A 1,001,536-nucleotide genomic window follows, 5' to 3' on the forward strand; every position below is an offset into this window, starting at 1 on the left:
TAATTTTGCAATAAAAAGAAATGGAGTTCCAAAACATGCTACAACCTGGGTACAACTTGAAAAAATTACGCTAAGTGAAAGAAACCAATCACACTAAAAAAACTCCACATGTTTTATGATTCTATTTATATAACACATTCAGAATAGGCATATTTACAGACGTGAGCTGAGTGGTGACCTGTTGGGTGGATATTGGAGGGACATAAGGAATAACCACTAATGAATACAGGGTGTACTTAGGCAGATGGAAATGTTGTAAATTACATTATGGTGATGCTTGTGCAATGCTCTGAACAAGCAAAAAAAATGAATTTTATATTTTCGATGCGTGAATTTTATGGTATGTAAATTATATCTCAATAAAATTGTTAAAGAAAAAATTATTGAAAGGAGTTGTAGGGAGATGTCCAGATAAGATACAGCAAGGGCTGTTGATTTGAGTCCTGAAGCAATTTTCTAAATGAAAGTTATAGATTAAACATACATAAATCATTTGGGGAAGTAATCATGGCTTGCCCAAAACAGATCTTATGTATCCCCAAATATTTATTTACCAAATATGGTTTCAGAGCCCAGTTGTTCAAAAGGGCTTAATGTAGTCAGAAATGATACCTGTAAGATATTATTTATATATCTAGTAAGCTTCCCTCCACCATATCTATCATTTGACCTCGTTGTGTGTGACAATCAAAATGAATCTATTTATCCCAAGGAAAATTATCATCAATATACACCTAAATATAACCAATTTTTGCCAGATGGTCTTGCCTTTTATTAGAAAATAAAAACAAATCCTACTATTTCATCTCCAGTAATCTTAATTTTTATCATATCAAGTTTTTGAAAAAGTTCTAAGCAGTGATTTCTTATTTTATATCTTATACATCAAAAAATCCAGAAAGAAAATAACAAATATTTTTAAATAACTGCAACTCATTATTTAGAAAATGAATATTTTAGCCAGAATATTCTATAATGCCCTACATATTTTTCTCAAAAAAGTCTTCTTTTCCTAATTCTAATGCTAACATTAACTTAATCAATTCTATTGTCCTTATCTTGCCGCTAAAATGCTTTATATATGCAATTATTGTAGTTTGTATTAGTGTTTGATTTCTCTTTTTCTTTTTCCAAGTTTTGATTTCCCTCTTTTTGTTCAGTTTGTTTTGCCTACTGCTCTTTTTAAGAAAATTATAATCTGGTAAATTTTAGTTATAGTACCTTTCAAATTATTTTAGCACCATTCCAAAGTCAGAAAATTAAAATATTTTACTACTCTATCAAACTCACAAATCAGCTAAATATATATATATCCTGGAACAAAATGGACTTATAAATCTACTGTCAGTGTATTCACTGTATGTTTATCAATATTGTAACTGTTTCATATCATAATTTTTCTTTGCATTTTATCATCCACCAGTGTGGAAGAATTAAAGCATGGCATTGATTGTATAAATAGATGGCAGAAATAGGAAACGGTGTTAGGTACTAATATAGCTCAGGATAGAGACTCAAGTAAAAAAATAAAGTAGTCTAAAGGTTTTCTTGACTATTTGAATCCATAAGCAAGAATATGTCTCAATGTTATGTCCCAATATGACTCCATCTTATGAAACTAAATTCATGTATATAATTTTTGTGTGTGCAACACTTTCTTGTTTCTGCACATGAATAATCTACCAAGAAATTATAAAATTTCATGCCTGAGCTGCACTCACGCAGACAATCACAGAATATTTGCCCCTCCTCTGTTTATGCTCAGAAAGCTAAAAATCAACTGAAAAACAGGACAGCACACCTTTTCCTCTGATATAATACTTGTCAATCATGAAACTGTTGTGGTTTACAATTCTGCTTGGTCAGTAACTCCTGACAGATTAAAATGAAAGTATGAAAGTGAAAAATAGTATATTGATTTGGACTTGAAAGTGTTTAAACTCACACCCATTAATACCATGTAATTTCTATACAAATGACATTTTAGATCTTAGATTAGGCTCTTTGTTCTTGTTCTATTTAACTCCCAAAAAGTGACTCTTTGTTCTCACATTCCCTGTATCTTAACCCAAAATGCTTTTGCCACTATTCTTTCCATTATCAGTTTTTAGAGCAATGGCATTTTAAGTGCTCTGATACATAGTGCAAGAGGAATTGCTTTGAATTAGAATACCTGGAAATTTCATATCTAGGATAAATTCAAAGGAAAAAAGTGACCCATTATTAGGAGGTTATTTCCACATGTCCATAAATTAATAGCTCTGTGTTCCTATCACAATAAAACCTCACTTAAAGTGGCCCTCTAAATTGTATTTTACCCTTAAAGAGAGGTATCAAATAAATTAAAAAGGTACATTTAAAGGAAGTGTATACCTTAGGTATTACACTTTAGGTTTAACTGGTTAGACATTTAACATGTAAAACCCACAGCTGTTTTAGGCCTCAGTATCATAGCATTCAACTCTCCACTTCTGTTCTAAGAACAAACACATAATAAACTTTATATAGTCATTACTAGGACTACAAGATTGACATCCAATCAAACATGCCAGCTGTAGCCCCTCAAGTTAGGGCTCACTAGACTTAAGCACCATCAACATTTCTAAACCATTAATGAAATGCAAATTATTATAGATATATAGTGAAAATTAGTAACGTCCAAACTAAAGTAAATATATAAAACTTCATAAAACTCATAACTAGTTAATATTAATGGAAAATTTCCACTTATTCGTGGAATTACTTTAGCTCACACTTTAACTGTAATTTCCATGTGTTACTTTTAACCTAGCTTGGATAATGACTTAAATTATAGTTTTGAAACCCCATTAGTTCTTATCACATCAACCTTATTGAAAACAATGACACATCAAGTTGTCTTCTACTCTGCATGACTTTCAAATGCTGCATTAAATCACACATGACTTCTTATTTGGAAGAAGGAGTTCTCAACATTTGTCTTTGATGTCCACAATTTCTACATACACAATGAAGACATGGTCTTGGAGAAAGTATTTGTGCCACTTGACAAATATGGCAATAGTAGAGAACAAATCTGTAAGCAGATATATTGTAATATCTAAGTTTATTTAATAATTAAAAGAGAATGCTGGTGAGCATATTTCAAATTAGACATTGCCCAGAAAATATGGTACAGGGAGAGATTGTACCATAATATAAAGTGTAAGGACTATTATTTCTTTAATCAGTTTTTTGTTGGTATTATTTTAAAAATGTAGGCATCTTTACAGGGAAAAAGTTAATGATCATTAAACTTTGCTTATATTATGCCAAATTTACCTCAGAACTTTGCCAACCTGCATACATATTTCATTTTGATGTCATTATGATCAGTATCAATGTGGGATATTATTTGTTTCTGTTCATGCCTTTGACATTATTTCTTTTTTATACTTAAAAGTTTTATATCTTAATTTTTATTTTCTTAATAAATATTATTGTTTATATCTGAGGCTTACAAAATAATGTTGTGAGAAACATACGGATAGTAAAATCATTACTACAGTGAAACAAATTAACATATCTATCATCACACATAGTTACTTTTTTTCTTTTGAAAACTAAAATACCCAATAAAATTCAATTTTCAGATTAGTCTAACACATTCACAGAATTATTCGGTACTAGATTCATTTTCAAGACAAGAATATACAAACTTGAAGAGTCAAAAGTTTTTACATTTTTTTTTGTTCCTGTTGCTTTATTTTGTAAAATCATTGGATTATCTAGCTCAACAGAGATCCAGGATAGAAAATAAGAATAATAAAACATACAAGAGAATGACTTCTCAACCAATGAATTCCATTGACTCCTCAGCAATTCAGGACATTGATAAATGTTCAGTCATTAAATTAATTTAAATGGTTATAGCTACATGTTGTACTGTATTAACATTTTTACGAACTTCTCCTTGGACCAGTTATGTCAATTTACAACACAAACTGCCTAACAATTATATATTTTGAAATATCACATGAATTATTCTGCCTTTATTTTTTCCAGTTTAGTGTTTACATTATATGTTGATTTATCACCTACTTATATAAAAAATTTGAGAAGGAACACGCATTACAAAATAATTGTAAAATTATACAGATTTAGCAATCAAATCCATATGACAATATAAATTTAAATATTAGCAAGTGTTCAAAATAGAGCCAATATATGTGACAAAAATTGTCTTTAAAAATCAGTAGGGAAGAAATAAATTATTCCATAACATCGTTGATTGCTAGGAGAAAGAACAATATGTAACACATTAAATTACACATATAAATTAAGAACTAAATGTAAAATATATTTTAATTAAGTCAATCTTTATCAAAGGTATACATCTGGGGACAAAGGAAAGAATTCAAACCATAAACTCACAATGCCCTCTATTCTACAAGTCTCTCTAAACACAAAAAGAGCAAATGTTTTTAAATTCCAAACATCTGAACATTCACTTTCTCTTATGTGGGAGATAGTCTTCCAGAATGTATGTGGAAAAGAATTTATAAATTTTAAAAGGCCTATGTTTACATAATATTTTAAAATTTTATATCTAAGTTAAACAAGTGTAAAAAGCCAAACATAAAAATGATATGCCAATAATTAGTATACAAGAGGTGAAGGGCTGATGCCCTTTACATATAAAGTGCTCCTACAAGCCAGTTTCAAAATGTGGGTAGTCCCTCAAAAAAAATCCAGAAGAGATGTAATAGACAAACATAAAATAACTACAAATGACTAACAAGGATATTAAAAAATAGAAAATTCCAAAAGTAAAAGTTTAATCAAGGAAACGTGCAGAAAAACACAAAGGTATACATTTTTTTCTTTGAAATTGGCAAATATAAATGTATGTAGCAGCAAATGCACACACACACACACACACAGATACGCATGCCTACATGCAGACACACACACGCACACACGAGATATTTCCTATGTACGGCACAGATATAAGTCCATTATTCACTGGCACAATCTTTCTGAAAGACAAATTTCCCCATTTAAGCCATTCTATTTTGGTGATGCATTCTAAAGTGATAATAATAGATGCAACTACAAGAAGGTTCATTGTAGTATGTTTATGAGAATTTAAAATGTACTTAACAATATATTTGGAAAACTGAAGCTTTGATCAGTTTGTAAAATATAATTCTATTTCTGAAAACAATGTTTATATGCATAAACTTAAATAGAAAATTGTCTGGGAATAAAGATGTTGACATGGTGGTGGTGGATATATTTTCATGAGGTATTATGGTTGACAAGTTATTTACGCTTGTCTCATATTTTTAGAAGTTTTAGCATAAACATTTCTTATTTTGTAAATAGGCTAAGCTTCAAACTTTAAATGGTGATATCCCTTTATATAAGGATGTTTATTGTTTGAAATCTGGTTCCAAGTTATAAAAAAGAATACTGGGAGGTAGAGATACAGAAATAGTGTGTGTCCATGTGTGTTTTATTTTCATTGGCTTTGTCTTACTATTCTCACAATAGGACAATCATTTAAAGAAAATCGCTAGTTTCCCATAATGTTTCCTTGTATTTAGTGTAAAACATTGAATTATCTATTTATGAATAAATAAGTGTACATCACATTTAAAATCCAAATATTAAAGGAAAACATGGTTATGTGTTCTGAATAATATTCTCTGGGTCATGGATATTTTAAAATTCCAAACCAACTATCATTTCTATAGAAATTGTATGTACTGCAGCTAAAGCAGTGTTAAGAGTGTAATTTATAACATTAAGTGTTCTTACCAAAAAGCTAGAAAGGGCTGGGTACGGTGGCTCATACAAATAATCCTAGCACTTTGGGAGACTGAGACGGGTGGATCATTTATGGTCAGGAGTTTTAGACCAGCCTGACCAACATGGTAAAACCTTGTCTCTACTAAAAATACCAAAAAATTAGCCAAGTGTGATGGCGCATGCCTGTAGTCCTAGCTACTTGGGAGGCTGAGGCAAGAGAATCATTCGAACCTGGGAGGGAGAGTTTGCAGTGAGCTGAGATCATGCCACTGTACTCCAGCCTTGGTGACAGAGTGAGACTCCATCTCAAAAAAAAGAGGGCGGGTACAAAGTCCTCATATTGACATTCTAATATCACAGCTAAAAGAATGAGAGAATCAAGAGCAAACAAACGCCAAAGTTAGCAGAAGACATGACATAACCAAGACCAAAGTAGAACTGAAAGAGATATAGAGCCAAAAACCTTCCAAAAAATCAGTGAATCCAGGAGCTGTTTTCTGGAAAAAAATTAATAAAATATATAGACTGCTAGCTAGACTAATAAATAGGAAAAGAGAGAAGAATCAAATAAGACACTATAAAAAATAAAAAACAGAATATCACCACTGACTGCACAGAAATACAAACAACCATCAGAGAATACTATAAACACCTCTAGGCACATACACTAGAAAATCTAGAAGAAATGGATAAAGTCCTGAACACATATATCCTCCCAAGACTGGACTAGGAGGAAGCTGAACCCCTATAGACCGATAATGAATTCTGAAATTGAGGCAGTAATAAAAAGCCTACCAACCAAAAAAAAAGTCCAGGACCAGATGAATTTATAGCTGAATTCTACCAGAGATACAAAGAGGAGTTGATATCATTTTTTCTGAAACTATTACAAACTGTTGAAAAGGAGGGACTCCTCTGTAACTCGTTTTATGAGGCTAGAGTTATCCTAATATGAAAACCTGGCAGAGATATTACAAAAGAAAACTTCAGGCCACTATCCCTGATGAACATTGATGCAAAAATCCCCAGTAAAAAACTAGCAAACTGAATAAAGTAGCGTATCAAAAAGCTTATCCAACACAATCAAGTCAGCTTCATCCCTGTGTCACAAGGCAGGTTCAACACACACACATAATAATCAATAAGTATAATTCATCACATAAACAGAACTGAAAACAAAAACCACACAACGATCTCAATAGATGCAAAAAGGCCTTCAATAAAATTAAGCATACCTTCATGTTAAAAGCTCTCAATAAACTAGGTACTGAAGGAACATAATTCAAAATAATAAGAGCTATATATGACAAACCCACAGTCAATATCACAGTGAATGGGTAAAAGCTGGAAGCATTCCCCTTGAAAACCGGCGCAAGACAAGGATGCCATCTCTCACTACTCCTATTCAAAACAGTTCTGACCAGGGCAATCAGGCAAGAAAAACAAATAAAGGGTATTCAAATAGGAAACGAGAAAGTAAAAATGTCTTTGTTTGCAGATGACATGATCCTATATCTAGAAAACTCCATAGTCTCAGTCCAAAAGCTTCTTAAGCTGAGAAGCAACTACAGAAACATCTCAGGATACAAAATTAATGCACAAAAAGTCATAGGGAGTTCCATACAGCAACAATAGACAAGCAGAGAGCCAAACCATGAATGAAATCCTATTCACAACTGCTACTAAGAGAATAAAATACCTAGAAATACAGCTAACAAGGTAAGTGAAGGCCCTCATCAAGGAGAACTACAAATCACTTCTCAAGGAAATCAAAGAAGACATAACAATGATAAAATATTCCATGCTCATGGATGGGAAGAGTTATTATCATGAAAATGGCCAAAGGAAATTATAGATTCAATGCTATTTCCATTTAACTACCATTGACATCCTTTACAGAATTAGAAAAAAAAAATTTAGTTCATATGGAACCAAAAAAGAGCTTATGTAACGAAAAAGCCAAAAGAACAAAGCTGGCAGCATCATGCTACCCAACTTCCAACTATACTATAAGGCTACAGTGACCAAAAGAGCATGGTACTGGTAGAAAAACAGAAATATAGACCAAAGAAACAGAAATAGAGAAGTCAGAAAGAAGACTACATATTTGCAACCATCTGATATTTGACAAACCTGACAAAAAACAACAATAAAGAAAGGATTCCTGATATGGTTTGGCTCTGTGTCTCCAACAAAATTTCTTCTTGTATCTCCCATAATTCTCACGTGTTGTGGGAGGGACCTGGTTGGAGATGATTGAATCATGGGGACAGGATTTTCCCATGCTATTCTCTTTGATAGTTAATAAGTCTTACAAGACCCGCTGGTTTTAAAAACAGGAGTCTCCCTGCACAATCTCTTATTTGCCCACTGCCATCCATGTAAGATGTGACTTGCTCCTCCTTGCCTTCCACCATGATTGTGAGGTCTCCCAAGCCATGTGGAACTGTAAGCCCAATTAAATCTCTTTCTTTTCTAAATTGCCCAGTCTCAGGTATATCTTTATCAGCAGCATAAAAACAGACTAATAGGGACTATTAGTCCCCCAGCAGCATAAAAACAGTCTAATACAGTAAATTGGTACCAGGAGTGAGATTCTCATGAAAAGATACACAAAAATGTTGAAGTGACTTTGGAACTGGGTAACAGGCAGAGGTTAGAACGGTTTGGAGGGCTCAGAAGAAGACAGGAAAATGTGGGAAAGTTTGGAACTTTCTAGCGACTTATTGAATGACTTTGACCAAATTGCTGATAGCAATATGGACAATAAGGTCCAGGCTGAGGTGGTCTCAGATGGAAACGAGGAACTTGTTGGGAACTGGAGCAAATGTGACTCTTGTTATGTTTTAGCAAAGAGACTGGTGGCATTTTTCCCCTGTCCTAGAGATTTGTGGAACTTTGTACTTGAGAGAGATGGTTTAGGGTATCTGCCAGAAGAAATTTCTAAGAAGCAGCAAAGCATTCAAAAGGTGATTCAGGTGCTGTTAAATGAATTCAGTTTTATAAGGGAAGCAGATCACAAAAGTTCAGAAAGTTTGCAGCCTGACCATGCGATAGAAAAGAAAAATTTGCTTACTGAGGAGAAATCCAAGCCAGCTGCAGAAATTTGCATAAGTGACAAGGAGCCAAATGTTAATCCCTAAGAAAATGGGAAAAACATGTCTCCAAGGAATGTCAGAGGTCTTTACCACAGGTCCTTCTAACACAGGCCCAGAGGCTGAGGAGAAAAAAGTGGTTTAGTGGGCTGGGTCCAGGGTCCCTGTGCTGTGTGCAGCCTAGGGACTTGGTGCCCTGCATCTCAGTCACTCCAGTCACAGCTGAAAGGGACCAACATAGAGCTCGAGCCATGGCTTCGGAGGGTGCAAACTGCAAGCGTTGGCAGCTTCCAAGTGGTATTGAGCCTGCCAGTGCACAGAAATCAAGAATGGGGTTTGGGAACCTCTGACTAGATTTCAGAAGATGTATGGAAATGCCTGGATGCCCAGGCAAAAGTTTGCTGCAGAGGTGGGGCCCTCATGGAGAACCTCTGCTAGGGCAGGGCAGAAGGGGAAAGTGGGGTTGGAGCCCCCACACATAATCCCTACTGGGGCACTACCTAGTGAAGCTGTGAGGAGAGGGTCACCATCCTCCAGACCCCAGAATGAGAGCTCCACCAACGGTTTTCACCGTGCACCTGGAAAAGCTGCAGACACTCAGTGCCAGCCCATGGAGGCAGCCGGGAGGGAGGCTGTACCCTGCAAAGTCACAGACGCAGAGCTGCCCAAGACCATGGAAACCCACCTCTTGCATCAGCGTTACATGGATGTGAAACACGGAGTCAAAGTAGATAATCTCAGAGCTTTAAGATTTTACTGCCCTGCTGGATTTTGGACTGGCCTAATACCTGTAGCCCCTTCATTTTGGTCAATTTCTTCCATTTGGAATGGCTGTATTTAATCCAATGCCTGTACCCTCATTGTATCTAGGAAGTAACTAGCTTGCTTTTGATTTTATAGGCTCATAGGCAGAAGGGACTTGTCTTGTCTCAGATAAGACTTTGGAATGTGGACTTTTGAGTTAATGCTGAAATGAGTTGAGACTTTCAAGGACTGTTGGGAAGGCATGACTGGTTTTGAAGTGTGAAGATACGAGATTTTGTAGGGGCCAGGGGTGGAATCATATAGTTTGGCTCTGTGTCTCCACCCAGATCTCATCTTGTATCTCCCATAACTCCCACATGTTGTGGGAGAGAACTGGTGGGAGATGATTGAATCATGGGGATAGGTCTTTCCTGTGCTGTTCTTTTGATAGTAAATGCGTCTCAAGAGATCTGATGGTTTTAAAAACAGGAGCCTCCCTGCACAAGCTCTCTTTTTGGCTGCTGCCAACCATGTAAGATGTGACTTGTTCCTCCTTGCCTGTCACCATGATTGTGACATCTCCCCAGCCATGTGGAACTGTAAGCTCAATTAAACCTCTTTTGTAAATTGCCCAGTCTCAGGTATGTCTTTATCAGCAGCATGAAAACAGACTACTACAATTTTAAATGACGCTGGAAGAACTTTCTAGCCATATGCAGAAAACTGAAACTGGACCCATTTTTTAAACCTTGTACAAAAAATAACTGAAGAAGAATTAAGGCTTAAATATAAAACCCAAAGCTGTAAAAACCTAGAAAAAAATCTAGGCAATACCGTTTAGGACATATGCATGGGCAAAGATTTCATGATGAAGACAGCAAAAGCAATTGCAGCAAGACAATTTCAACAAAAACAAAAATTGACCAATATCAAGAAACAACAGAGAGATAGAAATGTTTTTACACTGTTGGAGGGAATTTAAATTAATTCAACCATTATGGAAGATACCGTGGCGATTCCTCAAAGACCTAGAACCAGAAATACCATTTGACCCAGCAATCCCATTACTGGGTATATATCCGTAGGAATATAAATTGTCCTGCTATAAACATACATGTACACAAGTGTTTATTGCAGCATTATTCACAATAGCAAAGACATGGAATTAACACAAATGTCCATCAATGATAGACTAAACAAAGAATATGTGGTTCATATATATCATGGAATACTATGCAGTATACAAAAGAATGAGATCATGTCCTTTGCAGGGACATGGATGGAGGTGGAAGCCATTATCCTCAGCAAACTAACATGGGAACAGAAAGCCAAACACCACATGTTCTGACTTCTAAGTAGGAACTGAACAATGAGAACACATGGACACAGGGAGGGGACAACACACACTGGGGCCTGTCAGGGGTAGAGGCATGAAATGTAGCTAATGCATACTGGGCTTAATACTTAGGCGACAGGTTGATGGTTGCAGCAAACCACCATGGCATACATTTTCCTATGTAATAAACCTACACATCCTGCACATGGACTCCGGAACTTAAAATAAAATAAAATTTTTTAAAAAAGGAAATTGTCCAAACACTACATTTAATTTTCAATTCACATAACACTGACAATCATGAATTACTATGTCTGCTAATGCAATCACATAATAGAATCCAGGTCTATCTTATAATCAAATGACATATTTCTGTTAAAAGAGTGATTTCTAAGTGAGATTTAATATTCTCAATAATTTATTCTGGTGGCATAGTAAAATTGTTTGAGAACAACCTAGGCTGCAAATCTGTAGTGTCATATATGTACCCTGCTTTATTTTATCTCACAAATTCTGTAGCCTTTCTGCTGACCTTGTGATATAAGGGCCTTTGAATTACTATGACTAATTGTGAGGAATATGCACAAGTGCTGAGGGGAAATGTAAAACAAGTCCCCTCACCAAATGATTCATACACATAATTAATCAAGTCACAGTTGACATTGATCCAAAAGCACAAGTCAGCAGAGATAGTCATTAAAAGATACAGTGTCATCTTAGATGTTAGAGAGAATACTGTAACTTCATAGAGGATTCCAATATAAGCTCCAAGCCGCAGAGACTGAGAAAATCATCTAGTGTACCACAATGGGCTTGCGCTTTGCACAAGACTTAATGATATCCACACTTACAGTCTTGACAGATACTGTGTCTGTGAAAGGTACAAGGTTAATGTAACAGCTGAGCTGAGAAAACACATCTGATCAATGGGAGAGTAGACAGTATAGTATATATTATTTATCTTGCTCTAGACCACAGTTTCTCTAATATCCTGGATAAATAATTCAATGTTTCCAGAAATAAATATTCAAGCCTCTTAATTTAAATATTCTTTACATTCAAATGTGTCAGTTCACAAGTTAAGATTCATTTTTTGTTTATTTTATTTTTTAAAATAAAAATGATTGAAGCTTTATTGAAATAAAATAAAGAACAAGGAACGATAGTTTGAAAACTAAAAGTTTCTTTTCAAATCTGTGGCATAATATGTGACCATATTTACTTCATAACAAGTTAAATGGCATGACTGAGTGGAAGAAAGTGGCAAAATATTATGAAGACGTATCCTTGGATATCTGTAGTTAAAATTAATAACCCCCCCTCCTCAATTTTAAATAATGCCGGATAATTTTATTTCAGAAATACTAGGAGGCAGAAAAATAGAGAAATAATTTCTACTTCAGCAACCTGAAGAGAAATCACACAACTTAACTTAGGAGCAGAAAACCAGGTTGGAAGAAGTGATATTCAAAGATGCGGTAAAACGATGTTTAAATATGTTAGCCATATGTTGTCCCTTCATATTCTTTTTTTGTTTTATTTATTTATTTATTTATTTATTTTTGAGATGGAGTGTTGTTCTGTCATCCAGATTGGGGCGCAGTGGCACGATCTTAGCTCACTGCAACCTCTGCCTCTAGGGTTTAAGCAATTCCCCTGCCTCAGCCTCCTGAGTAGCTGGGATTACAGGCGCCTGCCACCACGCCTGACTAATTTTTGTATATTTAGTAGAGACGGGGTTTCACCATGTTTGCCAGACTGGTTTCAAACTCCTGACCTCAGGTGATCCGCCCACCTCGGTCTCCCAAAGTGCTAGAATTACAGGTGTGAGCTACCGTGCCTGATCCCTTCATATTCTTTATACACACTGCATAAGGCTTGTTTTCCTGTGGATCTGCCTAAGACAGTGGCTTTCATTGGGACAGGTTATAAATACTGTCCTGCTGCTCTATACTTTACTGGGGTGGTGTGTAATTGTGTGAAGCTTAAAAATATATTGGTAGCATGACCCCACATCCCTTTGAGCTCCACATGAAAAGAAAGTCATGAACATATAAAGTTTCTATTTTATTTGAGGGTCACGAAGGACAAAAAGGAGCAACACAAAGCCCCTTGGCATAGAAGATGATCTAAAAAACATTTCACAGAACTGAATGTGACTGTGAGGAAGAAAGAACATTACCTCTCTACCTCTTCTGTACTACTGATTAGCACATGTGAAAATCACTTCTTTTCTCATTTACTGTAAGACATACTGAAACTAAAAGGTGGGTAGAACATTAATCAAGTGGGATCAGAGACTCTTGTAGTCTCCCAAGTGTCCCAATCCTATTATCATTATTTTCAAATAGAAGTTAAATAGTATTGCGATCTCAAGAAAACTTGTTCTAGTGGAATAAAAATAAATGAGAACAAGAAAAATGCAGCTTCACTTCTTCCACCTAAAGAGAGGATGTCAACTGAGTGACTGGAATTAAATGTCCGGTTTCTCTTAATCCATAGGCTATAGGCAGTGCCTTTTATATAATCACTTATAACCCTAATATTATGAGATGTCTGATGCTAAAAAGAGAATAAGAGGAATGGTTACATTTTAAATAGTTTTGTGGTATTTTCCTTCTTGAGGTATCCTGCACTTAACAGAATTTCTTACGTACCTTTAAGTACACACTATAAGTTTCCTCTGACTTCTAACCCTTACAGACACTTTGAGTGAGGTGTTTTTTACCCATAGAACAAGGCAGACCGAGACAGTACTTATCAGGAGGCCCACTTTTCCAACATTGGTTCCAAAGGGAAGAGTTTAAACACATTGTGGTTTAACATAAGGTGGGCCTTATGCAGACAGATTATGGCTAGACTCCAAGGCTGAGGAGAAGACTGAGATAGAGAAGTAATGGATCAGCGCTTCTCAGTCATAGCAGAGGTGCCCTCTCTGTAAAACAAATATTTTGTAATGTCCCTTTTACTGTAACCAGCTCAAACTCACCTCCTTGCAACTCAGAGATTGCAAACACAAGAAGCAAAGTGTACTGAAAGAAAAATAGTTTTATTAATCAAATGCTAGCAGTTGGGGAATGCCCAGGCTCATGCCTTCAAAAGACCATACCAACCTTCTATGCTGAGTGAAGGGGATTAGGAAGGAAAAAAGTGGAGGAAATATGTGGGGTAGTGAAAAACTTGGTGCAAGTGTACATGCTTTGTTTAATTGATCATCTCGAGTAATCACCTGTCCAGAGGTCCAATTTGTACCACCCTGACTTCAGCCTGGTAGGGAGTGATGGGCTAACTGTTCCTTACTCCCCTTGAGTGGGAGAATATCTGCCTGATTTGTTACAAAATTGGCCCCTGGAATTTCTAAGTAAGCTTAGATAAGCATGTGCTGTGCACGATGTGCCTAGTGGGAAAGGGAGAGAATAAACAATCTTCTATGTACTGAGATTAGGAAGGAAAGGAAAAAAAAAAGTGTTAAAGTATGTATCAACGTTAGGATACTCGGTTACATTACTACCTAAAATTAAACCCATTGGGTATATAACCAACATACACATGTAACTTCAAAAAGTCAATATAAACCCCAAATCTAATAATGAGAAGATAGGAATATTTATAATAAAATCATATGTATTCCAATGTGTAAATATTTGAACATAACTACTAGAAGATATGATGCATCAGTGTGACATTTCACCTACTTATATTTAACAAGTTTGGCTATAAGTGAATTAAGATCATTAGCCTGCCCTTAAAATAAGTACAAGACAATGAAACTAACAAGGATAGATGGTAGAATAAACATTAGTGGTAAGTAATGCAACAACATACATATTTGTATGCAAAAGAAAAGGAGAAATACACTTAAATTATCAAAGGAAAACATACCAATGTCAATTGAGCTGTTCAAGGGGAGAAAATGAAAAAGTAGAATATTTTCACATATGTGCTGTCTTCTGTGCGGTAACAAAATAATTTCTTGTGTTACAACATACGAAGAAATAAAAACGAAGCTTAGAAAGTCTTTTATCAATCATATCGCCTACATTGAAATCAAACCATGCATTCAGTCTCTAGTATTTAGACTTTAGATATTATAATCTTCAATAAGTAAAACACAGAATGAATTTATTTAAAAATACAAATATTTAGTGCCAGTGTCTAGGGAGAAGTATTTCTGTAGAAGTGAGGATAATCTCAGGAAACTTCAAAATAGTTTCAAAAAGTAATTTTCATTACATGTATTATTTAATTCCAATTTTTGAAAATATTTAGAATATCACTAGTATAAAATATTTTAAGCAGTTTCAACATAGAATTGTAATAACATCTTTTAATCAACATTTTAAAAATATGTAATTTGGTATTATGGACTATTTTAGTGACAATTTTTCTTAATGAAATTTAGTGACAACTTTCAATTTCATGTATATCCCTGATAACTGAATTATATTTGTTTCTGAATCTGTTAAAATTGAGTCTCGAATCTCTATTAATAACCATTTGCATTATTGTTACATTAGTAGTACCTGTAGGGATGCACTTAAATCATTTTCAACTATCTACAGTAAATCTCCACTGAATGTTGCTGATAGGTTCTTGGAAACTGTGCCTTTAAGAGAAATGACATAAAATGAAACCAATTTTACTAAAGTCTAATTTATAGAAACAAGAGTTAAGTTCCTATGGCATATTTTTGGTCACAAAAACATCACTAAGCTTCTAAATAAAGACACAAAACACTTCTAATATTAAACACTGAGAAAATGTGATCTATATATACATTAAAGAAACATTAATAAAAACAGGTAAGATAATTATTTAGCATTTATTCCAGTTTAGTGTCTTGGGTGTCCAGAGCCTATCTCAGCTCAGTATGCAAGGCAGGAACCAGACCTGGACAGGACACCATTCCATCACAGAGTGCGCTCACACAGTCATCTACATACTCATTCAGACTGTGACAAGGTAGTCATACTAGTTAACCTAATGTACACACGTCTGAAATGTGGGAGGGAAACAGACTAGCAAGAAAAATTCCAAGCAGATGTGAGAATTGTACAAACTCTACACAGAGAGTAGCCCCAGCTGAGAATCGACGTTTTATTGTCATCAGCATTAATGAAATAACTTTATTTTAGAACCTGCTGTATGCAGTTGCACATGATACAAACCATTGAATATTGACAAAGATTTTCTGCTTCACCAAAATTTAGTCAGGCTTCTCAACCTTCTCCTATGTGCATATCATACTTCCTTTTAAAATTCTATTTTAGCAAAGAACTCTGCTGAATTAGTTTAGCAAGAACCCCCACTCTTGTTATTCCATCACCCTTGATACCTGATCAAGTTCCTCATCCTTCACCATCTCTCAGGTGATGTGTTATCAGACTGGCCTGTCTTCAGCAAGAATCCTGTTAGGTCAGTTTAGCCAGAATCCCCCTTACTTCTGATGCTTCCTCTTAGTAATTTTCTAACATCTAATCCCCACCATGTTCCTTGACTATAAATTCCTACTTGCCCATGTTGTGTTTGGACTTGAGCTCAACCTCTGTTTTCCATTGCAAAATCCTGTTCTGGTTCCCACATCTGTCTCAACAGTCTTAAATAAAGTCTTCCTCCTCATGTTTTAACAAGCATTATTGATTATTACATTTTCTTTAGTAATATAAAAGAAGTTGGAAATAAAGTTTAATTGAACCTGAAACTTTTGGTAATTTGATTAGATTTTATTTTGACATAGAGCTTTTTCTCTCTTTTTTTCCAGCTTACTCTTTATAGAAATGTTGACAGGTATGTTCCATGTTCATGTCAAATGTAGAAATCATACACTCCTGCGTTGTCAGTTTATATATATCACTAAATATAAAAATACGTGGAATTATACCTCACAGCTTTTTGATAAGATCCAATTTGTAGCAATTTATTTTTTTAAGTCATTGGAAATACATGTTAAGCCTATTATCTAACTCTTTAAATGGTGGAAAATAACATTCTCAGCAAGAAAGTCCTTTTTATAACTGGGTAAATTTGTTTATAAATCCCATAATTCTCTGTATTTTAATGAGATTTATCTCTTTTTTGCAGCTTAAGTACATCATTAAGATTTTAAAATAGGCTGGGCTGGTGGCTCATGCCTGTAATCCTAGCACTTTGGGAGGCCGAGGAGGGCAGATCACATGAAGTCAGAAGCTTGAGACCAGCCTGGTCAACATGGGGAAATGCCGTCTCTACTAAAAATACAAAATTTAGCTGGGCGTGGTGGTGCACGACTGTAAACCCAGATACTCAGGAGGCTGAGGCAGGAAGATCGCTGGAACCTGGGAGGCAGAGGTTGCAGTGAGCTGAGATCCCAGCACTGCTCTACAGCCTGGATGAGAGAGCGAGATTCAGTCTCAAAAACAAAAAACAATAATTAAAAAATATATGCTTATCTAAAGGATATGACATATTGCACAATATTTCAATCTCAAGATTTAAATTTCATTAATTTTAAATATGTCACAAAATATTCAATAGCAAACAAACTCTTTTTAACCAATTTTCCTTGCAAAGCTTTTTCTTCCATGGAATAAGATATTTAAACTCTTCTCCGTTTTCACTGTACTATTTATAAAATAACTTATTGAGGAGTTCCACTTAATTGTGTTAATAAAACCTGAAAAACATTTAATGATTGTTACTATATTTCACTGTTTCATTTGATTTATTTCAATGATCATACTGGACCAATTCTAATAACCCTAGCAAGATAACTTTTTTCCAATAATGTGTGAATTATAACACTTCTAAAGAATTTGTACTTTCTGTAAGACATAATAATGCTATTACTTTTTATAGGGAGTTTTACATGAGCATTCCAGTGATTTATTGTATTCTTATTTTCAACATTTTGTTCAAATTTTTGAAATATGGACCTTTACCTGCTTTATCAGTATAATTCTTTATCAAATATTTACTTAACATTTATGTTTTACTTTCAAAAATACACTATGATTAAAATAGTGATAACTGTGAAAAACTAAAAATTTAATTGTAAATGTTAAAAATATCAACACTTTCTCTGAATATCTATTTGAAATATGAGCTAGAAATAAGTATAACATGTCTTGCCGGACTTCTGTCATCCTGGTCCTTGCTTATTAAATGGCAGTTGTACCTTTAGTCATGTGAAAAACAAAGTTCCCAACACATTTCATATCATTTGACAAGTGGGTGTACAGGCGTTCCGAGACTCACTGAGCTACAGAGCTGATAGAATGCTAGATTGATAGAATAATACAACTGTAGCTGAGTGATAGGGAGCAAATAGAGAAATCTGATGTTTCAAAGGTTAAGTTGACCAGGGGAGTACCACCATTCCTTTTATCAGGAATATCCTTTCATAGTCATTTACAGCTTAAAAGTCTCCCTTGGATTCAAAAAACATCATTTGCCCCAAATTAAAGGGTCTAGAGAACTCATGTCTATAGATACCCTCAATAATTATGCATTTAGGTTTCATGTTCCATTACTTTCGTAGATATATTCAGATATTTTTCTTACGTAGTCAAAATCATATTATATACTTATTTATTCTAGAATAACTTATTTTAACATATAAACAAACAGGAAAGGAATGATGTGTTAAGGAATGTTATTAAACTACTGAAGTAAGAAAATGAGAAAGTCATTTCCCATGGGAAAGAGAAAAATTTGAATCTATGGATTGGTTAAATATATAGAAAAGAAGGAAGAGGGAGAAAAATAAAGAACTCAAGAAAGAAAAAAGAGAAAAAAATTCAATCAAATACTTTTAGTGAAAAAGCATGGAGAGAAAGAACAAGCTCATGAAAAGAAATTAAGATGATAAAGAAGATACAGAGTAGGCAATCAAAAATATCCAAGAAAAAAATAGCAGCATGATAAAAATAGACAAATATAATTGAACTTGTAGAGGGTAAAAAGAGCTTAGCCTGTGGAGTCAAACAACACAAATAAGCAGTACATGCACTTTTACAGTTGACCTTTAAACAACACAGGTTTGAACTGTGTGGGTCCAGTTACATGCAGATTTTCTTCTACCTCTCTCATCCCTGAAACAGCAAGAACAACTCTTCCTTTTTCTCCTCCTCCTCAGCCTACTCAGTGTAAAGGTGATCAGGATGAAGACCTTTAAAATATACACTTCCACTTAATGAATAGTTAATAGATTTTCTCCTTGTTTTCATTTTCTTAACATTTAATTTTCTGTAGTTCACCTTTTGGTAAAAAAATACAGTATATAATACATATAACATAAAAACTATATGTAATAAATCAGCTGTTTATGTTACTGCTAAGTCTTCCTGTCAACAATAGGCTATTAGTAAAGTTTTGGGGAGGTCAAAAGTTGTAAGTGTATTTTTGACTACATAGGGATCAGTGCTACTAACTCCTATATTGCTCAAAAGTCAACTTCACTAATCAGCTATAAGATGTGAGGTTCAATTTTCTAATATGGAAAATGGGCATAATAGTAACTACCTCATAAATTTACTGAGGAGTAGTTTTGCTAATACCTAAAAAAATGCTTAGCACTATGTCTGGCTCATAGGTGCTTAGGACAAGTAAATTCACTGCATAAAGAAATTAATATAGGATTTGTTAACAATCTCTACTTATTCTGCCCAAAAACAAGATCTCTTGATCTACATTTTGATCTGAATCAAAGAGACACATTAACAAAGATAATAAAATCACTATAATTAGGATAATTCAAAGGTATGACATTCATGTTACCCTTAGCAAACTAAGTCAGGAACAGAAAACCAAATATCACCTGTTCTCACTTATAAGTGAGAGCTAAATGATGAGAACACATGGACACATGGGGGTAACAACACACACTGGGGTCTGTCAGAGGTCAAGGAGTGGGAGGAGGGAGAGGATAAGGAAGAATAGCTAGTGGAAGCTGGGCTTAATACCTGGGTGATGGGATGATCTGGCAGCAAACCACAATGGCACATATTTATCTATGTAATAAATCTGCACATCCTTCACATGTACCCCTGAATTTAAAATAAAAGGTGGAAAGAAAAATGTATGGCATCCATCAAGATAACACTGTAATATAAATTACCTCAAGTGTAATATAAGACATTTCAATTTTGTTACATTCATAGCTAAGTAACTATGCCTAAATTTCCTAAAACCATACTATCACTGTGTTTGAAGAAAATGATCGTATCTCGAAGAAAAGTATAATTCTAAAGGGGTATTTTACCGATATTTTTCATTTCCCAGCTATTGTCTACCCCTGTAAAATCCATTACCTGTGTTAAGACATTCTTGATGAACCCTCCAGGGGATCTATAACTGCTCAAAAAGCCAACAAAAGCTGAAAGAAGAATTGAATAAACAAACTCAATTTTCAAAGATTTAGCAATACCATTTAATAATAATGCAGTGAAAAATAACGTGTAAATTTAAAAATCACTCAGGTGTTATGGATTTTTATCTTGATATAGGTAGGTATATCTAACTATATCCGTGTGTGTGTGTGTGTGTGTGTGTGTGTGTGTGTGTGTGTGTGTTTGCTTGTAACTACTTTAATATGATGGTCTCATGTTCCATGGTGCTAAAATCCAACAAGGTTGATTTTATAGAGAATACTCTTTAGTACAGCATGAACATTTTCTTTCAGGATTTCCTCTCAATAGGGAAAATTATTGAATAATTCTCGCAAACATTATTACTGGTTTAAGAGAGAGAGAGAGACAGACAGACAGACAGAAATGGGGCAAAAACCTACTCTAAAAATGACAGCAGAAGTCAGAAACAACTATTGAAACTATAAATAAAATGGCATGACTTAAAAACACAGCCAGTTATGAACTCAGGGGAAAGAAAAAGAGCACAGCAAAGGCAATTTTATTTCTTTAGAGAATGGTGATGGTGTGAAACTCTAAGGCATATGTCTAAGATTTCTTTTACATAATTATTACACTCCAAGTTAGCTTTAGTAAATACTACCTTAAATATATTCAATAAAAATTACTAAAATTTTTGGAATTCTTATGAAATGAAGGCATTATGTGATTTTAATGATCTCAAAGTCCTGAATGAATATGAAGAGCAAACTCTGTTGAGAGTTGGGTAATGGTTTCCTTGGTATTAAAAATTTCTTTAGTTACACATCTTGCCATTTATTCAATCCCTTGATGTATTAAATTAATAAGATTGTCAGACAGATGAAACAGTTTGAGAAACAGGGTACTTTTATATTGACTTTTGGAATATCAAATTAGGTATAGTTTTCTACTGGTTCATATTCTAGTAATGACTTATTTGAATAATTGGCACCCAGCATTTACATCAACATGGTCATGGTCATGAAAAACTATCGTGATTTAAGCTGGAATTAAAACTTGATTTCTTATATAATTTTATGTAGTAAGCATAGTGACTAAGAGCAAAGGCTCTGGAACTATACTCTCTCGACTCCATCTCAACTTTATCACTTATTAGCAATTTTCTATACTCTCATTGTATCAGTGTTTTCATCTGTAGAAAAGGAACCATAATAGCAACTATGCCACGGAATTTTTGTAGAAATCACATGAGTAATATAGGCTTAGAAATTGCCTGGTATTCAGTAAGTACTCAGTGTTAGTAATTATTAAATTTTAATTGATTTCTATATAGTACCTGCTTTATATTATCAAATAATTATGTAATGTTAAAATTATTAATTTAGTGTCATGACCTTCACCAACTTAAAAATACATCTTTCTTTATTGTTGAAATCTGAAAATTGAATTGAATTCTACAGTTACATACATTTAAAACTCCATGTTGAATTTTCACTGTGGCCCCACAATTTCCAAGAGAAAATTACCCATTTTTTCCAAACGAAGTCCCATCTAACATGCACATCAAGATGCCATCTGTTGACTTTAAACGTTTTGTAAATTCTCAGAGGAGAGAGAAACATGTTCACTATTCTGCTGTTATCAAAATCTTCAGGAAAGCACTGCTTTGTAATAGTAAATGTTTCCATTGCACTTCTGATAGATTTTTTTCTCTTGGTTTGACTTCTCTTCATAAATAGTTGCTTGGCTGCCTCAGTTACATGGTAGTGAAATGTAGTAAAAAAAAGACTTCTCCATATATGCTCATTTAAAAGCAATTAAACCCTTATTTCAGGATTAAATATTTTAATATTTTTTTCAAAAATAAAGTATTAGGTGTTTTCTTCAAAATAACAAGGTGGTGTATCAATATAGTTATAAACAGTTTTTATAATTTGCCTTGCCTGTGTTTTAATTTAAGTACTGGTTTCGCTTCGTGTTACTATAAAATATAAATGATAAAATAATGATAATAAGAGCTATTATGACACACCCACAGTCAATATCATATTGAATGGGCAAAAGCTGGAAGCATTCCCTTTGAAAACCAGCACAAGACAAGGATGCCCTCTCTGACCACTCTTATTCAACATAGTATTGGAAGTTCTGGCCAGGAAAATCAGGCAAGAGAAAGAAATACAATTATTAAAATTGGAAGAGAGAAAGTCAAATTATCTCTGTTTGAAGATGACATGATTGTATATTTAGAACACCCCATCATCTCAGGCCAAAAACTCATTAAGCTGATAAGCAACTTCAGCAAAGTCTCAGGATACAAAATCAATGTGTAAAAATCAAGCATTCCTATATACCAATAATAGACAAACAGAGAGCCCAATCATAAGCAAACTCACATTCATAAATGCTAAAAAGAGAATAAAATACCTAGGAATATAATTTACAAGGGATGTGAAGGACCTCTTTAAGTAGAACTACAAACCACTGCTCAAGGAAGTAAGAGAGGACACAAACAAATGGAAAAACATTCCATGCTCATGGATAGGAAGAATCAATATTGTGAAAATGGCCATATTGCCCAAAGTAATTTATAGATTCAGTGCTATTCCCATCACACTACCATTGACTTTCTTCACAGAATTAGAAAAAAAATACTTTAAATTTAATATGGAACCAAAAAAGAGCCCATATAGCCAAGACAATCCTAAGCAAAAAGAACAAAGCTGGAGGCATCACGTTACCTCCATGATTTCAAAGTATACTACAAAATGGCAGTAACAGAAACAGCATTATTACTGGTATAAAAATAAATATGTAGACCAATGGAACAGAACAGAGACCTCAGAAATAACATCACACATCTACAACCATCTGATCTTTGACAAACCCGACAGAAGCAAGCAATGGGGAAAGGATTCCCTATGTAATAAAAGGTGTTGGGAAAACTGGCCAACAATATGCAGAAAACTGAAACTGGACCCCTTCCTTATGCCTTATGCAAAAATTAACTCAATATGGATTAAAGATTTAAATGTAATACCTAAAACCAAAAAAACTCTAGAAAACAACCTAGGTAATACCATTTAGGACATAGGCATGGACAAAGACTTCATGACTAAAACACTAAAAGCAAAAGCAATAAAAGTCAAAATTGACAAGTGGGATCTAATTAAACTAAAGAGCTTCTGCACAGAAAAAAAAATTTGCAACCTACCCTTTTGACAAAGGGCTAATATCCACATCTACAGGGAACTTAAACATATTTACAAGAAAAAAACAAACAACCCCATCAAAAAGTGGGCAAAGAATATGAAAAGACACTTTTCAAAAGAAGACATTTATGTGGCCAAGAAACATGAAAAAGAGCTCATCATCACTGGTATTAGAGAAATGTGAATAAAAACCACAATGAGATAACATCTCATGCCAGCTAGAATGGTGAACATTAAAAAGTCAGCAAACAACAGATGCTGGAGAGGATGTGGAGAAATAGTAATGCTTTTACACTGTTGATGGGAGTGTAAATTAGTTACACCATTGTGGAAGACAGTATGGCTATTCCACAAGGATCTAGAACTAGAGTACCATTTTACCCAGCAATCTCATTACTGTCTATATACAAAGGATTATAAATCATTCTACTAAAGACACAAACACATGTACGTTTATTTTGACACTATTCACAATAGCAAAGACTTGGATCCAACCCAAATGCCCATCAATGATAGACTGGAGAAAGAAAATGTGGCACATATACACCATGGAACACTATGCAGCCATAAAAAAGGATGAGTTTATGTCCTTTGCAGGGACATGGATGAAATTGGAAACCATCATTCTTGGCAAACTAACACAGGAACAGAAAACCAAACACAGCATGTTCTCATTCATAAGTGGGAGCTGAACAATGAAAATACATGGGCACAGAGAGAATACACATTGCATGTATTCACTCATAAGCGGGAGTTGAACAATGAGAACATATGGGCAATGGGAGGGGAACATCACACACTGGGGCCTGTCGGGGGATGGGCAGCTAGGGGAAGGATAACATTAGGAAAAATACCTAATGTAGATGACAGGCTGATGGGTGTAGCAAACTACCATGGCACAAGTATACCCATGTAACAAACCTGAACATTCTGCATGTGTATCTCAGAACTTAAAGTATAATAATAAAAAAATTAAAGATTAATAATGATAGAATCTATGAATCTTTACTATTTAGTTTTTTTGTTTTGTTTCATTTTGTTTGGTTTGGTTTGGTGGCAAAAATAACAACCTCCCTGGAAAAAGATTAGGCCAAGAGAGGAATTAATTGGAAGGCTCACAGAAGGAAACTCAAAGATGCAAGTCTTACAGTCTCTATCTTTACTGTTTTAGGTGTCTGTTTGATTCCCTGTTACTGAACATTTGCTTCTTCTACAAAAGCAGGTCCTTCACTACACTCCTGTGATGGGAATTCAGGGACCCCTAACAGAGGGACCAGCTGAAGCCATGGCAGAAGAACATAAATTGTGAAAATTTCATAGACATTTATTAGTTTGACAAATTAATACTTTTATAATTTCTTATGCCTGTCTTTGCTGCAATCTCTGAACATAAATTGTGAAGATTTCACGGACATTTATCACTTCCCCAATCAATACTCTTGTGATTTCCTGTGCCTGTCTTGTCTTTAATCTCTTAATCCCATCATCTTTGTAAACTGAGGATGTATGTTGCCTCAGGACCCTGTGATGATTGTGTTAACTGCACAAATTGTTTAAACTATGTGAAATCTGAGCACCTTGAAAACAGAACAAGATAACAGCGATGTTCAGGGAACATCAGGGTGATAACCATTAAGTCTGGCTGCCTGAGAGCAGGGCTGAACAGAGCAATATTTCTCTTCTTTCAAAAGCAAATAGGAGAAATATCACTGAATTCTTTCTCTCAGCAAGGAACAGCCCTGAGAAAGAGAACATGTTCCTGGGGAGAGATCTCTAAAATGGCCACTCTAGGAATGTCTTTTATGGTTGCAGATAAGGGATGAAATAAACCCTGGTCTCCCGTAGTGCTTCCAGGCCCATTAAGATGAGGAAATTCCCGCCTAGTACATTTTTAGTCAGATCAGTTGTCTGTTCTCAAACCCTGACTCCTGATAAGACGTTATCAATGACAATGTGTGCCCAAAACTTCATTAGCAATTTTAATTTCACCCTGGTTCTGTGATCTCGCCGTGCCTCCATTTGCCTTGTAATATTTTATTACCTTGTGAAGCATGTGATCTCTGTGACCCACACCCTATTCATGCACTCCATCCTCTTTGAAAATCACTAATAAAAACTTACTGGTTTTGCAGCTTGTGGGGCATCACAGAACCTGCCAACATGTGATGTCTCCCCCGGACACCCAGCTTTATAATTTCTTTTTTTTTTTCTTTTTTTCAAGCTTATATACCATTTACTTCAATTTCCTTTATTCTTTATTTATATTTCTTTACTCTTATATATATTTTTAATTATTTTATTTTATTATTATACTTTAAGTTCTAGGATACATGTGCATAACGTGCAGCTTTGTTACATATGTATACATGTGCCATGTTGGTGTGCTGCACCCATTAACTCATCATGTACATTAGGTATATCTCCTAATGCTATCCCTCCCTCCTTCCCCCTCCCCATATTAGGCCCTGGTGTGTGATGTTCCCCTTCCTGTGTCCAAGTGATCTCATTGTTCAGTTTCCACCTATGAGTGACAACATGCGGTGTTTGGTGTTCTGTTCTTGCGATAGTTTGCTGAGAATGATGGTTTCCAGCTGCATCCATGTCCCTACAAAGGACACGAACTCATCCTTTTTTATGGCTGCATAGTATTCCACGGTTTATATGTGCCACATTTTCTTAATCCAGTCTGTCACTGATGGACATTTGGGTTGATTCCAAGTATTTGCTATTGTGAATAGTGCCGCAATAAACATACATGTACATGTGTCTTTATAGCAGCATGATTTATAATCCTTTGGGTATATACCCAGTAATGGGATGGCCGGGTCAAATGGTATTTCTAGCTCTAGATCCTTGAGGAATTGCCACACTATTTTCCACAATGGTTGAACTAGTCTCACCAACAGTGTAAAATTTATAATTTCTTTCTTTTGTACTCTTTCCCTTTATTTCTCAGACCAGCCGACACTTAGGAAAATAGAAAAGAACCTACATGAAATAACGTTGAATTATTGGGTGCTGGTTTCCCCCTGATACACTCCACAATGTCAGGAACCAGGGAAATAAAGAGAACATCCTTATCTGATCTCAGGTTTAATAATCTCTGCAAAAACTCCAACTGGTTCCACTTAGGTCATATTTCTTGCATCCCCTTTCCCTACTCAATCTCAGTGGCCCGAACAAAGGGGTTTATGTGAAATAACTCCTTCTGATTGACTCATGATATAAAATATTAACTCTCAGAAGATGGTGTATACTGCTGTCCTGAGCAACTAAACATTACATGTCCAAAACACTACATCTGAATATTAAGTAACTTACATGAAGCACTTGGCATGGTGCCTAGCATGTGGCAAAAAATGTTAAGTCAATTTCTTTTGTACACATTCTATAACTCAAAGGGCACATAGAAATTACACAGAGGAAACCATGCATTTTGAAGCCACTCTAAGGCTGTAACATTGGGTGTGACATAGAATAAGAAAGACAGAGTAATGATTTAAAAGACTGAGAGTTTTGAAAGAGACAGGATCCATGGTGCATTTATATGGAGGATTTGAATAGTATGTTTTATGGTATCCATATTTTTCTCATTTTTTCACAAATTCCTTGATGTTTATGTGAATTCTGTTATATTTTATTTAAAATTATATGTAAGTAGAATTTATTTTGGTGGCAATTGATAGAAAACAAACAATTTTAAGTGAATTTATTTATCCAGATAACTAAGAACAGAAATATGGTAATTTCAACCTTCAAGAGAGGCCTGATTCAGCACCTGCCATAAAAGTCTCAGAGATTGTTTTTGCATTGCCTGTCTTACCTGTTTTTTTTAATGTCAGCTTGGTCCTTGGGTCAATATAGTGGTTGTCTTGCCCACTATAACTAAGTTCTTTGGCTGCCCAAAGCACCTCCCCTTATTGTATCAAAATAGCTACAATAATTTTTAACTTCACATACAATCATTACTTTATTTAGTGTAAGATTTTCTTTGGATTGCTCCAACATATGTTTACCCTTAGAATTGAAAAGTCTTAGCCTCACATGATCTAAAAGTAGTACTTACTCATCAACTGTTCATGTTTTTTGTTCATATGATTTCTGTGTATTTCCCAGTCTCCTTTAAAATTGGATAGAGGTCATGAGATTACTTCTGCCTAAGGGAATATAAATGACCATGGTATGTCACTCCTAGACTGAGGCTATCAGAGCAAGTGTGTTTCCAGCAAGACTCTCATTCCCTTCTTGAGGACCTTCAATTTATACGTTTAGGTGGCAGCTTTGGAAGAGTTTGGGATGTTGAACCTCAAAATCACAGGTTGAAGGGGACATGGATTTTCCTACAGTGGACGTCATGAAGGCATGAGGGAGAAATAAAATTGTGTTTATTTAACCACTGAGATTTGGAGGTTTAATTGTTATTACTACATAATCTGCCTATTTTTACTACTGCATCCACGAAATCACTTTTTTTGCAAAAAGAGTGACAAAACTTAACAAGGACTCTTTTCTCTGTCACTTAAAAATCATAATTACAAGTTAACTCGTTACCTATTTAGACTTTATTTCGATGCATAGAAGAGAATGGTGACAAAGAAATAAAAAGAGCTTGCAGCAGTAGAGTAGTATATTCAAGAAATATCATTATTGGGTTCTAAATGGATTTATCAGGAGTCAAGAACCCATGACTACCCTCAGAAGTCATGTGCCACCACATCTAATGTATCTCTAACAGCTGTTGGTTAAAAATCTATTCTCATTAAGGCTATGAAATTTTAATATATTTGAATGGGAAGATTTATTGTATATAATGATAATACCAAACACTATAATTTATAGCAAAGGATCTGTAACCCCTTGAGAAATATAAATGTTCAATGTATAGTTATTGCAATAGCTCAGATAATTTATTTAACTCTTATAAAATATATTTGATAGGTTATCAAACTGTAAAACTTATTTACCATGTATAAAGTGATAAGATATTAAGCTAGATATTCTCTATTCATAGATTCCATGTATAGATACTTGTTGCTCAGGTTTTACCTGAGAGAAGCAGAATATACAATAGAGCTAATCGAGTATCTGGGTTCAAATACGGACATACAGCTGATGTGATTGAATGACTCAATTCCTGTGTACCTTGGTTTACTCATCTGTGCAGTCAGCATAGTGTATTGTACTAACCAACCAACCAACCAAGACATTTTTGTAAGTGAACCAACATCACTAATAATAATTGTGCCAAGATAACGAGAATAGCCATATATCACTTTTTGTGTGATATACCATGCACAACGTCTCTGCTACCCACACAAAATGTGATATATGGTTCTCTTTTTCATTTATATAATTAAAATATTTTTTAAAGCGAATGCCACAAAGAATGGTTGTACAGAAAACAAATGAGAGAATGAGTTGAAGAGAACTAATATAGTTAGACATAGAGTTTGGACTTCAGAGGCCCTTTATCACAAACACAAGAGTATAAAATGCTAATGCCTCTGCTCTTTGGACTCTGGCATCAATCTTGGCATGAAGCAACCCAGAAACCAAAATATTCACTTTCCTGACAGTCTTTAGCCATCATGGAATCATTCCCCTTTAGCCCTGTGCCTAGGAAAGAAAAGGCACCTGCTTCTCTGGTCTGTGAAGGTTTGTAGGCTGTATCATTGCTGAGATGGAGAAAGCACTCTGGCATAAGAGTACAGGGAGAATTAAAGCAGTAAAAGAGCTTAAGTAAAATAAAAAATGCAATAATTGGCTTTCAGATTGCTTAAATGCAATAGATACTTACAATAAAACTAAATATTTCCTAATTGAATTAGGCACTTATTTTCTTTTCTTGAGGACATTTATTTTTATTTATTTATTATTGTTATGATTATTATTTATTTTAGTTTAAGTTCTGGGTTCCATGTGCAGAACGTACAGTTTTGTTATGTAGGTATATATGTGCCCTGGTGGTTTACTGCACCCATCGACCTTTTCTTGGTTCTCTTCATGTTGCTTTGCCTGGATGAAGAAATATTTATGAGTAAGTACATTTGCAAAAGTTGCACAAGGCAGCTAAGGATACTTTACATCATTTACATTCACTTTATTTTACATTTTTATTAAAAATATACTATGAGCATTACTTTGAATATTACATTTTACTTTTTATTATGATTGAGTATAACATGACATGTGAAAATTCTGATGATAACATAGTAATCTTTAAAATAAACACAAAATATATAAAATATATATAAATAAAAATATATAAAATATATATATAAACATTTTATATATAAATATAAATATTTTTAAAAAGTGAATGCCACAAAGAAAGGTTATACAGAAAACAAATGAGAGAATGAGTTTAAGAGAAGTAATATAGTTAGACATAGGGTTTGGACTTCAGAAGGCCCTTTATCACAAACACAAGAGTACAAAAATGCTTATATATATATATATACATATATATATATAAAATATATCAATATAAATCAAAAATATATAATATATAATAAAAATATACAAAATGCTTGAGAACTTGTGAATTGTATATATCATTAATATTTATTTAAGCATCTTATTTTCAGAACACCTGCATTCTGACATTTTTTGAGCTTTAAGTTATATTAAAGTCATAGGTTAGGCAGAGATAGAAGGAAGCACCATCTTTGGTGGAGTAAAAAGCCTGAGAAATCTGTCTCCTCATCTAGCCAAAAATTGCACTTGTGTAATCTCTCTGATGTAACCACTTTTGAACTCTTTTCAGTCTATATAGAAAGCTTGCAACTTTTAGGAGAAGTTATAATTAATTTATCCTTAGCATGGAAACAACTGTCTATCGTTCACCACTTGGTCACATAGCATGCATTCTGTCATTCTTGGAGCATTTTGCATTCAGTCTGTGGGAGTCAGAGTGGGCAACAGAGACCCCATCTTCGAAATATCAACAACCAGCATTCTGATTACTGATTTTGATTGACAAAATATCCACATGAATGTGGGCAATCATTATTGTAAGCTTCTCCTCCTGTGGGTGGTGTCTTTCTAGGAATTTAAAGGAACAGAATCATTTGTCTTCTTTCATTTTTCTCTTCTTCCTCTTTTGAAAGCCAGAAATTTAATAATAAAAACAATCAAAACAACTATATATACTAAAGAATTTGAAAAGTCACCATGTGTGTCTAGGGAATGGCACAGACTCACAAAGACGTAAGAAGACATTAAGTTACATTATAGACTGATCCATGGCAGAGAAACATCCTGCAACAATTTTCTAAATTAAAAAATGACAAACAAGACCATTATTTTAAAAACCTGAGGAAGACCGAGAATTAGATCACTACAGTTAGTGTGTTATAAAATTAAAATATCTAGTTTTCAGCAAAATGCATACATACAGAGGGTGCACAAAAAAACCTAAAGTATGACACATTCAAAAGAAAAATAAATAAACTTACAGAAACTGTCTCTGAGAAAGACCAAATGGACTTAGTAGACAAAGGCTTTAAAACAAGTATCTTAAAGATATTTGAAGATATCAAATAAGTCACAGGTAATGTCAAGAAAATAATGTCTAAGCAAAGTGGAAATACCAATAAAGGGAAAATAATAAAAAAGGAACCAAAAGGAAATTGTGGAGCTGAAAAGTACACTAACTAAAATTAAAATTTTACTTGGAAGATTTAAAAACAGACCTTAACAGACAGATAAATGAATTAGTTACTTGAAGATATAACATTTGAAATTAGTCAGTCTGGGAGGCAGGAAAAAAAAAAAAAATAGAGAAAAGAGAATAGAGCCTAAAGAACCTATGGAACACTGTCAAACTGACCAATGTATATACTGTGGGGGTCTCAGAAAGAGAAGAGATAAAGCAGATTGTTTGAAAAACATTGACTGGAAACTTCTCAAATTTGATTAAAGGCATGAATATAAGTATTCAAGAAGCTCAAAGAACTCCAAGCAGGATAATGCAAAGAGACCTACATGACAGCACATTAAAATGAATCTGTTGGAACCCCAAAACAAAGAGAGAATATTGAAAGCAGAAAGAAAGACACAAATTGTCATATGCAAGAGATTTTCAATACGACTATGAGAAGATTTTTCATCAGAAACCTTGAAAGGTAGAAGACAGTGGACTGTTACACTCAAAGTGCTCAAGGGGAAAAACCAAAAATAAAAAACCTTTCAACCAATAATTCTACATCCAGCAATATTATTCTTCAAAATTAAAGGAGAAATTAAGATATTTCAAGACAAAGAAAATGTGAGGGAAACCAGGCGTGGTGACTCACACCCATAATTCTAGCACTTTGGGAGGCTGAGGCAGGCAGATTGCCTGAGCTCAGGAGTTCGTGACCAGCCTGGACAATGTAGCAAAACCTCGTTTCTACTAAAACTACAAAAAATTAGCCAGGTGTGGTGGTGCACACCCATAATCTCAGCTACTCGGGAGGCTGAGGCACGAGAATTGCTTGAACCCAGGAGGTTGCAGTGAGCCGAGATCTCTCCACTGCATCTCAGCCTGGGTGACAGAACAAGACTCTGTCTCAAAAAAGAAAAAAGAAAGGAAAGGAAAGGAAAAAGGGAAGGGAAGGGAAGGAAAGGAAAAAGGGAAGGGAGGGGAAGGGGAAGGGGAAGGGAAGGGGAAGGGAAGAAGGGAAGGGAAGAAGGGAAGGGAAGAAGGGAAGGGAAGGGAAGGGAAAGAGAAAAGAAAAGGTGAGGGAATTCGTTACCACTAGACCTACTTTGTGAGAAATGCTAAAGGAAGTTTATAAGGGAAAAATGAAAGGACACTGGACAGGAATTTGAAACTGTGTGAAGAAATAAAGATCCCTGGTAAAGATAAACACTTGGAAAATTATAAAAACTAGTTCAATTTGCTGGGTGCGGTAGGTCACACCTGTAATCCCAGCATTTTGGGAGGCCAAGGTGGGTGGATCACGAAGTCAGGAGTTCAAGACCAGCCTGGCCAACATTGTGAAACCCCGTCTCTACCAAAAACACAAAGCTGGGTGTGGTGGCACTCACCTGTAGTCTCAGCTACTCAGTAGGCTGAGGTGGGAGAATCTCTTGAACCCAGGAGGTGGAGGTTGCAGTGAGCCGAGACCATGCCATTGCACTCCAACCTGGGTGACAGAGTGAGACTCCATCTCAAAAAAAAAAAAAAAAAAAAAAAAAGTTCAATTGTAACTTTAGTATGTAACTACACTTTTTGTCTTCTATATAATTTAAAGACTAATGCATTAAAATAATTATGAGTCTATACATTTGTACACACAATGTATCAAGATGTAATTTTGTGACATTAATAACTAAAAGAAGTGGGGTATAGGGTTGTATGGGAGCAGAGGTTTTTATGTGTTAAGCCATTATAAATTCAAATTATGGTGTTATAACTTTATCATTTTAAATGTGATCCCTATAGTAACCACAAAGAGAAGCACAAAATATACACAAAAGGAAATAAGAAGGGAACTAAAGTGCCTCTCTCCAAAAATCTAACAAGTACAGAAGAAGACAGTAATGCAGGATTTGGAGGACAGGCTGAAGCTACAAAACCTATAGAAAACAAATAGATGACAGAAGTTCCTCTTATCAGTAATTACACTAAATATGAATGAATTACATTCTTAAACTAAAAGCAGAGATTGGCAGAATAGATTCTCAAAAGAGGACATAATCCAACTATATGCTGTCTACAAGACACATTAAATCTAAACTCATAACTTGAATATGAAAAGATGAAAAAAGATGATATTCCCTATAATTAGTAGCTAAAAGAAAAAAGGAATAGCCATACTAAAATCAGACAAAATAGATATTAAAACAAAAACAAGTTGCAAGAGATAGAGAAAACAACTCTGGAAAGCGAGTAAAGTCTCTTACAGATGCGGAAACTGAGATATAGAAACTTGCAGCTGGTGATGCTGAAAAAAATGGCTTGTTCCTGTGTCTTTTCTTTTTTTACTCACCTTATTACCTGCCCACATAAAGATTTTACCAGAAGCCAATGTGTACCTGGTAGAATTGGGGAATGAGGGAAAAAACTATTTTTAACCAAGGAAAATCTATTAGAAAGTCAAATTTTTACAAGAGAAAATTTAAAAATAGAAGATAAATCTATGAAAGTCTCATCTAAATAATTATGAATGAGAAGGGAAATAAATGGATGCCAAAACTAAATACACATCTGTGAAAGGGGGCTGAACTATACATTTTCATAAACAATATGGCCTGACTTCTGGCATTGTTTTTTGTTTTGTTTTGTTTTTACCACCCCATGTGTCAATCTCCAGCTATTCAGGTCATGAGCCCTGAGAGTAGAGATTCCACACCATTTGTCTCTATCTCACACCCCACAGGCATCAACACGTATCAGATGACAAATAAAATTATTTCAGATCAATACTTTATAGTGGATATATTTAAAGCCTAATTGCATTTTTACTCAAAAAAGAGAAACTTCTTTTAAAAGGTGTTACTAGAAAATAATAACACTTAAAAACACCATACAGAAATTGAAAGCTCATAATTACTGCCTTTGATATGGCACAAAAGATAATTAAAATATCCCATTCATCCAAGTACCTGAAACATCCAATATTTGACTTTGCTGACATTAAAATAGTATACAATTTCAATAAATGATTCATTCAACACTAATGATGGGCTATAATGGCCTATTCTAACATCAAGAGAGAACTAGGCCAAAATGGCAGAAGTACATTCGACTGCAACTGTCTTGTGAGCAGCCATGTATATAACTTGTTATTCTAAGAAAAGTCCTGAATTGCAAAAGAGAAGACAACATCAGAGGTCAAAAACCATTGTAATAAAGAGCCAAACATACCTGTGGGGTCCAAATGTTTTGTGACATTTCTATCACCTGGAGAAGGCTATAGGTAAAAGGAGGTGACATAAATACACTGGCAGCTCTGGGGTGCTTGGTGCTGTTTTGTTTTTTTAAAAAAGCACTCTTATCTCCTATAGTAACACATCTTCAGATAATTTCTTCTCAGGTTCAAAGTTTAGATTGCCTGGATTCAAGTTTTGGTTCCAAGAAAACTAGTGATGTGACCTTGAGCAAATCACTCGACTTTCTATGCCTGTGTCCTCATATGTAAAATGGAGGTAATAAACACATTATGATTTTACATAATAATATAATGAATATTAAATCAAAACTTAATCAGGCACTCACAAAATAATGTCTTCAATAAATGTTAGCTATTATTATTATTGTTGTTGTTATTGATATGGTTTGACTATGTGTCACCATCCAAACCCCATCTCGAATTGTAATAGCCATGTGTCAAGGGAAGAATCTGCTGGGTGGTGATTCAATTATAGGGGCAGTTTCCCTCATCCTGTTCTTGTGATTTGAGGGAGTTCTCACAATATCTGGTTGTTTGATAAATGTCTGGCATTTTCCCTGCTCATTTTCTCTCTCCTTCCACCATGTAAAACGTGCCTTGCTTTCCCTTTGCCTTCTGCCATGATTGTAAGTTTCCTGAGGCCTCCCAGCCACACAGAACTGTGAGTCAATTAAACCACCTCTTTTCTCATAAATTACCCAGTCTCAGTTAGTAATCTTATAGCAATATGAGACTGGACTAATACAGAAAATTGGTACTGAGATAGAGGGGTAGATAACCTGAAAATGTGAAAGATACTTTGGAACTGAGTAACAGGCAAGAGTTGGAACAGTTCAGAGGGCTCAGAAGGAGACAGGAAGATTTGGGAAAGTTTGGAACTTTTTAGACACTAGTTGAATGGTTGTGTCCAAAATGCTGATAGTGATATGAACAATGAAGTCCGGGCTGAGGTGGTCTCAGATCGAGATGAGGAACTTATTGGGAACTGAAGTAAAGGTCACTCATTCTATGCTTTAGTAAAGAGACTGGTGGCATTTTGCCCCTGCACTAGAGATCTGCAGAACATTGAGATTATCAGGGATTATTTTGAGTATCTGGTGGAAGAAATTTCTAAGCAGCAAAGCATCCAAGAGATAACCCAGCTTATTCTGAAACCAGTTACATATGCTCACAAAGAGATAGTTTGAAATTGAACTTATTTTTAAAAGGGAAGCAGAGTATAAAGGTTTATAAAATCTGCAGCCTGTCTATGTGGTAGAAAAGGAAACCCCGTTTTCTGGGAAGGAATTCAAGCCTATTGCAGAAATTTCCACAAGTAACAAGGATCTGAAAGTTAATAGCCAAGACAATGAGTTAAATGCTTCCAGGGAATGTGAGAGACATTCACAACAGCTCATCTCATCACAATCAGAGTCCTAGGAAAAAACAAAATGTAACGACTAATTTTTTTCAAAAAAACTAAACGCCACCTCTTTTGTATTGTTATAAACAGAAATTGTGATAGTGTTTGCAGGCTCTTGGCAGAAAGTAGGTGCTCAATTTAATATTAGTAAAACTTGAAAACAATAGGTTAGCATATATTTTGGTATTGACATGAAGATGTTTGTCAAGAAAGAAAAGTAATTTTCAACATTTTGCAAGGTAATTTATAACTTGTAGATATTTGGATATTCAAATATTTATTGTGTTAATCTAAGACTGATAATGTTGGGTGGATGGGTAGGAGTGTTGTTTAAATCATTCTGATATTTCATAGTAGGGTAAGAAATGTTAGCTGTTACAATAAAAATGATATTAAACAAGACCAGTAGTTCCCAACAGTCACTGCAAATTAAAGCCAGTGGGGAGCTTTAAAAAGATAGAAATGTTTGGGCCTCACCTTCCTTTCCTGTCTGGATTATGATTTCATTGATTTAACATCTGTTCTGGGATTTGGTATTTCTGTTTTAATTCAAATTGAAATTTGAATCTAGAGTTATGAATTGCTGGGCTAGAGAATCGTGGTTCTCAGACATTAGCATTCCTCAGAGTAACCTGGAAGGCTTATTAAGACACATATTGCTGGGCCTCACCTGAAGAGTTTTTAATTCACTAGGTCTTGAGTGGGCCCTAAGAAGCCACATTTTCTAAGATATTTTTAGGTATGCTAATGCTGCTAGTCCAGGGATTAGACTGTGAAGACCGTAGGACTGATAATAGTTCTTAAACTTTTAGAAATCATAGAATATTTAACCCCCTAAAAGTAGATGTGTGTGTAGATATCCACATGTATGTATATATGTACATGTATGTGTGTATATATACACATTATATAAATTATATACTGTGTATTTGTATATATATATAGTTATAATAATAAGTCAAAATATTTGCATACATTTAGATTTTACAGTTAACGACATCACTGAACTTTTAAGAGTTCAAACATTTGAGGCACAACTCTTGATCTAATAATTTCTGATATTGTCATCTATCTCTTTAACTCAAAAATCTAATGTCATCATTTTCCATTGAGAAATAATTCTATTGGTAATAAAAATTAAAATATTAGACTACCATTGAAGAATTTATATTGAAAAACAATATAATTGTTTATATACACAAAACATGATTTGAAATCTTAGTTAAGGTAACATTGCTTTTCGGTGAACAAGATGGCGAATAAAGGAACAGCTCAGTCTCCAACTCCCAAGCGTGGCGACACAGAGGGCGGTGATTCCGGCATTTTCAACTGAGGTACTGGGTTCATCTCACTGGGAGTGCGGACAATGTCGGTGCTGGTCATGCTGCAGCCCGACCAGCGAGGCTGAAGCAGAGGGTGAGGCATTGCCTCATAGGCGCAAGGGAAGGAATCCCTTTTTCCAAACCAGGGAACTGAGACACACAACACCTGGAAAATTGGGTAGCTCCACCCCAATATTGCGGCTTTGGCAAACGGAGCCTGGAGATCATATCCACCTGGCTGGGAGGGTCCCACCACGGGCCTCCCTCATTGCTATCACAGCAGTCTGTGATCACCAGCAAGGCAGCAGCTGAGGCTGGGGAGGCCATTGCTGAGGCTTAAGAGTAGGTAAACAAAGCTGGGAAGCTCGAACTGGGTGGAGCTCACAGCGAAAGCTCAAGGAAACCTGCCTGTCTCTGTAGGCTGCCTCTGAGGCAGGGGCACAGTAAACAATAAACGCAGCAGAAGCCTCTGCAGGGCTGCAGGCAGGCTCTGTGTGGCAGAGGCAGGTGGATATGCAGCAGGTTGAGATCTGAGGAAGGGACAGACTCCCCTGCTCCAAGTGGATCCCTGACCCCTGAGTAGCCTAACTGGGAGACATCCCCACTAGGGGCAGTCTGACACCCACACCTCCACAGGGTGGAGTACACCCTACAAGGAGGAGGCTTCAAAAGCAAAGAATCAGACAGTTGCACTAAGCTGTTCAAAGTAGTTGCTCTTGCCAGCTCTGCCAGGCAATAGGGTCTGGAGTGGACCTCAAGCAATCACTGTGGACTGGCGGGGTGCGGCTGTTAGAGGAAACTGTCAGTAAGGAGGACACCACATGAAACCCCATCAGTACATCACCATCATCAAAGACCAGAGGCAGATAAACCACAAGATGGGGAAAAAGCGGGCAGAAAGCTGGAAATTCAAAATAGTGCATCTCCCGGCAAAGGAGCGTATGTAACAACGAATCAAAGCTGGATGGAGAATGACTTTGAAGGATAGAGAGAAAGAAGGCTTCAGTCCATCAAATTTCTCAGAGCCTAAAGGAGGAGTCATTACCGTATAAAGAAACTAAAATCTTGAAAAAGTGGAAGAATTGATGGCTAGAGTGAGTAGTAGAAGTCGCAAACAAAATGAAGATGAAAATGCCATATTACGAGAAATACATTGACAAATGCACAAGATTCGGCCGACTTCCCGATCAACTGGAAGAAGTATCAGCGATTGAGGATCAAATGAATAGAGAGAAATGAAGCGAGAAGAAACCAAAAGAAAGAAATGAACAAACCACAAGAAGTATGGGATTATGTAAAGACCAAATCTCCGTCTGATTAGGGTGCCTGAAAGTGAGGGGAAAATGGACAAGTTGGAAAACAGGATATCATCCAGAGGAGAACTTCTATTAGGGCGGGCCGTCAGGAAATACAGAGCGCTCCCACAAAGATACTCCCGAGGAAAGAGCAACTCAAGACACATAATTGCCAGATTCACCAAGTTGAAATGAAGGAGGAAAAAATCTTAGGGCAGCCAGAGAAAGGTCGAGGTTACACACACAAAGGGAAGCCCATGGGCTCACAGCAGATCTCAGCAGAAACTCTCAAGCCAGAAGAGAGAGTGGGGGCCAATATTCCAACATTCTTAAAGAAAAGAATTTTAAACCCAGAATTTCATATCCAGCCAAACTAAGTTTCATAAATTGAAGGAGAAATAAAATCCTTTACAGATAAGCAAATGTAGAGATTTTGTCACCGGCCCTGCCTTACAGAGACCCTGAAGGAAGCACTAAACATGTAAGGAACTGTCAGTGCCAGCCATTGCAAAACATGCCAAAATGTAAGGCATCGGGCCAGGGAAGAAACTGTCAGCTAGCAGGCAAAATAGCAGTTAATATCATAATGGCAGGATCAAGTTCACACATAACAATCTGCTTGTAAATGTAAATGGACTAAATGCTCCAATTAAAAAGACACAGACTGGCAAGGCGGATAAAGAGTCAAGACCCATCAGTCTGCTGTATTCCAGGAGAGACCCATCTCACACTTAGAGACATCATAGGCTCAAATAAAGGGATGGAGGAAGATTTACCAAGCCAATGGAGAACAAAAAGGTTGCAATACTGTTGAGCAGACTGGCTTGTCAAGATAAAGGGCAAAGAAGGCCATTACATAATGGTAAAGGGATGAATTCATGGAAGAGATAACTATCCCTAAATATATTTTAATAGGAGCTTGAATTCTAAGAAAGCAAGTCCTTGAGAGACTTACAAGAGACTTAGACTCCCATACAATAATAATGGAGGCACAACACTCCACTGTCAATATTAGACAGATCAGCGAGACAGAAAGTTAACAGGATATCCAGGAATTGGGCGCTCATCTCTGCAGCAAGCAGACCTAATGAACATCTATAGAACTCTCACCCCAAATCAACAGAATATACATTCTTCTCAGCTACATCGTACTTAACTCAGGTGAGCCACGTAATTGGAGTAAAGCACTCAAGCAGGCAGCAAAGAACAGAAATTATAACAAACTGTCTCATAAGATGCAGGTGCAATCAAGCTAGAGACTCAGGACTGAGAAACAATCAAAACCGCTCAACTACGCCAAAGTGAACCTGCTCCTGAATGACTACTGGGCATGTGAAGTAAAGCCCAGAAATAAAGATGTTCTTTAAAACCAATGAGAACAAGATACAACATACAGAATCTCTAGGACACATTTAAAGAAGAAGCAGTGTGTAGAGAAATTTAGCACTGATGCCCACAAAGAGCAGGAAAGATCTAAGGGTGACACTCTAACATCACAATTAAAGAACTAGAGAAACCAGGAAACAAACACATTGGCTATGAAGGCAAAATAACTAAGATTAAGAGCAGAACTGGAGAGATAGAGACACAAAAACCCTCAAAAAATCAATGAATCAGGAGTTGGTTTTTGAAAAGATCAACAAAATTGACAGACCACTAGCAAGACTAATAAGAAGAAAGAGAAAGATAAAGTGTTGGTAAAAATGATAAAGGGATATCACCACCGTTACAAATGAAGCTACCATCAGAGAATACTATAAACACCTCTCTCATAAACTGGAAAATCTAGAAAAAAGTGGACAGACATACCCAAGATTAAACCCAGGAAGAAATTGAATCCCTAGATAGACCAATAGCAGGCTCTGAAATTAGAGCCGTGATGTAATAGCCACCACCAGCGAAAAGTCCAGGACCAGATGGATTCACAGCTGAATTCTACCAGAGGTACAGGAGGAGTTGGTACCATTCCTTCTGAAACTATTCCAATCAATAGAAAGGAGTCTCCTAACTCATTTTATGAGGCCAACATCCTCCCACCGTGCCAAAAGCCTGTAGGAGGGCGGCAAAAAAGGAATTTGAATATCCCTGATGAACATCGATGCAAAAATCCTCAATAAAATACTGTAAACCCGGATTGAGCAACACATCAAAACATCACGTGATCAAATCGGGCTTCATCCCTGGATGCAGGTACAGGAGTTTCAACATTAGCAAATCAATAAACATAATCCAGCATATAATGGGGCAGGAACAAAGAACCACATGATGATTATCTCCAATAGATGCAGAAAAGGCTTTTAAAATTCAACAGCCCTTCATGCTAAAAGCGGCTCAATAAATTAAATTATTGATGGAGCGTGCCTCAAAATAATGAGCTATTTGTGACGAAACCCACACAGTAATATCATACTGAATGGGCAGCTGGAAAAATTCCCTTTGAAAACTGGCACAAGACAGGATTTTTCCTCTCCTACTCATATTCAACTAGTGTTGGAAGTTCTGGCTAGGGCAATCAGGCAGAGAAATCAGGGTATTCAGTTAGGAAAGAAGAAGTCAAATTGTCCCTGTTTGCAGATGACATGATTGTATATTTAGAAAACCTGTTATATTTGAAATCTCCTTAAGCTGATAAGCAACTTCTGCAAAAGCCCACTCAAGTTAAAATTATGCCAAAAAATCACAAGCATTCTTATACACCAGTAACAACAGACAAACAGAGAGCCAAATCGAGATGGGCACCGTCACAATAGTGCTTCAAAGAGATATCCCTAGGAATCAACTTCAAAGTGTAAAGGACCTCAAGGAGGGAACTACAAACCACTGCTCAGTGAAATAAAAGGGACACAAACAAATGGAAGAACCTTACCATGCTCATGGACGGAAGAATGTGTGATGAAACCATACTTTAAGGTAATTTATAGATTCAATGCCATCCCCATCAAGCTACCAATGAGTTTCTTCCCAAATTGGAACAAACTGCTTTAAAGTTCATGGACAAGGGCATCTCCAAGACAATCTAAGTCAGAAATTAGAGCTGGAGGCTCCAGCTACCTGACTTCAGAAAACTACAAGGCTACAATGAAAGCAAAAACAGCATGGTACTGGTACCAAAGTAGATATGAAGCCAATGGAACAAGGGCAGTCCTCAAATAATACCACATCTACAATGATCTTTGACAAACCTAGGAAGGAAACAAGAGGCGGGGAAGGTTCCTATTTTTTAAATGGTGCTGGGAGAAAATTGGCTAGCCATAAAATGAGAAAGCTGAAACTGGATCACTGTATACTATACAAAAATTAATTCAAAGTGGATTAGAGACTTGATGTTAGACCCTAATACCGTAAAATCTGGAAAACCTAGGTAGTACCATTCAGGACATAGGCATGGGCAAAGACTTCATGTCTAAAACACCAAAAAGCTTAGCGGCAGCAAAAACCAAAATTGACAAATGGGATCTCATTAAACTAAAGAGCTTCACAGCAAAAGAAACGCTACCATCAGAGTGAACAGGCATTCACAGAATGGGAGAAAGGAATTTTTGCAATCTACTCATCTGACAAAGGGCTAATATCCAGAACCTACAAAGAACTCAAACAAATTTACAAAGAAACAAACAACCCCATCAAAAAAGTGGCCAAAAAGGACATGAACAGACATTCTCAAAGAAGACATTCATACAGCCAACAGACATAATTCTCATCATCACTCGCCATCACAGAAATGCAAATCAAAACTACGGATACCATCTCTGCAATTAGAATGGCGATCATTAAAAAGTCAAGGGCTTGGCAGGTGCTGGAGGATGTGGAGAAATGGGCTTTGCCTGTGGTGGGATTGGCAAATGAACAACAGTATGACAATTATGGCGATTCCTCAGGATGCTGAATATGCCACATATGACCCAGCCATCCCATTACTGGGTATATACCCAAAAGTTTATAGTATGCTGCTATAAAGACACAGGCACTGCATTATGTTTATTACAGCACTATTACAATAGCAAAGTCTTGGGGTGCTTAAATGTCCATCAGTGACAGACTGGATTAGAAAGTGGCACATATACACCATGGAATACTATGCAGCCATAAAAGGATGGTTTAGTGCCCCTGGCAGGGACATGGATGCAGCTGGAAACAACCCATGTTCCTTAGCAAACTATCACAGGGCACAAAACCAAACACCACATGTTCTCCTCTCATAAGGTGGGCTGGTTAGTGATCATGGGACCAGGAAGGGAACATCACACGGGGCCTATCATAGGGAGGAGAGGATTGCATTGGGAGATTATACCTGATGTAAATGACGAGTTGATAGATTACCTTTACAGGAACATAGCACAAGTATACATATGTAACAAACCTACACGTTCATGCACATATACTAACAAAGTATAATAATAATAATCATTACACAAAAATAAAAAAAAAATAGCTAGATTCCTACACATAATTTGAAAAAAAAAACATTGCTTTCATGTAACTTTTTTGTTCCGTTTTGTTTAGTCTATTTTACTGTAGGAAATAAGCTTAATCTTATAATAAGTATTTTTTATAATTATTTTTAGCTTTTCTTTAATAAAAGACTAAATACCTTATTGATATAATAATCAATTCCACACTTTTTGTTTTATTTTTAATTTTTTTAATAATGTGTATTGAAAGTCTTAGTTCACGGCACTGTGCTTGGTGATGGGGATGGTACAATGAACCAAATATACATTGTTCTGTCTGTCAGAGAATTAAGTTTTGAATAATTTCTGGCATAAAACGGCTTTTGCATTTCCAAACTCTTTTTGATATGATGTTTTTGGCCCTGTCCCAATGCATACGTTTTTAAAGGAATATTTTGAAAGACTTTCCTATTGCTACATATTTTGATGTTAGTGGTAAATATATTTTTAACAAGCTAGCAACAGATAGTAACTGTTCAGTACTTAAGGCACATATGATATAGATAAATATTATAAATGCTTACAATATATCTTGGACTCCACTGCTTTGTAGATATTATGTTGAATTTTATGCTGAGAAAATATGTTTTATTTTATGAAATTTAATTTTGTAGTTTTGAAATACATTCAACAATGGCACAGTAAATACAATATGGTAATAGATTTCAAGATAATTTAATATATATCGAGGCATCTCAGTAGTAAGGTTTAGTATGTTCAGCAAAATGTAATTGCATAGTTAAAGAAATGCAACTGCTGATGTAATGTTAACTAGATAGTCATGTTCTGCATGTCACTGCTAGCTTCGCTTCATAGAGCTACAGAAATTGCTACTTTTGAGCTTGATAAATTATTCTTTGTTCATTTAGCTTTTAATTTCTTTCTAATGGTGCATAGTTCCAATATCACAAATCACTGTTATCTGGTGTCTTTGTATTCTTTATTTTTCTTTTTTAAAATTTTTACATTAAAAGGAACAAAGACCTCATGTCATGTCAGCTTCATATATTCTTTTAGTTGAACATGATCGAGCAATTCAAATGCAAACTGAAGACCATAATAATCATTGTCAAAAGTGCCAATATTAGGTTAAGGCCTTTGTTTTTATTTTAATTATTGCCACTCTCCTAACTTTATGTAAAACAAATTCACAATTTATTTTCTGTTTTGGGAAGAATGCCTTATAGTTGAGACATGCAAATATATATATTTTAATTTTTTAATATTTTTATTTAACTTTTTAACATTTTTATTTAAAATTATTTTTATTCATTAGAACACATAAATAAATGAATGAATAAATAAACAATCTAAGGATAAATATAAATTGAAAACAAGAGGCTTAATTCTCCTTGGTGAAAAAGGGGGAAGATATTTTTTTCACTTTCTCTTGGCAGAGCATTACCTTGGAAAACTTGTAATTCTGAGTACTTTCTTATATCTTTTTGTTGTATATAAATCCTTTTGAAGACTGAATATGCCTTTTGTCAGCTTGATGACCCAAGAGTGTATGTCTCCAGAATATGGGAGCCATGTCTTTGAAATGTATACACGGAAGAGAGCATCTCTCCCAGTTTCCATGAAAGAGCAGAGCCTAACTTCAGTGGGCACCTTGCTTCAAGTTGTAAAATTACCTCCTATCATAAAGACATGAGAAGTTTGTTTCTCCTCTGGATCAAGCCAATTAACTAACACAGATGGTCACCCCAATTACCAGATAAATTAAAAATGAACTGTGTGTGACTAATGGTACTATCATGTCCTCTTTCCTGAGAACTAGTTATTGTTTATCTTGAAAACGCACATAACAGGTTGTATCTGCTTGTCTATATAGAAAGGTGAGGTTTGCTTTTGTCCTTGCAGTCCTGTAGCAAGCGGATTGCCTTGTATTTATGCTTAAGTGTTACCAATGGAGTGGCAAATATTTATGATACTAAAGTAAATGTGAAAACAAGAAAAAGAACATAAATGTAAGATGGAAGTTTTCCAAAAGCCTTTCACATTGTAGCTGTGAGCTATTCTTCAACCCTCATTCAAACATCTCTGCTTCAACATCTTCATGTTCCAATTAAGCAGATTATTTGGTGGCTTTTATATACACCTCATGCTTCTACTTTTGTACTTTAGCACACCCTCTCTTTTCAAATGAATGTGCTTCTTCCATCTCCAAATATTAAATAATATCTATCTTTATTTATACTTTTACTACAAAATGTATTTACCTACCTGTATGTATTTATATGTGCATGTGCTTTGTATTCCTGTGATACTGTAATCCTCATAGGCAGAATCTGTGATTTGTTTACCTTCTTCAGAAAAACAAGACTGGGAGATCTGAAAGAAATATCATAGTGATGGCCACAGGCATTGTATGTAAGAAATGCCTCAGATGAGAGCCACTCCATATTTTTCTAGCATCATAATTGCTATAATTGTTTTTACTTCATATCGCATATTTAGACATGCATACCATCTCTTATCTCTTACCACAGTTCTGAGTTATCTTTAAAATTTCTCCTATTGTGCCTCAAACATTTACAATAAACAATTACTAAGTTTATTTTAAGATAATTAGCATCATGCTTAATATTTATTATGATCCATGCTATATCTATTACAGAAGCCCCCAAAATTCTACTGAAATCATAATAAATGATGATGATCATTTTTTAATATATCAAATCAAATGACAAGTGAAAAACTATAGTTTGGTTGACTTCACATTGGAAATGGTTAGGAGGGGATAAGATGTCTTGTTTTGCTGAACTGGTTTTTCTTTTGCTATTAAATATACTCTTCTTTCTAAAATGTAAAAAAGAAAAGTCAATTAAATATTACCCTAAACTAGTAAAGTACAAGCATAATGATGCCCCAAAGCATTTTCACAGTTTAGGGGCCTCTGAATTGAGAGAGCATTTCAAAATGTTGAGTGAGGTAATTCTGTAAATAATTTCTAAAAGTCAGTGCTTTACAAATAATTGTTTTAGAACATGGAATTTAAGCTTACACCACTAGCAAGAACACACAATAAACCTTAGAAAATTCTGTTTTCTGCCAATAGGCAGGAGAAGAGAAAGGATCACGGAAATGGCTTAACAGCAAAATGGGAAAAATATTTTTAAAAGCTTTAAATATTTTTAAAAATCAACATCTTAAAGCTAAGAAGTGTTTTTATTTTTCAAAGAGCACAGAAAGATTTATAAGGAAAAGTGGTAACCTAAGTAAAAACATAAACATGATTTGGGTCTCCGCTCTATCCCCACCCCAGAATCATCCTCCTAAACTTTAAAATAGGAGATACTTTGCACGAGCTCTGTTGGCAGTAGCCCAATGACTACCAAGAGCAACAACTCCTACATGCTGAAGTCAGTCTGGTTAATTTTAGTTACAATCAACAGAGTTCTGTATGACACAGTCAGCTACACTAGACAAGGGGTGAATGACAATGAAGGAGGAAGTGACGGTGATGCAGTGCATAGAAAAGCATGATTAACAAAGAGAGTACAATTCTTCATTGACCAGAAGATAGGAACTGCTGTCCAGTAACATTAGACAAGCAATTACAATGGCAGTTTTAATAGTGTAGGTAAAGCAAATCCATCATTATTGGCATACGGCAAACTTATCTAGGAGATTCATCTGAAATATATATATATATATATATAGTGAGCCTGGCCAACATGGTGAAACCCTATCTCTACTAAAAACATACCAAAAAAATTAGCCAGGCTTGGTGGTGGTTGCCTGCAATCCCAGCTACTGGGAGACTGAGGCAGGAGAATCACTTGAATCCAGGAGACGGAGGTTGCAGTGAGCTAAGATCACTCCACTGCACTCTAGCCTGAGCAACAAGAGTGCAACTCAGCCTAAAAATGAAAAAAAAAAAAAAAAAGTGAGTGTTCAATGAAAGTATCTTACATTATAATATACAAAACATATAGCTTTGTATAAAAAATAACAAATTAGTCAACTTAATAAAAATGTTTCAAGAAATGATAGAAGCTACACAAAGAATTTAATAAATATAATCATAATGAATAAAGGAAAGACATAAATAAATAGAGATAAAAATCAAGAGATAGGTAGATGGCCAAAGCAGAGGATAACACCAAATATCCACACACTTTGAAAATAATGTTTTAGGTTTGTTACTAGACAAAGCATACAAGAAAACTATCAATTATCGAATGGGTGTAAAAAAAAAAAAAAGAAGCTTATGGTTAAAACACATAAAGCTTCATAGGGAAATGGGATACACATCTTCATCTCTATTAATGAGTACTAGAGTGCATATGAGACCAAAAGCCATACCATCTAACCACAGTGATGCAAGTTTCAATATACCGGTGAAAACCATTTTTAATTATCCACCCAATCCCCATTACCCATCAATTTCCTTAATGGTGGTTTAGCTTTCACATATATTCCTACACATTAAAAATAAAGGACAACATATTTTAACTAGAATCTAATTCAACTCAATTTAATCCAAATGTGCCAGGAAAAATAAAACAGCTTGTCATTGAAAATCTGCATTATGAATGACAGTTTCAAAATCTGAGCCAACATAACTGTAAATTAAAATTAAATTGCCTTTGAGTTTAAACAAACGTTAATTTTAAAATGTCTCCTTTTTAACTTCATAAAGTTCTCAGGTTTTCATAAGTAACTACATTTTAAAGAAAATAATTTTTAGTCTAACATGAATTTCATATGGATATTTTGCTCATATAAATCATAAATATCTTTTAAGTGTTTCCTTGGTATTTTATCTCTGTATCTCACTAAGTCTAGTGCTTTAAGTGAACAAACTCAAACTAAATATGGAATTTTATGGCCAATCTGGGAAGATATGAATATTGACGAAACTCTTATATCATCGTAAAGACATTAGCTTTTCAGCCAAGAAACCTTAATTTATATTAGAGAACATATGTACATCTTTATAAAATAGATCAAAAGTTATTTTTAGAAACTGTGAATTGGGACTCATGGTTTTTCATTTTTGTTTGTTTCAATAAACAACTGATATTGTCAGTTCAGGTATCTTTAGAAAGAAACTATGACACAAACTTTTTTAAACAGTAAGGGCTGTTTCTTATCTCACATAATACAATATCTGAGTTAAGGTTGGTATACGATTGATTGATTTGAAACCTTTAAAACACTCTCAAAGACCTAAGTTTCATTTTGAATACTCAAGATGCTCTTTATCATCATAAGATGCAGGAGCTCCAAGCACAATACCTGTATATAACATCATTCTAAAGATAGTGTCCCATCTTGTACATCTCATTTCAGATGAAAGTGAACTATTCCCAAAAGATCTCCAACCCACCATATTTTCTCATAATTATTATCCAAAATTTAATTTTAAATTAAATTTAATTTAAAAGGCTACTTCAAGATTAGAATTTAGCCTTTACCAGGATACAAAGTTAACTCACCTGAACCGAGTTTCTATTAAGAAGCAACCATAAAATATTTAAATAAAAAAGTATATGCCTTCACCTCAGGCAACTCATAATATTTCCAATATAATATTCAATATTAATATCATGTCAAAAAATCATTACCATTTCTTTCCTCTGAAGAGTTAAAGATATTAAAAGAATTCTGACATGTAAACCAAAAGATCTTATCTAAGACCTGCTGTTCTCCAGTCATGTAATCTTTGATAAGTTTTATATATATATATATAAACTTGATTTATATATCTGAAAAATGAGAATAAAATTAATAGACCTGTAAGCACTGTAGAATTTGAGATGCAAACAGATATGTATTTCAATGTACTTTATAAATTATAATGTAGTGTATAAATTTGAATTATACTCATTATTTATTGCTTGATATCTTGTCACAGAATTAAAAAATGAAAATAAAATAGTTACTATTTAAACTTAACTCATATCTACATATCAGTTTTGTTCAAATGGAGAAACAAGTTGGCAATAGAAGAGTAATGAAGAGTAGACTATTCAATGAGATGTATTCAGAAAACAATAAAAATTTTCTTCTTTACACCACTGTAATTGCAATGATTTCAACTCTAGGATGTTTCGTCTTACAAGCATAGTTAGCATAAGTTTTTAAAAATATTTTTAATTTATGTGGGTATATAGTAGGTAGATATACTGATAGGGTACATAAGATATTTTGATATAGGCATGCAATATGTAATAATCACATTGTGAAAAATGAGTATCCACCCCTTCAAGCATTTATCCTTTGTGTTACAAACAATTCAATTTACTCTTTTAGTTATTTTAAAATGTACAATTAAATTATAATTGACTATAGTCACCCTATTTTGCTATCAAATACTTGGTTTATTCTTTTTTTTTTTTTTTTTGTGCCCATTAACAATCTCCATCTCCTCTTCACCCCTCACTACCCTTTCAAGCTCTGGGAAACATCCTTCTATTCTCTATCTACATGAGTTCAATTGTTTTGATTTTTAGATCCAACAAATAACTGAGAACGTGGCTTATAGCCAAAAGACAGGCAATGACAAATGCTGGCAAGGATGTGAAGAAAAAGGAACGCTCATACACTGTTTATGGGAATATAAATGGGTACAACCACTATGGAAAAGAGTTTTGAGGTTTTCCCCAAAACTCGGAATAGAGTTACCATATAAGGCAACAATCCCACTGCTGGATATACATCAAAATGAAGAAAATCAGCATATAGAAGAGATATCTGCACTTTCATGTTTGTTGCAGCACTGTTCATAATAGTCATGATTTGGTGGCAACCTAAGCATCTACCAAAAGATTAATGAAGAAAATGTGGTACATACACACAGTGGAGTACTATTTAGCCATTAAAAAGAATAAGCTCCTGTCATTTGCAATAACATGGATAGAACTGGAAGTCATTATGTTAACTGAAATAAGCCAGGAACAGAAAGACAAACATCCCATAGTTCTGCTGTGTGATTTGAAGTCAAGTAATGTGATTCCTTCAGTTTTGATCTTTTTGCTCAGGGTAGCTTTGGCTATTCTGGGTCTTTTGTTGCTCTATATACATTTTAATATGGTTTTTATAATTTTTGTGAAGAATGTCATTAGTATTTTGATAGGGATTGCATTGACTCTGTAGATTAATTGGGTGATGTGTGCATTTTAACAATTTGATTCTTCTAATCTATGAACATGGAATATCTTTCCATTTTTTGTGTCTTCTTCAATTTCTTTCATCAGTGTTTTGTAATTTTAACTGTAGAGATCTTTCACTTCTTTGGTTAATTCCTAGGTATTTAATTTTTTTTGTGAGTATTGTAAATGGAATTACATTTTTATTTCTTTTTCAGACTGCTCACTGTTGGCATATAAAAATATTAATTGATTTTTGTAGGTTGATTTTGTATCCTGCAACCTAACTGAATTTGTTTATCTGTTATAATAGTTTTTTGGCGGTGTCTTCAGGTTTTTCCAAATATAAGATCATGTCACCTGCAAAGAAAGATAATTTAACATCTTCCTTCCCAATTTGGATGCCCTTTGTTTATTTCTCTCCTCTGATTGCTCTAGCCAGGGTTTGTCAAGTAACAGTAAAAGTGGGCACACTTGTCATGTTCCAGATCTTACAGAAAAGGCTTTCAGGTGTTCCTCATTCAGGATACTAACTGTGGGTCTGTCATACATGGCTTTTATTATGTTGAAGTATGTTCCTTCTATATCTAGTTTTTAAAGTTTTTTCTTCATGAAGTGATGTTAAATTTTATCAAATGCTTTTGCAATGTCAATTGAAATGATCATAGGTTTTTTGTCCTTTATTCTGTCAATATGATATATCACCTTGACTGAGCTGCATATATTTTACCATCTCTGAATCACTGGGATAAATCCCATTTGGTCATGATGAATGATCTTTTTAATGCATTATTGAATTTTGTTAGCTATTTTTTGTTGAGAATTTTTGTATCAATATTTATCAGAGATATTGGCCTGTATTTTTCTTTTTTCTTTTTCTTTTCTTTCTTTTTTTTTTTTTTTTTTTTTTTTTTTTTTTTTTTTTTTTTTTTTTTTTTTTTTGATGCATCTTTGGTTTTGGTATCAGGGTAATATTAGTCCCATAGAATGAGTTTGGAAGTATTCCCTCCTACTCTATTTTTCAGAATACTTTGAGTAGGATTGATATAAGTTCTTTTTTAAATGGTTGGAAGAATTCAGCAGTGAAGCCATCGGGTCCCAGGCTTTTCTTTACTGGGAAACTTTTAATTGCTGTTTTGATCTCAGTACTTGTTATTGGTCTATTCAGGTTGTTGATTTCTTCATAGTTTAAACTTGGTAGGTTGTGTGTGTCTATGAATTTGTACATTTCCTTTAGATTTTCCAGTTTATTGGCATATAGTTGCTAATAGTAACTACTAATAATCCTTTGAATTTCAGTGATATCAGAACTTCTGTAACCACTACTTGGCCACCATCTAGGTTCACTCAAGTTTCTAGGGCTCTACAATCAGCAGATGGTGAAGCCAGCCAAGTGTTTGTCCTTCCGTACAGGGCAGTGAGTTCTCCCAGGCCTCAGGCAGGTCCACAGATACTGCCTGGGAGCCAGGGATTGGAGTCAAAAACCTTGTAAATTTACCTGATGTTCTATTCCACTGTGGCTAATCTGGAATCAAACCATAATTCAAAGTCCTCCTGTTCTTGTTTCCCCTTTCCATAGCAGAAGAGCCACAACCACCTCTGGCCCCTGGGGGTTCTGTCAGGTCCCCACTGTTCACTTAGAGCTCAAGGGCTCTTTAATTAGCTTGTGCTGAATGCTACCAGGCCTGGGACTCACCCTTTCTTGTAGTGGGCTCACCTCTGGGTCCACAAATACTATCAAAAAGCCTAGGCCTGGACTCGGGGACCTCTGGAGCCTGGTTTGTGCTCTACCTCACGATGGCCGAGCTGGTACCTAAGGTGCAAGACAAAGTCCCTTTTACTTTTCCCTCTGCTTTCCTCAAGCAGAAGGTGTCTTTCATTGTAGTCACCACAGCTGGGAATGTGCTGGTTCACACCTGAAGCCAGTACATGTCAGAGTTCAAGGCCCGTGGCATACTACCTGTGTATCCCTACTGGTTATTCCAGGCCTAGGGACTCTTCTGTCAGCAGATGAATCCTTGCAGAATTGGGTCCTTCCCTTCAAGGCAGCAGGTTCCCTTCTGGCCCAGGGTATATCTAAAACCTGTCACCTGGGAGCTCGGGCCTGGAATGGGGGCCTCATGACCCTGCCCCAGTGCCCTATCTTAGTGTGGCTGAGCTGGTGTCCAAGGTGCAAGACAAAATCTTTTTTCGTCTTCACTGTCCTTTCCTTACGCAGAAGGAATAAGTCACTTTCATTGCTGGGAGCTGCACTGCCTGAGGCTGGAGACGAGGGGGTGCAAGCACTCACTTAGCTGCCCCAGTTTGTGTCTCCCTAGGTCATGTGCCACACTAGTACACTGAATGTAAGCCCAGCTCAGCATTAGGAGTTACTGAGGAATTTCAGTCCTTATGTCCTAGACTGTCTTTCAGATTTATCTAGGACCCCAGAGCACTTTGGCCCAAGATGAGGAGGTTTGCTGAGAAACTCAAGTTCTGACCACTGGGACAGGCAATTTCTCTCTGGCTAGGTCTGGTCCAAATGCTCCCTCTGTGTGTGTGCTGGCCGAGCCCAGCACAGCTTTGCTCTCCACTGTGACACAGCAGCACTGAGTTCAATGTAAAGATCCTCAGTCACTGCACTCTCCCACCCGCAAGTACACGGACTCTTTCTCTGCATCTTATGGCCACTGCCAGGGGCTGGAGTAGGGGTGGAACCAGTGATGCAATATTGTCTCTCCGGCCCTCTTCAATTCCTCTTTTAATGATGTGAAGTTAAAACCAGGTACTGATTGCTCACCTGGTTTTTAGTTCTCATGACAGTGCTTCTCTGTGTGTAGATAGTTGTTAAAATTTGGTGTTTCTACTTCTATTCTGTCATGTTGCTCTGTTCCTCTAGTTTTCTCAGCAATACATTCTGCTGTTGTTTATGGTTGTTGTCAGTAAAGACACAAATGTAGGTGAAAACGACAAAAGTACCTTGTATGTGTAAGCACTGTGCTACATGCACCTTATGTCCATAAAAAGAGGAGTATAGGTTAATAAAACCCAGTCCTCACGTCAAAGAAATGTTTCAGTATGGAGGAAGAGACCACCATATACACATAAAACCATGAAGTATAGACGTTAAACATGCAGAATCAGAAAGATATGGATTTATGTCCTGGCTCTGGTGAAGACTGCCTTTTTAACTTGGGCCAATATATTTCATATCTCTGAGCTTCCAGAATCTTTTTAACATACCACACAATGCTCCCAAACTTTTCCCGATTTCTTATTCAAAATTAAGAAACTGACATATTCATATAATAGATGAGTCAGTTTATAAACTACACTATATTATTTGTCAAATGATAAGTTGCTTACAAGATTCTACCTGAGGTTAGAGCATTTGAGAGAAAAGAAAGTAAAATCCAGAGGAAAGAATTTTAGGCATAGGTTTTCTGGTTCTTCTTTGATAAATAAAATTATCTAGTAAACAGCAAATAAACTTTAACTGCTATTGGTATAAAATTTAAATAGTTTGATCAAATCAAATATAGTACACATCTATCAATCTAAATATGTTTTAGCTTCCCTTTTGTTCTCTGTCTAAGCAATAGAAATATAATTTTGTTTCTTATAGCACCTACACAAAATCTAATCATATTTTCTGCATTAGGCTTTTAAAAAGCATCATTAAGTAGAAAGCTGAGATAAGAACCATTTAATGTTACTCTAACCCTGACGCTTGATTCTATTAAAAAGTGACAGAACAAAAAGAACTGGTCAGACTAGCCCATCTGATCTTGTCAGCAACAAAGGCAATTTAAAATTACCAAAGGAATGCCCCAATTGAAACCATTTTAAAGTGACTCAACTCTATTTTATTTCTTAAGAGCAATTCCTAGCATTTCAATCGTTTTCTGCTTAAAATTGTTTTATATCACATTAACACAAGATCTTCATTGGAACAATCAATATTATCAATCAAATTTAATTTATGATTCCCATAAGTGTAGAATTTCTTTTTTCCCCACTTTTAACACATGACTGAAGTTTTAATTTTTAAAAATATTTACTCTTCTTTATCTATCAGTATATTACCTAAAACTATGTTTTTTAAAAGTTCCTTTTTAAACCTGAGATAAATATTTTTGTGAAACAAAAGGAAATAGGAAAAGGAAGATGTATTTCAAAAGGAGAACACAAAAAGCATGGTTTCCTTCTTTTTATTTTGATTAAAAATTATCTCAATGAAAAATTTTCATTACCTGATATCTTCGACAAAAAAAATTACTTGAAATATTATTTTTAGACTATTTCTATTCATAACACATTTTTTCTCCCCTGCACATTCATAAGGATGTCACGGAACAGATGAGGCAAAGATCAACAAATATAAAATTAATGACTAGAGGGACTTGTTGAAGAATACAAAACTACAGCTAGATGGGAATAAGTTCAAGTTTTCTATAGCACTGTAGGGTAACTATAGTTAATAATAATATGTAGTTTCAAATAGCTAGAGGACGGATATTGAATGTCCCCAAAACAAAGAAATGATAAGTGTTTGAGATGATGGATAAGCTAACTACCTTGATCTGATCACTATACATTATAAGTATTGAAGCATTGCTATGTGCTATGTACTCCACGAATATGTACAATTATTATTAGTGAATTTAAAAAAATAAAATTTTAAAAGATATTTGCATGTTCACCTGTTGATATCCACTCTGTTCTTAAAATAAAAATCATGAACTATTAATAATGATCATTTAAAAATAAGGGCATAAGAAAGTTGGCAGTAAAAAAAGAAAATAAAAATAGAGGCTTTACTATCATCACACCCTCAATGGAATCCAAAAATTCATAAGAATGTGAAACTTGAGATCATGATGTTAAGTGAAATAAGCCAGGCACAGAAAGACAAACATCACATGTTCTCATTTATTTGTGGGATCTAAAAATAAAAATATTTAGACTCATGGACATAAAGATTAGAAGAGTGGTTACAAGAGGTTGGGAAGGTAGTGGGGGTGCCATTGTGGGGGGTGGGAATGGTTAATGGATTAAAAAAATAGAAAGAATGAATAAGATCTGCTATTTGATAGCACAACAGGGTAACTATAGTCAATAATTTAATTGTACATTTTAAAATAATTAAAAGAGTGCAATTGAATTGTTTATAATACAAACAATAAATCCTTGAGGAGATGGATACCCTATTCTCCATGATGTACTTATTTCACATTGTACATCTGTATCAAAATATCTCATGTACCCCCCCCCCATAAATATATATACTTACTATGGACCCTTAAAAATAAATTAAAACAAAAAAATTAAACCAAAAAATTTTAAAGAATACATTTTATGAAGACAAATATTAAACCCAGGGAAATAAATAATGTATAAGCTATTCTGGGAAATTTAGTTAACTTTTGCTATTGAAAAATAAAATGCACGATTTGTAGAACATAAACTTAACTCAATAACTGATGATAACAAGTAAAATTTTAACTGAACAGTTAAAGTAGGACAAGGTCTACATTTATCAGGAAAAGAATGAAGACACTGAATAAATTCAGACTTCAGATTATTGTAAATTTTAAATGTAAAAAAACATTTAACTAGAGTGTATTGTTTCACAGTATTCTACTCTATCACAGTATAAAACAAAGAATATATGAAACTTTTTAAAAATTATCAAAATATAGGAAAAGAGGAAGGAAGCAAAATAAATGGTAAGCAGCAAACACAAACCATGAATAAAGGAATAAATTAAAATTTATTAGTAAAAAATATAAATGCATTAAACTCATTTATAAAAACAACTTCAAATTAAATTTGAAAATCAATATAACAAGCAAAAGAAGAAAACAGAAACATATATATATATATATATATATAAACAAAGGAACACATAAAACTACATTGAAAAATGGAAAATAATGAGATGACAAAAATCTACACGAGGCAAAAAATATGGGTAAAAAACCCTGGTATAGCAAAAATAATATCAGATTAAATAGAACCCAAGAAAAGCATCAGTTATAAAAATAATGAGAAGCCATAAACAAACAACTGTAAAAAGAGAGAATTTAGAACAGATAATATACGTCATGTATTTCTTTAATTCCAAATTTTATTTGATACAGAAGGTACCTGTGCAGATATGTTACATGGGTATATTGTGCAATGCTATGGTTTGAGGTACAGATTCCACCACCCATGTAGTAAATATTGTACCCAATAGGTAATTCATTCACTTACCAGCCCCGAATCTAGTAGCCTGAAATATCTACTATCCCCATGTTTTCATCTATGTGTGCTCAATGTTTAGCTGCCACTTATAGGTGAGAAGATGTGATACTTGGTTTTCTGTTTCATCATTAATTCTTAGGATAATGGCCTTCAGTTGCTTCTGTGTTGCTTCAAAGGAGACAATTTTGTTCTTTTGTTAAGTCTGTGTGGTAGTTCATGGTGTATATGTACCATATTTTCTTTATACAACCTACGATTTATAGGCACGTAGGTTGATTCCCTATCTTTGCTATTGTGAATAGTGCTGTGATGAACATAGGAGTGCGTATGTCTTTTTGGTAGAATGACTTATATTCCTTTGGGTATATAGCTAGTAATGAGATTGCTGGGTTAAACTGTAGCTCTGTTGTAAGTTGTTTGAGAAATAGATTATTGAAACACAGTTCCCTTTTCAAGGAACTGATAGCTAGTAAGCAGGACACTTCACATACATCTTTGGAAGGAGTAGGGATGGAAGAGATAGCATGAAGCACTTAGACATATGAAAACACAACTATGGCATCTACCATGAATTGTGAAAATTTGGAGAGGAGGGTGGAATGTCAAAAATTAGGTAAGGAGACTGTGTAGACAGAAGAGTCCAGGTGGAATTTTACTTTTCTTCTGAGAAAATAGGGAAAAAATGAGAATATTTACATAGGAAGGATACAGTTTAGTTTGTACTTTAGAAAAATTATGTGATTTCAATGAGGAGAATAGAAACTAGAAGACACTAAAAAAATAGGCTAGGTTGTGCAGTAATCAATGTTAGAGATGAAGACTAGGATGAATCTGATAATACTGGTAAGTTCATTTGAAAATAGAAGTTCAAGGAAATACTAATCCCAATGTCTCCAGACAATGACAATGGAAAGTTTACATTTACTCATAATTTCAAAAGTTACAAGTTTTGTGACTTGTATTATGTGATAGTTTGTCACCTTACAGTGCTTTCTCATATACAGACATGTTTGACATATTTTTTTCTGATAAGACTTGTGTCTATAACATCTTGACATCTCCCCAATGTGTTAGTACAAGAACAGTTAGAGAATAATGCATCAACTGAGCATTCTTATCAGAGTTTAATGTTGCATAATGTTATAGAATGAGATAGTTCTAATATTTAAAAATGTATAGCTTCTTGCAAATACTGATGCACATAAGTATTTAGGACTAACACTACAGATAATTCTTGTGTCATAGAAATTATATATTCATACGTGTATACATATATATATACACACATATAAATAACCATATAGTAAAATATAGTGATAAGTTCTGAATAGTGAAATTTCCTGATTCATACCTCATGAGGTAGAATTTATTGTAATGGATGTCACTGAACATTATTATAAAAATATCATAACTGAGAAAAGTCATTCATACACATAGTAGTCCTCTAGAGTAAGCCTAAATCAATATTGATGTTGACATAAAGAGATATTAATAATGAATATTATGTCAAAGATGCATGTCAAAGATAGCAAAATAAATAATTCAGAGGACGCCAAGACAATTTTTATATCAGTTACCTACCAGAAATATGACACTTAACTGCCATTTCATAACAATTAAAATATATGATGTAATCTTACAAATATCTGTGTCTTAGGAAGTGAAGGCCATGTCATTTTCGGAGATATATTCTGAAAAATAAAGATAAGAAAATATTGCATAGACAACATCTCAAACCTGTTTCTTTTAGTACATTTTTACTGTCATTACCCTAGTAGAAGTCGACGTCATTTCTTACCTAAACACCCAAAACAGCTTTCTCAAATAAATGGCCCCACCACTACTTCAAAGATTAATTTTGAGCTACTTAAAATAATTTGTAATGGCTTTCATAAAATTGTGTATAAGTGTTTATTTCACTTTTGCTTTTTCTTTTGTCTCAGTATTTTGATAGATTTATTGACATAAAATTGATATATAGTAAACTATGTACATTTAAAGTCATTAGGTTTTACATATGTACACCAACTTGGAATCATAACTATAGTTAATACAATTATCAAATTTGTCATTCCCCAAAGTATCTCTTTCCCTCTCCCTCTCACCCCTCCTTGTACCACACTCCCTGTCCTTATACATGTTTTCTGTCACTATAAATTAGTTTGCAGTTTTTAGAATTTTAAAAATATAATTATATACTATGTATTTTTTTATTTGTCTTTTTTTTGAGATGGAGTCTCATTCTGTTGCCGAGATTGGAGTGCAGTGGTGTGATCTCGGCTCACTGCATCCTCCGCCTCCTGAGGTCAAGTGATTCTCCTGCCTCAACCTCCTGGAAGTTCCTACCTGGAAATACAGGTGCGTGCCACCAGGATCATCTAATTTTTGTATTTTTTAGTAGAGACACGGTTTCACCATGTTGGCTAGGCTGGTCTCGAACTCCTGACCTCAGGTGATCCACCCGCCTCGGCCTCCCAAAGTACTGAGCTTACAGGTGTGAGCCACCACGCCTGGCCCTATATACTGTATTTTTTGTCCTACCTTTTTAGCTCACTGTAATTATGTTAAGACTCGGCTCTGTAGTTGCATCTAATTCAATAATTTATTTTATTGATGCATATTATTCTATTGTATGAATATATCACAATATGTTTATCCATTCAGCCGCTTATGGATATTTAGATTGTTTCCAGTTTGGGCTATGAATAAAGCTTTTATCAATATTTGCTTAAAAGTCTGTTTGTGGATATAAAGAACTCAAATCAAGTAAAAAGAAAACAAATAACGAAAATTAAAAGTGAGCAAATGACTCGAATAGACATTTCTCAACCTAACTGTCCGTTAAGGAATGAATGGATAAAGAAAATGTGGCATAAACACAGTGGAATACTATTCAGCCTTAAAAATAGAAGGAAATCCTGTCATTTGCCAAAACATGGATGAACTTGGAAGGCATCACGTTCAGTAAAATAAGCCAGGCATAGAGAGACAAATACTGCCGTATGTAAAATCTAAAAAAAGATGAACTCATAGAAGTAGAGAGTAGAATGATGCATACCAGGGGCTGCAGGGAAAGAGGGGCTTGGTAAGATGTTGGCCAAAACATACAAAATTTCAGTTAGACAGAAGGAGTAAGTTCAAGAGATCCATTATACAATATGGTGACTATAATTAATAGCAATGTATTATATACTTGAAAATTACTAAGCAAATGAATGTTAAAAGTTCTCACCACAAAAACAAATAAGTATGTGAGGTGATATGTTAATTAGCTTACTTTAGCCATTTTACAATGTATACATATATCAAAATATTATATTGTACAACATAAATATATACAATTATAATTATCAATTTAAAAATAAACTTAAAATCTTTGTGTAGACACATGTTTTTATTCATTTTGGATAAATGGCTAGGTGCGAAATGGCTGTGTTACATGATAAATGCATATTTCATATTTTCAAAAAACTGCCAAACTGTTTTCCAAATGTTTGTATCATTTGATATTTCAACCAAATTGTTGTTCTAGTTGTTCCTTGTAAGTTTTCCAGGCACTTTGGTTGAAAAAAATTAGGTATGCAATGAAGTTGTTTTTCTATAACTCGGCTGAATTTCTAGATATCAATGATCCATTATGATAGGGAAAAGTTAATATATTTATTTTTAGGCAAATTCAGTGAAATTACTAGTCATTCAATATTTTAATTATGTTCAAAGGAAGTCAATTATGAATTTAATCTCAGCATATTCAGAAAGCTGCCTTTTCTCTTGGAATGCACTTAAGTTCCAAGGAGTCTTACATACATCCAGGCATGAGCTGAGTGTGGAGTGCAAATTGGGGTGAACGGCATCTCTTACTTTGTGATATGACGATGTATAATTTTCCTCCTTTTGGTTTGTGTTTGGCCATTATGATATAAGCATTGGCACTGAACCCTTCTTGCAGACAACAAAATGATCCAAGCCTTGACATGTTCAAGGATTTGCATTCTGATTTTTCCTTATACCGACCACAGCCTCCTCCATAAAGTACAACAGTTCTCTCTTAACCACTTCCATAATGAGACAGAGGTACAGCAGTCTTCTCTCAACTACTTTCATACTGAAATTGGGGTTTTATAGGTATATGGTTGTTCTGGTACCTGAACAATGATGCATCCTGCAGAGCCATTTCCTTGAACTTTTCACTCAGTTACTGCTACTCTGCCATTTGCTGCCTGTTGGATACAAAGTTTCTCTATCATATTACAATCTCTTGAGCTACACTCCAGGAAGCCAGACATAGATTTCCTCTACTATACTGCAGTCACCCAAAATGCAAGCATTCTTATCACCATCTAGTTGGGATGAGCCTAGCAAAAAGGGTAAAGAATATGAGGGTGCTCTGCTGCTCTTCTTTTTCTATTCATTTCCCACCTTTTTTCCATTTGATGTTATCTTAGAACAAGAAAACTCTCTTTTTCATCATAGTACCATTTCATTGGATGTGTTATTCATTGTATGCAATTTATGCTAAGGCTTTAGGATAACTTTGTCTGCTCTAATTTAAGTATTTTACAAAATTTCTTTGTTCTTTATCTACCCTATGGTAAATATTTTCTCTTTAAAAGAAAAAAAGACCATTGACTCAGTGCCAAGTGTTACACATCAAATGAAAGACTGAAAATATAAATCCATTATTAAAATGTTAAAATAGTAGCCCACCGCAGTTCTAACAGTGGTGACTATTTGGGCTTATGCCAAAGGACATACTCTTATGTGGGACTTTATACCCTCCCACAAATGAGTATGTCCCAGTTATCTGCTAGACCTAGATATCTGCTGTAAATTAGTTTTTTCAGAATGGAAAATCATTCATATGAACATTACAATACTGTGTTACTAATTGCTAGTAGGGACCCCTTACTTGTATAACCATTCTAAATGGGGAACAGGTTACTATTGTCAAAGACAAACCAAGCCAGACTCTAGTTAAAGTTGTAAGGTCAGATTTAATCAGTAATATACTACTGCAAAAGGGAAAACAAAAAGTTCAGCATGAAATAAACTGAATTTCTATTTGTACAGAGGTGGCCAATTTTTAAAAGGTGAAATGAGAGATTAGCAGCACAGGCTAGGGAGGCTGAATCAAGGTTCAGTAGAGTCAGGGAAGTGAAAAATTACAAAAAGCAGGAGGGAAGTGAAGAGTCACGCAAAACCCATCAGAAGTTAGCTTCTTCTCCTCCCACAGAAACTGGGAGAAAGGGGTGCTATCTTCAGCTGCTGGCTGAAGCAAACAGTAATTTATTTTGTCAAAAATACAGGATGTCATTTCATTTATTTGTGTTTGCTTTAATTTCCTTCATCATTATTTTATCGTTCTCAGAGTTCAAGTCTTCCACCTCCTTGGTCAAGTTTATACCTAAATATTTTATTGTTCTTGATGCTATTATAAGTGGGATTGTTTTCTTAATTTTCTTTTCAGATAGTTTCTTGATAGCACAAAGAAACACAACTAATTTTTGTATGTTGGTTTTTAATCCCGCAACTTTGCAGATAATGTGATCATGTGCATATATAAACAAACCTCTAAAAACTACACAGAAAAACTGTTAGAACTAACAAATAAATTTAGCATATGTAATTTTACATTTTCTTCTCTCATATTTGGATGCTTTTTATTTCTTTGTCTTGCTTAATTTCTCTGGCTAAGACTTTAAGTTCTATGTTAAACAGATGTAGTGATGTAGTCACCCATATCCTGTCCCAGATCTTAGTGGAAAAGCTTTCAGTTTTTCACCATTGAATATGATGTTAGCTGTGTGCTTGTCATACATGGTACTGACATAAAAATAGACACATAGGAAACAGAAAAAGGAGAGCCCAGAAATAAACAAAAGCACATACAGTCAACTGATCTTCAAGAAGTGTGTCAAGAACACATAATAAGGACAGGAAGATCTCTTCAACAAATGGTGTTGGGAAAACTGGACAGCCACATGCAAAAGAGTGAAATTGGACTCTTATCTTACACCACACACAAAAATCAATTCCAAATGGATGAAAGACTTAAACTCAAGACAACTTAAGACCTGAAACTAAAACTCCTTGAAGAAAACATAGGGGGAAACATTTTTGACATTGGTCTTAGCAATAATATATTGGGTTTGTCCCAAAATCATCGGCAACAAAATTTAAAAAATAGACAAGTGAAACTACATCACAATAAAAAGCTCTGTACAGGAAAAAAATAATAACCAACAGAGTGAAAAGACTACCTATAAAATGAGAGAAAATATTTGCAAATCATTTATCTGATACAGGGTTAATATTCAACATATGTAAGAATCTTCTACAACTCAATAGCAGAAAACAAATATCCTGACTTAAACACGAGAAAAGACATAAATAAACATTTCTCCAAAGAAGACATACAAATGGCCACAAGGTTTATGAAAGCATGCTCAACATTGCTAATCATTAGGGAAATTCAAACCATAACCAAAGTGAGATATTACCTTATATCTTTTAGAATGACTATCATCAGTGTATTCATTAGTTTTCACACTGCTGATAAAGACATATCCGAGACTCGGAAGTAAAAGAGATTTAATTGCACTTAGAGTTCCACATGGCTGGGGAGGCCTCAGGATCATGGCGGGAGGCCTACATGGTGCTGGCAGGAGAAAATGAGGAGTAAGCTAAAGCAGAAACCTCGGATAAACCCATCAGATCTTGTTAGACTTATTCACTATCATGCGAATGGCATGGGAAAGAGCAGCCCTCATGATTCAATTATCTCCCACTGGGTACCTCCCACGACACGTGGGAATTCTGGGAGACACAATCCAAGTTGAAATTCGGGTGGGGGCACAGTCTAACTACATCATTCTGCCCCTGCTTCCCACCTCCAAATCTCATGTCCTCACAGTTCAAAACCAATCATGCCTTTCCAACAGTCCCCAGAGTCTTAACTCATTTTAGTATTAACTCAAAAGTCCATAGACCAAAGTCTTATCTGAGACAAAACAAGTCCCTTCCACCTATGAGCCTGTAAAATCAAAAGCACGTTAGTTATTTCCTAGATACGATGGGGGTACAGACATTGGGTAAATATAGCCATTCCAAATGGAGAAATTAGCCAAAACAAAGGGGCTACAGGCCCCATGCAAATCTGAAATCCAGCAGGGCAGTAAAATCTTAAAGGTCCAAAATGATCTCCTTTGACTCCATGTCTCATATCCGGTCACACTGTTGCAAGAGGTGGGTTTCCATGGTCTTGGGCAGCTCTGCCCCGGTGGCTTTGCAGGGTAAAGCCTCCCTCCCGGCTGCTTTCACAGTCTGGCATTGAGTGTCTGTGGCTCTTTCAGGTGCATGGTGCAAGGTGTTGGTGGATCTATCATTCTGGGGTCTGGAGGATGGTAGCCCTCTTCTCACAGCGCCACTAGGTGATGCCCCAGTAGGGACTCCGTGTGGTGGCTCCAACCCCACATTTTCCTTCTGCATTGCCCTAGCGGAGGTTCTCCGTGAGGGCCCCGCACCCTACAGCAAACTTTTGCCTGGGCATCCAGGCATTTCCATACATCTTCTGAAATCTAGGTGGAGGTTCCCAAACCTCAATTTTTGATTTTTGTGCACCCACAGGCTCAATACCACGTGGAAGCTGCCAAAGCTTGGGGCTTACACCCTCTAAAGGCACAGCCTGAGCTGTACATTGGCCCCTTTCAGCCAAGGCTGGAACAGCTGGGACACAGGGTACCAAGACACTAGGCTGCACACAGCACAGGGACCCTGGACCCGGCCAACAAAACTATTTTTTTCCTCCTGGGCCTCTGGGACTTTGATAGGAGGGGCTGCCATGAAGGTATCTGACGTGGCCTAAAGATATTTTTCCTATGTTCTTGGGTATTAACATTTGCCCCCTTGCTACTTATCCAAATTTCTGCAGCTGGCTTGAATTTCTCTCCTAGAAAATGGGTTTTTTTTTCCTATTGCATAGTCAGGCTGCAAGTTTTCCAAACTTTTATATTCTGCTTCTCATATAAAACTGAATGCCTTTAATAGCACCCAAATCAGATCTTGAATGCTTTGCTGCTCAGAAATTTCTTCTGCCAGATACCCCAAATAATCTTCCTCAAGTTCAAAGTTCCACAAATCTCTAGGGCAAGGGCAAAATACTGCCAGTCTGTTTGCTAAAACATAACAAGAGTCACTTTTGCTCCAGTTCCCAACAAGTTCCTCATTTCCATTTGAGACCACCTCAGCCTGGATTTTATTGTCCATATCGCTATCAGCATTTTGGGCAAAGCCATTCAACAAGTCCCTAGGAAGTTCCAAATATTTCCACATTTTCCTCTCTTCTTCTGAGCCCTACCAAACTGTTCCAACCTCTGCCTGTTACCCAGTTCCAAAGTTGCTTCCACATTTTCAGGTATCTTTTCAGCAACACCCAACCCCACTCTACTGATACCAGTTTACTGTATTAGTTTGTTTTCATGCTGCTGATAAAGACATATCTGAGACTGGGAAGTAAAAGAGGTTTCATTGGACTTACATTCCCACACAGCTGGGGAGGCTTCAGAATCATGGTGTGAGGTGAAGGGCACTTCTTACATGGTGGCAGCAAGATAAAATGAGGAGGAAGCAAAAGTGGAAACTCCTGATAAGCCCGTCAGATCTCATGAGACTTATTCACTGTCATGAGAATAGCACAGGAAAGACTGGCCACATGATTCAATTGCCTCCCACTAGGTCCCTCCCATAACACGTGGGAATTCTGGCAGATACAATTCAAGTTAAGATTTGGGTGGGGGCACAGCCAAACCGTATCAGTCATCGTCATCAAAGAAACAGGGTAAATATTGGTGAACATGTAGAGATATTAGAATCCTTACACACTATTGGTGGGGATGCAGAATGGTACAGCCACAATAAAACCTCTGCAGTATGGAAGTTCCTAAAAAATTTATAAATAGAGATATCATATGATTCAACAATCCTACCCCCTGTATATATCAAAAAATATTTAAATCAATATGTTGAAGAACTGTCTGCACTCCCATGGTCACTGCAGCATTATTCACAATAGACAAGATACAGAGACAAATGCCTATTGAAAGACGAATTGATAAAGAAAATGTGACATATGCAACTCCTACCATTTACCCCAATGTATATGAGCCTACAGAACATTAGGTTAAGTGAAATAAGCCAGTCACAGATGAACAAATACTGCATGATTCCACTCATATAAAGTATCTAAAGTAGTTAAAACTCATAGAAGCAGAGAATAGAATGATGGTTGCCAAGCACTGGGGGACGAAGGAAAAGGAGAATTGTTTGCTCAATGGTTATAAAGTTTTAATTATGCAAGATGAAAAAAGGTCTAGAAATCTGCATTACAACACGGTATCTAGAGTTAAAAATACAATATTGTACATTTTAAAATACATTAAGAAAAAAGATCTCATGTTAAGTGTTCTTACTACCAAACAAAATTTAAACAAAAAATAAAAGAAAATTTTTGAAAGTAATGGATATGTTTAGTAACTTGATTGGGGTGATGGTATCGTAAGTGTATACATATCTTCAAATTCACCAAAATGTGTACATTAAACATGTGCATTTTTGTTTGTTTGTTTTATTTTGAGACAGAGTCTCACTCTGTCACCCAGGGTGGAGTGCAGTGGCACGATCTTGGCTCACTGCAACCTCCGCCTCCTGGGTTCAAGCGATGCTCCTGCCTCAGCCTCCTGAGTAGTTGGGATTACAGGCATGTGCCACCATGCCCAGCTAAACATGTGCAATTTTGTGTATCAATTATACGTCAGTAAAGCTTTAAAGAAAATCTATCGTAGTCTTTTATTTCAGTCTTAATTGGCCAAGGTTGAGGTCTAGTTGAGAATCAGGTTCAAAGGAGCCTGGCTAGGGTTTGGTAAAGAAGAGATTTTCTTTCTATATAAGAACCATATAATCCTCAGTTAAAAGAGCTTTGTGGAGTTTCAGTAATGATATGTGAGCCAATATCTTTACCTAAACTAAAGTCTTCATTGGCTGGAACCTGGTGGAAATCTCTATATGCTACTTCTGCCCATACCTCTATCCATGTTTGAAAATTAACCCTGGTATCTAGGCTCTTCTAGGACTGGAAAAGCCCCATTGGCCCCTTTCTGCTTCCTGTGTTTCCTCAAGTTAGCCTGCGTTTTTACATTACTTGCAGGATGTTCGTTACTAATAAATTTTTATGTTTACTACAAACAAAGCAGAAAAAAAGATGCTTCCACATCTCCCAGTAGTCAATGTTTTCCAGGGTAAGCAGTATTCTTTCTAGCTTAGTTCTGGGGTCATGACTCTGCCGATACAGTTATCAGTCTGTCTCCTCAAGTCTTAGGTAATCCATGCTTGATTTGTTCTTAATTCTCACAGAAGAGGTTCCATTATTTGAGATAACCCATTTTTGAGATGAATCTTCTCAGCTGCAATAGCCTCTGGTCTACATCCCTACCTTCTGCTTATCACCCTGTATCTACCCTTTCGGATTCACTCCTGTAATTTTCTAGGCATATTTTCAAAATCAACAATGGTTTCTAAGACTGTCGTATCTCTGCACAACTAGCTCAAGATAACTTGACTTTGTAACTGTGGTCTAGCATGACCTTGGTGTAGATACATACTGCAGGACTATTCAGCCATGGACACATGTTGTATATATTGGGTGTGTGTGTGTGTGTGTGTGTGTGTGTGTGTGTGTATATATATATATATATAAAATAGATACGATAGTCCTCATGATCTAACTATGTAATAAATAACATGACACACACACACCTAAATTTCTTATTCCCAAAATTCAGTGTAATTTCTAGCTCTCGAATACATGTTCTTTCTGCTTCATAACAGAAAACTAATAATCCAGCTATTTCCATTTACCTGCAGTCAAATTAATTTAAGTATTATTTTTGGTTTAGCTATTATAATAACGTAAAAAGAACAAAATTATAATTATTCAGAAGGTATTTGTTTTCCATTAATGCCATTAATGTCTAAATTATAGAAAACTTACATGTGAAGAATTTTCACATTCACTGCCTTATTTAATATCTATTATCTTTGGTGAGGTAGATATGAACTTTATAGATATTTTATTTTCTTACCATTGTTAATATCAGAAGTTGACTATGATATCAGAAGTGAACTATGTACCCTATATCTCACCCACTGAATCAATTATAGAACCACACAGTCTCCCAGCTGTACTAGATGCCCTTTTATTCATTCACATTCCAGTTATTATAGTTTAGATGAAATGCATTTGGTCCTGCTGCTTCTGGAATCTAGGACAGTGGAAATGTGAATTCTATCGTCTTAAGCAAGTTCACTCACTGTCCCGCCTTTCAATTGCAGTTTTAGAATATAAGCGAGGAGAACAAGATAATATCTAAATGGGCTTCAAACTCAACATTCTATGATTCTATCTACTTTAGCCAAAAAAGAGCATTAGTAAATGTGATACAAGTGGGAGTATATTTTATTCTGTGTTTTCATGTAACAGCATTTACAAATTGGCTTTTGAGGGAGATGAACAGAAATGAAAGAATAACTTTTAACCAGAGATAAAAGAAATACAACTGCCAATGCATATGTATACTTACATACAGATTAAATTTGTAAGTAGAAGGAAACTGTGGGAGTTAAACAGTCAGAGAGAAACCAAACAGGAGAAATGAAGGAAATATTAGCAATGGTGATCATGGGACAAAAACATAGGCAGAAATCAGGAGGCTTAAGAAAAACAAGCAAATTGATACAGACTGTAATCACTATTTTAAGAAAATGTGAGAGACAACAATTTGCAAAAAATTATATACCATGAATAAGGAAGACCTGGATGACAAACAAAATTTTTACACAGTGAGAGCTTTAATGATAAGGGATTCTATAAGTATGGAAATGAATGGCTGTGCAAAATACCACATACAATATGGTTCTACATTTTAAATTTGAAGGTAATTCTTAGAATCATAAGATTAATTTTTACAATTGTTATTACAAGCTATGAACAACTCAAAGATAAACAAACTTCCAACAAGAAAGATGTCACCTAATTTTTATGATTATATGCAAGTCAAAGTTAACTCAAAGTTTTTATGGCATCTTGAATTCTTTCTGTCAAGGGCATAAACAGGACAATCACAATAACAGAAATATGAAACTATTTTCTTATTGGGAAACAGTGTATATAAGAGACTAAGGTATGGAATTTGTTAGCCTTCCTGTATGCATTCAGTTGTGTAAAATATTCCCTGACAAAGATTTACTAAAAAAAACCTAAATCACACAATACTTATGACACTGAAATATTTCTTTATTTAAAAAAAAAAAAAAAAAAAAAAAACTTGTACTGCAAAGACTCTCTGATTTTGTTCTTTACTTCACAGGACTACCGTTCCCAAAGAGAGGTACACAGTTAGGGTCATGTTACATGTGTCTAAGAAAACCCTTTGAGGGCAATATGTTACTATTTCAGATTTCAAGTTTTCCTCCAATTCCATGAAAAATGCACAATGTATATATACACTAAGCAGTTTTATTTGCACTGAGAATGAATAAATTTACATTCCCAGAGATCCTTAAAGAAGAAGAAATATAAAGTCTCAGTTTTCAAAGGTCTTCGCTAGATAAGTAAAAATATAAAAGAGTATTTTGAAAATTATGAACAACTAAAAGAACAATACTCACTAAAATTGTTTGCAAATGACATTTTGCGAAGCCTTAGGATGTGTCATAGATGTCTTCAGGGTCAGCACATGGGAAGAAGTAATAAAGGAGCAGGAAGTCTTCTTAACTACCTCTCATCTTTTACCAAAACAGGTACACTTTAAACGTTTATATGTTAAAATTCTGATAAAGATTTTATTAATGAAAGATCTCACAATTAAAAAGTTTAAAAATCACTTAAATAGAACAAACTCCTCATTTTTTTTCAATATTTTATTATGAAAAACTTCAAATATAAAGAAAAATTGAGAGAATTTTATAGTGAATATCCATATACCCTCTATTGAAATTCCTTTTACATACATTTACTTTTGGCCCAGTTCTGTCATTGTATTTAGAGTATTTCTCTTTTTTTCTTATAGATAGCGTATGGTTCAGTCTTTTTTTTTTTTTTTCCATTCAATGATCTCTACCTTTTGAGTGACTAGTAGTTGGACATAGTTATACCATTATCCTATTGTTTTCTATTTGTTGCTCCTAGATTTTTTTGTCCAATTCTCCTTTCCTGCCTTTTTGATTAAATAAATATATATTGTAAATTCAATTTATCTATTAGCTCTTCAGCTATACTTCTTTGCTTTATTTTAAGCGGTTGTTCTATTAATGTATACATTACAATACATCCTTAAATTTTTGCAATTTGTTTAGAGTTAATACTGCAACACTTCACATAATTTATAGAAATCTTACAATCATATATATTCAAGATATGATATATATCCTTCAATCCTTTATGCTATACTTATCGTAAGTGTTACATCTACATATACTATAAACTCCTCAATATGTTACTTTGAACATTAATATGAATTTTCAAGAAATTCAGTGGGATATTTATTTTTTATACATTTTAACTTTTTAAACTAATATTTAACTGTTTCATTAAACATTAACTATTTTAACTTATTTATCATTTCTAATGATGTTTATTTCTTCCTTGAGGTCCAACTTTCATCTGATCTCATTTCCCTTCAGTCTAAATAACTTCCTTTACTATTTCTTGTAATGCAGGTCTATTAGCAACGTATTCTATTAGTTCCCTTTCCTGGAACACCTTTATTTCGTTTCTATTCTTCCAGGACATTTTCAATGTATATTGAATTCTGGATTGACAATTGTCGTTTTTGTTTTAATTTCATGAATCACTTTCAAGACATCATTCCACTGTCTCTGGCACCCATTATTTCTCAAAAAAATTCAGGAGAATTTAAGATATTATTGCTTTGTAAGTTATATTTTCATCTTTTATGACTCTTACCTTTTTAACCAGGTGGCTTATAGCCTATCTCAGAACGTAGAGTCTTGAGAGCAGCAAATTTTAGGTACTACCTTTAAATTATTCTGTCCTGAAATTTCTGTCTGAAAATTTGTAGTGTTAGAAAAAAAATTAACCTATGCGTTGGATTCAGCAAGTTCTCCTGAATAATTATTTTTACATTACCAGCAGAAGGGGTGAGAGGGTTATTTGGGGGCTTTCATTTATGTGACATCAAAAAGAAAAGCTTAAACTCTTTGTATATGCTAAGCAATACCACAGGTTTAGGGAAGTGTTCTAACACCAAATAAAGAGCAGTTACAAATCCTTTAGAACTCAGCACATAGGCCGGGCGTGGTGGCTCAAGCCTGTAATCCCACCACTTTGGGAGGCCAAGACGGGTGGATCATGAGGTCAGGAGATCGAGACCACCCGGGCTAACACGGTGAAACCCCGTCTCTATTAAAAAAAAAAAATACAAAAAACTAGCCGGGCGAGGTGGCGGGCGCCTGTAGTCCCAGCTACTCGGGAGGCTGAGGCAGGAGAATGGTGTGAACCTGGGAGGTGGAGCTTGCAGTGAGCTGAGATCCAGCCACTGCACTCCAGCCTGGGCGACAGAGTGAGACTGTCTCAAAAAAAAAAAAAAAAAAAACTCAGCACATACACTGAATTCTATCACTGAATTCTATCAGGAATCCTCTAGATACGCACAATCAAGTATTCTTGCACAAAATAGGTATGTACATTTTATCAATTTGAATGTTTTTTATTTCCCATATAGTTTAATATTTTTTTATGGTTAGTCGCCAACCTCTCAATCCTTTCTCACTTGACTACAATAACAGAGGCTTTTAAAGTGTACTTACCAGTTTCTGGAGAGTTGCTAAAGTACTCACTTTTGTGCACAAATTGGTTTTGGTGGTCACTTGCTGGCAGAGTTACTCAAGCCTAAACTCTATAGTTTTAGTCTCTCATCTATCTCTAGAGGCGCCCTTTTGAATTTTCTTTCTGTTGCCCCCACCACCACGTTTAATGGCCCATACGTGCTTGACATCCAAAGTGAGTAGGATTTAAACTACACCAATCAAACAAAATAAATAAAATTTCTATCTTGTTTTATGCACACATCATTGAGTCAAATCGGAGTCTAGTGTCAACTAACATGCTTTTCTATGACCTAACACTTTCTTTAATTCACTGGCTTTGCTCAAGTTTCCATGTTTGCTCAAGATTTCATATTCTGTCCTCACAGAGATTATTATTGAAAAGGGGAGACAGAAAAATATATGTGGACAAAATAATGACAAGCTATGATAATTGCCACAAAGTAAACATATAGAGAGTAAAAATATAAAGAATATATGTAATAGTCAGAAAACGTCTGTTTGAAAGTATAGCATTTAATCTGTGGCCCAAAAGAAGAGAAGTCAGGAGTGAGGGAAAAATCTTTGCCAGTATAAGAAGCAGATTTTGCAAAGACTCTGCAACAGAAAAGGTTTGATGTGTTTCAGAAATGAATATCAGAGAAGCCTGAAGGAGCAAGGAACAGGATGGTATCACATATGACAAAAAAAGTGTCAAGGGCTATAGTAATTGTTCCTTCCAGTTTTTGCTAAGGAATGTGTACCATGCTCTATGTATAACTGGAGAGTTGGGAGCAGAATATTGGCATGATTTAACTTAGATTTAAAATGAGAACGCTTCTTTTTGTGTAGAGAATGACTTCTTTCATTTATTCAACTAACAGACATTTACATTTTATTAGAAAATCTAGCAGTCATGAATAAAACACACACAAAAGTTCTCACAGAGCTTACATTCCAATGTGGTGAGAGAGACATTGTAAATAATCAAACAATGTACTTTTACATAATGATAAGTGCTATAAAGAAAATGGTTGTTATAACCAGAATAGAGGAATGTGTATGTGCAATTAATTTAATTGCTGGTTGAGAAAAAAAATCTTACTGGATGCATTAGTCTGTTCTCACACTGCTGTAAAGGACTACCTGAGACTGGGGGTAATTTATAAACAAAAGAGGTTTATTTGAATCACAGTTCTGCAGGCTTAACAGGAAGCATAAATGGGAGGCCTCAGGAAACTTACAATCACAGTGGAAGGCAAAGGGGAAGCAATCACCTTCTTCACATGGCAGCAGGAGAGAGAGAAAGAGCGCAAAGGGAAAGGTGCTACACACTTTTAAACAACCAGATTTCATGAGAACTCTATTGCAAGACAGTACTAGGGGGTGGTGCTAAACTATTAGAAATCACCCCCTACCAGGTCCCACCTTCAACACATGGGGATTACAATTCCACATGAGATTTGGGTGGGGACACAGAGACAAACCATACTATTTCACCCCTTGCCCCTCCTAAACCTCATGTCCTTTTCATATTTCAAAACATAATCATGCCTTCCTAACAGTCCTCCAAAGTCTAAATTCATTCCAGCATTAACCCAAAAGTCCAAGTGCAAAGTCTCTTCTAAGATAAGGAAAGTCCTTTCTGCCTATGAGCCTATAAAATCAAAAGCAAGTTAGTTACTTCCAAGGTACAATTGGGGACAGGCATTGGGTAAATGTTCCCATTCCAAAAGGGAGAAATTGGCCAAAACAAAGGGATGACAAGACCTTTACAAGTCTGAAACCCAGCAGGACAGTCATTAAAACTTTTAAAATAATATCTTTTGACTCTATGTGTCACATCCAGACCACACTGATGCAAAGGGTGGGCTCTCAAGACCTTGGGCAGCTCGACCCCTGTGGCTCTGCAGGGTGTAGCCCCTGTAGGTGCTTTCCTGGACTGGAATTGAGTGCCTATGGCTTTTCCAAGGGCATGGTTTGAGCTGTTGGTGAATCTACCCTTCTGGGGTCTGGAGGATGGTGGCCCTCTTCTCACGGCTCCACTAGGCAATGCCCCAGTAGGGGCTCTGTGTGGGGTCTCCAATCCCACATTTGTCCTCTGCACTGCCCTAGTAGAGGTTTTCCATTAGGTCTCTGCTCCTGCAGCAGACTTCTGCCTGGACATTTAGGTTTCCATACAGCCTCTAAAATCTAGGTGGAGGCTCCCAAACTCTTGCCTTCTGTGCGCTCACAGACCCAACACCATGTAGAAGCCTCCAAGGCAGGGGGCTTGCATCTTCTAAAGCAATGGCCCAAACTGTACCTTAACCCCTTTTAGCCACAGATAGAGCTGAAACAGCTGGGACAGAGTGCTGTGTCTTGAGGTTGCACAGAGCAGCGGGGCCCTAGGCCTGGCCCATGAAGCTACTTTTCCTTCCTAGGCCTCCAGGCCTCTGATGGGAGGGGCTGCCACAAATGTCTCTGAAATTCCTTCCGTCATTTTCCGCATCCACTTGGTAATTAACATTTGGCTCCTATTTATTTATACAAATTCCTGCAGCCTTGAATTCCTTCCCAGAAAATGAGTTTTTTCTTTTCTATCACATGGTCAGGCTGCAAATTTTTCAAAATTTTGCTCTGCTTCTCTTTCAAATATGTGTTCTCTTTGTTTATGCAAATAAGCATAGGCTTCTAGAAGCAGCTAGGCCATATCTTGAATGCTTTGCTGCTTAGAAATTTTTTCCACCAGATACCCTAAATTGCCTCTATCAAGTTCAAAGTTCTACAGATCTCTAGAGCAGGGGCACAATGCCACCAGTCTCTTTGTTAATGCATAGCAAGAGTGACCTTCACTCCAGTTCCCTATAACTTCCTCATCTCCATCTGAGACCTCCTCACCCTGGACTTCATTGTCTATATCACTGTCAGCATTTTGGTCAAAATCATTCAAAAGTCCTCCAGAAAGTTCCAAACTTTCCTACATCTCCCTGTCTTCTTCTGCACCCTCCAAACTTTTCTAACCTCTGCCCATTACCCCGTTCCAAAGTCACTTCCACATTTTCAGTTATCTTTATAGCAGTATCCTACTCACAATACCAATTTTCTGTATTAGTTTGTTCTCACACTGCTATAAAGAACTACCTGAGACTAGATAATTCATGAAGAAAAGAAGTTTGACTGACAGTTCTGCAGGCTTAACAGGGAGCATGACTGGGAGGCCTCAGGAAACTTACAATAATGCTGGAAGGCAAAAGGAAAGCAGGCACCTTCGTCATATGGCAGCAGAAGAGAGAAGCAGAGTGAAAGGGGTAGTGCTACATACTCTTAAACAATGAGATTTCCTGAGAAATCTATCACAAGATAGCACTAAGAGGATGGTGCTAAACCATTAGAAACCACCTCAACGATCTGATCATCTTTCACCAGGCCCCACCTTCAACACGTGGGGATTACAATTCTACATGAGATGTATGTGGATACACAGAGCCAAACCACATCACTGGAATTGTTTTTGATCTAAGACCTTAATAATAATAATAATAAAAAGACCCAGTCATTAAAATATCTAGAGGAAGAATGTTCAAAACAGAGAAAATGGCAAACACAAATGAAAAGGGAGAGATAAGCTTGATGTGCACTAGAAATACCTTGGTATACATCCACCAGAAATGTGTACATATGGTAACCAAAAGAAGTCTAAACATGCATTATTTGTGATAGCCTCAACTTGGAAACAAGTCAACAGTCTATCAGTACTAGATTATATTATAGAACATTGAAAAATATCATTACATACAACTATTTTTAGAGGAATTAAACAAATCAGACCTGTAGTAAAAATCTGAGAAAAAAATTCAGAAATGTCTTTAAAGGATGATAATATTAGTAGTAGTAGTATTCATATTAGAATCATCGTTTTTAAACCTATTCAATTTAGATTTCAAACTGTTATTAATATTCATCGAAATTTCATTAAACTTTCTAATTCAACTGAATATCATTACCAAAGGCAGTTTGTCTAGTACAGATTATCATCTTAGCAGTTTTCAATCCTGCAGGATTGGTTTGGTTCAACCACCACTGTCAAATAGAATTTTGTGTTGATGGAAATGGTCTGTATCTGTGTTGTCCAGAGTGGTAGCTAGTAGTTACATGAAGCTATTGAGCACGGAAATTTGGTTAGCATGACTGAGAAACTGAATTTTTATTTTAATACATTTTAGTAAATTATCATATTAAAATACAGAAACTACTGACATATTGAGACATTGTGGAAGCCCAATTTTTTAACTTAACATTTTATATTATGCTTTGAGACTTGTAGTAGCTTTATTTCTTTTGTGCTTTTATCTGTTCATCTCAGCATCTCTAAGCATAAGCCCTCAAACTTGCATTGGCCAAAGTGCAAATCTTTGAGTAACTACAGCATTTATGATTAACCAAATCATCTTTCAAATAAAATATCATTACTTCTATTTTAAGGTACTTTTAATGTTCTTATGAAGCTCTGATGATGGGGTAAGGGGAATATAAGGAAGAAAAGAGTTTACAGAAAACTTGTCAGAAATGTAGAAATCGTGTACTTGCCAGGCAATCATGCATATCGCAGAACTCCTGAATAGAAAGTAGAATGGAAAGAACTGGGACTTCCATGATAATAGAAAACATGGGTACTTTGATTTTTTTTCCTTAAATTCTAGTTCTATCTTCAAGACTAAGTAGTTTCTAGTGTGTGTATATATATATATCACATTCTTAGAAGATCAGAATATAAATAACTTTCAGGTATTGTTATTATATAAACACAAGTATGGATTCTATCCAAAATAAAATATTCTAGCAAACAGAAATACAACGTGAAATGACATGTTAATCTCAACTTAATTTCTAACCTTGCAGGCTCCAAACCTTGCTGATAATCACTCATTTGAAGGACTTGTTAAAAAAAAAAGTTTCTGTGACATACGTTAGACCAAATAAATTAGAATCGATTTATAATATCAATAATGATAGTAACAATGAATAAGAAGTATAGAAAATTGGCAAAGTAGGAATGGTCATCTATTCAAGAAATGTTTAAAAATATTTTCTTAATCAAATCAATTATATACTTTGTTATATTGAAGAAGATAATTGTTTGATAAAAGAGCTTATTCCAACTTTCTGATACTGATTTTTACACTCCTGTCGGTATCATCCAATCAACTGGATGACTTGATATTAAAGGCAATGATTGTCCTAAATATTATGTTGTCTTACAAGGCATAGTGACACCAGAACACATTACCAGTGTTGGTTTGAGTTTACTATTCAATGTAATCCATCAGAAGCATCAAAAATAAATTTTATTTATTGAGTAAATAAATACATACATTTAGTCTAAATTACATCCAGATATATTAAAAATCACATTCATATATTTATAGAAATAACATAAAAATTCCAGTTATTATTTTAAATATGCTACAAAAATATTTGGCAATGTAAAAAAAAAAACCTTGAGACAAAATGATACAAAATATACAATTCACACAGCTAAAAATCATAAAATTCTTTTTCATTTTTTTCATGTAGTATGTTGGTCATGAAGCCATTTATTTATGGAGAAGTTCCTGGTAACCTAAATAATTTTCACTGCATAAGGTTTCTAAGGATTTTAAGATTCTCAAACAAATTAAATAGCTGGTGAGACATTTTTATCTCCCAAATGATAGCTGGAATCAGGGAATTTTTTAGCAGCAGAATCTCATGCTCTTATGATAATTAATATGTTGTCCACGCTGCTGTGCATGACCCAGTATTGAAGTAACTCTTTATGCAGAAAAAGTTTGCTCTGCTCATTTGACCTACAGAGTAGAAAGAAATAGGAGGGGGAGTGAGAAAAAGGGAATATGAGATATACCAAAAATACATTCAGAACAAAAAAAGCATGTTTTAGATACTGGAATAAAATTGTGTATTGTGATGTGCCCTATGTTACTTTATTCGTAGTGTGAAAATGTTAAAATATATGCTTATTACCAAAGCCGTGATTTATCTATATTCAACCTAACATGAACAGTTTGATCAGCAACACAATTAACAGCAAAAGAAACAAAGCCTCAGTTCGAGAAGTGCTGATCTTTTTGGATGGTAATAGGAAAACCAGTGCTGTCTTCAGTAACTACACAACCAAGCAGAAGTCCGCTATTATATCCAGAACAACTATATATAAGGAAAAGTCTGCTGATAAAGGCTGAAAATATCTAAAGTGATGATAGATGTCTTTACATGTTTATCACATCGAGGAATTTTCTAAATTTTTACATAATTTAAACAGGTAGAATTAAAAGTGTTATATCTAAAATACAATAGTTTGATCATAGCTAAACTAATCATGTTGTTATTAACCATGTTGTTTCATTTTCATTTTTCTTAACATAATTCTGATTCCTACTTAAAATAATTGTAAATTAACAGTGAAAAGAAGACTTTAGATTTGTATAATGCTTCACAATTTACAAGACATTACTCATACATTATCTTATTTTATCCTCCCAACAAGTATGTGAGGTAAGTGTTATTTCCATTTTAGATTATATGTAAATTGATGGTCATCTAGTTCGTTTATGTATAAGCCAGGGTTTCTTTCTCGTTTATATGAAAAAGTCCCTTAATACTATTGTTTCACTGTGACTATATTTTTTGATACTTCAATGTAAATAAATGATGCGGAAGCTGATTAAATATAAAATTCTCAGAATTTTAAGAAAATGAATATATGTAACTTATAACATTGGATTTCAAATAAATTTTATTTGTTGAAATATTAGACTTACAGCACAGAGCTGTTACTTTTTTTTTTTTTTCTTTTTTTTTTTTTTTGAGACGAAGTCTTGCTCTTGTCCCCCAGGCCGGAGTGCAATGGCGCGATCCAGCACACTGCAACCTCCACCTTCCTGGTTCAAGCGATTCTCCTGTCTCAGCCTCCCGAGTAGCTGGGATTACAGGGGCCTGCCACCACGCCCAGCTGATTTTTGTATTTTTAATAGAGACGGGGTTTCACCGTGTTGGCCAGACTGGTCTCGAACTCCTGACCTCAGGTAATCCGCCCGCCTCGGCCTCCCAAAGTGCTGGGATTACAGGCGGGAGCCACCGTGCCCGGCCTACCTATTTTTATAAATACAATATTTTGTTATTTAAGAAGGTGGACTAACAAATTCTGGAAATTTTGGATACTTCCTTTGCTCTTTTTTAATGCAACACTTCCACATATATTGCAATGCAACTTTCCACACACTGAAAATAAATAACTTTATGGTGTGGGAAATTGTAATCCTCTTAACAAATAGAGAAGAATTAAGCATCAGTAAACATTATTAATTTATACCACAAACCCATTAGGAATTTTAAACAAATTTATACTTTAAATATAATCACCAAAAATTTTTTAAAGCACATGAAATTTTCATTGAAAGTAGACAGAGGTAAAATCATTAGGTAAACATATTCAGTATCACTCAACAAAAATAATTTTCATGTCTTTATTTTTTTGGTTATTATATGTATATGTTCCTCCAAAATCAGTTTTGAACAAAATACTTACATTCTTGACACTATTGGTACCCCACTCTTTAAAATGGATAATCTAAGTAATCTTATAAAATATTCTTTCATAAAAACAAAGTCATAGCTACTGAAATATTTTGCAGGAATTCTGACTGCTCATACCTATTTAACTCAAAATATAAATTAATTATAGAAATAAGTGTTGTAAACACAGTTCTTAGTGCTAGAAGTAGAGAATGATGTGATACTAAAAGAGCAATAAAGATGAAAAGAAATATAAATTTTTCTGTGTATATGCTTGCACATGTGGGTCTTATTTTATTTTTTCTCTATTTATTTCCCCATTTCTGGAATAGTGTGAAATCTCTCTTTCCCAAATGGCCACATTAACAAAATATAGTGGACCTGATACCAGTTTTAGGAGAAAAGTCATCTGATTAGAGTAATTCATACTAAAGTGTACATGATTAATATTATCATGGCCTATAAGATATATTTATATTCTTATAGGAAAATCTCTTAACATAAGTAATTTCTTAATTATTGAATTCTTTCAAATGAATAACAAGGTGACATTTAATTTTAATTTTTAATGACTTTATATTTTGAGAGAAGTTTTAGGTTCTCAGCAAAATTAAGAGGAAGAGATTTCTCATATACCCTCTGTCCCACAGAAACATACTGTCTATCAACATCTCTCATCAGAGTGGTACATGGTTAAAACTGATGAGCCTACATTGACACATCATTATCACCCAAAGGCCATATTTACATTAGGATTCATTCTTGGTGTCATCTATTTTATAAGTTTGCACAAATGTATAATGATATGTATCCACCATTATGGTGATCATACAGAGTCATTTCACTGTCCTAAAAATCTCCTATGCCTCACTATTTATCCTTCCCTCCCCCTAAGCCCTAGCAACCACTGATCTTTTATTGTCTTCACAGTTTGGCCTTTTTCAAAATGTCATCTAATTGGAATCATATGGTATCTCACATTTTCAGTTTGACTTCTCTCACTTGGTAATATGCATTTAAACTTCTCCCTTGACTTTTCCTAGTTTGGTGGCTCACACCTTTTTAACCCCAAACAATATGACGTTGTCTGGATGTCCTACAGCTTATGTGTCCGGTCACATACTCCAGGATATCTTGGTTGCTTCCAGATTTTGGCAATTAGGAATAAAGCTGCTATAAAAAGCTGTGTGCAGGTTTTTGTGTGAACATAAGTTTTCAGCTCCTTTGGGTAAATATCAAGAAACAGAGCTGTTGAATTTTATGGTAAGAATTATTAGTTTTATGAGAAACTGCCAAAGTGTCTTCCAAAGTGGCCACTCCGTTTTGCATTACCGCCAATGAGCAAGAGTCCCTGTTGTTCCACAATTGTCACCAGCATTTGGTGTTGTCAGTGTTACACATTTTGGCCATTCTCGTAGGTGTGTAGTGATATGACAATATTTAAGGCAATATGAGAGACAAATGTATATATGGGTTAATAATTAAAACCAAAAATATATAATAGTTCCTGTGTGTAGAATTTTGAGGTCAATTGTCCTTGACTCTTTCAGTTTTTAATTTTTCCCCCTTCCTTGCTTTTGACCACACAGAATATCATTAAGATTTCTTTCCAGTTTTCAGGACAAGAACAACTCTCATTTTGGCATTGGTAAAATGACTTACAAAGACTTACAATGTGTAATTGCTTATAAGTTTTTCAGCTTGAATGTTTGGTCTTGGCCAGTCAGCCAATTGTTGCTCAACCTTGGAAGATTCATAGAACTTCATTAAGGAGTTTTCGCTTCTGTTATAAAGAAAATAGGGGTGGGTGTGGTGACTTATGCCTGTAATCCCAGTGCTTTGGAAGGCCGAAGTGGGAGGATCACTTGAGCCCAAGAGTTTGAGGTTAGAGTGAGCTATGATCATGTCACTGCACTGTAGCCTGAGTGACAAAGCAATACCTTGTCTTAAAAAAAAATTTAGATCATACTCTTTTTGCCAAAATATAAAATAATAAAAATAATAAAAGAAAATAGGGCTAATCTATTTTACAGGCATGGACCACAGTAAATATGCTTATCATTTTTTATTGTGAAATGTGCTGAGAATTTACATAAATAGCCTTTAGAAAGTATGAAGAACATTTATTATAGGATAGCTGAATTATTTGGAATGTTAACTACAGAACAAAGCACAAGCAAGGCTTTTCCAATAAATGCCTTAGGAATCTTGGTGGTTCACAGCTGATTATCGCTATTTGATTTAGGAGAGGTCGGGTATCTTACAATTGTGATATAGGCACTACCATAAAGGTCAATGAGTAATATTTATGTGAAGTTACTGAAGGAGCCCTTAACTTTGTAGAAATATTTTGCCTAAAGCATTTGTTTACATAAAAGAAGCATTTGCAGTGTGCAATCTTTGCTACTAGAGATAATGTTGAAGACTAAATTCTGCATGAATGCACTAAAAAATTGATAATAAAAACAATTTACTAAGCATTAGTATAATCCTAGGATCACACTAGCTGCCTGCTAGTCTTTTAAAAAATCTCTATTTTTAAAAGTGAAAACCACTTATTCTCTAAATTAAATGCCTCTATATCTTGCAACAACATCCTATTTCTATATTCATTTGGCTTTGGATTTTTCTTGAAATGTTATAATGTTAAATTAATTTATATGCTATTGTTTAACCCAAAAAATATTCTCACTGATAAGTGCCATTATTTTATAATGGTAAAATTAGGCGATTTTCCTTATACAGTAATAAGAGTTGTTTTAGTTACATGATGCTACAATGAAAATAGCATACTTAAAAATGATTTATATCTCTTTAACTGAATCCAGTGAAAAGAAATCATTGTGATTAAAGTTTCATCTCTTTGCAATTGCCATGAACTAAAGCCAATAGCTGTTGGCTGTCAGGTACTGCCAATGTCAGTAATCAATTCAATGGATTTTTAAGAATAATCAATAGGTTTTGTAACAATGCAAATTATCTAATAGGTTTTTGTTTTTGATAACTAAACAAATAATCTATTGACTTTTTTCCTTTTTACCTTTTGTTACTTTTGCTTAACATCAAATAATATGTTAGTACAGACTTCTTTCACACATTTCATTAGCAGCAAGTTGGCATGCCCTTTAAATCTAAATTGGAGAAAACATCTTTAAAATTAGGTATATTTTTATTATTTATGAATATTATATTAACAAGATTCTTAAGTTAATTAATATCTAGTATCTTTTTTGAGTAGCAAGGTAATCACAATCATTGTATGGCGTGTGTGTGTGTGTGTGTGTATGTGTGTGGTATATTTTAGTGGCCCTGATGTAACAAGCAAAAAGTGTTCATATTTAGGAAAATGTTAAATTCTGTATAGCAATTGTGTAGTGGCATAAGTGGTAAGGTTTGCACTTTTAGTTAGTACACACTAAGCATCTTATATCAAATATTAGTAGCATGGATAACAATATTAAAACTATTCTAAGTTTGTAAATAGGTTCCAGTGGACACTCTCTAATTATAAAACCCTTTGATAAGAAGTTTATTTCCCCCAAACTGTGCCTTAACAAAACAACCTCATCAAATAAACATATCAATCTTAAGTGTATGAAGTCAGTTCCTACTACAAAAGTTCTGGGTACATTGCAAAAGTGACTAACAGTGTTTTGAGGAGAATTTCTGATTAACAACAACAACAAGTCTTTGGGACCTAAATGCATGAACCACCTAGTCAAAATACTAAGACCACTAGAGCTGGGAAAAAAGTAAAAAAAAAAAAAAAAAAATTTACTACTTGCCTGGCAAGGTAGTGCTGCATGACCCAAAAGAAAATTTAAAAAGGCTCTCAGGATTATAAGTAGAAACACTTAACATAGCTTGAAAAGAAAAAGTATACGGAAAGGATTGTAAATTTTTCTTTAGGACCAGTCACTGTACTACTTTATGAATAAAAATGCATATTTCTCACACTGGTTGGAATACATTGCCTAGAGCTCCTGTGAGCTCAAGGTCACACAGCAGGCATACTCTGACATACATGCCTGAAGACTGAAGAGCTTTTCTTTAACAGATTTCCTGATGCGAACAAATATAATTTCATACTCAAGGAAAGAAGGATGAAAATTAAGAAAGGACCTTCAAGTGATTTTCTGGTTTTAGTAACCGACATCAAGAAAGAGTACATAAAGCATAAGTCTACACTCATTGGCACTGCTTGGGAAATTTTAACAAAGAGAATTGCCTTGGGACATCCTCCAGATTAAGAAATAGTCTATTACCAACAAAAATTCCCCCACAAGCCCCCCCAAGTCACTAGCACCTAAAGGTAACTACTAATCTGACTCATTTCATCATACATAAGTTTTGTCTTTGCTTGGTCTTCATATAAATAGAATTATGAAACGTATTATCTTTGTGCCTGGCTTCTGTTTCTCAACAATATGCCTCTGAGACTTAACCATATTATTGCATATAGCGGTAGTCTATTCTTTTGCATTACTGTTGAATATCTCTTTGTATGAATATACCACAATAATTTTATCTACTTTTACCATCCACAAGGACATAATAATATCCTTAGAGTTTCTTCTAAAAGGTGTGTTATTTTATATTTTATAATTCATATGGAATTGATATTTTTATATGATGGAGGGCCAAGATTATCTCTTGTTCTTGTACGAATAGCCAAGTGATTCAGTGTTATTTACTGAAAAGATCCCCATTTCTCCACTGCTCAGGACTGCTACCTTTGTCATAAATCAAGTACTCACGTAAGTATGCGTATGTTTTTGTGTCTCTATTCTGCTTTATTACTCTGTTTGTGTCTCTGTGGTAAAAAACAGGATCTCAGCTGAGTGCACTGGCTCATGCCTGTAATCCTAACACTCTGGGAGGCTGAGGTGGGAAAATTGTTTGAGGCCAGGAGTTTGGGACCCACCTGGACAAAATACAGAAACCCCATCTCTAGAAAGAAAAGAAAGAAAATGTGATCTATTAATCATTACACCTTTATAATAAGTCTTTCTAGGAATGTTGCTTGTCCAGGTAGACTTTGCTACTTTAAAACTGTCTTAATTATTGTTGCTAATTTCATTTCCATATAAATTTTAAAATAATCTAGGCAACTGCCCCCTTAAATTACATTTTTTGATATTTTAATTGAGTTTGCCTGCACAGTTTCTGCCCAATAAATTTTTGTTGAATGAACGAATGAGCAGGATAGCATAATAAAGATTTTTTAAAGTCTTCCTGTACAGCCTTCTTATACGAAATATTCTCTGCAGCACCAAAATGGGGTCGGAAAAATAAATACCCTTATAATCATCCAACAGAATTCATTTTATTCCCTTAGTATATACTATTAGAACATAATTCAATGTCAGGCACTGTGCTGGTCACTGGGTACATAATGTGAACTAGATTTAGTTTGAGATTTGAAATCAATCTCAAAAGAAGAACCAATATTAAATTATGTACTATTACTGTCATTACTGTACAATATCAACAAAGTTGTTTTATTTCTTTAAAATGTGTTATTTTCCCCTTTTTCTAATTTTTAATTATTAATAGCTTAATTGCTACCCTTCTTTACTTTTTAAAAAATAAGTTTTTGTTTTGTTTTGTTTTGTTTTTGAGACAGAGTCTTGCTCTGTCACCCAGGCTGGAGTGCACTGGCCTGATCTTGGCTCACTGCAACTTCTGCCCCTGGGGCTCCAGTGATCCTCCCACCTCAGCCTCCCGAGTAGCTGGGACCACAGGCACTGGCCATCACACTTGGCTAGTTTTTGTATTTTTAGTAGAGATGGGGGTCTCACCATGTTTCCCAGGCTGGTCTCGAATTCCTGAGGTCAAGTGATCTGCCCACCTCGCCCTCCCAAAGTGCTGGAATTACAGGCCTGAGCCACCACATCCAGCCAAATAAATACATTTTTAAAGAGGAAAAACAATGTATAGAACCTGGTAATAATCTGAGACAAATGGTCTTGCAAAAAAGAAGCCTGAAAATTAATTATATAAGCAAAATTCTACCATGTAGTATATGGTTTCTTTCTAAAATTATTTCATAAGGAGGAAATAAATAATTTGATAAGCCACACCATATGAAGTGTCAATACGTCCACAATCTTGTTGTTTGGTAACTTGTAGTGACTTTGATTATTACTTTTATAACTACCAGAGGATAGAATTGGCAACGGCTGGGAAGTTTTGTTTCCTCTGGATTTTCCAGGTTAAGTGTACAGAAAGAAAACACACATTGTCAAAGTAACTGATACACAATGGTACTGAAAGACAGAATAAAACTAAACACAACAAAACTCATTGTATCCCTAATAATTGGGAATGCTGATATAGGGGATATAGGTATAGAGGTCTACAAAAAGAATTTGACAATTACTGAGGTATCGAATAACCATTCTGTGTAAAATTAAAATTAAAATTAAAATTAAAAAAAGCAAATTCATGACAGGGCTAACAAAATCAAGAGCGCTGAAGCTGTCCATTGGAGCATAACCATATACTTACAGGTTTCTGTGACAAATTTATGGAGAGTATTTTTTTCCTATTCCTTAGTAGATAAGAAGTAAAGGACATTCTTTAAAAGTTAATTTTGGAGAGTATGACAGTAAGAAAGCATACTCTTTCCAACTAATTGGAAACTTTAATAATAATATATTTTTGAAGACATATAAATACATGTTACTTCCTGAATTGTTCTAAAATGAAATTATGTGGCCTGGTGCAGTGGCTTATGCCTGTTCTCCCAACAGTTTGGGAGGCTGACGAAGGCAGATCACTTGAGTCCAGGGGTTCAAGACCAGCCTGGCCAACATGGCAAAAGCCTGTCTCCACTAAAAATACAAAAAATTAGTCAGGAGGGTGATGCACACCTGTAGTCCCAGCTACTTGGGAGGATGAGGCACACAAATCACTTCAACCCGACTTGAGAAGTGGAAATTGAAGTGAACTGAGATCACTCCACTGCACTCCATGCTAGGCAACAGAGTGAGACAAGGAAGGGAAGGGAGGGGAGGGAAGGGGAAGGAAGGGGAAGGGAGGGGAAGGGAGGGGAGGGGAGAGGAAGGAAGGGGAAAGGAGGGGAAGGAATGGGAGGGGAAGTGAGGGGAGGGGAGGGGAAGGGAGGGGAGGGAAGGGAAGGGCAATAATTTTACAGCAGTTTTTTTTTTTGAGATTTAGCAAATCTGCAAGTGAATTTACTATTTCAAGACTAAGACAACATTCTCAACAACAAAAGAATAATCCAAATGAAACAGTATAGAAATTCATATGTGTTTGTATACACACGTGTATGTATACATTTATTTTTTAAAGCTCTGTGTTTGTGTGGTATTTGGTACTTTGTTTTGTGAATGAAAACGCGTGGTGTACACACTGACTAACAATGATTTATTATCTTTCCAAGTGTACTCGGATCTAATATGAAAATATTTTAATCCTGGATCATTCAGAATTAAAATAGGGCCTTGCTGTATAAGATGAAAAATATTTAGTTCCCACAGCCAAATATTTACATTAGACAGTTTTCAAACAATAATAGGTAAAAATTGATATATTTTTGACCTCATGTTGAGGATTTCCTGTTTATGGAGACAATATTTATGTGTGTGTCAAATAAGCCTAAGGAAAACTTTTCAAGATTGAGAAACAAAGAGTTTATTTAAATTCTGACATAGCTAACATAGTACAAAATTTTAAGTGTTTTATTGAATTAAATAAATCGGATGCATCAATTTTGACATGTTATTTTTCTATTTCAAAAGCTAAATTCTTGGAAATTATGACAAGATATGATATGAGATTATAGGCTATGAAAAATGGTAAGTAAATTATTGCTCCCCAAAGGTAAGAAAACGTAAATGTTTATACAGACATCCTGTCAATGCCACACCAGAAAAAAAAAAAAAAAAAAAAAAAGGGACAGGTAGAGGTTCCACAGATTCTTTGTGATTTCAACTTCTCAACTTCTCATGGAAGTTACTACATACTCCCCCTTTTTCCTAAAGGAATTTTAGTTCCTCTAACCATATCTTCTCAAATAATAGTGCCAGTGTTTTTGGGCTTCAGATAATCTGTGCCCATAGGAAATTGAATAAAATAATAACTCTGAATGGAGCCTTTATTCCAGAAGGCCAGTATGATAGTCTTCTATTGTCATTCATCAGAGAATACTTTCATGCCTCTAAAAACACTCAACCTTCTTGCTGGAATGCCATTCATACCTTGATTTTCACTGGCATTATAAAAGGCTCTTTTTACCCCCATCCACCATAAATCATGTTCATTTGCTGCACTGTATCAAAATGGCAACTTCCATCTATTGCTGGAGTATAACTTCAGAAGAGCAAAGATCATCTGTTTTCGTTTTCACTTCTGTATTCTCAGTGTTATCCCAACATATAGAAAATAAATAAGCTTTTGTTTCAATAAATTTTAAATGATTAGATAAATGGAAATTTTGATAAAGTGCTTAAATATGTTTGTTATTGAGTATCCAAAGAGATATAGTTCTTGCTTAAGAAAATTAAAATTTTGAAGATGCAGGGAAGAGAGAAGGTTAGTGTTCTTAATCTCAAACAAGCTCTTGCAATTGCAATCAATAAAAAGACAAATAAATGAACAGAAAAAAATGGACAAAGAACATAATTATGTAGTTCCCTTATAAAAAAAATTTTATAATGGTAAATATTTATAATGTCTTTATTGTGTCTTGGGAACTACAAAAATGATTTACAAATATTAACCTGTTTAATCCTCACAAAAGCAAGTTGTAGATAATATCACTATCATCCCATTTTATGCAGGAAGAAAGTGAGGTGCAGAGAAGTTTCTTGGATGTGGTCACACTGCTATTAAATGCTGGAGTTGAGATTTAGACAGTCTGGCTCCAAATCCTGAACATTTAACCACTATTCTGCATTGCTCTAAAAACAATATAAACAAGAAAAAATGGTCTATCTTGCTAAAAAAAAGGAAATCAAACAAGAATTGGTGACACATTTCAACTCAATCTAACAGAATTGTAAAGACCAACAAATAGGTGGTCCGTATACTGTGGCCAGAAGTGTAAATTGGAGGGCAATTTGGCAACATCTGTCAGATGTACTATCATACGTGTACAAAGAGACATACATAAGGAAGTTTAAGACAGAATTGGATAAGTAAAAAATCTGAAAATTACCTAAATCCAAAGGAAAGGTTTCTGGTTACACGTATGCTACTATATCCACACAATGAAATAATGGCAGCTGTTAAGAAATACCAAAGCGGGTATGCAGATACATACTGATATGAAAAGTTATCTTTGGTATGATTTCAACTAAAAAAAAAACCATCAACTTACTTACAACAATATATTTTTAAAGTTTATGTTAATGTTATATCTTAATATGTATCCTTTATGTATATTTAAATCTCTGCAAGGATATGCATTAAAATATTAGCAGTGATTATATGAATAAAATTGAATTGGGGTGCTGAAAGAAGATAGATTTGGGGAACTTTTAGTTTTTAAAATGTACCTTTCTATGCTAAATTTATTTTAATGAGTATACATCACTTTAATATTATAAATAATTAGATAATGATGTGATGTAAACCTCTTACCATTTTTTTGTAAACATTAAAGTAATACACTGCCCAAAATAAACACAATGACATCCCCATGTGCAAGGGAGACCCAGATCCAAGCTACCCATCCCCAGTAGGGCTCTTCCATTCAGAAATTTGGAGTCTCGTATCTGTTTTGTCTGTTTTGGCCCCACTTAGATTCGTTAGAGAATGTCTCCTGGCAAACAAACTGATGATATCAGTCTTACAAAGAGATCCTCAGGGCTTTTCTTCATGTTACTTAGTGTGGCAATTCCACAAAACCACAGCATAGCATAAGTTTCTAAAATTGCTGTTAGCTTCCAAAGAGTGGGAGCTCAGGTGGCATTTTCTTTCCTTGTCTCCTGGTTCTACGTGTTAATGTAATATTATGTTTCCCTGGGGGACTGTTACAGGCCTACCATCTCTTTCTTGGGAACTTAAATGGATTGACCACATGTCATCAGACTCTCAACCCATACCATGTTTGCCGTTATCATCAGTAGTATTTAGTGCCCACAAAGAGGATACAAATGATGAAGCATTTAATAACCAAGCAAAAAGGCTTTTTTTTCCTCTACCTTTTACCAAGCCAAACCTTATCATTTATATACTACAAGCAGTTTTCTCCAATAAAAGAAAGTCAGCAAGCTAGAACATGGACCACATAAAAAGAAAGGTTTACACAGCTAAAATATACAGAAGAATAATTTGTTTTTCTTCATCTTTAGTTTCTGGAAGTTACACTTTCATAAGAAGTGTTGGTAACAACATATATAGCAAATACTAAAAGGATCGCAATACAATACAATTTGTAGACATGGCAAGAGATGAAGAGGAGGCATCATAATTTAAGGAGGGTGGAAGATTTTAGGGAAACAATTCACTATCTTGAAAACTGGTAAAATAAAAAAAAAAATCAAGGCTTTATCTTGCCATTCCTATAGTAACTTTACTATAGGATAACTAAATAATGGATACAAAGATATTATTGAATTAGCATATCCCCATTTTTCAACTTCCAGTATCTCAGGTTCTTCAATAGATACATTGTTAAAAGAGAAAAATAAATAACAATGCTTTTTAAATGGGCAACACTAAATTACAGTGTCCCAGATATTCTCTTGATTGACAAAATTGTAAGAAATGCAAAGCTGAGAACATTCAAAGAAATGGTTCATATTGGAGGTGGCAGATAGGCTAATTACCTTGATTTGTATCCTTATACATCGAATACACCTACTGAAATATCACTTTGTATCTGATGGATATGTACAATTATTAGGTGCCAACTAAAAATAAAAGGAAAAAAGTACAAAGTAAAGACAATAAATAAATTTTAAAAAATTGGAAAAAAAAAAAAAAAGAAATGCAAAGCTGATTAGTGTGTGAGTCAAATAGTAGTTACTTTTGAGGGATCAAAAGGGATATGATTGGGATGGAGCATATGGAAGAGTTTTTAAGATGAGACTGACAATATTCTATATTTTGGCCTGTGTGGTGGGTACAAAGGCATGTAACTTACACAATTGTGGTGAGTTTTTCGGATCTATGTTTCATCTTATAATGAAAAGGAAGAAAATATCTGTCTATGCTTTGATCCCACTCCCAGAGAGTCTTACTTTATTGGTGGAACAGAGATAGAGCATTGGAAGGTTTGTTAAATCTCCACAGGTGATTTTTAACATGTAAATATATTTTTTCTCTCCTGCTACAATGGGTTAAAAAAACATGAGATCTTTGAACTTGTGAAGCTTATAGCATATACCAAACCAAAAAGGGTATTTTGTGCCACATTAAGGCATTCAGATCAATATCAGAGGTATATCATGGAGGAGACGTACATGATTGTATTTATTTTTTTAAATAAAAACAACCATTCTCTTGTCACTGATTATTTCTGTATCAACCATGTAATATCTAGCATTTCCCAAAGTTATCTCCAGTATTTGCAGTTCCATGAAGCTAAAGACAAGTCTAATTTTGCTTTTTCTGTACTTTCAAATTTTCTTATGCTTAAAATACCTAAAGATGTTACATATTATATAAATTATGCTAAATATTACCATATATAATACTAATATAAATTTTCATTTATAGATTTATATTCTCTACTATAGACCCTTGTTAAATAAACCTCCTCCCACAATGACCAAGCTCTTATATTTCTTCAGTTTTTAGATTCCTTTTCTTGTATATGTTTGTTCTAACCTGAAAAATGTTTCCTTCTTCACCTTGTTTGAAATGTAAAATCTTCAATATTCTATTACCGCAGGTCTACCACAATGTATATTTTGTAAATGATCTAGGCCCCTTGATTCTCTTTTTTTGTCACTGTTCTTGTCCTTATTTATTGTCTTTTCTTTTGTTTATTTAGAACTTCCTTCAGAGGGTAGTTTAGAAAATGAAAATTAATTTCCATCCAAATCCAATTCTTTCATGCTTGTTACAATTTCCAATAAAAAGTCTGCTAGAACACAGAGTAGATAAAAATGTCTGCATTTCTGACCATAAATAAACAGGCTCTCTCTGTTTATACTAATGATAATGCTACATCATTGTAAGAGCCTGGATTTTTAGTTTTCTTAATGCATGTAACAGTTTTGCATTGTTATAATCGTATTTTCAAAGAAGTGGTCACCAGTAAAGATGTGATAAAACCCAGGCAATTAATTTGGTACCCTGGTCTAAACCAACAGATGATATGCAATTATACAGAATTGAGCTAGTTTATCTATCATCACTAATAAAACAACAGTTATGGACTATAAGGGTAAATATTTTAATATTTATTACCCTTTTATTTCAATTATAATAAGCCTATGATCCAAAATAGTCTACTCTAGCTTTAAACGACTTGTTACATTTTGCCATTTTTCTATAACCATCATCAACAATAACAACACCAAGAACTCCAGTAGATGCAATTTATTTTAGGAGGGCACAATCCAAAGCTAAAAACAACCCTCATGTGTCCTCACCACAGAGGCTAGCCACACACCTGCTGATACTGCAGCAAACTCCAAGCTTGTAAGTGAAAGTCTATTTTAACTCTCCACCACTCTTAAATTATATTGTATTGCTGCTCCTAAAACAGGATAAGAAACAGAAGAGAAATAAATGTTGTAAATGTCTTGATATTTATCTATATTTCCCAAAAACTTTAGTCATGAATCTTATTTTCTTTCTTTAAAATCTGATATTTAAGTTTAGAATGGTTACACCACGAACATATTTTCTAGCTAACTACTAAATATGTTTGGTGAAATACATTTTTATTCTTGACTACCAGTGAGTGCATTATAGTTAAAATCAATAGCCAGGAAGTACTAAAAAGACCATTATTTTTCAATCGCAATAGAATCTGTAATATTACATAAGTCCATCTTTGATTGGCTAAAGTTCCTAATTAATGATATTCTTTGTATCACATGAGCTCTGTAGTTCATAGCAAAATGCCCGGAAGAATCTAATCAAAATTACTACTTTGTCCTGCATAACCAAATGCATGGTTTGGGGTGAAGAAATTTTTAGCTGCTGAAGGTTATTTTTTCCAAATACTATTTTTAACATTAAAATCTTAGCTATAACACATAATTTTTTTTAGTAAATTGAATATATCAAGTATAATTTAACTTTATGAATATAAATAGTATCTCTACTATAGATATGTGATTACTTTAGAAGGTATAGAAGATTTATAAATCTGTTTGTTTCTGTAAATTCTCGTCTGTCTTTAGTATTTTTGTCCCTATAACTTTGAATTTGCCATTTGCTTGCTTCTCTGCAATCAAAGTAACTGAGATATTTACTAAAAATACAGATTTCTACCCTTGACCTTTTGAATCAGAATCTATGGATAAAAAGGGCAATATACTTCAATTATATCTTAAATATATTTCATTATACTTTTATTCAACCAAAGTCCATTCATAATAAAACAATGCTTGCAAATAGGAATTTTCTCTATACTGCTATGAATTTTAACCCTTAAAAAGAGAAGCAAGAACCACCTAAGAATTGTATATAAAGGGTGGATTGTGGGAAAGTAATGACATCCACAATAGATAAAGAAAAGCATTCCACCCTCAGGAGTGGCCAAGGGAAACTGAATCAAAGAAAATGAAAAGAGAAGACGCAGGTATAAAAGATTTGGGACCAAAAATGTTGACAGTTATTTGAGAGGGAAAATGGGAGGTCCCAACAAGAAAGGATTACCTCCATAGGGGCATATTTTTAGAAGAGAAAAACACAAATGTGTCCAGGAGCAGTAGCACATATGAGCTGTAGCACATACAGGCTCATGTCTGTAATCCCAGTGCTTTGGGAGCCCAAGGCAGAGGGATTGCTTGAGGATAGAAGTTTAAGACTAGCCTGGGCAACGTAGAGACCTCATCTCTACAAAAAATACAATAAATAAAAATTAGCCAGGTGTGATGCTGTGTGCCTGTGGTCCTAGCTACTCAGGAGGCTAAGGCGGGAGGATCCCTTTAGCCCAGGTGTTCAAGGTCACTGAGCCATGATTGTGCCACTGCACTTAGGTCTGGGCAACAGAGTGAGACCCTGTCTCAACAAATAATCAACAACAACAAAAAAAACAAGTATGTAAATGTTTCAGAGAATTTGATCACCGGGGTTTTACAAAGTTTTTGTTTACATAATTTTGTTTAAATAATATGCCAGTGGCAGGAGGTCGGGAGTGGCCACTGCCATCACACCAGATGTAGGGGAAAGCTCTGCCTGGTGGTGGCAGGACCACCTGTGGGAGCAGCAGTGGCAGCACTGGGACCCCTGCGACCCCATCACCTGTGCCCCCATGTTCCTTAGGCAGCGGTCTGCACCACCCCCACCCTCGTGCAGCAGGCGGGACCTGCAACCAGGTCTGGCACCTCTGTGTCTCCAGATCCTGGCCCTGTGTCACTGCTCTCGCCCACCGCCACTGGAGGAGGGCTGGAGGAGAAGGTGGACAGTCCCCAGAGCCTGCCCCTGGGAGCCTCCCAGAGCCCTCCACCCTAGGGCCCACCACGATGGTGCCCATCCGGGTCATCCGCCACTGTGGGGACAGACAGTGCGGATGGGCACGGAGGAGCGGACAGAGAGCGGCCCCAAGGTAAAGCTGGGCCCCGGGTGGTGCTGCACTTGTATATGGAGCTTGGGGGCCAACCTGGGGTGCAGAGCTGTGACCACACTTTGAGGACCCAGGTAGGGAAGTGGGAACAGAAAAGCTTGCTTCTGAAACCTTGGCAGTGGCATGGCCACTGCATCCATCTGGCTCAAGGAGCTACCAGATGTGGGCTCCCTAAAGTGCTACATGTCTTCTCTCCTTCTCTTCACCCACAATGTGGCAAGCAGGTGGCATGTTTCATCCATGACTGTATTACCGCATTTTTAGCCTTGCCATTCAGTGAGTCCTGAGTTCTTGTCCTGAAACCAGGAATAATGAGGTACACAGACACTGGAGGGTCAGCAAGACAAAGAGGAGCTTTACTGAGTAAGAGAACAGCTCAGAGAAGACCTTTAGTGAGCAGCTCCTCTCCATAGCCAGGTGTCCTGATGAGTGTTGAGCATCTATCAGAGAGGGTAGCCAGTCGCCGCAGCTAGCTGTCCCATAGTCTGTAGCTTTCAGCAGAGAGGAATACACAGAATGAGTGACTTCTCTCTGCAGGCAGGTCATCCTGTCATCTCTACAGCTCTCAACAGATAGGGTAGCTCCTCTCCACTGCTGGTCATCCCATCATCTCTCTGTCTTCTGCTCTGCTCTGACTGAGACTAGGGCTTTTATGGGCCTCAGAAGGGAGGAAGTGCATGCTGATTGGTTCATAGGCGGCCATGGGTGGGCCTGGAAAAGGCACCACAAGTCCCTACTGAAGGTGGGCCCTGAAGGTGGGGCCACACCAGGGACCTACCCCCTTCTGCCCAGGAGCTTGTCAGCCTCCTGCTGCCATCCATGGTGCCCAGGCTGCTCACGCCAAGGGGCATCTGCAGGCCAGTGCTGAGCTGCCCTCAGCACTCTCTCAGGTTCCCCTCCATGCTTGTCAGTGCCCAAAATCTGGAGGGGGCTGAGTGGCAGGGGGCTCAAGTGTTAGTGCTGCCCCGAGTATGTGCACACTCAGCTTGGTTGTGACAGTGTCTGGGCTTGGCCCCAACCCTGTTCCAAGATGAGAGAGGGCACTGGGAATGGGAAGAGGCCAGGAAGCAGGAGCAAACACTCCCAAACCTGCAGGGGCAGGAGGGGGCTTCCCAGGTCCACAAGGGTGCAGAATGCAGAGATGCCCAAATACTGCACCTGGGAAGATGGGGGTCCCGCCCACCCAGCTTGTGACTCTGACTATGGGGTGCCTCCAGGAACAGATCACAGGCCCTGGCCCAGCCGTATGGAATGTTAGACCCAGCAGTCACCCTGATGTGAGTCACACCCTGAGGACATGGCCCCAGGTGACCCTATGCGGGGCTTCCTCCTGAGATGCAGGAACCCGGTGCCCTCAGTGGGGTGGGCATGGTGACCACATTGCTGGCCAAGTCCCCAAAGTGAGTACTCTCCCACTTCCTGTGCCAGGTCCCCAAAGCACAGCCCCAGCTCAGCACCCCGGGCCCAGCACCCGCTTTCTGTGTGCAAGTGTGGCACTGCCCTGGCTCAGCTCTGTCTAAGGGACCTTCTCTGCCCAACCACACTGCTCCCCCACAGGCAGGCAACTCGCCCTAGCCCCATTGTGGTGGCCCCCAGGGCAGCAGGCTCCAGGGATTATCTGCTTCCTTCCCACACCCTCCTCGCAGTAGCAGCGGGTGAGAGTAGTGGCATGGGCCGGTGGTCCAGAGCTATGGACACTCCAGGCCTGGGGCAGGTCCCATCTGGCTACATGAGGGTGAGGGCAGGCAGTGCAGTTGGCTCCCTCAGGGATGTGAAGAGCAGGGGATGTGGGGCACAGGGGTCCCCCTGTCCTCCTCACTGCTCCTCCTGCAGCCGCTCCTACCCCCACAGTCACGACTCCCCGCTGCAGCCGGCATAGTGGTGTTTACCTCTGAGCTGTTCTATTGCTCAATAAAGCTCTTCTTCATCTTGCTCAACCTCTACTTGTCTGTGTACCTCATTCTTCCTGGATCACAGGGCTAGAACTTGGGACCTATCAAATGGCGAGGCTAAAAGAGCTGTAACACACACAGGACTGAGACATGTTCCTTGTGGGCAAAGAGAAGGAGAGAAGAGCTGTGTCCCTTCAGGGATGCCAGACCTGGAAGCTCCCCAAGCCAGGGCTGTGACTCCCTCTTTGGGGTCCTACAGTTCCTGGCATCTTCAAGCTTGTAGGCACCACTGTGTTTCCTGGTGTCAGCTCTGGAAGCTGTTTGTGGTGCACCTGCTCGTGTCTGGCTGCACAGTGGCTGGACTCTATGCTCACTCACACACCCCTTGCCATTCCATGCCTTACTCTCCTTTGGCAGGCACGGGACCCAAGCTGGTAGCATGAGCTGAGTACAGCCTGCCATGCCAAGTGGGTGGAATGAACCCAGTGAACCTGAGCAAAACTCAGGAAAAAGTGCTACCGGCCACAGGGGTTTTCAGCCAGTAAAGCAGTACCCCAAAGATCCCGTAACAGCAATTTGGAATGTTTTTTAGCATCTCTCCACTATATCATAGTTTTGGTTATGTTCAGTGAAACTAAATTTAAAATGAGATTTTATTTTTAAACATGCCATATTTAGTGGTTGCAAGGTTTTTTACAATATGATAGTCATCTTTATTAATAGCATCAGATATGTCATTATCCAAATTGCATTCCCTAAATATAACTCCATATATTGAAATTCTGATTTCATTTAACCCACTTGTTGATCTATGTCTGCATATCATATGAAACTTAGATTACTGTTATCAGTTTTAATCATGTGTTCAATACCACATCTATATTGTACACATTTATCTAGTTACTCAGATCTCTCCCAGAGTGTGAGCCAGGAAAATAAAACAAAATGAAAAATTACATTAATAATTAGCCAATTTAGCTAATTAATAACTATGGTGAGAATCAAAAGGTGAAAGTTTTTGGACAGAATTAAACTTGTGGCTTATTTAATTTTTCATATAAACCTAATTGCCAAACAAATACATTAATTTGTTAGAAAGTCCTAATATGTAAACAATTCCTACATATTTTATTAACTGAAATTAAATAGTCATCCAGCAAAATGGCTGTTCACAACTAATGATCTAGAGGAAAGTTATGCAGTACCTAACCCTTATGCAAAGAATTTGGTTGCAACGAAAGCCATACAAACAAAACAATAAACTTTATTTATTTATTTCATTGCTTTGCAAACATATTTCATATCTCTTTCCACACTATTCTATCCACCATTATTAAAATAATTTCCTAAGCATCTATCAAAAATCATCTACATCACAACATTTCTGTGGGATATTTTAAAATAAAAAAATGGTTTAACTTTTATACAGATGAATGTGTGTAAAATATATGTGTGAGGTCATTGCAATCCATCAAAATCTCTACTTGCTAATTATATTTGTACAAGCTCTACTAATATAGTGTTTACTATAATAGGGCTATTTAGTTAAAATATATAAAAATCAAAATTAATACAGTTACATTTAAAACATTTTCAAAAATTCAAAGTATTGATTCTCCAAAGGATAATTAAAAGTCTTAAAAGAAAAAAAAATCCAATATCTGAAGAAAAACCGATCTTCATTTCAGTATATTAATTTTTAAAAGTCTGACTTTAAAGATGTTCAGTATCATTAGGGTCTCATTAAATATACAACAGGTGTTCAGAGATTTGGCTATTTAAGATTTAAAGTGCAATAAGTACCTGAGCCAAATAAGCCATGGGACTTGACTTACTCCCTGACCATATGAGAGTTTCCCCTATGGCCAAATTTGCCCTCTGAAACAAAATTTACCCTCAACTAAACCTTCTCAACTGTACGAACTTTAGATAAGACTGTTCTTTCTCAGTTTAGAGTCCTAAACAGATTGAGCTGCATTTCTTAAAGCACTCTTGAAACCTACTGATGAGAAGTCATGCCTAACTTCTGACAATTAAAGCAGTTTTCTGGCTGTTGTGTATTGTAAGATGGTCAGCTAATTACTTTATGTTTATGTTTATTAAAGATACGTCCTTAGCAATTCCATAGTGTCTTCCCTATGCCAAGATTTAAATGGATCCAGCCCAGTCATATGCAGCACAGCACTGGCAACACACAAAAAGCTCTATTCACCTTCTTCCCTAATCTACATCTTTCTTGCATCCTACTCTGCCCTGATCATATTTCCCAGGAACCAAATGGACACTGTTGCTATAGTCACTTTGGGTGTAAATTCTATAGTCAGTCAGTGACATTCCATGCTATCTTACTAATTAATATGTACATCCCTTTAGTTCATCAACACGCATCACCAGATAACCAGTTCTCTTTCTGTCTGCTCCAGATCCATTTGCTGCCAATCCAAAGAGGGCAGTTAAATAACTCTATCTTCCTTGTTAGCATGAAGCTAAATTAAATTTGGTATGAATTATATAATAAAAATATTTATTCTATCGAAAAACAACATAGTAATAACAATTACAAATTACAGTTTTATTTGTTAACTAAAGCAGATGAAGAATTCAAAATATTATATAAATAGATGTTGGGATCCATCTTTCCCAAATTTGACAAATATTCTCTGAATTCTAAAAAGGTCACCTTTTAACTAAATAGGTGCAAAAATTAATATAAGTTTTGCAAGGTAATGTACAGCACAGCATACACAAATTTAATAAGTAGAGAAATATTTTGTAAAAATGATTTTCATAATCTTTAGATAGTTCTCTATAATCATGTCATTAACAAAATAAATAATTTTTCATATATTTAGAATATTAAAAATGTGGAATAAATGAAACCATGAGACCCTGCTTGGCTGAACTGTAAACAATTTTCTGACTTATCATTGGGTCCTACAACCTCTCACCTCTCTTATTTCTATATCCATTTGAACATTGCAACTCCAGAAATGTAATGTTGTTTTGGGAAGAGAAGATCATTTGGCAGTGCAATTCTTCCTGGAATTTATAGCATACTAATACATTTCTACAACTCAGTAAAGATTCAGGAATATCACTCAGACATGATTATGGGTGCATAGATTACATCATAGTATTTCAAAGAACTACAGACTATATTTAATTCTGTCATAGTAAAAAATTCTAAAAGTCATAGAAGATTTAATTTTAATCCACATGTGACAAATAATTGAAAGACATTAGAAATGGAGTGAGATACTGTTCTCCAAATTTTGATTTGAACAAATGAATCTGCATTTGCTCAAATGGACAGTTAGGAATGGCAAAAGCGTTTCACAGGCTCTACTCACCTATACATTTACCACATGTAGATAATATCCCTTATTTCAGAATATATAACTAGGAAAAAAGTTACAAGACTACTAAAATAAATTGAAGCACAAGGGAAAGAATCATTACTCTGAAAACTCAGAAGAATAAGGGAATGCCCAAACTATTAACAGCAGGAAATAAAGAACATTTTAGGAATCATGTGTTTGGGTGAAAAGGAAAACAAAGTCATAAACAGAATATAGAAGATAGTTTCAATAAAAATTAGATCAAAAGGAACAAGTTAAAAACGGTAAAATAAAGACAAAGAGAAAGGATGGTAGCCGCTAAAGTAAGAAAAGAAAGCAAACATACCATGAGATGAATGCAGAAGATTATTAAAACATGTGTTGGTATGAGTAAAGAGAAGATATGATGCTGCAGAACATGGACACATGCATGCTTAAAATACTTGAAAAAAGTTAGAATGCATAAAGAAAAGAAAAAAAGAAAGAAAAAAATGCTTGGCATAAAGTATAACAAACAAGAACCAATCTGTAAATTGTAGTCATACCTACAGTTGTCAGAAAAAATACATTATCTCTCTTTTCCTTTCTTCTTTCCTTTGTAGAAAGCAGTCATAAATACAAAGGGCTAGAATGTACCCTGTAGTATAGACATGTATTGGAAGTATCAGTATGAAGTCACAGTTTTATATTTACTTACACATACACACATACATACATATACTATATATAGATGAAGATGTATACACTAATTTTATGTTGCACTCTCCTTTCTCAGGGGAAAAAAACCCTCTATTATGAGGATAATGTGTTAACCAAAATAAATGAATAAAAGGAAAAAGACATAACATCTAGGATGTAGAAATCCAACACAGCTGTGAGGCTAAGGAAATTGCCAGCATAAAGGTAAGGAGAAGCACAAAGATAAGAATTGTGCACGAGGCTTAGTGATCAACCAGTTCCGATAAGAAAAGAAGGATGTAGGATTCCAGTAAGAATCTGTTAAAGAGAAAAAATTGATGTGTTGGATCATCTGATTTTTTTTATATTGAGAGGATTCCATCTCTGGCAAAAAGATGTGGGGAAATTATTACTAGATAAAAAGCAGCATATTAAAAGAGAAGCTGTTATTAATTCTAATAAATTTTTAAAAGATACACTGGAAAAGACAAGTAATTACAATGTTTGACATCATGTTTCTCAAGAGCATATTGGAAACAAAATGATAATAAAATTTTTAAAGAATAGAAGAAAAATAACTTTGAGCTTATAACTTTATGTCTAGCTAAATTATTATTTGAAAACATGGCATAATAAAAATATTTCCATGCATTCCTGAGATGATTGATCTCATGAAGCTCTACCAGGAAGACATGTTGGATGAAGTCCTCAGATAATAAGGGAAACAAATCCAGAGATTGTGGGAAAAGACACGTAACAGTATTCAATAAGAATTTTTAAAATTAAGGTCAATTATCATAAAAATAAAGAATACATAAGCTGACAGAATAAAATTTCATCTATTCAATGGAAAACAGAAATAGAGAGAAACAATAACAGAGAAGTATAGTAATTGAAAACTTTTCAAGACTCACTTATTAAAATCCAGATGCTCTCAGACAGAATGAAAAATAAAATAATATTGAGGTATATATTGCTGTCAAGTGGCACACATATAAAAAGCAATAGTGGGACTGAAGATAAAGGGATTTAAAAAAGAATAGGCAAAAATGAATTAAAATGACATCAGCCTAACAATCTTATTATCTGAAATTGAAAAAAAGCCAAAAAAATCATAAATCAAAGAAAGAAATTATATGCTAATAAAACGAAAAGTAGGGTAGAAAGATACCACTACCATAGTAGCCTAGGTATCTAAAAATTCAGCTTCAAAATATATCAAGCAAAAGCTGGTATGATAGAGAGATGTTAATACCTTTAAATCAGAGTTTGGCAAACTATGGACTGTGGACCAAATCCTGCCTATCACTTATTTGTATAAATAAATCTTTACTGGGACACATTGTCTATACGTAGTGCTTTAGCACTACAATGATAGAGTAGAGTAGGTTCCACCAAGGCCATTTGACCCATGCCGCCAAAAATCGTCACAAGCTTTCTTTTGAGAGTAGTAAAAGTATTCTAAAATTGATTGTGGTGATGGATGTAAAAGTCTGTGAATATGCTAAAAACCATTGAGTTGTAAAATTTAAGTGAATTGTACTGTATGTGATTTATATCTCAATAAAACTGTTTTTAAAAAGTTGCTATCTGGCTTTTTAAAGAAAAAGTTGCCAATTCCTAATATAAACAATACAAATGCTAAGTTCCAGTTCTTAAATATTCATAGAACTCTATACCCCACAGAGAATGCACCTTCTTTTCAAGCACACATAGAATATTTATGAAACAACACATTCTAAGCCCCAAGAAGGAAGCTTCAAAAATAAATGAAGGAAAGAAGATTCAACATTTCAATATTATAATATTAAACTGCATATTCATTTTTAAGGAATAATTTTAAAAATCACTATGTATGAAAACCAAATAATATAAAATAACCTTTGGGCTTAAGAAAGGAATAAATAACTAATTGAAAATTAGTAATACATCTGTGAAAATAAATGAAGACCACCCAAATAAGACAAGAAAAGGTGACTTATCTGGACTTGCAAAGGAATCAGTCACTATCACTTGCATTTGGTAGAGACTCAAAGGCAGACAAATAGTGAAAAAAAGTTATAGTGGAAAAAAAGAAGACTTCAGGTATGTCCTGATTAGAAGCCGTGACATGAAGAAGCTGGAGGTGGGATCCACATTTGGCTTCCCTTGATTGATCTTAAGTTGAAGGTAAAACAAAATTAGGAAAAACACAAGGAATATGAAAGTTATTTAATCAACTCCTGCTATGTTTGGTCAATTGCTATGAAGGTTGTGGTTTCACTTCCCGGACAATTTGCTACAGAGGTTATGATTGGGCTGCCTGAGCTGGTTGCTGCAGATTGTGGGTCTGGGTTCTGTGTTTACATATAGTCTAGTCATGGTCCATTAAAATATTCAGTCTCTTTGAAAATATCTTAGAGACACCACTGCATTATATTATATAACAGAGAATGAGACTGTTTAAAAATGAACAAATTGGATAATTCTTCCGATATATTAGATAAAAGAGCCACAAAGTGAATCCACAAAACAAGGAGTAAAAACATAACAAACAAGGAATGAATGAAGAGGAGGATAAGAGAAAAACTGAGAAATTTAACAAAAATCCAATTTTCCTGTAATAGCCTAGAGGACTTACATAATCTGATCTCCATTGTCACCCCATTAATTATATAAACGTTTCTCTTACTACTTTAACATGGCCCATTCCACTCCTGCTCCACTGGGCCACTAGCCTTGTGAATTTCTTTTGTGGATTTAGTATGAAATTTTAACTTTAGTTGTGGATGAAGTAAAGTTTTCTGTCCATTATTGGGAACCATTTGTTTATAACAGATATATAATAGCATATATTTCATGCTACTTTTAAGAGATATGCCTAATTATAAGGACATAGAATGTTTGAAATGACTAGGCTAGGAAAAGATACAGTATGCAAATATGAACCAAAGGAACTTCATATATTAATTATTCAAGTAATTAGAACTTAAGTGTCTGTTTCTCAAAGGTTTGGTAAACTTGCCTATAACAGCATCTAGTCTTGTGCTTTTTTTGTGGGCAGATTTCTCATTTCTTTTCTTCAAAGAATTTAGACCTATTAAAGCTGATCATTTCCTGTTCTTAAATACATACAGGTTTTTAAAAATATCCATTCTGTCTAAGATTTAAAACGCATTGGTTCAAAATCATTTAAAGCACCTCATTATGTGTTTACAAATTTATCATGTCAAAATTTTGTCTTCTTCAATATAAGTATTGCTTAATTATGCCTTACCTATTTTTCTCCTGATAGACGTTCCCAGAATTTTTCTGTATTGTAGTCTCTAAACAATTTTTTGTTTTTGTTTGTTTGTTTGTTTGTTTTTTGAGACGGAGTCTCGCTCAGTCGCCCGGATCTCAGCTCACTGCAAGCTCCGCCTCCCGGGTTCACACCATTCTCCTGCCTCAGCCTCCCCAGTAGCTGGGACTACAGGCGCCCGCCGCCACACCCGGCTAATTTTTTGCATTTTTAGTAGAGACGGGGTTTCACCGTGTTAGCCAGGATGGTCTCGATCTCCTAACCTCGTGATCTGCCCGCCTTGGCCTCCCAAAGTGCTGGGATTACAGGCGTGAGCCATCGCGCCCGGCCTCTAAACAATTTTTTTAAATTACTGATGCCATCTATTGTTTTTTTCTGTATTGTTTATTTCTTCCAGTTTTTAAAATAATTTATACATTTTTACTTTTTTAAGATTACCTTTTTTTCCTTTAAATTGCTGGAGTTACATGCTAAATATGTTAACTTTTAATTTTTCTTGGTTTCTTGCTTTTAAAAAAATATTATAAACCTTTCTTATGATTAAATATTTTACAGAATAAGTTTGCAACAAGGATAATAAAGCACTCTTATTTCTGTGTTTAACCAGATGTAATATTTTTGCATTTTATTATAAAGGATTTAGTCTCACATTCATTCATTTTTTTATGTACTTTTCTTAGCACTGAGAATGTTCCAGAGCATTGTAATATCAGTTTCTCCTTAAAGATACATTTACAAGTGGGTAGTATAAATTTACACTTCATACTCACTCTTGAGATGTCGATTTTTATTACTATGATATTTTCAACATTTTTCAGCATGTTTCTTAAAGATATGCTCCTAAAATGAAAGACTAAAGAAAGAAAAAAGAAAGACCCAAGACATGGGAACAGATAATCCAAAGGAAGAAAGAATTGATGTTCCAATCAGCTATTCCGTAATCTTGCTTTCAAATATGAATAGACAGCTAAGGTTATCTGAGAAATGCTCAGAAGCGTAGAGTGTGGGGGAACCTTGAAGTAAAGACTGCAGCAAGCAAACGGAACAGCAACTTCAGTTTGAGAGCCATGTTCTACATTTAGACTGCCTGGGTTGAAATAACTTCAAATCTTAGTAGCTATGTTACCTTAGTAGCTCAGTAAATTACTCAAGTTCTCAAAGGCTCAGTTTTATAATAAGAATCCTTATAAGAGTTTCTACCTCTAAGGTGTTTTGTGGATTTATTAAATCAATCCACATAAAACATTTATTCCAGTGTTTGGAAGAGAATATCAGCCAGTGATAAGTGGTAATTATTATTATTTTTATCTCCCCATGTGAGTACAAGTAAGTGTATATTGTAAACCCAACTCACAGAAATTTCTCTTTTTTAGAATTTGCTGAGCAACCTTATCTATGCTGCAAAACTCTGCAGCACTACTTTTTTGCCCATAGCCTAGAGTTGCACTATTAGTGCTGAATATCACTATCACTACAATAGTGAATAGTGCAACTATTCACGTGTGGCTATTTAAATTGAAATTCATAAAGTTTCATAAAATTTAAAATTCAGCTTCTCAGTTATACTTGTCCTATTTCAAGAGCCAAATATCCATGTGTGGCTAGTAGCTACCGTAATGGATCATCATAAAAAGTTCTCATGGTCAGCAACAATAGAGGGAGACATGCAATTTGAAGGTGAGCCAATCACATTCTTTATTTTATTTTATTTTATTTTATTTATTATTGTTATACTTTAAGTTGTAGGGTACATGTGCATAACGTGCAGGTTTGTTACATATGTATACTTGTGCCTTGTTGGTGTGCTGCACCCATCAACTCGTCATTTACATCAGGTATAACTCCCAATGCAATCCCTCCCCTCTCCCCCCTCCCCATGATAGGCCCCGGTGTGTGATGTTCCCCTTCCTAAGTACAAGTGATCTCATTGTTCAGTTCCCACCTATGAGTGAGAACATGCGGTGTTTGGTTTTCTGTTCTTGTGATAGTTTGCTAAGAATGATGGTTTCCAGCTGCATCCATGTCCCTACAAAGGACACAAACTCATCCTTTTTTATGGCTGCATAGTATTCCATGGTGTATATGTGCCACATTTTCTTAATGCAATCTGTCACTGATGGAGATTTGGGTTGATTCCAAGTCTTTGCTATTGTGAATAGTGCTGCAATAAACATACGTGTGCCTGTGTCTTTATAGCAGCATAATTTATAATCCTTTGGGTATATACCCAGTAATGGGATGGCTGGGTCATATGGTACATCTAGTTCTAGATCCTTGAGGAATCGCCATACTGTTTTCCATAATGGTTGAACTAGTTTACAGTCCCACCAACAGTGTAAAAGTGTTCCTATTTCTCCACATCCTCTCCAGCACCTGTTGTTTCCTGACTTTTTAATGATCGCCATTCTAACTGGTGTGAGATGGTATCTCATTGTGGTTTTGATTTGCATTTCTCTGATGGCCAGTGAGGAGCATTTTTTCATGTGTCTGTTGGCTGTATGAATGTCTTCTTTTGAGAACTGTCTGTTCATATCCTTTGCCCACTTTTTGATGGGGTTGTTTGTTTTTTTCTTGTAAATTTGTTTGAGTTCTTTGTAGGTTCTGGATATTAGCCCTTTGTCAGATGAGTAGGTAAAAACTGGAAAAATTCCCTTTGAAAACTGGCACAAGACAGGGATGCCCTCTCTCACCACTCCTATTCAACATAGTGTTGGAAGTTCTGGCTAGGGCAATCAGGCAAGAGAAAGAAATCAACGGTATTCAGTTAGGAAAAGAAGAAGTCAAATTGTCCCTGTTTGCAGATGACATGATTGTATATTTAGAAAACCCCATTGTCTCAGCCCAAAATCTCCTTAAGCTGATAAGCAACTTCAGCAAAGTCTCAGGATACAAAATTAATGTGCAAAAATCACAAGCATTCTTATACACCAGTAACAGACAAACAGAGAGCCAAATCAGGAATGAACTTCCATTCACAATTGCTTCAAAGAGAATAAAATACCTAGGAATCCAACTTCCAAGGGATGTAAAGGACCTCTTCAAGGAGAACTACAAACCACTGCTCAGTGAAATAAAAGAGGACACAAACAAATGGAAGAACATACCATGCTCATGGATAGGAAGAATCAATATCGTGAAAATGGCCATACTGCCCAAGGTAATTTATAGATTCAATGCCATCCCCATCAAGCTACCAATGAGTTTCTTCACAGAATTGGAAAAAACTGCTTTAAAGTTCATATGGAACCAAAAAAGAGCCCGCATCTCCAAGACAATCCTAAGTCAAAAGAACAAAGCTGGAGGCATCACGCTACCTGACTTCAAACTATACTACAAGGCTACAGTAACCAAAACAGCATGGTACTGGTACCAAAACAGAGATATAGACCAATGGAACAGAACAGAGTCCTCAGAAATAATACCACACATCTACAGCCATCTGATCTTTGACAAACCTGAGAAAAACAAGAAATGGGGAAAGGATTCCCTATTTAATAAATGGTGCTGGGAAAATTGGCTAGCCATAAGTAGAAAGCTGAAACTGGATCCTTTCCTTACTCCTTATACGAAAATTAATTCAAGATGGATTAGAGACTTAAATGTTAGAGCTAATACCATAAAAACCCTAGAGGAAAACCTAGGTAGTACCATTCAGGACATAGGCATGGGCAAAGACTTCATGTCTAAAACACCAAAAGCAACGGCAGCAAAAGCCAAAATTGACAAATGGGATCTCATTAAACTAAAGAGCTTCTGCACAGCAAAAGAAACTACCATCAGAGTGAACAGGCAACCTACAGAATGGGAGAAAATTTTTGCAATCTAATCACATTCTTTCTCATAGGAGAAATGTGAATGAAGAAACAAGCCCAGAAGCAGTTAAGAAAAATTTCCATTGTTATCAACATTCCAGAAAGAATGCCACAAACTCCTGATGCTGGGTGTGAGGAGAGGTCCTGGCTAACTGAACTTCCCACAGCCTGGGTATTGAGCAATTCCTTAGACTTTTCAGTGTACCCTCATAGATAGTAAAATGGAACACTTTTTTTTTTTTTTTTTTTTTTTTTTTTGAGACAGAGTCTTGTTCTGTCCCCCAGGCTAGAGTGCATGCAGTGGTGGGATGATAGGTCACTGCAACCTCTGTTTCCCGGGTTCAAAAAATCCTCCTGCTTCAGCTTCCCGAGTAACTAGGACTACAAGTGCGTGCCACCACTGCTGGCTATTTGTGTGTTGTTTCCATTTATTGTAGAGATGGGGTCTTGCTGTGTTGCCCAGGCTGGTCTCAAACTCCAGGTCTCAAGCAATCTGCCAGCCTCGCCTCCCAAAGTGTTGGGATTACAGACATGAGCCACAGCACCTGGCTCTACTTGTTACAAAAATCTTCTCCCAATTGGTTGCTTTTCTTTTCGTTTTGCTAGTGAATGATTTTCAACTGAAGAGTTTTATTTTTTATTAAGTTAAATCTGCCTATGATTTTATCACCACTGAGATTAATGACATGCTTAGAAAGTCCTGTCCTTTCCTCCAGTCAAAATGTTTTCCAGTACTTTCATAGGTTCGTGTTAATATTTGTCTCATTTCTTATTTCTAAATTTCTTATTTAATAAAATTCATTCCTCAAAGTATCATTGTTGAGTCTGGGTTTGATTTTATTGGTTTAGGCAATACAAACAATGATAAATAATTTAAAGTATGAAAAAAGCTATAAAGTGACAATTAAGTTTCCTGACACGCTCGACCCACACCCTGCAAAGTTAAACACATTATCAGTTTTGTGTTCTGTACTTCCAGAGACAATTTTCTCCTTTTTGATATTGTTTAAAGGTAGATATTTAATCAAATTTTAATGTATTCTGCTTTGCGGTAGAATTCCACTTTTGTTCAAATAGTCAATTATTCAACATTATTTATTTTAGAATAGTCCATTATTTTTCCGGCAATTTTTGAATGTCAGTATCTCATATAATTCCCTAATTATACCTAAATCATTCTTAACATCTCTTTCATAACACTGACCTACTCCATTTTCCTATGCTCACACCATTTGTCAAATATTTCCAACATTATTTGTGGAAAGACAGGGTGAGGTAGAATTAAGTAGAGATTTAACAGAAAAATTAACTGTTTATATTATAGCTGGTTTGTGACAGGATGAGATTCTCCTTGTTGTTTTTATTTTTCACCATCCTTGCATCTAGAGGAATGTCAGAATCAAATCTGTAAGGTCCACAGAATATTCATTGGGAGTTGGTTTAAATTCATAAAATAATTAGGAAAAAGGTATTTTATAGCAAAAAAAAAATAAAGTCACTCAAGGAAAAATAGATCGTATACACAGAAGTTTTCTTAATTGTAAACTACTAATCTATTATTAAGTAAAATTTCAAATTTTGTAGGAAAATATTAAGCATAAAATATAAAGTATCCCTGACATGAAACAATATTCTTTTTGGTACACTGTTGAATATCTTTTGTAATTACAAAGTGGCTAAGTTAGATTGCAATTGTACATTTAGTAAAGGCATGTTGAGTAAACTCCAAAAGAATGAGCGTATTTTTTCCAAAACATAAACAATGAAGTTATTGCATATGTAGACAGGTGTGGAGTAAGTCAAAGTGTCAGTGATGTAACAATTTGTTTCTTTGACTCACACACTTCACTTGAAATGATGGATGTCCTAGTGTCTCCTGGCATTTTAGGCTTTGACATATTATCTCAAACTTTGATCTTGCCCATTCACATCATTATGGGGTTGTCATTACGTCTTTAAAGGTATAATTTTATAAGTCATAAAAGTGAGTTTGTGTTGTTACGGCTATTCTTTCTTTAGAGACAGGTAATTACAAGTGTATCTTCATAACATTCTCCTCCCAGTCACTCCGGGGAACTCTTTAGAATGGTTTTCTGCCTTAGCTTCTTCACATGTGAAACATTTTCCTATTAGTTCTGGCATGATTTTCCTTAGTTTTGGGAAGCTGATCAAATTCCAACAATCAAAAAATAGGACTAAATAGATATTTAACAGTGGCATAAAAAATAAAAACACTGAAACAGTGTGGTATGTCTAATCTACCTACAGTGCAACCTTGGCCCTCATGGAATATGTATTATTCAAAGTTCTAATGGTAAAACGGTAAAAACGAAAACATTTGGTTTTCAATTAGTATTAAAAATATGATCAAGGTTGTTTATTCACTTATTTGTGACTGGAAGAGAAAAAGACTTGTTCCACCCTCACAATCAGGTGTGCCAACAAAAACTGGCTTTGAGCTCAGACTGCAGCTGTTTGGCTCCTTTACGGACCACATGTGTGAGTCTAAAGCTGTTAGCAATGACACTGCCACAGTCCTGGGGGGACTGGTTTGTGACTTAGACAAACATTTTCCCCAGTGAAGTGAGATGTGTCCTTTGGTCATTCTCTTACAAGGACTATTTTACTTCCCTTAAATGAGAATATTGGAAGGAATATTAATTACTTTTTTGTCACATATTTTGTCAGTCAATTTTTGAAGTGGATTTCAGAAATAAGTATCTTCAAGCTGTATCATGTCTTTGAGTTCTATATTTAAAAAGGTAACTGCTATGGTTTTAAGGTTTGTCCCCTCCAAAATCTGTGTTGAAATGTGATTACCAACATGGCAGTACTGGAGGATGGGACCTTTGCGGGGTGCTGAAGCCATAATGACCCTGGCCTTGTGGGTGATATTAATGCCATTATGAAAGGGTAACTTCAACCCTAGTTGTTTCTTTGTCCATCCATCTTCTGCCACATGAGGATCAAGGGTTCCTTGATTCTGGAGGACACAGCATGCAAATCAACATCTTGGAAAAAGAGAATGACCTCACCAGACATTGAACCTAGTGGTGCCCTGACCTTAGACTTCCCAGTATCCAGAAATACTCAGTTTCAGGTATACTGCTATAGCAGCACAAAATGGGCTAAGATATTGACAATTGACAATAAGAGTTTCCAAACATTTATTTTAAATGACTCAAAAACACTTTAAAATCAATAGGTCTAAAACTCAACTTACACACTTTTCCAAATTCGGTTCTTTCACATGAAATCGCTAAAATACGAGTTGTTTGTGTTTAATGAGCAGTTTTTCTACTTAGTCTCACATTCAGCTTATCATCAAGTTATATCAATTTTGCCTTCCACACATCTCAAGAATCCATCTATTTCTCTCCAGCATGACTGCTAACTCACTAATCCAAATAGTCTTTGTTCTTTATGCTGCCTCAATAGCCTCTTTGGCTCATATTTCATCTCACCTTTTCTCCCACAAGCTAGTTCTTTCCCTGCAGCTAAGTTATCTTCTCAATAGGTAAATCTAATCACATCATTTTCTCCTCATCCCCTCTTAAAACATTTCATTCCGATTTTATTGCTCTTAATAAAAAGTAGTAAATTTATAACATGTTCTGCACACTATAGCTGGTGTTTAATCATTCTTTATAGTATTCTATGATATCCTTTATATTCTATAAGCTATAGCTACAACTTATTATTTGTATATGCTGTTCTCTCTGGTACAGTTTTCATATGCATCACTTTCTACTTTGCAAAACTAATTCAACTTAAATGGCACTTTGTTGTGGAAGCCTTTACTTATACATACACTCACAGACTAGGTCAGGCCCAGTCAATTTGTGTCTCATAACTCCATGTGCTTTTCCCTTATGGAGTTATGCAAGATCTGATTTTTTAACTATTTAACCATACAACTTTGTCATAACTGGAAATACCATGAGGACAGAGAATATGTCTATTTTGTTCATCACTGTGTCCTTAGCATTTAGCTTAGTGGCTGGATAATTACCTGTTATTCAATAAATATTTGCTTCATGAAAATGTAAGTATATTAAGTCCCTACTATGTGTCATCCACTCTATTAGCTCTTTGAAGGACACAGAGTATGCTCTTTCCACCAGGTTTTAAATTGTAGTGCTATAGTCTTATAGTCCAATTGTCTCCATATTTAAAACTTCAAACTCCCTCCCCTGTCAGTTCAGTACTCCTAATCCTTCTTACTCCTTACCCTATTTTTCCTTAGAACCTCAATTTATTTATTTTTATTTTTGAGAGATATAGAGGATTTCATTCTGTCACCCAGAATGGAGTGCAGTGACACACTCACAGCTCACTGCAACCTTGACTTCCTGGACTCAAGTGATCCCCCCACGTCAGCCTCCTGAGTAGCTGGGACTACAGACTCAAGAAGCCATGCCAGGCCAATTTGTCTTTTTTTTTTTTTTTTTTTTTTTCAGAGATGGAGTCACACAATGTTTCCCAAACTGGTCTCAAACTCGTGGGCTCAAGCGATCCTCCCGCCTCAGCCTCCCAAAGTGCTGGGATTACAGGCATAAGCCTCCGTGCCTGGCCTCAATTTATAATATAGTATAAGATATATTTAATTATCATGTTCGTTATTTATTTCTTGCCTCCTCACACTAGAAATCAAGTGCAGTGAGAACAGAAACAGTGGTCTATTTCATTGACTGATGAGTCCTAACCACCTAAAACAGTTTCTAGCACATAAAGGCATTCAACAAATATTTGTTTGGTGAAGGAATAAATTAACATGTCCAAAAGTAACTAATCATGAAGTAAATTATTCAAAAGTCATTTTTCCACAACATTGATTTCTACATACTTTATTACATTATACAACTCACAGTCATGGTGATTTTGCACCCCCTCCCCACCAGAAACATTTGGCAATGTCTGGAGATATTTATAGTTGCCATAACATGGCATAGAAGATTCCATTGGTATCTGGTGGGTAGAGGCCAGCATACTCAATGCACAGAATAGCACCCTACAACTAAGAATTATGGAGCCCCAAATGTCACCTGTGCTGACGATGAGACACCCTAAGCTACAGTCTCCATGGATCTGTGTCCCTGCTCTTTCCATCAACTTGCATCACATCTCTCTGGGCCTCATGTCAAGGCTTTCCATTGGCTCCACTCCTTCATCTCTCTCGCTTATACTTCTTATTTACCACATGAGCTTTGATTATGTTACTTAGGAGATTCAAAGTTTTTTTTTTTCAGAAGTTGCCGAATTTCAATTTATCAAATAAGACACCTTATTTAATTTTCTCTCTTGTATAGAGCTCAGAACAGAGATATGCTGTCTATCTCTGACAGTGATATTTGAAATAAGAATAGTCACCTAGCCTCTTGTTGATCCACGTTCTCAATTCAAAATCAAATGGTATTTAATATTTCAGTAGCTTCCATTTATTTTATGTATGAGAGAACAGAGACGTCTCATAGACACATCCCATCAGAGTTTGGCATCTGATGCAACCACTTACAGCACTGAATTTAAGATCCTATCTGGTTTCAAACAGCCTGATTGCTTTCAGGGATATTGCATAGTCATGTAATGCATGTCCACTTTCCAGATCACGATAGAAACTACCAACTTGGCCGGGTGCGGTGGCTCACACCTGTAATCCCAGTACTTTGGGAGGCCAAGCTGGGCACATCACCTGATCTCAGGAGTTTGCGACCAGCCTGGGCAACACAGTGAAACTCCATCTCTACTAAAATACAAAAAATTAGCTGGGCATGGCAGCATGCACCTGTAGTCCCAGCTACTACTTGGGAGGCTGAGGCAGGAGAATTGCTTGAACCCACGAGGCAGAAGTTGCAGTGAGCGAGATCATACTACTGCACTCCAGCCTGGGCGACAGAGTGAGACTCTGTCTCAAAAAAAAAAAAAAAAAAAACTAGATTTTTTTGTTTTCCGTTTGCTTGGTAGATCTTCCTCCATCCCTTTATTTTGAGCCTATGTGTATCTCTGCATGTGAGATGGGTCTCCTGAATGAAGCACACTGATGGGTCTTGACTCTTTATCCAATTTGCCAGTCTGTATCTTTTAATTGGAGCATTTAGCCCATTTACATTTAAGGTTAATATTGCTATGTATGAATTTGATCCTGTCATTATGATGTTAGCTGGTTATTTTGCTCATTAGCTGATGCACTTTCTTCCTAGCATTGATGGTCTTTACAATTTGGCATGTTTTTGCAGCAGCTGGTACCAGTTGTTCATTTACATGTTTAGTGCTTCCTTCAGGAGCTTTTGTAGGGCAGGCCTGTTGGTGACAAAATCTCTCAGCATTTGCTTGGGGGTTGAGGGAGAAGTCACATGAGTATTTCCAAAACCCAAGTTTTAGAAGTTATAACACATTGTAGCTTTTAATATGGATTTGGCCTCCTTTTTACATATAAGCTAGCTACTCATAATGGTTCAATTTTTAGGCATTAAATTATAGAGTATGTTAATATGATTTATGTGGTTTAGTGATATGTGCTCTAAGTAACCTCCAAAGCAAAGATACACACATTAGCAAACAAACAACCAAGACTGGAAAATATTGAAATATTAAAGTTTTGATCTCCTCTAGAGTGGACATGCTATGCTCAAACCTACTTCTCTGGGATTTGTAGTCAGTGGAGTTTTTTTAGAATTCCCTGTATTGTAAATAAAAGAAAACAACTGAGAGGCTGAGAACTACAATGAAAGTACCCTTTTCTTACAGAGAATTATTTATTTAATATCCATCAGACAGTAGCTTTGATATTTTCACTTTCAGCCTCATCAGATTTTGTGTTAAACTGTCTCATGCCCGCTTGCACTTGAGATTAGTTTAACTTCTGAGCCGTTATGTCACATAATGAAGATAATCACTACTTCCAACTGTCCTGTAAGTAGCAAGAGAAAGTATACCTCTATTCTCATAAAACAAAACATTTTCATTCTTCCTTTAATCATTCTCTCTTCTGAAAACAAACTCACAAAATGTCTAAGATGAGAGTTGTGGCATTAGCAAAATTATGACACCAAACACAGGAAACACAGTATTTTTATGAACAAAATTAAATATTGAAGTTATCAGCATTCTGAAGCTATGGACATGCCTGCTGACTGTCTGCTTTCTTGTGATGGGATTCTAAAGCCAGGCAATCACTAGATAATCCTTTCCCTTACAAAGACCAGCAGAACCACATAGGATTCTGACAAGCTGAAATTGCTTTATAGGGGAGCAAAAAGAATTAAGAGGATACTTTGAAATAAAAGTTTGGATTGCCTAAAACATATAAGAATATTTTTTCCTAATGCAAGAATTGCTTTCTCTGGTCACTTTGTTTGGAAGAAACACTAAAGTTCCAATATTTCCAGAAATGGACAACTTTGCCCAATCTAAGAATAAAAGAGAAAGAGAAAAGTAGTACTACATTGTACCTATAAGAAAGGTGAAACCAAGAAAAGGCAAGTTACTTTCACATTACATAGACAGTATCAAAGTGGTGTTCAATCTTAACTTCATGTATGGCATAGCCTAACATTTATTCCTACTATAAAAAAGAGAAAAGACAGGGAAACCAAGAGATATGTAAGACAATAAGAAGGGCACAAACATGGATGCTCAGAAAACCTATACACAATTTCTGAACCTGTCACTTTGAAAAAAAAAATTGTATTTTTCCGGTGCTAAACATATCTTATTAGCCCTTGGATTTCTTATAAATCCAGCTTTCATTTTGTCACAGATCTAGTGTGCTTATATTTAAATGACAGCCACCTGCACTTTATTAACTTAATGATCAACAACTTCCATCCCCAGCCAAGAAAGTGTAACAGGGACCCAATTTAGCCTCTCATCATGAATAATAAGAAGATCTGTAAGGAACAACAGTTTTCTGGTATTGAACAACAGCAGTGCATCATCATGGTCCCTGAGAAAAGGGAAACAATCAAAGTAAAGGCTATAATTACATCAGCTAATTTTCTGGAAATCAGGAGGGAGAGCCCAAACAGAACCCCATGATATCCCTGAGTTGAGGAGACAAAGTTTGGAGTTCAGAGGTCAAGATGACTGGGATTTGCAGAGCAGAATACTGCCTATTCATCCTCAATACTTGAGATGGTAATGGCATAATTTTCTTCTTCCAAATTATGGTGGTGGTGGTAGGAGGAGAATGTATCATGAAATACCTTACCATATTCAAATACATGACATGCTGTCATAGACATCTTCACATATTGATTAAACAACAAAAAAATACTCTTTTGTGGGGAAATAATAAAAAGGCTAGCTACTTTGTCTTTACTTATAAAAGTAGTTTTACTAAGAGGGAAATAATTAAATGAAAAATTCAGAGAGATCAAAAATTTGTATTCTGTAAATAAAAATAAGTGTAGCTAATATCATATATTAAAATTTATTTTATTAAAGCTTAATATTTTCTAGATTCTACAGATAATATCAATAAGGTGACTAGGTATACATAATTGAAAAAAATTACAATATATACTATGATAAAAATAACAATATAGTTCATTGATTTTTAAATCTAATAAACAGTACCATTGCTGTGTTCACTTGTATCGTTCATTTGATAGTTTTCATTTATTCAATGTAAACATCATTTATTTACTTAAGAAAATAAGTTCAAGAAAATATGTAAGACACTGTTTTTTATTCAAAAACATTTTTGAACATTTACTGAGTGCTAGGCAAGCTCTACTAGAAATAAAAGAAACAAAATGTCCTGCCTTCCTTGATTGTATGTTTTTAGGAAAGAGACAGAGGGAACCCAGACAATAAAATGTATAATATATCTAATATAAGTGCCAAGGAGGAAATGATAAAGCTCAGGAAGTAAATATGAATAATTGGTTTGAAAGGGGGACAGGATGCAATTTTAAATAAAGTGGTCATTTGAAAACACTAACTTTTAGACAGGACCTTGCTTGGGTGGTTTTAATTTTTTTTTTTTTTCAGTTAGAATGTAATAATTCTTTTTTTAATTATACTTTAAGTTCTACGGTACATGTGCACAACGTGCAGGTTTTTACATAAAATGATAAGAAGACTAGTGTGTTTGGAGCAGATGAGGGAAAAGGAGAGAGAAGCGGAGATGAGTTCAAAGAAGCAATGAAGGGCAAGATCTTGTAGGGCCTTTTCGGTCAAAGTGAAGGACTTTCACTCATAAATACACTTGAAGATGTGAGAATTTTGAACAAAGAAGAAATCGGCATACATTTGAAAATGTCACTGTAGATGCTAGATTGAGTGCAGATAGGAGAAGGGCAAAGGGAGTATTATTAGGTTTTTGCTATAATCTAAGTGAAAGTAATGACAGCTTGATCAAGGGGTGTAGTCATGGAAGTGGTGAGAAGTGCTTGGATTCTGGAATATATTTTTAAGTTAGAGCTGAAAGAATTAGATGACACATTAGATGTTAGACTCAAAAATGCTTACGATGTAATAATATATGAAGATAGATTTATAAATTGAAATAAAGAAAGAACTCTAGCTCAGGTTTTTGACTTGGAAATGTAGAAGGATGGAGTTACTAACAACTAAAATGAGGAAAAATTGCAGAAGGAATTTTAATGGAGATAATCATAAATGTAGCTTGGACTTACTAGCTTTGACATACCAGTCAGACATCTCAGTAGATATTTAATTAAATCATACGCCTATAAACAATTTTTGTTTCCTTTCTGATTAACAATTTACACATTAATAAAACTTAAAAGATAAGTAGCTCTAGAATAACAACTTGAAAGTCCAGCAATCAATATAAACATTGCCTCTATTAATTATAAACAATATGGGCTATGGTACTGATAAAATAGGCAGTGGATTATGCCAAGTTTCTGATTATAATTATTGAATTATTTCTTGTTATCACTCAATAAAGTATATTGATATGTAAAGTTAGATGATTGTTAAAATATCTTAAAACAGTTAATTTCTACACAAGATCTAAATCAGTACCAAACTCCAGTAATTTACCTGTTATTAGAATAAAAGATACCATGTAATAGGTTTAACAATTACTACAAATTAAGAACTGAAACAATAAAGTGAATTACAGTCAATGTTACTTTAGAATGGCAAGGCATTTCAGAAATTTTAGTGGAAGAAAAAAAAAACTCCAGTTTTAACAGAACAGACCCTTTTCTTCCAAATATGTATCTATAAATCCATTTAAGGTGAAGTCAGAAACGTAGTTGAATGATAAATACCTAGGTTTTCTCAGATTCATTCATTCATTCATGTTTTGTGAAAAGGTAACCTCTCAGCCTGTAGGTAAAATTCTCTCTTCTGAGGCTCAGGCTCCTGTGTCCCTCATACAAGTAGACTTCTTCACCATGACTTAATGAATTATTCTAAAATATTTCCAGTCTCAGCAGTTCGCATAGTTTAGGCTCAGGCTGAGAGTCTGAGTTAGCAGCATGCACAGACACAATGTGTGTGTGTGTATGTTGCTTTCTGTCTCATATGTGTGCATGCACACACACACACACACACACACAAAAGACATGGTTTCAGAATAATTACGGTTTTAATATTTGATTCTGTTTCATGCCAAAACTCAATTGAATGACTGAAAGGAATCATGCAAAGGCATCCTAAAGGATGCCTACTATCAGTACTAATTTAGAGAGGTTATTTATTGGTATTTGAGGAGGCTTCTGCATTACAAATGTAACTATTAATTATAATGTTACTCCAATATTTGTAATCACTTTAAAATTAACCTTCATATCCTCAGGAGGTTTGTATTTATAAGAGTTACTTGGTGTCTCATAAAAAAACTAATTAATCAACAAATGATAAGTGTAGAAAGAACTTAAATTAGTTCTTTGTTTACTGCTACATGGTTGTATCATATAATTTGTATTATAATTAAAATGTTTACATTGCAAATAGAAAAAAACACTTGATTCAGGGATAGATTAAATCAACAATTTCAAGTGTTCCAGGAAATCTGCTTACACTCTTGCTAGGTAGGGTTTAGGCATTCAGTCAGATAACTATAAAAAGTCACATGTACCACTATTCTGTCTTTAATCTACTTTTCATTTAATAAAAACCTGAAAAGATGTAAAAAGTCATGATTTGAAATTTTAGTTATCTTTATTCTGCATGAATTAAGGTACTTATTGTTCCTGCTTATTTTGGTTTATTAACATAATGCCTTCCCTCATGCTATTTATAATGCTAATGAACCAAAACATACAAAAATATGGGAATTCCTTTTTTCACTGCAATGAAGACAGACGTAAACTGTGTATTCTATGCACTCAAATTTTTTCCCTTTCTTTGAAGAAATTTTCAACTCTAGAAATTGTAATTGTTTCTTCATCATCTCTTCTTATTCTATTTCTGAAATTTTCTCATTTCATAATATGAATTTTGTGGATGTCATTTTTTCTTTATTTCTCGAACCCTTGTTGACAGACTTATTTTTTAAGTCAATTCTAGATTACTGTATTTTATTTTTCATTTATCTGGAATAAATCCATCTCCTGAAGTTTGATGTTGGTGATTATTCTTGGCGTTAGTTTTCTTGATAAATATCAGAATCTAATGTTATAGACTGATTTGGGGTGAAAACTTATTGGTTTGGTTTTCTCCCCAGCACTCTCCCATTGTTGTTTAGCAGTTCTGTGGTTTTCTCTATCTTGCTCCTCCACTCATGGAGCTAGTCATGGTTTGGCCCAGATCTTGAACATTGAGCTAGTCTGCTTCTTCCCATTCCCTAGGTGGGAAAATTTAAATGAGCTGTAGTCCCACTGATAGTTACATAGACATTTTCCCATCATTTTTCACAAACCATGAAATCCAAATGCAGCTCTTGTTTTCTACCCATGAGACTTACTATGTTCCCCTAACCTATATGAATACTCCTAATAGTTTTCCTGCTATGGGAGGAGGATTCCTTGGTTTAGCCATACTTGCCACATTGTATTTCTGTTGCATAAGTGGAACAGAGATGCTTACATTTGATTGTCTAATTTTCTGTGGGTTATAGATACCATTCTTCTGAGATAAAAATAAATAGCGCACTATTTCAAAGAATAAAAGCATGCAGAAGCTGATAATTTGGCTTTCTAGACTTCATTTTCAACCATACTATTATTGGACATTCTTTTATGTTCTAGCAATAAATTACCAAAATTAGTTTTCACTGCAGTCTAATAAAGTGAAAGCTCTTGGCATAAAAAGAGCAGTGGTTCAGAACATCAGCTTCAAACTTAAAGGCCTAAGGTCAAATTTTACCATTTATTTTTAGCAAATCATTTACACTTTGAGAATTTGCAGATTATCATGTAAAATGAAGATGATAATGTTACCACAAAAGTTAGTAGATAAGAATAAGTGAAAAGTCTTTTAATCATAGTAACTGTACCTTAAACATTAGTTTTCTAATTGTTTAACTATTTACAGCCAGTTCTTTACCTTGTGAGCAGACTTCTGTTGAAAGTTCTGAACTTCAGCTAGAAGAAGATGAAAACACTACTTTCATCCTCAAATTCTTCAGCTTTTGGTTGTTAGTGTTGAACCATCACGTATCAAAAGAATGGTTAGGGGTTGGAAGATTTGGTGTTTCTTATGCTATTTCCTATCCCCTTTTGGGTAGGACACAAGACCTTCTAGAAGAACAGGAAACTCTGGATTTGCCATGTAGGACTCACCACCCAGTCAGCAAACACATTTTTGCTTTCTAGAATGAAAAATGGAAGTCTATACACTCACAAGGAAAATCTTCTCTACTATTCTTGGAATATGAGTCATTTGCTATTATGGTTGTAAAAGTTCAGACGTTGGAGGAAGACTGCCTTGTTTCCCTTGTCACTATATCACTCTGTATTTGTTGTAACTTTGAATGCAGTATTTGATACATTTGATTCTCAGTTTTTCTCTGTGAAGTGAAGAAGTGATATTTTAGCCTTTCCATAATTAAGAGCAAAATAATGATCTATGCCTGGATCTTTTATGCAGATTTTTATCCCAGAATTTCCATTTCCTATTTTTTCCATATTTTGCTTTATCACAGCTTCAAAGATTTCTATGCTTCCAGTGATTGTATCTTCTGCATTTAATCATCTATCATTTTCGCTGAAAAGCAAAACACTGGGTGTGTTTGAAGACAAATCTCTGTTCTCTTCCTTGTGGAGTCATAATCTATTATCCCTAGGCCTAATGAAGAGTTGTTATCCTGGGGTTTCTGGTTTTTTTCACCCTCCCTCTATGTAACTCTCTGGAGGAATCGAGAGCAGTCACTGTGACTCACAGGAGGAACTGACAGTAGCGAGGAGCATGAACTCTAGAACCAGGCTGCTCAGACTCCATTTCTAGCCCGGCCACTTAATATCTGAGTATAACCTTTAAAAAGTACTTAACTCCTTTGTGTCTCAGTTTTTTTTTTTTTCACTTGTAAATGAGACTAATAATACCTACTTTATAAGACTTTTCTAAGGATTACAAGATTTAGTAAACGTAAGACTTTTGGAACAACACCTAGTACACAATGAATGTTACCTATTGTTTTAGTTGTACCTGTAGAGTACTCATTTATTTGATGGGAACACTTCTTTCTGTAGCTAAGAAAATGTATACTGGAAGTAAATTTCATAAGATCTTAATATCTTAAAATGTCTTTTCTTTTCTTTTTGAGACTAGGTCTCATTCTGTCACCCCCTAGGCTGGAGTTCAATTATGCGATCACAGCTCACTGCAGCCTTGACCTACCAGGCTCAAGCAATCCTCACACCTCAGCCTCCTGTGTAGTTGGGATTACAGGTGTGTGCCACCAGGCCCAGGCATTCATATTTTTTGTAGAAACTGTTTTACCATGTTGACCAGGCTGGTCTCCAACTCCTGGCCTCAAGTAATCCACCCACTTCAACCTCCCAAATTACTGGGATTACAAGAATGAGCCACGATGCCTGGCCTGTGCATTGAATTCTTTATTGCAAATATCTTTCAGTAAGAATGTCAAATGATTATTCGTCTGTTTGCAGCACCCAAGGTTGCTTTTGAAAGGATAGTCCAATGCTGCTTCTCTCTCTTCCTGCCTGGGGCCCCATCCTCGCCCCAGAAAGTTTTAGCTATCTTCATTTTTCACTAGACATTAGAAACTTCACATAATGTGTTTAAGATGAGTGTATTTCGTTGATTTCACTGACCTCTCAGTGGGTCCATTCATTCATGTGACTGATATACTTCAATTCTGGGGAAATTTCTATAGTATTGTGCCAATTACCTTCATTTATTTTTCTCTGTTCCATTCTTTTAATATTGACTCACATTTAATTGCACCTTTCTTAGTTTTTTTTTTTTTAAAGTTTCCTCTCCTATTTGCTGTTACTGCCTTTCTGTTCTATTTTCTGAGAGATTTCTTTTATTTTTTACCAAACTTTTTGATGGATTTAAAAAAATTAACCATTATATTTTTGAACTTTCAATAACTCACTCTTGTTATTTTAAATAGCATTGTATTATTTTCAATGTATACAATTTTCTCATATACTCTGAGATATATGAGAATTGGATTTTCTTAAATGTTTTGAGTTAGCAAGGATGGAAATTTTCTTTTGTCCTATAAAGTAGCGTTTCTTTTAGTTTTACATTTTTCTGTTTGTTTGCTTTGTTATCTCCATTGCTCATGTTCAAGGATTTTTTCAAATGTGTCTCATAATCATTGGCTCAACAATTTTATGTAATAATGAAACAGTAAAAACTGATTGGAAATTCTGGAGAAGGAAGGAAGGTTTATATCAAAAATGACTGGCAAAAAATGTGTGCTGTTTATCTGAGGGAATTCTTCAGATTTCTGTTTGCTCAGAAACTCTGTAAAGGGTAGAGAGCAGGCTGCTAGCATTTTGTTTGGGAATTGACAGTGTGGGTCTTAGAAGTTAACTCTCAGGTATTAAACTACCACTTTATTCTCTATTTTTATCTCTCCACCGCAAATTCTTCCTTCAGTCCTTACTTGGCATCTCTATTTGAGACCCTCCTTTATTTTTAATTAAAGAGGGGATGTAGACATTTAGGTGCTATTTTTCTGTGAGCAGAGCAATAGAAGAGAAAAACATAAGCTCCTCCAAATATTGACTTTCAACAACCCCCATGTTCAATCATTTAACTTGCCCCTGTTCTCTGTTTTAAGCAGCATCTTTGTGACAGGAACATCTCTGGGATTTGGTGAGTCTAATAAACTTTCTTCCTATTCACATCAATGTGAGTACACTTTATTCTCTATCTTCCTCCTCCCGCTAGCTACATTTATTTGTACAAAAGTGTATAAAGTCTTTTGTCAACAGGTATCTCTCCCATTTTTGTCTTTGGTTGTCATCTTTTTCGTAGTTATATTGTAGCAAGCATTGGGAAAAGTAGAAGAGAAGCAAATGTGGTCAATCCACATGACCAGTGATCAATATATTTTAGATGAGGTATAGTATATTTGTATACTACCAAAAACTAAGATTAGCGGAGGGCATACCAAAGATAGTACTTAGAGTGGATTCTGAAATGCTTGACATTCTATGAATACGAATTTCAGAATGATTTCTGAAAAGAGCCAATCAATTGATCAAAACAGCAAAATAACAAATAAATATTTAAAAATATTGCCAATTAGAAAAGCTTAAGGTAATTGGGAACATTCAGCCTAGAGGCAAGAAGCTGGCAATGAGACATGATTTAGAAATCACATATTAGGCTAGTTCTCCCTCTATCTTCCACCTAAACAGGGAAACTAGCAAACAAAATGTATAATGCCTGCCTGAAAAGAAATTTTAAAGGATCTTCTCAATATCAAAATATCTATTTTAGTGAATTATGGAATTTCTTCCACATAGACTGAGAATATTTAAATAAGTATTACAAATTCTATATTATATGAAACAGTATGTGGACATCACATAGAGGCCTAGATTGAAAGAGTAAAAGATGGCATACCATAATTAAAGATACAGACAATCTTTGTTATATTAGTTTCCTGTGGTTTCCATCACAAATTATCACTATCTTGGTAGCATAAACCATAGAAATTCATCCTCTCATAATTCTTGAGGCCAGATGTTCACAGTCAAGCTGTTCACAGGGCTGCACTCTCTCTGGAGTCTCCATGTGTTGTTTGACCTCCTCCAACTCCTGGTGGCTCTCTGCATTCCTTATCTTGCAGCCATATCTCTCCAGGTTTTGCCTCCATGATCCATTGCCTCCTCCTCTTCTCTGTGTCTTTCCTTATTCTTTTTGTTTCAGATTTCCTTCAGCCTCTCTCATAAGGACATTTACCATAGTATTTAGGGCCCTGTTGGATAATCCAGGATGATCTCCTGATCTGGAGATGCTTAACTTAAGTTTGCAAAGACCCTTTTACCAAAAAAAAAAAAAAAAGCTACTTTTCATAAGTTTCAGGGATTAAGATATGGACATGTCTTTTTTTGGGGGAGGGCATATAAGACGTATGATTTCACATTGATCTCAGTTACCACAGAAATGTACAAGACCTGTCTATAATATATGCCTATTACCTGGATGTTCAACATGAAGAGCTAGAACTTGGAAACACATATCAGAACGTCATGCTTAGTTTAGGATTACAAAAGAGAATATCACAAATGTGAAGAATCAAAATATAGTATTTTAAGTGCCAGCATTCTATCTCTTGAAATGTGAGAATAAGGTCATAAACCATGTACAGCAGAGATTCTACGATTATCCATAAAAGTAGAGCCAGGTGCTTCAAGATGATACCAAGCTCCCATTAGAAAATTATTCTTATAGTCATTAATCAGAAACTATTAGTCTTCATGGAGTCACATAAGATCAGAAATGTGCAACATTTCACTATGAGTGTTTTTAACGAGTTAAATTCATATAGTACGTAGATATTCATTTTTGCTTTATACTTAAATATATTATTAAAGTGAAACAGATGCTGCTACTGGTTTTATATCAATCCTGATTTTACTGTCTTATTAGTTTGCAAGTGAGTCAAGGAAAAGAATATCATAATGGAGAATAGGTAATCAACAATAGAATGTACAATAAAGAAGTGTGTATCTCAAATAGTCAAGAGGATTTAAAGCAAACAACATGAATGTTTGTAAATTAATCTTTATGTGAATAAGCTAAAATATTAAAAGAAAAAGTACATATTATACTAAAGACATTGAATAACCAGTATCAAGTTACCAAAGTATAAGAAAAGAATACTGTGTTTGTTATATAACTGGTACTTTTAAAATATGTTAGTTCACGTGGCATTAATTTTATAAATTAATCAGCACACAAGAATACAAGGAAGAGAGGCCGTTAGTCCACTGAAGCCATTGACACAAATGCTCTGGCCAACTATTTTTAGGCATTACTCAATCTAATGGCAAGATTTCAATGGTAAGAAAATAATTTTGTCCGTGGACCTATCTTACAAATGAAAAATATTCATTCTAGGCAATTGATATTTTGAGAGAAGTCATATAAATTCAAATCCTAGTTTGAATTCTAAATTCATTACTTAATTAACCCTGTGACTATGGATGTCTCAGTCTGTTCTTGCTACTATAACAAAATATCACAAACTGGATAACTTATAAATAATACAAGTTTATTTATCACAGTTCTAAAGGAAAGATAATCCAAGATCAAGGCACCAGTAGAATCACAGTCTGGTAAGGGGATTCATTCTGCTTCCAAGATGGCACCTAGTTGCTATGTCTTCACATGACAAAGGGTCAAATGCTGGGTCCTCACATGGCAGAAGGGCAATGAATAGTAAAAAAAAAACCACTTCTCTCCCTCAACCCCTGTTATAAGGCTTGAATCCATGAGGACAGATTCCCCATGGCTTAAGCAACTCCCAAGGGCCCCACCTCTTAATATCATCATCTTGAGCATTAGTTCTAACACATGAATTTTGTAGGAACGCATACACTCAAATCATAGCAATGGATAAGTCTCAAAATGTCTTCATATCTCAGGTTTCTAATGGATGATGACAATAATGCTTTACTCATCAGGTTATTGTTAGAATTAAATGAATTAATATGCTTAAAGCACTAAGAACAGTAAGGGCTTTACACATATTAGCTATAATAATTAATATTTTCATTTTAAGAAGAATTGATAGGTATAAGACTCATCAAATCTTTTAGCAATATCTTCTTTAGGTGTATACCAGCAAAAAACATCTTTCAGTTTTTAGCTAATCCATTTGTGAGATTTATACTAGGCACAAAAGACTAGACTTCAGTAAACTGAAATACTAACTAACCCAATTCTAACTAACTAAATTCATTTTTAAAATATTTATTTAAATGCCTTCTTTGTAATAGCCATTGAGCTGGATAGTAATTGAAATACAAAGCTGAGTAAATACTAGTTTCAGCCTTCAAAGCTTTACGGTGTAATTAGGAATACAGATAATTATACAATAACTCAATACAGTATTACAAGTCCTTCTACAGAGAAAGGGCCTAGAATAGCAAAGGGGGAAGTTATTAATTTTGTTATGCAGCTTTTACAGTTCTGTGATAAAATGGATTTACTGACACTTCTTAAGATAGACTTTAAAGTCTAAGATTGATGAGGATGGCATATGAGGCACAGTGTGTCCATAGACCTGGGAGAAGTGTAATTGGAAGCAAAAGGCAGGTATAATGGGATGATGGTAAATAACAAAGGAACATTAGCTTGGTGCTTTATTAACCAGGCTGAAGACTGTCTGTATTTTCTTCATTGGCAAGGAAAAACCATTAACGAATATTTTTTTTTCCTAAGCAGTGGAGCTGGCATATTAAAGGTACATTTTAGAAAGATTTATCTGATTTGCAATCTAGGATGGATTAAAATGAGAAAAGAATGAAATAAAGAGAATCAATTGCAGAGCTGCTTGTTTACAGAGTATCCATGTATATAAGAAATAATGAAAACTGTTTTAAACAGTGTAAATGGGAATGTGAGTGGCATATATAGAGGAAATTGCAAACCTTTAATTACCAGGACTCATTGGTTGCCTGTAAGGGAGAAAGGAGAAGTTGAAGACATCCCCAAATATTCAATTCTAATGCCTTAAAAAGTAATTCAGTCCTTTCAGAAATAAAATAGTTCAGAAGTAGCAGGACTTGGAATTGTAAGATATTTAAATTTTAGATACAATGTGTTTGAGGCTTGAACAACACATTCAAATATATGTTACAGTTAGAAAAGGAAGATACGGGAGTAATATAAGATTCTTAAAAGCTCTCAAAGACTGATCCAAATGGATGAGTTAAAGATGCCAACATTAAGAGAAAAAAAAAATGGAAGAAATTCTCACTATGTTAGACAGCTCTTGCATTGCTATAAAGAAATATCTGAGACTGGGTAATTTAAAAAGAAAAGAGGTTTAATTGGCTCACGGTTCCATGGGCTGTAGAGGAAGCACAGTGCCAGGCAGCTGCTTGGCTTCTAATGAGGCCTCAGGAATCTTACAGTCATGGTAGAGTCAGAGGGAGAACTGTCAATCACAGGGCCATAGTAGGAGCAGAAGAGAAAGGTAATGGGGAGGTGCCACACATTTTTAAACAACCAGATCTCACAAGCACTTACACACTGTTGCAAAGACAGCACTAAGCCATGAGAGATCTGTCCCCAAAACCTGAATATTTCCTGCCAGGCCCCACCTCAAGTTTTGGGCATTACAGTTCAACATGAGATTTTTGGGGGACAAATATCCAAATAATATTACTTACTTATGAAGAATGCTCAGTTTGGTGGGGAGAAAATGGGAATGAGAGCCAATAGAGAGGAATGATATTTGGTGTGAAGAAAGAAGGGCAACGTCAGGTGTATTAGTTTGTGCTCACACTGCTATAAAGAAGTGCCTGAGACTGGGTAAATTATAAAGGAAAGAGTCTTAATTGACTCACAATTAAAGGCCTCAGGAAACTTACAATCATGACGAAAGGGGGAAGAAAATACATCCTTGTTCACTTGGCAGCAGGAAGGAGAACAATGAGAACCTACTGTAGGGGAAAGCACCTTATAAAACCATCAGATCTCATGAGAACTTACTATCATGAGAATGGCATGGCGGAAACTGCCCCCCTGATTCAATTACTTTCCACCAGGTTCCTCCCACCACACATGAGGATTACGGGAACTACAATTCAAGATGAGACTAGGGTGAGGACATAGCCAAACCATATAATTCTGCCATCAGACCCTCCAAAATCTTGTGTCTTCACATTTCAAAGCACAATTGTACCTTTCCAATAGTCCTCCAAAGTCTTAGTTTATTCCAGCATTAACCCAAAAGTCCACAGTCCAAAGTTTCATCTGGGACAAGGCAAGTCCCTTCTACCTATGAGTCTGTAAAATCAAAGGCAAGTTAGTTACTTCCTAGAAACAATGGGGAATGGTGGTACAGGAATTGGGTAAATACACACATTTCAAATGAAAGAAATTGGCCAAAACAAAGGGGCTACAGGCCCCATGCCTACTGAAATCCAATGAGGCAGTAATTAAATCTTAAAGCTCCAAAATAATCCCCGTAGACTCCATGTCTCACATTCAGGTCATGGGCCCTGGGGCCCAGCCCAAGAAACCATTTTTCTCTCCTAGGCCTCCAGGCCTGTGATGGGGGACGGCGGGGGGGGACTGCCATGAAGAACTCTGATATGCCCTGGAGACATTTTCTCCATTGCCTTGGTGATTAACGTTTGGATCCTCATTACTTACGAAAATTTTTGCAGTCAGCTTGAATTTCTCCCCAGAAAACAGAGTTTTCTTTTCTATTGCATCATCATGCTGTGCAATTTTTAAATTTTTATGCTCTGATTCCTCTTGAACATTTTGTTGCTTAGAAATTTCTTCCACCAGAAACTCTAAATCATCTCTCCAAAGTTCAAATTTCTACAGATCTCTAGGGCAAGGGCAAAATGCCTCCAGCCTCTTTGTAGAGCAAAAGTGACTGTTACTCCAGTTCCTAACAAGTTCCTCATCTCCATCTAAGACCACCTCAGCCTGGACTTCATTGTCCATATCATTATCAGCATTTTAGTCAAAGCCGTTCAACAAGTCTCTAGGAAGTTCCAAACTTTCCCACATCTTCCTATCTTCCTAGCCCTCCAGGTCTCTAGAAAGTTCCAAACTTCCCCACATTTTTCAGTCTTCTTCTAAGCCCTCCAAACTGTTCCAACCTTTGCCTGTTACACAGTTCCAAAGTTGCTTCCATATTTTTGAGTATTTTTATAGCAGCACCCCACTCTACCAGTACCAATTTACTTATTAGTCCATTCTCACACTGCAATAAAGAACCGCCAAATGTGGGTAAAAACAAAAGAGGTTTAATTGACTCACAGTTCTGTAGGGCTGGAGAGGCCTCAGGAAACTTACTATCATGGTGGAAGGGGAAGCAAACATGTCCTTCTTCACATGGTGGCAGGGAGAAGAATGAGAGCCTAGTGAAAGAGGAAGCCCATTATAAAACCTTCAGATCTCATGAAAGCTTACTATCACAAGAATAGCATGCGGGCAACTACTCCATGACTCAATTACCTCCCACTGGGTTTCTCCCATCACACATGGGGATTATGGGAGCTACAATTCAAGATAAAAGTTGGGTGGGGATACAGTCAAACCATATTATTAAGTGATTACAGATTCACAAAAACAAAGGATAGATATTTTCATAAAGGATAGGCTGACTATCACTATCAAATGCCAGAGGGAATTTCAGAAGAGTGAAATCTGAGAAAAGAATACGACAACCTGGAATTTTTGGGGAACTCTTAAGGGCAATTTTAGTAGGATGTGAAAGTAAAACTCAGATAACAATAGCTTAAGATTGCAGTAAGTGGCAATGAAATAACAACATTAAATATACATAAATAGGCAGGGCACAATGGTTCATACTTGTAATCCCAGGATTATGGGAGGCCAAGGCAAGAGGATCACTTGAGCTCATAAGTTTGAGACCATTCTGGTCAACATAGCAAGACCCCATGTCAAAAAAAAAATACATAAATATACACACAAATAGCTGGATAATCCTGTGCTTTGCATGACTTTGATTTCTATTATTGTGGCAGACCAGGTTTCCATTAGCAACCAGAACAGTCAGTTTCCACTAACCCTTTACTATAATTTTAATGAATGCATAAGTTAAACATTAAAAAACTAGAGAAACTGGTGCTTGAGTACCAAGGCTGGAATGTGAAAACAAACTCATTAAGACCCCGCCTGGGTTTGTTCAGATACTAAAGTCTGATCAAATAATATAATAGCATCTGACACATACACCTCATTCTAGGGCCCACTTAAGATTAGCAAACTTTCCAGGACTATAGAGAAAGCTTTCCAGACCCTAGACCCTAAAGATTAGATATATATTGAATGAAGCACCCCGCTAGTAGGTGCACTCCCACATGTAGGCATAGAGCTTAGAATGTATGTAAGCACTGAAAAACACAACTTGTAACTTTGAATTTGTCTGGTGAGTTACTCTGACCTTCTCCTTATAATCAGTTGCAGAAATAAACTGTCCTTCCTTCCCAGTCTCCATCTTCTTATTGGACCACAAGAACAAGCAGCTGGACCTCGTTCTGTGGGATTAAATTGGCTTCAATTTAAGTTAAGTTCATTCGCCACATACAAACACACCTATGCCACATACATATGAGGTAAGTAAGATGGAATGCCATGAACAACAAAGATTCATAACAGACAAGGAAAAGGTTAGGTTCCACATTTTAACTGGAGAGTGGTAAGCCTTGGGAGGGATGAAGCCTATTCTCTGGTGAAAATTAAGATTGAGGCCGAGCACGGTGGCTCATGCCTGTAATCTCATCACTTTGGGAGGCCAAGGTAGGTGGATCACTTAAGGTCAGTAGTTAGAGACCAGCCTGGCCAACATGGTGAAACCTGATCTCTACTAAAAACACAGCAATTAGCCACGTGTGTGTATGGTGGCAGGCACCTGTAATCCCAGCTACTCAGGTGGTTGAGGCAGGAAAATCACTTGAACCTGGGAAGCGGAGTTTGCATTGAGCAGAGACCATGCCACTGCACTCCAGATTCCAGTCTGGGTGACAGAGCAAAAGAAAGACAGACAGGAAGGAAGGAAGGAAGGAAGGAAGGAAGGAAGGAAGGAAGGAAGGCAGGCAGGCAGGCAGGCAAGAAGGCAGGCAGGCAGAGAGAGAAAATAAATTAAGATTGAGAAACTAGAAAACCAGAGAAATTATTTGAGAACAGGGATAAAAATAAGATCAATTTAATCTTTTCTGAGGGTAAAGGGGGTTAATAGTGGAATAGAGGTGATTCTATCTCCTACAATAAAAGATTGAAAAAATTGAGATTAAAGTAAGTATGCAGTTTAATCATATAGAATAAGCTTGCAAGAGTTGTCACAGAGAATACAAACAAGAGTGACATGACATAAATAATAGTGCTATTTGCATACTAGTAAGGACATATTAAAATAAACATATTGTAATGATTTTATGAATTCTAGCTGGATTTACTTGCCAGGGAATGGAGGATAGAGAAAGGAACAATAGCATGAGCACTAAGACTAGGTCTTCATACAGCAGAAATGCTGGAAATTCTGTCACAACATGACTTAAAGATTTATAATTTATTATACATTTATTAAAAATTAATCATGAAAGTGCTTAACCATTGCTAGTTATAGAAACAAAAGAAGGAAGGACAAAGTTGTAGACTAAGAGAGGCAGAATAGCACAGGGACAACAAAATCAGGCAGAAAACTGGGTCAGCAGCAGTAAAGAAGTAGAAGAAGCCAAAGGAAAAATAAGAGTTGGCTGTTTAAAAGTAAGTTAGAGCTGGGCGTGGTGGCTCACGCCTGTAATCCCAGCACTTTGGGAGGCCGAGGCGGGCGGATCATGAGGTCAGGAGATCGAGACCACAGTGAAACCCCGTCTCTACAAAAAATACAAAAAAAAAAAAAAAAAAATTAGCCGGGCGCGGTGGCGGGCGCCCGTAGTCCCAGCTACTCAGGAGGCTGAGGCAGGAGAATGGCGTGAACCCGGAAGGCAGAGCTTGCAGTGAGCCGGAGATCCCGCCACTGCACTCCAGCCTGGGCGACAGAGCAAGACTCCATCTCAAAAAAAAAAAAAAAAAGTAAGTTAGATGAGGCTGAGGAATTGAGGGCCTTGGGTCATGTCAGATCAAACTATGGATCAGAAGCACACAAATAATGTGCAGAGGAAATTGGAACCAATTTCTTCTATAGAATACGCTGAAGTTAATTTTAAATATATGTCTTAAGTACAAGAGTTACTTCTTTTAAATAAACATCTAGGTAATTCTGCACATTTGCATGGTTCTGAATTTCATGTTTGCCAGTTAAGATAATTCCATCATTCATCCTCTCATCGATCCATCCATCCGTCCATCCATCCATCCAGCCAACAAATTAAGTATGTACCATGTTCAAAGCACTATACCAGAAATCTATCTAAAATAGGATAGAGATGCTGGTGTCACAGAGTTCATTGTATAGTTGCAGAGACAAACACAAAGTAAATGATCAAAAATGGAGAGATAGGATATATAAAGTTTCAATAAGAGCCTGAAATAAAAGAAATTGACCTGGTCAGGGAAAACATTATTTTATGAAATAGCACCTGACCTAAGATCTGCAAATGAGAAAGCAATAAATGCATTTGTGTATGCTTGTTGGTGGAGGAAGACTGTGACAAGCTGTGATATGTTCTAAAAAGAGGAGCCTTTTATACAAGTACATGGGAATGTAAGAAAGAAAGGGATATATTTAAGTACCTGACTCAAGGTACTGAAAAAAGATCAGTATGATTAGGTTACAGAAATAGGCAGGGAAAACCAGCAGTTTTCTGTAAAACATATTAAAGATTTTCAATTTTATTCTAAATGCTATTGGGTAACACCCAACCCACTAGAATGCATTTTGAGATTACTCTGGCTGCAAGGTAGAGAAGAGTTTATATAGTAACCAGCACAAATAAAGAAAGATCACTTAGTAAGGTGTTACAATAGACTTGAAAATATGAAGTTGATTTAATCAAGGGTAAGAAAGGGGAGGAGTTGGTAGCTTTATAAGATATTTAGGAGGTTCAGTTGACTGACAGGACTTAGTGATGAATGGCATAGGAGCAAAGGTAAGGAAGTTGTCAATGGTATCTTTTTTGGCACAGATAGATGGATAAAGAACTCAGGAAGAAATTATGCTTCACAGCCAGTAGGCTCAAGTAGTTTGTCTTTGAGATCATATTTGGTGTTCCTTTGGGATTTCTTAGTGGAAACTTATCAAGCTACCAAATGATTGTAGAAGTATAGAGCTCAGTAGAAGCAGTAGAAGGGCCTAGGTCCAAGCTGTGGGGTTTCTAATAGCTGGAAGGAAAGAGTAAAAGTGCAAAGATGTGGTCAGTAAAGAAGTAGGAAATCCAGGATGCTAGGTGTCATAAAAATAAAGGAAAGCAAAACTTGATTGTTTTTCAATTGTGTTTATGTTTCTGTTTTTTTTCCCAAGGCGGGAGATGGTAATTAAAAAAAAAAAAGAAAAGAGAAAAAAGAAAGGCTGACCATGCTCAGAGGTCAGGTAACTTAAAAAGTGAAAACAAATGCCATGTGATGTTAGAGATACAGCCACCGTTCCATATAGTTAGACAAAACCATTCAGTAGAGTGATGAAAGCGAAAAACAACCAGCCTGGCTAAGATGGTGAAACCCTGTCTCTACTAAAAATATACAAAAAAAATTAGCTGGGCATGGTGGCGGGTGCCTGTAATCCCAGTTACTCGGGAGGCTGAGGCAGAGAATTGCTTGAACCCGGGAGGCAGAGGTTGCAGTGAGCCGAGATTGTGCCACTGCACCCCAGCCTGGATGACAGAGCGAGACTCCGTCTCAAAAAAAAAAAAAGTGAAAAACAGATTAGAGGATTAGAGTGACTTGAAGTGGGAATGGGAAGTGAGAAAGTACAGAACGAAAAGATTTATAACTTGGTCCAGAAGTTTATCTTGCTAAGAAGGTAGTGGGAAGTGGTCCTTCCTCTTTCAGCTATTATAAAGTAACTGGAACTAGACTTACCTTTCTGACATAACAACTAGAATACTTAACAAAACATATAGAACAACTATTTTCAAGTTTCAATCAGCAGGCAGGGTCTTACTGTGACCTAGGAGAGAGTGATACGTGTCCTTCATTTGTCCTGATTTTCTGCCAAGAGATCCCTTCTGGACCATCACAGGAAGATATATCATAAGACATTCTTGGAATTGTGGCAAAAAGGATGAGACAGAGATGAGCATTTGGAGAGGGATGGTGGTAAAATTTGCAAGATCAATGAACAGAGAAAAGAAAACTACAGGAGGAAAGAGCTCAAGAAATCTGTACAGGGCCTTCCTTAAATCTGCTGCTAAATATTAAGTCACAAATGTGTAGGCAGAAACTTTGCAAGGTTAACTGAAAAAATGTTCCAGGGAACATTAAGAAAAGCAATTTCCAGAGCTCATATAAAGCTGGAAGACAGTAAAATCTGGATAGTAAAAAGGAGAGAACTCTTTTAATACCCAGAGGATTAAGTAGAAACAGTGGAAGGGTCATACATTACTAGAAGGACTAAACAAACAGTGAAACGGTGATTCTCAGTCCAGCCAGGGATGGTTTTACTTTCCCCAAAGACTTCTGGTGATGTCTGGAGACATTTTTCATCTCCACATTTGGAGGGTGAGAGGAGGGGTATTATTAGCATCTACTGAGTATAGAGTCCAGGGATGCTATTAACTATTCTGCAAAACACAAGTCAGTCTCCTCAGCAAAAAATTATTCCGCTAAAAATATCAATAGTGCCGAGGTTAGAAACCCTGTATTAGAGGAAATACAATGCTATCTTTAGATATGCATGGGCAGTGCAGCCCTGACCCTGACCGATGCCTCAGGAGACCTCCACATTTTGCCTACTCAAGGGAAGTCTCCTTCCATTGCCTGGAAACATCTGAGCCTGACAGTGACATATGAGTGAAGTGTCCTTGGGCCCTGATCACAATTTACGTGGGCCCCAGTCCCCATTTTTTCCTTCAGGGCTCTCAGAACTTTCCCATGCAGGGTGTCCACTAGATGTCTCAAAGATTTCTGGGATTCATTTTTGTAGAATTGTCTAAAGGCTGCATGTTCCTATGTAGGACACTTGGCTAGCTTATTATTTTTGATGACTGGCATAGTATATCTTTCACAATTTTATGTGAGATTATGTGTCCAATATGTTACATACAAACTGATGTATTGTGTCTCTCATACATGTTGGATAAAGGATGAATTCAATAGTCTCTAGGGTGATGAAACTCCACCTCTAAACTAGAGTTTGAGAAACTCATATAGGCTGTTGCTTTAGTTCTTTTGACAATGTGCCACCTCCTGTAGTCTTCCATGTCTGAAGGTAGTGAGTGTGGAAACCCTTTACCCTTCCTATTCATTCTACCATCACCTCAGACACCCAAGGTCGTCACTTCAACGCTTCCATAGGATCATGTATCAGGCAGCCACTTGAGGAGTGGCCATGCTCATGTCTTCCAGGAGTTCTCACATCATTGCTCTGAAACACGAATGGACTCTGTGATTAATGTCCTCTCTTGCCTTCAATCTATATGGTGATGTGTTTTGCTGGGTTGGCCTTATGTTGTGCTAGACAAAGAACAGTCAATCATTGAGCACATTGCTTTCCTATTATCACTCTATCCACAGCCCTTCCAACCATCCTTCAACCACTAGTGGCAATAAATAAAAGTCAAGAGTGTTCTCAACACTGAAAAAGATTACATTTTAGGAATCCAGTGATTTAAGAGTTCAGAAGAAGAAATAATTAAAAGTGGTGCTGTTCTACCTTTATGCTATAAAATTCTGAATGTTAAAGTTAACATAACCAGAAAATAAATTGTTTTTTGCATTTTTCTGCATACTCTGGATAAGACTTAAATTTTTAGTCATCATTAATAAAGAAGAGTAAAAACTCTTAAGAAAGTGCTGGAAAATTAGATTCATAGGTGACACATCAAATGACGAAACGACTCATGATTTATAATTTGGCATATATTAAATAATTTTGTATTAAATAAATATTGTAAGAAAACTGGAGAGGCAAATAGATTTATATTACTTCAGTATAAGCAGATTCCAAAGAGCTGTGGTATTATGCATAACACCAGCATTACCTTTTACTCATGATGGGAGGGAGGATATGGTCAGGAGTGGCACAGTCGAAAATAACGAAAGTGAAGAAATGGTTCTTGGACCTGAAATGAAAGTGATGGTCCCTGTACACATGAAGGATCTTTACCTGCCCTGATTATAAAAATGAAATATGTGGGGGCCTTCTTCTATCACCTCTATTCAAATATTCATTCAGAAATACTACATTTAACCTGAGTCCATGAATTTTGTAACACATATTTGAATCAATTTTCTCATATAAACAGAGATCACATAAAAATATTTTCTGGGGGTGCGTGTGCCCTAGAGGCTACTCTGAGAAAATGGTTACTCTAAACCTGTCCTAACAAAGCTTTACAATGAGCTTTAAAATAATTAATTTTATCTTCAAGTAACTTAACGTCTGAGAACAAAAAAGAAAATAAGAAAATAAAGTCCAACAATCTTTAGGAATGACAACATCTGGTGCTTAATATAAAATTGATAGTACTCAGAATCCAGTAAAAAAACTGACAAGATATGTGAAGAAGCTGAAAAAATATGACCTATCATAGGACGTATAGTGTACAGAAATTGAACTAGAAATGATATGGAAGAGATGATGGAATTAACAGACAAGAACTTTAAAATCTTTGTTGCAAATACATGAATTAAGAAAAATATGGATACAATAAAAAGAAAAACAAAAATAAAAATTTAACAAAACAGAAATTTTAGAGATGAGAAATTTCATTATCTGAAATTAATGTTTTGCTACAAAGTGTTACCAGCAGATTTGCTACTGAAGAAAAAGATCAGTGAACTTGAAGATGTAGCAATAGAAACTATCCAAAATGAATCCTAGAGAGTAAAATGGCTGAAAAAATTAAAAAGTATTAGTGACCTACATGAAAATATAAAATATTCTAACCTACATGGTCTCGTAATTGGGAAATAGGAAGGGATTCAGGAAAAAATATATAGAGAGATATGCTAAAAATGTCTTTATTTGATGAAAACTATAAATCTATGAATCCACAAAACACAACCAACCACACAGTAAAGCATGTCATACTCAAATTACTGAAAACCAGTGGTAAAGAGAAAATTTGCAAAGGAGTCAGGGAAGAAGTTACATTGTGTTCCATGGAACAACTATAATAATGATCACAAACATCCTATGAGGAACCAGGCCAGCCAAAAACTGGAAAAATATTATCTATGTGCTAAAAGAAAAAAATAATTGTCATTCAGTTCCCTGCATGTTATGCACATGTACCCTACAACTTAGAAGCATAATAATACTAAATAAAATTCAAAATAAAAATAAAAAATAAAATAAAAATAAAAAAAAAAAATAATAATTGTCAACCTAGAATTTTACCTAAGTAAAAAATATCTTTCACAAATTAAGACAAAATAATATTTATTTTTCTAAAAAAGCAAAAGCTGAGTAAATATGTCACCAGCAAAACTGAACTACAAAAATTGCGATCTTTTATTAAAAGGAAAATGATATATGCACACAGAAATTAATGGTTTGTTAAATTTTACTTCCTGTGCTTACTTTGAGTAGGTAAAGATTTGACATGGCATTACTGCCTTATAAATATGATGACTAATATTTTATTTTGAACCTTCCTATTTCTTTTATGTCTCAGTCAATGAGCAGGTTGCAGCTTAGTAACCATAGTATAAACAGTCTAGATCTCAGGATTTGTGGTTAAAACAATCTACATCCTCTAAATTTTTTCTAAATTATTTTGCTCTAGACTATTCAGCATTTCTTATTGAGGAGCTTGACTTTGAAATTTGGTTCAATTCCTGTAATTCATGCATTACTTCATCATGTAGAACAGTTTTACTATATTCTTCTTTTTTTATATTTAATGCTTTTTATTTAGTTTGGGAAAACTGAAATTAAACGAGTTATTTGGTGGTATAAACTAATGTTTGATTAAACTAATTTAATTCTCATTTTGAAGTATCGCTCAGAATTTTCTATCGTGGTCTTACTTCCAACCTAATTAGAGAAATGAAGAAAAAATGAAGATTAATTGAACAAATTTGAATTATTATTATTATTTTTTTTTTGGATCTGTTTTTTTTTTAAATTTATTTATTATTATTATACTGTAAGCTATAGGTACATGTGCATAACGTGGCAGGTTTGTTACATGATGCAGCTCTGTGCCTTGTTGGTGTGTAAGCGTGTACAAATCAACTCTGCCAGTTTGCACTGTAGGTATAACTCCTAAATGCAATCCTCCCTCTCTCATGATAGGCCCTGTGTGATGTTCTCTTCCTGAGTCCAAGTGATCTCATTGTTCAGTTCCCACCCCAAGTGAGGAGGAGAGGAAATATGTGCTCTTAAGGCCTTCTGTTCTGGTGGAGAAGGCCTGGCTAAGAATGATGGATTCCCAGCTGCATCCATGTCCCAAGGTGCTGACAAACTCATCCTTTTATGGCTGCCGTATAGGCATTCCGGTGTATATATAGTGCTTACATTTTCTTAATCCAGTCTGTCACTGATGGACATTTCCAAGTGGATCTCCCAAGTCTTTTGCTATTAGAATAGCTGCAATAAACATAAGCATGTGTGTCTTTATAGCAGCATAATTTATAATCCTTTGGGTATATATACTCTGTGTAATGGGATGGTTGGCCATAAGGGTACATCTAGTTCTAGGATCCCTTGAGGAATCGCCATACTGTTTTCCATAATGGTTGAACTAGTTTACAATCCTGCTCACAGTAAAAGTGTCTTATTTCCACATCCTCTCCAGCACCTGTTGTTTCCTTGACTTTTAATGATCGCCATTCTAACTGGTGTGAGATGGTATCTATTGTGGCTCTTTGATTTGCATTCTCTTGATGGCCAGTGATGATGAGCATTTTTTCATGGGTTTGTTGGCTGTATGAATAGTCTTCTTTGAGAACTGGTCTGTCTATATCCTTGCCCACTTTTGATGGAGTTGTTTGTTTTTTTCTTGTAAATTTGTTTGAGATCTTGTAGGTTCTGGATATTAGCCCTTTGTCAGATGAGTAGATTGCAAAAAATTCCCTTTCTCCCACCCCAGGCTGCCTGTTCACCTGATGGTAGCTCTTTGGCTGCAGAAAGCTCTTTAGTTTAATGAGATCCCATTTCCATTGGATTTGGCTTTGCTGCCATTGCTTTTGGTGTTTTAGGATGAAGTTCGCTCATGCCTATGTTCTGGAAATGGTGGTTTTACCTAGGTTTCTTTCTCTAGGATTTTTATGGTGTTGTATTCCACATTTAAGTCTCTCTGAACGCATCTTTGAAATTAATTTTCTGCAAGGAGTAAGGAAAAGGATCCAGTTTCTTGTGCTTTCTACTTCTATGGCTAGCCAGTTTCCCAGCACTCCATTTATTAAATAGGAATCCTTTCCATTTCTTGTTTCTCCTAGGTTTGTCAAAGACTTGATGCATGATGTGTGGTGATTATTTCTGAGGACTCTGTCTTGGTTCCATTGGTCCATATCTCTGTTTTGGGTACTTGTACCATGCTGCTGTTTTGCTACTGTAGCCCTTGTAGTATAGTTTGAAGTCAGGTAGCGATGCCTCCAGCTTTGTTCTTTTGACTTAGGGATTGTCTTGGAGATGTAATACTCTTTTTGGTTCCATATGAATCCTAGAAGCAGTTTTTTCCAATTCTGTGAAGAAACTCATTGTAGCTTGATGGGGATGGTATAATGAATCTATAAATTACCTTGGGCAGGTATGGCCATTTTCACTTATATTGATTCTTCCTAATCCATGAGCATGGTACCTCTTCCATTTGTTTGTAGCCCTTTTATTTCACTGAGCAGTGGTTTGTAGTTCTCCTTGAAGAGGTCTCTTACATCCCTGGAAGTTGGACTTTGTGGTATTTTATTTCTCTTTGAAGTAATTGTGAATGGAAGTTCATTCCTGATTTGGCTCTCTGTTTGTCTGTTACTGTGTGGCAGAATGCTTGTGATTTTTGGTACATTAATTTTGTATCCTGAGATTCTGCCAGTTGCTTATCACAAGGAGATTTTGGGCTGAGATAAATGGGTTTTCTAACATACACCATGCTCATCTGCAAAATAGAGATAAATTGACTTTTCCTAACTGAATACTCCTTGATTTCTTTTCTCTGCCTGATAGCCCTAGCCAGAACTTCCAACACCATGTTGACAGGGTGGTGAGAGGCATCCCTGTCTCCAGCCAGTTTTCAAAGGGAATTTTTCCAGTTTCTTTTGCCTATCCAGCATGATATTACTGTGGGTTTGTTAAATAGCTCTTATTTACAGGTACGTCTCATCATCACTGAATTTATTGAGCGTTTTAGGCATGAAGGGCTGGCTGAATTTGTCAAAAGCCTTTCTGCATCTAAGCTGAGATGTTAATCATGGTTCCTGGTTCTCGGTCTCGCCGAGTATGCTGGATTACTTATTGATTTTAATGTTGAATCCAGCCTTGCATCCTGTGGGATGTAGTTTCCACTTGATCATGGTGGATAAGCTTTTTGATGTAAGGTTGAATCTGTCAAGCAGTATTTTATTGAGGATTTTGCATCATGTTCACTGTGGATATTGGTCTAGTAAATTTCTCTTTTTTGTTGTATCTCTCAGGCTTTGGGTACCAGGATGATGTTGGCCCCTATAAAATGAGCTAGGGAGGATTCTTTCTATTGATTGAATAGTTTCAGAAGGAATGGTACTAACTCCTCCTTGTACCTCTGGTAGAATCTAGCTGTGAATCCATCTGGTCCTGGACTTTTTCAAGCAGTAGGCTATTGAATTGCTGCTTCCCAATTTTGTGAGCCTGCTATTGGTCTATTCAGGGATTCAACTCTCTTCCTGGTTTGTTCCTGGAAGAGTGTATGTCCAGGAAATTATCCATTTCTTCTAGATTTTCCAGTTTATTTTATGAGAGGTGTTTATAGTATTCTCTTGATGGTAGTTTTGTATTTCTGTGGGTTGGTGGTGGGATATCCCTTTATCATTTTAATTGTGTGTCGCATTTGATTCTTCTCTTTCTCTTTTATTAGTCTCTTAAGTAGTGGTATTCGTCAATTTTGTTGATCTTTTCTGTAAAACCAACCTTGGTTCATTGATTTTTGGAGGGTTTTTGTGTCTCTATCTCCTCTAGTTCTGCCTGATCTTAGTTAGCTTCTTGCCTTCTGCTAGTTTCTCAATGTGTTTGCTCTTGCTTCTAGTTCTTTAATTGTATGTTAGAGGCTAATTTGATCTTCCTGCTTCTTGTGGGTATTTATGTGCTATAAATTTCTCTACACTTTTTCTTTAAATGTGTGTCCTAGAGATTCTAAAGGTATCTTTGTTCTCATTGTTTCAAAGAATATCTTTTATTTCTGCCTTCATTTCTCATGAGTAAAATTCTGTGCAGTCATTCAGGAGCAGGCTAAGTCTAGTTTCCATGTAGTTGGAGTGGTTTCACTGAGTTCTTTAGTCCTGGAGTTCTAGTTTCACTGCACTGTGGTCTGAGAGACAGTTTGTTGTACTTCTGTTCTTGTACATTTGCTGAGGAGTGTCTTTACTTCCAATTACGTGGCCACCTTTGGGAGGGTAATGTGGTGCTGAGAATAAATGTAGCATTCTGTTGATTTGGGGTGAGAGTTCTATAGATGTCTATTAGGTCTGCTTGCTGCAGAGATGAGTTCAATTCTGATATCCTTGCTAACTTCTTGTCTCAGTTGATCTGTCTAATGTTGACAGTGGAGTGCGTTGGAAGTCTCCTGACATATTGTATGGGGAGTCTAAGTCTCTTTGTAAGTCTCTGTAAGGGACTTGTTTTTCTTTACAATCTGGGTGCTCCATTGGGTGCATATATTTAGGGATAGTTAGCCTTCCTGCTCGAATTGATCCTGCCATTAAGTGTAAATGGTATTACCTTTATCTCTTTGATCTTTGATGGTTTAGTAAAAGTCTGTTTTATCAGAGAGACTAGTATTGCAAATCTCTGCCTTTTTTGTTCTCCATTGGCTTGGTAAATCTTCTCTCTCCCATCCCTTTATTCTTTTGAGCTTCCATGTATGTCTCTTCTTGGTGTGTGATGGTCTCTGGAATAAGCAGCAGACTGGATGTATTCTTTTGACTCTTTGTGCCAATTTTGCCAGTCTGTGTCTTTGAATTGGAGGAGCATTTAGTCCCATTTACATTTGTTAGTTAATATTGTTATGTAAAACTTGATCCTGCCACAGGATATTAACTGGTTATTTTGCCTTAGTTGATGCAGTTTCTTCCTAGCCTCATGGTCTTTGCAGCATTTTAAATGCATGTTTTGAGATGGTTAAAATGTAATTGTTCCTTTTCCCACATGTTTAGTGCTTCCTTCTTTAGGGTCTCTTGTAAGGCAGGCTCTAGTGGTGACAAAATTCTAAGCATTTGCTTATCTGTAAAGGATTTTATTTCTCCCTTTTCACTTATGAAATTTCTCCTATTTAGTTTGGCTGATATGAAATTGGGTTTAAAATTTTCTTTAAGAATGCTGAGTCACCTCCTACCTCTCTGCTTAGGCTTCTACCAGGAGCCCTGCCTTCAGTGCAGTTCCCATGGGCTCTTTGTGTGTCCCAACCCTCTCTGGCTGCCCTTGGCAGATTTTTCCCTTCTTACTCTGTTCCTGGTGAATCTTGGCACCATGTGCACTGGAGCTATGCTCTTCCCTGAGGAGCATCTTGTGGCGTTCTCTGTATTCTGGATTGCTGGCCTGCCCTACTAGGCTGTGGGAAGTTCTCCTGGATGATATCCCAAAGAGGTTTTCCAACTTGGTCTCCATTTTCCCCTACTTCTGTAGGCACCCTAATCAGATAGAGATTTGGTCTCTTTATATGGTCCCATACTCTTTGCAGGCTTTGTCTTACTCTTTTCTTCCGAGCCTTCATTTATTTGATCCTCAATCGCTTTGATACTCTTCCAGTTGATCGTCGGCATTGCTTTGTGACGAGCCACGATTTCGCTTGGTTTTCATCTCTTTCTATTTTGTTTAAGGATCTCTCTGCATTAATTAATTTAGCTTACCAATTCTTCTACTTAAGATTTTAGTTTCTTTATGCTTGTACTGCACTTCTCCTTTTAGCTCTAGAATTGATGACTGTTTCTTTCTCTCTATCCTTCACAGTTCATTCTCCTCATCTAGCTTTGACTACATATGTATGATTGCCTCATGCCGGGAGATGTGTGACCTCTATTTTTGACTTCCAGCTTTCCTGTCCTTGCTTTTTCCCCTATCTTTGGTTTTATCTGGCTCCTGGTCTTTGATGATGGGTGGATAAAATGGATGGGGTTTTATGGTAGGCCGTCCTTCCCTGGGTTTGATAGTTTCCTTCCAATAGCCAACAGGTGGGACCCCGCCAGTGGTCTGTTGGAGATTGCTTGAGGTCCACTCCAGACCTGTTTACCTGGGTATCACAGCAGCAGAGCTGCAGAAGATAGACATTTCTGAACAGTGAAAGTGTACTCTGTCTGATTCTTGCTTTCTGGAAGCTTCCTCTCTCAGGGTGTACCACTCTGTGAGGTGTGGGGTCAGACTGCCCTAGTGGGGATGTGTCTCCCAGTTAGGGCTACCTAGGGCCGGGGACTCCACTCTGAGCAGGCAGTCTGTCCCTTCTCAGATCCTGCTAACCTCTGTGTTGGGAGACACTGCTCTCTAAAGCTGCCAAGCCACAGATGAGTCACAGGTCTGCAGAGGCTACTGCTGCTTGTTATTGTCACTGTGCCCCTGCCTCAGAGGTGTGGAGCTCCAGCAGAGACAAGCTTTGAGCTGCTGTGAGCTCCACCCAGTCTCAAGCCTCAGCAGCTTTTTTTTACCTACTTTTAAGCCTCAGTAAATTACGGGTGCACCCTCCCCAGCCCTCCTCGCTGCCGCTCCTCGCCGTAGATCACAGACTGCTGTGATACCGAGGGAGGCCTGCGGTGTGGACCTCCCCGCCAGGTGCAGGTGTGTGTGTGGGACAGACTCCGGTGCCCTGTTTGCCTGCCCAAAGTGCATTGGGGTGGGAGCTACCTGATTCTCCAGGTTGTGTCCCAGTTCCCCTGGCTAGTGGATTCCCTTCCCCTTTAAGGCTCCCAGGTGAGGCAATGCCTCTCCCTTGGCTTCAGCTCCTCGCCATCGGCTGCAGCAGCTGACTAGCACCGGATCATCCGCACCCCCAGTGAGATGGTGAACCCAGCACCTCAGCTGAAATGCCGCAAATCACCGGTCTTCTGTGTCAGCTGGCGCTGGAGTTGGAGGACTGAGCCGCCCTATCTCGCCATCCTTGGTTCACCAGTGCAATTTCTTTAACATGCCTGGAATACACAAAGGCAATCAAGACTGGCAGATGACCTTGCAGTAGAGACAGTTTGATCTGGCGTAAAGAACGCTCTTCAAATGAGGGTGCATACAGCCCGGTAAACACGCTGAACGTGTGGCCCTGGCAAGTGCTGGCTTCGCCACGCGAAAAGTGGCAGACAGCCCACCCTGCTGATAGTTGTAACTCAGAAGAAGAGATGCAAGACTCCTCGAAGCACTTCAGCGCCACCGACTATTTTAAAATGTAACTAATCCTTTCCATTTTTAACTTTCTATAATGTATGTTTACCCCATTGACTATGCCAGTTAAATATTTATCTATTCTTTTAACCAGGATTTGTTTTAAACAAACTATATTTTCCTGAATTTTATATATATACACACACACACACACACACACACATATATATATGTATATGTTAAAATGTTTCAGCAATCTGAATATAGGCATGGGATTTCATGAATTTGCACCTTGGCATAGATCTACCTAAGAAACATTTATCATGTTAAGCTATTTCCATTTGGGCTGACAGTAAAATCTTATATATATGTGTGTGTGTGTGTGTGTATATATTTATATGTATATAGCATTTGGCATAAGGCTGAAAATTAGCATGGCAACCAGGAAATCCTTACATAGCTCATTCAAGGAGGAAAAATATAATTGTTTTATTAGGAAATCAGGTTGAATAGAAATCTATTTACTATATTTTCATTCATCAAACTCAAGAACATTTTTTATCTAAAATATACAGGCCATGTGCACATCAATTTAGCTTATAAAGAGAACAGGAAAAATAGCTCCATTGAATTCAACGTAAACAGAAGTTCCTTTAGGAAGATTTTACTGTCAGCCCAAATGGAAATAGCTTAACATGATAAATGTTTCTTAGAGGAGTCTGTCCACCAAAGGTAGATTTATAAATTCATGAAATCTCATGCTTATATACTCAGATTGCTGAAACATTTTCACAATATCAGCTATTTCTTTAAATAAAGATTTTCTCCAATTCACAAAACGTTATGAGTCTGACTTTATAAAAAAAGGAACTTGAAAGAAAGACAATGTTTTATTATTTTCCTTTCCAGTTAAGTGTTCAGGTAAGCATATTGTATTTTTGTTATTTGTGTCAGGCCTCTCTTGCATTGCTATGAAGAAATACCTGAGACTGGGTAATTTATGAAGAAAAGAGGTTCAATTGGCTCACAGTTTGCAGGCTTTATAGGAAGCATGGTGTTGACATCTGTTCAGCTTCTAGTGAAGCCTCAGGGAGCTTACAATCATGGCGGAGGGGAAGAGGGAACAGGTGTGTCATATAGTGAAAGCAAGAGCAGGAAAGAGAGCAAGAATGGGACAGGCAGTGTCACAAACTTTTAAATGACCAGGTCTCACAAGAATTCACTATCATGAAGACAGCACCATTCATGAGGGATCCCCCTTCATGACCCAAATACTTCCCACCAAGCTCTATCTCCGGCACTGGGGATTACAATTTAACATGAGACTTGGGCAGGGACAAATATCTAAACTCTATCAATACTGTATAATACATAGTATTATAGATGTACTTTTCTACCATGCAGCATATAAGTGACCTAATAATCTGTTTTTGCTAATAATGTATATTTGCAGATATCTGACCAAAGGCTCTTCAGTCACTGGATGAAGACAAAAACTTGCAGATGACTCCAGTAAGAACAGGAAAAGAACACATATACATGCATATATGTGTGTCAAACATGTATGTGAACATAAGTTCATGTGTATACACACTTACACACTACCTATAACACAACCTGAAACAATAAGGCATCAAAAATAGAGTGAAAAAGAACAGGTGAATCATATGCATATACCATTTTCAAGTAAAAGTCACAAAAGAAATAAAGCATAGGATCTGTAATTGATGATAAAAAGCTCTTATGAACAATGAGGGGAGACTGTAAAATATTCATATCAATCTTTACAGACATCCTCTCTCACAGTGATAAAAACATATACAGCATTGCCATAGAAATTTCCATTGATATATTATTAGCAGCATCCATCAATCTACAAGCTGCATTGAGATATCAGTGAAATTTGACAGTCTTCTGATTGCACTTTCTAAGGCCTGAATCTTTCTGCTTTTGATCTTTCTGACTTCAATCTCCAGCCAATTTTATCTCAACATCTTGCTCCATTGCAATTTTGTAACTACTTGATATAGCTTTATGTTTCCTGCTATTTGTAAGTTAATGTTTCATGTTTTAAGCTTCATAATAGAGAAAATACAGAAATTTAAAAGTCCAAGAACATAAAGCTTCTACTAAAAGTTACTATTTTCCTCTATTACCCCAAAGGCTAGTTGTTTTTTTTTTTTTAATAAAATAGTTTTTAAAATAAAGAAGGTAACTTTTTTATATCCTTTATTTAAACACATATTTAAGAATGTGTTTATTAAACCTTTTCCTCCTTTTTCCAGATACTTTTATCATTTATTTTTGTAATATTATGACTCACCAATTTTATTTTATATACCTTAAAACTAAATGGGCAAACATGCTAAATTATCCTGAAACTAAGTTTTTAGTTAAAATCCAATGCATAACATGGTAAATCTACTGCAAGTTTAGGTAATATTACATTAATCAATAAACACAATAGGGTGATATTTAAATGTAAGCTAATTTTAATAAATGCCACTAAAAATTTTTCTTAAAAGGCACCTATGCAAAAAAGTCTAGTGATAACTCAGTGAATCTGCATTTAGGCATCCCCCTGACACTGGGAGGGGCGGGGGGGTTACAGTATATTCTTGAATACCTCCCCTAAATTCCAATGTGAATTTGCATGGCGTGTTTTCAGTTACATAGTTCTAAAATATATTTACACAATCCCAATTTGAACCTGTGGGCGTGTATAAGATCAACGATCATAAGAATGATAATTAATGTTTACTGAAACCTTAATATATTCTTAGACTTTATAAGGACTTTATACAAGTTTTTTCATTTAATCCTCACAATAGCCCTATGCAGTACACAGTATTATTTTACTCATTTTACTGGGAAAAAAACAAAAAACAAAAAACAAAAAAAACCCCTAAATTTCAAAAAAGCTAAGAAAGTTGCCCTAGTATACAAAGAATATATGAAAAATATTTGGGGAGCAGTGAATAGATTGATTCATCTGAAATAAATTTATATAGAACAGTGAGCAATGGCGAATACAAGGGTGGACAAACAGTTTGAACAAAATTAAATTTCTGAGAGCCAGAATAAAGTGTTTGGAGAGAATGTAAAGTGTCTTGTTTAACGATTTGATTTTTGAATCAGATCAGGGTTGATTCCCATTTTTACCACTTACTAGTTAACCTCATAAGATCATTAACAAGATGAAATGAGAAGAATGAGATGATACATGGTGCAAGCTCATTAGTACATACTCAGTAACTTGCAGTTTTCAACCATGTCATTGAAAGGTTTTGAGCAGATATTAGGTTGAGATAGCAGTCTTCAAGATATCTCTCTAGTGTAAATAATAAATTATAAAATATATGAATTGGATGTAACAATGTCAACTAAGAACTAAACTGCATTGTTAGAATTCTGTTTCCTTTAGGGCCTGGTAATGGCAATGAGAGAGAAAATAATAGGAAAGGAAGGGAAGGGGAGGGAAGGAAAAAGAAAAGGAGGAGAGTGGAGGGAAGGGAAGGGGAGAGAAAGGAAAGGAAAGCAGAGACATTTGTAAAAAAAAAAAATTAAAAAAAATACGTCTTGGACAATGTGTGAATAAAGAGTTCAGGTTTCCAAATTTAAATAATCACGGATTTTTATAGATGGACTTTCATCTAGACTCGCCAAATGTTTTGATTTCATTTGTAACATTCTTGCCAAGTAGTTACAGAATATATTTTGAACAAACTGCTAACAGGAATAGGCTCTTAAAATAGATCTTTCTACTTCCAGGCAACTTTAACTATTAAAAAGCAAGCTCCTCATCATAGTGACCTGAAAATTTCATACTTATCTAATACTCTTGATACTAGTCTCTGAATCTATGCAATCTGACCCCATTTCCATATATAAAGTCATCGATGTAACCTAACCACTACCCGCCTTCTACAAAGGCCCTCAGCCCATTAAATTATTTGTAAACTGAGATTTTTTAATTTCACTATCCTTGTTCTTCTTCCTTTAGTGAGCTTTGGTTTGTCATCCTCTTTGAAAGAGTGGAACTCAAGATATGACCTCTTTTCTTGGAGAGTGGTCATAATTAACTGTTGTGTAGGGAAGTTAACCACTTAGGTACATCCAGGGATGCAATGCAGGTATCCAAGGTTTTAGAGAGAAGTACCAACACACTCTGCCTAGAGAAGAATGACTTCTGTGATAACAGAAGTCTCCACAATGGAGTAAGATTTCAACCTAGATGATTAGGAATTTCTGACTTAAAAGAGAATAATATCAGTCCATATATTTCAATGTACAGAGTTTGAAGAAAAAAATATGACATGCTAGAGTAAACACTGTTGAATCGATGAGTGATGAATTAAATTTTAAAGTTCATGAAGATTAACTCTAAATAGAATAATGTTGAAAACACTTCTATTAGATAAAATGGTTTATTACTATTTTTTAAAGATCACTAAAATCACTAATTTGTTTCTTCATACTTGTCTCTGGTATGCTTTACTCAAGCTGAATTTAAGAACTTAATTCATTGAATTCAACACTTAAGTAATCAGTCAAGCAAATTGTAATTTTTTCTGTCATGATTACTATATATTTTTCTTACCTCTCCAATTTCTCATTTTTGTCAGTTTTGTTCATCCTATTGTAGTACATAGTGGCTAGAACACAGCATTAGGAATTCTGCCTATTATATTGCACATCACACACAAAAATTAAATCAAAATGGACTACAGACCTAAAGGTAAATTTTAAAGGTAAAAATCTTCTAAAAAATACAAGAGAAAATATTTGTGACCTTAGGTTAGGCAACAGTCTCTCACATACAACATCAAAGGCATGATCTTTAAAGAAAAAGAATGGCAAATTGAACTTATTCAAAATTAAGAATGTTTCCTTTTCTAAAAGCACACATCCAAGCTACAGGTTCAGACAAAAAAGTTGTAAGTCACATGTCTGATAAAGAACTTGTACCCAGAACACAGAAAGAGTATTTGAAACACAATAATTTTAAAAAGTGTACAACCAAAAAAGAAAAGTAAAAAAGATTTTAAAAGACACTTTAAAGAAACACATGACATATGATCATTTGAAAAGATGCTCAATAAATTTAAAACCACATGAGATACCACTGCATACCCATTAGAATAGCTAAAATTAAAGACTGACCATATCAAGTGACCTTGAGGATGTGGAATGACTGAAGCACTTCTACACTACTGGTGGAAATGTAAAATGATTCAAGCACTTTTGAAAATAGTTTATCAGCATCTAAAAAAATAAACATGAAATTGTTAATTATTGACTTATTGCAGTCCTACCTAGGTATCTATTCAGAAGGAATAAAAGCTTATGTTCATACAAACCTATATACACAAACATATATAGCAATTTTATTTATAATCACCAAAAACTGGAAAAGGAATAATCAAACTGTGTTATAATGTAATATTATTAATTAAAAGAAGTAAATTATAACACATGAAAGTACATGTGTTGATGTATGATCAAGGACGAATCTCAAAGTAATCATGCTGAGTAAAAAAGCCAGATCAAAAAAGCACACACTATTAATCCCATTAAAGAATTCTACAAAATACAAATTAATCTATAAATGATAGCAGATAAGTGATTGCCCGGGGATAAAAGCAGGTGGGGAGGAGCAGGTGGGATGGATTATGAAATGGCAGAAGTAAACATATAAGATGATGAATATGTTTATTATAATGATTGTTATAAGGGATTTGTAGTTACAAACATTTTTAATTATCAAATTGTAAACATTAACTGTACAGCTTATTGCATGTGAATTATATCTCAATAGAAATGCTTTGAAAAATAATACCTCAGGTGATTCTTTCAGTTTGAACATAGCTTCCAACGGTTTGTTGGATGATGGGTGATCTTCATCCTTAGGCCTTGTCTCTGTATGAGTTGTAAAACTAATTTTAAAAAACAAAACAAAGTTTATATTTCTCAGCTATTACTTAAGAACTCGGAAGAGAAGGGTAATGGTAAAGGATGGAAAGTATCTCATTAAGCCTGGAAATAAGGACTTTGATAGAAGGTCTGAATAATCAGAAGGAAGAAAAGACTCAAATAGCCCTGGGAAATCTTTCATTGTAAATGGGCAGAGTAACCCTGCAGATATCTCAATTAAAGTACTCATCATTTTTTTGGTAAATGTTCGTTTTACTTATCTCTCTATTTAGACTTGGAGCTCTTTTAAGAGGGGAATTTTGGTCTATTCTATCCATTGTCTAGCATAGTTCCTGGCACATATCTATGCTCAGTTGGAAATAATATAAATGGCCCCCCAAAAATCTTAGCTACACTTACTTATTTTTTTGCAACTTTATAGAAATTACCTCTAATCTTTAAAATGAACATACAAGACAGGCATTATTACCTTCATTACAAAAAATTTAACAGTATTTGATTCAGAGGTTTAAATGACTTGTCTGAGTTAATTCTGCAAGTAAGTGGTAAGCCCAGGATTTCTGGTGGAGGTAGCATTTTAAGCTAGGCCTGCTGAGTACAACAACCATGGTTTTGCCACTACATCTTGTGGATACCAACAGGTACCTTCAAATTCAGAAAATTGGTTATTATGATTTGAATTTGAAACCATAATAAAATATGGTGAACATACTTCGTTTTCCTTTATTGATCTTGAAGGGATAGAATTGGAATACATCTTTAGAAGAATATTCTCTATTGAAAAGTCTAGTTCCATGAAGAAATGCTGGATATAGTTTTATGTAGAGTAAAAAACGCATCCAGAGGATAGTGAATTCTGGTTCTGAAGCATTTCATAGGAGTAATGGAGAATTTCAATTCTTTAGACCCTTATCAGAAGTTTTATTCAGCTAAAAACATTATCTGATAAGTTGCTGACCTTCCTTACTGAAAATGTCATCTTTTAGAAGATAAAAGAAGTGATGATTGAAACCACAAACGACATGTGGGAGCAGATAAAAGGAGAGGCGAATAGAAGTGATGCCATTAGGGAAGCATATTATTAACTGCCTGGTCAAATGAAGAGAATGGATGTGTTCCTTACACAGATCGATATCCAAGTTGAACATCTCTTAGAACTTCCATTGTGCACTGCACTCCAGATTGATTCCATTGTACTAACTCCAGTACACCTTCTCATTGTCACCATCGTTATCCACAGCACACCTCAATATTATTATCAATAATACTTAGGCAATTAAGAAGAGAGTAAAAGACTGGTAAATATAACATTTATGTTGGTTCTTGACATTTCAAATTGAAGTAATGAGTAGGTTTATTATAAGAAATGTCCACTAGGCAAATAGAGCTATGTGTCTGGAACACTGAAGGAAGCTGACGTTGATGAAGGTTTTGAAGCCATATGTACAGATGCAGAATCAAAGCTTTGGAAGTAAAAGAAGTCCCTAAAGAAAAGAGTATAGAGAAAACAGCAACAGGACAGTGATAGAAGCTATTACCCAAGGATGTGGGGTAATGTTGCCCCAGGAGAGAGGACAAATCAAGGTTTTTGTTCAAGTGGGATCTATCACGCTTGTATGCCAATTTGCACTTATTTTTTTAGGTTAAAAATTCAAGTATCCTGTAAGGCAATAGCTCACTTTGCAATGAAGTCTCATCTAGTGTTATTTTAAATCTTAAAAAGGTTACTTAGAAGCATGGAAACATTACATCTGGGTGAGAATGTTAAAGAGCAAATGCACCTATATCCAATTAAAAAGATGCTTCTGTGGCCACTGATACCATCTTGGTTGAATGCCTTATATGTACTACTCAAAGGAGCTTTGTGGTTCTTTAGAGAAACTCATTTTCTGGCAGAAGTTTGAAAGCATTTCTGGTATTAAAAAGGAAATCAATGAGAGGATAAAAAAGCAAGAAGGATGTGTGGTAAACTCTCATTTAAAAACCTGTACACTCAACAGAATGCCTCTTTGCAACCTTTCAATGAGACAAGTCTTCTTTAATTTCAAATGGAACATCCTGTGTTCCATATTTCTTAGCCTGGCTGACATAGAGGTCACAGATTTACTGTGGGACAAGTTAGAATCACTTACATATTATCCTAAATTTAGATTTGGCCTAGATTTTTGCTGAAATGATGAGAGGCAAGGCAATAAAATGGAACTTTGCTGCTTTTATCATTTTCTGCTTGCAGAGTTAAAAAAAAATCATAAAATAAATTGTGCTTAAAGAAACCACTGAACTCATCAAACTCTGCCTCTTTAAAATGATTAAGTCATTTTATCTCCCAACCAGTCCTGAACTGGTTTCTAAGTGATCTTGTGACATGTCCTGAATAGCCTTTCTGAGCAGGCAAGTAGAATATATATGAATATGACAATAAACAGCTGTAGTAGTGTTCAGTTTCAGTCTTCAATCTTTGAGATCCTTTTTAGATGCTCCCCAACCACTCCCCAACATGTTCACTCTAGTCACTATTGTCCCAGAAGAGTATTGAGCCAATTTATTTATTGATCACTATAAAAGGCAATGTACTGTGTTGCTGGAGGTGCACTCACCTCCTAAAAAATTTACAATTGAAGAGGCAAGATGTAATTGCATGAAAGCTTTAATAACAAATATTAGAAGAGCTCAATCAGTAATATACTGCTTAGACAAAGAAGAGATCACTTTAAGATGGAATGACTAATTAATAATGCTTTTAAGATATGATAAAATAATACAGATCTGGTCCAACAAAAGTATTCGAGCCTAAAGAGTCCATTCATTCTAGCAGTATCTCCCTAGTAACTCTCCTCATCTGCTTCTGCCTAAGTACCAGATTTTCACCTTCCACAAACAGGCATGTCCACAATTTACATCATAACATATCCCAGTGAATATCTATAATGGACCCCAACTAACCCTTTTTAGCCTTACAGTGTAGACCACACAACAAATCCAGTGAGTTATACACATCATTGGATTTGAGCCTGAACATACAAGTGCAACTGGAATGCCTTAAAAAAGGCACCATAGAATCTGTATCTATCAGGATTTAGCCCTCACCAGTCACCTGGTGCACAAAGCACCCAGCATCAGTGTGCTCATCATGAATGAACAGGATTAAGCCTAGGAGAAGGGAGCTAGTCAGAAACCAGAAAACACACAAGGATGTGGAGGCAGTAATACCTTGCTCTCCCTGACCTATCATCAACAGTTAGAGATCAATCATGAAACAAAATCCAACATAAAGCACTAAGATCCACCTCTATCCTGGGATCTGTAGAAAGGGCTGATCAAGAAAAAAAGAAGAATAACAGGGTTAAGAAGTACATAAGAGAGGTTGGGCACCGTGGCTCATGCCTGTAATCCCAGCACTTTAAGAGGCTGAGGCGGGTGGATCACCTGAGGTCAGGAGTTCGAGACCAGCCTGGCCAACATGGTAAAACTCCATCTCTACTAAAAATACAAAAATTAGTCAGGTGTGGTGGCATGTGCCTGTAATCCCAGTTACTCAGGAGGCAGAGGCAGGAGAATAGGTTGAACCTGGGAGGCGGAGGCTGCAGTGAGCCAAGATCGCGCCACTGCACTCCAGCCTGGGCGACAAGAACGAAACTCAATCTTTTTCTTTCCCTCTCTCTCTCTCTTTTTTTTTTTTTTTTTTTTTTTTTTAAAAAAGAAGTACTTAAGAGAAACAGAAATGGTGTAAGTTAGAGTCCAGGGCATATTAGAAATTCCATGTAAATGAATAAAATGACTATTAGAAAAACATCTAGAACTGTTTAGAATATAATAACCAAACAGAATCGCAGATCACTGAGAGGCACTAATTTATTCAACAAATATTAATTGAACAATCCCTGTATTACAGGAATCATTCTGATTTTAGAGATACTTCAGAAATCAAAATAAATACAGATTTGCACCATCAGTGGAGTTCCTAGTGATGGCATGGAGATACATGCACACATACACATGTACACATAGGCACATATATGCACCACATATAACTATATTTATGTCATATGGTGGTAAATACAATGAAACAAAGCAAATCGGAGAAAAGATATGGAAAGTGGTAGGAAGGGGGATTTACTAAACAGCGATTTTAAATACCATGTAGAGAAAGACCACTGGAAGGTTCCATTTTAGAAAGCACTAAATAAATAGACTACATTTTCCCTTTCTTTTCCGGTGTCCTCATGAGGAGGAGGAAAATTCATTGCATAATTATTATCATACTTTTATTACTTCATTCAATCTATTCTAATCTTGCATTCAGGATCCAATTTTATATTGAATAGAGCTACATGAATTCTGATCTTCTCATAAATTGCGGCTACCCAGCAGTATCATGGATGTCCTCAGTCATAGAACGGATAAAAGATTATTAATAATCCTGGTGATTTAGTATGTAAGGGACAACTATTTCATTTGTTCCCGTTTTACTAAACACTGTTCCATGCCAGACATTAACAAATTCTAGGAACACAAGGGAAACACAGTTGCCTTTACGGAGCTTGCAGTCCAGAAGGGTCAACCTATGTGCTTTGATGGAAACAGTGGAAATGAACATTAAAAAACACACACACACACACACAAAAACAGGACTTAGCGACTGAATGAATTTGGGCAACATAAGATAGGGATAAGTCAGGAATTCATTTTAGATTGATGTTCTCAACAACTAGGGGTTTGAGAAAGCCACAAGCCACATAGTGACACAGTATTCACCAGAATTAAAGCAGGTTTAAAGAATTCTAGAAAAGAGGTTAAAGAGGTTTAAAGATGACTATGAGCTAAATAAAGACAAAACTGGTATTATCTGGGCTTAATAGAGCCTAGTTTCTAAATACAGATTGTATTGTTGTTAGCTTTTATTCCCAGGTCTTTTAAGTAGAAATGGATTATTTTGCTGCTCTGCTAAAAATTCCTCCAAGGAATCCCCATTTTCCTATAACACTTCACATGATTTTCATCCTCTACCCTCATTTCTAATCTCTGAAATCATTACTTCTATCTTCTGTCCCTCCTCAACTTTGATTACTTTTCCTCCACTCAATGGTCTTTTTATTTGTCCTTGATTATGCCAAGTAATTCTTATCTCTTCCTGGAAAGAGGGTGCTCCAGATAGTCTCATGGATTCCCCATCACTTTGTACATGTCTCTACTCAGAGTAAATCTCATCAGATCAGAGAGGTCCTCATAAACAACCTTACCTAAAATAACACTTATTTTCTCTATTCTTGTTCTAGTTTCTTTTGATTAATTATATATTTATTACAAATATAAGCTCCTTAAGAATAGGGATTTTGTGTACTTCCTTCCCTTATGCCCTTATGTAACTTCAATGTGTAGAACACAGTATGCACTTAATTTATACTTTTGAATTGACTATAGATTTTGTTCTACACTTCTGCTCATCAATTTCCTTTTCCCTTACAACTCTGACCTTTTAAAATGCTGGTAGAAAATATTTAAATAAATTGTTACCAATTAAACTTTCCAGATTAACCAATATCTTTCATTTTATCTGTAAAGCCTGTTGTCCAGAAAATACTCAAATCTCACAGCGGGTAGACTATTTGCTACCGTTCTTATTTACTTTGGCTTTTTACAAGTAAATCAATAACATCAGTTCCCAACCTGTTTCTACCAGTTGGACTTTTCAATCTCATTACATAAAGTAATTTATTATTATGGAAATCAATATAATACAAGTGTGAAAGAAAAAAAATGGTGTGCCTATGAAAACTAATTTAAATACTATAGAAAAATTTGATAAATGGGATTTTCATTTAAAGACATTGCTATTGGATGTCAACTTTCAAAGACTGAAGAGTCATAAATATGCAGAATTATTCACTCAGTATGTTTTCTACGTATATTTAAGGCCTTGTTCTATTTTAAATATCTTCAAAGTGGGGATCTTAGGTGTTGCTTTAAGGGTGGGGCTTATGTCAAAAGGACGATGCTGAATTTCAATCAGTGAAAAAGAAAAATGTCTTAGTTTTACATCAAAAGATTGAAAAATGTACTTGTATAATATTAATTCTCCAGTTTACCTTTTTTCCCGGTAAATTAACTGCCAGAATTCATCAGGTGAACTGGTTTTTCCTTACCTAACCCTATAAATACTCCATATTCTGCCCTTCCTTCTTTCATTTCAGCGTAGATGAAAATGAAGTTTCATCTTGTGTGTGTTGGCACTGGTTGACTGTATTTCTACGTTCAAAAAGAATTCTAAAGCTTCCAGTGAGCTAAGAGAGAAAATATGATTAGTCACCTGTCATGAACATGAAAAGAGAAATGTGATCTCAGTGCTACACTTTTGCTGTCCTTTACCTGAACACTTCATGTTTCCCCTGCAAGCCAGGTGTCAAGTTCCCCTGTGGTAGCAGCACACACGTCTTGCCCATCCTGTTCTGCAACTTTTTGTATCCACCTTTATCCCACTCCACTTTCATTTCATTCCTGGTTTTCATGTATGTTTCCAAATCTGACCACCTATTTTGGGGTGAACTTAAGGGTGGCATTTAAGGACACATAAAAATCATCAAGGTAACACAAATTTGAAGCTGTTGAGAAAAAAGGGACCAAATGACAGGGTGGGAACATTTAAAAATTTGGGAAGTACAAAAATAAACATCATAAAGGCCAATGAACATGGTGTAGATAGACCACAAATTTGGCTCTAAAAAATAAAAATGAAACAAAAATCTAGAAAATAAAAGCAAGTTACTTTTTAAAAAGAAGCAAAACTATTCCCTATACCAAAACAATTATACTGCCAGTATCAACCTGCCTATCTATCTTGTGTCTCTGGAGGTAAAAGTAACTTTGTGTGCATTTCTTCCTCTGAAATTCCACAGGACCTCTTCTGCACCATTCTCTTAAGCTCTTGCTTCATGCTAATTATTTATGTTAATTATACTGTGCATTTGTAGCTCCCTAAAAGACATGAAGAGCCCATTGTAATGCAACCCCCACCTGTGTTAGTTTGCTAGGGCTACATAACAAAGCACCATAAATTGAGTCACTTGAAACAATAAAAATTTATTGTCTCATAGTTCTGGAGATCAAATATTTAAAATCAGCAGGGTGTGGTGGCTCACTCCTGTAATCCCAGCACTTTGGAAGGCTGAGGCAGGCAGGTCACTTGAGGTCAGGAGTTCGAGACCAGCCTGGCCAATATGGTGAAATCCCATCTCTACTAAATATACAAAACTTAATTGGGCCTGGTGGCGGACATCTGTAATCCCAACTACTAGGAGAGCTGAGGTAGGAGAATCTCTTGAACCCGGGAGACAGAGATTACATTGAGCTGAGGTTATACCACTGCTCTCCAGTCTGGGCAACAGGGCAAGACTCTGTCTCAGAAAAAAAAAAAAAAAAGAAAGAAAGAAAGAAAAAAGAAAGGAAAAGAAAAGAAATTTAAAATCAAGGTATCAGGAGGCCCATGCCATGTTACTTCTGAAGGTGCCAAGGAAGGATAATTTCCAGACCTATCTCTTAGTCTCCAGTACTTCCTAAATTTCTGGCAGCAATATGCACATGGGCATTCTCCCTGTGTGTGGGTTTATGTCCAAATGTCCAAATTTTCCCTTTTCGTAGAGACACCAATCATATAAAGTGGGTCCCTAATTCAAGACACCAATTATATCGGATTCAGAGAACCCACTACCTCAGTAAGATCTGACCTTAATTTCACTTCTTATATCTACAAGGACCCTGTTTCTGAATCCGGTCACATTCTGAGGTGCTGGGGGTTAGAATTTCAACAAATAAATTTGCAGGGATACAATTCAATCCATAACAACAACCACCATGGAAATTTACATATAACACAAACTCAGTAAATTCATTAGAGATTAAAAACTGATGAGAAAACAGGTGAATAAATGAATGAAAATACGAATGCTGCTAGCTTTCCCTTTACCCACTTACTCTTTCTATTGAAATTTGCCAATGTTACGGCTTATCCTCTGAAGAGCAGATTCACTTTGCCAATCCTAATGAATCTAATAAGATAACTCTGCTAATACACAAATGAACACATATAGGTATTTCAGGATCTTGTAACACTGATTTTTATTTCTCAAATTTACTACATCTTTAAGTGAAATAAATACCAATCACTTTTTGTACCAGTCATGAACTTCACTCTATGTAGAATGATAGTTCTTACCTAGATATTGAAAGGATTGTGATTTTGCATAAAGATTATCCCAAAACAAACACAATATGTTTGAAATTTTTTTCCCAGCATTAAAAAGGACAGCATCAAAGTACTCTTATACCATTATTTTCTTCAAAAGAAAATAGTTGTAAGTGTGTGGAAATGACAATCTAATGATATGCTGAAATGCTGGAGTGCCCAGGCAGGCATAACCAAATTAAAGTGAAGTTCTGCACAATTATTCATTAAACATAGAGCTCATTGCATAGCCAGGTTAAATATATTCCTTGAATTAAAACTTTCCATTACACAGGCATTTATTAATCCACTGGTAATCCTAAAACTGTGTTTTGCTTTGTAAATCATAAGACTAGGTCAGTTTACTATGGCTTCAGCTTTTTTTGTCTTAATGTTTTTCTCTACTTCTAAGGGCACTTACATTTTTAATAGTGAAACAGTTCTTACATTCAAGTATGCATTAGCACTGCTTACATCTTCTTTTAAAAACAATGGGTGATTCATCATCAGGACAGGTTTTTTACAATTGACTCATTTAGCTCAGCATGCAGTCTTAATCATAAAAAAAAAAAATTCAATGAACTTAATATTAGTGATGGCTAAAAGACACACACACACATACACACAACTTGCATATACTTCTTGCCAACTTTTAAAATATTAAATCAAGACAAGATGATTTTCTTTCTTTGTCTGCTATGAAGAGAATAATTAGTTTTAAGAAAATAAGATGCTGCAAATAGAATTATCCTTACATACTGGACTGAATTTTGGGAGCCAATAATACAAAGAGATCATGGTGATATATGATTTTTTAATATTGACTCGGCCATTACGTGTTTTAAGGGACAAAATAGGTATTCAGTCTATTTCAGCTTTTTTAAGTGTTCCCTGCCCTACACAGAAACAATCCCATCAGATTTCTCCCAAATTTCTCTTTTTCTTTATTTCTGTTAATAGCATCATTCTTTTAATCAACCAGTACTAAATCCTGAACTTTATTTACCCATTCAATGAATAAATTACCCAGTGTTGCCAACAGAATCTTGAAGTAACTCTTCCAGGATCTGGAGATACAAAGGTGAGAGGAGGCAATTGCAAAAAAAAAAAAAAAAAAAAAGCAATAAGACACCATTTCACACCCAAAAGGGAGAAAATCTGAAAGGTAAAAAAAAAATATGAAGTTTTGTGGAGTTGTGCATCAATACAGACAGCCCTGGGGAAGTCTAAATAGAGAAAACAACCTTGAAAAACAATCTGTACTGCCTGTGCAGAAAGTTGAAAATTCACATACATATACCCAGCAATTCTGCTTTAGGCATATACCCTGAAAAAACTCATGCACGTACACAGTTATAGTGGCAATAATCCATATTGCCCAATACATGCCTTGGCCTTCCAAAGTGAAGGATATTCAATGGAATGGTGGTTAGACATGAGTATTTAAGTGTTATCTATTGCTTTTGTTATTGTTATTTTATTTCTTACATAATTATTCTTTTTAATAATTTAGTTTTAAAAAGAAAAGGATAAACAAGTCTGATATGGATAAGAATCAATGAAAATCATATTTTTTAAAAAAAGCTATGAGTGTACAAAAGAATTAGTACTCCACAGTTGTACAAAGGGAATTTGTAAATGGGAATATAATACTTAGGAACCCACCGACAGCACAGTTCAGATAAAACCCATACCAAAACCACAATATCATCTTACACTGAGTTTATAAATCACTCAGTAGCTTCAGAATTTAAATGCAGTGTTCAGAGCTACAATTTCTGTTTTAAGATTAATGCTTCCCTTGCTTTGATTCCATTTTTAGTAGGATATAAGATTACAGAACTCTGGACCAACTGACTGCAATATGACACAGACTCAGGCATTTAATGCGTGACTTTGTTAATGAATTTATGAATTTCTTTGTGCTTCAGTTTGTTCATGTGTAAAATTACGATAATAATAGTATCTTAGAATTTGTGAATATTAAATAAAGTAATATATGTAAAGTACACAAAATCGTATCTGCCACATAGAGTTTTTCTCTTTTTTTCAATCTTTATTTCATTTTGGATAGTTTCCGTTGCTGTATCTCTAAATTTACTAATCTTTTATTCTTCGAAGTCTAATTGCTGCTAATCACTGCTCGTGCATTTTTAAATTTCAGATACAGTTTTCACCTCTAGAAGTTTGATATTGGTTTCTGTTATACCTTCGTTAATATAGTAAATCTTTCCTCCAACTTCTTGACTATATGGAATATTAAATTGTGTTAATTTCTGTATTTATCAACATTATAATCAGTGTCACTTCTGAGTCTTTTTCAACGATTGACTTTTTCTTCTCATGATGGGTTGCATTTTCCTGCTTCTTTTCATGCCTGGTAATATTTGATTGAATTTGCATATCTTGAATCTGGAATTTTTGTATTACTATAAATATTCTTAAGGTATTTCCTAGGACACAGCTATGTTACGTAGAAACAGTTTCATCCTTTCCAGGCTTGTCCTTTTTTTAACTTTTCTTAAACTAGAAAAGCCTTTGATCTAGTGTTACTTTTACTCCACTATACAGGCAATACCATTGTGAGTACTCTATATGATTCACCTTGAATTTCAACATTTTATACTCTTGCTAGTGTTAACACAAACCATTCCTGGCCTTATGGGAGATACAGCTATTGTTCCCTCTCTCCTTTCAGGTGGTTCTGTCTCTGGTCTTGGGTAATATCCTCACATACAAGGCTAATCAGAGCTGCAATTAGGAGTCTAGGAAGACCTTAGAAGATCTGTGAAGTGAAGATGTTTTGTATCTTTCCCTCCCTCTCTACCTAAAACACTATACTCATCCGTGTGAATTCTAACTGCTTTGGCCTTCCTGGGCTCTCAGCTCAGTCTCGACTCAGGGAGATTGCCAATATACAAAGGCTGTTTCATCTATTTTTCCCAATTTTGTTTCAGGTGGAAGGGTAAATCTGGTCACTGTCCTCCATCTTGGCCAGCAACAAAAGTCATGTAATCTATTATTAATAAAGACACTTTTCTCTGAATCTTAGCGAGCCCTCAGTGTGCTACATGGCACAAAGTAAGTGTGAATATGTGCATGTGGGTGTGGGCAATGCAATCACATTCAGCTGGGACAGTAGGCATCACTGCTTACAACATGCCTTTCAGCCATCTTGTTCAGTGGAATTGTGTTGACCTTTTCCCGTGTAGTCCAAAAAATGTTCTCACTTAATCACTCCATGCTCCCAGTCTTTTCTTCTCTCATCTGATTCTTTCCCTTCTATCACTGTGAAAGAATAAAAATAGTTATCTCCTAATTATTTTGCATGATGATTTAGATATTTCTTTTTTTTGTAGATTTTGTTTCTCAACCTTCCACTCAGGCTCTCTAGACCTCACTTTTCTCAACAAAGGCAGTTTCCTACCAAAGTAAAATGATTGTGCCAGATGTTAAAACAATAAATGTAATGGTTAAGTACCCAAGGTATAGAATCAGATTGTCTGTTTTCAACTCTAACCTCTTCTACCACTTACACCTTAAACGACTTTTATCAGGCTACTTTCTAGTGAATCAGTTTTACCATCTATGGTAGTTAATTTTATGTGTCAACTTGGTTATGGTAACCAGACGTTTGGTCAAATACCAGTCTGCATGTTTCTGTGGAGGTATTTTTTTTTTGTTGTGATTAACATTTAAACTAGTAGACTTCCAGTAAAACAGATTACCTTCCATAATGTGGGTGGGCCTCATCCAATCATTTATCAGCCAATAATTTATCAGCCTAAGAGAAAAAGAATGAGGTCTCCTGAGAAAGAAGGCTACCATTGCATCAGAGACTGCAACTCTTTCCTGGATTTCCAGCCTACTAGCCTGCCCTGAATATTTCAGACTTGCCAGCCTCCCAAGTGACATGAGCCAATTCCTTAAAATCCCTCTCTCTCATATATATGAGATATATATGAAATATATATATAGACACACACACATGCTATATACACACACACACATACACGATACATATATATACATGCTCTATTGGTTCTGTTTCTCTGGAGAACCCTAATACACCATCTGAAGACAAAAATAATCACGCACCATACTCCAAAGAGTTGTTTAGAGAATAGAATAATGTATTTTAAATGTTTTGCACAATAATGTATTTTAAATGCCTGACACATAAAAACAGTTCAGTAAGTATGACCCATATATATTATAAGTAATTCTAACAACAAATCTTTGAGGTAGCTATTTATTAAATTTACTTTGCAGATCAGGAAAAATGAATCCCAGAAACATGAAGTGACTTGCTTACAACTTAACAACCAGTAAGTAACAGAGCCTAAACGTGACTTCACCTGTTCTTGAACACTCAAAAATGCTTTGACTGTTACTAATTCTCATTATGAAGACACTCTACTGTTCTAACAATTACAATCAGAAATAATTTTATTCTTAAAGCAATAAAAAGATAGTGTAAATGAGGCCACTATAGCACTATGGCACTTATGAGTAACTTTTTCTGCCACCAATCTAAATTTAAGGCCCACAAGCACTCTGGAAGTCTAGAAATGTTCACAGTGATATACTACTTCCAACTTGTTACAATGGCTAAAAACTGAAATACCAATTATTGATGAAGATAGGAAGCAACTGGAACACTCATGCCCTGCTAGTGGAAATGTAATTTAATACAACTATTTTGCAAAGAAGCTTGTCAATTATTTATCAAGGTACATTTACATTTACCATGTAAACCAGCAATTCCACCCCTAGGTATTAATCTGAAATAAAGAAAAATTTATGTATAAAAACAAATTGTATGAAAATGTTCATAGCAGTTTTGTTTATAATATCCCTAAAAAGATCTCAAACGTCTATCCACATGTGAACAATTTGTGATATACTTGTGCAATGTAATCCTATTCAGCAATAAAGAAAAAAATACTTACACATGCATTAACAAGGATAAATTTCAAATTGAATATGCTTAAAGAAACAAGACTCCCAAACGCATGCCTATGATACATGTAATAGTCTGCTTGGGCTGCCATAACAAAATCGCCAACTGAGTGGCTTAAACAGCAGAAATTTATTTTCTCACAGTTGTGGAGGCTACAAGTCCAAGATCAAGATGTCAGTAAGTTTGGTTTCTCTTGAAGCCTCTCTCTGGCTTGCAGGTGGCCACCTTATTGCTGTGTCCTCACAGGTCCTTTTCTGTGTACGTATATTCCTGGTGTCTCTCTTTCTTCTTATAAGGACACCAGTCATATTGGATTAGGGCCCCAACTTAGGATTTCATTTAACCTTAATTATCTCCTTAAAGACCCTTTCACTGCATGCAGTCACACTGGGTATAAGGGCTTCAACATATGAATCTGGTGGAGCGGGGATACAATTCTTTCCATAACAGTATGATCCCCTTTCAATGAAGCTCTAAAGTAGACAAAATGAATCTATAGTATAGAACTTAGATCATTGGTAGTCTATAGAGTGGAGAGTGTGAGGGCAAAGGAGCTCAAGGGAACTTTCTGTATCTTGATTTTGGAAATAATTAAATGGATATATACATTTTCCAAACTTCAAACTATGCACATAATATGCGTTCATTTTATTAATGCCAACTATATCTCCACAAAGTTGATTTTTAAAAAGGAAAATGCAATTTGCAAGATTTTCTACAAAGACCACCTACATATTTATTAGACATACCACTTAAACATTTTTTTTCACTGAGCACTGCTTAAAAATAGCTTCTGTCCTCAGAGAGTTTAAATTTGTTATTTATCTTTGCCTAAAAGCATATTTCCCAAAATCTCAACATGATTCATTTACTTTTTTGATATTCCTGTGGAATATCATCTTTTTTTTTTTTTTTTTTTTTTTTTTTTTTGAGACAGAGTCTCGCTTAGTCGCCCAGGCTGGAGTGCAGTGGCGCGATCTCGGCTCACTGCAAGCTCCGCCTCCCGGGTTCACGCCATTCTCCTGCCTCAGCCTCCCAAGTAGCTGGGACTACAGGCGCCCGCCGCCTCGCCCGGCTAATTTTTTTTTGCATTTTTAGTAGAGACGGGGTTTCACCGTGTTAGCCAGGATGGTCTCGATCTCCTGACCTCGTGATCCGCCCGCCTCGGCCTCCCAAAGTGCTGGGATTACAGGCGTGAGCCACCGCGCCCGGCCGGAATATCATCTTAAAAAGGCAACTTCCAGGACATTATATCTAACATAGTGTAACAATCTCTGCTCTCCAGCACTCTCTAGTGCTTTACCTTGCTTGATTTTCCATTATAGCATGTTTTATTAACACTTGACATATGATATAGATATTTGTTATTGTTTTTAATCATCTTCTTTCTCCTGCTATTCAACAAGGCAGGGACTGCGTTTCCATCACCTCTTTATTTTCAGAACCCAAAATAGTCTCAAGAAATATTTATTGAGAGAGCAGATCTCAATAAATATTAGTTGACCAATTGTTAGCAAGCAAGAATACAGTGGCAAAATTAGCTAAATGGCAGTCAGCAAGGAAAGTCTAGTATGGTTGCTGCCACTGCAAGTCTAGCTCAGGTTAAAATTGGAGGCCATGGAGTTAAAATTACAGAAGAATTGAGAGTTGCCCTCACCTCTGGTTGCAAATCAGGACTACCTGGAAAGTTTTTAAGTAAAACACTGCTAATATCCAGGCCCACCACCAGAAAATCTAAAATAATTGGTCTGGAGTTGGGCCAAGATACTAATTTTTAAAGTTCCGAAGATGATCTTAAAGCCTGGCAATGAATGGGAACCACTGAAGGAGAATAATTCACTCCTATTCTTTGCCTTTTGCTGAGGCATCTCTTCAACATCCTCATGGGTCAAAAATTATGGCCACTTTCCTGGCTTCAAAAATCTGTTCTCCTAAGCAAAGAGCAGGGCAGACTTATGATTCTAGTCATTTACATTAGCAGCTCATGTCTGTGAGTGTGTGTGTGGATGTCTGTATATGAGTGTCTGTCTGCGAGTATGTGTTTGGGGTGAGGAAGACATAATGTGTACATGACCGAAGCATTTAAAACATGCTTTGGGGCTTGTTCAGAAAGACTCACAGTTGGATAATTTAATAGTTTATCCAAGTGTCAAGAGATTTATTGGATTACTATGGTTTAGGATCCTTATTTCTTTTTTTTTTTTTTTACCCCCGCTGAGATGGAGTTTTACTCTTGTTGCCCAGGCTGGAGTGCAATGGTGCGATCTTGGCTCACTTCGATCTCTGCCGCCTGGGTTCAAGTTATTCTCCTGCCTCAGCTTCCAGAGTAGCTGGGATTACAGGCACGTGCCATCACGCCCAGCTAAATTTTGTATTTTTAGTAGAGATGGGTTTTTGCCGTGTTGGCCAGGCTGATTTCAAATTCCTGACCTCGGGTGAGCCACCTGCCTCAGCCTCCCAAAGTGCTGGGATTACAAGCATGAGACACCGTGCCCAGCCAAGGTCCTTAATTTTAAGTATTGCAGGAAATAAACTCTTCACCAATAGCCTCTTCTTTTACAAGTGTAACTCTAACATCAAGTGCCAGATAGAGGGGTAGCATCAGGTCTAGACTGCAGGTTGTAGAGTGTGCAAGAAAGTTTCTGAGATGACCTTGTGATCAAAAAGCAATCAAATAGTTGAAAACAAATTTCAAGTTGAGGCTGGGCTGAGAAGACAAAATCAGGCTTAAGATGCTAAAACAAGATAGTAAAGAGGTAGCCCATAATATCAGCACGTAGGTTTGAAAAGGAAGATGAGACACCGAAGGTACAAAGATTCCCCGACTGCTATGATGTGGACAAGCTTCATATCTGCAGCTTTATTTGTGTGCAGAGGTAGCTTACTATTATCACCACATTTTACTCAGCAAATTTAGATAGATTTGAAACCAAAACACAGCAGTGAAAGGATAAAAACTAAACAAAATGGAAAAAATAAATCTAATTATTTTGTCTACATATTGCCATGTATGTTTGGAACTAATTTTTTTTTTCCACCAGGCAGACTATTTTAGCCCCTTTATTCTTTATTATTTAGAATCAGTGTAGATCTTTGAACATTGCAAACAAAGTCTCACTCTAATGAGTTAAAGAAATGAGTTGCTTATATTATGTCAGAATAATTTTAAAATTAAGTAGACAATTGACTGCAAATTAGGAATTATTTTTCATATATTTACATAGAAAAGCTTGGATTTTCAAAATATACATATATATATATTTGGGAATAGTTTATCAAAATACCAAGAATGTACTTTTGGAAATGGAACAATGTCCTCCTAGAAGGGAAAACAAAAACATTAATTTGAGAATATTGTATTGTGTTTTAAGGCAAGCAAAACACAAATATACAAAGTAATCATAGAATATAAACAAGATTTACATTAAACATTAGAAAAGTAAAAACAGGAATATATAATAATGAACAGTATGAAAATAAGAAAACTAGATGTGAAAATAAGATTTCAACCAAAATAAAATAAACAAATTTATTACTTTAAATGTATCTAGCTCCCCCTAGTTTTCAAAAGCATTTTAAAAAGTAGTCATGTTTTTAAATAGTGCCTTTACATGAAGAAATTACAGATTTCTTCTAGTAAATGATTAAATGAAGCTTTTGGTAAACTACTGTAATTACCACCACATTCTATTCAATCCCCATATTAGTCAGAGTCCACACAGGAGACAGAAGCCATAGAGTAACATAAACACAGAGGCATTAATATGAATAAATGTAAACTATTGATAGGACATTAGCTACTCCAGGAGATGAAAGAAAATTCTAAAGAATATGCTAGAGCTGAAGAAAGTACTAAGGGAAAAAACATCACAAACTTGGAAAGGGACCCCTTCCCAAGGCTGCGGTGTAGACTTTGTTGGACAAGGTGAGGGTGAAGCACACTGGAGGTAAGGGGTACTCACTGCACTGTCCTGCGCCAGAGCTAGTCCACTGTCGGTGAGCTGAGGCTGGTGGGTGGGGAACTATATGATCGTGTCAGTGAAATTCCCTGAGAAGCTGCCCATGGCAGAGTGCTATTATTGAACTCACTAGAAAGTTGGTTGGACTCCAAGAGAACTCACTGGAAGCTGCTGGGGGTGGGGTGGGAGGGGAATGGAATGGGAAGATGCTGCTGAACCCATCAGAATGCTGTGTGGGGCACCTATGAAATGCTTGCCTGGAAGTCACCTTGGGTTGGGGGGTGGGGTGCTAAGAAAGTCACAGAAATGATGCCTAAGTGGGATGCTAGTGAGACAACCAGATACCGCCCCAAGGTACTTGCAGTGAAACTGCCTCAGAGATGCTGTTTCCACTGGGTCCTTTGCATACCCATCTGCACCACAGGAGCCAGTAGGACGAGGAGCACAGCACAAACGGAAGAGGAATCCCTCCCTCCTGCAGCATCCTTCCTGCATCTTCTACTGCAAAACCTAACACTGAAGTAACAGGCAAGGAAGAAATATCACAAGTAGGGCAACAAAAAGTAAATTTAGAGCTGAAAGGCAAAAAAGTTGATAACTAGCACATTCCCAATTTTAAATACTGTTCACATCAAACTATTAATAGTTTGGAGTTCTCTTTTTGAAGAACTGATTACTCTGTTATTGTGAATTGGTCAAGATCATGACTAATTTTGATGTTTGTTACAAAATGAACGATATCTAATAACTTATTTCTCTTTCAAGATCAGTTTCTAGTAAATTAAAATGCAAGAACATCAGTAGCCTTCCAAAAACAACAGTGGCTATGATCTGTTCATGGTTAATATTTCTTGGATACTTTAAAGCTAAAACTTAGTATATATTGAGTACTTCCATTAGAAATATCAATACATTATTAAGGAGTAAATTTAATAACACTAATAAGTTATTTCTCAACCACCAAAGTTACTTCTATAAAACTGGTTTGTAACAAACTAATTCACTTTCATTGTAATAAAACGTATGTGCAGTTGAACATAAAACTCTTTTTTTTAAAAAAAAAAAAACCATCTTTTCACCTATCCAGAATATTTGGAGAAGTGTCCTTAAAGTAGTAGAAGAGTTTCATGCTCTTTAAAAAAAAAAAAAAAAAAAAAAAACCGAATCAAATAATGTTTAAAGAAAAAACATCTGCTTTTTTTCCCTAATATTTTTGTTATAAATTTTTGATGCAAATGCTGTTTATTTGAAGTATTGAATGCCTGAAGAGAGAAATGCTTTCTAGAAGCCTCTGACACTACTTAAGTCTAAATAGCTAGCTATGCAGAAATATAGACCTTTACCACAACTCTGCCAGAACCAGAGGACTGAAAGCAAACAACCTGCAGGTCACAATAAAGAGACAACATTCCTAGTAATCTTTCCATTAAACTCAATTTAACACCTCCTTATTACTCATCAAGCACATTGGAACAAATGAAACTCCTGACACCATTTGTTTTACAATTGGCCCATTTGATAAAAGAGAATTATTTCCTTGCTCAGTATTTGAGGGGATAATGGAATCTATAATGGCCCACAGTACTGTACTCTATCTTATTTATAGAGAAGGTCTAACATAAACATGTACATAAAGTATTGTAAAACATATAGATTGTTTATGCTCACTATTCTTTCATGTTGCTTGGCTCTATGCGGTATGTGAACAAACTGGAAAAATAATGAGTGCTTGAATATACTGCAAATAGAATCTTGGATATTTACAGAATATTCCTTCACAAAATGCAAAGTACATTCAAAGAAGCTTTCTCATATGTACTATAATTTGGGTAACCATGGAATTCAGCTTCCCACTAATGGTACAAACTCTAAGAGACCAAACAAGCAGGGGAAAGGAGAAAGGACAGATCCCCTATGCTTAGAGACCCCGTGAAACAACATGCTTCTATATGATACCAGCCATCCGAAAGAAACTGCCTCAGTTGTCTGTGATCTGGCTCAATGCAATTCCTATACTGTGCACAATGTGAAGCTATACCCATTAAACATGAGGTCAGGCCATTTATATATTTTTTTCAGTGGGTGTGCCAAACTTCTGTAAGCTGCACATACAATGAGGGAATGGCATAACAACTTCTGAATCTGTCCAGCCGTCTTAGGGGACCACTGATGCATGTGTGCTTGTCTCAGAGAAATATTTGCTAACATATTCACTGAGAACTATTTTCTATCAAACACACTATATAAAAATCTCTAATAGTACTTCTACTAGGAAGTTTGTTTGGTAAAGGATATAAATGTAGAACCAGTATAGGTGAACATGGGGTTGGAATTCTGGCCCTCCTGAGATATTTCTTCTCCGTTTACAAAGCCCAAGATACTCCTTTGTTATTACAGATACTGTCTTCTAGATGCCAAAAAAAATGCAAATTCTAGTGAATGCTCAAATCCCAACCAATCACAATTAATTAACTGAATTTCTGTGAAGCGGTGTGACCTAAATGATATGGGAATTATGACATCCCAAGGCAGAGCTAAATGATGGAAAGACTCTCTCCAAACTCAGTGAAAACTGTCACTTCACTTACCTGATCATATTTACAATGTGGGAACTCTGGAAGTCATTGTCAAGACCAATCACCTCAAACTTTCTGAAAACTCTGACATTCTCACACTGATTATATGACCATCTGAATAAAGTGGAAATGCAAGCCACTCTTGGCTACTCAGGGCTTAGTTTATGAATTAATTAGGTCCTGCCTGGAAGCCTCATTCATCTCTCTTCAGTTGTTACATTATATTTTAAAAATTCTTCCTGGATAAAAAATTTGATTGAGATTTGAACTTTTTCAAAAATTTGCATATCAATTTTATCATTATATCTCCATATCAGCCTCAGTTACACAAACAACACATAATGCATTAAAAAGGTGGCTACAATTAAAGACAGATAAATCTAACAAAATGATCCTAATGTTAATGAAGTTCATTTCTATTTTTTTCTCCCCAGCATGTACTCTTCTCATCCACATGCCGCTCTCCTCTCCCCATGCTCCTTTCCTAGATTTCATTAATAGTAACAAGTGATTATGCCACATACCATATCATCCAGAAAAAGCTGCCCTCATAAGAGCACTGGAATGCCTTCCAAATTCACAGCCAGTTCAGAGGTACATTCTGAAATCATGAATACTCTTCTTCAGTATATAGAATATACATTAAATTAGAGCCCCATTGATATAGTTTGGATTTGTGTCCTGCACAAATCTCCTGTTGAATTGTGATCACTAATGTTGGAAGTGAGACCTGGTAGGAGACGATTGGATCATGAGGGTGGATTTCCCCCTTTGGTGATGTTATCATCATAGTGTTCTCATAAGATATGGTTGCTTAAAAGTGTGTAGCACCTTCCCCCACTTCTTGCTCCAGCCATGTAAGATGGGCCTGCATCCCCTTTGCCTTCTCCCATGATGTTAAGTTGACTGAGACCTCCCTAGAAACTGAGCAGATGCCAGCATTATGCTCCCTGCACAGACTGAAGAAATGTGAGCCAATTAAACCTCTCTATTTTTTTTTAAATAAACTAATCAGTCTCAGGAATTTCTTTATAGCAATGGGAGAAGAGACTACTATACCTATTTTCAACATCATTCCCTCAATAAGAAGAAACCATGGGTCCAGGAACAAAGGTATAGAATTAGGATTGGTTCTTATCCTGAATGATCCATTAAAGGACTCCAGGCTTACCATTCCTACAGCTCTGGGCTATGTAAGGTTGGAAAGCCTGGTTTCCATAGTGGGTACAATCTTACCAAAGGACACAGAAAGGGTCTCATTAAGTCATAGTGGCTACAAAGACACTTTGTACTCGTTGCATACAGAAATCAACATGAAAGAAGAGGAATTAGCTTCTTTAGGAGGGGTAGTTTACCCTAATTACTAAGAGTACATAGTACTGTTTTTATACAGTGGAGGCAGGAAGAAATATGGGAATAAAAGTGATCCACTTGGGTGCTTCTCAATATTTTCTTGTTCCATTGTAAATGTTAATGCAGCAACTCTGACCTGAAAACAGTATGAAGCCCCTGTTAGGAAGTCTCTGAAACTCCCTTCACCCATTAAGATAGTAATTCAGAAGCAATAGTATCTCCCAAAGGAACTCTGAGGATTAGTGTCACCATCAAAGCTGTAAAAGATTCAGGGGTGGTGATGTCCATCATAGCTTCAATCATAGACTCTCAGGGTCCCAAAAAAATGAAATACATAATGGCAGATGATATTGAGCTCCGTGAGTTTTTCTCAGTAGTAGCCCCAGTCACAGCTACCATGCCAAATGAGAAAACTTCACTGGAACAGAACAATGAGGCATTTTGTAACAGGTATGCAACAATCGATCTGGTAAATATACTCTTCTAAATCTTTATGAATACAAGGATCAAATACAGTTCATAACTGCATAGGAAAGCATATTTACTGTTTTGTCCCACGATCATATTCATTCTCTTGCTCTGTCACAATATATTCCTTAATTGTCTTGATATTACACTGAATATCATGCTGTTTGCAAATGGATGACATTATGTTAACAGGGATATGGTGAGTGGATATGGAATCACTCTAGGCATGTTAATAAAATATATGTATGTCAATAAGTAAGAGATAAATCTCAAATATATGCAAGGGTATGTGTGTGTGTATGCACACACATATATTATTTATATCTATATAATACCTATACACCATATATCTATATATAGGTATTACCATATTGGTGATATATTCAGAGCTTCAATAATGTGAAGCATATAAAGATATTTTCTCCAAGGAAAAAGACAAAATATGGCAGTTTATACAAACTGCCTTTAAGATAAAAGCACTTGGTAGTCTCCTTGAATTTTGGAGTCACTACACACCACACTTTGGTGACCTAGAGGCCTGCCAATTTTGAATGGGGCCTAGAGAATAAGAAGGCTTTTCAGCAGGTTCAGTCTGTGCTGCCTGCTGCCCTGCTATTTGGGCAAGATGGCCCGCAGATTTGATAGTTGAATGGGAGTCACAGTAGATGAGGACGTTGTGGAGTTTCTGACAAGAATGAATAGAAAAATTTCATGACATACTCCTAGGATTTTGGAGAAAGGTCATTTCTTTTCTCCCAGAGAATCACTCACTGTTTAAAAAACAGTTTAAACAGTTTCTGTTATGATATTAATCTCTTAAAAAAAAAAAAAACTGGTAACTAGACAACAAGCGATTATGTGATCAGCAAAAAACAACAGGAGCTGGATATTATCATACCATATCACACCAAGTCACCACAACAGGTAGGCCAGGCAACAATTCATTGTACAGTAGATACAATACCCTTAGAATTGAGCCCAAGAACTTTAGAAATTACAAATCAATCACATGAACAAGTAATCCATATTTCCACTCTTGGAATCCATATTACCCATCCCTGACACCGTGACACTTTTTTTAAACTCAGTCATTTGGTCTTATGGGGGATTTCCTATATCCATCTAATAGAGGATAAAAAATAATTAGTTAATTAATTTTTCAAAAACCAATGTTAGCCTCATTCCCAGATGGATCAGCACAATATGTAGTCATTGCTATAAATGTAGTTCTGCCATACTAGAACCCCATCCGACGTGGACCTAAAAGACAATGGTGAAGAGAAGTCCCTGTACTGGGCAGAGCTGCGAGAACCTCAGTTGTTTACTGAATTTGTTGCAAAGAAGTGGCCTGGATAGTAGCAAAAGCATTGACTGGTAGCTAAAAGACCTAAAAGAACAAAATTGGAAGATCTAAAATAAAGAAATCTGGGGAAAAGGCATGTAGTAAGATATAAGAGCAAGGCCCAAAGTGTAAGGATCTTTGTATGTCAAGTCATACAGAGCAAGCAACACAGAGGAAGCACTGCAAAATCCTATAGGCAGAATGATTCAGCCATCCTCTTTCTTCAGTCACTCTAATGCTGGTGCAATGGGCCCATGAATGGCATTGGTGGCAGAGAAGGAGGCTTGCATGAGATCAGCAGCATTGGTTCCTTCTCATCAAGCTGATCTAACCGATGTCACTAATTAAAGCCCAAATTTCCTGCTGCAAAGGTTAACAACGAACCATCAACATGCTATTATTTCTCAAGGAGACTAGTCAACCTCTTGAGAGCCAAGTCTACTACATGAACGCCTTCAACCCTGCAGGAGACACTGATATATATTTATCAAAACAGACACCTACTATGGATATGTATTTACTTTCCCTACCCATGGTTCTTCTGCCAGCAGCAACAGAACTCAGAGAATGCCTGATATATTGGTGCAGTATTCCACAAAACATTTCCTTGGCGTTATCCCACTAAGCAAATACTTAAAGCAGACAATGTGTCAGTCATTGGAGAGGAAAATCTAAAATGACTAATGGAGAAGAAAGATGAATTATATTATTCACCACTTATGAATCAACTGCAGCAATGGGATCTATTCTTCCAGTAAACTTCTTGTAAGTCCTCACAGAGTGTATGGTTGGCCACCAAGATAAAGGGGGGCTCCATGATATTCAGGATTTAGTAAAGAACACAAGCACACTTCAGGTCCTATCAGGTTCACCTCTTACTGAAAAACAGTGATTTGACCAGTTTTGTGTAGGTTTCAATGCTTGGCCTCAGGGTTGTACTCCAGACATATTCCAGGTCTTCTCTGATGTCCTAACATGGAATACTCAGGGTCATCTCGCCAGCACTCATACAGTCCATAAGCGTAAAAAGGGTCAGTGCCTGCAGAGCCTCTCTTGACTATAGAATTTGGGACAGATGAATGATTCCTCTTCTTTTTATTCTCACAGCAGACAGTTCTAAGACATACTTTCTATGGCTCTTCAGAAGGTGCAAAGAGATTGAGCACCAGTTACACATCATGGTACACAACTCAATAAAGCATCCTTGTGTTGTCTCTCCTTTTCTATTCAGTCCCCCTGTCCCTCACACACACTCCCTGGTATCACTTTGCAAATAAACTACAGGCAAGTAAGTTATTATCTCAGGCTTTGACATTAGGGAATTCAATCTAACACATAGATGTGTTATCTCTGTGTAGAGTAAACCTTCTTTCACTTGTTTGCTTTTAAAAAGGTCTCTTAGATTTATACTTTGCTGCTAATTAATTTTAATGGTATTTTAGCACTTATGCCTTTCTGCTGATTATAAAGAATCACATAAAATCCTTTTACATATATTTATAAAATTGAGAGACACATAAAAAAGAAAATAGAGTGTATATATAATATCATTACCAAGATAACTCCAGTTAACCTTTCTTTTAGGCTTTTTCTATGTATTCTAAGCATAGTACATACACATATACAAACACAAACACATTTTATCAAAAAGAAAATGAACTGTGCTATAGTTACTCTTTTGAAACATAATTTCTTTAAAAAAACAAAAAAGTCATGAAACATATATTGAAAAACTATAAATCTACTTTTTACTTTAATAATGCAGCATATTTGATTAGGCTATACTATAATTTATTTAATTAGTTGTCTACTGATAATTAAGCTATTTCCAATTTCATCTGTAAATACTGCTCTAATTGATTTCCTAGATAATGCATTTGTGTGATCTGTCTAATCATCTTCTTAGAGTATAGCAATGAAATAAAATTTCAGGGTAAAGGAAATATAATTTTTAAAGTCTTAAATACCTGTAGAAACATTTACATCAGGAAATATTACACCATTTTGCATTGCCATTAACATTTCGTCATACCTTCATCAACATTACATAACAAAAATGAAAGAATTTCTTTCAGCAATATCCCTCTTGGGAAAATCTCTCTCTCTCTCCCTCTCCCTCTCTTCTCCCCATCTATCTCTCTCTTGTTCTCTCTTTGTCTGTCTCTCTCTTTCCATTTATTTAGTACTAAGCCACTCAGGATTATTTTTGGTAATAGAAGAGGGCCACTAAACTGCTTTCTTAAGTATTCTTTCAAATGGAAGGTCCCTTTCAATGTCTTTAATGACCTTGATTAATGCGACTGGTGACCTTTGAAAATAACAGAAAAAAACTGTGTTCATTACGTAAGAAGAAATGAGAAATTATAAACTCCTCCAAAAGAGAATGAGAGCTGAACAGTAGAAGAGAAAAGTAGGAAGAAGGGGCAAAAATCAAAGGAGAAAGACTACATACCTCAGCAAAAACAAAAAGGGTAAAAAGGAGAAAGAGAGAAGGGGAGAGGAGAAGGAAAGGAGAGTGAGACAGACAAAGGGAGCACGCTCAGATTAAGGCAAGAATGGCAAATACAAGGAAAGAGAAAGGTATTAAAAAGCAAAACTAGGGTTGGACATTTGAAAAAGCAAATAAACAGGAGCTTTACAATGGTCTGTGTTAAGATGTGAAGTGCAGACGTCTGAAAAATCTTCAGTAATGTCTACCTTTTCAACTAGTAGGGGAAGAAAGATAATTTTCTCTCTACCCTCTGAGTTCTTAGCTGGGAAGGACTCCTGTAACAAGGACAGATTAACAGGAGAAAAATAAACAGAAGCTTATTAACATGCTCATTTCATATAACATGAGAGATTCCCAGGGAATGAATAATTTTCAAAGAGGTGGCTTTGAATTCAGGCTTATGTGGCATATTCAACAAAAAGAACAGTAAATTTTTAGAGAACTGACAGGGCAAAGTAAAAGAACTTTGAGTCTGCGGGGCACCCAATCGTGAGAAGGCAAATAAATGGTAGATAACATAAACTTAGTGCAGTTTTTATGTAGATTTTTCTGGTGTGGTCTTCAGGCTGACAATGGCCTATAGTTACCTCCTATGATCAACTTTTGCCTTTCCTGATAGAGAGGGGAGAAGGGACACTTTGCCTCTGTGAGTTTATGTCCTGCTTTTAAGCAAATAGAAGGAGGGCAGAGAGCACTTCTTATATCTGCTCCTTCTCAATTGCCTTTAGCTTAAAATAATTCTTAAGCTAAAGGGGCATTCTGGTCTCCTACATACTATTTCCATTGTTCAAATGAAGAGGAGGGAATTTGGGGTAAAACCAAATCTGGAGTCTTTTATCTGTTTGGCAGTAATTCCCAGTGTTTTGTCAAAGTTTCTGTCATATTGAAATGGTAAATATGAGTAGCTCTGGACCAGTGAGAAAACACTCAACATAGGCTCAGAAGACTAAATTCAAATTCTGTTATCACTTTCTGAGTGTAGTAAGTCATTTAAAAGTTCTCTGAGCCAAAATTTCTTTACTGAAAAATTTTAAAAACTAATACTATTAAACATTTTGAGTTACTGGGATGGCTAAGTAAATAATGCTTGAAGAAAAGAAAAAAGATTTGTATACTGTTATTCACATAGTAAACAATCAATAAGTGCCTGCTGAATCTAAAAAGACCATTATTCATAGAAATGTGGGAATAACAACCACCACTAATAAAATATATAAACAATGGAAATTACGTAAGAAGGCAAAGGGATTATGCAGCTGTATAAAATGGAAATTGTCCAAATTACTTGCCTCTAATTTGACTCAATCTCTTATTTACAAAAAGCATATCTTAAATTTCTACATGAAATATTATATAACTTAAAGCATATTTGGAAGCTCCTATTAAATAAGTATAAAATTGCCTTTATTTAGTGATTAGTTTTTCGCCTTAGATGTTCTAAAATTTCTTTCAAGAAATAATTGACTAAAAATGAGTAATGTGATAAATTATTATAATTGTTTAAATATATTTAAATTAAAAAAAAATTTAAACGTAATAGAAATTTCTACTTTTTCCATTTCTACACAGTTATTTCATAATCAATCAGAGAGGCTTAGCGGGAGACAGTTGTTTAATTTTAATTATAATGGTGTATTTGATTGGCATAGAAATATATTGAATTACTCACAAAATTGCTACTGCTAACTATCTAAATCTATTTCTTCAGAAGATATTGACTGAGAAATCTCTAAAAATCTAATGTAAAAATATGTATTTAGACTGTTTTTAAAATATGAATTATTGATCCAACTTACTGCTCCAAAGGAGCTATTAGTGTCCACCATTAAAACCATTTAATGACTTTTTAAAGTAATAATTATTCACCTAATTGACCATAACAGTTGCTTTGGTAGAGTTATGATATGTCATGTAATATTTAAAGACTTTTTTAAAACTAAGATTATTAATTCATTGTACTGTCTTGGAAACGTTAAGTCATCACTAGCACCAATTGTTCAAATAATACTCCACTGGAGGGCAAAGATAACAGCTCCCCCTTGCTCTGTGGAGTAATGTTCAACACTGTAACACCAAGAGGCCACATTCAGAATGAATTTACCTGTCAGCATGGGTTGGAAGCTTACGTGTGAGATGTCCAGTACCGACAAGTAATTAAACCCATTTTCCTAACTTCCCTTTTCCCCCTCTTTTGTTTCTATCCCCACTCTTCCCTCTTTTTATCCTCCACTCCCTTGCTTTATTCTCTATATTTCAATCGATTAACAATTATATACTGTGTTCCAGGTACAATGCTTGACTCTGGAAGCCCAGAGTTGAACACAACCCATTCCTTTCTTCACATCCTAGTAGAGTAGAAAGTTAAGTTATGGTACCATATATTAAATGTTATGATAGGTACAATGGGATCACAGAAAGATGTCTTCTAATTCAGATAAGAGTCAGAGGAGGATCTCTAGAAACAGTGACCATATGGACCTGAGCTTTTAAGGAAAGGAGCCTACCCAAGTAGATCTGGAGAGCAAGGGTGCGTCTGTCTATGACCCACGGCAGGGAATCTGTATTTGACTTAGCACAAACTCTAACCATCATGGGAGTGAAACTGTCCATTTTTTGAATTTGGTAGAAGCAAACACAACTCTTACTGTCTGTAAGAGCTTTGTTTCATTTAATAAGACACTTGTTCAAAAAGAAGATCACAAATTTAAAAAAGAAGAAAAATGCTCTCTCCAGTTTGGGGAGCATAGCAGACAGTTGGGTCTTTGCTTTCTCCTTGACAGTGCTACAAACTATTTAAGGTCTCATCTCTGGTCCTTCTGGACCTTAAACAAGAAAGATAAATCAAAAGTTGGTGAATTTGCTGTGAAGTAATACTTGAGTTGTCTACTATTTTTGATCCTGGTATCTTCTATTTGAATTAGCAACATGGTTTCTACAGAAGTGGAGAACAGTCACTCAAAATGTTCTTGCTTCACTTACTCAATAATAAGTCATGTTTTTCTCCTCCTATTGCTGATAAGTAAGAATGGAGTGGTAAATTCAGTTACTACTGATAAGTAAGAATGGGGTGGTAAATGTAGTTACTGACAGAGTTTATGATAGCAGAAAAGTCTGGAATTGCAGTTCTATTGCAAAATTAGTTGACAGTCTAAGGCAGAGGAAGAAAAACTACCTGTTAAGACTATCAGAAAGCAAGGGGGTTATAGAGACAATACTACATCATTATCATTTGTGAGCCACATCTCAACATCAAGTTGGATTGAAAATCAGGCTATCAAAAATAGGAATGCTTCTTCTTTCTAGGACAAACAGCAGAGTGGTATAGCAGCCCAGAAACTTATAATAGCATATTTCTATCTTTGAATTGTGCACACTTATTTATATGTTTAGAATTTGGAACAGTCCTAATAGAAATATTGTGGTGACCATAAGGTACAATATATGCAGCATAGAAACAGAATCTGATGCATCTGATAATTATATTTTATTTCAGTATGGCTGGCATATGAAATGTGTTTTTGTGTGTGCACACATGCTCTTATGTGGAGTCTGCTATGTGCATTGGGTGAAACTAGGGAAGGGGTAAAACATGAAGCCAGGAAAGTGGTAGGGAAGCGATCTACTAAACTGGGCAATTAGAGTTTATATGGGCAATTTGAGTAAGGCAGGATAGGTAGTCAAGGAAGTAACCATATTCTCAGGATGCAGCAACGGTCATGACCACACAGTCAACACAGTAAGCCTCAGTCTTCATATTGTAATTGAGCTCATACAAGCAAAGTTATCATCAGCAAAGAATTTCCCCTGTAGAGAGCATTGAGCATGTTGATATCCCCCATCCTCAAATTTATGCTTTGCTCATTATAACAGTAAAAGACACACCTTTGGGTGGAGATTGATGAGCTAATGAGACATGTGATGTACGAACAAGCATGTACAGCTACTGTGCACGTGCACTCAGAGGATCACCCAGAACATGCTTGCTAGTAACATCTCTATCATGTAAGACTCCCATAATGTGAGTCTCCCTAGTGCCAGTCTTTTGCTGTTTCATTCTTACGGGTAGCTCGCCCTGAACTCCTTCTCTCTCTCTCAGGGTGTACTGTCTATTCTACACTTAATTTTCAAGTATTCTTTCTCCTTTACAATAAATCACTCTATGCTGCGTCTCCTTTGCTGTGTGTCTCTTGTTAAAATTCTTTTAAACTAGGAAGACAAGAATCAAGGTCTCACACAGTTGTCAACAAGATAATTTGAACTTTATCCTAGACATGATGGATAACAATCAAGAGCCAGTATAAAAGAGCAGAGGTTATTTCTGGAAAATTTACTCTGACATCTGAATGAAGGATAAATGGATTGGGAAGAGACTCGAATAACATTAAGCCAATCAGTAAGGAGAGCTTGGTGTTACAATAATCCAATCAAGAAATAACCCGTGCTTTAATTACACATTGCCAATAAGCCTGAAGAGTAGGTAATAGAATAAAGAAATATTTGAGAGGTAGGATTGTGTTTTGGGATCAACTTACTATGGGTGGTGAATTAAAGGAAGAGGCCTAGGGAATCATATTTCTGAGTTATTCAAGTGACTGGGAAAAGTAGACATTGTTGGAGACAGGACAAACAGAAGAAGAGTGGATATTTTTAACTGGGGGAAGGATGACAGGATTGAGCATGTGTTTATTTTTGGACATGTTGATCTTGAGATGGCTGTCACCATCTAGTTTATGATGTCCAATAGGCAATGAGAAATATAGATGTGGACCTGAGGGGAGAGGTCTGAGTGAGGGATATTGGAGACATAAATATGAGTCATAAAATTGGCAGTCATAAATAGGAGTCATAAAATTTGAACTACGGGGGTAGCAAAGAGAATGCCAAAGAGAGTAGAGATGGAATGAGAGCAGTTGCAAGCTGAGCACTGAACCCTGGTCACCCTTATGTGAATAGAGTAAGTAGTGGAATAGTCGTCTGGAGAACAAACTGTCAAACAGGAAGAAAGTATTTTAGAAGACATTGAGATCACAGGATATAAGGGATGATAAGAGTTTGAAAAGGGGAGATTCCAGTACCAAATGATGCAGAAAATATATCTCAAAGAACATTCATTTATACTTAAGAAGTGTGAATAATTTCAGCAGAATGTTTGGCACAAAATAAGCTGGACTACATGAGAGTGAATTGATGTGGAAATGCCAGTGACAAGTGAAGATATATAGTTCAGCTACGAACTATACCTGGAGTTCAGACTTGATACCAAAGGAAGTAGAGAATAGGATCTGTAACCACAGGGAGAAGCAGAATTCACAGCTGCAGGATGAATCAAAAGCTGTCTACTTTTGTTTTCTTTTGTCTTATTTTATTTTTAGAGGGGAGGCACTAAGATCTGTATTTTGCTTAAAAGGATTCAGTGTACAGGAAGAGGTTAATGATTCAAGATAATATAAGACATAATTAGAGGAGTGGGCTTCTAAAATATGAATGAGATTATTAGCCTGAAATAGAAGAAGTAACAACTTTTCAGTTAAGAAGGTAGGAAAGAAAGACAGGAAAGATTGCAGAGGGACACTTTGGAGTTCACGCCAAACGGCTTCTATTAGGAGGCAGAATAAAAGCATTGTTATGAGCCATGGCTCTAAGGAAAGATGATGTGGGTCAAATCCTAGTCACGTTGTTTGGGATAGTTACTTATGCTCTTCCAGTCTCTTCCCTTAATTGTAAAAGTGTGTGATATAATGTTAAATGAAATAATATACTCAAACGATTAAAACATTACATAGTAAATGCTCAATTCATATTAGAAGGCATTATTTCCCTTAGAAAATAAATGGAAGCAGTAGCCAAGTGACATTTTAAAAAGTGAGTTGCACAGTGGAGCATTAGCTAGTGAGACGAGGATTTGGAAAATTTGGCTGACTACGAAATGCATCATATGGCATTGAACATTTTGTTGGGCCACACACCATGCCTGAGCCTGTAATTCCAGCACTTTGGGAAGCTGAGATCGGAGGACCTTTTAAGTTCAAGAATTTTGCTGAATGAACTTGGGGAGCTGGTAGTCATTATTCTAACATATCAGGTTAGAACACCCAATTATTCTGCAGCTTCCATCTCATTCTTCCCACATACCACCTTTGATTTCATAGAACTTTTATAGATTCCCATTAAAAATCTATCCTTATTGAACAGCTCCTATGTGGCAGGCACTGTTCTGGACTCTGGAGATACAACATTAAACAGAACAGACAAAACTCTCTCTGCCTTCAAAAAATTTCAGTCAAGTATGAAACATACAATGAGCAAAATAAATTAGCAAAATAGAGAGCAAGGTTAAATAGTGGTAAATGCTATGGAGAAAATAAGGCAAGGAAATAGTAGCAAGCAGGGCTGCAATGTTATATAGAATAACGAGGAAGGTCTTACTGAGAAGCTGACAGTTGTGTAAGAATCCAAGAGGTGAGAGAGAGAGATCAGTCATATGCATAGCCAGGCAAGGGTATTCCATTCCAGGTAGAGATAGTAGCAAATATCCAAAGCAGAAGCATGCTTCAGGCATGGACCAGAAACTCTGAGGCTGGGACGGCTGGAACAGAGTGAATAAGTAAGGAGTAGAAAGGTGACAGGGCATTATAATGATGTTGTACTTCTATGCTAAACAAGAAAGGAAGCCACTGACACTGTAAAAGCCTTACTCTGACTGTTATGTTCAGCAAGGTCGGGAAAGAAAAGCAGAGAAACCAGTTAGGAGTCTATTAGCAATAAGACAAGCAAAAAATACTGCTGGGTTGGACTGCAGTGGTCACAGAAGAGGTAGTGAGAAGCAGATGGATTTTGGATGCATTTTGAAGATGGAGCCAAGTTTAACGTATCAGTTATAAAAGTGACATTTTGATGTCCATCTCTCTGCCTGCTGCACATGGCTTTCATTTGCTTTTTTTTTTTTTTTTTTTTTTTGAGATGGAGTCTTGTTCTGTCGACCAGGCTGGAGTGTAGTGGGGCAATCTCAGCTCCTCCTCTGCCTCCTGGGTTCAAATGAGTAGCTGAGACTACAGGCGTGTGTCACCACAACTGGCTAATTTTTGTATTTTTAGACGAGATTTAACTATGCTGACCAGGCTGGTCTCGAACTCCTGACCTCAGGTGATCCTCCCGCCTCGGCCTCCCAAAATGCTGGGATTACAGGTGTGAACCATCATGCCCGGCCTCTCATTTGCTTCTAAATGTGGAAGCAGCAAACAAATATGAACCATATTTCGCCTCCTGAATTCCCTCAACTTGAGGTAAGAGATCAGCAGGACTTTTTTTTCCCAAGTACCAGTCACAACCCTGCTGATAAAACAGGATTTGGGGCCGGGCGTAGTGGCTCTTGCCTGTAATCCCAGTACTTTGGGAGGCCAAGTGGGTGGATCACAAGGTCAGGAGTTCAAGACCAGCCTGGCCAAGATTGTGGAACCCCCGTCTCTGTTAAAAATATAAAAAATTAGCCAGGCATGGTGGTAGGCACCTGTAATCTCAGCTACTCAGGAGGCTGAGGCAAAGAACTGCTTGAACCCAGGAGGCAGAGGCTGCCGTGAGCTGAGATTACACCACTGCACTCCAGCCTGGGTGACAGAGCGAGACTGTCTCAGAAACAGAAAAACAAAAAACGAAACAGGATTTGATCAAAACAGGATGTAGTTAAGAAACTTGGCCAAAACCAGCTAAAACCATGATAGTGACAAGAGCAACTTCTAGTTGCCATCACGGCTCATTATATGCTAATTATAGTGTATTAGCATGCTGAAAGACACTCCCCTCAGCACCATGACGGTTTACAAATGCTATGGCAATGCCTAGAAGTTACCTGATATGGTTTAAAAGAGCAGCTGCCTTCAGTCAGTTTGGGAACTCCTCACCTCATTTCTAAAAATTTGTAAATAACCCACCCCTTATTTAGCATATAATTAAGGAGTAGCTATAAATATAGCTAGCCAGCAATACATGAGTGCCATACTGCCTATGGGTTAGCCCTGCTCAGTCTATGGAGTGGCCATTTTTCTGTACTCTGTTGCTCTAATACACTTGTTTCACTTCATTTTACTCTATTGGCTCACTCTTGAATTCTTTCCTGCATGAAACCAAGAACCCTCCTGGGCTGAGCCCAATTTTGGGGTTCACTGGCATTAAAATTACCTTCCGTTTATTTCTTAGGACTCTGACATGACAATAAATTTCAAAACCAGATTCAAGGAATCAGATATTCAGATATTATTGCTTAGACTCTATCCATTGTGACAGAATATGTATTTAAATAATTAAGGTAAGTGTTCTGGGTTTAGTCTAAAAAATAATGCTGTATACTTGGCCTTATTATAATGAGAACTCCTCTTGATCTGTTTTTCTAGCAATAGGATATTAAGTTCTACCCTTCCAAATTAATTCTCAGGACTATTTGGGTCAAAACTGATGGTATATGCTGCGGAAATGTGATTTATTATGTGTATCACTTCTCATACATCAGCGTCTTCTAAAGAACTTTGCCTTTGTAACTTTTTCAGTTACCAAGAGTGATGATCAGGTTGCTTAATTTTTATTTATCTTTAATACTTTATGTGACAGAGCAATCAGTAGAAGCTGTAAGAAGTTGATTCTTCTCAAGGCACTATTATAGCAATTGACCTTACTTATTTGTTACAAATATTTAAATAAAAGCACCACTAATATAATTTTTTTGTTCTTTTTTTATCTTAAGAATGTATTTGTTTTTCTTACTTGTCCTGTTTAGTCATGCTACAGAATTTTAGTAAAAATGTAAATACCCAAACATCATACACTAAAGGCATATTAGTACTAACAATTGGCATTATTGTTGAAACACTCACACACTCACCATGAAGTGAAAGGAAACAAGTGATAATTGAATTCAATCACAGTTCTGTGGTTCTGTATGGTGTACTCAAGCAAACCATTAGAAACCATGTTCTGATGCTGGCTGACCCCTCTCTTTGTTAGAAACTAGCCACTTTCGATTCGGGAGAGAAATACAACTCTATGAATAATCACATGGAGAAACTCTTTTCAGTATCAAAGTTCAAGCCATAACATTTTAAAAAATAGTCAACTATTTTCATAGTAATGAGCTCCATATAGTTATGGAAAGCAACTGGACTACAATGTATTATTCATTATCTAGAGTTTTAAGCCATTTCAGGGATGTATTACCAGAATGTCAAAGTAAATAAGTAGTACTATTGAACAATTTGAACTTCAAGAAAAATAAATGGAAATTTTTCTATTAGGAGTTTTAAATAAATGTACAAAATGTTTTACAACTAGTTTTTTCTCCTTTGACATTTTAAAAATAAGTCATATAGTTTTTTTCCTTTTGCATTAGCTCCTAGTGATAAATAAAATTTGTATCTCCCTGAAACTCATACTTGACAAAAGGCGTTTAAATTATGTGATACTTCAAGACAATAAGAAGTCACAGAAACTTCATAGACTATCAAAATTTTGGTTAGGAAACAATGGTTTGGCTGTTTTATTGTTCAGTTTCTTAAAGATACTCAGCAAATGTACATGTTTAATTAAGGGAGAAACTATGTACGATAATTTTTTTTTAATCTGTCCTCTAAGCACTGTATCAAGAAAATCATAGGTTTTATTCAGTTTTCTAGTCTGACCACAAGCTGAGTGACTCATGTAAAATGTTTATAATAAGACTTGGTACATCTGAAGGGAGGGTGGTTAAGTGTGGATAGGATCAAATTAGAAAGCAGATGATCAGATTCAGTCAAAAAATGCCCAGAAAACCCACTAGAGCTGGGCACTATGCCAACATTGGGGAATTCCTCAGGTACCCAAGAGCCTTCCTGCTGTATTTTAAAAATGCATTTTTTACATTTTAGCATTTCTCACATTGTGGTGCCTCTTATAACAAATAGACATCTTAGCTTCAATGAAATATGGGAGTTCTAAATCCCTTTACTTAAATAGCATTATTTAGGAGAATTAGGAGACTAAGTTGCCTGGAATGAAGAGCACTGTGTTAAAGATATGAGATCTTGATTCTTCGACAAATGTTCTTATATCCCTGTGTAAGAGATCTTATATTGATATTTAAGCATTGTGCTTGTTAATAATGCGCGTGTATGCAAGCACTTTAATTTTTCAAGTAGGGAGCTCCTTGAAGCCAAGGACAGTATTTTTTTTTTTTCTTCTATGTCTTCAAAGATGTGGAGAATAGGCACTTAGAGTATATTTATGGATGAATGGAGACATGATCATTGAGACTTGAGCTACAAAAGGAAGACTTTCTCTTTTTTTCATTCAATTTATATTTCTCTTCCATAAATAACAGATACTTTGTAAGGAATCATTTATCTGAATTTTAAAATTATAGGTGTTATAAAAAATGTGTCTCTGTGTCCACATACACACACATACAAACAAAAAATTTTCTTTATTATGATAAAGGCCATCATCAATAATATTGCACACATATTTACTTTCCCCTAAACATAATGCAATCATTACCCTTATCTGTGTCTATATTTTGAAAAACACTATATTAAAGAATAATTAATAATTTTAGATGTTTTGGCATTTGACTTGCTCACAATTATGACTGAGTCTATAAGATTATTGCAAAATCCATTTGGGGTTCTCTGTAAATACAAAGCACATAAGAGGCTCCAAATAAATATTTGAAGATGGGCTAAGGTTATGTTTCTGGCTGGCTAGTATTTTCCTCATGACCCACAGTTTGTGTGTGTGTTCATGTAGCCTCGATTTCAGAGCCAAGACTTCCCTCCTGTTCCCAGAGAGAAAGATAGAATCCCACAGATATGGCTGTGTGAGTTTTCAGGAAGTCCCTTCTTACGTACTTTTAGAAGTTTAACTGGGTTAAGGTAGCATCCTGCTTGTGCTGTTGTAACCACAGAATTTAGGTTTTGCCCCTCCCTCAGGGAGTACTCCTGGCTTCCAGGACCACACACCAGGTCTTCTGGAGCCCTGCAGAGGTGGTATCCTTTCTTCCATCCTTCCACTTGCCTCCCGGCTCAGTCCTCCCAGGGTTTGTTAACCCTTCTATTTTGTATTTTGTGGTTTCAGCTGTCTCCTAGTTTCATGAAAATAGATTCCTTCTGTGTTGGGTATTTCTTGTTGCTTTTGATTAACGCTCAGGAAGGCAAATAATGAATGTCAATTTTACCCCATTATCTTTAAATCATATATTCTCTGAAAATATGTTTTCATTAAAATAGAACCCATTGGATGAATTTTTACTGTGGGTAGAAAAACTTTATAAGAAATTATTGTCATAATTTATTGATTAACAGCTAGCTGTTCTGCAACTATTTATTTTCCCCACCACTGAAATATTGCTGCCTCCTTACCTCTGGTTCTGGGTAGGCCACATTTATAAACTAGATTCTGCTCCACCAGGAATAATGTAAAATACTCATTACTACCTCCTAAGTTGAAGCAAATAGGTTGATTACCATTAAACAAGGTCATTTCACTCTTGCTCCCCTACTTCCCACCCTCCAACCCCTGTAAACATAGAAGAGAATTTATCTACCTTTGGGCAAATATTATTTTAAATCTTTGCCTTTTATCCTGCTTGGTGGACATATTTATAACCTTTGCTATCATAAATAGTGTTTCTCTGGATCACAAGATTGTTGCTATTATGTTATTTGTTTGAGTTTGTGTTTAGCATTCTGCTAAGTAGACTGGATTTCTACTCTGACTTTATGTACATATTATTATCTTACAAGGTTTTCCAGTGTTTGGGGGATTTAAAAATCTGATGGTTTCATAGCATTTATGTGGATGTTCTGATGCTGGTTGACCCCTCTCTTATGACTCTGAACCTCACTGAATATACTCAGCATTGCCTACTCAGTTCTAAACTTCTAGTTCTCAGTCCATTGTCATTTCCTGAAATGCCAGTCTCTGCCTCAGCAAACTCAAAGTGAATATCTTATCCATATAAACAGACCCTACTGCCACTAATTCCCTGCTATGTTAACCACCTATCAGTAAGCGCTGAACATCTTCAGCCATGCTAATTTTTTTAATGATGCAGAAAATAATATTCTCCATAGTCTTAAGAAGTGGAGTAGAAGCTATTTATTAAGTACTTTATGCCAAAAATGAAATATGTCAGTTTAAAGCAGATAATGTTTCAAGAACCGAGAGAAGCACAACATGAAAAGTATAGAAAGAGTGCCAAACTGGAGCTGAATGAACAGCTGTGGCCTAGATCAGAAAAGCTATAACAGTGCTGCTCTCAATTTTAAGTGAATCCTGTGAAAGTCCTGAATGGCAGATCTTCAGAGAAACTATTTTTAAATAAATATCCATGTATAAAATTAAAGAATTTATATATCCATATATGCACACAGAGAGCAGTTGGTGTCAGGAATTAAAAGCTTGGTGTCTTAAATGTCTCACAAGCTTTTTGTAATTTTATTGTACCTCTTTATCACCTTATAAATTAATTATAGATATTTGTGCATTAGAATTTGGAATTTGGGGAATTTAGCAATTAATAAAACAGTAGAGTGTTTGAAATAACTGAAAATATATCTAATAAGCTTAAAGAGTAATATGCTATTTAATTTTTAGGAATTGTTATGAAATTTCACCATAAATTATTTTGTTCAAATACATAATATCATTAATAAAAGCATGTTACAATATACTAATATATTAAAATCAAATTAAGATAAAAAACTTGATGCTGGGTGTAGTGGCTCATGCCTGTAACCCCGTTTACTTGGGAGCTAAGGGAGGAGGATCAGTTGAGCCCAGGAGTTCAAAGCCACACTGAGCTATGATCGTGCCACTGCACTCCAGCAGCCTGTGTGGCAGAATTTAATTGACTAGTTGGTTTGTAGGGTTCTTATTAATTGATGAGTGAGGAACTCAGATGTTCAGGCAATTATTCGTTTCAGTGAGTGTTTCTACACTATAAGGAAATTTAGGAAATGATTAGTATAAATCTAAAATGAAGAAAAGCCTCCTACTAAGTTAATACATTCAAAATATGTAGAGAAAAAAAGACACATTGACTACATACAACAGGGTATGGTAAAATATATTACAAACAAAGTTCAAAGACATGATTGGTTAGGAAAACTACTAGCAAAATATGGGACAGATACAGAGTCAATAATTTTAACATCAACCAATGTCTATAAATTGAGGGAAATAAAAGAAAAAATGTAAAGTCATCAAATGATATGAATGAGAATTTCACAGAAGTATAACAAACTTTAGGAAATACACTAGTTAAATTTGAACGCTATTAATTCAGGAAACTTACTAAACACACTTCAGTGGCCAGAAATAGTCAGATGGTTCTTAATCCAAAATGCATTCTATAATTTAAAAATAAGTGATGCTTTATTCTAACTTCTTTGTTAGAATTCAAATAGCCAATTAATCTGTGAATAGATTTCCCAACTCATTAATAGCCTGGGAAATGCAAATAAAATGAATAGTAAGGTACAACTTTTAATTAAGCAGATTGGCAAAAATTTTAAGATGCAACATCCAGTATTAGCAAGAATATGGATAAATGTACATCCTAATTTATTAACATTCAAATTGTAAATTGGTTTCCCCATAGAAATAAAAGATTAGTATGTAAGAATACACACACACATACACACACACACACACACACACACACACACGTAGACATGGATATATATTGCAGCATTACTCATAGAAAAAATTAATAAAGAAACCAATCTAAAGAGACAATAGTAGGTAAATGATTGAATAAATGGTGGTGCTTTCACTCCATGGAATATTAAAGTTATTTTAAAGTATGGATTTAATAAATAGGCATTCAGATGAAAGAATACGCAGGATATATTGCTCATAGGAAAAGGAGTTTACAAAATAATGTGCTCTGAATGATCTCATTTTAATAAAACAATTACAGCAATAACATCATTTAGATGGGTTTATATGTTTGTGTATATTTACATAAGCATGAGTAAAATAGTGCATATATCAGGTTATTAAAACTGATAATTACAGACAAAGGTGAGAGTTTGAATATAAATTTCATTTGCAATTTGGGAAAAGTATTTAATAAAGTAAAAACTTCAATATAGACATTTAATAAAAATAAACACAGCTCTTTTCTATCTGGTATTTATTTTTGTGTAAGAAGTGAGGTTGTAATCAAATCTTAATTTAGTTTTCCAAAGATGAGTTAGTTGTCTGAAAACCATTTATTGAATGCCCCATCTTTTCACCCGCAGTTTGAAATGTTATCTGTATCATCTATGAAATCCTCATATATACTGGCATCTATTTCTGGGTTTCTGTTCTTTTATACTGATTGACCACATTCTGTATTGCTACTACACTGCATTAACTTCTGTAGCTTTATACAATAATCTATCATGTAACTGGAAAACTCTATCCTTATTAAACTTCATCATAATTTTCTTAGATATTATGACATGTGAATTTTCATAGAAACTCAAGTATCATTTTGCAAAATTCCAAAAAATTTCTGGCAGATATACGATTCAAATTACATTTACATTATAATTTTATTTAGATAAAATCAATATTTTATACATTTAATAGTTATTTCTCCTCCAGATATGCATTTTATTTATTCAAGCATTCTTTCAGAACTTTAGAAAAGTTTTTATTTCCTTATCATTCCTGCACACTTTTTGAGGATGGGTTATGAAGCTATATAACAAGCTATCTGATTCAGCCTTAGTTGAACAAAACTACGCTATTTAAGTCTGAGCCCCAATAATTCAGAAAATTACTAAAAACATTTCAGTGGTTATAAATAGATGGTTCTTGATCTAAAAGGCATTTCATATCCCTAAAATGTATAAATAAATGATACTTTAGTCTAACTTCTTTGTTCTTTGTTCTTATTCTTTATCTAATGTACCTCATAATAATATTTCAACATACGAGACAAAAGAACATGCAACTGAAGTCGATCACAATATTTCTTAACTCTCAGGAAATTTCTAGATAAAATATAGTATATTTCTCCATGTATATCTTGAGTTATAGTGTTACATATAAAAATATTTTAATGTATTTGTTTATATTTGAGATAACTTCTGAGATAAATATCTATAACATAAAAATATTTAACATTATAGAAACAAGTATGGTATGATTTATGCTAGATCACAAACCAATAAATTATGTTGAATTTTCTTTCTTTTTTTTTTGCAGTATAGCAAAATTTACTCAACATTCATTTAAACATTCATTCAATAATAGTTTTGAATGCTTTGAATGTTCTAGACAATGTATTACATTTTGAGGATATAATAATAAATACTAGTACACTATACCTACAAGTAAGCAAGCAAGTAAAACACAGGGTGTGATCATTGCTGCTTTAGTCACAAGCCCAGGGTGCACAATGGGTTTGTTGTTTGTTCCAGTTTCTGGTAAGATGGGGAGTGTGGTGTTTCAGGGCAGGCTTCTGAGAGGAAGTGATGTCTAATAGGAGAAACAAAGGAGGGATAAAAATTAGCATGTGGAAGAGGGGCCAATAATAAAGATTCCAGGCAGATACTTCAGTGTGAGCGAGTGTGGGGGGTTCAGACATTTAAGCCTGGAAGTGGTTTTTAAAAAGTATTCCTACTGGATATGTAATAATGGCAAATGTTAAAAAAGTCAGAGCTCAGTATTTGTTAACAAAACACCTATCCACAGAATGAATACAGCTCTATCTACAGATTCTTAGCATACCAAAAGTCATAACTGCTATTATATGAATCTCAAAACATCTTTAGTTTATAATTTCCTCCATTTGATCATCTTTAAACCGTTAAAGTATTTAAAGATGTCAAAACAGTATTATATTTTTACCCAATTTTTCAAGAATTAACCTAAAAAAGACTCAATGGATATGGCCCAAGTTAATAACAAAGCTAAATTTCAATAGGGAATATTTTCTTTCAGATAAAACAAGTTGAAAAAGAATGAATACACTTATAATTTGCGAACGTACTAAAATATTTAATATGCAGACCTTGCAGAAAAGTAAAAAGCCCAGACTTCAAAAGGGTCAGAAAAGGCAAGCAAAATTGCCTTTTTGGCAGAAGAAATACTAAGTAATTCATGTGGTATCAATAATATTCAATACATTTTCTCTCTCTGTAGCAAACCTTATATTCTCAACATGAACTCTCTATTCTCATTATACTTTATCCTTTTTGTTTTCCCTGCAACTAGCCAAGCCCATCCTGCCTCCTTTCCTCTGTTTATATAGATTCTGTAATTGCTGTGCTGTCCCACTTATTTCAAGAGTCTCCTCAGGTTCTTCTTCATGAGGCTTTCTGTGAGCATTCTAACCGATATCAATCTTCCCACTCTCTGAAGTACCAGTACTATATTGTCAATACTATGCATTTTGCCATCATTCATCAAACTGTGATTGAATAGTGCCTATCTTGTGCCAGGCACTATGCTAGGTGTCGGGGAAATAATAATAAAGAAGGCATACTGCCTTCTCGCAAGTAGCTCACAGTCTTCTCATGGAGTTAGATATGGAAACAATTACGACTGAAAGTGCACACAGAGTCCCCAGTGGTGCACAGCCTAGTGGAGCTGTGAGAAGGGGGCCACCATGCTCCAGACACCCCAGAATGGTTGATCCACTGACAGCTTGTAATGTGTGTATGGAAAAGCTACAGACATTCAACTCCAGCCTGTGAAAGCAGCCAGGAGCGGGGCTGTATCCCGCAAAGCCACAGGGGCAGAGCTGCCCAAGACCATGGGAACCAACCTCTTGCATCAGTGTGACCTGAGTGTGACACGTGGAGTCAAAGGAGATCATCTTGGAACTTTAAGATTTGACTGCCCTGCTGGATTTCAAACTTGCGTGGGGCCGATAGACCCTTTGTTTTGGTCAGTTTCTCCCATTTGGTATGGCTATATTTACTGAATACCTGTACCCTCATTGTATCTAGGAAGTAACTAATTTGCTTTTGATTTTACAGGCTCATAGGTGGAAGGGACTTTCCTTGTCTCAAATGAGACTGGACTGTGGACTTTTGAGTTAATGCTGAAATGAGTTAAGGCTTTGGGGGACAGTAGGAAGGCATGATTGGTTTTGAAATGTGAGGACATGAGATTTTTGAGAGGCCAGAGGCAGAATGATATGGTTAGCTACGTCCCCACCAAAATCTCATCTTAAATTATAGCTCCCATAAATCCCACGAGTTATGCAAGGGACCCGATGGAAGATAATTGAATCATGGCAGTGGTTTCTCCCATACTGTTCTTGTGGTAATAAATAAGTCTCAGGAGAGCTGATGTTTTTATAAGGCAGTTCCCATTTCTCTTGGTTCTCATTTTCTTTCATTTGCCACCATGTAAGAAGTGCCTTTCACCTTCTGCCATGATTGTGAGTCCTCTGCAGCCACTTGGAACTGGAAGTCCATCAAACCTCTTTTTCTTTATAAATTACCCAGTATCAGGTATGTCTGTATCAGCAGCGTGAAAATGGACTAATACATCTCTGTGTTCTCTGTCTTATGTCTCCCTCTTCCACTAATAAGAACCCAGGTGATTACACTGATCCTACTTGGATAATCCAAGATAGTCTCCCTATTTCAAGGTCAACCTTAATAACATCTTTTCCCTTAATTCTCCTTAGCCATGTAACCTTACATGGCAGTCCCCAGCCTTTCTGGCACCAGGGACTGGTTTCATGGAAGACAATGCTTCCACAGACTGACGTGGGGGTAGGGCAGTATGGTTTTAGGATGAAATGGTACCACCTCAGATCATCGTGTATTCGATTCTCATAAGAAGTGAGCAACCTAGATCTCTCCCATGTGCAGTTTACAACAGGGTTCACGATCCTATGAGAATCTAATGCTACTGCTGATTTGACAGGGGTGGTGCTCACACAGTAATATTTGCTCACCCATCACTCTCCTCCTGCTGTGCAGTCTGGTTCCTAACAGGTCACAGCCTGGTACTGGTCCATAGCCTGGGGGTTGGGGAACCCTGACCTAAAATGTTGACAGGTTCTAGAGATTAGAGCATGGATGTCTTTGGGGGACTATTATTCCACCACAGTACTAATAATGGAAGACTGTTATCTACCATTATTCTACCATGGTGCTAATAAAATGTCTGACCTCTCTGCAGACAAGAAAAGGTCAGTTTTTGGGACTCTGCAGAGACTGAAAACAAGATTTAACACCCTCTCTGCCTTAAGAAAATGCGGCACCTTGAATGATATGGTGAGGACTGTAAACCTTTCCTTTCCCCTGGGCTGGGAATTGTACCCTTCCCAGGAGGTACATCTGTTGAATCTGTGTTGTGTGTGATAAGGCCTGCTGGGCTGAAAGCAAAATAACCTACTTTCAGTGCTATCTTTGGAACTTAATTAAGCAATTTTAATGATGGAGAATTGGTTAAGATTTTACTGGTTGGTCATCAGATAAAAGCTGATCCTGACTAGATATGGTTATTCAGAAAATTCAAGTATCATTTCTGTATAGTAGATAGATAGATAGAAGCATTTGTTTTAGCAAATTTTATGCTGACAGCAAGTTTAAGCCTTATTAATTATGGGCTGAGTAATTCATCTATCCATTTATTCAACATGGATTTTTGAATTCTACTGTCTGCAAAGCAATGAGCTAAAAAGTGAGAATTCAGTAGAAATAAAGACTGATGTTGACTTATCTACATAAACTTAACATATTACTAGGAAAGAGAGATGTAAAACTACTAATTAAACAATGAATTATTTAACTACAATTGTGGCCAATGCTATAAAGAACAAAGCTCTATCCATCCAGTAATTCTCCAACTAACATTGATTAGTTTAGAAGGAAGAGAACTCACAAAAAGGAAAAGCAAAATGTTACCTGTTTGGTTCACCACTGTGTATGTATCATTTTGCACAGTGCATGGCATTTACTAGAAACTTATTAAATATTTAATAAATAAAATCAAATGCCATAATAAAAAACAGGGTGATTTTTTACTAAGAACCACATTATTAAAAATGTATAATCTTTGGACAGCCAAGCAGTCCTATATAAACCACATTTCTCACAGGTTCATAAAAAAGGGAATTTTTTATCTGTATTGGGCAACATATTCTATCCCGTTTTATACCAGGTCTTTGATTAGGATATCTCACTATTTTCTGAGCCCACACTGGAATGGAAGAGAAAAAAACAGGGTCTGATATATCTCAGATAGCATAGTTAATAGAGCTGGTATGCTGACGTCTAGGATTTGCCTGTCCCCATTGAGATCAGATTTAAATATAGCAGCATGTCTGATAAAGGACTAACATGATACCCAAATGGGAACAGAAAGAGAACAAAGCTTGCAAGTGTTAGTAAAAAAGCAAGCACAGAAATTAGGAGTATTTTTGTTAACATTGGTCTAATTGCATTTGTCCAGACTACATTCTTTTGTCAGGATGCCTTATAAAAGTCCTTGAACCTACATCCTATGTTGAACTCTTAAAGACTTTCAGGAACTGGAAATATGATAGCTAACAACACTTGTCTTCAGAAAAGGAGGGGTGGAATGAATGACAGTCATGTTTTTCTGATCTAAATCAAAAAGAAGTAAATTAAATGTAAGTATACAGAAAGGGGGACAAAATAGCTTCATTCCTCTTGTTTTCAGAAGATGTATAATTTTCTATGTATTATGAAAATTAACCCTATAGTTTTATCACCCTATATATCACATTTTCTCCCAAAAGGAAACCAAGTGTAGCCTTTTCTATTCTTTTCTTACTCTTCTCTTTTTTCTTTAAATCTATCCCAGAAACATTAGGAAAGGCAAAGTAGTCTCATAATTATTTCAGTCAAAGAGAAAATAACCTTGAACTCAAACAAAGAATGTCTATCATTTAAAGCAGAGATGAGGGAGATCTGATTAAAAGCAGAATTCCCATCACTACATCTTCACTTGCCACACCAAAATCAGAAGCTATTGATTCTTTTAATTAAAAAAGATCTGATATGGAAATACTACATTGAGAGCAATCCCTTATGAAAAAGTCTGTCAAGCTTTCTGTTTTTTGGCTCATACCTCAGAGATAGACATGCTTAAATTTGCAGTTAAATATTACAGGATCATGATGCATACCTGTCCACTGAAAAACCTCAAGGGGAAAGAGAATAAAAACAAGAGGAGAGAAATGCAAGAAAGTGTGTATATGCTTATGTGAAAAAGGGAAAAGGTGACAAGAGCCCAAAACATGGAACAATGAGGCAAAGGAACCAAATAAGAAAATAAAAAAACAAGGTAAAAACTAATGAAAAAGCAATATTTAAAATCAGGGTGAATTATGCAATAAACAATCAAATCTCCAAATGTATATAACCAAAATATTATTGAAGTTTAGAATGAGTACAGACATGTACCCCCATGTATAGATTATCTGTGCATTAGCCCTAATATGTGAATAGACCTTGGTTATTTTTACTCTATCCCTCTCTAATGTCATTCTACAAAGTTAATATTAAAGCTAGGCCTCAGTTAATGGTGCTGGGAAAATTGGCTAGCCATAAGTAGAAAGCTGAAACTGGATCCTTTCCTTACTCCTTATACGAAAATTAATTCAAGATGGATTAGAGACTTAAATGTTAGACCTAATACCATAAAAACCCTAGAGGAAAACCTAGGTAGTACCATTCAGGACATAGGCATGGGCAAAGACTTCATGTCTAAAACACAAAAGCAATGGCAGCAAAAGCCAAAATTGACAAATGGGATCTCATTAAACTAAAGAGCTTCTGCACAGCAAAAGAAACTACCATCAGAGTGAACAGGCAACCTACAGAATGGGAGAAAATTTTTGCAATCTGCTCATCTGACAAAGGGCTGATATCCAGAACCTATAAAGAACTCAAACAAATTTACAAGAAAAAAACAAACAACCCCATCAAAAAGTGGCCAAAGGATATGAACAGACATTTGTCAAAAGAAGACATTCATACAGCCAACAGACACATGAAAAAATGCTCAGCATCACTGGCCATCAGAGAAATGCAAATCAAAACCACAATGAGATACCATCTCACACCAGTTAGAATGGCGATCATTAAAAAGTCAGGAAACAACAGGTGCTGGAGAGAATGTGGAGAAATAGGAACACTTTTACACTGTTGGTGGGATTGTAAACTAGTTCAACCATTATGGAAAACAATATGGAGATTCCTCAAGGATCTAGAACTAGATGTACCATATGACCCAGCCATCCCATTACTGGGTAAATACCCAAAGGATTATAAATCATGCTGCTATAAAGACACATGCACACGTATGTTTACTGCAGCACTATTCACAATAGCAAAACTTGGAATCAACCCAAATGTCCATCAGTGACAGACTGGATTAAGAAAATGTGGCACATATACACCATGGAATACTATGCAGCCATAAAAAAGGATGAGTTTGTGTCCTTTGTAGGGACATGGATGCAGCTGGAAACCATTCTTAGCAAACTATCACAAGAACAGAAAACCAAACACCGCATGTTCTCACTCATAGGTGGGAACTGAACAATGAGATCACTTGTACTCGGGAAGGGGAACATCACATACCGGGGCCTATCATGGGGAGGGGGTAGGGGGTAGGGATGGCATTGGGAGTTATACATGATGTAAATGACGAGTTGATGGGTGCTGATGAGTTGATGGCTGCAGCACACCAACATGGCACAAGTATACATATGTAACAAACCTGCACATTATGCACATGTACCCTAGAACTCAAAGTATAATAATAAAAATAAAAATAAATAAATAAATAAATAAATAAATAAATAAATAAAAAGAAACTGCACCAAGGGTTTTACATGCATTTTTCCATTTAATTTTCAAAATGGTGGTATAAAATTGTCATTTTTTTACCTACAAGTAGACAAATGGAGACATACAAAGTTGAAATAACCTTTAGCTGAGCTTATAATTGGTACTTACACTTTAGCTACATTGTGTTTGTGAGCTGAGCTGTGTGTGTATTTTAATTTCTTACTTCTCTGACAGAAAATGTGAACTATATAGTCCTACTTGTCCTCAAGCACAGTACATACATATTTCAGAAAAGAATGAAAGAAAAATGAAATAACATATTTATCAGTCAGGGTCCAGTAAGGAGACAGAAACAGTTGTTTAAAGAGGAAACTTTAACATAAAATATTGTTAAGTAGGAGCAGGACCTTAACTAATTAGAGGTTCAGAGAACTCTAAAGAACACAAGAATAGCAAAAGAGGAAGGGACCACTAGAGTTAGAACCACTAAGTCTAGCTTCAGGGAGACATCACAAGGAAGAAAGACATTCTGTAGAAGCCTCACTGCACCAGGCTGAGATCTCAACTCTGATGGGGATGGGGCTGTGATCCACTGGATGGCAGAGAAGACTGCTGAGGTGCTGCCACTGGGACTGGAGGGCAGAAAACAGCTAGCCTAGGTGTCAGTGAAAGTCTGGAGTATGTGCCCCACTGAGTCCACACATCATAATTACAGAAACCTGGCAGTTGTGAATCAGACAGCCATGCCATTATTACCAAGAGGGAAACCAGAAGAGGAAAAGAAGACCCTTCCTCCTATACTGTTTCTCCAGTACTCTCTACTGACGGGACAAACATTGTGCCAAAGAAACATTAAAACCACATGCTTAAGGGGGAAAAAGAAACTTTAAAAAATCAAATAAAAACTAAATTCAAGAATAATTACAATAAGCTGGGCGCGGTGGCTCACGCCTGTAATCCCAGCACTTTGGGAGGCCGAGACGGGCGAATCACAAGGTCAGGAGATCGAGACCATGGTGAAACCCCGTCTCTACTAAAAATAGAAAAAAATTAGCTGGGCGCAGTGGCGGGTGCCTGTAGTCCCAGCTACTCAGGAGGCTGAGGCAGGAGAATGGCGTGAACCCAGGAGGCGGAGCTTGCAGTGAGCCGAGATTGCACCACTGCACTCCAGCCTGGGCGACAGAGCGAGACTCTGTCTCAAAAAAAAAAAAAAAAAAAAAAAAAAAAAAGAATAATTAGAATAAGTAATCTACCTGAAATACAAGGAACCAGAAAAGTAATTCCGGTAATATGATAAAACAGGGTTCTGTAACACCCTCAAAGATCACACTAACCCTCCAGCAATGGATGCAGGCCAAGATGAAATCTTTAAAATATCAGATAAAGAATTCAAAGGTTGATTATTAAGCTACTCAAAGAGATACCAGAGAAAAGTGAAAACCAACATAAAGAAATTGCAAAACAATTCAGGGTATCAGTGAAAAATTTTGTCAAGAGATTGATGTCTTAAATAAAAACCACTAAGAACTTCTGGAAATGAAAGGCATAATTGGGGAATTACAAAATGTAGTGGAAAGTTTCAACAATAGAGTAGAACAAATAGAAGAAAGAATTTTAGAGTCCAAAGAAAATGCTTTTGAATTAACTCAATCAGATAAAAATTAAGAAAAAGGAATCAAAAGAAATGAGCAAAGTCTCCAAGAAATATGAGATATGTAAAACGGCCAAACATAAGAATAAATGGTGTTCCTGAGGAAAAAAAGAAAGCAAAAATTTGGAAAATTTAATTGAGGGAATGATTGAGGAAAACTTATCAGGCCTTGTTAGAGATTTAGATATCCAAATATAAGAAGCTCAAAGAACTTCTGGAAGATAGACTGCAAAAAGGTCATCACCAAGGCATCAAGTCATCAGGCTATCTAAAGTCAACATGAAGGAAAAAATCTCTAAGAGAAATGAGACAAACTCATCAGGTACCCTATAAAGGAAAACCTATCACACTAACAGCAGACTTCTCAGCAGAAACCTTACAAGCCAGAAGGGATTGGGATCCTATATTTAGCCTCCTTAAACAGAAGAACTCAGTCAAGAATTTTGTATCCAGCAAAACTAAGATTCATAAATGAAGATGAAACAGTTATTTTCAGACAAATAAATACTTAGGGAATTTGTTACTACTAGACCATCCCTACAATAAATGCATTCGGGAGTTCTGAATGCTAAAGGAGTTCTAAACCTTGAAACAAAAGCTTGATATGCACCAAAATTGAACCTCTTAAAAGTATAAAACTCACAGGGCCTATAAAACTATTCGTTTTATAACGCAAAAACACACAAAACAACACAAACTATTTGTTTTATAACACAAAAACAACAGAAAAACAAAGTATCTAGGTGACAATTAACATGATTAATGGAACAGTACCTCACATCTCAATGTTAACATTGAATGTAAATGGCCTAAATGCCCCCACTTTAAAGATACGAATTGGCAAAATAAATTTAAAAATCATAAAACAAATATCTGCTGTCTTCAAGAGACCGGCCTCACACATGAGGATTCATATAAACTGAAAGTAAAGAGGTAAAAAAAGATATTCCACACAAATGGAAACCAAAAGTGAACAGGAGTAGCTATTCTTATATCAGATAAAACAGTCTTTAATAACTGTAAAAAAAAAAAAGACAAATAATGTCATTATATGATGATAAAAGGATCAATCCAAAAAAGAATATATTACAATCCTAAATGTATATGCACCTAACACTAGAGATCCCAGATTCATAAAACAATTGCTACTTGACCTAAGAAATGAGATAGCAACACATAGGGGACTTCAATATTCCACTGACAGCACTAGACAGGTCATTGAGACAGAAAGTCAACATAGAAACAATGGATTTAAACTGCACTATTGAAAAAATGGACCTAACAGATATTTACAGAACATTCTACCTAAGAATGGTAGCATATACATTCTTCTCATCAGCATATGGAATATTCTCCAGACGGACCATATGATATGCCACCAAATAACACCCAATAAATTTTTTAAAAATCAAAATCATATCATGCCTCTTCTCAAACCCAATGGAATAAAAGTAGAAATCAACTATAAAAGAACCCTCCAAAACTATAAGGATACATTAAAATTAAACAGTCTGCTCCTGAATGATTTTTGAATCAACAATAGAAATTTTAAAATTCTTTGAAATGGATAGGGCACAATTATTAAAACCTCTGGGATACAGCAAAAAAAGTGCTAAGATGAAAGTTTATAGTGTTAAATGCCTACATCAAAAAGTCTGAAAGAACACAAATTAACAACCTAAGTCACACCTCTAGGAACTAGAGAAACAAGAACAAACTGAACCCAAAGGTAGCAGAAGAAAAGAAATAACAAAGACCAGAACAGAACCAAATGAAATAGAAACAAAGGAAATACAAAAGATCAATGAAACAAAAATCTGGTTCTTTGAAAAGATAAAAAAAATTTAATAGATCATTAGCTAGATTAACCAAGAAAAGAGAGAAAAGTTTCAAATAAGCTCAATTAGAAATAAAACTGGAGACATTACAACTGACACCATAAATACAAATGATCGTTCTAGACTACCATTAACACCTATGCACACAAACTAGAAAACCTAGAGGAAATGGATACATTTCTGGAAACATATAATTCTCCAAGATTCAATCAGGAAGAAATAGAAATGCTGAACATACCAATAACAAGCAACAAGATTAAATCAGTAATAAAAAATTGCCAAAAACAACAAAAAAGCTTAGGGCCAGATGGATTCACAGTTGAATTCTACTGGACATTTGTATTAGTCAGGGTTCTCTAGAGGGACAGAACTAATAGGATAGATGTATTTGTGAGTTTATTAGGAGAATTGACTCACACGATCACAAGGTGAAGTCCCACAATAGGCTGTCTGCAAGCTGAGGAGCCAGGAACCCATTCTGAGTCCCAAAACCTCAAAGGTAGGGAAGCTGAGAGTGCAGCCTTCAGTCTATGGGCGAAGGCCTAAAAGTCACTGACTAATCACTGCTGTAGGTCTGAGTCCAAAATCTAAAGAACTTGGAGCCTGAAGTTCGAGGGCAGGAAGTATCCAGCATGGGAGAAAGATGGAGGCCAGAATACTTAGCCAGTCTAGTCTTTCTACGTTCTTCTGCCTGCTTTTATTCTGGCCATGGTGGCAGTTGATTAGATTGTGCCCATCTGGATTGAGGGTGGGTCTGCCTTTCCCAGTCCAAAGACTCAAATGTAAGTCTCCTTTGGCAACATCCTCACAGACATACCCAGGAACAACACTTTGCATCCTTCAATCCAATCAAGTGGACACTTGATATTAACCGTCACAACATTCAAAGATGAACTGGTATGAATCCTACTGAAACTGTTCCTAAAGACTGAGAAAAAGAGAATTCTCCAGAATCATTCTATGAAGCCAGTATCACCTAATACCAAAACCAGGAAAAGACATTAACAAAAAATAGAAAACTACAGCCCAATATACCTGATTAATATAGATACAAAAATTGTTAACCACTTTGGGAGGCCGAGGTGGGCGGATCACAAGGTCAGGAGATCGAGACCACGGTGAAACCCCGTCTCTACTAAAAATACAAAAAATTAGCCGGGCGCGGTTGTGGGCGCCTGTAGTCCCAGCTACTCGGGAGGCTGAGGCAGGAGAATGGCGGGAACCCGGGAGGCGGAGCTTGCAGTGAGCTGAGATCGCGCCACTGCACTCCAGCCTGGGCGACAGAGCGAGACTCCGTCTCAAAAAAAAAAAAAAAAAAAAAAAAATTGTTAACGAAATGCTAGCTAACTGAATCCAACAACACATCAAAAAGATAATACACCATGATTAAGTGAGTTTTATCCCAGGGATGTGAGGATGGTTCAACATACACAAATCAATAAATGTGATACATCATACAAACAGAATGAAAAACAAAAATCATATGATCATCTCAACAGATGCAGAAAAAGCATTCAGTAAAATCCAGTATCCCTTTACAATGAAACCTCTTCAGAAACTAGGCATAGAAGGGACTTATCTCAAATTAATAAAAGCCATCGATGACAAACCCACAGACAACATCATACTGAATGGGGAAAAGTTGAAAGCATTCCCCCCTGGTAACTGGAACAAGTCAAGAATGCCCACTTTCAGCACTTCTATTCTACATAGTACTAAAAGTTTTAACCACAACAATCAGGCAATAGAAAGAAAAATAATGGGCATCCAAATTGGAAGAGAGTAAGTTAAACTATCACTGTCTGCCAATGATATGATTGTATAACTAGAAAACCCTAAAGACTCCTCCAAAAGACTCCTGGATTTGTAAATATATTCCATAAAGTCTCAGGTTACAAAAATCAATGTACACAAATCAATAACACTCCTATACACCAAAAACAATGAAGGTGAGCATCACATCAAGAATTCAATCCATTTTACAACAGCTGCAAAAGATATAAATAAAAATGAAGTACTTAGGAGTAAACTTAACCAAGGAAGTAAATGATCTCTACAAGGGTACCACAAAATACTGCTGAAGGAAACCGTAGATGACACACGCAAATGGAAACATAGCCCATGTTCATAGATTGGAAGAAATAATAGTGTGAAAATGACCATACTACCCAAAAAATCTACAGATTCAAAGCAATTCCCATCAAAATACCAATATTTTCTAATTTTCACAAAATTAGAAAATACAATCCTAATATTCATATGGAATCAAAAAAGAGCTAAAATCACCCAAGAAATCCTAAACAAAAAGAAGAAATCTGAAGACCTTATATTACTGGACCTCAAGTTACACTAAAGAATATAGTTACCAAAACAGTATGGTACTGGTATAAGAGTAGGTACATAGACCAACGGAATAGAATACAGAACCCAGAAATAAAGCCAAACACTTACAAACAATTGATCTTCAATAAAGCATACAAAAACATAAATTGGGGAAAGAACACCCTATTTAATAAGTGGTGCTGGGAAAATTGGCTAGCTACATGTAGAAGAATGAAACTGGTCCCTATCTCATCTTATACAAAAATCAACTCAAGATGGATCAAAGACTTAAATCTAAGACCCTGAAACCATGAGAATTCTAGAAGACAGACTTGGAAAAACTCTTCTGGTCATTGGCCGAGACAACAAATGCATGACTAAAACCCCACAAGCAAATGCAACAAAGCTAAAAATAAATAAATGGGACCTTCTTAATTTAAAAAGCTTCCGCACAGCAAAAGAACATCAAAGTAAACAGACAACCCACAGAATGAGAGAAAATACTTGCAAACTATGCACCCGAAAAGAAATAATATCCAGAATCTACAAGAAACTCAGACAAATCAGCAAGAAAAAGCAAAAAACACTTCAAAAGGCGGGCAAACGACGTGAATAGACATTTCTCGAAAGATGTACAAATAGCCAACAAACATATAAAATAAATGCTCAGCCTCACTAATCTTCAGGGAAAAGAAAATTAAAACAATAAATACCAGCTTACTCCTGCAAGGAAGGTCATTATTAAAAAGTCAAGAAACAATAGACGTTGACATGGATGTGGTGAGAAGGGAACACTTTATACACTGCTGGTGGGAATGTAAATTATCACAACCTCTATGAAAACAGTATGGAGATTCCTTAAAGAACTAAAAGCAGATCTTCCATTGGATCTAGCAATCCCACTACCGCATATCCACCCAAATGAAAAGAAGTCAATATATGAAAAGAACATGTACACACATGTTTACTGCATCCCAATTCACAATGGCAAAGATATGAAACCAACCTAAGTGCCCATCGACCATTGAGCAGATGAAGAAAATGTGGTATATATACACCATGGAATGCTACTCAACCATAAAAAGGAATGAAATAATGTCTTTTGCAGAAACTTAGATGGAGCCGGAGGCCATTATTCTAAGTGAAGTAACTCAAGAATGGAAAAACAAACACCGTGTGTTATCAATTATAAATGGGAGCTAAGTTATTAGTACACTTACAGGAGTGATATAATGGAGTTTGGAGACTCAGAACAGTGGTATGGGAGACAGCGTTGGATTTAGACACTACATATTGGACACAACATACACTACTTGGGTGAGGAGTGCACTAAAATCTCGTAATTCACCACTATGAAATTCATTCATGTAACCAAAATCCACTTGTACCCCCAAAAGCTATTGAAATAAAAATAAATAAATTTAAAACACACATACATACTACCTTTTTTGAGTAATACATAGAATAGACTGTAAAAGAAATGTGTAGACATTAACATTATAATTTTGAATACTATGTAGAAAAATATAAAGTTGATGGCATAAGATTAATGGAAAAAATAAAAATAAATGAAGAAAATTTTACTACGCAATTATATAGCATACAATGTTCAAAAAAGATAAGCAGTTAAGTTATAAAAGTAAATATCACGTTAGGATACTGGAATTATGAACAGTCTTTTTCTAACTTTTTTTTTTTGAGACGGAGTCTCACGCTGTCGCCCAGGCTGAAGTGCAGTGGCCGGATCTCAGCTCACTGCAAGCTCCGCCTCCCGGGTTTGCGCCATTCTCCTGCCTCAGCCTCCCAAGTAGCTCGGACCACAGGCGCCCGCCACTTCGCCCGGCTATTTTTTTTTTTTGTATTTTTTAGTAGAGACGGGGTTTCACTGTGTTAGCCAGGATGGTCTCGATCTCCTGACCTCGTGATCCACCCGTCTCGGCCTCCCAAAGTGCTGGGATTACAGGCTTGAGCCACCGCGCCCGGCCCGTCTTTTTCTAACATTTTAACAATATTAATTGCTCTTAAGATTTACAGACAAAAGAATTTACTTTTTTTTTCACAGATTTCTGGAAAGGTAAATCTCTTGTCATTCTCAATACTGTCATAAGAAAATTTTGTGTTTTGTTTGCTAAGGAAATAATTCAAATTTTAGTGCATGCTAAACTCTGTTAAATGTTCCAACAGAGGGGAAAATCTTGGAGAAAACTAGAAAATGTCACTTCACCTTTGTGAGATTCCCAGTTGAAGGGAAACCCAACCTGTTATGAGTACCCTAAGATAAAGCTTTTCTCTCTCCTCACTTAACTACCTAGAAAGCAAAATAAAATCATGAAGACAAGGGAGCTGAAACATGTGTGAAATTATTAGAGCATCCGAAAGTCAATGAAAATAGTCACAAGTTGTTCTCTGAGCTAAAGTACTTATGAGCCCAGCTACAAGGAACTGCACAAACTTCTGATATTGCACTCAACTAAAGCTCCAGAGACACCTCTATAGACTGAGAAGGATTTTGACAATAAATTGCAAGGAATAACTACATTAATTCTGAGAAAAATAAACAAGTCACTGAACTGTAGATATGCCTAGGGGTTTCTTATTCTTATGCACCAATGATAAAAATGTTCAAACGTGTCTCACCTTTTAGGCATAACAATATGAGTAAAATTTTAAAAATTAATTTAGTTTTTTTTTTGTACAAGTATACCTGTAAATTAAAAAGTCAAAAAATTCTACAAGGATGATCTTTAAAAACAGTACTCTTTTTGTCCTCATTTTCTCTTACCAGAGAACTTATTTTTAGCTAGATCTTTTTATATTTAACCTCCTTATCTCTAAATAATTGCTCATAGTGAGATTTTAAAATTTTACTTCCAGTTTTAGGCACAACGTGAGTAAATAATGTCCTCCAGTCACCCCTCATACACACATTTGCCAACCCCCAACCTCTGAATTTAGTTAAGATAAATTTTCTATGAGTTTTACTTTACTATATTCATGATAGTCACAGCTGAACTGTGTTCTCTACCATGATTACTTTTGCTTTCCTGTACAATATTTTGTTTTTCCTATTTTTTGTCTCATTTGCTTAGCTTTCTAAGTACTTACCACTGATTTAACCCCTTTAGTCTTGCCAAAATGTGTAAACTTCTCCTCAATACTCTGAAACAATCAGTTACTGCTTTACTTTCATTTTTAAAAGAAATATCTTCTGGAACAACTTGACTCACATTTGAATGGTTGTCCTCTAAGCCTGATTGAATTTTCTTAGGAACTTCTCTCACTGATATTTTGGGCACTTTTTTTGTCCTCTTCTGCATTGGAGTTCTGTATTTTGCATGTCATATAGTCCCCTGGTTATAAATAGAAATTCTAGATAAGAATTATTTTTTTATCAGAATTATCAAACCATTGCTCCGTTTCCAATTTCCAATGTGGCTACTGAGCTAGCTAATGCCATTCTGAGTGTTGAAATTTTGTTCATTCTGTTCACAAATTTTACAACGATGAGCATCCCAGTGGTTCCACTTTCATACAATGTGCTGTTTATTTGGTCGGGGAAATTTCAATCTTGGAACTGATGTTCATTTCTACTTATTTTTTTAAATTATTTCTTTGATTTTCTATTCTCTGCTTACTATTTTCTCTCTTCTGGTACTCCTACTATTCTGATGTTGGACGTTCTGGACTGGTTCTTTGATTTTTTAATCTTTTCTTTCTTGATGTTCATATTTTTTATCTTTGCTTCATTTTCTGAAGATTTCCTCATTCTTCCTCTCCTACCCCTTTTTGAGTTTTCGATTTCCATAATATTTTTAATTTTTTAATTTAATTATTTCTTTTTAATGTGAATCCTTTTATAGAATATTTTTTCTTATTTTATGAATATGGTATCTTTTATTATCCCTCTGAAAATAGTAATATTTTAAATATGTTCTTCACATTTAAAATTCCTAATTTACTCTAAACTGAAAGGCAATGTAATACAGTTATTGGCATAGAGTCCAGTAACTAAGCATTTGCATTCAAGTCCTGACTCCACTACTCATTAGTTACGTGACCTTGGGAAAATTAACCTTTCAGTGTCTCAATTCCATTATGTATAAATACTACAAATGATAGGGTTGTTCTGAATATTAAATGACTAACACATGTAAAGTACTTAAAACAATGTGTGGGATAAGGTAAACCCTATACGTATTGTGCTAAAAGAGAAGTTTATCATTTGTTATTGTACTTGTCAGTTTTAGAATATGCCATTCAAAGATCATTTATTTAAATGTCTTGTGGTCTGCAACTGCATGCTCTGATCTAGAGCGCTGATAAGATGACCAGAAACTGCATGGCAAGGGTCTTACTATTTGAAGGCTTCACTATAGGCCTTTGCGTTGGGGAAGCCTGGCTGTCAATACTTTCATATCTTGAGTTTGTCAGATTACCTGCCTGAAGACTGCACATCTATCTTCAGGCAAGATGGCTAAGGATTTCAATATTTGGTGTAAACTTATACTTAACGTTTTCTATGTGGTATTTCCATCTACCACTCTGCTTTAAGCTTTTTGGTGAATAAACTCCATACTGTTCAGTCTGGTGGGAATTAGTTAAATTAGATTGAATTTTGCTGTCCAACTTTCCCTCTTAAATACATTTTCTAATTTAGATAATGTATCAGCTTTCCCTATCACTGGCTTGAGAACCATATTCTCTGATCTGTTAAGTTAGTAACCACTTGACCACAACTTTCCACTTTCCAATGTTTTTAACAGATGTGCTTTTACATCTTGTTATAAATGCCTTTGCTATTTTTAAAATGGGTTTTTACAGAAACTAACGGTAAATGTGAGTGTTAAATTTACCGTCTTTAACTAGAGCTGAAATGACTAAGACAATAAAAAAGCAATTATTAGGGAGAACAAAGTCTACTTATAAATAGACATTGAGCTCTATAAATTTCCTTTTCTTAACAAGCATTGATATTTTGGGAATAGCACTTCTGAATAACTGTACCCACTTAAAATTTCTCAATAAGAAAGTAGAAACAAAACCTTTAGCTCTGAATCTATAGCACAATGTTTATCCCTCTGCTTATCCTGCAGTTTTCCCAATGCAGAAAAATTCTCAGTAGGGCAAGTTATAGCATCCACCACCAAGCATTGCCTTCTTCACTTGTATTCAAGTGTGTAAACTTAAATGAGGTTGACATTTATGAGGCGCTTTTTATCAAAATTATTTTTGCCATCATTCGTGTAACCGAGCTCCCAAAATGATTTTTAAGAAGGGTGATCTAATAGAACACAGAGAAACATCATCTTTGGAAATGATTTGGAAAATCTCAGAAGAGCGTGAGAAAGTTGGAAAGAGCAGCGGCCAGAGCATCCGTTTTTGTCACATATCATATGGAGAGAAGGCTTGCTGTCAGGCTTGTATTTGCTACAAGCAACGCTATACTTTTATACAAAATGTTCATTATGATAACGGTCACTTCAAGAAATGTCTCTTTTTTTTCTTTCTTTTTTTTTTTTCTTTTTTTTTTTTTTTTTTTTTTGCCTCACATCCCATTTTGGGGAAAATAAAGGCATTAACTAAAGAGTAGATGTATTTCTTTGTAAAATATGGTTTCAGCAATGTTAATTAATTCAGCAAGTTTAACTGTTCATTTATTCTATTGTTAATTTTAAAAACATACATATTTGAGAAGAAAGACATTTTATTTCCTCTCTTCTTGATTATCACACTACGGGGTTTTAAACCATGTAAAACATTACTAAAACCTTACTTCATTGCGTACCACAGTGGAAGCATAATCTCTACTACAGCAAAGATCTAGTGGAAATCTGTAAACACTTGGGTATCAGACCATCAGACTTACTAAACATACAAGGTGATGACAGCTTCTGGAACAGAACATCTCAACACTGAGTCAACTGAGCTTAACCTCTGTTGAAACTCTGTCTATGATATGGGATGGCAGATCCCAATGTCTCAAACAGTGTTAATATCAAAGGAATGCAATGAAGGATTTAAGCCTATCAGGAATGCTAATGAGTGAAATATTTCCCCTCCTGCCTATTTTTATTCTTTTTTTTTTTTTTTTTGAGATGGAGTCTTGCTCTGTCACCCAGGCTGGAGTGCAGTGGCCGGATCTCAGCTCACTGCAAGCTCCGCCTCCCGGGTTTACGCCATTCTCCTGCCTCAGCCTCCCGAGTTATTCTTTTCTGTAAGGTTAGATTCTAGAATTATCAATAGATCATTTTTTGTTTGTTGGTTGGATTTTTGAGACAGGGTCTTGCCCTGTCATCCAGGCTGGCATACAGTGGCCTGATCACAGCTCACTGCAACCTCAAACTTCTGGGCTCAAGGGATACTCCCACCTCAGTCTCCCAAATAGCTAAGACTACAGCTGCATGCCACTATACACAGCTAATTATTTTATTATAATTTAGTTTTTGTGGACATGGAGTATCACATTGTTGCCCAGGCTGGTGTTGAACTCCTGACTTTAAGAGATTCTCCTGTCTTGACCTCCCAAAGTGCTGGGATTACAGGCCTGAGCCACTGTGCCCAGCCATCAATATTTGTTACAACATACTTGCTCTGCAAATTTCTCTGGACTTAACAGAACAATTAAAATTTCTCTTGCTAAATAAAAAAACCCATATTCAGTTCTTAAATATAAATGGTCCCATGATGTTCCATTAGGCATTCCAATCTGAGGTAGCTCTGCTGAAAAAAATTTGATGTGTGAAACAATCTATATTTATTCCTAAATTCATATTGATTGGCACACATTAAAATTGGATACTGATTGCTCATTATAATTTTAATTTATTTTAATTAAACTATTAAGGCAAATATATATGCTATGTATAAATTTTTTTTTGAGTAAAATAGTTGATCTGGTGAGACTGCCTGTATAAATTTACCAATTCTACAAAAAGCGTGTGTCTCCACTATTCAAGACAACTTACACTTCTGACCTGTACATTAGGCCTTGATTTGAAGAGAAATTTGGAATCTTAAGATTATGTCATCATTATGGAAAAATGAATTTAAATCATCTTAGATAGCCAACAATGTTTATTATAAAAGATCAGCAACTTAAATCATTGATTTTCCATTATTTTCTTTCTTAAATTACATACAAGCTGTAAGACGGGAACATGCCCTTGTTGTCTAGCTGAATGATAAGAGCATACGTCACATGCTGTGCCTATTCAAATATGCACTCTCTGATTAAGATTGAAATTGTGGAGAATGTTAATGGAAAGCAGGCTCTAAAGCTCTTCTGTAGAGGCTATTACTTGACACAAATGAAAAATGCAGAGCACAGTGCTCTGGGCTCTTTGGCCTATCCCGCTGAATTGAAAGGGAAAATTGAAAAGACTCAATTATTCTATTTATTATTTAACAAGCTTTTATAATATAAATTGAATTTTGTGATTAATGAGGATTTTATGTGGACTGTACATAAAAAACTTCATCTATACAAAGTAAACAGCATTATTTTCAGCGAGGGTGAAAATGAAATGTAAAATAAAGTTGATTGACTTAAATTTAATATATAAAAAGTAGCACTGGTTAATAGAGTATTGATTAAAGATACAAAAAAAGATGGTGACAATTTATCAAATATCCTTGTTCTAGGTCCTCAGGGTGGCTGCTTAATAAACACCTTTTCTTACAACTGATTCATATTTTCATATTACTCTTTTCACATCTTGTTTCTTTTTTCCATGGACATATCAGAATCACATACCACTATTACCATTACAGTAATACGTACTTATAAAAAAAATTAATTTGTAAAACTCTCAGTTTATTTTAGCATCTTAAATGGGATTAATCTTACAATAGAAGCAGGTACTAAAGGGTTGGGGATAAATATAATTAAAACATATCAACCGGAATTAATCAATTAATTCAGGCAAAAAATTATGATTGAAAAATAGACAAATGTATGCATAATTATGTTTTTAATCAATATAATACTAATTTTGATAATAATTTAAAAATATAGTTCATCTTAGTGGATATGTAAAATGCTTTGTATAACCTGTTTCTATCAAACTCTTGTACGTCAGACAATCTTTATGACATATAAAATTGTAAAACGATTTTTTAAATCTTAGAAAAATGCTGGTTTTCATATTGAATTTATTCTCTATTCCTATTTACTAGGTGTTGTATTCTTCACATAAAGGCAACTTACACACACACATACACACACACACATGTGCAAACACACACACACTTTCAATTCAATTCAATTCCTAGTACATGGAAGTGAAAAAAAATCCACACATAGTCTCTCCTCAGGTGTATGCAAAAATAATTACAAATCCTAATTCAAGAAATGGCTTACTTTATATGCAACAACTTCCCTCTTTGTTTTCCTCTGGGACACAACACATAAAGTGGTGACTAAGTCTCCAATGACCACACTTCTGCCCTCATGAGAATACCACATTAAGTGTATCTGGTTCTGCAATGCACAAATTTTGGAAATGAAAGGAATACAGGGAAAATTATCCTACTTACAGTAGAGTGCTTTAGGCATTTTCTTCTTTTTCTTGACCCACAGAAAACTTTTCCTAATGCCAATTTGAGCCTATGCAAGAAATCAACAACCTTATGAAATAAATGCTAATCTTTCTTACTCCATATCTATATATGACAAAATAAATGGACTCCGACCCAGCACAAGGTGAATGGTCAACTTAACAATCAATCCAGTTGGCAATCAGGTCAGTTGTCAAAGATAAATCGAGTTAAAACCATTAAATTCAAGAGATAATATATTCAATAATTATATTATATCCTACTTAATTTTTATCGATATTTTTAATAGATGGGAACATAAAAATACAGTAATGCATTCTGTTTATTCATGGCAGAAAAAAAAAATTAATAGTTGCATTATTTCTGTTCACAAACAAGATCCTGCATAGTCCTAGAGAACATCCTAGAGTAAAGCTATAGTCTTCTCCTTGGAATGATATAACAGGGAACTAAAAATATTTGCTAGACTAGTATTTTAAAGGAAAGTGCAAGATTCTAGATTTGAATTGAAAAAAACAAAACAACTTGGCATATGTTTTTGCTCCGATTTTTTCACCTATGTTTACAAAATATATTATAACACATCTCTAGATGTAGACTTTTCATAGTCAAGTGCAGTCATTCTTGACACTTACCTCCCGAGATAATGAAAATGAATAGGATTGTGCTGAAATAATTTTGAACTCTCATAAGGAAGCTACTGAATATAACTGAGTATTACTATTAATCATAGCTGTGCTCCAAATCAATATAGCTGCACATTAAATTTAGTTTAGCCTGAATTTTCTTGAAGATATATTTAAACAATTATGTGATGCTTCTGCATAGTTATGTGGATGATACAACTCACATTTTCCAGCTCAATTCCAATGTTAAATATTATATTTTATTGTCAGTACATGCATTCTAAGTTTGAAAATATTACTCATATGTTGGTAATATTCTTTGATTCATAATAATTATGTGTTGTGTTCTAATAAAAATTTCCTCTTGCTGCTTTACTAAATACAATTTATACTTTATCAACATAATGATATACATATATAAATACATTTCCAAAATTTATAAGTATATATTTTGTCCTTTTTTCTAATTAGTCCAAAACTTAGCATGAACAATAAAAGAAAATGAAACAATATTTGTCAAACTTTCCTCCTCTTTGTAGTCACCAAATTACTGTGAAATAAATCAATATTAGTCACAATAAGTACAAAATCAATTATTGTTCAGTGGACAAAGAGTTTTTCCCACAACTGAGATAAGCCATGTCTTCACAAAGTAAATATCAGGAATGGAGTATGCAAAAACATGTAAATATTCACAATAATTTAAGTTTGCAATATCTGTTACAGTTTACAAAGTAATTTTGCATTTATTTTTTACATTTTATTAAGATAAACTCTATGAGGTTCCCATTTAAAAGAGTCAAAGGTGCTAAAGCAAGACCTAAATGATGAGGTCTTGTCAAGTTAGCCACGTCTGTCTGGTCCTTAGAAGAGAGATTGTGACTGAAATATTGGAAAAGACAATCAAACAATCAACTTTTCAGAAAAAAAATTTCCCCAAGCTGCTTAATGATGTCTTCCCCTTTGCTATCACTGGAAATTTAGAGTGCAATACATTAAAGATACTCAAAGTTAGACTAAAGAAAATGAAATGAATGTTGAAGAAATAGACAATTCCGAACAGAATTTAGTGGAGGTATTTCTCCACATATCTATACTTTGCTTGGTTGCTAGGAAGAGAAAAAGAGCAAACCAACAAAAATAAATACGCTCTTTGAAAGGAGAGAGTAGTGGCTTTAAAATATGGCTATGAATTTTTTTTAACACTCTGTCTATCAAGAGATGAGGTCTATGTCACTTCTCCTTGAATCTGGGTGGGGTTGTGACAGCTTCAACCAAAAGAGTACAGTGGATGTAATACTATTTGACTTCTGAGGAAAGTTTGCATAAAATCATGCAGATTTTGTATTATTTTATTGAAGCACTTGGAGTCTTGAGCTCCACGTCTGCATATCTTGAATCCTCCATGCTATGAAGAAGCCCAACCCACCAGGAGAATCATTCAGACATGTTAGTGAAGAAGCCTCCAGATAAATCCAGCCTTCAGTCATTCAAGTCACTGCAGAATCTGGGTCTTCCCAGTTGTTGCCCAAACATTGTAGGGTAGATACAAACTATCCTTACTGTCCCCTTTCTGAATTTCTGACTCACAGAACCCATGAGCATAAGAAAACAAAACAGTAGTTGTTTTGTGCTATAAGCTCTTGGGTAATTTGTTACATCAGTAAGAGATGACAGATAAAATGGATGATTTTAACATGTTGGGATGGCTGACTAGAAACAGCTACGATGTGGCTTTTATGGAGAGAAATGAAAGGGGGTGAGTAAACACAAGACCTTCAGTTGAAACATCCAGATACATGCATTGGGACTAATCATATAAACAACTCAACCCATGGAGAACAGAGAAAAGCAAAGCAAAACAATGGCCCATCCAGGACTGACACGGAGCCAGGGAAACTTCCTCACCCAGGGAAGCCGTGAGTGAATGTGTGACCTGGGGAAACCACGGTTCTCCCAGAGACCTTTGCAACCCTTCGGTCAGGAGATCCCCTCATGAACCCACTCCACCAGGGCCTTCAGTCTGACACACAGCGTAATGTGGAGTCTCAAGCAGAGCAGCCACTCAGGCATGTGTGGAGACCCAGAAGCATTACAAACTCCGGCTCCAGGCTTCCCAGCAAAAGTAACTGCAACTCCAGCATAGCAGGAGGTTAGACCTTTGTACACATCCCTAGGAAAGAGGTTAAATCTGGGGGGCCAAACAGCGATGGTCTGCAGGCCCTACTTCCATGGCATATCACAGGATAAGACTTACTGGCTTAAAATTCCAGCCAGCCACTAGAAACAGTGTTGTTCTTACCTGGGACAAAGTTCCTGGGGGAAGGAATAGGCTGCCATCTTTGCTGTTTGGATGACTCAGCTGTTCCAGCCTGTGGGCTTTGGAGAGTCCAAACCAACCAAGGGCTGAAGGGATTTGCCACCACAGCACAGCTCCTCTCCCAAAATGTGGCCAGATTGCTTCTTTAAGCAGGTCCTTGATCTATTTCTCATCACTGAGCAGGACCTCCCAACCAGGGCCTCCAGCCATCCCCACCAGTGTTCTCTAGCCAACAGAGATTTGGAAATTTCCTGGGATGGAGCTCCCAAAGAGAGAGGTAGGCTGCCATCTTTGCTCTTTGGAAAACTTAGTCATTCCAGCCTCTAGCCTTTCGAGAGCCCAAGGCAACCAGGAACAGAAGTAGTACCCCAGCAAACATGGTTGCTTGACAAAAGGATGTTCAGACAGCTTCTTTAAGAGGGTCCCTAATTCCATTCCTCCTGACTGAGTGAGACCTCCAAACCAGGGTCTTCAACCACTTCCCACAGGTGCATTCAGGTCAACAACAGGTCCCTACCTCCCTGGGATGGCACTCCCAGATGAAGGGGCAGGCTATCATATTTGCTGTTCCACAGCCTTCACACATGATACCTCCAGGTACTGGAAAATCTGAGATGACTAGGGACTGGAGTGGACCCCCAACAAACTACAGCAGCCCTACTGAAGAGTGCCAGTATACAGAAGAATGTAACCAACCTGATAGAGTTGAAAAACACAATACAAGAATTTCATAATGTAATCACAAGTATGAATAGCAAAATAGACCAAGTGAAAGAAAGACTCTCGGGGCATGAAGATGGTCTTTCTGAAACAAGCCAGATAGACAAGAATAGAGGAAAAATGAATGAAAAGGAATGAAAAAAATTTAAAAATATGGGATTATGTAAAGAGACTGAATCTACAACTGATTGGTGTACCTGAAAGAAATGGAGAGAATAGAACTAATTTGAAAAACGTATTTCAGGATATCATCCATGAGAACTTCCTCAATCTAGCTAGATAGGTCAACTTCAAATTCCAGAAATTCAGACAACCCCAGTCAGATATTCCATGAGAAGATCATCCCCAAGGCATATAATCAGATTCTCCAATGTCAAAATCAAAGAAAAAAAAAGTTAGGACAGCTAGAAAGAAAGGCCAAGTCACCTACAAAGGGAACCCCATCAGACTAACAATAAACCTCTTAGCAGAAACCCTACAAGCCAGAAGAGATTGGGGTAAAATATTCAATATTCTTAAATAAAAGAAATTCCAAGCCAGAATTTTATATCGAGCCAAACTAAGCTTCATAAGTGAAGAAATAAAATCCTTTTCAGACAAGTAAATGCCGAGGGAATTCATTACCACCAGTCCTGCTTTATAAGAGCTCCTGAAGAAAGCACTAAATGTGGAAATAAAAGAACATTAGCAGCCAGGTGCAGTGGCTCATACCTATAATCCCAGCACTTTGGGAGGCCGAGGCAGGCAGATCACTTGAGGTCAGGAGTTTGAGACCAGCCTGACTAACATGGTGAAACCTCATCTCTACTAAAAATACAAAAATTAGCTGGGTGTGGTAACGGATGCCTGTAATCCCAGCTACTTGGGAGACTGAGGCAGAGGAATCACTTGAACCAAAAAGGTGGAGGTTGCAGTGAGCTGCAATCATACCACTGCACTCCAGCCTGGGCAACAGAGTGAGAATCCTTCATAAAGGAAGAAAGGAAGAAAGGGAGAAAGAGAGAGAGAGAGAGAGAGAGAGAAAGAGAGAGAGGGAACAAGAGAGAGAGACAGAAGAGAGAAAGAGAGAGAGAGAGAGAATAAGAGCATTAGCAGCCACTACAAAAACACACCAAAGTACACAGACTAGTGACACTATAAAGCAATCACATAAACAAATCTGCAAAATAATCTGCTAACATCATGATGACAGGATCAAATCCATACATATCAATACTGACGTTAAATGTAAATGACCTAAATGTCCCAATAAAAAGACACAGAGTGGCAAGCTGGATAAGGAAACAAGACCCATTGCTATGCTATCTTTAAGAGACCCATCTCACATGCAATGACACACATAGGCTTAAAATAAAGGGATATAGAAAAATCTACCAAGCAAATGGAGAACAGAAAAAAGGAGGGGTTGCAATCTTAGTTTCTGACAAAACAGTCTTTAAACCAAAAAAGATCAGAAAAGACAAGAAAGGACATTACATAATGATAAAATATTTAATTCAACAAGAAGAGCTAATGATTATATATATATATATATATATATATATATATATATATATATATGCACCCAACACAGGAGCAACCAGATTCATAAAGTAAGTTCTTAGAGACTTTCAAAGAGTTTTAGAATCCCACACAATAATCATGGGAGACTTTAACACTCCACTGAAAATATTAGATGAATCACTGAGGCAGAAAATTAACAAAGATATTCAGGACCTGAACTCAGCACTGGACCAAATGGATCTGAGAGATATCTACAGAACCCTGCACCCCAAAACAACAGAATATACTTTCTTTTATTGCCACCCACTTACTCTAAAATCAATCATATAATCAGAAGTAAAACACTCCTCAGCAAATGCAGAATAACTGAAATCATAACATAACAGTCTATCAAACCACAGTGCAATCAAATTTGAAACCAAGACTAAGAAATTCATTCAAAACCATACGATTCCATAGAAATTGAATAACCTGCCCCTGAATGACTTTTGGGTAAATAATGACTTTAGGCAGAAATCAAGACATTCTTTGAAACTAATGAGAACAAATATACAACATATCAGAATCTCTGGGACACAGCTAAGGCATTGTTAAGTGGGAAATATATAGCACTAAATGGCCACATCAAAAAGTTACAAAGATATCAAGTTAACAAACTAGCATCACACCTAAAAGAACTAGAGAACCAAGGGCAAGCAAATCCCAAAGCTAACAGAAGACAAGAGAGAAGATTCAAATAAACACAATCAGCAACTAAGGAGGATATCACCACTGACCCCACATAAATGCAAACAACCATCAGAGAATATTATAAACACCTCTATGCACATAACCTACAAAACCTAGAATAAATGGATAAATTGCTGGACACACACACCCTCCCAAGACGGAACCAGGAAGAAATTCAATCCCCAAACAGACCAATAATGAGTTCTGAAATTGAGGCAGTAATAAATAGCCTACAACCCAAAACAAACAAACAAAAAAGCCCAAGACCAGATGGGTTCACAGTTGAATTCTACAAGATGTAGAAAGAAGAGCTGGTACTATTTCTACTGAAACTATTCCAAAAAATTGAAAAGAAGAAACTATTTTCTAACTCATTCTATGAGGCAAGTATCATGGTGATACAAAAGCCTTGCAGAGATACCACAAAAAAGAAAATTTCAGGCCAATATCCTTAAGGAACATCAGTGCAAAAATCTTTAACAAAATATTGGCAAACTGACTCTAGCAGCACATCAAAAACTTATCCACAAAGATCAAGTAGGCTTTATCCCTGGAATGAAAGTTTGGTTCAACACATGCAAATCAATAAATGTGATTCATCACATAATCAGAACTAAAGGCAACAACCACATGATTGACTTAATAGATACAAAAAGACTTTCAATCAAATTCAACATCCCTTCATGTTAAAAACTCTCAATAAACTAGGTATTGAAGGAACATACCTCGAAATAATAAGAGCCATATATGACAAAACCACAGCCAGCATCATACTGAATGGGCAAAAGCTGGAAGCATTCCCCTTGAAAACTTGCACAAGACAAAAATGTGCTCTCTCACAACTACTATTAAATATAGTACTGGAAGTTCTGGCCAGGGCAATCAGGCAAGAGAAAGAAATAAAAGGAATTCAAATAGTGAGAGAGGAAGTCAAACTACCTTTGTTTGCAGATGACACAATCTTATATCTAGAAAACCCCATCTTCTAGCTCAAAGGCTTCAAAAACTGATAAGCATCTTCAACAAAGTCTCAAGATACAAAGTCAATGTGCAAAAATTGCTAGCATTCCTATATACCAACAACAGTCAAGCCAAAAGCCAAATCCCAAACAAATCCCCATTCACAATTGCCAAAAAAAGTATTAAATACCTAGTAATACAGCTAAAAGCAAAGAGAAAGATCCCTACAAAAAGATCTATGAACCACTGCTCAAAGAAATCAGAGACGACACAAACAAATGGAAAAACATTCCATGTTTGTGGATAGGAAAAATGAGTATCATTAAAATGGCCATACTACCCAAAGCAATTCGTAGATTCAATTCTATTTCCATTAAACTACCATTGACATTTTTCACAGAACTAGGAAAAAACTATTTTAAAATTCATACAAAACCAAAAAAGAGCTTGAATAGCCAAGGCAACCCTAATCAAAGAGAACAAAGCTGGAGGCAACATGCTACCTGACTTCAAACTATACTGTGAGAGTAGAGTAACCAAAACAGCATGGTACTGGTACAAAAACAGATACATAGACCAATGGAACAGAATCGAGAACATAGAAATATGGCTACACACCTACAACTATCTGATCTTCAACAAACCAGACAAAAACAAGCAATGGGAAAAGGATTCCCTAATCAATAAATGGTTTTGGGATAACTGGCTAGCCATAGGCAGAAGATTGAACCTGCACCCCTTCCTTACACAATATAGAAAAATTAACTCAATATTGATTAACAACTTAAACATAAAGTCCAAAACTATAAAAACCCTGGAATACAGCCTAGGCAATACCATTTAGGACATAGGCATAGGCAAAGATTTTCTAAGAAAGACATCAAAAGCAAGGGCAACAAAACCAAAAATTGACAAATAGAATTTAATTAAAGAGCTTCTGCACAGCAAAAGAAACTAATAGAGTAAACAAACAACCTGAAGTATGGGAGAAAGCTTTTGCAAACTGTGCATCTGACAAAAATATAACATTTGGCATCTGTAAGGAACTTAAACAAATTTAGAAGAAAAACACAAACCCCATTAAAAAGTGGGCAAAAGACATGAACAGACACTTTTCAAAAGAAGACATACATCCAGCCAACAACCTTATAAAAGAAAAGCTCAACATCACTGATCATTAGAGAAATGCAAATCAAAACCATAATGAGATACCACCTAACACCAGTCAGATTGGCTACTATTAAAAAGTCAAGAAATAACAGATGCTGGCAATGTTGTAGAAAAAAAGGGAACACTTATACACTGTTGATGGGAGTGTGAATTAGGTCAATCACTGTGGAAGACACTGTGGTGATTCCTCAGAGACCTAAAGACAAAAATATCATTTGACCCAGCAATCCCATTACTGGGTACACACTCAAACAAATGTAAATCATACTATTATAAAGACACATGCATGCATATATTCATTGCAACACTATTCACAATAGCAAAGACATGGAATCAACCTAAATGCTCATCAATGACAGACTGCATAAAGAATATGTGGTACATACACACCATGGAATACTACGCAGCCATAAAAAAAGAGCAAGATCATATCCTCTGCAGGGACATGGATGGAGCTGGAGATCGTTATTCTTAGCAAACTAACACAGGAACAGGAAACCAAATACTGTTCTCACTTATAAGTGGGAGCTAAATGATGATAATACATGAACACATACAGAGGAACAATACACACTGGGGCCTTTCAGAGGGTGGAGGGTGGGAGGAGGGAGAGGAGCAGCAAAGATAACTAATGGATACTAGGCTTAATATCTGGGTGATGAAATAATCTGTACAACAAACCCCCATGACACAAGTTTACCTATGTAATAAACCTGTATTCGTTCCCCTGAACTTAAAATGAAAGTTATGAAATAAATAAGAAACAATAACAAGCATTAGAAAATTTTTTTAAGGTTTTTACATACGTCAGGCCAGGGTTTTCAATCCCCTACTCCTTTTTAGGAATGACGCTTTGCTGAGACAAATAGGAAAGAAGGAGCTCTGGCTTGCTTTACAATGAATAAAAGGGTAACTAAAAGAGGCAGTCAAAAGCAGCATAATAAGGATTTTTGTTGTTGTTGTTTTATGGTTATTTCCCTCTGGAAAGTATGAAGGATCTAAATTTTTCTATCACACTCAGATATTGTAAGAACCAAAATGAGATACCACATTTGCCGTGATGTCATTATTATACACTGTATGCCTGTATCAAAATGTCATGTACCCCATTAATATATACACCTATTATGTACCTACACAATTAAAAATAAACACTTTTTCAAAAGAAGAGGAATAATCTATTGCCTCTTCTGCTGTAATATCACAGAGAAACAGAAGAACCTTGCCTATATCTTAAAGAATGCTGTCTGAATCCTTGGAAGCAGAGCATGGTGGTAGAAAAATTGAAAGAGAAACAGAGAGAAAGAGAGAGAGGAATAAGGAGACAAGAGACTCCAAGACACCCCTCTGAGGTGGATGCCATTTGCACCAATACGTGAGTCCAGGAAATTTTTGCACCCTGTTCTGGACTCATCTACTTCTGATTCCTTCTGGCAATAGTTATGGCACCATTTGGGAGGTTATATTTTGGAAGTTTCACCTAACACATTTTTGGAAACAGTTTCAATAAATCATGGTTTTAAGAACTGTTAGCAAAGATATTGAAGTATGATGGAAGAGCAACGTGAAGATGCTGACATGAGTTGGAGGCTCACGAGGAATCAATCAGAGGAGTCACAACTGACAGCAGGGGGTAGTATTCCTTCAGCAACTTAGCACTCAACACAGCAGCGGGCGTGATAGAGAAAAGTAGAGTGAAACCTAGACTCAGAAATTACACATCCTCAAGTGCAGTTTTCTAACACCTAGTTCAGTGCTTCAAGCCATCTGGAAACAAGAATAAAATGCCTGCAATTAACTAAACTGGGCTATATAGATACAAACAGGATATCTTGAGTTAAAAAAAATTAGTGTAGGAATGGAAATTAAATTTAGTTGCTTACATATATGCTCTTATACAATCAGTAAAGAGTGGTTTCAATTTCTTTACTTAATTTTGGTGAGTTGAGAAACAGTAAAATATACAAAGAAATCACCTAAACTTCCAATCCAGTAGAGTGAGTGCTGTCAGTTCTCAGAGAAAGTCACTGTTTTAGATTTTGGAGGCTTTGCTTATGTCCCCTTCATCAGTAGTTTATATTTCTTCCAGGGATTTCCTCTATTTATTTGTAATTTTAAAAATTCAGTTTTGAACTTTATTTGACCAGTCTCCTACAAATAAAAGATAATATTTTCAAAATTTATTAATTTCAGGATACACACACACACACACACACACACGTCTCAACAACGACAAGACCTAACATAATTTGAAAGTTATTTTATAACTAGGCTAGAATGTATGGGGAAAAGGCAGAAATAAAGGAGGAAAAAAGACATTGTTTATTTGCATTTTAATAGAGTAAGAATCCCGTTTTGAAAAATACTGCAGTTTCATTTTAAACCAAGCCACTTTCGAATACACACATTTCAGCATTTTTAAACACCTCTGTTTCCCATTAAACCACTACGTACATTTAATTCCTCAATTGAAACTCCACTGAGATAACAATATACAGAAAAAAGTATGAGCACTTTGGGCAATCACTGACAAATGTAGTAAGTACGCGTGGAGCATGTTCCATCTCAGTGCCCAGAAAAGTACTAAATTTGTCAAAATGATTCTTACTTTCCTAAACGAGCAGACTCTACAATACTACCTCAAGATGACTGCTAATATAACCATTTTTAAAAACAAAATTTTATTGTCATATACTTATTTTCCCCTTGGCTCTAAACCAAATGAATTTATTGAGTTTAAATATTTTACTTTGTCCAGGGACCTTGTGAATCGTATTGGACTTTCTAAAGAATGAGTATTGTGCGGCAGGTTATTACTAAATATTTACAACTGGTAAAGTGAAGGAATTGTGGCATTCGTTCACATAGGAAACAAACTAGACAATTGAAACTGTTCAACTATTGTTTATATAAGCAGTTGATACTTTCTAATTTTAAATTAATGTCACTTATTCCTCTGTTTGGGAAACTAACTTTCACTAAAGTTAATTAGACATTAATGTATTATATTGAAAGATTATTCTGCCCGTCAATATAACTGATCCTAGGATGTTTTGATGCCTGCCACTGTAAAACTCATAAATCTTGAAAATAACATTGTCAATTCTTAATTATCTGAAAATTAATCTTTCTTCTCCTCCTTCCCTCCTGTTTCAGAGAAGAAATTATCCCTAGTATTTTCCACGTCTACTGTTTCTCTGTTATTTTATCTCTTGCTGCCTCTCAGAGAAGTACTTCTCTAGTGAAAGATGTTATATGAGTAGAAAGAGATTGACTTTCAGGATTAGACAGACCTGGTTCCAACCTTGATAGCTCCTTGCTCCCTAATTCCTAGAACTGTGACCTTAGCCAAGTTACTCAACCACTACAAGTAGGAAAGGGTCTACAAAACTGTTTTCCCTACAGAATGAAAATTTAGCCATTGGTTAACTCTAGCCAAATGACTTTTGCATGGTAAATTGCATCTGGACAGGTAGGAATTAGAAATGTACAATAAATATTTTATGATACCATAGGTAAAGACTTTCATAAATGCAAAGGCTCTTATAACTAGCATCAGCCTTCCAAAAACTAGGGTTGTGGAGTTGCTACAAGAGCTGTTGATGTCTGTAGAACGTGAGGCTTCAAAATCAGGCCTATTTTGCATCTTCTTGATGTCTCATTTCCTAATCCCTGCACTGTCTGCTGGATTGCTGCATGGACTCCCAGAGAAGAAAAATGTATGATGCTTCCCTGCTAGCATTTTGTGTCCCTATTATACATAGTCTTCAAAGGATTCTAGTATCAAATGTGACCTATGATAGTCTTAGAAGTCTGAATGTTTAGTTGAGTCTAAGAATATCTCCTGATGAGCAGTAGAGAGGTATTATAATATCCACCTCCTAATGATACCATGAGGATTAAATCACATTGTATATAAATACACACATACAATGATTCCTACACATCTATGTTTCCACACATGTATAGTAAGAGAAAGCTCATCGCACTGGAGTTTAAGCACAATTATTATTTAAAATGTGTTTTTGTAATTTATCATGCCGATTTTCTCCTGGTAAATTGTAAATCTAATGAGGGCAGGAGTCACTACTTTCATTTTAGTGTTTCCAACTTCATACAGAGAACTGCTACATAATAGGTATTCAATTTATGTTTGCTCTTTCCTTGCTGGAGAGACTCCAAATTGAGATCTGTGGAAAGCCAATTCCTCATAATTTTGATAAGTGTTATTCAAAATGTTGAAATAAATTTGGGAAACACTAGGTGATTCCAAACAGATTTTTTTTTTTAACACTACGTCTTGCAATTCTCCAACATGAAATGCAATGGGAGAAGGAGACAAATACTTATTTCATATGCAATTTCACAACCCTCTTTTTTTAAGGCCCGACTTTTGAGATGGGTTTTGTGCAGATGACACTGTAGGAAACACTGCCAAAATCTAAATATAGGTCCTCTTGAAGCTGTGATGTCCCTGGATAAAAACAGATGCATCTAATTATCTCACAAGAGAGGAGAATTGGAACAGAAAGATTTAGTAAATTTCCTAAAATCTTGCATGTAATATTTCCCTATACAGCTTACCCTGTTGTCAGTCGAAAATTGGTCATACAACTTGCTCCAGCTTGTCTGTATTAAGTCCCCACACTAATCACTCCTGATAACAAAATAAGATGAAGTAAAAAACATGGAGCATGTATCTAAGAACCAGAAGGACCCTAGGGTTCTAAGTCCATGGAAGTGATCTTTCCTGGTCCTCACACATATAACCATTGGAATGTTGACTCTCCACAAAGATCAGATGAAATTTTGCATTGTATCTGCTTTTCCAGGACTCTCTTCAATCACTGACCCTCGGTATGGTAATAACAAACCCACGATTTCCTTGTTTCTAAAATGTTCTAATGTTTTCACATCTTGGAGGGGACCTGTATCTACCTCTCTCTAGCACTCATTTTCTTGTTTGGCTGTCCAACTCAACCACAGATTCCACAGCAAGAGGAACCATAGATTACTCATCACAACATCCTCAGCCCATAGTATATTCTTAGCAAACATTTTTTTAAATGACTAAATGAGCAAATGTGATGAGAATTTTAAAATGCGTAGAACTGACCAGAGCCAGGATTCCTGGAAAGTCCAGTATCTTTCTCTTTCTACAAATAAATGATGTGGGAAAGGGGGACAAATGTTTAATAAAATTCTGCCATTAACTGATATATCCACAAAAGCATTTACTGAAAACGTAGGGCTATCTGATCATTCCTAGTATATTTCACTGTGTTTAACAAACACTGTGGGAGCCTTGACCATCCGGGATGTCATTACATAAAGGTAAATAATTAAATATATAACTTTGTAAATACTTCTTAAAGAATGTAATTCCTTTTCAGTCAGGATAGAGAAACTCTGTTATTTCTTATAATAGAAACTATAAAATCTCTGAGCTTCAGAAATCTTTCAGAAGAAATCTTTGGGAAAGGACACCTATAATAAAAATATCCTGGGGAAAGAAGAGATGATGTAAATTCATAATTAGATTATAAAATACGTAAAGCTAACTGATGCACTATATGACATATACCATCAAATTTTACTGACAAAATGAAAAACTGACCTTCTGTGAAGCATTGAAGGAAATTTTGCCCAGTTTGTATTTAGAAGAACAGAAGGGAAGTTCTAAGAAACATAAGGATGGGGTCCAACGACAAAGTCTCTTATTTTCACTGTTAGTAAAAGGAAATCAGAAATGTGGTTTGAGATAATCAACACAGACACCTGATCAATATGACTAGAAAAGATTCTTTTTGCCCACAGTAGCTCCTAATCATCATCTTACAAGCATGCCCTCCCATTCTAATAGATCTTTCATATTCCAGTCTTGAATTGATGAGGATGATTTTGGTTACGAAGAAACCCAGCTCAAAATAGATCAAACAAAAAAAGAGATATGAGTTGGTCACACAGGTCCCAGCTACTCAGGGGCCTGAGGCAGGATGGTCGCTTGAGCAGGAGTCTGGGTTTAGCTTAGGCAACATAGTGAGACCTTGACTCTTAATTTAAAAAAAAGTAATTGAATGTAAACCTTGATATATCATGAAATAGTTGAACAACTGAATCACTAGGAGGGAAAAAATGCAGGCTGGCCTCAGAAACCAGAGGAGCAAGAACTCAAACATCTGTAGGACTCATGTCTCATTCCTGCTTCTTTTATGCATCAGTTTCATTCTTCTCTCATTATGAACTTAAAAACTGTACACATGGCATATATATATATATATGGCTTCTGGAGGCCAGACACAGTGGCTTACACCTGTAATCCTAGCAATTTGGGAGGCCGAGGCTGGCGTTCGAGAGCTCTTTAGCTCAGGAGTTCGAGACCATCCTGGGCAACATGGCGAAACCCTGTCTCTACCAAAAATACAAAATATTAGCTGGGCGTGGTGGTATGCACCTTTGGTCCCAGCTACTCAGGAGACTGAGGTGGAAAGATCGCTTGAGCAAGGTAGAGGTTGCAGTGAGCCAAGATCATGCCATGATATATAGATATATGGCTTCCAGTAACCCTCAAGATTTATATTCAGTGAACTTTCTCTTGAGGTTCCAAGAGATTGACAGCAGCCTGGACCTGGATTGGATGCCCAACATATATCAATTAACTGTAATCAGGAGAGTAAGTTCATATAAGAATATAGCAGTTCCCTTAGTGCTCACATAAAGGGACTGAAGAGTTATTTCCAGAAAAAAAAAAAAAAAAAAAAAGCTTTTCCCAGAAGAGTCATTATCAAACATGCAAGTCAGGCATCACAGACTGAATAATAACCCTCAAAGGTGTGCACATCCTACTTCCTGAAACTAGTGAACATGCTACCTTTTATGGTAAAAGGGAAAGGGCTTTGCAGGTGTAATTATGTTAAGGATCTTGAAATGGGAAGTTATATTGGATTTCCTGGGTACATCCCATATAATCACAGCATCCTTATAAAATAAAGGAGGGAGGAGGATCAGACTCAGACATTTAAAGAAGCTATGCTGCTGGCTTTGAAGATGGAACAAGGGACCATGAGCTAAGAAAGACAGACAGTCTGCAGAAACTAGAAAAGGCAAGAAAACCAATTCTCTCTGAACCTCTAGGAAAAACAGTGCCTGCTGGCACCTTAATTTTAGCCTAGAGAAACCCATTTTGGGCTCCTGTTCTCCAGAACTCTAGTATAATAGATTTGTCTGGTTTTAAGCCACTAAGCTTAAAACAGAATAGCAAACTAATACACAGACTGGCCAGTGTAATCCTTCTTCTTAAAGTAACAGACTTATGCCTGTTCCAGCACCCCAACCAACACACACTTGTCTGTTATCTTGAAAGAAAAATCTAAACTTAGCACATCACCCTCCCCACTTTTAATTTACAATTTGTGTAACATGACTTCTAACCCCAGCCCTCTGAAACTGATCCGGAAGAGGCCATCAAAGGACTTCTTAGTGGAAGTCCTTCTCCACTTAGTCCTTCTCCACTAAGAAGTCATGTAGCTACTTCTCATTTTTTATATATGCATACACAGACACATTAGTAGACTTCACCGATCAATTTTTTCTTGAAAATCTCTCCTCTACATCTTTGAGTTACCGGTCTCTCTTAATTCTCCTACTTTTTATTTATTTTCTGGGTTTCTTCTTCTATTGATCCTTTAAATACAAACTTCTTTTCCTCTATTGTATCATCTGTTCCTCCTCCATATACATAGGCACCCACATTTCAATCTTGTCTCTAACAATCAGTAATTGTATGACATTGGTCAGATATTTTAGCATGATGGCATTCCCCAAATAACTGTAACACCCACATTATAGGGTTGTTGAAGAATCACAGACAAGGTAGAGAAAATATCTACATATAGTATACTTTCAATACGTAGTCACTTTATTATTCCACTTTCTATATTTTTTAATCCCTTTATAGCTATCTTTCTCTAATTCTGCTCTTTCCTATATAATTCCAAACTGCCTGCTTGACATCTCCACCTAGATATCCTCATCGCTGTCTAAAATCCATCTTACTTCTCCCCCTCTTAGTCCCAAACTACTCCTCTTCAGAGCTTTATAGCACCCTAACAGAATCATAAATCATTATTCACCCTGACTGGAAAGTTAATAATTGCCTTCTAACTAGTTGCTTCTCGAAACCAATTGATCATGAAATATCTCAGTTGACTTCTACATAGCATCCACAGTGCTATTTCTAAACATTCTATTTTCCCTAAGTTCTGAATCCCAGCCCTACCATTTTCACTTTCTGTAATGATACTACTTTATAATTTAATTATAGTTTTTCTGATATGAGCTACCTCATCTTGCTGCAACTTCATCTCAAGTTTCCCCAACATCTTCAATCATCTTTATCCTTCTTCTATCAGAGAAGGAGGAATCACCCTTCTTCTCCATCTATCTTTAAAAGATGAAAAATTTTATGGCAATTTAAAAAAATAGGCCAACTGCGATGGCTCACGCCTGTAATCCCAGCACTTTGGGAGGCCGAGGTGGGTGGATCACCTGAGGTCAGGAGTTCGAGGCTGGCTTGGCCAAATGGTGAAACCCCCTTTCTACTAAAACTACAAAAATTAGCTGGGCATAGTGGTGGGTGCCTGTAATCCCAGATACTCGGGATGCTGAAGCACGAAAATCGGTTGAACCCCGGAGGCGGAGGTTACAGTGAGCCAAGATTGCGCCATTGCACTCCAACCTGGGCGACAGGGCAAGATTCTGTCTCAAAAAAAAAAAAAAAACCTCAGGTTTAAGAGTCAAAGAGAGACCTGAATTCAATTCCAAAGTTTTGTTTTTTGATTTTCTACTCATTAGCCACATGAACAAATTATTTTTCTTGTTTTCCTCAACTGCAAAACAGGGGGGAAAAAAGATAAATGCTTGAGGGGATGGATACCCCATTCTCCATGCTGTGCTTATTTCACATTGCATGTCTGTATCAAAACCATCTTGTGTACCCTATAAATATATACAACTACTATGTAACAACAAAAATTTTAAAAACAAAAAAAAAAGGAAAAAAAAAATCACCTCAAAATACTGAAGTAATGATTTAGAATTTAAGAGCTTTAGAATGGTGCCTCTGCCCTTTTCCCTATCCCATTCCCTCTTGGCAATGTCCTCATATTCTCTAGCAACTTGTCTCTCATCATGAGATTTCTAACCTCAATCCCATCTTAATAAGTTGAAGTTAGTGTTTGAGACTAAATGTCCTTCTTCCAATCCAGATTGTCTATAAAATGTTTAATCACCATATATGGGGTTGCCAGATTCAGCACATAAAAATACAGGACATCCAGTTACATTTTAGTTTCAGATAAACAATGAATGTATTTTAGTACATTTTTTAGTATATCATATGCAATATTAATTGTTTATTAATTTTTTAATTTTCTGTTTGATGTTATTTCTCTTTTTTCCTACTTTTTTTTATTATTATACTTTAAGTTCTGGGATACATGTGCAGAACGTGCAGGTTTGTTACATAGGTATACATGTGCCATGGTGGTTCGCTGCACCCATCAACCCATCATCTACATTAGGTATTTCTCTTAACGCTAGGAGAAATACCTAATTCCCTCCCCTAGTCCCCCACCCCCAACAGGCCCCGGTGTGTGATGTTCCCCTGCCCGTGTCCATGTGTTCTCATTGTTTAAGTCCCATTTATGAGTGAGAACATGCAGTGTTTGGTTTTCCGTTCCTATGTTAGTTTGCTGATAATGATGGTTTCCAGCTTCATTCATGTTCCTACAAAGGACATGAACTCATCCTCTTTTATGGCTGCATAGTATTCGATGGTGTATATGAGCCACATTTGTTTATTTAAAGTTAAAATTAAATTAGGCTTTCTGTATTCTATCTAGCAACCCTAAGAATATATCATATTAGAGATGAGATTTTAGAAAACCTCTGTTTTACTCCTTTCCAGAAACTTAAATGGAATGTTGTAAAATTTAAATGAGCTAATGTATTCAAACTACCCTGAACATAAATATTTATTAAATAGCTGCATTTACTATAACTTTTGAAAGTCTTATAAGTGCTTCTATTAACACTGACAAATATTAGTATTTTATAGATTATAAAAATGAGTCTCAGAAAGAGTAGGTGACATTATGAAGGTCTTGCTGATACATAGTGGCAGAAGTTCATATTCTTTAAGAGCCAAGCAGATGCTTTTCATTCAATTCCATTCTGCTGTTTCAGGTTACCTTCTATGAACTGTCAAGGGTTCCAATTTGTGCAACGTGTAGTGTTAATACAGATACTAGTGTCTTTGTCAATGCAACAATATAGTTTTTTTTTTTTAATAAATCTTCTCTATTAGAAAGAATAAAAGAGAACAAGTAAAGAAAAGAGAGAAGGAAGGAAAGATGAACAGAGAGAGAGGGAAGGAATACGTTAAATTACAAATGGATCACTTATCATTCTGGATTTTTTCAGTTGAATAAAGTTAAGGTTATGGTAGGTAACAAGATGTGAATCCACTTCTATTTCTGAAGTGTGATTCATCTAACTGAAAACTTTCCTATTTCCTTATCACTCTTCTGCCAGTAGATAACACACTCAAGACTTCTTAAGAGTAGTCATTTTCATAAACATTGGTAAAGTCAAGTATTTAAAATAAACAATACTCAGCCCATAGCTGGGAGAATTCAGCTCCGAGGAAACAAATTGCTGTTTTCCTACTGCACGATGGAGTAATATGTATCTGATGAGGGTTTTCTATGCCTTCAGCTATGAGATACCACTAACAGGGCCATACTACTAAAGTGGACAGGAATAGAATAATACTCTTAAGATACTTCATATTATTAAATTTAAAAAAATTGGAATATATATATTGTATATATATTGTATAATCTATATATATTGTATATATATTGTATAATCTATGACCTTCTGCACAATATTTTAAAACACACACTGTGCTGAAGAAACAAAATACAGAAAACTAGTTATATACAGATAAAGAAGTAATTAGAATCAAATGTACATTTGACTTTAGATACACAGAGACATATTAAGGATTTAAATTTCTTTTTATCTTGAATCAGCAATGTTAAACTTACTCATCACCTAAATGGATTTGTGAGAAACCTGATTTTATAATCTAATCCTTGAAAAGTAGAGGGTCAATATCTATTTGGTTTTGAAACTAAATGGTTATAGCTATTGATTATAGCATAAAAGCTAAACTCTCCCAAAACACAGGTTGACTTGAACCTAGATAAAATTAGTAATTATTAAGGTGAAGAACAGCACACATTTGAATTAATGTTATCTACTATGTGATAGCCAACACTTAGTTTTCCTATTGCATATAAAGTTGTCACCTACAAAATCTTGATTCAAAATCGGTGGCAAATAAGTGTGTAGACTTACATTCTTTTACTATATCTTGGAGTAATTCCTGTACTGCAGGGGTTACTCGATGTCATCAGCAAAACTAAAGCCATTAAAGAAAAGTGCAACATTTTCAACATTTTCATTTTCAACAAACGTTATCTAAAAACTACTTCTAAATAACTGCCTCAATCACTTCTGATTGGCTAGCAGCAGGGTTTTCCAATAGATTTTGGTTCTCACAGTGACCCACACACTTGGATAAGTTTACCTTTTTATACTTTGTGGTTAGATTGCTAGAATGAAAAGAATTAGGGGGGCAAATATACTTTACCTCAATCAGAATTCTAGGTGCAACCTCCAGGAGACTTTTGTAGCAACCAATTTGCTGTAGCCAAATCAGTCATAAGCACTATGCAGGGAACATTTCACAAGATGGGTTCACAGCAAGTGGGGCCATTTTTGATGAGGAACCATTAGGGTAACTAGTGTCTGGTCAGCATCAATGGGGAGCTGGCTGATACAGTTAAGGGTAGTACCTTCCCTGGCAAACATACCATAATCAGAGAACTATTATGTCCCAAATATCAGGCATTCCAACTAAACTCCTGGGTATAATTTGGAGACAAAAGACATAATTAAATATCCCCAAACATGAAAACTGATGAGCTACCTATAACTTAACAAAACAGTAAGTTGTTAGCAAAGATACATATATTATCAACTAGTATACGTATAGAAATAACAGTGATTCCGGTTTAACCAATCCCTGAGTTTCCAATCTTTATTTTACAATGCCATCCTATATTTTTAATGTTAAAATACGAACCTATAACTAGTTATAAACTTCATCTATAAATTCTAAATGTATAAAACCTAAATAAAATTATAAATTACATACTAACCAAACTATAAAACCAATAATACATTTTACATAATTAATTTAGCTGTTGGTGTTACTTTACTAAGCAATTATTTTCAGCGTATGTAGGACACACATTGTTACAGTGAAGATTCTAAATTTATAATATATATAAACTATTTTTTTTTTAGTGCAGGATAATAAATATAACATAAATTTACCATTTCAGCCATTTTTTTTGTTTGTTTTTTTTTTTTCCAGACGAAGTCTCTCTCTTGTCCCCCAGGCTGGAGTGCAATGGCAAGATCTCGGCTCACTGCAACCTCCACCTCCCGGATTCAAGCAATTCTCCTGCCTCAGCCTCTCAAGTAGCTGGGATTACAGGCATCTGCCACCACGCCCAGCTAATTTTCATATTTTAAGTAGAGATGGGGTTTCACCATGTTGGCCAGGCTGGTCTCGAACTCCTGACCTCAGGTGGTCCGCCCACCTCAGCCTCCCAAAGTTCTGGGATTACAGGCATGAGCCACTGCAAACGGCTAGCCATTTTTAAAATATACAGTTCTGTGGCATTAAATACGTTCACATTGTTATGCAACCGTCACCACCATCCATTTTGAGAACTTTTTCCTCTTCCCAAATTCAAGCTCTGTGTAAACACCAACTCCCCCATTTTTTACTCCATGCAGCCCCTAGCAACCACCACTCTGATCCCTGACTCTATGAATTTGACTAGTTACCTTATATTATTGGAATGATACAATTTTGTCCTTTGGTGACTGGATTATTTTATTCAGCAAAATGTCCTCATGGTTCATCCATGGCGTATGGTGTGCCAGAATTTCCTTTCTTTTTAAGACTGAATAATATTACATGGTAGGTACATATTACATTTTGTCGATTAATTCATCATCGATGAACAACTGGTTGCTTCCACCTTTTGTCTATTGTGAAAAATGCTGCTATGCACATTGGCATTCAAATATCTGGTTGATTACCTCTTTTCACTTTTTTGGGGCATATATCTAGAAGTGAAATGCTTAATCATATGGTAATTCTGTTCAATTATTTGAGGAATCACCATACAGTTTTCCAAAGTGGCTACATCATTTTACATTTTCACCAGCAACTAAGTTACATTTTTAATCCATATTTCTTGTTTACCTGATCCTGAAGCCCAACTGCCTAATATGAACTGATTATGTTTGTTGCTGATAAAAATAATCCCCGAAGCAATGCTGACCATGGTGGTCCTTATAAATCCTTGATTTTAATAAATGGAGATTTTTGCTTAAAGCCCTGTTAACATTCTATTGCCATTAATCCTAACTTCTGCCTATTTTTGGCCTCTACATTAGCATTGAAGAGACAAAGACATGTTTTAGTGTCTAATCAAGAAAACAAGTTGCCTTTTTCTTATTAGCCTGCCTTCCTTTGCAAAATATTCCCTTTCTCTCTTCTCTATCAATCCTTATGTACTTCTTGTGCTGTTTCCCAGGACTACATTTTCTTTAAGTACAATCTTAGATTTACCAGTTCCCCAAGGGGTGACAGTGATGCCCTGGTTACATTCCAGGGACATCGCTGAAAGTGGGGAGATGGTATTCTGCCCTGGTTACAGCAAGCCTGCTTGTTCTGTCTTCTCCTGGGTTCTTCAGATAGCTGCAATTTTCCCCATCATCAGCACTTCCCTGTCATTATTATCCACACCTTACCAGTCGCTCCTGACTCAGATTCCTGCCAGGTACCCTATTGTATTTCAGACTATTGTATTTCAGACTATCATATTCTCCAATGTTTGAAGCAAAAAAGATAGCTTTGAAGCATACTTCTGTTAAGAAAAGTATCTCCCATACAAATCATTCTGATCTTTTCTAATCCCTCATTTAAAAAAGAGTATTTCAGGCTGGGTGCTGTGACTCACGCCTGTAATTCCAACACTTGGAAGGCCAAGGCATGTGGATCACCAGGGCTCAGGAGTTTGAGATCAGCCTGGGCAACATGGCAAAAGCATGTCTCTACTAAAAATGCAAATGATTAGCCTAGGCTGGTGGTGTGCACCTGTAGTCCCAGCCACTTGGGAGGCTGAGGCACAAGAATTGCTTGAGCCCAGGAGGTAGAGATTGCAGCGAGCTGAGATTGCACCACTGCATTCCACCCTGGGTGACAAAGCAAGATTCCGTCTCAAATAATCATAATAAATATTAAATAATAAAAAGTAATTCAGGGTATAACTAGAGAAAAATATGGCAGAAAATAGATATACTTATCCTCTTTATAAGAGAGAATTTCTGACTTTAATCATAATGGGCGAAGTCAAAAACATAACATTTAAAAGTAGCTTTACATAAATAATTGCGTATATATAGTATATAAAGCAAACAAAAATAATATGTAATGCAGACAAAAATGTCTGCAAAATGTGATAATTACCATTTTAAAATTAGTAAGGCTCTTCACAAAAACAAAGTTTATAAAATGAAAGCTGAAATAGCTAATGAATGTTTGAAATGTTTAACATCAATATGAAAAAATGCTAATTAAAATGAGATACCATTTTTACTAAATATTTTGTAATTATTAATAAAATATTTAATATTTTAATTAATAATTTTTAATTTATTAATTAATAAATATTAATTAATATATTTTATTAATGGAAGTAAATTGACAAAGATTTTTGGAAAGGGGCCTGGTAACATATATCAAGAGACTTAATTGAAATTATGCCCAGTAATTTTATTTTATAAAATCTATTCTTAAAATCAGTCTAAAATACTAAAAACAAAAAATACTGCAATAAAAACTGCTATTTATTAGCCATCCATTTGGTTAGGTCCTCTATTTATCACATGTTTACAAAGGAAGTGTTAGAAGAAAAATAACAGATATTGTCACTCTCATTTTAAAAGAATTTTTCAGAGAGAAGTTGGAGGGTTATCCAGGATACCGTAACTGGTGGGTTTTGGAGCTCAGATTCAATGTCTGAGTTGCTTGTCTAACTGAACCATCATACCAATGGCATTTTTTTAATACATGAACATATTCACATTATTTACAATGAGGAAAAACTGAAGATAACTTAAATATCTACTGTAAACCAAAAATAAAATTCTAAGTCCCCCAACCATCTGAATGTACCTCCTCTTTGCCAAGGGTATTCCAAAGTTAACCTGAAAAACTAGTCCTGCCCGTGATGAGAAGTGGGAGCTGAACATGCTTCATTATGATTAACATCAACACAGATCTTAAGACTGATAGAACAGACTCTTTAAGTCTGATAAATAACACTTACAGTCTATTCTCTCTGCAGCCTGCTACCTGACAGCTTTATCTGCATGATAAAACCTTTGTCTCCAGAACCTACACATTCCTTCCTGTTGATTCCAGGTCTTCAGATAATAACCAATTGCCAATCAGAAAACCCCTGCATCCAGTTCTCCTGTCTTTCTGGACAAAACCAATGTACATCTTACATATATTGATTGAGGTCTTATGACTCCCTAAAATGTATAAAATAAAGTTGTAGCTCGACCACCTTGGACATATGTCAGGACCTCCTGAGGCTGTGTCATGAACCTGTCAAGATACTTTTTGGTTTACACTACCAAAAGAAACATGACTTTGAAAAATATAGTTTATTCATATGATTATTTTATTTTTCTAGACCCAAACTGGTTCCAAAATTATTTGTTATAGCTCTACATGGACTATTATGCATCTATTAAAAATTGGATTTATGAAAATTTATGTGACCATGGGTAATGAATATGTTATAAGGTCCATTGAAAAACACAAACTTGTAAATGTAATATGAGTTAATATTTAGATTAAATATTAACAAATATTTAATCATATTCAATATTTAAAATATTTAATATTAAGTTTTAACAAATAATCATATCAAATATTAACAAATATTTAATATTTATGTGTAATAAATATAATATGATTTATAGCTTTGTAAAAAATATAAATAGAAATCAGTTAGGAAAAAAATTATCTTGAGCAGAGGTAACAGCTCACTTCTGGCTGAGCTGCTCTAATTCTTCCCCAGGAATCCATTACTATCTCACCTCCTTTCTGTCTCATCTCTTCTCTTGCTTACCTCCCTCACATACACAGAAGTTGAAATTCAAACTCCAAATTTTAACTATAATCTTTTCTTTTTTCTTAATAGATTGCTCCAGCGTGTATGTAATGAGAGCCCTTTGAACTAGTTTGTATATTTTGGTCACTGTGATTATAAAAAAGTGAAACAGCATGCATTTGTATTCATTTTCTACTTCATTCTCACCTCATTACTTATTTTGTCTCCCATATATAATTCTCTTTAAAAAGTGCATATGTGGGAAGTGTATGTTGGAAAGAGAGAATATGACCTAGAAAGTATAAACCAAAAATACAATTCTAAGCCCCCCAACCAACAGAATGGACTCCCCTCTCAGCCAAGGGAATCCAAAAAAAAATCCTGAAAGACTGGTTCGGGCCATGACAGGAAGGAAGGGGTCAGACATGCCTCATTATACCCTCCTTCCTTTGGAGTTCAGGCATTGCTGACCAGCATTAACATGAAAACAGAGATCTTAAGACTGACAAAGCAGACTCTTTGTAGCAATAAGACACTAAGTTCCAACATGACTGGCAAAACATTACATTACAGATAGCGGTCCCCGGGGGACTTCAAAGTATTTTACCCTCCAAAATATATTTGACATATTTTGAAATTGCCTTCCAAAGGTGTCTCTTGTGGGGGACATTTATATTCTTTAGAAAATCTCCTTCCCTTACTTGGTCTTTTCCAGAGAGTATGATACCTTTTAAGGTCCTATAATGTAGGGGTCCCCAACCCCCAGGGACTGGTCTGTGGCCAGTTAGGAACTGGGCCACACAGCAGGGTGAGCAGCAGGCAAGTAAGCATTACCACCTGAGTTCCACCTCCTGTCTGATCAGCGATGGCATTAGATTCTCATGGGAGCACGAACCCTACCGTGAACTGCACATGCAAGGGATCTAGGTTGCACACTCCTTATGAGACTCTAATTCCTGATGATCTGAGGTGGAAGAGTTTCATCCCAAAACCATCCCCACATTGTACGTGGAAAAACTGTCTTCTATGAAACTGGTCCCTGATGACAAAATGGTTGGGGACTGCTGCCATAAGAGACATTCACATCTATTATTTCTGAGGCCGGCTACCTGGAAGGCTTCATCTACATGACAAGAATCTTGGTTTCCACAATCCTCTGCCACCCTTACCTTAACTCAAGCTGACTTCAAATTTTCAAGCAGAGCTTAATTCTTTCAATCAATTGCCAGTAAGGAAATCTTTTAATCCACCTATGAACTAGAAGCCCCCATTTCGAGATGTTCAACCCTTCCAAGCTGAACCAATGTATATCTTACATGTATTGATTTTATGTCTTTGCCTGTAACTTCCGTCTCCCTAAAATGTATAAAACTAAACTGTAACCCAACCACCTTGGGCACATATTCTCAGGACTTCCTGAGGCTGCGTCATTAGCTATAGTCTTCAACCTTGGCAAAATAAACCTCTACATTGATTAAGACCTGTCTCAGATACTTTTTGGTTTACAAAAGAAGTGCCTGAAAATATTAGTAGTTAAGTCAAAGTGTTGGAATATCAGTGATATGTTTTTCAATTTTTTTGTTTTTTCCTAAAATAATCATGCCTCACTCTCATTTTCAGTAAAAATAACATAGTTAATTAAAATAATTGATTCAAACAGAGTACACAGTAGTGGAATCACTGAGTTCATTGAATGTGGATCATCTTGAGCATTATCCTAGGTTCCACCACAAACTAGCTTTGTGGGGTTGGTAAATTACATAAATTCCGTGAACCATGGATTACTCACCTGAAAATTAGGTATCATACTTTTACCTTGCAGGGTTGATAAAAAGGCTGTAAATAAACCAAAACGTGAAGCACTAAAATATGGGACAGAGTAGGTGCTCAACAAATGAGAGCTAAAATTATATTCCTTGTCGTAAATGTTTTACTCTTTAATCATCCTTTTCTCAACCTCTAGAGAGCAAGAGGCAGCTGTGGCTGGCATTATTCCACTCAGCAGGGACTCCATTTAAACACCTTTAACTCTTAAAATTTTCCAGCCCTACCTGTCTGCCTGCACTAATGATCCCCAGCAGTGGGAGACCTGCCTTTGATTTCTCCTGTGAGGCTCTGAACCCCAGTGCAGTGACTGGTTATGTTTCTCACTTTCCATCCTTCTCCTACATGACTTTGCTTAAAGTACCTTAACAACATATTGGAAAGTAAACTTAACATTAGCCCGGGTAAACTCTGTTATCCTTGTGGCACATTCTTGCTAAGTCATTAAATGCTCTGGAGTAAATCCTCCTGCTCTGCAGTTTAACAGGGAGTCACTCAGAGCAGTGCAATCAATTATGTTCCTGCTCCCTGCTTCCCACTACACAAAAGGATCGACAAACGACACACAGAGGCCTGGTTAGTGAAATGAGTCACTTTTCCCTTAACTGCAACTTAATCAGCATGGTAGTCCCAATGCTAATGAATATTAGTCCAACCAAATTTCAGTTGGAAGCAACCCAGAGAACTTCTCCAAGGCAATCATTCTGCAGATGAGAAAATTGAAGCTCAAAGAGTGAATGAACCAATGGGGCATAGTAGGCACTGAATACAAGCTTGCTGAATGAATGAGCTTTCTATGTCAGGAACTAGATAGTGGTAGAAAAAGTTATAGCTGATGTGTTTTAAGGGCTTGCTGTTTTTAGGCACTCTTCTAAGTGCTTTATATGGGTTAGTTTAGGTAACCTTTGCTACACAGTGTTTTACAGGTAAGGAAATATATGCATATAATAAATGACTCCGTCAAAGCCACATGGAAGACAAATGGTGGAGGTAGATTTTGACCCTGAATAATCAGTCCCCAGAACACACACTTAACAACCAGACCACACTGTCCCTTACATTAGAACTCTAGTCCTGTATTTCTACCTAAACAAACAAACAACAACAACAACAAAAGTATCTTCAATCTCTCCATTTCTCTCCACCATTAATATTAATGAAGTTCAGCCACCATCCTCTCTCACCTGGATTCCTAAAACAACCTCCTAACTAGACCTATCTCTAATCTTCTTCCTCTACCATCAGATTGATCCTTCAAGAAGACAAATTTAATCACAGCATTTTCTATGGTTAAAGCTTTGCAATGCTTCTTTATTATCCTTGGTATATAATGCAGCTTTTCAATGGCCCATAGGATCCTTCGTAATTGTTTTGCCCTTGAAGCTTATGCACCAGCCATATTGAACTTCTTGCGCTTCCTACAAAGCAATACTCTCTGTGACCTCCATCCTGACCTACTCTTTGCCCTTGCTGGCTAACTACTATTGATTCCAGATTCCAGCTTAGACGATACATACTCAGAAAAGCATCTGCTCAGTCTCTCCCAAGTCTTAGATAGACGCTACTTTTTTGTAGGTGATTCTCTAGTAAAGACCTGATTGTGCTACATTGAAGATTCTTGTTAAGTTCCCTATTTATCCCATTAAATTGTTAATCAAGGCTAGAAGCAAGGTAAACTTGCCTTTTTATTGTTGGATCCCATTTGCCTAGTGAGTTTGTTAACCTAAGCGTACTTCAGTTTCCTCAACTAAAATTGGATAAATGAAACTTTGAGTTAAACAAAGAAAGACATGTAAAGTGCATAGTTTCCCACACATAGTAATGGTAAGAAATCCAGCTTTTCAATATACAGCACACTTTGTGATATTTCACAAATAAGGGAGCATCATGTTAAAGTGAGCTAAAAGCGTATCAAATATTTAAAATGAAATATAAACTTGATTTCAAACAATGGCAAATAAAAGAAATGCTAAGAGAAAGAATGAAGGAGAGAGGCAGTCAAGAGAAGAGGCAAAACATGGGGAAGCAAAGCAGGGATAAGAACCCAGCCTTGCAGTACCCCTGCACGGTACAGCATCATCCTGTATAGAGCCCCATGGCCAGGTAAATTCATCCTGGCTTCCTGAGAGGAAGGAGTCATTTGGGTGGATTAAGAAGTTCATTGGCCATGTTATTCCAACATAGAATATTCCATATCATTTAGGACACCCTATCTAAATTCTGGAAAAAAAAAAAAAATGTCTGCTTGGTAAACCTTGCTTTTGAAGACATTTTAGCCCACAACCAAAGACTAAAGGCTTAAACTTTACAAAAGATGTGTAAGTTAACACTGGTAAACTAATTTACATTAAAGTTTCACTGGTCTATCAGTGAGATGTTTGGAAGTTTTTAGATTCTTCCCATTTTCTTTTCTCGAAGCAGGTAGAGAGTAGGACAACTTGAATTACTCAAAAGCGGAAGTGTGTGGCTAAGTCATGTCTGACGAGAGGGTAGGCAGAGATGTGGTTGGTGGGTACAGCAATCAACACAAGATACAAGTCAAAGCCTTCCCTAACTTAACTCAGTTTTGTTATATGGCCTTCAGGAGGAAGATATAGTGGGAGTGAACAGAAATTGTATGCAAAAACATTTGTTGGGAGTCTGAGGCAGGAGAATTGCTTGAGCCTGGGAGTCGAAGGTTGTGGTGAGCCGAGATCACGCCATTGCACTCCAGCTGGGCAACAAGAGTGAAACTCCATCTCAAAAATAAATAAATTAATAAAAATAAATAAAATTTGTCTTGTTAAACCTTAAATTCACAAAGTCCTGAATCGTATGGTTTAGGGAAATGTGTAATCATTCAGTGCAGGATTTCTTTTCCCAGAGGAATCCTTAATCCTGTCATTTGTGTACAAGGAAACTGCCCTCCAAGTCTCTAGCCACTGTGATGTAAACTACAGCCCTGCCTGTGTGGGTTTATGGCTCAGCAAATACTGAGTTCACATTCACTTAGTTCCCCATTTCTAGAAATTACTTTCTTGTACTCTCTGCCTACTTTTCTCACCCTTATTTTCTGATACTGATGCTGCTACTATCAGAGGGGGGTGAATTTTCTAATGTTTCTAATTCAGACTTTTATGCCACCTAGCAACATTTTCAAAGAACACCTCTGTCTCCTTGATAAAACAGTGAAAGAATTAATACTTTTCTTTCACTTGCCAAGAATTACACTGTCCATAACTTTATGAGTTTCCAAATTAAGGAGCTGCTCCATCCACCTGAAAATCCATCCTTTTGTATGGACTCATTCTGCCTCCTCTCCAGAAGAAAGAGTCTGTAGAGAACACAGTTCTCTTACAAAGAGAGTTGTACCACAGTGAGAGGTCTCTGGTGCAATAAACCACACCTGTAGGTTTTCAGTATGTATACAGATATACACACACACACACACGTATATGTATATATACCGTATGGTATGGATGTATATGTATGTAAGTGTGTAGTGAAATATATTAAAACTTTTTCCAGTCGTGGCTAGTAAAATAGGAGACAAATTTCTTGTGGTAAAGTAATTTGATGTTGGAGTACAGGTTGAGTGTACCATATTCCAAACACCTGGTACCAGTATGCTTCAGATTTTTAATTTTTTTCTAATTTGGAATACTTGCATATACATAATGAGACATTTTGGAGATAGGATCCCGTTCTAAACATAAAATTCATTTGTGTTTCATATATACTTACATGTAGCCTGAAGATATTTTTATATAATGTTCTTAATAATTTTGTGCAAGAAAAAAAGTTTGTGCTGTGACTGTGACATGAGGTCAAGTTTGGAATTTTCCACTTGTGGCATCATGTCAGCTCTCAAAGAATTTCAGGTTTTGCAGCATTTGGATTCTGGATTTTTGGATTAGAGATGTCTTTCCCATACTAACTATATGACAGACATTGTGCTAAGCTCTTCATGTATATCCTCATTCCATCCTCATGACAACGTTGTAAGATAGTCATTGTTATTCCTATTTTTCTATGTGGAAAAAGAGGTTCAGAGAATTTAACTGAATAGCCTAAGGTGACACAGAAGTACATGGAAAATTTCAATCCCTTCTCAATCTTCCTATGCCTTAAGATTGGTCATAGCCTAAAACCACAGCACACATTATCCACATTTAGGCTCTGAGTGAATTGTTGCCATTGTAGAGGCACCTAGTTTAGGACAAGTGCAAACACAAATAAAAGCAAATAGAGGCCCTTGATGATACAACCTAAACTCCAAAGGGATAAAGTCAAGTTTGACTATCCAGAAAGCACTTCAAACTATAAAGAATGCCCTTTCCTTTTAATGCCATGCTCATGCCAAGCTGCCAAGCAAATATTTCTTTGCTTGAAGATATTATCAGTTTCCTGGAGCATCCCAGTGCTTCCTGTACCCCTTGTACTCAGCAATTCTATGCCTTTAGCCTCCTATTTAATTTTTCTTTATTAAAATGCCTTTCAGACCCAAATATAACACCGAACAAAAATAACTTTTTATTTCAGTTAAAAAATAACTTCAGGCAAATATGAAGATTCTTGTAGCTTTGTCTTGTTTTTATATAAAACACTTTAGTTGAAAAACAATTTAGTCATTGATTTCCTCATATTCTCACTGCCAAAGCACACCCCAAATATTTATAACCTAGGATGTTATGTGTTCACAGATTAAGTGATTTCAGGTACATTGAATAATGATCTCTCAGACATTTAAATTGATAGAAACAATAACTAAAAATATAAACTTCAAATTGCCCAAAGAGTACATAATAGGTCTATTTTCCCTACATTTTATAAATATGAATGAAAAGAAACAAATAGGTACTATCAATGCGAGACAATATATTTTGGAGATGAAAGTGAAAATAGAAAGTTGACCTTCCTATACAATTAAAAATGTACATAGTATATTGCCGTACTTCTCAGACTTTTAAGTGCATTTGAATTACATTGGGATCTTGTGAATTTTGAGATTCCATTTCAAGACACTGGGAGTAAAACTGAGACCACATTGCTAACAAACTCCCAGTTGCTGCTGTTGTTGCTAGTCCAGACACCACACTTTGAAGAGCCTGGTGGTTAAAATAGTGGGATTTTCGATATATAGATAAATCTCAACTATTATTTTAGATTCAGCAGTTACACGTGCAGGTTTATTACGTGAGTATATTATATGATGCCAAGGTTTGGGGTATGATTGATTCCATCCCCCAGGTAGTGAGCGTAGTACCCAATAGTTAGGTTTTCAATCCTTCTCCATCTCTGATCCTCCCCTTCTAGTAATCCTCAGTGCCTATTCTACTATTCTTTATGTCCATTAGTACCCAATGTTTAGCTGCCACTTATAGGTGACAAGATATTTGGTTTTCTGTTCCTGAATTAACTGGCTTAGGATAATGGCCTCCAGTTCCATCCATGTTGCTTCAAAGGACATGATTTCATTATGTTTGATGGTTGCATAGTATTCCATGGTGTATGTGCACCACATTTTCTTCATTCAGCCCACCATTGATAGGTACCTCTGTTGATTCCATGTCTTTGCTATTGTGAATAGCGCTTCAGTAAACATGATATATTTTTGGTAGAATTATTTATTTTCTTGGAATATATACCCAGTAATGGCATTGCTGAGTCAAATGATGTTCTGTTTTAAGGTCTTCAAGATATCTTCAAACTGCTTTCCACAGTGGCTGAACTAATTTACATTCCCATCAACAGTGTATGAGTATTCCCTTGTCTCTGTGACCTTGCCAGCATCTGTTGTTTTCCAACTTTTTAATAATGGTATCTCATTATGGTTTTGATTTGCATTTCTCTGATGATTAGTGATGTTGAGCATTTCTTCATTTTTTTTTGGCCATTTGTATATCTTCTATTGAGAAGTGTTCATTCATGTCTTTTGGCCACTTTTTAATGGGGTTATTTGTGTTTGCTTTGAATTTTTAAAGTTCCATATAGACTCTAGATATTAGACCTTTGTTGGATTCATAGTTTGCAAATATTTTTTTCCATTCTATGTGTTGTCTGTTTACTCTGCTGATAATTTCTTTTGCTTTGCAGAAAGTCTTCACTTTAATTAGGTCCCTCTAAGTTCCCAAAAGTGATTGCCAAAAATAAATAAATAAATAAAACAAATAAATAAATTAAATTAAATAAATGCCTCTTGAGTTAAATAACCTGGACTTCTATCTGGGCCTGCAAGCTAACAGACATGTGACCTTAGGTGAGTTATTTAACCCTTTCTATGCCCAATGTCATCTGTAAAGCAGGGGTAATCAGAGTGTTGTTATCAAGACAATGTATGTGAATTATTTAACATGGTCCTTGGCACATATGGGTAATTAGAAGCAGCAGCAGCAGGAGAAGAATGGGTATCAGTAAAGAATTACTGTATTTTCTTTTAAGATGTCTGTTTTACTGGCACAGAGGGAAGACTCCTTAGCCTCGCTGGAATAGAATACTGCGTGTGTGTGTATTCGCTATTTCACAATTATTCAATATATATGCAGATATAATCACTGTTTCACACATATGTAATTATATATATAATTGTATAGTTATAGAATCAATTCACAAGTTTGCATATTATATGTATCGATGGCTTTTCTCAAAAATTAATGAGAGTAAATGAGATCAAAATGAGTATCCTCAGGACCTAAAGAGGCAGTTATAAATGGGACACTCAATGCAAGCTTCTTGGCCAAACCCGGAATCTTAGGGCTAACTCAAAAGCCAGAAGTTTCAGGGAAGTTCTGTGTTCATGAGACTACTAACACATGACTGACTGCTACTGTGAGAGCGTTGCAAAGATTCAACTGCCAGTCAGAGGCTATAAGCCCAGGACAATCTCACAGACAGGAATTCTTGATCAGCTAGTGATAATAAGAGATTTTCAGGAGGACTAAGAATTAATTTGATTAGTAGGAACAGAAAATCTTTTCAGACAACGGAGATAGTATGTGCAAAGGCCATGTGATGTGACAGAGCATGGTGGGGAAGACATTGAAAGAAGGCTAGTGTTGTTGAAAAGCAAAAAGCTACATCGCATGAGATAAATGTGGATGCTGGGGCAGCTGCCGGACCATGTTGGACCCGAGGCTAAACTAAGAAGGGTTGGGTTGATTGTATGAGCACTTCTAAGTGTTAAGCAGACATTGACATGATCTGATTTCAAAATATCACACTAGATTCAGTATGACAAAAGCTCTGGGATGAGACAGAGTTGATATTCACCAGTTAGGAGACTGTAACAGTAGTTAAAGACAACGGTGGTAAAAGGAAAGGAAGGTGGTGTATAGGCAGTGGAAATTATTAAAGTTTTAAGCAGAAGAAGGCAAAGTTTTCATTGGACAAAGATGTATGATAAATTGAAATTGGCAATCTCAAAGTAAAACCAGTTCAAAGGCTATGACAAGAGTATCCAAAAAATTTATGACGGTCTGCACTAAGACTGAGGGGCTAGAGAGGAGAGGGTAGGTTTAATCAGTGTTCGGAAGTTAGAATCTTTTTTTTAAATCTAGTTTTTGGTGATTTCTAGGATTCAGCAACATCAATAAGGGAAAGACATAGAGAAGCAGAAGGGATTCAAAGAATGGGTATGAGGTACGTAACTGGCAACATAACTTAGTTGATACACTTAATGAACTTTACAATTCAGCAGCCTAATGTTTGTCTTCTCTCAATCCTTCCACCTTCTTACTAAAGTTCAGAGTGATACTGTCCTCAACACAACACTATAAGCTAAAATAATACAATTCAAGTCTAATTTACCAAATATTTTCATAAAGGATTGTGTTCTGATCAAGAGGTTCAATGTTTAAAAGCCAGAATTCAGTCAACTATAACTACGTATGAGTGCACTATGTGAATAAAAACCATCTTGTCAAGACACGTTGCCTGAGTCTGTAAACCAGATTGAATTGAGAGTGTAACACTGGTCATCATAGGACTTAACCATCTGAGACCTTAAGCTTAAGAATCAAATCTTATGAACTGAAACACATTGGGAGTCAACAGGTCAATGTAGTGTTGCACTATTTGCTGTAATGGCACTAAGCAATCACACAGATGGATTGGCAGAGCAACATACGTATGAATCACTATTGTAGAATCATCCTGAGTGTGTTTTTAGTTTGAACTCCTCAAGAATGCGCTAGAAGAGACACCAGGCAATGCCGCTAAAGAAGATGCTGCGATTTCCGAATAGATAAGGCCAAGATGAGTGTCTCTTTATCTTCATCACAGAGACCTAGATGGCAGTGCAGCTTGGGAAACATCCAGGAGCACAGCTCACCCTCAAGGTTGAAGAGATCAATGTGCCATAAGACAAAGAACACAGACTTTGAAGTTAAACTATATAAACCTGATTTTTCATCTAATGCATTTCCTGGTTTCATGATCTTGAGAGAAAGTGCTGAACCACATTGTCACTTGCAAAATAATAATAATCACTGATGTATAACAAGATATGAGGATGAAATAAGCAATATTCAAAAAGCAAATGGAAAAGTGGTAAGAATTAGTATGGTGCTCATAAGTGTGTGCTTTTTTCCTTCATCTTTTTATAAATGATTTCAGACTTTAGTGTACACAAAAATCCCCCGGGACTGGCCATGGTAATTCACACCTGTAATCTCAGCACTTTGGGAAGCCAAGACTGGAGAATTGCTTGAGCCCATGACTTTGAGACCAGCCTGGACAAAATAGCAAAACCTCGTCTCTACAAAAATCTTAAAAATTAGCTGGGTGTAGTGCATGCACCTGTAGTTCCAGCTACTCGGGAGGCTAAGGCAGGAAGATCGCTAGAGCCCGGAAGCTCAAGTCTACAGTGAGCCATGATCCAGCCTGATGACAGAACAAGACCCTGCCACAAAACAAAGCAAAACAAACCAAAACAAAATCACCTAAGCTGCTTGTAATAATGCAGGTTCCTAGGCTCCACTTCTCAGTAATAAGTTATAGGTCTAGAGCACTACTCAGAAATATACATCCCAAAGCACCCCCAGTGACTGATGCAGTTGATACATAAACTGACTACGTGTTGAGTGTCTTATAAGAAAACTGAGGCAATTATTTTAGAACACAAAGGGGGCACTCCTGGAACCACTACAAAAAAAAAAAAAAAAAAAAAAAGGCATTCAAGTTGGGTTCAAAATACACTATTAAAAAAAAAAAAGGACTAAATGTTTCCAGAGTGATCCAGAACCTCAACAGGAAAGGAAATTTCAACAGGAAAGTTCATTATCTAGGGCCAGGTATCGAATTTTCCTTAGAGAGCTAAATGTCACTGACATTGGAGACTATGTTCTACGAAGTCACTTCAGGTTTAAGACAAAACCATAGGTGATTGTCCTATGACCAAAAATTTTTGATTAAGAAAAGATTATTTCTTCTTTAAATGCAATAAGTAAACTTCCAGAAAAAATAAATAAATCAAATATTTGAGAATAAGGATGTATTTTTTCTATCCAAATTACCCATGTCCTAGTTTTTTTTTTAACCCTGATTTGCTGTCTCATACAGTTTTTCTCATTCCCTCCTCACTTAACATTTTCTTTGTTCAATTCTATACACAGAGCTCATATTAAGAATGATGAGTCAATCCTTTCTGTACAAGATAAGGCATTTTATACAGTATTGAAACCCAGCAACAAGTACAATGACATCCTACCTGAATTCTAAAAACTGTTCATCTCACTAAACAAGCTCCATTCATTTATCTCAGCAGCCAACTTCCCACTCCAGCAGTGGTTAGTGAGTGAACCGACCATTCTCATTCCCAGGCATTTTTTCATTCATCTTGCTCTTCAAAATGTGTGAATACATTAAATCGCTCAGTGTTGAGTGGTGGTAAATCACAACTCTGCACGCCCGACTTCCACTGAAGCCGCTGACGAGAAAACCTCATAAGAGGAGATCACTTGATGTAATAATCTTGTTCCAGATATGATTTGGGGGGAGCCACAGGCCATAAATGGGAGAAAAGGGGAGGAGGAAGATGTGACTATGCAGCATGAATCAAAAATGAACCGGAAAAAAAAAAAAAAGGAAAGAATAACTTTAAGCCCCTTCCTTTAAAATAGCTTTGGCATATAAAAGAATGAGAAAATATTTCCTCCAAGTCACAGTCCTTTGGGAGCAAAACTAAACTGGGCTTTGTAAATAAGAATTTAGGACTTCAAAGATAAGTAGTTTGAAAACTACTAATCATCACTTTAAAGTTTCAAAACTACTAATCATCACTTTCAAAGTTGAGTAAACGTTCAAAGGCTAAAAAAAAAACCAGCAACAACTCCAAACATTTCTCTATATTTAGGTCTTTTTAGGGCCTCAGATAGAAATCAAGGGACTAGTAATCAGTACTTTAAAGATTACGTTCCAAGTGCCCCCAGACAATCAGAAAATGAAACTTTCTTTTCTGTGAAGCTTTATGCTGTGACCTGAGTGCAATCAGTAAAGAACACAAAAGATAGACCTGATTCTGAGTCACGACCAAATTTCAGAGGTACAGGGGGAAAGCAGGACCATAGAAAAGAGGAGACAGAAAACCATCAATCTATACATCTCAAAGCTTTTGATACACAATCTATTTTATCATATCTACAGTTTTTGTGGCTGCAAAATGTTGCCTCAAGCTAAAAAGACAAATAAGTTAAGGAATGGTTTATTTCTATTATTTTTTACTTTTCAAATTTTATTAATTGACAAATAATATATATTAATATATTTATGGAGTATAATGTAATATACTGTATTATCTCACTTATATGTGGAATGGCTTAAGAAAAGTATCAGTGAAGGAATCCACTAAGGTTTCCTGTAAATAATTAGTTCTTATGTAGTGTACTCTGTGCTAAAGTATATTTCTGTGCATCTTTCCCCAGTCATGTTTATTACTTACAATAAGATTCACCTGTCTTCCTGCTTCCATAATAAAGTCTTTATTGTTTTCAAATTTTACTCATGGAGAAACCCTTTTGATACAGGAGAGAAGACACCTCTGGAAAGTTTTTCACTTATTTCCCCTTGAAATATTCCTGAATTTTTTAAAATGAAATACAATATTCATCCAACAAGAATTCATGGAGTAGTAGAAACTCTGCTCCCGGCTCTCTGCTTTTATAGTTCAGGGCTGATTTCTTATGGAGACAACTGACACCATAGACATATACAGCTCCCTAATTCTGAGGAAGTCTTGTCTGCAAGGTGCTTCCACCCGGAAGCTCTGGACACACCCTCCGTTTTTGAAAGGAATAGTTGCAGGTGGAAGGTACCTGTTACAATTCATTTCTGCATATCACAGGTCTAAGTGGTCTTCGACCACCACTAGGATTTTAGAGCCCACTGATGCACACTGTGAGTGTATTTCGCCACCAGCCCTAAGAAATGTTTGTCCTATGTCTAAAAGTTTGAGCTTTCACAAGCCCAACTCTCGAGGTTCAGCAGCAAGCATTTTGCTATCTAGCCCATCCTGACTGTGTGTGCCAGATATGGTAACAAAGCCAAGTCGTTTTATGCCTGCCTTCCCTAGTTCCTTCTCATTGTTTTGGTCCCATGTATAATAACTGGGCTACAGCTGTTTCTAAGTCAAAGGCCCCCACATTGTTTTAACTTTTCATAACATTAAACACCAGTTTAAACCAAAAGCTACCAACAATCTGTAACCCCCAGCCTCCTCTCCTGCCCCTTCACCATAAACAAATATGTCTGTTCCATCATCATACTCTACCACTTAGAGTTCTGTGTCTAGAGTTCCATTAGGGAGGCATATGGTTTCATACCTCTGGACTTTAGAATGTACTTTATTTCTGTTTATGAGGCTAACTCTAGGACATCCTTCACAAATTAACTCAGGCACAGCATCTGCTGGAAGTTTTCCCAGACCCCTCCTACCCCAAGTCTGTCTCACCTCCATGCCCCAAAGATCTGCTGTGCACAGCCCTGGAGTAACTTTTCACTGTTCCTTCCCTAGTTTGTCACCCTTCAGCAGTTTGGCTCATTGATTTATTAGCATCCTGCCATTTTAGGAGCTCTTTCTATATCTGCTCAAAGGTAAGTACCTCTAATGTAGCATCTAATTCTTAAAAATCAGAGATAGGAATTATTTTTTCTATTTGTCAAAAGGGAAAGCAATCTCAAAAAATTTGCTCAATGCCACATATCTAGTAAATTGCAGAACAGAAATTACTGCTCCCATAACTCTCAGTCTTCACCAGTTGCAATATTAGTTTTCTGTCTTCAATCCTTTTCATCATATTTGTGCCTTATTAGAGACTGAATAAATATTTACTGATTTAAAAATAATGAATGCTCACAGGGCACGGTGGCACATGCCTGTAATCCCAGCTAGTCAGAGTTTGAGGTGACAGGATTCATTGAGTATCAAGATGTAGTGTGCTGTGATTGCACCAGTGACTAGACACTGCCCTCAAGCCTGGGCAACATAGCAAGACCCCCATCTCTAAAAAAGAAAATAACAAAAAAATTAGTGATTGAGTGACTGCATGGGGCCATGTTATATTAACCTCCCTAGTACTATCCTTGACAGAGCCACTCTCTTCATGATAAATTGGGTATCTGGCTCACAGTCTCTCTCTCCTTAAAAGCTGCTATGATTCTGCATTAAATTGAATATCCCATCCAATATCCTGGTGTCTCAGTTCCCCAAAGTCCTCCAACAGACATCTCTACAGATGTTCCCTATATGCATCTTCATCCTCTTTCTCTGAGAACTGACTTTGGTGTGCAGGAATATCACCCCTGGAAATCATGTTAACAGTATGTAACATTCCTTGGACAGTTGATTAGACCCAAGCCATACCAGTCACATTCTGTCTCCCAAGGTTTAGAACTGAGCTGGTCAATTGAACTGAGAAATCTTTAAACTCCAGAGCTGTGAAGTGGCCTCTTTTGTTTCTGTGTATGCCAAGTAGTGAAATCCAGTGCTGAGAAAGAATATGAAGCAGATATATAGACACAGAAGCAGAAGCAAGAAAAATACAGAATATCACTTGAATTATGATGGTTCTACATTTACTTTTATAGTATGATGGCTTAGTGCCAGACTGCCCTTGGGTTGGTTCCAAAAACAAAACCAAAAAAAGCATATATATATATATATATCTGTATATATATATGTATGTATGTATATCTCCGATACATTTTCTTTGTTGTTTTGCTTGAGCTACTTGGAGAGTTTTAACTAAGATAATTCTTCATCTCCAGGTACCTCTCTGACACTCTTCTTTAGTGGCATAATCCTTGGAAGCATCCCAAATAGCTCTACCTCCAACATCCCTAAAGCCAACATCCCTTTTCTGACCACACACTTAAATTTTTCCAACTTAGCTTTTCAACTAATATCACTATCTGTTGTTCAGGCTCAACTAATTCTCCAGTTTATTGTCACCTCAAACGTCTCCCTATCCAAAAGTATGCCATGTGTGTTCATTTACCTCCTCCTTAATTTATAATCTTATCCTTTACACCCTCCACTTGTCAATACACTTAACATCCTTGCCACTTTGACCTGCTCTAGGAGCATCTGAAAACCATTCATCATCAGAAACAACCATAGCAAAAATTTGGATTAATCCAGTTACCATGCCTCTTCCACACCTACACTTGGAAAGGGAAGCACTGGGAGAGAAATATCTCCTAGAAATTCATGGTCACTGACCTTTTCCTGCTGTATTTCTCCTATCAATTTGAAGTCTCTCACTTCATGATAACTATCACAAACCTCTTTGACCAAACATTGTATCATATTCCATCAACTCTCTCAGTCTTGGCATTATTTTTATATAATAATAACATTAATATTAACAATAGTTTACATTTTATAGAGCTTCCATGTTAGGCACTTTTCCAACTGTTTTGCCTACAATGACCCATTTACTATATGAGCTAAGTACCATTATTAATTACATCTTACAGATAAATAAACTGAGGCACAAAAGAAGTAGCAGCATCTGGCTAGACGTGGTGGCTCACGCCTGTAATCCTAGCACTTTGGGAGGCCAAGACGGGCAGATCACCTGAGGTCAGGAGTTCAAGATCAGCCTGGCCAACGTGGCAAAACCCCATCTCTACTAAAGACACAAAAAAATTAGCTGGGCATGGTGGCAGGTGCCTGTAATCTCAGCTACTCAGGAGGCTAAGGCAGAATAGCTTGAACTCATGAGGTGGAGGTTGCAGTGAGCCAAGATGTCACCATTGCACTCCAGCCTGGGCTACAAGAGTGAAACTTCGTCTCAAAAAAGAAGAAGAAGAAGAAGTACCAACTAGTAAAAGGCAGAGCCAGGATTCAAATTCAGGCAGTCCGACTCTAAAGAATCTGCTCTAATTTCATCCTGCCTCACATAAAAACATATAAACACCATTTTACACCATTTTATACGAATTCTCTCAATATCCCATCAACAAATCTATCCATATGCAAGGTGTGTGCCCCATCATTTCCTCCTCTCCTCCATCCCCCAATTAGAACAATCTTCTTACCTATCTCCAAATTTCCATTTCTTCCTCCATCTCCAAAATCTTACTCTAGGTATTATACCCTCTGTCTTCTGTGTCTAAACCCTAACATTCTAATTTGGGGGTTGCTATTATATTTTTAACAAGTAACAGATATTTCCTCATACTGATATCTCTTTATTGGTGTCACTTTTTTGTTGTTGTTTAAGGCTCATAAAAACATCTCTTTTCTCTCAAAAGGCATTAATTATAATATTTTGAAGATTTGTTTTATTACTTCTGTATCAGCCATGATCCTTTCATCTCTTCATTTGTTTTGATCTGTCTTTCATGACTAAGATTCCTAAAGTGTTTTATTTTCTCTTTGGCAGTGAGTTCATCCTGAAAGCACTGAAAAGCCAGTGGAAAGATCTGTGTTTGCAGAAAGAGCTTTTCCAGTAAAGGGTGATCTGAACTTTCTGTTTAAGGACTCCATTGGACATCAGAGTTTATTTAACTCCTAATTATGGATTGAATTGTATTTCCTGCCAACATTCATATGTGGAAGTCCTAACCCCCAGTACCACAGGATGTGAACTGATTTGGAAATAGAGTTATTGCAGCTGTTACAAGTTCCTAACAGAGTAGGGTGGGTCCCTAGTCCAATATGACTAGACACAAGGAGAACACCTTATGAGAAATATGGCAGAGACCAGGATGATGCTTCTACAAGCCAAAAATACCAAAGATTGCAGGCAGGCCACCAGAAGCTGGGGGAAGGCGTAGATCAGGCCCCCCCTCACTGCCCTCAGGAGGAACCAACCCTAATGACATATATATGACATATTATATATATGACATATATATTTTTATTTTTAGACAGAGTCTCTCTCTCTGTTGCCCAGGTTGAAGTCCAGTGGTGGGAACATGGATCACTGCAGGCTCAACCTTCTGGGCTCAAGCAATCCTCCCACCTCAGCCTCCTGAGTAACCGTGACCATAGGCACTCACGCAACCAGACCTGGCTATTTTTTTTTTTTTTTTTTTTTTAGAGACGGGGTTTTGCCATGTTACTCAGGTTGGTCTCAAACTCCTGAGCTCAAGTAGTCCTCCCACCTTGGCCTCCCAAAGTGCTGGGATCACAGGTGTGAGCCCAGCCACTTTGATTTCTTGATCTCAATTTTCTAGCCTCCACAACTGTGAGACAATGAATTTCTTTTGTTTAAGCCACTCAATTTGTGTTACTTTGTTATGGCTGCCCTAGCAAATTAATGTTCCACTTCTGAATGCCCTCCAGGACACTGTTCCTGGCTTCTCTCTTTTAGAAGCAGGGTGGAGAATACCTGCTGGGATGCCCACTGTTCGTATGGAAACCCTCAGTTCCCGTTTTTAGTCCTGTACTTCACAACACACACACACACACACACACACACACACACACACCCCTCCTATTGTGTCAGGTGGCCTAATTTCTTCAGATTGAAAAGCCTACTGGATTGCTGTGTGGGAGGGTAGTTCACTTGACTGTGCTGACCGGAGCAGTGGGTCAGCAACGCCAGGTGCTCCACGCACAGATCTTCAAAATCCCTCTCCTTTTCTTCTTATGCCTGCGGTTTATTTTTCATGGTATGTGGTGTCTCTAAAATATGAAGCTCTACCGATGATCTTGAGTCATTTTGGGGTACTACAATTTCAACCATATTGGTATTTCCCTCTGCAATAACCTAGTTTCTAAATGTATGTGCTCCATAAATTGCTTACCATTTCTCTGTCTGCTTCCAAAATTGTATTCTCATGATTACCATTGTGAAAGTATACCTTTCTTAATCCTTTATTCTTATCTGGTTTTCTGTTAGAAGTTGAGTTAAGCACGGATGAAAAATTTACCTTCCCTCAAAAACTTTGTCAGTATTTACATATGCTCCTAAATTTGCACCTCTTCTAATGACACATTTCCCCTTAGCTATTGTTCTGTCAGCATCCTCCTCTTCACGAATAAACTTCAAGAATTTATACTGTACGTCTCCATTTCATTACCAGCCCCTCAATCCTCACATCTCTCTCAGCTAGCTTCTACCCCTATACCAGTTCCATGAAAAGTACACAAATAATGTCTTCTAAGACTTTAATGCCATTAAACCCTATTCACACTCTTCAGTTGACCTCTTATCAGTATTGGCTAGATGGGCATACTGTGACTTCTTATTATATTTTCAGTCTTTGCCTCCTGTCACATTTCTTTATCCTAACTTGTCTACTACCTCCAAAGCTATGCCGTTCAGTCTCCTCTGCCAACTGAGTTTCCTCTACCTGAACTTTAAATGATGGGCTTCCCCAGGATCTCTATGAGGCACATTTCTCTTTCAAGGCTATTTTCTTTGTGATTCATTTCACTCCTGTGGTTCTATTCACCATCCATTCTCTCATGACTCTTAGATGTACTTCTCCAGTTCAGACTAAGCCCGGGAACTACTGACCCATGTATTCAACTAACTCTTTAACATCTCCTTGTAGCTTTCTTATATTCATTTCAAGCTGAATATGTAAGTAACAAAATAAAAGGTAATATACCACAACCATATCATTTTAAAAAAACACAAAAAACAAAACAGAAAAGCAGGAGTGTGTAAAGGAAATAGCACAGGATTTGCTTGTGCTAAGATCTGGTAAGGACCAATACTTCAAAATAGATACTAGACAAGATATATGTTGAAAGACTAAGAGATTCAGCACAGCTGTGATTATGCTAATGTAGAGGCATTTAGTGAGGGTTCTGGGCAGCAGGGAGGTCAAATGATGGCACATCACAAGGAGGCAGGATGAAGAGCAGGACACTGGTCTTCCTGTGTCTTCACAATTTTTCCTGATGTTGGTCCTGATAATATATTTAATTATCATGCTATCCATGTATAAAATGTTTGTATTTTTAAACCACTCATTCAGTATTATCAATCTTCTCAAGTTACAGATATCTAGGAGTACAGGCAGGGTCTAATTTGGTATATATCCTTTATTCCATAGGAGAGCCCACCAGCTAGATTCCCCCAACTCATGATTGAAAGCCCCTATTCCTGTATGAAGGATGAAGATGGAGTGGAAGTTCAGTAGAGATTGAGAACTCCATGATATCCCAGAAACTGTTTCTGTCCTTGTAGGGATTCTTAATTTTCCTCACCAGTGAAGTAGTATAAAATTTTCAGAAAAAACATGGGTACCTGGTGCCAACATTACTCTACCAGTGTTATTGCAGAATAAACTATACTGATTTGTTCCAACAACCGACTTGCACTTCTTCTGCAAGTAGTCTCATTCTAGGGATATATGTATTGAGCCTTTTGTTTTCTTTTCCCGTAGCTGTGATCCCAAAGGGGTGAAAAATGCTTCTTCAGGACTACCAATCAGATTATAAATTTTAGCAATTCTGTCATTCTGATAATTCTTTTTTTTCTTTTTTTTTTTTCTTTTGAGACAACATTTTACCGTGTTGCCCAGGCTGGAGTGCAGGGGTACAGCCACTGCCTTCAACTCCTGGTCTCAAGTGATCCTCCCACCTCAGCCTCCCAGCTAGAACTACAGGTGCACATCACCATATCTGGCTTTTTTTTTTTTTTCTTTTTGAGACAGAGTCTTGCTGTGTCACCCTGGCTGGAGTGCTGTGGTGCTATCTCAGCTCACTGTAATCTCCATCTCCTGGGTTCAAGTGATTCTCCTGCCTCAGCCTCCTGAGTAGCTGGGATACAGGCATGTACCACCACAGCTAGCTCGTTTTAATATTTTTAGTAGAGACGGGGGTTTCTCCATGTTGGCCAGGCTGGTCTCGAACTCCTGACCTCAGGTGATCTGCCCACCTTGGCCTCTCAAACTGCTGGGATTACAGGTGTGAGCCACCATGCCTGGCCTAATTTTTTAATTTTTATCTTATTTTGTAGAGATGAGGTCCCACTATGTTGCCCAGGTTGGTGTTAAGACTCCTGACCTCAAGCAATTCTTTCACTACAGTCCCCAAAATGCTGAGACTACAGGCATGAGCCATCAGGCCCAGCCCGATAGTTTTCATTTCCTATGCTTCATTTTGGAATTGATTTTTGAAACTGTTTCTCTTTTATTTGGCATGGGAGTTCAGTTTCACAAGGGACCACAGACTGTTACAGATCTCCACCTATTAGCTCTGACTTTTTCCAAAAAAACTTGTCTTTTTCCCAAGACTTCTAACCCACCACATCCCCGTTTGGTCAGCGGGTACGACTTGATTACAGAGCTTCTCTTTGGAGCTGTCAGTGTACATCCTTCAGCAGATATTCAGAAACAGAACCACTTTACGTTCCCATCTTAGAGATGATAAAACTGACACTCAGACTAGTGAAATTATTTCAGAAAATTCATAAAGCTACTTAAGTCAGGTACTCTCTATAAAATGTTCAGCAGAAAATTATGCTTTTCACTTTCTCCACATCACACCTGGCCAAGCCATGAATATCTCTCATCTAGATTCTTCCAATAGGCTCCTACTTGGTTCCCCCACAGCTTCTTCTTCATTTTCACATATAGTTCAAGTGACACTTTTAAAATACAGATGTCATTCTGCAGATCAAATTCTTCAATGACTCCCCATCGCATTCAGAGTAAAAACCAAAGTCCTGACAGTGTCCTCTAAAGCTCTATTTAATCTGGTCTTTATTACATCTCTTACGATGTCTGAAACTGTTTTCCCCTCACATATCTCCCCCTACCGCAGTGGCCTCCTTGCTGATCACAGAGTACACCAAGTATGCAGCTACTTCAAGGCCCTTGCACTGTTCTCTGTACCCGGACAGCCCCTCCCCCAGGTATTTGCTTCTTTCAGATCTCTGCTCCAGCATCACTTCTGTGGCTTGCTTAGCTGCCCAGTTTTAAATTGTAACCCTCCATGGCTCCCCAAGCTCCTGCCTGTTTTATTTTCCTCCATAATTCTTTCACTATGTGATATACTCCATGTTTTACCTATTTTGTTTATTGTGTGTCTTCTCACCCCTTTCCCAACACACACACACATCACACATATCACACACATCACACACACACACCATTTTGATTTTTATCTTGCTTTTTTTCCCCTGCCATCTCCCCAGTGGAGAGAAGCCTGTTTGGATACTTGTTACATAATGAGTACTTAATAAATATTTGTTCAATTAAAAGTGAAAACATGTTGTACATAGTAGAGCTTAAAAATACATGGCATTTTTATTTTTGTCATTTTTTTGTCACTATTGTTTTAATGTTATTGCTATTTGCATTAAACAGAGTGAGAATCCAGTTCTTCTGATGTCCTCTCTGTGATCTCACCCAAAAATATTGTAGGTGAAAAGATAAAGAGGGAATAAAAATTGTAACAGTAAAAATGAACAATAAATAAATAAATAACCCCAAAGGCAACATAAGAGCTAATAATTTTTTCATCAAACGTGCACTGAAACTATGAAAGATGCAGCAGAACTGTAAAAATATGTTCCATATCCTCCTACATTATCTTCCAAAGTAGCATGGAGGCCAGTGATGCAAATAATGATTCAGGTGTTGTTATCAGAGAACATGCATTACATGCTTCAAGGTGCATGAATGCATACTTGCTAAGAGTATTTGGGGAAGGCATTTGTTAAATCATCAGAAGCTATTTGGGAGGAAAAGTTTATAACTTCTTTTCTTAAAAGGAAATATCGAGCTTCCTTCCTAACATGGGACTGGAGAACACTAAACATACATTCTTCTAGCAGCCAAAAAATAACCCGAAATTTGCTTCTTCTTAATTTTGAAGTTTTTGAGTTCATTCCCATGAACATGGTCATATTAGGGTTTCCTCTAAAGACAAACCACTCCATGCAAAACGAAATGTTATTAGTCACATGCCTACCATATTTATGCTTCATGGGATGTGTCAGACAACTGCCAACCTCTTGTCTATATCACAACATGCCCAGTGTAGGGAGCCCACAGCGTTAGAATCAGACTTCAAGCTCTGTCTTGTGCTCCTAAAGGAACTTTGCAAAGTTACTCAGCCACCGTGAATCTTCATTTTCTCATCTCATGCAATGGCTATCAGTGCATTTCCCTCACATGGTTGTTTTGAAGATTAAAGAGATGGTATATGTAAAGTTTTTGGCAGAGAGCCTGAAACATAGCAGGTGCTTGATAAATGTTAATTTCCTTTCAATTACCCAGATGTTTCCAACCACGGCCTCTTGCTCTGACTAGTTCATCTGTTCACCTAATCCATGTTAAGTATGTTACTCTTCACTGATAATAGAAAACATTTTTACTGAAAAATGGTCTATACCAAGATAAGTGACATAATTAGTAGTAATAGGGCATCTCAAATGCAGCATAGAAGAGAAATTTTGAAGCAGTTGAGACATAAGTAGCTAACTAACAACTTTACCTCAGTGAGCCCAGAAAAAAGGAAATAGACTCTGAAAGTTTTGTTAAGAGATTAAACAAGATTATTAAACAAGGTATAGTAGACAATTGTTTTTGGTACCTGATTCCTATCTACTCTTCTGTGGAAACTTTGCTTTGTCGCAACCAATCTTGCCCCATTCTCACCTTGTGCACCCAAAGTGTAGTGAATACCTTCCCTGGGCTACAAGGATAGAGCATATATTTAGCCTAAACTAAATCAGACAGCCTAGGTCACTTTCAACCCATGTGTTCACATATGATGTTTCAGAGACAGGAAATGGGACTTACAGAACCAGTTTTAAGCTCTCAGGCAAGAGGTTACTCTCCTGCTTAATGAAAATGCTGAAACTCTAAGCCTCAAGCTACGAGTGGCCTCCATGTAAGAGCCTTGAAAAGAAATCATTCCAGGCCAGGCATGGCGGCTCACACCTGTAATCCCAGCACTTTGGGAGGCAGAGGCGGGCGGATCACAAGGTCAGGAGATGGAGACTATCCTGGCTAACACGGTGAAACTACATCTCTACTAAAAATAAAAATAAAAAATAGCCAGGAGGGGGTGGTGGCAGGCGCCTGTAGTCTCAGCTACTCGGGAGGCTGAGGCAGGAGAAAGGTGTGAACCCGGGAGGCGGAGCTTGCAGTGAGCTGAGATCCGGCCACTGCACTCCAGCCTGGGCGACAGAGCGAGACTCCATCTCAAAAATAAATAAATAAAATAAAATAAAATACAACAACAAGAGATCATTCCAGAGAAAGTAGAATGAAATATGTTTTCCTGTGCTATTGTTTACATCTTGAAATAAAAGCACATGTGGCAGATGTTGTTACCTTGCCCATAGCTTCTCAACACCTATGGTTTCCATGCACACCCACAACTTCCTACTATCAGTACCTACAAGTCTCTACCTCAAGTCTGTCTCTGAGTGCAGGAGTATGCTCAGGCTGAGCACAGAGGAGGCCAGAATACCTGGAAGCTATGCACAGGGATAAATGAATTATTAGAATTGAAGGATAAATACCCCTGCTTTATTGATCCTCAGGTAGGATAACTCTGAGATGATCTTCCAGCTTTCGAAGGTCGACTGAGCCTCAGTTACCCACAGTAGCAAACTGTCAACATACCTTTACTTGGCTATTTTCTTTTCTTCCTTTACTTTCCTATTCCTTTACCAGTGCTTCTTGAGATCTTCTCCAAGATAAAGTACATGGGTATGCTAAACTTTGTTTTGGAGTTTGCTTCTGGGAGAATCCTATCTAAGACAGTTGGTGCCTAAGTAGCCCTAGGAAGCAGACCCTCAAGGTAAAATTTTAGAAACAGATCACTTACTAGTCAACTGACAACAAGACCTCCACTGCTGATTTATGTAGTAAAATTCTTCTCATAAGATGAAGATTATTAAGAACCTTACCTGTGACAGATTGGGATGAAATAAAACGGATGGCAATGGGCGCGATTATGCAATATTCTAGCCTTTGAAAGACATGAGAGTATTAGTAATTACAATAACTTTGGAGTTGGTAGGCTGGTCTTATTAGCCAAAAGTTCCCTGAATAAAGAAAGCAAGCAAGCCAACTCTCAAAAAAGATCTTCTTTCCTGCAGTTGGATGGAAGACTGTGCTGAAAATCAGACTCAAAATTTGATTGTAAAGATGGCACTACAGAAAAAGCTGAATTCATAGCCTTGGCAAGCCTCCTATGCTACAGTCAGAAACTTAACAGAGAAGGAAAGGGATTTGAGCTAGTTCTTAAACACAAAAACATTCAATTGAAGAGCAGGCCAGTTTTCTTGAAGGGCCCTGCAATTTCATAGAAAGTATATACAATAGTGATTCCTCCTATTTTTTTTCCCCGAAGTGACCAAAAACCACTTAGAGTATCTGCCACAGAGGACAGATGAATACCTAAATCTTTTGAAAGTTGTTATATAATTGGTAGTAGCTGTTATAAATGCCAAAATACCATTATGGACTTTATTTAAAGTGGGAATATGAAGTCCAGATGTTTGATGAAGTCCTGGACCAAGTCTGTCTCACAGTAGGTGGAGCTCACTGTCCATCCACTTACTATGTGATCTTGAGAAAAGACAGATATTTTTCTACCCAGTAGAACCATCACCAGGTTCTGGACCTATGGATTCAGAGCAATTATGGCAGTAAAGTCCAAATGGAAGCCCCAAGAAGGTATGATTCAGAAGCAATACCAAATCTCAGTTCAATCCCAAAAACTTAAATGTGATTCAGAAGCAATAAATCTCAGTTCAATCTCAAAAACTTAAATGATGAAAGTGTAGTTTGTGGTCCCCATCATATCCCATAATTCACTACAACCCTGAAAAACTACATCTGGCAGTTGAAGTCTTTTCAAACCCCAAATGATCTCATTCACTTGGAACATATACATTCATAGTCTTACTTTGGGGCTATGTTAACTTCCCACTCTGTCACGATATAGTTCAAAGAGAGGTTGATCATCTTAGACATAGATGATATGATATTCCAAAAGCCAACACACTGGTTGTTTAGTAATCGCATCAAGTCAGTAAGACTCCTAGATAGAAAATAGCAAATAGTCTGGATGCTCTTGTAAGACACAGGAAAAACACAGAGTAGGTAACAAACCCTGCAAAGATTAAGAGTCCTGATGCATCAGTGAAGTTTTTAGAGTACAGAGTTCTAGACCACACTGGCACCACCCTTACTCAAGTTAAAAACAAGTTGTTGAACCCTGTGCCTCCTACTTTCTACCATTAAGAAAGAGGCTCAGTCCAGTGTGATGGAGCAGCCCTGTGGTTCTAGCTATTCAGGAGACTAGGCAGGAGGATGGCTTAAGCCCAAGAGTTTAAGGCTGCAGTGAGCTATGATCACACCACTGCACTCTAGCATGGACAACAGAAAGAGACACAGTATCTAATTAAAAAAATAAAAAATAGCCAAGGGCAGTGGCTCACACCTGTAATCCCAGCACTTTGGGAGTCCAAGGCAGGTGGATCACAGGGTCAGGAGTTCAAGACCACCCTGACCAATATGATGAAACCCCATATCAAAAATTGTTGGGCATGGTGGCCTGTACCTGTAGTCCTAGCTGCTTGGGAGGCTGATGCAGGAGAATCCCTTTAACCCGGGAGGTGGAGGTTGCAGTGAGCCGAGATCATGCCACTGCACTCTAGCCTGGGTGACAGAATGAGACTCCATCTCAAAAAATAAAGTTAAAAAAATAAAATATAAAATAAAGAGGCTTCATATTTTCATATTTGGTAGGCCTTTTGAATTTGGAGACAGTCTATTCACACTTGGGAATATTGCTTTGACTGGATGACTGCTACTAGTTTTATTTACCTTCTGATATCATATATATACATATATATAAAATATATTTATATATGACAATGTGGGGAAAAGTAAGTAGTACAAGAGTGGACCGTAGGTGAGGGTGTTAATGCTCCCCCATGCCCATATGTCTTTTGCAATCAATATCTCCGTGGATGCTTACAGCTGCCAACTGCAAACAACTGATTTTGTATGCAGGTTTTCTCTGTCCATAAAAGTATGTTAAGCCTGTACTTGTGGCAAGCAGAAGTGCCAGAGAGTCAGTATGCCTATGAGCAGCCCTTTAACCAATGATAGAATAGATTGGACATCAATAACCTAACTTCTTTACCTCTTAGAAAAACTCTTAGGCATAGTTGAAACTGTTCCAGAGGACCCAGAGTCTAGGTTGCTCACAATGATAACATGCTCATATATGCATCCTATACTGGCCTTTTCCTCTTGCCTACCTTATTTCCATTTCCAATAATGGTGCTTCAGAGGACGGGAAAGAAACAAATTGTACTCAAATCTTTGTCTATTTCTAGGTATGCTTCTAGATCTTACTCTAGGAAAAATTAACCTAAAATAGTACCTTTAGTTTGGACTAATTCTGAACACTTTTGCTAATGTGAGCTAGTAAATCTTTTATTTCCATAAACCAATTTGAGTCAGGTTTTCTCCCACTTATATCTAAAGAGGCTTTTACAGAGACTATAATAAACAAAGTAGGTATATGCTTATTTTTAAAGAATATGCTCTATTTGCAAAATTCTGGAGACTATTATTTTTCTTAACCATTGCCAATTATGATAGGCTTTCTAAAATATACCTTTCTCAAAGTCAGAAATCATGAGTTACTTTATTTGTAATCTTCCTCACTCTCTAAACAGGTCCATATCTCTTTTTCTGTCCCATTCTTTAACCACAACTTCCTATTTTTCGACTCTACCTTTTCAAAGTAGCATTCTCCAGGCTTTTATATTTGATTGTCTCATTGCATTAGTCTGTTCTCATGCTGCTAATAAAGACATACCTAAACTGGGTAATTTATAAGGGAAAAAGGTTTAATTGACTTACAGTTCCACATGGGTGGGGAGGCCGCACAATCGTGGTGGAAGGCAAATGAGGAGCAAAGTCACATCCTACATGGCAACAGGCAAAAGAGCCTGTGCAGGGGAACTCCCCTTTATAAAACCATCAGATCTCATGAGACTTATTCACTACCATGAGAACAGTATGGGGAAAACCACCCCCTGTGATTCTGTTGTCTCCACCTGAACCCTCCCTTGAACTGTAGGGATTATTACAATTCAAGGTGAGATTTGGGTGGGGATACAGACAAACTATATCAGTCCACCCCTGGCCCCTCCAAAATCTCACGTCCTCACATTTCAAAACCAATCATGCCTTCTCAACAGTCCCCCACAGTATTAACTTATTTCAGCATTAACTCAAAATCCACAGTCCAAAATCTTATCTGAGGCAAGGCAAATCCCTTCTGCCTATGATCCTGTAAAATCAAAAGTTAGTTACTTCTTAGATACAATGGGGGTACAGGCATTGGGTAAAGACACCCATTCTAAAAGGGAGAAATAGATTGATGGGTGCTGACGAGTTGATGGGTACGGCACACCAACATGGCACAAGTATACATATGTAACAAACCTGCACATTGTGCACATGTACCCTAGAACTTAAAGTATAATAATAATAATAAACAAACAAACAAACAAAGGGTAAACAGGCATACACCAAACTGGGTAACATATATATTTATAAAAGAGGTTTAATTGACTCACAGTTCCACATGGCAGGGGAGTCCTCACAATCATGGCAGAAGGCAAATGAGGAGCAAAGTCACATCTTATATGGCAGCAGGAAAGAGAGCTTGTGCAGGGGAACTCCCATTTATGAAACCCTCAGCTCTCATGAGACTTATTCACTACCATGAGAACAGTATAGGGGAAACTGCCCCCATGATTAAATTATCTCCACCTGGCCCTGCCCTTGACATGTGGGGGTTATTACAATTCAAGGTGTGAGAGCTTTGGGTGGGGACACAGCTAAATCATATCACTCATCTTCATCATAGTAAAACACGACTACATTTCTCTATCCAACATCCTATGGCTTCATCTTTCACCTTCTTACTGGTGACACGTCTGTTCGTCTTCTGAGCTTCCAAATAACTGGCCAAAAGACAGCCAGTGGGCTGCGTCTCGTAACTTAAATTAACCTCACTCCAAATCTAATTATTCATCATTCCCATCTTCCCTATACTAACATTTAACTTATTTCCCAGTAAATGACTTTACCAACCATAGAAGCCTCAGCACTAGAAAAATCCCTTTGCTCTCCCTTTTCTTTCCCTCTCTCTCCACTCAACAACTAAACATGACTTTTCACTACTGCCAAAGTTACATCCCTAAACAGGTGAGGAGAGACAGAGGAGCCAAGCAAAAACATTTCATCCTAATGTACCAATTAAGAATGGGTACATGAATTGTCTGACCATTCAAGCAAAGACATGGACTAAACCTAGGCACCCATCAACAGTGGATTGTATAAAGAAAACGCGGCACATATACACTATGGAATACTACCTTTTAAAAGTTAGCATTCCCCAGGTTTTTATTTTTGATTGTCTCATCTTCCTCATTGTAAAACACCACCTCATTTATCTCTGTTACATCCTATGGTTTCATCTTTCACCTTCTTACTGGTTTACACAACTGTTTATCTTCAGAGCTTTCAAATAACTGACCAAAAGACAGACAGACTTAAAAATAAGAATTAAATTGCATTCTTTGCAGCAATGTGGATGCAGCTGGAAGCCATTGTCCTAAGTGAATTAATTCAGGAACAGAAAACCAAATACCTCATGTTTTCACATAAGTGGGAGCTCATATTGGATACACATGGATATAAATATGAGAACAGTAGACACGGAGCACTCCCAGAGGGGGAAGGAAAGGAGGTGGGGGGCAAGTGCCAAAAGCTACCTATTGGGTGCGATATTCACTGTCTGAGTAATGGGACTTGTGCCCTGAACCTCACTATCACAAAATATTCCTAGGCAACAAACCTGCGGATGTACCCTCTCAATCTAAAATAAGAGTTGGGAAAAAAAGCCTCAACATTTATGGCCAATGGGAATCAGTTCAGTGTTACATAAGTATCTAAAAACTTTTTCCCCCTTTGCTGTTCTTCATTACTAATTAGTCAAGTCATGTTAATTTTAACACTTAATTATTTTTCACTTCTATTGGCTTACCCCTCTCCCTTTTCCTGACCACTTGTACTGGCATTTTTAGGACTCTGTCAGTCCTGCCTAGATTACTGCAGTCTGAACGCTCCAATCTATCTATCCTAGACTCTATGCTGTTTCTAGAATGCTTTTTCCAATATTCCAAGGAGACTCTATTCGCTATTTAAATCCTTCTAGGTTATGGTTGTCTTAAATGTAAAATTTAATCTCTGGACCATATAAGGCCCTTCATGATCTGATATCTGCAATTCCTCCCAGTCCCAATCCCAGCCCCAGTTCCCCAAACCCAGCAGACTGTTACGTCAACTCAAATATCACTTCCTTGTGGAAGTCTTCCCCGATTCTCCAAGGTCAACTTAGTTAAGTGCTCCCACTTCTATCATAGTACAGAGAAGGATTCCTGGGACCATTCCTGCACCTTTTGTGCAGCTCCATTATGGCAAATATCTCACTATATTATGTATTTTCCCATTTGACACCAAGGCCCTGAGGGCAGGCATTGTGGTCTATTTGACTTTGGTTTCCTAATACTGAGCAAAGAACCTGGCACAGTGGACTTTTGATAAATGCTTATTTTAAAAAAATAAACAAGTGAATGAACAGGTCAGTGTCACATGTGGCATAGCCTTGAGTTTCTACATAGCATTGATGGTCTATAGCAGAAATTTTGCGTATTTATTTGCTTTCTCCAAAGGCCCATAAAGGTGCTCCATATGTTCTGAGAACCACTTCCCCTCTGGGTACGGGGGAAGAATAGGGCAGCTCAAGTCTTCTAATGGAGTCTGAGCAATGAAAAGTCATCTATAGAGCAATCTAATACACTTCTTTGGAATGAAGCCTTGTGGCAGATTTTCAATGACTTAGCAATGCATTATGTATTGTCAATAATATCCAGACTGCAGCCAAGTAGGTTTGCATGCGACTAGAGCACAAGGTCACAGGAGAGTTTATGGTGCTTGTAACTGAAAAGCATAAAGTCGATCTTAAGTTCAATGAAGGAAATAACACGACTGACAGTATCACTTTTCAATATGAGACAAATAAATTGCTTTTATGATTGGAGACATGTAACAGAAGTATCCAATCTCCAATTCACTTCCAACAATGAGCTCAGCTCTCTCCTAACCCTATCCTTCAGGGTCAAGTGTGTTATCATATGACAGCACAGGCCTTTCTCTCTACAACCACTCCTCTGCAGTTAGTCCAACACAAATGTTTGTAACACACTTACGCGCACACACACACACAAAGAGACAAGAGCTATGCAGAGTTTTGCACCCCTGCCCCATCCAGGCTCAACAGTGTGCTCCTAACAACAAACAGTCTTTCTGCCTTACACATATTCTTTGGCACTTTCTTCTCTCTCTGGGCAACAATTTTTGTCAAGATCAAATATCAACTACTTTTTGAAGACATTCCTGTCTATCCTATTCAAAATAAGTCTCTTCTCCCTCCGTACTCCCAAGATCCTTTGTACAAAACCCATAATACATGTGTCAAAGTTATTCCTATTATTTACCTATCTCATTTTTTACTGATTGTAAACTCTTTGAAGACAAGCAATACCGTTTGCTTTGTTTTGTGTCTCAAGTGCATAGAAGGATTCTTGGGACATAAAAGACGCTTAATATGTGTCTGAATGAATCGATCATTAGATTGTAGCTCTGGTTTTTGCCTTTATTTAATAATACAACATTAATTTTTCTTCATAAGCAATAAAAAAATAAAATAATGAAATTTTAAAATTAAGCTTTTTTTTTTTGACAGTCTCACTCTGTTGCCCAGGCTGGACTGCATTGGCATGATCTCAACTCACTGAACCCTCCACTACATGGGTTCAAGAGATTTTCATGTCTCAGCCTCCCGAGTAGCTGGGATTACAGGTATGTGCCATCATGCCCAGCTAATTTTTTGTATTTTTAGTAGAGACAGGATTTCACTGTGTTGGCCAGGCTGGTCTTGAACTACTGGCCTCAAGTGATCTATCCGATTCAGCCTCCCAAAGTGCTAGGATTACAGGTGTGAGCCACCATGCCCGGCCAAGAATACAACTTTAAGAACCAATAAATAATTCTCCTAAGACAGTATGTGATTATAATTCCGGTAAAATTCATATCTGGGAAAAGAAAACATAGCTTGCCTGGTCTGTCCAAGTGGTAGAGCCTTATGTATCCTTCACCCAGTAAGAGTTCTTTCCAGCCAGCCAGACTTACCATTGACCTGCATACATTAAAGGCCAATCTTTAACATGGTACCTTGGTTTTTGCAATCTAGAGAGCCCTTCCTCCTCTTCTCTGCACATCCAGCCCCTCCCTACCCATCTTCAAGATCCAGTTGAAATCTCACTTCCTTCTTACAGTCTTCCCAATAAATCTGGTCCTGACACATCTTTTCACTCAAGGACTGGAGCCATGGCCATGCCTACTGCCTGACCTGAAGTCAGCCCTGTCTTATCTCTACAACTCTTTGATTTACATTCTCTACCACATTCAGGATTTGTAAATCGTCTCCTACATTGCTTTTCAATTATTTTGCCCGTCTTATCTTCCAAGCCTCCTGAAAACTGTTGAACATCCTGATGTTTTCCTTTCATAGCATTCAATAAATATTGATATTTACATTGTATCCATAACATCTCCTGAAGGAACTGATTATTCCCTAAAATGGGTAAATCTGGGAACCTTGATTATAAATATATTGAAATAAAATTCCTCATATCTTATTTAGTATAAAATTAAAGAATTAAAAAGAAAGAAAATTAGGCCTTTGGCTTCTGGACAAATTAGGGAAATAATTTTTTCTTTCCTAAGGCCCAAAATAATTTTGATGAGTTCTAAAACAATGCCAACACTATAAATTTATAGCAATTTTTATACGGCCAAGATAAAAGAAGTTTATATTCAAGGACATTGGAAAATTAAAAATCTATTGAAATGTGACAGAAAAGCTTATGAGTAAATGTTTGCAATACTCATGCACACGTAAATGAAACTACTTCTCAGAATTTCTGAAACAATTGAATATGTTTTCTAATCTTACTGCCTAACACATAACTGCCTCAATAACAGCATAAACATATATTTAGGCTTATGATACCTGATCCCATATGGCATACTATACTAATTTATGTAGCAAAATAACTTACATAATTTACTTTTGGGGACATGGTAGCATGTTTTGAAAAGAAAGTGGAGAGCTCAGGAAAAAAGTTATTTAAGAGTGTGGAGTTGGGTCTTTCAAACCATTTATACATTTATAGGAAAATATTTCATTTAAATAAGAATTAAATTCAATTTTCTTATTGCTTTCCAATACCTGAATGTTTGCTAATATGTAAAGTTGAATAATTTGCCTCATTTTCATTTCTTATTAAGATATATCAAGTCTGTGAAGGTGTAATGTGACAATTCTGTGCAATATGTTTAGCCTTCAGTAGGAGACAGGAAAGATTATTTTACAGCAATAACCCACTATGATCCAGGAATTATGTGTGTTACTTAACCCTTATTATTTCTTCTACTATCTTGTTGACAAACCAGTGTACAGGCTGATTCAATTAAAAATAGTAGCTTCAAGGCCATTCTTTTTTTAGCCATGTAGTATACACGTTGACATACTGCAAAGTGAGAGTACCTGATTCAATAACCACCAGTACTACTTACTATTTGCATGACCTTCTCTGTACTTGAATTTCCTTATCATTAAAATGATGATAACATTAAAACATCTACTTCATAGGTCTGTTGTGAAAATTACAAGTTTGAGCTTTGTAAATCTCAGAATAATACCTTGGCAAGTAGAAGTGCTAAGTATTAGCTAATATCATTCAGAACTAATAATGGAATGAATAATTCCCTCTTCTGGATACAGTTTCATTATAGTTGCTTCTAGAATTTCAGTCACGGAGTCATCAGCATAGGCCCACCAATGGAAATGAAATGATAAGCTGAACTCAGCTAAACATCAAGTCCTGAACAGATTTATTACACTGGTACTTTAGAGACAGATGGATTACTAGGGGTTAACCAAATGATATTACAAACAAATTTGAAATGGATTTACTTAATAAACAATCAAACATTTGTATAAGTTACAGTTACAGGGAGTGATGTGCTGACATTCTGGGTAAGAAAAGCTCTAATTTTTAGTGTTTGCAGATTTCTGTGGTATAGATTCTTCCACCATCATTGATTTCAAGCTACCAATGGTTTAACAATGGCTGACAAAATTCTTCAGCATTTAACATTTGGCTCTTGCGAGCTATTGTGAGCTAACTCCACACACCAGCAGTGTAGATGGACTTCTTGCATTCATCCAGTCCTAACTAAAATCCCTCAAGTGATGGGAGCAGAGTATTGTTTGTCTTGTTCTTGCTTTTCCATTTTTTACCTGTTTTGTGTGACTAGAGTCTTCCGACTGCCGATGTATTTACAAACTCTCCAGCCACTGTGTCACAGGGTTTTAATGTACCAACTGCCAAGTGAGCCCCGAGCAGTAGGTGTAACACAGAGATCAAGAGATCATCACACAGTAGTCACCAGGCTGGATTCAGCCTGCAAAGCAGTTTGGGTTTTTTTTTTTGTTTTTTTTTTTTTTTTAATCAGTCAAAAGCTTTCTGAAATACTGAATTAATTAGCAGCATCTACAAATTAAGAGATTTCACATAAAAACACAAATTCTCAGTTTGTCTTATGAAGTTGGAAGATCTGACAACACTGAGCCCACATCCCCATGCGGTAGTATCTTCCCGGAGAGAAAGCCACTGCCCCCTTTAAATGAAGGATACGCTCTCTGGCTACAAAGTGCCTTCCGCCCCCAAGGCCTCACACCCCAGCCAGTTTTGCTCATTTATATAACCTTCCTGGCCCCAGAAGGATTTTGAGTTGAGAACTGTGGCATAATGTTTAAAATTTTTAAAAACCTTGGAATTAGACAAACCTGGGAACTAGTCCAGCCACTGGCACTGACTAATGTGTGAACATAAGCAAGTGACGAAAACTAGCCCAAGTGTGTTTCTTTCTCTGGGAAATGGAAATAGAAATGAAACTCAGCTAATAGGGTTATAACAAGCACCAAACATGACAGCATAAGTAAACACCTAGCCCACCACCTGTCATAGAACAGGAGCTTCATACCCGCCCTCTCCCAACTTCTCCTACACTGAACTCAAATTGCATTGCTCTTGCATTTCTTCATATCTTGTTCATATCATTTTACTAAGACCACTTGCCCAATGAATTGGGCTCACAATCATGCAAGACTTGGCTACTTCTTTTCTTTACCCTTTCCTTTGTTCCCAGTTATATTTTCTTTGTACATGTGCTGTTTGTCTCTGGAATGTCAGTGGCCTCATATTTTCTCACTCTAGGCATGTCAGTCATTTTGCCTGTACGAGGCCCTGATCTGTCCTCAGTCTCAATTATCCATACAAAATGAACGAAAGAGAGAGACCTGCCAGTAATTTGGATTAGAAACAACTATTTACTGACCAATTCCACAATCCTTTCCCTGTTCCACAGACAACAAAGTGTTAACTTTGCTCTTAAGGTATGTCCTGTTCTCTCAGTTTTAAGTTTTTTTCTACTCACCTATATTAGATAACAATTGCTAAAAATCTAGATAATTGCCACAATCTAGGGAAAGAGGGAAATGGAGCATTGTTGCTCAACGAGTATAAAGTTTCAGTTATGCAAGAAAAGTTCTAGAGATCTGCTGTGCAAGATAGTGCTTATGTTGCTAATAATATGGTATTGCACACTTCAAAATCTATTAAGAGGTAGATCGCATGTTGAGTGATTTACTACATAAAAGCAAAAAATAAAAAAGACATAAGAAAACTTTTAGAGGGAATGGAATGCTTAATACCTGGATTGTGGTGATCATATTATGGGAGTATGCATATGTCCAAAGTCATTAAATTGATTACATTAAGCATGTGCAGGTTTTTTTATGTATATCAATTATACTTCAATAAAGTTGTTTCAAAAATTGCCAATGTTCTAACTTACAAGCCATCTGCTGATTCTATTCACATTTCTGATATCTCTAGGGAGAAGTATTTTATCATTTTACCTTGATAACCCCTTTCTTCCCAACCTATATATGCTATCAATAATGTAAATAAATATAAATACTAATACTTTTTAATAATAATGATAATAATACAGATTTATCTCCCTGTTTATCCACCATCACCTAATCAATCACCAACCTCTGTTGATTCTACCTCCGTAATATACCCTGAATTCATCTATGTGTGTGGATGTCTTTTTCCATCTACCCTAGTCTGAGCCATCTTGATTTCCTTCATGGAAAACTATCATAGCTTTTCAGCTGCTCTGTCCACATACACTCTGTTCCCACATTAATCTAGCCTCCATCCAGCAGCTAGAATGATTTTCTAAGTTATCAAATCTGATACTGTCACTGCCCTGCTTGAAAAACTTTGGGAATTTCATTGTCCTTAGGATAAATCACAAATGTCATAATATGGCACTATAAGATGAACTGGGAGTACAGCAAGAAACAAAATAGACATAGCCCGTGTCTTCAAAGAGTTTACAGTCCAGTGGCAAAGAGAGGCAGGAAGATTAAGTAGATCTATGTTGTAGTTTGGTTAAGTTCTATGAAGGAATTTTCCTAGATATCTATTGAAATGAATTTCTAACTGTTACTATTTATATTTTGAAGGTTGCTATGATAAGATTCTGGTAAGTGAAGGAGAGAAAGGAATAAAGCTTCTGTTAATAGCAGTTTCTTACAATTCTGAAACTGTTTTCTAAGTGTTTCTAATTCATTGAGCTAATTCATTAGCTCACTGAATTTTTATCAAAAGTCCTTTATTTATTCTTTTGCAAATATTCATTGAGCACTTTTTCCAGGCATGATGTGAGAAAATAACATTTTGAAAAGGTTTAAGGTAGACAAGGAAAAGAGAAATTAAAATCATAAAAACATAAGAAGAAACAAAATTACAATTAAAATAATTACTGGAAAGGAGCAATTGAAGAGATGGTATGATAAATATGACAGGGATCAAGAGGTGTTATTCAGGGTCAGGAAATCTTTAGGTTAATCTCCCCAAAAAATGAGCAGGACTTTTAAAGAAAACAACAGGTAAGAGAAAAAATAAAAGGCATAAAACTAAGATATCTAAAGAGTTAATATGAATTGAGATTAAAAACTGGATTTTAGATAGATGCGGTAAGCATATTATCTCTATTTCACAGATGAAGAAACTGAGGCTGAAGAAAATTAATAACCTGTCCAGGGTCACTTACCTATAAAGCAATTCTTCAAAGACTAGAACCCAAGGCGCGCTCACTCCCAAGCCTATTCTCTGAACTGCAATGTCATACTGCCTCCTGGTGTTCTCTCCACAAAGAATAAGCATGTATTTAAGTCAAATATTATACACCTAAAAGAGCATATTCTTACTACTTTTAATAACTAAGAATAGAATTTTAATTATAAAATACTTTCACGCATTAAAAAAAAACTTCATAGCAATTGAAAAACAATGATCCACATGATAAAGTATGAGGATTTGCTAATTACATAAGTAATTGTATTGATCTAAAAATCCAAATCACTTAACTACTTAGATCTTACAGTTTGGCAGTTTCTATTGACCAAAATAGTTGGAAAGCTGCCAAATTCTCGCTCCCTTTTGAAACCCAGCAAGAGATTTTAAGGGTTGCTTTTCACTTTGTTTGACTGAAAAATAAATTCAGTAAAAATACTAGTCATTTCAATATTTTTTAAAAATTATATTATGATAATATTTCTTAGAGGTCTATGTTAGCATATTTTAATAATAATTAATAGAGATACAAAATATATTTAGTTAGATGTCTCCTTCCTGAAAGAATGAAGTCTTTAAATGACCTAGGTAGAATAACTGCCAAAGCAGGCTGGGTTACCATGTTTATTGAACCTTCACATTTCAGGATTGCACAGGACAGGAAAGACATTCATGTCCAGCCTACCTTTATGGACTTAAGTTGCCTGTTGACATTCACACCTGTTGGTTATCTGGTGTATAAGTGAAAAGCTCTGGTGATGAGATACCCACTTCTCAAAACAGTCCATGTACGCTTCAGAAAACTTGTTTAAAAATTCTTCATCATCTGGAGCTGAAGTCTCTTTTCTGTGGTTAAAAATCATTGATCCCAGTGGTCCTATCTGAGACATATAGAACAAGTCTGGTTCCTCTTCAGTAGAACTAGCCCACTGGACATTATTATGCATCTGTTAAGATGTCTCTTTATTAACAATTAAAAGTGGAATAACAGTTATGCTTCATTCAAGTTTTGCCTTCTAATCGTCAATGTGACGCTCTCTTTCTGATTCTATACCTCTGCAGAAATGAGGAACTGCAATTATAATGTTCTCTAGGACTTCCAAGGCTATATACTCCAGCTATTTCCTTGTCAGCTCCCTCTCCATCTTCTTGACCCACTCGGTTCTTACAAGCTGTCAAAATAAGAACTAGTTGTATCTTCACTGAGCATTTTCCCAATTTGTTTGTTTTCCTCCAGAGATGATAATAGTTTCACAATAAATTCAATGGTCGCTATGTATATTTTTCTAGGCAGTTATGATTTAAGATTATTTTTTAACTGGATTAAATTTAAAACAGTTTAAATCGGCTCAAATAAGTGAAGTTCAGGGAAAATCTTTCTTCAAGCTTGATTCCAAACACAGCTGCTAGCAATAAAGTTGGGGGAACTGTAAGGTATACTTGCCTCTGTTCTGGCTTCCTTCTTGACAGCAACTCCTCCTTACATTCTACCAGCATAGCAAGAGAGCACTCATTTTCCAGTTCAGTTCTAGCAAACTTCACAGATTGACATTGACTCCCTGGCTTGCTCAGATGTCTGCTTTAAACCTTAAAACTGAGTCTTTGCATTATCCACCTCCTTTTGGCCAGGCCTGAATCATGTGCCCATTCTAGGAGGCAGCATCAGTCTCAACCAAACTACATGAACTAAAAGTAATAATAACACTGAGTTATATTGTATCAGTAAAAGGAAGGCTGAGTGGGTGACAATACTGATAACCGCTACATTACAGAAAAGTCATAGCAATAGCTCTTGTATCTCCTTAGCATGTTCAGTGACTAGGCAGAAGCAAAACAAGTTATACCTGGAACACCTGAAAAATTCCATAGACGTTATACGTAGTATGGAAGTGCTGATGTGTGACTTTAAGTTAAAAGAATACTAGTTTGAATTTGTTGGTAATTTGAATCTCTTTAATACAGCAACATGTATCCTGTACCCAGCATGGTGTTCTGGCCATAATAGATGCTCAGAAAATATTTGCAAAATTATTTCTGAAATTTTAAGCAAGCATAAAATATATGACACTATGAAAATAGATAATTTGTTTTCAATTGTGACCATTATAATCAGGGCCAAATAAAATTTCTAAAGGAATCCAAATATACATGAATGAAGTATAAGATATTGAAAAATGCAGTTCATTGTGCAAAAACAAATTACTTCATTTATTTATTTAAAACAGATGAGAGAGATGTAAGGAAGTTTGGGAAAAGAAAAAAGGACTGTTTTTGAAATAATGAAAAAACATGAGAGAAAGGTATATATCAGTAAAACTCCCTAACTGTGATAATACATTTACTTATTGAAACTGAAAGCAAAGTAACCATTCTGTTTACTTTGATTTAACATCTTCCCCTCTTTTATCTCAAACTAGAAGATGAAAATAGGCAGATTCATTGTAATTTTCTAAGCAGTTCGTTTCGCTTCTTGATCACAGCATAGATTTTTAATGGGTTCATAAGCCAGGGAATTTGTTGATTCAATAAAAACAATTTCCATGGGTTTTAAAAATTAATTTAATGATAACTTTCCCATCAATATTAAGGTTTATACAGTTCATTTGCAAGAGGAAACTAAAACATTGTACTGACAAAAATAGTAAGACATAAAATGAGAAAGTTCATCAATGATCATTTGCAAATGTGTAATTTGAACCATGCAAATTACATTCTATTGATGGATACCAAGAAAAACAATTATACTAATAAAAAGAAGTTTAAATTATAAGTCTTATGTAAGAACCAAAGGAGGGACTGATGAAGAGATGATGGAGGGTGGTTAGGGTCATTCTCTTGGAGGAGGTAATATTTTAATGTAAATAAAAATGATAAGAAGGAGACTTCCATACAAAGAATGGGAGAAAAAGTATTCTGGGAAGAGGGAACAGCTCATGCAAAGGCTCTAAGGCCAAGAGACATTTGCAAATTTAATGACTTACAAAAAAAAAAAAGTCCTAGCATGACAGGTGTTTAATTCAAAGGGTTTAATGTGCCAAATTGATAAAACTCATATACTACAGAACATTATAGACTATGGAAAAGAGTTTAATTTTAAATACAGTAAGATACATCAGAGTGTTTAAAGCATTAGAATGATATGATCTAATTTACATATATAAATAGTAAAATGAAATTATCAAATAAGTGTATTATGAGAACCCAATATACCCACTATTAAAAAGCTATCTTAGTTCTCCCAAATCCTTTGCTAAAGAAAAAATACTTTAACCACTGTAAAAATGTGTTAGATGCTCCCAACTACAGGAGAAATAAGAGCTATTTCTGCAATAGTAAATGGAATAATCTCAGACTTGTTAAAGAAAATAGAGATGTTTCTAAAAAGGGGTTTAGAGAAGGCCAAATAGATTCTTAAAAGATGCCTAGGGAAAAAAAAAATAACATTACAAACTCAAAAACAAAACACTTTTTGAACAATTATTATGGGCAAGATTATATTAAAAGCACCTGTATATGTAAATATATCTTATTCTCACGATAATTTACTATGGCCATAGATGCTTTACATAGTTAAACTCATTTAACCTTCATAATAATGTGATACTTACCATGGCATTGCAGTGAAGAAAGAGTTTAGTTGATGCAAGGCTGGCTACACCACACAGAGTTTGTATTAGTCCATTCTCACACTGCTATAAAGAACTACCTGAGACTGAGTAATTTATAAAGAAAAGAGATTTAATTGACTCACAGTTCCACAAGCTATACAGGAAGCATGTCTGGGGAGACCTCAGGAAACTTACAATCATGGCAGAAGGTGATGAGGAAGGAGGCATGTCCTACGTGGCTGGAGCAGGAGGCCGAGAGAGAAGGGGGAGGTTCTACATACTTTTAAACAACCAGATCTAGTGAGAACTCACTCATATCATGAGAACAGCCAGGGGGAAATCCGCCGTCATGGTCCAATCACCTCCCACCACGCCCCTCCTTCAACACTGGGGTAACAATTCAACCTGAGATTTGGGTGAGGACACAGACCGAAACCATATCAGAGTTATTACTCAAATCAATCTTCCCTCAGACTGGTAGGTTAGGAGTTTTTCAAAGGCAGTTTGGGAGAAGGGATGGCCATGCAATGGGTACTTGCTGCTGACTGGTTGGGGAAGAGATGAAATCATAGGGAGTTGAAGCTCTCCTCTTGCACTGTCAGTTCCCGAATGAGGACCACAAGACCAGATGAGCCAGTTTATGGATCTGGGTGGTGTCAGCTGGTGCACTGGAACACAAGATGTGCAAAATATCTCAAGCACTAATCTCAGATTTTACGAGAGTAAGTCCTAAGCCATAATTTCTAATTTTGTGGCTAATGTATTAGTATGGAAAAACAGTCTAGTACCTAGGCAAGATGGGGGTCTGTTTTGGAAAGGGGTTGTTATCATCTTTGTTTGAAGGTTAAACTATAAACTAAGTGCCTCCCAAAGTTAGTTTGCCCTATGTCCAGTAATGAGCAAGGACAGTTTGGAGGTTAGAAGCAAGAAGGAGTTGATTAGATCAGCTCTCTTTCACTGTCACAATTTCTTCAGCTATAATTTTTGAGAAGGCAGTTTCAGCCATAGAAACCTAGAAAGAGTAAGAACCTTGCCCAAGGTCACAAAGCAAGAAGGAGTTAGAACTGAGATATTTAGAGGTCCAGGCAGTTAGACAGCAGAGTCAAAACCCCAAAGCATGTTCTGATGCACATAAGTAATGATGACCTTGCTTAGGGCACTTCAATACATCAATGTTTTGCCCTTTGCTTGTGTGTCAAGCAACCTCATATGTCATTTTACTCCCATAAGCATGTACAGTGATATAGAAAGATACTATGCAGGGAACTCTAGAAATCTTCTTTAGGAAACATTGGATCTCTTCCGCTTACCTCGGTGCACCTCTTACTAAGGAAACCTGTTTGTAGATCAGTCATAATAGATCATGTCGTGATGTGTATCATTATGAGACCTGACAAGACTTCCTCCTTGACCAAACTTTAGTCAGGCTCCTTCGAGCCCTCTTCTGGACATGGCCTCAATTTTTGGCTACCTAGCCCAGCATTAGCATGAATCCTGCTAAGTCCGTTTAGCAAAAATCTCCCTAACCTTAACATCTAATCAAGTTCGTGTTTGAAATTTCATCTACTGATCCCCTTATTCTGCTTACTGGTTATAAATAATCAGCTGTCCTTACTGTGTTTGGAGTTGAGTTCATTTCTAAACTGAAGTCTCTCTCCCTTACTGCAGTATTCAAATAATATCTGTCTTGTCATTTTTAACAAGTATCCAGTGCAAACAATTTCTTTTACAGGCCCTAACTTGCAGAAAGTTTTCACTCACACCTATCCTAAAGAAAAGATAAAGTGATCATGTTTAACATATTTTGGGCAGAAAACAAAGCAACAATACTACATTGTGGAACTAAATCAAATATATCATGAACCATCAGAGAAGAGAAGACTATTTTATGTAACTTTCTATGTTGTATATTTAGCCATTATATTAACTTGTATATTTCACTATCACTATTCCTCTTGTATATGTAGATAAATTTTTAATGTTGGAAGAGAATTAAAAATCCACCTTTTAATATACCCAATTAAACAAGCTTAAATATTTTTAATTGCATAAATATCTTCAAAATGATTATTTTATATAGTAGAAAGATGAGGGGGCTTATAATAGGTAAACTTAATTTAAAAATTAAATGTAAGTATTAAGAAGCTCTAATAAGAAATGTCAACATGACCTTTATTCTTCTCCACAGCATCACTCAAAAAAGCAAAGCGTTCTCTTTGAACAGTATACATCTGCTCAAACTTTCTCGTTTCTCGTTATTCCTGATGTTTAAAACTCATTTTATTCTAATTTTTAAAAGTTATTAAAATACTAAGTTATAGCAAATATTCACACTATTCTGCAATATGTAAAATAGAAATGGAATATTGTTCTTAATTGTATGTCATGAAAATATTTTAATCTATATTTATACACATCCATATACATTTCAAATACGCATTTATGCCAAGAATGTTCTTCTACTGTTTCTTTTTTATTTAACAATATATCAAGATGTGCTGGACATCTTTCCAAGGCATACAGATCCATCATGTTCTGATTCAAAGCATCAAAATCTACTTTTAAAGTAGCAGGCATTCTTAAATTCATGTGACTATGATGTAAACTGAGTCTCATGATTTCACTGCATTTCTATTAATCTTTCTGTTAATGACAAAGTTATCATGGACCATGGAGCAGGGGAGGATACAAGTATAATACCTAACAATTGAGGAAGAAAAGAAAATCTCCAGCTGGTGTCACTCACCACTGCACAAGTTTAAGGGTGAAACGACAGCCTGAATTTAAAGAAACTCCGTAAGGAAATACTCTACCGTCCCCTATCTGCATTTTATAGCTTGCAAAAAATATATTGCTAATAGCGAAGTAGTCATATTGAAAGCTAGTTTGGGGGAAGACAATTGTTAAAGAAAAAGACTGTCATCCCAGTCATGTTAGGGTTCTGAGGGTTATGAAAATAGACTCTATCAGGACTAAGGCTCAAGAAATGAAGTGTAACAGGTCAAGTACTGTATCAATTTGGGGCAGGCCACTGAACAGAAGAGCTCCTGGCATGGGTCAGTGCCCTAGCAGAAATGAAGGAGAATATAAATAGATCCAATTAAAAGCAATCCCCTTTTGTAGGTCACTTTGGCCTTAAAATAAGACAGACAAGCAGATCTGCCTATCTTATGGCTAAGGTCAGGGGAAAAAAATAATAGTAACAACACTACAAAAAAACAACTCTTAGCCTTCTGTGGCTGGCAGTGGAATGAGTAACTAGGGTGAAATGAATTCTGTAAAGTTCCATAATCACAAGTAAGAGATTATGTAGGGAAACTTGTGTCAATTACTTGGCACTGCCATTCAATTTTTGTTACAGAAATGTGAAGAAAGTTAACTATCCTAATTCATTATGGCTAAGCTTCCAGAAGTCTCAAGAACCAGAGAGTCAAAAGGATGTTTAGACAATTTAGGGAAAAGATCATCTGAGGTATACTTTGTTTTGTAATCTAAATTAGCTAGGTTGGCAGGATACATTAAATTAATTCACAAAATGGATCCAAATTTCAAATATTTACTGAATACTCTATGTTTAAAACACTGTGCTAAGTTTATTCACTAATTTTTTTCTAATCTAATTGAAGTAACAATTATCCAAAAGGGGTATTATGGAGACCATTGCTCAGAGGAAAAATGTGACTTGCCAGAAATCATTGTTAGCAAACAGAGGAGCCCTATTTGAACCCAATTCTCCATATGCCACAGCTATATAATTGCTAAATGTTCTACTTCTCTTAACAGAAGTTGGTTCTGTGACATGTGATATTTGGTCATACACAGTGACCCATGTCACTTTTCTTGCAGTAGAGTCAACTGGTGAAAAGTCCACAGGGTTGCTTTGGGAAACCAGAGTTTTAGCCACAGAACTGCCATTAGCTGTGTAATTCTAGGCAGGTCGATTCACCTGGTTTTTATTTCCTGAGAATTAAGTGGATTGGTAAAAATTATTTAAGGTGCTTTCTAACCCCTAAGTGCAAATTTTAATGGTTATTACTATCAATTATGTGAGTTTCATTCCAGATTTCATAAATGTATTTTGAAAACCCACTGAGTACAAAAGATACTGTGCTAAATATTTTACCAAAAATTAGACATTTTATCCTCCCAACAATCCAATGCAGTAGATAGTATTCTTTCTATTTTACATATTTTAAAAATCCAGAATCTCAGAGAGTGTAGAAAAAAATATGCTCTCGTTGATTATAAATGACAAAGCCATAATATATCTAGGTATTCTGGCAACAAGTTCAGTGCTTCTATCACTACCACCCAGCTGTCTCTTAGTCATGGTGGATGAATTTAATTTATATCTGCTCCATTACCTCACAATTCTATCTCAGAACCATTGTAGAGGTAGGGATTTTAGGGAAAACAATGTAGAAAAATTCAAAACCAAGCTTTTTTTTAAAAAAAAGTTCCAGTAAACTAAAATATTTGACAGTAATTGTAAGTTACTCACAACTTTAATCAGCCCAAGACATTCACAGTGAGAAAGTCTGTTACAGCATTTGTATTCCTAAAACTAAAACAACAAATATAATCTGGCCAGGGGAAGGGAGATGTGATGACAGCTTTGTGACCCTAAAATTTGATAGACTTTCTCAGTGCAGCTTTTATATTTTACCCTTTATTACATTTTAAAGATCCGTTCTTGCACTACCAAAAAGACACCACAGTATTTGTGCCTGGGTTTCAAGACTAGAAAAACAAATATTCACATAAGCAACCTGTATTAATGTCTTCTTTCTTTGAAGAAGCATCTGGATTTCTACATTTTGGAGTTCTCTTTTTTTGCTCTTGTGCAAGAGATTTAAGTTCTTTAAACCACTGAAAATAACATTTCTTAAGAGATAAGTAAAAATGAGATTCACAGATGTCATTCTAGTAAACAGCGTGGTACATGTTCATTAAATAGTCAAAGATACCACACATACACACACACACACACACACTCACACACAAACCTCCCCTTTTAAAAACTACTCACTGCAGGCAGGGCATGATGGTTCATGCCTGTAATCCCAGTGCTTTGGGAGGCTGAGGTGGTTGGATTACCTGAGGTCAGGAGTTTGAGACCAGCCTCACCAACATAGTGAAACCCTGTCACTACTAAAAATACAAAAAATATTAGCCAGGCGTGGTGGCAGGCACCTGTAATCCCAGCTACTTGGGAGACTGAGGCAAGAGAATTGCTTGCCCCCGGGAGGCAGAGGTTGTGGTGAGCTGAGATCGCACCACTGCACTCCAGCCTGGGCAACAGAGTGAGACTCCGTCTCAAAAAAAAAAAAAAAACAAAAAAAATACCAACAACAACAACAAAAAAAAACTACCCACTGTATAAAATTAACTATTGCAACTATGGTAATTTTTTTTAATTGCAACAAAAATCTTAAGAATATGTGTTTGTAAGTATGCTCACTTTTCTGGGGAATAGGTTTGGAGAACAGTGACCTTCAAATGTTGAAAATTGCTGTTTAGATATATTGCTAGAAAGTTAAACTCTACCGAAACCAGTTGAATTATGATCTAGGATATGTATAAACTCTTATTTTTGTTGGGTTCAATACTAATAGTGACTATTAAGTTATTTATGTGGAAATTTGTACTCAATGCTGTAAGATAGCATGTTGAATAACGTGTCATTCACCAATTGCATTGAACAATACAATATCTGGAGCATGCAAAAATAGGTGTACCATCATCAAATCAATTGATCTTTTTATTCTTGAAATTTGTGTATTATAGATGGAAAATTGTTGGCTGAATGACATACTATGTAATTTATGCCACTTGCATAAAAAAGCAATAGTCTGTGCAAAAACAATAATTTCTTGCCTCTTTATTGAGAATATAGCATAGTGATGAGGCTTTAAATAAATGTTTATGCCTAAAGACTTAAAGTGATTTTTCTGATCATCTTAGTTGTATAGTTGCTCTCTATATATTTCCTTCATATTGTATTGGTTTATTTAAAATGATCCTTCTTATTAACAGTATTTGTATTTGCAACATTTCCTCAAATAGGTCTAAATCTCTTAGATACTTTAAAAGATTGGTCTAGTGCTGAATAAAAAATGAATCAGGAGATGAGGCTGAGAGCAGAAAAAGCAGTCCAAAGACCATAATATTTCAGGGTTTGGGCAGAAACAGAAGAAGTGGAGTAGATTTTAAATTTATTTGAATTGAACAGATCATGAACGCTTAATCATCTGGAGGTGTAGGTTGACAGAAACTTGTCAAGAGTAAGTCTGACATTCCAAAAGTCAAAAATTGGGTCAATAGTGATAGAATTATGTTAAACAGAAAGATAAAAATAACAATCTTGGAGATGGAAACTAAGGTATGTCATTAGTTTTTTGGTTCATATCAAGTTGGAGATGCCTGTAGAAAATGCTGGCAAAAATGGCAAATATCTGGCTATAGGAGTGAGAAGTCAGAACATTTGTCTGAGTTGAAGAAATCTGGGAGTTCTCACCACAGAAATTGCATTATAAGCTGTAGTGAACTAACCAAGCAAAAGATTACAGAACAGGAATTTAAAAGGATCTTAGGCCAACTCTTCACAACTCTGTTACTGGGAAATTGGGAAGAGGAGCAGAAGTCACCAAGGGAGACAAAGAGAAAGAGCCAGAGGAATAGGAAGAACATTTGAAGGCAAGAAAAGAGACTATTCTGAAGAGGTGTGGTCAACAATGTTATATTCTACTAAGTCTTGTAACATACATTTTAAAACTTTCAATTTCTTTTAGTATTATGGCAGCCATTGTTAAACCTTAGCAAGAGACCAGTGAAACAGAGGGAGCATGCAAAGAAGATGAAAATGTCTGTACAAAAACTCTACAAATCTTGGTTGTGGAAAAGGGCAGAGGAGGAAAGTGGTAACTCTATTAATCAGGATGATTTAAGCAAACTGCCTCTACAGACAAACCCAAGGGCTTTACACAGTTAATGTTTGTTTTGTTCATGCAGTGTTTAATGATGACCCTCCCCAACCCCATCCTGTGGTTCTGCCATCTGGAACAGGTGCCCTGTATGTTCACCAGGATTGCAAAAGGATTTATGGAAGAGTGACGCACACTGTTAATGTTACACATTGCTTTCATCCACAATCCATGGACCAGAACCAGACTCATGGTCCAGGGAAGTTAGGAATCTTAGGAGCACACTTGGAATATTTGATGCATACGTACTGCTTTTATCAGAAAAACTCAAGCAGGATGTGGGGTCAAAAAATGTTTTTATTTGTTGGGTGTTGCATTTTATTTGTCTGTTTTTAAGATGGGAAATACTAGAGCACATTTGTTATCTGATAGAAACATCAGATACAGAGTTGTAGAAGCATCAAAGAAAGAAATCTCAGAAGACAAAATTCATGAGAAGATAAAGGGAATGGGATCCAAAACAGAGGAGGAATGACTACAGGTATTTTCTCTGCTGAATTGCTGTCCTAAAAGGAAATAATGGATATGGGTTGAGGCATATTTATTAATTTGGTGATGGAAGATGAAGAAGTGTCCTTTTGATGATGTCTATTCCCTCATTGCAACGTGAAGCAAGATTATGAGCTGCAAGTTGAGAGGTGGTGCAGCATGGTGTGAAAGCCCAGGAGACTGAGGAGCATGGTAAAGGCGTGAAATCATTTCTAGGAAGAATGGAAGTCTTTCACTTGGCAACATATCTGGCTTATTTTCTAACACAATATTCAGTCCTCAAATCATCCTAAAATATTCAACATAACTTAATATGCCATGTGCCTGCTCACGTTCCATGACTTTATCCTTGCTTTTTCCTCTGCCTAGGGTGCTATCCCCAATCCCACCTTATTTACCCTGTAAACTTTTACTCATCCTTCAGCTCTTGCCTCAGGTAGGGGCTCTTGTATAAAGGCTTTTCTGTTACATCAGAAAGAGTTAGCTCCTTACCCTTTCTCCTCCAGTAATCCACATCTTCCTTATGGGGCTCCCGTAAGGGATCTTCCTGAGGTCATGAAACCTGTCTCTTCACCTTTATTCTCAGACATAGCACAGAACACTGTACAAAATGAAGAGATGCTTATAATTGCTTTTGGACAAGCTATAGACATTTAGTAGACTATAAACTATACTAAACGTTGTGAATAAAGCTCACCACTCTAAAAATATGATAGAAATCTAGAATTTAATTAAATGTTTAAAATAGCATTCAAAATAGCAAAACAGGATAGAAATCAGCCCATATTTACTAAGGAAGGAGGGGTGTGTTCTGGCACACAAACAGTTCCAAGCCTGAAACACTGTAAATAACTAATTAAAATTTTTTTCTGTTGTAATAAAAATAAAATGCCTTAAGCAGTCTAACCTGCTTTTCCCAACTCATTTAGCTCCTTCCTCACTGTGTAAATGCCCTTTACAAAATAGACATCAGCTTTGCAGAAGATATTTTTGAACAACTGAAATATGAAGCAAAAACTTTGTTAAGGCATGCCATCTGTTTTGGTTTTTTGGAGCCCAATGATTTTATCTTTCCTGAGATTCAAACCACCTCACCCTTTATAGCAATTCATTAAAACTTCACTGCTGAAGGAAGGTGAACAGGGATATCACAACCATAGGATATGAAAAATAGTTGCTTCTGCTCTGTTTTCTATACTCAAACCTCCCAATTAATCGAGGGTATTTCTACCACTTTGAAAATTTCTCCTTGGCTCTATAGTCTCTATGGGCAGGAAAATTTGGAACTAAGTTTCACTTTAGCAACTACTCAATTCCTAACCAATCTACACTGATACAATTATGTCTTCTGTACCACTGCACAACTACAACTAAAATTACTACTAGTTGGATAGGAAAGTATTTCAATATTTCTCAAAATCAAATTGAAATCCAGAGTTCCAAAGTTGCCGCCACTGCATGCACATTTGCTATTATTAGGAAGCAATATATAATTTCTGGAGCAGTTGTGTGAAGTTCTCAAATGTATTTGGCTAAAGGCAAAATTTTAGAACACAATCTTTTATCCTTAATTAAATTACAAAATTAAATGTCACCTCAAAATTTGATGAAGCTGCCTTTCCATGGAAACTCTGAAATAAAACAACACAAAAAGCACTGATCACAAATGTGAGAGCCTCCGACTTCAGTTCACCATTCTGCCACTAACTAGCTGTGCAACATAGAGTGTCTTTGAGTCTCAGTTTCCTCACATGTGTAATTAAGGTATGGGACCTCTTGATTTCTAAGATCAATGTCAGCCCTATATTTTGAAGAAATCAAAAGGCTACCTGAAGAGCATTTATGTCTCACTGTGAAACCTGTATACTTTTCATATCACCCAGTGCTGGGAAATCCAGTAAACCTTCAAGAAATGTTGAATAAGCAAATGAATGCCTAAATGTAACAGGTATATGACGTTTGTAAGAGTCAATGAATCAGAAGAAAATAGAAGGGAGATGCCAGTATAATGAGTGTCTAGGAAATGAAAAACAAGTAAGACAAATGAAATATTATTTGTTTCCATTTGGTATGCTTACCCACTGCTGACTCATTCACCTGCTACTGATTCCTCTTTCAAATACCGTTTGGTCCTAAATCAGCAGTGAAAGGAATTATTAGCCATTACGATTTCTGTTCTAGTTAGCATTCAGCTTAGCTAATGGCGTCAGAAAATTCAAAACAATACTGGCTTCATTGAGAAAAAAGATTAGCTCTCATTCCATGGAAATGAGGCAGTTCAGAGCTAGTGGTGTACATCCATGACAATCAGAAACACAGGCTCCCTCTGTCTTTTGCTTTCTCATTCTTAAAAGGAGGAGTCTATCCTGGAGCCAAAATGACTGATCCAGCTCTAACATTTCTGCATGCAAAGACTTGTCTGTTTTTGAGGACACAATCCAGAATTTGCACATATCATGTTCTCTTGCATCAAAGAGCATAGTCACAAGGCCAGATAAAGATAGAAAGGAGGCTGAAAAGTTTATTCTTTCTAAGAAAAACTGTTATTACCAGCAAATATTTAGGAAATGGCCATTACTTTGGCAAAGGGTAGAATTGAGAGATGGTACCTCCCATTGGACTTCTAGCCTGTGTACATAATCTTGTTCTGGGCTATGAAGCAGGTTTTAGGAATATTCTTACCTACACTTTTCTGTATCCCTCTCATTCTTGTAATAGTTATATGTTTCCTCCCAGGCTTTCCTAACCTGGAGGAAATTAGCTAAATAAACTATTCAGTGTTAATCTCAATGTGATACCTCACCAAAGAACGTCTGCATTTTCAGAGGAAATCTCATTGAGAGTTCAAAATTTAGCCTAGAAATGAAATAAATGTTTCATTAAATAAAGTATTATTAAGTACATACCTCAATGAAAAGAAGAGTTTTAGGAGACACTCCTCCTGAGCAGTTCAAATGATGCTACTAAGCATCACCTATTTCATCCAAAAATAGGAGCAGCCTTGGTGAGCGATTCTTGTATTTGCTCCAATAGTTATTTGCTCTATTATTCCACTGTGCCATGGTTTTCTTCTTTTTATCTTATTAAATATTACAAAACTATATAGTGTGTAGCAGGATTCTATTTTTATTTTAATACTACAATTAAATTTGATCTTCTAAGTCTAAAAGGAGATTGTAAATTTAACATCATTGAAAACTTCAGGTTACAAGTTCACCAAAAATACAACTATCTTTCAAACTTTTAGTAGACACTAATTTAGGAACACTAATGTGTTCACATGTCATTAATAATATTAAGCTTTTAATTAATAATAACTACATTAATTAAAAGTGACAATAATGACTTAAATGGCACCTATTACTATAAGACATTCCAATTTACTAAAGAAATTCAGTCCTTAATATGCCACACTCTGTCCAGCCATTAAAGCACAGGGATTACTTTTCATTCCATATTGTGAGTTACTTACCATTTAGTCAATTCACTTTATAGCCACTATGGTCTACTGGGTGAATTCCAGACTTTAAATTAAATAGCCAAAGAGTATGAAAGTCCTCAATGTCTGTAAAATTCTGCATTTAAAACAATGTAGACTGCTTGAAAATTGTGCTAAAGCATCTGGTAGATGTTATTTCATTTAAACATGGTACATTTTTATCCTAAACTAAAAAGCTGGAAAAATTGTAGAATTCATTTAAAGATATCACAGTTATGCTCAGGAACTGGAAATAACTGAGACACAGTTTCATGACCACTTAGCCCACCCGTAAGCAGGTTCCTTGGGAACCATTTGTTCAAGGTTCCCAAAGCTACTCAATTTAGACTTGGTCAGAAAGAAAGAATAGTACATAAAACGAGGAAAAGGATCAGAAAGGGGTATATTGAGTTTTTCAAATTTATTTCTTATAAAGAAGTGAAGGAAAGAGAGTAAAGGGAAGAATATGTGTAGGTGTGATGCTGATTAGGGTGGTTCAAATTTTAGTCTGCATAAAAAATATCTGGGAAGCTCTTTTTTAAACTTTATTTTATGTTCAGGGGTATGTGTGACAGCTTTTACATAGGTAAATTCATGTCACGAAGGGTTATTGTACAAATTATTCATCACCCAGGTATTAAACCCAGTACCCAAAAGTTGTTTTCTGCTTATCTTCCTCCCACCCTCCACCCTCAATTAGGCCCCAGTGTCTGCTGTTCCCTTCCTTGTGTTCATGAGTTCTCATCATTTAGCTCCTACTTATAAGTGAAAACAGGTGTTATTTGGTTTTCTGTTCCTACATTAGTTTGCTAAGGATAATAGACTCCAGCTCCATTCATGTTTCCACAAAAGATATGATCTTGTTCTTTTTTATGACTACGTAGTATTCCATGGTATATATATACCACATTTTCTTTATCCAATCTGTCATTGTTGGGAATTTAGGTCAATTCTGTGTCTTTGCTATTGTTAGAGAAACTCTTAAAAGTACAAATTCACACAAATTCCTAGAGTTCCATCTTGTAAATGTAGCAAAAATAATGTAGAAATCTTTTTTTTTTTAATTACAAGAAACCTATATGACTCTTATAGAGGTTGTGGCAGGCAGAAAAATGACTCCTCTGCTTCCCTAAAAAGTCCATGTCCTAATTTCTGGAACCTGTGAACATGGGAACTTACATAGAAAAAGTAATTTTCCAGATGTAATTATGGTAAAGGATCTTGAGATACAGAAGAATATCTTGGATTATACAAATGAGTCCAATGGAACCACATGAATCTTTAAAAGTAGGAAACTTTGTCCAGGGCAGCTCAGAGGGAGGCATTACTACAGAAGAATGGTCAGAGATATACAACCTTGCTGGCTTTGGAGATGGATGAAGGACCCTATAAAACAAGGAATTTCAGTGGCCTGTAGAAGCTGGAAAAAGCAAGGAAACAGATTTTTCCCTAGAGCCCCAAGAAAGGAAGACAGCCTTGCTGACACATTGATTTTAGCCCAGTAAGACCTATGTTAGACTTCTAACCCACAGAATTATTTAGGTAATAAGTTTGTGTTGTTTTATGCCACTAAGATTTGTGGTAATTTGTTACAGCCACAGCAGAAATCTAATACACAAGTGGTCGAAGACCCACATTTTGAATTCCTGTTAAGCATTCGAATACACTAAAATACAAAATCCAATGACATTTTAATAGAATAAGTGCAGTCTGTTTCTCAAAAGGTTTCTTTACTATATGACAATTGTTTAAATTCACTGATGGAGGTATTGTTTCTCCTTACGATGTGGTTCTAAAGCATATATGAAATTTTTATGTTTTTCAATTTCATCAAAAACTAAAGAAAAAAAGAATAAAGTGATATGAGGATGAGGAATAAAAGAAACATTACAGAAGGAAGGAGGGAAATGATAAGAAAAAAACAATGGCCGGGCGCGGTGGCTCAAGCCTGTAATCCCAGCACTTTGGGAGGCCGAGACGGGCGGATCTCGAGGTCAGGAGATTGAGACTATCCTGACTAACACAGTGACTAACCCGTGTCTACTGAAAATACAAAAAACTAGCCGGGCGAGGTGGCAGGCGCCTGTAGTCCCAGCTACTCGGGAGGCTGAGGCAGGAGAATGGCGTGAACCCGGGAGGCGGAGCTTGCAGTGAGCGGAGATCTGGCCACTGCACTCCAGCCTGGGTGACAGAGCGAGACTCCGTCTCAAAAAAAAAAAAAAGAAAGAAAGAAAAAAACAAAAGGGAGAAACCGGGAGAATTTTGTGAACTTTATTGGGGTAAGCAGCCTGATAACATATTTTAATCCTTTTATATTACAAACAAATACAAAGGCCTGACAAGCTAAGAAAAGCATATCATGAAGTGGCCTAAATGCCACAGCTGTTCTACAATGTAGTGTTATTTTTTTCTGAATATGCTATTATGTCCTATGAAGCACATGTGCATCAGTAATTTTTATTCTGTTCTAAATTTGTCTCACTCTCACTATTCCATATTCAATCAAAACTGTTTGCATCTCTCCTCCCCAAACATTTTAATTTTTCTTACTTCAGTTTAGGAATCTCTGAGCTTCCTAAACACTATATGTTGCCCAAATCCTGGACTCCGAATCAACACATTTTTAAACCCAATAACGCAAACACATTTTCGAAACCCCTTTTCTAGGGCCAACCACAAGTAAAACAAAGTGAAGCATGTCTTTGGGTAAAGTATTTTATCCTGAAAAAGAGCACAGTCAGTCCTGTGGGTTGGAAAACCCAAGGCTATACAGAAAGTTCCTAAATTGTTTGTAAGCATTGGGGTAGGATAATTTGGAGGCTATAAATGAGGTTTAGGTATCCATTATATTTCAAAGCTTAAGATTAGGTTCAGAGGAAGTGGCAGTTTGAACATATAGTAGTTAATATGTAAATGATATAACCCTCCAGCTTGGTAAGAGAAAGTGGTCTTGGTGATTCTTTGACCTAACTGAATCTCAGACTAGATCTAGCTAAATATGCCACCGACTTGGTGTGCTCTCTCTTAGGAGAGCCATTTTTCTCCCACCACATTTGTTTGAGTTGAAGGCTGTCATTACCAGAAATGGTCTATGCTTACTAAGATACGCATTGTTATATAGAAGTAACTAATTTCTGCTGACACAATAATCCACAGGGATCTTGGTCTATCACAAACCCTCTCTCTCTCTCTTTGTTAATATTTCAGTACACCTGTAGCACTTTACTTCTCCTCCAGACCACTCATCCAATACTCGAGCCATCTAAATGATCATTAAGTCAAAGCATTATGGATAATTCATGGATGTAATTAGCTCTGTTATAATGCTTGTTCTGAAAATGTGAATTTGTTTCAATACAATTAATATGTTAGGGAACAATTTGAGCATAACAGAATTTTGAATTTGCTTATATATGCTTTTGTCAGTGAGCTCTAAATATCTGGAGACTTTTTAAAAAAATTGGAACTACATCTAATGAAAGATTACAGTTTTGATCATTATGTCTCTTAAATCATCTTTTAATCTAAAACACTTCATACTTGTTTTTTAATGATGCTATTTTTTTTTTTGAAAGGGGAATAAGGTCAAGTTGTCCTCTAGAATTTCTTAGATTGTTTTCCAGGCTTATCCGATTATATGCTCATGGTCTAATAACACTTGACCCTCTCTCCATTATATTTTCTGTAAATTGTCAGTTTTGTTTAAAGTCTTCATTAGAATCAGGTTAGATATTTTGGGAAGAACACTTGATAGGTGGTAAATATGAACTTTTTTCTTTCTTTATTCCTTTCTTCTTTCTTTTCTTTCTTCTTCATTTCTTCCTTCCTCTTCCTTCCTTCCCTCCCTCCTGTCTTCTATCAACTAGGTCTATTTGTTATTCTGCCAAGATTTCTACTGACAAGTCAAGAAAAATGTTTAATTCTTCTGTTTTAATTACCAATTTTCAAAATAAGAATAGATAAAATGTTTTAAAAGTATGCATTGCAAAATTATGAAGTTAAAAAATTAGAAAGAAATACTTATTACACATATTATAGATAATGGCTAATTGCCCTAAAGAAAAAAATAACTCCTGTATATCAGTAAGAAAAAAACTAAAACTCCAGTAGAAAATGAGAAAAACAAACAGCTGTCATTACAGAGAAATGAAAATCACTCAAATGTAGTATATTCAACATCACTTATTTCACCTATCCAATGGACACAGATCAAAGACATATCAATGTACAAATGTTATCAATGTATAATAATACATATAATAATGATAAAAGTATATTAAAATGATGTAAAGATACAGGTGTTCCCATGTGTTTTTACTAAAGTCTAAATTGTCACAACACATATGGAGAGCCCATTTGTTAATTGCCAACATGAAAAATCCACAGACACTTTGACCCAGCAATTCTCCTGCTAAGAATTTAGTCTATGGTTATTCCTACACAAACTCCAACTACACTTTTAATAAGAAAAGTTGAAAACAATCGAAATGTCCATTAATTAGAGTTGATTAAGAAAATGCAAATTTGAGAAGTTTATGAAATAGAACACTAGGAAACAACAGAAAAGATTAGGGCATTAAAAGGTGAAATAATTTCAGATATATTTTGAGTGAAAAAGTAACATGCTGAAAAGCATGCCTAGATCACCTAATGAATGAGTATAGTTAGAGAGGAGAAATTCAAGAACTGAGGTCTAAGGCTCTTCAACATTTAGAGTTTGAGAAAGGAAACAAAAACCAATAGAGAAGACTGAAAAGGAAAAGCCAGTGAGGTGAAAATAAAATCAAGCTAGTATAGTGAAGGAAAAAGTTTATTCTCTCCAGACAAGTTTAGTTTTGTTTCCCAGAAAAATAAAACTCTCAATTTTCCCTAAGTCCCTGGCTGCTCAGAATAAATGCTGTATTTTTTTTATCTTCTCTAACAAGGGTGTGCAGTGAGTTGAATAGTGTGCCCTCAAATTTATGTCCACTTGAATGTGACCTTAGTTGAAAGAGCATCTTGGCAAATATAATTAAGCATCTCAAGATGAAGTCATTCTGAATTGAGGGGATAAGGCCTAAGTCCAATGACTGTTCTCCTTATAAGAGCAGAGAGCTCAGAGAAACACAAAAATATGCATAGAAAAGAATGCCATGTGAAGATAGAGGCAGAGATTGGGGTTATTCCACCATGAGCAATGGAAGGCCTGGAGCCACATAAGTTGGAAGAAGAAGAATTCTTCCCTAGAGCCTACAGTGGGAGCATGGCCCTGCTGACACCTTGATTTCTGACTTCTAACCCCGATAACTGTGAGAGAATAAAATTCTGTTGTTTTAAGCCACCCAGTTTGTGGTGACTATGGCAGCCCTAGAAAACTTATACAGAAGAGAGCTATGTATTTATATTTTGATCTATCAGATACTGTAGACTATGTGGATATTCTGCGTTATACCTTTAAAAGAAAAGAGTTTCTCTTTGACTAGAATGTGGACTTAAGGTGAGCACATTGGATGTGCAGATAAGTTAAGGGTAACAATCTAGGAAGAAAGAAAATTGAAGGTGTCTATTCTAGGTGATTTTGCAGCGATCATGCCAGTTTTAATTGGTATGTAACCAAAAAAATTAGATTATGTTGTCTTGAAGTCATAGTTATGCTGGGGCTCTGTCACAGCAGATAAACCAACATCCAGAAAAATACAAGAAAAGAGTTTTAAGAAAGAAGGAGTGATCAGCTGAACCCAATGCTCCTGAGGCGTGCAATCGGGGGAAGACTAAAGCCTGAGTATGTAATTGGACAGATAAAGTTAGTAAAGACTCAAAAGTGCTGTTTGAACCAGAATAGTATGAACAAGAGCCTATTTGAGTAAACCCAAGTGAGAATGAAAGGTAAGAAGGTAGAGACAGTAAATATAGAGAGTGTTTTGGGGGAGTTTTACTATACACAAGGAGAAAGAAATGAAACAGTAGCTGGAAGAAAGCCATAGAAATCTTTTTTTGTTTGTTTCAAAATTACCTTCCTGAATCCTTCTCTATCCTTACCTTCTTTCTTTGCTTTCATTCATCCCTTCCTGAGACAAGCTGTATACTCTGTTGCTCCAGGCTAGAGCAGTGCAGTGTGCTACTAATATCATGCACTCTACTGCAGCCTCAAACTTCCCAGCTCAAGTAATCCTCTCACTTCAGCCTCCTGAGTAGCTAGAAGCACAGCAGCATCACCATGTGCAGCTAATTTTTTTATTTATGGTGGAGATGGCATTTCACATGTTGTCCAGGCTGGTCTCAAACTCCTGGGCTCAAGTAATCATGCCCTTATCAAGCTCTGCGCTCCCAAAGTGCTGGGATTACAGAGTGTGAGCCTATCTATGCCCTAATCGAAATGGTGAATTTCTCATTCTATGCAATTGTCATATTCTAATGAAAGGCCTCATAAGGCAGGCCTCGAACTGGTAAGAGCACAAGTCTCTGGAAGCCCAGTACTTTCAGTCTGTTGGCTTTAAATTCAGACTCAGCTACTTCCCATTGTATCTTGAGACAAAATGTGTAACTATCCCTAGGTCCCTCCTCTGTAAAATGGAATCTTCAATTATTAGTTAATCATAGCTGATGAGAGCAATCTTTGGTGAATATGGCACTAAATTATAGCAAATGTCATAAACTGTTATGAACATGTGTATTGCTTGCTATGTGTCATGGCACATAATTCAGACTTGAAACAATTATATGTGAACAGAAAGACATTTGTCAGTTCTATGAGTAACATGGCTATAATTTTAGGTATTATGAAGGCTGGGTCATAACAGACTTATTTCATTTTATAATTGCAGACTATTTGCTGCACTCTTGCATATTTAGTTAAAGTATATGTTTCTTTTAAAAGGATCTATATACCTGTGTGGAAAATACCATAGATGGCACAAATACACAAATCATATTTTTCTTTCTTACCTTGACGAAAGTATGCCCTAGGTGCAGAATACTAAAATTCCAAGCTTTCTAGTAGCCAGAAATGGTAACAGGTAACCAAGTTCTGGCTAATGAGAAGGGTGCAGAAATCCCTGCAAGGGTTTTCCTCCCCATATCAAAAGACAAATCCTTGGGAGGAGAGGGCTTAATTGGTATGTTTACTTCTTCACCCTTGGCTGAATTTCATTATTCAGAATTCAGTTATGACGCCTAGAAGTGCAGCAGCCATTTTCTGCCCCCATGAGATCCAAAGCCACGTGCTTAAGAATGGTAGGCCAAGGGAATGGAAAGGCTCTCCTTGTATGGCTATGCATCCCTGAATGTTCACACTGGGTTTCTTCTTATATGAGCAACATTGACCTTGAAAGACTGAATATACAGACAATAGTCAAATCATATATGGAAACAGAACTCTGATCTACATTGAAAGTCCTAATAGCCAAACCACAAGCTGCAGCAATTGGCCTAGAATTATCAGGGCTTTGTCAAGGGTGATGGACAACTTCCCTTTTTTGGCTCCCTCTTCTATTTCTAATTTAGAACCAAACAGAGAAAGCCAATTTTTCTCCCCAAACCAATCACATAAAATGCCCTAAATCTAATTCTGCCACCTCCATCTTTCCCATGCCAACAACCTACAATCAGAGCAATAAGGAAAAAACCTTATATTTTTCCACTACCTTGCTTTCCAACTTTTCTAATTGTCTTTGAATCTCTGCCAAAAGCAAATGATGGTGCCTGACTCCCTTACTTAGAAAGCTCACAATAAATAGCTTCTTTTTGTTCTCATTTGAGTGGTCTTCACTGATTTTCACAACCTCATGTTTGTTTAAACATCTGCTTGCCAGCTTTTGTGTTGCTCAAAGCTAAGGGAAATCCTAATGCACTATTATTTTGCTGTTATTTTAAGTACTACATGTTTTATATTGCTAACAAGCAAAGAAATTTATTCCATAGTGCAGTGCTTCTCAAACTTTAATGCAATATAAGTGTCCTGGAGTTCTGTTTTTACGAAATCAGAACTTGGGCCTGGGGTGAGGCCCAAGACTCAGCATTTCCAATAAATGAACTCCCAGGTAACAACAGTGTTACAGATACAAAGACCACACTTTATATAACACGGCTACAGTGGATAACTTCCAGCCAGCGTTCAGGCATTTCTCCCTTCAACGACAACTTCGTTAACATTTTAAAAAATACCAATTTCCTCTCTTTATTAGGGGAAGATAAATGCTGAAAAGCACACAGGTCTAGCCAAAGAAGTGCAAGGGTTTTTTTTTTTTTTTTTAATTTTTCTCCTTGCCCCAATCTTTGAATCTTTGGTCTTTGGGGGCTCTCTGGTTTCTCTTCTAGACCACCTGTGTAGTCAAATCAGAAAGAGTTTTTCAAAATTCACTAGAAGACCTAGGATCTAATCTGAATCTGTCATTCAAACACACTCTTTCTTGTGAAATGAGATGAGAGATGGTGACTGACAGCCTGGGTGCTGCAGTCCTTGACCACCCAATGGTCACACAATCTGGCCCTCCAATATCAAAATGATGAGACAGAAGTGTTTTGTTAATGAGACGAAAATGTTTTTAGAATGAGTGCTGAGTCTCCAACAGATAAATATGAGAATGAGACATAAGGGAATTCATCATCAGATATTCTTTCATATGCCACATTTTTTACACTTGCAACAAACATACACTTGTTTTGCAAACTCGATAAAAATAAAAAGGAGGGGTACCGCACCATAATAGATAATAAATCTATTTCTTAACATCACAGAAGTTGTGCTCTGAATTTCTGGAGATCTCCCTTGTTGAAAATTTAGTGAGACTGAGCCTGAAACCTTGTTTAAACAAAATCTTCACCAAAGGCCTTATCAACAGAAGAAATAAAATTTTTGAACCCAGTGGTTATCTTTTTCCTGGTCATCTTGAAATGAATAAAATTCAAATAGAATTTGTCACTGTTCCCAGCAGTCACAAAGACTATCTTGTCTCAATTAATTTATTACCACCTTGGTTTTAAAAACACTGTAAACAAACCTACCAAGAACACACAGTTTTGAGAATTGTAATTCAGACTAGCTGCTCATTTCATAGTGAAGCCATCATCAAACCGCTTTTGCTGGCACCTAGAAATCTGTAACATCTACTGAAAGAGTAAAAGACCATTGTATCTCCTGATATCTGATACATAGATATAAAGCCTGTGTAACTAGTAATTACATCTTAATAAAGCGGTAATCTGGCAATGTTTGTGTTCTGATAGCATAACAAAGTAAATGCAATCTTCAACTGGATAGATGACTGGTATGGCCTGAATATTTCTCCTGACTAAACTTGTTTGACTAAAACTTCAGGCAGATTTCTTGACTCTAGCCCCTGACCTCCCTTTTCTTAAAGCATCTACCTTAGAAAACGTTCAGTTATAGATTCTTTCTCTCCCACTTTGAGTATATATTTTTTTAAGCCTCTTACCAGTTTTAAACCTTAGGGATGTCTTTCTCATGGATCTTGGTGCCATTTCTTTGAAATGTAATCATCAAAGAAGATAGTACTCTCATTTTCCAATCTCTGTAGGAGGATAAGTGCCTAATTTCTGTGGGTGCCTTGCTTCAAGTTGTAAAACTATCTCCTGCCATGAAGACAGGAGAAAGATTACTTTTCTTTTGAGTAAGGCCAACTAGCAAAAACAGTGGCCTAAGAATCTTTCTATCTCAGCAATTAAGAACTCTCCTACCATTTGTTTCAGTGGAGTTGAATTCAGCGTGAATTCCAGCCTCTCTGCCCTTTTGTAATAATCTTGAATAAAGCCTTCCTTGTCTATTTAACTTTATCTACTGCAATTTTTGCTTTGACATAGGCAAACATTCAATTATGTAATTTATTATTACATGGCTACAAATGTAGCCATGTTCACTAACACGTACACAACTAAAAAGAGTATTGAGGGGGGCAATTTTCTAACTAGTGCTACCACTGCAACCACAACCACAACAAAAACATGAGCCTTCTGGATTGGAGGAAGGCAACAAGAAATTAGTTTATTAAGTCTCACAACAAACATGTCTTAATTTTATACCATATTCCAGGTAAAATGGAAGAAAATGGTGGTACAGAGCTGAAAGGCACACTCTGCTCACTGTGGCACACTAGACTCTTAGGGGAATCTGCCATGTAAATCAACAATTGTAATTCAGTATGGTAATTGAGTTCAGAGGAGTACAAGCACAGAGTCTTTAGATCAAAGAGGAGTATGTAATTTAGATTGGGGAGGTTTTAGTGAGTGACATTTGAATTACAACTTGAAGGGTCAGTAGGTATCAACTAGGCAGAGTTAGAGAGTAGTGAATCTTGGGAACAGGAACGGGAGCCACAAGCACAAGCCTAGAAAGATGAAAAGGCACAGCATAAAATGAGACGATCAATAGTTCAGAGTGTGACTGGTTCAAAAAGTGTGTATGGAGCCATTGACACTCTTCATCCCTCACCACGCAACACATCGGTTAGTAAATGCTTTCAGTTCATCTTCTAAAACAAAAACTTAAGTCTGTCCACTTCTCTCCATCTCTACCCTACTGCAGACAACTTCGAAAAAAACAGAATATATTTTAAGGTTTACATTTCAGGGGCTCAGAACTGAGTCATTTCTATTTGAGAAAGTTCATAACACTAGTAAAACGGTTAACATTTCTTTCGTCTTTTTATTTATTTATTTATTTTGGCTTACCATAATGTAAACCCAAATTAAATTCTAGGGCCCCCTAACTATCTGAATAGACCTCCCCTCTCAGCCAAGGGTACTCCAAAGTTAAACTGAAAAACCTAGTTCAGGTCATGATGGAAGGAGGGGTCCAACATTCCTCATTAAAACCTCCTCTCTTTTGAAATTCAGGAAAATCCAATCAGCATTAACATCCACACAGACCTTAAGTATGATAAGAAGCATTTATAATCTATTCTCTCAGAGGCCTGCTACTTGGAGGCTTCCTCTGCATGATACACCCTTTGTCTCTGTAATAACTTATTGTAACCCATACATTCCTTCCTATCAATCATAACTCTTTCAACCAATTGCCAATCAGAAAAATATTAAATTTATATATGACCTGGAAGCCCTGCATCTTTGAGTTGTCCTGCCTTCCAGATCGAACCACTATAAATCTTACGTGTATTGATTGATGTACTATGTGTCCCTAAAATATATAAAAGCAAGCTGTACCCCAACCTCTTGGGTACATGTCGTTACAACTTCCTAAGGCTGTGCCACAGGCTCATCCTTAACCTTGACAAAATAAAGTTTCTGAATTGGCTGAGTCCTGACCCAGACACTTTTGGGATCACAATAGCATTCAGTCACTTCTCACTACCTCCACCACAACCACCCTGGCCTGACCACCACATCTTTCACCTGGCTCATTCCAACAGCTTCCTATCCAGTCTTCCTGCTACCACTTTTCATCCTTCTTCGATGGTAGCCCAAATGATCCTTCACAATGCAAATTATGTTACTCTCTTGGCTAAACTCTTGTGATGACTTTCCATTGCCCTCAGAATAAAATTCACACTAATTGTTTGAGGGGAGGAGAACATTTCTGCCTGACTTCTCTGGTTTCACAAAGGATTCTTTGCTAAATACTTTTACGTTTTTGTTCCATTTTTAAATCCTCCCCAGGGAGGTATTTAATTGCTGGATCAGTGAGTTGGGAGAGGAACTGGCCACACATATGGATTAGCCCCTTGCGCTCATCCCTCACTTTGTGATCGATGGACACACAGAGAACTTGGCCTGCAGCTCTGCTCTTTGCCAGCAAGAGAAAAGGTCCTGTCTTCAGGGGAGATTTCTGTATGCTTGGCTCCTTCTTACAAAGAGACTCATCTCAAATGTCACCTGATCATCCTGTCTAAAGTAAGCCCTTCCCCCATTACTCTTACAGGAACCACTGTTATTTTCTTTAAGACTCCACTCAGTGCCTGATATTTTATTGATCATTTCTGTTGTGTTTTTATTTTTCCTGTCAAACCATACTGAAATGTAAATCCATAGCTAGGGGAATCTTTATCTTCTTATGTACTCCTGTATCTCCAAAGCCTATAACCACACCTGGCACAGGTAGATGATAAATAAATACCACATAGCTGAATCTGGAGAAGTAAAGGAAGACTTGGTACTGAAAGACAGCTAAGGATCCAAAATGTCATAGCAAAAAACATTCACCCTCTTCAAAGAGAGAAATTTTGAAAAATTTAAACTTAAAATAATTATTCAATATTTCTGTAACTGAATAAAGGAAAAAAGGAATTTAAGTAGTTAAACTTTCAAATAATGACTTTTACAAGGCACCTTAAGAAATAATTAAAATAGCTATATCTATGCAGAATACGCAATGTTTTCTATTGGCTAACTAAAAGAAATACATCAGTAGAGAAATTAGCACTTGATTATATCACAAATGGTCACATCTGGTTAATTGCTTAATAACTTAATAATGTAAATGGACATTTTACCTATAAGTAAAAGCCTGAAAAATATAATTGAGTTTGCTCCCCTAATGAGTAATATCTAACTTTCATATTCTATTAATCAGTTTTAATCTCACACACACACACACAAAATACTGCTGCCCCCAGTTGTCTAAATAGAAACATTCCTTTTGGATACAAAAGCAGCTGTAACATGACATTAATCTCTGTAATACCACAGGTGAGTTAAAGCACATGATTTTAAAACAATTGTCTTCCTTGTACTAAATAAAGACAGTTTTTAATTTACTGTCAATATATCTTGGTCACTTGCTAATGGTTTTATGATAAGTCCGAGCTTAAAAAAAATCTAAAGCATCATATATCTGAGACACAGATATTGATCATCTTGACTGACAGTGTTCAAATTCCCACAGCCCCTATTCTCCAAAAAGAATGTATTAATAAAAGTGAAGGTGCTCAGGAATTAAAAAGAAAGAGGTAATTTCCCCTTTTCACACTTCATTTCATTGATCCTCTCTATCTTTTCCTCTTACAGGTGAAGCTTGGTAAGACATCTGGGCAACTAGATTATCACTGCTGTTGTCAAAGTGACATTTGATTAAGCCAAGCTTCTAGGGTTTATCTTTAAAAGTACTGGATTCCTATACTAAGAAGTTAATCCTTGTGTTTCTTATTCCATACATTTGCAGGTTCAGCCAGAATTTTTAATTCTGCCTCTTCTTCCATGATAGTCTAAGTGACACTTGTTGTTTTTTTTTTTGGAGATCTTCAAATAAAGTAATGTAGGTAGCCTTAGCAAATTCACGTCACTGCAAATGCCTCCCTCCTATTTTTACAAAGTAAGGAGGTTATTATATTCTCTTAGCTATTGATTTTTATTGATTTTTGCCAATGTTTCTAAAATGTAAAGTAATATACAAACTGCTTTCAAAGAACAAAATATCTTAATTACTGGTGATAAATTAATTTTTTGTAAAGTTATTTAAAATTGATACAAACATATATTCAGCTGTAAATCCTTTTGTTTATAGATCTCAACTACTCTAAAACAGAAATAAACTGAAATATCACTAAAAATTCCTATAAAACCAATAAAGCTATAATTTTATTTACTGCAAAGGAGGAAGTTGTGTTGCTAGAATTAAATTGCCAAAGTTAGAGATTTATGGTTAAAAGATAAAGCCTCAAGTCTGTTTTAACTTAATAGTATTAATTCATAAAATAGATATTTACACGAATATGATTGCTAAGAACACGTTAATAACTCAAATTTTTTGTCCACTAATACAGAAAACTCAGACAAGCACCCTCTATGAATCAAGTTCATCAGATGTACTCTAAAATGCCAATTTTAATAGTCACTTGATAACTCTGAAAACTCTCTTACTCAAATTAACATTAAACTGAGTTTAATTCAATAATTACTGGAATTGGGAAAATAAGAATTATTCATTTCATATTTACTACCACAGTTCTTGCTAATGAAATATTATAAATTGACATACACAGAGAGATTTAGTATGATACCATTGATTATAACATTTATATGTGGTATAATTTCAGCACAGGTACTTCGTGGTTGGTGAGCCTATACTATTTTATGTCTCATAATCACACGATTCTGTCATTGATATTCTCTGGGCTACATTAATAACTTCTTTTACAATGTATTTGGCTTTTATCTGGGGCAAATACCATCTTAAATACAAATGTAAATGTAGGCAGTGTAATATGACAATACTCAATAGAACTCTTGAATGCTCAAAAATTTGTCTGCAGATCCATGGAAATTTTAACTTTAAATAGCCATTAACTGCATAAAAAAATGCAGATAATATTGATAAGTGTAGTGTGTGTTTCCAAGGAGAGCCACATTTTTTTCCTTTCCTTTCCTTATCTTTTCTAAACCTCTTCCTCCATTCTCTCTCCCAGCTAGACTCAGGAAGGGGTGAAAAAGAGGGGCTCAGCAAGGCTAAAATTGTTACTCATCTTCTATATGCCTAGTGATTTACAAACTTAACCTCATTTAATTTTCACGCCATTCTAGAAAGTTAATCAGTCAGGACACAGGAGATCAGAAAGTTTACATAGCACTTAATCACTGCCACCAGTTTCCAAATCTAGTTTTTTCTCTCTCCAAATCCAGAACTCTTTCCCTTAGAAGCTCAATCCAAAGAATGTATATTATAAAATTTAAGCTATAATCATCTGCTTATTATGATTTTTTTTTTCTTAAAAGACAGCAAACATTTTAAGCAGAGATGTATCACGTTCACTTTGGTGACAAGAGCCTACCCTAGTGTATACATGTAATAGGGCCTCACTACCTTTCTGTTGAATGAATAAATGAATAAGTGAATGAAAGGAAGAATAAGCAAATCTGTTCCTGGACATAAAATGTACACTTTCAAATCAATCAAAGTTTAGCTCATTCTTTCCCTGCAACTGGAATGAGACATTATTCTACCAACTCTTCTTTTTAAGCTTTCGTTGGCAAACCCAGAAAACAAGAACAGAGGCCTAGAATATTTGCGCTATGGAGCTAACCCTAGAAAATTTATATCTGGGTCGGGTGTGGTGACTCACGCCTATAATCCCAGCACTTTGGGAGGCCAAGGAGGGCAGATCACGAGGTCAGGAGTTCAAGACCAGCCTGACCAACATGGTGAAACCTCATCTCTACTAAAAATACAAAAATTAGTCAGGTGTGGTGGCGGGCACCTGTAATCCCAGCTACTCCAGAGGCTGAAGCAGGAGAATTGCTTGAATCCAGGAAGCAGAGGTTGCAGATTGCACCACTGTACTCCAGCCTGGTCAAAAAGAGCAAGACTCCATCTTGGGAAGAAAAAAAAAAGAAAAAAAAAAAAACATTTATCTGGTGACAGAATTTTTTTATTCATTACCATATAAATGTATATATATATTTACAGATTCAGTGGGTACATGTGCAGGTTTGTTACATGGATATTTTGTGTGATGCTGAGGTTTGGGCTTCAGTTGAACCCATCAGCCAAATAGTGACATAATACCCAACAGGTAGTTCTTAATCTTAAGCCTCATGAGCTACAAGTGTGAGGTCGGGCCTTGAATGATACCCTATACAAATAAAACAAGTCTGAAAGTTGTATTAGTATATTTACCTTATTCGCCAGAGGAAAAAAACAAGACTGATAGAAAAAGGATACTAATCAAAGTCCTAAAACAATTATCTTTCTCACGGGCTACTAAATATGACACACTTTGTCTTACACTTCCCACTCATTTATTCATTTAGCTAATTATTATTGTTATCATTATCACCTACTGTTTTCAATACTGTGCTGGATTCTAAAAAGTGTACCAGAAACTATTTTTTTTTAACGTGTCCTTTTCTGAGAAAACAGTGTCAGCGTAGAGGCAAGAAAATGGAAAATCATGCAACACAAGCAAAAATGCAAGAAGTATAAAGACAAATGTTAAATTAATTAGCCCTGACTTTAAATATAACAAGAAGGCATAATAGCTGTCACACTGAGACCTATGCAAGCGTTCTCAGGTTGGAACTGAAAGTATCTGTACCTTGAAGCTTTGAGAAGATAGTGACCACAATGGGTTTCCCAAAGATCATCCCCCAACTGTGCTATTTCTTTTTTGTTTACTTCTATAATTTGTTTTGAGAGGTACTCATAAGCCATAGTCTAGTTCCAGTGGTAAATATTGTAATATGGGACTGGCACAGGACACAGTTATGAGCACTGCTTACATTTAAGGACAGGTATTCATACATATAACAAAATAAGAGGATTTAAGTTTCTGCTAAAAGGAGTAGAAACAGCTGGGTGATTTCAACACATTATCAACAAGCAAAATTCAGCAAAAAAAAAAAAGCTAACATAAAAGTGATTTGTTTCACAGTAACAGGCAAGTTACAGTAACTATATTATAATTGCAAATAACAGATGAGTTTGCAAGAACTTGATTACATCTTAATGAATTCTTAAATACTTTCTTTAGTGCCATTATAATTTTTTCTACTGTGGGGTCTTTAACAGCAATAACATGCTCTTTCTCATTCTCTGTGTGTATTAACTGGCCTGTTTGGAAAGATAGTAAATAATGTGTTTCACATGAATTAGACTAACATAGGAATGTTGAGATCTATTTGTATTTGCAAATAATCCCTTTGCAAATAATTTCAAATATAAATGGGGACAGAGGAGGTGGGGACCTTGGACTTTGGGCAGTATCAGAAAATCTCTATCTTCATCACATTTACAAAATAAACAGAGAAAAACCTCCTCTACTTTATTCACTGAGGTTGGAAGCTGAAGCTGCTCAGAATAGGACCTCACACATTATTTTTTTGAAGTGCCCCCTAGCCTGGTCTCTTATGTGTTATAGTTAAAACCATTTGTTGTTGTTGTTGTTGTTGTTGTTGTTGTTGTTATACATTTCCTCCGGAGCTGGGTATTTTTGGAAGCCAGCAAAACTTAAGCTTCAGAGCTCCTCATCTGAAGAGGCTGGTTTCAAGCCCCTAAGAGAGACTCTGGCAATGTTCTTCTGGTCTTCTGCTTTGGTATAATTTGAAAAAAAAAAAAAAAAATTAACTGCAATTAAATTTAGAGCACTTTTTTGAGGGCTTTTTCTCTTTTACAATGCTTCACCCGTCAAGTATCATTGAAGTAGCCATGGGTATATTTGAATCTGGCACAAAGAAAAATGAGATGGTGATACACTTAGATTTTGCTTAGATTTAGTGGCATTTATGAATGCAGTTTGTAGTCATGTCTATATACAGCTATTGCTAACTGCCTTGGTGAAGAAATGACATCTAGCAACATTCTTGCCACCTGTTCTAAATTACTGGGCTTGAAATCTTGATACAAATGCATCCCATGGTGTCCTGCACCTGAAGTATTGTGGGTAGTTTCTGGCTCCATTTCTCCTTATGTATTCTTTATCAAGACTACTGAAATAAAATGATTTTACCTAAAACCTGTTATGTCTTAGGAAAAGAAAGCTAAAGCTCAAACTTAATCAGGTCAAATTTATTCCTCATTCCCACTAGAAAAGGTACAACAAATTTTAAAGATAGCTATGGCCATTGTTTGAATGTTTGCTCCCCCTCCAAAATTCATGTTGAAACTTAATCCCCAATGCAACAGTATTAAGATGTGGATGTTTTGGGGAGATGGTTAGGTCATGAGGAATCTTCCCTCATAAATGGAATTAATGACCTTACAAAAGAAGTGTGAAAGAGCTTTCTGTGTCTTTTGCCCTTCCACATCCTCCATGTGAGTATATGACAACATGACACCATCTTGAAGCAGAGAGAGACGCCCTCCCCAGACACTGAACTCGCTGGTGTCTTGACCCTGGACTTCCTAGCCTTCAAAACTGTGAGAAATAAGTTTCTATTAATCATAACTTACCCAGTCTCAAGTATTTTGCCATAGGAGCACAAACAGACAAAGACAATTACAACATTTTTTTCTAAAATAGTTTAAAATTTTTCTTTTCTAAGGAGTTCTCAAAAAATGAATAAAAATAGGCAGCAAAACAAAAGTGGGATTTTTAAAATACTGAATCTCTTCATTCTATATTCACATTGTACCCCTGGCTGACAGACGAGGTGAACTCTGTGGCTAAGATGAGACCCTGGAAAGAAAATTAAGTGGTCATAATAGGGAAAAGTGTTTGACCACATCCTCCTACATTGTTAATTACTAGAAGGTGTGTTCATTGCCATAAGGTTTTCTTCCTGCAGTGAGGCAGAAACTTGTTCCAGGGAAACATTGCCCAGCGGGCTCCAGTGGACGGCCTTATGCCACCTAATTGGTAGATTCCCATCTTGGGGTCCTGCCAGCCATGCCCACTGGATAGGTGACCAACCTTACAAACATTCCTCCTGATAAGCAGCTACAGACCCTGAGCCAGTTACAGCCAGCTTACAGAGACTGCACACAAGATGTATTTGTGCCCTACAGCTCACCTTTTGACATAAAAAGCCGAAGTCCATCTAATTTTAACGTTAAAACCCTGTCAGAAAGTGAACATGGGATGTATGTTAGATAGATGTTAACTCACTGCACATGCACTTAACTTTTTTTTATAGATATTCACAGACGTTCCCAAATCTGATGCATACGCATGGCTATGTATGGAGACAGACCATTGAAGGCTTAAATGCCCATGTATTTTTCCTTTCTACAAAGCATGTGTTTTCGATTTCCTCAGAAGCTTCATTTCCCCAATCTACTAATTGTCACTCAGAAAATAAAGTTTTCTCCTTTTTCCTTCCTCCACAGATCTCATGGGCATTTGTTAACACCTGATTACATCTGACAGAAACGTGCTAAAACAGATCAATTTGTATCTATTTGAAAAAGTTCTCACTAATTAAGACTGCTGTATACTCATGAAATATTAGATAAACACTACAACTCACACTTTTATTCTCTCTGGTAATAATATGATATTTATGAAAATAGAATTAAATTTAGTTATCTTTAAAATGTATTTTTTTGTTTCTAAATGATTGAAAAAAAAGTTTATCAATTTTCTTTTCAACAGAATGAGTTTGATAGGTTCCTACGTTTTTTTGGTATTTATTTTTACCCTGTTAGGAAATGTCAGTAAATGAATAAAAGCTGTGTCCTCTTGATAAGAGAAAAAAAATCGAATTGGTCCCTTCTCAACATGTTCAATTTATTTTGAAATTGTCTATTAGCATTAATACTTACAAGATTTGTGTCAGTTGTAACTAAGCTATCTCATCATTATTGAAATGACACAGGAGATTAACATTGCATTTGTTTTTAAGGCCACTTTCTTGTATAAGAGATATATGGATCGTTTTCTTATGCAGTTTCTTATAGCTTCTTCTATGTAGCTTCAGAAAGAATGATACCTTAAATATTTCCCGTAGAGAGGTAACAGACAGAGGAAAGAAACAATCCACAACAGATAAATATATTAGTAAAAGCCATTGTGCTAACTCCTTCAGTGAGCACCTCCTCTGTGTCGAGACAACTGTAGTCACTGGGAATATAGTGGTAACCAAGACTGATACTGTATTGGCTATTATCAAACTTCAAACTGGTTGAATATAAAGGAGAGAACATTGAATTCTGAATTCAAAATGGAGTACAATCAAAAGCTCAAATTAGCAAGCCCCCAAGAGAAATGGCAAACAAATGAACTTGATCGAAGTGGAAAATATTTGGAGGCTGTGAAGTAAGATTCTGGAGTGGTGAAGAGGAAGTGAAAAGGAGTGGCTAAGATACTGAAATGAATGTGTTTTTGTTGTTGTTGTTGTTTCTTTTTTGAGACAGAGTCTCACTCTGTCACCCAGGCAGAGTGCAGTAGCGTGATCTTGGCTCACTGCAACCTCCGCCCCCAGATTCAAGTGATTCTCCTGGCTCAGCCTCCCGAGCAGCTGGGACTACAGTCACACGTCATCATGCCCAGCTAATTTTTGTATTTTTAGTAGAGATGGGGTTTTATCATGTTGGCCAGGATGGTCTCGATCTCCTGACCTTGTGATCCACCCACCTCAGCCTCCGAAAGTGCTGGAATCACAGGCGTGAGCCACCGCACATGGCCTGAAATTAATATTTTTAAATTAAATGAAAAATTGAATTTTAGATACAATCTAGCGTGTTATCTGAGTGAAACTATAAACATATGTAGCTGCTCAATGAGCTTATTCAAACTATACACGCATGTATGAAATTTCATTTAACCTAATTGGGTTGTGTTGGACTTTAAAATCATTTTTTTTTTTAGTTTTGTTTTTGGACGTTTTAAACGTAGCATTTCATTTCATGTACATTTCAAGCAGGTATCATGCTTTTTCTTTTGGTAAATTTGATTTTGAAGGAGGAATTCTGAAACATGTAATTTATCATTTAATCAAGAAAGATCAATTCTAAAAACATAAAAGAATTGTAGAAAAGTAATACTTATTCATTTGTTTAATACTTTTTCTTTGAGTATCTATGTGCCAGGCACTACTTCTAGGTCTCAGTAGTAAGATGGGAACCAAAAAGAAAATTTCTCTACTTTGCATTAAAGTGAGAGAGACAGATAAGAGAACAAATTATTATATAATAAAATGACAGGTGGATATGTGTGCCATGAGAAAAGGTGGAACAGGTATAGGAAGGGGTGAAGGGGGTGGGAGGTGGCATGGATATTTTAGATAGTGGGGTAGGGATGTCTGAGGAGGTGACATTTGAACAAAGACCTGAAGGAAATTGGGAATGAGCCGTATGAGAATCTTGTTGTGGGAGGGAAAGAGAGAGCTTCCAGGCAGAGGGAACAGTGAATGTAAATGCCCCAAGGTGGGAACCTGATATGTTTGAGAAATATTAAAGAGAACATTGGGCCTGTGAGCAAACAGAAGTGGAATGAGAAGACAGAGTAGTAATCATGTAGGACAAATTAGTAAAGCCTTTGAATTTTATTCTAAATACAGTGAAAACCAGCTGGAGGTTTTGAGCAGAAGAATAACAAGATCTGACATATGTTTTAAAAGGATCTCACTTTTGTGTTGGGAAAAACTGAAGGGCATGATGATAGAAACTGGAGAAGTTGTTAAAGGGCCATTAGGAATAATCTAAGTAAGAGATTTGCCTTGGATAAATGAGGGTAAGGAAGGTCGTCAAAAGTGACTAAATTTGGAATGTATTTTGGAAAAGCACTGACAGAATCTGCTAATGGAAATAGAGCATAAAGTCAGAAAATAAACAGAGTTTATGATGACACCAAAGTGTGGCATCTAGGCAACTGGGTAAGTGGTCATGCCATTTACTAAACTGGGGACAATTCAGAGAGGAATAGTCAGGTGCCTACAGTGGTAGGTGGCTTTCTTCTGTATGCACCTGTAGTTTCAGCTACTTAGGAGTCTGAAGCAGGAGGATAGCTTGAGCCCAGTAGTTCCAGTCCAGTTGGGACAACATAGCAAGACTCTGTCTCAAACAAAAAACGAATAAAAAGCCAAAAAGAGAGAGAGAGAGAGAGAGAGATTTGGTGGGGAATGGAGAAAATGAGAGAGAATCTAAGAAAATGTTAGAGATGCTCTTATTCAGTACAAAAATAGAAAGTAAAAGCAAGAAAGCAAGAGGTTAAGTGAAACGTAAAGACAAAAGTCTCAAATGATACTTTAAATGTAGCAATTGTGTTTGATTGAAATTAAAGTTTGTTTAAAGTGCAATTACCTGACTTTATAATTGAATAGTTCTGTTGGCACAGACTAGGAAATATCCTCACATCACTGGCAGACTTTACATTGAATAGTCATTATATTATCATGATATTACGCTTCCCTGGAGAATTGCTTTAATGGTGTACTAATATGTCAGTCACTTGAAGCCCGCAGACAAGTAAAGCACAGTAGGTCTGCATATTCCTGTCTTACTATCGACCCTGAAAAAGAAGGTGCCACAATCTAATGTCTTGATCACATGGAAAGTGATGGCAGTCCTAGAAGATAATGATCTTCCATGGGGTGGACAAAGGGCCAGCACGCTGTTAGATGCTACTAATGTGTCTTTCCAGAGCAATTTATTACTCAGAAGTTTTAAATTTTTAAAGAAAAAAAAAAAAGCCTTTCAGGGCACAATTTTCTTTAGTGAATACTTACGACAGAGCATTTCCTCTTCATTCTGGGTCACAAAGCTGCCTATCTATTAGGGATGGTTAAAGTCAGCTTTGACAAATTGGAAGCCTATTTAAAATTCTCCAGCTCAGAGCCATTATCTCTCCATGGCTTTTAGTATTTCTCATTTTCTATTTTCAATCTAATGGGAAAATGGGAAGAAAGGGTATCCCTTCTCATATAATATATGGCTTTGATTGCTGGGGTTTGGTTGCATAACAGTTTGTAAGTCACAGGTATTGATTATATTAACATCAAACAGCAGTTTTTATAGCTATAAAATAGCACCAGAGTTGGTCCTAAAAGAAAACATGGTAAAATCATTCTTTGCACGTCAGCCCCTGATCCAATTCCCAATATTACAGCTTATCAGAGTTTGTTTTCTAACATCTCTCCCACCATTTTAATAGAAATAACTTCATTAAGTATAGGGTTTGATCTTTTATCAATATACTATAGGAAAAAACAACAGCTGTAGGAATAAGAGATCTTACCCTTACACCTGAAAAGAAAACAAAAGAGTGTCCAAAATTCTGGGGAGCAGTAGGGCTAAAACCAAACCTACTTGCCTTCCATTCATGTCTAGGATTAGCTCAGAATATCATAAGATGCATGGCAGTGCAATTGGACAAACTCTACAGAACTAGCAGGCAAACCACTATGCCACTGAAGAACACAAAATCAAATCCTGAAGCACTGCAAGCTTAGGAAAATCCTATGCTTTGTGAGTTATACCCATTCTACAAAGTTGTAGTCTAAGCTTTTCCTATTAATATTTATTCTAAATCATTCTCCTTATCAGCAAGCTGAGTTTCATCCTCAAGTACATTTAAACCTAGCTGACCTTATTGGGATATTTTGCATTTGCCACACAATAAAACATTTTGAAATGCAAGTTATCTCAGATACCACTAAGTAATTCCACCCTGCAGTGCAGACAATACATCTTCAAATCATTGTATTATCCGCTTTCCTCAGACTAGTCCCCTGGCCATTTCTAACTGGCCCCTCTGCCATACAGGGCTCCGTTTATAAGTGACTGGTTTGTGCTTCTTTTAGCACTGATGCTATTTTATTGTCTTAGCCCTCTTCACATTGAGTATGGCACCCAAAATTGCCTAGAACTAAGTAGGAGTTAAATAAATGTTAGTTACATTAACAAATTAATTCTAATGATACCATATCTAGCAAGACATTATTTCTGCCTTTGAAAAGTTTTGCTTTAATTAACATGGTATTGGAAGGATTGCTAAGGAGATGATGGTTAAATATCTGAGCAGAATTTAAGAAAAGGGGGCATAGGCCCTGCTGGCCATGAACTCCTGCCTCCTGGAAATCCCTACAAATCCTTGCAATAGAAAGAGCCGTTAATTAGAGCTTTAAGATCTGAATCTACATATTATCTAATATTTGAGAAAACCTGCTTTATTAGCTCCAAATATAGCCAAAAATGCAAAGCAGCTATTATTATTATTATTGCTACTGGATCATTTTATGTGTATGGACTACGTACTTTCCTTTGCGGTGTTCATGGAACTTTATAAATAATTTGAAATCTTCAGGTAAAAGACATTATTTTAAATAAAGCAATTTAAGCATAATATATTGAGTTTTCTCCTTCCTTATCCTAGAGCAGACCTTTGCTTTGTATTCACAATATTGTTCTGTCTATTTGGAGAAAATTTATCTTAAACAACCTAGAGGAAAGCAAAGAGACTCATTTTTAAAAAGGCAGCCAAAGGAGTTATTATTTTCTCTTTCAGGAGTTATTATTTTCTCTTTTTAAAATAAGATGATGAGAAATCAGAACAAAGAGGTTAAGCAATGAAAAGAAAAGGAATTCTGGAAGTCAGTGGTGTGGCCCAGTTAGAGTGAGGTAATTTTCAGTTATGTAATAAAGTGGTTTAAAAAAAATAAGAAAGACTGCAGAAGAGGCGTGGGCACTGAGACGGTCCTAGGAGAAGATCAAACTCTACTGCTGCCTCCTTCAGGAAGCTCACTAACACCTTCTTCTCTGGCCTGCTGTCCCACAGTGCTTGACACTCAAACATATACAGCCTTTCTTTCTTAAAGGAAAAGTCCCTTGGCAGGCATATTTGTCTTCATGGAAACTTCAATGCATACTTCTTAGAATCCTTCAAACAGTCTAGAATAATGCCAAGAAAATACTTGGTGAGTGCATTGGATCTGGTGAATTAGGTAATATATGATGAAATATTTAAAGATATCAGGACTTCAAGGGAGAAAAGAGGTGATGAAGCCTTAGTTAAAACTTTTCAGACAGGAAATAAAGGGATCTCATCAAATACAACAACCTTTGAGCGAGAGGTCTTTAACATTCTCTCAGTTTGATGAAACTGAAGACAGGCTTCTTTCTGATTCTAGGCCCCTGACCTCCCTTTTCTTAAAGTATTTACCTCAGAAATCTTACCAATTCTTTCTCTACCCCTTTGAGTTGTAAATTTGTTTAAAAGCTTCCAAACAAATTTTACAACCCAAGAAGGTTTCTCTCAAAAACCAGCGCGCCATCTTTTTGAAATGTAATCATCAAAGAAGACAGTGCTCGCATCTCCCAGTCGGTCTAGGAGAGTAGGTTGCTAACTTTTGTAGATGTCTTGCTCCAAGATGCAAAACTACCTCCTGTGGGTAAGGCCAACTAGAAAACACAGGTGGCCTAAGATCCACCACCACCACCATCATGGTTCTTAAAATCTCTCTGGCCCTTCATTCCAGCATAGCTGCATACTCAGTCTTGGTGTGCTCATTCCCCTGTTGCTGGCAATAGTTGTCAGAATACAGTCAACTTCTTTTTGCCCTTTCTGTCTAATGTGATTTCTTTCTTTAACACATTGCTGCTCCTACACAAAAAAAAAGAAAAAGGGATTTACACTTAGAATCCTGCTGTGTCTGATCCTTCCTTGACAGGTGCCTTTGTAGGTTCTGCCATTTGCTTCACCTCTGCCAGGGAATGGGGCACAAGACCCCTTTATTCGGGCAGTCATCAAACTCTACCCTCTCCCAGACTGAGATACCATCTTGCTCTTTCTTTTCTTCTTCCTTTTTCTCCTTCTTTCTTCCTTTTCCTCCTCCTTCTTTTTCTTCCCCTATCTCTCTCTTATCAGCTCCCTTTCTTAAGTGACAATTTTTCTCTTCGCTCCCTAAAAGACACTTAGGACCTAAATATTTTGAATGAGCCAAGGCTTTCAGAGATGATAGAATAAGGTCTCTTTCATTCTAATATGAACAACATTGTTCTTCCTCCTTTCCCAAAAGAGCCCATGAGGCATGGAAAGTAAATGATCAGGCTACATTCTTCAAAGGGAGAAAGGTGGAAACACAATAGGAGACACAGAAAATACAACTTCAAAAACCTGATATCTCAACCAAATATACTGCTAAAATAGCATGGTCAAATTATTCACCCCAGAGAGAAATGAGATTTTGGCCTCCATTATTTTTCTACAAATAATTCAAATGGAACTCTCCTGGAACGTGAGACAAAGTGGTAGGCAGCCTGTAGACTAGCAGCACTGGCATCACCTAGGAGCTTTCAGGATGCAGAATGTCAAGTGCCATCTAGACCTACCAGAGCTGACGTGCGGTATAATAAGGATCCCAGGTGATTCCAATGCTCACTAAAGTTTGAGAAGCCTTGGCTTACAGCAAGCTCTGGAGCCAGACTAGTAATAATGGCAATTCAGCATCGTGTTTGTTACAGGAAAGGGGTCCCGATCCAGACCCCAAGAGAGGGCTCTTGGATCTTGCACAAGAAAGAATACAGGGCAAATCCGCAGTACAAAGTTCTGAAAGCAAGTTTATTAAGAAAGTAAAGGAATAAAAGAATGGCTACTCCATAGACAGAGCAGCCCCGAGGGCTACTGGTTGCCCATTTTTATAGTTATTTCTTGACAATATGCTAAACAAGAGGTGGATGGTGCATGCCTCCTTTTTTTAGACCTGATAGGGTAACTTCCAGACATTGCCATGGCATTTGTAAACTGTCATGGCTTTGGTGGGAGTGTAGCAGTGAGGATGACCAGAGGTCAGTCTCTACACCATTTTGGTTTTGGTGGATTTTGGCCGTCTCCTTTAGTGTAAACTGTTTTATCAGCATGGTCTTCATGACCTGTATTTTGTGGTGACCTCCTATCTTATCCTGTGACTTAGAGTGCCTTAACCATCTGTGAATGCAGCCCAGTCGGCTTTAGCCTCATTTTACCCAGCTGCTATTTAAGGTGGAGTTGCGCTTGTTCACACACCTCTGACATGTTCACTATAGCTAAGAAATTTATGTTATCACCAACTGTGTGTGTGTGTGTGCGTGCGCGTGTGTGTATGTGAGGAAACAAGGCAATGAGCAGTAAAGTAACGTCTCTAAAATCACAAAGCTAATTCATTGAATCAGGAAGTTAAATAAAACAAGTTGAAACCCTAACTCTGCTGCTTACTGCTAGCTGATCTTAGCAAGTTACCTACGCTTTCTTAGCCTGCTTTCTCCTATGAAAAATGGTGTCATAGATACATCCCATAGTTGCCATATTGATTAAATTATATAAAGAAGCATATGCACAAATATTATTTATATTTACAATGTTTCCAATTGTCTCTGAAAAAAATAGTCATCCTATTCAGAAATATATTTAATCATCACTATGGTAGATAAGAGTCATGAGATGTGAGTGACAGTAACTCCAACAGGAGGTTTATAAAACAGTACTAAGGAGAGTTTCCTTAATCTTCAGATCTTTGGCTGTGGTAATACATGATATATTCCAGGGACAGAGACTAGAGAAAAAATTGACAGATCGGAGACATCAGAAAGGAAAGGAAAGAAGTCAGGGGAGAAAGTGCTTAAAGGAGCATTTTTAATTGTCAGTTAGCAAATGTTTTTAATTTAATATTTGTATTTATCAAACCCTCAAGTGCTTTAGGTTAGTACAATGTATCATTTTATCATGATGTTCACTTTAGGCTTTCCTTTTATTTTGTTTTTTGCTTCCTTTCTTTTCTTTCTTCTTTTTCAGCCAGAGCTTTACTCCACAGGGTAGAAGATGAGAGAAATAAAAAGGTAGAACCTGTTGAGAAGTTGTGAGGTTAAAATTATGTTCCTAGAATTCTGACACTATACTAGGCTTGCCAAGCCATGAGGCAAACTGAGAAGTCTCCTGCAGTGTTTTCAAAGGAACCAGATACAAAAACAATCTAAAAACAAGCAGTATGAGATGTGAGAGACAACATGCTGCTGCAAAGACGCTCCTTCCCTTTAACTCCGACACACGTACCCTATATGAGGGCCCACAGTCAGCCCTCCACATAGACACACACACACACGTGTGTGCACACATGTGTGCCCTGTCTTATATACCCTCCTTATCTGTCTGTTACTAATAGATTGCTTTGCTGGTCACTGGACTAGAGGTTCTGAAATTATACTGTATGGAATACATATGAAAAAAAAAAACAAAGTTGATTTAAATTTCCTCTGAAATATATTTTTATTTTGAAATCTATCACCAAGCACATGTAACACAGGCATCCTGCAGAGTAGGCTGGGAAGATTGCTGGGGTTCTCAATGCCATTTGAATCACCAATTTCCTAATTATCACCTACTTACCACTTCTTAGAATGAACCTATTAGTGTATTTTACAATAGTAATAGATATTTTATTAGCTATTATGTTTTAGAATTGCTTTTTATATAAAAGCCGTGCACTATCTATGTCATCCCATTGATCTTACCTCAATGTGCTCCTTACACTTATCTCAAATGGCTAATAACTTGCTAATATAACTTTACAAGTACATTTTGTACCTTTCTCTCCACCAGTTGTGGACATATCAGCTCATTAAGCACTGTGAAAGAACACAGGCTAAAGCCCTTTCTTTTAACAAGCCAGCAGTGTGAAACCAAAGTCTAAGCCCTTGTTCTGTAATGATTTTGATGCACTCCCTCCACAATACCACAAGGTAGGATGTAGGGAGAAAACATCTCAGAGAGTTGCTTCCACAAAGGGTAATTAATATTTGGGTGGTATTTCTAAAGTTTCCTTTTAGATATTGCTTTAATCTTCCCATTCCTCTCTTGGGTCATTTCAAAGCCTTGTCGGTACTGTTGGCTGGCTAAATGAGAAGCATTACAAGGCCAACTGTTGAACCATGAAACTTGTGTCAAGGCACAGTTCCACATTAACATAACTTGTTCTAGCCCATATCTACTCCTAACAACACATAAAAGAACAAGTTGCTGTCACTTGGCAAAATAGCATCAAGGATGGTGTGACTGCAGAAATCCTCATAGAACAATGATTGCTAACACAGTTACTAACTATAAAACAGGATTTTTCTACTCCTAGTGGTCCTTGTGAGTGCATATGATTATTTGGGGCGGGAGGTAAGTTGGGATGAAAGGTGTTTGCGTTAGTCTCAACCGTTTAATAAACTGTTTACAGATAGGAAAGAAATATGCCTGAAATAGTTTATATACTCAATAAGAAAATAGAGTCAGTTAACAGTAGAACCAAAAAGAATTTAGTAGACTCTCTTACTGAATTTATCATATATTTATGTAAAACAGATATTGCATACCTGCCAGAACACAGAGCTTAATTTGAAAGCCATTATTCCAGTCAAATTAACACAAGATGACAAAATTGTTCAGTAATTAAATTATTTTATTATACCCACTGCTTATGCTCTCAAATAAAATCAGTCAGATTTTACAAACAGTGGTTTTCATGGAAGACTTTTTAGTAAATTCCTGTTTCAGAGAAAACCCCCACTGACTTAATTCACTTACAGATATTTTCATAACCTCTCTCACATGAACATAAATGTTCATAGGCTACATTTGAGAAGTTAACAAGCCTAAGATAACAGCTCAGCCAAGCTATGGAACTCAATTCCTGTCCCACTTTGAGAGAGAACATGCGATGTTAGCAAATAATGAAATGCAATACATCAAACTGTCTGCCTAGAGAACTCAACTTGTTCAGAATAAATTAACTTAAGCTGCCAATAAAGAGAGTTGAAATGCAAATGAACCAATATGGCTACATGACCAATTCCATCTAGTTTTCACCATAGAATTAATTTTAACTGATTGGAACCCGGAGATAGTGACTTTCACCACAGTGCTCCTATAATGCTTTGTCCACACTGCTTTGTCAGTCTTTTCTTCAATGTAGTGTACTTATTTCCTTTTATTTATTTATTTATTTATTTATTTATTTATTTATTTATTTTTGAGATGGAGTCTCGCTCTGTCGCCCAGGCTGGAGTGCAGTGGCCGGATCTCAGCTCAATGCAAGCTCCGCCTCCCAGGTTCACGCCATTCTCCTGCCTCAGCCTCCCGAGTAGCTAGGACTACAGGCGCCTGCCACCTTGCCTGGCTAGTTTTTTGTATTTTTTAGTAGAGATGGGGTTTCACCGTGTTAGCCAGGATGGTCTCGATCTCCTGACCTCGTGATCCGCCCATCTCGGCCTCTCAAAGTGCTGAGATTACAGGCTTGAGCCACTGCGCCCGGCCTGTTGTTATTTCTTTGGATGAATTTTTTCATCTACTGATTCTGAGTTCCTTGTAGGTAAGGATCATATTTATTGTTTTAATAAATGCTATTTTAATAAATAAGTGAAAGAATAGGTGAATTAATTAGAGTCATATGTGGCTTCATGACAGGAAGACATTTTGAGACATGCACCATTAGGTGATTTCATCATTGTATAAATATTACACAATTCATTTACACAAACATAGATGACATGATGTACTATACATCTAGGCTATATGGTAGAGCCTATTTCTCTTAGGCTGCAAACCTGTACAGAACGATATTGTGCAACTGAGCCTTTATTATAAAGATCATACGATGTTGGTTTTACTTATTTTCTTTTTCTCTTGTCTTTTCCTGCCTCCATACGTGTTTACTTGTCATTTTGGTAGAGAATAGTCCCTAGTAATTGATGAATTTGTTATCCTCATCCCCAGGGTCTGGCCACAAGATTAATCAACTTGTTTTTCTTTTAAAGAACAATGATTCTTAGGTCATACAGAACTTCTTGATGGCCCCTAAAGTTTGATTAGGCTGAGGGACTCAAATAGCTTTGATCATTGGGTGAACCCACCTCCCACATACCTACTTTCAGACCTCTGGGCCCAAGCCTGCACGTGTACATCCAGATGGCCTGAAATAACTGAAGAATGACAAAAGAAGTGAAAATGGCTGGTTCCTGCCTTAACTGATGACATTACTTTGTAAAATTCCTTCTCCTGGCTCATCCTGGCTCAAAAGCTCCCCCACTGAGCACCTTGTGACACCCACCCCTGCCAGCCAGAGAATAACTCCCTTTGACCGTAATTTTCTATCTATAAATCCTATAAAACCCAAATCCTATAAAATGGCCCCACCCCTATCTCCCCTCACTGACTCTCTTTGCGGACTCAGCCTGCCTGCACCCAGGTGATTAAAAAGCTTTATTGTTCACACAAAGCCTGTTTGGTGGTCTCTTCACACAGACGCATGTGACATTTGGTGCGGTGACTCAGATTGGGGTACCTCCCTTGGGAGATCAATCCCCTGTCCTCCTGCTTTTTGCTCCGTGAGAAAGATCCACCTACGACCTCAGGTCCTCAGACCAAGCAGCCCAAGGAACATCTCACCAATTTTAAATCGGGTAAGTGACCTCTTTTTACTCTCTTCTCCAACCTCTTTCACTATCCCTCAACCTCTTTCTCCTTTCAATCTTGGTGCCATCCTTCAATCTCTCCCTTCTCTTAATTTGAATTCCTTTCCTTTTCTGGTAGAGACAGAAGAGACGCATTTTATCCGTGAACCCAAAACTCTAGCGCTGGTCACAGACTTGGGAGGACAGTCTTGCCTTGGTGTTTAATCACTGCAGGGATGCCTGCTTGATTACTCACCCACTTTTCAGAGGTGTCTGATCACCATGGGGACAACTGCCTTGATCCTTCACCCTTAGTGGCAAGCACCACTTTTCTGGGGGCCAAGTACCCCCACCCCTTCTCTCTGTGTCTCTACCTCTTTTCCACTTTCCTGGAGGGCAAGCACCTCCCACCGCTTCTCCACTTTCCTGGTGGGCAAGCATCCCCCCACCGACCTCTTGTCTCTGGGTCTCTGCCCTCCCTTTTCTCTGGGCTTGCCTCCTTCACTATGGGCAGCCTTCCACCCTCCATTGCTCCCTCTTCTCCCTTATCCTGTGTTCTCAAAAACTTAAAACCTCTTCAATTCACACCTGACCTAAAACCTAAAAGCCTTATTTTCTTCTGCAACTCCACTTGGCCCCAATACAAACTTGATAATGACTCTAAATGGCCAGAAAATGGCACTTTCGATTTCTCCCTCCTACAAGACCTAGATAATTTTTGTCGAAAAATGGGCAAATGGTCTGAGGTGCCTTACATCTAGGCATTTTTCACACTTCATTCCCTCCCTAGTCTCTGTTCCCAATGTGATTCCTCGCAAATCCTCCTTCTTTCTCTCTCACTTGTCCCTTGTGTCCCAACCCCAAGCATCACTGAGTCTTTCCAATCTTCCTTTTCTACAGGCCCATCTGACCTCTCCCCTCCTCCCCAGGCTGCTCCTCGCCAGGCTGAGCCAGGTCCCAACTCTTCCTCAGCCTCCGCTCCTCCACCCTATAATCCTTCTATCACCTCCCTTCCTCACACCCGGTCCGGCTTACGGTTTAGTTCCGTGACTAGCTCTCCTCCACCTGCCCAACAATTTCCTCTTAGAAAGGTGGCTGGAGCTGAAGGCATAGTCAGGGTACCTGTGCCTCTTTCTCTATCAGATCTCTCTCAGATCAGTCAGTGTTTAGGCTCTTTCTCATCAGACCCCACTAAATATATACAGGAATTGCAATATCTAACTCTGTCCTACAATTTAATCTGGAGTGACTTAAATGTCACCCTAACTTCTACCCTCTCCCCAGATGAACGGGAAAGTTTTTTCTCTGGCCCAATCTCACGCTGACAACTGCGGCTCCATGAGCCAGACCTCCAGGAAGGCATTAGAGCAGTTCCCCGAGAGGATCCCCAATGGAACTATCAGGAAAATTCCCCAGGTATAGCTAGGTGAGATTACATGATTTCCTACCTAATTGAAGGGCTTAAAAAGGCAGCTTACAAAGCTGTTAATTATGACAAGCTTAAAGAAACTACCCAAGGTAAAGACGAAAACCCAGCCCAGTTCATGGTTCATTTGGCAGCAACCCTGAGACACTTTACAGCCCTAGACCCTGAAGGGTCAGAAGGCTGTCTCATTCTAAATATGCATTTTATCACCCAGTCAGCTCCTGACATTAGAAAAAAACTTCAAAAATTAGAATCCAGCCCTCAAACCCCACAAAAGGAATTAATCAAACTTGCCTTCAAGGTGTACAATAATAGAGAGGAGGCAGCCAGACAGCAACACGTTTCTGAGTTACCATTACTTGCCTCTGCTGTGAGACGAAACTCAGCCACACCTCCAGCACACAAGAACTTCAAAATGCCTAAGCTGCACACACCTAAGCCGCAGCAGTCAAACATTCCTACAAGACTTCCTTCATCAGGATCTTGCTTCAAGTGCCAGAAATCTGGCCACTGTGCCAAGCAATGCCCACGGCCCGGGATTCCTCCCAAGCCATGTCCCATCTGTGCAGGGACCCACTGGAAATCAGGCTGCCCAGCTCACCGAGCAGCCACTCCTAGAGCCCCTAAAGCTCTAGCCCAAAGCTCTCTCACAGACTCCCCAGATCTGCTTGGCTGAACAGCTGAAGACTGACGCTGCCTGTTCGCCTTGGAAGACCCCTGGGCCATCATGGACTCTGAGCTTCGGGTAACTCTCACAGTGGAGGGTAAGTCCATCCCCTGCTTAATCGATACGGGGGCTACCCACTCCATATTACCTTCTTTTCAAGGGCCGGTTTCCCTTGCCCCCATAACTGTTATGGGCATTGATGGCCAAGCTTCAAAACCCCTTAAAACTCCCCCACTCTGGTGCCAACTTGGACAACACTCTTTTATGCACTCTTTTTTAGTTATCCCCACCTGCCCTGTTCCCTTATTAGGCTGAGACATTTTAACCAAATTATCTGCTTCCCTATCTATTCCTGGACTACAGCCATATCTCATTGCCACCCTTCTTCCCAAATCAAAGCCTCCTTTGGGTCTTCCTCTCGTATCCCCCCACCTTAACCCACAAGTGTGGGACACCTCTACTCCCTCCCTGGCAACCAATCACCTGCCCATTACTATCCCATTAAAACCTAATCACCCTTACCCCGCTCAATGCCAATACCCCATCCCACAGCATGCTTTAAAAGGATTAAAGCCTGTTATCACTCTCCTGCTACAGCATGGACTTCTAAAACCTATAAACTCTCCTTAAAATTCCCCCTTTTTACCTGTCCAAAAACTGGACAAGTCTTACAGGTTACTTCAGGATCTGCACCTTATCAACCAAATTGTTCTGCCTAACCACCCTGTAGTGCCCAACCCGTACACTCTTGTCCTCAATACCTTCCTCCACAACTCACTATTCCATTCTTGATCTTAAAGATACATTTTTCACTATTCCCCTGCACCCCTCATCCCAGCCTCTCTTTGCTTTTACCTGAACTGACCCTGACACCCATCAGTCCCAGCCATTTACCTGGCCCATGCTGCTGCAAGGCTTCAAGGACAGCCCTCATTACTTCAACCAAGCTCTTTCTCATTATTTACTTTCTTTCCACCCCTCCACTTCTCACCTTATTCAATATATTTATGATCTTCTACTTTGTAGCCCCTCCTTTGAATCTTCCCAACAAGACACCCTCCTGCTCCTTCAACATTTATTCTCCAAAGGATATCGGGTATCCCTCTCCAAAGCTCAAATTTCTTCTGCATCCGTTACCGACCTCAGCATAATTCCTCATAAAAACACACGTGCTCTCCCTGCCAATCATGTCCAACTGATCTCTCAAACCCCAACACCTTCTACGAAACAACTCGTTTCCTTCCTAGGCATGGTTGTATACTTTCACCTTTGGATACCTGGTTTTGCCATACTAACAAAAATCATTATGTAAACTCACAAAAGGAAACCCAGTTGACCCCATAGATCCTAAATCCTTTCCCCACTCCTCTTTCCATTCCTAGAAGACAGTTTTAGAGACTGTTCCCACACTAGCTCTCCCTGACTCATTCCAACCCTTTTCATTACACACAGCTAAAGTGTAGGGCTGTGCAGTTGGAATTCTTACACAAAGACCAGGACTGTGCCCTGTAGCCTTTTTGTCCAAATGACTTGACCTTACTGTTTTAGGCTGGCCATCATGTCTCCGTGCAGTGGCTGCCTCTGTCCTAACACTTTTAGAAGTCCTCAAAATCACAAACTATGCTCAACTGACTCTCTACAGCTCTCATAACTTCCAAAATCTATTTTCTTCCTCACATCTGACACATATACTTTCTGTTCCCTGGCTCCTTCAGCTATACTCACTCTTTGTTGAGTCTCCCACAATTACCATTGTTCCTGGCCTGGACTTCAATCTGGCCTCCCACATTATTCTGGATACCACACCTGACCCCCAAGACTGTATGTCTCTGATCCACCTGACATTCACCCCATTTCCCCATATTTCCTTCTTTCCTGTTCCTCACACTGATCACATTTTGTTTATTGATGGCAGCTCCACCAGGCCTAATCACTACTCACCAGCAAAGGCAGGCTATGCTATAGTATAGTATCTTCCACATCTATCATTTAGGCTACCACTCTGCCCCCCTCCACTACCTCTCAGCAAGCCAAACTCATTGCCTTAACTCAGGCTCTCACTCTCGCAAAGGGATTATGCATCAATATTTATATTGACTTTAAATACGCCTTCCATATCCTGCACCACCAGGCTGTTATATGGACAGAAAGCAGTTTCCTCACTATGCAAGGGTCCTCCATCATTAATGCCTCTTTAATAAAAACGCTTCTCAAGGTCACTTTACTTCCAAAGGAAGCTGGAGTCAGTCACTGCAAGGGCCACCAAAAGGCGTCAGATCCCATTGCTCTAGACAACGCTTATGCTAATAAGGTAGCTAAAGAAGCAGCTAGCATTCCAACTTCTGTCCCTCACGGCCAGTTTTTCTCCTTCTCCTCAGTCACTCCCACCTACTCCCCCCTGAAACTTCCACCTATCAATCTCTTGCCACACAAGGCAAATGGTTCTTAGACCAAGGAAAATATCTTCTTCTAGCCTCAAAGGCCCATTCTATTCTGTCATCATTTCATAACCTCTTCCATGTAGGTTAGAAGCTGCTAGCCCGTCTCTTAGAACCTCTCATTTCCTTTCCATCGTGGAAATCTATCCTCAAGGAAATCACTTCTCAGTGTTCCATCTGCTATTTTACTATTGCTCAGGGATTGTTCAGGCCCCCTCCCTTCCCTACACATCAAGCTTGGGGATTTGCCCCTGCCCAGGACTGGCAAATTGACTTTACTCACATGCCCCGAGTCAGGAAACTAAAATACCTCTTGGTCTGGGTAGACTTTCACTGGATGGGTAGAAGCCTTTCCCACAGGGTCTGAGAAGGCCACCATGGTCATTTCTTCCTTTCTGTCAGATATAATTCCTCAGTTTGGCCTTCCCACCTCTATACAGTCTGCAAACGGACTGGCCTTTACTAGTCGAATCAACCAAGCAGTTTCTCAGGCTCCTGGTATTCAGTGGAACCTTCATACCCCTTACCATCCTCATTCTTCAGGAAAGGTAAAACAGACTAATGGTCTTTTGAAAACACATCTCACCAAGCTCGGCCTCCAACTTAAAAAGGACTGGACAATATTTTTACCACTTGCCCTTCTCAGACTTTGGGCCTGTCCTCAGGATGCTACAGGTTACAGCCCATTTGAGCTCCTGTATGGACACTCCTTTTAATTAGGCCCCAGTCTCCTTCCAGACACCAGCCCAACTTGAACTGCACCCCAAAAACTTAGATAGAGCCTAAAAACTCATCAACCAAGCTAGTTATTACGCTGAACTCCCTTGGGCACTCTCTATTTGGATGTCCTGGGTCCTCCCAATTCTTAATCCTTTAATACCTGTTTTTCTCCTTCTCTTATTCAGACCCTGTGTCTTCTGTTTAGTTTCTCAATTCATACAAAACTGCATCCAGGCCATCACCAATCATTCTATATGACAAATGCTCCTTTTAACAACCCCGCACTATTGCCTCTTACCACAAAATCTTCCTTCAGCTTAATCTCTCCCACTCTAGGTTCCCACGCCACCCCTAATCCTGCTGAACGCAGTCCTGAGAAACACCACCCACTGTCTCTCCATACCACCCCAAAAAATTTTAGCCACCCCAACACTTTACCACTATTTTGTTTTTTTGTTTTATTTTTCTTATTAATATAAGAAGACAGGAATGTCAGGCCTCTGGGCCCAAGCCTGCACGTATACATCCAGATGGCCTGAAGTAACTGAAGAATGACAAAAAAGTGAATATGGCCAGTTCCTGCCTTAACTGATGACATTACTTTGTGAAACTCCTCCTCCTGGCTCATCCTGTCTAAAAAGCTCCCCCACTGAGCACCCTGTGACCCCCACCCCTGCCAGCCAGAGAACAACCCCCTTTGACTGTAATTTCCCACTACCTACCCAAATCCTATAAAAACAGCCCCACCCCTATCTTCCTTTGCTGACTCTCTTTTCGGACTCAGCCCACCCGCACCCAGGTGATTAGAAAGCTTTATTGCTCACACAAAGCCTGTTTGGTGGTCTCTTCACATGGACGCACATGAAACCTACCTTACTTGTAAAAGCCCTCAGTTATGTTCAATGGCAGGTCAGATTTGAAGAACTATCTCTCCTGCCCTCTCACTTTGACCAAATCAAATAAACTATTCTCTTCTTTTAAGCACTGATTTGTCAGTGTTTGGCTTACTGCACCTCAGGTACACAAAACTAAATGTGAGGGTTCAATAGCAAGTGTATAAAATACTGTAGACTGTAGGCAACTGTAACACAATGATAAGTATTTGTGTATCCAAACATATCTAAATGTGGAAAAGGTGTTGTAAACCAAAGATTTAAAAAATGGTACACCTATATAGGGCACTTACCATGAATGGAGGTTTCAGGACTGGAAATTGCTCTGGTGAGTCAGTGAGTGAGTGGTGTGACAATATGAAGTCCTAGGCCATTATTCTACACTACTGTCGACTTTATAAACACTGTACAGTTCAGCTACACCAAATTTATTTTAAGAAATTTTTTCTTCAATAATTAACCTTAGCTTACTGTAACTTTTATACTTTATAAACTTTAAATTTTTAAGCTTTTTGACTCTTTCGTAATAACACTTAACTTAAAATAGAAACATTGTACAGATGTATAGAAATATTTTTTCTTTATATTCTTATTCTATAAGCTTTTTTATATTTATAAAATTTTCTATTTTCTTGTTTTTTTACTTTTAAAACTGTTTTATGAAAAAACAAACAATTCCACCAAAAAGTGGACAAAGATATGAACAGACACTTCTCCAAATAAGACATTTAGGCGTCAACAAGCATATGAAAAAAAGCTCATTATCACTGGTCATTAGAAAAATGCAAATCAAAGCCACATTGAAATACCATCTCAAGCTGGTTAGAATGACGATCATTAAGAAGTCAAGAAACAACAGATGCTGGAGAGAATGTGGAGAAATAACACTTTTACACTGTTGGTGGCAGTGTAAATTAGTTCAACCATTGTGGAAGACAGTGTGGCAATTCCTCAAGGATCTAGAACTAGAAATACCATTTGACCCAGCAATCCAATTACTGGGTATATACCCAAAGGGTTATAAATCATTCTACTACAAAGATTCATGCACATGTATATTTATTGTGGCACTCTTCACAATAGCAAGGGTTTGGAACGAACCCAAATGCCCATCAAAGACAGACTGGATAAAGAAAATGTGGCATATATACACCATAGAATACTATACAGCCATAAAAAAATGATGAGTTCATGTCCTTTGCAGGGACATGGATGAAGCTGGAAACCATCATTCTCAGCAAACATACACAGGAACAGAAAACCAAACACCGCATGTTCTCACTCATAAGTGGGGAGTTGAACAATGAGAACATATGGACACAGGGAGGGCACACAGGGAGGGGAACACAGGGAGGAGAACACCGAGGCCTATAGGGGGGTGGGGGGCTAGGGGAGGGATAGCATTAGGAGAAATACCTAATGGAGATAACGGGTTGCTGGGTGCAGCAAACCACCATGGCACGTATATACCTACGTAACAAACCTGCACGTTCTGCACATGTACCCCAGAACTTAAAGTGTGTGTGTGTGTGTGTATGTATATGTATATATAAACTAAGACGAAAACACACCTGTTAGCCCAGGCTTACACAGGGTCACAATCAAGACATCATTAGGTGGATAAAAATTTTTCAGCTCCATTATGGTCTGAGGGGACCATCACTCTGTGTGTGTGTGTGTGTGTGTGTGTGTGTGTGTGTGTGTGTGTGCACGCATGCGTATGTATGTGTGTGTGCCCAGGCTGGAGTGCAGTGATGCAATATCAGCTTACTGCAACCTCCGCCTCACAGGTTCAAGTGATTCTCCTGCCTCAGCCTCCCAAGTAGCTGGGACTACAGGTGCATGCCACCACAGCCAGCTAATTTTTTGTATTTTAATAGAGATGGAGTTTCACCATGTTTGCCCAGGCTGGCCTCGAACTCCTGAGCTCAGGCAATCCGCCCGCCTCAGGCTCCCAAAGTGCTAGGATTATAGATGTGAACAGATCATCCCTCACTGACACTTTATTATGCTGTCAGTGCTTACCTGTAATTGAACACTAAACATTTCCATTTTCTTTTCAAATGACTTGAATTCTTCATTTCTAAATTTTATTATGTGTTTAATATTAATACTATTTTATGTTTTCATGTATTTAAATTTCAAATCTACCAGCTAACTTTATCTTGCTAATTGTTTTTCAAAGACCATTTCTAATGCAACTTCAACCATGAAGGCTTTGTTAATGCCTCTGTTATAATCTCTTCCCCTTTAGAATACCTATAACACTTGAATTATATTTCTGTTTTAGAGCCTTTCTTGCTCTCTATAATTTACAATTATTTATATAATTATTTTATTTGCCTTATCCACAATAGGCTACAGTTTCTTCCAGGGTAGGAACCACATTTTCATCAGTTGTTGAGTTCATCATGCAGCCATGCACACTGTAGGTGCTTGACTCAGTAAAACCTAACCAAAATTACTGGCAAGAGCATATGGTTCAATACTATAAAAGACAGATCAATAATTTTCAAAAAACAAGAGAGACTTCCTGCTTATAAAACATTCTGACCTTAAAATTAAAATACATAAAATAGATACTAATTCACCAAAAGTATGAATGTGGGCTAAAATAGCTTTATATATCTGCATAGAAAAAGAGGTAAAATTTTAAAGAATAAATAAGAAGCATAATCCATGAAAGGCAAATCTTAGATGCTATATTGTGGTATAGATTAATGAGCTCTGCTATTTGCTAGTTTGTGTGACCTTGATAAAATTGCATTGCCTTTTGAGGTCTCTGTAAAATAGACATTTTTTTTTTTTAATTTTACTTTAACTTCTGGGATACATGTGCAGAAAAATAGACATAATTATGCTTACTTTATTTAATTGTTGTGAGAAGAATAAGATTTCTGAAGCTTCCTCAGACTCTAAGATGATACACAAACACAAGATGGTTTTCAATATATGGAAGATGCAGGTTCAAGAATAGAAGGGAATGATAAAGGATGGCAAGGGTAGGGTCATACTGAAAGTTCTCAAAGTCACAGTAGTTTGGATTTGATGAAGTAGAAAGTGGAGTGCATGTATATATCTTTAATACATGAAATGACTTTATAAAAGTGGCATTAAGATGCATAACCAAGAAGTAATCAGCAGGCGATGGTGATTGAGAGACCAGATCCATGGAGACTGAGCTAGGAGATAGCTATAGGAATCTAGTCAGGAAATGATTGAAGCCTGACTAGGACAATGGTACACAGAATGTAGGACAAGGAAAAGACCCAGAGACATTCTAGTGTAATATTGTCTAAAACTTGATGAACAGTTAGGTATACAGTGGACAAAGCCTACAGATGAATAAAACCGAGAGCCAAGGAAAATGGATGGTGGCACAAGTAATAGATGGAAAAGGAAAAGCAATGTAATCCCTTACATTGGATATAAAGTTGGAAACAATGGCCAAAACCTGAAATTTGAGATCTAACCAAATTCCAGTACTGGAATCACACAGATTTTGGATGAACTAGGTACCTTATTATCCAGATAATTTGATCCAGACCTCAACTTTCTGGATGGAAAAAAAAAAAATCGTTGTCTTAAGTGATCATATTCTCAGGAAGTACAGACCATATTAGGCCTACCATTTTTTAATCTTGGAATTCTGTCTTTCTGATATTACAGTCTGTTAAAAAGTCTCAATTACATAGATGGGATCAACTTTTTATTTAGAAAATCTAAGTGAATTATTTATTGGATATCTAGCATTATTGTAAAAGTAATGAAATGCAAAATAGACAATCAAGGATTCTGCATGTGTTCACAAAGTGTTTACAGTCTACAAATTAAAATACAGGTTCATAATTCTTTCCAGATGCTATTAATGAGATGTGTTAACTCCAAAATCGGTTATATCTGTTTCCTGAATTAATTCTTGCCAGAACAATTGGAATTTTAACAAGGAAGAGATTCACTTTTCTTTGAAGATCCAGTGTCTAATGTAAGCCTCAGTAACGTGAAAACCTAATAAATTAGAATCTAACCTTACCTCTCTTCTTTGTGCAGTAGCTGGGTTTTTGCTTCAGTTTCTTTGCTTAGCCTTCATGCTCTGAACTCTAGCATTTTGACTGTAAATTTAGGTTATGTTAGATCCTTTCCCTTGGACATAAGTTTATACATATCCTGGCCTCGGCTGGCTGTAAATTTACTTCAAGTGTATTATGTCAGCTGGCTTCCTCTTACTATTATTTATTCATCAGAGTTAGTCATTATTTCCTTCAGCAAATACTTACTGAGCATCTAATACATTTCATGTTGGCCTTCAATTACTTTTATCTGCCTGATTCAAGCCTAGTCCTTCTAACAACTCTACAATGAATTTCTTGCAACATCGTGATAGGAATAAAACCTATAGCCAAGTCTATTATTCACCTGTCAAATCTGGACTACTTCTTGCTTCTAATGCAATGCCTCAGCTTCTCATTGGCTCTTGTTGCCAAGGTTCTAGTATGCATTGTGACTGGGTCTGCCCAAGTCATTTATAACAGGGATATTTACCTAATCAATAGACACAGATATAAGACCCAAATGGGAAACTGTCTAAGGAAATTAAACAAATGTGTAGTATCCTATAACATACACTTTTTGCAGCTTCCTCCATGAACTTGCTGGGATGCAGTCTCACAGCTCCATAGCGTTTCATATGTTCTTCCACCTCCCACTTGGTTTCCAGCCCCGATATTGATTCCTACTCACCTACCCATTCCATCTTCGTTCACATGATAAATGCAAACTTCTTTTCTGTGCTCAAGCTCTGGCCCAATTTGTTGCCTGCCACCTTCCCTTTTGTTTTTTGGCAGAGTAAATTATTCCTGCCTCTGTGGAAGCTTGAAAAATACATGATTATATAAGGGCTCCTTACCCAAATCTTCCCATTCTGGGCACTGCAATGTTAGATAAAATTGTCTAGATGGTCCTACCTATCTAAATATCAACCTAAGAGAATACCTGACCAACTAAAAAGATGGTTTAGCTGTAAACCTTTTGAGGACAGCAAAATACTTAGTTAAGGGTGACAATCCATTCTATGGAATGAGAATTCTTTTATATATAATATTTATAATATATATGTACACATGTATGTAATTGTATATATTATATACATAAAACATAGTATAATTATGTAAAATCATTATTTTTTAAAAGCTCTACATGCAGCCAGGCTATGAGAGTAATCCTGCTAATCCTCATTAAGGAGTGGTGAAAGCCTTTAGTGTAATATGGCTCCAATCCAGCTGGAATACCTGCTTTTTTGTTGTTGCCATCAAAGTAAACACTGGTCTTCTTCTGTGGATCCCACACAATTCTCACCTTCTGAAACTCTGTTCACAGATGTTCTTTTTTTTTTAATCACAGGGTCCTTATCCTCAAAGTTCTCTTTGAAAATTACTGAATTTTAATCATAAATACCTAATCTGGGGCAGAGACAAGTTGCCTATTCACCAAACCCATGTTGTCTTTCTACTTGCTTATATTTCCAGTGGAATGCAAGTAGTAGCCACACCTATAAAAACCTTCTTATCCATGCTTCCCTTAACTTCCTGGAAGAAATATAATCCTAAGGACCACCTTATGATCTATGGGCTAAATATGATGGAGTCACAAGGAAAAAGAGCCTAGGTTTCTACATCATTGTTGGAGGAGAGCTACCTGCCCATCTGGAACATTTGCTTGGGCATCATGAGATAGAAAAGTAAACTTGTAGAATAATCCACTGAAATTTGGAGTTATATCTATTTTAACAGTAAGTATGTTCTTAAACTGAAATATACTTTATTTACAATACCAAGGGCAGCTTTATATATAGATATGCATGTAAATATATACAAAATGCTCCAATGTGGGAAGATTAACATTCATACACATTCATTGATTTCAGAGTTTCTTTGCTAACTTTCTCTGTCATATTCTCTAGGTTTACATCATCAAAATGAAAATCATACATTAAGGCTACTCAGTATAATGAATATAAGCTTGTGTAATCAATCACTGATAGACTGATGTGAAGTAACTTCCAGTTACCATTTCCAATTCTCAGAGTTAGGATTAAAAACATCGTGTCATGAACTCACACAACAAGGCAATACAGCATCCCTTAATTTTCTACACATTTATCTGCCATTAGGTTGGACTTCCAAACTTTCCAGAAAGGAAAGAACTGTGAATGTGTCTCTCTTAGACCTATTCTTCTCACCTTGGTTCAGTTCCAGCTTGTGTATTGTCCAGACTGCTCAGGAAGTGATAATTGCAGGGAGGATGTCATGCTCGTCATGAAAATGCTTTGGTTCATCAGAATTTGAAGAAGGCTTCCTTGGCCCAGTGCTCATGGTGCCTCCGGGGCAGTATGAAGCTTTGAAGCAATCATTTAGGTCATGAAGTAAGGTCAGATGATAAGTGCTGTCCACAGGACCAAGTCAAAATGTTGCCTTTGGGTTTCCAAATGGTTGGTGCATAATCTTGCATTAATCTTGCTCCCAAACACAATGTGTTTGTTGCTCATTCTCCTTTGTATCACACTGATTCTGCATCTAAGGAAAGAGGCCTGGATTTAGGAGGTGAGAATCATGCTTTCCTTCCCCTAAATCTGATGCCTGAGTGAGCTTTGCAGCATGACAAACAGAGCCTGAAATTCTTTGCTGAGGGCTGATTCAAGGTGTTAGAAGATCTTCCTCCTATGTATCCCAATTCAGAAAAGATTATACATTTTCCTGAAACTCTGGTTAACAAGTATTGATCGAAAAGACTTCATGTTTCTGTAGAGTGCTGGTGTGGTTACTCAAGCAAATAAGATTGTTCCTCAGTCGGTAGTGCCTGCCGCTGCCACATGTGTGTCAACATGTGCTGGCTGCTGAAAGTGGCTCTTCCTGATGTTCCCATTTGATCATGAAACCCTATGGCCGCTCACTCTACCACTCCATAATGTTTAGTATCTCTTGCTAACCTAAGACCGTGAAATTATTGCTAAGAATTATCATGTTGTGGCTGAGTAGAGTCCTTAAAGGGCAGTACTGCCAGGCTAGTGTGCTCACTGTTCTTTTCACCTGGAATTTTCCTTGGTATGGGGCTAAAAAGGAGTCTAAATATGTGAAAGCCTTCCTCTTAGAATTGATACTGTTAACATACAACTCAGAAGTATCAGAAGAAGGTGAGAAATCTCTCCTCCTTGCACAGCCGGGGTTGGCTGGATCATCATTACCAGACTTGATACCTGGCTTACACAGCCCACAGAGGAACGCCAACAACCAAAGAACCTGTGGAGTGGAGGAAGAGCTGGTACAAATGACTGGTTGGTTGCTGCCAAAAGAATTGGAGGGAAGAAAGTGATGAGAGCTGCTTGGGGTAATGTACAAGTTGCTTGGTCCACCTGGACAGTTAAGTCAAGTGTGGCCTTCAACTTGGGTGTTTTACCAAGGAATTCATGGGCCTACTCTTGCTCTTCCCTGCATGCCTAGCTTTTTGATTCTGAAACCATATCTGAATTCTGGATTCTGAAAATCCTCTGTAGTCCAATTCTTCTGTAGTAGCAATTCGAGGAAATCAATTATTCTTAAAGGTTTGAAAGATACTGGTTTGTGACTTACTGATAGGTGTTTGCTTTTGTTTGGCTTCTTGGCAATGTTCTCAAGTCCAAGGCTGAGGCAGCTGCTATCACCAGAGTTGTTCTTCTCCTGAAGAGCATCCAGACCCCAGTCAACTCTTTCTGAGGTGATATGTTCTTTGCTTTTGAAACTTAATCTGTATTTTAGACTCTGGAATGCCAATATCTTTGGCCAGTTGTTCTCTGGTAGTTATCCTAGGGTAGTGGTTTTTCTCAGGTTCAAAACAATCCTCTTTGACAGCGATTCTTTTGAGAGACAGCCATGTGAAGTGCTGGTCAAATCCAGTCGGAAGAGTCACCTGGATTCCACAGAGACTGCTGACCACTTGAGCAGCTCCCAGAAGCCCAGGACTTACCAAGACCAGCATTTCCCACTTATTTCTTAAATACCTTTCCAGCTTATCCCTTCTTAAATATTCAAGACATTGATGGAATTAAAGGAAGCCATCAAAAGTTAAATTTCAAGGCAACTACAGGTGCTGCCAGATAATATTACATCTCGCATAATATTTTTCCAAATATAGCTTTTATTCCAGATTCCCTAGTTTTGACATATCCAAATATTTTTGTCTCTGTTATATTCCAGCCCTCTTGTTTCTTCATTATTATGGACGACCACATTATTAAAAAGACAGAATGCCTCTCCCCATATGTGTAGTTTGCATACTTTTCTCTGCTTTTCATGGAACACTTTTTATTTCGCCATCAGATCAATTGTTTTATGTCAGTGGAATGACATGATAGAGCAAATTATATTGGTAAATTGTTATCAGGGTCAAATCATAGATGATTCCAAATAGCACTGCATCTTATACATAAGGCAACCAATCTAATGCAACTACAAAATATAGCAAGGGTATATCAGATGACAAAATGCAGAGAATGGGATATTCACTTTTATGCTGCGAAGGAAAAAAACTAGTAGACTACAATGGGTTAGGCTCACCTGTTCTTGAATGCCATGACAAAGTTAAGTCAAGAAATGCATGAACTCAGAAAAGGACTGTGCTGCTTAAAAAGATGGGGTTAGAGAGAAGAAGAGGATGAATAGAATATATAAAGAAAAAATGGAAGTTCTACTTCATTGAAACACTGAAATTTCTCTTTTTTTTTTTTTTTATTTTGAGACAGGATCCTGTTCTGTCACCCAAACTGGAGTACAGTGTCATGATCATAGCTCACAGCAGATTCTTACTTCTGGGCTCAAGAAATTCCCCACCTTAGCCTCCCAACTAGCTGGCATCACAGGCATGCACCACCACTCTAGGCTATTTCATTTCATTTCATTTCATTTTTGTACAGACAGGGTCTCACCATGTTGCCCAGGCAGGCCTCAAACTCCTAGGCTCAGGCAATCCTTCTGCCTTGGCCTCCCAAAGTGTTGGGATTACAGGCACAAGCCACTGTGCCCCAGCCAGAAATTTCTTTCTCCAAAAGTGAAGAAAATGAAACAAAGAAAGAAACCTGAAGACTCACTGTGTTTTAAAATAGAAAAAAGACATAGCAAACTCCTACTTGGGTTATAGATGTGGCATCTGTGCTTTTAGCAATGATTAAATAAAAACCACCACCTGCAAATCATTCCAATTAGCTATAAGGCTCCAGAAAACGTTTTAAAATAACGTGATGTGTACTTTGCCACAGACATCTGAGAAACCCAAGTTCCATGGACTACAGTGAGGACAATAAAAACTAGTCAAACTGAATTGGGGTGCGATTGATTACCGCTGAGTCTTAGTCCATTTAGGGTTGTAACAGAATAGCCAAGGTTGGGTAATTTATGAAGACAATATATTAACTTGGTTCATGATTCTGGTGATGAAAAGTCTAAGAGCATGACACCAGCTTCTGCTTTGCTCCTGGTGAGGGTCATGTGTTATGTCACAACATGGCACAGAAGCAGAAAGGCAAGTGGGCATATGCAAAGACAGACCAAACATGGAGGCAACTTGGCTTTAAAACAAGTTGCCCTCACAGTAAATATTCCAGTGCTGCAAGAGTGAGAACTCGCTCCCGCGAGACAGCATTAGTCTGTTCATCAGGGCTATGCCCCCATGGCATAAACATCTCCCACTAGGCCCCACATCCCAGCATGGCTCCACTGGCAATCAAATTTCAACATGAGATTCAAAGGGGAAATAAACTAAAATTCAAGCCATAGAATCCTGGGACTAAATGTGCTCAAACAGATTAAAACATTGTGTGCGTGGGGCGGCGGGTTTGGGGGGTGGGGTTGCGGGAGGGGTGGGATGCTGCATGTTTGCAATTAAGTATCAGAATAGCTGCTGGCTTAAACTAAAGGAAGCATTATGAGTTAAAATGAAAACAATGTTCTGTGGAATGCTAGGATTCTACCCAGTTAGCAGGTTGCTCTCCGACCTTGGATTTTAATTGGGACTTCTCTGAGGGTAGCCAGCCAACACAGCACATATGTCGGTGGAGGGACTCCATGGAGGTTACAAGGACTTTGTTGGAGGCCAGGCACTAACTGTGGAAAATTCCATTAAAGAATAAATACACAATAGTTGGCCAGGAGCTAAGTCCTGATTTTGAATCCAGAGGGAAAATGGCCACTTCTTGTACCCATGATTTCTTCCCCACTCTGAAGGAGGTAGCTAGATGGCACCTGGGGATGGACGCCTCCCAAACCAGAAGCAGCCTACTACTTTTGTGACTTGATCTCGAAGACTTTTGATCCCCAGTTCTCAGGGACTGGGGGTTGGAGAGCAATGTTAACCTCTTGCTAGCTCCCCAAGGTCCTTCCCTTTGAGTGGGGATGTCATTGCAGAGAAAAACCTCTGAACCTCAACCTGGACTCTAGCCTATGCTCCAAATCCCATGGGACAGCATGCGGGCAATCAGACCCTCCAAGCTCCATTGTGGATATTTTGCCTCTTAACTTGTTTTTGAGAGGAGCGGGCACTATTTAATCAGTAGCCAGGGCCTCCTGGGAGCACACAGGAGGTCCAAATCCACCTGAAACCCAGCTCTCTGCACCATGTATGGCCTTTGGAAGTTCCATTTCAAAAAAATCTTAAGGTCTCTATGCTACTAGAGTCTTTTCTTCCCTGAGCAACAAACAGCCATCTCTTCAACCTGATTTCCCTTGTCCTTGGCTAAAGACTTCTTTTGCTTGAGGCCACCATCTCCAGAACTCTTATTCAGAAGGCATATCCCACCATTTCCATCAAGGAAAAGAATACTTGCCCTCTCTCAATAGGAGCTGTAGTCACATTTGTAAATACACAGATAAGAATAGAGGGTCATAATAGGAGACAAATAACATAACAGGAGGAGACAACTTGTTGGAATGGATACATACAGAGAGATATATACTATATATACATATAGAGATAGATTAGGATGTAGATATACATACAAATGTATTTTGTATATACATTACATTTGGCCAATATCAGACTTTTGGGATACATTATTTATTTGTAATTGACAAGTAATAATGTATATTCATGGGGTATAATGTGATATGTGTATCTATATATACCTTGCAGAAAGGTTAAATCTAGATAATTAACATATCCATCACTTACCAGCTTATCATTTCTGTGTGTGGGGGGAACATTAAAATATCTATTCTTGCCAGGCACACCTGTAATCCCAGCTACTTGGGAGGCTAACATGAGAGGATCACTTGAGGCCAGGGGTTTGAGGCTGCAGAGCATTAAGATTATGCCTGTGAATAGCCACTGCACTTCAGCCTGGGCATCGTAGAAATATCCCATCTCTTTAAAAAATAATATATCCTTTAAGCAATTTTGAAATAGGCAATACATTATTATTAGCCCTGGTCACCATGCAGTGCAATAAATTACTAAGACTTACACCTCCAACCTAACTGAAACTTTGTACCCTTTGATCACCATTTCCCCTTACCTCATCCGTCCCACTTCTCCCACTTTTCTCCAGCCTCTGTTAACCACCTTTCTACTCTCTTTCAATGAGATTGTCTTTTTGATCCCATATGTAAATGAGATCATACACCATTTGTCTTTCTGTGCCTGGCTTATTTCACTTAGCATAATATCCTGAGGGTCCATCTATATTGCCACAAAAGATGAATTTCCTTCTATTTTAAGGCTGTATGGCATTCAATTGTGTATATATACCACATTTTCTTTATTCATTAATCCATTGATAGAAACTTAGCTTGTGTCTATATCATGGTCATTGTGAGAAAGCTGAAATGAACATGGGAGTGCAGACATCTCTTCCATATTTTGATTTCAGATCCTTTGGATATATACTCAGAAGTAGGAATGCTGGGTCTTATAGTAATTTTATTTTTGTTTTTGAAGAGGTTTCATACTATTTTCCAAAATAGCTGTACTAACTTACAGTCTCACCAGCAGTGCACCAGAGTTCCCTTTTCTCCACTTCCTCACCAATACTTGTTATCATTCATCTTTTTCATAATAACTATTCTACCAAGTGTGAAGAGATACCTCATTGTGATTTTACCTTGCATTTCCCTGATGATTAGTGATGTTTAGCATTTTTTCATATATCTCATGGCCATTTGTAGGTATTCTTTTGAGAAATATCTGCACAATTCCTTTGCCCATTTCTTTAAATAGGTTATTTTTTTCAGTTGAGTTGTTTGAATTTTTTTATATTTTTTATGTTTCCCTCTTATTGGATGTATGGCTTGCAAATATTTTTCCCAATCTGTAGGTTGTCTCTCCACTATGTTCATTGTTTTCTTTACTATACAGAAGTATTTTAGTTTGATGCTATCCCATTTGTCTATTTTTACTTTTGTTGTACATGCTTTTAGAGTCTAATCCAATAAATCATTGTCTAGACCAACAAAATGAAGTTTTTCCACTAAGTATTCTTTTATGATTTTCATAGTTTTGGGTCTTATGTTTAAGTCTGCAATCAATTTTGAGTTGATTTTTGTATGTGCTGTGAGGTAAGAGCCCAATTTCATTCTTCTGTGTGTGGATATCCAGTTTCCCTAACACCATTTATTGAAGACACAGTCCTTTCCCCATTGTATTTTATTGGCATCTTGGTGGAAAATCATTTGACTGTAAGTACTTGGGTTTATATCGGAGCTTTCCAGCCTATTCCATTAGTTGATATGTTTGTCTTTATGCCAATACTATGCTGTTTTGGTTATAATAGCTTTATAATATATTTAGAAATCAGGAAGTGTGATACCTTCAGCTTCCTTCTTTTCCTCAAGATTGCTTTGGCTATCCAACGTCTTTTCTTGTTCTATACAATTAGAATTTTGGTAGGGATTTTATTGAATCTGTAAATCACATTGGGTAGTACAAACATTTTAAGAATATTAATTATTCCAATCCATGAAAACAGGATATCTTTCCATTTATTTGTGTCTTCTTCAAATCTTTCATCAACGCTTTGTATTTTTCAGTGTGCAAATCATCACCCCCTTGGTTATATTTACTCCTTTCTTGATGCTATCATATATGGAATTGTTTCTTTATTTTCTTTTTTGAATAGTTCATCATTAGTGTATAGAAATACTACTGATTTTCAGCTGGCTGTGGTGGCTAATGCCTGTAATCCCAGCACTTTGGGAGGCCAAGGTGGGCAGATCAGTTGAGGGCAACAGTTCAAGAAAAGCTTGGACAATATGACGAAACTCCATCTCTACTAAAAATACAAAAAATAAATAAATAAATAAAATTAGCTGGGCATGGTGGTGCATGCCTGTAGTCCCAGCTACTCTGGAGACTGAGGCACAAGAATCACTTGAACTCAGAAACCAGAGTTTTCAGTGAGCTGAGATTGTGCCACTGTACCCCAGCCTAGGCAACAGAGTGAGACTCTAAACAAAAAAAACAGGAAGAAGAAATACTACTGATTTTTGTACGCTGATTCTGTAACCTACAACTTTATTGGATTTGTCATTTATAACAGTTTGGTTGGTTTTTTGAAGAGGCTTTGGCGTTTTCTATATATAAAATTGTGTTGTCAACAAACAGAGGAAACAATCAGAAAACAATTCTCTCTTTCCTAATTGGATGTTTTTTGTTTCTTTTTTTTTTTTTTTTTTTTTTGCCTAATTGCTCAGGTTAGGAATTCCAGTACTATATTGAATAGAAGTGGCAAAAGTAGGCATCCCTGCCTTGTTGCTGATATTAGAGGATCTTTGCCATTGAGCATGATGTTACCTGTGGGCTTGTCATGCATGGACTTTATTGTGTTGAAGTATAATATGGTTCGGAGGATTGTTCCCTCATTCTCATGTTGAAATGTGATCACAAATGATGGTGGTGGGGCCTAGTGGGAGTTGTTTTGGTCATGGGGATGGATTCCTCATGAATAACTTGATGACACCCCCTTGGTGATGAGTGAGTTCTCCCTCTTAGTTCATGTGAGAGCTAGTTGTTTAAAAGAGCCTGGTATCTTTCCTCTCTCTCTTCTTGCTCAGTCCCTCTTGCCATGTGACACACTTATCCTTCTTCTTTCACCATGATTGTAAGTTTCCTGAGGCCTCACCAGAAGCAGGTGCCAGCACCATGCTTCTGTACAGTTTGCAGAATCATAAGCCACAATAAATCTCTTTTCTGTATAAATTACCCAATCTCAGGTATTACTTTATAGCAATGCAAAATGGATTAACACAAACTACATTCCTTCTATTCTTATTTTCTTGAGTTTTTATTATAAATTAATGTTGAATTTTGTCAAATGCCCTTTCTGTATCTAGCGAGATGATCATGTGATTTTTGTGCATTTTTATATGGTGTATCACATTTATTAACTTATGTATGATGAACCATCCTAATGTCTCCAAGTTAAATTCCATTTGATTATGGTAAATGACCTTTTTAATATTTTGTTTAATTTGGTTTGCTAGCATTTTGTTGAGAATTATTGCATCTATGTTCATTAGATATTGGTCTGAAATTTTCTTTTCTTATAGTATCCTTGTCTCTTCTGGCTTTGGTTTCAGTGTAATGTGGGCCTCATACAATGAGTTTGAAAGTATACTTTCCTCTTCAGTTTTTTGGAAGAGTTTGAGAAGGATTGCTATTAGTTATTTAAATATTTTGTAGAATTCAGCAATGAAGGCATTAGGTCCTGGGTTTTCTTTCATGGGATACTTAATTCTTATTACTGGTCCAATCCCCTTAGTCATTACTGATCTGTTCAGATTTTCTATTTCATCCTGATTCAGTCATGGAAGATTTTATGTTTCCAGGAATTTGATTTTTTTCTAGGGTGTCCAATTTTTTGGTTTACAATTGCCCATAGTAGTTTTCTATGATCTTTTGTATTTCTGTGTTTTCCATTATAATGTCTCCTCTTTCATTTATGATTTTGTTTGAGTCTCCTCTGTTCTTTTCTGTGTCAATCTAGCAAATGGTTTATCACATTTATCTTTTTAAAAAGCAATTTTTTGTTTAGATCTTTTGTACCGTTTTTCTAGTCTCTGTTTTACCTATTTCTACTCTTATCTCTGTCATTTCCTTTTTCTGCTAAGTTTGGGCTTACTTTATTCTTTTTTATTTTCTAGTTACTTCAGGAATAACATTAGGTTGTATGTTTGAGATTTTTCTTCTTTTTTAATGTAAGCATTTATTGCTATAACTTCCCTTTCGGAACTCTTTTTGCTTCATCCCATAAGTTTTGGCATGTTATGTTTTTATTTTTGTTTGTGTCAAGATGTTTTTAAATTTTTACTTTAACTTCTTCTTTGACCCATTGGTTGTTCAGAAGCACACTGTTTAATTCCCGCACATTTGTGTGTTTATCAGAATTTCTTCTGCTATTTATTTCTAGTTCCATGTTATTGCAGTCAGAAAAGATAATCAACATGATTTCAAGCTCCTTAAATTAGTTCAGACTAGTTTTGTGGAGAACGTTTTGTGTGCTCTTGAGAAGAATGTGTATCCTGTTGCTGTTAGATGGAAAGTTCTGTAAATATGTCATAGGTCTATTTGATCTAAAGCATAGTTCAAGAGTTATGTTTTCTAATTGATTTTCTGTCTAGATGAGCTGTTCAGTGTTGAATGTGAGGTACTGAAGCCTCCCGATATTATAGTACTGCAGTCTATCTCTCACTTTAGATCTACTACTATTTCCTTTATATATTTAGTTACTCCAATGTGAGGTGCATATGTATTTAAAATTGCTATATTTTCTTGATGAATTGACCCCTTTATCATTATATAATGACTTTATTTGTTTCTTTTCACAGTTTTTTACTTAAAGTCTATTATGTCTGCTATAAGTATAGCTACCCCCACTCTCTTTTGGTTTTCATTTGTATAGGATAACTTTGTCCATTCCCTCACTTCCAGTTTCTTTGTATTTCTAAAGATGAAGTGAATCTCTTACAGGCAATATAGAGTTAGGTCTTGTTTTTCAATCCATTCAGCCACTCAGTGTTTTTAATTGAAGAATTTAATTCAACTGAAAGAAATCAAATTCATTCAACTGAATGTAAGTGAATTCTTCAATTAACAAAGAAGGGAAGTTAGGTAAGGAATACTACTGCCATTTTTTACATTTGTTTTCTGACTACTTGGTAGATCCCTTGTTCTCTTTCTCTCTAGCTCTCTTCCTTTGTGGTTTGATAATTTTCTATCGTAGTATGCTTTGAATCCTTTCTTTTTATCTTTTGTGTATCTATGAATGGTCTTTATGGTTGCCATGAGGCTTACATAAAACATCTTATAGTTATAACAGGCTATTTTAAATGGACAAGTTAATTTTTATCACTTGCACAAACTCTACACATTTATTCCCCTCCCCAAATGATGTTTCTGATGTGACATTTTACATCTTTTATAGTTTTAATGCCTTGACAAATTGTTGTAGCTATGGTTGTTTTTGGTAGTTTTGTCTCTATACCAGAGATATAATTGATTTTCTCACCTTCATTACAATATTAGTTTTTTGTTTGTTTTTTGTTTGTTTGTTTGTTTGTTTTTTGAGACAGAGTCTCACTCTGTCACCCAGGCTGGAGTGCAATGGTGTGATCTCAGCTCACTGCAACCTCTGCCTCCTGGGTTCAAGTGATTCTCCCCCCTCAGCCTCCTGAGTAGCTGGAATTACAGGCAGCCACCGTGTGTCCAGCTAATTTTTTTTTATTTTTAGTAGAGATGGGGTTTCACCATGTTGGTCAGGCTGGTCTCGAACTCCTGACTTCAGGTGATCCACCCACCTCAGCTTCCCAAAGTGATGAGATTACAGGCATTAAGCCACTGCACCTGGTCACAGTATTAATTTTCTGACTTTTATTATATATTTACTTTTACCAGTAAACTTCATATTTTCGTGTATTTTTATATTGCTACTTAGTTACCCTTTCCTTCAGCTTTAAAGACTCGCTTTAGCATTTCTTTTAAGTTAGATCTAGTGGTGATAAATTTCCTCAGCTGTTGTGTGTCTGAAGAAGTTTTTATCATTCCTTCATTTTTGAAAAACAGGATTGTTAGGGATAATATACTGTTGGCAGTTTTGTCTTCTGCGTGATTTAGTCTGCTGTTGAACATCTTTATTAAATTTTTGAGTTCTGTTATTATGTTCTTCAGCTTCATCATTTCTTTTTGGTCCTTTTTAACATTCTCTGTCTTTTTGTTGAAATTCTCAGTTTGCTCGTGTATTGCTCTTCTGTTCATTAGATGAAGGCACTTCACTTTGTTAGACTGGTGTTGTAAATAAGATTTTCCTCCCTAATTCAGCCCATGCCAGAGGTTCCAGGTGACTAAATTATCTTGTGCCTCTATCCGAACTATATTGATTCCTGTCTGTTATTTTCTGTGACCCCTCTTTATTGGTTTCTGTTCATTAGATAAGGCACTTCACTTTGTTAGACTGGTGTTGTAAATAAGATTTTCCTCCCTAATCAGCCCAGCCAGAGGTTCCAGGTGACTAAATTATTTGTGCTCATCCAACTTATTGTCTTTGTTTTTTTGTGACCCCTAAGAGATTAGAAAGTGTCAAGTTGTGCTATTATCTTGAGAGAAAAGTAGGATAGAAGCCAGCCCCTTGAGATGCAGCTGAAGAAGTTAGTGTGTTAGATATGTGTCCCAGTTCCTTCTTTCCTTGTGGAGAAGCTGAGAGCCAGAGTTTATCTCTCACTTGTTCCGTCCTATGCCAAGGAGAAAATCTGCAGCAGATGCTCATGCCTTTTTTTAGACTGATTACTTTGAACTTGGAGAGATAGATGCTGCATGTTTACGGGTTTAAAAATCACCTTTTTGTTCTCTGTGATCTAAGAGACTTAGGAGTGCAGAGCACTGTCAACTTCTAGAGCTAGGTAATTTAAGAGCCAGTCCTTTGGGTCAATTGCTATAAAACTTGATGCACCCAAGGCATGCAGAAACTACCTGCAAGGAGAGCTTGCAGATTTGGATTTACTGCTGGAGAATCCTTGGAAGAAGTAACAGGGAGTGCTCACTCCCCTGTATGGGCAATGGAAGTTTCATAACCTCCTTGCAGTGAGAGATTTCTGATCTGGAGTTATAACTGAAGCCAGCCAGGGAAGAAGGTACAGAGAGTACCCACTTTCTCTTTCAAGCATGGAGCAGTTCCCCAGTCTCCTTCCAATAAGAAATTTCAGGATTTTATCTCTACAGCAACAGAGAAAGATGGCTCAGGGAGTGTCATCCCTCCAGTACTTGCTGGCAGAGACCTGTAACCTCTTTCCGCAAATAAATTGCAGGCTAAAATTATCACTGGAGCAAGCTGGAGAAGAAGGCACAGGAAGTGTCACTTCTCCCACTTAGGCTCCAGAAGTTTATTCTTTATTTTCTACATAGGCTCCCAGATAATGACTTGATAGAGGCTAGAACCAGAGGAAGCTTCCAGAAAAGTATTCAGCAGACCCTTTCCAAAGGGGAAGTTGGAAGCTAGGCTGATTCTAGGGATTACAGCTGCTAGAAGTGCTCGCGAGGTTAAAACTCCAGTTTGTTATTAGTGCTTCAAAGAAATCCTCCAATGCCCTCTTCCTGCTGTCTCTCAAACAAGGTGATTTAAAAGCCATGCTGTACAGCAGGTACTGTAAAAGTTGGGTGCTTTATGTGTGATAAATACTACTCACCTCTCACGAAGAATTTGGAAGTTGGGATTTCCTTCCCAGTGTAAGGTTCTGTGCTCAGGGTAAGCTTAGTACACAATGTATCTCTGTGTCTCCTACTCATTTTTATGTGGATATTTTCTCAGTCATCCAGTGGTAGGAATCTTTGGTAGTCATCCTGTGGTAGGATTCCGGTTTTCTCTTGGAAAGACTGATATGTGTGTAGATATACATTCAGTGTTGTCTGTAGGAAAATGAATAATCAAGAGTCTCCTATCACCATGTTGCTGATGTCACCCCACAGCTAGTATTATCTTAATAGCACACTGTATTATTTAGACCCAGAAATGGACAAGGTGTTATATTTCTGCTCAGTGCCTTTTTGAGTTGTGTTCTGTGCTTTGTCACTCATCTGCTAGGAATTTTATTCATTTATGTCATGGGCTGAATTTCAAAGACTTAATTAATTTTCCATTACTATTTTCCTTAATAGCAAACCATTTACCCTAACTCTAGTTATAATCCAAGAACAAAGATGATTTATGTGTTTCTTATCTTCCTATCGTTATTGCTATGACATAAAAGAGATAGAAAACAGGAAATAAAAAAGCATACAACTTCTCAAAGAGGCTCACTTTGCATCAGAGAAGGAAAACAATCCTTTTTAGTCATGATAAGACTGGACTAGAGCATCTCTGAATGTGTCAACAGGTAGGGAACAAAATAGATCCTCAAAATCAAATTCCAGTTTGGAAAGTGGCCTGGGAAACTGCTCTGTCACACAGTAGCTCACAAGAAAATTGTCCACTTAGATAGGCATGGTCATAACATAGAAGGTGGTGGCTGGAAACATATCTCAGCTCTCAGATACCCCACCATGTACAGTAGCAACTCCCCACCCCTTATCCATGGGGATACATTCCAAGACTCTCAGTGAATGCCTGAAGCCACAGATAGTACCAAATCCAATTGCCATCAATCAGACGTTTCTTTCATGTCTTCCACCTACAAATTTAGTGCCTTTCCATTCTAACTAAGCACTTATCATGCACTATGATCATACCTTTTGCAGTCTTATGTGAGACATAAAACTAGCATAAATTTCTTTTTCTTCACAATTTCATGGACAGAATATTTGTTCTTACCACAGGTCTTACTAACCACAGCATATAATTTTTTCCTTATTGAATTGGTAACTTTCATTTTCTTACTTAAAGGAAGAACTTTATGTTTTCTCTTTTGGCATGCCCACTACTTTTGCACTTTAGGCCCACTCTTAAGTAAAATAAAGTTACTCGAACATAAGCACTGTGATAGTGCAACAGTCATACTGATGATGAGGAAGATACTACGTGACTACAAGACAGGTAGCATAGACAGTATGGATATACTAGCAAAAGGATGAATCACATCCTGGACAGGACAGAGTAAGATGATGTGAGATTTCATCAGGCCATTTAAGATGACGTGTACTTTAAAATTATAAATGCTTTATTTTTGGAACTTTCCATGTAATATTTTGAATCATGGTTGACTGTGGGTAAGTGAAACTGCAGAAAGCAAAACCAGGAATAAGGGGGACTACCATACGTTTCTATCCCCTCCATCTACCCATGGAGAGATGCGCCCACCTCCTCTGTTCTCTGGGGCACCTGGCCTCTCAGGTGGCTTTTACTTTGTATGGCAGATATTTTTCTTCTGGGCCCTATCTCAATGCTTAGAGTTTAAGACATGCTTTACAGCTTTATTAACACCCATCTCTATTATGGTAGGAAGTCTATACAAGTTAACATGTATTCTGTCAAGGATAAGTAACTCTCTTATTCCATCTTCTCACAAAAGTTATCTATTCTTACATTCACCACTGTCACAGAATTGCTGACCCAGAAATAGAGTCACTATAAAATATTGTGAGAGGTAAAAGAGAAGTTTCTTACATTGGGAATGAGTCCTCAAACTTTTATTCATATAAATTACTATTCAAAAAACATTTATTAAGCATCTATTTGTGCAAGGCACTGGGCTTGGCTCTAGTTGTGAATAAAGAAGGCTCATCCCCTGCCCCAGAGGAGCTTCATGTCTAATCAAACCTGTTGAGAGGGATTCATATGGAAGGCATATTCTGTTTCTTTTTTTCCAAGAATTGCACTCTCATGATGGTTATCTGAGAAGAAAGCACATTTCTGCTTAACATCAGTACCGGTTTGAAGTAGCTAAGTGATATAATATTTAAAATACTCACATTCTATGTCACATGGGTCATAACAAATACTGTGTATGTTATCATGTATTTACCTGTCTTTTTCCTGGCAAGTGTGTACATTTTTTAGCACAGGAACTATATTCTAATTACCACGATTTTCATTGTCAAGCACCATGCCTGGCACATAGCAGTCCCTCAATGAACATTTGCTAAGTTATTTCTACAAATAGTTCTGTGACCAGGATGCTAGGGTACTATTTCTACTGGCAAGAAAAACGGCTGCCCTAATATCTTACTTTTACTATTCATATAAGAATCATGGAAATGTGTCAGACTGATTGTGAAAAGGCTTCGATCAATCCTAGCAGAAATATCTTCATTAAACCTGTTGTTTTCAGTTCTGACTCAAATCTCCTTTCTTCTTATACTGTTGCCAACATCTCAATCACATTTCTAACTCATGGAAATTATTTCTGGGTATACCCACCTACTCACAATGGAAAAAAACACCAGGGCAAGTTTATATGCTTGCCCTTATTTCAAGAGAAGTGACTGTGAGAGTATATTCATCAATCACTCTCTAGAAAGCAATGAGAGAAGTAAAATCTTTGGGAAATCAATAATAAGGTGAGTGGGTGTGCAGGAGACAGATGGTAGAATCTTGAAAATCACAGTTATTTCAATGACAGGACTTCCTTACTCTAGATACTATATGAGACATCAAAATATTACAAGAAATTTTTAAAATAACATTTTAAAACTACTGAGTATAGTTTTCAAGAAATTGTTGGTACTGGCCTATTTATTTCTACATTGACATCAAATCTTTCCAAATGTATAATTAAAACTTGGTCTCGGAGATCATAAACTGTTTATTCACAAATTCCCCAGAAAATATACATTTTTATAAAGAAAACTTTTGACTTAGATCTTTATTTTAGGGCTCTGTGATGAGGCGCTATGTGTATATTACTGTTGAATGTTTTAAAAACACACACACACGTGTGTGTGCTTGCATATTCATTTTAACATTATGCACACAGATGCGCGCGCGCGCACATACACACACACACACACACACACACACACACACACACACAAAATCTCCCGGTGTAATTGAAAGTATTTATGATGTTTTTGTTAGCCTGTACGATTATAAGTTGTTTAGGTGATAGCTTTATCATATAAGAAAATGCTTTCATTTCTTATGCCCTTTACAGCTTTTACTATTATCAGCTTATAAAATGCAAACAAAATAAAATAAGACCTGTATATTCCTCAAATTTAATTGGCAACTAAAAAACAGTCAACTTCAGTAAGGTTCAAAAACTAATATGATTAATTATTTAGTTTTTTTTTAACTTTTATAAACATTTTGAAATAGGAATAAATAATAGCATGAACTTAGTTAATTTATTTCATAAAGATACATTAATACTAAAAGTCAGATACTCTGACTTTCAAATCAAAATTTAACTAATCTGTATGACTTCCCATAAATACTAAAATCCAAAACAATGCTTATATTAACCATTTAACGTTATTATAGTATTCCGTGTTGTTCAATGAGTAGAATGATCCATTTCATTTAAAAGGGGATGTGGGATAATAGTCAAAACTGAAACACATTGAGAAATACCAGAGCAGAGAAGAAGAGTAACAATAATCATAACACATTAATATATCAGACATTTCAAGTATTTATGGCAAGAAAAATATAACTAATAAAGAAACAAAATTAAATTTCCTAAGTAAACAAGGAGTAAAAGAAGACAGACAGTATTCCCCAGATGCGTGTGTGTGTGTGTGTGTGTGTGTGTGTGTGTGTGTGTGTGTGTGTCTATATATGTATAAACTGTAAGGTTGGAGATGAAATCCTCTTAGGAGTTTACCTTGACTCTGGAAGGCAGCACTGTTACAAGATCAGCTGCACGGACTAGGTGAATGATAAAGTGAGAATAAGTCTTCAAGCTATTCATAATCCTAACTCCTATCCCCATAGTTCATATGTAAGTCTGTGTATATGCCCCTGCAAAAAAATTTCTTCCCTTTACCCTCAAACTTCAAGGTTATCTTTTGGGAGGTGATAAATAGAACCTTCAGTTGATCCTAAGAAGGAATTCAATTTGATTTCTCCTGAGGCAGCATCTTGCCACCCACACGTTATCTATCCCTCGAGCTGAAATAACTCTTTGCATTCAAATGAACAAAAGTTCAGAAATGCAGAAAAGCCAGACCTCAGACTATTGAACTGCTGTGCGAATCTGACTACATAAATTTATGGAGTTAATATGAAACCCAAATCTGAGTCACAATGTGGTGAATATATGGGTACATAAACTCATCATAAGCAACTCTATAAAAAAAAGAAAAAGAAAAAAAAAAACTAAGTAAATCCGTATAAAAGTAGTAGTGAATTTCAGTTTCGGGTTAACTCTTACTACAAAGAACTATCATATTTAGCGTTTAGGGACAGGGGAGTGGCAATAATAGAGAAGAGATCCTCACCAGCACCTCCTTTCCATATTCTGGATTCAGATCACTCCACCGGGTGATGAGGGTGCTTTTGTTTGTTTAGTTTTCCTTCTCCCCATACAATTTCTCTATGTTTACAGTCCTCTTTTTAAAGCCAAGATCACCAAAGTGGCAGCTCAGCATTTCAATTTCTTAAGTAGGCAGCACAACACAAACACATTCAAAGCAAATGGCATTACACCGGGCAAGAACATTCACCCAGCTGCTGTGGGTGGACCTTCAGCTTTGATGCTTCTCTAAAATTATTTTATACCAAAGAAGTCCAAATGTGGCCATGATTTCCTGAGTATCATGAATCATACGCAAAGCAAAAAGCAAATGTCATTCGAATTATAATTCATTAATGTGCATTTTCTAAAAAAAGAAATCGTAATTTTAAATATCACACATGATTATTTTTTCAAATATGAGAAACTCATAGGACATAAAAGAAAAAATGTGGTCGGGCGTGGTGGCTCATGCCTGTAATCCCAGCACTTTGGGAGGCTGAGGTAGGCAGATCACCCGAGGTTAGGAGTTCAAGACCAGCCTGGCCAACATGGTGAAACTTCGTCTGTACTAAAAATACAAAAAATTAGCCAGGCATGGTGGCTGGTGCCTGTAATCTGAGCTACTCTGGAGGCTGAGGCAGGAGAATCGCTTCACCCCGGGAGGCAGACAAAGGTTGCAGTGAGCTGAAATCGCACCATTGCACCTCATCCTGGGCAACAAGAGTGAAACTCCATCTCAAAAAAAAAAAAAGGAAAAAGGAAACAATGTACCTGGCCATCATGTCACCACTTGGATAGAACCATAGCTAATATTTTAGAACATGTTTCTCCTGTGTTCTATGAATTCATAAATGTGTTCATCTGTGTATTATATATCATATTATGGCTAATAAAATATTTTACTTTTTAGAGTCTGTATTTTTGATTAATATATCATTATTTATTGTGTAACTAGAATCTCTTCAGAGCAATAATTCTAATGATTACCTTATAATATATATATATTTGTAATGTGGAACACTGTAGCTCACACTTTTGATGGCTACCCAAATGGTCATTCCCAATCTCCTTCTCTTTTGCCTACACCTCATACTAAAAGCTGGACAAAACTATTCACTTCATTTTCCACGGTCCTTATAGCTAGGGTCAGCAAAGAACCAATCTCTCATTATAAGAGAAAATGATCTTTCACTAGAATTAATTCAAAAGCATTTGCTCTCCTTATAAAAAGAATAGATGGTATGTTACATGGTAAACTTGAGTCATAGGGGTTTGTTGTACAGATTATTTCATCATCCAGGTATGAATCCTAGTACCCACTAGTTATTTTTCCTGATCCTCTCCCTTCTTCCATCCTCCACACTCTGATAGGCCCCAGTGTGTGCTGTTCCCCTTTATGTGTCCAAACTGCACAGGTACCCCTAAACTTAAAATAAAACTTACAAAAAAGAAAACCCTATTACAGAAAATTGTACTCAACAATTATATTTAAATTTTTACCAATAAAATATGTAATTAAAAAAAACTACATGGGAGTTATACTTTTCAGTGAACAGATCTTTCATCATCTTGGTTAAATTTATTTTGAAGTATTTTATTCTTGTTGATGCTATTCTAAATGAGACTGTTTTTTAAAAAATTTTTTCAGATAGTTTCTTATCAGTGTATAGAAGTGCCACTGACTTTTATATGTTCATTTTGAATTCTTAAATTTTACTGAATTTGTATATTAATTTTTTTTTTTTTTTTAGATGGAGTCTCGCTCTGTCGCCCAGGCTAGAGTGCAGTGGCCGGATCTCGGCTCACTGCAAGCTCTGCCTCCCGGGTTTACGCCGTTTTCCTGCCTCAGCCTCCTGAGTAGCTGGGACTACAGGCGCCCGCCACCTCGCCCAGCTAGTTTTTTTGTATTTTTTAGTAGAGACGGTGTTTCACCGTGTTAGCCAGGATGGTCTCGATCTCCTGACCTCACGATCCGCCCGTCTCGGCCTCCCACAGTGCTAGGATTACAGGCTTGAGCCAGTGCACTCAGCCTGTATATTAATTTTAATAGTTATTGGGTGGCATCTTTAGGGTTTTCTATGCATAAAATCATGCCATCTGCAAAACAGAAATAATTCTATTTCTTCATTTTCAATTTTGCTGCTTTTTTTTTCTTTTTCTTGTGTAATTGTTTCAGCTAGGATTTCCAGGACTATGTTAAATACAAATGGTGAGAGTGAGCACTCTTGACTGGTCCCCAATCTTAGAGGAAAAGCTTTCAGCTTTTTAATATAGAATATGATGTTAATGTGGGTTTGTATTATATGACCTTTATTATATTGTGGCACATTACTTCTATACCCAATTTGTTGAGAGTATTTATCATGAAAGGATGTTAAATATTGTTAAATGCTTTTTCTGCATGTATTGATTATATAATTTTATTATTAAATATTTTAATAAGGTATATCACATTTATTGATTTGTGTACGTTGAATCTTTGCATCTCAGAGATAAATCCCACTTGATAATGATGTATGAACATTGTAATGTGTTATTGATGAGAGTATTTAAAGATGACATGAATAAATGAAAAGCTATCTTGTGTTCAAGAAAGAATTAGGATTGTGAAAATGTCCAAACTATCCAAAGCGATCTACAGATTCAATGTAATTCTAATCAAAATTCAAGTGACATTTTTTGCAGAACTAGAAACGATCCTATATTCTTTTTTTTTTTTTTTTTTTTTTTTGAGACGGAGTTTCGCTCTGTACCCCAGGCTGGAGTGCAGTGGCCAGATCTCAGCTCACTACAAGCTCCGCCTCCCGGGTTCACGCCATTCTCCTGTCTCAGCCTCCCGAGTACCTGGGACTACAGGCGCCCGCCACCTCGCCCGGCTAGTTTTTTGTACTTTTTTTTCAGTAGAGACGGGGTTTCACCATATTAACCAGGATGGTCTCTATCTCCTGACCTCGTGATCCGCCCGTCTCGGCCTCCCAAAGCGCTGGGATTACAGGCTTGAGCCACCGCGCCCGGCCACGATCCTATATTCTTATGGACTCATAAAAGACCTCAAAGAGCTAAAGCAGTCTTGAGCAAAAACAAAGCTAGAAGTATACACGTCCTGATTTCAAATTATATTACAAAGATGTAGTAATCAAAACACTATGGTGCTAGCATAAAAACAGACACATAGAACAATGGAACAGAACACAGAGCCAGAGATAAACCCAAGCATATATGGCCAACTGATTTGCAAAAATGTTGCCAAGAATATAAAATGAAAGGAAAGGAGATTTATTCAATAAATAGTGCCACAAAACTATATATTCACATTTACAAAAATAAAATGGAATCTTTATTTTATACCACATACAAAAATCTACATAAAAAGGATAGAAATTTTAAATGTAAAAACATAAATTATAAAACTAATAGAAGAAAACCCAGGAAAACAACTCCAAGACATTGATCTGAGGAATAATTTTTTGGATTTGCAAAAGCACAGGCCAAAAAAGCAAAAAATAAACAAGTGAGACTGTATCAAGCTAAAACCCTCTGCACAGCAAAGAAAACAATCAACAGAATGAAAAGACAGTCTTGGAACTAAGAGAAAATACTGAATCCTATAAGAAGTTATCCAAACATACATGGAACACAGACAATTCAATAGTAAAAAAACAAATAACCCACTACTATAAGCAAAGGACCTGAATAGACATTTTCCCAAAAAAGCATATATACACAAATGACCAAAAAGTATATGAAGAGCTATTCAATACCACTAATCATTAGGAAATGCAAATCAGAACACAATGAGATATCACCCCATACCTGCATAAATGGCTATCATCAAAGTCAAAAGATCACAAGCATTGTCACACATAGAGAAAAGGAAACTCTGTGCAGTTGGTTGAATGTAAATTGGTACAGCCATTACAGACAGCTGTATGAAGAACCCTAGTCTAACCATTGTGGAAAACATGCAATCTCATGATCTAGAACTAGAAAATGATTCATTTGACCCAGCTTATCCCATTACTGGGTATATACCCAAGGATTGTAAGTCATGCTATAAAGACACATGCACACATACAGCTTATTGAGGCACTATTCACAATAGCAAAGACTTGAATCTACCCAAATGTCCATCATGACAGACTGGATTAAGAAAATAGGGTAATATATACCGGAATACTATGCAGCCATAAAAGGATGAGTTTTGTCCTTTGTAGGACATGGATGCAGCTGGAAACCATCATTCTCAGCAACATCACAAGAACAGAAAACCAAATACCTCATGTTCTCTCACTCATATGTGGGAATCTGAACAATGAGATCACTTGGACACAGGAAGGAACATCACACACCGGGTCCTACTGTGGGAGGGGAATGGATAGCATTGTAGATATACCTAATGTAAATGACGAGTTAATGGGTGCAGTTAGTCAACTGTAACATGGCACACATGTATACTTATAAATAAACCTGCACGTTGTGCACACAGCGTACCGAGAACCAAAGTATAATCATAAAAAAAATAGAAAGATACTGGAGGATCTGTAACTTATAATATCTAAGTAGTCAAGATGACATTGCCCTTCTTCTGATTCAAACACAGCAGAATAGAAAAAAAAATTAAAAAATTGAAATTACATCTAGTGAGTACTCCATTAAAATTTTGAGCAATGGCTACTTAACCAATGTAAATTATTTAGTTTCTCTATGCCTGTTCCTCAAAAGACAATTATACATTAAATACCTTATGCACCCCATTCCCTAGTAATTGTCTAACACCTTATCTTCTCATTAAAAATAGTTCTTATGTTTTCATCAAAAAAAAGGTTTCTCAAAAACTGAAAAATAGAGCTACCATATAATTTAGCAATGTATGCGTGTATTATATATATAAACATTTCATTCATATACATATATGGAATATTATTCAGCCTTAAACAAAAAGGATAAATCTTGACACTTGTGCCAAGTTGGATGAAATTGGAGAGCATTATGGTAAGTGAAATAAGCCAAACACAGAAAGACAAATACTGTATGAGCTGTCTTACGTGTGGCATCTCAAAAAATATATATATATTAACTCATAGTAACAGAGAGTATAATGGTGGTTGCCAGGCCCGAGGATTGGAAGAAAATAGGAGATGTTGGTCAAAGGGTAAAAACTTATACTTATAAGATAAATAAGTTCTGAAGACCTAATGTATAGCATGTTGAATATAGTTAATAATGGTGTATTATATACTTTACATTTTCCCAGAAAGTAGATCTTCCAGTACTCTTACCACAGAAAAAGAGATAACTAGGTGAGGTGATGTATATGTTAGCTAGATTGTGGTAATCATTTTACAATCTATATGTATATCATAATAACATTGTACATCTCAAATATATATAATTTCTTACTTTTCAATCATACCACAATGAAACTGTAAAATAAATACTTCCAAAAAAAGCATAAGTAGGCAAATAAAGATGGAGAGATGCATCTGCCTCCCATTTCTCCTATCTCCTTGAACATAAAAGTGACGTCTCCAGTAGGGCAGCCATTTTGCAGCTATGTAGTAACAAGAGTGAAGATAAAATATCAGCATATGAGAGGTGTTCACGATGGTTGACTAGAAGCATTTTATGCCTGCCTCCCACTTAAGAGAACCAAAGTAATTTATAGTCAGTCATACTTAGAGTATATTATCCATAACAGAACAGTGAAATTCAACAGAGAAGTGACAGGGGACACCAAAAATAGGGAAGAAGGAGTAGAGACAGCTTACCTGGATGGAATCAGCTGGGAGCCAGGAATGACTTTCCAACATGGGAATGGGTAAGAGACTTCTAATAGCCATGGGAGAATAGGTCATCCCGTCTAATCACTGAAAGTAACACAGAAAGCTACTAGGAGACCGTGGGACAGAGCTGGCCCAGGAAAGAAGTCACACTGGGTCCCATACCTTATTTGAGACCTAAGCAGCTAGAGCAAGGTGCCATTTTCAAATCTAGCCTCTGGCAACCCAGCAGCACCAGGAATGAGGCATCGTAGAAATTCAGGCTGTCAGGCGGGGTGCGGTTGCTCATGCCTGTAATCCCAGCACTTTGGGAGGCCAAGGTGGGCGGATCATGAGGTCAAGAGTTCAACATCAGCCTGGCCAACATAGTGAAACCTCGTCTCTACTAAAAACACAAAAAATTAGCTGGGCGTGGTGGCAGGGCCTGTAATCTCAGCTACTTGGGAGGCTGAGGCAGGATAATCGCTTGAACCCAGGAAGTGGAGGTTGCAGTGAGCTGAGACTGCCTATTGCAATTTCAGCCCCAGTGACAGTGCTAAACTCCATCTCAAAAAAAAAAAAAAAAAAAAAAAAAATTAAAAAAAAAAAAAGAAAGAAAAAGAAAAAGAAAAAACGTAGGATGTCACTCCTAGGACAGGGGAGAGAGTGAGGAGCACTCTTGCACCCAGGGGTAGGGAGTGAGCACACTGCCAAGATTTGAGGTAGTGAGGCAAGCAGACCATGATTTGCCACTGGGACTTGGTTGCAACCTGGGAATAAGCTCCACCTTGCATTGAAAGTGCCGAAGAGGGCACCCTTCCCCTCTATCACAGCGGTGACCACTGAGGGAGACCCTGACCTCTCCAGTGTTGGGGTTTCAGCACAGCTGCTAAAGCTCCTCATTCAAGCACTCTGCTTAGAGCCTGAGGATTAACCTGCCTCTGTGCTGCATGTTTTGTACCTACTCTCACCATTAGGGGGCCTGAGCATAAGCCTGCCTAGCCCAGCGTGGCTGCCCACTTCTACAAAATCTAGCACATAGCCCCAGGGTCCTGGGGATTGCCCAACACAATCCACCACCTTGGGCACCTAAGCACTTCTCCCAGGGACCTGATGTTGGGCAAAAGCTCCTGACAACTACCACCTCAGCTGGTGATACCTGCTGAGTGACACCTGTGGGCTTGAAGACTGGCCCATTCAGCCCATTGCAGCCACTTCCAACATCAACACACCACTCGGGGCCCTGAGAAACCTCCTGTCATTTCTACACTCTTTGCCCATGGCACACTGACTGACAAGCAGGCTGAAACTCTGCCTGTCCACTCAGGCCACTACTAACTACCAGCATCCAAGCAAGTCATCTGGAGGCACAGGTGCCAGCATACACTACTCTGGGACACAAAAATAAGCATGTTGAACACAACACTGCCAACACTGGGGCCTGAAAACTAACCCACCTGGCATCCTAGTCCCCAGCACGACTTCACCACAGCCTCTACTAATAACCATACCCTAAACCACCATGGAAATCAGGTACCATGAATGGTGTTTACAGCCAAATAAATCATACAGAGGCTACACTACTGTGTACACCCAGAATCAAAACCAAAGTGTCCTCCCCATACAACACCATAGATTCAGCTTTAGGACAAAGTCCTCCCCTATGAAAGTAAATGCAAAAACAGAAAGAAGCAATTGTTACACCAGATGCACAGATATCAACGTAAGGGCATAGGAAACATGAAACAAGGAAATATGACACTTTCAAAGGAACACAATAATGTTCCAGCAATAGATCTTAATCAAAAAGAAATTTTTATAATCCCAGATAAATAATTTAAAATACTGATTTTAAAGAAGCTCAGCGAAATGCAAGAAAATTCTGAAAAGCAATACAAATAAATCAGACAAACAATTCGGGATAGGAATAAGAAAGTTACCAAAGAGGTAGACATTTTTTAAAAGAACCAAATAGAAATTTTGGAACTGAAGTATTCATTGAAGGAGATACTTCAAGGATACATTTGAAAGCTTCCATAATAGACTAGATCAAGCAGAATAAAAAATCTCAGAACTTAAAAACAGGCCTTTTGAAATAAACCATTAATATGAAAATCAATAAAAAATAAAAAAGAATGAGCAAAGCATTCATAAATTTAAGACAACACAAAGGAACCAAATATATGAATTACTGGTATCCCCAAGTGTGAAGATAAAATAAAATGATTAGAAAATCTATTTAACAAAATAATAAATGAAAGCTTTCCACAGCTAGTGAGAGATTTACATACTTAGACAGAGGGGGCTCAATGAACCCCAGGTTCATTACAAAACACATTATAATCAGACTGTCTAAAGTCAAAGACAAAAAGTAAATCCTTTTGCAAGAGAAATCTACCCAGTCACCTATACAGGAAAACCCATCAAACTAACTGTGGAATTCTCAGCAGAAACCTTACAGGCCAGAGGAGAACGGAATTATATATTCAAAGTGCTGAAAGAATAAAACCTATTATCCAAGCATACTACAACCAGCAAAATCAACCTTCATAAATGAAGAATAAATTAAGCGTTTCTTAGACAAGCAAATGCTGAGGGAATCTGTTACCACTAGACTGATGCTACAATAATGCTCAAGGGAAGCCTAAACCTGAAGCAAAAGGATGACATTCACCATTATAAAACACACAAAAAAGTATAAAACTCACTGGTAAAACAATCACACAAAGGAAGAAAAGACTTCAATGGTCCCATTACAGAATTCCACTAAACTATGAAAAACAATAAGAGAAAATAAATACATATATGCATATACATATGAATATATAAAACAACCAGAAAACAATTAACAATATGACAGGGACAAGTCTCATATATCAATAATAACCTTGAATGCAAATGAACTAAAGTCTCCATTTAAAATATAAAGAATGGTTGCATAGATTTTAAAAATAATAAGTTATAAGCCACTTAAAAGAAACTCACCATGACAGAAAAGACATATATAGACTGAAAGGTAAAGTTAAAGGGATAGGAAAAGACAGTCCATGCAAATGGAAACCAAAAGTAAGCAGGAATGGCTACACTCATATCAGATAAAACAGACTTAAAGTCAAAAACAGTATTTAAAAAAGACAATATGGTCATTATATAATGATAAAAGAATCATTTCAGCAAGAGGATATAATATTTCTAAATATATATTCACCCAACACTGGTGCACCTAGATTCAAAAGTAACTATTACTAGATCTAAAAAGAAAGCCAGACTGCAATACAGTAATAGTGAGTGACTTCAGCAGTCCACTGTCAACATCAGAGAGATCTTCTAGACAGAAAATCAACAAAAGAAAATGAACTTAAACTGGACTTTAGAGCAAATGGCCTAACATACATTTACAGAAAATTCTATTCAACAACTGTAGAATATACATTCTCTTTTCATCAGCTCATGGAATATTCTCCAAGATATACTTTATGTTAGGCCATTAAACAAGTCTCACTAAATTTCCAAAAGTCAAAATCACATCAAGTATTTCCTCAGACCACAGTGGAATAAAACTAGAAATTAACACCAAGAGGGACTCTGGAAACTATACACATAGTTGAAATTAAGCAACATGCTCCTGAATGGTCATTGGATCAATGAAGTAATTAAGATGGAAATAAAAAATGTTTTTTTAACAAATGAGATGGATATACAACATACTAGAACTCTTAGATACAGCAAAAGCAGTACACAAAAGACAAGTATATAGTGATAAATGCCTACATCAAAAAAGCAGAAAGATTACAAATTAATAATCTAAGAATGTACTTCAAAGAACTAGAAAAGCAAGCAAAAGCCACATCCAAAATTAACAGAAGAAATAATAAAATCAGAGCAGAACTAAATGAAACAGAGAATTTTTAAAAACAACACAAATGGTAAATGAAAGTGATTAACTGCTAGCTAGATTAACCAAGAAGGTAGAAGACCCAAATAAAATTAAAAATGAAAAAGGAGACATTACAACTGACACCACAGAAACACAAGCAATCATTCGAGACTATTATAAACAACTATATGCTGACAAACTAGAAAACCTAGAAGAAATGGATAAATTTCTGGGAACATAAGAGCGACCATGACTCACTCAGGAAGAAATAGAAAATCAGAATAGAACAATAGTGTGAGTAAAATCGAATTAGTAATAAAGAAAGTTCTCAAGAAAGAAAAGCCCAAGACTTGATGGATTCATAGCTGAATTCTACCAAACATGAAGAAGAAATAATGCCAATCCGTGTGAAACTATTTCAAAAAAATGAAAGAGAAGAGAATTCCCCCTAACTCTTTCTATGAGACTAACATCACCCTGATGCCAAAACCAGACAAGGACAAAACAAAAAAGACAACTATAGGCCAATATCCCTGATGAACATAGATGCAAAAATCCCCTCAACAAAACACTCAAACACTGAAATCAACAGCACATCAAAAAGATAACATACCATGATCAAGTGGGATTTATAGCAGGGATGCAAGGATGGTTCAACATACACAAATCAAAAAAAGTGATATATTGTATCAACATAATGAAAAACAAAAACTATATGATCATCTCAATAGATACAGAAAAAGCATTTGATAAAATTTAACATTCAATTATGATAGAAAAAACATGCAATATATTAGGCATAGAAGGAACATACCTCAAAATAACAAAGGCCATATATGACAAACCCATAACTAACATCATACTGATTGGGGAAATCTTTACAGTGCTTCCTCTAAGAACTGGAAAAAAGAAGATGTTCACTCTCACCACTTCTATTCAACATAGTATTGGAAGTCCTAGCCAGAGCAATTAAGCAAAGAGAGAAATAAAAGGCATTCAAATTGCAAATGAGGAAGTCTAGTTGTCTTTTTTGCTGATTATTTTGTATCTAGAAAAACCTGAAGACTCCATCAAAAATCTCTCAGATTTGATGAATTCGGTACAGTTGCAGGATATAAAATCAATGTACAGAACCCAGTAGCATTTCTGTAAACAAATAATGATCTAGCTGAGAAGGAAGTCAAGAAGGTAATCCTACTTACAATAGCTACAAAAAAAGTAAAATACCAAATAATCAATGTAACCAAGGAGATGAAAGATCTCTACCAAAAAACCTACAAAATTCTGGTGAAAGAAATTGAAGATAACAATTTATCTTGTTATTGAAGATAACAAACAAATTAGGCTCACAGATTAGAAAGAATTAATATCACTAAAATGGTCATATTGACCAAAGCAATGTAAGAATACCAACATCATTCTTTACAGTAATAGAAAATACAATCCTAAATTTCATATGGAACCAAAAAGGAACCTGTTGGTCAGAGTGGTAGGGAAAACCATTAGGGAAAAGACACAAACCTTCTGAAAGGTCGGAAGGTTCTGCAGAAACCTGGGGGAGAATAGCTGAAGACAGTTGCTGTATAAACCGAGGCAGAGGGCAAGGAGTAGGTACAAGGGAGTGTAGGGGAATTTATCTTAAACAGGCCTGTTTAATTATGTTGACCAGGAACTGACCTTTGATCATCCACACGTGTGACATTCCCTAAAAGGGGAACAATAAATGTTAATTACCTACAGGTTGTGTTGGCTCCAGGTTTTCCGCATTGTGCCTGCACTGAATAAAAGCAAGCAGCTCCAGCTTCTCAGGGCTGCTCTCTGGCCACTAGAGCCAGGCAGTCACCTAGCTGCTCTTACACTGCATACCTGTGTCTGAGTACTCATTTTATGGGTCAGCCAGGGTCTGTGGGACAGACCCGGCAGGAGTTCAAATGAAAAAACACAATCTTAAACAAAAAGAATAAAGCTGGAGGCATAAATTACCTGACTTCAAAATATATTACAAGGCAATAGTAACCAAAACAACATAGTATTGGTATAAAAATAGAAACATAGACCAATGAAACAGAATGGAGAGCTCAGCAATAAAGCCACATATTTTCAGACAACTAGTCCTCAAAAAATCCAGTAAGAACTTACATTGGAGAAAGGACATCCTCTTTAGTAAATGGTAATGGAAAAATTGGATAGCCACGTGCAGAAGAATAAAACTGGATCCCTATCTCTTGTCATATACAAAAATCAACTCAAAATGGATTAAAGACTTAAATATACTATCCAAAACTGCAAAAATACTAGAAGAACACCTAAGGAAAACTCTCCTGGACATTGATCTAGGCAAAGAATTTATGACTAAGACACCAAAAGCACAGGGAACAATATCAAATATGAACAAATGGGACTTCATTAAACTAAAAAGCTTTTGTACACCCACACACACACACATAACAGAGTAAAGAGACAACCTGTTGAATGGGGGAAAATATTTGCAAGCTATTCCTCCAACAGGGAACTAATATCCAGAATAAACAAGGAACTCAATCAACTCAAGAGGAAGAAAACAAATAATCCTAATTAACAGTGAGCCAAAGACATAAATAGGATTTCTTAAAAGAAGACATACAAATGACTAACAGCTATATGAAAATATGTTCAGCATCACTCATCATCAGAGAAATGCAAATCAAAATCGCAATGAGATATATTATCTTAACCAGTCAAAATGGCTATTATCAAAAAGACAAATTATAATAGATGGTGGCAAAAAATGCAGAAAAATGAAAACTTATACACTGTTGGGAATGCAAACTGGTATAGGCACTATGGAAAACAGTATGGAGATTTCTCAAAAAACTATAAATAAAATTACCATTCAATCCAGCAATCCCACTACTGAGTATCTACCCAAAGGAAAAGAAATTAACACATCCAAAAGATAACTACCTTTACATGCACTTATAGCACTTCACAATATCAAAGATACAGAATCAACCTAAATATCCATCAACAGATAAATGGATAAAGAAAATGTGATATATATATATATATACACACACACACACACACAAAAATAGGATATTTTCTTCTACAAAAAAGAAAGAAATCATCTCATTTGCAGCAACATGGATGGAACTGGAAGTCATTATCCTAAATGAAATAAGATAGGCACAAAAAGACAACTATTGCATGTTATCACATAAGTGAAAGAGCTACAAAATTTGAACACAGGGAGGTAGAGAATGGAAAAATAGATAACAGCCTGGGAAGGGTGATTAAGAGGCATGGGAGGATGAAGAGAAGAGGGTTAATGGATACAAACATAGAGTATCTGTGGCCAGCTGTGGGGCCTCACACCTGTAATCCTAGCACTTTGGGAGGCTGAGTTGGGCAGATCACTTGAGGTCAGGAGTTCAAGGTCAGCTTGCCCAACATGGTGAAACCCTGTCTACTAAAAATACAAAAATTAGCTGGGCATGGTGGCACATGCTTGTAATCCCAGCTACTTGGGAGGCTGAGGCAAGAAGATCGCTTGAACCCAGGAGTTGGAGGTTGCAGTGAGCTGAGATCACAGCACTTCAGTCTGGGTGACAGAGCAAGATTCCCTCTTCAAAAAAAAAAAAAGATTAAATGCAAAGTTTGATAGCAGAGTAAGATGACCATATTTTTGAGAAATGTACTAAATACCTGAACTTGATCACTACACATCATTTAAATGTAAAACAAAACCTCACATACTCTAGAAATTTACAAAAATTCAAAAGTGCCAATATACTAAGGATGTAAGAGCAGAAACACAAAATGAGCCTGGAAACTCAATCATATTGTTGCATGCAAGACTAAGCCTGATATCATTATCAAATAAACAATAAATGTACTTACCATTTAATAAACTGGTAGACAGGTTTTCTGTTTTTATAGTCAAAAGCTTTCCAAACTGTTCAAATGTTTAGATTATTTTCAGGATTTTACTATATAAAAAGTGACGAATGAAAATTTTCTTTTTTTTTTTTTTTTTTTTTTTGAGACGGAGTCTCGCTCTGCCACCCAGGCTGGAGTGCAGTGGCCGGATCTCAGCTCACTGCAAGCTCCGCCTCCCGGGTTTACGCCATTTTCCTGCCTCAGCCTCCCGAGTAGCTGGGAGTACAGGCGCCCGCCACATCGCTCGGCTAGTTTTTTGTATTTTTTAGTAAAGACGGGGTTTCACCGTGTTAGCCAGGATGGTCTCCATCTCCCGACCTCGTGATCTGCCCGTCTTGGCCTCCCAAAGTGCTGGGATTACAGGCTTGAGCCACCGTGCCCGGCTGAAAATTTTCATATATAAATTTATATCCCATTTCCTCATGTTTTATTTAAAATATAAACTGAAACACGATTATGTTGATTTGGTTATGTGTATGTTTATATAAAATTAATTTGCTACAATATTTTAATATTTTAACATAGAGCTGTAGATAGTATTATTTTATCATTGAAAAATAAGAAAACAAAAATACTTAAGGTGATTGATAGCCCAATCATAGTGATTTGATCTTTACAAATTATGACTGGTTTTTAAAAATTTTTCACGTGTACCCTCAAAATGTGTACTTTTATTATGTATCAATTTTAAAGTGTTTCAAAATGAAAACATATAACAAATCTTTCTATATGCAACAGTTCTCATTTCAAATATTCTGTGTGTTTTTGTTGAGATATTTTATCAGAAAGTAGACACTTGTTAAAGACAACTTTAATTAGCATTTCTATTTTTACAGCATATTTAATCCTTTCACTTATAATTATTATATCTATTCTACCTTTTTTTTCATAACTTTCTTTTAATTATGAAGATATTTAGGGCTATAAATTCACCTATAAGACCAGCTTTGATAATATTTCACAATTTCGTTTATATGTAGTACTTTTCATTTGCTATTTTCTACTGTTTGATGCTGACACATTAATTCTCTATACAAGTATTGTGCTTTTCACAGAGGGGCCTTTATTTTACTGTTGTTAATTTACAATGTGGTAGATATTGTCACAGCTATTATTTTTATCTACTAACTCTATTCTAAACTGAAAATATAACCTCTTCAATTTCTTCTTTGTGGAACAAAAATGATTTTATTTTTGCCTAGTATAGCAAACATATTTTGTAAACCACGCAAGGACATTTTAAAAGAACATATATTTTCTGCTTCTGGGTACAGAGCTTAATATATTTCTACCGATCCAACTTCATTAATTTTATTACTCAAAACTGACATGTCCTCATTTAATTTTTGACAACTTCTTATAATAAAGAGTGGTAGTGACATTAACTGTCCCAACTATAATTTTCTGCCCATTTCTCCTTGAATTCCTAAAATTTACTCCATATTTTGATTCACATAAATTTTCTGGCTATTATAATTTCATGTAGAATTTAACTTCTAGGAATATGAAAATATTTCCTTTGTTATGTTTTAGTGATTTTTTTTTTTTCCTTAAACACTTTTTTGTCTTCTCTTAGTATGAATACCCTGCTTTGGTTTTAGTGGCTTTTACTTAATGTATATTTGCCCATGATTTTATATTTTATCATTCTAATTAAAAAATAGTTACGTTTATAGAAAGTCTATTTTATAAATTTTACTTTACTCAATTTTATTGTAACTGAAATGTTACAAAGACATTTCAGTAATTTCATTTTTAATTTGACTGCTGTTTGTTTTAGGTTTCTGTGTTTTATTGTATGATCTTTATTTTCTCTTCTTTGATCTATATTTTTTAAGTATATATTCTATGTTTGATTCTATGAGTGATTACTTCAAAGAAAAATGCAAAATGTTATAGTTCTCTATAGTACTGTATCATAAACTACATTCTGGTAAACATTAGCTTAGGGGATCGTAATACACAGTCCTAAGGATCAGAAAAGCTAGAAATATAACAAACCTCTCCAAATGTTAATGGCTTACAAGAAATTAGCATTTTCTCTCACTGTTCTCCAAGTTGACTGGGCTCAACTCAGGGTCTCTATTAGTTTCAGTCAGGTGACAAGTGTTCCAGTCATTCAAACTCAATTTGTGTCTAAGATGACTGTCTCTCACCTCTGGTAGCTGGTGCTAGCTGATGGCTAAGACTGAGCTGGGATTAACATGTGAAGTTTGCTTCTGACAACATGGTGGGCTGGATTTTAAAAGAGACTATCCCAAAGTGTTTCGAGAACCATAAGCAGAAGCTGTAAGACTTTTTATCTAGCCTCAGAAGTCCCATAAAATGGCTTCTCATGTGTTCAGTTGGTCAGAAAAGTTATGAAGGCCAGCCCATATTCAAGTGGAGGGAAAATAATCATCAACTCTTGTTGGGAAGAACAGCATTCTCATGCAGGAAAGAAAGGAATTGGTGGAGTCTATCTTTTAGATACTTCTTGAAAAAAATTACAATGTTGTTGAACATATTATAGAAAAAAACTTGTATAATGGCTAACCAAATTATTTAATCTGAAAAAGTCTTTTACCCACACATAAACTATCGTCCTTATAGCAGTACACCCACAACAGTAGTTTCAGAAGTGTTATAGACCAGCATTTTCTCATAGAAATATAATACAAGACACATGTAATTTTAAATTTTCTAATCACCTTAAAAAATAAAAAGAAACAGCTAAAATTAACTTAATAGTATAACCCAATATATCTAAAACATTATCATTTTGTCAACGAAAAGTGTCAAGCTCCACAAAATATTTTAAGAGATTTATTCTGAGCCATATATGAGTGACCATGGCCCATGACACAGCCCTCAGGAGGTTCTGAGAACATTTGCCCAAGGCGGTCGGGGTGCAGCTTGGTTTTACACATTTTAGGGAGACATGAGACATCAATCAAATACATATAAGAAATACATTGGGTTGGTCCAGAAAGGCAGGACAACTCAAAGTGAGGGCTTCCAGGCTATAGGTAAATTTAAACATTTTCTTCTTGACAATTGGTTGAGCTTGTCTAAAGACCTAAGATCCACAGAAAGGAAATGCTCAGGTTAAAATAAAAGATTGAAAGATTGTGGAGACCAAGGTTCTTTTGAAGTCTTATAGTGGCTCACCTTAGAGACAATAGATGACAAATGTTTCTCATCCAGATATTTAAAAGATGCTAGACTTGACAGGTGCGGTGGCTCCCACCTGTAATCCCAGCACTTTGGGAGGCCGAGGTAGGTGGATAACAAGGTCAGGAGTTTGAGACCAGTCTGACCAACATGGAGAAACTGCGTCTCTACTAAATATACAAAAATTAGCCAGGTGTGGTGTAATCCCAGCTACTCAGGAAGCTGAAGCAGGATAATCCCTTAAACCCGGGAGGCAGAGGTTGCAGTGAGAGGAAACTGCGCCACTGCACTCCATCCTGGGTGACAGAGCGAGACTCCATCTCAAAAACAAACAAACAAACAAAAAGGGTGCTAGACTTTTAGTTAATCTCTTTAGTATTGAGAGAGCCTGGAAGAAAATGATCTAGCCATGTTAATAGAGATTCTCTACAGATATAAATTTTTCCCCACATACAAATTTTTCCCCAAAAAGGACAGCTTTGCAGGGCCATTTCAAGATATGGCAAAGAAACATGTTTTGGGGTAAAATATTTTTATTTTCTTCCTGTCCTGTAAAGTTATATCGGAGTAAGACTGGAAAGTAAGTCAAAATATATAGGGTTATATAAAACCCATCTGATGAGAATTTATGGTTTGTAGGGCTAGACTCCCTAGACCCCTTAGATAGGAATTTGGGCAAGATTTAAAAAATCAGAGCTTAGTCCTCAATTTCAACATGTAAACAATAGAAACATTATCAATAAAAATTTTTTAGTTACTTTTGTATTATGTCTTTGAAATCCAGTGTAGATCTTATCCTTAGAGCACATCACAAATGTTCCACAGTCACATATGACTATTCTTTACAATGTTGCTCTAGACTATCAACTCCTTGAAAGCAGGAATCATGTTCTCCTCAATCTTCTATCTCAAACATAAATGTGCTTGATACATAAGAAAAATCTGTGTGTTTGATACCTGACTTAAATAATGAATTTCAAAGTTATAATTTTTATAAAGCATAGTCCCTCAAGCTTTCCTCTCTTCGTAAATTTTGAGGAGTCTCATGCCAGTATTCCCATATTCACTGCCAGTCTTTGTTAATATAATATGGAATTTGCTACTCAGTTTTAATATGACATTTTCTACTCAGTTATGGAATTTGCCACTCAGTTATTTTTAGTAGTCTCTCGTCACTTTTAGAGATAATTTGTACATTGCAAAAATTTTATTAAGAAATTAATAGCAATAATTTAGATCATTGGTTTTGTTGTTCAAAGCCAGTCATTCATTTGTGCATCCTTTTAAGCCACAGTAATTCTCAAGGTTACATTATTTGTCACATCATACTGTGTTGTAGAAGTAAAATACAAAAACTCGAACAAATTTCTACTCTCATACTTTTTTTTTTTTTTTTTTGAGACAGAGTCTTGCTCTGTTGCCCAGACTGGAGTTCAGTGGAGCGATCTTGGCTCACTGCAACCTCCACCTCCCAGGTTCAAGTGATTCTCCTGCCTCAGCCTCTCAGCCTCCCTCATAGCTGGGATTACAGGCTCTCTTAACTATTATTTTCATTTCCTAAGGCCTCCATTTTTTTCTCACTCTTCTTATAAATCATGTGTAAAAAAGGTCCTTGAGTGATGCATTCCATGTGTCCTATAATAATTGTCAATATATTTCTATTGATGCCAACTTAACTGCATCCACAAGTTTATTTTGCCATTTCATCTCTTGAAAAATGTGTATATATTGCTCCCTTATTTTCAAACATAAACTGTTGTAGAGGAAACATCTGATCCCAGAATGATTGCTTTTTATTAGCATTGTTTTTCCTGACTAGTGCTTAGATTATTCCTTTCTAACATGTCAAATTTTTTTCAGAATGTCTATTTTCTTTAATTTCCTCTGGAACATGGTAAATTATTTTAATCTTTGCAAAGGCTCAAATCTTTTTGTTAGTTCTGGAAATATTTCTTCTATTTTTTATCTCTGATCTCTGTGTATTTAATTTGTTTTATTTTCTTATTTTCTCAATTTAGTTTATATTGACTTTCTAAGCCATGTATCAGTATCATATTTTTTCACAGCTTTGTAATTTATTTCACTTTCTCTTCTGTATTTTAAGGATGTCTCAAGTCTCCTCTGCACAGAATTGCACACAGTAGTGCTATTGGGACTAAATTTTAGCCTACACTCCATTTGCCAAACAGTGTCCCCTGAGAGAAGCTGAAGCCACTGAGAGCTGAAACTTGGTCTTATTCTGTCATTTATAGGAGAACGTTTTTCCTAATTCATCAGCCCAGATAAAGTACCTTTGTCTAAATTGTATGAAGGGGGCTCTAAAATTATATTCAGAGAAAGTTATTTTCTATCTTTCATTAATAATGTGTTTTAACTTCTTACTGGTCTTTCTGCGTCTCTATCAGATCCGCAGTTGTACTAAGCCTGCATCTCAATTGCTCACCTAAGTGTTATAAACCTACCTGATTACCCTCTATTCATTTCTTCCCACTTACTACTGTTTTTTTTTGTTTGTTTGTTTTCCCTCAACATTTGATTATGAACATCTAAGAAGTATACAGTAAACACACTCAATTCCCAGGACCTATATCTACAATTAACATTTTATATTTTATCACATATCTCTCCAACTATTCATTTCTCTGTTAACCCACCATCCATCTTACCTTTTTCTGATAAGTTTCCAAGTAAACACCAGAATGCCTCACCAGAAGCCAAGCTTTCACTAGAGCTTAACATTTCTTTTTAGTTTTTTCTGGTGTATTGTTTATATGTAACAACATGACATGCAGAAATCATAAATGCATATTTGTTATTTGCTGAGTTTCGACAAATGCATGAACCTGTGAAACCAAAGTCCTTACCAAGAAATGGGATGTTACCATAAGCCCACAAAGTTCACTGGTTCCCCCTTTCAAGTCAGTCCCTGCTTCTGTCCCCAATTCATGTAAGTACTAGCAAGTGTGCACTCTTAAGTCTGACTCTTTTCATTCAATAAAACTGTGGGGGCTCTGCTTATTGTTGCATAAAATAGAACTTTCTCTTTTTATTGTTGAGTAGTATTTCATTGTATGAATATAACATAGTTTGCTTATCCAGGCTCCTATTGAGGGTCATCTAGGCTATTTCCAGTTTAGGGCTATTTTTTAATTATTATTAATGCTAAGAACATTACTGTAGAAGTCTTTTGTGGACATATGTTATCATTCTCTTAGGTAAGCATTTTGGAGTGAGATTATTGGATAATAGGATGGGTCTATGTGTAGTTTCCTAAGAAACTGAAAGATCTTTTGCGAAGTGGTTTTACTGTTTTACAGCCCAACCAACAATATATGGGAGTCAGTTTACTCCACATCCTTGCCAAGGTAAATGATTGTAAGTCTTTTTAAGTCATTCTAGCGGATACATACTTTACATTTTTTTCTGAGGACAATGATATTGAGCACTTTCATATCACCCATATATCTTATTTTATGCACTGCCTACTCAAGTCTTTAGCTCACTTTTATTGGATTTTTTTAATTATTAGGCTGTATATATGAATGAATAACATTAGCCCCCTTGTCAGCTATATCTTTTGAGAATATTTTCTCCCATTCTTTGATTTTCCTATTCAGTTTTTAAATGTCTGTGGATGAGTGGGATTTTCTAACTTTGAAAAAGGCTGATTTATTACTTTTATTTATAATTATGGCTTTACTATCTTCAGAAACCTACTGCCCAAATACAAAGATATTCTCCCCTGTTTTCTTCTACCAGCTATATATTTTTAGCTTTTCAGTTTAGGTGTACAGTCCAGTTTGAGTCAATATTTGTGTATTTTGTAAGGCAAGAGTCAAGGTCCATATTTTTCCAGTAGGTATCCCATCTTTTTCAGTATATGTTGAAAAGACTTTCCTTTCAACATTACATGCTTTGACACCTTTGCTGAAATCAAAACATCACAAATGTGTGAATCTATTTAGGGCCCTTCCTATTTTTCTTTCTTTTTTTTTTTTTTTACTTTCCTTCTTTTGATCTGTTTGTTGATCCCTAGGCCAACATCACACGGTGTTAATTACTATACATTTTGATGAATCAAAAGATTGATTTGGGAGAAGTGACACCTTAACAATATTGTCTTCCAATTCATGAACAACATTTATTCTCCGTGTATTTATGACTTTTAAAATGTATCCCACAAATATTTTGTAGTTCTCAGCGTGGATGCCCTGCATAAAAATTTATTTGCACTGAAATTTATTTCTAAGTACTTTGTTACTGCTATTGTGAGATAATTATTTTTCTATTTCATTTTCCAAACTTTTGTGGCTAGTATCTAAAAATACAATTGATCTTTATACTGACCTTGCTAAATTGACTTATTCTAGTAGCTTTGTGAAAGATTAGTATTTTCTAGATAAAAAATCATGACATCTTTAAAGAGAACACTTTATTTCTTCATTCTAATGTTTCTTCATTCTTTTGTTTACTTTTCTTGCTTTATTGTGTTGGTCAGGACCTCTGGAAAAATGTACAATAGCAGTGGTGAGAGTCAGAAGATTTGTGCCATTATTTCATCAAACATTTTTTCTATCCATTTAATGTTTTCTGTCTCTCTGAGACTCAGTTATATACATGTGCAATTACACATGTAGATATTGTTCCACAGGTCTCTCAGCCCCAGTCAATTTTTATTTCAAGATTTTTTATTTCTGTTCTTCAGGTTTGATCATTTTCACTTATCTATTTCACTAAGTTATTTTTTTCTTCTTTTTCAGTGATTGCTTTTCTATATTCTCTCATATTACAAGCATATTTTACTTTGCTATCGAGCAGTTATAACAGCTGCTTTAAAAATGTATGTCTGCTAATTTCACCATCTAATTCACCTTATAGTCTCTATTGACTGCACTTTCTGTTCATAATAGAATATATGTTCTGTTCATAATAGAAATATGCTAATGTTTATTAGTATATACGTATGAATTTTGGATTTATTATTAGCATTGTGAATGATACATTACTGAAACAATAGATTCATTTCTTCTGAAAAATATTAATAAAGATTTTAGGAGGCATTATCTTGGATGAATTCAAATCCCAAACTCTGAAGTACCACGTTAGATATTTTAGTCTCAGTTGAGTTATTGGGATAGAGTCTGCCCCCATGCATATAGTTCTAGGATCAGCTACAGGTAAGGGAAGAATTTACAGAGAAGATCTTGGTGTACCCCTGTCTGACTCTCTCTTTTCTGAACTTTCCCCTTTCACTTTCTAACTTCTGCAGGTGCCTTGAACTTTGTCTTCTGGTTCTTCCATCCAGTAATACTGAAGTTGTTTATTTGAGTTTCATCAGCCCTGCATGATGCTGATTGGAGTCTGTTCTGGGGACAAAACTTTTTAAATAGTAGAAAATTTACCGAATAATATTTCCTTCTTTCAAGTCAAGCTCCCTCCAATATCTGCCTCTTTGATTCATGTTATAATGACTTCATATATATTTGTTTCTATTTTGTCAGACTTTATAATTGTTATCTGCAGAAAAGTTCATGTGAGAAGAGTTGTTGGATATTATTACCATAAGTCTAGTTTATCTTTCTTTATAACATTTTGTTAAAGTAACTTAGTCTCCCGCCCTGTAGAATTTTCTTCCTTTTGTACTTTGTTGATTGCATCCTAGTGGACTAGTTTAGCATACTTCTCTGTCCTTGGCATCTCCTATAAATTGACATTTGGATCTAGAAACTTGATATAATTTTGTTTAAAATTCTTTTTGACTATACTATTATATTTCTTCCATGGTTTTGTGTTCTGTTAAGTGTCACTTAATGCCTCATTGTCTCTCTTTTTAGGATGTCAGCAGCTATAGATGGTCAATGCCTGGATTCATTATAAAGTAATGTTTGTTAACTTAGACCCTTATTCATGGATAATCACAATGAGGATCTGGAGACAGGGAACCTAAGACTGTTTCATGCCGACTTCCTAGAACTAAATTGAAAGGAAAACCCTAACTTTCCACACCTAAGTAACAAAAGAAGCAGAGGATACACCCTTTGAAAACCCTCCACCTTTTCTGTGTAGCAGATGGGAAATTGGATGTCTGCAACAAATCAGATTGATTGCAGGCTGAGTCTTTGTTTGCATAGAAGCATAACTTTGTAACTTCACCCTAGCCTCTGATTGGTTGCTAAAAGCAATGTTTGCAGAAGAATGTGACCTTTGTAACTTCACTTCAGGTTCTGATTGACTGCTTTCTGCAACCAATCAGACTGATTGCAGGCTACCACTTTATTTACATGAGGTGAGCATGATGTAGCCAATGGGAAACTTCTAGGGGGTATTTGGACCCAAGAAGATTCTGTATCCAGGCCCTTGAGCCACTGCTTGGTCTGTTCCCATACTGTGGAGTGTACTTTTGTGTTCAGTAAATCCCTGCTTTCATTCTTTTGTTGCTTTATTCTTTCTTTGCCTCGCTGGGCGTTTTGTCCAATTCTTTGTTCAAGATGCCAAGAACCTAGACAACTTGCAGTCACGACCCTCTACTGGTGACAACAATGTCTGAGTATTTTAAACTTTATTAAGCATTGTCAAATGTGCTCTATATAGTAAAATTTCTATGTAGACTATCACTGACAATGAGCAAGAAGTACTGTTTCTCTACACCCTAATGGTACATCATTTTGGAATAATATTTAAATGTTGTCATTTTATACGTGAGAAATATATCCAACTGAGGCTTTAATTATATTTAGTCACAAATGAAATTAACCTTGTTTTCTTAGGGTCTTTTTTGTTTGTTTGTTTTGGGTTTTTTTTGTTTGTTTGTTTGTTTGTTTGTTTTAGCTATTCGGTGTCTCTTCTATATCTTGCTTCTCATTTGACCAGTTCCAATTAGATCATATAATTTGTCCTTATTGAGTTGTAAAAGTTCTTAATATATCAATTTTAATCATTATACATCTCTTTCCAGTTTTTATTTTACTATGTAATTTTAAACAATTGAATATTGAGGTAGGCAGAATAGTAGCCCCTCAAAGATGTCAATGTCCTAATGCCTAGAATATCTGAATATAGTATGCTACATAGCAAAGGGGAATTAAGCCTATATGTGGAATTAAGGTCACTAATCTGCTGACTTTAAAATAGGAAGAGTGTCCTAGATCCTCTTGGTGAGCCCAGTTAAGGACTCACAGGAGTCCTTAAAAGTAGAAGAGAAAGGTAGAAGAAAAGGTCAGAGTAATGCAATCTGAGACTTACTTAACTTGTTGTTGTTGTATTTGAAGATGGAGGAAGGGAGCCATGAGCCAAAAAATGCAGGCAGCCTTTAAAAGCTGGAAAAGATAGCTAGAAAATTCCCCCCACAACCTCCAGCAATGAAAGCAACCCTACCGATACCTTGATTTTTAAGCCAGGAAAATTCGTCAGACTTTTCACCTACAGAACTATAATATATGGGTGTTCTTCTAAACCACAAAGATTGTGATATTTGTTATAGAAGTCATAGAAAACAAGTAAAAATGTAAAAAAATTCATAATATACAGATGAAGGTAACATAGTATAATGAACCATGCTGTGCCCTTAACATAGGTTTTTAAAAAATTAAGTCATGGCCAATATTATTTACAATACCCATATGTACTGAGTTACAATCCAGATTATTTTGAAGTAACCCAGACATTTTATCATTCCTTTATAAATATTTCAGATATAATTATGAATTATCAGATATAATTATGAATTATTTGAAACATAACCAAAATATTATTTTATACCCGAAACTTCATAATCGTACCTAACACCATAAATATCCTGTCATTGTTACCTTTTTCTTTTATACTTCATTTGTTTGATATATGCATCCAAATGAAATCTATTCCTTGCAACTCATTGATATGTCATTGTTTATTTTCATCTATAGGTTCTCTCTTCATCTCTTTTAATCTTGTTTGTTTATTGATATCATCATGCTCCTTATTCCAAAAAGCTTTTATAGTCTGGATTTTGCTGATTGTACATTCATGCACAGTTGAACAAGTTCGTTTATGCCCTGTAGTTCCTGTAAATTTGTAGTTAGCTCCTGAGGTTTCATCAGTTTCAAATTTCATTTTTTTGGTAAAAATATTTAGATGTTTTCCACTTCTCTCTGCAGACATATAACATATAGTTCTTTTTACTTGTTTTAAACATTTTTACTAACATGTGCTATCACACAAAAAAGTTCATATGTGTTCAAACAAATATATGTTCATGTATTACAGTAAAATACAAATTTATTTATTATTTTCTCTATATTATTCAAATCCTATAATCCTTTTTGTTTCTTTTTTTTATTTTTACACATTTGCAGGGTACAAGTATAGGTTTCTTATTTGCATATGTTGTGGGAAGAGGTGAAGTCTGGAGTTTTAATGTACTGATCGCCTGAATAGAGAACATTGTACCCATACGTAATTTTTCAACCCCTACCACCCCCCACCCACGCACCCTTTGTAGTCTCCATTGTTCATTATTCCTGTGTGTCCATGCATACCACTCTTTAGTTTCCACTTATAAATGAGAACCTGCAGTATTTGACTTTCTGTTTCTGAAGTTATTTCACTTAGGAGATAACTTAGGAAATGGCCTCCAGTACCACCCGTGTTGCTGCAAAAGACATGATTTCATTATTTTTAATGGCTGAGTAGTGTTTCATGGTATCTATCTATCTATATCAAATTTTTATTACCAAGTTCTCCATTGATGGACACTTAAGTTGATTCCATATTTTTGCTATTGTGAATAGTGCTGTGATAAACATATGAGTGCAAGTATCTTTCTGATGTGCTTTTTTTTTCCATTTGAGTATAAAACCAGTAATGGAATTGTTGGATCAAATAATAGTAGAATCTTATAATCTTTAACTCCACTCATCTTTTGTGAGATTTTTGTCATGCACTTAGTTCTACACATAATTTAAACTGTAAACGTCACTACACTTTTTTTAATTCAGTATTCTCTTATATGTATCTAGATTTTTTTCTTGAGTTTTATATTCCTTCTTGAATTTTTGCATCCAATATTCTTCTACCAAAATTCTCTTTAGTATTTCTTTAATTGCAGGGTGGCCTAAAAGAATGTTTCTACTTTTTGCTTGAAATAATTCTGTTACAATTTTATTTTGAAAGATATTTTCAATAAGCACAAAATTCCAGCTTATGATTCTTGTAGTTTGTTTGTTTCCAGCATTTTAAGTTTGTCATTGTATTGTTTTATGGTTTTTATTCTCTCCAGAGAAATAAATTATCAATCTTATTGGTACCCCCTTGAGGTAATGTATCTTTTTTTCCTGTGGCTAACTATACCATTTCTTCTTTATCTTTAGTTTTAACAAGTTTTACTATGATATGCTACATGAGTTTTTAAAATTTATTTATCCTACTTGGGATTTGTTAAGTATTTTGAATTTGTTGATTGGTATTTTCTACTGGTTTTAGAAACTTTTCATCTATTACCTTTCAAATATTGTTTCTACTTATTTCTCTTTTTCTGCAACTACAATTATATGTATTTTAGATTTTTCAAGCTTATCTCTAATATTTCTATTTGGTTTGTGTTTTATTCTTCTAGTTTGTTTGTGCTGTATTTTTGATATTTTCTATCAACCCATCTTTTGTTTAACAAACTCTTTTGTTTTTAAAATTGTCTTGCCTCTTTTCATGTCTAATAAATTTTTATATCATGTTATACTTGTTTATAAACGAACTATAGAAGTCCCAGGAAATAATATGCTTCATTAGAGGTGATTCCTGTGTTAGGTAGATAGTGTAAGGGTATATTGTCCTGTCCTTTTCTCTGTTAAGTAGATAGTATAAGGGTATATTTTCTGTATGGCGTTTCTATACTTCCTGATTTACAGTCTAGTGAGTCTTCATCTTTTCAGCCTTAAAGAACTGAGGAAGATTCAGTTATGATTTTAGAGCTCTTCAATTTAGCTTTTTATCCTCCATCCCTGGCTTCTAAATTAAACTATTTTGAAGAAAAGTCCAGCCATGAGTTAAAATAGGTCTTTTTCTCCTATCAGGTCTTTGTTTCGTATTTCTGAAACACCAAAAAAATTGAAAGAGATTTTATTTTTCTCTTTAGTATCCTTTAACCCACATTTTTTAATTTTTAAAATTATTTATTTATTTTTATTTATTTATTTTTTGAGATGGAGTTTCGCTCCTGTTGCCCAGGCTGGAGTGCAATGGCAAGATCTCGGCTCATCGCAACCTCCACCTCCCAGTTAACCTACTTCTTGAACCTCTTATTCAGGTCAACATTTAGAAAATTTCTCATGAAAAAATCTAACCGTGCATTTTCGGCTCCTTGTGTTTCCAATGTCCCACAGGTCCTGGGCAACCACTGAAATCTTTGTTGTTTTCTCTTCACCCAGAAGAGATCTTCTGTCTATACCCAGCCTGCTCCTTATCCTAAATCTAACATAGGACAATGCCCACAAGGGAAAATAAATAATTGTTGAAAATAAGAACTCTTCTTAGGAATTTTAACCCACCTAGTTCTTGTTACTTCTACAGATTACTAATATCTTTAAAAACATAAGGTTTTATTCCATATTACTTGTCCAGTCTTTTCCAGTTTTTGCAGTGAAACTACTGACCTCCCATTGCCTACTATATTCTATCAAAAGCAGAAATTATTCTGTTATATTTTAATTTCAGATAATTTTTCTTAAGATTTTCTGGTCATGTTTTTAGAAGCCAAATATCTGTACATCCTAACCAACCATTCATTCATCCAACACCTATTTATAGAATACTTATCAAGCAGTTGTTTTCTTAATTATGATTTCTATCATAATTTTCAGATATAAGTAGTTCCTTGGAGTCTTCATTGTAATATTCCATTTTGTGTGGCAATTTTCTTCCCACAACTTCATGTTGATTTAATTGTTTTTGTTGTTTCTTTTCAATAAAGAAACAGTAACTTGGCTTAGGAATATCAGTAAAAAGAGAATAAATATTACCTTTCATTCACTCGCTGTGTATTAGGCTTTTATTAAAAGACTACTTGTCTGCTTAGTGTAAACAGATACAGAAAGCAATGAATAATCCATTTACATGGATCCATAGGAATTCATCTGGTTCACCTTTGTGGAACAAAGGCATATCTCTGCCCTCACTCCTTGATTATCTATCAGAAACAGAAATAAACTGTTTCAGTACAGCACGGCATGCATTTCTTTCTTATGTAGGCTAATTATATGAAAGACCACACTTTCAGGCATGTACACACACACACACATGTTTCATCCTCCACTTCCATCTATACTGCTTTAACAAAAAAATTATATCTAGCAGAATACCATATCCTAATGTGCACCATCTTCAACTCTGTATTGCTTCCTAGTAGTTGAGGGCCCCAAAGCATGTAGAATGTACAAATGGGTCCTAGAGAAAGGATGTTCCCGATTCTGCTTTAGATACCAAAACTGAATCACAAGGGATTGATTGCCAATTTTCTTGATGCTACATAATCTGCATCACAAAACTAGAATCATATAGCAAGAAGAACTGAACCCACTTCATAGAAGATAGGCCTACTCTATTTCAAAATGGCGAAATATGTCACAATGTTATCTTTGACTTCTGCTCAATCTGATCTATGCTGATTGTAATTTATCCCCAGTTTCATTCAAATGGTATTCCTAAATGCAGTTAATTTCAGATAAATTAATCAATGAAAACATTAATTCAATTTATACAATGTAACTAAAATGATCATTATAAGATTGCAACAATAATAATACAGGTCAATATTAGTTGCACAGCAGCCAGCATAGAGAGTTCAAGTATCCCGGATTACTCCCTCTCATAAAGAGAAGCACTGATAGAGGTAGGTAAAGTATAAGAATTCCATCTTGCAATGATCTCAGGGGTAGCTTTTGGGGGAATAGGGAAAACAATTAAAAGTCCTGCTTCTTTGCACCATGAGCTCTTTCCCTTTTTCTGGAATAGAAGAGATAGCATCTTTTTGGAACAAATACTTTGGATCCTCTTTTGAGACCTTGATCACTTGCAACGCCTTAAGGCTGGTACAAAGTGGCTGTTAACTATTTTGTAATGGTTTCTTGTCCTGGGGAAGCCTAGAACTGTAGTTTCAACAGAAGGCAATTTTGTATCACAGGAAACATTTTACATGCTACAATGAGCAGGACAGCCCTCTACAACAAATAATTATTCATCCCCAAATATCAATGTGTTGGGGTTGAAAAACCATGGCCTACAATGACCAGATTAAAAAAGAAGAAAAACATAGGTGACATGGGTACTTATATTATGCAAGTCAAAATACTAAGTACTTAACATATATTATTTCTAATTTTTATTATCAAAACAACTCTGTCATGTAAGTATTATTACCTCCATGTTACACATAAAGGCATTGTATGGGAAGGGTGGATAGATAGATAAATTTAAAATATTACAAATAACTCTAAAAGTATATTAGCTTTTTTTTGTTTTGTTTTGTTTTGTTTTTGTTTTTGTGTTTTTGACAGTCTCGCTGTTTTGCCCAGGCTGGAGTGAAGAGGCACAATCTCAGCTCACTGCAACCTCCACCTCCTGGGTTCAAACAATTCTCCTGCCTCAGCCTCCCAAGTAGCTGGGATGACAGGCACCTGCCACCACACCTGGCTGATTTTTGTATTTTTAGTAGAGACGAGGTTTCACCATGTTGGCCAGGCTAGTCTCAAACTCCTGACCTCAGGTGATCCACCCACCTCGGCCTCCCAAAGTGCTAGGATTACAGTCGTGAGCCATTGCACTCAGCCAGCATATTTTAATTAACTGAATTTTCCAGTGTTCAGAAAATACTATAACAGATCAAACTTCTGATACCTTGCCTGATAGCTCACAGAACCACGATTAAATCCAAGTCTGTTTCACTGCAAAAGGTGTTTCATTTTACTTTCCATGGTATCATTTTAATTCTAATAACAGATATGCATATGACAGCATTTCATTCATCCAAGCCATTGGTGACAACTCGTACAACTGCTCTATTGCTCTCAGGTGTGACTCAACACAGAGAGGATCAGGCTGGATGTATTCACATGTGCGCAGCTTGATACAGTTTTATAAAATATCTTTGACACGTTCTTATCCTCCAAACGAACTTTGAAGTGAATAAAATTGTGTACACCAGTATGCCTATGAGAAAACTGAGGTTCCATAAATTAAGTAAGCAGAGGCTCAAACCCAGATCTTTCCAATTCTTTTCATTAACTTTACTAAAAAAGCCACTCTTACCTGAGCTTTCCTCATGTGCACCATAAGTGTTTCTCAAACATTGGAACAAGGTGACACACATAGACAGTGATCATATTTCCTCAGTCACTTTGGGCAAAGAAAGGTGTTATTTGCTCATCATCCTGGAGATTTACCTATTCCAAACCTTCACTGGTCACAGGAGCTGCAAGGATCAATAGTTTGGAACACCTGTATCCCACACTGGTGCATTGTAGACACTGATTGAGATGATCTAGTTAGTCTCACATGTAGGCTTTCTGAGACTTCTCAGTTTTCTCCATTGTTCACTAAAATGTGGTAGACAAAACTATTAATATTATATCAATAAGAGCATGTTATATGTAAAATTTTATAACCAAACTGAAAATGAATATCACCCACATCAGATGCCCTAGTTATACAAACATATTTTGATGTTTACTAATCTTTTAAACATTATAGGACTATTAATTCAAACACTATTCAAAATACTACTGGGGATGAATTTTAAAAAAAGTTGCCTCCTAAGAGAGCACAAATGGCAAGGATGTTTCATTCAATATGTTTGCTCTCTTCATCAACAGAAATCAGTAAGAAAAAATGAATTATGATATAATCATGTTCTTTTCTAGTGCACCATTAATCCCTCTTTGCCTGCTATTATAATTCACTTTAGCAAACAAAAACAATATTTGTGATGATATATTAGCTCAAATTTAGTGTAATGTGTCAGGAAACAGAAATATGAATCTCAGACATAATAACATGTCAATATGAGTAAATTTCTTTCTGTGCTTCAGTCACTTTTCAGCTTATTTCTCCCCCATTGGCTTTTGCTTTCTTCAAATAACACTTCCCAGTCCCCATCACACCATTATAAATAAGTTTTAAACTTTTTGAATTAAATAATTTCAGTTTCCTCTTGGCTAATCTTTTTCTCTAGCTCATCTAGAATTTATATGAAATGTGAACAGATCAAATAATCACATGCATTCTATTTCTTACTTGAATGTGATAATTGTTAACATCTTCTTGTAGTATTTTCTATTACCATGAATAACATCCTATCAATTCACTTCATCAAAGATGCTGAAAAGATTAACCAGAATATATTAAATATTCTAGCCTATTTGATGAATTTTTGTTGAATTGTGATTGCGAGAGATGGTACAATATTCAAATATGATATCTCATATTAGAATATGTTTAGTAGTTTTTTAATAACTAGAATCTTTAAGCTGCTGTGTTAACAATATTTAGTAATTTAATAATTGAGTCTCCTGGTAAGAGAAGTCACATGCTTATGGAATTCCAGAAAATCAGCCAACTGTCACCTGTGAATGAATTGTCCAAAACCTAGCCCCAACAATTCAAATATTATAAGCTCAGGTACCCACTCTTTCAAAAAAAATCTGATATTTGTACCTCACACTTCTTTTTTACATAGAAATTAAACTGAAAAAAATCTTTGTGATCGACCTTTTTTTGGTAGCTAACAACATTTAGCTCTAACCCAAAAGTAAATTTTAAACTATAAACCATGTTTCTAACTGCAACTCCTGCCTACAGCTACACACACACACACACACACACACACACGAACACACAAATTCCTTCTCCCTGTTTCTTCTAAGTAGAGAACTATGTATATGAATTGAGAAAAAAAATTTGAAAATAGCTTTTAAATTATGACTCATAATTTGTGGACTATTAACAGAAAGCTTTTTCAAATGTAAATCTGTTTAGGTCTCTCTTCCGTTTAAAAAGTGTTCAACAATTCCAACTCCCTTCCTTACCCCTCCAACTTCCAGATAAATACTAAACCCTTTGTTAGGCATCCAAGGCCCTTTATAATTAGACCTAAGCTTATTTCTTGTCTCTCACTCCTCATTATGCCTTTAGATTCATTCATATCTGTCTGATGCTTCTTGAATCTGCAAACTATGACTACTGTTAATTCATGTCTTTGCCTAGAAATGCCTTTCCCAGGTTCCTACATCTGAAAAGCTCATTTTTCCCCCACAATGAGAGTCATCTGCATCCCTGCCTTATTTGCTCCTATGGTCCTAGTCTACTGCTCAGTCTTATGCTACCTTGTTCAGACCTCTTTCTCAGAGCACAAAAAATTTCAAAAGAACAGGAATGTTTGATCCTGCTCCAAGAAACATAAAGGACCTCAGAATGTGCATTTTGTACAGTAAACTTACACATTTCAGCCTAAACTTTTTTTTCCTAATAACCCTATTTCTTCAGTTAATTGGTTTTTCATCTTGTTGGATTATATCACTACCTTTTTAAATAAATAAATATAGCTGTATTAATTTAAAAGCTGGCATTAGAATTCTTTTAGAGAAAATTGTCTTTATTAGGAAGCATGTATTTAAGCCAGGGAGAAAAGGTGAGCCTGGAGGGAATGCGTTGGCAGGCTTCAAGACAACAAAAGAGATCATCAGATTGCTCTACAACAACAAAGAAGAGGAATTCCTGGTAAGAAAGAGAGAAAGCAGAGAGGAAGGCAGAAGGCAGTATAGTAGAGGGTTTTAGTTTGAGTTTTGACTAACACAGAGGAATTTAGGAATGGAATGATTTTAAGATTAATATTAAGCTGGTTTTATTAATATAATACAAACCTTCTCATCTTCCAGACACGGAGTAAATACCCTGCATCAAGGAACAGAATTCAACCTCCGTGATGTCTAGATTTATATTAAGGACACTGAGGATGATGTAAGAGGATCTCTAAACTAAGCTAATTGTGGAAGTGGGAGCTTAGAGTAAGGTGAAACCATGAGAAGGTAGAAACTCCTTAACTTTCCAAGAATATGGTGCTAGGCACTGGCCACAATCTATGGAAAATAAGTTAAGTCAATTTAAGCTGTACTTTGAGGACAGTGTGACTCCATCTGATAGCTACTATAGAAGAAAATCAATTATAGCACCATTAACATAAGACTGTTTGAAAATGCTTAGCAGGAGAAGGCTCTCAATGATTGTTCTAATTTGGGAAATAAGGGGGATAATTTTTATTGGATTTTAGCAAGAGAGGTTGCATCATTTTCAGAATAGTGTAAGGACAATTTTAAGAATAGTGTAAGGACAAAACAAATTTGAAATAAGAGGCTTAATTATTCTGTTGAAAATAAAAGAAGAGGGAAATAAGGGGGATAATTTTTATTGAATTTTAGCAAGGGAGGTTGCATCATTATCAGATAATTTTAAGAACAGTGTAAGGACAAAAACAAATTTGAAATAAGAGGTTTAATTCTTCTGTTGAAAATAAAGGAAGAGCATTCTGTCACTCTTTTTCTTGGAGCATTTACTTTAGAAAGCTTATAAAAGTTCTTTTTCTGATTTTTTTTTTTTTTTGAAATGTATGTAAATTTTTCCGGAAGCTAAAAAAGCATCTTGCCAGCTTTGTGATCCAGGGATGTCTTTCTCAAGACCTAGGCTCCATATCTTTGAAGTGTAAACACCAAGGAAGATAGCACCCTTGCCTCTCAGTCTCTGTGGGAGGTTAGGAGCCTAACTTTAGCCAGGGCTTGGCTCCAAGTTGCAAAGCTACCTCCTGTTGTAAAGATGTACGTTTTTCTTTTATATAAAATCAAGTTTCTAATATAGATGGTCATCCTAATTACACAATGAATTTAGGATGAACTATGTATAATAAATGGTGCCATCAGCATTTTTGCTTGAGTTCTAGTTATTGTTTATCTTGAGAACATGAATGTAATGATTTGTTACTGCCTAGCTACACAAAATGGTGAGATTTCTTTCTGTCTTTGCAAGCTCTTAGCGGATTGCCTGCAATATCATCTCTGTTTAATATTTATTCAATAATAAAACTGTTTTCATTTTCTGCTACATTTGTGGAGAAGTTTTCTGGGTTGGGAGAATAATTTCTTTTTGTTTTTACTTACATTTTTCTAACAACAGTTGGTCAAGAAATGGTTCTCTCAAAAAGAAGGAATTTTTCTTGTGTATTAGCAGGCATTAGGCAATTTGCTGCCACTGGAAAATTTGGATTTTATTGAGAGAGAAGGAAGGAAGGATTGTTACACAGTTAGGAACTAAGATCTTCTGCAAAAGATGGCGGAGAAGAACGGCTGTGGGAGGGAGGAGGGATGCAAAGACATGTGAGGACCACAGTGGAGAATTCTCATTTCTTCAATGCCTTATGCTGGGTTACAGAAATTAGCCAACATAATTATTTATTGATTTGAATTCTCCCTCTCTCACAAACACACTGACATCAAAGGGATTGTATAATTCATACTTGAATCCTCAGTATCTAGAATTTTCTACCATCTAATAGATACTGAAATTAATAACTGACAAACTTTGCCCAGTCTTAGGCCTCAACCACAAATTAGTTTTAGAACAGAGCTAGATATTTGACAATACGCTGGTAAAAATCTGAGGTCACAGCCTGGGCAACATAGTGAGATCCTGTCTCTACAAAAATCTAAAAAATCATAGCTGACCATAGTGGCACATTTCTGTAGGTCTAGCTACTCAGGAGGCTGAGGTGGGAGGATCACCTGAGCTCAGGAAGATTGAGGCTAAATCACACCACTGCTCTCCAGCCTGAGTAACAGAGCAAGTCTCGGTCTTGAAAAATAAATAAATAAATAAATGATAAAAGCTGAGGTCTTACAGATGAAAATGAACTTTTAGGACAGGCGCAGTGGGTCACGCCTGTAATATCAACACTTTGGGAGGTCAAGACCAAGGCAGGCAGATCGCTTGAACTCAGGAGTTGGAGACCAGTCTGGACAACATGGCAGAAACCCTATCTCTACAAAAAATGCAAAAATTAGCCAGGCACGGTGGCTTGAACCTTTAGTCCCAGTTATTCAGGAGACTGAGGTGGGAAGATCACTTTAGCACAGGAGGCAGAGGTTGCAGTGAGCTGAGATCGCACCACTGCATTCCAACCTGGGTGACACAGTAAGACCTTGTTTCTAAATAAATAAATAAACAAACAAGCGAACTTTTATGTATTTCATGAACTTATTTCTCGGATCCTTTGTTAAAAAGAGTAACTGGGCTCACAAGAATCTATAATCACCTGAAATCATCAATTTCAATTTGCTTTAGCAATTTAGCTTTTTCCCTGTGGTAGTTTTGTTTAGTTAGTTGGTACTTTGGTTTGGTTTGATTTTTAATCTCTATTTTAATATTCTCTCTGCTCACCATCCTAACACCTTTTCATTATCAAACATTTCTTCATTGTGCACATGTTCCATAGTTTTTCCGATAATAGATTATTATGTAGGGTTCTCCGTAAAGGACCAAGATGGTAAAAGAAAGAACACAGAGAGTTAAAGAAATCAAAGGACATGGTTAGCTAAATAATAATCTCAACTCAATTTATCTTAGTTAATTTGCTATTAGCATAATCAGTGCCTGCATCTTACTTATATTGTAGATCCGCTTGGAAGAAAATACTGTTTTCTATGTGTTTGCCATAGCATAAATGCAATACTGCGAGGAATCCCATAAAAATTTCTCTTCTTTTATTCTTGCTAGATGTGGCTCTGTAACTTTGAAAATTCCTTTTCAAGGTTACGTTCTGGGATTTACAGCTCTGAAACATGAAGTTGGTGAATATATAACTAACTCCCTTTGCTTAAAAAAAAAGTCAAGCATATGGGAGATGAATGTAGAGTGAATGCTTTCTCGAAGACAAACACAAATAATTAGCTATGGAATCTCACAATTACAGAAAAGCAGGAAGTATATATAGTCTAAATCACATATATAGAGATTGGAAAATGAATGGCTCAAATATAATTTACAACTAGAGAAGTGGAATTTTGAAAATGAAAGAACATTGCTGAATTTTGCTTTAAAAACTTAGGAAAGGAGACGCGATGACTAGAAAAGGCGAGGGAAAGACTGAATTGATACAGTGGCAACAAGAGAGTAGATCATGATAGAAGCAGAGAAGTTGATACACAAAACTGGCAAATTAGTAGAATAGCTACTGGTGTGCAAGACTTGCCCTTGTGTCAAGGATGATGTTTCCATTCCATGACACCAACCAATAGATTGCTTGGACTGTTTCTTATACTTCTCTACTTTATCTTCCCTCTTTATAAAAGAGCCCCATCCCCTGAAGAGCCTGAAGGAAAACTCAAAATTCACTATTTAGCACAATATAAACTCCAGATATTACAAAACTGTCTCAATTAAAACCTTTTGCTCCGTTGTCTCCCCTACTATACTTGTACTTAGCAGATTATGTGAATGAGTTTTTGGTTTATTAAAAATAGCCTCCTCACAAGGGATTGTGAATGTTGTTTACAGAATACAAAAGTTAAAGAAATAACTGGAGGCCAGGTTTGGTGACCCTCATGCCTGTAATCCTAGCACTTTGGGAGGCTGAGGTGAACAGATCGCTTGAGCCCAGGAGTTCAAGACCAGTCTGGGCAACAAGGTGAAAACCAGTCTCTACAAAAAATACAAACCTTAGCCGGGTATGGTGCATGTGCCTGTAGTTCAAGCTACTTGGGGAACTGAGGCAGAAGGATCACTTGAACCCTGGAGGTTAAGACTGCAGTGAGCAGAGATGGCACCACTGCACTCCAGCCTGGGCAAGAGAGGGCGATCCCGTCTCAAAAAAAGAGAGAGAGAGAGAAAGAGAAATGACTGGAACAAACACTTACAAAGGAGTAAGATAACTTTCTGTCTCAATTGTGATTGCTTTGAATTTCTTCAGCAATTTTTCCTTTACATAATCCAATTCCTAGTAAAAGTAGGTCTCAAGAAAACAGAATTTAAAGATATGGCTTTCTCATTCTTAGTATACATAACCTCATGGTATTGGACACTCTCACCATTACCATCCACCTATCAGGAAAGATGCTTATATGGCCCTAGAAAATGCCATACCCTGCTCAGAGAGCAGTGTTAATCAAATTTTTAATCTCAAGGGGTTAAGTAATCATTTCCTCCTCTGCATCCTCCACTGTAATTCTAATTACCCTGTTATAATCATGACTGACTCTTTTACCAGCTCTCATACCAGACTGGGAGATCTCAGAGGATCAGAAGCGTACTCCATTTATATTTCTGTCATCAGCATTAAGTACCTTTCTTGACTTAATAATGTTTGCTGACCCAATGAATAAATCATAATTTCTCTGAATACAAATACTATTTACTAAATTAGGCCCAGGATGAGGAAATAAGTTTTATCTAGCATGTATCTCTGGACAACTGATAGTGACCAGCTGGGAAGATGTGTTGAGAAGAACTCTGATATAAATATAATTATAAATAGAAAAATCTAAATAAATAAATGTGTGTATAAATACACACACACACACTGAAAATGCTGCTATAATTAATTAGCAGCATTTGTTATGAGAATAGTATTGGCATGGGAGACACTATTTGGCATCTTGAGACCTGATGAGAAAAAAATTATCTAATATATTTAAATTCTATTTTATCATTATTTTTCAAAAATGCTTTATGTAATTTAAAACATTTTATTTCCACAGAAACAATGTCTCCTGCTTTAGAGATATATAGAAGGGGATTTGAGATTTAAGTCATTTTTCAAAGTTTATAGTTTATATGGTCAATAACTTGCTAATCTGGGACTCAAATACAACTTCTAATAACAATAACAAAATGCCAAAATAGCCACAATACACCACCATTGCTTTCTTTGTATTACCTGTAATTACACTCAGCTCATGTGCAAGCACTCCTGAGCATATATGAATGCCTACATTTTGAGCATAATTATAGCAGAGAAACAGACCAGCTGGAAAGTGCTAACTGAACAATTTTACAAAAATATATCTGGATGTGTCTCTTGCAAACCCCAGTTGCATTTACGGTTACTAATTATACGTTCTTATACAATTCAGTGCAAAGCCCTGTAGAGTCCCAGTGTTTGGAGCTTATTCAAGAGTTAGCTTAACAATGGAAATGTTCAGATAGTGATTGAACTTTGATGGTAAAATAAAGACTAAGCTCTTTCCTATTTGTCTTGTATTGCCTGGAAAAGTCAAGTTAGCATAAATCAACAGATACCTTTAACAACTGTAATCCAAATATAATGTAGCTCAAAAATATGTTAGGGAAAGAATAAGACAATCTCAAGGAGGCTGGTCCAAGGCATTCGCATATTTGATATTATTTTGTTTTTTGATATTATTATTTTCCATGATTTTATTTGGTGTTATAGTATTATATTATTTTTATATTATTTTGTTTGATTTTGCCAGACACAACTGAGTCTTTGATCCATTGAAAATATGTAACAGAATGCTTTAAATTGGGGGTTAAGGGATAAGAAATTTAGGGTTGACAGAGCAGGGCCAGAGACGATGGTTAGGAAGGCTGTACATAGGTGTGGGAAGACACCTTATTGTCTCTCTCTCTCGCTCTCTCTCTATATATATATGTGTGTGTGTGTGTGTGTGTGTGTGTAATTTTTTTTTTTGTAGTTGGAGTCTCACTGTCACCCAAGCTGGATGGAGTGCAGTGGCGTGATCTCGGCTTACTGCAACCTCTGCTTCCTGGGTTCAAGCAATCCTCCTGCCTCAACCTCCTGAGTAACTGGGATTACAGGCATGTGTCACCATGCCCGGCTTAATTTTTGTGTTTTTAGTAGAGACGGGGTTTCACCATGTTGGCCAGGCTGGTCTCAAACTCCTGACCTCAGATGACCCACGCGCCTCGGCCTCCCAAAGTGCTGGGATTACAGGCATGAGCCACTGCACCAGGCCTTATTGTCATATTAAAGTTCTGGTTCTCCCACTTACTAGCTGCATGACCATGTGCAAATAGATTGCCCTCTGCCATCAGTGCTCTCACTAAACAATTGGAGTTTTTGTGAGTGTCAGATGAACGAATCTATGCAAAACATTTAGGAAAGTGTCAGAAACATGCCAGGCACTGGTAATAAAAATAGTCAGAGTTGTCAACATTTTTCTTATTGTTTTAATACAAATAGTGGCAATAGTAGCAGGAGTGATATTAAGACAGCTGTATCTGCATTGCTATAAAGGAATACCTGAGGCTAGGTGATTTATAAAAAAAGAGATTTATTTGGCTCATGGTTCTTCATTCTGTACAAGCATGGCACCAGCATCTGCTCAGCTTCTGATGAGGCCTCAGGAAGCTTTAACTCATGGTGAAAGGTGGAAGGGGAACAGGCATGTCCCATGATGACAGAGGGAGCGAGAGACAGGGGAGGATGGGAGGACATGCCAGGCTCCTTCCAGCGACCAGCTCTCATGCGAACTAATAGTGAGAACTCACTCAATACCATGGAGAAGGCGTCAAGTCAATCATTAGGAATCTGTCCCCATGACCCAAACACCTCCTCCTAGGCCTCACCACCAACACTGGGGATCACATTTCAATAGGAGATTTGGAGGGGACCAATATCCAAACTGCATCAACAGCTCATGTTCTTAGTCATAGGGGAAAGAACATAAACTCTGAAACTTAAATACCTGGATTTAAATCCAGCCCCTGCTGACTATAAATAAATCTATTCACCTCGCTGTTCTCAGGGTCATCATTGATAAAATGGATCTAACAATATTTAATTGAAAGCTCATTTGAAGACCAAGGCCCTGCATAGCAAAAAAAAAAAAAAAAAAAAAAAAAAAAAAAAAATTCTTTGTAAACTAAAAAATACATATTACAAACATGGGTCACACCATTCCTTCATATCCTTTGCAGAGTCAATCTGTGAGCTAAAGTACATAAATATTCCTAAAATATCTCTTACAGATCTACTGTAGATGTCTGCTATGATCTGAATGTTTCTATTCTCCAAAACTCATGTATTAAAATCTAATCCTCAATGTTTTGGTATTAAGGGCCTTGGGAGGTAATTAGGTTGTAGGGGCCAAGGAAGATCTTCCCCTTCACTCTCTGAATGTTTGCTCAAAAATCAACACACAAAAGGAGATTAGCTGGTGAAAAGTAATACAAATTTATAAACATGCATGTAAAGGAGAATCTTAAAGTGATTACTCGAATCCCCAAGTAGGGTTCAAAAGCTTATACACCATCTAGAGGTTACAGAATGGGGACTTGGATTGTGCGAAAAAGATTGTGGTAACGGGAGAAGAGGAGACCTGGCTGGCAAAGAGGGTCTTATTCTATAAATTAAGTCTCACAGGTAGCAGCCCTCAGAAAGAACAGATAGTATAATAAATGTTTCTTTCAGAGCTTTAAAGGTGTCACTCTTGGTTTTTCTTCCTTAGATCCAGAAAGGGAAGGTCTCAGAGAAAACCTGGCTGCACCAATGCAAATTTTCTCTACAGATGCAAGTCTCCACAATGAAAGACAGCTCAGCTACTTCTGTTACATGCCCTCTGAACAGCCATCTCAAAACATGTTAAAGTAGTATATTTTGGGGAAAAATATTTCCTTCACTCTCCGTTTTGAACTTTAAAATCTTTACAAATTAAAAGCCAAGTTAATTTCTTTGAAGAGATTTGGGTTAGAGATTGTTAGGTAAGAGATAGGCAAAGGAAGGAAAAGACAAATTTGGATAAGCAGAAAAGAACAAATTTAAATATATCATCTCGTATCTTCTTGAATCAGTCTCAGTCCTGAATATGGAGAAGGTCAGTTAAACAGCTGTGTTCCATTCCAGAAGGTGACACTGCAGATGAGTTAGGTCTCTATATATGAAACAGACAAATAGAACTGTGAAGGCACCAAGCCAATCATGAGGAATCTGTCCCATGACACAAACACCTCCCACCAAGCCCCACCTCCAACATTAGGAATCACATTTCAGTATGAGATTTGGAGGCCACAAATACCCAAACCATATCAACAGTTTATGTTCTTAGCCATAGAGGCACTTTACAGAAAAAAATAAGGACTTGGATTGCCCCAAAACAGGTTATGGGAACAGGAAAAGGAGGCCTGGCTGGCAAAAGGGGACTTGTTATGTAATTGAAGTCTCACAGTCTCACAGAAAACTATAAGAAGTGCCATGAGAGACATTTCTATGGAAATAGAAGAAAAACAGAGGTTAATGTCTGGAGTAATCTATAGAGTAGTTTTTTTGAATCTCTGGAGCATCTTTAGATTGCAGTAGCAATCTGACAAATTTTCCTAGATTAGAGTTTGAATCAGATATTCAAGCAATCTTTCTGAGTAGTCTTCACATCAGCTGGCACAAAAGCTGTTTACATATAAGTTGCTGTGGTGATTTCCCCCAACATTTATATCAAGTTGTCTAGTTTCAGTTAGCAGGACTTCAAGAAAAGCACAGTTTTAATGTCTAGTGATTCCAACTATGAAAAATGGGAGAAAATTTTGAAAATATTAGTTTGGAGACTTTTAGCTGGAAAGGAATTCAGGATACAGTCCAAATTGTAGGCAAATAATAAAAAGCCAAAAACAATGAGCAGAGCTAGAATATAATAACAGGTGTGCCACAGTTTCCTAATGAAACATAATTTTTTCTCTCTAGTCTCCAATTTTTAACAAAGATTAATCATAATAGGACCAATTTATTTTTAAAATAAGTTTTGGTCTTATTATATAATTAGGCTTATTATTGGCATAAAGTACAGCAAGAGTAATGATTGGCCACACAGGCTCTTTTTAAGTTGGCTTCACTGGTAATTTTTATAACGAATTTCAGATTAGACTTTATAAGGACTCTGAAGGCTAGGAAGTCAAGCCAAGGATTTGCCATTGGATTGTGCCTGCAGTATCTGTACAAATTGGATGCACTCCTCTCTTCTCAAGGTCCCCAAAATATCCTGAGGTTTCTAAACCTGTCAAAAAGTGACTTCCTTTACTTACTTCAAGGTCAGGAGCCTTGTAAGAGAACCATATAGACAAAGTACCATGCCAGTCTTTCTTGGGGGCTTTTAATAGGCTCTATAAAGTCAAGTTCAAGTCCTCAAAGCAGCCTAGTCATACCTGAAAATATGCTAGTCCAGCCAAAGTCTTGGTGAAATAACTAGTGTCTCAAATTTTATCCTGTCACAAAAGAAAACAGATTCTTATTGAATTTATGCAAATAACTATATCATCATAAATCAAGAGCATTCACAAATAGTTTCCAAATTCTGAAGAAATCAAGTAGAGAGAAAGGGAAATCTTTCAATGTTGCTCACAAAAAGTATACTTTAATCAATTATTGTAAGTTACAAATAGCTCAAAAAATTTTTCTTGACTCTGAAAACAAAACAAAAAGAGTCAGCAATGTTTCAAACAAAAAAGTAATAAAAATTATTTTAGTTGTCTGTCAGTTCACTACTATATAATTAACTTCATTCTGCTTTATGTTGGGTTAATTAACCTCATGAATGCATCAGCATTTTAATTAGTCCTCAAAGTTTTTTTACCTAGTCCAATGGTATGATCTCTAAAGTTATCAGAAATCTGTATTTAAGTGTACTTGTCAGGGTCCCTTTATGAATTTCCTTGAAGAGAAAGCACATTTTTGACAGTAGTTCATATAAATTGCCTTTTAGGAAGAATTAAAGTAAAACAATAATTGCCCATGGATGACAAAATATTTAGAATAGCTATGGTTAAAGACACAATTGACAAAAAAATTGGGTTATTTTTGTGGCATATACCGTACACCATAATAATTATAATCATTACTGACAACATGTACCAAAACATATCAGAATTTTAGGAATTTCATATAATTTTGAAACACACATTAATAACACATTTATACAAATATAACTCAAAGAAAGTTAAACATAATTTCTTATTTCACAATGCTTCCCACATGATTTTAACATACCAAATAAGCCTAATATGTCTCCTTTGAACTTCTAAGGATTATTTTTGGAATGTGAAATTTAAATTTGGGAAGTTATGAGACAGCAACTTTTACAATACTTGATATTAAAATATGAAAAATTTTAAACACTTGATCAAATTAGAATCATAGCTATTCTAAAGTAATAGTCATCTCTTTATTCAAAGTGATAATTCAAAGATGTCAAGAAGTGAAATCTGATAGAGAGGAGACTTAGTTTCCCAAACAATCGAAAGTCCTAAAAAAGACAGCATAAACTATACTGATTCTGTATCTCCTTTCTCCCCTCTTTATTTATTTATTATATTTATTTTGCAATTTACTAAAAATATAAAGAAAAATATTTTACTATCTCTCATTAATACTACATGAAAATCCTGTTCAAAAAAATTATCAAATTTTACCTTTTATATCAGTGCATTTTTATTGTTAAAGCTAATTATAAGGAAACATTATAAACAAGTCTATCTAATCTAATCAGCTTTGACCACACAAGATAATATTTCTATAGACCTTTTATAACCTCTTGCATTTTTTCCATTCTCTTTTTTCACCAACTTTGATATAGTTTGGATCTGTGTCTCCACCCACATCTCATGTTCAATTGTAATCCCGTGTTGGAGATGGGGCCTGGTGGGAGATGACTGGATCGTGGGGCAGAGTTTTCATGAATGATTTAGCATTATCCCCCTTGGTATTATATAGTGAGTGAGTTCTCACAAGATCTGGTTGTTTAAAGTGTGTAACACTTCCCCATTCACTCTTGATCCTGCCCCTGCCATGTAAGACGCTTGTTCCTGCATTGACTTCTGCCATAAGTAAAAATTCCCCAAGGCCTCCCCAGAAGCAAATGCTGCCACACTTCCTGTACGACCTGCAAAACAGTGAACCAGTTAAATTTCTTTATTTTATAAATTACCCAGTCTGAGTTATTTTTTACTTCAACATGTTTCTTTAAGTTCTGGTGTACATGTGTAGGATGTACAGGTTTATGACATAGGTAAATGGTGGTTTGCTGCACAGATCAACTCATCACCTAGATATTAAGGCCAGCAACCATTAACTATTCTTCCTTATACTCTCCCTGCCCGGACCCTACCCCAAAAGGCCCCAGTGTGTGTTTTTCCCTGCCAAGTGTCCTCATCATTCAGCTCCCACTTATAAGTGAGAACATGTAGTGTTTGATTTTCTGTTTATGCATTAGTTTGCTGAGGATAATGGTTTCCAGCTCCACCCATGTCCCTGCAAAGGACATGATTTTGTTGCTTTCTATGGCTGCATAGTATTCCATGATGTATATGTATCACATTTTCTTTATCTAGTCTATTGTTGATGGGCATTTTCATTGATTCCATGTCTTTGCTATTGTGAATAGTGCGGCAATGAACATATGCATTCATTTATTATATATATAAAGGAATTTATATACATATATAAAGCATTTATATAAAGCATTTCCAGTAATGGAAATGCTGGGTCAAATGATATTTCTTCTTCCAGATCTTTGAGCAATCCCCACACTGTCTTCCACAATGGTTCAATTAATTTACACTTCCACAAACAGCATAAAAGCATTTCTTTTTCTCCAAAACTTCACCAATTTCTGTTGTTTCTTGATTTTCTAATAATTGCCATTCTGACTGGCATAAGATGGTATCTCATTGTGGCTTTGATTTGCATTTCTCTAATGATATTCACCTTTTTTTTTCAGCTTTTTTTTTTCTTTCATGTTTGTTGGCTGAATGAATGTCCTCTTTTGAGAAGTGTCTGCTCATGTCCTTTGTCCACTTTTTAATAGAATTGTTTATTTTTTTCTTGTAAATTTGTTTAGGATTATCATAGACTAGAAATTAGACCTTTGTTAGATGGATAGATTGCAAGAATTTTCTTCTATTCTGTGGGTAGTCTGTTCATTCTCATAATAGCTTCTTTTGTTGGGCAGAAGCTCTTTAGTTTAATTAGATCCCATTTGTCAATTTTTGCGATTGTTGACATTGCTTTTGGCATTTTTGTCATTAAATCTTTGTCCTGAATGGTATTGCCTAGATTTTCTTCTAGAGTTTTTAAAGTTTGTGGTTTTATATTAAAGTCTTTAATCCATCTTGAGTTAATTTTTGCACAAGGTGTAAAGAAGGGGTCCAATTTCAATTTTCTGCATATGGCTAGCCAGTCCTCCCAGTACCATTTATTAAATAGGGAATATTTTTATCATTGCTTGTTTTTGTCAAGTTTGTTGAACGTCATATATATGCATGCTGTATTATTACTGAGTTCTCTATTCCGTTTCATAGGTCTGTGTGTCTGTTTTTGTACTAAGACCATGCTGTTTTGGTTATTGTAGCCTTGTAGTATAGTTTGAAGTCAGGTAGCATGATCTCTCCTGCTTTGTTCCTTTTGCTTAGGATTGTCTTGGCTATATGGGCTCTTTTTTTCTGGTTCTGTATGAATTTTAAAGCAGTTTATTCTAATTTTGTGAAGAATGTCAGTGGTAGTTTAATGATGATAGCATTAAATCTATAAATTGCTTTGGGTAGTATGGCTATTTTAATGATACTTATTCTTCCTATCTATTAACATGGAATGCTTTTACATTTGCTTTTGTCCTCTCTGATTTCCTTGATCAGTGGTTTGTAGTTCTCCTTGAAGAGGTCCTTCACTTGCCTCGTTAGCTGTATTCCTAGTCTCTTTGTAGCAATTATTAATGGGAGTTCATTCATGATTTCACTCTCTGCTTATTTGTTGCTGGCATATAGAAATGCTAGCGATTTTTTGCATATTGATTTGTATCCTGATACATTGTCAAAATTGCTTAGCAGCTTAAGAAGTTTTTGCACTGAGATGATGGGGTTTTCTAGATATAGGTTCATGTCATCTGCAAACAAAGATAATTTGACTTTCTCTCTTCCTATTTGAATTTGCTTTATTTTTTTTTTCTCTTGCCTGATGTCCCTGGTGAGAATTTCCAATACTACCTTGAATAGGAGTGGTGAGAGAGGGAATCCTTGTCTTATGCCAGTTTCCAAGGAGAATGTTCCAGCTTTTGCCCATTCAGCATGATATTGGCTCTGTGTTCATCCTAAATGGCTCTTATTATTTTGACGTACATTCCATCAATACCTAGTTTATTGGCTGGGTGCAGTGGCTCATGCCTGTAATCTCAGCACTTTGGGATGCCAAGGCAGGTGGATCACTTGAGGCCAAAAGTTCAAGACCAGCCTGGCCAACATGGTGAAACTCTGTCTCTACTAAAAATACAAAAATCAGCTGGGTGTAGCAGTGGGTGCCTTTAATCACAGCTACTTGGGAGGCTGAGGCAGGAAAATCACTTGAACCTGGGAGGCAGAGGTGACAGTGAGCCAAGATCACATCACTGCACTCCAGCCTGGGTGACAGAGCAAGACTCTATCTCAAAAAAAAAAAAAAAAAAAAAAAAAAAAAAACCTAGTTTATGGAGACTTTTTAACATGAAAAGATGTTGAGTTTATTGATGGCCTTTTCTGTGTCTATTGAGATAATAATGTGGCTTTTGTCTTCTGTTTTTGCGATGAATTTCATTTATTGATTTGCATATGTTGAACCAGTCTTACATTCTGGAGATGAAGCCAACTTGATCATGGTGAATAAGCTTTTTGATGTGCTGCTGGATTTGGTTTGCCAGCATTTAATGAGGATTTTTGCAATAATGTTCATCAGGGATATTGGCCTGAAGTATTCCTTTTGTTGTATCTCTATCAGGTTTTGGTATCAGGATGATGTTGGCCTCATAAAATGAGCTGAGGAAGAGTCTTTCCTTTAAATTTTTTGGCAGTGTTGCAGAAGTAATTGTACCAGCTCCTCTTTGTATCTCTGATAGAATTCAGCTGCAAATTCATCTGGTCCTGGGCTTTTTTGGTTGGTAGGCTATTTATTACTACTTTAATTTCAAAACTCACTATTGGTTTATTCAGGGATTCAACTTATTCCTGGTCCAGTCTTGGGAGGGTATATGTGTCCAGGAATTTGTTCATTTTTTTCTAATTCTAGTTCATGTGCATAGAGGTGTTTATAGTATTCTCTGATGGTTGTTTGTATTTCTGTTGGGTCAGTGGCAATACCCTCCTGATTATTTCTGGTGTGTTTATTTGATTCTTCTCTCATTTCTTCTTTATTAGTGTAGCTAGCAGTATATCCATTATATTATTTTTTTTTAAACACTAGCTCCTGGATTCATTTATTTTTTGCAGGTTTTTTTGTGTCTCTATCTCCTTAAGTTCTGCTCTGATCTTGGTTATTTCTTGTCTTCTGCTAGCTTTGGGATTTGTATGCTCTTGGTTCTCTAGTTCTTTTAGTTGTGGTGTTGGGTTGTCAATTTGACGCCTTTCTAGCTTTTTGATGTGGGGCATTTCGTGCTATAAATTTCCCTCTTAACACTGCTGTAGCTGCATCCCAGAGATTCTGATACATTGCTTCTTTGTTCTCATTAGTTTCAAAGAACTTCTTGATTTCTACCTTAATTTTACTATTTACCCAGTAGTTATTCAGCAGCACATTGTTCAATTTCCATGTAGTTGTGTGGTTTTGAGTGAGTTTCTTAATCTTGAGCTCTAATTTGATTGTGCTATGGTCTGAGAGACTGTTTGTTGTAATTTAAGTTTTTTTATCTTTGCTGAGGTGTGTTTTTCTTCTAATTATGTGATCAATTTTAGAGTAAGTGTGATGTGATGAGAATATATATTCCATTGTTTCGGGGTGAAGAGCTCTGTAGATATCTGTCAAGTCCACTTGATCCAGAGCTGAGTTCAGGTCCTGAATATCTTTGTTAATTTTCTTATCTCAATGATCTGTCTAATATTAACAGTGAGGTGTTAAAGTCTCCTACTATTATTGTTTGGGAGTCTAAGTCTCTTTGTAAGTCTCTAGGAACTTGCTTTATGAATCTACATGCTCCTGCATTGGGTGCATACATATTCAGGATAGTTAGTTCTTCTTGTTGAATTGAACCCTTTACCATTATGTAATGCCCTTTGTCTTTTTTTATCTCTTCTGGTTTAAAATATGTTCTGTCAGACATGAGGATTGCAACATCTGCTCTTTTCTGTTTTCCATTTGCTTGGTAAATTTTCCTCCATCCCTTTATTTTGAGTCTATATGTATTATTGCATGTGAGCTGGGTCTCTTGAATACAGCACACCAATGGGCCTTAACTTTTAATCCAGCAAGACATGCTGTGTCTTTTAATTGGGGCATTTAGCCCATTTACATTTAAGGTTAATATTGTTACGCATGAATTTGATCCTGTCATCATGATGCTAACTGGTTATTTTTCACACTTGTTTATGTATTTGCTTCATAGTGTCACTGGTCTGTGTACTCCAGTGTGTGTTTGTAGTGCTGGTAACGGTCTTTCCTTTCCATAGTGCTTCCTTCAAAAACTCTTGCAAGGCAGGGCTGGTGGTGATGAGTTTCTTCAGTAATTGCTTATCTGAAAGCAATATTATTTCTCCTTTACTTGTGAAACTTAGTTTGGCTGGATATGAAATTCTGGGTTGGAAACTCTTTCTTTAAGAATGTTGAATATTGGCCTCCAATCTCCTTTGACTTGTAAGGTTTCTACTGAAAGGTCTGCTTCCCTTTGTAGGTTACCTGGACTTTCTCTTTTGCTTCCCTTAAGACTTTGTCTTTCATTTTGAACTTGGATACTCTGATGGTTATATATCTTGGGGTTGATCTTCTCATGGAATATCTTACTGGGGTTCTCTGGATTTCCTGAATTTGAATGTTGGCTTGCCTTGCTATATTGGGGGAATTCCCCTGGATGATATCCAAAAGTATGTTTTCCAACTTGGTTCCATTCTCCCCATCTCTTTCAGATACCTCAGTCAGTCGTAGGTTCAGTCTTTTTACATAATCTCATATTTCTTGAAGCTTTTTTTCATTCCTTTCAATTCTTTTTTCTCTAAGCTTTTCTGCCTGTCTTATTTCAGAAAGATAATCTTTATGCTCTGAGATTCTATCCTCCGCTTGGCCTATTTCACTATTGATACTTATAATTGCATTGTGAAGTTTCCATGTTGTGTTTTTCAGTTCCATCAGGTCATTTATGTTCCTCTCTAAACCGGCTATTCTGGTTATCAGCTCCCATAATGTTTTATCATTATTCTTAGCTTCTTTGCATTCAATTAGAACATGCTCCTTTAGCTCGGCAAAGTTCATTATTAACCACCTTCTGAAGCCTACTTCTGTCAATTCAGCCATCTCAGCCTCAGCCCAGTTCTGTGCCCTTGCTGGAGAGGTGTGAGCATTTGGAGAAGAGGCATTCTGGCTTTTTGAGTTTTCAGTGCTTTTGTGTTTTTTCTTTCTCATCTGTGTGGACTTATCTACCTTTGAATCTTGGAGGTTACTGACCTTTGAATGGGGTTTTTGTGGGGTGTTTTATGTCGATGTTGTTGTTGTTGCTTTCTGTTTGTTTATTCTTCCTTTAAAAATTAGTTCCCTGTTCCCTAAGGCTGCTGCATTTTTCTGGGGACCCATTCCAGACTCTATTACCTGAATCCCTCTCACATCTGGAGGTGTCATCAATGAAGGCTGCAAAACAGCAAAGATGACCTTCCTGCTCCTTCCCTGGGAGGTCTGTCTCAGAGGAGCACTGACCTGATGCCAGCCTGAATACTCCTGCAGGAAGTGTCTGGAGACCCGTGCTGTGAGGTCTTACCCAGTCAGGAGGTATAGGATCAGGGACCACTTAAAAAAGCAGTCTTGCTGCCCCTTGCCAGAGCAGGTGCACTGTTCTGGGAAGAACACCCTGTTCTAGATTGCCCAGACTTTTCAGAGACAGCAGGCAGAAAAAACTAAGTCAGCTGAACTGCAGAGACCACAGCCACCCTTCCCCCCAAACCTCCATTCCAGGGAGATCAGAGTTTCATAAAACCCTGGCTCAAGATGCCAAAACTCATGCAGGTTGGCCTGGCCCAGTGAGGAAGTATGGATTGGGGTCTCACTTAAAGAATCAGTCTGACCACAATCTGTAACAATAGCTGTGCTGCACTGTGGGGAATTTCTCTCTGTCTGGACTGCACAGACTCCCTGGAGCTGGCAGGCCAAAACTGCTGACTTCAGTCACAGAGATTGTGGATACCCCTCCCCAAACCCTCCCTAGGAACTTGGTTGTCCCACACAGTCTCCAGCCTGCTGGCCTTGGATTGCTGGAATTCAGAGTCAGGAGGCATTAACTTGTGAGCTGCCACAGGAATGGGGCTTACTGAATGACACTACTTGCCTCTGTGGCTTCAGCTCCCTTCCTAGGGGAATGGACAGATTTCCTCCTTCACTGAAGTTACCAGAGCTGGAGTATGCAAAAATTCCTGAGTCTCCATGCTTGCCCGAGTGGCTGCTGAGAGTCTGCATAGCTCTCCGCTTCAGACCCAAGGCTCTGGTAGTGTGGGCTCACAAGGGAATCCTGATCTGCAGGTTTCAATGATCTGTAGGAAAAGTGTGGTTTCCTGGGTAGGGTCACACAATCGCTCACCGCCTCCTTTGGCAGGGAGCAGTGGCTCCTCTGGCTCCATGCCACTCCTGGGTGGGCCATCACCCCACCCTGCCTTTTCTCACTGTTCAAGGGTCATGCCAATCACCTAGTCAGTCCCATTGTGAGAACCTCGGTACCTCAGTTGAAGGTGTAGAATTAACTCACTGCTTTTGTTCTTCTCTGTTAGAACTGTGGACCTCAGCTGCCTCTAATCGACCATCTTGGCCTGCCCGTGGTATCTCTTTATAGAAATACAAAAATGGGCAAATATAAACTTTTTAATATCCATTTAGTTTTAACAATTTTTTATAATTTTTTAAATTTAAAACGTCTTTAAATAACTTCTAAATAAGACAAAATTATTTTTCCTTTAACAAAAGCCACATTTGATGCCTTTTAAAAATAATCTTCCTTATTAAAACATATTCCACCTTTCTTATAAATTTTTCATATTGAATTGTTTCTCATATCTAGTAGTTTTAATTGCATATATTAATTACAATGTTAACTCTTAGTAACCCTTAATTTTGGTGGAAAACTTAGGAAATAAGCATTTTTAATTATGTAACAGATGCAGAGCTCAGGACAAAAAACAGAGTTGTGAGACAATGTCTGGAGGAATTAACCCTTACTAGCATTGCCAAGAGGCACAGCTGGGCCAGGAAGAACTTTGGGTGGCTATTCCCAATACTCACTATGGCCGCTTGTCTAGATCTCAGAATCTAAAAGCTCAAAACCAAGACATAAGCTTACAAAGTAAGTCAGTATCAAAAGTATCACTGAAGCGATGGTTTTAGACCTTAAAATATTTATCAGAAACATTCTAAACCTATCAAACAAATATATCCAGGCAAAAATATCACTGAAGCAATGGTTTTAGAACCTTAAAATATTCATCAGAAACATTCTAAACCTATCAAACAAATATATCCAGGCAAAAGTCTCTAAATTAAATTTTGAAAACATTTGTATTATATTTTACCAGTAATTTAAAAACTGGCTTTATATACCAAAGATTACTAAAGACACATGAACTTTAAAAGAATTTGAGATTATTTACTTAATTTATGAGTACTCATATACTTACAAGTTTATTTGATATGTAGATAATATACAAACAGATGTGTATGATATGTATGCACATGTATACATAAAAATGCAGAGAAACACAAAAAAACTTATAAATTTTATTTTAAAATTTTATCCAGGAGGCAGGCAAAACTTACTCATTTAAAATGACAGTTGGATTTAGATTTTGCGTTTGTAAATAGAAAAGGTTAAAGTTTATCTGTCCCATATGGTTCAAGCACTCACCAAGTTTTAGATAAAAAAATAGCAGCAAATTTCTATCTCAAGGCACAGAAAAAAATAAAAATTTTTTAAGAAAGAGTTTGGATTTGTTAGAGGTAGATTAAAAATGGATACCAAAGTAACATAAACTCATAGAAATTAATCGCAGGATTTTACACAGAAACAGACAAATGAGTCTACAGAAAATTTTAAAACATTTTCAAAATAACCAGCTGAATACCAGAAAGTCATATTTTGGAGAGCAATCTAGTTAGATAGATGATTTTTAATTTAGTCTGTTTTCTAACTGCATACATGAGCTCAAAGCAGAGTCCATTACTGATTACGGTCAACCAAGCATTTGTAGTTTCTAGGGTCTAATATTTAATATAGAAAAAGCAGGCACAACTGGAAGGTAGAATACCCAGATTCACATAAATTAAAGATTTTATTTTTACATTGGATTCTAGGTCCCCACAAAGAGGAAAACACCGTACATGAGATTAGGCTGTGCAATGTTCCCACAGTATACCTCACTACAAAGAGATCCTCTACAAAGTTGGTACATGACCCAATGCCAGTCAACCCACTATGATTAGCTCATTGCCCATGGGAGTTTTATTCCTCGGTGGTGAACACTCTCATATATTTCAAGTGTTCAACACATTCATTTCTTATCTAAGGTGCCAAGAAACGCATATTCCCTTTCAGTAATAACTATTTATTGTAACCACCGTTAGCCACCTCTAAAACTATAGCCAATAACCCACCAGCCATTGCACATACAAGGTTTTCTTTTGTACTACAAAGTAACTCCTGGTACTCCCCAAAGCCTAAGAGATCAGGTGATTCAATGCAAAAGAGAGTAAAGCTGTAAACCAGAGGAAAGTGGATCTTCAGGATCCACTAGGAAGAAGAGAGATGACTCCAGAATCAGTGTGTGTGGTGCTTTTCTCTATTTTCTTCAAGGTATTTCAGGGTTTCTAGAAGTCTCTTCTAGATTTCCTCATGTGGTATCAAAGATGGCAAAGAGGAAGGAGAGGCAAGGAGTAGAAATAAATGGGAGAAAAATTAAAAAACAAAATCAGAGGGACAAATTACATAATCTTAAAAAGGGGTTCAGACAACTGAAAAAAAAATTCAAAAACAGATTCAAAAGGGAAAAACAGAAAGACCTTGAATATCAGCTTCTAATTAATATGACTTCTGACAATGGAGCACTTTAAAAAAAACCTTTTTAAAAATCTCTAAGTATCAGCTTTTAGCCAGGATAAATAGCTGATATCCCTGATATTACTGGCTTTTGAACTTTATTATTTTTACCAATGTTCCTCTTCCCAACAACAAATGGGTGCCCCCAAAAGGCAAAAGTCACAAAATATTAAATGAAAGGGGTCTGGCTCTTTACCTGGGATTTGAATCCAGGCCATAATGATGGAATAGAATTTTATCTACTAGATTACAAGGTAGAGCAGCCTTCATTGTCAGTTCTGTGTGGGGTCTAAAGCAGGCAGTTTGAGCATATAAAGAATTTTAACTTTGTTTTAGGTCAGGTAGATTTTAGCATTTTAATTTAGTCAAAAGATTTTATATCATGACACTATATGTTTTTCCATTAATCTGATGTCTCCATAAATACCAATAAATGAAACAATTTTTTAGAATGAGAGATCTCTAAAAACTATTTTTAAATTTAGTAGTCTGTCTAATGTAAATGATCCACTAATGATTAGAATTTCCAATAGTGTACTTATTCCAATGGTGACTCAACCCAGTAGCAACTTCATGGAAAGCCCAGGGTGTAATTTCATAGGTTTAGAATAAGATTAAAGTGATGTTTTTTGGAGAAGGCATAGGAGAAGCAATCCCAAAGATCTCTCTCCAGAACTTTTGCTTCAAAGAATAGGTTAAGATAGCAAAGCTCTCTTGTTGCCACTGATGGTTAAGGATGGTGTTTGTGTGTATAAGACCTCTGGTTACCCACGAGTTTGTGGGAGCTGCTAATCATAGATCTGTCAATCCATGCCACCAACTAGGCCCTCCTGGGATTAAACATTTCCTGGACTAACAAGGTTACAAGGGTTGAGATGACACAAGTTCATGGCAATGGAATGTCTTAAGACAAGCTCCCCTGAGAGCTTTAAACATTCAGAACAAAGAGTGTATCGCATAGAATCTTATGTGTCTTGGATTCCTAATCTTTTCAGATTGGCCACCAGATGTGACCCAAAAATCATTCCCCTCTCCCCAGAGTGCTCCCACTGTGTCACAAGTCAAGCCCTCATGGACCTAAAACAAGACAAGAGGGGAAACTCATCCAGTTTTTATTTTGGGGATCCACAGCAAATTTTATACACCATTCTGATTAGAATGGCAAAACTGACTGGTCTGCAAGGCCGTCTTGAACAATAGGATTATAGTGGTTTTAGGCCAGTGCTCTACCCTATAATACCCCTTTTTATGACAGAACAACGCAGAAAAACAAAGGAAAATATTGTGTATTAGTCAAGGTTCTCTAGAGTGACAGAACTAATAGGATAGATGTATATATAAAGGGGAGTTTATTAAGGAGCATTGACTCACACAATCACAAGCTGAGGACCCACAATAGGTCCTCGGCAAGATCAGTAGTAAGGAATACAGTCTGAGTCCCAAAATCTCAAAAGTAGGGAAGCTGACAGTGCAGTCTTCAGTCTGTGGTTGAAGGTTCAGGAGCCAAAAAGCTGAAGAATTTGGAATTCAATTTTTGAGGGCAGGAAGCACCCAGCATGGGAGAAAGATGTAGGCCAAAAGACTAAGCCAGTCTAGTCTCTCTAAATATCTGTGCCTGCTCTTATTCTAGCTGCACTGGCAGCTGATTAGATTGTGCCCATCCAGATTGAGGGTGGTTCCTCATTTCCCAGTTCAGTGACTCAAATGTTAATCTCTTTTGGCAATACCCTCACAGATATGCTCAGGAACAATCCTTTTCATCCTTCAATCCAATCAAATTGACACTCAATATTAACCATCACAGTCTGTTTTGGGTAAGATAGGAATCAAACAACATGAATATTTATATCACAAAGTACACCATCATTGCTATACCCAAGACTACTCACACAAATTTTTTTCTCCTATTAATCAAAACTTTGCAGAGAAAAAAAAAGAGACAAACAGTGGGTTTTTACTGTCAGCTCAGCCAAATTCCACAGAAAGAGAGACCAGGAGCCTGGCTGGTAAAAATTCTTACCCTTCTGTTGGCTTCTCAGGTCCTGGGTTTCTTTCACTGTGGCTCCCTGAAAAGTAGAGCAGCTCTGATGAGATCCTGTTCACAGTGCCAAAACTGTAGGGGTGAAAGGAAGCTTCCACTTAGCCCTCTGAAGGTTTGCTGAAAAGTCAATTCACAAAAGGAAACATCGCATACACATTTATTAACATGCACATGAGAAAGAATCATAGAATGATTAACTCACTTTCCTCACCCCACACCCTCGCCACTTGAGGTTCAGAAGCTCATATACCATCTTGAGATTACAGAAAGAATAGGGACTTGGATCCTGCAAAACAGGTTATAGTGACAAAGAAGGTTATAAAAAGAGAAGAAGAGGAGGCCTGACTAGCAAAGGTAGTCTTGTGTGCCTGGCTGGCAAAAGTTGTTTTGATAGGTGAATGAAGTCTCACAGGTAGCAGCCCTGAAAGAAAATAGATGTCAAATGTTTCCTTCAGACTTTTAAAGGTGTCAGACTCTCAGTTAAACTTCCCTTGATCCAGATGAGGGAGGCTTTCAGAGAAAGACTGGCTGCATCAATGCAGATTCTCTACAGATGCAAATCTCCCCCTCAAAAGGCAGTTTAGCAAGGTTACTGCTGTTTGCATGTCCTCTGAACAGCCATTTTGAAATATGTCAATGTAGTGTATTTTGGAATAAAATATTATTATTTCCTTCAAGATCACAAGGGCAGAGTCCTGTGAGTAAAATTAGTGCCATTATAAAGAAGTCCTGGAGAGGCTTGTTTGCTCCTTTGCTGACCCACTGTATTAGTCCATTCTCATGCTATGTATTAGTCTGTTCTCATGCGCTAATAAAGACATACCTGAGACTGGGTAATTAATAACGAAAGAGGTTTAATTGACTCACAGTTCAGCATGGCTGGGGAAGCCTCAGGAAACTTATAATCATGGCAGAAGCGGAAGCAAACAAGTCCTTCTTTACGTGGTGGCAGGAAGGAGAAGTGCCAAGTTAAGGGTGAGAGAGCCCTTTATAAAACCACCAGATTTCATGAGAACTCATTCACTATCATGAGAATAGCATGAGGGTAACTTCCCCCATGATTCAATTATCCCCACCTGGTCCCTCCTATGACATGTGGGGATTATAAGAACTAAAATTCAAGATGAGATTTGGGTGGGGACACAGCCAAACCATATCATTCAACCCTTGGCAACTCCTAAATCTCATGCACTCCCATTTTAAAACACAATCATGCCTTTCCAACAGTCCCCCAAATTAACTCAAAAGTACAAGTTCAAAGTCTTATCTGAGACAAGGCAAGTGCCTTCAACCTATGAGCCTGTAAAATCAAAAGCAAGTTAGTTACTTCCTAGATACAAAGGGTAAATTGGGTAAATACACCCATTACAAATGGGAGAAATTGACCAAAACCAAGGGGCTACAGCCCCCATGCAAATCCAAAATCCAATAGGACAGTCATTAAACCATAAAGTTCCAAAATGATCTCCTTTGACTCCATTTCTTACATTCAGGTCACACTGATGAAAGAGGTGGACTCTTATGGCCTTGGGCAGCTCTGCTTCTGTGGCTTTGCAGGGTACAGTCCCCCTCCCCCCTGGCTGCTTACATGGCTGTTGTTGAGTGTCTGTGGCTTTTTCAGGCACATGGTGCAAACTGTTGGTGGATATATCATTCTGGGACCTGGAGGACAGTGGGCCTCTTCTCACAGCTCCACTAGGCAGTGCCCCAGTGGGGACTCTGTGGGGGCTCCAACCCCACCTTTCCCTTCCACACTGCCCTAGCAGAGGTTCTCCATGAGGGCTCCATCCCTGCAGGAGACTTCTGCCTGGACATCCAGGTGTTTCCATACATCCTCTGAAATCTAGGCAGAGGTTCCTCAACATCAGTTAATGACTTTTGTACACCCACAGGCCCAACACCACATGTAAGCCTCCAAGGTTTAAGGCTTGCACCCTCTGATGCAATGGCCTGAGCTGTACCTTGACCCCTTTAGCCACAGCTAGAGCTAGAGCAGCTGGAAGTCAGGGCTCCATGTTTTGAGGCTGCACAGAGCAGAGGAGTACTGGGCCCAGCCCACAAAACCATTTTTCCCTCCTAGGCCTCTGAGCCTCTGATGAGAGGGGATGTTGTGAAGGTCTCTGACATGCCCTCAAGACATTTTCCCCATTGTTTTGGTAATTCACATTCAGTTCCTCATTACCTATGCAAATTTCTGCAGCCAACTTGAATTGCTCCCCAGAAAATAGGTTTTTATTTATTTATTTTTTACATAGTCAGGCTGCAAATTTTCCAAATTTTTATGGTCTGCTTCCTCTTGAATGCTTTGCCATTTGGAATTTCTTCTGCCAGATACCCTAAATCATCTCTCTCAAGTTCAAACTCCCACAGATCTCTGGGGCAAGGGCAAAATGTTGACAGTCTCTTTTCATAGCAAGAGTGACCTTTACTCCAGTTCCAAACAAGTTCTGTATCCCCGTCTGAGAACACCTCAGCCTCAATTTCATTGTCCATATCTCTATCAGCATTTTGGTAAAAGCCATTCAACAAGTCTCTAGGAAATTCCAAATTTTTCCACCTATTTCTGTCTTCTGAGTGCCCTAAGTTTCTAAGAAGTTCAAACTTTCCCACATTTTCTTGTCTTCTTCTGACCCCTCCAAACTGTTTTAACCTCTGCCTATTACCCCATTCCAAAGTCACTTCCACATTTTTTAATATCTTTATAGCAGCACACCACTATCTGAATTACCAATTTAGTGCATTAGTCTGTTCTAATGCTACTAATAAAGACATACCTGAGACTGGGTAATGTATAAAGGAAAGAGGTTTAATGGACTCACAGTTCAGCATGGCTGGGGAGGCCTCAGGAAACTCATAATCATAGCAGAAGGGGGATGCAAACACATCCTTCTACCCATGGTAGCAGAAAGGAGAAGTGCCAAGCAAAGGAGGAGTGAAGTCCCTTATAAAACCATCAGATCTTGTGAGAACTCACTCATTATCATGAGAACAGCATGAGAGTCACCACTCCCATGACTCAATTACCTCCCACTGGTTCTCTCCCATGATATGGGGTGGTTTATAGGAACAACAATTCAAGATGAGATTTAGGTGGGGACACAGCCAAACCATATCACACTGCTTTAAAGAACTGACCAATGGATAATTTATAAAGGAAAGTGATTTAATTGACTGACAGTTATGCATGGCTGAGAAGGCCTCAGGAAACTTACAATCATGGTGGAAGGGGGAGCAAACATGTCCTTTTTCACATGACGGCAGGAAGGAGAAGTGTGAGAACAAAGCAAAGGGTGAAGGCCTTTATATAAGCATGAGATCTCACCCTTATATAAGCATAAGATCTCATGAGAACTTACTCACCATCACACAAATAGCATTGGGGAAATTGCCCCCATGATTCAATGATCTCCAACCAGCTCTCTCCCAAACACATAGGGATTATAGGAACTGCAATTCAAGAAGAGATTTCAGTGGGGATATAGCCAAACCATATCACCCCATTTCACCCTTGGAGGACACAACAACAAGATGCTGTCTAGGAAGCAGAGAGTCCTCACTAGACACCAAATCTGCTGGCACTGTGATCTTGGACTTTCCAGCCTTCAGAACTATGACCAATAAATTTATGTTGTTTGTGAACTACCCAGTTGAAGGCAAAGGTTATAGCAGTTCAAATGCTCTAAGATGATGTCTTTTTCCATACTAGAGATTATTTTTGTAGGTTATACAAATACTTCTGAAGAACATTTAAAGCTACATGTCAGTCATACCATAGTGTAGGCATAGATATGTAACAAATTTATCTCCACTCTCTTCCACTCTGATAACTAAGAGTAGACTTGAATGGAAGGTTGAAGGAGGAAGGCAAAATTAAAAGGATAAATAGAGCATAAAATACTATTTTGGAAGGGCAGATGTGGGTAATTGATGGCATGAGCGAGAGCATTAGACCTCAGAGAAAGAAGACACAGGTAGAATCAAACACCAGTGATAAATTTTACTCACAAATAACACAATTCAGTTAAGTTAGCCTAGTTTGAACACAAAGGGTTTTCGTCATTTTATTTTTTATAAAACCTATGAATAATATATTATTGGCCAAAATATTTTGCTTAGTTTCTTTGATGTGAAAGTCATTTTTTTTCAAAGCAGCTCATGTTTTCACATATGTTACTTCCCAGCTCACTAATTTATTCAAGTTAACTATAGACACTATATATACATTCTCATTTTTTAAAACTATTGAGAAGAAAAAAGCCTCCAGTATTCTAAATATTTGGTATTTCTTCCTCAAAGATTCCACGATGAACAGTATTCAATTCTAACGTTTTATAATCCCTAACACTGTACAAAGGAAAGAACAACATTTTGGCTACTAGAAATCTCTCTATAATGACACTGCCATCCTGAAGGAGTAGTGAACAGTGGGACAGGCTACTTTCCAAGGGGTCTTGGTAAAATGGGCTACATCTCATTTTATACCAGATATTATCTTTTGTCTATTCAATATGGAAATGAGCAATCTCATTTAGCAAAGTTTTGAATGCATTATTTCAAAACTGCCATTGCATGAGCCATAGAAATTATAGCCGCAGTCTTCTCAATCTCGTTTCTAATGTCATTGATATATGCCTTCAGTTACCTTTTTTTTTCTTTGAAAGCATAAACTCTATCTTCTCCTTTTTTTCATCTTAAGTACACATATCTAGATTTCCCTGGGAATAACAACTTAACTTTGTCTGTAACTTTTTGAAATACAGTATGGTAGTGCTAGTTCACACACAAGATTGTAAATTGCCCATAATTCTAAATTGTGTCCTATAGCACTCTTAATTAATGGCTGAATTTAACGTGTTCTTTTTTAGTTGTTCTATACCTAGTCCCAGTAAAGGTCTCTAAGGAGATTAAGAATTAACACTTTAAGTAATAACAAGACTATGGAATGAAATATAAAGATAAGAAGAGGGAAGATAAGAAATATAGATTTCAGCAAATGTTATCCCTGGAAATATTTTTTTAGCAAAGTTTTGAATGCTTTAGGTGGATCCTTATCTCACTCTACATTGCACTCAGCACAACGTCCAACTCAAAGGGCATTTCATATATGCCTATTGATGACACAGATAGGATGGCTATTACCAGAAAAAGAAGCCCAAATTGCCAGGTTTTATTAAGCCCATTTTTGTGTATTCTCTCTCAAATTCCTAAGTTATTTAGAATAACAGAACATTATAATTTCCCATTTATTTTCTGGGCCAAAATGCTATTTTTTTAAACATTCTCAACATCCATCTCTGGAAAATGTAAATTAGGATCTTGGATGATCATACATGGAGTTGAGTAATCCTCATCTTTGAAAGTTCCCATTTGCAAGTACTCATATATACTTCCTGGGAAGTTGAACAGGGTCGTGATATAAAAGGACATTATCTAAGGTGTAGTAACATAAAAATGTTTCTGATGCACTACAACAATCCAACTGAAACTTAACTTCAAAATAAACACCAGTGTTCCTGAGAGGGAACACCGTAAAATAGCCTGGACTAATGATGTAGCTGCAATTCCAAGACCAAAGTGTGTTTGGAGGATACAATTAGACTCCAACAGGACTTGCACTGACAGTGGAATCCATGCTGGTCTAGTCTCCTGGATACCATCTGCAAATTTTGTGGAAACACCAAGGGCAAAACCCTTAAGGGATGTAACACCACTGTTGGCCCCAAGGGGTGTGGCAGTACATCCCTTGGCTGAATGAAATCAGGATCATCCTCTTTTTTACCTCACTAAACCTGGGCATGTAACTTGCAGCAGAAGCCACAGACTTCTGGTTTTTCTTCTAGCATCAGAGCCCTGTCTTCCCCACAGACACAGAGACTCCTCAGGCAAGTGAATTCCCTTGATTGCGGCAGCACTGCCTCTGGCCAACTAAGATGTTGGAGAGTTTTATCCCAAATGGGTCACAGACCTCCAGGTGAAAAGCACATTCTTAGGTTGATGAGCACATTCCTAGGTTGATGAGTATCTTTAAGGTTTGCATAAAAAATCGGAGGAATAAACCAAGGAAAAGGGTGATTTTTTTTTTACTATGTAATAGGTGGGGGCTTAGAGCAATGAGACCGGGAGGAAAATGTAAATATGGCCTTGTCTGATACTGAGTTGACTGACTGGTATACCTAAACTTTTTGTCTCCATAATCCAACCTGCAGGAACTCTGGAGATTATCTGGAATAAAAACAAACTAACAAATAAAACTAATGGCACTGTAGAGTTGTACTTAGAATTATACTAAATTAAAACGTCCACTCAGTGGTACATGTATAAAGAAGTGTCGTTTTTTCAGTTGCCCTACTTTTCCTGCAAAGTGTCTGTGAGCTAGTTTAATAGGGCTTAGTACACCAGAATTGTCCCAACCAACCTTCCTGCAGAGGAAGTGAACATCCCTCAAACTGAATATTGATCTCCATGAGTTTATTTTCCTCTCTTCTGAGACCATCCTGTTCCCCTTGCCCTCTTTCAGCTGATGCCTCCAAGTCATGATTTTCATATTGAATAGCCTGACATTCTTAAAGCATTGACTCACCTCCTTGCTTACCGTCACCACCTTTTCTCCTGCTCCTCTGTTCATTCAGGTGCTACGTTCTTGATCAACTTGTAGAGAGTCATTTCAAGCTTCCAGATGTCTCCAGCCAATCCATTGAGACTTTGCCTAATGGCACTTCTAATTGCATGATGTTCAGTGGATTTTTTTCTTTCTAATTTTAAAGGACATGAAATTGGAAAGGTGTAAAGAAAATTACTGCATCTTAAAATAAACAAAAGGCTGTACTAATTTGGATATTATAAACTTTATTTTAATTTTTCTACATTTATGATCAGAAACATTACAAAAACTATTCTGATTTCATCATTATTTTGGCAAAATAATTACACACTAAATAAAAATATGCAAAACCTTATTAATTTGTGTCATATAGGTTCATTTTTTGTTGGGTATGGATAAATTACATCTTTTGGAAAAGATTTAAAGGAAAAAGGGAACCAAAATATCTAAAATCAAATATGTACCACAAACCTAATAATTAGAAAATATAATAGTGCAGCAAAAAGTAAAAACAATATGAAGTATGAGTAATGAGAGGATAGCATTTTTCATAAGACTCAGTCGAAGTTATTGGCTCACTACATCTCCATGCCAGAGTAGCCAATAATACAAGATCCTATTATCTTCACATGTCAATCCCACCAAAACCTAGTGAGAAATGACAAGTGGCATTTCACTGCAGGAGACTAAATGAACATTTGAAGAAAATGAAGCTACTTTGATGCAAGGATCACATGAATCTGTGCAGTAGCAAACAGGAAAATATAGGCTAGTGCTATATAAATATAGCTGACAAAAACTCCACATCTTTAATATCTGAATTGTATAGACAATTATAGACAGACAGCATAAAATTATCAGTACCTTGGATAACAAGGCTGACACAAGTAAATGATCACATCAGTGTGGTTACCAGGCTTGTTTGCAACAGAAAGCAGGATTAAAAAAACAACCAAACTCCATATTGTACATGCAAAAATGAGGATAGAGGCATCTAACATATGTAATCTAAATTAAATATGGCTCTAATTTTCAAATTAGGAAGGCATACCAAATTGCTATTGCAAAGATATCCAGAAAGCAATGGTTCAAATAAGATAGAAGTTTACTTCTTAAAAGACTGGTGTGCAGGCTCCATTCCTTCACGCTATCTAGGGTTCAGGCTAGAATAACAGCTCTACTCACTTGTGCAATGCAGGAATACCAGTGAAAAAGAGAAAGAGGGCATGAAAAATACTGTGTTAAAGCTCAGTCCAAAGGACTTTTCATTTATGCTAACATTCCACTGGAAGAAGTAGAGAACAGAATTTGGTATATAGATAGCATAATTGAATTTAATAGGAGGGCTACACATAAATAAAACTACATGTTATTTTTGGTTTGAGAGAAATAGATGGTTGGAGAATGTTTGGAGGGATGATTGTCATTTATTAATAGTTTTATAAATACTGTGTAATTAATCTGATCTAGTTTGTGCAAAGACTGGTAACCGATGTTTTTTCATGAACATATACTTACAGGCCATACTCTCAACTGCTTTTGTCCGTCTGATCCATTCATTTTCATCATTTCCCTACTAATAAAATATTGGAAATGTGGCAGAAGGTTTCATGACAACTGTCCGGATTTCCTGATTTGGGAAAAGACGGAATATACTATTAATCTTATGGCAATATATCCAAAAGCAGAGTTCAAAGAGCATATTTAACATGAATCTTTTGAACTAAATCATTTGAAAGTCATAAGAATCCAAGTACTACTCTTTTAGTTTCCCATCACATTGATCTCAGTAACATACAAATAAGGAGAATAGGTTATTCTAAAAAAAAAAAAAAAATAGAATGACTTTGCCTCTTCTGACCTGCAAGCAGTGGCAGCATCTTTGGAATGCTGCATAGAAACAGGACTGCACCATTTTAAACGACACTTCTATCAGTATTTCTTAGGATTTAAGTTCATTTCACTGGCAAGAAACTGCTCCTTTACACCTATAAAAATAAATGTCTTCTAGCACAGTTTTATTTGTATATCAGTATTTCTTATGTTAAGTAGAACACAGTAAGGAAAAGAGCATAGCAAACACCTTATATTCTGGTTAAACATACAGGCTTTGCAGACAGGCCAGTGTGTACCCACTACTTGCTAGTTTTGAATCCAGCCAAGTTGTTTAAACGGTTTAGGGCTCAGTTGTCTCAGCTGTAAAAGGGATATTGTGCATATTTTATGGTATGATTTGTGGATTAAATGAGAGGATATGCAGAAAGCACTTAGCACAGTACCTGGCACATGGTAAGCAGCCAAAAAGCATTTAACAGTTATTTACTGTTGTTTACACTCTGATTGACCCTGGGTTTAAGAACAATCTTGACCATTATTATAAATCACTGTAAAATATTGCTGCAGTCTCTTCACAGGTCTACAATCTGAATGTCTTTCATTAGTATTTAAATTGATAGTAAATATGTACACTTCCAAAGCATTTCAAGATTATGTTTTCCTATATGTTTCAGCGGTGACTGATGGTCAAAACATCCGAGACTCCCTATGCCTGGGAAACTGGTAATGAAGCTTATAGAGCTTATTGAAAGTGCCATTTAACAAAATATATTAGCCCATTCCAAATGTCATCTCTAGCTCTATTGTATTTCAAGTTAAACGCCATGCAAACACAGATCTAAAAGGCTCCATTACTTGCTTATTTTCAAGGGCATGAGGCAAAATGTCACCAGTTTACAAAGTAAAAACTAGAGTCTCTATCTAGTGCCTCAGACAAAATGGCGGAAAGCAAGCTAGGCACAGAACAGTCACTGGTAATGATTCACCACTTATTAGGCATAATTGACATTTCGTGATTTCCAAATCTTCTTTCAAAATGTAATCTGTTCATTTCATTATTTTATGGTATCTTTTTTGTATCCATTAACTTAACATTTCCTTTCACACTCAGTGGGGGAGGTTTCTCTCTCCTGAAATGTCACCCTACATAAATAAGTGTAGTGCAAGCCTTCCATCACTGTAATAGTTAAACGATGGCAAAGCTGAGCAATTGAAACAGAAAGAGAAGTCACCTTGACAGTCCTGTAACTGGGAAAAGCAGCTTAAGGCACCAGATCTTTGACTGTGAATTAGTTGAATGAGGTTATATCTATTCACCAAACAAAATATATTAAAATAATATTCCAGCTTTGAGACAAATCAAAGAAACTCTTCTTGGAGATTTTAATACTCTGTCTATTGCAATAAAACATACATATTTCTGAAAATAATGAAAAAAGAAATCATAGTTTCTCCACATTATGAGGATTATTGATGTCACTTTTACAAAAGAATGTGGCTACGATAAAAAAAAAAAAAAAAAAATAGGTGAAGTGTTTGCTATTGACCCTTAGTATAAATTCTAGGAATTCTTAAGGGTTTAGGTTTTGCTTTGTTGTTGTTACTGTTTAATATCTCATAATAGGTATTAGAAAACCATTTAATTAGGCAATGTGGTATATTTGAAGTTGTGCTATCCAAAATGGACATTAGATAAAAATAAATAAAGGCCAAGAAACTTAGAAAATAATGATGCCACTATAATATACAGATTACTGGGGCAGGATTTTTTTTCCTGAATTAAACACATAATTTTATTAAAATGCAATTTGGCATAACTATTACATTTTTAAACATTGTCCTTATTATTTTTTGCCCACTCCAGGAAATGACAGCACTTCACTTTATATAAAATGAAGCTAATTTTTAGATCACCTTGAGTCATGAAAATACAGAATATTTTATAATTTTTACCTGGGACAAAGACTTCATTTTAATGATTTGAACAGAAATTAAACTGCCACCTCAATGTTATTGACATTTAAATCCCATGTGAGAAATACTGCATGACCCAATAAAGAAAATTAGAGCGCTTTTTGTAAAAAATTAGAACTCTCAGTCTTAATGTTTATTGCCTATCAAACAGATTTTTCCTAAATTTAATGAAATGTAATGTGTTCCTGCTTTGATGCATTAACATTTCCCATCATACTTTCAATGATGTGGTGATTATTGCTTTAAAATTAAATTTAACTTTGGCATTCCTCAAAGTTGAAGTTCAAGAGCTATTTAGTTGTATAAAATTTTTCTGGAAGTAAAAGAAATATGAAAAAATGTGCTGAGGTGAAGTGCTTAGGAATATGCCTTGTGACACCACAATAGGCACACAGAGTTGCTTCATGGAATAGTAACAGAGTAACTTGTTTTGATGGATGCAATAGAGACCCTTTTAGTAAATTCAGGTGCCAGGTAAGTAGGAAATAAAAAAAAAAAAAAAAGAGCCCATGCATGGACTCTAGATACACGCTAAGGCATCTTTGTGACAGGTGACACAGAAGGGAATTGATATGATTTGGCTGTGTCCCCACCCAAATGTCTTCTTGAATTGTAGCTCCCATAATTCCCACATGTAGTGGGAGGGACCCAATGGGAAGTAATTGAATTATGGGGGTGGTTCATTCCTGTGCTGTTCTCAGGATAGTGAATAAGTCTCAGGAGAGCCAATGGTTTCATAAACGGCAGTTCCCCTGCACAAGCCCGCTTGTCTGCCGGCATGTAAGACATGTCTTTGCTTCTCTTTTGCCTTCCACCATGATCATGAGGCCTCCCAAACCATGTGGAAATGTGAGTCCATTAAACCTCTTTCCTTTATAAATTACCCAGTCTCGGGTACATCTTTATTAGCAGCATGAAAACAGACTTACACAGCACTGCTCACCTCTCATTGGAATTTCCAGTAACACCTGATCTTTCAGCTAGGAATCCCTGTCCAAAACAGTTCTTCCCAATCGTTTATTGCCTATGCATAGGATGCTTATGGTTTCTCTCTAATTTTAGAAACACACACATTCACGGATTCTCACATGTTGGGTTAATAGGAATTTTTTTTAACATCTTACCATTTAGACTTACTACTCTTTTCCTTCACATAAAACACAATAAAAACAAAATTAATGTCATAAGCCTCTTGCCATAGCACTGAAAAATCCAGAACCACCTGATGGAACATCAAGAGATGAAATTTTTAAATGTGTCTGTGTTCTATTTATATATATTTGTGGTTTCTAAAGTTTAAATATTTATTTACCAGTATATATCAGTGGCGATTTTATTTACCAAATTAAAAATAATGCAGCATAGTGTGACACATACAAGCATACTTGTATATGAAGAAAATATAAGAGAACTTTTTTGAAATGAGGATTTCTTTTTTTGCAATTTCATTAGCTGTTAGGTTATAAGTGGTTTTTGGCTACATGAATGAATTGTATAGTGATTAAGCCACAGAATTTGGTGCATCCTTCACCTGAACAGTGTACATCATACCCAATATTATTCCTCACCCCTTCCAAGTCTGCCCCTTTTGACTCTCCAGTGTCCATTATACCACTCTATATGCCTTTGCATACCCATAGCTTAACTGCCACTTAAAAATGAGAACATATGGTATTTGGGTTTCTATTTCTGAGTTATTTCACTTAGAATAATGGCCTTCAGCTCCATCCAAGTTCCTGCAAAAGACATAATTTCATTATTTTTGTGGCTGCATAGGATAGTGCATATATACCACATTTTCTTAACCACTTGTCAGTTAATGGACACTTAGGTTAGTTCCATATCTTTGCAATTGTGAATTGTGCTTTGATAAGCATATATGTGCAAGTGTCTTTTTGATAGAATGACTTTTTCCCTTTTGGGTAGATATCCAATAGTAGGATTGCTGGATTAAATTTGTAGATCTACTTTTAGTGCTTTGAGAAATCTCCATACTGTTTTCCATAGAAATTGTGTGAATTTACATTCCCACCAGCGATGTGTAAGTGTTTTCTTTTCACCACATCCACACCGACACCTATTACTTTTGAATTTCTGATACTGACCAATCTGGCTGGGGTAAGACGGTATCTCGTTGAGGTTTTAATTTGCATTTCCCTGATGATTAGTGATATTGAGCACTTTTTCATGATTTTTGGCCATTTGTAGATCTTTTGAGAAATGACTCATCATGTCATCTGCCCACTTTTTAATGGAATTATTTGCTTTTTTCTTGCTGATTCGTTTGAGTTCCTTCTGGATTCTGAATATTAGTCCTTCATTGCGTAAATACTTTGCAAATATTTTTCCCCATTCTGTGGGTTGTCTGTTTACTCTGGTAATTATTTCTTTTACTTACAGAAGCTTTTTAGTTTAATCAAGTCCCATTTATTTAGTTTTGTTTTTGTTGCATTTGCATTTGGAATCTTAGTCATAAATTATTTGCCTAAGTCAATGTCCAGAAAAGCTTTTCTTTTAGAATTTTTATGTATTCAGGTCATATATTTAAGTCTTTAGCAAAATGAATTTTAAAAAATCACAAACTAAGTATCTGCTGTCTTCAAGAGACTCACCTAACACATAAGGATTCTTTTAGACTCAAGGCAAAAGGGTGGAAAAATATATTTTATGCAAATGGAACCAAAAAGTGAGCAGGAATAGCTATTCTATATCAGATAATACAGACTTTAAAGTGACAACAGAAACAATGACAAAGAAGGTCGTTATGTAATGATAAAAGGATCTATCCAACAAGAAGATATTATAATTCTAAATATATTTGCAGCTATCTCTGGAGCTCCCAGATTCATAAAACAGTTGCTACTTAACCTATGAAAAGTGATATGTAGCAACACAATAATAATGTGGGACTTCAACATTGCTCAGAAAGCACTAGACAGATCATCAAGGTAGAAAGTCAATAAACTAAAAAACACTGGACTTAAGCTGCACTGTAGAATACATGGACCTAACAGATAATTACAGAACATTCTACTCAAGAACTGCAGAATATGCATTCTTCTCATTAACACATGGAACATTCTCAAAGATAGATTATATGATATGCCACAAGACAAGTCCCAATGAATTTTTAAAAATCAAAATCACATCAAGTATATTCTTAGAGTACTGTGGAATGAAACTAGAAATAAACTCTGAAATGAACCCCCAAAACTTTACAAATATATGGAAGTTAAACAGTCTGCTCCTGAATGACTTTTGAGTTAACATTAAAATAAAGATAGAAATTTAAAAATTATTCAAAATGAATGATAATTGTGACACAAATAATGAAAACCTCTGAGACACAGCAAAAGCAGCACTAAAAAGAAAGATTATAGCACTAAATGCCTACATCAAAAAGTCTTAAAGATCACAAATCAAGGAACATCACACCTCAAAGAACTAGAGAAACAAGAACAAACAAAACCCAAAGCTAGCAGAAAAAAAAGAAATAACAAAGATCAGAGTAGAATGAAATGAAAGAGAAGTAAAAAAATATAAAAGATCAATGCAACAAAAGTTGGTTCTTTGAAAATATAAACGAAACTAATAGAATGCTACCTATTAATAGATTAAACTAAAGAGGGAAGATTCAAATAAACTTAAATAGAAATGAAAATGGTGACATTACAACTGACACCACAGAAATACAAAAGATCATTCGAGACTACCGTGAACACCTCTATACACACAAACTAGGAAATATAGAAGAAATTGATAAATTTCTGGAAAGCCCCTTTGCTTGAATCAGGAAGACACAGAAATCCTGAAAATGTCAATAACAAACAGTGAGATAAAATAAGTAGTAAAAAAATGGCCAAGAAAAACAAAAGCCCATGGCCAGATGTATTCACAGCTAAATCCCACCAGATATTCAAAGAAGAATTGCTCTCAATTAAACTAAAACTACTCCAAGAGATAAGAGAGAGTCCTCTCTAACTGACTATGAAGCCATTATCACCCTGATAACAAAGCCAGGAAATGACATAACAAAAATGAAACCAGAACTTCTTTTGGAAAACGAGGTATATTGTTTCCTGGGCCTCATGGTGCCTTGTGGAGGGGCTATATGGCTGAGCAGGATACTGGCAGGGCCAGTCCCAGACTGAACTGGGGTTTTATCCCAAACCAGATCAGAGTAAAAGGGTAAAAATATTGGATTAATATGGATCTAACCATCAGCCTAAGGTTGATCCTGGAAGTTCCATCAACATAAGCATTGATAACTTTGCTGAAAGCAAATTCTTAAAGAGCCAAGCCTGACAACTGTCTTCATATTTCAATGACCTTTTAAAACTATTACAATAAATCCATAAAACGGCTATAAGCTGCTATACTATAATAGAGCCAATGGATATCCTGACATTTTCCCCTCTGTACTATCTTTTTTGGTTCCATAAGCAATGCTATAAATTTTAAGTACACCACTCTTTTATAGAAAAAAGTTATTTAACATAAAAATCAGCCTTCAGCATTGTTTGACCTCAATATTACCAAATTATAAATTCCTTTATTCTCAGCCAAGCAATGTGCAGTTTCTCATATTCTACACAATTATTTCATTGTCTCTATCAAGCCAATTTATACCAGAAAAGCAAAAGATACAATAAGCTTCTTCTTAGCTTCAACTATTTGAATAATTAATTAAATTATCTGTTTTACTTGACATGTGTAAATAAAGCCATTGATGACGGTTCAACTATCTTTCTTTAGATGACGTTCCTTCTCTGGACTTACGGTCCCTGATGAAGTAGCCCCTGTATCACTTTCGATTGCCTTGTCTCTACATAATAAATATCACGATTATCAGTTTACTATTGGATTGATTTAAAACTCCAGGTTAATGTTTAGGTCTATTGTAGTGTTCATATTTTTCCATAGACTAGATTGACAAATAGAAAAATCTGATTTCCTCATATTATCAAGACTCATCTACATGGTAAGACACTAGAAGCAATTATCCTTTCAACCTGTTCCACAGGAAAGGAAACAAAGTGAGCTTTGTCTTCTGGCATAATTGCTTATGGCTTATCCTTACAAAGCTTTACAAAAATGGAAAGGTGGTAAACGCCCGGATAAACTGATCGAAGCATACAATCACAAAAAATTATTTTTCACATCCTTTCTTATCCAGACTTACATATTCAACACTGAATCCATTAATTCCCAGGTTTCTGCTTTTCTCAGCTTCTTGAAGACAGATTCTAAAAAAAGAAAAGAAAACTTATTATCCAGTCCGCTGGTACTCTAGAAGAAGCCCAGTGTGAGTTCAAGGTACACTTTGGCCTTGTAATTTTAGTATTTGAAGATCTATTAAATATTATAAAAAGTTGGCTGGGCACCTGTAATCCTACCACTTTAGGAGGCTGAGGCAGGTGAATCACGAGGTCAAGAGTTCGAGACCAGCCTGGCCAACATGGTTAAACCCGTCTCTAGTAAAAATACAAAAATTAGCTGGGAGTGGTGGCACATGCCTGTAGTCTCAGCTACTCAGGAGGCTGAGGCAGGAGAGTTATTTGAACCCAGGAGGTGGAGGTTGCAGTGAGCTGGGATCATGCCACTGTACTCCAGTCTGGCAACAGAGTAACACTCTATCTTAAAAAAAAAAAAAAAAAAAAAAAAAAAAAAAATTACACGAATGCTTGGTTTTTGAATCTGGATTCTTTCCCTGTCATCATATCTCAAATGAATTTATTGTTCTTACAGAAAACTTTCCATTAACATTGGTGACAGAGAAAAAGCCAAGGACTTTAAATAATAGAACTCAAAACTAGTGGTGAAGAAATAAAAGTTTCCATTATCTGAATGTCCCCTTTTTTTACCTTTTAGCCTAGTAGAATAAAAAGTACTTTTAAAATAAACATATTGGTTATGAAACTGCCCAATAATGAGGATGATAACAACTTACCTGCCAGAACCCACCTGACTTTAATTATTTTGCTAAATTCTCACAACTGCTGAATTCGATACTATTGGCCTCATTTTAAAGATGAAGAAATTCGTACTTAGAGACCATTAATAACTTGTACCAAGCAGTGGATCTGAACTGGAACCCAGGTCTTTCTGATTGCAGGTTCCAAGCTCTAAACCGCTAAGCCAGACACTTGTCTTTTTAAAGCAAGTGTTCTTCCACTGAAGGAGGTCATAGCTACAGGAAATTCAGCAGCATCCTCTCTTCTGCAGAATTATGATTTCTGAATTATGAAACTCACTAACTAAACTCTCATTACTGGAAAAAAAAAATCATCAGGGAAGACAACCCTTCTGTCCAGGAGTCAAGTAAATATATTGTTTCAATAGAGAGTATGTTGTGTTTGTGTCTAAAATAGTGATAATTATGTCACTCCCTAATGCATGGAAAAGGAGACTTTGGTGTTTCTAGTAAGCTGTTTACAGCAAGAACTTTTAGAATATAAATACTGTGTCTATTATATAGCATTTTCTACCAATAGCATCATTGTTCCCCTCCATATGTTCTTCCGCTAGGTGTCTAATGAGTTCCTACATATGAAAAATGACAAGAGAATCTGAGGAATAATTCAAGCAACTGCAGCATATGGAAACATTGTTTTCTAGTCCCTTTGCCATGATTTCTAGGCAAAACAGCAGGAATACCTGGCAGCAGAGGCTAGAAAAATCATCATCCGTGACTGTAACTTTGACTGAGTTATCTCGCACAAATGTCAGGCTTTGAGTTGATGGTGATAATGATAAACAAGGAAATTTTTCTGTCAGAATTTGATACATACATTCTATTGTTCATTCTATAGTGAATATTCCTCTGCCCCTAAGCTTAATTCCACAAGTCTATGAAAGGAGTCATTAGGACTTTTTCGTCCAGTGCATTTAGCTTTCCATCATTTATGAAACCCTCTTATGTTTCTGAGTGTTGTGTGCTCCTCTGAATTCTTGTGAGGTTTTGCCAGATAAGCTTTTTTCAATAAGATGGTTCCCAATCCAGAGTTCTGCTTCTTCTCCATTCAATGAGGGACACACTAACACTTTTGAGACAAGGTAGTAGAGAGATGTAATATAGTGAGATGTGACTCTCCATCCCCTTTATCCTTCCTGATCCTTAAAGGCAATGATTGTGCAACTGCAATTTATTCTGTATTCCACCTATAGACATGTATCCACTCATCAATGTACCCGTTCACAAATATATTGAGGACACTCCTAGACAGAACAACTCAATAATTTCTTCCACTATACATTTGTTTAGTGCTGTCTACTAGTATATACATTTACTTATTTGACTACATTTCAGTCCCCAGTTTAGACTTAGGCATTTATGACAGTAATAGAATTGATACAGTCTTCATTTGTTATTGCCACTACTTTTCTGTATTTTTTTTTAATTTTAAGTTCTGGGGTACATGTGTAGGATGTGCAGGTTTGTTACATAGGTAAACGTGTGCCATGGTGGTTTGCTGCACGTATCAACCTATCACCTAGGTATTAAACCCAGAATGCATTAGCTATTTTTCCTGATGCTCTCCCACACCCACACCCTCCTGCAATCGGCCCCAGTGTGTGTTGTTCCCCTCCATGTGTCCATGTGTTCTCATTATTCATCTTCCTCTTACAAGTGAGAACATGAGGTGTTTGTTTTTCTGTTCCTGCATTAGTTTGCTGAGGATAATGGCTTCCCACTTCATCCATGTCCCTGCAAAGGATATGATATTGTTCCTTTTTATGGCTACATAGTATTCCACGGTGTCTATGTAGATTTTTTTAATCCAGTCTACCATTAATGACTGAATTTGAGTTGATTCCATGTCTGAGCTACTATGAATATTGCTGCAATGAACATGCACATATCTTTATAATAGAATGATTTATATTCCTTTGGGTATGAACCTAATAATGGGACTGCTAGGTAAAATGGTATATTCAGTTCTAAACCTTTGAGGAACCATTACATTGTCTTCCACAATGAATGAACTCCCATTCACAATTGCTACAAAAAGAATAAAATACCTAAGAATACAGCTAACAAAGGAAGTAAAGGACCTCTTCAAGGAGAACTACAAACCACTGCTCAAGGAAATAAGAGAGGACACAAACAAATGGAAAAACAGTCCATGCTCATGGAGAGGAAGTATCAATACCATGAAAATGACCATACTGCCCAAAGTAATTTATAGATTCAGTGCTATTCCCAGTAAAGTACCATTGACATTCTTCACAGAATTAGAAGAAACTATTTTAAAATTCATGTGGAACCAAAAAACAGCCTGTAGAGCCAAGAGAATCTTAAGCAAAAAGAACAAAGCTGGAGGCATCATACTACCTGACTTTAAACTATACTACTAGGCTACAGTAACCAAAACAACATGGTATTTTTACAAAAATAGACACATGGAACAATGGAACAGAATACAGAACTCAGAAATGATACAGCACACCTATAATCATCTGATCTTCGACAAACCTGACCAAAAAAATGGGGAAAGGATTACCTGTTTAATAAATTGGTCTGGGAGAACTGGCTAGTCCTATGCCGAAAAGTGAAACTGGATCTTTTCCTTACACTTCACACAAAAATTAACTCAAGATGAATTAAAGTCTTTAATGTAAAATCCAAAACTATAAAAACCCTAAAAAAAATCTAGGCAATACCATTCAAGTATTCAGGACATAGGTAAGGGCAAAGATTTTATGATGAAATCTCCAAAAGCAATTGCAATGAAAGTGAAAATTGACAAATGGGATCTAATTAAACTAAAGAGCTTCTACACAGCAAAAGAAGCTATCATCAGAATGAACAGACAACCCACAGAATGGGAGAAAACTTTTGCAATCTATCCATCTGACCAAAGTCTAATATTCAGACTCTACGAGGAACTTAAGCAAATTTATAAGAAAAAAAAAAAAACACTAAAAAGTGGGCAAAGGACATGAACAGACACTTCTCAAAAGAAGACATTCATGCAGCCAACAAGCATATGAAAAAAAGCTCAACATCACTGATCATTAGAGAAATGCAAATCAAAATTACAATGAGATACCATTTCACCCCATGCAGAATGGTGATTATTAAGAAGTCGAGAAATAACAAACGCTGGTAAGCTTGCAGAGAAATAGAAACATGGTTACACTGTTGGTGGGAATGTAAATTAGGCAACTACTTTTCATTTTAGCTATATTAATTGTTGTGTAGTAATATCTCACTGTTTTTTGATTTGCATTTCCCTAGTGGCTAATGATTTTGAACACGTTTTCATCCACTTATTTACCATATTTATATTCTACTCAGTGAAATATTTATTCACGTGTCTTCTGTCCATTTTCTACTTGAATTGCTTGGTTTTTAACTGTTGATTTTTGAGAGTTCTTTATATATTCTAGACATTAGTTCTTTATTGGACACGTGGTTCAAAAATATTTTCTCCAAGTCTGTAGCCTGTCTTTTCAACCTTTTCATATAGTTTTTCACAAAGCAAAAGTTTTTAATTTTGATGAGGTCCAAGTTAGCATTTTTTCCTTTTATGAATCATGTTTTAGTCTCAAGCCAAAAAAGTATGTGCCTGCATTTATATCCCAAATATTTTCTTCCATAGTTTTCTAAAAGCTTTATAGGTTTACATCTTACATTTAGGTCCATAATCTGTTTTGAGTTAGCTTTTGTATAAGTGGAAAGTTTAGGTTAAGATTTTCTGTTTGTCTGTTTTGCGTATGAATATTCAAATGCCCCAAGACCATTTGTTGAAAGGTTGATTTATATTTTGAAAAATCCATTCTGACTACTGTGTGGAGAATAGAGTGTAGGAATAGGAATAGGCTGATTAGTTAAGAAACTTTTTCATTTTTATAGGTAAGAGATTATGGTGAATAGGACTGAGGTGATAGGAGAGGAAAGAGGGAAAACTAAATGCAGAGTATTTGGAGCTATAGAGTTAATAATACTTGCTGATGAATTCGATGTGCAGGTAAGAAAAGAAGAACAGAATCAATGATGATTCTGAGTTTTTAACATGAAAACCTGAGCATATGGTGATTATATTTACAAAATTAGTGGAAACTGAAAGAAGGCTTGCAGGTTGAGACAGAATCAAAAGTTCTGTTTTGTCAATATTCTGTTAGACATCTGAGTGGAGATGTCAAGTAGGTTGCTGGAGTAATGTGATTGGCATTCAAGGGTAAGATCAGGCTGAAGATACACATTTGGGGAGTCATCAGCATGGATGATATTACTTAGAGAGAAAGTCTAAATAGAGAAGAGAAAATCTGCAATTATTATTTTGGATCAAGAAATATTTATATATGTATAGATTTCCTAAAAGTGAATAAGTTAACTGCAAATCTAACTTTAATTGTTTATACTTGATATGAATCTGTGATTAGAACATGTTAATATATTTTACTGCATACATTTACTATTTAAAATATTATTAAGGAGCTAACTGAAATGATAACAGAACTCAGGTTAGAACCTTGTGCCTCATTGCACCTATAATAAAAGAATCCAGGGAAATAAAAGGCCTCAGCTTGTCATCAATAATAGTTTGTCTTTCAAGGATAGCCTCCATGAAATAAGCAAAATATATTGAAACAAATTATCACTGGCCAAACACTATAAGTTTCTTTTACCTCAATAACTAGGATTCTAAGTGAAAGCAACCCTCAAAATTCTAGTAAACTCTCACATTTTCTCCATTCCAAAAAAATCCTGAGTGGATTAGTTCTGGATATAGCAAAAGATTCAATTCTGTTTTGGAGTGGATCAAGGCTTATTTCTGGGAATCCTTAGTCAAAGATACTGGTGGATTCCTATAGACTAACAGAAAGTTGGTTCAAGAATGACTAAGCAATTGAAACTGAAGAAGAGTTTACCTAAACATATTGATGTGACTACACAGAGAGCTCTATAATGAGCACCAACTATTGCAAAAAATGTACAAAAGACCATAGAATTTTAAATGTAGATTTGTAGAGTATAGGCTTGTATAAATATTAACTGAGAGTCATAAACTGAGACATGGAAAATGCTAGTAAAACTAATCTCTTTCTTTTAAAAGCAAACCAAAATCCCTCTGTTTGGGCTAGATGCTGTAAAATTATGCTGTTAGGTGGTTGAAGGAAAATTACAAAACATAATAGAAAGTACTGTACACATACTTTGGAGTTTGAGAAGCCTTAGATTTGACATTCAGCTTTTTTTGTATGTATTTTGTAGCCCTGAGATAGTTACTTACATGCCTGAATCAATTTTCCCTGTAAATTCACAATGATTATGCATATTTCCATATGAATTTAGAAAGTATAAAATGAAATTAAATAAATTAAGTGTCTGGTATTATAGTAGGTGTGTCTTAAAATACAATATCCTTTTAAAATTTCTGTTTTACTTCTATCTGCTCTCTCAAAAAGTATTACTTCTTTACAAAAGAAGTGTAATTCAGAGAAAAAATTAGTTATCAGATGCATATGTATAAGAAATGAATTATTTATTTATATGAATTTATATCTCCATTTCACATAAATTATCTCTCAGAATTAATGAAAGAACTCATAGATGACAGCACCAAATGATAATTAGCACTTGAATGATAATCACTGAGGAATCATGGTTAATGTAGATCGGGGATAATAAAGGTAGTTCCCATTTCCAACGATTGAAAGAATAATTAGGGTTGGATCATGATACAGAGTTGGTGTATCTATGTCTGGGTTACACAATAATTCTGAGAAATAGAATTTCTTTGACCATGGTGTTAACACATCTACAGTGCAGGGCTAAGCCACATACTTTAAACAAAAGACATGTAAATCTCCATATGGTAGTCTGTTCAAATTCTATGAAGATTTCATCTACTAATAATAGTAGGTGGGAACATTTATTTAGGAATAATGAGCTAAATGTGAAAGAACTTGGGCTTGTGAAAGCATCCTGTGTGTTATCATCGTTGTGCAAATATGCAAAGATGACTTCCAGTCAGCATTAGGGAGCACATGATTATCCACTTGTTGTGTTGGATGTTGCTCATTTCTTCTTTTATTTTTTTTCTAGTCCATAGGAGACATGATCTAGATAAATGAACTGCATTGATCTACTTATAAAGTTCTTCCTAAGAATCTGGCCTTTAACCTTGGCCTTATTTGTACAGCACTCAAATCAACTGACCTAGGAAATTACAGGCATCATTGCATATTGCTCACAGGATTTACAGCATTTTCCTATACAGAGCTGTAGGAAACTCCATGATTGATATCACGTTACTACTCATGAGCAAGACTAGCCAGATGCTAGGGATTTGAATCTTCCTTCATCACTTACTAGCTGTGTGACCTATGCAAACTGCTTAACTGCTGATTGCCTCAATTTCCCCATCAGTAAAATGCAGACAATAAGAGTACCTACTTCATGAAGTTCTATGAGGATTAAATGAGTTAAAATTTGTAGACAATTTAAAACCATACATTACACCTCCAAATAAATGCTTGTGAAATAAATATTTAATTAAAATAAGACTGTTAACTGACTTAGAGCTGGACTTTTGAAGAAAGCCAGTTTCATTTATAATTGGGAATGAAAGATCAAATATAATCTATTCAATGATTAGAATAGCATAAAAGTGTCATAGACATATACTATTTACTCATATCTATGAATGTTTAAAAGAAAATGTGTCCATAATTATAATATTAAAAACTTGTAAGAGCCACAGTATAGTGTGACTTTGTTTTAATTAATAATGTAATGTTAGAGCTTAATAATTCTCTCTCACTGATAGAAAATGTGATGTAGATTTCACAAAGAGTATCAACAGCCATGTATCTTCTCTGTCACATTGTAGTAATGGTAATAATGTTAGAACACATTTGTCTAGCATTATAACTTTGCAGAAACCAACCAATCTTTCACTTAATCTTTATAATGGTCCTTGGTGGTCGATAGTGATGAAGCAGGAGACAACCAAATGCTTAGGCAAATAGGGAAGGGTCCCCAGAGAACCTCTGACCCACCCAGGTCATTATGTACAGGGGACTTGCCTAAACATGCTCATGGTGCAAAATTCCATCCCTTAACATATGTGCAGTAAGGAAAATAAATCAGTGTGGAGTGGCTCAGACTAAGGACCCACATATACACTGAAAGAATGGGGTGGAGCCACTGGGAATTCACTCCCTATGCAGGGGAGGAGCCTGGCCTCTTCAACTTGTGTATGGTGGCCTGGTATTCAATTTGTGAGGTGGAAACCTACATGCAGGACCCCTCTCTTTGTTGAGAGCTTTCTTTCACTTAATAAATCCTGCCTTCTTCACCTTTCAATGTGTCCATGTACCTAGTTTTCCTTGGTTGTGAGACAATGGCCACAGGTATGCTCACATGACAGATTGGTGAATGGCAGCTCCCTGCCCCACCTCCTTCCCAGCAGGGGAACATAGCCATGTCTGCCAAATGCGCATGTGACACCCAATGGCCACACAGGGCAGGACTGAGCCACAGCCACTGTCCAGGCCCCAGGATGGCCTTGGGATGGGCTCCATGCAGCCAGCTGGCCCATGTTCCCCACCATGCATTCACGGAGTCTTCCCATTCACTGTCCCCCAGCTGAGGCATCCAATTTGGTTGGATAGCAATTAAAAGTTTCTCTCCCTGTTGGAAAAATCCATTTGCATAGGAATAAGAGGTTTTTTCCCCCAGGCATCTTCTCTACCAGCACTTATATTGTTTTTATTTCTCCACCCTGTCAGGAGTTAACTTTTATGCTAGAGAATTTCTCTTGAAAGGTGTCTTATTAGACCAGTACCCCAGTTCACAGGACACCATTTTTCTCTTCCTTATTTGAGAAGGATCCAATCCCACAGCTTCACCTTAGCACTTGGCTTATTGATAAGGAGTCAACAGCCAGTCTGGTGAGGGACACCTGGGACTTGAGTCCATGCACCCCCTGGGGCAGTTCTTTATTCCCAAACTCAATTCCAAGATTTGGGTCAAAGCCCTAGGAAAGAAAACTGGATCTGAGGGATCCAGAGGCAGATGACAATGAAGGTTAAAAGGCACAGTGCAGGTGAGCATGACAAATTCTTGCCAATTAAGCCAAGCCTCCTGTTTCATGGATAGAGGTCATGTTAGTAACCATGGCTTAAATGAAGTGCAGGGAACTCAAAGGCTACCGACAGCAGGGACAAAGTCAATGCATGAGTCAGAATGGATAATCCCACCCACTAGGCCCCGTTAGCATGGGTGAAAGCTGCACTGGCACCCATGGGTGGCACCCTGTCAAGATCTCTGGGACCTGGGGATATAAGGACAGAAGAAGAAAAGAGGGTTTTTTCCTTCTTTCCCTCATGAACTGTGGTATTTTCTAGGAAGAGAAAGGAACCAGGGACACCTTGCTCCCCTCTTTCTAGATGAGGGGCCATTAATCTTCAGCACCCCTTTCAAATGCATCCTGAAATCTGGGACTCCTTGGAAAACAAACACCTTCTTTTTTCCTTTTTCCTCCTCTGTCCTCTCTTTACAGATGGGTAATTGTGTCCCTGTACTACAGGACACTCCCCTTGGATGCATTCTTCACACTGAGAAAAGTTAACTTCCCAAACCTTAAACTGGTTGGTCTTAAGCTGTAGCCAATCTGGTGTGCATTGCATGTCTTAATTGAGGCTTGTTGGTGTCATTTGTTGAGGTTGCTTTTGATGAAGCTCAAAAGCCAAAAATATTGGCCACTTGGGATGGCTAAAGTCAGGTAATAAGGGATTTAAAGGGATTTTGTAAAAGAGTGCTCAGCTTAATTAAAAGTGGATATCCAAATTACAGGTATATTTTAAAGATCTTTATGTTTATTCTCTTCTTGGACTTTGTTTTGCTGGAAAAGTGGTTTTGTTTTTTTTTTTTCCTCAGTCAACTGAATTACTTTTCTCCACCTTGTCTTGCCACTCTTAATGCACCCATGAGAGGACCTAAAGTAATTTCTGATGGCCTGACACTCCTTGGGAAAAACAGAAAAGGTACCACAGATTCCATTTTGGGAGAAACATCTATTTTCCTTATTGAACTCCAGGAGTTAGAGGTGAATAAGTCCCTCTCAAAATCTGTTTTTATCTTCCAGCTATACCTGTTTATTAGGCCCTAGAAACTACATGTTTTCCTAGCCCTGCTCTTAAAGGGCGACACCTAGAGGCCAATAAACTAATTAGAAGACTGGCAAACTAAAAATATTATAACTACTGGATCTTCTTCTATTTGTGTAGTTATATATGTGTTGTGTGTGATGTCTATAAAAAATGAGTTCTAATTAACTGGCTTAAAGAAAAATATTTTTTTGAAGGAAAAGTAAAAGCTGTAATGCCTTTCAGTTCATGTGACTTTAATCTTTGAGAAATAAAAAGTCTTAAAGATTGTTGGTAAAACACAGATGTCATTAAAATGTAAATAGGTAGTCTAAATTATGCAAGTTAGATACTAGGTTTGCTAAATGTTTTAAGATCGTAAACTGCTTCTTTGGTCTTTGAAAACTGTTTGACTTGCCTACCTTACAACTTGGTAAGGCTTGAGGACATATGGAATTAACCACACCCTTAACTATGGCTGTAGGAGTCAAACTTTACTAATGCATAGTGTATAATTAAAACAACTTACTAGATTTTACATTAAAATTAAAAATTTTTATGAGGTACTATTATAACATGTAATTCAGACCACTGAAAATAGATTTACATGCCAGGTGTGTAAGAAAATTAAAATGTGTTTTTTAGTAAAAGATTATATAAAGGCATGGAAATGTAAATTTTTGCCTAGGATTAAAAGTTTGTTTTGAATTACATAAGATAAAACTAAAAGTTTAAACAAGTTGTGGAAGGTTTCTAAAAATTTAATCTTGTAAAAAGAAATTCTGTGTGGACATTGGCTAAAGTTAAAAAGGATATTATTTTTCTGTGAACTGAACATTGGAATAAAAGCACAGCAGGTTTTTCTTAGAGAACTGATCTGCTCTTTCACAAAAATTTATAAAGGGTTAGAAAAGGTTTATAAGAATATCGTCTCATGGTCAAATTGGTTAAGATTAAATAGAATTTTCTATAAGGTTTCATAAAAAAGTTGGAGTTGACATTAATAATAAACTAATGCAAGGGTGAAATTTGACTTTCTCTCCACTGTACAAGATTTTCATGTAATAGTAAAGGATAATGAAAATATTTCACTTGCCTGGCAGATAGACTGCCAAGGAAAACAAAAAGAAGACAGGAGACAAATTGTTTGAAAAGCTGTCTTCCCTCGTAATGAGTAAAGGTTTTTGGCCTTGTTTTAAAATTTCTGAGTCATCATTTTGGCAAAATAAATAACATGGTAATCTGGAATTATATTTCATAATATCAAGTGTTTTATACCTCAGACATATTTAACGGGCTTCCAAAAATCAAACTTCAGTTTCAAGTTTGTCTTTCCTGAGCCCTAGCTTTTGAATGCTATAGAGGGCCCCTAGAGCATCCAGAAGAGAAGTAAACAGGATTATCTGAGATGTTTAGGTACATGGGATTGCCAAAATCATTTTTAATCTTCTTCAGATTATATTTTAGTGAATAATGTTATGTTTCAAAATTATATGGGATTTCTAAAACTCTCAATGTCTGAATATATGCTATCAATCGTAATTAAGGTTGTTAAGTTGTTGTAAACCACATAACCAAATTTCTTTGTCAATTGTGTTTCTAACTGTAACTACCCTGGACATTTTGTTATTCGCAGATAATTGTTGTCTTGTTTCAATTCTCTTCAAAAGATGGTTTATAATCATCTATAGAACTTTGACAGGTGCTCTCAAGTGCAGCTTTCTGATAACTTTGGAGATTGTGGCTTTGGAATAAAGAAAAAAACGTAGAGGACTCATGAAGAGCTGAAATGTTCCTGAATATCAAGCAGAATAATAATGAAATGGATGGAATTAATAAACAACTGAAGTAATCTTTTTTTAACTTTTGCTTAAAACATTGCTGATCCTCGTTTTGTTTTTTGGAGTGAAGGAAATTTTTATGTTGAGCTACTTACAGTCTTTAATAATTGAGTAAGGTAAACTCTGTGAACAAAATTTGGAGCAAGTTTGTCTCTCTGCCTGATTCTTCTAGAATCTGTAGACTATCTTTCAGTATTCTTCACTTATAGCAATATGACTATTTGTATAAGTGTAATAGGAGTCTATTTTCTTTTTCAACAGGATGCAATTGGAGAAACTGGTTGCTTTACCAAGGCTTTGACTGGAAGGGTATGCCTCATTTTAAGGAATCAATTTCGACTTGCAGAGCTGATAAAAGCCCTTTGGGAAAACGGGCCTCATACCTTGTCTGCACAGTCCCTGTGCAGAGTTTCTAACCTGTGATGAATAAAGAATGCCACTTTCTAACAGGACCAGGAACCCCACGTTCTTGGAACTTCAAGAAGAGAGGAATTCACCCAACTCATAGTATTTGAGGGTACAAACCCATGGTTGGGCTTGGCTTTAAAAAGTCCTACATGAGATTCCTTGTGGAACAGTTTTATCAAAGTGAATTTTAAAAGCCTATATAAAAATAATTATTCTTGATGCACTTCATGCAAATAATCAGGCCAAGTATAAGAATAAAGTTTATTTTGCAAACAGCGCAGTCCTATTATGATTTGTTTTTAACAAAAATGAGGACTAGAGAGAGAAATTATGTTTCAAAACTTGTCATACATTTGTCATTAAATTCTAGACTCATTAGTTGTTTTTAAGTTTTTCACCTACATTTTATACTAACCCTGCTTATTCTCATGAACCAACTAGCTATCTCCATCTGCAGCTCAGAAGAAACAAAAAGGGATGGGTAATATAAAAATCTGAATCAATATTCTAGTTCTGGGCAATTATCTTGCAAATCCTCCCAGGTGATAGGAATAAATAGGGTGCCCATAATCCAGAGGTTTATTTGTTTGGGAAAATAGGACCAAGGGAACTAGCCAAAGTCAAGCTCCATGCACCGAAATCTTAGTAGGCATAACTATAGCCACCAGTTATCTGGTCGTGTAGGCATCCTCCAGATTTTGTAGCTGTCCTTACCCCCTCCTTGTTTAGTTTTGATCCATGTCTTCTAATAATTTAGTTTGTCTCTTCTTGCCTTCAGGCCATCGAACTCCAAATGGTCATGTAACCACAGCTACAAATGATGGCCCCCTTTTTTTTACCAGGGATCCTTAGATAGGCCTCTGATGGATATCTGACTGCCATTTTCTCAAAACAGTGTCCCTTGTCAGTAGCAAGTGGTCAGGATCAGTCTTCCTCCTTTTCCTTATCTTTATTCTAATGGTAGTTAAATGTACTTCTTTAGAGGAGGGAATGGTAGAGGTAGGAGATAGCCAAATGCCTAAACAAATAGGGAAGGGTCCCCGGAGAACCTCCAATCCACTGATGTCATTGTGAACAGGGGCTTTTCTAAACATGCCCACAGTGAAAAATTCCATCCCTTAACACATGTGCAGTAAGGGAAATCAGTCAATGTGCAGTGATTCAGACTAACGGCCCGCATGCCCACTGGAAGAATGAGGTGGAGCCACCATCATTCCTTATGCAGGGGAGGAGCCTGGCCTCTTCAACTTATGTGTAGTAGCCTGGTATTCCATTTGTGAGGTGAAAACTTACATGCAGCACCCCTCTCTTTGTTGGGAGCTTTCCTTTTGCTTATAAACTCTGCCCTCCTTACCTTTCAGTGTGTCCATGTGCCTATTTTTTCCTCATTGTGAGACAAGAACCCAGATTTAGCTGAACTAAGGAGCAAAAATCCTATATCGATAGAACAGATATTATTTATAATTCACAGATCAGAAAACTAAGGCCCAAAGAATTTAAGTAATTTGTGTGCCTAGGGTCACAATGTATCAGTTCAGGGCTCACATCTCCTAAAGTGCCTTCAGATAGTGCCTAAATCACGAGTCAAAACTTCTGTCATTCTCATTCTCTACATTCCTTTGAAAGAAAGCAGGAAGCAAATACCTCTTTCAAAATGAAGAAGCTCAGAGGTCTTCTGTTTACAGTCATGCAAGTTGGGCACCATACAACTCTAGTTAGTGTCATGCACATAATGGCCTCCGTAAACAGTGCTTTCTGGGTTTTTGTATAGGGCACATCCTGCACATCCACATGAGCAATATATGAAGCAACTACTTTTACTCATCCAAATGCCTAAGTCAGAAGCAGGAAGCAGCAGCAGCAACAGAATTGACATCCTGATTTCCATTTCATTGTGTGGTTTCACAGTAAAGAAAGGAAAAAGAGAGGAAATCAAACAAAAGTAACTTTTAGAGAAAATCTGTCACTCAGGTTAAATTTTCTCTTACTTGAAATTCACCCTGTGTATATTCAATTGAATAGAATGACATTTGATTGAACTGACTGGGAAAGAAACTGACAAGATACATCCGGATTCAGGCTCTCAAATTTGGTTTATTGTTTAGTGCAGCAACCCCTGAAATTAAATGAACACATACAGGAGACTCATCATAATGCTATCTGTGGAATCCTGTTATAGGGAGACAGTGCTATTACAAAGTCCTCCCACAGTTAAACTCCCAAGATGGACTTGATATTCTGCAAAATAGCACAATGGATTTAAGTGAGACTGGAGCTTACTTTTTCCCATTTTTTTTACTTAAATTAGAAATCTTGTAATTGGATTTTTTAAAAGCTCCTTGTGAAGTAATTATATGTAATCTATTTTCAAGTATTCTTTCTGAGTAAACCTGTAAGAGATGGAAAGAAATATCTCATACCTTTCCTTTCTTAACTGCCACACAGTTCTCTTTGAAACTAGTTCCAATAATGAGTCATTTAAAATAGAAAATGGGCCTTTTTAGCTTTTGAAAACTTAATGGGAATCACGAGACAAGAAAAGGGGGCCTAATGTTTAGCCAGAGGTAAAATGTAGAGGGTTAAATGAGTTTCACATAGTATCATTAGAAATGCTATCAGAAATAATTAAGCCAACAAAATCTTTGAGCATCTATTAGTGTTTAGACATAATGACAACATACATATGTAGCTGTCACGACAAAACAGAAAATAATTTAAAAAATTAATTTTGTAAGAGTTATCACAGAAGCAATTCACACACACACAAAAGCATTGAATATAAAAGGTGACCACTGCTGGGGGCATGTATAGTAAAATACTTGAAATGACTGACAGTGAAATAGCACTGAAATAGATTGTTTGTGTACTCCAGAAGAAAACATTTTAAAATGTAATTTGAGTGTGTTTCCTAATGCTTTCAAAGTAGAAAAGAAAATGTTTTCCATAACAGTTCACCAACATACACTGACAACAGTGATTAGATAACATCCTTCTGCCATTTAACAACGCAGAAATTATAAGGAGTCATTTAATCCCTCAGATTGTTTAGCTGTGACACTTTTGATGTACAGTACATGAGATTTAACTATCAGCCAGAAAACAAAAAGATTAACGCGACATTTGCACAGCAAATCACAATCACCATCATGCTCCATTTGCCAGACTCTTCTCTAACAGCTGATATTCAGCATCTCTGAGTAAGGATAAGTTAATCAATCAGCAAACTCAGGTACTACCAAGTGTGTCTATGTAGTGTATATTAAATCCTGCAATGATTCCTCTAATAAGCCATGTCTTGGTTGCTTGCTGCATTCCAGGCACTATTACACAACAAGATAACTGAGAGGAAGAGATTAGGCTTGCAGAAGTTAGAAAGACATCTAACAAATAAGCAATTACAAAGGAAAGCAACAGGAGTGTGGCAGCTAAGTCTGTCTATGGGCGTCAGGAGAGACTTGGCAGAGGCAGGCACTGTGAAAGAAAGCCATGGCATATTTTTCTCTGTCTCAAATCATTTCACCAAAAAAAGAGGATTTGGAAATGGATTCCAGATAATCACCTCATTGGCAACTTTAAATCTATGTAAAATATTTTCAATTCAAACTATTAAATGTCGGTCTCTCATATACACACACACACACACACACACATATATGAATATATATTGAGATTAAATATTTAATACCACTTACTCTTTGTTGAACCCTGATTTAAGTCCCTTTGGGGAGTTCGGCTTTGGGAAAACTTTCCTTCAAAACAATCTCACCAACAGTAATCTTGTAATAACATCTCAATGTTCATTCACTTAATGTTATGGTGAAAATATTAATTACTCAAGAGATTTTGATAATTTAAATTTAATTATATGAATAGAGAAAGGCCAGGGGAAGAAGGGGTAAAGTCCAACCTCAGAGACAAATGAGAGGTTTGTAGGAGAACAGTGCATTTAAAGAACGATATAAAAGGACTTAGGTGTGATGGGTTAGTAGCACAGGCACAATGTATATGAAGAAGTGGACAGAGGCAAGATAATGGAATGCCATTTATGTTTGATACAGAGTATAGGTTTCATATAAGGACAATGGGGAGCCATGAAAGAATTTTAAATTGATATATATAAAAATCACATTAGGCCTGAGAACATTTTTCAGATAAAAAAGCAAATTATGTATTTAAAGGGAATGAAACTAACATAAAATCACTACTGGTAAGTAATTGGAAAAAAAAAATCCAATTCTTCATCTTTTTCAATATCTAAGCTTGCAGTGTGACTTTGCAGCAACTTCCATTAAGAAGTAGAGTCTCTCCACTTCAGGAATATGAGCTGGCCCTGCTTTAAAAGATAGAATGTGGCCAAAGTAATGGTGTGCCAGTTCTGAACCTGAACCTCCTGGTATTCATTTTGTCAGAACCCTGCTTTTGCTATGAGAACATGCCATACTAGCTTGCTGGAGGATCAGACGCCACTTGGTTCTCAAGCCAAGTTGTTCCAGCTAAGACCATCCTAGACTGTCCGGAGCTGCACGCCCCGGCCATAGCAAATAATAATTAATAATTAAACGCCCAAGCTCTATTCCTTTCCACCTTCTACCTCCTCCCTAGATTTGTTGTTTCTCTTTTGTATCAGTACCTCATAAAAGATGGCGCTCTTCCTGCTTCTTCTTCACTTGTTTTTCCCCGCGGCCGCGAAAATTGTTACTTTGTAGCGCAGGCACCATCCCGCGCCCGGGAAAATTACCAACTGACAGCGCAGGTGCAACATGACCTTCGACCAGAGAAACCAATACCTACTTGGTCACGCCCTCTGCCTTGAGATCATCTCCGCCTCTGGCCCAACCCCTTCCCCTCCAAGTGTATATAAGGCACTGCATTACTGCCATTAAACGAGACTTGATCAGAGCACTGTCTTGTCTCCATTTCTCGTGTCTCTTGTCCCCCAAATTCCCACTCCCTCCTCCAGGGCCTGCTTCGACGATCCCGCGGGCCGGGATACTAGACCAGTTTTCGGCCAGATACTCTCAATACATTTGAGAAAATCTACACAAACTCAGCAGAACTGCCTGCACAACCACAGATTCGAATACATACAGGAGTGAGTCCAGCCAAGACTAGCAGACCCTCCTAGCTGACCCACAAACTGGGGATCAATCATAGATGCTTATTGTTTTATGCCATCATGTTTTGGGGTGGCATGTTTCTTAGCAGTAGGTAACTGCTATACCACCTTGACAAATCTTCCCTGATCCATTATGGGTAAACACAAAGATAGAAAATTGTACTTCCAAATGAAAATCAAACATAAACCCTTAGAATACAAACCAATTGGCATCTTTCTTCTGAAAAATACTCAGGCAATACTGAGGTTCCTAATTATTAATATGATTTACCCTTATCAAAACAGTAAGCTTCTTTTTGGAGCATATTCCTCCCTATTCTTCACAATCTCTCCATTTCACTTTCAGCCAATTCTCTCTCCAGTGCTGCCATGCAGTTCCAGTGCTTCATGGAATTTTTCTGAAGATTCTTAAGCTAAGTTGCTAAAAATTCAGTTTATTACCCCTGCCAGAAGTGTTATCATTTGAAAGAAAGGTAAACCTTACCACTTATGTTTTATTCACAGCATCTAAAACAGTTTTTGTTGCAGAGTAGAAACACAAAAATATTTGTTAATGAATTAATGTATCTTTCTCCCTTATTACTCTTCCCTATTAAAACTGCTCTCCACTTTCAAAACTATTTCTAGTCTCTTTACCCCTCCCTAGATTCATAAACATTAATCTATTTTACTTGCCCTCTGAGTCATGCTAAACCCTATATAGTATACTATAGCATGCTATAGCATGTATACTAACTCTCTACCTTTTACCACTACAGATGTGAAAATCCTGGCTCTGCTACTGACTATATGTGACACTAGGGAAACTACCTATCCTTTCTATGCCCCAATTTTCTTATTACATAATGGTAATAAAAATACTGCCTGTCTCGAGTAAGAGTAAATTAAATAATATATGTAAAATACATAGAAAGAACTTGTGACGGCCGGGCGCGGTGGCTCAAGCCTGTAATCCCAGCACTTTGGGAGGCCGAGGCGGGTGGATCACGAGGTCAGGAGATCGAGACCATCCTGGCTAACATGGTGAAACCCCGTCTCTACTAAAAAAATACAAAAAACTAGCCGGGCGTGGTGGCGGGCGCCTGTAGTCCCAGCTACTCGGAGGCTGAGGCGGGAGAATGGCGTGAACCCGGGAAGTGGAGCTTGCAGTGAGCCGAGATTGTGCCACTGCACTCCAGCCTGGGCGACAGAGCGAGACTCCGTCTCAAAAAAAAAAAACAAAAAAAAAAACAAAAAAAAAAACAAAAAAAAAACAAAAAAAAAAAAAAAGAAAGAACTTGTGACAGAGTTAAGTACTCAAAAGAGGCTAGCCATTTTTTAAATCTTGCCTATCTTCTTACAAAGATGATGCCAGCTATTCATTTTCACCCTTACTCTGTCCAGATTGCAACACTGATGGACAGTGACACATCTCTACCCATTAAATGCTCTATATTGTGCCTTTACTATCTTTTGAGCTCTCAATATCTAGAATTACCAAAGTTTGTTTCTCATATTTTCTGCTCTCATTGGGAAGAACAGAAAACCCAGGTCTATCCCTTCTAAGCTCAACAGATAAATCTTATCTTCTGAAGACCTGTGTATGTCATTCTCTCAGCCCACAGGCCCTTAAGCATTATTTCCCTTGGCCCCACTTTTGAATTTCTCTCTAGTTTCTCTCATCCTTGTTCATTTATCTCATTGAACAGAAGTATATATTCCTTCTCACACTAACACTTCCATTTAATATTCCCATCATCACCTATTTCTTCTTCCTCCAGGATGTTGATCTATTCCCTTTTTAAATCAATTTCTCTTTCTCCACTGACTGTTTGCCCTTGGCCAATAAACTCTTCTGGTCTCTCCTGCCAGAAAAATATTTTCATTTAGTCTGCCACTAAGACTACTCGTTTGCTTTCCTTTCAGCTACAAAATTCTCAAAAACAGGTGATTTAAATATAACACCTGCACACCTTTCTCTCTTATTTAGCACATGTACCAGCTGGCCCCAAACCCTTTTATGTCATATATGATATGAATATATTATTTTCCATCAACATGATTTTTATGCAGTGGAAGAGCAAACAGAACTGTCATATCTTTTGCAATGAAAGAACCACCATTTAATAAATAGTTACCATTAGATTCTGTGCTAAGCTCCTTGAATATATTAACTCGTTGAATCTTCACAACAATCCTATAAGGTAGACAATGAAAGCATTTCCATTTTACAAATAAATAAGGATGCTGAACTTAATTTTTTTTCATTTATCTGTTTATGATCTTGGAGCTACAATTTAACTAAACCTCAGTAGCTCAGGCACAAACTTAATCAACTATGTGCTAATCATTACTCTGATGATTGCTCTTTGACTCATGAGATATCATACTATGAACACTGCTCTGTTGAAGGTCACCAAAGGCCTAACTCAAAGTGCTTCTTCCCTGTTCTAACCCCATAAGATTTCCTATGGAACTTCTTCCTTATTCTGCATATATTACGTATTGCTTTCCATCTAAATATGGATACCCCTTCCTTCATGGATTACTGTATTTTACTCCTACACTTTTTATCTGTTTTTCCCTGCCTCCTCTTTTGCAGAATAGACACACATACTGCTATTTCTCTCATATTAAGAAAGTTACATTCTTTTCAAATTCTGCTTCATTGGTATAGCCACTACCTTACTTTGACTTCCCATTGAAAAAGAAGTCTATATGTGCTAGTTCCACTTGCAAATTTCCCATTCACTCCCCAACCCACTGAATCTCAATTCTACAAGCATTCTATTGAAACTGCTCTTTCCAAGGCCAACAATAATCTCTAATTAAAAATCCAATAAAACCTGTTCAGTTCTTATCTAACATGATCTGTCTAAATGTTTCATTGGCACTTTAAACTCAATAGACTTAAAAAATGAACTCATTGTTTTCGCCACCTGCCTCTCACCCTGCTTTAGTTCCAAGTTTTTCTCTCATGTTTAGCTTAATTTCTATTATTCCATTTTAGTAGGCTCAGGACCTCCTGTAGTTTTCTTCCTCATCTTCATTTCATTCACCAATCATTTCACCTATCTCATTTCAACCTTGGCAAAAACCTGCATTAGAGGCTCTTAATTCTGGATGCATGCTAGAATCACCCAGGGAACTATTTTAGAAATACCTACACACAGACCCTAATCCCAGACCAATTTAGAGAATCTCAGAGAGTTAGTTGGGCATAGACATTTTTTAAGACTTCTCAAGTAATTGAAATTGCAACCAGGATTGAGAGTCATGTTTCACATTTTCGTCAGTCATATAGTCCAAACTCAGACTCTCAACAGCTCTCTCCTAGATTATTTTAATCCTTTCTAATTTCTTTGCATGCCCACAACCTCTCTTCTTTGAGATTTTCAAACACATTTTTGCTAAAATCTGTAAAACACAGCTTTACGGAACATGCATTGCCCTGCCATGTTCACATAACTTCTAGAATAAAATTTAATTGCTTTGCATAACAAATAAGCTCATCCAGGAAAATGCTTAAGGTATAGTGCAGACTATTTAGCAACTTGCAATATATTGGAGAAAAACAAATACAAAAAATCAAAATAAATACAAAATTCTCATAAATCTTCTATATACCCACTTTCCCATTGGTTAGCATAGTGCCATAAAAACAGAGGGCATGGAGAAAATATCTTTTGAAATAATTTGAAAGACCATTTTTAAGACTAAGCTTCAGTTAACCCCAAAATTCAATCTAGATAAACATGCTTGTGCCTAGTAGGAATTCAATAATTGTCAGTTAATTGTCATATAATTGTACTACTTTTCCCAAACTCACACAGTGCATATCAAAGCAATGAGAAAGAAATCTGCAAGAAATCTAAATATATTTACTTCAATGTTTTCTTCCCAAAGCATTATATATACAAAACAAGGACAGAAAGGAAGGGAGGGAGTGAGGGAAGGAGGGAAGGAGGGAAGGAAAGGTAGGAAGGAAAAAAGAAAGACCCTTACTTTGATAGAAATAGTAACCTTCTACCATGAGAGCTCTATTTGGGTAGCAGGGACAGAAGATACTCAGTATATGCCTCTCCCAACTTTTCACTTTCTCTAAGCATTGTGTCTGGTATCATCCTAATTCTGCCCATTACATTAGTGAGTCAAAGTGAGAAAGGGCTGGATAATGAACAAATCAATTTGATTTCTTTGTTTCTTTGCATATATTGCCCTTTCATATGGATGCATTATCTATGAATTGAGAAAATGATAAAAACTTTGAAAAGATCAAGTCTCAATCACTCTATTAATTACTATGCTATTAGCAATTATTATCGAAAGTCACAGTTGAATAATATAGCATTGGTTGTAAATAGTGCAGGTATTGTTGAGGGAAATAAGAACAAAATTAAAATTTCTCTTTATTTTAATCATAGATGCAAATTCTCAGATATCCTCCTACCCATTAATAACAATAGCATATTTGAAATCACTTATAGTACACGCTGATGTTAAAACTGGAAGTTTCTATTGTGTTAAGGCAGAGTATATAAAAGAGTATATAAAAAATAAAGTAAAATAAAGCTATAGGATATTATTCCGAAAATAGAGGACTTCAAAAGAATTACCACAAATCAGTCACTCATTGGACCATACTCTCACACTGTAATCTCATCCATGTTCCAGGATATTACAACGGATGGATACCAAGATAAGGATCACACACACACACACACACACACACACACTCATGTGACAACTGGTGAGATCTGAATTAGGTCTGTATTGAGTTAATAGTATTAATCAATGTCAATTTCCTGGTTTTGACGATGTTATATGATTTTGTCAAATGTTGTCACTGGGTAAGATGGGGAAAGTTTTCAAAGAAACCCTCTGTGCTCTTTCTTGTAGCTTCCTGTGAGTCTTAATCTACTTAAAAATAAAAAGTTTAAAAAGTTTTTTAAAGGTTAAATTATAGTCATATTTGTGATTTTAATATCTTAATACATATTTTGAAAGATAACTAGGTCATTATCTTTAACAATTTTCATAAAATACATTTTACATATTGCTAGCAAATTATGCCAGTTGTACTCAGTCAAAATGGGCAAGTAGCACAAGTGTTAAGCATATCTATTTCAATTGTATCCTAGCAAAGAAGCATTCGTATATTGGAACCTTGTGTAAATGGCAAGATTTGCCATGGATCTTTATTAAAAAAAAAAAGATTGAAGAACTTACGTCATCTTCCCCAGGAATTCAGAGTTTTCCCTGGATAATAACTGAAATGCTTTTAAAATAAAACACAGAAAACAGATCTATAAATGTAATTTATGAAAGACAGTTCATTTTATATCCCAATTTTATTCACCTTTTCTGAATAGTCACAACATTAATCTACTGGGGATAATCTAGTTAGTATATTTGAAATTCCACGTACTTTTTTCTATTATATGCATGTATTACACTTGTATATAATACAGAGTTTCCAGTGTTGATTTAAAGAACATAGTTTAAAAATGAGAAGCATGATCTATAATCTCAAATCTCAAACAAACCTAGGACAAATTCATAATTTCCAAAAAGTATAGCTTTTCACTTGGTTACAAAGAAATTAATGATATTCTAATTGATGCAGAAATTCCAGGACAACCGTTTTTTTTATATATATAATTTTATATAGTCTTGAGCCATTGTGAAAATCCACTCAAAGCCATCTAATTCATTTTATGCATGATTAAAATGGAGGCAGAAAGTAATTTCATTCCATGAACTTATGAGACAGTGGATTTTAGTTCAGTGGGAGATGTATACTTTTCAGATTTTATTTTTAACCAATTTTACATTTTTAGTTGCTCTTCCTAGGAAAGTGTCTGAGTAGTGTATTGGTCTTTGAATATTGTCACAAACTAATAGACCAAAGTTCCCCAGGATATATGGGCCTCCATCTTGGAAACCAACATATGTCTAACTGACCATACCAGTGAGTTTTTAGAATACAAGATATTTCCATACCTTCTTCCATACCACCTTCCATGATGGAAATTCTAAAAGGACAATTTATGAAGCATCTTCTGAGTAGTCTAAAATGAGTAAAACACAGAAATCCCTCTCTTTGCATTCCTTCAAACTATAGGTTTACACAATATTGTTATAGAATGGCTACACAATTTTCTTTCTTCTCTCCCTTCATATCACAAATGAAATAAAACAAATGTAGTATAAAATTATACATTCTATAACTTAGGGGAAAAAAAGTACATACATGTTTAAGGCCTTTAAATATTTATGACTTTCCTGTAGAACCAAAACCATAAATGTTAAAATGGCTACAAAAATGTCACAAAATATTGGCCTAACAAATTGTTTGAATAGGAAAACTGTAAGCAAATATTTATAAATTTGAGACTGAGGAAAAGGAACAATTTCTTCTATCAACAGATTGAACAAATATATAAGCATTCAAACAGTCATTGGGATCAAGCAAAAGAAAGTCTTTTAAAATGAGATAGGACAGTTTTTTTAAAAAATACTAGAAGAAATCTAAGTGAATAATGTTCAAGCTAAGAAATCAGAAACTCACATGCATCCCTGTCAATTTTGTTGGAACTGAAGGCTACCCAGTAACTTGACTGCTCACTGCTGATTTCTGTGAAGGGAATAAGTAAACATAAAAAATTAAAGAAAAGTTCACTTAAAAAAAAAAAAAACAACAGAAAGGGAGAGTGCTCTAGAGGTACAAAGTATTATATAATGAAAATGGTAATCCAGTTCTAAGTACTACATATTTGACAAAGAGCTTCAGGAGGGTGTTGTTAGCCTTAGGGAAATATGTCAGCTTGTCTATACATTCTTATATGATTGATTTATTCAGATAACTATTACTTGCCAATGTTATTACCAATGGATATATATTTCCATTCCTTTAACAAAAGCAACTTTAAGATGTTAAAACATGTAGGCTTTCCGAGCTCCAAGGTTAGGATATAAATAAAATTGTCTCAGTCTACACCATGCCAGAGGAAAAGTTCTCAAAGGAAATGTCATTAAAGCCATGTGTAGTCCCACTAGCAAATGAACACATCCAGGACAGAAGGACAGTGCACTTGGGATACAGCTTGCAGAAACAAGAAAAGTAGTCACATCTGGAGCCAATAACTCAAAAGGTGACTGTCTCTGACATCACCCTGAAAAAAACAACTCTTCACCAGCTCCGCAGACAGCGACTTCAAATTCTTTTAACAATTTACAAGTGGAACACAGTTCAAATCTGCTGAAATCTTCATGACATAGAAGTTCATGTCTGACTTTTAAAAAGTCTTGATTTCAAGAAGAGGCCATGAAATCCCTTGGAAATAGACTCTTGAGCGCCTCTTTCAAGTGGTATAAAAATCTTCAAGATCACCCCAGGAGTTAAGTTTCTATGCGTATGTTCAATGTCATCAGCCTTGAGGATCACTTGATTTCTCCTGGGTTAATGGGTTACCTACAAAGGAAGAAGAAAATACAGTCAACATTTCATAACATAACAGTAATCTTAAAACTAAACACAATTAAAAATTAATTGGTAACTCAAAATGCTGGTGTTTGCCATTCAAATACATTGCTTAATTTTAAAGGACTACCAGATGCAGGTATTTCCACCATATAAAAATATACTTTTTTTCTCATTAACATCTCACAATATTTTTAGAGTCACTTGCACAATTATCCAAATGAATACAACTGTGGCTAGAATTATCCCAACTGGTGATAACAATATCCCTCTTAGACCCAGAGAGTGATTCTGGAATCCTTGTTTTGTTGCATAGGCTTGGTGGCCATAGCCTAAATATCATAAACACATCATACTAGGCCTCAGTGAAGAAAGACCTCTGTTCCCAGCAAAATAGCCACATCGTATTCTCAAAAAGCCCTTGGGGATTGGCTCCATAAAGTTCATTTTTGAAATAGTTTAAAAATTGAGGGCTTATTTGAGTCAATTATATTTTGAAAAAAAAATCTGTTTATGGGGGACAAAAATATGTGGGGAGAGAAACAATAAGGAATAGAAAAATGTTGTACCAAATGTTAAAGGTGCCCCAAATTTTTCATAAAATTGATAAGAACATACTATTAATGCTATTTTAAGTATCACTCAGAAACATTCATACTAACTTCACACCTACCAAAGTCCAAAGACCATTTGTATACAGGAGAAAAGAATAAACAGATAGAATAACTGATACATATATACATACATATCTATATATGCATAGATACAGAGGAAAACACACAGAGAGAGGGAGAAGGAGAGAGGGAGAGGAGCGAGGGAGAAGGAGGGGAGAGGAAAAAAGATTTCGAGAGAGAGGGAAGATCTCGAATCAATAGATTTCTGCTGTGTCAATAAATTTCTAATTCCACTCTCATATCAGGCAGGGTATTTAGAGAGTTACCTAACAGGTCTTTTCTAGGAATGGCTAAAACGAAAAGCGATTTTAAAAAATTATTGTTGAAACTTTGATTTTATTCTATTAAGTGACATTGTTACTTGTCCTTTGAAAAAATTACAAAAGTCTTTGGTTTCATTGTTTTCTGATCAATTATAAAAAAAATGAATACATTAAACAAAATAATAAGCTAGTTCTAGACTTTGCTATGGCTAGTCTCAAATTACATTACCAAAGGGAGATGCCACAGAAGGCAAAAATGTGTTTTCATGTATGGAGGCAGTCATCTTATTTCTGTCTCAGTGGTCTGCTAGCACTGCCGAGGAAGGAGTTCTTTGCCTATGTATCTGAAGTATCTTACTCCCCAACCATGGAAGAAGTTGAACGGAGGATGGAGGGTTGGAAACACATGAAGAGCCTACTGAATCTCTGAGACTCTGGGAGCGGGAGATATCTTAGGCGTAGCAGTGATCTCATTATCAATTATCAATTATCAATCTGCCTGCCATTCAGGAGTCATCATATACAATTTCTGTGAAGGACTTCCAAATTGAGTATGAACGTGGACCATATTTTCAAAACTAATGCTGCAAAGACAAGAAACGAGAGAGGAAGATATATGTGTGTGTGTAAAAGACGGAGAGAGGAAATTGAGAGAGAATAAATGGTTTAGCCTCTGCTGCGGCTCCGTGTAGCCAAATGGAGAAACATGGCGGAAATGAACTGGATGAACATGGTGCCATGACTCCATGATAGCAAGACACATGTCCTCTTGATCCACTTCAAGCTCAGGTTCTAAGTAATCTATTAGTGAGTGTAATAGATGCATTCCTATATCTTCATTTCAAGCTAAATAAATATTTGACTCTACTGGTTTATATAAAGTAGAGAAATGTTCCTCTCAACTATTTATATATTAAAACTTTACTCATATAATTTTGAAAATAAATATCTAAATTAAAAGTATAGTACAAAAGGCTTATGAAACTAAAACAAATCTTTCTCCATTTTTGTAGAGAAAAAAAATATATATATACACACATATAAACATATAAACACATATAAATAAGGAGGTTACCCATATCCTCAAAAACATCATAAACATACATTCTTATGATGATATCTTTCTATCAGCTAACATAATTGCTAGAGAAACAAAATTTAAACATGACTAAAAGAAGTAATTGTCTAAATACACATGGATTACAGCATAATTAAAGCAACCTATTCTCACACCTAACTTTTACACAATATTCCTGGATTACTAATTTTAAAAATATCCTAGCATATATTATGAGATGAATAATATTATATAAATCATTTCTAATATTAGATGAAAGTATACAATCTAATACTTGATTTTTTTGTAATTATTTGATTTTGATAAGAGGACACATGGTGGTTCGGCATCAAGAGCTCTGTATTTAGGCCAGAATGGCAGTACTGCCATGAATATGAAGTATTATAATGTTATCTAACACCTAGTTTTGTCAACACTGAACAACTATAAAAATAAAAGGTCTGGATTTTTGTAGGGATTTTTTTTTTTTTTGCTTTTGAACGTATAAATCTTTAACAAAAGAGCCACTGAAAGTAGAATGAAAGAATCACACTGTTAAATAAAGTTTAGCCTAAAGCTTCCTCCTTACATATTTTAAGTTTGACCTAAAGCTATCTCTGTACATCATAAACTGTAACCTAAATAGAGGTATAAACACACTGTAGCCTACTCTTATGCCAATCACCAAGTTTTGGCCAATCAAAGGTAGCCAAACTGTTCAAACTGTGTTCAAATAAGGCAGATGCTGAGCTGTAACCAATCTGGCTGTTTCTATACCTCACTTCTGTTTTCTGTATGTTACTTTCCTTTTTCTGTCTATGAATCTTCTACTACGTGTCTGTGCCGGAGTCTCTGAGCCTACTCTTGGGAGACTGCCTGATTCACAAATTGTTCTTTGCTCAATTTAATTTGGCTAAAGTTTTTCTTTAAACAACACTAACAGACATTCATGCAAGTTTAGAGAACTACATTGAAGGAATTAAAGCCTAACTAATGACTCATCCTTTTCAACACAAAATAAAGATGAACATGCATAAATATCTACCAGCACCCTCCCTGACAATCTCAAGGTTTCCACTAAACAAGATGGGAAAACCGTAGGTTTAAAAATATATAGGAAAATGATTCTAAATATAGGTACATTATCACCAAGTAAAAATGCTTACTATGCAAGGTCCAAATACTATTTGCAAATAAAATTGTTACCTAAAATTAAACAAAAATATCAACCTTTTATAATTTGTATGCTTATTTTAAATAAATCTGAGTGACCCGAGTTTAAATTCTGGCATGCTAGTGGGGGAAACATATTTTAAATGTCATTTTACCTTTTATAGACTCTAAACTGGAACATCTTGATATGCAAGATTTGCTTAAGCAATATTTATACAATCCAACATTTTATAAAGTAAAAGTAATCGTTAATATACCAAATTAAGCATTGCTATATTTTTAGAACTTAAATAACATTCTTTCATTCAAATCGTACTTTTTGGAAGAGGCCAAGCACTAAGTTTTACCTTCTAAGGAAGATTTTTGGCAAGTTTTCAGTAACTAAAAGCAGGAGGTTGCAATAAAATCAGTTTTACAGGATGGGAAATAGCATTTGCTACCATGATTGCACACTATCTTCTTGTTCTGAGGGCAATAGATATAAAATACTGCATGAGGGAGAGAAATGGCCCTACGATTGTTATGGTTATGCCTTGAGCTTCATGCGCTATAATCACTATCTCAGTAAATTTGCCTTTCCAAAGGCAATATTTTACACAGCTGTTCTTTTTTATGCAAATCTTATTTGTGTGTGCCGCGTACCAGCCAGTTTCGTAAGTGAAACTACTGGGCTGCTGAACACATATAAAATGCAGAAATTATAATAATAGCTTTTCTGTCACAAGCAGGAAGCTACCCTAGTAGCGGTCAACCAGGATGAAGATGCTAATCTGGTAACATTAAGCAAAAAGTAGTAATTATTTAAGATTCAGGGCACCCACTTATCACGGGCCAACAAAACAATTATAGGGCCCTGATTAGATTTCTAAACAACTCATGCTAAAATCATGTCTTTAAGTCTGTTCAACAATTTAAATTGAGAAAATAAAACCTGGTTAATAACGTATATGATTTAAGTGAAATTTGAAATGAGGTGAACTCAATTATTTATACTGTTTCCATTTTATTGTTTGAGTATTGTGAAATTTCCTCTGCCAATCTTCAAGTTAAAGTAAATTACAAAGTTGGAAGGAAATTCAAGAATCTATTCTGTCCTTTTACAAAATTCTTAAAATTCTTACAATCATTATATTGAAATCTAAAATTCCTTCTTCCCCCTGTTCAAGTCCTGCTGACTAGGTTATCTGCAGGAGATAATATATTATGGTGAGAGGCATAATTACAAATAGCTCAGGCTTTGTTCGGCAGACTGCCCAGGTTCAAATCCTTGCCTTATCACTAACACTATGGGGTTGAATAAATTATTTAAACTCGCTGACCCTTGGCCTCCCTGTGTGTAATATGCTATTGTGATTAAATCAGATAATCCAGACAAAGTGCTTGTCTCAGTAAATGCCTTTTCAATATTAGTAGATGGTAGAAGTAGAAATTTTCAAACAAGATACAAAAGGTGATACATAAGATACCTATTGGAGGGAGGTATTACTTCTTGTTTCTCTAAAATATATTGACTTAATTTTCTGTTGCTTACAGTGAATCATCTTGCAATTATTTCTTTTCTTGATCTTGTTTTGTTAATAATAAAAGATATTAAAAATGAAGCACTAGCCAGGCGTGGTGGATCAGGCCTGTAATCCCAGTGCTTGCTGTATGTATGTATGTATGTATGTATGTATGCATGCATGTATGTATGTATTTGAGACGGAGTCTCGCTCTGTCGACCAGGCTGGAGTGCCGGGGCGCGATCTCGCCTCACTGCAAGCTCCGCCTCCTGGGTTCATGCCATCCTCCTGCCTCAGCCTCCCAAGTAGCTGGGGACTATAGGCACCCACCACCACGCCCAGTAAATTTTTTTGTATTTTTTTTTAGTAGAGACAGGGTTTCACCATCTTAACCAGGGTGGTCTCAATCTCCTGACCTCGTGATCCGCCCCCGTCGGCCTCCCAAAGTGCTGGGATTACAGACATGAGCCACCACACCCGGCCAATCCCACTGCTTTAAAAATTAGCTAGTCATGATAGTGCACACCTCTAGTCCCACCTACTCAGGAGGCTACAGGGAGGATTGCCCGAGCCCAGGAGGTCATGCCTGTAGTGAGCTATGATCTCGCTGATTCACTTCAGCCTGGATGACACAGTGAGACTGTTTGGGGGGGGGGGGGGGGGGTCTGTAAAAATAAAAATTAAGGAAAAAATGAAGCACCACTTTGATGTTCCCTGAAGGTAGGCTGCCTGTTTTCAATGCTCAGTTCTGCTAATGATTTACCTGGTAAAACAGAAATACTATTAGCATCTGCATCATAGGACTGTATGAGCTGAGAAGTAAACGAGTTAATAGGTTACATGCTTAGAACAGTTCGAGGAACCTAAAGAGTGCTAAAGAAGTATGAATTATTATTATTCAGATATGTGTAAATTTTTAGGCATCCAAATGTATTAAATTCCCAGGTTTTGCCTCTGATTGTTTCTGCACATATGTTACTAGTCTTCTCTGATAACATAATTCCATTTTTTTCTAACTCTTTGTCTTTCTAATAAACCAGGTGCCATCAGACTTTGCATAAAGGATACATATTTAGGAAGTTGGCATTGCATTTTATCTATGCTTAAAAAATAAATGGGATATTACTATGCCAAAAGAAAATGCAGATTTGCAAATTTCCCTATTCTTTATTGATGGTTCCTCTGATATTATTTTTCTTTGAGTTCTACCCCATATCCCAGATTTTTAAAAATCTCAGTTGTTCCATTTGCCAGTCTACAATGTATTTGTGAAATCACTGCCAAACCTCCACAGCATCAGTATAAATCTTATATGATATTAGCTTAATTTAAAAAATCGCCTTCTCCAATATGTTCATTAAAATCTTGTTATGAGGAACTATTAAACAATATTTATATAATAGAACTGAAAATGCATTATGAACAGTAGAAGTGAAAATGCATTATGAACGTTGCAGTCAATTTCATTTTAAAAAGAGTTAAAATTTCACTAAAATATCCATGTTATTACATAAACATTTATTTTTGGACTGATGAGCACTCTTTAGTTCAACAACTGAAAGACAAGGAAATGTGGTAATACTTCTAAGAGGAGGCAGGATTAAATGCAGTGCATGGTCAATCCTTTTAAGATGGCTGCTTAATAACATCACAAATAGGCACAATTTCACGATTTCAAACTAACTTTACAATAAATTTAACTTATTAGATAAAGGTAAAAGGGAGAATAGAATACCTTCATCATCCTAAGTGCTGATTTGAATGAACTCTTCCTTTCTTGGAATATAATCGCTGCTTCACTGCAAATGTATTTTTTTAATGTAGCTCTCACAAGTACATGAAATAAGCTCTTGCTTCACTTTTTGTGTACTAAATGTGCAATTAAAACATCATTACTCTGCAGTAGCAGGCTTTCTCATTTAAGCTTGAGAAAAGCTGCCATTACATTGGTTGTAACTATATGTGAATGCACTTGTCATATCTTAAAGTATTTCATGCAATGAGGTATTATGAAATGAAAGACACCTATTGGCCTAGGATATTCACGCATGAGCAAGCTGACCAGACAGCTTTCAGGTAAGGTAAGGCACTATAAGACAGTGACATATGAATCACTTTTATAAATCTACTCATTTATGTGCAAATTAAGCCTATATTTTACTTTCATGATGGAAGTGACCCCTAGAAACGTGAAAACCATTGTATTTTCATACCACAGCTTAGTTTTACCTCCAAAGAACTGCTTTCACTAGATTGGCCTGAACATTTATTTTAACACTTTGAGATATGTTTAATACTTCAGCTAAGATCAACATTTCCACTAAAGGACCTTGAACTATTCTTAGTTATCTATTTTATAAATTCTTGAAAAATTTAACAGCCTTGGGTGAGTGGAAAGTGTAATCTGAAACAACAGCATTTCTGTAGCTAACTGATTATATTTAGGTATAAATCAGTGTGAGTATCAGTGTAGGAAGCAAAAAAAGAAAAGATTTTTCAGACTTGACATATAATCTTTCTAGACTTCTGGAAAGAAATAGAATACCAGATATGCCTGAAGGGGACAGCCTTATTCTGCTAGTCAGGAGACCAAGGTTTTATACCAGCGTTACTATATGCTAGTTGTAGAACTTTGGATAAGTCACTTTTAAAAATCTCTGAAACTCGAGTTTTTATCTACCAAGCATATTGGTTGGAGTCAGTGAGGTTCTAACTCACTTCTTGCCTCCAACTATTATGACCTTTCTTAAGAAACACTACTTCTAAATGGAATAAAACTTTGTTCTGATCACCTAAATTCTTCAGTGGTATAATCACTTTGAAGACTTCATTTTCTAAAAGGCCTAATCATTATATTAGAATGCAGAACTAGTGAGCTCCTACCACATACACAACATCTGTCAATGGCTTTCAGCTTCCTATGCTGTGTAAATGAAGATCTCGACTGGAAATGAATCTTTTGAACAGATGGACCTGCGCTGTTTCTTGGAACTTTGAAAGCTGTACAGTGTGCCTGCCATGAACTCTTCTACGTGACTCACGGAAGTAGATGACTGTTTGCGTTGCCATTTATGTGCATTCATTCACTCAGAAGCAGATCAGCCGTTTCTCTCTGGATGACATTCAACGCTAGCAAAACAAAGCATTTCCTGATTTTTAAGTAACTAATAAATTCCTTTGAAACTTTACAAAACATTTGTTAGGACAAGACTTTGCTTCCCCTTCCCTTGGTACCCCAACACACACACACTGTGTTTGTTTCAGATGCAGAATCAACACACACAAAATTAAGATAATGGTGAAAGTCAACAACATACGGAATAAGGAGAAATCTCTTGAAGACACCCAAAAAATCCTTAAGTCAGAAAAACAATTATTTTAAATGCTTCCAGGAAATCTGAGCAGACTTTTAAAGATATTAATTCTATATGCCAGCATAGTTCATACATTTTTACAGACAGTTGAGATTCTGAACTCAATTCAAAGGTACTTTACCTGCTAAATTTGATATTAAGCTCATTTTTTTAGACTAGCCTCTCATTTGTAAAAGAGTAATTTGAATTGATAGTTTTTATCCACTTTCTGCCAGAAAGCTTTACTTGATAAGTTTCAATCTGGTCAAGAATCATTCTCCTCAAGAATTCCAGTCTTACTACAGAAGCTTTAAAAATTGTACTTTAAAAAATGAGTTTAAGATAGTTGGAGTTAGGGGTGAAGAAGAGCTGAAACTTGGAAGAAATTCCTTTTAGTAGCGTAGAGAGCATTTTCTCTTAACTTCTTTATTGGTTTGTGTTACAAATACAAATGGCTCTTAGGGACAACCTTTCCTTGAGATACTGAAACCACCTTTGCAAAAACTGTATCAGGGAGAAAATTATGGCAGTTGAGGAGATCTAATCTAGCTAAACCCTATCTTGCCTTTAGTATCCAACCTGATCTTAATTATTTCTGGGTTTAAGCCAAGCCAACTTTGGAAGACATTCAGTTTATAGTTTAAGTAATAATAGGCTTTCACCAAAACTCAATCACCTTTGTAAAGCTAAGGAAAGATCACCAGGCTAGGAGGATAGAGGAGCCTGAATTCTGCTAAGGCATAGACATAAACAATTGCCAGCCATTGTTCTGGAGGTCACAATGGATACAAATTCTCCAATTTCTCCGTTAGATAACATCACTGTTGTAGAACCTAATGGGGTCTTTTGAGATATCTTTTCAGGGTTTTTGCATGCCTGACACCAATGGACCCACCAACTGCTCCTGTGGCCCCACCCAGAAGCAATTCAGCCTGGAGGAGTACCATTTCCCACACCTGTATGACTGCATCCCCAACCAACAGCAGCAAGCAACCATTCCCTAGCCACTCCCACTCCTTCCCCCAAACTATCTTTGAAAAACCCTAGCCCCTAGATTATCATGGAGTTTGATTTGAGTAATAACTTCATCTCCTGTGTGACGTGGCTGGCCTCTCATCAATTAAATTCTTTATTGCAATGCCATGGTCTCTATGAATTGATTTTGTTTGTGCAGCAGGCAGGAAGAACCCTTCGGACGGTTACACACCTGTCTTAATGAAGAATATGTTGCTGTCACTTAGAAGGACTTGACATAACTTGTGGAAAGACAAAAGAAGTATCAGCAGTTTTTGAGAATATGCCAGAAGCAGCACATGGAGATGGAGCATTCTCTCCTCTCCATCCCTATCATCTTCCATAACATTAAGAAACAATCATTTTATATGTGGTAGATCTTGTATTAAAAAATCCCCTTCTGTAAATTTCAAACTAAAATCAATTTTCTGAAGGATAGGGCAACATAGATGGTGATGTTTAACATGTTGGGTGCTTTTTGCTTTTTTTTTTTTTCTTTTTTTGGTTTACTAGATGTAATTATTTTTGGACTTTTCTGATAACAACCATCATAGTTCAGTAATCTTGAATTTCCAAAGTTTACCAAAATATAAATGCTTCAATCTAATTATTTGTAATGCTTAGATGCAGGTATGAAATAATATTCAATTATGGGGCAATTTAAATATATAAAGAATGGACCATTAGGTAAGAATGCAGCCTTAATTGGTTTATGGAGATTAAGTGAAAGTCTGATGGCTCAGTACTTTTCATGCTTATTTCCAAATAATAGTGCTTTGAACACTAACAGAAGTCCAAGAATACACCCAGAATTTTGTAGTATCCATTTCTTATTTTGGGGAAAACAATACTGCAGAGCCATTGTAGGTGACATACATAAAGGCTCTTTGTGGCCAATTATTTGTTCAGTGTATGAGCTTCACATCAGTTTAAAGAATTATGCCTCTCTCTACTTTTTAGTAACAATAATCCAATGCCTTTCTTTACTGACCACTGAGGCAGTCTTTGCCCTCTGACTCCCTAAAGCTGTACCAAGTTCATTGTCTCCCTCTGAAATCACGGGCACTTAAATGCTAATGGTAACCACAAGAAAGAGTAGGTCATAGTTAATCCTGTTAGCACCATGTACACACCTGCTGCTTTGTGAGCAGTAAACCAAGACGGGAGCTCATTTCTGGAGTTGTTTTGAATCTTTACTTCTCAATGAAACTTCTGTCCCTTCCTTAGAATCCGACCAACACTAGGATTCGCCACAACTATTGCTCCAACATGGAGCCAAAACTGTTTTGAGTGTGGAGAAATCAAAAATTGTCATCAGGCACAGCAGAAACCTTCTCTTTCTACTTCTCCATTCGAACTTGAAGAGTTTTACACGTTTGCCTAAGGAACAAACACATGTCAGGCACTCCACTGTTTAACAGATTATTACAGAAAGCAAACCTGGGAGAAAGGGGACATTACAACAAGCATAAAGGGACAACAAGACAATAATGTCCTTTACCTCCAAAAAAGCTCACAATGGGGGATAGGTTTGTATCTCTCTTAGAAGATTATATAATCTTAGTACATCATTTTTTAATTTCAAAGAGACACACCTTTAAATGGGACTAAAATAAACAGTTTTTACAAGAAATTTTTAAAAAAGGACAGTAAGCATTTCTTGTGAATATTTGGGGAGCATTCTGCACAAACCTAAGAAAAAAGTTCATTAAAAGCGAGGAAGAAAGTACACAGAAATCAAGAGATAGTCATTTAAGTATAAAAGTATAAAATAATTGTAGAAACAATATTAGGTAGTAATAATCAATTATAATTCAAAGATAAAATATTTGTGATCTTAACCATTCACAGCCTTGCCTGATCATCCATGTCTAGAGTAATTTGTAATTTGCTGAGGCAGGAATTTGAACCATACACACTTTAAGGGTGATAAATGGAACCAAGCCATTTAACCAACATATAGGTCTAGTCACCCTTGGGTGGCATTCATTTTTCAAGTCAACTTTGTTGCTCTCTAATCATTATTAATTATGTAATCCTCCTTAACAGACAGAATGAGATTCATGACATTTTTCAGTTGTAACTTATGACATTTTATAGATAGAGATAGATGTTTAAAAGTGTTATTGGCCAGGTGTGGTGGCTCATGCCTGTAATCCCAACACTTTGGGAGGCCAAGGCGGGTGGATCACCTGAGGTCAGGAGTTCGAGACCAGTCTGACCAACATGGTGAAATCCCATCTCTACTAAAAATAAAAAAAAATTAGCTGGGTGTGGTGTCAGTTGCCTGTAATCCCAGCTACTCTGGAGGCTGGGGCAGAAGAATCGCTTGAACCTGGGAGGCGGAGGTTGCAGTGAGCTGAGATCACGCCGTTGCACTCCAGCCTGGGTGACAAGAGTGAGACTCTATCTCCAAAAAAAAAAAAGTAGTTTTATTTATACTCTCTTTTCCAAAGTACTCCAGTGATATCAAAACATACTATTTGAATTTCAAATATTTGAATAATAATTCAGTAGTTGACAGAAAAGTATAACAATAAATAATAAATTATATGCAAATTGGCTATTAATAGTAATTTAGACTCTGACAATAGAGGGGTTTTGGTTGTATAAGTTAAAAGTAAAGTAAAGCACTTTCTACATAAATTTGAGAGGTTGGAATAGTTAAAACTAATAGCAACAAAAAAGACTAATCATGTAATTAGTAGAAAAATATATTTTCCAATTTTGAAAATATTTGTGTTATTGAGCAATTAGAACAGACCCCTGTTTTCTTATCCCTGCTAATCCTGGCCTCTCCCTCCTAAACCAGAAAATGTAAGATTTAAATGATGATTTGAGGAAGAGTGGAACTTTTGTATTCTGGCCACAGAGTCGAATCTGGAGGCCTTTATTTAGATATATCAAAGCCAACGCAATTGTGAAGTGGGTCAGTGTTATGACTTGCAGCGGACACATGCAGCTGAAGATAAATCATAAAGACTGAGAAAATTTAGAAGAGTTTCAGTTTTTTTTTTTTTTTTTTTTTTTTTTAAGAAAAAGCAAGTCGCACTTGGAGAAATACATCATCTACACACTTCCAATCCGCCATTTTCTTTATGTTGTTCAAAAACATAGAAATGTTTTCAGGGACTTTTTAAAATTTCATATATACCCATTTAATACTTTAAGAGTAGAATAACTTTTTCCTTTATGTCTTATCTCTAATCAGTTTCTAATCATCTTTCTAATCTATTTCCTACTCTCGGTCCCACTACTACATTCTTTATTCCACCTGGTGTGTATAATTGCAATAATGCCCTGAGTTGTCTTGTTCCTTGATGTTCCTCCTCGTCTTTGCCACCATCATTCTGAAAAGAAAAATCTACAATACTCTCCTATTACAGGAAGAAACATAAACTTATTTATGATATATAAGATCCTTCATGATTAGACCCCAAATGCACAGCTTCATCTCCCCTTCTTCCCAATGCCTCCACAAAACATGCCTGCTCTACTCTAGTCACGTCTATTTAATCCTAGGACTTGATGTGCCCAATCATGTCCCCTTATCTTTGTGTTTGTTTTAGCTTTGCCTAAAATATACTTGTTTCAAACCCCAGAAGAAATGTAGCCACTTCATGATTTATCCAATCAGCACTTTGTCATAGTTCTATTATAAGACATATCTCATCACATTATGATTATTAATCTGTTTCTCTCACTAAAATATGAGGTATTGGAGAAAAATAATATTAGCATACATTTTGTTTCCTCAGTGCTAAGCAGCATATCAGGCACATACATGATGCCTAATATTTATTAAATGAAAGATTGAAACAATGGATGCATGGAGAGATAAATAAATAAATGAACACATGAATGAATTAATATAAGGAAAATGGTGATAAGTAATTTCAGAAGAAGAAAAGCTAGAATCAATATTTGGATTCTCTGTAAACAGTAAGGGGGGTGATTAGGTGACCCAAAGGGTCAGTTCCTCAATTTTTAATTTTTCTAGGATTATCCCTATAATTCTGCAGTTTCAAAATTTGAAATTATAGATATGCATGGGTCCTGATATTCAGCTTCACATTTTCACCTCAGATATTTAAATTTATTCTCATTTGGAAAAGGTCTGATTTTAAAAACAAAATTAATTCATGAAAATAATAATGCAAGAAGATAATAGCAATCTGTGATGCTCTAATTGGTATTAGACTAATCACTTGGGATGTGGAAAATGTCCAAATGATTGCATCAAGGTTGATGCTGGCATATTCATTACAGTTAATATTTCAGTTAGAAGCTATCCCATTAAAAAAATATATACCTATCTCCTGAGTAATTTCCATACAGCTGCTTAACACTGTCAGGAAATTTTTCTCCTGAAATATTTCATGAGACAATTACCCTACACCAAGGAATTACATGCTCACTTGACATCAGATATGGTGGTGCAAATGAAATAGCATCAAATTTCCTATAATGGAACACAGTAAACAAATAGCACAATGATTGGTTCACCATTGCCCCCAAATAATATTGTGCCTGCAATCACTTATGTGCACGCACACAAACAGAATTATGTTCAGTTCAGGATGCCTGACCTCTCTCCTGCTTTTTTTTTCCCCCTATCAAATCTGGAGACTGGTATTTTTAAAGCCAAATAGAAGCTAATTTTTTGGTGTAAGTGGATATGATTTTTATTTTTTATTTTTGATACTTTGCTTTGGGGTTTCCCCCTCATAATAGTTTCTGAATGTGGAACTGCATGAACAAAGGGAAGACACATTTTACATATTTTTTATTTTGTTTTCTCTTTCTTTCTCTTTCTTTTCTTTCTCTCTAATTTCAATACTTTTGGGGGAACACGTGGTTTTTGGTTATGTGGATAAGTGCTTTAGTGGTGATTTCTGAGATTTTTGTGCACTCATCACCCAAAGAGTGTACACTATACCCAATGTGTAGTCTTTTATACCTCACCCCTCTCCAGTCCTTCTCCCTGAGTCCCCAAACCTTATTGTATCATTCTTATGCCTTTGTGTCTGCACAGCTTAGTTTTCACTTATAAATGAGAACATATGATGTTTGGTTTTCCATTCCTGAGTTACTTCACATAGAATAATGGCCTCCATCCAGGTCGCTGTGAAATGCATTATTTCATTTCTTTTTATGGCTGAGTAGCATTCCATTCCATTTTCTTTATCCATTCATTGATTGATGGGCATTTGGGCTGGTTCCATATTTTTACAATTGCAAATTGTGCTGCTATAAACATGCATGGGCAAGTGTCTTTTTCATATAATGACTTCTTATCCTCTGGGTAGATACATAGTAGTGAGATTGCTAGATCAAATGGTACATCTACTTTTAGTTCTTTAGGAAATCTCCACACTGTTTTGCACAGTAGTTGTACTAGTTTACATTCCCCCCAGCAGTGTAAGTGTTTCATTTTCAACACATCCATACCAATGTCTATTATTTTTTGATCTTTGAAATTATGGCCATTCCATTGTGGTTTTGATTTGCATTTTCCTGATAATTAGTGAGGTTGAGCATTTTTTAATGTTTGTTGGCCAGTTGTGTGTATATATATATTTGTAAATATATATATATATATATATATATATATATTTGTCTGTTCATGTCCATAGCTCACTTTTTGATGGGATTGTTTCTTGCTGATTTGAGTTCCTTTGCAGATTCTGGATATTAGTTTTTTGTTGGATGCACAGTTTGCAAGTATTGTCTTCCACTCTGAGTTGTCTGTTTACTCTGCTGATTATTACTTTTGCTGTCTAGAAGCTTTTTAGTTTAATTAAATCCCATCTATTTATCTTCATTTTTGCCACATTTGCTTTTGGGTTCTTTGTTGTGAACTCTTTGCATAAGCCAGTATCTATAAGAGGTTTTCTGAGCTTGTCTTGTAGAATTTTTATGGTTTCGGGTCTTATATTTAAGCCTTTGATCCATCTTGGGTTGATTTTTGTATAAGGTGAGATATGAGGATCCAGTTTCATTCTTCTATGTGTGGCTTGACAATTATCCCAGCACCATTTGTTGAATAGGTTGTCCTTTCCCCACTTTTATGCTTTTGTTTGTTTTGTCAAAGATCATTTCACTGTAAATATTTTGCTTTATTTCTGGGTTCTGTATTCTGTTCCACTGGTCTTCGTGCCTATTTTTATACCAGTACCATGCTTTTTGGTGACTATAGCCTTGAAGTATAGTTTGAAGTCAGAAAATGTGATGCCTCCAAATGTGTTCCTTTTGCTTAGTCCTGCTTTGGCAAAGCAAGTAACCTGGATGAAGTTGGAGGCCATTATTCTAAGTGAAGTAACTCAGGAATGGAAAACCAAACATCGTATGTTCTCACTTATCAGTGAAAACTAAGCTATGCAGACACAAAGGCATAAGAATGATACAATAAACTCCGGGGACTCGGTGAGAAGGGTTGGAGAGGGGTGAGGTATAAAAGACTACACTTTAGATGTAGTGTACACTCTTTGGGTGATGAGTACATAAAAATCTCAGAAGAGTTTCTTTTTTTTTTTTTTTTTTAGAAAAAGCAAGTTGCACTTGGAGAAATACATCATTTACACATTTCTAATCCTCCATTTTCTTTACATTGTTCAAAAACAGAAATGTTTTCAGGGACTCTTTTTTTTAAAATTTGATATATACGCATTGAATATTTTAAGAGTAGAATAACTTTTTTCTATATGTTTTATCTCTAATCGGTGGGCTCATTCTTGGTTCCATATGAATTTTAGGATTTTTTTCTTCTAGTTACATGAAGAATGATAGTGGCATTTAGATGGGAAGTGCATTGAATTTGTAGATTGCTTTCGGCAGTATGCTTATTTTCACAGTATTGATTCTACCCATCCATGAGCATGAGATGAGTTTCTATTTGTTAGCGTCATCTATGATTTCTTTCAGCAGTGTTTTATAGTTTTCCTTGTAGAGGACTTCCACCTCCTTGGTTAGGTATACTCCTAAGTATTTTATTTTTTGTGCAGCTATTGTAAAGGAGTCAAGTTCTTGATTGGATTCTCAGCTTGCTCACTATTAGTGTACAGCAGTGCTACTGATTTATGTATATTGATTTTGTATCCTGAAACTTTACTGAGTTCTTTTCAGATCTAGGAGCTTTTGGATGAGTCCTTAGGGTTTTCTAGGTATCCAATCATAATACCAGTGAACAGCGACAGTTTGACTTTATCTTTACCTATTTGGATGTCTTTTATTTCTTTCTCTTGTCAGATTGCTCTGGCTAGGACTATGTTGAATAAAAGTGGTGAAAGTGGACATCCTTGTCGTGTTCCAGTTCTCAGGGGGAAGAATGCTTTCAACTTTTCCCTGTTCAGTATAATGTTGGCTGTGGGTTTATCACGAATGACTTTTACTACCTTAAGGTATGTCCCTTCTATGCTGATTTTGCTGAGGGTTTTAATCATAAAGTGATTTTGATTACATTTGACATAAAATGATTTTGTCAAATTTTTTTTCTGAGACTGTTGAGATGATTATCTGACTTTTGTTTTTAATTCTCTTTAGGTGGTGTATCACATTTATCAGCTTCCATATGTTAAGCCATCCCTGCATCCCTGGTATGAAGCCCACTTGATCATGGTGGATTATCTTATTGATATGCTGTTGGATTCAGTTAGCTAGTATTTTATTGAGAATTTTTACATCTATGTTCATCAGGGATATTGAACTGCAGTTTTCTTTTTCTATGTTTTCTGTTTTTGAAATTAAATTGATACTGACTTGATAGAATAATTTAGGGAAGATTCTCGCTTTCTGTACCTTTTGGAATAGTTTCAGCAGAATTGGTACCAATTCTTCTTTGTTTTGTAGAATTCAGCTGTGAATCCATCTGGTCCTGGGCCTTTTTTTTCTTGTGTGTGTGTGTGTGTGTGTGTGTGTGTGTGTGTGTGTGTGTGTGTATATATATATATATATATATATATATATATATATATATTTTAAGACGGAGTCTCGCTCTGTTGCCGGGGCTGGAGTGCAGTGGCCAGATCTCCACTCACTGCAAGCTCTGCCTCCGGGGTTTACGCCATTCTCCTGCCTCAGCCTCCTGAGTAGCTGGGACTACAGGCGCCCGCCACCTCGCCCAGCTAGTTTTTTTTTTTTTTGTATTTTTTAGTAGAGACGGGGTTTCACCGTGTTAGCCAGGATGGTCTCGATCTCCTGACCTCGTGATCCGCCCGTCTCGGCCTCCCAAAGGACAATATTTTTTAAATTACCATTTCAAACTTGCTGCTTGTTTGCTTGTTACTGGTCTGTTCAGAGTTTCTATTTCTTTCTGGCTTAATCTAGGATAGTTGTGTATTTCCATGAATTTATCTATCTCCTCTAGGTCTTCTAGTTTGTGTGCATAAATGTGTTCATAGTAGCCTTGAATGATCTTTTGCATTTCTGTGATATCGGTTGTAATATCTCCCATTTTGTTTCTAATTGAGCTTATTTGGATCTTCTCTTTCCTTTTGTTGGTTAATCTTGCTAATGGTGTATCAATTTTGTTTATCTTTTCAAAGAACCAGCTTTTTGTTTCACTTATCTTTTGTATGGTTTTGTTACAATTTCATTTAGTTCTGTTCTGATCTTTGTTATTTCTTTTCTTCTGCTGGGTTTGGGTTTGGTTTGTTCTTTTTTCTCTAATTCCTTGACGTGTGACCTTAGATTGTCTATTTGTGCTCTTTCAGACTTTTTAATGTAGGCATTCAATGCCATGAACTTTCCTCTTAGCACCACATTTGCTGTATCCCACTGGTTTTGATAGGCTGTGTCACTATTATCATTCAGTTCAAATAACTTTTTAATTTCCATCTTGATTTCATTGTTGACCCAGTGATCACTCAGGAGCAGATTACTTAATTTCCATGTATTTACATACTTTTGAGGGTTTTATTTATTTATTTATTTGACTTGATGTGCAGTTTTATTCCACTGTGGTCAGAGAGAGTATTTCATATATTTTGATTTTCTTAAATTTATTGAGACTTGTTTTGTGGCCTATCATATGGTCTATCTCGGAGAATGTTCCATATGCTGATGAATAGAATGTATATTGTGCAGTTTTTGGATAGAATGTTCTGTAAATATCTGTTAAGTCCATTTGTTCTGGGGTATAATTTAAGCCCATTTTGTTGTTGTTGTTGACTTTCTGTCTTAATGACCTGTCTAGTGCTGTCAGTGGAGTATTGAAGTCTTCCACTATTATTGTGTTTCTGTCTGTCTCATTTCTTAGGTCTAGCAGTAATTGTTTAATAAATTTGGGATCTCCAGCGTTAGGTGCATATACATTTAAGACTGTGATACTTCTCTGTTGGACTAGTCTTTTTATCACTATATCGTGTCCTTCTTCCTCTTTTTTTAATTGTTGTTGCTTTAAAGACTATTTTGTCTGATATAAGAATAGCTATTTATGCTTGCTTTTGGTGTCCATTTGCATGGAATATCTTTTTCCACCCCTTTGTCTTAAGTTTATGTAAGTCCTTATGTGTTAGATGAGTCTCTTGAAGACAGCAGATACTTGGTTGGTGAATTCTATCCATTCTGCCATTCTGCATCTTTTAAGTGGAACATTTAACATTTAGGCCATATGCATTCAATGTGAACGTTATTGAGATGTGAAGTACTGTTCTATTCATCATGCTAGTTGGTGTCCCAATACCTTGATTTTGTTTTCATTGTGTTATTATTTTATCGTCCCTGTAAGATTTATGCTTTTACAAAGGTTCTATTTTGGTGTAATTTGAGGTTTTGTGTCAAAATTTAGAATTTCTTTTAACAATTCTTATAGTATTGGCTTGATAGTGGCAGATTCTCTCAGCATTTGTTTGTCTAAAAAATACTTTATCTTTCCTTCATTTATGAAGCTTAGTTTCACTGAATACAAAATTCTTGGCTGATTTTTTGTTTGTTTGTTTAAGGAGGCTAAAAATAGCACCCTAATCCCTTCTAGTGTGTATAGTTTCTGCTGAGAAATCTGCTGTTAATCTGATAAGTTACCTGATGCTTTTGCTTCACAGCCCTCAAGATTCTTTCTTTCATCTTGATTTTAGATAACCTGATGACTATGTGACTAGGCAATAATCTTTTTGCAATGAATTTCCCACTTGTTTTTTGAGGTTCTTGTATTTGGATATCTAGAGCTCTAGCAAGAACATGAAAATTTTCTTCAATTATTTTTTCAAATAAGTTTTCCAAAGTTTTAGATTTCTTCTTTGGGAACACCAATTATTCTTAGGTTTGGTCATTTAACATAATCTCAAACTTCTTGGAGGCTCTATTAATTTTTTAAAATTTTTTTCTTTCTTTGTCAGACTGAGTTAATTTGAAAGCCCTGTCTTCGAGCCCTGAATTTCTTTCTTCTATTTGTTCTATTGTTGACACTTTCCAGTGTATTTTGCCTTTCTCTAAGTGTGTATTTCATTTACAGAAGTTGTGATTGTTTTTTATTTATGATATCTATTTCTCTGGTGATTTTTCATTCATATTCTGTATTAGTTTTTAAATTTCTTTAAGTTTGTTTTCACCTTTCTCTGGTGTCTCCTAGATTAGCTTAAAAATTGACCTTCTAAATTCTTTTTCTAGCAATTCAGAGATTTCTTCTTGATTTGGATCCATTGCTGTTGAGACAGTGTGATATTTTGAGGGTGTTATGGAACCTTATTTTGTCATATTACCAGAATTATTTTTTCTTGTTTCTTCTCATTTGGGTAGACTATGTCAGAGCAAAGATCTGGGACTCAAGGGCTGCTGTTGCGATTTTTTATCCCATGGGGTGATCCCTTGATATGGTACTCTCCCCCTTCTCCTAGGGATGGGACTTCCTGAGAGAAAGACTGCAGTGACTGTTATTGCTCTTCTGGATCTAGCCATCCAGCAGAGCTACTGGGCTCTGGACTGGTACTGGATAGTGTCTGCAAAGAGTCCTGTGATGTGATCTGTCTTCAGGTCTCCCAGTCATGGATACCAGCACCTGCTGTGGTGGATGTAGCAAGGAAGTGAATTCAATTCTATGGGGTCCTTTACTGCAGTTTTCTTTAGTGCACTGATTTTTCTGAACACTGATTATGCTAGCAGTAAAGCTGTCACATGGACAGACTTATGACCTCTGGTTAGTCAGGATATTATAGGCAGTGGAATTAGCTGGTGTATTTTCCTTCCTCAGAGCAGGGTTGTTCTAAGTTGGTATAATATCTTGAGTTAGTTGGCCTCCAGCAAGGAGGTGGTGGTTTCAAGAGAATATCAGCTGCAGTAGTACAGGGGAGACAGAAGCTTGCCCTCAGGCCACCTGAATAAGTAGTGGGTTTCTCGGGCAATGGGTGGGGCTGTAGAGCTCCTATAAGTTTATGTCTTTTATCTTTGCCTACCAGGGTAGGTAGAGAAAGACCATCAGGTGGGTGCAGGGTTAGGTGTGTCTGATCTCAGACTCTCCATGGGCAGGGCTGGCTGCAGCCACTGTATGGTATGGGGGTGTGGTCCTCAGGCCAATGGATTTATGTTACAGGGGGATTATGGCTGCCTCTGCTGCTCCATACAGGTCACCAGGTTAAGTGGAGAAAGCTGGCAGTGACAAGCATCACCCAACACCTTCACAGTCAACAGGCCAGTCTCATTCCCACCATGCTCCCCCAATAGTCAACAGAGCCAAATTTATATCCAGGCCTTCAGTGTGCAGGGCTGAGATCTTGCCCCAGGCTACAAGTCTTCCTTCTGAGAAAGCAGGCAGGGATTTCAGGCTTTGCCCCTCCCTGTCTGTTGTGGCTTCTGTGCTCATATTTACACTTCCCACTTGCACTCCTACCACAGGATTCTGCCCAGGAAAATTTGCACTCGGTTGAAATTATTATACAGTTCAACTGGAAGTCTCCTTCTCCTTGTGGCCCTTCCCCAATTCCACTGACTGCCTTCCCCAAGGACCCCTGTGAGATAAAGTCAGAAATGGCTTCCCTGGGGAAAGGCAGTACCTACAGTGTTCTTCCCACTACTTCTTCTACTTTCATACCTTGCTCTGTTCTCTAAATTTGTTTGAGATCGAGGTGAGGTTAAATCCTTCTCCCAACATCTGGTTTTTCAGTTTCCCTAGTAAAGAAGATGGACTTTACCCCTCCAAACTTGGGTACTGAGTTTTTTGTCTGTCTTGTGAAGTTTACGGCAACAAGCGACGTGTTGTGAATTCTTTTAGTTTTTCTGGTATGTCCCTGTGGTGGTTCTTGAAGCAAAAGTTTACAATGTTGGTCTCCACACGCTGTTCTGTCTGTCTAAGTGGGAGCTGCAAGTTAGTCCTACCTCCTATCTTCCATTTTCCAGTAGTTAATTTTTGCTTAGCAGAAGTGCTACAAATTTTTTGGCTTAGACTAGGACCAAAAAATTGGGTTTCAGTTAAAACTGCTGCTCATTCTGTTACTCGAGGAATCCTGAAACCCTGCTCATTATTCTTTTACTTCCACCTTTCAGATCATAATTGTTGGCATCAATAGACAACTTAGTAAATTTCCATATTCTTTTGTAAAACCTCCAGAATTATTCTGTGAGACAGTCCCCATTTATGATTTACTGCTATTACTATTATTAGTCTTTGTTACTAATTACCAATATCCCCAGTTTATAGTTGAGGACACTGAACCTCAGAAAAATTAAGTGAAACTTCCCAAAGATGCAGGGAAGCAGGAAGAGATAGTCTGGGGAAGGGATTCTTAGTTCTGGGCTTCAAAACCAGTGAAACAGGTTATGTGTTCTAGGTTCTTCTATTCCTTCATTTAGCTAATATTTATTGAGCACGTACTAAGTGGGAGGCACTGTTCTAGGTGTGAAGAAAAAGACAAAAATCACTCCTTTGTGGAACTGACTATCTACAGAGGCAGGCAAACAACAGACATAATACATAAAATTTTAATGAATTTTAGGCCCTGCCAAGAGAAGAATTAAGTCAAGAGAAAGAGAGGGATTTTTGAGACAGGGATGTACAATTTTAGTTGATGTAGATGAGGAAGACTTGCTGAGAAAGTGAGGTTTCAGTAAGAGCATGTGGAGATAAGAGAGCCAATCAAGTTGGTAGCTGGGAAAAGAGCATTTTAGGCAGAGGTAACAGCATCTGCAAAATACCTGAGATGAGAAAAGTACAAAAGGGTGGTGTGGTGTCAGTGAAATAAGCAAGGAAGAAAGTAGTAGGAGATGAGATCACAGGTTTGTTCATTTGTCTGTTTACTTCCTTGTTTATTCGATGAATAACTCAATGCATATTCAATGAATCTTACTGTGCTACCACGTTACTTACTAAGGCTAAACTATAGGCAAAAGCAGACATGGTCCTTGCTCTCATAGAGTCACACTAAAAAGAAATGCAATGAAGTTTCCAGTAACAGACATGACTTTGTAACTTCCTCCCTTAGAAAGCCTCATGCTTGGAAATTGAAACTAGATAGAGGTTGGATGGGCATGAGAGACCATGTAGACTTCCATTTATAAGTCCTGGAGGCCAGTGTTCTGTTCCTTCCATTCAGATGGTGATGGTTTGCAATGCTTTGGGGAGAGACAAGGAGGTTCACATGGCGATGGTTTGCAATGTTTTGGGGAGGGACAAGGTGGAGTGAGCTAGTGAACGTGTGTGTGTGAGTGTGTGTGTGTGTGTGTATGCGTTAAGCAACAGAAGATTTTTCTGCTAAATGTTTTCAGCTGACTGATGGGAGAAAATTCCTGAATGCATGGTTTATATTCATTTAAATTTTAGCTATATTGAGATATTCCTTAGTATAGAAAACCAATCTAGAACAAGAAATCTATCCATGAGGAAGTCTTTGATGGTATAACCCATCTCTTATATACTCAATCTATTCAGCAGTTCTTGGGTTAATGAAATCCAAGAGAAATCGAGTTCAGTCATGAAAAAACATGCCATATCTTGGCTTTTGGGAGTTCTGAAAGATATAGATAAAAATCTAAACTAATATTTGAAGCACGGAGAAAGGAATATATTAGGCCCTATCGCAATTATGGCAAACTGGTTTGAAATGTGCAGCAGAGACAAAGCCAAAAATTATTTGGATCAGTTAGGCTCTTCCTACTCAAATATTTATTTTCATGACTTATAGGCTATATAGCCTGGATTTGATCTCAGCTCCACTGCTTACTCACAGTGTAACTTGGGCAACCTCTTTTTATTTATTTTTTTTATTGAGGTAAAAATATACATAAAGAATTTACCATCTTTACCATTTGTAAGTGTCAGTGGTAATGACTACCTTTATATTATTTTCCCCTTCATCACCCCCTCTTTCCCTCTGCCAACTACCAATATACTCACTATTTTTAGGAGTTGACAACCTCGTTATGCCTCAATCTCCTCAACTGTAAAAGGATGATAATAATCAAGTCTTTCTTATGGGGTGGTTGTAAGAATTAAATGAGCTAGTGTGTATAAAGTTCTTGGAGTTGTGCTTGGCTGTAGTGAGAACTTAATAAGTGTTAATGAGAACTTAATTAGAGTTAACTAATTCTTACGAAAATAGAAGTGGTAGGCAGGCACTAATACAAGCAGAAAATCATTTATGTGGTTTCCTCCTGAGGAATTAGGCCTTTTATAATTAGAAAATATCCTTCTTTAGCAATAGTATTTGCTGCAAATTCTTTGGTATTGATATTTGCATAGTGTATCTTTCCCATTATTGTCTTATATTCCATTTTTCTTAATTCTTATAGTTTGGATGTACATCTGTTAAACAGCATATACTTGTGTTTTGATCTTTTGATCCAGATTGACAATCTTTGTATTTGCCTTTCTTAAAAAGTTTATTTTATTCATAATGGATACATAATAATTGTACATATTTATGTGATACAGTGTGATGTTTCAATGCATATATACATTACATAAAGATCAACTCAGGGTGATTAGCATATTCATCATTCTAAACATTTATTTATTTGCTTTTTAATTATTTATCCCATTAGCATTTGATATAATCACTCATATATCTGAGTTACAGCTACCATTATTGAGTAATTTCTATTTATTCCACCTGTTCTAGATTTATTTTCTCTCCTCTTTTGCCTTCTTTTGTATTTTTTATTAGTCCATTTTTTTAGTTGACTTGGAAGTAAACATTCTTTTACAAATTTTTTAATGTTTGTCTTCGTGCAGCAGTTCTACAGTTTAATAATTCACTATTGTATATTATTTTGTTTGTTTTTGTTTACATTGTCTTGTCTTCATGTTTGCCTGGTTATTTTTCATTGTATGCTGAATGTATTTGCAAAATTATTTGTGGAGTGATTGTGAGACTGGGGCTATAATCTTTCCAGAGAAGAATTACATTTGCTTTTGCCAAGCATAGCTTAAAAATATCTGCTCACCTCAATCTAATTTCAGGTATTAAAGTGATTCAGACTGAGCCCTGTGAGGGCTGTTCTACTTTTAATTCCCTCTTCCTCCTGGGGTGTAGCACTTTGGGTTCACAATAAGAAATAAGAGAGATTCACCAGGGCTCCCCTTCTCAGCAATCCCTGGCCTACTATGGCAGTCTCCTGGGTTCTGCAAGGTCGTCAATGTACTTTTATCCACTGAGTCACTTCTCTAATGTTGATAATTGCCTCCATGGGTTAAGTGATTTACAAGAGCAGACTAATCTCTGTTAATCTTCATCCTTTCCTAAATTCTCGACAAGTAACTCCTTGCTTTCTTGTTGGCTTTCCAATGCCTCCAAACATATCATCTTATATTTTGTTAAGTTCTTCAGTTTTCTTTTATGGAATGAGGGGAGGAGAAACTTAACGATATCACCTGATCTGTTAGCAAAACTGAAAGTCAAGTTATGTGGGTTCAATTTTACTGATGAATTTGGTACTGATGAGTCACCCATAAAATTAATAATTGAAATTTATTACTGGTATTCTTCCACCTGCATAGTACTTCTGCATTACAATCATGCTCAGATTGAGTCTTCTTTCTAAACTTGTTTTCATCCAATACTTAAAATGGACATTAGCTAATAGTTACTTACAACTGGAATGATTACATTTTCCATTTTGCTTCGGATAGCTCTGATTTACCCCTGTTGTCCTGACTTCCTGTTGGGTTTATCCTGGAAATATGTCCTACTATGGACAATAAATTATATCATCGCCCACATAGAGTAATTATTCTTATAATGGAAATCTAAATTTTAATAAATAACTTCTAGATGTAAAGTCTTCAGGCTGTGAGTGAACGACTCTCTAATGCAAGAATTTCAGCCATTGTGATAGGCAAAAAAGAGCATTCCTTGAAGCATAAAACATTTCTGAAATCCACTAAATCACATCAGGTTGCTAATAAATGTTAAAGTCAGGCATTGAAGAGGGGTTTCTAGATATAGCATTGCACTAATTTCTTCAACTTTCCCATCATAAAGATGAGACATAGAGACAGTAATGTGAAAGACTGACTATAATATCATCAGTTAGTATTGTAGTCTAGGGTCCTGAACTCTGAGAATCACATTAAAGTGATGGCACACACTATTACCTTTGAGATAAAAGGGTTGTTATAACAAGGAGGTCAAATAGGCTTCTTACAAAAATCTAGGTCTATTTTAAAACACTCGAATATTGGGATTTTATATTACCTAGTATTCTCTTCAGTTTACCAACTAGATTCTTAAAGTTTTTTTCTATTATATTTTAAAGAAACATTCTATTTATAATAATTATTATATATTTATATATATAATTATTATATATATAATTATTGTATATTATATATATAATTTTCTAATTTTGCCTAAAATTGAAACATGAAAATTGCATATATTTTTCAATTTCTCCTAACTTTTTTTTTCCTTTCTTTACCATGAATAATTAAAAGTTGGCTTAAATGGAATATGTCCTACACATACTGAATGTTTATCTAATAGTAATAATGATGATGAAAACAATGATGAATATAGATTTTCAGAGAATCAGATGGGTAATACATACAACATAGTGGTTAAAAACATGGGGTTAAGAACATCATCTAGTCTTGGGATTATACTCACTTAGATATTTATTGATTGTGTGGCCCTGTTATTTCACTAAAAAAACTTAGTTTCCTTACCTATAAATGAAGACAATCCATATCTTATTACACTGCTATGAAGGTTAAGTGCAATTATGCCTCCAGCAAGAATATAATAAACAGCAACTTTTAAACATTTTCAAAATGTATTTTGAAATCAGTATTTTTAAAATAAATTTATTTGTTTAAAATTATCATTATTCTGTTCCTGCTACAAAATATGAAATCTGATTATTTAATAAATAAGGCAGTAAGCATGAATGTATTTCTAGCTCTTTGATACTATGATTATCCTTCACAAAGCTATGCATTTTCTCTACAAAGAACAGAACAAAGCTTGCTCTATTTTTGAGATTATACTGGAGTCAGGATAAATTATAAAGAATGTATACTATGTACATAACATCTCCTAAGAGCAAAAACTTCCATATTTCAACATGTTGTGGTTAAAATGTACTGAGTTTCAAAAATCACTTAGGTTTTATTGGTTATTCCATTAATAGGAATTATTGGTCTCTGCTAATTGCTGAATATCTATAAACACTTTCTGCATCAGTTTCTACTTGGTGTTTTGTGATTTAGTTAAGAACATTAATGTTACATCAGTAATAGCAAAATGGCAAGGGTGACTCAGCATTCAATAAACAAGCCTTACCTGATGCAACAACCACTCCAGGCTAATCTCATCCAAAATTGCTACAGGCAAACAACTACAAAAACTTAAAACGAAAATTAAAAAAAAAAAAAAAAAAAAAACCCACAAAAACCTAGCTCACAGATCCAGACTAACACTCCTCCCTCTCCAGTTAGCAAAGCATTTGTAACCATAAAAGATTTGTGCATGCGTATGAGGCTATCTTTGAATTATACCAGTGGACATAGAAATACTAGTTGAATACATGTCAATAATTGTGATTGTCAGAAAAAGAATTGCCTCCTTCACTTGGTAGCCCTGATAAGTCCACAAGAGATGTTGCTGAAAACCCAATGTCTGATGGCTATAAATGAGGAAAAACATTTCTGCTCTTGCAGCATATCCTGGGAAGAGCACCTTTACAATTGTGTAGTCCAACAGTCCCCACCTGTCCCACCTATGGTAAATAACTGGAATAGTCCCATGTCTGAGGCAGGTGGACACTGTTCTCAAGCACTGAAATCCATTTAGTACAGTTCTATGGTTTCTTTCTAGGATGAAATGTTGTGGCTATTCTAAAAGAGACAGACCAACCTCCAGTGAATCTGCACTTTCTCTTCAAAGCCCTAGTTTAAGTATGAATAGAGATAGTAAAGGAAGTTTTGAGTTATTTCCACATTAGTGTTTCTTTAACAAGACTGACTGTTATGGAATAATAATGTTAATATTTGAGTTATGAGAAAATTGGTCCATTTTATTAGCCTATTAACAACTTGCTTGATTTATGTGTTTTACTTAACAAGCACATATAGCACTTATACTTGGCCAGAAACTGTTTTAAGTGTGTTACATATATTAACTAATTTAATCCATGTGAGAAATCTATGTGGCAGACATATTATTGTCATCATCTCCCAGATGTGGAAACTGAGGAGTACTGATGTAAAGTAACTTTCCCAAGACCACCAGTTAATACATTGCAGTTGGGATATGAACTCAAGTAATACGATTCCAGAGACTGGCTTCTTGATCATTATGCCATCTTTGAAGGCATTCTCAGCAGATCATACTAGCCATTTCTCACTGAGGTAGATGGATGGATGGATAGACACACACACACACACACACACACACACACACATAGATACACAGATAGATATATCGATAGATGATAGTAGCTCCTGGCACTGTATCCATTGTGAATGAGTAAAGCAAAGCCAATAGAATTCTTAGAGCCATTCTGGAGTAATTTAGAAGGACTGTTTTTTCCATGCAAGAGTCCTCGTAAATTGACAAAGAATATTACTCCACTCTCAAGGAATAAGACTTCTTTGCTTACACATTAGGCAAATAGCTAGGCATGGAGCTTCAGAATGCCTTTGTAATTACAATTCTGAGCTCTGTTATGTGGTATGAGAAAAATGAGATTTTTCCTTTGGTGTAGTAACTTTTTTTCCTCATAAATATGCATTCCGTTAGGCTTAGATAATTTAGGATGGCAATGTTTTAAATGACCTGCTTGTCTTATATATCTTCTCAAAGACTGCCCTTCCCAAACTAATTTAGTATCTCATAGATACAATAAGAGATGTGTAGCCTGAAGAGGTAGGTCCAAAAATATATCAAAACTTCCACTGTACACATCTATTAGAATGGCCAGAGCCCAGAACACTAATACTAATGCTGACAAGGACGTGGAGCAACAGGAACTCTCATTTATTGCTGGTGGGAATGCGAAATGGTACAGCCTCTCTGGAAGGCAGTTTGGCAGTTTCTGAAAAATTAAACATACTCTTGCATACATTCAGCAATCATGCTCCTTGGCATTTATGCAAAGGAATTGAAAATGTATGTCTTCACAATAATCTGTATATGGATTTTTATTCATAATTGTCAAAATGTGGAAGCCACCAACATGTAATTTCAGTAAATGAATGGATAAACTGTGGTAGATCCAGGTGATAAAATATTATTCAAGCTAAAAATATGTGAGCTATCAAGCCATGAAAAGACACAGAGGAGATGTAAATACAAGGGGAAAAAGCTCGATCTGAAAAGGCTACATACAGCATGATTGCAACTATTCAATATCAAAAAAGGCAAAACTCTAGAGAAGTAAAAAGATCAGTGGTTGCCAGGGGTTAGAAGGGAGAGAGAAAGAAGTAGAGCACAGATGATTTTTAGGGCAGTGAAAATAGTCTGTATGATACTATAATAGTGGATACATGTTATATATATTAACATATATACATTTGTAGACATATACACTTGTCTAAACCCATAGAATGTACATGTTATATTTACATATATACATTTGTTAGACATATACATTTGTCTAAACCCATGGGATGTACAAAACCGAGAGTGAACCCTAATGTAAACTATTGACTTTGGATGATAATAATGGTCAATTTTGTAACAAATGAACTACTCTAGTGGGAGTATTGATAACAGAGAGATTGTGCATGTGTGGAGGTAGGGGTCATATGGGAAATTATGACGTACTATCTGTTTTGCTTTTAACCTAAAACTGCTTGCTATGGTTTAGATGTGTCCCCTCTAAAATTCAGGTGTTGCCAATGTGATAGCATTAAGAGGTGGGGCCTTTAAGGAGCGATCAGGTCATAAGGGCTCCTCCCACATAAACAGGATTAAGTACCTTATAAAGAGGCTTCATACCACATTTTGCTCCCTTGCCCTTCCACCTTCTGCCATGTGATGACACAGTGTTCCTCCCCTCCAAAGGGACCATGGTGGAAGTACACAGCAGCCCTCACCAGACAATAACCTGCCATCACCATGACCTTTGACTTCCCATAATCTAGAACTGAGAGAAATAAATTTCTGTTCTTTATAAATTATCCACTTTGTGGTGTTTTGTTACAGCAGCACAAACAGACTAAGATACTACACTAAAAGCTGTCTTTTAAAAAACTTCCATTATATAGAAGTCAAGAAAATATGTAATCTGGGCATTTTCGTTCAGCATAAAGCCTGTGACTGGAAAAATATATATAGTCATATGCGCACACACACACACACACACACACAGAGACCATATGTGTGCACTACATATATATACACACATATATTATATAATATATATAATACACATATATAATGTATTTTGTGTGTGTGTGTGTGTGAGAGAGAGAGAGAGAGAGAGAGAAGAGAAAGAGAGGAGATTGATTCATGGTAAGAAATTTGCTCATGCAATAGTGGAGACTTAGTGAGTCCAAAACGTGCTGGGAGAAGGCCAGCAGCCTGAAGATTCAGGAAGGAGTTATAGTTATCAACCAAAAGAGGTCTGCTGGAGAATTCCCTCTTGTTCAAGGGAGGCCATCCCTTTGTTCTTCCCAGGCCTTGAATAATTGAGGCCCATCCACATTATTGAGAGTATTCTGCTTCACTCAAAGTATGCCAACTTAAACATGTATCTCATCCAGAAATGGCCTCACAGAAACATACAGAATAATGTTTGATCAAATATCTGGACACTGTGGCCCGGCCAAGTTGACACATAAAATTAACCATCATACTTGGCTTTCTGATTTCCTGAATACTTCATTCCAGGTGAATAAACAAAATCATTTGATGACTGAGCAATAACTACAATAATTCTTGAACTTCTTTCTAGTGGAGTTTGAAAAAGACACTGTCTTGCTGTGACCATTTCTTCTGTGAAACCTGTGAAGAGGTAGCTGGCACAGCAACAATAATATCCCAGCTGCCTCTTAGCAAATTTTACCAGCAGTGCTCTGGAAGAGCCAAGCATATTACCTAAGCACCAATTATGAGATAGATTTGTTGCACATCTGTAGGGACTAGACTGAGAAAACCACAGTGCATAAGAAATGGGAGGATGATATTCGGTTGATAAGGCCTTGACAAGTTGGGTAGACTTAACATAGCACAGTTACCTCAAATGGTCAAGGTGGGTGAAATGGAGAATCAAAAATTACCTGATACACCTTGACAATGTCTCCATCTGTCACTAATTTCAGTAACCTCAGAAAGGCTAAACCTTAGTGAGACATCACCAGTACTACTGAAAATAATTCTATTATGATCTATAGACATTTTTAGTCAACTTATACAAACAATTCTGTTTCATGTTATGAATATTTATCTTTGCCTTCAGTATCACATAGTGATGTGAAACAGTTTTACTGAATAGGATCTCTTTAGACCATTATGTAGGTACAATGTGAATTATTTTTAATTTACCATTAACAGCTTTTATCATGAACTTTACTCATAAGAGAATTCACTTAAAACCCATCTAAGAAATCCTCAAAGCTATAATCTGGAGGCAGATGGTTCACAACTATATTATATATGCAAGAGTGCTCTCAACAAGTTGATTTCATTTGTGAAATTTAATCTCAAACAATAGTTGGACTGTCTGGCCAGACATTTGCCTTCAGTAATCTCATAAATCGATCATATGTTGTAATTGAAGTTAGGGGTTGAGATTTCCAATTATGATACTTGTTTAGATTATCCTGACTGTCAGCCAATGTGTCTGAGAATATTCAATTTGATTTCTTTCAAGATAGAATAAATGTATCTCAGTATATGAATCCTAGAAACAGGCTGACCAAATCCTCTCTCCTCACAATTACTCAGCCTTTTCAAATATAGAGTATTTTAAAGTCACAAAGCACAGATTGCATTCAATTTGCAAGCATTCTTTGAAAATAAATTTATACTACCTGGTATTACCCAGTTTCTCTTTCTCTCTCTCTCTCTTTCTCTCTCTCTCTCTCTCTCTCTCTCTCTCTCTCTCTGTATCATCCTTCTCCCTGCCTCACCGGTTTTCTTTTAACAGGACCAAGAAGAGAACAGAAAATGCAATGTAAGTGTAAAATATGTTTGTCCCATCATTCTCAGCAAACACAGGAACAGAAAACAAAAACACCGCATGTTCTCACTCACAAGTGGGAGTTGAACAATGAGAACACATGGACACAGGGGCTGGGGGGAATATCACACACCAGGGCCTGTCAGGGTTGGGGGGCAAGGGGTGGGAGAGCATTAGGAGAAATACCTAATGTAGATGATGGGTTAATGTGTACAGCAAACCACCATGGCACGTGTATACTTGTGTACAAACCTGCACGTTTTGCACATGTATCCCAGAACTTAAAGTCTGAAAAAACAAGTCTAAAACAAATGAAAAAAAAAGACACTGGAGACTCAGAAGGATGGGAAGGTGGGAGGGGAGTGAAGGATGAAAAGTGGCTTAATAGGTACAATGTACATTATTCAGAAAATGGTTACATTAAAAGCCCAGACTTCATTATTCAAAATACCCATGTAATAAAACTCACTTGTAGCCCTTAAATTTATACAAACAAGCAAACTTTTTAGATGTAAAAAAAAAAATGTTTGTCACCAGAAGAGAATAAGCAATAAAAGATAAAGGTGAAATAGCCAATGGTAAGCAGAATCTCAACAAAAGAATCCTTTATTGACTTTAGGCTAATCCTACCATAAATCATGGGAAGCCAACATTGCTACTTAACAGGAAAAAAAAAAAAAAAAAAAAAAGCCATAATACTGAAACATGAAAGCAAAGCATATATTTAACAGCTAAATAACTCATTTTAAACAAGTTCAATATTAAACATTATAATAAATGGAATTCTATGGCTTAGTATAAGCTATATGTATTTTTTTGGTTTTAATTCGGCAATTTGAGTTTTATATCTTTGATCACATTTCAACTGAATGGCTGATTTTGCTATAACTAATATACATTACTCCAAAATTTTTAAAGTGTTGTATAAGCTTAAAACATTAAAAATATGTACAATGGTATAAGGTTCCAATATTCTTATTTGCTCGTAGGAATCTTAAATTATTTTCAATTTAATTAGAGTTATTACTGTAGCCCCAGCTTTTTATATGCAAATTATCTCCCTTCCCCGTCTCTCCTCTCTCTCTGCTCAGTGTGTGTGTGTGTGTGTGTGTGTGTGTGTGTATGTGCCTCCATCTCTCTCTTGCATGTGTGTGTATATGTATACATTTACACACATAGACACACATATATATATATGTATATGAAGACAGTCTAGTTGAGAAAGCATTTTATTGGATTTTTGTTCTATTATGATAGTACCATACAGATATAAAGGCAGGAAAAAAAACTCAGTTCAATCTTGACATCATGGAACACAATATTTAGATTCTGCCAGATTGTGTTTAGTTGCTATGTACTAAGGAGACAAATTATAGGTAAATTGCCCTTGAATGGCATCACAATCTGGTATTCTTGAGTGTTAGAAGAGTTATGGGTCATGCAATATTAAACTGCCAATGTGCTTTCGTGGCACTTATACAAACTTCTGTCCTACCACTTCTGTACATGACAATAATTTACTGACTTTCTGTCCAATTGACTGTGAACTTGTGAACTCTTGGACAGCAAAGAGTCATAATTAAAAAAAAAAACTGAATCCCCAAAATCTAGCACAATGTCTGGCACATACCCACATAGTATACATTCAATTTATCTTCACAGAGTGAATGAATGAATGGACAAGCTTCCTTTAAACAGAGTTTGTTAATTCTGCCAAGGAGATTCAAATTTATTCTTTTAGACAGAGTCTCACTCTGTCACCCAGGTTGGAGTGCTGTGGTGCAATCTCAGCTCACTGCAGCCTTCACCTTCTGGGTTCAAGCAATTCTCATGTCTCAGCCTCCCAAGGCTGGGACTTCATGTGTGTGCCACCACACCTGGCTAATTTTTGTATTTTTAGTAGAGATTGGGTTTCACCGTGTAGGCCTGGCTGGTCTCGAACATCTGGCCTCAAGAGATCTATCTGCTTCTGCCTCCCAAAGTGCTGAGATTACAGGCATGAGCCACTGTGTCCGGCCCATATTTGTTCTTATTTTTAAAGTACTTTAAACAGTGCGTTCTGTTTTAAATGGATGTATATTCTGCAGTGTTTACAATGTGTTACCAATGACATCATCCAACTAGCAGGCAAGTTTTAGGATTATAATAAAACAAGTAACGTTCATCTTATGGACAAGAACTCGGTATTTCTTGCAAATCCCATATTCAGAAAGAGACTTAAAGCCATATAACCTGTCTATAAGTTCCATATCCTTGTATCAATTGAAAGCCCTGGATCCCCGGAACCCTACTTCTGCATTCTCCCAGACTCTGGTCTTCCTTGGTTTTCTGTCTATATCTCTTTCCACACTTCTTGTTCCTTAAAGGCACTTTCTTCCACATTAGTTGTTAAAATGTCTTTGATGCTCTTCTTTTTCTATGCATTTCTTTTGAGAGAGCTTTCTTGATTAATTATTTCAATACCACCTAGGGAATAATAATTTCCAGATTTCTATCTTGACCTCAAGGCCTATATATCAAATTATCCTCCAGATATCTCTACCTCATAGTCTCCTTAGCAATTATTGTTGCAAAAATAAGTCAAGCCAGATATATGTAAGAAACATGTGAGTCTGTAATTTTTCCTTTCATTCACTGTTCATATTCAATTAATTACCAAGCCTTATCAATTCCCTGCCCTCTGCACCCACACTACCATCACCTCCCTGTCTTACTTCAGGCCCATTACCTCATACCTCCCTCAATTCTATTGACCCATTGCAGCCAGATAGACATTTTGAAGTATAAATCAGATACTTCTCCTCTCCTACTTAAGGTTCTTCAATGATTCACCACTGCACAGACAATAAAATCTAAATCTTTTAACATGGTATTTAAAAGCCCATCATGATACAGACTCAGTCTGCCATGATTCCCCTCACAGGGATTCCTCATTACATACTTCCCCTCACACACATTGTTACCCCATGAAATGGTTTCAATTCCATGAGTAAGACGTGATCTTCTACTCCGTCACACCTTCATATAGGCTGTTTTTTGTTTTGGTAGATTGATCTAGACAACTCTGCAAATTTCTCTTCATCCCTTAAAAGTCACAAATATATGCCATCCTGAAATAAGGAACTTACTGTTTCTTAAGGCAGCCCATTCAATGTCATCTAGAGTTGACACTTAGAAAGTTATTACTATAACCTTAGTTGTATTCCTTGTAGTCACACAGAGCAAATCTACATTTTTTTCTTTCACATCCTATCTAGTTTAAAGCATATTGCTCCTAGTGCTTTAATTCCCTGAGGTAAATCTCCACAAAATCCTTTACATTTGCCTCTTTTCTTCTACCCCATTAAAAGCTGGTATCCAGGACTTTCTTGAGCACATCCAGATGAGGTTTGATCACTCTAAAGTAAAGCTCAATGCCAGCCTTTATATTAGGTGCACTTCACAAACAACTCTCGACTACTCACAGGTGAATTGACAAGTCCTGAACAGCCGGCAGGGAGCTAGAAATCCTGCGCTTGTGGGAAAATTATGTGTTATTTCTCAGCTGCATCTTCACCCCACTCTCCAGAGTAAGAAAATAAAATTGGATCTGAAGTCATTGATTAAGAGACTTAAATTCCACAGAAAATGTGTGATGGACAGAGGAGGGAAAGAACCATGGGAGAATGTACATAGGAAAGATTATCCATATTTTTTAATAGGAGGTTTGCCACTCACAATAGATGAAAAAGCACCACTAAGTATGTCTCCTTAAGGATACCTTTCTATTCCCCAAGTCCTATGAGGTGCCATTTTTCTTTTATTAAGGCATTTTAGCAACCAAAACCAGGTAAAAGTGTTGCCTCTCCCAGGAATGCTTACCTTTAAACAAATATCAAGGTCTTAAACATTAGATATAAAGTCCTGACAGAATTTTATTTATCAGCCCTCAAGTAAGAGACAGAAATATTGCTTTCGCCACTTAGTTCACAAAACAGAAGCAGTCACCTAACGATGTACCTTGCAGTCGCAAATGAAATTCTATGGTATTCAAACTGGTCCTATTACAACGTGTGAACATTCACAATTAACTGTAAGATTGTAAGCACAATATTCAGAGTAACATCTACAGATAAACACCTGGTTCAAATATTGCAGAAGCATCTACATCTTAGAGGAACTTAAAAGCACTCATATATCCCCCATTTCTCATTTTAATTACAAAAATACAGGCCAAGTTTTGGAAATAGAGCCTGATGATATATTTTTTACATTATTTTTCAGTAACTCTTTAAGCAAATATCAAGGTAGACACTCTTGGCCCTATTAAATTATATTTAATTAAGTAATCAGTTCTTAAATTTAAAATATCAGGTTTAAAATATTACTTTTTTTTGAGACAGTCTCATTCTATTGTCTAGGCTAGAGTTCAGTGGCACAATCATGACTTACTGCAGCTTCAACCGCCTGGGCTTAAGCAATTCTCCTGCCTCAGCCCTCCAAGTAGCTGGGGGTACAGATGAATGCCACCACATCTGCCTAATTATTTTTTTATATAGACTGGGTCTCACTATGTCGCCCATGTTGGTCTTTAACTCCTGGCCTCAAGCAATCTTCCCAAAGTGCTGTAAAGACAGGCATGAGTCACTGCACCTAGCCTAAAAATGTTACTTTTACTAATGCTACTTCATGAACACCTAGTTTAGTGTCCTATCTACCTTGAACTGAATATCTAATTAAAGAAAAAGATTACCTTAATATATTAATCCATTTCTGTCCAAATCTCTTTAAAACTTAACATTATTATAGTGACTACATGCTTCCTTAAGTGTTTTCACATCTCCATATCATTTGAGAGTTTAAAGATTATTTAATATAAATATCACTTATTCGATTTCTGAATTTCTCATTACTATAGAAAAAAAAGTCTACCTACTCTTCTTAAGAAATATCAAATTTAAGGTGTTATACCATATTTAGTTTTTCATTAAGGTAAATGACCAAATTTAGTGGATATTAATGTAAAACATAAAACGTGCTCTTCCCACAGTTCTCTCCATCTCATATAATGGCAAATCCCTCATTCTATTTGTTTAGGACAAAAGTTTAAGTCAGTTGTGATATTACTCATGTTGTCTTTCTAACCATAATTCTACCAGTTGCCCTAGTTCACTCCACTCCAGCCACAAGCATCATTTCTACTCCTTTAATATGATTTGCCCAGCAAAGCTCTCATCTCAGGTACTTTTACTTCTTCCCTCTGCCTGGATAGCTTGTCCTCCATTTAGCCATGTAGCTCATCCCCTCACCTCCGAAGACTTCAATCAACTATGCAAACTCCTTTGCTCAGCAACACTCCCCACTTCCCTTCCCTGCTTAATTTTCTTCCCATGGCATCTATCAACATCCAACATACTATATATTTACTTATTTGGGGGTTTTTTTGTATCCTCACATGTGGTATGCAGAATTCCAAATATATACTCCCGAGATTTTCATCCCTTGATTATTCAAACAAACACTAATCTAAGCACTGCTATAAAGAGATTCTGCAGATGTAATTATGGTTGCTAATCAGCTGATATTAAAGGAGGGAGATTACCCTGGACTATCTAGGTGGACCCAATGTAATCATCTGAGCCCCCAAAAGGAAGAGAAGCCAAAAGAGCCCACCAGAGAAATGCATTGGAAGAGGAAGAAAGGTGACAGATGGGGGAAGGGGAAGTCAAAGAGCTTCAGAGCATGAGACAGACTCAACATGCCATTGCTAGTTTGGGGTGAAGGAGGAAATATGATTAGAATGACAGGCATCCTGAAGAAGGCCAGAGGGCCTCCTGATGATGGCTACCTTGGAAATGTGGTTTAGTTGTGTCCCCACCCAAAATCTCACGTTGAATTGTCATCCCCATAATCCCCACTTGTCAAGGGTGGGGCCAGGTTGAGGTAATTGGATCATGAGGGTAGTTTCCCCCCTGCTGTTCTCATGATAGTGAGTGAGTCTCATGAGATCTGATGGTTTAACAAGCATCTGGCATTTTCCTTGCTTGCACTCACTTCGTCTTGCCGCCCTGTGAAGAAGGTACTGCTTTTCCTTTACCTTGTGCCATGATAGTAAGTTTCCTGAGGCCTCCCCAGCAATGTGGAACTGTGAGTCAATTAAACCTCCTCCTTTATAAATTACCCAGTCTCTGGTATTTCTTCATAGCAGTGTGAGAATGAACTAATACACAAGGAAACAGTCACCTCAGTCCTACATTTGCAAAGAAACGAATTCTAACAATAACCTGAATGAGCTTGGAAGTGGATTCTCCCCAAAGCCTCTGGAAAGAAACAAAGCCTTGCTGTGAAAAGGGGAAACACATCCCTTAATTTCAGTCTTATGAAACCCAGAGCAGAGATCCACCTGAGCTACACTGTGCCCGGACATCTGACCTAAAGATAATTACTGGATAGTGTATTAAGTCACTAAATTTGTGGTAATTTGCTATGGCAGCAATAAAAAAATGAATATACCCTATTAGAATACAGGCCTGATGAAGGTAGGGATTCTCATCCAGTTTGTTTTGTTTTGTTTTCAGTGCTCTGACCAGAATTTAGAATAGAATCTGACAATAGGAGGCAATAAAGACTTTTTGAATATAGCATACATATTATTTCCCACAAAATCTGTATCTCACAAAGTCTTTTGAAATTTTTAGCCCAAAAATGTTGCAGAAAAATATTTAAAATTAAAATGTGAAAGGTAAGTTGTTTTGAAAGCTCTTCATTCAGTAGTTTGTTTCTCTTCAAGTTAGCAGTGGCTATCAGTTCTGTGAATTAGACACATGAAACAGTCAAATACCACTTTCTAAAGCAGTGTTTTTCAATCTACAGGTGGCAACACATAAGCAGGTGATAAAAGCAATTTATGAGGTTTAGATCATGGGAAGGAAGGAAAAGAGGAAGGGAGGGAGGGAGGGAAGAAAATAAAATCAAAACATTATAATGCAACTTTAATTTTAATGTAGCATGTATGAGTGTGTGTATGCATGTTTTGTGTGTGGTAGATCACTATGTAAGATGTATTTCTTACTGTGAGGTCCATTAAAATAATTAGAAAAACCGTAAAGGTCATTACAGTCTGTGCTGTGGACCAGAAGGTAATTTAGGGCCTGACTGGAAGTGAGATGAAGACAAACGAATGGGGATGTGTCTGTTATGAAAGAGCTGATCAAGAAAGAACCACACTATTCTAAACCTGTACTTAAACTTGCAAGGCAAGAGAGAGCATTACGATTGAAGAATTTACACAAATTGCACCACCTTAAGGTAAGGAAATGAACTTTTTTCCTCTTGCTGTGTACATCATTTTCCATGGGTCTGAACTAGCACCCCTGGACACTGTTTAGATCCACCAGCAGAGCAGAGTCACTGAGCTTTGGTATGAAATCCAGTAGCATGTGGAAGAGTAAAACCTGATGCTTTAATCAGGAAAACATCACAAGATGCTACTTCTTTTCCTCCCTTACAGTGAAAGGATTAAAAGCCTAATACTTATCTATCTTCTGAGATTTTCAGTTATTACTGTCATTTAAATGTACCTGGAAAGGAAGTTAGAAATTTTCTTGTCACATGGAACCCAAGAATAAACCTTGGTTAGAGAAACTTGAAATTGAATCTAGCACAACATCCTCATTCTTATGCTATTCTATTATTGTTACAATATTACTCAACTTATATTTACCATTGATTCCAATGTTTGTTGTCAATAGACTGCATACGGGTAAAGGAAAGAATAACACGGCTGGGTGTGGTGGCTCACACCTGTAATCTCAGCACTTTGGGAGTCTGAGGTGGGCGGATCACTTGAGGCCAGGAGTTAGAGACCAGCCTGACCAGCATAGCAAAACCCCGTCGCTACTAAAAATACAAAAACAAACAAACAAACAAACAAAAACAAACAAACAAACAAACAAAAAAACTGGGTGTGGTGGGGATGCCAGTAATCCTATCTACTTGGGAGGCTAAGGCATGAGAATCGCTTGAACCCAAGAGGTTGCAGTGAGCTAAGACTGTGCCACTGCACTCCAGCCTGAGCAACAGAGTAAGACTGTCTCAACAAAAAGGAGAAAAAAGAAAAGAATAATGCAACTGTACATACTCATTCCTCCATTCAATGGCATACTCCTTGTGGGCTGGAATCAAGCCATGCATCTCTACATTCTCTTTAATATCTACTATGGTTGGCTAAATTGAGTAAGATAATACCTGCAATGTACTCAGCAGAGTGCCCAGAACACAGTAAGAGCTAAGCAAATGCTTCTGTATTTGCTTTTGTTGTTTTGATTGTAATATGAGTACTATTAGTATAGAATGTGTGGCATAGAAAATTCTTAATATATTTTGATTTTCATTGCATTATACAATAAAATATCATAATGCATACATTTAAAATCAATTTATATTTGAAGAAACATTAAAAAATTACAAAGATCTTATCTGCTTAAGCCACTTTAAATAAGTGCATAAAGTGAAAGATTTCAATTAGTTAAAAATTAGCCAGAAAATTTCTTCTTAGGTATAAGAAAAGTCAATAGACCTGGGATATCTGATTCATAAAGGCAATCTTTCTAAAAACAATGTAAAGTTTTATGTAATATGAAGTTAGGTAAGAGACCAAGTTTCTCTAACCTGATCCTTAGGTAAGAATCAACATTGAAAACTACAGTGACTACTGTATTTTGTAGCTTGGTGTCCATACCATTAGGCAAGGACTGTAAATCCTAAAAACAGAATATTATTTCCTTTAGACTTTCCACAAAGAAAGAATATCAAAACACCCACACACACACAAAAAAAAATCAGTCTGTTTTTTTCTGATGATTTCAACCATATTAAAGATTATCTTTTCTTATATTTTACAAGCTCTGCAGCACCTTTCCCCCCTGTTACTTTTGTGTTGTATAATTAGCATATAATTATGCACTCTTTCACACTGGAAAGATGATTATTTTATTAATGACCCTTTGAAAAGTTCTTTATTATTTATATTTGAAAGTGAGTTTGAAATCAAAAGGCTTGTATGACTTTTCCTTTCCGTCTGTTTAACTTAGGAGATCTTAAAAGTAATAAAAGTGATGGTTATAGATGTCACAGAAAGTCATAAGTTTTCCACCTTTAGAATGAGAGATGGGGTTTGGGAAACAACTGTTGCATCTTCCACTCTTTCCAAATTAAATGCTTGGGTATGTGAAGAACAGGTATGCAACAAAACACTCAAGTTCCAAAAACGACTCCCTATTCTTTACCTTTTCCCCCTGTTAGCACCAATAGGACATGGGTCAGAACCAAAAAGCTTCCAGAGTCCAATACAAAAACAGAAGAAGACTGTAATTCACATTTGTAGTAAGTAAAATGTAGGCTCAAAATTAGTCTTAAGTGGAAAAATCACTCAGACCCTGATTTGTAGTCAATTCGGGAAGGTGCCACTCATCTTTGCTGTGGCCATGCAAGCCTTATTACTGTTTCTGGCTGACTGCTATTTATTTAACAGGCTTACACAAGCACTCCAGATTGGCTATGGGCCATTATAAGGGAGAATGTACATTATTGCAAATTTTAATTATTTCTCAAGCCATTTTGCTTGCAGTGATAATCCCATAAAACCAACATAGCTTGCGTAAGCAAAGCAAATAGCTTTTGGCTAAGACAGCTCTTCAGTTACTTTGTAACCTATTCCTACATAACTTCTGGCCTTTCCAATTGTGGCTGGGACCTGCCAAATCAGGAGTTCAATGGCTTTTTGGCTCATGGTGATCACAACCACATTATTGAAAACAAGCGTATGGACAGTAATTAAAATGATTAAAATAATGACTCAAATTTGTTTTCAAAAATAGTGCTATTCATGCATGGTGGAAACACTTCTGCTATCTGCCTCTATCCAAGACTTCCACTGTGGGCAAAGTAACACATGCCTAGAGCTATTTTAAGAATTTTTCTTATCTCCTCCACTTTTTGCACTATTTCAGTGGAGATGGACAAGCAGTAATAGCCTGACGACCTTGAAAATGTTTTGCTTCATTTGTAGCATCAGGGAAATTTGCCCAAATTGTTTTGTGGGCCAAACTTAATTGCCCATTTTTGCCTTTCTATTTGGAATGCCATAGTGTTCCTTTGGTTGAAAATGTCTAAGTAGCTCCATTTTCACAAGTAACATTTTTCTTGTGAAGGAAAAAAAGGATAAGAATTTACTTTGGTTGTACTCAAGAAGCTTTTTCTTTCAAGTCTTTCTCTCTCCTCTTACATGTGATGATTTTTCTTTTCAAAATTGGAGTCATAGACTCTTAGAAATGGAGGGGATCTTAAAAGAAACTAAATCTAAACACCTACTATTGCATGAATACCCTCTATAATGTCTTAAATAAGGTCCTCCATTACCAGCTATTCTTTGGGGCAAAAGAGATGAAAGAAAAATAGAAAGTGCTATCCTCTATATAGAGGATAATGTCTTACAGCTAAAACAAATTATAGGATGTAGATGTGATTTTCCCTACTCATGAGTTCTCAGTCTCTCATCCACCTTGTTTCATTGCATTTGGAAGAATTTGTGAAGCAGACACTCCATTTTAAATTTGAGTCATTGAGAATATGGTCAACAGGCCACAAGGGAGTGAAACAGCACTTCCAATTTTTTTTCTTTTTCTTTTTTTTTCTTTTTTTTTGAGATGGAGTCTCGCTCAGTTGCCCAGGCTGGAGTGCAGTGGCACGATCTTGGCTCACTGCAAGCTCTGCCTCCCGGATTCACGCCATTCTCCTGCCTCAGCCTCCCAAGTAGCTGGGACTACAGGCGCCTGCTGCCACACCCGGCTTATTTTTTTTTTTTTTTTTTTTTTTTTTTTTTTTTTTTTGCATTTTTAGTAGAGACAGGGTTTCACTGTGTTAGCCAGGATGGTCTTGATCTCTTGACCTCATGATCCGCCCGCCTCGGCCTCCCAAAGTGCTAGGATTACAGGCGTGAGCCACCGCGCCCAGCCCCCAATTTTTTTTTTCTATAAGAATTTAGACTGCATGGTCTTGACCTTTTCATTTCAATGATCCAGAAAGTTAGAGATATTTTTAAAGGTCAACCTCATAAGAAAAGAACTATAGGATACTTTTACCACTATTGCTTAAGAATAAGTTAAATTATTAGTACAAAGTGCAGGTTAAAAGATTGGGTTTTGGGATGGAACTATGTATTTTGAAACCTGGCTTCCTAATTAATTAGCTATATGTCTTGGGAAGTTACCTGACCTTTGGAAGTTTTCCTTACTCATCTGTAAAATGAGATAATAATATTATCTTCTTCACTGGGCTATTAGAAAGACTAAGTGAGCTAATTCATGTAAAGTATTTTGTTCAGTGTATGGCATATATTTTAAGCATACAATAAATAATAGCTTCCCCTTGTTCACTGAAGTAATAAAAACAAAGAATTTGGTTGTCAAGAGCTCACAATTTTAAAAATTTGTTTCAGAATCTCAAAACGTTAATGAATTTCCTTAAGTCCTGTTTTTGGACTGAGAATTAATAGTGCTAGGGAAAATATTTTCACGGTATAAATAGCTTATAAGGAAAATTTACATTGCCAGAATGTTTTTAACAAATTAATACGGATTATATCATGTGCTAGCTCACTGAATAATATAATTATCCTAACTAATTGATCATGCATCCGATGGGTTTTGGAAAGGTGTGACCCTTAGCTAACAGGTTAGAGTCAAGAATAATTTCATGAAATATGTTTTTATTCATGCCATTTGAAACTTAGTCACTTCTGTGTATGTCTGATCAGTCAATGTATTAAATATATTATTTGGCAGACTAAACTACATATCTAGATGAGATTATCAAATAAGCCCAGATGTCCAGACAAGGTTTAAAAGTCTGCTCTATCAAATACTATTATAAATTAGCCAGTCTCTACTTTTATGTTACTTTTTATAAAACATCAATTTATACCATTTTTCTGTTCTATTCTTCAAATATTCAACTTGAATTTTTAGTATGCTTTTCCTAAAAGCAAAACAAAACAAAACCTTCCTTTACTAATTCAATAAAGAAACAAATTTATATTTTGCCAGTCTGGAATAACCGTGTGGCGAATTAGGAAATCAAAGAACAAAGCTATTTTTCAGTTCTCTACCATCACCCAGAAGTCAGTAATTACGAAGCTGAAATATATGAGTGTCTTAAGAATATTCTTTCTGTATCGATCTTGAGAATCTGAAATTCTTCCTAGTAGCCCATTACAATAATTGTAAACCTTAACCGTTAGAAAACTATTTAACGATTCAGAAATCAGGGAGATCAAACTAATTACTTTCATAAAACTAAAAGAATCTCAGTTAAAAACTATTAAAAGTAATACAAAAAATAATGTTTTCAGAATTTATTTAGATTACTATACATTAGAAAAATAAAGGATTGGGGTCACCTTCCCAGAATTTAACATGCATCCTCAGCAGGGAAAGGAGGTTCACATTACCCTCAGTATTTAATGAAGGCACAGACAGTGTTTATTGATCAGATAATATGACTGTTGATGGTAATCTATGGAAGATGTTGTTCTGAGTGAAATAAAAATGTTTTATGAAAAAAATGAACTAAGAAAAAAATAGGGAAAACATACTTTGCAGAGCTATACTCTTCCATTCTACAGTTGTCACTTAAACTGGTTACTGCACATGCTGTGTTCTCTATTAATTCAGAGACCTTCTGTTTTCCCAAGCTGGCTGTCCACTTACCCTAGTTGTTTTGACTTTATTCCCAGAGGAACAGCTCCATCCTTTCCGATCCGGAAGAACTTTACATTCTTCTCCCTCTAGACATGGCTGCATATGGCACCACCATTTCTGTTCCACTATTGAAGCTATAAGAGAGAAAAAAACATTGACTCAATGTTTTCTTCTTGGGGCTGTTATTTCTCTTGTGCATCTTTAAAGAGAAACAAAAGCCACCAATTTTTCCTACCAGTGGGAATACTGGTATTTGAGGTATGCCTCTCTTTTTGTTCAAAAACACAAAACCTTTCAAGATTTTCTAACTAAAATAATTTTAAAATTTTTTATGTTATTGTAATGGGAACACTTAACATGAGATCTATCCACTTAATAAAATTTTAAGTGTAGAATGCAGTATAGTTAACTATAGATACAATATGACAGCATTTTTCATGTGAAAATAGACTTCATGAAAGCTAACATAGTGAAAATAAACTATGCAAATGTGTATATGCATCAATTTATATTAACATATAAGAAAATGGACCTGTGACCAGTTTAGAGTCAACATTTTATAATCAATATAATATTCCCATGAATAAGATGATTATTAGGAGGGTGTTTATCACAGTTATCATGATTTTTTCAACTGTGTGCTATAACCTCATCACAAACAATATATTATAGTAATATGAACACTTAACAAATTACTATTTATGGCAACATCAATTAAATAAAAGCATATAAAGATTTATGTTCTACTATAATTTGGTGAACTCTCAAGGAAAAAACTAATATGTTATTGCATCATCATAAAAGTTGATATTTTGTGTGAATTCTATCCACAACTAAATATTTTTTCATATACATGTTGCTATTTTTTTAATTCTTAAGAACATCCATGGGTTTAAGAACCCATAATATTAATTCATCCATTTTCATCGTTCCTTTTCCAATTAATTTACACATACTCAACCTCCCACCATCCACCAAGAAATCAACATTTCATGGTATCAATATCAGATGCACATAAATTTAATGGAACCTCATTATAATGCCTTTTGTAACAGAACTGCATAATATTTTAGACCTTCTTCCACAGGATTTTAGATTTCAAAATGCCACCCAAATATTCCATTTTCAACTTATTATGCTATTTGTAGTATGTTCACCCAGGACTGATCCCCCATTGAGAGCGTTATAGTGGGGTTCCAGTTCTAAGCCATCCTTGGCTGTGCTGTCACAATAAGGAATGGAAGAAGTCGCACCATCCACACATGATGGAGCAGCTCGCGTGGTGCCTGCCACCTGCCCGGGGAAGCAGGAGCACTTGACTGTTTGTGACCGTTCTTCTATCTTGTTCTTATTACAGCATCTGTGGAGTGCCACCACCTCACAAGTTCCCGTTTTAACATGGTGAGCTGCACAAACAAAAACAAAAGATAAGACAACATTGAGAAAGCTTTGGACACTTCCTGCCACCTTTCTTTTTAATTAGCAGTACATTAAATATAGCTCTATAAGGCGTCCACCATGCATGAAACGAGAAATACAATGATGCTAACTCCATAATGCAGATCTGATTTCTTTTCTAAATGTGGTAGGAACATTTCTGTCAGTGAATGCTTGGTAAAGCAGGAACAATTAGTGACTAGATTAGAATAAGCTGTTAAAAGTCTGATATAGAGGCAATATGTGCCGTCATCAAAAACATATTTATTTGCATATGACTTTTTAATGCCTTTTTGTTGAATGTGTTAAAGTAAAATAAACCTCTGGCCGAGGTACCCTGCAATGGGACTGAGGCGAGCCCCATTCTCAAAGCGGGTGATTGCTGATAAAGCTTGTGTTACTCTAGGGGACAGTATGAGGACTAGGCAGGAAGTAGAGGCAGACGATGGACATCCACATCCTCAGTATTCTTCTGCTCAATTTCCCTAAAAATGAACAACTGCAGTGTTCTTGAAATTGCCACCATCTTTCTGGAAGATCCAGCCAGTCCCAGAACCCAGAGTCATTCCTTTCAATTTCACTTGAGTGGGCAACTGCCACCAAATGGTACCATGAACTTGGATAATTCATATCTGGCAGCCCATTGCCTGCAAACCCAGCCCAATAAGCTGTCAGGCTTCCGTACTCATTTTGTCAACCTTGAACAAGGCCACTGAGTGTGTTGGGTTAATGAAAATTTTGGACCTCACTCACTATATTATGATAAGATTCCAGTTTGTCTTCATTATTTTTTTTCCAGCATTTCTTCTTCAAATAGTAATCCAACTGTGAAAGGATAAAACAAAACTTTTGCCTGCTAAAATTAAAAACAGCTTAAAATCAAACATTTGTTAAAAGATTATGCTTTCAGTAATTTTAAAAGTGTAACTCTTATAAAAACAGAAATTACAATGGAAAAGCAGGAGATCTTAAGCTGTTTAATGGCATAAACATATGGAGACCCATTGCAAATGAGATCAGAACATCATGCATTTATATTAATCTTCCCATTGAAGATGAGTGAAATCAATGTGCAGTAACTCAGGCTAAGTAGCTTGCTCAGATTTTTTTTTTTTTGGTGATAATACAAACTATACTCTCCAAATTGTTCTTTTTTTATATGCATGATTTTTTAAATTATACTTTAAGTTCTAGGGTATATGTGCACAATGTGCAGGTTTATTGCATATGGACACGTGCCGTGTTGGTGTGCTGTACCCATTAACTCATTTACATTAGGTATATCTCCCAATGCTATCCCTTCCCCCACCCCACAATAGGCCCCGGTGTGTGATGTTCCACTTCCTGTGTCCAAGTGTTCTCATTGTTCAATTCCCACCTATGAGTCAGAGCATGCGGTATTTGGGTTTTTGTCCTTGCGACAGTTTGCTCAGAATGATGGTTTCCCGCTTCATCCATGTCCCTACAAAGGACATGAACTCATTCTTTTTTGTGGCTGCATAGTATTCCAAGGTGTATATGTGCCACATTTTCTTAATTCAGCCTATCATTGATGGACATTTGGGTTGGTTCCAAGTCTTTGCTATTGTGAATAGTACCACAATAAACATACGTGTGCGTGTGTCTTTACAGCAGCATGATTTAAAATCCTTTGGGTATATACCCAGTAATGGGATGGCTGGGTCAAACGGTATTTCTAGTTCTAGATCCTTGAGGAATCGCCACACTGTCTTGCACAATGGTTGAGCTAGTTTACAGTCCCAACAGTGTAAAAGTATTCCTAATTTCTCCACATCTTCTCCAGCACCTGTTGTTTCCTGCCTTTTTAATGATCGCCATTCTAACCGGTGTGAGATGGTATCATTTACATTTTTCTGATGGCCAGTGATGATGAGCATTTTTTCATGTGTCTGTTGGCTGCATAAATGTCTTCTTGTGAGAAGTGTCTGTTCATATCCTTTGCCCACTTTTTGATGGGGTTGCTTGTTTTTTTCTTGTAAATTTGTTTGAGTTCTTTGTAGACTCTGGATATTAGCCCTTTGTCAGATGAGTAGATTGCAAAAGTTTTCTCCCATTCTCTAGGTTGCCTGTTCACTCTGATGGTAGTTTCTTTTGCTGGGCAGAAGCTCTTTAGTTTAATTAGATTTCATTTGTCAATTTTGGCTTTTGTTGCCATTGCTTTTGGTGTTTAGGCATGAAGTCCTTGCCCATGCCTATGTCCTGAATGGTATTGCCTAGGTTTTCTTCTAGGGTTTTTGTGGTTTTAGATCTAACATTTAAATCTTTAATCCATCTTGAATTAGTTTTTGTATAAGGTGTAAGGAAGTGATCCAGTTTCAGCTTTCTAAATATGGCTAGCCAGTTTTCCCAGCACCATTTATTAAATAGGGAATCCTTTCCCTATTTCTTGTTTTTGTCAGGTTTGTCAAAGATCAGATGGCTGTAGATGTGTGATATTATTTCTGAGGGCACTGTTCTGTTCCATTGGTCTATATCTCTGTTTTGGTACCAGTACAATGCTGTTTTGGTTACTGTAGCCTTGTAGTATAGTTTGAAGTCAGGTAGTGTTATGCCTCCAGCTTTGTTCTTTTGACTTAGGATTGTCTTGGCAATGACAGAGAATGCCACAAAGATACTCCTTGAGAAGAGCAACTACAAGACACATAATTGTCAGATTCACCAAAGTTGAAATGAAGGAAAAAATGTTAAGGGCAGCCAGAGAGAAAGGTCAGGTTACCCACAAAAGGAAACCCATCAGACCAACAGCAGATCTCTCGGGAGAAACTCTACAAGCCAGAAGACAGTGGGGGCCAATATTCAACATTTTTAAAGAAAAGAATTTTCAACCCTGAATTTCATATTCAGCCAAACTAAGTTTCATAAGTGAAGGAGAAATAAAATCCTTTACATACAAGCAAATGAGAGATTTTGTCGCCACCAGGCCTGCCCTACAAGAGATCCTGAAGGAAACACTAAACATGGAAAGGAACAACCGGTACCAGCCATGGCAAAAACATGCCAAATTGTAAAGACCATCAATGCTAGGAAGAAACTGCATCAACTAATGAGCAAAATAACCAGCTAACATCATAATAACAGGATCAAATTCACACATAACAATATTAACCTTAAATGGAAAAGGGCTAAATGGTCCAATTAAAAGACACAGACTGGCAAGTTGGATAAAGAGTCAAGACCCATCAGTGTGCTGTATTCTCACATGCAGAGACCCATCTCATGTACAGAGACACACATAGGCTCAAAATAAAGGGATGGAGGAAGATCTACCAAGCAAATGGAAAACAAAAAAAGGCAGGGGTTGCAATCCTAGTCTCTGATAAAACAGACTTTAAACCAACAAAGATCAAAAGAGACAAACAAGGCCATTACATAATGGTAAAGGGATCAATTCAACAAGAAGAGCTAACTATCCTAAATATATATGCACCCAATACTGGAGCACCCAGATTCATAAAGCAAGTCTTTAGAGACCTACAAAGAGACTTAGACTCCCACACAATAATAATAGGAGACTTTAACACCCCACTGTCAACGTTAGACAGAACAACGAGACAGAAAGCTAGCAAGGATATCCAGGAATTGAACTCAGCTCTGCACCAAGCAGACCTCATAGACATTTACAGAACTCCCCACCGCAAATCAACAGAATATACATTCTTCTCAGCACCACATCTCACTTATCCCAAAATTGACCACATAGTTGAAAGTAAAGCACTCCTCAGCAAATGTAAAAGAACAGAAATTATAACAAACTGTCTCTCAGACCACAGTGCAATCAAACTAGAACTCAGGATTAAGAAACTCACTCAAAATTGCTCAACTACATGGAAACTGAACAACCTGATCCTGAATGACTACTGGGTACATAACGAAACGAAGGCAGAAATAAAGATGTTCTTTGAAACCAATGAGAACAAAGATACAACATACCAGAATCTCTAGGACACATTTAAAGCAGTGTGTAGAGGGAAATTTATAGCACTAAATGCCCACAAGAGAAAGCAGGAAAGATCTAAAATTGACACCCTAACATCACAATTAAAAGAACTAGAGAAGCAAGAGCAAACACATTCAAAAGCTAGCAGAAGGCAAGAAATAACTAAGATCAGAGCAGAACAAAAGGAGATAGAGACACAAAAATCCCTTCAAAACAATCAATGAATCCAGGAGCTGTTTTTTTGAAAAGATCAACAAAATTGATCAACCATTAGCAAGACTAATAAAAAAGAAAAGAGAGAAGAATCAAATAGATGCAATAAAAAATGATATCTAGAAGAAATGGATAAATTCCTGGACACATATACCCTCCCAAGACTAAACCAGGAAGAAGTTGAATCCCTGAATAAACCAATGAGTAACAGGCTGTAAAACTGAGGCAATAATTAATAGCCTACAAACCAAAAAAAGTCCAGGACCAGATGGATTCACAACCGAATTCTACCAGAGGTACAAGGAGGAGCTGGTACCATTGCTTCTGAAACTATTCCAATCAATAGAAAAAGAGGGAATCCTCCCTAACTCATTTTCTGAGGCCAACATCATCCTGATGCCAAAGCCTGGCAGAGTCACAACCAAAAAAGAGAATTTTAGACCAATATCCCTGATGAACATTGATGCAAAAATCCTCAATAAAATACTGGCAAACCAAATCCAGCAGCACATCAAAAAGCTTATCCACCGTGATCAGGTGGGCTTCATCCCTGGGATGCAAGGCTAGTTCAACATATGCAAATCAATAAACGTTATCCAGCATATAAACAGAACCAAAGACAAAAACCACATGATTATCTCAATAGATGCAGAAAATGTCTTTGACAAAATTCAGCAGCCCTTAATGCTAAAAACTCTCAATAAATTCGGTATTGATGGAACGTATCTGAAAATAATAAGAGCTATTTATGACAAACCCACAGCCAATATCATACTGAATGGGCAAAAACTGGAAGCATTCCCTTTGAAAACTGGCACAAGACAGGGGTGCCTTCTCTCACCACTCCTATTCAACATAGTGTTGGAAGTTCTGGCCAGGGCAATCAGGCAGGAGAAAGAAATAAAGGGTATTCAATTAGGAAAAGAGGAAGTCAAACTGTCCCTGTTTGCAGATGACACGATTGTATATTTAGAAAACCCCATCGTCTGAGCCCAAAGTCTCCTTAAGCTGATAACCAACTTCAGCAAAGTCTCAGGATAGAAAATCAATGTGCAAAAATCATGAGCATTCTTATACACCAATAACAGACAAACAGAGAGTCAAATCATGAGTGAACTCCCATTCACAATTGCTTCAAAGAGAATAAAATACCTAGGAATCCAACTTACAAGGGATGTGAAGGACCTCTTCAAGGAGAACTACAAACCACTGCTCGATGAAATAAAAGAGGACACAAACAAATGGAAGAACATTCCATGCTCATGGATAGGAAGAATCAATATCGTGAAAATGGCCATACTGCCCAAGGTAATTTATAGATTCAATGCCATCCCCATCAAGCTACCAAAGACTGTCTTCACAAAATTGGAAAAAACTACTTTAAAGTTCATATGGAGCTTGCTCAGATTTTTCTAAGAGAGAGCAAATCAAACATATTGCCTATCTCTTATCCTTCTATGTGAGACCAAGAAACTCAAGTGTAACATACAGTTTAGACATATAATCCTCAATAGGACCTTCAAGAGGCAGATACTATTTCTGCCACTATAGAAACAAATTGGAATGTTTTCTGTGTTTGATTCAAACACAAATCTAGCTCTATGAAAGCTAAAAAATAAGAGGCAGACTTCTGTGCCTATCCTCTCATACTCTGGGGGAATATTTTCTTAGCTAAGAATGAGTCAGTTTGTTTTAATTTGCTGAATGTTTTATATTACATTATACAAGTTAATATTCTGCTTTCTCTACATTTCTTTATTAGGTCACATTTTAAGTAAGTGAATACCATACATCAGCCATGGTCTTGACTACTGGAAACACAGCAATGAATAAGGGACACAATCTGTTCCTGCCCTCAAAGAGCTTATGTTTCTGAGGAGAAAACAAATAAAAAGCACCCATGGCAATAATTAAGGCAATGTTAGATTTTGAAGCTCCTTGAAGAAAATACAGTAGAGTAGAGTAGAGTAGAGTAATGTGATTCACAGTAATTTTGTACGATGGGAATGCATATTTTTTCAAGTGTCATAGGAAACATCTCTCTTTGAGGAGATAATCCAAATCATGAGCTGAATAATGAAAAGGAAGTCTCTAATATGAAGATATAAGAAAGGAAGAACAAATATAAGAGCAGCAAATAACAAGGCCATGAAGTACAGGGAAGCGTGGTATGTCCCCAGGGCAGCAAAGATGGCCAGGGTGGCTGGAGTGTGGCTAAACAATTGAAAGTTTGAGGGAAATGTATCAGAAACATAAGCAAATCATGGAAGGGCTGGTATGCGATAGTAAGGAGATTGGATTTTATTCTTCCTGCATGGGAAATCTTTGGGTAGAAATAGTATTACCTCATCTATCTATTAGAAGTTTACTCATGCTGCTCTTTAGAGATTGGGATGAAGAAAGCAAGAGTGGAGACCAGTTATGAAGAGGTGTAGGAGTCTCTGTGATCAAGGATGAGACTTAGACTAGATAACAACAGCAGAGATGGGGAGAAGTAGCAGCTTGGATATATTTCAATGTAGAGTTGATTTGATTTACCAGTGGGTAGAATGTGGGGCATGAGGGAAAGAAGAATCAGAATTACCCCTAAGCTTGGACTGAGCAATGATAAGTTGATGGTTCTGATAGATAGAGAAGGCCTAGGAAAGAGAAATTTGTCAGAAGATGGATGAGGTTAGTATATCTGTACTTCTGTTGGGGCCATGTTAACCTTAAAAGATACCAATGCAGAGATGTAAATCAAGCAACAACATTTATAAAATAAAGCTCAGGGGAGATATTTGGGCTACAGAGATAGTCTTAAGTGATCTAAGCCTACAGATGGTATGTAAAGCCACGGACTGAACAAGATTACCCGAAAAGGTTTCTACCAACCAGAAAAAGAAGAAAAAAGAACAGTCAGTCTAAAATCTAGATCTGAAATGGGGAAACAGCAAGAAAACTGATAAGGAGCTGCACAAAAGGTAAAAGGATAAAGAAATGTGTCTGTGAAGGAATGAAGAAATAGAAGACAAAAGAATAAAAGGCTTCAAAAAGGAGACATTGATCAGCTCTGTAAAATGCTGTTGAAAGGTCCAATTGAAAGAAGAGAAATAATTGTCCATTTAAAAAGTAATACAGTGTAGTGGCCAAGAGTATAGACTCCAAAATCCGAGTACCAAGTTAAAATCTAAGTTTCTCCTAATAACTATTTGATCTTGGTATGTTATCTATTATGCTGAGTTTTTTCATGTCTAAAAGAGGGATATTAATAGCACAATCTTCATAGAATTAACTGAGGATTAAATGAATCATGTATCAAGTGTTTAGGACACTGCCTCCCTGTAGCAGGCACTTCCGTAAGTGTTAGTTGTTTATACTGCTGTTAACATTTGATGTTGTTAAAAATCATGTTAGTGGCATGAAAAAAAAAAAAAACATTATTGAAGTAAGTTTAGTAGAGAAGGAAATTTAAGGTTGTTATAGTTATAAAAAGTCTTTCAAGGAGTTTTTCTGGGAAGGGAGAAAGGAAATGAAGCAAGAACTGGAATGAAGCATGGGGTCAAGGGAATTTTTTTAAATGGATGCTTTAAAAGCATGCTTTTTTGATGGAGTGATCTAGTAGAGAGGGAAAATGACAACACAAGGGAGAAAATAGATCATTAACAAAGAATTTTCTTAAGAAAGAAAAGTAAATTGTGATCCAGGGCACCTGGGGGGTTGGCATTAGATTTGTGTGAGGACACAATCCATTTTAACAAGAGGAAAGTGGGATATGTAGGTACAGAGTCAGGTGGATGTGAGTGGATTCGGTGGTGAGAGGATAAGGTAGTTTCTTATCTGATTTCATCTACTTTTCCTATGAAATATGACAGCCCTTGGAGAAGAAAAAAAGAGGGTCTGAAATAGATACCTAAGAAAGAGGAAAAGTGAATTTACCAGGAAAGAGTGGTAGGAATACCTGACAGGGAGTTAGCTGATGCACACTGTAAATTGCAGAGAACACAGCAGAATGGAAGATGGAATGAGATTGCAGAGCAGAGTAGAGATAAACATCTCTGTGATGATAGATTTCTGGGGATGCTTGGACTTTGAGAGTGATTTAGGGAAACAGGGATGTGAGTCATGATGAGATTACTCCTCTAAATCTCTGAATGGAAGCCAGGGAAAGATGATAAGGGCTTCTTCAGATAGTGACATTAGTAGGCAGATCACTAATCTGAGATAGCTTCTGGGAGAACATTATGGTGGCTGGGGTTCTGTTCTCTTCTACAGTCCTATAACAGCCAGGAGCACATGGTAAGTTTCCCCTGACCTCTCCTCTGAGAAAAGAGGCACCTTTCTGGCACCAAGGCTAGTTTCCCTCTTTATTTCAAGGAGATTTTATTGTATGTTGAAAAAGAAAGAAGTGAAAACTCATCTGTTTTCCATTTCCATGCATAATCAAAATTTGTTTCTACTTTGCCTGACTAAATAAATAAGAGGACAAAGTAACTGTGGCAGTCATTAGTCCTGTTGACCAAGTATGTCTGGTTCTCTCCCTTTTGGACAAAGGTTGCACTGTACTTGTTCACTCCATTTAATTTAGATGTAAGGGCATGACTTGCTTTGTCCAATGAAATGAAAGGTAAAGTAACATGGGCCACTTATGAGGAGAAACTACTAATATCAATTCTATACGGAAGCTTTAAGAGCTACTGTGTAATTCAGCATGTTTCTCCCCACCAGCCAGAGCAATCAATTATGTTCTTGATAGTGGAGGCCACGGCAATCTGAATCCCCAACTGAAGAGACATGGAACAGACTCACCACAGATCATGATGGGCATACGAGTGAGAAACAAAGCCATGTTGTTATAAGCCTCTAAAATTAGGATGTTGTTTGTTACTGCGACTAACTCAGCCTACTATAACTACAAGGTAGTACTTTCACTGCTTCTCAGATTGCTCAGGAGGGTACACTTTCCAAATGCATTAGTTGAAGAATAAGTCAGTGAAGCATGATATCTCAAAGCCCGAATCATCCTAGCTTATTTGAGCCAATGCAGAGTCAAAATGAAAAAGAAAATATTTAAATATTTATATAATGTGAGGGGTTCTGAGAAATTATTCTACAATGGGATAATGACATGGTTAAGTTTGGCATGCCAGAGCTGTGGTGAAGAAAATGTGACTCTTCTTGGAAGACAAAGGAGGTGAAATGATGATCACAGTGCACAATGGAGAGAAGGGAAAGAGAGGTATGCCCTCCTTCAGAGAGCATGATGCTAGATGTTAGGAGATTAATAGTAAAGTTGACCAGGAAGGGACAAATGGTAGCCTGATAGATGCAGGGCTTTCCTGCCCTGTGCTTTTTTTTTTTCACTGCCTATGAATAAAATGTACAAGCATGCAGGTTGACTTTCCTGGTGAGAAACGAACTTTGTAAAAACCTCTTTCAGCCTTTGTCCTTTTTATTAAAACTGAAGGTGTAAAACTTTTTGTGGGGAAGAGAAGAGAGGTAACCTTTTAAAAATAGAATAGATGATAAATACAGATAGCTAAATATATAAATAAAACAGATGATAGATAGATAATCTTGTGCTCAAAAACTTTGAAGGCATTGGTAGGAAAAATATCAAATAAATAAATAAATATATAAATATATACATATATATATGCCAGTAAATATGTCAAGTGAAGTGAGATACTTCAAAGAGGGAAATTAGCCTAGCAGGATTTGAACATGAAATATTCATGCATAAGTTTAGTTTTCTTATGCGTCTGCTGTATATCTTAAAGTCTTGCTATGATAACCAACTTCTTGTAGACAAAGACTAATTTTTCATGTAAACTGCTCAGTATGTGGTATGTGTTTAACAAATGGTAAACAAGCAATTTAAGAAGATAAAACTAATTCCTGTGGTTTTTCTTTAAAAGGTTAATGAGACGGTAGGAAATTCAAGCAGTTACTAGAATTCTCTACACAGATTCAGACAGAGCTTGTGATAAACTAACCTAATCGAATATTAGTGCTTTCCAAATTAACAAAATAGGCTTCACAGAAGATCAGTTAGCATCATATTAAAATGATGTAAGACCCCCTGGAGAAGATTTAAATGAAAAAGAACAAACAAACAATTTTCTTCATGTCACAATTCCCAAGTCACACACACACAAAAAAATCTGATATTTTTCCTCCGTGGATGTGATGCATAAACACAAAGTATTTCCTCCTACTTTTTTGTGAAATGACAGCAAAGACATATAGATTTCATTAAATTCTCGTGAAATGGGGATACAAAGTCTTACCCAGCTCTAAGTGCTGTCTTCCAAGGTTATGGCCCTTATGTTTCATTTCAACAATAGGACCTTTGGCTCTATGCTGCCCCAGAAACACGGCCTTAAGATACTGCCTCTTAATCATATCTTAGATTTCTAAATATTTTCTGAAGCTATTATGACTGGTATATTTTGGAACAAAGTCCCATAGGCATTTTACCAAAACCTTTGCTTCAAGCTGCTATTTTTATGTAGTGAAACAAACTTATCCATAGAAAAGAAAATCAAATTAAATGACATTTGATTTATATAGGCATAGATTTTTCTAAATTATATATAATAATATTCATTGCATTATATATACATAATATGGTCACATTTGATTGATCACTTGTGAGCCAACCATAAATACATGGGTATGAAATATGGGTTCACAGTAGAATAATATTTATACAAATTATTCACCTTAAATAGTAGTTGCTGGCCACAGCTTAATATGAGCACAAACTTATGTATATTACATTCTATATGTGGAAATAATTTATATACTCCATAAACCATTTATGAAATAATGGTAATTGCTGACATTGACTGAATATTTATTGCGTGATGAGCACTGTTTCATTTTATCAATGCAATAACCACTAACAAGAAAACTATAGTTACCCCCAATTTACAAGGGACACAGAAATGTTAAGAGACACACAAACATTAGTTGCCCAAGGTAAGAAACAAAATTAGGGATAAGAATCCAGATAATTTACTTCCAGAAATCATGATCTTGACCATTATCTTATAATGCCTGATATGGTTTAGATCTGTGTCCCCACTCAAATCTCATGCTGAAATGTAATCCCCAGTGCTGAAGATGGGGCCTGGTGGGAGGTGATTGGATCATGGAGCAGTTCCTAATGGTTTAGCACCATCCCCCAGTCCTGCTCTTGTGAAAGAGATCTGGCTATTTAGAAGTGTGTAGCGCCTCCCCTCTTGCTCTCTCTTCCTCCTGCTCTGAGCATGTGAGATGTCTCACTCCCCCTTTGCCTTCTACCATGATTGATTGTAAGTTTCCTATAGCCTCCCCAGAAGCCTAGCACGTGGCCAGCATCACGCTTGCTGTACATCCTGTAGAACCGTGAGCCAATTAAACCTCTTTTCCTTATAAATTATCCAGTCTGAGGTATTTCTTTCTAGCAGTGTGAGAACAGACCCGTCTATGCAAGAAAGACCTTTCCATGCCTTCCTGAAGTTCTAAACACATGCACCAGACTCCAATTCCAGATTATGTGGAGGAATGCAGTAAGTGTATCACCGTCCTTACACATAGTGCTTGATAACCTAGCTTGACCTATACTACACTTGAGTAAACTCTAAAGCAAATTTATTCATTTTCCAAAGAATTGGTTTGTTCACTTCTAAAATGGCCCTCTAGAGTCTTTATGAAGACCAAATGAGATAATGTGTGCGAAGCTGCTTTGAAATTATATATTACTTAAATGTTAATTATCTTTATTTTTACTATTAGTGTAATTAATGAATATCAAAGTAGTGCAATATGCATATAAGCTGCAAAGAAGTGGCTGTTAGGGGAAGTTATCTACATTCTATAGACATTCTAATTATATACACACACACACACACACACACACACACACACGCAAATATATATATAGTCATGTTGATATAAGATGCCTGTAAAAAAAATCATTGATATAAGATGCCTGTAAAAAAAATCAATCTGACATCAAATCTACAAAAGCTGGCAAATTTAGCATCAAGTTGTGAATTTGTTCCTACTTGGTTTCCTCTCCACTAGATTTCAGTTCTTATTTGCATTCTGATTTGTCTCATTGATTCTGAAATTTTGCTTGTCTCTATATACTCCTATTTAATAGTTTACCCAGCCTGACTAGCTCCCTGGAGAATCTATATTATACCTTCTAAGCAGAAATAAAGCATCACCTACATGCACCAATAGGCAACTGAAATGCAAGCTAGTTAGTGGATTTAGGTTGCTGTAAATCACTATGAATTGAAAAAAATGTGCTGAAACAAAAACTTTCTGAGACAGCTAATTTCTCACTTTAATTCATTAGGATGGGAAAATAGCTCATATTTTTTAGACTTTCATGCTGAAGCAATCTAATTAGAAGAAATAGTAATTTAAATAGCTCAATGAAATTTCAAAAGTTCTCATAATTTATGAAGTCAGGACGATCAGGGAGGAAACAACCAAGTGCCTATGACATGTTTACAAATTCTGTTTTTTAAAACTGTTCCACTTTTATATGTAAAAAAGAAAATGAAATTTTCGGGTGGAAAAAGATTGCCACCAAGGAAAGGATAATAACCATAAAATTTCAATTTAACAGTACAGTCTCCATTAACAAAAGCAAATTCTCAACCAGAGAATGTCCCCCAGTCTCCTTTAAGAGAAAGCAACAAAACAAAGGAAGATTAACTCATGGGATAATGCTTAGATTCTTTGCCCCTCACCTCAATCATGAGTATCTTCCCACCCACATTTTAAATGACAGTTGATGTTAAGAAAGGTGAATCTAAAGGAATAAGTGGTCCCTTTATAAACTGTCCAGCAACTTCTGCGTGTACGGCTTGTTCTGGAAAAGAGGTACTGGACCACTCAAATCCATCTCTTCAGAAATTTAAAGTAAAAGCTGCAGAATAGACAGATGGAAATTGACACGAGTCAAAAGTATATCTGGTATCTGGAGTCAAGTAACCCATGGAAAGCTTTGTGCATGCCTCACAGTGAAGAGGGGTAGCACTCGGAGGAAGCAATCAGGAAAGGGAACCAAGCACAGCAGCAAAGAGAGGTCAGAGAGAAGAGGGTAGGTGGTCCATGAGCTGCCTTGGTGTATGCCCTTCTGCAGATTTTCCTGAATTTTTTTTTTTTTGTGAATTCCCAAAAACATTTTCCAGAGTAGGTTTCAACTGGTCCCCTTTTTCTACCTGAGGTAACTTGATGATGACTCTGTTCCTTGGTCCAAAACTGTGCTGACTAAATGATTTCTTTGTTTAAATTAAAGTTATCATTAACAAAAGCTCATTATCAGCCAGAAGTATTCTCCACTTTCATTTTTAAGAGGAAAAAGATAAATTCCTACCTTCTAAGTAGGATCCAGGAAACATAATCTAACAGTCACACTTCCTACATTTACCTCATACTAAAAACTGATACTTCAAATGATGACCCTAAGTCCATTTACAATTACAATAAAGGAGAAATGGTCCATTTTAGATTAGATGATAGATAGATAGATAGATAGATAGATAGATAGATAGGTAATAGATTTTTTTAATGGCAACATTTGAAAAGAAAATTTTCTGATTAATCTTAAATTATACAAAACTATAAAGAAATAGAATATCCCCAATTCCCAAGCATTATAGGAATCACATTGTTCTTTTATGATTAATAATATTCCTATAAGCATTCCTAGGAAGGAGTGTAGTGCAGACCAAGTGCTTTCTGAGGGAATGACACAATGGGGAGAAAGAGTGTTGAAAAGACAGATTGAAGATTGGGGCTCTCGTGTGTAGTTATTCGTCCCTGAAGAGTGTGACTTGGAGTAAGGCATTTAGGTCTCTGGATCTCTTTCCTTATCTGCAAAATGAAGAAATCAGACTAGTTTTGGAGGGACTTTGACTTAGAGGTTTTCCCAATCCAAAAGTTTAATGAATTTGTGAAATGATCATATTTCATCAAAATGAAGACAATCTTTTAAAACTTTCAGAAAATGAAAATCTAAATATTACAGATTTTTTAATTCCTTCAAACTAAAACAAATTAACTTCATTTAGTCCCTAAACTTAGTGAGAAACTAAGGAGTTTATGACATTTGTAGTTTAGATATATTTCTTATCTGTATGAGGTTACAAGTCTTAACTGCACAGTATAATATTCACTATAAAGTCAATTGGCACCCACATTTCTTTACATACAAAACAGCTTGATAATGGTCAATTCCACGAGAGAGATCAAGTTCAAATAGTAACATAGGGCAGTAGATTAGCTGAGGATTCTGAAGTCAGATGGTCTAGGTTCCAGTCCCAGCTTTAGAAGCAAGTGCTTTCCTATGCATCAAACCTTTTCCTTTCCTCCTGACTTCACAGCTAGGCTGTTTTCCAGTCTTCCTTGCAGTTAGGTATAGGCAGTGACACAAAGAATGTAGGCAGAAGTAAGTTATGCTTTTTCAAGTCCAGGCTTATAAAAACCTCCCACTCCACCATCCACTCTCTCTCTTCTCCTTTCAGGTAGAGGTTAGTGCCAGGAGTGACTTTGGAAAGCATGTGCAGAAGATGACAAAGCTACCATAAACCTGAGTCTCTGAATCTCATGTAGAGGAAGGACCCACCTCCTACTACCAACTGGATTTCACATAAGCAAGAAATAAGTTTAGGCTTTGTTAAGCCTAATGTAATCATAGGCTAGGTTAAGCCAATGATTTTGATGTATACCTGTTATAGTAGTAAGCCTTAACTTAACTAATATGTAATGATATTCCCAGTAATGGACCTAGGAAGGAGTTGGGTGCAGCTCAAGTGCTTCATAAGGGAAATGACATAGGAAGTAGAAGGAGCAGAGAACAGAAATATATAATTTGAGAAAATTATTTTATCTCTCTAAGCATCAGCTACTCACAGGTAAAATAGGAATTATGATATTACCTACCATTAAGTGCTGTAATGAGGGTTAATTGAGCTAACCTTCATAAAGACGGTTAAACTTAGTGTTCGCTATAATTATTATGGAGAGTAATAACATCTAAATCAGACCCTTGAATATATTTATGTAATGCAGATATCTAAGAGAGAATCATAGTTTTTATTTTTGAGACTGAAAAATAAAGTCCAAATTTACCATTTTGTAAAAAGGGAACTGGTGATGAGAAAACATGATCCTAATTCTACATCACAGAGCTAGAGAGAAGATAGCTAACTAGAACTCACTTCTCTTAATTTCTAGTTAGTTCAATGTCACTTCCATTACCTCCTCCACCCCTCATTTCTTTGATCACCAAATCCCTGTAAGTCTGCCTTTTGTATACCGTTTTGATTTTCCTCTCTTCCCTACAACTTCACTTCTACTGATGTAGCTTAGGCATCCTTAACATTTCTTTCTTGCAAAACCACAAGAGCCCGTGACTTCTTTCCCTACTTCTAGCTTACTTCCCTATACACACAAAAACACACACATACTACCATGGAAGATCCTTCTAAAAGTAATTCTGCAATATAGAATCATTTGTGGCTCTTCATTTTTTATACAATAATTCAAACTCCAGGCATTGCAAAAGCATCCTTCCATCAGCCTACATCTGTCTTCTCCAGCCTCACTTTCCTGTGCATGTGTTGCATCCTACACTGAAGACACATAAACTACTATCAGAGTCTTATACAAAGCATACCTTCACATCTCTTTGTCTTTGCCCAGTCCATCTCCTTGTTTCTTTAATCCTTGCCCTCTTTTAATCTTTTAAGATTTAGAGCATCCTCTACTCTATGAAGCTGTTAATTAACCTGTTAGGCAGACTGAACCATTCCCTGCTCCGATTAACAATTTCTTACTTATCTCTGTAACACCTGTAATAGTCTTTAATATTTACTTTTTATATCTATTTTCCCTACTTCATTTTGAGGACCAAATCCATGACTTTTAATCTATGAATACCCAGCTTGAGGCACAGTTTGAGAGCCATAATAGAAAATTAAAATAATTGAAGAATGAATAAATAAAAGGTTTACTACAAGGGTTCTCAAAAGAAAGAAATAAAAACTGTAAATTTAACATTTTTTTCCAGCCCAGGCTTAGATAAACTTATTGGAAATTGTAAAAACATTTGACATTGTCTCTTTGTGAATATGTGTGTATGTGCGCTTAACATTTTTCCTAATGGAGAGCCAAGTACGGTTTTAGGAGAGCTAAACCCTGGATGGTGAGGCCAGATGTTCTGGCTTCTAGAACTTGCACTGACACAAACTGGTGGTTTCATCTTTGACAAATCAGTTAATCCCACTAAGTCCCAATTTATCATCTGTGGGATAAAGTTGGTCATATATGATGGTATGGCATTTAATATCATAGTAAAGAAAAAAGTGACATCAGCTAAAAGCATGTTTATATTGTTATACTATAGAAGAAACTTCCAGCATAATCAAGGAAAGCCTGCTCATCAGAGAAGCAATGTGGCATTGGACTCTGACCCAGGATATCTTGATTTTGGTCCTAACTGGTCAGGAATACTATTTCAGAAAGCACTTCACTTATTTGGACTTTAGTTTCCTCAACTATAAAATTAGAAGATTCTCCAGATTTTTTTCCAACTCCAAAAATGTGTTGTCCAGTGTGATATCTAAAAAAATTTAGATGAAGAGAGGAATTAAGTCAGTTAATGTTAAGAAGTGACTATTCCCTGTAAGGATGAACTTTTACTGTTTCCTGTATCTAATTTTGCAGATGTATAATTCCATACCCTTCTGTATGCTAAGAGGTTTTTTTTCACATATGTGATATTCTTTGAAGCCAGCAAGAGCCCTACAAACAGAGGAAATCAGTATTATTTAAGAATGAACAAAATCTTTGCCTTCCAACTACAATCCAACAAAATCTTTTCTCACACATGGAAGGTTTGCTTTGTTCCCAGTGATTGACATGAAAAGCAAATTTAGGTTATCTTTTCTCTACACTTCAGCAATTTCAGTAAGGAACATCCAGGTTCTGAGTGTCACTCTAGATTAAAAGGATATAAATCCTTAGTCAAATTATTAAAGAGCACTAGGATGAAGCGTTTTTTAGTTTTTAGAAAAAAATGCTAATAACTCCTTGAAAACTTATATTCTGAACTACCTACCCATTCACTAGTAATTTTACACTGTCATCTCAACTAAGCTTTTTGTTTTTGTTGACATCTTCTGAAAATGTCCTCTTAAAAATGACTTTAAAATTCACTTATGATGTGAAATTCAAATTAAAATAGAGATCAGTAAAATGTATTAGGAGAATCACTTGTCAGCAAGTCAAGAAACCTGTGCTTTCATTTGTATTTCACTACTAACCATGAGATCACTGCCTAGTCATTCACACATTGAAGATTCCCTCAACAGGCATTGTGCTATCTCCTGGAAATCCAAACCATCTCTACTTTTAAAAAAACTAGAAAGCAGTAGAGGGAGAGAACCAGGCACACAAAAACTAAAATAAATTGTCCATGAAAGAAAGAATAGATAAGCTGAACTTCATTAATAGTAAAATTGAAAATTTCTGCTCTGCAAAAGACACTGTCAATTAAAAAAATGGTGAAGAGTAGGTAGGACTAGGCAGCTCCCACTCGGATGGACAGAGCAGCTTGTGGACTCACATTGTGAACTTTTGCTCCAAGAACTACCACAGGGACATTCCAGGAAAGCTGAGAGAATCCACAGACCCTTTGAAGAAAGTGGCTTGCCGCTGCAGGTTTCATGAGACGGCCAAAAAACTGTGAGTAACCAAAGTGTGACGGGGAGGGTCCACCTCCAAACAAACATCCTCACTGGTGAATCTGAAGGTCCAGATCACGGGAGAAGGATTTGACCTTACCTGGAGCTGAGGTGAATTTAGAGAGCAAAGTGAAATATAAGAGTAGAGGAAGCGCTAGAAGAGGGCTGTGGGCACTCTCCGTCCCCAGGGAAGGCATTCCTGATTTTGTCTCACAGAGGTCCTTGGGGAGGTCTGCCAGCGGAATTGGGGAAAGACCACAAGGAGAAGAAAACTTCCAGCTGAACTTTGTAACAATTTTGACTGAACATGAAGTTTCCTAGACAGAATCTGGGGGAGGGGGCGAACAGGCAGTGCACATATAAGCAGAGAAACTGCAGCAGATGGAGAGATATGAAACCTGAAAGCCCTACTTGCTTTCTCAGTAGGAAGGCTTGTATCCTGGGGCACCTTCTTACCCCTGCTCACTGGCTGCCTTGAAATGAACTCTGTGCTGTTGGTGGGGCATGGTGGGAGTGAAATTGTTCTTCAGGCTGCATGGAAGCTGGCTGAGGCTGGTCACTGCCAGCTTTCCTCCACTTCCCTCCTTCCCTGGTATGAAGCAGCAGAGGCAGCCATAATTCCCCTGGGAACATAACTCCATCAGCCTGAGAACTATTCCCCTATCCCCCACAGCAGTTGCAGTAAGACCCACCATAGGAGGGTCTGAGCTCAAACATACCTAACCCTACCTCCATCTGATGGTCTTTCTCTACCCACCCCGGTAGCCAAACACAGTGGACATAATTACCGGGGAGCTCCAAAGCTCTTCTTACCGCCTGAGAAATCTGAATACTTATCCAGGCAACACTAGTGCAAGCCTGTATCCTCCCTACACTACCACAGCTGATGCTCTCTTGAAAGCCACCACCTTTTGGCTGGAGGCCAACCAACACAAAACCATTGCAGTAAAAAAAAACTACAACCAAGGACACTCACAGAGTCCACTTTACTCCCCTGCTACTTCCACTACAGCAGGTGCTGATGTTCAGAGATGAGAGACCTGAAGACAGATCACATCACAGGACTCTTTGAAGACACCCCCCAGTACCTGCCTGGAGCCCAGTAGCTCCACTGGGTGGCTAGACCAGGAAGAGAAATAACAATCACTGCAGTTCAGCTCTCAGAAAGCCCCAACCCTAGGAGAAGGGGGAGAGCACCATATCGAGGGAGCACCACATGGGACCAAAAAATCTGATCAGCAGCCCTTTAGCCCCAGATCTGCCATCTGACAGTCCATCCAAATGAGAAGAAATCAGGAAAACAATTCTGAAAATATGACAAAACAAGGTTCACTAGCACCCCCAAAAGACCACAGTAGCTCACCAACAATGAATTCAAACCAAGATGAAACATCTGGATTGCCAGAAAAAGAAGTCAAAAGGTCAGTTATTAAGCTACTCAAGGAGGCAGAAAGGTGAATATCAACTTTAAAAAATCAAAAAAATTATACAGACTATGAACAAGAAAACCTCCAGAGAAATAGATAGCATAAACAAAAAACAATCACAACTTCTCGAAAGGAAGGACACAATTAGAGAAATGCAAAATACCGTGGAAAGTCTCAGCAACAGAATTGAAGTAGTAGAAGAAAGAATTTCAGAGCTCAAAGACAAGGCTTTCAAATCAACCTAATCAGACAAAAACAAAGAAAGAAAGAATAAAAAAATTAATAAGACCTCCAAGAAGTTTGGAATTATGTTAATCAAACTTAAGAATAATTGGTGTACCCAAGGAAGAAAATAAATTTCAAAGTTTGGAAAACATATTTGAGAAAATAATACAAGAAAACTTCCCTGGCCTTGTTAGAGATCTAGACATCCAAATACAAGAAGCTCAAAGTACACCTGGGAAATTCACTGCAAAAAGATCATCACCTAGTCACATAGTCATCAGGTTATCCAAAGCCAAAACAAAGGAAAGAATCATAAGAGTTGTGAGGGAAAAGCATCAGGTAACCTATAAAGGAAAACCTATCAGATTAACAGCAGATTTCTCAACAGAAGCTATACAAGCTAGAAGGGATTGGGGTCCTATCTTTAGCCTCCTTAAACAACAGAACTAATCAGCCAAGAATTTTGTATCCAGTGAAACTAAGCTTCATAAATGAAAAAAAAGTATCGTCTTTTTCAGACAAACAAATGCTAAGAGAATTTGCCACTACCAAGTCAACATTACAAGAACTGCTAAAATAAATTAGAAATCTTCAAATGTATCCTCAAAATACACCAAAATAGAACCTCTTTAAAGCATAAATTTCACAGGACCTACAAAACAATAACAAAATGGAAAAAAGAAACCCAAGGTATCAAGGCAATAACTAGTACAATGAATAGAAGAATACCTCACTTTTCAATACTAATGTTGAATATTAATGGCCTAAATGTTCCACTTAAAGGATACAGAATGGCAGAATGGATAAAAATTCACCAATCAAGTATCTGTTGTCATGAAGAGACTCACCTAACACATAAGGACACACATAAACTTAAGGTAAAGGAGTGGAAAAAGATATTCCGCGCAAATGGACACCAAAAGTGAACAGGAGTCATTATTCTTATGTCAGACAAAACCGACTCTAAATCAACAACTGTTTAAAAAGACAAAGAAGCACATCATATAATGATAAAAAAGACTAGTCCAATAGGAAACTATCATAATCCTAAATATATATGCACCTAACACTGGAGATCCCAAAATTATAAAACAATTACTACTAGGCATAAGCATGATAATAGTGGGGGACTTCAATACTCCACTGACAGCACTAGACAGTTCATCAAGACAGAAAGTCAACAAAGAAATAATGGACTTAAAAAAAAAAAAAAGAAAGAAAGAAACAATGGACTTAAACTATACCCTAGAACAAATGGACTTAACAGATATTTACAGAACACTCTACCCAAAAACTGCAGAATATACATTCTGTTTATCAGCACACGAAACATTATCCAACATAGACAATACGATAGTCCACAAAACAAGTCTCAATAAACTTAAGAAAATCGAAATTATATCAAGTACTGTCTCTGAACACAGTGAAATAAAACTGGAAATCACCTCCAACAAAACCCTCAAAATTATGCAAATACATAGAAATTAAATAATTTGCCCTGAATGATTGTTGAGTCAACAATGAAACCAAAATGGAAATTTTAAAAATTATTTCAACTGAACAATAATAGTGACACAACCTAGCAAAACCTCTGGGATACAGCACAAGGAGTTCTATAAAAAAGTTTGTAGCATTGAATGCCTACATCAAAAAGTCTGAAAGAGCACAAATAAGCAATCTAAGGTCACACCTCAAGGAACTAGAGAAAAAAGAACAAACCAAAACCAAACCCAACAGAAGAAAAAAAATTAACAAAGGTTAGACCAGAACTAAATGAAATTGAAACAAAAAAAATACAACAGATAAATGAAACAAAAATATGTTTCTCTGAAAAGATAAACAAAATTGATAGATCATTAACAAGATTAAACAGGAAAAGAAGGGAGAAGATCCAAATAAGCTCAATTAGAAACAAAAAGAGAGAAATTACAACTGATACCACAGAAATACAAAAGATCATTTAAGGATACTATGAACACCTTCACGTTCACATACTAGAAAATCTAGAGGAGATGGATAAATTTCTGAAAATATACAACCCTCTAGATTAAACCAGAAGGAAATAGAAAGTCTAAACAGAGCAATAACAAGCAGTGATATTGAAATGGTAATTTAAAAAATTGCCAAGAAAAAACAAGTCGAGGATCAGATAAATTCACAGTTGAATTCTATCAGATTCAAAGAACTAGTACCAATCCTATTAACACTATTCCAAAACATAGAAAAAGAGAGAATTCTCCCTAAATCATCCCATGAAGCCAGTATCACCCTAAAGCCAAAACCGGGAAAGGACATAACTAAAAAAGAAAACTACAGACCAGTGTCCTTGATGAACACAGATGCAAAAATCTAATTGAATCCAATAGCGTATCAAAAACATAATCCACCATGATCAAGTGGGTTTCATACCAGGGATGCAGGGATGGTTTAACATATGCAAGTCAATAAACGTGTTACACCACATAAAGATAATTAAAAACAAAAATAACATAATCATCTCAATAGACTCAGAAAAAGCATTTGACAAAATCTAGCATACCTTTATGATTAAAACCCTCAGCAAAATCAGCATAGGAGGGACATACATTAAGGTAATAAAAGCCATCTATGACAAACCCATAGTCAATATTATACTGAACGAGGAAAAGTTGAAAGCACTCCCCCTGAGACCGGAACAAGACAAGGATGCGCATTTTCACCACTTCTATTCAACATAGTACTGGAAGTCATAGCCAAATCAATCAGACAAGAGAAAAGAATAAAGGGGATTCAAATAGGTAAAAAGGAAGCCAAACTGTCTCTGTTTGCTGCTGATATAATGGTATACCTAGAAAATCCTAAAGACTCACCCAGAAAGCTCCTATAACTGATAAATAAATTCAGTAAAGTTTCAGGGTACAGAATTAATGTACACAAATCAGTAGCACTGCTATACACCAACAGTGACCAAGCTGAGCATCAAATCAAGAACTCAACTACCTTTATGATAGCTGCAGAAAAAATAAAATACTTAGGAATATACCTAACCAAGGATGTGAAAGACCTCTATGAGGAAAGCTATGAAACACTGCTGAAAGAAATCATAGATGATATAAACAAATGAGAACACATCCCATGCTCATGAATGGGTAGAATCAATATTGTAAAACTAATCATATTGCCAAAAGCAATTCACAAATTCAATGCAATTCCCATCAAAATACCACCAGCATTCTTCACAGAACTAGAAGAAACAATCCTAAAATTCATGTAGAACCAAAAAAGGACCCACACAGCCAAAGCAAGACTAAGCAAAAGGAACAAATCTGGAGCCATCACATTACCCAACTTCAAACTATACTATAAGGCTATAGTCACCAAAACATAATGGTACTGGTCTAAAAATAGGCACATAGACCAATGGAACATAGTAGACAACCCAGAAATAAACCCAAATACTTAGAGCCAAGTGATCTTTGACAAAGCAAATGAAAACATAAAGTGAAAACAGGACACCCTTTTCAACAAATGGTGCTGGGATAATTGGCAAGCCACATGTAGAATGAAACTGGATCCTCATCTCTCACCTTATACAAAAATTAACTCAAGATGGGTCAAAGACTTAAATCTAAGACCTGAAACCATAAAAATTCTAGAAGAAAACATTGGAAAAACCCTTCTAGACATTGGCTTAGGCAAAGTGTTCATGACCAAGAACCCAAAATCAAATGCAACAAAAGAAAGATAAATGGATGGGACTTAATTAAACTAAAAAGCTTCTGTACAGCAAATGTAATAATCTGCAGAGCTGACAGTCAACCCACAGAGTGGGAGAAAATACTCACAAACTATGCGTCCCACAAAGAACTAATATCCAGAGTCTACAAGGAACTCAAACAAATCAGCAAGAAACAAACAATCCCATCAAAAAGTGGGCTGGGGCATGAATAGACAATTCACAAAACAAGATATACAAATGACCAATAAAAATATGAAAAAATACTCAATATCACTAATTATCGGGAAAATGCAAATCAAAACCATAGTAGAATGAACATAATCCAAAAATCAAAAAATAATATATGTTGGCCTGAATGTGGTGAAAAGTGATCACTTTTACACTGCTAGTGGAAATGTGAACTAGTATAACCACTATAGAAAACAGTGTGGAGATTCCTTAAAGAATTAAAATGAGATCTACCATTTGATCTAGCAATCCCACTCCTGGTATCTATCCAGCTGAAAAGAAGTCATTATACAAAAAAGATACGTGCACGTGCATGTTTATAGCAGCACAATTTTTAGTTGCAAAAATATGGAAACAGCACAAATGCCCATCAATCAATAAGTGGATAAAGAAAATATATATACCATGGAATACTACTCAGCCATAAAAATGAATGAAATGATGACATTCACAGCAACCTGGATGGAATTGGAGACTATTATTTAAAGTGAAGTAACTCAGGAATGGAAAACCCAACATTGTATGTTCTCACTCATAAGTGGAAGCTAAGTTATGAGAACACAAGGGCATAAGAATGATAAAATGGACTTTGGGGATTTGGGGGAAGAGTGTGAGGGTGGTAAGGGATAAATGATTATATATTGGGTACAGTGTACACTCCTCAGGTGATGGATGCACCGAAATCACCACTAAAGATCCTATCCATGTAACCAAACACCTTCTGTTCTGCATAAACCTATTGAAATAAAAAAAAATTAAATTAATTAAATTAAATTAAAATTGTTCTTTGAAAATAAATACATTGTTAAGAGAATCAAATGATAACCATAGACTGGGTGAAAATTTTGTAAAACATATATCTGAAAAAGGATTGTTATCAAAAATATACAAAGAACTCTTAAAATTCAACAATAAGAACGCAACTCAAATCAGAGAAATGAAAATCAAAACCACAATGAGATACCATCTCACACCAGTTAGAATGGCAATCATTAAAAAGTCAGGAAACAACAGGTGCTGGAGAGGATGTGGAGAAATAGAAACACTTTTACACTGTTTGTGGGACTGTAAACTAGTTCAACCATTGTGGAAGACGGTGTGGTGATTCCTCAAGGATCTAGAACTAGAAATATCATTTGACCCAGCCATCCCATTACTGGGTATATACCCAAAGGATTATAAATCATGCTGCTATAAAGACACATGAACACGTATGTTTATTGCAGTACTATTCAAGCTAAATAAATGAGCTATCAAGCCATGAAAGGACATGGAGAAAACTTAAATGTATGTTACTAAGTGAAAGAAGCCCAATCTGAAAAGGTTACATATTGTGTGATTCCAACCATATGCTTTTCTGGAAAAGGAGAAACTATGAAGATCAGTGATTGTCAGGGGGTAGGGGAAGGGGAGGGATGAATAAGCAGAACAAAGGATTTTTAGGGCACTGAAAATAGTCTATGCAACACTATAATAGCGGATACATATCATTGTACATTTGCCTAAATCCATAGAATGTATAAAACCAACAGCTAATCCTAATGTAAGCTGTTAAATTGGTGTGATGATTTGTGAATGTGGAAGTAAGCAGAAAATCTTTGTACCTTCCTTTCAGTTTTGTTGTGAGACTAAAACTACTCTTAAAAAAAATGAAGTCTCCCTTTGGCAGGAACTTCCATATTCCAGTAATATGCCAAAATGACAAACATCAATGGAAAGAGGAGAGACACCTGATATATGTTTCCTAGGCCTTTTAGGAAATATGGAGTTGTTCCTTTGACCATGTGCATGCGAATCTATAAGAAAGGTGACATTGTAGACATAAGGGAATGGGTGCTGTTCAAAAAGAAACGCCCCACTAATGCTACTATGGCAAAACTGGAAGAGTCTACAATGTTACCTAGCATGCTGTTGGCATTATTGTAAACAGACAATTTAAGGGCAAGATTCTTGCCAAAAGAATTAATGTGTGTATTGAGAATATTAAGCAGCTTAAGAGCTGAAACAGCTTCCTGAAACATGTGAAGGAAAATGACTAGAAAGAGAAGGAAACCAAAGAGAAAGAAAAGTACCTAGGTCCAGTTGAAGCATCATCCTGCTCCATCTGCAGAAACACACTTTGTGAGAACCAACGGAAAGGAGCCTGAGCTGCTGAAACCCTTCCTATGAATTCATGCATAATAGCTGTTAAAAAAAAAAAAAAAAAAGACCTCTGGGCTGCATAAAAATCAACGAACATAAAGTGATTAAGAAGCCATGATGAAAACAGTCATAGCCACAGACTATACTAAGATAAAGAAAGGAGGAGGGGTCAGGTCTCCTCAGTGACAGACAGGCATGAGAATGAGGATTAGGAAAGAATTCATAATGATGCTTAATCTAATTTTTGTGAGATGCCTGAAAGCGAGTCAAGTCATATCAGCAAAAGTGGCCTCATTTAGTTTTCTGATCTAAACTAGATGATATCTAAGCTCCCTTCTGGTTCTATATTTCTATATTTCTATATTCATTTTTAACAAACATACAGAAAGACATTTATATATTTCTGTTTTGTTTACATGTGGATATATTTAACCATAGTATGTATACTATCTAAAACCCTACATTGAAATATCTCTAATATAAATTTTTCCAAAGAATAAGTAGTATCTCTTAAATATTCTGTAACTTCTCAGTGTTAATCTTGGCCATAATTATAAGCATTCGGTCCTGGAGTATGTTGGAAGTGTAGCTTTATGCAGGGGAAAAAACATAAGACATAGTATGAAATGTAGTTAGTAAGTGGAAACTGTGCAAGTGGTATTCCAGGAATTAATTTTCTTGAAAAGATCCCTGGTGTTCGTTTGTTCTTTTGGTAATTTGCCTTTTTCTCCTGAAAGTGAACATACAGAGTAACATGCCCTCCTGGGCCAGGTAAAATGGCCAACATCCAGCAAAACCAATTAATGAATCAAAGGCTAAGGCAGTCTTCTGCGGGGAAGCAGCAGAGCAACTAGTGGTTACAACAGGAAATCAGACAGATACCAGCTGTGTGGCTTTGAGCAAGGTACTTACATGTAAGCTTCAGTTTCCTCATCTGCAAATCAAGAATAATAATCCTGCTTTGCAGTATTATTGGGAGGATTAAACAAGATAAGGTAGGGAAAGCTCTTAACACAGTTTCTGGCATGTTGACAGTACTCAGTGATTACTGGCTATTGTTATTTTATCATTATTACAAATTCAGGGAGACTCCAATTATCCTTGTGAGAGCAATCTTCAGGATAATAGGTACAATAGATGTCAATGGTTTTACATAAAATTAACTTATGGATCTAGTCCTCAGCAAGTTACCTTTTTTTAATCTAAGAGTCAATAGAACATATAAATAGGGGCATAGTAATTGAGAACATAGATGCTGGAGTCAGACTACTTGCACTCAAATTTTAGCTCTAACACTTACTTGCTGGGTAACCTTTGCCAAGGTTACTTAACCTCTCGATGCCTTAGTTTTTTCACTTGTAAAATGAGAAAAATCAGAGAACAATATCTCATAACCTTGTTGTAAGAATTTAATTAATACATATAAAGCACCTGCCACTGTATCTGGGTTCAGTAAGTACTCTGTAAATGTTTGCTCTTGATAGAAATAACTTTTAACCCCTGTGAAGAGGGAGGAAGTAGTGTCATCAATGACCCCATGACAGAGAAAGGGTGAGGTTGGTGGTAACTTCTTACCTTGGTAGTAGCAGCGTTCTCATAAGTACCTCCTGAGGAAAAGGGATAACTGGGAGCTCATTCTTTAGAGTCAGATAGACCAGAACAGGAAGTCTTTCCTATTGTGCATGACCTTGCTCAAGTTATTTCACTACAAAGTCTCAGGTGACTCAGTCATAAAAAGGGAATAGCAGTATCTACTTCGCAAAAGTGTTCTAAGGATGAAATGAGATCCTGAATGTAAAGTGGTTCCCTCTTTACTTTTGGGGATTGTTGCAAGAGCTCACCCTAAGGATTAACTGGATTCAAAGCTCATTCCTTGACTACTGTCCTGCACTACCTCTCGAGCTTCAGGTGCGACGAATCTGCTATGAAAAACTTTCAAACTGTTCTGCTACCACCCACCCCCCCAACTCTTGAGCTTATTACTTCATTATATCCATCTGGCTTCTCACCTGGGACTCAGTGAGAGTTCTAGTGACTCCCTGTGAACATCTACTACTGACAAAGGCTTGCCGCCAGTCATGATGCTGCCTTTCGGATTCCATACCACACCTCCCTCTCACCCTAGCTCTCATTCTCATTCCCTCTCCCTCTCATGCACAACTTTACTCATCACTCATTTACTATTGATTAGATGCCCATGGTAGGCTAGACAAAGGAAAGACAAATGTCCTGCCCTCAGGGAAAAGACAAACACTGAACAAATTATGACAGAGCTGTACAGGAGACTGATTCAGGAAACAGGCTATGGAGATATGTTGACCTGGTGAGAGCTCCAGCTCTCTCACTTATTAGCTGTGCTCTTGAATAAATTATGTAATTCCTGTAAACTTTGATTTCTTCTTTTGGTAAATGTGAATACCAGTGTTCACTTTTAACTTGAAAATACCTGCCCTCCATCACCATGTAGCCCCCATCTGCTTCTGGGAATGTGCTCTAGAACAAGAAAGAAAAATGAATTACTTTACCAGTTATCCTTTGCTTACAGAGACTAGTGGGAAAGGATGCCTTGCTTAAAACGTGCCCTGTTGAAAAGGCAAAGTAAAAACAAGTTATGTTTTCAAAGCTTTGGTCAATCTTTCTGTAAGTAAAAAGTCACCACTAAATCTCTGTTTCTGAAAACATAAGGCAATGAGCACTGCTGGAAAACAAGCCACATTTATCATCATAATGTGAAGCTCTGTGTTCACTGTGGGCAGGTATTTTTGCATATTATGTTGCATTTAAAGAAATGTTTTTCTTCTTAAATTATGCTTAAAAGATAGTCTGAGAACTACATTTTTTCTTTAGAGGTAGTGATATGTGTGTGTGAGAGAGACAGAAAATCCAAAGAGAGTTTAATCCAATAATTGCACCTCTGAAAGCTAAGTAGAATGAGGAGGTATACCTGCACTATGTGCACTATGCACTGGTAGAAACCCCTCAGAAAGAATCAGAACTTAGAGTGGCAAAGCTAAAGTGACCCTACAATTTATCATCCACATCAAAACCCATTTGAGAGAAAAAGGGCATGCTATTAATAATTATTCTGGAAAAACAGGTGTTAACTGGAGCTACCTGAGTCCAAACTGTAACATATTATACAATCACCACAGCCTCTGCTCACCCTGAAGTGTTCTGCTAAAGCCTACCTTTGCTAACTATGATCTTATTCTAAGCCAAATACCCAGGTTTTTGAAAATGCGCTGCTATAAATTATTATGTTCTATGAACTCTCCTAGTGGGAATAAATCATAGAAAAGACTAAAATCAATTGGTAGGGAGCAGATTTTCCTATGTGGGAATAAAGATTTTCTACTATGAATAATCGGTGACATTCTCTTTCTCTGAAAAGCTGCGATAGTATATGCTGGGCAGGGCTTGAGAGTTGCCCAGATATGCTGCAGATGGCCACTTGCCCTCACTCTCAGAAAACAAAATTGCTGAATCTATAGTGTCTTTTAACTGGATCTGCTCTTTTCCCTTTTTATGACTATAAATATTAATCCCCAAAATAATATCTCTATTAATGAAGAGACTGCAGCCAGATGCCATAGTGATTTTGGGCAAAATTTTCTAACCAGAAGTGTAAGTCATATTGGGCTTAGAGGTGTGTTTGAGGACATCAGATAACAAGAGCTATAATAGTAAATATGAAAATCATTAAATGCAAATGAAAACAATGTCAAATATCCCAGAAGATAATATATGTGATTCCAAGCCACATGACATATGGAAGAGAGCGCAGGAAGCAGAATAAAATCAGGAGCGAGAGCACACAGGTAGTGAAGCAGGATAAATGCCAACAGGCGTACATGTGCTACGACGACACATATCATATGTGGAAGAAACTAATGGTGCAAGGACACCAAGTCAACTTCAATCAAATCAGTAAGAACCAGAAACCTGAAGGTTCTTTAGCAGAGTAGAGAGCATGGAGGTACAAAGAGAAAGAAGAGAAGTGTGGAAGGCAGGAGACCAAGAAGACCTTAACATTCCCCTCTACCTGGCTTAACTTTGTACAGAGTTTTTCTGACTCTAAGCCACTGACATCTCCTTTCTTAGAGCATTCACTTTAGAAAACTTGTAAATTCTTATTTGCCCCTTCATATTAATATAAATCTTCTCCCAGTCTCTTGCCAGTTTTACAAGTCATGCATATCTTTCTCAAGGGCCTTGAAGCCATCCTTTTGAAATTTAATCATCAAGAAAGACAGGGCCCTGTTTCTGTCTCTGTAGGAGGGTAGGAGCCTAAGTTTTATAAACACTGATTAGCAAATACAGATGGCCCAGTCACATTCACCATCTCCCTGCTAAAGTCCTTCAGTGCTTCTCACTTGCTCCTTCCGGTGTTTAAAAATTCTCCTCTTCTTTATGTCACTAGAGTTGAGTTCAGTCTCTCTCCCCTGTAGCAATAGTCTTCACGTATATTGCAACAGTCTTAAATAAAGTCTTCCTTGCCATTTTTAGCAAGTGTCCAGTGCAATTTTTCTTTATAGGGACCGGTTGTAGATCAACCGCTTGGACAGCTCAAAACATCATAAAGTCTAAATCAAATTTGCTTGAGTCACACAACTGTAATTTCAGAAGCTCCTGAGAGCTTCCTCCCATCTAACTATCCAAAAACAATCTCTCACCAGCTTGCAGAGGAAATAAAGTTTTTCTAAAAAGGAAAAAGCCTCTCCCACAATCAGAGATAAAAGGCTGGTTGAGGTAAAGCTTCAGTGTGAAGGCATCTCAGTGACGGCATAATCAGTCAATCAGTAGGTATAAATGAGTCATTATAAGATCTCTTCCTATTTGGATTGGGGAGCAGGAAGCCTGAGAAGGATAGAAGGGCCAGGAGGGGGAAGGTGGAGGAGGATAAAAGGCAGGCGAATGAGGGTATAGATGAATTTCACAGGATTTACCACTTTGCCTAAATTCTGCCTCATCTACCTCCAACTGGGCCAAGATAAAAAGAAGTTCAATCTGAGGTATGTTTGACATGCAGCTGCAAACACAGGAAGCATACTTGGCTTGATTAATGAAGATGTTCAAGGTTTGTTTTATTTAACACGTTTTACTTCTTGTAAAGCAGCTTAGACTTTAGCATATCACCATACTTGAAATCTGACATTGCTTTTCCATTTTGCTTTCTATAATATGCATTCCATTTTCCTTTCTATAATATGCATAAAATTAGTGTGTGCACGTGTGTTTGTGTGTGTATGTGTGTGTACCATGGCCTCAGGCAAAGCAAAAGACTAACAATCCCTCATGAAAAACAAAGCCCACAGTGATAAGGATGTTAGAAATACACAATAAAAACATGTCTTAAAGTTTTTAATGAATCTTATAGAAAAAAGATTATAATGCAATTATAAACTGGTACTAAAAAATCAAGAGATTTTACTAAATAACACATAACCAACAAAATAAGTCAAAATAACAACAATTACAGTTAAGAATCAAAAAAGCAGTAATTTTTACTTTTGTTTAGGGATGTTTACAAGCGGGAAAAAGTAAAAATTGAAATGTATGAGATTTCATGTCATTCACCAATGAGTAAAATTCACAAAACTGTTTTACATGTTTGAATTTTTTTCTTGTGACTTCTGATCTCAGAGTCTCCATTAGAAAACAGTGGGATGTGGGATTAGGAGGAATGGTGGAATACATGGCTACTAAAGATGTATATATTACCATGAAACTATTTGATCCCAAAGGTATAAAGTATAAACGAAATTCTAATGTCCCCCAGCCATCTAAATGCGCCCCTCCTCACAGCTGAGCATTCCAAAATTAACCTCAAAAATGAGTTCAGGCCATGATAAGAAGGGGGGAGCCAAACATGGCTCATTATACCCACCTCTCTTTGGAATTACTGATAGAGACTATGTTTCATAAGAAACATTTACTATCTATTCTCTCTGAAGCCTGCTACTTGGAGGCTTCCTACGTGATAAAATCTTGGTCCCACGACCCCTTATTGTAACCCAGGCATCCCTTTCTTTAATTATTTCAACCAATGCCAATCAGAAAATCTTTGAATCTGCCTATGACTTCCAGTTGTGCCTCCTTTCTGGACTGAACCAAAGTTCATCTTACATGTATTGATTGATGTCTTTTGTCTCCCCAAAACGTTTTTTACACATGTTATACAAAACCAAGCTGCACCCTGTCCACTGTGGACTTATGTTCTCGGGATCTTAAGGGCCATGTCATGAGCCATTGTTCACTCATAATTGTTTCAGAATAAATCTCTTCAAATATTTTACAGAGTTTGACTCTTTTCATTGACAAAGGTTAAATTGTAGGCCTCAAAAAATAAATTTACAGGGATTTTTTCAATCCTTTTGTTAGTTTACCAGGTTTCAAGTTCCTTTCTAATTCAGGCACTATTTAGGAGAAGTTTTAACTAAAGTTGACATTATAGGTAATGCAGTATTTATAAGCTAAGGTAAAGCAGATATAATTATTTTCTGTTTTGTTAAAATATTTAGTAAAGACTTTAAAGCTGTTTCCCCTAGGAAAATTCCAAAAAGCACATTAATTTCCTAATCATAAAGAGCACAACTGACATTTATCATTTTTTTCCAGAAGGTTCCAAAATTTAATCTTAAAGCTTGAGGAAAACATTTATTCTTGGAAAATTATGCTAACATACTTTACATATTTAGTTTTCAACACACTTTTACATCAAAGGGTCAATACGTTGTTTGAAAACTAGCTACATAAAATACTGCTAACAGATAATTAACTACCTGATGGACAGCCCCAGGCAAGGAAGTTTTAAGTGCTTGGAGCCCACAGAAGATCAATCAGAAATAGAAAAAAACAAAGCTATAAAGGAATATTGCAAGGACTATAAAAATTAGTATTTATTTTACATAGAATTGTTGAATAATGCTTCCTTGTTTTGGTTAAGAAAACTTCATATGAATAGACTTTGACTTCACATGTCTAATTATACATGACAGAATCAACTTTATTTCTGGTAATAAAATTAAGAGCTTATGACAATTTCTCTTCCTTGCCACTCATGTACTTAGGCAGTTATCAAACTGTATTGTAAGAATTGGCTTCCTCTACTAGGACAGGAATTTCTTGAATTTGGCACAGAGTAGGTGTTCAACACGTGTTTATCGAATTGAAATTAATGAACACTACAGATATGGCAGATAGGAAGCTAACAAAGTATTCTTATTTCTTACCCAAACACAATGTTACTTACTTTATTAATAGAAAAGTACTTCAGAAAAGCAAAGTGAGCAAGAAAACCTGCACTTTAAACAGTTGAGGCAACGGGCAGTTAGTATTTAAAATTATTTTAAATTTAACTCATTGAGATTCTTACATCCTAAGAAAAAGTCAACAACTCTACTGCAAACTATAGAAGTCGGTGCCCTATGTTGATATTCGTTGAGAAAATTTAATTCTACTAAGAAGGAAAAGCAGCATGTCCTTCAAATATTTATGTAGCTTAACCTTCCATTTCAAGGCTTTTACTAATAGTTAATTTAGTCAGAAAAGATAAATACATTGATATTTTTACTTAATAAACTCAACACAATCAACATCAGATGATGTATAAGTGGAAGATTAAATAGAAATCGGAGGCATAAAAACAGCATGGCTACTTTATGAAAATAGCATAACCTATATTTGGTCCCCCAGGTTTGGGGAGCTATGTTTTCTCCTGTGAGACTGAAGCCATCTCTGGAAAACTGAGGGGAAATAGTGGAGGAAGAGGACATATAATCTAATTATTCCGGTAGTTAGAAATAAGACCCCTCTTTACAAAAAGATAGGGAGCTAAATTAGGAGAGACAGTTGAGTGAGAGACCCAGGAGACTGCCTCCCACTTTAAATTATTTGAAGTTAGGGTGACTGAGTAGGGTCTGAGAAGTTGTTTTATTGTTAGAAGCATGGTTCAGTATCTGGGAGTACAGTACTGACAACCACATCAAGAGAGGTGATGTAAAAGATGACCCCTCAAGAAGGTGTGAGGCATAATCCATCTCTGGTCCTCAGAGTGGCTCAGATCAGAAGTGAGCACAGTCCTCTTCTGCTTCAAGTTTAAAGGGTTGGGTTTCTTCATTCTCTTTTAATGGTACTGATCCACAGTTTCAGAAAGAGAATTTGGGAAGAAAATTTCTCACAGTCCAGTAAAAGGTAATAAAATATTTTAGAGAGAAATTTGGAGTGTTAAAGATTTTTTATTAAAAAACAACAAAGGTAGAAATTTGTCACTCATTCTCATTAAACTAAGTAGGAGTTTTGATGTATCTTATGATATCTCCCTCCCATTTTTCAAAAAAACAGTTTATTTCAAATTTACATTAAAGGGAAGTTTTACATATTTAGTCTTTTTAAATTCTCTAATTTTAAATTATTTCCTTTTCTCTCTCTTTTCCTCTTCATTTTCTTTTCTTTTTTAATTGACATATAATAATTGTATATATTTATGGAACACATAGTGATGTTTCCATACGTACAATGTACTGTGGTCAGATCAGAGTTATTAGTGTATCCATCATCCTGGACATTTATCTCTTTTGAGTGTTGGGAACATTCAATATCCTCCTTCTAGCTATTTGAAACTATATAGTATATTATTGTTAACTGTAGTCATCCTTCAGTGCTACAGAACATTAGAATTTATTCTTCCTATCTATCTATAATTGTGTATCCTTTAACAAATCTCTCCCTATTCCTTCCTCCCCTTGTGCCCTTCCCAGACTCTAGTATTCTCTGTTCTACATTCTACTTCTATGAGATCAACTTTTTTTTACCTTCCACATGAGTAACAACATTCAGTGTTTAACTTTCTGTCCCTGGCTGATATCACATAACTTAATGTCCTCCAGTTCCACACATGTTGCCACAAATGACAGAAGTTTATTTTTTTATGACTGAATAGTATTCTAGTGTGAGTGTGTGTGTGTGTGTGTGTGTGTGTGTGTGTGACATTTTCTTTATTCATTCATCCATTGTTAGACACCTAAGCTGATTCCATATCTTAATCTAAGGGTCACTTTGTTTTCTGACTCATAAGGAATCACAGCAATTGAACATGATATCACATTGTACTGGAGGGTAGTTTTTCCATGGAAGCAATGGCCAGACTATTTCTACTTGTTGGCAATGCAATAATAACTGTAAATATTGAAGGTGTACTTCTTATGCCTTTATGAACTCTGCAAATACCTATCCTGCCTTGAACTTTCTGGAAGAATTTGGAGTATCTCTCTGCACTTCGATATGTGAACAAACATATTACTTATTGACTCCTACATGTTGAATCTGAGACAGGCAAAAAAAATTAATGTCTTATATATATGACCATAAGCACGTTCTATGATGTTCACATGACAAAATCAGCTAATGATACATTTCTCAAAATATATCTTCATTGTTAAGTGATTCATGACTGTAATTCCCAATCTAGGTAGAGTTTAAGCCCATTTGAGATTCACAAACAAAGTATGAAACTTAAAAAAAAAAAAAATTGGGAGGGGGAACCATATGGAGCCTAGCTGACTCTGAGTTGAGGAGATACAGCGTGAGTCTTGGGAGACAAAATCAGCTAGAGTTCACAGAGATTACTCGAGAGGAGAAGCTGCATAGAGAGAGATCATGAGTATTCAGCAGAGTACTAATCAGCATTTGCTTATGTGGAAATTATCCAATCAAAGGGAAAGAAACATCCACAAGGATTAAAAGAAACAAACCACAGATCACATGGGACTTGCAAAAGTGTCTAGTTTCAAAAGCCAGACTAGGAAACCTTACCATGCATAAGGAATTGTACTGTACACAGAAAGGTCTTACCTCAGTAGTAGGGGATAATTAGTTCTTGACTGAATTCTGCTATGGTCCTGCCTTACCTACCTGAAAAGCAAGACTTAGAAAAACTAAAACTGTTTCCAACTAACCTGTGTCCCAGAACAAAGTTTGACAACATTTAAAATTCAAAAATACCAAGCACTCAAAAAAGATAAAATCTATAAAGTCTGTCATCCACTCAAAAATTACCAGCCATGCACAGAGGCACAAAAAAGTCCTAAAATCAAGAAAAAATAAATAAATTGAAATTGATCCAGAATTCACACACATTAGATTTAGTAAACAAAGAAATTAAATCAGCTATTGTGCCCATAGCCCAAGAATGTAAAAGGTGTTAGGAAAGAAAAATTGAACATGTTAAACAGAAAAATAAAAAATATAAAAACAACCCAAGTTGAACACCTAGGGATGAAAACTACAATGTATGTAATGAAACAATATACTAGATAAGATCAATGTATTGTATTCTCCAATTTATTGGAGAAAAGGAAGTACACTATTATAAGGTTTTAATACTATACATGAAAGAGTATAATATCACCAGAAGGTAATTATTTACTTGAAAGTTGCAGATGTACAGTATATACTCAATCATCCACTATAATAAAAAAAAGTTATAGCCAACAAGCCAAATAAGATGATACAATGAAATTATAAAACTTACTCAATTAATCCAAAAGAAATCAGAAAAAAGAGGGGAAAGGAATAAAGAACAAATGGGACTAATAGACAACAAATTGCAAGATTAGTGATTTACACTTAACCACGTAAGTAATCACATTAAATGAAAGTCTAAATACTGCCATTAAAAGAGATGAAAAGACTAGATGAAACATCACAACCCAACTGTTTACTCTTTAAGAAATCAACTATAAACCTTGCAGGTCGGGAAAGAATGGGATTACACATTTAAAGTACAGAAAGAAAAAAAAAACCCTGTTAGCCAAGAATATTATACTCAGCAAAGCTATCCTTCAGAAATGAAAGAGAATAACGCCCTTACACGACCAGAAAAACTGGTCTTCTTCACCACCAGACTGATCTTACAAGAAATGCTTAAGGAAATGCTGCAACTCAAAGCCAAGAACAATAATTACTATCATAAAAACATGTGAAAGTATAAAACTCACTAGTAGAGGCAAATTTATATTCAAATACAGAATACTCCACACTCTAAAAGTGCTATGTAAATCTTTCACACCACTAGCATAATGGTTAACTATCAAAGTGGTTAAAAATAATTGCAGCTACAATTAGTTGTTAAGGAACACAAAATATATATGGATGTAAATTAAAGCAACAAAAATATAAATTGTGAAGAGGAGAACAAAAGCCTAGAGTACTTTTATGTGACCAAAGTTACACTGTTATAAGCTTAAAATAGTCTGTTATAACCACAATTTTTAAATCTTAGTTACATGGTAACCACAAAAATAAACGTATCAACAGATGCACAAGAGAAAAGGAAAGAATCAAAGCTTAGCATAACAGAAAATCACCAAACTACAAAGGCAAATGACAAGAGAGGAATAAAAGAATATAGGAGCTACAAACCACCAGAAAATAATTAACAAAATTTCTGGAGTAAGTTCTTACCTAGCAAAAATAACTTGAATCTAAACAGTTAAATTATCCAATTAAAAGATATAGAGTGGCCAAATGGATGAAATAACAAGACTCAACTGTGTGCTGCTTATTAAAGACTCACTTCACATATAAGAATGCAAAAAGACTGAGAGTGAAGGTATGGAAAAAGATAATGCAAATGAACTCAAAAGCAAGCAGGAGTAACTATAGTTGCAGCAAATAAAATAAACTTCAAGTCAAAAACTATAAAAAGAGACAAAAAGAGTCATTATATAACGATAGAAATATCTATTCAGCAAGAGAATATAACAATTGTAAATACATATGCATCCAATGCTGGACCACCCAAATATAGAGAGGATATATCATTAAATCTAAATGGAGAGATAGACAGCAATACAATAATAATAGGTTATGTCAAAACTCCATTTTCAGCAATGAATGGATTATGCAGACCAAAAAAATCAACAAAGAAACACTGAATTTAAACTGAATTCAAGATCAAATGAACCTAATAGACACTTACAGAACATTTCATTCAACAGCTGCAGAACACACATTTTTCTCAATTGTAAATGGTACATTCTCTAGAATATATCATATGTTAGGCCACAAAATAAATCTTAACAAATTTAAGAAGACAGAGATGATATCAAGTATCTTTTCTGACCACAATAGTATAAAACTAGAAAAGGAAATAATAAAGATTAGAGCAAAAACAAATGATATAGAGCCTAGAAAAAACATACAAAACATGAGTGGAATAAAGAATTGGGTTTTTAAAAAGATAAACAAAATTTTGATAAATCTTTATCTAGACTAAGAAAAACAGAAGAGTAAAATTAATTCAGAGATGGAAAATGATAAAACTGACACAACAGAAATACAAAGGATCATAAGAGACTATTATGAACAATTACATGGCAACAAACTAATAACCTAGAAGAAACAAATACATTCCTGGACACACAAAACTATCAAGATTGAAACAAGAAAAAATATAAAATCTAAACAAACCAATAACAAGTAAAATAACTGAATCTATTAGTACTAAAAAGTTTTTTTCTATTAAAAAAAAGCCATATGTTTACTGGCCACATAAATGTCTTCTTTTGAGAAGCGTCTATCTTCGCCCACATTTTGATCGGGTTTTTTTTTTTCTTGTAAACTTATTTAAGTTCTTTGTAGATTCTGAATATTAGCCCTTTGTCAGATGGAGAGATTGCAAAAATTTTCTCCCAATCTGTAGGTTGCCTATTCAATCTGATGATAGTTTCTTTTCCTGTACAGAAGCTCTTTAGTTAGATCCCATTTGTCAGTTTTGACTTTTGTTGCCATTGCTTTTGGTGTTTTAGTCATGAAGTCTTTGCCCATGCCTATGTCCTGAATGGTATTGCCTAGGTTTTCTTCTAGGGTTTTTATGTTTTTAAGTCTTACATTTAAGTCTTTAATTCTTCTTGAGTTATTTTTGTTTAAGGCATAATGAAGGGATCCAGTTTCAGTTTTCTGCACATGGCTAGCCATTTTTCCCAACACCACTTATTAAATAGGGAATCCTTTCCCCATTGCTTGTTTTTGTCAAATTAACACATAAACAGAAAACCAAAAACCACATGTTCTCACTCATAAGTGAGAGTTGAACAATGAGAACACATGAACACAGGGAGGGGAACATCACACACTGGGGCCTGTCAGGAGGTTGGGGGCTAGGGGAGGGATAGCATTAGGAGAAATACCTAATGTACTTGATGGGTTGATGGGTGCAGCAAACCACCCTGGCACATGTATACATATGTAACAAACCTGCACGTTCTGCACATGTATCCCAGAACTTAAAGTATAATAAAAAAATAAAAATAATTATAGCATCGATTACAGGGATATAATAGCATTAAAAAAGAAAGCCAAAGACTTGGTGGTTTCACTGCTAAATTCTACCAAACATTTAAGGAAGCAATACCAACTGATCTTAAACTATTCCAAAAATGAAAGAAGAGGGAATATTTCCAAACCCATTCTGCAAGGCCAGTATTGCCCTGATATCAAAACTATACAAGGATGCAACAAAAAGAAAAACTACAGGCCACTATCCCTGAGTGAATATAGATGCAAAAAATTCTCAACAAGATACTAGCAAACTGAATTCAATAGCACATGATAAAGATCATTGACCATGACCAAATATGATTCATTCCAGTGAATCAATAATTGTTTAACATACAAAAATCCAGTAAATGTGGTACCTCAAATTAACAGAAAGGAGGACGACACAATATTGCAATTTCCATAGGTATAGGAAAAGTATTTGACAAAATTCAACACCCCTTCATGATTAAAAAAAAAAAAAGCCCAAAAATTGGGGGCAACAAAGTTACTACTGCAACACAATAAAAGCCATATATGGCAAACCCACAGCTAACATCATACTAAACGGAGAAAATGGGGAAAATCTGAACACTTTTCCTTTAACATCTGGAACAAGACAAGTATGCCCATTTAAACAACTCTATTCAACCGTACTGGAAGTCCTAACCAGAGTAATGAGGCAAGAGAAATCAATAAAAGTTACCCAAATCAGAAAGGAGAAAGTCAAAGTGTTTCTGTTTGCAGAGGATAGTCTTAAAACTCTAGAAAATCCTAAAGACTACATCAGAAAAACTCTTAGAACTAATAAACAAATTTAGTAAAACAGCAGCATACAAACTTAACAGCTAAAAATCAGTAGAATTTTTATGCATTAGCAGTGAATGATCCGGAAAAAAAAAAATGAAGAAAACAATCACATTTACAATAACTACCAAAGGCAAGATATCTAGGAGTAAATTTAACCAAGGAGGTGAAAGATCTCTACACTGAAAACTATAAAATGCTGATGAAAGCAACTGAGGAGTACACGAATACTCTGATAGACATTTCTTGTTCATGAATTGGAAGAATTAATATTTCTAAAATGCTCATGCTACCCAAAGCAATCTATAGATTTAGTGCAATCTCTATATAAAATACTAATGGTGTTATTTACAGAAATAAGAAAAAAATACTAAAATTTGAATGAAACCACAAAAGACCCTGAATAGCCACACCAATACTAAGGGCGGTGCGGGGGAACCTAGAGGCATCATATTACCTGACTTCAAAATATACAACAACACTACAGTAGCCAAAACAGGATGGTACTGACATGAAAACAGACACATAGACCAATAGAACAGAAGAGCAAGCCCAGAAATGAATACACACATCAGCACTGATTTTCAACAACAGTCCCAAGAACAACTACTAGGGAAAAGACTGTCTCCTCAATAGATGGTGCTGGGTAATTTGTATACCCAGTTGTAGGAGAATGAAACTGGATGTGTATCTTTTGGCATATACAAAACTCAACTGAAAATGGATTAAAGACTTAAATATGAGACTTGAAACTATAAAACTGCTAGAAGAAAACATAGAGAAAATGCTTTTTGACATTGGACTGGGCAAGAATTTTTTTATAAGACCTAAAAAGCACAGGCAACAAAAGCAAAAATAAAGAAATGGGATTACATCAAACTAAAAAGCTTCAGCACAGCAATAGAAACAATCAAAAGAGTGAAGAGAAACTATACAGAAAGGGAGAAAACACTTGCGACTATACATCTGACAAAGGGTAAATATCTAGAATATATAAGACACTCAACCCAATAACAACAAAAATAATCCAATAAAAATGGGCAAAAGACATGAATAGACATTTCTTTAAAAAATTAAAACATACAAATGACCAAAAGGTACAGGAAAAATGCTCAGCATCACTAATCAACAGGAAAATGAAAATTAAAACCATGTTGAGATATCAACTCACTTCAGTTAAATGGCTGTTATCAAAAAGACAAAAGATAAGAAATGTTGGTAAGAATGTGGAGAAAAGGGAAAACATATACTGTTCGTGGGTATGTAAATTAGTATAGTCATTGTGGAAAACATTTTGGAGGTTCCTCAAGAAATTAAGAATAGAACTACTATATGATCCAGTAATCCAACTACTGGGTACATATCCACAGAAAATGAAATTAGTATGTTGAAGAGATTTCTGCACCACAATGTTTACTGCAGCACTATGCACAATATCCAAGATATGAAATCAACCTAAGTATCCAGTAATGGATAAATAAAGAAAATATAGTATACATAAAAACAATGAAATACTACTTGGCCAGATAAAAATAATTTTTTTTCATTTGCAACAACATGGATAATACTGAAGACAACTGTGTTAAGTGAAACAAGTTAGATACAGAAGGAAAAACACCACATAATCTCACTCATATATGGAACCTTAAGAAGCTGACCTTACAGAAGTAGTGAATAGTGAACCATGATTACTCCAGACTCAAAGGATAGGGAAAAGGATGAGATGGAGAGAGGTAAGTCAAAGGACACAAAGTTACAATTAGAAAGGAAGAATAAGCCCTAGTGTTTTATTGCACAGTAGATTGACTATAGTTAACAGTAAGGTACTGTATATCTCAAAATAGCTAGAAAAGATAATTTTGAATGTGGCCACCAAAGAGATGATAAATGTTTGAGGTGACAGATATGCTAATTACCATGATTTGATCATTACACAATGTATATATACATTGAAACATATCATTGTGCCCCATAGGTACAATTATTTTGTGTCATTAAAATTTTTTAACAGAAATGAACTATAAATATGAAGACACAAACAGGTTAAAATGATAGATAAAAACATACCATACAAACACTAAACATAGAAAACTGATGTGAGTATATTATTTTCATACAACGTTTATTTCAGTGCAAATAATATTAACAGAGATGAAAATTAAAAATACTAGTGGGGACAAAGTGGTCAGCTCATGAAGCGAGAATAAGTCTTAAGCATTATGCATAATAACAGAACTTTAAGAGGAAAAAAAACCAGAACTACAATGAAAGATAAAATCACTATTATATTCAGAGATTAAACACCTCTATCTTTCCATAATTGGCTTTAAAAGTAGACAAAAAATAGTAGGAATATAGAAAATTTGCACATTATCAACAAGCTTGACCGAATTGAAATTCAGAGAAAATTACCAGTCAAATATACATTTGTTTAGTTCATAGAACATTTACCAAAGTATACTATATTCTGGGCCAGTTCTAAAAGACTCATGAGTGAAATACATTATAAAAAAGGGAAATTAAAACTTGTTTTTAACTAAATTTTTAAATGAAAAGAAAAATAAAACTAATCAAAATTTGAGGGATGGTAGGCACCTTATAGCACAAAGCATCTATATTATAAAAGAATAAAGATCTCAAAACAATGACCTCAGCTTTCATCTTAGGAAACTATAAAAAAGGGAAAATTATACCTAAAATAAGGAAAAAGAGGCAATAATAAAGTTTAGAATTAAAGTCAGTGAACTACAAAATAGAAAAACAATAGAGAAAATCAATAAAACCAAAACATGATTCTTTGAAAAATTCAACAAAATTCATAAACCTCTACTCAAAGTGATCAAGAACAAATGTTAGAAGAAAAAAAATCTCCATAAGAAAAATTTTAAAAGTTACAGCACTACAGATTTTATAGATAATAACAGGGAAAAAATAAAAATAAAAAATGTTGTGCCAATAATTTGAGCAATTTAGGTAAAATTGGTAAATTCTTTTAAAAACATAAACTACTAAACCTCACTCAAGAAGAACTGGATAACTCAAATAGCTCATATCTATCAAACAATTTGCATTTTTAGTTAACAACTTTCCCACTATGAGAACTCTAGGCCCAGGTGGCTTTATTTGTTAATTCTACCAAGCATTTAAGGAAGAAATTATACCAGTTCTATCAAAACCCTTTAAAAAAACTGAAGAGCGCTGACTATTTCTCAACTCACTCTGTGAAGCTAGCATTATCCTGATAATAAAAACAAAACACATTGTAAGAAAAGAAACTATGGGAAAATATCCCACATAAACATAGACGTGAGAAGTTTTATTAGCAAAACAAATCCAATAATACATAAAAATGATAACACAGAGTGACCAGGTTGTGGTTTACTAGTTTAATATTTGAAAAATAATCAAAGTAATAACTGAAAAGCATATGTAATGAGCTGAATAAATTCAGCACAAACTTTTGACAAAATATAATGTCTATCCATGACTTTAAAAAATAAACTCTCAGCAAACTAGGTATAGAAGACAACTTCCTAAACTTGATGAAGCATATCTATGGAAAATCTACAACTATCATACATAATCCTGAGAGACTGAACTTTTTTTTTCTAAAATCAGGAACAAGACAAAGATGTCCACTCTCACCACCTGTATTCAACATTTTACTGGTAGTTCTAATTGTTGAATCAGGCAAGATAAAGAAATTAAAAGTATCCAGATTGGAAAGGAAGAAATATTTGCAGACAGCATGATCACCTATGTAGAAAACCATAAGCAATCTACAAGAAGATATTAGAATTAAGTGAGTTTACTATTAATATAAAAGTCATTTGTATATCTATATATGAGAAAGCAATGTTTACAAATTGAAATGTTAAAAATGTATAATTTATAGTAGCATCAAGAAATATGATATACTTTAGGATTAAACCTGAGAAAAGATGTGTAAGATCTTCACACTGAAAATTATAAAACATCGATAAAAGAAATTAAGGAGATCTAAATCAATGAACAGATATATTTTGTTCAAGGGTTAGAACACTTAATATTAAGATTTCAATTCACTATGTACTTATCTTTAGGTCCACTGTAATCCTAACTGACACCAAAAGCCCAGCAACAATGTTGTAGAATTTTATAAGCAGCCACCAAAATTCCTACAGAAATGCAAAGGACATAAAATGCCCAAAAATACTTTGAAAAATAAAATAACAAGATTTATTATAGAGCTAGAATAATTAAGACTTACAGTACTGACATGAAGACAGATAAATATATAAGTGGAACAAATAAGGAATTCATAAATAGATCTACACATATATGGACAATTGACTTTCAACATACCTATTAGAAATGTCAAAATTAAAAACACTACACCAAGTGTTAGTGACAGTGATACTATGAAGGAAAAAGAAGAACTAGAAGTCTCATACTCTGCTAGTGAGAATATGAAATAGAACAACCACTTTGAAAAGCTGTTTGGCAGTGTCTTAAAGCACTAAGCATAAACCTACCATATGACACAGTCATTCTCCTCATAGCAATTTTCCCAAAAGAAATGAAAACATATTTCTAGACAAAGACTCATGTTTATGCCAGATTAGATAGATGATTGCTAGATAGATGATAGACAGATTGATATACAAGCACATACACATATTAACTCAAAACTGGAAATAACCCAAATGGTCAACCACAGGTAAATAAACAAATTTCGGCATAACTATATGATATAATACTACTGAGAAATGAAAATGAACTATTTATATTAGCAACAACATGGATGCTTCTCAATTATTCTAAGTGAAGCAAGACAGATTTAAAGAGTATACATTGTATTTTTCCATTTGCATAAAATTCTTTTGAAAAATGCAACCTGCCGGGCGCGGTGGCTCAAGCCTGTAATCCCAGCACTTTGGGAAGCTAAGACGGGTGGATCACGAGGTCAGGAGACCGAGACCATCCTGGCTAACACGGTGAAATCCCGTCTCTACTGAAAAATAAAAAAAAAAAACTAGCCGGGCGCGGTGGCGGGCGCCTGTAGTCCCAGCTACTCGGGAGGCTGAGGCAGGAGAATGGAGTGAACCCGGGAGGCGGAGCTTGCAGTGAGCTGAGATCCGGCCACTGCACTCCAGCCTGGGCGACAGAGCGAGACTCCGTCTCAAAAAAAAAAAAAAAAAAAAAAAGAAAAAGAAAAATGCAACCTAATCTATAATAACTGATCGATGTATAATAACACATCAATGGTTGCCTGTGAATTGGGAACTAGAGTGATTGGGAAGAGCAGGGAGGAGAAATTTTTGAAAAAGAAGAAAACAAGGAGAAAAAGTTATAACATTAATTCTCATGATCTAAGAAAAAAGTTTCTTATATGGAGAAAAATAAAGCAGAAATGAAATTTGAAAATTACTATTAAAATTGTGCTTTGATTTGAAAAGTCATGAGTGTGTAGCAGTTTTAAGTCCAGTTATTTGTCTTTGTGATTAACAGATGAGAAAATAGAGCCTTCCTTCAATTTGTCTTAAATTTAGTGCTGATCAACTTTGAGAAGCATCGTTTCGTTCCTAGATTATAAGAAATGGCATGGAGTCATGGTTAACCTGAAATTTACTGACTGTATAGTTTAACATAAATATAAATGCTGAAAAACATCTAACAACTAGCAAGAAGTACAGGTGAAGAGGTCATACCTCATTATGCCTCTCTCAAACAGCTGTTACAAAACTCTCTCAATCAGACTATTAGTTACAGAGAGAACAGTTGCAAATTCACAAGAGTAAATCTTGGTAAGTGTTTACTACACAGATGTCAGACTAGCTACATTGGAAGAGCTGATTTCACCAAGCAATTAACCTATTTAGTCCAACTGGTTGTAGAATGGTTAACGGAATTTACATAGCATCACACACCAATAGCATCCCTAGCAGCCTTCAAAAGTGAGGCTAATGAATAGTTTACCACAGTAACAATGCCGAGCATGCTCTACCTCACAGTGCCAAAAGAAAAAAAAATAAAATAAAATCATCCATCAGCTCACTGCCAGCTACCAGCAACAGCCATCTGTGAAGGAAGACTTTTGCTCCTTTGGAGAAAAAAAAAAAAAAAAATCCAGAAAAAGTAAAATGTAAGCATTCTCTAGGGAGCTTTGCACTAACGACCCAGTGAAACTAAGCCCCAAACAGTCCCGGGATACTGCCCATGAGCTGCAATGGACAGTTGGATGGATTTATAGCTGCTGAGTGAGGAAAAGGTTTAGAAGAATTATACAGCAAATTGGCCTAGATCAGCTGGGCACAAAAGTCTGAAAAAAATATATATAAAGCCACAGATGGAGTCCTCCATGTAGAAACTCTAAGACCTGGCCAATTTTCAGCCATCTGACTCTAGCCTCCTGGGTTTACAGACTCATTTTATTCAGTCAGTGCTTCGGTACTGGTGAGAACACGTTTCTCTGAATTGTCTATCTTATCTCCCACAAAGGCAAGACCCTTTCCATGGTCATGGGGACAGACAGAACTTTGTTGCTAATGCTGCAGTTAAAACTGTAGGCACAAGCTAGACACTGATTCCTTGGATTTGTCATGCAAGAGTTTGCTGTCAGTCTATGTTAGATTTTCTCCTGTATGAAATTTTTGTCTTTAAATTTTTTAAATTTCAAACACAGTAAGAAATACATTTTACATCGCATACAGTGTCTACACATACAGAAATGATTTTCAAAATATTTAATAACCACTGTGTAATGGGCATGAATCTATTAGAATAGGGCATTAACCAAAAAGAACAAGGCATCAGCCACATACAACTATATAACCACCATATAGATGCTGATTGGCTAAATTATAATGAAACAGAAGTTTTAGTACCATTCATATTATGAACAATGCATCCATATGTTTTATTATGTCTCATTCTTTCTTTTTTTTTTTTGTTTACATGCTGATCATGACCTATTAAATTGCCTTCATGATCAGCTAATGCATCATGACCTATAATTACAAAATCATTTATCTTAACAATTTGGTGTTCTTTTGTGAGGCTCTGCTGATTCCAGGGCCACCTGGACTTTATTTTATTTATTTTTCATTTATTATATTTTAAGTTCTGGAACACATGTGCAGAACATGCAGGTTTGTTACATAGGTATACACGTAAGTTATACATAAAATTTACCATTTTTAGTGTTACACTTCAGTGGCATTACATGCATTCACACTGTTGTACAGCCATCATCACCATCCATCTCCAGTACTGCCTCATTTTCCCTAACTAAAACTCCATACCTGCTAAACAATAACTCCCCATTTCCCTCTTCCTCCAGTCCCTGGCAACCCCCATTGTACTTTTTGTTGGTTTCTGTGGTTCATTTTTAATGCATAATGTTTCTAAGAAATAGAACAACAAAAACATGTGTGAAGCGAAGGAGAGGTGAAGCTGGACAAGTAATGAGAGTACAACAGTACAACTATCAAAATGCAAAGTTCGCTCATACTTACATATTACATCGTCAAACATCTTGTAGAAACATATTAAAGACCAGTGATAAAGAAATCTACTAAGCTACAGGAGATATTTAAAATATTCTATAGAATGTTATCTGAGATAATTGACTATATAATCTTTCAGAGGAAACACTGAATGCCAACAATTTTAATTCTCCATTTTTCCTTCACTGGGCCAAGTGCCAGTAGTTTGAACTCAGCAAGAAGCAGTACATCTTAGAATAGCATTTAGCAAAGAAACAGAAGCAGATAGAAAATATAGCTTCCTTTATCCTCAGCTCTACTGGGCTTCTCATGACTAGTATCAAATATGCATATATGCTTTATTATCAACTTTTGTGATTAAAATGTAGTTTTTACTTTTAAACTCATAGGACAGATAATAATACCATGTGGATAAAGAACAGTATCACAGAGTCTGTTTATATTACTCATAGCATATGTTTGGTTCTCTTTTTCTTCTCACAAAAATAATCATGTGCTGTTTATAGGTCACTTCTTAGCAGTGTATTTTTTCCACTTTTGAGAAGAAGTCACACTATAAGTGTTATTAACCATTTAGACTTTGTTCTTAAGCATCTTGATTCTATCTTGAGATCATGTTTGATAAATATGATGAGGGGGAGAGTGCTAAGATGAAGGTTAGAGCCCTTCCAAAAGGGCAAAGAACAAATCCCCTCTTAAGATAAGACTACTATCCAAGTCTCACCATAACCCTATAAGCAATCATAAAATACATTCATATATCCATTTAAAGGTGACAAACTGGCTGGGCATGGTGGCTCATGCCTGTAACCCCAGCACTTTAGCAGGCCAAGGCAGGCAGATCACGAAGTCAGGAAATTGAGACCATGCTGGCTAACACGGTGAAACCCCGTCTCTACTAAAAATACAAAAAATTAGCCAGGTGTGGTGGCAGGTGCCTGCAGTCCCCGCTACTCAGGAGGCTGAGGCAGAATGGCATGAACCCGTCGGCGGAGATTGCAGTGAGCCGAGATCATGCCACTGTACTCCAGCCTGGGCAATAGAGCTAGACTCCATCTCAAAATATAATATAATATAATATAATATAATATAATATAATATAATATAATATAATGTAATAGTGACAAACTAACGATCCAGAAGGTAAATTCATTATCCAAGTGGTGGAATTTGGGCAAACATAGAAGTCATTGGTGTTCTGGTCAAGTTCTTTCTCCTTCTGGGAGAGTATTAATCTTCCCATTCCTTTGCATAAAATCAAGTAAATCACATTGTCCACAAACACTGTCATTTGGAATGGTAAATGAATAATGGACATTTTATATGACTAATAACTAACAAGATATTATATAATTAATTGAAATAACACTTAAAAGACAAAAATATTTGAAGTAATAAACTTAGTGATCAAGAGATAATATAATTAGTCATAATAATGAATAATATATCCACTATCTATGTGCCAGATATAATGTTAATCACTTTTATGTACAATACCACTTTTAATCTTCACCACAACCTTATGAAGTTGGTAATATTCTTGGCTGAGAACTCTGTTTTCAAGTTTAAAAGTTCCCGAAGAAAGAATTTATATTTAGGACCTTGCTTTCAGAAAATAAATTTGACAGCTGGATGCAATTTATATTTATTAAGGGGAAACTGCAGGTAAGAAAACTTGATTCAATAATAGAAATCAGAAAAATAAGAAAGAACTTTATTTGAACAACTGAATTAGTGTTAAGAGCCCAATATTGAGGGAGCAACACCTGAAAATATCGGGCAAATTCTCAGGAAATTGGCCTATGAAAAGAATCAGGAAGTGATTTGCCACAACAGTGAAATCTACGATGTTTCAAAAGTATGGAGGTCATTAGCAATAATAGAGCTCAGAATTTTAGCCAAAAAAGGAGCAAGAGCAACAAAAAGAAGTAATGTTTAGATAGAAGAGAAGCAGGATAATACCAGGTACAGAAATAAATGGGAGATAGCTTGTAGAAGGAGATAGGTAGGCAACTATGTCAAATGCTTCAGAAAGCTAAGGAGAAGATAGAAGGTAGACAACTATGTCAAATGCTTCAGAAAGCTAAGGAGGACCTATATGGAGAAAAGTTCTTTGCTGACCTTCAAGGGAATATTTATTTATGACATTTTTGATAAATAGTCTCCACATGGGGCAAAGAGATAAAAGATAATGAGATGCCATTTATCGTTTTTCTGGAGTAAGATACTGCAAACACTTCAAAGATTACTGTATTACATGTCAATTGTAAAGAATGTCTAAGAGCAATCTCATTTTACAATAGCTACAAAAAACTACCTAGGAATAAATTTAACCAAGGAGGTGGAAGATCTCTGCAATGAACACTACCAAAAACTATAAAAGAAATGAAAGATGACACAAATAAATAGAAAGATATCTCATGTTCGTGGATTGGAAGAATTAATATTGTTAAAATGTCAATACTACCCATAGCAATCTACAGATTCAATGAAATCCTTATCAAAATATTAATGTCATTATTTGTAGAAATAAAAGAAAATTATTCTAAAATTTGTATGGAACCACAAAAGAGACCAAGTATCCAAAACAGTGCTGAGCAAAAAGAACCAAGCTGAAGGCATCACATTATCTGACTTCAAAATATACTGTAAAGCTATATAGTAACCAAAACAGCATCGTACTGGTATAAAAACAGACACAAAGACCAATTGAACAGAGAACCCAGAAATAATTCACATATTTACAGCTAGTTTATTTTTGACAAAAGCACCAAGAACATAAATGGAGAAAGAACACTCTTCAATAAATGGATCTGGGAAAATTAAGTGTCTTATATGCAGAAAAATGAAACCAAATCCCTATCTCTCACCACATACAAAAAACTACTCAGTATGGATTAAAGGCTTAAATGTAAGCCATGAAGCTTTAAAACTACTAGAAGAAAGCATCAGGGTAATGCTTAAGGACATTGGTTGAGCCAAAGATTTTATGGGTAAGACTTCAAAACCACAGGCAACATAAGCAAAAATAGACAAATGGTACTATATCAAACTAAAATGCTTCTACACAGCAAAAGAAACAATCAATAGAACGATGAGATAACCTACAGAATGGAAGAAAATATTTGCAAACTTTTCATCCAACAAGGTTCTAATATCCAGAATATGCAAGGACCTCAAACAACTCTAAAACAACAAAAAACAAATAAACCAACTTAAAAATGGGCAAGGGATCTGAATGGATCTTTCTCAAAAGAAGACATACAAATAGCCAACAAGTATATTTTAAAAAGCTCAATATCACTAATCATCAGGGAAATGCAAGTCAAAACCACAGTGAGATTTCGTGTCACTCTAGTTATAATGGGTATTATCAAGAAAACAAAAACGAATTGCTGGGGACAATGTAGAGAAAGGGAACTCTTACACATCACTGGTGGGAATGTAAAAAGTATAGCCACTATTAAAAACAGTATGAAGGTTCCCCAAGAAACTGAAAATAGAGCTACCATATGATCCAGCAATCCCTCTCTTGGGTATTCATCCAAAGGAAAGAAAATCAATATATCAAAGAGATACATGCACCTCCATGTTTATTGCAGCACTATGCACAAAAGTCAAGATATGGAATCAACATAAATGTCCATCAATGGGTGAATGGATAAAGAAAATGTGGTCCATATATGCAATGGAATGTTATACAGCCACACAAAGAATGAAATTCTGTCATTCACAGGCACATGGATGAGCCTGGAAGACATGTTAAGTGAAGTAAGTCAGGCACAGAAGGATAAATACTGCATGTTCTCACTCATATGCGGGAGCAAAAACTGTTGAGGGCATAGAAGTGGAGAGTTATCTGTGGTTATCAAAGACTGGGAAGGGTAGAGGGGAAGTGATGATAGGAAGAGGTTAGTTAACAGATGCAAAATTACTACAGCTAGATCAACAAAGTGGTAGGGTGACTTTAGTTAACAATAAGCTATTGTACATTTTCAAATAGCTAGAAGAGAGGATTTTTGAATGTTCCCCACAGAAAGATAGGATAAATATTTGAGGCAATGAATATAATAATTACTTTTATTTGATCATTACACATTGTATGTATGTACTGAAATATCACTCTGTATTCCATAAATATGTGCAATTATTATATGGTAACAAAAAGAAAAAAATACTTAGAAAAAAAAGGAATCCTCAGAGGAATTCACTGGGTTGGTTATTTTTAGTATCAGAGAGCTCCATGGGTGTATTGTTCAATACTACAAGCAATATAACTTAAAATTCCTAGCTGTCTCTTAATAACAGTTTCTGGACAATGGAAAAAAAAAACTGTTTTGTTTTTAAAGAATGAATAGCATAAACAAAACAAGTGTTTAATATTTTGTTCCTGTGGAGCATAGATCTGACCAATACTTCATCCAAGGAATACAAAAGATAAATAAGACAAATTTATAAAAATAAAAGATATATTCAATGACCGGCAATACTTACTAGTGAGCATGCCACCTGTTTCTGCTCGAAAGCCAAAGTACTATTAGTTCAAACTCTCTGACTAGGGAAAAGCTGCCTTGGAATTCTAAGTGTACCATGCAACAGAATAGAAAATGTAAAAGAGAAATCATTGATGGCAATGTTATAAAATTAACTCTCTAGTTACACAAAACAACGTCTGGTTTCATTTAGGGTAGACAGATTTTATCCAGACTCTGCAATCACCTTTGTTCTCAGCTTTAAGCACTGATGTTCTATTCCTTCTATATACACTAAACAAGAAGTTTCTATGATTAAGAGCAATATACTACAACAATAATTGTACATCTTATGGATTAAAAAATAGTCTAAATCCCCCTTAAGCATATAGGGGGGATTTATGCTGACATAATACTTGAACATAAATATAATTTTTTCTCTAAAATTGTATTCAATGTGCTATTAGATAACTATAGTTCATTTATTTATTTAAATTAATATTTTTATTATTTTCTAAAATCAGAAGCATAATAACTTCTGTGGCTAGTTAAATGAGTTCTTGAGAACTTTGCTATTATACACCACTGAAATAACAAAAATATATTACATATTTCAGAATTAAAAAATAACAATAGCTCTAATTTATATATCACTTCATATGTGCCGAGTGTGTTTACTCATCTTATATATATATATTAATGCCTTTAACATTCATAGTAAGCCTACAAGAAAAGTATTATTAATCCCATTATTATTACTCAGCAAACTGAGGAGAGAAATAGTACTTAATTCAGGGCATTTGTTCAAAGATTCCTAGTCAAAATTCTTATCTCCAACAGACAATTTAGATTCTTGTGAGACCTGGAGTATTAGTTCACGGTTCTCATTCAAGTCAAGACAATAATATAATGGCTTCCTATACTTTAAATTAAGAACTTTATGACTCACATTTCTCTTTTATAAGTCTTCAAAATTTAACAAGCAATTGACATTAGTGTCCATTTCACTATTACTGTTAACCTTATTACGTCTATCTTTAAATATATGTCACTCATTATAAACATATATGTCAAGAACTTGCCATAAACGAAGACATTCTAGTTTATGCTGCTTTCTCAGCAATTCAAATTCAAGGAGACTTGAATTAGCTCAGCAAGCACTCTCTCCTTGATCATCTTCAAGAGAAAGACAAAATAAGAGTACTTCAACTAGCTCCTACTGACAGACAAGTATGTGCTAATAATGCACCCAGGAAATGGATTAGGTAAAATTCAAAGCAGACAATTGAGTCAGGAACTTCATTTTGTATTACAATGATTCTGGGTGACGTGTATGCAGTTTATCAAGATTGTTGAGTCCAGTTAAGTTTCTATGAAACAAGTTTCCACAGTACTCTGTGGAATTATTACCTGGAATAAATTCTAACACCTTTGAAGCACTTTCTAGCTCCCATTATTTTAAGCACTTCATATCCATTATCTCATTTAAGCCTGACATTAACCCTTTACAGTTATGCCTCTTATTATTACTACTTTTCAAATGAGGAAAGTAAGGCACATAGAAGTTAGGTAATTACTAATTCAAGAGAATCATGACCCAAAATCAGAAAATTTCAGAATTCCAATGGTATTTAGAAAGTCATCTATACCATTTCTATAGTATTTATATTTCTACATAAAAATGATCAAACATATTCTAAAACATCAAAGCAAGCTTTACTATACATATTTATAATAAGCAACAAACCTAAAAACATAATTAGTATATAGCATGAATGTTAACAGTATTCCTAGCCCAAAGTTAACAATTCTATTTAATCTGTCTAGAAAAGGGTATGTGTCTTATATTTACAAGTAATAAATATAGCATATATTATGATCAGATTTTTTAGGATGATTTAATAATTATGTTTAAAATAAATGACATCTGAAGAAATGCTTTCTAATACATGGCCACAATATTTACTCCCTAAATTGTTATTTTTCAAAATATATTAGCAGTTGGCACTTCTACAAACTGGTACCTTACAGCAACTAAGACCTGTGCCACATACCAGTGAGATTCTGTACATTACCTCATTCATGATCCAATTTTTTTAATTCAAAACCCCAAATTTCAATAAATATTAACATCATGCCATACTATACTTACAATAACATATTTATTATTTCTTGTTGTAAACAAAAATGCACTTAAAGTACATTTTGATTTTTTGCCAAGTAAATGTTTTCAAAAGATTCATTGTCCATTGCCCAAATGTTAAACTCTGGTAACACTAATTAATATTTAATATAGTGGCAGATATGATCATAGTAACACCATGACTGTGTTAAGTAATTCCTTTGTGCAGGGTATGTTCCTCAAGATGCCCTAAACTATCCTCTTTTGAATTTCTAGAATGAATATATACTTGCAGAAATAGGACCTATATTTAGTAGGTTAATGTGGAAATGGCAACTTATTTAATTGTAACTTCTAAAAATATAGAGATATCAATAAATGGAACTCACTAATACATCTTAATATGAAGATATTCTATTACTAGAGTTCTGAGCTGAGATGGTAAGATTTCACTCTAAATTTCTGATGGTTTCATCCTGACGAAACTAATAAATTAAACTAATATATTAAATTGTTTATTATGTGACTCAGAAACATATAGCACTAACTACAAACATATCTCAGCTTAGTCCCTACAATCAAAACACAGAGAGAAAATGATGGAAGGTAATAACAAACTGTTAAGATTTGTTACTTGAATGTGAGGGATGAAGAGGATAAAGAACATAACTAGTCTTCCCCACATTGTGTTGTGTCTTTGCAGGGGACATGTATGACTTTTACTTTTGTATTTTATACTCTTATATAAATGTATACCAGTTAGAAAAATGGTATATGATATGGTTTGGCTGTGTCCCCACTGAAATTTCATCTTGAATTCCCACGTGTTGTGGGAGGGACCCAGTGAAAGATAACTGAATCATGGGGGCAGGTCTTTCCCATACTGTTCTCATGATAATGAATGAGTCTCACGAGATCTGACGGTATTTTAAGGGGGAGTTTCCCTGCACAAGCTCTCTTCTCTTGTCTGCCTCCATGTAATATGTGCCTTTCACCTTCTTCCATGATTGTGAGGGCTCTCCAACCACATGGAACTGTAAGTCCAATAAACCTCTTTCTTTTGTAAATTTCCCAGTCTTGGGTATGTCTTTATCAGCAGTGTGAAAATAGACTAATACCATAAATTGATACCAGTAGAGTGGGGCACTGCTGAACAGATACCCAAAAATGTGGAAGTGACTTTGGAACTGCGTAATAACAGCAGAGGCTGCAACAGTTTGGAGGGCTCAGAAGAAGACAGGAAAATGTGGGAAAGTTTGGAACTTCCTAGAGACTTATTGAATGGCTTTGGCCAAAATGCTGAGAGTGATATGGATAATTAAGTCCACACTGAGGTGGTCTCAGATGGAGATGAGAAACTTGTTGGGAACTGGAGCAAAGGTGATGCTTGTTATGTTTTAGCAAAGGGACTGGTGGCATTTTGCCCCTGCCCTAGAGATTTGTGGAACATTGAACTTGACAGAGATGATTTAGGGTAACTGGTGGAAGAAAATGCTGAGCAGCAAAGCATTCAAGAGGTGACTTGGGTGCTGTTAAAGGCATTCAGTTTTATAAGGGAAGCAGAGCATAAAAGTTTTCAAAATTTTTAGCCTGATAATGTGATAGAAAAGAAAATCCCATTTTCTGAGGAGAAATTCAAGCCAACTGCAGAAATTTCCATAAGTAACAAGGAGCCAAATGTTAATCCCCAAAACAATGGGGAAAATATCTCCAGGGTATGTCAGACGTCTTCACGGCAGGACCTCCCAACACAGGACAGGAGGTCTAGGAGGAAAAAGTGGTTTTGTGGGCCAGGCCCAGGTTTCTCATGCTGTGTGCAGCCTAGGGACTTGGTGTACGATGTCCCGGCTGCTCCAGTCATGGCTGAGAGGGGACAATGTAGAGCTCAGGACATGGTTTCAGAAGCTACAAGCCTCAAGCCTTGGCAACTTCCATGTGGTGTTGAGCCTGAGAATGCACAGAAGTCAAGAATTGAAGTTTGGGAACCTCTGCCTAGATTTCAAATGTATGGAAATGCCTGGATGTCCAGGCAAAAGTTTGCTGCAGGGCCGGGGCTCTTAGGAGAACCTCTGCTAGGGCAGTGTGGGAGGGAAACATGAGGTCAGAACCCCCACACAGAGTCCCTACTGGGGCACCACCTAGTGGAGCTGTGAGACAAAGGCCACCATCCTCCAGACCCCAGAATGGTAGATCCACTGACAACTTGCACCGTGTGCCTGGAAAAGTTACAGACACTCAATACTAGCCCATGAAAGAAGCCAGGAGGGAGGCTGTACCCTGCAAAGCCACAGGGGTGGAACTGCCCAAGACCATGGGAACCCACCTCTTGCATGGGCATGACCTGGATGTGAGACATGGAGTCAAAGGAGATCATTTTGGAGCTTTAATATTTGACCACCCCACTGAATTTTGAACTTGCATGGGGCCTGTAGCCCCTTTGTTTTGGCCAATTTCTCACATTTGGAATGGCTGTATTTACCCAATGCCTGCATCCCCATTGTATCTAGGGAGTAACCAACTTGTTTTTGATTTTATAGGCTCATAGGCAGAAGGGACTTGCCTTGTGTCAGATGAGACCTTGGACTATGGATTTGTGAGTTAATGCTGAAATTAGTTAAGACTTTAGAGGACTGTTGGGAAGGCAAGATTGGTTTTGAAATTGTAAAAAGGATGTGAGACTTGGAAGGGGCCAGGGGAAGAATGATATGGTTTGTCTGTGTCCCCACTGAAATCTCATCTTGAATTCCCACATGTGGGAGGGACCAGTGAAAGGTAATTGAATCATGGGGGCCGGTCTTTCCCATGCTGTTCTTGTGACAGTTAATGAGTCTCATGAGAACTGATGATATTATAAGGGTGAGTTTCCCTGCACAAGCTCCCTTCTCTTGTTTGCCACCCTGTGAGACATGCCTTTCACCTTCTGCCATTATTATGAGGCCTCTGCAGCCACGTGGAACTGTAAGTCCAATAAACCTCTTTTCTTTGTAATTTTCCCAGTCTCGGGTATGTCTTTATCAGCAGCATGAAAACGGACTAATACAGTACATAATTGTACATGTGTGTATGTGGTACACCCCCCACCTCATGGAAAATACCTGTAGTAACTCCATGGGAGAACCAGCCTTAAAAGATGATTAGGATTTAGATAAACTGATGAGCAAAACACGGTGTGAGGAAAATGGAGGTAGAAATGAGAAAAAACTCATGTAGTTTAGCAGGAAGTTGAGGCTGGGTCTATGTTTTTAAAAGCCTTTAAGTTTAGACAGAAAAGCTTAGCTTTTCAGGATGAAAATAACATTGAAGGACTTGATCTGAGAGTAGTAATATAAGACAGGTTACAGAAGGGAAAGACTGGAATTAATGAGATCACTGTTGTCACAGTAGCCTTATATCTTTGCACAGTGCCTACAGCACATATGGAATCAGTAAATGTTTATTAAATGCAGGCAAAAATGAATTAACAATTATATCAAAATCTATTACTAATTGTATTATCTAAATTGTATTACTAAATGTACTATCTATGACAACTATTACTTAAAGGTGACTGCTGTAATAACATCTAAGCTAATGTGACTCATCTATTGTCCATAACCACCATTTCTAGACTTAGAAATGGTGGTTATGGACAATAGATGAGTCACAGATAACACCCAAGTTTGAAGTATGTGAAAGCACATAGCTTGAAAGTGTGTGTGTATGTGTGAGCACGTGTGTGCATAAAACTATACCTATAAATGAGCAGAAAGCATAGGTTTCAATGTGCAATCTCTAAAGTCAGGCTTCCTGGATCATATCAAAGCCTTAATACTTACTGATTAGCTAACCTCAGGCAAAATTACTAAGCCATTATGAGGCTCAGTTTTCTCATATTTAAAATAGTAATAAAACATCTTCCTTATATTTAGAATGACATTAAAACAGTACTTATCTTATAAGTTTAATTGGGAAAATAAGTACTTAAACTGTTTTACAAATAGTGAGTATCAAAAAATGTTAGTTATTATTGAGTTTTTAAAATTTCTTTTTCACTAAGTTACCTTCCTGCTGAGATTGTTCTTTCCACCAGATGTGGTTCAGAAGTAGTTCACCAAGTCTTAGGGCATTTGTCATAATAAAAATATGCCATATATAGCTCTTTACTGAAAGAATGGAACAGGCACTGATTATTAACTAAATAAAAACAAGCATTCCTTAAAAAGGGAAGTTTTAAAATGGCAATGTTAACAGAATAGCACACAAATATTAGTTATTAGTAGTAATAATGCATATGAACATTATTTTTATAATTTGGCTAACATTTATTGAGTGCTTACAATGTTCAATTCTTCCTGTATTACCACATTTAATTCAGAAAAACCCTACAGTTGAAGAATATAAAGCACAGAGATATTAAGTTACTTGCCCAAGATTATATAGTATTAGTTGGCAGAGAAGGGATTTAAAATAATCCATATATTGGAAGATTATTGTGTGATTAGTGAATTAAAGAGACTATTAAGAAACCAGCAAGAAAATGGCAAACTTATAAGTTCATTGTTCATTAAATTAGGAAGTTTTTATTTGCAGGGCATGATGACATTCAAGGACTGTGGGAAATAGAAATATGTAAAGGACATGGACTATGAATGACACAAGCATATTAAAATCTAGTGGGGAACATGAGCCATATACAAAAATAACTATAATATACATCTGTATATAGTAAATGTCCTATAATATTGCAGAATATTGTGAGACTTTAGGTGAAAAGGGTCACTTTTAGCAGGGAATCAGAGCATACTTTTTGTAGAAAATTACAATTAATATTGGCCCTGCCTGAATGGCAGGCAACTCAATGGGGAGAAGCAATCAAAAGCCCTTTCAAGTGGACACACAAATATCTATAATCAAGAACAGAAAATTGATTAACAAAGAGGTAGAAAGACAATTTGGGATCAGTTGAGTCTGGATCTTGAATATCAAGCTAAAGTTTTGACTTTATGAAGCAGATAACAGAAGCCATTAGCAGAGTCATATGCTAGGTAGATAAATCTAATTATCAAGTATAGATTGAACTGGTTTATAATGAGACTGAAAAGCCCCATCCTCTTTCCCCTATGTGGTATACTGTAAGAGATGTATCGTGGCTATGTGATTAATGAGAGTGAGAAGGCCTACTCAAAAATCTCATGGGGCCAAAACTATGTGACACTTAGCAACATGATGTAACCTGGCCTGGGAATTTCCATGAGACAAGACAACCTCAGCACAGATGCAATTCCTAGAAACCTTAAAACAAAGCTTACTCTTACAAGAATAACAAACTCACTCTGAAGGAAACTCCTCGTAACTCACCTGGACTGAAGATAGAATAAGAAAGCGGGAAGGATCCCTTAAACTCTAGGAATGGTGTCTCCAAGTCAAGACCTTCCCAGTCAGATGGCCATCTGATGTCCTGATTGTATCTGGTGCATGCCATTGGCCTGCTCCCAACATCTGCCTTGTAAAAGTTCTCCCAGAATAAACTGCTTCAGGGTCAGATGGTGTCTGAGATTCATCTTTGACATGAATTGGACTAAACAGGAGAACTCACTCCTCAGGAAGCTAGTGACCGAGGACAACTCAAAACCACCAAACACGACATCCCCCAAACATGAACAATAAAATTATGTTTTTTCCCATTCTTTTTTTTTTTTTTTTTTTTTGACACAGAGTCTCACTCCGTAACCCAGGCTGGAGTGCAGTGGCACAATCTCAGCTCACTACCACCTCTGACTCCCAGGTTCAATGATTCTCCTACCTCAGCATCATGAGTAGCTGGGATTACAGATGCCCGCCACCACACCCATATAATTTTTATATTTTTAGTAGGGACAAGGTTTCACCATGTGGGTCAGGCTGGTCTCAAACTCCTGACCTCAGGTGATCCATCCACCTCGGCCTCTCAAAGTGCTGGGATTACAGGCATGAGACACCACGCCCAGCCAACCTTTCCTTTCAATAAATGTTTACTGAAGACAGTTCAGAAAATACAGGTGAATATAAAATAAAAAATATCCTCTTGTTTGCTATTATCTCCTTCCCTAATTTTCCCTTGAAAATATAAACAAAAAAAATGCTTTGCAAAAATAGTTTCAAACAATACTTAATGTTGTGTAACCCACTGTTTAAACTGTATCATCATAATGGTTCTGTAGCATTCCATCAATTGGCTAGATCATTATATATCTAAAAATGCTCAATTACTAGAAAATTAGATTGTACTTATATTTACTATCATTATATGATAAATAGCCCATTTTTAAACTTTGACAATTTCATGTTCAAAAAGAATCTCATTGCTTTAATTTGCACTCCTTTGATTATCAGTAGTAAGTTGAGCTGTTTCCATACTTTTCATAGTATGTCTTCCTAGTGAATTGCCTACTCATGTATTTGCTGCTTATAAACTTATGTATCTTTTTCTTACTTATTTTTTGAAGACTTAATCTATATAGTAAGAATATTAACTTTTTTCTGTCATATATACTGCAAAACATATCTTAGTTTCCCATTTGCCTCTAAATTAATTTTTGGCGTTTCTGTCATACAAAATCTCTCAATATTCAGATAACCAAATCTACCAATTCTCTGTTTCAGGATTTTTCCACTCTAAAAGATTTTCCCAATAACAAGAGTATGGTAAATATTAGCCTGCAATTTGTACCAGTATTTTAATTATTGATTTGCATTTTTAACACTCCTCCTCCAAGCTAAAACTATATATTCTTTGTGTTTATTTCCACCAACACCAACTTTACTGGCTGAAACTACTAATGTAATATAGAAATTAAAAATATGGACTCTATGGTCATACTTCCTGAGTTAAATTCTGGTTTTACTTACTAGCTGTGACTCTGAGAAAATTATTTTACTTTTTGGTGTCTCAGTCTTTTCATCTACAAGGTAGGGGTAAGAAGTGTACCTATCTCCTACTGTTGTGAAGTTTAGACAAATTAAATCACATAAAGCATATGATACGCTCTCAATAGGGGTTACTTTTATTATTATTAAGACATTCATTTACAATACACCAACAAATCCAAGCCTTATGCTAAATATTGGAGCACATCAATATACTAACAGTTAAGCAATCTGCCCTACAGAAGTTTACATTCGAGAAAAGGCACATACTATATGCAAACAATAAGCAGAATAATTGCAGATTGTGACTATTTCAATAAGGGAAATAAATGCAGTAATAATATCTCTTTTGCAGTAGAGAGCAAAAGAGCTTCACCAAGAGAAATAGGGAAAGAGGCAGCCAGTTGAGAAATCTGAAGAAGAGTATTTGTGCCAGAGGGAGTAAAAAGTGCTAGGCCTCAAGGTGAGGGAAGGTATTGGCATATTAATCAATGTGAAGAAAACTAACTAGAGTGCTATAGTGAGCAAGCTAGAGAATGGGGCAAGACAAAGTTGTGGAGGTAGCAGGAGCCCCATGATCCAGGGCCTTGTGAACCACTTAAGGAGCTCAGATTTATTCTAAGTTAAATGGGAAGACAATGAAGGATCTTAACCAGAAAACAGTGTGGTTAAACTCTCTCTCAACCTGGTCAAGATCTGATTCAGGTTTTTAAAAGGTTACATGGGCTGCTTGAGGAAGAACAGTTTAGAAAAGGGCAAGAGTAGGAGAAAGGAACACATTTAGAAGGTGGGGTACACAGAGTAGTACCCCTCACCTGCAAAGATTTCCTCAATGTGATTCCAAGGACCTGTGAATATGTTACCTCACATGCCAAAAGGGACTTTGCAGATATTTTTCAACAAAGGATCTTGAGATGGAAGATTATTCTGGATTATCTCAGTGGGTCCAATGTAATCACAAGGACCCTTATAAGGGCAAAATAGGAGGGTCAGAGTCCAAAAAGGCAATATGACAGTGGAAGCAGAAAAAGAGATTGAAATATGCTATGCTGTTAGCTTTGAAGATGAAGGGTGAAGCCACAAGCCAAGTAATGTCAGTGGCTTCTAAAAGCTAAAAAGGACAAATAAATAGATCTTTCCCTAGAACCTCTGGAAGGAACAAAGCCCTGCTAACATCTTGATTGTAGCCCAATTCATTTTGAATCTCTGACCTTCAGAATTGTAAGGTAATTAATTTGTGTTGTTCTAAGTCACCTAGTGTGTGGTAATTTGTTATAGCAGCAACAGAAAATACATAAGAGTTTTGCATTAAGTAATTCAGGTGAAATATGTTAGTATTTCATGGATAGTGTAGTCGTGGCAGAAATAGTAGAGAGGTGGACATATATCTGCTATATATTTTCTAGGAAGATAGGATAGGCATTGAATTGGATCTATAAATTTTAACTTGAACATGTAGGTAGATAATGAAAACATTTATTAAACTGTGTAGATTGTAGAGCAAACAAGTTTGGCATGGGAGGAAAAAAGAAAATCAAGAATTATGTTTTGAAAGTGTTAAGTTTCAGATGCCTATTAGACATTCAAAAGGAAATAAAAGTAGGCAATTGAATCTATTTATTGGGGGCTCAATACAAAGGTAAGAGCTGGAGCTATGAATTTGAGAGACAGAATTTGAGAGTCGTCAGTAGTTAGATGGCATTTACTGTTAGAGGTTAGATAAAATTTTTTCTCTATGCACTAAATGTTTATTGTGCATCTGCTTTTCTAAAAGCTGGGCATACAACGGTGAACAAGACAAAATTGTCCCTGTTCTCATGGAGCTTCTATTCTAGTGGAAGGAGATAGATAATAAACCAAGGGGATAAATAAAAATATAGGAAGGGAGACGCATTATCGGGAAAATAAAAAAAGATGGTGTGGGCCTCAGAGCTATTATATTAATTTTATTTTTAAACTTTTAGGTTCGAGGGTGCATGTGAACGTCTGATAAATAGGTAAACTCACGTCATGGGGGTTTGTTGTACAGATTATTTCATACTCAGGTATAAAACCTAGTTCCCAATGGTCGTTTTATCCTGTTTCTCTCCCTCCTCTCACCCTCCACCATCAAGTAGACCCCAGTGTCTGTTGCTCTCTTCTTTGTATTCATGAGTTCTCATCGTTAGCTCCCACTTGTAAGTGGGAACATGCAGTACCTGGTTTTCTTTTCCTGTGCTAGTTTGCTAAGGGTAATAACCTCCAGCTTCATCCATGTTCCTGCCAAAGACATGATCTTTTTCTTTTTTATGGCTGCATAGTACTCCATGGTGTATATGTTCCACATTTTCTTTATCCCGCTGTCATTGATGGGCATTTAGGTTGATTCCATGTCTTTGTTGTTTTGAATACTGCTGCAATGAACATTTGCATGCATGTGTTTTTATTGCAGAATGATTTATATTCCCCTCAGTATATACCCTGTAATGGAATTGCTGGGTCAAGTGGTAGTTCTGCTTTCAGCTCTTTGAGGCATCACCATACTGCTTTCAACAATGGTTGAACTACTTTACACTCCCACTAACAGTATTTAAGCATTCCTAGGGCTAGTTTAAGTAGAGCATTGGGAAAAGTTCTTTCTCAGAAATTGACAAGATGTATTAGAGTTTAGGGTAAAGAAGCATCCTTAGATTGGGAGTCAGAGAAATCTTTATTGAGGAGGTACTTAAGCTGAGACTTGAATGACAAGTAGGCAGCCATACTTATTGTTGAATTTATTGTCCTCGTATCTGACTGAAAACTTGGAGGACAAAGATATTGCCTAATTTTTTTTGTATGCACAGGGTCTGGCACTAAGACAGCCAGATTATTATATATATTGTAATAGTATGCCTTTGAAAAGTTGTGAGTAAATCAGTATTTACTGTCTACCAGGTTGGAAGACCAAAAGAAATAAAAGAATTTTGTTGCTACTTCCATAGCCCAAAGTCTATTTGAAGAGACTATACATAAGCACAGTAATTGAGATGTCAATACATGAAGCAGCATGACATGTACTGCTGTCTTATATGCTACATGAGGACATCCTGATATAGTGAATGGAAAGTAGGCTTATATTAAGAAGACAAGATTGTTAAACCTACCCTTGTGTATAATCAGATGGGGAATCTTCATAAGTAACTTAACTTCTATGTATTTATTTCCTAATCTGTAAATAAAAATAAACATATTTTCCTAACTTACCTTCATGTGACAAGGCCTAGTCTGTCACAAAGCAAAAAGAATAATAATTGTAGATATTATTATTCTAGTGAAACTAATACATATTAAAATAATACATCCTAATTATTATTAGGATAATACTTAAGTGTCAAAATATGTCATTGAGATACAGACTATATGATAAGAAACTTATATTATATGGCTTTGACTTACTGGAAATCTTAAACATGCAATGATCAGTTCCTAGACAAGAATTTTTTCTCCCAAGAGAGAGCTTTTTATTTTTTCTACTCCAAAGGTTATCTTAAAGTTAGTGCTTTAAAGAGGTTCTTTTTGTGTTAAGTGGCAACTAGGTATGCCCTGGGTCTTAAAGACAGATGCCATAACTCTTTTCAGTTCTGATGCAGATTAGTGCTGCACAGAGCAGCCATAAAAAGGCCACAATGAGTGGATTTTAGCAAAAAGCAATAACAGTGATATATAAAAATGGCCAAAATAAACATAAATCAGTTACTTCAAAATGACATATTGACACAATTCAGTGGCCTCCTCAACCAACCTCTACCTTCCTTCAGGCATTTTTTTTCCACCAAGTTCTCCAAACCTCATTCTCAGAAACTTAAATCACAGGGATGGCTCTAGGGAGCCTCTGCTATTCAGTTACCTTGACTCCTTGCTTCCATCATCCTCCAGCAACACTCAAGGCTGCCAACTAGCCAAAGCAGACTCTCCCCGGTGTCCAGCATCAGCTGTATCATTCCTCCTCATAATTCGGCAGCAGGATGTCTGCTATCCTCACTAGGAGAATAGAATCCACATCTCCCTCCATTGGGATTTTCAGTCGATCAACCTGTATCATTTTTCTAAAGGTTCAACTTTCTCTTTATCCTTCTTACTCTTCATTAAATCTTCAACTCATTCTGTCTGTTCTATACTGTCACATCTGTTTTTTTCTTTATCAAATAGAATCTGTCAAACCCCATTCTATAAAACGTGTTCACTTCAGTGCTTATATATTTTTTAACCTACACTGAATAGGTAAATGTGCCACAATAATTATTTGCTTGAGATAAGTAACATAATTCCTCAGGTCCTCAATCTTCTTATCAGTAAAACTAGGATGAAATGGACCACAATTAGTGGATTTTAAACTTTTGTTAAATACTGAAATTCCCTGCAGCCTAAGTGACAGACCGAGACCCTGTCTCAAAAAAAAAAAAAAAAAAAAAATACACACACACACACACATACACACACACACACACACACACACATTAGGATCCTTTCTTCAAGTGCTATTGTATACCCATGTATAGAGCAAAGCCCTCCGATGGAGCACCACTCTAAGGCAGGTGGGAATGGAACTCTGGAGCTCTCCCACGTGATACAGCATCACTCTTCCTTATTGGGGTCCCTGAGATATTTCCAACTCACAAAACCCAAAGGAACACATGATAGTCTTAATAAGCTCCATTCTAACTTTAATATCCAAAGACTCTATTCAAAATGCTTGTATAGTGGGAGAGACTGAGTGGCAAGGAAGTTATAATACTGTTGTATGTCAACTTTTATTTTATTGAAATGCCCATAACCAGTATCTCATTTAATTCCCTACAATAATGCTATTATGCTTATGGCTACCAATGAAAAGACTGAGACTCAAGAGAGTAAAACTTGAATGTACAATTTTCTAAGAGGCTGTAAGGTGATTCAAATACCTGCTTCTCCCATTGTTGCATATTACCTATAGACCTGATCATGACTTCCTAACCTAGTCCCCATCCAGCCAATAGCATATATGACCTATTGTTGATGTTTATATTTACTTGTCTAGTAAAATTGGAACAATAGGATGGAGTAGGTTTGTGTAGAGCACTAAGAAATAATAATTTGACTTAGAGAGAAACAGAGAAGATAGCATTAATGAATTGATGAAGTTAAACGTTTTCAAAACCTGATACTTACTTCTAAATGTACTATAAAAATCGTGATTACCCAGAAAGAGCATTACTTCAAAGAATATATTTTTAATTCCTGCAATCATATCCAAAACAGTTCATAGCATGCATTGAATTTCTCACTTTAAAAAAAATCTTTCCAATGATAAAATGTGAAGATAAGCAAATGTAATCTCTTATAATCAGCTGAATTCCATATCCTTAGAATACCTCTTATGCAAATCTAAATATCTCTGGATAATTACAGAGATAGTATTAATTGTGGAAAACAGGCTAGGATGTGAATTCAAAACTTGTTAGATACTGCATTATCATTCCCTGTTTATCAGCTTATATTTTTCCTCAGATTCTATGTTATCTTTGCTCTTTTTTCGTCTGGCAGATGTTCAAGGGTGAATTATGCACTTAAGGATAAAAAATTCCACTTCATCCAGATGCCTAATTTGCTAACTCTTCATTTGCCAAAAACACATGTTTACTATCTATTACATAATGACTACAGAAACAACTTCTGGTTTCCATCTCATGAATTGATACTGAGAATCTGACAAATGTCTTGGAAGGCATTTTTCAGTGTCCGTTCCCATGTAATTTTATTAAATTTCACAAATTTACCAACATCTGGGGAGAAAAACTCTCCCCTCAAAAGTTTTAAGTTCCAAAGCCATTGTGATTTTTCTTTTCAAACTCCATGGATAAGTTTGTAGAATAATAATAGGATTTTAGTCTCTAAATGTTGTTAAAAGTTTAGCTGATCTTGAAAGGAGTCACTCTACCCTATCCAGAAACAGTTTTTAAAATGTTTCCACAAGTCTTTATAGTCATTGTGAATTCTTAAAGAAAACTGTATTTACATAAGTTTCTCCCAACCCAACGGTTACCAATGCTCTTCAGTACATCAAAGATTTCATCACATTGTAGATCAATGGTGATATAGTAATGGTGAATCTATTTCCTTTACATTAACAAGAAAAGTTTATAAAATGAGGTGTGGGGATGGAAGGGAGAGGTAGTTGAAATAACGGGAAAACAATAATTTATATTATATTGTGTTCCAACCCTAAATCTGTCTCAACATATCCAAAATAATGTGGTAAATATAAGCTGATGTTAACTATAATGTCTACATTCATTTCCTCTCTGATTTTTACTTAACTCTAATAAGCAGTAATAGTGTGGTACGTATGTAACTAACTACCTACCTCACTCTCTTTTTAGGAAATCCCAATATTCAGAATAATATCTGTCAGAGTAAGGCATATAAAAAGAAGAAGAGGAGGAGAAAGAAAGGAAGGAAAAAAAGGAAGAAAGAGGAAAAAAAGAAATCAAAGAAAAGAAAGATAATTCAATCTTAATTATACTACCTTTTGTTTCAGCCTTACTAAACAAGGCACTCATTGAGTATTTGACGACTGGAAAAATAAATGAAAAAACAAAGTGAAAAGAACTCTACTGGAAAAAGGAAACGAATTTCAGTACAAGTGTTTTTCCCCAGCTGTAATACTGTAAAACTCACCTGACCTCTCAGGATTTCATATGCTAAATGAAGAAGTGTGAGTAGATAAACTGCAATTCTAACACTAATGTTCCATACAATTGTTTTAACAAAGAAATAAGTGTATCGAGATTCTTGTTCTTTGTTTTGAAAATATTTGATTACATTGGACAGGTGTATCCACAATCAATGGACAGATGTATTTATTCACGAAACTTTGAGAGGATGTCTGTACCTTCCCTAATTGTTGGTGGGAGTGGAAGCTTTCTTTCTTGTTTGCACACATTAGGCATTCATTCAATAATTAGCTCCTTTTTTCTCTTTTCTGAAAACTACCTACCTATAGTGTTGACACTTCATTTGACAGGGGTTCACACACACACACACACACACACACAATTATTTGGAGGGTGCTGAAACATCTTATTACCACCTACACTAATTGCTGTACATAACTTACTTGTTCTAGTTAAAAGGTAAAATACTTCATAATGATGATTATTTGTAATATAGGTTAATAATTTGAAAATTCTCACATTTTTATTGGTTCCTTTGCACAGCTAATCTAGGAAGAGGTTAGAAAACCAAGACACATCTACAATTAAATAAAAGTTATCTTCCAGAACCTAAGTAGGAGTTTTCATCTTTAGATAGCCTACTGAGTTTTATCTTTTAACAAACTGGATTGCAAGGAAAAAAGAGAAAAAGAAAATAAGCAAGGAAGGAAGAGAGGGAGGAAGTGGTAAAGAGACAGAGAGACCCTTAGAAACAAGAGCTATTTCAGAGCTGTCCTAGGAAACTGCCTCTGCATCATTTGGACTATGACTCATATTAACATGAATTTGCAAGTAAGAACTCTAATAAAAACATATTTATCCTCTATCCAGCACCTCTTCAAGAGAACATTAATTGCAACAATGTATAATTGACTTTATAGAATTTAAGTTTAGAGAAATTTTTTTTTTTAATTTCTGCTGTGCCTCAAAACTTGTCTCAAAAACTTAAGAAATGAGAGTGCTTAAGTCACTTTGCCAAATTTTAAATGCCTTTTATTCCTGTAGAGTTTTTAGTTTATAAGTCATTTTCCTAGGCATTATCACCTTTGAGTTTTCCAATCTACTTCTAGCGTAAACTGAAATTATTAGCCCCACTTTTTAGATAATTACAGTTTAAGTATTGAATAAAGTAATTTAAATATGAGCTAAGACAGAAAACCAATTATAATATAAAGCCAGAAATGCAAGAAATGTTATGATAGGCATCATGAAAAGTCTCTTTTTGAATATATTTTGCAAATGCTATTTTTCTCCTTGATTCTGATGGGTTCATTTACATTAAAAGATAAAATTAATTTATGTAATAATTCGATCTGTGGCTACTATAGGTTAAAAAAATACTCATTTTTCTCTTCACTGAAGATGAAAGAACATGCATTCAAAATATTGAGAAGTAGTTCTCTCATCCCCTAAATCTTGTAACTTGAGCACCACAGGTTCAAGATAAATCATCTATTTTGACACTCATCAATGCATATGTCCATTTTCTATGACATTTTAAATAGCATAAAATTTGGAGCAGTATCAAGTAGTAAAGGAAACAAATGATGTTGCTTTCATTCCTGCTCCTATTCCAATCTACCAAAAGTTCAAAATCACCTAAATATTCTATCAGAGTAGAAATGCAACTGTGAAGTATCAAAATGCATAGAAAGTAAAATTGCTACAAAACTAAGAAACCAGTAAGTAGAGAAAACTATTCATTCACTGTGCATCTTCCTTGTGTTAAATGTCGCTTCCTCTGAAGGTGTCCCCATCTCTTCAGACACAGGAACTATTTTTCCCATGGATTTGTTCCAGAGTTAGTTCATATAACCATACTCCTAGAACATAATATGATGGTTTTGTTTATGTTTCCTGCTTCGCAGAGACTAGGAAATACTTAAAACTAAGCCTTGACTTTTGTATTTTTAGTGCCAGCATACTGTCTAATATATAATACATACATAATATCACATGTATCAATATGTAAATAAGTAAATGAATGAATGATTCATGTTGAAAGAAATACTAATTTATTCTTTAAGAAGTAGACCTCAACAGGAAAGAAAAAAGAGTCAAGCCTTTAGCCAAGGTTTATTTTCAAAAATGTTTCATATCTTCATGATTGATCATTTTGACTGCTCATTCATTCTATATGTGTTCTCTATAGAGTTTTATCAAACATAGCAAATACTCTTTTGGTTATTTTTTATTCTCTATAAATAATGGCAAGCATATGCATTAAAAAACCTCATTTAGAAACTTTTCGAAAGCATATTTTAATTTTATTCTTCCTATACCAAAATAAGTATAATATCTTTATAATATACTCTGTTTCTGTTTTCTTTTGTTTGAAATAGGGTCTCACTCTGTTGTCCAGGCTGGAGTGCAGTGGCATGATCATAGCTCACTGCAGCCTGAAACTCCCGGCCTCAGGCAATCCTCCCACCTTGGCTTCCCAAAAAAGCTGGAATTACAAACATGAGCCACCGCACCCAGCCCTAATGTTTACTCTGTGATACCAATTTTAAATGTTGTATAAAAACATTCCAAAACCTGCTCCTTTGGATCAAGGCCAATGTCAGTATACTATATTTAGCTGAATAAATTACAGGCACCCACTAACTTTGCTAAGAGCTCAGGGTCTCCAGGTAGGCCACAAATACACCTTCAATCCTAGGCAAGTTACTCCGTCTTGGCATTTCTGTTTGCAAATCAGTAAAAAATAAGTAGTTGTACCACCTAGCAGGCCAGGTTCTGTCCTGCTCATAGCATTCTGCATTGGTGTAATTCCTCATTAGGAATCTTTGTATGAACTCTACCGTAGTTTCAGACCTTGATACAACCAGCAAATAAATGTAGCCTCCCTTCCCCCTCCAAACCCACTATGTTCTTTGATGTCTGTATCCTATCAGTGAGAATTCAGACATGAATATTTAAGGAAAATGGGAGGAGAGTTCCCATAGAATAATACTTACAACAGGATCTGAGATAAGACTCATGCATGAACAAATAGGAACCACATACCAAAAGTCATTGTGGGAAGACTTTAGATTAGCTCCTAAGATACCTAACATTTGGTGTTTATATTCTTATAGAATGCCCTCTTTTTGAGTGTGAGTGTGAGACCTGTGATTTGATAATAGTCAGTAGAAAACAGCAAAAGTGACAGGACGTCACCTCACAATTCATGCTGTGTTATATAATACTGTCTTGCTAACAAACTAGCTTTAGATTCTCTCTTGTCAGCTGTGACAAAGCAAGCTGTGATGAAGCAAGTAGCAATGGACACTACAGGAACTGATAGCAACCTCCAGGAGCTGAGAGAAATATCAGTCCTACCACTTCAAGGAAATAAATTCTGCCAATAACATGAATGAACTTAGAAACAAATTATTACCCAGTTGAGCCTCTGATGAGACTGTAGACCCAGCCAACACGTGAGCTGCAGACTGGCAAGACCCCGGAGCATTGAATCCAGCAATGCCGTGCCTGTACTCCTGACCCACAGAAACCATGAGATAATAAATGTGTGTTGTTTAAGCTGCCAAAATTGTGGTAAGTTGTTATATGGCAATAGATAACTAGTATAGCTGTGAAGGCAACGTTGGTCTCTTCATTCCCACATTTTGTATACAGTGTTCATTAGTTCCATACACTTAGGTAGTAAAAAGCATACTGACCCATTTTATCTCCTCTAGCAAAACAACTGTAGATATATCTATTTTATTTCCAAAAAAGTCATAATGTTTTATTGTCTATAAAGCACACCTTAGATAATGAATGAAGAATTTATGCTAAAAGAAACTGGTTGGTTTTTTGGCCATTCCTTGCATCTAGGGTTTACCAATATTTATAGTAAAAAGTCTTAAATTCATTGATTTATTCACTATATATTTGATGTACTCCTGTTTTATAAAAACTGCAAAAAATGCTCTGGGGGATTCAGAGATAAATAAGACATGGTTACTGCCTCAGGAAAAATTATAACTTTGTCACACTAAGTTTTGTGAATGTGTTGTCAACGCAAGAGTTTAAATTGTTTGTAATACTGTGTGTCTTAAAGCATCACAGTTTCAGAACGAGGAAAATAAATGCAATGTATCAAAGTGAAATTGCCTATATGAGCCCATCTATAACGTTTTTATTAAGTGATTTCAGATAAATTATCATGGGAATAAAATGGACTCTTATAGATGGGTAATATCTCAATAACCAGATATATGGAGGAGAATATTTTATTGGAGAAACTTAAAGGTAAGAATGATGGGCATATTCAGAGAACAAGTGATTTGGGCTTGAAAACCATCATGGTTTATTGGAAAAAACAAAAGCACAGGACATAGAGTCAATTAAAAAATAATGAAGGTCTGAACTAGGCTGGAATGGAAAGGAGGATCCAAACAGAAAACAAAGACACTGTGGATGTGGACCCTAGAATAAGCACAGCAACTGATTGTGTGAGACAGTTGATAGAGAGAAACAGAAATGACTTTGAAGTTTAAAACCTGGATAAAAGGGAATAGAATCATCATTAACAACATCAGGAGGGTTAAGAGGCAGTATCTGTTTGTCGGGAGAAAATAGCTGGGTTTGATACACATTGAATTTAAAGGGCTAGTGACACAGGATATTTGAGGGGGAGAAAGGTAAGGAGAATAAGATCAAGAATAATTGGCAATGAGGAAACCACTAAAACTGCACTTTCAGTTTTGGGTAAAAAAGTGGGTTAGTAGAAAAAATCGAGTCAAATGACAAAGCAACAAGGATCTTGAATGCCAACATAAGATAAATTAAAGGGAGATGGATGTTCCTAATGCTTTTCAGGGTGCAGCACTGTCTTACTACAAGTCTAAAGAGGAGCTCTAGTCTAAGTATTTTCAAATATGAAAAGAAATTTTTTTTTTTTTTTTGAGATGGAGTCTCACTTTGTCGCCCAGGCTGGAGTGCAGTGGCACCATCTTGGCTCACTGCAACCTCCGCCTCCTGGGTTCACGCTATTCTCCTGCCTCAGCCTCCGAGTAGCTGGGACTACAGGCACGCACCACCACGCCCGGCTAATTTTTTGTATTTTTAGTAGAGACGGGGTTTCACCGTGTTAGCCAGGATGGTATCGATCTCCTGACGTCGTGATCCGCCCGTCTCGGCCTCCCAAAGTGCTGGGATTACAGGCTTGAGCCACCACGCCTGGCAAGAAATGTTTTTTGAAAGACACCATAGAAAAAGATAAAGCAAAAATTTTAAATATAATTTCACTATTTTTGGCACACATGCCCCTTTGAATATAGCACATCTCTTTTCTCTTAGGGAAAATTAGTGGAATAAAAAAGACCTCCTATCCCTATTTAAATCACTGGATCTGTAAAAATGGAACATATCCAAAACTGTGATGAATGAAACAACCGATGAAAGTTCAAAAAACTTGAAAGTTATTTTATATATATTATTTGAGCTATTTTCTGATATACTTTCCATTTCTTAACACAGTACCCTGAGTTGAAGCAATGACAACTAGACGCAGGATTATAACACCTATGTTTTCAGTTATGAAGAGTGAGTTATTTCTGACGATGAGTGTGAGCTGCAGACAAGCACATAACACCATGCCCACTAGTCCTATAATTTGCATTTTGTTTTAGAAAATTTTCTTGTTTTCTGAAGTTTCCATTTTCAGAGTACGTGTAGCACACAACCTGGCAATACTACCCTTTAAAAAAAAAATCTCTAGAGCATTTAACAAAGTTCTATGCAGAGAGGATGTTCAAAACTTCTAATTAGTTAATCTGTGTATGTGTGTGAGTGAGTGTGTGTGTGGGGGGGGTGTGTGTGTATGTATTTGTAAATTTGAAATTCTGTATGTGAGAAAATTGATGTAAAATAGCTGGCAAAGTGATTGCTTAATAAATGCTTAAAAGAAACATGAAATCTGAGAAATACAGAATGACACAAAGAGTTGAAATAAAAGAAAATTGGGAAACAGTTATCAGCTTAGAATCTACGTCATTTAAAAATATAGTGTTAACACCACCAAAAAGCAAATAATTTATGAATATTTGAATGCCAATGTGTCATATGGGCTTTTTGGCTCAATAGACACTAATTTCCCACTGACCAGAGTACCTCACCTTAAATGCAAAGCGTAACCCTCAGATTTGACTCACAGCAAGATGCATTATGCATGGCCCAGCCTGTGTTCCTCTCATTTATTCATACTCTCTGAACTCTGTCTCTCTCTCTCACTTTCTCTCATTTAGAGCTATTATTAACATTTTGTACTTTGCTACATATTCTTGGGTTTTATGATATATATGTAAGAAAATGACAGAAGATCAGTAAAGAAATACTGCTTTAATTTCTAGAGGCAACATTTCATTACAAACATCAGAAAAAAACTGCACTGACAAAACGATCTATACAGCAAAGACTGCAGGTTGTTCTCTAATATGCATGCCCTCCTTCTATAATAATAGAACTTACCAATCTTTAGCTGGGCATATAACCACTTATAATACACCAAGTCCATTCCCTTGCAATTGCAGGTAGATACATGATTCAGTTTTGGTCAAAGTTATTCCAATAGAAGTCTCATGTGGGTTGTGCCCTTAAAAGGAAGCAGTTTACCCTCTCCTTCCCCTGCTTTTTTGCCATCTGGGATGATGGAGATGAGGAGATCACACTAGGGGGCTTGAGCAACATGACAGAATTCTTTATACTTGAATTCTTGCAGCAGAACACTAGTATCATTCTACAATTTTATGAGAAAGCAATAACCTTCTGTCTTGTTTAAAGAAGTATTACTTTGGATCTTAAGACATGTTGCTGAACTTATAGCCATGTAATTCCAGAAAGCTAGTGTATATTACTGAGGAAATAGGAGGTTCTCTACCATTACTTGTTCCTAGATATCATTTTAATTTTATCTTCCTTTCAAATTTTAAGTTCTACTTTGAAAAGATGATTATATTCAAATAATCTCAGAGCCAGAAAAGGATTTTTTTTGTAACATTTAGTCTGGTGTTCCCTGATGTGTATTTAACTGAATAAGCGGTAGTCATCAGTAGTCATGAATAAAGGAGATATAAATAAATGGCAATAAAGTAAAGCATGTTTAGAAAACAGCTGAAATTTGTTCTCTTCTTGAAGAGTCACAATGCATATTAGCATATAAAAATATGAATAGTCCTAAAATAGAGGGAAATATTTAACGTATTATTTTCCTATCAATAGACCATAGAAACATTTTTAAAACAATATAGATTAACATACTTTGTAACTACTGTTCTGTAGAACATTCTTTGGGGAAGTTTGAATTTCTAGATAGTGCATAAATCCTCCATGTGTTCAAAAAATGGCTCTTTAATCCTTGCTTGAATGCCTTCCAATAACAGAAAAGTCACTACTTCAAAAGATAATCCAATTCATCTACTTCTCACTTTTAAAATTAAAGACATTAATTAAGATGAATATTAATTATTTCTATTAAATGTGAGAAGGTTTTAGACCTCAGTAACATTTGCCACAATGCATTAAGTTTTATTTACCAGGTTATTAATGGCAACTGAAAGTTCAATGATCTCATTTTAAACAAACCGTGTACTCAGCCTACCTAACATTTCAATTTCCCTTCAACAGCATTTGATCAATCCTTTTTAGTGTATCATGTATTCTACATGTGAGAGAAAAAGGAGGAAATTGAGTAAATTTTTGTTTAACTCAATAATCTGATAACACAGCAAATATCACTGAAATAAAGTCAATTATTTTCTGATGACCAAAATGACCATTTTGTTACTTGCTGTTTTGTTACAAATTCAAGAATCATAAAACAAAAGGATTCTATAATTAAAATGCCCATTTAGTCTTTCTTCAGATTCAATTTCCTAACCGATAATTGTTGCCTCAATACATGGTCATAAATCCACATGTGTGTAGGCCACATTAAACACTCATTAGTCATGGTAATAAAGAGTGGTCTATTTGAATTTTAAAAATAAGGTGAACCTATGAAAATGGTAGAATGTATAATAGGGTCAACTTTCTAAGTGTACACAGTAATACACTTGGCATTAGTAACTGATGGACTATAAAATGAAAAATGGCTTTACCAAGATTACCAATATTTGAAAAATAGGTATTTACATTATTTTTGACCAATTTTTAAATCAAATTGTTATCTTGACCAATACGTTTGTTACCAAGTTGCTTTTAATCAGATTATTTACTATATTTTCATGAAGTCACCAAATATATAGTTCAAGAATTTTTTTAAGCTGCATTCAATAAATTTAACTAATCAAATTGATTTTAATCAAATCTCTTGGACCTCGCCAACAGTAGCTTTCAGCATTAAATTTTAAAACTTTAATTAGAGAATTAGTAGTAATTCCACTGAGCTCTAAGTAATATGTAAACTTTTGAATAGCCATCTGACGACTCCACACAGACAGTATGATCTGAATACCAATATATTCTTGAATAAATTAATAATGTTCTAGTTTATTTTCCCAATTATAATTTCAAATCAAATTTATTTAAATGTCACATTAGTAAGATATTTGTGGGTATTAAGTAATTATATTTAAAACTACAAAAGTCTCAGGACACATTTAGTTCCTGAGCTGTCTGTTGGACAGTTATAAGAATATAAGAAGGTAGATATTTTATAGTGCTGCACTGAAGTTTGGCTCCAACCTTGTTATTAAGCCTAAACATGCTTTTACGTTTGAGTTTTAGCCATGGCCTTGAGAAGTTCAAACAGTTAAAATCCTATTTCTATGCCATATCGGGCATTATTGAACTCGTATATGATTAATGATCATGTAACGGACAGATTATCATCATTTGTTATCAAAATATGAACAAAAGTAAAATAAAAACAGCAAATCACTGCATGGATTGTTAATATGTGAATATGTAACTTGGAGAAAATCTTAAATACTTTATATATTGAACAATTATTTTTCACTAGGGCAAATTTACTTTTCTAAGAGTAAAATGCCACAGTAATTTATATTTAATAGTGAAAGGTGTTAATTTCACATCAGAAAATGATTTAAAACAGCCAAAAAGTTAAATATGACAGCACACAAATTTAATAAATATCAAGAAAAACATATTAGCTAGATAAATTTTAAAAATATCTATCTTTTGAGCCAAAAATATTTATAAAATATAAATAGTAATTCAGATAGAATAATAGAAGTAATGCCATAATAATATGTAGGATTATTTACTTTATAAGCATTGATAAGATGTAAAAACCTTTATTTCAAATCATCTTTAGCCTAAATATAAAGAACACAAAGTACAAAAAAAAACCTTAAGAGAAAAATGTCCTACCTCAAAATATCTCGCTCCTCCATCAATTTAGTGGACAGTAAGCAATTATTTTATATCACAAATAATGCAATAGCATGTCTTTAGGAATATTGTAGACAATAAGAATGCAGAGAAGTTATCATTCCTATGCTATAATGTCAACAATTTAAACTTGGTATAAAAAAATACTTGTACTGGCATATTTATCACAGCACTATTCACAATAGCAAAGATATGGAATCCACCTGTATCTATCAATGGATGATTCGATGATTGGATAAATGTTATGATCCAATGGATCCAATGAATGATTGGATAAATGTTATATATATGTATATGGTATGTATATGTATATATTATATATGTATATATAACATTTTATGTATCTAGTCATCCATTGATCAACACAGATTAATTCCATGTCTTTTATATCATATATAAACACCTATACATACATATATACATATATGTATAATACACACACAGTGGAATACTAGTCTGCCATAAAAAGAATAAAATCATGTCTTTTGCAGCAATAAGGATAGAACTGGAGGCCATTATCTTAAGTGAAACAACTCACACAGAAACACCATACCACATGTTCTGACTTATAAGTGGGAGCTAAATAATGTGTACACATGGGCATAGAGAGGGAAATAGTCATGGGAGACTCAGAAAAATGGGAATGAGATGGGGGAATGGGAGATGAGAAATTACTTAATATGAGTACAACTCATACTATTCAAGTGATGGTTGCACTAAAAGCCCAGACTTGTGGGTTTCTTGCCCCTTAAATTTATACCAATAAAATAAAATAAACTGAGTATTTGACATTATAATAATACAATTTAATATTAACTAAAAATTTTATCAAATTTTAGATTCATTCTCATACCTCAGAATTTAATTCTACGATGAAGATATTTCACTTTGGCCTGGGTTTCAGCTGAATGTCTTTTTTAACAGCGGATCAAATATGTATTTAGTGAACCTTTACCAAATATATCAGAGTTTTTACAACTAAACAAGCATTTTATTTATATCAATTCCAATAAATACATATTTTTCTACATTTTACTTTTAAAAGTTTTTGAACTCCATTTTGTCAGAACATTGTCTTTGCAGACTAACAATTTAGTTTTGAATTAGTGAGTCACCCTAGATAAGTGATTTAAATTATTTGAGCCTTCAGTTTCTGTAGGTCATGGATAGTAACACGTACTTTGCAGTAGTGTAAGGATTTAACTGGATCACATATATAAGGAACTTAGCTCAGTGCTTGGTATGTAAAGATTTGCAAAAATTAGTAATTTTCAGTTTCTTCTTCCCTGGTGCCTATACCTTCAATCTTTGAAACTGCTCTCATTAACAGTTTATGGATCATACAGGAAATTAAAATAATAGAAACACAGAAAGTTGGAAAGAGATGGAAACTCTGAGAACACTTACTCTATGATTTTCAACTTTTTGAGTAGTCAAATTCTTTCTTAAAATAAAATCCTATATCCAACCCCAATATGTAAAACTGATCAAATCAAAGCTGCTTTGGTTGAAGCAGAGACAAAGGGCTCTGAATCCACCGATTTTCTTCTTTACCCTAAGCACAGTGGGTTCTAGATCACCTCACTCCTATGGAATTTCAGCTTTTTGTAATGAAACAACAGAAAGTGTGAAGCATTAAAAATACTCTTTTTCTGGAAGACTGGCTTTTCCTCAAATTTTGTGCCTCTTTGGTTAACCTCTTCAGTTTTCTATTTGGAAATGAGGAGTCTGAAATATTCCATTCTAAACCTAATTCATTCCATCTATTTTCTTTCTTTTGTCATCAAACTTCTTGAAGAAAAATACATAAATATTTTAATCAAAATTTACGAATTGTGGCAACTTGTAATTTCAAAGATGGCAGCAATGAAATCTTCCTTCCCGCTTGCTCTTCTGCAATGTGATCTTGCCACTCAATCAAGAGACAGACACCAATTTTCCTCCCCTTAAGCCCAGTTACCCTTTTTTAGATCAGTGCTGCCCTTAGTAACTCACTTGTACCCAACACCATAAAGCCGCAGAATGGCACTGTATGATTTCCTAGACTAAATTGAGAAAGGCCATGCAACTTTTCCCTGCTTGCCTTGGAAAGCTCACCCGCCAGATGTTCGTTCTGGACACTTTCTCTAAGAAACAACACTGCCACCACATTGTGGTAAACCCAAGCCAGAAGGAAGTCACTTGTAGGTACCCTGGTCAATAGTCCCAGCTGAACCCAGACTTCAGGTTATGTCAGACCAGGCACTAGACATGTGAACAATCTACAGATGATTCCAGCCAGTCATTCAGGTCACTCCAAGCCAATAAAGTGTTCCCAGCTGAGACCCCAAAAAAGCCACCCCCACTAGGCTTTGTCCAAATTCCTGATAGAAATAATTCATTAACATAATAAAATGGTTGTGCTTTTGCCACTAAGCTTAAGGTGGCTTGTAACGCAGGAATGTTACACCAGAACATTAATAGCCCTATTGCTGACCATATCCAGTGTCCCTGACTCATGTTTCATCCTCTTCAACCTTGCAAGCACTCTTTAAAACTCTGCCTAACCATTACATTCATGACATAGCACTGATGATTCTCTTTGTATCTCAATCTTTTTAAAGTAAAAATCCTTATTGGATTCCTCATTTCCTCTAGTAAACTCTTAAAAGAAGGTGTTTGTAGAGATCATTTCCTCAGCTACTCTTCCCTGCCATTCTCTCTTGACCAGCTCATCCACTACTTGGATTTAAATTATCACTTGACTTATTCATCAATTCACTAATACATTGTTGAGCATCTACAATGTGTCATTGTTCTAGGGACTGGATAGATATATAGCTGCTCATCAAACATACAGCATTCTTCCTCTAATGGTAGTAAGAACAGACAAAAATATAAACAAATAAGCATATGGTAATTTAATAGGCCAAGTAGAAACAGGCGTCATGAAGAATACAAAGCAGGGTGAAAGGGATATAAACTGATGATAGAAAGGTACTATTAGGTATTATTTTATATAAGGTAGAAGACATCTTTGATAAGGTATATTTGATCAGAGACCTAAAGGATCTAGTTCTACATATGTAGAGAGATCATTGCAGGAAAGGTATGTGACAGAGTACCCTAAAACAGCAAGGAAGCAGAGATGGCTGGAGTAGAGTGAGGAAACAGGATAATAGGAGATGCAGCTAGGTGTAGAGTTCATATCGTCCTTTGGCTATCATTAAGGCTTTTAATTTTTTTCTGAGGAAAATGATGTGGGAGACATTATACAATATATAAATATATAAATATAAATATAAATATATAACTATATAAATATAGGACTATATAAATATATAATTTATAAATAAATATATATACATATAAATATATATGTATACATATTATTCTCCAGTTCTTCTCTCCTTTTAGGCCATAAGAAATAAACTTCTCAGTTTGGTAAAAACCATTTCACTAGATATGGCCAAAGAAATATGAATGGAAATAACAGGTCATGAACCAGAACCATGAATTTAAAGTGAGTCAAAGCATCATTATTTTCCCCCCCTCCTTCCCCTAGAAACATTCAAATTTATATTCCTGATTCTCGAGTCCAAACATATCACTCTTTTTCCCTGCTCAATCTTCAGTGAATTTCTATGGCCTAGTCAGTAGAGTCAACTAACAAAGCCCCAAGATCCTTTATAGAATAACCCCCAAACTACCTTTATGAACTTATCTCCATCTACGGTATAAGAACTCTCAGTTCTTGCTCTCTCAGTTGATTTTATCATTTGACTGGATTCTTATTTTTTCTTAATTAAATGACAGCTATCTCTCTTTGTTATCATTCCCTATTCAATAAAATTGATAATACCACATAACTTATTGAAGCCACACTAATTATTCTTTAACTTAAATCGTGTAACTTCTATCATGGTTCTAGTTGGTTCAAGTTTAATTCTTGGAACATGATTGTTTTTGTCATTTTCTTAATTTTTCTTCCTCTGTGACTATAATCCTCAGTAATTGCTTTTGTTGTCTATAAGAACTCTCTTACCCACCCAGATAAACAAGGGTGATTCCCTATTCAAAGATGCCATAAACCTCCTCATTCCCTTCATTTCATTATGCTGCTGTACTCCATCTACAGCCCCAGCTTCAATGATCTCAAACCTGACTGCATCAGAATAATTTAGGGAGTTTTAAAACACACACAATCAAGCCCAACTCCAAGAGCTGGTATAGGGCCTGGAGATGATCTATTATTAGTAAATTTCCTGCATGGTTCAAGTCAGGGTTTGTCTCTAAACAAAGGATATAAATCACTATACCTCCTGATCCCATCAAAATTCTACTTTTCCTTCAAGATCCATGACCACAGTAGTAACAACTATTGCTTACATTGTGTTTATTCCATATACCAGGGACTTATCTAAATGCTTTTATATATACTAGGTCACTTAATCCTCACAAGCACCATGAATCAACAAAGTTCAGACATAGCTTCTGCCCCAATCTCTACTGTTTTGCTCTTGGGCCCAGCTGTGGACATGCATTCAGCTTAAAGGGATCTCCTACTTCTTTCCACTCATGAGAAATAAAAATCTGGCAGCATGAGCAGGAAGTCAGAAAGATCAATAGCATCGGGCTGTCTGCTGTTGCCCCTTGCTGTTGGATTCCTTACCTGCATATCAGCTCTTATTTCAGCGATGAATAACTCCACTGATTCACAATGTTGACCTTAGCCTGACCCAGTGACTTTGGCTTCTACCGAGGGAAATCTGGCATCCTGACAGTTCCTTCAGGCCAGTCTGCAGCTCCATTTCCAATAGAGAACACCTGCAGGTTATAAGTCTCCATACAGCAGAGTGCTGACCTAGTGTATGAAGCTTTGTACAATGTTTTGCTAAGAGGTCAACACATGCTTTCCCAGGTCCCTTCCTGGGAAAGATGTCAACTCATGGGGGACTATCCTAATTAGATAACTTCAAACAGTGACAACCTAGCAGATAAAAATAAGTGGGAAAAAAACTGTAAGACATATCTAGCTAGAATCCTATCTACAGTTGATTTTATTATTTGACTGGATTCTTATTTTTCTAGATTATATGACAACCATTTCTCTTTAATATCATTTCTTATTCAATAAAATTGATAATATTGCATAACTTATTGAAGCCACACCAATTATTCTTTCCCTTACATCATATAATTTATATCTTTCATGGTTCTTGTCACTTCAAACTTAATTCTTGGAACATGATCTTTTTTCTGTCATTTTCTTAATTTTTCTTCCTCTGTGACTATGATACTCCAGAATTGCTTTTGTTGTCTCAGCTGCTCTGTCTTGACTGCTTTCTGCTCTTCTAACTAAATGCTAATCCATTTCCACTCATTGCCTGAGGGAAAAAAAAAACAGTTCAATTTTAAACTTTCTTTTCTTCTTCTGACTATAAAATAATACATAAAATTTGGAGACAAGAAAATAAAAATCATACACAACCCAGAGGATTACTGCTAAGAGTAATGCTATTCTTTCCAGCCTTTGATATATGTAGATACAAATAATTATACTCGCTTTAAAATTTGGGGTAATACTATAGATAATTTTTACTGTACTTACAAAAATTAATACCAAATTTTGAGCACTTTCCATGTTCTTTGAAAAAGATATTTTGTGAGGCCTGGCTTATTTTTTAATTTTAGATTCAAGGGGTACATATGCAGGTTTGCTATATGAGTATATTAACTGATGCTGAGGTTTGAGTTTCCACTGATCCCATCACTCAGATAGTGAACATAGTAGTACCAAATAGGTAGTTTGAAAAAGATAATTTCAACATTTGGGAAAACTAGGGTTTTTAATGACTTTATAATACTTTTCCACACACGACCATGATTACTTTTTTGTATTGTTGAAATGAGTTTTACTATTACAAATCAATTGCTATTTTTGCTTCAATGAACAATCGTATTGCTATTTTTAAGCTGTAATAAAGAACTTTGAATAAATATCCTTAAACATAGATCTTGGATATACATAGGTTGAATTTTTCCCCATGTAGATTTCTAGAAGTAAAATATTACTGAATAAAATGGCTCAAACATTTTGCTCCTTCCTTCATTCAATAAATATTTGTTTCATACCTATTTTGTGTTAGGCCCTATTTTAAACTCTGGAAAGACAGCCATGGATAAGAGACAGCACTCACACTTAAGCAGTCTTCAGTTCAGCAGGGAATATAGTAATTATGCAATTGCACTTACCATCTTAAGTATGGAAATAATGGTAAATACAGTAAAAGTTCCCTTAATCAACTTACATTTATACAATTCTGGAATATCTAATGTCCTCCAGTCCTAGCCTTAGACTAACGGATTCCCCCAACACCACATACTCTTGGTTGGTTAACTACTTGCTCCTACTGGTTAAATTGTGTAGCTACCAAGAAAAAGTTTCATGTGCCCACAAACCTATTTATATCAGTTGTACATGTTACTGTTATCCCATAATTAACTATATAAAAACTGATGCTATTTGAATGTGAAATGCTTGAGTAAAAGTCAACAAAGACAAGTAACTAAAAACAGATTTCTGAAGAGTTAGATGTGAGTGAAAAAATATGAAAGATTTTTAAAACAGTGAGTGTAAAGAATCTGCATTCAGATTATTGCGCAAGCGTGTTAGATTTTTGAATCCCAACTTGGAAATTTAAAGGATACATTATAAACTCTATTCAAAGGGCCCATCTCAGACAAAAGGCCTTAGCCTTCCATAAGAGTTAGGTGAATTCATATATTTTGTGTGGGTTTTCAATTTTATAATTTCCTCCTTAAGGCCACCTGTTGGACTAACTAATCATTGCTGGTCTCAATGATGCTGAATGAATTATTCCTTAACAAAATCAAAGCTCTTATAAAATAGTTCCAAACTGCTTCTTTGAAAGCAGTTCTAAACAGCTTATTTGAAAGCATTATATATCTCTTTTTGCCATAAAATAGTTAGCACTTAGTATTTAGAATTGTTGCCAATTTGAGATATATATATACACACACATATATATACATATCATTGTTATAATATACTTTTAGGAAATTAACAGTGAAATTGAACCAATGTTTACATGTTTATTGAGAATTTGTATTTCTTTGTGAATTCCCTGCTGACCTTTTTTCCTTATTGATTTGAAAAAAATTTTTAACATATGAAGGCTATTATTTTATTATCTGTCATAAATATTTTTGACATCTATTTTAATTTTATTTTTTATTTATTTTTTAATCAAATTTTTTGTTTTTTATTATACTTTAAGTTCTAGGGTACATGTGGATAACGTGCAGGTTTGTTACATATGTATACCTGTGCCATGTTGGCGTGCTGCACCCATCAACTCGTCAGCACCCATCAACTCGTCATTTACATCAAGTATAACTCCCAATGCAATCCCTCCCCCCTCCCCCTCCCGTGATTTAATTTTATTTATAATGTTTTTTAACAGACCAAAATTTTTAATGTTTACATTAAAATTGAGAAAGTTTTTTTTAATTTTCACATTAAAACTTCAGAAACTTTTTAATTTTTATTTTTATATAATCAGATCCACTACTCCACACCTTTCTTTCCTAAACTTGTCTAAGTCTTGTGAATGATATAACAACCAACAAAGTTGATGGGGATTGCAATTTATTGATGGCAATAGAATCAAAGATTCTATAAGAAAGCCACATTTATTTGTTTTTATTTTCTTTTATGCTCTTTCTCCAAGTTTGTAAAAAGCAAATTTACGTGGTGCACACTTGTTATTTCCATATGCGATTCCTTCTCTACTCTTTAACATCTCTCCTTACAAGAATAAAAATGAATGTTGTTCTTTAGTGACATCATAAGCTCTAAATCTACAGGTAAAAAGCATTTCTAATATATAACTGTCTTATTGGCAGTATTTAAATATGAGAGACATGCCCTTGGTGTAGACAGCATGTGTATTATATAAAATCTATTAATATTCCCTTAAATAAATTTGAATCTTTGAACTTCATCTCAAATATATCACTTAAATATCTGAACTGTTGTTTGAAATTTTGTGACTGGGTCCATACATTCAGGCCTTCTTCAACAAATACTAATCAGATATCCACTCTTACTGAGACTTGGTATTCAATGCTGAAAATCACACAGAACAAGAGAAATATAGCTGCTGCATTCCGAAACTCACATTCTAGTGGAGGGTGGGGTGGGAGTACGGGGGGAGAGATGGCAAACAAATTATACCAATGAAAAAAATTATATTAGAGCTGAGCACTGAAGGATGGGAAATAATTAGCCAATAGAAAAGACATTTGAGTTGGCTGTGTGGCTCACAGAACTCATTGAAAATCCTATGCTGCCACATCTGTTTTATGTGAGCTCAGCTCCTGGACAGAGCTGATTAACGTGGGCATGGGCATTTGATCCAAGGTGAGACATTTTAGGGAACTAAATCTAAGAGATGAGAATCAATGCCTCTCTGGTGGTAGAACAGTCAATGTAGGAAGTAGACTCTGCACATTCTTATGGCTCTGTTCTCTGAATATGAGAAAGGAAGTTGCAGGATGAGAAAATAAAATTGATATCAGAGAGGCATGGAGATAAAGGCATAGACAGAAAGGGAATCTAGGCAGCATTTCAGTTCTTGTTCCAGTTGCCCCCAAGGCCTGGATCAGTCCTGCCCTTAATACAGTTATGTGAGATACTGGAGTTTGCTTCCAATAAATCTCCCTTTTTCCAAAGCTAATTGAATATGAGTTTCTGTAACTCTCAACCCAAAGCATGCTAATTCCATAAGCAGGCAAAAGGGAAGAATCACATTCCCGACAGAGAAGACAACATATGTCAAAACTCAAAGCAGACAGAAGACACTGAAAGAATCCTTCGGGATGGAAAGAAAAATCATCCAAGATGAGAGTAGTCAGGCAGGGAGAGCTCGGATCATGTGGGGCCTTTTGCGCAAGTATGGGATTTGGGATTTAGCCTAGGAGCGATTTTCACATTCATCCTACTGAAGCACAAAGAGAAGCAAACAAACAAACAAAGGCAACTCAGTGATTGAAAAATGTGCTCTTTCCCGGCATTTATTAATAGTTTGGCAAATATTTTTGAGCACTTATTGTATGCCAGGTCCTACAGAAGTGGAGTGGAGGGAGGGGCAGCAGAAGAAAGAATAAGCACTTGACTGTCCAGAAAACATTATTAAAAGGCATATTTTTCAATAATTTTCAAATAATTTTTGTTTTTCACAAATAGGGTAGGGGGCTGCTGGCATCTAATTGGTTGAAACCAGGGATGCTACCAAAATTTCCCTTCAACAAAAAGTTATCTGGCCCCAAATATCAATAGTGTCAAGGCTGAGAAACTCTGCCTTAGGGGGCAAAAATAATGTAGGACTACTAGACACGAATAGAAAGTGAGCAAAGGGTGGAGTATTTCCTCAGACGTGCTCTCCCAGGTGTTAAAACTTGACTATGCCTCTGGGACACTAAAGCAGGACAATGTTTTGTTCTCCAGGAACTTACAGTCTGGTGAGGAAGATGGGCAAGAAAGATGTAAACAGAGTAATGCTCTAAGTGCTGAGATGCAAAGATGTGGATGAGCCTGTTTTTCAGTGGGCAGACAAAGAAGGAATATCCAACCCAGTCTCAGGCTATTAGGAACACTCTCTAGTGGAGAAATGTCTTAGTTGCTATGTAAGAAGGAAGAAAGCAATTTGAGATTTCTCAAAGAACTAAAAATAGAACTACCATATGGATCCAGCAATTCCATTACTGGGCATATACTCAAAGGATAACATATTGTTCTACTGAAAAAACACACATGCCCTTGCATGTTTATCATAACACTACTCATGATAGCAAAGACATGGAATCAATCTAGGTGCCCATCAACAGTGGATTAGATAAAGAAAATGTGGTACGTATACACCATGGAATATTATGCACCCTAAAAAGAATGAAATCAGGTCCTTTGCAGGAACATGAATGCAACTAGAAGTCATTGTTCTAGGCATATTAATGCAGAAACAGAAAACCAAACATGGCATGTTCTCACTTACAAATGGGAGCTAAACATTTGGTACACACAGACACAAAGAACAGTAACATTGGAGGGAAAAAGGAAAGAGTTTAAAACTAGCTATCAGGTACTGTGTTCACTACTTGGGCAAAGGGATCATTAGAAGCCCAAACCTCAGCATCATGCAATATACCCATGTAAAAAAATCTCTACATGTACCCCCTGAATCTTACATAAAAGTTTAAATTAAAAAAATAAGGTGTAAGAGAAGGATCAGAGTCAATATAAGAATACTGAGAAAAAATTAGCTAGGCAAAGTTGACATAGACATGAGGAAAAGATTTCAGACAGAAGGAGCCTCATATGCAAACATCTGGAGTCACGAGAGTGTATGGAATGTTCATGGAGCTCAGGCTCTCAGGATGTCTGGAGCAGAGAACTCAGAAAAGAGCAAGGCTAGAGATACTGTTGGAGCAGTAAGTCCTTGCTGTCTTTAGAGGGGCAGTTACTCAAAACTTATTCCAGTGCTTCAGGAGTCAAGTTAATAGAAGACAGAGTTGTGACTTGGTGTATTATGAAGTGGGAAGCAGTGGCATTTTTAGGTTAATTCTGACTTAATATGCTTCAAGTCTATTTTTATATTATGTGCCTGACGTGCCTCAGTTCTGTATTTCACTGTGCCCAGATATTTATATCGACAGTGTGATAAATCAGTGATAATGTTATTTGACATGTTTCACAACCAGTCAGTTTGACTGACACAAGGAAGCAAACTAGTATATTTTAAAACTTCTTAAACTCACTTTTGTTATAAGGCTGCTTATATAGTAAACATCCACCTCCATTGTTTCTTTTTTGTTTTTGTTTTTTTGGGGGGGGCGGGGTACAGAGTCTCGCTCTATCACCCAGACTGGAGTGCAGTGGCGCAATCTCGGCTCACTGCAAGCTCCGCCTCCTGGGTTCACGCCATTCTCCTGCCTCAGCCTCCCGAGTAGCTGGGACTACAGGCGCCCGCCACCACGCCCAGCTAATTTTTTGTATTTTTAGTAGAGACGGGGTTTCACCGTGTTAGCCAGGGTGGTCTCGACCTCCTGACCTCGTGATCCGCCCGCCTCGACCTCCCAGAGTGCTGGGATTACAGGCGTGAGCCACCGTGTCCAGCCCATTGTTTCTTGACAAACCTTCTTTTAATTTTATATATGTGTTAATTTTCAATGATATACTCTTTAACCAGAGAGTAGACAATATGCCACACAGATTCTAGGAATATAATCTCAACCAGGGAACTGCTTGAGAGATGATAGAATAAATGAGCCAGCCCCAAAATCTCAGATATAGCCCTTTCACTCTCTGGATATTAAACACCTCCAGTTAAATCAAGAGTTTACTGTTTTCATGACCAGCCTATTAAAGGAGCAAAGGAAAACAATGGTCTGCCGCTTTTCTAGAGGGGTTGAATTCAATTTCTCTTCAGCACAGTGGGAAAATGAGGATGGTGGTAGACAGGTAAATATTTGGGAGACCAATAACAGGGTCACAAGGGAAATTTAGAATTTAAGTAAGGTCAAGACCAACAGTTAGATGCCAAAAATTATAGCAGTACCTGAAATCAAGGTAAAGCAAGGTCAATCATCAACATAAAAGAGTCAAGATCCCAGTTATAAAAGAAACCTAATACTGGCACAAAGCCTATTCAAATGAATTCATCAAAAACATGGAGTCTTTACTTCACACAGGACACTATGTTCATCCATGTTTCCTGCTGAAGCAGGAGGCAATACTAGCAAGAGGCCGGGCAATAGTCTGTTTGTACCAGTAGGTGAATCTCAGTATAAATGAGATCCATGAGCACTATATCCACCATTGACAATGTGCAATCACAATGAGCACGGACCCTGGCAAGACAGCTGTATTATATTATGTCAATGTCTTTCTCCCTTTGTTCAAAACTTGAATAACAATGAAAATGGGACTTCTCCTCACCCCTACCTCAAAAAAAAAGGTATTTGGGAATACCTGTCTCAAACCAGTACATTTCACATAAGGCCAATTCAAAAAAAATTGAAGGATACAAAGTTAACCAAGTACCATTTATTGAAGAGACTGGCCTTTTTCTATTGTGTTCTTGACACTTCTGTTAAAAATCAATAGGCTGTAAATGTGTGCATTAATTCCTGGGATCTCCATTCTGTTCTATTGGTCTACATGTCTGTTTTTATGCCAATACCATACTGTTTTGGTTACTATAGCTTTACAGTATATTTTGAAATCAGATAGTGCAATGCCTCCAGGTTTGTTCTTTTTGCTTGGAATTTCTTGGAATATTTTGAGACTTTTGCATTTTCATACAAATTTCAGGATTTTTTTTTAAATTTCTGTGAAGAATATCATTGGTATTTTGATAGGAATTGCATCATATTATATATTTCAAAATAGCTAGGAGAGGGAATTTTTAATGTTCTCATCACAACAAAGACAAATGTATGAGGTGATGAATATCCTGAAAACCCTGATTAGATTTTTACATAGTGTATCAAAACATCACATTGTATCACATAAATATGTACACTTATAATGTGTCCATAAAACAAAGTTAAAAAGTCAACTGTCTGATAAATGGTGTATTCAAACTGGTCAAGAAAGAAGACGGAGAAAGATGGAAGGTCAAATAGAGCCCAGACAAACCATCATGATTTTAATTCCTTTCCACTCCACTTAAAGACTAGTCAGTGTCAGATAAATATTACTATGCAAGAAAAATAAAAGGGGATTCTAATGGCACTGTCTCCATAAGGACTTTTTTTTTTCTTTTTTTGCTCAAGATTCAAAGAGGTGTAGAGAATAGCCACATTTAACACTAGATCATGAGTCTTCTCAGCCACATAAATAGGTTTATTATGCACACAGGGAAAAAATAGGAGAGGAAAGAAGAAAACAAAAATATGGTAAAGTTTGCTCAATTAAACAGCTTCCCCCACATGACAGAACTTGCCCTTTAGATTAGGAAGGTCAAATGGCTAATATCAAGTGCAACTAAGTGCCCTTATTCTAAAGGCAGATGCTAGTTCAGATCAGCATGTTTTCGATTTTTTTTTTAAGTTGAACTCTGTTGTCCTTGAAAATGTCAGGTACAAATCCTCTGAAATGTCTGACATTTTCAAATTCCAAACAATGGATTGCCTAAATCTGTATGGAGAATAAGAAGCAAAATTAACAACCTGAGTTTATTCAAGTTTGTGAGTTTTTATGATGATCCCATTTAAAAGATTCTCATGTCAAAGTCCAACGAACTCATTAAAATACTTCCTAGAAATAAAACAAAAGCATACATTCTAGATCAGGACAAATCCAATGATACTTACTCTTTTAAAAATCTCAAAGTTATGAAAAGCCCTAAATATCTGATGACATTTTAATTTAATAAAAAATGAAAAATACAAAAGAGTAACCACAGACTGAAACACTGGGACAAAACTAAGAGCTATTTAACATTAAGTAGACGTCTTTCTCTTTGAAATGCTCTGTACATGTCACATGTAAAATTAAACCACAGTTATTTAGTAGGGCAATCAAATCCTCTGAGAAATCTTCACATAATATTGAAATTCACATCTCAGATTTAGTGTATGACTGCAACAGATCACTGTATATACTTAAGAGAAGATGGGTGGGCATTCTCATGGAGACACAAAGCTGGCCCACACAGGGAAGAAGAAACCTGACATGCAGCGGGGGAAGCTGAGATGAATCACCATGTGGAGAGAGAGAATAAGGGAATAGCTACCTTGGGTCTCAGAAAATATTCAGTAGGCCTTTAGGCAGGAGGATTGAGACAAACTTTAGAACAAATTTACCTCCCTAAAAGCATATGGGGAAAAAGAGGGCGATCATGAAAGGTTATTTCAGATGGTCCTTTCTGTATAAAACTAGAAATCTGAGACCCCTGAGCCAGATAAAGAAATTATTTCCGAGTTTGCTGAATGGCTCTGCCACACTCTGTTCTTAAAACAAAGTTGGTGTACTGCTAGGGAAGCAGTGGGACTCCAGATATTGGAAAAAACTGCATTTAAGGGAAACAGAAAATGAGGCTGATCAAACAACCACAGAAAAAACAACAGGAAAAATTCGGAACGCTATTTACCATTTTACTCTGCTTTGGATAGTCCATACTTAGGATAGTAATCTGTAATGCACAGAGTAAGTTTTCAAAGGGTCATAAAGGGAAAAGTCTGTTTTTGATGATTAATTGAAAGAGTTGGGGATGTGAATCCTGGAAAAAAAGAGATCTAAAAGAAGAGAAGATGAGAGTCTGCAAATATTTAAAGGTCCATTACATAGAAGAAATAGCCATATAAGCCTTGCTCTCCATTTTCAATTGATTGAAATTATGTGCCAGATGTTACCTTCAAGTTTGGAAGTAGATTCATATATACACACATAAGTATGTAAACAATTTACAAATATATAAAGATATGAAACAGAACTTTCCAACAAGTTCAAACAATTTGATCTCTCAAAAAAGGTAGGTGAACTTGTGAAGTAGCAAGCTGTGTTAACACATTCAGCTGAAGACTGGTCAGGAGCATTGTAAAGGGGAGTCATGCATTTATTAGGCATTAGAGTACATAGCTTCCAAGTGTTTGTTCAGTCCTGAAACTGAGTCAATATGATTACTTGGAAAGAGAAAATGTACAGTATTATGAAAATTATGCACACCTGGCTTATAAGAGGTAATTATAAAAATGTTTAATAATTTGTGTACAAATGTAGATTACTGAGGCAGGTGGTATTTTAAAAGATGATGGTTTTATAAACTTGCACTTTTGCATTATTCATTTAATAATTTCTGCCCTGGAACAGACAAATGAGACCCAATGAGAATTCCACGTTAAACTAGTTCAACATTTTAGCCAATAAAGACATATTTCAGCCTTGAGCTTAAGACTTTGACATTAAGTGGCAAATATCTCCACTTTGAATAAGATTGATATATTTCTAAGAGGCTTTCTGAAAACCATTTCCAGGTACTGTCAGCAAGACTGAAATCTGTTCAAGTATAAATTCAATATTTCCATACTCAGAACTGAATCATGTATATGGAGTCATTTGTCAAAATAGAAGAAAAAGTTTGTTTTATTATTATTGCAACAGTACAAAAGAAAACCTTTTCTACATATTTTCAAATGATTATTACTTATTTGAGATACAGAAATTAATATTGCCAAGATTAAAGTCTTCGTTATTTAGGCTAAAATGGATCATTGTTATAGGAATTAGGTTTTAAAGCTCATTACACTCAAAGATTTCCATTATGATCTAATTTGAAATGAAAGTAAACAGAAATAACAATTGTGTTCTGCTAAAATAGGAAGTCACTGTGCTTCAATAAAATATCACAGCACAGTTATAGAAGAAGCAATAAATAGGCTAAGATGCATGGCTCATGAACAATTATCAGCCATGTGAGGATTCATTATTAGTTTGTAGAAAATCATCTTTGTTTGTGAGGGATCACTAGCTATTTTCTCATCCATAGATGGTATATTGTTGTCTCTCTTGAAAACACTCATCTGGCAGTATCACAGAACTTAAAGTATACAGACACTGTGTGTATATACATATATATGAATATAATGCAAATTAACTATCCAAAATTCAAAGAAATTTACCATCATGTGGAGTTCAGGACCAGCTACAGAGTGATGCCTAGGTCACAAGAGATTTAACGTGATGAAATGGTCTGCTTGAACTGGTAACTGTGGGTTCCTGGGAAAAAAAGTAGCAGAGAACGAACAACAAAGGTATTTTATAAAGATAATAAAGTCAAATGAAAAACTCCGAGAAGTTTCCAAGGCAATTAGTTGAGTTGGCGTTATAAATCTCTGGTGCTTGAGAAGGCTCTAGACTAATCATGCCCATAGCAGTTGCAGTACTGGCAAAAATATAGGCTTTTCTTTATTATGACACAGGCCATCCAATGAGAATATTGAACTTTAAATTATTCTTAATAGCTTTAATGAGTTTCCCTTGTTTTAATTTACTCAATCAGAGACACAGTCTCTTTAAAAAAAGGAGAAGCATACAGACACTCCAAATATACTCAAGTTGTTGGTCACCCCCAAGTTCTGGTCTCCAACACACCAAGCCAAGTCTTCTGGCACCAGGACAAGTGACACAGTTACCTTGAAACATTGCATCATGGACTAGTATGGCTTCAGGATCAAACTTTGGTTTCTTAACAAGAACAAGATCTTTAACACAGAAACTTCCCCTATGAAGAGATGGCATTAGGTCTTTGAGAGAAGTTCAGATTTGAGACATTTTTTTTTAACCCCCTAGAGGTATGCATGGTAGTTTAGTATTCTTCTGGGGTTATTATTCATTTTCTAAACAGACTATCTCAGCATTTGAATTTACAGCCACATATTTTAATGTTCCCCAATGTGTCTAGAGGCATAAGCAATTATTTGATAACTCCAAAGTCTAAAGCGTTTTGTTACTAGGACTCATATAAATGATCCACAAAATAAGGTTCTACAAGAATATAAAGTGTCCAAACATACCATATGGAAAGAGTCCAAAATATTCCTACTGATAGAATATAAAAATAGTTTCCTAATCCCATTTTATAAGACCATAATTCCTTCACTAAAAATACAAGGGAATAGTTGTGTTTAGTCACAGAATTCATTTTATAAAATAAGCTTATATTCAGCTTTGCACAATGGTATTGAAAGTCCTATTGGTCTATGTTTTGAAATAAAAATACTATATTTTGAGCCAAGATTGGGAATCCAGACCCATTTTGAAATATGAAACTTTAGCTAAAGAGCAACAAAAGTTGATCTTGAAAAATGGGGATTCTAGAACTGATCAATAGCAATATCCTAGAGCATCTTCATAGGTGCCGTCACTGTATGTCTGGTATACCAGATGGATAGACTTTTTTCTATACTTATTAATGCATCAAAAATAGTGTTGTTGTGACTGAACAGCCCATATTCCTCAGCACGCTTTCTTCAAGGTATTAAGATGTTGGGCTATTTTTTTTTTCTGAGCAAATAGTCAACAGGATTTTCTAAATGATTAGATTTAGAATGCAAAAATATCTGCGTAAGATGAGTGATAATCATTCTAGTACTTCTACCAAAGTGATATAGCATTCTCACTAACAAGACAATTTCTTGTTTATGACTTATTTAGGAAAAGGGAAAAGTTTATGATTTATTTAGGAAACTTCTACTCTGATAAAATAAGACCACAATCCCGAGATAGATTCAAATATGAAAACCTTTACCATTTTTAAATGCTTCCATAATATAAAAGTTAACTTGATTAGAACTATTGTCTTTGCTTACATAACTTAAACATTATTTCAGTTAAAATAAAAACTTGATTCGTGATTAAATTAAAACTCTAATTGCATCCACAAACAACTGCCTACCCAATGATAGCTGTGAAAATAATAGTTAGATTTTGGCAGAGGTATTTAATTTCCTCTACCAAAAAATACAAAGCAATTGCAATTACTGTGACATTAGTGTAGTAAAAGGTCTGCAGTTTCAAAACCCATGCTATTCCTCCAAAGAAAATGAAAACTTGAGTTCATCTCCCAGGAGTATTTCATCAAACAAGTGACTTTGTGATCATAACTTGCAGTCTTCCTTTCCTCCTTACTTCCCACACAGATTTCTCATTCTTCTCTTAGCTGCCTTCTAACTACTTTCCTTCCCACACAAGTCTTTTACTTATCTGCTACACAGCAACCATCTCTTACTTTCATCGACCCACTCAGGCTGACACATATTTATGCACTTCCTAGTAATTTTACTTTTGTTCAACATTAAGAAGGACTTTTCTGTATTATCTTTTCTGCTGTTGTGATTATATACGTGCGCACGTTTGTCCCTCTCTGTGAATGGGTAAGAATTTATTAAATACTCATTGGGTTCACAATTTTATTAAACTAAAGTGGTTTTTCTTAATTGAGGAGTTCCTTGAGAGCATAATAATCTATTCGTTTTGATAGCCTCTTGGTACTTAAGTAGTATCTGGTACAAATAAATGCTCAATACGTATTTGTTGAATGAATGAATGATAAATACATTACTGGGAAACAAAACGTTTGGAAGAAAAGAACCCCATAAGAATTTGATATTACATCTGAAATTTAACTGTCTTCAATGTTGGATATGTATACATTACTTTGAGAAACCCATTACAGGAAAAATGCACAAGAGAATTACATTAATATAATTATTTATATGTCAACATGATTGACCTAAAAGGAGTGAATTTTCCTCAATTAAAATGAACTTTCTTACAAAAGTGTGTCTAACAAAAATTTTAGTAAAGGAAAAAAAAATTTAAAGCATAGTGCATTACCTGTCTTTGACCCAAAAGTCTGCAGAGCATGAGCAGTGTTTGCCACAGTGTTTCATAACAGTGTTAGAGCTGCATGTCTTTGTCAGGAAAAAAGACCAACAGTAAAGGTGTTTTTGTTTAAGTAACATCTGTTTTGAGATATGACATTTGTAGAGTTAGAAAATAATACATAGGCTATAAGTACTATACAAATAACCCAATAACTTATTAAAATGGCATGCCAACATGTTTTCTTCCTGAATTCTCTATTAGTGGGTTTGTCAGTTTTATCTACAGTTGATTTTCATTTCTCTATATAACTCCAATCCAATTTGTTTCAAATCAGGAACAATTAATTCAATTGATTGATTTTATCAATATTAACTTTCCAGTGAGCTAGTTATAACTTGAAAACACACTATAAAATAACTTAATTTTTTTCTATTAACAGGTGACACTGAGATTCCTCAAAATACTCCTACAGATACACATTTGCAAACACAGATGAATTGCATGTATGGGCAAAGAATTAGGAGCTGGTTATTATATGTATGATATCACATTTCAAAAGAGCAAAACAAGTCCCCAATATGACTCACACTTTAATTTTATTTCCCAAGAAATATCTTTAAAAGTTTCATTAAGTGTTCATTTTAAATAATATGTTCACTGTGTATAGGAATTTGTATTTTGGAGGTACTTGATCTATCTACAAAGAAAGATTAATTAAGAATTACCTTATTATAAAATGCTCCTAAAAGTCTTAATTGTGCTTATTTAAAAATAAAAAACAAATGTTAGTAATTAAGGCACATCATCGTAGTTTAAAAGTTGTACATAAGACATTTTGCTTTTACTATATGTTTTTACTGAATGATCTATTCCCCATCCCAAGGCAATCATGAATAAAATTAGGTTAAACGTAGGGTGTGGCATCACAATCTCTTAGAATATGGTTCATCTATTTTATTGAATACTGTCTGTCTCTTCGGTTATCTTATTTGAAGAAAAAGGACAAATAAAACATGGCCAGCAAAAAAAAAAAAAAAAATTCAATATTTATAATAGTATTATCAGTAAAATTAAAAATTTGTATATAGCAGAAACGATAATTTCTTACGATTTATGGTAGGTACTTTTTTGCTTTTTTGTTTCGTTTTGTTTTTTTAATGGAGTCTTGCTCTGTCACCCAGGCTGGAGTGCAGTGGCACAATCTCGGCTTACTGCAACCTCCACCTAGCGGGTTCAAGTGATTTCCCCTGCCTCAGCCTCCCGAGTAGCTGGGATTACAGGCGCCCGCCAAGACACCTGGCTAATTTTTTGTATTTTTTAGTAGAGACAGAGTTTCACCATGTTGGCCAGGCTGGTCACAAACTCCTGACCTCAGGTGATCCACCCGCCTCCGCCTCTCAGAGTGCTGGAATGACAGACACGAGTCACTGTGCACGGCCATGATAGGTGCTTTCAACAAATTTTCACATGCATTATCATTTTAGGTCTTTATACCAATCCAGTGCAGAAAAAAAGAGCACCTATTATTCCTATTTTACAGATCAACTACAATGTTCAGAGGTAATATGTTTCACCCAAGTGCATTCAGCTCAAACCCTAAACACTTCCGACTTCAAATTTTCTTCCAGTCTTTGAATCTGTTTACTCTACAAATGCAGTCTTCTGTACTCACAATGAACTTACAAACTATTTATTTAGGAAAGTAGACATATTCATTATGAGCGATCATCTAAGCACTCATTTTGCTTGGTAAATTTAATTCCCAGCCTAGTGTCCTGCTTATTTATTTTCATAATATCCAAATATCATGGCTAGACTTAAATTACTAAGTACATAACTTTCTATTACACAGGTACTCGAGATAATAGTGATATAGAAAAGAAACTAAATGTGAAAAACTAGAAACTATAGGAGATATTTAAATTATTTTCCAGTGGTCATATTATCATGAGAATTGTCAAACAGTATGTTTTAGTGACTTGATAAGGAAGGCATTCACAGAGCCAAGACTAGAAGCCTAGTGTGACTGAAAAAACATTTAGGTACTTTAGATGGTCATCATCTTTCTTTTTTACATGATGCTTGTGAAAAACATATGGATAAAAGAAATTTTAAGATATACAAAATAACTTTTCCCTCAAATATTTCGCTATGTGAATTCTTCAAAACACAAATTGTTGATCTAATAATTATATTAGTTCCTCCAAGTCCTTAAGATCTGTTAAATCTATATGCTATTAGGACTTTTATAAATTATCATTAATGGCAAAAAAATGTACTATGAAATCACTGTCATAATAACAAGAACTGACTAACTCTACGTCATGCATTTTCAACAGGGGTGATATCATCCCCCAAAAGGGTGAGAATTGGTTCATAAAAGGTGAAAAAAATCATACTCTGTATAAATCACAGATATACACACAGCACATAAACCAATATATAGTATACCTGTGGTATTAAAATTTTAAGGGAGAGGGATCAGTTAGGAAAACAAAGTCTAAAGAAGCTGCTTAGAGGGCAAAAAATGAAAAAAAAAAAAAGATTGACAAGCACTTGTCTAAGTATGTATTAGCTAACTACTCTAACTTAAATAATTCAATAATTTTTTTACTTCCTCTAAGGGGATGATCAGTCATTGCAATATGTTAAATATATTATCTTATCTAAATATATTATCTAATATATTATTATCCATTATATATTATATTATGGAATGGTAGTTATCTGTACAGTATCCACTAAATACCTGGAAACAAATACTTTTCATATATGAATTGTGCATGATCAAAAAAGAATAAATGTTTTCAGCTCTTTTATAAGGCATACAACTATGTAATAATGGTATAACTTCATTCCGTGACTATAAACCCACCAACACCAGGAAATCTTTTATTTTCTGAAATAGTAAGATGTATTCTCCTCATGGTAGACTGATTCTGCTTTGAGATTTTATTTTAAAAAATTTTTGAATCATCTAGTATAAACAAACATGAGAGAGGAATTATAGTGAAAGATTATTCATTTCATAGACCAAATTTTAAAGTATACAATACTTTACCCCCAAATATATTATAAACTAAAAAGAAAATCTAAACCTTTAAATAAAAATATACAGAGAAGAGATTTCTTAAATATAATGGTAGAGACTTTTAAAAAGTCAACATTAGGCCGGGCGCAGTGGCTCACGCCTGTAATCCCAGCACTTTGGGAGGCCAAGGCCGGCTGATCACGAGGTCAGGAGATCGAAACCATCCTGGTAGCACGGTGAAACACTGTCTCTACTTTAAAAATACAAAAAATTAGCCAGGCATGGTGGCGGGCGCCTGTAGTCCCAGCTACTCGGGAGGCTGAGGCAGGAGAATGGTGTGAACCCAGCAGGCAGAGCTTGCAGGGAGCTGAGATGGCACAACTTCACTCCAGCCTGGGCAACAGAGCGAGACTCCATCCCCCTCTCCAAAAATAAAAGTCAACATTATTCTTAAGCTGGAACAGCAACACTATCAACTTAAAACAGAAAAAACAAGGATATCTGCTATCATGATTGATTTCTTAAATTATTCTGTAACTTCTATTCAACATTTTAAAATATGAAATCTTCACTTCAGCATATTTAAAGGAAAAGACCATATCATAATTATATTTATTCCAGATATTGTTAGGAACAGGAGATGTTGAAAATGAAAGACATGAATCTAACCTCAGAGAACTTACAGTTAAGTGAGAAAAATAAGCATTAACAAATAATTATACAAATATTTAATTAGTTACAATTGTGATAAGAAATGTAAAGAGTGCAAGGTGCCATGGTACCATGTAACAGAGAAACTAGCCTAGAAGGATAATGAGGGATTTCTAGGGGAAATAATAATCATGAATAATGGCCTGAAGTTAGTTAGACAAATAAAGCAATAAAATGCGAAAAGCACACAGAGGGAAATGTGGCATAAAGGGGCATAGTGCCTTCAATAAATTGCAAAAGAAAAAGCAGCTCTGGATCATTCTGAGTAAAGAAGAAGGTGTCCAAAGGAGGGAACAGGCTCAAATCATGCAGGGCTTTGTCACCCATGTTACAAGTTTTAAATTTAAGAGTTCTGGTCGGGCTCAGTGGCTTACACCTGCAATCCCAGCACTTTGGGAGGCCGAGGCAGGCAGATTACGAGGTCTGGAGATTGAGACCATCCTGGCTAACACAGTGAAACCCGTCTCTTCTAAAAATACAAAAAATTAGCCAGGCATGGTGCCGGGTGCCTGTAGCTACTCCGGAGGCCGAGGCAGGAGAATGGCATGAACCCGGGAGGCGGAGCTTGCAGTGAGCCGAGATTGTGCCAATGTACTCCAGCCTGGGTGACAGAGCGAGACTCCATCTCAAAAACAAAAACAAAAGGGAGAATTCTAAGTAGAGAAATAAAATTATCAAACGTTTATTTTTAAAAGTTCACTTTAGCACCTGTGTGGACAATGGATAAGAGTCAGGACATTTTGGATAGGAAAAGAGTTGCGCCGGGGGCAGTGGTTCACACCTGTAGTCCCAGCACTTTGGTAGGCCGAGGCGGGCAGATCAGCTGAGGTCGGGAGTTCGAGACCAGCCAGACCAACATGGAGAAACCCCCGTCTCCACTAAAAATACAAACTTAGCCAGTTGTGGTGGCAGGTGTCTGTAATCCCAGCTCCTCAGGAGGCTGAGGCAGGAGAATCGCTTGAACCTGGGAGCGGAGGTTGCGGTGAGCCGAGATCCCGCCATTGCACTGCAGCCTGGACAACAAGAGCGAAACTTCGTCTCAAAAAAAAAAAGAAAAAAGAAAAAAAAAAAAATTGCAATGGTCAGAGAAAATAAAGAAAGGCCACAGAGATGAAGGATGATGGTCAAATGTGAGTGATAACTAGGAATTAAAAGGAACTGGATTTCACAATTGACTGGATGGCAAGAAAGGTGTCAGAGGTGATTCCAAAGACTGGCTTGCACAACAGGGAACAGAGCTAATGAGCTGTGGGTAGGAAAACATGTGGCTGAGAATGCTTTCTGAATCTTTGGAATTAAACAGCAGCTGCTCTGAGAGGCCAAACAGAAAGCCAGAAGGATAATGCCATTATTCTTTGACTTCACAGCAGCAAGATCCAGGGGTAGGAATGTCCTGAGTACCTGGAAAAAAAGCTCTACCACGTTCAAAATTAAATGCACATGTTTGGTGCCTGTCAAAGCAACTCCCATAAATACTAACAAGAAATCAATCAGAGTAGTAGTTTCCTAGTGAAACTAGCTACAGCTTTAGAATGTACAATTTATATTCTGAGAGCAGGATTCCAACAGCATATATATGGGGAGGGAAAATTCAAGTCCCATCCATCCAGTTTGGGACAAATAATAGAAAAGGATGAGAAAAATAGGAAGAAAAATCAAAATGAAGGCTTGTAGAGAAAGATTGTTAAATGAGAGGAAGATACAGTATTCTAAAAGCAATAGCATAACATTGCTTAAAAGTATACTACAGGAGTGTGAGAAAAAAGAAATACTGGTCAAAGGGTACAAACCTTTAGCTGTAGGAAGAATAAGTACTGCAGATCTAACATACAGGATAGCAACTATAGTTAATAATGTATTGTATACTTGAAATTTGTTAAGAGAGTAGCTCTCAAGTGTGCTTTCCATACACAAAAATGGTAACCATGTGAGGTAATAAATATGTTAATCAGCTTGATTGTAGTAATCATTTCATAATGTATACATATATCAAAACATTACATTGTATGCCCTAAATATATGCAATTTTTATTTGTCAATCATATATTAAGAAATCTGGAAATAATTAAAAATACGACAAGAGTCAAAAAAAAGTTTACAAAGCCTATATGCTTTGTACTTTCAGAGTTCAGGAAACATGGATCTGGTCAATTCAATGTTTAGGAATGAGCTACAACAGAGTGTGAAGTAAAAATATGAAGTTGGAAAAGAGATATGTGGAAATAAGACAGAGAGTGATAAGATAAGGAAAAGTATAAAAAAATTTTAGAAACAGCTAAATTAAAAACACTATTAGTGTTTTAATTTATGATGGTGGATTAAAAAATGGATTTAAGTAGGAGGAAATGGCAACAAAACCTTGGAACTAACTTACTGGACTGAAGAAAGCAGAATCTCTAGACACAGAATTGTCAAAAGGATGGGGAAACTGAAAGCATCACGTCCATCCTGGAAGGAGTGAGGGCTATAAGTGGGAGCATTCTGAAAGCTGTCTGAGAGGCAATTACATCTCTAGTTACTCTCCATCATTCCACATCAGTGTGTGACTGCCCTTCCACCAATCTGGTAGCAGGTTGGAAGTTTTTTGTTTGATTGGAGGGTTTTTCTGTTTTGTTTTTTAAGAGACACAGAGTTATCCTCTGAACTGGGAAACACAAGACAGAGTAGAGGGTATGTAGGTACCATACAGAAAACAAGAGAACTGAATAAGCTACAGAATGCTGAATTTCTAACATACTCCCACCCTAACTGCTTTCACCTCTCAGCTCTCCAACAACTTAAGCCAAGAAGTAAGCTTGTTACGTAAAGAATCTGAACAGTCCAAAAGAGAAAACCTAAACGTATTAACACTAGTGGTTCTCCAACGAGAGCCCTACTGCATCATTCTACATTGAGTCTCAATTTTTACAAGAGATTTCAGAGTAGACAGTTTGGAATTATCAATTATTTGAGGAAAGCTTCTAGTATAGAAGACGGAAGCTAAAATAGTAAAGTCAGCACAAAATCTTAGGAGAGACTATGCAATAAAAAATAATTTAAAATGGATGACATGAGAATATTCAAAAAACAAAAATAAAGAGCACTTAGAAATTAAAAGTACAACAAGAAGATACAAAATTTCACACAGGTTTGGTCAATAAAGAAATCTCCCACCAAAAAATTATAGCAAAAAGATATAGATGAAGGCAGGAGAGGAAACAGCACTACTAGAAGAAAAGTTTAGGAGATCAAACAGCCTAACAATAGGACATCCAGAAATGGAGAGGGGGAAAATCCTCAAACAATTCAATACATATTTTCACAACTGGAGGATATGAATTGCCAGATAAAAGGGTTCAAAAATGCACAGCTCAGAAATTCATAATGGATCTTCACCAAGATATACATCATTTTAAAATTACAGAATAGACTCAAGCAGAAGAGACAGGGAAGAGGGGAAAAGGTCACATTCAAAGGATAAAGATTATAAGAATCATCTTACACTTTTATAGCAGCAACATTACAGTGAGAAAATAATGGAGAAATATCTTCAATATACTACAGGTAATTATTCCCTCCATAGAATTCTATACCCAGCCAAACTATCATTTAAATATGAGGGTATAATAAAGATATATTTAGACAAGCAAGGTTTTAAAAAATAAATTTTTTATTTATGTTTTTCCTCAAGAAACAACTAAACGATATGTTTCACCAAAATGAAACAGTAAACTAAAAAACAATGAAGATAAAAACAATCGGAAATGTATCATCATATGTAAGAGATGGGAAAAGGTAATTGTCAGTATGACAGTGAAGAGAGATCCCAGGATTAAGTATGCACACCAGACACAGAGGAAAACCAGTCCTGACCACAGCAGTGACTCACAGGGCAGACACATTGAGGGCTGTTCTTTAAAAAATGCCTGCCGTCATTGTACTGTCTTTTTAGCCTAAAAGAGATGCTTAGGTGAATCTGGCTCAGATTCTTGTCTCAGTTTGTCTTGGCTATAAGCTGATGACATTTTTGCTTTCTCTCCTTCTATTTTCCCATAAGGTATTCTGCCTGGCTCAGCTGAGAACACTCACTTCAGTCATAGAAAAGTATGTTGCATTCACCTACTCTTAAGAGCTGGAAGTATGTCTTAATGAGTTTAGAAATATAAAACACCAAGTATTTTATTCTCCATAGCCACGTTCCTGTGGGACATCTACAACTTGAACTAGGCTACTACTTTTACATGTCATGACTGTAGCCACCCTGTTTCATACATGGGATTATCTATTAACCTCTCCAGAAGAATCTTAAACTATTAAGGAAGCTGAATTCAAATTTTGATCCAGAACAACAGGAGTGAGAGAAAGGAGATAGTTAGCTTTCTATGAAATGCATTTAAAATATGTTCTTTATTTAACATGTATATTTATGTTTCATCTAATAGTATATTATCATTTATCTATTTTTTCTTTATTATGACTATAGGCAAAAGAGTCTTGAAGTAAAATTAAATATGTATTTTTAAATTTCTGTATTGTGCACTCTACTGGATGCCTCAGAATTATTTTAAAAATCACATTAGTAGAAAAAAGGTTAGAATCGAATTACAGAAATGGCTAATCATTGAGGAGAGAGTCAATATATGAGAAAGGAAGCATGAAAAAGCACTGTCAAAACTGAGAAAGAGGTTGCTAGATACAGAGAACAGAAAATAATGATCCAACTTAGATACTAAATGTTCCTGGGAAGAAATAATACCAAAAAGATAAAAGCATCAAAGACAAAATAAAATTAAGATTTTATTAGAAAGTGGAAACCTAAGATTGAAAGGTTTCACTCAATGTTAAAAGACACAAAGACGCAAAACCCGTATCTATCTAGGTATCTATCTAGATATGGATTATATGCAGTTTAATATTGATCTATCTATTGATAGATAGATATGCATGTTTTTTAAATTCAAAGGTAAAGACACTATCTTAAAAGTATCAATATTACCATCCTCCTCCTCTCAAAAAAAAAATTACCTACAGCCAGTAAAGAGATAAACTTGGATTAAAATTCAAATTGTCTGGGTCTCTGAAACTGTGCTAATATACTATATACTAATAGACTGAATGTAAAATTTAAACTACTGACTTAATTATTTATAAAGAGCTCTTATAAGGCCATAATAAAAACAGCATCTACTAATACAATGAATAAAATATATGAAAAGGTGATTAAAAAATATTAATGGTCAACAAACCAATAAAAGTTTTACTTATCACCTTTAGTAATTAAAAATCACAACTTAAAAGAGGATGAAATTGGCAAAGATTAAATAGAATAATAAACCTCAGTGTTGATAAGGGCTTACAAATACAGGCATTCATTCTCTGCTGATGAGAACATAAATTGAGAGGTTTACAATTTGATAACATATATCAAAATGCATACATTTTAACATGTATACATGTTAATAAATAAACATTCTATGAATGTAGTCTAGATCATTTTTGTTAGTGCTCTTTTATACTTTCTAAATATCCTAATATGAGTACAAATCATTTTTATAATTAAAAGTGTCATTGTCAAAACAGTAACATTTTAGAATTTGAGTCATTTGACCTAGTAATTCCTGTACTACAAATCTAGCCTAAGTAAATAAACAGATATGGGGAAAAACAGTTATACATATGAAGTTTATTGCAGCGTTATTTTTACTAAAAATGAAAGGGAACAGCTCAAACACTTAATAATATGGTATGGTTAAATAATTTTCAGAGGAAATGTAAAGAAACGCTCACAAAAAGTGAGAAACTAAGATACAAATCTATAAATACAGTATAATCTTAATATGAACAGTATTTGAGAGTTAATAATGGTGTATGTGTAGTGGAATTACAGGCATTTGAAAGTTTTTACTTTATATTTTTATATATTTTTCAATTTTCTCCAACAATAGTTTATGATATTGTATATTCTAAAATACAAAAACATTACTTTAAACATTATATTTGAAAATTATATAACTGAAAATATACAAATGCAATCAAGCTTTAAGAGTTATATGAGAGTCTCAAATTAATAATAGAAACTTGAGTTGGCAAAGAAATTGATAAATTATCCAAATAATAGAAATGAAAATAGTTCAAAATTAACTTTATCCATTTATTAGTATTCAAAAATATAAATTAAAATATAAATAAGAGACTATGTCTAGACCTTTTCATTTAATAAAGATATTCAATTTAATTTTTTTAAATTAGTAGCCAGCCAGTATTTTCAGAGTGGTAAGAGGGGAAGCTTTATATACTTCTGCAAGGAAATAAAAAGTAATTAGACAATATGTAGAAATATTCTTGTGGCAAATATTTGTCATTTTCTTCTAAAACATTTACCTTTCTATATCCTTCTCTGTATTGAAGGCAGCTGGAAGCTTAGATAAGGTTTCCCAGGCTGCTTTGCCAGCTGGCTTCTGGTTAGATTCTAATGGCAACCTTTTCTCAGGGATTCCCAATTGGCCTGACCAAGACTTTTTCAAAGCTATGCTGAAGTTCTAGGCTCTTCCTACTCAATCCTCCTTCCTTCCTTCTCTTCTTTCATGGGAGTCAGACCCTCATAGTCTGAAGGTTCACCCCCTCCTTCTCCTGCACCTCCTCTCTTTATACTTCAAAGGTGTTTCTACCCATAAATTTCTGGTGTGTTGAATTCTTTCTTGGAGTCTGCTTCTTGGAAGATGGCACTTTCGTAAGAAACACCCAGGGAAGGAAGAAGCCATCTATTTTTTTCCTGCTTTGGCTTCAGAAGTGGTGAGGTAGGGTACTATGAATGCCCATAGGCTTTAACAGCATTAGCAGAGAGTCTAGCAGTGTTGGGAGCAGTCAGCCTCTCAGGCAGCTCTTGTAGTATCATGAGAGAACTGGCTCCTGGCTTCCTGCTCAGTGGCCATGGAAGTGATTCCTAAATCACAGCAGGGCTTTGGCAGACCCTGCAGTGTGCACAGTCACGAGTCCTATGTAACACTGTGTTGCTCCTTGCTCTTCCACCTCTAGGGGCAGGAACAGCTTTCTGAAGCTACAAGTGTCTGGTGATACTATCACGCTTCCTTATTTCCTTTCCAGCCCATTCAACACGTTTGTCACCAATTTCCTGTTTCAAACTGCCCTACCATGATGGCAATTTTCCTGACTAGATGTTGAATGATACACACCTAACCATTTCATTCTTTTTGACATCCAAAATTCTCACTTGTACTAAATATTGAAAAAATTATTACATGTGAACAAAAATTATTACACAAAGGTTTTTATATTAGTATTAACAAATAAAAAGTCTCCAAGAAATCTAAAAATGGGAATTTTGTTAAAAAATGTAGGGTGCATTTATATTTTTTCCATGCCCCAATACAATATATGTTTATGGATATTTTTAGACACATGTAAATACTCATTATTTACTGCTAAGTGGGGGGAAAAAGCTGTAAAATTGAATACGTGTTTATCATATGATCCATGAAATTCTACTTCTAAAATTATATCCTGGAGGAATGTTGTAAGTGTGAACCAAAACAAACGTATAGTAACGTCCACAGCAGCATTGTCAATAACAACCAACAACCAGAGCGACCCAAACATACGTCAACAGTAAAAGAGATAAATACATTTCAGTATATTAATACAATGAAATCCTATATCACAACACGGATGAATCCCAAGAGAAAAACATTGACAGTAAGAAGCAAATCACATTTTGTAAATGCCTGTAGTAGAATTACATTTTTACAACATTGAAAACCAGATATATTAGTCCATTTTCACACTGCTATAAAGAACTGCCCGAGACTGGGTAATTCATAAAGGTAAGAGATTTAATTGACTCACAGTTAAGCATGGCTAGGAAGGCCTCAGGAAACTTACAATCATGGCCCAAGGCAAAAGAGAAGCAATGCACCTTCATCACAGGGCATCAGGACGGAGTGAGTGACAGCAGGGGAAATTCTAGATGCTTATAACACATCAGATCTCGTGAGATTCACTCATTACCACCAGAAAAGCATGCGGGAAACCACCCCATGATCCAATTACTTCCATCTGCTCCCACCATTGACACGTGGGGATTATCCCCACCCAATTCAAGGTAATGTTTGAGTAGGGACACAGCCAAACCATTATCACCAGACAAAGCAATATTCTGTTTTTGTTTTTGTTTTTGAGACAGAGTCTCGCTCTGTCGCCCAGGCTGGAGTGCAGTGGCGTGATCTCGGCTCACTGCAACTTCCGCCTCCTGGGTTCAAGTGATTCTTCTGCCTCAACCACCGGAGTAGCTGGGACCACAGGCATGCGCCACCATGCCCAGCTAATTTTTTGTATTTTTAGTAGAGACAGGGTTTCGCCATATTGGCCAGGCTGGTCTCAAACTCCTAAACTCGTGATCTGCCTGCCTCGGCCTCCCAAAGTGCTGGGATTACAGGTGTGAACCACCATGCCCCACTCAGACAAAGCAATATTCTGTTGCTCAAAAACAAGAAGTTAGGAAAGGGATACCTCTGTGGGAGGAGGGGTTGTATTCAGCGACTCCAAGGGGCTGACAACAGTCTATTTACTGTCCTGGCTGATAATTGCACAGTAATTTGCTTTATATTTATTTTTCATAATATGTAGGTGTTTTATTTACTATTATATAAACATGGAATATTTTAGCATAAAAAAGAGGAGAAAAGAATCAGATTATGAAAGCATAACTCTTAGAAACTAGCAACTCTGCCTGCATGGTTTAAAACAGAATCACTAACTCAGGGCAACATAATCTCTTACAATTAGTCTTTGTCAATAAATGTATGAATACATAAAATAATTAATGAACACCATGCTCTCCAGTATGTATAACACGTTTATGAATTAAACCAGATGAAAAGAAGTCCAAATGTTGTTTAATAATTTCTGCATGGAAAAATTATGAGTAACTTGATTTATCTTCTTGGTATTTTTCTTTCTTTCCAAAGTTTCTCAAATAAATATATATTACTTTGAAAATTCAATAAAATACATAATAAAAATGTGTCATTAAAAGTCCAGAATACAGTCAGTTTATGTTCTAGCTATTTTTCTTTCTCTTAGGACATTAATCCAATTGTTTTTATCAACAAGAAAAACACCATGAATTATAAATCAGTGCCCTTAAACTTTGGTGTACATCCTAATAGGTGCAAGCCAGCCTAAGAGATCCTACTAATATCCTAGGCTAAACTGGATCAAACAATTTAAACTGTAAGAAAAGCAGCATTCTGAATATTTCCCCCAAAGGATCTATCCCAGCCACCTCCCCAGGCTAACTGTGCATCACTATCCTCTTTGCTCTCTGCTCTCCAGTCACAGCAGTCTTATTTCAGCTCCAGTGAATTCTTTCCTTCATGTCTCAGTAGCTTGGCATAGGCTGCTGCTCTTGCCTGGATGTCGAACCCTTCCTCTGTCTTCATTCAGATCTCAGCTCCAATGTCTCCTCCCTAGAAAAGTCTTCCCTGAAACTGTACCCTATCCATTTTACCGTTTATATACTCTTATCCTGAAATTTTATCTTCACAGCACTTTAATACCATTTGTAATTAACTATTTGTGTTATTATTTGATTAATGTTTTTCTCCTTCAATATACTGCGTCACTAGGACACGAGTCATGTCTGTTTTGCTCACTTCTGTTTTGTTTTCTTTGACAGAGTCTCCCTCCATCGCTCAGGCTGGAGTGCAGTGGTGCAATCTTGTCTCACTGCAACCTCCGCCTCCTGGGTTCAAGCGATTCTCCCACCTCAGCCTCCGGAGTAACTGGGATTAGCGTCACATGCCACCACACCTGGCTAATTTTTGTATGTTTTTAGCAGAAATGCGGTTTCGCCATGTTGGCCAGGCTGGTCTCGAAATCCTGACCTCAAGTGATCCACCGGCTTCCGCCTCCCTAAGGGCTGGGATTACAGGCATGGGTCACCGTGCCTGGTCTCGCCTTTTTTTTTTTTTTTTTAAGAGACAGGGTCTGGTTCTGTCACTCAGGCTGGAGTGCAATGGTGTGATCCTAGCTCAATGCAATCTTGAAAGCAATCCTCCCACCTCAGCCTCCCAAGTAGCTGGGACTACAGGCACAGGCCACCACACCTGGATAATTTTTTTAATCATTTTTCTTAGAAATGGGTTCTCACTTTGTTGCCCAGGCTGGTCTCAAACTCCTGGCTTCAAGCGATCCTTTCATCTCTGCTTCCCAAAGTGCTGGGATTATAGGAATAAGCCATTGTGCCCAGCCTGCTCACTTTTGTATCTCCAGAGTTTGACTTAAAGCCCAACACTTAACAGACACTCACCATATATTTCATGGATAGTTGGTTGGATAAATGAATAAACTATCAAATGAATCAACAAACAAATGAAGATCCACCAAAAAAAATTTATGGCTCTGTCTCTCAGGCTTTGAACTGAAAACCATCTTTATTTTAAAATTTGGTTATCATCATACTGTATACATGTAATGAAACATCACACTGTACTCTGTAAATAAGTACAATTATCACATATCAATTACAAGTAAAATAAAATTTTAAAATGTTTGTTTTTCTTTGAAAAAGATCCATTCAACCAAAAGTTCTCACTCATACCAGTAATTAGCTTGTATTACAATGAGGATAATATATATTCAACCTTGGCTAATCAAACTAACTTTTTTAGGCTCCTTTTTGTTCCTGGATATAACTCACCTGTGTGTATCTCTTTCAAACAAAATAAAAATTCTTTTCCAATCCCCAAACCCAATGATGACTCATTCTCCGGAGATTTAGTTTAGATGTGATGGGTAAGGAAAGAAAAGACAAGAAAACATATTAGCCTTCTAAGATTAATGACTATATTTTTCTGTTGGGAACTTGGAGTCCTAAACTAAAATGTTTGCTCTCTGATCCCCAATATCAGAAGCTGCACCTAATGTAATTGCTTCCAAGGGGAAAACACTGCTCATTCTTTCTGACTGGCTGTCACAATACTCTGACTTAATCCCTTCCGAAATGCCCAGCTCAATATAATTGTAAGAATTCGAGGCAGAATCTTTCTGTGGCAGTTTGAGCAGTAAAGTTATCTGTTTGTATGTGAGGAACTGTTAGTTCTCAAAGCACAGAAGGTTTTATTAAGAAGATGACAACAATTTCTGATTTTTAGATACCCATTTTTTCAAATCCAAATGTTCTGGATGTCTATAGTGTTCCTATGTCATGTTCAGAAAACGGAGTAATACAATTGTCCATTGGTGGCTCTTGAGAGCAGGATATTATTGTATTTGTATTTTGGTAGAGGTATTTATTTATTTGGTTCTTTCATATTCTACATTTACTTGTTCCATAATGACCTATCTACCACTCTCTCCCTTAAATATTCTATGCACGCCATCCTCCTTGCTATTTCTAATTGTCTATGGGCATGATTGAAAGCATTCATACCTATTGCTGCTTTGCCTGGAGCATCCTTTCCCTGAATACTCCACTAGCTGACTCCACTGGAAACTTTAGATCTTACCCAAAGGCCTATTTAAAATTCTATTCCTTCCTGAATACATCCTATATGCTTTCTTCCTTCATATATTTTCCAGAGCATGTATATCATAAAACATCCCATTTTATTTATTTTTCTTATTACCTATTTTTCCACTTCTAGAATAAACATCCCATGAAGACAAAGATTTTTGTCTCTTTTCTGTACTTGCTATATTCTCAGGCCTTAATGTAGGTACTCAAAAATCATTAAGTAAAAAACAACTTTTCCATGAGAAATATCCAACGGAAATGACCAATATACTATTATATGGGTCTAGGAGAACTTGTTTCCAGAAAGCAGATAAGTTTACCAGTGGAAACAGTAATAGTGCCACTAAACACAAAGCTACAGCTGTTGCCTGATCATCAATCAGTCTGTGCTCCTTATACTGATAGACCAGAGAGAGAGAGAAAAGGAGTTTAATATTGATGGGGTAAATGTAAAGGTCCCTGATGACCATGAGGAAGACGACAGCTGCTGTGCACTAGAGGCAGAAAGGAATATATTAGGTACTCAGATGATCCACTGGGGCATCTTGTGGCATTCCCGTGCCCAGTTACAACTACCAATGTATAAGTACAGCAGCAAGAGAATGGTAACCCAGGGCTCAGAACTCTTAGAACATTAGGAAAGCCTCCTACATGAGTAGAAGTGCTAGTAAACAGAGAGGAAAATCTAGAATGGCTGGGCATAGGGTGGACAGGCCATGAGCACCAACTGCATTAGCGGGACTCTTACTATTCCTCTTCTAGTAAGTCTTCTTGAAAATTGTGACCAACCAAAATCTTGAATAAGCTTTGCCTGGATGGAGTGACTTTCAGTGAGAAGCAGGTGGATCTGAGGGCTGTGAGTAGACTGCACTGGAATGTAGCTGCTGATACACTGCCAAAATCTTTTAGGGCTGTGCACCTTTCCTCCACTTGCTGTGAATGTTCTCTGATCACAGTTCACAGGTGTCCCCTTCTTTAGAGACTTACCTTCTCCTAAAGATGAGCCACTTCCCCAGAGAGGCTACTCCTTACCATGGGGAACAGGCCAGTAGCTAATGGCCCATGGACACAAGGGTAGACGAGGCCATCTATCCCGCCTCAAGGAGGGACCATCTCTGTGGAACAATTCATGTCTCAGAGATTCCCCATAGGAGCAGACTGGGCGATTCTCCAGCTGAGACTCTATTTGTGCTTAGTTTTTACCTCCCGCTCTAGCCTGCTTCACTTGCTCTCATTCTCCTGAGAGCACTCTTTCAATAAATCACGTAAACAAGAATTCCTGACTTGGCTCTGCTTCCAAAAAACCCTGCCTAAGACTCATGTCATATGCAAATTGCCTCTGAAATAATACATTATAATGACAGGCCTTTAAGATTCTTACAAATACAATTCTGATGAGCATCAGCTCACAAAATTTTTCTTAAAACTCAGAAGTCCTAAAATAAATAAATTACCATGAGTGAAAGTCACTAGGAGGAAAACACAAAATTGCATAAAATAGGATCATCAGCTAGAAATATATAGACATATATGGTATATATTTCTATTTATATATATACACCATATATTTCTATTACTGTATATGTAGTGATATATAAAAAGAGAAACCTGAAAACATGAGTGAAAACAAAAAGCTATCAAAAGCTTGCAGATTAGCAAGAAAAAAGACAAAATTTTGGTACAATATAATAAATAAAATTAAAATTTAATGTGTGAATTAAAGAGTAGATTAGACCCAAGGGAACATAGAATTAGTGTGGTAGAATAAAAATGTGAATAAATAGCCCAGAATAAAGCACAGAGACTTGAAGGTAAAATATACATGTAAAATAAAGGTTGAAATACATAAAGAAAAGAGTGAAAAATCTGACATATACCTAATACCTAGCCAGCAATTCTAGTTTAGTAGAGACAGTGGTGGGTGGAGAAACTACATTTCAGGACATGGTGCCTATAATTTTTCAGAGTTCATGAGAGACACCAATTTCGATACTCTGGAAATTGAATGAATCCCAAATTGTTTAAGTAAAAAGAAATTCACTAGTACATATATTTCATGGTTATATGAAGCAAGACTGCCTAGATTTGAACCCTGCCTCCAATAGCTCCTAACTGGGCAACCTGGGACGAATTACTTAACTTGTCTTTGCCATAGTTTCTGATCTCTAAAAATAGTTTTAAAAATAGTATCTACCACATAGATGGTTATGAGATTAAATTAGTTGGCATCTGTAATGCTCTTTAGTCTGTCGAGTTTCTAATATTCATCTTTATTACTTTTATCTTGAATGCTCACCAAGGTGTTCTGGATCAGAAACTGATTTCTTACTAATTAACTCACAATAAATAGAAAGTGAACTGGCCTGCCTCGCCCTAAGCCTTAACCCTGATGAAAGCCAAGCCAAATGTCCTACATTGATAGCCGAACATTCCATAGATGACTGACAGCAAACAATGGATTATTTTCATTTATGTACAGGAGAGAGACAGCCATTCCCCTCCCACTCCTGAAAGGAGAGAAAAATCTTCTGCTCCTTTGAAATGAGGTGGAAAGGATCCTAGGTTCTTACCTAACCATTTAGAATGTAACTGTATCCTTCCACAGGTCAGATACCCCAAAGGAGTCTCCAAAGTCTGGGCTTTGCACGTAGGGAGATAGCAGCCCAGCCTTTCTTGGATGGTGAGCGCATGAGTAATCATTTTACGAGCATGGTCTACAACTTACATATACACAACACTTATTATTTTATATGTAAAATAGCTCAAAACAAAAAGGATATTTTGTACAGAAAATATAAAGAAAAGAAAGAAAAAAGAACAAAAGGAAGAAAGGTGGAGGATGGGAGAAAACTTTCATAAAATCTTCATCCAAAGTATCAGTGGCAGTGTGGAAAGGGAAAAGCAAAACAGAAAACGCTATCTTCTGTAATGTACCAGGTTTGACAATTTAAGTTTTCTGACACGATGTGTAATTTCTTATGTTCAAGGACTATTTTCTTGGCAAGAAGAGAAGATCTTAGTTTCAGAGTTAGCATAGAACATAACACAATTTAAATGTCTTAAAGTAGCTTTGACAATAGCATGCAATATACACTGTGAGCAATCTTTATGAGTGATTCTTTAAGATACCCCATCATTTGTCTTTGGACATGAGAAAGTATCTTTATCATGAACACTTGCTGTGCTAGCCTGATGCCCACAATTCCTATGATCCCCCACTCCTCCCAGTTCTTCTTTCAAAAACTGGGAAGGGGCACTAAGGTGACCATCAGAATAATGAGGATGGGGTGTGTTTTCTTGTTAAGTCCAAGGCAGGGCTTGGCCCTATTGGATGGCAGCTCTTTTAAAAGATGAGTATTTAATACTTCTTCGTTCTTTGGTCTGGTTTGTTGTTGCCAATTTGAGACCACAGGGAATGTCATCTTCAACATCTTCATAATTTTACACTGATAAAAATTATTAAAGAGAATTTAAAGTCTTATCTGTGGATCAGTGTGCTGTATTAAAGAAAAGGAGAATAAAAAATATATGAATATATATTCACACACATGAAAACATATTGTGGGTAGAAAACAGGATAATGAAATATGAAAAAACTCTTCATAAAATTTTATTTTGCAAGATGTCCCTTTTTGATTTTAAATAGTGGGGGAAGAGATTAGTCTTATAAGCGTCAGTCCCACACACCACGTCTTTTCTCTCTCTGGTGTTAATGTTCCATGTAATGCTAATTAAATGGACATGTGTAACTAATTTAAGTGTTACAGAATTCAAAGCAGTCTTAATTCCCCCTTCACCCAAAAATAGAATGAGAAACTAAGTTGTTAGTCTCTAGACTTTATAGTGGGCAGAGAATTAAATTATAAAATCATATTTTACAGAAAAATCTAAATTGATTTCTCAGGTTATGAATACTTGATTATGATAGGGACAGTTCAGAAATAGCCTCATGGAAAAAGTAGTTATTCATTATATTGAGTCTTATAGCCAAGAAAGAGGGCAGAAAGAATGTAATTGTGAGCTGTCAAGCTTAACACATATGTATAGAGCAAATATTCTCACTCTGTTCAGTGGCAGAATTGAGTCTGCTGAATATCATACCAGGGGCAGTGTCCAAAGGGTGGTCAGAGTGGTCCTCTGACATAAAGAAACATGACCCACAAAAAGCATTGAAAGAAAATTTACATATAGACGTATTATTAAGATACATATCATTACAGATACTTTCTTTACCAGGATGAGTGCAATCTGAAACTTTATTATATGCCAACTCAATTTTTTAATATCACCATCTAAAAAGGGAAGGAAAGGTATAGTTATATTTCCATATTCTTTGAACACTATTTGCAGAAATGGCATTAATCCTGAAAATATCATCTTTCCCAATCAAAGTCATCTTAGAGATAACTCTGCATTATTACTTAAAGAAAACTGCCAGGGGGAGAATCTATACCTAGTAAAATTTAACAGACCAGTGGAGGCAAAACATAACAGCCTGTGTTAAGGGTAGTCATCATCCACAAACAGTTGAGAAAAAAAACTGAAAAGTTTACCTTTATGATGGTTTGCACTGGATACGACTTTTCCCCACAAGGTTACAATAAATATTATTATTAGCAGTTTTCCTTTTGTTGCTTTCTGTAAGTATCTCTTACTCATCCTGCAAATAAAAAATAATAACAAAAATCATAAGGATGTAAATTCATAGCTTTTCCATAATAATTGTGCTACATTTAAAGACCTCCACTATACTTTAACCCCTTCAACTCCTGAAAACTGTATTTCTTGTATTTAAAATGCTGTTCACTGTATATAAATGATGATTAGAGAAAATAAAGGTTTTCCAAAGTACCTTGATATGATGCAAGAGATGAGCAAAGTCCTGCCTCAGTCAGTCTTCATCCACTTAACCATAGCCTAAATCAGTTTGGAAATATTACCACATTTCTCTCCATATAAACATAGATTTAATTTATTAACAAAATCCAAGGCACAGTCATTTGGAAAATCTTTAAATAAATGCCTTATTATTTTACTTTTTTCCTAAGAATTGTCAAGTCAAATGGACAGTGTAACAGTTTAGCTATAACTGCTTAGATGAATTCCTGCACAGAATATGCTCACTTCAAATCTATTATTCCTAATGTGCTTTTTAAAAATCATCTGGTTATATACATTTCTTACTGCAAAGTAACCTGATCCTCCTAATGTACACAACTCCAATACAGACGACACAATATTGTTGGATTCCACCTTGATGTGCATTCCCAGAGGTAGGAGAAAAATGAAAAAGTAGAATGAAAAACACCAAATCAACATTTTCATGTTGAACTCATTAAACTAAAGAAAGCAAAAAATGTTATAACAAAATAATAGCTGCCTATAATAAAAGTTCAGAACTTACTTTCTACAACATTCTTTCATTTGTTCTGAAGAATAAATTTGGCCTGTAGGTATGTCCATCGCCATTTTGTAGATGAGGAAATTTGGAAATTTGCCCGGACCACATTTAATGACAATAAAAATATAAACCCAGAATTGTCTAATTCTAAAATTCTTGCATTAATAACTAAAGGATGGGGGGGGGGGTGCCCAAGATGGCCAAATAGGAACAGCTCCAACCTCCAGCGCCCAGCCTGAGCAACACGGAAGATGGGTGATTTCTGCATTTTCAACTGAGGTACCGGGTTCATCTCACTGGGGCATGTCGGACAGTCGGTGCTGGTGAGTGGGTGCTGTCCGACCAGCAAGAGCTGAAGCAACGGAACAAAGCTGGACGGACAATGACTTTGACAAGTTGAGAGAAGAAAGCTTCAGTCGATCAAACTACTCAAGCTAAAAGAGGAACTACGTACCTGCGCAAAGAAACTAAAAACCTTGAAAAAAGAATGGATGAATGGAGAACTAGAATAATCAATGCAGAGAAGACCATAAAAGAACTGATAGACATGAAAACCATAACACGAGAACTACATGACAAATGCACAAGTTTCAGTAACCAACTCGATCAACTGGAAGAAAGAGTATCAGTGATTGAAGATCAAATGAATGAAATGAAGCGAGAAGAGAGTGTAGAGAAAAAAGAGTAAAAAGAAATGAACAAAGCCGCCAAGAAATATGGGATTATGTGAAAAGACCAAATCTATGTCTGACTGGTGTGCCTGAAAGTGATGGGGAAAATGTAACCAAGTTGGAAAACAATCTGCAGGATATCATCCAGGAGAACTTCCCCAGCCTAGTCAGGCAGGCCACATTCAAATTCAGGAAATATAGAGAACACCACAAAGATACTCCTCGAGAAGAGCAACTCCAAGACACATAATTGTCAGATTCACCAAAGTTGAGATGAGGAAAATATGTTAAGGGCAGCCAGAGAGAAAGGTTGGGTTACCCACATAGGGAAGTCCATCAAACTAACAACAGATCTCTCAGCAGAAACTCTACAAGCCAGAAGAGATCAGGGGACAAAATTCAACATTCTTAAAGAAAAGAATTTTAAACCCAGAATTTCATATCCAGCCAAACTAAGTTTCATAAGTGAAGGAGAAATAAAAATCCTTTACAGACAAGCAAATGCTTAGAGATTTTGTCACCACCAGGCATGCCCTACAAGAGACCCTGAAGGAAGGACTAAACATGGAAAGGAACAACCAGTACCAGCCATTGCAAAAATATGCCAAAATGTAAAGACCATCGATGCTAGGAAGAAACTGCATCAACTAATGAGCAAAATAACCAGCTAATATCATAATGACAGGATCAAGTTCACACATAACAATATTAACCTTAGATGTAAATGGACTAAATGGTCCATTTAAAAGACACAGATGGCATATTGGATAAAGAGTCAAGACCATCAGTTTGCTGTATTCAGAAGACCCATCTCACATGCCTAGACACACATAGGCTCAAAATAAAGGGATGGAGGAAGATTTACCAAGCAAATGGAAAACAAAAAAAAGCAGGGGTTGCAATCCTAGTCTCTGATAAAACAGACTTTAAACCATCAAAGATCAAAAGAGACAAAGAAGGCCATTACATAATGGTAAAGGGATCAATTCATCAGGAAGAGCTAACTATCCTAAATATATATGCACCCAATACAGGAGGACCCAGATTCATAAAGCAAATCCTTAGAGACTTACAAAGAGACTTAGACTCCCATACAATAATAATGGGAGACTTTAATACCCCGCTGTCAACATTAGACAGATCAATGACACAGAAAGTTAACAAGGATATCCAGGATTGAACTCAACTCTGCACCAAGTGAACCTAACAGACATCTACAGAACTCTCCACTCTAAATAAACAGAATATACGTTCTTCTCAGCACCACATCGCACTTATCCCAAAATTGACCACATAGTTGGAAGTAAAGCACTCCTGAGCAAATGTAAAAGAACAGAAATTATAACAAACTGTCTCTCAGACCACAGTGAAATTAAACTAGAACTCAGGACTAAGAGATTCAATCAAAACTGCTCAACTACGTGGAGGCTGAACAACCTGCTCCTGAATGACTACTGGGTACATAACGAAATGAAGGCAGAAATAAAGATGTTCTTTGAAACCAATGGGAACAAAGATACAACATACCAGAATCTCTGGGACACATTTAAAGCAGTGTGTAGCGGGAAATTTATAACACTAAATGCCCGCAAGGCAAAGCAGGAAAGATCTAAAATTGACACCCTAATTTCACAATTAAAAGAACTAGAGAAGCAAGAGCAAACACATTCAAAAGCTAGCAGAAGGCAAGGAATAACTAAGATCAGAGAAGAACTGAAGGAGAGACACAAAAAACCCTCCAAAAAAATCAATGGATTCAGGAGCTGGTTTTTGGAAAAGATCAACAAAATTGATAGACTGCTAACAAGACTAAGAAAGAAGAAAAGAGAGAAAAATCAAATAGATGCAATAAAAAATGATAAAGGGTATATCAACACCAACCCCACAGAAATACAAACTACCACCAGAGAATACTATAAACACCTCTATTCAAATAAACTAGAAAACCTAGAAGAAATGGATAATTTCCTGGACACTTACACTCTCCCAAGACTAAACCAGGAAGAAGTTGAATCCTTGAATAGACCAATAGCAGGCTCTGAAATTGAGGCAAGAATTAATAGCCTACCAACCAAAAAAGTCCAGGACAAGATGGATTCACAGCCGAATTCTACCAGAGATACAAAGAGGAGCTGGTACCATTCCTTCTGAAATTATTCCAATGAATAAAAAAAGAGGGAATCCTCCCTAACTCATTTTGTGATGCCAACATCATCCTGATATCATAGCCTCACAGAGACACAACAATAAAAGAGAATTTTAGCCCAATATCCCTGATGAACATCGATGCAAAAACTCTCAATAAAATACTGGCAAACCGAATGCAGCAGCACATCAAAAACTTATCCACCATGATCAAGTGGGCTTCATCCCTGGGAGGCAAGGCTGGTTCAACATATGCAAATCAATAAATGTAATCCAGCATATAAACAGAACCAAAGACAAAAACCACATGATTATCTCAATAGATGCAGAAAATGTCTTTGAAAAAAATCAACAGCCTTTCATGCTAAAAACTTTCAATAAATTCGGTATTGATGGAACGTATCTCAAAATAATAAGAGCTATTTATGACAAACCCACAGTCAATATCATACTGAATGGGCAAAAACTGGAAACATTCCCTTTGAAAACTGGCACAAGACAGGGATGCCCTCTCTCACCACTCCTATTCAACATAGTGTTGGAAGTTCTGGCTACAGGAGGCCAATCAGGCAAGAGAAAGAAATCAGGGTATTCAGTTAGGAAAAAGAAGAAATCCAAGTGTCCTGTTTGCAGATGACATGATTGTATATTTATTGCATATGATCAAAATCTCCTTAAGCTGATATTAATGAACCAGCGAGTCATAAGGATACAAAATCAATGTGCAAAAATCATAAGCATTCTTATACACCAGTAATAGACAAACAGAGAGCCAAATCATGAATGAACTCCCATTTGCAATACTTTCAAAGAGAATAAAATACCTAGGAATCCAGCTTACAAGGGATGTAAAGGACCTCTTCAAGGAGAACTAAAAACCACTCCTCAGTGAAATAAAACAGGACACAAACAAATGGAAGAACATACCATGCTCATGGATAGGGAGAATCAATACTGTGAAAATGGCCATACTGCCCAAGGTAATTTATAGATTCAATGTCATCCCTATTAAGCTACCAATGACTTTTTTCCCAGAATTGGAAAAAACTGCTTTAAAGTTCATATGGAACCAAAAAAGACCCCGTATTGCCAAGACAATCCTAAGCCAAAAGAACAAAGCTGGAGGCATCATGCTACCTGACTTTGAACTACACTGCAAGGCTACAGTAACCAAAACAGCACGGTACTGGTACCAAAACAGAGATATAGACCAATGGAACAGAAAAGAGCCCTCAGAAATAATGCCACACATCTACAGCCATCTGATCTTTGATAAACCTGAGAAAAACAAGAAATGGGGAAAGTTTTCCCCATATAATAAATGGTGCTGGGAAAATTGGCTAGCCATAAGTAGAAAGCTGAAACTGGATCTTTTCCTTACTCCTTATACGAAAATTAATTCAAGATGGATTAGAGATTTAAATTTTAGACCTAAAACCACAAAAATCCTAGAAGAAAACCTAGGTAATACCATTCAGGACATAGGCACGGGCAAGGACTTCATGTCTAAAACACCAAAAGCAATGGCAACAAAAGCCAAAATTGACAAATGGGGTCCAATTAAACGAGTTTCTGCACAGCAAAAGAAACTACTATCAGAGTAAACAGGCAACCTACAGAATGGGAGAAAATTTTTGCAATCTACTCATCTGACAAAGGGCTAATATCTAGAACCTACAAAGAACTCAAACAAATTTACAAGAAAAAAGCAAACAACCCCATCAAAAAGTGAGCAAAGGATATGAACAGACACTTCTCAAAAGAAGACATTTATGCAGCCAACAGACACATGAAAAAATACTCATCACTCGCCATCAGAGAAATGCAAATCAAAACCACAATGAGATACCATTTCACACCAGTTAGAATGGCAATCATTAAAAAAATCAGGAAACAACAGGTGCTGGAGAGGATGTGGAGAAATAGGAACACTTTTACACTGTTGGTGGGACTGTAAACTAGTTCCACCATTGTGGAAAACAGTGTGGCGATTCCTCAAGGATCTAGAACTAGAAATACCTTTTGACCCAGCCATCCTATTACTGGAGACATACCCAAAGGATTATAAATCATGCTTCTATAAAGACACATGCACACAAATGTTTATTGCAGCACTATTCACAATAGGAAAGACTTGGAATCAACCCAAATGTCCATCAGTGACAGACTGGATTAAGAAAATGTGGCACATATACACCATGGAATACTATGCAGCCATAAAAAAAGATGAGTTTGTGTCCTTTGTAGGGACATAGATGCAGCTGGAAACCATCATTCTCAGCAAACTATTGCAAGAACAGAAAACCAAACACCACATGTCCTCACTCATAGGTGGGAATTGAACAATGAGATCACCTGGACACGGGAAGGGGAACATCACACACGGGGGCCTATTGTGGGGAGGGGAGATGGGGGAGGGATAGCACTAGGAGATATACCTAATGTAAATGACGAGTTAATGGGTGCAGCACACCAACATGGCACATGTATACATATGTGACAAACCTGCACGTTGTGCACGTGTACCCTAGAACTTAAAGTATAATAATAATAATAAAAAAAATCACCAAGTGATAAGCAAAACTGATATGAAATCAAGTCCATCTCCATTTATTTATGAGGGAGATTAAATATATGCCTGTCACCCTGTGCCTTTCCGATTCAGAACCTATACTGAACTCTACTGTGCTTGACCTGTAGATACTTGCATGCCCTGCTTTTAAAGCAATTTCCGGGGGTCACTTCCTGATGTAGCCTGATTCCTTTTCCTCTTGTATAGTCTAGGTTACCCTTTTTTGTACATTTTTACCTCCAAAACATTCTATCTCCAAAAATGTGACTCAAAGGTAGAACGGGCGGCTATATAGTTTCAAAGAGGAGTCCGTGACATTTTTTCATGGATGACTAAACGCATGAAAAAATAAATTATATATTATGTATTTTAATATAGATATATGCTAACATTTCTTAGCTTGGGGAGGTTGTAGGGATTAGTTCAAATGTTTAGATAGCAATATTGTAAGAATAAAAACATGAACTTCTAAGTCAGAATGCCGGGGTTTGAGTCCAAACTTGAATGGCTTCTAATGATGTGGCCTTTACCCGACTTTACTTTTTTTGGATCTCCTGCTTCAATTTCTCCTGCAAATTTCTGGATCTCCTGCTTCAGTTTCTTCTACTGTAGCATGGGATAATGTATGTGAAATTCTTGGCCCACTGACAAGCACGTACTACGGATTCAATGGCTATGACATTAGAGAATAGTGAGTCATATGTGTATGTTTGATCCTTGAGTGTTTGGGAGGCTAGTCCATTCATGAGATGATTGAAGGGAGTTTCAGTAGCACCAACAGCTGTAAACTCTCCGTGGACCTTAGCCTCATGACATGGCAAAGATAATGCACAAGAAGATAGGTATTTGAGCTTTTAAATCAGACTGTTTGGGTTTAAAGCCAGGCTTCCTGCTGACTATGTGACTTTGAACAAATTACTTAATAATTCAGATTATTCTCATTGTCAGTAAGATGAAGATAATAATATCTACCTAACAGTGTTGTTGGTATGAAGATTAAATGAGATAGTCTGTGTAAAAGGTTTAACACTATGCATAGCAAATAATAAATGCTCAATAAACGCTAACCATTACTATAATCATTACTCAGTCAGACTAGCATTTTCCTAAATTCATTCTGTGAGGCACCAGTTCCACAGATTGTTATTAAAGTATTAGTGAAAAATAAAGGGGGGAAATACATTTGTAACATTCTGAGTTCAACCAATTTAACTAGATTTTTTTTAACAAGAGGCATATTGCCAAATATGCCTTTTTAGAAACATTTTCCAGGAACCTCCTCCACAGTGTAACAGAGCACACTAGTGTGCCCAGGAAGCCTCTCAGAGAAATATTGAGCTATAACAATAACCTGGTTTGGAACTTATTCTCAGTAAACCAAACGTCTTTTTAAATCTTCCATTCTATTGCCTTTGTTTCCTCTCTCAGCACACTTACTATTTGTTTTAAGAATCTTCTCTTTTTTTCTACATTTTTTCAACTGTCCTGACTCCCCTCTGCATCTAATCCCTGCAACCTTATTGTACTGTATATCACATACCAGAATGAACAGCAAAACTCATCTGACAGGAAGAGCTGCTTAGCATAATTCTTGATAATAGCTTCTCCTTAGCACATGGCCTCTGCTACAAGGGCAATGACCCATCATTTTTCCATACCATTGTGCACCCACCCAATGGCATGACAGAACTGACAGCTGGTCAAACTGATAACTAGACATATAGAAACAGAAACACCCACAAAGTCACAGCCTGTCAAAGTAAGGAAAGAAAGGAGAATGCATGTCAACATTTGGAAGGCTGTAAGGACTGGTATTTTCTCCTTTTCATAACACCCTCACTCGTGTCCAGTTAATTACCATGTTCTGTCAATACTATCTCCAGAATATCTCTTAAATGTATATTCGTATACGTATTACTACTGCAACACTGCAATTCAGACCACCAAACTTTCTGACTGGCCACAGCATCCTAACTGGACATTTGCCACCAAATTGCCCTCCTGTGTCTGTCTTTTTCACAATTACATTTGCAGTATTTAGTAAGTTCCTGATAAATATTGTTGACTGAATGTAATGCATTCTCTATGCTATAACCAAATATGTCTCTATGAGCGTGAAACATACTTGCTTAAAATCTTAGCATGATTCCCTTTTCTGCTCAGAACAGAAGACCATCATTCTTAGTAGAGTACAAAAATCCTGCAGCAGAATTTTTTTTAAGCTTTGATTCTTTCTTTATGTCTCTAATCTCATTTTATGCCATTTTGTCCCATCTTTCTCTCCACACACACTCATAGTCTATTTTTAACCCTAGAAAATTTCTCCAATGACTTCCAGCTAAATCTTAACCCCCATGCCACCTGAAATATGTTAGCTATTCCCTCCATTCCCACCCGCTCTTCAAAATGGGTAACTTCTACTCACTAGTCATGGGGCAGGTTAGAATTCCTCCTATAGAATTTATCCAAGACCATGTTGAGTTCCCTTCGTTCTGCACAACAGTCACTTGCCATAGCATATTATAATCCACCTACTTATATTCAACCATTATTCTCATATAAGATTCCTAAAGACAGCAACTGTGTCCCATACATTTGTGAATCTGTAGGGCTCATCCAAAGTCCAGGTTAATAGCTGGTAAATAAGTACTTATTGAATGTTGGTGGTGCCTTACAGCCAAATATATTGCATGGTGGTTAACATGAGGAGGAATGAAGTATGTGCCAGCTCTCTAGATGACAAACAGGAAGTGAAAAAGAATGAGGGGGCGGTGTGCAGCAAGACAGAGCAAACTGAGGAGGAAAAGAGAAAAATGAAACCCAATCTTGAATGTGTTTTATTCTGATTTTTAAATAACAATCAAGTTTGAACAAAGTGAAGCACAATAGAGTGATCAAGGATTTCTGACAAAGGTACAATATCAGAGAAAACCACCTAAAGGAAAAAAGCTGAATGTACATTTCTTCTTTACCTTGCATGACAGCACAAAAGAAGGGACATTGCCTTCTTTCTCTATTTGCTAACAACCAGGTCTCAGTATAAAATTTACCACTACAGAAATACTGAATGTGGTCCTGGGCTCCAACACCATTTAGAACTGTCACGTTCATTTGTGAAAATGGCAAATTTTAAGTGAATTTTGCAACAGCAAAAACAGTGAAAAGAAACTGGAAACTGAAGAAAAATACACATAGAAGAGGAAACCTTGAAATCCCTCCCTGGCAGCAGCAGCAGCTTGCAAGGAGCACAAGGGAAACGAGGAAATTGAGAAATAGTAACCTTGGCAGTGAAGGATGTTGAAGTGAGAAGTTGTCAAAGTGGAGGACTGACAATTAAATCTCCTGGACTTTCTCCCACTCTTCTCTTCTGTTACATATTTCACTTACGTACACTGAAATTTAGACTTTTGGATTATTTGAAACGCTTCTCATCCCCCTAATGTTAAAAGTACATTTAACTGGCCGGGTGCAGTGGCTCACGCCTGTAATCCCAGCACTTCAGGACGCTGAGGCAGGCGGATCATGAGATCAGGAGATCAAGACCATCCTGGCTAGCACGGTGAAACCCCATCTCCAATAAAAATACAAAAAATTAGCCAGGCATGGTGGCAGGTGCCTGCAGCGCCAGTTACTTGGGAGACTGAGGCAGGAGAATGGTCTGAATCCAGGAGGTGGAGCTTGCAGTGAGTCTAGATCTTGCCACTGCACTCCAGCCTGGGCAACAGAGCAAGACCCCGTCTCAAAAAAAAAAAAAATCATTTAATTGTTAAAAAGCAAGAAATAAAAACTGTTATGCTGTGAGAAAAATCATTTCCCCATGAAAACAGAAAGTAAGTTTAACTGGTATATAAACAAAAACCTGGAAGGAGAAAAGGGAGGAATAAAGGAGATAGTATAAAGGAGATGTATTAAAAAGATAGAAGTGGAGGTTAGAATCCAACCACCTGGCCTCCCCTTGAGCCTAAGACACTTCTGTGGAAACAGAGATCACATAAGGGAATATATTTTTTGTCTTTTTAGGAAAATTCTTTGCATTAATCTAAATATCGGACAAACCTAGTGTTAACTAGTTACAATGGCATGGACCTTAACAGACAAATCTCGAAACAAAATTCACCCTTAGGGCAGAATGCTCAGTAGATTAGTCATGCACCCTTTCTCCTCATAGGAACCACAATGATCATTATAAAATATAAATCAAATCACATTACCCCACTGGCCCTATGCCTTGCTTAAAATCCCGGAATTTACCTACTCATTGAAATGAGAATAAAATATATATCTCTTACTGGAGAAAAAAGAAACAACATCATCTTCCCTCTCAACCACTCTGACTTCATTTCACATCCCTCTACCCCAGGTTCCCTATGCTTCAGGCACACTGGCCCTCCCACTATCCCCCCTGCTAAGCTGATTCTAGACCTTACACTAAATGTTAATTCTGCCATGAAGGTTCTCTTACCTGTCTCTGTAGTGGTCTGCTTTTCATAATCACCTCCACAGAGGTTATTAAGACCATCCTGCCCTCCAGAGTTCAGAGAGACCCACCCTGCAGTTTCTCTCTCTCTCTCTCTCTCTCTCTCTCTCTCCCCCCTCAATAGCCTACAGCATTTTCTCTATTTATTCTAATCTAAAATTATTCTATTCACTACTTTATACAATTCTATAAGTGTCTATTTTCTTCCTTTTCCCATTAAAATGTAATTTGCATGAGAGCAAAGATCCTGCCTACAAGTCACTGTTCTAGCACATAGAACATCACCTGGATCATGGAACATCAAGAGATGTAGAATGAAGAAATAGGTATATTTTATAATCAGAACAAAAGAGATGACTTTTTTAATGGAGAAGTTTTATTACTTCTTTTAATTTAAAAAAAATACTTTCCTTATATTCAACAACTAGAAATGGAGATGTGAAGAACGGTACATATTGGTGGAATGATAGAAGTGAGAAGAATGAGTGGGAGATGAGGAAATGGAAACAAAGACTAGATTACTCTTTCAAGAAACACGCAGAGAAGGGAAGTAAAGATGGAGTGGTGGCTAGAGAGATTTAAACAAGATAACAGAGCCAAAAGAAAGGGAGTAGTTAAAGATACCAAAGTGAGCGTAGATTATGAAACTTAATTTTCAAATGAAGTCAAAAAATACGTGACAGTTTTGTCAATGTAGAGCATTCTACAGGCATAATTTATTATTGTTATTATTCCTTTAGTTTCCTTATTTTTATGGAAATGAAATGTATCCTTCAAAACGAAACCCTTCTTTGTTCTTACAAACAGATTAATACTAATATCCTACTAAATAGGATATCAAGAGCTACAAGTTTGACTACATTGCTGCTTTTATCCAAAATCATGTCTAACCTGAGTAGAATTGTATAATACTCTGCCTGTATATAGAATATTCAAGTTGTTACTGAAATAGCAATTGTCTTTGAGGTGGATGGTGCCATCGACATTGACAGAGATTAAATATTAAAGCACAAGAGACTCATATGTAAGTTGTATATATAAAGGGTATATAGTAACAAATTAGGAGATTAACTCATATATGTAATCATGTATGTTGTGTGTTAAGTCATCCAGAAACCAAGGTGGTTGATTTTAATCATTTTAATTACTGCAGTTTTTCTTTTCACTTCACATCATATATCAAGTATCACCACATGATGGTATTTTAAGCCACATTCACTAGGCACATTATGTGAGTCAGAACATTCCTATTGAAGAACTAGTATTTACATTTCCTATATTGTAAATTATTATCAAAAGTTTATGGAGTTATATTTTCACAAGCTAGTCATAAGATTTGCCAAATTAGGTCATATTTTCTTAAACAACTTCAAAATACAGACTTTGGAACCTAAATCAGTTTCTAAACTTTGTCTGAATTGAAACACTTGTTTTAAAATGTTCATTACGTTTGATATATCAGTGTTTTGTAATGAATCCAGCTCTTAATTCTATTCACTAAAGAAGTCAACCCTGGAGATTTAGCCAAGGAAGCTGCATTGGTTTCTAAGGATTTCCTGGCAGCAAACACAAGCCTCATTTAAGAACCACAATTATCTGCTTCCTTCACCCAGATTTTATACTTTCATTCATTTCCCCACAATACTGCAATTTTGGTGGGTACAAAAACTCAGGAGCACTATTGCTTTATGCCTAGCCGTGTATAGCCAAATTGTTGGATTTGTGCAAATACCTTTACCACCCACAGATTGAAATGATATAGAAGAGAAATGTATTATCATTTAAATGATTTCTCCAGAAACACAATATTCCAAGGCACCAAGCTCTAACATCCAAAACAGAAAACAATGCTGTAAGGCAAAGATAAAGCAATCATTTAAGATTCTTCAGAGCCCTAGAAAGACACCTGAAATGATCAAGGCTAAGCTACATCACCTTGCATCTATTATTACAAGTGAATCACTTGCCCTCCTTTCTATCTATAAAATGGGAATGGCGTCTATTTTTTTCAAACAGAAATGTCATTAGAATAAACAAGAAATCATGGGAGAGTTTGAACTTAAAGATGTGAAAAATCAGAGGTGTTACTGTTTCTTCAAAGGTCCTTCTCCCAGAGCATGGGCTTATAAGTCAGAAAAACCAAACGTGATCCTGGATTCCAACAAATAATAGTCAAATAAATATGTCAGCTTTACTTAACATCGCGTCTCAATGCACACACAGAGAATGTATAAATAATATTACATATAATATTGTAATGTATGTATGTAATGAATGTATAAATATTACTATATATGTTGTAAAGAATGAGCACAAAAGAGATAAAACTAACTGTATGTCTTTCATTCTCACATGCCCTGTTGAGGCATTTTACTCCTCTCAGTGGCTGTAGATAGTTTGAGGAAGGTGCATCCATCATATTTAAATTTCATATCTCTTTCCATTTCAGTCGTAATCCTAAACTACATTCTTTCTCCACATTTCTGTTTTGTATTCAGTACTCCTCTCCTTATCAATTGCTTATTGTTTTATATTATTATCTATCTCCTCCAGGGTCCAAATCTGTTTTTCCCAAAGAAAAAAATTAAGGAAAATATGGTGCGATTATATAGTATGACCAAAAGTGAGATTTCATACTGAACCACTGTAACAAGATATGCATATATCAAAAAATAAGCCATCAAAAATTTGAGTCTAATCAAGCTAAAATGTAAAATATATTAAAGCTACTAAATTGAAAATAAATCTAATTTTTGCAATTTAATATGAAATGCATGTGTCCACAAAATCATGATGATGTTTGTAAAGGAGAGGGCTGGATAACTGAATCTAGACAACACAAAACCTTGTTTTATATTTGCCCTCTTCTCCTACAAAAACTTCAGACAAAAGTACTAACAATTAGAAAAAATTGGATTACCTTCTCCTACCCTCTTAATACAATGACACTATGTCACAACATGAATTAAAGCAAATGGTAGGAGACAAGCAGATGATTTGTAGATCTGTAAACAACCCACAAAGCTTCCACTCCTGCATGATCTGGAGATGACTACATTTCACAAATGTTAGGTGGAACACCATTATATGGAATAAGAAAGAAAACTTCCAATTATATGTAGCCTTTTATGGATGGCTAAATCACTAGCCTTATATTTAATTTTGTGATTATATATGTTAAAAAGAGATAACTCTGCACATCGCATCTAAGTTCTGTATATAATATTCATAATAAAATATTTTCTTTCTTTTTTAATAAGACTTTTATAATGCAAATAATAAGACTTTTATCAATGCAAATAAGCTATGGTAATGGAACCAGTTCTAAATATTTCTTCACTCTATTATCATTGGGACTAGTTAAGACTTTTACTCCTTTTGTTCTGGTGTACCTGTTCTCTTGGGAAATGAGGCACGGAAGAAATCCACTTCACCTCAGTTCTTTCTCCTGCATGCTGGCAAATGAGTGAAAGAATGAGTGAGAACAACGACAACCATCTTTAAGAGTTCTTTGTTAGCATAAAGTTTGTGGTCCAAGAACATTTATTCTCACCGTGGTAACACCTACATATATGAAGGACTCTCCATTTTATGCATTTAACCATCCAATATGGTCAATATGCCAGCAAGCACTAGCTAGTTAACAGCACACATTCAGAGAGAAAAACGGCTTTACCAGCAAACCATTGCAACATGGAAACTCCCCCTCAACACAGATTGTTCTCAAAGGTAAGTGAACTGAAGAGCTAAAGTTTCATATCTGAAGGCCTCTTCTCATATAACCATCCCTTCTAAAGCACCAACATCAACATATTTCAACCATACCATCAAAAATTATAAAAACAAAGTGTTAAAAAAAAAAAAAGATAGCAGTTACGTGTCAAAAAGAATGCTATTCTGTGTTCTCAAAAGAAACCAAAAGGAAAGAGTCCAAGAATAGAATGTTTAATCAAGTTCACTTGAATTCACACTGCTCTCTGAGAATAATAGTTGAAGCAACATTTTTGGACAATTATGTGCACTAGCATTAAATCCCCGAGCACAGCAACGTCACAAAGCACAATGGAAGAGACAGTGATGCTAGGACCCACACACTTTTATCACCACATTCTATTCACACTCCTTATATGTGTTTGATAGTTGTACATTACTTCATATATTTCAATGAGCTGTCTTTGAGGGAAAGGTAGAACATTATCAGATTTTAATATAACAAAGTACCATCCTCAGCTTTCAGCTAACAGCTTAAGCAACTGAGAACTCAACTGATTAGGAATCAAAGAAGCAACCACTCTGTGCTACAAACCTCAGTCGACAGTAAGCCTCTATAACATATTGCTTTCTGACTTGTTCTTTTTGCAATAAGATTTCAGTGCCTTTTAGAATCTCACTTCTTTACTCTTTCCTTTCATGAATAAAATCAATCACATAATATACACTACTCTAACTTCTATTTGCCATCAGCTGCTTTGTTCCACTCCTAACATTTTCCTTATGGATGAATTGGGCTTCCTCAGTCATGATGCAGGTATTTTCTTACAGTATGCAATTATATGGCAAAGCAGCAGTCAAGTGGTTAAGTGTGCAATCTTGAGAAATTTTCCCAATGGTGAGATGTATTCTATTGTGAAATTATGCCCCAAGGTGGTGGTGGAAGCCTATTACCTGGGTCTAGTTTCAAAAAATTCTCCAAAGAACACCCTGAGGAAAGCCCTATATTACGGGGATATGAAGAACTAGTCCAAACTACAGCCATCGTCATTTCAAATTGGCTGAAAACCTACCGACCTAATTTCTTCTCAATTTATATCCCATTACTTCAATTGCTAGGAACAAGGATTCAGGACACATCGGGTAGAATACTACACAAAACAAGTGCCAGATATCGCTACAGTTTAGCAACAATTTAACCAGTAATCCCTGAGTTAACACTCTTCTTGTAATGTACAATGGACATGAGAGTACTTTGTAAACTGTATAGTAGTCTACAAATTAGACTTATTACAAAATCATACTAAATTAGGTAATAGGGTGAATGGATAAACAAATTGTGATATAGATATAGATATAGATATATACACGCACACACACACATATACATATATATACACACACAATGGAATATTATTCAGCCTTAAAAAGAAATTACAACATAGATGAACTTGGAAACACGTTAAGTGAAATAAGCCAGACACAAAAGTACAAATATTGTGTGATTCTACGTACATGAGAGGTACCTAGAATAGTCAAATTCATTGTGACAGAAAGTAGAATAGAGATTACTAGAAGCTGAAGGGAGGGGGAAATGGAGAGTTACTATTTAATGAATATAGAGTTTTTGTACAGGATGATTTTTAAGAGTTCCGGAATACATAGCAGTAATGTACAACATTGTGAACGTACTTAATGCGGCTGAATTGTACAAAAAATGGCTACAATGGTAAACTTTATGTTATGTCTATTTTACAACAATAAAAATGAAGAAAAACACATAAAATGGCAAGAGTCATAAAGGGAACAGTTCTGCTCATTGGCTCTACCATATAACCTACATTTATTTTCTTCGTGGCACTGAACAGTATTTGAAATAGTATTAACCTATTTGCTTACTTGTTTATTGTCTCTCTCTCCCCCTACTAGAATACAATTGACTATAAGAGCACAAACCTATGCCTTCTATTTCACTACTTTACTTCCAGCATTTATGATGTTTCTTATCATAGAGTGTGTGCAGAATAAATATGTGTTGAATAAATAAATAGATGGAAGAAACACTACATATGTCCTTTTAATTTTGAGTTTGGTTACTCTGCATGATCATACGCATTTTCTTATGTCCAATAACATTTAATGTCTCTACCTCTTGTAGGCAGTAGAATACTTTCAATTGTTGTTTATATTACATGTAAGTCTTGTATCTGTAAATAGAAGCTAAGCTCCTTGACAAACCATACACTGTAGCTCTATTTCCCCACAAAGTATCTTACTTTTGCATAATGCCATATGGTATACTAAGAACTTTTACATCTGTGATCATCGTTGGTTCACATGATCATGAGGCTGGCAGATGGAATCATCCCTCTTGCAGAGATGAGGGAGCAGGCTGAGAGAAGGTAAGTGACTTGTTCAAAGTCAAAGTTAGTAAGTAGCACAGCCAGAACTCAAAACCAGTTATCCACCAGGCACAGTGGTTCATGCTATGGCTCAATGCTTTGGGAGGCGGAAGCATGAGGATCACTTGAGACAGAAGTTGGAGTCTGCAGGGAAATGTGATGGCACCACTGCACTCCAGCCTGGGCAACATAGCAAGACCCTGTCTCAAAAAAAATGTTTAAAAAGTTCTTCCAGCTTCAGGTCCAAAGTTCTTTTCATTAAAAGTCTGATAATGAAGAAGCAGCAGCTTCTCCACTCCTTTTCAAACCTCCGCCTGTTTGGGGCCCACCTACTTCCACTCCTGCCTCCACTATGTCCATCAAGGTGACCTAGAAGTCCCATAAGGTGTCCACCTCTGACCCCTGGGCCTTCAGCAGCCACTCCTACATGAGTGGCCTGGTGCCCCCATCACCTCCTCAAGCTTTTCGCAAGTGGGCAGCAGCAGCTTCCAGGGTGGCCTGGGCAGAGGCTTTGGTGGGGCCAGCGGTATGGGAGGGATCACTGCTGTCATGGTCAACCAGAGCCTGCTGAGCCCCCTTAACCTGGAGGTGGACCCCAACATCCAAGCCAGGCCCTGCACACCCAGGAGCAGAAGCAGATCAAGACCTTCAAAACAAGTTTGCCTCCTTCATCAACAAGGTACGGTTCCTAGAGCAGCAGAACAAGATACTGGAGGTCAAGCGGAGCCTCCTGCAGCAGCAGAAGTTGGCTCAGAGCAACATGGACAATGTTCCAGAGCTACTTCAACAAGCTGAGGCTGCAGCTGGAGACTGGGCCAGGAGAAGCTGTGGCTGGAGGTGGAGCTTGGCAACACACAGGAGCTGGTGGAGGACTTAAGGAACAAGTACCATGATGAGATCAATAAGCATACAGAGATGGAGAATGAATTTGTCCTCATAGAGAAGGATGCGATGAAGTTTACATGAACAAGGTAGAGCTGGAGTCTTGCCTGGAAGGGGTGACTGGTGAGATCAACTTCCTCAGGCAGATGTATGAAGAGGAGATCAGGGAGCTGCCATCCCTGATCTCCGACACGTTTATGGTGCTGTCTGTGGACAGCAGCCGCTCCCTGAACATGAACAACATCATCGCTGAGGTCAAGCCCCAGTAGGAGGAGATCGCCAACTGCAGATGGACTGAGGCTGAGAGCATGTACCAGATCACGTATGAGGAGCTGCAGACGGTGGCCGGGACGCACAGGGATAACCTGCCGCGTACAAAGACTGAGATCTCCGAGATGAACCAGAACGTCAGCTGGCTCCAAGGGCCTCAAAGGCCAGAGGGCTTCCCTGGAAGCCGCCATCACAGATGTTGAGCAGCTCGGGGAGCTGGCCATAAGGATGCCAACACCAAGCTGTCCGAGCTGGAGGCCACCCTGCAGCGGGCGAAGCAGGCCATGGCGTAGCAGCTGCGTGTATACCAGGAGCTGATGAATGTCAAGCTGACCCTGGATATCAAGATTGCCACCTACAAGAAGCTGCTGGAGGGCGAAGAGAGCTGGCTAGAGTCTAGGATGCAGAACATGAGTATCTACTCGAAGACCACCAGTGACTATGCAGGAGGGCTCAGCTCGGCCTATGGGGGCCTCACAAGCCCTCTCCTTAGCTATGCCTGAGCTCCAGCTTTGGCTCTGTAGGGGGCTCCGGCTACTTCAGCGGCACCAGCTCCACAAGGGCTGTGGTTGTGAAGATCGAGACCCGCGATGAGAAGCTAGTGTCTGAGTCCTCTGAAGTCCTGCCGGAGTGAACGGCCACGGTAGCCCCTCCCACCCTACCCCCACTGCAGCTGCCCCAGAGCCGGTGAGAGAGGCTGCTGTGCAGGAGAGCACAGGGAACAGGAGACCCACGTGAGACTCAGCGCTAGCCCTCAGCCCACCTGTGGGGGGAGTTTACTGCCAGGGGGACCCCCCTTCCCCATACCTCCAGCTACAAAACAATTCACTTTTTTCCCAAAATAAACCCTCAGCGAGCTCTGCCAACTGTCAAAAAGAAAAAAAAAAAAGTTTGATAATGAAAACGATTCTAATGTCTTATTTCCATAATACAAAATAGAATATGTTAAAATAATTCCTACTAATTTTTTTTTCTCGGCCTATGAAAAAAGATGCCTTGGCCATGGGTTTGTTTTAAATGCTAAACAAGAGAGGAATTATACATGGCTAGAAATAAATTTAGCTGATTATTTGACAATATAATATTATATATACAGTTATCCATTTCTCAATAATCAGGATACATTCTGAGAAATGCATCATTGGGCAATTTTAACATGTGAACCTCATAGAGTGCACTGACACAAACCCATACGGTTTGTGTAACCTGCTACACACCTAGGCTGTATGGCATAATCTATTGCTCCTAGGCCACAAACTTGTAGGCAACTGTAACACAATGGTATTTGTGTATCTGAGCATATCTAATTACATAGAAAAGGTACAGTAAAAATAGCATATTAAATTTTATGGGACCACCACTGTATGTACAGTTCATCAGTGGCCAAAACATTGTATGTGGCTTATGACTGTACAGAAAAATTTGACTACAAATATATGATGGGTCCAGTAGGAGCCATACAGGCCAGTCAGTGAAGTAAGGGCTCAATCATCTCACTGTCCAGTTCACCTCCAGGACACTTTCAGCTTCAGCCAATTGAAGACACATGGGAAGGAGAGCCTCATACCACCCCCACCCTCCCATTTTCCTTCAGGAGCCAGAAATCCAGAATCATATCTGAAATTCATCATTTTTAAATGTTATCAATTAATCTCATTTTAAAGAACATTCTGCATGTCAAATACAGCCTGTGGGCAACCAGGGCGTGGCTTCAGTTCTAAGCTATCTTATTTCTGAGTAGGTACCACTTTCTACTCATGGACTGTGTCAACTCTGACTTGAATCAGAAAAAAAAAAAAAAAAGCAAGAAGAGAGCATATGAAGACAAAAAAAAAAAAAATCTCGGTTATCTTCCCTGTACTTCTTATTTACCCACATTGAAAATTTTGCCTAGACTTATGGACTTCAAATGAGTGCCATTATATGAAATAACTGTGCTTATAAGAGTGCTTTAAAGTCCTTAGATTTGAAGATGTTTAATGTACCAATCCAACTTAAAAACTAAGTTCGCCTTCCATGGGAGAATCCAGAAGCTAAAACAGAGGCTAAAAACAGAGTATTTATTCTTGTAAGGACAGGATCTGATGTTTCTACTCTATACTTTAGCAGTGGCACATAAAAGATTATAATTGGGAATGAAAGAAAGAAAAGGACCTACTGAAAAACAGATGTCTTGAGCTAGAAGTAGCAATCACAGCATCTGCACTTTGGCGTCGGGAGAAAAACACTGGAAGAAAACAATAAAGCACAAGGTAAAAAATACCAAATAAGTCAGCTGTTTTTTTTTCCAGTTGATTGTCAGGGGGGCGGGTGGGAAGAGGACAAAAGGATATTTAGAAGACTTTGGTAAAATTCTGAAGCCTTAAATAGCTTATGGTTCAGATAAGCTGAGAAATGGAGGCAAAGGGAGTAAAAGGAGAATAAAATGGCTGTGCTTAGTTTTTCTCTTAGTGTAAGGCTTAAAAGACAATTCAGAACTGGCTCAAATTCAGAGTCTTTCACCAAGATCAGTACCATTGCTTCTTTTTTGGTATCGTCTTTCAAATGTCAAATTCACTCCAGTTTATTACATATAACTTTCCAGAAAACACCTTAAAAACTGCCTCACTTTATTTCCTTGCAAATACTCTATGCTATATTTATATCTTCTACTTACTACATGGTAACACAGAAAGAATGCAGGATTTGGAGTAAGAATACTTGGATTCAAGACTTGGTCACCTGTTTAGGTAGATGATTTCTAGAATCATTTAATTCCTCTGAGCCTCAGTTGATCATTTTGTACAATAAAGGTAATATGGCTTGCCTTAACTACCTCACAAGGTTGTTGCAATGATTAAAAGAAATAACCTATATAAAAGTATCTCTCAAGTTTTAATCTTTTTTTTTAAATTTATTTATTATTATTATACTTTAAGTTGTAAGGTACATGTGCATAACGTGCAGGTTTGTTACATATGTATACTTGTGCCATGTTCCTGTGCTGCACCCATCAACTCGTCATTTACATCAGGTATAACTCCCAATGCAATCCCTCCCCCCTCCCCCCTCCCCATGATAGGCCCCGGTGTGTGATGTTCCCCTTCCTGAGTCCAAGTGATCTCATTGTTCAGTTCCCACCTATGAGTGAGAACATGCGGTGTTTGGTTTTCTGTTCTTGTGATAGTTTGCTAAGAATGATGGTTTCCAGCTGCATCCATGTCCCTACAAAGGACACAAACTCATCCTTTTTTATGGCTGCATAGTATTCCATGGTGTATATGTGCCACATTTTCTTAATCCAATCTGTCACTGATGGACATTTGGGTTGATTCCAAGTCTTTGCTATTGTGAATAGTGCTGCAATAAACATACGTGTGCATGTGTCTTTATAGCAGCATAATTTATAATCCTTTGGGTATATACCCAGTAATGGGATGGCTGGGTCATATGGTACATCTAGTTCTAGATCCTTGAGGAATCGCCATACTGTTTTCCATAATGGTTGAACTAGTTTACAATCCCACCAACAGTGTAAAAGCGTTCCTATTTCTCCACATCCTCTCCAGCACCTGTTGTTTCCTGACTTTTTAATGATCGCCATTCTAACTGGTGTGAGATGGTATCTCATTGTGGTTTTGATTTGCATTTCTCTGATGGCCAGTGATGATGAGCATTTTTTCATGTGTCTGTTGGCTGTATGAATGTCTTCTTTTGAGAAATGTCTGTTCATATCCTTTGCCCACTTTTTGATGGGGTTGTTTGTTTTTTTCTTGTAAATTTGTTTGAGTTCTTTGTAGGTTCTGGATATTAGCCCTTTGTCAGATGAGTAGATTGCAAAAATTTTCTCCCATTCTGTAGGTTGCCTGTTCACTCTGATGGTAATTTCTTTTGCTGTGCAGAAGCCCTTTAGTTTAATGAGATCCCATTTGTCAATTTTGGCTTTTGCTGCCGTTGCTTTTGGTGTTTTAGACATGAAGTCTTTGCCCATGCCTATGTCCTGAATGGTACTACCTAGGTTTTCCTCTAGGATTTTTATCAAGTTTTAATCTTAAAAATATCTACAAAGTCAAAGGTTCATCCTCCAATGAAACTGCAACCTAACTGATCATTTAACAAACATTATTAAACATCTACTGTTACTTTAAACACTGGCAATATAGCTGTGAAAATGACAAGGTTGTTTCCTGCACACATGGAGCCCATAATCTGATTACAGCTGTAAATTTTTAATTTGGGGCTTCATGATAACATAGTAAACAAAAAAAAAAAATCATCTTTCAGCTAATAAGTAGATTACAAGTTTGTGATAATGTATTGTTTTTCATTAATTTTCATAAAGAAAAGAATATAATGGCATTATCTTAATTAAATTCAAAAAGGCACTTAGCCTGAAACCACAGAGTAAAGGCATTATTTACTATACATGTGCCATTGAAATATAGTAATTATTAGTCACCACAGACACACTTGCTAGCATGCAAACATAAGGAAAATGCAGCTGCTCACTCAAAGTTTGATTTGTGGAAATACGATATATTCATCCAAAATAGCTATTACTAAGTTCTTATTTTATGCAAGGCCTCACAGTGGACCCTGTAAGGGATAGGTCAGCAAGCCCCAGTTTCTTGCTTCCTTCAAAGGACTTGTAATAGAAGAATAAAAGATTTGTGAGCTCATGTAAGTAAGAGAATGATGTATGAATACTGAAGAAGGGATTAGAGTTGCTTAGAAAGAGATACCAAATTTAAGGAATAAAAAGGTGCCCTCATGAAATTTTGACCAATAAGGCAAAGCACTAGGCCAGCAGTCAAAACTCCAAGTTTGAGTCTAATGATGTATTCACCCAAATCTGGTTCTATGAAATGAAGCAAATTACTTTAACTCAGTCTTTCTATCTATGAAATAAAAAAACAGAAAACTGAGGTCACAAGATCGAGACCATCCTGGCTAACACAGTGAAACCCCGTCTCTACTAAAAAATACAAAAAACTAGCCGGGCGAGGTGGCGGGCGCCTGTAGTCCCAGCTACTCGGGAGGCTGAGGCAGGAGAATGGCGGGAACCCGGGAGGCGGAGCTTGCAGTGAGCTGAGATCCGGCCACTGCACTCCAGCCTGGGCGACAGAGCGAGACTCCGTCTCAAAAAAAAAAAAAAAAAAAAAAAAAAAACAGAAAACTACCAATATTCTGACTTTCTCAAATCCTTGAGTTGGAAAAGCTCATGATTGAATGAACAGATTTTTCTGAACACCATTTACTCCACAGTTTTGGTGGTTGCATTAGATAACATATGTGAAGTACTCTATTTCTTACACTAAGTATGTCCTCAATAAATGCTGAACCTTGATCTGAAGTAGGAAATAGTTGAACTAAACCTTAACATATTGGTAAGATTTTAATATACAGAGATATGAAGAAAGCAATGTCAAGCCAAAAGAGCAGGCTGGGGAAAGACATGGAATGTGGAACATACAAAGAGTATGAATGGCAAGTAATCTCATTTGGCTCCACACTAAAGTGAATTAAGTGGAGGAATAAGAGGTAAACTTGAAACGATGGAGCTGACCCAGAATATTTAGGATGCTGATGGCCACATAGAAGTGTTTTCCCTCAATGTAGTAGGTATCAGCGAGGTACTGGGGGACTGCAAAAGACATCAGCCTAAACATGTAAAATCTATACAAACCCTTTCATCATTTGATGATCAAACGCCTCCAAAGAAAGCCAGTCAACAAGCTCTTTGGGTAATATATTTGATAGTAGCTCATATGACACCACTACCATTTCCAGTTAACATAAATGGAAAAAAAACTCTGAAGACTTCAGTTTCAAACATTTGTAGTTGCTTTCTTTTAGTAGGACACTGGTGAATGCCTCTCTCAAAATTAGATGCATTGCATTTCCTAGAATTTATCTTTAATCAAACTATCTTAAAAACTTGAGATGCTAAATGGAAAGATTTGTATCAATAAAGTACAGAGTTTATAACTTGTTTCAGAAAGACTTCACTATACCATTTATGAATGACTATGGTACTCCATATAAATACAAAAGAAAGCATAACAAAAATATGTTCTCTCTGCTACTAATATGCAGTGACTTAAAACTACTATACAATATGTTTGTACTATGATGAAGACGGTTATAATAAGAGAATGAAGAATAATTTGAAGGACAGAAAAAGAAAAAAGAAGTTAAAAGATAATTAATATCTAAGCTAAATAAAAAAGGAAAAACAAAAGCATTTCAAATGTGGAACCCTGCCTTCTTTTATGAGTTTTTCACTCCATTCCATTACTAAAATTCAGCCAAATTTCTTAACTGAAGTAAGACAATACTTGCTAAATAAACTTCTTTGTTTCTACTGTAGGAAGCATCTAAATTTATAGTTTCTTATTTTTACAAACCTCTTTCAAATGGAAGAAATATTTTCACAGTCATAATTCAATATGGTGAATAAGATGTTTTTACCCATATTATAAAAATAAGAAAACTGAGGCTTAGAGGGGTGAAGTGACTTGCCCAGTCAGAACACACCCAAAAGGGACAACTTTAAGACCCATATCCAGGTCCTCTGATTACAAATCTCTTGTTCCTTCTAGTATATCATCCTACATCAATACTAGTGGGCATGCTATGTGTCAGATAAAGAATAGAGAAAGAGATCTTGGCATTCACAATAGTTGCTCTTTTGCACAAAGGGAGAAGAATGACATAGTGCCAGGGTGCACAGCAGCTTCGTTCCTTTTTCATTTATCTAACATAGTCCTACACCTTCCATACTGAGAATTGTATAAAAATAATCAAGTTCACAGAACCCTTGACACCATCTGCTGACACCACACTGTACAAACATCAAATGTAGATGATAATACAATTAAGTTTTAATCTACTTTGGGATACTATCCAATTTGTGGGCCATCTGGGGAGCACGTGTCCTCCACCTCAGTTCACCTTTGCTGTTTGCCTGATTCTGGACTAACTCTTTCTGTGTGAAGGTGTGAAGAATGAAAACTGATGACTGCATTAAAATATAATTCAGAAGGCAACGGTCTGCTGGAAAACTGCATAATGGTCCCCAATGATAAACAGAAATAATTTGAAGTTCTCTGCTATTAGAACTTAAAAGCATAGCATAGCTCTTTTCCTCCATTCACGCCAGTGACATGAGTGTGGGTATTCCATCATGTCTGAACAGACTTCATTCCACTTTCTGATTAAAGAGAATACTATGATAGATCCTCCAAGAAAGATGGACTAGGATAAAAATGAGTCTCTTCTCCTTTCAGATTTTTTATTCCTGTGCACATTAGACAGCATGTCTAAGGGTACTATCTTCACTCCATCACAAGAACTAATCAGAAAGGAAAATAGAGTGTACAGTCAATGGCACACACTCAACTCTAGAAATAACCCCCATAGTTATGTCAAATAATTGGTTAACAGGCTATGCTTTGGGTAAGGCCTCCCTTTGTACAGAAGAAAGCATTTTTACCAAAGCCAGAGGTTATCTTCTCCTCTTTTAGGCTCAGACCTCCCTCTTGTCATTAGATGCAAACCTAGAATTCAGAATAAAAACTTTAAGGACACCTGAACCATTACCATGGGAGTTATATCACATTTGTCAGTCTGGCTCTAATGTGTTGCACCAGTTCTAAAAATTGAGCTTCTACCATTTTCCCAGACCTGACTCCTTTTCTTGGGTACCCGTAAAAGATCTCACTTTGTTCTTGCTACACCACCCCCCTGCCGCCCCCACCGCCACTCCCCCATGGAATGCTGTTCCTGAAACTTAGTCCTGCTCTTTGCTACCTCCGGACAATGTTTCTTCACACTGATTTCCCACTTGTATCCCTCCTGCCCTCCATAAGAATGCTGTGGGCTATATTGCTTTTGCCTTATCCCTAAACGCCATGCTTTGCCTACCAGAATGGATCCTCAGAACACAAGTTAGGCCTGATTCCAGCACTGGGTCCTCACAGTGACAAGTCCTCGTGTGGGTCCCAGTGGTCCACATCTGTGTCCACTTGCTGGAGTTGATCTCTAAGGGCTTATAGTCTAATTGAAAGAGATGTACATTAACAAAAGGATTGGTTTTTGACTTTTGTTGTCTTATATTGTTAGCTCCTGTAAGAGCTAACAATACATCTTAAGGATAGTATGGTTCATGAATTGGTGGGCTATTGGCATAATTCAGCTATAATTATAACCAACTTATAATTGATGATGTAATGATAGTACTGAATAATGGGAAACTTGGGAATCCAACTTCCTGGACTCAAACCCAGCTTTGACATTTACCAACTTTGGGCCATTGGGCAAAATTAACAAGTGCCTCAATTTATTCAACTATGAAATGAGGAAAATCATAATGCTTTTTCAAAGGGCTTTGAGGATGAAATGTGTTAAAACATATAAAGTGCTTACAGCAGGACCTGCTCATAATAAATGCTCAACTAGTAGATGTATATTAACTCGGCGGGCTGACATATCTAAAAAATAATAAGAGTCACAGAGAAGACCAAGTAGGGAAATCAGTCCCATATTGAAATTCACTATTAATTCTTTCAAGAAGACTTATCTGTCTTTCCCCAGGACAAGCTGAATTTGACTCCAATACATCAGTAACTGTTTGGCAGGGAAGTCTGGAGTACTAGGTCTACCTTGACAGCTTATTACCTACATGGATGTTTTTTATCTGTTAAATGTAGAAAATAATGCTTCCTACCTAGTAGGGTTAGCCTTATTACAAAATTAGTTAAGACAGATAAAGCACTTAGAATAATGCCTGACATACAGAAAACACAAGTATGAGCTAATTTCTATTATGAGTGTAGCCTACACAATGGTCATGAAGATGCTATGATGAAACCAGAATGTCCCTAAGTGATTAGAGCCTGGAGGATCCATGTTTCTGGCAAAGGGAGAAGCTCATTAGCTCCAGTAATACTGAGGACCCGTCCCACTGAAAGTAAATTCAAATCTTAACTGTACCTTAAAGAACATACCACATGGCAAAAAAAAAAAAAAAAAAAAAAAACCCACAAAACACTCAAACCAGAAGGAAGCAATCATAGCCACATTCTCCTACAGAGAAAGTGGGCAAAACAAGGATAACAAGTTTCCAAGGATAACAACTCACATTTTGCAAAGCTTTTAAAGCATGTACTCTGAAAAATTCAGTGAGAGGGTGCACTTAAAAGATCAAGTAGATAAAAATACTTTTTGAATAAAAATTAGGGTCCCCAAGCAAGGATGCAACAATCCAACACATACAGGTAGGAGGCCAAAAGTTGTGAACACAAAGGAGGATCAAAACAATCTAAAGGAAGAGAATTTCAGAGTAGACTGCATGTGGTCATTGCCAGATTGTTAGTGAATAGGTCCCAGAAATGAATACCTGAGTTCTGGTCTATTATAAACATATATTAGTTTATTTCATGGTGAATTTCAGAGCCCATTTCTTATTCCAAAAGGTTGACTCAGTTATTTTCAACAAAAGCTTTTCTAACCCTACCCCTCTCCATTGGCGGCTAAACTCTGCTGGGGTGGTTGGAGACTGTGTTTCCAGCAGCAATGGGCTGGCCTTGATTGCTAACTATCTGAGTGACCTTAGGAAAGTTACCACAACTCCCCCTTCATTCATCTCCCATCTACAGAGTGGACATAATGCTGGACTCTACCCAATAGAAGTAACACGATTATTGATTTAGCTAACACACATGATTCACTTAGGAAGGTCCATGACACACATAAAGCATTATACACTTTCTGTTGTCTCATAAGGTAGCAAGTTAAAGAGTGTCACTAAGCTGACCCTATTGAGTACTGCGGTCAAGATTCTGAAGGAGAAGATCAAAAGGGCAAACATGGGCAAATAACACCTCTCTTAAAATGTGTTCTTCCTTGTTCCCCATGGCTCGGTCTGCACCACTAGATTTAACAGGGTTTATTTTCTCTAGATGTATTTTACCTTACAATCTGGCTTACTAGGAATGACCTCCCTCAGAAGCTGGCTGGTTTCTTGGTTCTCTACCTTGCATTTAACATAGTTCCAGACACAAACTGGGTTCTCAAAAAATGAGTGATGAATAATCAACAAATGGATGTCAAGCAGGAAAGAATTGTTCTAAATCCAAGACTACTTGCTAAAATCAGCAAACTTTTCCATTCATTAATAGAACAAAATTATTATTTTAATATTCTTTTAATAGTTTACAGCTAAAAGCATCAGCAGTGCTTCTGAAAGTGAATTGTGTCAGCCGTTACGTTGGGAATGTTGAAATGTTTTTTGCCGAATACTACTGCCATATCCTTCTGTCATTTAGAGGCTTTTTAAATTGTTTTGTCTGCCCCAAATGTTCTGAGACACTTGTGTGTTCTCTATGCATTGGACTGCCTACACATAGAAAAATTATCCACTTCCCCATCAACCACTGACTTTTTCTATTACCAAATGAGAGGTTCTAAAGGCCCACAATGACTAGGATAAATCACTCCATTTCTTTTACTCTATTAAAGTAGATATTTTATGTTCCACTGCCACAAAATCCAAGATGAACACCAAAAATAGCCTGTGAGTTGAAGACTCTCATTTTAAAATGGCACCACAATTTATCCTATTTCTTACTGTACCATGAGCATTACATTATTCATTAGAAGATTTGGGTTTTAGGCAGCCTTTGCTGCCTTTGCTGAGTGTGGGCTTCCCAGTGCGAACTGGCGATTTAAAGAGATATCTTCCAGAGATAAGGTCACTTTGTGGATTCCCACTCGTGTGACCCCACTGTGTTTGCATAAATATAAATTTACTCTACGACATTCCTGTCATGTCTGCTCAGTGAACAAGTAATTTGCCACTCTCATTACTCCAGGTACAAGGTACCTTGTGAAAAATCAATCTTCTTTCTGCTTCATACATCACAGCTTCCCCCAGTCACCCAGTGCATTCTGACTCTGAATGCAGCTGTGAGATAAAGACATAGGTCTGTTTCAGCAGGCTGGATTGTCCAAAGGGGCTAATGAATGTTACACCTCACTGGGAAACCCCATCTTGGGGCAAGGGAAATGTCTATATAAAAAGCAAATGTGCTGTTTTGTGTAAAGCATTTCCTATACCAGAGGGAGGCCGGTCTTAATAGTAGAACAAATAAGTAGCCATAGGGGGTTTAGTGCACAGTTTTTCAGAAATATTAATCTGCCATCTCTTTAGGCTACAAATCATTTTCTCTACCTCTTGACAGGTTAAATTTTGACTTTGAAAGACAATCCATTGCAGGATCCTGACTGGCTATAATATGCCAGACTTCTCCCCAGGGACAGAGTCAACTCCCTCCAGCAGATGAAACCATTTTCAGTGTTTTCCTTGGTGCTGATTGCTGTTTTTTCACCAATGTATCCTCCTCAACATTATAGCGTAAGTGCCAGTGGGAGGAAAAAAGCACTGCAAATATTTTCATTTTGTATCTATTTTCTGATCCAAAAAGGGGTTATATCCTGGAATTTTCTTGCTATATAGTAGCACAGATCTGTTTTAGAAAATCACTAATTCGAATGTCAAGAAATATGTATTGAGTACCTACTGTGTTCTATTTCTAGAGCTGTAAATAAAGTAATTAACAGAAGTAACATAGTCCCTCTGTCATGGAATTTATGTTCCAGAAAGTAGAAAATAAATGAATACCTAAATAAACCAATGTGACAATTTTAAGTATTGATCAGTGCTTGGGGGGTCTAAAACATTAGATTGAGGGTGAGAAAGATTTAGCCAAATAAAACAGCTGTGAGGAAGAAGAAAAGAAGCAGCAGAAGCAGGAGAAGCAGAAGCAGCAGAAGCAGCAGCAGCAGGAGCAGAAGAAACAGAAGCAGAAGCAGCAGAATCAAAAGAAGAATCAAAATCAGAAGAAAAAGAAGGGCTGGGCGCAGTGGCTCATGCCTGTAATCCCAACAATTTGGGAGGCTGAGGTGGGCGGATCCTTTGAAGTCAGGAGTTCAAGACCAGCCTGACCAACATGGAGAAATCCTGCCTCTATTAAAAATACAAAAAATTTGCCCATGCCTATGTCCTGAATGGTACTACCTAGGTTTTCCTCTAGGGTTTTTATGGTATTAGGTCTAACATTTAAGTCTCTAATCCATCTTGAATTAATTTTCGTATAAGGAGTAAGGAAAGGATCCAGTTTCAGCTTTCTACTTATGGCTAGCCAATTTTGCCAGCACCATTTATTAAATAGGGAATCCTTTCCCCATTTCTTGTTTCTCTCAGGTTTGTCAAAGATCAGATGGCTGTAGATGTGTGGTATTATTTCTGAGGACTCTGTTCTGTTCCATTGGTCTATATCTCTGTTTTGGTACCAGTACCATGCTGTTTTGGTTACTGTAGCCTTGTAGTATAGTTTGAAGTCAGGTAGCGTGATGCCTCCAGCTTTGTTCTTTTGACTTAGGATTGTCTTGGAGATGCGGGCTCTTTTTTGGTTCCATATGAACTTTAAAGTAGTTTTTTCCAATTCTGTGAAGAAACTCATTGGTAGCTTGATGGGGATGGCATTGAATCTATAAATTACCTTGAGCAGTATGGCCATTTTCACGATCTAAAACACCAAAAGCAACAGCAGCAAAAGCCAAAATTGACAAATGGGATCTAATTAAACTAAAGAGCTTCTGCACAGCAAAAGAAACTACCATCAGAGTGAACAGGCAACCTACAGAATGGGAGAAAATTTTTGCAATCTACTCATCTGACAAAGGGCTAATATCCAGAACCTACAAAGAACTCAAACAAATTTACAAGAAAAAAACAAACAACCCCATCAAAAAGTGGGCAAAGGATATGAACAGACATTTCTCAAAAGAAGACATTCATACAGCCAACAGACACATGAAAAAAATGCTCATCATCACTGGCCATCAGAGAAATGCAAATCAAAACCACAATGAGATACCATCTCACACCAGTTAGAATGGCGATCATTAAAAAGTCAGGAAACAACAGGTGCTGGAGAGGATGTGGAGAAATAGGAACATTTTTACACTGTTGGTGGGACTGTAAACTAGTTCCACCATTATGGAAAACAGTATGGCGATTCCTCAAGGATTTAGAACTAGATGTACCATATGACCCAGCCATCCCATTACTGGGTATATACCCAAAGGATTATAAATTATGCTGCTATAAAGACACATGCACACGTATGTTTATTGCAGCACTATTCACAATAGCAAAGACTTGGAATCAACCCAAATGTCCATCAGTGACAGATTGGATTAAGAAAATGTGGCACATATACACCATGGAATACTATGCAGCCATAAAAAAGGATGAGTTTGTGTCCTTTGTAGGGACATGGATGCAGCTGGAAACCATCATTCTTAGCAAACTATCACAAGAACAGAAAACCAAACACCGCATGTTCTCACTCATAGGTGGGAACTGAACAATGAGATCACTTGGACTCAGGAAGGGGAACATCACACACCGGGGCCTATCATGGGGAGGGGGGAGGGGGGAGGGATTGCATTGGGAGTTATACCTGATGTAAATGACGAGTTGATGGGTGCAGCACACCAACATGGCACAAGTATACATACGTAACAAACCCGCACGTTATGGACATGTACCCTACAACTTAAAGTATAATAATAATAAATTTTTAAAAAAAGGAAAAGAAATACAAAAAATTAGCTGGGCGTGGAGGCACATGCCTGTAATCCCAGCTACTCAGGAGGCTGAGGCAGGAGAATCGCTTGAACCCAGGAGGTGGAGGTTGCAATGAGCTGAGATCATGCCGTTGCACTCCAGCCTGGGCAACAAGAGAAAAACTCCGTCCAAAAAAAAAAAGAAAAAGAAAAAAAGGAAAGAAAAAGAAGGTGGAGTAGGAGGAGGAGAAGGAGGAGGAAGGTAGGGCAGCATATAAGCATATTATGGGCAAAATAAAAGGAATAGAAATAGTGAAATAGAGAGAAGGCAGTGTGGGAGAGGCAGTATGTATGAGTCAGTAGAGTGATCCTGGCAGGAGTCAGTCCACAGAAGCCTGTTGGCCATGAGAAAGAACTGGGAAAGAAAGTGCAGTGGGAAGCCACTGGAAAGTGAAAGTGGAGAGGGCTTTGAAACAACCAGGCAATTGAAATGATCTATGTTTTTTAAAGAACACATTAAAATGTGCTGCTGCATAGAGTTGTAGGGGGTAAATGTAGTAGAAGTAGGGGGAACATCTAGGATGCTCGGGCCACAGTCCAAGCAAGTTATGATGATGGCCTGACCTACAAAGCTATCAGTAGAGATGAAGAAAAGTAGACATACGTGTGATATACTTTGGATATACAGACCTTAGAACTTGGTCAGAGATTTGATGAGAGGGTAGCAAAGAGGACAGGAACCTAGGACATAGTCAAGATATTTGGTTTAAAAAACTAGATGAATATTGGTGTCATTACTACGAGGGAGAAAAAGTGGAAATGAGTTAATTGTCTTTGGGACATATTAAATTTGAGAAGACAGATGTCCAAGATGTTACATAAGAAGTTGGGAACACAAACCCGAAGCTTAGGGAGAAGTACCTTCTAGAGCACACAGATTGTATTTAACACCATGTATGTGAATGAGTTCACTCAGGGCAGGGGTGCCAGCTAAAATATAAGACATCCAGTCAAATTTGAATTTCCAAAGCAATGAACAATTATTTAATATAAGTATGTCCAAAACATTGCATAGGACATACCTATACTAAAGTATATCCTGGCCGGGCATGGTGGCTCATGCCTGTAATCCCAGCACTTTGGGAGGCTGAGGCTGACACATCACTTGAGGTCAGGAGTTTGAGACCAGCCTGGCCCACACGGCAAAACCCCATCTCTACTAAAAATATAAAAGTATTAGCCAGGCATGGTGGCATGCACCTGTAGTCCCAGCTACTTGGGAGGTTGAGGCATGAGAATCGCTCGAACCCAAGCAGCAGAGGTTGCAGTGAGACGAGATTGTGCCACTGCACTCCAGCCTAGGTGACAGAGTGAGACTCTATCTTGATAAATAATAAAGTATGTCCTGATAGCTTATAGAATGAATAAGTAAATAAATAAATGTGTATATATATAAAATATGAACATGTTTGCAGTTACAAAATCTGAAATTCAAATTTGACTTAGAATGCTATATGTTTATTTCCCAACAATCTAGGCAATCATAACTCTGAGTGAGATTATAAATAGAGAAGACCCAAGGTCTAAAACACTCCTAACTTTAAAGGTGGAACAGAGGAAAAAAGAGGTAGCAGACGAGACTGAGAAGGAGGTGCCAGTCAGAAGAATATGGTTTCACAGAGACTAACAGAAAGAAGGTATCCCAAGAAGGAAATGCTCAACTGAGTTCAAAGTTTTGACTATGGCTTAGGGGTTGAATAGGATGAGCTTAAACAAGTAACCATTACACTTGGCAGCATGCAAGCAAGCCTTGGTGACCTTGAAAACAGCAGCTACAGTGAAGTGGGAGGAAAGTGGGAGGAACAGAAGACCCTCTAGAGTGAGATAAAGAGATAAAGAAGTGAATACAATGAATATACAAACCTCTTCCAATAAGCTTTGCTATGAAAGGGAGAACAAAAACTGGGTAGCAGCTATGGGAACACCTAGGGCTGGGGAGATACAGGACAATGTGTGTGTGTAATGGGAATGATCTGGTAGAGAGGGAGAAGTGGAAGATTCAGGAGTGAGAGGCAAGAATGGCAAGACGAAAGCTCATGAGAAGGAATAAGATCCAGACCATGATGGATGGGTTGGCTTTGAATAGCAGTGGAGACAACTCTTCCATTTTAACAGAAAGAACATAGTGAATATGAGTGTGGTGTCTGTTGGTTTCAAATTTAATAAACAACTCCAAAACTACACGTACATAAAAATATTCCACTTATAATCAAATATTTTTTCTATGTTTTAGTTTGTGCAAAATTACCCCGCTATTACATACGTAAACAAATATAGACATATTCAAAATTAGTTGTTTCAAGACATTTTGATAGCTAAATGAATGATTGTTAGATAATCATTTAGGAACAAATTATTCACGTTCTCTTTTACGTTCCTAGTTCCCTTTATTTTTCATGAATATGGGAAGTATAAAATAGTTACAACACCAAAGTTGAGGTTTTTCTAAATACAAATTAGACATTCCTAAATAACATTTCTCATAACTGTGCCATAATGTACATCATTAAATATAAAAGTTTTGCTAATACAAAGTGAAAGTAAATACTGCCAAACTCCAGAGAAACAAAGGTCAGTTGCTGTGGGAACCAACCTTTGGACCTCTTGACTTTTGCATGTGTTGCATTAATGTGGATATTTGCATTGGATCTACTCCAAAATATAAATCAGGTATTCACTAATACAGTTATAAATGCAGTTCAGCAGCAAAGAGACAGTGCTGCCTTTTGGGGAGCACAAAGACAAACAGTAAAGACAATTTTTTAAAAATAGATATAATATCCTTAGAACATTTCTCTCAGTGTCATGCAGTCATCTGTCACTTACCTGAAGTCCTGGTGATATTTGTACATGAACGCAATTATCCCATAATACTTAATGTTCTTGTTAACAGAAGAGTGATATTCTGGTAAACAGAATTCCCTGGTTTATTAAAGGGTAATTATTGCCCACATGGTTCTTGGAATTTTCAACTCAAGGCTCACAGCTAAAGCAATCTTAAATTCTTTTGAATATTTAAAGGAATTTGTCTCTTAGCCATATCCTGCATTTGAAGTCAAACTGATACTGCTTTTAGAACTGATAAAATATGGATGCAGAAAAACTCCTGATTGTTAAACTATCATGTGGTTATGTATCGATTTACACTATCCAGGCTAAACAGGCCTCTTTCTCAGTATGTTTACTACCATTTATATTTTCTACCTTCACTGTTTTTGAATAGTATTTATCTTAGTTTCCCTATATGAACCCAAGGAACACACAGCAAAATTGAAGCTCCATTCCATTTTTACATAAGCCAAGGGCATTATGTACTTTCAGGGTCTGGTACCTAGCAGTCAGCCAATAAACATGCATGGATAGAAGCACAGATAGATGCATGGATGTCCAGAAGGACTATGAGGAGAGTAAGCTAGGAAATTTAGTCAGACAATAAAAATATAATCATAAATATATGTTTTATATCAGTTGAGAAAAATGAGACATAGTCAAGATTTTAAACAATCTGCTGTCCTTCCGAAAACTACAAGTAGGTGACAAATGTCTCAATTCCATAGTTTTTCTTAAAGAAAAACCTATTTATTCTACATCTTTTCACCATCTGTTAAAGCATACAGTAATCTACCCACTCACACACCAAAAAGGTGAGACAGTCCTCACAAGTATTAACTCAATGATACTCCAGGCTCTTATGGCTAGATTTAAAGACTGATACCTGAGATTTACTCAAAGTTTCCAAAGCAAACACAAATACAGTGTGGTAAGCAGTTGGAGAGAACAGTTCACAAATGCCCATGTTCCCAAGAATAACGTCCATGCTTACTTTAGACGACCTTAACAGTTCAGATGTTTGGCAATTCACACCTATAAATCATAAACTGGGGCAATCTCTTCAGAGAGTGAACGTTTTAGAGGCTGGAAATATGTCATTCTCATCTTTGTATCACAGGAGTCCATGCTGCACAGCTAGATAGTAGGTACCCAATATATGTGTTTATTGCATGAATGAGTTAATGAAAAAATGAAGGCATCCATGCCTAGGTACCCTAGTAAGAAGTAAAACACAACCAGTAATCTAGTATCCTAACCATATGTGTCAGAGAACAGATTATATAAACTCTTCAAATATTTGGTTATATACAGAAGTTAGCACTCCCCAAAAACAGATTGCCCTGTAAATAAGGATTTCATGAAACTACAAATCCACACAGCAATTAGTGAGAGAGAAGACAGAGGAGAATGAGAGAGAGAAATGAGAGAGAAGGGAGGAGGAAAGGACATAAAGGGAGGGAAGAAAAGGAATACAACTACTAAAGGGTGGTGGGTCAGCAGGATGGTACCTAAAATGTATGCTCATCGATGAGGCAATGGAAAGACAGTTCTTTATTTTTGTTTCATTTCTTTATTTTATTTAAAGCCTTAAACTTAGCCAAAGATAAGTATGAGGTTCACAAGAAAAGTAATGACTCTGGGGTTGAGAGTTAATAAAATTCTGGAATGAAAAAAATTAACAATGGCATTCAAAAGCACAAACTAAGCCAAGATCTAATTATATTACACTTTCATGAATGTAAAAAACATTATGAAATATTTAATAATCCACCAAACTCCAAACTTTTCATCTATCCAGGGATTCCATAGACTTGCACACAATTATCTCTTCAGTTAAATACACAGCACTTGGCAAGCACTTGGATTCATGTTCACATCATTGTTCCTGATATTACCAGGCCACTTCAAGTGCTTGAAGCTCTTCCCTTGCCATTCTCTGTGCTTAGAGAGGTTTAGGTTATAAGGATTTCAATCTGCTTGTTTTAATCAGTAGTTCTGCACTATTTGCCTATACCTTACATGTGAGCCTTTTGGCAGATGATTTATTTGATTTTCTTTATTCTTACCTTGCCAACACTTCTAAAATTAAATAAAGGAAAAAAGAAGAGGGCTCAGCAGGCACTGAACAACATGTCATATTGTCAACCAAAATGCTAAATATATATTCTGATTTCTAAGAGACCCTGGAACCTAAAGTTTTAAAGAAAGATGTAACTGTTTGTATCATCTATGATGTTTTCTTTCTTTTGCCTGCCATCAAGCTATCCGTGATACAAATAGCAAATGGGGGATATAAATGTTATCTGATAACATGATAACCTAGATAGTATCTTATCTCTACTGAGGGTCCAGATGATCTCAAAAATTACTGATTTCATGCAGTATTACTTTTCCATATTATTTTATACAGATAAAATAGGTAACATAGGTATATTTAGAAAGTAAAATAATAAGATAAATATGAACCACTACCTACCAAACCCATCGCCAATTTAATAACAACATTACCATTGGTCTTGAAAGACAAACCCCTTGCTATCTGCAGGGGATTCATTTTAGGACCCATGTAGAGTGGATGTGCAAGTCCTTGAGACAAAATGATGCTGACTGTACATCCTTAACTAATGTATTATTTCAATTTGTTTGGTTTGAGCTTCATAAATATGACATTATACTATGCGCAATTTCCTGAAACTTGCTTTTTTCACTCAACATTATACGGGACATAACTGTAGGTTCCGCAAACATGATACATTCATCCATTTTCACACTGCTATAAAGAACTGCCCAAGACTGAGTAATCTATAAAGAAAAGAGGTTTAATTGACTCACAGTGCAACATGGTTCGGGAAGCCTCAGGAAACTTACTATCATAGCAGAAGGGGAAGCAGGCATGTCTTACACAGCAGCAGATGAGAGAGAGAGAGGAATGAGTGTGAAGGAGGAACTGTCCAACACTTATAAAATCATCAGATCTCATGAGAACTCACTCACTATCACAACAACAGCATAGGGTAAACTGTCCCCATGATCCAATCACCTCCCGCCTGGTCCCTCCCTTGACACATGGGGAATATGGGGATTACAATTTGAGATGAAATTTGGGTAGGGACACAGAGCCAAACCTTATCATACTGCCCCTGGCCCCTCCCAAGTCTCACATAATTTTTAATTTCAAAACCAATCATGCCTTCCCAACAGTTTCCCAGAGTCTTAACTCATTTCAGCATTAACCCAAAACTCCAAGTCAAAAGTCTCATCTGAGGTAAGGCAAGTCCCTTCCTCCTAGGAGCCTGTAAAATCAAAAGCAAGTTAGTTACTTCCAAGATACAATGTGGGTACAGGCATTGGATAAATACTCTCATTCCAAATGGGAGAAATTGCCCAAAAGCAAGGGACTACAGGCCCCGTGCAAGTCCAAAATCCAGCAGGACAATCATTACATCTTAAAGCTCCAAAACAATCTCCTTTGACTCCATGTCTCACATCCAAGTCACACTGATGAAAGAGGTAGGCTCCCACAGCCTTAGGCAGTTCTGACCCTGTGGCTTTGCAGGGTACAGCCCCACCACCACCACCACAACCACCCAACTGCTTTCACAGCTGGTGTTGAGTGTCTGCATCTTTTCTAGATGCATTGTGTGGGTTGTTAGTGGATCTACAATTCTGGGGTCTGGAGGACAGTGGCCCTCTTCTCACAGCTCCATTAGGCAGTGCCCCAGTGGGGACCCTGTGTAGGGACTCCAACCTCAGAGCTTCCAGCTCTGAACCTCTGCCAGTTTTTATTAAAATCTATTGATATTTTATTAAAATCTATTGATGTAATCATGGTGCAGGAATGTTAAAAAAACAAACAAACAAACAAACAAAAACAACAAAAAAAAAACCTGTATCTTTTTGGTATGGTACTATAGGAATCCAGCCTCTTGGTAACCTGTTAAACAGAGGCTGTCTACAAAATGATGTAGTTGAAGAATTCTTGCCAAACTATAAAACCCAGGAAATATATATTATCTCTGTAACAGCTCTACATCTAAAAGATGACCAACTGTCACTACCTTTAAAATAAGATGTCCATACGTGACTTCTTTCTATATTTCCGTTCAGTTCAAGGCTGTAGATGGCATACAATCAATGCTCAGATTTTAAAATATCATAGAAACTATCTCCTGTGCTAGAGTTAACTTTGCTGTCCTCCTCTTCTTGGTCTCTCTGTAACATAAACACAGTTGAGCATACCCTTATTTTTTAACACTTTCCTCTCTTCTGGGAGTGAAGCATTGAACACTCTCACAATCTTGGCTCTCCTATTGCCTTACTGGCCTCTCACTGTCAGAGTGTTTTGCTGGCATTTGCTCTTCCAGCTGACCTCTGATGGTTATTGCAGCACCTGAGGCCCTGTTATTGAGCCTTCACCTCTGTTTACAATTTCAATCCAGATGATCTCATGGCTTTAATACAACCTCTTCACTGTTCATTCACAAATTTTTTCTTCAGCCTTGATATTCTATCTGTGCCAACCCTGCACATTCAATTGAGAATTTGGCAACACCAGTTAGGTAGCTGATAGGCATCTCAAACCTAACATATCCTGAGTAGAGTGATGTATTTTCATCTGTCTACCCTATCCACGATCCGTCTCCCATTCTTCATTGTACCACTGTCCAACCTAGCCAAAAATGTATGTCACCTGTGATTTCTCCCTTTCCCTCATTCCCATTTTCACCCTGTAATCCCAACATTTTAAATATTCATTAAATCCATCCACTTTTTTACACCTCTATTCTTGCCCAACGCTGACCTTCACTTCAACAATGAACTCCTATCTGATCTCTCTGCTTCTATTCTTCACAATTCTTTCTACTAATAACATACAAAGCCACCATTTTCTTCTTCATGTGTAGATCTCACCACTGCCCAACTTGAAAAATTACAGTGTAGTACCAATGTACTATGATTTACAATAAAATCCCAACCTCCTTACCATAACCTAATACACTATTAGGCATCTGGCCTCATTCTGCCTCTCCCATTTGACTACCTATCCTTCTCAGCACTCAATTCATTTTTACCACAATGAACATTGCTATCAATAATTTATTTATAAATAATTTGGTATATTTTCTGACTCCAGTATCTAAGTTCCATAAGAGAAATCTTTTCTGTCTTCTTCACCACTGTGTTCCCAATGTACTGAATCTAGAACACTGACTGGCTCAATAAAGATTTATTAGATAAATAAATTTTTAAAGCCCCTCTGCTTAATACCAAATCACCACCAAAAAACAAGGCCAAGCCATTTTTTTTTATTTTCATGTCAAATTTTTAAATCTTGGATAAATTGCTTGATTTGTGTGCTATTCTTTAATTTTAAGAAGTAGTCATTAAAAAATTCTACTTTTTTTTGTATGTCAACTACTATATATGAGTCAAAAATGCAATTGTACTCACAAAGTCAAAAAGTTCACTTTTATTTTTCCTTCTGAGAGAAACTCAAGAGCAAAAGCCTCTGCTTTACAAAGTCAATAGTAATTTACACTCATTAAGTTATCTGCCTTTCCTGACAATGGAATAGTAATAGTCTAAGTAGTTTGAGAAAAATGCCTGGGTTTTGGCAAGTCCTGCTATTCTTCTCAAGATCTATCATCTGAAATTACTGAGGATTTCTGTATCTTCAAAGTTATTCTTTTCAGACACTAAGAAACCGACACAATATTATAGAAGTTAAAAGTAGAAACTTCAAAGGATCCTTCTGTATCAACTACATTACTAATTTGATAAACATAAAATATGTGTATTAGAGTCAATACACACCAGCAGCTAGTGGTGGTGCTCTAAAAAATATAACACACGCAATGGGTCCTCAGACTGTGCAGCCACCAGACCAGGTTGAAAATAAACAATCTCCAGTATGAAACCTGGATATTTGGATCAAAAAACACTATAGTTTTTCCCTAGTGGTACAAACTCCCCCAAAATTCATGTATTTAAGAGGCAGAGTAGAGAAGTGAGAAGGTAAAGATTTTAGATGTAAATTCAAAAATGCAGCTCTGCCTTTTACTAGTTTGTACTCGAGTATATTACATGTTTCCTTCATGAAATATTCTCGGAGCAACCATTCTCCCAGGTGATGTGGTAGGTGCTAGGGCTCTAAAAATAAAGTAAGATTTGGTCTTTGATTTCAAATAGTTTATAGCTTTAGTTTTCTCCTAGATAAAATGGGAAAACTACTACTAATCCCATTGATGATCAACCAAGTTAAAGAGAAGGCAACATACTCAGCAAAAAGAAGACTCAGTAAATAACCTGTTTTTACAATACTCAACTAATGGTCTATATGGGATTCCCCCTAGCAACTTACAGTATACATAAGAAACAAAAATTTAGACTCATTCCCTTTCCCTCATTCAATCCCACTAGGAAAAAAAAATCACACTCTTATTATCAATTTGGGCATAAAATGAATGACACTAAAAAACAGTTTATTTGCAAATTTTCAGTGTGCCTTGAGGTTTAGTTAATAAATGTTTCATTGTCGTCAACTCTTTGATTCAAAAAAAGTTACAAATATCTACTGTGTTAATTTTACCAATGAAGATGTTTTTAAACATAGTATCTTCAACAGGTTGCCATTAAAAAATAGATACTAAAAAGCAGTCGGAGGAAAGTGTATCTTCAGTACCTACTGGACATTCAAAAGGTTTTGTTCCTTTTAATTTCTGGATCTCTACTTTATAATAATTAATTGGTTATGTCTAGGAATATGACCAAACAGTATTATTCTATTTTGTAGAGAATTACTATGCCAAATTCAGCAGCACATTATACTCCTATGTTGTAAAAAAGCTATTTTATGACTATCTTAAGAAGATAGTTTCTTATCTTCTCACAGCATAAGAGATTACTGTTCAAAAGTCTAGGCCATTACCCGGCCCTCTAATTGTGCTAATTATTTGAAATAACATAAATACCACAAAAGAAAGAAAAATAAATTGTCAGTTCTTTTGAAACTATAGTTTAATAACCCAATGTTACTATTACCCTAACATCAAGATTCTAATTTAAAGAGTTATAAATAACAATGAAGATCCAAATTAAATAAAATAAATCATTAGCTTACCCCCTCAGAAGTTAAAATGGTCTTGATATTATTTCATTAGCATTGAGGATTAGGTTTAATATTTTATGTAAACTACAAAGTGCTAAATAAATGTACACAATTAGCACAACCAGATAATCTCAATATCACCAGATAGATTATTGTTACATATATCAAAGACAGTGGGGGTCACCAGAAAAAATATCCTCATATCCAATTAGTTTGAAATGAGATTTCAATCAAGGGAAAGCTCTTGTCCTCCTCACATATGAAAGCAAAGCATAATGCAGAATTTCTTTTTCATACACAGGGGAAAATAACTTTGAAAATTATTGAAAAGGCAAATACTCATTTTATTAAGTCTCTTAACAAAATGCCTTTGACAACTCTTGATTGCCACCAGGCACACAGACACACTCACACACAGGCCCCAGAGCTCTCTGCTTTTCAATACTTTAACGGTTCATCTGAGTATACATGGAGAAAGCCTGAACTCAGTAATCATGTTGTTAACATACATCTTTACTACTTTAATCTCTCTTTTAACAAAGAGAGTGTACTAATTCAGAGTAACTTCAGAGACATGAAATTGGTCCTTAATGGGTTGTCAAGAAAAAGTATGCCTATTCCAAATATTGAATCTTCATTTGCAAATACAAAAGAGCCACATGTAGTCCACCACATTGCAGAATATCACACTTGGTAAGTTATGAGGATGATGTCATAAACTCTATTACAAAGTGATATGGTTTGGCTGTGTCCCCACCCAAATCTCATGTTGAATTGTAGCTCCCATAATCCCCATATGTCATGGGAGGGACCCAGTGGGAGGTAACTGAATCATGGGGGTGGATTTTTCCTGTGCAATTCTCATGATAGTGAATAAGTCTCACGAGATCTGATGGTTTTATAAAGGGCAGTTCCTCTGCATATGCTCTCTTGCCTGCTGCCATGTAAGATGTGACTTTGCTCCTCCTTTGCCTTCTGACATGATTGTGAGGCCTCTCCAGCCAGGTGGAACTGTGAGTCCTTTAAACCTCCTTTCCTTTATAAATTACTCAGTCTTGGGTATGTCTTTATAAACAGCATGAGAACAGACTAATACTGTAAATAGGTATTGGGTAGTGGGGTGCTCCTGTAAAGATACCCAAAAATGTGGAAGTGACTTTGGAACTGGGCAAAAGGCAGAGGTTGGAACAGTTTGAAGGGCCCAGAAGCCAGGAAGATACGGGAAAGTTTGGAACTTCCTGGAAACTGGTTGAATGGTTTTGACCAAAATGCTGACAGCAATATAGACAATGCAGTCTAGGCTGAGGTGACATCAGATGGAGATGAGGAAATTGTTGGGAACTGGAGTAAAGGTCATGCTTGCTATGCTTTAGCAAAGAGACTGGCAGAATTTTGCCCCTGCCCTAGAGATCTATGAAACTTTGAACTTCAGAGAGATGATTAGGGTATCTAGTAGAGGAAATTTCTAATCATCAAAGCATTCAAGAGGCGACTTGGGTGCGTTAAAAGCATTCTGTTTTATGTATTCACAAAGATATGGTTTGGAATTGGCACTTATATTTAAACGGGAAGCAGAGCATAGAAGTTTGGAAAATTTATAGCCTGATGATGTGATAGGAAAGAAAACCCCATTTTCTGTGGAGAAATTCTAGCTGGCTGCACAAATTTGGATAAGCTTTGAAGAGCCAAGTGTTAATCAACAAGATAATGGGCAAAATGTCTCTGGGACAGGTCAGAGACATTCTGCACAGGCTCTCCCATCACAGGACTGAAGGCCTGGAAGAAAAAGATAATTTTGTGGGCTGGGCCCAGGGCACCACTGCTCTGTGCAGCCTCAGGACATGGTGTCCTGCATCCCAGCTGCTTCAGCTTCAGCCATGGCTAAATGGGGTCAATGTACAGGTCAGGTCATTGCTTCAGAGGGTGCAAGTCCCAAGCCTTGGCAGCTTACACATGGTGTTGGGTCTGTGGGTGCACAGAAGTCAAGAATGAGGTTTGGGAACCTCTACCTAGATTTCAGAAGATGTATGGAAATGCCTGGCCAGGCAGAAGTTTGCTGCGGGGGCAAGGCCCTCACAAAGAACCTCAGCTAGAGCAGTGTAGAAGAGAAATGTGGCATTAGAACCCTCACACAGAGTGCCCACTGAGACACTGCCTTATGGATCTGTGAGAAGAGAGCCACCATCTTCCAGATGCCATAATGGTAGATCCACCAACAGTTGTAGTATTCACCTGGAAAAGCTGCAGACACTCAACACCCATGAAAGCAGGCAGGAGCGGGGGCTGTACCCTGAAAAGCCACAAGGGTGGAGCTGCCCAAGGCTATGGGAGCTCACCTTTTGCATTAGTGTGCCCTGGATGTGAGACATGGACTCAAAGGAGATCATTTTGGAACTTTAAGGTTTAATGACTGCCCTATTGAATTTTGGACTCGCATGGGGCCTATAGGCCCTTTGTTTTGGCCATTTCTGCTATTTGGAATGAGTGTATTTACCCAAAGCCTGTACCCCACTGTATCTGGGAAGTAACTAACTTGGCTTTTGATTTTATGGGCTCATAGGCAGAAAGGACTTGCTTTGTCTCAGATGAGACTTTGGACTGTGGACTTTTCAGCTAATGCTGGAATGAATTGAGACTTTGGGGGACTGTTGGGAAGGCATAATTGGTTTTGAAATGTGAGGAAATTAGATTTGGAAGGGGCCAGGGTGAAATGATATGGTTTGTGTCCCCACCCAAATCTCATCTTGAATTATAGCTTTCATAATTCTCATGTGTCATGGGAGGGACCTAGTGGGAGGTAATTGAATGATGGGGGCAGATCTTTCCAGTGCTTTTCTCATGATAGTGAATAAGTGCCATAAAATCTGATGGTTTTATAAAAGGGAGCTCCCCTGTACACACTGTCTTGCCTGTTGCCATGTAAGATATGGCTTTGCTCCTCCTTCACCTTCCACGGTGATTATGAGGCCTCCCCAGCCATGTGTAACTGTGAGTCTATTAATCTGCTTTCCTTTGTAAGTTACCCCATGTCTCAGGTATGTCTTTATTAGCAGCATGAATACACTAAGACATGGATTCCAGGTAGGCTCCAAAAAACACAAAGAATATAGATTTTTAAAGTTTCTAACCTAGTGACATGCAGTGGTAAGATGTCTCAGAACTTTGAGTCTGCCAAGAACCAGACACCCAAAATATAATAACAAATTATGGTCCACTAAATATAATAATAAATAACATGAACCTATTCAGAGTAAATTGAGGCAAACCTCTTTATGGAGCAACATTAAACATGGTTTGTGTGTATCTAAGAATGAGCAGATGAACTATATAATATCCCATGGTCTTTCCCATTCCAATATTTAACTGTGTGATCAGAATGTTGTATTCTCAGAAAACCTAAACCAAAATGATATCAGCTTTTCCCCAAAGTCAGTTTATTCTCTGGCCTAAAGTGTAATTTTTAATCCTAGAGTGATCCAATAGTGCAATTTCAGGAAGAAAGTTTTGCGTGAAGGAGCCTGCACTTCACTGTCGGACTGTTACAAGAGATGACAGTTTGTAATCCCATGGACACAGTGAAGGATGTTCACATATCAGAAAATCTAGAGAGAAAGGCATCCAGGGCCCTGCGCAGGATGAGTAGTCAGTCACAAATTACAAGCACTTTGACCTTGAAGTCACAGCATTTTCAAGGTTCTATTATTTTGTGTGAAAATGGCAGTGAGTAACAAAAGTATGAGGAAAGCCATTAAATTTTAGAGCATCCTAATAGTACATAGGGGTGCAAAGATAAATAAGGTACAGACTCTTCTCGGGGCAAAGATGGTGAGCAAGACATTGCATATAAGGTTCTAGACCTAGGGGAAGACATCTAGGTTAGGAAATACACATTTAGAACTTATCATCTTATGGGAAAAAGTCAAGACTGAATCCTGATGCTATCAGCCAGGAAAGAGTGTGGTGTTAGCAGAGCTGTGAAAGAAAATCTATGTCTGTAGAGATGCCAGTATTTAAGGAGAAGCAAAGGAAAAGATGCCTACCAAAGACTGAGTCGTGAGATGTGCTAGGACAGTGTATGGATAAGGCAGCCAGCAGGGATAGTCATGTGGGAAGGAACTAACTGGCAGTGGCAGATGTAGTAAAGAGCCCTAAAGGGATAGGAAACTACTCACTAAATGTTTCTAGAATGGGCAAACTGGGAACTGAGAGTGGTCACATCTAAAGGCCTCTGGTTTTTCCACAAATTAAGAGGCACCATAAATCTGTGAAAAATTAAAGTGGAAGGTTTGAGTAGGGTTTTAAAGAGAGTGATCTAAGTTTGGAATATTCCCTGAGAAGAATCTGCTTAAGGAAAAATTTTCTAGGCTACTAAAAGGAACAAATAGCATACTACCTTTTAAATGTACACAGATGGGGCATTCATTTAACTAATAATTATTAAAGGCAGCTATGTGAAAGGACAAAAATACATTAAGACAAATCCCTGACCACAAAAATTCAACTGTACATGTAACTTTCAATGCAATGCAAAACACAAGGCCCCAAAAGAGAGTAGTAAGATGGTGCATGCATGCGTCTCTGTGTGTGTATGTGTGTGTGTGTGCGTGTGTGTGTGTGTGTGTGTGTGTGTGTTTTGGGGGCTGCAGGTTATGCTAATCCATCTAACCTCCCTCTTTCAGCCACTCAGGACACAGGCATGAACTAACTAGACAATTCATGGATTTTAGGGGTACAATCCACAGTGTAGAAGGAGATGCTCTCCCATGTTATGCATTGATCGTACAATTTCAATGTTAAGAACATAATTCGTATGTTGTTAATGTGAATTATAAAGTATAACAAAATTATAAGAAATAACTAAAAACTGCTGAAATGAGACTCCCTCCTGACTTCCACAGAGTTCAGCTAGCTGAGCATAACCAATAATAGAAGAAGCTGGGTGACTGCACAGCTGTGACTCTCTACCAGCCTCTCAATTCAGTGGGCAACACTCTCCCCAGAGGTTGACTCCAAGATAAACATAATCAACAAGCACCTGCTGGTCAGGGCTGGAGTAAAAGTGGTATAAAAATAGCCCCTGCCTTCAAGGAGCTCCCATTTTAATTGGTAAGTAGAACATAACCATAAGAAACCTTAAGTGAATAAGATTTTGTAGGCTGGTCAAAATAACTAAGGAGGAGCTAGCTCCAGGTCATGCATAACTATGAAAGTGGCAAGAATTGTGCTGGGTCTTGAAACTACTTAAAGGTCAAAACTCCTTGCAGCAGAGCAATAAATAGCCAGTCCTATTCTAATTAGTATCCCTTTTGCCATCACTGCTGATAAACTCACCCTGTGCAACTCCGAACCATCTGTGTTTCTTCAAAGCTCTAACACTGCCAATGATTTGGACAACTCTATTTTAGGAGGCATTCATTTCAAAGATCAGATGTTTGACTGTTTCTTTGTCTTTAGGACTGGCAAAAATAAGAAGTAATTTGCCTGCTCGTTCCCTGCATGGCTGAAGAGTTACATCATGTACAGATGTTCACGAAGGTTGTGTTAATTGGTATTTTGTCCTCACAATTTTCAGAAGAAAATAGCCATATGCACTTTAGCTTACACTTTCTAGGCCAATTATTTAAGATTAGATTGAAAAGTATTTTGGGATTTAGATTTTACATTTTACTCCAAAAAATAGCAATTTACCATAATTAGCACTCACTCAGCAGCAAGAGGATCCGTTCCCTGATTCTTTACTCTCTACTCCTACCTTCCCTTCACCCCTCTAGTTTCAGAGTCTGGGCAACATTTCAAACAAGTAAAAATTGCAATTGGCCCAATCCTTTGAAAATTCCAGTCAACAAACCTGTCATTTATCTTACACTCACTATTCCCATGTCAAGCAACTTCCATGGAACATGGAGCTAAATTGTGTTTAACTCTTTCCACGTCTAAGTTAAACTATGACATTTTGAACTCACACGAAACTTTAAATTAGTTTTGCCAGGCTACAAAACTAAATTCCGTAAGGAATTCATTGTCAGAATGAGGTACAGGTACTGAAGATCACCTGAAATGTTTAGAAAAATTCATACTTCTCACGCATTTAATGAACAGAGTTTTCTGTCCTAGTTTGCTGTCTGGGGCAGGGCCAGAACAAAACCAGGTTTGGTACCAGAGAAGCGGAAAGGAAGCATCAGGTCTGGACAGAGAGTCACAAATAGAATTGAGGGTGAAATTGGGATTGATTACAGAGAATCTGAATGAGAGACACCAGAAGCTTGAGAAGGTGAAACATCACAATAACAGCCAGGAAACAAGAATCAAGGGTCAGATGAAGGAAGTGAGCAATCAAAACACAAGCAAAACAGAAACAAACAAACAAACAAAAAGATGTAGAGAACAAGAACAACAATGAAGAAGATGAAGAAGAACAAGAACCAAACAAACACCAAACTGAAGCTGATGCCTCATCTTCCTAAGCTAACAGTTCTCACCCATCCCTTATTGAGGAAGAATGTAAAATTTTTACCCAAACTCCCAGTGGAACCTAATGATAGTGATAGTTAACAATTTATCAAGTGTCTGTGTGCTAAGCACTTTACATATTTTATGTCACTCAAACTTCAGAACAATTCCGTAGTGTATTTATTAATTCCCTATTTTATGCATGAGAATTCTAAGGTTCAGCAAGGTTAAGTAACATTCTTGATGTGACCCAGCTTATAATAAGAGCCAGGGTGGGGATTCAAAGTGCTCATTTATCTATAACATGCTATTTATGCTGAAGTTTACATATAGAAAAATACATACAGTTCTCATTCTGTTTCTGTGCTGTTCAATATGGTTACCTTTAGCTATATGTGGATATTGACACTTGAGTTCTGACTAGAGAAACATGTTGAAATTACAATATTGGAGATATATCAAGTGAAATAAAATATATTGTGAAAATTAGTTTCATCTATTTTATTTTATTTTTTAAAACATGGCTATTAGAAAATACAACTATATGTGGCTCATCTTATATTTTTTCATCAGTCAGAACTATTCTAGAATAGAAGTTAAGGCACAATGAATCGTTTTTTAAAAAATATAGAACCTCCACACTGGGCGTGGTGGCTCACACCTGTAATCCCAGCACTTTGGGAGGCCGAGGTGGGTGGATCACGAGGTCAGGAGATCTAGACCATCCTGGCTAACACAGTGAAACCCCGTCTCTACTAAAAATACAAAAAATTAGCCGGGCATGGTGGCAGGCACCTGTATTACCAGCTACTCAGGAGGCTGAGGCAGGAGAATGGAGTGAACCCGGGAGGCGGAGCTTGCAGTGAGCCAAGATCACACCACTGTGCTCCAGCCTGGGAGACAGAATGAGACTCCGTCTCAAAAAAATAAAAAATTTTAAAAAAGTAATTATATATATATATATATAGACAGAGAGAGAGAGAGACAGAGAGAGAGAGAGAGAGAGAGAGAGAGAGAACCTCCAAAGTTTTAGTAGTAGAAAAACAATATTCATGGGAGAAAAGAAAGCCGACCAAATGCCCAGACATTGCTCCCTGTTTCTCTTTTCTCAGTGGAATCTCTTTGCTTACCACTGCCACCACCGCGTCAGCATCCAAGAGTGGAAACCCGCTCCTCTTCACTTCCCCCTGGTAAAGCTAAAACATTGTTTGCCTCTTCAAAAAGATTTTGTGAACCACCATGATAAAACACAGGTGAATTGAAGAAAATTCACAAAACATTAAAATAGACCTCATTACAAGCCGGGGGTTTCAATTCTGATCTTTGTTAGTTTGTATAGGAGCTTGTAAGTTTCATCTTATCTCAGAAAAACAGCAGCCCTCTAGGTCTGGGTCATAGAGTTAAAAATGTATGGAATCCACACCGGGTATATAAATGACAGAAGAAGGTCTGGTGAAAACCATAAGGAGTAGTAATGAGTGTGGTAAATAGATGATTTACCTATTTATCTGTCTAAAGACATCACACTTGAAATTTTTAAAAATACTCTGCAATAATTGCCAAGGGGTAACCAAGAAAAATCTTCCCCCTCAGTTTTGATGCTATAGGTTTTCAATTCACTAAAATGAAAGGCAACTTAAGAAAGAACAGAAAATAAATACATAGGGAAAGAAGGTGTTAAGAAAAAAGAATACACAGGGACAGAAGGTGTTAGAAAGAAAATTGAGCATAAAATGGCCCTGATTACTATACATAGTGCCCTTCCTATAGGACTCAAGGAATCTGTATCTTCACTTGACATGTATAACATAAAGCCTCTAACATTTGTCCAAATATTTTATGGATATGTGTTGATTATCATACACAATAATTCCTGAAGGTAACTTAAATTCAACAGCTTTTAATAACACAGAAGGAAACTGTAATTGATATTGGAGAAGAAATTTACTCAAAGTTGTGTTATTTACAATGGCACTTTGACAGCCTGACTATGATTCTGGCCTCGGTCTATGGGTCATGTTCCTTTCTATTTTATAGGCTAGAAGCCAGGAGGGTGTGAATCACAGGAAACAAGTGGATAGGGATCATGATTCCTGACTTCGGAGTATCTCTAACATTCCTAATTAATATTTGTTATGCAATTTTGCTTTCTCGGTAATTTAATTCCTGAGAAAATGAACAGGGTCAGCAATAATGAGAGCTAATGTCCTTCATGCAGGAAACCCACAATCTGGTCCAAGAAGAACATATGCTTCAAAGGCAATATTCCCAGCCTGAAGAAGATTCCAGGACAGTCAGAAGACAGGAGACACTGGGTGTGATATATTCATAATCCTTCAACAGATCACAATGCTTGAGTTTCAAGGGTTACAGTTTAGCTATATTCAGAATAAAGGTGACAAAAGAAACAATCATTTGAATATGAATTTTTGGAAATGGTTTTGTGATAAAGTAACATAAACACAGGGCTGAAAGAGGAAAACCCCAGCTATAGTGCCATACCAACACCACCCCAATTGACCTAACCCAGGGTGCTTAACTTTGCTGGAGTTAAACTAGATTTGTGGACACCAGGAAATCCACCCTAATCACTATATTATCTCCCCACACTCATAGGTGATGCCCTAAGGATGAAGATTCATGGGTAGAATTTCAGTCAGTATAAGGAGAGGACAGTGCTAAAACTTCAACTGGGAAAGCATCATAGTCAGACTTCACTTACGTCATAATTTTGTCAGGAAACATCCTTCTCTCAGGATCTAATCATGAATTTCTGCTTAGGTCTAAAGCTAGCCTCACACCAGAAAAAGGAGACCCAAAATACGGGCTGCACCCATCACACTGCACCCCCTGTGGCTTGCTTAGAAATCAAATGGTATGGAAGTTCAGGCAATCACCCTGAATGCCTATAAGGTTGGAAATGCATTCTGTAGAAAGCCTGGATTTTTTAAACTAAGACTTACTGTAAACCTAATGAAAATGACTACTATTATTCCAGTTAAAGTCTCTATTGGCCCATCTTTGAACAAAAACTACCTAACAGCAAATGTTAGACATGGAGACCTTCCTTCAGAAGAGATTTCCACAAATCACTCTCATTGCTAGATGGTAGTACCTGACATTATGTCCTCAAAATTGTATCCTAAAATTATTACATATTATTTATTCATTCATTTCACACTCATTTCAGCTGCATTGTGTGTCAAGCAAGGGATCTGGCGTTGACAAAAAATTAGACAGATAGGATTTTTATTCTCTAAATAGTTTGCTTTCTAATTGGAAAGATAGGCTTAAGAAAAACCCAAAGAGTTATTTTATATATGTAGTATAAGGGAATGATGTGTTGGCCGGGCACAGCGGCTCCTGCCTGTAATCTCAGCACTTTGGGAAGCTGAGGCAGGCAGATCACCTGAGGTCAGAAGTTCGAGACCAGCCTGGCCAACATGATGCAATTCCGTCTACTAAAAATACAAAAATTAGCTGGGCTTGGTAATCCTAGCTACCCAGGAGGCTGAGATAGGAAAATTTCTTGAACCCAGGAGGTGGAGGCTGCGGTGAGTCAAGATCGCGCCACTGCACTCCAGCCTGGGCAACAGAGCAAGACTCCATCTCGAAATAAAAATTTAAAAAAAGAAAGTGATGTGGCATAGTCTAGACATGAGTTGCGACTTTCTTTACAATTCTCCTTCCTAGATTAACAGAGTTTAAGGTTTGGAAGGATCCATAAAGATATGTAGTCCATATATTCATCCAATCCTCTCTACAAGGTCCCCACCAAGTGGCCATCCCATATATTCCAGAAATCCTTTGAAGACAAGGAACATGCTTTCTCTAATTTATTGGTACAAACTGTTTTTCCCAGTAGATCCTGGTTCTGAGTCATGTGTATTAGCCAAAGTTCTCAAGAGAAACTGAACCAATAAGCAAAATAGAGAGATATTTTAAAAGGTGGATTTATTATGAGTATTGGGCTTACTCAGTCATAGAGGCCAAGAGGTCTCACAATATGTCATCTGAAAGCTGGAGAACTAGGAACCAGTGTCATAATTCAGTCTCTGAGTCCAAAGGCCTGAGAAGCAGGAGAGCCAATGGTGTAACTCTCAGTCCAAGGCCGAAGCCTGAGAACTGTGAGAGGGGAAGTTTAAGTCCCAGACTCCAAAAGCCTGAGAGCCTGTGGCTCTGATGTCTGAGGAGATGGATGTCCCAGCTAAAGAAGAGAGAGCACATCTGCCCTTCCTCCACCTTTTTGTTCTATCCAGGTCCTCAATGGATTGGATGATGCCCATCCACATTGGTGAGCATGAGTCTGCTTTACTCAGTCTACTGATCCCAATACTAATCTCTTCCAGAAACAGCCTTGCAGGTATACCCAGAAACAATGTTTTACCAACTAGCTCAGTGTGACACATAAAATCAACCATCACACCATGTAAATCAAGCCAGAGTTTCCATCTATAAAAGATATTTTCAAATACTAGAGGACCTAGGTCACTTTGTCCCTGACTGATCTAAGCCCTAGGAGCTTCAGCCTTTCCTCACAAGCAATGTCATGGAGCCCTTTGTCATTGAGGTCATTCTTTTCTTCAACAGGTTCCAGTTGTCTGTATACCTCTTGAAATTTGAGATCCAAGACTAAACATAATTAAGAAGATAATATATGTAATAAGAGCTAAGAAATAATTCTTGGGGTCTGATAGATCTGTGTGACTACCTCAGCTCTAAAACTGCAGCTGACTTTCTGCAAGTTTAACCTCTGAGTCTATGTTTCCTCAACTAAACCAGAGTAGAGATCAGAAGGTTTCATAACACTCCTCGAAGGTTGACTGTGAGGATTAAATGTGACAGAGCATGTATAGTACTCGGTACAGGAACCAACACATAGAAAAGCGTTAATAAATGGTCATTATTGTTCTATTGTTAATGTTTTTACTCTCCATCCTTAATCTGACTACCCCAAACTAACACATCACTGTTAAGTAATCTTTGAAGTTGTTTAAAATTTATTTGCAGACCCTCTATTGCCTATTACCATTTTTCACCTTTTCGTTGCAATTCCATGCTTCTGCTTATTCCCGTTTGATTTCTTGGCTTAGTAACTCACCTACCTTTGGCTTTTGCTTTCATCCCACTTTTATTTAGAGAAAAAATTCTGAGTAGAAATACCTGAGCCATGAGTCACAGTTAATGTGGAGTGTGGATTCAAGATAAATATCTTATTCCCATCTGATAGAATCACAGTGAAAATATCAAATTAATCTAACATGCTCTCCATTTTTTTCTTGAAAAATAATTAAGGAAGGATATATTTCAGGTTTTATGCTTCCTTATCCAAATTATGTACAGATGTTGCATGGAAATATATTCTTAATAGCTACATTAACTATGATAAGTTCACTCACATCATTGTCATTCATGTCTAATTAACCTAAATGCCCAACTGGGAGTAGTAAGAACTTACACACGGCAAGGAGAGTGAGTCATGTGAGAACTCCCAGCCCCCAATCCTGCCATTTGAATATACAAGGATAGGAGAGGGAAATGAAAATGAGTGTTCAAGATCAAGATGGGCAACTGTCAGGAGAGCCTGCCAGGACTGCCTTGACAGCACAGATCTGAAGTTGTTGAGCAGGGAAATTTTTTTTTTTTTTGAAGGAAAGCATTTGCGAAATAATAAAATAGTAAGAAAACGTACAAAATGGTCCCTATGAATCCAAGTCTAGATAGCATTTTGAAAGACATACACAAAATCATTTTCCATAATTTTTACCTGTCAGAAATTAAATATTTAGTTCCCTTTAATAATAAGGTCACAGTTATATCCGGTTCTTTGTGTAGTGTTCCTAATAACTATGCATCCAGGCTCTGCTTGATTGTGATCACTGATGAGAGACTTACCACCTCACAAGGCAACACATTCCATTGATTAGATCTCTTTTGGTTACACATTTCTTTCGTTTATTTGATTGAACTCTGCGTCCTTCATAACTTCCCTTCCTGTGCCCACCCAATAATGAGCCTGTGCTCTCTCAAGTGACATATCAGGAAGCTTGGCAAGCGGATATTGAAGGGAAGGAGTTGCTGCCTATTTGAGGGCAGTGCATTTTTTCATGTTGCCTATTAAAGAAGGGTGATCACTTATTCCTACTAGGAGGAAAGCAGAAAGTATGAGAATGTATGTTACCAGGGTAAAGGTCTACCAAAGTCACACAACTCCCACATCAGCCATGGATCTTATGGCCCAAGAAGCCACATAGTGAAAAAAGTACTTTGGCCAACAGGCTGGCAGAGCTTAACCCCATGAAAGAGAATCAGTAATTGAGTTCTGGAAACAAAGAATGAGACTTTACTCAGGAGCACTGTGAATCTTATGAATGTATAAAGTTCCGAGAGGCAGTAGTGGATAGCTAGGGATTCTCAAGTTACATGTTCATATGTTGGGATCCCACAAAGGTCAAGGAGTCCCGAGACCAGGTGAAACCCGTCTCTACTAAAAATACAAAAAGTGGCAGTGGTTGTGGGCGCCCATGAGTCCCAATACTCGGGAGGCTGAGGCAGGAGGAAGAATAGAAAGCTGAACCAGGAGCTTGCAGTGAGCTGAGATCGGCCACTGCACTCCCAGCCTGGAAGCGACAGAGCGAGACTCCATCTCAAAAAAAAAAAAAAAAACAAAAAAAAAAACATGTTTATTATTTATTTTTAATTTGTCTGGGTACATCGTGGATGTATATGTCCATGGGTTACATGAGATATTTTGATACAGGCATGTAACATGTAATAAACACATCAGGGTAAACAGGACATCCATCACCTGAGGCATTTATTCTTTGTGTTTCAAACAATCAAATCATACTCTTTTAGTTACCTTAAAATGAGCAATTAAATTATCATTTACTATAGTCCCCCCTAACAAATACTAGGTCTTATTTATTGTTTTTAACCACTTTTTGTACCCACTAACCATCCCCCTTTTCCCCACCCCTACACCCCAACTACCCTTCCCAGCCTCAGGTAACCGTTTTTCTATTTCCATGAGTTCAATTGTTTTAATTTTTAGATACCACAAATAAGTGAGAAAACGTGAAGTTTGTCTTTCTGTGCCTAGCTTATTTCTTTTAACATAATGACCTCCAGTTCCATCTACATTGTTGCAAATGACAGGATCTCATTATTTCTTATGACTGAATGGTACTCCATTGTGTATGTGTACATTTTCTTTATCCATTCATCTGTTGATGGACACTTAGGTTGTTTCCAAATTGTGGCTATTGTGAATAGTGCTGCCATAAACATGGCAGTACAGATGTCTCTTTGATATATTGACTGCCTTTATTTTGGGTATATACCTAGGAATGGGATTGCTGGATCATATGGTAGTTCTATTTTTAGTTTTTTTGAGGAACTTCCAAAATTAAGAACCATGCTTATTTAAAATGCATGCTATTGGCTTCCATCCTTGGAGATTCTAATTCAGTGCTTCTGGTGCAGAGCTCAGGAGTCTTTATATTTAGCAAGGGCAACACGTGATTCTAAGGTTCTTTGGGAAATACTGGTACCATAATTAAAAGCTCTGGAGTCAGAAAGACCTGAGTTAATACCTGGCCTTTGCCTGTGCTAGCCATATTTCCTCTTTAGTAAAATGGAGATGAGAACCGTAGTTCCAATCTCTTTGGGTTGTTGCAAGGATTAATAAGAAATGTAAGTAAAGCATATAGCATCCTGCCAACAGTGGCCTGTTAAGTAACTGTAGCAATTATTTCTGTTTTTCATTATTACAATGTGCTGATTTCAACTTTCCCCCAAGGAATTATTCACATTAATGACAACTTTTCCTTCTTGGCCTTCCCCTATTTCTGATTTTGTTTAAAACTCATCATATGTCTTTTGTAAATAGAGCATAGAGGAATCAACCAAAAGACTTGCTAATTTAGTGTTCATTATGTCTTTCACATCCAACCCTTTCCATTTCTAACTTCCCATCCCCTGGCCACTACCCCTGCATTCTCACTGCCATTTCTCTTGCTCAGTCCCTCTCATATGTTACTTTTTTTGCCTAGAAAACCCCTCAGATTGTCTTTCTGAATATCTGTTTCACAGATGGAAGCTTCGGTGATTTTGTGGAAGTTTAAGGTATGAGGATTGGGAAATGAGTCAATTTAATGGTCAAATACATACACTCAAATTCATGACTCCTAAGTTCCACGTCTATATCCAGAGCCCTGTAAGCCACTACCTATCTAGCTGATCCAAGGTAACTTAGGGTGAAACACTCATATCAACAATCAATACAATCTTCCTGATCATTGTATTTTATTGTCTTTATATTTTATTACGTATTATATATTTTTATTTTACACTTATATTTTATTTCATCATCTGTTATTATATTGTATCATCGTATTTTTAGTGTAATTGTATAATTGTCAATTTCTACATTTATCTCATTTATCACTGAAGCTAAATTTCTAATAAGAGTAAGAAGGAAGCAGAAAATGGTGCAATGAGTCATAGTTAATCACTCAACCAAAAACAGTAAGTTCTGATTCAATTGCCTAATTCAGGCAAATGCATTTTTGCCTCGTCAGTATAATATCTTAAATTTTTCACTTCACTTTCTTCATGTGAAGCTAAAATTTCTCAGTCTCATTACCAATACGCAATTATTATATGCAAATTTTAAAAATAAAGTAATGACTCTAATGGCAATTTTTGAAGTACTTGAAACATCAAACACTGCAAATAAAATATTTATAGTGTCAATATAAATATAACTGATTTAACAAATCAGCACTAACTTAGATGGTAAATGAGACAGTGACTGTGAAAGAATATTCATTTCTTCAATTGACAATTAAATAAATCATAAATATGTGTACTATTGTAAGAGATCAGCTTATGCCACCCCAAAATATTCTACTTTGGCATAAAGAAGCAAATGAGAATTAACAGATGCAGAAAGAAGCCTTCTTGGAGCATCCTTTATCTCACTAAAAGCAGAAACTCGAAACTTCTGAGAAATGAGGACTGCCACAAATCTCCTACCCCAGGGACGTTTTAAGGCCATGAAAAAGATGGAAAGTTGGTACCAAATGGATCAGCAAACAAACCTTACTAAAATAAACCTTATCTTCCATTAGTTTGCCCCATATATTTACCTTCCCACAGTTTGCTGCTTCTAAAAGCCTAAAACTCTTTTCCTTTGTCTTGTCACTTTTCTACAAATGTATTGTTCCTTGTTACAATGATATGTAAACCCAAGTTCTAGCCAGTTCTTTGAGTAACTCTTCACTGTTTCTCACACATGTATGTGTGCAGTACATGTTCATAAACTCTGTTTTTTGCTCGTTAATCTTCTTTTTGTCAGTTTAATTTCAAGAGCCCTAGCCAAAGAACCTACAAGGGTAATGGGAAAAAAAAATTCCTCCCCTATGCCATATACGATGAACAATTTTCAAATAGTATAATAATAAGAAGGAACCTGATCCCAGCGCCAAGATGGCTGAATAGGAACAGCTCTAGCCTCCAGCTCCCAGTGTGAGCAACACAGAAGATGGGTGATTTCTGCATTTCCAACTGAGGTATCGGGTTCATCTCACTGGGGCATGTCAGACAGTCAGTGCAGGACAGTGGGTGCAGCCCAATGAGCGAGAGCCAAAGCAGGGCAAGGCATTGCCTCACCCGGGAAGCTCAAGGGGGAAGAGAATTCCTTTTCCTAGCCAAGGGAAACCATGACACACAACACCTGGAAAATCGGGTCACTCCCACCCTAATACTGCGCTTTACCAAGGGTCTTAGCAAATGGCACACCAGGAGATTATACCCTGCACCTGGCTCAGAGGCCTCCCTGATTGCTAGCACAGCAGTCTGAGATCTAACTGCAAAGCAGCAGCGAGGCTGGGGGAGGGGCGCCCACAATGCTGAGGCTTAAGTAGGTAAACAAAGAGGCCCAGAAGCTAGAACTGGGTGGAGTTCACCGAAGCTCAAGGAGGCCTGCCTGCCTCTGTAGACTCCACCTCTGGGGACAGGGCATAGCTAACAAAAAGCAGCAGAAACCTCTGTGGATGTAAACGTCCCTGTCTGACGGCTTTGAAGAGAGTGGTGATTCTCCCAGGACAGAGGTTGAGATCTGAGAATGGACAGACTGCCTGCTCAAGTGAGTCCCTGACCTCCGAGTAGCCTAACTGAGAGACATACCCCACTGGGGCAGATTGACACCTCACACGGTCGGGTACAACTCTGAGACGAAGCTTCCAGAGGAACAATCAGACAGCAACACTTGCTGTTCAGCAATATTCTCTCTTCTGCAGCCACCGCTGCTGATACCCAGGAAAACAGGGTCTGGAGGGAACCTCTAACAAACTCCAACAGACCTGCATCTGAGGGCGCTGACTGTTAGAAGGAAAACTAACAAACAGAAAAGACATCTACACCAAAATCTCATCTGTACATCACCATCATCAAAGACCAAAGGTAGATAAAACCACAAAGACGGGGGGAAAGCAGTGTAGAAAGGCTGAAAATTCAAAATATCAGAGCACCTCTCCCCCTCCAAAGGAACGCAGCTCCTCGCCAGCAACAGAACAAAGCTGGATGGAGAATGACTTTGATAAGTTGAGAGAATAAGGCTTCAGTCAATCAAATTTCTTAGAGCTAAAGGAGGAACTATGAACCCAGTGCAAAGAAACTAAAAACCTTGAAAAAAGATTTGATGAATGGATAACAAGAATAACTAATGCAGAGAAGTCCATAAACGACCTGATAGAGATGAAAATCATGACATGAGAACTACATAACAAATGCACAAGCTTCAGTAACAGACTTGAACAACTGGAAGAAAGAGCATCAGTGATTGAAGAACAAAAAAAAACAGGGGTTGAAATCCTAGTCTCTAATAAAACAGACTTTAAACCACCAAAGATCAAAAGAGACAAAGAAGGCCATTACCTAATGATAAAGGGATCAATTCAACAAGAAGAGCTAACTATCCTAAATATATATGCACCCAATACAGGGAGCACCCAGATTCATAAAGCAAGTCCTTAGAGACTTACAAAGAGACTTAGACTCTCACACAAAAATAATGAGAGACTTTAATACCCCACTGTCAACATTACACAGATCAACGAGACAGAAAGTTAACAAGGACATCCAGGAATTGAACTCAACTCTGCACCAAGTGGACTTAATAGACATCTACAGAACACTCCACCCCAAATCAACAGAATATATGTTCTTCTCAGCACTACATCACACTTATTCCAAAATTGACCACATAGTTGGAAGTAAAGCACTCCTCAGCAAATGTACAAGAACAGAAATTATAACAAACTGTCTCTCAGACCACAGTGCAATCATGCTAGAACTCAGGACTAAGAAACTCAATCAAAACCGCTCAACTACATGGAAACTGAACAACCTGCTCCTGAATGACTACTGGGTACATAACGAAATGAAGGTAGAAATAAAGATGTTCTTTGAAATCAATGAGAACAAAGATACAACATACCGGAATCTCTGGGACACATTTAAAGCAGTGTGGAGAGGGAAATTTATAAAACTAAATGCCCGCAAGGGAAATTAGGAAAGATCTAAAATTGACACCCTAACATCACAATTAAAAGAACTAGAGAAGCAAGAGCACATTCAAAAGCTAGCAGAAGGCAAGAAATAGCTAAGATCAGAGCAGAACTGAAGGAGATAGAGACACCGAAAACCCTTCAAAACATCAATGAATCCAGGAGCTGCCTTTTGAAAAGATCAACAAAATTGATATACCACTAGCAAGACTAATAAAGAAGAAGAGAGAAGAATCAAATAGATGCAATAAAAAAAAATGATAAAGGCGATATCACCACCGACCTCACAGAAATAAAAATGACCATCAGGGAATACTATAAACACCTCTACGCAAATAAACTAGAAAACCTAGAAGAAATGGATAAATTCCTGGACACATACACTTTCCCAAGACTAAATCAGGAAGAAGTTGAATCCCTGAATAGATCAATAAATAACGGGCTGTAAAATTGAGGCAATAATTAATAACCTACCAATCAAAAAAAGTCCAGGACCAGATGGATTGGCAGTCAAATTCTACCAGAGGTACAAGCAGGAGCTGGTACCATTCCTTCTGAAACTATTCCAATCAATAGAAAAAGAGGGAATCCTCCCTAACTCATTTTATGAGGCCAACATCATCCTGATACCAAAGTCTGGCAGAACACAACAAAAAAAGAGAATTTTAGACCTATATCTGTGATGAACATTGATGCAAAAATCCTCAATAAAATACTGGCATACCAAATCCAGCAGCACATCAAAAAACTTATCCCCCATTATCAAGTGGGCTTCATACCTGGGATGCAAGTCTGGTTCAACATATGCAAATCAATAAATGTAATCCAGCATATAAACAGAACCAAAGACAAAAACCACATGATTATCTCAATAGATGCAGAAAAGGCCTTTAACAAAATTCAACAGCCCTTCATGCTAAAAACTCTCAATAAATTAGGTTTTGATGGAACGTATCTCAAATAATAAGAGCTATTTATGACAAACCCACAGCTAATGTCATATTGAAGGGCAAAAACTGGAAGCATTCCCCTTAAAAACTGGCACAAGACAAGGATGTCCTCTCTCACCACTCCTATTCAACAGAGGGTTGGAATTTCTGGCCAGGGCAATCAGGCAAGAGAAATAAATAAAGGGTATTCAGTTAGGAAAAGAAGAAGTCAAATTATCCCTGTTTGCATGTGACATGATTGTATATTTAGAAAACCCCATCATCTCAGCCCCAAATCCCCTTAAGCTGATGAGCAACTTCAGCAAAGTGTCAGGATACAAAATCAATGTGCAAAAATCACAAGCATTCTTATACACCAATAACAGACAAAGAGAGAACCAAATCATGAGTAAACTCCCATTCACAATAGCTTCAAAGAGAATAAAATACCTAGGAATCCAACTTACAAGGGATGTGAAGGACCTCTTCAAGGAGAACTACAAACCACTGCTCAATGAAATAAAAGAGGACACAAACAAATGGAAGAACATTCCACGCTCATGGGTAGCAAGAATCAATATCATGGAAATGGTCATACTGCCCAAGGTAATTTATAGATTCAATGCCATCGCCTTCAAGCTACCAATGACATTCTTCACAGAACTGGAAAAACCTACTTTAAAGTTCATATGGAACCAAGAAAGATGACGCATTGCCAAGACAATCCTAAGTCAAAAGAACAAAGCTGGAGGCATCATGCTACCTGACTTCAAACTATACTGCAAGGCTACAGTAACCAAAACAGCATGGTACTGGTACCAAAACAGGATAGAGACCAATGGAACAGAACAGAGCCCTCAGAAATAATACCACACATCTACAGCCATCTGATCTTTGACAAACCTGAGAAAAACAAGAAATGGGGAAAGTTTTCTCTATTTCATAAATGGTGCTGAGAAAATTGGCTAGCCATAAGTAGAAAGCTGAAACTGGATCCTTTCCTTACTCCTTATACAAAAAGTAATTCAAGATGGATTAGAGACTTAAATGTTAGACCTAATACCATAAAAACCCTAGAAGAAAACCTAGGTAATACCATTCAGGACATAGGCATGGGCAAGGACTTCATGTCTAAAACACCAAAAGCAATGGCAACAAAAGCCAAAATTGACAAATGGGATCTAATTAAACTAAAGAGCTTCTGCACAGCAAAAGAAACTACCATCAGAGTGAACAGGCAACCTACAGAATGGGAGAAAATTTTTGCAATCTACTCATCTGACAAAGGGCTAATATCCAGAACCTTCAAAGAACTCAAACAAATTTACAAGAAAAAAGCAAACAACCCCATCAAAAAGTGGGCAAAGGATATGAACAGACATTTCTCAAAAGAAGACATTCATACAGCCAACAGACACATGAAAAAATGCTCAGCATCACTGGCCATCAGAGAAATGCAAATCAAAACCACAATGAGATACCATCTCACACCAGTTAGAATGGCAATCATTAAAAATCAGGAAACAACAGGTGCTGGAGAGGATGTGGAGAAATAGGAAGACTTTTACACTGTTGGTGGGACTGTAAACTAGTTCAACCATTGTGGAAAAGAGTGTGGCAATTCCTCAAAGATCTAGAACTAGAAATACCATTTGACCCAGCTCTCCCATTACTGGGTATATACCCAAAGGATTATAAATTATGCTGCTATAAAGACACATGCACACATATGTTTATTGTGGCAATACTTACAATAGCAAAGACTTAGAATCAACCCAAATGTCTATCAATGACAGACTGAATTAAGAAAATGTGGCACATATACACCATGGAATACTATGCAGTCATAAAAAAGGATGAGTTCATGTCCTTTGTAGGGACATGGATGCAGCTGGAACCCATCATGCTCAGCAAACTATTGCAAGAACAGAAAACCAAACACTGCATGTTCTCACTCATAGGTGGGAATTGAACAATGAGATCACTTGGACACAGAAAGGGGAACATCACACACTGGGGCCTGTTGTGGGGTGGGGGGAGGGGAGAGGGATAGCACTAGGAGATATACCTAATGTAAATGATGACTTAATAGGTACAGCACACCAAATGGCACATGTATACATATGTAACAAACATGCACGTTGTGCACATGTACTCTAGACCTTAAAGTATAATAAAAATATATATACAATAATAAATAAATGATATAGAATATCATGTGGTAATGCTAAGATGCTCTGGGAAAAAAAAGGAACAAGTAGAGAGTTGTCAGAGAAACCTGTATGGAAGAGATTCAGACTTAAAGAAGATGAGTGAGTACCCAAGTGAATATTTGGGAAAAAATTCTCCCTGGATGAACCAGTGAAAATGCCAAGAGGTTAGAGTGTAACTGGTGGGTTCAGAGGCCAGTGTAACTGGAGCAGAACAAAAGAGGAAAGCAGTAGGAACCAACATCAGAAGTAACATGGTAGGCCAAGACATAATGGGAATGATCGGCCATTATGAAGAATTGGCTTTGACTCTGAGTGGCAAAGAGAACCACAGATGTGTTAAAGCAGAAGCATGACAAGATAAGACTTAGGTTTTAATTAATCACCGTGCCAGGTATATTGAGATATTCTGTGGGGTAGGGAAGAGAGCAAGTGAGCCACTTAGGAGACTAAGAGATATTGCTGGCTTAGGCCAGAGTGGTAGCAGTGGAAGTGGTGAGAAGTGGCCAGCTGCAAGATGTAAGGTGAACGTAGAGCAAGAAGATTCCCTGATAGATTGAATTCTGTTTTTAAGAAATAGAAGACTCAAGGAGGACCTTAAAATTTGCGGGTTTGTGCAGTGGAAGAATAGAATTGCCCCTATGTAAAATGGAAAAGGCTATGGCTGAAACAGGAGACTTTTTGTTTGGTGTGATGTGGTGGGATGTGGTGTGGTGGGATGTGATTTGGCATGGGTCTTTTTGTGCAGTGGGATCAAGATTTCCATTTTGTACACATCAGGTTTGAGCTGTCTATTAATTCTGCAAGTAGAATTGTTCAATAAAGTAACTGGATACATGAATGAGGAATTGAAAATAATCTGAATACAAACACTAATTTGCATATTGATGTTATTTAAAAGCATATAACTACACGATATGACTATGCATCAATGTATACAGAAAAGATAACAGGAATAAATAATGAACCCAGGGTCTCACTAACATTTAGAGGCGAGGGAAAAGAGGAGGAACCAGTAAATGACAATGAGAAAAAAATGAGGTGGTAGGAAAATTGAGAATGTGGTGTCCTTCAAGCCAAATAAAGAAAGTTTATCAAAAAGAAATATGTCATTAACTATTTCAAATGCTGTTAATAGATCAAGTAAAATGAGGACTAAGAACTGAATGTTCAATTTAGCAATGCAGAAGTTTCAGTTGTCTTGACAATAGCAAGTTTAGAGAAGTACCACAAAGACCAGATTAGATTTTGTGTGGGAGAACAGAAGGAGAGCAAGTGCTGCAAAATAATGCAGCTGGTTGGAAGGTGCAGTCAAAATAACTTTAAAAAAATTGAAGAAACAATGCATGTTTGTATACTGCTGAAAATGATCCACTAAAAAGTCAATAACTGAAGATGAAAGGAAAAGGAAGAGTCACTGAAGTTATCTCCTTGGGGTGAAAGGAAATAGGATCTGATGCTGGGCAAGATGGCTGAATAGGAAGAGTTCTGGTCTGCAGCTCCCAGAGACCGACACAGAAGGTGGGTGATTTCTGCATTTCCAAGGGAGGTACCGAGTTCTTCTCATTAGGACTGGTTAGAAAGTGGGTGCAGCCCATGGAGGGTGAGCAGGAGCAGGGTGGGGTGTCACCTCACCTGAAAAGTGCAAAGGGTCAGGGAACCCCCTTCCCTAGCCAGGGGAAGCTGTGAGGGACTGTGCTGTGAGGGATGGTACTATCCAGACCAGAAACTACACTTTTCCCATGGTCTTTGCAACCCACAGATCAGGAGATTCCCTAGGGTGCCAACACCATCAGGGCCCTGAGTTTCAAGCACAAAACTGGGCGGCCGTTTGGGCAGACACCGAGCTAGCTGCAGGAGTTTCTTTTCGTACCCCAGTGGCACCTGGAACACTAGAGAGACAGAACCATTCACTCCCCTGGAAAGGGAGATGAAGCCAGGGAGCTGAGTGGTCTAGCTCAGCAGATCCCACCCCCACGGAGCCCAACAAGCTAAGATCCACTGGCTTGAAATTCTCGCTGCCCCCATAGTAATCTGAAGTCGACCTTGGATGCTCGAGCTTGGTGGGGACAGGGGCTTCTACCATTCCTGAGGCTTGAGTAGGGGATCTTCCCCTGACAGTGTAAACAAAGTCACCAGGAAGTTCAAACAGGGTGCAAAACCCACCGTACAGCAAAGCCACTGTAGCCACACTGCTTCTTTAGATTCTTCCTCTCTGGGCAGGGCATCTCTGAAAGAAAGGCAGCAGCCCCAGTCAGGGGCATATAGATAAAACTCTCATCTCCCTGGGATAGAGCACCTGGGGGAAGGGGCAGCTGTAGGTGCAGCTTCAGCAGCTATTCCTGCCTGCCAGCTCTAAAGAGAGCAGTAGATCTCCCAGCACAAAGATGAAGCTCTGCTAAGCAACAGACTGCCTCCTCAAGTGGTTCCCTGACCCCTGTGCTTCCTGACGGGGAGACACCTCCCAGCAGGGGTCAACCAATACCTCATACATGAGAGCCCTGGCTGGCATATGGCAGGTCCCCCTCTGGGATGAAGCCTTCAGAGGAAGGAACAGGCAGAAATCTTTGCTGTTCTGCAGCCTCTGCTGGTGATACCCAGGCAAACGGGCTCTGGAGTGGACCTTCAGCAAACTCCAGCAGACCTGCAGCGGAGGGGCCTGACTGTTAGAAGGAAAACTAACAAAAAAAAGCAATAGTATCAGCATCAACAAAAAGGATGCCCACACAGAAACCCTATCTAAAGGTCACCAACATCAAAGAACAAAGGTAGATAAATCTGCAAAGATGAGGAAAAGTCAGCATAAAAAGACTGAGAATTCCAAAACCCAGAATGCCTGTTCTCCTCCAAAGGATCACAACTCTTCACCAGAAGGGAACAAAACTGGATGGAGAATAAGTTTGATGAATTGACAGAAGTAGGCTTCAGAAGGTGGGTAATAACGAACTCCTCCAAGCTAAAGGAGCAAGTTCTAACCCAACGCAAGGAAGCTAAGAACCTTGATTAAAGGTTACAGAAACTGCTAACTAGAATATGCAGTTTAGAGAACATAGATGACCTGATGGAGCTCAAAAACACAGCACAAGAACTTCATGAAGCATACACAAGTATCAATAGCCAAATCGATCTAGCAGAATAAAGGATATCAGAGATTAAAGATCAACATAATGAAATAAAACACGAAGACAAGATTAGAGGGGGAAAAAAGGAACAAATAAAGCCTCCAAGAAATATGGGACTATGCGAAAAGACCAAACCTACGTTTCATTGATGTACCTGAAAGTGACAGGGAGAATGGAACCAAGTTGAAAAGCACACTTCAAGATATTGTCCAGGAGAATTCCCACAACCTAGCAAGACAGGCCAACACTCAAATTCAGGAAATACAGAGAACACCACAAAGATACTCCTTAAGGAGAGCAACCCCAAGACACATAATTGTCAGATTCTCCAAAGTTGAAATGAAGGAAAAAATTTGAGGGGAGCCAGAGAGAAAGGTCAGGTTACCCACAAAGGGAAGCCCATCAGACTACAGCAGATCTCTCTGCAGAAACCCTACAAGCCAGAAGAGGGTGGGGGCCAATATTCAACATTATTAAAGAAAAGAATTTTCAACACACAATTTCATGTCCAGCCAAACTAAGCTTCATAAGCAAAGGAGAAATAAAATGCTTTACAGGCAAGCAAATGCTGAGAGATTTTGTCACCACCAGGCCTGCCTTACCAGAGCTCCTGAAGGAAGCACTAAATATGGAAAGGAAAAACCAGTACCAGCCACTGCAAAAACATATCAAAATGTAAAGACCATCTACACTATTAAGAAACTGCATCAACTAACAGGCAAAATAACCAGCTAGCATCATAATGACAGGATCAAATTCACACATAACAATATTAATCTCAAAAGCAAACAGGCTAAATGTCCCAATTAAAAGACACAGACTGTCAAATTCAATAAAGAGTCAAGATCCATCAGTGTGCTGTATTCAGGAGACCCATCTCACATGCAAAGATACATATAGGCTCAAAATAACGGGATGGAGGAGTATTTACTAAACAAATGGAAAGCAAAAACCCCAGGTGGTGCAGTCCTAGTCTATGATGAAACAGATTTTAAACCAAGAAAGGTCAAAAAAGACAAAGGGCATTATCTAATGGTAAAGGGATCAATGCAACAAGAAGAGGTAACTATCCTAAGTATATATGCACCCAATACAGGAGCACCCAATACAGGAGCACCCAGATTCAAAAAGCAACTTTTTACAGAAATACAAAGACACTTATACTCCCACACAATAATAGTGGGAGACTTTAACACCCCACTGTCAATATTAGACAGACCAATGAGACGTGAAATTAACAAGAATATTCAGGACTTGAACTCAGCTCTGGACCAAGCAGATCTAATATACATCTACAGAACTCTCCACCCCAAATCAACAGAATATATATTCTTCTCAGCACCATATAGCACTTACTATAAAATTGACCACATGATTGGCAGTAAAACACTCCTCAGCAAATGTAAAATAATGGAAATCATAACAAACAGTCTCTCAGATCACAGTGCAATCAAATTACAACTCAGGATTTAAAAACTCATTCAAAACTGCACAACTACATGGAAACTGAACAACCTGCTCCTGAATGACTACTGGGTAAATAATGAAATTAAGGCAGAAATAAATAAGTTCTTTGAAACCAATGAGAACAAAGACACAACGTACCAGAATCTCTGAAACACACATAAAGCAGTGTTTAGAAGGAAATTTATAGCACTAAGTTCCCACTGGAAAAAGCAGGGAAGATCTGAAATCAACACCAGAATCTCTGGGACACAGCTGAAGCAGTGTTTAGAGGGAAATTTATAATACCAAATGCCCACAAAAGAAAGCAGGAAAGATCTAAAAACTGACACCCTAACATCACAATTAAAAGAACTAGAGAAGAAGAGCAAACAAATTCAAAAGTAGCAGAAGACAAGAAATAACTAAGATCAGAGCAGAACTGAAGGAGATAGAGACACGAAAAACCCTTCAAAAAAATCAATGAATCCAGGAGCTGGTTTTTTCAAAAGATCAACAAAATAGATAGACCACTAGCTAGACAAATAAAGAAGAAAAGAGAGAAGAATCGAATAGACACAATAAAAAATGATACAGTGGATACCACCACTGATCCCACAGAAATAAAACTACCATCAGAGAATACTATAAACACCTCTATGCAAATAAACTAGAAAATCTAGAAGAAATGGATACATTCCTGGTCACAAACACCCTTCCAAAACTAAACCAGGAGGAAGTCAAAATCCTGAATAGACCAATAACAAGTTCTGAAATTGAGGCAGTAATTAATAACCTACCAACCAAAAAAAGCCCAGGACCAGATGGATTCACAGCCAAAATCTACCAGAGGTACAAGGAGGAGCTTATACCATTCCTTCTGAAACTATTCCAAACAATAGAAAAAGAAGGACTCCTCCCTAACTCATTTTATGAGACCAGGATCATCCTGATACCAAAACCTGGCAGAGACACAACAACAAAAAAGAAAATTTCAGGCCAGTATCCCTGATGAACATCAATACAAAAATTCCTCAGTAAAATACTGGCAGACCAAATCCAGTAGCACATCAAAAAGCTTATCCACTATTATCAACTCAGCTTCATCCCTGGAATGCAAGGCTGGTCCAACATATGCAAATCAATAAATGGAATCCATCACATAAACGGAACCAGTTACAAAAACCACATGATTATATCAATAGATGCAGAAAAGACCTTTGATAAAATCCAACACCCCTTCCTGCTAAAAATTCTCAATAAATTAGGTATTGATGGAACGTATCTGAAAATAATAAGAGCTATTTATGACAAAACCACAGCCAATATCATACTGAATGAGCAAAAGCTGGAAGAATTCCCTTTAAAAATGGGCACAAGAGGCCGGGTGCAGTGGTTCACACCTGTAATCCCAGCACTTTGGGAGGCTGAGGCAGATGGATTATGAGGTCAAGAGATCAAGACCATCCTGGCCAATATGGTGAAACCCTGTCTCTACTGAAAAAGTATAAAAAATAGCTGGGCATGCTGGCACACAGCTGTAGTCCCAGCTACTTGGGAGGCTGAGACAGGAGAATTGTTTGAACCTGGGAGGCAGAGGTTGCAGTGAGCCAAGATTGCACCACTGTACTCCACTCTGGCGACAGAGTAAGACTCAGTCTTAAAAAAAAAAAAAAACAAAAAAACAAAACTCGGGCACTAGACAAGGATGCCCTCTTTCCAACACCTCTGTTCAACATAGTATTGGAAATTCTGAGCAGGGCAATCAGGCAAGAGAAATAAATAAAGCGTATTCAAATAGGAAGAGAGTAAGTCAAATAGTCTGTTTGCAGATGACATGATTGTATATTTAGAAATCCCCATCATCTCAGCCCAAAATCTCCTTAAGCTGATAAGCAAATTCAGCAAAGTCTCAGGACACAAAATCAAAGTGCAAAAATCACAAGCATTTCTATATACCAATAACAGACAAACAGGGAGCCAAATCATGAGTGAACTTCTATTCACAATTGTTACTAATGGAATAAAATACCTAGGAATATAACTTACAAGGGATGTGAAGGACCTCTTCAAGGAGAACTAGGAACTACTGGTCAAGGAAATAAGAAAGGACACAAACAAATGGAAAAACATTCCATGCTTGTGGATAGGAAGAATCAATATCATGAAATGGCCCTACTACCTAAAGTAATTTACAGATTCAATGTTATCCCCATCAAGCTACCATTGACTTCCTTCACATAATTAGAAGAACTGCTTTAAATTTCATATGCAATCAAAAAAGAGTCCATATAGCCAAGACAATCCTAACCAAAAAGAACAAAGCTGGAAGCATCACGCCACTTGACTCCAAACTATTCTACAAGGCTACAGTGACCCAAAACAGCAGAGCACTGGTACCAAAACAGATATATAGACCAGTGGAACAGAACAGAGGCCTCATAAGTAACACCACACATCTACAACCATCTGACCTTTGACAAACCTGACAAAAACAAGAAATGGGGAAAGGATTCCCTATTTAATAAATGGTGTTGGAAAAACTGGCTAGCCATACACAGAAAACTAAAACTGGACCCCTTCCTTACACCTTACACAAAAATTAACTCAAGATGAATTAAAGACTTAAATATAAAACCTAAATCCATAAAAAACCCTAGATGAAAACGTAGGCAATACCTTTCAGGACACAGGCATGTGAGGAGCTTTATGAGCTAAAAACATCAAAATCAATGTAACAAAGCCAAAGAGTGACAAATGGGATCTAATTAAACTGAAGAACTTCTGCACAGCAAAAAGAAAATATCATCAGAGTGAACACACAACCTACAGAATGGGAGAAAATTTTTGCAATCTATCCATCTGACAAGGGGCTGATATCCAGAATCTACAAGGAACTTAAAAAATTTACAAGAAAAAAAAAAAAAAATCAAAAACTGGGCAAAGTATACAAGCAGACACTTCTCAAAAGAAGACATTTAGGTGGCAAAAAACATATGATAAAAGCTCCTGCATCACTGGTCCTTAGAGAAATGCAAATGAAAACCACAATGATGCCAAGACAATCATAAGTCAAAAGAACAAAGGTGGAGGCATCATGCTACCTGACTTCAAACAATACTACAAGGCTACAGTAGCAAAACAGCATGGTACTGGTACCAAAACAGAGATATAGACAATGGAACAGAGACAGAGCCCTCAGAATAATACCACATCTGTATCCCCAGTCTTTGACAAACCTAGAGAGAAAAACAAAGAAATAGGGAAAAGAGGATTCCCTATTTAATAATAAGTAGTGCTAGAGAGAGAATTGGCTAATATAAGTAGAAAGCTGAAAATGGATCCTTTCCTTATATATATGAAAGTTAATTCAAGATGGATTAGGAACTTAAATGTTAGACCTAATACCATAAAACTCTAGAAGAAACCTAGAGTAATACATTCAGAGTTATGCTAGAGCGCCAGGCAAGGACTTCATGTCTAAAACACACCAAAAGCAATGGCAACAAAAGCCAAGTCAGTAAATGGATCTAATTAAACTAAAAGAGCTTCTGCACAGCAAAGAAACTACCATCAAGTGAACAGGCAGCCTACAGAATGGGAAAATTTTTGCAATCTACTCATCTGACAAAGGGCTAATATCAGAACCTACAAGAACTCAAACAAATTTACAAAGAAAAACAAAACAACCCCATCAAAAGTGGACAAAGGATATGAACAGACATTTCACCAAAGAAGACATTCCTTACAGCCAACATACACAAGAAAAAATGCTCATCATCACTGGCCATTGGAGAAATGCAAATGAAAACCACAATGAGATTCCATCTCACACCAGGCCTGTCGGGAGGTGAGGAACAAGGGGAGGAATAGCATTAGGTGAAATATCTAATGTAAACAATAGGTTGATGGGTGCAACAAACCTCTATGGCACATGTATACCTATGTAAAAAACCTGCACATTCTGCTCATGTATACCTGAACTTAAACTATAACAATAAAAAAATAAATAAAGGAAATAGAATCCAAAGCACAAGTGGAGGGACTGGTGTTAGATAGGAAGGGACACGTACTCCATAGCAATGATTATCAGTGTCGGCTAGCAGAAATGTCCCCTGCGGACTCTTTTTTTTTTTTTTTTTTTTAGAAGATTAAATTTTTTTTATTATTATACTTTAGAATGGCAATCATTAAAAAGTCAGGAAACAACAGGTGCTGGAGAGGATGTGGAGAAATAGGAACACTTTTACATTGTTGGTGGGACTGTAAACTAATTCCACCATTGTGGAAAACAGTATGGCGATTCCTCAAGGATCTAGAACTAGAAATACTGTTTGACCCAGCCATCGCATTACTGGGTATATACCCAAAGGATTATAAATCATGCTGCTATAAAGACACATGCACACATGTATTTATTGCGGCACTATTCACAATAGCAAAGACTTGGAATCAACCCAAATGTCCATCAGTGACAGACTGGATTAAGGAAATGTGGCACATATACACCATGGAATACTATGCAGCCATAAAAAGGGATGAGTTCATGTCCTTTGTAGGGACATGGGTGCAGCTGGAAACCATCATTCTCAGCAAACTATCACAAGAACAGAAAACCAAACACCGCATGTTCTCGCTCATAGGTGGGAATTGAACAATGAGATCACTTGGACACAGGAAGGGGAACATCACACACTGGGGCCTATTATGGGGAGGGGGAAGGGAGGAGGGATGGCATTGGGAGTTATAACTTATGTAAATGACGAGTTGATGGGTGCTGACGAGTTGATGGGTGCAGCACACCAACATGGCACATGTATACATATGTAACAAACCTGCACATTGTGCACATGTACCCTAGAACTTAAAGTATAATTAAAAAAAAAACACACACACACACAATGAGATACTATCTCACACCAGTTAGAATGGCAATCATTAAAAAGTCAGGAAACAACAGATGCTGGAGAGGATGTGGAGAAATAGGAATGCTTTTACACTGTTGGTGAAAATGTAAATTAGTTCAACATTGTGGAAGACAGTGTGGCAATTTCTCAAGTATCTAGAACCAGAAGTACCACTTGACCCAGCTATTCCATTACTGGATATATACACAAAGGTTTATAAATCATTCTACTATAAAGACACATGCACATGTATGTTTATTACAGCACTATTTACAATAGTAAAGACTTGGAACCAATCAAATGCCCATCAATGATAGACTGGATAATGAAAACGTGACACATATACACCATAGAATACTATGCAGCCAAAAAGAAGATGAGTCTGTTGCAGGGACATGCACAAAGCTGGAAACAATCATTCTCAGCAAACTAACACAGGAACGGGAAACAAAACATCACATGTTCTCATTCAAAATTGGGAGATGAACAGTGAGAACATATGGGCACAGGGAGGGAAACATCACACACGGGAGCCTGTTGGGAGTGCAGAGGCTGGGGAGGAGCAGCATTAGGTGAAATATCTGATAAACAACGAGGACCGATGGGTGCAGCAAGCCTCTATGGCACATGTATACCTATGTAACAAACCGCATAATTTCTGCTCATGTATACCTAGGGCTTAGCTATAATTTAAAAAAAAAAAGAGAGAAAAGAAAAGAAATAGGATCAAGCACAGAATTGGAGGATAGGTGTTAGATGAGGAGGATAGGTACTGTGTGTTTGTCATTTTGCATTGCTTCAGAAATGTCCTAGGGGACTTTTTTTTAAGAAGGACTAATTTTTTTATTCTTATACTTTAGGTTCTAGGTGCTACTGTGGCAGGTTTGTGCCCCACACATGTGCCATGTTAGTGTCTTTGCACCATTAACTGGTCATTTACATTAGGTATATCTCCCTAATGCTACCCACCCTCCCCACAATGGGCCTGGTGAAATGATGTTCCCCATGTCCAAATGATCTCATTATTCAATTCCACCTATGGTGAGAATGTGGTGTTTGGTTTCTATTCTTGCAGTCTCGGTTTGCTGAGGGCGTCGTTTCCAGCATCATGCAAAGGACCACAAACTGCATCCGCTTTTATGGCTTTTGCATAATCCTCGGTGTATGTCTCCACATTTTCTTAATCCAGTCTGTCACTGTTATTTGAACTGATTGAACGCCATGGATGCAAAACTCTGGTGCAGTGGCATTATGAACAACGATTTCGTGCGGGCAAACCGGACTGGAGGCCGGTTCGTCGAATCAAAGAGATGGCGCTGGTTTCGGTTATGGATAACGTTGCTTCGGCTAAGATAGTTCGTTTGCGGTCCGCTGTTGCGGCTTTCGCCGGCACCTCTTCATTTCGTTGCCTGGCATTCCTGGCTGAACAGTCGAACTGGCTATGAACATTGCACATTCCTCTGACCGGTGATGATCAAGCATTTTTTCATGTGTCTGTTGCCTACATGGATGTGTTCTTTTGAGAGTATTTGCGGGTTGGACGCTTTTCTTGTAAATTTGTTGTAGGTTCTTTGCCAGGTTCCTGGGATATTAGCACTTTATTAGATGGTAGATTGCAAAATTTTCTCCCATTCTGTGGGTTGCCTGTTCACTCTGATGGTAGTTTCTGCTTTTTGCTGTAGAAGCTCTTTAGTTCATTAGATCCCATTTGTCAATTTTGGCTTTTGTTTGGTGCTTTTGGTGTTTTTAGCAGAAGTCACTTGTACTATGTCCTGAATAGTCATTACCTAGGTTTTCTTCTAGGGTTTTTTGTAATTAGGTCTAGCTGTTAAGTCTCTAATCATCTTGAATTAACTTTCATATAAAGAGTAAGGAAAGGATCCATTTTCAACTTTCTATAAGCTGTAATTTTCCCAACTTCATTTATTAATGGAATCCTTTCCCCATTTTGTTTTCTCAGGTTTATCAAAGATCAGATATTTATAGATGTGTGGTATTATTCTGAGGGGCTCTGTTTTGTTCCATTGGTCTATATATCTGTTTGGTACCGAATTGCTAACCGCGTTTTGGTTACTGCCAGCCTTCTGCAGCAGCCTTTAATTGTTTGAAGTCCGGTAGCGTGATGCCTCCAGCTTTGTTCAGCACCACTGAAGTTGTCTTGGCAGTAATGGGGTCAACTTTGGTTCCCGCTCGAACTTTAAAGCCAGTTTTTTATTTTGTGAAGGCTCTCATTGGTAGCTTGATGGGGATAGCGTGGGCATCTATGGTACGCCCGGGCGGTATGGCTGTTTTCACGTAGTTCATATCCATGAACATGGTATGTCGTTCCATTTGTTTGTGTCTTCTTTATTTCACTGGGCAGTGGTTTAGCCAATTTCTCCTTGAGAGATCCTTTACATCCATGGTTAGTTCTAAGTATTTTATTCTCTTTATGACTATTGGGGCCGGGTTGACTGCGTTTGAAGCTCTCTGTTTGTCTATTTTGGTGTATAAAGTGCTGACTTTTGCATTAATTTTGTATTCTGAGACTTTGCTGGAAGTTTTGCTTATCAGCTTAAGGAGATTTGGGGCTGAGACGATGGGGTTTTCTAAACATACAATCATGTCATCTGCAAACAGGGACAATTTGACTTCTTCTTTTCCTAACTGAATACCTTTTATTTCTTTCCCTTGCTGATTGCCCTAGCCAGAACTTCCAACACTGTGTTGAATAGGAGTGGTGAGAGAGGGCATCCCTGTCTTGTGCCAGTTTTCAAAGGGAATGCTTCCAGGTTTTGCCCATTCAATATGATATTGGCTGTGGGTTTGTCATAAATAGCTCTTATTATTTTGAGATACATTCCATCAATATCGAATTTATTGAGAGTTTTTGCATGAAAGGGTGTTGAATTTTGTCAAAGGCCTTTTCTGCATCTATTGAGATAATCACGTGGTTTTTGTCTTTGGTTCTATTTACATGCTGGATTACGTTTATCGATTTGCGTATGTTGAACCAGTCTTGCATCCAAAAAAAAGATTTGATGAATGGCTAACTAGAATAACCAATGTAGAGAAGTCCTTAAGAAGAACTGATAGAAATGAAAACCATGACACGAGAACTACGTGACAAATGCACAAGCTTCAGTAACCAACTCGATCAACTGGAAAAAAGAGTACCAGAGATTGAAGATCAAACAAATGAAATGAAGTGAGAAGAGAAGTGGACAGAAAAAAGAGTAAAAAGAAATGAACAAAGCCTCCAAGTAACATGGGATTATGTGAAAATACCAAATCTACATCTGATTGGTGTGCCTGAAAGTGACAGGGAAAATGGAACCAACTTGGAAAACACACTGTAGGATACCATCCAGGAGAACTTCCCCAACCTAGTAAGGCAGGCCAACATTCAAATTCAGGAAATACAGAGAACGCCACAAAGATACTCCTCGAAAAGAGCAACTCCAAGACACATAATTGCCAGATTCACCAAAGTTGAAATGAAGGAAAAAATCTTAAGGGCAGCCAGAGAGAAAAGTTGGGTTACTCACAAAGGGAAGCTCATCAGACTAACAGCAGATCTCTCAGCAGAAACTCTACAAGCCAGAAGAGACTGGGGGCCAATATTCAACATTCTTAAAGGAAGGAATTTTCAACCCAGAATTTCATATCCAGCCAAACTAAGCTTCATAAGTGAAGGAGAAATAAAATCCTTTACAGACAAGCAAATGCTTAGAGATTTTGTCACCACCAGTCCTGCCTTACAAGAGACCCTGAAGGAAGCACTCAACATGGAAAGGAACAACCGGTACCAGCCATTGCAAAAACATGCCAAAATGTAAAGACCATCGAGGCTAGGAAGAAACTGCATCAACTAACGAGCAAAATAACCAGTTAATATCATAATGGCAGGATCAAGTTCACACATAACAATCTTAACCTTAAATGTAAATGGACTAAATGCTCCAATTAAAAGACACAGACTGGCAAACTGGATAAAGAGTCAAGACCCATCAGTCTGCTGTATTCAGGAGACCCATCTCACATGCAGAGACACACAGAGGCTCAAAATAAAGGGATGGAGGAAGATCTATCAAGCAAATGGAGAACAAAAAAAAGCAGGGGTTGCAATCCTAGTCTCTGATAAAACAGGCTTTAAACCAACAAAGATCAAAAGAGACAAAGAAGGCCATTACATAATGGTAAAGGGATCAATGCAACAAGAAGAACTAACTATGCTAAATATATATGCACCCAATACAGGAGCATCCAGCTTCGTAAAGCAAGTTCTTAGAGATCTACAAACAGACTTAGACTCACACAATAATAGTGGGAGATTTTAACACCCCACTGTCAATATTAGACAGATCAATGAGACAGAAAATTAACAAGGACATTCAGGACTTGAACTCAGCTCTGAACCAACCAGACCTAACAGACATCTACAGAACTCTCCACCCCAAATCAACAGAATATACATTCTTCTCAGCACCACATCGCACTTATTCAAAAATTGACCACATAATTGGAAGTAAAGCACTCCTTAGCAAATGTACAACAACAGAAATGATAACAAACTGTCTCTCAGACCACAGTGCAATCAAACTAGAACTCAGGACTAAGAAACTCAATCGAAACTGCTCAACTACATAGAAACTGAACAACCTGATCCTGAATGACTACTGGGTACATAACGAAATGAAGGCAGAAATAAAGATGTTCCTTGAAACCAATGAAAACAAAGATACAACATACCAGAATCTCTGGGACACATTTAATGCAGTGTGTACAGGGAAATTTATAGCACTAAATGCCCACAAGAGAAAGCTGGAAAGATCTAAAATTGACACTCTAACATCACAATTAAAAGAACTAGAGAAGCAAGAGCAAACACATTCAAAAGCTGGCAGAAGGCAAAAAATAACTAAGATCAGAGCAGAACTGAAGGAGATAGAGACACAAAAAACCCTCCAAGAAATCAATGAATCCAGGAGCTGATTTTTTGAAAAATCAAAATTGATAGACCGCTAGCAAGACTAATGAAGAAAAAAGAGAAGAATCAAATAGATGCAATAAAAAATGATAAAGGGGATATCACCACCAACCCCACAGAAATACAAACTACCGTCAGAGAATACTATAAACACCTCTACACAAATAAACTAGAAAACCTAGAAGAAATGGGTAATTTCCTGGACACTTACACTCTCCCAAGACTAAACCAAGAAGAAGTTGAGTCCCTGAATAGACCAATAGCAGGCTCTGAAATTGAGGCAAGAATTAATAGCCTACCAACCAAAAAAAGTCCAGGACCAGACGGATTCACAGCCGAATTCTACCAGAGGTACAAGGAGGAGCTGGTACCATTCCTTCTGAAACTATTCCAATCAATAGTAAAAGAGGGAATCCTCCCTAACTCATTCTATGAGGCCAACATCATCCTGATACCAAAGCCTGGCAGAGACACCACAAAAAAAGAAAATTTTAGACCAATATCCCTGATGAACATTGATGCAAAAATCCTCAATAAAATACTGGCAAACTGAATCCAGCAGCACATCAAAAAGCTTATCCACCATGATCAAGTGGGCTTCATCCCTGGGGAGTCTTTTTAAAAACACAATACTCAGGCCTCAAATGACAGGTTTTAATTGGTCTGGTGCAGGAGTTGAGCCATCAATAGTGTTACAAAGCTCCCAGGGTAACTATGGTTGTGCCTACAGGTTGGAGAGCCACTGTTCATTTTGGTGTAAGAGAGAATGGAAGTCCGGGGTGGGTAGATTTGGTGGTGAGACTGTTGGAAGTCCTCTCCTGACCCTTCAGTTTTCTCAAGATGGAAGGAAGCAAAGCCATCAGGGAGGAGTGAAGATGAGGAAGCTGGGATTTGAGAAGAAAAGCAGAATGATCAAATAGGCATGCAGAGTGTGGAAGAGCAAACAAATTGGTGAAGGCCAGTATTGTTGCCAAAAACAAATTCAAAGCCTGCAAGTTTTAAGCAAGGCCAGTAACCCTGTTTTTTCTTGAGCCTCAATCAGTTGCACAAGTGCAGAAACTGAGGGGATGGATTGAGAAAACCTCTTTCTCCAAGTGTGAAGAAGCAAAAGAAGGGCAAGTGAGTTAAGAGTATGTGCAAGAGTATAAGGATTGACTATAGGATTAAAATTAGGTAAGGAGGGTTGAGAGAATAAAGACAGACACTGAAGAACAGTGGGAAAAAAAAACAGAAAAGATGATAGGACTAATGAATTGAAGATCCTACAGGGGTTGTTGGATTAATGACAGATATTAGAAGCCAGTTAGAATATTAAAAGGAAATAAATTAAAAGATCACAGATGGTAGCCAGAGATCAGCACAGCTGACACTGAAATTATATGTGGGTTGCAGTTATTGGTAATGCAAAGGCTAGAGCATAACCACGGGACTAAGTGGCTGAGGTAGGAAGCAGGGCAAGACTATTGGAGAAAGGGAGCTTAAGAAACTGAGTTAAGAGGTGTTCGAAGGATTATGTACATCTCTATTATAATTGCCACCAATTAAAATGGGAATAGTAATAGACAGTGGAAGGAGGTAAAGCCATCAAGAAATGAGAAAGGATAATTCAAGGATCAGTTGATAAGAACACTGAGAGGTAGAAGATCATATTGTCTCTTAACATAAGACTCAGTATTACACTATTTTAGGAAGGACAAAGGGAAAATTATCTACAAGTGGCAGTAGTAACCAGGAAACCTTCCTCACTTTCAGCATTAATAGTAGGATATTGGAGGGAAGAAAACACCACTTGACGTACCTGTGGATGAAGCAACAGCTTCTGAGGAGCCAGTTTGTCATTAGTCCAAGAAGGTAAAGTCCAAGAGGTTGAGGATATGGGAGGATTTTGCTTCTGATAAACCATGAAAGACCCAGTGGAAACATTATGGGAGATGGGTAAAGATGAGAGGAGATAGAAGATAGACAAACCTAATAGTAAGTGGAATATCTGGAGTTTCTTTTGGAGAATAACTTAAAAGAAATAAAGGTCAACTGAAGTTAACCCCAGTGGACTCAAAGCAGAATGGGATAGTGAGGCTGCAAGTTTGGGGGAAAAAAATGGAAAAAGAACCTAGAGTTCTCTCTTGACCCCTTTAGGATAATGGAGTCCTAACTCCCGTGCTCAGATCCCTCTTGAATCTGATGATCCAGGTAGAAGATCTAGTGGAAGTATAGTTTTACTTGGTGGAGTGCAGGCTCTCCTTTTAAATTATAAAGTATAATTTGGTTTTAAAAAGGATATCTGTTGGGAAAATCAAAGTGATGGCAACAATGAAAAGAACAATGAAAAGCAAAACAAAGGGCTAACACATACTATGTCTGTGTGCTTAGCACAATGCCTAGTTAGCACAATGCTAGCCTTGTTGAAAAGGGGAGGAGAAGGGCAGTTGAGAAAACTTGAATCTGTTTACACAAAATAGACTTAAGTTTCAAGCCAGAAGGGACTGCGTAACCATAAATTGGCAAGATTAAGCCTTGTTTTCCAGAGTACAAATGAAGTTTTAAGAGCTAAACTAAGTTGAGATACAGAATTATAAAGAAGTTTATATCTTTGTACTCCTGAATGCTAATAAACCACTTCAATAATAGAAGACATACATTGGACACTTCATAGTTGGCTCTATGCTTAAACACTTTACATGGATTGTCACATTCCTCTTTACGATAGCCCTATAAGTAAACACTATTTTTCACTTTGCTTTGCAGACAAGAAAGCTAAAACCTCACACCTACACAAGGGCAAAAGCCAAGATTCAAGCTGCTGGATTCAAAGCTGCTGACCCTAATCACTCTAATCATCATGCTCTACAGTGTTCCATTTAATAGAGCAACCATTTATATATTAAATATTTTAGGATATTACTTTAGGACATTAGACTTGGTGAATATCCCAACAGACTTACTTCCACACCAGATTCACGTTCCTCAAGGCCTTGGAACATATTTTCAGAATGTTTTGGCTTCCTCTTACATCACTCTGCATGAGGAAGAGAATAAATAATTCTCATGAATAGCAATGTCTGTAATCCAATTTGTCAGGTGCCATGAGGCACAATGGTACACATGGGATCAGCACTTCCTTTGATAGCCTTGACGTTAAATCCTAAGAGGATCCATGGCAGAAGTAATTTGGTGCCAACATCTCTGTAAATACAGTCAGAAGTTGTCTCCCATTGAAGCCTGGTGATAGTTGGTTTCATAAAATAAATGACTAGACAGACAGATGAGAGACCATTTATTTCCTTACATGACATGCCAAAATAGCTAAAGAAATTGCACTGTTCAAGTTCTTGCTTCTCATGCCACCATCAGTTGAACTGTAATCATAAATAATTATAGTTTTTCATAAGGTATTCTGTGATTAAAGTGTATTACCTGCTTTTTTTTAATTTTAGGATTATTGGAAACTCTAATCTATTTCATGTGTTATCTTTCAGCACTCATAATTAATCTCTGCTATGAGCACCCCAAAATGAAACCTCATGCTGTATGCTTATATTAGATTGGAAATCTCAGGTACCTTGGTTCATATGATACATGAAAATACTTTAATTTCAGATGAAAATATTGTAATATTCCAATTCAAATAGATAAAATAAAAAAGGCACAGTGTCTGATCTTATGCTGTGTGAGCACTTAGCACTGGCCAGCTGCTGTGAAATTGGATACCTTTTAATGTCTTTCTGTAATAAGCATATTCTACGGAAACAGTGAATGAGAAAACCACACACCTATCATGGAATTTTTATTGCAGCTTGCCTGTGGTCTTTTGTGAAACTCTATATAATGCAAAAAAACTTGTATCTGTTCTGCTTCTCCCAGTAGTTTCAAAAACTGAAGGGCAATAAGCTACTTTAATCTCTAGTTTGGAAGGTACAGTTTAGCTCCATGCATCCCTGGTGGTCATTGCCATTTTGTAATGTTACAAAGGCTTCTGTTTTAAAATGTGCTGTGGGCTTATATAGCAACTTTATCAGATGCATTATCTTCTTTGGGAAATCTTCTGGACCACAAAAAGTAATATACAGCAGACCAATTTTTGCATCAGCTATGTGCCAGGACATTTCTAAAGATAATCAAAATTCTATATACAAGGCTCTTGCCTGCCTACAAAAATGTATTTGAAGATAATTCCGCTTCACCAATGTTTTTATCCCTTACAAATTTTATACCTAAGTATAAATTTCCCCCTTTGCCTCATACCTTTTTCACCTGAACCACATCAAATAACATTACAAATCATGGAATAATTTCAAGTTAAATTTTGTACCAGAAAATTAATTTCCTCCTCCAATTACTGAAATAATGTATATTACTAGTATTCATAAATGAAAAGCAGCCACATGGTATTTTAAAGGGAGAAAACTGGATTTTAGATTTTCCTGTTTGGAGAATAGTCTCCAAAATGTCACCACAAATGCGGCCCATTGATTCCAGCTGACTAGCACCATTTATGGCAAAAAGATAAGGTGATCTGAGGCACATTCCTTTTCTACTTGTGTTCAGATTTTGCAAAGAAACTTTAAAGTAGTAACCCTTCAGTGACAGTGATAAATAGATGCCTCCCAAGACTGAGAAAAGAAATCACTCGAGAGGTGAAAAGTGAAAAGTGGAAGATGAAACAGCAAGGAGAGGCATGATATCATCCACACCCATTACTCTGTGCAGAGTTTTGCTCTTTCATCCAGGCTGGAGTGCAGTGGCACGATCTTCGCTCACTGCAACCTCCACCTTCCTCTTTCAAGTGATTCTCCTGCCTCAGCCTCCTGAGTAGCTGGGATTACAGGTGCCTGCCACCACACCCAGCTAATTTTTGTATTTTTAGTTAAGACAAGGTTCCACCATGTTGCCAGGCTGGTCTTGAACTCTTGACCTCGTGATCCACCCTCCTTGGCCTCCCAAAGTGCTGAGATTACAGGCGTGAGCCACCGCGCCTGGCCCCATAACTCTTTTAATGGCCCAGAACAGGCCCCCAAAGTACTTCTTTGCTATTCAACAAGTCTCCGGCTTTCTGCACCTAAACAGCTCCCTTAACCTTTCCAGAGCTGCCTTCTTCCTGGCAGAGAGATTTTTCCTTAATATGTTAGGAAGGTCCATTGGAAATTATCCTGTGTGGTAGACTCTGCTGTATTATAGAGCCAGCAAGTCAAGTGTTAGATCCTAGCAGGCTTATCCAGCCACAGACTGCTGTCTCCTAGAACTAAGGAACTAAGAAATCCAAGCAGGGTTAAAGGCAACATGAAAGCTAACAGAAAGTTGAATTTACCCAGCTGAGGCTATTATTCAGTTTTCCCCCAAGCTACATCTACATAGTGAAAAAAGAGCAATGGAGTTCAGGGTAAGGGAGGTTCTTGTACTAAATCAGGAGGGAAACTTCGTGTGAAAACCTGAATTTGTCTCATTTCTAGATTTATTTCTGAACCTTCATAGTATCAAGGAAGGAACACAGAATTTGGGATCAAACAGATTGAGCTCAAATCCTAGTTCAATCTGTTAAAGATTCTTTAAAAACATATTTAACAGCTATGAGCTATAGTTACCACCTTTATGTAATGGATAGGAAACACCTACCTCATTTGCTTGTCATGAGAATTAAATAAGATAACGTAATAAAGTTACTTGTGCAGAACTCTAACCCAGGGTCTAACAGATATGTTTCCTGGATGCGTACGGTCTCTTACACCTGTAATCCCAGCACTTTGGGAGGCAAAGGCAGGAAGACTGCTTGAGACCACGAGTTTGAAACCAGCCTGGGCAATTACAGCAAGACCCCATCTCTACAAAAATAATTCAAAACTTAGCCAGGAGTGACGGTGCATACTTGTAGTCCCAGTTAATGGGAGGCTGAGGCCAACAGAAGACTAAGGATCTTTTGAGCCCTGGAGTTTGAGGCTGCAGTGAGCCATTATCACACCACTGCACTCCAGCCTGGGCGACAGAGATAGATCCTGTCTCTTTATATATCTATCTAAGGAGCAGCTGTTGTAATAGTAATCGATACAGTAAGAACAATATTGACCTTTTGTTGAATGCTTTATAAGCTAGGCATTGTGCTAAGCACATAGACATAGTATTTCTTAATCTCATTTTAAAACTCCACAACATAGATGTTATTTAACAGAAAAGTATCCCTGTTAAGTGGTAAAAGCAGCAAGGAGAAAACTGGACAGGTAGATGAAATTCCATCACTTGCTTTGAGTTGCCGTTCTGGCAAATAAATTAGCATCGAATTTTATTTCAGAAAGGTTAAGTGACTTCCCCAAAGTCACACAGCCTGATGCCTCATTTTCATTGTATATCTTAAGTGTAATTGTTTTCCTAGTTTATGCAACATATCTCAAAACCTAAAAAAAAAAAAAAAAAAAACACAGATATTTGATACCCAAGTAAATCCATACAAACTCACTATCCTGAATCCTGTTGCTGCACAGCACAAGACAGTCAGATAAACACTGTTTTCCAAAACTTCCCTAACCAGAAACCAGGGTTGTGGCCTTAGGTAATACTTATCAGAAAGAAGAGAATACTAGCACCCCTAGTCTGCCCACAAAGTCCCCAGGAGCTAGGCTAACGGTGACCCAGGATCACAAAACTCCAGAAGAACTCGGAAATTCAAAACTGGGAAATAAAGCCTAATCCTCACCACCAGTAATGACACTAATTAAAGTTAAGTACTGGGGGAAAGCCAACAACTAACTCATCATGAATTAATGTTGAGTCCAGATATCAACTGAAATCAAGATAACATCCTTCCTGTAAATCTTTATGATACTAAACTGAACTCTGATATTTAAAAACTCTGGGACCATCAAACACATACCAAGATTATTGTTTGCCTGGGAAAACCCTGCTTAAACGCAGAAGATAAAATGACTTCAGCTTCTGCAGATGTTTCTCCATGCTGTCTATGACACTTGAAAGAGATGCTCTTTTGCATCTCAGAAGCTAAGTTTCAAACACTGAGCAGAGTGAGTTTCCCTAGAGAGGACCTTTCCCACTGTCTCGCTCTACATTTATCACATAGTGAATCCAATGGCTAACTCAGAAAAAGAATAAGTAAATAGACCAAAGTGTAAATATATAAAATTGATTGATTTTGCAATATTCTCTACTTCTTGAAAGTATATATGACTCCACAGTTAGTACTTTTTGAGAAATATTTTTAATGTATAAAGTGAAGAACACATATATATCTCAGATCAGATATGATTTATTAAAAAGTAGGTTCACTTGACTGAGTTTATAAGCATTTACCAAGCCTGGCGTGAGTACATGAAATTGCTAATTATTGACTGTACAGCACCAACAACTGAATCAGGATGAGAAAAAGAACTGTGAAGTGCTATATGCAAAGTGCTAGGCTTTACTAATATATCCTTACACTAAGAATGTTAATTCTGTGATGGCATATTTTATTTTTAGAATGTCTGGTTCTGACTACATTTTCCAAAAATAAATATTCAATAGTAAATGGCAAGAAACCCAAGCACCAAAACGATAATAAATATTTCAAGCTACCTTTCCCAGAAATACAATCTGTTTCTCAATTGATAGAAATTCATCATAAGCCACTGTCTATAACATAGTTCTTTAGAAAATTTTACTGTGCAGTAATTCATCAAAAGCCACTAGACCAAACTGCCATTTAATCCTTGAACTAAGGAAACAATTCATATAGCTATACGCTTATTAACATCTTACCAAGTACTTGATGTGCTACACCACAGCAATTTCAAAGTCCATACAACATATCATCAACTCTAATTCTTGGTATAGTACATCCTTACTTTCATTATGGGATTTATACAAGCTTAACAAGAATCACAGTTTTAAGAAAAAAATATGAAATTCTTCAGTATGTTTATTATATAGAATAGAAAAAATGGTAAACATTTCTCATTTTTTGAAAGATCAACTTTTGAGCAAAACATAAAGAGAAACAGATTTTAAACATCTGAATTCTGACCTCTACACACACAAATTAGAAAATCTAAAGGAAATAGAAAAATTTCTGGAAACACACAAGCCCCCAAGATTGAACCAGGAAGAAAGTGAAAACCTGAACAGGCCAATAGTAAGTTCTGAAACTGAATCAGTAAAAAAAAAAAAAAGAAAAAACAACACTTAGAAAACAAAAAAATCTCTGGACCAGATCAATTAACAGCTGAATTCTTCCAGACATACAAAAAAGAACTGATATCAATCCTACTGAAACTATACAAAAAAGAACTGATATCAATCCTACTGAAACTATTCCAAAAGATTAATAAAGAGGGAATCCTCCCTAAGTCATTCTATGAAGCCAGCATCACCCTGATACCAAAACCAGGAAAGGACATAATGAAAAAAGAAAACCACAGTCCAATATCTATGAGAAACATAGATGTAAAAATCCCCAACAAAATACTAGCCAACCTAAACCAATAGCACATAAAAAAGATAATGCACCATGATATAATGGGTTTCATTTCAGGAATACCAGGATGGCTTAACATATGCAAGTCAATAAATGCAATACATCACATAAACAGAATTAAAAACAAAAATCATATGATCATCTCAATAGATGCAGAAAAAGCATTCAATAAAATCCAGCACCCATTGGTCGGGCATGGTGGCTAATGCCTGTAATCCCAGCACTTTGGGAGACTGAGGTGGGTGGATCACCTGAGGTCAGGAGTTTGAGACCAGCCTCACCAACATGGTAAACTGTCTGTAACTAAAAATATAAAACTTAGCCAGGTGTGGTAGCAGACACTTGTAGTCCCAGCTACTCGGGAGGCTGAAGTGGGAGAATCACTTAAACCCGAGGGGTGAAGGTTGCAGTGAGTCGAGATCATGCCACTGCACTCCAACCTGGGTGACAGAATGAGACTCCATGTCAAAAACACATAAAAATATAGAAAAATAAATAAATAAATCCAGCATCCCTTTATAATAAAAACCCTCAACAAACTAGACAGAGATGGAAAACACCTGAAAATTATAAAAGCCATACACAAAAACCCACAGCCAATACACTGAATAGAGAAAAGTTGAAAGTATTTCCCCTGAGGACTGGTACAAGACAAGGATGCTTTCACCACTTCTATTCAACATAGTACTAGAAGTCCTAGCCAGAGCAACCATGCAAGAGAGAAATGAAGGGCATCCAAATTGGAAAACAGGAAATCAAACGATCACTGTTCACCAATGATATAACCATATACCTAGGACACCCTAAAGACTCCTCCAAATGACCTCTAGATTTAATAAACAAATTCAACAATGTCTCAGGTTACAAATCAAAGTACACAAATCAGTAGCACTGCTATCACCAACAATAACCAAGCTGAGAAGCAAGTCAAGAACTCAATCCTTTTTACCATAGCTGCAAAAAAATAAAAAATAAAATACCTTGTAATATACTTAAACAAGAAGGTGAAAGATCTCTACAGGGAGAACTAAAAAACACTGCTGAAAGAAATCATATGACACGAACAAATGGAAATGCATCCCAGGTTCATGAACTGGAAGAATAAATATCATGAAAATGACCATACTCTTCAAAGCAACCCACAGATTCCAATGCAACTCCTATCAAAATATCAACATCATTTTTCACAAAATTAGAGAAAGCATATTAAAATTCATATTCATTAAAATTCTAAAAAAGAGCCCAAATAGCCAAAGCAAACCTAAGCTAAAGAACAAATCTGGAGGAATCACATTACCTGACTTGAAATTATACTACAAGGTTATAGTTACCAAAACAGTATAACACTGGTGTAAAAGTGGACACATAGACTAGTGGAACAGAATAAAGAACCCAGAAATAAAGCCAAATACCTACAGACAACTGATCTTCGACAAAGCGTACAAAAACATAAATAGGCAAAAGGACACATCCTATTTAATAAATGATGCTGGGAAAATGGATAGCCACGTGTAGAAGAACGAACCTGGATCCCTATCTTTCACCTTATACAAAAATCAACTGAAGATGGATCAAAGACTTAAATCTAAGATCCAAAACCATAAATATTCTAACAGAAAACTTACAAAAGATTCTTCTGGACGTTGGTCTAAGCAAATAGTTTATGACTAAGACCACAAAAGCAAATGTAACAAAAACAAAACTAAATAAATGGGACTTAAACTAAAAAGCTTTTGTACAGCAAAAGAAATAATCATCAAAGTAAACAACCCACAAAATGGGAGAAAATATTAGCAAACTATGCCTCTGACAAAGATTGATATCCAGAATCTACAAGGAACTCAAACAAATCAGCAAGGAAAAAAAAAACAAATAATCCCATGAAAAAGTGGGCAAATGGCATGAATAGAATCTCTCAAAAGAAAATATACAAGTGGCCAACAAATATATGAAAAAATGTTCAACATCACTAATCATCAGGGAAATGCAAATAAAAACCACAGTGAGATACCACCTTACCCTGTATGAACTGGCCATTATTACAAAGACAAAAAACAATAGATGTTGGCAAAAAGACTTCACCACTATACAATTCATCCATGTAATCAAAAACAACTTGTACCACAATAGATGTGGTAAAAAAAAAAAAAAAAAAAAAGACAGAGAGAGAAAGCTTATACATTGATGGTGGGAACGTAAATTAGTAAAATCACCTTAGAAAACAGTATGGAGATTTCTTTTTTGAAAACCTTTATTTTAGATTCTGGGGTACATATGCAGATTTGTTATGCAGGTAAACTGCATGTCACGGGGGTTTGGTTTACAGATTATTTTGTCACTCAGGTACACAGAGAGGGAAACAACAGACACTAGGGCCTACTTGAGAGTGGAGGATAAGAGGAGGGAGAAGATCAGAGATTTCTAAAGAACTATAAGTAAATCTATATTTGATCCAGCAATCCCACTCCTGGGTATCTACCCAAAGAAAAAGAAGTCATTATATCAATAAGACACCTGCATGCATATGTTTATTGCATCACAATTCACAATTGCAAAGATATGGAACCAACCTAAGTGCCCACTAAACAAAAGTGAATAAAGAAAATGTGTTTACATATATATGTACACACAGACACATCATGAAATACTACTCAGCCATGAAAAAGAATGAAATAATGTCTTTTGCAGCAACTTGGATAGAGCTAAAGGCCATTATTCTAGGTGAAGTAACTCAGGAAGGCAAAACCAAATACTTTATGCTTACACTTACAAGTGGGAGCTCGGCTTTTGGTACGCAAAGGCATGCAGAGTGGTATAGTGGACTTTGGAGACTCAGAAGGAGGAGGGTGGGAGGTGGGTGAGGGATTAAAAAAACTACATATAGGGTACAATGTACACTATTTGGGTGGTGGGTGCTCCAAAATCTTAGACTTCACCACTATACAATTCATCCATGTAATCAAAAACAACTTGTCCCCCAAAAGCAACTGAATTCTTTTTTAAAAAAGGATACCTAATGTTACTGAGCATTGTGCTTCCAGGCACACCCTACTAGAAGTTAAACTGCCAAAGACTAGCAGACACATTTAAGTTTTTCAATGGTATCTGGAAAGTAATTTGAATTTACCATTTAATCCATAAATAAATTTAAAAAGACATTAATGAGATTTGTGTGTGGCTAGATGTTACTTGTTGATTACAATATTACTCTTAATTTATATTGTCATTTTAGCTGCCTAGAAAATATGACTAGTTGGATTTCTACTCTTATGAAATTAATGACATTATTCAGCCCAAAATCTTGCTATTCAATTTTTTTCCTCTGGTATTTGAATACAATGTGTATCTTTGGTTTAATTGGCAAAAAGTACTATCCATTTTTCTCTGTGTGGAATTAGTCAAACTTTCTAATACCGTTATTCAACATTAAAAATAAAAAAATAAAAGAACCCTGAGTTCTGGCAGTTCTACCCTTAACTAGTTGCATGATCTTACCTGATTTGGGTTTCAAATTCCGCATCTATAAAGTAGGAAAAAGTACACTGTCTACTTCATATGCTTATTTTGTGGAGCAAATGAGATAATTTATGGTAGACATTAAATATGTAATGTTATCAAAACAGCATTTTCAAATGAAAGAAAACAGCACAATACATTTGATGGCTGCCTCTCTTCATATGACTTTTCTCTTCACCCACTCAAAGCACAAGTGCCAAAAATAAGTTATTGCCTAAAGTAAGATCCGGATAAAAAGAGCAATACCCTGGCAATGAAATCGCTACTCTTGGAGCAGTTACTCAATTTCACTGAGCCTTAGTTTTGCCTTCTTTATAATAGAACAGCTTACCTGCTCCCACCTACACAGAAACATGACAATAGATTTAACAGTGTTGTCTTACTCAGCTTCCTCATATGTAAAATTGGCTTCGTGGAGAATGTATTTAAAGTCAATAGCCTGGTGCTTAGTATATTCATTCATTCAACAAATAATCTGTTCTGGCTGCTGCAAAATATAACAGAGAACAGAACAGAAAAGCCCAAGGCCCCACTGAAGTTACCTTATAGTATGGGAAGATAGACAATAAACAGAATAAGTAAAACAGATAGTGGCAGTGCCAGCTTCATAGACATGTAACCTGTGTAATTGCATAAGGTCCCAAGCCGAGACACCCTGTGCTTGGTTTGATGCCCTGCTGTTGCCATCTTAAAATTCTTAATACTTTGTGAACAAGGGGACCCACATTTTCAGCTCCTGGATGGTGGTAGATGGTGGTATGGAGAAAATAAAGTGCAAAGGGATTAGGAAATGTGTGTGGGGAGGTAGGAGGAGTGGCCATCAGGACTTCAACGTGACATTACATATTTAGGCACCACACAAAGATGCCCAGGTTGGGGAGACAGTGGGGGCTGAAAACTGCCTAGAGGGAGAGGCCTTACTCTGCACAAATCTGACTCCAGGTAATTCTCCAAGCACCTGGCTTTAGAGGTAACAATCACATAGATTACAATATGCGTCAGGTATCTTTAGAGGCAGTCAACCCAAGGCCTGTCTGCTTGTCCAGCTGTGAACTGCAGAGCGATACCTCCAGAGCGGGTATCCTTTTCTCATCTACACAGAGGTGCAAGTGATGCTAGCAATGGGCATGCTGGTCAGAAAAGGCCTCTCTGTGGGATGACACTCAAGTAAAGTTCTGAAGAGGTGAGAAAGTAAGTTGTGCAGAATGGAGGAAGAAGCAGTTAGGCAAAGGGAACAGTGAATGCCACTAGAATATTATGGTTATGAGCTTTTCATTTGGATGCATTGAGGAAAATGGTAGTAATTTATTTAAGGGGAAAATAATTTAATATTAGATTATCCAGGATAGGAGCCACTAGCTATATGTGGCTACTGAATACTTGAAATAGAGCATGTGTGAATGAGAAAGTTATTAATTTTAATTTTAAAACATATCTGATTCCGTTATTTCAAAATTTTATATATGTTTTAAACAATGCAGGTATGTAAATCTATTTTCTAACTGTAATTTTATAAAATTTAAATACAGATCACATATTTGTGATGAAAATCTAGACTCTGAACTAGGTATATTATTACCATAAACAGCACACCAAATTTTGAAAACACTACCAAAACAAAAACTTATTAATAATTTTTATATAGACTACATGGTAAAATAGTATTTTCAATATGTTGGATACATAAAATCTATCATTAAAATTAATCTGCACTCTTTAATTGTCTAATGTAGCTACTAGAAAACTTAAAATTATACATTGGCTCACATTATAGTTCTACTGGAAAGTACTGGTCTAATGAATTAATAGGGTAGGCAAAACAAGATCTTGCCAAAATTAAGAAATTTGTCATTCGTTTCATCTCAATCTTCTCACAAAACCTGAAAAATAAGGATGTGTTCTGATGTTTCCGCTTTGGAAATTAGCATATACACTTTTCATTTGGTCAGTTTGTTGAAAAGCCCACTCTGATTCACTGGGCCATTTTCTACCCATTCTTTCAAAGTTCTGCTCCAACAATACATGCTCTAAGAAGGTCAATTCTCTGGCCCCTGAAAATTAAGTTGCTCTCATCTCCTCGATATATAAATGATAACTGTAATACATCATGCTTCATATATCTGTGTACCCTACAAGACTTTCCTATATTGAAGCAAGGGCGTGCAATTTGCTTTTGGATCTTAAGAGCTAAGCACAAATCCTGAAACAGTAAGCCTCAAAACGACTTGTAGAGTAAAGAGGTGAGATGGGAGTACAGGTACATAAGGATATATACAAGCACACTTTATAGAAACTCCCATTTATCCAGCTATCAGACTTATAGAAACCACAAACATCTGGAAAGCAGCAACATAATCTGACAGTAAGGGGAAAATAAATAAATAATACTAAGAATGACTGAGTACCTACTATGCGCCTTACAGGCACTCTGGAAAGTTTCTTTCATTTAATCTACACGAGAACCCTTTGCTGTTATAATAACTTAATAATTATTGAGCACTGTTATTTACCAGGCACTGTGATAAGCACTTTAAAGATTTTTTAAATTTCTTTCATCTTCACAAACTCCAAGCATGGGTTCTACTATTATTGCCATTCCTCAGAGCAAAGAGGTTAAGTAACTTTCACAAGATTACACAGGTAACAAGTGTCAAAGCCAACATGAAAATTCAGGCAGTCCCTAATATTTGAGATCTGAAGTAAGCATGACCTTAATGCAAAGGGATTCTAATACAAACATTTACAAATCTGTAAGCCAAGAGAAATCAACTAGAGGTAAATGTTGTTCATAGAAGTATATGAGAGCAATAATGAGACTCCAGGAGACCTTGGAAATAAGGCAAATAAGACAATTAGAGATATAGAAGGCCACTTTAAAGATTGACTAATATATTCAGAATGATTCCATGCATATAGCACACAAAACTGGCAGAACAAAGTACATTTAGCAATATATACATAGATTATAAAAATATAAAAAAGCAAGCAAATGACACAAATGTCAGGATACTGATTTCCCTTAAAGAAGAGAGAATGTATTGTAGTCATGGGAGCTTCCAGGGTATTGTAAATGATCTATTTATTGACTTGAGTGGTTGATATTTGGTTGTTTGCATTGTAATCCTTAAATGATATACATGTTTTATGTGATAACAACAACAGTGACACCTCAGCATCTTAGCTCTAGAGCCCATGCTCCATTACACCCATAGGGTGAGCTAAGCAGAAGTCAGGTGATTGCCTGTCCCCATGGCTGAGTACTACTCATCACTCCTGATCTACCTTAAATATCATCTCTAAATCTCCCATTTCAGTAGGTCCTCCCAATCTGTTTACCATCATTTACTGCTCAGCACTTGTGGTGGTTAATTTTACATGTCAACTTGACAGGGTCATGGGGTGGCCAGATATCTGGTAAGGCATTATTCTGGGTGTAGGTTGTGAGAGTGTTTTTGAATGAAATTAACATCTGAATCCGCAGACTCGGTAAAGCAGATTGCCCTCCCTACTGTGCATGGGTCTCATTCAATCAGTTGTAGGCCTGAATAGAACGAAAAGGCTGACCCTCCCATGAGTAAGAGGGAACACATTCTGCCTGACTGTCCGAGCTGGAATATCAATCTTTTCCTGCTTTCAGACTCCAATGGAAACATCAGCTCTTCTTGGGTTTCAAGTTTGCTGGCTTTCAGAATGAACTTAATACCATTGGCTCTCCTGGTTTCCAGGCCTTTGGACTTAGACAGGAGTCACATCATCAACTCTCCCAGGTCTCCAGCCTGCCAACTGCAGAAGGAGAGCTGCTCTAGACCCAGCACCTATTATAATGACCAGTAGATAACAGACAGCCAGTCAATGGGGATTAAAAAGCAAGAAATAAATAAATGCCATAGAGCTGGTCAAGTAGGCAGACACAGGCTTTGATCCAGCTAGCTCTCTACCATCAAGCCTCCTTACAAGTCACACATTCTTTCTATACCTTGGGATGTCTCAGCCTCCATAATCATTTCTTATAATAAATCATACATATATATGTATCCCACTGGTTCTGTTTTTCTAAAGAACCCTGACTGATACAACACTAAAGACCTTAAGACTCCTGGTAATTATTTTTATAATATGTTTTTGGTTTTGTTTTATGTACTTTTATGCTAGGAAAACACATAAAATTTACTATCTTAGCCATTTTTAAGTGTACAATTCAGTTGTTAAGTACATTCGCATTGTTGTAACATAGATCTTCAAAACTTTTTCATCTTGCAAAATTGAAACTCCATACCTAGTAATCAACAACACCTTTTCCCCTCTTTCTCTAGTCCATGGTAATCACCCTCTACTTTCTGTCCCATTAATTTAACAACTTTGGATACTTCATATAAGTGGAATCATACAGCATTTGTCTTATTGTGACTGGCTTATTTCACTTAGCATGTCCTCAACTTTCATCCATGTTGTCGCATGTGACAGGAATTACTTCCTTTTTAAGGCTGAATAATATTTCTTTTTTTTTTTTTTTAAATTTATTTATTATTATTATACTTTAAGTTGTAGGGTACATGTGCATAACATGCAGGTTTGTTACATATGTATACTTGTGCCATGTTAGTCTGCTGCACCCATCAACTCGTCATTTACATCAGGTATAACTCCCAATGCAATCCCTCCCCCCTCCCCCCTCCCCATGATAGGCCCCGGTGTGTGATGTTCCCCTTCCTGAGTCCAAGTGATCTCGTTGTTATTATACCACATTTTATTTATCCATTCATCCATGAATGGACATTTGGGTTGTTTTCACTTCTTGCCTGTTTTATGTAATATTGCTATGAAAAAAGGGCGTGCAAATATCTCTTCAAGTCTCTGCTTTCCATCATTTTATGTCCATACCCAGAAACAAAATTGCTGGATAATATGGTAGTTCTATTTTTCATTTTTCAAGGAACCTCCATACTATTTTCCACAGCTGCTGCACCATTTTATAGCCCTACCAACAGTGCACAAGGGTTTGAAATTCTCCACATTCTTGCCAACATTTATTTTGTTTGTTTGTTTTGATGGTGGCCATTCTAATGCGTATGAGGTAATATCTCATGGTTTTGATTTTCATTTCTATGATGATTAGTGATGTTAAGCATTTTTTTCATATGCTCATTGGCCATTTGTATATCATTTTTAGATAAATGCCTATTCAGTTTCTTTGCCCATTTTTTAATTGAGTTATTTGATTTTTTTGTTGTTGAGTTATAAGAATTCTCTGTGTATTTTGGATATTAAACCCTTATCAGTTATATAATTTGTTCTGGTTTTTAAAATAATAACTTTATTTTTTCTGGATGTTCTTCTCATACTAGTTTGGTAGCTCCATGAAGTCCAAGTCTGTTTCTTCTCTGCTCTACACGCAGCACCTATTATAATAACCAGTAGATAGCAGATGGCCAGTCAATGGGGATCGAAAAGCGAAAAATAAATAAATGCCATACAGCTATTAAATGGATGCAGGCTTCGAGCCAGTTCTCTACCATCAACCTTCTTTACGACACACATATGCTTTATAGGAAAGGTAGAATCTTCTTTTGCCCTAAATGACCAATGCTGCAAATTAGATGCTGATAGTTCTAGGGATGAAAAAAAAGATCTCAGTAAAAGACTAACTGAGAAGTGAGATCTAATAAAAAGAAAGTCAGAAGAATCACCAACTTCAATACAAACTGAGGATATGTGATGCAGGATAAAGCAGTCATACACGTAGATTTTTCCCCAGTGGCTTCATGGAACACTGGAAGAGTGATGCTTACACAAATGATCTTCCCAAGAAGAGATTAAATTCTGTGCTTTTTACAGGCAAATATGTTTTAGAAAGATTTTGTAAAACAAAATGGGTACAATAAAAGAAGCCTGATGTTTTAAAAAGAAGAAACTTCACCAACATGAACTGTTTTCTTACCCAAAAATCAAGTCCTGAAAATAACAAAGAGTAACATACATGCCTGTAATAAATGTGCACCTATATGCGTAAATGTCATGGCTCAAATTAGGCAACAGTAATTGGATGTAAGATGAAAATTAATGTCATGGTAAAGACAGGGAAAAGTCAGAATCACACAGGAAAGCCTTGGCAACTTTGTCTGGAAAACAAAAGCTATAGAAGGAAAGGACACGAAGGGCATAGAAGAAAAAGGAAAAGTAAAGATGGTGTTTGAAGGAAACATAGTTTATCATTTTTTCTTTCTCCGGATGACACTAAGGCATATACTACAAATTTCAAAATAAACCAGGAAACCAGTACACAAAGCTAACAATGTGCCATAATTTCATTGGTACCCCTACCAAACTAATCACTGGGCACACCTATTTTGTAAACTGATTGATCTTAATGTTTATGGCTTTAGTCTGAGCTGTCTGTAAGGAGCAATATTTACCTAATATTTTTTAAAAAGCTAAATAAATATTAACTAATATACACTTGAGAAAACACATGAAGCATTTTAAACAATGTAATTACCAAAGATGGCCAAGCCCAGAGTAGCAACTTGACTTCTTCCTAGTGTTACTGATGGCTAAGTGGTGAGGAAAACTAATTGCCAAAGAAAATAATTCTCATCTATACTGCTACATTTCCCCACCCTTCTTTTTTTATGTGTGTGCACACATATGTAGTCCCAGGTCTCTGCAAATGCTGTCATCTGTTTAGGTGATGACTGACAGGAAGGTAGACAGATGGAGCCAAGACAGATATCTACACAGCCTATTTTACACCCCAGACTCTCTGATGTAAAAATGTCCAACCTAATAATATTTCAGTGTTTTCATTAATTATTTTTTCTCTATTAGGTAATGATAAAGAAGCTATGAGACTTTCAATGATAAAAGGATTAATAAAATGTAAAATGTTAAATACCTAAGGTTTATATCAAACTTTTTCATCTTCAATTCACTTTGCATGCCACTTTCAGAGTTTTTATATTTTTATTCCCTGTTCTTGTGGTCAACTTTTGATATTAACTCGTTAACTTATTCTTTCCTCAATTTTCAGTAATTAAATATTTTTTCTTGCTCAGATCAACATGATAAACTTCAAGAACTAACACAGATAAGCCCATCAGAAACAAAAAGACTTTCAGAAACACAGTACTTGCACTCTACTATTAACAGAAAAGAAAAAAGCAACTAACATCTTTATCTCTTTATTTATAAACTTCATGTATCTATACCATGGTTTTCCAATTGGTTAATGTTTAAGATTCTTTCTATTGCCTTCAAAATTGCATAACTAATGCTACAGAAAATTGTATTATATAAATAAGAATTTAAGAGGTATCATTTACATGTCTCAGAATCAGGCATTCTCCCAGATTAAATACATGATTATGTGTATAATTATATATATGGTCATATAAAGAACCAAGCACCTGTTTTTGCACCCAAGATGAAGTTTTTTAGATCATTTCTCCTCTTTTATATTTTATAAAAATAAAAATGCATGTTATGTTAAAATAGCCCAGAGAACCAAGACCAAAGTCTGGCTAGATTTCTACTTAATTTAGTAGTCAATAAAAAGGCAGAAAACAATATCCAAGGCAAGACTATAAAAGTATCTCTTCATTGCATCTCCTCCTTATATTTATCATTTCCTCCATGAAGCAATAGGTTCTTCTTGAAGTGAAGAGAGAAATAGTGATTGAGCCAGTTTAGTGTTCTAAGAACCTATTGCCATGGGAGAGCACTATACACTTTCCAAAGAAAAAAACTGACACTGCCCTAAAAAAAAACCAAAAACATAATTTTGTAGTACTATCATCCACCTAGTCTGTGTTTTTAAGGTGGTTATTTTGTTTGGATTATAGGTCTCTGTAACAAAAAAGTTAAATACAAAAGATACTAATCCACTACAAAATAGGTGAAGTAAACACCAGCTTCCAAGTCAAGAAGATAATTGAGTAACTCAAAAAATGAGGTAATTGCAGTGAAGTTACATTGTAGGAAAAATGAAAATAAAACACACTATAATTCAGCTTCTCTTTGAGACTGATAATTACTGTCAATCACTCACTGGGAAGTTCACATTTCTTAAAGTTTGCAATACCATTTATTTGCTACATTTTGTGGGATTTTAACCTATACAAAAAAAAATGTTTATCCTTATTAACCAGTGGCCTCAGCAAAGAAGACACTTTATAGTAACACACAGGACATGACAAAGAGTTTTATGATTTCTGTACAATTACAGGAGTCTGCCTCAGCATCTTCCCCAATCTGAAAGTACCTCATCCACCAAAACACCAGGGCATGGTTGGAGAAACCCAGCACCACATGTCACGTGTCACACTAACACAGAGAACTGAGCTAAGTGTGACAAGATCAGGCACAGATATAGGACATTTCACTAATAGTGTGGTGTATTCACCGTACTACACAGGCATTTTTGAAAAGCATATTAAGAAAGGACATACTTTGAAATTCTATCATTACCTAGAATTTTTTTCATGTTTACATTTGTTTTTTATTTTTCTTATTTGTATAAATTAAAGAGGTACAAGTGCAGTTTTGTTACATGGATATATTGTATAGCGGTGAAGTCTGGACTTTTAGTGTAGCCATCACCCAAATAGCATGCATTGAAACCATTAAGTAATTTCTCATCCCCCACCTTCCTCCCCACCTCTCACCCTTCCAAGTCTCCAATGTCTATCATTTCACACTCTACAACTGTGTGTACAGATTATTTAGCTCCCACTTACAAGTAAGAACACGTAGTATTTGACTTGGATTTATATAGAAATAAAATTCTAGAAATAGATGCTGAAGTTAAAGTATGACCTTAAGGCAACTACAGAGCTAGTAATAGGAACTAATAAAAGCACAGTGTTCTTTAATCCACTCAAGATTTTTAGGGAAAACACTAATTTATTTTCAGGGGAGGGTAGAACACTATTATGTAGCATTTGGAATTTGTAATACAAAAACATAAGTTAAAGTTAATTGCTCGAAAAACAAGAGTCATCTAATTCATAGTATATATTTGGTTATTCTTAATATTTTTCTTATCTGTGTAGTTACTAATTAAAACACAAAACACACACACACGCAATTTTGTATTATTGCTTAGAGATATATTGATGAGGTGGACTTGAGCTGACAAGACAATATACTACCGTGGGTAAGATGGGCACAGCAGGTAATCAGAATCCTTCATGTAACTTTGTCCAAGTGATACTTAATTTTATTTTTGTGAGCTGCTTATTACAATGTTAAATTCAATCTCAATTTGGTGCAAAAAGAGAAACTCATGTACGTGAATGATACTAAGCAACCTCAGTATTTGAAACCAGAACAGACAAAAAATCTCTAGCTATTACATTAACACAGATACTTCAACTTCAGGAACTTTTTCTCATAGGAAGCCCTATTTCAGGGTTCACTGACCTACACAAAATCATTAAACCACAGAAAAGATTTATTAACCTGAAGTTTCATTTATTTTATAACTGTCAGAAGCTTACCAGGTACTAAGATAATATAACCCTTCCTGAATACCCTTATATATCACCATCTCAAGAAAGAATATATTGAAAGTCTTGATATGGTAGACTACATTATCTGGAAATAATATTAGTTTTACTAAAAATGTTGAGTCTTAAATTTTACATATTGTTAGAGTAATAAAATAGTATCTGGATTAAAAACTTACTAGCTGCTATTATTGCTTAATTTAGAGCAAGTGTTAACATAACTTTGGGCGACATATAATGTTAACTATACAATATAGAAGAAAACCTAAAGCACCACATTATCCTGTTTACCTTCATAGAATAGGTGCTAGAAAAAATATTTAATTAAAACATTGTAGGCCGGGCACGGTGGCTCATGCCTGTAATCCCAGCACTTTGGGAGGCTGAGGAGGGCGGATCACGAGGTCAAGAGATTGAGACCATCCTGGCCAACATAGTGAAACCCCGTCTCTATTAAAAATACGAAAATTAGCTAGGCATGATGGCATGTACCTGTAGACCCAGCTACTCAGGAGGCTGACAGGAAAATCACTTGAACCCCAAAGGTGGAGGTTGTAGTGAGCCAAGATCGCACCACTACACTCCAACCTGGTGACAGAGCAAGACTCTGTATCAAAAAAAAAAAAAAAAAGTATATTAATTTTAAAAATTAAGTCTGAGTAAGAACCCCAGTCACAAGAAGGGGTATGTTTTTTAAAAAAACAAAAAAACACTGCAAAACTAGAACTCCATGAATCTCACAAATTTCTTAATTTAATGTACATGGTTTTCACAATGAACATAACAGTGAAAGATATGACTCCACCACAAGTTAAGTACATAGGGTGATTTTATTTGTAACAATTTTTGGGAGGCCAGGAAGCTCTCATAATGTCTCAAGTGTTATAATATAATCTTAGTGATTTTAAAACTTTAATATCTCAATCATATGTACAAATTTTAAAATTTAGGCTCAATTATAATTCCGCTGTAAGATAAAAGCATGAGATTTAAGTGACAGTCAATAATACATGAATAACAGTGATCAGAAAGCTAGATGCCAGTTTCCCACCAATTTATGCATACTAGCTACATTTTTAAAAAAACATTTTTGTTCTATATTTGCTTAACATTTTCAAGTATCCTATAGCAGAATCAAAAAGCTCCATTTTATTGCATTCTATTTTAGTGGATTCTTTGTAAAGAATTCTTTAGCAATGTATTCCTTTATTGGCTTTATACATGCTGATTTTCATATACTAATACATCTTGAGAAAAATACATAATCCTTATATTTTGTTGGTGGATAAAGAATTTCACTGATGAAGTAAAATAAAACATCTCATTTACTTCCATGTTCCTCCCCCTCCTCCATCTTCTTGAAATCAAAAAATAGGAGAGAAAATGAACAATAATATTGATTCGATAATTCTTTGCCTAGAGACCCTAATTTTCCTGACAATTAAGAGAGTTATAAAATGACTACATTTTCATTACACATAATAATATCTGAAAATGTAGTTGAGTTTGTTTTTCTTTTAAAAATCTGAAGTTTTGTTTTCACAGAAAAACAGATGGTGTTTTTTGGTTTGAGGGTGGTAGCAGAATTTTGTTTTGTTCAAAAAAAAAAAAAAAACAGGTGTGACAATCATTTTCTCCTGCTACTGTATTAGCACATTTAATTGCTAAGTTCACAGACAGCCTTCTCAATTCTTTTACCAGCAGATGGTGAAAGTGATTTTAAAAGAGGAATAAGAATTTTTCAAGAACCATTTCAGAACAGCATGAGATCTGCTCTTTCTTCAATGGGTGTGTCAACGTCTGATGAACACTAAGAGAACTCACATCACTGCATCTACAGTGCAAACTCACATTTGCCTTTAATTACTTGACAGTTATCCAAGTTTTGTAAAATTACTCACACATTATCTACCAAAGTACTATCTGCTTGCAGTGAATTTCTTTGAATGACTTTGTAACCATTGGCTAATTAAAACTTCACAATACTCCTACAAAATATGTAGGTAGAAAGTTTTACAAGCTTTGTTTCACTGAGTTCCCAGGTATATTGCTGTCAGAGATGGCAGTTAAATGTAAGTTCTGAGCTCACAAGGATTTATGCCCTGTGTCAGCATTTGCTTCTCAAATGGCAATGACTAGCTTTTAGAATAAGGAGATCTTCGGTGTCACGGACACAGTTACTTCTCCATTAACCATCCGTTTTTTCCTTCTCAGCTAATAGAACCCTAATTCTGTCCAGAATAGCCATAGACAAAGAAAAACTATGCTATAACTGAACATGGAAGTAAATGAGATGTATTATTTCTGATACTTGTTAAAGCAGTAGAGAAGACTTTATTCATGACTATTGCAATATAGGACAGAGATTGGGCTCAACTCTGAATACAGCGAAGACAGCTGGGGATTGTAGCCCAGTTTCAGAGTAAGGGTTCAGTCTATGAAAAGTTACCAAGAGGAGTCATCAATGGTAAAGGGATTCTTTCTGAAGTCAGGCCAAGGACATAAATTAAAGGTGGGGGATGAGGAACTTGATCAGATATCAAGGTTAATCAAGTATCAAAAGTGGGAGAATTCTCGCTGAACTGACTTAGCAGGAATTTTTGCTAAGATTGGACTGAGCAGGCCAAAGACAGGATTGGGGACAAGGTCAAGGCCCATTAGAGAAGAGGTTCAGAGGAGCCTGATGAAAGTTGGTTAAGGAGAGAGTCTGCCTCTCTGTACTCAGCTAAAAGTCCATATCTCCCTTGCAGATGAGTGCAGCATATTGCATGGTTTTGAACAAAAACATGTAAGAGAACGTCTGCTGGGAAGGTTGGAGAAAGTTTTCACCTTTCTGATGCAGGCACTACCTCTTTCCCTTATTCCTTTCCTGGACACAATGCATCCCTATGGTGATCATTGGGATTAAAACTACATGCTAAAGATGATGAACAAATAGAAAGAGCTTAGGACACTGATGAAAATGTGGAGCCATTGACACAACCCTTATTCTTTGCTTGTCTCCTCCAACCTCCATCTACAATAGCATCTCACCCCAACTCCTCAGTTAACCTACATTAGCAACCTGGTGTGTTTCCTCTCATATTTTCTCTTATACTCATACAAAGACCTAAATGTGAACAGAAATATTGTGTACAGATATGTATACAGAATTTATTTTCATTGTTTTATTAAAATTGAGCCAAATTATTAATCTTCCATTTTTCTCACACAATAATACCTCATAACAATCCCTCCAAGATATCCAGTATCGCTCTGACATTTGCTTTTTAACAGCTGCCTAGTATTCCAAAGTATGGATATACCCTAATGATGAATACTTTCTTTTCTGATTTTTGACAGAACAAAAATGCCATAATAAATGTTTTCTTATATGTATATGCTTTTTTATTCTATGGTATAAATTTACAACACAGCATTTCTAAATTTTTCTAGAGACTTTTTGAAAGCATCCATTTATATCAACAATAGATAAGTAACTTTTTCACTATATTCCTACCAATAATTTGTGCTACCAGTCTTTAATTTCTGCTATTCTAGTATTTATAAAGTTATATCTCATTTTTACTTTTATTTGCATTTTCTGTATGTATATTTAAGTATCTCTTTGTTTGTTGGTCATTTGTATTTCCTCTTCTGTGAGTCACATATTCATAACATCTGTCTATTTTTCTCTTTGCCTGTGCTTGCCAACTTTCTTGTTTATATAGACATTAACCATCACTATTACATGTGTTTTCTAGATATTCTGTGTGTTTACCAACTCTGTTTTGGGTATGGATTTTCATACATAGGTTTTCAATTGGTAAGTGATTAAGTAAAACCCATTATTTTTTCTGTATAGCTAACGGATTATTAGTATAAGGAGATTTTCTAACCACCATATTTTTGAGTCATTTACACATTTTTATTTTTCTTTGTACATTTCAGTCTGCCTGAAATTTATTTCTGAACATGATGTAAGGTGGGGTCCATTTTTATTCTTTTCCAGAATAAATTGCAGCCACTATATTTAGCAATATGAATTCATTATATTTATCATAGTCTTTATTTCATATTCTCTTCTACTAATCATCTTTTCTTGTAATGACTTGATTAGAGGGGCTTTATTATATGCCCTGATATTTTTTAAAAGCCTCCTTGTAATTCATCCTTCTTGCATTTTTATTGACTGTTCTCATACATTTTTTTCCATGTAAAATATCAGATAACTTCATCCAATTAAAAAATTTGTTGGCTTTCTAAATAAAATGGCATTAAATATATATGTTAATTTGGGGAAAGTTGATATTTTCATAATATTGCCTCCCTCACCCAAGAGCATGCTATGCCTAATCCTTTATTCAAATTTTGTTTGAATATTTTAATTAGATGTCATATGGTCTTTGTACAGGTCTGCTACTCTTCTTTTTAAATTTAGTTCTAAGTATTTTACAGTTTTATCACTATTATAAAGGTAGTGTTTGTAGACATTTCTTGCTAGAGTAAAGAAAATCTATTGATTCCTTTGTTTATGTAGTTCATATCTGGCCAACTCACCAAATTTTCTCATTAATTCTATTAGCTCTTTTTATTCAATTATAAATGTCTTAGATATATGCTTTATTGAGTAGGAGCAAAGAAGCAGAGCAACATGGTCACTGGAATTGACCATAAAGTATGTCCAGAATATTAACATTAACCATTATGCTTTTGTTTGGAGGGGGGAGGTGAGAACATCTACTCTGAGATATCCAATATGTGGATTAATTTAGCTGATTTTACATATTATTTCTGTTTCCACATTTTTTACAGACTGAAATAAACATCTCTTTATCTTTTAAACATTTGCAGTGATTGCATATATTAGCAGTTTATCAAAAGTCCTACTGCATCACTCTTTTTTGTTGTTGTTATAAATTTTTTTTTTAATTATACTTTAAGTTCTAGGGTACATGTGCATAACGTGCAGGTTTGTTACATACGTATACTTGTCCCATGTTGCTGTGCTGCACCCATCAACTCGTCAGCACCCATCAACTCGTCATTTACATCAGGTATAACTCCCAATGCAATCCCTCCCCCCTCCCCCCTCCCCATGATAGGCCCTGGTGTGTGATGTTCCCCTTCCCGAGTCCAAGTGATCTTTTTAATTTTTTTTAGAGATGGGTGTCACCGTGTTGCCCAGGCTGGAGCACAGTGGCTATTCACAGACGTGATCATAGCATACTACAGTCTTGAACACCTGGGCTCAAAGCAGTCCTTCCACCTCAGTGTCCTGAGTAGCTTGGACTATAGGTGTATACCACCGGACTTGGCTTGCAGTACATTTTTATCAAAGAATAACATGGCTGATGTGTGTGCTAAAGTTTAATTTTTAAGATTTTTTATTTGTGATTTCACATTTTAAACTTTATATTTAAATATCTTGATAATTTCCTTGTCATTCACCATTTTATGGGTGTAAATCTTAATAACTAAAATCTATATGCTGTTTTATATTATGATTTTTATCTTAAAGTCTTTCTCTAGAAAATATCGCTGGGTTCAGTGGTCCTTCTGTGCTCCAAGTTCACTCTGCACACATCTATATTAAATGGCATCAAGATATCACAATAACCCATTACATTGTATGTTATTTAAAAACACAAACTATGTCTAATTATCATTGTGTGCCCAATATCTAACACTGCTGGACATAATTTTCGTGCTAAATATGTTTGCTACACAGAGTTTAACTATTTACTAAGTTTATATTGACTCATTTTGTCTTCAAAATTATCCTGTGAGAAATGCTTTGCCATTGTCCTAATTTCTCAATGAAGAAACAGACTATGAGTAACTCAGAGAGTGATTATTCAACTAAAATTTAGTCCTTTGGTTTCCCATCCCATATAATCATTGCTGTTACCCACATCACCATACATTGCATCCTCCAATTATAAGTCCATGTTTGGCTATTTAATCAATTGTATGATTCAATAAATCACGTTACCATTTTTATCATCCTTGTGTCTGTTTTTTAAAAGTTTGGCCACTTTGTCCTATTTCACCAAAAACAAACAAACAAACAAACTTCTATTCTCAAACTTGCTTTGCTTCAGCCATAAACTAAACATTTACAACATCTCCTAAGCATATACAACCTGATGAAAAATAGAAAAAAAATAGAGCTTTTTTTTCTTGCTGTATTTGCTATTGTATGAGTCTGTTCTTGCATTGCTATAAAGAAATACCCGAGCCTGGGTAATTTATAAAGAAAAGAGGCTTAATTGACTCAGTTCTGCAAGCTGTACATGAATACGTGCCTACTTCCCCATCGCCTTCCGCCAGGATTGTAAGTTTGCTGGTGAGGCCTCAGAAACATACAATCATGGCAGAAGGTGAAGGGAAAGTAGGCACATCTTACATGGCCAGAGAAGGAGGAAAGAGAGAGAAGAGGGGAGGTGCTACACACTTGTAAATCATCAGATCTCTGAGAACTCACTCACTATCAGAAGAATACCAAGGGGGAAATCCACCCCCATGATCCAATCACCCCCTACCCAACCCCTCCTCCAACAATGGGGATTACAATTTGGACATGAGATTTGGGAGGGGACACAAACCTAAACTATATCAACTATCAACTTAAGTCTATAATTTTTACGTGGATAGGTACTATATACCCAAGTCTTAAAATTCCATAACGGTGGTCATTTTTGAAGTTTAAATTATGTGGTTTCTAATCAAAAATGTATTCTAGAGTTAAACCTTCACTTTTGTTATCTGGGAGTTTCTTTCTTGAAATAATGCCTCACATTCTATAGTATTTTTATATAAATTTAATGTCTATAAGGCAGCACCTTTCTCCCCTTATTCTAAGGTTAAGAAGGTATACCTTAAAGAGGATAAGTACCCCATCCAAGGTCACAGAAAAACCAAATAGCCAAACAGGAATTCACAACAGATCCTATAACTCCAGTCCTGAAGCTGTTCCTTTTACTCCTTCTCTAGGTAGTAGGGCAATAATATTTCAAGTTCTCCATGTAATTGGTTGTTGTGTTTGTTTGTAAAACCTGCATGACTTATGTAATTATATACATATGTTCCCGATCTCATCTGTATTAATTTTTGTTTGTTTGTTTTTCTGGAGGATAACATCCTTTCCACATTTGTTTAAATCTCCTGTATCATCAAATGGTTTGTTTAGCAAGATTCCCAAAATTCATTTGGTTCTTTCTTGTTGTCTACTTGAGATAGGCAGATCTAATACTTTCTCCACAAACAGGATATAGCATTTAACTTCATTTTTATTTCAGAACATGTACTTATTTCCTCTAATCATCAGAAAACTTGGTTTTTCCCTTCACTAGAATTGAATAATTTGAACTTCGCTTATAGTAAATACTTGATTTACAACAATACTTTCACTATGTGTATTGGTTTACATTAAGGCCAACCAAACACCATATTTATTTATTCATTCATTGCTCATTGTTAAAGATTATGTGCCTTGTATTTAATATAGTACTTCTAGGAATTCCTGTTTATTCTCATATTTTAACCTAAATCCTTGAAAAGTAATTTATTTAAGTGTCAGCTTCTCAGCTTCTGTTCAAAGCAGAACTCAAGTAAAACAAGTTGTCTTCTTTAAATACTTCTTATTTTATACATTAAAGGCTGGTTCTCATCGTCTTTTCCTTCCAGTTATACTCTATCTACTCTCCATGGTGCTCAAAAGCATGTAACTAAATAACCAACCTTATAATTCTGAAAAATAGAATCATAGTGGATGAGGACCAGAATCATGGATGTTTCTTGTTGCTTATTTGGTTTTCGCTTAAGTTTTTGTCATTAATACCTGCAGTCTATATTCAGATTCATTGTTTTTAGATTATATCCTCATGGAAATTCTTTTTTAAAAACATATACACATTTTATTGAAGTTTTCTTTTCAAATTTGAAAATGAGAACATCATTTTTTCAAAGTCAAGAAACAGAGTATATGAAACATCAATTTTGTGCAGATCTTTTTACATTTCTTTCTATGCTCATGTAAAACATGCATGACTTATGTAATTATATACATATGTTCCTGATCTCATCTGTATTAAGTTTTTTTTATTATTATACTTTAAGTTCTAGGGTACATGTGCAGAATGCACAGACTTGTTACATAGACATAACGCATGCCATGGTGGTTTGCTGCACCTATCAACCCATCATCTACATTAGGTATTTCTCCTAATGCTATCCCTCCCCTAGCCTCCCACCACCCAACAGGCCCCAGTGTATGATATTCTCCTCCCTGTGTTGATGTGTTCTCATTGGCCAACTCTCACTTATGAGTGAGAACATGCAGTGCTTGCTTTTCTGTTCCTGTCTTAGTTTGCTGAGAATGATGGTTTCCAGCTTCATCCATGTCTCTGCAAAGGACATGAACTCATCCTTTCTTATGGCTGCATAGTATTCTGTGGTGTATGTGTGCCACATTTTCTTTATCTAGTCTATCATTGATGGGCATTTGGATTGGTTCCAAGACTTTGCTATTGTGAACAGTGCTGCAGTAAACATATGTGTACTTTATAGTAGAATGATTTATAATCCTTTGGGTATATACCCAGTAATAGGATTGCTGGGTCAACTGGTATTTCTGGTTCTAGATCCTGGAGGAATTGCCACACTGCCTTCCACAATGGTTGAAAAGCATTCCTATCTCGCCACATCCTCTCCAGCAGCTGTTGTTTCCTGACTTTTTAATGATCACCATTCTAACTAGCATTAGATGGTATCTCATTGTGGTTTTGATTTGCATTTCTCTAATGGCCAGTGATGATGAACTTTTTTTCATGTTTGTTGGCTGCATAAATGTCTTCTTTTGAGACGTGTCTGTTCATATCCTTTACCCACTTTTTAATGGGGTTGTTTGGGGGGTTTTTGTAAATTTGTTTAAGTTCTTCATACATTCTGGATATTAGCCCTTTGTCAGATGGATTGCAAAAGTTTTCTCCCATTCTGTAGGTTGCCATACTGCCCAAAGTAATTTATAGATTCAATGCTCTCCCCATCAAGCTACCATTGGCTTTCTTCACATAATTAGAAAAAACTACTTTAAATTTCATATGGAACCAAAAAAGAGCCCATATAGCCAAGACAATCCTAACCAAAAAGAACAAAGCTGGAGGCATCATGCTACCTGACTCCAAACTATACTACAAGGCTACAGTAACCAAAACAACATGGTACTGGTACCAAAACAGAGATCCAGATTAATGGAACAGAACAGAGGCTTCAGAAATAATGCCACACATCTACAACCATCTGACCTTTGACAAACCTGACAAAAAAAAAAAAAGCAATGGGGAAAGGATTCCCTATTTAATAAATGGTGTTGGGAAAACTGCCTAGCCATATGCAGAAAACTAAAACTGGACCCCTTCCTGACACCTTATGCAAAAATTAACTCAAGATGGTTTAAAGACTTAAACGTAAGACCTACAACCATAAAACCCCTAGAAGAAAACCTAGGCAATACCATTCAGGACATAGGCATGGGCAAAGACTTCACGACTAAAACACAAAAAGAAATGTCAGCAAAAGCCAAAATTGACAAATGGGATCCAATTAAACTAAAGAGATTCTACACAGCAAAAGAAACTATCATCAGAGTGAACAGGAAATTCTTTATTAGAAAATGATATCACTCCTTCTTCACGATATATTCCCAATATCTTAATTTAGACTATTGTTTTAACCTAGATTTTTATAAAAGTCTCCTGAATTATCTCCCTTCTTCTGTCTTTACTCTGTGAGAAATCTCCCCTCCATAACCTGCTATCTGAATAAGGCTGTCAGAATGTTCTGACCTATACTTAATGTTCCAAGCACTTCAAATTCACCATATGCCAAATGACCCTCCCTTCCCCTACCCTGCGCAAGTTGCCCCTGCCGCAGGCTCCCTCGATTTGACATTACGACATACTCAGCCAAGCAGGCAACATTAAATCATCTTTGATTCCTCCCTTTTCCTCACCCCATACTTTTCTTCATTCATCCATCCATTCATTAAATAAATATTTAAAGAGCTCTGACTATAGGGCACAGTGTGAGGTATTATTAATTTTGTTCTTTCTGCCATATTTTTCTTCTTCTACCACCTCTTTTCTCCACATGTTAAAATTCTATTCATCCTTCAGGACCCAGTCCAAAAGACACGTGAACTTCCTATGTGAAACCTTTTCTAATTTCTTCCCACTATTCCCCAATAACTTTTTTTAATGTAACTAAATAATTATTTATTTACACACTGCTATCATGATATTCGTTGCAATTTGGTTTGTATTGGAAAGTAATCTATGCCTCCTTTACCAGTTACCACATGATTTACATATTTTTTAGGATCCCATCAAGAAGTTAGAATAGACGTTCAAAGGTCAATTATCAATGTATCCCCCAATTCCAAAAGGTTAGCTTCTATGAAATGTATGTTTGTGAGTCCTTCGAAATTTATATCCTAACCCCCAAGGTAATGATATTAGAAAGGGGGGGCCTTTGAGAGGTGATTAGATCACAAGGGTAGAGTCCTCATGGAGGGGATTAGTGCCCTTATAAAAAAGGCCCAGAGGAACTTGTTTGCCCTTTTCACTATGTGAGGACACAGCTAAAAGCCTCATCTATGAACCAGAATGTGAGTGCTCACCAGACAACCAAACCTGCCAGTGTCTCAATCTTGGACTTCTCAGCCTCCATGACTGTGAAAAATAAACTTCTATTGTTTATAAGCTACCCAGCCATGATATTTTGTTATAGCAACCTCATAGGCTAAGAGATTAGCAGAGCATGAAATGTTTGGGGAAATATCATACTTAAGAATCTGTGTAAATATGCAGTCACTTGGGAGATGGGAACTGGCAAGATTGAGTCCCTGTCCTGAAAGAAAAGTGATGTGGTAGGTGAAGAACCAAGCAAGGACTCAATCAAAAAGCAAGCCAGCAAGTTGATTTTAAACTCTAGACTCTGGGAGGGGACTGAATTTCAGCAGTAACAAGTAAGAAGTCTAATTAGCGGGAATGGACAAGTTCCAACAGTACCTTTGACAATATCACATAATTACTGCTACTGGACTAGTCATAAATGACACTTGCAAACCAGGAACAAGACTGAGGTTGCAAACAAATCAGTGGTCCCAACTCTGGGAAGCTGAGAATGACATGGCATTGTGCAGCCCCTGAATCTCCTAATCAGAAATACACTCAATTGCATTTAGTAAACATCTGTCTTTGGGTTAAAGGCTAAATAAAATCTATAATGTACCTAGAAATTTCTGAAAAAAAAAATTGAACCCTGCATTCCATTGATGGACATTTGAGTTGTTTCCACCTTTAGGGTATTTTAAACAACATTGCTGTGAATGTGGGGGTATAAATAGCTCTTCAAGACCCTTCTTCCAATTTTTTGAGGAACTGCCATACTATTTTCCACAGTGGCTGTACCGTTTACTTTCCCATCTACAGGGTACAAGTGTTCCAATTTCTCCTTATCCTCACTGTCCTCGGCGTTTTGTGCTGCTATAAAAAAATATAGCTGAGACTGGATAGTTTATAAAGAACAGACATTTATTTCTCACAGTTCTGGAGGCTAAAAAGTCTAAGATCAAGGCATTGGCAAGTTTGGTTGTTTGGTAAGGGCTGCTCTCCACTTCGAAGATGGCACCCTGCTGCTGCACATCCCAGAGAAAGGAACACTGGTGGATAAGCAAGAGGGCTGAGGCTTCGGGGGACCTCTTTTATAAGGGCTCTGATTCCATTCATCAGGGAGGGCCTTTATGGCCTAATCATCTCTTAAAGACCCCATCTCTTAATATTACCACATTGAGCATTAAGTTTAAACATCTGTATTTTGAAGAGGACCTATTCAAACCACACTGTTCACCAACACTCATTATATTCTGTTATTGTTGTTTTTATTCTTATGGGTATGAGGTGTTATTAATCATCTTTTAAATCATCCATGTCATCAAGTCTGTGGCTGGGCAAATAGTAATGTTCAATAAATACTTATGCAATTAAATTGAAAAAGAGCTAAGCTCAGCAGCATCTGAAAAAAGCAGATGTGCATTACATGATGTAATTCCATCTCAAGGAGATTGAGTGTTTTGCTCTCGCTTGCAGCTATGCTAATACAAATTCTCTCTTCTTTCTTTCTTATTTTGAGGTATTTCCAACTATGGACACCATTTACAACACTGTGGGAGATTTCATGAATAATTGTGAAATTCCTTGTGTTTTGCCAGTCAATGAAATGGTCACTTTTCTATGTGTATCTTTTTCTATGTGTATATGCTATTGTGTTAAGTAAGTTTATATAAGAGCTGTAGATGTGTAGAATAATATCCATGTTGACCTGGGGCAAAATACATGTATATTACAAACAAATTTTTAATTGCTCTAAATTAAAGGTAAGAAATGCTGAGAGACTGTATCACAGTGGGTTCTGATCTTTGCTTGTGGGTCAGGCTTCAGCGAAGAGGTGACATTTGAGTGCATCTTTTTCCATGTGCATATTCTTTGCCTTGTACTTTTCTGTAACCAGGCAAAAATTAATTCAACCAAGAGATACTGATTAATCACCTGCTAAATGTAAGCACTATGCTAGGCTCGGTGGGGTTGCAGAGAGGAACCTAAAGACTTGGCTTGCTCCCAAAAAATGACAGAGGCTGAGAATCATCCTGGTTCCATAGAGATTCTACAGCAGAGCCAGGTCAAAGTCCTTACATGCAAGAATATAAATGTAATGGGTAAGTTAAAGAGAATCTCATAGCCATTCATCATGCATCTAGTGAAATGATTTGATTCTAAAGAACATGTTACACTCCCATTGTTTGTCCTATCCATTTGTCCATTTGAATAAAACACATCCACATAACACGTGTATTATATCAAAATGCACTGGCAGGCTGGCACTGTTCATTCAATCTATAATAATGCAAGGTGCTGGAAACTGAAGTGAAAGTTGAACTGACTCCTTGAACCATACAAAATAACGTTCAAAGAAGCATCCATTTTTAGAATATCAAATATTTCCGTTCTGAATTTGAAAATCAACCAAGTATAGTGGCAGGAGGACTGATACAGGAAATCAGAAGAAAACAGACTGATAAGTCGAAGTTTGTGAAATTCCTGCTTTTGCATAAAATGAATGGGGAAAAATTATAAAGTTGATCTATTCACCATTATCATCCATGCTCCAATAAAGATTAGAGTTAGTCCAGATAGGACAGACACACAAGCGAGGAAGCACATAAGCAGGTTTGCAGTCCCACATTTCTGTAATCTTGGCCCAGGCCTGGTAATGTTATGGTGGTCAACCTTTCCTAATGAGTTCTTCTTGTTGGTTCAATGGGTATTCATTATTTAACACACATCACCACATTTTACTATCATTTAAAAACTGGTTGAAAATATGTTCCCTGATCCCTTCTGATATTAGATGCTCTTCTAGATGGCAGTAGAAATGGTGAGATAGTTAGAAAATGAAATTTTAAAAACTTCATTTCTGCTGCTCTGACCTTATTTTCTTTTTCTGTATACAACCTGGTTATTCCTATTTCTGGGCCCTTTGTCATGCTATTTTACCTACATAGCGTATCTTCCATACCACTCTACAAGCACTTCCATTGAAACCCTGTCAGTATTCTCCACCATTCTCCAAGCTGAGAAAAGCTGAACAGCATTTTCTTGGAGTTCCACTAGTACTCTACATATGAATTATAGTATAATAAGCCCAGGCTTCAGGTCCCTACATTGTACTTAAGAATGCACATTAAATATGCTTAATCATTTCAAAGTATTATACAAAAACATGAGACATACACATAAGCCTCAATCTCAGCAACATTGTTTCAAGCCCCACATTCAGCATTTTGGGCTTGTTGTGTTTGTTTGAACACATTCAGGTCTGCTTTGCTTGTCTATATTTTCAGGGGTATTTTGATTAAGTAATAACAATAACAATAGCTTCCATTTCTTGACAGCTTACTCTGTTCTAGTCACTGTGCTAATCATTTTTCACACATCATCTTAGTCAATCATTGAAACAATGCTATTCAGTTGAGTTGATATGAGGATTATTATTCCAATCAATCACATTAGGAAACTAATAGAGAAGATAAGTACAAAGTTGTCCCAGAGTTCATGACTCTATGAACTCTTACTTTGCCACAGACGATATCGTCTCTAATAAAGGTAGAATCAGAGTGTTGGCTTTACAAACATGTAAAACGGACTGATTTCACATTCTTTCTCGGCCTCTCATAAGCTGGGTTATGCTGAAGGCATTTGCTGATCACTTTGAGTCACACTTCTTCACCAATAAAATAATGTGATTGTGATTATTAAATGGAATAATGTATATGAAATACAAAATAAATGATTATCACACAGGAAACACTGACCAAGTGTTCCATTTTTCCTTTTCAAATACATTGTAAGTTCTTCAAGTGAGAAATATCGTTATGACATTGGAGCACTCTAGTGTTACTAGCACAATAACGCCACCATAAGTAATCAATAAATGCTTTATGACTGAACAATAAACATTTATTATGATTAAGAAACAAATGTATCCATTTTCTAGCTAATTTTAACGTTAAAAAATTGTTTTAATAATCTACTTTAAAGTTTTTTTCTCCTATCCTTGAAGACTATTATTCATTAGTGAGACTCTGTAAAGAAGACGAAAAAGCAACACTTGAACACAGGCTAAGTCTGGAGACATATTAAATAACTAAAAAGAATCCTGACTCAGCTTCTGACCATTAAACTATTTTAAAATATTAGACTATTTTTAAAATATAGGGCCTGAAAAAATAAAAATACAGGACTTTGTCTGAGTACCTAAATCTTATTTGTCTCATTGTGTAAGAGGGCAATGCATAAGAGGTACGCATCCATTAAATATCTCTAATGAAAGACCTACTAGTACTGAGTAAAAAATAAATGACAACATTTATCTGATCTCCAGTGAACTCATAGTCTAATAGAGAAAACATGTGTGACATATGTGATAAATACATTTTTTAAAGTACGAAAATAATGATATAATAATACAAAGGAAAGAGATATTCACTAAGATTGAAGGATCATAGAACTCAATACACATTTGAACTCGGCCTTGTAGAAGAGTACAAATTCACAAGGCAAAGATGACGACAAAAGAATATTCCACACAGAGGAAACTGTAAGAATAAAGGCAGAGATATGCAAAAAAGAAAGTTGCAACATTTTTGGAGAATGTCAAGAGATCTAATGTGGCTAAAGCAAAAGGCAAATTAAGCTACATAGTCAGAGAAAGGATGAGAAAGGAAATATGGTATAAGAGGCCTAGACTCAAAGCAGAAGTTTGGACCCTGCCATTTCAACTCTGAGAATATTTTTACCCTGCCACTTTGACCCAGTTGTATACCAAATTCATGTCTTCATTCTTTAAAATATATAAATTGAATAAAATATTCTTGTTATTTATTCCTGACACTAAGCATAAAAAAATAATAACTAAGAAATCAAAAAATTAATCAGCTAATTGATAATGGAGATTACTGGTAGATATTATCAAATCAGAATACAACAGATAACGGCTAAAATTGCACAGGGTAAAATTTGTTAACAAAGATCTAATTTTCTTAGTAAAATTCATATCTGATTTTTTTTGGTTCCCCAAATATTGGACTTGTTAGAAATAATGGCCACAAAAGAAAAAATACCATGTTGGAAGCTATAATTGTTAAATATGTTAAGAATAAAACTGGCTGTAAAGGATAAATAAGATTTAAATAAACAAAGCAGAGATAACACATCTGGGATATAAGAAATGAATCATTTTGGCCAAAAGAATTTTTTTCTTCAGAAGTTATAATGTTAAGAATTAAATGGCACATCAAACCCCAATTTGGAAGGTTTTTACAACAGTCAAAGGAGTTTGGTAATAACATAAACTATGTTCTTCTGCCAGAAAATGACATAACAGAAGAACCATTTTTAGATAATTGACTAGTTAACAAACATGCATTAAAGACCAAGAAACAATCACCGAGAAGTAATTATAGAAACAAGAGTCACCAGTTTAAAAGCTAGTGCAAGAATCATCATGGACACCTAGACTAGAATGGTCACATAGACAGTGGTAAAGAAAAATTTGAAAAGCATTTTAAGAAATGAAAAAAAAAAAAAAACTGATCCTCAAAGATTAATTCTATACAGAAAAAGAACCTAGAAGGCTAAAGAATACTTCTTCTGGACTATCTGTATTTCATGAATTTAAAACAGGAGAGGGTAATCCATAATGTCTTATGACTCATTAGTTCTAAACAATGAAGATTGAGAAAAAAGTTATGAGATAGAGTAAAAGATCATTATTGAACTTAGAAGAAATGGAAGGAAGCTGGGAGGGTATGGAAAGCAGGGAAAAATAAGAAGTGAGTGGAAATCAAAGACACAGAGACAATGGATATAGAATGCTCATTTGAAAATCACACAAGAAACGGTGACGAAGGAAGACTTCCTGGAAAGAAAATGGAAATGTTATCTGGGTCTTGAATAATAGAAATAAGACAGGCAGAGAGAAAGTGGTAAATTATACAATACTCTTGAATCCACACAAAGTCTTGTTATTGCTCTTATGGTAAGAGAACTTAATAGAGAAACAGAAGTTATATTCAATAATGATACAGGTAGCCGGGCTAGGCATCAGTACTGCCTATAGAAAAGGAAAAGTTGAGAAGGGAAGATCCCAAATTAGTTTCCTTAGGAGATACAACCAAGTGGTGATAACTTCACTCTCTCGACCTTTCCAAAGTTGTATGAGCCCTAAGCCCTTGCATTAAAATCTTCACATCTGGAATTCACAAAGTGAGTTCTGTTTTCTTGGCCAAACCCTAACTGATGATATGCATGGTATAGAGGAATTAGGACTGGGTAACTTAAGAAGGCTAGAAATGGGGAAATGACTGAGTAAATAACTGGGCAGAATGAAGAATCTATACTGGAAAGAGAACCACAAGTAGCATGACTTTTTTAAAAGATCAAATAACTTGTACCTATGGACAAACTGGCCATTGGAAGTAATGATTACTGGCAACAGTAAGTCATCTAGGGGAAAGAGACGGGGCAATGGGATGATCCACTAAGGGAAAAGAAGCATACAAAAGATATCTCAGGAAAAGTGAGAGGTAACATCAAACTGGGGTCAAGCGGATTACGGATAGTTCAAACCCATGATTAGAAAGCAGAACACTCATTTTGCACCACAAAAACTGGTGATCTAAATTGAGTAACTCATACTTCAGAAATGATTTTCCCACCTACCTACATACCCTATCCAAATGCTAGTACCAGAAAAATAGAACACTTACTATATTAGCACCCGAGAAAAAGATATTCCTGTGAATTATACAAAAGAACAGTATGTTTTTCCTTTTCAAACACATAACTCCCATTAAAGTAAATGCATGTTTTTATATACCTGTCAAAAATAGATTATAGGCACTCTCAGTAAAGGTCATTTGGGTCTATTTCTTCTACCCAGGAGTATACCTGTGAATGCAAATTAAAAGTGCACTGTACAAATGTTGTAAGATAAGAGCTCCAAGTGCCCTTAATCCTCTCATTTATACAATGTGAACAGTCCTGCTGAAAAAAGCATTTCATATCATATTTTAATCAAGTACGTATCCCCCAAGGATGACTACATGTTGCAACCATATGTAAGTTCTGATTTCCTTGGAAAATATTATTTAGATTATTTTTTAATTATAGATTAACACAGTAGTTCCCAAATTTGTCTTCACATTATTAGTAGAATCAAGTGGGATCTTTTAAGAATTTCAAATCCCAAGATATCGCCCAGAACAATTACATCTCAATCTCCTAGGGTGAGGCAAAGACCTTGTTATTTTTTTGAAGCTCCCCAGGTGAGTCCAACATCCATATAAGCTGGAAACCACTGTGTTAAGATAGGATTCCTTAAAGGAAACCTGATTAGCCTTTGAGAGCAGCAGGTCTGACTTAGCTACATATCAGAACCACCTGGGAAGTTCTAAAAATCCCCAGACCTTGGCTACACCCAAATTGTAATCCTTGGGGAAGTGAGAAGGGAGCCAACCACTGTTGTTCTTTAAAGTTCCAAAATGCAGCCAAGTTTGAGAACCAGTGCTTTAAGCCAGAAAATGGTTTGTAATACTTATTAAAACCATTAGATGTCTGGAAAAATAACTTCATTGATGCAATAAAAATTCTTATTAAAACTCTCCAAAAAAAGAAGGAACAAGAATGTGTATTGTGTTATGTAAAGTGTGTATTATGTATGTGTATTTTGTTAAGCAGACCAGCTATTGTGTTAACTACAATATTGAAAATTAGGACAGAGACAGAACAAGCCTAAGCAAGACAAAAAGAAGAAATATAACCTGTTGTCATTTAGAGAGGTATAATTGAATCTTTCAGTCTCTATATAATATATTCCTGTTCTATTCATCACTTTTGCCGAATGTATCAGTTTAAGAAAATTTAAAGAGAAAGAATTTTACTGATAGAAAAGGTTTTCCAAATACTCAAAATATGTAGATTAAATGATGGAATAATTTTGAAGCAAGAAAAGGTCATCTCTTATCCCTAATTCCAATTCTAATCAGTAGTTTCTGGCCACTCTTCAGTCCTGTTGAAAATTAGCTCAGCATGAATAAAGTGTATATTATGTTTCAAATGCAACAGAAGGGGTGGTTGAATTAAGATGATTTGATGCTATAACTTTTAAGTGTTTATTAAATGTTCACTTTCATGTAAATATATTTCAGTGGAAGGTTTAAGTATCATTTAAAACAGATTTTATAAAGTATAATTAGATGTCTGTCAGATGGGAAGACAAATTAAAAGTGCAATTCACACTGTTGCAGCAGCAGTGCCACCAGGAGCAGCTGAGCTTTTGTACAATGCTCAAGGCATAATGTAATCCAGTCTCCGCAGCACACGTGATTATAGACTCGTAGGGATACTACTATTTAAATTATTAATCAATGCAGTTTCCTTTGGTAGAAAAACCTGTGTGCTACACAAAGGAGGGGGAAGAATAAGGTCTTTTTCAACTTTTGTTAATTGACTGCCTGGTAAAAAGCCTCTTACATCTCAATCTCCTAGGGTGAGTTCATCAAAGTATCAGCTAGGCATGCCCTGCCAATTGACAGTATATGACAAAGCTAGTGGGAAACATCCATTTAGCCAATTACTCTGGGAGGATTTAGTAGTTGTTACAACTGGAAATCTCTGGGTAGAAGCCAGATGAACCAACAGATTTTTTTTACACTGTATATATCTAAGGTGCACAAAGTGATGTTTTCATACACATACACATAGTGAAATGATTGCTACAGTCCAGCTAATTAACATATAATCATCTTACATAGTTACTTTTTGTGTTAATAGCACATTAAGTCTACTCTTAGCAAATTTCAAGTATACAATACAATATTATTAACTAATATGTAGTCTTCATGCTATACATTTGATATCTAGACATACTCATCTGATATAAGATATAACTGCAACTTTGTACCCTTTGACCTACCTTTCTCCATTCCACTTCTTCCCTCACCTCCACCCAACCTCTGGTAACTACCATTCTACTCTGTGTATGTATTCTACTTTTTTTAGATTCCATATATACATGAAATCATGCAGTATTTTACTTTCTGTGTTCTGTATCTGGCTTATTTCAGTAACCTGTCTTTCAGGGTCACCCATTTTGTCACAAATAACAGGATATCCTTTCTAAGGTTCAATAATACGTGTGTGTGTGTGTGTGTGTGTGAGTGTGTGTGTGTGTGTATCCCAATTTCTTTCTTTACTCATCTGTTGACAGACACTTAGGTTGTTTCCATAGCTTGGCTATTGTGAATAATGCTGCAATTAACATTTCTAAATTATCCCCACAGCTTTTAATGCAGAGGTAGGTGCAATTCTAGCTATTGTAAACTTAACCAAAACATCAACGGGGACCCAATTGATGATTATTCCCTTTGAGGTTGTTGGTTAAGGGTACAAACTTGTAGTTAAAAGACAAATAAGTTCTGGAAACCTAATGTACAGCATGGTGACTACAGTTAATAATAATGTATTATACACTTGAAATTTAGCAACAGAGTAGATCTCAAGTGTTCTCATAACCACAAAAAAGCAGAGAGGAGGAGGGACCCTAGGTGAGGTGATTGATACATTAATTAGCTTGATTGTGGTAATCATTTCACAATGTATACATATATCAAAACATCACATGGTACACCTTAAATACATATGATTTTTATTTGTCCATCATACCTCAATAAAGCTGGAATGAAAAAATAAAGGGAATCCACTTTACCAAATGGTATAATTGCGTAACTAACCTAAATCTTAGGCAAACCTTTAAAAAAATCACTTTTCTTTCTTCATCAGCTGGAAAGAATCACTAATAGATGAAAAATCAAAAATGATATGTTTTGCCTTTTCATTTTCTTCACTGAGCCTCTATTGGACTCATTAATTACCCAATCAAAAGGCAATATACTTAGTTGTCATAAGACACTCCTACCAACATGATAGAACCTGCCACCAATGCAGTCTAAGGTTTTGTTCTCCTTTCATTAAATGTATCTATTATTAGTTGTTAAACAATGTATTTTGATATTTCTGGATTTCACAATTCATACATGACTGGAAAAATAAAAATCATAAAATACAATTTTATAAAGAACTCTCCTAACAAGTAAAAGCAAACACACACAAATCATCTAAATAGGCATTTACTTTGAATCCGATCAGCAAATGTTTATTATAATCCAAATTTTCTTTTTCATTTATTATACTTTAAGTTCTGGGGTACATGTGCACAACGTGCAGGTTTGTTTCATATGTATACCTGTGCCATGTTGGTGTGCTGCACCCGTTAACTCATTTACATTAGGTATATCTCCTAATGCTATCCCTCCCCGCACCCCACAACAGGCCCCGGTGTGTGATGTTCCCTACCCTGTGTCCAAGTGTTCTCATTGTTCAATTCCCACCTGTGAGTGAGAACATGCAGTGTCTGGTTTTCTGTCCTTGTGATAGTTTGCTGAGAATGATGGTTTCCAGCTTCATCCGTGTCCGTACAAAGGACATGAACTCATCCTTTTTATGGCTGCATAGTATTCCATGGTGTATATGTGCCACATTTTCTTAATCCAGTCTATCATTGATGGACATTTGTGTTGGTTCCAAGTCTTTGCTATTGTGAATAGTGCCGCAATAAACATACATGTGCATGTGTCTTTATAGCAGCATGATTTATAATCCTTTGGGTATATACCCAGTAATGGGCTAGCTGGGTCAAATGGTATTTCTAGTTCTAGATCCTTGAAGAGAAGATGGGGTCATTTAAAAACCTTTCAATGCACAAAACATTTTGCAGCATTTCATATGAATTTGCATTACAAACTACATATACTTTAATCCCAAATGAAAGACTCAAGTATGCTTTTCGACCTAAGCCTCATTAAATGGTAGATGTGATCAGCCTTTCAATTTTCCTCTTAGCAAGATCTTTGGATAAAATATATTGTCTCCAAATTTTAAAATGGTTCCAATTTGCTAGTATTAAATAAGCACTTTTAAAATTAATTATCTCCTTTCCTGATAGTCTATGCTTTTCACACCCACACTAGAAATATTATAAAGTGCTCCAGCAAAATATGAAACAAAGATAACTTATTGTTTGACTTTCCTATTTGACCTTGTTTGCCAAGTATACACTGAATGTCATGGCTTCCATTGCTAAATCCAGACAATGAATGTGCTACTGTCAGAAAGCCCATTTGACTGAAACCTCTTCTTTTGTGAAATTCATTCTGTAACCCTATACCTGGTCTCTATAAAGAATAAAATTGTATTTGTATGTCTTATAGTTGGTAGACAAGCGAAGTAAAATTGCTACTCTTTTTAAAAGCCTAGCTTTCTCTTGTTTGCTTTCATTTAATTCTACAAGTCTTTGTAGCTTCCTACAGTATGAAACCATTCTCTCACTTTGTCTTTCTCAACCATAAGATAAATCAATGCAAAACAGCCACTTTTGTGAACATCAGTCTTTCTTTCAGCCAGGCTCTCACAATGCAAGCACAGTGGTGCCCTCATCTTCTAATCAGTTTTCAGATATCATTTGATTGTGAAGAGGAGAGAATAGGAAATAAAGAGGAAAGAAAGAAAATCATTCCACTGATTTCAGTAGATTAGGGTTTTGCCTTCTTTTAGATTAAGAATTCCTTTTATAAAAATAATGAAAACATTCCTACAATAGTGACCATGATGAAGATGCTCAGAAGTAGCATTGCCCAGGTTTCGCTTAGCAATGAATATTTAATGAGCTACATGACTCTGTGCAAGTTACTTAACTTCTCTGTGCCACATTTTTCCATGTAAAATAATATTGCCCCTCTCAATAGGAGACTGTGTGGATTAAAAAGAGATAATGTATACAAAACACTAAATCCACCTGAGTAATTGCTCAAAAAAATCAATTCTTACTTTAAAAGCAGAATTTAATGAAATTTCCAAAAGGCCTAACATCCTATATAAATATCTTCTAAAATAAATTTGGTGAATTTGATATTCTTATAAGACTTCACCATATATCTCAGACCCTATATTTCAAAATATGACAAATTAATGTTATAATATTTTATAACAAATACTCTAATAATAATTTTCAAAATGAAAATGTATTTTAAAGTTTAAAGAGAAGAACAGTTCCTACATGAGAAAGAAAGGAAGACTGACATACACCTACATCAGACAGAAGTACCATGGGGGATGAAGAAGAAACAGCCCCAAAGTCTCCACACATGCCCACACACATTAGAACTGGATTTCCTCTTGGTTCTCAGTGGTGCTCAGCATTGAAGATAACTTGGATTCACCTGAAAGCATTTGAGTCCGTCTGGATACAATGCAGATTTCAGGGCCTCAACAAAGACCTACTGAATTAGAACCCCTGGAGAAGCAGGAGGCAAGAAATTGACATTTGATAAGAAGCCCCTCCCAGGCTCAAAGTCCCACCAGTGATGCCAGTAGCTCATGTACCATACTTCAAGAAACTGCAAGAATTGAAGTCCCAATTGAGCAGTAGCTATGATGGCCAATTCTTGCCAATGTTGCCTACGTTTGCATTGTTTTTCAAAGTAGACATACATGGAGTGATCAATCTGTCTTTAATTAACACTTGTGACTGTCTCCCAATCAGAAAACCCAAGAGCCTAGTTCTCCAGTAACCAGGAAACTGTGTGAAATTCATTTTCACGGAATAATATGCATGGCTTCTTCAGTGCTAAACTATAATAGGTTATAATGGGAAACTAAATGACATTTGCCATTTTTCTGCAGATAATGTCATGTTATTCTCTTTTGCTATCCAATAATAGCCATTAAAATAAATTCTGGTCAAACAAACTCCCCCAGATACTAGAGTCACTTTGTGATTGTGCACTACATTGTCTAATTACCCTGCCACTGCATAGCACTTTCCACATAATTAGATAAATAGTAATTATCCTTTGAGGAGCCAATAACTCAGTGGAATTGGGGAATAGTAAAGTGAATCACTGCCTTACTGGGTAAGTATGGAAAAACATCTTCAATGAAGGTTTTAAAATCAGGCCACTGAAGCACATCTCAAAGGCTATGGGTTTTGTATTATATCACATGAATAAAAATGGAACAAATAGAAAAAGGTTAGTGAAATGGCAGTTCATCTACTGCAACATCATTTCAGAAATTAAAGCTGGCAGCATAAGTTCATCCTTTTCCAGGGTATAGGAAGAGTGAGAAAGGAGTGAGGTAAAGTATATTCTAGCAATCCACTGAAGTACTGCCCAGAAAATGTCCTAAATTGGACAAAGAATCATCAGACTTGAAAAAGGAAGGTGAGTAAGTAGGAAATTAAGAAAAGAAAGGAACAGAGAAAATAAGAGGAAATAAATAAGAAAAGAAAAACCAATCTTAAAGAGAAACAACACTGCTGCCACAAAGTAGGAGCATGGCACCACTCCCTCCCTCATGGCAGCTCAATCACCACAGTAAAGATGCCAAGAAAGAGACCAGTTAATGAAAGATGCAGATATGGCAAACGAGACTGGAAAGGAAGCCTCTACAAAAGAAGTTTCATGGAAATAAATAAGAAAAATTGACCACCCTCTTTGCCCATCTCCCACCCCATATCTCATAGGCAAGCTTTACCAATGCTGTGTCTCATAAAAGTATACTTTAAAATATACTTTAAATGTCACACTGACTAGAAACATTATTGCTAATGCTTATTCAGAAAATTATTTTCTTTTACATAAATTACCTTTAAAATATATTTTATGTTTATGAACTGTTTAGAATAACTCCAGATACTTTGCCCCCATAGAAATGTATCCCTTGCCATGCAAGCCTGGTTCCACATACACAAATCAATAAACAAAACCCATCACATAAACAGAACCAACGACAAAAACCACATGATTATCTCAATAGATGCAACAGCCCTTCATCCTAAAAACTCTCAATAAACTAGGTATTGATGGAACGTATCTGAAAATAATAAGAGCTATTTATGACTAACCCACAGCCAATATCACACTGAATAGGCAAAAACTGGAAGTATACCCCTTGAAAACCAGCACAAGACAAGGATGCTCTCTCTCACCACTCCTATACAACATAGTATTGGAAGTTCTGGCCAGGACAATTAGGCAAGAGAAAGAAATAAAGGGTATTCAATTAGGAAATGAAGAAGTCAAATTGTCCCTGTTTGCAGATGACATGATTGTATATTTCGAAAAACCCATCGTCTCAGCCCAAAATCTTAAGCTGACAAGCAACTTCAACAAAGTCTCAGGGTATGAAATCAATGTGCAAAAATCACAAGCATTCCTATACACCATTAACAAACAGAGAGCCAAATCATGAGTGAACTCCCATTCACAATTGCTTCAAAGAGAATAAAATACCTAGGAATCCAACTTACAAGGGATGTGAAGGACCTCTTCAAGGAGAACTACAAACCACTGCTCAATGAAACAAAAGAGGACACAAACAAATGGAATAATATCCCATGCTCATGGATAGCAAGAATCAATATCGTGAAAATGGCCATACTGCCCAAGGTAATTTATAGATTCAATGCCATCCCCATCAAGCTACCAATGATTTTCTTCACAGAATTGGAAAAAACTGTTTTAAAGTTCATGTGGAAACAAAAAGAAGCCTGCATTGCCAAGACAATCCTAACCAAAAAGAACAAAGCTGGGGTCATCACACTACCTGACTTCAAACTATACTACAAGGATACAGTAACCAAAACAGCATGTTACTGGTACCAAAACAGAGATATAGACCAATGGAACAGAACAGAGGCCTCAGAAATAACACCACACATCTAAAATCATCTGGTCTTTGACAAACTTGACAAAAACAAGAAATGGGGAAAGGATTCCCTATTTAATAAATGGTGCTGGGAAAGCTGGCTAGCCATATGTATAAAGTTGAAACTGCATCCCTTCCTTGTACCTTATACAAAAATTAATTCAAGATTGATTAAAGACTTAAATGATAGACCTAAAACCATAAGAACCCTAGAAGAAAACCTAGGCAATACCATTCAGGACATAGGCATGGGCAAGGACTTCATGACTAAAACCAAAAGCAATGGCAACAAAAGCCAAAATAGACAAATGGGATCTACTTAAACTAAAGAGCTTCTGCATGGTAAAAAAAAAAACCAACAACAACAACAACAACAAAACCTACCATCAGAGTGAACAGGCAACCTACAGAATGGGAGAAAATTTTTGCCATCTACCCATCTGAGAAAGAGCTAATATCTAGAATCTACAAAGATCTCAAACAAATTTACAAGAAAAAACAATCCCATCAAAAAGTGGGCAAAAGATATAAACAGACACTTCTCAAAAGAAGACATTTATGCAGCCAAGAGACACATGAAAAAAATGCTCATCACTGGCCATCAGAGAAATGCAAATCAAAACCACAATGAGATACCATCTCACACCAGTTAGAATGGCAATCATTAAAAGTCAGGAAACAACAGATGCTGGAGAGGATGTGGAGAAATAGGAACGCTTTTACACTGTTGGTGGGAGTGTAAATTAGTTCAACCATTGTGGAAGAGATGTGGCAATTCCTCAAGGATATAGAACTAGAATTACCATTTGACCCAGCAATCCCATTACTGGTATATACCCAAAGGATTATAAATCATGCTAGTATAAAGACACATGCACACATATGTTTATTGTGGCACTATTCACAATAGCAAAGACTTGGAACCAACACAAATGTCCATCAATGATAGACCAGATTAAGAAAATGTGGCACATATACACCATGGAATACTATGCAGCCATAAAAAGGATGAGTTCATGTCCTTTGCAGTGACATGGACGAAGCTGGAAACCATCATTCTCAGCAAATTATCACAGGACAGAAAACCAAAGACCGCATGTTCTCACTCATAGGTGGGAATTGAACAATGTTCTCACTCATAGGTGGGAATTGAATCACTTGGACACAGGGTGGGGAACATCACACACCAGAGCCTGTGGTGGGGTGGGGGGCTCGGGGAGGGATAGCATTAGGAGAAATACCTAATGTAAACGATGAGTTGATGGGTGCAGCAAACCAACATGGCACATGTATACCTATGTATCAAACCTGCACGTTGTGCACATTACCCTAGAACTTAAAGTATAATTTTAAAAAAGAAGAATAAGAAAAGAAATGTATCCCTGGCCAGCTGCAGTGGCTCACGTCTGTAATCCTAACACTTTGGGAGGCCAAGGTGGCTGGATCACCTGAGGTCAGGAGTTCGAGATGAGCCTGGCCAACATGGTGAAACCCCATCTCTACTAAAAATACAAAAATTAGCTGGGCGTGGTGGTGCATGCTTATAATCCCAGCTACCTGGGGGGCTGAGGCAGGAGAATTGCTGGAACCCTAGAGGTGTAGGCTATAGTGAGCCGAGATCACAACATTGCACTCCAGCCTGGGTGAGAGAGTGAGAGAGCGAGAAACGAAGGAAGTGAGGGAGGGAGAGAGGGAAGAGAGGGAAGAGAGGAAGAGAGGGAAGGGAGGGAGGGAGAGAGGGAAGAGAGTGAAGGGAGGGAGGGAGGGAGGGAAGGAAGGAAGGAAGGAAGGAAGGAAGGAAGGAAGGAAGGAAGGAAGGAAGGAAGGAAGGAAGGAAAAAAAATTGTATCCTGGAATTACAATATAAGGAAATCAAAAAAAGTTATTTGATTTCTAAATAATAGATCTGTGCATGACTTTCTTTTGTCTTTTGAAACTCCAGGTACAAGGAGGTGAGTTAATCACATTCATTTGTTCATAATGAATTGTAATCGTTGTAAAGTCCCCCCTTTGTTTTAGTTTAATTTCCAATTTATTCCTAATGTCCTCTCATCCCTCAGGCCCCCTTTTCTAACTTGCTTGTTATGTGCATTATAAAATGCCCATATATTTATAAAAATAGTAAGTTCATACAAATGTATAAATGTAATTTATAGAAGTAGTATTAGATTATGCATCCTGTTTCTTTTTAATTTTTTTAACTCATACCATGTTCCTAATACCTATCCAGGTTCTTAATGTGTATCCATGTTGCTCTGTTCATATCCAGCTTGTTGCTTTTAAGTGCCCCATGTTAAACACGGATCTTTCACATTTTAATTCCTCAGTCCCCTCAGTATTGAGATACTTATATCCTTTAGTTCTCAAGTACCACTCCCAGCAACAACAAAATATATGGATAAGAGAGAAAGATCATCCTCAAACATATTCATTTACCTTTGTGAGAATTTTCTGTAGGGTATACCTATGCTTGAGATGAGTAGTCATGAAACATATGTTAACTTCATTTCGCTAAGCGCTACCAGATTGCCTTCCAGAATGACTGTATTCCTACCAGCAAGGGGAAGGCAAAAAAAAAAAAAAAAGTTATTTTTTTAAAAACTTCTGACCCAAATGCTTTTCATATATTTAAGAGTTCTTTAATTTCCTTCTTCATCCCATGGACCCACACTCTATTCAAATTTGTTTTTTTGTTTTATTTTTTAAAGGGCTTATTTCAGAAAGCACAAGGTCAACAGCTGCTATGTAATTTGGGCATAGTAGGAAATAAAACATGCTATGGTTTAAAAAGATTCAGCAATGAAATAGACTATTTGGAAGCTAAAAAGCTATACAGTGCTGGAATATGACATATTTTCTATGGAACATCCTATTTTCCTTTACAATACCCTACATCTCCATAAATCCACTCTCCCATTTTATACCCATAGGATTCAAAATCATATCCTTGGGCAAAAACAGCAGTACCGTTTAGAGTACCAGTGACTCTCAGAATGAAATATTTTCTGCTATTATCACCAAACAATATAAACCAGGAAGGGGTAGAATTCTAGGTCCCAGGTCCCTGGGATTTTGTTTGTTTGTTTTGTTTTGTTTTGGGACACAGTCTCAATCTGTCACCAGGCTGGAGTGCCGTAGTGCAATCTCAGCTCACTGCAACCTCTGCCTCCCTGGTTCTAGCAATTCTCCTGCCTCAGCCTCCCAAGTAGCTGGGGCTAAAGGCACGTGCTACCACGCCCAGCTAGTTTTTTGTATTTTTAGTAGAGATGGAGTTTCACTATGTTGGCCAGAATGGTCTCAATCTCTTGAACTCGTGATCCGCCCACCTTGCCCTCCCAAAGTCCCTGGGATTATTAATCAGTGCTCTATAAATCATTCTGGAACTCCAGCACTTTAAGAATCAGAGAAGTTGGTACAATTTCCTTCTCAGAGCTGAAAATGAGCTTAATAGCCACTATTAGACAGATAAAGCTAATGGTCTCAAGTCCTAATACTAACACCTCTATGACTTCAGGTTTACTCATTGTCCTTTGTACTTATTATAATTACTGTTCTGTGACTACACCAAGCATCCCAGAGTCTCCTGCTAGTCAGTCTTCCCTGAACTATCACCATAGATCACATTGCTCATTCTCTCACCTCATCCCTGGCCTTGCTCAAATATCAATGTAACAGATAGCCCTCTCCTACCACCCTCTGTAATGCTGTGCCTGACACATTGATATAAACATGCACTCATTTTACCAACAATCTGTATCCTCTAACACTGCTATATTATCCTTCATAACACCACGTATATCTTCCCACTAAAGTGTAAACACATTAAAAGCAAGGATTTTGTTATTGTATTTATTGAGCAGTATGTAGAATAGTGCCTAACACAAAGAAGGCATTCAAATATTTGTAGAACAAAAAAATTTAGATTGTGATAGACACTGAAGATCCAATAACAAGAGAGCCCAGTCCCTGCCCCCATGGGGCTTACATTCATGTGGGGATACAGATGATTAAGCTGTAGAATGTGCAGGAGAACTCCGGTCTTCTCATTCATGTAGCTCTTTCCACCCTGCCATGCTGAACACTGTGCAAAAGATAGGGCTTGATTATTTATTAACAGCTAAGGGAAAACATTAGTGAACAGAGGACTACAAAGGCTGAGTAAGTTGCCTTTTTCCATCACATATCTTGAAATCCTTTGTAGTCTTTTTCCAGAGACCCATTCAGATTAGAAACTGCAAAAGAAGAGGTAGCCATGAGGACTCTTTAAAGACTTGTATTATTCTAAAGAACATTTTCCATTATGTTTTTTGTACATGAGATATTATTTAGATTTTTTTAAAAATCGTCACAGTAGTAATGTAATCAATGTGCATAAATTTCCACATGAACATACCCTCATGTACAGTTTAACAGTGGGTACAAGAATGGACAGCTGGAAATGTTTCAGTGGTTATGTAACTTGTCCTTAATAAGTCATGATGCTTATTTCCCAACAATGCAAGTAATATCTACCAAGTCTTGTTAGAATTGTGATAGTGTTCTATTTGCAAACAAGTTAGAAAATAAAGCTTCTGTTCCTATGCTTTGGAATAGAAATAAACATCCTATTTTTATTGTATACCAGACTCTCTTTGACTAAACTTGAAGAAAGTGAAAGGAACTACAGTTTTAAATACTGTCCTAGAATTTAATTGAGAGAGAGGGAGAGGGTAAAAGTTGCTTTGAATGTGAAGTTGAGCTGATAATACAATTTACTTTGTAGAAGCCACATTCCATTTCTGTTGACAGACTATGATATCTGACATAAGAGAAGTCCAAAGAACTAATTCCTGCACTGAGAGCTTAGGGACTCATACACCAAGATTAAAGGAAACGTTGGACTTATTCTGAGTTACTTAATATGGCCTAAAGATTTTTGAAAAAAGGAACACAAAAATATGTTGTGAATAATTTTCACTGGAAGTATATTTTGTCCTGTTTATACTTTCACTCATGGGAGCCATAAAGGACAAACGATTAAACAGCAGAGTCTTCTCATCTTAACCATTTGAGGAGAGGAAGGCAATAAAGATTGGTTTATAACATACAGTCTATTATTATGTAATAATATTGAATCATTACAGGAATGCTATATAGTTATTAGGGAGTAATTTTTCAAGTCTCAGTGGAAATTATCTCTAGTGAGAAGTCAAATTCTCAAGTTTCTGATATTTACTTGTGAGTCACAAGTCTCCCCTGTTCAATATTAACATATTAGATTGAAAGCACAAAAATTCATTTAAAAATAAAAGAAATAAGTCAGCAGCTCCCTGTACTTCAGAAGTTCTCCCAATTTCTCTAACTTGCTGATAACATCTTTCTCTTTCTCTTTGTTGCTCCTGTTTTGGAATGAGGGCAAAGGATCAAATTACATTTTTTCCAGTGAATTATGATTTTCAGCACAACCAAATGAGATTGCTTTTTCTTTTGAAGATTAAGAAGTCGTGTTATGATATGTAAAATGATTTTCTGATTACTATATTTAGATGTGAAATACAGATCTACATGTCACCTGGTTATGCTTCATTTTTTAATGGGGCATGCATTGGTAATCATAGCTCTGGACTACTCAGATATTCACCAGGCTCCACAGCTGCCTCAGCCCACAACCATCGCCCTTGGATACCATGGTGCTCATAGTATACAATAGCTTCCTTTGGTGACCTTGAAATAAACAGCACATGCTAAGTAGCTCTGTGCCCCACTATTGTTTGTATTACGTTCAGTGTATTTGCTAAGTAGAAAGAGTGACAGAATCTAGACAAACAATCTAAGTTCTTTTCTTTTTTTTTTTTTTTTTTTTTTTTTGGTCTCATTCACTCACTCACTCACCCAGGCTGGAGTTCAATGGCATGATCTCGGCTCACTGCAGCCTCTGCCTCCCAGGTTCAAGCGATTCTCCTGCCTCAGCCTCCTGAGTAGCTGGGATTACAGGCATGCACCACCACACCCAGCTAATTTTTGTATTTTTAGTAGAGACAGGGTTTTGCCATGCTGGCCAGGCTGGTCTCAAACTCCTGACCTCAAGTGGTCTGCCCGCCTCAGCCTCCCAAAGTGCCAGTATTACAGGCATGCACCACCACACCCAAATAATTTTTATATTTTTAGTAGAGATGGGATTTCGCTATGTTGACCAGGCTGGTCTCAAACTCCTGGCCTCAAGTAATCCACTCATCTTGGCCTCCCAAAGTGCTGGGATTACAGGCATAAGCCACCACATCCAGCCCAAACAATCTAAGTTCTAAGAAAATGTCTATCATTTACTGGCCATGAGACTTGGTTAAAAAAAAAAAAAATCACTGAAACTGTTCAATAATCAAACTCACCCTGCCCTTCTAACAGGATTAATTGCATCAAGTTGCAACAAAAGGTACTATATGGAATTTTAAAAGAGTGTGTGTGTGTGTGTACATATTTTGTTTTATATGCTTGAAAACTAAAATAATTCAAATTTGCAATAATTACATAAGAACATAGCATTATATAAATAGGCCTTGACAGAAGCAAACTGGGGAGAAGATAAGCAGACCGTCTATGTCCGAGGCTCACATTCTTCAGTGCTGATGCTGCCATCTGCTAGTTATTCTCTTGGTCAAGTAAATGGACTTCAGCTGGCTCACATCTTGGGTAATTGTTTTAAATAGACCATATAAATTATTTCTTTTCATCTTATGTAGTTGATTCTCTCCTCCAAATATAAAAAGGTCACTAAAATAAAAAATGTTCTCTAGTTTTAAGCATCCAGTGTTGTACGGAGAGAAAATACCTATTTTTTCTTTTCTAAATTTATAGAAAACAAGTTTGCAGTACAATCTTAAGATTCTTGTTAGTGCAGCACGCTCCACAACTCATAAATCATAATGTGCTTCCTTGCAGCATCCTCTTTACATGTAGCTGAATTTAAAAAGCAATAAGGGGTGAACAAAAGTATCTCTGGTTTCTGTTAGAATGAGTGCTATGTCTATACATCTCTGCCTGCTTTTCAAACCAGTAATCCATCAAATCTCAAGACAAAGAAATAAATGGTTCTGGTCAACTCATCACTGAACGAAGGTGCTAATGTACTTCTCTCTGAGTCTGGGTACCATTATTCCACAGCCAGAGTCACATGCACAATTTGTGTTTTGCCTTATTTAAACTAATGATTGCCTTTGTTAGAAACTACCAAGGAAATACTATTCCCTGCAAGATGCCAAACTACCATGAGTCCAGAAAAGTCTGCGCCCTTCCTAAACAATGGTTAACAGGTTAAAAATTGTACTTCCGAGAACACAAATAATATCTAAGCCAAAAATAAGCTAGTCTAAAAGCACTTAAATTATTCAGGCTGCTCTTTCACCTAAAGCAAATTGGCAGAATTGGTAAATTCAATATGGTAACATCTTAACAAAAGGCCTCTTTTGTGGAAGGAAGTGAACGGATGTTATGGGATGTTGCCCCATAACAGAGTGTCCTCAAAAAGCTCCAGAGGAAAATCTACTGTTCTTGTAAATTGCCCAACTTAAATTCAAGCTCTCAGCAAATGTTTGTTGAAGCAAATTAAAATCAATAAATTTCTTGGAGGCTTAAATCACATAAAATAAATTGAAGATTATAAATTATCACCACAATGTATTATTCTTCAATTACTATTCTTCCACAGAAGACAACTATGTGCTGCTGGTGGATACAGTGGATAACAGCCAGGAGGAAGGTTCTCCTGACAATACCCACACTTTGAGAGTTATCACAGGAATGCTATCATGGCCCAATCTGAGCTCCAGACAGAACTTAGCACCCTACTTCATGGGTGTCAATGGGAGGATGCCTTTCTCATGAGGGAGGTGTTTAGGGGAAATTATTATATTGTTGGTTTCCTTTTCACATGTAATATATGCCCTTTTCACTTCCCAACGGAACTTAAAACATTTCAAGCAGTAGACAGTGAAACAGATTAAATGTATTGTAAAATGCCCCAAGATTTGGAATCTAGAAAATATTATATAATATTAAAATACATAAAATAGTTAATAACTAAAATGGATCAGAAGCCATTTAGGAAGCAATGAAATCAAAACCAGTATGTGAATTCATATAGAAAGACAAACTCTGCTGGTAATAAAATGTTGGAGGAGATTTTCAAGTGACACTTCCTTTGGAAGACCTTAAGAAACAGAGCACATAATGTCTTCAATCATTCATTTATTCAACAACTGTTTATTGAAAGCACCTACTATGTACACTACAATTTTGCTTAAGAAATATTTTATTTTTTAGCTTGACTTCTGATCAAAGGGACATATAATTAAATTATCATTCCACGAACACATTCTACCAGAAAACTAAGGTTTAGTGATGCAACTTGGCCCAACAATAGAGACGTGTCTCTTGTACTCTCAAGTATCATTGCAAACATACTTCAGCAGGAGGCTGTCTGTGCAAGCTTGGGCTCTGTGATGAGTGCTACAGGATGTGGGAGCCTAAGTTTTTATCTGATGTCAAACAAGCAGAATAAAGATTATCTTTTGACACTTAGGGACACAACTTTCATCTTTGTTTCATGGAAACAATCCAACCTCCATATATAGACAGACTACGGGGGTTCTTGTGAGCAAAACCAATTTTGTTTTCCCAAAAATGAAAATATATTTTCAGCTGCTCTTACATTGTACATGATGTAAGTGCCTTCGATCAGAAAAACATTTTAAGGCAGATATGCGTTAATAGTGTGCTGTATTGATCACACCTCTTTTACATGATAAATTTAAAGGAGCACCACATCTTGATGCTCCTGACCAAGATGAGTTAGCTGTAAATGGGTCCTGAAGGTGGTGATCCCAATTTTGTGCAGCAGCATGGAATTCTAAAATAGAGTTGCATGTGTCCTCTCACCAAGATGTAGAAAAATGCCTAGTGATCCATAGAAGAGAAGGACAATAATAACATCTACCCTATACAAAAATGAACTGTTATCCCTCGTTCCCCAAAAAAGGTTTATGCCTAAGACATATTGAAAAGCTGGTCCCCCCATTTACTCCCCCAACCCTAAAACAGCAAAACGTTGACAAATGCCCATCACATTCTAAGTGTTTTGGCTATGTGAAGTCACTCCTGGCTGACAAGGAATATAATATATGTGCTTCCCATTCTCTAACTCCTTATCAAACCTCTCAGCACCATCCTTGCCACTGCCTTCCCCATTCAGAAAGAATGGTTACTGCCCTCTTCAGAGGGGAGAAGCCAGGGCCAGCTCACAGCTTGTTTTAGAAGGTGCACATGAGAAGCTGCCACTTCCTCCCCGACTCCCGGAATAGATGTGGTTCAAAGGTGTATCTGGCAAGCGTCCAATCATTTGAAGAAAATGTGTAGAAGTGCTCCAAAATAGGATGTCAGAAAGCATATTGCCCTTATAGCCTGCTAAAATAAATAGAGAGAGGTATACGTGGAGGAAATGATACCAATTACCCATGCTGGAGCCTGCCCAAGTCAGAACTAACACATCTTAAATGTGTAAATAATCACCCTCAGTATTTTAATGAGTTCAGTAATGGAGAATCATCTTTTCTTCATCCATTTCACCTCCAGAACAGCACTCCCTACAACTCAGTCTCTATTAACAATCTGCTGAGACATTAATTGAATATTGACCCAAAGAAATGTCTGCTACCTGTGGCATCACTACTCCCCAATCGAAAACCAGCTCTAAATTTGAGATACAGCAAGGAAAGAATTCCATCTCACCACTTTGATTATATTTTAACTGCTAGTACTTGGAAGCCAATGCATTTTATTTAAAAAATAAGGAAAAAACTCAAGACAGCTGCAGTATAATGAAAAAAGCCCTGGATTAGCAGTCAGGAGTCTCAGCTTTCTATTACTGTTCTGTTCTTCCAAACTCCGTGACTATAACTATGGACCTTTCGTTAATTTATTCTTTTATTAGACTATTTATTAAGTGTCTACTCTGAGCTAAACACTGTGCCAATTTTTGTTAAAAGGCAATATTTATGTCTATTCTGACCAACACACAGGGTTGTCATAAGAATTAAACAAAATTACTTAAGTGGTAGTGCTTAGCAAGCAACAAAGCACTGTGCAATTATGAAGCAACTATTATCAAAAACATTCCAACTGCTTGAATCTGCATCTGATCACCACGTGGAGGAGTGTATATGTGTATAAATGGAATTTGTGGGTACATGATATGTAAATTATGCACAGTGAGAAAAGTATTATAAGACATGTCAGCTATAACAAATGAAATATAATTTAGAGAATGAATAGAAATGGAGAAGCAGAATATTTAGGTGAGGAAAATAGTGACCTTTGTAAATCCCCATAAATTAACTGTGCATAGGGCTAAAAGTAAGTTACAATTTAGAAGACAATAAACTGAGAGAAGCAATAGAAAAAGGTACTTTATGCTCTATTCTGGAACCAGGTTGTCTGAGTTTAATTACTTGCTCTACCACTTATAGCTGTTGCCTAGGAAAAGTTGCTTAATATCTGTGCCTCAGTTTCCTCACCATCAGAATGTGCTCAATTATAGTATTCACTCTCTGGAATTGTTGGGAAGATTAAATAAGCTAACACATATAAAGTAAGTGTTATATAGTGCATTGTAAGTCTACCTAAAGATGAGCTATTTAGCATGCAGATACTTTTCTTTTACACTTAAGGGGGTTATTAGAAATAATGATGCTTAAAATTATTAAATCATAAATGAATTCAGTGAATGTTACTATAAGCACATATGTAGGTTTTTATGTCATTCCTTGTTCAGAAATCCACAAAGGCTTCATTTTATCTACCATAAACTGTCTAAAGTCATTTAAATCACTATATTTTCATACACTATCCAAACATATCTCACAACTTCTAATATGAATGCTACATTTCAGTTAAGTCAATTTATCCCTCTGTTGGTTCTTTTCCATTAGCGTAAATACACACTAAATCTCCCGTCTTTTTAAAAAAACTTTTTGATCTTCCTTATTTTTTGTTCACTTTCACAGCAAAACTCCTTAAAAGAGTTTCTGTGCTTGCTGTCTGAACTTCCTGTTTTATTCTCTCTTGAACTTACTCTAATTGGGTTTCACTCCCTGCTAGTCTCGCTAAAACAGCTCCTGTCAAGGTCACCGATGATTTTAACATTGCCAAGTCCAACTGTCATTTCTCAGGGCTCCTCGTACTCATCTATTCAGCAGAATTTGACATTACTGATGACTTCCTGCTTTTGAAACAGTTCCTTCATGTTGGCCTGTAGAACAGTTTTCAATTATTCTCCCATATCACTTTTAGTCTTCTTTCCTGGCTCTTTCTCATCTTCCTGCCCTCTAAATACTGGTATAACTCAAGACTTGATCCTCACACCTCTAGTCTCTTTCTACTAAACCCCCTAGCTCATCTCCTCTAGTCATACACTCTTAAAAATTATCTGAGGGCAGCCTTCTCTCAAATTTGTATTTTCAGGTCATTCCTACCTTCTGAAATCCAGAAACATAACCTGCTACTAGTGTTTGGTTCCATTTAGAAGTCCATAAAGACCTCAAAGCTAATATGTCCTATAGAATGTTTGATAATTCCTCCCAAACCTGCTACTACCACCATCTCCCTAATTTCAGCAAATGGAAACTCCATTCAGAAGAATCTTTACTGATTCCCCTCTTTCTTTCATACTCCATAGGCTTCAATCCATAGGCTTAGAGTAAAGCCTATAAGATCCTTGTTGAAAATACATCTAACCAATTTTCACAGCTTCCACCACTCCCTAACCCTCTGCCTCTCACTTGGACTTATTGCAGGAATATCCCTGCTTCTTCCCTGCTTTCCCTACAGTTTGTTCCTTCATAGCAGCCAGAGTGAGCCTTTAATATAAGTCAAACTGTGTCACTGCTCCCCTCAAAATGTCTAAATGGTTTCCCACTTCACTCAGAGTCAAACCCAACATCTTCACCATATACCTAAGGCACTACTGAACTGGCTGCTACTTCCTCTCTAACCTCATTCATCACTACTCACCATCTCCTCCAACCCCCTTTTTCTGCTCCAACTATACCACTCTTCCTTTTCTTGTAAAACATTCCTATGCAAGAAGACAAGCTCCATGAGAGTAGATTTTTGGTATTTAATAAACTGCTATATCCCGTAAACCAAGAAAAATGACTTGTGATTTCCTATATTTATTGAAAAAATAGACTGAATGATTAATCTCTCTTTGTATTGTGCATAAATAATAGCTCCTACACATTGACTGTCATACCCAATGCCTGCATCATGTCAAACCTTCATGAAAACTCTGAATACAAGCATTATTATTACTATGTAGATGAGTAAAATGAAGCCCAGGAAGATTACATTTCATGTCTAAAATCACACAGCTAGAAAGTGTCCACACTGAGTTTTTAACCAGAGACTGTCCTCTTTACATTAAGCCTCTCTGCTCAGTAAACATTCTGCACTCACTACTGCTCCCTAAACTGGGCTGATGTTCTTACCATGCCTAGAATGCCCTCCTTCTAACTCTAAATCTCAGATGTCAACTACAAATCAATGCTTCTCGTTAATTTCCTTTATTGACATCCCACTCATTCATATAAGTCATTCCAATTTTTATCAATGTCTCCATTGTCAGAACTAATGCTCTTAAAGTTTATAAAGAATGAAAATAATCTCAAGTGTACATGCTTTTCCATAATTTTCTAATGTATATGTGTATGTTGGTCTGCCCAAACACAACTGGGGGCTTTACTATAGAACCTATTTCATTAAAATGTCTGTCTCATCTAGTGGCGATTGAGAATGTTCATAGCAAGGGTTAAATGATGTATTACCTTGAAAACACACAAATATGTAAAAGAACACAAGGTTCTTTTGACCTAGATGTCAAAAGCTACAAATTTTAGTGTTGCCATTCAGAAATTTCTGTCATTGACCATAAGAGCACAAAGAGTAGACGCCCATTTGCTCAGACTAATGAAATTCTCATAGATCAGGATTTTCCTTTCTGTTCATGCTAATCCCTAATTTTCCTCATGGTGTAAATTGGGGACTCTTCACAAATGGTCATTGTTAAGTACAGACATGAAAATAATCTTTAATTTTCTAACACAGAGACTAAAGTGTGCATGTTCGTGGGATGTATATTTACCTTGAGTGCTGCCTCTCAGTTCCCCTCCAAAAGCCAGATGAAAGATTCATGTTCCTTAAGCACTTCTTCCCTCATAGTGCTCCCTCTCCCATAACACCCTGCACAGCTCTCTACTACTACCTATAGCTGAAATCTAGACTCCTCAGTCTGACACCAAAAACCTCTCACAACCAGATTCTGCTCTCTACGTACTAATGGTCCACAACTTTGTAACTAACACTCTTGCCTGCTTTTAAGGAATACAATTAGATATTATATGTACATGATACATTTACTCTATCCTTTGTCCCCTTGCACAGATAGGTTCACTTGACCCATTCAACCTTTTCCACTCTTCACTTTAACATCAACATTGTCACCATCCTTCAGAGTCCATATCTCCACTGAGAAAAGGGAAGCCACCAAAGTGGAGCTCTGTCACCGTCACAGCTTCATTCAGACAAACCCATCTGTTCAAGCCTGCTTTTCCTTCTTCTCTCTTGACACACTGAGAAAATATCACTATCTTATTAACAATCAATGTTTCCAGCCGTGCTCTGGATACCTCCTTCCCTCTGTTGCCTTTTCAACACTTCTCTCAAGACCTCTCTCCTGAAACTCTAGTCTCTCACCTTCTCCTAAGTAATTCTCATCAACATTCAAATATGCTCCAAAATATCCCACCTTAAGGTGGGGAGGAAGACGTCATTTAATTCACCCCTCCAGTTCCTACTCTGTTCTTCCTCACAGCTAAATTCTCAAGAGTTTCTACACAAAGTGCCTCCATTTTTTTCATGCCATTATTCAGTCCATTCTAATCATATTTCTAACCATTTTTCCCTCAAAATTGTTCTGGTCAAAGCCACCAATGACCTCCATCTTTCTAAGTTTAATGGACTCTCCCTTCCTCATTTTTGTTATATTCTAGTAGCTTTTGACACAGTTGTCCACTCAATCTCCCTTTGTTTCCGTATCTGTGTATTCACAGCTTTCTTCTTACTTGCCCAGATACTTTTTCTTAGCCTCTTTTCTAGTTCTTTCTCTGCTATCTGAACTCTGAATTTTTATTTTGGGTTTGAGCCCAGGCCAGCTCTTCTCTCTAAGCTCTAAAATACATCCTGGACATGTTCACTTGTCTGCATCTCCACTGACATCATTCCATTCTAAACCATCCTTTTTACTAGCCTAGTTCACTGCAACTGCCCCCTAATTTGTCTCCCTGTCTCATATTTCTCCAATTAGCCACTCAACAAGAGCGATCCTATTAACATAAATTAGTCCACTTCTGTCTACTGTGTCATACTCTCAGAGGCTTCTCATATCCACAGAATAAAACCCAACTTCCTTATAATGATCTCCAAGGTTTCACATAATCTCCCCCTTTCTCCTATGAGACTTCAGTCATCTTGTGCCACTATCACTCCTAGCTCATTATTCTTCAGACACAATAATCTATCTTCAGTTTCCCAAATAACCTAAGTTCTTTCCCATATCAGAGCCTTTATGCTTCCTACACCCTCTTCAAAGAATGCACTTCTCCCATCTCCACATGGCTAGTTCCTTCAAAGTCATCAATGTCACCTCATTAGAGATTATTTTTAATAATCAAGGAGATTTATTTTAAGGAATTGGCTCATTTGATTGTGGGGCCTGGCAAGTCTGAAACTGATATGGTCAGTAGGATAGAAGCTCAGGCAGGAACTGATGCTGCAGTCTTGAGACAGAATTTCCTCTCTGGGAAATCTCAGTTTTTGCTCATAGGTCACCAACTGATTGGATCAGGAACCTCCTATTCTCAAGGCAGTCCCCTGATCTCACAATTCATTTCAAATGTCTTCTTCACTCCATTTTCTCTAATTGTGTACTGTGTTTTATCACAGTACTTCTCTCAGTAATTATTTTTGGGTTTTTATTTTTTATTTGTTTCATCTGTCTTCTCTATTAGAATACAGCCTGGGACCAAGTCAGCCTTTTTCAATGTTGTGTCTTTCCATGGCTAACATTGTGCCTGGTTCATGGGGTACTCAGGAAACACATGCTGAATGAATTGATAATTATGTGCAAGATTTAAGGGTACATTTCATTACATAGTATGTGATTCCATTTATGTGGAATATTCAGAATAGGCACATCAAGAGAGACAAAAAGTAGATGAGCAGTTGCTAGGGCTTAGGGTGGATGAGAGAAATGGTGAGTGACTGCTAAAGAGTATAAAGTTTCTTCCGGGGTTGATAAAACATGTTCTAAAACTGATTGTGGTGATCAATAAATAAGCAACTCTGTAAATATACAAAAATCATTCAATTATACATTTGGGGTGAATTGTATGGTATGTAAATCATGTCCCAATATTGCTGTCCCCGCTGTCCCCCTCCTCCCCAACATAAAGACATTTGACTAATCCATTAGTAGATTTTTATTTCTTTTGACATTGTATTGATAAGAAATATTTTGTAGCACTTATTTTATTTGTTTTTATAGTCCTTAAGGGTACTATAAAAAATAAATGACTATAGGATAATTCTAATAAGGCAGTCAAATAATAAAGAAGTATTTTTTCAACACTTGCTACATACAGTGCAAAGTATTGGAGCTAATCGAAAAGAAAAATGCCTCCACACTGCCATTAAAGAGTTTAAAGAACCAATTTAATTCAGATTAAGATGATTAAGAGGAAACAGTGAAGACCACTGTATCGGAAACCTCCTGTGACCCATCTCCCATCCTCCCACAACCCTTTTTACTCCAACCAACGCTTCAGTAACAAGCTGTGAGCAGGTGCAGTCGTTCACCTCAGCTTTCTACCAGGGGCTTCCACTCAGCCAGGTGGGACACTGCAGAACCGCTCAGCCATTTCAATGTGTGTGCAAAGTTGGAGGAGGTGGGAGTTAACAAATGTTGCAACTCTTGCCTACATGGGAGCTGATGCATTAAATACCCCAGTCCTCTGTGTCTCAGGTGCACAATTCTCCGATGTACTGTACACCAATTCTCAAAGTTTGATCAGTGGGACTGAGTCACAGCTGCCCACAGTTGTAAGCAGATCAAAAATGCACCTCAAATAGGCTTTCACTCTTCTCTTTCTCTCTTCCAAGCACTCCACTTATGTACCCTGGCATCACTTCCCCAAATAAGCTACTTGTATGAAAGCCGTTGTCTCAAGTTCCACTTTGGGGAGGGAGGGATCTAAGTCTCAAGCAGTTTCCAAAGTCTGTTTCTCTATTTTTATAACCTTACCAAGAAAAATCAAAATTTCTGAATCCAAAGCATAGCATACTGCCAGTCAGATAAAATGACCGTAAATCCTACTTAGTCTGCACATTTGCCAAGCTATTTCATTCAACAATTCATTCATTCCTTTATTAAATATTGATCATCCACTATTAGCCAGGCTCTCTTCTGGATTCTGGAAATATAGCAGTGGACATAAAATCCACCCTCTCTGGAGGTTGTATTCCAGCAGGAAGAAACAAACAATAATAAACAAATATACTAAAGTGTATATAGGTAGGGGTGTGTGTGTGTGTGTGTGTGTGTGTGTGTGTGTGTGTGTGTAGATACATATTAAAGTGTAAGTGGTGGTAAGTGCAATTTAGAAAAGTAAAATAGGCCGGGCGCGGTGGCTCACGTCTGTAATCCCAGCACTTTGGGAGGCCGAGACAGGAGGATCACAAGGTCAGGAGATCAAGACCATCCTGGCTAACACGGTGAAACCCCGTCTCTACTAAAATACAAAAAGAAAATAGCCGGGCGTGGTGGTGGGCACCTGTAGCCCCAGCTAGTCGGGGGGCTGAGGCAGGAGAATGGCGTGAACCCGGGAGGCGGAGCTTGCAGTGAGCCGAGATCGTGCCACTGCACTCCAGCCTGGGCGACAGAGTGAGACTGCGTCTCAAAAAAAAAAAAAAAAAAAAAAGGTAAAATAATGAGTGATGGCAACAGATTATGATCAGAGAAGGGGTCTATAGAAAAGTGATATTTGAGCAAGGATCTGAATAAAGTGATTCATGAGAATATCTGGGGGAAATAATCCCAGGCAAAGAGAACTGCAGGGTAAAGGCTGCAGTTAGTAATGAGCTTGGTATGGTCAAGGAAGAGCAAGAAGGCAGTACAGCTAGTGTCAAATGAGCAGGGGCAACAGTGGAAAGAGAGGCCCAGTGGCTCTTACAGCCCGAGGTACAAAAAAGTTAGATTTCATTCCAAAAGTAAAAGGAAGTATCTGGGGAGTTAAGAAAAGCGGGGGTGACAAAATTGGATTTACATTTCTGTAAGATGATTCTAGCTGTTATATGACAAATTCACGGTGGGAGGACAAGAGAGGAACCAAGGAGATCAGTGAGAAACACTAAACAGCGACCCAGGAGAGATATGACAGTAGAGAAAGATGAAGGAAGGAAGAAACCATTCCAATGACTTCACGTTTAAAAAAAAGCAGAGGGACATATTAGTTCCACTTAAGCACTGGTTTTTGGATTTTTTTTTTTTTTTTTTTTTTTTTTTTTTGCAAATAAACATTTTGACAAAAAGCTGTTCACATTTGAACAAAGTTAATTTTAAATGTTTTTTAAAACAACACAGTATACAACTGTTCTGAGATATGACATAGTATTCCTACAACTTACAAAGAAAAGTGGAGACTAATTTCTAAGCACCTATTTTAAGAAAATAACTTAGATCGATCCCCCTCAGTTCCAATCTGCCAGAAATCACGGGTCAGATGTAAATTATGCAGTCAGGAGGGAAAAGAAAATCCTAGACACACTGTTCTAAAGATTAAAAAATCAAAAGGAATTTGATGAGAACAAATATAAGGAAAGAATTTGAGGAATAAGTCAGAGCAAGTAAAAGGAGAATGGAAATTTTCCTTTAAAAATGCAGTTGCCCATTCCTGTCATTCGGGACATAAATATGAGGGGAAATAACAGGTTTCAAGTGAAGCTACAAGATTACATCTTCACAGATTTCTTAAATAAGTGCAATATAGCATTATATTTTTAAAATATTTCCAGAAAACTTTATTTTTGAAAACACCTTTTGCATGTTCATTTATGTTAACTCCTCCCCTTACCCTCATCTTGAAAAGATAGTGCTCTCATGAAGATAGAACCTAGACGTAAAAATGCAAACAGTACTTTTTTATGCCACAGGTAAGTATCTTTCCCCTCTTTAACCAAAATTTCAGATATTAAAGGCCAATATTTCTAACCGATATGCATATGTAAAAGCATTTAATTAAGTGTATACTATTATTTTTCCCATTTTACAGATGGGGAAACTGAAGCTCCAAGGAGTTAAATGTCTTGACCAAGGTCTCATAGCTGGAAGCCAGAATGTAAACCCATGAAGTCTGACTCCATACTCTCAACCACTGTAAATATCACCTTGTAATGTACTCTACAGATGGTTGCTTGGTTCAGAAGAAAAAGCAAAAATAGAAGCAACACCTGGAGGATGTAATTGAAGAAGAACAAGGGAGGGGCTGGGAATACACATCTCTCCTCATCAGCTAATTCTACCAACTGCAGGGAAGGTACAAGCAACATCTTCTGATCCTGCCAAACATCTCACCTAGAAGTGTGATTTACCTCCCATATTGCAGGCAGCAGCTCATATCCTGAGGATTTTCTTCTAGTAGTAGCAGTCGAGTGCTAACCTGCTCTGTAACAATATAGGGCATCCTGCCAAGGAAGCTGGGTTTTTATTCAGCTGCATGAATGAGATCTAGTTTCAAATACAAGACTTCCTTACTACTTATTCTAGAGATTTCATTTGAGACTGAAAAATCTGCTGGCCATAAAACGATCTTAATATGAGAGGAAATCATTCTATTTAATTCTAGGGGGTAGTTCCCAACCTAACTGAATGACAAATTCAAAATATCATTCAACTAAAGCATGCCTCTTCTTCAGAAATGACCTCATGACCCATACACTTCACACAATAGCCTCAGCACAAGAATACAATGAGCTGACTTTGTTATAAACAATGGCTTTCATTCACTAGTATCCAAACTTAACCTCATACAAATCCAACTAAGAAGGTTTGTCAGGTACTAATATCTACATTTGCTAAATAAGAAAGCAAAAGGACAGGAAGCTTTAAAGTCTTGCATAAGATTATGTAACTAGGGGAAGTATGGAGAAAATATGTGGATATGGCTTCCTAAAATTGAAGATTAGGCCATTCGTGCATTGTTGGTGAATTGGCAAATCAACTGGTGACTGAAAGCCTGTCATGTGCCCAGCTCCATGCTAATCAATAGACTTCTGTAGAGAACAATTTGAAACTCCCAAGCAAGTACTTAATCCACCTGTGCCTCTTTCTCTATCCATGTGCTGAAGCAAATACTAGTACTATATCCCAGAATTGCTGAGAAAATTAAAGGAGGCATTGCATATCAGCATTTAGCACAGTGTCTGGCACAAATTATTATCATATTTTTTAAATCCTGCAATTAGAGCTGTCTAATAATGATTGAACTCCTCTCACCAGAAAGGCAGACAGACAGGCTGTATAACATTTATCAGAAACAATGGATAAAGCCTGTTCCAAACCTATGAGACTGTGGGAAAGAGGTAGCATCTTGGCTCATATAGGTTCTTTTCCTCTCTACTCGTTGATATAGGGGAGCTTTCTCAGAAATTTTCATACATTTCCAAAGATAATACAAACAAATGAAAAATTAATATGATTTTCAGAGACACACCAAAATAAATCAGACGCTTGGATTAACTACTCATTTATTTTTCCATTAAGATCAATGTCATTTTCCATTGCTTATGCTTTTTAAAAGAAAACCAAATACAGAAACTAAAACTAAATCACAGGAAAAAGTTAATAAATGTGGCTGTTATTAGTTTAACCCTGTACATTAGCGTTTTAACGCATATTGCCTGTGTAGTCCTTTAGTTTCTTCAGAGGTTTACATTATCCCAGCTACATTAAGAGGAGCTCAAAGAAAGCAACTACATCATATGTTTTTCTTAATTCCCTGCCATACTTCCCAGCATATAGTAGGTGGCAAATACCTTGATACAGCCATGGTGGCTGTGAACTAGATTCCATACCAAATGTTGGCAAGGATGTGGAGTACATGGACCTCTCATGCATTGCAGGAGGGAGTCAAGATTTTTACACCAATACTGGAAGAGTGTCTGACAGTATTTTCAAAAACTGTACATATACATTCCCTATGACCTAACAATTTCACTACTGGTATGTGTTTATGTGGCAATCCTACAGCAATACTACAGTGATGCATCTATGTATTTAAACATGCATAAATATGTGCACACACACAGAAAATGTACAAAGGTATTTAAAGCAGTATTATGTGGAATATCCTCAAACTGGAACAATAGAAATATTCTTCCAAGGTGTAATAAAGAATTGTGGTATATTCATATGATAGAATACTATGCAGCAATGAAAATAAAGTATTGCCTTTCATATCACTCTCACCAACATGCTAAGCAAAAGAAATAAGGTTCAAATAAGTTTATACTCTAAGATTCCATTCATGCAAAGGTCAAAAGCAGGTAGGATGGATCTATAGTGATATGATGCAGAAGAGTAATTGCCTGTGGGAGAGGGACATAAGAGTAACTTCTGGAGTACTAGCAATAAAAATATTTATAGAAGTAAAAAGCCACGGGACCAGTATCATTGCATTCCACTGCTCTCTTCCCCCTGCCTATTGAATCAATGTAATTTATAAACATTCTATAGAAATAACAAAAGGCGGGGAAAGAACATTGTAGCAAAAACCCTGGAACTTCTTTGAGGTTCTATTGCTGCTTCCAACTAGCTACAAGGTTAAGTTGCTAAAATATTTTATTCCTTCTCATCTCTAAAATAAATGTATTGAACTGATCTCTTTTATCCATTCAACAACACAATATATAGCAGAAGTCCCCAACCTTTTTGGCATCAGGGACTGGTTTCATGGAACACAATTTTTCCATGCACTGAGGCAGTGGAGAGTTGTTTCAGATGACTCAAGCACATTACATTTATTGTGTACTTTATTTCTATTATTATTACATTGTAATTAATATATAATGAAATAATTACACAACTCATCATAATGTAGAATCAGTGGGAGCCCTGAGCTTGTTTTCTTGCAATTAGATGGTCCCATCTCTGTGTGATGGGAGACAGTGACAGATCATCAGGCATTAGATTCTCATAAGGAGTGTACAACCTAGATCCCTCACATGCACAGATCACAGTAGGGTTTGTGCTCCTATGAGAATCTAATGCTGCCACTGATCTGACAGGCGGTGGAGCTCAGGCAGTAATGCAGGCAATGGGGAGTGGCTGAAAATACAGATGAAGCTTCGCTTGCCCTCCTGCTGCTCACCCCCTGCTGTGTTGCCCAGCTCCTAACAGGCCACAGACAGATACTCATCTGTGACCCAGGGGTTGGGGACTCCTAATATATAATGATTCACATTGTATATCAAAAGTAAATCAAAAAAGTGTAATTACAGCTAATTAAAAACTATGTAAACATATAGATGAAAATAAGATATTATGGAAAGCTATAATTAGCTGCTGTTAAGTGATGATGTTGTAGAAAGGTTTTAATACAAATAAAACTTGGAATCAAAAGATCCCATGATAACAAGAACAAAACAGTGTTACCAAAAACCAAAAGCCAGATGGTTTGATCCCCAACCTGGAGGACCCTAACCCTCCGATGCCTCTCTCTTCTGTGGAACCACATCACTTGTCCCCTTTGTCCAACCAATGAGAAAACCCTTCAGAGACTGGTGATAATATGGTGGGGAAGGTCACTGCAATTAGGTCTTGTAGTGGCTTATGTTTCACTGTGTTTTCATATAGCCTAGGACATAGTACTCTGTATATTACAGTTATTCCATAGATATTTCTAGATTTATTTATTTGGGATAATAAAAAGGGAAAATTTCTGTGAGACACACACTTGAATCATAAAAGACCTTTTTTAGTTTCTCCTTTCCTTACAAATAGACCTCATGTAACCTCAGTGTTCTTTCTCTAACTGAAATCTTGGCTCCTCCCTGAGCACCCTGCCTCCTTTGCATCTCAAGTATTGGCTTTCTCTCACTTTTGCACAAAGGGCCTAACTACAAGTGAGGTGCACTCTTTGCTTCTCATGATAGCTTCCTGATTATTCTCCCCTTCTCTTCCATAAAAGTTTCTAGCTTAGAATCTCATCTCATCAGATTACATCACTTGCAAACCCTCATTGTTGATGTAGTCTACTGATACCTGAGTCATTTCCAATTATTGCCGGACAATTTTAGCTCCTGGTTTACTATGACTTTCTAAAACACAACCCCTATCTTAATTTTTGGCTATTTCAATTCATATAGATAGTCCTACCAACACCCTGACCCTTTCCTGAATTTCTCTCCTCCAATAATCATATCATACTCCCTATTCTAGGTTCTCATTCCCAAGTCATATTCTTCACTTTGTTGTTACCTATAACCTCTTAAAATCTAAACTTTATGCATCCATCTCCTGGCATGCATCTTTCTATCTTTCTACCTTATTCCTTCCAGTACATCAATTCACTCTAAAAATGCTTAAATCTCACAAGTTCTTGCAAAGCATTAATTCTACTAATTTTTTACGTCCTTCACCCATCTGACATCCTCTCTACCCTTCTTACTCAGATTAAATTCTATTGCCAATCGTTGGAATTACTCTCTTGCATACATCCTTGACTCCTTTCCCCTCTCATCACCATCATCTCTCACCACCATCATCTCTCACCACCATCATCTCTCACCACCATCATCTCTCACCACCATCATCTCTCACCACCATCATCTCTCACTGTCATCATCTCTCACTGTCATCATCTCTCACCATCATCATCTCTCACCATCATCATCTCTCACCTGGATTACTGCATTAGTCTCCTAACAGGTTCCCCAGCTTCCGTCTTTCTCCATCTACAGCCTGTTGTCAACACGGCAGTCAAAAGGATCCTTTTAAATGTAAATATGGACCTGTCATTCACCTATTCAATAATGTGATTTCCATCTCAGAGAAAAACCAAAGTCCAAGCAATGGCTTACAAAGCCAGCCATGAACTACACCCATTATGTCTGATTTCCCCTCCTATTCTCATCTGCTAACTCAGTCCAGGAAGCTACACTGGGCCCCTCACTGTTCCTCTATCTCACCAGACATGCTTCTACCTCAGAGCCTTTGCACTGACTGTTTCCACTGCCTAGAATGTTCTTACCCTAGATATACTCTCATGACTTCCTCCTCTGCCTTTGAATTTTGCTTAAATCTCAGCTTCTGAATGTGGCTTACTCTTAAATACAATTTAAAACTGCAACCCATCCACCTCAGCCTGGGACTTCCTATCCTTCATATCCTGCTCTATTTTTCTTTTTACCACTGTGCTTTTAAATACTCTACTACACAATTTGTTTATTTATTGTGTTCATTGCTTCTCCCTTGTCTACCATCAGTAGGATTTAGACTCCATGAGGCAGAAAGATCTTAATCTGTCTTGTTCTCTTATATATTCCAAGTACCATGAGAGCAAGGGCTAGTATATAGTAGATGTACAATAAACATGTTTACATAATTTAAACATAAATACGTTTCTATGTGTGACTTGCTGGATTTCAATAGAAGCAGAACCAGACTTGAGTAAAGACTTTCATATTTCTCATTTCCAATTTTTCTACAAGAAGAGCATGCAAAAAAAGGAGAACGTTTCTAATTGACCCATATGTTACAGTCTAAAAGTTAATCTCTACATTTGCTTCCCACACAGAAAAAACATTCTTAATTGTAGATCCACGGTATATCTATAAAATCACTTTTGGTTTATAGTTATCTGAAATATTATATATTATAAATGAAGAGCAGTTACCAAAATCATTACGATATAAATTAAGCAAAAATACAAAATAAATAAGTTATAAAGGTATTATTTTATCTTAAATACCAACACTTAAGAGCAGCCATACATAATTAAAGAAAGTGAGAAGATGAAAACTTTTATGCTAATTCTGCAGGAAACTTCAAGCCTCTTCTAAAGTTTTAAGAAATGAGGTCTTTGTTATGTCTATTTTCACTTCAAAGCATGGCTTTCTTTATCCCTGTTACAAGTGGATCACCAGCACTGCTCTGATGTGGTTAGATTCTTTTCAACTCATTTAAATGAAATAAAGAGAGAGCTGGAAAGGTGTTTCTGATATTACTAGGCAACAGCTGGAAGAGAGATGAAGCAAAAAGGTGTTAAAAAGAAGAAAAGTTACTTGAACTGAAAATAGCTGTATTGTAAAATAGGAATGAGCTTCTAGTCTCTGCTCAGATATGAGTAAAGAGAGGGAAAAAAATGAGTGTCTCCAAGTTTGGTGGGGAATGTGATAGGGTATAAATTGTCTTTAAGATAAGCGGGATGGGCAACTACTGTATGACCCAGAAATTCCTCTGTTGGATATATACCCAAAGGAAATGAAATGAGTACCACATAGAGATATCAGTGCTCCCATATCCACTGCAGCATTATTCGTAATAGTCGAGATATGAAAACAACCTAAGTGTCTATCGATGGGTGAATGGATAAAGAAAATGTGGTACAGACACACAGTAGATAGTAGAAAGCCTTAAAAATGAAGAAAATTATATCATTTGCAACAACATGGATGAACCCAGAGAACATTATGCTACATTAAATAAGCCAGAAACACAAAGCAACATAATGTATGATCTCACTTATTTGTGGATTTTTTTTTTAAAGTCAAATACGTAAAAACAAATAGAACAGTGGTTACCAGGGATGGAGTGAGGGGGGTAAATTACATGGAGAGATGTAGGTCAAAGAGTTCAAAGTTGCAGTTATGTAGGATGATTAAATATAGAAAGCTAATGTGTAAGATAAAGACTATAGTTAGTAATATTGTATTGTATACTAGAAATTTACTAAAAGAGTAGAATTTAGGTGTTACCACCAAAAAAAGCTAACTATGTGAGGTGATGGCAATGTTTCTTTGCTTGATTGTAGTAATCATTTCTTTACTATGTATGTGTGTATCTAAACATCATGCAATATACCACACATATACAATATAAATGAATAAATGAATGAATGGAAGAAAGGTTCTAATTTTATTGCTGTCGTCTCCACTTTACCCTTGCTTCTTCCTTCCTTCCATTTCCAAGGAGATCTTAAATACAGATTATTTGTGACTTCAGAATACAGATATGTTTCTGGAAATTCATATAGAAGGTAATTTAATTTAAAAATATAGGAAATGCATGTTTAATTCAGTTATATGCATATAGCATTTTCTAGCTTACTAGCAACTTTAATATGAAATTTTAGCATGAAAGTGCTTTCAGGGACTATACACCATATATATTATAGATAATCTAGTTCAAACTACTCATTCTGAGAGCAGGAAAATTAGGACCAGAGAGGATCAATGTCTTCTCTAAGGTTATAGGGATAAACTAGAAAGCAGGTTCCCTCTCTGTCATCCTGCTTTCTTTCCATTAATCCACAAAAATACTGTATGTATTTTACAGATAAGCAAAGTGAGGTGTAGACAGTTCATTTGTCCTAAGTTGCCCAAATAGTAAGTGATGCAACTCAGGTTCGATGTCCTTTCTGATTCATATACCTGCCAATGAAAAAACATGTCTAAGAAAGAACGAACTGCAAAATCCAAAAATAAGCCTTAGATAATCTACCCTCAAATCATCTATTCATTAAAATTTACAATTCATCATTTTCCTATCAAGCTCTATTAAGCAAAATAAGCAAACATTTTCATTTTTATACTATGAAGACTCACAGCACAGCTTTATTGTATTTTTTTCTTCTCTCAATTTATTAAAACTATTTCAGTCTCTCTTAGATGATTTGAAGAGTATAAAATCTAGCCTGGTGATGGTAGTGCTGACTAGATCCTAAATTGCTTTCCATTTTGATGATACTTTTGTTTTGTAAACCAAGCACATGAGATTTGAAAGTTTTTCGGTGTTTTTTGGTTTTTTCATTTTTGGTTTTTTGGGGTTTTTTTGTTTGTTTGTTTTGTTTTTTTGTTTTTTTTTTTTTTTTTTTTTGGTTTTTTGGTTTGTTTTTCTCTTTAAACCTTCCTATTTCATCACTGCTTTTTGTTGGCAAAGGTAAACAGGGTTGTGAAGCGTGCCCTCTGCTGGTAAGAAGAGGAAAACGGTCATACTTCAAACCAAAGCGATCCTATGAATTTCATGTGGATAGCAGATGTATCTGAAGATCCGAAATATAGTAGACTACAAATGATTGATTTAAAAATAACTATCATGCTATAGTAACATAATTATATATAATATTCACTTAAAATTGGAGAGAAAATAGATTTACAAGACATTGAATAGTAATATTTATACTTGTTCCAGCATTTTATGTTTGCTTTACTACTAACTAATGTCTAAGAGAGGCTACAATTGGAAAGAGAAAGGGAAATCATCCTCAGATGGATGGAGCCACCCACTGGTTTTCCATATTTTACCGAAGAAACTGTCAATAGTTTATCAACTTCAAAATATCAATTGCAAGCACTGACATTGTCATTCAAATGGAAGTCACCAAATTCAGTGACCAGTATATCTTCTCCCCAACACATTTTCTATCACCCTTTTAATATCCCCTTGCAAGGCAAAAAGGGAGACAGATCCCTAACTCATCACAAATGTTCATTACAAGTGTGTGCTTCAGACATCTGCAAGTTACTTAAACTAACAACTATAAACTTTTAATATTTCTTATCTCATAAGACTAAATGGACTATATATTTCTTTTTATAAGGTGTTAAGAAATGAATCTTGCCTGTGAAGCATGTTTGAAGGAAACTCTGGGAAGGGTGATGAAGATGCGTCCTGTGTGATTTGTCACCTGGCCACCTCTCTACCATTCTTCCTGGCCCCCGTGCTCCTTCTGCTCCAGCCCCACTGACCGCTTCCTATTCCTGGAGCATGCTGAGCACATCCTCTCCCAGCGGCTTTTGCATTTGCTGACCCGACCCCTATGATTGTAGCATTCTTTACACACATAGACACACAGCCTCTTCTTACAGCTCATTGAGGGCTCGGCATAAATGTCCCAACATCAAAAAGACCTTCCTTTATTACCCTATATGAAATCACCACATCCCTTTACCCCGATCTTCACAATATTTATTACTTGTTATTATCACAGTGATTTTGTTTAATTTATAATCCATATCTTCCCAGGAGGAAGCAAGCTTTGTGAAGAGGAGATTTAACTTATGTGGTTCACTGTTCTGTTCACAGTAACTGGAAGAGAACCTAGTTCATAGTAGGTCATAAATATTTGATGAATGGATAAGTAAATGAACTTATCAGGAACACTACGGAGATAATTTCTGCTTTGAATGGGAGAGTGATCTAACGACTTCCAGGGCACCATCCTGTAATTTTATAAGGATAGATCACCTTGAAAAAACAGACCCCATCTTCTTTCTTTTGAGTGCTAGTCGTACACTTTCAGAAGTCCTTGTAACTTTTTTTAAAGTTTTACTTTTTTTCAAATTGATACATAACAATACGGGGTACAATGTGATATTTACATACATGTATACACTGTATAATGATCAAATCAAGGTAATTAGCAAATCCATCACCTCAAACATTTATTGTTTCTTTGTGGTGAGAACATTCAAAATTCTGTCTTCTAGTTATTTTAAAATATACAATACTTTATCGTTAAATATAGTCAACCCTACTGTCCAAAAGAACACCAGAACTTATTCCTCCTAATTCGAATTTTGTACCCATTTGCCAACATTTCCCCATTCCTCTACCCTTCCCAGTCTCTGATAACCACTATCCTACTCTCTACTTCTATGACATCAGCCTTTTAAAATTCCACATGTGAGTGAGATCACGTGGTATGTCTCTTTCTGTGTCTAGCTTATTTCACCTAACATAAGGTCCTCATAACTCTTTACAAAGAAATAAAGTATATGCAAATCAACTAAATGAATTTGGGAACACCATGAAAAAAGTTTGATTGGATGTTTAAATAATTCATTGCACTACCGTGTAAGATATTTTTTCTTCTTTGTTACTGTCATTTCCTTTTGATCATGTATTTTAAGACAAATAAAATACAGCAACTATAAATAATCTATAAAAATATGACATTACTGGAGTTGATTAAGTGGTTAAATATCAAATATTTCACATAGTTCCTATGCTTTCTAAAATTAACATTATAATAGAATAATGTTTTCAAGAACTGAAAAGGTAAAGCAGTAACAGGAAGAAAACAAAATTTAAATCTGTCAGTATATGCTAGTACTTACTATTTTTTTATTATGATACTGCCAAACTGTATTAAAAGTATCATCACACAACATAACATCTTCTAAGTCTAATTCAAAAATGACATACCTAAAATTTATCATAAAGAAATATGATATTCTATTTAAAATATTACTACTATAACACCCATCTTTGAGATGAACACATTTTAGGTATGCTTGTAATCCCTAAGGAATAAGCAAAATAATGAAATTGGTAACATGTCCAAATATTCCTACCTGGCTTTCTGGCATTGCTGTCTGTCTAGATGCATCAGGATTACACACAAGAAAGATGATTGCAGTTATTTGGCGTTTTGACAAATGCCTGACACTATCCATTTTATTGCCAACATTTTAGGCCCCTTATTGCACATGATGAGAGAACTGACCTTTGAAAGAAAATTGTTGGGTCGAATAGAGAAAAATCAAATGACAGAAATTGATAGAAAGAGGACTGTTGTTGCAATCATATTTGGATCGTCTCAGATGACCAACTTTTCTAACTAGTAAATTTTTGTAACTTAATCATGTTTATCAGTGAAAATCTCCTATTACAAATGTACACACATTACACAAGGGAGAATCTTTTAGCCCATGTAGTCATTTTTCAGAAGAAAAGCAGAGCAATGAGAACTTCAGTATCTGGTCACACATAGAACAATCATATTAAACACATAATTTCAGGTCTTCATAGCATTTTGCAAAACACATTGCTTAAATTATCTGAAAGTCAATTAAGTGAATTTGGGGGGCATCATAAGGCCAAAAGATGATGCAGGTCCCCTTATTTATAAAATCATCATGTTCTCTTTTACTCATCCTTCTTACATTGGTATCAAGTAACAGCAGAGAAAGCTCCACTTTCTTAGATGTATTCATTTATTCATTTAAAAAGCATTTCTTAAGTGTCTACTATGTACCAGGAACCAATAGCTGCTGGGAATTTGAATATTATACATAATCCCAATCTCTTTAAAGCTGATAGAAGATACAACATGGATGATTCTGATTTGTGTTTGACATTACCACTATGAAACGCTCTCAAAGAAAAGTCAAAAGGACACCAGGCATTTAGATACGAGCAATTCAGAAACACTCATTTGGCTTTATCAGATATAAAAAATAGATAATTATGTGAAAGTCTAATATTATTTCAAGTGACTAAGCCATCCAAAGTGACGCATTACGTCATTCCATCCATTTATTACTCACAGAAGGTAATCAGATAATTCTATTCTTTGTTTTGCAGATGAGGAAACCAATATTCTGAAAATTTGTGACACATACAAAGTCAAAAAATGAGCAGTTCTTAGATACGAACTGAGGTCCACTAGCTCCTAGTCCATGTTTTTTCCCATGAGAATAATTATCCAACCATATAGAATAAACTCATCTTCCTTCCCTTTCTGTCTTCAGACACTGATAGGAATGCCTTAGTGACAAAGTACTGTGTGTTTAAATAATTCAACATTCTTTGAAAACTGCCCCCAAATAGCTACTCCAGTGCCAAAAAAAGAATAAAGGAGACTGGCCAGCTGAGGTAGTCTCATAACATACTTAAATATGCCTAAGAAACACACCATTCTCCGTTAGCTTTTACATTTTTGTTTTTTGTTTACTTTTGCAACATTCAAAATACCTATATAAAAACATTCATTTGAAACTGTAGTATAAGGTAGCCAGTGGCTTGTATAAAATAGACCAGAGTTAAATTCCCTGCAACTGCACTGAGCTCTTCTGTAAACCTCAGTTTGCCTCATCTGTAATACAGAGCTAAAGCTGACTTCACATTTGTAAAATCTTGCCTGACCTCTCAGCACACAAATGCTAAGTAAATCATAAGCACTAACAGGGATTCTATGAGAATGGCTCGCTAACAGTGCTTACACTCTACTGACAATTGTTTGTACTTGATTTTCAAGTGTTCTTAAATCATTTCATAGCGCATGCTGAACATTACCGCTAGAATCTATAGAAATCTGCAATTTCTAAGGCTTAATATTTTTGGTCACTTTCAGTGGAGATTAAATAAAAGTGATTTAGTGGTGATAAGAAGAGCTCCAACTCACCTCATATACACTGGTGCATTGAGAAACATCAATAAATGTTAATTATCTGACTGTCACATTATTAAAATTTTGATAAGTCTGTTCTTCTCATAAAGCAAATACAAAAAAAAAAAACATTTTTTCTGTAACAAACTCTTATTTTTATCACTTCTATTTTCCTTTAGGTGATGTGCCCTATTGAAGGCAATGGGAGACACGTACATCATCTTTCTCATATTTCAGCATTTTTCAAAAAAAAAAAAAAAAAAAAGACTGTTGATTTGTTTTAACCTCCACAGAGGCTTTGTGAAGGAACAAAGGTATGTATGGTCAGGATGAGACATTTCCTATTTTTATAAGCACCTTCAAACTTCCATTGCTTACATTCGTATTGAATTTTCTCAAAGCACAAAAGTAAAAAAGTCTCTACAGGAATAAAACTGTATCCAAACTATTCCATCTCAGACTTTGTCTTATTCCTAAAAGTACTCTACAGAAGCAAATATTTGAAAACATAATGGGAAATAATCCAATCTAAAACACAGTACCCAAAATTTAACCTTATCAATAAAAAAGAAAATCGGTATTTTGGTACTATGATAGTACTAAATATTCCACAAATAACACACTCAGAAGAGAAAAAATAAAATTCTATATTCCTGATTATTGCAGGGCTTTAAAAAATCACTTAAATCTAAATACTGGAGGGAAATGTAGTTTGCAGAAAATTATGGAAGCACAGTCACGCTGCAGACAAAATTGCCCTGAAATTTGCCCAGTTCAGAGCCTCAATGCATACTTACATATTCTCCTTATTAAAATGCTAGAAATTAATTTCTTGCCCAAGAGGAATTCATAGTCCCATGTTTAAAGCACAAAGATTACAAGGGGAACATTTAGATTATCTACAGATGCCAACACGTGAATTTAGCCTATTATTATTGAACATTTGCAGTTTATGGACAAAAAAAATAGTAAATCAGTAAGTTCAGCAGGATAGGCTGCTTAAGAAGGATTAGACTATCAGACTATAAATGAGATAGAATTTTACTACATGGAAATCAGTGAGATAAATTTAAGCTTTGTAGCTTACAAATTTGTGGTATTTACTGCAAGGGCAGCACAATAGAAATCAATGCCTGCCACTACCCACTCATAAATCTCTAATCATAGCATGTAACAGGTTTGAACTAATGCGGGATCAAGTCGAACACAATTTTCCTGGTTAACATATTACAAAAGTAGGTGTGTTCATAAACATACAACAAGAAAAAGGAAAGAAGACTTCCTACTGCTAATGGGTGCCATTTGAGACTTAAGTTAATAGTGAGTCTAAAATTCCAATAGCTAATCCTTCAGGCAAATACTGCACCCAGATATTAAATACTACACACATCATCATCACACAGCATGGTAGCTCTGCTGGAGTTACTCCATTAGAAAAATCACCCTTATTACTAGTCTAATACCACAGTGTGAGTAATGAACTGCACTGTAAGTTGTATAGAATCATTTAATGAACTGCAATAATATGAAATTTCCTTTTGGTCTGTTTAATAACTTATCTTATTCACTCAACTACTCAGGCTTCAAATCTTGACCATCTAATATTAGACAACGGGAGATTCACTGTGTAAATATAACAAATTAGTTGTAAGTTAGTCGATAATTTAAGTTCACCTTCAAATATAGCACAATCAAAAGCCAAAGTACTATTTCACTTTTACAACAATTGGTATAATGGCAACAGGTTCTATCTTACAAAGTCTACATAATAGGCCTCACCAATATATGCAGAAGGGAAATGAACTATCTTGGACCCACTTTGCAGGAATAGTGCCAGGGCCATGCTAGATGCTTCTTAAATACTTCATATCTGACTGTTGACTGATATCTTAGTGAACTACTGTGCAATGCATTTAACAAAAATCTTTAAAATATATATTATTCCACTGGGCTATATAAACACACATCAAAACATCCTACTGACAGCAAAAACCTTAATTTTATAATTCAGGCAATAAAATACAAAGATCATAAAGCTACATTCTCAAGAATACAGGGTAAATTTAACACACTAGTGGACCAACTTTGACAGCAAGATACCAACATTTACAACCCAATAAGATAGTATTTATTATTATTATTATTATTATTATTATTACTATTATTATACTTTAAGTTCTAGGGTACATGTGCATAACGTGCAGCTTTGTTACATATGTATACTTGTGCCATGTTGGTGTGCTGCACCCATCAACTCGTCAGCACCAAGACAGTATATTAACCAGTAACTGTGTTGCTGCATAATTTATTTTGTGTTTGTGAGCTGAAAACAATTCAAAATGATGTTCATCGGCCGGGCTCGGTGGCTCAAGCCTGTAATCCCAGCACTTTGGGAGGCCGAGTGGCTGGATCACGCAGGGTCAGGAGACTGAGACCATCCTGGCTAACATGGTGAAAACCCCTGCCTCTACTAAAAAATACAAAACTAGCTGGCGTGGTGGCGGGCTTCTGTAGTCCTGTAGCTACTGGAGGCTGAGGCAGGAGAATGGCCTGAACCTGGGAGGCGGAGTTTGCAGTGAGCCGAGATCATGCCACTGCACCTCCAGCCTGGGTGACACAGCCAGAGACTGCCTCAAAAAAAAAAAAAAAAAAAAAAAAAAAAAAAAAAATGATGTTCATTTGGGCGCAGTGGCTCATGCCTGTAATCCCACATTTTGGGAGGCCAAGGTGGGTGGATCACTTGAGTCCAGAAATTCAAGATCAGCCTGGGCAACATGGCTAAACCCCATCTCTACAAAAAAAAAATACAAAATTAGCTGGGGATATTGGTGCATGCCTGTAGTTCCAGTTAGTCAGGAGGCTGAGGCAGGAGAATTGCTTAAACCTGGAAGGCAGAGGCTGCGGTGAGCAGAGATGGCGCCACTGCACTCCAGCCTGGGTGACAGGGCCAGACTCTGTCTCAACAAAATAAAAAATAAAAATAAAATAAAATCATGTTCAGTTGTCAGTACTTTTCATCTTGGCTGCCATAAATAGGCCATAAAGCAACTTAAAGTCAGATTCCACTAGCATTTATTAAACAGAACTATTAAATATCAAGTATTGTGCTAGACTTTTCCACATAAATTGATAATTCTCATGATCAACCAGATTTGGAAACCACCCTGCCAATGGTGGGCCACATCTCCACAATGCTATGCCCAATAGCTTCAATGATAGGACAGACAACCTCCTAAAAATACAAAGTCCATCCATTTCATCGTGAAGAGCTCTATTAGCAAATTCTGCTATAATTAACCAAAATCTGTTTTCTTTTTTTTTTTTTTTTTATTTATTTATTATTATTATACTTTAAGTTGTAGGGTACATGTGCATAACGTGCAGGTTTGTTACATATGTATACTTGTGCCATGTTGGTGTGCTGCACCCATCAACTCGTCATTTACATCAGGTATAACTCCCAGTGCAATCCCTCCCCCCTCCCCCCTCCCCATGATAGGCCCCGGTGTGTGATGTTCCCCTTCCTGAGTCCAAGTGATCTCATTGTTCAGTTCCCACCTATGAGTGAGAACAGATGATACAGTGATCTCATTGTTCAGTTCCCACCTATGAGTGAGAACAGACCTAAAAAGGTCTGTCCTAGCACCTCTTCTAGTATTACAAATGAGCCCTCTTCTCTCCTATACAAGAAGACAGCTATTCACATACATGAAAAGTTACCATGTCTCCAACTTGCTTCAATTTAAACTTGTCTGCCCCATCCTTGATCTTTCTGGTAGTATTCCGTCTTTTTCCTTCTTATAATTTACAACTGATATATCATTTGTTTGTTCACTTTTTATAGCTTGCGTTCTCTGCTAAACAAGGGCTCTCTGAGTCCGAGGATCATGTCTATTTTGTGAACCATTGCACAGCCAGTATCTAAAACATAACAGGCACTCAATAAATATTTGATGAATAAATTAAAGAATAAATTATTTTGATGCATAGGCTCATAATCTTTGGTTTACATCACCACACTCATTTTTAGAGATAGAGTCACAGGAGAAGACAAAGAGTTCCTCAATTAGCTGATCTCCTACATAGTAGGAAATCTCAGTAAATGGTTTTAAAGTAGATTTTTTAACGATAAAGATCAGCAGCATTTATTTATTCTATAAATACATATATTGATTTTCTACAAAGTGCAAACAATGTACTAGACACTGATGATATAGTGGTGAGCAGAGTAGATATAGTTCTTGCCCTCATGATGTGATAATGAAATTTAAGAGGTTACTATATAGAGAAGCAAAGTACACTATTTATTGCAAGAGAATTGCATTAAGTTCACATCCTCACATAGATCCGGCAGTGAGACATCAATTAACTATCTTGTAATCAGATAATAACCACAGCAAGGAAAAAGAGAAGATGGCAGGCCTCAATTTAAACAAGTAAATCATGGAATCATAAAGCTGAGACATGAGTGGTCCAATTCATAAATGCAGAAAGTAGAACGGTGGTTGCCAGGGGTTGAAGGGATAGGAGAATGGGGATTTGTATTTAATGGGTATAGAATTCTATTTTGGGAAGATGAAAAAAGTTTTGAAGATGGATGGTGGTAATGGTTGCACAACATTAATAGACGTAATGCCACCAAATTGTGCACTTTAAAACAGTTACAATGGTAAATTTTATATTGTGTATATTTTAACACCACAAAGAAAACTACAAAAAGAACTGTGTCACACATGGCAGTTATATTTCAAACAATGTAGTAGTCATTTACCATGCATATGCACAGAACTCGGGGTCCTGAGTTTTGTTTTTGAGTTCCACGTGCACAAATAAGGAGAAACACTACCAACAGCAGGAACTTAAGTGAAGGAAGACGACCACATTTGACAAACGATGTATCATTATGTGACCAGTGAGAAACCTCAAGGATGCCGACAGCTCATTTTTTACTTAAATTCCCTTTCAGGAAAGCTCTCTAGGACTGTGAGACTCGGTGATTATTTTTTAATTCTCTCACCTCCAAAACACAAAGAAATCTTTACCCCTCAAGTGAAAAAGCTTAACTTTGCAAAAATCCTAGGGACAAAACTACCAGAAATGACTCAAGGATGAAGTCGGGAAATACTGGGAAAGCTAACTGGAAAATGTTAACTCTGTCTTAACACTCCAACTGCCCTCAGACCCTTCTTCCCACAGGTGCCAGGGAAACCATATTTAAAATCAAGATGCAGGTGGCATATGACTGAGGAGAAAACCTCCATTCCTAATATAAAATGTAAGGCATATGGCAACAACACTTCTCTGGGCCCTTCTCATAATCGACCATCCTACCAATCATTCATACGGATAGCAAAACCAGAACAGTGTCACCGCCAAGCCAGTCAAACTGTCAACAACATTTATTATTGTGTGTACAGGGTACCAGTAAGTGATACAAAAGAAAAAGTCTCATCCTTTGCCCTTCAGGAGCTCATAATAGGAAGAATAATTATTTCTGCCATACATGTAGGGCAGGGGAGTTAGAATGCAATGAAGAAAAGACCATGAGCTCTGGAGTGAGACAGATCAGTGATATAATACCAACTCTATAACTTTTTAGCTGTATGATCTTAATGATAATACATAGCTAAATTACTGAGGGCTTACCACACACCACGAAGTTTGGTCCATAATCCATCCCAGCTAATCTTCACAAACCCTATAAAGTAAATACTATTATTGTTTCATACATAAACTCAAGCTATTTAATTTCCCTGAGCCTCAGTTTCCTTGAGGGGATGGAGGATTAATACCAACTTGTTATCATTGTTTTGAAAGTTACATGAGCTAATGCGTAAAGAAAATAGCTTAAGATACTATAGACTCTCATTATATGAATACTGATACCAGTATTTCATTAAATGTCTATAAAATGCACATATTTAGAAAAATTACTCTAAGAAAGCATTTTAGAGATCAGTATTTTGTTATAAATAGTCTGAACTATTTGTAAATTCAATTTAATTCAGCAAGTATATGTATTCTTGCTATATACAAGATACTGTGCCAGTTACTGCAATATGCACGCCAATATATATGACACAATTTCGGTCATTAAGGAGTTAGTAATCCAGGGAATTAATAACAGAATACATACTATCTTAAAATTAACTCAACTAACCAAGGCCTAAGAGTTGGGCACATGGTGAAATATTTTTATTCTGGAGTGTATTTTGTTATATTCTCCATCACTATTTTAAACCATAACTGCAAGATGACTTTTTCCCTGAAAAATATAACTTTCTACAAGTTAAATACCAGGTTATTTCACTAAAGTATGGTTCCTCTTGTTTTTCACATTAATATAGCATATATTTTTATAAACACCTGTACCAACTGAGCACTTGCTGATTTTCAATCATCAGCATGAAATTCATTCAATAAAAGAAAACAAGCAGCCAATATTCAAGCATTCTGTTTATAACGACAACCTAAACTGCCATTCAAGCCCACTGCTGTCTGTTATAATTATCAGAATGAATGGAAATAAATGATCAATAATGGGAAAGCTTCTTATTCATCTCCCATGGCAATGTGCTTTCAATTCCTAGTGAGATTTCCCAAGATATTTATGGAGAAATCTTCCCAGAACATTGATCTCAATTGAAGACCTTATAGTTTGGGAGAATGCAGGGAATTTCCCCATGGAAATGGGGAAAGATATGATATAAGGTACTGCACATCCCTGCAGTAAACAAGTACTGAGCATTTATAAAATGTTTGACAGAATTGATAACATAGATACTGTAATTAGCGTGCATTATAAAATGTTTCCCATCCCTCCAGGTAAACTCCATCAAACTATAGTTTTAAAAGCAGTTAACACACTGGAGTAACAATCATTAGTCAAAACCCATTACATTTCATTGTGAAATCCCCAGTATTATCATTCTCTTTCATCCTTCCAGGAAAGAATAGCAATCCATGTATATGATTAAAGGATATCACCGTTTATTCACACAAAATCAAGCAAAGGGTTAAAGACAGTATTTCATACATTAGAAGTGTCCATTCAACTAAGCTTAAAGTTAAGTTTTTTAAAAAATTCATGTTTTACACCACAAATGATGCTTCTGGTTCTTAAGTTTCCAATTTAATTATTTTCAATTTCTTAATATATTTGTATTCAATTTTAGTTTTATTCATTTTAATGCTCAACGTTCAGACTACCTCACTATAAATATTGAAAGACAATCTCATCATTGTAGATTAAACTGATTCCAAATCATCTCAACAGGATATTGAGAACTTACCTTTAACCGAAAATGTTTCATTTTATTGATACTAAATGACTACAAATGCCAAGTTCTATACCAGCACTAGATATATAAAAATGGCTTCAGAACATAGTAAGAAGGAGAAACACAAGAAAGACAAGAATTAAAATACAACATGAAAAGTGCCATACTAGTATTATTATACCAAAGCACCACAGAAACACAGAGGGAATATACCCTCATTACAGCCCCCTTCCTTTCATTTCTACCTGGAAGAAAGGAGACCCTACATTTCCAAAGGAGGTAGTTTTAAGCTTAATATTAGGGGACAAATAATAGCTCACTAAGAAAACTTAAAAAGAACGAAAGAACATTCCAAGTAAAGAAAAATGTAAGACACAAAGCCCAAAGGTAGAAATGGGCATGGTGTTTTCGGAGAATGTCAATTAGTTGTGTCAATGAGTTGCAGCACAGATAACACTGGGATATGGACAGGGAGTCAGATGAAAAGGGTGAAGGTGAAAATTAACTACCTACAAACCAAACTGTAAAGACTATTCTATTTCATGCTAAGGAGTTTATACTACAGGCAAGAGCTGCTTATTTAAATTTTCTTTGTGTTTGAAAATGATTCCCGTGAAAATAACCCTTAACTCACTTCTCATTCACTGAAATGTACTGACTGAGCACCATTTCTCTGCCAGGATTGGCAAATATCACAATCGCCAAAATTTTTCTGCAGCCTGGTTTTATATGGCCCACAAACTGAAAATAGTTTTTACATTTTTAAATGAATGAAGACAATCAAAGTAAGAATAATATTTCATGACATGTGTTTATACAAAATTTAAATTTTAGTGCCCCTAAATAAAGTTTTATTTGAACACAGTTATATTCACTCCTTTGCATATTGTCCATGGCTGCTTTTGTGATATGGTAGCAGAGATAAGTAGTTGCAATAGAGACAGTATGGCCTGCAAATCCTAAAACACTTACTAAAACAGAAAAAGGTTGCTGATTTCTGTGCTAGATACTGGCAAAACAAAAGGTCTAATTATGGAGATGAACCGAGAAGCAGATCAATACAATTCAATATGATAAGTACTGTGGTACAAATAATCTCATAATATTAGATTAACAGATGCTTGGGACACATAGCCCAAATGGTGGGAAAGGACTCTGAATAAGGAAAGGCTTCTTTTGTTTTATTTTTATTATTATTATTATTTATTATTTCCATAGGTTTTGGGGGAACAGATGGTGTTTGGTTACATGAGTAAGTTGTTTAGTGGTGATTTGTGAGATTTTGGTGCACCCATCATCCGAGCAGTATATACTGTACTCAATTTGTAGTCTTTTCTCCCTCACCCCCTCCCACCCTTTCCCTCAAGTCCCCAAAGTCCACTGTATCATTCTTTTTTTTCTTTTTTTTTTCTGTCTTTCTGCAATATTTTATTAAAGTCTTTACAGAGCAACATTGAGACTCCAGAATACAGCTGCCAAGGAGACCCTGTTATGCTGTGGGGACTGGCTGCGGCATGGCAGGTGGCTCTGGCTTCCCACCCTTCTGTTCTGAGATGGGGTGGTGGGCAGTATCTCATCTTTGGGTTCCATGATGCTCATGTGGTCAGGCAGGGGCTTCTTATGGCCAGTCTTACCAGTTGGGTCCCAGGACAGTTTGATCTTCACCTTGATGCCCAGCACACCCTATCTGAACAACACATGGCGCACGGCAGTATCAATGTAGTAATTAACAGGGTCTCCGCTGTGGATCATCAGGCCACCCACAAACTTCATGGATTTAGTCCTCTGTCCTCGGAGTTTCCCAGACACCACCACCTCGCAGCCTTTAGCCCCACTCTCCATGATGAACTGCAACACACCATAGCCAGGCCCTCCTCACAGCAAGCCCTCCTAGGAACTTGTAACGCAGAGACTCTGCCTGGGCAATGTCACGACCCCTAGTGGCCACCTTGTCAGCATAAAGCTCTACACTGCCCTCTGGAAAGCCAAACGTCTTCTGAACTACAGCAGTGAGTTCCCGAATCCACTGGCCCTTCTCACCAAGAACATTCTGTGTTCTAGTGGCTAAGATAATCATTTCTGTCCTGGTTAGTGTAAAGGAAAGGCTTCTAAAACTGGATTAGATAAAATTTAGAGACCAAGTGATGAAGAGCCTTACATGTCCTGCTAAAGACTTCCAATTTCATACTGAAGGCAATGGCCAGCCTTTGATAGATTTTGAGAAGGTTTATGACATGATCAGTTTTATATTTTAAAATGGTGATCCTAGAAGAAATTTATATAATTATACTGAATGCCATTTTCTTCCATAGCAAACACAACACTGGGATGTCAGGATTATTTCCTCTAAGAAGAATTAATGAACATTCCGATCAGGCAATCATTCTTACTCACTTTTTCTCTCTTAACAAAATAATAACAACAACAATAATAGCTAGTACTTTTTGAGTGTTACCATGTGCCAGGCACTTGCTAAGTGCTTCAGTGTATTAATTCGTTCAATCCTCACTCATATAATCTGAGCAAGTAACTCCTGTCAAACTGGGTACATAAAATAATGTAATTAGATTTCACCCTTTTCTGGATGAAAACATTTATAGTGCTCAAATCATATATTCTTATCTGCTCTTAGGCAAATGTACTGAACAGTTGAAGCATAAACTTTAGCTCCCTTCATCAAGCAAGACAGGTAGTTATGTAATCCCTCGTTTATCCACTCCAATTACTGACTGAGTGTCTGTCATGTGCCAGTAACTGTGCTGGGAAGATATGAGTGTATACCAGCAAGTAGTTCTCATTCCCAGGGGTTCCTGTGGCTGAATGAGGGGAGGAACCATACCACCAATCTCAGACCTGAACCCTAGTCATTGTTTATCCCCCTCCGCCCAGGATTATACTGTTGGATACATCTAATATTTGAAATTCTTATTAAAATATCTACCTTCGAAGCAGTCTTGCGAGTTGATGTTCTGGTAAGAGAGAGAAAAAGACAGTGAGAGACAAAGAGAATCAATGAGCATCAGTGATGAAAATGAAGTCAAGAAAGACAGAAATCACTAGTTCCTAGAGAGCCAAGGATTGGTATTTCGGCCTGTTTTCCAATAGCAAAATGAATGAAACAACAATGGATTGTTACCCGGAGTAACTAGGTTGGAAGTGGAGGGAAAGGGGCTTAGTGAGGGGAGGGTGAACAGCAAATGTTTGGACAAGAGGGGGACCTCCCTCTGTGATATGTGGCATTTGCCTTGATTTATGCTATAAAAGATGCAGGAAATTTTTTATACATCTAAATATTTTTTATGTTAGATAACTTTTCTTTTGAGTTCAGATCTAAATTTAATAATCATATATATATAAATATCTAGGATAGAGGATATACTATGCTTTACAGGCTGAATAACTTTGTTGGAAAATTAGATAAAATCAGATGAAACAAAGAATTTGCCATAAGTCAAACCAAGACTTATGAACCATGAGCTTAAAATCAAGATTTTGTAACTAAAAAGATGCTGAAGTGTATCTGGAATTTCCTCTGAATTTCCAACTGCAGCTACATACCTCTGAGCTTCACCAGAAATCAACACAGAGAGAGAATGATGGCATTTTGTAGTTCTGTACTCTTTCAATTCACCTGAGATGGATAGCTTCACTACTACATCTACTCTTTACAGTCTGAACTGGACCTGCTGCCAAATGGAAGGAGAAAAATTAGGTACAGAAAAAAACACAAATCTCCCAAAAAACTTTCCACATATAATTTTCTCTCATTAAATGTTTTTCTTCTGCACATTATCTTTATCCTCAGTTATGTTATTAGAAGACTTATAGGAGAGTTAAACAGGCATTTGTTAAGATTGTGAAAAGTCAAAAGTTTAGATAACTTTGAAAGATTCTTTTTGTGTCTGATTTAATTGCAAGTTTTTCAATATTGGAATCGGTGCTGCTGCTTGAAAACACTCTTTGTTCCTATTTCTCTTGCATGCTTCCCATTTGAAGACATTTTCTACTTCATGCAGATCCCTTTCCCCTCTCATCCCAACAAAGTCTGGTATAATCATCTTTGTCGCTACCAGGAAAGTCAGTAAACAGCTCCATGATCTCAGCATTCATTCTCTTTCATTTTCTGTGTATTCTTGATATATGCTATTGGAAATAGAGTTCCCCAAAATCCATAGCATAAGTAACCTGACTGTAGCATACTAATGAAAAATGAACTCTCATGCAAAGTTAGATGAATAGTTGCCTGGATAGAGATATAGGTCCCATTGTGCATACCTTCTTCTAAAATAATTTAGTGATAATGTCCAAAATGCCTGTTGGTTGGTTAGAGCACAATCTCTGCAGATTGGTTTTGCAAACCATTTTGGATCTCAAACTACTGAGAATCCTAGAATGAAACTTCGAAAACACTGATTTGGACATTGGCCTTGGGAAAGAATTTATGACTAAGTCTTCAAAAACAAATGAAGCAAAAAAAAAAAAAAATTTGACAAGTCGGTGCTGATTAAACTAAAGAGCTTCTGCACAGTATAAGAAACCATTAACAGAGTAAACAACCTTCATAATGGGAGAAAATATGTGCAAACTATACATCCAACAAAGATCTAATATCCAGAATCTATAAGAAACTCAAACAATTGAACTAGCAAAAACCAAGTAACTCCATTAAAAAAAAATGAGCAAAAGACATGGACAGACACTTCTCAAAAGAAGACATTCAAGCAACAACAAACATATGAAAAATGCTCAACATCACTAATCATCAGAGAAATGTAAATCAAAACCACAGTGAGACACCATCTCACACCAGTCAGAATGACTATTAGAAAGTCAAGAAAAAGAATGCTGGCAAGGCTGCAGAGAAAAGGGAACACTCATACCCTACTGGTGGGTATGTAAATTAATTCAGCCATTGTGGAAAGTAGTTTGATTTCTCAAAGAACTTAAAACAGAACTACCATTCAACCCAGCAATCCTATTTCTCTGTATACATCCAAAAGAAAATAAATCATTCCACCAAAAAGACACATATACTCATATGTTCATCACAGCACTATTCACAATAGCAAAGACATGTTGCCTATCAATGGTGGATTGACCAAGGAAACTGTAGTACATATACACCGTGGAATACTATGCAGCCATTAAAAAATGAAATCATGTCCTTTGCAGCAACATGGGTGCAGCTGTAGGCCAATATTCTAAGCAAATTAACACAGGAACAGAAAACTAAATAATGCATGTTTTCACTTATAAGTGGAAGCTAAACATTGGGTATTCATGGACATAAAGACGGCAACAATAGAAACTATGTACTACTAGAGGAGGGAGGGAGAGAGGGAAACAAGGGTTGAAAAACTAACTATTGGGTACTACGCTCAGTACCCAATAGTTATATTTTTAGTAGGCTTCTTTTTGCCCTTGGAACTTAAATTATTAACGATCCTCATTGATTGGGTTCTGGCATGTGCTGAAATATATATGGTATAAAAAACGAACAGGGTTGGTTGTTTGCCATGTTAATGTGTATTACCAGTTAATTTAGAGTCTTGACTACTTCTTTATTCTGGGTTTTAGCTCCCACTTATAAGTGAAAACATGCATTATTTGGTTTTCTGTTCCTGTGTTAATTTGCTTAGGATATTGGCCTACAGCTGCACCCATGTTGCTGCAAAGGACATGATTTCATTTTTTAATGGCTGCATAGTATTCCATGGTGTATATGTACTACAGTTTCCTTAGTCAATCCACCATTGGTAGGCAACATGTCTTTGCTACTGTGAATAGGGCTGTGGTGAACATATGAGTATATACGTCTTTTTGGTGGAATGATTTATTTTCTTTTGGATATATACAGAGAAATAGGATTGCTGGGTCGAATGGTAGTTCTGTTTGAAGTTCTTTGAGAAATCAAACTACTGATCTTGTAGTTTGATCTTGTACTCATCTCTTGTCACTAGAACAAGAAGATCTGGGTGATGGGATCAATCATACCCCAAACAGCATTATGCAATCTACCCAGGTAACAAAACTGTACATGTACCCCCAAATCAAAAATAAATGTTGAAATTTTAAAAATCAAAAAGTAAGTGACACTCTGTCTCTACTAAAAAATACAAAAAACTAGCCGGGCGAGGTAGCGGGCGCCTGTAGTCCCAGCTACTCGGGAGGCTGAGGCAGGAGAATGGCGTAAACCCGGGAGGCAGAGCTTGCAGTGAGCTGAGATCCGGCCACTGCACCCCAGCCTGGGCGACAGAGCAAGACTCCGTCTCAAAAAAAAATAAAAATAAAAGTAAGCAAATAAATAAATGAAACACTTTTTAAAAGAGAAAAAAATCTGATTTCTAATAAAAAACTAATCTTTGACAGCCTTCTCTCAGTATTAAATAGATTTTTAAAATATTATGGACTGTTTGTACTTAAATGAAGCAGTTTCTGCATGAAATCTATCATTCACATTTAAGCAGAGTGGGTAAAATTTAGCCAGAACATTGGATGGCTATTGTTTTACAATTGCTATTGTAAAAATAATAAAATCTGTTTTAACTTGCTTTGTATAACACTTAGTAGAGAATAAGCCTTGCATTTTAAAGGCACCTAATAATGAAAAAGATGTTTTATAAGAAAAATTAGAACAATTTTTTTGTATTCTAGCACTGATTTTTGCAAATTGCTTGCTCCATCTTAATTACAATGTATACTAGAGTTTTTACCAAAGGAAAAAATATATTTAATAAAAATATTGAGCATCTACCATATGTACTACAGAGGAATCCAAAATAAAGAAGTAGTCAAGACTAAATTAACTGGTAATACACATTAACATGGCAAACAATCAACCCTGTTCATTTTTTATACCATATATATTTCAGTACGTGCAGGAACCCAATCAATGAGGATCATTAATAATTTAAATTCCAAGGGTTAAAAGAAGCCTACTAAAAATATAATTGGAAGAGCTTTCACATCATCCTGTTTAGATGAACATAAACATTAACCATGAAAAGGATTAATTAAAATGAGTTTATTGTCTTTCTCTAACCCTCTGATACACTAATGTTGAACTGGAACGGTTGCTAAGGTGTTCCACTGGTGTGGTTTCCACTCCTCGCTTGTTTCAGAGGTTTACCTGAATAGATATCCAGTCAAAGAAGTCACATAAAGAAGACAGAGAGAAAAACATAAGTTCCTTTGAGGTTTGTCCTTAAAGCGCCCTGCCTGGCTTCCCCACAAGATGTAACGGGGCAAACCTAGGATGGATTTGCTTCCTTCTTGCTTATACAAACTTCTAAACTTTCAGGTTCTTGGCAAAGCCTGGAAACATCCCTTGTCACTAGAACAAGATCTGCTTCTTGGTCTGATTCTCTTTCCAGCTCCAGCTCAACTTGACTTTTCATGATGTACACTTCCTTGTTTGTCTCACAAACAGCTCTGATTCTTCTCTCTGCTGGCAGACAGTGCTCATTCTGTCCAGCTTTGTTTTGGTTTGCAGAGCCTGGGAGACAGTCTATGTTTTGAATTTGCTGAATAATGCTATTATTTGGTTTATTCTCTGTAATCTTCTATTTTTAGCAAAGGTTTCCATTTCTAAAAATACTCAAAATTATGATAAATATTTTGGGGATTTGGAGCTTAAACAAAATGACTTCGACAAAGGAAAGCATTTAGAATTATAAATTTGCATTTAAACATTTGACCATGCTGGTATCACTTATGTGGCAATATCAAACAGCATGAGATAAATCAGAACACAGCTTGAAATTATAGGCCTAACTTATTTGATTCCATAATAATTTTAGGGTCTTTCCTTTAAAAATCAATAGTTCGAAGATGTATTTTTTTTCCCAGGGAATTCTCTTCTCTTTTTGAATAATGACTCTCCCATGGTTCACAGAATGGCATATATAAAAGCACTGTTTCTACAATAATTATTGCTAATTTTTAAATTTAGCTAAATAACATTGGCCACATATTTATAAGTATAAAATCAGACAAAGTCATTGAACTGAAAGCAAACTAATTCAAAATATGTAAATGAAAATGTTCTAGGCTGGACCAAGGATTTGCATAGAAGTTACTATTTTGAACTGCACTTGTGTGATTGCAAGATAAAGAATTAACATGCAGCATAGAGCCCTTTGGCATAGCCCTGGAAAAAGGAAAGGAACTAAGAACATAATATTCACAATCAAACAAATTAATAAACTGGAGTGTTGATCATGGGAAAGTGGAGTTGTGGTAAGAAAAGCTACTAAAGAAGATTAAATTATTCTTAAAAGAAATCATAAAATTTAAAAATTTCTAAGAAGGTGAAATTTGTTGCAACAAACAAAGCAAAAACCATTCCTAGTTTTTTGTGTGCTAATGTTGTGATTGATAATATTTATATTTGTGTAACACCCTTCACATTAGAACCCAAAAGTCTAATGATTTTTTTCTTGCACAGAACATCAATGTTGTCCTACTATACACAGAGTAAGTCGTACCCCCTTCCTTCAGCAGAACCCCGTATGTGGCATTTTGCCATATGCCAGCCTCTGTTCAAAGTGTATTTTTTTATTCTAAATCTTCAGTGCCAGTAGATTATATTTCCCTTTTAGAGATGAGAAACTAAAGTACACAGGGATTCATTAATTTGCCCAGTTTTTCATGGGTGGAAAATAGTAAAGCAGAGACTTTATCCTGGTATCCGCCTGTAAAATTCACCAGTTTAATTGCCATGTTTTGCTGCTTCAGCTCTACCAAATCCTTCAGGGAACCACAAGATTAGCTCCAGATTTCTAAGATGCAGTCGGCTAATCCCCTGGTTCCATGTTATCCAATTCAGCCTTCGTTTTCTATGTTGAAGGACTTTGAATCTCCAGTCTAGGTCTTGGCTTCCTAACTCATCTGCTATAGAGGTAGGCTCCAGTGTCAGACTGGTTGAGTTCAATTTTCATGGGGTCATATTATGGTTAGAGGAAGACAATGTCTCTTGTGTTCTTGTTATAAGAGAAAATTCTCAAAATAGCTCTCTAATAACCTAGTACTATATCAAGTTCTCAAAGAATCTATCCAAAGGCAAGTGTGAAAACTTGTTTTCTATGGATTTAGTCTGGCCCTCTCTTGTGGTAAGCTGAGCTGGGATCAATGACCTGGTCTATCTAGACTAGTACCTAGACTCAAGAACTAGCTACACCCGTGACCGAAAGACAGTTCTTGGCTCCTTCACAGTGAGTCCCCACTTCCTCCTCTCATCTTTATCCTTTGCACTTCTCTCTGTCTGCAGGAGAGGGAAGCCAGTAAGCCTTGGAGAAAGAACTCTTTTCTCTAAGGCTCAAAGCAGAGAAATGTATGAAATAATTCTCAGCTCTCATCTATTGAATGCTTACTACATGGCTGATTCTAGAGTTGTGCATGGTCAAACATATCAACACAGCATAAAAGAAAAGCATTGTGAGAGTCACCAGAAGCCGTCTTAGCTTATAAGTAAGTTCACATAAATCGTACAAACTCGAATAACTTTCCTAAGTTTCCTCTAAACCACTGCTTTAATCATAGCAGAAGGCTCTCAAAGCTTCTGACAGCCAGCAGTTGCAGAGTCGAATGCAGTCTGACTGGCCACCTGTTGCGAGGTAGAAGCCAAGAATAAATGTGAGTAAAATCAACTTTATTAGTCAGAAAAAGAGACATCTGCCATAACAGCCAGTACAACCACCCCAAAGGACAAACTATAGTCCAAACTACTTCCCAGTTCCTGTTTGCTTCTCTTCAACCCTCCTTCACATCTAATATAGGAATCTCTGCCATTTATTATCTGTATGCTACCACAGCATCATTATTTTCACTTTTTAAAGTATAGGCTAAAACACATGGATTTAATATGTAACTAATAGATATGCATTAGAAAATTTTTGAAGAGATTTTTAACTGAATAATATGCTAAATACTGAAAATGGAAAATGTTCTCACCATATTTAATTTTTTAATTAAAAATTAATCAGGTGACATTTTAACTTTCACTAACTGGTTTTAAATAATCCTTTTGTTTTGATTCTAAATGAAATCATGCAAGCTATCTCAAAGCATTCAGTTAGGATTTAAAATCTGTAAGGGAAGCTCCTACTGGAAGCAGGGTTTTTCTTGATGGCGAGAAGAAAACCATTAATTGTGAAAGACCTAGTATGTGTCTGATGTGCACAGGTTTACCTACATGTTATCTTTTTAACACTAATATTATGTTTGTTAGGGAGGTATTATCAGAACCATTTTATTGATAAGAAAATTATGTTTCTGAAAAGGTAACAAACTCATCTAAGGTCCCATAGCTAATAATTAGCAGGTTGTCTGCTTGCAGAACTGCCAACCCCAGTAAACAGCACAGTATATAGTTTCCATGTCCCATGCCTGAGGAACTTAAACTCATGTGATAAGATGGCCAAGTATCAGAAAATATGGCAGAACATCCCATAATGACATTATATACAATTAATTTTTTTAAAAAGCCAAAACATGGATTACTTGGATTATAAAGGCAAAGGAAAGTGTAATCACCCTGTACTTCTATATCACCATCACCTCATTAGTTAAGCACAGGTCAGGGTCTCCCTAGCATAACAATGAACCCAGGTGAGGAGAGTTGACTCCAGCCCTCATGATCATGCCCACGTGGAAGAACCACATTAAATGTCTGTCTCTGTCTGTCTGTCTGTCTGTCTGTCTCTCTCTCTCTCTCTCTCTCTCTCTCTCTCTCTCTCTCCCCCCCCCCTCCTTTCACATGCAGACACACACACACACACACACACACACACACACACACACCATGCAGGACTCTAGAGAAGTTTCTAGAGAGTCAAGATAAGAATAGCAACATTACCACAGCAATGTCTAAAAGAAAAATGATCTTAGAATTAACACAGAGCACTGCTTTCAGAGCTACATTTACCTCCCATTGAGGTCTCATCTGGCTCCTCATGTAAATGAGGAATAATCACAACTACCTCTTCCACAAAGTCACCCAAGTGTATTTTAGAAACGTAAAGGCACAGAATCTAACCTATTATCAGCCACTGCTGAGGAGGAAAAGCTCAGAAAGGATCAAAGACACACTGGCATCCTTGGGGACCCGAAGATAGTGGTCAGAGTAGAATGCCTGAAACTGAGATGAAGGCGAGGTTGCCATTACTGGCAATGATAACGTCTGGGTATGAGTGAGGAAGCAATTAACTGAGGTTGGAAGATAAGATCATGGAGAAGTGGAATCCCAGGAACTGGGAGTGTGTAGGAAGGATCGTCTATATAATATTTAAGTGGCCCCGAATTGAGATCATGTTAATATGGGAGAAACAGAATAAGCCACAAGAGAAGATTGCTGGGTAAAGAGGAGAGAGGACCCAAGGGTTGGGTAGACAAGAGAAACAAAAGTAGTGTAAGGGAGTTTAAGAGAAAGGCAAGAACATGATCTGAAAACCACAATGACAAACAAGGAAGACATCTATTCTACTCCCAAGCCTAGTGGTATGAAGTATGGTTATAAGAGGAAAAAACAGCCACCTCTAGTCAGGCTTGCAGTGAAAGCAGCAACCTTAGGGAGAGCCAGTTGTCACAGAAAGAAGGTGAAAGGAATATTTCGAGAAAAATCTGAAACTATAGAATATTTTGCCGAAAATGGTCCATGGACTCTAAAAAGTATAGAAAGAATGTACAGAGGCTGAAATAATTAGAGAATGGAACATGATGGGGTGGATTTGGGAAACAGAGGGTTGTTGCTGTTGTTGTTGTTGTTGTTACTGACTTGAGGTTAAGGACACAATGAAATGTGTCCCAATAAATTCAAAGCAAATGGTAAAGGTAAGGCTTTAGGTTTCAGAAGTAGGAGTAATGGGTTTGTGGAGCTTCGTCTTAACCCTTAATGATGCAGGCAGAAATTATAGAGGAGGTGTGGCCTTAATCTCAGGGCACATCAGCTCCTCACTACAACCCTTACGTGGTAGGTACTATTATTATTTCCATTTTTACTTATTAAAGAGGGAATGACCACGATGACTCCAGACTGTACTTAAAGCTCCATGGTAAATGAGTCATGGACTGTGTGATGTTTAATACTGAGTGTTAATTTGATTGGATTGAAGGATGCAAAGTATTGATCCTGGGTATGTCTGTGAGGGTGTTCCCAAAGGAGATTAACATTTGAGTCAGTGGGCTGGGAAAGGCAGACCCACCCTTAATCTGGGTGGTCACCATCTAACCAACTGCTAGTGCAGACAGAATATAAAGCAGGTAGAAAAATGTGAAGAGAGAAACTGTCCTAGCCTCCCAGCCTATGTCTCCCCCGTGCTGGACGCTTCCCACCCTGGAACATCAGACTCCAAGTTCTTCAGTTTTGGGACTCAGACTGGCTCTCTTTGCTCCTCAGCCTGCAGACAGCCTATTGTGGGACCCTGTGATCGTGTGAGTTAACACTTAATAAACTCACCTATATATATATACACACACACACATATATACACATATATATACACACACACACATATATCCTATTAGTTCTGTCCCTCTAGAGAACCCTGACTAATACAGTAAGAACTGAGTTGTCTGTTTTAGAGTGTAGGGCCAAGGAGGCTCTTGAAGGCAGACAAAGTCACGGAAAAGTATGAAGAATGCACATTTACCTATACATATACACTTTGAGAACTTGGGGATCACAAGTATGTTAGTCAACTACACTGTGAATTTCTCCCTTTCAACAAAAACCCTATGATCTCCATGTTCCAGAACGGTGCCACCTCTGTTGATATATATGTTGTAACATTTGAAGCATAATTTGAGTATTTATGGTGGCCTACTTTATTTTTAGTCTTAATTATGTTTTAGAACAGTCTAATAGTTTCAGGATGACTTTTCCAGACCAATTTAGTTTCTTATCTGATAAGAAAATTTTGCTAGTATATATTATGAGAAATATTATAAAAAGTTAATTCTTCTTAACATTAGCAAAGATTTTAACAAGGCCCTGCTTGTCTTCTATTATCGGACTGGGGAAACATGGTTTATAACTTAAATAACATTAAAAATTTGGCTGAAAAGTGCACTTGAAAAGCCGTTATTGATGGCACAATACCAACCTGGAAAAGTATGGCACATGTAAGTCCAAGAGATCAGTGGTGAATGATGAATTGCAAACATCTCTGTTGGCAATTTTAATAATAACATAATGTTTAAAATATGAAGCAGGAGGATATAGCTATGAGGAGGAAAAACACACCTGAGAGAGGGTACAGGAAAGGACTTCATTTAAGTAATACCACCTTTCTCAATTGCATTCAAACCAAAATTTCTCTGCTGGAATCCAGTAATACATCTTGTAATTGATTGGCATGCACATTAGGACGTAATCAAACTTTGCCAATATCTCTGACAAGAGTTCTGAGGACTGTTTTGCAAATCAAATATATGTGAAATGTTATAAGGAAGAAAAAACATCATGTTTGTACTAATAATTGTATCTATAATAATAATGTTGGTATTATTCCTACCCAGACGAATATGAAGTGTTTACAGCTTCAAGACCCCTGGCATGAAAAGTGTTGGTAATCATGTCATTATCTGTCTGATTTCTTCAAGTTCCATAGGAATGTATTTTTTCCAGAAACAACCCTCATATAAGACTTCTTGATGCATTAATTTAAAAAAATCTGTGGCTCCTTTTTAAATAAGGCAAAAACAGCAGACCTGCTTAAAGCTACTTATATTTATGAGCATCAAGAGTGTTGTTAGCTTCTCTTACTCTATATGAATCAAACAGAAACGGAAGAGTATGTGAAGCTTCCCATATTTTTCAACTTATCTTAAAAAGCTAAAATCAGAAAAGGAAGCAGCATTCTCACCCTAAGAATATCCTCCCCCCTCAGCAATGATTCACATTTTTTCATGGATTTCTTATTATTATTCCATCCTCAGAGAATTCCGAGAGTAAATAAAAATTTATGATCCAAACCGCAATCTCTTCCTCTCCCCCAGCTAAGGATCTGCCCTGCATGGAAACACGTACGTGAACTGCCAGTCTACTCACACAGCCATGTCAGACTGGCACCTGGAAAGTTATTCCACCCTGTCCAGGGAGCAGAACGACACTCAAGCTGTTACTCTTGCTTTTCAAAGGCTGGAATTATTGTGGGTTACATCACCCTTTGGCAGAAATACTACCCTTCCTGTGTCACCTTATGAAACATCACCATATGCCCACTCACATTATGGGGCTTTTTCATGAACATACATATATTCCTGAGGGTCAAATGTCCATGAACTAAGGAATTCCCAAAACCCTAAGATTAGGAAATAGATAATGACTAAAAATGACGTTCATTCAATGCAGACCACTGATACAGACTACATCAGCCCTTAGGAAGGAGGTTTGCTTTTTGTAATTCTGCACATTTTTCCCACATTTGATCAGATCCCAAAGACTCTGCTCCCTGGACAAAGGTTTTCGTTCATCAGTGAGAGTTAATGCCTCAAGAAGAGAGCAGAGTTTCCAACAACGCTGACATTGTCACCTAATTCTCTATCCATCCCTAACTACTAGTCCAAGATCAAATGACTAGAAAATCAATTTCTGTTATTTATTCTATCACAATATGAAGAAAATTCTTCAAGGTGTCATGATGTATGTCACCAACCCGTAAATATGTTATATACCAAACACTCATATATGAGTGTTTTTAGCCTGAGATGCCTTTCCCTACAGAATCACTGGCTTAAATTATAGCTATGTTCTCTGGTTAGCCTATAAAAATCTATTTGAACCATTATGTACCTACTCCAAGTACACATAGAACTATTTCAACTTTGTTTCACTATTAATTAGAATATTTCTTTTATGAAAAAAGTGAATACGTTTGTATTTATTTTAAGCTGAACCATATGAAAATGCAATTTTTATACGTCAAAAATGGCTGAATATCAGCAATTTCATGTGGTTCAACCTAATCTATTTATTCAAAAAGCATTAACTGAATAATATGCACAAGAGTGAAAGAGGTTGGGGGAAAAAAAGTGGAAGACATAATGCATGTATTTAGAGATCATCACATCCAGTTAACACATAAATGGATATAATGGGTACATGACATGATGAGCAGCAATTTGATGCATTTTGACTCCAGGACAACTAAACACAGACCACGTGTGTTTTATATTACCAAGCAATGTCAGCAGATATTGTCACCTTGAGCCCAGCCCCCTTTGCCAAACCCATACTCTAAGGGACAGGATGAAGGTCAGGTACCACCTGGCAGATAAACCATATGAATAGGAGTCAAATGTTTATTAGACTTTACCTACCTTGGAAAGGGCCAATGAGTCAGCCATTCTCTATAAAAGGACTCATACATAATGTCCTGTAATTTAAATTTTCCTATTACTCTCTTTAGTTGTAATGTTCATTCTAATTTGTTTTGAGTAATAAATAGATTCATCAATTTAATAAGGATATTCAGTCTATTTTCTACTTGAAAAATCCAGAGGACAAACACCTCTGCTTTGTGTTGGCTGCCTAATTATGCTAACTATATTTGACTGAGTATATATTAGACAGAGAGTCAAGCAGGATGTTTGGATCACAAAATGAACCCTTATTCTCAACTCCAAATTACACCATTAATCTTCAATTTAATTTCTCACAGATTTCTCCATAGTCAATAATATGTATATATTATATTAATACTATTAAACTCCTGTAAAATTATAGTTTGGGAAATTCAATGATACAACCTTAGAACCCAGTTCAGCATCAATATAATTTTCAGATTTTAGTCATCTTTCTTAATATAGAAGCAATGCTCATTAAATTTTTAAAATCAAACAATGCAAAACTACAGTAGAAATTGAAAGTTACATGTAATTGAGGTGAAAAGGGTGAAAGAGAGAGCAAGAGATGGTGATTTGAAAACAGACTGACATTACATTGTTGTATCAAAATCACCACATCCAAAAAGCCATGATATATACTGTTGGGCCTACAACTACTGCATATAACTATATATGACTAATACCAAATATTGGTTTACAAAGAAATGCCTTATCAATGTAAAGGAAGGAGGTCACCCCTCTACATGTCAAAAATAGTTGATGGGTCTAATTCTTTGTAAATCACTGTAATATACATTATCTTACTTGATGACTCATTCATTGAAGAGATATTTATTGCGTGACGACCAAGCACAAAGCACTATGCTGGCCAATGAGGGAACCACAGTGAATAGGCCCTGCCCTCCTGAAAACTGTATTCCAATGGGAAAGATAAGATATGAACAACCAGTTACACAGTGAATTAATTAGTTAGAATTGTTAATAATGTCCAAGGGCAGGAATACACAGTGCTCTAAGGGGAAAGCAATCTAACCCAGTGGAAGAAGTACGGAAGGCTGCTTTGAGGAGTGCCATTCGCTGAGTTCTGAAGTTCCCACTCAACAAATGAAAGAAGTGGGAAGAGGGTTGATATAGGGAGAGCCACAAATACAAAAGCCCTAAAATAAAAAAATTGAAAAAAAAAAAAAAAAAAAAAAAACCACACACACAGGCTATTCAAAGAACTGAAAGGAAGCTGGTGTACCTGGAGTGGAGAGTGCAATGGGAAAACAGTCAAAGATAAGGCTGATGAAGCAGGCAAGGGCCAGATCCTCTAGGCCAAGGTTTCTGAACTCCAGTGCTATTGACACTAGGGGTCAGTGATTCGTTTTGGTGATCTGTCCTGAATACTGTAGCATACTAAGCAGCATCCTTGACCTCTACCCACTAGGTGCCAATAGCACCCCTTTCCCATACCTAGTCGTGAGAACCAAACATGCCTCCAGGCTTTGCCAAAAGTCCCCTTAAGGACAAAATCATACCTGATTAAGAACCACTACTATAGAGCCTTACAGATGGTATTAATAAATTTGACCTTTATTCTGCCAACAATAAGAAAACATTGAATATTTTAAGAAAGTGATTGATTTTTAAAACTATCTGGGTAGGACAAGAGGAGGTTAATTAAAAGAGCAAAATGCTGCAGTTGGCAGATAAATAAATGCTCTCTAAGCCTACAGAAGAGAAAGCAGGTTGGTAGGTCAGCCATTCCCAAAATGTTCTGAATTACCTCAAGGGAAGTGGGAACAGGGCCACTAGTTATGTCCTTCCCCCACTGTCCATTCATTTATCTGAAGTTAGACTTCAGGGCTTCTTGTGCATCTGTGTTCACCATTCGGTCTGGCAGTAGTACTCTACATAGCAATTACTAAATAAAACCTTTGCTGATTAATTGTCAGAATTCTAATATGCTTATTAGGGAGAGGGTGAGAATAAATTGTAGATGAAAATTATTAAAATGTAAAATATGTAGCAATGATTATATATTATGCTCCTTTGAGGACATAACACAAAACTAGGAAATCACATAGCAAAACTAAAGCAGATATCAAATACTGAAAGAGAAGTTGTATGCCACCAAGAAGCAGTAATTCTGTTTTTAGTAGAAGTCTCCTGGCTCTACTAACTTGAGATCTTTATTGACTAAAATGAAAAATCAGTCAACTGTTTCCATCCTTGTTAACTCAGTTCCTTCTGCTTTTTAGGAAAAACATGTAATTTCTCACTGAGGTCTCTTTTTATCCCGATTCTGCTGCATTGTTATTTTTATTTTAATGAGTGTTTGGAAGGTATTTATTATGTAATTTAATAGCAATAAATAAAGTAAATCTGGATGACCTCCCAAAAGATTTGCTATGTACCTGCTTATTTAAAATAATGAAAAAAAGAACATTTTCTATAATGACCAGGTAAAGGTTTATTTTGCTTAGTGCCTCTACCTCCAGCCTTCATCTTTTTCTCTTACTTGTTCCCATGTGTGGGCTCTGCCCATGAACTTACTGTTCCTTCTCCATCTGTGCTTGAAAACTATTGCCCATCTGTGCAGGATGGGTTTCATTCAAACCAATAACCAAGAAGCAAGATCCAATATCCTTAAGCATGCTAGAATGAAAGAATAATACCAAAGGAATCCTTCTGACCCATGAACAGGGTTAAGTCTTTAACAGCCAACACCGTCATTCAATTGCTCTCACTTGAGTTCTGGCTCAAAATTTCAGGCAAATTCCTGATTTAAAAAAAAATCATACAATCCTTAATCCACTCATGCCACAAGTAAATAGAATGCCTGCTTCTAATCACATGCAGCAGAGGTCCCTGAACTTTGGTAGGCATCAGAATTACCTGCATTACTCTTTACAAATACTTATGCCCACAATCCACTACAGACTTACGGAATAAAACTCATCGGAGATAGGGGCAGACCATCTGTACTTTTAATGAAATCTCCAATAAAACTTGCATACCAAATTCCAATGCACACCAAAACTTAAGAATAACTACTTTATAGACTACAGCAATAATGAGTAATGGCATACAACAATTATTAATTGGTCAGGAATAGATAAATATAAGTCACAACAAATTATTTTACCCCCCAAACAGATGATTTAACAGTCTCCTCTAATAAATCAAAATCTCTTTGGTGGAAACAACAAATCTTAGTTACCTTTATGCCCAAACCAGTTGTATAGCAGGTACTCAATAAATTTTAGAAAAATAAGTAAAAACATCCATATCCACATGAATATCTACTTTAATCAGTTTTATCATTTCATTTGTGTGTAACAAGACTTCTGTACTGTATGATCTCACTTGCATGTGAAATCTAAAAATAAAAATCAAATACACAGAGAGAAAGTAATACTGTGGTTACCAGCGGCAGGGTGGAGAGGAAATGGGGAGATGTAGGTCAAAACACACGAAGTAGCAGATGTATAGGGTAAACAAGTCTTGAGATTTAATGTACAACAGAGAATTATAGTTAATAATATTGTATTGTATTCAAGATTTTTGCTAAAAGAATCTATTTTAGATCCTCTTAACACAAAAAAGGTAACTATGTGGAATGATATGCTAATTTTCTTGACTATAATAACTATTTCACTATCCATATGTATATTAAGATACCATGTAAACCTTAAATATGTTATCTTCCCTCTTTGTCTACAGGCTCTGCATCCACAAACTCAACCAACTGCAGACTGAAAATATTCAGAAAAAAAAGCATTACAATAAAAAATACAAACCATAAAACAATGAAATATAACAACTATGTACATAGCATTTACGTTGTATTAGATATTATAAGTAATCTAGTGATCATTTAAATTTTACAAGAGGATGTGCATAGATTACATGCAAATTATACACAGTTTTACATAAGGAACTTAAGCATCCACATACTTTGGTAAGCAAGGGGAGTCCTGGAGTCAGTGCCCCACAGATACCAAGAGACGACTGTATGCAATAAAATGTTTTTAAAAAAAGTCCCTAGACATACAAAAAGGATGGGAAAAAACAAAATACCAAGACTTTCACTTCATTTAATTACTTAAAAATGCTATGCAAAAAGGTACAACAATACAATGTTCCCAGGAAAGAAATGCATGTTCCTCTCACCCACTTTTTCAGCCAAGACTACATTTTAAGTCTCAGTTTTTAAAAGAAATGAAAATAGGCCATGTTATACATGATAGTTATAAAATTCTCAGGAAAAAAAAATTAGATGACCCCCAAACTCCTCACATAGCCTTCTCCCTCATACTCCCCATTTGCTGACCTGACAGCTCATCACTGCCTTGCTCCTTTGCAACATCTGCCCCAGATGATGTCTGCATATTTTCCAAAACAGGGTAACAGTTTCTGTCCTTGCAACAAGTGACCCACTAAAAAATTCTAGACCCCCTCACTGGATTTTAGACGTCACTTCAGGGAAAATGCAAAATAAGAAATGCAGACCCAGAATTACCAAGGTGCAAGTACAAAAGCATTCATCCACTGGTTTGTAATAATATCCAAGTTCCATAAATATAACATTTGGTGTGGTAAATTCTATGCACCTTACACTAGTTCCCTATTTTATTTATTCTGAATCTGTCCAAAAATAACAAATGTTTTCCTATTCATGGAGCACTCCATGAAAACCACTGAGTAAGGGCAGTAAAATAGGTTCTTCATTCCTAATAAATCATTATAATTTATGTTGCACTTGTCCCATTGGAGAGGATAATAAGAGGCTGATGTGCGTAACATATTTCCTCAAAAAAATTTTTCACTGGGTTCTTACTTGCTCTGGACAAGAATTGTAAAACAGAAACTTGATGGTTGAGAGCAGAGCATTAAGCAATGTTGAGAGAGATCAGTTGCCAAATGGAGCTTAGAATAGGACTTTTAAAGGTAACTTGGATGAAATTAATGTTACATCACCTCAATATCAATGCTGCCTTTGTCATAAATATGCCTGAGAATACTGCTAAGAACTCAAGGTAAAGAAGAGAGATGGCTCTTCTAACTGTTGCATGAACAATCCTGAGATGCATATACACTTGCACAATCAACTTACAAGCTCCACCATTGTCACCAAAGCAGATACCCGATCAAATTCAGTACTTCTCAACCTGCAGCATGCATACGATTCACCTGGAGAACAGACACATTAGCACTACCCCCAGAGATTCTGATTCAGTAGCTTGAGGTGAGGCCCAAGCCTTTGCATATCCAAAAATTTCCTAGGTGATGCAGATGCTGCAAATCTGTGGACCACATTTTGAGTGGCATTCCTCCGGTCGATTTTTCTGATTCCTTTTACAACTCAGGTTTGCTTCTAGATGTTCATTTTAATTAAGAATGCTGTGGGAGAACACACTGGGGGATTTGACATATACTATACCACTCTGAGCCCTGCATAAATAAACATCTATGATGTTTAGATTGCTAAACTCTCCAAAAAGTGAAATAGCCAGGGTCCAACGTAAGACAGTCTGACTCCAAACACCATGTTCTTTTCATTACACTACAGTTGTTATTAAAGTCAACAACTAGATAAGATTACTTGGGGAGAAAGAGAGGACCCAAAAGGGGCTGAGCTCAGAACCTTTGGGAATACCAATTGTTATGGGTGGAATTTTGTCCCATCTCCCAAAAAAGAATATATTGAAGTTCTAAATCCCAATACCTCAGAATCTGACCTTATTTGGAAACAGAATATGGACAGAGGTGATCAAGGTAAAATGAGATTATTAGTATGAGCTCTAATCCAATATGACTTATTTCCTCATAGAAAGAGGAAATTTGGACATAAAGACAGACACATGCAAACCAGAAGACACACGGGAAGAAGACATGCAACTAGAATCCAAGAAACCTCAAGTATTGCTAGAGCTAAAAGAGCCAAGGAAGCATTCTCCTTCAGAGCCTTCAGGGAGAGCATAGCTGTGCAACACCTTGATTTTGAACTTCTGGCCTCCAGAACTGTGTGACAACACATTTCTGTTATTTCAGTCACCCCACATCTGGTACTTCATGACAGCAGCCCTAGAAAGCTAACATTAATATTTACAGGAACACATCACACACCGGGGCCTATTATGGGGAGGGGAGTGGGGGAGGGGGGAGGGATTGCATTGGGAGTTATACCTGATGTAAATGATGAGCTGATGGGTGCTGACGAGTTGATGGGTGCAGCACACCAACATGGCACAAGTATACATATGTAACAAACCTGCACGTTATGCACATGTACCCTAGAACTCAAAGTATAATAATAAAAATAAATAAATAATATTTACAGGAACAAAACAAGGTACCTACGAAGGACACTAAGAGGCCATCTTTAAAGGAAGAGGAGTGCTATACCATAGGACCAAAGAGAGAAGAGGTCAAACTAAATTTAAAGAGAGACATGTAAAAATTTCACAGAAACTTCCTACACAATTATTGTCTTTCTAAAATGACCTTTCCGATCAAACGAACAACTTCAACAGGCCATGTGATAAGGAAATCTCAAAATATTTTTGAGTACTTGAGCTGTGAGCAAGAAGGACTAATAATAAACACTTATATGTCTAACAAGACCCTATTATTTAGAACGTTTTTATCATTTATTCTCAAAACAATCTGATAAGGTAGGCAGTATCTACATTGTTCATATCAGAAACTAAAGTTGAGAAAAAACTAATCTTTGTGTGAAATTATTAAGCCTGCAGGCATTATGTTATTGATTTAACTGTTTTCTTATGTAATATCTACAACCCTCTGAGGAAGGTGTCTTATCCACCTTTCATAGGTCAGAAAACAGAAATGTTAGGTAAATTGCTCAAGATCAGAGAGCTTTGAAAAAAAGAAAAAGTTTCAAAGTCACATCTGTTGCCGCCAAAACTCATATTCTTTGCATGGCACTATAACTGGCCCCCTTATGGACTGGTGAATTCCGTGAAAAAAAAAAAATTATTAAAGTGAGGAAGGTACTGAAAGTGGATTTATGAAACTATAGCTTTGTGACTTTATAGAAATAGTCAAAAGACATTTCTCTTATCTAGGGCATTGTGCATAAGGTGGCTGAAGAAACCATTCACATAAAGGTAATCAGAGTTTATTGCTGACGAAATAAAATATTTTCCCACAAATATGGCTTTTCTGGTCAGGTGAACAACTTTAACTGGTCATCTAGTTAAAGGCAGAATTTGAAGTAACTATCTGAATTGCATGTATACCTAGTTATTCCTCTCCTCAATAAAGAGTAAAAAATTATAAAGACATAAATCGTAAGTACATTACAATATAGAATCTAAGTGCTTTTATTAACATCATGCTTTCATGCTATGCTCAAGATTAAATAAAGCTTTATGCTTTAATAAAGATTTCTCACAACCCTAGAAGGTTTTTTTCAAACATTATCCTACTTCATTTTAAGGCAAATTTTCATTCAGATGTAAATTATGAAAGAAGATTTCAATATTACTTAAAATACAAAAATACTGAATAGCAAATGATGTAACATTCTTTTTATTATTAAATGTTTATTTTCAGAATCCCAGAGCTACAAAGGATCTCCGAGAGGCATTTAATTTATCCATGTGGTCTTAATACTGTATATTAATGTATTTTTAATAATAATCAGGATGGAACGTCTCTAAGAGGGCTGCATCCATTGTGGCATCTCCTTCATATCTGAAGGGAATCCTCAAGGCAGAAGACATCCCTTCAAGGGGAGTCTACCCACTCCCAAGCTCTCTTATCCCTACAACCAAAAGCACCTAAATATGCAACTCTGCTCAGTGTCTAGCTCAATCCTGATCTCGTGGAGGAACATTGTAAACAGTTCGAGGCCAAAATTAGGGTCAGACAGAATCAGCATAAGTCTTCTTGGCTGCTAATCCAGTTCAAGTGCTTGCATCCCAATTCTGACCACCTAGATTTAGTCCTAGGTTCTGCATTCAAGTCTTTGTGTGTGTGTGTCACATGCGTAATGCAAGTATGTCTCAAAAACTGAGACCTTGCCTTCATCTGGCCAGTGTCCCTGCTGGAATAGAGCCTTACCCTGAATTCGGTTCTAGTAGCTGAAATCTTACTATTAGTTGAATGGTTTCTCTGCTCTTACCAGTCTACATATCTACCTGGAATCCTAAGTACTTGCATGATAATACTTTACCTTGCCTATCAAAACACTTATAACTCCATGATGAGCCTATATTTTGTCTGTTACCATACATCTTTATAATGTGCCCTCCATATCATTAACTGTATTGAACCACACATATCATCTCAATGCCTGTCTCATTCCAGTGGAGTAGCCTTTAAGCATAATCTATCCAGCCAAGGTTAATTGTGCTACATCCAGGCCAATCTTGAACACAACCTATATGGTGAACACTTCTTAGATCTGCCCTAATGCAGGACTGTCAGCACCTTGTCTTTGCTCCCCTTCTGTGGGGTTCTCATCATCAGAATTTCATAATTTCTAAAGATCTCAATAGTTTTATAAAATAAAAATTATATCTTCAAAAAAAGGGGATAGAGATGTCAGCCACAGATAACAAGGACAAAAGTAACATTTATAAGTAGTTATTTTTCATTCCTAAAACAGAAATGTAAAATGTCATTTTAATTAACAATATTTTAATATATGTATTAAACCCTGCTGTATTTAAGAATAATATTTTCATTTAATTAGAATTATTATGGTAACTGAATCTCAAGTATTAATTACATATATCTTTAAATTTTACTTGGAGGCCGGGCGCGGTGGCTCAAGCCTGTAATCCCAGCACTTTGGGAGGCCGAGACGGGCGGATCACGAGGTCAGGAGATCGAGACCATCCTGGCTGACACGGTGAAACCCCGTCTCTACTAAAAAAAATACAAAAAACTAGCCGGGCGAAGTGGTGGGCGCCTGTAGTCCCAGCTACTCGGGAGGCTGAGGCAGGAGAATGGCATGAACCCCGGAGGCGGAGCTTGCAGTGAGCTGAGATCCGGCCACTGCACTCCAGCCTGGGCGGCAGAGCGAGACTCCGTCTCAAAAAAAATAAATAAATAAATAAATAAATAAATTTTACTTGGTGTTCTGTTTGCTTCAAGTAATTTTGGAATATATCATATATTAAGCATCTTGCAAGGAATCTAAGATCTTCAAAGGAAAGAATTATATCTTGCATATAATACATGATAGTTTCATCCTATATCAAATCCATAAATCCCTACACATTGATTAAAACTACATGCTTGGGCATTTTATGGAGATTTGTAAAAGCTTTGCTGGCATTAGATTGAAGGCTGTATTAACAATTATGATAACTACTTTGGAAAAATAAAACAAACAAGGGAAAGCACAGAAAAGTTACAAGTGACACTTGTTCTAACACTCTAAAGCAAATATAATCCCCTTCAATTCACAAAACTATTAATTACTCTCAAGGCTTGCAAGTGTTCTACACAGTTTGCAAACCTTTTTCCATCTTTGCAGTGCATACTTTCAGACACAGAGGTATTTGAGAACCCACTAACGGTATGATCCTAAGGTATTATTGGGCAGTGGATGTTTAAAAAAAAAGTATTTTTTAAGATACCAGGAAAACTCCAATTCCAAAATCTCCTCTACTCCTCATGTATTTCCTGTTGTTTGAATTGCCCAAAGCTTTTTAGTTCAAGTTCTTAATACTAGTAAAATTGGCAATAATCTAAGTGTTTTAACATTTGAAACTTCTATCATAGTTATACTACTCAGAGTAACAAAAAGTCTATAATTACAAATAAAGCGGTGAGAAGAAAGGGATCACAAGGATGCTAAGAATCTGAGTCTGGGAAAAGGGGCTATCAAAAGGGAGCAAAGGGCAAGATTCTGGAGATAAAACAAGACCAAGTGTGGACATTTCCCACAAGTAAGGAAAACCTGCGTAACCTGAGTTCTGGCTTACACCAGACAGGCGTCAGCGTGGCACAGACCAAGAGAACCAGAACTAATACACATGAGGATGGCAAGTGATTTTCAACTCAGGCTCCTTCTCTTTTTATCCGGCTCCACGGTTTGCTTCCTACTTGCTGTTAAATCAACAGTCCTAGGCAGACTTAGTCACATACCAAACAACTTGGAGGCCAACCGGTTTTGGAAAAGTTCATGAGAACTAGACTCCATCTTTCTGCCTTTTTAGCTACTGCTATCCAAATGCTGGTTGAACGGCTGAACTTAAAATCTCTCCCAGATACAATGGAAAGAGAAGGCAATCAATCAATCTCCTGCAAGCTTCTAAACCATGTGAGAACAGAATAAGACTCAGGATGATCAGGCTGATTTCTGCTTCCCATAAAATTTGGCAGAGAAGCATCTCCATCTGTGTTCCTTGGGCCCTTGGAAAATCACTGTGCCTGACATTTTAAGGCCCTGGATATCAGAGACAACATTCCCTTTGCAGGGAAGAACAGACTGAATCATCCATTAGATATAGCAATAGCTTTCTGTAGGGAGAAATCTAACTAGCTTATCTGACAGACATCTGAGGCACAGATACTCTTTACTTAATGTAGACACAGTCTAGGTCACACAGAGAAATAAATAAGAATGTACTTCCAAAGAAATATAAATCCCTACAAATTAAATTGACTTCATTCATGCCCCAGTTGCCCTGTTCATTTCCAACGTTTTTTTATGCTGATAACTTCCCTCCCAAGTTCTCTGTTTATGCCTGGGCTCACACATTCTCTTAATCTGTTAATTATCTGTATTAGTTATTCATCAAATACTATATGCTTTTGGTTGGAACCTGACCAAGAATTTCTTTTTTTTTTTAAGTTTCATGCTCTCCTAGGAATAACTTATAAGATGAAAATTCAGTTTCATCACACAATGCACATAGTGACCTCCGTGGGGGGAGATGTTACCAGTAAAATGAAGCTGCTTTCTGTCACAGCAAAGTGCTGTGGATTCTGAAATTTGAAGCCAAAAATAAAATATTCACAAACAACAAAAATATTTATGATTAAAGATGTTATGCATTCAAAATTATGCTCTACGAACTTTTGCTATGTCTTCTATTAAAAAACAGTAGCCTAATGCTAAAGTGTCAGATACTAACCTGAAGCTATTTTAAACGTTCCTGTTTTAAAAAATTGAGAAATGCTATATGTAGAGAATCTAATGTTTTTTTCTTTTTCCTCTCTCCTTACCAAAATCAATCAAATTACAATGGCTACCCAGAACAGTATGAGAGAAGCCTTATCATTCACAACACATATATAACAAACAGCAAGGAGGCTCCCCTAACCAGTATTGCATGCAGAGTGTCAACAAAAGACAGGAAAGAATACAAACTGCCTGCTGTAAGAAAGAACAGAGCAAGAGATCTGAGAGCTAACAGAGAACTTAAGAATGAGAACTGTGATCCAAAAGAAATTCTGAGAGAAAATAAGATGAATGGTGAAATCGGAAAGGAGGAAAATTACCTAGAGAAATAAGAGGCCCCAGACAGACAGCGATACAAAGGTCGAAGTAGCCCATGGCCATAACGATGGATTCAGAAAGCAATAATGCTATAATTTGCTCTTTAAAAACTAAGACTGGATCCAAAAGATTAAAGTATGTTTCTGGTACTATTTGACCCCAAAATTCAACCTGCTCCCGTGTTTGCTGTATATCAGAGCTAGAAAAATGAGTCAAGATAAGTCAGTTCTTGCACTGATTTATTGCCATCCAATTAGGAAGCTCTTGGCTCACTGATCAGAAACAAAGATTAAAGGAAAAAAAGATACTATAAAAGCTAAAACTTCTGCAATCTTCTATCTCAACTGACTACACAAAAAGATATGCAGTACCTAATTTAGTATGAGTTGTAAATCACTGCAAGTGCTAAAGAAAAAAAAAACCAGATGTTAACATTTAAACATGTTTCTTCTGGATTTGTGTGTATTATTATGTCACCGATAAAAATATTTTTAAACGAAGCTTTAAATGCCCTGATTTTGGCTGTCTACACAGAATATATCTAATATAAAACCACACTTAAGTAATAAATATTTATACGAATATAAAATACTCTACAGATTTCAGTAAACATGGTTGCTATAATAGTTATTTGGCATACTTCTTTCCAACTCCCTATGCCTTACTGAATCAGCAAACACATTGTTCAGGGTCCGTAGATGAATAAGTAACACTATGTGATGGAAGGATTTGTCTTAGTCTAATGGTTATTTGACAGATTACTTCTCTGTTCATTAGGGGGTGTTACTATTTCAATATACTATTTGTAAAACCTTTTAAAACATTATTTGCAAAAGTTTAAAGTCTACCTTTATTTTTTATTATTATTTTTTATCTTTTATTTTAGGTTGGAGGGTACATGTGCAGGTTGTTACATAGGTAAACCTGTGCCATGGGGTTTGTTGTACAGATTAAAGTATACCTTTATTTTTTATTCATTAAGTTAACACCCATAGAAAATGTGCATAGGAAAACGAATATCATCTTAAAACAAGGAAAGTAAAATAGTAATAATAATAATTAGGTCAGGAACTGAAGCATCAACAAGTGTACTGATCCATTAATAAGTAATGAACATTCTCTCATCAAGAGATTTTGATGTCTATTCAGCACCTAACTGATAGCAAGATCTGTGAGACAGAAATAAGGTAGAAAGGGAGGAAGGAAGAGCAAACAAAGGAAGGTTAGGTCACAGAAAGCCTGGAGTTTAGGCCCTCATTGATAAACTGTATGATATTTGGCAAGTGACAACCTCTATAAACCTCAGTTTTCTCTTAATATATGAGCTCAACTTATGTCCCAGGATCATCATAATGATTCAATTAAATGGTGTAGGTAATATTGTTTTACAAATGATAAAGCTCTCTATAATACAAATTTATTACTTCTGCTAATATTTAGGTGAACAGAGGAAACAACCTCAGAAATAATGAAGAATAAATTTGGTTAGATGCCAGGTTTATTTGATCACAGAGTACTGTTAAGGTTTACTAATTTAATTTCCAATGTAGCTTTTCAAACTTATTTATCCAAAGTGTTAGTTTGCATTTTTTAAAATACCTATTAAACCAAAAACTTAACCATGTAATTAATAAATCATTTTCTTTCCTTGAGGTATACATAGCCAAAGATATAAAAGAACTGTCATTTTACTACCTAAGAGAGATTTTTTAAATATTAAGCATAACATTTTGTGCCTACCTCAGTCTACCTGCCTTCAAGAATAATATAGTTCCAGATTCCCTGAAATGCCAGAATGCAGCTAAATGGAGGTTAAAAAGGAGAATATGCATGCTGAAACTTCCTAAATAGAACCTCTTCACAAGTTCTAGATGCGTAGGTCTCCAAAATATCACAAGAGAAACAAAAAACATAACCACATAAATTCCTGCTTTAAAGGAAAAAAAAGTGTTATGATAAAGTGATCTCTGAAGCAAATCTTTTCAAATAATTTTTTGTGATCATCCTAAAATGATTAGAGATTGCTTCTAATCCGGAATTAATCTTCCAGATATCTGAGTTGAATAGTTTTGGTAAGAGCAGACACAAGACAATAATACTTGTATTAGTCTGTTTTCACACTGCTATAAAGAAATGCCCGAGACTGAGTGATTTATGAAGGAAAGAGGTTTAATTGACTTACAGTTCAGCATGGCTGGGGAGGCCTCAGGAAACTTACAATCATGGCGGAAGGTGAAGAGGAAGCAAGGCACCTTCCTCACAAGGCATCAGGGAGGAGATGTACCAAGCAAAGTGGGAAGAGCCTCCTATAAAACTATCAGATCTCGTGAGAACTCACTACTACTAGAACAGCATGGAGAAAACTGCCCCCATGATTCAATTACCTCCACCTGGTCTCTCCTTTGACATGTGGGGATTATTGGGATCCTGGGGATTTTAATTCAAGATGAGATTTGAGTGGGAACACAAAGCCTAACCATATCAATACTCATGGAATACTGGAAATTAAAATCCTCACTTAGCAGCTCATTTTTTTCCTGATTATATTTCCCCAATTTTCAAATCTTCATTTGTCAGCACTTACTCTATTTACTGTTCAACCTTTTATCATAATGTTATTATATCAAATTCATTATTACTTTGCCCTGCTAGTGTCATTGTATTATTACACATAAGCCTTATGATAAGTAAGCTTAATGTGAAAATTGTTAATAGATTAATAAAATGGAGAAACAAATGATTCTGCATAACCCAAGGCCTACACTTTGCTATTACAATTGAGTTTTGCATAGCAAACAACAGCATGACCAGCAGTGTGTATTTCAGCTTAGTACTGCATATATATTGGACACAGACAGACCAAAGGAGAGGCATATGTCATCCAAAGATTAAACAATTTAGACAAAATGTCTGTAGACAGAGCCACACTAAGAGGCAGACAACCCATGCAGCCGCTCATATTGCTAAGAAGCTATCAGTAGAAATACTAAGATGGAGAAAATTATATTAAACAATGTCCTCTTAAGGAGGAGACATATGAAAGAATACTTTGATAAGTCTCATTAGGTGAATTGAAGTACAACCTCCAGTGGATATGTCAAAGTCACAAAGGTAATATGTCTTCTAGGGAGGTGAGTATGGATTTATCGAATGAGCTATACGTCCTGGCAAGCTGCCCCAGAACCTCTCCTCCACTCTCTCCACCCTCCATGGCACTCCTCTAAATGGACATTAAATAAAGAAATAATGAGAATTTTCTCAAAGAGGCATCATGATCCTACCAGGACAGTCAGACATCACCTAACATGATCCTATTTTCATATGAGATGATGCATTCTGGCAGCACTGTGGCTTGGAAGGGAGACACCTAAACTCACAGAGAAACATTAACAGACAATTGGAATTACTCAGGCAAGAAGTACCTAGCACCTGAATTCAACTAATGTCAGTGGGAACAGAAAGAAAGCAGCTGAATCCATGAGTTTGGATGAGGTTGTAAAAGAAACAAGCACATAGTGGGGAGAGCAATTAAAACATTTTCAGTTGAATAATGAGCAAAGAATCCAAACTACACTGAGTTCAGGATGAAGCAGGAGAATATTAAAAGCCCTTTTTTCATAAAGGTTGACAATAAAGGGATGTTTTAAATTATCTTAAATGTCATAAACAATCTTGCCACAAAGTCAACATATACAGGAAAAACAGAAGGCTACAAAAATCGAGTTTTCAATATGAAGTCAACTTACATATAATGTATTATATTATGTACATATATTATTAAGTCCATTAAGAGACATATTAGAAACAAGAGAATATGTAAGAATCTTACCAAGAAATTGCAGAACAAAGGCCGACTCTCTGACCTGAGCACATCAGCAGAATTGACATGGTACTGCAGGGAAGTGTTGCTACCAATTGTCTATAAAAGAAAGTGGCTTCGAAAAATTTGCAAACTGCCACTTGAATATCCAAAATGATAACTCAGCTAAACATGAAAATGTATAGATTCACAAGCGTAAATCCAGACTAATGTTGACTAGAGCAATTGCCCTGTGCTGGCTCATTTGGGTGTAGGGTAAAATTCCCGAAGTTATCTATCCCCCTGTACCTGCAAGATAGCCCATTCTTTTGAAAAGAGAATTTTGAGATGCTTTTATTGTTACCACTACTAAAGGGCAAAGTAAAGGCCTGAGACCATGCCCTCCGACCTTCCAAGGGTCACAGATTCTGAAAATTGTAATTGCCTCTCTCACCAAGATGTCAAACATAAAAAAGAATTAAAAGTTTATTACAGCCGGGCCCGGTGGCTCACGCCTGTAATCCCAGCACTTTGGGAGGCTGAGGCAGGTGGATCACGAGGTCAGGAGATCAAGACCATCCTGGCTAACACGGTGAAACCCCATCTCTACTAAAAAATACGAAAAAAAAAAAAAAAATTAGCCAGGAGTGGTGGCGGGCGCCTGTAGTCCCAGCTACTCGGGAGGCTGAGGCAGGAGAATGGCGTGAACCCGGGAGGCGGAGCTTGCAGTGAGCTGAGATCGCGCCACTGCACTCCAGTCTGGGTAACAGCGAGACACCGTCTCAAAAAAAAAAAAAAAAAAAAAAAAAGCAGAATTGAATCCCTTCCAGTCACTCAGTCTTGAAGAGTTCTCCAGGATTTCCAAAATGCCAACATTTCCCACTCTGAAAGTTTACTCTCTCCAAGGTAACAGACCTTAACAGAATCCTTAGTGTTGCTAAATTATACCAGAGGAAAAAAATTCTTTTTTGCTAAATCAGCTTTTGGTGTTGCAGTAATATTTTAGCTCTGTGCTTCCTGACAGCTAGGAGTCTAATTACCACTCTCCCATTCATCCATTCAGCAATCTTTGACTATCTTCAACCCGGTGAGGCATACAGATTGGTCCTTACTCCTCCTCCTCCTGCCTGCTTCATACAAAAGGACTTCATTCAGATCCAGAAACAAATTCCCATGTTTTTCATAAAGAATGCCAATCTTATAGCTAATAACCTTGCTTCACAAGTCTACAGTCCATGCTCTATGGTAGGTACTGACAATAGAAAGACGAATCAAACACACGGCCTGCTTATGAGGGGATACAAGGTCAGGTGTGGGAAACAGACATTTAAGCAACCGCTCTTCTACACCATTTTAGGTAAGCTTCCAGTAAGAATAGGAGCAGCAAGAATTGGGATTCCGGGAGAAATTCAAAAATGTACAATTTTTCATTACACAAATACTTCAATTCAATATAATTCATTTACTTAGTGCCAACAGTGAGTTAGGCACTATGCACACCTGTCACCTGTCCATGAGGAGAGAGGTGACAGGAACTATGCACAACTGTCACCAGTCCATGAGGAGAGAGACGACAGGTACTATGCACACCTGTCACCTGTCCATGAGGAGAGAGGCGACAGTAACTATGCATACTTGTCACCAGTCCATGAGGAGAGAGGCAACAGGCACTATGCACACCTGTCACCTGTCCATGAGGAGAGAGGCGACAGTAACTATGCATACCTGTCACCTGTCCAGGAGGAGAGAGGCGACGGGCACTATGCACACCTATCACCTGTCCATGAGGAGTAAAGGTGACAGGCACTATGCATAATGGTCACCTGTCCATGAGGAGAGAGGCGATGGGCATTATGCACAACTGTCACCTGTCCATGAGGAGAGAGGTGACAGGAACTATGCACACCTGTCACCAGTCCATGAGGAGAGAGGCGACAGTAACTACACACACCTGTCACCAGTCCATGAGGAGAGAGGTGATAGGCACTATGCACACCTGTCACCTGTCCATGAGGAGAGAGGCAATAGGCACTATGGACACCTGTCACCTGTCCATGAGGAGAGAGGTGATAGGCACTATGCACATCTGTCACCTGTCCATGAGGAGAAAGGCGATAGGCACTATGCATAATGGTCACCTGTCCATGAGAAGAGAGGCGATAGGCACTATGGACACCTGTCACCTGTCCATAAGGAGAGAGGCAACAGTAACTACACACACCTGTCACCAGTCCATGAGGAGAGAAGCGATAGGCACTATGCACACCTGTCACCTGTCCATGAGGAGAGAGGCATCAGGCACTATGCACACCTGTCACCTGTCCATGAGGAGACAGGCGATAAGCACTATGGACACCTGTCACCTGTCCATGAGGAGAGAGGCGATACGCACTATGCACACCTGTCACCAGTCCATGAGGAGAGAGGTGACAGGAACTATGCACAACTGTCACCTGTCCATGAGGAGAGAGGTGATAGGCACTATGGACACCTGTCACCTGTCCATGAGGAAAGAGGCGACAGGCACTATGCATAACTGTCACCTGTCCATGAAGAGAGAGGCGACAGGTATGCATAGTGCCTGATTCACTGGGGGCACTAAGTAAATGGATTACATTGAATTGAAGTATCCATGTAAGGAAAATTGTACATTGAACTTAAAGAAACTTGCAAATAAGTTTTATAGATAATTTACACTAGGAGTCAGCAAATGTTTTCTAAAAAGGGCCAGATAGTAAATATTTTATGCTTTGTAGTCCAGATGGTCTCTGTTGCAACTACTAACTCTGCCTTTGTAGTATGAAAGCACTCATAGACAATACATAAACTAGTAAACATGTTATATTTCCATAAAACTTTAATTGCAAAAGCAGGCAGTAGGCTATAAGTGACCCATAGCCATAGTTTTCCACTCCAACTTTAATTATAAAAATTGAGATGACTCAAACATTTTCATGGATACCTCTGACATCTACCAATGTCTCTTCTCATTTTACCTTCTCCTCCTTGTGTGTGTGTGTGTGTGTGTGTGTGTGTGTGTGTGTGAGACAGAGAGAGAGAGAGAGAGAGAGAGAGAGAGAAAGAGAGAGAGAGAGAGAGACTCTTACTCTGTTTCCCAGGGGCTAGAATGCAGTGGCATGATCACAGCTCACTGCAGTCTCAATCCCTCAGGCTCAAGTGATCCTCCAGCCTCAGCCTCCCAAGTAGCTAGGACTACAGGTGCACACCACCATGCCCAGCTAATTTTTTTGTTGTACAGATGGAGTCTCACTATGTTCCCCAGGCTGGTCTCGAACTCCTGGGACCTCAGGTGATCTGCCTGCCTTGGCCTCCCAAAGTGCTGGAATTACAAGCATGAGCCACTGCACTGCACTCAGCCAACCCTCTTCTCTTTCTGAGAAGACTACCTTATCCTTTGTGCTCTAAGCAATTGGTAATTAGACGCTTCTATATATTAGTATTTTATTTTGAAACAATCCTCTGCTTGCTCACCTTCGCTCTGTTTTCCTAGCACCTGGCCGTCAAGAAGAAGCAAGTAGGTCCTCAGTATTGGCAATTTACACCGCTGATTCCATTAAAATGATGAAAGCTGCTCTACCTAAATTCTAATTATTCTAGAACTTTGGGGTCTGAGCCAGAGCATAAATGCAAAAGTAGAATCTGAGAGATTCTTAGATTTGTGGAGATATTAGCCACAAATGAAGACTGTATCCAAGCACTGATATTTATTGTTTGCTAAATAAAGAGTACAAGTTTAAAAATCAGTAGGTCATTTTTTTAAAAGTTACTTAGTTATTTATTTGAACCTTTACTGAGAAGTCAGTTAATTCTGACCTTTTCATAAATTAAATTAAACTAGCACTGGCTAAAAGGTGATGGGAAGAAAAGGTGAAAAGGTTAGTGGGTTGTTGTCATTTTTATTGCACAGAAATTTCTGAATTGAGCATTCAGCCAAAATATTGCAAAGATTCAAAATTTAATTTCCTGGGACCAGCAAGCCAATTTTTAATGGTACCATAAAGACTTCCAAAATGAGAGTTAATTTAATTCATTGTCATCCAAACCAAAATTGTAAAAGTATACAAAAAAGCAATCAGTACATTTTCTCCAAGTAATAATTTTCCTTTCTCCAAGTTTCATGTATATTACTACAACCCAGAGTAATATTTTCTCAGTAGTATATTTTTACTTGTTTGGTTAGCATAAGATGCTGCTCTAAATGCATATATTTAATATTCTGGTATGTTTTTTAAAACAGTCTTATTTCCTTTCATTGTGACTTTGAAACAGTACCTATATACATATGAAAAATGAAAAGACCCTAAATACAGAAACTAACAAAGAGAGTATGTAAAATTGTTATATGAATATAATAAATGCTGTTTTATTAACTTTGAAATAAAATCAACCATTAATAAATTGAAAAGTTTTATAACTTAAGCTATTTAATGTAATTCTATTTGAAATATGTATTGTTTACTAAAAACTTATTTTAGCCAAAAATAACACAAAGCTTCTAGAATGCCAACAAAATGTGTTTTAATAACCCAATTCATCAGAAAAATGTTGAGGAGGACTCTCTACCCCTTTTCACGCCTTTACAATTTGAGGAGCTGCACAACATAGTGGAATGAAATTCCCTATTTCAAACCTGGTTCTATTGCTTAGCAGCTGAATGTCTGGGCAAGTTATTTAACCTGGCTCTGAGTTTCATGAAATGGAAATAGTATTAGAACCTATCTCACAGGCTTGAAGTGCCACTTACATGAGATAATATTTGTAATCCACTATAAACAGAGCTTAATGCATAGAAAATGTTGAATAAATGTCAGCCATTAGTAATATGTTCATTTTTCTTCATTAAATGTGATTTTATTTACTACAATTTGTCCTCATAAATGACAAATAAAGACTAGAGGCTATAGCTAGATAGAAAGGAGAATTGGGGTCAAGTAGTTCAGACAGGAGAAACACCCTAGAGCTCAACTCAGCATACATGATACAGCTATGTACTTCCAGTGACTAACAGTGGATGCTGCTGCAGGCAAGATACCAAAGCAATGTTTTGTGTCAGCAGCATTAAGCAGATCAGAAATCAGAAAAATTATATACAGTAACAGATTCTATGGTTAGCAACTGTAACTTAAATACAGAAAGCCTGTCTATGTGTGTACAAATTCAAACATGGACACATGGACATGATGCTGAAAAGTTTTTACTTAGTCTTTTCAGCCCTTTTCACCATTAATGCCTTAGATGCAACGTAAAGACTTGCCCATTGTATTTCCGCAAAGCAACATTTCAAAATTAAGGTTCCAGGACACTGAAGTCTAAGTCTGACATCATACACAATCTCAGAGTTCACCTCAATATCTTCAGCCTGAAGAAAATGGATAAAAAGTACATGATACTTTAAGCTTTAGTGAACTGTAACTTATTTTTAAAAAGAAGAGGAAGGTATATTTTAATGTGAATTACATTTTAAAGCAAAAGCAATATAATGGTACTTCTAGAACCTCATAAACTTTGAATAAAAATGGATCAGTTCATACTTAATGCTTTGTTCCATAAAGCTCTTCCAGATACTTGAAATGTTAAAGCTGCTACTTTACAAAAAACAATATGCTCTTCTAAAAAGCTGTGTTCTAAATATATAACTCTTGGGTACATTTCATGGCATTTTAAAATGCATTGTTTTCTGGACTTGCATGTATTGGTGATTTCAGGGATAGAGAATTATAAAACAGTGTCACAATTTAAAGTATGCAAACATTCTATGATTTCATCACAGAATCTTATTTTTAAAACAGTATTTTATTTATCTTCTAAATAAGATTAAAGAACAGAAATTAGTCTCATACCTTTAGTAGGTTTTTCTAGATCACTATTGCTGTAGACAATGTTTGTATCTCTCCAAAAATTCATGTGTTAAATTCTAATGGTCAATGTGATAGTATTAGGAGGTGGGGCCTTTGGGGGTGATTAAGTCATGAGAGTGGAGTCCTCACGGATGGGATCAATGCCCTTATAAAAGAGGCCTCAGAGAACTCCCTCCCCACTTCCACTGTGTGAGACTCCAGGAAGCAGTCCCCCACAATATACTGAACCTGCCAGCACCTTGATCTTGGACTTCTCAGCCTTCAGAACTGTGAGAAATAAATTTCTGTCCTTTATAAACCACACGGTTATTTGTATTTTGTTATAAAAGCCCAAACAAAGATAACTATAGCAGTCAATATTTAGCCCATATATTTCAGAATAATAAAAAATAAATCCCTGAAGTAGAAAAGAACCTCTCCATGTGATATTTTCACATACCATTTAGTCACCTTATTACAATGATAAGTATAAATATTTCTACATTGTCTCCACTGGTATTAATTTTGACCTTCAGCAGCAGAATTAAACTTATCAAACATGATTATGTGTTATGCAGGTCACAATTACTATTGTGCCACCATTTCGATGACAAACTAGAAAGATTGAAAAAAACAGAAATGATTTTAGATGACTGTACCTAAATAATTTTTAATAATAAAAATCAACAGTCATCTAAAGATATATTAGATATCTGGTTATATTTTAGATGGCATTTTTCAAAGTTCAGGTTATAACCTATTAATAAATTCCCAGAATCAACATAGTGGTTCACAACTTGCAATTTTTTACCAAAATGACAGACTAGAAAAAAATACAAAAGAAAGAGATACTAGAACACATCATATCTATAATAAAAGTATCTTTTCATAAAGCATATTTTTAGTTACATGAGTGTGTGTGTATGTTGGATTACAATTAAAATCCATTTCTTATTATAGGTTACTGTCAAAAACCTTTGAAAGTCAATAGAGAGCTATCATACATAAATGTAAGTACAAAACTGAAATGCAAAATTCTTAACTCTCACTTCTGTGTAGTTCACTTCCCACTCAAAATCAGGATTTCAATATATTCCCATAATATCTAAAGTTCTAACAAATATAGAAAAATTGTTTTCTGCATTAAAGGCCAAATTCATTCCTGATATTATGACTCATGTTTTTGGAAAATGGAAATTATACTTTTCTTTTTTTATTGCTCTATCTCCTATAATGCTTTTATTATGAAGGGGGTGGTGAATATTTGAAATTCAGTAGGACAAGGCAACCCACACAATCGCTTGCTACATCACCAGACATTTAAAACACTCCCTTCTTCAATTCAGCAAAATGCTATTATAGTAACCAATATTTCCTCTAATTTTTGAAAGTATGAATAGAATATTGTTACATAAAAACAACTAACCACAATATTTAGCATAGAAAATTTCAACTCATCTTGATAACCACCAGTGTGGCATATAATAACAATTAAATTTAAATTAGTAGTAGTGTTTGCACATGGTCTAACCAGTCAGTGATAGTGTATTGGTGGAAGAAATTGTTCTAGAACTTGCAGGCACCTGGAGGCCTGAGGTCCACGGGCTCCCCAACCAACCCCACTTCCCACACAACATGCCCACTCCTCTGGTGTCACATCTCTGCATTTTGCAGAGTTAAGGCAACCCCTGGACACTTGGATCTGCTCTGACTCAATCTTAACACCTAGGAATGAGCAAGTCCTTCCTCAAAGATATCCCAAAAACAGGGAGATAATCTACATTTTGACCACAAAAATGAAAATCAAAAACCGCTTCAGACACACCAACCACTGCATTCACTAAGAGGAGAAATGGTTGCTGCCTACATCAAGCATAACAACAACAAAAAACAAAAAGATGGGGGCCCACAGGTGCTTCTAATCTGTCGTTTGGATAAAGTTAGCTGGTATTTTGTTTAGAGTTTTTCCATCCATGCTCTTGAGAGAGAAAGGCCTGTAGATTTAGGTCTCTTACGCCGTCCTTTTCTAAGTTTGGTGTCAAGAGTGTACGTACCTCTCATTGCTATTCCCTGGAAATGTTTTTGGTGGAATACTGAAATTATTTGTTCCTTGAAGGTTGGGATAAACTTACCCATAACACCATCTGAGGCTAGTGTTTAATTTGTGGGAAGATTTTTATTAACTGATTTAATTTCTTCAATGCTCATAAAATGTTTCAAGTTTTCTCTTTCTTCTTGAATTTTGGTAGGAGGTGATTTTCAAAAAATTTCCCCTTTTGTTTAACTTCTCAAATTTATTACCATTAAATTATTCACAGTATGTTTCTGATCTTGTTAATATCTCAGTTTTGTCCCTTCTTTTAATTCTTAGTATTTTTTTCTTGCTTGCTTTTTTTCTCTTCTTCTGATCCATCTTGCAAGATGTTATGTTAGTCTTCTAAAGAAACCAAATTTTGATTTTGATGATCCATCTCCTGTGTTTTCTTTGTAATTATGATTATATGAGGGTTTATGTCTACTATATTATGTTGTGCTTTCTATTATTCTCTTATTTTCTATACTGCTTGTTTTTCTTATTTTTTGCTTTATTTCAAATTATTAAATTACTTTGTCATTCAATTTACTCAGTTTGGAAATTATATACTCTTGTCTCTTTTCCTTGAGTTCCTTTTCTTTGAAATTTTACTATGCATACTTAAGAAGGTAAAGTCTAAAATTAATCAGTATCATTACCTTCCTTTCAAAAAACATAGGAATTTAGGCCACTTTAACTCCTTAATACTTCACACTCAGTTATATGTGATTGCCGTATATTTAAGTTCTATCATTTTAACCACACTAATTAGACATTGTTGGTATTGGTTCATGTGGTGGGTATCAGTTCAGCTGTAACCACAGGTTTCTGATTTTCTTCGCTCACCATTCCCTCTGGCATTCAGATCTCACTTAAGGAATCACTTTTGAGATCATTATTTATAATTTCCTTTAATGAAGGATCAGCCAATGGCAAGCTCTCTCTTTAATTGTCTGAAAATATTTTCATTTTGCTCTCATTCTAATAAATAAATAAATAAGACTGATTTGCTGAATATAACATTGAAGCTAGACAATTGTTTTCTTTTAATAATTTAAGATATTATTCCACTGTCTCCTGGCTTCCATTCTTGCTATTGAGAAGTCAACTATGCCTGTCATTCCTTTGTAAGAAATCTGTCTTTACTGTGGAGCTGACTCTTGGCTCACTGCAACCTCCGCCTCCCAGGTTCAAGCGATTCTCCTGCCCCAGCCTCCCAAGTAGCTAGGATTACAGGCACACGCCACTATGCCCAGCTAATTTTTGTATTTTTAGTAGAGATGGGGTTTCACTATGTTGGTCAGGCTGGCCTCGAACTCTTGACCTCGTGATCCGCCCACCTCGGCCTCCCAAAGTTCTGGGATTACAGGCGTGAGCCAGCACGCCCAGCCACTTTTCACTTATTGTTTTATTTAGCCATATTTAGAGAGTGCTCACTATGTGCTGGGCACTGATTTACAGACACAGCAGTGAATAATTCAGTCTAAGTTCTTCCCTCAGAGGTCTTATATTTGAATGAGGCAAGGCAGTTAGTACAGCTATAGTATGTCTGACAGTGCTGTGTTTCATATCCTGCCCTCCTTTTCATGTTTTCTCACCTCTTCTTTTTTTTTCTGTGTCTCTTTCATGCATTCTTTCATTCAAGAAGTAATTGTTCAACTGGGCATGGTAGCTCACGCTTGTAAACTGGTCATTTTGGGAAGCGAAGGTGGCAGGATCACTTGAGCCCAAGAGTTTGAGACCAGCCTAAGCAACACAGTGAGACCCTGTCTCTACAGAAATTTCTAAAAATGTATCTGAGTGTTCTGGCATGAGCCTGTAGTCCCAGCTATCAAAAGGCTGAAGTGGGAAGATCCCTTGAGCCTAGGAGTTTGAGGCTCTGGCCATCTATGATTGCACCACTGCATTCCATCCTGGGCGACAGAAGGATACCTAGCCTCTAAAAAATAAACATAAAAAGATGAAAGTCATTGTTGAACTGCTATTGTGGGAGAAGCATTATTTTAGGCCCTGGGGCTGCTGCACTAAGCATGAAGAATAGTCTATTGGGTAGAACTGGGGAGACAAGCAACAAACAACTATGTTAATAAATAGAATGTCACCGGGTAACAAATACTGTGAAGAAAAGTAAAGCGTGGTACAAGATAGCAGAAGTTTAGCAGTGCGGGGGTTGCTGTTTTATAATACATGGTCAGGAAAGGGTTTCAGAATAAGGTATTATTTGAGCAGAAATCTGAAAGAAATGAAGGAGCAAGCCATGTGGCCACCTGAAGCAAAGTATTCCAGGCAGAGTAAACAGCAGGAGTCATGGTAAGTTCATCTTGAATAATTTTCAGTGCTTCTTAATAGGCCACAAATTCCATTTTCAGTTATGTCTATTGTTTAGGCTGTTCATTAAGTTTTTAATATCAATTTTTATATTTTTCATTAGACGTCCTATTCGTTTTTCAATTCCATATACTCAGTTTCAAGGTCACTTGTTCCTCATTTATATTTTAATTTGATCTTTCATTTCTTCCTACTATATTAAAATATTTTTATAATTTTATGTCTGATAATTCCAGTATCTCAAGTTTTTGAGGATCTGTATTAGTTATCAGTTATCATTGTTTCAGAACAATATTACCACAAACTTAGTAACTTAAAACTACACACATTTATTGTTTCACAGTTTCTGGGGGTCAGGAGTCTTGCCTTGCTTTCTTGCACAGTGGATTTTTACTATTTTACTCCTTCACTGAGGATACAGCCCTTTGGTCTCTAAACTGACCCACTTTGGGTGAGCTTTAGACTTTGTCTCATGTCCTCTGCCCTCAGCATCCAAGAAATACAAGCTTCTATAGGCAGATGGATCTAGGAATGTTGCAAATAATAAACATAATCATGCATCACATAATGACATTTTGGTCAATGATGAGCCACATATACAATGGAGGTCCCATAAGATTATAATGGAGCTGGAAATTTTTTCACCTTGTGATAACTGTTATAATGTCCTAGATCAGTGCATTACTCATTTGTTTGTAGTGATGCTGGTATAAACAAACTTACTGTGTTGCCAGTCTTATAAAAGCATAGCACATACAATAATGTACAATGCATAATACTTAATAATGATAATAAATGACAATGTTATTGGTTTATGTATCTACTATACCATATTTATCACTGTTTTAGTGTGTACTCCTTCTGCTTAAAAAATATTTAACTGTAGAACAGCCTCAGGCAGGTCCTTCAGGAGGTATTCCAGAAGCAGACATTGACATTATAGGAGATGGCAGCTCCATGCATGTTACTGCCCCTGAAGACCTTCCAGTGGGACAAGATATGGAGGTTGCAGACAGTGATACTGATGAGCCTGACTCCATGTAGGCCTAGGCTAATGTGTATGTTTGTGTCATAGTTTTTAGCAAAAACTTCAAAAGTAAAAAATTTATTTAAAACTTTAAAAATAAAAAAAAGCTTATAGAATAATAATATAAAGAACATCACATGTACCCCATAAATACCTACTATGTATGCATAAAAATTTAAAATTAAAAATGTTTAAAGGGAAAGAAAATATTTTTGTATAGCTGTAAAATGCAATTGTATTTTAAGCTAAGTGTTATTACCAAAGAGTCAAAAGTTTAAAAAAAAAAAAGTTTATAAAGTAAAAATTTTAGTAAGCTAGAGTTAATTTATTATTGGAGAAAAAATATTTTTAATAAATTTAGTGTAGCCTAAGTGTACAGGGTTTATAAAATCTACAGTGGCATATAATAATGTCCTAAATCTTCACCTTCACTCATTACTCACTAACTGACTCACCCAGAGCAACTTCCAATCCTGCAATCTCCATTCATGGTGAAGTGCTCTGTACAGGTGTGTCATGTTTTGTCTTTTATATGGTATTTTAACTCTACCTTTTCCATGTTTTAATATTTTAAATACACATGTACTTACCATTATGTTACAATTGCCTACAGCATTCAGTACAGTAACATGATGTACATGTGTGTATCCTTGGAGCAACAGACTGTACCATGTAGCCTCGGTGTGTGACCGGCTTTACTATCTCAGTTTGTGAAATTACATTCTGTGATGTCTCATGACAAAATCGCCTAACAGCACATTTTTTCAGAACATATCTCATCGTTAAGAGACGTAAGACCGTATATGCTACCATCGGGTAATGAAAGAGGAGTCACAAGATGTGAGGGAGAAAAATATGCTACGTTTTTAGTATAATCTCCTAACATAATTTAATGAGATTGTCACTAATAGGTTACTCATTTTATGAGGTGCAAGAATTAATTTTGGAAAGTAGAGGCACCACATGAGTAAGTTAAATTATACGATGCCTAAGGAAAACTAAGAAAACATCATTTATTCATTCATTCAGTATTTATTGAACATCTACAAGGTATCAGATCAGACCATTTTTTAACTTTCGAAGACATATTAGTGGATAAAGGTGACAAAAATCCTTGCCTACTGGGAACCTACATTCTAGTAAGCATAAGATTACTGAGCTATTTATTGTAAGAATGGGGAAGACACGGCACCAAGAGGCCCAGGGGAGGCTCAGGAAAAAGAAAAGAGATGCCAACCTGGCCAACATGGCAAAACTCCATGTCTACTAAAAATACAAAAATTAGCCAGGTGCAATGTTGCACGCCTGTAGAACCAGCTACTCCAGAGGCTGAGGCATGAGAACTACTTGAGCCTGAGAGACAGAGGTTGCAGTGAGCTGAGATGGTACCACTGCACTCCAGCCTGTATGACAGAGCAAGATTCTCTCAACAAAAAAAAAGAGATGCAAAACATAACACTCCCTTACCTGGCCACTTTACTTAGAGTTGAATGTTACCCCTCATTTTCAAGATCAAGCCTACTGTCTTAATATATTTGCTAAATCTGTTAACAATACACTGGATCCTCTTGGGGGAACTCACACTTCTTGCATCTGGGAGGGGAACACTAATGGGGCGTAAGACTAAGAATAGTACTGGAATAGGAGATGTGGTTTCATTGTGACTTGACAAGAAGTGAAAGGCTTCCTTCCTGATGCTGCAGTGGTGGTAGGGGACTGCTCACTGAGTCAGCAGTACAGGTGCCAAGCCAACTTGGCCTCTTTCCACTCTGAGGCTGTATCTCATAAGGTCCAATCCCACTACCTCCTTGTCTTGACTTGCTTGGAATGGTATGGAGACGTTAACACACCTGTATCCATTTCCTGTTGTTGCCATAACAAATCAACACAAACTTAGTCACTTAAAACAACACAAACTTATTATCTTCTGTCTCTCAAGTACAATAAACTATTGTTTAGTTTATCTCAACAAACTAAAATCAAGCTGTCAGCAGGCTGCGTTCCTTTCTGGAGGCTCTAGAGGTGAACCCATTTCTTGCTCATTTATATTGTTGACGAAATTAAGGTCCTTATGGTTGAACAGTGGAGGTCCCCATTTTCCTCCTAGCCCTAAGGTAAAGGGCTTTCCCAGCTTTTAATGGCCACCACGTTCCTTGGCTCATGGCCTGTTTCTTCTGCCTTCAAAGCAAACAACAGTGGATGGAGTCCCTGTCATGCTTCACATTTTTCTTCCTTCTCTTTCTGTCTTGTCTCTCTGACCCAACCAGGGAAAGGTTTACTGCTTTGATGGACTCATGATTAGAAGGTCTACCTGGATAATCTAGGAAGATCTCCCATCTCAATACCCCTACTCTTGATCACAACCTGGTCATATAAGGTAATATATTCACAAGTTCTGAATATTAGGACATGGACATATTTGGGGGGATCATTATTCTGCCTGACACACAGCCCTAGTGACTTGGCTCTGCATTGGTCCTTCAGCATGAATGTTGTCCTGACTATCTGTAGAAGGTAAAATTGGTTATAATCTCTTACATTAAATATTTCCTTAAAATCTTAACATGAAATAGTACTCTAATTCCTGATGCTAATGTAAACTAATAACCATAATAATTGGGCTATATATGTATCTACTCAGAGTTATGAATTAATCCAGGAGCCATTTCCTACCATCAAATTCGTATTCATTTGTCTGTTAAAGTTTATCTGAAGAAACAGAAATACGTATTCTATATATAGTTGGAGTTAACCTTTATTCAACACCGCTGGGAACTTTCTATAACACTGGAATCCATTTAGTATGCAGCCTTAGAAAAGGCACCTTTGATAGAAAGGCAGATACAGAGACACTGAAGTGTTCATCTTAATGGTTAACCAAATTATATTTTGCTGTCTTTCTATTTGCACAATGAATGCTTTCACATAGAAAATTCTTTGTTATCCAAATGAACACCAGGTGGTTTGATGTATCAATAGTTATGGTAAATAGAGACATACAACACACAAATTTCCTATAATCAAAAACCTTTAAGAGCAAAGCTTCATCATTGTTCATGATATAGATATTTCTAAAAATGATTCAAAATATAAAGAAAGCCAATGATTTTTGATATAAAAGGGTGGCTGGACACACATGCGCATGCACAAGTGCGCGCGCACGCGCGTGCACACACACACACATACACACACACAGATTGGATAATCCTAATATTTAAGATTAAGAAAAGGAAAGCAACTCGTAGAAAAACATTGAGAGCTATTATTTGTTGTTCGCTTAGGTTGTTCCTTAGACAATGGTAGGTGCTTAATATATATTAATCGATTGTTTACAAGAGCTGTGTAATTTATGTGTCATGATCATTTTAGAGATGAGAAAACTGAGGCTTAGAGGGTATTTTCTAAGCTGATTTAAGGTCAAGTTGCTAACAAATGATAGGGCTGGAATTTTAAATCTGAATCTTAATTCATTTTTTAAACGTACTAAAAACTTCATCTAACAATTGTAAACACTATTATTTTTTACATGATGAAGACAAATATATTTATATTTTGTGGAATTTTGGAACACACAGACAGAGCTATTTTGCCATATTGTATCACTGTACATATACACAAAAAAGTTTGTGTCTATTTAAAACCTGTAGTTGCCATTCCACAAACCCACTTGGTTTTGAATAACTAAAAAAAACAAAAACACAGTTGTGCCAATAAACAACTGACCTATGTTTCCATATTACTGTATTGCCAGTATAACATTAAAAGGAAACCCAGAGGCAACTTGTGAGCCAAGAACAATGAAAAGAGAATAAAAGAAAAAATATATGCCACCTAACTCTGTTGGACTTTGGTTTTCAGATTTGCTCCAGAACCATACCACTTGGTGGATTCAACAGAAAGAATGCAAAATCTTAAGACAGTTATCCAGATAAAAATGTTTCTGTTTAATTAGATCCCATTTGTCAATTTTGGCTTTTGTTGCCATTGCTTTTGGTGTTTCAGACATGAAGTCCTTGCCCATGCCTATGTCTTGAATGGTATTACCTAGGTTTTCTTCTAGGGTTTTTATGGTATTAGGTCTAACATTTAAGTCTCTAATCCATCTTAAATTACTTTTTGTATAAGGAGTAAGGAAAGGATCCAGTTTCAGCTTTCTACTTATGGTTAGCCAATTTTCCCAGCACCATTTATTAAATAGGGAATCTTTTCCCCCTTTCTTGTTTCTCTCAGGTTTGTCAAAGATGAGATGGCTGTAGATGTGTGGTATTATTTCTGAGGACTCTGTTCTGTTCCATTGGTCTATATCTCTGTTTTGGTACCAGTACCATGCTGTTTGGGTTACTGTAGCCTTGTAGTATAGTTTGAAGTCAGGTAGCGTGATGCCTCCAGCTTTGTTCTTTTGACTTAGGATTGTCTTGGCAATGCGGGTTCTTTTTTGGTTCCATATGAACTTTAAAGCAGTTTTTTCCAATTCTGTGAAGAAACTCATTGGTAGCTTCATGGGGATGGCATTGAATCTATAAATTACCTTGGGCAGTATGGCCATTTTCATGATATTGATTCTTCCTATCCATGAGCATGGTATGTTCTTCCATTTGTTTGTGTCCTCTTTGATTTCACTGAGCAGTGGTTTGTAGTTCTCCTTGAAGAGGTCCTTTACATCCCTTGTAAGTTGGATTCCTAGGTATTTTATTTTCTTTGAAGCAATCATGAATGGAAGTTCATTCATGATTTGGCTCTCTGTTTGTCTGTTACTGGTGTATAAGAATGCTTGTGATTTTTGTACATTAATTTTGTATCCTGAGACTTTGCTGAAGTTGCTTATCAGCTTAAGGAGATTTGGGGCTGAGATGATGGGGTTTTCTAAATATACAATCATGTCATCTGCAAACAGAGACAATTTTACTTCTTCTTTTCCTAACTTGAATACACTTTATTTCTTTCTCTTGCCTGATTGTCCTAGCCAGGACTTCCAACACTATGTTGAATAGGAGTGGTGAGACAGGGCATCCCTGTCCTGTGCCAGTTTTCAAAGGGAATGCTCAGCAAAAAAACTACCATCAGAGTGAACAGGCAACCTACAGAATGGGAGAAAATTTTTGCAATCTACTCATCTGACAAAGGGCTGATATCCAGAATCTACAAAGAACTCAAACAAATTTACAAGAAAAAAACAAACAACCCCATCAAAAAGTGGGCAAAGGATATGAACAGACATTTCTCAAAAGACGACATTCACACAGCCAACAGACACATGAAAAAATGCTCATCATCACTGGCCATCAGAGAAATGCAAATCAAAACCACAATGAGATACCATCTCACACCAGTTAGAATGGCAATCATTAAAAAGTCAGGAAACAACAGGTGCTGGAGAGGATGTGGAGAAATAGGAACACTTTTACACTGTTGGTGGGATTGTAAACTAGTTCAACCATATGGAAAACAGTATGGCGATTCCTCAAGGATCTAGAACTAGAAGTACCATATGACCCAGCCATCCCATTACTATATATACCCAGAGGATTATAAATCATGCTGCTATAAAGACACATGCACACGTATGTTCATTGCGGCACTATTCACAATAGCAAAGACTTGGAATCAACCCAAATGTCCATCAGTGACAGATTGGATTAAGAAAATGTGGCACATATACACCATGGAATACTATGCAGCCATAAAAAAGGATGAGTTTGTGTCCTTTGTAGGGACATGGATGCAGCTGGAAGCCATCATTCTCAGCAAACTATCATAAGAACAGAAAACCAAACACCACATGTTCTCACTCATAGGTGGGAACTGAACAATGAGATCACTTGGACTCGGGAAGGGGAACATCACACACCGGGGCCTATTATGGGGAGGGGGAAGGGGGGAGGGATTGCACTGGGAGTTATACCTGATGTAAATGACGAGTTGATGGGTGCAGCACACTAACATGGCACGAGTATACATATGTAACAAACCTGCATGTTATGCACATGTACCCTAGAACTTAAAGTATAATAATAAAAATAAAAATAAAGAGGACAAAACAAAACAAAAGTTTCTGTTCAATATCATTAAATGTTTCATTTTCTTCATATGTAATTTTTAAGTAATTTATATGACTGAATTGCATTCCCTCTTAAGTGCCATTAAGGTACACTTTGGTTCTCTATGTATTAATCCATCTGCAAACCTGTCACAAATTGTGGTCAGTAATAGCTTCCAAATGAGCATGGTTTTCATATAATCCTCTGAACTTCTGATGCCTATTACTGTAGGAATACCACTAACAATCCTCACAGTAAGTCTTCTATTGAATTTGTACCATTTTATAAACTAGAGGTTCAGTTTCTGTTGTCTATATTTCTCTAAGTCATCAATATTAATTTTACTATTTTGACTGACAATATGAAGTATTGTGCATATATTATTGAATGCTTCATATAATATTACTTTCGATAGCTGTTGTTGCTGTATTTTAACACTATGCTCCCTCAAGATTAAAATCATGCAGCCTTGTTTTTCCTCCAAGGAATTTAGTTCCAAAAACCAGTCATAGTACAAGCATTTTCTGCAAGCTATTTTCATAATGAGTACAAGCTTTGCATGAAATCAGAATGTATTACACAACTTACGTGTTTTACTAAGAAAGACCTCATTAAGGTGATACACCTCACTTCCAGGAAAAAAACTGAGCACAAAACAGCAGTCCAAACATCAACAATATTAATATGAGGAGTAAACAGGAAAAGGAATTTCCAAATTACAAAAATCAAATATTCAGCAACCTATCGCAGACTAGGATTCCGTGAATAAACAATGACTGATTATAACAGAGAGCCTCTTGGCTCTCATTTTCCTGCCTTGTCTTACCAATGAAAATACCGAAACAATGTTGAAAAAATGTGCACTTGGAAACTCCAAATCATACCTAGCCTTGCAAAATCAGTATTGAAACTAAAATATGTGTGATAGTATCTGGGCACAGGCCCAGAGCCCATTATATTATAAGCTTCTTTATATCTATTCTTAGCATGTGTTCGTTTCATAAAAAGCATCAAGTGTGGTCAATTTTTAAAATCATACGGTTTGGCCAAGAAGCACTGTGTATGCTGATAAAAATTCTGTGTGTGTGTGTGTGTGTGTGTGTGATTAGTAGGGGTAGAACGAAAACTCTGAGTTCTGTACATATGATATTTCACTCAAAAGTAATATTTACACCTGCACTTAGCCTTATCCTCCACAAAATAATAAAAGAAAAGTGTTTTTTTCTTACATATCAGTTGCAGAACACACCAACAGCCTCCAGAGCCATACCACTTTATAAAAAGGCTGGTTACAAGTATTAATGTCAGTGTAATCTGGAAAGCACCAGTGCATGTAGGAAAAGCTGTAGATAAACCCTGGCATTTCTGTGTGATTAGGAACAGTAATTTTTTCAAAGTGAAAGAATTAGTAACTGAGAATTAGTAACTGAAAAGTAAAAAACAGAATTCCCCATTCAAATAAAAGGCTGGATAACACTTCTGTTGCTGAAACAGCTGTGTGTGTGTGTGTGTGTGTGTGTACATTGTAGGGTATATATATTTATGGGATATATGAGATATTTTGATACCAGCATGTAATGCATGATAATCACATTCAGATAGAGTATCCATCGCCTCAAGCATTTATCCTTTGTATTACAAACAATCCAGTTATACTCTTTTAGTTATTTTTAAGTGTCCTTTTAAGTGTCCAATTAAATTATTTTTTACCATCCACTCTGTTGTGTTAACAAACACTAGGTCTTATTCATTCTTTCTAGCAATTTTTTGTACCCATTAACCATCCTCACTTCCCCCACTTCCTCCCACCACCCTCATTACTCTTCCCAGCTTCTGGTAACCATCCTTCTACTCAATGAGCTCAATTATTTTCATTTTTACTTTCCACAAATAAGTGAGAGAAAACGCAATGTTTGTTTTTTTCTGTATCTGGCTTATTTCACTTAACATAATGACCTCCAGTTCCATCCATGTTGTTGCAAATAATGGATCTCATTCTTTTTGTGGCTGAATACTACTTCATTGTGTATGTGTATCACATTTTCTTTATCCATTCATCTATTGATGAACACAGGTTGCTTTCAAATCATGGCTATGTTGAATAGTGCTGTAATAAACATGGGAATGCAGATATATTTTCAAAGTACTGATTTCCTTTCCTTTGAACATATATTCAGCAGTGGGATTGCTGGCTTATATGTTAGCTCTATTTTCAGTTTCTTAAGGAATCTCCAAACTGTTCTCTATAGTGGTTGTACTAATTTACATTCCTTCCAACAGTGTAGAGGGTTCCCTTTTCTCCACATCCTCACCAGCATTTGTTATTGCCTGTCTTATGGATAAAAGCCATTTTAACTGGGATGAGAAAATATTACATTGTAGTTTTGATATGCATTTATCTGAACATCAATGATGTTGAGCACCTTTTCATATGCCTGTTTGCCATTTGTATGTCTTCCTTTGAAAAATGTCTATTCAAATCCTTTGCCCACTTTTTAATTGGGTTATTTTTCCTATAGAGTTGTTTGAGCTCTTTATGTATTCTGGTTATTAATCCCTTGTCAGAGGTGTAGTTTGCAAATATTTTCTCCCATTCTTTGGGTTGTATCTTCACTTTGTTGATTGTTTCCTTTCTTGTGCAGAAGCTTTTTAACTTGATGTGATCCCATTTGTCCATTTTCGCTCTGGTTGCCTGTGCCTGTGGGGTATTACTCAAGAAATGTCTGTCCAGTCCCATGTCCTGGAGAGTTTGCCCTATGTTTTCTTTTAGTAGTTTCCATGTTTAAGGTCTTAGATTTAAGTCTTTAATCCACTTTTATTTAGTTTTTGTGTATGAAGAGAGATAGAGGTAAGTTTCATTCTTTGCATATGAATATCCAGTTTCCCCAGCACCACTTATTGAAGAGAAGGTTCTTTCTCCAATGTATATTCTTGGCACCTCTGTCAAAAAATGAGTTCACTGTAGATGTATGGATTTATCTCCGGGTTGTCTTTTCTGTTCCACTGATCTATGTCTGTTTTTATGCCAGTACCATGCCATTTTAGTTACTATAGTTCTGTAGCATAGTAGCTTGAATTTTTAATGGTAAAGTATCAGATAGAATTTCAAATATCAAATAAACTTTCAAGAAATATTCAGGTGACTTTTAAATATCCAGATATCACTGAAAAAACTAATAAAACATCAGGCTTCACAATTAGATTTGCATTTGTGTATTATTTGTTTACTGAATTTATTTCAATTTGAGTATGTGTCTATTACTTTCCTTTTCTTTCCTTTTAATAATTTTTGTTTTTACTTTTTGGGTGTTTTTTTCCAGATTCTTCTAAAAAAAGGAAAATTCTTAGGGTCAGATCTTCACATCCACAAACTGCATTCCACAATTCCACAATAATGCAATTCTATAGTCACTGGTCTACAATTCCTTTTACAAAAAAAAAAGGAAAAAAATAAGGCTTATTTACCTTCCTCACTTTGAAAATACACTCTAACCCAAATCAGAACAGATCTCTATTTTTTTAAACACAGGAAACATTGTGATGAATGTTCTCAGAGATATGAAAGGCAAGAATTAGCTATACAAAGTTAATCTTCAAGAAATTTTAAACTACAAATACACCAAAATAAGGTGACTTTCACTCTCTGTGAACCTCTGTTCAGTTCCTATGGCACACCCTCAGTTACCTAGGCAAATCGGCCACATTGGTGTCTTGAGGATAGAGTGTTAAGAGAACAAGATGAGATAAGATTCATTCTCTCTTTATAACTCACCTCTGCTCTCTTTTGAAATGCTAAAAATTGGAAAAGTTAAGCTATTTTTTCTGCTGGTACCCAAAGAACAATTATCTAATCTTCTACCTGCCTCTTTGAAATAGGTCTTACAATAGTTAAGCAAGGGGCCCGTCTATCATGCCCATCGAATCATCAGAGGGGCTCACTTTCTGTTAGAACATGAAAATGGAAAATTTACAGAATATTATTCAAAATTTACAAAATATAATTCAAAAAACCAATTCAGAGGATTTCTTCTTTACCAAGCCTAAAATTATTTCTGACTTCACATAAAGGATTCAGATGTCTTGTACTACCTGGCCGTTGTCAAGAACCCCTAGGAAATAAGGACAGTCTACATGACTACATTCATCAGAAATATTTATAATCATAGACAATAATTTGGAAGTAGAAACTATGAATTCGTACTAACTGAATGCATTAGTGTTACCGACATCAATGCCAACACAAATACAAAGATGTGACTCCTAAACTATGAGATCTGAATGTCACAAATTTTCTCCATGTTTTTAAGTTTCCTGTGTGGGGATATCATAAAGCATATCCTCTCTAGAAGCAAAGAAAGCCAGCTTGAAAACCTGAATCACAAAAACAAAGCAATTTTTGTGTTGCAATTTCCACAGAGAGGATTTATTTATGTGATCTATGGAAGCCATCGTTAAATGGCTTCTGGGCTCTGCACTAGTCTGTTGTTCTCCAGGCTGACTCCTTTCTTACTGCTCCACGACAGCCTATTAACCTTTTTAGTTTATCTGTGACCCTAACAGCAAATCCCTAATGGCATAGGGGCAGGAAAGAATCAAAACAGAGATTTCTTTAAAGGTGTGTTTTGTTTATTTTCTGGAAATCACTAATCTGATGCTCTTAGTATGAGTCCAAGAGGACAGGGCTGGCATCTAATCCTCTGCCCTATACACACCACATAATGCATTACCAAAATCAAGAGCATGCTGAACTACAGCTTTCCAGGGATTAAGCTACTTCCTGGATAGATAGCCACTTTCAGATGCCGTGTACACCAAGAGTACAGTCAAACTCTATTTTAATATCATGAACAACTCCCAATGGTACGTGAACAATAGACAAGAAATGCCTTAAACCTTATAATGATACTAGCTAACAAGGGTTGAGCAGTTCATAAGAACAAGAAAACACATAGTTCCTTACATACATAGAGTCCAAGTGCTCATTTTTTATACTTGAAAAAAGAAAACACATAATATATTGTTACTCAGGACTCAACTGTCCCTTTTGGTTGTTTGAATTTTTGTTCTTTCACATGACAAGAACAACACAATAGTAACCAAGCACACTGCTTCACTTCAATGTGCATGATCATGGCATGCATCATTAACACTGCAAAGACTTGCTAACCCATTTTAAAATAAGAACACTTTTATTTAGATTAAATACAATGCTTGTTATAGCCAACATATATATGTCAAGTTCTTCCTAAAATTTATAATGTTGCAAGGTGGCTTTATTTCCTGAAGACATTTATATACTTGCATGCTAGTTTTGGGAGTAATATTAATTAATTCATTCATTCATTCTTCCCAGAGCTGTCTGAGACCAGCTCTCAGCAAGGAACTAGAGGAAATTCCAAAGACACAGAAGGCAGTTTCCTCTTTAAGATATTTGTTTCTTGTGCTGCTTTATTTTTAGAACATTATTGGGGAATTTGAGGTTTAAAAATGTCTTGAATGAGGTATAATAATAGCAATGGACTGCAGAGATATCTTAATCTCTTTCTAATACTGACACAATTGGCAACATTTTTAAGCAAACCTCAAGTAATACTGTTTATTCTATACAGACAAGAAAAGTCTGTGTGTATATATGTGAGAGAGAATATGCTACAAAGCTCACCAAACACATAGTGAAAAATGGCATTAAAATATACCAGCTAAGAGCAATAACCATAAAAGCAATTATAGTCAACAACCTGATACTTCACTTTCCTTGGTTTAATTGAAACACAAAGACTTTTGTTAGCAGTTCTTTGCCTGGGGAGTTTACATTGAGTGCTGCCTTACTGATGGAGGAAGTGGCATAGCTCTATTCTTTTGCCTCTGCTTGTAGTTACGGCTACACCTAGAGTAAAAGAAAAATTAATTGTAATTATCCAATGAGTTAAGAGTGATCTGATGACAAATTCAGAAATCATTTGCACTTCAAAACAAAATACCATCCCAGCTTTCCACGGAAAAGCCTCCTAACTGCCTTGGACTCTGAATGTCTTATGTAAAGGTTAAATAATCATGAATATCATTTTAGTATATTATAAGCTGTCACTACACTCTCTCTTATTTATTTTTTCTCTTTTCTGTTTTTCATGTTCATCGTTGCAGGGGACAGTGTCTGGTTTATTATATTCTTATTGTTCAGCTTTTGGTTATAAAACATGAATGTTTCGGCTACACCAAATTTCAGATAGAATTATCAAATCTGAATGCATGAAATAAATTGGCACAACCCACCATCATTTAATGCCCTTACATTATTAATGTGAAGTTAAGTCCTGTTGAAGATGCAAACTGCAAAGAATGCTACTTAAATAAAAAGCAAAAGAAGTCTTTCAACAAATATGTATTAAATCTCTTGCAGACAGACACAGTTCTGAGTACTGTGGATACAGTGATGAAGAGAACCTGTGGAGTTCCTCTCACGAAGCTGAGAGCCTAGTGATCAGAGGGTATAAGTGCTACAAAAAGACGAAACGCAATAATGTGATGGAAAGCAATAGAAAAGGCCTCTCTAGAAAGGTAGCATTTAGGCTGAAATCGGAATGCTAAGAAGAAACAACTCTTTCTTCCAGTTGATCGAGTCGGTTACTGAAGCTTGCCAAAACAGCATGGTACTGGTACCAAAACAGAGATATAGACCAATGGAACAGAACAGAGTCCTCAGAAATAATACCACACATCTACAGCCATCTGATCTTTGACAAACCTGAGAGAAACAAGAAATGGGGAAAGGATTCCCTATTTAATAAATGGTGCTGGGAAAATTGGCTAACCATAAGTAGAAAGCTGAAACTGGATCCTTTCCTTACTCCTTATACGAAAATTAATTCAAGATGGACTAGAGACTTAAATGTTAGACCTAATACCATAAAAACCCTAGAAGAAAACCTAGGTAATACCATTCAAGACATAGGCATGGGCAAGGACTTCATGTCTAAAACACCAAAAGCAACAGCAGCAAAAGCCAAAATTGACAAATGGGATCTCATTAAACTAAAGAGCTTCTGCACAGCAAAAGAAACTACCATCAGAGTGAACAGGCAACCTACAGAATGGGAGAAAATTTTTGCAATCTACTCATCTGACAAAGGGCTAATATCCAGAACCTAAAAAGAACTCAAACAAATTTACAAGAAAAAAGCAAACAACCCCATCAAAAAGTGGGCAAAGGATATGAACAGACATTTCTCAAAAGAAGACATTTATACAGCCAACAGACACATGAAAAAATGCTCATCATCACTGGCCATCAAAGAAATGCAAATCAAAACCACAATGAGATACCATCTCACACCAGTTAGAATGGCGATCATTAAAAAGTCAGGAAACAACAGGTGCTGGAGAGGATGTGGAGAAATAGGAACACTTTTACACTGTTGGTGGGATTGTAAACTAGTTCAACCATTATGGAAAACAGTATGGCGATTCCTCAAGGATCTAGAACTAGAAGTACCATATGACCCAGCCATCCCATTACTATATATACCCAAAGGATTATAAATCATGCGTGCTATAAAGACACATGCACATGTATGTTCATTGCGGCACTATTCACAATAGCAAAGACTTGGAATCAACCCAAATGTCCATCAGTGACAGACTGGATTAAGAAAATGTGGCACATATACACCATGGAATACTATGCAGCCATAAAAAAGGATGAGTTTGTGTCCTTTGTAGGGACATGGATGCAGCTGGAAACCATCATTCTTAGCAAACTATCACAAGAACAGAAAACCAAACACCGCATGTTCTCACTCATAGGTGGGAACTGAACAATGAGATCACTTGGACTCGGGAAGGGGAACATCACACACCAGGGCCTATCATGGGGAGGAAGGAGGGGGGAGGGATTGCATTGGGAGTTATACCTGATGTAAATGACGAGTTGATGGGTGCTGACGAGTTGATGGGTGCAGCACACCAACATGGCACAAGTATACATATGTAACAAACCTGCACGTTATACACATGCACCCTAGAACTTAAAGTATAATAATAATAATAAATAAATAAATAAATAAATAAATTAAAAAAAAAAAAAAAAAAGAAGGAACAACTCTCCAGGACCAGGGAAGGTCAGCATGTGACTAGAGCACAGGGAGCGAGGGTGAGAAAAGGATCACAAAATAAGCCCAAAGAGGAGACAGGTGAATGATCATGTAGGACTTTGTAAGCCTGAGTAAGGGGAGTGGTTTTTCTTCTAGGTGAGATGGGAAGCTTTGAGGGAGTTCAAGCAGGAGAGCAACATTTGCTCATTCACACTTTTAAAACATTACTCCAAGCACTTTGGGGGACCGAGACAGGGGGATCATTTGAGGCCAGGAGTTGGACACTAGTCTGGGCAACATAGTGTGACTCTGTCTTTACAAAATAAAAAATTTTTTTTTTAATTACTTCAACTTCTCCATGGAGGATGTACTGTTGGGACATAGCAATCCATGGGAGGATTCTAAAGAGAGTTATAGACCTGAGCGATAGCTTTTGGATATTAGTTTAATCATACCTGGCTGATAGAATAATGTGGAGAAAAAGGCTAACTTCTAGATACTTGGCTTGAACAACTGGGTGGATGATAGTGTCATCCTGAGATGAAGAAGATTAGAAAAGGCAAACTTGTGAGGATAGGGGTAATACAGTTGTGTTTTGGCTGTGTTCTTTTTGAGATGCCTAGAACATTAGTTCTTGATGTTTTATTATGCAATACACTTCACTGCACTAATATTTATAAAAATTTAATAGCATATTCATAAACAGGGCAACTAAACTTCTTACATTACATTTCAGGTACTATATTTTCACACTCATTTTTCTTCAAGCATCCTGGTTTAGACAAAGTTGCATATCCAGAGAAAGACAGGTAAAGTAAAATGTAAAATGGGCATGAGGATCAACATCCTTGAGCAACAATCTTGCACCTTCTGTGTTAAAATAATCCATTCCAGGCCAGGCATGATGTCTCATGCCTGTAATCCCAGTACTTTGGGAGGCTGAAGGGAGCAGATCACTTAAGCCCAGGAGTTCAAGACCAACCTGGGCAACATGGAAAAATCCCATCTCTGCAAAAAATACAAAAAATTAGCAGGGTGTGGTGATGTGCACCTGTAGTCCCAGCCAACTACTTGGGAGGCTGAGGTAGGAGAATCATCTGAACCTGGGAAGTTGAAACTGCAGTAAGCTGTGATCACACCACTGCACTTCAGCCTCGGTGATGGAGTGAGACCTTGTCTCAAAATAAATAAATAATAATCCATTCCAAAGATCAAAATACCAAATGATCCAAATAAGATGGAGCAAAGTAAAGAAAGAAAACTGATACCCTGATCAATGGACAAAGTTTACTTTCATCCTAGGGCAACTTATTCTTTTGCAATGAGAACTGTTTGGTTAGCTCTTAAATGATAAGGGAAGCCCATCAACCTAAAAAATGTTCTTGTTCCCATCTAAAGTCAGTGAAACCTTTAAAATCTCTTCCTACTGAGCAGCACAGAGGACAGAGCAAGAGCTAAAACAAACTAATCCAAGATACTGCTTCTGATGGCAGGAAGTGCCATATCCAGTGTATAGTATCATGGAAAACAAAAGCAGGCAATACAGATCAGGGGACAGAGTAAGACAAAGAATAGAGACTGGAATCTGAAAAACATCCTACGGATATCCTAAATGCTCACCTGAAGATTTCACTACTACTTTGGTATTGTTCCCTTCTGTGTACTACACATTTTATTTATCTTGTATTCCTCCATTTCATCTTCGCATTAAGCCTTTGAGGTAGGTGTTATTATACTATAGATAGGTGCTATTATCTTATCTATATATTATAGAAAAGAAAACACCTTTGAGGTAGGTGTTATACTACAGGTAGGTGTTATTATCTTATCTATATGTTATAGATAAGAAAACTCATGTTCAGAAATTTCATGTTCAGAAATACTTGAATAGCATTGCACAGTTAGTAAGTGGTAGAGCCACAATTTGACTTTAGGTCTGTTTAACTTCAAAATTCACGTTAGTATCCCCTTATTTTTATTATAGGCTGGATACATTTTTGATTATATGGTAGATATTTAGAATAGTTTTAGTTATCTGCAATCATAAAACGACAGGTCATGAACCAAGCGGACCCAGATGGTACTGAGGTCTTCCTATGCCATGACTATACAGATGAAAATGAATCATTTTGTAGAATGGCAAGAATAGAGATTGTCTCCAATGAGATTAAATAGCCCTCACACATGGCATGCTGCTAAAGCAAATTAGGTGTCTTTCTATCTTGACTATGCCATAGTATACAATACAAATGTCTTGAGTCTACGGGTGCTGAATTCAAGGGTGGTGAGTACAAACTTGCTTCCAGTTTATTGACTTGCTTAGCATAGCATTAAATAGGAACTTAACTATTTCTCATTGAATGTACAATAATTAACTTATGCAGAACAGGCATTTAAGTTTAAAGTGTGTTATTATCCTTCCTCTTCCCAAAGTTAAAACACACACACACACAAGAAAGATAATGTATGACAAAGTCAAGATTAATTTTAGATTTCTGTGCTCAGACAATATATAAATCACCAGGAACCACGGCATTCCAGCAGCATGATTGCACAGGAACAGAGTTTTTCCAGCAAATGTCATTAAGTATTTTATTTTTGCATCGCAAAAATTTCAATACTTAATTTTGCTTAATCTTGAAATTAAAGGGTTCATTTAAAAGGAACATTTTATTAAAACCCCTCAAATTTTAATCTCTAAGGTAATTTAATTGTTTGGAGAGTGACATGTCTTATGAGCTAATTAATAATTTATTAAAATTATTAAGTGGTGATAAATTTATTAATTTTGGAACTTTTGCAGGAAAACGTTATATATTTTCGTTTTTTCATAGCTAACAAATCCATAGCTATAAAATGCCATAAAATTAAGAAAGCCTTTTTTCTCTTGCTTTTGAAGCCATGTTCTTCAATCATCAATTTGTTTTCATACAGGCAGCAAAAAGCCAGCTTATAAATGCGATATTCACATCTAGCACATCCAAATCCTTCTATCTACACAAATTTTTTTTTTCTTTTTTTTGAGACAGAGTCTCACTGTGTTGCACAGGCTGGAGTGTAGTGGTGTGATCTCAGGTCACTGCAACTTCCATTTCCTGGGTTCAAGCAATTCTCCTGCCTCAGCCTCCTGAGTAGCTGGGACTACAGGTGCACACCACCAAGTCCAGCTAATTTTTGTATTTTTAGTAGAGATGGGGTTTTGCCACGTTGCCTAGGCTGGTTTCAAACTCCTGACCTCAAGTGGTCTGCCTGTCTCAGCCTCCCAAAGTGCTGGGATTACAGGCATGAGCCACCACACTTGAGGATCTTGAATTTTAAAGATTTAATGACTACAAGAAACTCATCACAAATGAAATATGAACATAAATGTTATTACATTTTCAGATGCCAACCACTGAACCACTAACACAACATTCTTCTTCATTGTTATGAAGTGAAGTATTTGTATAATAATAACAGCTATCACTTGAGTACTTACTATATGCCAGGCACTATTTATATATTATTTAATATGTAAATAATTTAATATACTGTGTATTTCATTAAGAGGGAAATAAGGAAAAAGCAGTGTCCATCATGGTGGACATACTATCCATTAAAATCAGCTGTTCTTCTGATAGTAATTAATGTGTAGGTAGGATACAGACGCTAAGCTAGACGGCATCCCCAGGCTCTTTTGCAGCTAGGCATGGCCACGTGTCCAAGCTCTTGACAATGGAATATGGAAGGAGGCAATATGTGCAAATTCCACCTCTCTTGCTTGAATGGAAATCACTGGACCCAGATTAGGCTCTCTCCCTCTTCTCACAGCTAGACTGGCCATATCAGACCTGTTCCTAGACAACTATAAGGAGCAAAGCTGCCACTCAGATAAAAAGATTAAACTTGAGACAATTACTTAATCATTTCATGTCCATTTATTTCAGCAGCTTACCCTACCCAAACTAATAGATCACACAGGCACATACACATACACATACATATACATATACATATACATATACATATACATATACATATACATATACATATACACACATATATATTGTTTTATGGCCAATTACCAATAAGGGTTTTTGTTTTTACTTTTGCAGACTTATTAATCCACTAAGTTATTTAAGAATACTTGCTGACCAAAACACGAAGAATCTCCACATGAGCTATACATAAAACTATTGTTTTCTGATTATTATATTGCTAGTGATAGCTAACTTCAATTATATGGTTTTGAATTTGAATTTTATTGTTTACAAAGCTTTTCCAAAAATATTCTTACTTTGTCTTCCTTACGCTCTTTATTTTGCAGACCCTAAACTAAAATTCAGAGTGGTTAAGTAACTTGGCAAATATTACTCAGTTATCAGTTGGTATAGACTGAACTGAGTCAAAATCCACACTCTTTAAATTCATACTTCCTCTTTGTGATAACATCTTTAACCTTTGACTTGGCAAATGAAACTGATTTAAATTGTACATTTCAAAAGGGAGGTGAATTTTTGCCTGGTGGTGTTGTATTAAAAGTTAGCTAGGATCAGTCTTTCCTACTTCTTTATATTTGAGCATGTCTGGTATAATCTATAGTATGCTGAAAGATCAAACAGACATATGTGGAGAAATATGAAAAAAAAATTTATTTGAAGTTTTTTTGAGAAAAATCCTCCAGGTTATCTTCAGTTTTGTTAACAGAGTAACTCAGTGAGATTTAAGGCATTAGAAATAGAAGTTGATTTAAAATAAATAAATAAATAAATAAATAAATAAATAAATAAATAAATATTTCCAGTGCAAAAGCTTTTTTGAAAATCACTTTTCTGCCCTACACTTCAGCAAAGTGTCACTGTGAGATAATTATATTTTTTCTGCTTCCTAAGGTTTTCTTTAGGGTTTTCAATTCATCTGCTCCAATAAAATCTAATGTTCTCCTCACTACTCTTCCAAATTCCTCTTCTGCTAAGGTTCGACACCACACATAAGTCTGTGTATGGTGGCCAAGAACCTTCCAGGAGCATTCTTCACCCTGTCTCATGTTGTATTTAAACAATACTTCTCCTACCCCCAAACAGAAGGGAATAAAACAATAGCTTCCACTAAATACTTTCTTCCACAGAATTACCCAACAGTTCTATTGTTATGCACACAAAGCACAAGGAAGAAAGATACAATTTATTTCTTATCACACAAATATCTTCATGGGTTCATATTCAGATGAGGCAGCTTCTTTGAAGGCCCTGGAGATGTGCAGAGCTGCTTAGAGCAGCATCAAAGACTTTGGGGAAAAAAACAATCTAAAACTGGAACCTCAGAGAAGGAGAAAAGAGCTCATGAGTGGAAGTCTAAAAGAAATGAAGCCTTGATGAGTTTTAGATTCCTCATTATATTAGTCTAGGTTTAGGTGATTAACTTTCTGATATGTTTAATATAAATGAAAATATTGCAAATTCTTCTAATCCTAGATAATTATTTATGGATCCATTAAGCATAAAAGGAATTATTCAACACTAGATAAATTATTAAAGTCATTAATTACCAACATAGAGAATTATTGTTGGCTGACTTGATTAGGTCTCTCCTTAAAACCAACAGTGTAGAGACACTTCTTTCAATTAATTTGACACTAGTGATTTCAGAAGCTGAAAAACATATGAACATGGTTTAATGAGGATGTTTTTATTCTGTGTTCTGTTCCCATTAATTGACAAAGAAATATTCACTGATATTTTGGCTCAAAGTATTGCATAAGCTATCTTTCACATAAGAGTAAATTAAAAATTAAAATTATTTCTTAAATTAGCAAGTAATGATTGTTTAATTAGAAAAAAGGAAATGCTTGGCTACTCCTTTTTAAATTGCTAAAAGGAAAGTAATATTGTTGGTGACAGAACGAGGATCAGCATCAAGTGTGGCCGATTTCTGAGAAGAAATTTCCTTTAATGACTGGATTGTTAAATCCCTCTAAGGCTGTGCAGCAGGTATTATAAAGCATGCAATAAATTTTATAAAGATATCAAACCTCTTTTCACCCTTGGCTGCCAGTATACCACTTTGTCCCAATTCTCTTCTGGACTCTCTAAAGACTGACGAGTATTTTCCAGTATTGCCTGCCTGCCCCCAGAGCTCCTTTCTTATTACCCCATGTCCTCTCACAGGAGTACCTCATCCACATCCATGAATTGCACTGGCACCAATATGTTGATTACCAAAATCCACATCTTCAACACAAACCCCATTCTAAGCTCTCAAGTCATATTTGTATACTACTTCTATACCACAAGGACCTAAAAACACTGAACATCTCTACTTCTAAATTATTATAGGAATCTCAAAATCAACATGTCCCTAATTTGCTATATCTACTCCCTATCACACTTTCAAATAATCTGTTAGCCCTCCCACATTCTCCTCTAAATGAGTGGTTTCAGTCTTCTCCTTCAGGGCTTTGTCAGTGTTCCTCTTGAGACAGCATAGGTCCTGGCAGACAAGAGACACAGAGCTCAGGATCTCCATGGGCCTCACATGTCCAGGCATATTTCCTCCCCTACCCTCTTTCCTCCCCTAACAAGCTGACCCAAGTCACGTAGCAGAAAGCTGTCCCCTCCTAACTTACCCAGCCAAGCTGAATTCCTAACCATAAAAGGCAGAGCCTAACGTCTACCTCCTTGGACAATGTCTCCTAAGGTTGCTAAGGTGGGACTGTAGCATTCCTGATAAGAAACTGACCATCTTCCAAGGTTACAAAAGGAAGAGTCTGGCATTCCCCATAAGAATCGGATTAGATCCAGCCAGCTAAAGTCAAGATGGACTCCAGCACTGACCTTTCACTGACTTTTTTTCTCTTCATAATCTCATTATAATACTAAAATCACACCCAGGGGTATAGATTTAACTGGCCAATGAGACATACGACACATAAAGAAGCATGTTATCAGACTGTGCAGATGCCTAAAATTCCCCACCTCTACGTTGCATACATGTGACTCCTTTTCTTGCCTCAACTTCCTTAAAATGACAAGAGCTTAGCCTTTGGGGGAGCTGGCACTGGGATTTCTTTCCCTTATGCTTCTCCCTTGCCTTGCTCGAGCTGCAAGCCTATTAAACCTTGCCTGAGAAAAATTTATTTTTGGCGTGATGTTAATTTCTATTTATGCAAGAGCCAATAGTTATCTGAACTACAGTGACACTTTGGGTACCTCCATCATGAGCTATGGCCTTCATATCACCAGGGCAATGCCATGTGCCACAGGAGGAAGAGAGAGAACACTAAAATGCTCCACCCTGGTTCATTTTGTCCCCTGGAGATCCATGTAGCTCAGCCTGTGGACATGCTTCACAAATTTTTCTTAAAAACAATTATTTAGCTTCCAACTATAGGCTTTCTTTCTAAAGGACTCAAGTGTTGTCAGTGAAGTCACACTGAATTTACGATGCCATGTCATCATCTCCAACTGCCCCTCTCTCCAACCTCAGCTCTTCAGGAACCACACACTAACATCTCCCAGGAACCACACACTAACATCTCCCTTGCAAGACACTTTCCTCTAAACAAGTCTACCCATGAACACAGAAGCCTAGAGAAATTGTTGGTCTCACACACCCAGCTACAACTGGATCACACATACATGGCTCCCTATCCAATATATATTTTATCAATTAATTACAAATTAGTTGATATTCCTGATAGGACTGTGGGACTGTAGACAACACTGTGGCTTGATAAAAGTTTAACAGCGGCCGGGCGCAGTGGCTCATGCCTGTTATCCCAGCACTTTGGGAGGCTGAGGAGGGCAGATTGCCTGAGGTCAGGGGTTCGAGACCAGTCTGGCCAACATGATGAAACCCCGACTCTATTAAAAATACAAAAAATAATAATAATAATTAGCCAGACACGGTGGCATGTGCCTGTAATCGCAGTTACTCGGGAAGCTGAGGCAGGGGAACTGCTTGAACCAGGGAGGTGGAGGTTGCAGTGAGCTGAGATCGTGCCACTACACTTCAGCCTGGGCAGCAGAACGAGACTCAATCTCAAAAAAAAAAAAAAAAGTTTAACAGCGTGTTGTTACTAAATCTGTGATCGAAAGTCAACATTCCCGTCTCAAAGTAATTCTAGGATATTCAGGTTAATCTGACCCAATCTATCCATTTTTATCAGACAAAGCTTCTCACCAAAAAAAAAGTGCATTAAGCAGCACACTAATGGCAAAGTCAATATCTTCCCTGTTTATTAATTTTCTGCTGCCACATCACAAATTACCACAAACTTGGCAGCTTAAAACAATACCAACTTATTAGTTCACACTTCTACAGGTCAGAATTTCAGGCACAAAGAGACTGGTTTCTCTGCTTGGGTCTTATAGGCTAAAATCAAGGGGTCAGCCAGGCTGCATTCTCATCTGGAGCTCAGGTTCTCTTCCAAGACCATGTAATGGTAGCAGAATTCAGTTCCTTGCAGTTGTAGAACTGTGGTCCCCAATTCATCACTGTCATTCAGCAGAGGCAGCTCAGCTCTGAGGGGCCAGCTATAATTCTGGCCATAGGGCCCCCCTCATGCTCAAAGCAAGCAACAAAGATTCTCCTGTATGTCAAAGGGATATGCATATCCTACTCACTTAGAATCTCTTTCTCCAGGAAAAGCCCAGTCTCTTTTAAAAGCTTACCTGATTCGGTCAGGCTTCCCAAGGATGCTTTTCTTGTCTTAAAGTCCCTTTTATTCACAGTTCTGGCCCACTCTTGAAGGCAGAGGATTATACAAGTATGTACAGGGGGTGAAAATCTTGGGGGTCATTTTAAAATTCTGCCTACCACATTACCCTTCCTGCTGGTCATAGTTTCTTTCTACCACCATGCACTAAATTGAATTATCCCCTGGATAGAAAGAAAAGACAAAAAAGTAAAAGTGAATCATAGACACGGGAATGAATGTGTGCTACTGGTATGGCTTCTCTGATTTGACACATATGTGAACTTTACAAAATTCTAAAACCTATACATAATGTAGTTTGCATCTATTAAATCCCTGAATTTCTTTGGTCTTCAGTTTCATAATTTGTATAACCATGACTGCCACTTTGTATGACTACACAGTCATAAATAACATATCTATATTCTAAAATTTACAAGGTGACGGAAATGAAAAAAAAATGGTCTCAACTTATCTTTCTGTTAACGTCCATGAAAAGTAATCTCTACAACCAATTCATTAAAAAGTCGCCACCTAAGCCTTTGATAAATGGTCTATTTGATCTTGCATTAAAACATTCCCCTGGCTAGGCGCGGTGGCTCACGCCTGTAATCCCACTACTTTGGGATGCCAAGGCAGGCGGATCATGAGGTCAGGAGATCGAGACCATTCTGGCTGACACGGTGAAGCCCCATCTCTATGAAAAAAACACAAAAAATTAGCCAGGCTTAGTGGCGGGTGCCTGTAGTCCCAGCTACTCAGGAGGCTGAGGCAGGAGAATGGCGTGAACCCGGGAGGCAGAGGTTGCAGTGAGCCGAGATCGCGCCACTGCACTCCAGCCTGGGCAACAGAGCGAGATTCCGTCTCAAAAAAAAAAAAAAAAAAAAAAAATTCCCCTAGATATTATTTCTATTTACAGAATTTTAAGAAAATATTTGCTATTATTTAATCACTTTAATTTTTCAAGTTACTTTCGTAATTATTGTCACATTAATTTTATTTAAAAAAACTATAAAATAGGTAAAGCATGAATTACATTTTTCATTTCACAAGTGGAAGAAACCTTGAGTCTGAGAAAGAATAAATAATTTTTCCACAGCAAGTTAGATAAAGAACCAAGAGCAGATTCCAATTTTTTTTCTTCAAATTGTTTTTTTGTTTTTGTTTTTGCCTGCCACCACACCCGGCTAATTTTTGTATTTTTAGTAGAGACGGGGTTTCACTTTTTTGGCCAAGCTTGTCCTGAACTGCTGACCTCAAATGATCCGCCTGCCTCAGCCTCCCAAAGCACTGTGATTACAGGCGTGAATCACCGCACCCGACCTCTTCAACTTGTATTTTAAGTTCAGGAGTACATGTGCAGGATGTGCATGCAGGTTGGTTACATAAGTAAACATGTGCCATGGTGGTTTGCTACGCAGATCATCCCATCACCTAGGTATTAGGCCCAGCATCTATTAGCTAGTCTTCCTGATGCTCTCCCTCCGGTCCTCCCCACCCATGACAGGCCCCAGTGTATGTTGTTACCCCCGTGTGTCCATGTGTTCTCATCATTCAGCTCCAACTTAAAAGTGAGAATATACAGTGTTTGGTTTTCTGTTCCAGCATTAGTTTGCTGAGGATAATGGCTTCCAACTCCATCCATATCCCTGCAAAGGACATGATCTCATTCCTTTTTATGGCTGCTTGGTATTCTATGATGTATTTGTATTTGAAAATTCTGGATAATTTTCTTTATCCAGACTATCACTGATGGACATTTAGGTTGATTCTGTGTCTTTGCTATTGTGAGTAGTGCTACAGTGAACATATGTGTGCATGTATCTTTATAATAGAATAAATTATATTCCTTTGGGTATATACCAGTAATGGGATTGCTGGGTCAAATGGTATTTCTGCCTCTAGGTTTTTTCCAATGTGGCCTGAGGCACTTCCTATTCCACTAATGCTCCTTTCATCTTTAGTAGTACGCAGTCATTTTTTAAGGTGTACAAATATCACATCTTGTTTATCTTGCTTTCCAAGGGGCATAGCACAGTCAACGTTTGTTGATGCAACCGACATTGAGCTAAGTGCCAGATACGGTTCCAGGCAGTGAGGCACTGGGGCTATCTGACACACATGACCACAGCCCTGCTTTCATGAAGCTTCTGAAGTTCAGACATTTCTTCTAAGGAGCATGATTTCTGACTAAGTCTCCAGGGAGCACCTGAACATCTGAACACATAGAATCTTTTGATGTAGGATATGAAGTCAAGCAAAGGAGATAGTAATTACATCATGTATTGAAATAATAACCAGTCACCAACTCATCACAGTGGAACACTTCAATTGAATTCTGAAGAATATTCAATATAAATTTAAAATATGGCGTCTAAGAATAATTTATGTCATTTAGTCATTCACAGAAAAGAAAACTTAACATGTAACACGACATATACTATGAATCTGTAATGCTCTAGAGTGATTTTTTTACAGTGATTTTTTTTTCCATTTAATCCTTACAACATCCCTTTGAGAATAGGTGCTATTATTAACCTCCTTTTACAGATGAGGAAACTAAGGCAAAAATAGAAATTTGCCCAAGTCCACACAACCAGTAAGAGCCAAGATCTAAATCCCCAGTATCTCATTCTGGAATCCAGGCTTTTAACCAGTAGACTCTGTTACCCAATAAACATTTGCTGAGCATCTTCTAAATTCCAGGCACTGCGGATTGAAGAGCTGTTTTTGTTTTATTAATAGGATTATGAACTGAAGCAGCAATCTGATCTGATATGAATCTGGTATGAACTGATTTGAATATGATCTTATCCAAATCATTTCTTTGGGTGGACAATGCACTACTAGAGTTTCTATAAGTTTCTGAATGGTAATGACAACTTCTTCTTTCTATAGCTATCTGCTATTAGAAGAGTGTCTTCTCAGAAGAGAGTAAAGGAGTTTCCAAAAAGAAGAAAAATACTTACTCGACACTCCCTAGTCAAAATTCAGGTAAATATTTTTCTGGGGCATATGCCATATATACCAGGTTTTTTCTTTGGAAATGCCTCTATCCTTCAGTAAAACCTCTCTCCTCTCCACCATCAAAGTAAAACAAAATAAGGGTGGATTCTTATCTATTTGAGCCTGAACAATACTTTTATAGTTGCAAACCCAAACCACATTTGACTACAAAGACATGAACAACATTTACAAATAAAATTTTATTCTGCCATTAAGAACTTTGGTTCGTCTTCCAAAGTTTTAACATAAGACAGAGAAATGCGTCTTGTACTTTTTAAATATTCTTTGTGTGTGTGTGTGTGTGTGTGTGTGTGTGTGTAGCAATGGCAAGCTAAATAGCAGAGAAACCAGTGTAGGAATATCTTTAGTGTATTGGAATCTTAATAGATTATCTTCATCATTAACATATCTACAACATTACATTGTGTTAGTAGCCTTAGCATTTATGTAACTTTTTTATTTTTTATCATCTAATTTGAATTCTTCTCACACTGCTGACTGTTATTTGGAGAATGCTTTATTCTCATTGTGTGTGTGCTGGAGTGTGTGTGTTTCAAAAATACAAGAAAAGATACATCAGTATTCTCAGGGTGTTTTTAAACTGAACTCCAAATTCAAGAGGTTTGTGGTTTAAGTATGAGTACACAGTACATTTTCAAAAAAGTCAACCTTTCACCAAAATCTGTAATGGGTATGCAAAGAGAGACAAAATCATCTGGCAACAGCACTGCATTTTTCTAACATTTCCCCTCACTATTTTACATTCTTTTTCCTCCTACAATTTTCAAATCCAAGTTTACAGGAAAGCTTTTTGAGAGCACAAAACCACTTCCCAATTATATGCTTAATATTTAAATACCGAACAACTTATCTAATACCTGTTTAAATGAGGAGCCCAATTATGACAATCATTAGCATTTCTCCATTTGCTCTTCTCTAATTATAATTTTACAGTACAAAGGTAGAGAGGTATCACAAACGACGCTGAGCAGAGCAATGCAAAATCATTTATTCACAAGAAGGAGGGACGGGTCTCTTGGTGTATTTACTAAATGCAGAGTCAAAAATGTTTGCCAAAGCAGTGTTTGGAGGTGAGTCCGCAATCATTTCTATGAGAAAGGGAATTTTGCTCCCCAAAAGGAGAGAAAAAGAGAATAATAGTCAAAAGCAAATTTCCTCCAGGGGCTCATTCACGTCTGCTGATTTTTTCCTTTCTAATTAGCAGGCCTTATGCTTGGACAATCAAAAACACTCAGGCTTAGAGGTAAAGACTGGACAAAGAAGTACTAGAGTTATCAGACAAATACAGGTCCCGAACTTACAATAGTGAGACTTCCAATTTTTAGACCCTAAAATGTTTTGAGAGTGATATGCATTCATAGAACTATACTTCAGATTTTGAATTTTGATCTTTTTTCAGGCTAACGGTATGTGGTAGGATACTCTTTCTCCCAATGTTGGACAGCATCAACAAGCTGCAGCACTCAGTCAGCCATGCAGAGGTAAACAACAGCATTTTTGGATCATAATGAAAAGAAAAAATACACTGTGCAGCCAAACTTGATATCTTCCTGAAGAACACTATTCCTGCTAAACCATCAACAAGTGTTGACAACCCAGTGCCTTCCATCATCTATTCTCGAGCCTCCCTAGAAAAGTGAGAAATTGATTATCCTGCCGCAGTAGCATCCCCGTCATCCAGCAATTAATTTTACTTTCTTGCTTCATATGTTAAGAATCATAAAAAGGACTGGATTTCTTCAGGTTAAATATAGAAACTAGCCAAAGTCGCAGGGAAAAGACATCTGACATAAAACTTAAAGAAAATGAAAAGTGCATCTATTCTGAAGCTCATTGTCCTTATTTCTTCTTCAGATGAAAGAACTGTTTCAAATGTTATATTTATGTTTTGTTATGTTTTATCCCAAGCTTAGCAGATTGAGATAAATCTAATTAACAACGCTTCTAGGAGTATAACTTGTAGACCACATGTTTACAAAAGAAGCAAAAGTAGCAGAAGAAAATTGCCCTAGAGATAACCAATATAAATTTAATTAATTAATTCTCATGCTGGCACAAGATTCTATGATTCTGAGAAGTAAACATGTATTTGCCTTAAATATCCCATTTAAATGCCTTCTTTTAGTCATTCATTCCACATTTTGCTACGTCCCCGATTTAAGGATTGGAGATGGAAAATAGTGTAAGACAGGTATGATCCATGATCTCACTGAGCAAATATTTCATTGGAATTATAGAAATCAAAAAGTAGTATAGGTACCATATACCTAATACAAAAATTAAATCAAAATGGATCAAAGGCCTAAATGTAAGAGCTAAAACTATAAGACTCTGATATGGTTTGTTTCTGTGTCCCCATGCTAAACTCATCTTGAATTGTAATTTCCAGTAACAGGGAGGGAACTGGTGGAGTTGACTGGATCATGGGGGAAGATTTTTCTCATGCTGTTCTCATGGTAGTGGGTGAGTTCTCATGAGATCCAATGGTTTAAAAGAGTGTGGCACTTCCCTGCTCACTCTTTCTTTCTCTTTATCTCCTACCACCATGTGAAGTAGGTGCTTGCTTTCCCTTCTCCTTCTGCAATGATTGTAAGTTTCCTGAGGTCTCCCCAGAGGCAGAAGCCTATACAGCCTGCAGAACCATGCACCAGTTAAAACTCTTTTCTTTACAAATTACCCAGTCTCAGGTGGTTCTTCATAGCAGTATGAGAATGGACTAACACAGTCTCAAAAAAACAAAAACAAAACAAAACAAAAAAACCGCCAAAAAAAAAAAAAAAAAAACAAGGAAAAAGCTTTATGACATTGGATTTGGCAAGATTGTTTGGATATGACATCCAAAGCAGAGGCAACAGAAGAAAAAGATAGGTAATTTGGATTTCCTCAAAGTTAAAAACTTTGTATGCCAAACGACAGTATCAACAGAGTGAAAAGACAACCCATAAAATGAGACAAAATATTTGCAAATCATATACCTGATAAGGGAATAATATCCAGCATATATAAAGAACTCCTACAACTGAATAACAACAAACCAAGCATCCAATTTAAAAATGGACAAAAGACTTGAATAGAGATTTCTTCAAAGAATGTATACAAATGGGCAATAAGAATGTAAAAAGATGCTCAACATCACTAATCATTAGAGAAATGCAAATCAAAACCACAATAAGGTACCACTTCATACATATAAAAGATGGCTATTACCCAAAAAAGGGTAGGGGGTGGGGAATGAGTGTTAGTGAGGATGTAAAGAAATTGAAATCTTGCTCATTGCTGGTGGGAATGCAAAATGGTATTGCTACTATGGAAAACAGTATTAAACGTAGAATTACTATGTGATACAGCAATTTCACTTCTGGTTATATACCCAAGAGAGTTGAGAGCAAGGACTCAAAGAGATATCTGTATACCTATATTCATAGCAACACTATTCACAATAGCCAAAATGTAAAATCTACCTAATTGTCCACTGACAGATAAATGGATAAATAAAATGTGGTATATGCATAAGATGGAATAATATTGAGACATACAAAAGGAAACAATTCTGACACATGCTACAGTATGGATTAACCTTAAGGATTTTAGGCTAAGTGAAATAAGCCAGTTACAAAATGATAAATACTGTATGATTCCATTTATAAGAGGTACTTAGAGTAGTCAAATCTGTTCACAGAGACAGAAAGCAGAGGCTGGGAGAAAGAGAGGCATGAGAAGTTAGTGCTGAGTGAGTATAGAGTTATGGGACTGGGAAGATGAAAAAGTCATGGAGATAGATGGTCATGATGGTTATACAACAATGCGAATGTACTTAATACCACTGAACTGTACACTTAATACAGTTACAATGGCAAATTTCAGATTATGTACACATTACTACACTAAAAACAAAGTATACGAAGATAATTTCAGGCAGTAAGAAGTGCTACAAAGAAACATTGTATCACTGGAAGTGACTGGAAGAAGCCTGAAAACTACATTAGAATGAGAATACTCAGTGGAAATGACATTTGACTGAGGTCTGATTGACAAGAAAGAATCAGAAAGGTGAGACCTGGGGGACAAGCATTTGAAGCAGAGAGCAGAGCAAATGCAAAGTCCCTGAAGCAGGGATGGGTTTTGCAAGTTGAAGAAATAGAAAAAAGGCCCACTAGAGTGGATCCTGGGAATGTAGATAAGGGATGACCTACAAGGGACAGGTAAGGTGTCGCGGACCAGGGAAGGAGACTAGATTTTCTTCTAAGGACAATGTAAAACCTTGGAGGATTTTTGAGCAAGAGATTAAGTGATCTAATTTGTTTGTAAAATATTATTTTGGCCACTGTGTAGGAAATGAATCATAGGAGGGCAAGAGTTGAAACAGATCCATTAGGAGTTGTTCTAACAGTAGGGATGCTGGTGGCTTGGAATAGATGATAGCAGTCATGACAGAGACAAATTGATGCATTCAACATACTTCTTGAAGGTAAAGTGAACAAATCTTGCTGTTTTCATTATAAATAGGGTAATCATACATTCCCTGTTTCCCTGGGGCAGAACTGATTTCTGCCTGTCGTCCCAGTGCCCTGTGTTGTTAGTATCTCTTTTATTCTCAACAGTATCCCAGTTTGACCAATAAATCATATGGTTGCCCTAGCTATGATGAACAAAGGAAAAAGAAGAATCAAGGGTAACTCCTCAGCTTGAGCCAAAATTGTAGTATTGATGTCTCAAAGATGCACTATTAACAGTATTGTCAATGAAGGATAAACAACAGAACTCCACATTCGTTTTATTCATGAGTCCTTTTTGTCCATAGTCACTTAACAATCTCACGTTCCTCTTTCCATCCCAATTCGGTAGCTATGTATATGTACTAAAACTTCAGAAGAAAAAAAAAAATAAGGCAAATTGAATTAGCCAACTAAAAGGTAGTTCAAGGAACTGGTCAAATAATACAAGAGAAAAGCAGCAGTTCCCAGGAAAGAGCAGCACATACAGGACTAGCTGTTAGGCTGCCCCTGGTCCTTCTGCTCAGAGACAAAGAACATGGAACCGGGTCTTTGGTCTGCTAAGACTGTGGTAGAAGGAGCTTTATCCTGGATCCTGGACCTGGGAGGGTTTTATGCCACGAAGAGATAGAAAAGAAGACTCTCAGGGAAACATAGCCCTGTAGAGGGCCTGGACCACATAAAAAAAAAAAGACACTGGAAATTAGTTAGAAAAAAGCATCAGAAATGAAGAAGGCTATATGAGAATTCTTCCCTAGAAGGAGGATTGTGGCACAGGAATATCTAGCATCTAAAACCAAGAAATATGTTTGACTATCTGGAAGCTGTTATTTCCTGAGATAACTCTCAAGGAGTGTCAAATTTATTATTATTTTGCATTCTGAAAAAAACACAGGCTGATGTGGCCTGAAAAACTACCTGCTACATATTTTTTTCTTTCTCTCTCTGTGTGTATGTGTGTGTGCTGAAACAAGAACACACAGTTCTTATAATACATTATTGCTTTCTTCCTTTATCCAAAGAAGTAGCAGCAATGAAAAAAAATCCTCTGAAGTTTGCTTTCATGATTCTGAAGTTCAACAGATATCCCTAAGGCCAAAATAGAACTTCAGGCCACCCCTGAAATAACTGTTAAACGAAATTAACACCAAAGGTTAGTACTAGAACTATCCATGTTTATTAATATTAGAAGGCAAATTCGTCAAAATTTATACCTTTTATTACACAATGAACTGATATACATTTTTAAAGTGATGGATAACACTGGGACCATCATCAGTGAATGGATCTGCAAAAAAAAGAAATAATATTTGCTGTGTTTCAAAGAGAATTCAAGTGGTGTATTTCACCCAAGGCCCATAATTTCGTGGCTGGCTTAAGCCTTGGTTTTGTGACCATCTACATACTATGATTTCTAATATTACCCTAAATAGAAGAACTCTAGTAGTGCCCAGGGACTCAAAGCTGATTTTTTTTTTTAATTTCAGTAATTGTTTTTGTCAGCTGATAGCCCTCGGATATGAAGAGCACCAGGACTTAACTAAAGTCCAAATTCAGCTCTAACATAGAGAAAGAGCGAGAGAAAGGGAGCAAGTGAGAGAGAGAAAGGATGGGGGAGACAGAGAGAGATACAGAGATAATCCTTTTAGGCCAGCCAAATCTATATTTATGGTAACCTGCTCCAGTCTTTTAAATGCATATGATTCACGGAAGCATCTGAATGATCTTTTTAAAACTACAGAGCTGAAACAAGTAATTGCTAAGGAGTCATTGGATTAGAAGGCTAAGTGAAGCCCACTATTTCTTCAAGTTTTCATGATCAATAGCTGCCCCCAACATACTTGATTCCGCTTTTGCTTATGCAAATATCATTCATCTTGCCACCGTCATTTGCTTTATTCCCTTAACAGAGTTCTTTAATCATAACTATTTCCACAGATCCATCAAATCTCATTCATTATTGTATCCTGGACTCTAAATTAAGCTGAATAACACTGAGATGTTATCTTTTATGTGTTATGTGCTACCCAAATATTATCAATTCTCACAAGACTGCCTGAATATTGTGAGCCACACATAGCTACCTCCAGGCCAATGCAGTGATTGCTCATTTTACCCAACATTAGTCTCCCTTGGTTTTAATTCACGTTCAGATCTTGGCTTTTCCAATGGATAAAATTTCAACATGATTTTAAAATAGTGTCCAGCCACTAGTCCAGTAGAGTTAAACTCTTGGGGACTTTCTTCAAGAATTTCAATTAATGGACTGAATTGAAAAGCTTTTCCTACAAATAAGTGATGAGCTATATAGGAAATCTGACTCTGAACAAAATCTCTTGGCAGTCATTTACACATCCATAATCTAATAGATAACTTTCAAACTGTACCACATATCTAAATTATACTGTAAAATTAAAGAAAATATGTTTCTACTTTGGAAAAATAGGAGCATTTTTGACTGTATGAAGAATAGTGATGTTTCTAAACAGAACAGTTGGCATCACTTTGAGTAGTCTGCTGATTTGGAAAGAGAAAGAGTGCCCCAAGACTGTGAATAAGCCATTTTCCTTTGGCAATCAAGAAATCGTTGGGGACAGAAATAGAGTCAGAGCCTCAAGGTCAACTGAAGAACTAATCTGTTCTCTAGCTCTTTCCCACAATCATGTGATTATTCCCTTTTTGTTCTTGCTGAACATGACAAATATTTTTTCTAAAGAATATATAAACCCTATTACAGCATTCATTTTCCATGGAAAATATTCTGTCAGAGCAAAAAGAATGAATCAAAGTATGTCTTCTTGGTTGTTCAGTCCTTTCCAGAAATCTGCCACTTCTGTCAAAACATTTCATAAATCCAAGGATAACCAGTTTGGGCCAAAATTATATTTTCAATAATTAAGATAGAATGATGTTGGCAAAGCTGAGTTTTTACCTCATCTATGCAGATACTTATGCCTATTTTCTACTGTTTTGCTACTTTCAGAGAATTTGAACAAAAGATGTGAATATCCAGACACATTATATATCAAAATTAATCAACAGGTATTTGTTGAGTGCTTCATATGTAGCAAGCATTTTGCTAGAAACAGGTACCTCCTTTTCTTATCTCAGGTGCCAAGACAAAAAAAGTGTTTGAAGTCCCAGTCCAACTTCCAACTTTTCATCTAAGAAGTTGTCTGCAGGCATTCCAGTCCACAGTGAATTTTTTCTTTCTCTAAGCAACTATAGCATTTATTTCTGTATTTCTTATTTTAATTCAAGGCAGTGAATTCCACTTGATGGAATTAATGATGTTAAATAACATCATTGCAAAGCTTGGCACACGCTTTGTATATAGTAGATATGTATCTACTGTATTAAATACTGTTAATATTAAGTATTAAAAATGAACATTTGCTTCCCTCTTTAAGATAATGTCTATACTTAAATACACGGAACTCATTATGTAACATATCTCTAGGTAGGGCTCTTACATTTTTATACCATGCCTTTACAATCTCCTTATCACTAGGTGGGTGGAGAAGAGGAAGGTCGCCAAATTACCCATGAAGCTGAGGTGGTAGCAGCCAGAACATCATAACTGATAGGTCAGTTGGTACTCCGAGCCAGTGATTTCAGTCTCACACAGCAATTTGCCATTTTTGTCATTACCCATACCTCCAATGCAATCATTTGAAGGTCCTAATTAACTGCCACACCCCTTAGGTGATCCCAGACCCAAGATAGTCATTCAGTGATTTGTCAAACTCAAGGTAAAGTGCCAGCTCAAACACAATACTGTTCCATAACTGTCTCATATCTGCTCTAGGAAAGATATTTTGAAACACTTTTTGAAGATTTGCTATTAAGTGTTTTTAATAAGCTTCCAAAGAAGTGTAAAGCATTCTAATTGCTGTCGACAGAGTATCAAGTTGAGTGACATATTCTTTTCAGCTAGTCCTTCTTTGGTGTGACACTGAGCAATAATACTGAACCATTTGAACATTTAAAATTATTTTTAAAAGAATAACTAGTACCCACTGTTAAATCTACCAACCTGTTGGCATCAGTGTCCAAAATTCTATCTTTGTTCTTGATAATACAGATAGCCAGTCTGTGCTCCTAGTTAAGATTAACCCACCATTTGTGCACTTGATTCCATCCCCATGCACCTACTCAGGAGCATGGGATCCAGCTCTTCTCCACTTGCTCTTACAGGAACAGAGTGTCCTATTAAACCACTATATAAGCACATAAATATGCTGTAATTTCTCTTAAGTAAAAACGAGTTTATTTACCCCACTGCCCCTGTAACTTCATCTTCTATTATCCCATTTCTCTTCAACTATTTCTACCAAACCTTCTTAAAGGAGTTATTTAAATTCCTATTTCCGATTTCTAGGCTTTTATTCTCTCCAATCAGGGCTTTGCTCCTGCCAAAACATTCCTATCAGGGTCACAAATGACCCTCCAGTTTGATAAATCCCACAGTCCGTTCTTAGCCTTCATATTCGTTGACACGAAGAATCCAAATTCTTTGAAATATCTTCCTCATTTGACTTCCAGAATACTAAACTCATCTGGTTTCCTTTCTACTCCTTCTCAGCCTCCTTTACTGGTTCCTGCTCTTCTCTCCAACTTCTAATAACCCCAATGTCTAGAAAAGGATTTGAAACATAGTATATGTCCAATTGTATTTTGTGAATAAGTGAATGAATAAATCAACCTCATTAAAAAACACCTACTATAGTAGATTAGAAGCTGGCCCTGAGGTTAATGGTATGATTTTTTTAACATATCCATCTGCAAAGGAAATGCTCTATCAATGAAAGAAGGGCATAATGTTTAAACTTCTCTAGATGGTTTCAGAGATATGGGCCCTGCAAATTACCTTCTCCCAAATCCCATATAATTTTTAAACCATATAATTAAGTGAATACTTGGCACTTATCATGGTCAGAATCAAATTTACATATCAGTGAAGGTTTTATTTGCTATATGAAATTTGCTTTATAGTCCATTCATATCTTCTTTATAATCAATACATCAGTCTATTTATGGATTTTTATAGGATTTGATATACAACTTTATTATTTTAGACTATTACAGAGAACTTGGCTGTTATAAATTTTCTTTTATAATGCTTTATTGCTGAATCTCTGATTTGTTTGCTTTTGAGTCATTGGTTAGGAGCACAAAGTTGCAACAATATTATTCTTTTAGGAAAATATTAATTTGACATATAGAATCATTTTCAGGAATGCATTGTGATGGAAAGCCATTTACAAGCTTTTATTATAAGTGACTCTGTGTACATTCTGTGGGTTTATCAAGGTAATATTAATGACGGAAATGAAGATTTCAAATATATGTAATTAAAATGATAAACGCTTAATAGCAAGGTGCAGCACTGACAAAATCTATTGTATATTGGCATTGCTAGAAGTGACTTTTTAACAAATGGAATTCACACATTCAAATGAATTTTCACTTCAAACCGGTTACATATCTTAAAAACAAAGAATCCGCAAGACCCCCTGGGGAAGTCTGTAAATTTTAGCTATAAAAATAATAACCACTAGAATTTATACATCCAAACAGGTATTGTTCCCCTCACAGTGATAACCTTGCAAAGCTGCCCACATTCCAGTGTCGGTATCATATGCTCAGAGCATTTTTGGAACTCCATCTTCAAAAACATCACCAAAGCCTACATCGCACTCTTTATTGCCCTCAGAGGGCCATGTGTTCATACTTCGAGGGTGGATTCTTTTAAAAAACAAGACGAAACAAAATTATTCAGTGTCAAGACCAACAAATCAGATAATGATAAAATTGAGTAATACCATCATGAATCCAAAACGAGATTTAACTACAAAATAAAAAGGCAGATGTCCTTGTAAAAGATTGTAAATCTGCTCTGAAGGCAAGTCCCAAAGAGGAGGAGATTTAAGTATGTATTGAGCAATTGAAGCAAGGTTAAAATGAATGCAGCCTCCAGGGTGGCTACTGTGAAGGGTATCAATCACTTTGGTTTTAAATTCAGAAATTTTGTTTTAAAACTTCTTTTTGGTGGATATTTTGTAACTTAGGTATCTAAGACACTGGAAGCTAATGTTCCCCATTCTTCTCAGGGTTCTACTTCTCAGCTTTAAAAATATCTGTACCATTGACTAAGGTAGCTCTTAGCTTTTTATTAAGAAATAATTTTAGCCTCACTGCGGAATGGAAAACCAAATATCGTGTGTTCTCACTTATAAGTGGGAGCTAAGCTATGAGGATGAAAAGGCATAAGAATGATGTCATGGACTTTGGGGACTCAGGTGGGGAGCTTGGGAAGAGAGGTTGAAGGATAAAAGACTACACATTGGGTACACTGTACACTGCTCAGATGACATGTGCAATAAATTCTCAGAAATCACCACTGAAGAACTTATGCATGTAACCAAAAGCCACCTGTACCCCAAAACAATTGAAATAAAAATAAAATTTTTATAAAAAGAAATAATTTTAGAAAGAAATCAGTTTATCTTTTAAAATTTAAAATGGATATATAAAAGAAAAAATGTAAACCTTAATATTATCCCAAAATTCCTTAATTTACATATTGGTTTATTTATTTTGGCTAACATTGAATACTTCCTCTACTTCAGATACTTCTAAACACATTAAACATATTCATTCATTCCATCTTTATAAGAAACTTATAAGATACATTCTATTATTAGCTTCATTTTACATGTAAAAAAAACTGAAGTCAGAGAAATTAAGAGACTACCAAAAATCACATAGGGCAAAAAAGGGCTAGAGCCAGAACAGGAACACAGGTAATCCAATCCAGAGCTGTTCTTTGAACTACAGCAGTACATTCTGAGAATATTCACCAAATTATCGAGACATATTAGAAAAATACATATTTCAAAGGTAATAAGATATGCAGAAATGAGGATATAAACAACAGTAAAGCATTAGCCATTAACAAATTCTTCTAAATTGTTCAGTTTTTTAAACGCTAAGAATATTTGTAATTGTATGATTATTCCTGTTTATCTAACCCCAGGCACCAAGCCACTTAGATAAGTCCTTGCTAGGGAATCTGAGTGATGCAGTAAAAGTGTCCTTGGGAGGACACTTACTTATTATTATACAATCTTAGAAAACTGTCCTACCACACGATACATACAACTATAAGAGCATCATAGGAATGCTATGATAGGAGTAGGAAATGCAAGGTCTTTGAGGGTCAGGCACCATGCTAGGCACTCGGGCTGCAAATGAGAGAAGTGATATAATTGCCACCCTGCTGGAGTTAACGTCTTAAGGGATAGACAGTCAATTAACAATTAAACAAATAAAATATATAATTATGAGCGTTATTCTTATCATGAGGAAAATAACATGACATTGTGGTAGAGAATAAAGTGGGTGGTTAGGGAAGGTCTAAAAGAACGTGATCAGGCCCAATACACTGAAACCCTGTAGGGCCAGACGGCATAGCAATGAATAACATTTAGAAATTGCATAACAAGAAATTAGTATCCATATCTGAGTGACACAGCTCAAATAAATTTCCTTCACTAAGGCAGACTCCATGAGTTGTTATGTCCAGTTCCCATACTACCCTATAAATGGTTAAAAAGCAAAAGGCCCTGGTTACCTAAAGGGTCACTCACCTGATTTTACTAAATTTTGGGTCAGCCTCTGAAAAACAGGTGGTTCCAGGAATCTGCATTCAACCTTATATTGTTAGTCTCATGTGTAGGCTTGCATTGCTTATTTTCTGGCTTCAGTCCTACAAAGGAAAACTAATATTGCTCAGAGGTAAAGAATCCTTTTTGCCCATCCTCAGGTTTGAACCAGTCTTTGTGAACTGTCTTTCCTCAGAAAGCCTCTGTGACATTTAATATTGAAACTGAAATCTAAAGGATGAGAAGGAGCCAGTTTTGCAGAACTTCAGGAAAAAGAACACTACAGGTCTGGTTCAAAAAGTAAACTTTTACAAAGACTGGTATTAGCAAAACATCTCTCTACACTGGCACATCTTTACTAGTCCCTTTTAACATTACCATTTCCCATTGTCATAAAGCCAGCATCCCATAATAAGACGTGGAAGCCATTATCAAGGGAAGCAAAGGGGTAACTGCTGGTTCTCTTATTTGGAGGTCTTGTCTGCGTTTGGACTCTTTAATCTTTAAGCACAGTCCAACTCCCCTGATGGATCTGGGATTCCTGTCTTGGTGCCAGAGATGTTGCTTAGATTGTGAGGTACTCTTTCAAAAGCCAAGCATCCACACATCACTGATAATAAAAACACTAAAGTCACATTAGTACTGTAGAGAAAGCAGGAAAGGTGAAGGACCTCTGCTTTAACTATATCTGAGTCAAAAGGAAACTGTAAAAAAAAAATCTGAGATACAAAGACACATAAGATGTCACAACAAGATCCTATTCATAGACAAGAAAATGCAGAACGTTTGTTTTTTTTAAAGCAGAGGAATAAATGAACCAGACCAAGGCCTGGTTTCTTTAAAATGGCTTTACTAAATTGGGTATCCAGGATTATAAATCCCAATTACTATTTGAGTCTCCCCTTTTCTAAGTATTCCCAGAATAAGATAAATGACCACATTTTGCCTTAAAGTTATGTTAATGAAAAAACTTCCAAAGCATATAATGCAATTTCCAAAATTTTAAAAAATAATGATAATTCAGTGTCACAAATGAAGCCAAATCTAGTGGGGGAGCCCATGCTGAAACATAGGCACAAATGGCTTAGCTTGTCACTCTCATGCAGTTTGCAAACCCTTCCCCCAGCTGCCAAACTCTACTGATTGCCAGGCCTCTGGAATGTCACACAATTTCTCTCAGGGGCTGTTGAGCAGCAGGTACACATGCCTGTGCATGTCCTCATGGGGGACATGCCTGAAATCACACAGCTCCACACCCCAAGTTGCAATACTGTTCTATGGACATTTTGTATATGTATCTCTCTCTTTGATTCCCCATCAGGATGTCTCCTGTTTATCACCCCCTTGCTATTTCTAATCTCTGTAGTCAGCTGTTGCAGCTGTGTCTAATTCCATAATTCTGCTTCTGTTTCTTCACTGATTATTCAAAAAGAACTTATTAAGAATTATGTCCCAAGCACTGTGTTAGGCACCAACTGAACCAAAAAGACACGACCTCTAATTGCAAGGAGCTTAAAATGCAGAGTAGACAGATGTTAAACAAACAAATATAGCATTAGAACTTGCAGTAATATAATACTATGAGGGGGAAGGACAGAAAGGAGCTTATTTGGACTCTGGTTCCAGAAGGCATTTCTGAGGAGATAATAATTAAACTAAGGCCTAACAGATAAATAAGAGAAAGCCAGAGAAAGAGTGAAGAGAAGACACTGAAGGCATAAGGTGCAACGCAGGCAAAGGCCTGAAACCAATGAGAGCTTGGCACATGTGGGAAATGGAAAATAGGTTGGTCAACAGGAAGAGTGAAACTGGCATGCAATGAAGTAGCAAAAGAAGTAGGAGCCAGATCATGGCTTGCAGGTCATGTTAACTATTTTTAACACAAGGGTTGGCCAGTAAACAGTATTGACATGATCTGCTTGATTCTATTTTAAATGGCTGTCTTGTCTGTCCTACAGGAAAGAGCTAAGAAGAAGGCAAGAGTGGAAGTTAGAAAGTCAATTACAGGGACATTGCAGTAATGCATGTGGACTCCATCTCTTCTCAGTGAGTTTCTTCTGTCTCCTCCAGTCACTTAGGACCCACTCTGATTTTTCATGGAAAAGTTTGACTTAGAGACACTGGTATCCCTCAATACTTTTCTCTTTTCTTCCATGTGGTAAATCGAACAATCAGCATGAGAAAAGTTCCAGCTTTTCTCAGCTGTGTTCATGATTCTCAGAAGCTGCTTTGTCACAAAAGTTTAAAGTTGTCTTAAGCTTCTGAAGTTCAACCCTGGAAAACTAAAGTCTTTACATTCCACTATATTAAAAAGAGATAGTTCTATGGATTCTATGTGACTATATATGTAACTTTAATATATACTTATCAGCAAGAATTTCCCATTTTGGAAGTGAAAACACATCTGCCAAAATTTGACTTCAGTGATAAATGGTGTTGCCTTAACATTTTATCAGCCGGGTCCTTAAATTGACATCTATAAACACTAAGGAAAGACCATTAACTCCCTGAAAGAGTATGCAAACACTTAGATGCATTCGTGCTTGAAGACTTTTCTGCAAAGGTCTGTAACACTCCTCAGAGTTTCGGCAGGATTCAAGAGTGAGTGGCTGAGGTTTACCTATCCATGGCTAGCAAGCTTTCTCATCATCTCCATGGGCACACGACCAAGGCTGGCCAATCAGAATCTTCCCTGACACTGATAAATGGATATGAAGAGAAAAAAGCTAGGTTTTCGCTGGATTTCCTAAGCTTGGGCTGCAGTGGCTATGTTCCCTGCCATGTGGAAAAATCCTTCCAAAATAGGACAAAAGTATAAAAAAAATAGACATTTAGGTTAAAAACAAACCAACAAAACAGGCAGAGACAGACGGATCTCTGCCGTCATTAAATTAAGGCTCTAATTCTTGCCTCTGTTCCTCCAGTTCTGCAATCTACCCCAGTATCCTTCCAAGCTACTTGAGCTGATTAATTCTCTTTTTGTTAAGCTAGCTTGAGTTGGAAGTCTATGCCTCTTGCAAGAGATGGCTTATAAAATAACACTCAAATACTTAAGAATGATCTCTTCAGTGTAATGATCTGATATCGAAATCCATCAGAGATTTAAAGATATTAAAATTGAAATTGAATAAAAATATGAATTCATATTTGACCACTTAACTTTCAGAGATATTACTATGACTACCTACAGATATTTTACCAGATTTACTTCTAGCAGCAGAAATTAAAGCCTAATTAGACACCTGTGGGAAGCTTATTAAATTATATTTACACCTTAAATGTTTGCTTAATAATCTAATAAACCATAAGACCACTTGAGGTTACAAAGTAGATGGCATATTTCAGATAAATTTAAGGGAATTAGGTAGCTCACATAAAATTATTTAATCCAGTACATGTCATAAAAGACTTAAAATGCCATGACAGAAAGAGACTTGTAATTTCATTCTAGTGGTAATGATGACATAAGGAGTAAAAACTGGTAAATCACAAAGTATAGAAACACTCTGCCTAATCAATAGTGTAAGTCTCTAGAACATCCTCCAAATCAATATGATATATAATAATGACAAGAAGCACATAAGAGTAAATGAAAAAAAAAGTGAATTGTCTCCCAGCCCGGCACCATTATCTGTACTATATTAAAAGTGCATTTAACACAAAAATGTGATCAGTCTTCTTAACTTCAGTAGCACTGACAATAAATAAAATTTATTTTTCCTTCTTCAAAATAGAGAGTTATAACGCTCCAGAAATCTCACAAAACTAGAAAACAAATAGTTTTGAGAATCTCAGACCACCCTAGCACTTAACTACAGACACACACCTGCAGGCTTTTGGCACTATCTAGAACATTCAAAGTTTCTAATTACTGAGTTCAAATGACCATTTATGCATAGGATGTGCATTATAAATTTAACTTCCAGTCGGAGAAATAGCAATGCAGTAAAATCTCACTGAGAATGGGGCGTTTTAGATAAATAAATTTTGCCAAGTATATGAGGAGGCAAATAATACACTGAGAGCTAGCAATATGCCAGGCCCTTGCTGGCTGCACTTCACATATATGATGTCATCCCAGCCCCGTGGCACCCATGCGTGGTGGGAAGTATCCCCTTCACTTTACAGATCAGTAAACCAAAGCTCAGAGCATAAGTAACTTGCCCACATCACTTCAGCCTAAGAGATGGATCTGGATGCAAATACAGTCTAACTCTGAGTCAGAAAAATTTTTTCATTTAGATCATGTTTTATTCAATAAATGCTTATAAAATGAGAACAAATTATAGATGTAAATATTCTTTTAAAGTAGAAAATACTGAATGTATTTTCTCAAAGTCTCAAAGATAACTATCAATATGAATTTTTTTATTTTTCTTGTTATCCCTCAAGGTCAAGCTTTTGATTATTCCACCTGCTGTCATTATGTCTTCCACAAACATTGCCTCTTCATAATAGCAATTCCCTCTACACACACACACACACATACACACACGCCCCTTCAAATTTGTTATTTCGGTCTTCTCTGGGTGGGAAACAAGAACACCATGTTGCTTAAGTATTATATGTTCATGAGAGCCATTAAAATTCTGGAAGAACCGAAAAAGTCAATTCCATGTTACCAAAGTCTTTTGAAACCACTATGTCAGAGGCCTCCTTGGTTTATTTCTTACTCCTAGGAACATGTATATCCCAAAGGACTGAAATTTCAGAAATGAAGATTGGAGATAGAAAATTGCTTCCAAATACATGAAAAGTGGCTGTATTTATACCCTTGAACAGTTTGGTCTGGGATTTCTGTTATACTAGCTAACTTCTAAATATAGACTCCAGCAATGATTTATGGACTAAATTATATTTGCAATCCCTTACCTACCTGTTAGATCACTGGAAAATCTTACTTGTTAGAGCCCATATCATACCTCTCATCCCATCCAGTCATCCTAAAAGAACAATGTAGACTTTTCTATAACAATAAAGATCATCACTTGTGTACCTCTTGAATGTCAAGCACTGCACTAGGCACTCTGTGTGCAGTGACTCACTAATCTCATAAGCAAACAGTTATGCCCATTGTGGTGTGCACGTTGTGCTCTTCAAAACTTATGAGTGCCAGTTATATAGACTACAAGGTGAGTGGTACTCCTTGCAAATGTACAGTGCCCAACCTACACAGTGGCATAAAGGTAGGTACTATTGGATTCCCACGGCACAGAAACTGAGGAAACTGAGGCTTAAAAGTTTAAGTGGTAGAGGTATGTCAGGAAAAGAGGTCTTAATTACTGTGTTATACTGCACCCTATATTTTCCTACAGAATAATGTTGAGTTGTGATACTTTAAAACATACCCATACTTGCAGACACTTCAGATATATCTATACACAAGCACTCAGACTGCAGAAATGGCCTAGGTTACTAGGAGGTTACCCAACAACAACTATCTGTTTCTCAAGAGTGCCCCAGAATAAACCAGAACCCAGAAGAGTCCTAAGGATCCTAAGAGACCCCTCAAATATAAGAACAACTCCATAGACTAGGTTCTGGAACCAATAACCCACGCCCACCTGAGATCCCTAAGAGCCAATACATACCTGACTAATGGATTTGACCAATACAGTGCCATGGCTGACATCAAATTATCAAACTAATTCCTAAATGAGTCTATAGGTGCTAAGAACTGATACATCTCTGATCCATAACCATGCCTAGTATGAATTCGGACTTAGCTGGAAATATACACTCTATACATTTTGCTTTTACCTGGAGATGCACACTCATCATGCAATACTTGGTAACCAAATTTCCCCAGATTGTTAGTTCTTCCATAAGCCCAAACATAACTCTTATTCAGAAAGGTAAACACTGTAGAGTTCAAGCAGATTCCAAGGCAGCTCTGCAGCTGATGAGCCACAGAACCTCTGGTGCAGCTTCTATAAGAGCAATCCATCAGATGGCATGTACCATTACAGTAATTTCTACTTCGGCACAGTAAGAATGGACCATTTCTGGAGTCTGTCTGAGAGCCCTTTCATTTATTTCAAGTTTTACTAAATGTTTACTGAGTACCTACTCTAAGTCTAATGCTAAGTGTAGCATTAGCCAATGGCACTTTGAAATGAAAAGGAATAGTCCCTGTCCTCAAAGAACCCACGAGAAAAGAAAGGAGGAAGATATAAAAATAGATAAATCCTAAAACACATAGTAGTGCTGACAAAATGGTGAAAGAGCAATTAGCTCTGCCTGTGGGTGAGACAGGAGGTTGGAGAAAGAGTCATAGGAAAAAAAAGCGGCAGTACTAATGGGTCTTGGAGGACAAGTAGGAGTTTGCCTAGTTAAGAAGCTGAGGTGGAGAGCAGGTGGGAGAAAGCCGTTTCTTGCTATATAATTAACTGCATGAGCGTAAGGGGAAAGCAGTTCTTCCTGCTTTCATTATACTTGTGCTTTGTCCTCCCTTGATTATATTTTCTTTGAGTTTAAAGTAAGCAATCAGGAGAGATTCACTAGACTGTTATTTGGATTCAAGTGGAATGGGCTGGGTTCAGGTAGAAACTATTGCTATTTTTTAAATATTTTTCTGAGTCCATTAAAAAATCAGCTGCAATCTCATGACTTTTCAACAGTTCATGTGTGAAAACATGAGATATTTTTCTTCAGAAAAGTGTAAACTTGAAGGTCACAATTGAATTAAACATCAACATTTATTAAGATCAAGTTAATACTCTCTCAAAATTAGAGTACTCCCCCCAGTGTGTATTTAAATTGACAGCTGGTGACTAGGGTAACGTGTTCCACCATAGCAACATAGAAATCTTTACAGAATGTAAAATGATTGCTGAGATGGTGATTCCTGAGATCTTTTCCAGTAATCCCCATGAGCTGAACTACTTACTCAACAGCAGTATCAGAAGTGTTCTAAACTACATGGCTTTATAGAGAACTACAGAGCTACCTCCTAAATCTGAATACTTCCTTTATTATAATACAATAATGTACTCTGGACCCAATTTCCTCATCAGCTTATAGAAAGAGACAAATACTAAGATGTATTATGGTATAGGAAAAATAAGCTAGCACATATTTAGGCAAATCATATATCTAACACGTTTAATACTCATAGACTTCACTTAAGAAAACTCTAGGGCTGTCCTGAGCACAGTTGGTTCATCGCCTTTTTATCTGTCTTATCAGCAGTCTACTACAGTCTCTCCACAGAGGAGAGAAACTTGTTTCCCACATATATTCTGGGTGGTACTAGCCTCCATTTCTCTTTCTACAGTATATCCTTGTACTCATGCAACCTCTAGCCCCACTGACAATAGATGTGTGAACTCAATTTCATGACTTCCATTCATCTGATCAGAGTTCACACTCAGAAAGGTTGAAGACAAGCATCTTTCAACACTGTCATCTTACACTCATTACAGCTGAAATCAGGGGCATCACACTAGAGGAAACATTAACCAAAATCCTGTTTGCTGTTCATTCAGAAATGTTGCTTCCCCAGAACTTCTGGCATTCACTTTGCTAACACTGACCCCTTCGAATCTGTAATATTTGCTGTAAGTCTAGCTGGATGTTTTCATTTCCAATCTCAACCTAAGGTCAAAATCACACACTTACCCCATCAGAACCTAGCAGCAATGGTCTGTTATTATCCAGTCCAATATATGAAGGGTATCTTCAAACAGCAACTAGAGTTGTGCAGAATGGCTTATTAAAGACTACATGCTTCTGGCCGGGCGTTGCGGCTCACCTCTGTAATCCCAGCACTTCGGGAGGCTGAGGCGGGCGGATCACCTGAGGTCGGAAGTTTGAGACCAGCCTGAGCAACATGGAGAAACCCCATCTCTATTAAAAATATAAAATTAGCCAGGTGCGGTGGTACATGCCTGTAATCCCAGCTACTCGGGAGCCTGAGGCAGGAGAACTGCTTGAACCCGGGAGGCAGAGGTTGCAGTGAGCTGAGATTGTGCCATTGAACTCCAGCCTGGGCAACAAGCACGAAACTCTGTCTCAAAAAGAAAAAAAAAAAAAGACTACATGCTTCCTCATAAAAACCTGGGAACTGGAGGGGCAGGATGGTATGTTACTGATAGGAATTGATACAAATGACAAATGAGCAATATCTAATTATTCAGGCATTCCTCAGACTCAGAGACAAAAGCAGGACAACTGAGAGTTAGAGATGAAACTCCATCCTCCTCTAACCCTATTGTGCCTGTGTACCGCAGTACATATTAATGTAACATCAAGCCCTGTTTTTAGACTTCTGCAATTTCACAGGCATAAATCATTCCTGTACCACAAGTCACCTTTGAGTTGGCAATGCCAAGTTTAACATTTTGCAGAATCCTACAACAATATAATTGAAAGAAAGTGATATTTAAAATGAATAGATAATTTTAATAGAATAAAATTAGCCTAAATATAGCTTGTTTGAGATAATTTATTGAGTAATAATTAAAAGGAAAAGTGACAAACGTGCCATTTAGCTAATCCTATCTTCACAATAGCTTTCACAGTTGAATTTGGAATGCTGTTCTTCTGAAGCAAAAAAAAAGCTAATGTAATGGTCTTTTTCTTTATACATAATATTGATCAATCCTCAGTGATTTTAGCCACCAGGGTTTGCTCTGAATTGCACATCTGATTAAAGAAGGAAAGGCATAGTACAACTAAAGTTACAAGCTGGTCAAAGTGTTACTTTTTATATTAGCCCATGCCTTTTGTTAAGGAGAATTGAAAACAAAATCTGTTCCCAACCCAGAAATCTTATCCATAAAAGTAGTAAGAAAGAAAACATTTTTTACCATTGAATAAGCATTAAACCAGAATGGAATGTGCATCACAGGTAATCTGCTCAGAGATTCCAGAGAATGAAAGAAATCTCACTCTTGTATACAGTCACACAGATACAAATCATTACATACATATTTTCAAGATAAGCAGTGACTAGTCCTCAACTAAGAGGACTTGATGGTACAATTTGTCATGCACGCTTCATCCTAAATTTACCTGGTAATTGGGGTGACCATAGGTGTAAGCTAACTGGCTTTCTCTAGGGGACAGCAAACTTCTCATCTCTTTATGACAAGGTGATTTTGAGGCTTAAGTTTGGCTCCTACCATCTCACAGAAACTGAGAGATTGAGTTGCTATCTCCCTGGATGTTTACATTTCAAAACATTGGCTGCCAAGTCCTTGAGGGGGTAAACTGACAAAAAAATCTATTTAGTTTTCAAAAGGATTTATATACATTTCAAAGAAAGGAGAGAGTATTTATAATTACAAGTTTCCTAAAGTAAATGCTCTAAGAAAAGGAAGGGGGAAAGGTCTCACCTTTTTTTTTTATTATTTTCAACAGTGAGAATTAAGCCTCTTATTTTCAACTTTTATTTGTCTTTACACCATACAGGTTTAGTGTGATTACCATAATGCAAACTCATTTACAGAAGATATGTGACTGCTCCGAGTCCCCAGAAGAGAAAATCAAAAACAAAAAGAACAAAATGACAATGGTTTCTAAACCATTAAATCAGCACAAATTAATATGTCATGCCAAAACACATGCATTATAGACTGCAATGATTATTGATAATGTATTTCACCAGGGGGAAAAAGCAAATTCTTAATAAGCCTTTGTTTTCCTGCCTATTTCTAACAGGGACGATGATTTCATTTTTAATTTGTTCAGAAGTAAATTTATAATGATAACCAAAGGGAAATGATTTGCTCCCCCGTATGAGATTATCTATACTATCATTAGCCATTAAAAATGTATTAGATTGAGTACAAAGGAGAGTTTTGCATTCATCTAAATAATGCATATTGCTCTACAAAATACAAAATGTATAACAGAGATGAGTTAAATGAGTCAATTTACCAAAATTTCAAATCAGCGCTCATGTTAGAACTTATTTAGCTGATATATTTGGCTGATGACGCATCCCAGATACATAGTTCAAACTATTTAATGAACTTTCTACCTATATACAGTAATTCTCCACTAAGTGCTCTGATAAAGCACCATCTAATGTTAGCATTAAGAGGGATGTGTAATACCAATCAATAGCCAAATAAAACAAAACCACCAGAAGTCAGAAGGGGATAATGCAGAGAGTAATGCTTTCTGATGAGACCTTTCTTTAGAGGGCAACATCAAAAAGGAATCATCCAGGGTCTGCTGCCATTAGCAGATCACATGCAACCGCAACCAAGTTGCTAACAGAGTTCTTATTTAATGAAAAATAGGTGCATTCTTAGCTCTTGCTAACTGTGTTTCAATTCATCTTGGAAAGTGCTACGGTAAAAAGAAATGTCATAAAGAAAAGTATAGGCGGGGTGCGGTGGCTCAGGCCTGTAATCCCAGCACTTTGGGAGGCCAAGGCTGGCGGATCAACTGAGGTCATGAGTTCAAGACCAGCCTGGCCAACACAGTGAAACCCCGTCTCTGCTGGAAAAAAAAAAAAAAAATTAGCCGGGTGTGGTGGCGGGCACCTGTAATCCCAGCTACTCGGGAAGCTGAGGCAGGAGAATCGCTTGAACCTGGGAGGCGGAGGTTGCAGTGAGCTGCGATCATGCCACTGCACTCCAGCCTGCGTGACAGAGTGAGATTCCATCTCAAAAAAAAAAAAAGAAAAAAAAAACTATAAAGGTTTAATGTGAACACTAAGGAGAATCCCAAATTCAGACATTATCCAAAAAGTTCACTAGTTTGGGGTTTCTGGGAAAATGAAGGGAGAGGCAGAAGGGAAGGGATGCTACGAATTCCTGACTTGAATTTTAATTCTGTCAGTTCTAAAATCTGTCCTCCAATCTGATGTGTTTGGCAAATTAAAAGAAAGCGTAGGGAAATCGCTATAGATGACACTGTGGTCTGCTTGATGAGAATCTGTAGAGTAACAGTAAACTTTTCTTTAGTATATTCCCCTTTAATTTACATGAAAAGAGAAGCTGTTTCTCCAACACTCGCCCCTAACATCCCACTGTGAAGACAGCTGCCTTATTTGCCTTTCAGCAAATTAAAAGTTAAAATAGCTTCACTGTCAGGAGTAGCAGCAGCAATTGAGAGACTGGTAAGAGCTCATTTTACTGCAACAGAGCGTTCCATTTTCCAAAGGATCACTGCTACCTTTTTTTTTCTTTAATTTCAGCAGAGTCTTCCAAGAAATGACACCCATCCTCTACTATCACCCTCTCTGCTGCTGCCCCTGTTGACATAGGTCCAGACAAAATTCCAAAAGCAGAACGAGAAAGGTTCTGCCTTCTTGATGTTCCTCACACCTTGAGTTTTGATTTCATTTTCTTACATTGTGAGGATTCACCTCTATCTACCTCCCAGTAGTGAAAGTAATTAATAAAAATTAAAAGTACAACAAAAATGTAGGTCATTCTCTACTTCAGACAAAAGTGTAAAATATCTCTGGTATTTCTCCACCCACCCGCCTCCCCACCCTCCCCCACACGCACACATACACAGGGATGAGAATGGAGGGCCAATCAGAGTTAATAAAGCTACTGGAAGAACTATATACATCATTTCCTCAAAATGCCAGAAGAGACAAAAGGAAAAACTACCAAAGGGAAGAGCAAATAAATTCTACCAGAGTCTTAAGTTTGGCTTGTACTTTATTTTTCCAAATAAACAAAATTCTATCCCCAAAATAAAAATAAAGTAGTGAACTCAAAAACATTTTTTAAGCCATATGTCCTTAGTTTTGGTCTTGTCAATTTTAGCCTAGGGACCTCAAAAGTTTAACTTTTCCATAGGTATTTTTCAGAATTCTGACTTACCAAAATGAGCTAAGATTATTTTCTTAAGTAAGGTTTGCATTCAGAAAGGAAACTGAAATAGAAGATCCGGAAGAATAATTATTTAATTAGGATGCTATTGCTGGACTTTTTAACTCTTCTGTGTTCATATATTTTTCAGGGCAAATTCATAACAACCTCCTCTTTCCTTACTTAGCATATAAAACCTTACCATTTACTTTTAGTTTAAAATCTTCTGGATGACTGAAATAAGAATACTGCTAAATAAAGTACAAATTACTGTAGTATTTGTTACTTTAATACCATTATTAGTATCTACAAGAGGCCATAAAAATTATCTTCTCTTTTTCCTATTTTGTTTAATATGCTGTAAAGAGTATTGTCTAAAGAATTTATTATTTCATTTCTTACCTTTTCATGGCTTTTTTACTACACTTTTAATACATTTCCATATAAAAACTTTTATATATATATACTTCTGGGATACATGTGCAGAACGTGCAGGTTTCTTATGTAGAAACACATGTGCCATGGTGGTTTGCTGCACCCATCAACCTGTCATCTACATTAGGTATTTCTCCTAATGCTATCCCTCCCCTAGTCCCCGACCCCCCAACAGGCCCCAGTGTGTGATGTTCCCCTCCCTATATCCATGTGTTCTCACGGTTCAACTCCCACTTATGAGTGAGAACATGCGATGTTTGGTTTTCTGTTCCTGTGTTAGTTTGCTGAGAATGATGGTTTCTAGCTTCATCCATGTCCCTGTAAAGGACATGAACTCATCCCTTTGTTGGCTGCATAGAATTCCATGGTGAGTATGTGCCACATTTTCTTTATCCAGTTTATCATTGATGAGCATTTGGGTTCGTCCCAAGTCTTTGCTATTGTGAACAGTGTTGCGTTAAACATACATGTGCATGTGTCTTTATAGTAGAATGATTTATAATCCTTTGGGTACATACCCAACAAGGGGATTGCTGGGTCAAATTGTATTTCTGGTTCTAGATCCTTGAGGAATCGCCACACTGTCTTCCACAATGGTTTAACTAATTTACACTCCCACCAACAGTGTAAAAGCGTTCCTATTTCTCCACATCCACTCCAGTATCTGTTGTTTCCTGACTTTTTAATGATCACAATTCTAACTGGCATGAGATGGTGTCTCACTGCTGTTTTGATTTGCATTTCTCTAATGACCAGTGATGGTGAGTTTTTTTTTACATATGTTTGTGGGCCACACAAATGTCTTCTTTTGAGAAGTGTCTGTTCATATCCTTCACCCACTTTTTGAAGGAGTTGTTTTTTTCTTCAAAATTTGTTTAAGTTCCTTGTAGATTCTGCATATTAACCCTTTGTCAGATGGAGAGATTGCAAAATTTTTCTCCCATTCTGTACTTGCTGGTTCATTTTAATAATAGCTTCTTTTGCTGTGCAGAAGCTCTTTAGTTTAATTAGATCCCATTTGTCAATTTTGGCTTTTGTTGCCATTGCTTTTGGAGTTTTAGTCAGGAAGTCTTTGTTCATGCCTATGTCCTGAATGGTATTGCCTAGGGTTTCTTCTAGGATTTTTATGGTTTTAGGTTTTATGTTTAAGTCTTTAATTCATCTTGAGTTAATTTTCATATAAGGTGTAAGGAAGGGGTCCAGTTTCAGTTTTCTGCATTTGGTTAGCCAGTTCTTCAAACACCATTTATTAAATAGGGAATCCTTTCCCCATTTCTGGTTTTTGTCAAAGATCAGATTGTTGTAGATGTGTGGCATTATTTCTGAGGCCTCTATTCTGTTCCATTGGTCTATATATCTGTTTTGGTACCAGTACCATGCTGTTTTGGTTACTGTAACCTTGTAGTATAGTTTGAAGTGAGGTAGTGTGATGCCTCCAGCTTTGTTCTTTTTGCTTAGGATTGTCTTGGAGATATAGGCTCTTTTTTGGTTCCACATGAAATTTAAAGTAGTTTTTTCTAATTCTGTGAAGAAAGTCAATGGTAGTTTGATGGGGATAACATTGAATCTGTAAATTACTTTGGGCAGTATGGCCATTTTCACAATATTGATTCTTCCTATCCATGAGCATGGAATGTTTTCCCATTTGTTTGTGTCCTCTCTTATTTCCTTGAGCGGTGGTTTGTAGTTCTCCTTGAAGAGCTCCTTCACATCTCTTGTAAGTTGGACTCCTAGGTATTTTATTCTCTTTGTAGTAATTGTGAATGGGAGTCCACTCATGATTTGGTTCTCTGTTTGCCTGTTAATGATGTATAGGAATGCTTGTGATTTTTGCATATTGATTTTGTATCCTGAGACTTTGCTGAAGTTGCTTATCAGCTTAAGGAGATTTGGGGCTGAGATGATGGGGTTTTCTAAATATACAATCATGTCATCTGCAAACAGAGTCAATGTGACTTCCTCTCTTCCTATTTGAATACCCTTTCTTTCTTTCTATTGCCTGATTGCCCTGGCCAGAATTTCCAATACTATGTTGAATAGGAGTGGTGAGAGAGGGCTTCCTTGTCATGTTTTGGTTTTCAAAGGGAATGCTTCCAGCTTTTATCCATTCCGTATGATATTGGCTGTGGATTAGTCATAATAGCTCTTATTATTTTGAGATATGTTCCATCTATACCTAGTTTATCGAGAATTTTTAGCATGAAGGGGTGTTGAATTTTATCGACGGCCTTTTCTGCATCTATTGAGATAATCATGTGGTTTTTGTCATTGGTTCTGTTTATATGATGGATTCCCTTTACTGATTTGTGTATGTTGAACCAGCCCAGCATCCCAGAGGTGAAGCTAACTTGTTAGTGCTGGATAAGCTTTTTGATGTGGTGCTGGATTCAGTTTGCAAGTATTTTATTGAGGATTTTCACATTCATGTTCATCAGGGATATTGGCCTGGAATTTTGTTTTTTTGTTGTGTCTCTGCGAGGTTTTGGTAACAGGATGATGCTGGCCTCATAAAACGAGTTAGGGAGGAGTCCCTCTTTTTCTGTTGTTTGGAATAGTTTCATAAGGAATGGTAACAGCTTCTCTTTGCACCTCTGGTAGAATTCAGCTGTGAATCCATCTGGTCCTGGGCTTTTTTTTTGGTTGGTAGGCTATTAATTACTGCCTCAATTTCAGAACTTGTTGTTGGTCTATTCAGGGATTCAACTTCTTCCTGGTTTAGTCTTGGGAGGGTGTATGTGTCCAGGTATTTATCCATTTCTTCTAGATTTTCTAGTTTATTTGCGTAGAGGTGTTTATAGTATTCTCTGGTGGTAGTTTATATTGCTGTGGGATCAGTGGTGATATCCCCTTTATCATCTTTTATTGTGTCTATTTGATTCTTCTCTCTTTTATTCTTTGTTAGTCTGACTAGTGGTCTACTATTTTGTTAATCTTTTCAGAAACTCAGCTCCTGGATTCATTGATTTTTTGAAGGGTTTTTTGTGTCTGTATTCTCCTTCAGTTCTGCTCTGATCTTATTTATTGTCTTCTGCTAGCTTTTGTATTTGTTTGCTCTTGCTTCTCTAGTTCTTTCAATTGTGATGTTAGGGTGTTGATTTTAGATCTTTCCCACTTTCTCCTGTGGGCATTTAGTGCAATAAATTTCCTTCTAAATACTGCTTTAGTTGTGTCCCAGAGATTCTGGTATATTGTGCCTTTGTTCTCATTGGTTTCAAAGAACTTCCTTATTTCTGCCTTAAATTCATTATTTACCCAGTAGTCATTCAGGACCAGGTTGTTCAGTTTCCATGTAGTTGTGCTGTTTTGACTGAGTTCCTTAATCCTAAATTCTAATTTGACTGCACTGTGGTCTGAGAGATTGTTTGCTATGATTTCCATTCCTTTGCATTTGCTGACGAGTGTTTTACTTCCAAATATGTAGTCAATTTTAGAATAAGTACGTTGTGGTGCTAAGAAGAATTTTTTCTGTTGATTTGGGGCGGAGATTTCTGTAGATGTCTATTAGGTCTGCTAGGTCCAGAGCTGAATTCAAATCCTGAATATCCTTGTTAATTTTCTGTCTTGTTGATCTGTCTAATATTGACAGTGTGGTATTAAAATCTCCCACTATTATTTTGTGGTAGTGTAAGTCTCTTTGTGGGTCTCTAAGAACTTGCTTTATGAATCTGGGTGCTACTGTATTGGGTGCATTTATATTTAGGATAGTTAGCTGTTCTTGTTGAATTGATCCCTTTACCATTGTGTAATTCTTTGTCTTTTTTTATCTTTGTTGATTTAAAGTCTGTTTTATCAGGGACTAGGATTACAACCCCTGCTTTTTTTTGCTTTCCATTCGCTTCGTAAATATTCCTCCATCTGTTTATTTTGAGCATATGTGTGTCTTCGCACATGAGAAGGGTCTCTTGAATACAGCACCGATGGGTCTTGACTCTTTATCCAATTTGCCAGTATGTGTTTCTTAATTGGAGCATTTAGCTCATTTACATTTAAGGCTAATATTGTTATGTGTGAATTTGATCCTGTCATTATGATGGTAGCTGGTTATTTTGCCCATTGGTTGATGCAGTTTCTTCATAGTGTCGATGGTCTTTACAATTTGGTACATTTTTGCAGTGGCTGGTACCAGTCTCTCCTCTCCATATTTAGTGCTTCCTTCAGGAGCTCTTGTAAGGCAAGTCTGGTGGTGACAAAATCTCTCAGCATTTGCTTGTCTGTAAAGGATTTTATTTCTCCTTCACTTATGAAGCTTAGTTTGGCTAGATATGAAATTCTGGGTTGAAAACTATTTTCTTTAAGAATGTTGAATATTGGCCCCACTCTCTTCTGGCTTGTAGAGTTTCTGCAGAGAGATCTGCTGTTAGTCTGATGGGCTTCCTTTTGTGGGTAACCTGACCTTTCTCTCGCCTGCCCTTAACATTTTTTCCTTCATTTCGACCTTGGTGAATCTGACGATTATATGTCTTGGGGTTGCTCTTCTCAAGGAGTATCTTTGTGGTGTTCTCTGTATTTCTGAATTTGAACGTTGGCATTTCTTGCTAGGCTGAGGAAGTTCTCCTGGATAACATCCTGAAGAATTTCCAACTTGGTTCCCTTCTCCCAGTCACTTCCAGGTACACCAACCAAACGTAGGTTTGGTCTTTTCACATAGTCCCATATTTCTTGGAGGCTTTCTTCATCCTTTTTCATTCTTTTTTCTCTAATCTCGTCTTCATGCTTTATGTCATTAAGTTGATCTTCAATCTCATATCTTTTCTTCCACTTGATCAATTTGGCTATTGATATTTGTGTATGCTTCACAAAGTTCTCGTACTGTGGTTTTCAGCTCCACTAGGTCATTTATGTTCTTCTCTAAACTAGTTATTCTAGTTAGCAGTTTCTCTAACCTTTTATCAAGGTTCTTAGCTTCCTTGCATTGGGTTAGAACATGCTCCTTTAGCTCAGAGGAGTTTGTTATTACCCATCTTCTGAAGCCTATCTCTGTCAGTTTGTCAAACTCACTCTCGGTCCAGTTTTGTTCCCTTGCTGGCAAGGAGTTGTGATCCTTTGAAAGAGAAGAGGTATTCTGGTTTTGGAATTTTCAGGCTTTTTGCGCTGGTTTTTTTTTTTTTTTTTTTTCCATCATCCTCATGAATTTATCTACCTTCATTCTTTGATGTCAGTGACCTTCGTATGGGGTTTTTGTGTGGACGTCCTTTTTGTTGATGTTGATGCTATTCCTTTCTGTTTGTTAGTTTTCTTTCTAATGGTCAGGCCGCTCAGCTGCAGGTCTACTGGATTTTGCTGGAGTTCCACTCCAGACCCTATTTGCCTGAGTATCACCAGCAGAGGCTGCAAAACAGCAAGGATTGCTGCCTGTTCCTTCCTCTGGAAGCTTCATCCCAGAGAGGTACCCGCCAGATGCCAGCCAGAGCTCTCCTGTGTAAATTGCCTGTCAACCACTGCTGGGAGGTGTCCCCCGAGTCAGGAGGCACGGGGGTCAGGGACCCACTTGAGGAGGCAGTCTGTCCCTTAGCAGAGCTTCATCTTTGTGCTGGGAGATCTCACGCTCTCTTCAGAGCCAGCAGGCAGATACATTTAAGTCTGCTGAAGCTGCCCCTTCCCCCAGGTGCTCTGTTCCAGGGAGATGGGAGTCTTATCTATAAGCCCCTGACTGGGACTGCTGCCTTTCTTTCAGAGATGCCCTGCCCAGAGAGGAGGAAAATGAAGAGGCAGTCTGGCTACAACAGCTTTGTGGAGCTGCAATAGGCACTCCCCAGTTTAAACTTCCTGGCAACTTTGTTTACAATGTGAGGGAAAAACCACCTCCTCAGGCCTCAGTAATGCTGGCTGCCCCTCCCCTCACCAAGCTCGAGCATCCCAGGTCGACTTCAGACTGCTTTACTGGCGGTAAGAATTTCAAACCAGTGGATCTTAGCTTGCGGGGCTCCATGGGGTGGAATCCACTGAGCTAGAACATTTGGCTCCCTGGCTTATGCCCCTTTCCAGGGGAGTGAATGATTTTGTCTTGCTGGCATTCCAGGTGCCACTAGGGTATGAAAAAAAAAAAAAAAAAAAAACTGTAGCAGCTCAGTGTCTGACCAAATGGTCACCCAATTTTTTGCTTGAAACCCAGGGCCGTGGTAGTGTAGGTACCAAAGGGAATCTCCTGGTCTGCAGGTTGTGAAGACCACGGGAAAAGCGTAGTATCTGGGTCAGAATATACCATTCCTCAAGACACAGGCCCTCATGGCTTCTTTTGGCTAGGGGAGGGAGTTCCCCGACCCCCTTGTGCTTCCCAGGTAAGGTGATGCCCAACCCTGCTTTGGCTCACCCTCTGTGGGCTGCATCCACTGTCTAACCAGTCCCAATGAGATGAGCTGGGCACCTCAGTTAGACATGCAGAAATCATCTGCCTTCTGCATTGATCTCGCTGGGAGCTGCAGATTGGAGCTGTTCCTATATGGCTATCTTGCCCAGGTCCCCTCATAAAACGTTTGTCATATATCAGTGATTTCTAATGTGTAACAAAATTAAATTGTTTAAAAATGCAAAAATTATAATGTCTCAATAATTGATGATATTTTATTAAAGTAACTAAGAACAATGTTTATGTCATCGGTCAGGTTGCTAAAAGACTCCAATTACCATTGCCAGGCATATTAATTATGTAAACAGATTTAATATCCCAATACTGTGGAGCGTGTCCATATTCCCATTTTACAGAAAGGCAAAGTACATGGCCCAGGTTCACAAAGCTAGTAAACTATAGGGCCAGACTTTGAATCAGAGTGCTCCTGAATCCAAAGTCCATACTTTTAACCATTCCTTAATATTACCAGGCACATTTATACAAAGTCTCACTATTATATTTGTACAGGTTGCTTTTCGTGGTATAATTCATAGCACTAAGGGTCCCCAAAGATTCTTCCAATAACTCAATTTTTATTAGTAATTTTTGTCACAGCTCTTACACGGGCCATATTCTAATTCAAGGGGCTCATTTAATTAAAAATTGACTGATCTCATGCAGTGTGACTTTGGTCATGTATGCCAACGTTAAATTCTAAAACCAATGCAATATCTTCATTTTTACATATTTTCTCAAAACATTGAGCTCCTTTGGGTAATTTCTTCCCGTAATTTGTCTATTTTCTGTTTTAATTTTAATTCTAAGCCTAGAAAAGAAACTACTAAGATCATCCTGACCAGAACAGGTCAGTTATCAAACTGAAAACAATGAAGAGTTACCACCCCTTTGCACCAAAATTGTGTATGTTTCCTTCCCCAAGCCCCCACTTTCCAAGTGCATATATCAGATCAACTCCATGCTGCAGCAAGAGGCCAGTAATTCACACTGCACTGATTTTTTTCTGTTTATTACAAGAGCTATGGGAAGATTTTTAAAGTTCATGAGCCTCTAGCCTTGGATCAAGCCATGCCGCAGCTCAATCTTTTTCAGTCTTTGTTAGCAGTGCACATCACGTCTAAACTAAAATACATGGAATATAGAGTGTCATGCCCAAATCGTAGTCTGTAAGCTCAGGTGGGCAAGAAATACCACTTTTTGTATATTTATGTTTTTATAACTGTGTGATGAAAATGTCATCTCAGTACATTTAAAGATGTATCCCCTCCCAACCCTCACACCCACTCTCACCTCCCACAGTCCTGTTTCCCACGGTTGTGTCTGGTTTGTACCAGATGGAGGGAGCTTATTTAACTGCACAGGAAGGAGAAAATGAATCTGATTCACAAACTCCATTTATCTGCAATGGTATCCACTCTGACATCCAGCTTCCTTTCTTGTCCTTGGTCACTGGTCCAAGCAGGTGATTACACGGTGTTCCTCAGGACCAGCCACATTAGCCCCATTATGTCTAGCTGGCTCAACTTCAGTAAAATCTTTTGACCCTGTTGTTCTCTGCATCCTTCCGTGTGGTCTAGCCTCCCAGATAAAGGACAGTCAAGGGAATGACAAAAAGTCATATGGAGAGAAGAAGGAATCATTAACTAATCTAGGAAAGTAACATTTTAAATAAAATTGAATATTAGTTCTTTAGTCTGTTACTGAAAAAAAAAATGAAAATAACTGGCACCAGATTTTCACAAAATTTGGAGGGTGTGCTTGGAACTCTTTGACTTCAAATTCATAGAGTGTGGCTTACCCAAATTCCACTTTGAAGGGACCTGAGAAGTATCTCAAACGAGACAGTTAGCTATCTTCCACAACAGCCTACATGGAGATGCACAAAGCCCATGTGGCTAGAATTGGAGGAGACATACCTGAGGCATGCATGCACAGAGGAAAGCCTGTGTGAGAGCCAGAGAGAAAACAGAGTAAGACCCTGTGGACAGAGAAAACGTAGTGGTTCTAAATATGAGCCCACAATCATTATCACAATGACAGATGCTTCTAATTACAGGTGTTCCATTGCCTTTAAGCTGCTCTCATGTGCACACCTCCATAAAGTATCTTGTAGGCTCTGGAGTATGTAGCAGCAGGGATTTATTTATTTCACAGTGGTTAATTTTTTCAAACAATTAAGAAGGAAGCCTTTAGTCCTCACTAAAAAATGACAGGGATTTAGGGATAATAACATTTGCAAATGTAAAGTTTTTCCTCTAATTTTGGGTCCTTGCTGCTTTCTCATGTACATTTGTGATGTATAGACTGCAAGCTTTACTGTTGTGTCCCAGCAGAACCTAGAATGGAACCCGGAAAACAGCAGGCACTAACAATGGAGTTAAATCATGGGAATCACAGTCACAGAAATGGAGGTTGTTCTGGGCTGATCTGTGTTTCTCCTGAACTCAGATGCTGAAGTCCCAGCATCTGGTTCCTCAAAATGTAACCTGATTTGGAGATAAATGAGGTTATCTATTTGGTCACTTTTATCTACTTGGCCATTATTTAAATAAGTTAAAATGAGGCTGTTGGGGTAGGACCCTAATCCAACATGACCAGTATCCTTAAAAGAAGAGGAGACACCAGGGATGCATACACAGAGGAAAGACTGGATGAGGATCCAGGGAGAAAATGGCCAACTGCAAGCCAAAGACAGAGGCCTCAAGAGAAATCAGATCTGCCAACTCCTTGATCTTGGAATTCCATCTTCCAGGAACTTTGAGAAAATAAATTTCTGTTCTTTAATATCACTCAGTCTATAGTATTTTGTTATGGCAACCCTAACAAATACATGTGAATAAATATCTGGGATTCCTTACAAAAAAGTATTTAGAAATTCTAAAGACTGCCAGTTGCTTTTGTCAGCTGAAATTCCTACTCGTTTTATTGGTTAGTTCTTGCGTTTGTTTGGATCTTGCATATGCCCTCATTGTATTGGCATTGTATTATATTTGCAATAATTCATAATAGTTTTAATTTTACTATTCTAGAATGCTTCCAATTTTGTTTTCTAAATATAAAAAAATAATAAGTGGTACATTTTAGGAACTATGTTTTAGGAAATTAGATATTTAGATCTGAAATTCCACAGATTGACTCACAGTATTCAGCCTGGGACCCCACATATTTCAGACAGATGTGTTTAGGCTGATTATTTAAATGCTCAACACTTCAAATGTTCCAAGTATCTTCTCTGTATTAAAATTGGTTTCAGTATTGTCTTAATTTTTTCTTTAGAAAATAGATAAAATGTAATTTAAGTGAGCACCAAGAAAATGAAACAGAATGAGTCCTATGTTTCCTTTATTACGTGATAGACACAGATAAGCTGTGAATGAGTTCTTAAAGCTGTTTTTCTTATAACATATTATCTAAACATGCATTGATAAATAATACAAAAATAGCAGCAAAATAGAGCATGCCATGCCAACTCTTAAAATATAGTTAAAAACTGAATTACCTTAATATTCATCTATTTTAGGAACTAGTTCATCTTTTTTTCCTCTTTGTACTTCAGGTGCACAGAATTGGATTAATAATAATCCGTGGCTTATAACATACTCTCAGCATTGGTAATTGTATGACCTACTTTTATCTATTTGGTCATTTTTAATAACGTAGTAAGTACACACTAATTTTCCCAAAGCAAATACTGGGGCTCTGATTACAACCCACATTCAACTATGCAGTCACCTTATATGACATCCCTCTCAATCTTCAGTTTTGAGACAATAACCAAATTTCATCCCATACTCATCATTCCCTTTATTCCCTTGCTGTTGTACAGAAAGAATAATTACACATATGTGTATTTAAAGGGATGTTTTAGTTCTTAACTCTATAAAATGGTATCATTAATTTTTTAGAACTTGCTATTTTTGTGCAGTATTATATTGCTAAAATTTATTCATATTTGTAAATGCTGTACTTCATTCATTTTACTACTGTGTCATATTTTAATGTGAATAAACCACAATTTATTCATCCACTCTCCTACTGATGTCTATTTAGATTGTTTCCAGGCTATTCCATTCCAAGTGGCAATGATGTTAACTTCCTTACACATATTTTTGTTGTATATGTAAATGAGTTTTATTGGATATCTAGGAGTATAATTTTGAAGTCATACGATATATGAATGTTCAATTTTTCGAAGTTGTTTAACGTTTTTAAAATGATTGTACCAATTTGCCCTCCAATCAGAGAAGAACATTCAGTGGACCTATTTCCTCTCCAATAATTGACACTATCGGGCTTTTAAATTTTCTTCCAAAAGAAGAGTGTAAAATGACATTATATTATTATGTTTCTTTGTATTTTCATGATCACTAACGGATGTGATAGGTGTAATAAACATCTCTTCATATGTTTGTCACATGAGTTTTCTCTTCTGTGTCTATTTATAACTTTTGCTACTTTTCTTACTGATTTGTAGATAATTTTTTGTGCTCTTAACACAAATCCTTTGTCAGTTACGCAGATTGTCAACTAGTTTGTGACAGTACTTCTCTCTTTAAGAGATGTCTTTAATGAACTAAAGCTCTTAATTTTAATATAGCAAAATGTATATCTTTTCTTTTATAGTCAACATGTTTTATGCCTTATTTAAGAAATATCTTTCTACATCCTAGGCCTAAAACCATTCATCTGGATTACCTATTAAGTGTTTAAAGATTTGCTTTTGATACTTAAATCCTTAATCTATATGGAGTTGTTTTTTCATATAGTGTGAGGGAAGGATCTAGTGTCATATTTTCGTAGACATTTAATGAATTATTTACTCTTCAGGCATTGATCTGTAGTTACTGGAAATTATTATTACATTATTCTTAATAAAAACACTCCCAAATTTTACTACTCACATAAAATTCTATTAGTTATATAATGTTTTCCTAAATGAAAAAAAAAATTACATACTAGGAGTTGAGGTTACTAATACTATCAAATACAATCAGGATGATTATAAAAAGAAGAGAAACAAGAAGATGATTTCCCCTAAGCATTCCCAATCCCCTCAACAAGGCATATTTAAAAATCTGTTTTGACTAAGTGGAACACACACAAATTCACACACACACATATACACACACACCATACACAAAAGTAACAGCAATATGGGAAAGGCAAGCATAATCAATGTTCCACATATCCACTTCTATTCTCATTTTTGCATTCCTACTATGACATAATTTGTTTTGCCATCATTTTTGTGTTAGCTCTTTTGAGTGCTGCTTTAAATGAAACTGAGTTAACCTGTACCTTACAGATAAGTAGGTCATAAAATCTCTACTAAAAATACAAAAAAAAATCAGCCGGGTGTGGTGGTCCATGTCTGTAATCCCAGCCACTCGGGAGGCTGAGGCAGGAGAATCGCTTGTACCCAGGAGATGGAGGTTGTGGTGAGCCGAGATTGCGCCATTGCACTCCAGCCTGGGCAACAAGAGTGAAACTCCGTCTCAAAAAAAAATAAAATAAAAATAAAAGTGTTTAATTTCTAAACCGTTTAACAAACAGCTATTAAACATCTACTATGAGAAAGTGCTGTGCTAGATACTGTAAAGAACAAAAACTTGCTCCATAATATAATCAGGGAGCCATAAATAAATCTAAAGTAGGCCCATCTATGTTGTTCCATAACTGATATGCCCACAAATGCTGACTGACTTCAACTATGTCTGTAATTACTAAGCACCTAAGAGGATATGGCATTGTACATTTCAATGGTCTCATTAAATAGGCATTTGTATTTCTTTTTAAAGATTCCATTTAGTAATTTCATTATGTAGGAAATTTAAAATAGAAGCAGTCAATAGCGGTAACATTTTTAAACAACATCCATTTTCAGACATGCTTCAGACTATACTGTAAACACTGGCATAGAAAATGATGAATATTACTAACATATTTGATGAAGACTTTTCTCCAAAACTAGAGAAGAAGAGAAACTAAGGAATAGTCTTTCCAAACTCTTCCTTCGTGTGGTATGTACAGTCAAACACAACTCCAGCCTACTCAGTTACTTGGCTTTAGGTTTCCAGCTGTCCCAACAGCGCAACCAGTTCCACATGAAGGTGTGAAAATCTATAATGCCCACTCTAGGCTCTCTATTTTCCAGTCTTTCCTGTCCTGTCTCTTCATGCACTCCTCCTGCCTTTACTCCAGAGTCTCTAGTGGGGTGTCCCATCTAGACCTTCCATTTCCAATGACTGCATCATGGTTTCTTTTTTATTATTATTTTTTATTTTACTTATTACTATTATTATTATTTTTTGAGACAGAGTTTTGCTCTTGTTGCCCAGGCTGAAGTGCAATGGCACGATCTCGGCTCACTGCAACCTCTGCCTCCCAGGTTCAAGCGGTTCTCCTGCCTCAGCCTCCCAAATAGCTGGGATTACAGACGCGTGCCACCAGACTGGCTAATTTTGTATTTTTAGTAGTGACGGGGCTTCTCCATGTTGATCAGGCTGGTCTCGAACTCCCGACCTCTGGTGATCTGGCTGCATCATGATTTCTATGAACTACCCTAGGTAAGTTCAATCTCTCCTCACCTCAATGTTCTGCTCAGTATCACATTCACTATGAGCCTCTTGGGGTCTTGCATGATAACCCCTACCTAATCTCATAAACATATATACACTAATATGAGGAAGTTAGAAAGACTTCATTGCTGCCAGGGGATTGAGTATCATCATAAGGCTTTCAAGTCAGATATTTAAAAAGTATCGTGCCACAAAAATTTGTGCTTGTAGTCAGAGACCTCAGATTAAGTCCAAAGTCCACAATGATTTCTGTGTAACATTGAGCCAGTGATTTAACTTTACTGAGACTCAGTGACTAAATCTTAGTTAGGAGAAATAATGAATTCACACGAATGCTGTCAGAAATTACATGATGTATGACAGAGCATTTTTAAACTACAACGTGATCTTAAATAAAAGTGATTTTCATCTTATGGCAATTATTCAACCACTAGGAAAGATATTAAATTTGGTATCTCTCAAGATATTCTGTAGTAATAACCTGTTTCAACTATGCTAGGGATAGGACAGCCAACAAATTTGTGGGAAAAGACAGGGATAATTATCTAAATCATGCCTCCATTCAATCACTGACCCATTTTTTTGAGGGTAAAAGCAAATGTAAGGCTCAGGAGATAGGACAGTGACCAAGATTTACATAACCCCTGTCCTCATGGAGTTTATATTCTGTCCATGGTTCAAAACAACCAGAAAATGTGGGAAAGCTCCGAGCACCAGCATGACCATCAAGTTCCCAGGTGAACATCACTCTTCCTGAAATCAGTGTCACCTTTGTATTTTACTGAGACAAGAAAGGACATAGATGGAGCTTAGCAAATTAACACAGAAACAGAAAACCAACTACCACACATTCTCAATTAGAAGTGGAAGCTAAATGATGAGAATACATGGACACACAGAAGGGAACAACACACACTGGGGCCTTTGGGGGGTGAAGGGTGGAAGGACGGAGAGGATCAGGAAATAACTAATCGGTACTAGGTTTAATACCTGGGTGATGAAATAACCTGTACAACAAATCCCCATGACGCAAGTTTACCTATGTAACAACCCTGCACTTGTATTCCTGAACTTATCAGTTTTTTTTAAAGCCCATGCTATCTGATTTACCTCAATGAATCCACCTGTGAGATCAGCATATGATCTGCTCCATCATTTTCAAAGAGCAAAAGACAAAGTAATCTAGATGAAACCCAGGATGTTCATAACGAAAAGCCTAATGGAATATTTCTACACTTGAAAAAGTAGGATATTTCCTTCTATTAGAGCAACACTTCAGCTCTTTGAGAATAACAGCTAACACTCAGTCTCTAAGTACTCCTTTAAGCATTGATTTTTTATCTCATTTAGCCATTACAACTCCATATAGTAGGTACTATCATTATCATGCCATTTTATAAATGAGGGGGAAATAAGGCATAAAGAGGTTAGTAACTTAGCTAGGACACACAGCTATTTTCTGATGAACCCAAGATTCCAATGTATTACACAGTCCACATATACCCACCGTACTGAACTGCCTCTTTATAGATTCCTCTCAATGAGTGACTGATAACATACAAAGGGCTAGGAACCACTCACTGTTCCATATAACCCCAATCAGTCCAGAATTCATTCTAGGGCACTGGGTACATTGAGAAACATCACTCACACAGGCTTGGTGTGAACTGCACCGCCTAGGGATATGCAGCATATAAACAGCATAATCCCACACTGTGACCTGTAGCCCCATCATAAACCATACATTCTTTTCCATGGCCTTTCTTATGTTGCTTGCTTTTCTACCATGGAAAACTCTCTTCTCTCATCTCAACATGCATAAAAACAGTCATCATCTAGCTCCTATCACCCTTGAAGCTTTTCTAGGCTCTTCCAGCTACAGGCATCTACATATTTCTTCTCTGAACACCTAGTTCATATTCACTTTATGGACATTTTGAACTACTGCTTAGCATTTAGATACACAACATTTTGTATTTTCCCAAACACATTTATTTACTCCGCCACATTTAAGTTTATTGAGGACAGAAAACAGCTTTTATTCCCTCTCTCAACTGCATACTCTCTCCCTATGCCCACACTCCACACCTCATATAGCACTAAAAGTTCAATAAGGTTGTTTGGATAGTTGGTGGACTAATTGATTAATCTATTGAATAAACAGTCACCTAAACTTAAATAATCTCCAAGAGTTTCTATCTCAGATGTAAGTGCACACACAATGTGTGGGCCTGTAAGGTAATGGACTGAAGAAGGGAATAAAAAAAAAAGTTTTCACTGGGAAATTGCCCTAAATATAAAAATCACAAGAAATGGAAATGTGTAAGAATTCAATCTGAAAATTTTAAAGGAAGAACAGGCTAACTGGAAAAGTAAGAAAAAAAAAGTGGTTTTATGCATTCAGCATTAAAGTATCTTCTCAGGATCTGAAAATCAAATGCTTCTCCCCATCATTTCTGTCATTTTTCTTCAGAAGATGTAATATATCCCCCACATTTGAAGTATATATTAAAATTCAAATGGTTAACACATTATACTTCTTCATTCTACTCTTTCTCCCCCCCACACACACACACAAATTCTGAACCCTCCCACAACACACAACCCTACCTATCCCACATATCTCAAATCTCCCCCACCACACACACACACACACACACACACACACACACACACACACACACACACCACCTTTTGAGGGAGAACTAGTCCTAAATCATCAAAATCGCTCCTGAGATTGGTTCATGAACTTGGGCTCCCTCTGCTGGGTCTGCAGCAGTACAACAGACAAGTCTGTAGAGTTGGAGGTTACAGAACTTAGTCACAAAATATTCTCCTGTTTAAACTCGAATTTAAGCTGAATAGCCTACAAGATGCAACAATTTGGAAACAGAAAAGATTTAGGAGTTGGATAAATTAGTAACAATAACTCAAGACAAGTGGTTTTTAAGACACTGCGAATCAGTATTTTTGCCCCTGCTTATTTCCATTTGTAGTAGAATGGTAGAATTCATCAGAGATTCGCAAAGACTGCAAAGATGATATAAAACTGTACAGAAAAAAACAGCTTCAAGAGATAAGATCTGGATTACATATGTATTTGTCAGAAATAAATGCAGATGAGTATGACCAAAGGTCATATAATGTCTCTACGTAAGATTTCTGAGGAAGTTTTTTTAAAAAAAAAATTTAGCTAAGAAGTATTACTAAAAGAATACAAATCAAAACTGTTGATAACATCACTGAAATATATTAGCCAACCCAGCAGTAGAGAGTATATTGAGCCTACACGGTCACACACACCAAGAAACAAAAGAAAATGGAATCACAAAGTGCATTCCACATTTACTAAGGATAACAGAAATGTAACTTATACATCAAAAAGGAAATAGTAAATATTGATTGCTGTTAAAAGGAAATGTTATCTCTCATTGAATTGATTTCGTGCTTATTATAAGACGAGAATGGTTAAATTGGCCTAAAACAAGCCATCAGACCAGAAATAAAGAATGAAAATAGATATAAGACCTTTAAAACTCAGGAAATTATATATAACTGTCTGTAATACCATTTTCCTTAAGATACACTAGTATTCTACAATAAATACATCTTAAATCAATCCCAGCATGATCTTGTAGAATCATCAAATACGCAGGGAATTGGATATTCCACAGCATAGAAATTCCAGTACAGATACTGGCAGAACCTCTAGTTACTGGTGTAACCAGTTCATATCCTTTCTCTGTTGTCAAATAATGCACTGTGGTAAAGGGTCAGTCAAGATTCCAGCTCATGACTAGCTACATAATTTGAGATAGGCAGTGCAAAATGAAAATGTAGGGCCCCTTGTTCAAAAAAAGTACCAAGAATTTCAAAACAGTGAAAACAGAGCAGGAACCCAACCAAGCAAACTCTTCCAAGCATAGCTCTTTTAAGATGGGTGACAGTGAACTGTCATGTACATAGAAAGAGGGCGAGGAAAAAGCCAAAAAGGATTCTTTCTATGAGCACCTGAGTTGTAAAACAGACGTTCATTCCCACTGCAGAATTGTATACCTTTTTATTTTTTTTAAATTATCATTACAGGAATATGATTGATGGGAATTCACCCTTCCCCTCTGGAGTCCTCACCCTTAGAAACATCCAGGGACTGATTGATTGAAAATGAAGCAGGAGCCCAACCAAGCAAACTCTTCTAAGCACAGCTCTTCTAAGTATGAGGTTCCGTGTGACTACACAGATCACATGCCCATGAAGCTGGCCCTGCTCTGCCCTAGTTTAGTTGAAGGTTAGCAATAACACATCTTCATGCGTCCCCAACTCCGACATTCACAGACGAAGATACTGATTCATCTTACCATCCTGAAGAATTTCCTTTCAGAGAGACATCTTTACTAAAGCACGGTTCAGTTTCGTTTCCCAAATACTCATTGAACCTGTTAATAGGGCATATTTGTGTTCTGTCTATCCAAGTTTGGCTTGAGAGGCAGAGCACGTGTTTACAGAACCTAAGATAACTCCCACAGATGTTTTTGTTTTCTTTTGTTTCCTGTGAGGAGGTGTACAACTTAAGTGGTTAAAACACAGTCTTCAGCCTCAAACTGCCTGGGTTCAAATTCCATCTCCACCACTGACCATCCATATGACTGAACAAGTTACTTAAACTTTTTGTTTGAGTCTCCCTTTAAACTTTCTGAGTCTCTGTTACCACTAGCAGATAATAATAGTACTACTCGTATGGTTGCTTATTGGGATATATTAAGGCATTATTTATAAAGAGTTTAACTCAGTGTTTGGCATATAATAAGTGAATTTGATATTATCATCATATAATAATTTTTTTTCACATGTATTAGAATCCAGATCACAGAAAACCAACTGGTTGTCTATGGGCCACTTGGCATTTGAAAACCTGTTGTGCTTAGTGTGGTTTAATGGATTATTCTATATAAAATAATTTGAAATACAGATCCCCATATTCTTCATTTTTTAAAGGTCTTCATTTATTCATTTATTTTATAAACATACATTGATTCTCTACTTGCTGACAAGCATTATGCTGAATAGTAGGGATGAAAAGATGAAAAAGATTCCCTTTCTGCCCTAAATGAGCTCACCAACCAGACACTTAAGTGGATAATTTTAATACAATGTGCTAAGTGCATCAGCTGTTGGGAGACAATTCTCCATGGGTGGCTCCCATTTCTGCACTTTCTGAGCAAAGGCATTAACATATATTTTGTTCCAGATTAGCTGTTCAGGAATGTTTGTATGTCAAACTGCCTTGGAAGGAAGAAATAATGTCTCTTTCTAGGGCAGAGGAAAGGTTTGTTTTCTCACTAGGATAATAAAGATACTTGTCTTTCCAGGGTAAAATCTGAGCAGGTTTGCTGGCATCCCTTTTGAAAAAAACGGAGTTTCCAAAGTTTGAGATTCTTCCATTGTGCCACAAATCCCCTCTATGTGCATAGAAGGGGAAAGTAGATATTCCATGCTGAGAGGATGAAGGTATGAAACAGCATAGTCCGAATGCATAAGTATAAATGATGCAGTAATGCTGACAAGTTAGAGATGAGATGAGAAGAGGGAAGAGATGAAGCTAGAGAACCATAGAGGGACAGAACTTTGGAGGACTTTATAGCCCAGGTATAAACTTACTTCACAATAATCATTTAGCTAACAATTTTACCATTATAGCTTTTGAAAAGTTATGCCAGTTTTTGAACACATCTTTCTTTTTCAGTAGAGACATCTTTTCCCCCAAGATCCGCTAAAGAAATACACATAAGACATGATATAGTAATATTAAAGTTTCAGGGAAACACAGTCACCCATGTACTTGACTAGCCAGATTCTAGTCACAGAATATCTTATAGGACGCATTTGAAGTAAACATCACATTTGGATGAACCCATACATTTTTTAAGTGAGTTGAAAAGAAAGTATCAGTCTATTATATATATATGCATGTGCTAGTTTCATCATGGGTTTATGTATTATTACATGTGGTCTCAAGTCAGGCCTTTATTTTGCCCTAAAGGTATGCTATCAGTTACAAAGTAAAGTGTGAGCTCGAGGTTATCAGAAGCCCAAAAGGCTGCTGAAGGATTGATTTAGGAAATGGGACAGAAGGAAGATTGCACCTTCCAAAGAATGATTCAATTGCACCCCACCTCCATCATTTCCTGCTCACTCCTAAGTCCTTCCTTTCTCCATTGGCAGGTATAATAAACCTTTATTTTATATAGAAATTGGATCTATTTATTTTCGCACTATTGTTGTTGATTTATATAAACTCATTTTCAGTATTGAATTGCTATCTTTTTTCTGTGAAAACTGGTTCATCTTAAGTTGTGACAAAATCCATTATAATTTTTCTGATTAAAATTAATAAAATTTTTACCTTTAGTTTTTCATTTAGCAATAAGTTTTTCAGAAATGAATTAAAGTCATTAATGGGGGAATGGATGTACTTTGAACTTCATGGCAGGCTTTGAGGAGACTATGAAGGTCTTAAACAGAAGGGCTTGAGCAAGTTATGAGCCAGTGATCGCAAATCAAAATGCCTGGAGTTAAAACGTGTCTCTGCCACATATTAGGTATGTTACCTAGAGCAAGTTTCTTCTTTTGCCTTGTCTTTCTTGTCTGGATTTCTTATCTGTGAAATAAAGGTAATGATAGTTCTAATATACTGCTGTAAAAAATGGAAAAATTTAGAAAAATACCAAATACATAGTAAGTATTCTATTAAATGTTATCTGCTAATATTATTATTTTCTTCACATTTGTATGTCTGTAATTCACTCTGACAGCACAGTGGGGAACACAATTGAGGGTATCAAGACCATCGGGAAAGAAATTCATGGGAGGCACAATCAAGACAAGAAAAAAATGAATAGGGAATAAGAAGCAAGCATATGGTGGAAAATAATGTGTTTTATTTTGGACATGTTGCAATTAAAGTGCCTGAGTAAAAGTCTTTTTCTTCTATCTCAGCAGTTTGTTCAGGTCAATTTTATCACTGCCTTCTAGGACAAAAAAGATTAAGTCCAATTAGGATTATGGTTTGAAATAGAAACTGAGAAATCATATAGGTTCAAGAATTTTCATTGTCTATTCAATGTTAATCTATTCAGGGAAATGGCCCTAGAAGCCACACGCTTGTTATTGTTAACTGTGACAAAATCAATGCACTGGTTTTATACTCAGATAATTCATTTCCTTGGAAACTCCGAGGTTGTGAAACAAACATAAATTAAGCTTGTGTTTACCCTGCCTTTCCCAAGGCTAATTATTCAACATAGCTGAGACTTAAGAGTTTCTAACAGAAAGGGCTGAAAACAAACCCAGATAAAGAACAAGAGGCCAGCACAAGTGTAAATTGTTCTCATGCTTATTTAGCCTTTTACCACGTATATCTCCCCACCACTCCTGTTCCACTCACCATTCTCAGTACTGCCCTCTCCCCGCTCTCCCTTCCCCGTCCCTGACATCTCTTCCCACAGCTGTGCAGGATGGCAAGGACTATTCATAATTTACATTTATGCCCCTTGTTCCCAGAATAGCATGGCACATATTAGGTGTTTAATATGTGCTTAGTAAAAAAGGAATCATTGATTGCATAAACCCACTTCCTGATGATAAGCTCCTTAATCACTTCATAATTGAAAAAGTAGTTCAGTGGATAAGATCAGGGCCACATATCAGGCCGTTTCTATTATGTAAGTCTCTATAGTTGTAAATACCATACATTAAATCTGAATCCATGTGTGAAAGAGGTTACTGCAGACATATAAAATTAATTTCAGTCTCATGCTTTAAACTTTTATTATTTTTCAAATAAATCAGTAAACAACATCATAAAAAGTTCCACCTTATTTACTGCTCTAGCCTGAATGTGAATAAGACAGTCCTTGGTAAATATGTAAGTCACTGACGAATAAATAAACAGATTCCTTTGGTTTTCTACCCAGAAGTGGGTATTTTTCTTTTTCATTTTCTTGGATTGTATACGCAAACTTTAAATGGTAGAAAATATGTTTTTCTTCTTTTTCAGGTTCTCCTAAAAATAAAAATAACCTAAAAGTAAAAGCATAGTACACTGTAATAACAGCAGTGCTGAGAGAAGCACTCTTTCAATACCACACCGTCTATTAATTTTAAAGGAGATTAAAAACTCCTTAAGAAAGATCCAGTTGTATTTCTATTCTGTTGTAATGTGAAAAGTAAATAATTTTGTCTATAAGAAGTAACAATTCTAACTCAAATAACTGTTATGACATAAGAATCAATTGAGCCTTTTCAGATAACTATACCACAGCATAACGTCTCTATCCATCTGGCAACCAGGAATCTCCACAAACCAACATTTCTGCGGTCCACCGATACAGTGGTAATGAGTGTTGACAAAGACACTGAAGCCCTGTAAGATGCTAAATTGTTATCTAAATCACCAAAAATGCTCACTGTCATCTTGTAATTTTACTAAATCCTAATTTAATTTTAAAAAATGCTAAGTGCAGGGTAGGGTCTCTCAAACTCAGAACTACTGACATTTGGGACCAGATAATTATTTGCTGTGAGGACCATTAGTGCATAGTAGGATACTTAGCAGCGTCCCTGGACGTTATCCACAAAATGCTTCTAGCACGTCTTCCTTTCATCCCCCTGACAGTCAAAAATGTCTCCAGGCATTACTAAATGTCCCCTATAGGGCAAAATAACTATCTGTGTTGAGAATCACTGCTGTACCGGTTATAACGTGTGGCAACACTTGAAGATCCAGAATTCTAAAATGTACCATTTCTCAACCTTTCTGGATAAATAATAAGTTTTCATGTTATGTTTTAGTAGCACTCCATTACCCAGCATATTAGATTAACCCATAAATCCCATTTCCCAGTTAAAACAATGATAAACATAAATCCAAAGTACTTGCTCTATTCAGGAACTTAACTTTCTTACCTTTTAGCAGCTATTTTTAACAGTAAATTATAAGACAAGGGAGAGTTCCTCTGGTAAATTGCTTTCATCTTCCCAAGTGACTGGAGGCCTGAGGGACTGTACAACCATAGTTGCAACCTAGCACATAATGTCCCCCTTAGCATTTTCCTTTACTCTCCGTAAACAAAGTAATTCACATCTTTTCAGCTGCTATCAGGAAGCCTTTAGAGTTTCTCCTGCTGTTGCAGAAACTCACATGAAGGAACAAGTTTTGCAGAGAAGGAAAAACTTTATATTTTAGCTCAAAATTAAAGTAATGAAAATGAAATACACAATTCAAGGGGGTAAGGAATAAGTGGATATATTGTATTAATATAAATTAATATTGCAAATAAAGAGCGAGCAGTTGTGACATTTTTGCTGGCTAACCTGCTCCCCAGGGTGTATGGGGAATAGGGAAATGAATGAAAATTAGGGTTCCCTATTATTTAAACTTAGTGATTATTCACATATGTTCCTCTTTTTGTTTCACTGGACATTTCCTGAGTACCTACTACGTGGCAGGCACCATGCTGGGGACATTCACAGCAGTTGACAGTATTTCCACACGTAGATCTGTATTACATATTCCACATAATGGTCTTCTCTAAGTGATACTTGAAATTCACTGACCCATATTTGATCTGTTTTAAGTGTTCTGATTTTCAAACACAATATCTTTGAGAGGGACATGCCTATTTTTGGACAAGGGTCAAGAAAGGGAGAAGAGACAGGAGAGAAAATGGCACGTTGAGTAACATTTTATTAAACTGTGAAAATCCCTTTCTGAACAAGAAAGTGAAAATCATGTCAGTGGCTAGCAAACTGAAAACTTGACAAGTGATAAGCATCAACAAATTGCTTAACAAAATGTTAGCTACTGATTACAATGTTGATGCAGAACAGAAAAAGCCAGCTGACATAAAATAACATGTTAAAACTGAAAACTGCACTAATGAAAAGGGACAATGCTCTATAGCTCATTGGCTTTTGTTGGGGATGGGGAATGGCACATATGAAGCAATGTAAAAACATACACGGCAGTTCACTGGAGTAGCTAGAAATTGAGGGCACAAAAGCAAAATGTCAGAGCCCATCCTCTGCTAAGTAATTATAAAATAAATAGATCACCTACAACCCCTTAAATTGTAGGGACTCTGGGTGGCATCCACACACAGAGGAAGAAAAAAGAAGTAACATTTGCAATTTCTCTATGCACTTAAGCTTACCCAACAGCAAATAGTTAGCTCCTCCCTATTAAGGGCTGGGTGCAGGGGTGGTGGGTTGCTATGTATGATCAATTATTTTGTTAAAGCATTTAGAAGGTCCTGGAATTAAAGAGCTTCGGGCATGTTACCTGAGTAGCGTCCCACTAATTATCTTCGAAAAATTTAGATGTTCTCAATTGTGCTCCTGGAACACTCCAGATGGGTTTCCTAAGCCATTTCCAGGGCCACTTTCGAAGAGTGGCCCTGTGTGTACTGCACCAAATACATTATAACAAAGCAATAGAAGCACCATTTTAAAAAATTAATTCAAAGAAACAGATAAAGTGTTCACTTGAAACGTTCTTTTTTAACCTCTATTTTAAAGCTGTCAGATATGTTTGTATAACTTCAGTCTGAGTTATTATATTACTGTGCAACGTATTAAATAAGCCAAACCACCATTCCCCATGTTTTATTTGCTGCCTTCCATTTCTATCCTTTCATCGTTTCTAGGATGACTGTTTCACTAGAAATTTAGTATTTCTGTCATTCCTATTCACAGCTTCATGGCCAGGTCAGCTTTTGTGTTTGAAAATCCTTATGTTCAAAGCATGCATTTAGTTCACAACACGAAAATAGGAAATGATATGTTAAAGTAATGAACAAATGAGAGATGCCTACACAAAACTGAATTAAGTCCAAAAAAAAAAAAAAAGAATTTAAAATCTACATTGATAAAATTTTCAACATGAAATAAAATTTATATCACATTTCTCCCCAAATTAACTTCTTTTTTAAAATAAACAATTTGAGCCTGCATTCACAAAAGTTACCTTAATCTGGATTTCCCCTCAGAAAGCATTTAACATGAAAATATTAAACTCTAATCACTTCTATATTGAGAAAGACCCACATTTAGCAGAAAAAAAAAAAAAAAAAGAGTTTCCAAGAGACACTGAGGGCATCTCCCCAGTATCTGTTTCCTCTCTCCTGTGGCTTACAGGAACCAGGCAGTACAGGTATCGACCCTATCCCCAGCCCCAAGAATGGACTCTGATGTGTCTAAACCAGTGTTTTCAACCCTACTAAATGCAACAGTCCATTGATACAATAAATATTTTGTAATGGTCTCTCTTATACTAAAGTAAAATTTTTTTAAAAATACGATTATCGGCCGGGCGCGGTGGCTCAAGCCTGTAATCCCAGCACTTTGGGAGGCCGAGACGGGCGGATCACGAGGTCAGGAGATCGAGACCATCCTGGCTAACACGGTGAAACCCCGTCTCTACTAAAAAATACAAAACACTAGCCCGGGCGAGGTGGCGGACGCCTGTAGTCCCAGCTACTTGGGAGGCTGAGGCAGGAGAATGGTGTAAACCCGGGAGGCGGAGCTTGCAGTGAGCTGAGATCTGGCCACTGCACTCCAGCCTGGGCGACGGAGCAAGACTCCATCTCAAAAAAAAAAAAAAATACGATTATCTCCACACATGATTTTTTAAATCAATACATTGCTCAAAATAAAACATAAAGTAGAAATAAACAAAAGTAATTTACTTTAAAATGTATTTTAATATGTAAATCATCAGGCACGATACTGTAGTCAGACGCGTGCACCTTTATATGGAATTACCATGAAGTGAGACACCTAAAAACCAGGTGATAAGGCATGTTACACAGATAATTCAGATACCAGAGCACCATCCCATCTGTGATGAGATTTTTCAAATGAGCAAACAAATCTCAGAAAAGTTCTGAACAAAGTATAATATTATTACAATACATCCCACAGCTACATTTCTGGAAAATTCAGTGTATATTACAATAGTGCCCCCAAAATATATTTTGCAGAAGTCTAGATTCAGATTATATAAAATTATACACAGTTTTTCACCAATATTGTATTGTCAGTACAATATTGTCCAGAGGCTCATTCCAAGGGAATGCAGAATGTGGAATAATTATTTGTGGTACAGGCCCATCCTGTACATTGTAAGACCTCTATAGCATCCTTGACCCCCATCCACTACATGTCAATTTTGACACACATGCACCCCCAGCATTGTCACAACCTGACATTTCCCACAAAGTTCCATGTGCGTCTTCCACAATTTTCCATGCATACACATTCCCAAACCTTGGTATAACTCCCCGTTGACACACTCCGAAAAACTGGTATAACTTTCCACATTGGATATTCTAAATAACTGGGAATATCCTTGCCACAATGGTTGTTTCAGTAATAAATATGGAACCCAGGACTAAGCATGTCAGTGTGAGTATTTTCCCGGCTCCATGAAGGCCAACTTAGCACAAAGCTCAGGACTTATAATGAAAATTCTAGAACCCTCTTTCCTTTTGGATAATGTAGATACAAAGTCTGAAACTGGGCAAAACTAAGTCAAACAAGAGGAAAGAACTAAAAGAAGGGTAGAAAAAAAATAGAGAGGGAGATTTCCTCAATCATCCCAGAAACCTTATTTCCATTATGTGAGCAAACAATTGCATTTAATACGTAAGCCATGTTGAGTTTTGTTTTTTCACTGCTTACAAATGAAAGTTCTCTTATCTTCCCCTTGCCCTCCAAGGATACATGACTCAGGGAAAAGAGCAAGCAAGATAGAGCCCCATGAAGGCAAGGACCTTGAATACCTGGTTTAATTGTGTGTCCTTGGACTGTAGCATGGTATATGGGTGCCAGTAAATATTAGGTAGTTGAATGAATGAACAAACAAACATAGGCTTGGACAAATAATCATGGAGCATACAGGCTTGGGCTAGTTTCATGGCTTCGCCATTTACTACCTGGGATAACCCTAGGCAAATAGCTTCTCGGTTTTCTTACCTATAAAACTGGAGGCAGAGTTCTACCTGCTCACCTCTCCAACTTCATCTCATGATACTTTACTCCTAGATTATTACACTCCAGCAACACTAACCTCTTTGCAAGAGCCTCAAACACCTCACTCTCTTTTCTGAGGCATGGCCTCTGCAAAGAATATTTCATCCGCTTAGGACACTCTTTCTCTTCCCCTTCTTATGCTTGGATTTTTCTAGTCCAAGATTCAATTTAAAGTGTTGCTTCCTCCACTAAGTCATCCCTGACAATCCTACAGCATTTTCCAGATTGCTATTACAATACCGTTGATACAAACTGATTATTTGTGGAGCCCTAATACTCAATATGATGGTATTAGAGGTGGGGTCTTTGGGAGGGAATTAGTGTTAAATGAGGTCCTAAGCATGGAGCACATAATGAGATTAGTGCCCTTATAAAAAGAGGAGGAGATCAGAGCATTTGCACATGCTCTCTTCCTCTCTCTTTCCCTCTCTTTCTCCACCCCATGTGAGGACACAGCATGAAGACAGCCATCTGAAAACCAAGAAGATGGCCATCAGCAGATACTGAATCCACCAGCACTTTGAACTTGGACCTTCCAGCCTCCAGAGCTGCAAGAAAGAAAGGTTGTTTAAGCCACTCAGTCTACAGTAGTTTGCTAGCCCAAGCTGAGTAAGACAGCTGATAGGTATCAATAGCACTTGTCACAATCTACACTTTGTGGCTATGATTTGTTTCCCTGTTCATCTAGTGTGTCTTTCACTAGAAAGGAAAATCCATGAAGGCAGGCAGCACGTCCATCTAGTTAATCCATCACCAACACCTAGTATATAATTGTCAATACCTAATATCGAATGAATGGTTCCTACTACTTCTCCAGTTAATTTCATACTCCTCAACCTCTATATTCTCTAGCTATATAGGCCTTATTTTAATTCCTCAAGCTGCTATTGCACATTCCATTCCCCCTGCCTGAAGCCTTCTTTCATCCCAGCACTGTAACATTACCTACTTTCTTCCTGATCTCATCTCCTTTACCTGTCTAATTTCTACTCTTCTATCAGATCTTAGTTTAGCATTGTTCTTTTCCAGAAGGCCTTTTCTGGCCCCAAATACTAAGTTAAAACTCCTTACTATTCACTGAAATAATTTCATGTCATAATACTAATCACAAGTACTGTAATAATTACTAAATTACCTCTTTTCCACGGTAAACTGTAAGCTCTATGGAGACAAGGACTGTGTCTTAGTCACAGCTGAAACACATGGTAGGTGCTCAATAAAACCTATTCCCTTCCCTCTTTTGATAAGATGGGTACCTAAATCTGAAGTTGTCAACAACAGCCTATTGCAAAAGAGAGACTTTTGGACTATTCCCAAAGTCCAAAGTCTATTCAAGCAAAGCCACATTCTTAACAAAATCTGACTCCTCTAACTTGATATCAAGCAAAATGCCAGTTCTAAAAGACTAGATAGTTCAATAAATTGCTCAGAACTCCAGTGACAGGCATCGCAAGATTGCCATCAGATTTATGATTTGAAAACTCAACTACTCAAGTAAAAATCTCTTCATCACAAGGTTATAGAGCCAGCAGAGTGTTACTATTACAAGGTTGAAAAGATTTAGAAAATTCACTATGGAAATAAAATAAAGGGTTATTTGAAAATAAAATTAAACATTAGAAAAAAACAGGTGATAAAAAATAGATTTTACGTATCATGGTAAAACAACAAAATTAAACAAGGAAATAGGCTTTCTTTTTAGAAAGCAAACTTGGAGACTGATTTACCATCACTGAATTATTCAATTTATGAATATCATCAGCTCAATTAAGTTAGTAACAAAGCTTGCATTGCGCAATAAAGTAAAAAAATCGTATTATGCAAAATGTTATTAGGAAAGCTTATCTTTTGGCTGGTCGGTAGACAGTTAAAGAGTGAGGATTTTCTTATTCTGTGATGTGAACTGATAAACAACATAAATCTCAGGAGAAATCATACATGTATAGAAGAAATGCATGGCTTCTTCACCCTGATTGACTTTTCCCTGCTCTCCATGTGTCTCGGGAGAAGAACGCTCTTTTTTATGCCAGACGCATCATGATGAATGCTGATGAGACAATATTTGACTCATCACTGCCTAGATAGTTATTTTGCATGCAATCTTTCAACTTCTTCATCAATTCATTGGCTTGCACACACAGCAGTATTTGGCGTGCGATTCCTAGTTAGCAGGTGAACATGTTTTTGTTTTTAAATTATAGAGATTTTCTTAGGAAAAAAGTATATTTACTTTCATCAATTTAGATTAAGTTGATCCAAGAATCAATTAAAAGATGCAATAATCTTCAAAGTTATTTTCTTTAATACAGTGACCCACAATTGTTATGAATCATTTCATGTCTATGTAGATACAGATGAGCTAAATAGATACAAATCTAGAATCACACGTGGCAATTTTTGTCTTCTTTGTGATTCTTCTGTCAACCCTAATAATTTCAGAGGAAAAGAGATCCGCTTTTTCCCTCTATGAAACTATCTCATTCCAATATTCAAAAACTACAGATAACAGAGGACAAAACTTTTCAGAATGTAATTTCCCCCAAGGTTTTGGGGAATCACTGCACCAAAAAAAGTAAGCTATCCTTGTAATTCACAATGGCAGTTAAGTATAGGGTGTAAAGACATCCTAAGCTTTTTCTGTAAACACTATTTATGCAGAGAAGTTTATAATTAGCAACGGTTGAGGGAACCAAAGACGGAAGATATTAACAACTGAGAAATATGAGAAACCAGGATAACATCTTCTAACCACAAAGTGTTGTGTGGTGAAATATTTGTTAAGAGACTTAGCAAGAGTAGGCAACAATTTCTGTTGCATGCAGAGAGCGGTATTTAGAGTACAGTCACTGGTTAAGCAAATCTTTATAGAACAGTGATTGGTAACGTTTTGGGGGACATGCACCCCTTTAAAAAATGTCATAATCTACCATTTCTTATTCCCGGAAAATATATGCATACACACGAAATTTTTCATAAAATTTGAGGAGATTCCCTGAGGCTCTCAAGTCTGTCCTTAGAACTTTCCTCCATCCTCCACCCCCATCCCCAGCAGAAGTCTCTACTTTGGAGAGAACCCTCACGTTAAACATGGCACTGAAGCTTACAGGGAGAAAAAAGTACTATACTGGTAGGAATTTGTCTTCAATACAATCGCAGCTATTTAGCAGAAAAGCTCCTGTTTCTTACCCCTGCTACCTCAAGGACAGGTATGTAGGGAAATGTTCTGCACAGAGTCTTTCTAAAGAGTCAAGGGAACATATTCACAGTTCATGGGCAAATAAACTTACATTGTAAATGATCATACACAAGCTAATGAAGAATTGAAGGAAAGTAATATTTATGAAGTACTTAAGTATGCTAAGCCCTCTATGAGCTGCTTTAATACATATTACCACATTAAATCTTCACAAGAACCCTGGGAGCTAGTTATTATTATTCTTACTCAAGAATAAATAGAAACAATGGTTCCAAGAGGTTAACTAACCTGCGCAAGGTCACACTGCTGGTTGAAGATGCAATTTAGGTTCTAACTCAGAATTATCTCATTCCAAAGCTCATCTTCTTTCCTTTACCTTCTATTTCTTCACGGCTAAGTTTATGGCATGGTCATCCACTGTTCTTGGAAAACACATTAGAGCTTAGGGCCTTTCTCATGGAGCACATACCTAATCCACTCAAAAGAATCCCAACCCCTCCCCACCACCTCCACTCCAACCAACCTGATACAAAGCATCATCATCTCCCCTGGATTATTGTAATGGCCTCCTCACTAGTCCTTCAGCTTCCTCCCTGGCCCTCATGCAGCCCATTCTCAACATAGCAGCCAAAGTGATTCTTTAAGAACAAAAGCTAAATCACAGCATCGCTTGTCTGTTCAAACCCTGCAATGGCTCTCCAACATGCTCAGAATAAAAACTGTATGCCTTATGAAGGCCTACAAAGTCCAATTTCATCAGGTCTCAGACCTGCCTCTCTGACCGCACCTTGGATCTTCAAAATCCCTCCTGTCTAGCCTCACTAGCCTGCTTGATGCACTCTTCAATTTTGTATTGCTTATCCCCTCTGTCTGGAATGCTCTTCCCCCATATCTCTGTCACAAACTCCCTTAAATCTTATGTCTTTGCCTCAAATGCCGCCTCCTTTAAAAGGGCTTCCCCAATCATACTATTTAAAATTGCACATCGTCCAGGTGCGGTGGCACCTGCCTGTAATCCAAAGCTACTTGAAAGGATGAGGCAGGAGGATGGTTTGAGCCCAGGAGTTCAAAGTTACAGTGAGCTATGATCACACCACAGCACTGCAGCCTAGGCAACACAGTGGGACCCTGTCTCTAAAAAATAAAATAAAATAAAATTGCTCACCAACTAATACCCCAATATTCCTTATTCTCCTACCCTTCTTTATTTTTTCCATGGCATGAATTGTCATTTGATATACCTTTAATAGCACTCACATGCTTATGTTCTCCTTCCTGCCTCCTGTGGAATGTAAGTTTCATAAGAGCAGGAACTGTTGCCTGATAGTTTACTGCTGTAGTTTTAGTTCCTGAAACAATGCCAGGCACACAGTATGTGCACAATTAATGTTTGATGAATGAATAAGTAAATAAATGGTCACTGGCACTCCAAATCTTAATTGACAGACCAACAGAACACATTGAACTGTGCAGTCTTCTAGAGCCTACTTGTATAACTGCTGTAATAGGAGGGCTGCCTCTCAACACTCCACTGCACGTCAATTAAATGCAGCCTGTGAGTGTGTGTGCAGTCCCCAGCAAAGTGTGGCCTCCCATGGTACGACCAAAGGGCTCCTGCATGTCATCTTTTCAGTCCAGTGCACCACTTAAGACATCTAAATCAATGGAAACAGAAACGTTCATTTTAATTTAAAATAGCCTTTGCAGAAGAGGTGTGAGCTTTACATTTTAAGCAAGTTTGCCAACTTTATCCTTAGTTAAATAATGAGTGCCACGAGAATTAATAGATTTCATGCCACCCAGAGATCAGAAATAGGGCGAAAAAAACAGTTTCCTTCCTTTTCCGTGGAGCAATTAGATATATAAGTGAGGACATCTATGGTTTTATGAAATTGTTAGATGTGGTTAAATGCTTGGGGATGGGGGAGAGGATGAGAAGAATCCTCCCAAAGCTGTTACCTTTACCAACCTAGGAAAAGGTCTTGTCAATCTCTGTTAAAAGGTGTGTTTGGGGGAAATAATATAAAGACAAATAAGCAAATGAGTTTTAATACTCCTGAAAAAACTAATAGTCAGCAAGATAGTCGGTATTATAATTACTTGTGCTGTCACAAACAAGGCACCAGCAGTGCAAAATGAGTACGCCTTACTGAATTACTGAATGTTATAAAACACTTAAGTATTTTGTAGAATTCATTTTCCCCATTTACGGATTGTCATCGACAAAGTGAAATAAAAAGAAACATTACACCCCAGAGTGTCAACTCAGGTTGTTCTTAATGGAAAATCAAAATACAAAATTTTATAATAGAATGTGAGAATTATGCCTACCACCTTATAGTTTATACATTAATCTAATATAAAATCAAACATAGCAATTCAAAGAATTAATTAATACCTCTTCTCCTGGTTTGGGATGGAAGAAAGGATACTTTAGCCAATATCTGTCCCCAGAGAAACACTTTCTCCATTTAGGAGGCTGTGTAAGCAGTAGCATGCATCTTAGTAACAAGCATTACTTGAACCACAGCAAGTGATAAAAAGAAAAAAAGACTAAAGCCAACACTTTGGGGAAAGGCTTTCTTATTATTCAAAAGGCATAACACATTAGAGCTGCAAGGGATCTAGACCAATTTCCTCACTATACAGACAAGACAACGGTGGTTTGGATTTAAGAAGTGACTTGCCCAAGGTCACACAGTGACTTAGCCGAGACAAAAATCACGTCTCCTAACTCCCAATTCAATTATCTTTTAACTACCATGTAGGTACTCAATAAACATTGGTTTCTCTTTCTTTTAAGCACAAGAGGAAAGACAGAGAGAAAGGACATTGTCATTTATTATTGTTTATTTGTATTTTTTAATATAAGGACTTTAGAAAGACAATACCAAAGCGGCAATGTGTATTTTATTTCCCCAGAGCATTATGTGCTCTTGGGTAAATGTGTTTTATGAAGAGATTTGTCCTGGGAACTTGGCAGATTTTACTGTAAATATTTTAACAGTTTCCTATTATTTAGTTGTGGGATTAAATTTTTATCCCAGCTGCCCCAGACTGATGTCTGCAAGTTATAAGTGGTTTTGTGCGGGTGTGCTGGCAAGAAGAATTATGGCTTTCTTCTTTAAAGAATGTTTTGGTAGACATTCAAAGAAGAACTTCTCCTGTCTGCAAGAAATCAGCTCTCAGCTTCTTCAGCTTCCCACCAGCTTCAGATAACTGCTCTGCTGCAGGTCAAGGCCTTCTAGTGCTATCCATATCTGGTAACCAAGCAAGACAGGAGGAGTAGAAAGGCTTAGACAGTTTGACCCATGCAGAGCAGCTCTGATGAACAGTACTCACTTCAGAGCTCCCTGTCAGGGATCAAGGCTTTTTCAGACCCACATCACAGTTCAAATTCTGCCTCCACCCAATCTGCTTCCTCCTCTTAACCTTCACAAAGGTTAATCCCTAATAAATGTCTCACAGGCAGAACTCTGCCTCACTGTCTGCTTCCACTCAATCCAACCTGCAACAAATGTCTGCTTGGTTTCTCAGGCAGACACTCTAACCACAAGTTTCCAGCCAGCCTAGGGTGGTGCCCCGTTCATACTATAACCAGCTTCCCCCGGGCTGCCAGGACCGTCAGAAGTAGGTTTTATGTCCTATAGGAACAGGGAAATGTAAGAGACTAGCTGATCAAAGACTATAGGCCTTGCTTGCTTCAGATCAAAAAGTTAGCACATAGGGTCAAATGAAAACAGCTTTGACGGTAGAGAGACCAGATGAGCCCCTGGTAGACACCAGGGAAGGACCCACTGTTCATATTTTATCGTGATCAGCTTCTCAGGGGCAGGCGCTGCACTGAGTGCTTTACATATGTTGTCCCTTTAAATCCTCACAACCACCTTCTGTTCTAAGGTAGATTTCTTTACCTTCATTTTATAGTTTTAAAAATAGTCTCAGAGAAGTTAAGTAAATTGTCCAAGGTCACCACTTGGATCATAGATGCCTGAAATACCTTGAACAATGAACAAAGTGATTCATTTTACACAGAGAAGGCGGGCTTAAAGCCCCTAAACATCTCTGAGGAGGAAAGTTCGGAGAGAACAATGACTGGGTTCCTGGAGCCTGCGTGTTCTGTCTGTGTAGACTGATCGTGGAATTGACCTATAGCACTGCAAGAATGGGGCTTACTGCAGTGAACAGGTATGCTTTTCTCTGAAGTGGTTCCAGTTGTTTCTGCCTGCCTCGAAGGTTCCAGTTCCTAGCACCGATGGTCAGGCTCTCCAAAGAGGTGCATGCAGCTTTAACCTGCAGAAGCTTCACCTGCCATCTTCTATGTCTCTGTTCCCTTGTTTGAGGATAAACCTCAGAGTTGCTATTTGTGCCATTCAAAGAATTTTGCCTGACATTTTGACTGCTATTTCAGTGTTTAAATGTTACTATACATTGCAGTTCAATGGTTTTGTCTTTTTTAGTGAGTAATCTTTTGATTTAGCTTTATATTATTATATCATTACTTCTGCTTTCTAAAACTTTCCTAAACTGTAAACAATAAGAGATATGCAAGCCAAACAATTATGACGAGAGTCATGCCCCAAACAGGGGGAGCTGAATGACTATTTTATATAGTTAGTTCTGCACAGGGCCTTTCTTTATTCCTAAGGAAGACTCCTAGGCAAGCCCCAGTAAACACTAAATTCAGTCAACTAAGAAAAATTGACAGAGCCATGCTCATCACTGATCTCGGCCATTTGGGAAAACCACAAGGCAAATCTTCCTACGGAAATGCATTGAAGCTGCCCCTCACACTACGCTATCATTGTTTCTGTAAGTATTAACAACCACGCATTGAGTGCCCACTAATGCCAGGCTTCACATGGTCTCCTCACCACCCAACAGAGAGGCACATCTATGTTCATATGTGCTAGTTACCAGTAGGATTATGTTCGTTTCTTATAAGTGAAGAAACTGGGGCCCAGAAAGGTTAAGTAACTTGCCACCTTATAAGCCTGTGATCTTAGGGAAGCTATTTAACCTGTCTGAGCCAGTTCTCTCATATATAAAATGAGAAAAATAATAACTACCTGAGCCTAGTGTTGTGCCCACATCCCTAATGCCCTGCCTGGCCCACAGTAGGCCTTCAATGAACATTTGCTGAATAAATGAAAGTCAGAAGAATTGAATAGGATGAGAACTATAAATACTGTAAGAAAATTGACTGGGACAGTGTGTGGCAAATGGTGGCTATGTTATCGTCATTACATAGTGGTAAGTAGTTACAAACGCCTATGTTCCTTTCACTCCATGACAACATGTTTCAGATCATGGCACCGTAATGTTTTCAGAAAAAAATTGGAGCCTAACTACAGACATACCACAGCGACAATTCATAGTGTCTTCCATGCATGACTACCCAATATTGGCCAATATCGCAGAGCAACCACACCACAATTAGAGGAGAAAGTAGGAGAAAAGTTCTACCCAAGTCAGATCTTTCTATTAAACACCTCAGCTTTATCTCAAGCAAAGTTTCCCATGGTATTTGCTGGAGGAGGATATAACAGTCTTTAATTAAATTATGAGAATCCTCTTTAAATCTTGGTGGCTTCTTGAAAAACTCCAATTAAAAAGATCCACCTTTTGTCAAAGCAGTGCGTCACAGATAATTTTTTTAATGTTTAATATTTACTGACTGTAACTATTTGCCAGGCAACGTTTTAACCACCTGGTGCAGATTAACATCTTTAATCCTTCTGAGAACCCTATTATATAAATACTACATTGTTTTCATTTTCCAGAGGAAAAAAGTGAAGCACAGAGAGGTCAAGGAATGCACGCAAAGCTATACTGTGAATAAGGGCTTACCCAAAGTTCAAATCCAGGGTTCTATGGATACCACTATGCTACACAACCCCTCCTTACCTGCCTTTCCAAACTTCTTTGTTTTTAAAGAAACCTAAGCACTGGCTAAGTTTAAAATTGTGCCTAACAAGGTTTTTCAACACAGAGATGGCTGCAACATGCAGGGTTACCTCCCAGCCTCCTCTTGTACCAGCCATGGCCAGATGAGAATCCTTGCAAGACTAACAGCCCTCTTTATCTCCCTAAAAATGCTAACCCCCTTCAGCAGAAGAATCCCCCATAGATGAGTAGTCAATTGGAGAAAGTCTCCTAATTGCATTTGCAAATTGACTTGGGAAAGAACCAGGTATCATTAAGGCCCTGCCTGATCTACAAAGGGAAGTAATCAGTATACAGAGCTTAGGTCTTAAAACTAATTCTAAAAGGGAATTTTTTCCCCTGCTGAAATCTTCAAAGAATCTGACCAGCCCAAGGACTATCTAACTAAGAACTTTGTTTCATCTGTAAAACCTGTCCGGAGTAACATCCCTAGGGACACCACACAGCTTGACTCCAGCATGTGCCATTCATGTGACCTATGTGAAAGTAGCTGTCTAGACCACTACAGCCCACAACCTGAGTAGCTTTCAGCAGTAGCCCTGACACTTCTAATGGCAGCCTCTGCCCACCGCCCACAACCTTATTAACCAAATCTCCTCTTGATGGCATCTTTCCTATAAAACCTCAGTCAAATTATCCTTTAGAGTCTTAAAACTCGGCAGGGGAGGTGACTCCTGTCTGTAATTCCAGCACTTTGGGATGCCAAGGCAGGTGGATGGCTTGAGCTCAAGAGTTCAAGACCAGCCTGGGCAAAATAACAAAAACCTATCTCTACAAAAAAATACACACAAAAAAAAAAATTAGCCAAGCATGGTGGCACGTGCCTGTGGTCCCAGCTACTCAGGAGGCTGAGGTGGGAGGATCGCTTGAGCCAAGGAGGTTGAGGCTGCAGTGAGCTGAGATCATGCCACTGCCCTCCAGCCTGGGTGACAAAGCGAGCCCCTGTCTTTAAAAAAAAAAAAAAAAAAAAAAAAGGTTCTCATATGATGATCACAGAGTTGATAGTTTTCCTTTGCTGCAGGAAACAAATGAAACTGGCAAATTGTGACTATTGTCTCTTGTTCTTAGGTAAGAGCTGTGTGTCCTTCTCTAGAAGATACATTTCAATACAGTATAGACAATGAGATGTCAGGCAACTTCCTGTAAGAAACATCTCTGTCCAAAATTATATTAGCTTAGTGTTGAATATCGCTATTGAAAAGCAGAACGTGGCCTGCCTCTGGAACCAACACTATAGAGGCATGCAGTCATGACTGGATATCGTTCCTGCCAGTTACTTCCTCCTCAGGAGAGCTCAAAAAAGAGGTACGGTCACCTAAGCCCCATGAAGGAATGATTCTATCCTTCCCCCTACCAAAAACAGAAAGATCCAAATCAAGTTGTATATCTGTGGAAAAAACTTTTTTAAAGAACCAGCACAGAGCTGACACCATTGTGGTAGTACACAAATTGTGGATACAGAAGCAGCCGCAGAGCAACTCTACTGATTTACCTCTTGGGTAATTGTTATATTTTCTTTTCCTTCTTAATAAAAACATTAAAATGCAAACATTCAGATTATCTAAAAGAAGCCACCCTTAATATTTGGCATACATTTAAAGCAATATCCCAGGCCCTTAAGTAGAACCCGACCTATGCCCTATGCCATAGGATGCCAGCATCCCAAGGCTGGCAGTTTTTTATTAAACCACTGCCCTCCCAGGACGGACTGGTTGAGAAAGCCTTATATTCCCATTTCATAAGAAATCGGTCTGGTAGTTATGCCTCAACCAAATGAACTTGCCTTGATGTCCAGTCTAGCAATATTGATCAATCGTCAACTACTTGTAACCAGTTAATGTCAAAGCTTGTACTTGGTGAGGTATATGTATAAAATGGATTTTCCTTTTCTCCAAAGCCTCCTAAGTGGATGTTCCCTTCAACAATGATCAAAGGTGATGATCATTTAACACCTTAGATAGACACCATAACTTCTTATTCAGCTTTTGTTAATAATAGTTTGTCCAATCTAATGTTCCAGTTTCCTATCAAATTCAAATCTTGTCCTTCCCCCATCACTGCTTAGTTTGTGATACACGGCAAGGGTCCCCATCCCCCAGGCCAACAGACTGGTACTTGTCCCTAGACTGTTAGGAAAGAGGCCGCACAACAGGAGGTGAGGGGTAGTCCAGAGAGCAGTACCACCTGAGCTCCGCCTCCTGCCAGTCGGTGGTGGCCTCACATTCTCCTAGGAGCCAGAACCCTACTGTGAACTGTGCATGCTCCTTATGAAAATCTAACTAATGCCTGATGATCTGAGGTAGAACAGTTTTATCCCAAAACCATCGTCCGCACCTCCGTCCGTGGAAAAATTGTCTTCCACGAAACCAGAGCCTGTTGCCAAAAATGTTGGGGACCACTGATATAAGGGACCTAAAGAAGTAGAAGAAAATATATTCATGAACTCATCCTCCTCCTTCACCTTGCAATGAAAAGCAGTAGCCTCCCTCTGGGACATTCTCCTCCCTGTTCTGAGACTCTGCCTATTCAGGAGAAAGAGAGAAGGGTCTTTTATTAATACTTGAATGGCACTACTATCTACCACTAGCTGGCTGCGGGTGCCCAATCAGGAGGAAATATCCAACTCCTTACTCTCTTGGTGAGGTATGCACATGAATTCTCTAGCTCATTCAGCAAGGCATCCTCGCTTGACATAATGGAATTTAGTTGTGACTTAACCTTTGCTAGTGTGCTCTCAACTCCTATTCCACGTGTACACCCCACAACATTTTGCTGTTGGTGATACCCCCTTGGGTAGAATACCGGGAAGGCAGCTTAAGCACAATTACTCTTTGGTATCTACATAACCAATGAAAAATTCATGCTTCCTTCCTTGCCATGCCAAATGATGGGAATGTTGATTACTCTGCCTCCTCTTCGCCCTACTCTTTCACTCCAGTTCTCCATTTCCCTGCTGGCATAACCACAGTCGTTTGCCAAATCTAACATCTATCCTGGAGTAACAGTTTCTTCTTCATGAAAGAGCCCTCAAGTTTCTGAGAAGAGGTTTCTTGGAGGCCTCCTCATCTCACCTTGAGAAGAGGAAGCACCGTAATTCTCCCATCTATATGCCGTACCACTGCCCTCCTAAGGTTGCTGTGCCTTCAAAGCTTCCTCTCCTCTGCTGTGTTTTTGTTTTTGTTTTTTTTGTTTTTTTTTTTTTTGATAGGATCTGGCTCTGTTGCCCAGGCTGGAGTTCAGTAGCACAATCTTGGCTCCCTGCAGCCTCAACCTCTGAGGCTCAAGTGATCCTCCTACCTCAGCCTTTCAAGTAGCTGGGACTACAGGCATGCCACCACAACCAGCTAATGTTTTGTTGTTGTTGTTGTTGTTGTTGTTGTTTTGTACAGACAGTGTTTCATCATGTTGCCTAGGCTGCCACTTCTCTTTTAATCGGCTAGAAATAGGGAGTGGTCTTGGGAAATAACTGGAGGTAGGAAAGCTTCTGGTTCTTAACCCTGAATGGAGTGTATGGCTCCCTATTATGACGGCTCTCTTAAGAATCGGAGGTACTTAACCTCTCTGTCCCTAACTTTGATGTCTAGTCCCTGTATCCCAGGCAATATGAAAAGTGCCGTGCAACATCCTGTTACAAATGGAAACACAATCCAGGGCTTTTAGAGGCAAAGAGCTTCCTTTTCCATGACTCTGAGAGTTCTCTGGAATATATCTGATAAAAATTAAAAATCTCAAGATATGTAAAATATACACTCTAACCCGATAATCTTCTTATGGGAGTTTTAAAACTATTTGTTTATATAGAGACTGAGATCCAAGAGAGTTACTTCCTCTTGGTAAAGTTTGGGTCCTTTATTAAAATATGACCACTAATACTGGTATAAAAATAGACACACAGACCAGTGGAACAGAATAGAGACCTCTGAAATAAAGGTGCATACCTACAACCAACTGATCTTTGACAAAGTCAGCAAAAATGAACCATGAGGAAAGGATACCCTATTCAATAAAGTGTCAGGAAAACTGGTTAACCAGGCACAGAAGATTGAAACTAGATCCATATCTCTCACTATATACAAATATTAACTCAAGATGGATTAAAGGTTAAATGTAAGTCCTCAAGCTATAAAAGTTCCAGAAGAAAACCAAATACATATATATGTATATGTGTATATATGTATGCGTGTATATATATGTATATGTGTATATATATAAAGTATCTTTATATATATATACACACATATATAAAAATATATATATGACTAAGTCATCAAAAGCAAATGCAACAAAAACAAAAATTGACACTTGGGACCTAATTTAACCAAAGAGCTTCTGCATAGCAAAAGAAGCTATCAACGGAATAAACAGACAACCTACAGAATGTGAAAAAATATTTGCAAATTATGCATCTGACAAGGGACTAATATCCAGAATTAATAACGAACTTAAAAACATCAACAAGAAAAAAATAGCCTCGATAAGAAGTGGGCAAAGGACATGAGCAGAAACTTCTCAAAAGAAGGCATACAACTGATCAACAAACATATGAAAAAAAAATGTTCAACATCACTAATCGTTGAGAAACGCAAATCAAGACCACAATAAGATACCATCTAACACCAGTCAGAATGGCTATTATTAACAAGTCAAAAAAATAACAGATATTGGCGAGCTTGCAGAGAAAAGTGTACGCTTATACACTGTTGGTGGGAATGCAAATTATTAAAGCCTTTGTGGAAACCAGTTAGAGATTTCTCAAAAAACTAAAAATAAAATTACCATTCAATCTAGCAATCCCAAAGGAAAATAAATCAGTCTACTAAAAATACACTTGCACTCATAAATATATAACAGCACTTCACAATGGCAAAGACATAGAATTAAACCAGGTGCCCATCAGTGGTGGGTTGGATAAAGAAAATGTGGCATATATACAACATGGAATACTATGCAGCCATTAAAAGGGTAAAATCAAGTTTTTTGTAGCAACATGAATAGAGCCGGAGACCACAATCTTAAGCGAATTAATACAGAAACAGAAAACCAAATACCACATGCTCTCACTATAAGTGGGAGCTAAACATTCAGTACACACAGACATAAAGTTGGGAACAATAAATGCTTTTGGAATAAATTCCAAAAGAGGGGAGGAAGGAAAGAGGGCAAGAGTTGAAAAACTACCTATTGGGTACTATGTTCACTACCTGGGCAACAGGATCATTAGACGCTCAAACCCTAGCATCACTCAATATACACGTATACCTGCACATGTACCCTCTAGATCTAAAATTAATTAATTAAATAAATAAAATATGACCACTAAGAAATGTAGAGACAAAGGGTTGTGTCTCACCAATCTTGAGTAACCTTAAGGAGATTTTTCTGAATAACTGATATACTCAATTAGAATTCAGTCCTTCTAATGCCAATATGACCCTGTCTCCAATTAAAAAATAATACTTATGCCTTAATGTATATGCAGGTCTCCCCTTGCGGAGGTATTCATGGATTTTTGAGACATTCCAATCTAATTGCCTTTCAAGTTTTTCTTTGATCCCATTACCTAGCATTATAATCTTAAGTTCACCTGGAATTCTTTCCTAGGCCTTGCCTAACCAGTACACCTCAGCTGGAATGGACCACACTCTCAGCCTGATCCAGAGCTAGGCCTTAGCACAGACTTACAGCATTTATTAATGTATCATTTGCTTTCAGTTCCAAGACAAAAAGATTCATGGACCCACTATGTATTCTTGATATGAACTCTAGTAATATTCCTTAAGTTTCTTTCTTGTAATTACCTAAGAATCAATATGGATAGGAATTGGCTCTTGAGAATTAAAATCCAGGTCCTGTTCAATGGTGTAGAACAAAGGATAAGACATAGATCCAGGCAATGCTAAAACCCTTAAAAAGAGTTTTAAAACCTGTGCCCTGCAGAGCCTAGGATTCCTCAGAGGTATCATAGGAGCCTTCACAGAGGGGGAAATTCAGAAGCAAGGCTCTCCTTGCTCTCTCTCTCACATTCTCAACCGAAAGGGTGTGATTTTACATGCTTTATATATCAGGTTTCTAACTAAGATTTTGTATGAAAATACAGTTTTGCTTCCAAAAAATAAACATTTGCTGTATGAATTTCCTTAAATAGAAAATATATATATATACACACACACACACACACACATATATATATATATATATATACTCTTGACTTATCAAATGAGAATAAAATCTGCCTTAAGGAGAAGCTGAACTTAATTTTACAAATTACTATCATAAAAAACAGCATATTAATAACTATGACAAAATGCAAGCATCATTTTTAAGGTTCATTCTTCAATATTCAGCTGTACTAAATACTTTCCTCCAACTCTCACTTGGCCACAAAAATGCTTTCACAGACTATAATTTAATATTATGCCTCGGCCTTTATCAGAGGTTGATACAAGGAACTGCAGTATGACAAACATTTCTGCCTTATTTGTGAAATTGCTGTTGAAGATATCATCCATCTCCCTTTTATAAAGATCCACGCAATTACTCTCCTTAAAGCAAAGGGATAGAAAACTCTTCTCTTTCCTTTCTCTTTCCTATTTTTGAGATTCCAAGAAACCTGTAATCCCTTAGGTTTGCCTTTAGCCTCCAGTAAACTGAAAGTTAAATTTAGTGTTTAAGCAGCAGGGGATGGGTAGGGGTATATTCAGATGCTGTGTTTTTTGACCCAATTACCACCCAGGTCTTCTCTAATTCAGCCAACATGAATTGACTATTTAGGTGCTAAGCACTGTGATAGGCACCAAGGGCACAAAGATTATTAAAACAATGTGCTTTCCCTAAAAGAAATCTTGGTTGAACAGCTCTTGTTCTTTCATTTTATTTTCATGATCTTTCTGCATATGGACCTTTCTTTGTAGTCTGTCTCATACCTATTTTTGAAAACAGATATGGTATTATATATAAGTAAATAAAATAAATTAGCATATTCTAGAAAGAGAAGGCATTGACTTAAGTTCATCTAGAGGGGTAGATAACTAATACTATATTCTTCTCTCTTAGCCTCCTAAATCATCTCAAATACTGAGCCTCTCTTCCAACCCATCCTACACACAATCATCAGATTAATATTCTAACAAGCCTATTCTAATCATGTCATTCATCCTGTACTCAAAAATACTACTGTCAGTATCACACACGTTGTACTCAAAATAAAGTCACAAAACATTAGTAAACCTGGCTGGGCATGGTGGCTCACACCTGTAATCCCAGCACTTTGGGAGGCCGAGGTGGCTGGATCACTTGAGGTCAGGAGTTCGAGATCAGCCTAGCTAACATTATGAAGCCCCGTCTCTACCAAAAAAATACAAAAACTTCGCCAGGCATGGTGGTGTGTTCCTATAGTCCCAGACACTTGGGAGACTGAGGCACGAGCCTCACTTGAACCCAGGAGACAGAGGTTGCAGTGAGCCAAGATTGCACCACTACACTTCAGCCTGGGCAACAGAGTGAGACCCTGTCTCAAAAAATAAAAAAAGCTTCATCCCTTATAAGCACTTATCAATGAATGGGGCTGGTTACCCATTCCTAGACTGAAATAGGCACATCCAAGTGCCAAAGGCCTTGTCAAAAAAAGAGAGTCACAGCAAATCCACACGTACTTTCTTCTAAGACACCAATTTCTTTAGCTATTTGGGATCTTACATATCAACCACATAAGTTGTTAACATTATTTCTCAGTTTTTTTCACATTCACATCACCACCATCATCTTCTTTTAGACAGGAAGGGTATTCTTTTTGTCCTTTACAAACGCAACAACTGGAGCAAACCTGGCTAATCAATACCTGTCTTGCTTGCCTCCTTCTGATGTGCCTCTAAGAAACAGAATGCAGCCCATGCTGAAAGTCACCCACAGTGACTGCCCACTGTCCATCAAAGCATTTCTCTTGCAGGTTAGTCCTTAGTTGAAAGTGTTTCTCCATAGAGGAAGCTAGTGTTCCTAGATGTTGTCACTTGCAGAGAAACTTAAAATGTGTTCTCTATAAAAAGGAAGGTCTTCTCTACTTTCAATGCAGAAGATTGCCCAGAATGACAATATATATGGTTCATTTGCGTAGTTGATGTTTGTGTAGTTATTTAGTGTCATAGAGAAAAGACTTGATACTTCATGATGAGACTTTAGTGCCAATTTAGTCATGCAAAATATAGTGGCATAGAGACAAAAATCCTTTTGCTATTTATTCTGATTTCAACTGTAATTTTTCCACTGTTCTTGCCAGAAAAGTGTTAGTAAACTAATTTCTTTCTTCCCCAGACTTGTGTATCTTGTGCATAAAATAGAAATCTCTATTTCTAATCACGCTTTAGTCCAACAGGGCTTCTAAGCCATACATTAGAATAGACTCTATTATTTAAAGAAGTCTATTTATGGGGTTAAGAATACTAAGAGGACTCAAGAAATAAATTCTTCAGTTATGTTTCATTTAGCTATCAGATACGGCTACCTAGTGAACTACTGAAACAAAATAATGTTAGCCTTTAGATATTTATGGTTCTAGAGAGGAATAGGGAAAAGAATGGAAAACTATAGTGCAAAATATTTTCAATAAAGTGGACATTTTTGATTTAGTGTATACCTCTGGAACAGCAGGCCTATATGTAAAGTACACAACAAAATGCTATTGCTTTGGGAAGTGTAAGCATCCTTACACTGCAGTCAACTGTATCTAGAGGGGAAAAAAAAAAGATGATCTCTAGAAGCTTTTTCCTGCCACACTCATTAGAGAGCATTTTTTAATTACATTCACATTCTCAGATACTGTTTTGTATGCACAGTGAACAATGTAGAGAAAAAATTTAAAATGAATATGATTTCCTGCAAACCACTGGAAGAAATGTGAACCGATGTCAGTTTCTTACACAGATAAAACAGCACAAGCATAAGAAAACCCCCAGGAAGATAAGACACCCTGACATTCCCAAAATTCAGAAATTCACTAGACCCAAATGACACCATGAAAATGTGATGAATCATTCACTCCTTAGAGATTTTACTTATCCATAGATTGATTGCCTGTGACATAAAGGGGTCCCAAGTTCTCTGGAGACTTGTAATCCAAAATTGTTTAGTCTAGATTTGAAGGGTAGACACGACTATTTTAACAATGTTCTCTTTCGCATGAAAATGTATCTCCTGCTTCAAGATCTGTGTTGTGCTATTCCAAAATTCAGGGTCACTCTCCCATAGAAGTGAGGCATAGAGCTCTGATGGGGGCAGTGAATAATTTTAGGCTAGTTGTACACAGCTGCAGCTACTTGCATGGGTAATTGCTTTTGCCCAAATCACCAGCATAATTGTGGCTCTAAAAGACATATATTTAAAAGCCATTGAAGTGCCAAATTATATTACAACAATAGAGCCGGTTCTCTAGAAAATATTCATGTTTTAATTTTAACCAATCTCCAAGAATGTGTTGAGCCCTTGCTATAGGACAAAAAGCTGCCAAAGTATTGTGATACGTTGATGTCTAGCATGACAAACAGAGAAAGGGTGTTGTAACTGCATATACTACCAGACTTTAAGTTGCCATGATGGAAAGATCTATTAATAATGCCAGAACCATCACCTCACCCAGCTTTTGGCATAAAAAAAGGCATTCGATAGTTTTTTTAATGAATGAATACAACCTCTAATTCCCACAGTTGAAATTAGAAATTTGCGAGTTGAAAGCAGAAGGTCCAGCTATGATGCTTGAGAGTGGCTGGTGGTGGCTGTCGAAAGTAAGGTGGTGACTACAACAAAAATGGATTGATGTGCTACCCATGCATGTATTTGTCACATTTGAACTATCACATCCCATTATTATATTAAATGATAAGACATACAAGAAGTAGAACATTATTCCTTGCTCTGGAAAATGTTCCAATCTAATTAGACAAGGTTCTGAGAAGAACAATAACAGGAATATACAATCAAAGTGCCAATATCAATGGTCAGCTGTGATGGCTCACACCTGTAATCCCAGCACTTTGGGGGACAATGGTGGGAGGATCACTTGAGGCTAGGAGTTTGAGACCAGTCTGGGCAATAGAGTAAGACTCCATTTCTACAAAAAATAAATAAATAAACAAAAATTAGCCAGGTGTGATAACGCATAACTGTCTTCCTAGCTACTTTGGAGGCTGAGGCAGGAGAACCGCTTAACCCCAGTAGTTTGAGGCCACAGCGAGCTATGATTGAACCCTTGCACTCCAGCCGGGTGACACAGTAAGACCTTGTCTCAAAAAAAAAAAAAAAATGCAACATCAATTGTGTGCTATAAATAAAGCAATGTAGTATAGTGGAAAAGAGTATAGGATGCAGAATAAAAAGACATCTTTAAGTCCCAAAGACTGACACTTAGGTGCTGTGTGCTCTTAGTCAAATCACTGAAACTCTAACATGAGATATAAATTTTACACATATGTTATGTTATGTTATGTTATGTCTCATGTATATCGCTCATGTTGGATGTTATGTTCAGTGTCTATGTTACGTACTAGAGCCTCAAACTCCTGGACTCAAATTATCCTTTGCCTCAACCTCCTGAGTAGCTGAACCTACAGGCACCTGCCACCACACCTGGCTAAATAATATATTTTATTATTAAAGGAATGCATGCGGTTAAACAAATGTGATGGTTATTTGTTTTCATACAAGAAGTATAGGAGTAAAGAGTTGCTGGAGTTGGTTTAATGATTTAAGGCTGCCAAGGTCATAGTCACTACAGTTCTCTTGATCTTTCTCTCTGGTCCCAAGAAATCTATAACAGCTCTAACTGTTGTGTCTGTGATATAAGAAGGAAGGATAGGGGAAGCAGGAGAATAGGGGAGAAGCTTTTTCGGAGGAGACAAAGCTTTCCAGATCGGAATCAGGCTTCCACTAAGAGCTCATTGGCTAGATTTGTGTCACATGCTACCCCTGATAACAGGGGAAGTTAGAAAATGTAGCTCTTAAAGCTAGACACATTTCTAGCCCAGTTAAAATTAGGGTTATGTTAGTACAGAAAAGGATGGGAATGAATAGGCCACTAATAGTGTCTGTGTCAATATTTACAGAGTTGGTGTTAAGAATTACAAGAGATAATATATTTGAAAGTGTTTTGTTAACCATAAAGTTAAGGAAGTCAATTTTTTTTGAACGCACTAAATGTTCTACTATTTTCACGTGCAGCCACTATCATGGAAAAAGACCTTTAAATAAAACATATATTATAATTTTTCTAATGTATAAACATTACCGAATATATGTTAGGTCACACACATACACACACAAAAACCTACACATCCCTGACTCAAACAGGAGGACTTTCTTTTCCCTGTATATTTTAGACAATAAAAATTAAAAACATATGTGATTCACAGCATTCCCTATGACAGGTGAAACAAGACAAAGATGCCCACTCTCACCACTCCTCTTCAACATAGTACTGGAAGTCCTAGCCAGAGCAATCAGACAAGAGAAAGAAATAAAGGGCATCCAGTCGGTATAGAGGACATCAAACTGTCCCTGTCTGCTGATGATATGATTACTTACCTTGAAAACTCTAAAGACTCCCCCAGAAAGCTCCTAGAACTGATCAAAGAATTCAGCAGAGTTTCCAGATACAAGATTAATGTACACAAATCAGTAGCTCTTCTATACACCAACAGCAACCAAGTGGAGAATCAAATCAAGAACTCAACCTCTTTTATAATAGCTGCAAATATATATATATAATGCTTAGGAATATACCTAACCAAGGAGTTGAAAGACCTCTGTGGGTAAAACTACAAAACACTACTGAAAGAAATCATAGATGACACAAACAAACAGAAGCACATCCCATGCTCATGGATGGGTAGAATCAATATTGTGAAAATGGCCAAACTGACAAAAGCAATCTACAAATTCAATGCAATTGCCATCAAAATACCATCATTCTCCACAGAATTAGAAAAAACAATCCTAAAATTCATGTGGAACCAAAAGAGAGCCCACATAGCGAAAGCAAGATTAAGCAAAATGAACAAACCTGGAGGCATCACACTACCTGACTTCAAACTATACTATAAGGCCATATCACCAAAACAGCATGGTACTGGTATAAAAATAGGCACATAGACCAATGGAACAGAATAGAGAACCCAGAAATAAACTCAAATACTTACAGCCAACTGATCTTCGACAAAGCAAACAAAAACATGAAGTAGGGAAAGGACACCCTCTTCCACAAATGGTGCTGGGATAACTGGCTAGCCACATGTAGGAGAATGAAACTGGATCCTCATCTCTCACCTTATACAAAAATCAACTCAGGATGGATTAAGGATTTAAAACTAAGACCTGAAACTATAAAATTCCTAGAAGATAACATTGGAAAAACCCTTCTAGACATTGGCCTAGGATTTCATGATCAAGGCAAGGATTTCATGATCAAGAACCCAAAAGCAAATGCAATAAAAACAAAGATAAATAATTGGGACTTAATTAAACTGAAGAGCTTTTACATGGCAAAAAGAACAGTCTGTAGAGTAAACAGACAAACCACAGAGTGGGAGAAAATCTTCACAGTCTATACATCCAACACAGGACTAATACCCAAAATCTACAACAAACTCAAACAAATCAGTAAGAAAGAAACAAAAAATCCCATCAAAAAGTGGGCTAAGGACATGAATAGACAATTCTCAAAAGAAGATATACAAATGGCCAACAAACATGTGAAAAAATGCTCAACATCACTAATGATCAGGGAAATCAAAATCAAAACACAATGCAATACCACCTTACTCCTGCAAGAATGGCCATAATCAAAAAATCAAAAAACAGTAGATGTTGGCATGGATGCGGAGATCAGTGAACACTTCCACACTGCTGGTGAGAATGTAAACTAGTACAACCACTATGGAAAACAGTGTGGAGATTCCTTAAAGAACTAAAAGTAGAACTACCATTTGATCCAGCAATCCCACTATTAGGTATCTACCCAGAGGGAAAAAAAGATTATTATATGGAAAAGATACTTGCACACGCAGATTTATAGCAGCACAATTCACAATTTCAAAATCGTGGAACCAACCCAAATGCCCATCGATCAACAAGAGGATAAAGAAACTGTGATATATATGTATCATATATGATGTGATATATATACATATATATGATGAAATACTACTTATTCATAAAAAGGAATGAATTAACAGCATTTGCAGTGACCTGGATGAGATTAGAGACTACTGTTCTGAGTGAAATAACTCAGGAATGGAAAACCAAACATCGTATGTTCTCACTGATATGTGGGAGCTAAGTTACGAAGATGCAAAGGCATAAGAATGATACGATGGACTTTGGGGACTTGGGGGGAAGAATAGGAGGGGGACGAGGGTTAAAAGACTACAAATATGGTGCAGTGTACACTGCTTGGGTGTTGGGTGCACAAAAATCTCACAAAGTACCAATAAGGAACTTATGTAACCAAATACCGCCTGTACCCCAATAACTTAAGGGAAAAAATTTTTTTAAAAATGTGATTCAGTATGGTCTATAATTTAAGGCAGAGTATAATAGGGATTTTTTTACTATTTGCTTTATTTCTTTAAGTACATTATTTGCCTTGGCTGACTAAATTTTGTCTAAAATTGGTTATATATGCCCTTAGACCTCACTTGCAAGTAATAAAATTAAACTGTAATTATGCAGTTTGTGAATTAAAATGCCTGAAACACAATGCTCTTCAAAAAATGAAGGACAATAATAAAAAATGTTAAGTACAATTTTTTTAAATTATCTTCAATATCCAACAATATATAGTAGACTTATTGTATTTTTTTCTTTAAAGAAGTCTAGAATTTTTTCAGATATCAAAAAATGATTTAGGAAGAGGATTTTTTTTTTAATTTAAAAAAGTCAATGTAGGAAAGAAGAAACTAGGAAAATATTCTGTCTCCTTGACAATATAATTACAGTGCCCTAAGAAGAAAGAAGTTGGCACAGTAATCTGATTTTTATTGAATACCAAAGCATACATGAACATTAAAATGCAATTTGAACATGCATGGTGTCAGAGTAGTCAGGAATCTTAAGGAGTAGATTGTTTGGAAAGCATCTGAAAACACCTTACCTTCACCTATAGCTCACCATGGCTGACGAATCCCTCTGCGGTCCAGCCTGCTCTCCCTGGCTCCACCTCTCCCTCACTGAGTCACACCAGGTCATTCCCAGCTCAGGGCTTTTGCACTTGCTATCCGCTCCTCAGTTTTCCACATGGTTGTCTCCTTGGTATTCCAGGGCTGGCTCAAATGTCACCTCCTCACCTCTGTGACCATCCTGACTAAAGTAGCTAACATCCTCCAGCCCTTCCTTCCCTAAACGAGTCACCTTCCATCCCCCTGCTTTTATCTCTTCATACAATTTACCATTATCTGTCATACCTTACTAGGTTTATTTGTGTCTCTTATGTGTCTTCCTGCTGATTAGAATATAACCTCCACAAAAGCAGGGGTGCTGTCTGTCTTGTTTAGAGCTCTGTCTCCAATACATAGGACTGGGTTCATCACAAAGTGCACCAAAAATACTTATCAGGTGAAAATTTACATATCTATATGTCTTATATATAAATAACACATATATGACATGTCTCATTCTTATGTGACTCTGATGGTCATAGGTTAAATCATATTCCCTATAAACTTTTCTGGAAAAAAAGTCAATACATTCATGGTTTATCCCAAATAAATTCTTTAAACCACAATCGACAGTCTATACTTTGTATAATCTAAAGAGATAGAGCCTGGCACATAGTAGATCTCAATAATTATTTTGCTGAATTGCATTAATTCAAAGTTTGTTTCCATTTAATATTTAAATATGACAAAGTAAAAAGAGAATATTTGGAAAGGAATAAGCTGCTGTATATAGGTGTATATAGTAGGCAGTATCTCAGATCATAAATGTAATTCTTCCTCAAATAATATTTTGTTGAAACATATTCTTTTGGTACTAGTCTAAGAGGGAGAGAGTCTAAACACCTCAAGAAAACAGCTAGACAGCTGGCCCAGGCCTTCTCCTGGTGCGTTCTTCACAATGTATTAGCATGTAAGAAGCTATTTTTCCAGATGCTGTCAATTCTCAATGGAAACAGTGTAAAGTGAGTCCTCTCAAGCCCATGAGTTCATTTTCTTAGACTAACGACCCTTATATTGCTGTATCACCTTAAATCTGCATTGTAAATTTAGGTCTCTGTTCTGTTCCAAGCTCCTTCCTACCCAGCCCAGGGATTGGGAAACAGGCGTAAAAATGTAACCGATCTTAATTTGAACAAGTTTCTTTTTTAAAAGCAAATGTGCATTCTCCCTTCTTTAGTTTCCAAGACAGGATGGGAAAGGTAAGATATCTACTTAAAAGCAAAACAGAATGTTAATCTCCTGAATTGTCTCCATCACTTAAACAAGGTTCATGTGCTTACAAAGTCTAAAGACCCAGCGCAAATGATAAGGAAAAGGCATCAGAAGAGGCACTCAATACCTTCAACTCATTTGAAGCAAGGAAAAAGGGAATGTTGGTCTTTACTTGAAATACTCCAGTTTAGAAGGAAAAAGTTGTAACTTTATAGATTATGCGGGTATGATAACAAAATCTTTAATTAAATATAGAGTTCTAAAAAAATCATTAGAGTTCAGGCTGTTGAAAGGCTCATTACAGAGGAAACATAATTTCTTCCTGTCCCATGGTATAATTTAGCATGGCACTGAAGAACTCTTCTGTTTCGGTAAATGTGTTAGATGTGGCTAAAAGACATGTTTTTAATGTTCAAGTTGTTTCCTTAAAGCATTGCCTCATGCAGAGCTATAGTCAGTCACTTGCCAAAAGGTGGCTGCAGGAGAGAATAAAACAAACACAAGTAAGTAGCCAAAGGATTCTAATAATTCTGAAGAAACTAACATTCAATGTAATGGCCATTAATAAAAATATTTGTGCTATCATTACCAGCAGAACTGCCACCATAAACTGAGTAGACTATGGTGAATTACTGAGTATCATAAAATTCTTAAGTATCTTGTAAGACGCATTTCCCCCATTTAGGAATTACAACTCAGGAAGAAATATTCTAAAAGGAACAGACTGTTCCTTTGAGTGTCAGAAATCCAAGTTGTTTTCATGGAAAGCCACAATAAATATTTTTACAGCAGAATCTAAATAAATGCTTGCATTTTCCAACAAGTCTCAGCTTTAAACTAAACTTAGTCCAATCAAGATAAAATAGTAGGGAAATTTTTCTTCTATTTTGTCTTGATTGGACTGAGTTTAGGAGCTAAGCTATGAGGAGTGCAAAGGCATAAGAATAACACAATAGGCCAGGCGCGGTGGCTCACGCCTGTAATCCCAGCACTCTGGGAGACCAAGGCGGGCGTATCACGAGGTCAGGAGATCGAGACCATCCTGGCTAACACGGTGAAACCACGTCTATACTAAAAAATACAAAAAAGAACTTAGCCGGGCGTGGTGACGCGCGCCTGTACTCGCAGCTACTCAGGAGGCTGAGGTAGGAAAATGGCGTGAACCCGGGGGGCGGAGCTTGCAGTGAGCGGAAGCTTGCAGTGAGCCGAGATCGCACCACTGCCCTCCAGCCTGGGCGACAGGGCGAGAGACTCCGTCTCAAAAAAAAAAAAAAAAAAAAAGAATGACACAATGGACTTTGGGGACTTGGGGTAAGAGTGAGAGCGGGATGAGGGATTAAAGACTACAGTGTATACTGTTCAGGTGATGGGTGCACCAAAATCTCACAAATCACCACTAAAGAACTTACTCATGTAACCAAACACCACCTGCACCCCAATAACTTATGGAAAAAATAAAATAATAATAATTATTATTATAAGAGAAAATAGTAGGAGAAGACTGTATTGGATGTTCTTAGACTCCCCATGGTATGCCTGTTTCTGCACTTCTTGGGCATCCTGCCCCTGCTACTCTATGTATTTTAGCTTCTCCTCTTGCTCTTTATCCATACTCAAGTCATTCAGTTCAAGAAATACGTAATGAACATCATCTGTGTGCCAGTTCGCATACAGTCCCTTAGTTTTAGAGAGCTCAAAGAGGCAAACTAGTGGGTGTTGAGAAAATATCTTAAGCTCTTTTTGTCAAATCTCCTGGGAACCCAGCCATGCAGCTGCCCTTTCCTCCCACTAGAGATATCCCTGTTGGGCTTTCTTCTCTCCATAACAGATCCATAATCCCAAAAAATGATTAGGTACAATAAAAAGCCAATGTGTCTATGAGTATGCATTAAGGCAGCTCATAGGCGAGATTTTTACAAAGGTCCAATGTCACCTCCTAAGGAAGGCTTTCCAGGATCCTTCAGGTAATCACTCACTTGCTTCTTTGAGCTCTCAGATCATTTCATTCATATTTCTATTAAAGGCCTTGGCCAGTTGCTTACTTGGTTTCTCCTAGTAAACTGTGACCTCCACATTCGTCTTTGTACCCCTAACCCTTAGCAGGGTGCCTGCATCACAGTGAGTATTAAATAAATGTTGCTAAATGTGAAGGAGTTAGAAATTGTGTTTTGCCTGCCATCCAGGGCTCCAAGTCATGCAAAGTCATGTCATAACTTCAGCGTATGACAGACACTTCTGACTTCCTCAATATGGTCACCTGCAATTGGAGCCATTATCTGTGTAGAGTTTACACGTTCTCCCCATGTCTGCATGAGTTTTCTCCAGGTACTCTGATTTCCTCCCACATTCTATACCCATTAGGTAAATTGTCATGTCTAAATGGTCCCAGTCTAAGTGAGTATAGGTGGGCGTGTATATGAGTGTGCCCTGCGATGGTCTGGTGTCCAGTCCAGTGCTGGTGCCCCCCTTGCACCCTGAGCTGCTGGGAGAGACTCTAGCCACCCAAGACTCCAAAGTGGAATAAGTGAACTGGAGAATAAATGAATGATTGAATGGAAATTATTGTAAAATAAAAATCTGTCACGTCTACAAGAATCATATGAATGTATGACAATTAAAGATACAGTACAAAAGTACTCAGTGAGCCTACTCTATTTGTTATTATTTGGTTTTGAACTACCTGGTGGTAGGAGGTACTCCTTACAACTTTCACTTTACAAACGTCTATTTCTTGATTAAATTCACCACCACTACAAACACCATCACTCACCGATTCATCAAAACTCAGGTAAATACCAAAGAAAAAGAAATCAATATGTCAAAAAGATACTTGCACTCATGTTTATCACATCAATATTCACAATCGCAAAAATATGGAATCAACCTAAGTGTCCATCAGTGGATAACTGCATAAAGAAAATGTGGTGTCTATACATAATGGAATACTATTCAGCCATAAAAAGAACAAAGTCTTGTCTTTTCAGCAACATGGATAGAACTAGAGATCATTATCTTAAGTGAAACAAGCCAGACACAGAAAGTCAAATATCACATGTTCTCACTCATAAGTGGGAGCTAAACAATGTGTACACATGGACATACAGAGGGAATGATAGAGGACAGAGACTCAGAGTGGTGAGAGGGCAGGAGGGAGTGATGCTGAGAGACGACTTAGTGGGTGCAGTGTATGTTATTCAGGTGATGGATGCCCTGAAAGCCCTGACTTGACCACTACACAATCTACACTTGTAACAAAATTGCACTTGTACCCCATACATTTATACAAATTTCTAAAACGGTAAAAAAAAAAAGACAAATGTAAACACTCTTTTATTCTTTATTTTAAAATTGGGTAAATAATTATCTTGTGTGTTTTTATTAATCTTTCTTAAATGTCTGTATAGCACACATGTATTTCAACGTTTAATATTAGAAGTATTTAGGGTCTTTATTTAGAAGTTTGATGATGTTTTTGTGACCAGAAATATGTCAGAGGAGTTAACTCTTGTCTAAATCAATTAGCCTATGGTGAAATTGATTTCGTTATACATCATTTCACTTAAGTCACAGTTTCTAAGAACCTATAAATGCTATTAAGTGAAGACTTGCTGAAATGTGTTAAGTTCTTTCTCTGTCTCTTTGAAATATATGTAAATCTTTTTAAATGCTAAATAAGACTTTTGCTGGTTTTAAGACTTAGGAATGTCTTTCTCAAGGACCTGGGAGCCATCTCTTGGAAATGTAAACTTTAGGGACGATAGAGCTCTATCTCTCAGTTTCTGTGGGAAGATAGGAGTCCAGCTTCAGCAAGCATCTTGCTCTACATTGTAGAACTATCTCTCGTCATAAAGATGTGAGAAATTTATTTTTCCTTTACATAAAACTTCTTAGCTAACATTGATGGTCGCTCTAATTACCAGGTACACTTAGGATGAGCTATGTGCAACAAATGCTGCTGTCAAGTCCTCTTACTGGAGAATTAGTTCCTGTTTATCTTGAAACTGTGTATATAGTGGGGTTTACCTGCTTAGCCATATAAAAGGCTGAGATTTCCTCTGTCTTTGCAATCCCTTAGCAGATTACCCATGATGCACATCACCTACTGGTTTAATGTTTATTCAATAACAAAACTGTTTTCCTTCTCTTCTACCTTTGTAAAGAGGTTTTCTGGGATGAAGGAGTTCTTGTCTTTAATTACATTTCTCCTCCAGTATCGTAGGTGAATTCTGGACGCTGAAATGTCTGGTCCACTGCAGGCTTTCTCTGGCCCCAGCTAGTCTGCTTGTCCATTTGACTGGGATTCCTCATTGATTTCTGATGTCATGGAATAATAAAATCTTATGATTTGAAAGGAATTTAGATCAACAAAGAGAAATTTAGATCGACTAAAAGAACTCTATATTACTATATGAATACCTGTATGTGGAATTTTCCCCCAAAAGAAGAAAAAAGTGGTCAGCTTTTGCTTGAGAACTTCCGGAGCTCATGGAAGAAATGCTACTTAAGGTCTGAAGAATGGGGGAGATTTATCCAAAGGCATAAATCAAAAAAGGCAGCACTGCAAATAGAAGACACAGCATGAACAAAGCACAAAGGATGAAAAATAAATGATTTTTGTAAATGCTGAGTAGTCTAATCATATTAAAATGTTCAGTGCGCATAGGAGCTGGAAGACAAAACCAGTAATGGAAGTCAGGACAACAGACAGAACCGAATGCCAGGATAAAGACTTTCTGCTTGACTACTAAAATAGAACTCAGCTTGTCTCTGAAAGGAGTAACATAGGACTTTACAAGAATCTTGCCCCAGAAATATGATGAGGTATGTTCAGTACTAGGCTCCCTTTACAATTCTGCAAAAATGAGCCTCAGTTCCAGACGAAATCTCCAAACACTGAAAGAAAACACGAATTACAAGTTTCCATTGCTCTTAGGAGCTGGGTTTTGGTTTTTGTTTTTGTTTTTACCTGACGGCAATTATCTGCTTTATCTCCATAACAGCTAATAGCTGTTTGGGGTATTGTACTAAGATGGCGTGGTCGTTTAAAAGGTCCATTTTTTTGTCCTCAAGTCCTTAACTTTTGGGTCAGAAACAACCATTGCTCTCACTTTTCTTATGCTGTCTCCCACAGTGGCTAAAGCAAGTGGCTTTAGTTTTTCTCTGACCTTCCTTCTCATATTCAGGGAGGTGTCTTACCTATTTAAAGATGATTTGTTGAAACCAAATGAGCAGTCACGGAAATGTAAGTGCCCACAGAATGTTCTCTTTCGTTTGTAAAATCTGTATTCTAAGAGAGATGCTTTTAGAGAGGCTGTTATTTAAATATGGCAAAATATATCAGTTTGTCTTCAAACTAATGTAAATCCCTCATTGGTTTATCCTAACTGCAAAGAATCTTCAAAAAGCTGGACAAAGTAAAAAAATAGCCATCAGCAATAACCATTTGTATTAACATGTAGTATTTCTTTTGAAGGGTACATTAAACACACAGAGATTGGGAGATGGGAGAGGTAAGAAAAAAGTTGCATTTTAACTTTTTCTTAGGACTTTATTAAAAGGATTTTCACTTCAACAGATACTTCTATAATCATAGCTGAGATATAATTTATTTTTGGAAAACAGAGAGAATGAAAATGTTATGAATAGTCTTGTTTCAGGCAATCAAAGAGACTGGAACAAGAAATCTTGTATTTGATTTGTTTTCACAAGTACAATTCAAAGAACATCTGCGTTTATGCTATGAATCCTTCTGCATAGGGCTCTTCCTTAGAAGTTTTAGTAATAGCTGAGTCCATTGATCTGCGATTTGGTAAACTTGAGGTTTTTGAAGGGCAGCCAAAGTTTCACTTAGCCTCTCAACAACTCTCTCTCTTGAACATGAGAACATCTATCTTGTTCCTCAAGAACTTAAGATCCATTTTTATACTCTGGACATCATAGTGCTGGAACTTGCAGACAAAAGCCAGGCAGCCTTACTGAGACACTGAGTTGTTTTTAAAGAATTATTTCATTTAGGTTCTTAATAAATTATCAGTTTTTAGAAGAAATATGCCTACAATTACAAGTGCTACTTCCCATGGGCATTTCCATGTTTTAAATCTAGCTAGGGCCCAGGCCTTAACACACACATGATTCTCTCAAGATTTAACATAGACGAAATAATCTGTACAACAAACCCTCGTGACATGAGTTTACCCATGTAACAAACCTGCACGTGGACCTGTGAACCTAAAAACAGAAGTTTCAAAACAAGATAATTATTGTATTTTTAAAAGTCCACCCAGCAATTAACCAAAGTGGAAACATTTTCAGACATAATCTTGGTTAATTCAGAGTAGTTTCTAATTGTTAATGCTTCTGTTAGCTTCCAGAATGACCATGAAACTTTAAATAGAAAGGACACTGAGGATCACGTAAATGAAAGAATAGGTGTAAAATAATTAGTACAAGACCTGGCACAGAGGGCTAATCAAATAATAGTTCCTAATTTAGTAGTGCAATACTGGCGACAGTAGCCTACATCCTCTTCAACAGTCCAATTTACAGATGAAACCCAGAGAAATTAAATGATTTTCCCAAGGCTACAAAACTTGTTAGTGGCAGAGCTGCAACTGAAATGGAAGCTCCTTAACTGCTCTAATACTGTCCGCAATACCTTGGGGAAAATCATTTTTTCAATTATACTGAATGGTCTGTCATATAAAATATATAGAGGGCGAGACTTCGCATATCTTCAGATAGCAAACCTTCTCAGTGTCTATTCTGATTAATTTGTAATTTCAGAATCTGATGGCCTTTCTCCCAGACCTCTCTTTTTTAACCTCTCTGCTGCATTTAGCAACCATTGTCTACACTGCTCTTTAACCTGAGCAACACCACGCTAAACCAATTTCTACCTCTCTGTCTACTTACTTCCCTCTGTATTTACTTTCTTCCTCCTTCCTCATGTACTCAAGGCATGGACTTTCCAAAGCTCCACTCTTGAATCTCTGTACTCGTCCTTGAGAGATCACATATATTCCCAAATAATCTCTGTATGAAGATAACTTCAAAACATTTATCTTGAGCTCTGGTCTTTCCTGAAATCTATCCACAAATTTCCAGTTTCCTATTGAATGTTACTACCTAGATGTTGTGATGTTATCTCAAAATTACCATGTCCAGAATCAGTCATCATTTCCCTCAAAAGTAGCTCAAAATCATTACTTTAATGGTGTAACAGTCCCATAATTCCTCCAGTCTTGAAACCATAGAGATACGTGTTTCTTCACCCCTCATAAGTAATCTGCCACAAATTCCATCATATCCTTTCTTTTTTCTTCCTTCTCATTTCCACTGACATCACATTAGTTCAGTTTCTCACCACCAAGGTCAGAACTACTCCAAGAGCTTCTTAACCAATGGCTCTGTCTTTAGTCCTCACAATCTTACAAACTCTCCAAGTTAGGGGACCCAGCTTAGTGACATAGAATTTTACATGTTGCCAGTTGGGATAAGTTTTATTTTTAATTGATGGTTGTTTAAACTTAATACAGTCTTAATACAGTGTCTCTCTCTCTTCCTCTCTCTCTCTCCCCCTCTCTCTCTCTCTCATACACACACACACATACACAGAGGCAAACATTACAGAATTTGCAAAAATGATCTGAATTCTGACTCCTCAGGCTGTCTAGAGACTGGTATCATGAATGTTCCCCCAGGAAAGCTATTGGCTAAATACCTCTGTGAAGAAACACATCCACAAGAGTGGTTCTTCAATTTTCTCATCTTTTCTTATATTTTATCTATTTTTCTTTTATGTATTTCTTATTCTTTAAAAAACTCTCTAATGCAAATTTAAACTATACTGAAACATGAGTTCTTACCTATAAGATTGGCATAAATTGAAAATTTGACAACATATTCTTTTGGCAATTTGGTAGAACAATCGGCAGTTTATACACTGCTGGTGTTAACACAAAATAGTAACCCCTATGGAGAGACATTTGGCAAAATTACATGTAGTTTTAGCCTTTGATCCAACAACATCACTTCCGGGAATCCATCACAAAATAATCCTGGCAAAAATACAAGAGCTCATTTTTGTTGCACTATTTAATAACAGTAAAGGAATGGTAATATTTACAAATGGATTAAAGCAAACCCCAGTTTCCCTTGCTTCAACTTTTGCTTCCTTTCCCTTTTGTTCTCATCTCTTTTTCCCTTTCCCCTTTGTTTGCTACCTCCACCTCCCCTGAAGCTTGACAAACTGCAAGGATTGCAAAATAGCTCTTTAAAGAACTACTCTGGCAATTGCCAGAAGGGGATTGTTCCGGTGATCCCAAACAAGGAGCATAAAGAATGAAAACCATCTCCACCTGTTCCAGTCACAAGTTCCACATAGTTGGAAGTTGAGCAATATGACCAATACCACAAGAACACATACCCCCATCTTCTTCTTGACCATAAAATCCCAATCGTGACACAGCTTGAAGAATTATCTGGTCTTCATGTGCTCCCTGATATATGCCAGTGAAATAAAACCTTTAATCTCTATTCAAATAATTTCAACTATTATTTTCTTTGACAAACCCAAATGTATGTCAATAAGGACTGACTAAATAAACTATGTTACATCCACAAATGAAGTGCCATGCAGCTGTAAAAAAATGACTTAGCAATGTTTACATACACCACAATGGAATGATCTCTGAAAACACTAAGTGAAAAAAAAATCAATGGAGAAAAAGTTGTGTGGAGTATGTTATCATTTATCTAAGGTATTGGACATGAATATACATATCTATTTATGTATATATTTTTCTTAAATTATAAACCAAAATTTCTAAAGTTACTTATAGAGGAAGAAAGAAAGGAAGATGAAGAGGACAGGGATGGGAGCTAAACTTCTCTGAATATGTCTTGTTTTCAACATAAATACCTTACATAATAAAAAATTAAATTTTAAAAAGCAACTTTAAAAACTAAAAGAAACATGAACCAATGAATCTCTGTAACAAGCCAGCAGTATAACCAGAGAGAAACTGTTAACTAATGTTACATGCTTTTAATAATCATTCTTGGTAGTAGTGTTAGTATTGCCATCCTGAGACTGTTGTATGTACATTGTGGGATAAAACAAATGAACAATTGTATTGGTGTCATTGATATCCAGGATTTCAAGCATGGAAGAAGATACAGACATAAATCAAAGAAATTAAGTTAAAACCTTTTGGCCCTAAACTTGAACTGGAGGTAATATTATGACTTTATAATACATTTTGTCTTTAAAAGTTCACATATCCTAATACTGTACACTGGAAAGGCTTTGAAATAACATTCAACCTAAAAACAACAGGCATCCCTAGCTCCCAGATTGTAGTTCTAAATTTCTAGTCATTTCTACTAAAAGGAGCGATGGCTTCTTGGGAAAATCGTTTATTACAGATTTGGAGAAGGAAAAGTATAAGATACACTTGAACCATCTTGTCACATTAAAAATCAGGTTGTTCAAAAAAACTCACAACCCAACTTGAAAAGATGCTTACTGACCAAAGATAGGGCAATTTGAGCATCAGTGAAAATAATACCTGCAATGGACTGAAATATAGGAAATATGGCTAAATTCTATAAATCCATAATCATACTTTCTTTAAAAAACCCATTAGCAATCTTTGAAAGATGCAAAGATTCCACTAATATTTAAAAACACATAAACGCGTGTGTGTGTCTGTGTGTGCCTGAGTGTGTGTCCATCCTGCCTTTCCTGTACTGTACCTCTGGGTAAGTGATAGATAAGCAGAAATTTATCTCTATAGAAATAATCTCACCAATAAATAAAAAAGGAATCATAGAATTCTTATATCACGACTTTTTAACCCATCATTAACTAATAGATTTAGGCATTGCGCATTAGTGGCTACTAGCATCAATAAAGCTAAACAACTATACACCACCACCTATGAAATATTCTTGCCCCAAAAAATCTAAATTGAATATGATCAAGCTTCTTATCTGAACTACCAATTAACCAAAACAGAGAACAAATAAACAGGTTAAAAACATGGCCAGGATTCAATCAGCAAAATCCAGACTGAGAAATTCTACTGAACAAACGACCTAAATTATTCTGATAAACTGCAAAGAAAAAGAAAAAAGATATGAAGGGGAAATATAGGCCAACAGTTATGTAAGGCCAGGTGTCATGACTCATGCTTACAATCCCAGAACTTTAGGAGGCTGAGGCAGAAGGATCTCTTAAGCCCAGGTGTTTGAGACCAGCCTGGGCAATATGGTGAGACCCAGTCTCTAAATAGAACATTTTAAAATTAGCTGAGCATGGAGGTGTGCACCTGTGGTCCCAAGTACTCTGGAGGCTGAGGTGGGAGGATCACTTGAGCACAGGAGGTTGAGGCTGCAGTGAGTTATGATCACACCACTGCACTCCAGCCTGGACAACAGAGCAAGACCTTGTCAAAAAAAAAAAAAAGGGGGGGCCGGGCATGGTGGCTCATGCCTGTAATTCCAGCACTTTGGGAGGCCAAGGTGGGTGGATCACGAGGTCAGGAGGTCGAGACCATCCTGGCTAACATAGTGAAACTCCGTCTCTACTAAAAATACAAAAAAATTAGCCAGGTGTGGTGGCGGGCACCTGTTGTCCCAGCTACTTGGGAGGCTGAGGCAGGAGAATGGCCTGAACCCGGGAGGTGGAGCTTGCAGTGAGCTGAGATCCAGCCACTGCACTCCAGCCTGGGCAACAGAGGGAGACTCTATCTCAAAAAAAAAAAAAAAAAAAAACCGGCATATCAACCAATGACTGTATGGACCTCTTTTGGACCCTAATTGAAACAAGCACTCGCGGTCTCTCTCTGTCTCACTCTCATTCACTGTCTCTAACACACACACACACACACACACACATTTTTAAAACCCCATATATGTATATATGAAAAATTTGGGGAAATTTCAACACTGACTAGCTATTTGATAATGTTTGGGAATTAATGTTAACTTTTTAGGTGTGATGACATCATTGTGGTGAAATATTTTCTGGAAGAGTCATTATCTTTTAGAGAGATACGAAATATTTACAAAATAAATGATAGATACCTTGAACCTTCTACGAAATAATGGATGGGTAGAGGAATGTGCCTAGTTCTAAATGAAACAATCTAGCCATATGTTGGCCTTGTAAAAGTTAGGTGATTTGGCCAATATCACACATCTAGTAAGCAATGGAGTTAGAACTCCAATACAAATTGTCTGATTCCAAATTCTATGTTATCTTCAATACACCTGAGATGCCTCTCCAAAGCACCCCCACAGACACCTGGCACACAACCGCTTGTAAACTGATGAATCGCTGTATTACCTGGCTCTGCAGGGTTTTCTGTGCCTTAAATATGTATTTAATAAAAATTTTGTGAGTGTTTATTAGTTAGTCACCTAGTTCATTAGTTACTATAAGTTAGCTCATTAGTTACTATAATTAGTAAAGCCACCTAGAAAAGGTGATACATTAGACTTAGAAAAGCATCATAAGAAATAGATGTTTTAAAATAAATAGCTGGTCTTCTTTAATAAATGCTTGTGTTAATTTGTTCTACTCAAAACGGATAGTAGCTGTGTAATACAAATGAGCCTAAGGTATATAATAGAAATGAGCTTACAATACAAGCACGTATCAAAAAACCAAGTTAAGAATCTTTTTTTTTTTTTTTTTGAGACGGAGTCTGGCTCTGTCGCCCAGGCTGGAGTGCAATGGCGCGATCTCCGCTCACTGCAAGCTCGGCCGCCTCCCGGGTTCACGCCATTCTCCTGCCTCAGCCTCCCTGGAAGCTGGGACTACAGGCACCTGCCACCATGCCGGGCTAATTTTTTTGTATTTTTAGTAGAGACGGGGTTTCACCGTGTTCGCCAGGATGGTCTCGATCTCCTGACCTCGTGATCCGCCCACCTCGGCCTCGGGATTACAGGCGTGAGCCACCGCGCCCGGCCCCGAGTTAAGATCCTAAGGTAGTCCATATATTATATTGCTTTCCAAGTTATTTACAAACAACGTAAGTGTTCTCTTGTTTATCTTGTTGTGCCAGTGATTTATGGAAGCCAGAAGTGAAAACTGCAGTCTCAAGGACCCTAGGGCAAGACTTAATAGTACCCTTGATGAGTAAAATAATTGATATCCCTCTTTAAAATGTGGAACAAAGGAAACTATATGTTGAGGTCCAGTGTTATAATAATAATAATAAGTAAAAATATGCTTAAGTCAGGTGAACCTGATGTTAGGTCATTAGCATCACATTGGGTGAGGACTTGAGGCAGTCTCTTTGAGGAAATAAATCTGCTGCTGATATGGCTAGCATCAAGGTGCACCTTCTTCTGAAATGTTGCCAAGACATGAAAGAAATACCAGTTTTGAAACTTGTCCAACTTGTACATCAAGTCAGTTAGGATCTTAAGATAGATCACTCTGTTTTGATGTTTTTCCATTTTCATGTTTGCTTGTTTACTGTGCCAGAGTTGTGTGTGTGTTTATTACTTCTCTGTAGGATTCATTCACTAAAGAGGGACCATCTAGATCTATAAACCTCAAATACTATACGGGGTTTTTCTATTTGTATCAATTTAAGGGGTACACATGCAGTTTTGTTACATGGATATAATGCAGAGTGGCAAAGTCTGTGCCTCTCTTGTAACCATCACCTGAATAATGTACATTGCACCCATTAAGTAACTTCTCATCTCTCAAATCCCTCACCTCCTTCCCACCCTCCATCCTTTCTAGTCTCCAGTGTCTATTATTCTACACTCTGTGTTCACGTGTCCACATTACAATATGGGATTCATCAGGTAGCAGACTACCTTGTCCGCTGGCTTATTATTATGTCTCTAACCAAGAACATTTTGTAGTCACAATTTTTAAAACTAGGTTTACTCTTAATTTTATGCTTACACTCCTGTAGCATTTCTTAATTGATCCATAGCTTAGGACAAATACGTAGTTTACAATCTAGCATCAATATATTATTCACTTTATTATGACTCATGACATTTAATATAATTGTGACACCCTAATGTGACACCTTAAATGTGACACAATTATACCCTTGTTGTTATTATTATTTAGTATAATCCCTGTTGTTATTATTATTATTAATATTTTATTCTTCATTATCACCTCTCAACTAATAAGTAACTCATATGGACAACCTGTAGTATTTGAAGTGAAAGGGTAAAAGAAAGAACATAACCAAATCCTCCATGCACCATTTTTGTGTTCCACTCTACTAAAATTTTAATTGCAGAACAATTCCAGATCCTGTAACTTAGGTCCTGTATGTTAACATTATTTAAAGAAAATGCCAGCTGTGACTTGAGCAAAGTTGCAACAATAACAAGAACTTCTGCTATATGGCATTTCCTATGGTAATTGCTATGGTCTAAATGTGTCTTCCAAAATATATGTGTTGGGGTCCTTGCCGTCAAAATCATGTTAGGAGATGGAGCCTTTGGGATATGATTAGATCATGAGGGCACATGGGATTAGTGTCCTTATAAAAGAGGCCTAAGGGAGCTTGCTTGCCCTTTTCACCATATGAGGACACAGCAAGGGGTGCCTTCTACAAGGAACCATCCCTCACCAGACACCAGATCTGCCAGTGCCTTGATCTTGAACTTCCCAGCCTCCACAGCTTCAAGAAATAAATTGCTATTGTTTATAAGCTACCAGTTTATGTTATTTTATTATAACAGTCTAAATAAACTAAGACAATAATAAATCATCTAGAAAATGTATACCCCCTACCAACAGTCAAAAATTTCAGAGTACTTTAAAGAATTTATTTCCTTCCTTTTTGATGCATTGCATGCTGATAATTCTGCGATCAAGCAAGAATAAATATATTTATCTATTATAATACTAAGAAACTGGCCACAAGCCCACATATATCACTTTTAAAAATTCATGGAGGATTAGGAGAATGGTCAGAGTGTTTCTGTACTGTCTCTCATAAATGTATTTTTAGTATAACTAGAAACCTACTGAAGCAAATTATCACAAAATCTGTGTCAAAAAGAAAAACAGTATAGATCATGAGTACAAAATGATTCTTTTTAAAAAGAAAACATTTCAGACAAATTTAATCTTCTTCTTTGACAAAATTATAGGTTTAGGATATAGAAAACAAGGATGCCTTTCTCCCTCCCTTCCTCCCTTCCTTCGTCCTCCTCTTTATTAAGAGACAAAAATGTGCCAGGAAATGTGCAAAGAACAGTCCCTGCCCCAAGGATAATATAACCTAATGACTAAAGCAAACAAATAAACAATTTCATTACAATAAGGTGTCTTTGATGTACATTGAAGTTGTGTACGTGTCCAAAAGAGCGCCCCAAAAGCTCCACATAGAAGGAAGTCTTTCTTGATGTTACTTGAATGATTTAGTCAGCAATATGCCAAAAAAATTTCTAAGAGCAGGTAACTGCAACAGTTGATTAGAAGAAATGAAGTACCACAGGCACTAATCTTTTTTATTCAGAGCAGTTTCTCCGTGACATTCATGATGGACTGAATAAAATGCTCAGTAACCCAGTAGCCAACTATGTCAAAAGGTATTTCAAGGTAGGGGCTGACTTCTGCCTCTTTTTAACAGGTAAAATGCTCAATATAAACACAAAGTAGGTGTCTAATACATACTAATTGCACATTGAAAGCTAGAGGAACATGCAAAATATTTTCACATACTAAGATAAAATTTAAATGCTAGTAGCCTTGATAAATTGAAAATATCAAGAGAAAATAAATGAAGACTGAAGCAAAACTTTGCCTTTAAATTCAAACAACCTATGTTCAATTCTAATTTAGTCACTTAATGAGTTCAGTGGCCTTCAGCTAGGTGTTTAGCTTCTTTGACTCTCAACTATCTAACCATAAAATGAGGATATTGATACTGATCCCTTAGGCTTGGGTCATTCTGAGGAATAAATGAACTAATATATGAAGGTTCCTAACTCAAGGCATGGCCCAATGGAGGGTACACAATAAATGTTAGCCTCATGTCCTTATTATATACATGGAAAAAAGATTTCCAAAAAGTGTAAAAGGCTGGATGTGGTGGCTCACGCCTGTAATCCCAGCACTTTGGGAGGCCGAGGGGGAGGATCACCTGAGGTCAGGAGTTCCAGACCAGCCTGGCCAACATGGTAAAATCCTGTCTCTACTAAAAATACCAACAAAAATTAACTGAGCATGGTACGCACCTGTAAGCCCAGCTACTCGGAGGCTGAGGCAGGAGAATCACTTGAACCCAGGAGGCAGAGGTTGTGGTAAACTGAGATCACACCACTGCACTCCAGCCTGGGTGACAGAGCAAGACTCCATCTCAAAAAACCTTAAAAGGTTTCCTTGTCAATTTCCCTTTAAGACATTCTAAACTGAAAGTACATAGAAGTCATTCTACAATTTTCCCCATCAAATGGTTTCATCTTTCTAGGAAGCAGCACAAAAGAAAGTGGCCTCAGTATCCAGCATAAACCTTATCAATTCGTTTACTTAACATTTATTAAGTATCTCGCACATGCCATGGATTATTTTCCAGACAAGTGTCATTTAAACCTGTGCCCAAGTTTCTGATCTATAAGAACCAAAGAATGCTAAGTATCCAACAACCTCTAGTGTTGGAAATTCATCATTTTCTTTAACAATTCTTAGTCTTTGAACAGATTTCAGTAGTATTTACTGGTGCAGGAAAACGGAGAAGAGTTCAGAGAGAATAGAAAATGAGTTCAATCTCAGATTGCTGAGTTTGAGATTAATCTGAGATATCCAGGAGGAGAGACATAGTGTATAGGTAGAAAATCAGACCAAAAAGGTCTTACTAGGAATCTTAGATTTGGAAATTGTCAACACATATGCAGTAGTTAAGCGATGAGAATAGATGAGATCAATAAAAAAATGTTGGCCGGGCGCGGTGGCTCACGCCTGTAATCCCAGCACTTTGGGAGGCCAAGGTGGGCAGATTGCTTGAGGCCAGGAGTTCAAGACCAGACTGGTCAACACAGTGAAACTCCGTCTCCACCAAAAAATTCAAAAATTAGCCAGGTGTGCTGTCGCACACCTGTAGTCCCAGCTACTCGGGAGGCTGAGGCAGGAGAATCACTTGAACCTGGGAAGTGGAAGTTGTAGTGAGGTGGGATTGTACCACTGTACTCCAGCTGGGTGACAGAGTGAGACCCCATCTCAAAAAAAAAAAAAAGAAGAAGAAGAAAGGAGGAGGAGGAGGAGGAGGAGGAGGAGGAGGAGGAGAAGAGGAGGAGAAGAGGAGGAGAAGGAGGAGGAGGAGGAAATGTTGATAGGAGAGACATACCGAGAACAGAGTGCTGGGGAACACCAATATTTCAAGGGAAGGCTGAGGAAGAGGAGCCAGCAAGGAGGCTTTAAAGAAATTATCACAGAAATAAGGAGAGAACCACAGATACTGTTTCATAAGCCTAGGAGTGCAGGGAAATTGTGTTGGAAAGAAAGGGAGTAGTCACCTACATCAAATGTGAGGGATATCAAATAAAATTAAGGATAAATAAAATCCACTAAAGAATTTAATCTACCTATAAGGCAGTTCAAAGAAAAATAATTTAATAAAGCATCCATCTAAAATTTGAATGCCCTCTAAATAATCCTGTCTTGAGAACTGTCCAGTTACACTTTTATGAACACTCCCAGTGTTAAAAGTTTACCACTTAATGAAACCCTTAATCTTCACACAGCTTTAAATATTATCAAAATCTTCCTCATTTTGAATACAAGTATTTCTCCTTATATAACTATCCACTGATACAATACTGTTTTCAAATATTTGAAGATAACTTTTCTAATATAGCACTTATCATAATTTGCAGATCTATTTCTGTATATGTCAATATATACAGATATATTCTCGATTATAAACTCCAAGACAGTAACGATGCTCCCTGTTTCACTAAGTATCCACAGTACACAGCAAGCACAGTGCCTGAAACCTAGAAGATGCTCCACATACAATGATTGAATTAATGAGTGTATTGACGGGCAGGGATTTAGATTCTAGAATTAATTATTGAATGAAATTTTAGCATTCCTTTCTCTGTGGATTTTTTTCTTAATTGGATCAATGTTTATGTAACTTCTAAGTCAATGTAAGAAAGCAAGATAGATTGGGTGCCCTCTCAAACTTCCTTCCAGAACGTTGATTCTATGAAAAGCTGACAAAGATTACATGCAGTGGGAACATCTCATTGGAAAATTAGGAAACCTGGGTCCCAGACCCACGTCTGTCACTATTTCCGTTCTCTTCAATAAGCCTAGCTACTTCTCTGGGCCTTGGGACCACATTTATAAAGTGAAACTTTTGTATCTACACACTCCAAGGTCTTTTTCTATTTTAATATATAAGACTATAAAAAACATGTAAATATTATAATACATTCTGTAAAGGAAGATACCTGAAATGCCTAGTCATTGTTCTGATTATATTATCATTTCTTCAAACTTCGCATTTCTCTTTTTTTGGAAGCTATTGTATAGCTATAATAAGCTCCTTTTATACCATATTTTCACTTTGCCACATCTTCAATCATCTGAAATACAACTGCCCTATCATCTCTAACAAAGTAGTTCTTCAAATTGAATTACATTGTTGTTTTCTATGACACTGAATCTATTCTTTCACAAGGCGCCTTTCTCTTAGCCTCAGCTAGAAAGTGTTAATGCTAGTTATAATTTTAAAGCCCAATCTATAGCAATACTTATTGATAAAGGCAAATTATCAACAATTACTATTCCATTATATAAGCAACAATTCTAATTCAGACCAAGAAAGTGAATTAAGTATACAAAGAACATATTATATATATACACACACATAAATTAGAAGAAAATTTGCATGATACCTCTCATCTATTAAAAAAAAAAAAAAAGAATTCAGCCGCGCGCGGTGGCTCAAGCCTGTAATCCCAGCACTTTGGGAGGCCGAGACGGGCGGATCACGAGGTCAGGAGATCGAGACCATTCTGGCGAACATGGTGAAACCCCGTCTCTACTAAAAAACACAAAAAACTAGCCGGGCGAGGTGGCGGGCGCCTGTAGTCCCAGCTACTCGGGAGGCTGAGGCAGGAGAATGGCGTAAACCCGGGAGGCGGAGCTTGCAGTGAGCTGAGATCCGGCCACTGCACTCCAGCCTGGGCGACAGAGCCAGACTCTTATCACAAAAAAAAAAAAAAAAAAAAGAATTCAATCTGTTCCCACCTTTTTCAGCAATATTTCTAAGACATTCAAAAGAAAATACAACATAGGTATAATACACTGCTCCTCCTTTGATGTTGTCATATTAAAGACATCCACAATCTTCAAGAATAGAAATCTATGGCCGGGCGCGGTGGCTCAAGCCTGTAATCCCAGCACTTTGGGAGGCCGAGGCGGGTGGATCACGAGGTCAGGAGATCGAGACCATCCTGGCTAACATGGTGAAACCCTGTCTCTACTAAAAATACAAAAAACTAGCCGGGCGTGGTGGCGGGCGACTGTAGTCCCAGCTACTCGGAGGCTGAGGCAGGAGAATGGCGTGAACCTGGGAGGCGGAGCTTGCAGTGAGCCGAGATCGCGCCACTGCACTCCAGCCTGGGTGACACAGCGCGAGACTCCGTCTCAAAAAAAAAAAAAAAAAGAATAGAAATCTACTATTACCATAACATCATATTACACCATATTACCATAAAATATCTGCTGCCTGCATTTTCATATTATTAGAAAACATCTGTTTACAGATATATTTTTGGTTTTATTCTGCCATTTGTTACAAATAAAATTAATTTAAAATAGATTTACTCGGAAAGGGATTGTCTGAATTCTTCCCATGTAACTAATGTTTTCATAAGGCTTTGTCATTAATCAGAAAATTAAAAGATTGCATTGTTCAATACTTACCCAGCATTTAGCATCTAATTAGTCTTATATTGATGTTCTATAAATGCAACTGAGTTCTGCACCAGAGCTACTGCATAGATTATTCCCACCCTACCCCCAAGAAACCCATTTCTTACACAGCAAAGAGTCCAGGAGAGGTTTTCAGAAGGTAAATGTAATAGTACATTTTGGCCTGAGTTTAAATTCCAGAAAAAGACACACTTTGGCTCACATTTGTTTAAGAGTTAGAGCTTTTTATTTTCAATTCAAATGAATAAATATTTGAGTATATAACATGAATTTTTTTCAAATTTTCTTAGATGTTAGTTCCTTATCTTAATACATAACAAGGCTTTTCATCAAATGAAATTGGAGAATCATAGAAATGCATTTATGGGAAATCTGAGACATATTCAAAGAATGCTATGGATGTTATGGTATAATTTTAATTGAACAATTCTAAAATTGAAAAAGGGGGTCCTACTTAGTGTTTCCAGATACAAATAATTTGAACCAAAACAATTCTCTAACCAGCATTCTGTTAAGCAGAATGAATTGGATGTTCTAACGAGTACGATTGAGATGCAATACTGTATGGTTAAAAACTCAGCTCTGAAGGCAGAACATCTGATTCAAGACTCATGTTTGCTTCCTACAAGCTGTGTGGCCTTGATCAAGCCACTTACTTACAAAATAGGAAGGACACTAGTCCCTTACACTGGAATTGCTGTGTGAGTTTAAAAAGATCACTCATGTGAAGTACTTAGCACAGTGCCAGACATGTTGGTCAGGTTTTAAATTTTTTAATGTTTACAGATCTCCATAGAAAGCAAAGACCACAGGGGGGAAACCTTCATCCCCTCAGAATGTTCCTGTCCATGACAACTATGCAGCAGTACAACCTCAGTGCACAATGACACTCAAGTGGTAACAGAAAGCAAAATGGAAATAGAGAACTCTGGGCATGCTCCTCACTTTCATCCATGACTCTTTCTTCCTGCCACTGCCAGCTGTCTAGGCAGCAGAATGCCTCTGGAAAAGTGGACTTCATGGTCTATGAGGCCAAGTTGCTACAAGCTGGGCAAAAATTCAGGAAGATAACAATAGAGAGAAAGGTGACTTTCTGCTGACATTTTTAAAAGCTGAGGTTCTTTTATACACATTATTGTTCCCCAAAGCTCTCTCTTTGGTGTTAAGACACTTCCTGGGAGATCTCAACCATTCAGAGGATTTCAGCTGCTACCGGTACACTAATGACTTCCAAACCCGTATCTTTAAGCCGTAATTCTGTTCTGAACTTCAAATCCAAATTTACCATTACTCACATTTCCTGTTGGGTATCACAAAGGTACTCAAACTCAAATTGCTTAAAATTAAACCAATTATCTTCATCTAGGTGGGCTACAGTTGCTCTGGGGATCTCATTCTATAACTCCCAGCAGTCACCTAAGCCAGGACCCATTACTGACTCTTTTCTCTCCCACTACCACATATTCAGTCTCTAAGACCAGTTGGTTTCATCTCCTACCTCTAAACTGTTCCTTCTTTTCCTCCTTTCTTCCACCTCTTTTCTTCAGACTTTTGCCAGTTCTCACCAGAATGACTGAATAGCTCTGTACCTGGTGTTACTGGCTTTCTACTCTCCCCTCCATGGAGTCTGTCCCCTATATTCTCACCAAAGCATCTTTCTAAATATCAGAGGAGGGTAAGCCTCAAAAGAGACTACAGATAGGCATGGTAGCTCACACCTGTAATCACAGCACTTTGGAAGGCTGAGACAAGAGGATCACTTGAGGTCAGGAGTTCAAAACCAGCCTGGGCAACATAACAAGACCCTATCTCTATAAAAAATTGAAAAATTAGCCAGGCATAGTGGTGCAAGTCTGTAGTCCTAACTTCTTGGAAGGCTGAGGCAGGAAGATCACTTGAGCCCAAGAGGTCGAGGCTGCAGTCAGCTATGACTGTACCGCCGCACTCCAGCCTGAGTGACAGAGCCTCTAAAAAATAAAATAAAATATGAATAAAGAGAGAGACCTCAGTGGGGCAGTACTAAAATTCTGTCAGGAGTATAAAAGGTCACTGTTTATGTTATAATTTTTCTTAGAGTAGCTACTATAGCAGACATAAACTAGGAAACAAAAGTTTACTTTGATGTGACAGAGATACTAACAAGAACTCTGAAGGGTCTGAGAGCTTACCCTATTCGCAAACTCACAAGTTAGTCTACCGTATTTCATAGATCCTGGCAAAAGACACAAGACTCCCAGATTACAGACAGATGAGTTTATTCATCATCATACAGCAAGCAGCATGAACATCTTGTTTAAATCGATTCTCTTTCTCCCCAAGACCCACAGGTATGACATAAAGGATCCCAGGCAGATGCTGCATGTGGCATCTCTAGCACTTATGGAACCCATATCTTTTATAATGGGCTACAAGAAGATCTGCCCTTTGCCCTGAAGGGAGAGATTATTTTTATTATGTTGGACAGTAAGTAAATCTGCCCTGTAATCCAGAGACAGAGATACTTTTCCAAGACTAGTCACTTGTTAAACATCCTTGAAAAGATATTTTGGAACAGAAGAGTAGTTAGTGTTCTGAGAGACTTGTGGAGAAATAGTCTTTGAATTCAAACCTGCCTCTGGCATTCACTATCTGTATGATTTTTACCTTTCTCTATCAGAGTTTCCTTACCTGAAATTGACGATCGCACTCATTTCTAACTCACAGCCGGTTTACAATATCAAAAGAAATCACTTGCATACAAGTGCTTTGTAAACAAAAAGCACTATTTAAGTAGAGTTATTATTTATGATTCTGGAATGTATTTTGTTGTTTCTTATGGAAATGAAAGAGAAAAATTATTTGGAATTTTTAAATTATACAATTAATAAAACACTTATTAAATGCCTTATTAAAGGTTAGATTTGGGTGGTACAAGGTGAAGAATTATGACACATTCCTCAACCTCAAGAATTTCACATTCTAGGGAGGAAGCTGACAGAAAGGACAGTGACCAAGTTGTGTTCAAGTGACAGAATAGAAGCACTATATGCTTATATAGAACTTGGAGGAATCTTTATAGAACTTGGAAGAATCTAAGTAAAAGGACAATGACCAAGTTGTGTTCAATGACAGAATAGAAGCACTATATGCTTCTGTAGAACTTGGAGGAATCTTTATAGAACCTGGAAGAATCTAAGTAATCATTAAATCCAACGTTCTCATTTGCCATAGAGAAAACTGGTGACAAAAATGATCAGTAATTTTTTTCCAAAGGCTGATAGCTACTTGTGGCAGTGTCAGAACTGGAACTCATTATTTTTTACTTTTAGTTTAATAAACAACCTTGACAGAAATTTCTTGTTCCTGAATAGAGGTTTTACAAGACTGAGGCAAGATATTCTGTTTGGCTCCATGCATTTTTCTCTCCTCTACAGTCTTACTTCAGTGCATTGCCATTTTACCTCTTTGTTCCCCAAGAATTTCAATGGATTTATTCTTTTCTAACTTCTTACTTTTCTCAAAGGTCAAGGATTTCCTCTTTTTTTAGAGAGAAATCTAGAACAAACTTCCCTTTTGACCTTCTTTTCTCCCTTAACTTTTACTCCATCTGGCTCCCTACCTGATAATTCTTCCTCGTTATATCCCACAAAATGCTAACCCTGCCACCTTCTCAATTCCTGACTGCCAGTTATTCAGTCTGCTTTTTTCTCTCAGTTCACTCCGGTCTGCTATACCATCTGCCCAGTGAACTTGATGCAGATTTCATAAAATGCAAAATAAAATATTAGCTACAAACCCTGAAGTTCACCTTAAAGACTAGATGTAATCAGCTGCTAGGAAAAGACAGTAAGCAAGGAAAATCATAACTCACCCAGTTTTCCTAGTAGTGTTAACATGGACTCTGCCCCAAGGTAAAATTCACCAATGTGCAGTAAGCTTGATTTCAATTCCATGTATTGATTTTGAATTTTTTTCAGTACTCTACAGGACCTGAATTTTTTACTAATTTCATATTTGGGATTGCATTGGGGAAGAAGAATAGATACATCTTTTTCAGTAAGTACCACCATAGCCATAGCTCAATAATTAGACTGAGCTTAGAGCTTAATTATAAAAGTCAGAGTGTTTGGAAACTATACAAGGAAAAATCAGGTTCATTCCATTTAAAGCCTTTCTTGAGAATCATCAGAGAATCCAAAAAATAATATACTTCAAAGACCAAAGGCATCATATTCAAGGATTTTGAGAAAGTCTCTAAGTGTATAGCAATGTTAATGTGTATACCAATGTTAATATATATAGTTACATTATAATCTTTTAAAATACATGCAAAGAAAAAATATTGAACTTTTTATGATTTAATAAACTGACCTTTTTCAAGTTTTATTAAACATATGGGTTTTTTAATAATCAAATATAGTCAAAGAGTTTTAATTTTGAGGAATCTTCTATGGTGGCAAGCATTTAGAAGCTTTACTTAACTCAGAAGGATGAAAATGAAATCAATAAATATCTGAACATATTATCTACACTAAATAGCATTTAGAATTAGAATAGCAAAAAAACGTTTAGTATCGTTGAAGCCAAGAACAACGGTCAATAGTGTTTCTGAAGTTAACAACAACCAAAAAAAAAGCAAATCCCAGTTCATGATAAATTACAAAAATGGTAATTATGTAGATAAGAATAAATGGCTTTAAATTCCCTAATGAATGAGTCAAGTTACTGACAAGAACAGTCAAAACATATTCCATATGTGATTAACAACACTTAAATTTGACATTGACAAATATTATTTAATTTATACAACAGTAGAATCACAAGTGTATATAGTCTGTAAGTCTCCAGGTTACAATAAATTGTGGAAAGAATGGGAATTTCAGTCAGTATGCTTACTTTATTTTTGTCCTTGACCTTTTGCCTAGAATATATTTGTTAATTCGGGTGTAGTTCAGAATAACTGGTGTCTCCCCACCCCCTACTGTCTCTCTCTCAAATACATGCACACACACACACACACACACACACACACACACAAATTAGAAATGACACTTCTTCACAGAATGCTTCCTTGGGCATTGAAGAAACATATAAAAAATACACTCTATTCAATTTGTAACTGATCATCTTCCCATTAAGTTTATTAAGTACCTATTAGATGCCAGACACTATGCTAAACACTGGGAATCAATAGAAATGAGATATACATGGGTCTGCCTCACAGAGCTTACAGTCTAACAGATTCAGTAGAAAGAACTGATACCATTCCTCAGCTATAAGCAAAGCTATTCTATATAGTAGAAACTTGAAAGCACTTGGAAGGAAAAAACTGAGTAAGATTTAATAGCATGACTATTACAAACTATATTAATCATACAACTTGAAAGAAAACAAATTGCTTCACTCCCTCAGACTGACATGTCTAAATCTAATCTCAGTTTATAATTAATACACTGGCATAAGGAAACATAAGAACTTCCAGAGCATTGATAAAACTGATGACAAGATATTGTACCCAGTGAACTGAGCTTGTGACATGAGGTCCTAGACAGCAGTAGAACAGAGTCACATACCTTAGCTATGACACCTTCTGACATTAGCAAAACTGGCTTAGGGGGAGAAAATGCTACTAATATATGAAGATAAGAAGTTCAAACTTCCTAAATCATAAAGTATTATGTCTTCAATCCTAAAGGAATCATTTATGGAAAGTTATTTAAGATTAGCAGGGCAAAAAATACAAAAAAGAAGAGAGATTCATTTTAAAACTGTAAGCCCAGTAAATATACAAGGAAAGCTTCGTCTTTTTTCAAGTCCATCCTCCCCGCTACACATAGTAGCTACTCAAGTAGGACAAAAATCTAGAGATTATGGCCAAAATTTTGACATCTAAGCCCTGAAAGGAATAAGTCACTATTGAAATTCCAAAAATAATTTGGAGAACTAAAATTGACTTTGTATACTAGAATATATTGATATATAATATAATGTCTTTGTTATGAAATAAACATCTCTTCTAACTGTAGAATGTAAACCAAACTTGCATTAATATGTGAAAAACAATTTCTAATTTACATTTTGAAGGAAAAACATGTTATCTAAATAGAAGGCTAAAAAACTAAGCAAAACACTTACAAATTCTGTGCTCAGATGAAAGAGCCTATGAGAAAAATGTTTGGAGTCAGTGGCCAGGTTTGGGCTGCTCGCCACAGGGAGAAACCTGTCAAAGGGTTAAGAGTTGAAGGTTTCCCACCCTTTTGAATGTGTGGAATAAAATTTAGTGATAAAAATGCTTCCTAAAGCCATGTAAGTCAAACTATAGTCCATGGGCCAACAGTATTCAACTGGAAGCTTGTTAAAAATGCAGAATCTCAGGCCCTCTTCCAGAACCTTCATTTTAGCAAAATTCCCCTGGTAATTTGTGCGCACATAGAAATTTAAAAGGCACTGATATAAGGAATAAGACATTCTCATTCTAGGACTACAGCACCTGTTCCAAATATTTGGCATAAATTTAAACTTCTGCATCTACAGTACATCTCTTAAAGCCTCCAAGATACCATCAACTTCAAGATGAGTTCAGCATCTGCTATACAATGAGTCATTAAGAAGAAATAAAACTACAGGGGTCAAATTGAGCCACTCATCATTATCATTATCATTATCACCTCCAGATGAGCCCTCTACTATCAACTATCCTGATTCCAGATGCAAATGGAGTTGGAGGATTGTGCTTAGAGATGACAGAGGGGCCAGTATACGCATCTCCGTAACTAGCTCTCCTCACATACTCCTCTGTCAACCGTGACACACTCATAGTCCTTAGCTTGTGTATGGCCTGCAGATATGTCTGTTGCCCCACATAGTATTTCAAATTTAATTCATTGCCATCATATATAATTTTGGAACTTTCACATTTAAAAATCTGCATATCCAAGTTCTCTTCTGCAAATCAGAAAATCTGCCACACCAGACCCATATTAGATCTAGCATGGTAATAGCATGTTGGAGCCAAGGCTCAGCTGTCTCACTTAGATGTCAGCCATAATCTCCACCACTCCCTGTGGTATCCCCAACACCATGGCTGAGGCCGAGTGTCAATTGCTATTTGTCATCTTCCACTTGGGCTGCTTTATTCATTCACATTTCCAACCTGACCCCTATAGGCATTTAATTTGTGAACCTTTATTTATTTATTTATTTGACAGATTCTTGCTCTGTTGCCAGGCTGGAATGCAGTGGTGCTATCTTGGCTCACTGTAACCTCCACCTCCCAGGTTCAAGCAATTCTCCTGCCTCAGCCTCCCGAGTAGCTGGGATTACAGGCACCTGCCATCACACCTGGCTAATTTTTGTATTTCTTTAGTACAGATGGGGTTTCACCATGTTGTCCAGGCTAGTCTCAAACTCCTAACCTCAGGTGATTCCAAAGTGCTGGGATTGAGAGACTGTAGGGCGCATCGTGTCACTGATCTAAAGTCACTCCATATGTGAAATTCAGGAAAAAGAGCTACTGTTTGCATCACCCTCCATTTGAGGACAGACCTTGTAAGCTGCAATCAATCCACTGCATTACATACCTCACCTCAAATATACACTACAATATTTTTCTTCACAATCCATTTCAACTCAAATATTTAACTATTTTAATTATTTCTTTTCAGACCTATACTTCACAGTTATAAATAAGAATGACTAAGAAAAACAAACACAGCACAATACATTGTTGAACCGTTCCTTCAGATTAATTTCAAAAGTTCAAGTAATGTACTAAAATGGTAAATATCATGAGGGTAGATGTCCGCCATTTTTGTATACTAAGATAGCCCAAACACTTACATAGTGCTTTCTATGGACTGAATGTTTGTGTCTTCCCAAAATTCATATATTAAAGCCTAAATCTCCAATGTGATGGTATTTGTAGGTGGGACCTTTGAGAAGTAGTTAGATCATGACAATGGAGCCCTCATGAGTAGGATTATTGTCTAAGGAGAGACATGAGAGAGATGATACCTGTCCCCTTACCCTACCACCACCACGTGAGGATCTAGTAACAAGGTGGGTGTCTACAAGCCAGGAAGATGGCCTTCACCAGACAAATCTGTTGGTGCCTTGATCTTGAACTTCCCAGCCTCCAGAATTGTGAGAAATTACTGCTTATTGTTTATCGCTCAGTCTGTGGTTTTGCTTTTGTTGTGGTGGTGGTTGTTTTGATACAGGGTTTTGCTCTGTCAGGCTGGAGTGCAGTGGCACCATCACAGCCTACTGCAGCCTCAACCTCCTGGACTCAAGCAAACCTCCCACCTCAGCCTCCCCAGTAGCTGGGACTATAGGCACTTGCCACCATGCCCGGCTGATTTTTGTATTTTCTTGCAGAGATGAGGTTTCATCATATTACCCAGGCTGGTCGCAAACTTTTGGGCTCAAGTGATCCACCTACTTCGGCCTCCCAAAATGTTGGGATTACAGGCGCGAGCCACTGCACCTGGTCAATCTATGGTATTTTTATCATAGCAGCTCAAACTGATTATGACAGTTCCCAACAAATATTTAATGAATAAATGAACAGACTTTTCAAAGGATTATAAATTCTCAAAATTCATACATAGATTTTGAATGAATGTGTTTAATTATCATATAATATATGAAGATTATTTATTTGCTAGCTTAGTCTATCGAACTAATTTTATTTCAATGACTATGAAAGCCATCAGTAGAGCAAAGACATGTAACCCTAAAAAACCTGAGACCCGTGACCTATCACAACTTGTTTTGCAACAAAGCAGCATCATGCAGATAAAGCAACATTACTAAATTATAAGATTAAATCTGATTCAGTGTTAGGTCCCAAGGTCTATAGCCTTTAGTCATCACTGTAATCATCATCATCATCATCATCATCATCATCATCATCTCCATCTCGATCTTACAAAGCTGAAGAACCCAAATAGCAAGCTAATGAATTTTAACCACTCAACAAATGATGGAAGGAGCAAATATATCTTCAATTAGTGAAGTATAAATTTTGACCCAATTCTGAATGTATATTTATAAGCACACCAATTATCAGTCTAAAAGGGGTTTGCAATAATGCTTAAATGTATACGTATCTTAGCAGGAAACAACTGTCATATAACAGATTACTTATCTATTGGAAAGCATATATGTGGCATTTAAATGCCAGGAACTATCTGCTAGATATTCCTTGACTTCCTAACTAAAAGGGAATCTCCTTAAGGTTAAATATGTCACGCTATATTGTCACACTTCCATGCCATGATACTTAGTGGGTCTGAACACACAGAAAAATAATACTTTTTTTTTTCCGAGGCACAGTCTCACCCTGTCGCCCAGGCTGGAGTGCATGGCGTGATCACAGCTCAATGCAGCTGTGACCTCCCAGGCTCAAGTGATCCTCCCACCTCTCAGCCTGTCAAGCAACTGGGACTACAGGCACACACACCCCACGCCTGGCAATTTTTTTTTTTTTTTTTTTTTTTTTTTTTGGTAAAGGCAGGGTTTCATCATTTTGCCCAGATGGTCTTGAACTCCTAGACTCAAGTGATCCTCTCACCTCAGCTTCTCAAAGTGCTGGGATTACAGGCATAAGCCACCACGTCTGGCTGAAAAAACACCTTTTTTATTGTCTTAAAAATTCCACTGAAGAAATATGTTGCTGAGAAACTGAGGCACAGAGAAATAAAGTGATTTTTGTGGCCACATGGTTATTTATTGTTAGAGCTACAAAAGCATCTCCAGAACTCTTGCCACTGTACCACACTGGTTTTATAATAGTCAATTTCAAAATTTATCTGCTAACCCGAATAGCAAGCTAATGAGTTTTAACCACTCAACAAATGATGGAAGGAGCAAATATATCTTCAACTAGAAAAGTATAAATTCTGACCCAATTCTGAATGTGTATTTATAAGCATGCCAATTATCAATCTAATAGGGGTTTGCAATAATGTTTAAATACATACATATCTTAGCAGGAAAAAAAACTGTCATATAATAGTCATTAGGTTTAGTCCAAGAACTAAACTTTTAAAAATTAGGTTAAATTTTTTCCTTAAAGTTTTCCAAAATGGGGCCTCTGTTTTGTGGAGGAGGACATTTCAATGCCCTCTCATTCTCCCCTTGGCCTTTGAATTGCTTCACTGAAATGTGGATTGTCTACCTCCTTTCTCTTTCCACACTGTAAAAAAGAACTAAAGTTAGAGCTATTTCACTCAATTTTACTCAGCTTTCCAAAGAAAATACAAACAAAGCTGGAGAACCCAAACAGCAAGCAAGACCAGGTCACAGCTACTGACTTGTCTGATAGCCATTTCTGAGAAATTTTCTAAACACTCTAGCACCAACAAATTTGAGTATGCCATTTACCATACAACTATAACAAGGTAAAACCAAACTAAGAAAGAAATGGTAACAGTAACCAGGTTTCCCACTTTAAATAAAATAGTACTGGAGAGTGCCTCTGTGAAGTTAGAACTGTCTGTAAGCTAATAAAGATAAAAATGTAAGTGTAAATGTTGTTTTTCTCAAGTAATATGAAGGGTCATTTCTAAATTCTTGACTGATCTGAGAAGTTACAAATTCATTCCATCAATACATAATGCCCTACTGTTTATAGGCTCCTGGAAGGCCTGCCCTCTCAAAGAATATATTTTAACAAAGTCTCTTTGTTCTATCACTAGGTAGAAGTTTGCTATTAAAATTCCCATAACCACATAACCCTTTTAAAACCATGGCAGAGTTTTCAGATATAGACAATAATTTTGAATGATCAGTTTTTTGCACCAGAAAGAATCTGTCTCCTCCTAGCCCAGGACATTCTGGTTTGAAAACTTTAATTCCAAAGCACAAATGAACCTTTACAAAAATCTTCTGTTCTAGTACCCACTATAATTTATTTTCATAGACTTGTTTATAAGGAGCTGCATAATCCACCCAAAGAAAGCCGAAGTGTTTTTCTGTATTATTAAACTCAACAGAAAGTTCCATGTGCAGCTACAGGAGGCCATAGGCAATTAACACTGAAAATGGAAAGGTGTAGAATCTTTGCATGACCTTTAAAGGGCAACACAGTTGCCCATTCACATGCATGCAATTATACAGTGACTAGTTCATAGCAGCAAATATATATATATTTATTTATATTTAGTGAAACAAACCTTGCATTCATCAAAAACTACTTTGAACTTTCCAGGCTTCATCTAGAGAGTTAGCTTTATATAGTACAGGAGACTTGTTCAGCTGGTTGTCTTCATTTTGTCAAATTACTAAATTCAGCCTATCACCGTAATTGCTAGAATGCAACATTATCACATTATTGAATCTCTCTGTAAAGAGTTTCCAAAATCTACTGCATAAAGCTACCATATAAAAGAAGCAATATAAATATAAATTTAATTGAATGACTATGTTTGTACTATTGCTGGGGAAAGGGAGATGTAACTTTGCTAACTAGCCATTCAGGGAAAATCATAAAACAATTACAGCTACTATGAAGTAACTTAGGAGATTGAAGGAAGTGATTAAAAGGACTTTATCTAATATAAACACACAAGCTCTGATTCCTTAGTTATACATCTCACACTCCACATGAACCACTGAACAAAATAGAGTATTCTTCTTGTAGCTTAAATATTTACTTCTCATCTGATTTCCAAGTAAACTAGAAACCTTATGTTTTCCAATGGCAATACCAATCAATTGCCTAAGTATTCCACTGACTAGCTTGCCTAATATTACAGCACAGGATAAAATCCAACATATCCATGTGGTATACACACTAGAAACAGGTGGATTTTGGAAAGCTAACATAAATTTGGAGTATAATATCAATATATTTCTGGCAATTTTGTAGATACCATTTTAAATGAGAATAGTACACTCCAATGTAATACATAGTTTGTGCATTGACTATGGAGGTTTATATTCAATAAAGACAGCACACAGATACATTCAGAGTTTAAAATGTGTCAAAATTCCCAGTTGTAGTGTCAATAAAAACATCGCAAAGTGTCTCCACATTGAGGGTAAAAATGATTTTTTTTTTGCATTTGTAGCCTAGTAAATAAAAGTACCTCCAAAAGAAAAATCCATGAGAAAAATAGAATGCATTAACAATGGCTCAGATAGTAAAACTAAGTTATAAATGACCTTGTCATACTATGGATATAGTTGTACTGCAGGTCAAATCATGGAAAATAGTGGAAAAACTATGCACCTAAAAAGGTAGACTTTCCACAAAGTTGTTCTGATCACCCTGTTACATAAAACCAATATTTTACATGGGTGTCATTTAAAGCATATGTATGTATGTACGTATGCATGTGCATATATTTATAGATACAGAGACTATATTGATAGATACTACAGAGAAATATATTTAAATACTTTCACATTCCAATAAGTTTAACTTATCCTCTTAAAATTTCTGTAAGATTAAGTAAAAGACAAGAATTGTTTGTTTTATGTCATTGACAACGACACTGCACTGAATGAATCACTGCATTGAATGAACAAAATCAGACCTTCTAAAAATTGCCCAATAAGTCAGTGGCCAATAACAATTGAAAAACAGAAACTAACTTCTATGTCTCTGTTTGCTAGGCTCACCTGTCAATCTCCTGTTTCAGACTGTGCTCCGAACCTAAAGTAAAACTGTTTTCTAAAGACTAATGGTAACTCAATGTGAAATTATTTGTTCTCTTTCAATGGAATAATTAAGTAGTTCAATATGCTCAAAGTAGTTCAAAATAAAGTTAACCAAAGAATTTTCAAACAAAATGGCAAATTCATCATATCACATGGCATTATAAAATCAGTGGTCCAAAAGCAAGCTATTTCATGTGAAATTTTGTGCAAGCATGTGGCCAGATAGGAAGTTGATGCAGCTGGTTTGGCCTTCATATCTAGCAGCAGGCTGTGTTAATGCAATTCTTCTCCTTGTTTTGATGAAGCCCTACTAATAACAGGTTGATGAATTGCATTTGCAAATGTCAGGCATAGATCAAAGGGGATGACAGCTTGGATGATTATTTTACCCCAAGTTGTGATTTTTCACCAAGAAAACAAAACTGCATTGCACAGTAAAGTTCTGTATTTTTACTTGAATCTTCAATGAACAAAACAGCTGCAGAAAAATGTGACTTAATGAGGCATCCCTAATAAAATACTGCAGAAGTAAAAGCAGGGGCACTGAACTATTTGCACTCGGGTTATTTCATCTTTTCAAATATATTGGAAATAACTGATGACACTTTGGAACATTCCTTGTTTGGGACATGCATTAGAGAGTTCGTCAGCAAATGTTCATCAGTTTGCAGTGATTGTTGAACTTGGGTGCAATCTGACCGTACCTTTTCTTAGAGGCCAAGATAAGAAATGACTGAGAAATCCCGAAGATACACATCTTACCCTTCCTGTATAAGGTAATCCATAACTTGCAATTAGTGATAAATCAATCTTAAATGCATATTTTAACACAAAAATACATTTTAAAATGATCATCTAAATACTGTATTGAAGACACTGGATCCAGGGCTACTAACATTTTCTGATAAAATATAAAATAATTTTTAAATTTTTTCTACCGCCCCCTAAATTTTATCATTTTATAAATTTTTATATAGGAAAACTGGCCATATCTAAAAACAGATCTTTTTACAGCCATGTCATCACATTTTATAACTTGGTGGTTAGTAAATACCATATTGCCATCTCTAAGCAATATGTAATCTATTTTGACATAAATCCATAGGCATCTCAATGAATCTTCATTCTCCAATTTGTCATTGTTAAAATAGCTAATATTTTTTTCATGAGATATCACATATACTTAGAAGCCTTAATTCCCCTCTAGCAGAACCTGTAGCATTATATAGGCATTTGCTTTAATGTCAAAAATTCTGGGTTCATCTTTAAGAGACACATAGCACTCTACATAAATATGAAATCAGGCATCCTAAAGTACTAAATTTTTTAAAGGCAAGAAAAGAATCAAGATTTTAACATAAAAAAAAAATGCCTGATCTGAATAAAACAACACACTAAAGCCATTTGCCTCTTAAAATATTCCCTGTGCCTAAGTATTCAGTTGGCAGTGACATTGACCTCACGGACTTTTGCTATCTATAAATAATACAATCTAACTTTTTATTGAAAATTAGGAAAATGAAAATATTTACAAGCTTCAGTGTGGTAACTGATGGCCTTTAAGTGGCTACTGGTGGTTTTAAAAATTAAGATTCCAAAAAGAAAGGTCAACTCAAACAATTGACTCAGGATGAGATCCAGAACAAAATAAAGTAAGGAAAGAGACAAACATGTCTGATCTTTTATTTGAAATATAGGATATTAGGTGCCAATTGTGATATTGCAAATGATTAGTCAGTCTGAGAGTACAAATGCAAACATGGAAAGGCTGAGGTAAGTACAATTAATCTTAATCCTCTGATTTTTAAAGCTTTAGAAGTGTTTTTAATCTCCTTTCCTAGTTATTTTATCTTAAATTTTATCTTAAATTAATTGCTCATTTGTCTTATATGCCTAATAAAGCAGTTTGAGAGTGTTAATTGATAACTCTGAATGTTGATGTTTAAAACAATCTAGTTGAGAAGACAAGAATCAGACAATTATCATTCAGTCAATAGTAACTGAAATTCATCCTGTCCTGTGTGAAGGATCCTCCTACACTACCAAGTCCTTTGGGGACACTTCAGAGTAAAGGTCGCTTAGGAGTTTGCTTTTTTGTGTGTGGTTTTTAAGGGTTTTTTTCTTCACGAATCATTTTGTAAAATCCAAGAGGGGATTTCACACTCACGAAAGGAGGATTTTTTCCCTCTCTCTCTATTATTGTAATAGTAAGCCAAACTCACGCAGCAAAGGTGAAGAGAGACTAGCCGCTGTAGTAACATTACTACATATTTGATTCCAAACGCTTCAGGCAATTGTTTAACACTCGGTCAAGACGTAGAATACTCAATAGAGAAGCCTCGCGTCCACCCGAAGGCTCTGCGAGCGCCTATGTTTCTTCCTTTTCAGACAGGATAACTCGACCTGCAGTTCTTAGAGAAAGAGGGCGACGGATCTCAAACTTTCCTTTGCAAAGCCAGTTTCTGAAAATAACACGTTCCCCCATTGATAAGTGAAGATCAGTAGCCTAAAGAAAACACTTCTTGGTAGGCACCTGGCCTTTTAGAATTGAAGGGGGAAGGGATGGCAAAGCAGTCGGCAGAAAACCCGTGTATTAGTAGCAAACTCTGGGAGACATCTACCCGGAAAGAAATTAAAAACCATTAGTTTTCCGAAGCCATTCTTATTCTGAAAGCTGATCGTTAAGAGGATCATTTACTAAAGCTCTCTCGTAGTAGCCTTTACAAAAGCTTTATTTCATTCAGTAAGAAAGCGCCCCATCCCAAATCTAAATAAACCTTACATAGATGAGGCTCTGGAATTTATCAGTTTGATTCTTTATGAAAATAGTTAGAGGTGGAGAAATCAACAGTCTCACTGAAACACCCACCTTCTGCAAGCAGGCCTGAGAATTAACTAATCAGAAGCGGACAAAAAGTAGGGATTTCAGAAAGATGACCTGACACATCCCATTGATCTTCCCTGGAACGCGACCCCCGACTCCTTATTAAGAGTCCAAAATGGTTACCAGCCAGGATGGGTCTGGGTAAGGAATCGAATTAAAACCCACTTCAATCTTCAACCTGGTCGTTTGTATTAGAAATGGGGCAGAGAGGGAGGGCATTGCTCATGGAGACTTCTTTCTCATGCTCTGATCCCCTCTCTGCGCCCCTCTACTCCGCCCCTACCCTGACCGCCCGCGAGGGAGAGACGCCGGCCGCTGGACCCGCATCTGCCCTCACCTCTCGCCTTCCCCGGGCGATCCCCCTACAGCCCCGGATCCCCGAGAAAGGGGAGGTGAGACGTGTGCACACGGGGGCTTCCGGGTCCGCGGTCCTGCAGTTGCCGCTCCGGTCCCCAGCACTGGCCGGCGACCCGAGGCGCCGCTCGCACCTACCTGCAGCCCGGCTTCCCGGTGGCGGCAACACCTAGCGATGCTCCTGCAGTTTTTGCGGGCCGGCGCCAGCCTTATCGCTCTCGCATCGCTTCCAAGATGCCAATCCGCCGTCACCATCCAGGGGCATAGGGAACCGAAGTCTGGTGCTGTGTGCTCGTGGAGGGCGGCGTGTGAGTGTGGCCCTGAGCGTGCGAGTGTGCGCGCGCGTGTGTGGCTGTGTTTCCTCCTCCGATGGCAAAGAGGGTTCAGGAATCTCTTGACATCCAAACTGGAATCCCCCTAAAGCGGGTGAAGGTGAGAGCCTGATCCTTCTCCCCGCTTCTTTATTCCACAATGTCAAAGTAATCAAAAGATTTGTTTACTGAAGAAAAGCCAAAGTCCCGCAGCCCTTGGCAGCGCCCGCGGTCGCCTGCTGTCCTCGCCGGATGCGCGCGGTGCGCTCAGCTCTCTGGACTGCAAGAATCAAGGCGATCTTGCAGCAATTACCGCTCTTATTCCATCTCTGATTTGTTTGCTTTTAAGGCCGAGTAAAGACTTTTCCTCTCGCCTCACGTCGTCTCTCCCTCTCACACACACACACACTCACACATCCTCCGTTCCCTCTCTCCCGCCCTCCCTCTTGTTCTCTGGGGAAAGGCAATTGGATGGAATGATTCACCTTCAGGAAAGCAGCCTCGGCCACGCACTTCTCGAGTTCCCTGGCTCTCGCAGGTACCGGGTCTCCAAAGTGGTGGAGTTGCTGGGAGGCTCGGGACAGGAAGGAGGAGAGGCTCTGAGCTCAGCCGATGTCCCCCCGCCAGACGCCCGCGTCCCTCGGTCCAGGTGCCCCTGTTCCCACTGCTCGCAGATAGGTCCCCGCTGTGCCCTCGCGGAGACTCTGCGCCTTCCACTCGAGTCCACTTAGCAGCAACTCCTGGCCAGCTTCAGCCCCTCAATCCCGCCTCGAAGTGCTGCGGGCAGAGATCCATGCAGCCCACCCGCTGCCCTTCTAGGCATCGTGGGCTGGAAGGAAGGGAAACCCGCCGATGTCCCCCTGGCAGCAGTGCCCTGGCACCGTCACCACCGAGAAGGTGCGAGTTCCAACATCGAACACAAGCGAGCAGGTGTCGCCTGTGTCACTTCGCTAAAGGCGGGAGGGGAGAAAGAAAGGAGCTTGGGGGAGGGGGCCGAGGAAACAAATCCAGATCACCAGCGGAGAAAGAAGCCGTTTAGCAAGCAAAGCCTCCTCTCCGCGTCCCAGCCCAGATGCTGTACTGTCAAAAGACACTGATGTTAATCTTTTAGAAAGTCGCCATAAAGGGCAGAGCCCCCTGCTCCACTCTAGAACCCTCTTCCACCCAGCCTGGCTGTCCAGTGAGTACAGAGTGACTTGGCTCCCCCATATAGTGCGGCGAGAATGCAGGAGGAGAACAGGCTCTGACACTCCAGGTTGAGTTAAGCAGTAAAATGGAATGGCAGGGCCAGGCGGCGTTGCCTCGCCTCTCTCTCCCAAAAGCCGGTTCTGTTAGCCCCAGCAACTGCCGTTGAGAGCAAACAACGGTCCTGCAGAAAAAGAACAAGACAGTAAAAGATGAGGCGGCAACTGGTATAAAAGCTGGACTATGTCTCCCTCTAGAGGGTCATCCGGATTAGAACGCTTTACTAGATGTAACAGACCAGTTTCTCTCCGTAAAGAAAAAGAAAACAGTATGCGGTTTCAGAGAATTTGTATTTTTACAAATTACAACTTCTCAAGAATTTAGAGGGAGGATTTTCACTGCAGCCCTATTAAGCAAAACCCTTGTTAAAGGAACGTCGTGATATTCATGACGCTGGAAGGTCGTGTCCTTATATGTTTGGTCAAATTGAGTGTTGGTTTAAGCGCTGTGCATATGAGTTCAAATGAAGAGTCTTCTCAGTCTCACTTTGATCATGTTTGGAGATGAACAAAACCTTTATCTAGTGATTAGAAGACTATTCAAAAATGAATAAGTAGTAAGAATAAATTCAGAAAAAGAAAATCTGAAAAAAGAAAGGGAATGCTCACCCAGGAAATCTTACAAGTCCTTTACAAGGAAGGATAACTCAAAAATCTGGTTTTGGAGCCAGTTCTCATACCTCTTTTTCAACTAGACTGATAATGGTCAAGATAGCTAAATTCCTTCCAGTTCTAAAGGTCTGTGCTTTTATATAGCTGTGATTCACTGAAACCATTGACAAATTAGGTATCACCAGCTCTCTTCACCAGCTATAAAATAGGAGTAATACTACCTACCATATATACAAAGAAATATAGAATATATGCTTCACTTAGCTATTTTATCCTAACATGCTTAGTAAATCAACCATATTTTGTATCTAAAATGCATCAAGTAATTTAATTATGTTGAGATGGTCATTTTTATAAAAAATAGCTCCACCAATTTTATATAGTTTTGTTAAATCAGTCCGAGTCAAGCTCGGTCCCATCTGTAACCTTAACATTTAGATGTTTGTGAACTTACTATTTGAGCTGGGGATTTGCTTTCAAATGTTTCTGTATGTTCAAAAATTGTGAAATATGTGTTAAAATTATTATTAAACACCCTTCCATTCACTCTGAATTTTTGGAGCAGTTCTATTTTAACTTGATAATCTAAACTAGCATAGTCATAAAGAAAGAAAAGAATGTATTTTTTTAAATAATTGAGACTAGTTGAAATCATTTAAAACAAAGCGCCAAAACTAAATAAAGCAAGTTTTACCGTAACTAATTGTTCTATGGCAGATTTGACTTGGTCTGGTAGTATACAGCAATCATTTGTTTCCAAGGAACTCTCAGATAGTCTCTTTCAAAAGATTTATGCCATCTGATTAAATATTTCATTCCACTTACATAGTAACTTATATCCAGGAAAGCAACGTTTACATTTTAAAACACCTGGCACTATTTCACTGCAAATCTTACAGTAATTTTCTGTCTGCTGTGTTAAATAGAGTGATGAAATTCAAGAAGGAATGACACTGGAAACTTGGACTCTGTACTAGAAAGAAGTCACTTACAAAATCACTTTAGAACATTGGCTTTATTTTCACACACACACACGCACACACAAAAAAAAACATAAAGCATACATTATAATCTTTCTAGCTTCTAATTCATTAACTTTTTGTGGTTGTAGAGGAATTTATAGTTTTGTCATATGGTTAAAACTTTACTTGTATTGTTTAAGTGTTGGACATTTTCAGCCTTATTTTTCTAATTAAACCCACTATGTTTTCACAAACATATGAAAAAGTAAAGAGAATAGATATATAAATTAATTACAAAATATCACAAAATTTCTTATCCAATGTCATATGATACTGAAATTCTATAATAACCTCTGTGCTTTTTGTAAATAATTCCCAATAATTTTTAGATCAAGATATTCCTATTTCCAGCATCCCCTAGACAAAACAAAATCTTTTGGATTCTCTTCAAAGAAAACAAAGTAGCAAATATTCTCCTAATTTAACAGAAATTTTTTGTTGATACTTCCTACCTTCTACAGGCATGCCTCAAAAATGTGGCAGGTTGGTTCCAAACCTCCATAAATATTGCAATAAAGTGAGTCACACAATTTTTTTGGTTTCTCAACGCATGTGAAAGTTATCTTTACACCATACTGCAGTCTATTAGGTATGCAATAGCATTTTGTCTTAAAAATGTACATATCTTACCTTGAAAATGGTTTAATGCTTTTTTTAAAAAAAAAAAAGTGTTTAATCATCTGAGCCTTCAGCGATACCTAATCTTTTTGCTGGTGGAGAGTCTTGTTTCAGTGCTGATGGCTGCTAATGGATCAGGGTAGTGATTGTTGAAGGTTGGAATTGCCGTGGCGATTTCTTAAAATAAGACAATAATGAGGTTTGCTGTGTCCATTGACTCTTCCTTTCACAAAAGATTTATCTGTACCATACAATGCTGCTTGATAGCACTTTATCCACAATAGAACTTTCAGAATTGGAGTTAGTCCTCTCAACTCTGCCACTGCTTTAGCAGTCTGGTTTATGAAATATTCTAAATCCTTTGTTGTCATTTCAACAATATTCACAGCATCTTCACCATGAGTAGATTCCATCTCAAAAAACCTACTTTATTTGCTCATCCACAGAAGCAACTCTTCTGGCATCTAGAATGGTGAATGCTTTCCAGAAGCTTTTCAATTTACTTTGCCCAGATCCATCAGAGGAATCATTATCTAGGACAGATGTAGCCTAGCAAAATGCATTTCTTAAATAAGAAGACTTGAGAGCCAAAATTACTCCTTGACCTGTGGGCTGCAGAACAGATGTTGTGTTAGCACGCATGAAAACAACATTACCTTCTTGGACATCTTCATCAGAGCTGTTGGATGACCAAACGTATTGTCAATAAGCAGTGGTATTTTGAAAGGAATCTTTTTGTGGAGCCAGTAGCTCTCAACAGTAGGCTTAAAATATTTAATAAAATATGCTGTAAACAAATGTGCTGATATCAGGCTTTCTTTTTCCATTTATAACACACAAGCAGAGTAGATTTATTATAATTCTTAAGGGCCATATGATTTTCAGAATAGCAAATGAGCATTGGTTCCAAGTTAAAGTCACCAGCTGCATTATTCTGTAACAAGAAAGTCACCCTGTCCTTTGAAGCTTTGAAGCCAGGCACTGACTTCTTTCTAGCAGGGAAAGTCCCAGATGTCATCCTCTTCCAATATAAGGATGTTTATTTATATTGAAAATCTGTTGTTTAGTGTATCTACCTTCATCAATGATCTTGGCTAGATCTTCTGGATAACTTGCTGCAGCTTCTACCTAAGGACTTGCTGCTTCACCTTGTACTTGTATATTATGGAGACAGCTTCTTTCTTTAAATCTCATGAACCAAACTCTGCTAGTTTCAAATTTTTCTTCTGAAGATTTTTTACCTTTCTCTCAGCCTTTATAGAACTGAAGAGAGTTAAGGCTTTGCTCTGGATTAGACCCTGGCTAAAAGGAATGTTGCGACTTGTTTGATCTTCTATCTAGACCACCAAAGCTTTCTCTATGTCAGCAATAAGACTGTTTTGCTTTCTTATCATTTGTGTGTTCACCGCAGTAGCACTTTTCATTTCCTTCTTGAACTTTCCCTTTGCATTCACAAGTTGGCTATCAGTTTGGCTCAAGAGGCCTAGTTCTCAGCTTTTGACATGCCCTCCTCACTAAGCTTAATCATTTCTAGCTTTTGATTTAAAGTGAGAGACATGAGACTCTTCCTTTCATCTGAACACTTACAGACCACTGTAGGGTTATTAATGGGCCTAATTTCAATATTAGGTTAGGGAATAGGGAGACCGCAGGACAGAGAGGGAGTTGGGGGAACAGCTAGTTGGCGAAACAATCAGAACCACCCAACATTTATTAATTAAGTTTGCCATCTTACATGGGCACAGTTCATTGCATCTTAAGACAATTATAATAGTAACATCAAAGACCAGTGATCACAGACCGCCATAACAGATACAAGAATAATGAAAAAGTCTGAAATACTGTGAGAATTACCAAAATCTAACACAGAGACATGAAATGAGCACGTGCTGCTGAAAAAATGGTACTGAGGGACTTGTTCAACACAGGGTTACCACAAACCTTAAATTTGTAAAAATAAAACAATAATAATAAATAAAAACAGTACTTGCAAGTGCAGTAAAGGAGGGGTCTCTAACCCCCAGGGACTGGTTCCCTCCCTGTTAGTAACCCAACCTCACAGCAGGGGTGAACTGTGGGCAAATGAGCATTACCACTTGAGCTCCATCTCCTGTCAGATCAGCTGCGGCATTAGATTCTCATAGGAGCCCAAACCCTATTGCAAACCGCACATGCAAGGGATCCAGGTTGTGCACTCCTTATGAGAATCTAATGCCTGATGATCTGAGGTGGGATAGTTTCATCCCAAAATCATCCCCCACCAACTGTTCATTGAAAACAATTGTCCTCCATGGAACCAGTCCCTGGTGCCAAAAAGGTTGGGGACTGCTGCAATCTGCAATAAAGTGAGGCACAAGTTGAGGAATAGCCATATTTGTTTAAATTGCCATCCTCCTCAAGTCTAAGCAGTAAAAAATAATTTATTTAAATGCTGAACTTAACTGGATTGTAACTCTATCATAGTTTTCCATGTTCTGTTCGCTAAAATATCACTTTGGTACACGTCAGGCTTTTTCTTTTTTGCCTTTTATAGAAAATTACTTTAGTGAAGTATAATTGACATACAATTAACTGCATGTATTTAAAGGGTACATTTTGATGAGTTTTGACATATGGGCATATCTGTGAAACCACTACCAGTCAAAATGCCAAATGTTTCCATTCCGCTAAAAGTTACCTCATACCCATTTATAATCCATATCTTCTTCCAGTCCTGTCTCTAGCATCCACTGATCTAGTTTCCATTACTATAGTTTGCATTTTCCACAGTTTATATAAATTGAATAATATTTTATGTGTTCTTTTTTGTCAGGCTTCTTTCCATTGGCATAATTATTTTCAGATCATCCGTGTTATAGTACATAGCAATAGGTCATTCTTTTTTACTTCCAAGTAGTATTTCACATTGTAGATATACCACAATTTCTGTAACCATTCACTTCTTACTGAACATTTGGGTTACTTCTAGTTTTGGGATATTAAAAATAAAACTGCTATGAACATTTGTGAAGAAGGCTTTGGGTGAATCTATGTTTTCATTGCTCTTGGGTTACTACTTAGAAATGAAATGACTGGATCATAGGGTAGGGTATGTTTAACTTAAAAACAAGAAGTATTTTCTAAAGTGTCTGTGCCATTTTGTATTCCCATCAGCCGTGGTGGAGAGCCTTTGAAGCACTTCAAGCTTTCTGCCAGAGGTTTTGTATGATATCCTGACTCCTTACCTCAAATCCCCACAACATCTTATAAAGCAGATTATATAAACCCATTTAACACACGGAAAAAAAAAAAATGAGACAATCTTCCTGTTATTACACATTGGAGCTGAGATTCAAACCAGATCTCTCTAGAGTCAGAGTCAGTCATTGATTTTTGTTTGACTTGTTTTTGTTTTTGTTTTTGTTTTCCCAGTCTCCTCTCTTTCTGCCTCCAACCCCACTAGTAAAACATGTGATCTCCTGTATCACAGGAAGATCAAACTCATTTGGATCTGGATATGGGAAAGACTTTAGCCAGAGAACCTGGGTTCGTTAGTAACATTAAAGAAAAGAGATTAGTAGGAGAGACAGAGTAAGGAGAAAAATTAGCTCTGGCTCCCCTCAGTGTTCTGCAAGATACAGTATTATAATAATTAAATTAAAACTTATGAGTCCTAGTTCATAGTTCATAGCTTGTGGGAGTGCTACCTACAAGCCATTCATCCCTACTTGTCTCCTCTTATTTTATTTGATGCTAACCAAGTTATTTCTAACTTAGGCAATAATGTATCTCTCATTTATCTTTTAAGTGTTTTTTAAAAACATTTACAGAATATTTTCATGCAATTAGGTGAACAGAAGGAAGCACAGAATTCATTCCACACGACCCAAGGTTACATGCATGTTATTAACTTATACTATCCCCATCCCCTAGCATGGTACCTAACACACAATAAATACTCTATAAATACTTTGTGATCAAAACTCAGGAAACCAAACAGGCCAACCGAATAGACACATGCCATGGAGATAAGTCAACAAGACCATTTCACAAAGCGATGTGAGAAACAGCTGAGGCAGGAAAACTGTCCTACATGCAGTAGGCAAATACAACAAACCACCCCAAAACTTAGTGACTTAAAGAAGAAACTTTTATTTAGTTCACATTTCTGTGGATTGGCAATTTGTTTTTGTCTCATTCTTCTTGACTCAGTTGGGCTTACTTATGTGTCCGAAATCAACTGGCAGTGTATTGCCTCAGTCATTATCTGACAATTGGCTGACTGTAAGCTGGAGTACTGGGGATAAGTCGGCCATATGCCTTTTTATTTTATTTTACTTTATTTTATTTTAAGTGCCTGGATACATGTGCAAGACATTTAGGTTTGTTACATAGGTAAACATGTACTATTGTGGTTTGCTGTACCTATTAACCCATTACCTGGGTATTAAACCTAGCATGCATAAGCTACTTATCCTGATAGTCTCCCTCCCCACACCCCGCGAACCACATCAGGCCCCAGTGTGTGTTGTTTCTCTCCCTGTGTTCATGTGTTCACATTGTTCAGCTCCCAGTTATAAGTGAGAACATGTGGTGTTTGGTGTTCTGTTCCTGCATCAGTTTTCTGAGGATAATGGCTTCGGGCTCCATCCATTTCCCTGCAAAGGACATGATCTCCTTCCTTTTTATGGCTGCATAGTATTCCATGGTAGATATGTATATAATTTTCTTTATCCAGTCTATCATTGGTGGGAATTTGTGTTGATTCTATATCTTTGCTATTGTGAATAGTACTGCAATGAAGATATGCATGCATGTATCTTTATAATAGAATGATTGATGTTCCTTTGGGTATATATCCAGTACTGGCATTGCTGGGTCAAATGGTATTTCTGGTTCTAGGTCTCTGAGGAATCACCACGTTGTCTTCCACAATGGTTGAACTAATTTACATTTCCACCAACAGTGTAAAAGTGTTCCTGTTTCTCCACAGCCTCAATAGCATCTGTTGTTTCTTGCTTTTTAATAATCACAATTCTGATTGGTGTGAGATGATATCTCATTGTGGTGTTAATTTGCATTTCTCTGATGATCAGTGATGTTGAGCTTTTTTTCATATGCTTGTTAGTTGCATATATGTCTTCTCTTAAGAAATGTCTCTGTTCAAGTCCTTTGCCCACTTTTTAATAGGGTTATTTGTTTTCTTCTTGTAAATTTGTTTAAGTTCCTTGTAGATTCTGGATATTAGACTTTGTCAGATTGATAGATTGCAAAAATTTTATCTCATTCTGTAGATTGTTTGCTCACTCTGATGATAGTTTCTTTTGCTATGTAGAAGCTCTTTGGTTTAATTAGATCCCATATGTCAATTTTTCCTTTTGTTGCAATTGCTTTTGATGTTTTCATCATGAAATCTTTGCCAGTGCCTATGTACTAAATGGTATTGCCTAGATTTTCTTCTAGGGTTTTTATATTTTTGGGCTTTACATTTAAGTCTTTAATCCATCATAAGTTAATTTTTGTACAAGGTGTAAGGAAAGGGTCCAGTTTCATTCTCTGCATATGGCTAGCCAGTTCTCTCAGTACAGTTTATTCATCACGGAATCCTTTCCCTATTGCTCGTTTTTGTCAGATTTGTCGAAAATTAGATGGTTGTAGATACGCAGTCTTATTTCTGAGATCTCTATTCTGTTCCATTGGCCTATGTGTCTGTTTTCATATCAGTTCCATGCTGTTTTGGTTACTGTAGTTTTGTTGTATAGTTTGAAGTCAGGTAGTGTGATACCTCCAGTTTTGTTCTTTAATAAGATTGTCTTGGCTATATGGGCTCTTTTTTGGTTCCATATGAATTTTAAAGTACTTTTCTCTAATTCTGTGAAGAATGTCAATGGTAGTTTAATGGGAATAGCATTAAATCTATAAATTACTTTGGGCAGTATGGCCATTTTCACAATATTGATTCTTCCTATCCATGAGCATGGAATGTTTGTTCATTTGTTTGTGTTCTCTCTTATTTCCCTGAGCAGTGGTTTGTAGTTCTCCTTGAAGAGGTCCTCCACATCCCTTGTTAGCTGTATTCCTAGGTGTTTTATTCTCTTTCTAACAATCGTAATGGGAATTCATTCATGATTTGGCTCTCTGCTTGTCTATTGTTGGTGTATAGAAATGCTTGTGATTTTTGTATGTTGATTTTGTATCCTGAGACCACTGAATTTGTATATCAGCTTAAGAAGCTTTTGGGCTGAGATGGTGGGGTTTTCTAAATATAGGATCATGTCATCTACAAACAGAGACAGTTTGACTTCCTCTCTTCCTATTTGAATACGCTTTATTTCTTTCTCTTGACTGACTTCCCTGGCCAGAACTTCCAATAGTATGTTGAATAGGAGTGGTAAGAGAGGGCATCCTTGTCTTGTGCTGGTTAAAAGGAATGCTTCCAGCTTTTGCCCATTCAGTATGACATTGGCTGTCAGTTTGTCATAAAAGGTTCTTTTTATTTTGAGGTATGTTCCATCAATACCTAGTTTATTGAGAGTTTTTAACATGAAGGGATGTTGAATTTTAGCAAAGGCCTTTTCCTATGTCTATTGAGATAATCATGTGGTTATTGTTTTTAATTCTGTTTATGTGATGAATTATGTTTGTTGATTTGCATATGTTGAAGCAGCCTTGCATCCCAGGGATGAAGCCGACTTGATCACGGTGGATAAGCTTTTTTATGTGCTGCTGCATTTGATTTCCTGTATTTATTGAGGATTTTTGCATCGATGTTCATCAGGGATATTGGCCTGAAGTTTTTTGTCATTGTTGTTGTATCTCTACAAGGTTTAGGTACCAGGATGATGCTGGCCTCAAAAGATGAGTTGGGAAGGGTCCCTCCTTTTCAATTGTTTGGAATAGTTTCAGAAGAAATGGTACCAGTGCCTCTTCATACCTCTGGTAGAATTCAGCTGCAAATCTGTCTGGTCTTAGGTTTTTTTTGGTTGGCAGGCTATTTATTATTGCCTCACTTTCATAACCTGTTATTAGTCTATTCAGGGATTCAACTTCTTTCAGATTCAGTCTTGAGAGGCTGTATGTGTTCAGGAATTTATTTACTTCTTCTAGATTTTCTGGTTTATTTGCATAGATGTGTTTATAGTATTCTCTGATGGCTGTTTGTATTTCTGTGGGATCAATGATGATATTCCCTTTATGATTTTTTGTTTATTTGATTCTTCTCTCTTTTCTCCTTTATGAGTTTAGCTAACAGTCTATCTATTTTATTTTTTTTTTTTCAGAAAACAAGCTCCTTAATTAGCTGATTTTTAAGGGTTTTTCATATCTCTATCTACTTTAATTCTACTGTAATCTTGGTTATTTCTTGTCTTCTGCTAGCTTTGGAGTTTGCTTGCCCTTGGTTTTCTAGTTCTATTAATTGTGGTGTTAGATTTGAGATCTTTCTAGGTTTTTTTTCTTTTTCTTTTTGAGACAGGGTCTCACTCTGTGGCCCAGGCTGGAGTGCAATGATATGATCTTGGCTCACTGCAACCTCTGCCTCCCAGTTCAAGAGTTTCTCCTGCCTCCCTAGTAGCTGGGCACCCACCACCATGCCCAGCTAATTTTTGTATTTTTAGTAGAGGTGGGGTTTCAGCATGTTGGACAGGCTGGTCTCGAACTTCTGACCTCAGGTGATCCACCTGCTTTGGCCTCCCAAAGTGCTGGGATTACAGGCATGAGCCACTGTGCCCAGCCCTTTCTAGCTTTTTGATGTGGGCATTTAGTGTTATAAATTTCCCTCTTAATACTGCTTTAACTGCATCCCAGAGATCCTGGTACTTTGTCTCTTTGTTCTGATTGGTTTCTAAGAACTTCTTGATTTCTGCCTTAATTTCATTATTTACCCAGGAGTCATTCAGGAACAAGTTGTTCAATTTACATGTAGCTGTGTGGTTTTCTTTTTTTTTTTTTCCAGACAGAGTCTTGCTCTGTCACCCAGGCTGAAATGCAGTGGTGCGATCTCAGCTCACTGCAACCTCCATCCCCTCACTCAAGCAATTCTCATACCTCAGCCTCCTGAGTAGCTGGGAATACAAGCACATGCCAACATGCCTAGCTAATTTTTGTATTTTTAGTAGACAGGGTTTCATCATGTTGGCCAGGCTGGTCTTGAACTCCCGGCCTCAAGTGATTCACCCGCCTCAATCTCCCAAAGTGCTGGGATTACAAGCATGACCCACCACACCCGGCATACATGTAGTTATGTGACTCTGAGTGAGTTTCTTAAATCTTGAGCTCTAATCTGATTGTGCTGTGGTCTGAGAGACTGTTAGGATTTTGGTTCTTTTGCATTTGCTGAGGAGTGTTTTACTTCCAATTATGTGATTGGTTGAGTTTAGGGTAATTGACATGTGGCACCAAAACTAATGTATATTCTGTTGTTTTGGGGTGGGCAGTTCTGTAGATATTTATCAGGTCCACCTGATCCAGAGCTGAGTTCAAGTCCTGTATATTCTTGTTAATTTTCTGTCTCCATCATCTGTCTAATATTGACAGTGGGGTGTTAAAGTCTCCCACTATTATTGTGTGGGCATCTAAGTCTCTATGTATGTCTCCAAGAACTGGTTTTAGGAATCTAGGTGCTCCTGTATTGGGTGCCTATATATTTAGGATAGTTGGCTCTTCTTGTTGAATTTAACTCTTTACCATTATGTAATGCCCTTCTTTGTCTTTTTTTTTTTTTTTTTTTTTTTTTTTTTTTATCTCTGCTGGTTTAAAGTTTGTTTTGTTAGAAACTAGGACTGCAACCCCTGCTTTTTTCGGCTTTCCATTTGTTTGGTAAATTCTCCTCCACCCCTTTATTTTGAGCCTATGTGTGTCTTTGCCCGTGAGATCAGTCCCTTCAATACAACACACCAATGCATCTTGACTCTTTACCCAGCTTGCTATTCGGTGTTTTTTAATTGGGGCATTTAGCCCATTTACATTTAAGGTTAATGTTTTATGTGATTACGAGGTCAGGAGATTGAGACCATCCTGGCTAACACAGTTGAAACCCCGTCTTTACTAAAAATACAAAAAATCAGCTGGGCGTGGTGACGGGTGCCTGTAGTCCCAGCTACTCGGGAGGCTGAGGCAGGAGAATGGTGTGAACCTGGGAGGCGGAGCTTGCAGTGACCCGAGATCGCGCCACTGCTCTCCAGCCTGGGTCACAGGGTGAGACTCCGTCTCAAAAAAAAAAAAAAAATCCAGAATTACAAAGAGATTATTCTCACTCAAGAGCATCAACAACAATTTTTATTTTCTAGTTCCCAGTTCAGTGTATTTTCATTTGACATATTGTTGTGATTTAATTATTGCCAGAAGCTTAAGTTTAAACTCTGAAATTCCTCCATCCAAACTCTCTATAGATTCCTTTACAAATTTTTGCCCATTTTTAATATGATATAGGATTATTTCCATCATTCAACATGATCAAAATGTTGCTTGAAAAGTTAAGACAGAGCTTCAAATTCCCTATGCGCTTTGGCCACCCAGCGTCAAAACAGGGCAACTGCAGGCAGATGCTTACATTTTTACAGACAAGCATCCTAGTATATGCTGTCGGTTTTATAGCAACAAAAATAAATCATGCCAGAGGTTCCGGAGTCTTTGAACGGTAAAAAGCATGTATATATTGAAGATATTCCCACTACAGAAAGAAGTGCATGGAAATGAGCAGCCAAATTTTTTAATGAAAGATTTTAGTAGCATTAGTGAAAAGGATGTACCCATTCCAAAATGCTAGAAACAATCGAAAGGAGTAAAAAAATAAGAAGAATAGAGAAAATGAGAACACAATCGTATGTGAGGAAGCACCCAAAATTAAGAGAAGGTCTATTGTCTTTTCACACTTTTTTTTAATGTAGAAGTTAATTAGAGAGGGTAATGAGACACCTCCCCCCCAAAAAAACCAGTGAAATTGCTAATATTGTGTTATTCAGAGAAATATCTAGCTGGAAAACTGAAAGGAAACCTATAGAAGTCAAGTTCTACCAAGTTGTAATGACAAATTCAAGTGAGCAGTATCAGCAAGAGATCTTCAGGACTAATGTTAGAACACTGTCATCCAAGTGGATTTACTACACATCTAATTGTACAGAGATAGCACTTGCCCTTTGTCGAGCACAATCTAATAAAATAAAAATGACAATACCACCAAAGAAAGAAGTTATTAGCCCATTGATCCAATTACATGTATGACTAAGAGGAGTCAATTTCAGAGATGGGTATAGAGTATGTGCTTATTTAAAATTGAAAAAGTAGAAAAATGGGCCAGGCACGGTGGCTCACGCCTGTAATCCCAACACTTTGGGAGGCCGAGGCGGGTAGATCACAAGGTCAGGAGATGGAGACCATCTTGGCTAACATGGTGAAACCCTATCCCTACTAAAAATACAAAAAATTAGCTGGGCGTGGTGGCGCATGCCTGTAATCCCAGCTACTCAGGAGGCTGAGGCAGGAGAATTGCTTGAACCCGGGAGGTGGAGGTTGCAGTGAGCCAAGATTGCGCCACTGCACTCCAGCCTGGGCAACAGAGTGAGACTCCGTTTCAAAAAAAAAGAAAGAAAAATGGCCATAGAACTCTGCATATGATAAGAAAAGGATTTTTATTGTTAATATGTCTTCTTTCATAATCAGGGGTTGGGCTTGGGCTCCCTGCGTCAACCTCTATGGTGAAATCCTATCTTTTTAGGGTGTCTGCCCAAGCACAGAGCATGAATGTATAAGACTATAGATATAGATTAGACCAGTGGCTCTCAACATTTTTATCAGGTTCCATACACTGGATAGAAAGCACTCTCATATATGTACTTGAGTTATTCAAAATTCCTGACTCCTTTCCTGAAAGTTATTTCTCTTCCCTGAAAAAGGCATGATTAATGTAAGTCAGTAAAAAAAAACAATTACAGTAACTATTCTACTTTACATTTCAAAGTAAATACTTCTCAGAAGTCAATACTCTGTGAATAGTAACTTTATTGTTAATGACCCACATCACAACAAATTATCAACCAGTATGAAACCTGTAGTCAAGCCATAAATATTGTTAAAGGTCATAATTTAATTATCCTTTGTGATTCAAGGTATACAGCAAATCCCGGAAAAGCAGGTAGAAAGAAATGTCGTGCATATTCACCATTAACTAACAGAATTGAAAAGGAAGTTTCAAATAGTACTCAGCTTTCCTTTATTTCCAAAAGTTTATATTCAAAATATCCCAGACCCAAAACCTTCCTGTCATTTTAATCATATTCAGCTATGGAAATTCGACAACCTCTCCAAGAATCCAACTATAAGGAGGTGTTTCATTGAGCCCCGTATTTCACACATAAGCCTGCTTCTTCAGGTTTTGCCCTTTAAGGGGTTTGGATAAGCACATTTTCATCTCTTTATGATCATGATTCATATTCCCCAGGGATACTAGGACTAACTCCTTTCTGCCACCATTACACACTTTTTGAGTTTGCAAACTGTTATAGCTGAGCCTACCAAAGTCCTCTGACATCCATGAAGGAAAAGTCTCTCTCCTCCTCTGCCTGCTGAATAACCATTCTCTAAATATGTGTCCTCTTTTCTTGGCAGATAGAATTGCTTTCCTTTGAAATTCTGTTACAATAGTTGAGATTCTCATATGCTCTGGAAAAAAAAAAAACGGTACTAATAAAAGTGAAACATTTGAAGAATCCTCTTTTTAATTCATTTGGCATTCTAAATTATCAAAGGTGTAAGCCATTTCTCAAGAGAAATAAATAAATTATAACTGTACTGATACAACAGGTTTCTTAATGATTGCATTAAAGAGAGCAAAAAATACACCTAACCACATGGATCCAAGAGATATAAATGTTAAGGTAAAAATTATTAACAGATTAAAACTTTTAATATTAGAGTGCTTAAAGATGGCTGAAAATAAGCCTAAATATATGATTGCTATCTGAAGTCTTTGCTTCATATGCTAGTTCTAAAAAAAGTGCAATTATGAAATTATATAAAATAGAGGCCGCAAATTTTGGCTCATCTCTGAATCAATTCATATCCGGGAGCCACTATAAAAGCCTGTCTTTTCTTCTGGATTTACACCAGGCAGCTGCTAATATACCCCACCACCGTTCTTCTCTTCTTACTTGGGTAAGGGGCACAGTCAGAGAAGTAGTAAGAAGGATGAATGGAACAGTGTTAAAGCCATGCTTCAGAATGCAGGTAAAAACAAAATCCCTAGGTGTACTCTGTTTATGGATAAGCTGCCTAGTTTTCAAGATAATTACCTGAACCATTTAGGTAAATTCAATTTGCTAAATAATTATTAGAAGTATAAGTTTCGGCCAGGCACAGTGGCTCACGCCTATAATCCCAGCACTTTGGGAGGCTGAGGGGGGTGGATCATGAGGTCAAGAGATTGAGACCATCCTGGTCAACATGGTGAAACCCCGTCTCTACTAAAAATACAAAAATTAGCTGGGCGTGGTGGCACACGCCTGTAGTCCCAGCTGCTCAGGAGGCTGAGACAGGAGAATCGCTTGAACCCGGGAGGTGGAGGTTGCAGTGAGCTGAGATCGTGCCACTGCACTTCAGCCTGATGACAGAGTGAGACTCTGTCTCAAAAAAAAAAAAAAAAAAAAAAGTTAAGTTGCTATTAGGTACTCCTGTGTTTGGTACTGTGTTTTGTTAATATATACGGTCTTGTCTTTCAGAATTTACAATCCAAGCTACATAATAAATACTTATCATCCACTGAAATTCATTAAACTCAATTATTCTCCTTTACTCCAAGAGTAGGTAGCCTCAGCTTGTGAATAGGATACCTTTCAAGATTTTATATATTGTTTTGAACTCAGAATGTCCCCATCCTATAGAAACTGATTAAGATGGAAATTAGGTTCCTATACCTGTGTACAAGCAAACAAAAAACTATTAAACACAGAGATACTGAATCAAGTTCCCAGTTTGCATCACTACCAGTAAGTAAACACTGCTTGAACTCTTAGCCTTTTGGGGAACTAAGAACCTAATGAAAGCATATACTTCTAAAATTTCACAAACCATTAAGGTGTACCAGGTTAAGAAGGGTTGATTTAGCCCATTGTTTATTTAGGAATTTAACTGCCAATGTAAGAAATAATACCCCTTATAAGAGGCTGACTTATGGCCCCCACCACCAACATGGTTTGTCTGTATGCCCACCCAAATCTCATCTTGAATTCCCATGTGTTGTGGGAGGTAATTGAATAACAGGGACAGTTTTTTCCTGCACTGTTTTCATGATAGGGAATGAGTCTCACAAGATCTGATGGTTTTCAAAATGGGAGTTCCCCTGCACAAGCTTGCTCTCTCTTTGCCTGCCACCATCCATGTAAGACCTGAATTGCTCCTCCTTCCTTCTGCCATGATTATGAGGCCTCCCCAGCCATGTGGAACTGTAAGTCCATTAAACCACTTTTTCTTCCCAGTCTCGGGTATGTCTTTTTTTTTTTTTTGAGACGGAGTCTCGCTCTGTTGCCCAGCCTGGAGTGCAGTGGCCAGATCTCAGCTCACTGCAAGCTCTGCCTCCTGGGTTCATGCCATTCTCCTGCCTCAGCCTCCCGAGTAGCTGGGACTACAGGTGCTCGCCACCTCGCCCGGCTAGTTTTTTGTATTTTTTAGTAGAGACGGGGTTTCACCGTGTTCGCCAGGATGGTCTCGATCTCCTGACCTCGTGATCCGCCTGTCTCGGCCTCCCAAAGTGCTGGGATTACAGGCTTGAGCCACTGCGCCCAGCCTCGGGTATGTCTTTACCAGCAGCATGAAAACAGATTAATACACCCCCAAAAATTTATATGTTGATGTCCTAAGTCCTACTATTTCAGAATGTAACTGTATTTGGAGATAAGATCTTTTTTAAAGTAATTAAGTTAAAATGAGGTCTTTAGGGTGGGACTTAATCTAATATGACTGGTACCCTTGTGCCCTTGGACAGACATACATACACACAGCAATACCATGGAAAGATAGCCAAATAAAAAGGCCTTGGAAAAAATGAACCTGCTGACACCTTGCTCTGAGAAATCTAGTCTCCAGAACTGTGAGAAAGTGAATTTCTGTTGTTTAAGACATCAGTCTGTGGTACTTTGTTACGGCAGCTCTCACAAACTAACACACACGCCCATTAGCCCCACCTTCTAATATAATATGCCTCAAAGCAGTGATAAGAAGGGATACCACTCTAGACAGAGTATCTTTAAAGGCTCCATTTATTTTGATAACCAGTTCTGCTTACATCCCTGCACCAGTGCTGAGATCCACTCTACTGACTCAAAGGGGCCAGACTAGAGAGAAAAGGAAGTTGTGCAACTTTCACATAAGAGAGAGTACTAAGAAGTGAAATCATTACTTTTGCACAAGCTATCTCTGTATATCCTCACAAGAGACGAAAACTTTGCAAGACACTCATACTTCCAGGTTTTGGAATTGAAGAACAAAAATCAATGTCTACTTGTTCACATTTTGGGTTATTAGTAAGTCAATTTTTCACAAATTGTTTATTAATTGAATGCACATGTGCAGTCACCAAAAGCAGCCCTGTGTGTCTTATCTCTAAATCATTTGAGTTTTCCCTTCTCAGTAGTGGCTCCAACAGTGGGAATAACCTGAAATGGGAAAAGGCGAGGTAATAGGATACAAGAATAACAAATTTTCCAGAACATCCCATAGCCTAGGGAAGTACTGACATTTTCACCAAGCTCTTGCTATTCAACTCTGCTTTTCAGACACAAAAAATTACATAAATACAATTTTACTCAAGGAAAATTTACTGCAGCCACAGTCTCTCCTGGAAAAAAAGAAAGAACTTGTTTCCCTTGCTTAAGAGAAACAACTTGTTTATCAAAGAAAAAAAAAAAAAAAAAAAAGGAAGAACTTGTTTCTCTTAAGCAAGAGAAACAACTTGTTTAACACACACACCAAAAAAAAAAAAAAAAAAAAAAGATATGACACTTGCAAGTTACTTTTTGTGTAACCTAAACTCCCTGAATCTTGGTTTCTTATTTGTGGACAGAGAGCTGCTATATAACAGCAGCTACTCTAATGATAATGGTTGTGATGAGCATCAAATAAAATTTTACAAGAACTGCTATTTGTAAAGACCATCAAAAGATGGGTTTTTTCTAGAGACCCTGTATCACCATGACACAAGTGAATAAAGTAACAATTTCCTCAATCCTTCCCCAAGGGGACATTACCAAAAGCCATTTTCTCAACTAAGAAAATACCCAAATGTTTCAAGGACTTTTGGACACAGAGTCTGAGTTGACACTAAAGCATCATTATTAGTTCCTCTGTTAGAGAACCAGCATATGGGGGTAAAGTAATAAATGGAGTCTGGCCAAGTACTATCCAATTGTGGGTCCACACACCTACTCAGTAGTCACTACTGCCATTGCTAATTGAATAACAATAGTGGACATGCTTGGTAATTAGCAGAATCCCCATGTTGGTACCTTGGACTGTGGAATAAGACTCAAATAGTAGAGAAAGCTAATTTTAAACTCTGGAACTGCTCCTCCCCAAGACAGTAAATTTTAACAAACAGTATTTCACCTGTTTGTTAGTGAGGGTATTGGGGAAGTGGTGGCAGAGATTAATGACACTTTTGAAAACCTACAGAATATTTGGTTGCTGATTTTCATCATATTCCCTTTCAATTGACCAGCAAGGACCCTACAAAAAACAGACATATCTTGGAGAATGACAGAAAAGTAAGGCAAATCGGATCAGAAAAGTAGTCCCAATTATAGATGTTGTGCCAGATGTGGCTTCTTTGCTAGAGCAGATTACCACAAACTCTAATACACAGTATACTATTGTTGATCTGAAAAACACTTTATTTTCCCAACTTATTGGAAAGATCAGAAATGGTTTGAATTCACTTGAAACAGATAGATGTCTATATTTACAGTCTTACCCAGAGCTAGGTTAATTATTTTGCCCTCTGACATAATGTATTTCAAAGATACCTGAAATGATCATTTGTCAAAACATAGCATTGATTCACTATATTGATGGTACCATGCTAATTGGCCTGGACAAGCAAGAAGTTAGCATATGCATTATGGTATAGCATATGCATTCCAGAGTGTGGGAGTTAAACCCTATAAGGGTTCAGAGAAATGCCATGCAGGTAGTATATGGGAGTCCAGTCATCTGGTACAAGCCATGACATCCTCTCTAAACTAAACAAATTTTTGCATCTTATACCTCCCTCCACAAAAAGGGAAGCACCATGCCTGGTATTCTGGTATTCCTCTTTGGCTAATATGTTCAACATATTATATGTTAGTAAATACTGCTCTCACCCACTCGCTAGATAGCATGAAAGGCTACAAGCTTTGAGTGGGGTCCAAAGCAGGAGAGAGCCCTGCAGGGGTACAGGGAGCGCTTGGGCCATATGATCTGGCAGACCTTTCAGTATGAAAAGCATCAGTAATCAGAAAAGATAATATGTGGAGTTTATGGCAAGACCCTCAAGTAAAATTACAATGTAAATCTCTAGGATTCTGGATCAAGCCACTCCATCTGAAATAAGGAGTTACACACCATTTTTAAAAATAAAAGCTTGGAGTGCAATTGGGCCCTGGTGGACAGAGAGAAAAGATAAAGAGTCTAATTATAGAAGATCAAGTGATTAGTGGACTAAAACTATCCATTATGAGGTAGGTTCTCCCAGATCTGCCTAAGTCAGCCGAAGAAAGCCTCTTGCCCAAGATCAAGCCCCTTTGCTGAGGGAAGCCCATTTTCAGTGACTGATCCAGATGTAAAGTTATAAGGCCCAACCCTTCCTTCAAAGTGGGCCAACTCTGAAGGGTCACATCTGTTCCAAAGCTTCTCTCGAGGTGGCTGAAGCCATTATCACAACTGCATCACAGCTCCGCTCTCCCATGAATATTCTTACTTCCTCTGCTCTCCCACAGATATTGATCCCAAGGACATTCTTCAGTAAACTTTTTTCAGACACATTTGCATCTTAGAATCTTTTTTTCCCAAGCAAACATACCTGAGATGGGCACATACCAAAATGCTATTGAGTTGAGTAAGTGAAAATGAGCCAGGGGAAAAAAGTTTTACTTTTCAAAACTAACGCTGAGTTGAATTTATTTATTTATTTATTTTTATTATTTTTATTTTTGAGACAGGTCTCATTCTGTTGCCCTGGCTGGACTGCAGTGATGCAATCATGGCTCACTGCAGCCTCAGCCTCCTGGGCTCAATAGATCTCCCACTTCAGTATCCCAAGTAGCTGGGACTACAGGCACGCACCATCACACCGGGCTAACTTTTTAAATTTGTAGTAGAGACGAGGTCTCACTATGTTGTCCAGGCTGGTCCTGAACTCCTAAACTCAAGCAATCCTCCTTCCTCAGCCTCCCAAAGTGCTGGGATTACAGGAATGAGCAACTGCACCTGGCCTGAATTTTAATTTATAAAGAAAAAGAGTGGAAGAAAGGAAATGGGGGAAGGAAAGGAAAAGAGTCTCTCCTACCCATGTCTGATGGACACATCCCCTATTACTTGAAATGCTAGTATGTGATCAGTTGGGTAGACTCATGACCCTAGTTACCAAAGCGAGGGATAATGTTAGCCTGGAGAACTACCACAATTTGCTATTCAGCAAAGAAAAAGCTAAATATCTTAACCCAACCCATACTGTGTTTGCCTCCTGTGAAAATTCTGAATTTCATTCACTCATTTAATAAATATTTATTTAGCACCTACAATATGTCAAGCACAGCTCTACATTTTATAATATAGTACTACTATCTTTACTATCTTTATAGCTTTAAATCTATGAATGAAATAGATGTTTCAGATATTCTTGGATATAATATTATACATAGCCATTTATTTTCTTTCTCTTTTTTTGTTGCTTTCTCATTGCAAGTCACCAAGTCAATAAAGCAATGATAATCAGAGTAGATATCAAAAGGACATTTAAATTGGAATAGTCTTCTATTTACCAAAGATATTCTGAAGGACATTTTTCAGGCTGTTACACATTTACATAGGAGATTCAATAATATCATACTTGCAAAGTAGCTAGACATTATGACATTTTGGATTTGAGATGACAGTATTAAAATGACAATATAAGAAAACTGTAATTTACACAAAATTAGAAAAGATGAGGACAAAATAGCATTTTAATTACCAACAATGAATAATATATCAAGGAGAATATAGCAAAAGAAAATTTAGTGGGAAAACATTTTTGAAAACACATAAAACAACTTAAAAGTTTCTCATATTAAGATTATATCTCTGCAAATTGATGAATAAAAAATGCTCCAGCTCTGAAAAAAAAAACTTAGGTTAACATAAAAAAATTCAAAGACAAAACTAAGAGAAATTCATCTGTGAAATTACTTAAAGTGTAGAGATAAAAAATTAGCTTCGCTTACAACTGTAAGTGAAATCATAGGTCACAATTTTATTAGTCTTTAATAGAAAACTTAAAGAAGTTGCTAACACAAGGGCTTTTGGGAATGCAAAGTGTTGTCAGATACAGGAGAAGGTTAGAGAATATTTACACACAGCAACTCCAGAATTTAAATTAAATCTACTCTTAGTCCAAATCACATAAACCTGAATTTTTGTAAACCAAGGATGAAGTTACTCAATAATATTCAGAAGTTAATTTTAATAGAAAATTACTAGCCTTGTTGACTTGAAACTTTGAAATTGGGTGTTTGTTATAAAAGAAACTTATTTTCTAAAGAAAGCTTTGTTCACTTAAAGTTGTAAGCACTATTTGCCATATGGGGTTGAATTTGCTCACCAAATTTACAATTAAATCACTGACTATATAACCTAACTGCTTTTAATATAAATCACTCACCCAGTACATAAAAACTGTGCCTACTTCTATTAAGTTATAACTGTATCTGCAAGTGTTCCTCTTTGAATAGATTGTTAAAGTAATGATTCTAACATATTACCTTTAAAATACAACACAAAATCTCATTCTTTTGCAGAAAAGACTCAACAAGCTAAGCTGTAGATCTGAATTATTTTTAAACCCAGTGACCAGCAGATGAAAGAGAATATAACATGAAAACTGAAAACGCCTAGTACATTTTGAGAAGTGGAAAAATCTAGAAGAAAGTTATGGAGCATTTTTAAACAACTAAATTATTGAAATGTTACCAAAAATAAAACTGCTCAGATGCAATTGTTTTATTTAATAAAGGCAAAACCTTACTAGAGGCAGACACAAGCTACCGAAAAAAAACCTAATGAAGTTAGAACTAGAACAAAGTATAAGTCAAATAAGAGAAATGGAAACAATAAACTCAAAGGAAAAATCATTTTAAAAACTAATCATTACTTTGAAAAGAAATTACAAAATTAAACCCACTTACTAAAAAGGAAAAAAACTACAAATTAATAAAATGAGAAATAAAATATAAGAACAAACATAAAAGATTTTTTTTAAATGTCTAAAACAATAATGAGATACCACTACACACCTGTAAGAACGGTCAAACCCAAAATGTTACATCACCAAATCCTGGTGAGGATATAGAGCAATAGGAACTGTCACTCACTGCTGGTAGTATTGTTAAATAGTGCACCCATTTTGGAAAACAGTTGCAGTTTCTTACAAAATTAATAGTGGAGGCATGTCATTATACATCTGTCAAAACCTACAAAATATATAACATCAAGGGTGGATCCTAATAATAACTGTGGACATTGAGTGATGATGATGCATCAATGTAAGTTCATTGATTGTAACAAATGTACCACTCTAGTGGGAGGTGTTGATAGTGGGGGAGATTGCGTGTGTGTAGGCAGTGGCATATGGGATCTCTCTGTACTTTCCACTCAACCTTGCTATTAATCTAAAACTGCTCAAAAAAATAGTCTATTTAGAGAGAAAGAAAAGAACAAAGGAAGATCAGAAAGAAGGGAAGGGGAGGAGAGGGGAATCTTTTTAATTAGGAAGCTGATTCTAAGTTTGATATATAAAAAAATGAGTAATATATGATCAACTGATTTATTCTGAGACAGGGTCTTACTTTGTCACCCAGGCTGGAATGGTGCAATGGCATGATGGTGGCTCACTGAAGCCTCTACTTCTTGGGCTCAAATGATCCTCCCGCCTCAGCCGCTCAAGTAGCTGAGACCACAAGCATAAAACACCATGGCTGGCTAATATTTTGTGTGTGTGGAGATGAGGTCTCCCTACGTTGTCTAGGTTGGCCTAAAACTTCTGGGCTTAAGCAATTCCCTCACCTCGGCCTCCCAAATCAACTGATTTTTGACGACAGTGCCAAGACCATTCAATTCAGATAGGACAATCTTTTCAATAAATTGTGCGAAAAAATTGGATATAAATATGCAAATAAAAAATCAGTTGGACCTTTACTACACACCACATACAAAAATCAACTCAAAATAGATTAAGACCTAAATGTAAGGGCTGAAACTACAAAATTTGTAGTGGAAAGAAAGGGAAACATTTCATGATATCTGATTTGGCAATGATTTCTTGGATATGTCACCAAAAGCACATGACACAATAAAAAATAGTTAAGTTGGCCTTTATCAAGTTTTTAAATTTTGTGCATCAAAAAACACTATCAACATAGTGCAAAGGAAACATTCAGATAGTACAATTGCTTTGGAAATTAGTATACTTGGTCCTCAAAAAAATAAAAGAAACATATAATTACCATATGATCCAGCAATTCTACTTCTGAGTATACATCCAAAATCATTGAAAGGAGGGACTTGAATAGATATTTTTACACCTATAATCATATTATTCACAATAGCCAAATAGTGGAAGCAACTCAGGTATCCATCAATGGATGAATGAATAAACCAAATGTGTTTTCTATGTGCATACACACACATACACACACACACACACACAATGGAATATTATTCAGCCTTAAAAAGGAAGGAAATTCTGACACATGCTAAAACATGGAGGAGGCTTCAGGTCGTTATGTGAAGTCCATACGAATGCTTCATAAGCGTAAGCATTTCTATGATTCCACCTATAAGAAGTACCATGTTAGATGTCTCAGTGTATTTAGGCTGCCACAGCAAAATACCATAATCTGGGTGGCTTATCAATAATAGAAATTTATTTCTTACAGTTCTGGAGGCTGAGAAATCCAAGATCATGGTGCCAGTAAATTCTGAGTCCGGTGAGGGCCCACTTTCTGCTTCATAGGTGGCTGTCTTCTCACTGTGTCCTTACATGATGGAAGGGGCCAGGGAGCTCTCTGAGGTCTCTTTATGGGGGCACTAATCTTATTCATGAGGGCTTCACTCTCCTTTGGGAGGTAATTATACCTCCCAAATGCCTCACCCCCTAATACCATCATATTGAGCATTAAAACTTAACATATGAGTTCTGGGGTGACACAAACATTTAGACCATAGCACTGGAGTAGTAAAATTCATAGACACACAAAAATAAAATGGTTGCCAGAGGCTGGGGAAAGGGAGGGGTGGGCAGTTATTGTTTAATGGGTACAGACTTTCAGTTTGGGAAGATGAACAAAGTCCTGGTAACAGGAATTGATGGTAACAGTCATTGCACAATAATGAGTGTACTTAATGCCACTGAACTGTATACTTAAACGTTGATAAAACAGTAGATTTTATGTTATTTACATTTTAGATTTTTAAAATTAAAATTAAAAAAATAAGTAATAGTCAATAAATTTCTGAAAAAGAAGAGCATTATAAAGGGGCTTAGTTCACACACCTGTAATCCCAGCTACTCGGAAGGCAGAGGCAGGAGAATCGCTTGAACCCAGGAGGCAGAGGTTACAGCGAGCTGAGATCACACCACTGCACTCCAGCCTGGGCAACAGAGTGAGGCTCCGTCTCAAAAAAAACAATTTAAAAAAAAACGTTGGTGGAGGTTGTGGCAGGCTTAGTTTAATCAGTTACTTAATTAAGACGATGTGGTGCTAGCACAATATTACACAAATAGCTGGAAAAAATGATCAGAAATTGATCAAATATAATGAGAATTTAGTTGCTTCAAGTCAGTAGAGAATGACTACTTTAGTAAATGGTGTTGGGATAATAATTATTCCTCCAGGAAATAATGAAATTGGATACACACTTTCCACCTTATAACAATAAAAATTCCAGAATGATCAGACTCAAATGTAAATAAATCATAAAGAAGCTAGAATAAATCATGTGAGAAAAATCGTTATAATCTTGAAGTGAGAAAAGCCTTTCTAAGTGTGCTTCCAAATTGAAAAGCCGTAAAAGAAAGCATTGATTCCAACTCTTTGCTATTGTGAATAGTGCCACAATAAACATACGTGTGCATGTGTCTTTATAGGAACCAACCCAAATGTCCATCAATGACAGACTGGATTAAGAAAATGTGGCACATATACACCATGGAATACTATGCAGCCATAAAAATGATGAGTTCATGTCCTTTGTAGGGACATGGATGCAGCTGGAAACCATCATTCTCAGCAAACTGTCGCAAGAACAGAAAATCAAACACCGCATGTTCTCACTCATAAGAGAGAATTGAACAGTGAGAACACTTGGACACAGGAAGGGGAACATCACACACTGGGGCTTGTTGTGGGATGGGGGAGAGGGGAGGGATAGCATTAGGAAGTATACCTAACCTAAATGATGAGTTAATGGATGCAGCACACCAACATGGCACATGTATACATATGTAAGAAACCTGCACGTTGTGCACATGTGCCCTAGAACTTAAAGTATAATAAAAGAGAAAAAAAAGAAAAAAAGAAAATAAAGCATTGATTAATTTTACTACAATTAAATTTTTTAAATACATGGGAAAAAACCACCAAAGTTAAAAACTGGAGAAAGGTATTGCAACATACAAAGAAATGCTTTATTTTCCTTATATAGTGAAGGTTCCTCCAAATCAATATTAAAGAGAAAAAATGGAAAACAGAGAAAGATCAAAGGAGACATTTTATAGAAAAGGACATATAAGTGGCTCTTAGTCATATGAATAGACACACAAACTTTCTCACAAGAAAATAAATACGTATAAAGATACCCCGAAATATCAACTTTTACATGTAAGTTTGACAAGGATCAGAAAGTTTAATAACATTCTTGGCAAAAGCATAGAGAAACAGGCATTTTTATACATTGCTGATTGGTGTATAAATGGGTTTAAAATCTGTGAAGGGCAATTTGGCAATATTTACAAAAATTTCTAAACTATGTGCATTTTGATGCAGCACTCCCACATCTAGAAACTTATCTACAGATGGTCTCACATAACAGGCACTCCATCCTCAAAGTGTTTAGGTTTTGCCCCTCAGGTTATACCCATGGCTTTCAAGAAGTTTAGTTTGTTGGCTCTTTCTAAGATGTTCATAGTGGTGTGCTCTCTCTACTTTCTCCAGTAAATACCTTTGCTCAAATGCCGTTGTGTTTTAGGACTCCAGTCTTGGTCTGTATCTTTCTCTTGATTACTTTTTTTTTTTTTTTTTTTTTTTTTGAGACGGTGTCTCGCTCTGTTCTGGGTAGCCCAGGCTAGAGTGCAGTGGTGCGATCGTCGCTCACGGCAAGCTCCGCCTACCGGGTTCACGTCATTCTTCCGCCTCAGCCTTCCGAGTAGCTGGGACTACAGGAGCCCGCCACCACGCCCGGCTAATTTTGTTTTTGTATTTTTAGTATAGACAGGGTTTCACTGTGTTAGTCAGGATGGTCTGGATCTCCTGACCTCGTGATCCGCCCGCCTCGGCCTCCCAAAGTGCTGGGATTACAGACGTGAGCCACGGCTCCGGGCCTTGATTACTCTTCTTAAGCAATCTCGTTCCATTCTCTGGGCCTTAACTACCATCAGTAGGTTAATCTCCTCCAAATCTTTAATACTGATACCTATCTTCAGGCTTTTAAACCTGTGTGTAACTCAAGCCCTTCAAACCTTGAATATCTAAGAGAGAGTTTACCCCGCTTTCCATCCTCCAAACACATTCTTCCTCTCATATTTCCAAAATCACTTAAAGACTCTACTATTCACCAAGTACCCAAGGCAAAAATATGGAAGTCATCTTTAGCAATTTATTCTTCTTTACTTTTCACTCACAATCAAATGGTGCCAGTTTTCCCTCCTAAACATTTCTCAAATCTGGCTCGTCCCCTGTAACCCTGCTACTGCTGCTTTAGTTCAGGCCCTAATCTTTTTTGGCCTGGCATGTTGCAACAGCTAAACCACTTCTCCTCCTGTGTATAGCCTAGCTCTCATCAAGGTCACCAAAGCCTTTGTAGTCTATCTGAAATCCAGATCTGAATATGTGAACACCCTGCTTAAAATCCATCAGTGAATCCCCACTTCCTTCAGCCTGAAGCCTAGACTATGTATCATGACACAAGGTCTTCATAATCCATTCCCCTTTCCTTATCCTCACTTTATTTCTCATTATTCCATACCTTGCACTTTGTGTTCTGGTAGTGTAGAATTTCTGGTAGTTTCTTTCTCAGATCACATTATTTCTTCCCTCTAATCTCTCTGAAACTCTTTACATTTCTTCTTGGCTAAGCCTTATCCATCTTTGAAGACAGAAATTGTTAATCATATCCCCCAAAGAGCTTGCTCTGAACTTCCTGGTCAGGGTAAGTATGCGGTCCCACTGTGTACGGTTACATATGCACTACACTAAAGTGTCTGACTGATGGGACAAGTAGGGGCAGCAAACTCTCTGGCAGATGGGCATTTGTCTTCTTTTGAGAAACAGCTCTGCAGATCTTTTGCCCTTTTTAAAGTAAATTATGTGTTTTCTTGCTATTGAGTTGAGTTTCTTATGCATTCTGGTTATTACTCCCTTGTTGGATAGATACCGAGCAATATTTCCTCCCATTCTGTAGGTTGTCTTTTCTCTTTGTGTATTATTTCGTTTCCTGTGTAGAAGTTTGTTAGCTTGATATAATAACATTTGTCTATGTGTGCTTTTGTTGCCTGTGCTTTTGAGGTCTTACCCAAAATGTCTTTGCCCAGATCAATGTCCTGAAGTGTTTCCCCAAAGTTTTATTCTCATAGTCTCAATCCTAGACTTAAGTATTTAATTCATTTTGATGTTATTTGTGTATATGGTGAGAGGGCTCAAGCTTCATTCTGCTTATCGTTTGTAGTTTTCTCAGCATCATTTATTGAGGAGACTGCCATTTCCCCAATGTACGTTCTTGGTGCCTTTTCCAAAAATGAGTTGGCTGTAAATGTGTGGATTTATTTCTTGATTCTCTCTTCTGTTCCACTGGTCTTTGTATATGTTTTTATGTGAGTGCCATGTTGTTTTGGTTACTCTGGCTTTGTAGTATATGTATTCATTTTGTATATACACATACACATGTATATATACACATGTGTACATACACACACACTTACCTCTGAAATCATTTTTTTAATTTTTAATTTTGTTATCATTGGCCAGGTAGTAAACTTAGCACCTGATAGGTAGTTTTTCAACCCTTTCCCTCTTTTCCTCCCTCCCCACGCTTGGAATTCTTCGTGTTTATTGTTCCCATCTTTGTGTTCATGTGTACTGAATATTTAGCTCCCACTTATAAGTGAGAACATGCAGTATTTGGCTTTGGCTTGGGTTGATTTCATGTCTTTGCTGTTGTGAATAGTGCTGTGATAAATATATGAGTGCAGGTGTCTTTTTGATAGAATGGTTTATTTTCCTTTGTGTATATACCTAGTAATGGAATTGCTGGATCAAATGATATTTCAATTTCCAGTTCTTTGAGAAATCTCCAAACTGCTTTCCACAGAAGCTGAACTAATTTGCATTCCCACCAACAGTGTATAAGCATTCCCTTTTATCTGCAACCTCACCAACATCTGTTATTTTTTGACCTTTTGATAATAGCCATTCTGGCTAGTATAAGATAGTATCTCACTGTGGCTTTGATTTGCATCTCTCTGATTATAGTATATTTTGAACTCAGGTAGTATGATATCTCCTGCTTTATTTTTAAGCTCAGGATTTTTTTGGTTATTTAGGATCATTTGTGCTACCATACAAATTTTAGAATTTTTTCTGTGAAGAATGTCATTGGTATTTTGATAGGAATTGCATTGAATCTGTAGAAAACTTTGGGTAGCAATGACATTGTAATGATATTAACTCTTCTAATTCATGAGCATGAAGTATCTTCTATATTTATTGCCCTCATCAACTTCTTTCATCAGTGTCTTAACAATTTTCCTTGTAGAGAACTTTCACTTATCTGGTTACATTTACTCCTATGTATTATATATTTTTATAGCTATTATAAATGCAATTATTCTTCTTTATTTCTTTTTCAGTTTGCTGTTGGCATATATAAATTCTACTCGTTTTTATATGTTGCTTTTGCATCCTGCAACTTTACTGAATTCATTTATCAGTTCTAACAATTCTTGGTAGTGTCTAGGTTTTTCTAATTATACTATTATGTCATCTAGAAACAAGGATAATTTGACTTCTTCCTTTCCCGTTTGGATGCCTTTAATTTCTTTCTCTTGCCTAATTGCTCCTTAGGACTTCCAGTACTAGTACTATGTTGAATAAAAGAGGTGAAAGTAGGCCTGTTTGTCTTATTCTACATCTTAAAGAATGGCTTTCAATTTTTCCCCATTTACTATAATGCTAGCTGTGGGTTTGTCATATGTGACCTTTATGGTTTTGAGGTATGTTTCTTTTATAACCAGTTTGTTGAGGGTTTTATCATAAAGCGATGTTGAATATTGTCAAACACTTTTTCATCATCTAATGAAATGATCATATGGTTTTTGTTCTTGATTCTGTTAATGTAATGTGTATTTTTATTGATTTGCGTATGTTGAACCATTTTTGTATTCCTGGGATTAATTCCACCTAAATATTATCGATTTTCTTTTTAATGTGTTATTGTATTTGGTTGCTAGTATTTTGTTCAGGATTTCTGTATCTATGTCCATCAGGGACACTTGCTTGTATTTTCTTTTTTATATTGTGTCTTTGTCTAGTTTTAAAATCAAGGTAATTCAAGCTTTGTAGAATTAATTTGGAAGTATTTCTTCCTCTTCAATTTTTTGGAATAGTTTAAGTAAAATTGTATTAGTTCTTTTTTAAATGTTTGGTAGAATTTAGAAGTGAAGTCATCATCTCCTGGGTTTCTGTTGTTGTTGGGAGACTTTTAAATTGTTGCTTTGATTTCATTATTCATTACTGGTGAGTTCTGGTTTTCTGTTTCTTCATGGTTCAATGTTAGTAGGTTTTATGTGTCCAGAAATTTTTCCATTCCTTCAGGTTTTCCAATCTGTTGGCATATAGGTGTTCATAATAGTCTTTAAAGATCCTTTGCATTTATGTGGCTATGTGGTTATGTTCCCCTTTTCATTTCTGATTTTATTTATTTGGGTCTTCTTTTTTTTCTTAGTCTAGCTAAGGTTATGTTGATTTTGTTTATCTTTTTTAAAAAACTAATTTTTTCATTGATCTTTTTCTTGGTCTCAATTGTATTTATTTCTACTCTGATCTTTGTTATTTCTTTCATTCTACTAATTTTAGTTTGACATATTCTTGCTTTTCTTCTGGTCCTTGTGGTGCATCATTAGGTTGTTTATCTGAAATCTTTCTATGTTTTTGATGTATTTATTGCTAGAAACTTCCCTCAGTACTGTTTTTGCTGGATCCCATAGAATTGGGTGTGTTGTGTTTTCATTTTCATTTGTTTCAAGAAATTTTTGAATTTTCTCTCTAATTTCTTCATCAACCCATTGATCATTCAGGAGGATGTTGTTTTATTTCCATGGTTTCTATAGTTTTCAAAGTTCTTCTTGTTATTAATTTCTAGTTTTATTCCATTGTGGTCAGAAGAGATATTTGATATGATTTAGACTTTTTTGAATTTGTTGAGACTTGTTTTGTGGCCTAACATATGGTCTATTCTAGAAAATGTTTTTGGGTTCTGGTTTTGGTTTTAGTTTTTGTTTGTTTGTTTATTTTTGATACAGGGTCTCACTGTGTCACCCAAGCAGGAGTGCAATGACACAATCATGACTTAATGCAACTTCAACCTCTAGGGCTCACATGATCATCTTGCCTCAGCCTCTCAACTAACAGAGATCACAATGTATACCACTATGTCTGCCTAATTTTTTATCTTTCATAGAGATAAGGTACCACTATGTTACACAGGCTGGTCTTAAACTCCTGGACTCAAATGATCCTCCTTCGTTGGCCTCCCAAAGTGCTGGGATTATAGGCATGAGCTACCACACCCAGCCAAGAATGTTTAATATGCCAATGAGAAAAATATGTATTCTGCAACAGTTGGACAAAATTTTTTGTAAATGTCATTTATGTCCATTTGATCTAGAGTGTAGTTTAACTCTGATGTTTCTTTATTTCTTTTTGGTCCGGATGATCTAGTACTAAGAGTTGGGTGTTGAAGTCCCCTACTATTACTGTATTGCAGTCCATCTCTCCCTTTATATTTATTAATGTTTACTTTATATGTTTGCTTTATATATTTATATGTTTGCTTTATATGTTCTGTAACATTTGTTTTGTATTGTTTGCTCCAATGTTGGGTGCATATATATTCACGATTATTATATACTCTTGGCCTCTTTATCATTATATAATGACATTGTCTCTTTTTACAGTCTTTAACTTGAAGTTTATTTTATGTGACATAAATATAGCTACTTGTACTCTTTTTGGTTTTCCATTTGTGTGAAATATCTTTTTCCATTTCTTCACTTTCTATGTCTTTTTGGTAAAGTGAGTTTCATGTAGGCAGCATATAATTAGGTTTTGATTTCTATCCATTCAGTCACTGTCTTTTAATTGGAGAATTGAGTCCATTTACATTCAATGTTTTTATTGATAGGTAAAGACTTACTACTGCCATTTTGTTACTTTTTTTTTGTTTTTTTAACAAAATTTTCCAAATTTTATTAAGATTATAAACATTTAGATTGATAAAGTTCAATGAATCACAAACAGAATAAATGTAAGTTCAAAACCAAACAAAACCAATCACTATATTTAAGATCAGATACATTATGTGGTAAAAACAATAAATAGCTAAGGCAAGATTAATCAAAATTCAGTATAGTGGTTACCTCTGCAGAGAAGGATGGGGAACTCAAAACTTTAAATGTATTAGTAAATTATTTTTCCTTCTTTTTCTTTTAATTTTATTTTTTTATAGAGACAAGGTCTTGCTGGTCTCAAACTCCTGGCCTCAAGTTATCCTCCACCTTGGCATCCCAAAGATTACAGGCCTGATCTTAGGGGTAAATAAGTATTTGTATTATTTTTCTTTTTTCCTTTTCTTTGACCTTCCCAATGTGAGTGCATTTATTATTAAATTGGATATATACAAAATATTTTTTGCAGGTGTGATAGACATCACAATAAGTGGAAAATTAATGAAGTTCATCATTCTTCTTCTGTGTTACTTATAACACAAACCAGAAACCTGGAAGTCACCCTTGACCTCTCCCTCACCTACCAAAAATCCAGTTAACTGTTACTTTCTTACTTCTCCCTACCTCTACTCTCACACCCTGGCCAAAGCCACCTTGACTCTCACCTGAAATACTGATATGCCCCTTTCTCTCCCTTACACCCTCGCTCTAATCTAATCTCCACATTGCAGCCAAGGAAAACACTTTCAGCCTTACCTGTCCATCTCGAATCTATCTCACCATCCCCTTTACTATCAGAAGCAAGAGTGACAAGTAAATTTCCCAAGACAACTTATAGCCAGGAAATGGCAGAAGCAGGATTCAAAATCTACTAAAGAGTCCACATGTCTTTGTTTGTTTGTTTTGAGATGGAGTCTCGCTCAGTCACCCAGGCTGGAGTGCAATGTCACAATCTCAGCTCACTGCAACCTTTGTCTCCCAGGTTCACGCAATTCTCCCATCTCGGCTTCCCGAGTAGCTGGGACTACAGGCACCTACCATCATGCCTGGCTAATTCTTGTATTTTTAGTAGAGATGTGGTTTCACCATGTTGGCCAGGCTGGTCTTGAACTCCTGACCTCAGCTAATCCACCTGCCTCAGCCTCTCAAAGTGCTGAGATTACAGGCATGAGCCACCACACCCAGCTGAGTCCACATGTCTTATCCACCCACTGTCCAACCTTGGGTGATACTAGGAAAGGCTTAGCCACTGGCTAGCACAGGCCCATCTCTGGATAAAGGATAGACTTATTTCTTCTCCAATCACCACCCCACTTCTTTTTATCTGCTGTTAACTCCTAGTTTTCCTTAAATCTGACTTCAAACCACAACTTCCAAGAAATGCCTTTCTAACTCCCTTACCCAATTGCAAGTCCCCACTATTTGTCCTCCCAGCACTTTGTGCATTTATTGTTTTTCTTTTTTTTTAAGATAGAGCCTCATTCTGTCACTCGGGCTGGAGTGCAGTCATGCCATCTTGGCTCACTGCAACCTCTGCCTTCCACGTTCAAGTGATTATCCTGCCTCAGCCTCCTGAGTAGTTGGGACTACAGGTGTGTGCCACCATGCCCGGCTAATTTTTGTACTTTTTGTAGAGATGGGGTTTCATCCTGTTGGCCAGGCTGGTCTCTAACTTCTAACCTCAAGTGATCTGCCCACCTCAGCCTCCCAAAGTACTAGGATTACAGGTGTGAGCCACTGTGTTCAGCCCACTTTATGCATTTCTAGTAACATCCCTCCTCCACTAGATTGTGACCTTCACAAGAGCAGGAGCCTGTTTTGCCCTCCGTTGGAATGCACTTCATACATCTTTGATCATTCTGATCCTCTCCATGTCCATTTCTTGGTGAAAGTGTTAGATCATCAACCAGACCTCTTGTCTTACATAATAGCAATCTGGTCTGCTGGCCCTACCCACAATGCTGTGTGTGAGCCACCTGAGCAGGGGAACAGAGACCAGCCCTGGCCCAGTGAACCCAAAATGGCCTGCTCCATGGAAGGGATCTGGTGCCCTGGTAGAAATGAAAGAGACTTTGAGTACTCAAGACCTCAATCCGTGGGGCTGATGAATGTGTCATAAATGAGCCCCTTCTGCTCCTGTTCTTTTAATCATGTCCACTCCCCTCACCTGGGGGCTTGGATGGAGGGCACCTGGATGGTCCATCCCAGGAATAGTGGGGCCACTAGTAACACAGACCGAGGCAGCAAAGCAGGACAGGGTCACGGTGGGGGTGGGAGAGCAGGGGCAGACACAGCCAAGGCTGTAGGGCTTCTCTAGAGGCCCAGATAAGCTTGAGCCTGTAGAGGACCAGCTTCTTTCCTTGGCAGTACCGGGCACATTCAGAAATTTTGTCTATGATCTTTCTGCTCTACAGAGGCAGGGTGCCTTCATGCACCTCTGAATCCTTACTGTCCATGCCATAGTTTTCAGAAGATAGAGACATGTCCAATGGTGTATGTCGAAGAAATGGGAGGAACAGCTAGCCATCATGAGTCCTTCGGGTCTGACTGAGGCACCTCCTTGAGAAGTCTTTCTTCCCTGACACATTATTTAGTTATCTCCATGCTTCAGGCCGTGGGTCCCCACAGCCTTGGTGCTCTCAGTATTGTAGGCTCAAAAAACATTTGGTGAATGAATGTAGAACTTGAAGACTGCCTCTCCTCTGAGCAGTTACCATGTCCAGTGTTCTCTGCCTAGAGTCCTCTTCCTTCTTCATTCACCTAAGGACCGGGAGCAGGAGGACCATCCTACTCTCCATTGTTGGCCTGTGGGTCTGAGGGTCCTGGCTGATGAGTCTTCTGGTGTTGCTTGAGATGGTTAGACTTCATGAACTCTCGGCTGCATTGATCACATTTATATGGTCAATGTCTGGTGTGTACCCACGTATGTCGTCTAAGCTCATTAGAACGGAAGAAAGACCATGAACACCTTTCCTGTTGCACGAATAGGGCCTCTCACCCATGTGCTTGCACTGGTGGCTAACTAGGTGGTAGCGTTTGGTATAAGCTTTCCCTCAGTTCTTGTAGTTGCAGCAGTAAGGCCTTGCCTCTGAGGAGCCCCCTCTACCAGTCTTTCCTGAGGCCTGGAGTTCTGCTGTGCTGTCTGTGGAGCAGGTCTGGGCTGCTCCGGTAGGAATGGGCCTTCTTAGGAGTCTGGCTGACTTACAAGAGAGTCCTGAGATCCTAAAACCAGCAGTGACTGGGACTCAGCTGGGGGCATCCCAAGATCATGGGCATCTTGGGGGGGCAACATCTGAGCCACGGAGGGGAGCATAGCCTGGGCCTCAGTGGAAGGCATGGTCGAGGCCAACAATGTTTCATCAGAAGGTACTGTCAAGAGGCCAGGGTAAGGCATTGTAGGGTCCCCAATGTGGGACATCATTGGAATTCCAGTGGAAGCTGAGACTTGCAACCTGAAGGCCCTGGCCACCTTTGGAGTACTGGGCTCTCCTACAGGCATTATCTGGGGCCCACTGAAAATCATCATCTCTTGCTGAGGGGGAGACACTCCCTGACAGTAAATCATCCGGGAAGGAGTGAGAGTCACTTGGGGGCAGTAGCTCACACCATGCTCAGGCAGTGGCATACTGAACTGTGGCCCCCCTTCATCCACAATCTGCCCCAATGCCTCAACAGACAACAAAGGGGGCCTCAGCATCTCTGTCCTGTGAGGAAAGTGCTGAATGCTTGGTAGGCCATGCACTCCAGAGCTTCCAGAAGATAAGTCACATTCAAGATGGGTGCTGAGTTCTTATCCTGGGCGGCCTGGTGTGCCGCCTGCCACTGGCCCAGCTTCCCAGCTTCCTGCTCCATCTCAGCCTGGGGTCGGCTATACATGAAGACTAGGTGGTGTCTAGACTCTGCTGAACAGACAGGGAGCAACCCACCACGGCATGGCAGGCGGACACTGGGACATTGCCCCTGGTTGTTTTGTAACTCCTTTCTTACTTTATTCCTTTGTTACTGTCTTCCTCAGTGGTTAAATGAGTTTCTCATGTAATGGTAATATGTTTAAATTTGTTGCTTTTTATTTTTAGTGAATCTATTTTAGGATTTTGGAGGAAGGTTTCCTTGTTTGTTTTTGTTTTTTAGAGATGGGGTCTCATTGTGTTGCCCAGGCTGGACTCCTGGGCTCCAGAGATCCTTCCATCTTAGCCCGCTGAGTAGCTGGGACTACGGGTTCCTGGCACTGCACCCAGCCTATTATAGATTTTTGCTTTGTTGTTACCATAAGCCTTTCCAAAAAAATGTCTTATAGACATGGCAAGTTATTTTAAATAGATGACAACTTCTATCACAAAGAAAATTGAAAAAAACAAATGAAGGAAAATCTAAAAGTCTGTACACTTTAACTTAATTTCCCCACTCCTACATTTGACTTTTTTGTTGTCTCAATTCACATCTTTTTATACTTCCTATCTTTTAACAGATTTCTGCAGTTATTATTATTTTTGATAGATTTGTCTTTTAGTCCACACTAGAGATATGAAGGATTGTATACCATAATTACAGTACTAGAATGTTCTGAATTTTTGTGTGTATTTACTTTACCTGTGAGTTTATGCCTTCAAATGTTTTCTTTTGCCTTTTTGTCTTTTTTTTTTCTTTTTTTTGAGCCAGAGTCTTGCTCTGTCACCCAGGCTGGAGTGCAATGGCATGATCTCGGCTCACTGCAAGCTCCGTCTCCCAGGTTCACGCCATTCTCCTGCTTCAGCCTCCCCAGTAGCTGGTACTACAGGTACCTGCCACCACGCCTGGCTAATTTTTTTGTATTTTTAGTAGAGATGGGGTTTCACCGTGTTAGCCAGGATAGTCTGGATCTCCTGACCTCGTGATCCACCCGCCTCAGCCTCCAAAAGTGTTGGGATTACAGGCGTGAGCCACCGCGCCTAGCCCACATGTTTTCTTTTTGCATGTCAGTATCCTTTTCCTTCAGATTGAAGAACTACCTTCAGCATTTCTTGTAAGACAGGTCTAGCAATGATGAATTTCCTTAGCTTTTGGTTGTCTGGGAAGACTTTATCTCTGCTTTATGTCTGAAGGAAAGCTTCGTTAGGTACAGTATTCTTGTTGGACAATTTTTTCCCTTGATCGAATGTCATCCAACTTCCTTCTGGCAAGTTGGTTTCCACTAAGAAATCTGCTGCTAGGGGAATATGAGCTCGTTTATTTGTTATTTGCTTCTTTTTTCTCGCTGCTTTTAGAATCACATTTTTGTTCTTGACTTTTGAGAGTTTATTATATGCCTTGAGGTAGTCTTATTTGGGTTGAATCTGTCTGGTGATACCTGACCTTCCTGTACTTGAATATCAATATCTTTCTCTAGGCTTGAAAAGTTTTTGGTTATTATTTTCTTGAATAGTCATTCTACCCCTTGCTCTTTCTCAACTCTTCCTTGAACACCAATGACTCTCATATTTTCTCTTTTGAGGTTATTTTCCACATCTTGCAGACATTCTGTATTCCTTTTCATTCTTTTTTCTTTTCTGAATGTGCATATTCTAGTAGTCTGTCTTTTTGCTCACTAATTCTTTTTTCACATGATCCATTCTGTTGAGAGCTTCTAATGCATTTTTCAGTTTAACAAATATATTTCTCTGTTCCAGATTTCTGTTTGACTTTTTAAATTATTTTAATCTCTTTGTTAAATTTATCTAGTAAATTTATACATTGCTTTGCTGTGTTATCTTGGAGTTTGCTGAATTTCCTTAGAACTGCTATTTTGATTTCTTGATCTGGGAGCTTACATATTACTATGTCATTAGAATTGGTTCCTGGTTTCTTGCTTTGCCCGTTTGGAGAGGTCATGATTCCCTGTGTGTTGTTGTTTCTTATAAACATACATCTGTTGCTTCACTTTGAAGAATTATTTATTCTGGTCTTTGCTATCTGGCTTGTTTTCAACTTTCTGGGATATATATACCTAGAGATTCTTTGCAGTTGCTTGTAAGTGCCCTTAATACTAGATTGCTGCCTCCTTTTTGGCATTAGATGGTGCATTAAGCCCCAGTTTGCTTCAGCTCTTGAAATCATTCAGAGCACTTCCCAACCCAGATTAGGGGTTACAGGGTCCCAAAGGGGATACCCTGATTGTATGGGAAGGTTGGCTAGGAGTTCATGCACAGAAGACCAATGGAGGGTGCATCCTACATCTTGGTGTTGGTGAACAGCCAATCTGCTTTGACGTCTCTGGCTGAGATAAAAGGCAGAGTTTCATGAGCTGGGGTCTCTAGTCCTGCCTCTCTTCTTTGTTGCTAGCTGGTCTCAGGAGTTTTTCTCCCAATAGGCATTTCTCCCTATAGGCATATTCAATACTTCCCATGGAATAAAGCAGGAATGGTTTTCCTGCAAGGGAACCCAGGATGGTGGGAAAGTTGGCTGTCTCCCCGGATGTTACTTTTTATAGTGTGGAAACCATGGGTCGAGAAAAAAAAAAATCCATGCATGGCATCTGGCAGATTGAGGGAGGGGCATGATGGGTAGACAAATCCATTTATCCTACTGTCTTCTCAGAGTTTCTCACTGCTTTGTGGTCCTAGGGGTCATCTCAGCCCCAAATTTAAATTCTAGGATACTGCTGGTTATAATCTTGGCACTAGATATTTGTTTTTGATTTTCTGTGGGGAAGAGTGAAGCCAGATTGCTTCCACTTCACATTTTGGTTACATCGCTCAACAATTACCATTTGTTTTTGTGAGCACTTCCCATGTGCCAGGCACTGCGCTAAATATTTTACCTGCATTATCTCATTTAATCCTCCCAACAGCTCTCTGAGTTAGGAACTATTATGTTCCTGTTTTACAAATGACAAATCTGAGGCTTGGAGAGATAAGTAACTTGCCCAAAGTTAGACATTTTGATTCCATAATCCAAACCCTTAATACTCAATAATTTTAATTGAAACTTTCAATTTATAAATCTGACCATCCCACAAGATTGAGAGCAGAAACTATGCTTTATTTATCTTTTTAACCCTGATAACTAGCATTATCTGAAATATTCTAAGTACTTACTAAATATTTGTTGAACTAAACCTAATCTATAATGACTTGTATTTACAAGTTATCAGCAGAACTACAGTATACAGTATTTGGATAAGTAGCTATGTTTTCTGTATATTTATATATATCCTAAATGTGACTGACTATCCTTGGACCACTCTTGCTCTACCACTTCAGCTTCCTCTAAGCCAATTAGAATCCATCTTTGCAATTCCAGAAAACAAATGTCTGATTCCAAGATGGATTTATAAATATGCAGTTTTTGTGAAACAGAAGAGCAAAACTTTTTCCAAATTCCCTTTGAAGACTTTAGATCTTTTCACAGAATTTCTCCTTCCACAGAAGCCAGCCTGTCACTCCCTTTTTTCCCTCTGTGCCAGTTTCAGTTATTTCTACCTCCAGAGTTTTCTCCCTGACTGTTCAATCTATAGTGAAGATAAATTTAGCTCTTTAGGTTTATTCCATTTCTATCTGCAATGGGCTGATTATATTTTCCAAAGGTGACCACCACAATAAATCTCATACCACAAGCCCACCTCTTAAGTGCTCTTCATTCTTGGTTCACATCTTTTTCTTGATATATTCTTCCTAAGTAATTCAACCTTATCTCTGTGCTTTAACTACTATTAGTATGCTAATGGCCCCTGAATCATATACACTGATCTTCATCTTTAGACTTTTACACAAAACATTATAATACAAATCACATTACAGAATGACAGTGACACTCCTCTCATCAATTAATTGCTCCTCCTTTTAGTTTTGGTGGACAATTGTGGCTAGTTCAATCAAAAGAGTATGGTAGGAGTGATGCTAAATGACTCCCAAGACCAGATCATAGAAATGATACGCACTTCTACCTTGCTTTCTTGGGATGCTCTCTCTTTTAACCCAGCCACCATGTTGTGAAGAAGAAAAACAGCTGCTTGTAGAGGCCACGTGTAAGTGATCCATCTGACCAGGAACCCAATTGAGGTCCTATGCGACAGCAATTATTAACCATCAGATATGTGAGCAACTGAGTCTTCAAATGATTCCAATCTCCCACCATTGAGTTATACACCACCCCATCTGATGCTGCATGAAGCAGAAATAAGCTGCCCCCACTGAGCTCCTTCCAAATTGAAGATTCATGAGTTAAATAAACAATTGTTGTTGTTTTAAGCCACTAAATTTCAAGTGGGTTGTTATGCAGAAAAGATAGCTAGAATAGTTAGCCAATGCTTCTCTCAACATTACTAAAGATCTACTCTCCAAGGAGGACAGAGAAAGAGTATAAAAAATGTTTCTAGTTATATATATTATATAACAAATATATATGTTGCATAATTATATATATTTATCGTACATAAATATATACTAAATATGTTACATAATGATGATAATAAAAACAAAACTGGGCCGGGCGCCATGGCTCACACCTGTAATCCCAGCACTCTGGGAGGCTGAGGTGGGCGAATCACCTGAGGCCAGGAGTTCAAGATCAGCCTGGCCAACATGGTGAAACCCTGTCTCTACTAAAAATACAAAAATTAGCAGGGCATGATGATGTGCACCTATAATCCCAGCTACTCCAGAGGCTGAGGCAGGAGAATCGCTTAAACCCAGGAGGCGGAGATTGCAGTTAGCCGAGATCACGCTACCGCACTCCAGCCTGGGCGACAGAGCAAGACCCCATCTCGGAGAAAAAAAAAACAACTAACAATAATTAATTTACGGTATAGTAAACTTAATGTAGTTTATTCTGTGGTTTATAATAGCAATGCTCACATATGCTTTTAAATTATTATAATGTATTATTTTTATTAATATTATCACTAAGTCCCAAGATAAAGCTCTTGGGAATCATGACAAGTAGTCGAATGAATAGATTTCATTCAACTATTTTATTCAAATTTTGCATCTACAATGGTTGACCAGAAAAATAGCATCCATTATAGAATATACCCTATAAAGCAGGGGTTCCCAACCCCCAGGCCACGGAAGGGTAGCAGTCCATGGCCTGTTAGGAACCAGACTGCCCAGCAGGAAGTGAGCAGTGGGCAAGTGAGAGAAGCTGAGCTCCACCTCCTGTCAGATTAGCGGCAGCATTAGATCCTCATAGGAGCATGAACCATATTGTGAACTGTGCATGGGAGGGATCTAAGTTGTGTGCTCCTTATGAGAATCTAATGCCTGATGATTTGAAGTGAAATAGTTTCATCCCAAAACTATTCTCCCACCCAAGTCTATGGAAAAATTGTCCTCCAGGAAACCAGTCTCTGGTGCCAAAAAAGGTTGGGGACCACTGTTTTAAAGGCTTATTCTATCTACCTTTCCAACATGTTGAGGAAGTATGTCTGATTTTGGTTTTGGTACCTACCACCACCAAACACAGAATAGTAGCACTAACTCGTTTCTAGGCTCAGGCACTCCCTTTGCAGCACATCAGGAGAGTTGGAGACCCAGAATCAAGGGTAGTTAAGCAAGCAGCAAACATAGGAAATACTAGCAATTGTTATTTGGACTGTAACTATCCCTATTTTTCTTTTGATGCCATAAAACTGATTTTTCTTGGCTGTTCATCAAAGAAAAGCATGATCATTATAGCAGCCAAGCATTTCTCCAGGAGAGGCAAACGTAATTCTCAGATTCAAGAAGTTTTTAACTTGACCTCAACCTGAGTGGACTTACCAGGCGAAGGATGGCTGATTCAAGCAGTCTGAATTTATAAGTACTATTGCATTTATTCATTGCACTATAATTTCTTGTTTCCATTGTTGTGTAATATTTTAGTCAGCAAATAATACTTAATTGGCTTCCTAATTATCAGGCATGGAGATCTAAGGTGGCTTTCAATGCAAAGTTGTTTTCTGACATAGAGACTTACAGATTGTAGGCTCGAATAAACCCTTGAAGATTTGTATGTTACCTATATTTGGAAATATTATAGCTAGCCAGACTTTTAATATTTTAAACTCTACATTCAACCATGAAAGAAAGAATCATTAATCCTGACCTGCCACTGAATATGACCTTATTATCACATCCTATAGACTTCTAATCTCAATTTTCTTCATTAAAAACAAGCACCTCATCAAAAGGGCTTGTGTTATTCCACGCAACAAATATTTATTGAATACCCACTTACACAAGTCCCTGTGCTACATGCTTTAAGCAAGGTAAAAAAGGATATTTTTAACAACTTGAAGGTCACCAGGCATAGATGAAGATGGGGAAGAGAGTTCATACCGAGCAGTGAAAGCCTTCCCCTCTTTCCTCTCTCTAGTTTCAGAGAGAAGAAAAAGGAAAATAAAGAGAATTCTGAGAATGATGACAAAGGAAATTACCAAGACAATAGCAAACATCAAGGCAGAGAATGCAATTAATTCAGACTAACAGAAGGTCAGATATGTCCAGTGTTAATGTTTCCAAAAAAGAAAATGGAACTAATAAATTATCTTAAAGTTTAGGACTAATGAAAATTACATTGAGACATATTTTATGAATATTTTGGAAGTATGAGAAAGTTCTAGCCAAATTCAAAAAAACTAATAAATAAAAATTAAAAATCAAGCAATTATCAACTTAAAAAAAGAAAAAAGGAAAAAGGAACAAGATAGAAGATAAAAGTATAGTTTAACACTTGGCTCAGCAGTGATAGATATTTACGTACCCAAAAGATGCAGACATAGAATAGAGATGTATTTGTTTATTAATTTTAGAGATGGGTCTCTGTCCCCCATGCTGGACCACCACACTGGGTTGTTTTGAAATGAGGAGGTCTCACTGTGTTACCCAGGCTGGTCTTGAACTCGGCCTCATGTGATCCTCTCTAATCAGAAATTAAGGTACGATTACATAGAAGAGTGACAGAAAGGAATGAGAAGATGTAGATGAGCTAAAGTTTTTATGTCTCTGAATAGGAAAACAACAGATGTCCACGACTGATAATCTGGAGATGGCAGTATGCACATATTATTTTTTAATGGAGATAAATATCTGATTAAGCTTTTAATAGTTGAAAAGTGGCAGCTTTGGCTGGGCATAGTCTATAAGGATTAAAAAGCCAAGCTTCTTTGTTGAGAAAATATAGTCCTTTGGAGTAAAATTAACATAGATGCAAGTATACAAACCCTTGTGAACATAATCTATTAGGAATAGGAACTAACCAACTTTTAAAACTCTCATCAAAAACATTTTGTTAACAAAAGCACCTTTTTTCAAACCCAGATTCATTTAAACATCCTTTGAAATGAGCCATTGACCTGAAAATTGCATAACAATATGTGTTTTACCAAATTGTTTTGAAAACTATAGCCTAATTAAGATTTTAAGCCAGTTATTTAGTTTTTAAAATATTAAGCTGTTTAACATATTAAGAAAATGAAAATACCTGTAGTTATAAAAGATTTTCATGCTAGTAATAAGAAAGACCAGCTGGAAGTCAGTTTCTCATTACATATTTTCATATAGAGACTGTGTTTGAATGTCAAGCTGCTCCACTTAGTAAGCTCACTGATAAAGGAAGCATGGCAGGAAAATGCTTTAATACTATGATGCTGAACCTGCAATATAGCCCTAACAAATTTGGCTTTAAGAGCTGCCTAATTATATATTTATAAATGCATGTTATGTATCTGCTAGGCTGGAATGAAGCCCTATAGCCATTTCAGTTTATCAAGTAAATGAAGTAATTTTTTAAAAACATTATGCAGTTGATTACACAAAGCAACAATATATACTCATGATTATTTGTAAAGGCTACCACTTATGGACTGATTTTCTGTTTTATTGTGTGCTAAATGCCAGGCACTTGAACCAGCAAAAACTGACTATATGGTGTAAATCCAGAAAGCTGAGATGATGACTCAGTAGCAATATTCTCTAATCACTACAGCTATTATTTAGCATTCACTGCACACTGGCAGCATTCTAATCATTTTATAAAATGACCCTGCCCAGTGAATTTACCCAGTTAACATCAAACAAAGTTAAGACATGAAAATGTCATTGAACCATTACAACATCTGCTTTTTATTCCTTTTCCAAGTTATTTAACATTCTTTTTTGAGACAGGGTCTTGTTCTATCACCCAGACTGAAGGTCAGTGGTACCATCATGGCTCACTGCAGCCTTGACCTCCCCAGCTCAAGCAATCCTACCTTAGCCTCTCAAGTAACTGGGACTACTCTAGCTACCGGGGCATGTGCCACCACACAGGGCTAATTTGTTTGGTCTTTTGTAGAAACAGGGTCTCACTATGTTGCCCAGGCTTGTCTCTTAACTACTGGGTTCAAGCAATCCTCCTGCCTTGGCTTCCGAAAGTGTTGGGATTACAAGTATGAGCCACCACACCTGGCCTCTTTTTTTTTTTCTATCAAGAATGTATTGTATGCTCATTAAGAAAATTAAGAAAAAGAAAACTAAAAAGAAAAAGGATCATCCATAGTCTATCATTTGAACTCAATCATTGTTATTTGGGGATGTTTCTTTTGTCTTTATTTTTTCTATGCATAATGTTTTATTTGGGGTTTAGGGAAGAACAAAGATAGATATATAAATCATGCCACATATATATTATAGTTATATATACACACATGCGCATGTTTAATGTTTTCTATTTTAATAACACTGCATCAAGGCTTTTCCCATGTTATCATGCACTCTTCATGAAATAATTTTTAAGATGTGACAATTTATTGACCAAATATGCAATAATTTATTAAACCATCCACAATGGTTTACTATTTGATTTACTTCCATTTTGCCAGAATAAATAATGCTCTAATCAATATACTTAGGTATGTTTCCTTATGGTTACCTGAAGAAGTTTCACTAGGGTGGATTCCAAGATGTAAAGTTGCTGAGGCATAAGGTCGGAACATCTACAACTTTACTAAATAACAAATTGTCCTCCAAAGTAGTTTTTTCTGTTTATACTCCTATCAGCAGAGCATTAAAATTCTTACTGTTTCACATCCTCATTAACACTAGATAATGTCAAACTTTTTAAAAATTTGCCAAACTGATGGATGTGAAATGGTATCTCATTGCACTTTTATTTTGCCATTCCATATTTACTAGTTTTGATGTGTTTATTGTCATTCAGATCTTCTTTTTGGTAAATTTATCTATCTTTTGCCTATTTTTCTTTGTTTATTTTCTTATAATTTGTAATAATTCCATTTCTTTGTCAGTAATATTTACTTCAAACATCTTCTGCCACTCTGTGGTTTATCTTTAAAATCTGTATGTTATCTTGCATTGTACAGAAGTTTTTCATTTCAGTATAGGCAAATTTGTCACTCTGTTACTTTAAGGTTGACATTTTATATCTCATAAAAGAAAACTTTCCCTACTCAGAGTGTATAAATATATTTTTTCTAAAACTTTTACGTTGTTTTTACATCTGGAATTTAATTTGTGTTTGATATGAAATCAAAATTACATTTTATTTTTTCCTGTGGATAGCTAGTGTCTCAGCACCACATAATGAATACTGCAACATTTCTCCATTGCTTTGTAATAGAACCTGTGTTATATTTCAATTTCCTCTATATGCATTTATCTGATTGCAAGCGCTCAATTTCTTCCCTTTGTCCATCCCTTACTAATACCACAATATTTTACTTAATAGATAATTGATATTTGTGCAATCTTATGTTCAGCAAGCTTGCCAAGTACTTTTACATGTCTGTAGATTGTCTTGAATTTCCACGTGGACATTGACATATTGTCAATAAGTAGAAACAATTTTCCTCTTGCCTAACAATTATGCTCTATTTGTATATTATTAATGTTGTTTAGTATGACTTAGTTTTCTTGACCAGCTTTGTTAAAACATATATACACATTTTTCTATGTAATACATATAAATATATATTATACATAAATATATTAAAATGTACATTTTATAAAATATACATTAAAATCTTTTTATAACTATATAAAAATGTATATTTTATATATTTATATATTTATTATATATTTTATTTATAATACATATAGCTACATATATACATATTTATATATAAAGCAATATATATATATGCCTTTTCAAAAGATCAGATTTGGAGTTTTGGGGTTTTTTGATTCTTATTTTAGTTTCCGTTTTCTATTTTATTAATCTCTGTAGCTTATTCTGTTGTACTTTTTTCAACACCTTAAGACAAAATTTTAGCTCATTAGTTTTCATCTTTTCCTATATATATATATCTCTAAGATAGATATAGATATATGTGTGCGTGTGTGTGTGTGTGTGTGTATATATATATATATGACCTTAAATATCACTCCTGGTGTTATTTTAGCACCAAATTACTTTTATTGTTATTCTTTTCTAAATGCTATGTAATCTCTAACTATGATTTATTTTACCATGAACCATTTCGTTTAGTTTTCAAGGTGATATTTACCACATGGACTGTTTTAGATTTGTTGAAATTTGCTTTATGATTGTACTACTGAATTTTTGTAAATATTTCATCTTTGTTTGAAATAACCTATATTCTTTAATTGTGGAGCTGAATAATCTATATATTATCATTAGATCAAGCTTGTTAATTGTGTTGTCCTAGTCTTCTATATATTTACTAATTTTTGCTTTATCTATGAGTTTTTGAAACAGTTTGTCACTTTCTACTTGTAATTCTTCGTCTTTCTGCTTTATGTGTTTTGAGGTCATTTATTTAGGTACAAAAAGATTCAGAATGGTACATTTTCCTAATAAGCTGTTCTTTTTACCATTAAGTAGTGACTTTTTTTCTAGTAAGTTTTTTCCCCTCAAAGTCTGTATTATTGATATTTGATTAATAGTAGATATAAAGACAACTCTAAATTTTGATATGCTAACAAAACCAGTTTTCTTTCATCGCATTCCATTTGCCTGGCATGTTATTTTCTATCCTTTTACATTCAACATTTCTGTCTTTAAGTTTAAGGTGCCTCTTATAAACAGCTTAAGGCTGTTAAAAAAAAAAATTAGGTATAAGAACCTCTGATTTTTAACAAGTCATATTAATCTATTTACATTTAATGTGAATATATTTGGCCTTATTTCTACAATCTTATATATGATATGTTTTCTATATGCTATACCTTCCATTGCTTCTTCTTCCTGCATGCTGGTGTTATTGTTTCCTTGTCTGCCTTATATTAGATTGCTTAATTTACTGTATTATTACCCCCTTCTACTCTTTGGAAAGTTGTTAACTCTTTTTTTAATCAGTGACCCTTAAATTTTTAACATGCTTGTCTTAAGATCTAAAGTTAACTGACACTTCTATCTTTATGTAAGTTGGAATTAATTCCTCGCCACCATTTTTTTCACAATGGAATCATTTATTATTGTGTATTAAAGTTATAGAGGTGTAATATCAAAACAGAATTGAGTAAACACTACAGGCCAGTGACAGCACTCTAATTCCACTTACTCTCATTCAGCTTCACCCAAAAACTGTAACCACAAAACATTCTGAGAGTGCAGGCATCAGCATTTGCCTTGTTCTTTCTTGCAGACAAGCTCCTTGAGTTTTCCTGCTTTACTGTGCATTACAACTCATGTGTCATGTTCAAAGTACAAAACCACACTTTTTTACTTTAAGGGCAAAGTAAGGAATTTTCAACAGCACCTTTGACCACACAACAATTTTCAAGATAGCTTTGGAACATAACCCTTATGTCGAATGTGATTTCACAGTGATGTATTTTTTCCTTTTATCAGGCCAACTAGAAGATCCATAAACAATTAGATTTTTAAAAGAAAAGCTAAAATCTATACCTTGCAGGAATAAAGGTTATCTTGCAGATTCCCAAAGATCTATAATCAGGCAAATGAAGCATTCAATTGTAAGTTTTAGTGTTCCCTTTATTTTGAGTGTTTTTATTCAAATAAGTTGCAACTTTATTGTTCAGAGAAATAGTCACTGAATTTAAATCAATCAAAAATTAGAAAGACTATTTCTCTTTTTTGAGTCTTGGCTCTCCTTTTGACGCAGGACTTTTTGCTCTTTAGTTCAGCTAAAATCCGGTTCTTGTATCACAACCAGGAAAAATTAGTTACGTGGACACATTGAAAGGCGAGGAGAGCAGAATTTATTAAAAGAAAGCTCTCAGAGGAAAAGGGATCCCTTCAACAGGCTTCCACCTCACAGATTGAATACCAGGCCACCATACATGAGCTAAAGAGCCCAGGCTTCTCCCCACTTTATAAGGCGTGGATTCCAGATGGGTCCACCCCATTGTCCCAGTGCACAAGTGGGCCTTTAGTCTGAGCCACTCCATATTGATTTATTTCCCTTACTACGCATGTGTTAAGGGACAGCATGTCTTTGAACATGACACATGAGTTGTAATGCATAGTAAAGTAGGAAAGCCCAAGGAGCTTGTCTAAACATACTACGCAGGTGTTAAGGGACAGAATTTTTCACGGTGGGCACTTTTAGGTAAGCTCCCAGTGCACAATGGCCTGGGCAGCATTTGGCTGTCTCCTTCTCTGTCACTTTTATGAGGTGTATAATCTTTTTAAAAATGTGTAAAACATTTTTATTTTACTGTATTGTGGCAAGAACAGTTAACATGAGATCTCAACAAATTTTTAAGTGTACAACAAATTATTGTTGACCATAGGTACCATGTCGTTCAGCAGATCTCTAGAGCTTATTCATTGATTACCAACTCTCCATATCTCCTTCCACTCCATTTATTTTATTTGTTGAAATTATTTCCCTTCAAATTCTTTTTTATTTTTAATTGTTGCAAAATATATATAATAAAATTTACCAACTTAAACATTTTTAAGTGTGTGATTTAATAGCATTAAGTACATTAACATTGCTGTGCACCCAATCTCCCAAACTCATCTTGCAAAACTGACACTGTGTACCCATTAAACAACAACTACCCATTGCTCCCTTCCCTCAGCATCTAGCAATCATCATTTGAGAAAATGGCTCAGAGCAGTCTGAAGAATGTGAGAGATGCAAAATTATCAGGCCCAGAGAGCCATGAGCATGACACTTCAGTCGCTTCCCCCGCACCCATGCCCCAGGGTAATTGTTTAAAAAATGTTTGTTTTCTTCATTCCTTCCCTGTAGTTTCAGGCTAGCTGATAAATTACCTAAAATGTTACCACACATTGCACAATGTGACCCTCACCCAGTATCTTCATGTTCCTGGAATTTGTGATAGAAAGAACAATGTACAGCCAATTGATAGATTATGTTATTTTTTAAATTCTTAGTAAACAACTTAGGAACTGCTCCCTTATCTTTTTTTCCTTAAAAAAAAAAAAAAAAAAGGAAAAAAGACCACTTGTAACTGCTGTTAATCAGGTAATATATTGAATCTATGATTTTCAGGCTGCAGTCCTCACCTTTGGCTTAAATTAACTCTACTTAATCTGTGTCCTTCAAGAATAGCTTGACGCCATCCTTGTGGTAATGAGTGACTTCTTACTCTATTAGTTCCCATGAGAGTTGATTATTTTTTTTTAATTTAATTTTATTTTTTTTTTAATTATTATACTTTGAGTTCTAGGGTACATGAGAGTTGATTATTAAAAAGAGCCTGGCACCTCTCCCCACACTCTTCCACCTTTCCTCTCTCGCCATGTGATCTCTGCATATGCTAAATGTGCCTCAGTTTCTTCCTCTTTGCTTGAGATTCTTCCCTTAGGTCAAAATTTCTGGTGTAGTCAGCAAGATTCAGAGCAACCTTTCAAATACCCATCATTGCCTCTCAGACTCAGTGCTCAGTACCAGCACAAACCCATTGCATTCTTCCAACTCCAGATATTTCGCTGGGTGCAAAAGTGTGAGGTCTACATTTTATGTGAGCTTCTTTTTCAAACTCTCTTTTTTCTTTAAGAGCAAGAGTTTCCATCTCTGTCTCTAAACAGGAGATTCAGACAAAGAGCCCTGAAGAGAATTTTAGCCCTCTCCACCTGTGCTTCACAGGGGGTTTGGGTTACAGTATAGGCAGTCTAGCATGGGTGGTTTCACTTTTTGGGGGGGCCTAAAATTAAGTAACATCTTAGTCCATTTAGTGTTACTCTAAAGGAATACCTGAGTCTGGGTAATTCATAACAAAAAAAGGTTTATTTGTCTCACGATTCTGAGGTCTGTAAAAGTTCAAGATGGGGCATCTGTATCTGGTGAGAGGCACTCACGGTGGAAGGCAGGAGGACTTCTTTTAGCAAGCATCAATATGTTGCAAATTCAGTTTCTTTAAAAATAACTTTATTTCCCTTCATCTTGAATGCTTTAACTGAATGCAGAATTTTAAGTTAACAGTAATTTTCCCCTTGGCATTTCGAAGATAATATTCTGGCATATATTTCTGGCATATACTATAACTGATGAGAAGTTTTCTATCCAATGCTTCTATCTAAATGGCATTTTTAAAATAAGGAACTATCTTTTCTTTTTATATTTAAGATTTTTCTCTGAGGTTCATATTTTTATGTTCATGAGAATGGGTCAAGGTATTTATAGTTACGCATGTATATGTGTGACTCGCTTTATTTTTATTGTTCTTCTCAAACTCACTATAATTTTTGTACATATACATGTGTGTGGGTGTGTATGTGTGTGAGTTTCATTCTTATTAAATTCATTGTAATTTCTGAATCTAAAAACTAGAGGTTTTTTCCATTCTGGAAAAAAAAATAGGTATTATGTCTTTGAATATTGCCTGTTTATTTTTTATTCTGGAATTCCTATTAAACATATGTTGGGTTTTGGCCGTTCTCTTTGTGTCTTAACTGTTCTTCCATATTTTCATACTTTATCTTTCTGGCAAAGTAGTATATTAGAGAAATTTTCAGCAAATGATTACTCTCTTCCCCTCTCCTACAGGAGGAATGTACTTCCCTGATATTAATTGAGGTCTTGCATAGTTAGGCTTGTCTCTTGATCTCTTTTTGCAATGAGAACATGACTCAGCTGGCCTCTGGTTTAAAGAGGATGAAAGATATGTGGAACAGACCAGGACCTGACTTAATCCTCAGAGACCAGCTGAGTCTCGCCAAGACCAGCCAATCTCTAGCTAACCCAAAAATGCATGAGTAAGAAATATGTATATATTGTTGTATGGCATTAGGACTTTGGGTGTTTTGAAAGGCAGAAAAATTGGGCTGATTCAGAATTTGATGTATAAAGTATAGTGCTGCCATAACTAAAACCTAAAATATGTGGCACTGGCTCTGGGAATGGGCAGCAGGTAGTCATGTAATTGTTATAGGAGGCTGGAATAATGACAAGCAGTATTATGTAATGGCAAAACATTTGGTAAAATTGTCACTTGCAATAATATGGAATACAGAACATGCAGATCTAGTAAACTTGTGAATTTGGATGAGGTGATTTCAAAGAAGAATACTGAAGAGCAGACTGTGGCTAGGTGCCTTTGAAAAAGCATAAGAAAGTGGTGAGCTCAAAAAGAACTGCCTGGGTTACAAACAGAATTGAGAGGAAACAGAGAGTTTAGAAATATTGAAAGTCATAGGCTTAAAAATGAAACTGTTTCTCAACAAATCCCAAGCTCAAAGAAAAAGTAAATTTTGGCCACGGCCAGGGTAAAGACCAAAACAAGGGTGTGGTGCAGGACTGAATGCCCTGAAAGCGGACTCTGAGATGGAAAATAGCCTGTAAAGAAGTGCTCTCAGGATCAACACTTGTGGCAGAAAGGAAGCAAGCAAGAATGAGCAGAGAAAGAAAGTGAGCTGTCATTAATTTATAAAAAGAACTTAACCAACCCACTGAAGTTAGGTTGCTCCTCAGAGTTGCTCCCAATAGAGGAAATGAAGCCAAGTCTTTAAAACCCTACCTACATCAATTAGTCATTGCATACTGGCTGCCCCCTGAAGAGAGCATGAACTACACAGGGTGCCTCTTTACTATTGAGAGCAATTCCCAAAGAAGACTGACAGCTGAGATCTGTAGAAATCCCAGCAGCTAGAGGAATAAATTCTTTAGTCATGAAGGATGATGTTAATGGCACAGTACATCATCCAATTCAATTCACCCCATGTTCCACTCAGATCTATAATTTTGCAAAAGTTTTTGAAGCATCTCCAGAACTTGGGAAGAAAGTTAGCGAGATACATAGATTCCATTGCAAAGACCAAAAGTGATACTCAATATAGGCTTCCTGATCTACCATCCTAGAGTTTCCTCACCTTGACTAGCTTTTTTGCTGGTCTTGCTGGCTTACGTGGTGGGATGATCCAGTCACTCATCCTTGAGAGTTACCATATCTTTCTTAGGTCATCAATACTTTACTAGAAAATTTACTGTCTGCAAGGGTATACCAAAATATGCCAAATACATTCCTTTTTGTCATCGCTGTATAAAAGCAGCCTGACCTCCTCCTAGTATTTAGAATGATAAACCTGCCAGGATGGTGACTGCTCTCATTGCCTGATCCTTTGGCACTAGAAGGCAGAAGTGCCCCAGTGACAGCTGTAGTTTAAGATTGAATGGGCCTCTTGCTGTGTCTCCTGGTGGAAATGTTCACCTTTTGGGAACCAGTACCTCTAAACCTACAAATCCCAGCGCTATGGAGATGAGTAGCACAAAATCCCCAATTGGGTCACTGACAATGATGGTAAACAGGACCACCTCTACTTCTACCTTTTGATCCATAAATTCTACTTGTTGGGAAGACAGCAACATACGCTGGCCATTGATTCAGAGGGTATACAGCGTAGGATATTGTCTCTAAGGTGGTGCGTAAGCTGATTCTTCGACTGGCCATTCCATTGCTCTATCCGGCCAGCAATTGTTTACAGTTCTGGATGAAGTGATATGTGAAAGAACCAGTGAATCACATGGTCATGTGCTCACTACCACATCTCTTTTGCAATAATATGAATCCCTTTGTTTGATGTGATATTATGGAAGATCCTGTGTCATGAGATCAAACACTCCATAAGTATGGTGGAAGTGGCTGAAGCACTATTGGCAGGAAAGGAAAATCCATACCTGAAATATGTATCAATTCTAATCAAGATGAATCATTCATTGCCCCTCACATAATAGAAGGGATCCATGTAATTAACTTGTCATTTGATTCTCCTCTATGGATGATTCCATATCAAGGGCTCAACATTGGTCTCTGTTTCTGACAGGTTGGACATTTGGCAGCAATAGCCAAATCACTGTTGGTGAGTGGGAGCCCATGCTGTGGGGCCATCCACAGTATGATGACTACCCTTCTTGTACCCATTGTTCCAGCCTTGAGGGAGAAGCTTGTTGATGCCAGCCATTGGAGTCATTCTGTTTATTCAGTACCTCTTTTGTGGTATATCCTTTATGGTTGGTGTTCACTTGTAATGCAAAAATGTTTATACTTTGTGCCCAGTCCCACAGGTCCATCAACGTACTTTCTCATCAGACTTCTTAGTCCTAAATTTTCTGATATTTCTTCTTCCTTAAAGTAGGCTGTTCTACTATTTATCACTGCTATAACAAATTACCATAAACTTAGTGACTGAGACAACAGTAGTATTGTCTCTTACATTTCTGTAGAAGTCTGACAGAAATCTTACTGTGCTAAAAATCAAGCTTTTAGCAAGGCTCTGATCCTTTCTGGAGGTTTTAACAGAGAATTCATTTCCTTGTTCTTTCTAAATTCGAGAAGCCTTCCATATTCCTTGGCTCATGGCCCCTTTATTCCATCTTCAAAGCCATTCTTCCATAGTCATATCACTCTCTGGCCATAGCCAGGAAAGTTTCTCCTACTTTTAAGGATTCATATGATTAGATTGGACCCAACTGAATTATAAATACGTCTTTGATCTGTTATGTATCTATGTTTGTGGTTACAGAACATTCATAAGCACTTAAAAATATTTTTTGTACCATATTCTTCCATCAGCTTCCAAATCAGCTTCCAAGTACATTGTTTTATCTCTAAGAATACCTTCACACAAAAGATTGAGTAAAGCTAGACTTTAAATATTATCCTTCTTAACCTCTTAGTAATTGTGTTTCTTTGATATGGGTCACTACTAATTTTAACACAGCTGTTTATGTTATTGCGTAACAACTTTGTGATCTTACTAATTTGTTTAGAAAATCAAAGTTAGTAGCTGCTCTGGTCTGAGGGAGGCAAATATTTTATAAATCATTGCTACTATATGTTAAGCTCTAATATCAGTTTCACATTCATTATTTTGTTTACCTTTAAATGAATCCTATAAAAGAAGTCTAGTATCCCTATTTTACAGATGAGAAAACTAATGTTTCCAGTATCACAGAACTAGTATCAGAGTAGGGCGTACAAATATAGGTCTTTTTGAGTCTAAAATGCATACTATTTTCACTATATCCTTAATAAATTCCCATTAAGTAAATTAAATTATCTGTAGAGGTGTACTATTAATCCAGCACATTTCATGAATTTCTCATGTTGTAGAAATCATGTCCAATGTATTACATAGAAGCCTTGGGCCACTAATAATTCTTGAACTGACATAGTTCAAGACGACCTAGATAGAAGCATACTGGCTAGAAACAAAAATCAATGGTAAATGTTTTTATGAAATCACTAGACTCGTTTCTTACTTCATTGTTGCTGTCTTCTAATTTGACCTAAATTTACTGTGTGGTCTATAGTGTCCTGTTGCTTAGCGAAATCTGGAACACATTATAAAGAATACCTATTTAATGTTTCCATGAGTCCTGAAACATAGATATATTCTTGAAGATGTGCTATCATATTGTTCTAAGAGTCTTTGTGAGCAATTTAAATCCTTTTGCTATCTCAGCCAAAATGAAGTGAAGGATTGTCCAAACATAAAGTCTGAATAATTCAGCTTCTCTTGGTAGAAAACAGTTAATCTCTCTGGAATCTATATAGCTGCAGAATCACTGGATCATTGAACAACTCTCTACTTCACTTTGGTAGTATAGATTTCCAAGATCCATGAGCGTAAAATAATTATTTTTAAACTTTTGAATGAAACAGATTTAAAATAAAACAGACCAAGTACATAACATTGACATATTTTGTTTAATTAAACTTGTCCATTTAAAACAAAAGATCAGCATATTTTTTAAATGAGTAAAGAAATTAAAAAATGATCAGTATATTTGAAATGATTTTTAGCTTTCTGAAGTCCATCCATTATTATGAGGCTTAAGAAAGACTTCAGAGGCTGCTTAAACATTTTGATATTTTTCATGTAGAAGTTCTTTATCAACCTTGAAATCTGTAGATAAATAGAAAGTAAAGAAAACATAAAGTAGGCAGATTTTTCCTACTATGAACCTTGATTTGACCTATGTCACTCTTAGTTGAATGGGATAAATTAACACTTTCTTGAAAGTTTCCTACCATACACATACATTTAATTTTTAAATATTCAGGACCCACAGAATATACTATGCCTATTAAGGATTTTTTTATTATAATTCTAGATTTGTTAGATACTTGATTTGCTTATTGATTCAAATCAATTTAGTTCTGGCCGGGCGCAGTGGCTCATGCCTATAATCGCAGCACTTTGGGAGGCTGAGACAGGTGGATCACTTGAGGTTAGGAGATTGAGACCAGCCTAACCAACATGGTGAAACCCCATCTCTACTAAAAATACAAAAATTAGCTGGGCGTGATGGTGCACGCATGTAATCGCAACTACTCAGGAGGCTGAGGCACAAGAATCTCTTGAACTTGGGAGGCTGAGGTTGCAGTGAGCGGAAATCATACCACTGCATTCCAGTTTGGGCAACTGGAGAGTGAGACTCTGTCTCAAAAAATAAATAAATAAATAAGAACAAATCAATTTTGTTCTATCAGCATGTAGTGAGAGTCCACTATAGGGCAGACTGATATCAAATTTCATGGTATAGTCAGCTTTCTAGCACACTTTATGTACTTCCTAAAAAAGGGATAGACCAGGTGCAGTGGCTCATGCCTTTAATCCCAGCACTTTGGGAGGTCGAGACGGGCAGATCGCCTGAGGTCGGGAGTTTGAGACCAGCCTGGCCAGCATGGTGAAACCCTGTCTCTACTAAAAATACAAAAATTAGTCAGGTGTATTGGCAGGTACCTGTAATCCCAGCTACTCAGGAAGCTGAGGCAGGAGAATTGCTTGAACCCAGGAGGCAGAGGTTGCAGTGAGCCCAGATCATGCCATTGCACTCCAGCCAGAGCAACACAGTAAGACTCCATCTCAAAGAAAAAAAGAAAGGATATAAAGTAGGAACTTAGATTAATTAATTTGTAGACTTTATGCCCATGCTAAAATTAAACTTTCTAGATCCTATAGGACAGAAAATATAATTTTGTTTGCTCTAATTTTTTAAATTTAGACCTTTAATTGGGATAGACAGTTCAAGAGTCCCCACAGCTCCTTATTATCCCCAACAGATTTGCTTCACCCATTTACGGTAGCTGCATCTAACCCCTGCAAGTGTTTGATTTTCAGCCTCCTAAATCTAATCACTTTATTTTATAATAAGAAAACGAACGGTCATGGGGAATAAATAACTTAGCCAAGGTTACCAGCTAGCAAGTGGCACTAAGCCAGAGTCAAAATCCAAGTTTAGTGGCTCTTTGTAAAAGGCAGTGTATTCATCTTACTAGATTATCATTGTCTTTATCAGAATGTAACATTTGTCTGAAATAAGGACCCTCTGTAATTTTTTTTAGCTTTCAAAAGTGCCTCATGGTACTTACAATTTTTATTCATATCCCAAGTTTCAAAATATCATTAACAGATTAAGCACTTTACTACATGCTATTTTGGTGTTTGCACTACTCCCCCGCCTTTCCACTGCCTTTTAGCTGCTCTGAGAGCTGGTAAAGAGAGATGAGAATTATACAATTACATAAGATAAAAGAATGAAAGGTTTAGAGAGGTGAGTAAGAATGAGGGAGTGGTAGGGTCGTGGGCGGGAATAACTGTAGAGGAAGGACAAGGAGAAGGAAAAACTGAAATAGTGGTTCCTGAATGTCAAAGACAGGAAGAATTGAGAAACAAAGACAGCCAGGTCATCAAACATTGTTCTTTTATGCGATGTGCTGATTGTGTGTGTGTGTGTGTGTGTGTGTGTGTGTGAGATTTGCTAAGTCCACTCAAATTTTAGGCAGATTTTTCCCTTTGGCTCATGTAGCCAATCCCATACAAAATTATGAAATAGGCAAAACTTATCTTGGAAATCTCCTTTGTACATTCCTCCATTAAACTGTATTACAAAATGCAGTACTTTTTTCTCTGGTTCACCCCAAGCTGAAAACTGGCTCTCTTTGACACTTCAGTTTTAAGCCTGACTCTCTCCTGGAGTATTTACATTTGAAGTCCCATCTCTTAATTGTTGAGTAAAAGAACCTCTCTTAAAGGAATTGTTTAAATATCAGGAAGCAGAGAGGTTTGGAATTACTAAAGGATAAAGGAATCCTTCCTAGAGAATCTCTAATTTCATAACCAACTGTGACTTTAAGAGGTCCAGCCTGTTCATATCTAGTCTAATTTCTAAAGTACTCAGCATACTCAACTCTCTAGGTTAAGTTTTAAATTGACAAGAAAGGTACACAGAGTCTGAGAAGGCAATAACAATCACCGAGCAAACTGTACATTCATCAAATGTTAAGGAATGCATCAGTGAAGACATTCATTCTAAATAAGCAGATATAATCCCTGATTTATATTCAATTATTTGTGATTAAGGTGAAGTAGCTTTTCTCATCAATTTATCTATTTAACTATTCAGTAGGGATGTGGACTTTAACCAATTTATGAACAATATCTTATTTCTCTTCATAATTGAGAGAAGCACCAGTAAAATAAGCAGAATTTCCATAAATTGATCAACTGAGATCTCTAAAATGTTGATTGCTATAAACAAAATAATAAAGGTCAATAGAAAAATAGAAGTTTACCCAAACTTTCCAGATTCTGCAGCCAGACTGCCTGGTTTCAATTTAGGTTCTGCCACTTACTTGCCTCAATTCCTTATCTCTAGACTTGAAATAATAATAGTACCTACATCATGTGACTGCTGTGAGAATTAAGTTAGTACTTTAAAGTGTTTAGAACCATGCTAGGCACTTTGTAAGTGCTTGCTAAATAAAATACTATAATTTTATCTCTTTCCTGACTCTGATGGCAGTCAGTTAGGTCTACAAAATGGCTCCATAAATCTGATGTATAATTCAAATGGTCATTAAATGTACACATCTATATCCAGTTAACTTACTGCCTTGAGCATGGTGCAAGTGAAGAAAACATTATTTTACTTCACTGTATGGTTGTAGGTGTCAACACTTCAAAAATGCATTTTCTCTTAAGGGAAACTGGACATTAGGGTATGAATGATTTATTGCTACTTGGTTATGTTATAAAATGAAGGACAGCACAGTTTTGCCTTCAAAACCCCTAACACTTCTTTTCAATAGCTTTTTTGAGGTATAGTTTACATACTGTAAAATTCACCCTGTCATCAATAAACAATACTAGTGTTCATTGAATGGCTATTACATTCCAAGCAATAAACACAAATTGTTTCATTTAATCTTCATAAAAATCCCTTAAGGTAGGTATTATTATACTCAATTTTATGATTAAAGGGTAAGAACTTTGCAGCTAAAGGTTGAAGTGAGGTTTGAATTTATGTCCATGTGGCTCCAATATATGTTTTCCATATTCTGCAGCTTCCCTTCAGAAAATTACTTTGTTCTCTTTCAGAGAGTGACTGGAAAAAGGGGGAAAATGTGACTTTTAGAGGGTAGCCGTGGTTAGAGAAACTCTCAGTCTTTTAACCTGTCAGGAGAAAAGCCAGAAATAACAGTCACTGAAAGTTGTTTTAAAACTCTCAATTCAAGCTTGGCATGATAATGCAAAATAGTATTATGATGCAGAAATAAGCAATCATAATCATAATACTGATATACACAAATCATAATGCGAATGTACACTACTTTCACTTGGAAGGATTCATCACTTTCTACTAGCGTAACTACACCTCCTTTATTGCATTCTCACCAAATCAGTTAGGGTTTAAAATGGGGAAACAAGAGAAATGATGCAGGGATTCTGGCCCATCTTTTAGACTTTTCACATCAAATGGTATGTTAAAATCAAACCCCTGGACATCATGCTCGGGAATACTTAAGTAATTTTGCCACAATTCATTTATTAAACATTTAGGTGATTTTTACATGTCCAGTAGTACTGTGCTAACCACCAGGTATACAGAGGTTAAAACAAAAGATGAACCCAGTTCCAGCTCTTAAGCAGTTTACATTTTAGTTCAGGCTTTCATAAGGAGAGGCAATGAGTGTGC

General features: G+C 36.6%; 1 protein-coding gene and 1 pseudogene across 2 annotated transcripts; both read right to left on the bottom strand.

Moving 5' to 3' along the window:
* Positions 1–439,212: 439,212 nt before the first annotated feature.
* On the bottom strand, positions 439,213–943,393 carry TAFA2 (TAFA chemokine like family member 2). 2 transcript variants are annotated; one of them, XR_634770.4, is made up of 6 exons: positions 941,640–943,393; positions 602,106–602,212; positions 486,938–487,090; positions 485,694–485,818; positions 451,533–451,779; positions 439,213–441,354 (listed from the first exon to the last, which is right to left on the bottom strand). XR_634770.4 is itself a non-coding variant. In XM_003906701.4 (5 exons), exons 2-5 carry the CDS (start codon positions 602,209–602,211, stop codon positions 441,343–441,345), a joined length of 396 nt encoding a protein of 131 aa, XP_003906750.1. In that variant the 5' UTR covers position 602,212; positions 941,640–943,386; the 3' UTR covers positions 439,213–441,342. The 2 variants fall into 2 exon arrangements, 1 of the variants encoding a protein (XP_003906750.1); XM_003906701.4 differs by lacking the exon at positions 451,533–451,779 and having other exon boundaries at positions 941,640–943,386.
* Positions 943,394–975,883: 32,490 nt separating this feature from the next.
* LOC103875805 lies at positions 975,884–978,370 on the bottom strand (annotated as a pseudogene).
* Positions 978,371–1,001,536: the final 23,166 nt, after the last annotated feature.

Source organism: Papio anubis, chromosome 9 (genome assembly GCF_008728515.1).
Source record: "Papio anubis isolate 15944 chromosome 9, Panubis1.0, whole genome shotgun sequence".
Lineage (NCBI taxonomy): Eukaryota > Metazoa > Chordata > Mammalia > Primates > Cercopithecidae > Papio > Papio anubis.

Excerpts from the sequence above, each read along its gene's own strand:
- TAFA2 (XM_003906701.4), bottom strand. The coding sequence starts at position 602,211 with ATGAGTAAGAGATACTTACAGAAAGCAACAAAAGGAAAACTGCTAATA. Across the intron at positions 487,091-602,105 it reads CAGTGCAAACCATCATAAAG|CTCACCATGTTAAAACGGGA; the intron begins GTAAACTTTTCA and ends TTGTTTGTGCAG. Across the intron at positions 485,819-486,937 it reads TGCTCCATCATGTGTGGATG|CTTCAATAGTGGAACAGAAA; the intron begins GTGCGACTTCTT and ends TCTCTCTTATAG.